We start from the raw sequence: 1,140,308 nt of genomic DNA on the forward strand, positions 1-1,140,308 counted from the left end.
AGAGAGCAGATTTAGAAGGGTGGCTACATTTCACTTAGGGACATGGGTGGTGCTCTGGTCTAAACCACAGAGCCTAGGGCTTGCCGATCAGAAGGTGGGTGGTTTGAATCCCCACGATGGGGTGAGCTCCCGTTGCTCGGTCCCTACTCCTGCCCACCTAGCAATTTGAAAGCAAGTCAAAGTTGAAATAGATAAATAGGTACCGCTCCGGCGGGAAGGTAAACGGCGTTTCTGTGCTCTGCTCTGGTTCGCCAGAAGCGGCTTAGTCACTCTGGCCACATGACCCGGAAGCTGTATGCCGGCTCCCTCGGCCAATAAAGCGAGATGAGCGCTGCAACTCCAGAGTCGTCTGTGAATGGACCTAATGGTCAGGGGTCCCTTTACCTTTTTACATTTCAGTTTGCATTTAGTTTCGGGAAGTGTGAATTAAGGTGGTTCGCCTTTAAATGTGAAATAAATCGAATTTATTCCCTGTCTGTTGTATGGAGTTGTACACAAATATACAGACCCCTGGACTTGTCCAGATAATTATAAATGGTTCTGTGTTGATACCGTGGGACTCGCTGCTTCCTTGGGCAGGGGGGAGTCTAGGTCTGGATTTGGGTCTGGTTTTTGTTTTTAATCACCCCTCCTTCCTGATCCACAATACCCTTCCGGGTCCTGCTGCTCAAGATGTTTTGCAGCTAATGGACCAGGGGCGTTGCTGCATCTTTGCTCTGCTTTCCTTTCTTTTCCAGGAGAACAAATTGTTGTCTAACGTGCAGCAAATGGATTCTCCACGCTCTTGCTGAATTACAAGCCTACCTCTATCCTCTTTTTTGTCTGCTTCCTCCATTACTTCATGTGCCCAAGGGGCTGGTGAGGACGGGAAGATCAGTCTAGTCCAATCCTGATCCCTGTGGCATAATCCTCCCCACATCAAGCCACATGGGTACTACACCCCCAGCACTGATCAGCCTAGAACAGCAGAATGCAGAAGTTGGGCTGGATCAAAACGTGCCCTTCAGTAAGGGGTGCTTGTAACAGTTTAGGGCACATATATCCCTGCATTGCAGGGGGTTGGAGTAGATGACCTTTGGGGTCCCTTCCAACTCTACAATTCTACGATTCTGTAGGCATCTGGAGAAGGCCTATAACTCAGTGGTAGAGCACTTCAACATCAACTTCATTGGACTGCCCATGTTGTCCGGATGCCTGATTATTCTTCCAAAGCAACTACTCTATTCCGAACTTGAAAATGGAAAGCGTAATGCTGGTGGTCAACAAAAGAGTTTTAAAGACTGTCTCAAGGCAATTTTTTAAAAAATGTAGTATAAACACTGGCAACTGGGAAACACTGGCCTGCAAGCTCTAGTTGGAGAACAGCCTTTACCAAAGGTGTCATGGGCTTTGAAGACACTTGAACTCAGGACGGAAGGGAGAAATGTGCTAAGAGGAAGGCACGCTTGGCAAACCCTCACCATGATCAACTCCCTCCCAGAAACCTATGTCCCCACTGTGGAAGGATGTATGGATCCAGAATAGGCCTCCACAGTCACTTACGGACTCATTGTTAAAACTGTGTTTATGGAAGACAATCTTACTTGGCTACAAGTGATCGCCAAAGAAGAAGAAGAAGACTTGTTTTGAATGCCCTAGCTTCATCCAAAGGTAGGACTAGGGTTGGCCACTGCCAGAAGTCCTAGATGACTGCTGCCAAGTCAATGCAGATAATACTGAACTAAACTGACCATAGGATCATAGAATTGTGGCATCGGAAAGGACCCCAAGGGCCATCTAGTCCAGCCCTCTGCAAGGCAGGATTCACAGCTTAAAGACTCCCTTACAGATGGCCATCCAACCATCCAAGGAGAGTCCACCACCTTCCAAGGTAGTCCATTTCACCGTTGAACAGCTCTTACCATCAGCAAGTTCTTCCTGATGCTGAGAGATAATCCAGTCATTTCTATCCTCCAGAGCAGAAGAATACAAGTTTCCTCCATCCTCCATGGGACAGCCCTTTAGATATTTGAAGGTGCCTATCATTTCTCTTCTCAGTTTCCTCCCATCTAGGCTGAACATACCCAACTCCCCATAAGGCTTGGTCTCCAGAGACTTGACCATCTTGGCTGCCCTCCTCTGCACATGTTCCAACTTGTCAATATCCTTGGATGCCCAGAACTAGATATAAGACTGCCCAGGTGGGATCTGACAAAGGCAGAAAAGTGTGGTATAGTGGTACCTCGGGTTACAGATGCTTCAGGTTACAGACTGCGCTAACCCAGAAATAGTACCTCGGGTGAAGAACTTTGCTTCAGAATGAAAGCAGAAATCGTGCAGCGGCAGTGGGAGGCCCCATTAGCTAAAGTGGTACCTCAGGTTAAGAACAGTTTCAGGTTAAGAACGGACCTCCAGAACGAATTAATCCAAGGTACCACTGTATTTTGACTTCACTTGATCAGAACGCTATACTTCTGTTGATGCATCCTAGAATTGCATTAGCTTTTGTGGGGGAGGGGGGTCCATTAATTTCAATGGGTCTATTCTGAGTATAATTTCAAGAGAGCCAGTGTGGTGTAGTGGTTAAGAGTGGTAGTCTCGTAATCTGGGGGACTGGGTTCGCGTCTCCGCTCCTCCACATGCAGCTGCTGGGTGACCTTGAGCTAGTCACACTTCTCTGAAGTCTCTCAGCCCCACTCACCTCACAGAGTGTTTGTTGTGGGGGAGGAAGGGAAAGGAGATTGTGAGCCACTTTGATACTCCTTAGGGTAGTGATAAAATGGGATATCAAATCCAAACTCTTCTTCTTCTTCTAATTTAGTTCGATACAACCCTTGAGGAGGAGTTCAACATTGCACTAAAGCAATTGTCCCATCATGGGGAAATGAGAATCCCTCCTGGTTTCCTATTATGTCCCATAGTATTCTGACCCTGCTAAGCATGCACAGTCCATATTGGATTGTGTGTGTGTGTGTGCGTTCAAAAGTTTTGGGGTATGTGGTTTCCCAAGCCCCAGATTTCTTGCAAGCTTGGTGAACCTTTACTGTTTTGACTGCATGAGTAACATCATCTGGATCAGAAACAGAGGAAATGAGGACCAGTGCAGAGAACATGCAACTGTCCCTGTGCCTTTCAAATCTCTTCTCTGAATTTTGCAATGCCATTCTCCAAGTAATGCATACAAAAATGCAGAAACTGGGGGTAAAGTATCCATTAACGATGCATATATTAAGGAAAACAATGTACAGAAATGTATTATTTTAGGGGAAAGGGCTTTGCAAAAGGGGAAAAAAAGAGTGTGTACATTAGGCAAAGTTGCAGACAAAAAAATGTGGTTATTGGGAAATCTGCCCAATCACATTCCAAGACTACAAATACTTTTTTTTTAGCCACATGATGTCCAGTTCAAATGGGCTATAGTCCCAGGCACATGTCCTTGGTAATAAGCCCATTGAAATCTGAAGGCCTACAGATGAGAAAACATGCTTAGAATCACAGAGTTAAAATCTAAAGAATCTAGCAGTAACTGTCAGCACTCAGCAAACTTCAAGTAGCATATACATTTTAACATCTTGAGAATTTGCTGGTCAATATCAGCATTCCCCAAATCTCAGATAACGTCCATGTGACAATTCTAAGAATTTATGGGTAAATGTCAACACTCACCAAATCCTGGTAACACACACATTCTAAGACCTCAAGACTATGCTGGCGAATGTCGACATTCACCATATCTCAGGTCACCATTTTGGAATTCACCACGAAATGCTAACATGGCAAGGATCAGTGGCATAGACGTGGCCGTGAATCACCTAATCCAATAATCACAATTAACTAAGCCCTAAAAAAACCCTCTGAATGGCAGAGAGCATCCAAGCTCCTTTAAGAAAATGATAAACGAGCGGAGCCTAAGTAAATAAATGAAGAAAGGAGAGAAAGAGGGATGAAGGGGAGGTGATTCTGGCATTACTCAGTCATCTCAAGGAGAGAGCAAGAAGCTATCAGCCCGGGAGGCAGCTGGCTTGAATCCTCAGCTTTCCAATGCCTCTTGGAATGAATACAGATGCTCTCCGAATTGCCTCTTCGCTCGCCACAATAAAGAGGGAGAAAGCCGCTTTGCGAGTGCTGGAATGGTGACTGACAAATTCAATCTAAAAAGCAACCCCTGAAAGCACTCTTGGCAAAATATGAAAGGGGGGATTAGAGGTGGGGAGGGAGGGAGGAGGGGAGGGATGGAGGGCCCGCCTGTTTGTGAGAAGACTTTTGCCAAGACGCAGGGAGCGGCAGGGCGGATCTGCCACGGACGTCCGTCCCGTGGTTTACACTCGCAGACGGAAAATCAAGCCTTCACGCTGCGGTTAGGGCAAAAGTCTACCTGAGACTCTGTTTAGTAAGATAAGGCAATTGTGCTGGAGAAGACCCCCATCAGCCAGACTGTCTTCAAGATGATCAAGCTTTTATAGAATCAGAATTGTAGAGATGGAAGGGACCACGAGGGTCATCTAGTCCAACCCCCTGCAGTGCAAGAATCCTTTGCCCAACATGGGGCTTGAAACCATGACCCTGGGATAGAGGCAGGCTGAGGCTAATAATAATAATAATAATAATAATAATAATAATAATAATAATAATAATTTATTTATACCCCACCCATCTGGCTGGGCTTCCCCAGCCACTCTGGGTGGCTTCCAACAAAATATTAAAATACAGTAATGCATCAAACATTAAAAGCTTCCCTAAACAGGGCTGCCTTCAGATGTCTTCTCAAAGTCGGATAGTTGTTTATTTCCTTGACATCTGGTGGGAGGGCATTCCACAGGGCGGGCGCCACCACCGAGAAGGCCCTCTGCCTGGTTCCCTATGACTTGGCTTCTCACAGGGAGGGAACCGCTAGAAGGACCTCGGCGCTGGATCTCCGTGTCTTCTCTGTAGTGGCGCCCGCCCTGTGGAACGCCCTCCCACCAGATGTCAAAGAGAACGACAACTATCAGACTTTTAGAAGACACCTGAAGGCAGCCCTGTTTAGGGAAGCTTTTAATGTTTGATGCATTACTGTATTTTAATATTTTGTTTGCCATATCTCATGCAACTATGAAAAACAACTTGCTCAACCTATTTCCACTATACCTGTCAGAACCCTCTTAGTACATCATCTGGAATGGTTTCTCGCCCTAACATTCAGCTGTTCGGTTTCCCTTTAACTGGTTCTTGTGGTCAGGCTCCTCTCTTACGTGACATCAGCCTCCTTTGTAATGAGCTTTCGCAGAAACTCCATGTCGTGGCTCACATGCTCCCCACTGCAGTGGATAGACTGACCTTGCGGAGGTGCATGGAAACGCTTGGATATGAAGGGTTTTTTTTGACTCATGCCTCAGAACGATGGGAAGTTGGGAGCTGGCTGAGAGGCAGGCAGAGAGGATCTGCACACATCAAAGTGCCTGCTCTCACCTGGAAACCAGTTTCCTAGCAACAGAAAGCCACCTGCTGCTTCCCTTCTAGCCAGGAGAAGATGCTCCTCACCGGACCTGCAGCACATGACCAACCTGTGGCATATCTTTAAGGGAAGTGGAAGCCCCTTCCAGGGGTGTGCATGCTTCTCCCCCTTCCTGGTTTATCCTCACAACAACCCGGTGAGGTAGGTTCGGCTGAAAGGGGACAGTGACTGGCCCCCAGAGGTCACCCACTGAGAGTAATACCTGAGCGCATGGGAATGTTGTGGATGTTAGGAGAGGATATATTGGTGAAATATTATCCTTCCTCACTCACGCTAGTGATATACAGTGGTACCTCTGGTTGCGAAAGGGATCCATTCCGGAGCCCCGTTCGCAGCCGTTCGCAGTCTGCGCGTCTGTACACATGTGGGTTGTGATTCGCCGCTTCTGCGCATGCGCATGATGTCATTTTGAGCATCTGTGCATGCGCGAGCAGCGAAACCCAGAAGTATCCATTCTGGTACTTCTGGGTTGCTGCGGGATGCAACCTGAAAAGATTTAACCTGAAGCGTCTTTAACCCAAGGTATGACTGTGTGTGTGTGTGTGTGTGTGTGTGTGTGTGTGTGTATATATATATATATATATATGCAGGTTTTGGTGTCTTCGGGTGTCTTCCCGTGTAAGAGTCGGGGTGTCTGTGCGACGTTTCGACGAGGTCTCACTCGTCATCTTCAGGCTGGTGCTTTCGGCTTCTTGTTACTGGAACAGAGCAGAATCTGGTGTTTGAGTTCCTATAAATACTGTTGAGGGGTGTGGTGTATAGCCTCCAACGTTCTGGGCAGAGAGGAAGTTCCTAGATTAGTGTGCCTCTTCTTCTTTTGTTCCTTAATTACTTGAGGGATATCTTGAGTGATTTCATGAGTGATATTCTGAATACCACTGGGTGGGTCATTAAGTGTAGATTAGTTGCTAAAGCTTTTGTGTCTTGACCTCTTGAGCTTGTGAAGAGTTTTTCTGAGAAGATGGCTGTGCTGCATTTAGTTGTGCTCTGGCTTGGCTTCGTGTATAGGGGCGAGCTGTGGTTTTGTGCCTTGTGCCAGCCAGATCTGTGTAGGGATTGCAGGGGGGTGCAGCATCTGGAGGTGCCACTATAGTTTGGCTACTGGATGGAGTCTGTAATATGTCTGTGGAGAGGGTCTGGGTTTGGGTCTGGTGTGGTTGATTGGTGACGGCGTTCTGTGTGCCTCTGGTTCTGGTGTCGGTTTTTGTGGGGAGGGCTAATTTCCAGATGTCTGGCAGGCGGGACGTGTCGTCACGCTTGTTCATGTTGTGAGGGTGTTTCTCTATCTCGATGGCTTCCATGATTATTCTCTTGTGGTGATGTTCCATGTTAAAGAGCAATTTGGAATCTGCAAAATTAATTTCGTGTCCTGTTTCTTTCATGTGTTGGAAAAGAGAGGAAGTTTTTTCTTCTTTTTTGACGGCATTCTTGTGTTCTGCGATACGTGCATTTATTCGTCTGTTTGTTTGTCCAATGTACGTGGCTGGGCAGACTTTGCAGGGTATTTCATAGACCCCTTGGTTTTCCAGCTGGATTTTGTCTTTTGGGTTTCTGAGGATATTGGCTATTTTTTGGTTGGTGCAGAAGGCTGTTTTGATATTGTGTTTATGGAGGATTTTGCTGATTTTGTCTGTAGTGCCCTTGATATAAGGAAGGAGGGCCATGCCATTGTTTTCTTCTGTGTCTTGGTTTTTGGGGGGTGTTTCTTTTTGGATTAGCTTCGTAACCCTGTTTTTCTGGTATCCATTGGCGATTAACACATTTGAGAGATTCTGTAACTCAGTTGTCAAGTGGTCTTTGTCAGCCAGGCGTTTGGTTCTGGAGATGAGAGTCTTGGCTACGGAGTTTATTTGTGCAGGGTGGTGGTGTGATTGTGCATGTAAGTAGCGGTTGGTGTGTGTTTTTTTCTGGTAGATAGTGTGTCCTAGGGAGCCATCAGGTTTTTTGTAGATTAGGACGTCAAGAAAGGGGAGTTGGTTGTTGTCTTCTATTTCCATAGTGAATTGTATTTTGGGGTGTAGGCTGTTGAGATGTGTGAGGAAGCTATCTAGTTTTTCTTTCCCGTGTGGCCAAATTACAAAGGTGTCGTCAACATATCTGAGCCAAAGTTTGGGTTTGTGTTCTGACTTGTCTAAAGCATTGGTTTCAAAGTGTTCCATGTACAAATTTGTGATGACCGGTGAGAGGGGTGATCCCATAGGTGCTCCTTCTATCTGTTTGTATCTTTGTCCATTGTGGATGAAGTACGTGTTGGTTAGGCAGTGGTTCGTCAGGTCCAGGATGTATTTGGGGGGGTTGTATTTGTTTTGAATGGCTGTCAAGGCTTCATTAATGGGCACTTGAGTGAAGAGAGATACAACATCGAAGCTCACAAGTAGGTCATCGGGATGTAGGTATTGCTTCTTTATTGTTTCTATGAACTGGAAGGAGTTAGTAACGTGTGAAGCGATGGATTCTGCATAGGGCTGAAGTTGCTTAGCGAGAAATTTAGCGAGATTTTGTAGAGGTGAGCCTATGGAGCTGACTATTGGTCTGAGTGGTGTTCCTTCTTTGTGTATCTTGGGGAGACCGTAGAGTTTGGGGCATCTGGAAGATTTTTCTCTGGGGATGATTCTTAGCTGGATTTCTTCACTGATAGGAGAGGCTTTTATTTTGGATTTGGTGGTTTTTTCCAGATAGGTGGTGGGATCTGTTTTTATAGGTTGGTAGGTAGGGTCTTGGAGTAGATTTGATAGTTTTGCTTGGTAGTCCGATGTGTTCATCACAACAGTGGCGTTGCCTTTGTCTGCTGGGAGAATGATTATGTTGTTGTCTTTCCTCAGGTTGGTGAGTGCTTTCTGTTCTTCTTTGTGTAAATTGCTTCTGGGTGGTTTGCTGGAGCAAAGGATGTTGGTGACTTCAAGTCTGATTTTATTGGCTTCATCTGGGAAGCCGAAAGCACCAGCCTGAAGATGACGAGTGAGACCTCGTCGAAACGTCGCACAGACACCCCGACTCTTACACGGGAAGACACCCGAAGACACCAAAACCTGCATTCCTGTACCCGTGAAAATCTACGAAAGCAAATTATATATATATATATATATATATATATATATATATATATATATATATATTGCAGAGCTTATTCCCCTTTACACAGCACAAAGCTAATTTGGCATGCCCAGATTGGAGTATATTCCTGGTAAGACCCCTTTTGAGTCCCCTCTAAAAGAATAAAGAGTCTTCCTTATAAGTAATGAAAAGTTTACTCACATTCAGTTCACAGTATGATCACTGAAGGCAGGCTTTTGCAGTGGTTCTCAACCTGTGGGTCCCGAGATGTTGTTGGACTACAACTCCCATCAGACCCGAGCTCTGGCCTTGCTAGCTAGGGGTGATGGGAGTTGTAGTTCAACAACATCTGGGGACCTACAGGTTGAGAAGTGCTGGCTTAGAGTTACAGAAGAGGGTTTGAGTTCATCCCATATGGCAGCCTTTCTGACCCTTGGGTCCTCAGATGTTTTGGGACTACAACTCCCATCATCCCTGACCACTGGTCCTGTGAGCTAGGGATCATGGGAGTTGTAGGCCAAAAACATCTGGGGGCCCAAGGTTGAGAAAGGCTGCCATATGGGAACTCATCCCACATGCTGCTGGCTGAGAGCCAGCAGTGCAGTCCAAGAGAAGAAAAGGCATCAAAAGAGAAAAGGGCCTCCGTGACCAGACCTTTTGTGGGGTCTGCAAGGGTCACGCCCACTACCTGGCACATGCAGGAAGAGGATGCTCCAGACCAGGTGTAACAGGAAGTTCAACTGGCTGGATCAACATCCCCCTGTCTGTGTCCACTCTAGGCAAACAAGGAATGTTGTATTTGACTGCTCCAATTATATTTGACAGCACATTTCACAGTGTTGGTGCTGACCTTTAAAGCCCTAAATGGCCTTGGTCCAGTATACCTGAAGGAGCGTCTCCACCTCCATCGTTCTTCCAGGACATTGAGGTCCAGTGCTGAGGGCCTTCTGGCGGCTCCCTCACTGCGAGAAGCCAAGTTACAGGGAAGCAGGCAGAGGGCCTTCTTGGTAGTGGCACCCACCTTGTGGAAAGCACTCTCACCAGCTGTCAAAGAGAAGAACAGCTACCAGACTTTTAGAAGACATCTGAAGGCAGCCTTGTTTAGGGAAGCTTTTAATGTTTAACAGACCACTGTATTTTAATGCTTTGTTGGAAGCCGCCCAGAGTGGCTGGGGAAATCCAGCCAGATGGGTGGGGTATAAATAAAAAATTATTATTATTATTATTATTATTATTATTATTATTATTATTATTATTATTATTACATAGACTGACACCAGTCATAGACTGACACTCTAACTGACTTTCCATGTAAAATGCTTGGTGATACAGGAGGGCTAAACATGCCTGTCACCTCTAGCATGCTGCCCCTGACTTATGATATTCAGAAATATTATATTGTTAACTGTCCATTTGCTTCCTCTCTAAGAAGGCAGGGGCATGGAGAGAAGAAGAAGAAGAAGAAGAAGAAGAAGAAGAAGAAGAAGAAGAAGAAGAAGAAGAGGAGGAGGAGGAGGAGGAGGAGGAGGAGGAGGAGTTTGGATTTGATATCCCGCTTTATCACTACCCGAAGGAGTCTCAACATGGCTAACATTCTCCTTTCCCTTCCTCCCCCACAACAAACACTCTGTGAGGTGAGTGGGGCTGAGAGACTTCAGAGAAGTTTGATGAGCCCAAGGTCACCCAGCAGCTGCATGTGGAGGAGCGGGGAAGCGAACCCAGTTCACCAGATTACGAGTCCGCCGCTCTTAACCACTACACCACACTGGCTCTAAGAGAGGACCTCTCTTAGCTCTAAGTCCTGCCCGGGGTTGAATGAGAGGACCCTTTGTGTCCTGTCCAACTCTGCAATGCTATGATCCCCTTATTCTTCCAGATCAAAGGTTGATAATTCCCCAGATGTGTTCCTTCCTCTGCATTTTCTCCAGTGACACCTCTCCTGCCCACATGACCTGCCTTGTTTAGATGGAGGAGGCGGGCAGGCAAATATTTGGGACGTTTGTCTTAGCAGATGTCTTTTGGCCTCCCCTGCAAGATGTTTGTCCAGTGACGGGGTTTTGCATCCTTTCCAAGCCTGGCAGGACCGAAACCCGTCACAGCTCTGAATTCTCCACGTCTTGTTAATTCCAGTTGGCAGCCAAAAAAATAAAGCAGTGGGAGGGGGGTGCTGCCTCCTTCTGAGCTTATTTGCACTGCTCGGTTTTGCATTAATTTTGAACTAATTGTCAGGTAATGAATCCGATTTGGCTCCTGGTGTTGAAATCCCGTATGCTTCCAGCTTAGAGCGAGCAAAGCCATTTGCATCGCAAATCTCCTTTCTCCTACTCTGGATGTATGGCTCACAGGGCTCCTGCTTCTCTCGCCCACTCATTCAGAAGTTGGTTCTTCTAGGTTCCAGCAGATGAACATAAATCAAGGATCAGCATCTTATCATATAGCTTTGCACCACTTATACAGATGGGAATGTTGGCTGCCCAGCTCTGTTTCAGTAGCAAAGCTCAAGGAAGTGAAACAGAAATTATTTTAATTGGCCAGGTCAAGATTAGCAGTGATTTCAGAGCAGATCTGGAAGCAGGAATGATGGACCAGAAAGAGATAAATCCTTGTTAGAGAATCTGCTTGGCATGTCGGCAGTGCCAGGTTCCGCCCTCAGCATTTTCTGGTAGGGCTGGGAATGTCCCCTGCCTGAAACCCTGATCTCCCCCCCCTCAAATACTTTTTATTGCTTTTTTGTAACAACAACAAATAAAATAAATACTCTTACATTCAAAAATTTGTATGTCTTCTTATATACTCTTCGCCTTATTGCGCCCGGACTTCCTTCCATCCCTTCAACAGTTTTCATGTCTCAAATCTTTTCTTACAGTTTCTTATTTACACTCCATCCACATCACAAGATTTACATTAATCCTGCTACGGTTTTTAAATTCTTACAATTACTCCGTATATATTCAACAAATTTACTCCAATCCTTTTCGAACTTTGCTTCTTTTTGGTTCCGAATCTTATAAGTCAATTTTGCCAATTCTATGTATTCAAACATTTTTGTCTGCCACTCCATTAAAGTTGGGATTTCTTGGGATTTCCATTTCTGAGCCACTAAGATTCTAGCGGCGGTCGTTGCGTACATGAATAGTTTGTAATCTTCCTTTTTTAATTCATCCCGTTATCCCTAGCAAAAATGCTTCTGGTTTCTTTGGGAAAGTGTATTTAAATAGTTTTTTTTCATTTCGTTATATATCATGTCCCAATATTTTATCACACGTCCACCACATGTGAAAAAATGTGGTGTCTTTTGTTTTACATTTCCAACACATTTTATTACTTACTCTATACATTTTTGCTAGTTTAACCAGGGTGATATACCAATGGTACATCATTTTCATTAATTTTTCTTTTAGAGCCTGAAACCCTGATCTTAATGGGCTTCCAAAGTGCAGGTGTTGCCAGACTGGGGGAAAAAAGCTATATCTTGCAATGAGTAGGAATGAGTATTGTGTGCTACCTGTAAGGCAATCTGGCAGGCAAACTGTTTCTAAGCTGTTGGAGGCTTTTAAATACTAATAGTAACCCCTTGAACTTAGCCCAGCAACAAATGGGCAAACCAGGACAGATCTCGGAGCAGAGGTGTTATTTGCATGGCAGTAATCCCTTTGCCTTTGTCCATGGAGTTCTGGTTCCTGCTCCAGGTGGATCACGTTTGGTCAAAACTCTCCACTATGACCTGTCCATCTTGGGTGGCTCTGCACGGCATAGCTCATAGCTTCTCTGAGTTATTCAAGCCCCTTCGCCATGACAAGGCAGTGATCCATGAAGGATCACAAAAGAAGAACCACGAAATTAAAAGACGCCTGCTTCTTGGGAGAAAAGCAATGGCAAACCTAGACAGCATCTTAAAAAGCAGAGACATCACCTTGCCGACAAAAGTCCATATAATTAAAGCTATGGTTTTCCCAGTAGTGATGTATGGAAGTGAGAGCTGAACCATAAAGAAGGCTGATCACGGAAGAATTGATGCTTTTGAATTGATGCTTTTGAATTGATGCTTTTGAAGAATTGATGCTTTTGAAGACCACTGTATTTTAATACTTTGTTGGAAGTTGCCCAGAGTGGCTGGGGAAGCCCAGCCAGATGGGCGGGGTATAAATAATAAATTCTATTCTATTCTATTCTATCCTGCTGTCACAGTGGCCAACCAAATGCTTGTGGGAAACCGCAAGCAGGATTTGAACACAAGAGCAACTCTCCCTTCCTGCCGTTTCCAGCAACTTCTCCTGCCCCCTGACAACAGCCCTCTCCTCTGTGAAATTATCCAATCCTCTTTTAAAGCCACCCAGGTTAGTGGCTATCAGTGCCTCCGGTGGGAGAGAGTTCCACAGTTTAACCATTCCCTGTGTGAAGGACTCCCTGAATCTTCCAGCATTCCGTTTCATTGCATGACCGTGAGTTCCAATGTTGAGGGAGGAAGGAAAACTTTTCTGTATCCACCCTCTCCATGCCTTGCATAATTTTTTAAAAACTTCTGTTCCCGCCTCCCCCCAAAGAAATAAAGACACGGACACAAGAATTCAGGTTAATGGGTCAAATTAGACCACAACTTTATTGATTACAGGAATTGAGCGGTATTGGCTTAGGCATTGGTCCTAACTATATATATATATATATATTTTATAAGATATTTATTAAAGTTTTACAAATTATACAGACAAACATGACAATACAAACACAAACAAAAAAGAACAAGTATAATTTCAACCCCTTATTTTCTTATAACTTACTTCTCCGACCTCCTCATACCTCCCCTTTCTGCATTCCAATTTCGATTTTAGTTCAGCAAATCCTCACCCTTAAATTTATCTAGTTTTTAACCCTTCTTTTCTTTTAACTTAATCCTTACAGCTGTCATCCACTTAATTTCTAAACCAGCATCATTCTAACATTCATTAATTTTGCAATATTTCTTAAGATAATTCTTAAATTTCTTCCAATCTTCTTCCACCGTCTCTTTTCCCTGGTTTCGGATTCTGCCAGTCATTTCTGCCAGTCCCATATAGTCTATCACCTTCATCTGCCATTCTTCCAAGGTGGGTAGATCTTGTGTCTTCCAATATTTTGCGATGCATTGGTCCTAACTATTAACCGGCTAGAGGCCAGAAGGGTTAATCACCAGAGGGAGGAGTCCTGCTGAGGCACATCAACTAGGACCTCCCCCCGGGGTCACCGCGTGGGGGGGTGCCGTGGTCCCACACCTCCCTAGGCTTAGGACAAGGCCACGCCCCCCAGAATCCTTTACCAGACTACCCTTGCTTGGGGGAAGGTGATGGCGTTCCTTCCGCCTTCATTTGCATAACAATAGAACAGTACCCCTATCAATGCCTAACCGCCAATACCGAGGAGTTGTGACAGTTTGCTAGGAGGTAGGCGAAAACCAAATGGCTGGAGCTAATCTGCCATTTGGGGAAATTCCTACCAGGCACCTTGACGGCGATCGACCGAAGTTCATAGCAACGTCAAAGAACCTAGCCTAACGGGTGGGCAGGGAGGGAAAACTGGGTCAGCTGGAGCAGCGGGGGAGCCTCGGCTGGAGCAGGTTTAAATCAATGAGGCCCCGCCCCCGGAGCCAGCCGATTGGCTGGCCCGGGGTAAGACACGGGCGGGGATTCCCTTAGGTATCGCGGGGGCTGGAGCCAGCCCCGCGAATGTGGGGAAGGGGCGTGTCGCCCACAACCCCACCTCCTTGTTTATTGTGGAAGTGGCTTTCTCACTAAATTAAAAATCTCAAATTCTGCATCCTTTCTTCATAGCAGAATTGCTCCACCTCCTTCAGCATTCTGGTTGCCCGTTTCTGTACAGAACCTGACATTGCAGTGTCCCTGCTAAGCACACTTTGCTTTGCTGTTGTTTTCGGGTTGGTTTGATTTCAAGACACACAAGCCCCTGGGTGATATTCTTATGATATTCCTGAACCTCTTCTGAGTGTTGTGTTTAATGGATTTTTAACGGTTGTTGGATACATTGTTGTTGTTTTTCAATTGATTGATTGCTGGCGGGTTTTGCTTTTGTTTTTAGCCGAGTGCTCTTTCCCCAAATGACCGGGAAACCTCATGGGCTGCAAGTTTGGCTACTGTCATTTTAAATAATAAATAAACGTCGCTCGCAGAATTTCACGAGGTTGGATTTGCAAAGGTGGACGAAGAATAGTAGGGAACTCTCGCCACGGCGTTTGAAATCCCTGCCTGTATGCATTCGTTCCATCTTTTGGTCTGGAACAGCCGATTCTGAGGAAAATACCTTGTAGTACAGATTACACCTATATCAGACACCTCTTAGCTGACAAAGACCCAAAATCAACAGGCCTGTGGTGAAGTACTGTTACATTGCAACAAAAATAAGACGAGTAATGATGACAGCAACAGAGTTCAAATTGTAAACATCGAAGGAACGATAATAAATAGTAATGACATTTGAATTGAATTCTCAAAACCTTAAAAGTCGAAACCTGGTCATAAACATAAGTACCAATTTTGTGATTGGGCCATATCTCCACTGTTATCTGTAGTACAATAGCACTCATATTGCCAATTTTATTTTATTTTATAAATTGCTTGTTGGTCATTGACTGTATTAAAGATATTTGATTCTGATTTTTGATTTGGTCTGGAACAGGCCCTCAAGGCAGCTTACAAGTTAAAATATAAGAATGCAAAGTAGAAAGAATGAACGAAAGAAAGAAAAGGAAATCTGCTTGAAATACAGGATGCCACCTATAAAACAAGCACATCAGAAACAAGGAAAGCCACACGGACACAGAACATGCAAAGGATCATAAAGAATCAGGAACAAAACAGCTATCCAAATGCTCCCACAAATAATATACCTTGTCTCCAAGCGGAAAGAGATGGTGCCTCCTTAATCTGTCCAGGAAGAGGATTCTGTAGGCCAGGGCTTACCAATGCTGTTATTTCACAGTTCACGTTCTTGTATACAGTGGTACCTTGGTGTCAGGGAACTGCCATCAGAGGCACGGGAGAAGGAGAGGGTCTCTGATTCTGCAGGAGAAGGTCCCAGCGCTAGGGGGAGACTTAGCTGGGAAGAAGGGGAAGAGAATGAGTGTAACACCAGGAAGTCAGGAGAGCAACGGGGCAGGGAGGTGCAGGGGCTCCAGGACTCTTCGTTGGAAGTTAGCGAGGAGACCCCAAGCACCCCGCTGCCCACGCCCACCCTGCGCAGGAGACTCCTGCGCAGTGAGAGGCGGAGACGATTGGGCGTCAAACAACTCTTATGTTGGCAACGCTTTAAGAAATGCCCACAGACAGATTCTACGAGTGACTAAGGGCAGCCACGCTGAGATGGGCTGCACAGTCCGGAGGGTTTAACCAGGCAATCTGATGCTCAAACGGGGCAGGATTACGCACGAGTAACTCCCAACCATTATACTTGGGTTAAGAACTTAATTCATTCTGGAGGTCTGTTCTTAACCTGAAACTGTTCTTAACCTGAGGTACCACTATAGCTAATGGGGCCTCCTGCTACCGCCGTGTGATTCCTGTTCTCACCCTGAAGCAAAGTTCTTAACCCAAGGTACTATTTCTGGATTAGCGGAGTCTGTAACCTGAAGCGTCTGTAACCCGAGGTACCACTGTATTTATTTTTACCCCCTTTGCCTCCAAAAGAAGACTCAAGGCAGCATACAACCCTGTGAGGTGCGTTAGATAAAGAGGGATTTATTTGTTTATTTTTGAGTATTTTGGAGGGCAGGACCAGTGCTGTTTTTCTAGAGAGAAAAAGAGGTGTTGGAACTCACCACAAATGACTCTCTTGTTTTCTTATGAAGGCAATGGCATCCGCCTGAGAGGTGCTGCAACTGAGCTCCAGCGAGTTACGGCTGAAAACAGAGAGCCCTGGGTAGGACTCGAACCCATGGCTTCAAGTTACAAGAAAGGAGATTCCGACTCAACATAAGGAAGAACTTTCTGGCAGCAAGAGCTGTTCAAGAGTGGAATAGTCTCCCTCGGGAGATTGTGGGCTCTCCTTCCTTGGAGGTTTTTAAGCAGAGGTTGGGTGGCCATCTGTCATGGATGCTTCCTGCACTGCAGGGGGTTGGACTAGATGACCCAGGGGTCACTTCTATTATTCTAGGGTGAGTGAAAGCAGCTGAAGGATTTCACCCCAAAGTGGCAGACATGAGGTTTTGACATGGCCAAATCAAAGGCAAGGTTCAAGGCAAATGTAGGGTCAAGCCCCTGTTCTGGTGAAATATCCAAGGTAAGTCGTCTTAAAATGAACATCAATTCTGGCTCAACATGTTGTTAGTGGTTGCAAATATATGCTGCTTTTTATCCTCTCTAGGTTCCTGGCCACCTGCAAAGCTCATTACAGCAAATCAGTTTTCAGAATTTGGAAAAAGTTTCTCCTAGATTCTTTCCTCTGCTTTGGGGGCAATGAAGTCACCATTTCACTATGGATATGCGACGGGAAGGTAAATGGTGTTTCTGTGCGCTGCTCTGGTTCACCAGAAGTGGCTTAGTCATGCTGGCCACATGACCTGGAAGCTGTACGCCGGCTCCCTCGGCCAGTAAAGCGAGATGAGTGCCGTAACCCCAGAGTCGTCTGTGACTGGACCTAACAGTCAGGGGTCCCTTTACCTTTACCTTTATGTGAATTTTGACAACTCAAGATTGCAAAATGTGAACATTTCAATGTTCAGCTGTAGGGGCTTGCAAGACAACAGAAAGGAGTTTGAGGAAGATTTGCCACCAAAAACAAACAAACCACAAATCAGATCTCACAGGATTCATGAAGAAGAAGAACCAGTTTTTGGAATTTGATTTATTTACTTATTATTTACTTTTTTACTAAAACCCCAACCAGAGCTTGTTGAAAAATAGTGGCTGGGAAATTCTAAGCTTGCATCTGCTCACTTCTGTTTTAGGCGATTCGTGTTAGCGAGACGAGCTACACGCTAAACAAGAAATAAAATTCCTGCAACTTTTCTTGAGCTCTGTTGCATTTCCTCTGCTCTCAGCTCTCTAATGATTTGGATTCTGTTTTTCTCTTATGCCAGTTTCCCATTTTGGACTGCCGCAGTAAACCACCTCGCTTTTAATCAGAGGCGCAGGGCTGTCCCCTAGGGAGAGGGATCTACAGAGAGGGCTTAGCAAAATGCATAGAATTTTAAATAACAAGGGAACTTGGCACGAGCTGTCGCAAGGACCGGGAGAACGTTTCCTGTGGCACTGCGTTGGCATAAACCTTGAGCGGGAGGGGGCGAGAGGAGAGGGCCATTAAACTGTCAAACTGCATTTTTAAGATCACAAGCAATACAAAACCTTTTGGTACAGCAGCCCGCAGGACTGGGAAAGTTTGCAGAGGGAAACATCCGACGTGGGCAGAGCTTTGGAATAACAGTCAGCCTCGTGAGCTTAAGAACAGAAGAACTCCGCTGAATCAGGCCATTGGCCCATCTAGGCCAACACTCTGTTCTCACAGTGGCCAATCGGATGCATGTAGGAAACCTACAAGCAGGATTCGAACACATGACCAACTCTCCCCTCCTGCTGTTTCCAGCAAGAAGAATTGCTGCTTCCAACTGTGGAGGCGGAGCATAAACATAATGGCTCTAGTAGCCTAAATAAAATGGTACCCTAACTAAAATGGTAGCGTGCAAAATTTGGCAGCAGGGGTGGTCTGTATTCCCAAAGAGCACCACCCCCAATCCCACTTGGTCTCCTCTCTCAACCAGTCCTCCATCTCTCACTGGCCTGGTTTCTGCCTTTGTGTTTGAATTTCTTGCCTGGAAAAATTGAATTGCAAAATTCAGAAGAGTGCGAATTGTGACAGGCCGCTGTGTGCCAGGAAGTACGAATGAGTTAATTTCCAGGAACCCAGTGTTTAATGTCAGACGTGGGTGGCTCTGTGGTCTAAACCACAGAGCCTAGGGCTTGCCAATCGGAAGGTCAGCAGTTCGAATCCCTGCGATGGGGTGAGCTCCCATTGCTCGGTCCCTGCTCCTGCCAACCTAGCAGTTTGAAAGCACATCAAAGTGCAAATAGATAAATAGGTACCGCTCTGGTGGGAAGGTAAACAGCATTTCCATGTGCTGCTCTGGTTTGCCAGAAGTGGCTTAGTCATGCTGGCCACATGACCCGGAAGCTGTACGCCGGCTCCCTCGGCCAATAAAGCGAGATGAGCGCTGCAACCCCAGAGTCATTAACGACTGGACCCAACAGTCAGGGGTCCCTTTACCTTTACCTCTGAGTATGTGAAAAATACCACTAGGTACGGGCGGAGACCCATAAAGTCATATCAAGTAGGACACCTCAACTTCTTTGACCGGCACTCTCCAAGACCGCCAGTGGAATTTACTAGAATTTTGCAAAGTCACTGCCATTGCCCATTGCAAAGGCACTTTGGGAAATTAAAAGGGTGAGCGGGAGAGGGATTGATATATTCCTCAATGGGCACAGGAAAAAACAACCCGGGACCTGTCTTGTAGGCCTCATCATGTCTATGATGAGTTTTGCTCAATTTCAAGCACTCCCGGACCTGTTTAAATAGACTTTAAATCATTAATCTCTCTCTCTGTCCCCCTCCCTGCCCTTCATTTCTCTCGTTCTCTTTTGAATGCATGCGTTCGGTGCCAAGTTTCCAAGCCTTTATAACTCCCAGCCCCACAATTATCTGACGGGTTTTGTTTATCGACTGCTTACAGATGCTGCTGTCGGAGGCAGCCTTCTGTGCCGGCTTCCTTGCCAGGCTTGTGTCGCTGTTGTTTTCGGGCCTCCGAAAAGAGATGAGGAGAGGAGAACAGAAGCCCTCCTTAGGATATCAGTGTTTTGGCTCAGCCCTGCCAAGGAAGGCAGAAGGATTAGAGAAGACATAAATATGGATGCGTCGGGAGTTCTCTCGCTACCTGATGCAATTAAAGGACCTTGAGATCCATGGTGAGACATGGGCAGCGAGGATGCCTGTGTTTGGAAAAAAGCAGTGGAAGTTTCCTTCTCCCAACTTGGACCACTGGTCCGTCCTGTGGGAATGTTCAGGGTGGCAGGAGAGGATATATTGTTTATTAATATCCTTCCTAACTTGCGCTAGCAAGTTCCTTTATGTAGCAGAGTTACATACCCCTTTTCAGATAGCTGGTTGCAGGCTCGTGTGAGCCTCTCACTATTATATAATTCAGTCTGTCTCAGATTGAATTGTACATTCCTGGTAAGTTCCCTTGAATCCCTCTTAAAAGAATAAAGATGTGACAATCCTATTCAAAGTCAATGAAAGAAGTTTACTCACATCAGTTCACAGTTGGATTCCTGAAGGCAGACGTGGTTACAAATATGTATATGTGGATCTACCCCATATGGGGGAATAATCCCAGTGCTTCTGCTAGCTGAGAGCTAGCAGAGCAGTCTTAGGTAAAAGCTGGTCAAATGAAGAAGGAAGTCAAAGAAGAGGGAGATGTGCTGCGTGACTCGTCCTTTTGTTACCTGGACAGCTTAGGTCACGACCACCTTCTATCACATGCAAAAGGAAGGATGCTCCAGCCAGGAGGAACAGGAAGTTTCGACTAGCTGGACCAAACATTCCCTTGCTTGTCTTCTCTAGCATTACAAGGAATGTTGTACTTGACTGCCTCTCATGGATCACATCCCACACATCCAACTCTACTGTATACTGTCAGAGACCAAGCTGAGGAGTACTGCTCTGATGAGGAATGGTGTGAACCTCCCCCTCCCCTCCCCCTGCTCCTGACTAGGATCCTGAAGCTGCCCAGGAGCAGTGGAGCAGTATAGATTTGGAACAGTGGTTTGCAGAGGGGCATAGTTCTGACTACAAAAGTTGGGTCAAACTAGGGGGTGGCTTTGCCTTTTCCTCGCCACATGTCCCTGGGAAATCTCCTCTTCGGTGTTAAATTGGAACAAATGGCACTCAGTGGAAAACCAAATTGCTGGTTCTTCCGATTCAGTGCTGAACCACTGGTTTTCTCGGGAGAAAGACGCAGGGTAACAGAGGTGTCGATAAGCCCACCATTCCTTCTTACGCATTCTCACGATCTGCTGGGCATTTCGTCGGCAAATCCACATATAGCTAACTTGTGGAATTCTGTGGGATGTGAAACACAAGAGCAGTCAAGTACAACATTCCTAGAGTGAACATGTTTGCACATGGGAAGGAATGTTTGACCAGCCAGCAGGTAAACTTCCTGTTTCCTTCTGGGCTGGGACAGACTTCCTCTGCGTGTGACTAGAGATGGGTGTGGCCTCACCTGTGCAGGTAACGACAAAAGCACAGGGCAGGGCAGCCACTTCTCTCTTTTTTGACTACATGCATCGAAGAAGCAACATCTGCTTAGCCAAAGATGCTCTCTTTTCTTCCAGCCAAGAGAGGACAAAGGGACTGTCTCCTTATGAGATAGTTTCCAGGTGTATGTTACTTTTCTAAGCTAAGTCTGCCTTCTGGGATCCGATTGTGAACAGGATGTGAGTGAACCCTTTTAATACTTTTATAGGAGACTGTGTCGTGTCTTATCTTTTTATGAGGGAATAAGGGGGAAATACCAGAACAGTTATTATAGAGGCTTTAGCGAGCCTGAGCTAATGCATCCGCTGCGAGTTTAAAAAGGGGAATGTTACTCTGCTAAATTGTGAACTTGTGTTAATCATAGAATCATAGATTCACAGAATCATAGAGTTGGAAGAGACCACAAGGGCCATCAAGTCCAACCCCCTGCCAAGCAGGAAACACCATCAGAGCACTCCTGACATATGGTTGTCAAGCCTCTGCTTAAAGACCTCCAAAGCAGGAGACTCCACCACACTCCTTGGCAGCAAATTCCACTGTCGAACAGCTCTTACTGTCAGGAAGTTCTTCCTAATGTTTAGGTGGAATCTTCTTTCTTGTAGTTTGGATCCATTGCTCCGTGTCCGCTTCTCTGGAGCAGCAGAAAACAACCTTTCTCCCTCCTCTATGTGACATCCTTTTATATATTTGAACATGGCTATCATATCACCCCTTAACCTCCTCTTCTCCAGGCTAAACATGCCCAGCTCCCTTAGCCGTTCCTCATAAGGCATCGTTTCCAGGCCTTTGACCATTTTGGTTGCCCTCCTCTGGACACGTTCCAGTTTGTCAGTGTCCTTCTTGAACTGTGGTGCCCAGAACTGGACACAGTACTCCAGGTGAGGTCTGACCAGAGCAGAATACAGTTAACAAGTGGGAAAGGCTATAATCAAACAATATATCCTCTCCTGCATCCCTGAACATTCCCACAAATTCGCAGGAGACCGTGATGCCCACCAAGGCTTTCATTGTCTTCTAGCCATCAAGGCCATGTTATACCTCTGAAGTTGGGGACAGTTATGTTTCTGAACATCAATTGCTGGAAACCACTGGAGCAGAGAGGGCTCTTGTGTTCAGGTGCGGCTTCCAGGTTTCCCACAAACATCCAGTGGGCCACTGTGAGAACAGGATGCTGGCCTAAATGGGCCTGATCCTGCAAGCTCTTCTTGTGTTCTTATGTGTATCTTCCTCGCCCCCCAGCTGCTCCAGCATTAATTTTTTTTAAAAAAATATATAATTATGACATTACCAGGGTTGGTTCAGTCACCACTTGGGAGAAGCAAAACATTTATTAATGTTTTCGCAAGAGTTCAGAATGCCAGGTCTGAATTTTTACCCTCCCTCCCCTCGGTGTTTGTGTTTCTTCTTTTACTCTTCCGAAAGGATGTTCTGGATGTGAACCCTCCTGATTATTCCAAGGAGAAAAATTACAGGAGTGACACAAATTACTAATTACTTTATTATGCAGTGATTACAGTGGTAGGGTGGGGAGAAATTTTCAAAAAGAAGAGGCTGGAAGTTGTTTCTGCAAAATCTATTTTTAAAAGAAATAATTGCCGGGTTACAAATGGAGTAAATTAAGTTAGTTTCTGCCAGAGTCCCCCCCCCCCAACACACACACACACACACAATTCCTTTCCCTTCATTATCTAGATGGCTACAGGGAAACCATATGGCTTGAGAGCAGTACATGTGAAAAGGATCTAGGAGTCTTGGTTGACCACAAACTTGACATGAGCCAACAGTGTGACGCGGCAGCTAAAAAAGCCAATGCAATTCTGGGCTGCATCAATAGGAGTATAGCATCTAGATCAAGGGAAGTAATAGTGCCACTGTATTCTGCTCTGGTCAGACCTCACCTGGAGTACTGTGTGGTACCAGTTCTGGGCACCACAATTCAAGAAGGACACTGACAAACTGGAACGTGTCCAGAGGAGGGCAACCAAAATGGTCAAAGGCCTGGAAACGATGCCTTATGAGGCATGTTTAGCCTGGAGAAGAGGAGGTTAAGGGGTGATATGATAGCCATGTTCAAATATATAAAAGGATGTCACATAGAGGAGGGAGAAAGGTTGTTTTCTGCTGCTCCAGAGAAGCGGACACGGAGCAATGGATCCAAACTACAAGAAAGAAGATTCCACCTAAACATTAGGAAGAACTTCCTGACAGTAAGAGCTGTTCGACAGTGGAATTTGCTGCCAAGGAGTGTGGTGGAGTCTCCTACTTTGGAGGTCTTTAAGCAGAGGCTTGACAACCATATGTCAGGAGTGCTCTGATGGTGTTTCCTGCTTGGCAGGGGGTTGGACTCGATGGCCCTTGTGGTCTCTTCCAACTCTGTGATTCTATGATTCTATGATATATTTATGCATGAGGCTGGCAGCGATGAACTCTCCATCCAAGACTCTGCAAGATGGAATGCCACCTTCTCTCAATTCCAATTCCATTTCTACTATTCCCAGAGTATAACTCTCATGCATTTGATATTTATTTGGCACGAAGGGAGGAAAACAAAGAATTTAAATAAATAAAGTCAACCATGTTTGGATGATGCCCACCTAGTTGGATGGCTTTAACAGAGGATTAGACAAAGTTCGCGGAGGTTAAGGAGACCAATGGCTACTAAGGTGGATGGATAAGTCCAGTCAAAGGCAACTATGGGGTTGCGGCGCTCATTTCGCTTTCAGACTGAGGGAGCCAGTGTTTGTCCACAGACAGCTTTCTGGGTCATGTGGCCAGCAGGACTAAACCGCTTCTAGCGCAGCGGGGCACTGTGACGGAAGCCAGAGCACACAGAAATGCCATTTACCTTCCTGCCACAGCGGTACCTATTTATCTACTTGCACTGTAGAGAAATAAAAAAATTTTGGGAAATGATATATAATGAGTTGAAGAAAATGTTCCAATTAACATTTGTTATAAACCTGAAGCATTTCTGTTAGGGATTGTAGGGAAAGACCTGCCAAGGAAATTTAAGAATATCTTTATGGATGCGACAATGGTGGCAAGAGTCTTAATAGCACAAGGATGGAAGAATGAAGAAACACCGACAAAAGAACAGTGGCAAGAGAAATTGATTGATTATGTGGAACTGGCAAAGTTGACACATAAACTGCATGACAAGGACAACTGTGACTTTAAAGAAGAATGGGAACATGACACCAGTTAAGCTTGAAAAAATCTATCATTTGCCTGATAATAAATGTTGGAAATGTAATGAGATTGAAGGTACATTCTTTCACCTTTGGTGGACGTGCCCAAGCATTAAGACATTCTGGGAGATGATATATAATGAAATGAAAAAGGTATTTAAATATACATTCCTTAAGAAACCAGAGGCCATTCTCCTGGGCATGGTCGGCCAATTGGTGTTAAAGAAGGATAGAACTTTTTTTTTTGTATGCAACAACAGCAGCAAGAATACTCATCGCGAAATATTGGAAGACACAAGATTTACCCACCAGGGAAGAATGGCAGATGAAGTTGATGGAATTGGTGGAAATGAATGGCAGAATCCGAGACCAGGGGGGAAAAGTCGGTGGAAGAAGACTGGAAAAAGTTTAAAGACTATTTACAGAAATACTGTAAAATTAATGAATGTTAGAAAAATGTTGGAATGAAGTTATATGGCTTTAGTAGAAATGTAACAAGGAATTAAGTATAAATAGATTAATAGAGCTTTAAAGGGAAAAATATGGTTAGAATGTGTTAAGACAATTATAGGATAGAAAGCAGAGGAAGATGGAAAGGAATTGCTGAAACAATTAACAGAAGTGGAATACAAAAAGGGAGGTGTGAGGAGGTCGAGGAAATAAGGGAAAGAAAGATAAGATGTTGAAATTGGATTGTGTTTTAAATGGTTTTTGTTTTGTTTTGTTTGTTTCTTTTTTGTATTGTATTGTATGTTTTTTCTTTTTTGGTGTTTTGTAGTGTTGTGCTTAATTTGTTGGAAAACTAATAAATATTATTTTTTTTAAAAAAAGAAGAAGAATGGGAACCTTTTATAAATACTTAAAGAAACAACAAAATGAACTGGACTCCTTGGCAGGTTTTGAATAAACATACACAAATTTATTTGTTAATATAATAGATGGATAATTTAGAGATTTTTACATTTTTATAACATGCAGAGAATAATGTGTGTTAATAAACCAGAAAGAGGAACTGAGGGAAGTCATAGAATCACAGAATCATAGAGTTGGAAGAGACCACAAGGGCCATTGAGTCCAACCCCCTGCCAAGCAGGAAACACCATCAGAGCACTCCTGACATATGGTTGTCAAGCCTCTGCTTAAAGACCTCCAAAGTAGGAGACTCCACCACACTCTTTGGCAGCAAATTCCACTGTCGAACAGCTCTTACTGTCAGGAAGTTCTTCCTAATGTTTAGGTGGAATCTTCTTTCTTGTAGTTTGGATCCATTGCTCCGTGTCCGCTTCTCTGGAGCAGCAGAAAACAACCTTTCGCCCTCCTCTATGTGACATCCTTTTATATATTTGAACATGGCTATCATATCACCCCTTAACCTTCTCTTCTACAGGCTAAACATGCCCAGCTCCCTTAGCCGTTCTTCATAAGGCATTGTTTCCAGGCCTTTGACCATTTTGGTTGCCCTCCTCTGGACACGTTCCAGTTTGTCAGCGTCCTTCTTGAACTGTGGTGCCCAGAACTGGACACAGTACTCCAGGTGAGGTCTGACCAGAGCAGAATACAGTGGCACTATTACTTCCCTTGATCTAGATGCTATACTCCTATTGATGCAGCCCAGAATTGCATTGGCTTTTTTAGCTGCTGCGTAATAGGCAGCTAAATCGTAGGGGGGAGGGTGGGGGGTATGTGCCAGTAATGGGGAGGGAATAATTGGGGAAAATACAATTGTTGGAATAATTTGTTATGTGAAAATAGTCAATAAAACTTTTAAAAAATTATTTATCCACTTGCACTGGCATGCTTTTGAATTGCTAGGTTGACAGGAGCTGGGATAGAGCAATGGGAGCTCACTCCATTGTGGGGATTCAAACCGCCAACCTTCTGATCAGCAAGCCCAAGAGGCTCAGTGGTGGAGGCAGTTAACTTCTGGACACCATTTGCTGGGAATAGCAAGAGGCGAGAGCAGTGTTGAACTCAGGTCCTGCATGCAGGCTTCCCATGGGCAACTGGTTGTCAGATTGTGCTGGTATTATAAAACAAAAACAAAAAACCACTGCCATTCTGGAGTAGGACTGAGAAGACACAGGTTTGGATCTCAACTCAGCCATGAAGGTCACTGGAACAAATGAGAGAACGTTGCTGCGTTTGAGACCTTTTCGTTTAGAGAAAAGGCAAGCCAGTGGCATTACTGTGGTACCTCGGGTTAAGAACTTAATTCATTCTGGAGGTCCGTTCTTAACCTGAAACTGTTCTTAACCTGAGGTACCACTTTAGCTAATGGGGCCTCCCACTGCCACCACGCCGCCAGCGTGCAATTTCTGTTCTCATCCTGAAGCAAAGTTCTTAACCCGAGGTACTATTTCTGGGTTAGAGGAGTCTGTAAACTGAAGCGTCTGTAACCCGAGGTACCACTTTATAGAAGTTTGTGGAATTCTGCATGGATTTTGCAACACTAGAACTCCTGGACATCCAGTGATGTTGGAAGATTCAGGACAGAGAAATGGAATTCCTTCTTCACAGCCTAGGACCCTTGTACCTACGCGACCGCCTCTCCTGGTATGCCCTATGGAGGACCTTAAGGTCCATAAATAGCAACACCCTAGAGGTCCTGGGCCCTGAGGAAGTCAGATTAGCCTCAGCCAGAGCCAGGGCCTTTTCAACACTGGCTCCGGCCTGCTGGAACGCTCTGTCTCATGAGACCAGAACCCTGCGGGATCTGCTTTCTTTCCACGGGGCCTGTAAGACAGAGTTGTTCCGCCTGGCCTTTGGCTTAGAATCAACTTGATCCCCTCCCCTCCCCCTCTTTCCTTTTTCCTTTCTCCTTCTGTGATGGAACTCCTATTTGGGGACTTCCCTGGCTTTTTTCTGGCCCACATAGTACCAGTCTGGAGAGTTGGCCTTGGTGAAGATTTGACGTTTTCATCCCCAAAAAGTTTTTGATTTGAGTTTCTACTGAAATGAGGCTGCATTTTAATGTTGTACTTAATCTTGTTTTTAAGTTGTACTTTAATCAATTGTTTTTATACCTGGCGTTGGCTGCCCTGAGGGTGTTGGCTGGGGAGGGCGGGGTATAAATAAAATTGTTGTTGTTGTTGTTGTTGTTGTTGTTGTTGTTGTTGTTGTTGTTGTTATTCGCACAGAGCCTAGTTAACCTAGGGAACTCCCTCCCACCAGTGGCAGTGAGGGCCACCAACTAGATGGCTTTAAAAGTGGATTAAACAAATTCATGGAGGGCGGGGCTATCGATGGCTGCTAGCCAGGATGACTATTCTATTATGGAATTATTTCCTTCATGACATATTATCCTCTCTCCTGTTTAGTTTTAAGCTGTTAAATTAGGTTAGTTCACTTGTATGGTTTTCGTACAGATTCGTTTTGCGTCGTTATAGACATCGTGGTGGTTTCTAACCGTCCTTAATGTGTATTTTTCAAATATTATATTTAGTAACTGTTCACTTGGAATGTTGCGAGCCACCCTGAGCACCACTCAAATAAGCTGAAGGTGATATTAGGGGAAATATCTTGCAAAAAAATGTTCATATTAAAAAAAGTCTGCGCTGAAATGCTGACTAATTTTCCTGATTTTAAAAAGAGAGAATGTGCAAACTGATGAGGATATCTGAAGAATGGAACTTAAGTGTACTGGGAGAAAATGAAACAGATAGATTATTTGCCCATCCCTTCAGCCCAGTGCAAAAATGCCTTATTAAACTCACAGGAGAAACAGGTACTCTACCATTTCCTATTTCCTCCTGAAACGTGTTTTTCTTTCTCCAGGGTGTGGTAGCATTGAAATGATGTCAGCTTACAGCCATAGCAATGCCAGCCGGAGTAACTACTCTATCCCAGCAGAATATACCCCTTTCCCTTGGCATACGCTTTAATGCTTCAGGGTTGCCATAGAAACTCTCCATCCAATCGCATGAACCGCAGGGCGTTTTGTTTTGTTTAAATTCTGAAAGGCAGCCGTCAATGAATCTCTAAAGTCTGTGCTGTCTCCAGCACTGCACACTCCAGTTATGCAATGAGTTTCGGGCATCGGTGTCCAAACCACAAGGGCTCGGAGGTTTATTCACTTCAAAAATCCTTGTCCAGGGTTAATGGTTCACGAGTTCACCACTGATCTCACCCCCCTCGAGGCTAGCCGAGTCAGTATGGGGCCCTGGACTTGGGCTGGAGGAATCGGGAGTAGCAAATTTTATTGTCCAAAGTCATAATAGCAAAAAGGAACTGCCCTAGACCCTGCTCACCAGAGTGGTGCATGCTCTAGTTATCTCCTACTTGGACTACTACAATGCGCTCTGCGTGGGGCTACCTTTGAAGGTGACCCAGAAACTACAACTAATCCAGAATGCGGCAGCTAAACTGGTGACTGGGAGTGGCTGCCGAGACCACATAACACCGGTCTTGAAAGACCTACATTGGCTCCCAGTACGTTTCCGAGCACAATTCAAAGTGCTGGTGCTGACCTTTAAAGCCCTAAACGGCCTCAGAGGCCCAGTATACCTGAAGGAGCGTCTCCACCCCCACGGTTCAACCTAGACACTGAGGTCCAGCTCTGAGGGCCTCACTGTGAGAAGTGAGGTTACAGGGAACCAGGCAGAGGGCTTTCTTGGTGGTGGCGCCCGCCCTGTGGAACGCCCTCCCATCAGATGTCAAGGAAATAAACAACCATCCGACGTTTAGAAGACATCTGAAGGCAGCCCTGTTTAGCGAAGTTTTTAATGTTTGATTTTTTATCATGTTTTTAATATTCTGTTGGGAGCGGCCCAGAGTGGCTTGGGAATCCAGCCCCGTGCAGCCTTGGAAACGACATCCAAGGCCCTGCCAGGCCTCCAGTGCGACTTCTGGCTGTGGTGTGCTGACGTAACATGACGTCCTGACATCACGACTTCACATTACGTTGTGGGTGCCATTGGGCCCCCGTAAGCTGGGGCCCAAGTCGGCACCCTTGTGTCATTGTATTTGTCAGAGGCCACAACCTCCTACCCAAGAGATAGCACTCCCCCTATAAGCTGGGAAGCCTGAGCCTAAGTGCTGTAATGATTAGAGTGTTGGACTAAGACCTGGGAGGCTGGAGTTCGAATCCCCACTCAGCCATAAAGCCCTCTGGGTGCCCTTGGGCCAGTCACCGTCTCTTAGCCTAACCTGCTTCACAGGTACAGATAGGTAGCCGTGTTGGTCTGCCATAGTCAAAATAAAAAAATTCCTTCCAGTAGCACCTTAAAGACCAACTAAGTTAGTTCTTGGTATGAGCTTTCGTGTGCATGCACACTTCTTCAGATACACTGAAACAGAAGTTTCATTGCCTACAGACAGCCACCCAATCTTAAACAACTCCTAACCCACAATAATACTACAACCAGACTTAACACGGACACTGGCACCAGAGCCTGCAATAAACCCAGATGCCAACTTTGCTGCCACATACACCCGGACAACACCATTACTGGCCCCAACAACATCACACATACCATCTCGGGACTATTTAATTGCTCATCGTCTAACATTGTGTATGCCATCAAATGCCAACAGTGTCCTTCAGCTCTCTATATTGGACAAACAGGCCAAACCTTACGCCAAAGAATAAACGGACATAAATCTGACATCAAGAATCACAAAACAGAGAAACCAGTAGGAGAACACTTCAATCTCCCAGGACATTCTATACAAGATCTCAAAGTAGCTGTTTTACTACAAAGGAATTTCAGAAATAGACTGGAAAGAGAAGCTGCTGAATTGCAACTCATTACCAAACTTAAAACCATGGAGAGACCTGGTCTGAACAAAGACATTGGATTCTTATCTCATTATACACGACTAAGCCATTTCTCACCTTCTCACCCCTTGCCTTTTCCTGTAAGACCTATTGCAGTCGTTAAGAGTCGTCAACAGGCTCATCTCAGCTATCTGCCAATCTCCCATTCCTACCACCCTTCTGAGTAATACCCCTCCCCACCTTCTCACTATATAGAAGGATCTGGCAACTTCTGTTTCAGTGTATCTGAAGAAGTGTGCATGCACACGAAAGCTCATACCAAGAACTAACTTAGTTGGTCTTTAAGGTGCTACTGGAAGGAATTTTTTTTATTTTGACTACTTCACAGGGTTGCTATGAGGGTGAAATAGGAAAGAGGTGAACCTTTTACACCACTTTGAGCACCTTGGAAGAGAAGGTGGAATAGAAATGCTTTTTTTTTTTTTAAGACTCTTGTTTGACTCTCCTGGGAGACTTTTCATCTCTGCTGGTGGTGACATGAACTGCAGCTTGACGACAGCCTTGCAATTATATTTATATAGGAAGAAATGCTTATTTGCTGCTTTTAGACAATAGCCTCTCTCCACACTTTCTCACACACACGGTTTCCCACAAGCTGGTATCCTCCAAATGATTTGGACTACAACTCCCAGGAGTCTGGGATGATGGGAGTTGTAGTCCAAAATCATTTAGAGGGCACCAGGTTGGGGAAGCCTGGCCTACTATCTCTCTACTGCATGATGAGCCTGGATTCAAGAGCTTTAGTGGCTGATGCGTTTCAAAGAAGTCAGTTTAGGAGACTTGGAGGAGAGGAGGGGGACGATGTTCCTCAGGCATCTGCAAGGCTCCTGCTTGTTCCATTCACTAATCTGCCCTTCGCCTTGTCACGCCTATTGCTAACAATGTAATCCATTCTTCCGCCATAGGCGGAGGTGGAAATTATCTTTCCTGATGATGCAAAACAACTCCGTTTAGTGAGGATTAAGCAAAATGTTATCCTAAATCCCCCTTTTCTCCTCTCCTAGCATGGAAAAAGCAACACTTTTAGAGAAAACTATACAGACTATTGATATGGTAACCGTGCACAGAAATCCTCCATCCCTGTATCCATTTGTGTCACAGCCGGGCTTAACTCGAACCAGGTTAGGTTAGCTCTGGAATCAGTTCTGAATGTCAAGGGATCTGCTTTCCCTGCACAACTGGATAATCGCATCCCCGTCGTAACTATGTAAGAGGAGCCTTGCCAGCTCGGTCTTTGAAAGGTTCAACATCTTATTCCCAGCAATGGCCAACTGGGTACTTCTGAGAGTCTGACATGAAGGCAACCCTTGTTCCCCACGGTAGGTTTTCAGATATATTGACTTTGGACGCAGAGGCTCCATTTCGCTGTCCATGGAGGTGCAGGTCAATTCTGTGTCCAGGGCAGCTGTCTACCAGCTCCATCTGGTATGCAGGCTGAGACCCTACCTGCCCGCAGACTGTCTTACCAGAGTGGTGCGTGCTTTAGTTATCTCCTGCTTGGACTTCTGCAACGTGCTCTATGTGGGGCTATCTTTGAGGGTGACCTGGAAACTACAACTAATCCAGAATGTGGCAGCTAGACTGGTGACTGGGAGCGGCAGCCGAGACCACATAACATCTGTCTTGAAAGACCTACATTGGCTCCCAGTACGTTTCTGAGCAGTATTCAAAGTGTTGGTGCTGACCTTAAAAGCCCGAAATGGCCTTGGCCCAGTATACCTGAAGGAGCGTCTCCACCCCCATCGTTCAGGCCAGACACTGAGGTCCAGCGCTGAGGGCCTTCTGGCGGTTCCTTCACTGCAAGAAGCGAAGTTACAGGGAACCAGGCAGAGGGCCTTCTCGGTAATAGCACCCGCCCTGTGGAACGCCCTCCCATCAGTTGTCAAGGAAATAAACAACTATCTGACTTTTAGAAGACATCCTTGTTTAGGGAAGTTTTTAATGTTAGATGTTTTATTCTGTTTTTAATGTTCTGTTGAAAGCCAGATGGGCAGGGTAGAAATAAGTTGTTGTTGTTGTTGTTGTTGTTGTTGTTGTTGTTGTTGTTGTTGTTATCTGCAGATTCCTGCATTGTAGGGGATTGGACTAGATGACCCTTGGGGTCCTTTCCAACTCTAAAGTTCTTTCATTCTTTGATCTGTGAACGAGCTGTTGTCTATGAATGTAATCAATCCCCTTTTAAAGCTAAACAAGAAATTATTATTATTAATTTATACCCTACTTTCCCCTCCAGACAGGGACTCAAGGGGGCTTAAAATAGAATCACTTTAAAATGCAGGGGGAAAGCAATTGTTAAAAAGTAATTAAACATTAATTAGAATGATATAGTGAGGGTTCATTAGCAGGTCAACACCAGAAGGATAGTCAAGAAAGTACGAAGTATGTGGGCTCCTCTCTATCTATGCTTTCTCACATAGCCTTCAGTTCAAGTTGAGAGGCACCCTGACACTTCCAGCAGCAGCCTGCTATGGTCTTACGTTCTCCTTCTCCCTCAAAAGATGTCACCCTTGCTGTCTTCCCTTTGCCAGGAACTGCCTCCCAGAACACTTGTGTGATGCCACCTCCAGATGGTCCTGTAGAGAAGGGTCTCTTCTCAAACTTGGGTCTACAGCTGTTTTTTGGACTACAACTCCCATCATCCCTAGCTAGCAGAATCAGTGGATGATGGGAACTGTAGTCCAAAAAACAGCTGAAGACCCAAGTTTGGGAAACCCTGCTCTGGACATTGTTGGATTCCAACTTCCATCAGCCCCAGTTGGCATGGCCAATGTTCAGGGATGATGGGAGTTGCAGTCCAGAAGCAGCTGGAGGGCCACAGATTCCCCTTCCTTCCTGTATTGTAGCCAGGAACCAAGCCTAAGTAAGTGCAATGAGACAACCGCATCTTGCTTCCCTGTTCTCTCCCCAGGTAGAGTTGTAGATTGTAGGCTCCTCGATGGCAGGGACCTGCCCTCCCGTACACCACAGACTTAAAAGCGCACAGACGCTGCTATCTAAACAAAATAATAGCTTGGGCCCCCATCCATAATGAATTGCAGAGAGGACAATTGGCTTGTTACTTTTCAATTAGCCATAAAAGCACAGAATACGTTTCATCTTCGCTTTAAAAAAGAAAGAAAGGAGGAATCTCATTAAAAAATTATGTCTCCGAACTAGCTGTTATGCCGCTAATTGACTTCCTCCTTCTTGGCTTAATTTTGATGGCGAGGCTACTTGGTTAATTAAGAAAGTCACCCAAGCCCTGCCCCCCCTGGGGTGCTCCGTCTCGACACCCCGGGAGTCCTTATCTTAATGTTCCAGGTGATTTGGTCGACATGGATCTCTTATGGCTGGCTCTGTGGGTGACGGCATCTGCCATTTTCCATTCCGCGTGCTTAATCAAAGGCCGCTCCAAACGGCTAGCTATAAAACCTTAATGGGTCAGCGGGGGGAGAGCCTGAGAGGACACAGAACCGAGAGGAGATGGAAGTAGCGGGGAAATCTGCCTGCGAATCATCAGAATTTGAAGCTAATGGCTCAGGTAGGAACCTTCGATCAGGTCTACCAGATGTGCTGGGTATCTACAGCCTCGCACCCCCTTAGGAAACATGGGAGCTGCCTTATGACAATCAAGCTTAATATTGTCTACACTGACTGAAGAAGAAGAAGAGTTTGGATTTGATATCCTGCTTTATCACTACCCGAAGGAGTCTCAAAGGAGTCTCCTTTCCCTTCCTCACCCACAACAAACACTCTGTGAGGTGAGTGAGGCTGAGAGACTTCAGAGAAGTGTGACTGGCCCAAGGTCACCCAGCAGCTGCATGTGGAGGAGCGGGGAAGTGAACCCGGTTCACCAGATTACGAGTCTACCGCTCTTAACCACTACACCACACTGGCTCTGTCCCACCACCACTCTCTGGGCTCTGAGCCTTCTTTCCTTGGGGGTTCCCCAGATAATTCCCCCCATCATTCCTCTGTGTTTTCAACCAGTCTGTTACACCACCCTTCTAAGAGATGAAATTGGAAGACTTGGGACAGATAAAAGAAAGTGTTGACTGAGCCTGTTCTCACGTAGCTCATGGACTTCATAGGGAGCATCCCCGCAGCAGCACATGGAGGAGCGGGGAAGCGAACCCGGTTCGCCAGATTACGAGACTACCGCTCTTAACCACTACACCACCTGGAGACTGGCAGCAGTTCTCCAGGGTATATCTCAGTCTTACCTGGAAATGCCAGAGATTGTACGTGGGATCTCCTGCATGCAAAACAGATGCAACCCCTTAGAAGATAAGAACCCCACTAACTTAAAAACTCTGCTTTCTGACTCCAAATTTCCATGTTGTTCCTCAATTTCAATAATCCTCCTGGTTATAGAGAGCGTACGACTCCCTTGTTGCAACAGCTCTATTGGCTACAGGTCTATTTCCAGGCAGGATTCAAAGTACTATGATGAAGACCTCTGTGGCACAATGGGTCACTGCGTCTGGCTGCTAACCAGAAGGTTGGTGGTTCGAGCCCACCCAGGGAAGGCTGAGGGCAGGGGGTTGGAATAGATGCCCCTCAGGGTCCTGTCCAACTACAATTCTATGATTCCATAAAGTGAGCCATAAAGACTTGTATGGCTTGGGTCCAAGCTATCTGAAAGACCATACAAACCTACCCAGGCTCTGAGATCAGCGGAGACCCTTCTCTCAGCCCTACCACCCTCAGATACATGCTTGGTGGGGACAGAAGACAGGGCCTTTTTGGTGGCTGCTCCCAGACTTTGGAACTCCAAGTGGGAGATAACCAGAGCATGCACCACTCTGGCGAGACAGTCCATGGGCAAGGAGGGTCTCGGCCTGCGTGCAGAGCTGGTTCCTCATCGCTATGCTACAGTCCCTCTCGATTCTGGACTGGATGAGTGCCCTGCCACATTGCAGAAATGGCAAGAGACGGGGATCGGAGGCATTGCTCTTCTGTTGCCAAACTAGACTCCCTTGTTCTCTTTCCAACTGTTGAAGGGATTTGCTGGTGCAAGTCTCCTTTCCCTGTATTTGTGATGATTCTGGTTTCCTGCCGGCTGAGGCTTCCCTGACATCATTTCTCACACGCAAGCAGCCACCCCAGGGGAGCTCACCGCATCTCCAACCAGCACTGGGTGGTTCGCCTCAATATGTGCCGATATATTTATTTACCCAGATTCCCGACTACCGACCTCGTACCCCAAGACTGAACGCATCTCTAATTACCTCTCTGCCTACGTTGCTGCCGAGCTAATCCACCCACACAGCTGTCTGGGTTTCTCTCCCTTGGATATGGAAATGCATTGGCAAGAGACCAGTCAAACTTCCCTCTGCTTCATCTTTATTGGAGTTTCCACCATTAAGACGGTGATAATTGTTTCCTTGTGGGAGAAGGCATGATTAATCACTGTTTCTTTATTCCCCCATCACCACCAACTCCCCTCTCCCCCATAACCCCCCAAATTGCTGCGAAATGTCACTGCCTTCTTAATTGAGTTTAAGTCCGCCACCCTCTAGTTACTCCACGTGTAAATATTACGGGGAGAAAAAGACGGGGCACCACCTCCCTGTCTGCGTCCCCTCGGAAAGGAGCTCTGCTGAGCCTCCAGAGAGAGAGAGACCCACCATAGGTGACTGCAAATTGAAATCAACACTTGGCAGAGGGGATGATTAATGGGGGTTTTCAGAATGCCCTGGCCTTTTCCAAAGAAAGAGCCTTTTGTTTTGCTTCGGTGTGCAGGGAAAGATGCCGCAGTGCAAGCGCCCATCTACCTCAGGGGTAGGCTACGTGACTACAAGTCCCATCATCCTTGGCAGAGGCAGTTTTAAGGTGGCACGACCTGTGAGGCGGTGCTGGGCTCCGTGTTGCAGGGGTCGCCGCAACCAGGCTGTAGAACAGAGGGCGAGAGTTGCGGGGACAATGAATTTTAGCTTCACACCCATCGCTGCTGAAATTTGAGAGTCCCAAATCAGCCACTGGCCCTTGGCCAGTCTTTGGTCAACATTTCCAAGGGTGATTCTGCTAAAATGCAGTTTCGTATGCAATTTCCCCTAACGTACACTTCTCAAAAACGGTTACCTCTAATAAAGGAGTAGCCAATTCTCTCCAGGTTGAAGCCAGCTTTGTAGCTGAATGCTCAGTAGATGCTGAACTGAATACAGAGTCCTCTTTTGCTCTGGTTACCATCACACAGAGACTCTGAGTTTTGGAAAATGAGAACGGCAATGTTTATGACAGGCAAAATGTATTTGATGGGGAAAATCCTAGCTCTGTATAGCTAAGCTGCAGATGTGCTGAGTCAGTCTGGCTTTTGCAGCTCAACAGGAGAGAGGTCCAAGTATTGTTGTTGTTGTTTAGTCGTTTAGTCGTGTCCGACTCTTCGTGACCCCCTGGACCAGAGCACGCCAGGCACTCCTGTCTTCTACTGCCTCCCGCAGTTTGGTCAAACTCATGCTGGTAGCTTCGAGAACACTGTCCAACCATTGTGTCCTCTGTCATCCCCTTCTCCTTGTGCCCTCCATCTTTCCCAACATCAGGGTCTTTTCCAGGGAGTCTTCTCTTCTCATGAGGTGGCCAAAGTATTGGAGCCTCAGCTTCAGGATCTGTCCTTCCAGTGAGCACTCAGGGCTGATTTCCTTCAGAATGGATCAGTTTGATCTTCTTGCAGTCCATGGCACTCTCAAGAGTCTCCTCCAGCACCATAATTCAAAAGCATCCATTCTTCGGCGATCAGCCTTCTTTATAGTCCAGCTCTCACTTCCATACATCACTACTGGGAAAACCATAGCTTTCACTATACGGACCTTTAACTCTTTGTAACTCCGTTACCATTTTAATCCTGCCTGAACAAAGCTGCCGTATCTTTTACTCTTCTACAAGTCTTCTAAGTGAGTAAATGTTATTTTTTTACCTTTTGTTTCTGTGATTATTGTTTTAAGGGGGAGAAAGGGGTGTGTGTGAAATAGCAGGAAAAGCCAGCCTGCCTTAAAGCATCCAGGATTACTTAAACTAAAAGGCTGAAGTTAGCTTTTTAAACTGTCTTTTTAAAACTGCCAACGGATAGCACTCTGGTGAACTCTCAAATGTGAGGAAAGAAGGATAATATCTAATAAATATATCTCTCCTAGCATCTATTCACATCCCAACAGGCCTGAGACACAGCTCTGCCCTAACCTCTGGCCACTTACTCTCCTTGGGCCCTGATCCTGCAGGAACTGCTTTCATAGAATAGTCAAATTGTAGAGTTGGAAGGGATCCCAAGGGTTATGTAGTCGAACACCTCTGCAATGTTTTGACAGCCCCTGAGCTGGTGCTGACACTGACACCCTCGTTTCTCATCACTTTTTGAACCAGGGACTGGTTTCAGCTGTTCTGCTCCACAGCCGAGTCTACCAGCATGCTCAGCTCGGGCTTCGCACTCTGTGGAACCAGCCTCTCAAAATTGTGCAGGGCACATGCGAGCGATAAGAGTGGGTCCCGTATTAGAAGTGACCTTTTGGCGCGACAAAAAACTGAGCTGGAAGACAGCAGTGGCACTTCATCCTAGGCTGCCTTCTCCTGCCAATTCCTGGACTCTTTATTTATTGACACAGGAGGAAGAAAGGTCACCTTCAAAGCCACAGGAAACCCATTCCTTCTCCGACGCTGCCTCTCTTGCGATTGCAAAGTTGCATGTTAATTTTGGATTAGCCTCTGGAAGGGAACATTCTGCAGATGGTGAGATGGCCCTCTGGCTGCCGTTCCTGCTGCCAGGAAGACACAGAATATAAATTGGGGTGCTCCCTATGAAGTCCGTGAGCTACGTGAGAACAGGCTCAGTCAACACTTTCTTTTATCTGTCCCAAGTCTTCCAATTTCATCTCTTAGAAGGGTGGTGTAACAGACTGGTTGGAAACACAGAGGAATGATGGGGGGAATTATCTAGGGAACCCCCAAGGAAAGAAGGCCCAGAGCCCAGAGAGTGGTGGTGGGACAGAGCCAGTCTGGTGTAGTGATTAAGAGCGGTAGACTTGTAATCTGGTGAACCAGGTTCGCTTCCCCGCTCCTCCACATGCAGCTGCTGGCTGACCTTGGGCCAGTCAAACTTCTCTGAAGTCTCTCAGCCCCACTCACCTCACAGAGTGTTTGTTGTGGGGGAGGAAGGGAAAGGAGAATGTTAGCTGCTTTGAAACTCCTATGGGTAGTGATAAAGCGGGATATCAAATCCAAACTCCTCCTCCTCCTCCTCCTCTTCAATGAATGGTCAGAGAAAGAAGAGGAAGAAGACTGGGAGGAGGTGTTGGAAGCTGAAGGGGCAACAGGGCTTGGTGAGCTGGGAGAGACTGTGACAGAGAGCAGTCGATAGAGGCAGAAGCTGAAGTAGGGGAATGAGAGGTTGGAAGCCAAGAGGCAGAGATGAGTCAGACTGATGAAGAGGCAAGAGTATCTCCATCTCCAGCTGCTACAAGCTCCCCCCCCCTTGTCTCCCAGAACCAGAAGAGGCATGAAAAAGGTGGAGGAGAGATTGCGTCTGTGATGTGCAGATGCAGTCTCCAATTGCTTGGGGAAAAACACAGATGATGAGGGTCCTTAGGCAGCTGTGGGGAGGGGGGAACTTTCAGACTTGGCAACTGATCCATGGGGCAAGTCCTTCTGGCGGTGAGCTCTTGTGATTATGTCAGGGGCTGGACTGAGGAGGATTGGTGGGGACCGCCGCCTCCTTCTTGTGAACCTTCCCAAGAACAGGAGGACAGTATAGATTCAGAACAGCAGTTTGCAGAAGGGCATAGTTCAGAGGGCAGAAGCTGGGAAATATTGGAAGAGGAATAGCAGGAAGAAGAAGAAGCATTAGGGGAGAGACAGCTGACAAACTCAGAAAGCATTCTTGACCCCACCCTCTTCTCTCAGGACCAGACGGGCATTGAGGGTAGTAGAACAGAGAGCTCAGAGGCAGAAAGCTCAGATTAACCGATGCAGGAGTGACGCCTGAATTGGTCAAATTCATGCTGGTAGCTTCAGGAACACTGTCCAACCATCTCGTCCTCTGTTGTCCCCTTCTCCTTGCGCCCTCCATCTTTCCCAACATCAGGGTCTTTTCCAGGGAATCTTCTCTTCTCATGTGGTGGCCAAAGTCTTGGAGCCTCAGCTTCAGGATCTGTCCTTCCAGTGAACACTCAGGGCTGATTTCCTTCAGAATGGATAGGTTTGATCTATCCATGGGACTCTCAAGAGTCTTCTCCAGCACCAGAATTCAAAAGCACCCATTCTTCAGCGATCAGCCTTCTTTATGGTCCAGCTCTCACTTCCAACCATCACTACTGGGAAAACCATAGCTTTAACTACATGGACCTTTGTTGGCAAGGTGATGTCTCTGCTTTTTTATGCCCATCCAAGGGCACCCATGCTCAAAGGCAGAGTTTGATTCGATCTGCATTGAAGCTGGCAACTCTCCTTCTGGCTTAATGAGTGTAAAATTGAGGCTGGTGGAATTTCGCCATGTAATTGAGTCGCACAAATGTCATGTTCTACAATACGGTCAGGTTAACGAGAATTCCGGCTGAGACACACACAGAGAGAAACAGAGGAGGAATCCAGTTGGGGAGTAGGGGGGAGGTGGATAAGTGCACGCTAAAAGACCCCAAATTATTGTAAGGAAAGTCCCCCCTCTTCCTCTCCACCCCTGAACCACAGTTCACAATTGGTCCACTTAAAAAGGACTGATGGAGAGGATGCACATTTGTAATACCCGTTCCACATCTGTAAGGGCTCAGTTGTTTCCTGTGGGAGCGTTTACACTTTGGAACTCCTTGAGATCAAGCAGGCACCTTCACTTTTTGTATTCAGTGCCTGCTAAAAACATCCTTGTTTAGACAAGCCTACCCAGATACCAATTTTAATCCATTTTGGCATTTTAACTTTTGTATGTTTTAAAAAGCCGGGTGTGAATTTTTCTTGGTGCCTTAACTTTTTGCAAACCCCTTTGAGGTTTGTTTGTTTTGTACAAATCCAGCGGTGTATAAATTTTATTTTTTTATTCTTTATTGGAAAAAGAATACAAAATTACAAGTACGCAGAGGAAGAGAAGAGACAAAAAACAAGAAAAAACAAGAAATAGTACCCATGTAGAAAACAAAACAGGAAAAAGATATTGTGTGCAAAAAAGGGGGGGGGATTTGTTATTGTCATTAACCAAGCCTTAGTTAAATATGGCATTATAAAAACAAATTCCATGGGGAAGTCTATGTTGGTACACAACTTGTTCATGTGTAGCGAGTTTGTACCTATCTTCAATCCAAAGGGGTGTATAAATTTCATGATGAAAAAAGGGAGGATGTGGTTATTATTCTTGATTAGATAGAATCATAGAATTGTAGAGTTGAAGGGTACTGCAAGGGTCATCTAGTCCAACCCCCCTGAAATGCAGGAATCCTTTGCCCAACTTGGGTCTCGAACTCACAACCCTGAGATTAAGCGTCTCATGTTCTACTGACTGAGCTAGATGACAAGGTCTTGGGTAAGCTCCTTTCAATCTTGAACATCTTCACAAGCCAAACACACATTACAATGGCAGGGAAGGGCCATGATTCAGAGGCAAAGGAAACCACGTGCATTGCACGCAGAAGGTCAATCCTTGGCATCTCTGGGTAGGATCAAGGAAGGCTCTGACTTGGAACCCTGCCACTACCAGTCAGTGTAGAATAGAAGCAGAGGCTGGATGGCCATCTGTCATGGATGTTTTAGCAGGGCTGTCTTAAGCACATGCGGCACCAGGGTGCAGAGATCCACCCGGTGGGGCCCCCCCCAGGTTGTCCAGTCCCTGGCGTGCAGGAGGGCAGAGCCAGCCGGCCGCCTCAGTATCTTGCTGGCTCGGTTGCCCCCAAACTCGCGGCGCAGAGCTGCTCGCAGCAGCAGAACCTGCCATGATGTTCTGACCGACGGGCGAGCCAGTGTGGTGTAGTGGTTAAGAGCGGTAGTCACGTAATCTGGTGAACCGGGTTCGCTTCCCCGCTCCTCCACATGCAGCTGCTGGGTGACCTTGGGCCAGTCACACTTCTCTGAAGTCTCTCAGCCCCACTCACCTCACAGAGTGTTTGTTGTGGGGGAGGAAGGGAAAGGAGAATGTTAGCTGCTTTGAGACTCCTGAAGGGGAGTGAAAGGCGGGGTATCAAATCCAAACTCCTCCTCCTCCTCTTCTTCTTCTTCTTCTTCTTCTTCTTCTTCTTCTTCTTCTTCTTCCTTGGTTCAACTCTCGGGCCCTAGACTCTCGGCCTGGTGCCCCTTAGAGCCCGGTGCCCGGGTGCCCCACACCCCTAGCGCCTATGGGTAAGACGGCCCTGGTACTAGATGACCCCCAGAGTCTCTTCCAACTTTGCGATTCTGTTGATTCAATAATTATTATTATTATTATTATTATTATTATTATTATTATTATTATTATTTATACCCCACCCTCCCCAGCCAAGGCCGGGCTCAGGGTGGCTAACAACCAATAAAAAACAAGTTGATTAAAATGCAATTTAAAAAAAAGATCAAAATACATTAAAACATTAAAATGCAGCCTCATCACAGGAGGATAAATGAAAAAGAAAGAGGGGGAGGGAATCAAATTGACTCCAAGCCAAAGGCCAGGTGGAACAACTCTGTCTTACAAGCCCTGCAGAAAGAATCCTGCAGGGCCCTGCTCTCATGAGACAGAGCGTTCCACTAGGCCGGAGCCAGTGTTGAAAAGGCCCTGTCTCTGGTTGAAGCCAATCTAACTTCCTTAGGGCCAGGGGCCTCTAGGGTATTGCTATTTATGGACCTTAAGGTCCTCCATGGGGCATACCGGGAGAGGCAGTCCTGTAGGCACGAGGGTCCTAGTCCGTGAAGGGCTTTAAAGGTCAAAACCAGCACCTTAAATCTGACCCTGGATTGGCTCCACCGGGAGCCAATGCAGCTGGAAAAGCACTGGGTGAATATGCTCCCATGGCAGAGCCTCACTGCAGCATTCTGCACCCGCTGGAGTTTCTGGGACAGCTTCAAGGGCAGCCCCGCGTAGAGCAAGTTACAATAATGAAGCCTGGAGGTGACCGTCACGTGGATCACTGTGGCCAGGTCAGGGCGGGAAAGGCAAGGGACCAACTGCTTGATGCGGCGAAGGTGGAAAAATGTCGCCTTGGCTGTTGCTGTAACCTGATGATGAGCTAGATGGGCCAGTGTTCTGACTCTGATTCCCAAACCTCTGAACTCCTCGTTTCCCTTTGGCCTCGCTCCTGTTCCCCAGCGTTGATCAGAGTGGCATCTGCCCCTTTCCAAGGAAACGGAGGTGGGAAGCGAGGCTGGCAGCGGCAGCGCCATCCCTTCCCGGCACCATTAATCAAGGGCCCTTTGATCCGCTGTCTCCGAGTTATAAAGACATTCCCAATTTCCAAAGCTGAGCAGTCAGCCTCAAACTGGCAATCAGTTTTAATCACGAGTGAAACCGAGTAGATTGCCGGTGATAAGCACGCTCCGCAGGCAGCTGTGATGTAATGAATATGACAGGTCGAAATTGGGACGGGAGGTTATTTTTGGGAGCTGCAGAGAGCCGCAAAATTAAAGGCAGCCCCGGGAGAAAGAGGCAAAGGTCTTTTATATATTTATTTATTGGGGGGGTTGGGATGAGAGAGATGCATCCAATTAACATCATGTCTCTTCAGCTCCCCACCCACCTCTGCTCCATCCCACCCCACCCCATCCTTCCTCCCCCCACCCCAATTTCCCTGTCTAGCAAAAGGCATTTATGTAATCAAAATTAATTTGGGATGCTTAAGTCAGCCAGGAGGAGATCAAATGAAACAGGTGACCGCAGCTGCTGTAATAAGTCACAGGGAGAAGATGCAAAGGAGTCGGAAACTTTGGAAGTGACAGTTTGCTTTCTGAAGGTCTGCATTTATGCAATTTTCACACTTGGGGAGCGGAGGTGGGGTGGGGGTTCCCCCTAGACTTTAGACTCTGAGGTTACCAGATTTTTTTCAATGAATCCCATTCTAGAGGGGCTTCGCTGCATGTAAAATTCTTCTGCTATGGTCCTCAAGGGGAAAAACAGGTATACAGTGGATGCTTGGGTTGCAAATGTGATCTGTGCAGGAAGCACGTTCGCAACCTGCAGCGTCCACAACCCACAGCGCCGTGTCTGCACATGCGCGGGTTGCGATTCAGTGCTTCTGCACATGCACAAAGCACAATTTAGTGCTTCTGCACATGCACAAGCAGCGAAACCAGGAAGAAACCCATTCCGGTACTTCCAGGTTCGGCGCAGTGCACAACCCAAAATCGTGCAACCTGAAGCATCTGTAACCCGAGGTATGGCTGTACGGTCAAACCTCAGTTCCCAAACACCTCCGTTTTGGAACGTTTTGGCTTCCGAAAGTCGAAAACCCAGAACTAAATGCTCTGGTGTTCGAATGTTTTTCGGAAGCCGAAAGTCCAGCGCAGCTTCTGCTTGAGGGCAGGAAGCTCCTGCAACCAATCGGAAGCCGCCCCTCAGTTGTTGAACATTTCGGAAGCCAAACGGGCTTCTGGAACGGATTACGTTGTGTTAAGTTGTGGGTGAACATATCACAGCGATTCTTCAAACAGCTCTTGTTTATTCACAGGCCAGGACAGAACTGAACTGAAGGGTTCAGTCAGCCTGCTTATATAGAGCTCCAGTACAATGTAACTGTAACAATTTTCTAAAACTATCCAATCACTGAACGTCACTTCCATCCCTTATTTGCATAACTATCTACAGTATCCCCCTGCTGGCCCAGGGTGAGAACTTCAGTACATGACACGTTCCACCAGCCAGGTTTGACTGTAGCTGCTTTTAGATTCTCCATTATAGTGAATGGGGAAAACGTATTCACTTTCTATGGAGTGATTCAGAACTCAAAACATAGACTGAAGTGGGAGCATCACAGAGCAACTCAGAAACAGATCAGGATTTTTAAAACAGCAACAACACAAAGGTGAATCTCGGATCCTGCACACCTCTAATATTTTGAATTAACCTAATAATAACCAGTGTAATCCGGTAGAGTCCGCTGGTGCATAAATTAGTGATGTGCGATGAATTTTTAAAGGGAATATATTTATGTGAATTCATTATCAATGACTTCAGTGGGGCTTCCTGCCGTGTGGGCATGTCTGACTTCGGATTACCTGTATCTCTTCCTGCGTCCATGCATTAATAAATACTCTGTGCGCTCCCGTGTAATTTCTTTTAAACTCCTTTGATTCTGCTTGCAAATCTTCTTTTCCTCTTTTACAAAAAGATGCGTCCTTTAAATTATCTGATGTCAAAAAAAAAAAAGGGAGAAGAAAAGAAGAAGCGAAGGTTAACAAAGACTTTTCGCTACCAGTTTGAGAAATGGTTTAAGCTGTAAGCCTTCCAGCCTCTGCCTGCCCCCTGCCCATCAAATGTGGGTCTTTGTGGATTAACTGGTGTGAACTTTCTGAACTGCTTTTACAAAGCGCTGCATCAAACAAGCCGAGCTCTGCAGAGGGGGAATTAATCAATTAAGTAAAGGCTTCCCTTTGTTTGAAGAATTCTCTCTCTCTCTCTCTCTCTCTCTCTCTCTCTCTCTCCCTCCGACCATGGATGCCCTGAAATTTTATAAAGTGAAAACCATGCTACATAGAATGGAGATTGTTTTCCAGACACATTTTGACCTCTTCTCTTTCACAGTGGACATTATCAAGCGTCGCTTAAATGGACGGTGGGAGAATCCGTTTTAAATGGATTTCCCCGCAAAATTTGGCAGTTCCTTTCTCTCTTTGCAATGCAATTTGTTAATTAAAAATTTCAAGCATTTTCACAATAATCTTCATATCTAATAATAATAATAACAATAACAATAATTTATTATTTATACCCCGCCCATCTGGCTGGGCTTCCCAGCCACTCTGGGCGGCTTCCAAAAAAAATATTAAAATACTGTAATACATCAAACATTTAAAGCTTCTCTAGACAGGGCTTTTGTTTAATGACATTGTTTCATAAACTGTTTCCCACCTCCACAGTGTTTTCACTCAAACCTTTTCTATTGCATTCTACCTTTATTTATTACAAAAAGTTTCGCCATTTACTGTCACCTTATCGTTTTGATTCTGCTGCTTTTATCTCAAAACCTACCTGTGATTTCATCTGACTAAGGTATTTTTTTAAATAGTCCATGAAATGCCTCCATTCTTCTATAAAAAGTCCATCATTTTGATCTCTTAATTCTGCTGTCAGCTTTGCCATTTCTGCCTAGTCCATCACTTACAACGGCCACTCTTCCTTTGTTGGAACCTCTTCTTCTTTCCATTTCTGCCCATGTAATATTCCAGCTGCTGTTGTCACGTACATAAATAGTTTAGTCATCTTCTTCAGAATGTCTGTCCCTATTTTGCAGAATTTGGCAATTCCAAACCCATTCATCTTTGCCTGCATTACGCCACTCCTTGCACGTATGTCTGAGCTGCATGCATATTGTTTAAGCATATTGTGGATTTTTTTTAAAGCCAAAGCCCAACTAATTATATATACAGTGGTACCTCGGGTTACATACACTTCAGGTTACAGACTCCGCTAACCCAGAAATAGTACCTCAGGTTAAGAACTTTGCTTCAGGATGAGAACAGAAATCGTGCGGTGGCAACAGGAGGCCCCATTAGCTAAAGTGGTGCTTCAGGTTAAGAACAGTTTCAGGTTAAGAACAGACCTCCGGAACAAATTAAGTACGTAACCAGAGGTACCACTGTATTCTATGCACAACACATGCTAAAGAGTCAAGTCTCATGCAAAGCAATATTTTTGCTGTATATCTTCATAATATGTCAGACTAAGACATGGGACACCAGGTTATATAATTGGGCTCCCAGGTAACTGGGTAAAGACTGCAGACACTGCATTCATAGATATTTTTTACTCATAGCTAAGCCCCACTGAGTTCAATAGGATTTACTCTCTAATATGTTCCTGATCATTTTCACAGTCTCCATCATCATCATCATGCCTGGAGAAGAGGAGGTTAAGGGGTGATATGATAGCCATGTTCAAATATATAAAAGGATGTCACATAGAGGAGGGAGAAAGGTTGTTTTCTGCTGCTCCAGAGAAATGGACACGGAGCAATGGATCCAAACTACAAGAAAGAAGATTCCACCTAAACATTAGGAAGAACTTCCTGACAGTAAGAGCTGTTAGACAGTGGAATTTGCTGCCAAGGAGTGTGGTGGAGTCTCCTACTTTGGAGGTCTTTAAGCAGAGGCTTGACAACCATATGTCAGGAGTGCTCTGATGGTGTTTCCTGCTTGGCAGGGGGCTGGACTCGATGGCCCTTGTGGTCTCTTCCAACTCTATGATTCTATGATTCTATGATCATCATCATTATTATTATCATATCCTGCCTTCGCCCTGACAGGGACTCAAGGCAGTTTACAGCTAAAATTTTATTTCATTCCATTTATTTATCTTTGGTTTTTTTAATCAGTTTTTATTGATTTTCATACATCTAGGTAAAGGTAAAGGGACCCCTGACCATTAGGCCTAGTCGTGGCCGACTCTGGGGTTGTGGCACTCATCTTGCTTTACTGGCCGAGGGAGCCGGCGTACAGCTTCCGGGTCATGTGGCCAGCATGACTAAGCCGCTTCTGGTGAACCAGAGCAGCGCACGGAAACGCCGTTTACCTTCCCACCAGAGCAGTACCTATTTATCTACTTGCACTGGTATGCTTTCGAACTGCTAGGTGGGCAGGAGCAGGGACCGAACAACGGGAGTTCCTTTACCTTTACCATCTGTTCCACTGCTCTGACCCATTGAAAGAGTCTCCTGCTGCGTAGCCATTTCTGGTTTCATCCCACTGCAAACAGGAAAAGAAAGACAACCGCCGCCACAGAAACCTTTGCACAATGAATAAGTAAACGAATCTCTGGATTTCTAAAAAAATAAATAAAAGTGCATCACTAATCCAATTAAGCCACATATCCCGAAGCAAGCTATACATCAGCTGTGTTCCTTGGCAAGTTGGAACACAGCTAAATGATCAATGCCAAACCCTTCCCAGAGTGCCCTACCATTTCCCGTCCCTTGTCGTACAGCCACTGAAATATAGCACTGCACTTGGTCTTAAGGGGCTACCTAGGCTTGCTTCTTGCCCTGAGGCGGGATATTATAGATGTTTCTAGGCAGTAGCTCAGTAGAAGCTAACATGCTATGCATGCCCAACTTTCCAGGATTCGGTCGCAGAATCATAGAATTGCAGAGTTGGAAGGGACCCCGAGGGTCATCTAATTGAACCCCCTGCAGTGCAGGAATCACAACTAAAGTATCTATGACAGGTGGCCATCCAACCTCTGAGAGCCAGCGTGGTGTAGTGGTTAAGAGCAGTGGACTCGTAATCTGGTGAACCGGGTTCGCTTCCCCGCTCCTCCACATGCAGCTGCTGGGTGACCTTGGGCCAGTCACACTTCTCTGAAATCTCTCAGCCCCACTCACCTCACAGAGTGTTTGTTGTGGGGGAGGAAGGAAAAGGAGAATGTTAGCTGCTTTGAGACTCCTTCGGATAGTAATAAAGCAGGATATCAAGTCCAAACTTCTTCTTCTTCTTCTTCTTCTTCTTCTTCTTCTTCTTCTTCTTCATCATCACTTAAAAACCTACAAGCAAGGAGAGTCCACCACCTCCCAAGGGGGACCATCCATTGTCAACAGCTCTTACTGTCAGAAAGATCTTGTAACTTGAAGCCATTGATTTGAGTCCTGCCCTCATAAGCAGGAGAAAACAAGCTTGCTCCATCTTGCATGTGACAGTCCTTCAGATATTTGAAGATGACTATCATGCTTCCTCGCAGTCTCCTCTTTTCCATTCTAACAATGCCTAGCTCCTTCAACCGTTCTTCATAAGGCTTGGTTTCCTGACCCTTGATAACTCCCTCTGCACATATTCCAGTTTGTCAACATCCTTCTTAAACTGTGGTACCCAGAACTGGACACAGTATTCCAGGTGGGGTTTGACCAAGGCAGAATAGAGTGGGACTATATTACTTCCCTTGATCGGGACACTATACTTGGGTTGATGCAGCCTAGAATAGCTCTCATGATATGGTGTTGCCATTTTGGCTGTACAAGGATCCACACTCGGTGGATGAATTCGCTCTTAGGGTGGCATACAATTAAGTGCGACTCTGAGCAGAACCATTGACATTTTCGTCATGGTCAGTAATTTCCATGGCTCTGCTCCAAAGTAAACCTTAGTTGAATACCACCCCATTGCAAAAGTAAGCGGGAGGCAACCTTTGGTACTGCAGGTGCCCATCACCTCTGGCCATTGACCAGGCTTGCTTGGGAGTTGTAGTTCAGAAACATCTGGAGGGCCAAAGGTCCCCCACTTCTGCTACAGAGAATTAAACAAATTCCCTCCCAATGAACTCCTGAATGTGTTTCGTTTGCTGTCATTTGTATGATTTTTTTGCCTGGGGGTTTTCAGTGTCGAAACTCCGTTTTCTGTCCGCTGCATTGCATTGGTTCGGAGGCAGCAAGATGAACCCTGAAAACTGACTGCTTAGTGACTCCAGCTGTTGCTGAAACATTTGACAGGGAGTGTGGGTCGGCTCTATAAAGGGCTGGTGCCCAGGACAAACGTTCCAGCTGTCCAACGGATGAGCCAGCCTTGATTTCGTTTAATCAGTCCCTTAGCTTCCTTCTGTTGCAAATGAACGCTGGGCTTAGCTGGCCAAAAACAAGGCTTTTTTCCTTGCTTCCCTGGCATGCGATTGTTTCCGACAAACTTAGCTGACAGTTACATTAAGGGCCCCGGAAAATACCATAGCAGAACTAAAGCAATTATTGTAATGCAGTCTTAACAGGAGCTATAATGAGACAGAATTAAAAAATGTGCCAGCATCATCACAGACCATCGTTCCCGATGACCTTCCAGCGGCTCCTGGCTCCGAAACGACAGCCAGCCAGGCAGTCAAGCGCTCCTTCTGACAACACGGAGCAAATCCACGGGGGCCTGTCTGCATGCTCCAGTCTCATTTGGACAGGCTTGTGCGTTGCAATTTGCAAAACAAAGACCGGCGGCTCAATTTCCTCCGACGTTCCTCGGGGGGAAAGTTTTGGAACTGGAGCCAGGCTTTGGGACTGACCCAAGTCTGCTTTGCCTCTCAGAAAAAAAATAAAATAAAAATAAATAAATTATAGGTCAGATCACAGAGCAGAGCAAAAAATGGCCCCTCCCTCCATGAGAACCTGCCTTATACTGAGGCAGAACACTGGTCCAGGAAGCCTATGGTGTCTGGTGCCCATAGGAACTGGTAGGGTAGAAAGCGGGGAGCCCAACAGTAGGTGGCGCCAGAGCAAATATCAAGCACAGCCAACTCATTCTAACTTTGTCTTCCTCCTCCCCTCTGCTGAGCTCTACAAGGACAACACTGAGACTAAGGAGGAGAATGCTAACTACCAGTTCCACCCTCTGGTTGGAAGTAGTAGTAGTAGTAGTAGTAGTAATAATAATAATAATAATAATAATAATAATAATAATAATAATAATAATATTTATACCCCGCCCTTCCTGGTTTAAAAACCGGGCTCAGGGCGGCTAACAGCAAATATAAAACAATGATTAAAATGTGACTTAAAAACAGCATAAAACAGCATAAAATACAACATAAAACGCAGCATCAATATCAAACAAATTCAAAAATTCAGGGATCATTTTGGGGAGGGCGGGGAACACAATTCAGTAGACATCAGATGATCGCCAGGGCTAAGTGGCCAAGTTGGTCCTACTAGGGCCAGCAAGGAGACCAGGGAAGAATTTAAATGTGGGGTCCCAGAAAGGGTTTCTTCATAGAAGAGGAAAGGGAAAAGGGAACAGAGGATCAAGCTAATTTAATTTGAAGGCCAGGCGGAATAGCTCTGTCTTACAGGCCCTGCGGAAGGAGATCAAGTCCCGCAGGGCCCTAGTCTTGTGGGAGAAGTCAAGAAGGCTGGCCGAGGGCAGGAGGAGGTTAGTTGGCTAATAGACCAGCCTACACTGCATGAGCCTACACTAAATAGCAGCTCTTTCCAGGGTTTCAATGGGGGGGGGGTGCCCCTCAAAGACTTACTTGGTGTCTGAAGTAAACCAGTAACTAAAGCCATATATCACAAACCTCCCAAAGTGTCTGCTTCCTTCATTCCAAGGAAACACAACCTTAAGTTTCGCTCTGGAACCCCTGAAATCTCTCACAGAACTTTTTGTTTTTCCTGGGGCTACTCAAGGGTGCAGAGTACCGGCACTTTTCTCCCAAATGTTGGAAGCGTGGCACTTTCAGCAACAACTTCACAGAGAGTAGAATCATCGAATTGTAGAGTTGGAAGGGATCTCCAAGCGCCATCTATTCCAACCCCCTGCAAGGCAGGGATCTCAGCTATAGCACCCATGACAGATGGTCACCCGACCTCTGCTTAAAGACCTTCAAGGACCTTCCCGAGGGAGACCATTCCATGGTCAAACAGCTCTCACTGTCAGAAAATTATCACCTATGTTGAACCCATTGGTTCATGAAATATATTGGAGTCCTGAAGTGATTTCATGCTGTTTACTGCAGCTTGTAAAACGGTGATTTAATTGCCCCCCAAACCTCAGGCTTTTATATACAGTGGTACCTCTGGATACGAACGGGATCCGTTCTGGAGCCCCGTTTGCATCCTGAAGTAAACGTAACACGCGTCTACGTGTGCGCAGATCGCATTTCGCCGCTTCCACGCATGCACGTGATGCCATTGTGAGTGTCTGCACATGTGTGAGCGGCGAAACCCGGAAGTAACGTGCTCCGTTACTTCTGGGTCGCCGTAGAGTGCAACCCGAAAATACTTAACTTGAAGCTACTTCAACCCAAGGCATGACTATACATTATTTACACAATGAGTCCCGTCTGATTGGCTGATTCTGCTTCCCTCCTGGAACCTGATTGGTCTTTTCCTGTAGCCAATCAGTTGTTGCATTCTATGATCCTACCAGCCTAATAGGCTGATTAACTTCCTCCTGGAGCCTGATTGGTCTTCTCCTGCAAGCCAATCAGTTGTTGCATTCCAGGATCCTACTTGCCTATTGTTCTAGGATCCAAGGTTAGTGTATAACAGTTTGAGTCCTACCCTCCAGAGCAGGAGAGAACAAGCTTACTCCATCCTCCACGTGACAGCCCTTTAGATATTTGAAGATGGCTACCATATCTTCTCTCGTTCTCCTCTTTTCCATGTTCGTCATGCCTAGCTCCTTCAACCGTTCTTCATACGGCTTGGCTTCCAGTCCCTCGATCATCTTAGTCTCCCTCTTTTGTACCAGCACCTCCATCCCCCCAAAAAGCATTGAATATATATATATATATATATATATATATATATATATATATATATATATATGCAGGTTTTGGTGTCTTCGGGTGTCTTCCCGTGTAAGAGTCGGGGTGTCTGTGCGACGTTTCGACGAGGTCTCACTCGTCATCTTCAGGCTGGTGCTTTCGGCTTCTTGTTACTGGAACAGAGCAGAATCTGGTGTTTGAGTTCCTATAAATACTGTTGAGGGGTGTGGTGTATAGCCTCCAACGTTCTGGGCAGAGAGGAAGTTCCTAGATTAGTGTGCCTTTTCTTCTTTTGTTCCTTAATTACTTGAGGGATATCTTGAGTGATTTCATGAGTGATATTCTGAATACCACTGGGTGGGTCATTAAGTGTAGATTAGTTGCTAAAGCTTTCGTGTCTTGACCTCTTGAGCTTGTGAAGAGTTTTTCTGAGAAGATGGCTGTGCTGCATTTAGTTGTGCTCTGGCTTGGCTTCGTGTATAGGGGCGAGCTGTGGTTTTGTGCTTTGTGCCAGCCAGATCTGTGTAGGGATTGCAGGGGGGTGCAGCATCCGGAGGTGCCACTATAGTTTGGTTACTGGATGGAGTCTGTAATATGTCTGTGGAGAGGGTCTGGGTTTGGGTCTGGTGTGGTTGATTGGTGACGGCGTTCTGTGTGCCTCTGGTTCTGGTGTCGGTTTTTGTGGGGAGGGCTAATTTCCAGATGTCTGGCAGGCGGGACGTGTCGTCACGCTTGTTCATGTTGTGAGGGTGTTTCTCTATCTCGATGGCTTCCATGATTATTCTCTTGTGGTGATGTTCCATGTTAAAGAGCAATTTGGAATCTGCAAAATTAATTTCGTGTCCTGTTTCTTTCATGTGTTGGAAAAGAGAGGAAGTTTTTTCTTCTTTTTTGACGGCATTCTTGTGTTCTGCGATACGTGCATTTATTCGTCTGTTTGTTTGTCCAATGTACGTGGCTGGGCAGACTTTGCAGGGTATTTCATAGACCCCTTGGTTTTCCAGCTGGATTTTGTCTTTTGGGTTTCTGAGGATATTGGCTATTTTTTGGTTGGTGCAGAAGGCTGTTTTGATATTGTGTTTATGGAGGATTTTGCTGATTTTGTCTGTAGTGCCCTTGATATAAGGAAGGAGGGCCATGCCATTGTTTTCTTCTGTGTCTTGGTTTTTGGGGGGTGTTTCTTTTTGGATTAGCTTCGTAACCCTGTTTTTCTGGTATCCATTGGCGATTAACACATTTGAGAGATTCTGTAACTCAGTTGTCAAGTGGTCTTTGTCAGCCAGGCGTTTGGTTCTGGAGATGAGAGTCTTGGCTACGGAGTTTATTTGTGCAGGGTGGTGGTGTGATTGTGCATGTAAGTAGCGGTTGGTGTGTGTTTTTTTCCGGTAGATAGTGTGTCCTAGGGAGCCATCAGGTTTTTTGTAGATTAGGACGTCAAGAAAGGGGAGTTGGTTGTTGTCTTCTATTTCCATAGTGAATTGTATTTTGGGGTGTAGGCTGTTGAGATGTGTGAGGAAGCTATCTAGTTTTTCTTTCCCGTGTGGCCAAATCACAAAGGTGTCGTCAACATATCTGAGCCAAAGTTTGGGTTTGTGTTCTGACTTGTCTAAAGCATTGGTTTCAAAGTGTTCCATGTACAAATTTGCGATGACCGGTGAGAGGGGTGATCCCATAGGTGCTCCTTCTATCTGTTTGTATCTTTGTCCATTGTGGATGAAGTACGTGTTGGTTAGGCAGTGGTTGGTCAGGTCCAGGATGTATTTGGGGGGGTTGTATTTGTACTTTGCAGGGTATTTCAGAACACAAACCTCAGAAACCCAAAAGACAAAATCCAGCTGGAAAACCAAGGGGTCTATGAAATACCCTGCAAAGTCTGCCCAGCCACGTACATTGGACAAACAAACAGACGAATAAATGCACGTATCGCAGAACACAAGAATGCCGTCACAAAAGAAGAAAAAACTTCCTCTCTTTTCCAACACATGAAAGAAACAGGACACGAAATTAATTTTGCAGATTCCAAATTGCTCTTTAACATGGAACATCACCACAAGAGAATAATCATGGAAGCCATCGAGATAGAGAAACACCCTCACAACATGAACAAGCGTGACGACACGTCCCGCCTGCCAGACATCTGGAAATTAGCCCTCCCCACAAAAACCGACACCAGAACCAGAGGCACACAGAACGCCGTCACCAATCAACCACACCAGACCCAAACCCAGACCCTCTCCACAGACATATTACAGACTCCATCCAGTAGCCAAACTATAGTGGCACCTCCGGATGCTGCACCCCCCTGCAATCCCTACACAGATCTGGCTGGCACAAGGCACAAAACCACAGCTCGCCCCTATACACGAAGCCAAGCCAGAGCACAACTAAATGCAGCACAGCCATCTTCTCAGAAAAACTCTTCACAAGCTCAAGAGGTCAAGACACGAAAGCTTTAGCAACTAATCTACACTTAATGACCCACCCAGTGGTATTCAGAATATCACTCATGAAATCACCCAAGATATCCCTCAAGTAATTAAGGAACAAAAGAAGAAAAGGCACACTAATCTAGGAACTTCCTCTCTGCCCAGAACGTTGGAGGCTATACACCACACCCCTCAACAGTATTTATAGGAACTCAAACACCAGACTCTGCTCTGTTCCAGTAACAAGAAGCCGAAAGCACCAGCCTGAAGATGACGAGTGAGACCTCGTCGAAACGTCGCACAGACACCCCGACTCTTACACGGGAAGACACCCGAAGACACCAAAACCTGCATTCCTGTACCCGTGAAAATCTACGAAAGCAAATATATATATATATATATATATATATATATATATATATATATATATATGGAAAGGAAGGTTGCTCTGACAAAAGGCCTGGAACATTTTGTAGGCAGAACATTTTGCAAATAAACAAAGGTTATGTGTTAACGGTGCCTGGCAAGAAAATCGTGAAAAGGACTGTGTGGGAGGAAGTGTTTGTTTCTAACAGGCGAGTCTTTGGGATTAGACGTCCTCTGTGCACTTCTCTGACAGCCGGGGGGAGGGGTGGTGGGGGGGTGGAGAGGTGTCAGGAGCTGGTGGAACGAAGGGCGGAGATTATATGTGCCCCTGTGAGGTTAATGTATGGTTACCAGATTTTTTTTCAATGAATCCAGGGACGCTGCTTCTCCTCCTCCTCCTCCTCCTCTTCTTCTTCTTCTGTTTTGAAGCTGAGTAGCAACAGGGAATCAGTAGTGGGTATGTTGAGGCAAAAGACCCTGGGCCCAAGCCCACATGCATATTGTACAAAGGTCAAAGCCCTTCTTTTGCACCCCGTGAAACATAAATGCACAGAGTTTTTTAAAAACTGGGCAACGGCCACCCGCCAGCAACTCCCTAGCCTCCCCCGATCAGTCAAAACAGAGGGGGAAGGGGGCAGGAGATCTGTACCACCGGATGTCCCCGGTTCCCCTTCAGCAGTGGTGGCGGCAGTGGCAGTCACCAGCCCGGAGTCAGCCTGGTGGCGCAGTTGGCTCTGGCTGGCTTCAGGAGCTGCTCTCTGTCGTGGCGCCCACCATTTTTCCTCTCCGGCAGCGGGCAATGAGCAGCTCCTGAAGCCAACCAGAGCCAACTGCGCTACCAGGCTGGCTCTGGGCTGCTGAGGCTGCCGCTGCTATGTTTCCCGGGGACAGATTTGCAAATCAATGGACATTGTGGGGACGGAATTTGTCCGGGGACAGATTTGCAAATTCGGGGACTGTCCCCGGGAACCAGGGACATCTGGTAACCCTAGGTTAATGGAGACATGCTTGTTGCACATCAGTGGGTCGTGGACAAGCCTCATGTGCTGCTTGCATGAGCCATGCAGGTGGATGGGTGTTCAGCCTGCCTCATGCAGGGGGCCTGTTTGGCTCATAGATGCACAGGAATCTAGAGTTGGGACCCCAAGCGTCATCTAGTCCAACTGCCTGCAATGCAGGAATCTCAGCTAAAGCATCCATGGCAGATAGCCACCCATCATCTTCTTAAAAACCTCCAAGGAAGGCGAGTCCACCACCTGTCGAGGGAGACCGATCCACAGCTGAACAGCTCTTACTGCCAGAAAGTTCTTCCTGGATTTTAGTTGGAATCTCTTCACTTGTAACTTGAAGCCATTGGCTTGAGTCCTACCCTCTAGAGCAGGCATTGGCAAACTCGGCCCTCCAGTTGTTTTTGGCCTACAACTCCCATGATCCCTAGCTAACAGGACCAGTGGTCAGGGATGATGGGAATTGTAGTCCCAAAACATCTGGAGGGCCGAGTTTGCCTATGCCTGGTGGACTAGGCAACCCTCATGGTCTCTTCCAACTCTACAATTCTATGTTTCCACCTCTTATGCACCTACTGCACCTTGTGACCCTCCACCTAGCCTATGTACCAATCTGATTTATGATGACCTTTGGGTCCTTTTGGATCAGGCGATATATCATTTTGGTTGAGTATTAGGGGATAGGCTAGAGAGAGCACCCCCCTTTTCTAAGCTCACATAGAACCACAGAAACGTACATAGCCTGATCTAATACAACGCCATTTCATATGCTCACCTCTTTCCCATTTCAGTAACATAATTAGCAACAAGCGGTGCCTGTGTAAGGCAGAGAATGGGAAAAGGCCACAGTGAACGCAAGAGATTAATTGTTCCAAAGGTCGCCTAATTCATCAGAGGGAACAGAGAGGGCTTAAAAAAAATTATGTCCCAGCCGCAGTGTGTTTTGTCGCGTTCCAAACTCCGGTTGATTCATATGTCTCAACGGCAGACCTCAAGGGGTTTGCGAGGCAGCACTCTTTGCAATAACACGGGGCGGGGTGAGAAGGGACTCTAAGAGCTCCCTCTAAGAGCACGTCAGGAAACAAGATGGAAAACATCCAGGTTTGGCGACGGGGATTGTGCAAGAGCTGAGATGGATGGCCCGCCAAGTCCATTGTTTACCGTTCCCTGCTCTCTTCCAGTCTTGGCAGCAGAAAAGCAGACGAAGCACATTCCCAGGGAACAAGCTGAGAAAGGGCTGAGGTTGATGGTAGATGGCTTGAAAGAAGCAAACTTATTAAAACACACAAACACAGAAAAGAATTACTGGAGAGGAAAGCTTTATTTATTCCATATCTAAGTTCTTTTGACTCATGACATTGTGCCTTCTCCTCCTCATAAGCACATATGGGGCACGGGTGGCGCTGTGGTCTAAACCACTGAGCTTCTTGGGCTTGCCAATCGGAAGGTCAGAAGTCTGAATCCCCGCGACGGAGTGAGCTCCCGTTGTTCTGTCCCTGCTTCTGCCAACCTAGCAGTTCGAAAGCATGCCAGTGCAAGCAGATAAATAGGTACCGCTGTGGCGGGAAGGTAAACAGCATTTCCATGCACTCTGGCTTCTGTCACAGTGTCCCGTTGTGCCAGAAGTGGTTTGATCCTGCTGGCCGGAAAGCTGTCTGTGGGCAAACGCTGGCTCCCTTGGCCTGAAAGCAAGATGAGTGCTGCAACCCCATAGTTGCCTTTGACTGGACATTACCATCCAGGGGTCCTTTATCTCTACCTATAAGAGCATAAGATCCCTGCTGGATAAGAATTTAAGACTAGCCAGTGGCCCAGCCTCCCATCTAATCGTGCATCATTTTCACCCACCGGCCACCAAGATGCCTGTGGGAAACGAGCCAGCAGGATTCCTTAACTCAGTTGGTAAAGCATAAGACTCTTAACCAGGGTCATGGGTTTGAGCCCCATGTTGGGCAAAAGATTCCTGTACTGCAGGGGGTTGGACTAGATGACCCTCATGGTCCCTCCCAACTCTAGAGTTCTATGATTCTTAGATTTGAGCACTTTCCCCTCCGATGGTTTCCAGGAATTGGTTTCCGGAAGACTAGGACTTTCCCCATCTCTACCTGGCAATAGGGGTGTATGGGGTGTTTGGGGAGGGGTAGTATCTCTGGCGGGGGACACACCGTGCTCCTTCTGGGTAGCTTGTCCACCTTTGCTCCCCACCCTGCACTCAGCTCTCACCTGTGGCTTCCAGAAGCTATCATCATGTGACAGCGGCCACACCCCGGGAAATGGCTTCAACTGGCCTGCTAAACCAGATGAGAGTTGACAATGGGTCCCAAAACCTTGGTGAGTTAGGGTCTTTCCCCTGCATGCAAAGAAAAGCTCTTGGAGACGGAGTAGACGAGACCAGTAGTGGCTCCAATGGTCAAGAAGGTATGTTCTACACATGCTGTAGGGGGAAGGGAGGGGCAAAGTCTGGACTGGATGAAGCCGGAATTAAGATTGCTGGAAGAAATATCAACAACCTCAGATATGCAGATGACACAACCTTGATGGCAGAAAGTGAGGAGGAATTAAAGAACCTTTTTAATGAGGGTGAAAGAGGAGAGCGCAAAATATGGTCTGAAGCTCAACATCAAAAAAACTAAGATCATGGCCACTGGTCCTATCAGCTCCTGGTAAATAGAAGGGGAAGAAATGGAGGCAGTGAGAGATTTTACTTTCTTGGGCTCCATGATCACTGCAGATGGTGACAGCGGTTACAAAATTAAAAGACCCCTGCTTCTTGGGAGAAAAGCAATGACAAACCTAGACAGCATCTTAAAAAGCAGAGACATCACCTTGCCGACAAAGGTCCGTATAGTTAAAGCTATGGTTTTCCCAGTAGTGATGTATGGAAGTGAGAGCTGGACCATAAAGAAGGCTGATCGCCGAAGAATGGATGCTTTTGAATTCTGGTGCTGGAGGAGACTCTTGAGAGTCCCATGGACTGCAGGAAGATCAAACCTATCCATACAGAAGGAAATCAGCCCTGAGTGCTCACTGGAAGGACAGATCCTGAAGCTGAGGCTCCAAGACTTTGGCCACCTCATGAGAAGAGAAGACTCCCTGGAAAAGACCCTGATGTTGGGAAAGATGGAGGGCACAAGGAGAAGGGGATGACAGAGGACGAAATGGTTGGACAGTGTTCTCGAAGCTACCAGCATGAGTTTGACCAAACTGTGGGAGGCAGTGGAAGACAGGAGTGCCTGGCGTGCTCTGGTCCAGGGGGTCACGAAGAGTCGGACACGACTAAACGACTAAACAAGAACAACAACACCTGGGAAGGTAGCTCATCAAGGAGAAGGAAAACCCTAAACTTCTACTGCCTTGTGGGATATCTTCAGAAGAAGAAAAGACTACACTGATCCAGAGTGGAGTCCCTAAGGCGGTTGGATGGTGCCTTGTATGCCTCCTTCCTTCAACTCCTGCAAGCTAAGCTCATGCCCAACATCTTTCTCTGCTTTCCTTTGGACCCCATCAGCGAGGTCTTGTTGTCTGGGCAGCCCAAGACCTCCATACACACCATCTAGGCTTGCGGTCCAGGGAGGTCACTTTGGTGCTGCTAACACAGCAGTTTGACTTCACCCCTGGAGGCGCACTCCATTGTCTCTCGAGACAGATGCATGCCAACAACCTGGAAATACCAGGAGGTGAGCCCTGCAGGGAAGGCGACTTAGAGTCTCATATGAATGCAATTTCACGCATGTCAGACCATTGGTCTATCTAATTCAGTGTTGCATGCAATGACTGGTTCTCCTCGGCTCTTCCTGGAGATGTCTGGATACATTCTCCCATGGGCATACCAGGTCAGGTTTTCCTTGTCTCATTTGTGGGAATTTCCATCCTGCCAAGATTAAGGAACAATTAATGGTTGTGAATGGCATTAAGAAACACCAAGGAGCAAGATTTCATCCATAAAACAAAACATCTCAGCCCACCTGATGACGACAAGTTGGGTTCAGACTGCCAGCCTTGAGCGAATGTACTTGAGATCTGAAAGCAACTACGCTTTATTGCTCAGATATCTTCATTCTCCAGGGGTCTTCGAAGGAGCCCTCTGCAGCTTTACTCTGCTCAAGTGCTCTCTTTTCTCCCTTTCTTCTTCCAGAATAAATCCTGAAGGATTCCACGTAAAACACCAGGGCTAATTAAACCAAATGGTACCCCACTATGTCACTGGTGTTCTGGTGGAGCCATGTGTCTCTGGTTTGAATTAATTAAGGAGCGTGCTCTGATAAAAACAGCCAGCATCTACTGAGGTCTTAATGAAGAAAGGGACCGTCGTGGAATCTCAAGAAAGTTTGCCTGGCGGAGAACGGAAGGCAACAAAAAGCAAACTGTTTGTGGAGCCACGAGGCTCCAAAAATAACAGATTGGCAAATCAAATTGCAGGAATTGGTGGAGATGGCTCAACTGACTAGCAAACTCAGAGGAAATTCAAAGCAAAAATTTGCAGAAAAATGGGATAGTTACAGAAGATATGTTCAAAAATACAATAATAGTTTTGACTCCGTACTAGCATTCGAGTGATAAAGGAACTAAAAGGAGGTGGACAACAATTAAGGATTTATTATGTTTTCAGAATGTATTGGAAAATTTTTATAGAAAAGTTTATTGTTTTGTGTACATTCGATTGTAAGATAAAATATATGCAAAGGGACTTGACAGGAAGTCAAAGTTGAAGAAAAGATCTTGTAAGATAAAAGGGGGAAAAATATTTACTTTCATTATTATCTGTGTGTGTGTGTGTGTGTGTGTGTGTGTGTGTGTGTGTGTGTCTGTACATATGTGTGTTTTTGAATGGAATGTTTGGGAGGAAATAAGACGGTAAATAACAAACTAAATATTGATGTGTGTAATTTTTTTTTCTTAATTATATTTAGTGGTAGTATGGTTGTATTGTTTTTTGTAACATAAAATCATTCAATAAAAATTATTTATTTATTTATTTTAAAAAAGAAGCAAACTGTTTGTGTTTCTGCTTCATGGTCTCTCTGATGGTCTCTTTCTCTTCAGACACATCAATACATCTCTTTGCCAAGGGCGCAAGGCAGTCTAGGACTGCCTCTTCACAAAGGACAAGACAAGGATTCAAGAAGTCAGAAACAGTGTTTTCTCCGGCTTGTACACACGGGGGTTGAGGTCGCTTTCAGAGGAATTCTTTCATCCAGCTTTAATTTAGATTCTCCCATGGCCAGCTTGGCTCTCATGTTCCAGCAGCTGTAATATTGTTAACCTCGGCTGCCTCCCCAAATTGGATTTGCCAAGGTTGGCTCAGTCACCCTCGTGGGACGCCGTTTCCTTGAAAGTTCACCTCTCGCCTCTTTCCAAGGCTGGGTGCTTGCTCAGCAAAGGACCCGATGGATTTGCAAGCGATCCTCGAGATTCCGTGTGAGCGTTTGCTTGGCAGCTTTGAAATGGAAAGCGCCATGGTGTCTGGCAGGGAGTCAAGAGCTCTGGAGGAGGCCAGTTTTCCTATAAAAACAAAAGCAGCAAACAAGCTTCTAGCCCTCATTGTCGTAGTGGGGCTCTTTTGAAGACCAGGGCTGTGTCCACACTCCCATTTTCTGTGCGCTTGCTGCATTCCCAGTGCTGCAGTATTAATCTGTCTTCCTAGAATCATACTTGTACCACAGAATTGTAGAGTTGGAAGGGACCCAAAGCATTAATAATAATAATAATAATAATAATAATAATAATAATAATAATAATAATAATTTATTTATACCCCGCCCATCTGGCTGGGCTTCCCCAGCCACTCTGGGCCAGCGGCGTAGCGTGAGTTGTCAGCACCCGGGGCAACGCAAGTAATTTGCGCCCCCTAACCCGGGGCAAGGCAAGTAATTTGCGCCCCCCCTAACCCCTAACCTGTGAGGGGGGCAGAGAGGCGAGGAAAATGCAACGGCCCAGCAGCTGCAGCAGCACCGGCGGAGGCGGGGCTGTGAGGAGGGGCTGCCTGGCGCATCCTCCGCGGTGAGCGCTGAGAGCCGCTGCCTGCCGGGCGCCTTCAGCCCGGACGCGCGCACAGCTCGTCGGTTCCGCGAGACATGCGGCTCCGCTACAGCCTGCGCCCGAGGCTCTTCGGCGACTCCAGAGGCAGCGAGTGCGCCCCCCAGATGTTGCGCCCGGTGCGGCCGGCCCCCCTGGCAACCCCCACGCTACGCCACTGCTCTGGGCGGCTTCCAACAAAATATTAAAATACCGTAATGCATCAAACATTAAAAGCTTCTGTGATGTATGTATGCTATATTGGGGGGTGGCCTTAAGCTTAAAGGTAAAGGTAAAGGGACCCCTGACCATTGGGCCCAGTTGCGGACGAATCTGGGGTTGCGGCGCTCATCTCGCTTTACTGGCCGAGGGAGCCGGCGTACAGCTTCTGGGTCATGTGGCCAGCATGGCTAAGCCGCTTCTGGCGAACCAGAGCAGTGAACGGAAACGCCGTTTACCTTCCCGCCGGAGCTGTACCTATTTATCTACTTGCACTTTGAAGTGCTTTCGAACTGCTAGGTTGGCAGGAGAAGGGACTGAACAATGGGAGCTCACCCTGTTGTAGGGATTCGAACAGAGAGGCAATTTCAAAATGTCTATATAAGGCCTTGCACACCATTGTTCTGGTTGCTCCTCCCTCTTTCATGTGGTGAGTCAGGACCCTGTTGCAACAGTTCAATAAAGATCAGGCTTACTAGCTGCTTTGCTTCTCAATATTCTTTGGTTGGCCTCTCTTATTTTCTCCTACCGATAGGGAACCTACGTAAGGACTCTATACGGGCTCTTGGATACCCCATAAGGGAAAAGGAGCAGATTTTGTTTACATCACTATGATTCTATAAATTGAACACTTTTCTATGAATCCCTCCTCAAAAATCAAAACTTGAGCGTGTCCATCTGCTACTGCTCTTAGGCATTGTTCCACCACACCACTAGATGGCACTAGAACGCTGTTCTGGGGGCCACCACGAGCAGAAATCCCTTTCTTCCCATCTGCACTGCCTGGTTGTCTCTCCTGGACAAGACAGCAACAGCACCCTCCACTTTGAGCAGCTTCCGCAGTTTGATGCTTCTTGGAGCCGGCGACACAGACCTCTTCCTTGGCTGTCACGATGATCTATTTAATCCCCCTTCATGCTCACACATCCGAATGGCAACCTCTTGGTTGCATTAGCTGCCTTTCGAGCCAGTGATTGAATATCACTTGTGTGTTTTCAATCAAGGCTCTCGAGGATATGCAGGAGCCTCAATCTAATTTGAGCTTCAAGGGGGATCCTCAAGGAAGAGAGAGGATATAAACTCTCGTGTCTCTCTCTCCTTTGCCCGGATCACATCCCTGCATTCTACATCTGATATCAGTTTCCTGCAAGCTTTATCTCATCTAGGCATCTCTCAGATCCTGCCTCGACTAGCACCCAAGGGAAGGACAGGCTGCGATACCCGAGACATTCTGCAAGGATCTGCAAACTCTGAATTTCCATCTGGGCGGAGGGAGATGATGCAGAAGGGCTCATTCTCAGAAGGATACTGATTTGGCGTTCCATACGGCGCTGTGGGTTAAACCACAGAGCCTAGGGCTTGCCAATCAGAAGGTTGGCGGTTCAAATCCCTGTGACGGGGTGAGCTCCCGTTGCTCTGTCCCAGCTCCTGCCAACCTAGCAATTCGAAAGCATGTCAAAGTGCAAATAGATAAATAGGTACCACTCCGGTGGGAAGGTAAACGGCATTTCCGTGCGCTGCTCTAGTTCGCCAGAAGCGGCTTAGTCATGCTGGCCACATGACCCGGAAGCTGTACGCCAGCTCCCTCGGCCAATAAAGCGAGATGAGCATCGAACCCCAGAGTTGGCCACGACTGGACCTAATGGTCAGGGGTCCCCTTTACCTTTACCTTACCTTTTCACTAGGCAGCGCTATAGATTGACCTGCAGTGGAATAGCCCGGGGTGCGTGCTTTTGAAGGCCCTCTACCTGGTTCCCTGTAACCTCACTTCTTGCAGTGAGGGAATTTTCAGAAGGCCCTCAGAGCTGGACTTCAGTGTCTGGGCTGAACGATGGAGGTGGAGACGCTCCTTCAGGTCTTTTGTCACAGGAGCATGCTGATCAGTAATCACACAGTTCAAAGTTGGAGTTGAATCTTTATTAGCAAAAACACAATCTCCACAGATTTGGTGGAGTGTCAGGCCTAATGAGCAGAGCAGCTCATTCCCAGGGGTCTTACTCCATGAAAATCAGTTGCCGAGACTGAAAATCCCCACCTCCTCACAGCTGTCTAAGCTCCGCCCCCAAGCAATCAAAGACTGTGTCTGCATACAGCCAACCTCTCCTCTGCCCTTTTTATGCCTCTTCTGGGTCTGGGAGATGGGGGTGGGAGGGGAGCTTGTCATAGCAGGAGTGGGAGACACAGGCTGGAGAGTGGGATGGGGGAGGCCAAGAGGCAGAGATGAGTCAGACTGATGAAGGGACACGGGTGGCTCTGTGGTCTAAACCAATGAGCCTCTTAGGCCTGCCGATTGGAAAGTCTGTGGTTCGAATCCCCAGAATGGAGTAAGCTCCCATTGCTCTGTCCCAGCTCCTGCCAACCTAGCCATTTAAAAGCACACCAGTGCAAGTAGATAAATAGGTACTGCTCCGGTGGGAAGGTAAACAGCATTTCCATGCACTCTGGTTTTCATCATGGTGTTCTGTTGCACCAGAGGCGGTTTAGTCCTGCTGGCCATATGACCCAGAAAGCTCTCTATGGACAAACGCCGGCTCCCTCGGCCTGAAAGCGAGATGAAAGCCACAACCCCATAGTCGCCTTTGGCTGGACTTAACCGTCCTTTACCTTTTACCGTTTAGATCCTGTTGTTGTTGCTGTTGTTGTTGCTTCTGCTTTTTCTAATAAGGAGTCAATTCATTTACTCCATGTGATCTATTGCAGGCATGCTTCTAACACCCAAGCAAATTGGGGACATTGTATATGATTGCGCTAGAGTGATGATGCTCCCAACTCCTAGGTTAGTAAAGACTGACACCATACTTGGAAATAAGGAAGATATAATAATAATAATAATAATAATAATAATAATAATAATAATAATAAATTTTATTTATATCCCGCCCTCCCCAGCCGAAGCCAGGCTCAGGGTGGCTAACAACAATAAAATAGTGCAACATTCTAAAAACATTTCAGTATAAAAATTAATTAAAATCAAATTGATGGCAACCATTAAGCTAAAGTTCTGTGAAGATTGCCAAAGGAGGGAATCAGGCTGCGCCCTGACCAAAGGCCTAGTGGAACAGATCTGTCTTGCAGGCCCTGCGGAAAGATGTCAAATCCTGCAGGGCCCTAGTCTTTTGTGACAGAGCCTTCCACCAGATTGGAGCCACAGCTGAAAAAGCCCTGGCTCTAGTTGAGGCCAGCCTAAGCTCCCTGTGGCCTGGGACCTTCAGGGTGTTTTTATTTGAAGACCGTAAGTTCCTCTGTGGGGCATACCAGGAGAAGCGGTCCCGTAGGTACGAGGGTCCTAGGCCATATAGGGCTTTAAAGGTTAAAACCAGCACCTTAAATCTGATCCTATACTCCACTGGGAGTCAGTGCAGCTGGTATAGCACTGGATGAATGTGATCTCGCAGCGAGGACCCCGTAAGGAGTCTCGCCGCAGCATTCTGCACCTGCTGGAGTTTCTGGGTCAGGCTCAAGGGCAGCCCCACGTAGAGCGAGTTACAATAATCCAGTCTGGAGGTGACCGTCACGTGGATCACAGTGGCTAGGTCAGGGTGAGAGAGCATTTGGGAATCCCTGATCTATACTGTTCTGACAATTATTCTTCTGATGACTGTCATATATGCCAAGGCAATCTGTGGCTACTAGCCACAATAGCTAGGTTCCACCTCCATTGCCCATGGCTGGAGATATTTGAGCTAGACATTTTCAAGGGATGGAGGTGGAGTGAAAAATAACCCCCAAAGATCCCTTGACCTTCAACTTGCTATTTGACCTTGAACCCATCCTCCTAGGTTTCCAGGAACAGACTATGGTGGCTGACTGATTAGGATAAGGAGTCTGTGCATGCCCAGCAATGGTTTCCTTAATATTATTTTATATCTTTCCAGACTTAGATCAGCCATCAAACCTTACGTTGCCAATTATACAGAACTTTTATAATCTCAGGATACTTCACATTATTTCCTGGCACATGCACATCAATGAGAGAGAAAATATCCTTGTACTTTCCACTAAAATGAAATTGCCATTTATCTTCTTTGGAGAAACCAATTTCCTCAAAAATACAAAATGCATTATATGTTTCTGTTTTCTAATCTGATTGTAAAAATACTTTTCCTGAGATCAGATTTCTGCATAACAGCCTGAAATGCTTCTTTAAAAGAAACCGAGTCTTTCTCATCCCTTTGATAACAGAGTTTGTTTGGGGAGTTTTTTTTTGTGGGGGTGGGGGGCTCTCAGACATACTGGAAGACTCGTGTTTGTCAAGAATAACTATTCACCTCCTTCCATATTACACCAAAGGCTCATCTGGAAAGACCCCTCAACTTTCCTGCTCAGCTTGCAGGCTGAAAAATGGGAGTGGGGTGGTTTTAGCTGATTTTGCAGAGGGTGGGGTTACATGCATTTGCTCTTCTTAGTAGTAGAAAGGGGAAGGGGCCTGAAGTGTAGGTTGGTTCCCAAGAGGCAAGACACAGTGATAACAGCAAGAACCTTTACTGAACTAACAGAAGTGGACAACAGTGGCAAAGCAACTGCTTATATACATTTCTGAAGGCCTGGGCCACTCCCACTCCCAACGCGATTGGCTGTCTAAACTTCCAAGCTGCTAATCATGACTCAAGAGTTTAAGGGCCAATGGCAGAGGCCCAAATCCTGAAGTGTTCTGTGATTGGATATCATGTATCGAATCAGAACACGGGAGCTCAGAATCTTTAGTCCAGCCAGACTCAAGTTCAGGCAGACACAAACCACTGAATATATAACAGGGCCCTAGCTCTCAGTTTACGGAGCTAGATGAACCAGTGGTCTGACTCTGGTACAAAGCAGCTTCCTATGTCAGTTACCGTACTTCCCCTATTTATTTATTTATTTATTTATTTATTTGCCAGCTGCCTGGTGGCTGAGTTAGGGCATCACCCTCGCTCTCAATCGGCTTGCGGCAGTGCCGCATAAGTAATCAGATGTCGCTACATGATGGCATCAGAATGCCAAACAAGAGCGAGGGTGATTATTTACTTACCCTAGGACAATAACTAGTGAGTTATGGAAGTGAGAGCTGGACCATAAAGAAGGCCGATTGCCGAAGAATTGATGCTTTGGAATTATGTTGCTGGAGGAGACTCTTGAGAGTCCCATGGACTGCAAGAAGATCAAACCTCTCCATTCTTAAGGAAATCAGCCCTGAGTGCTCACTGGAAGGACAGATCCTGAAGCTGAGGCTCCAAGACTTTGGCCACCTCATGAGAAGAGAAGACTCCCTGGAAAAGACCCTGATGCTGGGAAAGATGGAGGGCACAAGGAGAAGGGGACGACAGAGGACGAGATGGTTGGACAGTGTTCTCGAAGCTACCAGCATGAGTTTGACCAAACTGCGGGAGGCAGTGGAAGACAGGAGTGCCTGGCGTGCTCTGGTCCAGGGGGTCACGAAGAGTCGCAGATGACTAAACAACAACAACAGCAACAGGACAATAACCATTGTTGTTTATTTTTTATTAATTTTTTAATTAAATTTGTGAATCACTTTAATCTTGCCCGGCGCAACCCAAAGCAACTTAACAATAAAATAAAATAAAATAAAATAAAATAAAATAAAATAAAATAGCAGCGAGGGCTAATCCACACTTTCCTTTAGCCCTAAGTGTTCTAGGCACAGGTACCTGCACTCTCCCAGTCTCGGTCTGAGCATTTTAATTTTATTTTAGATATTTTGCCCCACTGCTATCCCCAAGAAAACCCGCTCTTTAAAGATGAATTGGAACAAATGGCAATTCAGTTTTTTTCCATGGATTGCCAAGGGCATCGAAGAGCAGGCTTTCTCAGGGAAAGCAGCCAGATGAAAGGGGGGGGGAGCGCTTGGAACGGCATAGGCAAACTCGGCCCTCCAGATGTTTTAGGACAGGGGTCAGCAAACGTTTTCAGCAGGGGGCTGGTCCACTGTCCCTCAGACCTTATGGGGAGCCGGACTATATTTTGGAGGGTGGGGGGAGAACGAATTCCTATGCCCCACCAATAACCCAGAGATGCATTTTAAATAAAAGCGCACATTCTACTCATGTAAAAACAAGCTGATTCGTGGACCATCCAAGGGCCAGATTTAGAAGGCGATTGGGCCAGATCCGGCCCCCGGGCCTTAGTTTGCCTACCTATGTTTTAGGACTACAACTCCCATCATTCTTAGCTAACAAGAATGATGGGAGTTGTAGTCCCAAAACATCTGGAGGGCCGAGTTTGCCTATGCCTGCGCTTGGACATGGACCAGGAAAGTGCAGACCTGAGGTTAGAAAGCACAGAGGAAAATGAGTGTGAATGAGCCCTGAGATGCAGAAATCTCGCGCCTCTGCTGCCAGAAGCTGAAGGCAAACAAGAGGCGTTCTCAGTGTTCAAGGATTCTTTCCAGCCAACACTCAATGAGGTTGCCAAGCAGGTGAGGGTTGTGACCAGGAAGGGGGCGTGGCCTATGGGGAATCCCAAGGGAAATCTGGGAGGACCACATTTGACTCCCATCCACATCCACCATATTATGACTCCGGTGGCAAAGGAATTATGATACTTTACTTTATCCCTGTCTGTTAGCCCCGTCTGATTATCTCCTTTTGAAGCTGGTGGGATTTAACGGCAACGATCAAAACAGTTTAGCTGTTGATCTTCAGTTTGGCACCTAGGTCTAGCTAAATCCAAGGACGGAATTAAAATGCAAAAAAAGAGGCTTCAGTTGCAATTCCAGGTAGGGAGACTTGAGGCATTTGCAAATGCCTATGCAAAGTGATCTGATCCGATCTGAATTTTTCAGATTGATGTGCTGATTGGTACTTTAAACATATTGAAACACATCCATTTTCCTTACCTATTTTGATTGGGAGAGTACACATTTAGATATGTGTTCGGAAAGGCAAATACCTATTTCAAAATATGCATTAAAATGTTGATTCTATTATTGATTTAAATATTATTTAAAAACACATTTAGATATGACTTCTTCTTTTTCTTCTTTAAATAATAATAGTTGGCTGCATCCAATGAAACCCATTTGGACAAGGACATTTAGCTGCTCTAAGCCCATTCTTGGATAAGCATGTGAATGTAAATACTTCGCATATATTTGTCTTTAGCTACGTGTTCCGCAAGTGAAAACTTTTGAAAAGTTTCACAAGTGTTTGGACATGGTTTGAATTTCAAGAGAAGATTCAGTATTGCACATGATGGTGGCTTCCTAGCTGTAATTTAGCTACTCTGTTAACAACCATAGTCTGCAATGACCGGCAGTCTTTTGTCAGTGGTTCTTGCCAGCCTTACCTTGAGATGTCAGGGGTTGAACCCAAGACCTTCTGCAAGTAAACCAGATGCTTGAGGCCATCCCCAAATAGTAACATAGAAAGCTGCCCTACAGTGAGTCTGGCCGTTGGTCCATCTACTTCAGCATTGCCTACACTGACTGCCAGCAGCTCTCCAAGGTTTCAGAGGGGTTTCTCACAGCCCTACCTGTAGGGACACGGGTGGTGTGTGGTCTAAACCACTGAGCCTCTTGGGCTTCCTGATCAGAAGGTCAGCGGTTCAAATCCACGCAACAGGGTGAGCTCCCATTGCTCTGTTCCAGCTCCTGCCAACCTAGCAGTTCGAAAGCACACCAGTGCAAGTAGATAAATAGGTACCACTGCAGTGGGAAGGTAAATGGTGTTTCTGTGTGCTCTGGTTTCCATCACGGTGTTCCATTGCACCAGAAGCGGTTTAGTCCTACTGGCCACATAATAATAATAAAATTTTATTTATATCCCGCCCTCCCCGGCTGAAGCCGGGCTCAGAGCGGCTAACAACAGTAAAATAATACAGCATTCTAAAATCAATTCATTATAAAATCAGTTCAAATCAAATTGATGTCAACCATTGGGCTAGAGTTCTGTGAAGAATTACCAAAGGAGGGGGTCAGGCTGTACCTTGGTCAAAGACCTGGTGGAACAGCTCTGTCTTGCAGGCCCTGTGGAAAGATGTCAAGTCCTGCAGGGCCCTAGTCTCTTGTGACAGAGTGTTCCACCAGATGGGGCCATAGCTGAAAAAGCCCTGGCTCTGGTTGAGGCCAGCCTAACCTCTCTGTGGCTTGGGACCTCCAAGGTGTTTTTGTTTGAAGACCGTAAGGTCCTCCGTGGGACATACCAGGAGAGGCGGTCCCGTAGGTACGAGGGTCCTAGGCTGTATAGGGCTTTAAAGATTAAAACCAGTATCTTAAACCTGATCCTGTACTCCACCGGGAGCCAGTGCAGCTGGTATAGCACTGGGTGAATGTGATCCTGCGGCAAGGACCCCGTATTGAGTCTCGCTGCGGCATTCTGCACCTGCTGGAGTTTCTGGGTCAGTCTCAAGGGCAGCCCCACGTAGAGTGAGTTACAATAATCCACTCTGGAGGTGACCACCGCGTGGATCACAGTGGCTAGGTCAGGGTGAGAGAGCTAACCCGGAAAGCTGTCTGTGGACAAACGCCGGCTCCCTTGGCCTGAGAGTGAGATGAGCGTCACAACCCCATAGTCACCTTTGACTGGACTTAACCATCCAGGGATCCTTTACCTTTTACCTTAGAGGGCAGGGATGAAACCTGGGACCATCTGTATGCAAACCAGGTGCTCTGATGAGGAGCTATGGTCACTTCCTAGTCCCTTTCTCATCACTGGGAAGGAACAGCTTTCTGCTTTGGGAAGGAGGAAGTGCGGAGCAATGCAAACTTGCCTTGCATGTCAAATATGGATTGCCTTCGCTGTTTGCCTGCAGATCACTCTCTAGGTCCCCTTTCCCAACATCCGAGAGACGAGATAACAAGTCTTGCAGCAGGTCCACAGCTGCTTGGCCGTATGCTGCCACTTGGAGCTCGGCGAGCCCCATGCCCTGATCCACGTGCAGCCTGTCATCTCCTTCTGCTTCCGATAGCTTCCTTCCAAGATGGAGCCTGCTCCTGCAAAAGGAGATGCAACGTGCGTCTATGTGCGCTGCCAAGGGGAAATTCAGCAGACTCAGCCGTTTCTTGGTTCCGAGGGGTGTGAGGTGGGGAGGGGGACAGACGAGGGGGTGGTAGGAGCAGAGGTCCCCCTCGAGGGCCGTACGGAACTTAGCCAATGGAGTTGAAGCAGCTGGAAAGTGTTAATTAAGCTCCTAGCAGAATGGTAGGTGCTGGCAAATCCTTTCTCTAGTGGATTCTGACATGCTCTGTAGGTAAACATATTTATTTTCCAAATGTCAGCAGTTCATCCATCATCCTATCAATAGAGTCGAGGCCTTCTGGCTCCCACGTTCCCCTTCATTAGCCGCTCTTGTTTCCTCAGTGACTTTGGGGCATGAGTGTGCGCCTGTGTGCGTGCTCATTATTAGTGCGTATATTCTAAGCGCACCTGGATATACCGACATGGAGTCCCCCACATCCCAGTTATGCAAGTCGTCAGCAGAGAAAGGTGCTTTAGGAATGCATTGGTCAGTAGGGATGGACGGATCAGTCTATGTCGGCCTCACATGTGTTCATTTGGAAGTACCATATTTTTTGCTCTATAAGACTCACTTTTCCCCTCCTAAAAAGTAAGGGGAAATGTGTGTGCGTCTTATGGAGTGAATGCAGGCTGCGCAGCTATCCCAGAAGCCAGAACAGCAAGAGGGATTGCTGCTTTCGCTGCACAGCGATCCCTCTTGCTGTTCTGGCTTCTGGGATTCAGAATATTTTTTTTCTTGTTTTCCTCCTCCAAAAACTCGGTGTGTCTTATGGTCTGGTGCGTCTTATAGAGCGAAAAATACGGGTACATTCTGTTCTGCTTGCACACAATTCTGCATGTATTTATCTAAAAAAGCACATGCAAATATGCCTTTTCCAGCATGTGTTTTACCCTAAAGTCTGCAGGTTTCGATATGCAATTTTGGTACATCTTTGGACCAAGAATTGTAGTGCGGAATTTCGAGAATGGCGAAAACAGAAAATCATATTCTGATAGTGTGTTAGCACAGACCAGTTCACTTTAAAAAACAGAGTGATTAAAACCATTAAGCATCCCCATTGGAGAACTGCTACAAGTCAGTGTAGGCAATATTGAACTAAATGGACCAATGGTCCGACTCATTGTAAGGCAGCTTCAACTGCTCAGCTTCACTGGACGGTCCTGAGGTTGGATGGCCATCTGTCATTGATGCTTTAGTTGATATTCCTGCGTCACAGGGGGTTGGACTAGTTGGGGATCCCTTCCAACTCTACATTTCTATCATCATCATCATCATCATCATCATCAATTTATTCTTTGTACTCCGCCCATCTGGGTGGGTTCCCCCAGCCACTCTGGGCAGCTTCCAACAAAGACCAAAAATACACTAAAATGTCACGCATTAAAAACTTCCCTGAACAGGGATGCCTTCAGATGTCTTCTGAATGTCAGGTAGTTGTTTATAGCTTTGACATCTGATGAGAGGGCGTTCCACAGGGCGGGCGCCACTACCGAGAAGGCCCTCTGCCTCGTTCCCTGTAGCTTTGCTTCTCATAATGAGGGAACCGCCAGAAGGCCCTCGGCGCTGGACATCAGCATCTGGGCAGAACGATGGGGGTGGAGACGCTCCTTCAGGTATACTGGACTGAGGCCGTTTAGGGCTTTAAAGGTCAACACCAACACTTTGAATTGTGCTCGGAAACATACTGGGAGCCAATGTAGGTCTTTCAGGACCAGTGTTATATGGTCTCGGCGGCTGCTCCCAGTCACCAGTCTAGCTGCCGCATTCTGGATTAGTTGTAGTTTCCGGGTCACCTTCAAAGGTAGCCCCACGTAGAGCGCATTGCAGTAGTCCAAGCGGGAGATAACCAGAGCATGCCCACTCTGGCGAGAAAGTCTGTGGGCAGGTAGGGTCTCAGCCTGCGTACTAGATGGAGCTGGTAGACAGCTGCTCTGGATACAGAATTGACCTGCGCCTCCATGGACAGCTGTGAGTCCAAAATGACTCCCAGGCTGCGCACCTGGTCCTTCAGGGGCAGTTACTCCATTCAGGATCAGGGAGTCCTCCACACCAGTCCGCCCCCTGTCCTCCAAGAACAGTACTTCTGTCTTGTCAGGATTCAACCTCAATCCATTAGCAGCCATCCATCCTCCAACCACCTCCAGGCACTCTATATCTTGTGGGAGCAAATTGTCCTCTGTGTGAAGAAGTGCTTTCCTTCATCTTCAAACGCTCAGCTTCATTGGATGGTCCTGAGGTCTAGTATCATGACAGAGGGAGGAAATACATTCTGGGACATTATCCTAACATACCTTCCAACATTTTCCCAATGAAAATGGGGACATCCTATTCCATACCCTCCAACATTTCTCCAATAAAAATAGAGATGTCCTTCCATACTCTCCAACATTTCTCTGATGAAAATAGGGACGTCCTAAGGAAAAGTGGGGCGTTCCAAGATCAAATCAAAAAAATTGGGATGGCTTCTGTAAATCTGGGGCTGGCCCTGGAAAATAGGGAGACTTGGAGGGTCTGGATGTATCATTGTGCCCATAGCAACTCTGAATCCTGACTGCACAAACAAGTCCTTACTCTGCATTTGCTCAAAGCTAAAGCACAGTTTCCTCCATGCATTCTGGACCCTGAGCACTGTCATAGAGAGCGCATCCCATAGTGAAACATGTCTCAAATGCCTTTAGGGTTACAATGAAAAATCAAACAAAATTGAATTTCCCCCACACAAAGCAGTCTTTACGTGGCATTTTGTACTTGGGTGCAGATATTTGATCTCTCAGCTTTGTGTCAGATGTGACAGCCCATGCTGCAGCCTTTCCTCTAAATTACACATGAGTAGGGATGCGGGTGGTGCTGTGGTCTAAACCACTGGGCCTCTTGGGCTTGCCGGTCAGAAGGTCAACGGTTTGAATCCCTGCGATAGGGTGAGCGCCCGTTGCTCAGTCCCTGCTCCTGCCAACCTAGAGTTTGAAAGCAATTCAGAGTGTGCTGGAGACATACATGACTATCAGGTTTCGAAAATCTGATATCACTGGATGAAACTCAAAAGCTTTACAGCGAACAATTAAAATTGCCCAGAACGTTATTGGGCTCCGACTACCAACCCTGGATGAGATCTTCACGTCTCGCATCTTGAAGAAGTCACAAAATATTCTGAGAGATCCCACCCACCCTGCTCACAACTTCTTTGAACTATTGCCTTCGGGCAGAAGATATAGGACAATGAAAACACGAACCACACGTCTTCTGAATAGTTTCTATCCAAGAGCTCTGATTGCACTAAATAATGATCTCAGGGCCAGTTGCAAGGTTTAGTAGGTAGGGAGTAGAAGGAATGAGATAGGTTTTAGGTTATGTTATGCCTTTAATAGGTCATGCTATATTCAGGATTATGTTATGTTTTATAGATTATGTCTAAATAGGATGAGAGTTCGGAGATACGTGCAAATGTATATGCGAACCCGGTCTTTGGGTGGGTGTCTGATTTTCGTTGTTGTGTATACTGTGTATATACGGACAATGACAATAAATTTATCTAATCTAATCTAATCTAATCAGTTTGGCTGAACGAATTACAGTGGTACCTCGGGTTAAGTACTTAATTTGTTCCGGAGGTCCGTTCTTAACCTGAAACTGTTCTTAACCTGAAGCACCACTTTAGCTAATGGGAACTCCTGTTGCCGCTGCACCACCAGAGCACGATTTCTGTTCTCATCCTGAAGCAAAGTTCTTAACTTGAGGTACTATTTCTGGGTTAGCGGAGTCTGTAACCTGAAGCGTCTGTAACCTGAAGCGTCTGTAACTGGAGGTACCACTGTAAACCAGATAGTTTGAATTGGCTTTTGAGTAAACGTGCAATTAATTGTTACTGTTTTGAATTTCATCGTGCCATCTCCTTCCTGAGCGGGTTGTGCAAACCGCTGTTCTGAACAATGGTTTTTTTTTTAATAGAGGAGGGGGCATTGGGGATGAGTTTATAGACCCAAGGCGGCAGCGGCCCAGAAAAACTTGGGAGACAAAAGTATGGATGGGTCTCTGTTGCCAAATAGCTGTTGCTCGAGGACAGGCGCCCCTGGTTGTACGAGGAAGACCTGGAGAGGTCGGCTGGGTTTCCTGAAGGGTCCCTATTGCCAAATCTGTGTCCAGCTGGGCACCGTCTCTTCCTTCCAGAATTGATGCCAAGCTCGATTTGGCAGCCCTCCGCAGCGTTCTCCACAGTCCTCGCTGCCAGGGGGGCACCGTGCGCGTGGGCCAATCTCTCGTTGTATCTCCCCTCTTCAAACACGGCTATCTCTTGGCAGGGGAATAATTGGCGTGTAAAGAAATCTATTTGGGGAGCGGGGCGCCGCGATCCGCCGTCATATCTCCCTTCCTCCTAGTTTTGTTTGAGAACATTAGCGCCTTGTAATTGCTGTAGGGAGAGGTGCGTGGCTGTGTTTTAATTAGAGATTAAAAGAGGGAGAGCGGGGAGACGGCAGGCAGGGTGGCGGCGCAAACGCTCCTGCCACAGGGGAGCGTTCTTAGAAGGGAGATTGTTTAATCTGACGCTCTGTAAGTCAACCTGACTTTGCCTTTTGGAGTGACATTTGGAAACGAGGCAGGCAAGCAGGCAGGGTTTGTCCTTTCGAGAGACACGGCGACATATAGGGAGATTGGCAGTGAAGAAGCAGGCAGAAGCTTGCAGTCAACAGAGCCATCAGGTTGTCCATGACAAAAGTCTCCATCCAGGGGGCATTGTTAGGGGCTTACCCAGGCGCCCACCAAGGCCAGGAAGATATCTGAAGGCAGCCCTGAATAGGGAAGGCTTTCAATGTTTAATGTTTTATTATGTTTTTCTATATGATGCAGAGCCTAGGACTTGCCGATCAGAAGGTTGTCGGTTCAAATCCCTGTGACAGGGTGAGCTCCCGTTGCTCCGTCCCTGCTCCTGCCAACCTAGCAGTTTGAAAGCACATCAACGTGCAAGTAGATAAATAGGTACCACTCTGGCGGGAAGGTAAGCGGCGTTTCTGTGCGCTGCTGTGGTTTGCCAGAAGCGGCTTAGTCATGCTGGCCACATGACCTGGAAGCTGTACGTCGGCTCCCTCGGCCAGTAAAGCGAGATGAGCGCTGCAGCCCCAGAGTCTGCCACGACTGGACTTAATGGTCAGGGGTCCCTTTACCTTTTACCTTTTATATGTTGCAAGCCACCCAGAGTGGCTGGGTGGAACCCAGTTAGATGGGCAGAGTAGAAATGAATGAATGAATGAATGAATGAGCATAAAGAAGGCTGATCGCTGAAGAATTGATGCTTTTGAATTATGGTGCTGGAGGAGACTCTTGAGAGTCCCATGGGCTGCAAGAAGATCAAACCTCTCCATTCTGAAGGAAATCAGCCCTGAGTGCTCACTGGAAGGACAGATCCTGAAGCTGAGGCTCCAATTCTATGGGCCACCTCATGAGAAGAGAAGACTCCCTGGAAAAGACCCTGATGTTGGGAAAGATGGAGGGCACAAGGAGAAGGGGACGACAGAGGACGAGATGGATGGACAGTGTTCTCGAAGCTACCAGCATGAGTTTGACCAAACTGCGGGAGGCAGTGGAAGACAGGAGTGCCTGGCGTGCTCTGGTCCAGGGGGTCACGAAGAGGCGGGCACGACTAAACAACAAAATAAATAAATAAATAATGGAGTATGACATCCCTATTTTCATCTGAGGAATGTTGGAGAAAATGCATCTGGAGATCCACAGGTTACACACCCCTCTTGAAGTGAAGCCTGATCCAGATTCACTTCTGGTTGGCCTCAGATTGCAGAAGGAGCCTGGTGCAAAATGAATCTGTGGGGACAGACAACCCCCCCCCCAACTGCACCAAGATCACATTCAAAAATCTGCACTCTACAGTGGTACCTCAGGTTAAGAACTTAATTCGTTCTGGAGGTCCGTTCTTAACCTGAAACTATTCTTAACCTGAAGCACCACTTCAGCTAATGGGGCCTCCTGCTGCCACTGCTGCATGATTTCTGTTCTCATCCTGAAGCAAAGTTCTAAACTCATGGCACTATTTCTGGGTTAGCGGAGTCTGTAACCTGAAGCGTCTGTAACCTGAAGCGTCTGTAACCCGAGGTACCACTGCACTGCAGAATGTGCCACCTTTTAGCCATAATTCCCTCGCCCTGTCAATCACCGCTCCTGTTTATGTATGGAGAGAAGGGTTGACTCGTTTGTGTAGCCCAATGACCTTGCCGCATGAAGATTAATGAAGGTGCCTTGGGTCACAGCGCAGGGAATGGGCGAAAGGGATACTTCGCTCGGCAAGTGCACACATCAAACTCAGCAGCAATTTCTGTTTCCATCTCTCATCTCTGCCCAAAAAAACACACCCTCCACCAAAGTATAACAGATGACCGTGGCTAGCAGTGACCTGTGCAAGTGACCTGTAAGTTAAATGAATGGCTGTTGCCCTCGCCTTGGCAATATTTCATGCTGCAATTCTTCTTTCATTTGATAGCAGACAGGATGCGTTGCATGGATACTAGTCATAGAATCAAAGAATTGCAGAGGAGGAAAAGGGACCCCAAGAGTCATCTATGCCAACCCCCTGCGATGCAGGAATCTCAACTGCAACTAATCCAGAATGCGGCAGCTAGACTGGTGACTGGGAGCGGCTGCTGAGACCATATAACACCAGTCCTGAAAGACCTACATTGGTTCCCAGTATGTTTCCGAGCACAATTCAAAGTGTTGGTGCTGACCTTGAAAGCCCTAAACGGCCTCGGTCCAGAATACCTGAAGGAGCGTCTCCACCCCAATCGTTCAGCCCAGACGTTGGGGTCCAGCTCTGAGGGCCTTCTGGTGGTTCCTTCCCTGCAAGAAGTGAGGCTATAGGGAACCAGGCACAGGGCCTTTTCAGTAGTGGCGCCCGCCCTGTGGAATGCCCTCCCATCAGATGTCAAGGAAATAAACAACTACAGTGGTACCTCAGATTAAGTACTTAATTCATTCCGGAGGTCTGTTCTTAACCCAAAACTGTTCTTAACCTGAAGCACCACTTTAGCGAATGGGGCCTCCTGCTGCCGCCACACCGCCGGAGCACGATTTCTGTTCTCATCTTGAAGCAAAGTTCTTAACCTGAGGTACTATTTCTGGGCTAGCGGAGTCTGTAACCTGAAGCGTATGTAACCTGAAGTGTATGTAACCTGAGGTACCACTGTATCTGACTTTTAGAAGACATTTGAAGGCAGCCCTGTTTAGGGAAGTTTTTAGTGTTTGAAGTTTTCTTCTGTTTTTAATGTTCTGTTGAAAGCCGCGCACAGAAGCATACAGGACAGACGGCCATCCAACCTCTGCTTAAATTCCTCCAAGAAGCGAGAGTCCACCAACTTCTGAGGAAGTCTGTTCCACTGTCAAACAGCTCTTACAGACAGGTAGTTCCTGTTAGCATTTCCCTCCTCTGTTGCTGGATGTGTGATTGTTACATCACATGTCCGTGTTTACTTTCTAAGTTTGGAAAGTGTGAGAACGGAAACCAGTCTTATCTCTTCCGCTGTACTGTACTTTTGTACTGTCTGTTTTTTCTTTCTCTCTCTCTCTTGGAGAAGAAGCGAGAGGTCGCCATGGTTGCTTTGTCCTGTAAGCTAAAGGTAAAGGGACCCCTGACCATTAGGTCCAGTCGTGGCCGACTCTGGGGTTGCGGCGCTCATCTCGCTTTATTGGCCGAGGGAGCCAGCGTACAGCTTCCGGGTCATGTAGCCAGCATGACTAAGCCACTTCTGGCAAACCAGAGCAGCACACGGAAACGCCATTTACCTTCCAGCCAGAGTGGTACCTCTTTATCTACTTGCACTTTGATGTGCTTTCGAACTGCTATGTTGGCAGGAGCAGGGACCGAGCAACGGGAACTCACCCCGTCGCAGGGATTCGAACTGCTGACCTTCTGATCAGCAAGTCCTAGGCTCTGTGGTTTAACCCACAGCACCACCCACATCTCTTTGCCCTGTATATATTGCTTAATAAATATTTAGAATGCCACACTCCCGCTCCATGATTGTTTCTGCTATACTCTGTTGAGTGAGTGTTCACACAATCTTCTGATATGTGTCTCTGGTGCGTGCCGGGACTGAATATTTATGGACATCCCGGGCTGTGCTGCATCAGGAAGATGCCCGGAGAGGTTTGTCTCGTTCTGGGGGTTGTGTTTGTCCCCAGGCGTGTTCCAGCAGTTCCTGCAACCTTTGGTTCTGTTGGCATTTCACAGTATTGTGTTGATCCTTGTTGGACAGGCTCGAGGCTTACACTTTAGCACTTGGGAACTGCTCCCTGGCCTGGGATCCAGAGGCAGCTCGCCACAAGTTGCTTGTAACAAGGAGTCATTCGGAGGAGCCTGCACAACAGAGGCAAGCTGTCACAGTCGCTCCAAACAGCTCTGTGTTTGAGTGACTGGCTCTGCTGCCAGGTTCATTAATATTGTTTCACACGACCCAATATCGGAGCAGCGAGAGGCTCAGGCGGTGCCTGTACTCAGTGGCATAACATGGCAGCCCACAGGGGCTGTTGCCCTGGGCGCAAAATTGTTAGGGGTGCAAAATTTCAACTCCTGGTGCTGCCTCAATACAGCCAAATGCTTCCATCACTGGGCTCTGATGAAAACGGTTTCTCCACATGAACCAGGAAGTGACCTCTCCAGACAACAGAATGACTCTGCTTTACTTATGTCCACCTGTGATCTCTTGGGTGAGGCGGACGCCGTTAGGCAGTTGAATGTGCATGCCTGCTCTGTCTGTTTCGCTCCCACCCACCCACCCAAGCCACCTCCACATGACCCTGGGCACTGGCAACCCACGCTATGCCACTGTCTGTGCTTTGCCACCGGCTGAACTGCTTCTAATTAAGAAGGCAAGGCAGGTGGGGCAGTGCCCCATTTGCCCCAATGGACCAGCCTCAGCATTGATGCAGAAGCTGCTGGTTAGGATGGAACCCAGAGAGACAAAATCAATACCTGTTTGCTGGAAAATGCAAATGGGCAGAGTGCTGTTGCGCTCAGGTTCTGGCTTGCAGGTTTTCCACAGGCATCTGCTTGGCCACTGTGGGATCAGGAGGCTAGACTAGATGGGCCATTGGCCTGATCCAGCAGACCTCTTTGTATTTTCGCATGACTTCCTGGTTCTACGTTTCTACGCTACTTTGAATGGGTTGATTGGTGGGTACAGGAGAGTCAGCTAGATGACTTCATACCCTGAAACCAGTTCCCTCTCTTAAGGAATTTGCTGAAATCACACCTCAGAATGTTTCTACCGCACATTTTGAAGCAGCAAACAGCGAAAAGAAATCTGCAGGGATATTTATAGAGAGGCAAACCATAAATCAGATCCTTGAAAAGTCCCCAGTAATAGCTAGCTAATTGCATGCAGGATTCTTTGTGTTAAAAGCAGTCAAAGACGTTTTGCCTTGATGACTCTTCATAGGCGGGGGAAGGGGAGGAAAATATATTTGCTGTAACTGTTCTAATCCACACTGATCTCACCTGCCTTTGGGCGGATTAGTTTGATGAAGTGATTTAAATGACTAATAGACCATAAGTAACTTATTGGGAATTTTCTGAAGAAGCCACAGATTCGAAGGATATTCTCTTTCAGCTGAGTTGTATAGAAAAATGTATCCTGCCTCTTCTTAAAAACATATATTGCTTCCCCCAGCCCACTGTTTTAAGTTGAGCTGCATCTTTTCAGGCTATTCCCTTGGGGATTTGTAAGGAGGAAACTGGTTTAAGCCACTGGGTTGGCTTCTATTCACTCCAGTCTGAAAGGCTGTCTCCATCTCTACAAACCCACTGGGGGGGGGAGGGTATTCGGATTGGCGGAGAAGCACTCAGAAGTGCAGAGAGCAGCAGCCCAGGAACAGGTCTTGTCTGCGGCAGCCCCTAAATTGTGGAGCCCCCTCCCCACAAGCTTCCACTGTTTGCCGAAGATTTATCTCACAGAATAATAAAACTGTAGAGTAGAGGGACGTGGGTGGCACTGTGGGTTAAACCACTGAGCCTAGGACTTGTTGATCAGAAGGTCAGCGGTTCGAATCCCCGCAATGCGGTGAGCTCCCGTTGCTCGGTCCCTGCTCCTGCCAACCTAGCAGTTCGAAAGCACGTCAAAGTGCAAGTAGATAAATAGGTACCACTCCGGCGGGAAGGTAAACGGTGTTTCCGTGAGCTGCTCTGGTTCGCCAGAAGCGGCTTAGTTATGCTGGCCACATGACCCGGAAGCTGTACGCCGGCGAGATGAGCACCGCAACCCCAGAGTCGGTCACGACTGGACCTAATGGTCAGGGGTCCCTTTACCGTTATCTTTTAGAGCTTTAAGTGCAACCCCTGCAATGTAGGAGTCATAAGAATATAAGAATCAGCCAAATGGCATCGCTGCCTCCAGGCAGAGCGTAGCCACAATGGCTGATGCAGTCCACCCTCGGGTTACGTACCTCTCTGGTTACGAACGTGGCAAACCCAAAGTATTTTTCCGGGTTTCACCGCTTGCACATGCGCAGAAGTGGCACCTCTGGTTATGGATTTTTTGGGTTGCGCATGGACCCCCCGGAATGAGTTAAATCTGTATCCAGAGGGTCAACTGTAGCCATCAAAAGCCCTCTCCTCCATGAATTTGCCTAATCCTCTTTGAAAGTCACCTAGATTGGTGGCAGTTACGGAAATTACGGGGGGGGGGGCACATCTTTAAATTTGTTAACTATTACAAATATTATGCATAAATGTATCCTTTCGACTTGGCAGCTCAGGGAAGTTACCTAGCTTTAACAATCATATAAAATCATCTCCTTTGCCAGTTTCCTCCATTCCAACACTATTTTGCCCTTGAAAAATAGGGACTCCAGGAAGTGCCTAGAGGTGACCATTGCTGGGCTGATTGTTGGCCAAGGAAAACCTAATCCCATCACCAGACTTGCCAAGGGGTCCAGACATGCAAAGGAAGTTCTCTTGTACTTTGGGTGGTGGGACTTCAGAGGTGTTTGCCTATGCAAATCTTATACCTTGCCAACAAAGGTCCGTATAGTAAAAGCTGTGGTTTTCCCAGTAGTGGTGTATGAAAGTGAGAGCTGGACCATAAAGAAGGCTGATTGCCGAAGAATTGATGCTTTTGAATTATGGTGCTGGAGGAGACTCTTGAGAATCCCATGGACTGCAAGAAGATCAAACCTATCCATTCTGAAGGAAATCAGCCCTGAGTGCTCACTGGAAGGACAGATCCTGAAGCTGAGGCTCCAATACTTTGGCCACATGAGAAGAGAAGACTCCCTGGAAAAGACCCTGATGTTGGGAAAGTTGAAGGCCACAAGGAGAAGGGAACGACAGAGGATGAGATGGTTGGACAGTGTTCTCGAAGCTACCAGCATGAGTTTGACCAAACTGCGGGAGGCAGTGGAAGACAGGAGTGCCTGGCGTGCTCTGGTCCATCCAACATGGACACGACTAAACTAAAAGTCCTTGTCACCCCATCCTCAGGGTTCAAAATTTCCTCTTTGAACCTGTTGCACAATAAACTTTGATCTACAGCTATTTGCTCCGGTTGGTGGCTGGACTCCTTCCTTTATTCCGCAGGGAACTGCAGGCTCTGCCCGATGAGCTGGGTTACTGAGCAGCTTTGCACCTAGGTTTTTCCGTAACAGTGGCCATCACTGCCTCCTGAGGGAGTTCCACAGTTTAACCGTGCGCTGAGTGCAGAAGGACTCCCTTTCATCTGCCCTGAATTTTCCAACATTTAGTTTCACTGGCTGTCGGAGGAGTTCCAGCAGGAATACCTGGTTCTCCCCCTCCCCATTTTATCCTCACCACAAGCCGGGGGGGGGGGGGGGCTCGGCTGCATTGCTTTACGATAGCTTTCAGACTAGCAGATTATTTCTTCTGCGTGTTAGCCCTGCGATGCAAAAGCTATCCACTGTGTTCCATTTTGTGTGAACGCTTCCTTAATACAGAGGTGAGCTGCAGCTGAATTATTATGAAAGGCTTTTCTTGAGAAATGAAATTCGCCTTTTTGAAAACAATGTTCCGTTTAAGAGGGCAGCCTTTCCGTTCCTACACGGGTCTTTTGCTCGCGTTGGTGTTTTAATCCAACAGCGCAACATGATAATTAGATCAATTCCACAATGCCTCCTAATATCTCGGCGCAGATGGTTAAGTTGCGAGCAGAAAATCCCTGGGGAGAACCCAAATAAGTTATGCTGATTCAGAACGATTTCCCCTCTCAAAGATCTTTCCAAGTGGCAGCAAAGAATGGATTCTACCTCCCTGCTTTTTCTTCTTCTGAGTGTGAGAACAAGAAAGCAGAGAAAGGAGTCTAGCAGCCAAAATTGAGAATTATTTCTCAAAAGTTGGTACACTGCATGGAAAACTCCAGTCTGTTAATATAAGCAGTAGCATGGGGAATCATAATTAACCCCTTTTGAGTTGGGGCACGAAAAGAGGTTAAAAAATTCAATTTTTCAATATTTCCCTTTGACAAGGGGGAGGTGCATATCAGTGGAGATTTATTTCATTTTAAAGGGGCAGGGGCAGTAGAGAGGTGGATTGTAGTGTGAGGAGGAATTGGAGGGGCAAGGGGTTTGCTGATAACCTCTACCCACCCATCTTGCAGCGACCAAGTTGCAAGCTCATGCGATATGTTATGTATTCAGTGGTCTGTGCTTGCCTGAGCTTGAGTCTGGACTAAGGATTCTGAGCTCCTGTGTTCTGATTCGATACATATTGTCCAATCACAGAACATTTCAGGATTTGGGCCTCTGCCATTGGCCCTTGAACTCTGAGTTGTGATTTGCAGCTTGGAAGTTTAGACAGCCAATCACGTTGGGAGTGGGAGTGGCCCAGGCTTTCAGGAATGTATATAAGCATTGCTTTGCCTCTGTTTTCCAGTTATGTAGTTCAATAAATATTGCTGTGTCTTGCCTTGTGCGAGTCCACCTATACTTCACAATATATTTCTGGACAGAAGTCTAGTCTACAGATCAAGAGAAGTGATATTACCACTCTATTCTGCCTTGGTCAGACCATACTTGGAATACTGTGTCCAATTCTGGGCACCACAATTTAAGAAGGATATGGACAAACTGGAACGTGTGCAAAGGAGGGCAAGCAAGATAATCAAGAGTCCGGAAACCAAGCCTTGTGAAGAACGGTTGAAGGAGTTGTGTACGTTTAGCCTGGAAAAGAGGGGACTAAGAGGAGATACGAGAGCCATCTTCAAATTTCTGAAGGGCTGTCACATGAAAGACCCATTTTGTTTTCTCATGCTCCGGAGGCTAGGACCCAAACCAATAGCTTCAAGTTACCAGAAAGGAAATCCTGACTAAAGATACAGAAAAACTTTCTGACAGTAAGAACTGCTGGACAGTGGAGCGGTCTCCCTGGGAGGAGACCCATAAATTTTTACTATTTTCCTTTAAACAACATTTCCAACATTACAATAACAAACACAAAACCACCTTTTGCTCTGCCGAGCTTACGACTTCCTTCCTTCCCTCCCTTCAACAGGTATCACATATTACATCCAATCACACAATTTAAATCTTTACTATATATCCACATTGTAGGATTTATTTCAATCCTGCCAGTGTCTTCAGATTTTTACAATTATCATTCAAATATGCAATAAATTTACTCCAGTCTCTTTGGAATTTCCGATCGTCCTGGTCTCGGATCCTTGGAGGTTTTTAAGCAGAGGTTGGATGGCCGTCTGTCATGGATGCTTTAGCTGAGATTCCATTACCTGGACCTGGGAGGGCAAAGCCATGACTGACTCCAGCTGCAAAAGCTGAGGCTGCTAAACAGAGTCTCAGGCTGGGTATTGTTTGGGGCGGGCATTGTTTGTGGCGGGGTTGCTGCTGCTGCTGCTAACTTTTGTATCTTTGTTTTGAGTCTTATTATGAGTTATGTGAAAATTGTACAAGTTGGTGGTGCACTTTTTCGTGTTTTATTGATTTTTTATGACTGCTTTTGCCATGTTTGTAACTATGTAATTTTTTTCCTGTTGTAAGCCACCTTGAGCTTGGTTTGGGTTATGGTTAACGAAGGTAAAGGTCAAGGTGAAGGGACCCCTGACCATTAGGTCCAGTCGTGGCCGACTCTGGGGTTGTGGTGCTCATCTTGCTTTATTGGCCGAGGGAGCCAGCGTACAGCTTCCAGGTCATGTGGCCAGCATGACTAAGCCGCTTCTGGCAAACCAGAGCAGTGCACGGAAATGCCATTTACCTTCTCGCCAGAGCGGTACCTATTTATCTTCGGTACTTGCACTTTGATGTGCTTTCAAACTGCTAGGTTGGCAGAAGCAGGGACCGAGCAATGGGAGCTCACCCCATCGCAGGGATTCGAACCACCGACCTTCTGATCGGCAAGCCCAAGGCTCTGTGGTTTAACCCAAGGTAGCGTACAAATAAAATCATGGATGGATGGATGGATGGATGGATTGGAGAAATGAGTGCGTGAATAACTAGTCCACTTTAAAATATATTATTATTATTATTATTATTATTATTATTATTATTAATATCCTGCCTTTTCCCCCTGATGAGGACTCAAGCTACAAAAGAAACAGCAAAAAACAGAAAAAAGCAATCATTTAAAAAACAAACATTAATAGAATACACCCCCACACCCCCCACAGTACCTGCCCATTCCTTAAAAGTAACCAGTTCCTCAAAGCCTATTGAAACAACATCTTCTTCACCTGCCATTCGAAGAGCAACAAGGAGAGAGCCAGTCTAACTTCTCTAGCCAGGGAGTTCCACAGTTCTCTGGGAGAAGCCACCACCAAAAAGACCCTCTCCCTTGCCCACACCAGCTGTGCTTGTGAGGATGGCAAGACCAACAGAAGGGTCTCCCCTGAAGATTTCAGAGCCTGGGCAGGTTCAGAAGAGGGAATACAGTATTTCAGATAGCCTGTTCAAAAAAATGGAACGTTCCCAGTTTTGCTCCTCCCACTTTTGCCTCAGGCTCCTCCCACCACAGCCACATGGCCCTATGGAAAGTGCCCCCCAAAAGAGCATGTGGTTCTCAGGGCAAAAGAGTTCCCCCTCCCTTGCTTTAGCGCAACATGCCAATAACTATTACAACAAGCAAATGGGATGGGTCCCCTGGCTGGTGACAGATGCTAAAGACATATTTACATTTGAGGAGGGGAGAAGTGGGGAGGGAGGAGAGGGCCTTTTTGATCTGTGTAGGTCATATTACAATTTGGCTTCTGCTGCTTCTGAATCTAACACACCACCTCAAACCCAGCCCTGGTTTTGCGCATATAAAATCTGCTGTGGCTTTCTTTACTTTACAAGGGGCTGAAGCATGTTCCAATTAGTTCCAGAGATGGATCTGGATAACTATTGCATGTGTGTGTGTGTGTGTGTGTGTGTGTGTGTGTGCAGTAGCCATTGTGGTTTTGTTCTGGCATGCCTCGCTGCAGCCTGAAATCTTTTTGCACCTGATTTCACCAAAACGAAAATCCTATGCTGATTTTTTTTTTTTTAAAAAAATCAGTTTATAGGATATCCTTGTCTCCAAGCTCAAGGTGGCATACATGGGTCTTCCGGTCCTCTTTTAATTCTGGTTGCTTCATAGTCGAGTAGCAGGGATTTGAACCCTGGTTTCCCAGGTCCTAGTCCAACGCCCAAACCACTACACCACACTCAATGCTGCCGCTCAAAGCTGCATTTGGCTGTGCAAGAAGAACAGACCCTCAAATATTTTTGGGGTGGAAACTGAGGTTCTCCAGATTTTGGCTTCATGGTACCAAAATTTATCAGTAGCATATTTGTGGTATGAGAGAGTTAAAGTTTACAATGCTTTCCTGAACCATGTAGTAAGAAAAGGGGTGTGTGAAATGCAAACATTTATTGGAACAAAAAGCACCATGGTGGCTCTCTTCACTTGTGAAAAAAACAAATATGAGAAATGACTGGGTAACCTATAAAGAATGTTTAATGGAAATAGACCAAGAGCTGAAATTAAAGAGTTGTAAAGATATAAGAGGATTATTAACTGTTAGGTTACAATACCATCAGCTCAATGATATATTTAAGCTGGACAGAAAGAAAGGTTTCAAAGAAACCTCTCAATTCGAAAAGGCGTTCTCAGAAAATAAGACAAGAATAATTTCTAAAATGTATAAATTATTATTGGAACTGTATATGAAAGGCGAACAGGTCAAATCAGTGATGATACACTGGGCGAGAGATTTATAGCATTCAAACGGCAGCATGGGAGAGGCTGTGGAATGTAGATTTAAAGTTTGCAGCATGCTATTGTGGGTGGCACTGTGGATTAAACCACAGAGCCTAGGACTTGCCGATCAGAAGGTCAGCGGTTCGAATTCCCGTGACGGAGTGAGCTCCCGTTGCTCGGTCCCTGCTCCTGCCAACCTAGCAGTTTGAAAGCACTTCAAAGTGCAAGTAGATAAATAGGTACCGCTCCGGCGGGAAGGTAAACGGCGTTTCCGTGCGCTGTTCTGGTTCACCAGAAGCGGCTTAGTCATGCTGGCCACATGACCCGGAAGCTGTACGCTGGCTCCCTCGGCCAATAAAGCAAGATGAGCGCCACAACTCCAGAGTCGGTTATGACTGGACCTGATGGTCAGGGGTCCCTTTACCTTTACCTATACCTTGAAAGAAAATTATACGAAAATGATGTTAGCATTTAACTCCTAGTAAACTAGCTAAAATGTATAAATCAAGATCAAATGCATGTTGGAAATGTAAAGAGAAAGAGGGCACCTTCTGGATGTGTAAAGTGCTAAAAGCATTTGACCTACTCATTGGCAAAATGCAAACTCCTCCATCCCACTGAAACTTGCGCAAATGGACTTTCTCGTGAAACTAAAAGATGGAGGCAACATGTGCCTCACCCCGAGGTCTTTTGAGGGCAGGCACAAAAGTAAAGCTGAACTGGTGCTCCACGGGGGATCGTGAATCCGGCCATCTCCTTTCCCCCCCTCTCTTCTCAAAATGTCAGATTCATTTCCCCCCAAAAAGTCCACACCATGAGATGGCGGAGATGACTGGCAGAATCCGAGACCAGGGAGAAGAGCAAGTGGAAGAAGATTGAGGGAAATTTAAAATCTATTTGCAGAAATATTGTAAAATTTCTGAATGTTGATGACATTGAAATGAACTGTGGGGGTTCTAGCAACAAGATAAAATTTAAGATTAAACCAACAACAGATAAATTAAGGGCTATAAATTTGCTGAACCAACTTTTAAAAGGGATACAAGAACGGGGGATGTGAGGAAGTCAGGAAAATATGTGAATTTAAGATATAAAACTAAGAAAGAGGGAATTTTTGTGTTTTTCCTATACAGTATGTGTTTTTTCTTTTTTATTATTAGTTTTTTAATGTATGCATTTTTGTATTTTTGTGCTTAATGTTTGTATTGTTGTATTTTGTAGTATGTATTTTGTATTTTTATATCTCTTTTGTTCTCGTCTCTGTATTTTTTCTTTTATACTGTGCATTGTTAAAACTTAATAAAAAAATTTACAAAAAAAAGTCCACACCATGAAGGGGAGGGGAAGGAAGGCACATACTTCCAAATGTGTGTGTTGAAATATGTCAGAGTCCGTGACATTTTTAATATCAATTATCGCTGTATTGAAAACATTTACAGGACTGTGACTGACATTCTCCATTACTCCACAGTTGCTTTCGGCAGGGCGAAATTGGCAGCTGTTTAGACAGTTCCAATTTATGGGCACAATTTTCGGCACAGAATTTGCAGGGTGCCCTGGCAATTTTTATAAATAAAAAATAATAATAATGTTATTTTATATATAATGAAATAAGGGGCAAGGCCTTCTTAAAAACCAGCTCCAGAATTCCTCAGAAAAGCAAGTCAAATAAGTCCTTGTAAAATGGTTCCACGGAAATATATAGGAAAGTGGCAACTCATGCACAGTGATTGTAATCCTATTTACTGGGAAGCAAGGAGCAGTTTCATTTTTAGGGCTCTGTTTTGAGGGAGAATAACATTTTCCCGTCCATTTTCTCAATGCCATGCATTATTTTGTAAAGTTCTATTTCCTGGCATTGTTGGACTCCAACTCATCCCTGGCATTAGCAGCTGACATGAAAAACAACTGCCTCTAAGGTACAAGGAGGGTTCTGATATGTCTAGGAAAATATGGGTTGAGCAAATTGTGTTTCATGGTGAAATATACTCGGGGTCGAGAGTGGATTTCATGCTCTTTCTTCAGCTCATAGTGGGAGGAGGAATGAATGTTTCCCCAAAGTATCTGCTTTATATACATTATTTACACAATGGGCTGCACGTGATTGGCTAATTCCGGAATTCTCCTGTAGGCCAATCAGGTTGTGTATTTACTTCCATCTGGAGCTGGATTGGGTGGCTCCTGCAGACCAATCATACTGCTGCATTTTGGATCCTATTCAACTCAGAACATAACACATGGACTGTGGGTTGGATGAAACATGGTGGGGCAAAGGGGTGGCAGAAGGTGATTGAGTAGAGGATGAATAGCTAAGAATATGTATAATAGCTACACAGAGTGCATCCTGATTGAAATGCTCTAGCAAACTCTTTGGGCTCTGTCTGGTGATGCATTACTGCTTCGTTTCTAAAACTGTCTGCGGACAAATGCTGGCTCCCTCGGCCTATAGAGCAAGATGAGCACTGCAACCCAAGAGTCATTTGCTACTGGACCTAACAGTCAGGGGAACCTTTACCTTTAACTTTAAGGTGCTACTGGACATTTTTTTAAAAAAAATATAAAATTATATGTTTCAACTGTGTCAGACCAACACGGCTCCCTACCTGAACCTGTGAGATAGGTTAGGCTGAGAGTCAGCAGCTATACCCCAAGATTACCTAGTGAGCTTCTAGGCTGAGTGGGGGTTATCTGAACCCCGGCCTCTCCCAGGTCCTAGTACAGGCTTCCTCAACCTCAGCCCTCCAGTTGCTTTTGAACTCCAGCTCCCATTATCCCTAGCTAGCAGGACCAGTGGCGTAGCGTGGGTTGTCAGCACCCGGGGCAAGGCAAGTAATTTGCGCCCCCTAACCCGTGGATTTGTGCCCCCTAACCCTAACCCCCAGATGTTGCGCCCGGTGCGGCCGGGCCCCCCCCTGCACCCCCCACGCTACGCCACTGAGCAGGACCAGTAGTCAGGGATAATGGGAAGTGTAGTCTGAAACAGTTGGACACCCATGTTTGGGTAAAGGTAAATATACAGGACTCCAGGACAGTTAAGTCCAGTCAAAGGCCACTATGGGGTTGCGGCGCTCATCTCGCTTTCAGGCCGAGGGAGCCAGCGTTTGTCCACAGACAGCTTCCCATGTCAGGTGGCCAGCAGGACTAAACCGCTTCTGGCGCAACAGGACACCGCGACGAGTGCCACAGCACACGGAAATGCGTTTAGCTTCCTGCCGCAGCAGTACCTATTTATCTACTTGTGTTGGTATGATTTCCTTGGTGTTGGTGCTGACCTTTAAAACCCTAGACGGGCCCCTGCCCAGTATACCTGAAGGAGCATCTCCACCCCCATTGTTCAGCCTGGACACTGACACAGCCTGGAACCTTCTGGTGGTTCCCTCACTGCCAGAAGTGAGGTTGCAGGGAACCAGGCAGAGGGCCTTCTTGGTAAGGCGCCTGCCCTGTGGAATGCCCTCAGATCAGATGTCAAGGAAATAAACAACTATCTGACTTTTAGAAGACAACTGAAGGCAACCTTGTTTATTGTGTTTCAATATTCTGTTGGGAGCCGCCCAGAGTGGCTTGGGAGGCTCGGCCACATGGGTGGTGGTATAAGTAATAACAACAACTTCTTCTTCCTCCTCTTCTTCTTTTTCTTCTTCTTCTTCTTCTTCTTCCTCCAGTGGTACCTCCAGTTAAGAACTGAATTCGTTCCGGAAGTCCATTCTTAACCTGAAACTGTATTTAACCTGAGGTACCGCTTTAGCCAATGGGGCCTCCCGCTGCCGCCGCACAATTTCTGTTCTCATCCTGAAGCAAAGTTCTTAACCCGAGGTACTATTTCTGGGTTAGCAGAGTCTGTAACCTGAAGCATCTGTAACCTGAAGCGTCTGTAACCCGAGGTACCACTGTATTATTATTATTATTATTATTATTATTATTATTATTATTATTATTATTATTTAATAGTAGTAACTGACAAGTATCAAACACGTTTGGGATGTCAAGCAGGGTGTGTGAGGGGTGGGGCTTAAAGAGAGAGGGTGTGGCTTGGGGAGGTGTACAAGGACCAGAAAGACGTACAGAGACCCATGTAGATATGAGCCCCTAAGTGTTGACTCCATGCAGACATTGAGCAGAACATGTCAAGGTTCCTCCAATGTATGCAAGTTCCCTTGTCGTGCTTCAGTTTCGTGAACAGAGTTCTAGTTGCAAACAGTTACATTTTAATGATTAGAGTGACCAATTAGTATGCAAACCGTTCAGCAAACATTGGATTAGAACTTCGTCTTTTTTAAAAAGAAGAAACAGCTTATTTTTCTTGCTGATTTAAATTGCCTGGATTCAAAATCAATCCCCCGTTAGAGGGATGATTAGTCGCCGCATGTCGCGGCAATAGCCTGCTCAAATGATACGAGCTTTTCCATTTGGCACACAGTCAAGGCACACTTTTCAAAAAGTGCTAACCTGTTGCCTGTAGGTGTGAACTGTCAGCCTGGGGGCAAACGTCGCTTTCTGTTCCCACTTTCCAAATTAAACTGCTGTCCAGATGAGAAAAGGCTGGGTGTTGCCTTCTCTCTGAATAATTCTGTTTGGGGGTGGGTGGGAAGAAATGCTGCTTTGCTAAAAGTAATGGCTGCAGACTCAAGCCTGGAAGGGAGCAAGTTAACTCTGCCAGAACTTCTTGCTCTGGCACCGGGGTGTGTGTGTGTGTGTGTGTGTGCGGAGAGCAGGCGGAGGCATGGCTGGCGCACATCCCGGGGGCGTGGAATGCAGTCTGCAGGGATGTGGCACGCGGCCTGGGGGCATGGCACCCAGCGTGGGTGGGTGGGGCAGCTGCGATGGCAACCCACCAGGATCACGCTGCCGGGGCGGTGCGCTCCCCCTGCACCCCTCTTCCTCCGCCAGTGCCAAACCCCAATCCTGAAATTATGGGATGGGAAGGTTGCAACAGGCACTGGAGTGGGCAACAAGAATGTCCTATTGAGCTAGTGTCTTGCCTGTGCGGTTCCTTCCCCACATTCCCGATTACAGAATCGTAGAATCGTAGAGTTGGAAGGGACTCAAAGGGTCCTCTTGTCTGACCCCTTAGAAGAGAAGAGTTTGGGTTTGATATCCTGCTTTATCACTACCCGAAGGAGTCTCAAAGTGGCTAACAATCTCCTTTCCGTTTCTCCCCCACAACAAACGCTCTGTGAGGTGAGTGGGGCTGAGAGACTTCAGAGAAGTGTGACTGGCCCAAGGTCACCCAGCAGCTGCATGTGGAGGAGCAGGGAAGCGAACCTGGTTCACCAGATTACGAGACTACCGCTCTTAACCTCTACACCACACTGGCCTTACAATGCAAGAGTTTCAGCTAAGGAATCCACAACATCCAACCTCTGCTTAAAAACCTCCAAGAAAGGAGAGCCCACCGCCTTTTGAGGGAGTCCGTTCCACTGTCAAACAGCTATTACTATCAGAAAGTCCTTCCTACTGTTTAGTCAGAATCCTCTTTATTGTCCTTTGGTTTGGAGCAGCCCAGTGGCGTAGCGTGGGGGGTGCAGGGGGGGGGGCCCGGCCGCACCAGGCGCAACATCTGGGGGTTAGGGTTAGGGGACACAAATCCACAGGTTAGGGAGCGCAAATCCACGGGTTAGGGAGCGCAAATCCACGGGTTAGGGGGCGCAAATTACTTGCCTTGCCCCGGGTGCTGACAACCCACGCTACGCCACTGGAGCAGCCCAGCCTATTTTTTAAAATACCAGTTGCTGGAAACCACAGGAGGAGTGGGTGTTCATTTGCAGCAATCCTGCTGGACTAGGTGGTCCCAGGCTCCTCCGATGTTTTTAAAAGGCTGACTCTTCTTCATGCATGCTTCCTTGCCATGGTTATATTCAGTGCTCTTTTCCTAGAAAAAGAGGTGCCAGAACTCACCGCAAACACTTTCCTTGTCCTCTTATCAGGGCCGTCTTACGCATATCCGGTGCCATGGTGCAAAGATCCCTCCGGCGCCCTGCCCCCCATTTCCTGGGGGGGGCGACCCCAAAGTTGTTGAGCTGACACCACGCTTACACATTACCTCTAACAAGCCCTTAGAACAAAATAAAATGAAAAGGCAGAAGAAGATCTAATTTAGTCCTCAATTCCAAAGCAAGACTCATTCAAGACTCAGCAGTTCTTCCAATTCATCCTCATGATTCAAATCACCACATATCAAAAAGTTAAAGCAATCACCAGTTTGTTGTTCTTTAAATAAATTGACAAAGACACAGAGAATGAAGTTCCCGGCCAATTTGTGTTTAAGTACAAAGCGGACGTTTTCAAATATTGTGGGGGTGGGTGGGTGTAAAGCAGTGACACCCTGAACCTAAAAAGGACCCAAGACTTGGGTCACAGAGGCTGCGACCCTAACTGCACTTACCTGAGAGTAAGCCCTGCTGGCTCCTTTTCAGCAAAGCGCGCGCAGCGGCGGTTGTGTTTTAACCGTTGGGGTGTATGTTCGGGGGCGGGGGAGAGAAGACAAACAGCAGAAAAAGAGAGAGATACTGGGGAGGGCAATGACAGTAAGTAATTTTCGACAGCCTCCTGGACGTTCCAACTGCTGACTTAGCTAGAGTTTGCTTGCCAAGACTTGAAAGGAAGGGGACTTCCGGTGAGCCGCGATTCCAGCGCAAGCAAGGGTTTACACCGCGAGGTGAAACCCGAGCTATTCTGAAGGATAGGGGCGACTCCAGGGCGCGGAGACCCCCCAAACTCTTTGGAAGGGTGTTCAAAGAGTCCAGTTCCCAGCACGACCGGAGAAGGATCAAACCGGCTACCAGGTAACCTCGTAAGAGGCGAAGAGTGTAGCGGGGAGATTCAACGGGTCTAGGGGAGCCATTTTCTCACCTTCAGATAGCGAAGCCCTGCGCTTGCAGGAAGAGCGGCTTGCTTTCAAAAAAAAGGAGAACTCCGATACTTGTAACTTTATGGTTAAGAGGGGAAACAAAGAAATCTCGGAGTAACGAAGAGAGGTGAATAGAGTTCAGCTGGCAGCCGAAATCAACTAAGACACGGCGGGAATGCAGTACAAAAGAAAGTGAGTGACTTGCCCGGGCGGTAACGTGGTTCCCTCTCGGTTTCCCCCCCCCTCACAAAACTAACGCGGTTACAAAGGAGGGAGGAGAAGAAAACAACTTTGGAGGGGATAGGAAAAACGAAAGGGTCCAGCGAAAAGGGCGAAAAGGGAGAGTGGACGTCCTTGACGAGCAGGAGGCTGTAAAGAGGAGAGGGAGACATCCCCTGGCTTTTCTACAAACGCGATTTGAGCTGGTAAGAAATCTCGGAAGAGAAGCCCCGCCGCCATTTGAAAATTGGAGCACAGCGTCTGTGCAGAGGAGAAGGGAAAAGGACGGTACTACGTGTCTGCGCTTTGCAGAGAACTATATATTTTATCAATTACTGCATATGGAAACAAGGGTTGGAAATGCGAGTCGTGAGGACAGTTTAAAGACTTGGTAAGAATCGGCACGGATTGGGGACAAAAGTGGGGGTTAATTTGGAGAACTTCTGAGGACAAAATGGAGGATATGAGCCACGTCTGAACCTACCCTCCCCGGCTCCCCTCCCCCACCTCCCTCCCCCATTATATATCTGCTGTATGTTCATTTCTCCCCACCTAACCCCCCCTTCCTAGCAAACTTTTTGAAGTTCACTTAATCCTTGGACTAAGTAGTAGGTGGACTGGCTGACTGGGGGAAGGGAAGAAGCAACTGCTTCTGGAAACCTCAGTTTGCTGTGGAAAACATCATATATACCCAAAGGAACTGTCTTTGTATTAGAAAAAGACATTGATTGATAAATAAGATTACGACTGACAAAAAAGACATTGATTGACTAACTGACAAATAAGACTACGATCGGAAATGTGAGGACTTACTAGGAACGAACTTTACTGTTTAAGATTGTTGTCTATGGGCTCATGGTGGTACATGGGCTCATGGTTTACTGTTTACAGATCCAAAGATTACCGACCTTGGCTTGGAGGAACTAAACAGGGTATGAAATGTAAATTATAATAAGGAAAGGAAGCGAACATAAAGAAACTGTGGGAGGGATTAAGAAAGACAAATCTGAATAGAAAGGGACGGTGGGGAGAGGGAATATATAAAGTACAAGATGTCCCATACAGGGAAGAAGGGAACGAATGGGGGAACACCAGGAGAGAGGAGAGGCTCTAAACAGGAGACAGACTTTAAGTCAGATATTCTGAAGATGTTTGCAGAGATCAAACAAAGCCAAGCTAATGTCGAGCATAAGTTAGAATCGGTAGATAACAGAATTGGGAAACTAGATAAAAAAATGGAGGAAACTGTGAATGAAATTAAGGGCCAAATAAAAGAAATATATAGGAGAACGCAGCTCACAGAAGAAGGTCTGAAAAAGACAAAGGTGGAGCCAAGAGATGTTAGAAGAGACAAGGAAAAGATCAAATTAGAAGTGATGGAAATAAGTAAGACACAGGAAGAGATGAAAGATATTATAGCAATGAATGAATTGAGGCAGAGGGAGGTGAACCTGAGACTGAGAGCAGTCCCAGAGACACAGAATGAGAACATTAAAGAAAAATTGACGAAGGAGTTAGCAGAATGGATGGGCTTGTCTGCAGAAGAAATGGCCAATAGTATACTTAACGCATTTAGAATGTGTGTTAACATAACAAAAGCAAAGAAATTCCCAGGTGACTGTCTGATCACACTTAAAGATAAAGTAATGAGGGACAGGATCCTCCAAAGGAACAGAGAAAGGAGATTGAATATAGACGGAAATTATATAATTATTTTTAAAGATGTCCCAATAAGATTGCTTAAAAAGAGAGATTCTTATAAACCTTTGGTGCAAACATTGAGGAAAAATAAGATTGAGTTTAGGTGGGAATTCCCAGAAGGGATATCATTTACATACAGAGGTAAAAGACACAAGTTGATAAACCTTGAAGAAACTGGGAAATTCCTTAGGAAATACAAGGAACTTAAAGCGGAAGTTCAGGAAACAGGAAGAGCGGAGAGAGCCTCACCAGGGGAACTAAGAGTGTCAGAAGAGAGGGAGGAGGAGGAGAGTGGGTCGGGAGAGGAAGAGGAAAAAGAAGAGGAAACAGAGGATTTAGAAAACATACAATAGATAAGAAAACTTCAAAGAATAATAAAAGGAAAGTGCAGGGGCAATGGGGTTAAAAATCTGGAATTGGAATGTTAACGGGATGAATGATAAAAGAAAGAGAAATAAAATCGAGCAATGTTTGAAAAGGAAAAACTTAGATGTTATATGTCTCCAAGAGACGCATGTGGCCAGAAAACACAGAAAGGTGCTAATTAATAAACGGTTGGGAAATGAGTATGAAGCTTTGAACAAGGCAAAAAAAAGAGGTGTGGTATTGTACATCAGTAATAAGATAGAAGCTAAAACAATATTTAAAGATGAGGAAGGGAGGATGATAGCGGTTAATATCAACTGGCAGGGGGAAAAGCTACTGTTAGTGGGGATATATGCCCCGAATGGCAGTAAAACTGAATTTTTTAAGAGATTGGAAGAAAAATTAATGGAATATGCGGATCAAAAAATAATACTAATGGGGGATATGAACGCAGTTGTTTCACTTGAGATGGACAGACTTAGAGATAGAACAAATAAAGAAGGGAAGTTACCAAAATCTTTCTTCTCTATGGTGGAAAACTGCGGGTTAGTGGATATTTGGCGTCTGAGACACCCGCTAGAAAAGCACTTCACCTTTTATTCAGATCCCAACCAATCTTTTTCTCGATTAGATCAGATCTGGATTTCAAAAGAATTGTGTCCAAGAATTAAATCTATAGAAATAAGACCAAAAGTAATATCAGACCATAACCCACTAGAGATGGAACTGGAAAGTTCTGAGAAAAGATCTTACAGATGGAGACTAAAAGATAACTTGTTGGATGACCAAGAGGTGGTGGAAATGGCAAAGAAAAAACTGACAGAGTATTTTAAGGATAATTGCGATAAAGGAACAAAAGAAAGTATAATCTGGGATGCAGGCAAGGCGGTCATAAGAGGATTTTTCATTCAACAGAATGCAATTAAAAATAGGAATAGAGAAAAAAACAAAGAGGAAATCTTAAGACAAATAATGGTAAATGAACGAAAACTAGTCCAGAAACCAAATTGTACAAAAACAAAGGAAAGAATAAAAATCCTTCAATCCCAGTTTGCCACAATTATAAACAGGGAGGTAGAGTGGAATATAAAAAGACTTAAACAAAGAAACTTCGAATTTGCTAACAAACCAGGCAAATGGCTTGCCTGGCAGACCAAAAAAAGGAAAGAACAAGGGATAGTCAATAAAATAATGGTAAACGGGGAAGAAAGAACTGACCCTAAAGGAATAAGGAGTGAGTTTATTAATTATTATAGAAACCTGTATAAAGATCAAGAAAAGGTAGGACAAAGGAAGATAGAAAGATTTTTGAAAGATAAAGGGGGACAAAAAATCTCAACAGAAAGTAAACAAAGATTGAATACACCTATTGAAACCAAAGAAATAGAAGAGATAATCAGAGATTTAAAGAGAGGGAAAGCCCCAGGCCCCGACGGTTTTACGGCCGGCTACTATAAAGAAATGAAATCGGTCCTGGTGGAACCTCTGAAAAAGACAATGAATATAATATTAAAGAAAGGGGAAATCCCTGAAACTTGGAAGGAGGCGTATATTACATTCCTCCCTAAACAGGATTCGGATTTAACCCAAGTTAGAAACTATAGACCAATCTCACTGTTGAATGTAGACTATAAGATATTTGCAGGAATCCTGGCAAGAAGACTAAAGGATGTATTAGCAGATGTTATTCATAAGGATCAGGCAGGATTTCTGCCAGGTCGGCAGATGAGAGATAATATAAGACATATTATTGACATGCTAGAATTTTTATCCATCAAGATCGACAAACAAGTTATAATGATGTTTATCGATGCCGAAAAGGCGTTTGATAATGTCATATGGAACTTCATGCTGAGAAATCTAGAGCATATGGGTGTAGGCAGTGATTTCTACAATGGGGTGAAGGCAATATACACGGATCAGAAGGCCAAACTGATTGTAAATGGTATAGTAACGGAAGAGATTAAGATAGGGAAAGGTACGAGGCAAGGATGCCCACTCTCCCCGTTACTATTTATAACAGTGTTAGAAGTCCTCCTAAACTCTATAAGGAAAAACAGAAACATAAAAGGTGTGACTCTAGGTCAGAATGTATATAAAACCAAGGCCTTTGCCGATGATTTAGTGGTGATGACAGAAGACCCATTAACATCAACAGGAGAGACAATGAAAGAAATAGAACTATTCGGAGAGGTGGCTGGGTTCAAACTAAACAAGACAAAAACAAAAATGATACATAAGAATGCGGACCCAAAGACAATAGAATTAATACAACAGCAATTGCAGATAGGGACGGCAAAAAAAGTTAAATACCTCGGCATTTGGATAACATCAAAAAACTTAGACCTATATAAAAACAACTATGAGCCGATGTGGAGGGAAATAAGGAGAGATTTAGAAAAATGGGGACGGTTAAAATTATCAATATGGGGAAGAATAAACATGATTAAGATGAATGTCCTATCAAGACTGATGTTCTTATTTCAGTCCATACCCATAATAAAAGGGAGCAAGATTCTAAAAGAATGGCAGAGGGCAGTTTCGAGGTTCATATGGCAGGGCAAAAAACCCAGAATTCAATTCAAACTACTAACGGATGTAAAGGAAGGGGGGGGGGTTTGCCCTGCCAGATCTTAAATTATACTATGAGGCAACATGTCTAAGTTGGTTAAAAGATTGGGTTAAACTAGAAAATACGGAGTTACTTGATTTGGAGGGTTTCAACAACCACTTCGGTTGGCATGCCTACCTGTGGAAGAACAAAATGAAAGTACATAGGGGGTTTAGTAACCATATTTTCAGAGGACCGATAATCGAAGTGTGGGAAAGGTATAAAAACGTATTGGAACCGAAAACACCGCACTGGTTAGCACCACTTGAAATAATAAGCAGAAAAACCACCAACATGGGAGACAACTGGGCAACATACAACCAGTTGGTAACTAAAGTAGATGGGAAATGGAGAATTAAACCTTACGAGAAGATTAGAGAATGTGTGTACGATTGGTTCAGTCATCAACAGGTTAACCAGATGCTCAGTAAAGATATTAAAGAAAGAGGGTATATAGACAAAGACTCAAAATTCCAGACGGAAATAATAAACAACAAAGTGAAAAATATATCTAAAATATATAGGATGCTGTTAGACTGGAATTTGGGAGACGAAGAAGTGAAATCAGTGATGATCCGTTGGGCAAAAGACGTAGGCCATAGTATACAATATGAGGACTGGGAAAGATTATGGAAAGATGGACTGAATTTTACAGCGTGTACGGCGATAAAAGAAAACGTTATGAAGATGTTTTACAGGTGGCATCTGACACCTGTGAAACTTTCAAAAATGTATAAAGTGAACAACAAATGTTGGAGGTGTAAAGATGTAGAGGGCTCCTTCTACCATATGTGGTGGGAGTGTGGAAGGGTAAAACAGTTCTGGGAAAAGGTATACACAGAACTGAAAAAGATATTAAAGTACACGTTTATAAAAAAACCAGAAATTTTCTTATTAGGAATATTACAACGAGAGATAAAAAAGGAGGATTGTAAGATGGTATACTATGCGGTTACGGCAGCAAGGATCCTAATAGCTCAGAGATGGAAACAACAGGAAACCCCTACAGTGGAGGAGTGGAGACTTAAATTAACGGAATATGCAGAGCTAGATAAATTGACGGGAAAAATTAGATACACAAAAGACCAAGTGTTCATCAGGGACTGGGGAAAATATGTAAATTATCTGGAAAACATTAGTGATGGACAAATAACGCTAAAGGGCTTTAGAGATGTACTGTGATAGACCAAGGTTATTGTATAAGGAAAACAGGGAACAAAATTGGAGACAACGACAATATAAAAGATGAAACGTGTGATCTTATTTAATTACCTCGTATGATTTGCGGCCAGGCTGGAGGAAGTCCCAAAAGAAAGAACTATGTTATGAAAGAACTATGGAAATAAGAATTCTGTGTATACTTTTTTTTCTGCTTTGTTGATAAGTTTTTTCTTTTTTTCTTCTTTATATGCCTGTGTTTTGTTTATTCTATGTGTGTGTTTGTCTTTATGGAATAAAATAAAAAGAATTTGAAAAAAAAAGAAGAGAGTAAGCCCTGCTGAATCTAATAGGACCTTAAAACCTGCCCCCATCTTTAAAGGACTTTTTGTTGGTGTTTGTTTTTAACCGCTAACTGCATGGAGAGCGTGCTCTTGAGTCCATCCTTACCTCCAAACTGAGTCCTAATGGTAGTGAGTCCCATTGCCCCAAATTTGAATGAATCCCTCCTCCACCTTTTTCCTCGATGGAAGGGGTGGGGGGCAACATTCTCGGCACCCCCTCTGCCCCCTGCGCTGGGCATCTCGAGGCTCGCTTGCCGCGTGGGCTTCCTCAGCAGTCCTGCCACTGCCGTGGCGTGGGCAGGAGGGTGAAGGGTGCTGCGTAGCTTTGTGCGCCACCGCCGCTGCCTCCTCTCCTAGGCACGAAGAGAGAGAGTCCGGCTGGCCATAGTAAGAGCTGCTGCCGCCCAGCATGCCCTCGCAGCTGTTCCCAGTCGGTCCTGGAGAGCCAGTGTGGTGTAGTGCAGTGTTTCCCAAACGTTTTTGGGCAACGGCACACCTGTTTACTGAAAAAAAATCTCGCGGCACACCACCATTAAAGCCCCGCCCCATGATGTCAGCGCGCAGCGTCACGCCGGGAGGGACGCACAAAAGTGAAAGTTTTTTCCCTCGGCAGCTCCTCTCAGCTGCGCTCAATCCGCCTCGGAGCGCAGGAGCGATGCCTCTCTCTGGCTCTCCCTCCGCGCAGGCTGAGGGAGGGAGGGAGGGGCGCGTGTGACCCGTCTCTGCTGGGAGACCAAACCCAGCGAGGCAGAATCGCGCGGAGGCGCCCAGGCAGCGCTGCCGGCTGCGAGGAGGAGCGCCAGGCAGCAGCAGGAGGCGCGGCCTCTCCTCGCCGCCGCCGCCCCGCCTCTCGCCGCCCGACTCGCCCGCCTCCCTCCAGGCATCTCGCGGCACACCAGCCGATGTCTCACGGCACACTCGTGTGCCGCGGAACACCGGTTGGGAAACACTGGTGTAGTGGTTAAGAGCGGTGGACTCGTAATCTGGGGAACCAGGTTCGCGTCTCCGCTCCTCCACATGCAGCTGCTGGGTGACCTTGGGCCAGTCACACTTCTCTGAGGTCTCTCAGCCCCGCTCACCTCACAGAGTGTTTGTTGTGGGGGAGGAAGGGAAAAGGAGAATGTTAGCCGCTCTGAGACTCCTTAAAGGGAGTGAAAGGCGGGATATCAAATCCAAACTCTTCTTTTTCTTCTTCTGGACTCCCGCTGCTGGGCGCCCCTGATGGGCGGGCGCCGTGGCGCCACTAACCCTAATGGGTAAGAAGGCCCTGCTTCTTATAATGGCACCTCAGAGGTTCCAGACCTGAGTTCCACCAGAGAAAAAGCCTTGGTTATATTGCTATTCTTTTGCAGAGCTTTTTCTCAACCTGAACTAAGTTCCAGCACCTCTCAGGTTGGCACCATTGCCATTATTAAGACAACAAGGGAGGCATTTCAGTGTGAGTTCCGGTACCTCTTTTTCTTGAAAAATAGCACTGATTTTATGAGAGGATTGCTCACTCTCCATCTCAAAAGTCATTTGGTCTTAGAGATCCACCTTCCCACAAAAAATTTCAATATTTTATGCCCCAGGTTTGCCAAAATTGAACAATCAAAATAAAATTCAGCAAGGTCCTGCTCCCCTCCCACTGCCAAGATGAAGACAGCAGAACAGTTTGTCCATTAAATAGCCACATAGATTAATCACAGCAAAAGATAACTGTTTGCCCAGGAGTCAGAAGCATTCCAGAATGACTTCCCTTTTCACACACACACACACACACACACACACACACACACACACACACACAGACACACACACACACACAGAGAGAGAGAGAGAGAGAGAGAGAGAGAGAGAGAGAGAGAGAGAGAGAGAGAGGCACAAATAAACAACTGTGGTTGGAGGATTAGTGACCCCTCTCATTTAAATCTACCAACTTTCTATTCCATTTCAAACCTTCCTCTCCTGCCCAGTTTCACAAATCCTTGATTTATTTTAAGCTTCTCGGGAAAGGATGGAAAGATTGCGAACTGGAGGACGGCAAATGCAATTAAAACAGAGGAGAAAGCCGGACTCTCCTTTGTAATCACCGCTTCCGGAAAAGCAATATGCTGTGGATTAGAGCGCTTCGGGGCCCGAGCGGAACCATATGGCTTGTCTCTGCTCATTCCCCCTTAAATCCTGACATTTTGCAGCTGTCAAGATAAAGCTGTTTAGACGAGCAACATTGTCGTTTGTTTATAGGGAAATAATATGTAGCGAGTTATGATTAATCAAGGTGTCTAAAACCTGCTGCAGGCCCTGCAAAGAGATTGAGTTTTGCAGCTAGGAATTTTGTCTCTCGAATTACTAACTTCATTTCTCTCTGCTCACATCCCCCTCCACCCTTAACCCCGTGCTGCCTCCTTCCTGCTGCGCTGTTTGCTGTCCCGCTTTGTAATGATTTCTGGAAGAAACAGCGCGGCGCCCTGGAAGCCTGTCTCCCTGCCACAGGTGGAACCTGTTGCACACATGTCTACATAGGGGAAAACAATCAGGAAACACGGAGGGAGAGGATAAAATGGGGTTCTGTGCCCATGCCTAGGTGTGTGCAGCAGAATGTTTTTTGGGTGGATTGCCCTTGAGGGTTCAAGAACAGAAGCTCACAATAAAGTTCCAATAGTCAAAATAAAAAAAATTCCTTCCAGTAGCACCTTAAAGACCAACTAAGTTAGTTCTTGGTATGAGCTTTCGTGTGCATGCACACTTCTTCAGATACACGCACACGAAAGCTCATACCAAGAACTAACTTAGTTGGTCTTTAAGGTGCTACTGGAAGGAATTTTTTTATTTTGACTATGGCAGACCAACATGGCTACCTATCTGTAACTGGAACCATGGAAGGCACCACATTGAGCCGCATAAAATAAAGTTCCAGTCAGCCAGATATTATATGCCTGTTGTCTTTGTCCATGGAGTTTTCTTGGCAGGGATACTGGAGTTGCTTGCCGGTTCCTGCTCCAGGTGGATCACGTTTGGTCAAAACTCTCCACTATGACCTGTCCATCTTGGGTGGCCCTGAATGGCATAATTCATAGCTTCACTGAGTTATTCAAGCCCCTTCGCCACGGCAAGGCAGTGGTCCGTATAGTTAAAGCTATGGTTTTCCCAGTAGTGATGTATGAAAGTGAGAGCTGGACCATAAAGAAGGCTGATCTCCAAAGAACTGATGCTTTTGAATTCTGCTGCTGGAGGAGACTCTTGAGAGTCCCATGGACTGCAAGAAGATCAAACCTCTCCATTCTGAAGGAAATCAGCCCTGAGTGCTCACTGGAAGGACAGATCGTGAAGCTGAGGCTCCAATACTTTGGCCACCTCATGAGAAGAGAAGACTCCCTGGAAAAGACCCTGATGTTGGGAAAGATGGAGGGCACAAGGAGAAGGGGACGGCAGAGGACGAGATGGTTGGACAGTGTTCTCGAAGGTACCAGCATGAGTTTGAGCAGTCTGTGGGAGGCAGTGGAAGACAGGAGTGCCTGGCGTGCTCTGGTCCATGGCATCACGAAGAGTCAGACACGACTAAACGACTAAACAACAACAGCTAGATATTATTCAGCAAGCAGAGTTTCCCGAACATTGAAAGGTCGGTGGCTCGAATCTGTGTGACAGGGTGAGTTCCCATGGCTCTGCCCCAGCTTCTGCCAACCTAGCAGTTCAAATAATAATAATTTAAACCCAGCCAGATGGGCGGGGTTCAAACAATAATAATTTATTATTTGTACCGCACTCATCTGGCTGGGTTTCCCAAGCCACTCTGGGAGGCTCCCAACAGAATATTAAAAACACGATAAAACACCAAGCATTAAAAACTTCCCTAAACAGAGCTACCTTATGATGTCTTCTAAAAGTCAGATAGTTGTTTATTTCCTTGACATCTGATGGGAGGGCATTCCACAGGGCGGGTGCCACTACTGAGAAGGCCCTCTGCCTGGTTCCTTGTAACCTCACTTCTCGCAGGGAGGCGCTTGGAGCTGGACCTCAGTGTCCAGGTTGAACGATGTGGGTGGAGACGCTCCTTCAGGTATACTGGGCCACATTTAGGGCTTTCAAGGCCAGCACCAACACTTTGAATTGTGCTCGGAAATGTACTGGGAGCCAATGTAGGTCTTTCAGTACTGGTGTTATATGGTCTTGGCAGCCACTCCCAGTCACCAGTCTAGCTGCCATGTTCTGGATTAATTGTGGTTTCCGGGTCACCTTCAAAGGTAGCCCACGTAGAGCGCATTGCAGTAGTCCAAGTGGGAGATAACCAGAGCATGCGGCACTCTGGCTAGACAGAGTGGGTCCTGGGAAGGTCCCTGGGATGGTTGCAACAATTAAAGGTAAAAAGGTAAAGAGACCCCTGACCATTAGGTCCAGTTGTGGACGACTCTGAGGTTGTGGCACTCATCTCGCTTTATTGGCCAAGGGAGCCGGCATACAGCTTCCAGGTCATGTGGCCAGCATGACTAAGCCGCTTCTGGCGAACCAGAGCAGAGCACGGAAACGGCGTTTACCTTCCTGCCGGAGCGGTACCTATTTATCTACTTGCACTTTGACATGCTTTCGAACTGCTAGGTTGGCAAGATCAGGGACCGAGCAACGGGAGCTCACCCCATCGTGGGGATTCGGACCACTGACCTTCTGATTGGCAAGCCCTAGGCTCTGTGGTTTAGACCACAGCGCCACAATTAAAACATAATATTAAAAACAGCTTTACCTACAATCACAGAGAAAGGTGGGTCCTTGACATATACATCCTACATGTCAAAGGGTTTGGAGCCAGTGATGGCCACCAACTTGGATGGCTTTAAAGGAAGATTAGACAAATTTATGGAAGAGATGGCTATCGGTGACTACTAGCCTTGAGGGCTATGCTCTGCCTGCAGAGTGTGCTAGTGTCCAAACCTGCTTGCAGGTTTCCAACAGGCAACATTCGGCCATTGTGGGAGCAGGATGCTGGACAAGATAGACCATTGGCCTGATCCAGGAGGCTCTTTTGGTGTTCTTATGTTCCCAGCTAGGTGTTGTAAGGGACTGGGCAGAGGGGAAGGAATGGTGGAGACTGCCTCCCCCTCCCTCATCCTGAACCTTCCAGGGAGGAAGAGGAAGACAGTACAGTGGTGTCTCGCAAGACGAAATTAATTCGTTCTGCGAGTTTTTTCGTCTTGCGAAGCACGGTCAAGTCGCCACTGCACCTCTTCAAGCGGTTTTAAGAAAAAGGAAACAAACTTGCAAGACGTTTTCGTCTTGCGAAGCAAGCCCATAGGGAAATTGGTCTTGCGAAGCAACTCAAAAAACGAAAAACTCTTTCGTCTTGCTAGTTTTTCGTCTTCCGAGGCATTCGTCTTGCGAGGTACCACTGTATAGGTTATGGTTACCAGATTTTTTTCAATGAATCCAGGGACCCTTTTTTTTTGGAAGCTGAGTAGCAACAAGGAGTCAGGGAGTGAGGATGGTGAGGCAAAAGACCCTGGGCCCAAGCACACATGCATATTGTATAAAGGTGCAAAGCCCTTCTTTTGCACCCCGTGAAACATAAATGCACAGTTTTAAAAAAACTAGGCAACTGCTTGCCTCCTGCCTGTGAGTCCCAAGCCTTCCCTGATCTCCTGCTCCCTTCTCCCTTGTTTTGCAAGATCAGGGGAGGCTTGGGAACCAGATGGGCGAGGTATAAATAACAAATTATTATTATTATTATTATTATTATTATTATTATTATTATTATTATTACTACTACTATTACTATTCTCCTAAGTAGGTGCCTAAACAATACTTATAAGTTCAAGTGTGATGGTGTTGTATACTTAAATATAAGTGTATTGTAAATACAGTGGTATCTTGGGTTAAGAACTTAATTCGTTCCGGAGGTCCGTTCTTAACCTGAAACTGTTCTTAACCTGAGGTACCACTTTAGCTAATGGGGCCGCCGCTGTGTGATTTCTGTCCTCATCCTGAAGCAAAGTTCTTAACCCGAGGTACTATTTCTGGATTAGCTGTAACCTGAAGCGTCTGTAACCCGAGGTACCAATGTACTGCAGAATGTGCCACCTTTTAGCCACAATTCCCTCGCCCTGTCAATCACTGCTCCTGTTTATGTATGGAGAGAAGGGTTGACTCGTTTGTGTAGTCCAATGACCTTGCCACATGTAACTCGAGGTACCACTGTAAACGAGCAAATAAAAAAGTTTGTTTCTTTTTCCTCCCTTCTTTCATAAACAAGAGATAAGCGTGGTGCCTGACATAAGCATAATAAAAGTTAATTTGGGGGCTAAACTAAATTTGGGGGTGCTGGGCAGATCTCTGCACCCCGGTGGCGCATATGCTAAAGACTGCGCTGGTCCTGATGAACTTACGCCATTTCTCTCCTCACTTCTAACATCTGTGCATGCTGGCAGTGATGAATGCCTGCTGGATCCCCCAGCACATCTGGACCATATGGACTGGAAGTTCCCCAAAACTTTGAAGGCATTTGCACTTCTAGGAAAGTTTCTTTCCCCATGGATTTATGTTCTCCAAAGAGCAATTTCATTCTGATGGGAAAGCTTCCAACCAGCTCCAAAACTTTGAGCGGTAGCTCTGTGACGTTCTGTCCCTGTCAGAAGGTGCCGGAACATCTGTTGCATCAGCAGTGTCTTCTGGAGGAAGCTACAAGATAAATGGTGCTTTGGGCTTAAACTCGCTAATGGATCTGTCCTGCCAGCCTCTCCAAAGTCAGCCATCTGTCTTGGGGCATGAATTGTCCAAGGCTCGGCATAGGCACCTTGACAGCTGGATTGCTGGGGATTTCACTCTTAAGATCCTTGATTCGGAGTTTTCTTGATGGCTAAACTTACAGCAAAACAAAACCGTCCTGAAATTCTGCTCTGCACAGAATGCAGCGAGAGTTACAGAGGAGCAAAGTTGTGTGTGTGTGTGTGTGTGTGTGTGTCTTATCCAGAGGCACAAAGGGGTTACAAAACAAGGATGCATAAATCAGTCTGCACCTCCCAGCTGTTATCCTGCTCTAATCCATTTGCCTAAAAAGGAAAACAAAATTGGGACAGCAGGTATGGTTGCCACGACTGGTGTGTGGGGTGGAAAACACCTACATTCATAGGCTACTGACAAATTGTCTGCAAACAGGACATCAATGTTGGACCGGAGGATTGCTATTCAAATCTAATTAAAACCAAATGTTTATGAAAGTGAGTCACTTCCTATCTCTCTCTCTCTCTTTCTTGTCATACTGTGAAATATTCTGTTTATTTTACACCTTTCAGTACTCCATGGTTCATCGTGTTCTATTAATATCTTTCATTCTCACAAAATAAAATCCCCAAAAGTATGCCTTTTCTTTCAAGTTGCTTGCAATTAATTTTCCGAGCCACTGCAGTGTGGTGGTTAGAGTGTTGGAACGTCGGGATTCAATTTCCCTCTCGGCTGTGAAGCTAACTGTGTGACCTTGGGAGCCGGTCACTATCTCTCAGCCTAACCTATCTCCCAGGCTTGTTGTGAAGATTAACTGAGGAAGGAGCGAGAGGGGCAAGTATACCCACCTTGAGCTCCTTGGAGGGACAGCTGGGATATAAATATGACCAATCAATCAATCAATCAATCAATCAAATATGTTTCTGGGCACAATTCAAAGTGTTGGTGCTGACCTTGAAAGCCCTAAATGGCCCTGGACCAGTATACCTGAAGGAGCATCTCCACACCCATCGTTCTGCCTGGACACTGAGGTCCAGCTCCGAGGGCCTTCTGGTGCTTCCCTCCCTGCGAGAAGCCAAGTTACACGGAACCAGGCAGAGGGCCTTCTCGGTGGTGGCACCCGCCCTGTGGAACACCCTCCCACCAGATGTCAAAGAGAAAAACAACTACCAGACTTTTAGAAGACATCTGAAGGCAGCCCTGTTTAGGGAAGCTTTTAATATTTGATGAATTATGTATTTTAATATTTTGCAGGAAGCCACTGAACTCAGTAGGTCTTACTTCTGAGTAAGCAGGCTGGCCCAGGAACTTCAGAGTAAGTGCCATTGATATCAGCAGAGTAAGATGGGATGAGCGTATCAGCCTATTCCCAGAGCAAGTCAATTTTCCGTGTGTTTGCCCATATGTCTCTTCATTCCCATTTCACATTAATCTGCTTTTTATTTTAAAAATCCACACAAATTTGCATTTAAGTACATATCCCAAAACACATTTCCCCTCTAAATATGCATTTCTAAATGTACCCACTCTCAAAATAAGCCTTTCAATGTGCATTTTCTCCTAAATACTCCATCGGAACATCTGGGGAGTTCAAAAGAGGATGGAGAAGCTAAGTTTTGATCTGAATGTTATCCTGTCTGGTCAGTTGATATCAGAACTTGGAAACACTGAGTTCATAAGAACATCAGAAGAGGTTGCTGGTTCAAGCATGTAGTTCAGCACCCTGAACAGAAGTTTCTCCTTCTGTGGATTCCTGCAACTGGTGTTCATGAACATTGCTGCCTCCAGCTGGATTCAGAGCAGCAGCCATTGATAATCCTCTCCTCCATGAATTTGCCCAATCATTTTTTAAAGCCATCTAGGGGATCACCCACATAAGTGAACCAGGAAGTGACCTCTCCAGACAACGGAACGACTCTTCTTTTCTTATCTCTGTGGCTGCAATCTCCTGGGTGCATCTGTTTCCCTCCCTCCCATCCTGCTTTTGTGCAGCCCCGGGTGCTGGCAACATACGCTATGCCACTGCCTGTGCTTTGCCACCCGCTGGACTGCTTTCAAGAAAGAAGGCAGGGCAGACGGGGCAGTGCCCCATTTGCCCTAATGGACCAGCCTCAGCATCGATGGAGAGGTTTGCTGGTTATAGTGGAACCCAGGTAGACAAAATCAATACCTGTTTGCTGGAAAATGCAAATGGGCAGAGTGCTGTTGCACTCAGGTTCTGGCTTGCAGGTGTTCCACAGGCATCTGGTTGGCTGTTGTGAGATCAGGAGGCTAGACTAGTTGGGCCATTGGCCTGATCCAGCAGGCCTCTTTGTATGTTCGCATGACTTCCTGGTTCTACGTTTCTACGCTATTTTGAATGGGTGGATTGGTGGGTACAGGAGAGTCGACTGGATGACTTCATACACTGAAACCAGTTCCCTCTCTTAAGGAATTTGCTGAAGTCGCATCTCAGAATGTTTCTACTGCACATTTTGGAGCAGAAACCCTGGGCACTGGAAAGCCATAGAATAGAATAGAATAGAATAGAATAGAATAGAATAGAATAGAATAGAATAGAAGATGAGCCTGTTGATAGCTATCACTCCCTCCTGTGGATACATTTTAACTATGCACTCCTTTTATTTTATTTTATTTTCTTTTATTCCACATTTTAACTATGCACTCCTTTTATCTGCAACACCACACCATCCACTACTGCATTCGGTTTGTAATTGATGGCAATACATTGGGATTATTATTGAAATTGAAATTGAAATACTTTATTGTCACTTGTACAACTTGTATACAGTGGGATTACACAAGCACCCCCCCACTCAGCTCTCTTAGTCTTAATTCCCCTCCTTTACTGACTCGCACCCACCAAACCCAAAAGTCAGTTGCCCTGTTGTTATCTTTTCATTCAGCAGCCTAACAGCCCATGGATAGAAGCTGTTCTTTACCCTGTTGGCGCGACTAATCATGCTTCTATATCTTTTGCCCGAGGGCAGGAGATCAGGAAAGTGCCCGCCAGGGTGTGAATTATCCCTGAGAATTTTCCTCACTCTCCTGAGGCAACATTCTTCTGCTATTTCATCCAGTGGATTCACGGGACAGCCCATAATATCTTGTGCTGTATTCACCACCCTCTGTAGGCACTTCCTATCAGTTGATTTCAAATCAGCGTACCACACCGTGATGCAGTATGAAAGGACACTTTCTATTGTGGACCGGTAGAAGGAGATCATCAAATGTTGATTGACATCGTTTTTCCGCAATACTCTGAAGAGATGGAGTCTCTGTTGGGCTTTCTTAACCACCTGGGTCGTATTGATTTTATATTATTATTATTATTATTATTATTATTATTATTATTATTATTTACTGAAAAATAAAGAGCATAAAATTACAAGTGCACAGAGTAAGACACAAAGAAGAAGAAACAATAAATAATATAAATTGAAGGGTAATATGAGGCATGATTAAAAGCGCAACACTTTTCAATATACGAACGCAAGAGCAGAACCTTTACAGGAAGTCATAGAGGAGTTAAGGGGTAGGGGGAAATAGTGGGAAGGAAACGAGGGAAATTGGCTTGTGTATGTGATCTTTTTCTTGGGACATCTGAAAATCTGGTTGACATTTGTTATTTGAACAGCTTAGTATAAATCAGGGATCTCCATACCTCATTAACACCATCATTAACGCTATCTGATGAGCTCATTCCACTCATCGTGTGCCCCTTCCTCCAGTAACATTTTTTCAGGACAGATTGCACCGATGAGCACACAGGAAATTAATGCTCTAATATTCATCAATCCATCTATTTTGATTTTTAGGAGTAGTGGTGGTCATAAGGAAGTAGTAGTAATCCAAATTTTATTTTCATATGGAGGGGGAATTGTGGTTTAGGAAGGGCCAGAATGTGAGAGTCTTATTTTTTAAAAAAATAATAATAAATTGAGCGTTCTTGTATGTAAGTCCTAACCTGCAGTCCGAAGTGTTACATCCAAACGTGAAGTGTGATTTGATTTGATTTATTAGATGTTGGCATTGCTTTAATTTAAATAAACCCTAGAAGGTGCTTACAGTTATGTGAATCATCCATTCTAGGAGCTTGTCCTCAGAATGGCCAATCAGATGCCTTTGGGAATCTCTAAGTAAGTCTGGGAAAGACTTCTGACCTGAAACCCAAAAGATCTACCACCAGTGTGGTGTAGTGGTTAAGAGTGGTGGACTCATAATCTGGGGAACCGGGTTCGCGTCTCCGCTCCTCCACATGCAGCTGCTGGGTGACCTTGGGCTAGTCACACTTCTCTGAAGTCTCTCAGCCTCACTCACCTCACAGAATGTTTGTTGTGGGGGATGAAGGGAAAGGAGATTGTTAGCCACTTTGAGACGCCTTAAGGGGAGTGAAAGGCGGAATTTCAAGTCCAAACTCTTCTTCAGCCAACGTGGACCATAGTGACCTAGATTGATCCATGGGCTGAAGTGGTAAGATACACTTCCTGTGTCCCCTTGAAGAAAGGATTCAACAACATCTTGTTGGCTTCTGTGCATGAAAGGATGGGTGCATCGGGGGTGGGGGACGAAACATCATGCATATCCTGCAAGTGTCCCAGAAAAAATGGGATATCCCATCCCCCCCCCAAGATCACGGTGGTCATTTTGGGAGCAGTGGTTCTCGCATGATTTTGCATGAGAACCCTCCCTGAAAAAAGGGTCGCGGGTGGCGCTGTGGGTTAAACCACAGAGCCTAAGACTGGCCGATCAGAAGGTCAGCAGTTCGAATCACCGCGACGCGGTGAGCTCCCATTGCTCGGTCCCAGCTCCTGCCAACCTAGCAGTTCCAAAGCACGTCAAAGTGTAAGTAGATAAATAGGTACCACTCCAGCGGGAAGGTAAACAGCATTTCCGTGCGCTGCTCTGGTTCACCAGAAGCGGCTTAGTCATGCTGGCCACATGACCCGGAAGCTCCCTTGGCCAACAAAGCGATATGAGCACCGCAACCCCAAAGTCGGTCACGACTGGACCTAATGGTCAGGGGTTCCTTTACCTTTTTACCTCCCTGAAAAAGTGCTTCTCATGCAATAACATGATGGGAAGATGTGTGCCCCTGTTTTGGGGCTCAGCATGCTGGAGGGCATGCACCTTGTCCTTTGCTCTAGGCAGCAAAATGTCCTCAGCAAGCCCTGAAGACCATGGAGATGGAGACCCTGGAGATCTCCTGCCAGCTAAAGTAGATGTTCCTGGTCTAGATAGACCAGTGGAACTCCGTATAAAGCAGGCCGATGTGCTATACAGTGGTACCCTGGCCCTCAAACACCTTGGTTCTCAAACGCCTTGGTTCTCAAACTCCAAAAACCTGGAAGTGTTCCGGTTTTCGAACGTTTTTCGGAAGCCAAACGTCCAATGCAGCTGTTGGCTATTGTTTCCGGGGCGCCTGCACAAATCAGAAGCTGCGGCTTGGTTTTCAAACATTTTGGATGTCAAATGGCCTTCCAGGATGGATTAAGTTTGCCTCTTTTGTTTTTTCTATTTATTTTGTGTTTTTTGTTTTTGAGGCTTTTTCGGATAATTTGTTTTTGTGACTGTGTGGACCCCAGTTCAGCTACTGATTGATTGATTGATTGTGTGACTGCAGAAATGGATAAAAGCCCCCCTTCCAAACAATGACTATCATCAGTGCAGGGAAGAAAATCCCCCCCCCCTCATTTTTATCTACAATACTGTCTTATTTATTTTATACATTATGTTATGTATTGTATTGTACATTGATTATTGCTTTCATTTTATGGATCAATGGTCTTCTCCTTAGATGGTAAAATTCATGTTTTAGGGGTTGTTTTTAAAAGTCTGGAATGAATGAATTTGTTTTGCATTACTTTCTGTGGGAAAGCATACTTTGGTTTTGGAATGCTTTGGCTTTGGAACAGACTTCCGGAACGGATTAAGTTTGAGAACCAAGATACCACTGTATCACAAAGGACTGACAGATGGCAGAGAAACCTAGGTGGAAAACTCACCTTTCAGGTTCCTCCCTTTCTCCTCAGAGAGCAAGTTTTCATCCGCACGTATCTAGCAATCTTTTTGAGAGTGCAAGTCGTTGCTAGGAAACAGTGATGCTAATGAAGTCCAGGGGAAAAAGGAACAGGTCTTTCGCTTCTTGCAACATGAGCCTAAGAGTTCCTATTTATTCCCAAACCCCTTCTAGCTTAATTTAACCCAATCCCAGATCAGTTTCCAGACCCCTTTGTTCTGTTATCTACTAGAGCAATGGCCAACATATCACAGCGCAACGTGTCTCAGTCATGTGCCTTTTACTAGGTAAACGAGATCTTGGGATTGTGGTACAGAAGATTGGCAATCATGCCAAGCCTGTGTATGGCAGCTGTCGGAAAGGTGAACTCAAAGTTAGGGATGGTTAGGAAAGGGGATCAAAAATAAAACTATTGTACAAATGTATGGTATGACTGCATTTGGAATGTTGTTCAGTCCCGGGCAAGGGGTGAAAAGGGCTACTCACTCCATTTGGTAATGAGAGCCATTGTGGTGTACGGGTTAGAGCATGGGTAGGCAAATTAAGGTCCAGGATCCAGCCCAATTGCCTTCTGAATCTGGCCTGCAGATGGTCCAGGAATCAGCGTGTTTTTACATGAGTAGAATGTGTCCTTTTCTTCAAAATGCATCTCTGGGTTGTTTGTGGGGCCTGCCTGGTGTTTTTACATGTGTAGAATGTGCCCTTTTACAGTGTTACCTCATGTTACATACATTTCAGGTTACATACACTTCAGGTTACAGACTCTGCTAACCCAGAAATAGTACCTCAGGTTAGGAACTTTGCTTCAGGATGAGAACAGAAATCGTGCTCTGGTGGCACGGCAGCAGCAGGAGGCCCCATTAGCTAAAGTGGTGCTCCAGGTTAAGAACAGTTTCAGGTTAAGAACGGACCTCTGGAACGAATTAAGTACTTAACCTGAGGTACTACTGTATTTAAAATGCATCTCTGGGTTATTTGTGGGGCATAGGAATTTGTTCATTTCCCCCCAAAAAAATATTGTCCGGCCCCCCACAAGGTCTGAGGGACAGTGGACCGGCCCCCTGCTGAAAAAGTTTGCTGACCACTGAGTTAGAGTGTCAGACTCGGACACTCTAGTCAAATCCCCACTTGGTCGTGAAGCTCACTGGGTGATTTTGGGCCAGTCACTGCCTCTCAGCCTGACCTCCCTAGCAGGATTGTTGTGGGCATTAAATTAGGAAAGGGGAGTGAAATATACTCGGAGTCCTGTAGTGATTTCATGCTCTTTATTGCAGCTCATAAAACAGTGACTGAATTGCCCCCTAAACCTCAGGCTTTTATATACATTATTTACACAATGAGTCCGGTCTGATTGGCTGATTCTGCTTCCCTCCTGGAGCCTGATTGGTCTTCTCCTGCAGGCCAATCACTTGTTGCATTCTACAATCCTACCAGCCTGATAGGCTGATTAACCTCCTCCTAGAGCCTGATTGGTCTTCTCCTGCAAGCCAATCACTTGTTGCATTCTAGGATCCGACTTGCCTATTGTTCTAGGACCCAAGCTTAGTACATAACAGGGAGTGTTGAATGTAACCCACTGGGAACAGTCAAATACAGTGGTGCCTCGCAAGACGAAAAGAATCCGTTCTGTGATTCTCTTCGTCTAGCGGTTTTTTCGTCTTGCGAAGCAAGCCCATTGACGGATTAGCGGATTAGCGCTATTAGCGGCTTTTAGCGGCTTATCGGATCAGCTGATAAGTGGCTTAGCGGCTTAGAAAAAGGGGGGGGGGAACCAGCAGGAACTCGCAAGACATTCTGAAGAAGTGTGCATGCACACGAAAGCTCATACCAAGAACTAACTTAGTTGGTCTTTAAGGTGCTACTGGAAGGAATTTTTTTATTTTGACTATGGCAGACCAACACGGCGACCTATCTGTCGCAAGACATTGTCGTCTTGCAAAGCAAGCCCATAGGAAATTCGTTTTGCGAAGAACCTCCAAAACGGAAAACTCTTTCGTCTAGCGAGTTTTCCGTCTTGCGAGGCATTCGTCTTGCGGGGCACCACTGTACAACATTCCTTGTTTTCCTAGAGGGGACATGCAAGGGGATGTTGGTCCAGCCAGTCAAAACCTCCTGTTCCTCCTGGCCTGGAGCATCCTTCCTTGCATGTGACTAGTGGGTGGGCGTGACCTTTCCAAACCTGGTAAAAGGCCAAGGCATGCTGCCACTCTCTCGCTTTTCCATCTTCCTTTCATCCTGCGAACTTCCAGGACTGCTAACTGCAGTCACTAGGTCAACCCACATATGGGGAAAACCTGTTTGTATGTGCTTGTAACTTTAAGCCTTAATCCTGCCTTCAGGGATCACACTGTGCTCTGCCTGATCGTGAGTAAACTTTCTTTTTGTTACTTATGAATAAGACTGTGGTGTCTTTATGCTTTTAGGAGGGATTCAAGGGGTCTTATCAGGAAAATATCAGAACACATTTCAATCTGGACAAGCCAAGTTGAATTGCGTATTGTCTTAAGAAACTCAGACGAGTTTGCGACTAGTTTTCTGCTGTGTAAAGGGGAATGCACGCTGCTAAGTAAAGAAAGTAAAGAAAGTTAGGAAGGATATTAATAATAAATATATCCTCTCCTGCCACCCTGAACATTCCCACAGGGAGAACCATGCACACTACCTTGAGCTCCTTGGAGAAAGAGGTGGAGTATAAGGGCAGGAAATAAATAAATAAGATTCCTCAGTGGATTGGCTTTGTCTGAGGTTCTCTTTCACTGCTTTGACAGAAGAAGTGTATCTGAAGAAGTGTGCATGCACACGAAAGCTCATACCAATAACAAACTTAGTTGGTCTCTAAGGTGCTACTGGAAGGAATTTTTTATTTTCATTTCATTTCATTTTTTATTTTTATTTTGTTTGCTCTTACAGAGTTTATTTTGGAACTAGCAGGTATCCATTCTTAAGGAAACCTATCCATTCTTAAGGAAATCAGCCCCGAGTTCTCACTGGAAGGACAGATCGTGAAGTTGAGGCTCCAATATTTTGGCCACCTCATGAGAAGAGAAGACTCCCTGGAAAAGACCCTGATGTTGGGAAAGATGGAGGGCACTAGGAGAAGGGGACGACAGAGGACGAGATGGTTGGACAGTGTTCTCGAAGCTACAAACATGAGCCTGACCAAACTGCGTGAGGCAGTGGAAGACAGGAGTGCCTGGCGTGCTCTGGTCCATGGGGTCACGAAGAGTCGGACACGACTAAATGACTAAATAACAACAGCAGGTACCTGCTGTGCCTCAGTTTTCAGTTTGTGCCATTTTCTCTCTGTTTCCTGTGATCAGTGCACACGAGGACTTTTTCTTTTAAAGGCACAAGACTCTCTGTCTGTGGAGATCAAGGAGACGGTTCCCACATATGCCTAATTCCATCACTGACCATTAAAAAATGGCGGTGGCCTGAGGAACAGTCAATTGCTCTGCGGCTAGAAGAAGCAAACAGAAACCCATCTCTGCCATTGCCTTCAAACCGCTAACCCTCTTATTCATCTGTTTTAAGGGGCTCAAGACCTCCCAAAGCAGTGCCTTATAAACATTGCAGTATGAGATACAGCAGGCCTCTGACTGCTGTTTGAACTCTGGGTTTAAAGCCATCCATTGAATGCTCTCCAAGATAAGAAGAGGCTGTGCTCAGAATCCTTTGGCTCCTCTATCTGCCGACATCTGTTTATCTTTAATACAATCTGTTCCCTGCATTGCAGCAGCCCCTAGGTTTAATCGCAAGGCATCCAGGGGTGTTGGTGGGAGGGCTGGCTCCGAAACTATTCCACAGGGCAAAAGGATCTGGGGTCACTTCATGAAACTGACCACAGATCCTTTGGTCCTGCTGTTACCGGAAAAATCCGAGGGCTCCCTTGGACAAAATAAAGACACCAACCAGGATAACTTGGAGCAAAACAGCAGCCTGTAGGCTTGGGCTTTATTGAACTGTTGCAACAGGGTGTTCCTCTCACTTGCGAGAGAGAGGAAAGACCCAGAAAGATGGTGTGCAAGACCTTATAAAAACTTTTGAAATTCCCATCCTCTAGGTCAAGCCCACCCCCAGAAACATCATGCATACGTTACAGAAAGGAGGGGTTGAGGGAGGAGTTGTGGTGGTAACCTGAGTGTCCTGTCACCTGGCTGGTTCCTCCTTTCCCCTCCCCATGAGTCACTTCCAGGAGACAAAGGGGAGTTGGCAGTTTCCTGCCCCCAGAGGGAAGATCTGATCATTGTCCTTTGTTTCAGTCCATGCTGAATCCACTCCCATATGCAAGTTCTTTGTGATCTTGATGGTCTTCTGTCTAGGACCATCAGGGTTGGCATAGCAACTGGGCAGGGCTCCTGTGGATGTGCTGGGATGGTGAAGGGATTATGGCTGACCAGAACCAAGCAACCCCCCTTTGATAGTCCTTGTCATGTGGAGTAAAATAAAAATGGAACAGTGCAAATCCGATGTATGGTTGATTTTTCTATGAATTTATAACAGAAGTTTGGCATATGTAGTGTGTGAGTGTGTGAAGTTTGTACAAACTGAATGATTGGGGTGGGGGTTCCTGCTACACTGTGGAATAGCAGTTCAAGAGGCTTCTAAGCCAGGCACACATCACGTCCTTGGATGAAGTGTTTGTTTCCTCTGGAGCTGGTTGTACCACCAGAGTAAAACAAAAGGTACCCCTGCCCATACGGCCCAGTCGTGTCCGACTCTAGGGTTGTGCACTCATCTCACTTAAGAGGCCGGGAGCCAGCGCTGTCCGAAGACACTTCCGGGTCACGTGGCCAGCGTGATGAAGCTGCTCTGGCAAGCCAGCACCAGCGCAGCACACGGAAACACCGCTTACCTTCCCGCTATAAAGCGGTACCTATTTATCTACTTGCACTTAAGGGTGCTTTTGAACTGCTAGGTGGGCAGGAGCTGGGACCGAAAGACGGGAGCTCACCCCGCCGCGGGGATTCGAACCACCGACCATACGATCGGCAAGTCCTAGGCACTGAGGTTTTACCCAAAAAGGCCTGTGCAAAGCAGGGGTGCAGTTAGGGTCTCCCCAGTTGTTTTAAAAAGTGGGTCCAGTGGAAAAAGTAATGAAATGAAAAAATTAAGGTCTTATGTATATAATAAAGCTTCATAAATGTACCAGGCAAACACGTACATAAATATATAAACCACATGTCTGAAGCTGCACAGGAGAGCAGCCAGGAAGCCATTTTGACTCCCAAACTGACCAAATGATTTCTCTGCAAAGTCAAATGGAAAAGCCTCCCCATTGTCTTTTCCTTCACAAATCCTGTCTTAAGGGTATGTCTGTGTATAGATCGGGTGAGCCTGTGACTTGGCTCAGGAACTAAGTATTTATCATTACAAAAGACTGGCCAGGCTCCCCAGGGTATCAATCCAGTAAACATTAACAGGTAACTTGCCAGACAGGAGGTAAATAACCCACTCATATTATGAGGTAAACAACCCACTCAGATTTCTGCTTTAGCCCACCCTTTCTGTGATGTAGGTATGATGTATCTGGGGGTGGTCTAGGACTCCAAGGTGGGCAATTTAAAATGTCTATATAAGGGCAGACACACCTTTGTTCTGGGTCCTCCTCCTTCTCCTGCACGTGAGGGGAACACCCTGTTGCAACAGATCAATAAAGATTAGGCTTACTAGCTGCTTTGCTTCTCAATATTCTCTGGTTGGCGTCTGTTCTTTCCTCCGATTGATGGAGAACCTACAAAGAACTTTATGAGGGCTCTTGTTTTCCCCATAAGGGAATAAGGGCATATTTTTGTTTATTACAATAATAAGCTGTGTCCAGTTCTGGGCACCACAATTTAAGGATGTTGGCAAGCTGGAAGGTGTGCAGAGGAAGGAGACCAAGATGATGAAGGGTCTGGAAACTATGTCATATGAGGAACGGTTGAAGGAGCTGGGTATGTTTAGCCTGGAAAAGATGAGACTGAGAGGAGATATGGTAGCCATCTTCAAATATCTCAAGGGCTGTCACATGGAACACACACATATATTATCAATATCGGAATGTAGCTGATGAGTAGAAAATGTTACTGATCTACCTGTTTTTAAATAGGCAGTTCCCTGCTTATAGCCCCAGCTGCTTTGCACAGCTTCATAGAATTGTAGAGAAGGAAAGGGTAATCTAGACCAATATCCTGGATTTCTTTTGGATTGTGTGTGTGTGTGTGTGTGTGTGTACAAATAATGATAAAAGATCAAATCTGCTGCACACAGAAAGCTCTGTAAGATCCCTTAGAACACCAAGAGAAATCTTCCTTGTGGCACCACCTCAATTCAATTGTGATTTGTTTTTTAACGTCCTCTTGAAGATACTGGTGTGAAAGATGGTTGTGCTTTCGTTCAGGTATCATTTCCGAAAGGGTGGATTGGGTTCACCTTCGAACGAGAGCTGAGTCGTATTCCTTTCCGTCATCCTTAGCCAGAGTTTGCCCCCACCCTGGTCCTAAATTAAATCCACCTGATTCTGAATGTGCGCTACAGTATTTTGATCAGGGTTTCCTCCACGATTCGCAGAACGCATCCCTCCCTCCCAGCTTCTCTTTTCCTTTCTGGAAAACGACTTAACAATAACCATTGTGGTAGGTTACGCTTTCACTCCACACCTTACAAATCTCCCGTTAAAGATCTCTGGGACAGGTGGAGAAAAAGGAATGAAATTGCAGGGCCGGCAAAATGACGGCACAGTAAATTAAACCTGATGAGGCAAAACATCTGGAAAAATGAGATTAAAGGCTCTTGGATTCTTTTCCTCTTCTTAGTTTAAAAAACAAACAAACTGTGAATGGAAGCGCCACCACAAAGTTGGCAGATAACAATAAAACAGAAGAAAAGGTGGTCAAGCTTGTATTGTTTCTAACACAAACCTTTGTGGCCTTTTGTAAACACACACACACACAATACTTTCATTATAGGGAGCAAAGGCTTTGTGTAGGGATGGGCAAGGCGGCCAATTTCGGTGGGCTATAAATGCAATAAATAAACGAATGAATGTGTTCACGTGTGTCAGGGGTTCAGAAGCAGAGACGCAGAGAAGGGTGGAAACAGAGAGCGAGGGGGAGGAAGCCGAAGGGAGAATGAGTGATGATGACGACCCGAGATCTCCAAGCCTAAGCAGTGAGTCAGAGGACTCCCAAAAGGGAGCCCCAGTGAGCAGAGCAAGGGGGGGATCCGGGGGGACACCCCAGGAGGAAGGGAACAGAGGAGATTCAGAGAGCAGCAGCTGGAAGTCGGGACCCACGCTCATAACTGAGGGCGGCAGCAGCTGGAAGTCGGGACCCACGCTCAAGACTGAGAGCAGCAGGGAGGAAGGTAGCCAGGCATCGGGTTCCGGAGGCTGTCAGCAGGAGGGAGGGCACGAGTCAGGGGTGGTCACGCCCTCCTCAGAGAGCGAGGCAACGGTTAAGAGGAAAGTAGAGAGTTGGGCGCGCGCGCCAAGTTCAAATGCAGCGGAAGCTGGAGCAGTAAGCAGCCCGGAGAGTGAGCCAGGTCCTAAAGCCCGCCGCAAGGAGGCAGAAGGATCAGGGGGGTCAGCGTCAGAGGAGAGTAGAAGGGAGGAGGCCCAGGGGGGCAGAAGGACCCAGAGACGTAGGGAGAGGCGAAGGAGGTGGAGCAAGGCTAGGGTATTAAGCTGGTGTGCAAGAGGCGGGGACTCAGACGGGTCTTCGCCGACCTAGAGCAGAAGGTGTAGAGCTGCACGCTGCAGTTCGGAAATGAAACCTGTAACTCAATAAAGACTCTTTTAAAGTGGACGCTGTGTGGCGTGGTCCTATGTGAGCTGGGACCTGGTAGTAGCTCTGACAGTAAGACCCGTCTCAACAAAGCTTCAGAAACCTGAAACCTCGCAGCGGGAGCAGAAGCCGCTAGGGGAGGAAGAGGGGTGTCTGTAAGCGAGCTCACAAAGGTTAGCAAGATGACGGAAGAACAGAGGATCTCCGCGCTGCAAGAGGCAGTGACCCAGTTGTCCTCAGAGGTATTGGCTTCCAAGAAACGGGAGGAGGAGACTACAGCCGCCTACAGAGACCTACACGCCAGGTTTGAAATGCTTGTTAAGCAAGGGCAACCGGGACCCAGACCGGAGGGCGTGGGATTGGCACGGAGAGCAGGAGGGCTTGTGGCTCACTTCGATGGGACTTTGCAACAGTACCCTAATTTTAGAGCAGACGTAATGTGCGCACTGCAACTGCTGGCAAAAGACTTTAGAGATGAGGAAGAGAAGGTGGGGTTCATATTGTCCCATTTGCATGGGGATGCCAAAGCCTGGCTGCGCAATTTGTGGAGGGATAAAGATCCGGCGCTTCAGAATGCAGATGCCTTTATCAAAGCGATGGATGCGTGTTTTTTGTCTACTATTGATGTGGATCTTGCCAGACGGGAGATTCATGGACTAAAACAAGGGAGGGCGAGCGTCCGGCAGTATCACGCCCGATTTTTTGCGCTGGTCAGTGCTTTAGAATGGGATCGGGATTCGCCCCCTGTCAGAGACCTCTTCTGGGAGGGTCTAAGTTCAGCGGTTAAGGATGAAATTGCAAGGGGGGAGAGGCCCCGAAGCACGCAGGAGGTGGTCCAAAGGGCGCTGACTGTGGGGGTGAGGCTGGAAGAACGTCCATGGTGCAGAGATGAAGGACGTGGAGGGCGCGAAGCAGCGAGAAGTTTCTCTTTCGTTCCGAGGGAAGCAGCGCGTGCGCAATCCACACCTCCGCCAGGAGGGGGAGGGGAACCGATGGAGGTTGGAGGTGCAAGGGCTCAGTCAGCAGCCAGAGCCCTAGCACCGGCAGCAGTGAAAGCGAAGCCTCCTAGAGGGAACAGGAAGTGTTACATCTGCGAGGATCCAGGCCATTTGGCGAAGGAGTGTCCCCGGAGGCTCCACAAGCACACTGCAGCCTCAGCAATGGTGACTGCAGCAACGCAGCAAGGAGAACCACAGCAGGGAAACGACGATGTCTGGCTGGAGACGGAGGCACTGGGGCCCAGCCAGACGCATCTGTGAAGCAGTCCCCAGCAATCTTGCAACCCACGGATCCCCTCCCACCCAAACCAGTAGTGCAGCTCACAGCATCTCTCCAGCTACCCAACGGCGTCACTATCGAAGTGCCGCTTTCTGTGGATTCTGGAAGCAACGCAGACTTTATAGCGCAGAGCTTTGTGGAGCAGCACGCTATACAGCTATTGCCTGCCACTCTGCCCCTGCAAGTCGTCACAGTGGATGGCAGAGAGTTGCTAGGGGGGCAGGTGGTGAAGCAGACGCCACCGATGGTGATGCGCCTTGGCAACCACAGGGAAGTCATCAGTTTTAATGTCACCCAACTGTCGGACACGCCCATTGTGTTGGGCATGAGTTGGCTGGACAGGCACAGTCCGACACTGGCTTGGTACCAGAGACAACTGATCTTCGGCTCCTCTTATTGCGCAGAACACTGCATCCTGCCCCGACGGGAGGGAGAGGAGGAGGAATCACAACTGCAGTTGGGAACGTTGCAAGCGGTCCCCCACAAATACGCGAGCTTTTTGGAGGTCTTCTGCGAGAAGGAGGCGGACAAGCTACCCCCTCACCGGCCATATGACTGCAAGATTGACCTCCTACCGGGGGCGACGCTGCCGAAGGGGCGGCTATACTCCATGTCTGAAGATGAAATGCAGGAACTCAAACAGTTCATCGAGCATAATCTGGAGCGTGGCTTCATCAGAGAGTCCAAGGCAGTGGGGGGCAGTCCCGTTTTCTTCGTGAAAAAGAAAGACACGCCCCAAAAAAGACTAGTTGTGGACTACCGCCTTTTGAACCAGATGACCAAACCGTCTGATTACCCCATGCCCAGGATTGACGACCTCCTCGCGACGGTGCGCAAGGGACGCGTGTTCACCAAGTTGGACCTGCGAGGGGCGTACAATCTCATCCGCATGCGGGAGGGCGATGAGTGGAAGACGGCCATGTTCACACCGCTGGGCACCTACGAATACAGAGTTATGCCCTTTGGATTACAAAATGGCTCTCACTGTTTTCAAGCTTTTATGCATCACGTGTTGGAGGGACTCCTCTACAAGACATGCGTCTGCTTCCTGGATGACATCCTGATTTTCTCTGACTCGCAGCAAGCTCACGACCGAGACGTGAGGGAGGTGCTCAGCAGGTTGCAACAACATAGACTGTACGCCAAGCTGGAGAAGTGCCAGTTCGACACGACGGAGGTGGATTTCCTGGGATACAAGTTGTCGGACAAGGGGATAGCCATGGACAGCACCAAGGTTCGTGCGGTATTGGATTGGAAAAGCCCGCGCAACCGGAAGGAGGTCCAGCGGTTTGTCGGCTTCGCCAACTTCTATCGCAAGTTTATCAAGGGGTTCGCGATGCAGACGGCAGCAATTACGGACACGCTCAGCTCCAAAAAAAAGAAATTCATCTGGACGGAGCAGGCGGAACAGTCCTTTCAAGCGCTCAAGCATCTCTTCGCATCGGAGAAGCAACTGCTGCATATCGACCCCAGTAAACCGTTGAGGGTAGAGACAGACGCGTCAGACAGAGCCGTGGGAGCTGTCCTGCTGCAGCGAGACCCGCAGGGGGTGTGGCGGCCGGGAGCGTTCTACTCCAGAAAGCTCAGCAAGTCGGAGCAGAACTACACCATCTGGGACAGGGAGTTGCTGGCCATTCATGCAGCTTTCAAGGCGTGGAGGCACTTCCTAATCGGCGCCAAGCACACGGTGCAGGTCTGCACGGACCACAAGAATCTGGAGCACTGGCGCACGGCTCAGTTCCTGAACCAGAGGCAGATACGTTGGGCGGAGTTCTTTGCTGACTTCAATTTCCGAATAGAGTACGTCCCAGGCGACACCAACATCATGGCGGATGCACTGTCCCGAAAACCGCAATACCTAGAAGAGGTGACGCCAGCGGCGGCCATGCACATCTTCGCACCGACGGCGTGGGCGTGTGCCTCAGCTACAGTAGACCTGGATGCGGTGCGACGTGCATTGCGGGACGACTCATTCGCGCAAGACAAGATGGCGGAACTGCTCAGAGGCACGGCTACCACGGACGAGTTCCAGGTGCGGGACGGCTTGCTCCTACGCAAAGGGGCTGTCTATGTACCAGGAGACGACCTTCGCGCCAAGGTACTGCAACAGTTGCACGACGCACCCACGGCCGGTCACTTTGGCACAGAGAAAACGATGGAATTAGTCGCGAGAGACTTCTGGTGGCCCAGGCTGAGAGGAGAGGTCGCGGACTACGTCGCGAGGTGCGACACCTGCCAGAGGGCCAAGCCGGTACACAGACCACCGGCGGGACTGTTAGAACCGCTGCAAACACCGTTTGAACCGTGGGAGAGGGTGGCCCTGGACTTTGTGACGGATTTACCCAACTCGAGAGGCAAGACAGCTGTGCTAGTGGTGGTGGACTTGTTCACCAAGATGGCACATTTCATTCCGTGTGCGAAGGTGGCCACGGCGGAACAAACCGCCAAACTGTTCATAGATCACGTGTTCAAAGTGCATGGCCTGCCACGGTCTATCCTGTCCGACCGCGGACGCCAGTTCATCTCGTCTTTCTGGCAGAAGCTGATGGGTTTTCTAAATGTCAAGGTCAATCTGGCATCAGCAAGACACCCGCAGACCAACGGGCAAGCAGAGAGGGTCAATGCCATCATGCAGCAGTACCTGAGATGCTATGCCAATCAACAGCCTGCGACGTGGGTGGATTACCTGCCGCTAGCCGAGTTCGCTTACAACAACACGAAGCACGTGTCCACAGGAGTGACGCCGTTCTTTGCCAACAATGGGAGGAATCCCAGAACCTTCCCGGGACTGGAGAGAGTGGGGGAAGGAGAACCACAGACGGCGGACGCGTTCGCGTCAGAGCTGCAGGCGGTCCACGATCAACTCAGACGGCAGCTGGAGCTAGCTAAGCACGCCTACAAGGTGCAAGCTGACAAGCACAGGCGGGTTGGCGAAGTGATCCAAGTGGGAGACTGGGTCTGGTTGGCAGCCCACGCAGTGCCGACCAGGTCGCTTGCCAAGAAGAAGTTGGGGCACAAGCAGATCGGTCCGTACCAAGTCGAAGCGCAGATCAACCCGGTAGCCTTCCGACTGGCGCTGCCGGAGGGTTCCAGAATGCATCCGGTGTTCCACAGGTCGGTGCTCACTCCCTACAAGGCACCTCACAGGTTCCAGGAGCCAGGGACGGCGCCAAGTCCGCTCCGGGAACGGACGGAGACGCGGGAGGTGAAGCACCAGGACCACATCAACGAGGTCACGGAGATTTTGGACTCCAGATGGGGGGAAGAGGGAGTCGAATACCTCTTAGCCAGAGAGGGCACCCGGGCCAGCGCCAATAGCTGGGTACCAGACTACGCTTTGGAGGAACCCCTGCTCAAGGACGAGTTTCATGCCCTCTTCCCACACAAACCCATGCCAGCGAGCTTCTTCGACGACTGGTTGTTCACACCCACACTTTCTTCCAGCACGTTCCATGGATTCGACTCAGAAGGGGAACCCGCACGGAGCACCCGTTCCCCAGAAGGTTCACCGGCAGGTTCGGCATCAGGCAACTCGTATTGGTGGGACGATCGACCAGAGGAGCGATGGCGCAGGAAGTGGCTGGAGATGCCAGGTCGAGCGACCGACGCAGAGACTGACATGGACGTGTTCGGGGAGGACCTCGGGTTCGAGCACGGCGGTACAGAGATGGAAGAGCAACAAGTCAACGTCGACGACCGCGAGGGGGAAGACTCGGAGGTCTTCAGTTGGCGGCCACCCACGGGGAGCGACCTGTATCCAGCATTCCCTCCCATGATGATGGAGCGCCCAGCACCCACACCTGACAGCGGGGAGGGGGGAAGGGGGGGCTTCGAGGGGGGGATGGATGTCAGGGGTTCAGAAGCAGAGACGCAGAGAAGGGTGGAAACAGAGAGCGAGGGGGAGGAAGCCGAAGGGAGAATGAGTGATGATGACGACCCGAGATCTCCAAGCCTAAGCAGTGAGTCAGAGGACTCCCAAAAGGGAGCCCCAGTGAGCAGAGCAAGGGGGGGATCCGGGGGGACACCCCAGGAGGAAGGGAACAGAGGAGATTCAGAGAGCAGCAGCTGGAAGTCGGGACCCACGCTCATAACTGAGGGCGGCAGCAGCTGGAAGTCGGGACCCACGCTCAAGACTGAGAGCAGCAGGGAGGAAGGTAGCCAGGCATCGGGTTCCGGAGGCTGTCAGCAGGAGGGAGGGCACGAGTCAGGGGTGGTCACGCCCTCCTCAGAGAGCGAGGCAACGGTTAAGAGGAAAGTAGAGAGTTGGGCGCGCGCGCCAAGTTCAAATGCAGCGGAAGCTGGAGCAGTAAGCAGCCCGGAGAGTGAGCCAGGTCCTAAAGCCCGCCGCAAGGAGGCAGAAGGATCAGGGGGGTCAGCGTCAGAGGAGAGTAGAAGGGAGGAGGCCCAGGGGGGCAGAAGGACCCAGAGACGTAGGGAGAGGCGAAGGAGGTGGAGCAAGGCTAGGGTATTAAGCTGGTGTGCAAGAGGCGGGGACTCAGACGGGTCTTCGCCGACCTAGAGCAGAAGGTGTAGAGCTGCACGCTGCAGTTCGGAAATGAAACCTGTAACTCAATAAAGACTCTTTTAAAGTGGACGCTGTGTGGCGTGGTCCTATGTGAGCTGGGACCTGGTAGTAGCTCTGACAACGTGTGTTTGCAAAGTTAGATGGGCTCCCTCCTCGTCATTCTGACAGCAGGTGAATACTTTCTTAAAGGCTTTTGGGAACTGACTGCTTTTAGTGGAAGGGCAGGTGCTGTGCTTTTTTCACTGTAATTACCTGTACAGTATATGTGCCTGAGTGCTTATAATTCTATCCCTGTTTAATGGTTGGGGTATTTTTTTTTTTAGTTATTGCTTTCCCCCTATGTTTTTAGCTGTCCTTATTTATTTTTACCTGTAAGCCACCTTGAGTCCCCGTCAGGGTCAAATGTGGAGAATGAATGAAGGAATAAATAAAAAAATAATTTGTGATTGAGGGCACAGGTTAACAAACTGCAGTTGGTGTGGGGATGAAAATAAGGGAAATGCTCAATTAGGCATAGCTGTCAACGTTTCCCTTTTTAAAAAGGGAAATACTCTTATTCTGAATAGGATTCCTCGCAAGAAAAGGGAAAAGTTGACAGCTATGCAGTTAGGAAAAGTTGAGTTGGGGGGGGGCAAAGCTTTTCTGCAAAATCACCAAAAAGAAAAAGAAGAAGTTTTTGAGCTATTATTTAATAAACACACCAAAAAAATTAAAATAAATCACTTCTGATATATGTCTAGGTTTTCTTGGACATTTTAACTGGCTTTTGGAAATTCTGCCCAGGCGTTATTTCTGATGGACGAAACCCAGATATATCCAGGATGTATGACAGCCCCTAGCTCAGTGGAGCAGAGGAATAGAAGGACCATGCCTTTTGCCACATTTTGTAGCATCAAATCCTCAGTGGCAGTTTTAGTTAGGGTGCAAGCTTCTCGTCTTACGTGCTCAGTCAGTCCTTCCCTCCATCTTGTAGCACAGCAACAGAGGAACCTTTGACACTTCCAGATACTGCAGCTCCCATTATTCTAGACCCGTGCTCTGTGGAGCTCCCATCTTTTCAAGCTGAATTTGTGCAGGAGAACATCCTGGCAAATCTCGTTGCACTTCTTCTAAAGCTGTTGAGGAGAAACCATTTGTGCGAAAAAGCTCCCCACACCACACACACACAATCAGCTGAGCCATCACAAAATTATTGCTTCTTTTCACGTTCTTTTTTTTTTAATAAACTTTATTCTATATTACAAATAGTTTTATTTTTATTATTTTTTTTTTGTTCTGGACTGCAAAATAGGAATGCCTTATATTTACATACACAGGTATACAATTAAGTATAACAAAGGTACAGAGGCTTTACCAAGTAACAACAGGGTTCCATTTTAAGCAGTTGTCGTTTCCACAAGTCCTTTTTGCTTTTGAAACTGGGGTCCCTTATAAAATAAAACGGGGGGAAATGAAACAAACAAACAAACAAACAAACGAAAAAGAATGGAAAGCAGCAACTGCAGCAGCAAACATCAACAAAGCATTTCCCCCCCCCCTTCCCTGCTTTTGTATCTTCTTGCAACACTGTCTTTTAAGGACATGCCCAGACTCATCTGGTCCAAGTGGAAGCCAGGTGGGAATGGAGGATATGCCTAGAACAATATGTGGCTAAAAGCAGCTGAGGTGTCCTGTTGCTCTGAATGATTAAGTCGCCCCAAGATTTCCTGACCAATAGAGTGAACCAGGCAGGACTTTGGTTTGGTCTTGCTTAATGGAAAGCCAGCAGCTCTGAAGCACTTCCAGGCTTTTCCCTTGAAAGCTGAACCCGCATTTCACTGCTAGGATAGGAAGATGGTTTTTATATATAAGCACTATGTGCATGGACACAGCCTGATATGTACAGAATTGCTGCTCTCTGCAGCATGTGGAGGCATCTCCTGGAATCATGGAATTGATCCAAGGGTGATTGACGCCACGCAGTGTGTATATCTCTGATGGGTGGCCCTCCAGCCTTCGTTTAAAGACCTCAAATGAAGGAAGTGGAAATATAAAGGGGACGGGGGACAGAAACAGCCCATTCCCCCATTCCCTCGCTTGTTATGCAGGAACAACGGCTGGATTCGGTGCTGGAAAACTCTTTTTGTATCTGTTTGGTGGCAATAACCCAGGGCTTGGCTAGTTGTTTAGATGTCATGAGAAGGGTTATGCAACTGTGATGCAACATAGGTCTGACTCTAGTCTCTTACTTGAGTGACAATAGATCAAGGTTCCAGAGTCCAGAGGCAAAAATAAGGGGGTTGTTCAGAGCTCGCAGCTGCACCCCAGGAACCTCTGTAATGTTTCAGAGGGGTTGGGGCACACCTTGCACCCCATAGATCATGCAGTGCAGAAAAAGATCTCAGTCGAGCCTTAAAACAGAGCAGCATTGTTTCAGATACTAGTTCCACTTTAGTGCAAGATTTTGCTAAATACTAAATAGGTAGTGTGACAGCTTATCATTGGGATCTCTCAATTTGCCCCCTTCTCCCTCCCCAAATGGGACAATTGCATCTGAGATCCAGTGCCGAGGGCCTTCTGGTGGTTCCCTCGCTGCGAGAAGCCAAGTTACAGGGAACCAGGCAGAGGGCCTTCTCAGTGGTGGCACCCACCCTGTGGAATGCCCTCCCACCAGATGTCAAAGAGAAAAATAACTACCAAACTTTTAGAAGACATCTGAAGGCAGCCCTGTTTAGGGAAGCTTTTAATATTTAATAGACTATTGTATTTTAGTGTTCTGTTGGAAGCCACCACCCAGAGTGACTGGGGAAATTCAGACAGATGGGTGGGGTATAAATAATAATAAATTATTATTATTATTATTATTATTATTATTATTATTATTATTATTATTATCTTATTATTATTATTTTATTATTATTATTATCTGACAAAGTAGGCTTGAGCTTCATATAATTCATGCTGCGATATGTTTATTAATCTTCAAGGTGCTGCGGGACTTTTATAATTATTTGGGACAAGGTGAATTGGTCAGGAATCAAGGGGGAAAGGGCATTGTGACAAAGTGATGCAACGCTTAGCAAATTGACCAAATTTGGGGGGGAGGGAACCTTGCATTTGAAAGCTGAGTGTTTAAAATGGAAGATTAGCCCATACTTGGGTTCTGAATTGTTACTACAGTCATACCTCATGTTACATTTGCTTCATGTTACGTTTTTTCAGGTTGTGTCCCGCAGTGACCCGGAAGTACCGGAAAGGGTTGCTTCCGGGTTTTGCCGCTTGCGCATGCACAGACATGCAAAATGATGTCACACGCATGCACAGAAGCGGCAAATTGCAACCTGCGCGTGCGCAGACGTGCTGCTGTGGGTTGTGTTCTTTTCATGTTGCGAACAGGGCTCCGGAACAGATCCCGTTCGCAACCAGAGGTACCACTGTATTGGGTATTGATATCTGCTCATCCTTGAAATCAAAGAATAATGCATTATTCCTTCTGCTTCCTTCATTTGTAGGTTACATACACATAAACAGAAAATGAAGAGGGGAATTAGAAGCCAAGACTGCAGACAGAGGCGCTTGGTGGGATAAGAGCTCACACATTCACATCACAATTGTGACACAATTCCAAGGTTGAAAAGAAAAGAAAGAAATCAACTAAGAAACAACAAATATGAATTCTGAGATACAAAAATAAAAAAGAACCAAAATAGAGATTTGTTTTAAACGCCTAGGTCTGAGAAAAGAGGAAATCGATGGGGTGGGGGGCTAGGGGTGCGGACGTTCGCACACTGCTTCCCGTTTCTGACAAGTTATTTTGATACGTTCTGTTCATTCCTTTGAGGGGCTCAAGTTTGAAACGAAAACCTGATCAAGTCTGTGCTAGCAAAAAAATGTTAAAAAACAAAACCATCGACGTATTTTTTAAAAAACCTTTTAAACCAGGAGCATGCGGAGTCTCAGTTCCTTCCTGTTTCCTCCTCATCAGCTGTGCAAAATCAGGTGGTCTTGTTTTCCCCAACCCCAGTATCTCCTCCCCAACCCACCTTCTCCTTCCTCGTGTGTGCAAACAAACCAGGAGCCAAACACGCTCTGGGAATCTCTCCCGACAGCTTCGCTTTCATTTTAGAATCGGAGAAAGCCATGCGGGGGGGGGGGGAGCATCTCCCACCTTCGTCACCTGTGGCACTTCGCTTGTCAAAAACCTTTGGTTTCTTCCACGTCTAAAAGCATTTTCTGTATTTGAGACAAACTTTTTCTCTCTCCTAGCCCGGAGCTTTCCATCCGTTCATCATTTCCGTCCATCGGCAATCCAGGAGAACGAGCATAAAGTGTAAATTCTGTGATGGTAAATCAAGACTTCTCCACCCTCCAGATATTGCGGAAATGAGCAACAACGTCTGGATTCTGGTCCCGTGAACCCTGCTCTTCTCCTGTATCTGCACAACCCTGCAGAAGCAATTGCGGAGGTCCCACTTTTGCCCCTTGCAATGTACCAGGCTCCATGATTCTGCTCCTCCGACCAGTATCAGCCCGTAACTTAAATTCCTGCACTAAGAAGGACAGGGTCATTTCACACCTGTCGTGGGATGAGGGAAATGTAAAGGATGGGGATTTCTAAAGAAGCAGGATGGAGGCATTCGCCATCCAGAGGCACTCTCAGATACGTAGATATAACAGAAGCCGTTTTTAAGCTTTTTAAGCTGACATAGCCTAGTGGTTAATCCTGTACTGCACACCAACGTTAGCTGACTCAAGGCCAAAAGAAATGGAGATGGAACGAATGGAGGCATGCATGCAAACAAACGACTGTTGGGCCAGGTTAAAAGCATTCCCCCTAAGCTCCGTGGTTGCACAGGGTGGGAATGGGACTTTCTGATCTCCCTTTAATCCTCGCAAACATGTTCACAGCACAGTTGTGATGGGTAGAATCTGCGTCACATTGACGGCAAAGTGGCCCAACGCACGGTTATTTCACAGTGAAAAATAGGAGAAAGAAGATTGAGTGCTTCTGCAACTTGTCCTGGTCCTACACTCCCATCCTTAACCTCTGACCTCTCTGCCTGCCTCGCCTCCGAATGACCAGCCATCGAACGGCCAGCTCTGATATCACAGTGAGGTTGGGCAGCCCTGGAACAAGGCAGAGGAGTGCTGAAGTGAACCGTGTCATTATTGCCCATAGCCCAGGAGTTTGGGAATTACACATAGCTGGGCTTGTTGCTGAGTCTTTTGCTGGGAAATGCTCTAATGGAATTAACGGCTTTTGCTATATGGTGCTTTTGAGCATTGGTACAAGACTGCCTACTTGGCAAAATATTTACTCCAGGTAGCTAGTGTCAATGTCTGGTGTTGCAGAGCGACTCATAACTGCCATTGCAGAATCTAGACTTCAGGGTGGACCATTGCTCAGCAGCAGAGCCCATGCTTGGCATGCAGAAAGTTGCAAGTTCAATGCCATGTGCAGCTGGAAAACAAGCCCAAGTGAGCAGCAGGTGAGGGGAAAAGCCTCTCTCTTGTCTGAAACGCCAGCGAGCTGCTGTAGATCAGGGTAAACAACATGAGGATAAACAGTCTGACCTGCTATAAGGCAGCTCTCCATGTCACTGTGACAGAGGTGGATTCTGTTTATATTCTGCCCACCTCTTATTTCAGGCAAAACAAATTTGTGTCGGTGCCAAAATGGAAATTCATTCAGATCGGAAACTCAAACACTGCTGAGTTTGACAATAGATGCTAATTTTGACGGGATGCAAATTTCATCAACGAAACTCGGGTTTCTTTTTCTACTCTCCAAAGAGCACTGGAGAAAGACCCAAAATTGATGCTAAATATGTGTCATGGTGACTCGGCACAGACTTAAAGAAAGCTGAAGCCTATTTATTTATTTCAATGGTCTCCAGTACAGTGGATTGGATCCATCAAGCTTCGGCAGGCAGATGCCAATGCCAGAAGTGTGTGTTTTGATTCTGTACTTGATTCTGTACTTTTGATTCTGAAATGCGTGAGGGGCTGTGTTTAAGTGTGCAAAAAGCTCTGGACCAGCATTTAGTTCCTCCTTTCCAAATTTGGGACATGGCCCAGTCAGGAGGGGAGCCTTTGAGTCTCATTGATTTCAACAAGATAGCATGGCTGAATTCTGTCATTAAACTAAATGCAATGCAAAGTTGCTTTGCTCTGGTTGGAATGTGTTTACATGATTACATGAATGCATCAAACCAAAGAAGAAGAACACGCCGAGTCAATCCAGTTCCAGCTGCAATTTTGCGGGCAAAAGCATTGCACAGGCTACACTGCCCCAGCCAATCATCCTTGCAAATGATAAACACTCTCTCCTGTTTTTGAACATCCATTCGGTCTGTTGCTACTACTAAAGAAAGAATAAATATGCTTAGGAGGGGGGGGGTCTCTTTTCTTACTGAACCCTGTCCCAATCCTGGGGTGCAACCTCTTGTCATCTCTTTAATGCTGGTACTTATTTCTGGGTTTAACTCTGTGCTGTGTCTAGATCAAAGGCTTCTGGTTATTTCTTTTGTGCTCTATTGTTTGGGATGGTTAGCCAGAAAGATACAGAAAGTTGCGGCCTGGGATCGTACAGAAAAACCGAGGGAGGGGACTGCTTCCGGTTGCAACGGCGAGAGTGCCTCACTGCACAATGTGAAGCCGCGCTGGTTTGGGAAGGGATATAAATGCCCCCACTGAGAAGCATCTGAAGCGAAAAGAGAAGAGACAGGTACAGTTTCAGGGAAAGAAAGGTGTGTGCTTGAATGTGGCTGCCTTTTAGTTTCACAGTCAGTGGGGCACAGGTTGAAAATGAGGATGACCCATAAAAACAAAATGTAGATGAATGCATGAAAATGGTGGAGTGGGGAATATGTGGTTTTCCTTCCTTCTCCACCCAATCCCAGAAGAGCAGCTGACAACACGGTTAGCTCACAGGGCACAGGGACCCCTCTGCCATGCCAGTCCCAAGGTGGGGGGTAAAAGTCACTGGGGTCCTCCCCATAGGATGAAGAGTGGGGTACGGCAGCACTGCTGAGTGGGAGGGAAAAACCAAGTTCGTTCCCACTCTGCCGGGGTCTCCAGAGGCAAGAGAGCGAAAGTCCTGCCTTGGCGCAGCTTCGAAATAACACTGAGTTTAGTTTCCCGCTCCACGGTTCCGAGCCCGCAGGGAGCCAGTAAAAGCAGCATTGACAGAGGTGAACCAGGGCGGTCCGCTCTGTTAGTTAACGGATGATATGACGATATGCTCCAGGGAGAAGGCAGAAGGGGGGGTGTGTGGGAAATCTGTGGACGAGGGAGCTCCACCTGTATGGTCCCCGTACTAAGGGATCCGTCCGCAGAGACGTCCCTCAAGTCCTTGAGGCCTAGTTGCTTGGCGTCCATAGGTTTGGCGGGCGAGCCTTAGAGGAGTCGAGAGCTGTTTCCGGTGACTCCGCTCGATGGCCAGTCAGAAACTTGCACTTGGTAAAGAGGATGTTCTTGACAGAGGCACGGCTTGGTTTTGTTTGTATGTTTGTTTCAAATCCCTCCCAGGGAGTCCCCTGGTAGGCCAGTTCTCAGCTGTCTATGCTCATGAGGGTTATAACTTGTTCAAGTTTGTAGGCCAGCTTTTGCTTCCCGGCCTGGTCATCTTGATCAAGGGCTCCAAGGATCTGTGGAAGAGGGAAGAGAGACATCTTAATGGTCGAAGCTGGTCATGTCAAACATGTTACGGAAATTATGGGGGGGGAAAACATCTTTAAAGTTGTTAAACATTACAAATATTATGCATCAGTGTATCCTTTCGACTTGGCAGCTCAGGGAAGTTACCTAGCTTTAGGTAAAGGTAAAGGGGACCCCTGACCATTAGGTCCAGTCGTGGCAGACTCTGGGGTTGCGGTGCTCATCTCGCTTTATTGGCCGAGGGTGACGGCGTACAGCTTCCGGGCCATGTGGCCAGCATGACTAAGCCACTTCTGGCAAACCAGAGCAGTGCACGGAAATGCCGTTTAGTTTCCCGCTGGAGTGGTACCTATTTATCTACTTGCACTTTGACGTGCTTTCGAACTGCTAGGTTGGCAGGAGCAGGGACCGAGCAATAGGAGCTCACCCCGTCATGGGGATTCGAACTGCCAACCTTCTGATCGGCAAGTCCTAGGCTCTGTGGTTTAACCCACAGCACCACCTGTGTCCCTACCTAGCTTTAACAATAATATAAAATCCTTTGCCAGTTTCCTCCATTCCAACACCATTTTGCCCTTGAAAAACAGGGACTCCAGGAAGTGCCCAGAGGTGACAATTGCTGAGCTGATTGTTGGCCAAGGAAAGCCTAATCCCATCACCAGACTTGCCAAGGGGTCCAGACATGCAAAGGAAGTTCTATTGTACTTTGGGTGGTGGGAGTTTTAGGCATATACATTATTCACAGTAGACATTGTATGAAATAAAATGTGTTCTGGAGGTCTCAGGCTGCTGGCCTTTCATCCCACAAACCATGGGACACTGTGAAAAATTCAGAAGCATGGCAAGTTTGATTCAGTTCACGTTTAAAGCTGAATTTGTCAGAATTGTACCTTCTGAAACAATATGCGGACTGGAATACATCCAGCCTTCAGAATTCGCACTTATCCAAATTCTGCGATGCAGTTTCCCAGCTTGGCAATGTTTACATAGATGCATACATTGGGAGGAAAATGTGCGTAAGAAACGGTTTACAAAAATGTGAATGCTGGTCAAAACTGCACACCAAAAGTGGCTTATTGGGGGAGGGGGAAAAATCACATAAAAATGCTAGAAGAATTTCCAAGAGGAATTTTTTAAATTTAAAAAAATTGCAGAAATGTAAAAAAAGTTGTAAAAATTAGAACCAAAATCGCCCCTCATAGCAGCCGTGATCTGGTGCTTCTCCTCCCTGCCCCCAGCCCATCTCACCTCTTCGTTGTACTTGCCCACATAGGAGTAGATCTCTGAGAGCGAGCTCATTGTGTTGAATTCATTCATGTGCATGCGGGATTGCTCAGCCAGGTAGGCGTTCATGTCCTGGTCGCTGATAGCTGGCATCTTGCCGATATCTGAGTAGTACCTGGTGGGGATCAAAGAGGCCCTTTAAGTGTTGTGCCGGAGAGAGTTCTACCAACAAGCCAATTCCAATTGGCAATAACTAGAGACGGGGCCTTCTTAGTGCTGGCCCCATGACCGTGGAACTCATTCCCCGGGGAGATCTGCCAAACCCCCTTTTCATGTGTGCTCTGCAGACCTTCTTGTTTTGAAAAGGCTTAAAAAAACACCTTGCTTTAGTGAAGAATAGTTTTCAGTGGCTGCCACTACAGGGGAATTGCTTACTATACAGTCGCACCTTGGTTCTCGAATATAATCCGTTCTGGAAATCCGTTTGATTCCCAAAACCATTCCAAAACCGAGGCACGGCTTCCTATTGGCTGCAGGAGCTTCCTGCACTTGAACGGAAGCCACATTGGACGTTCGGCTTCCAAAAAACATTTGAAACCCGGAACACCTACTTTCGGGTTTTCGGCATTCAGCGGCGAAAACGTACGAGTACCAAAGCCATCGAGAACCAAGGTATGACACTACTGAGTTTGCATTCCTTTTAACTGCATTTATGTCAACAGAATTCCCCTGTTATAGTGCCGGTTTAATATTTCAAGTCACTTTGCAAAGGCTTGTTGTTTTGAAACGTAGTTGTGAATTCTAAAAAATAAAAATAAAGGACAGATGTGCATACTGTCTCTGCAACACTGTGACCTGGTAGCTCTGAGACGGAGGTGGGGGCAGAACTCTGAAAGCCCAGAATCCAGAAATCCTTCCGCAATTGCATTTCTGTTCTTGTTTGGGGGTTTCTGTGAAGGCGAAGTCTGGTTGAAGCTGTTTAAGCTAATAGACCAGCCGCCACTGCTAACTGGACTTCTGGCTCCAGCAATCAACACCAGCGAAAACACCACCATCCAGGTCTAGGGCTCAGAAATGGCTTCCTAGAGCCCAAGCACAGTCCTGGCACAGTCCCATATACAGTGCAGAACGTTTGCGTACGGCAAGAGGCTGTCACTTTAAGGCAGTTGCTATTTCGGATGCCCTCCTTCCCTCCCTCCCTCCTCTCCACCCCCAAAGTATGGCAGGCCTTCGAGGACAAGATTTGCGGAAGGTAATCAGTCACTGTCACCGGCAGCTGTGCTCTGCTGTCAACTGGTTAATTAGGCTCCGTCATTTACATTTTTAATTTCTTCAATTTGACATTTCGCGCGCAGTGCAACCCCACACAGTGGCGCGCACACACACATGCCCGGAAAAGGCCCCTAACGCCAGCGCCGCCGCGATTTTATAATTAGGGGAAACGGAGAAGGAGAAGGAGCCAAAATAGCTGACAGGTGCCTCGTCGACGGCGCCTGCAGCCACCTGCTGAGTTCAGCAACCAAATCTCCTGGGGAAGAAGGGGGAAGGAATCGGGTGCCAGCATTGCAGAGAGCGGGGATGCAGGAAAGGCAAGGGAGACCCCTTTAATCTGGGCTGCCGCAGTAAAGGGAAGATGGAGCTGGAGGCAGCGGGAAACCAATTTCTGGGGGAGTTAAGAGCAGCGATGGCTGGTGTGGTTAAGAGTGTCCTACTAGGACAGGCTTCCTCAACCTCGGCCCTCCAGATGTTTTGAGACTACAATTCCCATCATCCCTGACCACTGGTCCTGCTAGCTATGGATCATGGGAGTTGTAGGCCAAAAACATCTGGAGGGCTAATGTTGAGGAAGCCTGTACTAGGACCTGGGAGAGGCCAGGGTTCAGATAACCCCTACTCAGTCGAGAAGTTCACTAGGTGATCTTGGGGGATAGCTGCTGACTCTCAGCCTAACCTATCTCACAGGTTCAGGTAGGTAGCCATGTTGGTCTGATGCAGTCGATATATATTTGTCCAGTAGCACCTTAAAAGTAAAGGTAAAGGTAGCCCTGACCGTTCGGTCTAGTGCCAACCAACTTTGGGGTTGCAGTGCTCATCTCGCTCTATAAGCCAAGGGAGCTGGCGTTTGTCCACAGACAGATTCTGGGTCATGTGGCCAGCATGACTAAGCCACTTCTGGTGAACCAGAGCAGCGCATAGAAATGCCATTTACCTTCCCGCCAGAGTGGTACCTATTTATCTACTTGCACTTTGACATGCTTTCAAACTGCTAGGTGGGCCGAAGCTGGGACCGAGCAACGGGAGCTCACCCTGCCGCGGGGATTTTAACTGACCTTCTGATCATCAAGCCCAAGAGCCTTGGTGGTTTAGACCACAGTGTCACCCATGCTCCTTCACGTATACAGGGTCTAGTAATATTATGAGAGAGTGAGAAGAACGTCTCCCTGTCTACATTTCTCCACACTATGCTTGATCTGATACATCCTCCTTACTTATCATTATTTTTAAAACAAACTAAAAAGTCCCAAATATTTCAACCTTTCTTTGTAGAGGAATTTTTCCAGCCCCTTGATCTGTGCCAATGCTGTGGAATTGGACGATGAACCGAATCCAGCTCTCATCTCCAGCCCTGCCTGCTGGACGTTGTTCCCTCTGACTGGTCATGCCAACAGAGGGTCCAATTCGTATTTGCCTAGTGAGACCCCAAACTGCCCTGAACCAACTGAATGAGCACTGCTGTCGATGCCCACGGATGCCAACATAGACATTTTGTGTCAGGCAGAGAATCAAAGGGCCTTGTCAAGATCCCGCCCCGCAGGAGGAAATCGGGCACATGCCCAGAATGAATGCCCTCGCCGCCGCCCGACAGCTGCGCCCAGCAGTGCCTGAATGACGGCAGCCAAGGAGAAAGCAGCTGAGACCACGGGTGCCAGCGAAACAACAGAGCATCCATTTGAGCTCAGTCCTACTTTCCTCTGAGTTTGCTGAAGTTTTCCAGCTGCTCATCAAGCAGACGAGCAAGTGAGAGTGAACTCAGCGCATGCCGGAAACTGAACCCAAGAGCAGCTGGTGTGTGGTTCTAGGCAACGGGGAGATGGATTTATAGTTCCCGAAAGGAGTCTGCAGAAAGACAGTCACGTTCTTTATAAATATTTCATGCGTGCCCTCCCGCAGAGCTGGAGAGGAGAGCAGGCACTGGGATTACGCTCGACGAAAAGCAAAAAGAGACGATGACACGCTTTTTCTGGGGGGGAAATGAGGGAACACACTTTTGGGCAGCGGTTCCCAAAGTTGGCAGAACCCGCCTCTGGAGTGGGTGGCATTACCTAGGGGGTGTTAAGAGGCAAGGGGCGGCTGGGTGCTGGTGCTGGAGGTGCAAATGGCTAGATTGAGTTCATCAGCTTTGCTGAATTAGTTCAGCTACCGTATTTTTTGCTCTATAAGATGTACAAGACCATAAGACGCACCTAGTTTTTGGAGGAGGAAAACAAGAAAAAAAATATTCTGAATCCCAGAAGCCAGAACAGCAAGAGGGATCTGGCTTCTGGGATAGCCTCTTGCTGTCCTGGCTTATGGGATAGCCGTGCACAGCCTCTCCCGGGCAGGGGGATGAAGGCTCCCCCTGCCTGGAAGAGGCTGTGCGCGGCTAAGGCAGAAGGCTCCCCCAAGAGCCACACTCCCTTTAAAGAGTGCGTGGAGCATGTGTGCGGCTCGTGGGGGCTTTTCCCCAAGGAGGAAGAAGGGCAGCCCTTCTCCATCCTCGGGGAAAAGCCCCCAAGAGCAGCATACACACTCCATGCGGCTTTTTAAAGGGAGCGCTGAGCAGAGCCTCCCGCCTGCATTCGCTCCATAAGATGCGCACACATTTCCCCTTACTTTTTTGGAGGGGGAAAGTGCATCTTATAGAGTGAAAAATACGGTAAATAGTTTCAATCGGATTTTGAATGAAAGTGCAATTAATTGTTACGGTTTCCGATTTTGTTGTTTTATCTTCCCTAGTGGGCTGTGCAAACTGCTTTTCTGAATGATGCTTGGGATAGCAAAGCCATGTTATCCTTGTGGTGAAGGAAGAAAGCTGGACTCATGTAAGTGGAAGGACATCTGCCATCCGCCATCAAGCACAGTAGCTCACCATGCTAACCACTGGGCTCACCAAGACCTCCATTGCCTTGACCCTCTTTTGCACCATGTTCCCCTTGACTTCCTCTTCTGACCCCACCCTTCCCTTCCAGCTGGGCTTCTGGCCCCACCCCATCTCCTGACTGCTTCCCCCAGGTCCTAAGGCCTGCCCTGTTCTCCCTGATTACTCTCAATCTTGTCCCACACTAACCCCAGAAAACCATTCACGTTCTGGGCACGATGCACCAAACACTCTCTCATGGGGTCAGCAAACCTGAGGTTAATCTGAGGCACAATGTTTACTAATCAATCAATCAATCAATCAATCTTTATTACGGTCCAGAGACCCAACAAATCGTTACAAAGCAATGCACAATTCAGACAGCCTACCTCCAGATTAAACAAGAATTTTGTTCAGACTTAAAGATTCGGATCATTGGTTCTTGCAACCACCGATAAAAACTTCGCCACTGCTAATGTTCTAGCATTTGTCCGAATTGATTATGGCTAATTGCTGACCTGTCAAGTGATCATGTGTCAGGGACTGGCTGGATGAGGAAGAGGAGTGGGATGTCACAGCCGGGGAACCCCCAGAGGAGGAAAGCTCAGAGCCAGGGGATTGGTGATGGGACATGGAGGAGAAGTCGGAGGGAGAAGATTGGGAAGAGGGGCTGCATACAGAAAGGGCAACAGGGTTTAGTGAGCAGGAAGAGTCTGTGACAGGGAGCAGTACAGACTCGGAGGCTGAAGCAGAGGGGGCGGTCAAGGAACTGCTGAAGAACCTAGGAAGTCTCCCCCTCCCCCCTAGTCTCTGTGAACTTGCAGAGTAATGAGTAGAGCATAACAGAGGTCAGAGATTCGCAGACACAGTTTGAGACTGCTTTGGAAAAATCCAGGAGAGGAGGAGTCCTCGGAATAATAATAATAATAATAATAATAATAATAATAATAATAATAATAATTTATTATTTGTACCCTGCCCATCTGGCTGGGTTGCTCCAGCCACTCTGGGCAGCTTCCAACAAAGGTTAAAAATACATTAAAATGTCACACATTAAAAACTTCCCTGAACAGGGCTGCCTTCAGATGTCTTCTAAATGTCAGGTAGCTGTTTATCTCTTTGACATCTGATGGGAGGGCGTTCCACAGGGCGGGCGCCACTACCAAGAAGGCCCTCTGTCTGGTTCCCTGTAGCTTTGCTTCTCGTAATGAGGGAACTGCCAGAAGGCCCTCAGAGCTGGACCTCAGTGTCTGGGCAGAATGATGGGGGTGGAGACGCTCCTTCAGGTCTACTGGACTGAGGCCATTTAGGTCTTTAAACCGTTTAGGGAATTGCTGCATAGGGGCAAGATCTACTGGGAAGAGTTACTGAGGCCACTAGGAAGAGTTGCATGAATAAAGAGTTAACTTCACTGTCAACAGAGATCTGCTTCCTTTATTACCGAATCCATCCTTGACATCCTGTGCAAAAGAGTAGCGATTCAGAGCCCAGCCTATGAGCCATTTAAAGGCGCCTGCAGCGAGCCCTCACAGAGGTGTGCTGCATCTTAGATGGGACTCCTGTATTGCAGGGGGTCGGACCAGATGACCTTTGGGGTCCCTTGTAACTCTACAGTTCTGTGATTCTATGTCAGACTCTGGCACCCCCCCCCCGTCAGCTTTGCTCCCCGTTCTCATCGCCTCTTCCCCTGTCACAGCCCAGGTGCTCCTGTGCGGCTGGGTGACAGCCAGACAGAGGCAGCACTTGTGAAGCACTCCAGATATCAGGTTTGAACGTTGTGCGGGACGGAATGACAGTTTAATTTGCAGAGCTATGGCTCTTGGTGCCTGTTCCCCGTCGGAGGAGCGGAGACACCTCTATTACGCCAGACCTGTCACCCATCTTCAAGAGAAGGAGGGGTTAGGGAAAGTGTTGGTGGATCTGACAGATCCAGTGTCTGCTTTTGTCTAATTGACTCTCCCTGCTTCTCTCTGCCTCCTGAAGGCCTGGTAAGCTGCAGTCAAGGACCTCCAGCAGACTCAGTTGGCACAGGTGCCGTTCTGCGCACTTGCGTGTAATACGCCAGCATCCTGAAGGAGGCAGCAAACAGTACAATGGAACCCTGAACTATACCTCAAACACGCACTTCTGTGTTAATAATAATAATAATAATAATAATAATAATAATAATAATAATAATAATAATTTACTATTTATACCCCGCCCATCTGGCTGGGTCTCCCCAGCCACTCTGGGCGGCTCCCAAGAGAATGTGTTAAAAACAATACAGCATTCAATATTAAAAACTTTCCTAAACAGGGCTGCCTTCAGATGTCTTTTAAAGATAAGATAGCTGCTTATTTCCTTCACATCTGAAGGGAGGGCGTTCCACACGACAGGCGCCACTACCGAGAAGGCCCTCTGCCTGGTTCCCTGTAACCTCACGTCTTGCAATGAGGGAACTGCCAGAAGGCCCTCGGTGCTGGATCTCAGTGTCCGGGCTGAATAATGGGGGTGGAGATGCTCCTTCAGGTATACAGGACTGAGGCTGTTTACAGCTTTAAAGCACCAACACTTTGAATTGTGCTCGGAAACGTACTGGGAGCCAGTGTAGGTCTTTCAGGAGTGGTGCTATCTGGTCTTGGCGGCCACTCCCAGTCACCAGTCTAGCTGCCGCATTCTGGATTAATTGCAGTTTCTGGGTCACCTTCAAAGGTAGCCCCACATAGAGCGCATTGCAGTAGTCCAAGTGGGAGATAACTAGAGCATGCACCAATCTGGCAAGACTGTCTGCCCCTCTTTTCTCAAAGGCCTTTTCTCTCCTCTTCCTGCTGCTTTGACACCTGTCCACTTTGAGATTTGGATCTGGGTTCAAATCTGTCACAGCAAATCACAGTCAAAGTTGGAGTTGATTAGCAAGGACACAATCTTCTTGAGTTTCGGGTCTAACGATCACAGCAGCCCATTCCCTGCACATCTTACTCCACGACATCAGTCACTGAGACTAAATGTTCCCACTTCCCCCTGGTCATCTATGCCTCCTCCTCTCCAGGCCTCCTTCCAAGCAATTGAAGACTACACCTGTGTGCCTGCCTTTGCTCCTCCCGCTTCATACCTCTCCTGGTGCGGGAAATCAGAGGGGGAGGTTGTCCCAGCAGGAGCGGGAGACCCTTCACCATCCAGACTCATCTCTGCCCCTTAATCTCCCTCGCCTGCTTCAGCTTCTGCCTCTGATTCTCGACTTATCTCTGCCGCAGACTCTTCCAAGTATTTGTAACGATGATTTTTTTAAAAAAATGTTTTTAGCTGTTCTTATTTTGAACCCTTGAGTCCCTGTCAGGGGAAAAGGTGGGGTATAATCATCATCTTGACAATGACTTGGTTAACTGCATCACTGGAATTGCATGCAAAGGAAGGGGAAACCCCCTACTTCCTAAAAATGGGGGAAGACCATTAATGATACCATGAAGTTCTGATGCATTCTAGGAAGATGGGTTTTTTTTCCAACAGACATTCCAGGAAGCCACGGGTTGCAGCGGTGGGGACAGGATCGGGGTGGTTATTGTTGTTGTATTGCCTTGGTTTTTACTCCCTTTCCACCAGGGGTGCCAACTTGAATAAAATATTTTGGGGGCCCAAGTAAGCCCCACCCTGCACAATCAATCACATGATTGTTTCATCACATGTCTGTATTTACATTCCAACACTGTTGGAAGTCATGGGAGCGGAAGTTTCTTTTGCACTGTTCCGTTCTGTTGTGCTTTCGTATTCCCTTCTCTCCAGGGAAGAAGAGAGAGACAGCCATGTTTTCTTTTGTCCTGTTTTGTACATAAATAGAGGAGATTAGTTCTCACCCCTCCAGCCTAGCTCTGCTGTGTGTGCTCACGTCTTGGAGACGTGAGTCACAGCAGCACGTTGGGGAAGAAGATTGATGGATCTCCCAAGCAGCACGCAGTAGAGAGTAATGGGATAGCACGTATATATGTTGTTTTGCCTGGATGCCTGCCCTGCCTGCTGGCCAGAACTCCAACAGCATGCACATACCATTTGAATGGGAATGTCCATCAACTTTGTGGGGACCCGGCCCCCTCAAATATTTTATTTTGGGGGCCAAAGCCCCCACAGCCCCTAGGAGTTGGCTCCTATGCTCTCCACAGTCATTTTAAGACAGGCAGACTAATGCCAGTGTACTGGAAGAAGCAAGGATCACCAATGTTGAAGCAATGATTCTTCAACATCAACTTTGTTGGACTGGTCATGTTGTGTGGATGCCTGATGATCGTCTTCCAAAGCAACTACTCTATTCCGAACTTAAAAATGGAAAGCGTAATGCTGGTGGTCAACAAAAGAGTTTTAAATATTGTCTCAAGGCAAATCTTTATAAATGTAGTATAAACACCGACAACTGGGAAACACTGGCCTGCGAGCACTCCAGTTGGAGAACAGCCTTTACCAAAGGTGTCATGAAGTGTCTTTGAAGATGCTTGAACTCAGGATGAAAGGGAGAAACGTGCTAAGAGGAAGGCACGCTTGGCAAATCCACACCATGATTAACTCCTGCCCGGAAACCTATGTCCCCATTGTGGAAGGACATGTGGATCCAGAAATGGCCTCCACAGTCAATTATGGACTCTCTCTATTAAGACCGTGTTCGTGGAAGACAATCTCACTCAGCTACGAGTGAACACCAAAGAAGAAGAAGACAATCATTTGTCAGTTCGTCAAAAGGCAAAAGAGCAACTGCATTAGTGATCATCTCATTCCACTCTGCAGTTTTCTAGGGTGGTTTCGCTTTTCGCTGTGGCATGGAGCTCATTGTCCTGTGGGGTGACTTTAATGTGCTGCCGGTGCTCAGAATGCCTGCTCATTAATAATAATTTAGCGTATGAAAAGCTTGTAATGAGTCAATGTGTTGCAGGCAGCAGACGCAATTAAGGGGAAGACATAATTATGCAACAGCCTCCCCCTGCTCAGGTGTGGAGGGGTTTGGACCTTCCTTTGGCATCAGAGGCTCATGGGAGGCATTAGGCCAGAGGCCGGGAGGGTCTTCCCCTTTCGGCATGATGTAGCATAAAGGTTTGCCAAGGTGGGACTGGACTACTGCAATGCGCTCTACGTGGGGCTACCTTTGAAGGTGACTCAGAAACTCGGAAGGTGACTCGGAAATCCAGAATGTGGCAGCTAGACTGGTGACTGGGAGTGGCTGCCGAGACCGCATAACACTGGTCTTGAAAGATCTTCATTGGCTCCACATATGTTTCCGAGCACAATTCAAAGTGTTGGTGCTGACCTTTAGAGCCCTAAACAGCCTCAGTCCAGTATACCTGAAGGAGCGTCTCCACCCCCATCGTTCAGCCCGGACACTGAGGTCCAGCGCCGAGGGCCTTCTGGCGGTTCTCTGGCTGTGAGAAGCCAAGTTACAGGGAACCAGGCAGAGGGCCTTCTTGGTAGTGGCGCCTGCCCTGTGGAACGCCCTCCCACCAGATGTCAAGGCAATAAACAACTATTTTACTTTTAAAAGACAACTGAAGGCAGCCCTGTTTAGGGAAGTTTTAAATGTCTGATGCTGTATTGTATTTTAGGGTTCAAGCAAAACGAATGGCAATGGATAACTGGAGTAATTAAATAATCCCCAACAGACGGGCCTAGCTTCAGATAAAATGGAAGTCACTTGTATTCCCAGGATCAAGGTAACTGATGTTAGAGGCATGGAAGAAAGAATCTGCCTCTTGCACAGAGAGAAGAGAAAGAGAAAGAGAAAGAGAAAGAGAAAGAGAAAGAGAAACAGAAAGAGAAAGAGAAAGAGAAAGAGAAAGAGAAAGAGAAAGAGAAAGAGACTCATGCATTGTCCGTCAGTAGGCAAGACCAGGACACTTTCACAAGGAATGACGCACACTTGTTCCCAAAGCAGATGTTTCTCTTGCCAAATATGGGATATTTGAACTGTTCCTTTCTTCCCTCTTCATATGGAAGTGTAAGCATCTCACTTTATATTGCTTTATATACGCTCTCAGAACAGATTCCCCTTTTCTCCCTAACTTGATGTTTCCCTCTGTCCAATGTCCCCTCTGTCCTCCACCTTTCCTGAGACAAATCCTTGCCCATTCTTCTCTGGCCCATCACAATCTGTTCATGCATCTCATCTCACATATACTTTTCCTTCAAAGCATTTTTCAACATTTTTTTTTTCCTGGTAAGACATAGACAATTGCTTTCTTGTTTCTGCTTACTTTGTATTTTTCTAATTTATTTGCAGTTGTGTTTTGTCATTATTGTTACAGCTGTAAATCACTGCCCGGAAAGTAGCAGGCACATTTTTTATTATAAATAAATTTTTAAAATCTTATATCTTAGATTGTACAAACTCTAATCTGGAAGAATGAAACAAAGATATATGCCACCTCATATTAAGTCAGGACATTGGTCCAGTTTACTCAATATTATCTACATTAGGTAGATGTGGGACACGGGTGGCGCTGTGGTCTAAACCACTGAGCCTCTTGGGCTTGCTGATTGGAAGGTCGGCAGTTCGAATCCCCACAACGGGGTGAGCTCCCGTTGCTCGGTCCCTGCTCCTGCCAACCTAGCAGTTCGAAAGCACGTCAAAGTGCAAGTAGATAAATAGGTACCGCTCTGGTGGGAAGGTAACCGGCGTTTCCGTGTGCTGCTCTGGTTCGCCAGAAGCGGCTTAGTCCTGCTGGCCACATGACCCGGACGCTGTACGCCGGCTCCCTCGGCCAGTAAAGCGAGATGAGCGCCGCAACCCCAGAGTTGGCCACGACTGGACCTAATGGTCAGGGTTCCCTTTACCTTTACCTTACACCTGTAATTAAGTATTTTTTTAAAATCAATGATGTGATTGTAGGTAACACAGCTGACATCATTTGTAATTAGGTCCTCGGCGTGTACATGGAACTAGGCACAAACGATGACATCACCTCCATTTCCCAGGCTTGTGGTGCCTCTCTGTGTGTCCAAAAAATATGAGTGACAGCTTAACGTTCTGGCTTCACGCTCCTTTCCTTGCGTACCTTCTTTTCATGCTGTTCCTTGTTGCATGGAAATGCTTTATTGCTTGTGACAAATGCAATTAAGCTGCACTGATCAAGTTCTAAGTAGTGTTGCGGATTTGGCAGCAGGGAGAGGAACCAAAGGTCAGCTGCGGCCCCTTCTCTCTCAGCTCCGCCACACCACTGCATGTTAACAAGCCGGTCCCTCTTGGAAGATCTGCTCCTCCCTAGGGCTCTGGGATAGCTCATCAAATGCTGCCAAAGTCACAGGATTTGCCGACTCCAGAGAGGAGGCTTTGACACCAAAGGGGGCTTCAAAAGGAGAGGAAGAAGAAAAGGGTCCAGTCCGGTGGCTCCAGGGCTAATTTGTGCTGTCCTTCTCTGAAACCAAAGAGCTGAGGTCAGCCTTGGATCTTGGCTCCTCTGATCTCACTTCAGAGACAGAGGAAGGGACCACAAGTGCCAAGAGGCACGATGAATAAAAGATGGCTGCAGGTATCCTTGACCTCTGTAGAATGTCTGCAGTTACAAAGTTGTGTCTGGGGTGGCACAAAAGTTTAGAATTTGGGCAATCAGCTCCCATGTCCCTTAAGACGCCTAAGTTTTATATTCTACCATACAAACTTGCCTTTGGAAGGGAGGACATTAACTTAATGGGAGGGCATCTACCCACTGAGCATTGGAAGAATGCTGTCTGAAACCTTCAAGAGCCACAGTCAGTATGGACAGCACTGAGCTACATCAATGGTCTGACTTGGTATAAGACAGCTTCCTATTGTCAGACTGTCTTGGGAGACAATGGAGGAGTACACTTTGAGGGGTGGTCAAACTGTTGGTGAGTTATAGCACCTGCTGTGCCTGTAGAGACCAATATGGGAGAGACATGTTTCGTTGCAGCTGGGGCAGACAAAGGTGTCCGGTTTTGCTGCTGCAGAGGCACCATGGCATTTCTTCTCTCTGCGGTCCTGCCAGCCGTTATTCCTCCTTTGGCCACTACTGTGGATGCATGACTTGACTGCCTGTCTCCAGGCACTGCAGTCATCTGCAAGGGATTCCTGTTTGTGGGGTTCCCAGAGGTATCTTCTTGGCCCCTCTGAGTACAGGATGTTGGAGAAGATGGACCAAAATGCAGCCCTCTTGCTCTTGGTCATCAGGACTCTCCCCGAGCCAAACCCTCTGTGCTGGGCCGGGGGTAACCCGTGAAACACGGTCCAGGACCGAACCAGAATCCAGAGGTTCCACTAGGAGTCAGTCCAACAGGGCCAAAGGAGGACACGTGGCAGGAAACCAGGCAAGGACAGGTACAGGATCTCAGGCAGGATCTAGCATACAGCAATGTTGCTCCTGCAACCTGGGGCGGGGTCCGACAGCCTTTTATCTTGGTCGGGGTAGCGGCCGGTCCTGATCCCCCGGCGACTCACCTCCCTGTTTTGCCTGAAGGTGAGCACTCCTCCTGCGAGTACTCATGTCTCTCCTTCTCTCTGCAGCTCGGGAGACGTCGGTGGGTTACTAGACCCAGGGGCCGCCTCAGCCTCTCCTGACCCAACTGGTAGTGGAGCAGCTGTAAGTGATGGCCCAGCTGGAGGCAACGAGGTCATCCCCGCATCTGGAGCCAGGGCAGGTTCAGGCCCCTGACTCGGCCCAGCTGGTGTTTGCTGCAGGGGAACCTGTGCAGACTGGGACTCTTCAGGATCAGGCCCCAGACTTGGTCCTGATGCTGCCTGAGGCAAAGGATCCGGTGCAGACTGAGATTCCTCTGGTTCCGAGTCCGAGTCCCAGGCCATCACACCCTGTTTGCCACAGGCCACCCTCCCCACTGGCCCCAATCCTTTCCTTCAAGTGCTTTGCCTGGTCAAAATGTACCCTTGACTTGTGGTAATGGCTCCACCCATCATTGGCATGTCTGTCCACCTCCAGAAGGTTGCCCATAGAGGGAATTGTGCTGCAAAAAAGGTCCCATCCCTGTTTTAGCACCTGTTTGCTTACTATTTCCAGAGGAGAAATCCCAAACCAGTAAGTTTTGGGCAACTGCATGCCATACTCCCCACTGTGGGAAGAAAGCAAGGGGTGGGCCATACTCATCATCATCATCACCATAGACTTTCATTGCGCTAGCCATAGGCCATGGCATCATTCAGAAAAATAACAAAAGGAAGGGAGGAAGACCTTTAATTGCCTACAGCCACCCAATCTTAAACAACTCCTCACCCACAATAATACAACAACCAGACTTAACATGGACACTGGTACCAGAGCCTGCAATAAACCCAGATGCCAACTTTGCTGCCACATACACCCGGACAACACCATTACTGGCCCCAACAACATCACACATACCATCTCGGGACAATTCAATTGCTCATCGTCTAACATTGTGTATTCCATCAAATGCCAACAGTGCCCTTCAGCTCCCTATATTGGACAAACAGGCCAAACCCTATGCCAAAGGATAAATGGACATAAATCTGATATCAGGAATCACAAGACAGAGAAACCAGTAGGAGAACACTTCAGTCTCCTAGGATATACAAGATCTCAAAGTAGCTGTCTTATTACAAAAGAATTTCAGGCATAGACTGGAAAGAGAAGTTGCTGAATTGCAACTTATTCCCAAACTTAAAACCATGGAGAGACCTGGTCTGAATAGAGACATTGGATTCTTATCTCATTATACATGATATAGCTATTTTAGCCATCTCACCCCTTGCTTTTCCCTGTAAGACCAATTGCAGTTATTAACAGTTTAATACACCTATCAGCCAATCACCCCTTCCCACCACCCTTCTGAGTAATACCCCTCCCCACCCTCTCGCTATATATAAGGGTCTGTTGACTGATGTTTCAGTGTATCTGAAGAAGTGTGCATGCACACGAAAGCTCATACCAAGAACAAACTTAGTTGGTCTCTAAGGTGCTACTGGAAGGAATTTTTTTATTTTGTTTCAACAAAAGGAAAAACCGCAATAACCATAAAAATCACCAGGCACCACACATACAATATAAACCACGGTCACAACTTATTGCATAAAATAGAATAGCAGAAGATTCTCTAGTGGGTGGGCCATACCGCACATGGTATCTCCTTGGGCCTCACCCTGTCCCAAAGAACAAGAGCTTTCAGTCACGGATCCAGAGATGAAAAGTTGTAGCTAGTGCTAGTCCTTCGCAGAATAGACCCATTGAAGTTGCGGGACATGACTGACTTTGGTACGTCCAGAGTCTGCTCTGAATAGAACGTGGCTGAATACAAACCAAAACATTCAAATCAGGGGGAGGAAGCTCAAGACCCCCAAGCTGCTGTATCTAGCTCTCAGGACTCTCTTCACACTCCTCACTGGCCCTTCATTGCATCCCTTCCTTGTTTTATTTTGTCTGGATTGAACCCTGATAAATGCCTCTTGCTCATTTGGATGGAGCAGGCTGCGCATGGATGTACAGTGGTACCTCGGGTTACATACGCTTCAGGTTACATACGCTTCAGGTTACAGACTCTGCTAACCCAGAAATAGTACCTCGGGTTAAGAACTTTTCTTCAGGATGAGAACAGAAACTGTGCTCCGGCGGCGCGGCAGCAGCAGGAGGCCCCATTAGCTAAAGTGGTGCTTCAGGTTAAGAACAGTTTCAGGTTAAGTACAGACCTCTGGAATGAATTAAGTACTTAACCTGAGGTACCACTGTATGTAGAAACTGGCCAACTGTACAGAGGCGATTTTCCCATTAATTCCTCCACCCCCTTTGCCTCTGGCCTCACCTGCCACTGGTCTGCGGCTCAGAAGGTTGTCCAAAAGGGAACACAGGGAACCTGAAAAAAAGGTCCCCCATGTCTGATTTAAATAAGCACGGCAAGGCAACCATATGACCTACTTATGGCTTTCTTTGCCCTGCTGAAGGGAATGTGCCTGAAGTTTCGTCCCAGAATATAGAACTAGAGAAATACTTAAGATTTGTTGCTGTTGCCGCTGCTGAGCATTCCTATCCCGTTAGAATGCACTTTACATTTTGCTGCAGTTTTTCAAAAGAAAAATGCAAGCCTATTAGGCTCCACCGGCCTCTTTTGTCCCTGATTTTGCTGGCACAACCACTGCCCAAGGGGGAGGCCCTCACAGGTTAAGTAGCAGGCGCTGTACTGCTACCTTTGTCCGTTACAATACAAATTCTCAATTTCTCTCCTGTGTGCAGAAAGTGCTGCCTGTTCCTTTCCTGGGCGCAGGCAAACTCATTTGCTGGTGGGAGGAGGCCCAAGGCAGCTAAAGACTTCCATGTTGTAGTCAATATTAAAGGCAATTCTTCTCAGCCCAGCAGCCCCGCTGGGTTCCGATTTGACCAGATAATTATTTTTAGGAGCGGCCAGAGACCTCGATTTCTGCAAAGGCAGTTTCTTAGCAACTGAGGGGCCTCTCTGGAGCTACCTTGCTTAATTATGGCCTAGTTTTCATACTGCACCCAAGTTTTTCTTCTTCTTCTTAACTACTAGAGGGAAACAAGCATAGGGGAAGAGGCAGAAGTGGTTCACAGCTGAGTTTGCAAACTCAGGCTACATTCACCTGAACAAAGGCAAACAGCATTTGTTACTTCTGCAGGGGTTACCTAGAACAGAAAGTATGTCACAGATTTTTTGTCGTTCCACAAGAGCAAATAATTGTCCTTAACAAACCTATCCAAGATACTTTTAATGGTGACGGGGTTTTTTTTTTGGTGGGGAGGGGTCTATGTTTTGCTAGGGAAATCCTTGTCCTCCCCTCCCTTCGGAAACTTGGATTTGATACCCCGCTTTATCACTTCCTGAAGGAGTCTCAAAGCGGCTCACATCCTCCTTTTCCTTCCTCCCCCACAACAAACACTCTGTGAGGTGAGTGGGGCTGAGAGACTTCAAAGAAGTGTGACTGGCCCAAGGTCACCCAGCAGCTGCATGTGGAGGAGCAGGGAAGCGAACCCAGTTCACCAGATTACGAGTCCACCGCTCTTAACCACTACACCACACATACAAGAATTAACAAGCAGTTTATATTTTATAGTCTTTTTGATTCAGTCATCTGGTTGCAAGCAAAAATCAGCATCTCTCCACATTTAGAGTTGGCTACTCTAAACCCTCCCCCTTCTGTCTCCAGCAACATCCTGGGCGCCAACAGGAAGTTCCGCCTCCTCTCTGCATTCTACGTTCTCTAATACGGACGGACCTCCTAGTTCTTGGGGAGGGAGGGTTCCCCACACTCTCTAATGACATCTCTGCTGGCTGTTCCCTCCCTTCTGTTTCGCTTTCCATTATCTCATAACTAGGCAACTCCTGCCGAAGCTGCTCAGTGTCTGGGTCTCTCTCTACTCCTGAAACCGCTGGAAATGGGGGGGGGGATCTCCCCCTCCTCTTCAAAGAGGAGCTGATCTGCCTGAGAATGCAATCCCCAATCCTCTGATTCAGACCTTTCCCTGAAATAGCTTTTCCTTATCATGGAGTCGGTCCAGCCCCAGGATCACTTTGTTTGAGGAGACTCACCTGGCCTTCGCCTCCTGTGCTGGGAGCCCTGGCAGGACAGGAGAAGGGGGGGCCTAAGTGTCCCTTAGCCCCTTCCTTCCATTTCTGAAGCAAAGCTGGTGGCAGAAGTGAGCTGACAGATGCCCATTTATCTTCCCTCTCCTTAAGCACAGGGCGCCATTGCATCTGCTAAGAGCTGTGAGCTAGGAAATCCTTCATTCAATTCCACCTAATCTCAGGCATGAACCCACTAGATGGACTTAAGTACCCTCTCAGGCTTAGCCCCTCCTCCACAGCATGGGGGATAATAAATGATACCGTCCGATGACATTTGGGGCTTTTGCAAGGATTACCAAGATAACTTATCTGGAGCACACCAAAGACTCAAAAGTATTATTACTGCCCAATGAAATCGTACAATGCTATTATAGCGTTCCGCTCTGCCCCGCAAATTTGCTGTGGGGAGGTGCCAGCTGATGCGTACATATGCTCTATCCACTACTTCTGATATGTAAGGGGAGGGCTTTGCTGAAAGAGGAGCAAGGCGAAACTCTCAGCTGACGGCAACAGATCACTTTCCCTTCCTGCAATTTACTGGGACTATTGTACTCAATAGTCCTCTCCTCTATGAATTTGTCTAATCCTCTTTTAAAGCCGTCTAGGTTGGTGACCGTCACTCCAGAGGAGCTAATAATAATAGCCCTGAGATGATGATGATGATAATGATGATGATGATGATGATGATGATGATGATGATGATAATAATAATAATAATAATAATAATAATAATAAATTATTATTTATACCCCGCCCATCTGGCTAGGTTTCCCCAGCCACTCTGGGCAGCTCCCAACAGAATACTAATAATAAAAACGTGATAGAACATCAAACATTAAAAGCTTCCCTAAACAGGGCTGCCTTCAGATGTCTTCTAAAAGACTGGTAGTTGTTTTTCTCTTTGACATCTGATGGGTGGGTGCCACTACTGAGAAGGCCCTCTGCCTGGTTCCCTGTAACTTGGCTCCTCGCAGTGAGGGAACTGCCAGAAGGCCCTCGGAGCTGGACCTCAGTGTCCGGGCTGAATGATGGGTGTGGAGACGCTCCTTCAGGTATACTGGACCGAGGCCATTTAGGGCTTTAAAGATCAGCACCAACACTTTGAATTGTGCTTGGAAACATACTGGGAGCCAATGTAGGTCTGTAAATTTATAACATCGCCACCAGTCAGGTGGGCAGGGTACAAACATACATATAATTGTCATGTCCTTCAGAAACCATCTTAGCCAATCACATCACTGAATTCCAAAAATTAATTTATGCATAAACATACATTCTTCTAACTGAACCTATTACTAACCCCTTACATAGCAGGGCATTGGACTAGATGACCTTGGGGGGGTCTCTTCCAGATCTACAATTCTATGACCGGACAGCCCTGAGTTCTAGTGTTGCAAGAAAGGGTGGGACATACCTTTCCACCCAGTTCTTGTAGCTGGGGATATCCTTGGCGTAGAGGAGCTTATTCGAGGGGGAATCCTTGCCCAAACGGTGCTCTGAGGTCGAACAGGAGTCCATGAAGGTTTGTGCTACCACCGAGAGGCAAGCGTCGGTGATGCTGTTCTTGTGGATGTCAAAGACAAACTGCGGGTTCTTGATCATGTTCACCCAAAACCTTAGCGGCAAGCTTCAGGAAAGAAAGAGGGAGGGAAGGAAGAGGAATTCGCTTACTTCCAGCTGTACAGGTTCACCTTGTAAAACACTTTCATGTGTTAACAAAAAGTCTTCAGCCAATGGAATTGCAACCTTTTGCTTTAATTAGATATGCAAACTTCTTGCAAAGAACTGTTGCAGCTTAAACTGCTGGCATGAAGTCTGAAGCCCTTCAGTGGATAGAGATATCTAGTCTCTTATTATTCTCCTTATTCTCTGACTTGAGGCTTATCCACAATTCCTCTTCCCCTGATGTTCCCCACTTGTTCCCAAGAGTTTTCCTTGGGGAAGGAGTGGGGCAAGGGGAAAACTGCTCGGATCCATGCCCAGAAAGCCCAGGTCAAGAGGAAAACCACATGGACCCATGCTTTCTAGCACGGGACAAGTGAAGGTATAGACGAACCTTATGTTAATCTACCAGAACCACACTTGAAAGCCTCATGATGACCTCATTCACTTGCATTGTGACCTCATTCACTTGCAAGAATGGCCTGTCAGTTCCTCTGGTGTTCTGGAAGGTTACATCACTGCTCCTGCTCTGAAAAAGAGTCCCGGAGCTGTGCTACTACACCATTGCTCCCAGCTTAGGCACAACCATACATTATAAGCACAAGCCATGGGGTTCCCAATCTCATGTTGTCCTCTTAAGGCAAATGCATGGGGAGATTTGTAGGGAGAGAAACTACAAATGGGAGGGACAGTGGAGGAGTGTGGGGTGGATTTGCAGCCCTGAAGTGGCCCCTCCAGGGTGCAAGCCAGGGCAGTGTGTATGGAGGTCCTGGGCTGCTCAGACAATGAGACCCTGCTCTCAGCCTTGCTGATATGGTCCAAAGGAAAACAAAGGGATATATTTGGCACCAAGGTAAAGGGAGCCCTGACCATTAGGTCCACTCGTGACAGACTCTGGGGTTGTGGCGCTCATCTTGCTTTATGGGCCGAGGGAGCCAGTGTACCGCTTCCGGGTCATGTGGCCAGCATGACCAAGTCACTTCTGGTGAACCAGAGCAGCGCACGGAAATGCTGTTTACCTTCCCGCCAGAGTGGTACCTATTTATCTACTTGCACTTTGACATGCTTTCGAACTGCTAGGTTGGAAGGAGCAGGGACAGAGTAATGGGAGCTCACCCCGTTGCGGGGATTCGAACTGCCAACCTTCTGATTGGCAAGTCCTAGGCTCTGTGGTTTAACCCACAGCGCCGCCCACGTCCCATTGGCACCAACCTGATGGATATTAATGGTGGGCTGTTAAGCAGAGTCTCCTTGGCTGGTCTGAAAGATGCTCCTTCACAAGCCGTTCAAGGCTTTGAAGATGATCAACACCAGCATTTTTAGTTAGCCCAGAAACGGACTGTTAGCTAGTGAAATTCTTTAAGAGGTATCATTTTCCTAGCCCAGGTTTCACCATTCTGGTATTCTCCAAATGCCCTGGACCACAATTCCCATCAGTTCCAATCAGTTCCAAGGTGCTCTGTGGCACGGAAGCCACTTGTGCACGACTGGCAGAGTGCACCAGTGAGCAGACATGGGGAATACTGCGTGAGTAAATTGAAAATTGCAATCCAACATCAACCCTGCTATGTGGGTATCCTTGCAAATGACCACAGTGTCTGGAGACAGGCAATCAGGTCATGCATCCATAGTAGTGATCAGAGAAGATATGACCTCTGGATGGAGCACAGAAAGAAGAACTGGGCGCTTCCATCTGCCCCAGCTGCAAGAAAACATGTTTCTCCTGTAGGGATCTCTGCAGTCATAGCAAGCGCTCTAACTCTGCAATGGCTTGACTTTACCCTCCAATGGTGCACACTTCCAACAGAAGCCAGCTGGGACATCTTTTGGATGAACAGTTGCCTGCCAGACTTCACACCTACAGAACATTTCGTTGCAAGTTCTTAGCTCAGCAGCAAGCAAGTATAAAAATGCATTGAAAGCCCATATTTTGAGGAAGCACGTTTAGAAATGTGCATTTAGATGCGCATTCAAATGCTAAAACAGCTCGTTGTCTGGCTGTAATGGGATAATCCCCATGTATGCAGCCCTGAGCTGCCATGAAACGAGATGCTGATGATAATTATATCAGAGTAATATTGAATTACATAACAAGAACAATGGCGCTGCTCCTTTGCCAGCCTTGTAGTCAATGCACCCCATTTGAAGCTAAACAGGAATGATGACTGCTTCAAAATTTCTTCCTGTTCCAAACCTGTCCAGCTACCTTCAAAGGACCCACATCCTCCATATGTAAGAACCGTGTTTGATACATGATCCATGAACTGCCAGATAACACGATTCTTTCCCTAACAAAATCCTGGCTATTTCTGTCGATTGCACTTGGATCCTGACTTATTACCGAATCTTCCTTGAGTCGAGGGACTTCTCCCAGCATCTGGTAACAGAAGATATGTAGAGCAGTGGCTTGGAAGAATGAAGCCAAGGGAAGCCAACTTGGAATCATTTGAATCTGACTGAGAAGAGATCATTTTTTCCCTCGTTTCTCAAGCCGCCCCACCTTCTTCTCCCCCCCCGCCCCCCTTAAATAAACCTCCTGCTCATTTAGTCTGAGTGGCTTCAATCAGACTTAGATTAGTGCCACAGATGATGTTAATAATATGCTAATGTTTCATTAGCTGAAAGCTTCTTTGGTTGCCTGGAGTTTCTCTGTTTATTTATTTATTTTTGTGTGTACAATGCCGACAGCCTGCCAGTCAGCATGGAGGAGATGCTTCAGAGCACCTCTGGCTCACTCGCCTGCATCTCAAGCCATGCCAGAGTCTTTCGGATTCTTGCAGAGAAGGTTGCGACACTTCCTAGCAGACTGGCACAGTGAGAAAGGGAGCCTCCCTCTCCGCTGATCTTTGCGTGTGGCTCCTGTTCCATGGAAAGCCACTTCTGCCCTACAGAGGAGGTGGGGTTGCGGGCTTCAAGGTTGGGGGGATTCCTGGCCATGTCACACCCTGGCCAGCCAATCGGCTGGCTCTGGGGGCATGGTCTGCCCTATTTAAGGCAGGACACAGCCGGGGCTCTCCCTCTTTGCCGCCTGCCAGCTGTTCCGGTTTTTCCCACCCTATAAGGTTTTCGTTCCTTGACCTTGCTATGGACATTGGTTGGTCGCTGTTGAAGGGCCTGGTAGGAATTTTTCCACTTGGCAAATTGGCACCAGCCACTTGGTTTTCCCCTACCTCGTAGCAAATCGTCACAACTTTCTTGGTATTGGCTGTTAGGCATTGGTATTGTTCTGTAGATGGAAGAGGGGAGGTAGCGCCATCGCCTGCCCCGCATATTGGAGGGTAGTCCGATAAAGGATTCCGGGGGGCGTGGCCCTGTCAGAAGCCTATGGAGGTGAGGGCCTAAGGCACGCCCCCAATCGGTGACCCCAGTTGAGATCCTAGTTGATGTGCATCAGCAGGACTCCCCCTACTGGTGGTTAACACTTCCTGGACTTCAAGCAGATGGACTGGAGTCAGATATAGTCAGTTAGGTCCAATGCCTAAGCCAATACCGCTCATCACCTGTAACCAATAAAGTTGTGGCATTTTTTAACCCATTAACCTTAATAGTTGTGTCATGTGTCATTATTTCTACCTGGGGGGGGGGGGTCGGGAACTCGCCACGCAATATAGCAGCAGCCTACAGCTGGGGTACCCAAAGAGGCAGCTGTGGGCTCCATCAGATACCCTTCTTGGTGCTAACCAAGCCCCCATTTAAAAAACAACAACTGAGGGGGTTTCTTGGGTGGCATTCAACCAACTTGTTCTTTAGGGAGGGAGTGGGGCACGTATGTGGAGTGGTGGGGAAGCCTTGTGTCCAGATCAGGTGAAGTGATAGTACCATTCTATTCTGCCTTGGTCAGACCCCACCTGTTATGTACTGAGTTGAATAGGATCCAAAAGGCAGCAGTCTGATTGGTCCTAGAACAATAGGGTCCAGAATGCAGCGGTCTGATTGGTCCACAGGAGCCACCCAATCCAGCTCCAGGTGGAAGTGAATCCGCAACCTGATTGGCCTACAGGTGAACACCAGAATTAGCCAATCACGTGGGGCCGATTGTGTAAATAATGTATATAAAGCAGACATTCTGGGGGAACTTCCATTCCTCCTCACCACTATGAGCTGAATAAAGAACATGAAATCCACTCTCGACTCCGAGTAGATTTCAGCACCTGAAAACACTGTGTCCACTTCTGGGTGTCACAGTTTAAGAAGGATATCAACAAGCTGGAAGGTGTACAGAGGAGGGCAACCAAGACGATCATGGGTCCGGAAACCAAGCCTGATGAGGAACGGTTGAAGGAGTTGGGGATGTTTAGCCTGGAGAACAGGCGACTGAGATGAGACCGAGTAGCCATCTTCAAATATCTCAAGGGCTGTCACATGGAAGAGGGAACAAGCTTGTTTTCTCCTGCTCTGGATGGTAGGACCTGAACCAGTAGATTCAAGTTACAGGAAAGGAGATTCTGACTAAACATTAGGAAGAGCTTTTTGATGGTAAGAACAGTTCAGCAGTGGAACAGATGGTTCTTCTTCATTGGAGGCTTTAGGGCAGAGGTTGGATGGCCAGCTGTTAGAGATTATTTAGCTCTGACCCCTACATTGCAAGGGGTTGGAATAGATGACCATTGGGGTCCATTCAAACCCTATGATGCTACGACAATGTTGCACTCACCAGTTGCTTTTCCAAGTGTGCCGCACGTGAGGATCGTGGATGTTGTGCTTGTCTGCCTGCTCGTCCAAGAAGTCGAACATGTATTTGATGGCCAGGGGCAGGGCACTCCCACGATGCGCTGTGCTGAAGATGGTCTCAAAGAGGTCATCCACAAACTTCTGTAAAGTGCCCTAGTAGGAGGAGAGCAAAAGGAGGAAGAAGAAGAGTAGAAGAAGAGTTTGGATTTGATAATCCCGCTTTATCACTACCCGAAGGAGTCTCAAAGCGGCTAACAATCTCCTTTCCCTTCCTCCCCCACAACAAACACTCTGTGAGGTTAGTGGGGCTGAGAGACTTCAGAGAAGTATGACTAGCCCAAGGTCACCCAGCAGCTGCATGTGGAGGAGCGGGGAAGCGAACCCGGTTCACCAGATTACGAGTCCACCGCTCTTAACCACTACACCACACTAGCTCTCAGTGTGGTGTTTGGTAAGCAGGCCCATCACTGGAAGACAAAAGGCTTCTGAACCAATGTGTGAATAGGCTAGATCTATGACATCACTTCTAATGTCACAAAATGTTTTCATTCCGGAATGCACAACTGCCAAAGTTGTCAGATTCCCCGTTGAGCAGCATTCCAGCCTGTGGAACTGATTCTTGCTACATGCTTCCCAAACCACTGAAATGATCTAGGAAGATAAGAGTTGTAGAGTTGGAAGGGACCCTGACGATCATCTAGTCCAACCCCCCTGGAATGCAGGAATGTGCAGGTGTCCCTTACAGGGATCAAACTTTCAACCTTGACATTATCAGCACCACACACTAACCAGCTGAGCTAGACAATTGGGTGAGTAGTACACATTGTAGGCTTTGTTTGTGTGTGTTTTTTTCAAAACTGGGTCCCTTTCTTGACCATGAAGGTTTATCAAAATCTTTGCCCCATCTGTGGCTAGAATTGTCAACTGTTTAAAGGCTTTATTCTGGTTTATTATTATTATTATTATTATTATTATTATTATTATTATTATTATTATTATTATTATTTCCATCTGATTGGGTTGCCCCAGCCATCTGGGTGGCTTCCAACATAGATAAAAACATAATAAAACATTAAACATTTTTTAAAAAACTTCCCTATAGGGGGCTGCCTTCAGATGTCTTCTAAAGGTTGTAGAGTTACTTATGTCCTTGACATATGATGGGAGGGCATTCCACCATTCACCATTCACTTTTAAGTTTACATAAATTTGCACGTTGTTCAGATAACAAGGGTCTCATTTTGAGAGTCAAATTAGAGGTGATGGGGACAGCAAGATCCATTTATTACATGTTTGCCCCATTTGCTTATGAGGTGAGGGAATAATAATAATAATAATAATAATAATAATAATAATAATAATAATAATTTATTTATACCCCGCCCTTCCCGGTTCAGAAAACTGGGCTCAGGGCAGCTAACAAAAAATTTAAAACACTTAATTGATACAACAAAAAACAGCATAAAATACAGGATAAAATGTGAATAACAATTAATTCAGAATTCAAAAATCAATTTAGGGGGAAAATCCATCCAACAAACATTAGATGATCACCAGGGATAGCTGGCTAAATTAGTCCTGTTTGGGCCAGCGAGGAGACCAGGGGAGAATTAGCTGTGGGATCCCAGAGTGGGTAATCTACATAAAAAGGGGAGGGGGAGGGAAGGAAGGGGAATAAAAGATCAGGCTAAGTTCAAATTGAAAGCCAGGCGGAATAGCTCTGTCTTACAGGCCTTGTGAAAGGAAGTTAAATCCTGCAGGGTCCTGGTCTCATGGGACAGAGCATTCCACCAGGTCGGAGCCATCACTGAGAAGGCCCTGGCCCCGGTGGAGGATAATCTGACTTCCTTAGGAATGGGAGGGTTAAGCAAATTCAATGGCTACTAGCCAGAATGGTTATGTTTAACTATGCTACAACATTTGGATTTGGATAAATTTATTGTCATTGTCCGTATATACACAGTATACACAACAACGAAAATCAAACACCCACCCAAAGACCGGGTTCACATATACATTTGCACGTATCTCCGAACTCTCATCCTATTTAGACATAATCTATAAAACATAACATAATCCAGAATATAGCATGACCTATTAAAAACATAACATAACCTAAAACCTATCTCATTCCTTCCACTCCCTACTTACTAAACCTTGCAACTGGCCCTGAGATCATTATTTAGTGCAATCAGAGCTCTTGGATAGAAACTATTCAGAAGGCGTGTGGTTCGTGTTTTCATTGTCCTATATCTTCTGCCTGAAGGCAATAGTTCAAAGAAGTTGTGAGCAGGGTGGGTGGGATCTCTCAGAATATTATGTGACTTCTTCAAGATGCGAGACGTGAAGATCTCATCCAGGGTTGGTAGTCGGAGCCCAATAACGTTCTGGGCAATTTTAATTGTTCGCTGTAAAGCTTTTTTATCCGTTTCAGAGCTGCTCCCATACCACGATAATATATTATAGGTTAGGACACTCTCGATGGTACTATGATAATAGGACAGGAGTAGGTGCTGGGATAGATTCAGTCCCCTGAGCATTCTCAGGAAATACAACCTCCCCTGCACCTTCCTCACAACCATATTAACATGAGAAGAACTAATTTATTTGGTGTGTCCTGGGTTTTACGTTCCATTGGATGTCCGCAAGTAGGCTGAGTTCAGCTTCCTTCACCCACCTGGTCCTCTTGATGCAAAATTTAGACGCTGCCCCCCCTAACCTCCACCCCTAAGCTTGCTTCACGACGATCCATTTTCCTTTCCTAACGCAGCGCTGCTGAGGAGCCCCTTCTGCCTGCCCTGCTTCCGAGCAGCGCTGCGAAGTTGTCGGCAAAACCAATTCTGTGTAAATAACAAAGTGCCAGCGCTGAGCGACAAGGAGGTGTTGCCACGCAGAAGGCATCAAGTGTTAAAGCGCCATCCATGGCATTCTCGGGCTGAAAGTCAACTGCAGAGAGTTATAGAGCTGTCAGGCAAATCATCTCCCATGAAACGCTGAGCGCGGTGACAGATTGAGTGCTCACCGCTGGCTCGCTCGCCTGCCTGCACCTTCGTACAGGCCAGCACCTTGGCGGAGAGGCTGTTTCCCCTGTCAACCAGTCCGCTGGAAAACTCTCTCCATCTCTCTCCTCCTCCGCTAAACACTCCTCCTGATCAACCCCCCCCCAAACATTAGAGGAGGGAGAGAATGGTTATTGCACTCCAGACAACAGGATGCATTATCCTCAGGCAGATTTCAGCTTGTTCAGGGTCACAGAGACTCCTGGAAGATGGGAAGTCTGTGCAGCACACAGTGAAATGACTCAGGGGGTTAATAATATAAACACTAAAAAAACACCTATATTATTAACTTGTAAGATATGGATTTGTTGGGGGTTTTTTTAGTTGTTGCTTTTTTAGTTTTTCGAATGTTGGTTATTGTGTATTGTTGTTTCTCGATATTTTTCGTGTTGTTGCAGTTGTGTGGAAAATACTAATATATATATATATATATATATATATATATATATATATATATATATGCTTTCGTAGATTTTCACGGGTATAGGAATGCAGGTTTTGGTGTCTTCGGGTGTCTTCCCGTGTAAGAGTCGGGGTGTCTGTGCGACGTTTCGACGAGGTCTCACTCGTCATCTTCAGGCTGGTGCTTTCGGCTTCTTGTTACTGGAACAGAGCAGAGTCTGGTGTTTGAGTTCCTATAAATACTGTTGAGGGGTGTGGTGTATAGCCTCCAACGTTCTGGGTAGAGAGGAAGTTCCTAGATTAGTGTGCCTTTTCTTCTTTTGTTCCTTAATTACTTGAGGGATATCTTGGGTGATTTCATGAGTGATATTCTGAATATCACTGGGTGGGTCATTAATTACTTGAGGGATATCTTGGGTGATTTCATGAGTGATATTCTGAATATCTACCGGAATATATTTTTATGGAGGTTTATGGAGGATTTTACTGATTTTGTCTGTAGTGCCCTTGATATAAGGAAGGAGGGCCATGCCATTGTTTTCTTCTGTGTCTTGGTTTTTGGGGGGTGTTTCTTTTTGGATTAGCTTCGTAACCCTGTTTTTCTGGTATCCATTGGCGATTAACACATTTGAGAGATTCTGTAACTCAGTTGTCAAGTGGTCTTTGTCAGCCAGGCGTTTGGTTCTGGAGATGAGAGTCTTGGCTACGGAGTTTATTTGTGCAGGGTGGTGGTGTGATTGTGCATGTAAGTAACGGTTGGTGTGTGTTTTTTTCCGGTAGATAGTGTGCATATATATATATATATATATATATATATATATATATATATATATGCAGGTTTTGGTGTCTTCGGGTGTCTTCCCGTGTAAGAGTCGGGGTGTCTGTGCGACGTTTCGACGAGGTCTCACTCGTCATCTTCAGGCTGGTGCTTTCGGCTTCTTGTTACTGGAACAGAGCAGAGTCTGGTGTTTGAGTTCCTATAAATACTGTTGAGGGGTGTGGTGTATAGCCTCCAACGTTCTGGGCAGAGAGGAAGTTCCTAGATTAGTGTGCCTTTTCTTCTTTTGTTCCTTAATTACTTGAGGGATATCTTGGGTGATTTCATGAGTGATATTCTGAATACCACTGGGTGGGTCATTAAGTGTAGATTAGTTGCTAAAGCTTTCGTGTCTTGACCTCTTGAGCTTGTGAAGAGTTTTTCTGAGATGGCTGTGCTGCATTTAGTTGTGCTCTGGCTTGGCTTCGTGTATAGGGGCGAGCTGTAATTTTGTGCCTTGTGCCAGCCAGATCTGTGTAGGGATTGCAGGGGGGTGCAGCATCCGGAGGTGCCACTATAGTTTGGCTACTGGATGGAGTCTGTAATATGTCTGTGGAGAGGGTCTGGGTTTGGGTCTGGTGTGGTTGTTTGGTGACGGCGTTCTGTGTGCCTCTGGTTCTGGTGTCGGTTTTTGTGGGGAGGGCTAATTTCCAGATGTCTGGCAGGCGGGACGTGTCGTCACGCTTGTTCATGTTGTGAGGGTGTTTCTCTATCTCGATGGCTTCCATGATTATTCTCTTGTGGTGATGTTCCATGTTAAAGAGCAATTTGGAATCTGCAAAATTAATTTCGTGTCCTGTTTCTTTCATGTGTTGGAAAAGAGAGGAAGTTTTTTCTTCTTTTTTGACGGCATTCTTGTGTTCTGCGATACGTGCATTTATTCGTCTGTTTGTTTGTCCAATGTACGTGGCTGGGCAGACTTTGCAGGGTATTTCATAGACCCCTTGGTTTTCCAGCTGGATTTTGTCTTTTGGGTTTCTGAGGAATCACCCAGAATATCCCTCAATATGAAATCACCCAAGATATCCCTCAAGTAATTAAGGAACAAAAGAAGAAAAGGCACACTAATCTAGGAACTTCCTCTCTGCCCAGAACGTTGGAGGCTATACACCACACCCCTCAACAGTATTTATAGGAACTCAAACACCAGACTCTGCTCTGTTCCAGTAACAAGAAGCCGAAAGCACCAGCCTGAAGATGACGAGTGAGACCTCGTCGAAACGTCGCACAGACACCCCGACTCTTACACGGGAAGACACCCGAAGACACCAAAACCTGCATTCCTGTACCCGTGAAAATCTACGAAAGCATATATATATATATATATATATATTTAGGTTTTGGTGTCTTCGGGTGTCTTCCCGTGTAAGAGTCGGGGTGTCTGGGCGACGTTTCGACGAGGTCTCAATCGTCATCTTCAGGCTGGTGCTTTCGGCTTCTTGTTACTGGAACAGAGCAGAATCTGGTGTTTGAGTTCCTATAAATACTGTTGAGGGGTGTGGTGTATAGCCTCCAACGTTCTGGGCAGAGAGGAAGTTCCTAGATTAGTGTGCCTTTTCTTCTTTTGTTCCTTAATTACTTGAGGGATATCTTGAGTGATTTCATGAGTGATATTCTGAATACCACTGGGTGGGTCATTAAGTGTAGATTAGTTGCTAAAGCTTTCGTGTCTTGACCTCTTGAGCTTGTGAAGAGTTTTTCTGAGAAGATGGCTGTGCTGCATTTAGTTGTGCTCTGGCTTGGCTTCGTGTATAGGGGCGAGCTGTAATTTTGTGCCTTGTGCCAGCCAGATCTGTGTAGGGATTGCAGGGGGGTGCAGCATCCGGAGGTGCCACTATAGTTTGGCTACTGGATGGAGTCTGTAGTATGTCTGTGGAGAGGGTCTGGGTTTGGGTCTGGTGTGGTTGATTGGTGACGGCGTTCTGTGTGCCTCTGGTTCTGGTGTCGGTTTTTGTGGGGAGGGCTAATTTCCAGATGTCAGGCAGGCGGGACGTGTCATCACGCTTGTTCATGTTGTGAGGGTGTTTCTCTATCTCGATGGCTTCCATGATTATTCTCTTGTGGTGATGTTCCATGTTAAAGAGCAATTTGGAATCTGCAAAATTAATTTCGTGTCCTGTTTCTTTCATGTGTTGGAAAAGAGAGGAAGTTTTTTCTTCTTTTTTGACGGCATTCTTGTGTTCTGCGATACGTGCATTTATTCGTCTGTTTGTTTGTCCAATGTACGTGGCTGGGCAGACTTTGCAGGGTATTTCATAGACCCCTTGGTTTTCGAGCTGGATTTTGTCTTTTGGGTTTCTGAGGATATTGGCTATTTTTTGGTTGGTGCAGAAGGCTGTTTTGATATTGTGTTTCTGGAGGATTTTGCTAATTTTGTCTGTAGTGCCCTTGATATAAGGAAGGAGGGCCATGCCATTGTTTTCTTCTGTGTCTTGGTTTTTGGGGGGTGTTTCTTTTTGGATTAGCTTCGTAACCTTGTTTTTCTGGTATCCATTGGCGATTAACACATTTGAGAGATTCTGTAACTCAGTTGTCAAGTGGTCTTTGTCAGCCAGGCGTTTGGTTCTGGAGATGAGAGTCTTGGCTACGGAGTTTATTTGTGCAGGGTGGTGGTGTGATTGTGCATGTAAGTAGCGGTTGGTGTGTGTTTTTTTCCGGTAGATAGTGTGTCCTAGGGAGCCATCAGGTTTTTTGTAGATTAGGACGTCAAGAAAGGGGAGTTGGTTGTTGTCTTCTATTTCCATAGTTTACGGAGAGTCTCCGTAGCCAAGACTCTCATCTCCAGAACCAAACGCCTGGCTGACAAAGACCACTTGACAACTGAGTTACAGAATCTCTCAAATGTGTTAATCGCCAATGGATACCAGAAAAACAAGGTTACGAAGCTAATCCAAAAAGAAACACCCCCCAAAAACCAAGACACAGAAGAAAACAATGGCATGGCCCTCCTTCCTTATATCAAGGGCACTACAGACAAAATCAGCAAAATCCTCCATAAACACAATATCAAAACAGCCTTCTGCACCAACCAAAAAATAGCCAATATCCTCAGAAACCCAAAAGACAAAATCCAGCTGGAAAACCAAGGGGTCTATGAAATACCCTGCAAAGTCTGCCCAGCCACGTACATTGGACAAACAAACAGACGAATAAATGCACGTATCGCAGAACACAAGAATGCCGTCAAAAAAGAAGAAAAAACTTCCTCTCTTTTCCAACACATGAAAGAAACAGGACACGAAATTAATTTTGCAGATTCCAAATTGCTCTTTAACATGGAACATCACCACAAGAGAATAATCATGGAAGCCATCGAGATAGAGAAACACCCTCACAACATGAACAAGCGTGACGACACGTCCCGCCTGCCAGACATCTGGAAATTAGCCCTCCCCACAAAAACCGACACCAGAACCAGAGGCACACAGAACGCCGTCACCAATCAACCACACCAGACCCAAACCCAGACCCTCTCCACAGACATATTACAGACTCCATCCAGTAGCCAAACTATAGTGGCACCTCCGGATGCTGCACCCCCCTGCAATCCCTACACAGATCTGGCTGGCACAAGGCACAAAATTACAGCTCGCCCCTATACACGAAGCCAAGCCAGAGCACAACTAAATGCAGCACAGCCATCTTCTCAGAAAAACTCTTCACAAGCTCAAGAGGTCAAGACACGAAAGCTTTAGCAACTAATCTACACTTAATGACCCACCCAGTGGTATTCAGAATATCACTCATGAAATCACTCAAGATATCCCTCAAGTAATTAAGGAACAAAAGAAGAAAAGGCACACTAATCTAGGAACTTCCTCTCTGCCCAGAACGTTGGAGGCTATACACCACACCCCTCAACAGTATTTATAGGAACTCAAACACCAGATTCTGCTCTGTTCCAGTAACAAGAAGCCGAAAGCACCAGCCTGAAGATGACGAGTGAGACCTCGTCGAAACGTCGCCCAGACACCCCGACTCTTACACGGGAAGACACCCGAAGACACCAAAACCTACATTCCTGTACCCGTGAAAATCTACGAAAGCATATATATATATATATATATATATATATATATATATATTTAAGAAAGAAAAAGAAATGACTCAGGGGGAGCTTTCCAGAACCGGAGGACATTTGCCCGACACCACTGACATATCCATTCTTTGCCTGGATTTTAGCTCTTTCTTTCTTTATATAAATCTTTCTTGTTTTAAAATGCAATCACACAACAAAGGTAAGTATAACAAAATTAAGTACAAAAACGGGGGGGGGGAGATCACAACAAAATTTAAGAAGACAAATTTTAAAAAAGGAAAAGAGAAATGATAAAGAAAGACCAAATGTTTATACAACATAATGTCTTAACCAATAAAGTTTTTTAATGAAACTTCCAATCGTTCTCATTATACTTTTTCTCTTGTCATGATTTTATCTCACAGTTTAATTTTATATCTTTTTTCATACGTTCTGCTAGGATGTTTATTTCATTTATTTATTGTATACAAGCATCATTCCAGTTCTGCTAGGATGGTATCATTTTTACAGTATAATCTTATATATCCCTTAAATATTTTCCATTCTCCATATACTTTCTGATTTAAGGCTCCCCTGACTTTCCTGTCAGCTTTGCTAGTTGGAGATACTCTATCATGTGCTGTTGGTGTTGTTTCACATTTCCAACTTCTTGCTACAAGTATTCTTGCTAAAAATCGCAGGATTTTAGCACTTTCACTAAAACATTTAAATACATGCCCTGCAACATCTCTCCAATGAAAAAAGGGACATCCTAAGGAAAACTAGGACATTCAAAAACTGGAACCGGGACAGCTTCTCTAAATCAGGGACGTCCCGAGAAAATAGGGACAGTTGGAGGGTCTGTAAATATGTTATTTAAAAAAATAATAGTGGGCATATTTAAATAAGTCTCCCTGGTTGCTAAGACTCTTCTTGGAAGCCATGTTGACGCTTTCCCTTCAGAAGGCCCAAATGATTTGTGACTGGCATTCACCTTGCCCTATAAGCAAGGCCAGAACTCTCTCTGGAATCCCCACCCTTCCGGAGGTGTGGCAGGCTAGATTGCTTTACATTTTCCCAGCGACATCTACACTAGCTTGGTGATGTCCACAGAATGGACAAAGGCAGGATCCCCAAGGATGTGGTCTAGAGGACTTCTGGCACCAGGCTCAACTCTGCCTTACGAAAATGTCTGCAAATGGGATATGAAGGCTGGCAACCATAGGTACTAGAATATATGCATAGACTTTAAATCTATTTGCAGTGATTGTGAATATTAACGGTTGCATTTAAAGGGGTGAAGTCTGGGTACCTTCTGAATAGCAGGAAGCACTGCAGATGAAGAGGTAAACCCAGCCGCCAAATCATCCTCTCATCTCTTAGAATCATAGAATCATAGAATCATAGAGTTGGAAGAGACCACAAGGGCCATCGAGTCCAACCCCCTGCCAAGCAGGAAACACCACCAGAGCACTCCTGACATATGGTTGTCAAGCCTCTGCTTAAAGACCTCCAAAGGAGGAGACTCCACCACACTCCTTGGCAGCAAATCCCACTGTCGAACAGCTCTTACTGTCAGGAAGTTCTTCCTAATGTTTAGGTGGAATCTTCTTTCTTGTAGTTTGGATCCATTGCTCCGTGTCCGCTTCTCTGGAGCAGCAGAAAACAACCTTTCTCCCTCCTCTATGTGACATCCTTTTATATATTTGAACATGGCTATCATAGCACCCCTTAACCTCCTCTTCTCCAGGCTAAACATGCCCAGCTCCCTTAGCCGTTCCTCATAAGGCATCGTTTCCAGGCCTTTGACCATTTTGGTTGCCCTCCTCTGGACACGTTCCAGTTTGTCAGTGTCCTTTTTGAACTGTGGTGCCCAGAACTGGACACAGTACTCCAGGTGAGGTCTGACCAGAGCAGAATACAGTGGCACTATTACTTCCCTTATCTGCCAAGACAAGGGTTCGAGCCCTACATGGGACAAAATATTCCTGTGTTGCAGAGGGTTGGACTTCCAAATTCTATGATTCTAAGATCCCAAGAGTACTGGTGCCTCCTGTCCTCCAAAGCCTTCTCCACCAAATTATTCCCCGGTCCCCACAACCCTTCCCTACCTTGGTGGCTAGCAGCCTGGTCAGGTAGATCTCTGACACCATCTTGCTCCCTCGGTCGCCCTCCTTCTGATCTCCATGCTCGTGGTTCTTGACCAGATGCCACATCTTGACTCCACTCTCCAGGTCGGGTGTGATCATGGGCGTCCGGGAGCGCAAGCTGTCTGGGCTGCCTGTGTAGCGGATCATGTTTTCTGAAAGGGAGAAATCCCATAGCTTCAGGATGTTTTCTTCAAGGACAAGCTGGGCAACCAGGTCTCGGGGGCCAGTTCTCCTGTGAGATTGCCTTACCCCATATATGCCAAATCAACTGCTTAGATCGGCGGAACTGGCATTGCTACAGGGCCACCTAATATGTGTTCCACATTTGTAAGGAACTGGCCATTTAGTATGGCAGCATGTATACTATGGAACTCCCTGCCTATTGACCCGAGGCAGGTTCCTTTGCTGTATTCTTTTTGGCTCCTTTTAAAAGCATTTTTGTTTAGAGCTGTGTCTCTCAAACTTGGATCTCCAGTTGTTTTTGGACTACAATTCCCATCCTCCATGGCCATTGGTCCTTCTAGCTAGGGATGAATGGGAGTTGTAGTCCATAAACTGCTGGAGACAAAAGTTTGGGAAACACTGGTTTAGATAAACATAGATGTTTAGAAAGCTGGCTGGGAACTGTAGTCCAAAACATCTGGAATGTGCCAGGTTGGGGAAAAACTGTCATAGTATGCAAGACTGTCTTTCTCTTCTACCATATCAGGTTCCGCCCCCACCCCCCTGAAGCTCTTTAGCTAGAGTTGGCTATGTATCTGTTCACGTGAACACGGACAATAATCTCTTAACCACGCTGGGCTTTTGAGCCTACTATTCTGGCTTGGTGCCATAGCTGTCAACTTACAGATTTGAAAATAAGGGATCAGCAGCCAAAATAAGGGATTTTCCCAGCACAGGTATGTTCAACTTCTGAGCCCCTCCGAGCCAAAGGCAGAAAACCCAGCCAGCAGCCAAACGAAGCCTCAAGCGGTGGTTCCCACAGCGCAGCAACCCAGCAAAGGGGATGCAGCAAGGGAAACCACCGTCACCTCTCCTCTGGGAAGTGCTGAGCAAAGGCGAGCCCCCAGGCAACGCAGCCGATTTGATCGGCACAAGGCATGCAAGCTCCACCCCCCAGTCGTTCTTAGACTCCTTATTGGGTGAGCAACGCAGCCAAGCAACACAGTTGGAGCCTCCCTCCTCCCTGGCAGGCAGGGAGGGAGGGAGAGGAGCTGCTTCCTTTGAAACCCGGGAAATTGAAGGGACATCATCAATAAGGGACAGCAGCGGGACATGGCGCTGGGATAAGGGACTTTCCTGCCAAATAAGGGACGGTTGACAGCTATGCTTGGTGCTCAAATTCCCCGAGTGTGATTTTGACTGCTGCTCTTGTAGATTTTAGAAGGATATGCAAATCATGACGCTGAATGGGGAACACCACACTTTATAAGGTTAATGCAAAAAGTGGGACCAAATTGTCATCTGCGATGAGCTAAGATCAGAGGTCACAATGGAGGGCAAGATCTATCTTGGAAAATGCACTAATGAGTTGCAAGCTGTATTAATTACTGCCAGGAGCATCCTGGAGCATCGTGGCCAGAGCTTAAGTTATTGGTCTTCATCTGCTGGGTCATGACCTGACCTAAGGTGGGTTGCATCAGAAGATGGTGCTACCATTTCCCTTCTTTTCTTTTTAGCCCTTCCACCCCCATCAGGGAAGAGTCAGGAGTGCAAAACAGATACTTGGGGAAAGCATGCACCATAAAGGTTCCTTCTTCTTTCCACAAATATCTCTACCTCTCCAAATAATGGCATGAAAACCCAGCGCAACCCAGAGGTGAATCCAACCAACTTCAGTGCAGGACTTTACAAGGCAATTCCAGACTGCCACTGTTTTGGGGTGAAATTCAACCACATGCTGGCAATTTGAGGTTGCACAGTGATAGCTGTTTTGGAGCTTTGGGGCATATCATGAGGAATAGGTAAAAGGTAAAGGACAATGACCCCTGGATGGTTAAGTCCAGTCAAAGCGACTATGGGGTTGTAGTGCTCATCTCGCTTTCAGGCCGAGGGAGCCAGCGTTAGTCCGCAGACAGCTTTCCGGGTCATGTGGCCAGCATGACTAAACCACTTCTGGAGCAACAGAACACCATGACAGAAACTAGACTGCACAGAAACACTGTTTACCTTCCCACCACAGTGGTACCTATTTATCTACTTGCACTGGTGTGCTTTCGAACTGCTAGGTTGGCAGGAGCTGGGACAGAGCAATGGGAGCCCACCCCATCGCAGGGATTTGAACCGCCAACCTTCTGATAGGCAAGCCCAAGAGGCTCAGTGGTTTAGACCACAGTGCCATCCGCATCCCTATCATGAGGAATACCAGGATGTGAGCCTTGCACCCTGGCCTGGACTCCCTTCCCTCTCCACCCCCATTGTCCTCAGGGTGCCCAGGCTCTTACCATACTTGCTAGCAGAGGTCCTGGAGACGGTGGAATTGTTGACAGCATTGTAGGCTGTCACCTGCTTGGACACCAGAGCCACTACGGATCCATCGGGCACCTAAAGAGGGAAAGAGCCATAGTGTCAGGGACTGGACTGAAGAGGAATGGTGGAGCCTAGCCCCCACTCCTCCTGAACCTTCCCAAGAGGAGGAGGAAAGGACAGATTTACAACAGTGGTTTGCAGAAGGTCATGGCTCTGAGACGGAGGAAGGACAAAGCTGGGAGATAATGGAAGAAGAGGAGGGGGAGTGTTAGGATCATCCTACACTCGTGTAGGACCCTGGTAGAGACACATGCCCGACTGGCATGTTCTCTCCCTCCTGGTCGGTCGTTTGGGAGCTTCAAAAGCTTTCTCCAGTTCTGGGAAAGATCCCGATCCGAAACCCTGCAGAGTCACTACCAGTCAGTGTAGACAGTACTGAGATAGATGGACCAATAGTCTACCCCTATGTTCCTAGGGAAGTTCCCTATCTCTGCCACAGGCTACACAACACATACAGCCAGCTTTTATCAGGAGAGAGAAGGGGGAAATGGCAGTGAAGTCAGCATGGTGCAAACACACCAGCGGAGCCAATCTGGTGCTCTTGCCAGCATTTTTGCACCAGGTCAACCTCCTGGGATGCAGCAGTGGCTCAGCCGGCAGGCGGTCAGAGGTAAGAATGGTGAAGAATGAAGCCTTGAACAGGCCCTGGGGTTACTTTGCACTTTTGAGGAAGGATTTATGGCTGCAGGTCTCTGGGACTGTGGGCCACAAGAGGCCACCTGAAGCCCAGAAGAGCGGAAAGCTCTCCAAAAGATGGGAAGCCATCCAGCTCCTGATTGATGCCCTCTCAGAGCCTCTCTTCAAAAAGCAGGCGGAACAATACAGAATATTTAGCAGCGCCGGGAACATCTTTGAAGAATGCGTAATTCCGAGAAGAAAGGGAGAGGGAGAGGACCTGGGGAAGAGACGCCAGCTCTTCTACCAGCAATAACAATAATTAGCACTTAACACAGAGTGCCTTCATCTTCAAAGCATCTCTGAGATGCTAATTAGCCAGCTCTTCATGGAGCCCAGAAAGGTGGCTTTTAACACCTGCAAGTTAGTCTTCTCGTCCTCGCATGAAGGGAGGAGGGTCAACAGTGTCCCACTGAAACATTGGTGGCTATCCAATTGGTGGTATAAGATCTGCACACTAATAGCCTTTTGCTAAAAAGCCTCTTGTGGCTTTCAGGTTTGCCTGCCTTCTGCGATTCAATCCCTTCAAGTTCTCAGTTGTTATGTTGGAAGGCTGGGACTGAGTAGATCTAACAGATCTTCCACTCCAGCCTCCTGATCGAACTAAGGACATGTTTCCGGAAGAATCCTGTGCGATCCTGAGGCAGCTCTAGACACAGACGTTTGTGTGCTGTTATTATTATTTATTATTTCGGTCACAGACCAGTTCCAGCCCACATACAATGTCATGGAAGTCATAAAACATGACAGTGATACATTTGAATTTACAATTAGGTATAACAGGAACAATACAGATACAGCAACAGTTAAAAATATATAAATTAAAACTTAGTCACTAAAATCTAACCTAAAATTAATGTGTGGTGGTGGTGTTTGAAAAGTGTGGTTAAAATAGCCATTTGAAGGTGGCGGAAGCAGGCAGGGATGAGCTTCTGATCTGGATTAAGCCCCTCTCCAGCGGCCTTTGCAAACAGCACCCTTCATCATGATATTTAGGTGTCTACTGCAAGCGTTTTTGTTTAAGAAGGCTTTCCCTGAGGTATGAGCCAGTCATTCCAGAAATATCAGAACCACAGGACTGTAAGGTTGAAAAGGACCCCAAGGGTCACTGAGTCCAACCGCATCCAATGCAGGAATCACAGCTAACTAATCTTTCACGGACGGCCATCTGACCTCTGTTTTAAAATCTCTGCCTGCCACCTCTGTTCCACTGCTGAGCACCTCTTACCACAGCCAATGGCTGAGGATGGTGGGTTCTGTAAGGCAACAACATTTGGTGGGTAGCATGCTATCTAGCCCTGCCTGGCTGCAGCACAGCTTGCTTTCAAGGCCACTGTCAGTGGAAAACTGCCAGAGAAACACCAGAGGACCTTTCCATGCTGGGTCAAGAAGAAATGGACCTCCATTTCCACCCTCGAGCCTCCTCTTCCACCCATAGATCTCCCTCTCAGCTTCTGTAGAGGAGACTTGTTGTTGTTTAGTCATTTAGTCACATCCGACTCTTCCCATGGACCAGAGCACGCCAGGCACTCCTGTTTTCCACTGCCTCCCGCAGTTTGGTCAAACTCATGCTGGTAGCTTCGAGAACACTGTCCAACCATCTCGTCCTCTGCCGTCCCCTTCTCCTTGTGCCCTCCATCTTTCCCAACATCAGGGTCTTTTCCAGGGAGTCTTCTCTTCTCATGAGGTGGCCAAAGTCTTGGAGCCTCAGCTTCGGGATCTGTCCTTCCAGTGAGCACTCAGGGCTGATTTCCTTCAGAAAGGAGAGGTTTGATCTTCTTGCAGTCCATGGAACTCTCAAGAGTCTCCTCCAGCACCAGAATTCAAAAGCACCAATTCTTTGGCGAATAAGTGACTTGCCTCCATCTGCCATTGTTGGGAACGAAGGCACAGTATCCTCCGAACCTAGCCCTCCCCCCCTTGCCCTGTTAGTTAGCATGCAGGGTCCTCTGGGGAGTTGTGGCATTTCCCTTCAGGACCGAAAGCATCAATCTCCTTCCCCTGCCTGAATGGAATTAACTGCTGTCCTCCTCATTATCTCATCTCCGCTTCCAATCTGTTTCTAATCTGTGGCCTGACATTTCATCCGATGCCATCACAGGGGGAGTGAAGGCGATGCGGGGCGCGCGTGCTGGAATAAAGAAAGGAGTTGGGGGAATGGTTTTCTCTCCTAAGCTGGATATTTCTGATTGAATGTCACCAGGTGACGGAGTCGCCTGTCAAGGAAGACAGGGAGAGGCACCCACTTGATGGCTGAGAATGGAACGACTTGTCATTCCTCTGATCCAGCTCTTTCATAAAGTTTGAAAAATAAACTCCCTCCCTACTTTTCTGGGCTCAGGGCTTAACCCAGGCAACGTGGTCCAGATCCACTCCCAAATCCAAGGATTCCGCAAGGAGTCAGTCCGACAGGGCCAAGGCAGGACACAAAGCAGGCAACCAGGCTAGATCAGGCACAGGGTTTCAGGCAGGTTCTAGCAAACAGGAATGTTGCCCCCACAACCTGGGGTGGGGTCCGACAGCCTTTTATCTTTGTTGGGGTAACAGCTGGTCCTGATCCCCCGGCGACTCACCTCCCTGTTTCTCCCGAAGGCGAGCACTCCTCCTGCAAGTACTCAGGTCTCTCCTTCTCTCAGACCTTAGTCTCTGCAGCTTGGGAGATGTTGTGGGTTACTAGACCCAGGGGCCACCTCAGCCTCCCCTGACCCAACCGGTAGTGGAGCAGCTGTAAGTGATTACCCAGCTGAAGGCAACGAGGTCATCCCCGCATCTGGAGCCAGGGCAGGCTCAGGCCCCTGACTCGGCCCAGCTGGTGCTTGTTGCAGGGGAAGCTGTGCAGACTGGGACTCTTAAGGATCAGGCTCCAGACTGGGTTCAGATGATGCCTGAGGCAAAGGATTTGGTGCAGACTGAGACTCCTCTGGTTCCGAGTCCGAGCCTGAGTCCCAGGCCATCACACCTACATCTGGTAAACTAATAAACATCAGGCAGAGGGCTAACACTGCATTTGCTTTAACTGTTTTTGTGATGAAGTCAACCTGGTCCCTGGAATTCAAGGGGTAAGAACAGCAAAGATTCCAGATTACCTGATAGTGAGCGAGGTTATTGAGCCTTTTCCAGTCATTCTCGATCTTCGTTGTGAGGTCCTCGTCTTGAAGGATCATCCTGGCTCCGCTCGCTTGCCTCCACTCTGCGGAGAGAGAGAATCACAGGTGACCTTCCTCACCAGGAGACATGGGGGGAACCACAAGAGAGAAGGAAGGAGGGTGACTGTGGTCAGACTTGCTGGCTCTCAGTCTGCAAATGTGAGTCTGCCCAAGGCTTCCTCTGATCCAGGGCTTGTGTTGCAAGAAAAAATATAGAGTGCCTCTGTGCTGATGTGGGATGAATGTGGCCCTCCGGAGCTTTCTATCTGGCCCTCAGGACTCTCCCCAAGCCATACTCCTGTTCGCCCTCCTTTCCACCCTCCTGCCTTGTGTTTTTGCCTGCCTGGATGGAGGATAGAGGGGCTGTGTATGAGTGCATGTTGAAACTAGCCTACTACACAAAGGCAAAATTTATCTTAATTGTTCCTCCCACTTTTGCTTCTGACCCTGCCCACCAGTGGCGTGAAGAGTGTGAACTGGACGTTGGCTTCCCATCCCAGCTCTAAGCATGTGCAAAACGCTTCTTCCCTCTCTGAGCGACCACAACAAAATTCAACACATATCTGGGTTCAGGAGCTCGGACAGCTCCAACGCCCAACTTCACAATTTTTAAAAGGAGCGTGGGGGCACCCACCACAGCCTCTGTTTATGCTTCTGATACAGAAATGTGAAAACCGCTGCCAATTTGATTTGACCCTAGCAACTTCCTTACTGCATAATTAAAATGCATTTGCAAAACCAGCGCTCGGCTTTTGCTGTCTATTTTGCAATCCGTTGCAGAAGTTCAACTGCAAAAAGTGTCCACGCTGAACGAAAGTAAAGTGGGAAGTCGGACAACTTTGTCTGGAAGGACGTGGGGGCAGTTTCAAATCTCTCAGTTTCTAATTTCCGCAGTCTTCAATTCAGTTTTCCACATTTCTGCAGCAATCTGTGATTTGTGTGTCTGTATACACACAAAATTCACCAGCATTTTAGTGTGAATTCCTTCAACCTTACATGCAGCTTTGGCTTATATACACATTTTTTACAGAGCTGTTTCCCCAGTATAATGCTATTTTCATTGATATACGCATTTTATACATGCTTTATTGCACTGTATGACTTTATTATATGTGATACCTGGCTGGAGAACTGCATCGCAAAATTTGGGAAAGCATGAATTTTGTAGGATGGCTGTCTTTCAGTTCACATATTGTTTTGGAAAGGGCAGGTTTGGCAGGTTCCCCTTTGTATGCAAACTGAATTGAGTTCCTTACCATCCCTAGTCCTAGGTGGGAAAAGTCAAAATGCTTTCAAACGATCTAGTTCTTTTGGTGCAGAAGCCCACAGACTATTGACTAGCAGAACCATCAAAGGCTGGAGAGAGATATTGGGGTTTTCCTTCCACACCTTTTCTTGGGGCTGCTAAAGACCAGCATGCCCTGAGGGAAGCCAGACGTGAAGGAGCCCAGCCCAGGGAGCTCAGCTCCCAGTTGGCATGACAGGACTCTGTCCGTCTTCATTTAATCCAATGTACTTGTTTTAGTGTTTAAACTGTGAATCACCTTAGGTGCCTTGGCAGGAAGGCAGTATCTATATACCTCAAATCAATCAATTAATCAATATTTAGCATTATTGTTCATCACATTTATACCCCACATTTCCCAGAAGCACCTCAAGGAAGCATACACAGTTCTCCTCGTCCTCCTTTAATTCCCACAACAACTTTGTGAGGCAGGCTAGGCTGGGAGTTAGTGACTGGCCGAAAGTCACCGAGTGAGCTTCATGTGGGGATTTGAACCCTAGTCTCCATGCTTCTGGTCTGACACTTGAACCACTACACCACACTGACTCAATCAATCAATCAATCAATCAATCAATCACATAGACCAAGAAGGTGGCACCAACAAAGAATTCTGTTATCAAGAACTTGAATGCCCAACTATAAATCTTTCCTCTCTCCCCTAACCAGCTCCTGGCTGGCCTCTCGCTCAACCTTGCCCAGCCCTTCACTCCTTTTCCAGACTCACTTCAGACACATTTCTGCCGATTTGTGCTTGAGATTTTTCTTTCTTCCCCGTGTTGATCTTGGCAGGCATTTGCATGACTTCAGCCATCTTTTGCGAGCTGCAACCCAACTGCAGTTTTGAGTCCAATCAAAACATACACACTCAAACACCTTAGGACTGCAAGACCAGGGGGAAGTACATGCCGGCCTTTGCCAGATGACCAGGGCATTGGGCGGCTGCACCTCCTGCCTCCCAGCAAGGTTGCCATGGCAATGGGTTAGTGCAGTAAGTACTGCACCAGCAGTTGGCTAACTTCCAGGTGGCTGGAGAAGAGACTTACCACCGTTGCCCTCGCCAACATTTCCTTTTCGCTGCTGTCAGCCTCCTCAGGAGTAAGGATATGGGAGTCAGCCGTATCTCATCTAGCCTGTATGCCAGCAGTATGTCATCTACCCCTCCCCTCTGAACTGTATTTAAATCAAGCTCCTTGGAGCACAGCAAGACAAGTACCAGAAATGCCATTGCTGGTTAACTCTTGTTTTGCTACGTATTTATGTACTTAAGCCTAGATTCTTTATTTTTTAAATACGTGTTGGCCCAATTTGGTTTTTTGTCATTTTTAATTTTACCGTCATGTTTTGTCTTTTGTATATGTGCATTTCCACTGCTCTGTATGTTGATGTTTTGAATGTTTGCCACTTTGGAAATATGAAAAGGGGGCAAGTGGCATATAAGTAAATCAATCAATCAATCAATCAAGGGGGAAGATCCACCTGGCCTCATCGATCCCCCAGCGAAGGAGCAGCTGACCCAATGCCTGCTTTCCTTTACTCCATGGGTAGGCAAACTAAGGCCTGGGGGCCGGATCCGGCCCAATCACATCCTAAATCTGGCCTGCAGACAGTCCGGGAATCAGCGTGCTTTTACATGAGTAGAATGTGTCATTTTATTTAAAATGCATCTCTGGGTTATTTGTGGGGGATAGGAATTCGTTCTTTTTTTTCTTTTCAAAATATAGTCCGGCCCCCCACAAGGTCTGAGGGACAGTGGACCGTCCCACTGCTGAAAAAGTTTGTTGACCCCTGCTCTACTCTATGAATTCCTTTTTTCCTTATATTTTGTGCCTATTAGATTGTGAACACACACACATACACACACACTATGGATTGTATCTAATATTGCTGTTCTTCATTCTCTCCATTGCATTTCCCCTCAAGAAAACCTACACCAGAGGTTTGGGGGACCGAATCAGAGGGAGCCTGAGAATTTTCCCCACCCTGTCATTAGTATGTGAGATGATTCAGTCATGTACATCTGTCACCATGTTTAAAAAGTGTCACTCGGTAAAAGTCTTATTAAAAAAAACATTATCAGTGAGGCCAGTGTAATGTATACAATAGTCTGCCTGACCACACAACTGGTAAGAACCAGTTAAAGGGAAGACTAACTCTGATGGTTAGAGTAAAAAACAACTCCAGGTACAAGGAGAGCTCTGCAATGTGCAGTAAAAAAGGGGGTGGTTAGTGTTATGTACTGAAGTTCTCACCCTGGGCCAGCAGGGGGATACTGTAGATAGTTTTCACTCAGGTCCACATATGCAAATAAGAGATTGAAAGTGACGCTCAGTGATTGGATAGTTACAGAAAATGGTTACTGTTGCGTTCTAGTGGAGCTCTATATAAGCAGGCTGGCTGAACCCTTCAGTTCAGTTCTGTTCTGGCCTGTGAATAAACAAGAGCTGTTTGAAGAATCACTGTGTCGTCTGATATGTTCACCCACAACTTAACAGTTAGTAAGTGTTTTCCAGGACTGTGGATGGCTGGTGAAGCAATGAGGTGGCAGAAAGTAGGGCGTTGGCCAGAGGATGAAACAGCCAAGTTGATGTATTTTCCCCACACAGAGTGTGTCCTCATGAAAGGCTCTTGAATACTCTTTGGACTCTGTCCTGTAATGCATTATTGAATAAAGTCTGACCAATTGGGAACTTGCTGCGAGCCTCTGTTCTGAACCCCTCAAAAAAATCCCTACACAATGGCAGCATGGTGAAAACTGAGCCCCACACGATGCAGGCCAGAGAAGCTGAGAGCTAACCCTTGAGGGAGTTTCCCACATGCTACTATATATTCCAATGGTTGTGTGTATTGACTGGTAGTCCTGCTGGACGCCTGGCTCAGTCGACCCAAACAAGCGACTCACGTACCTAGATCCATGTCGGCGGCTTTTGGCCGGTGGGAGCACGGCACGTTCTTGAAGATGGCGTCAAGGATCTTCTCCTTCACTTGCGTGATGGTGTCGCAGTTCAGGATCTTCACGGGGATCTCGGGGCTGTTCACATTGTCAGGGTTCACACAGCTTAGGACCTGTAGAGGGTTGTGGGTTGGAAACAAGCAGACGAGTTAGCTTAGCCAGGGGGCCTGATCCAGAAACAGCACATGGGCAAGGTGGCTTTCTCTGCTAAAGAACATCCTTCTCCAGACCCTCCAAAGCTCCCTATTTTCCAGGGACAGTCCCGGATTTACAAAAGCCATACCAGTTTCTGATTTGATTCCAGAATGTCCCGTTTTTCCTTAAAGGTAAAGGGACCCCTGACCGTTAGGTCCAATCATGGACGACTCTGGGGTTGCAGCATTCATCTTGCTTTATTGGCCAAGGGAGCCGGCGTACAGCTTCCGGGTCATGTGGTTAGCATGACTAAGCCGCTTCTGGTGAACCAGAGCAGTGCACGGAAATGCCGTTTACCTTCCCACCGGAGTGGTACCTATTTATCTACTTGCACTTTGACGTGCCTTTGAACTGCTAGGTTGGCAGGAGCAGGGACTGAGCAACGGGAGCTCACCCTGTCGTGGGGATTCGAACCGCCTGCCTTCTGATCACCAAGTCCTAGGCTCAGTGGTTTAGACCACAGCGCCACCCACGTCCCATTTCGCTTTTCCTTAGGACATCCCTATTTTCATCAGAGAAACATTGGGGGGGGGGGTATGTATTTAAATGTTTTAGTGATCATATTGCAGTTGTTGTACAAGGGATTGTTAATTTGACTGGAGTGTAATTGAAATTTGTAAGATTTTAGAAAGCAGAAATAAAGTAAATTATCAAACCATCAATACTAGCATGGAGGGGGCACCTAAATTACATGATTTGGCATGTGAATGATTGGTATTAGTAATTGTATTATAATTTGGCACTGTTATAATGAGGCTATTGTTGGATTATTGTAATTGGAAGCTAATAAAAATAATTATAAAAAATAATGTTTTAGTGAAAGTGCTTAAATCCAGGCAAAGAATGGATATGTCAGCTGTGCCGGGCAAATGTCCTCTAGTTTTGGAAAGCTCCCCTGAGCCATTTTACTGTGTGCTACACAGACTTCCAATCCTCTAGGAGTTTCGGTGACCTTGAACAAGCTGAAGTCTGCTTGAGAAACACCCGCATAATGTTTTACTTTGTTTTTATATATGTTGGGAGCCACCCAGAGGGGCTGGGGCAACCCAGTCAGACAAGTAGGGTATATTATTATTATTATTATTATTATTATTATTATTATTACTATTATTATTACTATTATTTAGGACATCCATATTTACATCAGAGAAATGTTGGAGGGTATGCAACTTGGAGTAGCATCTTCTCCATAGATTGTGGAAAGAATAGGCTATAATGCTCACAAAGGGTTTGTTAACTTGAAGGCCTCCTCTGGTGGTGGTTGCTAAGCAACATGGAGTCTGAGGCATTCCAGCCCATTGTAGTAGCCGCTCTAGGCCACACACACACAAAGGCCTCATGCCACTGCCTGCCCCACAGAGATCAAGACGCTCCGTCCTCCTCTCGTGATCACCACTAACTTATTCTGCTTTCAAGCTGTGCCAACTCAGCGCTAGAAAGGTTTCAGCCGTCTGTTTGTAAGTTAGAAAGTGGAGGTCTGAAATTGATGTAGGAGATAAGGTACTCTCATCAGCTCGAACAGAATTGCAATATTATTTTATCAGGTGTGTGTTTTTATCCTGTTTGTCCTTCGGAGGTGCTGAGAAACCACCAATGGGTGCTCAGGCAGCAGCCCAGCTTGATCCAGTCCAGGATGAGACCCGCTCACTGTTGCTAGATTGGCAATCCGGAATCCTTATCCCAGAAACTCAACGTTTTAGGTTCTCATGCAGGAAAGGAGAAGGGCTTTGAACATAGGTCCTTCATAGGTAAAGGTAAAGGGACCCCTGACCATTAGGTCCTGTCATGATTGACTCTGGGGTTGCAGTGTTCATCTCGCTTTATTGGCTGAGGGAGCCGGCGTACAGCTTCCGGGTCATGTGGCCAGCATGACTAAGTCGCTTCTGGCGAACCAGAGCAGCGCACGGAAACTCTGTTTACCTTCCCACTGGAGTGGTACCTATTTATCTACTTGCACTTTGACATGCTTTTGAACTGTTAGGTTGGCAGGAGCAGGGACCGAGCAACGGGAGCTCACCCCGTCACAGGGATTCGAACCACTGACCTTCTGATCGGCAAGTCCTAGGCTCTGTGGTTTAACCCACAGCGCCACCCGCGTCCCTAAGGTCCTTCATAGGGATTGACAAATCTTTCAATCTCTGTTTCTCTCCATTTCTCATTAACCTATCAAGTTTGGTTCTCCCCATTTCTGAATCAGTTTGTGGTTGTTGTCATTATTATTTTTTAAATGCGCACATAAAAACTTGCCAGCACTTTAGTGCAAATTTCTCTTAATGTACACATTTTTGTATCGAATGTTGCCCGATAGATGCATTTTTTTGCAGTAACATTTTAGGCATTTTAGGCACTTTGCTCCACTGTGCATGTTTCTGTACATTTTTGTCTCTTTCCTGAAGGCCAATATTTCAAAAATAAATAAATTGCCAACCTGTGTCCAAGCCCCAGGGAGATCTTCTAAATTTCTTCAGATTATGGAAGGCCTTGATCCTGATGCTCTCACTCCCAACCTAATTTCTTAGCAGAGCTTTCCAAAGTCACCTCTTTCTCCCAGACATCTGGCAGGTTACAGGTTTCCTTTACAAGGAAGGTCTCTGGCTTCACACCAAAACCTGCCCCAAACCTAGACAAACCCACTCCCCCCCCCGTCAAAAGCTAAACGCAAAGCAGATGAGGGGATTCCTTGGAAACTTTTCCATGCACTGAGCAGAATGGAAAGTTGGCTGCTACTTCAGAGGCATTTATTAGAAACTTGGAGTTTCATTTTTCAAAAAAAAAGAAGGATCTCAGAAGTGAAAAATGACTCTGAAAAATGAAATGCACACCTCTTTCAATTTAACACATTTCAGAAGTAGATGTGAAATGGAGGTCTAAACACGTTGTGGTTTCCCTCTCTCCCCCTTCCCTTCTCTTTCCCTTCCTTTTAAGTGCAAATGTTTAGCAGTTAGCATTAAGTTTCAAATTAATAATAATTTGAGACTAAGCTCCCTTGGTGATATTGCCTTGGCACAAGTTCACATGTTGTATTAATCGCATGCTGGTGAAATGATTAAAAAAATTAAAAATCACTCCCAAAGGATTTCCACCCTCCCTGTTTGGTAAGGCAAATGTTCGGCAAAATCAGTTATCACGGATAATTGATTCCTTATCACTCCAGGCAACTGCCCAACAATGAGGCAGTGCCCAAGAAGATAAAGCTACCATTGGATAAGAAGAGAAAAAAGAGATGGGAAACTTGCCTCTTTATTTCCACTTTGTCTCCCTGCACAGTGGAGAAAGGCCACCGTTTAATGGCAGAAAAGCGACAGATTCTTCCTTGGCATTGCTAGTTAAAAGGATCTCAGGTAAGAGATCTTAAGGTTGTGCATTGCTGCTGCTGCTGCTATTATTATTAATTAATTAAATTGTTAAATTTCTAGGCTTTCTTTCATTTGAGGGTTACAGGTTTACAATATAAAAGCACAAATACAAAGCATAGTAACAAACAAAAGCAACACTCCCCCCAACATGACCCCGAGAGTCAGAAAGTATTGAAGTGCTTTGGTTGGGAGCCAGTAGCGCTGGCTGACTCCCACCATTGAGCCAGTCATCCAGAGCTTGCAAACTCACTTCTCACCCGGGACCCGCATATTTGCTTCCAAAGGCCTTGCACTGAACTGAGTCAGTGTGCCAGTGCCAGGAAGCCTGCCCACCATGAGCCTGTGGGCAGATGACAGAATGCCAGGCTGCCCTTTTACAGCTCTACATGCCTCAGAAGGGAAAAGGAGCATCTTCACCCCCACCGTTGTGCCCAGACACTGAGGTTCAGCGACGAGGGCCTTCTGGTGGTTCCCTCCCTGCGAGAAGCCAAGTTACAGGGAACCAGGCAGAGGGCCTTCTCGGTGGTGGCACCCACCCTGTGGAAAGCCCTCCCTCCAGATGTCAAAGAGAAGAACAACTCCCAGACTTTTAGAAGACATCTGAAGGCAGCCCTGTTTAGGGAAGCTTTTAATGTTTAATGGACTATTGTATTTTAATATTCTGTTGGTGGAAGCTCCCCATAGTGGCTGGGGAAACCCAGCCAGATGGGTGGGGTATAAATAATAAATTATTATTATTATTATTATTATTATTATTATTATTATTATTATTATTATGAGGTGGAGTGAGGCTCAGGGAGCATAAAGAGTTCCTGCAGGGGTAACTCCATGGGCTCTGTCCAGGGTCCTGAAAGACCTTTTACAGAATACTCATGTTTCCAGGGATCACACTGTGTTTCCTTACTGTCCTCGCCTTCCACCACAGACTGGCTGCCAAAATCACACCAATGCAGTTTGAAAGCATGCCAGTGCAAGTAGATAAACAGGTACCACTGAGGCGGGAAGGTAAACGGCATTTCGGTGCGCTCTGGCTTCCGTCACGATGTCCCGTTGCACCAGAAGCACATGACCCTGAAAGCTGTCTGTGGACAAACACCGGCTCCCTCGGCCTGAAAGCAGAGATGAGGGCCATGCCTCATAGTCGCCAGTTTTATCAACCTTCCTGTGGACTTAGGACAGATATCTCCATGTGTCCTCCTGGATACCCTTGATTTTCCACAGAGCTGATTTGCATGTGGGGTTCTTTTGTTCCCCCAGATGCCCAAACTATGCAGGGAAGAAGATAACTGACCATAGATGCAGGGTTTCTGCATCCAGCTGCCAGTTTCTTTTTCCCAATGGAGATAAAATTCCTACTTGCAAGTTTCCCAGTGGCTGGCCACTGTGAGAAGAGGATATGGGACTATCTGGGTCTTTCATCATCAAACCTTTTATTGGCATCACATACAAACATCCAAAACAAATCAATTCAGAATTACCACTTCCCCAGTGGCACAAAACATTTGCTAAAAGGAAGGAGGCAGAGCAGTCTATCGCCACATCTCTAGGTCTCCAGAAAGATCAGACGTCTGCAGTGTATTTTGACGACAAAAAAACCAAATAGAGATATTTAGCTACTAACTTGGTGAGCTCCTGATCACTCCCCAGTAATAGAAAATGTATGACCTCCAACTCTGGTTTCCATTTGGGGATACAGAGTTGATCTAGAAATTGCTGACAGAGATCAGCATATAGTTTACAATTAAGAACCATGTGTGTAAGGGTTTCCACCAGGTGGTCTTCACATGGGCAAGTTCTTTCTCCTTCCACCCTGCCTGAGAACCTTCCAGAAAAGAGGTTTGATGGATTTGAATTAAACCTGCCCAGTGAAAATGCCCTTCTTTCTTGAGGGTTAAGCAGAAATTCAAGGTAATTGTGGTTATCTGGGTCTTTGGCTTGATCCTGCAGCCAGGTATTGCTTCCGTGCTATCTATCTATCTATCTATCTATCTATCTATCTATCTATCATCTATCTATCTATCTATCTATCTATCTATCTATCTATCTATCTATCATCTATCAGAAGCAGGAAGTGGCTGAAGGTTTATGCTTTCCCCCTGCCCTCCCCTTTCAGAGGAGAGCAACAGCAGGATGTCTGCATCTGTTCAGAAGCAGGAAGAAGTGCCTGGGCTCAGCCGAAATCAATCCCCGAAGAAAGGGCATATGGGACACCCCTTTTAAGCCTCATTAGTGACTCCGTTGCCAACATTAAAAACTCCCCACTGGGCTTTAACCAAAGAGATGCTCCAAGCGTTATTCATCCAGGGGCAGCGAGGGAGCATGTTTGTAGATATGTGATGTCAACAGATATTAACGGATTCGACTGTAAGGATGAGAGATGCAGGGGTGTGCAGGGGACAGAAGGCGGGGGGGCGGGGCTGGAGGGGGCCACCCAGCATGTTCTGAGACGGTGACAAACTCGAGACACATCAGACAGCTTTCCCCCATCCACTTCTGCCCCCGAAGGGCTTATTATAAAACGTTTGCCGTGACAGCTTCGAATCAGGTTTTGTGATCTTTGCTCTTTGTGCATTACTTGCCTCAACAAATGCGAAAACGAGATACGTGTGTGTGTGTGTGTGTGTGTGTGTGTGTGTGTGTAAGTAAAATAGAATTGTCTTCTACCCCCGGGGAGGAAGGGATTGCATCATGGCTGAAAGAACTACAAAGAGCATTGCCTGATTGACGCATGTAGCAGAAAGCCTTAAATGTACGCTGGGATCAGGGTACATTTAAAGCGACAACCTCCTTGATAGACCTGCCTCAGTTTTAAAGATCCTGTGATCCTGCTTGGTCCTGCTGCAGCCACCTATTCAGCTGGTGGGTGTCAGAATATTTCATTCTCCCATTGCTGGATGTGTGATTGTTATATCACATGTCTGTGTTGACATTCCATGCTTGGAATGTGTGAGAACGGAAGTCGGTTCTATCTCTTCTGCTGTATTGTACTTTTGTACAGTGGTTCCTCGGGTTAAGTACTTAATTCGTTCTGGAGGTCTGTTCTTAACCTGAAACTGTTCTTAACCTGAAGCACCACTTTAGCTAATGGGGCTCCCTGCTGCTGCCGTGCCACCGCCGCACGATTTCTGTTCTCATCCTGAAGCAAAGTTCTTAACCCGAGGTACTATTTCTGTGTTAGCGGAGTCTGTAACCTGAAGCGTATGTAACTCGAGGTACCACTGTACTTTCTCTCTTTCTCTTGGAGAAGATGTGAGAGCACCCCATGATTGCTTTGTCCTGTATATATTGCTTAATAAATTACTACTACTACTACTACTACTACTACTACTACTAATAATAATAATAATAATTTATACCCCGCCCATCTGGCTAGGTTTCCCCAGCCACTCTGGGCGGCTCCCAACTGAATATTAAAAACAATACAGCATCAGACATTAAAACTTCCCTAAACAGGGCTGCCTTCAGTTGTCATTTAAAAGTAAAATAGTTGTTAATTGCCTTGACATCTGCTGGGAGGGCATTCCACAGGGCAGGTGCCACCACCGAGAAGGCCCTCTGCCTGGTTCCCTGTAACCTCCAGTGAGGGAACCGCCAGAAGGCCCTTAGCGCTGGACCTCAGTGTCCAGGCAGAACGATGGGGGTGGAGACGCTCCTTCAGGTACACTGGACCGAGGCCGTTTAGGGCTTTAAAGGTCAGCACCAACACTTTGAATTGTGCTCAGAAACATACTGGGAGCCAATGTAGGTCTTTCAGGACTGGTGTTGTACGGTCTTGGCAGCCGCTCCCAGTCACCAGTCTAGCTGCCTCATTCTGGATTAGTTGTAGTTTCCGAGTTACCTTCAAAGGTAGCCCCACATAGAGCGCATTGCAGTAGTCCAAGCGGAAGATAACCAGAGCATGCACCACTCTGGTAAGACAGTCTGTGGGCAGGCAATGTCTCAGTCAGCGTACCAGATGGAGCTGGTAAACAACTGCCCTGGACACAGAATTAACCTGCTCCTCCATGGACAGCTGTGAGTCCAAAGTGACTCCCAGGCTGTGCACCTGGTCCTTCAGGGGCACAGTCACCCCACTCAGGATCAGGGAGTCCTCCACACCAGTCCGCCCCCTGTCCTCCAAGAACAGTACTTCTGTCTTGTCAGGATTCAACCTCAATCCATTAGCTGCCATCCATCCTCCAACCACCTCCAGACACAGGACCTTCACCACCTTCGCTGGTTCTGATTTAAAAGAGAGGTAGAGCTGGGTGTCATCTGCATACTGATGAACACCCAGCCCAAACCCCCTGATGATCTCTCCCAGGGGCTGCATGTAGATGTTCTTAAGTTCTAAAGCAGGTAAGCTAATTCCTACACACACACACACACACACACACACACACACACACCACCCAAACTAGGTTTCACACTCCCTGGGAATAGATGCAAAAAGTGCCTCCCCTACTTTCACACCCACTCAAATTGCTGGAGAATTAAGTGTTGGGTGAAAACCTCACCTCGGCGCTAGAAAAACATCATCAAGCAATGAAAAGTCCTTTTCTGTAACATATGTTCCTTATATCTTCTGGCAAACAATAAAAAACCCTCATGTTATCGCTATTGTTGTTCAAAGATCAGAGACTGTAGAGTCATGGTCAAAATAAAAAAAATTCCTTCCAGTAGCACCTTAAAGACCAACTAAGTTAGTTCTTGGTATGAGCTTTCGTGTGCATGCACACTTCTTCAGATAGGTATCTGAAGAAGTGTGCATGCACACGAAAGCTCATACCAAGAACTAACTTAGTTGGTCTTTAAGGTGCTACTGGAAGGAATTTTTTTTATTTTGACTATGGCAGACCAACACGGCTACCTATCTACTACTGTAGAGTCATGGCTAGAGAAAGGGGCGGGGGGGGAGAGACTGGAGGAGGGTGGCAGAGAGATAGAAGCCTGTCATTCACTTCCCTTCCCTTCTTTAATCTCCAGGGAGGAGTGGATCTCTGCAAATCTGCTAAGATTCCTATCAGGGTAGATTTGCCTGCCCTTGAGATATAAAAGGGAGAGCTGATTAGCATCAAAAAGCTGCAAGCAAGGACAGGACAGCTTTTGGGGAGGGAAGAATTCAATCATTGACCTGGAGCGCTGGCTCCTTTGTATTCACCAGCCTGGAAGGAGAAGAGCAGAGATTCCTTTGGGCAAAAGAGATTCCATAGGAAATCACATGGGGGCATCAACACGCCAGAGGAACCTTGATGTCTGCAGAAGTACAAAAACCCTTTTTGGGGGGCCGGGGAACTGTGTGTGACCATTGCCTGTTGTTTGCGAGCAGGGAATGAAATGGAGTAGACTGGGAAAGGGTAAGACTGGTTAACAGCACCCTGAGGAGGAGTACTCTGTGCTGCAACATTTTGTTGCAAGTCCCTGTTGCCTCCTTGAACCCAGAGTAGTCAGCAGCCCTTGCTATTTTTAGCATATAAGGAATTTCAACCTCTTTCTTCCTTGCCATCGGTTTGGTGCTGTTCTCTGCTGTTGAGATTCAGACTAAACATCAGGAAGAACTTTCAGATGGTAAAAGAGATCCCTTCCAATTCTGGGGGTCCCTTCCAATTCTCCTTGTCCCAACCCACCCCCAATTTCCTCTTTCGGGTACATCAATGGCCCCATCGCTCACCAGGGTCTTGTAGTCGATCTGCTGCCGGATCAGCTTGTCCTCACTAAGGGAGTAGCGGGCTTCCCCAGTGATGGCATCGATTGGGCCCTTCTCCATCTGTTGCTTGATGGCACAGAACAGGGAGAAGAGAGGCTCGCCGGCACATTCCTGCAGTGAGGCGAAGGAAGAAAGGAAGGAAGGGACAATCAATTGGGGCAATGAGGAGACTGCATCCTGCATCAGTGCTCTGTTCCACCCACTTCATGGCTCTAAAGAGCTGAGAGCCAATCCCTGCAGGGAAGGAAAAGTTGGCAAAGAAATGGCGAGACAGAAGTCCTAGGAGATGGCTCCATTGCAGCCGCCATCTTTTCAGAGCACGCTCCAGCTGCACATACACGCCAACATTTCTCCGATGAAAATAGGAACATCCTGGATAGCTCAGTTGGTTGGAGTGTGGTGCGGATAATGCCAAGGTTGCAGGTTTGATCCCCGTGTGGGACAGCTGCATATTCCTGCACTGCAGGGGGTTGGACTAGATGATCCTCAGGGTCCCTTCCAACTCTGATTCTATGAAATATTCCACAACAACAACAACAACAACAACAACAACCTTATTACAGTGGTGCCCCGCAAGATTAATGCCTCGCAAGACGGAAAACTCGCTAGACGAAAGAGTTTTCCGTTTTGGAGGTGCTTCGCAAAACGATTTTCCTATGGGCTTGCTTCGCAAGACGACAATGTCTTGCGAGTTCCTGCTGGTTTTTTCCCTTCCCCCCTTTTTCTAAGCCGCTAAGCCGCTTATCAGCTGATCTGATCAGCAGATAAACCACTAATAGCACTAATCCACTAATCCGTCAATGGGCTTGCTTCGCAAGACGAAAAAACCGCTAGACGAAGAGAATCACAGAACGGATTCTTTTCGTCTTGCAAGGCACCACTGTATTTATAGCCCATACATCTGACTGGGTTGTCCCAGCCACTCTGGGCAGCTTCCAACATATATAACAACATAATTAAACATTATAAACCTTCCTGATACAGGGCTGCCTTCCGAAGACATCCGATACAGGGATGTCTTCTAAAGGTTGTATAGTTACTCATCTCCTTGGCTTGAGGGTCCAAACCCTCCAACATTTCTCTGATGAAAATAGGGACTTCCTTAGGAAAAGTGGGACATTCCAGGATCAAATCAGAAACCAGGACAGCTTCTGTAAATCTAGAACTGTCCCTGGAAAATAGGGACACCTGGAGGGTCTGCCTGTACGCTCCATCCACTTCCTGGAAGTTGTCAAATCACAGCTCCAAGCCATGGATGTACAGGTGGGCTCTAGAACTGCCAACTCAAGATCTAGTATGCAAAAATAAATGTATTGATTTGGTACAGTATTAGCTATCTCAATGCACTTCTTGCTTCCTCAAATATTTTCCTGCCCAATATTTATTTGGACAGCACCATGCACAGCGCTTCACAAAGCGCAAGTGAAGAAGGTTCCCTGTCTCTAGGTGCTTACAATATTTAATTCAGTGTGGGGCACAGATGAAGGAAAGGGTGGAGCAGGTGTAACCCAGGGAAGAATTTGCTAGGAATTGGCTGGAGGAATCCTAAGCACATTGACTCATAAGTGTGCTGAGAATTGCAGCCAACCAGTCCCTGCCCTGCCCCATAGTTCCACCTGCGTTCCTTCTAGCTCAGCTCCTCTTTTCCGCCTTCCCATGACTCTCCTCTGCGTTTTCTGCCTCTCCTCCCTGAGCAGCTCCTCCGAAATCCACGAGAACGGTTTCAATTTTTGTCCTCTGCAAATCCCCAGAAGCCGTTCCCTCCTCTGTAGCCCAGAGTAGGGTCTTTCCTGTGCTCTAACACCTGCCTGCCACTTAATTAGCTTATCTCCTGGCAGCATATTGCTTCCGAGGCGGATGCCTATTGCCCTTATCTGCCCACGTTTTTTCGGGCTAAAGGCAGGAAGACAAGGAGCCGAGTGGGGAAAATAAAATAGCCTATTATGAAAGCAAAGCTTTCAATGACTCACCTCCCTTTCTCTCCCCCACTTTCAGCTGGAAATGGGAATCTGATAGCCGGAGCCACCAAATCGACCTTCCAGGGCCCTTCAAAACTTTTTCCTGCTGTAAAAGGTGGCGGATCATAGGAGGCAGGAGGAACATCTACTTAAGTCTCCTTAAGCCATTCAGCTTCAGAGGCGGCAGAAACGACTGGCGGTAATTGGTTGTGTAAAGGGGTGACTGTCGCTTTCGATTGGTGGCACGTTGCCACTTTTGGTCACAGAAGACAAGGAGCCACACAAAGCCATGTGTACAGCTCTATGGGACTAGCTGTCAACAATGCTGGAACTGAGAGGTCCAAGCGGCACTTCCTCAGGAGCAAGCAGCACAGGGAAGTACTTGCCCCCAAGTAGAACATGCATTGGATCAGAGTCTCCAGTTCTGCTAACCTGAGTGCTGTTCCAAACCTTTGGCTCCTTGCTGAGAGGAGGGACATCTGCTTTGCATGACGGAGAAAATAATAATTTCATAAAACCATCTCGTTTTGATGATTCCATTTCCTTTTCAGGCTATAGCTAAATTGGAAAGGCCTGTGCCTACTTTTTTCAGTACCGGACTAGTTGCTTTCAGGCATTGTATTGTAGCAAATGTTCATTCCGGAACACTGAAAAGAATAAACTCTTAAAATCCATGGTGGCCGCTATATGCATCAAAAGAGAAAAGGCGAGGCATGGCAATTGTGATTTATCTTGAACTGTTTTGCAGACAGACGAAAGAGGATATTGGGAGACATTTAATGAATAGGAAAATTAGTCAAAGTCTAAATAAAGAAAGAGACTGAAAAATGATTATATGTTAATATATCAATTCACATGCTAGCAAGGTTATGCTTAAAATTCTACAAGGCAGGCTTAAGCAGTATGTGGACCAAGAACTCTCAGAAGTGCAAGCTGGATTTAGAAGAGACAGAGGAACCAGAGACCAAATTGCAAACATGCGCTGGATTATGGAGAAAGCTAGAGAGTTCCAGAAAGACATCTACTTCTGCTTCATTGACTATGCAAAAGCCTTTGACTGTGTTGACCACAGCAAACTATGGCAAGTTCTTAAAGAAATGGGAGTGCCTGATCACCTCATCTGTCTCCTGAGAAATCTCTATGCGGGACAAGAAGCTACAGTTAGAACTGGATATGGAACAACTGATTGGTTCAAAATTGGGAAAGGAGTACGGCAAGGCTGTATATTGTCTCCCTGCTTATTTAACTTATATGCAGAATTCATCATGCAAAAGTCTGGACTGGATGAATCCCAAACTGGAATTAAGATTGCTGGAAGAAATATCAACAACCTCAGATATGCTGATGACAAAACCTTGATGGCAGAAAGTGAGGAGGAATTAAAGAACCTTTTATTATTATTATTAAGCATTTTCTTGTTTTACAGAAGTGTAATGCCTTGTATTTTTTCCATGTAACATTTTTACAAATCCGTTAATGAAGGTGAAAGAGGAGAGTGCAAAATATGGTCTGAAGCTCAACATCAAAAAAACTAAGATCATGGCTACTGGTCCCATCACTTCCTGGCAAATAGAAAGAGAGGAAATGGAGGCAGTGAGAGATTTTACTTTCTTGGGCTCCATGATCACTGCAGATGGTGACAGCAGTCACAAAATTAAAAGACACTTGTTTCTTGGGAGAAAAGCAATGGCAAACCTAGACAGCATCTTAAAAAGCAGAGACATCACCTTGCCAACAAAGGTCCATATTGTTAAAGCTATGGCTTTCCCAGTAGTGATGTATGGAAGTGAGAGCTGTACCATAAAGAAGGCCGATCGCTGAAGAATTGATGCTTTTGAATTATGGTGCTGGAGGAGACTCTTGAGAGTCCCATGGACTGCAAGAAGATCAAATCGATCCATTCTGAAGGAAATCAGCCCTGAGTGCTCACTGGAAGGACAGATCCTGAAGCTGAGGCTCCAAGACTTTGGCCATCTCATGAGAAGAGAAGACTCCCTGTAAAAGCCCCTGATGTTGGGAAAGATGGAGGGCACAGGGAGAAGGGGACGACAGAGGACGAGATGGTTGGACAGTGTTCTTGAAGCTACCAGCATGAGTTTTACCAAACTGCGGGAGGCAGTGAAAGACAGGAGTGCCAATTCTATAGTTCTACGATTTTATGATCTCCTTGGCTTGGGGGTCACATAACTCTATACCCTGTAACATTTGTCCGATGAAAATAGGGATGTCCTAAGGAAAAGCAGGGCATTCCCAGGATTAAATCAGAAACTGGGATGGCTTCTGTAAATCCAGGACTGTCCCTGGAAAATAGGGGCACTTGGACAGTCTGCCATAAGGAAAGAGACAAGCAATCATAGAATCATAGGGTTGGAAGAGACCACAAGGGCCATCGAGTCCAACCCCCAATCGACTCCAAACTTCTGCTGCTTGTTTTGGGGGGCATTAGAGTGTGCAGTTGTAATTGATGGGTTTGAGTCCAGGGCACACTGGTCTGTTTTGTGTGGCTACTTTCGTTCCGGTGTGTTACTGTAATGGGAAGCAGAAAGATGACAAAGGTGGCCTCTCCTCATCTTCACTCGAAGCTTTCTGAATTAATATATAAATAAACTGTAGCCTAATACAGGGGCAAATCAAAGACCCAGGAAAGAATCTGCAGTGTTTAAATGACAAGGGCATAATATTATGACTCATGAATATGTCAGCCTATTTATATTGTTGCACCTAATTATATGGAGAGAGAAAACAAGTGATAGGCATTATTAGTGTTTTAAACAGAGATGCGGTGAGTATATTTTGATACGCTACTCATAAATTGAATATAATAAAGAATGAACAGTATTTTAACTGTAAATTACCCCATGCTTCAAAATCTCAAGAAGTCACCTTTGCTGAGGCTTCGATAGCATAAACATTTGCTTAAGTATAATTCATTAAGCCTTGATTTATTATAACCTAGTAATTTAATTTGTTAAGGATTGCTGTTAGGTTTTTTCGCTTTTGCTTTTACTGCAATTGCGGGGACAGCTGAGAGTGTCTGAACATGTGTAAAGAAGCTTGCAAATTGCATCTGAGCTAGGGAGGGTTGGGGGGGGGGCTGTGGAAGGACGTGTGAATCCAGAATTGGCCTCCACAGTCACTTATGGACTCATTGTTAAAACTGTGTTTATGGAAGACAATCTTACTTGGCTACGAGGGATCGCCGAAGAAGAAGAAGATTGCAATGGGTTGGACTAGATGTCTCTCTTGAGTCCCTTCCAACTCTACATTTCTAAGATTCTATAAAATTACAATCTCAGCTTCCCATGGTATTTTTCCTTGGTCCCTTCTTCTCACACTGTTTCCCCCTGTTTTTCCAACCAGCTTGGGTAACTCACGTTGTGAAACCAAACAATGTTAAAAACAACAGCTGAAATCCATACTAAGCCACTGCTTCAAAACAAGAACAACCAGGATTTCCAAATAATGAAATAACAGTCCAGTTAAGCAGTCCAGTTCTTCTTACCTTGAGAAACTTATAGAGCAGGAACGTGAACCAGTTCGTGAGCATCTTCTCAGCAACAGATTCTGTCCTAGAAGGAATGCAGAGGAAAAAAAATAAACTATGCAGAGCCCCAGGAAAACATCTCCTTGCCTGTTTTGCCATGCCCTCCTACGCCAAACATTCAGATTTTGGATTTACATGGAAACCACTGACCAAAGAAAGAAAGAAAAAGGTTTCATAATTGGAATTTGAGAAGGATAACATTCTCCCTGTCTGAATTTCTCTATGGGGTTTGCCTTGAGTTTTATATCTGGTGAAATTTGGTAGCTGCTCATTAGCCGTGACCAGACACCTTTTAATCTCCGACAAGGCCCACTAACGCTGGCAGCAGTGGGGATGCTCTCATGAGTGGGACGTCAGATCATCCCGTGAGATCTCACAAGAGCTGGTGTGCTAAGTGGACCTTGTCCGAGAAGCAAAACCAAGAGCTTAAAAGCTCTTTCTGCACCGGGTAGCCCCAAGCGGACCCAGCCTGGAAAGTTTGCAGATTTGCTTCTCAGGTGAGGCCTGCTCAGCGCCCCAACTCTGGGAGCATTAGAGAAGATCTCACAGGACAATCTGATTTCCCACAAGATCTTGTGACAGCATCACCACCTTGCCCACATATATGACAGGAGCAGGCCGGCAGTAAATCACATGGAGTGGGTGAAGTTAACTCTTTATTAGAAAAACCGGAGCTGCCGATATACCGAAAAATGTAAAATAAATTTTTCTCTATGCATCAGCCGCAGCCCGAATACTAATTGCAATGAACTGGAAAGGGGGGAAAGTTCCAACATTATCGGAATGGCAGAACAAATTACTAGAATACGCAGAAATGGCACAATTGACTAATAGACTAAGAGGTAATGCAAAACAATCATTTATTCAAAAATGGGATATGTTTAAGAGATATTTACAAAATCATAATAGCAGTATAATTTCTATGGCAGCGTTTGAACGACCCTTGTGTAAATTAACTATTAAGAAATAAGGAAAGCAGGTACGAAATGTTGTAAGAAAGTGTCAGAAAATGCAAAAAGATTAAGGTAATAATGATAAGTACGTTCAACATCAGAAAGGTTAAATACATTGGGAAATGATGGGAAGGCTACTTTATTTTAGTAAGAAGATAGGATGAAAGTGTATAAATTTGAATCAGCTTATTTTTGTAAATTTAAGATTACTAATACAAGATTGTTTTCTTTATTTAAAATTGTTTATGCTATCTGTTATGCCTATCGGTGTGGTTGCTCGAGAGCGATCAGGCAAGATCCCTCACTGGTCTCTTCAAAGGCTTTATTATTGGTGCAAAACATTTACAATGCAGAACGCCTCTATTCCATGTCTTGCTCACTCACTAGCAGAATCTGAGAGTGGGCGGTCCTTAAACTTTCCCCAGCAGAGTAGTCTCTTGACCCCCAGCCGACGCCTTCCCTCTCTGCGTGAAAGCCTACTGCGCAGGGAAGGCTTGGGTAAAGGGGGACCTCCCTCCTCCCCGCTTTGCTCAGGCACAGTGTCCTGGCTCTTTCTTGTATCCTCCGAGCCGTGCAGCTCTTCCCCACTAGAGGCAGGGCTTCCTTCCTCCACTGAGGAAGTGCTGCTTCCCACGATCTTTGGAGGCTCTCTGTAATCCATCTGCCCTTCCACCTCTCGCCTCTGAGCTGATGGCAGTTCCCTGACACTATGAACTTCAATATAACAACAACAACAACAACAGTAGCAACAGAAGAAAGATAAAGAAAGAAAGAAAGAAAGAAAGAAAGAAAGAAAGAAAGAAAGAAAGAAAGAAAGAAAGACTGGATCTGCACAGGAGTGCCAGCCCGAATGAGCTCAGCAACTCTTCTTCAGTAGGTCTTGCTCCTATGGGGCAGTTGCGGAAACTGAAGGTCCCTGCCTTCCCACAGCTGCCTAATTCTCCTCCTCTCCCGGGTCTTTCCCCAGAGATCTGAGACTGTGCCGGCATGCCTGCCTTTGCTCCTCCTTCATCACACCTCTCCTGGTGGAGGGGGGCTTGTTGCAGCAGCAGGGGAAAACACCCTGGCTTCTTCAGCAGCCTGACTCATTTCTGACTCTTGGCCTCCCTCTTCTCCTGCTTCCCCTTCTGAATCAGGCCACAGCCTCTTCCTGCTCACTAAGCCCTGTTGCCTCTTCAGCTTCCGACACCTCCTCCTCCCGGTCTACTCCCTCTTCTCCCTCTGACCACTCATGGTCATCCCACCACCACTCCCCTGGCTCTGAGCCTTCTTCCCTTGGTAGTTCTCCAGCTGGTGTCTTCCTACCACTCCTCTGCGTCCAACCAGTCCTGGACAACAAAGCTGAAACTGCACAAGTTAAGCCCCAAAATGGAAACAACCGGAATTACCAATAACTGAAGAATGGCGGATGAAGGTGATGGAATATGCACAACTAGTGAAGCTAACCAGGAAAATCAGAAACCAGTGTGATCAAGCTTTCCAAAAAGACCAGAGTAAGTTCATACAATATTTGAAGGACAATTGCAAACAACTAATAACGCTAGCAGGATTGACTTAAGAAGATTTGTAATGTTTATGATTTATATCTTTTTATATTTATTTAAAATGAAAAAATTGAAACGGATGAAATGTAAGGAGGAAGAGGTACAAATGCGATGAAATAGATGGGAATTATGGTAACCACAAGGCGGGAGCGGGTGAAAGTTGACCAGCTCATGCGAGCAAAAATTTAATGTGAGTAATATGGATGTGTTTATATATTATGATGTGGAAACTTAATAAAATATTATTAAAAAAGAACTGCACAAGTTAAATGTGTGTAAGTTGTGGGCACCCTGTGCTCGGTTTTAATGCTTGCAATTATCTTTGTGTCACTTTTTGTGGAAAATTTAATGAGCAACAACCACCACCTGCTCCAGGGCTTACCTCCGAAGCAGAAGCTTGGGATGGTTTTTGCTCTCCAGGTTTTTGTCTATGAGATCGGCCAGGAGTTGCTTGAGGACATCTGTGGCATATTCCAGCTTGCTCTGCAACACCGTCATGATGAGGGAGGCCACGTTGCCACGGTCTCGCATGGAGAAGCTGCGCTGGGACTCCAGGGTGCGGATGAAGGACAGGAGGAAGACCTTGTTGTTGATGAGTTGGGCAAAAAGCTTCAAGCCCTTCTCAACCCGCTCTTGACGATACCCAGGGACCTGTCAAAAACAGAGAGAAAGAAGAGAATCAATGGCTTGGTACCTCTAGGACACTGTTTCTCAAACTTGGGTCCCCAGCTGTTTTGGGACTACAACTCCCATCATCCCTAGACAGCAAGACGAGGGCTCAGGGATGATGGGAGTTGTAGTTCAACAGCAAGACGAGTGCTCAGGGATGATGGGAGTTGTAGTTCAACAAGAGCTGGGGACCCAACTTTGAGAAACACTGTGTCTAACATAAAGCTCCATATATGTCAGTCAGTGTAGCGCCAGGGATCAGCAAACTTTTTCAGCAGGGGGCCGGTCCACTGTCCCTCAGACCTTGTGGGGGGCTGGACTATATTTCTTTTTTTGGGGGGGGGGAGAACGAATTCCTATGCCCCACAAATAACCCAGAGGTGCATTTTAATTAAAAGCACACATTCTGCTCATGTAAAAACACGCTGATTCCCGGACCGTCCACAGGCCGGATTGAGAAGGCAATTGGGCCGGATCTGGGCCCCGGGCCTCAGTTTGCCTACCCATGGTGTAGACTGTCTACACAGAGTTACAGTGTTACAAAGATGTCAGCAAAAGTGACCCAAAGGCTGGCAACATCAACCCCACCACGTGGGAATCCCTTGCAGACGACTGCAATGCCTGGAGACAGACAAACAGGTTGTGCATCCACAGCAGTGACCAGAGGAGGAATGACCGCTGGGAAGAACACAGAGAGAAGAAATGCCATGGTGCATCTGCAGCAGCCGGACGCCTTCCTCTGCCCAAGCTGCAACAAAACATGTCTCTCCCATATCGGTCTTTACAGCCACAGCAGGTGCTGCAACTCTCCAATGGTTTGACTTCACTCCTAAAAGTGCACTCTGCCATGATCTCCTGAGACAGATGGACGCCAGCAACGGTCAGTGTAGACTTCACTGAACTAGACGGACCAATGGAACTGGCTCAATATGAGGCAGCTTCTGTTCATCGTCGGGAGAATTACAAGGTCCTGTACAAAGAAATGCAGCTGCCCAGTTGTCACGGGACTGCCAAAGACTGCTTTTGAGTTTGGGGGAGGAAAAGAGTCAGAGCGGGAACAGTCAGAAGGAGACGGTCAGGAAATGATGGAGGGGGGGGGAGAGCAGGAGGGAGCCAGGAGGTGTCAAGGCTCTCTGATGCTGAATCAGAGCCCCAGCACCGCACAGGGAGCTCAGGGAGCTCAGGGACAGATGGAGAGCCCTTGCCTGTGCCTTTGGCACAGGAAAGGAGAGGGTTAAAGCACAGGGATCAGAGATGTCCCATGAAGCTTCCCCGCCTCTTCTGCTGGAGGAGAAGCAGGAGAAGACCACTCCCCGAAACTCAACAGGACAATTCGAATGCATAAGTTGTACTGTGCTGCTTGTACATATGTAAAATAAGGCAAAGGGACCCGTGACCATTAGGTCCAGTCGTGACCAACTCTGGGGTTGCAGCGCTCATCTCGCTTTATTGGCCAAGGGAGCCGGCGTACAGCTTCCGGGTCATGTGGCCAGCATGACTAAGCCGCTTCTGGCGAACCAGAGCAGCACACGGAAACGCCGTTTACCTTCCCGCTGGAGTGGTACCTATTTATCTACTTGCACTTTGTGCTTTCGAACTGCTAGGTGGGCAGGAGCAGGGACCGAGCAACGGGAGCTCACCCTGTTGCGTGGATTCGAACCACCGACCTTCTGATCGGCAAGCCCTAGGCTCTGTGGTTTGACCCACAGCGCCACCCGCGTCCCATACATATGTAAAATAAAGAACTGTAAATATCTCTCTGAGCGAGCAGAGGGTGCTTATTGTGAAGAGCATACACAAACCATCACACCAGCGCTGCACCAAAGCCAAAGAGGGCAGGGCACATTCGTACACACAAAAAAGGCCGAACAAGGGCTGGCCAGAAGTGGTGCCAGCTTCTCTTTGATGAATCAAGCAACGTGGCTTTGTCCTGATCTCCTCAATTCTCTCTGCAGGTCCCTGGCCAGCATAGTACCTGCCAATATTTTTCAGGAGGGGCTGCCATCATCACCTCCTCTGCTTCTTCCCTCCCTGGCACGCAGCGTGCCTTTGCAGTCTGCTCCACTCCGCAGCAGAGGCTGCCGGCCACGCCAAACCGTTTTCACAACAAAAGAAGCTAAATTATAGAACTCGCTCCCAAAGGAGGAAGTCATGGCCACCGACCTAGATAGCTTGAAAAGAGGATTAGATGAATTCATGGAGGAGAGGACTATCAGTGGCTATCAGCCATGATGGCTATGATCTGAAACACAGCTGGAGACAGCAAAGCTTCTGAATACCAGTTACTGGAAACCACAGGAGGGGGAAAGTTGCCCTTCTGCTCAAATCCTGCTGGCGGGTTTTCCACAGGCATCTGGTTAGCCACTGTGAGAGCAGGATGCTGGTCTAGAGAGGCCATTGGTTTGATCCAGCAGATCAAATGGCCACGTGGGACTAGAATGAAGACCAGCTGAGGTCCTGATTGCTTTGTGATGTAATACAGGGAGAAGCACATGTCGCTAAGCCACAGAGTTATGGAGGAGGAGCCGTCTTTGGCTTTCACAGAAAGGGCCCCTGTCCAAAAGGAGCTGCAGGACTCCTTAGCCACAAGGGTAGCTGAAATATACTCAGAGTCGAGGATGGATTTCATGCTCTTTATTCAGCTCATAGTGGTGAGGAGGAATGAATGTTTCCCCAAAGTATCTGCTCTACATACATTATTTACACAATGGGCTGCACGTGATTGGCTAATTCTGGAATTTTCCTGTAGGCCAATCAGGTTGTGGATTCACTTCCATCTGGAGCTGGATTGTGTGGTTCCTGCAGACTAATCATACTGCTGCATTGTTCTAGGACCAATCAGACTGCTGCATTCTGAATCCTATTGTTCTAGGACCAATCAAACTGCTCTATTTTGGATCCTATTGTTCTAGGACCAATCAGACGGCTGCATTTTGGATCCTATTCAACTCAGTACATAACAGTAGCTAATATTTTGTGGCCTAAGGATCCACTTTCTCAGCTCTCCATCCCTTCACTTTTGCTGCCAATGAATGCTCTCCCATACGCAATTACAACTCACCACACAAACAGCACAAACACTCGCTCGGCACACAGTCCACAACTCTCTCCTCTTCTCTCTCTCTCTCTCACACGCAGTGAAACATTTATACACAGCATTCTCTCTCACACGAACACACTGTGATGGCCTGGGACTCGGGCTCGGAATCGGAACCAGAGGAGACTCAGTCTGCACCAGATGCTTTGCCTCAGGCAGCATCTGAATCAAGTCTGGGGCCTGATCCTGAAGAGTCCCAGTCTGCACAGCTTCCCCTGCAACAAGCACCAGCTGGGCTGAGTCAGGGGTCTGAGCCTGCCCTGACTCCAGATGTGAGGATTACCTCGTTGCCTTCAGCTGGGCAATCACTTACAGCTGCTCCACTACCGGTTGGGTCAGGAGAGGCTGAGGCAGCCTCTGGGTCTAGTAACCCACCTACGTCTCCTGAGCTGCAGAGACTGAGGTCTGAGAGAAGGAGAGACCTGAGTACTCACAGGAGGAGTGCTCACCTTCGGGCGAAACAGGGAGGTGAGTCACCTGGGGATCAGGACTGGCCGCTACCCCAACAAAGATAAAAAGCTGTTGGACCCCATCCCAGGTTGCGGGAGCAACATTGCTGTATGCTAGATCCTGCCTGAGATCCTGTACCTGTCCTTGCCTGGTTTCCTGCCTCGTGTCCTGCCTTGGTCCTGTAGGACTGACTCCTAGCGGAACCTTCAGATTCTGGACCGGACCTGGACCGTGTTTCACGGGTTACCCCCGGGCTCAGCACACACACAGAGTGCATATCCAGTCCTCTCCAAAGATGGATGAGGCAGTGAGGAGGTTGGCACAGTGCAAACAAACTGGCAGGAGGCCCAGATGGGTTCTGCCAGGGCATTAGCACTGTGCTGACCTTCTTGCTGTCTCTCCCCTCACCCTCCCTCTCTTTCTATCACCAACATCTCCACACAGGCCTGGGAATGTCTCTTTTCTAGAACCCTGGAGAGCTAGATGGAGCTAGATGGACCAATGGGCTGTGTCAACATAAGGCAGCTTCTGGTGTTCTTGTGTTTATGGAAGACACTTACCTCCAGATCCCTCAACACAGGATGATCTTCGATGCCAGGGAAAAGCACCCTCATGGTATAGGTCCGGTAATCCAGAAACGGGATGCCAGCTCCATCTAAATCGCTAGTCAGCTCATGGATGTCAGTCTGCAGTTCTGCAAAAGCTGTGATTTAAGGTGGTGGGGGAGGAAGGAGACAAATAAAGCTGGACTATTAAAGGGAAATATGAATCCTAAGTGGAAAAGATCTGGAGCAGCGCAGTGGACTGAACATCAGGTTGCGATCAGAACGGCACAACTTCAAATCCTCACCCTGTCACGAAACTCACAGAAATACCCAGGGCTTATCAGTATCTCCCAGCCTATCCTACCTCATAGAGGTCCTGGAAGGATAAAGTAGGGGCACCCTCCTCTACGCTGCCCTGAGCTCTTTATGGAAGGATGAGATGTGAGGGTTGCTTATCATAGAGAAATGTCCCCCCAAAAGCAACTCCCCCAAAGCATGGCTTGGCTAAGAAGAAGAAGAAGAAGAGTTTGGATTTGATATCCTGCCTTTCACTCCCTTTAAGGAGTCTCAAAGCGGCTAACATTCTCCTTTCCCTTCCTCCCCCACAACAAACACTCTGTGAGGGGAGTGAGGCTGAGAGACTTCAAAGAAGTGTGACTGGCCCAAGGTCACCCAGCAGCTGCAGGTGGAGGAGCGGAGACGCGAACCTGGTTCCCCAGATTACGAGACTACCGCTCTTAACCACTACACCACACTGGCTCTCACCACACTGGCTAAGGTACAGCTTTAGCTGGTGTTCACCAGCACTGGTAGGGAAGAAGCCAGGAAGCCCAACAGCAGGTAGTGCCAAAGCCAATGGCAGGCCGGGTCAACTCATTCTAGTCCCCCCCCCAATTGCAGAATTCTGTCAAGACAACACTGAGACCAAGGAGGAGGAAGCTAAGAAGATTTTTGAATTGCAAGGGTTTGGACTAGACACTTGTGGTCCCTTCTAGCTCTACTATCCTATGGTTCTATGATTAGGTGCAAGGTCAGCCAAGCCAATTGCTATGGCAATGGCCCAGTGCCATCTAAGTGCGTAGGATGTGTCAGCTCATTAGTCAGTGAGTCTGCTCATGGGTCAGAGTCTGTGTTACATCTTGAAGCTTCATCAACCTTATGTCTACCTTGTGCTTGTATATATCTGTAACTGTATCTCCAAAGCCTACGAGCTGTAGGTCTATATCAGCATCTGGAACTGTTTTAATGAAGCCTTATCTTCTACAGCAGTAAACTATTTTGGACCTTAAGATGCCTCTGTGTGGTGAATGGAACTGGGAGCACCTTCTGCTGCGTGGGTATCTCACCTCAGATCCCAACAGGTGCCACTCCCTGGATTTGATGCAAATAATAAGGGAGGCAGGTTGGAGCTGGGCGGGGGGCAGACCAAGTTTGGTGGAGCCATGTTGACTTGCCCCAATGGACCAGCTCTCACTGCTAAGCTACAGGACATTCTTCAGACACTGAAAGAACACACACACCACAATGGGGTCCAAAGCTCAGTGAAGGATCACTTGTTTTGCCTATATGAAATCCCAGATTCAAGGCTGGCCATCTCCTGTGAAGAGTCTTGGGTGGCAAGTTGGGAAAGGCTTCTGTCTCTGCTTGGAGAGCTGCTTTCAAATGAAGTAGAGGTCATTCCTGATGGTCTAATGCAATAGGTGGCTCTTTCATTATTCCTTGCTTATTGGCCATCAGGTCTCTTCCCCTCCCATCCCTTCTTCCCTGGTTCTAAACTGAAGATGGGGACCATCGGGTCCAGGGATGAATGTGGTCCTGCAATCCTGTTTATCTGGCCCTTGGGATCCGTCGCCCTCTGGACACTCCCCACATCCTCTACTAGCCCTGCTTTGCAGCCTCATTGGGTGGTTTAAAAAAAAATTCTTTAGTGATAAAAACACAATAACAGAATCAACAAGATTAACAGCCGGCAAAACAAAGAAATAAAAAACAACAACAGAGATAATAAAACATGATTTAGATTAAACTGAACACTGAAAGCCTACTTTTATTTATTTTTTAAAATATATATTTTATTGATTTGTTAACAAAAAAGTGCAAATGTAACAAAAAGAAAGAGGACAAAGAATTAAAAATTTAAACCATAAAACACCACAGCCTGGAAGGACAAAAGTACAAAGGGATAGTAAAATATTGACTCATACAAAGATTCTGTTTACAAATAATAAATCTTTTTTTAAAAAATAAAAGAATTTTCCACCTGTTTTCCACCATCATTATTGAGAATAAAGGTTCTATATAGTCTGACATGAGCCAGGAATTTGCATATACTGGTGACACTGAGAAACTAAATGCCTCAAAATTTGTATAAGAAATAAAATCATCCCATATAGCAAAGCAACGGTCATTCATGTTCTGCCCTTCTTGAAAATATATCACACAAACTAAAAGGTATAGTTTGTGGGATATATTTTCAAGAAGGGCAATTTGCCAAACTGTAGAATACAAGCAATCCAAATTACTAAGATTAAAGGTCTTCCAGAATTTGGCAATACAGCCCAGGCTGCTGATAGGAGATGACAAATAAGTTCTTTATTTTTCAAAGCCCATATACAGGTTCAAAAGCACCAGGTGAAAAGATGGAGTAATAGTTTGTTTTGATATCAAGAAACCAACTAAACTAACTCAGCAAATACAACGTTCCAAAATCCAGCCACCTTTGAGCAGTCCCACCACATGTGTTTATATGTACCAACTACATGGCAGCCTCTCCAATACAGTGAAGATGTACCTGAATGCACGGAGGAGAGCTGTCATGGAGTAAGGTACCAGCCATGTTCTAACTTTAGAAAGTTTGAGCAAGTGATGACCTGTATGGAGGCTTGGTCCACAGACCATTCCTCTGCTCATCTGTATGTCCCAATTCAATTCCCACCATGACTTTTGACTATGGGCACCAACAGAGGCATTAATCAGAAATGTGTACAACATAGAGACCAGACCCATTGCAAAATGTCTTGTATCTTTGACCCATCATTCAAAAGGAGTTGATTGCCCAGTGCCATCTGTTTTCATAGAGTGACAGATGAGAAGGAACTAAAGCTGACAGCCCATTAGCCAGGGAGAAGGATTATCCCCTCTGTGTGTAGAAATCAGCCTATTGTACAAAGGTAAACATTGCATTTGTGCTGCAACTGCTTTTGTCTCTGGCTTTGTCTGTGTGGCCCCTGGAATGTTGTTTGGAAGGGAATGTGGCCCTTGAGCTCATGAAGGTCTGCCCCACTCCTGTTCTAAGCCACGTACAGTCTGACTTCCCCAAGCCAACTGGAACTTCAATCTCTCCTGTCCCCTTAACCTACTCCTTTCCCCACAATTCCTTTGCTAGCAGTTTCATTCTTAGCTATAACATAAGCCAACTGGTCTACACACCTATATAAATTCTCAGTTGCCCTGCATCTCAAAATAGGCTCTCCTGTTGCCAGATGCACACTTCTCTACTTTGCATATGACAGAAGGCTCCTCCCATGGCTTTTAAAAATATTTTTGGTCCCTTCCGCTTGCCGTACCTTCCTTGCACTCCAAGGCGACCCGGGACTCCAAGTTGTCCATTTGCATCTGGAGCCGTTTGAGGGTGAGGTCACTCTCACGGGACTTGCGCTTGTAGGCAATCAGCACGGCCACGATGAAGATGATGAGAAGCCCCCCTGCCACAGCAATGCTGACAATGGCGGGCAGGCTAAGTGGGCTGTCCGGGGAGATGTTCACCATCCCTGGGGAAAACTCCATCCCTCCAACGCGAGCCTGCAAGTTAGAGGAAGGCAGTGAGGAGACCAGATAAGTTCAAGGCATTCCAGAAATTCACTCTGCAAAGCCCCAAATGTGGTGCTGCCTGCAACACTCAGCTTCCTGAGACTCTGGGCTTCCTTTATTTCTAAAGCCAAGTTTCTAGCCCATGTGGTTTCAAGGATATGCTTGAAAGAGTATGTTCTGAAATCTGAGAAGCCAGAGATGAGCCCAAGAAAGATCTGCAGGGCTGAATTGGTTTGAAGAACACCTTACCCTTCTCCATAACTAGCAAATAAAGAGGAACAAATCAGTAAAAGCTGAAGGATAATTACTTATTTTATTCAACTGGGTTTAGATACTGCTTAATCAACAAAAAACTCAAAGCAGTGAAAGAATACATTATGCAAAAGAAGATACATTATGCACATTTCTTCGACTTTGCATGATTTATGCAGGCTGCAGAACCCAACCTTTCCTCCAGAAGAGAATTGCATTTGCTCTGCAGCATATTAGTGCTTTTGCTCACCGTCACTTTATGCCGTCCAGTGAGATTCGGGGACTCGCACAGCAGCTGCACTTCAGATACCGTGGGAACACAGGGCTTCTCACCAACCAGAACAGTGTAATTCAGCTTGGCGTTCCCTCCTGTCAATGGGATCAGGTTTTTACCCTGTGTTGAGAGAAACAAAACCCATCAGTAGGTGAGCAGCATCAAGGAGCAGAGGCCCTTGCGGTGAGTGAAAGGCCCTGGGTCATCTTTGCCTTTGACATCCAGCAAGACCCAACTGTACATTTCACTGCAGAAAGTGGGAAGCTTGTAGCAAAACATTCTCTGGTTCAATGAACACTCAAACTCAAGCCCAAGAACCAGCCAGTGCCCCAGCGATATGGGCTCAAAATACGGCATCCTTATGTTCATCTGTAGGGACGTGGGTGGCGCTGTGGGTTAAACCACAGAGCCTAGGATTTGCCAATCAGAAGTTCGGCCGTTCGAATCCCCGTGACAGGGTGACCTCCCGTTGCTCGGTCCCTGCTTCTGCCAACCTAGCCATTCAAAAGCACGTCAAAGTGCAAGTAGATAAATAGGTACTGCTCCGGCGGGAAAGTAAACGGCGTTTCCGTGTGCTGCTCTGCTTCTCCAGAAGCGGCTTAGTCATGCTGACCACATGACCCGGAAGCTGTACGCCAGCTCCCTCAGCCAATAAAGCGAGATGAGCACCAAAACCCCAGAGTCGGCCATGACTGGACCTAATGGTCAGGGGTCCCTTTACCTTTTATGTTCATCTGAACTAACGTGATAACATGAGAATTTAGTCAAAAGGGCATCACGCTTCACTAGAAATTTGGGGGTTCACTAGGAAATGGATGGCGTGGTTTCATTTTTGGACCACCACTTCCTCTCGCCGTACCTTTAATATCACAGGGGTCCCTGGCTTCAGCTCCAAAATCCCAGAGGGATTGAAAGCCTCAAAGATGGGGTTTGGGTAGTAGGTGAAGTTGGGTTTCTCAAGGATCAGCAAGGAGTGGACGTTGTCCAAGATGAAGCCAAACTCATCTGGCCACACTGGAGGGTCGGTCTGGTTATTTGGTTCCACCGCTGGTGCTTGGCAGATCATCTCCGTGTCGTTCTGCACTTCGCAAACCTGAAACGCACAATCCAATAGGGGGTGCAAGTGCAGTTTAGCAGGATCATGGAATAGGTTACAAAGCCATATCAATATCTGGGCAGAGGGTGGAATTATCAGATGCACAAGTAACCAAGGTGACCGGCATTCAAAAATCTCATCTCAACCATAAGATGGTGGTGATGATGATGATGATTTATGACTTTTATCAGGACAGGTGAAGCAAAGTACTTCTTAATGCAGTACCTAGTCGGACTATTGAAGTTGATCTCATAGGAGGCAGTGATGGTCACGACCTAGGACGCTCGTACCTATGGGACCGCCTCTCCTGGTGTGCCCCACAGAGGACCTTAAGGCCCATAAATAGCAACACCCTAGAGTTGTTCCGCCTGGCCTTTGGCTTAGAATCAATTTGATTCCCTCCCCCTCTTTCTTTTTTTCCTTTCTCCTTTTGTGATGGAACTCCTATTTGGGGACTTCCCTGGCTTTTTTCTGGCCCATGTAGAACCAGTCTGGATAGTTAGCCTTGGTGAAGATTTGACATTTTCATCCCCCAAAAAGTTTTTGATTTGAGTTTCCACTGAAATGAGGCTGTATTTTAATGGTTTAATGTTGTATTTTAATCTTGTTTTTAAGTTGTAATTCAGTTAATTGATTTTATATCGGGTGTTAGCTGCCCTGAGCCCGGTCTTGGCTGGGGAGGGCAGGGTATAAATAAAATTTATTATTATTATTATTATTAGATAGCTTTAAAAGAAGATCCCACAAATCCATGGAGGTGAGGGATATCAGTGGCTACTGGCAGGGATGGCTTTGCTCTGCCGCCATATCTGGAGACAGATATGCTTCTGAATACCAGTTGCTAGAAACCACAGGAGAGGGAAAGGCTGGTGTCCCACAGGCAAAGCATGTTCTCCTTCACGGAGAGCACGTGTTGTGGTGGGGGCCGCCAGGACACTCCAAAGTTGGGGGCGGACTAATTGACCGTTGGCCACTGATGCGATTGGGGTTTCCCTTGTTGTTGGGAAGGAGTTAATGTTGCCATTTCTGGCAGCCAAAAATGCTAAAACTTCTTGCATGAGGCTAGGGCTTCCTCTTTTCACCCATGCATCGGATTGCCCGTCCCTCCCTCCCTAGAATAGGGTTGTTCGCTTTGACCTTGCTATGCCTGTCATGGGGTTGTCTGCTTTGGGGCAGGGGCCCGGTAGGAATTTTGTCCATCTGGCTGATTGGCTGGGGCCATTTGGTTTTTGCCTACTGCGTAGCAAATCACCACAACTTGTAGGGTTCACGGTTAGGCATTGGTTTATGGTTTGGTTGGTTGAGGGGCATGGATTGGCTGTGCCTGCCCCTCTAATGCTGCTGCTGCGAGGGATTCTGTTAAAGGATTCTGTTAAAGGAATCGGGGGCTAACTATTGCTTGTCCACTCTGTCAAGGGGGCTCGGGCCGTAGCAATGAGCACCTGGTTGCATTTGGGGAGGGCTGAGGGCAGGTTCCCTGCTCCGACGCTACCCCCAAGTGTATTCCCTATTCTGACTTTCACATCGTGCGGAATGTCAGTCTGTCCCCCACGGTGGGGGCAGCTAGTCGCAACCAATGCCTAAGCAACCACTCACAATTTTGTATTTTAATAAAGTTGTGGCCAAAATTATGCCAAAAATCTTAAACAAAAATTCTGTGTGATGTGTGAGTTATTGGGGTGGCCCTGGGGACCTCGACATGCAACTAGCTGGAGACCATGAGAACAGCAGGTTCTTCTTATGTTCTCATGTTTCTGATAAGACTTATACAAGATTACCGAAGACCTGTGCTACCATTGCTTATTCTGATTCTTATTATATATCATTTACCTGCTTCTGTTTGCAAAGAAGCCTACTTTGTTTTCTCGCCCTTTCTGTGGCAGATGACTGGGGAAGCTTTCTTATGTTGCCCTTGAAAGATTGTAATTATTGGTTAAGCATTTGAAAAGGCAGTGGCTTTACTCGCAAATGACTGGATGAAAAAAACAAACCAGGAAGAAGCAAGCAAGCAGATAATGGCTTCTTTTGCCTCTGTTGTGTTAGAATCCATTAAAGTGAATGTGCCTGGCAGTTATCTCGATTATATCCCTGGATATATTTACCAGGGTTTGTAGTATTAGGAAACTTCTCTGAGCCTGGCATTAGCTACTGCTATTGTTTTGATTTTGGCCTGGGGCTAAAGCAAATGAACATGAATCAATAAGAAAGTCATGTTGCAGTTTTACACGTCACTTGGGAAGACAGGCAAACTAATACCAGTGTACTGGAAGAAGCAAAGAACACCAGTATCAAAGCAATGATTCTTCAACATCAACTTTGTTGGACTGGTCATGTTGTGCGGATGCCTGATTATCGTCTTCCAAAGCAACTACTCTATCCCGAACTTAAAAATGGAAAGCGTAATGCTGGCGGTCAACAGAAGAGGTTTAAAGACTCCCTCAAGGCAAATCTTTAAAAATGTAGTATAAATGCCTACAACTGGGAAACACTGGCCTGCGAGCGCTCCAGTTGGAGAACGGCCTTTACCAAAGGTGTCATGGGTTTTGAAGACACTCAAATTCAGGATGCAAGGGAGAAACATGCTAAGATGACGGCACGCTTGGCAAACCCATACCAGGATCAACTCCCTCCTGGAAACCTATGTCCCCACTGTGGAAGGAAGGACGTGTGGATCCAGAATTGGCCTCCACAGTCACTTACGGACTCGTTGTTAAAACCGTGTTTATGGAAGACAATCTTACTCGGGTACGAGTGATCGCCAAAGAAGAAACAAACAAAGAAGAAGCCCTCCATGTGTTTTTGACTACCACTCCCATCAGTCCCAGCCATGAAGCATCTGCCAGTTCATGATTTCAGCAGGCAAAGTGGGGATCTCCATGACAGACTCTCCTTGCCCCCAGAGCCAACTGAGCCAGACAGACCTCGACAGACTAGCTTCTCTACTTCAACCAAACTTCCTCCAGAATGAGATATAGGGGGGTTGGATTACTCTGTTATTCCCAGGCTAAGTCTCCAGAGGACAGCAGTCATCAACATGTTTAAACTTTGGCTCCATTACACCAGAATGTGGCAAGCACCAGATGTCTTGCCCAAAGCAGGAGGGATCTGAGGAAGGTGGCATGATGTTGCCACCTCTTGCTATGCAAAGAAGCTCGCAAAAAAAATGCAGAGCTTTGCAGAAGCTCCTGCAAAGTGTTGGCATGTTTGGTTAGCATCAGAAGACCTACTTGTTTTAACAGAATCTTTTTGGGTTGCAAAAAAAACCCAGAACGGAACAGAATTCAGGCCTGAGAGTCCTTCTCTGAACTGGCACTTCTAGAAACATGAAGACCTTCTGCAGCCAACCTCCTCCTCCTTCCCTCTCTCTTTCTCTGTCCCCCACCCTCTGTATTCAATCTCGCCAGTGAAATAGGCCAAGCCATTCTCCATTAGGTTCTATGCCAGCTCCACGAAGCAATCGTGTTGAGCTAAATCAGAAGTGACACAACTCAAGACTGGCCTCGCAGATGTGCTGGTTTGGCGCATGCAGAGTTCATCCTGCTGCAGAATGAAAAAGCTCACAAGACCAGCACGGAATGCCCTGGCTCTTAACTGCCATCTTTCTGCAGAAAAGATGGTACTGGGGTTTATATCATATCAACAAAATGTCCATTGCAGGAATGGCCAGGAGGAGTCAGGATGCTGTAGGGACCGCCGGGGGCGCAATATATCGTTCTTCAGTGTGTGCACAGCAACACATTTCACACACACACACACACACACACGGGCCGCCAGGTTTCCTTGGAGTGAATACAAGTCCCTCACTTTTGTGGGGGACACAGTTGGTGTTATGTACTGAGTTGAATAGGATCCAAATGCAGCAGTCTGATTGGTCCTAGAACAACAGGATTCAGAATGCAGCTAGGATCCAAATGCAGCAGTCTGTGTGATCCTAGAACAACAGGATTCAGAAGCAGCTAGGATCCAAATGCAGCAGTCTGTGTGATCCTAGAACAACAGGATTCAGAAGCAGCTAGGATCCAAATGCAGCAATCTGATTGGTCCTAGAACAACAGGATTCAGAATGCAGCAGTCTGATTGGTCCTAAAACAATAGGATTCAGAATGCAGCAGTCTGATTGGTCCTAAAACAATAGGATTCAGAATGCAGCAGTCTGATTGGTCCTAGAACAATAGAATTCAGAATGCAGCAGTCTGATTGGTCCTACAACAATAGGGTCCAGAATGCAGCAGTCTGATTGGTCCGCAGGAGCCACCCAATCCAACTCCAGGTGGAAGTGAATCCGCAACCTGATTGGCCTACAGGAGAATCCCAGATTTAGCCAATCACGTGGGGCCCATTGTGTAAATAATGTATATAAAGCAGAAATTTCGAGGGAACCTCAATTCCTCACTTCTATGAGCTGAATAAAGAGCATGACATCCACACTCGACTCCGAGAATATTTCAGTTGGGTTAGTCCTTTTTCTTAGTCTTGGCCATTGAAGACCATTTACTTTGCCCCATAGAACTGAATGGGGGAATCGGGCATGCTGCCCTCTGCACAGCATCATTCAGACGCAGCTCACTTGGTAGAACAGGGCTGCTAAGTTCACAGCGGTGAGGTTAGTGCAGTGCAAATGCACCAACCGAGTAAATAAAGGTGTTTCTTCCCCATTCTCCCCAGCTCAGAAGTCCAGTCATTTCAAGTTCTGATCCTAAATATATTTACATTTAACTAATCTTCATCTTCTGAACTCCCTCCACTGTATCCTTAGAGAAACCATTTCTTTATTTTTTTTAAGGAGTCAACTTGGGTTTAAAAATTTCTGTCTGATCCTTATCCTTAGTAGAGGCAGATTTAGGGGAGTGAGACCAGTTCACCTGCAGTGGGCATTGAGTTGAGAGGGTGCTGCCGGGGCCCCAGGGATGCAGGTGGCGCTGTGGTCTAAACCACTGAACCCGTTGGGCTTACCAAGTGGAAAGTCAGGGGTTCGAATCCACACAATGGGGTGAGATCCCGTTGCTCTGTCCCAGCTCCTGCCAACCTAGCAGTTCGAAAGCCCAAGTAGATAAATAGGTACCACTGCAGCAGGAAGGTAAATAGCATTTTCGTGGATTCTGGTTTCCATCACAGTGTCCCGCTGCGCCGGAAGCTGTTTAGTCACGCTGGCCACATGACCCAGAAAGCTGTCTGCGGGCATATGGCAGCTCCCTCAGCCTGAAAGCGAGATGAGCGCCATGCCCCTTAGTCGCCTTTGACTGGACTTAACCGTCCAGGGGTCCTTTACCTTTTACCTACAGGGCCCCACAACAAAGAAGGTGACAGGTGGGGCAGGGGGAGCCAAATATTGGTGTTGTATAAGGCACCACTGAAAGTTGAAAGCCCAAGGTCTGCCACTGTCCTTAGAGTTCTGGGTGGGCAAAAGTAGTTTTGAAAGCTAACTGGTTTAAAATAACCGTGTATTAAGAGTAGATCCTGGGTTTCATCTGTTTCTTGTATTCTGGTGTGATAAATAGAACTGAAGATTTTTTAAATTTATTACTATTTTATTAAATATGTATACCATTCTTCATCCTAAGATCTCAGGGAAGTCCACAAATGCAAGATAAAACCTTAAAATAAGTACAACAATGGCAAGCAGATGCCTATGAGAACCCAAGTCGGGACTTGAATGCAACAGATGTTGCACTCCATCAACTGGAATTCGGACACACACTGCCTCTGATCATCGTGGCCAGTAGGCTGTTAATAGCTGCAACCTCCCTGGATTTGTCTAATCACATTTTAAAACCATCCAAACTGGCCAATGCTAGTTGAGTGTAGCCTAGATTGGCATAAACTAGAATGAAACAGGACAGCTGGTGGTAAATTTCACAACGTGCACAACTCACAAAGAGTAGGAAATTTGAATTGAATTTGGAAACAGTTGCCAAAAGCATCGGTATGGTGATGATGGCTCCACAATACATCTCCACTGGACCAATTTTCATTTACAGAGAAGGAGAATAAGAAGTGACATGACAGAAGTGGATAAAATTGCAATGGAGAAAGTGAATAGTCCCCCCCCTTTCTTCCCCCCTCTCTCATATAATACGACAACTCTTGGACATTCAATGAAGCTGAACACTGGAAAATCGTGACACAACTCATAGCCAAACTATGGCACTCGCTCCCACAAGAGGCAACAACGGCCACCATCTTTAATTTTTATTATTATCCTTGTTTTAACAACACTATAAATAAATGACATAGAATAGGAATAAAAACTGAGAATGTGAAAGAAAGAAAAAGGAAGAAAGGTATACTACAGCACTATAAAAATTAACTATTACAATTCCATATATACCTATCTAATATATAGATACTGTTATGACCTAAACACACACATATGTATATATGTATATATTTAACTTATTATATGTTGCATAAACCTGGGACGCGGGTGGCACTGTGGGTTAAACCACAGAGCCTAGGACTTGCCAATCAGAAGGTTGGCGGTTCGAATCCCCGCGACGGGGTGAGCTCCCGTTGCTCGGTCCCTGCTCCTGCCAACCTAGCAGTTCAAAAGCACGTCAAAGTGCAAGTAGATAAATAGGTACCTCGCTGGTGGGAAGGTAAACGGCGTTTCCGTGCGCTGCTCTGGTTTGCCAGAAGCGGCTTAGTCATGCTGACCACATGACCTGGAAACTGTACGCCAGCTCCCTCGGCCAATAAAGCGAGATGAACACTGCAACCCCAGAGTCAATCATGACAGGACCTAATGGTCAGGGGTCCCTTTACCTTTATGTTGTCTAAATGGTTCCAAATTTCATTATACTCATCCAGGCAAAGCCTATGTCTATAAGCAATGCACTCATAAGTACCAAGTGTACTCATATCTTCAATCCATTGATTAAATGGGGCTGTAAATTTATCTACCCAGTGGAAGCCTGCCCAATGGTAGCCTTTTGGCCATAGCGGCCACCACGTTTAATGACTTTCAAAGGGGAGAAGACAAAGTCATGGAGGATAAGCCTATCAATGGACGCTAGCCATGAGGGCTATGTTCTGTCTCCATGCTTGGAGGCAGCAATTCTTCTGAATAGAAGTCATTGGGTATCACAAGTGAGTAGATCCTTGTTTGTGGGCTTCTCCATGGGACACCAGGTTGTTGGCTACCATGATGGTCCTGCTTGCAGGTTTCCCATGGGCACCTGGTTTCCCCACTGTGAGAACCGGATCCTGGACTAGATGGGCCATTGGCCTGATCCAGCAACCAGGTTCTTCTTATGCGATTCAATCCCAGTGTTTTTCTCTCCCTATTTTTTGGACACCTCGTATCTGTTTTATCGACTCTCATACTCACGTTGATGTGCTCTTTTCCACCGTACTTCGCCCGGATCTGAGGGTTCTGGATGAGGTCCAAGTTCGTGCCCCGCACTGTAATGGGTGTATTTCCACTGATGGAGAGATAAAAGGAAAGGAAAGGGGGAGGAAAATCAGCTGAAATCTCCCAAATCATGCCTATGGATGCTTACCCAGAATAAAGTCAGAGAGTAAATGTCCACAGAGATAGAAATCCACTCCCCTTGGTTTTTGTTTGACCTGGACCTAAACATTTCACTTCACTGCTCATCCCCCCATGAAAGTGGGGTGTGTGACGTCATCAGTGACTTTTCGGGGAGTGGGCAAAACTGACATACTTTTGGGTGGGTGGGGTCAACTTGGACAATGGATGTAGCTCGAATGGTGTGATTTGGAAATGCGGCAAAATTGCACAAACTGCTTAGTCTGTCAACCGTCCCTTATTTGGCGGGAAACTCCCTTATCCCAGCGCTGTGTCCCGCTGCTGTCCCTTATTGATGATGTCGCTTAAATTTCCCAGCTTTCAAAGGAAGCAGCTCCTCTCCCTCCCTCCCTGCCGGCCAGGGAGGAGGGAGGCTCCAACTGTGTTGCTTGGCTGCGTTGCTCACCCAATAAGGAGTCTAAGAACGACGGGGGGGGGTGGAGCTCGCATGCTTTGTGCCAATCAAATCGGACACGTTGCCTGGGGATTCGCCTTTGCTCAGTGCTTCCCAGTGGAGAGGTGTCGGTGGTTTTCCTTGCTGCATCCCCTTTGCCGGGTTGCTGCACTGTGGGAATCACCGCTTGAGGCTTTGTTTGGCTGCTGGCTGGGCTTTCTGCCTTTGGCTCAGAGGTGCTCAGAAGTTGAACATACCTGTGCTGGGAAAATCCCTTCTTTTGGCTGCTGATCCCTTATTTTCAAATCTGTAAGTTGGCAGCTATGAGTTGACCTTCCCCCATGTCTGAATTCTGTTTGGGAAAGGATGCCAGCTGCAGTGGGATGTATGAAGCACCTCAAGGCCAAAGGCTCTCACACTTCTTATCCACCTTCTCTTTCTCCAAAAAAAGTGTGAATGAGCATTGGTGTGGAGGGAGTATAAAGCCAAGGCTGCTCTCAGCAGCATGTTGCAAGGAGAACTGAACTGAGATTCTGAGTTGGATTAAGCGAATCTCTCTGTATATTTGGATCTCTACATTTTAACCTCTTTAACTCGGGTTAAGAACTTAATTCATTCTGGAGGTCCGTACTTAACCTGAAAGTGTGTTTGACTTGCCTTGAGTCTTGAGGCAATAAACACTTTGAACAGAACTGGGTTTGCAATGAGTTTTCCTAACCATCAACTCTGGAAAGGCTGACAGCTGGAGAGGAAAAAGACTCTGATGATCTGCTAGACTACCGTATTTTTCGCCCCATAGGGCGCAGTGGCCCATAGGGAGCACCTAGGTTTTTTTTGGGGGGGAATAAAGGGGGGGAAATTATTTTTCCCCCAGGCGTGGGGCTGGGGCGGGGGAAGCCCGAGCTTCCCCCGACCCCAGCCCCCAGAAGCAAGCCGTGGGAGAGCTCAGCGCCCCCCAGGCTTCGGGGTGCAGGCAGCTCTCCGCAAGAGGTGGGAGAGCTGCGCGAAGTCGTGAAATTACTTCTTTACTGTTCTCCCCAACTGGGAAGTCCAATAACTTCTGCTTATGATCCCAAACATATTGATGTTCCATTAATCTTAACCTTTCAACCTCTTTGCAATCATTAAAGTGACTAATTGATTTGCAAAAAAAAAAAGGACCTGCAAAAAAATGACTTGGTGAGTGGCAGCTTTGGGTAAACTGACCAGTCATATTTTTAACTCCCACATAAAGAAACCAGAAGCATTCTTATTGGGCATTGTAGGAAGTGATATAAATAGAAAGGAATGTAAGCTGTTCTTATATGCAACAACGGCAGCAAGAATGTTATTGGCCCAAAAATGGAAGCAAGAAGAATTACCGACGAAAGAAGAATGGAGGATGAAATTAATGGACTATGCAGAACTGGATAAGCTAACAGGAAAGATCCGAAATTGGTGGGACCCGAAATTCACAGAAGATTGGAGTAAATTTACAGATTATTTGAAAAGTATTTGTGATGACCAGACTACGTTTGTAAGTTTGCAAGAAGTTTTGTGAGGAGTATTGGTGGAATTATTGCAAAAATGGATAAGGGGGAGGAGGGTTAGTTAAGATAATTAAAGGTAATAAGAATTTAAGAAATGCATAAGAAGTGGTTAAAACGGTGGATCATCAGAGGTGCTGAGGGAAGTCCAAAAAAAAAGATTGTATAAATGATGAGGTTTTGTGGTATGTATTATAATTCACTGTATTTTTCGCTCTATTGCTGCCAAGGAGTGTGGTGGAGTCTCCTTCTTTGGAGGTCTTTAAGCAGAGGCTTGACAAGCATATGTCAGGAGTGCTCTGATGGTGTTTCCTGCTTGGCAGGGGGTTGGACTCGATGGCCCTTGTGGTCTATTCCAACTCTATGATTCTATGATTCTATAAGACGCCCCAGACCACACAATGCACCTAGTTTTTGGAAGAGGAAAACAAGAAAAAAAATATTCTGAATCTCAGAAGCCAGAACAGCAAGAGGGATCGCTGCGCAGTGAAAGCAGAAATCCCTCTTGCTGTTCTGGCTTCTGGGACAGCTGCGCAGCCTGCATTCGCTCCATAAGGCGCGCACACATTCCCCCTTACTTTTTAGGAGGGAAAAAGTGAGTCTTATAGAGCAAAAAATATGGTATATGTTAAAATTAATAAAAATTATTATTATTTTAATATATATATATTTTTAACTCCCACAGGCCTTCCATTTACTTTGGTTTCACAGCACAGCTTTAAGAAAGGGGCTGTCGCTCAGTGGTTAAAGCATCTGCTTTGCATGCCAATGGTCCCAATTTGAATCCCCAGCATCTCCAGGGAGGGCTAGGGGAGAAAAGTGCTTGAAACCTTGGAGAATGGCTGCCAGTTAGTGTATGCAATACTGAGGTGGATGAACTCAGTATAAGGCAGCTCTCTGTGCTCCTTTCTAGCCACTGATGTAAAGAGGAGAGAGGCGAGAGGCGAGCCCCACTCCTCATTTGTAAAATTATCTTAAAAGGAATACACGAAAGTTTAATGGCCAATTTTTCTCTCCACTGGGCCAGGCTTGGCGAAATTTACATATGTTTCAGCTCCCTCCATGCTCAGGGGGATGTGAAGGCTACAGGATGTCTCAGCTCCAATTGGACCAAGCACCAATCTTCATCAACAACCAGCGCAGAACCATTCCCAGGGCAATTATCTATTCCTTACACAGGAGAGCCAGGAAAGGCTATCTTTCCTCCCACCGACCTAAAAGCTCATTTAAAGATATCCTCCATGCAAGCAGTTCCAAATCTGATTCACAAAGAAGGGGGTGGGGAGCCAGGCTTTGACTTACAAGGCAAAACTGAGCTGTAGCAGGGAATGCGTGCAAAGATGCAAAACTAGGCTTTTCGTAAAAGCTTTGAATTGGAGTTGGAAAGGTGACTAGAGGTCATTTAGTCCTGCCCGGCTCAGTGCAGGATCTGCAATGCAAGATACAATGACAGCAATCCTGAGGTCCATCTAGAGCAAACTTTTTCAGCAGGGGGCCGGTCCACTGCCCCTCAGACCTTGTGGGGAGCCGGGCTATATTTTTTGAAGGGGGAAAAAAATGAACGAATTCCTATGCCCCACAAATAACCTAGAGGTGCATTTTAAATAAAAGGGCACATTCTACTCATGTAAAAACATGCTGGTTCCTGGACCATCCGCGGGCCGGATTTAGAAGGCGACTGGGCCAGATCCAGCCCTTGGGCCTTCCCATGATCTAGAGATTTCGCCCATCTGGCCAGAGAGCCTCTTCCCAGACCGCAGCCCTCACTCGCCGGCTTCACCCGCCAGATGTTTCTGTCTGATGGGAAGCAGAATCATAAAATTGTAGAGTTGGAAGGAACCCCAAGGGTCATCTAGTCCAACCCCCTGCAATGGAGAAATCTTAGCTAAAGCATCCATGACAGATGGCCATCCAACCTCTGCTCAAAAACGTCCAAAGAAAATCCACAACCTCCCAAGGATGTCTATATTCCGCTATCTACCCACTCTTAATGTCAGAAAAAGTTTAATCAGAATCACCTTTCTTGTAACTGGAAGCTATTGGTTCGGGTCTATCCTCCAGAGCAGGAGAAAACAAGCTTGCTCCCTTTTCCATGTGACAGCCCTTAAGATATTTGAAGATGGGTGTCATATCTCCTCTATACCACTATAGCAGTGTGGTGTAGTGGTTAAGAGCAGTAGACTTGTAATCTGGTGAACCGGGTTCGCTTCCCCGTTCCTCCACATGCAGCTGCTGGGTGATCTTGGGCCAGTCACACTTCTCTGAAGTGTCTCAGCCCCACTCACCTCACAGAGTGTTTGTTGTGGGGGAGGAAGGGGAAGGAGATTGTTAACCACTTTGGGACTCCTTTGTTGTTTACTTGTTTAGTCGTGTCCGACTCTTTGTGACCCCTGGACCAGAGCATGCCAGGCACTCCTGTCTTCCACTGCCTCCCGCAGTTAGGTCAGACTCATGTTGGTAGCTTCGAGGACACTGTCCAACCATCTAGTCCTCTGTTGTCCCCTTCTCCTTGTGCCCTCCATCTTTCCCAACATCAGGGTCTTTTCCAGGGAGTCTTCTCTTCTCATGAGGTGGCCAAAGTATTGGAGCCTCAGCTTCAGGATCTGTCCTTCCAGTGAGCACCCAGGGCTGATTTCCTTCAGAATGGATAGGTTTGATCTTCTTGCAGTCCATGGGACTCTCAAGAGTCTCCTCTAGCACCATAATTCAAAAGCATCCATTCTTCGGCTATCAACCTTCTTTATGGTGCAGCTCTCACTTCTGTACATCACTACTGGGAAAACCATAGTTTTAACTACACGCACCTTTGTTGGCAAGGTGATGTCTCTGCTTTTTAAGATGCTGTCTAGGTTTGTCATTGCTTTTCTCCCAAAAAGCAGGCATCTTTTAATTTCGTGACTGCTGTCACCATCTGCAGTGATCATGGAGCCCAAGAAAGTAGACTCCTTGGGGTAGTGATAAAGCGGGATATCAAATCCACACTCTCCTCCTCCTCCTCCTCCTCCTCCTCCTCCTCCTCCTCCTCCTCCTCTCAGTCTCCTCATTTCCATACTAAACACACCCAGCTCTCTCAACCTTTCCCCACAAGGCTTGGTTTCCAGACCCTTGATTATCTTGATTGCTCTCCTTTGCACAGGTACCAGTTGTCAATATCCTTCTTAAATAATGGCACCCAGAACAACTGGACAAAGTGTTCCAGGTGTGGTCTAAAATGGCAGAATAGAGTGGTACTATTACTTCCCTTCATCTGGACACTATACTTCTGTTGATGCAGCCTAGAATAGCATTAACTTTTTTGGGTTTTTTCGCTGCATCACACTGTTGATTGTTGTTAAGCTTGTGGTCCACCAAGACCTCCCGATCCTTTTCACATGTCCTACTGGCAAGCCAAGTGTCCCCCATCTTATATTAATGCATCTGGGTTTTTCCCCCCTGACATTTGTCCCTATTTGTTAGTTATATGCCTGTGAACTCTGATCATCTCTCTTTCTTTCCTGGATGGAGGACAGAAAGGGGAGTGCAAAAGTGTGCAGAAACTAGCCTGCTGGACAAAAAATGAAATTCACATTTGTTGCTCCGCCCACTTCTCCCTGGCCCCACCCACCACAGTCATGTGGCCCCTGAAATGCTGCCTGGAAGGAAATGTGGCCCCTAGGCTGTAAAACTTTCCACATCCTTGATCTCAAAGCTCCTAGGATTACTTGGGATAAATTCGACAACAGCTCTTCATATTGACCTGCCCCTCAAGTTGTGCCACCTTTCTAATGGCGCCATTACCTGACAATACTCCATTCTGGATCGATCTTCACGATGGTTGGGTCCGTCGTATATTCAAACTCCAGCTCCTTGGGTGACTTGGCCTTCTCTAGCTCCTTGTGGAGCCTGGCCTTGTCCACCTTCACAATCACGTCCACTACCATCTTCTCCGAGCTGCTGGTGTAAGCCGTGGTGTTGCAGATAATCCATTCTGCTGCTCTCCTGTCCCCGGAATGAAGAAAAGGAATCTGGTCAAGCAAGGCGGTTCCACGGACAAATCCCTTGGCTACATTTCAGCTTGTGTTTTAGTGGGGGTATAAAGATTCTCCAGTGAATAACGGAATGTGTAAATGGCCCTAAAACAGAAGAAGCCAATGAGTTCCCCCCCTAATATTGGGCTCACCCACAGTTTCTCATACACACACACACACACACACACACACACACTCGTACCTTGGTACTCGAACGGCTTGACTCCCAAACAAATCGGCTCCCAAACACTGCAAACCCGGAAGTACACTAAGTGTTCCGGTTTGAGAACATTCTTTGGAAGCCGAACATCCGATGCGGCTTCCAGTTGGCTGAGGGAAACTCCTGCAGCCAATCAGAAGCCATGCCTTGGTTTTCAAACTGTTTTGGGAGCTGAACAGACTCCCAGAATGGATTAAGTTCGAGAACCAAAGGTACCACTGTATATATATTGAAGGTTTTTAACATATTAAGCACTAAAATCCAAACACATTTATAAAAAGATAATAAAAAGCAATATATTAAAAAAGAAGAAAGGAAAATATAAAATAGAATATTCATGTTCCATACAAAACACACACGATAGATAGATATAGATAGATAAGAAGACAGATATATGAAAGGGGGGAAAAGAATAGAGAAAAAACAACTAAAAAGACACTTTATCACATTTATGTATATCTATATATCATATCGTTTATCTACACATAGAAAAGCTCACCCACACTTTTCAGACAGAGGTCTGTGCATTTCTGGTCTGTATCCAAGCATTTTTGTGTGTGTCCTGTCGCTTTCCCCAGGAAAACCCAAACTTTATTGCTGAACCGGAGCAAATGGCAATTCAGGTCTTCTGTGGATTGCTGTTTGCTCAAGTTCAGCAGTATAGAGTTCCATCAGAGTGGGGAGCACTCAGACATGGACCTGGACAGTCCAGACCTGTGTCTAGAAATAGGTATGTGTGAATGAGTCCATTGGGTGTGTGTTTGTTCTTTTGCTTACAAACTGACATCACCCTGCCCAGAACAAGAAGATGCTCCAGGCAGCCCAGTGACAATAATAATAATAATAATAATAATAATAATAATAATAATAATAATAATAATAATAAATTTTATTTATACCCTGCCCTCCCTGGCCAGAGCCAGGCTCAGGGTGGCTAACACCAGTAAAATTACAATAAAAATATAATAAGGGAAGAAAAAACCCCAATTTAAAATACAGGTTAAAATGCAATTTAAAATGCAGCCTCATTTTAAAAGTAGCCCATGGATCAAAACTATAAGGGAAGGGAAACATAAGGGTCAGACTGAGTCCAAACCAAAGGCCAGGCGGAACAACTCTGTCTTGCAGGCCCTGCGGAAAGATGTCAAGTCCCGCAGGCCCCTAGCCTCTTGTGACAGAGCGTTCCACCAAGTCGGGGCCAGTACTGAAAAGGCCCTGGCCCTAGTTGAGACTAATCTAACCACCTTGCGACTTGGGACCTCCAAAGTGTTGTCATTTGTGGACCTTAAGGTCCTCCGCGGGGCATACCAGGAGAGGCGGTCCTGTAGGTACGAGGGTCCTAGGGCTTTAAAGGTCAAAACCAGAACCTTAAAGCTGACCCTGTACTCCACCGGGAGCCAGTGCAGTTGGTAAAGCACTGGATGAATGTGACCCCGCGGCAAGGACCCCATAAGGAGCCTTGCCAAGACATTCTGCACCCGCTGAAGTTTCTGGGTCAGCTTCAAGGGCAGCCCCACGTAGAGCGAGTTACAATAATCAAGCCTGGAGGTGACCATCGCATGGATCAATGTCACCAGATAAGAGATGCCTGTTCTAAACTGGCTCCACTACAGCAATGGGGACAACTCATTGCACTACATCGGCAGGCCATCCACAATCTTATCGTTCATTCAGTGGCGGAGGAAGGGGGTGTGTTTTGCCCCGGGTGTCATCACTGAGGGGGGTGACGAAGTGACAGAAATGTGAGGTGTTTTGTTTTGTTTTCAAAGGGCTCACAAAATTTTTTAGTTCAGTCAACAAACGTAAAGAAACGCGGCTGGCATTGGGCGCCATACCACTGGGGCCGGCACTTACCACGGGGTCTGCAGTGTGCCCGAGCCCTGCGTCTCTCTTGAGAGAGCTGAGGGGGAGGTTGTGGGGAGGCTCTACGTAGCGTTCCCCACCCCCATGGGCAGCTCGCCCAGCCCCTGGCTGCCGGATGCATGCGCCACGCCAGGCACCCGTGCGGCTAGCTACGCCGCTGCAATCATTTCGTTGACGCACTCGGAGGAAATATCCCCCTGTGCTGGTCCCGGGGGCTAACCGAGAGGCAAGGTCCGAGTCCAAGCCCGAGGTCGATGGTACGGTATGGAGGCTGTCCGTCAAAGCTGTAGCTGGGTCCAAGGCGGGGAGTCGGGTGGGGTCAGGAACTCTGGCAGAAGAGCAGGACAGGGTGCAGGCAGGAACAAGCTACCAACAATGTTGCTCCCGCAACCTGGGACTGGGGCTGACTAGCTTTTATCTGCCCCAAGGCATAGGACGGCCCCGGTCCACAGGTGACTCACTTCTCCTGGCCTGGAGGTGAGCACTCCTCCTGCGTGAACTTAGTTCCCTCTGCCTCTCTGCCCTGAGCCTCTGCAGCTCAGGAGAGGCTGGAGGGTTACCGGACCCAGAGGCAACCTCCTCTTCTCCTGACGGGGCTGAGAGTGGAGCACCTGCAGGCAATGGGTCACCTCAGGAGCCAGAGCAGACTCAGCTGGCGCCTGCACCTGAGGATCCAGCACAGGTGAGGACCCTTCAGGCTCAGGCCCCAGCCCCGGCTCAGCTGGTTCTGGAGGCGGGGACTCCTGTGCAGGCTGGGATTCCTCAGGTTCAGCCTCTGAGTCCGAATCCCAGGCCATCACCACCACCCCTCCCTCAGGTCTTTGGGATATACCTGTGGAAAAGGCAGGGATGTTCGCCAAAGAGCACCGAGACATTGCTGCCAGCATTCAGGTTCTTGCCCGTGATGGTGACTTGGGTTCCGCCAGACACCGGACCTCGCTTGGGATTTAGGTCAAAGAGAGTCAACATCTGAAAAAGATTAACAACCGCAGTAAGAAATGAAGGCGCCGCCAAAACGGAATTAGCAGGATGGAATTAGCAGGGAGAGTAGCAACAGCTGCTGTGACAACTCTGAAATCGTTCATGGAGAGACGGTGATTGTTTTTAACCGTTTTCCAGAATCTTTTGAATCATATTGTTGCGCGCCAGTTCAGTGTCCAAGTGGTGTGAGATTGCAGGGGTTCCAGGTTCGTGCGTGTTTCGTTCTAGAATAAGGTGCAGCGCCAACTGTGCTGTCTTTATGATATACACTTTATATTATACAAAATTTAAAGGTCTAAACCAGCATCTTAAAGGGCTTCCCTTGAATTGGAGTTGCAGTTAGTGCAGAATGCTCAGTATCCCTCCAATTGCCAATGTTTGGGGAACCTATTGCTGTATTCAGGTCTGTGTGTATGTGTGTGTGTGTTCTTATTCTCAGGTGTGAATGTTTTTAGTTTCAACATTTGAGTTACATTTCAGGGGTTTGGGTCCCATCCAATTCTAGAATTCTGTGATCCTAACCCCAAACATAAATATCACAGATATTCACTCTCATGCCCAAGTTCCTACACTAAGCCCTGGTTTAGCCTTGTTCCAGTTAAGCCTTGCCCTACCCGACACATATGTTGTACCAAGGTTTTACTTTCACTAAGAAACTGCCTAGCATCTGCATTGCAGAGAAATACAAGATATAAATTTTATAATAAATAAATAAAAATTAATAAATGCAACCACCCTCTTTTTTCTTGCTGATTTTGTTTTAAAATCAAGATAAAACAATAATATTTAAGAGGGAACAGATCATCCTGATACCAAACTACAGCAAGGGATCCTCACTTTCTCAGGGAGAAATCTAGAGTTGAAGTTTCTTCTTTCATTAGCATTTTAATAGAAAAAAACTTTCTGCTTGGTCCCAAGTGAAAAGCCATCATCTGCATTTAAATGAAAGGTTCCCCTTCTCTCTCTCTCTCTCTCTCTCTCTCTCTCTCTCTCTCTCTCTCACACACACACACACACACACACACACACTTTCCCCTATCCTTCCTTCCACTTTTAAGAAGGATGGTATGAAAGGTTTAAACTCTCCAATGAGTGAGCAGGTACAATGAGCAGGATGTTGTTGTTGAATGCTGGAGATTATTCATGTCATTTTCTCCTTTAGCTAGCTCTTCCGAGTATGAAGGGGGCTTTGTGGAGGCAATGGGGGGGGGGAGAATCAGCGAAGGATCTCCTTCCTGTCTGGGGCAGGATGGTGGGGGATGAGCCCAAACCAGAGGCCAAAGTTTGAGAGCCAGTGTGGTGTAGTGGTTAAGAGCAGTGGACTCGTAATCTGGGGAACCGGGTTCGCTTCCCCACTCCTCCACATGCAGCTGCTGGGTGACCTTGGGCCAGTCACACTTCTCTGAAGTCTCTCAGCCCCACTCACCTCACAGAGTGTTTGTTGTGGGGGAGGAAGGGAAAGGAGAATGTTAGCGCTTTGAGACTCCTTAGGGTAGTGATAAAGCGGGGATATCAAATCCAAACTACTACTACTACTACTACTACTACTACTACTATTCTTCTTCTTCTTCTTCTTCTTCTTCTTCTTCTTCTTCTTCTTCTTCTTCTTCCCAAGAATGAAGCCAGCCAGATGCCGATTGTAAACCTGTGAGCAGGATTTGAGTGCAAGAGCAGCTCCCCTCTCTTGTGGTTTCCAGCAACTAGCATTCAAAAGTGTTGCTACCGCTAGCTATGGCATGGTCATTGTGGCTGGTAGCTATTCATAGCCTTAAAGGTAAAAAGACCCCTGACTTCGGGTCCAGTCTTGGCCAACTCTGGGGTTGCAGCACTCATGTCGCTTTATTGGCCGAGGGAGCCGGCGTACAGCTTCTGGGTCATGTGGCCAGCATGACTAAGCCACTTCTGGCGAACCAGAGCAGCGCACGGAAACGCCGTTTACCTCCCTGCTGGAGTGGTACCTATTTATCTACTTGCACTTTGATGTGCTTTCAAACTGCTAGGTTGGCAGGAGCAGGGACCGAGCAACGGGAGCTCACCCCGTCCCGGGGATTCGAACTGCCGACCTTCTGATCGGCAAGTCCTAGGCTCTGTGGTTTAACCCACAGCGTCACCTATCATAGCCTTAGCCTCTATGAATTTGCCTAATACTCTTTTGAAGCCATCCATGTTGGTGGCCATTGCTGCCTCCCATGGGTCAGAGTTCCATAGTTTAACTGTGCGCTGCATGAAGAGGTATTTTCTTTTATCTCTCCTGAATAAAGCCCTAAACGGCCTCCGCCCAGTATACCTGAAGGAGCATCTCCCCTGCTCATCATTCAGCCCGGACACTGAGATCCAGCTCTGAGGAACTTCTAGTGGTTCCCTCCCTGCGAGAAGCGAGGTTACAGGGAACCAGGCAGAGGGCCTTCTCAGTGGTGGTGCCCACCCTCCCATCAGATGTCAAGGAAATAAACAACTATCTGTCAGGAGTGTGTGCAGGAGCCAGGCCCTGTGACCAGTAGGGCTTCGCAGGACTGGGACCTTCCTAAGTTTGTTCTGGAGAGGCAAGGCACAGTCGCACAGGTGAGGCCACGTGGTAACTCACTGCACCTGGTGGCAGGAGCTGGGAAGGGATCTAAGGTCAGCGTTTCTGTTCGGCTCTTTGCCACAGCAACATGCTTCCTGCCTTGATGCATTTGGCTCCTTGCTTCCTGATCCTCGGACCTCAGCTTCTTGACTCCTTGCTTCTCGACCCTTGGACCCTTGACTTCGTGACTCCCTGCTTCCTGACCCTCGGACCCCTGGCTTCTGGACTCTTGTTCCTGCTCCCACCCCGCCATCTTGCCCCCGGTCCCGACGTCTTCAGCCAGGACATCGATCATCCGTAGACCGGACCGTGACACTATCTGACTTTTAGAAGACATCTGAAGGCAGCCCTGTTTAGGGAAGTTTTCGTTGTTTGATATTTTATCACGTTTTTAATATTCTGTTGGAAGCCACCCACAGTGGCTGGGGAAGCCCAATCAGATGGACGGGGTATAAGTAATAAATGATGATGAAGATGATGATGATGAATCTTCCAACGTTCAGCTCCATTGTATGTTCATGAGTTCAGGTGCACATCAGCCCCAGCCAGCTAATTCAATGATCAGGAGAGGATGGGAGCTGAAGTCCATCAGCATCAGGGTGGGTACCACATTGCCTACATCTCCTCTAGACTAGGGAGGCCCTCTACCATTCCGTCATCCTTCCATACCTTACAAGGCCCTTCTGTCAAGAGCGATCGAGCATCTTGGGTCTTCCTTTCGCATTTCTTTATAAATCCCCATCACCTGCTGTTCATCCCTACCTCCTGTCCCAGGAGAGAGCCTCTAAATGTCTGGAGGTGTTATGATAATAACACTGATAATAATTATCCATCTCATTTGCAGGCTTGTAATAAGTTGCAATAGCCTATTAATTATTCACAGCTGCCTTCACAAATTTTAGATGATATATTCACAACGAAAATAGGATAAGGGTGGAGGGAGAAATCGGCTATTAGAAACTATTTGCATTTTTCTTTTCAGAAAAGACTGATAGAACCCGAAAATAAAGTTAAGGAAATAGGACTAGAGGGATCCATCAAACAGTGAGGGTGGGTGCTCAAGAGTGAATGTAATACGAATTAACTACCCTTATGAGTTTTGGCCCAGGGAGGACAGAGAGAGAGAGAGAGAGAGAGAGAGAGAGAGAGAGAGAGAGAGAGAGAGAATGTTCACATCCACCCCATATGGTATGTTGAAAGCACATTTAACACACATTTAAAGCCCATGCCTTCCCCCAGAGAATTCTGGGAACTGTAGTTTAAGGGTGTGAGGGTGTTGTAGTTCAGTGAGGGGCAAATTACAGCTCCCAGGATTCTTTGGGGAAAGCCAAAGGCTTTCAAGGTGTGAGATTCAATGCTAGTCCTACTCAGAGTAAACCCATGGAAGTTAACAGGCAGAGTTAAGGCCCTGGGACCTTAAGGTGAAGGTCAGGTAATGAAGAAGTAGAAATTTCAGTGGGTCTACTCTGAGTAGGGCTTAGATGACCCTCCAACCTCACCTCGAAATTTCACTTTGGGTGAAACTCAAGAGTATTTCTGGAAGCCGCCAGGATTCTCAAAACCTCTTGCCCATTCCTCCTCAATTCCTGAGTCTCGCTCACGGACTTACCGTAAAGTAATAGAACTGGGAGGATTTGGCCATGAACTCTGGCTTGCACTCTGCCACGCAGATGTCCACGTTTCCGGCATGCTGGCTGTGCTTGGCCTCGCCCATCTCGCACACTATTCTAGAAGGAAAGAGATTCAAGGGTCAGGAGGTGCCCCTGTAGTCCTTGCAAAGGGTGTCTGCTATATGTGGGAAGGCTTAGAACCAAAGTAGATGATGACAGGTAGGAATGGGCTTTCCCTAATGGTACAGATTGTTAGTTTCTGTTTCTCACTGAGCAGCTGCGTGGAGTCACAGGACTCTGTTTACATTCCTGGGATTCCAGGAAGTCTGTTTACATTCCTGGGATTCCAGGAAGTTGGAGTCTCACGGGAAAGGAGACTGGATGTGACGTTAGTGGTTTTCCTGGTTCCTTCGTTCCTTTGTTCCTTTGTTCAGTTGCTCTCTGCTTTCATAGAGAGAGGATGTCTTTTCTGTTCTGTGTAGTTTAGAAATAAAACTCTTTACAATGTAGCCAAACCTCTCGTCTCTTGCCTGTGCTGGGAACCCTGCTGGATAGAATTTGCTTGAGGCCTTATCAAAGGCTCAGGTCATTAAACACGTCGGAGGTGATTTCAAAGGCTGAGCTCGGAGGAAGATGAGGCCTTATTGGCTTGGCTGAGTGACGATTCCGACACAGATCCCATATCCTATTTGGGGAAACCCCTTCTCCTTAAAAAGTAGACCTCTTTTGCTCAAGGCTCAAGTCATTCCATTGTGCCAGATCCAGGGGAAGCTAGTGTCATTGCAACCGGCCTCAAGCAGAGACCCACCAGCACAGAACCTCTTTTGGTGATGATGGACAGAGATGCTACAGGTGCCTATTGTCTACTGAGCTGAGCTACAAGCAGGCGGGTAAAAAGTAGAGAGGAGTGAACCTATTGACTTTGGTTTGTCTCCATTTCCACTCTTCAGTTCTCAACATTGCCAGATTAGTTTGAAAAGAGCACTTTTTAGTCCTTATGAAAATTCATCAGCATTTCAGGGCAATTTCCCCTTCATCTGCACATTTCCCCCCCTAAAGCACTTTCCCCTAATATAATGCCTATCAATATATTACTATTTCCCACTAATATATGCACTTATATATGCACCCACTTTACTCCAGTGTGTGCATTTTTTGCACACCCTACCTAACGGGAGAACTGTGCTGCAAAATTCAGAGAAGTGCACAACTTTGAAGGGCAGCTGTGCTCTGATTTGTGCATTGTTTTGGGGCAGATAAGGTAAGTTTGCCTTTGAATGCGAACCAAACCCAGTTTCTCCCACACGCCCCTGGGGAAATGTTGTTTGTCCTCACTTGTCATGCAAAGCAGAGGTGAGGGACATCAGCACTACCTGTAAAGCCAGGTAGGGCAGCCTGTGGTGCTTCAGTTGTGGCTAGGCTCCAACTCCCATCATCCCTCACCATTGGCTATGCTGGCTAAGGCTGATGGGAACTGGAGTCCAACATCATTAGGGCTAATCACACCTGCATTAGTTACTGTCATATACAATCCCGCTAGGAGCAGGTAATGTTTTCTCTGTCCTGCTGAGCCTGGGAGCTGGTTGTAGCACAGGTGTGAGGAACCTCTGGCTTTCCAGGTGTTGTTGCTGTTACTATTATTATGTATTTACCTGCCCTCTACCCTAAGGTCCCAGGAAGGGTTACAACATGTAAGCACAAACTGCTGAAAACAACTTACAATCACAAAATAAGGTGGGTCCTAAAAACATACACCTTGAGTGTCAAAAGCCAAGGTATTATTATTATTATTATTATTATTATTATTATTATTATTATTATTAGTATTATTAGTATTATTATTATTTATACCCCGTCCTTCCCAGCCAAGGCCAGGCTCAGTGCGTCTAACAAGCAATAATAAAAATAAGTTAAATGAATACAACTAAAAAACAAGATTAAAATACAACATTAAAATATTGAAACATTAAAATATTAAAATGCAGCCTCATCACAGGAGAAAGGAAAAAGAAAAAAGAAAGAGGGGGAGGGAATCAAACTGGCTCCAAGCCAAAGGCCAGGCGGAATAACTCTGTCTTACAGGCCCTGCGGAAAGAAATCAGATCCTGCAAGACCCTGGTCTCATGAGGCAGAGCGTTCCACCAGACCGGAGCCAGTGCTAAAAAAGCCCTGGCTCTGGTTGAAGCTAATCTAACTTCCTTAGGGCCCGGGACCTCTAGGGTGTTGCTATTTATGGACCTTGAGGCTCTCCGTGCGGCATACTGGGAGAGGCGGTCCAGTAAAGAAGTGTGTCTTCAGTATTTGCTGGAGGCTGCGCAACGAAGGTGTCAGATGCACCTCTGTGCAGAAGGAGTCCCACAGCTTAGGGGCCACCACAGAGAAGACCCTTTCCCAGGCCACACACACACACACACACACACACACACACACACACACACCGAGCCTCTGAGGGCGGAGGAACTACCAAGAGGTCCCTCTCTGCCAATCTCAGCATCCAAGAGGGCCTGTAGGGAAGGAAGAGGTCTTTCAGGGATGTGGTTGGACTCCAAGTCCCATCAGCCAGCATGGGAGGTCCAGTCCATCAACAATGGAGCGTCACAGGTTCCCCACTCATGCTCTACAGTGTCCCTCTCCTTCCATCTATTCCACCTCATTTCAGGGCTCGGTGGCCTGAGGCTGGCAAGGAAAGTTGGACAAAGAGCAAGGTTGTCTCACGTAAACATTCCTGCCCTAACAACAGAGCAGAAGGTCTTAATAAAGCATCTTTCACCCTGAGGCCCTTACTTACTGCTCTGCTGGGATGTATCCATCCACTAAAGGAATGCACTCCACGCCAGCTACTTTGACATGCGATGCAATGTCCCGGAACTCCAAGCCCAAATTTTCTCCCCGGATCGTCACCCTGGTCCCTCCTTCACGAGGTCCCCTCGCCGGGCTGATCTAGGAGAGGGAAAAACTGGTTAAAGCAAGGTGAGAAGAAAGGCAAGGCCCTGTGCCGGTGTTCCACACCCCCACCAAAGGGGCACAGCTGTCTGTCAGTGTGGTGCAGTGGTTAGAGCCTTAGACTAGGATGTGGGAGACTCAGACATAAAGCTCTCACTGGGGAGATCGAGTCCAGTGGCCGCCTCTCAGCCTAACCAAACTCACAGGGTTGTTGTGGGAGTCAAAGGAAGAGGGGGAAAGAGAACTGTGTATGCCTGACTGGCAGGATCTGACCCAGGGAGAAGAGTCGGTGAAAGAAGACTGGAAGAAATTTAAAGACTACTTAAAGAAACATTGTAAAATTAATGGATGTTAGAAAGATGTTGGATAGAAACTAAGCGGTTTCCAGCTGTAATGCTTTAAGGGAATATGACAAAAGGATTATAAATGGGTAAAAGTTTAATGGTAAGGATTTGCTGAACTAACAAACTGAAATGGAATACAAAGAAGGGAAGTATGAGGAGGTCGGAGGAAATAAGGGTATGGAAGTTATGTTATTGAAAATTAATGTGTGTTTTTAACTGCTTATTATTTCGTATGTTTATTTTTTATTTTTTCATTTTTTCTTATATTCCAAAAATGTTCTTAATAAATATCTTTTTTTAAAAAAAGAGAACTGCGTATGCCATCTTAAGCTCGTTGGAGAAAAAGGTGGGGTGGAAACGCAATTAATAAGTACTTCAAGAGACCTGGCCGTGCTCATCCTCTGGATAATTTACCTCATCTTAGGTAAAGGGGCCCCTGACCATTAGGTCCAGTCGTGGCCAACTCTGGGGTTGTGGCACTCATCTTGCTTTATTGGCCGAGGGAGCCGGCGTACAGCTTCCGGGTCATGTGGCCAGCATGACTAAGCCACTTCTGGCAAACCAGAGCAGCGCACGGAAATGCCATTTACCTTCCCACCGGAGCGGTACCTATTTATCTACTTGCACTTTGACGTGCTTTTGAACTGCTAGATGGGCAGGAGCAGGGACCGAGCAACGGGAGCTCACCCCGTTGTGGGGATTCGAACCGCTGACCTTCTGATCGGCAAGTCCTAGGTTCTGTGGTTTAACCCACAGCGCCACCCGCGTCCCTTATCTCATCTTAGGCACCAAAGAAAATGGATGCCTTGTCTCTGATGGCTCCCTCCTTAAAACAATCAAAGTCCATTTGCCATCAGCTGACGTTGGGGGAACTGCTTCAGAGATCTGCTTCTCCTCCACCCATTCCTGTATCTTGGATTGGCGAAATCGAGGGTGTGTCTGTGGTGGTGTGAGTGTCAAGGGATGCTGAAGAACAACAAGGGCACCTGAGCCCATAAGTGAACTGGACACCTTTAGATATTCATGCCCCACTTTGGGGTTATTCTGGGTTGGCAAGAAAGCCGCTTCCGCCCTCAAAGGAGGTGGAGTTGCGGGCTTTATGGCCCCACCACGTGGGTGGCGGCTAGAGCCCAGCCTCGCACAATTGGGGGGATTCCTGGCTGCATCATCCCCTGGCCAGCCAATCGGCTGGCTCTGGGGGCGTGGCCTGCCCTACATAAGGCATGACGCGGCCAGGAATCTCCTTCTTTTCCCGCCTGCCAGCTGTTCCTGCTTTTCCCACCCTCCCGCCCAATAAGGTTTCCGTTCCTTGACCTTGGTTGGTGACCACTGGGGCCTGGTAGGAATTTTTCCACTTGGCAAATTGGCACCAGCCACTTGGTTTTTGCCTACCTCATAGCAAATCGTCACAACTTTCTGGGTATTGGCGTTTAGGCACTGGTATTGTTTTGTAGATGGAAGAGGGGAGGTAGCGCCATCACCTGCCCCACATATTGAAGGGTAGTCCGATAAAGGATTCTGGGGGGCGTGGCCCTGTCCAAAGCCTGGGGAGGCGAAGGCCTAAGGCACGCCCCCTATTGGTGACCCCAGGGGAGTTCCTAGTCGATGTACATCAGCAGGACTCCCCCTGCTGGTGGTTAACCCTTCCTGGACTTCAAGCGGACGGGCTGAAGTCAGTTATAGTCGGTTAGGACCAATGCCTAAGCCAATACTGCTCATCACCTGTAATTAATAAAGTTGTGGCCTTATTTAGCCCATTAACCTTAATAACCGTGTCATGTGTCATATTTCACTGGGGGGGGGGACTCCAGGAGGATGCAAAGCAGAAGCCGTAAGAGAGGCGTAAGGAACTCTTGGCCCTCCAGATGTTGTCAGACTTCATCTCACATCAGCCCAGGTCACTGACTCTGCTTGCAGCTGCAGTTCAGCAACATCTGGTGGGCCTTTGGGCCAGTGGTTCCCCACACCTGAGGTAAGGGGTGGCAGTGATTGGGGTGGCTGCAACACTGATCAGAAGCAGAACCCCACTTCTAATTATATAAACCTCTGTCATGTTTGGTCAGAGTTCGCCTTCTTTCTAAGCACAACAAACCCAGAACGTTTTGCTCTGAGCGCTTTATTGTTTTGTTCGCTCTTTCCGCACCCCCCCCTCTCTCTATAAAATTTTATTAGGTTTTTTTTAACATATCATTTTCAACAGTAATTAAACATACTTTTACATCTTATTCAAATTTTTGACTTCCATCAATCCTGTCTGAAAATCTTCCAATCTAATCTCTTAATATGCATTTCTTATTTTCCCTATTACATTTCAAACTCATAACCAATATCTCTATCTTTTTCTACTTTGTAACACTTCGTATATTTCTCCTTACACAACTTCTTGTAGTCCTACTAGCGTAATTTGTTGATTACAGTTGCTCTTCAAATAATTCATATACTCCTTCCAATCTTCTGTAAATCTCTGGTCCCGCAGGTTTCGAATCCTTCCTGTCATTTTGTCCAATTCTGCATAGCCCATTCATTTCGTCTGCCATTCTTCTTTCTTCAGAATTTCTTCTTGTTTCCATTTCTGGGCTAACAATACGATCTTTGGCTCACTTCCAACTCTACGAATCTATGATTCTAGCCCTGGAAGTGAGCTTCAAAAGTGAGCTTTTATTTTTCCACACCTCTTCTAGTTCTATAAAACGCTTTTGAAATGGGTGCAACCAGTTTTCAAAATATGCCTATGCCATAAGATTTATTATTAAGGCATTATGATAGTGGCCTTTTTAATTTTCTATCCCTTTTCTAATAATCCCTTACTTGGGATGCGCTTTCTGCACACCAAGTTGACATTTTCGCTGAGCTCTCCACCATTACCCTGAAGACTCTTTCCTGGATAGTCGCAGGCAGTTCAGATCCCACCAGTGTTATAGATGAAGTTCCGTGCATATTAATTCACATGCATAGCAATGAGGGTCGTTTGGAAGTTTTTCATTGTGTCTCTCAAAAATCAAGGGTATACTTTTTAGTCTCCAGAAGTGATCAAATCTCACTTGCGGGCTTATTGATGGATTGTTAATGTGTTTCCTCAAAAGCAAGTCCAAGGGGACTTATTCTCACAAATATGTACAGGACTGCAGCCTTAATGTGCACACATACACAATATATATCATAGAATCATATTTTACAAAGGTTTGAAGGAGCATTCTGTTTCTCTCACCTGCACTTGAACCCCTAGACCAGGACCTTAAATTAATTCTTCCTGACTTGCCATGTTCTTTGCTCAAAAAGGCTTTGCAGGTTTTTATATGTTTGAAAAGCCTGGGAAACCTGTCTAACCAGGGATTTCAACTGCACAGTGGATGCTTGGGTTGCGAACGTGAGCCGTGTGGGATGCACGTTTGCAACCCACAGCGGTGCGTCTGCGCACATGTGGGTTGCAATTCAGTGCTTCTGCGCATACGCAAAGCGCGATTTAGCACTTCTGCACATGCGTGACCCCCGAAACCCGGAAGTAACCCGTTCTGGTAATTCCAGGTTTTGGCAGGTCCGTAACCCGACAAAACACAACCAGAAGCATCTGTAACTCGAGGTATGACTGTATATCATTCTGGGCTGATTAGGGATGTCAGAGAATTCTGGCAAGAAACAGAAAACAGGAGCAGAAATTGTCAATGTTGGCTCATTCAACTCCTGTCCAGAACAAAAATCAACCCAACAAATATGGTGGGTGCTATCTTTGGTTGCAGCTTTTAGCCTCCCCTATTTGAATTGCATTTCTTTTGAATTAAATGGGATAATTCACAAAATTAATTGTGTAAATTAGGTTACACAGTTCACAAAATTGTGTAAATTAGGTTACAGAATTCCACCACATGTAGCATAGTTTGGGGCAGATGGCGAACTGCAGTGGAATGGAAAGAGCACTGCAGATTACAGACTCAGGGCAGAATGGAGAACGATGTCTTGTTAGGCGCCTGGTGGTGATGTATTTCAAGAAAAACTAATAGCAAATTTTATCTGGAAAAAACAATAATTATAAAGCACACTCCAAGATCCTGCTTCCCCCCTCCAACGTCTGGGCAACTCTTCAAAGAGGCTCTTTGGAGACATTCCTGCTTCCAAGGCAAATCTTCTTGAAACCTGTGAACTTCTGCATCCTCTCTGGTGAGGACTGCATGCGACATGGGAGCAGGGATGATATAAGGCAGCGCTTTGATCTAGCTGTTTGGCACAGCAGCTCCAGTTAAACCACAGTCTCCTGGGCTCACTTTCACAGCTGCGAGGAGCCATCCTTCTTGAGTTACAGCATCTGAGAAGGAATTGTGCACAGCCCAAGCGAGTTCTAAGCGGGGCCATCATGCTTGGGATCAGAGAACCAGAAGGAAGCAGAAGGGCCATTCTTATAGTAGCCTTGTTCTTTAGGACATCCTGCATAAGCCAGATGACAGCAAGTCACTATCGAAGAGCAGGACCACACCTCAGGAAGCTGCCTGCGCAGAAAAGCTGAATCTGGGAGGGGGGCTGAACACCATAGCTCAGTAGCAAAGCTCCTGTTTTGGATACAGAACAGCCCAGGCCCAGTCCTTGGCATCTCCAGTTGAGTGGCAAGGCTGAAGGAGAATCCTATTTGGTGGATTATTACTCATCCATCATAGCCAGTGGCATAGCAAGGGTTGCGGGCCACCCAAAAGATTGCAGCCGTAGAGATAAGAAGAGAAGAGTCGTTCCATTGCCTGGAGAGGTCACTTCCTGGTTTGTACAGAGAAGCCATTTTCAATAGAGCACAGCAATGGAAGCACACAGCTGTATTGAGGCAGCATCAGGGGTTGTAATTTTATGCCCCCTAACAATTTAGCACCCAGGGAGACCGCCCCTGTGACCCCCTTCCCATGCTACGCCACTGATCATAGGTCTTCATGGCTAGGCAGGGTGCAGAAAACAAGGGTATGGGGAATGGAAGAGGGAGCTTCAGAACGACTTACTTCTGTGATCTTGGGGTTGGTGCATTTGCCCCCAGCGCCAGAGAGCTCCAGCCACCGGTTCTCCAGGATGGGGCAATGGTGCTTCAAGGTGCACCGGTTCTGGTCTTCGCACCAGCCACACTCGTAGTCCGGGTCTGCTTTCAGGCACAGGCCGCAGCTGTCTCGCATGGCCCCGCATTTGTACAGGTGGACTGTTGGGAGAGGATAGCACAAGCCTGTTGAGGAGGCATTTACCCACGAGATCACCTTACCCCATATATGCCCTCTCAGGTGCTTTGATCTGCAGAACTGCGGCAAAGGAGCAGCAGCCAATAAGCCTTCTGCGGTCAAGTCAAACAATGCAGCAAGAGTCCCGCTAGATTGGACTGGAAAGTTTATCTAGTCAAGAGTCCTGTTTCCCACTAGGGGGCAACCAGATGGTTGGAGACAGCCCACAAGCAGGACGCTCGCCCACTGGTGCTCCCCAACAACTGGCATCAGTGGCATAGCGTGGGTGGGGCCACGGGGCACTTGCCCTGGGAGCAAAATTCTTTGGGGTGCAAGATTTCAAAAGAAAATTAACAGTAGTAGTAAAAATATATTTTAAAATAATGCGCCATCCCCTCATTCAGAAAATCTCCAAATGACTGTATGGGTGAACTGAGGAGTGGATATGGACAATGGCCGGTTGCTAGGGTGCCCGCCACACGGGCTTTATAAAGGTACCCGCTCCTGACCAATCCTCCATCCAGTTTTTCACAGTGCTCGATTGCTGGATGCTCATTGGGCGCTGCGGCTGCCACTCGAGTTAGGTCACAAGCTATTGCCCCTTTGTTCCACACTATTAGAGGGTGGTGCCAAGGATATTTGCCTTGCCCCGGGCATTGGCAACCCATGGTACACCACTGACTGGTATTAAGAAGTACCTCTGATAATGAAGGTGGAAGGTATCTATTATGGCTCATAGCCAATAACAGCCTTATATGAATTTGTCTGCTCTTCCAAAGTTGGTGACTAGCACCACATCTTGTGTACACAAATTCAGTAGCTTATCTATGGAAGATATAAAGACGCCAGCAGCTAGGAAACCGTTTCTGAAATCTTAAATCTATACCTCATCACTGATACAGGGGAGGACTCTCCGACCGAAGATGTGCATAAGACTTCCTCCCTATTCACTTTCCATTACCAGTTGAAAGTATCAGTTTCTCATTGCAGAGAATCATGGAACTGTAGGATTGGAAGGGATGCAAAGGGTTCTCTAGTCCGACCCCCCGCAATGCCTACAGAATGAATCAGGGGGGCACCTTTCCTGGCGAAACTGGGTGTTGATTTTGGGGGCAAAAATTAGGGTGAGGGACTGAACTCACCGTACCTAGAGGGCTCCTTACAGCAGCTGTCAACTGTGTACCACTACCCCCCCCCCCCAATTTTGCCTTCCCGCCTCCTGCTCCCACAAATTCCCACAAACCCAGTTTTCTGCCTCCGGGAAAGGAGTGTGTCAAATCAGAAAGAGGGAAATGCGACTGATCCATATTTGTTATTATTTTGAGTCGTATTTTAAAAAGAAGTTGCAAACTGCTTCAGCAGGAAAAAAAAAACGACTTGGGCAGATCCAAACTAAGCTGCTGGCAACAATCACTGAAATGAGCTACTCAAGTCAAGAGGATTTGGAGAGTAGAAAGTTTGGCTTTAAAATGCTCAGGGCGGGGGGCAGGCAGAGCTTTATTTGTTTCAGGTGCTCAACAAGAAAGAGAGAGGGGAAGAAAAACAGAACATATATATTTTTTAAAGCAATTTGCAGAGAACATAAATAAAGCCTTGTAGCAGACGGGGAAGGGAAGCGTCGAGTGCTTTGTTAGGAAGTGTGCAGAGTGATGCAGCCGGTTGCTAAGGTTACCACTTCCAAGGACAAGTCGAAATGATTCGTTACCTTTGTTCTGCGCCGGGTTGTCAATGTTGAAATCCCCATTCCACACGACTGTCAGCTCCACTGGCAAGCTGTTAATCTCCGTCCCATCGTAAGTATACTAAAAGTAGGGGAAGGGAAGTACGGAGGGAGAGAAAGAAAGAAAGGAGAGAAATCACACCTGCTGCTCTGGCTACTGGAAATGGTGGTGGCAATTCTTGCACATATCTCCCCTGACACCATGGTAGGAATGGGATTCTAACACACACATGTAAATATCACCAGGATTTTTATCACTTCATCTTCCCCGCTTTCCCTTGACATTCCTCAGGTGTTTCACTACTAAAGGGACGCCTTCCCCACCAAATTCTCTTTGAATGTTACTAATGGGGACATCACCTTGCCAACAAAGATCCGTATAGTTAAACCTATGTTTTTCCCAGTAGTGATGTATGGAAGTGAGAGCTGGACCATAAAGAAGGCTGATCGCCAAAGAATGGATGCTTTTGAATGATGGTGCTGGAGGAGAATCTTGAGAGTCCCATGGACTGCAAGAAGATCAAACCGATCCATTCTGAAGGAAATCAGCCCTGAGTGCTCACTGGAAGGACAGATCCTGAAGCTGAGGCTCCAATACTTTGGCCACCTCATGAGAAGAGAAGACTCCCTGGAAAATACCCTGATGTTGGGAAAGATGGAGGGCACAAGGAGAAGCGGACGACAGAGGACGAGATGGTGGGACAGTGTTCTCGAAGCTACCAGCATGAGTTTGACCAAACTGCGGGAGGCAGTGGAAGACAGGAGTGCCTGGCGTGCTCTGGTCCAGGGGGTCACGAAGAGTTGGACGTGACTAAACGACTAAACAACAACAATGGGGACTAGTGGGTACAGTAACACTGAGGCTTTCGGATGACTACAGTTCACTGTCGATCTTTTGAAAATTAGTACGGTTTGGCTCTCCACTCCTTAATTTTGCTTGACGTGGAGAGGAACTAAGTGTTTTGAAGGGCATTGATGCCCAGGTTCCTGACCACCAATTGTCTCCTTCAGCCAGCCTTCTGCCTTTCGATATTTGATCAGGCTTTCCTGCCTATAGCTTGTCTTCTCATCCATGACAATCGGAAACTTTATTCATTTATTATTATTGGTTTTTAAAAAATGAAAGCTAATATTCTCTGGAAGTATAGCTTGGAGAAACCCAAAGCTCCAAGCCTCAGGCAGAGGCGAAGCTCTGTGTCTACTAATCGGCATACAATTGCAGGGCCAAACGTACCCTGTGATTTCTGCACATTACATTACGGCGAATGCCGAGTTACACCGCAATTTATCTTTGAGCAAACCAAACACAATTAGCTGACAATTGGCAGGGGCCTTGCGAACAGCATCTCAACCCCGCCGGTTTTCCCCCAGCATGGTTTCCATGGATGTTAAGTGCACTTTCTAGAGAACTATGCTCTGTAGAGTTTGCTGCACTCGTTTTCCTCATGCACAGAAAGAGCATTTTGATGAGACCGGTGCACGCAGTGAGAATCACAGAACTGTAGAGTTGGAAGGGATCCCAAGGGACATCTAGTCCAACCCCTGCAATGCAGGAATCCTTGGGACCTGGGTACACAAAGGACTGCCTTCCTCCTCGCAAATCTGATCTAAATTTCTGGTCTCCTTTGATGTCCTCCCACTGGATGCTCTCATCTTCAGAGGTTAAGCAGCTAGCAGGGGTTGGCAAACTTTTTCAGCAGGGGGCCAGTCCACTGTCCCTCAGACCTTGTGGGGGCCCGGACTATACTTTTTTTTGGGGGGGGGGGGATGAATGAATTCCTATGCCTCACAAATAATCCAGAGATGCATTTTAAATAAAAGGACACCTTCTACTCATGTAAAAACATGCTGATACCGGACTGTCCGTGGGCCAGATTTAGAAGGTGATTGGGCCGGATCCGGCCCCCGGGCCTTACTTTGCCTACCCATGAGCTAGGCAATGGGGAGACAGCTTTTTCATGCAACTGTCTCATATGGGGAATGAACCTGCAGCTTTGGCATAATCAGCACCAAGCTCTAACCAACTGTGCTAGCTAGCTTGCCACTTGCTCAAGCAGATTGGATTAGTTCAATAAGAGAGGTCAGGTGTACATTTTAAACACAGCTGTATTGTTGCTCCTTGTCGAGTGTGCTCAGTTTACCACCTGATTTCAGCCATCAACACCTAGCGGGGGGGGGGGGGAGTCTGGGCTTGTGCCCCAGGTTGGAATAGGACAGAAATTTGATTCAGTTCACGTTTAAAGATGAACCTACCGCATTCTCACTTTTGAAACTTGCACTTCTTTGAATTTTACAGTGAAGTTCTACAGCAAAGCAATGGGTACAAAATTGCATATACTGTACTAAGATACCAAATGCATCACAACAGGGAAAATATACTTGGCAAATATGAGGCAAGGTAAAGGTAAAAGGACCCTTGACCATTAGGTGCAGTTGTGACCGACTCTGAGGTTGCAGCACTCATCTCGCTTTATTGGCTTTATACAGCTTCTGGGTCATGTGGCCAGCATGACTAAGCCGCTTCTGGCGAACCAGAGCAGCGCACGGAAACGCCGTGCTCGGAAACCTTCCTGCCAGAGTGGTACCTATTTATCTACTTGCACTTTGACGTGCTTTCAGACTGCTAGGTGGGCAGGAACAGGGACCGAGCAACGGGAGCTCACCCCGTCGTGGGGATTCGAACCGCTGACCTTCTGATCAGCAAGTCCTAGGCTCTGTGGTTTAACCCACAGCGCCACCCGCATCCTTCAGGACCGGCATTATATGGTGATAAATCCCTGCAAGCATATCTAGAGAATGTGGCGCTGGCCTCTCGCGCCATCCGTTTTCACTCTCCCTGGGCCCAGAGAAACAGCCTCGGAGGTAGCAGCTGGGGAAAAAATATGTTGCAAGGCCGAGAGATGAGTAATTAACCCAAGGCAAAAGTATGATGTGAGGGAGAGAGGAATGGGACTGGTCTTTAACCGGGTCCATATGTCTCCCGACTTGATTTAGCATCAGTTCCCCTCGACTGCATCGCACACTCCTGCGTAAACCCGAGCAGAGCTTAAGGCTATGAATCCTTCATGGATTCTATGGGGATTTTATTACCACCAGTGCCCTTAATTAAAAGAATAACATCTGTCTGGCAGGCAACAAGCAGAGACCGGCAGGCCCGCACGACTCCGTGCGCTGCGGCGCATGCACACAGCAGCGCATGGGAGTGCAGATGGAATGTCTTGGGTGTCCACAGAGATATGCCAAGTCTCCCAGGATAACTCAGAGGAGGTCTTTTCCATTGCACCAAGAACTCATTCAAATTCCTTGCTGTTTTAGAACATGCTACGGATATTTTTTTCAGTTCATCATACACTCTTTCGCTATAGTTCTGCCATGCCCGATTCCAAGCGCTCTCTGTGCAAACTTAAAAACTGAGCACATCCAACAAGTCGACATGCTATCTAATTATTAAACGAACAAAGCCCAAATTTATATTAAAAACAATAACAGAAAAACACATGTTAAATAATTTTTTTAAAACCCACAAAGGCCAATTTCAAAGTCATTTAGTAAACACATCCCATCTTTGTCCTGTAAAAACAGGCAGGGGGAATCACATTCATCCCAGGGGCCAAATTTATCTGGCCCACAGAGCCATTTTCTCCAAGTGTGGATCCCATCCCAGATAAGGAAGGCACACGTCTGACACTTAACCCTTTACTGGCAAAAGAAATGCTTACAGCAGCTTCCATGGTGCTCTGGATGAACACGGAGCCTTCTAGCCTCTGGGCAGCTGTCCAGATGTCTAAGCCAAATGGCACAACTATGGCAACAGTGGAACCCTGCCCTGCCACCTAGGACTGCCCTGACTCTCCCTCCTGCCTTGCAGGTGGCAAATACCCTCCAACGCGACATGGCCCAAAATCGGGACGCCATCTCCCAGGTCTGCACTGCTGTGTGAGTCATGTGACCCGTGCAATTGCAAACCCAGAAAAAGTGCTTTGGTGGGTCATGGTACCCCAAAACACATATTTTGGGGTGCCATGGGAGATTGCAGACGCAAAAAAACACAAGATCTCACCCCAAAATCATGCAGGGGCATGGCACTCAAAATTCTCATTGTGTTCTCATGGGGGGGGGGAAATGGGATGTATGGTGATATCCAACTCCATAAATCACTTGTCCCCTCTCCTGGGTCACTACCTGGGTCCCCTGCCTCACCACACACTCTTCAGAGCCCTGCCGGTCCCTGCAACCAAGTCACAACTGCCTTCCTTACACTTGACATCATATATGGGGCCCATCATCCTAGCACAGCCTTTCTCAACCTGTGGGTCCCCAGATGTTGTTGGACTACAACTCCCATCACCCCCAGCTAGCAAGGCCAGAGCTCAGGGCTGATGGGAGTTGTAGTCCAACAACGTCTGAGGACCCACAGGTGGAGAACCGCTGTCCTAGCAGCACTATCATTTCCGTATATGGTGTTGGGAGCTGGAATGAGCTGGCAGGTCAAGTCCTTCAACAGTTCACCTGTCAGTCATCTGACGTCATAATGAGCGGTGCCAACAGGGAGACCTGACAATCAGGAGCTCACGCTATGCTCATGTTAAGTTCATGGTTGTTCCCCAGGAGCCACATTCATTCCCGGCCCACACCTGACACTGCATGTGGCATCAGAAGCAGAGCAGTTGGGTGTGGCTTTGAGGAAGGCCTTTGTGGGTGAAACTGGGTCTAGCTAGGCCTGTGAAGCTGAGGTTCCCCAAGGTGGCTTTAGAAAATCCAGTACAGTGTTCCTTGGGTTACATACGCTTCAGGTTACATACGTTTCAGGTTACATATGCTTCAGGTTACAGACTCCGCTCACCCAGAAATAGTACCTTGGGTTAAGAACTTTGCTTCAGGATGAGAACAGAAATCATGCTCCGGCGGCACGGCGGCAGCAGGAGGCCCCATTAGCTAAAGTGGTGCTTCAGGTTAAGAACAGTTTCAGGTTAAGAACGGACCTCCAGAACGAATTAAGTACTTAAACCGAGGTACCACTGTACCTCCATTGGATCAGGAGAACCATAAATGAGGCAGGTAGGGGTGAGAGAAGCTCACCCCCGTTACTTCGTAGGATCTTTCCACCTTGCTGAAAACTGAACGTGGCATGAAATAGATTTTTTTGTTTCTGTGCACTTGGGATTTTCCCAATTCTTATGGAACAGCTAATTCACACATGATTACTGCACATTATCCACCTCCTTTAAAGGCACAGAGAGCGCTGGCTTAATTGCACTTGGTTCATGATCAAATAGCACCGAGAGCGGGGCTTCATTATGCATTCTCTTGGAACTGGAACAGAACAAGTCTGCGTGCTCCCTTTCTTCATTGCCCCCACCACATCCCCAGCTTGCTACCTGCTCATCATGGTCCCCCACAGAAAGCGCTGGCTGCCTTGCTCTTGCTCATCACACACTTCCAGACGCAAAGTGCCAAGGGCGAAACGGCCTCCTTCGTCTGGCACAGGGCGCCATGACACTCGCGTATAATCAGAAGCCCTTCAAAAAGCAAAACCTACATGGGGAGGTGCCTTATACAGAGTCAGACCATGGGCCCAACTAGCTCAGGGATATCTGCACTTGTTGTTGTTGTTTAGTCATGTCCGACTCTTCGTGACCCCATGGACCAGAGCACGCCAGGCACTTCTGTCTTCCACTGCCTCCCGCAGTTTGGTAAAACTCATGCTGGTAGCTTCGAGAACACTGTCCAACCATTTCGTTCTCAGTCTCCTTGTGCCCTCCATCTTTCCCAACATCAGGGTCTTTTCCAGGGAGTCTTCTCTTCTCATGAGGTGGCCAAAGTATTGGAGCCTCAGCTTCAGGATCTGTCCTTCCAGTGAGCACTCAGGGCTGATTTCCTTCAGAATGGAGAGGTTGGATCTTCTTGCAGTCCATGGGACTCTCAAGAGTCTCCTCCAGCACCACAATTCAAAAGCATCCATTCTTCGGCGATCAGCATTCTTTATGGTCCAGCTCTCACTTCCATACATCACTACTGGGGAAACCATAGCTTTAACTATACAGACCTTTGTTGGCAAGGTGATGTCTCTGCTTTTTAAGATGCTGTCTAGGTTTGTCATTGCTTTTCTCCCAAGAAGCAGGCATCTTTTAATTTCGTGACTGCTGTCACCATCTGCAGTGATCATGGAGCCCAAGAAACTAAAATCTCTCACTGCCTCCATTTCTTCCTCTTCTATTTGTCAGGCACTGATTGACAGCAATTCTCCAGGATTCCAGGTAGATGACTCTCCAATCCCTTCCTGGAGAGGCTGAGAGCTGAACCCTTCCTGGAGAACAATGGCAGGCAGCTGAGAGAAAGAGGGACAGAGAGGTGGAGCGGCCCCTAGCCTACAAATGCAACACACAGTATAATTGAAATTGCAGGGATGGAAAGCTGGGAGTGTGTTTGCAAAAGCAGCAGTGGCCATCGCCAGTATCAGCACTGCAGCCCTCTCCATAAAACTGCCCCAGAAGCCATGTGCACAGCAATTCTTCATGTCTGCTCAGAGGGACACGTCAACAAGACCGGTGGGACTTAATCCCAGATAAGCACATGGTTTGGCTTGCACTCTTAACCTTGTGGAACTGACCCTGGGTTAGACATGTTCAGGACCTCAGAGCCAGCCTTGCCTGATGCTGTTTGAAGCAGCTGCCACCAGCCTGCTTGCGGATTCTGAACTGAAGGATTGTCATGAAAATGCTGTTTAAATGCATGACTAGGAAGGTTGGCGCTATGTCAGAAGAGTCTATTGCTCTTCAGAAGGGCTTGGGCTTTTATTGTTTATCGTATTGCTTAATGGCAGCATGTGAATATTGTCAAAGCTCTGGGGCTGGAGCAATAAAGTCAATCGATCCAGTGCCTTTTGCTTAATGCCAGAGATGGCCTTGCATGCTGATCAACAAGCTTGGCTTCTGAGCAGGTGTAGCCCTGAATGTCTAACAAGGTATGACCTCTAGTGACTTCTGCGCTGGCTTGGTCAGGTCTGCAGAATGGAAGATGGCAGGATCTCCAAGGACGAGCTCTGCGGGGATCTGGCTTCAGGCACCAGGCTCGTTGGCAGACCAACTTTGCATTACAAAGAAGTCTGCAAATGTGGCACGGAGGCTGGGCACATCAACCTTGCCATGTGGGAATCCCTTGCAGTCAGCCAGAGGGCTTGGGGACAGTCAAGTAGTGCATCCACAGCAGTGAGCAGAGGAGGAATGACCCCTGGGAGGAACGCAGAGAGAAGATATGCCCTGGTGCATCTGCAGCAGCACAAGTGGGTGCCATCCTCTGCCCCAGCTGCAACAAAACATGTCTCTCCTGTATCGGTCTCTACAGCCACAGCAGGTGCTGTCGCCTTCCAACAGTTTGACTTTGTCCCCAAAGGCGCACTTCTCTGTTGTCTCCCGAGACAGACTGATGCCAACCAACCAATAATCCAACTGATCCCTATGTTCCAATCTGCATATAATTACAGTGGTAACTCAGGTTACATACGCTTCAGGTTACAGACTCCGCTAACCCAGAAATAGTGCTTCAGGTTAAGAACTTTGCTTCAGTATGAGAACAGAAATCCGCAGCGGCAGCGGCAGCAGGAGGCCCCATTAGCTAAAGTGGTGCTTCAGGTTAAGAACAGTTTCAGGTTAAGTACGGACCTCCAGAACAAATTAAGTACTTAACCCGAGGTACCACTGTATAGGGGAAATGAATTGGATCAGTTCACTTTAAAACGTGGGCTGAACAGCTTTCTCCTTCATCGCTCCTTCATTATTGTGCCAATATTTGCATGCCTCTGTTCTCTTCTCGTTAAATAATTTGGAGTTCTTGTTATTAAATATACCCAGAAAAAAGCACACCAAGAACTCTGGCCAATATAAGTTTCAGTAGTGAGAGTGGTCCCTACTTGCAAATCAATAGTCAATTGTAACAAAAACTAATCCAGTCAATTATGGGTCAGAAACCATGTAATGTTTGATACTTCCAGCTGATAAAGGTGAATACATCGAAACAGGGCCCTGTCCTGGTTTCTGATCCATAATAGACTTCTGACTTCTGCTCAGTGATTGAAACTAAGACCTTCACGTCGAATCTGACTATGGACTAACATGAACTCATAAACTCTTATCTCTAATTCTGTAATGAATTATTGTGTTATACATATCCCTATGAGTTTGGGTTTATAATCTCTGTTTGAGTTTGTAATCTCTATTTGAGTTTGTAATCCTTGTCAGAATGTTGTTTAGTCGTTTAGTCGTGTCCGACTCTTCATGACCCCACGGACCAGAGCACGCCAGGCACTCCTGTCTTCCACTGCCTCCTGCAGTTTGGTCAGACTCATGTTGGTAGCTTCGAGAACACTGTCCAACCATCTTGTCCTCTGTCGTCCCCTTCTCCTTGCATCAGGGTCTTTTCCAGGGAGTCTTCTCTTCTCATGAGGTGGCCAAAGTCTTGGAGCCTCAGCTTCACAATCTGTCCTTCCAGTGAGCACTTAGGGCTGATTTCCTTCAGAATGGAGAGGTTTGATCTTCTTGTGTTCCATGGGACTCACAAGAGTCTCCTCCAGCACCATAATTCAAAAGCACCCATTCTTTGGCGATCAGCCTTCTTTATGGCCCAGCTCTCACTTCCATACATCCCTACTGGGAAAACCATAGCTTGAACTATACGGAATTTTGTTGGTAAGGTGATGTGTCTGCTTTTTAAGATGCTGTCTAGGTTTGTCATTGCTTTTCTCCCAGGAAGCAGGCATCTTTTAATTTTGTGACTGCTGTCACCATCTGCAGTGATCATGGAGCCCAAGAAAGTAAAATCTCTCACTGCCTTGTCAGAATACATACTTTCAAATGGATTAGTTTTTGTTACAATCGACTATTGATTTGCGAGTAGGGACCACTCCCACTACTGAAATTTATATTGGCCAGAGTTCTTGGTGTGCTTTTTTCTCTTCTCTTCTCTGCTGGAAGAGGACTCCGAGAGCTGGCCAGTACAATTCCAGGTGGTTCAGTGGGCTACTACATTCCTGTAACTGGCCATATGGATGCAAGAGGAGGTCTGTTGGATCAGGCCAATGACCTATCTAGTCCAGCATCTTGTTCTCACCAGCCAGATGCCCCTGGGAAACCAGCAAGTGGGATTCGGGGACAAGAGCATTCTCTCCTCTCCTGTGATTTCCAGAAACTGGGTTCTGGATTCAAGGTGCCTTGGAGTCGCTGATGACAAACCACACTATCGTGTTCCCAGAGCTTTGCCCTTGACCTCTGTGGTTTCCAGCTGTTATCTCTAAGAACGTTTTCTGCCTGTGACTTTGCAGTTAAAATAACGATCCTTGTCCCCGTGTCACCCCGGTATGGCTCCCCTTTATCACATACACAGCCCAACAGGACAGTGACAATAATCCACCAACAGCATACAAATCAATAAGGCTAACCTGATCCAAAACACCCACCCACCTCACTCACACACGAAAACAAAGATCACCACAGCCGACCACAAACAAACAACCACACCCTAGGCTCTCTCACCACCAACCTCTCTCACCACCAAAGGAACACAAGTGAACAACACAAGCAACACTGACACCAAACTCTACATACATTAAACATAATAGAAACACCGCCACCTGACCCCACCCCTATCCATCTTCCCTCTCTCCACCCCCCTTTCTTTTTTCTTTCTTTTTTTCCTTCTTCTTCTCCCCCTAATGCCCCAACAAATGAAACGGATTTGTATAAATGTTACATGAAAAAAAAAATACGAGGCACTACACTTCTGTAAAACAAGAAACTCCTTAATAAAATATTTTTTTTAAAAAAATAAAAATAACGATCCTTGTGGAATCTGTTCCCTGCGGTAACTCCCACTTGGAGCTTGGTTAGGATGGGCGGGGAGTGGGAACGATCTCCTGGGATGGAGTGCGCAGTGAGTTATTTAGTAGCACTCCCCTACCTGGCAGAATTAATTAGCTCACACGCCGCATCACACTTTGAAGAGGAGAAGGTGGCAGCAAATATGTATTATTATCACGCCAGGGGACTGATTGCTGCTGCGGCAGGAATACAGAGCCATGGGATGCTTTTAGCAAAGAAGCCAAAACTCATCTTGGCATTTGAACAACTAGGATGTTACAGCTTTACTTGAATGGACAGGAAAGTACAACTAACACAACCCCGAGTCAAAAATTTAAAAACCCACAAAGCTGGGGAGGAAGGCATTGAACATACTTGTGAACACACTTCTCCACATTTCGTGAAAGCTTCACAGGAGTTTTATACCTCCTGGGCTAAAGGGAAGGGGTGCCCCTTAATGACAAATGGTTGGGTTTAATAATAATAATAATAATAATAATAATAATAATAATAATAATAATAATAATATTTATTTATACCCTGCCCTTCCTGGTTTAAAAACCGTGCTCAGGGTGGCTAACAGCAAATAAAAACAGCATAAAATACAACATAAAAAGCAGCATCAATATCAATAAAATTCAAAAATTCAGGGGTCACGGGGGGGGGGGTATTTATGCCACTTCATGCAATGGTGGCTTCCAGACTCGGTTACTGCAATGCATTTTTGTGCAAATTTCTCCCAACTGAAATTTTTTTTGTATGCTGTTTGGCCTAAGAAGTCAATTTCTGCGATACAATGATTCCTAATACAATGTGTTGTATTTTTGTGGATTTTAAGGCTCATTTCACTCAGCTGTATGCATTTTTAACACGTTCCTCGTCTGGAGCTCTGCAATGCAAAACAGAAAAGTGCAACTTTTAAAGGATGGCTGTGGGGTTTTTTTTTAATCACATATCGCTAAAAAAGCGCTTATTTGCTAGACTTGCCTTGATTTGCAAAATGAGTCCGAGTCCTCCTCTACTCCTACTAGTGAATCTGCCAGAGACTTTGTATAGCTCATAAGCCGCTGAGCACATTACCGCTGATTATATGCATTTCCCCCCGTTTCTAACAGTCTGGGTCGGAGGCAGTGCTCTGGGTGCGACTTCTGCCAGGGGTGAGGCTGTTTTGATGGTGACACCCCAGTTATGGAATGACCTCCCCAAGGACATGGGGCTGGCGACTCTTTTGCAAGCTTTGCAATGCCAGGTGAAGACAATTTTAATCTCCTGCACTTTTTAATGGATCATTTGTTTCGTTCCTTCTGTTTCTCTGGTTTTTATTGCCGCTCTCGCTGCTATTTTTATTGTTGTCATTATTGCTGTTTTGTGATTTAGAAGGGAAAAAACCAAACACATTTTATTTTTTTAATGCAGATGCTGATGGTGGTGTTTTGAAATAGACCAGGGACTGTTTCTGGGATCGTGGTGGTAGCTTCCAGGGTTCGTAAACACCATACTTGCGCCTGGATGTGTGTGGACGGACCTGAACATCTGTCCCAAATTTATCCACATTTTACTGGGAAGGGGAGGCACTCCAAAGAGTAGGAGAAAAGGGTGGACTATCTGTCAGGAAAAAGCAGCAATGTGAAAGCCAGCTGCAGGTGTCTGGAATGCAAAACAGGATATTGATGTCTATACTATTGGAACAGACTGCACTGAGCACCGGATGTTAGCTCAGAGTGTCATCTGACCTGTACTGGAAGTACAGGGGTGGGTTTTCTTACACTACTGTTTGGAGTCTGATGAGTGCAGATGTGTTTCTCTGTACTGCTGCAAGGACAGAAATAAAATGATGTAAATACATTTCTGTCTGACTCCTTCCCCTCCCTGGGGAGGCAGGGAGGAGGGGAGAGTGGTGTGTCCTTCTCACGCTTGAGGAGGATCGCCGATAGTGACCTTGCCTGTATCCTACCGGGAGACGCAGACAGAGAGGTCAACAAGGATCTCAAGCCGAATGCCTGGAGTGAGGCCAGTTACCTCTGACTGCGGCCTGAGAACCTGACACTATCAAGTTACAAGAAAGGAGATTCCAACTGAACATCAGGAAGAACTTTCTGAGCTGTTTTGGTAATGGAACGGTCTCCCTCGTGTGGTGGTGGACTCTCCTTCCTTGGAGGTTTCTAAGCAGTGGTTGGATGGCCATCTGTCATGGATGCTTTGGTTGAGATTCCTGCATTGCAGGGGGTTGGACTAGATGACCCTTGGGGTCCCTTTCAGCTCTATAATTCTATGGTTCTACGATCAGGTGGGGCTTTTATTTATTTGCACACTAGATGTCGCAGAATCAGCCCTCCTTCCTTCCTTCCTCACTTCCATCAACAGTCAAGTCAGAGCTGGCTTTTTCCAAGTGTAAAAGAATGTGTGTTTGTGTGAAAGAAGCTTTTGACACTTTGAATAAAGTGTAAGTAAGACTCCTCCCACCGGAAACTCGTTTTACTATTCCCGCTCCAAATGTCCAGAAGAAGAAGAAGAAGAAGAAGAAGAAGAAGAAGAAGAAGAAGAAGAAGAGTTTGGATTTGATATCCCACTTTATCACTACCCTAGGCGGCTAACAATCTCCTTTCCCTTCCTCCCCCACAACAAACACTCTTTGAGGTGAGACAGGCTGAGAGACTTCAGAGAAGTGTGACTGGCCCAAGGTCACCCAGCAGCTGCGTGTGGAGGAGCAGGGAAGCGAACCTGGTTCACCAGATTACAAGTCTACCGCTCTTAACCACAACACCACACTGGCTCTCAGAAAGTGTAAGCTCACTTCTTGCAGTGAGGGAACCACCAGAAGGCCTTAAGAGCTGGACCTCTGTGTCAGGGCTGGACGATCGGGGTGGAGACGCTCCTTCAGGTATACAGGGACGAAGCTGGGGCTTTAAAGGGGCTTTAAAGGTCAGCACCAACACTTTGAATTGTTCCTTCCCTGTGGAATGCCCTCCCATCAGATGTCAATGAAACAAACAATTAGACAATTTTAGAAGATATTGCAGCCCTGTATAGGGAAATTTTTAATAGTTGATGTTTTACTATGCTTGATGTTTTAATGTGATGGAAGCCACCCAGAGTGGCTGGGGAAACTGAGTCAGTTGGGTGGCATATAAATAATAAAGGACGATGATGATGCTTCTCGGAATACTACCTAGATTATACCACTGCAGGGCTGTGGGCAAAGTGGTTGAAATGATGAACTGGAAAGTCCCAACATGCCAGTCTTTGGAAGGAGACACCAAGATGCCTGATGACACAGTAAGTTGGGTGAGAAATATTTAACGAATGTAGGAAAGGAAGAAACTATTAAGAGGTTTCCTTATAGGTCAGGGATGTTCTTTTATGTAACAGGGGTTTGCATCACACCAAGTGTGCATGAAGAATGTACGCTACAGTCCCTCATATGGACACATCTAACCACATAGTAATGTGTGACAGGAGCTCCAACTAAGACATTGTTTAACACCATGATGCCTTCCTCAAGATCAAGATGGTCCATAAAGCCACGTTGCACTTTGGGCTAGCGGCTATAGCAGCCTCTGGTTTGGGGTCTTCAGGTGAAGGATGGGGCTGTTCAACAGGTGTGTGGTGTTCGTTGACAACTATCACCCTCTCTCCCTGTTAAGACTCTGCAGGGATCTCACCTTTGTACAGGTAAGATTACTTTACTAGGAAGTTCTGAGGAACCGATCCAGACATATTGTCTGGGTTCTGGGATTGGATCAGGCTTGCTTTTAACTTTCAGAATATTGCAATTATTTTCTTTTTAAAAAACAAACACACACCCCAAAAAAGGTTCATAAAAAGCATCCTTAATTTTTCAAGCCATAAATCCCAGCGAGATCCTGAGCTTCGGCACTCACAGACCACTAACCAGTAATGGAATCTGGGAGCAAAGCAAAGTGGGATGATGGCACGCTCATTTGTAACAGATTGTAAAACTGGCAAAAGGCCCATAATTGGAAACATGGCGTTTAATGCCACAGAAAATGGGCTGCATGGTATTAATGACAGCTTCCTGCAATGGGGCAGAGGAAGGACAATGAAGCCTACATTCATTGTGAAAGGAACATCATCAACATCAACAACAAAATATCAACTAGAGGAAATGATTAGTTGAGGAAAATCGGAAGAAAGCATCATGGAAGAACAAGTACAAGCTAGTAGTCCTGATATATTTTGAAGCTCACTTCCAGGGCTAGAATCATAGATTCGTAGAGGTGAGCCAAAGATCACCTCGTTCAACCCCCTGCAATGAAGGAATCACAGCTAAAGAATCTCTGGCAGATGGACACCCAACCTACATTTAAAAGCCTCCAATGAAACAGAGTCTACCACCTTCCGAGGGAGTCTGTTCCGCTGTCAAGCAGCTCTTACTGTCAGAAAGTTCTTCCTAGCGTTTAGTCGGAATCTCATTCCTTGCAAATTGAAACCATTGCTTTGGGTCCTACTCTCTGGAGCAGCGGAAAACAAGCTTGCTCCATCCTACACAGGCTCCAAGTATGTTTCCGAGCACAATTCAAAGTGTTGATGCTGACCTTGAAAGCCCTAAACGGCCTCAGCCCTGTATACCTGAAGGAGTGTCTCCACCCAAATCGTTCTGCTGAGGTCCAGCTCCGAGGGCCTTCTGGCGGTTCCTTTACTGCGAGAAGCCAAGTTACACGGAACCAGGCAGAGGGACTTCTCGGTAGTGGCGCCCGCCCTGTGGAACGCCCTCCCACCAGATGTCAAAGAGAACAACAACTACCAGACCTTTGGAAGACGTCTGAAGGGAGCCCTGTTTAGGGAAGCTTTTAATGTTTAATAGACTATTGTATTTTAATATTCTGTTGGAAGCCGCCCAGAGTGGCTGGGGAAACCCAGCCAGATGGGCAGGGTATAATTAATAAATTATTATTATCCTCCATGTGTCAGCCCTTCCGATATTTGAAGATGCCTCTCATATCACCTTATCAGGGCTCTAACACCCTTTCCCATCTTACATTCCAGAGAAAAAGCAAGGGCATAACACAACAGCTGCCATGGTAATGAGTGATGTCATAGAGGACTACAATAGGAAGCAACAAGCAGGGGGGAGGAGTACAGGAAGCACACCAGGGATGTACTTAGCGACACAGTCACATAGGTGAAAAATTCCATCCAAATATCAAATAATAATAATAATAATAATAATAATAATAATAATAATAATAATAATTTATACCTCGCCCTCCCCGGCCAGAGCCAGGCTCAGGGTGGCTAACACCAGTAAAATTACAGTAAAAACATAATAGAGAGGGGGAACCAGTTTTTTAAAATATGGGTTAAAATACCATTTAAAATGCAGCCTCATTTTAAAAGTAGACCATAGATCAAGACCATAAGGGGAGGGAAACATAAGGGTCAGACTGAGTCGAAACCAAAGGCCTGGTGGAACAGCTCTGTCTTGCAGGCCCTGCGGAAAGATGTCAAGTCCCGCAGGGCTGTAGTCTCTTGTGACAGAGCGTTCCACCAAGTCGGGGCCAGTACTGAAAAGGCCCTGGCCCTAGTTGAGACCAATAATTTCATCCAGCGCTATCTTTTATTATAAGAATGTCTGTTTAAGTGCTATCTTGGAATAACGGCCATATTGCCCCTTTTCTACAAGTTCCTATTAATGTTTTTCATTACATCTTTCATCTCATTACCGCTCCATCAGTAGACTCTGAATGTTAGGGCTGCGGGTTCGAGTCCCACTTTGGGTAAAAAGATTCCTGCATCGCCGGGGGGGGGGGCTAGACTGGATGACCCTCGTAGTCCCTTCCAACTCTACAATCCCATGATACTACGAGCATGCTCAGTTGTGTGTTCTCACACCTTTTGAAATACCCTGTATATTCCAGAGCGCTTTGGAAGGGGGGAAAGTCAGTAGCCGCATCATTTGCTGCGCAAATCCATGTTTGGTTCCACCCTGCTGAGTTTTACTCTGGAGTCTGTACACCCAACCAGAGAGAGCGTAACTCATAGGCTGATCTTACATGACAAGCTGGCACCGCTGTAGCTTGAGTCAACACAAGCATATGGGTGTACATCAGCCATCCAGCTTCATCAAGCAAACAGGATGACATTATGCAACGATGCTCAACCAGATGATGCACTGAGCTGCGCACTGTTGTCAGAGAGCTTTAATTAACACTGAGAAACAGCCACATGCCCGCCAGTGAGTTTCTCCCACTGTTTGTGACGCTTCTGATTTATTTATTTTCCTTATTGCAACCAATGTCAAACTATTCATGGTCCCTTGTTTTGACCATTTTCGCAGCGCCCGTTTTTAAATTTTGCACAACACGCACTGGTACAACACACAGCTTCTCCCTATGTTCTCACAAATGTTGTGAGAACCATATAATAAAAGCAGATGCTATACGCGGAATCATACATGCGCTAGAGTGAAATAATAAATAATCATTAACGAGTGTATTTTGGTTGTTAATTATAGCTTACGTCTCCATTCTAATACAGCTAAGCTTGAAGAGTTCCCAGCGGAGAACAGGGCTCTATATCACCTTGAACTTTATTACATTATTATATGGTGTCTTCTATGTTATTGTATATACGCTTGCATGCGGCCGTGTTACATTGCATTAATTTGTGGTATAGAAATACTTTTATAAATAAATAAGATTTGGACAATTTTATTGGCCCCTAATCAAGATTCCTCTCCCTCTCCTTTCCCTGCTTTTCCTTTTTCTTAGGTGACAGAAATGCCCCAGCTCCCAGCTCTGGGCAAGGAAGGAGGCTGTGGGAAGATCAACCACACCAGTAGAGAGGTCTCCTTCCACACCAAGAGCCCAGAACCAAATATAAACTGACTTCTTCCTTGGTGGAGCAAGCTTGCTTTCTGCTGCTCCCTTTGTTGGGCCCGGGGGTAACCCTTGAAACACGGTCCAGGACCAGTCCAGAATCCAAAGGTTCCGCTAGGAGTCAGTCCGACAGGGCCAAGGCAGGAAACCAGGCAAGGACAGGTACAGGATCTCAGGCAGGATCTAGCATACAGCAACGTTGCTCCCACAACCTGGGGCAGGGTCCGGCAGCCTTTTATCTTTGTCGGGGTAGTGGCCGGTCCTGATCCCCTGGTGACTCACCTCCCTGTTTTGCCTGAAGGTGAGCACTCCTCCTGCGAGTACTCAGGTCTCTCCTCTCTGCAGCTCGGGAGATGTCAGTGGGTTACTAGACCCAGGGGCCGCCTCAGCCTCTCCTGACCCAACTGGTAGTGGAGCAGCTGTAAGTGATGGCCCAGCTGGAGGCAACGAGGTAATCCCCACATCTGGAGCCAGGCTCATGCCCCTGACTCGGCCCAGCTGGTTTTGTTGCAGGGGAACCTCTGCAGACTGGGACTCTTCAGGATCAGGCCCCAGACTTGGTTCAGATGATGCCTGAGACTCCTCTGGTTCCAAGTCCGAGCCCAAGTCCCAGGCCATCACAGACCCAAATCAATGGAGTCAAGTTAAGAAGAAGAGAGAATCTGACTAAACATCAAGAAGAACTTTCTGACAAATACAATCACACTCTACAAAAGAAGGCAAATGTTGGTGGAAGAAAGTCACAAGGGTGTTTTAATATTTGTAACTGGTGTTAGTAGCATATGTGAAATATTTGTGTTTACCTGTTTGTTTGTATATAAAATAAAATTAAAATTAAAAAAAGAAAATGCTTAAATGATCTCAGTGCGCACCTCATGGATAGGCAAACTAAGACCCGGGGGCCAAATCCGGCCCGATCGCCTTCTCAATCTGACCCATGGATGGTCTGGGAATCAGCGTGTTTTGACATGAGTAGAATGTGTGCTTTTATTTAAAACACATCTCTGGGTTATTTGTGGGGCATAGGAATTTGTTCATTTTTTTTTTTCTTTTCCAAAATATAGTCCGGCCCCCCACAAGGTCTGAAGGACAGTGGACCGGCCCCCTGCTGAAAATGGTTGCTGACCCCTGGTGTACCTCTTTATCTGTCTTGCATCTTGAATCGTTCAGGAATTAGAACAGAAACACCCTATGGTTGGGTGAAGCTGATAACAGGCAATAGTGTTGCTAGCATACGGCCTTTGCAGCTTCTTACAGAAATTATCCCTCTCTCTTTCTATCCGACACCCGCCCCCCCAAAAAAACCCTGAATTAGTATTCATTGCAAGAAAGGCACGATGTGATGTGCCTCAGATTCCTGCCTGTCTGAAGAGTGGCTTGACTTTAGAAAGCTCTGCTCGGGAAAGGAGAATAAAAGTTTGCAAAATAAATTAAAACCTTTCAGCCGAGTCCTTCCTGAGGCAAAAAGGAGCCTTTGAATGACACAGAGGGGATCGGAGGCGGAACACCCCGATCCAGATTTGTACAGAGAATTTAAATGGAAAAGAAGCGACATGTGCTGCAAACTTCTCTTAGAATCATAGGATTGTGCAGTTGGAGTCCATTCCACTGTCAAACTACTGTTCCCACCCAGAAGTTCTTCCTTATTGTTTGGTTGGAATCTCCTTCCTTGACATTTGAATCTCATCGGTTCTGGTCCTCTCCTCTGGAGCCGAAGAAAACAAGTTTGCTCCATCTTCCACGTGGCAACCCTTCAGATATTTGAAGATGGCTGTCATATCGCTTCTCAGTCTTCCCTTCTCCAGGCTCATATCCAACTCACTCTACTGTTCCTCATTAAGGCTGGACTTAAAGACTATTTATCAACTTGGTCATGCGGCAATTCTCCCAACCAGGAGAAAATGCCTTTAAAACTGCCAACCTGCTAGTAGTTGGAGCAGAGACCCACATCTTAAGAACATGCTGGATCCAAGGGCCTGCCGAGTCAAATAATCTCACAGTGGGCAATCAAGTGTCTGTGGGGAACCCTGAAGCAGGATCCGAACACAGAGAACTCTCCCCAACTGTGGTTTCCAGCAAGTGGCATTTGAAAGCATTGCCTCATCCTGTGGACCTAGAACATAGATTGCATGCCATCGATAGCCTTCACTTTGACCTACGCTTCTCCACCTCCACCCCCCCCATCATTTGACTGGAGAATTGCACCACAAAAAATTCAGAGAAGCGCGGTTCTCAACCGATAGCTCCGTTTCGGTCTGTGTGTTGCTTCGGAAAGTCTCCCATTAAAATGCAAACAAAATCACAATTGTCCCCAGGACCAGATTTAGGTTTGATGAGGCCCTCAGCTACTGAAGGTAATGGGGCCCTTGATATGTCCAGCTGTCTTTTGTCAACAACAAATGGTCGCTGTTTTGTTGTTGTTGAATATAATCTATATGGTAATTTATGGACCTCATAGGTATCTCAAGCCATTTGCACATGTTGCCACACAACCAGTCCATGCAGAATGTAGGCACCCTATATATAGAAAGGAGCAAACCACTGATATTTTAGGGAGCAGGCTAGCAGGCAGGGCCCATGACTTACACCATAGGAGCCTATACAGTGCAAAACACCGTTGCTGTATGTAGGTTTTATTTTATTTGTTTTTTATCTTATATTTTGGAAATGTACATCCAGGTTTTTTTCTTTAATTTTTTTTTGGGGGGGGGCTCCAAGAGAGTAGGGCCCTAAGCTATAGCTTGTTTGGCTTATACGTATATCCAGCACTGATTGTCACCTATCTCTTCCTGCAGTCCAGCCCCCCTCTTCCCTTTCCCATGGCCCAGAGTGGCGGGGCTTACTCACTGAAGTGTTTTGGCACTGGACGCTGGAGCTGTTGAACCGCAAAGCAGGCACCCTCTTCTCGTTGCCCTGGATACTGATGACGCACTCGTAGCCCCGCTGCCCGGATTGAGGCTGAGGAAGGTTTTTGGCCTTCAGCGTGATTGGCTTGATGACGTCCACAGGCACCAAGATCTTACTAACGTGCAGCAACTGGGGGCAGTCCTGGAGAAAGCAGGGAGGAGGAGGAGGTGGGATGGGAGAGGAAAGAAAGAAAGAAATTGTCCCATGCAGTTAGTCAAACGCTTAGTTACGTTTCCTGATAGGCCGATTTGGAATCTGGCAACTTGCCGCGTCCTTAATTAGGTGTTGTCCTGCAATCTCTTACAGGTACAGAGGAGGGTTAATAAAGATGATAAATTGAAATTGAAATTGAAATACTTTATTGTCACTTGTACAACTTGTATACAGTGGTACCTCGCAAGACGAATGCCTCGCCAGACGAAAAACTCGCAAGACGAAAGAGTTTTTTGTTTTTTGAGTTGCTCCACAAGACGAATTTCCCTATGGGCTTGCTTTGCAAGATGAAAACGTCTTGCAAGTTTGTTTCCTTTTTCCTATGGGAAACCGTTTCCATGCATTCCTATGGGAAACCGTGCTTCGCAAGACGAAAAATTCGCAAGACGAAAAAACTCGCAGAACGAATTAATTTCATCTTGCGAGGCACCACTGTACAGTGAGATTACATGAGCACCCCCCACTCAGCTCTCTTAGACTTACTGTATTTTTCGCTCCATAAGACGCACTTTTTTCCTCTTAAAAACTAAGGGGAAATGTCTGTGCATCTTATGGAGCGAATGTGTGGTCCCTGGATCTGAATTGTGATCCTGCTCGCTGTCCTGGCTTCTGGGATTCAGAATATTTTTTGTTGTTGTTTTCCTCTTCCAAAAACTAGGTGCGTCTTATGGAGTGAAATATACAGTGATTCCCCTCGTTTACTGACACACACACACCAAACCCGAAAGTCAGTTGCCCTGTTGTTATCTTTTCATTCAGCAGCCTAACAGCCCACGGATAGAAGCTGTTCTTTACCCTGTTGGCGCGACTAATCATGCTTCTATATCTTCTGCCCCAGGGCAGGAGATCAAGAAAGTGCCTGACGGCCAATGGCCCATCTAATCCCACACCCTATTCTTACAGTGGCCAACCAGGTGCCCCAGTGGGAAAACTGCAAGCAGGTTCCAAGCACAAAAGCCCTTTCACCTCCCGTGGTCTCATGCAATCGGTATAGGAAGCATTACTGTCTCCAGCTGCCATCCATCAATCGCCTTCTCCTCCATGTATTTGGTTTTTTGAAGCCCTCTAGTTTGGTGGTCATCACCACGGGAGCAAATTTCATAATTTAACCATGTGCAACGTTAAGAAGTGTTTCCTTCCATCTGCCCTGAATCTTCCAACATTCAGATTCAACCAAGGCCGTCTTTAGCATATGCGGCGCCAGGGTGCAAAAAACTGCCCAGCACCCCCCATTTTTGGGGCGGGCAGGCCAAAGTTGTTGAGCTTTTTTTGGGGGGGGGACGCTGTGGGTGGAGGGAGGACAGCAATCCCCACAGAGGCTTGGGAGGGAAGCTATGTGCCTCATGTGAGCAGCATGCATGCACTGGGTGGGCTTCTCGACGGCCCGCCAATCCCAGGCACACAGGAGGACAGAGCCGGCCGGCTGCCTCAGTGCCCACAGCAGAAAAGCCTGCAGCGCTTTGACGGGCTCTGCTCCGCTCGACAGCAGCTGTCGGCTGGCCTGGTTGTTCAACCCCCAGACTCCAAATCTTGGCCCTGGACTCTCGGCCTGGCGCCCCTGAGAGCCTGGTGCCCAGGTGCCCCGCAACCCTAGCGCCTATGGGTAAGCCGGCCCTGGATTCAACTACCATCTACCTTAGCCCACCTTAGTGATGTCTGCATTGACTTGAGCAGCTCTCCAGGTCTCCAGGGAGGGGATGTTCCCCGCTTTACCCGGAGTTGCCACTGGGGTCTTCTGTATTCAAAGCAGCTGCTCTACTACTGGGCTGCACTCCTTCCCCCTTTTATGTTACGAAGGGAAGCTGCCCTTTAATGTGTCCTCACCCCATTCTAAAGAAAGGTAGAAGAGACAGCAAAGCAGCACATTCTGCAGGGGGCTGATTTCAGGTGCCCAGTTTCAAGAACTGGTGATGGGAAGGGAGGGACGAAGGGAAGGAGTGACTCAAAGCACCGGGAGGGGGAAGCGGAAAGACGTGTGACTTGAGAGAGAGATACGGGCGCGATCTCTCCTCACAGCAGATGGCGGATGCGCCTCATGGGCACAAAGAGTTGAGCAACACCAAGAAATAGATGAGCTGCGGAACAGCTGCAGTTACCCTGACTAGGAATGGCATTATGGAGACTGTCAATCATGCTGTTCTGTGGGTGAGATGGACCACAACTAGCATCAGGTGTGTTTGCGAGGAAAATATGCCCACCATGCCAGGCTCTGATCAAACGGTATGGAATTCCCCAAAAGCTTTCAACACACTCACACATAGCATTTGTTGAACAATGTGATGCTATTTTAAAAAATGCAGAAATATGTATTTCCATATATATATATATACAGACTCCGCTAACCCAGAAATAGTATCTCGGGTTTAGAACTTTGCTTCAGGATGAGAACAGAAATCGCATAGTGGCGGCACGGCGGCAGCAGGAGGCCCTATTAGCTAAAGTGGTGCTTCAGGTTAAGAATAGTTTCAGGTTAAGAACGGACCTCCAGAACGAATTAAGTTCTTAACCCGAGGTACCACTGTAGTTGTTTATTTCTTTGACATCTGGTGAGAGGGCGTTCCACAGGGCAGGCGCCACTACTGAGAAGGCCTTCTGCCTGGTTCCCTGCAACTTCACTTCTCGCAATGAGGGAACCGCCAGAAGGCCCTCAGAGCTGGACCTCAGCGTCCTGGCTGAACGATGGGGGTGGAGATGCTCCTTCAGGTCTACTGGGCCGAGGCCGTTTAGGGCTTTCAAGGTCAGCACCAACACTCTGAAATGTGCATTCTTCCCTTTCTGGTGGTTTCCAGAAAGAGCTATTCAGAAGTACTGCCAACTCCAACTCTGGGGGCAGAGTATAGCTATCCTGGCCAGTAGCCATTGATAGTCCTCCCTTCCATGAATTTGTGGAATCTTCTTTTAAAGTCATCTAGGTTTGTGCCCATTACTGCCCCCTGCAGGAGCGAGTTCCATACTTTAACTATGTGCTGCATGAAGAAGTACAGTGGTACCTCAGGTTAAGTACTTAATTCATTCTGGAGGTCCGTTCTTAACCTGAAACTGTTCTTAACCTGAATCACAACTTTAGCTAATGGGGCCTCCTGCTTCCGCCGCACGATTTCTGTTCTCATCCTGAAGCAAAGTTCTTAACCTGAGGTACTATTTCTGGGCTAGCGGAGTCTGTAACCTGAGGCATCTGTAACCTAAAGTGTCTGTAACCCAAAATATCACTGTACATATATTTTTAAGAGGTGAAGCTCCCACCACACAGAGGTGCATCTGGCACCTACAAGGTATAATTTCCAAAAGATAACCTGGGATAGCTCAGTCGGTAGAGCATGAGACTCTTAATCTCAGGGTTGCGGGTTCGAGCCCCACATTGGATGAAAGATTCCTGCATTGCAAGGGGTTGGGCTAGCCAGTGTGGTGTAGTGGTTAAGAGCAGTGGACTCGTAATCTGGTGAACCAGGTTCGCTTCCCCGCTCCTCCACATGCAGCTGCTAGATGACCTTGGGCCAGTCACACTTCTCTGAAGTCTCTCAGCCCCACTCACCTCACAGAGTGTTTGTTGTGGGGGAGGAAGGGAAAGGAGAATGTTAGCCGCTTTGAGACTCCTTAGGGGAGTGATAAAGTGGGATATCAAATCCAAACTCTTCTTCCTCTTGCAGATGCTCCTTGTGGTCCCTTCCAACTCTACCACTCTGTGAGTCTCTATGCTGAAGACTCATCAGCACACATCTCAGGGCTTTGGCACCTGAGATGTGTGCTTTCCTGCGGCTGTAATTTGTCTTAGGTAAAGGTAAAGGGACCCCATTGGTCCAGTCGTGACCGACTCTGGGGTTGCGGCGCTCATCTCGCTTTAAAGGCGCAATTTAAAGGGAGCCAGCATACAGCTTCTGGGTCATGTGTCCAGCATGACTAAGCCGCTTCTGGCGAACTAGAGTAGCACACGGAAAGGCCCAGTCGTGACCGACTCTGGGGTTGTGGTGCTCATCTCGCTTTATTGGCCGAGGGAGCCGGCGTACAGCTTCCGGGTCATGTGGCCAGCATGACTAAGCCGCTTCTGGTGAACCAGAGCAGTGCACGGAAACGCTGTTTACCTTCCTGCCAGAGTGGTACCTATTTATATACTTGCACTTGATGTGCTTTCAAACTGCTAGGTTGGCAGGAGCAGGGACCGAGCAACGGGAGCTCACCCTGTCGCGGGGATTCGAACCGCCGACCTTCTGATTGGCAAGTCCTAGGCTCTGTGGTTTAACCCACAGCACCACCCACATCCCTATATAATTTATCTTAAACTGCTTCTGAAGTTACATTTTAAATGATTGAGAGCCGCCCTAGGAACCACAAGGTGAAGGCAGGTTAATAAATCAAATCAATAATAATGAAAAATAATAACCATGGGTGATCAAAGTCTATTTTTGGGAAAGGAACGCTGGCATGGATCCCAGGAGGGGAACTTAGAGCCAGAGCACAAAGACATGCAAGAAGGCCAGGGGGTTAAGAAAAGGAGGCAATGTGAAGAAATTTGGAGATTTCCTTCTCGCACGCCACCCCAAGCCGGCGCCATAACCTTTTTGATCATCCTTGTTTCAAATTCATTAACAAGAGGCAATTGCAGAGGCCCCAATAAAAGGATTCGTTAGCATATAAAAAGGTTTGAGGCTCTGTTAGGAAGTTCATTATAGATAATTGAAGAGGCGAGGGCCGTTAAAAAGGCGAAATCCTCTTCCCAATGTGTGACTTTATCTGATTGACCTAATGTACTTCCTAATTGAAATTTTAAAAGGCAATTTCTTGGAAAGAGGGGATACAAGGGAGTTGCGGGTCTCGCCCTCTGTGTCCAAGCCTTGGGTACGGCCCAAGATGAGGAAGAGAGAACTTTTAAAAAATTGAGATCCTTCCCTAAATCACCTCCACCCCTATACTGAGCCCAAGAAATAGAAGAAGAAGAGAAGAGTTTGGATTTGATATTCCCCCTTTCACTCCCCTTCAGGAGTCTCAAAGCGGCTAACATTCTCCTTTCCCTTCCTTCCCCACAACAAACACTCTGTGAGGTGAGTGGGGCTGAGTGTAGAGGAGAGGAGACACGAACCTGGTTCCCCAGATTACGAGACTACCGCTCTTAACCACTACACCACCAGCCATAGGAACTAGAATATACAGTATGCAGTTGGGTAATGTTGGACTGGGACCTGGGAGACCAGGGTTCGAATCCCTACTCAGCCATGCAGCTCATTGGGTGACCCTGGGACAGAGGCGCCATCTTGTGACCAAGATGGGGGGAGGGCTGATGTGCGGTATGCATGCGTGGCGTCATGCACACATTGTTCTAGATATAGGTAGGTAGCCGTGTTGGTCTGCCATAGTCAAAACAAAATAAAATACCGTATTTTTTGCTCTATAAGCCTCACTTAGTCTCTCTTAAAAAGTAAGGGGAAATGTGTGTGCGCCTTATGGAGCGAATGCAGGCTGCACAGCTATCCCAGAAGCCAGAACAGCAAGAGGGATTGCTGCTTTCACTGCGCAGCGATCCCTCTTGCTGTTCTGGCTTCTGAGATTCAGAATATTTTTTTCTTGTTTTCCTCCTCCAAAAACCAGGTGCGTCTTGTGGTCTGGTGTGTCTTATAGAGTGAAAAATACTGTAAATACCTTCCAGTAGCACCTTAGAAACCAACTAAGTTTGTTTGTTGGTCTCTAAGGTACAATGCATTGTGTAAGTGCCGTGTGTTTGACATCACAAACGGGCAACGCGCATCATTGGGAGGAAGCTGAGTGGGGAGCCCAGCGTGGCACAGCTCCCTCTCTCACACTCAGGAGGAAGCAGCCGTTGAATCGCTCTGCGTTTGGCCTCCTCTGCTCCCTCAACATCGAGGGGGCCCACCCCCCTGCCAGAAAATATTGCTGTGGTCAAAGAGTCCTCTACCCCCTAGGAGCTGGTGTGTCTGCTGTGGGGCCAGTTGCTGTCTCTCAGTCATTAACCTCCCTCTTTCCCCTGCAGGGTCGCTGTGAGGACAACATGAGGATGTTGAGACTCCTTTAAAGCCCTAAATGGCCTAGGTCCAGTATAAGTGAAGGAGCGTCTCCACCCCCATTGTTCTGCCAGGACACTGAGGTCCAGTGCTGAGGGCCTTCTGGTGGTTCCCTCACTGCGAGAAGTGAAGTTACGGGGAAGCAGGCAGAGGGCCTTCTCGGTAGTGGCACCCACCCTGTGGAACGCCCTCTCACCAGATGTCAAAGACAAAAACAGCTACCAGACTTATGGTATTTTAATATTTTGTTGGAAGCTGGTCAGAGTAGATGGGGAAGCCCAGCCAGATGAGTGGGGGAATAAATAAATTATTATTATTATTATTATTATTATTATTATTATTATTATTATTATTATTTGCACAACAGCTCAAGCTCTTGGAAGGAAAGGTGGGGGTATAAATGTACTGAACAAAACCCCACAATTTGCATGCATCTGTTAATAATAATAATAATAATAATAATAATAATAATAATAATAATAATAATTTATTATTTATATCCCACTCATCTGGCTGGGTTTCCCCAGCCACTCTGGGCAGCTTCCAACCGAATGTTAAAAATGAAACAACGCCAGACATTAAGGCCCCAAGCCACCACGTCACTCCCAGGAGAGGCGCCTGACTCGGGCGCTCTGCAGGCCAGGCCCCGCGGTAAGTGCTGACCCCCCACGGTGTGCTATTTTGTCACCTCCCTCAAGGATGACACCCGGGGCAGTCCGCTCCCCCCCCTTCCTACGCCCCTGGTTCTGCCGCTGTACATGCATGCAGTGGCAGAACTAGGACCAAACCAGGATCAGACCACCATCCAAAATCTGACCAAAAGCTGGCTAAGGGGCTTAGGATGCGGCATAAACGCTGTTGCACAAGCAGAGAGGGACTCTACCAGCAGGGCAGTACAGTGGTACCCCAGGTTAAGAACTTAATTCATTCTGGAGGTCCGTTCTTAACCTGAAACTGTTCTTAACCTGAGGTACCACTTTAGCTAATGGGGCCTCCCGCCACCGCCGCACGATTTCGGTTCTCATCCTGAAGCAAAGTTCTTAACCCGAGGTACTATTTCTGGGTTAGCGGAGTCTGGAACCTGAAGCATCTGCAACCCGAGGTACCACTGTAGTCCAAAGGGGCACCACCACCAAAACCTCTGTAGTTGCTGACGTATTTTTAATCTTTGTTGGAAGCCGCCCAGAGTGGCTGGGGAAACCCAGCCAGATGGGCGTGGTACAATTAATAAATTATTATTATTATATTACCTACCAGCAGGGATTTGCCAGAGGTAGAGCTTGGAAGGCGATGAGAGTCTTTGGGTCCTGTCCTCACAAAATGGCAGAAAACGGCACCAGTCGTGTAGTGATTTCCCTCTGAACGATGCCAACGTGAGGAATTTAAGCTGTTCTCAATATTAACTGCATTTATCCCCTCAGCTTTTCCCCCAAGGGGCTCAAGGGGGGCGTACCTGTTTCTCCCCCCCTCCCTTCATGCCCACAACAATCCTGCGAGGTCGCTTAGTATAGCCCTTAGCTTGTAGTGATTTCTTTTGGCGGATGTCGTTTTGTTCCTTTTCCTTACACTGCAACGCGTCTCTGACTGCGAGCAACAGCAACAATGTCCAAATGCATCCTGGTGTTGCCTGTGTCTGTTTTTGTTTCTTGTGAAAAGAAGCCACGAGAAGCTGCAAACTAATGTGCCGGGGAAAGCAAGAGGCGGTAATAAGCATGCCATGCGCCGCGCATAGCTCCTGATTTACAGCTCGCACTGTGTTTACATTATTACACTACTAATTTCCACGGTCATAAAATCATATTTATATTTTATGCCACGGAGCAGGGGAAGGGGACTAAAGAGATCTTATTAGGCCATAAAAGAGGAATCAGGTCAGTGATAACACAGGGAGGGCTTCAAGCCCTGTAAATTTCCTTTGTATCTTTTGTCCAGCCTCGCCACATCTCTCTCTCTTTTTCTCTCTCTTTCCCTCCACCCTTACCAACTCTGCCATCGCCTCCAAAGTCACACCCTTCCCTTGTGTAACAGAAGCAGCCCAGGAGCGGCTCCAGCCGGTCAGAGGATCCTTTAACGCACCATATATTTTATCTGCATTTCCTAAAAGTTTACGGCGCCATTAGCTTGATGGATGACGTACATATTTATTGGCACAGAAGTAATAATGGAGAAGGAGAATGCCCATAACCTTAAAAGGTAACTGAGGAAAAGAAGTGCTGCCTGGGGGATTTATGGAAGGCATAAACGTCTGTAGATAACAACAGAATAATTGAGTATTGGACTGCTGGTGGCTCCGACAGGCTCCATCCTAGTTAAGGGGGCTGTCAGGGACTCCTCCCCATAAAACCGGTTTTATTTCCTTTGTTTATTTTTTAGTGCTGGCGAGAAGCATCTGTGAGCAAAAGCCTGAGGATGCCCTCCCTCTTACTCTCCAACCCAAGATCTAGCTCAGGGGTCCCCAAACTAAGGCCCGCGGGCCTGATAAGGCCTGAGGGATTTGTTTATCCAGCCCACGGCATCCTCCACCGCCGCCCACTCTTACCGGCTCTGCGTCGCACGGTTGCCCACTTCCAGGTCAGAGGAGCATCAGAAATAGCTTGTGCTCTTGCGCAAGCATTATTTCTGCATGCACAAGCGTTATTTCTGGTGCACATTTGGGTCGGAGGAGGCCAGTGCACATGTGCACAAGCTATTTCCGGCGCTCCACCGACCCGGAAGTGCACCAGAAATCGTGTGTGCGCATGCGTATGGGCATGAGCTCCCCCACAGTGCAATCGGCACTGGAGACACTGGCCCGAGGTGCAGTAAGTTTGCTGACCCCTGATCTAGGTCGTCTTCTTTTGCAATAAAGATCCTACTCGATCAGGCCAATCTATCTCGCCTAGCACCCTTTTCTTGCAGCAACGCTTCTGAACCCCCGTTTCTGGAAACCGCAGGAGTGGGGTGTGCTATTGTGCTTGGGTCCTACTTGCTGGTTGTAGTCTCTTTGACTACATGCATCGAAGAAGCAACATCTGCTTAGCCAAAGATGCTCTCTTGGCTCCAGCCAAGAGAGGACAAAGGACTGTCTTCTTATGAGATAGTTTCTAGGTATATGTTACTTTTCTAAGCTAAGTCTGCCTTCTGGGATCCAACTGTCAACAGAATGTGAGTGAGTAAACTCTTTTCATAGTTTTATAGAAGACTGTGTCGTGTCTTATCTTTTATGAGGGAATAAGGGGGAAATACCAGAACTGTTAGGGACGCGGGTGGCGCTGTGGGTAAAAGCCTCAGCGCCTAGGGCTTGCCGATCGAAAGGTCGGCGGTTCGAATCCCCGCGGCGGGGTGCGCTCCCGCTGCTCGGTCCCAGCGCCTGCCAACCTAGCAGTTCGAAAGCACCCCCGGGTGCAAGTAGATAAATAGGTACCGCTTACCAGCGGGAAGGTAAACGGCGTTCCGTGTGCTGCGCTGGCTCGCCAGATGCAGCTTTGTCATGCTGGCCACGTGACCCGGAAGTGTCTCCGGACAGCGCTGGCCCCCGGCCTATAGATGTGAGATGGGCGCACAAACCCCAGAGTCTGTCAAGACTGGCCCGCTCGGGCAGGGGTACCTTTACCTTTACCTTTACCAGAACTGTTATTATAGAGGCTTTAGCGAGCCTGAGCAAACGCATCCGCTGTGCGTTTAAAAAGGGGAATGTTACTCTGCTAAACTGTGAACTTGGAAAGGCTATAATCAGACAATATATCCTCTCCTGCATCCCTGAACATTCCCACATTAATGGGTGGTGTATAGATAATAAATGACGCTGATGATGAACTAGGATGTCCCTATATTCATTGGATAAATGTTGGAGAGTGCTGCTGTTGTGCTCAGATCCTGTTTGCCATTGAGGCACCCGGTTGGCCCACCAAGGATGGGCCTGATCCAGGAAGCTCTTCTGACGTTCTTATTTATCTATTGCTCTTTAGTCTTTCTCCTCTCTCTGGGCAGCTTTGCAGGGCAAGCTCTGCTTGGCTGCCCAAGGCCTGCTCTCTGGCTCGTTCTTCTCGCACCTGTTACGAACCCTTCTTTCTCCATCTGGAGAGCATCCATTCCGGAGACCCAAGAGGGGTGGCAAATCTCGCTTCTTAAGTGGAGGGAAAGGGACAAAGGAAATCAGCGCGTTTGAACCTGAAGGGTCTCTTAAAGGCCTGCTAACATGCAGCAGCTGTTCCGGGGGAAAGGCACAGCCGTGGGATCTGCCAAACCCTGGGATGAATTAATATTTGAAGCCTTCATTCTTTTATGTGTCCCAAAGCATGAATGAGCTGGCATGAAATACTTGCAGCAAACAAGATATTTCTTCTTCTTCTTCTTCTTCTTCTTCTTCTTCTTCTTCTTCTTCTTCTTCTTCTTCTTCTTCTTCTTTCCCTCTCCCTCCCCTTTTCTTTTTGGCGGGTGGGTGGAATGAGCAACCACCTGAAAACAGCTACGCACGAAAAGATGAAAAACTCCTTCAAGGTAATTAGATGATTAAGAACCTTTTAAGCCCAGGACCTAACAGATTTGTTATCTGGAGCTGCTCTTTTTACACATTCCAAGCTTTTATTCTCTGCTTACCGCCCGCCTTATTGCAATCCGCCAACCCGCCCCCCCATCTCCCGCTGCTGCCCTGCGCCACCCACTTGGTTCCTACTCATACAAAGCTGAAATCCTTTTCAGAGTCCTGAACAAGATACTGTTCATCTCTCGCACAGCAAAAGAAACGCAGGCAACAGAGGCTTACTTCTTCATCCCATCCATTCAAACCGGGCTAGCTTATGGCATGTGGCCGGCGCCAGTGATACAGAAGGGCTGCGATGCTAGGAAGGAATCATTGAAAGTAACAAGGGGAGAGGTTTCGGTGGGAGAAAGAGGTCTTTCTCGCTGCCACAAGGGCCAAATCTGGGCTGCATCAATAGGAGTATAGCATCTAGATCAAGGGAAGTAATAGTGCCACTGTATTCTGCTCTGGTCAGACCTCACCTGGAGTACTGTGTCCAGTTCTGGGCACCACAGTTCAAGAAGGACACTGACAAACTGGAACGTGTCCAGAGGAGGGCAACCAAAATGGTCAAAGGCCTGGAATCGATGCCTTATGAGGAACGGCTAAGGGAGCTGGGGATGTTTAGCCTGGAGAAGAGGAGGTTAAGGGGTGATATGATAGCCATGTTCAAATATATAAAAGGATGTCACATAGAGGAGGGAGAAAGGTTGTTTTCTGCTGCTCCAGAGAAGCGGACACGGAGCAATGGATCCAAACTACAAGAAAGAAGATTCCACCTAAACATTAGGAAGAACTTCCTGACAGTAAGAGCTGTTCGACAGTGGAATTTGCTGCCAAGGAGTGTGGTGGAGTCTCCTCCTTTGGAGGTCTTTAAGCAGAGGCTTGACAACCATATGTCAGGAGTGCTCTGATGGTGTTTCCTGCTTGGCAGGGGGTTGGACTCGATGGCCCTTGTGGTCTCTTCCAACTCTAGGATTCTATGATTCAAATCAGAACATAAGAACTTGAGAAGAAGCTGCAGGATCAGGCCAACGGCCCATCTAGTCTAGCATCCTGTTCTCACAGTGGCCAACGAAATGCCTATGGGAAACCCGTATGCAGGATCCGAGCACAAAAGCAACTCTCCCCTCCTGGGGTTTCCGGTAAAGCCACTTCCGCCCTGCAGAGGAGGTGGGGTTGCGGGCTGCACGGCCCCAGCCCCCGCGCGATTGGGGGAATCCCCAGTCGCATCACCCCCTGGCCAGCCAATCAGCTGGCTCTGGGGGCGTGGCCTGCCATATTTAAGACAGGCGCGGCCGGGGATCTCCCTCTTTTCCCGCCTGCCAGTTGTTCCGGTTTCTCCCACCCTCCCGCCCTTTAAGGTTTTCGTTCCTTGACCTAGCTACGGACCTTGGTTGTTCGCCGTTGAGGGGCCTGGTAGGAATTTTTCCACTTGGCAAATTGGCACCAGCCACTTGGTTTTCGCCTACCTCATAGCAAATTGTCACAACTTTCTTGGTATTGGTGGTTAGACAATGGTATTGTTCCGTAGTTGGAAGAGGGGAGGTAGCGCCATCACGTGCCCTGCATATCGAAGGGTAATCCAATAAAGGATTTGGGGGGCGTGGCCCTGTCCAAAGCCTGGGGAGGTGAAGGCCTAAGGCACACCCCCTATTGGTGACCCCAGGGGAGTTCCTAGTTGATGTGCATCAGCAGGACTCCCCCTACTGGTAGTTAACCCTTCCCGGACTTCAAGCGGACTGGCTGAAGCCGGATATAGTCTGTTAGGACCAATGCCTAAGCCAATACCGCTCATCACCTGTAACCAATAAAGTTGTGGCCTTATTTACCCCATTAACCTTCATAATTGTGTCATGTGTCTTTATTTCCACGGGGGGGGGGGGACTCGCCACACAACCGATATTCTGAAGCATCACTGCCTCTGAACATGGAGACAGAGCCTAGCCATCATTGCTAGCAGCCATCAACAGGCCTCTCGGAGAATCTGTCCAATCCTCTCTTAAAGCCATCTAGCCTGGTGGCCATCTAGTGGCAGGGAGTTCCATAGTTTAAGCATGCACTCTTACTTGAATTCTGCTTGCTGGTTTTCCACAGCTGTTTGATTGGCCAGTTTGAGAACCGGGTGCTGGACTAGATGGGTCGCTGGCCTGTTGCTACAGGCTCTCCTGACATTCTTATGGAGGTCCAACATCATCTGTGTGGTCACAGGTCTGCCATCCTTGCCTTCTGATACGTTGACAACCACAAGAAGGAATGTAGGCCTTTTGTTGCATTTTCCCCTCTTTCAAATCTTAAGGAATGCGTAAGTTGGCATGATCTCTCTATTAACAACCCATTGCTCCACTTCTTCTCTGCTTCTTAATAAATATCCCAGTCCTGAGCATGGTTCTGTCTTTGTCCTCTCGAACACCACCTTTCCTTTCCAACAATTCATTCCACAAAGGACGGAGTTGCCAAGTGTGTTGTAAACCAGCAGGGCTCAATTCTCCCAAGCCTCCGTCGCAAAGGGAAATTATACGTCAGAGTGAAGTATCCCGGTTACAAATCATCCCACCATATTGTCAGCCTGTTTTGATTGAGCTCAACGCCGGAGGCGTAAATATTCTTGCTTTATTGCCAAGCTGAAGTTTTGAACAAGATGCGGACAGGCCTTTCCAACGTCTGCGCTTTGTGTGAGCGATGCCGATTTGGATATTAATCAGGTGAACGAGTGAAAATGGACTAATCCGATCTTTTGTAAAAAAAAGACTTGTCTCCAACTGGTCCATTAGGGGGCAACTGTTATTCAAGATAGGATATAGAAGAGGCTTTGGGATGCTGTACCATTATGCTCCAAATCTGCTCCAGGTCTGAGAAATAATGCTAAGAACTGTTTTTGAGGTGCACCTGTAAAGCTTTCTTTACAGAAATGCAGGTGGCGCTGTGGGTTAAACCACAGAGCCTAGGACTTGCCGATCAGAAGGCGGTTTGAATCCCCGCGATGGGGTGAGCTCCCATTGCTCGGTCCCTGCTCCTGCCAACCTAGCAGTTCAAAAGCACGTCAAAGTGCAAGTAAATAAATAGGTGCCACTCCGGCGGGAAGGTAAACAACGTTTCCGTGCACTGCTCTGGTTCACCAGAAGCGGCTTAGTCATGCTGGCCACAAAAAAGCTGGCCAATAAAGCGAGATGAGCGCCACAACCCCAGAGTCGGTCACGACTGGACCTAATGGTCAGGGGTCCCTTTACCTTTACCTTTAAAGCTTTCTTACACTTCAAGAACAATGGCAGTATTCCACCAAATAACGATGGAATGACTTCTGCTTGCACAATGAGACTTGTCCCACTCTCTCCTCTCCGTATCTCCTCCACAATTTGTTTTGGGGTCTTCCCCAACCTTCCCAGCTAAAGCATCCATAACAGATGGCCTGGAAGCTGGGCAGGGAAGAAGCCAGACAAGCCTTATGTGAAGAAAATTCCACAACTTAGGGGCTACCACAGAAAAGGCCACCCCTCTCCCCAGCCTGGAACTTTCTCAGATGAAGCCAACAAATCACATTCCTAAAACTCTCTCCATGTTTCCTCCCCACCCATTCCCCTTAAAGGCAAGATGGCGGACCCTGGCAAACATCCCACAGGGCACTCCTACCTCAGGAACCTTGACTCGTCCTTCCAAGAAGTGGCAGTTGAGGGGTTCATGAGTACAGACATGGCGGTATTTGCACCAGTGGCACCGGTAAGGGCTCTCCACGCAGGACAGGCACCTGGGCAGAAGGGAGAAGAGGAGAAGGAAATTGATAGACTTCAAATGCAAAATATGATCTGGACATTTAAAGAAGGCACAGGAAAAGCAAGCACACAATGCGGAGGGGAGCAAAGAAAATTATTATTTTATTATTTTATTATTAGCATGAATATTTATTTGCTGCTTTTTCACAAAAGTGACTCAAAGTGGCTTAAAACAAACATTAATGCCCAGTATAAGAACAAGAATATAAGAGTATATATATATATATATATATATGCTTTCGTAGATTTTCACGGGTACAGGTATTTATATATATATATATACACGGGTATTTATATATATATAAATAATCATTTCAGTTTCAGTGTCTAGCCCAGGGTGACCCAGTGAGCTTCCTGAGTGAGTAGAGATTCGAACCCAGGTCTTTCCCGGGTCCTAGTCTGCAGTCTAACCACGACACCACACTGGCTCATAAAAGGGGCAGATCCCACTTAACCCATGCCGTTGAAAAGACGAGCAGCAGAAGAGGCCACAAATATACTTAAGTTCTGTCCTCAATGAGGACCAGAAAGCTGGGAGAATAAAAATGTTTCTGCCTCAAGCCTGGATACAGACAAGGATGATGCCAGGCACACCTTTGTAGGCGGAGCATTCCATGAATGGGGAGCCACCACCAAAAAGGCCCCATCCTCATGTCCCTACCCTTTGAAACTCCTTCCGAGGAGGCACACAGAGAAGAGCTTCAGATGAGGACTGCAAGATATTGGGGTCCTGAGCTGAGTAAGTCTTTAAAGGTTAAGAGCAGCACTTTGAATTGAGCCAATAATCCAAGTGGTAGCCAAGATTTTTTTTTTTTATGTTTAGACCATCCTGCCCTATTCAATAATCTGGTCGCTGAGTTCTGCAGCAGCTGCAGCTTCCAAACCATCTTCAAAGGCAGCCCCATGTACAATGCATTTCAGCAATCTAACTGAGGAGTAATGTTATGCAAGTGTTGGATAGTTTACAGCATATAAATTTAAAAACTGTAAAACATCAGACATTAAAAATTTCCCGATACAGAGATGCCTTCTTCTAAAAGTCAGATAGTTGTTTATTTCCTTGACATCTGATGGGAGGGTGTTCCACATGGTGGGTGCCACCACCGAGAAGGCCCTCTGCCTGGTTCCCTGTAACCTCACTTCTCACAATGAGGGAACCGCCAGAAGGCCCTTGGAGCTGGACCTCAGTGTCCAGGCTGAATGATGGGGACGGAGACGCTCCTTCAGGTATACAGGGCTGTGGCCGTTTAGCGCTTTCAAGGTCAGCACCAACACTTTGAATTGTGCCTGGAAACGTACTGGGAGCCAATGCAGGTCTTTCAGGACCGGTGTTATATGGTCTCGGCAGCCACTCCCAGTCCCCAGTCTAGCTGCCTCATTCTAGATCAGTTGCAGTTTCCGAGTCACATAGCATAGCTGTAGGCTCTAAAACATTGCATACAACAGATGAATCCGGCCAAAATTTCTCAAAGAATTTTCAGACTGGGAGGGACCCCACGGGACATCTAGTCCAACCCCCTGCAATGTAACGGCAGCTCAATTGGATAAAAACTGGATTGCTGAGAATTTCAGTGTTTTAACCCTCAAAGGAAGCCTTGCCATGACGGAGGCTCAGAAACAAGAGGAGAATGCTAGGATCAGACCCCAGCATCCACAATCTTTCTGCCCTGTCCTTGTCGCATGAACTCCCTACTTCCCTTCCTCGCTGCAAATGTAAGCCCAGACATAAAAGCAAATATCTCATAATTGCCGTGTACACATTTTTCTTTTTGTAAAAAAATAAGAAAGAAAGAAAAAGGCTAGGGAACTCCCTGGGTTATTCCTATTCTGTCTGTATCCCCCATGCAAACACTCCACCTCCCTCTCCTGCTGGTGAAATCTGTCTCTGCTTCAATCCACCGAAGACTCGGCTGTTCTTTAAATTGATAACAAGCTCCTGCTCTGATAAATCAAATTAAAAATGGATAGTGTATTATAGTTTGTCAAGTCGGAAAGCAAAACACGCCATAAATATTTAAACGCCAGCATCTCTGGGTAGCTGAAGTCGGGTTTCCAACCGCCTCCCCCTTCTCCCCCCCCCTTCCAATTCCACCTGTGCTGCTGTTTGTCAAAGTGGCAGAGACGGGGAAATAGGATTTGGCGTTGCTTGCGAATTGCCAAACTGATGCAAATACCTCTTCCTGGTGCAGCTAGAGCACACTTTGAGGGCGAGGAAGTCTGTGATAGAGCACCAGTCGCGGGAAAGGGTGGTGCAAAAATCTGGGATGCTAAAGATACGGTGGGTGCATGCCATGGGAACGCTAGATCTCCCAGCACATGTGAATTGCACTGTGGGTTAAACCACAGAGCCTAGGCTTGCCGATCAGAAGGTCCGCGGTTCGAATCCCCGCGACGGGGTGAGCTTCCGTTGCTCGGTCCCTGCTCTTGCTAACCTAGCACTTCAAAAGCATGTCAAAGTGCAAGTAGATAAATAGGTACCACTCCGGCGGGAAGGTAAACGGCGTTTCCGTGTGCTGCTCTGGTTCGCCAGAAGTGGCTTCGTCATGCTGGCCACATTACCCGGAAGCTGTATGCCAGCTCCCAAGGCCAATAAAGCAAGATGAGCGCCACAACCCCAGAGTGGGCCACGACTGGACCTAATGGTCAGGGGTCCCTTTACCTTTGCCTTACATTTGTACAAAGAGGGGCACGACCTGATATGCATTTAAAGCAGGATCATTTCCCCAAAGAATCCTGGGAGCCGTGTTTCGTTATGGGTGCTGAGCGCTATTAGGAGACATCCCTAGTCCCCCAAAAGCATACCCTCCTATTTTCCAGGCACAGTCCCAGAATTACGAACACCATCCTGGCTTCTGATTTGATCCCAGAATGTCCCTATTTCCTTTGCCAGTGCTGCCACCGCCAAGCTCGGGGACGAGGATGAGGTGGAATGTTGGAGGGTGTGCGGAAAGAGCTACGCTTCCCAGAGTTTGTTGGGGAGAGGGACTGGTGGTTAAACCGCAAACTTACGAGTTGTGGACGCTGCAATTGTAGAAGACGAAACTGGTGCTGGCAAAAGTCATCCCTGTTTCCTTGGATTTGAGCTGGAGCTGGACAATGTGGTGGTCTCCTGGAAGAGGAAGAAGAAACAGGACTTATTCTATCTGGTTGGCACCCGCCTGTCTAGGGAGAGAATGGAAGAGTGTGCCTTTGCGGGTGAAGTCTACACTGACCGGCAGCAGCTGTCCAGGGTTTCAGGGATACGTCTTTCCCAGTCCCACCTGAAGATGTCATGGATGACACCCGGGACCTTCTGCTTACAAGGCAAACCCTCTGCTACTGAGCTATGGCTCTTCCTGCAGCTAATTGCAAGAATAAAATTGCCTGAGGTTGACCATTTTAGCATTGCGTGGTGAGTCCCCCCACCCCCAGTGGAAATAATGACACATGAAACAATTATTAAGGTTAATGGGCTAAATAAGGCCACAACTTTATTGATTACAGGTGATGAGCAGTATTGGCTTAGGCATTGGTCCTAACAGACTATATCCAGCTTCAGCCCGTCTGCTTGAAGTCCGGTTAACCACCATTGGGTGAGTCCTGCTGATGCACATCAGCTAGGAACTCTCTTGGGATGATGGGAGTTGTAGTCCAACAACATCGGGGGACCCACAGGTTGAGAACTGCTGCCCTATGGGGAACCCACAGGTGCCACTATCTGACGTAAGTTATAGGGCACCCCCTATCGGTGGTTTACCCTTCTGTGTGTACTCCCTGCAGACGGGCAGGAGTCAAGATATATCCTGGCTTCACCCCAGTGCCTAAGCCAGGCATGGCCAAACTTGGAGGTTTTGGGACTACAACTCCCATCATCCCTAGCTAACAGGGCCAGTAGCCAGGGCTGATGGGAATTGTAGTCCCAAAACAGCTGGAGGGCCGAGTTTGCCTATGCCTGCCCTAAGCCAAACCGCTCACATCTGTAACCAACAAAGTTGTGGCCTATTTGAACCCTTAAAGGAAAATACTCTGTGCCAGTGTGTTTTATTGTTCTCCTGGGAACTTTGTGGCTCAGGTGCCTTGGCACATAAATGTAACTTTACCCTTCACAGAAGTGAAATTCCTAATACCCTAAAGAAACAACAGTTGTCGGGATCCTTTGGCCAGCGGGTGGGGCGAGGGAGATCTGCGTCGGATGTGCTTTAAAACAGAGACTCGTAGAATTGTAACATTGCAAGGGACCCCCAAAGGGCATCCAGTCTAACCCCTGCAATTCAGGAATCACCTTGTTTCATAGGAGCCTTCCTGCCCCCTTCTTTAATTCCATCCGCCCCATTCCAGTAAGTATAGGCCACAACCTTACTCCCTTTCTCCCGCCTCACATCCCCGCCTGCCTAACAGACCAGGATGCTGGCTGATGACAGTAATTGCAGGAATTTCATAAGGAAGGTGCACATGTTTAATGCAAAACTTTAACCCGCCTGCCCTCTTCCACCTCTATTATTTTCTTCCTCACCTGAGAGAGTCATTAATCAATCACGCCAAAGGGAACCTGACAACAGCTCATCACCGCCGGCCTGTACACACACATGCACATGCACACTCCTGCATACATTTTGCCATCGGAGTGCCCCACCGCTGCCCATCTGCCACGCTGATGACTTTGACAGCTCAGTTAAATGCGTTGCATTTAATAAGAGCTACTCTTCTCTTAGGGATGCGGGTGGCGCTGTGGTCTAAACCACAGAGCCTAGGGCTTGCCGATCAGAAGGTCGATGGTTCAAATTCCTGTGGCAGGGTGAGCTCCCGTTGCTCGGTCCCAGCTCCTGCCCACCTAGCAGTTCAAAAGCATGTCAAAGTGCAAGTAGATAAATAGGTACCGCTCCGGCGGGAAGGTAAATGGTATTTCCGTGCGCTGCTCTGGTTTGCTGGCCACATGACCTGGAAAGCTGTCTGCAGACAAACGCCAGCTCCCTCGGCCAGTAAAGCGAGATGAGTGCCGAAACCCCAGAGTCGTCCGCGACTGGACCTAACAGTCAGGGGTCTCTTTACCTTTACCTTTTTACTTCTCCCTTGCTGGTGACTTCAGAGGGCTGGACAGAGCAGTGGGAGCAACGTACGCCTGCTTGCCCCCAAGTTTAAATTTGGGCAAGGGGGAAGAGAAGGTCCACTTGGATTCAGCACATGTCAGAAATATCCCCTCCCCTGTTCCGTATCAGGACATTCAAGGTCAGCTCTTGGGTTCACTGAGAAGCATTCTTGATAACTGGCCCCCAAACTTGTTGCAGGGTTAAGCGCCCTCCCCAAATGCCACAGTTCGCCTTCAAAAGGAAAAGGGAAATCCCAAGAATTTTGGGATGGGTGCATCTGCCTGTTTTGGCTTCTCTCCATTTCCCTCCACACCCCAAAACTTAAATTCTTTTCCCCACATCAGTTTGCACTTTTTTTAATTAAGGAAAAGAAGAAAAGAACCCTCATGAAAATGTATCACTGTGAATTTCTCCTCATAATGTGTTTGTGTACGCAACATTGCTTAATGTGCACCTTTTTACAAAGCCGTTTCCCTTAAAACAATGCATTTTGTAGGGCTTCCCCGGCCGATATGCACAATGTTTAATGCACGCTTTACCGAACCTCATGCGTTCTTTGTGAGCATGCACTGGCAAAATTCAAGAGACGTGTGGGTTTCAAAGAACGGCTGCTTTTCGGCTGGTGCATCCTTCCGGCAACAGTGAATTGTGCAGGTGGCGGGCCTTGAGATGGGAGCTGAATTCAGTTTCTGCCCCCTGTCTCTGTAACAACATCCTGGGTGGAGACTCGGTCGGACTCACCGTTCGCTTTGATGATCTTTGGCACCTCCTTGGCTGCAGGGGACTTGCACTGAATCCGGCTCCCCAGCACTACGCCGTCCATTTCCGACAGGTCCCCAAAGGAGCAGTTGACACCGTCCGACAGCTCCGGGACATTGTAAGTCTCCAGGACCAGCTGCAGGAGAAAAGGGGAGCGGAGAAGCAAGAGGTGGTTGTTGGAGGAAGCCCAGCGAGAGAGGCAGAATTACACTGGCGGTGCTAAGACAAAATGCCTCTTGCTCCATAAGTGGCATCCTTCGACAGAAAGCAGTGCTCAGGGTGGGGAAGGGGTGCGATGCAGATGTAAACGCGAGGTGGCAATGCAGGGACTCCTGGCACAGCGCCGTGCTGGGGTGGGTTTGCCCGGTGGCGGGTAGGAGTGCTCTGCGGCGCTCATGCAAAGTGGGCAGCCTTTGGGGAATGCCGTGAAGGTCCGAGGCTCGCCGGCACGAGCGACGCTTCTGAGGAAGGCAGCTAGTTACTCACAAGAGGCACTCTGCGGACTACAGAGAGACTGCAATGCCGCAGCCTAACTCTCTACGCCTCCTCTCCTAGCACCACCAGCAGAGGGAGCTCTCTGTGTCACCAACAAGGCCCTGCGCATAAAGGAGTCTACATTATGAAATAGATAAATAAATGGGGCCCACAGGTACAAATCGCGCCCTCACAAACTCACGGGCCGCTACGTGTGTGCGTACGCTGCCATTATTCATACGGATGTAAGCCGTTTCAACTGAGAAGCAAAGTACCGTATTTTTTGCACCATAACACTCACTTTTTTCCTCCTAGAAAGTAAGGGGAAATGTCTGCGCGTGTTATGGAGGGAATGCCTACGGGTGGCGGGGGGGATCTGCTGCAGTTGTGAGCAGAAGATCCATGGTTCCCCTTCCTTCCCTCCTCTGTGGCTTGCTTTGAAACAGCAAAGCGGGAGAAGAGCCACTGAGTGGGGAGGAGAGAGGGACAGAGAGCCTGCTTCTTTAAAGGAGCAAAGCGGGAGAGGAGAGTGTAAGCGGCTCCTGTCCGGTTGGTTCCTTTAAAGCAAGCAGGTTCTCTGTCCCTCTCTCCTCCCCACTCAGCTTGCTACATAGCAGAGAAGAAGAAGAAGAAGAGTTTGGATTTGATATCCCGCCTTTCACTCCCCTTCAGGAGTCTCAAAGCGGCTCACATTCTCCTTTCCCTTCCTCCCCCACAACAAACACTATGTGAGGTGAGTGGGGCTGAGAGACTTCACAGAAGTGTGACTAGCCCAAGGTCACCCAGCAGCTGCATGTGGAGGAGCGGAGACACGAACCCGGTTTCCCAGATTACGTGACTACCGCTCTTAACCACTACACCACACTGGCTTTTCAGCTCGCTAAGCCAGGGATGAGCGGGAGGAGGAAGAAAAGCAGAGCCTGCTTGCTTTAAAGGAGCAAAGTGGGAGAGGAGAGGAGCCTTCTCCTCTTAAACCCCTTTTCTGCATTATTAGCAGCATCCTTCTCCTTGTCCCTTGAGTGCTTTTCCTTCCCTCCCCACTTAAAATGTGGTTACAAAGCACGGATCCACATGGATCCTCAGGATTTTTGCACTGGGTCACCCCAAATTCACCATCAGATCACATAGCATGTCCATGGCTACATCTTGCACCAAAAAAATCACGCACCCACTGGTGCAAAAACATGGTTACAAAGCATGGATCCACATGGATCCTCAGGATTTTTGCATTGGGCTACTCCAAACTCACTGTCAGATCACATGTCTGTGGCCACAGCATGAACAACAAAAATCATACATCCACTGTTTCGTTTAGAATATTTTTTTTCTTGTTTTCCTCCTCTAAAAACTACGTGCGTGTTATGGTCGAGTGCGTGTTATAGAGCGAAAAATACGGGTTATAAAAATTGCTTTGAGCGGATAGATAGAGCGGCTGCGCAGGAGCCTGGTCTGTTTCCAGGCACAATTCAAAGTGCTGGGGCTGACCTTTAAAGCTCTTCACAGCTTGTGACCAAGGTACTGAAACACACAGCCTCTAATAACGCAAATTGTTCTGGGAGTCTTTGAGACGTTATTTTTAGTTGGCTCTGATAACGATTTGTCCTGCAAGCCCACTAAGTGGAAAAACAGCGTATTAATATTGTATAGTGAAAGGGGGGAAATGCCCAGTTTATGGCAAGAGCGCAAGGTGTCGGGGGGGGGGGTAGAGCCCCCTTGGCTGCCCAGTTGCATCATTAGATGCTCAGAGAAGCAACTGGTTTCTAAGTCCGGGCATTTAAACCATGGCTCTCTCCAAAGAATCCTGGGAACCCTCACAAAACTATAACTCCCAGCTCCCTTAAGAAACTGCAATTCCCAGAATTCTGGGAAGCATGCGATGTGAATGTGCTTTAAATCATGGGTAGGTAATCTAAGGCCCGGGGGCTGGATCGGGCCCAATCGCCTTCTAAATCCGGCCCACGGATGGTACAGGAATCAGAGTGTTTTTACATGAGCAGAATGTGTCCTATTATTTAAAATGCATCTCTGAGTGATTTGTGGAGCCTGCCTGGAGTTTTTACATGAGTAGAATGTGTGCTTTTATTTAAAATGCACCTCTGGGTTATTTGTGGGGCATAGGAATACGTTCATCCCCCCCCCAAAAAAAAAATAGTCTGGCCCACCACAAGATCTCTGGGACTGGCCTTCTGCTGAAAAAGTTTGCTGGCCCCTGCTTTAAATGTTTGGGGCAGATGTGACGTGAGGCTCTTAAATGGGTCTGAAATATGCCCCCGTCCCACAAATCTGGTGACTGACTATATATGGGGTGATTTTCCAAGATAGGGAGTGACTCACAATCTGAGCAACACAGAGTTTCTCCCCCCCCCCAAAGTAAAAGAAAGAAAACTACAACTGGAAAATTACCACTGATTATCTTTTGTGTGCGGTGAATTCCTGTTGTTACTGATTTGTTTAAAGGTACAGTATACGTCTGTGTGATTTCACGTGTGTTTAATGCTTAAATATTGCTCAATGAGGTGTACAGAAAGAAAAAAAGTTGGCCTGGTATCTGTGCATGCCAAGGAAAACTCCTGAGCCGCCTTTCACCCCAGTCCTGTGTGAAAGATGCAGGGACACTTGGCACCCACTGATTTCAGTGGGTCCAGGCATGCCTAGACTATGCCCAGGATCCTCCAAATCCATTCAGCAGGGCCAGTAGGACCACCAAGTGCATACCTTCCAACATTCCTCAGATGAAAACGGGGACAATTCTCACTCCCCAAACTGATTAGACACAGAAGCATTTTTTAATTTAAAAAAATCAAGACCCTTTCCTCTCTGTTCCTCCTTTCTTCCCATCCAGGACGGCCCTTTACTGCAGGATTTAACCTCCTTCCACAGGGCCTGTAAGACACAGCTATTCCGCCTGGCTTTCAATTTGAACTTAGCCTGATCTTTTATTCCCCTTCCTCCCCTCCCCCTCCCCTTTTTATGAAGATTACCCTCTCTGGGATCCCACAGCTAATTCTCCCCTGGTCTCCTCGCTGGCCCAAATAGGACTAATTTAGCCAGCTAGCCCTGGTGATCATCTGATGTTTATTGGATGGATTTCCCCCCTAAATTGATTTTTGAATTCTGAATTTATTGTTATTCACGTTTTATACTGCATTTTATGCTGTTTTCTGTTGCATCAATTAAGTGTTTTAAATTTGTTGTTAGCCGCCCTGAGCCCGGTTTTCTGAACCGGGAAGGGTGGGGTATAAATAAATTATTATTATTATTATTATTATTATTATTATTATTACTACTATTATTATTATTATTATTATTATTATTATTATTATTATTATTACTCTGTCTGCCGCTCAGATCTGATGCATCACAGCGGACTGGGTCTCAGCAATGGCAGCCTCTCCTTCTCGCCTGCTCTCCAGCAGCTGCTATAAGCTCCCCAAGAGAGGAGGCTGGCCGTGGCACCCATGGAGAGGCCACGAAGAGGCCACGGGATGTTCCTTCGCAGCTGTCAGCACCGGGGAAAATAGGGACAGCCTGGGATCAAATCCGAAGCCCGGACAGCTTTCGTAATTCCAGGACTGTCCCTGGAAAACAGGGACGCTTGGAAGGGGATGCAAGTACGTGCTTCGCGTCCACGCAGAACTCGACGTGCTGCTAAGCCTAGGGGTCCAATGGGGCATAAACATGTTGGTAAGGCCAGGGGGGAGCTGAAATGGGGTGTTTTGCGGAGAGGAATAAGGCCTCTGCCCTTACCATGACGCTATACTGTGAGACGGAGATGTTGTTGGGGTGCACGGTCAGTCGGACGCACTGCTGCATCTCCGAGGCAAACCTCCGGGGCTCCCTGGACCGCTCACATTGCTCTTTCCTTGTGCACCTGGGAGGGAAGGGAACACAGAAGAAGGCTTGAGAAGTTAGTGCCTGAAGACAGCAGAGAGGTAGCAACAGGTCCTGTGGCGCTCTTGCCTGGTTTGCTTTCATTAGGGCAAAGATCAGCACCAGAGCTGCTCCAACAATTGTTTGCAGAGAGGTGGTGCTGCAGGTTAAACCACAAAGCCTAGGGCTTGCCGATCAGAAGTTTGGTGGTTTGGATCCCTGCAATGGGGTGAGCTCCCATTGCTCGGTCCAAGCTCCTGCCAACCTAGCAGTTCGAAAGCACGTTAAAGTAGATAAATAGGTACCGCTCCGGCGGGAAGGTAAACGGCATTTCCGTGTGCTGCTCTGGTTCACCAGAAGCGGCTTAGTCATGCTGGCCACATGACCCGGAAGCTGAACACTCCCTCGGCCAATAAAGCTAGATGAGCGCCACAACCCCAGGGTTGTCAGTGACTGGACCTAACAGCCAGGGCTCCCTTTACCTTTTTACCAATGATATTATATTATTATTATTATTATTATTATTATTATTATTACCTGCCCTTCACTTAAGGTCCCAGGGCAGGTGATAACAATTAAAAACATGACATTAAAAACAACTTTAAAAACTTACAACTGGAGAAAAAACACCGCAACCACACAAAAAATAACACCGAACAAAAATAGCAGGGACATCTAAGGAAAAGTAACAGAAGTTCATACAACCGCTTACATATAGATTTCAGATATGTCTGCATTAGAAATCTTCAAGGCTGTTTTCTAAAGAGATTTTATTTTCCTCATGTCATGGGACGCCAAACTTTGGGGCAGCTGCAGAAGTGGGCAAGAAGTGTTCACCCACTCAGAAATTGGACAGAAAACAGAACCCTCACTCAGATAGGATTACATCATCGTCATTATTATGTATATTCATTTCTACCCTGCCAGGGACTCAAGGCAGTTTTCAGATAAAAAGAAGAGCTAAAAACATAGTAAAACATAGTAAAAAATAATCATTATAAAAAATAAGCAATGGTAGAATTAAAACCACACACACACACACCCCCACACCCCCACACACCCCATACAGTTAATTACAATAAAACAACACAGCACAAGCTCTTTCCCAAAAAGCTTTCTGCTCCCAAAAGCCTGCTGCCAGCAGAAGGACAACAAGGAGGGAGCCAGTCTAGCTTCTCTAAAAAGTGAGTTGCAAAGTCTGGGAGCAGCAACCGAAAAGGCCCTCTCTTCCGTCCATACCAAGCAGGCCTGTAAGGGTGGCAGGACTGAGAGAAGGACCTCAAAACCCAACCAGGAAACCTGGTCTTTCAGATAGTTTGGACCTAAGCCGAATGACTTGACTTCATCAGGTAGCTAAGTCTCAATTGGTACATAGCATTATAACATTGCCATATTAGCTATGGGATCCCTAATTGATTGGACTACATAGCAATGAAAAGACACCCGTTTTCTTTAAGGAACCAGAGCAGATGCCAAGAAGATCAGCACGAAGAGTGATGAAAAAGGTTCTGACAGTTCTCCAAGGATAGAAGAACCTAAAGCTGGGCAACAGCCACCAAGCACACCTCTCCATCCATCCTTCCCAACTGTATCCAACATAAATAAAGACTCGTCTCTCAGTGGACCACTGGCAGTTCCCAGGGAAGGAAGTAATTATGGCTTTTATCTCACAACCCATGTAGCTAGAGGGGCCCAGGGTTAATAAAAAAAGGAGCTCCAGCAGGTTTGCTGATTATAATCCATTAAACTAATGCAACACACCTTCAAAGGCTGGTTTCAATGGATTCTTATGATATTAGAAGCAATACAGGCCCCATTAAAATCCCCTCTGAAGCTCAAATATGAAAGTTAAATAATTTGCCCTCTCCCAAACTTTGATGTTTCTGTTTCTAAGTTATGAGCATCTAGCCAGAGTTGGGGTGGGAAGAACATCTCATGCACTCAGGTGCAAATGAATTCAAGACCTCGGCACCGAAACCTGTATGGGAACAGGTGATGCAGACAGAGTTGTACATGACTGATTTGACCGAGCATTTGGGCTTGACGTACACATGCAGAATTATTATTACGATTGTTATTGTGAATAAGCAGAATGAATCTGGACCACTTTAGACTGCAGGTAGGCCAATCACATTTTCACGCCACATTCTTTCTCCTCGGTGTGTGAATGTTCTGTGAGTACAGAACATTCCTGCTCCCCTTTGAGCATTCAAAAACTGGTATCCCCCAGCCGTAGTCTGAAGTGGCAAATTCCAATCAACCTTATTCTTCTCCATTGTAGATCAGAACCCCATTCAGAATTCATGAAGACTATAAAGCCTCAATCACCTTGCCAAAAAAGGTCCGTATAGTTAAAGCCATGGTTTTCCCAGTAGTGATGTATGGAAGTGAGAGCTGGACCATAAAGAAGGCTGATCGCCGAAGAATGGATGCTTTTGAATTATGGTGCTGGAGGAGACTCTTGAAAGTCCCATGGACTGCAAGAAGATCAAACCTCTCCATTCTTAAGGAAATCAGCCCTGAGTGCTCACTGGAAGGACAGATCCTGAAGCTGAGGCTTCAATACTTTGGCCACCTCATGAGAAGAAAAGACTCGCTGGAAAAGACCCTGATGTTGGGAAAGATGGAGGGCACAAGGAGAAGGGGATGACAGAGGACGAGATGGTTGGACAGTGTTCTTGAAGCTACAAACATGAGCCTGACCAAACTGCGAGAGGCAGTGGAAGACAGGAGTGTCTGGCGTGCTCTGGTCCATGGGGTCACGAAGAGTCGGACACGACTAAACGACTAAACAACATAAAGCCTCAAATAGCTCAGGACCGCAAAACCTCAAGGACTGCCTGTTCCTGTGAACATCAAGCTAGAAGGTGTACAGAGGAAGGCAACCAAGACGCTCAAGCATCTGGAAACCATGCCATATGAAGAACAGTTGAAGGAGCTGGGTATGTTTAGCCTGGAAAAGAGGAGACTGAGAGGAGATAGGAGAGCCACCTTCAAATATCTTAAAGGCTATCACGTGGAAGAGGGGGGTGGCATGCTTGTTTTCTCCTGGTCTGGAGGGTATATTTTATGTCATATGTCGTATAGGTGACTGCAAAACTGTACTTTGAAAAACCATATATATATGGTTTCATATATATGAATAGTGAATCCATTTCAGAGTAAGTTTTGCTCCCTGGCCTCAACATTTGGCTCTTTATTAGCTCCGAGAAAGTCAGCATGCAAAGGGGGAAGGATGGCGCCATTCCAAGGAAATCTATAAATGGGAAAAAGTACTTCTTGTTCTACTGCACTTTGCAGCTAGATTTGACTGATAGCATCAGGTGTACGTACTTGAGCAAAGCAGCCCTTTCTTGCTACCAGCCAATATCCCATTAGCTCCCCCCCCCCCTTCTTGCGCTTAAGAGAGAATTTTAAATGCTGGGTCTCCAGAGAGGCTGCGGAGAAGCAGAATGCCGGCAGCCTCTGTTGTGTATGTGCGTTTGTGTGTGATGGGAGCAAATGCCAGTAGGAAAACACCGTCAGGAGCTTACGCTTGCCAGTCTCAGCTCAGAAAAAAATGTCAGCAAGAGGATCGGGCGAGGAATGGGGAGAGGGCACTTCCAAGAACATCCCAGGGATGATAGACTGTTATGGTCCTCCAGGAAACTCATCCACAGGTTGGTCACCCAAGACAACGTTAGGGAGACACCGCTTGCCGTTTGTTCAGTGACAGGGAGATGTCGCCACACAATCTCAGCTTCTGTGTCGTGCCAGGCAATCATGAACACTGCGGCCATATGGCAGCTGGTTCCGATACCTACTAGAGGAATAGGATTCACATGAGGGAATCGAGTTAAAAGCTCTGCGACTGGTGGCAGAAGGGAGAAGCAGGTGAGCCGAATAGATTAAAAACAAACCAAGGAAATTATCTGTCTAATAAGAGTGTGCGCAAGCGGCAAGACAACCACAAGCCGCTCTGCTCTGCTCGCCCTTCTGCTCTGAGCATCAGCCCTCCTGTCATAGCTCTGGCAGGAAAATCACCCCTCTCATCAGCAGTCACACTCCTCTTTAATAAGACATCCATCCCTCTATGATTCTATGATCAGGGATGGGCAAATATGAACGTAAGGAAAGCCTGCTGGACCAGCCCAGGGGCCCATCGCATCCGTGGTCATGGTAGCCAACCAGATACCTGTGGGAAACAGGCAAGCAGGATTGGAGCATGAGAGCAGCAGTCTCCCATCCTGTGGTTTCTAGCAACTGATATTCAGAAGCATTGGTAAAGGTAAAGGGACCCCTGACCATTAGGTCCAGTCATGGCCGACTCTGGGCGCTCATCTCGCTTTATTGGCCAAGGGAGCCGGTGTACAGCTTCCGGGTCATGTGGCCAGCAGGACTAAGCCGCTTCTGGCGAACCAGAGCAGCACACAGAAACACTGTTTACCTTCCTTCCAGAGCGGTACCTATTTATCTGCTTGCACTTTGACGTGCTTTCGAACTGCTAGGTTGGCAGGAGCAGGGACCGAGCAACGGAACTCACCCCGTCGCAGGGATTCAAACCACCGACCTTCTGATCAGCAAGTCCTAGGCTCTGTGGTTTAACCCACAGTGCCACCCGCATCTGGAGGGCACAGCACAGCCCTCCTGGCTAGTAGCCATCACTATCCCTCTCCTCCATGTATTTGACTAATCCTCCTTTAAGGCCTTCTTTTAGCTTGGTGGCCATCTCTGCCTCCCCTGGGAGCGAGTTCCATAGTTTAAACCATGTGCTGGGTTTACAAGTCCCTTCCTATTATCTGTCCCAAATCTTCCAACTGTTCTGGTTTCCACCTGCTTCTCATTTTTCCAATCTTAAATCCAGTTCCCCACGTCTCCTCCTCAGCTTGGGAATTGCCTTTCGGGAAAAAGAGCTTGTGAAAATTCACCTGCATTTTGGAGAAGATTTCTCCTAATTAAAACTTCTTTTTCCTGTGCAATTACGCACCATTGTGCAGAATAATTTTCCCCAATATGACCACTTTATTTTTTTACTCATATGTGCATTTCTGTGCACACGTTACTCCAAAATATGCATCTTTCTACATCTTTCTATACATTTCTTGGATGGAGAAATGCATTTCAAAATTCGGAGAAGTGCAGATGGCTGTGTTTCGGTTTGTGCGTGGTTTCAGAAAGTGTAAATTAGGTAGGTTCATCCACTCAGTGGCGTAGCGTGTGGGGTGCAGGGAGGGCCGGCCGCACCGGGCGCAACATCTGGGGGTTAGGGTTAGGGGGCGCAAATCCATGGGTTAGGGGGCACAAATTACTTGCCTTGCCCTGGGTGCTGACAACCCACGCTACGCCACTGCGTCCACTGGCAGAAGAGTAAGTGGCATGGGGGGAGAGCATTGCCCCTGACACCATCGTGGCCACCCCCAACATGCACTGTGATCCCCCCACTGCGCTGAGCACCACACCCCTGCGGGCTGCATGCCACACCCCCAGGATGCACACCATGCCCCCGTCTGCTCTCCGCCCCTGGTGCCGGAGCATGCAACTTTGCTACTGGGTTTGCCTTTAAATGCAAACCAAATCCATTTTCTCCACCATCCCTCGCTCAGGTCTGGCTTTCCATACGCAGATGTGCACAATGTATTCCAAATCCGAAGTGGGGACTTCTCCCGCAAAGTGTGTTCTCTCACACCTTACCGCTTGAAAATTCCTTTGGCAGAAGCACAACAGAGTTTGCAAAACAGTCCCATCCAGCTCCCAGGTCTCCAAAAGCAGAGAGAGATGCTGCAACCGTCTCCTTTTCTGATCTTAATACAACGCCACTGACTCCAGCTTCTGCCTCTCCCTCCTCATCCCCTCCCTCCCCCCATGCCCACCCCTCTGCCCAAGAGGCACCAGATTATAGTTACAGCTTGTTTGCAGGCTGCACAGAGATAATCAAGAGCAAAGACCTTTGACTGCAACTCCACTAGCAATTTCCACAACATCCAACTTGGGAGAAAGTCGGCGCAGCAGAGTTCACTCCGTGCAGCTGTTTAAGCCAGGACTGATGTGGTTAACAGCTAACACAATGCATGATACTCAATCTTCATTCCGTACTTCTCTGAAGGAGGTACAGCCCACACTTTTTCGTAGGTCGTGCTTGATCCCCCTCAAAAGGCTGTATACAAATTTTCTTGTCAGTCACTGTAGACCACACTGAAGTATGTGGACCAATGGCTTGACTTTGCACAAGGCAACGTTCTAAGTCTCGACTTCCGGGTTGGCGCGATCTGGAAATGGCGGATTCCCTCCGAGCTCCGGAGGGAATCGGCTCAGCGGTGGATGGGTCTTTGCCGTGCCGGCGACACGGGGATCCTTAAAAACCGCAGGCGCGGAAGCCTGCGGACTGAAGACTCGGCGGGTGCCTTAAGCGCCCCCCCTGATTCGCGAAGAGCCTTTTTAAAGGCTACGGAGGGGATACGGGGGACGGCGCGGCACTGAGAGTCGATCGCTACCGCCGCTGAGCGAAGCCGCGAGCCATAACTGGAGAGCGCTGACTTCCTTCCTTGAAATTCAGACTGAAAAAAAAGAACCCGTGAGTAATTTGGAACTGAACTTTAAAAATTTTACCTTCTGAATTTGAGACGACCGGGGGGTGTGCTAAAAGGAAGTCCCCCCCCCCTTGCAGACGATCCAGAGCAATGATATAAGAGCTAAGCTGGAGTGCCTACCCTGTAAAGGGTGAGTTTCAAAAGGACAGTAACTTCCAAGATTTGGAAAGGCAAATTTGAGTAGGAGAGTGGAGTGTTGGAAGAGACTTTGTTTTGTTGTAAACAACCCTCCCTCCCGGGCCCGGGAGCGACCTGCTTTGGAGCCTGTATAGAGGAGCAGAATTTGACAGCTGTCAAAGCTGTCAAATGGACTGTTAACAGTGGAAAAATTGCTATTTAAGATCTCTCCGGATTAAAAGGAGTTACAATTGAATCAAAATTGTTGGAAACAAAGAAACAATAACAGGACAGAGGATTGTTGGAGAAAAGAACATTAAGTAACCAGATTCCCTCTAGGGGGAACTCTGTGGAATTACAATGGCTGTGGGTAGAAAGATACTGAGAGAAATCGAAAGGATGTTTTCACTGGTGGGAACTTTACAGGAGCAGACTACAGCTATGAGTAAACAACTGATGACCTTGAATTCTGAAACAAGTAGTTCTGCTGAATGTAATGAGGACTTGAGTGAGAAAGAACCCACAGCTGAATTCGAAATAATAAACAAAGAAGAGGAGAAGATAAAACAAGAAAGAGAACAAGTTAAGTGGGAAAATACTAACCAGAAGCCGACATCTGGAGAACACAAGCAAGGAGACTATTGGATTAAATCCATTTTAAGCCTACGAAAGATACAGAAGACGAAAGTGGAGGCCCCGGGAGTTTATGGAATTCAGGAACTTGAAATAAAGAAGTACAATTGGGGCCTCCACACAGACTTTGATTTTGATTATCATCAAGACTCAGGCCTTGTGGAAATTCTTCAACAGTTGTCTCTAAATATGGGAAGAGACTATGGACTGATTGGATTGATTGTGAAGGAACTCTTTCGAGACTCGATGACCGACAAAAAGGACTACCAACAAAACCGGCGGAGAGGGACTGAAAGAGATTTGAGAGCCTCGGACGTGCGGAACCCAGGCTAAAAACTGTTATTTTGGACATGTCTTGGGAAAGGACGCAAACCGGGGATGGGAGGGAGGGAAGTATTTAAATTCAAACAACACTCAAGACCAGGGGGTTTAGTTAATAAGAAAATCATTTAAGAAAAAATGAGAAATCGAGGGAAGAGAATTGGGGTCCAACTTAGGGAAAATTTATTTTTGTCTTTCTTTATAAAAGGATTAATATTAAGATGGAAAAGGAAATGCCAACTTGCTGACATAAATTTGGGAATAGGGAGGCAAGGGTGGGGGTGGGGGGAAGTCAAGGACTAGGGTTAGAAAATAAGATGTTAGGAAATTGTACATGTTTGTCGTCTTTTATGTTTGTTTTGGTGTTTTGTGTTTTGTTTTTGTCTATATAAAATGTGAAAACCCAATAAAAATATTTAAAAAAAAAAAAAGTTCTAAGTCTCTGTACTTGAGTGGGCTGCTGCCCTGATGCTAACTTTTGAGGTCCTTGTTCATTCCTCTTATGATACAGTGGTACCTCGGGTTAAGAACTTAATTCGTTCTGGAGGTCCATTCTTAACCTGAAACTGTTCTTAACCTGAGGTACCGCTTTAGCTAATGGGGCCTCCCGCTGCTGCCACCATGCGATTTCTGTTCTCATCCTGAAGCAAAGTTTTTAACCCGAGGTACTATTTCTGGGTTAGTGGCGTCTACTAAAGTTTGTATAGCTACTTATCTCCTTGGCTCGGGGGTCCCAAATCTTCACACCCTCCAACATTTCTCTGATGAAACTAAGGTCATCTTAAGGAAAAGAGATCAAATCAGAAACTGGGACTGATTCTGTAAATCAAGACTGTCTCTGGGAAATAGGGACACTTGGAGGATCTGAGATAGTTTTTCAAAGAGAGGGCCACCTTCCACAAAGGAGGACACATAGCCACCCTATCAGAAGCAGCTTGCATGCTTCGCTGTTGGGAACATTGCCTTTCGGTGGGTTGCTTGCTTAATCCACACATATCCTGCCTCTTTTAAAAGAGTCTGCGGTGGCTTGGAACCTTGGCCTGACATGAACCAAAGTGTGCTGCCTTTGCTCTTGGTAATCAAAGGCACCAAGTGCAACTAATTTGCCTCTCTTTCCAGGGATGAACTTCTGGACAGGTGTGTGTGTGAGAGAGAGAGCAAGCAAGGAGATGCACACGTGCTAGCTAAGTGTTTCAGGAAATTTATCTCGGCTCCAAATCAAACTCTCTCCATGCCCTTTGACTGCTACGGCGTGATGTTCTCTGCCTCAAAGACTAGGAGGGAAATGAGATCTGGATTTCCTTTCTCTTTTCTTCCCCCCCACCCCTCCGTTCCGTTTGCAGATCCTGGCCTTTTCACCTGAGAAGGAAAGATGCAATTTTATAGCCCCGGCCAGAGCTAAGCGAGCAACGTGCTCTGATTGCAGATAGCTGGCCTGGAGCTCTGGCTACGGGAACCACTGCTTTTCATCAGAAGTCCCCAAATCCTCTTGGTTTTAAGGCTCAATGGAAAACGTGCCACACGCATGAGCTTCACTTCCCAATGCCCTGTGTGTTTGACCCGTACATTTGAAAATAAAACATTACATTAGGAAATTACCCACAAGCCTACAATACTGTCTCCCCACAAAGATGACAACCCTGTAGAAGGCTGTACCTGGAATTTACTGCCACAAAACAAGTGTGGAGCACTGCAATACCCACAGCTGGGGGAGCAGGTATAACACCTGATCATACATGTACTGCATGTAGCTCCAGCTAACATCTGGAACTGCCCTCTTGCTAGCACTGATTACGTGCTTTGAAATATGCATTGTTGAAATGGAAAGTTGCCAAAGAGCAAAATTCATGAAAACCTCCTAAGTTCCATTTTTTCACACATTTTCCCCTATGTTTCCTCGTAGTCATAGAATCATAGAATCATAGAGTTGGAAGAGACCACAAGGGCCATCGAGTCCAACCCCCTGCCAAGCAGGAAACCCCATCAGAGCACTCCTGACATATGGTTGTCAAGCCTCTGCTTAAAGACCTCCAAAGTAGGAGACTTCACCACACTCCTTGGCAGCAAATTCCACTGTTGAACAGCTCTTACTGTCAGGAAGTTCTTCCTAATGTTTAGGTGGAATCTTCTTTCTTGTAGTTTGGATCCATTGCTCCGCGTCCACTTCTCTGGAGCAGCAGAAAACAACCTTTCTCCCTCCTCTAAGTGACATCCTTTTAAATTTTGAACATGGCTATCATATCACCCCTTAACCTCCTCTTCTCCAGGCTAAACATGCCCAGCTCCCTTAGCCGTTCCTCATAAGGCATCGTTTCCAGGCCTTTGACCATTTTGGTTGCCCTCCTCTGGACACGTTCCAGTTTGTCAGGGTCCTTCTTGAACTGTGGTGCCCAGAACTGGACACAGTACTCCAGGTGAGGTCTGACCAGAGCAGAATACAGTGGCATCCTGAGTCGTTTCATCCTGCTCTGCTGAAGCTCCACTGCAGCGAATATGTTTGGTGTGATGTAACAATCGGATGCAACTACCTCATGTTGCTGAAAGAAACTTCCAAGCATTGCTCTGGGTCTGAAAGTGTCCCTAATTCCCGAGGCCATCTTAATAATACTGTTTTGCTGTAAGAATATAATTAGATCCTGCTGGGTCAAACCAATGGCCTTTCCAGTCCAGAATCCTATTCTCACAGTAGCCAACCAGATGCCATCCCAATGATGGACAGGTCTATGGTCTTCTCCAAGCAAAAATTCCTAAGCTCAGTGGAAGAAGAAGAGTTTGGATTCAGGGAAGTTTTTAATGTGTGACATTTTAGTGTATTTTTGGTCTCTGTGGAAGCCGCCCAGTGGCTGGGGAAACCCAGCCAGATGGGCGGGGTACAAATAATAAATTATTATTATTATTATTATTATTATTATTATTATTATTATTATTATTTGATATCCCCTTTTATCACTACCCTAAGGTAGCGGCTTACAGTCTCCTTTTCCTTCCTCCCCCACAACAAACACTGTGTGAGGTGAGTGGGGCTGAGAGACTTCAGAGAAGTGTGACTGGCCCAAGGTCACCCAGCAGCTGCATGTGGAGGAGCAGGGAAGTGAACCCCGTTCACCAGATTACGAGTCTACCGCTCTTAACCACTATACCTCCAAACTTCAACCCTGGCATCTCAAGGTAGGGCTGGGTGAGAAAGCTGTCTCAAAACCCAAAAAGCCTCTGCCAGCCAGTGCCCATTAATACTGAGCTAGATGGACCAATGACCAGACACAGTGTAAGGCGCCTTCTGCTCCTAAACCAGGGGTAGGCAACCTAAGACCTGTGGGCCGGATGCGGCCCAATCGCCTTTTCAATCCGGCCCACAGACAGTCCAGGAATCAGCATGTTTTTACATGAGTAGAATGTGTCCTTTTATTTAAACTGCATCTCTGGGTTATTTGTGGGGCCTTCCTGGTGTTTTTACATGAGTAAAATGTGTGCTTTTATTGAAAATGCATCTCTGGGTTATTTGTGAGGCATAGGAATTCGTTCATTTCCCCCCCCCCAAAAAAAAAAATATATAGTCCGGCCGACCACATGGTCTGAGGGACAGTGGACCGGCCCATGGCTGAAATAGCTTGCTGACCCCTGTCCTAAGCCCTTGTCTCCAACTAAGCTCAGAGTGCACAGCATCAGAGCTGGCCAGCAGAGGGAGATCAATGGAAGCGGAGTGCAATTGTGGTTGCAGCTGGCTAACATGAGGCAGCAAAACTGAGCCTGTGAGCGTTATCTAAAGGAACAGTATTCCCTCATGAGGAAGACCCTGCTCACGGAGAATGGGAGAGATGCCACAGGTCTCGCCCATGCTGCTGGTGTCCATGGAAGCTGAGGGCTGCCAGGTTTGTTTGTGGCTGCCTTCCTATCCCTGATTACTTCATAAAGGTAAAGGGACCCCTGACCATTAGGTCCAGTCATGACCGACTCTGTTGTTGCGGCGCTCATCTCGCTTTATTGGCCGAGGGAGCCGGCGTACAGCTTCCGGATCATGTGCCCTGCATGACTAAGCCGCTTCTGGTGAACCAGGGCAGTGCACGGAAACACTGTTTACCTTCCTGCCGGAGCGGTACCTATTTATCTACTTGCACTTTGACGTGCTTTTGAACTGCTAGGTTGGCAGGAGCAGGGACCGAGCAATGGGAGCTCACCCCGTGGTGGGGGTTCGAACCGCCGACCTTCTGATCGGCAAGTCCTAGGCTCTGTGGTTTAACCCACAGACCACAATTCAGTGGAAAAGCTCTTCCCATCTCTATGTCCGGCTCTGTGGACAGGGCAGGCTGACCTCTAGGAACAATGAACTCTGGTATTGCTTCAGCAAGAAGCAACCTGAGCTTGCATCCTGTCTAGTAGCTGAAGGAACTGTGGCATCCTACAGTAATAGAATTGTAGAGCTGAATTAGTCAATTAGTCCACCCCCTGCAATGCAGGGATCCCATCCTGTTGGTCCTGTCTGTCCTGGAAGGTGCTTTTAAAAAAAAAAATTAAAGGGCCCCTGCCTTCTTCAGTAGCCACCTGTTGCAACAGTTGGACAGTTTTAATGTCTTGTCACTTTCAGAGCACACCAAGACCTCTTCACCATCCTACAGAATGTTCCTGGATGCAACAGTATGCATCAGTTTGATAAGAAATGCAATGCGGCACCTTTTGTCAGTTTCAGGAATCAGTCTCAGCTGAACTTCCCCCTACGTATATGGCTGTGAAGGACTTAACTGGCATAGCCCCGTTGAGCCCAGACTTGGCTGGCCCAGCCAGAGGTCTGTGTGCTCCAAATTCACTCACCCTGGAGGATCTTGGGTTCGGATTGTGCTACAATTTGTTTTTCTGTAGAATAGAATCATTTCCCTTCTTTCTCCCATCTCTTTCTTATAGCAGGGGTTCCCAAGCTGTGGTCCGTGGACCACCAGTTGTCTGTGAGCATCATTCATGTGGCCTGTGTACTGCCACTTATATCCTCAGCAGTTTTCAAGTGGACCGTGGTGAGGGAAAGTTTGCGAAGCCCTGTCCTATAGGGGAATCTCTGGTATTGCAGGAGCTTCTGAAATGTGAGTCTTACAAGTCTGAGGATGGGAGTGCCACATCCTCTGGCTGAAGGGGCCCTGAAGATTCAGCTGGGAGCTGCACTCTGGAGCTGTCTCTGTGTGCCCTTCCACTTCTCATTCAGAGACCTCCACTCCATCCGAAGAAGGAAGAAGGAGAAGGAGGAGGAGGAGGAGAAACAACAACTGATTTCTGGCCCCAGACATCGTATCATGCTCCCAAGTGTCCCAGAAAAAAAGGACATCTCATATTTTTTTTTTTTATTACGAGAGAACAGTGGTCATTTTAGTTGTCACACTCTCAGGTGATTTCGCAGTGCCACCCCGCCCACCAAATGCTTTTGAGGGGGTGGCGATATCACATGCTGCTCCAAAACATGCATTTTAGGTACTGTGCCGGGGGGGGGGAGCACATTTGAGGGGGATGGAATCACTGCACAAAATCGTGAGAGATCATGGCAACGAAAATGACCATGGTGTTCTCACGATGAAAAAATGGGGAAATGGAGTCTGGGAAGATGGTGCCCTGGATTGTGACTTCAAAGTATTGGAGGGTATGCCATATGCGACAAAAGACTGCGAATGATATCCTTCCATCTACTTTGCATCTGTTCAAGGAGCCTTGCCGCACAAAAGACTCGCAACTCAAGGAGTGGGGTAACCCTTCTTAGGAATGCAGGAAGCTTTCATATTGGGTCAGGCCATTGGTCCATCTAGTTCAATACTGCCTACACGGACTGGCAGCAATGGCTCTTCAAGGTTTCAGGTAAGAGTCCCCCCCATCCTTACCTGCAGATGACGGGGATTGAACTAGGAATTTTCCGCTTGAAAGGCAGATGCTCTACCTCTGACCTATGGCCTTTCCCCAAACTCAGAATCAGGAATACCAGGAGGATGCAACAAAGAGGAAAAGTAGAAAACTGAGGTTCCTCTCTCAGCACCTCCAGCTAAAAGGATTTCTCGGGGGAGATAGGTGATGATGAAGACCAAGATCTGCTGCCCATCTGAGTGGGTGGACCAATGGTCAGGATAAGGCAGCTTCAGGTATACACCACACTGGGAATTATAGAAAGTTAAAGGTGAAGGGACCCCTGACCATTAGGTCCAGTTGTGGCTGACTCTGGTGTTGCAGCACTCATCTCGCTTTATTGGCCGAGGGAGCCGGCGTACAGCTCATTAAAGGAGTATAGGGTCATGTGGCCAGCATGACTAAGCCACTTCTGGTGAACCAGAGCAGCGCACGGAAATGCTGTTTACCTTCCCGCCGGAGTGGTACCTATTCATCTACTTGTACTTTGACGTGCTTTTGAACTGCTATGTTTTCAGGAGCAGGGACTGAGCAACAGGAGCTCACCCCGTCGTGGGGATTCGAACCGCCGACCTTCTGATCGGCAAGTCCTAGGCTCTGTGGTTTAAATCAATGAAGAACTACCATGCCACTAGAAGAGTTTCTCTATGGGTCTTCTTTCAACTGCAGGCTATCTTTCTCATGAATTGCCAAAAGTAGCCATGGGACATGATTTTTGTCATACGCTTCGCGCAATGCAAACCTTTCAAGGTGAGCATCTAAGCTGTCCTTGGACCATCAGTAATCATCAGTGTAAGGTCAACATTGCCTCTCTAGAAACCATCCTCAATTTATAACCTGGGGAGATGAGACTGAAGAAGGGGAGGAAAGAGAGAAGGGGGCGCAGATGCCAGCCAGAGAAGGTGAGGGGCTCTGAAATTTGCCCTTCCATCCAAGCGGCGTGAGCAATTTTCCCGAAGGAAAAGGGGATTTTTCTTCTTCTCTCTCTCTCCAAAGAGCCCCAGCAACACGCACACATGTAAAGTTTAAGGTCACTTCCAGCAATGTTTTGACATTTCCAAGTCTCCCCCCCTCCGGGTTCTAAGGATCAGAATGCTATAAATGCCGAGATGTGGACACGGTTGACCTTAAGCTTTGTGAGGCAATGTAAGCGATTCTCAGATTCCTCGAAATCTCCCTCTGCCAGCTTCCCAACCTCTTGCACTCAGCTGAGGATGGGACAGTTTCTCCCTTTGCCATTTCCCATCCAAAGAAAATATCTCTGAATGATCCCTCAGTTGTAATTTAGCACATCTCTGGGACAGCATGAGATCTTGCCAGCTTCTCAAGTTAAAGTTCTTAATCTCGACAAGAACTGACAAAAAGGGTGTTGAGCAGGAATCCTGGATATGTCCATTAGTTTCAGCATCAATGTCGGCCCTTGTGGAAAGATAACTGCCCAGGTAGGAGAAGTGATTGACATTTTCCAATGTTACACCATTGAGTTGGATTTGTGGTGCTGCAGAGGGGTCATTTTGTACCTGATGGTGCAGCACTTTGGTTTTTTGGATGTTGAGCGATAGGCCAAGCTTTTCATAAGCTTCTGTGAAGACATTTAGGATGGTTTGGAGGTTATCCTCTAAGCGTGCACACATGACATTGTCATCAGCATACCGAAGCTCTATGATGGAAGTTACAGTAACTTAAGGTTGCCAGGCATCCCCGTTTCCCGGGGATAGTCCCCGGATTTACTAATCAGTCCCCTGACAAAATCCATCCATTCCGACTGAAGTTGAAAAGTGTCCCCGGATTCATTGAAAAAAATCTGGTAACCTTACTCTTTGGTTTCAGCCTGCTCAGGTTAAAGAGCTTTCCATCTGTTCAGTGTATGATTTCTACAATAAACGCCATCTCCAACTCCTCGAAATATTCCATCAACGGTGTCTCCGAAAAAATTTAGACATCACTCGAGAAGACAGGTGGACTAATACTAGAAGAAGCAAAGATCACCAGTCTAGAACAATGATTATTCAACATCAGCGTGGCTGGACTATGTTGTGCAGATGCCCGATTATCGTCTTCCAAAGCAACTACAGTGGTACCTCTGGATGCGTACAGGATCCGTTCCGGAGCCCCATTCACATCCTGAAGCAAATGCAACCCGTATCCGTGCATCTGTGCATTCGCAGGTCGTGATTTACCGCTTCCGCGCATGCATGTGACATCATTTTGAGCGTCTGCACATGCACGAGCTGCGAAACCTGGAAGTAACACGCTCCGTTACTTCCGAGTCTCCACAGAGCGCAACCCGAAAATGCTTAACCCGAAGCTACTTCAACCTGAGGTATGACTGTACTCTATTACGAACTTTAAAATGGAAAGCGTAATGCTGGTGGTCAACAAAAGAGGTTTAAAGACTCTCTCAAAGCATATCTAAAAAAATGTAGTATAAACACCAAGAACTGGGAAACACTGGCCTGCGAGAGCTCCGGTTGGAGAATAGCCTTTACCAAAGGTGTCATGGGCTTTGAAGACACTCAAACTCAGGACGTAAGGGAGAAATGTGCTAAGAGGAAGGCACACTTGGCAAATCCACACCGTGATCAACTCCCACCCGTATACCAATGTCCCCACTGTGGAAGGACTTGTGGATCCAGAATTGGCCTCCACAGTGGGACTCATTGTTAAAACCATGTTTATGGAAGACAATCTTACTCGGCTACGAGTGATTGCCAGAGAAGAAGAATGTAATATCTAACATCCGAATATGTCTGAATTACCACCATTAACCCGATAACAGAGTCCACTCCGTCATTACTGATCAATAGCATGCAGCTAATAACTTCTGATGATGTGCAGCTATTATATCAAGCCTACACTCTTCTTTCATTATAAAAGTAATATTCAATATTGATTTACGCCTATCAGTACTACTTAAGCGTGCAGGCAATTTCTGTGTCACAATGTTCAGGATATTGTCTTCTAGAGATACAGCATCAGGGCAGGCTGCAACTGGGGCCATGGGCCACTAATCTATCCGGTATTGAACTGCAGAGATTTGCAGTGGTAAATCCTCAACAAATGGAAAGTAAAGGCATGTCTGTTATCAGTCGTCTCCCCTTCCCCTACTGCGTGTCTAGACTCTAGCGCCTTGCTCTCCACCTTTATGACTGTCCTGCTGACCTCTATCGGGGCAGGGCAATATGCCATTGCTAGTATTGAAGCGGGATTTGCTGCTGTACGTGGAATGGGTGAACATGTGTGCCAGTTTTGCCCTTGTCTCAGGCAGCAAAATGTCTTGGGGTGGACTTGAATGCAGGATGTGACATGCTTGGCCCCCACTGCGTTTCCTGACATTGCTTATCTTACAAAGACCCTGAGACCCTATCTGCCAGCGGACTGTCTCGCTAGAGTGGTGCATGCTCTGGTTATCTCCCGCTTGGACTACTGCAATGCGCTCTATGTGGGGCTACCTTTGAAGGTGACCCAGAAACTACAACTAATCCAGAATGTGGCAGCTAGACTGGTGACTGGGAGCGGCCGCCGAGACCACATAACACCGGTCCTGAAAGCCCAGTATACCTGAAGGAATGTCTCCACCCCCATCGTTCTGCCCGGACACTGAGGTCCAGCTCTGAGGGCCTTCTGGCAGTTCCCTCATTGCAAGAAGAAAAGCTACAGGGAACCAGGCAGAGGGCCTTCTCGGTAGTGACACCCGCCCTGTGGAACTCCCTCCCACCAGATGGCAAATAGAACAACAACTACCAGACTTTTAGAAGACATCTGAAGGCAGCCCTGTTTAGGGAAGCTTTTAATGTTTGATGAATTACTGTATTTTAATATTTTGTTGGAAGCCACCCAGAGTGGCTGGGGAAGCCCAGCCAGATGAGTGGGGTATAAATAATTTATTATTATTATTATTATTATTATTATTATTATTATTATTATTATTATTATATTCAGGCCAAACAAAAACAAAGTCCTTCTTCATGCAGTGCATAGTGAAACCGTGGAGGCAGGATGGCCACAAACTTGAATGGCTTTTAAATTGGTTTGGTCCTCTTTTGAACAGAACTATTCACAAAGGAGGGACGCGGGTGGCACTGTGGGTTAAACCACAGAGCCTAGGGCTTGCCGATCAGAAGGTCGGCGGTTCGAATCCCTGTGACGGGGTGAGCTCCCGTTGTTCGGTCCCTGCTCCTGCCAACCTAGCAGTTCGAAAGCACACCAGTGCAAGGAGATAAATAGGTACCACTCCAGCAGGAAGGTAAATAGTGTTTCCGTGCGCTGCTCTGGTTTGCCAGAAGTGGCTTAGTCATGCTGGCCACATGACCCGGAAGCTGTACGCCGGCTCCCTTGGCCAATAAAGCGAGATGAGCGCCGCAACCCCAGAGTCGGCCATGACTGGGCCTAATGGTCAGGGGCCCCTTTACCTTTAGGCTGTTGGCCATTGCTGCCTGTTGTGGGAGTGAGTTCCACAGTACAACTGCGTGGCATGAAGAAGTGTTTTGTTTTCTTTCCTGAATCAGCTCCATCCATGAGTTCTAGTGTTATTATGAGACTCTTCCTCTGACTATTTATTCCTTCCCTGGCTCTGCCCACTCCCTCCTGCTTCCTTGTGTAGAATATCTGTTGCCCCGAAAACTGGCAACAAGTTGGGGAGGGAGCAGTCAGGAGAATCAGCCTCTGCTTTGTTTCCTGTTGGAACGGCAGACTTAAAGATATATGTACGTCCTCCCGTTCCGAGTCTGGCAACGCTACTTGAGCCCGTGGAGTGTTTTGAACACTCTAAAGTGCTCTCCATAAATGGCAATGAATTATTCAAATGCTTCCATTTGTAACTTGCCTTTTCATACAGCTCAGAATCAATGACCCTTTTGCGTTCTCTCCAAGGCAGACGGCTCGGGAGCAGAACTCCTATTCTGGGGGGTCTCGGTTTGCAAATCAAGCCCACAGGGTGATTGCCAAATCAGGTCTTGGCCAAGGAAGGCACAGAATCAAAGAAGTGGAAGGGAGCACAGGGCCATCTAGTCAACCCCCCCCTTGCAACGCAGGAATCTTTTGCCCAACATGGGGCTCAAACCCACAACCCTGAGATTAAGAGTTTCATGCTCTACCAACTGAGCTCCCTTGTTTGGATCCTCTCGTCTCCTGGTGTTGCAGGCCAGGGTGAGGCTTCCTCCAGAGCCAGTGGTGGTACAGTGGTTAGAGTGCCGGACTAGGACTTGGGAGATCAGGGTTCGAATCCCCACCTGGCCATGAAGCTCACTGGGTGGCCTTTGGCCAGTGACTGCCTCACAGCCTAACCCACCTCGATGGATTGTTGTGAGGATTAAATGAAGAGGGAGAGGAACCATGTGTGGTACCTTTGGCTCCTGGGAGAAAAAGGTTGGCTACACATGCAATTAACAAATAAATCAATAAATATGAAAGGATGGAGAATGGGAAGTGGTTGCCTAGCAACTAGGTCTTCCTTCCTTCCTTCTGAAGTAGGATTAAAGATTCTGGAGAGGCTATTTTATTTCTTTATTTATTGCAGGGGTCAGCAACCTTTTTTAGCCATGGGCCGTTCCACCGTCCCTCAGACCATGTGGTGGGCCAGACTATATTTGGGGGGGGGGATGAACGAATTCCTATGCCCCACAAATAACCCAGAGATGCATTTTACATAAAAGCACATATTCTACTCATGTAAAATCATGCTGCTTCCCAGACCGTCCACGGGCAGGATTGAGAAGGTGATTGGGCCACATGTGGCCCATGGATCTTAGGTTGCCTACCCCTAATTTATTGAATATATATCCCACGTTTGGGGAAGGAGGCGGGAGGACTTCAGGACTCTGCCAGAGCTTTCCTGCCTCTTTCTCAAAGCGCTTTACTTACTCGGCTTTGGGAAGGTGGCAGGAGAGCTATGAGGGGGGTTAAATATTGCAGAGGGCGACAAAAGAAAGGCCTCATGGCCCCGTTGCGGTCTTCAGGCTGCACATTGGACCACCTTGCTCTAACCACTGCACCACCGCTGCCTCTAAAGTGGCTGCAAAATTAACAATGGGGTGGAGCAGCTTCCTTCAGAAGAAAGGCCCAAGTCACCGCTGGAGTTTTTATTAGGAAAAGTGACAACTGCGTCACTGTAGCATGATCTATTTGTAAAAACCATGAATGGGCGCTGAGAGAATGAATTAAGAAGAGAGTCCGACACATGAGAAGGCAGTGAGGGACACGGGTGGCGCTGTGGTCTAAACCACTGAGCCTCTTGGGCTTGCCAATCAGAAGGTTGGCGGTTCAAATCCCCACAATGGGGCGAGCTCCCGTTACTCGGTCCCAGCTCCTGCCAACCTAGCAGTTTGAAAGCACACTAGTGCAAGTAGATAAATAGGTACTGCTCAGGCGGGAAGGTAAATGGTGTTTCCATGCGCTGCTCTGGTTCGCCAGAAGCGGCTTAGTCATGCTGGCTACATGACCCGGAAAAACTGTCTGAGGACAAACGCCGGCTCCCTCAGCCTGTAAAGCGTGATGAGTGCCACAACCCCAGAGTCATCTGCGACTGGACTTCTGTCAGGGGTCCTTTACCTTTATAGATGCACGACGCTATCTGTAACTCAGTGAAGGCAGTGAGACATCCGTTACATCTCAGCTTTAGCCAGAGGCATGGGCTGCCTCCGTGACCCAGGACGACAAGGGCACTGGTCCAAAAGGGGAGAGGCCTGGCAACTCATGCGCCACTGCCCCCTTTGGCTCAGTTCGCACAATGCTGCCAACGCTGCCGCTTTGCCAAACGAGGGGCCGACGGCTCCAGCTGCTAATCTATTCTAATACATGCTAATCGAAACCAAGTTGCGGCCCAGATAAATCACTCTGCTCAGGCTTCAGACCCCCAGCCCTGTCCCCCCCACCAGCCGCCATCTCTGCCCCCTCTTATCTCTGTCCCCAGGTGCGGGACACCCCTCCCCCTTCTTAGTGGGAATGATTTAAGAAGAGCACACATACAGTACTTATTCCCCAACGGCGAAGGTGGGGATGTGAGGCTGTTTCCAGCCTCCCTTTCCCTACAGTTTCAGAGCCTTAATAATAGTTATAATAACCCAAATAATGGCAATCAGCTCATGCGTGCAAACCGCCCCTCCCGACAGAGACACATGGAGTGGGTGGGTTTTGGGTGCACCCAGGGAGACGCAGAAAGAGAACAGTAGGCGAAGTGGCCCCCAGCAACGGAGGTTATGACCCTTTCTTTTTAACTACTCCCGAAACGATTCGTCGTTTCTGTTGCCTGCAGCCCCTAGGAAAGCAATGCAAGCCTTTTCCTGCAGAAGAGGGGAATGATTGAAGTCGCCCCCCCTCCTCTCCCTCTATCGCTCTTGCTCATTCACGCCGGAAATGTTTTACATGCAAATCCCTCGTAGCCTTTGTCCTGCGAAGAATTGGAAAGAGGAATTTGTGGTCGGGGCTGGGGGCTTCACGCTATTCCGCGGCACTGCAGGAGCATCCCTCTGCTTCCATCTCCAAGAAGTCGCATGCAAAGGCGGCCTCGGAAGGCGAGACCCCTAACACAGACGGCTGTCGAGGGTTTGTGTCAGCGGTCAGGCTAAGTGTCACGTCTCAATCAGCATAAGTTCAAGTTCTCTAACCTTTAAGCAAGTTATGCTAAAAAAAAAAAAAAGCACTGCAACTCTGACATTGCGGTTTATGGGGCCGAGGCAGAGCCAAGGCAGCGACCCCACTGGGCAGGGGCTAGAGGTTGGGGGGTGGAATTCATTTGGTTCATTTTTTTTTGTAGAGGACAAAGCCAATCTGATGGGGGGGAAGGCTCCTTGCTCAGTGGTTAGAGCACCTGACTCGCATGCAAAAGGTCCCATGTTCGATTTATGGGATGTGAAACACAAGAGCAGTCAAGTATAACATTCCTAGAGTGAACATGTTTACACATGGGGAGGAATGCTTGTCCAGCCAGTAGGTAAACTACCTGTTTCCTTCTGGGCTGGGACAGACTTCCTCTGCATGTGACCAGAGGTGGGTGTGGCCTCACCTGTGCAGGTAACGACAAAAGCACAGGGCAGGGCAGCCACCTCTCACTTTTTTGACTACATGCATCGAAGAAGCAACATCTGCTTAGCCAAAGATGCTCTCTTGGCTCCAGCCAAGAGAGGACAAAGGACTGTCTCCTTATGAGATAGTTTCCAGGTGTATGTTACTTTTCTAAGCTACGTCTGCCTTCTGGGATCCGATTGTGAACAGAGTGTGAGTGAGTAAATTCTTTTTATACTTTTATAGAAGACCGAGTCGTGTCTTATCTTTTATGAGGGAATAAGGGGAAAATACCAGAACTGTTATTATAGAGGCTTTAGCGAGCCTGAGCAAACGCATCAGCTGCGAGTTTAAAAAGGGGAATGTTACTCTGCTAAATTGTGAACTTGTTAACACAAGTTGGAAAGGTTATAACCAAACAATATATCCTCTCCTGCATCCCTGAACATTCCCACATGATTCCCGACATCCCCAGGCTGGAAGAGACACCTGGATACAACCCTGGATAACTTCCTGCTGCCAGTAAGTGCAGACAATATGGAGGTAGATGGATGAAGGGTCTGATTCAGCATCATATGTTCAATATATTTCCATAGGGTTGGCTTGTTGATTAGACTGCAGTTCCTGGCCAGATTGCACACCCATCTGGATTTTCAGAGAGTTCTCTCTCTCTCTCTCTCTCTCTCTCTCTCTCTCTCTCTCTCTCCTCCCCCCTCCCTCCCCCCCCCACATGAGGCAGATTTAGAGCAATATGGCAGGTTCCCCTGCACCATGGATGCACCTTCTCACCATCTTCCAAAAGCCTAGTAAATGATGGGCTTTGGGAAGGAGGCATGAGAGATCTGGCAAGGTCCTAGAGTCCTTCGTCGTCCTTAGCAAAGCCTAGCTAGTGCCCGCCCAGCTTTGGGAAGAAGGAAGATGGGCTCTAGGACTCTGCCAGAGCCTTCTGCCTCCTTCCTACAGCCCAGCACCTCCATTACCCAGCTTGGGGAAGGTGGCTTTGGGCTGGGGTGTGTGTGAGTCAAATTTTGGCCTCAAACAGAGTGCCACATTACCAAGGTCCACCCACAAAGATGTAAACAAAATGAGTGATTTACTGGTGAGTGCGTTGAAAACAGGGGTATGGGATGGATTGATGACTGCCAGCAAAACAGAAACAGGACAGGCTCAGCTCACCCCTACCAAACAATGCAGTTGCGATACTTTTCCTTTTGCATCTGTTCTCTCCCAGTCGTTGGCTGTAAAACTGCAAGCTGTGGGCAGGGCCTCGTTTTAATTTGCCTGCTTCTCGTTGTTTTAACTGCATAGCACCTAGCACAATGTGTTTCATAAAGGAGGAGAAGGAGGACTAAATTAGCTGGCTGACATTTCATATTATGAGATGTTAGAAGCTTTATGGAGTCTTCCAAAATGGGGCATTTTTTAAAGGTCCAGCTAACCAAAGGATTGCTTTCTTTTGGTTCATATCATAGAATTATAGAACTGCAAGGGACCCCCATTGGTAATCTGGTCCAGCCCTTTAGATATTTGAAGATAGCTCTCATGTCTCCTCTTTTCCAGGCTAAACATACCCCAGCTCCTTCAACCGTTCTTCATCAGGCTTAGTTTCCAAACCCTTGATCATCTTGGTCACCCTCCTCTGCACATTCCAGCTGGTCAAAATCCTTTTTAAATTGTGGGGCCCAGAATTGGACCCAGTATTCCCGGTATGGTCTGACCAAGGCAGAATAGAGTGGTCCTTTCACTTCCCTTGATCCGGACAGTGCACTTCTGTTGTTGCAGCCTAGAAGAGCATTAGCCTTTTTTGCTGCTGCATCACATGTTGTTTCCGTAAGTGCAAAGTAGTTAGGGTTCGTCTTTCAATATGAATTTAATTGAATCCCCCAACCCCACCATCTTTAAGCGAAGACGATACCAAGCTAGACGGACCAACGCCTGGATTCTCTAAGGCAGAGCTTCCTATGTTCCGATCTTGGATGTGGGAGCTCGCTCCATCTCTGCACATCTCATTCAAATAGCAGGTGTGGTAGTGATGAGATGCAGAATGGGACTCCGGGGTCAGGAAGCAGGGAATTATGACTGTTTCCTTGCCCTGTTTCCTTGGGGAAAACCATACCCAAAGCTGCTATTTGCACCAATGCAGCTGGAACAATTTCAGCGCATGGGACTAGGGGAAGTCAGTTTCCCCACAAGCCGTCTCTCAGTGTATGCTGTTTCTGTGGAGTCCCATTCCACAGGCACCAGTTGTTCCCCAAGGGGTGCAAGCTAACACTCTGGTCCCTGGAGCCCCCAGGCTTCAGAAATGAAGAAACATCCCTTTTCATGGATTCTGAGCTTCTCAAAGCAACTCTCTTCCCACTCCTAAATTCGCTGGCAGTTATTTTAAAGAAAAAGGAGGAAAAATAATAATAATAGGAAACTAGTCTGCAGCGATAAGGCAAGTAATTAATAAGCAAAATTACTCCCTCCTCGTGCATACAGTCCTATCATAGTTTTTTTCTTATTAACGCTAATAGTGTTTGTGAATGTTTTCCTCTGAACTGAGGAGATAGCAGTGCCATGAATCATACTTTAGAGGTGACCCTGCTAATCGTGGCAAGGAAGAAGAGAGGCGAACTAAATTTTGCCCTGTTGCTTTCAATTTCTAGGTTAGCCTTTGCAGAGAGAGGTAGAGGTTTGCAAACCATCTTTCCTGGCCAGTGAGATACCAGGCCCAACTCAAGGTGTTGGTACTTGCCTATAACACCTTAAACAGCCTGGGACCCAAGTACCTAAAAATCAGCTTCCCCAGTAGCAACCATCTCAGACCAAGTGGGCAGCAGGCGAGGCCTTGTTGGGGGCTGCCTGGTTGGTGTTGACCAGTGACAGGACCTTTTTGGTGGTGGTTCCCCATTTGTGGAATGCCCTCCCTGGGGAGGTATGCCTCTCTCCCTCCCTCCCTCATGATTGGCATTCAGGAGGAATCTAAAAACATCCTTGTTTAGCCAGGCATTTGGTAGCTGAAAGATACTGTTTCTGGCAACTTTGAAATCACTGGCAGAGGGGATGCTTTTAATCTTTCAGAATACAGTCATACCTCGGGTTGAATATGCTTCATGTTGAGCGCGTTCGAGTTGTGCTCCGCAGCAACCCGGAAGTAACGGAGCACGTTACTTTTGGGTTTTGCTGCTCGCACATGTGCAGATGCTCAAAATGACATCACGCGCATGTGCAGAAGCGGCGAAAAGCAATGCGCGCATGCATAGACGTGCCATTGCTAGTTACGTTTGCTTCTGGATGCGAACGGGGCTCAGGAACGGATCCCGTTCTCATCCCGAGGTACCACTGTATGTTTAACTGTTCTTTTGTTGTTGATGTTGAAAGAATGCTTTTTGAAAATGTTTTCAGTACTGATGTCTTTGTTACCCCGGATTCATTTTGGGGGGAAGGATGTTATATAAGTTGTAACTCACTCGCTGGATCACCACCTTGTCGTAGTGAGTGGGCTTACACATTCCTATGACTCTATTCCGAACTTAAAAATGGAAAGTGTAATGCTGGTGGTAAACAAAAGAGGTTTAAAGACTGTCTCAAGGCAAATTTTTAAAAATGTAGTGTAAACACCAACAGTTGGGTTAAACAGTTGCGAGCGCTCCAACTGGAGAACAGCCTTTACCAAAGGTGTCAAGGGCTTTGAAGACACTCAAACTCAGGATGCAAGGGAGAAACGTGCTAAGAGGAAGGCATGCTTGGCAAACCATCACCGTGATCAACTCCCGCCCAGAGACCTAAGTCTCCACTGTGGAAGGATGTGTGGATCCAGAATTGGCTTCCACAGTCACTTACAAACTCATTATTAAAACCGTGCATGCACACGAAAGCTCATACCAATAACAAACTTAGTTGGTCTCTAAGATGCTACTGGAAGGAATTTTTTTTATTTTGCTAAAACTGTGTTTATGGAAGACAATCTTACTTGGCTACAAGTGATTGCCAAAGAAGAAGAAAAGTTATAACGACAACAACAATAGTTAAGGCGAATTATCTTCAACACATGCGTACATAAGGACATTTCAAGTTTTTTCCCTTGTTTTTGAGGACAAGTAAGCCTGCAATATTATATGCATTCGGCCTGTTCAGTGGGACTCAGATTCACTGAATTGCAGAACTGGGAGGTATTCCAAGGTTCATCCAGTCTAACCCCATGCAAAGCAGGAATATTTCATTCAATGTGGAGTTTGAACCCACAAACCTGAGGTTAAGAGTCTCATTGTCTACCAACTGAGCTATGCTCAGGAAAAGCCCCAAATGTGGAAATGATGATACACATGGAAAGAGGCCTTCTATCATATGACTGATCTATCCAGACAACTATTTTCCACACTGACCAGCAACAGTTCTCTCCAAAATTGGAAGAACTTCCTCCTCAGTTCCCACCTGACCCTCTGGAACTGGAGAGGAAATTCTGGAGGTCTAAATTCTGAACCCTTGTTCAACCCCACAAAAGGAAACAAAACAAAACTGCAATCAGACAGTGTATAATCTTCTTCCCCATAGAGAAGCAAAGAAGTAGAAACACACTGAGCCTGATACGTAGGACACGTGGGAGGAGAAATCTGGTTCACTTTGGGATTGAATGCAAACCTAATTTGCAATTCCTGGATGGAAATGCAGCTACCTTTTGAAAAATTGCAATGCAGATCTCCAACAAAAAAACAAAAAAGCTGTTAACACTCCCCCCTCAAAAAAGCACCTATACAGTCATACCTCAGGTTACAGATGCTTCAGCTTGCGTTTTTTCGGGTTACGGACCCGCCGAAACCCAGAAGTATCGGAACGGGTTACTTCCAGGTTTTGGGGATCGTGCATGCGCAGAAGTGCTAAATCACACTTTGTGCATGCGCAGAAGTGCCGAATAGCAACCCGCATATGCGCAGATGTGCCGCTGCGGGTTGTGAACGCTGTGGGTTGCGAACGTGCATCCTGCATGGATCATGCTCGCAACTTGAGCATCTACTGTATTTTAAAAGACTGGGTGATGCTGGTATCCTTTGCATAGCTGTCAACGTTTTCCTTTTTTTAAGGGGAATTGGGACATGGGTGGTGCTGTGGGTTAAATCACAGAGCCTAGGACTTGCCGATCAGAAAGTCGGCAGTTCGAATCCCCGCGACGGGCTGAGTTCCCGCTGCTTGGTCCCTGCTCCTGCCAACCTAGCAGTTCAAAAGCACATCAAAGTGCAAGTAGATAAATAGGTACCGCTCCGGTGTTTCCGTGCGCTGCTCTGGTTCGCCAGAAGCGGCTTAGTCATGCTGGCCACATGACCCGGAAGCTGTAGGCCGGCTCCCTCGACCAATAAAGCGAGATGAGCGCCGCAACCCCAGAGTCGGCCATGACTGGACCTAATGGTCAGGGGTCCCTTTACCTTTACCCTTATTCCAAATAGGTTTCCTTGCAAGAAAAGGGAAACGCTGACAGCTATGATCCTTTGCCTAAGGCCCTGCTGAGCCAAGGAGCAGATGAACCTAGGCTAGTTCGGTGAACAGTTTGACATAGTATAGTAAAAGCAGTTTCCTGTGCCTCTTGAGTATAACAAGCCTTGTCCCTGGATCTGCTGAGGATCAGGCCTGTGTTCTTCAACATATGCAAGCCCTGAGCTCTGCCACTGAGTCACGGATTAAAAAGGCCCTCCAGAATCGGTAAGCTTGTCATGCTTCTCTTTTGCAGGGTCATCTCCCCCCCCCCCGCCCATTGTGTGTCTGTCCCCCCCCCAACGCCCCAATGCAAGGTGTTAAGAGAATCATTTGAATACGGTGCGGCACACAAGCTAAAGGTGTTATTACTCAACTCACTGGTTCCAATGAGATTATCCACTCTACTGGAGCAGCCTTCCACGGACCTCCCCTAGGCCCGAACTTTCAGTGCCGGAGAATTCCCAGCCAAGTGGAAAATTAGAAGGGGAGGGGAGGAAGGGGAGCATTCGGATGGGGGCATGAGGATGATTAAGTTCTCCAGAAATTAATTCACAACTTCAGCAATGGAAATAATAACTCCCCACGCCAGCGGGCAATCCAGGGCAAGCACGTTTCAATTTAGAAGCCAGCTTCCCCCCCCCCTCGCCCCTCGGTTGCAGAGGTGCCTGGCTTCCGTTGATTTAATTTGCACAAGCGACGTGGAGACTTTCTTCCCTGAATGCCCTCCCTATCTCATTCCTCTTGAAGAGTCTTTAGGAGAATTTGGTGTTGCCCAAAGCTCCGTGCAGCCCAAGCAGCAGATACCTTAGCGAAAGGAAGGGAAGGAGAGAAGGAAGGGGCTGATGGACAGGAATTGCTCACGGAACTATAAATCAAGATAGTTTTCATAGAATCATAGAATCAGAGAGTTGGAAGAGACCACAAGGGCCATCGAGTCCAACCCCCTGCCAAGCAGGAAACACCATCAGAGCACTCCTGACATATGGTTGTCAAGCCTCTCCTTAAAGACCTCCAAAGTAGGAGACTCCACCACACTCCTTGGCAGCAAATTCCACTGTCGAACAGCTCTTACTGTCAGGAAGTTCTTCCTAATGTTTAGGTGGAATCTTCTTTCTTGTAGTTTGGATCCATTGCTCCGTGTCCGCTTCTCTGGAGCAGCAGAAAACAACCTTTCTCCCTCCTCTATGTGACATCCTTTTATATATTTGAACATGGCTATCATATCACCCCTTAACCTCCTCTTCTCCAGGCTAAACATGCCCATCTCCCTTAGCCGTTCCTCATAAGGCATCGTTTCCAGGCCTTTGACCATTTTGGTTGCCCTCCTCTGGACACGTTCCAGTTTGTCAGTGTCCTTCTTGAACTGTGGTGCCCAGAACTGGACGCAGTACTCCAGGTGAGGTCTGACCAGAGCAGAATACAGTGGCACTATTACCTCCCTTGATCTAGATGCTATACTCCTAGTGATGCAGCCCAGAATTGCATTGGCTTTTTTAGCTGCTGCGTCACACTGTTGGCTCATGTCAAGTTTGTGGTCAACCAAGACTCCTAGATCCTTTTCACATGTACTGCTCTCAAGCCGGGTGTCACCCATCTTGTATTTGTGCCTCTCATTTTTTTTGCCCAAGTGCAATACTTTACATTTCTCCCTGTTAAAATTCATCTTGTTTGTTTTGGCCCAGTTCTCTAATCTGTCAAGGTCATTTTGAAGTGTGATCCTGTCCTCTGGGGTGTTAGCCACCCCTCCCAGTTTGGTGTCATCTGCAAATTTAATTAGGATGCCCTTGAGTTCATCATCCAAGTCGTTGATAAAGATGTTGAATAAGACCGGGCCCAAGACAGAACCCTGTGGCACCCTACTAGTCACTCTTCTCCAGGATGAAGAGGAACCATTGATGAGCACCCTTTGGGTTCGGTCAGTCAGCCAGTTACAAATCCACTGAGTGGTAGCAGAGTCAAGACCGCATTTTACCAGCTTCTTTACAAGAATATCATGGGGCACCTTGTCAAATGCCTTGCTGAAATCAAGGTAGGCTACATCCACTGCGTTCCCGTTTTGTCTCCCCATCTATCCAGCATCATCGGCCAAAAAGCTATAGGTAAAGGTAAAGGGACCCCTGACCGTTAGGTCCAGTCGTGGACGACTCTGGGGTTGTGGTGCTCATCTCGCTTTACTGGCCAAGGGAGCCGGTGTACAGCTTCTGGGTCATGTGGCCAGCATGGCTAAGCTGCTTCTGGCGAACCAGAGCAGCGCACAGAAACACCGTTTACCTTCCTGCCGGAACAGTACCTATTTATCTACTTGTACTTTGACGTGCTTTCGAACTGCTAGGTTGGCAGGAGCAGGGACCGAGCAATGGGAACTCACCCTGTCATGGGTATTTGAACACTCGCCCTTCTGATCGGCAAGTCCTAGGCTCTGTGGTTTAACCCACAGCGCCACCTGCGTCCCAAACAGCTGTATTTACAGGGAATTGCAGGATTGAGTCTTTAAGCAAAAGGAATGGAGAAATAGTTTTCTGTTGTCAGTCTCTGCATGGCCCTCACGGTTTTGTAAGCCCAAGCAGTTTTAAGCACTTTCCCCCTTGAGGCAGTTGGGTGACATGCTTGACCATTCTGAGTCAAGATCTAATTACATTTTTATCCCATTCTTCCTCCAAGGAACTCAGAGTAGTGTAAATGATTCCTCTCCTCCCTCCTCTTTGATTCCCATAGCAGCCCTGTGAGGTAGGTCAGGCTGAGAAAGGGCAAGGTCACCCAGAGAAGTTCATCCCGGTGTGGGGATTTGAACGCAGTACCCTTCAGTCCCAGTAGTGATGTATGGAAGTGAGAGCTGGACCATAAAGAAGGCCGATCACCGAAGAATGGATGCTTTTGAATTATGGTGCTGGAGGAGACTCTTGAGAGTCCCATGGACTGCAAGAAGATCAAACCTCTCCATTCTGAAGGAAATCAGCCCTGAGTGCTCACTGGAAGGACAGATCCTGAAGCTGAGGCTCCAATACTTTGGCCACCTCATGAGAAGAGAAAACTCCCTGGAAAAGACCCTGATGCTGGGAAAGATGGAGGGCACAAGGAGAAGGGGACGACAGAGGACAAGATGGTTAGACAGTGTTCTCGAAGCTACCAACATGAGTCTGACCAAACTGCGGGAGACAGTGGAAGACAGGAGTGCCTGGCGTGCTCTGGTCCAGGGGGTCACGAAGAGTCGGACACGACTAAACGACTAAACAACAACAGCAACCCTTCAGTCTGAAGCTAACACAACAAACTCTTCTTCAGTTGCCCCCCGCCTTTCCTCACTTTCCCTGTTCTCATTATATCTTTTAGGATGATGAGTATTTTGCAACGTAGAGTCAGAAATTCAAGAGGTGAAGTTCTCCTCAACACGGAGAGACACAATGATGGCAATCTGCTGAATTTTGGCAACCGCTGTGGATCTATGGATCTGCCTTATATTGAGCCATACCAATGGGTCCATTTCGCCCAGTGCCATCTACCTTTGCAAGTTAGCACCAGGGGAGGCTGAAAATGGGGTGCTGTCTCACCAACCTCAGCCAGGAGATCAGAAGTTCTTGCAAACCGCAAAGCAGTTTACAAAAAAAAACAGATAAAACAATAAGGATTATTAGCAACAATAATTGAAGACTTTCGGAAAGTTAAAATAACAACAGATTAAATCTCACATCAACTTTCTAAACATCTGCTCTGGTTTTTGAACAATTTTTGGAAGCCGAACATCAGATGCGGCTTCCATTTTGAGTTCCCCATGTGTATTGAAGCTTCTGCTTTCAGTTTACGGTTGTCGAACGTTTCGGAAGTCTTGCGGAATGGATTACGCTCAACAACAGAGGTTTGACTGTATAGGGCTGTGAATGGGATGGAAGATGGCTGGTATAAGGCCTCTGTGTGACTAAGGTCTCTGGAAGAGAAGCTTCTTCAGAGGGGGAATTGAAGTATGGGGAATTCCTGAATTTCCTGCAACACAGAAATCTTTTGCCCAATGTGGGAATCAAACCCACAATCCTGAGATTAAGAGTCTCACGCTGAGCTATCCCAGCTCCTGCAAACAGATTAGCTGAGATTTCAAACTCCCATATGTATGTGTGCTTAACTGGTGTTTGATGTGAGCTTTGCTTGAATTCCCAGAGGAAACACTGGGAGGAGGTCTCTAAGTGATCTCTACAAGTCTTTTGGAGTTTGTGGAATTTATACCATCCCATAATGCTGTTTGTTCCCCCCTGCCGGAGGCCAGCCTCGCAGTTGCTTCTGGAGACCACTGAACTGCAAAGAGCAGGAAAAGAACTCCCTGGGCAAGGAAAGGCACTGCCATTTCTTGGATGGGCCTCTGGCAGGAATTAGAGCAATCAAGCAGAAGGCCAGATTCAGAGCCTTGGAGGAATCAGAGAAGAACCAGGAAGTGCAAGGGCGGAGGATAGGGACCAGTCAGGCTTCTGCTCATCCTAGAAGTTTATTTTCAGCACTTTGTTGTTGTTTAGTCATTTCGTCATGTCCAACTCTTCGTAACCCCATGGACCAGAGCACGCCAGGCACTCCTGTCTTCCACTGCCTCCTGCAGTTTGGTCAAACTCATGTTAGCAGCTTCAAGAACACTATCCAACCATCTCGTCCTCTGTCTTCCCCTTCTCCTTGTGCCCTCCATCTTTCCCAACATCAGGGTCTTTTCCAGGGAGTCTTCTCTTCTCATGAGGAGGCCAAAGTCTTGGAGCCTCAGCTTCAGGATCTGTCCTTCCAGTGAGCACTCAGGGCTGATTTCCTTCAGAATGGATAGGTTTGATCTTCTTGCAGTTCATGGGACTCTCAAGAGTCTCCTCCAGCACCATAATTCAAAAGCATCAATTCTTCGGTGATAGGCCTTCTTTATGGTCCAGCTCTCACTTCCATACATCACTACTGGGAAAACCATAGCTTAAACTATATGGCTAGGGGTGAAGAAGTACTTTGCCCATCCTAAACCTTCCAACATTCAGCTTCATGGATTCTGGTGTTATTTCTTTTCTCCAAACTTTGTGTGATTTCATACATTTCTGTCGTGCGCCATGCAGTGCAGCCTATTGACCCAACAGAAGCCAGCCCTATTTTGAGCAAGTCCTGTTGAAACCCCCCCCCCACCATCTAATGGATTGGTGTGGGGGCTCCAGACCCCTTTTGTTCCTTTATCACTCTCCTGGAACAAGGCTTAGCAACACTCTTGGGAACCATTCGCTTTATTTATGTAGTCCCGCACTTAATATTATATTGATCCACATTGCATTTAGAGATGGTTACTGTCCCTTCTTCTCTTGCCCCCTACTTAATTTTTCCCATATTGCTCCCATGGTGGGAGGGGGTGCAATTTTTTTCAAGGCATTGAAAGGGCAACGTATATAGCAAAATAGGGTGGGACCAATGATTAACACCAGCGCTGTTTCACATATTGTGTGATTAAGCTTTATGGGACAAGACTTTGGCCTTGAGATAGTTATGACAGCATTAACATGATTTAAGTTGCTCAGAGATCAATAGCCCACTCAAGCCCAAAATGAAGGCGGAGGTGTTGCGTTACTATATCTTTAAAGATCAGAAATCGCAACTTGTCTCTTTGGGGGGTCAGAGCCATTTTGCAGACCATCGGGGGAAATGGATTAGAATCCACGGACACGGACATAATTTTGCCAGAGACATCCCTGTGGGACAGATACAGGGAGGTCTTGTTGAGGTGGGGAGTGTGGGTTCACAAGAGGCTTGGCTGTGGTGCTATTATAGGGTGGCAACATAGAAGCTACAGAAACAAGAGACGAGGTGAGATTCTGCTTCAGAATCCCAAGTGGAAGGGTTTGCGGAGCTGGCCCAGGAACTGATGCAACCCAGCACCTTCCAAAATTCTTCTGGAAATGGCTTGAGAAGCACCACTGGCTGGTGCCCATTGAGACTGGTAGGGTAGAAGGCAGAGAGACCAACAGCAGGGGGCGCCAGAGCCAATGACAGCCAGAGTCACTCTCTGAACTTGTTGTAAATAACAAGGCAGGGAGGTGAGAGGCTGGCTGAGGTCAGAGTGAGGTTGGTGGGGCACTTGCTTTGACTGCACCGAGAGAGGTAAGCCTAGCAGTCTGGGATTTGTCCCCAGGCCATGCAACCCTGGAAGGCTTTGTCATGACAGCGCTAACCTAAATCCCCATACAGTGGCACCTCGGGTTAAGAACTTAACTCGTTCCGGAGGGAGGTCCGTTCTTAACCTGAAACTGTTCTTAACCTGAGGTACCACTTTAGCTAATGGGGCCTCCTGCTGCCGCCGCACGATTTCGGTTCTCATCCTGAAGCAAAATTCTTAACCCGAGGTACTATTTCTGGGTAAGCGGAGTCTGTAACCTGAGGCGTCTGTAACCTGAGGTACCACTGTACAATGTCGGGAGTACAGCACACAAGGCAAGCTTCATCTGGCATTTGCTCACTCTCATCAAAGGTGAGAGAATACCAGAGTCCATAGGAGCCAACTCCTAGGGGCTAAGGTCCCTTCGCCTCCCCAATAATTCTTTTGAGGGGGCTGCCTCCCCAAGAGTTGTTGGGCACTGGCATTCAAAAGGTGTACTTGTGCCACATCATGTGATCGATTATGCAAGGCGGGGCTTACCTGGGTCCCTCCAATATTTTATTCAAGTTGGTACCCCTACCAAAGTCTCATTTACGCACACAGAGCAAACCTTTCCATTGGACTGAATGAATGAAGGACCCCTTTCAGACTGGGGTTCACTGTCTCCACCTAAATGCTCTTCCACACCTGAGGAAATCACTGGATCACTGAATCACTGAACGAACGAAGGACCCCTTTCAGACTGGGGTTCACTGTCTCCACCTAAATGCTCTTCCACACCCGAGGGAATCACTAGATTTGATGTTTTCATCCCCCAAAAGTTTTTTGATTTGATTTTCTACTGAAATGAGGCTGCATTTTAATGTTGTATTTTAATGTTGTTTTTAAGTTGTATTTTAATCAGTTGTTTCTATACGTGGTGTTAGCTGCCCTGAGCCCGGTCTCAGCTGGGGAGGGTGGGGTATAAATAATAATAATTATTATTATTATGGGTGGGGCACTTTTGTGAACAAAGGCAAGCAGGGGAGCGTAGTGCGGTCCGTGCCAGACTTCACGGCCAAAATACTCAAGGAGACAGACGAGCATCCATAAAGGTGCAGAGAGATTATTTCTGGTGGACTGGTTTATCCTCTGTTGCAAACCTGTCAGAAGTCTGACGCTCTCGAGAGTGATGAAAATTCGGAGAGAAAATACAAAAGGAGGCAGACATGACCCTACCCTGGGGAAAAGTCCGTCTGCGTGCCATTTCCTCTCATTGGCAAATCACTGGCGGATGCAGAGATGCTGGATAATGCCCGAGAATGACACATAAAACAACTCCCTGGGAACAGCCCTGCCACAGAGATGGCTTTTCTCCCCCCAATTCATCCATCCATCATAACGCTACTGATTTTGCTCCAGAGACTGATATGTCAGCAGAAAGAGCCTGACAGCCGATGCGTTAATATCTTGGTCATCCATAAAAATGGGAAATAACAGCAGCCACAGATTCCCCCGACCTCAGAAGGGCACCCTGGGTGCAACAAAAAGGAACAGCCTGAGCTATGCCCCTCCGCTGCCTCCCTTGGCCTAACCCTGACCTATTAGTGTCTGGAGAGAGGAGTGGTCTGTGCCAGGTCTGCTTAGAAATCTCCTGGGTTTGGCAGAGTGACTGCGCTAAGCCTCTGATCACACTCACATAAGAACAAAAGGACACACAATGAGCCTACTGGATCAGGCCAATGGCCCAACTAGTCCAGTGTCTTCTTCTTGCAGTGAGCCAACCAGATGCCCCAGTGGGGAACCAGCAAACAGGATTCAAAAACAGGAGTGCTCTGCTTTTGTATGGTCTCCAGCAATGTCTAGGCCAGGGGTCTGCAACCCGCGGCTCCGGAGCCGCATGTGGCTCTTTTACACCTTTGCCGCGGCTCTGGGGCGGATACTAGCGAGGGGAGGAGGCGCATTGTGCGCCCCGACACTCTCCACTGTGGCGGGCGCTGTACTGGCTGTGACGTCGCATGGGGGCGGTGCGTGCGTTAGTCACGCACTGTCCCGACATCACCTTCCCGCCCGCCCGCTACATTGTAAGGGGCATATACGCTGGTTACTGCATTGAAAGGGGGCATGTACGCTGGTCAATGTTTTGAAGGGGAGTGAAGAACACACACACACACAAAAAGGTAACTTGTTAATTTAACATTTATTTCTATGAGGAGGAGTAATTCTGAGGGCTCAAACAAATAAATAATAAAAAAGGGACAAAAAGTTATTTTTATAATGACGAGTTTTGCGGCTCCCAGTTTTTTTCCCCTTCGGAAATGGGTCCAAGTGGCTCTTTTTGTCTTAAAGGTTGCAGACCCCTGGTCTAGGCAACACGATGGCCATATATATACGTAATAGACAATCTTTATAGAATTCCTTCAAATCATAAAAAGTTCAAAATATTTAGTCTCAAAGTCTCTTTTTATCAGCATCACCTGGAGTTGGCTTTATATGTTTCTCAAAAAATATTGTTAGTAGCAGTGACTACATTATTACATGAGCACTGTTCCACAGCATTTGATATTTTCATTTATATACATTCATTCGAAATAAGATGGGGCATGTACTCTTTCTCATTACTGTTTGTATTGTAGTTTATAATTTTTGTGAAGTGATATGGCATGCAGGCCATTGTCTGTAAAATTTATTTTATTTTCAGTTTATGGAGCATTCTATATCCACCCACCACGCTGATGAAGAATTCTACGAAACAGGAGTCAATATGCGGAATTACTGTTCAGTGTTGGACATCACTGTTGAATACACAAAGCTTCACAGCTTGTCTTCCACCATACAAAGTTTGGTACCTCGCTTCATTTAAAGATTTTCAGAGACTTTGAGACTAAAGATTTCATTTTGAACTTTTTATGATTTGAAGGAATTCTATAAAGATTGTCTATTACGTATATATATATGGTCATCGTGTTGCCATTGCTGACGTTCTCTTTGCAACACAGGGGTTCGTTTGGAAACATATTCATATGGTCTCCAGCAACTGGTACTCAGAAGCAGTGGAGGCAGAGCGTAGAAATCGATAGCTGTCTCCTCCGTGAATTTGTCTAATCATCTTGTAAAGCCATTTAGGTTGGTGGCCACCAGTGCCTCCTGTGGAAGGAGTTCCACAGTTTAACTATGCACTGCATGAAGAAGTACCGTATTTTTTGCTCCATAAGACGCACTTTTTTTCCTCCTAAAAAGTAAGGGGAAATGTCTGTGCGTTGTATAGAGCGAATGTGTGGTCCCTGGAGCCGAATTGCCCAGGGGCGAAAAGCAGATCATGCTTTTATTTTTAAAAAGAGGGAAGGGGGTGTTGAAATGAAGCTGCTGATCAGCTGATCAGCAAGTGATCGGGAGGGAGATAAGGGACTCTAGCGATAAAAGAGGCTGCCTGAGAGGGGGGGAGGTAAAAGCACATGGATCCTCAGGATTTTTGCATTGGGTCACCCCAAATTCACCATCAGATCACATAGCATGTTCATGGCTATAGCTTGCACCAAAAATATCACGCACCCACTGTTTCGTGGGGCCGCAATGGCGCAAAAACGTGGTTACAAAGCACGGATCCACATGGATTCTCAGGATTTTTGCACTGGGCTACCCCAAACTCACCGTCAAATCACATATCATGTCTGTGGCCACAGCATGAACCGCAAAAATCATACATCCACTGTTTCGTTCAGAATATTTTTTTCCCTTGTTTTCCTCCTCTAAAAACTTGGTGCGTCTTATGGTCAGGTGCGTCTTATGGAGTGAAAAATACGATACTTTCTTTGTATGTCCTGAATCTTCCAACCTTCCTTAGCCCCTAAGTCTCCATGCTAATATTATCACACCTCCTGGGTTGGTCCTAGAGTCTTATCCCAGACTAAGTATCCCTATTTCCCAGGGATAGACCCAGATTTACAGAAGCCATCCTAGTTTCTGATTTGATCCTGGAATGTCCTAGGGACATCCCTATTTTCATCAAAGAAATGTTGGAAGGTATGGAGCTATGCAATCCCCGAACCAAGGAGAAAACTAACTCTACAACCTTTAGAAGACACCTGAAGGCAGCCCTGTTTAGGGAAGTTTTTTATGTTTAATGTTTTATTCTGTTTTTATATATGTTGGAAGCTGCCCAGAGTGGCTGGGGCAATCCAGTCAGATGGGTGGAGTATAAATAATAATATTATGGAATACGATGTCCCTATTTTATTTGAAAAATGTTGGCGGGTAAGCCATTGGTCTCACTAGTTCTGCACTGTCTACATCTGACTGGCAGGAATTCTCTGGGATCCCTAGCAGAGACACTCTTTCACATCCAGGTCTCTCATTTCTGGGGCTGCACAGAGACAGGGCCAGCCCAAAGTGTTTCGTTGCCAGCTATACTGTTATTGCATATTTACTTTGTTTCAGGGAGTGCTTTTATTGGTCGGTGCATTCTTCTTGTTGCAAGTGGCTTTGAGCTCGTCTTTGGTTGTCTGGAGGTGCAAATAATGAATCCCATGAAATCAAATTTTATGCTGCAGTGTGGGCCTGTTAAGAAAACGGTGTTGAATTTGGCACATCCAAAAAGGAATAAGAGAAAGGAGAAGGAGGGAGAAAGAAAGGGAAGCAGCTCAAATAGTCAGGCAAGCAGAAAGCAAACAGATCGTTTGCCTGGAGGAGATATGCCTAAAACGGCTCAGGCTTTTGACTTACAAATCATGTTACAGAGAGGCTGAATAAGGAAATTTATTCAGTTCTCCACAACATCTTCATCTCAAGTTCATCCGCTGCAGTTTTTGGGAAAGCCACTTCTGCCTTAAGGAGGAGGTGGGGTTACGGACTCTCCTGCGGGACTTGACATCTTTCCACAGGGCCTGCAGGACAGAGCTGTTCCGCCTGGCCTTCGGTTTGGACTCAGTCTGACCCTTATGTTTCCCTCCCCTTATGGTTTTGATCAACGGGCTACTTTTAAAATGAGGCTGCATTTTAAATGGCATTTTAACCTGTATTTTAAATCCCCTATTATGTTTTTACTGTAATTTACTGGTGTTAGCCACCCTGAGCCTGGCTCTGGCTGGGGAGGGCGGGGTATAAATAAATTATTATTATTATTATTATTATTATTATTATTATTATTATTATTTCAATTACTGGGGGGGGGGTCGGGACCTTGCCATGCAAGTAGGTTTCTGACAAATGAAAAGTAAAGCAGAATTAACCAGTGGATTTCCATGCCCAAATTCAATGCAAAAGCACCTAACATGCTTCCAGGTGCCATAAGAAAGCTGCAGAGATAGTGCAGGATAGTGCGCACCCCAGAAATTACCTCTTTCAGCTTCTGCCTGCTGGAAGAAGGTACAGGGTTATGAAGACTAGGACTAGCTGCCTGAGAAACAGTTTCTACCCAAATGCGATTTTGGTTTTAAACGCAGTGTAAGGTAGTCTTTATGTGAGTATATAGGCTGGGATAGCAGGCTTGTGGGTTTTTGAATGTTTGATGTAGATTTTTCCAATTTCGTTGTTCTGCATGGGACAATAACAATAAAGGTTATCATATCGTTGTCGTATCGTATTCAAAAGCATTGCTGTCTCCAGCACAACCACTGTGGCAAGTAAGCAGTGTTAGCCCTCTCCCCCAAGAAGTTGTCGAATTCTCTTTTAAAGCCATCGAGATCAGGTAAATAAAAATGAACGAATTGCCACGAGTCTGCCCCAAGTTCAGCTTGCCAGGATCCGAGAAGGGCTGCACCCTCCTGCAGCAGTCATCAAAGGGAGTTGCCAAGGCAGAGCGGCATTCAGAAAGGAAAGGGAGAAAGGCTTTCAAAGAGCCTGATTTTTATCACAGCCTCTGAAGGCAGCTAGGATTACCTGCGGCCCCGCTTAGCAGCTCGCAAGACTTTGACCAAGAAAGGTAAAGCGGAGGTCGATCGATGAAGACCTGCCTGTGAATGGCAGGATTGAGTTACCCGCCGAGACCAGACAATATTTATTTCCATGGCCGAGGCAGCAGAAGGGAAGGGAAAAGTTGAAAGGGTAAAATTAAAACCTTCCCTCCTCCCAGCCCGACAAAATAATCTGAGATCAGCGGCTTCAATGGAGTTTTCCTCCCCTTTGAGGAAAGTTTGCTAAGAAACTCTTGGAAAGCTAGGAGACGTGAAATGCATACTCTCCAACCCAAACAGGCTTCATCAGCATAGTCCAGACCTTCCAGGAGTAGCGCTGAGCCAAAAAATACCCTACAATTTCCTGAAAGTATTAAGTTCCCCCTTTTTCCCCCTGCATCTTTCTCGGGGTGATTGAGAATTTATTTAGAATTCCAGCGGGTGTGTGGCAGTGGCCCAAAGGGCCACAGTAAATGTGACAAAATGTACCCCTGTAAATCCTTGAGAGTGCTTCTAATACAGAAGTTATGGTAGCCTCTTACTTTATGAGGATGCAGGTGGCACTGTGGGTTAAACCACAGAGCCTAGGACTTACCGATCAGAAGGTCAGTGGTTCGAATCCCCGCGACGGGGTGAGCTCCCGTTGCTCGGTCCCTGCTCCTACCAACCTAGCAGTTCGAAAGCACGTCAAAGTGCAAGTAGATAAATAGGTATCGCTCTGGCGGGAAGGTAAACGGCGTTTCCGTGCACTGCTCTGGTTCGCCAGAAGCAGCTTGTTCATGCTGGCCACACGACCCGGAAGCTGGCTCCCTCGGCAAATAAAGTGAGATGAGTGCCGCAACCCCAGAGTCGGCCATGACTGGACCTAATGGTCAGGGGTCCCTTTACCTTTACCAACAAACACACTAACACAATGTAACAGAACACAGTGGGGAAATTGCTAGTGCTTATTGTGCATGTGTAAAACATGAAATGAGGTAATGATGTATATGATCGGTGAAAATTGAAATGCTTTGTTTGAAATGTTATGAATACCACTGCCTGGGCCTGCTGGGCAGGGTTGCAGTTTTGCGGAACGATCCGATTGTAACCTATTGCTTCGCAATAAACAATGCTGGACTCCTAACTCCTCACATTTCTGAGCTTTATTGGCGTAAACTCAGGAGATGAGCTATTTTCTGGCTTACAACAGGTGCAGGGTTGAGGCACAGCACATCCTCCATCATGGCTAGCAGCCATCGATCGCCCCATCCTCCATGAACTAATATAATCCTCTTTTAAAGCCATCCTGGTTGGTGAACGTCAATGCCTAATCTGGAAGCGAGATCCACAGTTTAATTATGTGTTGCATGAGGAATTACCTGAGCTTGCTCTGTCAATGTGAGGTGATTGAGGATGACATGTTTAAACTATCCCCTGGAGGGCTGCAGCCTTCCCAGGTGTCCACATTCCCTGATCTGAAATCCCCATAGGAGGAGTTTCCTTATAATATCTTCCCCTAGGCTGTTTATTCAAGGCAATGAGTCCTGGCTGCCAGCTTGCCTGAGCTCTGCGTCCTCACTGATTTTGTTTTTAAGGGAAGCACGTTTTACCTTCAACTTAACAAAGGATGCTCTAGGATGTAGGACACCTGGTTGGTGGATGCCGTTGGCTGGTGAGCTGCGATGTCACAGGGAATTGTGACATCACAGTCCTCAGTTGCTGGGCCAACAGAAGTGGGAAGAGAAGACAAGATACTCTATCTGGCCAAGCCAGTGACTGTGGAGGTCAAGAAGGAGACTCAGGAGGAATCTAAAAACACAGCTATCAAGTGTCAAGGGATAACATGGTCACAGCTTGCAGGCAAACCCCAGTCTTCCAGGTATTGCAAGACCCTCCTGGAATTGGGCCTTGTATACAGAGACCTTCAAAAAAGGGAGCAGAGGAGTGTAGCTGGCAGGCAGCAAAACAGTACCCTGCTGGGCACCAGATTCTGAATCTAGGCATAGACCTTGCCAAGAAAATGCCCTCCAGTCCCATTTCATTGCCGTGACCTTGCACTCAGACATTGCTCACCACAGTTGCCTAGGCAGAGTCTTGCTCCTTCTTTCTCTCTCTCCTTCCTAAGCCAGCTATTAACTTTTCAGTCAGGTTTCCTTTTTCACTTCCCCTCTCCTGCCCCGGAGACCTCCATGGCAGCTAATTGGACATCTTTCCGATTTGCACCCTCCAAGCAAGACATTGCAGGTTAAAGAGGCCCCTGTATCGTGGCCTCTGAGGCTTTGGATGGTGTGTGTGTGTTTCTGTGTGTGTGTTGGGCGGCGGGAGGCAGTGAGAGGAGATGGAGGAGAGCACCTGAGAATTAGATGCAGGCAAAAGATACTGCACTCTGAAGCTTTGATGGCCCGCTTTTCCCAGATCCCCCTCTTTGCCACGTAAAACCCAATCAATGCCCCCTTATTTTCCAAGCTGCCTTCTCTCTCTCTCTCTCTCTCTCTCTCTCTCTCTCTCTCTCTCTCTCCTCTCCCCCTCTCCTCTGCACACACGGACTCAAATTCCCCCCTGTAAGGTTAGGACAGAAGAGTCGCAGAAATCAATTCCCCGATCCATGCCAGGCCGCCCCTAGGAAAGAGAAGTCAATCTCTCAAGCAGAGGAGGGAGCCAGGAAAGGAAAGCAATGCGTCCAATAGCCAAAGCTCTCTCCAGCGCTCAAGCTACCGCAGTCTCACGGCTGCTTTTGCATTGACTGCTGGCGCCCTGGGGTAGCCTTTGAAACAGTGTAAGCTGCAAATTGCTCTTCTGGACATCAGTCCCAGAGACTCCACGCAGAGAGAGCAAAAGCAGCAGCATATGTTTCCATCAAGGCTCGGAGTGCAGAGCAAATTCTATCTCCAGGCCTGCTTTGGCATCTTAGGGGGCCTTTGCCAGACCGCCTCAATGCATCAGAGACTTAGGCAGCCCACAGATGCGATCTCGCTGCTTTGAGGCAGCTCCCCGCTCCCTTGCCCACCAGCTCCCCCCAGATCCACTTAAGCAATACAGATCTTAGCGAGCTACAAGCAGACAGCAGCCTATGCTGCAGGAAAAGGGGTCCGTCGCAAAGGAAATTAATTATTTTAATTAATAGACCAGTTTAAGTCTATAGGATAGATGGTCCCTTAGTCTCAAAGGCACCACACAGAATGCTTTTTGTTTGAGCTCAGTGAGCAGAGCGTTTCAGCCCTGTTCTTGAGTTTGCTTAAAAACCGCTTATCTTGTATTTCTTTCTTTGAATTTGTGCCTTTTAGGTTTTTAAACCTTTTTGTAAAAGCAGCACTAGAATTTTCACAAGCTGAGTCCTCAACTTTCTATTACTGTGCTTTGCTTCCTTCAAGTTGGGCTGTGTTTAAAACTTGCCATTTAGGTTTTCAAACCCTTTTTTGTAAATTCAGTATTAGAAACTGTGCCTTTGAGTCCTCAATCCTTTATTACTGCGCTTTGCTTTACCTATGTCGAGCCAGGATTATAATACTTCAGAATTTTGGGGGCTTCTACCCTTTTTTTGAAATTTTGGTCATTTAAAGTTTATGATTTTTCTATTTCCTTCTGAGGAAACTGAATAGTTCAGTGAAACGAGGTTTGTAGCTGGCATCCCGTTAAGGCTTTGTTCAATTTTAGGTTTTTCTAATTGTTTTCCTTAAACTTTTGGATTTTTATTATTTAGTTTATTTCCACAAGATAATATTTCTAGTCAATTACTTCTCGTTTCAGGGATTTTCACAGTATTTCATTTGTTTTGTGCGATTTCTCAGTTCCATGACTGTCTTTTTTCTATCAGTGAGAAGAAGCAGGGTACAGGTTCCCTGACTTTCGCCGTGACAATTGTTTTTGTCCTTTAAATTCTACCGAAGGACACATTTCTCCATCTTCAGAAAGCAACGCTGCCTCTCTCTTTCTGAAGCTGGAACTCTCAGGCTGCCTTTCCGAACGACTGCCTTCGTCACACCGGGGACGGCTGCTGTGTCCATTTGCAGCTTTGTTCTGTGTCACAGCCGGCAGTGAGAAAATGTGAGGTTGGGGAGGAAGGAAATGGGAAGGAAGCCCTGGGGCCTGCTGCCCCTGCCGCGCCCCCACCCATCCCTCGACCCTGCGACCCACACACTTACGCGTTGTGGAGCACACACCATCCGCAGTGGGGGTCCCCTGAGCCCAGGCACTCGCTGCAGCTTTTGTACTGTCCGCAGGACTCCACCGGCACTCGGGTGAGCTGTGGACGACAAGGGGAGAAGAGTCATGCTGAGTTTGCGTTTGATTTGTAATTCCAGACAGTGTTGTGAAGCCCTGGAGACTCAAAACCTATTCATGTATACCTCCCAGTAATAATAATAATAATAATAATAATAATAATAATAATAATAATAATAAAGACACCTGCTTCTTGGGAGAAAAGCAATGATAAACTTAGACAGCATCTTAAAAAGCAGAGACATCACCTTGCCAACAAAGGTTCGTATAGTTAAAGCTATGGTTTTCCCAGTAGTGATGTATGGAAGTGAGAGCTGGACCATAAAGAAGGCTGATTGCCAAAGTATTGATGCTTTTGAATTCTGGTGCTGGAGGAGACTCTTGACAGTCCCGTGGACTGCAAGAAGATCAAACCTCCATTCTTAAGGAAATCAGCCCTGAGTGCTCACTGGAAGGACAGATCCTGAAGCTGAGGCTCCAAGACTTTGGCCACCTCATGAGAAGAGAAGACTCCCTGGAAAAGACCCTGATGTTGGGAAAGATGGAGGGCACAAGGAGAAGGGGACGACAGAGGACGAGATGGTTGGACAGTGTTCTCGAAGCTACTAACATAAGTTTGACCAAACTGCGGGAGGCAGTGGAAGAAAGGAGTGCCTGGCGTGCTCTGGTTCATGGGGTCACGAAGAGTTGGACACGACTAAACGACTAAACAACAACAACAATAATAATAAATAATTATATTTATACCCCACCCTCCCTGGCCAGAGCCAGGCTCAGGACGGCTAACACCAATAAAATGACAATAAAAACATAATAGCGGGAAAAGAGGAAGGGGAAAAAACACAATTTAAAATACAGGTTAAAATGCAATTTAAAATGCAGCCGCATTTTAAAATAGCTGATAAATCAAGACCATAAAGGGAGGGAAACATAAGGGTCAGACTGAGTCCAAACCAAAGTCCAGGCAGAGCAGCTCTTGCAAGGCCCTGGTCTCATGAGACAGAGAGTTCCACCAAGTTGGGGCCAGTGTTGAAAAGGCCCTGGCTCTGGTTGAGGCTAATTTGACTTCCTTAGGGCCCAGGACCTCTAGGGTATTGCTATTTATGGACCTTAAGGTCCTCTGTGGGGCAGAGTGTTTGACTAAGTACCTGGGAGACTTGGGTTCAAATCCCCACTCAACCACGAAGCTCACTGGGTGACCTTGGGCCATTCACTGCTTCTCAGTCTGACCTCCCTCACAGGGTCGTTGTGGGAATTAAATAAGTGAGGGAACAATTCACACCACCTTGAACTCCTTGGCGGGATTAAAATGCAATAAATAGCAGTGGTAAATGGCTTTGGAGAGCTGCTTCCATTCATAGCACACAACGCTCAGCTAAATCGACCAAGGGTCTGGTTCAGTAAATGGCTTGTTCATTTGTATTCATGTTTAACAAACGCACACCCCCTGCCTTTTCAGGAAGTTCAAGGTAATGAACAACAATAAAAATTAACAGCACATCATGCATAAAATTCAGAAACATTATAAAAAAGGCTATTGTGAAATGGAACGCATATTAAATGCTCTCGTTAAAACTGGGAACAATAAAGTCAGCAACAGAATAAGGAAACAGGTGATCAAAGGCTTCCATAGATCTATCCCTAGGGCACGTTTTCACCATTTGGTGGAAAACCAGTAAGATGAGACAAGATGAGTCTCTCTTGGGAGAAGGTTCTACAGCCCAGTAATGGGTGACTCTGCCCATTTCAGTTTCCCACTTCTCTAAACCTTCTTTCACTTCTCCACATTAATTTACATTAATTTACATGCGTGGTTTTCTTAAAGTCCTAATGAAAACTCACCAGCATGCACACATTTGTATGAGATTTTGCATTATAGGCACATTTTTGCAAAGCGATTCCCCTGATACAACATGCATTCTCCTGCACACTTTACCCTGATATATGCATTTCCATACACAGTACTTGGCTCACAGTCTTCACTGCAAAATTTTAAAGGACAGACGTGTTTTGGTTCTCTTATTGTTTTGGAAAGGACGAATTAGGTAGGTTTGCCTTTGTACGTTAACCGAATCAATTTTCTTGCCATTCCTAAGTTTGACCACCAAAGAGGCTCTCTGTGGTCCCAGAAAAATGAACTGTGGTCCCTGATCATTAAAAAACTGTGGTCCCCAATAATTAAACTAAAGCAGTAGATGGAACACAAAAGTCTGCATAAGGTACATTCATAAGAACCAGCGAAGGCGGTGAAGGTCCTGTGTGAGTGCCTGGAGGCGGTTGGAGAATGGATGGCAGCTAATGGATTGAGGTTGAATCCTGACAAGACAGAAGTACTGTTTGTGAGGGACAGGGGGTGGGCGGGTGTGGAGGACTCCCTGGTCCTGAATGGGGTAACTGTGCCCCTGAAGGACCAGGTGCGCAGCCTGGGAGTCATTTTGGACTCACAGCTGTCCATGGAGGCACAGGTAAATTCTGTATCCAGGGCAGCTGTCTCCCAGCTCCACCTGGTACACAGGCTGAGACCCTACCTACCTGCAGACTGTCTCGCCCGAGTGGTGCATGCTCTAGTTATCTCCCGCTTGGACTACTGCAATGCACTCTTCATGGAGCTACCTTTGAAAGTGACCCAGAAACTACAACTAATCCAGAATGCAGCAGCTAGACTGGTGACTGGGAGTGGCCGCCGGGACCACATAACACTGGTCTTGAAAGACCTACATTGGCTCCCAGTACGTTTCCAAGCACAATTCAAAGTGTTGGTGTTGACCTTGAAAGCCCTAAACGGCCTCGGTCCAGTATACCTGAAGGAGCGTCTCCACCCCCATCATTCTGCCCGGACGCTGAGGTCCAGCGCCGAGGGCCTTCTGGCGGTTCCCTCATTGCGAGAAGCAAAGCTACAGGGAACCAGGTAGAGGGCCTTCTCGGTAGTGGCGCCCACCCTGTGGAACACCCTCTCATCAGATGTCAAAGAGATAAAAAACTACCTGACATTCAGAAGTCATTCAGGCAGCCCTGTTCAGGGAAGTTTTTAATGCGTGACATTTTAGTGTATTTTTGGTCCTTGTTGGAAGCCGCCCAGAGTGGCTGGGGAAACCCGGCCAGATGGGCGGGGTACAAATAATAAATTATTATTATTATTATTATTATTATTATTATTATTATTATTATTATTATTATTATTATTATTATGGCAAGGGTTTACAAATCACTTTGTGTGTTAAAAATCATGCCACTACAGATGAACAGGCTCCCTCTAGATTCAAATGATTTCTCCCCACTATGAAGGAAAAGGTAGCTTTCTATGGGCACGTTTACAGCCATTCTCCCACATCTGACCCATTTCCAGCCCGAGCCTCTTGGTGCTAAAAATGCTTCCTCCCACGCTGCGATGATCATGGAGCTTTCTCTGGTCCAGTGGGACAGCTCCACCACACGCCGGCACTCCTGGCAATGACATTTCGAAGAATCAAGTTGCAAGGGAAGGCTCCTCGTCTGATTTCCCGGAGGTGCCACGAGGAGAGGAGAGCAGGTAAATAAAGTCGCCTTTGCGGAGTCAAGGTTACACAGAAGAGCTTTGCCTTTCAGGACACTCAGATTCCTGTTAAGGGCGTAATTGCTGTCACCGAAAAGCTGCTCGGTTGGATTCAGAGGGATTCCGACGAGCCATGCAACTCCACACACACACACGCACACGTTTCCAATCTGCACAAAGTTGAGTTTCCTTCTGTTATTCCCCAAGGATGAAACTAATCAGGGAGCAGTTCCAAGGTCACTGATGAGGCGATTCCTCTGAAGTCGAGGAAGCAGTGCCAGAGTATTCTGGCATTTCCCACATCCACACAATTGCATGCAGCAAAAGTTTTGCGCAATGCTCCCTTGTTTATAGCATAAACTCACTTGGGGCAACTAGTTCCCCCAAAGGGCACATGGAGGTAAGTTGCAGGTGGAGACCTGCAAAAACAAGAAACTTGACTGTTTGCAACACTGTGATTTTGTGACTCCTTTCACAAACACAAATGCAGTGGTACCTCGGGTTACATTCACTTCAGGTTACATACGCTTCAGGTTACAGACTCCGCTAATCCAGAAATATTACCTCGGGTTAAGAACTTTGCTTCAGGATGAGAACAGAAATCGTGCTCTGGCAGCACGGCAGCAGCGGGAGGCCCCATTAGCTAAAGTGGTACCTCAGGTTAAGAATAGTTTCAGGTTAAGAACGGACCTCCGGAACGAATTAAGTTCTTAACCCGAGGTACCACTGTGCTGCTTATTCTTAATCTTTACAGTACCAGTTCATTTTGGCAAATGGTAATTATTCTTCTCCCTTCCCCCAATCCGTGCCACCTGTCAGATGGCAATAGTGGTTGCTCGTGAGTAACCATTCAGGACTCCAACCTCTCTTTTACAGGTTTTATTTTGGTGCAAAACTACAGTGCAGAGCCACAAGTTCATGTCTGCCTCAGTCGCTAGCAGAATCCAGGAGTGGACGTTTCCGGGACCTCCCCCAACATAAGAGCTTCACCTCCCCCACCCTTTTCCTTCCTTCTTTGCGCTTTAGACCTCTGCACAGCGTGGGTGACGGAAGGGGAGTGCTTCCCTCCTGGCCGGCTTGGCCAGCAGCGGTGCTGAGGCCCCCAGCAGCATCCTCTGGTCCTTTCCCCTCTTCCCCACTGGAGGTGTGGCTTTCCTCGCCACAGGAAGAGGAACTGCTCAGCAAGATTTTCAGAGGTTCCCTGTAACCTAGCTCCCCCTCTGCTTCCTTACCCTGTTCCGATGGCAGTACCCTGACACCACCATTTCTTTATTCCACCCCCCCCATCATATTAGCTCCCCCCACCCACAATTGTCTAGTCCCAGCTTTCTTTGAAATGGCTTTCCAGATAACATCTGCCATCCCTGAAGCTCCCTCGTCGGTCAGAAAAGGCCCGTTTTGCCCAGGGGGATATAAAAATACTACTGGCTGGACAAACGCGATGTCATCAGTCATTGCCACGTTTTCCCCTGAGGATCCCTGTGTCAGCAGAGTGAGGACATTTTTTAACTGACACGGAGGGGCAGAAGCAGCGTCCTGATGAAGCACCCTTGAATCCCGTCAGCACTAAACTCCCAAACAGCAATGAGTGACAGATTGCCGGAGAATACACCTGTGCCTTATGGGTACTTTCCAAGAAATGTTACGGGACATGAGCTATGAACTGACAGGCCAGGATTCATGGTGATGATGTCTTGAAAAATAACTAGCTCTGCTATTTGGAGGCATTTATTTATTTTTCAAAGGCAGACACAAGTCAGAATGTAGGGTTGCCATATCTTGAAGAATATCTGCTGAATGAAAAGGTAACAACAGGGCAACTGACTTTCAGGTTTGGGGGGTGTGAGTCAGTAAACAAAGGGAATTGAGACTAAGAGAGCTGAGTGGGGGGTGCTTGTGTAATCTCACTGTATACAAGTTATATAAGTGACAAAAAAGTATTTCAGTTTCAGTTGGGTCTATTGGGTTGCATCGCTGATCAGCGTGAAGCAATGGTGGGGGACTCACATCACTCACACAGCAAAGGCAGATCTAGGGTGGAGTGATTGGTGCGATCGCACTGGGCATCAGTCTTCTGGGTCATGATAACCACAGCATCCAATGGAAGGCAAGAGGAGGGGGGTCCTCTGGATTTTGGCATCGCACAGGCCGGCACTGAAATTGAGGTGCCATGGTCCACCACTGCCTACAGCAACTGTTCTGTCGCATTTGAAGGTATGAGGAAAGGTAGTGCCTGAGCTGAGGGATGCGGGTGATGCTGTGGGTTAAACCACAGAGCCTAGGACTTGCTGATCAGAAGGTCGGCGGTTCAAATCCCCGCGACGGGGTGAGCTCCCGTTGCTCGGTCCCTGCTCCTGCCAACCTAGCAGTTCGAAAGCACGTCAAAGTGCAAGTAGATAAATAGGTACCACTCCGGCGGGAATGTAAACGGCGTTTCCGTGCTCTGCTCTGGTTTGCCAGAAGCGGCTTAGTCATGCTGGCCACATGACCTGGAAGCTGTACGCCGGCTCCCTCGGCCAATAAAGCGAGATGAGCACCGCAACCCCAGAGTCGGCCACGACTGGACCTAATGATCAGGGGTCCCTTTACCTTTACCTTTAGTGCCTGAGCTGGCCATGAACTCTTCCCCAGTGCAAGGAAGAAGTGATGTAGTTGCTACCTGAAGTACAAACGGCAATGCCCTTTCATGATTAGAAAAAGAAAATTGATTAAAAAAAATAAAGGTCAGATGAATGTGCACGGGATATTGGAAGCGCGGAGGGGCCATGAGTTCTGTTTTACAGAACAGTCCTATATTTAAAGGGCTGCCTGAGAACAGCCTTCTCTCTGAAGGTGTGAGAATGGCTGCCTAGGCCAGGCCAAGTGAAAAGATAAATAAAGAATCCAAAGAACCATCAGCAACTGACACATGAAAGAAAACTTAGCATCGACAGCTAACAGAGCTAGTTATTTGGAAAAGGTTCGGAAAAGGGACGTCAGAAAGGTTAAGGGGATGGTATGAGTCCGCTATGAATAAAGGTTGCAGTGTCTGGGACTGTTTTTTAAAAACATTATTTATAATCTTCAGGTTTATGCATTTCAATAATTTCACAGTCATTTTAACATTCCTCCCCACTCTTTCCGCGGTTCCTTAAATTTATTTTTAATATCTTCTGCATATCCAAATTAACTTAATTTGTTCATTAATTCATCTACTTTAGAGATATACTCTTATGAAACTGCAGGTTATTACAATAATGCTCTCATCTGTTTACAATTTATCTGTAAATATTCAATAAACCATTTCCATTCTTTTATAAAAAGTTGCCGTCTTTATTTCTTGTTTTTCCCAGTAAGTTTCGCCATTTCTGCATATTCCGTAAGTTTTTGTATCCATTCTTCCTTTGCTGGGACTTCGACTTCTTTCCATTTTGGAGGCAAGCAACAGTCTTGCTGCTGTAGTAGCATATATGACAAAGTTTCTATACAGTTTGGGTAGTTCTGTCCCTATACAGTGGTGCCTCGCAAGACGAAATTAATCTGTTCCGCGAGTCTCTTCGTCTTGTGGTTTTTTCGTCTTGCAAAGCACGGCTATTAGCGGCTTAACGGCTTAGCGGCTATTAGTGGCTTAGCGGCTATTAACGGCTTAGCGGCTTTAAGAAAAAGGAAACAAACTCACAAGAATTCGCAAGACGTTTCGTCTTGCAAAGCAAGCCCATAGGGAAATTCGTCTTGCGGAACGACTCAAAAAACGGAAAACTCTTTCGTCTTGCGCGTTTTTCGTCTTGCGAGGCATTCGTCTTGCGAGGTACCACTGTAATTCCCCAAAGGAAAGCTTCTGGGATGTTGTTTTTTACAAACGTTATTTTAAACATCCTTTTCATTTCATTATATATCATTTCCCAGTAAGCTTTAACCTTACTGGCCACCACATATGATAAAAACAACCTTCTTTCTCTTTACATTTCCAACACTTATTTGATTTAGATTTATATATTTTTGCCAATTTGGGACTTTTTGTTTAGTGAAATGGTAAGAGGCAACATGATAAAAGTTTTAAAAATTACACATAGCATGGAGACAGTGGATAGAGAGAGGGTTTTTTCTCCCTCCCTTATAACACTAGACTGGTGGACATGAAGTGGCATATTGGACGTTCAGGACAGATAAAAGAAGAAGAAGAGGAGGAGGAGGAGGAGTTTGGATTTGATATCCTGCTTTATAACTACCCAAAGGAGTCTCAAAGTGGCTAACAATCTCCTTTCCCTTCCTCCCCCACAACAAACACTCTGTGAGGTGAGTGGGGCTGAGAGACTTCAGAGAAGTGTGACTAGCCCAAGGTCACCCAGCAGCTGCATGTGGAGGAGCAGGGAAGCGAACCCAGTTCACCAGATTACGAGTCCATCGCTCTTAACCACTACACCACTGCGGTCTAAACCACTGAGCCTCTTGGGCTTGCCGATCAGAAGGTCAGCGGTTCGAATCCCCGCAACGGCGTGAGCTCCCATTGTTCGGTCCCAGCTCCTGCCAATCTAGCAGTTTGAAAGCACACCAGTGCAAGTAGATAAATAGGCGGAAAGGTAAACGGTGTTTCCATGCACTCTGGCACTTGTCACGTTCCTCCATGCACAAGAAGCAGTTTTGTCATGCTGGCCACATGACCCAAAAGCTGTCTGTGGACAAACACTGGCTCCCTTGGCCTGAAAGCGAGATGAGCGCCGCAACCCCATAGTTGCCTTTGACTGGGCTTAACTGTCCAGGGGTCCACTGGTGGAGGAAGAGAAGTGTGGGGGAGCGCACCGCCCTGGCAGCGTGATCCCAGTGGGCTGCCATTACGGCTGCTCCCCCTGCCCACACTGTGTGCCACGCCCCTGCAGGCGGCATGCCACACCCCCAGGACACGCGTCACACCCCTGTGGGCGGTGCGCCATGCCCCGGGGATGTGCGCCAGCCCCGCCCCCACCTGCTCTCCACCCCCCAGTGCCAGAGCATGAAGCTCTGCCACTGCAGGGGTCATTTACCATTTTAATTTCCCACGGGTATCTGGTTGGCTACTATAAGAACAGGATGCTACCGTCAGGAGTTCAGCCTACACTCGAGTAGGACCCTGGCGGAGACACATGCCTGACTGGCATATTCTCTCCCTCCTGGTCAATCGTTCGGGAGCTTCATAAGCTTTCTTCAGCCCGAATATCACAGCAACCGATGCCAACAGACATCGGCACACTTAGGGATCTGCAGAGTTTGCACACCTTGCATGATAGACGTCAGAAACTCAGCATTTTGGCTAATCTACTTTATTTACATATAAACACACAGAGAGCACTGCAACGTGGCTCCCTCTCTCTCTAGCATCAGACAGCAAAGAGAAAAAGAGAATAAAGGACAATAGTCCCACTTCATGGAACACAGGAACACCAACATCCTGTCTCCATCATTTCCCACTCTGTGGAGTCATGTGAAAGACAAAAATCCCATGACTGCAATCATGGAGCAGGAATTCTAACAGCTACATGGGTCATTGGATTGATTGAGCAGGCTGTTCTTATGAGCAAGCATGCAGGGACACTTGGCCACAGTTGGAGGTGGCAATGTTTTTAAGTACCAGTTGCTGTAGGCCACAGAAAGGGAGAGGTTTCTTGCACTCAAACCCTTCTTGTATCTGTTCGACCACTGTGTGGACAGAATCCTGGGCTTCAGCTTGATCCAGCAGGGCTCTCCTTTCATCCTATCCTCATTTACCCTCGACTCCCCGTCCATCACAAAAAGACATGGCCAGGAGACACACAAAAAGGATGGATAAAGAGCTAGAACATTTTGAGAGAGTGGGAGGGATTCATCAAAGAGGTAACGGAATGGCCTTCTCGGCAAGACAGATTTTTGCACCAGCAGGCCGGAACTCCTCCTTGTGGACACACGAAGACCTCGCACGAGTCACGCTGCTGTGTCTAACTGCTAGCACACCAGACCCTTTTACACGTTCACCTTCAGCGGCTCAGCAGTGAGATTAATTAAAACTGCACCACGCTGCTCAGTTACTCAAGCTTTAGTGTCAGGCCCTCTAATTAATAAAGGGAGAGTCTACGGGAAACAATGGAGCCGTGAGTGAAAGGCACACCACCTAAGGGCCGTCAGCTGAAGAGAAAGCAACAGAAAGCAAAGACAGCACATCACAGCTCAGATCTGAAACGCTCCCCCTTCGCCGGCGGAACATAAATCTGCAATTAATTCCACTCAGCTCCACGAATCAAAAGTTTGGAGATCGGCCCATGCCCTCCGGGAGCAATCAGCCTTTCATGCTGCCCCAAAGACAGGAGGAAACGAAAAAGCTCGCGCAACAGCAGCAATTTGCCGCTCTCGGTAATTATTATAGAGGGATCGTCGTCTTTCTCCCACAGCAAAGGATGGCTCCAGACCCACCGTGAAAACAAACATATACGGAATCAATGGCTTCCAGCCTTTGCAAGGTTGAGGCCAGGAAACAGCACCTGTGAGGCTGCTGGCGCCTATATATATGTAGGAATCATAAATTGTAGAGTTGTAAGGGACCCTGAGGGTCATCTAGTCCAACCCCCTGCATTGCAGGAATCTTGAGCATCTACGAAAGATGGCCATCCAACCTCTGCTTAAAAACCTCCGAGAAAGGAGAGTCTGCCACCTTCCAGGGGAATGACTCTTTCTATTGGAAAGTTCTTCCTGATGTTTAGTCAGAATCTCCTTTCCTGTAACTTGATGCCATGGGTTCAAGTCCTACCCTCCGGGAGCAGGAGGAAACAGGCTTGGTCCATCTTCCACGTGACAACCCTTGAGATATTTGTAGATGGCTCTCGTATCTCCTCTTAATCTCCCCTTTTCCAAGCTAAATATACCCAGCTCCTTCAACTGTTCCTCATAAGGCTTGGTTTCCATGCCACTCCAATCTCTGAGCAGCAAAAGACTCCAGGCACTTGCCCTGGATTTGTTTTTCTTGCAATGAAGATCAGTAGAGACTGTGGTGTCTTTATGATATATGGTTTTATCTCACATATATACAGTGGTACCTCGGGTGACAGACGCTTCAGGTTACAGACTCCGCTAACCCAGAAATAATACCTCGAGTTAAGAACTTTGCTTCAGGATGAGAACAGAAATTGTGCGACAGTGGGAGGCCCCATTAGCTAAAGTGGTACCTCAGGTTAAGAACAGTTTCAGGTTAAGAATGGACCTCCAGAATGAATTAAGTTCTTAACCCAAGGTACCACTGTATAGGGTTGCCATATTTCAATTAATGATTTTTTGATTGACTTCCCTAAGATCCAGGACAAAGCGCCACCTTTTGGAAATTCCCCATTGAAATCCAGGTAACGTCCAGGACGTATGGAAGCCCTACATATATGGAACCTGAGCATAAGATGGAGTGGCTCAAAGCATTAACACCCCCAACCAATCTTGCTGCTTCATTGGTCAAAGCTTTGGATCCAGCTCAGAGCAAGAATGTCTCTGTGTATCCAGCTTCCAGGCTGCTTCAAGCTCAGCTCACAAATACTACTCTCCGGCTATTACAAGTAAAGGGACCCCTGACCATTAGGTCCAGTCGTGGCCGACTCTGGGGTTGTGGCGCTCATCTCGCTTTACTGGCCGTGGGAGCTGGTGTACAGCTTCCGGGTCATGTGGCCAGCATGACTGAGTCACTTCTGCCGAACCAGAGCAGCGCACGGAAACGCCATTTACCTTCCCGCCGGAGGGGTACCTATTTAATTACTTGCACTTTTTAGCATGCTTTCGAACTGCTAGGTGGACAGGAGCAGGGACCGAGCAACGGGAGCTCACCCCGTCACGGGGATTCGAACCGATGACCTTCTGATCGGCAAGTCCTAGGCTCTGTGGTTTAACCGACAGCGCCACCCGCGTCCCTCTCCAGCTATTACTCTCCTACTTATCAGCAGAGGAGGGAAGGAAGGGTTCCCCCATTATCCTGGAGGGCACCATCACTTAAGCTCTTGAAATGTAGCTCATTCTTTTGGGATGCTGATGAGGACACTTAAGTGGCCAGCTAAGACTATTGTCTTACAAAGCGACTTGTCTGGCCAGTTCAGCAAACAGAATCCTCTGTCAGATCCTAACCCTCAAGGGATACAGGACCCCAAGAATTTGGAAGCGACTCGGGGCATCACCCTGACTGACTCTCCCCACCCTCAAACTTACAATAATATATATATTGGGGTCCTGAGCCAAACAGGGCATATCTGAAGGGTTTGGAACATCAACCAAGTTTGGTTGAGACAGTCACAGATCACTTCAGATTATGCTGGCAGGCCTAGAAAAATCCAGGGCTGTCAGGGGGCAGGGCATCAGGAAGGAAGGAGAGGCAGGCATCAATCTAGAACCACTGTGCTGGTCCTGGGGGCTAACCGAGAGGCAAGGTCCGAGTCCAGTCTGAGGTCGATGGTATTGAGTCTGTCCGTCAAAGCTGTAGCTGGGTCCAAAGCAGGGAGTCAGGTGGGGTCAGGAACTCTGGCAGAAGAGCAGGAACAGGCTACTAACAACGTTGCTCCCACAACCTGGGACTGGGGCTGACTGGCTTTTATCTGCCCCGAGGCATAGGGCGGCCCCGATCCTCTGGTGACTCGCCTCTCCTGGCCTGGAGGCGAGCCCTCCTCCTGCGAGAACTTAGTTCCCTCCGCCTCTCTGCCCTGAGCCTCTGCAGCTCAGGAGAGGCTGGAGGGTTACCGGACCCAGAGGCAACCTCACCTTCCCCTGACGGGGCTGAGAGTGGAGCACCTGCAGGCAATGGGTCCTCCATCCCCTCCGGAGCCAGAGCAGACTCAGCTGGTGCCTCCACCTGAGGATCCAGCACAGGTGAGGACCCTTCAGGCTCAGGACCCAGCCCCAGCTCAGCTGGTTCTGGAGGCAGGGACTCCTGTGCAGGCTGGGATTCCTCAGGTTCAACCTCTGAGTCTGAATCCCAGGCCATCACAATAAATAAAACAAATAAATAGGAAGCCCACCAAAAGGCCAAGATCTATGTCGGCTGTGTCTGCCCAGGAGAAGGTAGAAGCCTGACCATGCCTGGTACTCCTGCCTTGGACTAGGTGACCCTCGGGGTTGCTTCCAAGTAGAAATCTATGATTCTGTGTTGTCCCATCCCTGAAGCAGAGACTCGATGCTTCTGCGCCATAGGACAGCTGTGCTTCAGTTTACTTCTTAGTTTGGGAACTGCAAACCAGGCAGATTCACATTAAAATCTATCACCGCAGGTCAGAGATGGGGAGGAAATTACTTGCTGCTTCGCCTTTCAGCTGTTGGATTTGCAGACAATTACTAATGGCTGAGTGTTTTGAGTGTTTTGCTGGAGTGAGAATTGAATGGTCAGAGTGATGCACTGTGTGCAAGGAAAGTGTGACTTTTGAATGGGTGGGTGTGGCAAGATGGTTCTTGAGTCCTTGATTTATATAATTAAATGTGAGGGTGGTTTTTATGTTGTAATTGCATTGTGCTCTGTAGTATTTTGATGCTTTTTTTGTTTTGCATGTGATCCCTTTTAAAGATATTTACTGCTGATGTTACTTAAAATAAGGAATGGTAGGAGGGGGAGGGGAGGGGGAGCTGCACTGAGTGTGGAATTGTGTTTCCATAGAATCATAGAGAGAGCTGGACCATAAAGAAGGCTGATTGCTAAAGAATTGATGCTTTTGAATTATGGTGTTGGAGGAGACTCTTCAGAGTCCCATGGGCTGCAAGAAGATCAAACATATCCATTCTGAAGGAAATCAGCCCTGAATGCTCACTGGAAGGACAGATCCTGAAGCTGAGGCTCCAAGGCTTTGGCCACCTCATGAGAAGAGAAGACTCCCTGGAAAAGACCCTGACGTTGGGAAAGATGGAGGGCACAAGGAGAAGGGGATGATGGAGGACGAGATGGTGGGACAGTGTTGTCGAAGCTACCAGCATGAGGGAGGCAGTGGACGACAGGAGTGCCTGGCGTGCTCTGGTCCAGGGGGTCACAAAGAGTCGGACATGACTAAACAACAACAACAACAACAACCATAGAATTGGAAAGGACCATGAGGGTCCAACCTCCCCCCCCCCATGCAAGAATGTTTTTGCCCAGTGTTGGGCTCAAACCCCCAACTCTGCCTCATGCTCTACTGACTGAGCTATTCCAGTTTTTATGTGATACCTATTGATTTCCATGAAGGTGCAAACAGCTTTGAGGTTCTGAAGACATAAAGTGGTACACTAGTTAAATTAAGAAATAAAATAAAGTGTGGACAAATCTCCCTCCCACCCTTTCAGGAGTACTGCTTGGGCACGACTGACACATCTGAACACTCTAAAGCGTGATATACTGTAAGTGATCGGTACGATTCAATGAGACACTCCTTTGGGCCAGGTTACGCTTTCAAGAAGGCTGTTAAGTGTTTCGTTGTAGCTTGCTGGTTTCCAAATTGGTCTTTTCCTCAAGATTGCTTTCATTGCTTAGGGGCTTCTCGCCCCCCCTCGCCCCCCCCCCAAATAACCCCTCTCAGCGTAATGATCCTAACAAGGTGAATCATTGCTCAATCTGGGCTTTTTATAATTGCATGTTAATGCAGTGACAGGATCGACTCAGTCTGATGAACTGGGATAATCTTAATGTACAAAAAGAGGCAACTTAAGTAGCTTGCATACCTTTTCCAAAGAAGTCTAAGGACTCCTTTCCAAAACGCCAAGTGGAGCACTGTGTCAAGCTGTGTGAGTTCTGTCAACGCTCCTCATATCTTCCAAGGCTCAGCCAGCCCCCCCCCCAAAGATAGCGAGATTATGAGAGAGCCTGATTTCCGCTCAAAACAATTCTCAATGGAGCATTTGCGATAAGAACAAATTATTAAACAGAGAGAGACAAAGCCACTAAGCGGATCCTTAGATGAACCCGGCTTCCTTGCCCAACAGACCAGGATATGAATCTAGCCCAAACTAGAGAAAGCCTAAGATGCTATTTACAAGCACCAGTGTTGATAAATCAATGACCAATGAAGCTGAAAGATACAGGGGAGATACACAGAAGGTATTCTTCATGACGTGAAGAGCTAAACCAGGTTTCCTCAAACTCTGCCCTCCAGAAATTTTTGGCATACAAGTCCCATGATCCCTAGCAAGCAGGACCAGTGGTCAGAGATGCTGGGAATCGTAGTCTCTCTTCTTCTTAATTTTTTTATTAACAATTTCAACATAACAAAATATCAGAACATCTCATATTCATTATTTCCCCCCATTCCCCCCACCTCCCCATCAAACCTTCCCTCCCCCCTGAGACTTCCCTCAGCTCCTCTCTCTGATTTTTCAACTCATATTGTTCTCTGCATACTGTAAAATTGTAGAAATCTTATATTATCTATCTACTATGTTAACAATCAATAAATTTGTGTATGTTTATTCAAAACCTGCCAAGGAGTCCAACTTGTGAAAAGTTCCCATTCTTCTTTGAAGTCACAGTTGTCCTTATCTCACAGTTTGTGGGCCAATTTAGCCAATTCTTCATAGTTCATCAATTTCTCTTGCCACTGTTCTTTTGTTGGGGTTTCCTCATTCTTCCATCCTTGTGCTATCAAGACTCTTGTCACTGTTGTAGCATACATAAATAAATTCTTTGTTTCCCTTGGCAGGTCTTATCCTACAATCCCTAACAAAAATGCTCTTGTGTTGTTGTTTTTTACAAATGTCATTTTAAACATTTTCTTCAATTCATTATATATCATTTCCCCAAATTTTTTAATTTCTCTACATTCCCAGGAATTGTAGTCTCAAAACATCTGAAGGGCCGAGGTTGAGGAAGCCTGAGTTAAACTATGGAACTCACTCCCACAGGAAGCAATGATGGCCACCAACATGAATGGCTTTAAAAGAGGACTAGACCATTTCGTGGAGGAGAGGGCTATCAATGGCTACTAGCCAGGAGAGCTGTGCTCTGTATCATGCTTCTGAATACCAATCGCAAGGCTGGAGAGAGCTCTTGTGCTCAAATCCTGCTTGCAGTTTTCCCTTTGGTTGGCCACTGTGAGAACTAGATGGACCATTGCTCTGACCCAGCAGGTTCTTCTTACATTATTAACTACTACAAAACCCAACGTGATTTTGTTGCATGGTGCTGTTGACCTAGAAAATCAACGTCCGTGCTAATTTATTTCTTGCTCTCCTGACAACAGAAGGTCCCAGTGTGGGTTACAGCACAAAAACACACAACATACTATCAAAACAGCAGTAAACGAACAACAGCTCCCTCCATTTACCCTGAAACAATGATTCCACCAAGCACATTACATGGAGGACACCAAAAACGGTTCTTTGAAGGCCAAATGGAATGGGTGGAAATGGTAAGGTGGGCTGCCTCTTGTGGAGGGGGATTTCCTATACTTGGTGCCTCCACTAAGAAGACCGTCTCATGAGCTGCCACTCCTGAATCTCTGAGAGCAGAACTACAAGCAGGGCCTCATGAGCTTAACCTGCAGACCGCATGGCTCACCATGGTCGTGCAACCCATTGTCAAGACATTATTCTTGCACCTGAATACCAAGATTAGCATATCTTGATGCTCTCGTGATGGGGAAAATATGTGGCTACTGCAAAAACAAAACCGCTTTAGGCACCTGGCATTTAGAAGTCTCAGACTGAAGAGCTGTATTGTCAAACTCCAATCTGGCAGGGAGGGGGGAGGGGAGGAGGAGGGAGGGAGGGAGAGAGAGAGAGAGAGAGAGAGAGAGAGAGAGAGAGAGAGAGAGAGAAGATTCTGAGCGTCAGCACCGACACACAGAGAAATACAGCCATTATCACAGTACAAGTCGAAAGCTTTAAAGTCAGTGTGGCACAGGACTATTAGACAGCTGAGTGCTCAGAGGTCACTCACATCATGCGATTAAGAAGCCATGCAATTAAGCCTGGCTGGGGATGATTAATTAATTAATTAATTGCTCCATCCAGCGGCTGCGCCATGCATTCTGCCATTAAGAAGCTGCAGTGGCGAACGGTTTCAGGGAGAGTTGGGTTGCTGCCCTGCGCTCACTTCCCCTGGGAGTATTTCCACTGAGCCTAGAAGGTCTTCCTCTTGAGTAAGCGTGCACGGAGGCAGGCCATCAGGAGAGTCAGCTCCTCTCTTTTGCATAAGGGGGTGCTTAGCAAGGGCCTAGCGCCCACCCATTCACTCCCATAGAGACAGATGACAGGCGGCGCAATCTTATTCATGCTCGAGGGAAACCAGCTATACAGTGTTGCTTACCACTAGTGAGGAATGGGAGAATTCAATTCAGTTCACATTTAAAGGTGAAACCTACCAGATCCGCAGCAAGCTCAGCAATCTTACGAAATTTGTACTTCCCTGAATTTTGCAACGCAGTTCTCTATCTGGATCAGCACCTTGGAATAGGGTGGTATGGTTTTTAAACCTTTTACGTCCACCATGGTTCAAATGTCGGGGGGCTCTTGTGCCTGCTATCTGCATAGTGGGGGGTGGGGAGGAGGAGCTATCAGTGAAGCAAATGGGAGCTTTCGCCCATGAATATTGCAAGCATTGGGAAGAAGGAAAGACCCTAAACTTCTTCTTCCCTGTCCCTGATGTATAGCATCTAGATCAAGGGAAGTAATAGTGCCACTGTATTCTGCTCTGGTCAGACCTCACCTGGAGTACTGTGTCCAGTTCTGGGCACCACAGTTCAAGAAGAACACTGACAAACTGGAATGTGTCCAGAGGAGGGCAACCAAAATGGTCAAAGGCCTGGAAATGATGCCTTATGAGGAACGGCTAAGGGAGCTGGGCATGTTTAGCCTGGAGAAGAGGAGGTTAAGGGGTGATATGATAGCCATGTTCAAATATATAAAAGGATGTCACATAGAGGAGGGAGAAAGGTTGTTTTCTGCTGCTCCAGAGAAGCGGACACGGAGCAATGGATCCAAACTACAAGAAAGAAGATTCCACCTAAACATTAGGAAGAACTTCCTGACAGTAAGAGCTGTTCGACAGTGGAATTTGCTGCCAAGGAGTGTGGTGGAGTCTCCTCCTTTGGAGGTCTTTAAGCAGAGGCTTGACAACCATATGTCAGGAGTGCTCTGATGGTGTTTCCTGCTTGGCAGGGGGTTGGACTCGATGGCCCTTGTGGTCTCTTCCAACTCTATGATTCTATGATTCTATGATGTCCCTGCCTGAGAATCAAGCTTGTTCCAATCTCCTGTTTCCTGATTTACCTTGAATCAGATAGACAGGGGTGTCACATAAACTGGGGGTGCACCCTGAATTTTTGCTTGTTTCCTATGTTTGTGCATAGCCTTAAGGGCTTCCCACGGCCACTGTGACAATAGGCTCCTTGGCCTAATCCAACAGTCTTTTCTTAAGCTCTTATGAGACAGTTCTGCGGCAACTTCTCCCGCCTTGTTTTGTTTCTTTGGCTTGCCATGTCCACCTGGGCCCAAGGAGGAAAGAACACTGCTTCTGATCACCAAAGGCTTCCAAGTGGCTGGGCTCTAATGTTTGCTCTCTCGAACAGCCTGCACAGCGGAGCAGCTCGGTGTGTCGCAATTAAAGCGAAGTGAAGTCCCTTCTAATGAGCCCCAGCTCCTGCATGGTTACTGAGGCATGCCTGCCGAGCCGGCGCCTGATCATTATCATGGCTCTCTAAAACTATATATAGAATTAATTGGGGTCTGTAATGGAATTTATGTCATGGCAATGGGCTTTGCTTTCTTTCCAAAGTCCAGGGTGACTATGGAGAGCGTGTCAAAGGCGCTGAGAAGTGGCCTCACTCAAAAGACAGGAGGTGGCTGTAACTCTCAGCGATACCATCCCTGCTGAGTGGGGCTCTGTGTTTGAGTTGCTCCTCAGCCTTTAAATATGTTCAGCTGTCTCCTGTCAGCACCTCAACCAAGCCAACACCCCCCAAAAAAAATTCTTCTGGGTTATAAAGGTAAAGGGACCCCTGACCATTAGGTCCAGTCATGACCGACTCTGGGGTTGCGGCACTCATCTCGCTTTACTGGCCGAGGGAGCCGGCGTACAGCTTCCGGGTCATGTGGCCAGCATGACTAAGTTGCTTCTGGCGAACCAGAGCAGCGCACGGAAATACCGTTTCCCACTGGACTGGTACCTATTTATCTACTTGCACTTTGACGTGCTTTCGAACTGCTAGGTTGGCAGGACTTCTGGGTTATAGGATGCCATTATTGTTGCTTTTGATTTTTTTCATCAAGTTTTCATAGAGCAATAGTGTTGTAGAGTTGGAAGAGACACCATGGAACATCTAGCCACGGTTTCCCAAACTTGGCTCTCTGGCTGTTTTTGGACTACAATTCCCATCATCCCTAGCTAGCAGGACCAATGGACATGAATGATGGGAATTGTAGTCCAAAACAGCTGGGAAACACTGATCTAGTCCAACCCCCCACAGTGCAGGAATCACAGCTAAAGAAACCCTGACAGATTGCCTTCCACCTTCTGAGAGAATGCATTCCACTGTTGAACAGCTCTTACCACCAGAAAGTTAGCTAAAACCATGAGAGGATGAGTCTGTGTGTTTCATCAAGCCCACTGCCCCCTTACAAAACAATCCCTTCCTAGTTGTGCATCAAGAAAACCACCGGCACATTTGCAAAGCTAAGCAGGGTCCGGTGTGGTTTCAAACTGGATGGGGGACCGAATGTTGAGATTCCTGCGTTGCACGGGGTTGGGCCAGATGATCCTTGAGGTCCCTTCCAACTCTACAATTCTATGGTTTTATGAATGCAAGTTCCTCCAAGGAACTCAGGATGGCATACATAGAGTCAACGGCACCACCTCCTGAATCATGTCGTGCTCAGTGGATCACACACAACCTGGATGAGGAGGGCTGTGAAAACTGAGAACTCCCACTGCCTTGAGTGTTCCACACAAAGCAATGATGACCTTGCTATTGGGTTCCCTTTTTATGCTTTGGGACATCAGCAAGAACCCTGACTAGTCTACTCCCTGGTAGTGGCCCTCAGTTATCCAATTATATCCACACAACAACCCTGCAAGGTCAGGTTAAGAGAAGGTCAATGGGTTCCAAAGAGGGTGTTTCATGCATAGTCCAGTGGTTTGAGTGTTGGGGCTAGAACTTGGGAGATAAGGGTTCAAATCCCAACTCGGCCATGAAACTCACTGGGTGACATTGAGCCAGTTGCGCTCTCTCTCTCTCTCTCTCTCTCTCTCTCTCCTACTTCACAGTGTTTCTGTGAGCATAAATTATGGGATACCAAATAAATAAATAAATAAATAACTCAACGGTCAGCAAGGGGCAATGTAGCTGAGATAGTTTGCAATTCCAGAATGAGCAATCCTGAGCTACACACTTTCTGGACTGTTGCTTATGAAAAGAAGTCCTTAAAGCTATGTAGTCATGCTTTCACCCCTTTGCAACCTCACGTGGCGTAGCCCCAACTTGACACTCAGGCAAGCCGCAGACCGGCTTTCCCTTCTGATGTGCGACCTCTCTCTCTCCCCAGCAAACAAATGTGTACACGTGGAAAGCCACCCAGTTGGCTCGTGAGCCGATTCATAATTCCAAGCTCTGGCAGATTTACACAGTTCAGGAAGTGCGGCTTTTTATTTACTGGATTCCATTTCACATCAGTGAACTGTAAAATTATAACCACAGCTTCTCCCCGGCCTCTTTTTCAGATCTATGGCCTCTCTCTCTCTCTCTCTCTTTCAGTTTTTCGTGCACATGTTGAGGAGGCTGCAGTGATAAAACAATCCATCTCTGGGAAGGCTCTCCCCAACCCCCACCACTGCCTTTTTAACTTTCTTAGAATGCATTCTGAAGTCCACACACACACAAACACACACACACACACACACACACACACACACACACACAGTGCCCTTCATGTAAAACCCTTTCCTAATAATTATTATTATTATTATTATTATTATTATTATTATTATTAATATTAATACCCCGCCCTTCCCGGTTCAAAAACTGGGCTCAGGGCGGCTAACAACAAATTTAAAACACTTAATTGTAAAAGCAGCATAAAATACAGTATAAAAACATGAATAACAATAAAATTCAAAGTTCAGGCTCCAATTCCTGTTGGACTACAATTACCATCAGGCTAAGTTAGCAAAAATGTATTAAAATGTTCCAAATGCATGCTGGAAATACTTTTATGATCCCCTCCTTCCAACGCCCCCCAAGGGGAGCAGCCTAAAGCTCATTCTCACCTGAGTCCTCTGTTGTGCATTATAAGGCTTCTGAGTTGTGGGTCATGCCAGTGGACTCTAATTACAGAATCACAGTATAGCTGGAAGGGACCATGAGGGTCATTTAGTCCAACCCCCTGACGTGAAGGAATCTTTCACCCAACACGGGGCTTGAACCCACAACCCTGAGATCAAGAGTCTTGTGCTCTACCAACTGAGCCATCCCTCAGGATTCTCCCTTAATTTATTTCTCTGTGGTGTGCGGGGGGCCAAGCCACAGAAGGGCCTTGATAGAGATTTAACAGGAGGCTGAATGAAAGGTGAAATGGCCATTTGTTCTGCACCGAGGAGAATGCAGGTGAAAGGAAACGGGTGTGCAAGGTCCGTGGAACCGATTGCCAAGGAAGCCCATGGAAATCACCTTGACTGGGGGGCGCCCAAGTTAGGGTTAGGCGGCCATCCATCAGCTGCTGTCCCTTCCAGATGGAAGGCTTCCATGATTACTCAGCGCGGGGAGGGAAGCGCAGGGAAAGGATCATGCCGACCACCACCAACACTGCTTTATTTTCTTCTAGCTAGGCAATAGATCTTCTGTCCCCTGTGGCATACAGCTAAGGGTCAGCTGGTTTCCATTATAAACCTCATTTCCAGAGGGATCATAATTCACCCATTTTACATTCCATGTGGCCGGGACACCTCCCCACCTCCACTTTCCAGCCTGGTAAAACATACCAGTTCCGACTGCCAGAGAAAACCGCTATTGTTTTTGAACCCAGATATTGCGACAAGCAAGGCTCGGTGGTAGTTTAAACAAAAGCCATAACATTTGGCTGGAGAAGAATTGGGCTGGCTTGTTTTTGGAGGAATTGGGTGGGGGAGAGTGGAGATTCGAGGGGTTCAATTCAAGGTACGTTTGCAAATTTGTTGTGGTTAAGGCCTTTCAGACACTCTTAGATGCTGTCCTGAATGCCAGAACTCAGTTTTGCGATGATAAAAGTAGATGCAGATGTAGTCATTAGAAAGAAAGCGTCTCTAAGCACGTGCAAATCATTATCATCCAGCAACTACTGCCATCTCAGATCACAGGCAGGGCATCGAGGTTACAGAACGTGACTCCCAGAGGCCCAGGAATTTCATGTGCTGGCTTCAGGTCACATGAGGTCCAATTTAGGGTATTTAAGGAGAGGGAGTTGGATTATGAATGTTATAAATGAATAAAAACAGTAAGGTGTGAAACTTTGAGGCGGCCACTTATTTCAAGCAAGGCTGGGCTCAGACTGGGTGCAAGAGAAGAGAGGGCAAATGCTTGGGACTTGGCTCAGGCAGGGCAGAGCTCAAAGCTCTGATGTCATTTCAAGCAAGCATCATAGCCTTATATAGAAGCAGAAGAAGGAGCTGCATCCCCAATGCCAGCCATAGCTCAGTGGTAGAGCATCTGCCTTGCAAGCAGAAGGTCCCAGGTTCAATCCCTGGTGTCTCCAGGTAGTCCTGGTAGAGACTCCTGCCTAAAACCCAGGATGGTCACTGCCGGTCAACATACTGAGCAAAATGGACCAATGGTCTAACTCTGTAGAAGGCAGCCTCTTATTTTCCTATGCATCTACCAGGAGTGAGCCAGCAGTAAATCACTGTGAGCAAGTTGGGGTTAACTCTTCATTAGCAGAAACAGGCTCTGCACAGGAATGTCAGGGATAAGGAGCGCAGCAACACATCTCCACTAGGTCTTGCCCTCATGGTACAGTTGCTGAGATTGAAGGTCACTGCCTCCTCACAGCTGCCTAAGCCCCCTCCTCTCTGTGGTTTCCCCCAAGCAATCTGAGACTGTGCCTGTGTAAAGCCAACCTCTCTTCTGCCATCTTCATGCCGCTCCTGGTTCTGGGAGACCAGTGGGGAGGGGAGCTCATTGCAGTAGGAAGGGAAGACACCAGTACCTCTTCACCAGCCTGACTCATCTCTGCCTCTTGGCCTCTCTCTTCTCCAGCCTCCTCTTCCGCCTCTGGTTCTGGACTGCTGTCTGCCACAGCCTCTTCCTGCTCACTAAGCCCTGTTGCCTCTTCAGCTTCCGACACCACCTCCTCCCAGTCTTTTCCTGCTTCTGCTGTTGACCACTCATTGTTGTCCCACCACCAATTCATTGGCTCTGAGTCTTCTTCCGTTGGGGGTTCCCCAGCTGGTTCCTCCCACCTTGAGTCCAATCAGACTATGACCGCATCTTATTTCCTCACTGGAAGGTCGTTTTCAGTTAAAGGGCCCCAGCGTACTCCATCAGTCTCCAACCTAGGCAAAGCAGGGGAGACTCCAGTCTCTCTGCAGCTTCTCTGATGCAGCCCTCTGAGTATGGGAATGGTAACATAGCATCCATCACCTGATTGGAGTGCTTCTGGGGCTGGTTCTGCAGGCCCTATCCTCTTCTGCTTCAGAGTCCTCTCCCTCATCCCCTGAAGGCAAGGAATCAGACTCCAGGGTCACAGCCAACCTTTGCAAAACTTAAAAGTTCCCCCACGTCTGTAGATACCTCTTCCTTGTGTGCAGATAGTGCTCTTTTGGCTACGTATGCAAAAGACATCACCTCTGAACATCCAGAAATAAAAGGAGTGGGATTAGGAATCAAGCACTACTGATCAGTCTGCTCGATGAGGAAGTCAGAGAGCCAAAACTATATTTTCCCCACCCTTCCAGAAGCCCATAGGTTTCAGAAGATACAGGGACAAAAAAAACCCAGCAGAGTCATAAAGTAATTATATATTTTAGGTTCAAAGATGATACTTAAGTGCTGGGAAGAGAAGAAGAAGAATGTGTCAAGCTTAATTCCGTAATAAAATAAAATAAAATAAGGGGCATGCGATTAGACAAGCAATTATACAGCGAGTAGCTTAACATAAATTGTGGGTAAAAATATCAGAAACAATTTTGCAGGATTTAGCATGGGAGCACCTTGTAAAGCATAATTGGATTAGAGAAGACAGACAGCGCGGATTTACAAGGAGGAGGCCTTCTGCCTAACTAACTTGTAGGAGTCCTTTGAAGCAGCTGTTTTAATGGCTGAGGGAGGCGACTGCAATAGTAGTTGTGTGCTTGGATTTCCCAAAAGCAATCAGAGAGGTTGCAGAGCGAGATTACTGCCTAATGGAAGGAGTTGCAGTATAAAAGGCAGGTTTGCTGGGAAATCAGCTTAGGAAGCAGCCCGTGTGCGAATCAGGAAACTGGGTATATCATGCCAATCCATATAGGATCGTGTCAAGCAGATCATTGCTGGTGTCAATGTACGCTGCAAACATATAATGGATTTATACCAGTTGAACCGTCCTGCCCTCCGCCCCAGGAATCCTGGGAGTTGTAGTTTGGTGAGGCTGCTGAGGAGTCTTTCCAAACATCCCTAGCCATCCCTTTGCAGAACAACAATTCACAGGGTTTTTGGGAGACTGGAAGAGACAGCTGAAAGTATTTAAGATTTCAGAGTATTTAACTTGCTAGGGACTTTGCAGTTTCTGGGCCCCTCTGCATGCATATTACAGAATCCTTGATTCGTTACTCCACTCCCAATCAGTGAATGCCCATCTATAGCATCCTTGAAATATCAGATCTGCCCACTGGCTCTCTGGCAGTTTTGACATTAATATCAAATAGTCTTCATTGCTAAAATATTTCTCTGGCTAACTTGAATCTGATTCACACACCACAGCATTCATCAGGTTGAGGCAAATTGGACTATAGGCTCACACAATTTTGTAGCCAGTGAAACACTGGCAGATTTCTCAAGCTCATGCTTAGAATCCTGTGTCCAAGATATTGACGTGCAGAGGAGGGCAAACAAGATGATCAAGGGTCTGGAAACCAAGCCTTATGAGGAACGGTTGAAGGAGCGGGGTATGTTTAGTCAGGGCAAAAAGGAGACCAAGAAGATCTAGGATAGCCAACTTCAAATATCTCAAGGGCTGCCCCATGGAAGATGGAGCAAGCTTGCTTCCTCCTGTTTCGGAGGGTAGGACTCAAACCAAAGGGCTTTAAAGGTCAAGACCAGCACCTTGAACCTGACCCGATACCCCACCGGGAGCCAGTGCAATATGCTCCCATGGCAGGGACCCCGTGAGGATTAGACAAATTCACAGAGGGATGGCTACTAGCCAGGATGAATCATAGAATCATAGAGTTGGAAGAGACCACAAGGGCCATTGAGTCCAACCCCCTGCCAAGCAGGAAACACCATCAGAGCACTCCTGACATATGGTTGTCAAGCCTCTGCTTAAAGACCTCCAAAGGAGGAGACTCCACCACACTCCTTGGCAGCAAATTCCACTGTCGAACAGCTCTTACTGTCAGGAAGTTCTTCCTAATGTTTAGGTGGAATCTTCTTTCTTGTAGTTTGGATCCATTGCTCCGTGTCCGCTTCTCTGGAGCAGCAGAAAACAACCTTTCTCCCTCCTCTATGTGACATCCTTTTATATATTTGAACATGGCTATCATATCACCCCTTAACCTCCTCTTCTCCAGGCTAAACATGCCCAGCTCCCTTAGCCGTTCCTCATAAGGCATCGTTTCCAGGCCTTTGACCATTTTGGTTGCCCTCCTCTGGACACGTTCCAGTTTGTCAGTGTCCTTCTTGAACTGTGGTGCCCAGAACTGGACACAGTACTCCAAGTGAGGTCTGACCAGAGCAGAATACAGTGGCACTATTACTTCCCTTGATCTAGATGCTATACTCCTATTGATGCAGCCCAGAATTGCATTGGCTTTTTTAGCTGCCGCGTCACACTGTTGGCTCATGTCAAGTTTGTGGTCAACCAAGACTCCTAGATCCTTTTCACATGTACTGCTCTCAAGCCAGGTGTCACCCAGATGAATATGATCTGCCTCCACCATTGGAGACAGCAATGGTTCTGAACAGCAGTTGCTGAAACCACAAGAGCAGGAGAGTTCCCTTTGTGCTTCACACAGGCATCTGATTGGCCACTGTGAGAACAGGACGCTGGACGAGACGGGTCACTGGCTTGACCCAGCAGCCTCTTTTCGTGTTCCTTTGTTGTGTTCCGTTTGAGCAAACGCTGTGGCCGGACCCTCGCTCATCCCCTCTCAGCTCCCCACCTCCTCCCTTGCAGATGTTACCCCGACTTCTTAATAAATCGGTCTGTTTGGCAAAAGTTTAAGCTGAAAATCAATTTTAATTATAAGAAATCGGTGGGCACCATCAATAAATCAGCCGGCGCCGCACACCGCATTTCAAGGGGAAGGTTACACCTGGAGAGATACAGGGAAAGAAAAGGGAGTTGGGGTTTTTTTTGCAGCTCAGTCTGTCCCAGTGCCAACCCTCCATGTTGCCTGGTACAAAATCCATCATTATACCCCCAGTATTATTAATGTTGTTGCAGTCTGATGAATGGCACATGAGCAGGTCTTGAACAAATAGCTCTGGGTTGCAACTTGATTTCCGAATGACCCTCCTGTCAGGAGGCCTCGTTTTTTATTATCAAGGGGGTGTAAGCGGGGGGCGTGGCAGGCAAAATAATTCATTGTGTCTTCTTATTTGAGGCAAACGATTGTTCAAGCTGGGTAATGGAGGGCTAATTAATCCTTCCTCTCCGGACACTGCAATGCATCATGTTTCCCATTATAAGAGGACCGTTTAAATGCATTATGATTATAATTATGGGTGCTTTGCAAAAGGCAGGCTCGTAATGGGGTTGGGAAGGGGCCTTGTTTTCAGGACTTTGATGGCAATTGGTTCACAAAGGGGAGCCCGGCGGGGGAGAACGGGAGCTTGTAATCAAGGGTTATGAGTGGGGCTGGATTCTTGGGCCACCTGATGTGGCAATCTAAAAAAAAACAAAACAAAAAAACAGGGCAAGGGATCTCTTTGAACAGCCTGACCCAAAGCTGCACACCTTTAACCAAGAGGTAAAGGTAAAGGGACCCCTGACCATTAGGTCCAGTTGTAGCCAACTCTGGGGTTGCAGCGCTCATCTCACTTTACTGGCCGAGGGAGCCGGCGTACAGCTTCCGGGTCATGTGGCAGCATGACTAAGCCACTTCTGGTGAACCAGAGCAGTGCATGGAAACACCGTTTACCTTCCCACCAGAGTGATACCTATTTATCTACTTGCACTTTGATGTGCTTTCGAACTGCTAGGTGGGCAGGAGCAGGGACCGAGCAATGGGAGCTCACCCCGTCGCAGGGATTCGAACTGCCAACCTTCTGATTGGAAAGTCCTAGGCTCTGTGGTACATTGCACCATATACGGTCCAGCTTCTAGCAAATTTTAGGACCCACATCATTTCTGAAATGATAGGTGGCTTTGAGCTGTTTTAAATATTGTTTTTTTAATGTTCGTGTTGTGTTTTGATTGTAACTCGCCCTAGGAGTTTTGGGTGAAGGGCAGGAAATAAATTTGGGTGAAGGGTGGGAGGAGAAGTAAGGCACCCTTTGGTTGGAGAACCATGTTGCCAATTTGGAGAAGTGCTCAGATTGGTTCCAGAAGTGCAATTGGTTAGTTCGTTAAAACGCAAGCAAAATCTAAAATTCTCCTCCAACCCTGTTTGGGAGAGAATCCCACTGAATTCAATGGGCCTTGCATCCCGTTAAAAAATGTGTGGGCTACAATGCAACACACTGGGATTTACTTCTAAGAAAACAACCCTACAACTAGACTGCTAACCTGCAGACATGCTTACCTGGGAGTAAGTCTCATTGCAGACAGTGGGGCCCTGCGTCAGGACAAAGATGTGCTGGATTAGGCTGTAGAGTGTTAAGGGGTCTGGACTGGAGTGCCGTTTACCTTCCCGACGGAGCGGCACCTATTTATCTGCGTGCACTTTGATGTGCTTTCGAACTGCTAGGTGGGCAGGAGCTGGGACCGAGCAACGGGAGTTTACCCCGTCGCAGGGATTCGAACCGCCGACCTTCTGATCGTCAAGTCCTAGGCTCTGTGGTTTAACCCACAGTGCCACCCGTGTCCTTAAATTTGAGATTAAGTCCCACCAAAATAAACCAGGCTTCTGAACAAATTATGGAAGGATTAGGCCCTCAGAGACTCTGTAAAAAGCAGTAAATTTTCCCCATTCAAGAAAATATGCTCTGAAATTGAGAATTTGCATGTTTGTGAATTGAAAAGGGGAGGCTTTATTCTGCAAGGCGGATTAGGCCACATGCAATCGGCTCTGATGGTGAGGTTAGTTAATCCGGATTAATTAAGGCAGCTTCTTAAAAACATGCCCTCTTGTGCTCACAGACAACAAAGAGTCTTGTGGCATCTCAGTAGAGAGAAAATGCAGAGAAGCAGGCAAAGCATTCAGAATCTATGGTTTGTCTCTCTTAGATTCCCTCAATGCACTTTAAATCAAACCTAGCTAGGACTGATTTGTTTGGGTGTACAGTGGTACCTCGGGTTACATACCCTTCAGGTTACAGACTCTGCTAACCCAGAAAAAGTGCTTCAGGTTAAGAACTTTGCTTCAGGATGAGAACAGAAATCCTACTCTGGCGGCGCAGCAGTAGCAGGAGGCCCCATTAGCTAAAGTGGTGCTTCAGGTTAAGAACAGTTTCAGGTTAAGAACGGACCTCCGGAACGAATTAAGTACTTAACCCGAGTTACCACTGTACATCGCTTTGGGTTGCCCTGGTCAAGATAAAGTAGTTTAAAAATTCAGCGAATATATAAATGACCATATGCATCTAAACACAAACTACCTACTTCACACTTTTCAAACCGATACACAAAGCGAAACTCAGCCAGCCTTTAAAATTTCACTCTTCTTTGAATTTTGCACTGCAGCTCTCCAGTCTACAAGGAATGTGTACAAAAAAGCATGCTCTACGGTAAAGTGTGCATTAAAATGCATATATTAGTGGGAAAAATAGCATATTAAAATGCATCACATCAGGGGAAATCGCTTTTCAAAAATGATATTAGGGAAAATGGGATATAAATATGAGTATATTATGAAAAATTCATATTAAAATCCTGATGAACTTTCAGGATGCACACACACACACACACACACACACACACACACGCACACACATGAAACTGATAAGGCAATGTAGAGAACTGAATCTAAGACTGGAAAAAAATATGAAACGGAGAGAAACCAAAAGTGAGAGCATTTGCCCATCCCTAGTTCCAGGTTTTATCCCTCATTTTCCAAGAGCAAAATGAGGCACAGAAGCACTAGCTGGGTATGATATGGGAATTCCAAGGTGGGTTGGGTCTTCTGGTTGCCACCAAAGTGAGGCGAAGAAGAAGAAGAAGAGGAGTTTGGATTTGATATCCTACTTTATTGCTACCCTAAGGAGTCTCAGGGACGCGGGTGGCACTGTGGGTTAAACCACAGAGCCTAGGGCTTGCCGATCAGAAGGTTGGCGGTTCAAATCCTCGCAACGGGGTGAGCTCCCATTGCTTGGTCCCTGCTCCTGCCAACCTAGCAGTTCAAAAGCACGTCAAAGTGCAAGTAATAAATAGGTACCACTCCGGCGGGAAGGTAAACAGTGTTTCCGTGCGCTGCTCTGGTTCGCCAGAAGCGGCTTAGTCATGCTGGCCACATGACCCAGAAGCTGTCTGCAGACAAACGCCAGCTCAGCCTATAGAGCGAGATGAGCACGCAACCCCAGAGTTGGTCACGACTGGACCTAATGGTCAGGAGTCCCTTTACCTTTAAGGAGTCTCAAAGCAGCTAACAATCTCCTTTCCCTTCCTCCCCACAACAAACACTCTGTGAGGTGAGTGGGGCTGAGAGACTTCAGAGAAGTGTGACTAGCCCAAGGTCACCCAGCAGCTGCATATGGAGGAGTGGGGAAGCGAACCCGGTTCACCAGATTGCAAGTCTACCACTCTTAACCACTACACCACACTGGCTCCCCATTCTGGATCTAGCCCATCTCCCCATCTTTACTTGGAATGTTTACTTGGAAGCAAACCCCACCGATGAATCCAGAAATTCCTGTGTGGGATTTGATTCAGGTAAATTCAGGTTGCCCAATTAGTTTGGATTTGGTGCTCTATGCAAGAAACCTGCTTCCACCCTCTCCAATAACATTTTTTGTGGTAAGGAAAGTGCCCTGGAAAGTGTGGGATAGCAATTGTTTGATGTGATGTCATATAATCTCCACGCCAGGAATGCTCAATAAACAGCCGGGTTTTGCAAAACCTTTGGCAAACATCGTGCAAAAAAAATTAAAATCAGAAGAATTCTCAGTAAACAGTGAGTATTGCGTAACCTTCTGGTACACTTTTTTTTTGGGGGGGGAGAGAAAAGAAATATAATCAGAATAAATACTCAATAAACAGCCAGGTTTGCATAGCCTTCTTGGAAATTTTGTGCAAACCCCGCACAAACACCCAAAGGCATGTTAAATTAACAGGTTATCTAGAAGCTACCTTTGAGCCACAACCCAAGCACTCTTCTGAAATGGGTGAGACACTCCCAGTCCATGCCTTATACTGCCAAGTCTGCACATGAATTCCAACTCAGGTGCTTGGCCCCAGAGTCTTTCTACCTTTTGCTGATATACAACAACTTTCAAGCCTTGGCTTCTCCATACTTCCATTTGCCCTGGTGCTTCCCCCAGGAAGAGCTGCTCTTTACTACTGAATCAGAGTAAATGTCAACCGACTTTTCCACAGATTGTTGTTTGCTCTGAATCAGCACCAAAGAGCAGCTCTTCCTGGAGGAAGCAGCAGGGCAAACGGAAAACCGCTTAAACCTGTGCCTAGAAAGTCCAGGGCAAGCGAGAAACTGCTCAGACCTATGCTTTCTAGGCAAGTGAATGTGGATGAGCACTGAGTTACTGAATCCCAAACAGTTTCAATGCTAGAGTTGCTCATAGCTCAGTGGTTTGAATGCGGAAGGTTCTAGGTTCAATTCCTGACATCTCCAAAAAGGGCTGGCAGACAACTCTGCCTGAAACCCAGGAGAATTGGATGGAACTGGAGCAGCAGTCCACAGCATCTTGCTTGGTGCACTGCGTTGGCTAACCTGCCACTAAATTATGGTTGTATGTTACATGCACACGCAGCATCATGCCTCTGACATGCATGTTCCCTTTGCCCTTCAGTGTAGCCACAAGGAGGCAATTGGAAGCATACACTTTTGAATGCTTGTTGCATCTGAACTCTGGTTAGTTTAATCTACAGTCTGTTAACAAACCAGGGTCAGAAACCATGGCTTGCTCAAACCAATGTTTAAAATAACCAGAGTTTCCCTGAGTTCAGAGGGGAAAAGGAAATATTTTTAAAGTGGAAGCAAAAAGTTTTGATCTCCTGACATACCTGTGGAGGTAAAAAGTCGGGGCATATGAGTGGGGGGAGGGCATCAATTAATCCCTGTTTAGTGTTACATCCCCCTAAAACCACTGACTGAACTAACTAGCAGTTTCTTCGATTTCTTTCTGTTATGCTCACAGATTTCTGGGGCAAAAGAGCAAGTATCATAGTAATCTCTTGAAGCTTGCCGCCCCCGATTCGGGTTCTCTGTGCTTTGCTAGGAGCTGTTCCACAGTTGCAGAGTTGCCAAGAGATCTGCGAAAAATGTGTAATGTCTCTTGTAAATGTCTTAAGAGCAAATAGCTGGGGCGAACGCTCCAATTAGGAAGGTGGAAGAAAAACCTACACTAAGGCTCGACGGCTGTGACTTTTGCAAGAGCCAGCGAGCGAAAAAAGAGACACCAAGAGAATGTCTCTCTAATTAGACCTGGCGACTGCGAGCACAAAGTGTTAGTTGGGCCTCCATTGGTGAAGTCCAGCCGGTCGTAACTTAATTCAAAAGTGCAGGGGAAGGTAGTTTTAGTTCCAATGTTTATGCATGTTTGGACTACTGTAGTTGAAAGGACAGTTCCACAAAGCATGGGTGTTTTTCCTAACTAAGAAATAAAACAGGCTTGTTAAAACAACATTTCAGTGGTCCAGGAACATGGCTCTTAGCTCCTGGAGCTCCTGCCAGGGTAAAATTTAATTCCCAAAGTACTGAAACACAAGTTCAGTGCATGGCAACAAATATGAGGTTCAAGCTATGTTTTGCATGAAGTTCTGTCTCCAACCCAGAATTCAGGAAGCAGAAAGGCAAGCTGGAGAGACTGCTTAACCTTAAGATATGGAGGCCCCAGATATTCCTCAAATTTCCTCCCAACCAGCTTCAACATCTGGAATAACAGCATGGGAAAGGTGCTGTGAAGAGTTAAGCACTCTCCCTTTGTCCTCCTTTGTTCTACCTGAACCACTGTCTGTCCAGGGTAAATTTGGGTTTCAAAAACAACAGTGGAGAACTGCAATGTCAGGTGCAGCTTGAGCCTAGAATGTGGGAGAACTCAGAACAATCCCAATGATTATTTTGGGGCGTTCTCAGCCAGCATGATCATGAGTTGATGGGCTGAAGGCACTGCCCTGGACAGTGTTTGGGTTCCTGTTTCGGGGTGGCAAATTGCAGCCACCGTCCTGTTGCCAGTACTGACAACAGGAAGGAAGAAGTACCTCCAGGTGACAGGTGTGGAAATTATTCTCAGTCTTCCTTGGGCAGGTACCGGCAGGTGCTCATCTTGGAGATGAAGTGTTTCAAGAAGAGCAGCCACCTGGTCCATGCATGGAGCCATCTGGAAGCCACTTCCACCACAGAGAAGTCCGCTCCACTTCACCGTGGGGAGGAGTTGTGGTGGACCACGTGGCCACCCACTCTCCTCCGGGGGTGGGAGACGAGGTCCTGTGTTGCCCGGGAGATCCCGGCCACGTCGTCGTCCAGCCGGCCAATCCGGTGGCTGGGGGGGGGCATGGCCAGGGCAATTTAAACTTTGGCATGAGCCAGAGGGCTCCCTCTTTGCTCACTTCCTTTAAACTCCTGCCCTCCCTCCCTATTTTACAGGTTGCTGTTCATTGGCCTTGCTATGGACCACCGTTGGTCGCCATTGAGGGACCTGGTAGGAATTTTTCCACTTGGCAAAATTGGCATGGGGCCATTTGGTTTTCGCCTACCTCGTAGCAATCCTCACGGTTTTGCGGTTAGGCGTTGTTCGACCTTTTGATGGGGGAGGGGAGGTGTGGCCATCACCTGCCCCTCCAAGCTTAAGGGTATTCTGTTAAAGTAATCCGGCGGTGTGGATCTTGTCTGAAGCCCAGAGCGGAGCTAGGGCCATGCCACGACCCCAACGGGAACATCTGGGGGAGCCCAAGTTGGTCTGCATTGACAGGGCTCCCCTTTCTGGTGGTTTACCCTTACTGGACCTCCTGCACAGCGGGCATGAGTCAGATATAGTCGGGTTCATTCAATGCCTAAGCCAATACCACTCACAGTCTTAGCATAATATTTGTGTCCTGGTGTCTTCTTTATGAGGGGGTGGTTACGGGGTCTATACATGCAACAGGTTTTTAATATCCAGTTTTAGGGTGACTGTTTTTTCCTTCTAGGCCTGAGATGAAAAGATTCCCTGGTGTTGTAATTTGTTATTGTTTCTATTTTTTTTTAAAAAAAGATATTTATTATAATTTTTAAACAACAAACAAACCACCAAACATCAAAAATGCCATCACCATATAACAAACAGAGAAATCAAAATAAAATTATAAGATAAAGAAATAAAAAAGAAAATACAAATAGAATAAAATTGTTCATAAACCATATTTTCATAATCTTTAGACTTCCTCACATCACCCTTCCCTGCGTTCTCGATCATATAGTTATATGCAGCAAATTATTACCTTACTTCCCTTCTTATTATATAAATCTAATTTGTTATTGTTTCTAAAAGCACCAACTAACTCGGAGACTTCCACTGACCAAGCAACTGTTAAAAGTGCAGAAGCAGAAGGCAATCCAAAGTTGGCAACCTTTCATGGCAAAAATACTTCTTCGCCCATGTTGATCAAGCATAACCAGAAGAAGAGTTTTAGCCAAGCCTTCTTGTTTGCAACTTTTTCACATGCTGGGAGCCTTTTACACGGAGTAGCATCCAAGCAATGGGGAACTATCGGTTAATGCCAGCTTACTAACCAGGATCTTAAACCAACTTTAAACCATGTTTTAAGAACCTGGTTTAATAAACTGGCATTAAACCATGGTTCCCTGTTGCAGACGTAACAGTTAACTGTGATTTAATTAAACCTGGATGTAAGCACTGATGAGAGAGGAAGAGAGGGGCGAAGAGGGAACATGCAGTCCCAGCATTCATTCATTCCTGCCTGCTAAGCTATGATTCTGCAAGCCATAAATTTATTGTGTTAACCAAGTCAATGTTTGGAAGCTGAACTCTATTCATATAACTAGCTATATAGTTCAATCGTGTGAAACAGATGTAAAAGAATTTCATGGCTTATTTTGCTATGTCCACATGTGTCAATTTCTCTAAGTGCTAAAGGTCTCCTGCACATCCTGTTTAAGAAGATGGGCGGGGGAGTTATAGGGAGTCTGTGCCAATTTGTTTTTAAAACCCACTTTACTGATCCATTCCTTTCCTCCGAGTATTGGATTTTATGCTGGAGAAGGGGAAAATATTTTATTGCTATTTTTCATCTCTTCATTTTTTCACTTTTACTGAATAAAAGTACAACCGGGCCCAAGAGGTGGAAGCTTTTAACATTGCTAAAGAAAGAAAGAAAAACCTCAGACCTTATTTCCATAGCATAAGCTAGCCAGAAGTTCCCCAGTGTAAACCCCAAAGAAATCAATGTGCTCCCAGCAATTCCCAGCAGATGTGTGTTCCAAAGCAAATGAGAAAATACCAAATAGGAGCAGAGGGAGCCACCTTACATTGCCTCATCCAACTCTGTATTGTCTTCTCAAGAGTTTGAGGACAGAAGTTATCTGCAGCCCCACCTGGAAATACTGGGGACTGAAGCTGAGACCTGCTTCTTGCAAAGCATATGACATTCAGAACCATTTGCCTCTGGCCAACAATCAACATGTCATTTGAGAAGACTCTGGTGATTGGCTGGACTGCTCCGCATCACAATGGAGTAGGGTGGACTCTGGTAGTCATTGGCCAGGCTAGATGCTAGAGAGGGCTGGGGCAGGCAGACCAGAAGCTACAACAGCCATTATGTGAATGTGTTTTTTGATGAACTGAGTGGAAGACTATGAGTCTTCCACAGTCACACAGGTGAGTGTGTGTGTGACTTCAGTAGCGCTCAGCTTGTTTTTGGTTGTTAGCTAGTTAACGTTGCTAAGTTTTGTGGGTTATGAGAGTTGTAATGTTTTGTGAATTTTATAATATGACTTTTCTTGTGGCTGTGCTGTTTATCTAATTTTCTAAGTTTTTTTTAAATAGTGTTTTATAGAAGGTGGGGTTTGTTACTGATGATTTGTTGATTATTTTATATAATTTACGTTGCCGATGTGATGCTCTACTGTGTCACTTATTGTATGTAAGCCTCGTTGCGACTCAGGTGAGTGAAAAGCCACATAGAAATATAATAAATGAAAAATGAATTGAAATGAGGAGAAGTCTAAGAGAAGGAGGAGGGACTAGGAAGAGCTCATGACCGCCCCACATTTAGTTCAAATTCGTTTAGCTTCTATACAAACTAGCGTCACCACTGCTTGCACTTAAATTAGGCAGGCACCCACAATTCTCATACTTTGCCTCCTATGCTCTGTGTTCTTCTTCTTCGGTGATCCCTCGTAGCCAAGTAAGACTGTCTTCCATAAACAGGGTTTTAACAGTGAGTCCGTAAGTGACTGTGGAGGCCAATTCTGGATCCACACGTCCTTCCGCAGTGGGGACATTGGTTTCCGGGTGGGAGTTGATCACGGTGTGGATTCGCCAAGCATGCCTTCCTCTTAGCACATTTCTCCCTTGCGTCTTGAGTTTGAGTGTCTTCAAAGCCCATGATACCTTTGGTAAAGGCTGTTCTCCAACTGGAGCACTCGCAGGCCAGTGTTTCCCAGTTGTCAGTGTTTATACTACCCTTTATTTAGATTTGACTTGAGACAGTCTTTAAACCTCTTTTGTTGACCACCAGCACTATGCTTTCCATTTTTAAGTCCGGAATAGAGTAGTTGCATTGGAAGACGATCATCAGGTATCCGCACAACATGACCAGTCCAACAAAATTGATGTTGAATAATCATTGCTTGGACACTGCTTGATCTTTGCTTCTTCCAGTACACTGGTATTAGTTCACCTGGCTTCCTAAGTATGTGTAAAAATTTCCGGAGACACTGTTGATGGAATCTTTCGAGGAGCTGGAGATGGCATTTATAAGTGGTCCATGTTTCACAAGCATATAGTAAGGTTGGTAGTACAATAGCTTTGTAATCAATAGCTTTGTAAACTTAGTAGGTGCCCCAAAGAACACTTCACAGAAGCATTTCACACGACACATGGTTAAACTATGGAGCTGTGTCCCACAGAAGACAGTGCTGGCCAACAACTTGGCTGGCTTTGGACAACTCAATGGACGGTAAGGCTTTCAGTGGCTACTAGCCACAATAACTATGTCGCCCTCCACTGTTGGATGTGGTAAAGGTAAAGGTAAAGGTAAAGGGACCCCTGACCATTAAGTCCAGTTGCGGACGACTCTGGGGTTGCGGCTCTCATCTCGCTTTATTGGCCAAGGGAGGAAGCATACAGCTTCCGGGTCATGTGGCCAGCATGACTAAGCCACTTCTGGCGAACCAGAGCAGCGCACGGAAACACCATTTACCTTCCCGCCAGAGTGGTACCTATTTATCTACTTGCACTTTGACATGCTTTTGAACTGCTAGGTTGGCAGGAGCAGGGGCTGAGCAACGGGAGCTCACCCCCTTGTGGGGATTCGAACCGCCAACCTTCTGATCAGCAAGCCCTAGGCTCTGTGGTTTAACCCACAGCGCCACCAGATGTGGTAGGCCTCTCTAAATGCCAGTTGCAGATGAACTGCAAATAGAGAGAGAGTGATGTTTTGCTCAGATACTTCTTTTTGAGTTTCCCACTATTGGCTACTGTGAGAACAGGAGGCAGTGGTTTAACTCTCTCTCTCTCTCTCTCTCTCTCTCTCTCTCTCTCTTGTACACAGACATCAAAATTTGTCTTTAGACCTATTTTGTACCAGGAGACCTTGGCCTCACTCAGAAGGCTCCGACAACCTCTGTATCGCCGCCTACCTTAGAGACAGACAGATACTTCCCCTGCCTTGAAGGGAAGAGCAATTTATTTGGCTGCGCAAAGAGTTTGCCCAACGGATCAGGTGAAGGGAGGGAAGAGCCACCTCAGATCTAATCTCAGGGATGTGGGCCAATTCGTCATGCATGAAATGCAGTCAGCCGTCCCTTCCTCCTGTGCTGCTTCCAAAAACTTATTATCAGCAAAGCAAGGTGGAGCAGGAGCTGAAACTGGGAGGCAAAAAGCAATGACTGTGGAATGGGCTACGCAGAAGAACAGAAATGGATTCTTTCGGGGTGGGGTGTGTGTTTTAACTAAAGCCCGCTGCTGCCTTTAACCATGTGTGGAGCTGAGATTCAAGGGAAGGGAGAGGAGGAATGTTGGTGCAAGGGGAAACCCAGCCTAGCCCATCCACCAACCAGAGGAGCAGCAGGAGCAAGGACCTTTGCCCTTTGATGAGAAGGACTAGAGCTCAATGGTAGAACATGCATGCTATGCATACAGAAGGTCCCAGATTCGATCCTCATCATTTCCAGGTAGGGCTGAACATGGTCCCCGTCTGGAACCCTAGAGGGTGCAGACTTGTGGTTCTCAAAGGGTGCGGCAGGAGAAAAGAGTTTGGATTTTGGATTTGATATCCCGCTTTATCACTACCCTAAGGGGTCTCGAAGCGGCTAACAATCTCTGGGAAGGTAAATGGCTGGCCACATGACCCAGAAGCTGTACGCTGGCTCCCTCGGCCAATAAAGCAAGATGAGCGCCGGAACCCCAGTGTCGGCCACGACTGGACTTAACAGTCAGGGGTCCCTTTACCTTTATATATACAGATATCTACAGTTCATACAAATAGAGTACCTGGCTGCACCTTAAGGCAAATAGGAGGACCTTTCTATCTCTCTCTCTCTGACCACACTCTTCTACACCACCACCTTTACTGCTGGACAGGTTTCCCTTTTAAACCGATGACAGCCAATCAACTGGCAGCACATTACTGCTGAGTCTTTCTGACCCAGCACTTCCATAGAAAGTATTGCAGGCTGGTTGCATCAGCCAGTTGCATCAGCTAGCAAACTCAAGCCTGCAGACTTACTATCTCAGACAGCATTCTGTGGATCCTGACAGGCTCGCCCCGCCCCTGGATGCAGGATGCACACACCACACCCGGCACCCGAGCGGCTAGCTAGGCTGCTGTGCAGATGCACCAGCGCATTCCTTCTCTCTCTGCTCCTCCCAGCGGCCATGTGGTCACCACTGTGGATATACAACTTGACTGATTGTCTCCAGGTGTTATGGTCATCTGCAAGGGATTCCCACATGGTGGGGTTAATGTTGACATCCTTCTTCTCATGTCTCCAGGCATCTTTGTAACACAGAGTTGGGTCTGCCAATGAGCCTGGTGCCGGAACTCAGCTCCCCGTAGAGCGTGTCCGAAAACAGTATCCTTGCCTCTCTTTAAAAGCATTGGCTATTTTTCTACAGTTCTCCATGAGGTTGTTGTGAACAAGGATTTTCAACTCTGACAAATAGGAAAGGTCAGCAAAGAGAAAGGCTTCTTTGTGCTGATGAGAGCTTGTTTCAAATTAGACCTACTGTAAATGAGATTACCAGGCAAAAGGGAGATCTCATTCAGTTTGTATACATACTTAAGGTACATATGTAAGAGGCTCGTTTATAATTATATTTTGGGAATGGTTAGTGTTCTTATGTAGCTGCATTCTTTTATACTTTCTGGATGTCCCAAGGTCATATTATAAAGTAGTTGTGTTCTGTGTCAAAAATCAAGCTTGGCTACGAGTCGTTTCTTTTCATTTTCCAATAGATTTCTTACCAATAAAGTATTTGGAGCGGCACGAGCAAAGTTTGATTCTGAAAGTGTGGTCCAGAGAACATATCTTGAGATCCACTGGTGTGGATGGACCAATAAGTCTGGCTTGGTAGCTGCCTGAATTCCTAGATTCCTTCCTTGCTCTCAGCTAGAAAGAACAGCCAGTTGCCCATAGTCCTTAAGACAGCTGTAGCCAAGTCAGATACAGTGGTACCTCGGGTTACAGACGCTTCAGGTTACAGACTCCGCTAACCCAGAAATAGTACCTCGGGTTAAAAACTTTGCTTCAGGGTGAGAACAGAAATCGTGCTCCGGCGGTGCAGCGGCAGCAAGAGGCCCCATTAGCTAAAGTGGTACCTCAGGTTCAGAACAGTTTCAGGTTAAGAACGGACCTCCAGAACGAATTAAGTTCTTAACCCGAGGTACCACTGTACTGGACTTCAAGTCAGCCTTCTCCAGCATAGCAACCTCTAGATATTTTGTACTACAACTCCTATTAGCCCCAGCCAGCAAGGCAAGTAGTCGGAGATTGTGGGAGTTGTAGTCTAGCGAAACCTGGCCTTGAGGGACATTTAGTCTGATCTGGGTATGATAATAATAATAAAATAAAAAAATAATTTTATTTATACCCCACCCTTCCTGGTATAAAACCGGGCTCAGGGCAGCTAACAGCAAATATAAAACATTGATTAAAATGTGACTTAAAAACATCATAAAACAGCATAAAATACAACATAAAATGCAGCATCAATATCAATCAAATTCAAAAATTCAGGGGTCATTTTTTTGGGGGGGCGGGGGAACCAGTCAGTATACATCAAATGATCACCAGGGCTAAATGGCCAAGTTGGTCCTACTAGGGACAGCAAGGAGACCAGGGAAGAATTTAAATGTGGGGTCCCAGAAAAGGTTTCTTCATGGAAGAGGAAAGGGGAAAGGGAATAGAGGATCAGGCTAATTCAAATTGAATAGCTCTGTCTTACAGGCCCTGCGGAAGGAGATCGAGTCCTGTATGAGATAGCATCCAACATCTGTTTGAGCTAGAGGCATCACTCACTGCCTAGCTACTCACAAAGCAACCCACATGCCGGAAGAGTCCTGCTGGATCAGGCCAAGACTCCATCTCGTTTTCAGAAGTGGGCCAGCTTCCATGTACCAGAAGAACCAGAGGCTATGAGCACCACACAAAAGTCCCTAACACAGAAAAATCCGCTCTGGTCATCTCCAGCAAGCAATTCCATCCCTGCACCACACAAGGTAAGATAAGGCGGCTTCCTCCTTCTCCTCCTCTCTGATGGTACCAAACAATAATGGTGGAAATTGCCGTTTTCGTTTTAAAGGAAAAGTAGACAGAGAGACTCCAAATTCTATGGAAAGGAGATCTAACTTCCACAGCCAGAATTAATTAAACGAATTAAGGGAAATCTGCATTTGTGTACTTAGCACAACTCCACATGAAATATTCAGGGGTTTCAAGGAAATTGGATCTTTCCCTCGATCCCTGCTGGCAAAAATTGGAGATAAGTAGAACAAGAAGGGGTGGAACGGAGAAGTGCTGTTTGCAAAAATGGAAGCACTGCTCAGCCCAGTTTGAGAGCTGTCAGACTGATTGGGTGTCCTTTTGTGAGATCGTTGGCAAGGCACATAATCCTCTCTTGCAAAGATTCCAAGGAATATTTATTTTCAGTAAGGTTTATTTTTTAGGTACAGGTTGAATGGGTATTAACCCAGGCAAGCAACACTAATCCCAAAGCTACATATTGCAGAATTCTCCTAGAGCCTTCCTTCACCTGGTTCCCTGTTTTACACTATAACTCCCATCAACATCCCAGCACCAGAAGTGTTCTAGTCATGCTGGCCACATGACCCGGAACGCTGTCTGTGGACAAACACCGGCTCCCTTGGCCTGAAAAGTGAGATGGGCACCATATCCCATAGTTGCCTTTGACTGGATTTAACCATCCAGGGGTCCTTTACCTTTTTACCTTTTTACCATAGATGATGGGGATTGTAGTCCAAAAGAACTGGAGCTCATGAGGTTGGGGAAAGAAGAAGAAGAAGAAGAAGAGGAGGAGCAGGAGGAGGAGGAGGAGGAGGAGGAGGAGGGGGAGTTTGGATTTGATACCCAGCTTTATCACTACCCGAAGAAGTCTCAAAGCGGCTAACATTCTCCATTCCCTTCCTCCCCCACAACAAACACTCTGTGAGGGGAGTGAGGCTGAGAGACTTCAGAGAAGTGTGACTAGCCCAAGGTCACCCAGCAGCTGCATGTGGAGGAGCAGGGAAGCGGACCCAGTTCACCAGATTACGAGTCTACCACTCTTAACCACTACACCACACTGGCTCTAGGTCTAGGGAATGGAGCACGAATGACAGACCCTCCAAGTGTCCCTGGATAATTCCAGGGACATCCCTGATTTAGAGAAGCCATCCCGGTTTCTGATTTGATCCCAGAACGTCCCACTTTTCCTTAGGATGTCCCTATTTTCACTGAAGAAATGTTGGAGGGTATGGAGTTATCCAGCCCCTGAATTGCCTGAAGGCAATCTTTATAAGGAAGTCTTTTTTATGTTTAATGTTTTATACATGTTGGAAGTTGCCAGAGTGGCTGGGGCAACCCAGTAAGATGTGTGGGGTATAAATAGTAAAATTATTATTATGGAATGGGACATCCTTATTTTCACTGGAGAAACCTGTGCCCTTCAGCCCTGGTCAGCATAGCCAATGGTCAGGGTTGATGGGAGTTGTAGTCCAATACTATCTGGGGTGGGGCATAGGTTCCCCACTCCTGGCCTAAACTCACATCTTTTGTTTTTTCACAGCTATTTATACGTACACTCAGACCAATCCCCACCTCCCTGCCCCAGAATTGGGTTGTGTTGGGAGCACCTCAAGCTACATTGAAAGATAGCTGAGAATAACATGAGTCTTAATGGCTCGCCTGCACCCAATTCTCAACATAATCCTGGAAAATCTCAGCTTTTCATTTCAGTAAAAAAGAACGCAGTTATTGCTTCCAGCCCACAAGTCTGGAAAGCGTCCTTACTATTCTTGTATTCTCTTGTAGCAGAATGCTAAAAACACACAACTATTGAGTTGCTACTACAGGTCTGTAATCAATTTTTTAAAATATTGTCAAAGAGAAAATTTAGTTTTAGGTTGTTGTTTTTTCCATGGAATTTTAAAAAAATAAAAATGAAGTCTAGACCTGCGCAGCTCCATCCCAAAAGGATGTGGGCCAGTTTGTTAAAAACTGGATCCTCTGAGCTGGCTAGCACAGTGCGTTGCTAAGAAAAGGTCACAGTGCCCTGAGTAGGCGCCTTGTTTTGTCTTCTTGCACACATAGAGACGCATATACACCAATTTTATCTGTGCTTCGTAAGCCATCGGAATTCATTCTGGGTCATTGTGAGCTCTGCACTTACTCAAACGAGCCGACACCTCATGGGAGCATTGCCGCCGGAAAATGAGTCACCGAACAGCCCAACTTTCACATCTCTGAACCCCAATCATCACAATAGCAAGCGAGTTGCCCCAATAACACACTCTGCTTCTGGAACCCCTGGAATCTTTCACTGCATGGAGATTGGGTGGGTATGTAACAATATTTTGGTGTGTTTTTGGGGGGGCAGCGGTTCTTCCCCCTGCCTGTTTCTGTGGCCCGCTTTGCACACGCTATGAAGTTCCATATTAAGGACCGACTCCCCCAATCTGCATCACAATCAGATTCCTAGAAGCGCTGAATATGAAGAACTGTCTCCATTAAATCCTCATTACCAGGTCACCTAAGAACAGGCAGGAGACAATAGCCAGTGCAATTCCATTCATGTTCCAATCTTTTAATTCTCCTCTCAGCAATTAGGGCGGCCCTATCTGCCAGAACCAAAAGCCTGAGTCACAGCTCATATTAATTTTAAATCCCCAGACTTAAAAAAAAAACAGTGTTGGAAAACAGAAAAGTTTTGCTCATTCTGGAGGGGAGAAGGATTAAGTATTCTGCTGTGCAATGACTGCTTTGATATTCCTTCACTCCCTTCCCCTCCTACCCATTTCCCTCCCAAATTACTGATCGTTGTCTTACATAACAGTGTCATCCGCACTTATTGAATTAACAAGGCTGCGAAACACTTAATGAATCTAAACTCATCAAGTGCTTCCAAAGTTAATAACGGCATCGGGAGATCCTAGCTCCCTTAAGCCCCCAACCCACCTACCCCTTTCCACCCCGCCCTCCCTGCGAGAGAAATTTATACGCTTCCCGCACAGTCGCCAGAGTTCAGACAGCCCAAATCTCATGAAAGATTTATTGCTGGATGGCCTTGTGATTTATTTGCTGTTTGCCGGAGCAACATGTAGCACGCATCTTCCGAGGGTTTATTTCATACTTGCAGGACTTGCGAGAGAGGAAGAATACGATCCGAGAGGGAGGGGGGCTCTCTCTTCCCAAGCCACAAATTCTAGGGGAAAAGAAGGCTGCAAATAACAAGGAGAGCAGGGACACAGAAACAAAGGGAACTTGCCTTTGTTCCTTTGGAAGTCCGACCAATGGCCATGGTCAAGGACTGACTGAACACTGGGGAGTGGTGGCTGGATACTGAGGAGCAGGCACTGGGAGAAGAAGGCTTGGAGACTGCCTTGCAAGAAGGGACCAGGGATTTGGAAGGGATTGGACACCGGTCTTGAAAGACCTACACTGGCTCCCACTACGTTTCCGAGCACAATTCAAAGTGTTGGTGCTGACCTTTAAAGCCCTAAACGGCCTCGGTCCAGTATACCTGAAGGAGCATCTCCACCTCCATCGTTCTGCCCAGACACTGAGGTCCAGCGCCGAGGGCCTTCTGGCGGTTCCCTCACTGTGAGAAGCCAAGTTACAGGGAACCAGGCAGAGGGCCTTCTTGGTTGTGGCACCCGCCCTGTGGAACGCCCTCCCACCAGATGTCAAAGAGAAAAACAGCTACCAAACTTTTAGAAGACATCTTAAGGTAGCCCTGTTTAAGGAAGCTTTTAATGTTTAATAGGTTATTGTATTTTACTGTTTTGTTGGGAGCCGCCCAGAGTGGCTAGGGAAGCCCAGCCAGATGGGCGGGGTATAAATAATAAATTATTATTATTATTATTAGGGGAGCCTGCAGCAGCCAGGAGACAAGAGGCGGGAGCAGCTGCAGGATTGGAGACTGGAGGTCAGTTGCAGGAGGACGGAGAGATAGGTCAGGCTGGTGTAGGGTCAAGAGCTTCCACATCTCCTGCTCCTACCCCCATCTCTCCTGCTCCACTGTCTCCCAGGACCAGAAGAGGACTGAAGCGGGAGGAGCAGAAGCAGGTTACATGGAGGCACAGTCTTTGCATGCTTGCTTGCAGCTTGGATGGGGGAGATACATAAGCCAAGGTCAAGGGTGGGGCAATTGCCTCGTCAGGCGCACACTAGGAGTAGCTGAGAGACAAAGGCCTGGTGGACGTGCGCATCCCTAACTTGTAAGTGTATTTTTGACAACAAAGAGTTAATTCCTCACTCTGGAAATCCCATTCCTGACAGCGCCATGACATCCATCTACCTCAGTATTGTCCACACAGGCAGTTGCAGCTCTCCGGGATCTCAGAAAGGGAATCTTTCCCATCCCTACCTGATTGACACCTAGGGAATCCCTGAGAGATGGCCATCATACCTTTCTTTAGAAGCCTGCAATGAAGGAGAGCCACTATAGTCTTCTCATGGATAGGGCAGCTTCCTGTTTCATGGTTAGGCTTCTGAGACTCTGAACTTTGACCCCTCCAGGGTCGTGGAAACCTATATTGTTGCATGGGAACCCTACTGTGACATCATAACTGATGAGAGACATAACTCATCCCTGTTCCCACTGTGAGACGTGAAACACATAGCAGTCAAGTACAACATTCCTAGAATGGACATGCTAGGGGATGCTTTGTACCAGCCAGGAGAAAACTTCCTGTTTCCTCCTGAGCTGGGAGATACTTCCTCTGCATGTGACTAGATGTGGGCGTGGCTTAATCTGGGTAGGGGAGCACATGTTCTTTTCCTCCTCCTTCTCCATTTTGGGACTAACTCCCTTATGGGATGGGACGCGGGTGGCGCTGTGGGTTAAACCACAGAGCCTAGGGCTTGCCGATCAGAAGGTCAGCGGTTCAAATCCCTGCGATGGGGTGAGCTCCCATTGCTTGGTCCCTGTTCCTGCCAACCTAGCAGTTCGAAAGCACGAAGTGCAAGTAGATAAATAGGTACCACTCTGGTGGGAAGGTAAATGGTGTTTCCGTGTGCTGCTCTGGTTTGCCAGAAGCGGCTTAGTCATGCTGGCCACACGACCCAGAAGCTGTATGCCGGCTCCCTCGGCCAGTAAAGCGAGATGAGCATCGCAACCCCAGAGTCGTCTGGACCTAATGGTCAGAGGTCCCTTTACCTTTACCCTTATGGGATAGTTCCACATGTATAAATACTTTTGTAACCTAACTCTGCCTTCAGGAATCCAGCTGTGAACTGAATGAATGTGAGTAAATTACTTTTATATAGACTTTAATAGGAGTGTTGTGTCTATTCTTTTTAAGAGGGACAAGAAGGGATCTTACCAGGAATCTTATAGAGAGAGGCTCAGACGAGCTTGCAACAAGCAAACCGCTGTGCATTTAAAGGGGAATGTTTAAACTCTGCTAAGATATAGAACTTGCTAATGCAAGTTAGAAAAGATATCATTAAACAATATATCCTCTCCTGCCTCCCTGAACATCCCCACACCCACTAACATTCCTGCTTGCTTCATTGGTGATGAGTTCAGTGGGTGAGCAAACTCTTTGCTGTGCAACTTCAGCACAGAAAACTCAAAAAAAGGTGTGGTTGTGGCTTTGGGACAGCCATCATCTCTGAGTCTAACCCTGCCTCGTAGAGTTGTTGTGAGGATGAAATGGGGAAGAGTAGAACCATGTATACTACCTTGAGCTCCTTGGAAAAGAAAGGCGGTATATGTCTAATAAAAGATATATATATAAGAATAATACCAGACTGGAGCCTTAAGGGGTTAGAGAAAGCACTCTGTAAAAAAAAAAAAATGCGATGAGAGAGTTTATTTCTCATATTGGCAGAAGTGGCAAGCAGGAACTTTTTTTTTACGCCAGTAAATACAGCACATTTATCAGTTCGCCTCGACAAGGCTTGTTCAGAACCAGGGTTATGTTGACTGGATGTTAACAGGGCCAGGTGTTGCCATTGCCCTGATGGAGAACCATACTATAAAAGGCAAGATTTACAACATAGCCTTTTGTTCATATAAATCACACAACTCTGGCAAAAAGGACATTCCCTCCCTCCTTTCCTCCCTCTTCCACGCTTCTCTTCTTGCTGCAGGCCAGCTGTAGACCGCTGGATTTGTGATCATCCCTCCTGGCACCCCATCAATCTCAGGCTCCCCTTTTATAAATACAATAAGGAGGTATCCCCCGCCCCACCCTCCGCTCGCCGTGGCAGTGCTATAAAACACAAGCCCGTTCTGGAAGGGAGCTGCGCACATATAACTAGCAGGGACTCCCAATGATGAGAAATCAAGGATCAGGAGGGATGCGGAGAGCATGAAATATGAGCCAGCCTTACGGGTCCGGATGGTGAAGCCCAGCGGGCGCAGGAGGCAAAGGGAAGGTTCTCGCACGATTTATGGCCCAGCAGGCGAGGGGCAGGAGTGGCCTTTCCGCTGAATTTTTACACTGACCCCCCCCCCCCCAAAAAAAAATGCATCGAGAGGGGGAGAGAGAGAGAGAGAGAGAGAGAGAGAGAGAGAGAGAGGAGAGACACAGACGGGTCTTCTCAGACCCCGGGGGCGATTATGGAGCAAAATGCAATTATATCCGGCTGCTGATCTCGGCCCCCTCCGCCCCGTCCTCTGGCCCAGCTGGGTTTGCGCTCCACTGGCGTGGAAGGCATGGGGGAGGGGGCGGCAAGGGGTGGACGGGATCAGCGTTATCTTTGCACAGCTCCCCGCGTCTGAGCAAATACATAAATGACAATAACCTCCGATTAGGCAGAAGCCAGGCCCGTTGGCCCCCAAGGGGCAATCTGTGATTGACTGCCTCCGGTGGAACATTTGCCAGTCTGCAGCCTAATTTCATCTTGCCTGGGCAGTGGGTCTGTGGTCTCTGTCTGGCCACCTCCAGGTATTAAGAATGTAAGAACAGCTTGCTGGATCAGGCCAATGGCCCAGGTAGTCCAGCATCCCGTTCTCACTGTGGCGAACCAGATGGCTGTGGGCAGCCAGTGAGCAGAACACGAACACAAGAGTCCTCTCCCCTCCTGTGGTTTCCAGCAACTGGTATTGGCATTTCTTTATAGTACTGAGTTCTTGGGAGAAAAGCAATGACAAACCTAGACAGCATACTAAAAAGCAGAGACCTCACCTTGCCAACAAAGGCCTGTATAGTTAAAACTATGGTTTTCCCAGTAGAGATGTATGGAAGTGAGAGCTGGACCATAAAGAAGGCTGATCGTTGAAGAATTGATGCTTTCAAATTCTGGTGCTGGAGGAGACTCTTGAGAGTCCCATGGACTGCAAGAAGATCAAACCTATCCATTCTGAAGGAAATCAGCCCTGAGTGCTCACTGGAAGGACAGATCCTGAAGCTGAGGCTCCAATACTTTGGCCCGCTCATGAGAAGAGAAGACTCCCTGGAAAAGACCCTGATGTTGGGAAAGATGGAGGGCACAAGGAGAAGGGGACGACAGAGGACGAGATGGTTGGACAGTGTTCTCGAAGCTAGCAGCATGAGTTTGACCAAACTGCAGGAGGCAGTGGAGGACAGAAGTGCCTGGCGTGCTCTGGTCCATGGGGTCATGAAGAATCGGACACGACTAAATGACTAAACAACAACAATAGTACTGAGTTTTCGGAAGATGATTTCCCTTCTCCGTGATTTGTTTGGGGCTCAGGAGGCAAGCACCATGGAAGTCCAGAACTTCGGGAAGGCAGCAGGTTGGCAAAGGGTGTTAGAAAGCATCACAAGGAAGGTCTCGCCAACTTAACTACAAGCCAGACCAAAAGATAACAGCAGCCCCCTTTGAGACTGCCATTCCTTAGTTCATAAGTCATCAACCTGAATTGACTGCATTTTCAATTACACCCCCCACCCCCACCCCTTTCCAGGTCACTGCTAACATGCAGCCTCCAATATGCAACACTAAGTATTTATCTGGCTTTAATTAGGGTAGGAAAGCAAGGAGAGTCAATAAACTAAATAATCCAGTGGGGTGATCAATATACTGCACAGCTAGGGCCTCCCCACTGCAGCGACAAGTCATGAATTAGACCTTGAAAGCCTTCAGAGTTAACCCCAGATAAGCTAACCCTCAGTGTGCTAGATGAAAAGGTGGCAAATCTCACACCAGCTCCTGACTCGAATACTCTGCATTTTGAAGTAAAAAGCCCAAGTACTGGGCTTAGCATAGCTCCTGCAAGCTGAATAAGTTTGCCAAAGAGTCAAAGCATAATGGCTAACGTTGATTGTCTGTTGATCAGCCAAGGGAGCATCGCCCACGCAATAAACTGGGCTCAATGAAGCCCTTCAAACTTCGCCATGTGACGGACTGCTGGAAAGCCATGCTGATGTCCAAGTATCAATTGGAAATGGAGCTGGAGGAGACACAAAGACCGTCTAGCTCAGAGGTGGGCAATATTTCTCCCCCAGAGCTGCATGTGGCAGTGGGAGGAATGCATACTGGTGGCAGGCAGGGTCAGTAATGGCAGTGGGTCTGTCTGTCTGTCTGTCTGTCTGTCTATCTCTCTCTCTCTCTCTCTCACACACACACACACACAAACACAGACGAGTTTCCCTCTCCTACTTAAGTTTGTCTCACTCTCTTGCATGCACATCTTTCATGCCCATCTTCATCGCACAGGGATAGGGCGGGCTTAAATTTTCACACCTGGTGTGAATTAATGGACTATGCAGAATTGGACAAAATGACAGGAAGGATTTGAAACCGGTGGGACCAGAGATTTACAGAAGATTGGAAGAAGTATATGAATTTGAAGAGCAACTGCAATCAACAAATTACGCTAGTTATAAGAGGTTTTGTAAGGAGAAATATACGAAGTGTTACAAAGTAGAAAAAGATAGAGATATTGGGTTATGAGTTTGAAATGTAATAGAGAAGATAAGAAATGCATACTAAGAGATTAGATTGGAAAATTTTCAGACAGGATTGATGGAAGTCAAAAAAAATTGAATAAGATGTAAAAGTATGTTTAATTACTGTTGAAAATGATGTTAAAAAACTAATATACAAAAAAAACACCTTCACACCTGGTGCAATGAGATCCCATTGCACTTCCCTTCTCCTCCGTTGCTCAGCAAACTGGGACTGAAAAGCATCCCAATTAGCATGCTCCTCACCTGTTTCCAGTGCCAGTCAGCTGGGAAGTGGAGGGAGGCACACAATAGGATTTCTGTGGCCTCACTGCACACCAAATCCCCAGCTGCCTGGTTCTGGAAGCAGCTTGGAAGCATACCGACTGGTGTGTTCCTCAGTGCCAATCTGTCGTGCACCAGGGAGGGGAATCCAATGATAAACAGGGAGAAGCCTGGATGGAAGTTACCCAAAAGCGGCTGGTTGGCAACATGTGCTGCAAGCCCAACTACCTGCCAAAAGACCGAAGCACCCATTCCTTCAAACTCCCCCAAAGATCGCCCTACACAATTCAAGGAATGAGTGTACAGTGGTACCTCGGGTTAAGTACTTAATTCATTCTGGAGGTCCATTCTTAACCTGAAACTGTTCTTAAACTGAGCTACCACTTTAGCTAATGGGGCCTCCCGCTGCTGCCGCGCCGCCAGAGCACAATGTCTGTTCTCATCCTGAAACAAAGTTCTTAATCCGGGGTACTATTTCTGGGTTAGCAGAGTCTGTAACCTGAAGCATCTGTAACCCGAGGTACCACTGTACTGAAGAACTGCATTGTGGGATGTAAACACAGGAGCAGTCAATGACAACATTCCTAGAGTGTACATGTTAGAACATGGGGAGGGATGTCTGTCCAGCAAGCAGGTAAACTTCCTGGGGACGGACTTCCTCCGCATGTGACCAGAGGTGGGTGTGGCCTCACCTGTGCAGGTAATGACAAAAGCACAGGGCAGGCAGCCACTCTCTCTCTCTGCCATTTTCTTTTGATGAGGAAACATCTAAGGATGCCCTCTTGGCTCCCAGCCAAGAGAGGAGATAAGGTCTATCTTGCAACAAGATAGATTCTAAATATATGTAACCTTTTTAAGCCTGTCTGCCTTCTGGGATCATGTTGTGAACAGAACGTGAGTAAACTCTTTTATACTTTTATAAAGACTGTGTTGTGTCTTGTATTCTAAGAGGGAACAAAGGGGAAATTACCAGAGTAATTATTATAGAGGCTCTAGCGAACCTGTGCACACGTTACCGTTGCGAACTTAAAGGGGAATGTCTATAAACTCTGCTGATATTTTGGGAACTTGTTAGCACAAGTTGGATAAGGATATAATTAGTCAATATATCCTCTCCTGCACCCCAGAACATTCCCACATGCATTTGGACTGCAATACTTCAAGAACTGTACCAGGACTACAGTGCCCCAAGAACTGCCTCTCCCCATATGAACCGACCCTGCAGTCATCATCTGAGGCCCTACTTCATGTGCCTCCTCCGCGTGAGGTCTAGAGGGCAGCAACATGAGAACGGGGCCTTTTTGGTGGTGGCTCCCCATTTGTGGAATGCTCTCCCCAGGGAAGCTCGCCTGGCGCCTTCATTACATATCTTTTAGGCAGCAGGTAAAGAGATCTCTTCTCCTAGGCATTTGGCAGATAGAACAACTTATGGCCTTTTAAAGTGGGGGAAGGGGTATAGTTTTGTTTGTTACTCTGTTACATATTCTTGTGTTTTTAGTCCGTACACCACCCTGTGATTCTCAGAGGAAGGGTGGCATATAAATGTAAAAAACAAAATAAAATAAATTTAATCAATGAATGAAATAAATTTGCTGCTGTCAGAGCTGGTGGTTTGACGCATGGAGGTATCGAAGAGGTGACATGATAGAAGTTTATAGAATTATGTGTGCAGAGAGTTCCACTGGTTAACATTCAGCTTGACTGGATGGCCATGAGAAAAGGAGAAAAACTTTTCTGTATCCACCCTCTCCACGCCATCCGTACTTTCACAAACTTCTATCATGCCGTCTCTTTCACTCAAAGTCCCAAAGGCACCTCTTTGAAATGTTCTTTGACTCAGTTCCATGGGCCACTTGCTGTGTGGGCAGCTGTCTTTGGCAAAGCCTTGGGGGCTACAAAAGCTATAACCACCAAGGAGAGAGCTGCTGCTATCTCTCCCTCCCAAGGAACTAAATCACCACCTCTGAAACTCTTAAAGGCATCCGTTACATTTACGTTTATGGTGCCCCTAGGACACCCCCATGACAGCTCACCAGCTGTTTGGCTCAATCCCGCAAACATTTAACAGTCTGGCAGGGGAGGGGGGGAACGAAAGGGGCTGATTGCAATTAGAACAGCACACGCTCTAGGCGAGATTGCCACCTGGGAAATGCAAGGAAATGTCGTGTTATCTATAACACGAGAGTTGTGCATGTTTACATGAACTTCTAAATGGTAGAATCAAGGGCCAGAGAGAGAGGAGGAAATGAAGTAGGGTGCCCCTTCTCATAGAGATCTTTAAGTGGTCCCCAAAACTTACCATAGTCTTGGGAAATGTGGTCAATCCAGGATTCCCCATGAGGGTTTAAAATGGATCCGGATTCTCATAATGCCCTTCTCACCCGGAGCCTCAATGAAACACACACACAAAACAACCTTTGCCCCAAATTATGGGTTGGTACATGAAAGTCTGGGAAATGAAAGGCAGTCAGAGAATACTGACAAAAACAGAGTGGCTTGCCAAATTATTGGAGTATTACAATATATCCAAAACAATGGGAGAAAGCGGAAGGATCTCAAAAGAGAAGATAGACAAGGACTGGAAGGTGTTTAAAGGATATTTGCAAAATCATATTGAAAAATCAGAAGAATAAATAAGTTCTGTTATAAATACTGAAATACTAAATAAGATGGATAACAATGTGTAATAGAAAAAGAAGCAGAAAGTTGGTTTAAAAGTGTGTGAAAGAAAGTAATAGAAGTGGAGAGAAATTGCAATTGAGTAGATTGGAAGTCTAACACAAGGGTGGGGTGAGGAGTGAAGGATGGTGGTGGGAAAAGGAAGTATGTGTGGGATTGAATGTGGGTATGTATGAATATTTTTAAGGACTGTATGAAATGTATGTTTGTTTGTATATTCATAATATGAATGTACTAATGTTGAATTATTTTAAATATATATATATATATGAAGGTCAATCAGAGAGGTCCTGGAGGACCATGAGACACACATTATTTCTGAAGTTTCTCTTAAGGCGTTGGAGATGGAAAAAGGCAGAGACCACAAAATTCCCTTAACAGCAAAGCCTGTTGGAGATGCAAGCATTGGCCTCCACGACTGTCAGAGATATGTCCAGCAGAGAGGAGTCTGCAGAGGGGAAGGAAGAGGCAGAGGGAAACAGGAACTTGATCCTTTCACACAACGAAAGTGAGAGAAGCCCTTCTCGCTCTGGAACACTGCCTGTAAGTTTTCGCAGTAGCACAGAGACGCAGGAGCAGGAGGCAGGTGGTAGGAATCTGGAGGATTCAGCTCCAGAGGAGGAGGAACTGGTTGCGCCTGAGTCTCCAAGAAGTAGGAGGCAGAGCAAATGATTAGAAAAAAGGAAGACCAGCGGGGGAGGACATGGCATATATCTGGCCTTGGAGGAGGCCAGAAGCCAGTCGAGTCAACTGACTCTGACAGTGAGGAATGAGTTGTGGAAGCTCGGACTGCTGAAAGCCTGTTATTGCTAAATAAACCTCAACTAGTAAAACTGCTGGGACGCGGGTGGCACTGTGGGTTAAACCACAGAGCCTAGGGCTTGCCAATCAGAAGGTCAGCAGTTCGAATCCCTGCGATGGGGTGAGCTCCCATTGCTTGGTCCCTGTTCCTGCCAACCTAGCAATTCAAAAGCACGAAGTGCAAGTAGATAAATAGGTACCACTCTGGCGGGAAGGTAAATGGTGTTTCCGTGTGCTGCTCTGGTTTGCCAGAAGCGGCTTAGTCCTGCTGGCCACATGACCCGGAAGCTGTACACTGGCTCCCTCAGCCAGTAAAGCAAGATGAGCGCCACAACCCGAGAGTCGTCCGTGACTGGACCTAATCGTCAGGGGTCCCTTTACCCTTACCTTTAGTAAAACTGCCAGCGTTCCGTGTCCTGTGTGAGAGAAGTGCTAAACCTGACCACGACACTGGCTAGGGTAGTCCACAGCAAACAGAAAATGCACAAAGCCCACTGAGAACCTTAGCAGCTCTTAAAAAAAATTATTCCTAGCAGGACTCCTAGCTCCTGCCTCAACTTTCATGTTACGTGGTTCATTGGCAACTCTATAAATTCCACGTGTCCCAAGCATCTAATACACACACAGCCTCCGGAGCTTTAAGAATCTTTATAAAAGCCTTGAGAGATCATCCATAGTTATTATACCCATGCTCCAGATGGGGACTAGAGAAAGACTGAGGCTGAGGGAATCATCGCTTGCCAAAGCCCACCTAATGAGTCAGCACCTGAGAGGAGACCAGAACGGGACGCTCTTGCCCTGATCAACCCCTGTGCTTCCAACCAAATATAACTCCCCTTTAGTTCATTTTCTCCTCTTTTCTTTGAGTGCTGCCTTGATCTTGATTATCGCCTTTGGCTGCCACCGGCATCCAATTCCAAGGAGCCGAGAAGCACCGCCATCGTGCTTTGCTAATTTGATCGGGCTGTGGGAGAAGCAGGGCTGAGGTAATAGGCAGTGCAGCAGAGGTCAGGAGAAGCAGCCGAGCAACATTAAAAGGAAATCTCAAGCGCGGCTCCCTTCGAAGGAGAAATTTGCGCCAAACGTGCCAGAGCAACTGGCAAAACTAATAAAGAGGAGCAGCACTTTTGCTCCTTGGGTTTTGTTTTTCTCCCAACAGTGCTGTTTGTTTTCGATCGAGAGACCAATCTGGGCTGGTGCTTTTCCTCACACGCTCTGCACTGCAGTACAGTAAATACTGTACTCCCACAGGCCTGCTGATCCAGCGCCAACCCATCTCCCAGAATCCAAAGCCAGCATGACCAGGAAGGGGGAAAAGAGACAGCATTAAGCAACAGGTCTCCAGTAGACAGAAATGTGTCTCCTTCTCTCAGAGATGCTAGGAGTCTATCCTGCCTTGGTTGGATCACACCTGTACACTACACTTCGGTTAATGTAGCCTATCTATTCATACACCTTTGTTGTTTATTTATTGCTTTTATGGGCCGTGTCCAGTTCGGGGCACCACAGTTTTAAGAAGAACATTGACAAGCTGGAATGTGTGCAGAGGAGGGCATCCTGGATGATAAAGGGCCTGGAAACCAAGCCTTATGAGGAATGGTCGAGGGACTTTGGTATATTTAGCATGGAGAAGAGGAGACTGGGAGAGTTGGGTATGTCTAGCCTGGGAAAGAGGAAACTGAGAAGAGATGAAACATGACATTTATTACGGTCAGAGACCACCTTGAAGAGAGGAGATGAGATAGCCCGTCTTCAGATCTCCAAAGGGTTCACATGGAAGGTGGAACAAGCTTGTTTTCTCCTGCTACGGAGGGAGATCCAAACCAGTGGATTCAAATTACAAGAAAGGAGATTCCCACTAAATATTAGGAAAAACTTATTGATGTGAAGCGCTGTTCAATAGTTGAATGGGTAATCTTGGAAGGTGGTAGACTCTCCTTCATTGCAGGTTTTAGAGAGAGAGTTTGGGTGGCCATCTGTCAGGGATTCCTGCATTGCAGAGGGTTGGCATGAACCTTGGGATCCCTTCCAACCTTGGGATCCCTTCCAACTCTACTATTCTATGGTTCTATATATTCCATTGATGTTGTGCTAGCAAGACCACGTGGCCTTCAAAGTTCTTGAATCAGGGTTAGGGGAGTTTCCAATCTGGTGCTATTCCCTGGAAACACACCAGGCGCCCCTTCTTGGTGGACTAGCCCTCTTCTCATCATGTCAAGCTTGCTTCAGACAGGTCCTTCTGAGCCTTGGTCCTGGCCACTTGACCCCAAAGGAAGAGAGTAATACAAACACTCTCTCTCTCACACACACACGGTTGGTTGGTTGGTTGGTTGGTTGGTTGGTTGGTTGGTTGGTTCAACATCTTATCTGTGCAGATAACATTCCTTCAGGGATGTGGATCCCAGGCCTTGAGGAAGGCAGCAAGGAGACTCATAGTTCCTGCTTTTTCACTTGCTCTTCCAGCTGTCAGGGCAGCCCACCTCAGCACCCTTCTTCCTGCTTCCCCCTATTCCAGCTTATTTTCTCCCTTCCCCGCCTGGAAATCAGAAGCATGCATCAGGGGCACCATGCAGTGATGCCTGCACTGCTGCAATTGTTCTGACTTTGCCAGGAAAGGGCATAGCTAGACGCCCTCCCACTGTAGAACCTGGCAGCATACTTCATGTGCAAAGTATTCTGCAATTGTTTAACAACATATCTGTATCTCTGCATCAAGACTGCTTCTATTCCTCCTCCCCCCTCCCTAAAATGTGTCATAATTTGATGGTGAGGGGAGAAATTTGGATTCAGTGTTTTTGCAAGGACAGAGATTTGTACCAAAGGCTCACTATAATCAAAACATGATAGCAGGGCTGTGTTACGCATTTGCAGACACGTTATCCAGAAAAGGTGGCTGTCTAAACTAGAACATGTTCAGTAAGGAGCTGTCCAGAGTGTCGGGTGCTGAAAATAACGGCCAGCAAAATTGCTCTCCTCTTAAGCTACTGGCAATGGGAAAGCGCAATGCAACTGCAATACAACACTGTGGTGTGTGTGCTCTTGGAATTCCTCCCCCATCTCTAGCAAGTCTGAAGGGGGGGAAAGCAACAGCGAAATAAAATCCATATACGTTCCAATATACTAGTTGGTTCCACATGCAATAAGAAAGCGTGTATACAGGAGGCGAAAGCTGTGATTTCATTTTTACATAGCAGGCGCAACATTTATTCTCACCACCCGCAATGTGATAAGTGCCATATATTTATATATATAGGAAATCATCCCTGCAGAAATCTGGCGTCTTCGCACTTGTGCTTAAAAGGACAGATTTATGGTTTGCACTTGCAAAGCTGTGGGTGGGTATCGACATCGGAGTGAGCAAGGAGACGATGGGACTCTGACAGGAACCAAACATGCCAAATGAGGATGTCGTTCAAGGCCTCCCACATATAATCTGCCAGTGCTTCTTGTGTGTTCCCCGCGCTACTGCCAACTGAACTGTGCCTGTTTTGGAAAACTGTGGCGAACGTGTTTTAGCTGTACAGCAAATAGTATAAATACAAAATGGGATGCAATCGGCTGCCACTACTAATAAGGTATATACTATGCAAAGCTAGAACGCGGGTGGCACTGTGGGTTAAACCACAGAGCCTAGGACTTGCCGATCAAAAGGTTGGCGGTTCGAATCCCCGCAACAGGGTGAGCTCCCGTTGCTCAGTCCCTGCTCCTGCCAATCTAGCAGTTCGAAAGCACGTCAAAGTGCAAGTAGATAAATAGGTACCACTCCGGCGGGAAGGTAAATGGTGTTTCCATGCGCTGCTCTGGTATGCCAGAAGAGGTTTAGTCATACTGGCCACATGACTCAGAAGCTGTACGCCGGTTCCCTCGGCCAATAAAACGAGATGAGCGTCGCAACCCCAGAGTCAGCCATGACTGGACCTAATGGTCAGGGGTCCCTTTACCTTTACCTATGCAGAGCTAGAGAGACTGAGGCTTTGACCAGGGAAATCTCTGGCTCAGATCCCTATGCAGCCGATAAGGACTGTTCCATGAGTTCTACAGCAACACATCCAGGTTGGCCAGCCAATATATACCCAAGCAGTGGGATGGAGACAGTTCCAGCTCTCTGATATGTGTCTTTCTAGCTCTTAGTCAACAAGTAGTAAGTTGGTCGGTCTGGTTGTGGAACTCTGTAGCAAGAGGGGAGCCAGAAACACTGGCCTGAGCTTGGAGAAAGGGTAGGATAATGACACAAATATTATAAAAGACAAGGAGCAGAAGGCATAAGTGATATGTAGCACAAATGATGGAGCAAACACATTTTCCATTACTTTGGAGGGTAGGACCTGATCCAATTGATTCAAATTAAAAGAAAATTGATTCAAACTAAGCAGTAGGAAGAACTTTCTGATGGTATGAGCTGATGTTTTTCAGCAAAGGCTGATGCTCTAGTAATGGACTTGCTGTCTAGATGAGCACAGAAGTATAACAACAACAACAACAACAATAATAATAATAATTTATTATTTATACACCACCCATCTGGCTGGGTTTTCCCAGCCACTCTGGGCGGCTTCCAACAAAACAGTAAAATACAATAACTTATTAAACATTAAAAGCTTCCCTAAACAGGGCTGCCTTCAGATGTCTTCTAAAAGTTTGGTAGTTATTTTTCTCTTTGACATCTGGTGGGAGGGCGTTCCACAGGGTGGGTGCCACCACCGAGAAGGCCCTCTGCCTGCTTCCCTGTAACTTGGCTTCTCGCAGTGAGGGAACCGCCAGAAGGCCCTCGGCGCTGGACCTCAGTGTCCGGGCAGAACGATGGGGGTGGAGACCCTCCTTCAGGTATACTGGACTGAGGCCGTTTAGGGCTGTAAAGGCCAGACCAACACTTTGAATTGTGCTCAGAAACGTACTGAAGCCCCTTCTAGTTCTGTTTCATTACTCTACGTAATGTTGAACCGAGCAAAAATGCTTTGACAAAACTAAGAACAAAAAAATGGGTTGGGAGGGTAGTGGTACATTGGTACCATTTCTCCTCTGCTTGCCCCTCGCTCACATTTGATCTGGCCCCAATATGCTTACTGTAGATTGTGTGTCAGAAGATCTGCATAAAATGCCTCTGTTCAGGCCGACCCCAAGGGAGCCCCCATCCTCCCCCCTGAGCTATTTCTGCATGCTACCCATGACTCGTGACCGCAAGGCCATGGCATGCTGTTGCGCTCCCATGTCACTGATAAAAATACTCCCCTTCATGGTGCTAAAGTGTTTGAGAGATGCCCTCGGCACAAGTATGGCTGTGCCTCAGTAGTTTTATAGTTATTGGCTATTGTTCCAGCTTCCTCAATGAAATCCAACATTAAAATGGCTTTCTATATTCCTGGAGTGCATTCATTCCATCACCTCCTGGCAGCAAAATTGGCCTTTCAGCTGTATATACTGCCTCGTGAAAGGCACTTCATAGACTCATATTTGGAGGGGGGGGAGGAAATCCCTCCTGAAAACACACCTTTCCCATGGAATCCTTGCCACTATTCCCTCTTGTACCTTGCTAATGTGGTGTATTGGCGCAGGGGTCAGCAAACTTTTTCAGCAGGGGGCCAGTCCACTGTCCCTCAGACCTTGTGGGGGGCTGGACTAGGGGTTTTTTTGGGGGGGAGAACAAATTCCTATGCCCCACAAATAACCCAGAGATGCATTTTAAATAAAAGGACACATTCTACACATGTAAAAACACGCTGACTCCCGGAAGACTGTCCGCGGGCCGGATTGAGAAGGTGATTGGCCCTGGGCCTTAGTTTGCCTACCCATAGGTTAGAGTGTTGCTGTATGACCCAGGGTTCAAATCCACACTCAGACTTGAAGTTCGCTAGGTGACCTTAGACCAGTCAACATCTCTCAGCTTAGCCTACCACACAGGGTAGCATTGAAGAAAAACCACATACACTTCCTTTGAGGAAAATACAGTACATAGATGTAACAAACAAAATAACTACAGTGGTGCCCCGCAAGACGAATGCCTCGCGAGACGAAAAACTCGCAAAACGAAAGGTTTTTTCGTTTTCGAGTTGCTTCGCAAGACGAATTTCCCTATGGGCTTGCTTTGCAAAACGAAGCTTGCCCAGCAAGCTCCGGGGACAGCGGGAAGCGCAGCGCGTCTTCCCCGCTGTCCCCGGACCTCTTTTGAAGCAAGGGGTGGCGCAGAGAAGATCGCTTCTCCCCATTGCCAGCCCCGCAAGCTCCGGGGACAGAGGGGAAGGCGCAGTGCCTTCCCCTCTCTCCCTGGACCCCTTTTGAACCAAGGGGTGGCAAGGGGGAGAAGCGATCTTCTCCTCTCCACCCCTTGCTTCAAAAGAGGGGACAGAGCGGCGCTTCCCCTCTGTCCCCAGATGGTCTCCATAGGAACGCATTGATTGATTTTCAATGCATTCCTATGGGAAACCGTGCTTCGCAAGACGAAAAACTCGCAAGAAGAAAAAACTTGCGGAACGAATTAATTTCGTCTTGCGAGGCACCACTGTAAATAATATGTAAACATAGAGATAGCAGTAATGGTAGCAGCGACCCAGTTATTGCAATTCTTCTGGTGCAGACATTTATCCCACTGTTTTTCTTACCATTGGAGTTACAGTGGTACCTCAGGTTAAGAACTTGACCCGTTCTGAAGGTCTGCTTTTAACCTGAAACTGAGGTACCACTTTAGCTAATGGGGCCTCCTGCTGCCGCCGCACCGCCAGAGCACGATTTCTGTTCTCAGCCTGAAGCAAAGTTCTTAACCTGAGGTACTATTTGTGCGTTAGCGGAGTCTGTAACCTGAAGCATCTGTAACCTGAAACGTCTGTAACCCGAGGTACCACTGTACTATGCATTTTTTGGGGGGAGGGGTGGATATTTGCAGCTGTGTACACAAGTTCATCCACAAAGAGAGAGAGAAGTGCCTAGATTTAGAAACTCCTGTGCAGGTTGGGAGTTTAGGATTGTGGTGATCACACACAGGGCCCCCGGACGTTTGATGGTCTATTGACCCTGTGCTGCCACTGCAATTGCTTTTTCCGCTGCCACCACCCCGTATCTCATGGGGACACACGGAGTCCAGTCAGTTGTTAACATAAACAAATAATCAAGTTTATTTTTAAATGCAGGAACAAGCTTATGGTTTCAGTTAGTTTTTCTTGACAGTTTCTTAATCTTGTTATTGTTGTTTAGTCGTTTAGTCGTGTCCGACTCTTCGTGACCCCATGGACCAGAGCATGCCAGGCACTCCTGTCTTCCACTGCCTCCCGCAGTTTGGTCAAACTCATGCTGGTAGCTTTGAGAACACTGTCCCACCATCTCGTCCTCTGTCGTCCCCTTCTCCTTGTGCCCTCAATCTTTCCCAACATCAGGGTCTTTTCCAGGGAGTCTTCTCTTCTCATGAGGTGGCCAAAGTATTATTAATCTTAGTTCCTAACAACTTCAAACTGATTATTCCCAACTATCTATTTGATTCTGCCTAACAATTCCCCTCACTCTCTCACAATACAACTCTACCAACCCACACCTAAACCTCCCTCTTCCTTCTTCAACTCCCAAACCTCAACCCTCAACTCCCAAACCTCCCACTCTAACTCCCCCGCTTGCATTCTCACTGGCCAATCACATCACACCTATTTTAACCCTTTCCTTATGACCCATCCTAGGAGGCAAATGCCACAAGGATCCTTTAACAAATGTGCATTCGGATGCACATCCAAATATGAGCTCACTGAAAACAATGGTGACGAAGCCTACATTTAGATAAGCATTCCTTATATCATAACATTGAGCTATTGCATTTATATCCCAGCTTTTTCTCTCAGGAGCTCAAGGTGGCCGTACATGGTTCTCCCTCTCCTCATTTAATCCTCTTGACAGCCCTGTGTGGTAGGCCAGGCTGAGAGGATGTGACTATCACCCAGGGCCACTCAGTAAGCTCCATGTGATCATGCTGACCACTCCAGCTCCTTCCATTTTAACCATGATTCCTTAAAAAAAAACCAAGGGAATCCTAGGCATTCTGTGGAAATGCCACAGACACCCAAGAGCATTGTGGCGGGGAGAAAACAGTGGCAAAAAAGCGATTATGTTTCATGCATTCCTAATGCGACTTATTGTTGCAAAGGTTTCCAAAATGCTGCAGATGAAGGACTTTGACAAACCAAGCAAGAAGGTAAGCACTTTCATTTCTCTATTTTTAATAAATTACGTCACCAAACCGCTTCCTTCCCTTGCTTGTAAGTTAATGGAAATCTACACAGAGTGAGCCTAGAAACATCCCCTTCTGGGCTACGGATCACAAGGGCAGGATGATGGTAGCCTGATCTCATTAATGTATATTTAGAGGCACCAAAGTGCTCTCAGATGCACACAATTAGCTTCGCCCACTAATTAGATGAAGAGGGGAGCTCCGTCTGAGGGTAGATGGTGATGTGTATTGACTGGAAAACGGGGTCTCTCTTTACAGGCAAGGAAGCCGGGATACGATGTAAGGTTAAACAATTTGTAATTGACGGGAAGCTATTATTACTATTGTTCTTGTTATTAACATTATTTCTGGTATTCTTGACAAGGGTAGCCAGTGACTTCCATGGGAAATGAGGAGTGGGGGGGCGGCTTTTACCCGAGCACGTAAGCAGAAGGCCATTACCTCCTCCCCCTTGGCTGGTGAATGAGAAATCAGCTGTTCCGGGACTCCTGATGGTTGTGTTAAAGCCATGCCAGCACATCCATTAGAGCAAGGGGAGTCAATGCAGGTCCCAAAGCGTCGCTGAGCTATGGCTCCCTCCCTCTTAATCCTACATTTATGGGATGCAAAGCCAGACAGGCCTCTTGGGTGCCTCGTCTGCTGACAGAAAAGTTAAGAGCCATGGCTTTGCTTGGGCTCTGCTCTGCTCTGTATTGGTAGTAACCCCTGGCCTTGTTCTTGCCTTGTGTAGACCCAGTGACAGGGACAACAGGACTCTATCCCTTTCGTCACACGCAAACACCTTTGCAAATGCAACCAGGAAGTTCTGACAGCCAGCCGCCAGCACCCAAAACTTGTCTCAGCTTAAGCAGGAGAAAGAAACTGAAGGTCTACCAATGTTTCTCAATGTTTCTCAAACTTGTTGTTGGACTGCAACTCCCAGCATAGAATCATTGAGTTTTAGAGCTGGAAGGGGCCCCCTGGGTCATCTAATCCAACCCCCTGCAATGCAGGAATCTCAGCTAAAGCATCCATGACAGATGGCCATCCAACCTCTGCTTAAAAACCTTCTAGGAAGAAGAGTCCACAACCTCCCAAGAGAGACTATTCCACTGTCGAATAACTCTTACTGTCAGAAAGTTTTTCCATATGTTTAGTCCGAATCTCTTTTAACTTGTATCCATCGGTTCAAGACCTAACTTCCAGAGCAGGAGGAAACAAGCTTGTTCCCTCTTCCATGTGAGATATTTGAAGATGGCTATCATATCTCTTCTCAGTCTCCCCTTTTCCAGGCTAAACGTACCCAGCTCCTTCAACCACTTCTCATAAGGCTTAGTTTCTAAACCCTTGATCATCTTGGTCGCTCTCCTCTGCGCTTGTTCCAGCTTGCTATTATCCTTGCACATTAAGCATCATGGATTTCGGAAAATATATGGTTTTCATGAACTAAAAGGAGTTTCTCAACTCTTTGGTGTTACTTTCTTCCTTGCTTTTATGTGTGTATTTCAAACACCTACCAGTTGATTCAAGCTGATGCAGGGGATGGAAGAACCCGTGTCGAGGAAGAACCAAGAAAAGTCAGAGTCTTTGTTGTGCAAAGGCCTTACCAGCACACTGCAGGAAGAATAAACTTGCCAAGCTGCTTGCTGAGACCAAGCACAAAAGAACTTTTGCAAGTACTTTTTAGGCATGTGGTCCAGAGAGCACTGCTTTGTTAAGGAATTCAGGCAAACACAAGCACAGTGCTACCACCAACAATTTGAGTACTGAATCTAGGCAATTTGAAAGCTGCCATCCCAGACACTGGCACCACCTGTTCAAGACACTTCTCTGCAAAAGCTGAGCTAGTTTTGCAATGCAGCTCTCAAAATCCTTGTTTCATATCACAGGTTATTTTACCTGTAAATGACATCTGGTTGGCCACTAGAAGAACAGGATACCAGACTAGATGGGCCACTGGTCTGATCCAGAACACACTTGTTCTGTGTAATTTCGCTCCAGCTTTCACATCCAGTAGTCGTCCCCCTACCCCCAACCTCATGATAAAATCCTCCAATCTGCCACCTATTTGGGATGTTTATCCCCAACAGCAAATGATCAGTTTATGCATTTGAAGTGGAAAACCACATAAACTTGTCCCACCCACTATTCAGTTTGTATAGGTCTAGCTTGGAGGCTTGCCAGCACACACATTTACCTATCTCAAACAAGTATAGTGCAGAATTTGCACACACACACACTCTCCAGATTTCAGAACTGGGTTAACATCTCAGAAACTACACTGCAGCTTGAGGTCTCAGTAGCTATGCAGCAATTAATCAGAGATCCAATCTTTGGTTTGTGTGTTCCAGTGGAGCAAACAGGGAAACGGTTTTGGCCTGTAAACCTCCCATAACTTTAAGCCTTCATCAATTACCCACACAAGGGAAATGCTTCCTTTTGAACTTCTTTGATTTCCATTCTGTTTTGTGGATTTTGGTTTTCTAAAAGGCAGCAGATATTCACTTTGGAGGGCAGGAGAAGAAGCTACTTTATCTGCTCAGACGTCAGGCACATATCGACGTCTTCTACAAAGGGCTTGCTCAGATGCCCAGAAGAGTCAATATTTGGTAGAGAGCAAGCATTAAAATTTCAAGCATCCTCTGAGTCAAGGTGACTTTCACTGTTTTCTTCTGAACACCCCCTCCTAACTCCTCTTGCCACACACAACCCCTCCCTGTCAACTGGATTGACAGCAGAAAGCTGTGCTCCACCACTTTGTAATGCCATCAAAGGTCTGGGAGATACCAGCAGGCCATGCTGTGCAGCAGCCTTCTCACCAAGAGGAAGTGACAAGCTTTGAGCCCAAACCAACACCCCAAGAGAACATAAATTTAACAGGGTGCAATATGCATCATGCCATGGCGCAGTCTCGAGACTGGAAATACGTATCCAGGAAAAGGAAACATAGCTCTGAAGGGCAAAAGTAAAAGGAGCAAGCCTTGTGGCAGCAGGTAAAGCATGAAATGGGGTGGTCACCAGAGGTTCTTCTTAGGCAAGACACACCAGGCATATAAAGGGAAGTATAAACCTTTATCGAAGAGCTAATATTGATTACAGTGGACTCTCAGGTTGCAAATGTGATCCGTGCAGGATGCATGTTCGCAACCTGCAGCGGCACATCTGCGCATGCGCGGGTTGCGATTTGGCGCTTCTACACATGCACAAAGCGCAATTTAGCGCTTCTGCACATGCGTGACCACCGGAACCCGGAAGTAACCTGTTCCAGGTTTCGGCGGTCCGCAACCCAAAAAACGCAACCTGAAGCATCTGTAACCCAAGGTATGACTGTACTGGTTTTCAGCAAAATCAGAATGGAGGTGCTTTTTGTGCTATAAACATCAAGAGTTCTTCACACAATTGGAAGCTGAAAAGGCCTAATGAAAAAGGGTGCAAGCCCTTCTCGTATGTAACATTGGCTGAACTCAGGTGTTCCAAAGAGAATTTGGAGTAGCTGTGCATTTTGCAAGTGGAAAGAGCAAAGATTCTAAGTAGGGTCCTCGTCTCATTCTCCCAAGAACCCGCTGGACCAGCCTGAAAGGTCTATCTACCACATGCAACCCAAGCCAACAAGAAGGACCTGAAGACATGAGTCCACTCTGTTTCTCCATCAACTGGCATTCATTGGCACAAACAATATGATCCCAGAGATTGCATTGGCACATGGGGCCGGTACTAAACAGCTCGCCACCACTAGCTTAGAAGAGTTAAGGTGGACACTTTTATGAAGAACATTGCGTTTATTAAACCATATCAACTAGGTATTGTGGAAAAGTACAGGCCTGAAACACCCCCTCTGGTGAGCTTTCCCAGGATTGGGTGGTGAGCTATTTCACCCCAAGTTGGAAAACTACTTATTTCTCAACCCAACTTTGGAAACCAGTTCTTCCTCGCAATCCCCTGTGATCTCATGAACATTGGGAAGAGTTTTGCTGGATCGAGACAAAGGTCTTTCTAGTCCAGCATCCCATTCTCACAGGCCAGTCAGATGCCTATGGAAAAACTCACAAGCTGGATTTGAGTGCAACAGTGCTCTCCCCATTTCTGATGCCTAGAAACTGGTACTCAGAGGTTTGCTGCCTTTGATAAGGGACAACATCGCCATTATGACTCATATCCTTGATAGATTCTTCCTCAATAAATCTGTTTAGATTTTGGAGTTCTGAAGTACCCAACCTTGTTTCTGTAGGAGAACTAAAGTACTAGGCATTCTTCACTGCCCTGTTTTCATTTTTGGATCTTGTGCAGAGCACAGCACACCTGTCGTTCACCTGTGTCTTTCCCCATCACCACTTCATTGAAGGTAAAACTCTGCACTTGCCCACATCAGAATTGACTCTCTTGCAGTGCTGTCATCTCAGAAGTTACTCTCAAGCCTAGTGAGGCTTATCCCTAAATACAGGACTAGAGAAGCACAACATTGCCTTGGCAACCCGCGTCCTAGCCACACCCAGACTTGACTTCTGCAATGCAATTTATGTGGGGCTGTCTCTCCAGCCTGCTTCCAGATTAGCTCTCACACACTACTCCGGCCAATGTTTGCCTACCCAGCAGCTGGGGGGTGGGGCTCTTAGTTGTGGCTTTTGAAACCTGGCTCATTCTTTTGGGATGTTGAAGAGGACACTTAAGCGGCCAGATAAGGCCACTGCCTTGCAAAGAAAGCTGGCTGGTGGGTTCAGAAAAATATACTTGTCGGAGTCTAACCCTCACTGGATACAGGGCCATAAGAACCCGAAGGGACTAAGGTCATCAGCCAAATATACAAGACTATATTCCTGTGGCCAGATATAGGAATATCAGTGGCATCTCTTGCCCACTCTCCTGTATTTGAGCATGGTCATAGACAAGTAATGAGTGAGCTTCCCAACCTGTCCATGTGTGCCAAAGTCTGATCACACAGCAATTATGGCGCTCCCTCACTGCTCTGCTTCAGTGACCTGCCTTGACCTGTGCGGATGTGGGGAAATAAGCCATCAAGAGAAGCCCCGGAATGACGGGACATGACATCTCCCATCCACCCTCCAAATACAATTCTAATTCTATTATCTCAATCACTCCATTATCCAAATAGCACCTCGTCAGTTTCCAGGCCCATTTTCGGACACATTAGGGTAATGGAAATGTGTGCGGTTGAGCAGCAGCTGAGGCGGCCGCCGAACATCCAGACAGCCCCTTGTCCCCCTGGACACTTGGCTGGGTGGACCGAAGGATGATGACTATATATCTGCAGCCCAATCCATTTACAGCGGCCAATGGATGCATTATGACTACAGGACTCAGATAAAACGATAAGAGGTCTTGTGCAAGCAGAGACCCTGTGCAATCTGTTTTAAAATACTAGGGACTTCCAGCTTTTGTTTCAAATAATTACATGAAAACCAGTCCGTGTTGCTTTCTTCTCCCTCTCTCTTTTTTATTCACGTCCCATCAACAATACACAGCTCCTTCTTTTGCTGAACCCTGAAATGAGTTTTTCTTTTTCTTCCCCCCCTAAAAGATGCTAAACTTTGCCTTCATGCCATGACTTCTCCTTTGCTTTCAACAATTTCATGAACATTCTGTGATGTCATTGCATCTCAGCCAATGGCTGGTGGGTGTCACAATGGGCAAAATATTTCTAGATCAGTCTCTTAGCTGTTAGGCTAAGGCAAGCTTTCAGCCTCACGATGGCCCTGGGGCTCAATTCCTGGGTTGTGCAGATCACATATGAGGAACATCTCTCAAAGGCAGCTGCTTAGAGTGTTAGGATACATATTTTTTTGAGCCAACTTTCTAAAAACCAAAACACATTTTAGGAGTGGTGTACAACCTTTGGAAGGAAGCATACACAGTGGTTAAAGAGGAAATATGTCACATACACTTCCATGTATTTAACCAATGAGCTTCTAGGAAACAATGGAAAATAAACTCAAGCACATAAACTCATTATCTGCCATGCAGTAGAATTGTAGCACGGCACTGTGTGGAAGGTCCACACAGGAGGAGGAAATGGTATGTGCACGAAGAACTGAGCATCTTACTTTGAAGAGGAAGAAACGACCCAAAATGAGAATGCAGAAAATACCTAGATGATAAATTCTGCAAATCTGATTAAAACTTCTGCCTTTCAACAAAATTCCTTAGAGGTTTCACCTAAGAAGCAACCTTCGCATTTGTACTGGATTTTGCACTGAGTGAAATTTCAGAGGCAGTGCTAGTGTTTTTAGGGTGGGGCGAATGGGGGTGAGGAAGGGGACGTCATATTATTCTCCAGCAAACTGGAATCCCTTGGCTGGTGTTGAGTCAGATCGAGTATGACGGACTGCTGTTTCCAATCAATTACACCACCTCCCCCTCCATCACAAGCGGTTTTCTCTGCTAATTATATGAGTTTATTATTCCTAAAGCCCAGGTTGAACTCCAAATTCCAGGGGTCAAATGGGGTCAGGCAAGCAATCAGTTCCACATTTTCCTAAGCGAGAAAGCCCCGAGCAATCAGTCACTGCCAAGCAGTTCATAATGACCAGCCTAGAAGTTAATGGCCTGAAGCAAAAAAAAAAAAAATCCCCTTTAAGAAAAGAAAAGAGTGCCATGCATATGTTTGGTGGTGGTGGTAAAGAAGAGGACAAAGGAAATGGCTGTTGTACCTTCTTTGGAATATCCTATGACAGAACCTTTAGAAACGGATGCAATCGAGGTCCCATCTCTGCAGAAGCCATAAAGCTCTGAATTAATCCCTGGACTCCTTTCTTGACCCCAGACTCATTTCTTTTTCTTTGATCAAAATTGTGCCTCTGATCAAAGGAAACCATTTTGGTTGGGGGATGGGGAAGACAGATTAATAAAGCCCTATCTGAGGATTCAAGGAAATCAGCCCTGAGTGCTCACTGGAAGGACAGACCCTGAAGCTGAGGCTCCAAGACTTTGGCCACCTCCTGAGAAGAGAAGACTCCCTGGAAAAGACCCTGATGTTGGGGAAGATGGAGGGCACAAGGAGAAGGGGAGGACAGAGGACGAGATGGTTGGACAGTGTTCTCGAAGCTACCAACATGAGTTTGACCAAACTGCGGGAGGCAGTGGAAGACAGGAGTGCCTGGCGTGCTCTGGTCCATGGGGTCACAAAGAGTCGGACATGACTAAACGACTAAACAAAAACAAATCTGAGGATTCAAAATACACAACCACTAGAGCATGGGTCCACTCTCAACTTGCCCTGTTTCCATGATTGCCACCTGCCATCACTGTCTGTGCACTTGCAAGCTCAGCTACAGCAGGGAAGTCAGTCAATACGCATAGGCTGGAAACTTGAGTACTGTTGCCATCTTCTCAAATGTGCAGGAAGTGATGGGGAAAGGCCTATGTGGGATGTGGGGCCAGTGCATGATAGGCAAATATGACCCCACTCTCCTACCTCACATGGTTATTATTGAATGCTTGAATGATCAAGTGTGTTTTATGAATATCCTCACTGGATCAGACAAGGTCCATCTTTACTGACTTTCTCAACAGCACTCAGTTGGATATTTGCTAGCTAGATATGGTCAAATACAATGTTAGCCCTATGCAGTGTTCTGCCCCAACACTGAGGTCCAGCGCCGATGGCCTTCTGGCGGTTCCCTCACTGTGAGAAGCCAAGTTACATGAACTAGGCAGAGGGCCTTCTCAGTAGTTGCACCCACCCTGTGGAACACCCTCCCACCAGATGTCAAAGAGAACAACAACAACCAGACTTTTAGAAGACATCTGAAGGCAGCCCTCTTTAGGGAAACTTTAAATACAGACCACTGTATTTTAATACTCTGTTGGAAGCCGCCCGGAGTGGCTGGGGAAACCCAGCCAGATGGGTGGGGTATAAATAATAAATTCTATTCTATTCTATTCTATTCTATTCTATTCTATTCTATTCAGAGCAGAACTGTTGACATTAATGGGCATTAACTTCAGTGGGTCTACTATAGAATAATAGAATCATAGAATTGTCTCTAGTCATAGAATCATAGAATCATAGAATCATAGAGTTGGAAGAGACCACAAGGGCCATCGAGTCCAACCCCCTGCCAAGCAGGAAACACCATCAGAGCACTCCTGACATATGGTTGTCAAGCCTCTGCTTAAAGACCTCTAAAGTAGGAGACTCCACCACACTCCTTGGCAGCAAATTCCACTGTCGAACAGCTCTTACTGTCAGGAAGTTCTTCCTAATGTTTAGGTGGAATCTTCTTTCTTGTAGTTTGGATCCATTGCTCCGTGTCCGCTTCTCTGGAGCAGCAGAAAACAACCTTTCTCCCTCCTCTATGTGACATCCTTTTATATATTTGAACATGGCTATCATATCACCCCTTAACCTCCTCTTCTGCAGGCTAAACATGCCCAGCTCCCTTAGCCGTTCCTCATAAGGCATCGTTTCCAGGCCTTTGACCATTTTGGTTGCCCTCCTCTGGACACGTTCCAGTTTGTCAGTGTCCCTCTTGAATTGTGGTGCCCAGAACTGGACACAGTACTCCAGGTGTGGTCTGACCAGAGCAGAATACAGTGGCACTATTACTTCCCTTGATCTAGATGCTATACTCCTATTGATGCAGCCCAGAATTGCATTGGCTTTTTTAGCTGCCGCGTCACACTGTTGGCTCATGTCAAGTTTGTGGTCAACCAAGACTCCTAGATCCTTTTCACATGTACTGCTCTCAAGCCAGGTGTCACCCATCTTGTATTTGTGCCTCTCATTTTTTTTGCCCAAGTGCAATACTTTACATTTCTCCCTGTTAAAATTCATCTTGTTTGTTTTTGCCCAGTTCTCTAATCTGTCAAGGTCGTTTTGAAGTGTGATCCTGTCCTCTGGGGTGTTAGCCACCCCTCCCAGTTTGGTGTCATCTGCAAATTTGATCAGGATGCCCTTGAGTCCATCATCCAAGTCGTTGATAAAGATGTTGAATAAGACCGGGCCCAAGACAGAACCCTGTGGCACCCCACTAGTCACTCTTCTCCAGGATGAAGAGGAACCATTGATGAGTACCCTTTGGGTTCGGTCAGTCAGCCAGTTACAAATCCACTGAGTGGTAGCATAGTCAAGACCGCATTTTACCAGCTTCTTTACAAGAATATCATGGGGCACCTTGTCAAATGCCTTGCTGAAATCAAGGTAGGCTACATCCACTGCGTTCCCTTCATCTACCAGGCTTGTAATTCTGTCAAAAAACGAGATCAGGTTAGTCTGACATGACTTATTTTTCAGAAATCCATGCTGACTATTGGTGATCACAGCATTCCTTTCTAGGTGCTCACAGACTGTTTGCTTAATGATCTGCTCCAGAATCTTCCCTGGTATTGATGTCAGACTGACTGGGCGGTAATTATTTGGGTCCTCTCTTTTCCCCTTTTTGAAAATAGGGACAACATTTGCCCTCCTCCAGTCTGCCGGGACTTCGCCTGTTCTCCAGGAATTCTCAAAGATGACTGCCAGTGGTTCTGAGATCACATCTGCCAGTTCTTTTAATACTCTTGGATGCAGTTCATCTGGCCCTGGAGACTTGAATACATCTAAACTAGCCAAATATTCTTGTACTATCTCCTTAGTTATTCTGGGCTGTGTTTCCTTTGCTGAATCATTTGCTCCAAATTCTTCAGGTCGGGCATTGTTTTCTTTATCGGAGAAGACTGAGGCAAAGAAGGCATTGAGTAGTTCAGCCCTTTCTGTGTCCCCTGTTTGCATTTCACCATCTTCTCCTCTGAGTGACCCCACAGTTTCTTTGTTCTTCCTTTTGCTACGAACATACCCATAAAAGCCTTTTTTGTTGCTTTTAACCTCTCTAGCAAGCCTGAGTTCATTCTGTGCTTTAGCTTTTCTGACTTTGTGTCTACACGTGCTGGCTATTTGTTTGAATTCCTCTTTGGTGGTTTCCCCCCTTTTCCATTTTTTGTACACATCCTTTTTTAATCTTAATTCAGTTAAAAGTTCTTTAGATAGCCACCCTGGCTTCTTTAGGCACCTTCCATGTTTCCGTCTCATTGGTATTGCCTGTCGTTGTGCTTTTACTATCTCCCTCTTAACAAACTCCCAGCCATCATGAACTCCCTTTCCTTTAAGTATTGCTGTCCATGGGATCTCACCCAGCACTTCCCTAAGTTTTATGAAGTCGGCTTTCTTAAAGTCAAGAAATTGAGTCCTAGTATGCTTGGCTGCTCCTTTCCGCTGTATAGTAAACTTCAGAAGAGCATGATCACTCGCGCCTAATGATCCTTCCACATCTACCCCACTAACCAGGTCATCAACATTGGTTAGGACCAGATCTAAAATGGCTGTTCCTCTTGTTGCTTCTCCCACTTTCTGGACAATGAAGTTGTCTGCAAGGCCAGTGAGGAATCTGTTTGACCTTATGCTCTTGGCTGAGTTTGACGTCCAACAAATATCCGGGTAATTGAAGTCCCCCATTACTACTATCTCCCTTCCTTTTGCATGCTTGGCCATCTGTTCCAGGAAGGCATCATCTATGTCCTCCGTTTGGCTTGGGGATCTATAGTAAACTCCCACAATGAGGTCTCTGTTATTCTTCTCTCCCTTAATTTTGACCCAAATGCTCTCACTTTGGCTTTGAGGTTCTAAATCTTGGATCTCTTCACAGGTATACACATCCCTGACATATAACGCCACTCCTCCTCCTTTCTTGTCTGGTCTGTTTCTCTGAAATAGATTGTATCCCCCCATTATTACATTCCAATCGTGGGACTTATCCCACCAGGTTTCAGTGATGCCTATTATGTCATATTTAGTTTGCTGTACCAAGAGCTCAAGCTCATCTTGTTTATTTCCCATGCTTTGCGCATTAGTGTACAGACATTGAAGTCCATTAATCATTCCCCCGTGTCTCTTATTTAAGGATTTTTTCCTCCCACCACTAGGTCCGCGTGCTGTTTGCTCCATTTGGTCTATGACATTTGGATGATCATCTTCATTAGTCTCCCCTGCAATGCAGTCTCCCCTGCAATGCAGGAATCTCAACAAAAGCATCTGTGACAGATGGCCACCCAACCTCTGATTTAAAATCTCCAAGGAAGTAGAGTCCACCACTTCCTGAGGGAGTTGATTCCACTGTCCAACAGCTTTTACTGTTGGAAATTTTTTCCTGATGTTTAACTGGAATCTACTTTCTTGTAACTTGAAACCATGGGTTCAAGTCCTACCTTTCGGAGCAGGAGAAAACAAGCTTGCTCCATCCTCCATGTGACAGACCTTTGGATATTTGAAGGTGGTTCTCATATCTCCTCTCAGGCTCCTCTTTTCCAGGCTAAACATACCCAGTTCCTTCAACTGTACCTCATAAGGCTTAGTTTCTAAACCCTTGATCATCTTGGTCGCTCTCCTCTGCACATGTTCTAGCTTGTCAACATCCTTCTTAAATTGTGGTGCCCAGAACTGGACACAGTATTCCATATGTGGTCTGACCAAATTCTACTATGAGTAGAATTTACTTGAACATAAGCTGTAATCTCTTCTCCCTTGACATGCCCAAGGCAGCTAATACAATTCCTCCATCTTGTCATGCTACAATGCTATAATAATAATAAACAACAACAACAACAACAACAACAATTTATACCCCACCCTCCCCAGCCAAGACCAGGCAAAGGGCAGCTAACACCAGGTATAAAAACAATTGATTAACATACAACTTAAAAACAAGATTAAAATACATTAAAAAGCAGCCTCATTTCAGTAGAAACTCAAATCAAAAACTTTTGGGGGATGAAAATGTCAAATCTTCACCACTATAGAAGTGAAGAAAGTTGCATTTCCCATTAAAAGAAAGGATGCGGATAACACCACCAAACTTTCAGAAGAATTACAAAAGCACGACAGATCCCTTGTCTTCTAGGAAATGTGGCTGATGTCCCTCGATACTTCCTCTTGCATTATTTTATTTTATTTTTTACATTCAGGGAAGGGGTTGCCTTTATGGTATATGTCTACTTTTCCCTTGCTCCATTTCATTTCCCTTGAGCATTGGCTCAAAAAAAATGCATTTTCAGCACGTACCAGAGCTCTTCTGAAGCCATGCAGAGCCTTAGATGGGAAAAGACCCCCGCCCTCACTGCTCCCCTCCGCGAGGTGCTTAGATTAGATTTGCACTTCCCCAGCTGATTGTTGGTATTGGTTGCTGCCAGAATTGGACAGAGTAATAGCAAATCTGGAGGGGGGAAATCGGTTAACAAACCAGTGCTTGGAAATGACCTGGAAAATGGGAGGTCTCCAGGAGAAGGGGGTCTGGCTGTCAGTGGAATTAGAGGAGACAGCTGTTTAACCAAGTCTGGGATTACAGAGCTTCCAGGATTCATATGTAATCATCAGCTTCTTAAATTTCCTTTCTGCGGGGCTCCCTCTCCTTCCCCACCCCCCACCCCTGCCAGATCCGGGAGGGAGGGATGAAGATTTTCCAGATTTGTTACTAATTTCCTCAACAATGAAAAAAAGGGGGGGTGGATTATTAAACTGTCCTTGTTGCAGCGACCTCTCACAGCACGGAAATAAGATGGCCAATCTGCTTGGTTCTGAAACAATCGGATTTCATGTGATGCAGAAAGTGGGAAGGGAGGGAGAAAATAGAACAATCAAATAGCGCAGCCACAGAAATATCCTTTGAAATAAATATGTTGGTGTTTAGTCGTTCAGTCGTGTCCGACTCTTCGTGACCCCATGGACCAGAGCATGCCAGGCACTCCTGTCTTCCACTGCCTCCCAGAGTTTGGTCAGACTAATGCTGGTAGCTTCGAGAACACTGTCCAACCATCTCGTCCTCTGTCGTCCCCTTCTCCTTGTGCCCTCCATCTTCCCCAACATCAGGGTCTTTTCCAGGGAGTCTTCTCTTCTCATGAGGTGGCCAAAGTATTGGAGCCTCAGTTTCAGGATCTGTCCTTCCAGTGAGCACTCAGGGCTGATTTCCTTCGGAATGGATAGGTTTGATCTTCTTGCAGTCCATGGGACTCTCAAGAGTCTCCTCCAGCACCATAATTCAAAAACATCAATTCTTCGACGATCAGCCTTCTTTATGGTCCAGCTCTCACTTCCATACATCACTTCTGGGAAAACCATAGCTTGAAGTATACGGACCTTTGTCGGCAAGGTGATGTCTCTGCTTTTTAAGATGCTGTCTAGGTTTGTCATTGCTTTTCTCCCAAGAAGCAGGCATCTTTTAATTTTGTGACTGCTGTCACCATCTGCAGTGATCATGGAGTCCATACAGTTTTTAAACACTGTGAGTGTTTGCTGTTTCGTTTTTTTTGTGTGTATTTCTTTATCCTCCAATTATTTGCCCACCCATTTTGTTCAAATTCACAGAATCCATTCCAGCATTCAAAACTCCAGAATTGCTCTCGGAATACACAATCCAAGCAGACCTGGACAGCTGTCAGAACCACAGAACAATTATTCGACAGAACTGAGGGGACCTCAGCACCCCAGACTAAGAATCTGCCTTCTTTAGAGATTCATAGATGTTTGGAAAAAGGCTGGAGAAACTTGAGGAAGGGACGCTGTTCCATTCTTAATCTGTACATTAACCATTTTTGAAAGCGCTCCCCAAAATAGCTCCCAGATCAAAACGGGAGTAGTAATGCAACCAACATATATAGCAGAAATAAGCAGAGCTGTCCCACTTAAATAGAGGAAATTCAGTGTGCTCTGTGCAAATATAATTGAGAGTCTGCACCACAGTTGACTTGAGATGGGAATCAAAGACATATTCACAGATTTGAGAAGCACCGATATTTCCAGTTTCACATTCTATTTACTTATTTATTTATCTATCTATGTATCTATTTATAGTGACATCAGTGTGACTATTTGAATTTGCGGTGAAATGATTTTTTTTTTAAAAAAAATCTCAGAATACAAAATCGGAGTACGTTAGAGCTACTGGCAGCTTCTGACTATCTTGACAATCTCTCACGGGAGATTTCAGGAGCTGATGGATACTATATTTAATTGCATGTCAAATATCAAAACTAGGCAAAACGCTACATACAAGGAGTGGAGGATTCTAGGTGCACAGTAGTCACTGGTGCCTTAGAAAAATAGAAAAATCCCCGTTACTGGCTGCTGAAGATGCGAGGGAGCAACTTTCTCACACAACCTGGAAAACCCGCTAGTGCCATAAGCACCTCCTCTGATCCAAAGATCATCTTCTCTGGGTGTCTCGACCAAAGGAAGTGATATGCCTAGCTGCTCAAGAGAGAGAGAGCCTTTTCAATGGTCATTCCCCGGTTCCTGAAATGCCCTCCCTAAAGAGACTTGCCTGCCATCTAAATTACGGCCCTTATTGTACCTGTTTAATTTTCACAGGCATTTAAAAGTCTTCAGATCTTTCAATGCTGTCTTTATGGTTTGCTGCATGTGGGTTCAATTTTACTGTGCTTGCTTGTTTTCTGCTTGCTTTAAAATATATATAGGTTTTTTAAAATAAAAATAAAAATTGCACCACTCACCACTCAGAAAATGTTAGTTATTAGTCATAGAATCATAGAGTCTGAAAGGACCTCGAGAGTCTAATAATAATAATAATAATAATAATAATAATAATTTTTACTTATACCCTGCCCATCGGGTACGTCTCCCCAGCCAATCCCCTGCAATACAGGAATATACAAATTTGAATAGTCAATATACAAATGCTGTTGGCAGACAAATAAATAAATAAAGCAGAAACTGTAGGAACAGCATCACACCGTAATCATCAAATACAGTCAGGTTTTAAAGAGCACTGAATATCAGTTGTTTCAGCTGCTTCATGCAATAAAATACTAAAGGCCAACACATGGTTAACTACTAAATACTGTCAAACATCAAATGCTGGAATGAAATATCCCCGAATGTTGAACCGATATATTTTAACACTTGGAAATACAAAGCAAATATTTGAGTGTGCAGAGAATATTTAACGTCAAAATTCGTGGAGGAGAAACTGTGACAGCTTCAAAAGGGCGTGATGGTATGCTTTCCCCCTTATTAATAGCCTCCAAGCGCATGCTGATCTTGCCAGGCCTCCGACCAACTCACCAAACCACATCTCATCTCATCTCATCTCTCGATGTCGTTGCTCCTAAACCTGCAGGCATGTTTAGACAAAGAGACCTTTCTTAACTGCATCCAAGCTGCTCATCATAACTTGAAGAAGCCCCAGGAGTAACAATTGGGTAGCATATGTAATACTGATAATTTCTTTAAAAAGGAAAGGCTGTAGAGCCTAAATTAGAATAACCAAAGAACCCACACAACTACACACCCCTTTAAACTGATATCCTGGTATTCTAAACACCCTGTCCAATATATATTTGTTACATATACTGAGTTGGGTCTGGGAAATAGACTGACCACAGGATGAATTATGAGTGTCATACACTTTGCGATGATCAAGATCGTCTATTTCCAAAGGCTCACCAGCTCAGTCAGAGTTTCGGGGTTGCAAATACGTAACAAAAGTAGGACTTGTCCACACTTCCACTGGGAAAACTCGCTGTTTACCACTGAATTGGAACAAATATCAACCGGGTTTTCTAAGGATTGACGTTTGATCTGATTCAGTGGCGAACAGCTGGTTTTCCTGGGGAAAGTTGCAGGGCAAACGAAAAACCTAGGCAGCATGGAACAAGCTGGAGTGTAGACAAGCACTTAATAAAGCTACATACATAGGAAGGGTTGATTGGTCCAAGCCCAACACAAAACACCATTTCAGGTGATGCATGACTTCAGCAAATCTTTCCCTGATGTGAAATGGCCAAAATTCCTAGGATCCCTATCTACGGATCCTTATATGACTGAGCAATCCCCTTGAATAGTGCGCTTTCCCTTTGCCCTACAGAGAAGACCTGTGGACACACTCAGGCCGTTGGTCCATCAAAGTCTGTATTGTCTACACTGACTGGCAGTCTTTCCCAGCCCTACTTGGAGGTGCTGGTGGGCTGAACTTGAGACCTTCTGCATGCAGGCAGACGCTCTACCACAGAGCTATGGCCTTTCCCCAAGAAGGAAGGCAGATTTAGCTCTCCTCATACATGCACATCCTTCATGGATCACTGCCTTGCCGTGGAGAAGGGGCTTGAATAACTCAGAGAAGCTATGAGCTATGCTGTGCAGGGCCACCCAAGATGGACAGGTCATACTGGAGAGTTTTGACTAAACGTGATCCACCTGGAGGCCACTCCAGTATCCCTGCCAAGAAAACTCCATGGACAAAAACAACAGGCATATAAAAGTTATGAAGCTGGAAGATGAGCCCCTCAGGTCAGAAGGCGTCCAACATGCTACTGAGGAAGAGCGGAGGACAAGTACAAGTAGATTCAGAGCTGATGAAGCGGCTGGGCCAAAACCGAAAGCTCGCTCAGTTACGGATGTGCCTGGAAGCGAAAGGAAAGTCCAATGCTGTAAAGAAAAATATTACATAGGAACCTGGAATGTAAGAACCACAAACCTTGGTAAGATGGATGTGGTCAAAAATGAGATGGCAAGAATAAATATTGACATCCTGGGCATCAGTGAACTAAAATGGTCTGAGGCTCAACATAAAAAAAAACCTAAGATCATGGCCACTGGTCCCATCACCTCCTGGCAAACAGAAGGGGAAGAAATGGAGGCAGTGAGAGATTTTACTTTCTTGGGTTCCATGAGAAGGGGGTGACAGAGGATGAGATGGTTGGACAGTGTTCTCAAAGCCACCAACATGAGTTTGACCAAACTGCAGGAGGCAGTGGAAGACAGGAGTGCCTGGTGTGCTCTGGTCCATGGGGTCACGAAGAGTCGGACACGACTAAACAACAGCAACATTCATGCACCCAGATTTCTCCCAAAAAATCTGACAAACTTTATACTGCAGTTGGTGAACACCTGGGTTTTAACAAATGGTTGTGCCGGAATCTCATCTCGTTTATCCTCAAGACCCCCATCTAAAGCTCAGATAAGAAAAGGAGGATTGATAGCGAGTGATGGGAAGCAGAAAGTAGCAGTGATAAGATTGTCATTTATGCAAAACGCGGGCCAAAAAAAGAGGGAGAGAAAGGTGGAAGAAGCAGCAATCTGTCCTTTGTCGCCGCTGCCCTCACAGCCCATGAGTTATAGCTTATGGCTTAGTAGCTAATGAAGATGAATGGATAAAACGGCACCTCTCTTTCCTATACAGCTCATATTTGGTATATGAATATTCATGGCGGTAGAGAGGGACGAGGTAATAGCAGGCGCCCTCAAAAGCACATGGTAGGGACCCACGGGACAAACACAAATCTTCTTGCCCAGTGGTTCCTAAACCTTTTCAGGCCACTTCCCCGTTGGTTCCAAAAACTCACCCAGGGCCAGATTTAGGTTTGATGAGGCCCTAAGCTACTGAGGGTACTTGAGGCCCTATATATGTCCAGTTGTCCTTTGTCAACAACAAATTGTCGCTGGTTTTTTTGTGTTGAATATATGCTATATGGTAATTTATGGACCTAATAGGTATCTAAAACCATTTGCACATAACAAAATATGTATTTTATCAAAATAATTGTTGAACTGAAATACAATTAAGAAGAAGTATATTAACAGTGAAATACTTTTAAATTTTTTTGGGGGGGGGCAAGAGAATGGTGCCTTAAGCTATAGCTTGTTTAGCTTGTACGTAAATCCAGCACTGAACTCATCCCTAGTGTCCTCTTACCCTATTACTCAGAACAATGATTTGCATGGCACACTAAGGAAGACAACACCACAGTAAAATTCAAAGCAGTAGCAGTTAATTGCACATTTGTTCAAAACCCAATTAAAACTATTTGATTCATTCCACAGAACTGGTGAACCAGATTTACAAAGAATACCAGGTTTGCAAAGTCTGAATGTCATTTATGTCTCCAGCGGCCCCTGCTACCTCAGTGCCTCTTAGCACCCCCACCCAACGTAATATCACCACCCGCAGGGTGTGGCACCACCCAGTTTCGGAACCATGGTTCTAGAACTTTGGCCTTCAACTTGGGATCGTGTCATTGACTCTCATTTGCAACATGCCATTGACAGCAGTAATTCCATCCATTCCATTTGTTCTGGACTATTTAAAAGAAAGCGAGAGAGAGAGAGAGAGAGAGAGAGAGAGAGAGAGAGAGAGAGAGAGAGAAGGAAAGTTTGGTGAAAGGGAGAGGAAGAGAAAACACACCACAGGATGAGCGTATATGGCGCAAAATGTTTGCTGCAATTCTGTGCACCCTTCCTGCGAGTTGCTGGCATCCCTCTGTCTCTAGAGACAGTGGAGTGCGCCTCTAGGGGTGAAGTCAAACCACTGCAGAATCGCAGCGCCTGCTGTGGCCGCAGAGGCCAGTATCTCATAACTGCCACCTCCCATGTTGCTTTTACTGCGCTAGCAACACTGGAATGACCTGCCTGGGGTTGCAGGCCTGAGCAGTACATATGGAGGTCCTAGGAAGCCCAGATGACAAGACCCCCCTCTCGGCCTCACTGTTGTGGTCCAAAGGAAAGCAGAGCAAGGCGTTTGGCAGCAGCTTGGCTGCAGGAACTGTCGGAAGGAGGCTTACAAAGGTGCCCTCCAACTGTCTTAGGGACTTCTCTCTGGATTTGCGCAGGATTAAACCCTTAACCTTTTCCTCTCCCAAATATGTTCCGCAAGGCAGCAGGTACTGGTTTCCCCTCAGGGTTTACTCCCGAATGCTTTCTCATGAATGATTATAGCCCCAAGCCAACGGAGGTTCGGGACCAGAGTTTTCCTTCCTTCCCAGGATGATGAGCCCCACCTGCTCCTACCTAGGAGTAAGTCCCATGAAACAGAGTGGGGGCACTACCGAGTAAACACACATAAGCGCAGGCTGCTCAGATGGACACCACATTTCAGGCTGGGCTTCCTTCTCCCCGAAAAGTTGAAAATGAAAGTTTGATCGTTGCGACAAGATGGCAAATCACAGCACTTTCCACCATAAGCTTCTTTAGTACCGACACAAAATAGCAAGAAGAAGTAAACATAAATCGAAGTTGAAGCTGTTATTATATTTATCCACTAAAATGCTGATGAGTTTCCACAAGGCTTTTATTTCTTTAAATTGTCACTGGTGTGTAGAGAGCTAAACTGAAGACCACTATGATCCACAGGACTGGCACTGTTCAAGGCACCACATAATACGTGTTCTGCGTTTGCAAGAAATCAGACTTTGTGTGTGGCAGCACCTGAACTTCGGAACTCCCTGCTCATTGACACCATAGAGGCAGTTTCACTGTACTCTTCTTGGTACCTGCTGAACACCTCTACATCTGCTATTCATTCATTTAATGACTTTTATATACTACTTGAATGGGAAAACCCCCTCAAAGTTGTTTGTGAAAATAATAAAATTGTGAGTAAAAACAAGTAAAACACTTAAAAAAAAAAACCTAAAATGAGGAATAAACTAAAGGCGCATTAGCATTCTAAGTATCTGGGTAAGTAAAGGTAAAGGGGCCCCTGACCATTAGGTCCAGTCGTGACCGACTCTGGGGTTGCGGCGCTCATTTCGCTTTATTGGCCAAGGGAGCCAGTGTTTGTCCGCAGACAGCTTCCGGGTCATGTGGCCAGCATGACTAAGCCGCTTCTGGCAAACCAGAGCAGCACACGGAAATGCCGTTTACCTTCCCGCTGGAGTGGTACCTAATTATCTACTTGCACTGGTGTGCTTTCGAACTGCTAGGTTGGCGGGAGTAGGGACCAAACAACGGGAGCTCACCCTGTTGCAGGGATTCGAACCGCCGACCTTCTGATCGGCAAGTCCTAGGCTCTGTGGTTTAACCCACAGCGCCACCCGCATCCCATAGTATCTGGGTAGGCCTGCCTAAACAAAAATGTTTTTGGCAGGCACCAAGAAGAGTCCAGTGAAGGTGCCAACCTGATATCAATAGGCAGCGAGTTCCAAAGACCAATTTCGTACAGAAGCAAAACGGGTATTATGTGGCCTCAGTAGCAGTGCTGGTTCCTTGTTGCCTCTTTAAGGTCAGAGCGAAACAAGATGAAGTCCCACTGCGAAACATGATCCAGAGTTTGCTAAACGGAAGAGGCTGTGCCTGTCCACAAGACTCTCTAATTGGAGAAGAAAAACGAGCACACAATTATTCCTGGAGTTAAAGGATGACCTCGCACGATAGCCACGCCACTCACCTGCTTATCAGACATGAGGTACAGATGCTTGTGATCCACGGAAAAAGCCATGTCCCGCAAGATTGGACCGGTATCCACCACCTGGACAATCTCATACTCGAGGGCACCTCTGATGGGTCCATCGACACGGATCTGCGAAAACCAAAAAAGGGAGACATAAGACAAAGGAACCATACGATATGATAATCTTTATTGTTATTGTCCCATACAGAACAATGAAATTGGAAAAAAAATCTACATCAGACATTCAAAAACCAACAAGCCTGCTATCCCAGCTATCCCAATCTGGTTAGCCCCTAAAAACTCTGATACCCCATAACTGAATACAATATACACACATAGAGACTCATTACACTGCATTTAAAACCAGATAGAAAGTGTTTCTCAGGCAGCTAGTCCTAGTCTTTATAACCCTGTACCTTCTTCCAGAAGCCAGAAGCTGAAAGAGATCATTTCCAGGGTGCGCACTATCCTGCACTATCTCTGCAGCTTTCTTGTGGCACCTGGAAGCATAGATTTGATCCAAGGTGGGAAGAGTGCACCCAGTTATTCTCTCTGCACTCTTTACAACCATATAAAGGGCAAAACTTGCATCAAGTTAGGACCAATGCCTAAGCCAATACCGCTCATCACCTGTAACCAATAAAGTTGTGGCCTTATTTAGCCCATTATCAATAATTGTGTCATGTGTCTTTATTTCCAGTGTGGGGGCCGGAACTCACCATGCAACTGCCTCCTGCTGGAACGAGTTCCACAGTTTAACCAAGCACTGTGTAAAGAAGGACTGAACCTTCCAACATTCATATATATGTCTTAGTCTTCAGCCTCAGTCACTCACACAGAGCCAACTGGCCAGGGTGAATAAAAATCAATGATTTTTTTTAATTAATTAAAAAATTGATTTTTTAAAAAATTTAAATCGGATTTTAATTTTTAAAAAAAAAAATTCTTTTGGAGGAAAATTCTTTCTAAATATAGTCTTCTATTTGTTACATTATAGTCCAAATGTTTGCTAAAACGCAGTCTAAGGTTGTTGTTTTTTTTTTAAAAAAATGTTTTAACCCCATCAGTTAACAAACATGGATACATATGTGTCAGGGAACTGACATCGGAGGAAAGGGAAGTGGTAAGGCTCCCAGAGACTGGGAGAGAGTCAACAGCCAAAGCAGGGACCAGCAGGGGGAGCGCCGGGTCTCTGGAGGAGGGTCTCAGTAATGCTGGGAGAGACGCAGCAGCCCAGGCAGGAAGCAGCAGGGGAGAGAAAGGGGTGAGAGACACTTCGAGCGAAAATAGCGGGGAAGTGTCAGAAGCAGCGGCAGGGAGACCCATGCTGCGCCGGAAGCTGCCACGTCGTGAGTCCAGGAGACGCGTTTCCGTTAAGGAACTTCTTTGCTGGAAGCGCTTCCGCAGACAGCCACTGTCAGACTCTACTAGTGACTAGAGCAGACATGTCTGAGGAGCTCTGTCACACACAGAGGTTTGTGGGGTCGCACAAACTCTGAAGGGGCACAATTTTAAGCACAAGCAGCTAACCATCCCCTGACAGCAGTCTGACAGTCTCTGTACGCTGCCTGTGCAGGAGAAAGCATCATGAGCAACCCAGTCGGAACCGGAGACGCAGGGGTTGGAGCTGGTCCAAGCTTGGAGGAAAGGTATCAAGCTCTGGAAGTCCAACTGGCGCTGCAGACGGCGAGGCTCGAGGAGAGAAGGGCTCAGGATGCTGACAAAAAGGGGAGAACCACTCAGTTCCCCAGAAAGGTACCAGGATTGGTGCAGAAGTTTGGGGGGGACCCCAAGGATTACCATGCCTTTAGGACTGAGATGCAATATGCCCTGAATGTGCAGTTTGATGAGTTCCCTGATGAGGAATCGCGAGTTGCGTTCGTAATTGGGCATCTTGAGAAGGGGGCGCGGGACTGGGTTCGACCCCTGATGGCAACGCACAACGATATCCTAAAGGACACTATGAAATTTTTTCGTGCAATGGATATCATGTTTTCCAGCGATATTGAGGAAGGGTTGGTACGCAGACAGCTAATGGCTTGCAAGCAGGGAAGCAGATCTGTCCGTGAGTACTGGACTGAATTTACCATGCTGATTCACAGATTGGGGTGGGATTTATCGGCGGCACCCATTCAGATGCTATTTGAAGAAGGTCTTTCTTCAGCTGTGAAAGATGAGCTGGCCAGGAGCCCCAGGGCGGGGTCTATGGATCAGCTGACCAAATCTGCGCTGACCATTGGAGCGCGCCAGGAGGCAAGAGCCTTGGAGAGGCGGGAAGGGAGAGGGGAACGTTGGAAGGAGTTACGCATTCCAGACATTCCTGAGCCAGCTTTCCCGCCGGCAGAGCCGATGGAAATCGGAACAGCCCGCGCGCGCGCAGTTTCAAAGCCCAGTGAGGGGGCGAAGAAGGAGGGAAAGGGAGCCCGGAAATGCTATCTCTGCCAACAGCCAGGCCACTTTGCCAGAGTCTGCCCCCAGAGGAAGGAATGGCAAGGGATGGTGGGAGCTGTTGAGGGGGAAGAGCAGGGAGAAACGGAGCAGGTAAAAGCCAACGCCTGGTTGCCAGCAGGGCACTGCAGCCGGGCCAAAGAGCAGTGAAAGTGCCCCTTCCCCAAGTGCCAGTGCCAGAAGCTCCTCGACCTGCTCTAGTGATTGAAGTGTCGCTAGAGCTGCAAAATGGACACCCCCTAAAAATAAAGGCGCTGTTGGACTCAGGCAGCTCCTGCAATTTCATGAGCAAGGAGTTTGCTGCTGAACACCAGATACAGACTATCCCTTTAAGCAACCCCCTGCAGGTGACCACGATTGATGGCAGGGAACTGTTGGGAGGAGGCGTCAGCTTGCAGACCATCCCAATGATAATGAGGGTGGCAAGGCACACAGAACTGATAGCGTTTAATGTGGCCACCTTGGGAGGCGCTCCCATTATTTTGGGAATGAGCTGGCTAGCCCTACATGATCCGCTGGTGGGCTGGCATCAAAGAGTGGTTTCCTTCGGTTCCGCACACTGCTTAGAACACTGCAGGGCGGAAAAGGGGTCAGCAGGGGCCCAAGCCACCCTAGCAGGGACGGAAGTGATGGAGAAGGGGAAGGTGCCACCACAGTATGCTGATCTCAGCGACGTGTTCAGCGAGAAGGAAGCGGACCAACTACCCCCGCATAGGCCCTTTGATTGCCAGATCAATTTACTCCCTGGAGCACAGCTTCCTGTAGGCAAGTTGTATGCCATGTCAGACAGGGAGATGCAGGAGTTGCGAGCGTTCATTGACAAGAACCTGAAAAGAGGCTTCATCAGAGAGTCCAAGGCAGCGGGGGGTAGCCCAGTGTTTTTTGTGGATAAAAAAAACACGGACAAGCCGAGGCTGGTATGTGACTTTCGGGCCCTAAATGCAGTGACAGAGCCGGCGGCTTTTCCTATGCCCAGGATTGATGATATTTTGACCAGGGTGCGAAAAGGAAAGATTTTTACAAAGCTGGACCTAAGGGGGGCGTACAACCTGATACGTATAAGGAAAGGGGATGAATGGAAGACCACCATGTTCACCCCTTTGGGGGCATTTGAATATCTCGTTATGCCTTTTGGATTACAAACAGGCTCCGCGTGTTTTCAAGCCTTTATGAACCATGTACTGGGGCCTTTGCTCTACAAGAATTGCGTGGCCTTCTTAGATGACGTGTTGGTGTATTCGGAGAATGAGGAGCAACATGTGAGAGACGTCAGAGAAGTGTTGAGCAGGCTGCAAGCCAACAGACTGTGGGTGAAACTGGAAAAGTGTCAGTTTCATACCAAGGAGGTGGAATTCCTGGGGTACCGCTTGTCAGACAAGGGGTTGGCCATGGACCCCGGCAAGGTTCAAGCGGTGCTGGAATGGAAAACACCCAAGACCAAGAAGGATGTGCAGAGGTTCCTAGGGTTTGGAAACTTTTATCGTAAGTTCATCCGAAACTTCGCCCACCTGACGGCGCCCATCACGGACTGTCTCAGCAGCAAAAAGAAGTTTGTTTGGACGGGGGAGGCGGAGCGAGCGTTTGAGGAACTGAAAAGGGCCTTCGCCTCTGACGAACAACTTCTACATGTGGATTTACAAAAAAAGCTGAGGGTCGAAACAGACGCTTCGGACAGAGCCATAGGGGCGGTGCTGCTTCTGCAGCCGGGGAAGGAGGGGTCAGAGTGGCGACCGTGTGCCTTCTTTTCGCGAAAGCTGAACAAATCTGAGAGAAACTACACGGTGTACGACCGGGAACTTCTTGCGATTTATGAGGCCTTCCGGAGATGGAGGCATCTACTAATTGGTGCACAACAGAAGGTGCAAGTGTGCACGGACCATAAGAATCTAGAGTATTGGAGAACTGCGCGAGTGCTCAACCAAAGGCAGTTGAGATGGGCCCAGGAGTTCTCCAAATTTAACTTTGAGATTTGTTACGTACCAGGCCCGGAGAACGTTAGGGCGGACGCTCTCTCACGCAAACCTGAATATTTGGAGGGAGAGGGTGCACCCGAAGAGACCCATGTTATTCCCGAGGACCGCTGGGTGTGTGGGGCGACTTTGGTGGGGCAAAGGGAACTGGTAGAGGGAACGGTGCAGGATGAATACGCCCAGGACAAACTCAGGGGTCTCAGGAGGGAGGGAGACAAACCCGGGGGTTTTGAGGAGAGAAACGGGGCGTTGTACTACAAGGGAGCGTTATACATACCTGAAGGGGAATTGAGGGAAAAGGTACTCAAGCAACTGCACGATAGCCCCACAGCAGGGCATTTTGGGCAACACAAAACCATGTGGCTGGTTACCAGGGAATTCTGGTGGCCCAAGGTCAGGGAAGATGTGCGTGAATATGTGAGAGGGTGTGACCGATGTCAACGAGCCAAGGGGGAGAGGCGGGCACCGGCAGGTTTATTAGAACCACTACCCACGCCGGAAAGACCATGGGAGGCAGTGGCAATAGATTTCATGACTGATCTGCCCAGGTCCAAAGGGAAGACAGCCATTATGGTTGTGGTAGACCTGTTAACCAAGATGGCCCACTTTATAGCCTGCTCACATGCGGTCACAGCAGAAGAAACCGCTAAATTGTTTGTGGAAAATGTGTTTAGGTTGCATGGTGCCCCCTTGAGGGTGGTTTCGGACCGAGGGAAACAATTTACTTCCAGGTTCTGGAGGAAGCTCATGAGCTTATTGCATGTAGAGGTGAATTTTTCCACTGCCCGTCATCCAGAAACCAATGGGCAGGCGGAAAGAGCTAATGGTGTCCTCCAGCAATATTTGAGGTGTTATGTGAATGACAGAGAGAATGATTGGGTGGAGAAGCTGGCGTTGGCAGAATTTGCCTATAACAATGCAGAGAACGTGTCCACGGGGATGAGCCCTTTTTTGGCCAATCACGGGTGTCATCCCCGAGCCTTCCCAGGGGGGGAGGGGGAGAACTGGAGCGTTCCTGCCGCAGAACAGTTCGTTGAAGAAATGGAAGCGATCCATCGCCAGCTCCAACTTAATTTAAACAGGGCGAAGGAGGAATATAAGAGGCAGGCAGACAAAACCAGAAGGGAAGGGGAAAGCATTAGGGTGGGGGACCAGGTGTGGCTGTCCACCCAAGGGTTACCATTTAAAGGAGGTTGTAAGAAGTTAAGACCTAAAAGACTGGGCCCATTTGAAGTCACGCAACAGGTCAACCCAGTGGCTTTCAGACTCCGGTTACCGAACCACATGAAGTTGCACCCAGTGTTCCACAGATCATTGCTGTCACCGTATATAGGGGACAGAGAGGGGAGGGTCAATAGGGGACCAGCTATGGAAGAAAAAGAACACAGCTACCATGTAGCGGAGATTCTCGATTCCAGGTGGAGGGGAGAGCAAGTAGAGTATTTGGTAATGTGGGAAGGGGAGCCGGAGTCGGAAAACACCTGGGTCAGGGCAGAGGAGGTAGATGACGAGGTTTTGATTGAAACTTTCCATCAGAGATTCCCTAGAAAACCCCAGCCAGTGGCGAGGTTCCGGAGGGAATACTTCGCCACCACCGACGACGAAGAAGAGTTGGAGGGGTTCGCTGATTCCGAGGTGGAAGAGGATTCAGCGAGTCGGAACGAAGACCGATGGAGGGAATTGTTCGAGACGTCGGAAGATGAAGAGGATTCTTTTAGGGGTTTCAGCTCCTCACCGCCCAGAGGAGAAAGTAGGGGCGGGGAAGAGGGGGGCCCTGGAGGGGAGGTGGATGTCAGGGAACTGACATCGGAGGAAAGGGAAGTGGTAAGGCTCCCAGAGACTGGGAGAGAGTCAACAGCCAAAGCAGGGACCAGCAGGGGGAGCGCCGGGTCTCTGGAGGAGGGTCTCAGTAATGCTGGGAGAGACGCAGCAGCCCAGGCAGGAAGCAGCAGGGGAGAGAAAGGGGTGAGAGACACTTCGAGCGAAAATAGCGGGGAAGTGTCAGAAGCAGCGGCAGGGAGACCCATGCTGTGCCGGAAGCTGCCACGTCGTGAGTCCAGGAGACGCGTTTCCGTTAAGGAACTTCTTTGCTGGAAGCGCTTCCGCAGACAGCCACTGTCAGACTCTACTAGTGACTAGAGCAGACATGTCTGAGGAGCTCTGTCACACACAGAGGTTTGTGGGGTCGCACAAACTCTGAAGGGGCACAATTTTAAGCACAAGCAGCTAACCATCCCCTGACAATATGCTATAATGTTATTGTTTTAGTTAAATAGTTTAACTGGTTATTAAGGAAATGATTATTTTCCTCCTTCCAATGAAGTACAGCAGAAAAGTTCTCCAAATATAAACAGTTAACTTATTAAACCTCACCGTAATTTCACAATCACCTGCCTATGTATTTATGGTAATAAAACTACTCTGAAAATTTATTATTCCAAAAATGAAACCTTCATACGGCTGTAAATATTAAGATTATACCAGCAAGAATGAGTCTTTCTGTAAAAGAAAGAAAGAAAGAAAGAAAGAAAGAAAGAAAGAAAGAAAGATTTAAATCAAGTCTTACTGACTAGTGATTTAAACCATGATTTAAACCAATTTGATTTAAATCAAATCCACCCTGCAACCAGTCTCCGCTTTCAAAGTCCCGCCCCATAGCCAATCTGGCAGCCCTGAAGGACCCTGACGTAAGGACATTAATTCCATCTCCCCTGAGCTCTCCCGCCACGCATTTCTATTCTGCCAGGAAGGCTGCTATTAAAAACAGCCGCCCGGCTCTCTGCAAAGGTCAGCCATCAGAGGTACCCTGCTGGCATCTGTTTGTTTGCTTGTTTGTTTGTTTGTTCGTATGCTATCTAGGGCTGGCGGTCGTATTTATACCCACTGAAGTATCAAGGCAATTAATATCCTCTCCCAGTAGCAAACAGATGCTTGTGTTCTAGCCTTCCAGCTTCGACCTGGCCCTGAATGATCTCCTTAATGAGCAAATAATACTATTAATCTTTAAAGGTGCAGGCGCCTTCGCTCTCCACCCCTCTCTAGGCTGGCCAAAGGATATTCCTCGCTAGGCTAGGCTAAGCTGACGGCAGGCAGCACAAACATCAAGGCAGGAAGAATTCCAGCAGCTCTGGGGTAATAGGGGAAATCCTTTGGGGGCAGACTTCCTAGAGCTTGAGACCGCAGCAGCCACCATCTGCTGTCATCATGGCCAAAAATGGCCAGGGAGAACGAAGGCTGTAGCTATAGATGGGACAGGGGAGAGATCCCAATTCAGTTTCCATGTAAAGTCAGAGCAAGCAAAGTCACACTTCCCAATGCAACACGCGGACCGAAACACAGCCATCCTTTCGAAACGTGTGCTTCTCTGAATTTTTACAGCGAAGTAAAATAAATAAATAAATAAATAAATAAATAAATAAATAAATAAATAAATAAATAAATTGGTGAAAATAACATGCCAGTGCAGTATACAGTGGTACCTCTGGATACGAACGGGATCCGTTCCGGAGCCCTGTTCACATCCTGAAGTAAACGTAAGACGCGACCACGCATCTACGCATGCGTGGGTCGCATTTTGCCACTTCTGCGCATGCGCGTGACGTCATTTTGAGTGCCTGCGCGTGCGCAAGAGGCAAAACCTGGATGTAACGCGCTCCGTTACTTCCGGGTCGCCGCAGAGCGCAACCTGAAAACATTCAACCCGAAGCTACTTCAACCCAAGGTATGACTCTATTAGGGGAAGCTGTAAAAATATGTATATTAGCCAAGGGGAAATACATTAAAAAATGGGGCACGTATTTAAGAGGTGCATTAATATGCTGGTGGGTTTTTTTCATGTGCTGATGAAGAGAAAGAGCACAAACTCATGTTGAGAACACTGCTGGGAGTTGTTTATGTTTGTTTTCCAACGTATTTCTTACCAATAAAGAATTCGGTGTGGCGCATGCAAATTTTCATTCTGAAAGCATGGCCCAGAAAAGAAAAGAAAAAGTTTGAGAACCGCTGGTTTAGAACATTTCTACAATGCTCTACAGCCATAAAGGCTCCCTCTGTCGTCCCCTTCTCCTTGTGCCCTCCATCTTTCCCAACATCAGGGTCTTTTCCAGGGAGTCTTCTCTTCTCATGAGGTGGCCAAAGTATTGGAGCCTCAGCTTCAGGATCTGTCCTTCCAGTGAGCACTCAGGGCTGATTTCCTTAAGAATTGATAGGTTTGATCTTCTTGCAGTCCCTGGGACTCTCTAGAGTCTCCTCCAGCACCATAATTCAAAAGCACCCATTCTTTAGCGATCAGTCTTCTTTATGGTCCAGCTCTCACTTCCATACATCACTACTGGGAAAACCATAGCTTTTACTATACGGACCTTTGTCGGCAAGGTGATGTCTCTGCTTGTCTCAGCAGATTACGTATGATCAAAACTAGACCGTCCCAACCCGCAGGTTTAGGAATCTAATAAAGAATGACAAGCGAAAGGGGCAGGGAAGGGAGAGGAAAATGGAAACTCAGGCACCAGCGTCTAAACCATCATAGAATTATAGAATTGTAGAGGAATGACCAGCTGGCACAGTTCAGGGCCAGGAGGTCCCTGATGGAGCTGTCTTCTCACAGCAAATCTGATGGAGTGAGCTCAGTTTTGCAGCTCTCCCACTGCTGGAATAAAGTGGGATGGGACTTTAAGTATCTCAAATGAATAAATAAGGTAAACAAGGTCCATGCCAAGAGCCTGGCAACACTGCCCAATAGGTGTGCCTCCCTATCTCTGCCCAAAGCCCCGGGCCTTATTCCCTTCCTTTCATAAATTAATCTCATTAGAAACTATCGGATTAAAGCAGTTGAAAGCTCTGTTTCGACACACATAATTTTACTTCAAGTCACTTGTGGAAACAACTCAGAGGTCGTGAAAGAAAGAAGGTTAACAACAGGAAGATGACTATCAAAAGCAGCAGAGATATGAGATGATCAGAGCCCCCTCTGAACTTGAAGCATGGGAAGTCCCAACAAAAAAATTACAATTTTGCAGAATATTTGCATTATTGGATACGTATATGTATAATTTGGAATATTTAATGTGATTGGATTGGATTGTTAGAATGGAAAACTTAATAAAAATGATTTTTAAAAGAAAAAAGAAAGTTTCGTTTCGACAAGGCGCAACTAGGCCTGGTGCTCAGCGCATCAATCCAGCCTGCCCTGAGCACAAGTCAGCCAGAGCATTACGACTGCAGAGATGCCTCCCTAATGTCTTATTGCTTTTCCAATATCGGTTTCCCTCCCCTAGTTTATGAATCTAATGTCCCCCAAAGGACGGGCCGTAACTCTTTGCTGGTTGCCATTCCCAAGGTGGCGAGAGGAAGCAGGTTCTGAGCATATGATCTAACACCAAGGCCGTTATATATGGGAGGCATTCCAGCTGTTCCATTGATTTGGGCTACATGATGTCGCTTTATTGATCCTGCTGATCGGGGAGGGCAGGCAACCATCAAGAGGCAAGGGGAGGGGGTCATTGGAAGCGACGCACCATCTTTCCCTCATTTACGCTCCTCCGTCCAGGCTTAATGGCCTGCTCTAATTTGTCTAATGTCTGCTAACAGCCAATCAATTGGCAATAAAACTCGGGCTGCGTCTTCGCTTGCAGGAGGCAGACGCAAGGGCGATTTGCAAATGCTGCAAAGTGAAGATCGCTGCCAAGGAAGATTCAGGGTTCTCCCCCCAAATCCCAAGTAATGTCTGGGCTAGAATTTGCAGCTGCTGCTATGAGGAGGAAGCCTTTATAGCAGGCATAGGCAAACTCGGCCCTCCAGATGTTTGGAGACTACAGTTCCCATCATCCCTGGGCACTGGTCCTGTTAGGGATGATGGGTGTAATTCCAAAACATCTGGAGGGCCAAGTTTGCCTATGCTTGCTTTATAGTAACTAATAAACACACAAGACGTAACCGGCTGTACTTTTAAATAAATAAGGTATACTATTCATTGTATCAAACTGTAGATTTCAATGGAAGTCTCACAATGTTCAATGGAAAAAACAGAAGACCCAGTAGATCCGTTCATTCTCTAGTCAGTTCATGCATAAGGTCCATACATGAATAAGTATCTATTCCACCTGTCTGTTCTTAGAGTCCAATAATCCATACAAAGGGTTGTTACAGTTCCACAAAATCCTTTCACAGAGTCTAAGACAAGGATTTCCGGAACATTCACAAAAGAAATTGTGGTGTAGAAAGTTGCAGGCTTTTTTGCAAGAAGCTCTGAGGCGTGCACCAACTAGAAACGAAGTGTGTTGGCCTTGAATCTTTTCCAGGCACAGACTTGTGTGAAAATCGAGATTGCACAGAACCAGCCTGATTCCATCATGAGTGCAAATCCTCCAAAATGCACCAGAATGGAGGGGCCTTGGGGTATCTCAAGGTATCATCTAGCGCTCAGTGGTGCTGACCCCCCCCCTCCAACACACAGCCAGGCTTGCCAGCCAACTTCCTTTCTCCACAACTAAAGAAAAAGAAGTTACAGATAGGTAGCCGTGTTGGTCTGCCATAGTCAAAATAAAAAAGTTCCTTCCAGTAGCACCTTAAAGACCAACTAAGTTAGCTCTTGGCATGAGCTTTCGTGTGCATGCACACTTCTTCAGATACCACTTCTTCTTATCTGAAGAAGTGTGCATGCACACGAAAGCTCATACCAAGAACTAACTTAGTTGGTCTTTAAGGTGCTACTGGAAGGAACTTTTTTATTTAAAGAAGAGGAGGAGGAGGAGGAGGAGGAGGAGGAGGAGGAGGAGGAGGAGTTTGGATCTGATATCCTGCTTTATCACTACCCAAAGGAGTCTCAAAGCGGCCAACATTCTCCTTTCCCTTCCTCCCCCACAACAAACACTCTGTGAGGTGAGTGGGGCTGAGAGACTTCAGAGAAGTGTGACTGGCCCAAGGTCATCCAGCAGCTGCATGTGGCGGAGCGGAGGCGCAAACCCGGTTCCCCAGATTACGAGTCCACCGCTCTTAATCACTACACCACACTGAAAGCAAGTCAATGTTTTAAAAATCCATATCAGCAGCACATACATCTCATTCTAATCCCAGCACAAGGCAGCAGCTGGAGAGGCGACCAGCAGGACACCTGGGAAGCTCTGCTATTGGCAAAGATGTAGGTTGTAATCCAAGGAAAGCATCGCCCAGCGACCCCTTTGTTAAGCCGGACACCCAACCGAGATGCAAAATTAGGTCAAAGCAAGGCCTCTGTGTAAATCAAAGGGCTGGAGCGTTGCTGATCCTTTCCGGCACACTGTATAGATTGCACACACATGGACTCACGCAGGGAGAAAGTTCAAGTAGGTCACTGCTTTCCTGGAAACACCTAAGGTAGAAGCCGCAGTACAAAGGACCTCCCTCTCCGCGTCCTCACCGTATGCCAGCCAATCAACAACGTCCTCTGGGTGGCTCACAACTGTGCAAACCACAAAGCTGAATCAATCTATGCAGAAAGGGACCGACCACAGCAGCCAGCATATAACCATCATAAGGCAACATGAAAACAGAGCCATAACCCAGCCAGCGAGGAAAACAAAATAGTTCAAAAACTGGAAAGCATTTTTTTAAACCCTAGTTGTTCAAAGGTCTGGGGAAATAATAATAATAATGTCTTCACCTAGCATGGAACATATCTTCTTCTTTTATTTTTGGGCTATCACTTGTAGCCAAAGCATAAGCAACAGGTGAGCCTCTCTGGACAAAGTGTCCTATAACCGGGGAGCCACCACCAAGAAGGCCCTGCGCATATGTCTAATGTTTGGCCTGTCCATAATCAATAAGCCACCTCTCAAATAAACCTCTCCTGAACATGTAATATACTGTACTTGAGTCAATGTAAAAGTATACCCTCCCATCACTAAGACCCTTCTCTGTGTTCCTCTGCCATCAGCAGTGTGCGTGAGAGAGACGCTGAGGGATAGGGCCTTTTCAGTTGTGGTGCCCAAATTATGTAAAAGCCTCCCTAGATAGGTGACTGTGGGCCCAAGACTGTCAGCTTTTAGACACTGTGAAAAATTGTTTTTTAGAACCACTGCCTCCTTGAAATATTTCAGTCTGAAGCAATTTATTTATTTGGATGCCTTTTCCCCCACGATGTTCTTGTTTTGTCTACTGTGAGTCACCAAAGACAGAATGTGAATGAATAAACTAAACTATTAGCATTATTATTTCACATCTAGACAGTGCTTCATTTGATAAATGGACATGTCTGCTCTGTTCTGTCCAAAGGACTGAGCTAAAATGCAGCTCGTTCTTCACAAAACTTTTCACTGTTTTTTGGGCGATGCAAACAGAGTGGGGGGCATGCACAGCACAGTCCCATCCTCTCTCGGAAAGCACTTTGCCAAAGAGGGAGGGGCAACGGATGTGAATTGGGACCGGTAGGGCAGATGGCAGGGAGATTGACAGTAGGTGGCGCCAGAGCCCATGAGAGGAACAAGAGCCATTGGCAGGCAGAGCCAACTAATTCTGATTATAATTCTGGCCGTATCCCATTCCCTGTTGAGTTCTACGAAGCCAGCACAAAAAGCCCCTGGTTTCTCCAGAATGTCTCTGGGGCCTCTGCCAGGGCCCTGAAACACAACTGGGGAATTAAGGTGAATGGAGGTTTGCCCTCCTAGGTGTGTGACATCATACTGGGTTCATAAGGAAAGGGTTAACTAATTGTAAAATGACTAACCAATGGGAACCCAAGGGGAGGAGTTAGAGTTATGAGTTAGGGTGGTTGAGAAATCAGCCTGGAGTTAGAGAGGAGATGGGGAAGATAAGTCCGTGGGTTGGGCTAGTCTGATGGGAGAGAGTGAGAGAATCTGTTAAGAGGAGTCAGTCAAACAGTTGATATAATCAGTCAGAAGGTATTAGGAAGGAATAGGCCGGTAAAGAAACTAAAGTTAAGAAACTGACAGGAATATTATCGGAGAAACCATAAACTTGTTAAGGCTTATGAAATAAACTTGTTTATTTGGTTCAATTTAAACAACAGTCTGGACTCAGTGTTTAAAGTTAAAGTATAGTTAAAGCTATGGTATTCCCAGTAGTGATGTATGGAAGTGAGAGCTGGACCATAAAGAAGGCTGATCGCCGAAGAATGGATGCTTTTGAATTCTGGTGCTGGAGGAGACTCTTGAAAGTCCCATGGACTGCAAGAAGATCAGACCTATCCATTCTGAAGGAAATCAGCCCTGAGTGCTTACTGGAAGGACAGATCCTGAAGCTGAGGCTCCAAGACTTTGGCCACCTCATGAGAAGAGAAGACTCCCTGGAAAAGACCCTGATGTTGGGAAAGATGGAGGGCACAGGGAGAAGGGGACGACAGAGGATGAGATGGTGGGACAGTGTTCTCGAAGCTACCAGTATGAGTTTGACCAAACTGCAGGAGGCAGTGGAAGACAGAAGTGCCTGGCGTGCTCTGGTCCAGGGGGTCACGAAGAGTTGGACACGACTAAATGTCTAAACAACAACAACAACAACAACGGGTTGCTGGCAGCAGGGAAGTGAGCACAGTGGTGGCACAGGGATCAATAGACCATTAAACGTCCGGGGACCCTATGTGGTTGCCACAAGGGCCTTCATGTACAGTGGTACCTTGGGTTACATACGCTTCAGGTTAGACTCTGCTAACCCAGAAATAGTGCTTCAGGTTAAGAACTTTGCTTCAGGATAAGAACAGAAATCGTGCTCCGGCGGCGCAGCGGCAGCAGGACGCCCCATTTGCTAAAGTGGTGCTTCAGGTTAAGAACAGTTTCAGGTTAAGAACGGACCTCCAGAACGAATTAAGTACTTAACCCGAGGTACCACTGTACTGGGGATATCCCCATGGACACAACCCACGAGGAATTTCTTATGCACAAGGAGAGCTCTTGCTCATCTCAGCAAGTTCCCAGGGGAGAACATCCTGGGCTTACCTCCCATTTCACCAGGCTCAGAGTCCTGTACCATGAAGGCCAGCGATAGTCTTGGGCCGCCGGCCACGGTGGGAGGTGATTCAATTCACCTCCATTTCATCTCTCCTCTGAGTGAGGGCCCTCCGCGCCAAGCCCACACAACAATCACATTCCCCAGTCAATTGACAGATGACATAATTTTTGAAATCTTGGTTTACACACACTCCCACCGCGCTGGCTGATTGATAAATTAGACACTTACAAGGCTTGTGCTAATCAATGGGAAGCGTTCGTTTGTAGCAACAAGAGGCAAGCTCGGGAGAGCTCATTTTTCAAGGTAACAGCCTGCCAAGAGCAAGCATTCAGCGCGCAAGGGGCCCTGCCAAGGCATCCATTAGCCGAGGCTGGGCTCACTCCAGAAGCAGCCGGCCTCTGCCAGGAGGAGCAGGCCCTACCCTTCCTGGGGGGTTGTGACATTGGGCAATGGAGTTCCACCTTCGACGGAGCTTTGCACACAGTGTCCTGCAGGAATGCAAAGAATGTCAGTGGCTGTGGATTCTCTGCACTGAGCTTCTAAGGTATTATAATCACAGAATAGTAGACTTGCAGAGCTGGAAGAGACCCGAAGCATCCTCTAGGCCCAACTCCCTACAACGCAGGAATCCCAGCTAAAGCATCCCTGACAGACGGCCATCCAACCTCTGCTTAAAGACCTCCATGGAAGGGGAGTCCATAACCTTCTGAGGGCATCTGTTCCACCATCAAATAGCTCTTAAGGTAAAGGTAAAGGGACCCCTGACCGTTAGGTCCAGTCGTGACCGACTCTGGGGTTGCGGCGCTCATGTCGCTTTACTGGCCAAGGGAGCCGGTGTACAGCTTCCGGGTCATGTGGCCAGCATGACTAAGATACTTCTGGCGAACCAGAGCAGTGCACGGAAATGCCATTTACCTTCCCACCGGAGTGGTACCTATTTATCTACTTGCACTTTGACGTGCTTTCGAACTGCTAGGTTGGCAGGAGCAGGGACCGAGCAACGGGAGCTCACCCCGTCAAGGGGATTCGAACCACCGACCTTCTGATCGGCAAGTCCTAGGCTCTGTGGTTTAACCGACAGCGCCACCCGTGCTCTTACTATAGAATATAATTTAAAGCACGCCCAATGGTCATTTAAACTGCATGATGGGGACTGTGATTTTTTACTCACAGAGCCTCATTTCCATACACCCTTCATTCCCAGGATTCGTTTGTTTGCTTTCCCCTGCTTCAGAGGGTAGGACCCGAACAAGGGTTTCAAGTTACAAGAAAGGAGATTCCGACTAAACATCAGGAAGAACTTTCTGACAGTAAGAGCTGCTCGACAGAAGGAGCGTCTCCACCCCCATTGTTCTGCCCGGACACTGAGGTCCAGCGCCGAGGGCCTTCTGGCAGTTCCCTCACTGTGAGAGGCAAAGCTACAGGGAACCAGGCAGAGGGCCTTCTCGGTGGTGGCACCCACCCTGTGGAACGCCCTCCCATCAGATGTCAAGGAAATAAACAACTACTCTACTTTTAAAAGACATCTGAAGGCAGTTTTTCATGTTTAATGCTGTATTGTGTTTTTAATATTTGATTGGGAGCAGCCCAGAGTGGGTGGGGTATAAATAATAAGCTGTTGTTGTTGTTGTTGTTGTTATAAATTCTTCTTCTTCTTCTTCTTCTTCGCATTCTGTTTGCTACAGCCTCAGTTTTGCCTGTTAGGGATCAACTGCTTGCTTAGGCACCCAGAAACAAAGATCAGGACCCTGCCTGAGAGAGCTGGAGAATTCATTCCTAATCTTTCCTATCAGGAAGCCCTAGCTTGTTTAGCGACACTTTCATCCACATAAACACATGTGAGAATCTGTCCGCATGTGCTGCTGACTGCATGAGGACGCATATGACGTGATGCTTGGAAACTGTACTTGCAGCGAATCACTTGCAAAGCTGGCAGGCCAGACACTGTTCTTCAGTTGGGGATGAGATCATGCCTGCCTCATGCACACGGAATGCAATGATGACCTCCTGGGATCTGGAGGGGGGGGGATGACTCCAGAGAAGTGTAGCAGGCCTTGCCACAAAGGGGTCTTTGACTGACTGGTGTGTGTCTTCAGGGAAACAGGACTGAAGGCTTTTTGAGATCACCACAATTGCCCAAGCAATGCACAGCCACTTGAAAAGAAGCTAGCCGGACTGCAGCAGACAGATGTACATGCTCAGACTGAGAGTCAGTGGGCACTCAAAGAGAAACAGCTCTCCTCTTTGAATCACACACAAACAAACACACACAAACACCACACATGGATGAACTATTGGAAAACTGAACTCAATTGCCTACCGGAACTCTTTGGCATGCATAGTCTGCAGTGTTTGGCTTGTGTTGCTTTATGTTACAGAGTAGACTTTGCTGGTTGCAATCGCTAGGACTTGAATTGTTAGAAAATAACAAGGTTGTTTATTATAGAACCGTAACAGGGCAGCGTTGGAAGGGACTGCAAGGCCCATCTAATCCAACCCCCATGGAATCACAGTTAAATAACCCCAGTCAGATGACCATCCAAGCTATCTTTAAAAACTTCCAGGGAAGCCCAGTACTCCATTTCACTGTCGAACAACTCATAGGGGTTGTCCACATTTCTGCTTAAAAACATATGGGTCCAAGTGGTTTTCTGCTTGACCCACACTTTCTAGGCATGAGCCCAAGCAGTTCCCCCCTTGCCTTGCTCCTTTCCAAGGGAAAACCCACTCTCTAGTGCTCAATCAGAGCAAGCACCAATCCAGAGAAAACCTAAATTGTCGTTTGCTCCAACTGAACGCTAAAGAATGGTTTTCCCCAATCACAAAGCAATGGGATAAGAGGAAGCCCTTACTGTCAGAAAGTTCTTCCTCATGCTTAGTGGTAATCCCTCTTCTTGTAGTTTGAATCCATTACTTCAGGTCCTACTCTCTGGAGCAGCAGAAAACAAGCTTGCTCCATCTTGCATGTGAGAAGCCATTCAGATCTTTGAAGATGCTGTCATATCACCTCTCAGTCTCTTTTCCAGACTAAACATCCCAAACTCCCTCAATCTTTCCTCACAGGGCTTGGTTTCCAGACCCTTGATCATCTTGGTTGCCCTCCTCTGTACACCTTCCAGTTTGTCAATATTCTTCTTACATTGTGGCACTCAGAACCGGACACACTATGCCAGGTGCGGTCTGACCAAGGCAACATAGAGTGGGATTATTACTTCCCTTGACCTGGACACTAGACTTCTGTTGATGAAGCTCCGAATAGCATTAGCTTTTTTTGCTGCTGCATCACACTGTTGACTCATGTTAAACTTGGGTTCTGTGAAGACCAATTGTTTTTGGTCACATGTACTGCTGACAAGTCAGCGGTCCCCTATCCTATATTTCTGCATCTAATTCCTTAGAATAAAAACGCCATTACTATAGGAAGTGCCTAACTTCAATAGGAGTGTGTGTAAACCAAGTTTGTAGATCTAACTTAACAAATCTAGAGAAGATTAGGGCAGCTATGTTTTCTCCTTTCTTCTCAGAGGATGGATCCCAGGTGATCTCTCATCTTGAGATCCCACAGAGAAGTGTAGGAGGAGGAAGTTGTAAACAGGTTTCAAACTAAGATGTACCTATCTAAACATCAAAGAGGTAGGGAGGTCAGCCGAGCAGTTAACTTGGGATAGTCTGGAATAGTCTAGGAATCTGAAGGTTCTTAACTCTATCTGACTCAACCACACAAATCCCTCTTTTGAAATCTGTGCTGTGCCCAAACTTTCAAAAAGAAAATCACAATTTCTGTACTCATCATAGAGAATAGGGAGGCATCTGAAAATACAAGAGTGCAGGAGCACTCATGAATGCATTGGTAGCCCAAATATGTCCTGAAACTTAGGTAATTTGGGGGTTACAGCAACGGTGCCTGGATTGCTCAGAGCGGACCTGTTATTTTGCTGCCAGTGCTGCCTGCAGCCTTGCACAATACCCGGCCTCTTTATTCATTTATCGGCAGATTTATAGACTACACTTTCATTAAAAAAATATATAGCAAGGTAGTATACAGCACACAATATTACAACAATAAGGGTAGTAAAGGTGTTCATAAAAAGGTTAGTCAATACCGGTCAGTTATAAAGAAATTCACACTTCAAAGGCTTGTCTGAGTAACATGGCTGTTAAAGGTAAAGGTACCCCTGCCTGTACGGGCCAGTTGTGTCCGACTCTAGGGTTGTGCGCTCATCTCACTTAAGAGGCTGGGGGCCAGCGCTGTCCGGAGACACTTCCGGGTCACGTGGCCAGCGTGACGAAGCTGCTCTGGTGAGCCAGCACCAGCGCAGCACACGGAAACACCGTTTACCTTCCCGCTATAAAGCGGTACCTATTTATCTACTTGCACTTAGGGGTGCTTTTGAACTGCTAGGTGGGCAGGAGCTGGGACCGAAAGATGGGAGCTCACCCCGCCGCGGGGATTCGAACCGCCGACCATACGATCAGCAAGTCCTAGGCGCTGAGGTTTTACCCACAGCGCCACCCACATCCCAACATGGCTGTTAGGAGATGTCTAAAAGAAGGCAGGGGTGATAGCTGCCAAACCTCTCCTGGCAGGTAGTTCCACAGGGCAGGGTCTGTCCCTAGTAAAGTCCGGCTGAACCTCAGGGGTGTGGAGGAATCACAAGAAGGGCCCATCAGAGGATCTCGGTGATCGAGGCAGACCATAAGGAATCTGACAGTACTTTAGGCCTAATATGTGATTCCTCAGGGGGATGGGCTAGATGACCCTCAAGGGTCTCCTCCAACCCTACATTCCTATGTTTAGGGTTCTTTGTGAATTAACCAAATAACATCAAACCCAGCCTGGTAGCCACTTAATGCAGTTTTCTAATCATCAATGTGCTTGTTTCATAGAATTAAGGAATCATATAAATGTAGAGATGGGAGGGACTACACGGGTCGTCTAGTTGCAGGAATCTTTTGCCTAACATGGAGCATGTTGTTCGGATGCCTGGTTATCGTCTTTCAAAGCAACTACTCTATTCCGAATGTAAAAATGGAAAGCGTAATTCTGGTGGTCAACAAAAGAGGCCCAGAGACTCTCTGAAGGCAAATCTTAAACAAATGTAGTATAAACACGGACAACTGGGAAACACTGGCCTGTGAGCGCTCCAGTTGGAGAACAACCTTTGCCAAAGGTGTCATGGACTTTGAAGACGCTTGAACTCAGGACGAAAGGGAGAAATGAGTTAAGAGGAAGGCAAGTTTGGCAAATCCACACTGTGGTCAACTCCCAACCAGAAACCTATGTCCCCACTGTGGAAGGACGTGTGGATCCAGAATTGGCCTCCACAGTCACTTACGGACTCACTGTTAAAACTGTGTTTATGAAGGACAATCTTACTCAGCTATAAGTGATCGCCAGAGAAGAAGAAGCTTGAACCCACAACCCTGAGATTAACAGTCTCATGCTCTACCAGCTCAGCTAAGCAAGGAGGATTTGTTTATTGCTCCTTCTTTCCAGCAGGGAGCTCAAGGAGACATACACATTTTTCCTCCCCGTTTTATCCTCAAGATGACCTTGCAAGGTAGGTAAGGCTGGGAGCGAGTGATGGACGCAAGGCCACACAGTGAGTGGGGATTCAAACCCTAGTCTCTCCCGAGTACTGGCTGGACACTCTAACCTCTGCACCACCACATTGGCCCAGAGCAAGGGTAGGCAACCTAAGGCCCGGTGGCTGGATGCGGCCCAATGGCCTTCTCAATCCATCCCACAGACGGTCTGGGAATCAGCGTGTTTTTACATGAGTAGAATGTGTCCTTTTATTTAAAATGCATCTCTGGGTTATTTGTGGAGGAGTGGGGATGCGAACATAGTTCACCAGATTACGAGTCTATCGCTCTTAACCGCTACACCTCCCAAGTTCAACCCTGGCATCTCAAGGTAGGGCTGGGTGAGAAGGCTGTCTGAAAACCCAAAAAGCCTCCGCCAGCCAGTGCCCATTAATACTAAGCTAGATGGACCAATGACCATAGCTGTCAACCTTCCCTTTTCTTTGAGGGAAATTCCCTTATTTCAGCGCCGTTTCCCGCTGCTTCCCGCTGCTATCCCGGATTGTTAGATATCCCGTGGACTGTACCCTGGACAGGTGAGGTTGCTGATCCCTTATTTTCAAATCTGAAAGTTGACAGCTATGCCAATGACCAGATACAGTGTAAGGATCCTTCTTCCGCTCCTAAGCCAGGGGTAGGCGACCTAAGGCCCGTGGGCTGGATGCGGCCCAATCACCTTCTCAATCCGGCCCCCAGACGGTCTGGGAATCAGCATGTTTTTACATGAGTAGAATGTTCCCTTTTATTTAAAATGCACCTCTGGGTTATTTGTGGGGCCTGCCTGGTGTTTTTACACGAGTAGAATGTGCCCTTTTATTTAAAATGCATCTCTGGGTTATTTCTGGGACATAGGAATTCATTCATATTTTTTTTCTCCAAAATATAGTCCGGCCCCTCACAAGGTCTGAGGGACAGTGGACCGGCCCCCTGCTGAAAAAGTTTGCTGACCCCTGGCCCAGAGCGTTGCCTGCTGCCTGCTGCTGTGAGCTACCTGTGTGTCAGGGAACTGACATCGGAGGAAAGGGAAGTGGCAGGGCTCCCAGAGACTGGGAGAGAGTCAACAGCTAAAGCAGGGACCAGTAGGGGGAGTGCGGGGTCTCTGGAGGAGGATCTCAGTAATGCTGAGAGTGATGCAGCAGCCCAGGCAGGAAGCAGAAGGGGAGAGAAAGGGGTGAGAGACACTTCGAGCGAAAATAGCGGGGAGGTGTCAGAAGCAACTGCAGGGAGACCTATGCTTCGCCGGAAGCTGTCACGTCGTGAGTCCAGGAGACGCGTTTCCGTTAAGGAACTTCTTTGCTGGAAGCGCTTCCGCAGACAGCCACTGTCGGACTCTACAAGTGACTAGAGCAGACATGTCTGAGGAGCTCTGTCACACACAGAGGTTTGTGGGGTCGCACAAACTCTGAAGGGGCACTATTTTAAGCACAAGCAGCTAATCATCCCTTGATAGCAGTCCGACAGTCTCTGTACGCTGCCTGTGCAGGAGAAGGCATCATGAGTGACCCAGCAGGAGCCGGAGCCGCAGGGGGTGGAGCTGGTCCAAGCTTGGAAGACAGATACCGAGCATTGGAGGTCCAACTTGCGCTGCAGACGGCGAGGCTCGAGGAGAGGAGGGCTCAAGATGCAGACAAGAAGGGGAGAACCACTCAGTTCCCCAGAAAGGTACCAGGATTAGTGCAGAAGTTTGGGGGGGACCCCAAGGATTACCATGCCTTTAGGACTGAAATGCAATATGCCCTGAATGTGCAGTTTGATGAGTTCCCTGATGAGGAATCCCGAGTTGCTTTCGTAATTGGGCATCTTGAGAAGGGGGCGCGGGACTGGGTTCGACCCCTGATGGCAACGCACAACGACATCCTGAAGGACGCTATGAAATTCTTTCGGGCAATGGATATCATGTTCTCCAGCGATATTGAGGAGGGGGGAGTGCGCAGACAGCTAATGGCTTGCAAGCAGGGAAGCAGATCTGTCCGTGAGTACTGGACTGAATTTACCATGCTGATTCACAGATTGGGGTGGGATTTATCGGCAGCACCCATTCAGATGCTATTTGAAGAAGGTCTTTCTTCAGCTGTGAAAGACGAGCTGGCCAGGAGCCCCAGGGCGGTGTCTATGGATCAGCTGACCAAGTCTGCGCTGACCATTGGAGCGCGCCAGGAGGCAAGAGCCTTGGAGAGGCGGGAAGGGAGAGGGGAACGTTGGAAGGAGTTACGCATTCCAGACATTCCTGAGCCAGCTTTCCCGCCGGCAGAGCCGATGGAAATCGGAACAGCCCGCGCGCGCGCAGTTTCAAAGCCCAGTGAGGGGGCGAAGAAGGAGGGAAAGGGACCCCGGAAATGCTATCTCTGCCAACAGCCAGGCCACTTTGCCAGAGTCTGCCCCCAGAGGAAGGAATGGCAAGGGATGGTGGGAACTGTTGAGGGGGAAGAGCAGGGAGAAACGGAGCAGGTAAAAGCCAACGCCTGGTTGCCAGCAGGGCACTGCAGCCAGGCCAAAGAGCAGTGAAAGTGCCCCTTTCCCAAGTGCCAGTGCCAGAAGCTCCTCGACCTGCTCTAGTGATTGAAGTGTCGCTAGAGTTGCAAAATGGACACCCCCTAAAAATAAAGGCGCTGTTGGACTCAGGCAGCTCCTGCAATTTCATGAGCAAGGAGTTTGCGGCTGAACACCAGATACAGACTATCCCCTTAAGCAACCCCCTGCAGGTGACCACGATCGATGGCAGAGAACTGTTGGGAGGAGGCGTCAGCTTGCAGACCATCCCAATGATAATGAGGGTGGCAAGGCACACAGAACTGATAGCGTTTAATGTGGCCACCTTGGGAGGCGCTCCCATTATTTTGGGAATGAGCTGGCTAGCCCTACATGATCCGCTGGTGGGCTGGCATCAAAGAGTGGTTTCCTTCGGTTCCGCACATTGCTTAGAACACTGCAGGGGGGGAAAGGGGTCAGCAGGGGCCCAAGCCACCCTAGCAGGGACGGAAGTGATGGAGAAGGGGAAGGTGCCATCACAGTATGCTGATCTCAGCGACGTGTTCAGCGAGAAGGAAGCTGACCAACTACCCCCGCATAGGCCCTTTGATTGCCAGATCAATTTACTCCCTGGAGCACAGCTTCCTGTAGGCAGGTTGTATGCCATGTCAGACAGGGAGATGCAGGAGTTGCGAGCGTTCATTGACAAGAACCTGAAGAGAGGCTTCATCAGAGAGTCCAAGGCAGCGGGGGGTAGCCCAGTGTTTTTTGTGGATAAAAAGAACACGGACAAGCCGAGACTGGTATGTGACTTTCGGGCCCTAAATGCAGTGACAGAGCCGGTGGCTTTTCCTATGCCCAGGATTGATGATATTTTGACCAGGGTGCGAACAGGAAAGATTTTTACAAAGCTGGACCTAAGGGGGGCGTACAACCTGATACGTATAAGGAAAGGGGATGAATGGAAGACCACCATGTTCACCCCTTTGGGGGCATTTGAATATCTCGTTATGCCTTTTGGATTACAAGCAGGCTCCGCGTGTTTTCAAGCCTATATGAACCATGTACTGGGGCCTTTGCTCTACAAGAATTGCGTGGCCTTTTTAGATGACGTGTTGGTGTATTCGGAGAATGAGGAGCAACATGTGAGAGACGTCAGAGAAGTGTTGAGCAGGCTGCATGCCAACAGACTGTGGGTGAAACTGGAAAAGTGTCAGTTTCATACCAAGGAGGTGGAATTCCTGGGGTACCGCTTGTCAGACAAGGGGTTGGCCATGGACCCCGGCAAGGTTCAGGCGGTGCTGGAATGGAAAACCCCCAAGACTAAGAAGGATGTGCAGAGATTCCTAGGGTTTGGAAACTTTTATCGTAAGTTCATCCGAAACTTCGCTCACCTGACGGCGCCCATCACGGACTGTCTCAGCAGCAAAAAGAAGTTTGTTTGGACGGGGGAGGCGGAGCGAGCGTTTGAGGAACTGAAAAAGGCCTTCGCCTCTGACGAACAACTTCTACATGTGGATTTACAAAAAAAGCTGAGGGTCGAAACAGACGCTTCTGACAGAGCCATAGGGGCGGTGCTTCTTCTGCAGCCAGGGAAGGAGGGGTCCGAGTGGCGACCGTGTGCCTTCTTTTCGCGAAAGCTGAACAAATCGGAGAGAAACTACACGGTGTATGACCGGGAACTCCTTGCGATTTATGAGGCCTTCCGGAGATGGAGGCACCTACTAATTGGTGCACAACAGAAGGTGCAAGTACGCACGGACCATAAGAATCTAGAGTATTGGAGAACTGCGCGAGTGCTCAACCAACGGCAGTTGAGATGGGCCCAGGAGTTCTCCAAATTTAACTTTGAGATTTGTTACGTACCAGGCCAGGAGAACGTTAGGGCGGACGCTCTATCACGCAAACCTGAATATTTGGAGGGAGAGGGTGCACCCGAAGAGACCCATGTCATTCCCGAGGATCGCTGGGTGTGTGGGGCGGCACTGGTGGGGCTAAGGGAACTGATAGAGGGGACGGTGCAGGATGAATATGCCCAGGACAAACTCAGGGGTCTCAGGAGGGAGGGAGACAAACCCGGGGGTTTTGAGGAGAGAAACGGGGCGTTGTACTACAAGGGAGCGTTATACGTACCTGAAGGAGAATTGAGGGAAAAGGTACTCAAGCAACTGCATGATAGCCCCACAGCAGGGCATTTTGGGCAACACAAAACCATGTGGCTGGTTACCAGGGAATTCTGGTGGCCCAAGGTCAGGGAAGATGTGCGGGAGTATGTGAGAGGGTGTGACCGATGTCAACGAGCCAAGGGGGAGAGGCGGGCACCGGCAGGTTTATTAGAACCACTACCCACGCCGGAAAGACCATGGGAGGCAGTGGCAATAGATTTTATGACTGATCTGCCCAGGTCCAAAGGGAAGACAGCCATCATGGTTGTGGTAGACCTGTTAACCAAGATGGCCCACTTTATAGCCTGCTCACATGCGGTCACAGCAGAAGAAACCGCTAAATTGTTTGTGGAAAATGTGTTTAGATTGCATGGTGCCCCCTTGAGGGTGGTTTCGGACCGAGGGAAACAATTTACTTCCAGGTTCTGGAGGAAGCTCATGAGCTTATTGCATGTAGAGGTGAATTTCTCAACTGCCCGTCATCCAGAAACCAACGGGCAGGCGGAAAGAGCTAATGGTGTCCTCCAGCAATATTTGAGGTGTTATGTGAATGACAGAGAGAATGATTGGGTGGAGAAGCTGGCGTTGGCAGAATTTGCCTATAACAATGCGGAGAACGTGTCCACGGGAATGAGCCCTTTTTTGGCCAATCACGGGTGTCATCCCCGAGCCTTCCCAGGGGGGGAGGGGGAGAACTGGAGCGTTCCAGCCGCAGAACAGTTCGTGGAAGAAATGGAAGCGATCCATCGCCAGCTCCAACTTAATTTAAACAGGGCGAAGGAGGAATATAAGAGGCAGGCAGACAAAACCAGAAGGGAAGGAGAAAGCATTAGGGTGGGGGATCAGGTGTGGTTGTCCACCCAAGGGTTACCATTTAAAGGAGGTTGTAAGAAGTTAAGACCCAAAAGACTGGGCCCATTTGAAGTCACGCAACAGGTCAACCCAGTGGCTTTCAGACTCCGGTTACCTAACCACATGAAGTTGCACCCAGTGTTCCACAGATCATTGCTGTCACCGTATATAGGGGACAGAGAGGGGAGGGTCAATAGGGGACCAGCTATGGAGGAAAAAGAACACAGCTACCATGTAGCGGAGATTCTCGATTCCAGGTGGAGGGGAGAGCAAGTAGAGTATTTGGTAATGTGGGAAGGGGAGCCGGAGTCGGAAAACACCTGGGTCAGGGCAGAGGATGTAGATGACGAGGTTTTGATTGAAACTTTTCATCAGAGATTCCCTCGGAAACCCCAGCCAGTGGCGAGGTTCCGGAGGGAATACTTCGCCACCACCGACGAAGAAGAAGAGTTGGAGGGGTTCGCTGATTCCGAGGTGGAGGAGGATTCAGCGAGTCGGGACGAAGACCGATGGAGGGAAATGTTCGAGACGTCGGAAGATGAGGAGGATTCTTTTAGGGGTTTCAGCTCCTCACCGCCCAGAGGAGAGAATAGGGGCGGGGAAGAGGGGGGCCCTGGAGGGGAGGTGGATGTCAGGGAACTGACATCGGAGGAAAGGGAAGTGGCAGGGCTCCCAGAGACTGGGAGAGAGTCAACAGCTAAAGCAGGGACCAGTAGGGGGAGCGCGGGGTCTCTGGAGGAGGATCTCAGTAATGCTGAGAGTGACGCAGCAGCCCAGGCAGGAAGCAGAAGGGGAGAGAAAGGGGTGAGAGACACTTCGAGCGAAAATAGCGGGGAGGTGTCAGAAGCAACTGCAGGGAGACCTATGCTTCGCCGGAAGCTGTCACGTCGTGAGTCCAGGAGACGCGTTTCCGTTAAGGAACTTCTTTGCTGGAAGCGCTTCCGCAGACAGCCACTGTCGGACTCTACAAGTGACTAGAGCAGACATGTCTGAGGAGCTCTGTCACACACAGAGGTTTGTGGGGTCGCACAAACTCTGAAGGGGCACTATTTTAAGCACAAGCAGCTAATCATCCCTTGATACTGTGCCAATCTTGTTTGCGGCGTCGAATGTTTTCTTTCCATTCCGCTTTGCCTGTGTTCCTGGCTAGCTGAAGCGACAGCTCAGGTTAATGCCTCTCCCTCCTCTGTCCTTCCTTTTGCTGTCCCTGAAGCTGTTCGAGGAAGACGGGGAGAGGGAAGGAGGGAAGAGCGAGGAGCGCCTGTCGCTCACCGGCCTGAGCAATCGCCCTCCTTTGGGAACCTGAGGCAACCCGGTCAATGAAACTCTACCCAAAGTGGTTTTGACATGAGGTCACGGACCGAGACAACGCAAGGTCAGGAGTTCAGCGTCAATACAACAAGTGCCAGTCACTGCACAAAGGCGGCGGAGATCAGACATGGCTATCAAGCAAGGGCTGTCCGCAAGAGCAATCGAGCACCGAAGACAGGGCGCTGGCGGCTGCTTACTTCAGAGACGCTTCTCTCAGACTGCACCAGGCCTTTTCTCCACTGCCAGGTCTCCTTAGCCTCCTGCCCCCTGCCTTTCAGACACAGACAAGCCAACAAACCAATAGACCATAAAGAAAGAAATCTCACAAGAACATAAGACGCGCTCTCCTGTTCTCACAGTGGCCGGTCAGAGGCCCGTGGGAATTCCACGAGAAGGATCTGAGCACAAAAAGTCTCGCCCCTCCTGTGGTTTCCAGCAACTGGAAACCACAACTGACCAGCTCTGGTCAGACCTCACCTGGAGTACTGTGTCCAGTTCTGGGCACCACAATTCAAGAAGGACACTGTCAAACTGGAACGTGTCCAGAGGAGGGCAACCAAAATGGTCAAAGGCCTGGAAACGATGCCATATGAGGAACGGCTAAGGGAGCTGGGCATGTTTAGCCTGGAGAAGAGGAGGTTAAGGGGTGATATGATAGCCATGTTCAAATATATAAAAGGATGTCACATAGAGGAGGGAGAAAGGTTGTTTTCTGCTGCTCCAGAGAAGCGGACACAGAGAAATGGATCCAAACTACAAGAAAGAAGATTCCACCTAAACATTAGGAAGAACTTCCTGACAGTAAGAGCTGTTCGACAGTGGAATTTGCTGCCAAGGAGTGTGGTGGAGTCTCCTACTTTGGAGGTCTTTAAGCAGAGGCTTGACAACCATATGTCAGGAGTGCTCTGATGGTGTTTCCTGCTTGGCAGGGGGTTGGACTCGATGGCCCTTGTGGTCTCTTCCAACTCTATGATTCTATGATTCTATGGTATTCAGAAGCATCGCTGCCTCCAACTGTGGTGGCAGAATGTGGCCGTTGCGGCTAGGAGCCATTAGCTCTTCCATGCAACGTGGAGAAATATGGTAGCTAATGGAACCATGGTTAACTCCTGAACCACAGGATCAAGTGCTTGTTCTATGAATAATTGGGGGGGGGAAGAAATCAGAAAACACGTGACTGGATTGAGAATTAAAGCTTTGGCATTTGCTTTTATGGACAGGGAACAAATACAGCGGTACCTCTGGTTGTGAACAGGATCCGTTCCGGAGCCCCGTTCGCAACATGAGAGAACGCAACCCGTGTCTGTGCGGGTCGCGATTCGCCACTTCTGCGCATGACATCATTTTGCGTGTCAGCACATGCGTGAGTGGCGAAACCCGGAAGTAACCCTTTCCAGTACTTCCGGTTCGCCGCGGGACGTATCCTGAAAAAATGAAGCAAACGTAACACGAGGCATTACTGTATTGTAACAAAAGGAAAATATGATATATTGTAAAAAAACAAAACAAAAGCAGAATGCAATCGGGAGGATAATAAATCAGAAATGGAAGTTGAGGGAAGTCCAAAGGGAGGGAGGGGGAGATATTATGCAAATTGTATGTTGTGGATAGAAGTATATTTGTGATGAGAAAAAAAGAAAATTAATTAAAAAATAAAATAAAAGAGAATTAAAGCTTTGAGGGTATAACTGAGCACTAAAGCCTTTTTTAAAAATTCAGTATCACAGATTTATAATGTTGGAAGGGACCCACGACGGTCATCTAGTCCAATCCCCTGCAATGCAGGAATCTTTTACCCAACGTGGGGTTTGAACTCACAACCCTGAGATTAAGAGTCTCATGGTCTACCAACTGAGCTATTGCACATTCTCTCTGTTAGCTTATGAATTTCTCTATACTTTTTTTTTCTTGCAGTCTCTCGTTCTGCATAAGGTTTTTTTGATAGATTTTTTTTTTAAAAAGAAATCACTATAAAAAATTTGCACATTGCTTTCAATTGTTTTAAACTTTTTAAGGTTGCAGCTGATAAATTCTTATTTACTTACATTATTGGCACCTGCTTTCACAGAGTATAATATAGGGTTGCCATATTTCAAACAGTGAAAATTTGAACAGAAAAGTTGTTTTTTGTCCAGTGTTGTTGAACTGCTTTGGCCAAATCACAAAAAAGACGTTTTTGAGCTTTTTTAATGGAAAATTGGCAAAAACAACACTGCCGACACGGGTTGCCTTACACCCGGTTTTCCCCAGACATTTTGCTGATTTCCGGATATCTTCAGGAAATTCCGGATGTATGGCAACCCTACATAATAATAGATACAGTGGTACCTCGGGTTAAGTACTTAATTCATTCCGGAGGTCCGTACTTAAACTGAAACTGTGCTACCTCAGGTTAAGAACAGTTTCAGGTTAAGAGCGGACCTCCAGAACAAATTAAGTTCTTAACCCGAGGTACCACTGTATTATTATGAACACTACATGCCAGCAAGTTAAGTATTTCATTCTGAAACTGCGTGCGGCAGTTACAGCAGCAGCCAGGCTTTCTAGCTGCTTAGAGCTGCAGTCGCCTGCAAGAGTTATAGCAGAAATGTTTGAAAGAGGCAGCCGGTGGACCACCTCACGACTGTGCAAGCGAGTGCAAAATCAGAAGGGTAATACATTCCACATTAGCCTGGGAGAAGTCAGCAACTACAGAAGGAATGCCTCCGACGAAACATTTACTCTCCAGCTCAGTATTATAATGGCCTCCCTTCGCGAGCTTTTGGACCCTCCTTCCTTGGAGGTTTCGAAGCAGAGGTTGGATGGCCATCTGTCATGGATGCTTGAGTTGAGATTCCAGCATTGCCACAGGGGGTTGGACTAGATGACCCTCGGGGTCCCTTCCAATGCTATGATTCTGCTCCCTTTTACGCACCAGTCCCTGTCCACCTAACAAGACACCAGGCTTTGTTCGCAGCAGCAGCTCCCCAAATCAGCAATAGTGTGCACATTTTAGTAATGATGAAGCAGACCAACATAGCGCTCTCTCTCTCTCTCTCTCTCTCTCTCTCTCTTTCTCTCTCTCTCTCTCTCTCTCTCTCTCTCTCCCGCCTTCCCCTGCTTGCCAGTTCTTTCATTTTCCGCTGCTCCCCTTTGAGGAGCAGAGGACACCTAATTAGAAAAAAGAAGAAACTCTTGTTTGCACACACAGTTCTTGGCAGGCAGAAGAGGAAATGCAGCGGGGGAAATATTAGTCGGCGCCTTAATATCTTGGCAACCAGGGGAGGCAAAATGCAAAGGAAAGGAAGTATCTAAGGGTTTTTAATACTTCCTCTTTCAGATAAGATAATTTCTTCTGAAGAACCGGCAGAGTGCGTGGGGGCTCTGGGAAAAGCCCTCATCAGAGTCTCGGGTCGGTGGGATTTAGTTCTTCAGCTTTGTGACATACAGTGGTACCTCGGGTTACAGACCCTTCAGATTACAGGCGCTTCAGGTTACAGACTCCGCTATCCCAGAAATAATACCTCGGGTTAAGAAATTTGCTTCAGGATGAGAACAGAAATCACGCAGCGGGAGGCCTCATTAGCTAAAGTGGTACCTCAGGTTAAGAACAGTTTCAGGTTAAGAACGGACCTCTGGAACGAATTAAGTTCTTAACCCGAGGTACCACCGTAATTGTAGGGAACCTAGGGCAGCAGGACATTGATCTCAGTTGGGACCTTTCATGGCTCAATATGAACCATGGGAAAGCTTTTGCAGACAGATCCCCATCCCAGTGCCTCCAAGTGTCCCGATTTAAGGGGGACATCCCAGATCGACAGAAGCCACCTTTGACTTCTGATCCCAATCCTCAGATGTTCATTTTGTCTCCCACGTTCTGGTTGAGACTAGACTAAGAAACAGGAGTATTTTGCTTCTGCACCATGAGAAGAGTTTCCAGCGGGTGTTTAAAAGTTGCTCCCTTACCCTAATAAAAGGATTATTCAGAATGGGCTGCATGACCCACTAAGGAAGATAATAGCGCAACAGAATTCAAAGCAGTAACAATGAATTGCACATTCAATATCCGTTTAAAACTATTTAGTTTAAGTTGAACAAAACTGATAAACCTCATCCAGCGATACCAGCTTTTCAAAGTTTGATAATCACCTGATCTCAAGCTTTCCCCCTTGCCACTTAGCACAGATCCTGAAGCTGAGGCTCCAATACTGGAGGGCACAAGGAGAAGGGGACGACGGAGGATGAGATGGTTGGACAATGTTCTCGAAGCTACCAGCATGAGTTTGACCAAACTGTGGAAGGCAGTGGAAGACAGGAGTGCCTGGCGTGCTCTGGTCCAGGGGGTCACAAAGAGTCGGACACGACTAAACAACTAAACAACAAGGTAATTCCCCCCCCCCAGGGGATGGTACTGCCCAATTTGGGTACCACTGGTGTAGGCGGTGCCAGCTCATCCTAGCTCCAAGGTGCAGGAAACAGACAATGGGAGCTTCCACTGTGGTGCTGTTGTCCCAACATCCTTTGCTGACCTATGGATCAGGGCTTAGAGGGCAGCCGGGGAGGGAACAAATTTCACCAATTGATGGAACTTAGCAGCCGGCAAAATTGAATCAAGCCACACTTTTCTGAGATCTTCCTTGACCTGTGCAAGTTGACTGCCAAAACCATCTGACAGAGTGCTTGTCATGGGGATAATCTTCTGTGCAAAACATGCATTAGGAAATGAAGGGCATCCTTGCTAAAGGACAGTAATTCCATATAATTTCTCTCTCTCTCGTCCATCCGCACACTCACTTATTGAACTAGCTTTACAGCTGAGCTGGGAGAGGTGACAAGACAATTTTGACTGCCAGTTGCCACGAGGTGGCAGCATATTAATGAAAGCAGTTTGGTGTGAGCAGAATGGGGGGAAGATGCACCGCAATCAGGTTTTGATCCTAAAGGGATCTTGTTCAGAAGGAGTGGGTTTTTCTTTCCAATTGCCTCTTGGCTAGATGTGCGCATTGGAAGAAAAACAAGCCTGATGCAACTTCTGGGAAGTTGGATGCTAACAACATACCCCTTTTGTTATTTTCTGTCTTGTCCTGTTCAGTGTAGTCACAAGGGACCCTCCACTTCCCAGCTTATTCAGCCCTATGAGACTCCCCTCCCCTGTGTGCCTGGCTATCTGACCAGCTGCTGCACTGTGATCTCATAATTGACATTGCAACTTCTCATTGGTCAACCATTGTGGCCTGGAACCTTTTACAAGAATGCTGGAAACTTAGCTCAGGGGCCTCATTCCGTCATACTTGCCCTCCTGGGGGACCATATCCCAGGGGTATTAGTGGGGCTAGAGACAGAAAAGGATGAATCTAGTGCCAAAAGTGGTTTGGGAAATGGGCGTGGTTCTTCTCTTGGCCCAGTAGGGTGCATCCCAGCCAGTCAAAACCAGTTGGAGAAGACGCAGAGCCAGGCTGCGAAGGGGATATGAACTGGGTGTGGTCCAGGAATGGGAGGGCAACCTATGGAGCCAGACAGAGTTCCTGTGGCCCCACAAGAAGCAGTGATGGCCACCAACCCAGACAGCTTTAAAGGAGGATTCAACAAATTCATGGAGGAGAGGGCTAGCCATGTCTATGTTCTGCCTCCACTGTCAGAGGCAGCAGTGGTTCTGAATACCAGTTGCTGGAAACCACAGGAGGGGAAGGGGCACTTGCACTCAAATCCTGCCCCATAGGGGCATCTGGTTGGCACAGTGAGAGCAGGATGCTGAACTAGATGGGCAATTGGCCTGATCCAGCAGGAACCTAATGTATGTACAGTCATACCTCATGTTATGTTTGCTTCATGATGCGTTTTTTCAGGTTGCGTCCTGTGGCGACCCGGAAGTACCAGAAAGGGTTACTTCTGGGTTTCACCACTCACACATGCACAGACACGCAAAATGACATCTCGCACATGCGCAGAAGCAGCGAATCGCAACCCACGTGTGTGTAGATGCGCTGCTGTGGGTTGCGTTCTATTCATGTTGCGAACAGGCCTCCGGAACAGATCCCGTTCGCAACCAGAGGTACCACTGTATGTTACACTCACATTAAAAACAAACAGACAAAACACATGCATGGATCCTGCAAACAACAACCGCTTTGTCATCCATTTCCTAATGTGTCCTTTCCACATGGACCCATCTCTTTATTCGCCACATATGGGGAGAATCTTTCTCCTTCTCTCCATGTAGACTTGCTTCTTTGACCATTTGCATCGAGTTTTAGCCATTGTTCTCTAAAATTCCTCCGATCCCTAGAATGGTGAATGAGTGGAACACCAGCAGCTTCTGCAATTGGTGGTGGGTTGGGGAGGAGGGGGGGGAAATATCTCCCCAACCCAGATTTTCCTTCAAAGCTCTCCAGGGTAGTGAGTAATTTCAAGAACTGCAACAAATGAAGAACAGCTTTTGAGGGTTGAGCAAAATGAAAGAAACATGTCCATGTTGCCAGGCTCAGAAACTCAGGTGAAGAAACACGGAAAAATGTGAGCCTGGAGAAGGTCCTCCTACCTGCAAGTTCCTTCAGTGCTTTAAATTGCACTCCTTGCACTCTGTTTCAATGAATCCTAGAATTATAAACTTGAGAAGGGTGCAAAGGGTCATCTAGTGCAAAGCAGGATATATGGTCATAGAACTGTAAAGTTGGAAGGTACCCAAAATGACTTCAGGGCAGATCCACATGTGAAATTATTGGTCTCCTCTTCTTCTATGTTGTTTGTGCCTTAGGTGTTAATGTCCCACTCATCCAAAGTTTGCACAATGGATAATAGTCCCATGATCCCGGATGTAATGTGATATCCATGAGCCCAAGCCAGATCTGATCGTGCCTCTCAGCCTTGCTCCTTAGCATAATGCAACATAATGCAACATCTGCCTGCAGGAATTTCTTCACCGGCATTATCGGTCGCCGTCACCGCCAGTTTCCAGCCTTTTCTTCCCCAATGGGAATGCTTTACAGAGCAGCCAGGGAGGCGGGTCTCCCACCGTCATCTGCGCAGCACATTTTACGCCTCCTGCAAAGGGGCTTTCAAAGCTGCTCTCAGCTGGGTTGTTTGTACAAACATGTGTATTTGCTGTGTCAACACACATTAGGCAGCAAATGTATTCCAGGGGAAAGGAAACAGATCAGGAGCAGAACCCATCTTGGGGGAAAAAAAACTGAAACCACTTGCTGAGGACATCACTGGATGTTCTCAGAGGAGATCCAGACCTGGAGAGCTCGGCACGTATCTCACGAGAGGGGAAGACCGTAGCTCAGTGACAAAGCAACCTCCTCACTGGAACCTTGGAGAAGCGCTGCTGGGAAGGATTCCCCGTCTGAAACCCCAGAGAACTGCTGCCAGTCAGTGTACACCAGTGTCTCCCAAACTTGAGTTTCCAGCTGTTTCTGGACTACAATTCCCATCATCCATGACCGCTGGCCTTGCTAGCTAGGGATGATGGGAGTTGCAGTCCCAAAAAAAACCAGCTGGAGACTCAAGTTTGGGAAACACTGGTGTAGACAATTCAGTGGTCTGAATCAGGACAGGGTAGATTTCTCTGTTCCTAGGAGAGCTGCCATTTTTTAAAGCACCCAGCCACACTTCGCTGTGTCCCAGTAGCTCATTGGCTTGGCATGTAGAAGGTCCCGGGATGCATTTTGGTGTATGTGCTCCTGGATTTGGATGAGTTAGAGCAAAGCCTTCTGGCACACAACATGAGTGATCCCAAAATGTAGTAGATGAAAGAAGCTGGGAACTGATGGGAGTCAACAAGCAAATCCTAAGGGAGGATCATTGCCCTACCAAAAAGCCCTCTCCTCCCATGGTCTATGCAGTGACAGAGCAGGTGCTCTGCATATTATCGCAGTATATTCTGCCATCTGTATCCTATGTATTTTTTTAAAATGCATAAATTGCTTCTTAGTCAAGATTTTCAAACCGGCGTACTACGTAAAGACAGTTAGCTCATCAGATAAGAATCAAATCACTTGAAGCACCACAAACAAAAGGTACAGCAGTAGAGATTGTGAGGTGTAGCAGTTAGTGTTGGACTAGAACCTGGGAGATCAGGGTTCAAATCCTGACCCATGATGCCCACTAGGTTACTTTGGTCTTCTCAGCCTAACCTCCTCACAAGGTTGTTGTGGGAGTTTAAAAATGAGAAGGGGGTGAAGAATCGTTTACACCACCTTGAGCTACTGGGAGAAAAAGGTGGGAGAGAAACGCAATAACTAGAAATAAAATAAATAGTGCAATCATCACCCTGAACTCAGTGGTCATGAGAATGCTCAGGTATTTAAAGAGGCATTTAAACGTGCTTTAGAACACTTGACCTGGCACTGAAACTTCAAATATTAGCAGGCAGACCTCTTTAGAGTTATTGTATTGTATCAACTTCGTGCCAGTGCCAAAAAGGCCATGTCTCCGTCTGCCATTGAAATCAGGGGCACAAGAGAAAAGAACCTGTAGATCATAGTGCTTGGTGCTATGATTCTGCTCCCTGGTGCTCTTTCCCTTTGCCGCACTTTAATGCAAATGAGGTTGACATGGACTCCAACTCCCTGACCATTGACCATGCTGGCTGGGGCTGATGGAAGTTGGAATCACCAGGGCCGTCTTTACCCAGGGTGCAAGGGGTGCGGGTCACCTGGCCGCTGAATTCTAGGGGGCGCCAACTGTATACCTCTTGATCAGCAGCAGTAAAAAAAGCTTAACAACTTTTGAGTTTGCCCCTCCCCAAAAAAGCTCAATAAAAGTTAATTTGGGGGTGGCTAAACTAGATTTAGGAGATGCGGGTGGTACTGTGGGTTAAACCACAGAGCCTAGGGCTTGCTGATCAGAAGGTCGGCGGTTCGAATCCCCACGATGGGGTGAGCTCCCGTTGCTCGGTCCCTGCTCCTGCCAACCTAGCAGTTCAAAAGCACGTCAAAGTGCAAGTAAATATATAGGTACCACTCCGGCGGGAAGGTAAACGGTGTTTCCGTGCACTGCTCTGGTTCGCCAGAAGCAGCTTAGTCATGCTGGCCACGTGACCCAGAAGCTGTACGCCGGCTCCCTCGGCCAGTAAAGCGAGATGAGTGCCACAACCCCAGAGTCAGCCACAACTGGACCTAATGGTCAGGGCTCCCATTACATTTTAAACTAAATTTGGGGGTGCCGGGCAGATCTTTGCACCCCGGCGGTGCATATGCTAAAGGTGGCATCAGAAAGGGCATCGTTTGCTTAGACGGAGAAATGGAACGCAGGTTGGAGCTATGGAGATGGGAGTGCCCTTGACTTCCAAAGGTTGAAAGTCTTTTTTGAAGTGAGGTCAACTGGGGAAACTGCAACACCTCACCTTTCAGCAGATGCATGAATGACTGCTGAATCTCAAGGGGTCTGTAGAGACAAGAATCTGTCTCCTGGCCTCAGCCTCATGGCACACTGCATGGGTCACCCTACCAAAAGGAGTTCAGTTGTGTCTGTACCAAATGCTGCTTACATCCAGCGTGCTCTCTATATTTATACACACACTTCCTGTCTATCAAAATCAAAACCATCAGGGCCGCTTAGTCCAAAAAACACCCTTGCTCCAGATTTAGCAGATGCTGACCTGAAGTCACGTCAGCCTTGAGCATTTTGAGCCCCTGCAAGCTATTGGCACCAAGAGGCCGCTATTCTCCGGAATGGCGATTCCCTCCCGCTGCAAATCCACTATCTAAACAGTTGGGATTTGAGTCCCATCTCTCTGTCCTCTAGACGTTAGGCGTATTTGTGCAACTCAAGCCAATATTTACAGAAACAGCCTCTTATCCAAATAGCCAAAGCGTTGCCAGGCCCAATAAAAGAAGAAGAAGCAAACATGTTTCCTTGTAGAAGGAAAGAAACAGCTCCAAAGGCGGTGTGAAAAAACAAGGATGCCAGAAAAGCAAACCTACTTCTCCCCTCCTCACCCCCACCCCACCCATCATCCCCCAATCTCTCTGCATGCTGCTTCCATCTGTTTGGCATCATCTAAGAGCTGCTCTGCATCGCTGTGGTTTCCAGCAACTGGTATTCAGAAGCTTCGCCTGCTCTGACAGCGGAGCAAAGCACAGCCATTGTGGCTAGTAGCCACGGAGAGCCCTCTCCTCCGTGAATTTGTCTAATCCTCTTTTAAAGTTATCTTGGTTGGGTTGCCATCACTGCCTCCTGCAGGAACGAATCCCACAGTTCAACTGTGTGCTGGATGAAGGAGGACTTTCTGCCCGTAATATTCCAGTGCTCAGCTTCATTGAATTGCCCACACATCATTCCAGCTAAAAAAGTTGAATGATGTGTGGACAGTCCAATGCTAAACCACCACTAATGCACTTTTAAACCACACCCACATACATACATACATACATACATACATACATACATACATACATAACCACCAGTCTGGAGGGGCCTATGTTATATAGAGAGGCCACAGCTCATCCGTCAACCATGATGTGAGCTGAACCTTCATTTGGCTTCATCAATGGGAATGGAAAGATGGGTGTGCTAGCAAGTGGAAGACAAGTACAGTGGTACCTCGGGTTACAGACGCTTCAGGTTAGATGGTTTGAGTTCTGCGGTGAGCAGAATCACCTTCTTCACTAATTCACAAATTAAGGGGTTGGGCAGGTCACAGCTGGGGTAGTGGGAGGTGATTTGGGCTTAAACACTCTGTCTGAAGCTGCTTCCCAGCGGGTGAGCAGAAAGGAGAAAAGGAAGGAATCTTTCTGCTGCACAAATCTGACCAGCCTTGCCCATTTTCTCCTTTGAAGCATCCATCATTTCATCCCACACATTGATTTTGTTGTGTTGTTTTAAGCTGCGCTGTTTCCTTCTTTCAAGAGATGCTCTCTTCTCCTCTCCCCCCCTTTCCCCCTTTCCTCGTTCTCTAAGAGACAGAGGAATTTCACTGTCAGCCCCAGCAGAGGTGGGGATTTCAGGGGGCAGCTTGATGTTAACTGCCTTACAAAAAGGACTGGGCAGCTGGGTCGCCACACACAGCTCCGCTGCTTGCTTGGCACGCGACTCTGGCCGTGAAGCTTCCCTGCAGATGGGACCACAATGTATCGCTCCTGTGGTTTTTGAAGGGTCCGAGCCCCTTTCAGAAGGGTGCCTTAAGAATAAGGTGTCTGGGCTCAGATCAGAGAGTTTTGAAATCATGACTTACTTAGCAGAAGAGGGCAATGACACTAAAATTGCCAGTTGAAATCCGCTTTTCTCATTTGCAACCCCAACATTTCCTGAACAAATGTGCATCCAGAATAGGATGCTGGACCAAATGAGCTGGACCCAGTGGCGTAGCGTGGGGGGTGCAGGGGGGGCCGGCCGCACCGGGCGCAACATCTGGGGGTTAGGGGGCGCAAATTACTTGCCTTGCCCCGGGTGCTCACAACCCACGCTACGTCACTGGCTGGACCTGATCCAACAGATTCGTCTTATGTTCTTGTGTTAGCAACATTTATAGGGTTCTGCACCCATGGTTTAACGCGAGAAGAGGAAATCAATGAAGGGAGGGGGCAGGGCTTGAAGGACAAACAAAGTACTGTCTGGCTAACTTTGCTATTCCTCTCTTCCCAGATAGAAACACCCCCTCAGGATCTGTGCTGCGCAGCCACCTGTCTGAGCTCATTTTTCTCCCCTGCCCACACACACTTTGCCAGTGATGGATCAGGGATATGCCGAGCCGATTCTTAATAACTGTACAATTTACTTAACAAATTTTGAGCTTGTAGTACAGCTTTGTTAATATGTTTAATTTATTGTTACATTTCCTCCAGGTTAATGGTTTACGGGGCCCTAACAATTTAATCTCTGTAGTTATTATGAAGTGCTTGTTTCTTGTTAAAGTGGAAAACGGAGCCGACCGGGGAGATTTACGTGTGATAAACTGGGCCAGAGGGGAGCACACACACACACATCCCTCTATTAATAAGTGAAAGAGGTTTTCTCCAGGCTTGCTCGAGTCTCTCATTAAGGGAGCATCTCTGTCCTTCCCTTCGCTAGGCCTGAGAGCCAAGGTGCCCGCAAACGACTCCCAAAAGGAGATGCATCTCAGAAGCAAAGTCCCATTGGGAGGAGCAGCTTCTCCTTTCCACTCTTAATCGCTTCTGCTGGAATTTTAATGTGCAACAAACTGATATGGCGGTGCCTGCCCTCATAAACACCTCTGAAAATGTACAAAACAAACTGCATAAATAAACTAACCCACAGGATCATAGCAAAAGAGAATGAGTGGCATTTATTTACATTTAGTCCTGGGTCCCTGTCCCCATCTTACTAGGAGAAACTGCAGTGTCTCCTCCAGCGGAATTGCAAAAAGAGTAAATTGATGGGAGTTGGGGTTTTTTTTTGCTTTGCTTGTTTGCAGGATCAGGCTTGTCCTTCAGCCAGGTGGCATGTTAGAGATGGCTCCCACAGCCCAGCCCATTAGTAAATCCACTGAGCCCCATGAAATCAGCCACTGGCTTTCGGTAACTAATGTTTACAGCCGGATCACTGTGCGTTTCAGGCTGTCAGAAGAACAAGCCCATTAATCCGTGCTAACATGGCTGTGGAAGGCGCACACCTTTGTAGGTGGTTCAAAGCCCCCTCTGTGGATCAGCCCTGAGGTCTCTGAAGGAGAAGAAGCCACTGCGGCCAAAACCTTGCAGAGGAGAGGACTTATTTCAGTGCTGGAACAAAGCATTTGGCTCAGACCTCTGTCAGCCTTTCAGAATGTATGTGTGAAAAGGTCCTCCTGGATATTTCTCCAAAGATCGCAGGGTGGTTCGCAAGATAAAGAAATACAGGATAAATGCACTAAACAAATAGTTATAACAATAACCCCACTCCCATTTAAAAGGCCACAGAATATTAATCGGCCAAAGGCCTGTTTGAAGAGGAATGTTTTTCTCCTGGAGCCTAAAGGTTTATAATGAATATTTGATTAATGGACAGCGAGTGAAACCGAAAGTTCATATTCCATAGCTAGGTTTTACTCAAAGTAGATCTGCTGAAATGAAAGGAGCAAGGATAGCCACGTCTGTCAATTTCAATGGGTTTAATCTGGGTAGGGCTAGCATTAAATGCAACCTGGGGAGTTCTGTGTAAAACCTGGGGCTTATCCATACTGTTAGCAAACTTCTTGCACAGTTGAACCTCTGTTTACGTAAACTTCAGGATGTGCGTGTGGCAAACCCAGAAGTATTTTACTGAGCGGTCTGCGCATGCGCAGGAGCGGTCCTCAGGTTGTGGAAACCTCAGGATCCAACCAGGCCTCCGGAACGGATCCCGTCCGCAACCGGAGGTACCACTGCACGTCCATTAACTCTCCATCATCTGGATGACCTTTTCCTTCAAATCACCACTTTCCCTCATTTTCTCCTCCCTCGCCTCGCCTTTTCATAGTATCCCTGGTATGGGAAAATCCAGAATTAAGGAGGGGAGAGTGTGGAAAGGCAGTGACATGGAGGAGAACGTCATGTAGACTATGGAACATTAATGGAGGCACAGAAAGCTTACTCTCCACATTAAACAACAATATGGATGCACCCTTAGATAAGGTGGCCCAGAGGTTCTTCTGCATTGAAAAGAAAAAGCTTTGCTCCCCCCCCCCATACTGCAAAAGAAAGATGGACAGGCCTAAGCCACGTCTTTGTTAAAGATAAGCTCGCCTACAACCAAACACACAAACTTTCTTCCATTTCACCCATGCATACTGAAAGGTGCCAATATACCATCTTTCTTGAAGAAGAGTTTGGACTTGATATCCTGCTTTATTACTATCCGAAGGAGTCTCAAAGCGGCTCACATTCTCCTTTCCCTTCCTCCCCCACAACAAACACTCTGTGAGGTGAGTGGGGCTGTGAGACTTCAAAGAAGTGTGACTGGCCCAAGGTCACCCAGCAGCTGCATGTGGAGGAGCGGAGACGCGAACCCGGTTCACCAGATTACGAGTCTATCACTCTTAACCACTACACCACACTGGCTCTTGGGTAGGGGGGTGTAAATCATTGTTCCTGAGAAAGCAGAGTGGGGATATTCAGCCCAGCCTGAGTTTATCCGCAGACACAGTATTCAGTTCTGTCAAGCTGCAGCCTAGGGGCAGGAGAGGGATGGAAGATGGGGGGAAGCGTTGGGGTGGGGGTGGGGTGAGGAGCTGCCCAATGCATGACAAATAATCTCTTGATTGCAGTTCCCCAACAGCACAACGACTGTTAGCTGGAGTCTGACTGACAATGCCTATCACCATAACCCAAAAACAGGGTTGGCCACAAAGACCTGGTTTGTCGCAGGTTGTCCTATATTCAGCTGCACCACCCTCAAAACTTGAAAAAAACAAAACATTGTAGCTCTGTGTGGAGAACAGGGGTCTCCTAACAACGCTTGCTATTCTTCGCAAACTATAGCTCACAGAATTCTCTCTTTATAGCACTATGATCCTGCTGCAAATCTAAGGTGCAGGTGCAGCCCTATGTCTGTATTACGGAACTTGGAAGCACCCGGCAACCTGCTCTGTCAGTCGTGCCACAACTGTTTCCTCCCGATCGAGAGCGGCAGAGCCACAGATCTTTCCATAAAGGTCAGGGCAGCAAAGCTTTGACAAGAGCTACATTGAGTTTTGATCCCAGGGCAGGACCTGGCAGGGTCAGAGAGGAGAAACGTTGTCAGAGCCGTGTGACATGTTCACCCAGTGCCTTTCCCTGCTCTGTCTCCAGCCAACAGCGCCTGCAACTTCAAATCCAATCTGTCAAAGTTTTTTGTTTTTTTTCCCCTGGCTGAAATGTATGGGTTTGCAAACAGGGCCATTTCGCACTGGAACAGAAGTTCAACACACACACACACACACACACAATGCACACCTTCTCAAGATGGGTCAAAGGACATTGGTGCAACACTTCTCCTTGTCTCCACCCCTCCTCCTTGGACAAATTAGAGGCAAGCATCTTGCAGTATGACAAGCCTCGAGCCCAGCACAAGTAGCGATGAATATTTATGAGTGCAAAGACAAGGAGCAGGTAACTTACAAGACATTCGCTGCAGCTGGGCACCGAGGGGAAGGAACCTGCAAAAGCCAAGTGATCCCGCAAATAATAAATCTGCAATTTGTGGCAGAAATCAGAGCAGAGCTTCTGCTTAAGAGGGGCAGTCAGAGGTTATGAAGGGATCGAGACAGAATAGCAGGGAAAGCCACGCAGGGCAGCTGAATGCTAGCAAGGCACAAACTGGGGCATTTTTAGAAACTGAGTAGGTAAGGGACACGGGTGGCGCTGTGAATTAAACCACAGAGCCTAGGACTTGCCGATCAGAAGGTCGGCGGTTCGAATCCCCGCAACGGGGTGAGCTCCCATTGCTCGGTCCCTGCTCCTGCCAACCTAGCAGTTCGAAAGCATGAAAAAGTGCAAGTAGATAAATAGGTACCACTCCGGCGGGAAGGTAAATGGCATTTCCATGCGCTGCTCTGGTTCGCCAAAAGCAGCTTAGTCATGTTGGCCACATGATCTGGAAGCTGTATGCTGGCTCCCTGGGCCAATAAAGCGAGATGAGCACTGCAACCCCAGAGTCGGTCAGGACTGGACCTAATGGTCAGGGGTCCCTATACCCTTTACCTTAGGGTAGGAGAGGCAACCAGCTGACATAAGAACATAAGAGGAGCCTGCTGGATGAGGCCAATGGCCCACTGAGCACAGCATCCTGTTTTCATAGGGGCCAACCTGACACCTCTATGGGAAACCTTCAAGCAGGATTCGAGTGTGCTGGACCCGGGGTTAACCCAAGTAACACGGTCCAGGTCCAGTCCCAAATCCAAGGGTTCCACGAGGAGTCAGTCCGACAGGGCCAAGGCAGGACATGAGACAGGGAACCAGGCAAGGTCAGGCAGGTTCTGGCAAACAGCAATGTTGCTCCCACAACCTGGGGCGGGGTCCGACAGCCTTTTATCTCTGACGGGGCAACGACTGGTCCTGATCCCCCGGTGACTCACCTCCCTGTCTCGCCCGAAGGCAAGCACTCCTCCTGTGAGTACTCAGGTTTCACCTTCTCTCAGACATCAGTCTCTGTAGCTTGGGAGATGTCAGTGGATTACTAGACCCAGAGGCCGCCTCAGCCTCCCCTGACCCAACTGGTAGTGGAGCAGCTGTAAGTGATGGCCCAGCTGAAGGCAACGAGGTAATCCCCGCATCTGGAGCCAGGGCAGGCTCAGGCCCCTGACTCGGCCCAGCTGGTGCTTGTTGCAAGAGAACCTGTGCAGACTGGGGCTCTTCAGAATCAGGCCCCAGACTTGGTTCAGATGATGCCTGAGGCAAAAGATCCAGTGCGGACTGAGACTCCTCTTGTTCCGATTCTGAGCCTGAGTCCCAGGCCATCACATTGAGCACCAGAGGCCTCTCACCTCCTGTGGTTTCCAGCAACTGGAGTTCAGGAGTATTGCTCCTTTCAGCTGTGGAGGCAGAGCGTTGCCCATCATGGCTAGTAGCCACTGACAGCTCTGGATTTGCCCGGTCCTCTTTGAAAGCCACCCAAGTTCATGGCCATCATTGCCTCCTGTCAGGGAACTGCCATCAGAGGGAAGAGGAGAGGTAAGACACTCCAATGATGCAGGGGAGGGAACTAGCAAGGAGAGAGAGAGAGCTTCCACGGGGGAAGGAAATCCAGGGGACACCAGGGAGAAAGGGGAGGCTGAGAGTACTGCAGAGGGGAGGCTCCGAGACTCTCCCAGTGAAATCAGCGGAGAGAGCACAGGACCTCCGCTTGGCACGCCCACGCTGCGCAGAAGGCTTCTGTGAAGAATCTAGGTGGAGACTTGGAGTCAAGGAACTTTTATGTTGGAGGAAGTTTAGGAGACACCCACTGACGGATTCTGCCAGTGACTGAGACAGTTGCGTTGTAAGGGCTGTCAAACCAGGGAAAGGTTTAGCTATACAACCAGCTTGGAGCAGTTTGCAGTTTACGCACAAGCAACCCCAATTCCTACTACACCTCCTGTGGGGGCGAGCTCCATAGTTTAATTATGTGTTGTGTGAAGCTGCTTTTCCCCTGACTTCATATTCTGCTTTTAGGGGGGAACTGCTGGGAGCAGCTCCCAGGCTATCCTCTTTCACAACACAGATTTTGCACTGCCCAAGTGAAGCTGTGTCCCTTCCAGCGAGGGTCTGACAATCCAATCTGGCCCTAGTGGGGAAGCCTGGTTCACGGAAAGTCCTTCTCCCCGGAGAGGGAAGCCGCTAATTTCAAGACGCACCGTCACATCCTGCATTCTGCACCCGTTGGCACGCCTCGCGCTCCGCGGCACAGTCACAGCCAAGAAGATTCCTTGGTCCATTGTCAGCCATGTTATTCTTGAAGGGTGGCCAAGGAGTCTTGGTTTGGACAGGCAGATGGATCGGCTGCTGGCTGCCGTCCCCGCAGAAGCATTAAATCCGCTCAAAACAGCTGGACCCAGGCTTTGAAATCAGGCTCCTTCAAATAATGTGCCAGCCGGGGAGATTAAATAAAGATGTGAAAGGGAGGGCGAGGGGGAGGGGGAAGGGGGGGGGACAAAAAAGAAGATGAAGAGCAGTGCAATCCAGAGAAGGTGGGTCTTGTAAATCTCCAGCTGCTGCTGCAGGCATCCAAACAGGCAGCCCGGCCTCCTCTTTTTTCTGAAGCTGCCGCGCGTTCCGTCAGAAACACCCCATATTTTTGCTGGCCTCTTTGACATGTGGCATAAATAAACCCACTGTTTCCAAAACGTGGCTGGTCTGCGCTTCTGCAACAGAACAACTGGACTGCTTCTTCATCTTCAGCAATTAGGGAAAGGGAAAATTGCAGGCATGTTTCTAGGCCCTGTTAATTGGGCAGAATTTGTTGCACCGAGGGCACATTAGAAACACAGAATCACAGACCCTCCACGTGTCCCTATTTTCCAAGGACATCTCTGATTTAGAGAAGCCACCCCGGTTTCTGATTTGATCCTGGAATGTCCCACCTTTCCTTAGGATGTCCCTATTTTCGTTGGAGGGTATGGAGTTATCAACCCCCCCAAGCTGTTTGAAGGAAATCCTGTATAGGGAAGGGTTGTTTTTTTTTAATGTTTCATGTCTTATGTTTTTATATACTGCATTTTTTGCTCCATAAGACACACCTGACCATAAGACACAACTAGTTTTTAGAGGGGGAATGCAAGAAAAAAAATATTCTTTAAAGGGAGCGCTGAGCAGAGCCTATATGCACCCCAACTCCTTGCTGAGGAGAGGCAACCAGAACGGCGCACAGTATTCCAAATGTGGTTGCACCACAGATTCGTGTACCGTTATTATGGTGCTGGCAGTTTTGTTTTCAATTCCTTTCCTAATGATCTCTAACATGGAATTCCCCCGTTTCACAGCTGCCGCATGCCAGGTTGATATCTCCATCAGCTACTTGCTACGACCCCAAGCTCTGGCACCAGAGCGGCTCTGCGCTTTGTGGAAGCCCTAAGAAGCTCACCTTGTTGCCCCTCCCCCAGGTCCGTCATGGTTTGCAAAAGGTCAGTGCCCTACACCTGCTTCCCTGTCAGCAGACATCACACAGGCCCCTGCCGTAAGGTGCAGGAACAAAACTCTGAGGAGAAAGCTGTAGACAGCTGAACGGAAGCTCTGGGACTCCCAGAGAAAACGTCTGGCCATTCTCCTAAATGTCACTCAGCCAGCAGAGCAGGTCCTGTGTAAATATCCACTTGTTTGCGGGCCCTTTGCTCAGAAAGGTCAGGCATGCAAATTAAAAGAAAGCTGGGGAGGGTGGAAGAGAGAGAAGATCTAAAGAAACCAAGCCTCATGAGAAACGATCGAGGTTGCTGGGTATGTTTAGCCGGGAGAAGAGAAGACTGAGAGGGGATAGGACAGCCTAAAAACTCAGTCTTAAAATGAAAACCCCACACTGATAAAATATGGGCAAGAGATATGATAGCCATCTTCAAACACCTCAAGGGCTTTCAGATGGAAGATGAAGCAAGCTTGTTTTCTCCTGCTCTGGAGGGTAAGACCCAAACCAATGGATTTAAATGAAAAGGAGATTCTGACGAAATACTAGCAAGAACGTTCTGACAGTAAGAGCCAGGGATTCTTTCGCTGTGGTTCCTGAATTGCAGGGGGTTGGGAGCAGATGACAGCAAAACAGAAAAGAAAAGAGACTTAAGTAAGTCTGTGCGTCAGGGGGACATGTGCTCTCAAGGGCACCGTGGAAAGTTGCCCAGCATTTGTTGACTTGGAAGGGGGAAAAAATTATCCTCACCCTTCTGCCAAGCATAGCCCTCAAGGCAGTTTGCAAAATGGAAAGAACAGCAAAACAATCAACAGACGAAACAGCACTTAAGGCAATCAATATTAAACATCCCGTTAAGTGTTGCGACCTGGACGGCATTCGTCGGCCTTCAAGTCTCCAGATGCAGCGGGAGAGAAGGAAACTGTGGCTTCTCCTACGCTCCTCGCACTCTCTGAACTGCCCTCCTCCCGTAGCTTCTGCATGGTGGGATAAGTATAGAGTTTCCTTCCAGAGGGCATGGCGAAATAAATTCCCCTGTGGAGAGATGGGACAGGGATGCCTCCCAGTTCCACCATCCCAGTGGAGGCTGAGTGGAAGGAGGCAAGGTCAGAACATGCAGCCTATAGGAGTGCCTGGGGAGTTTGAGTCGTGCTGTCACGGTCCGGTTTACGAGCGGTAGAAGTCCCGGCTGAGGATGTCGGAAGAGGGGGCAAAATGGCGGCAGGGGAGCAGGAACAAGGGTCCAGAAGCCAGGGGTCCAAGGGTCAGGAAGTCAAGGGTCTGAGGGTCAAGATGCAAAGAGTCACCAAGTCAAGGGTCCGAGGGTTGAGAAGCAAGGAGTCAAGAAGCCAAGGTCTGAGGATCAGGAAGCACAAAGCCCAAGGCAGGAAATGAGTTGCTGTGGCAAAGAGCCGAAGGGAAATGCTGACCTTATATCCCTTCCCGGTTCTTGCCACCAGGTGCAGTGAGTTACCAAGCGGCCTCACCTGTGCAGCCACGCCTTGCCTCTCCAGAGCAAACTTAGGAGGTCCCAGTCCTGCGAAGCCCTACTGGTCACAGGGCCTGGCTCCTGCATGCACTCCTGACACGTGCGAATTCTAAGGCAAATGGACCCAACTCACATCTTCCAGATTTACTGTGTGAAATCAGAATGTAATTACTTATCCTTTGGATTTTCCACTTCTTTACCTCCTGTGATGTGTACCAAAATCCATCCGGGGACTTCCTGCATGCAAACGGAGCTACAGCCCTTCTCAAATTTGACTGGGACGCTGGTCCGTCTACCTCAGTACTGCCCAGTGTTTCTTAAACTTGGGTCTCCGGTTGCTGTGGGACTACAACTCCCATCATCCCTGACCACTGGGTCCTGCTAGCTAAGGATGATGGGAGTTGTAGTCCAACAACAGCTAGAGGACCCAAGTTTGAGAAAGACTGGTCTATACTGACTGGATCCAGAAAGATAACATTCCTAGCTGGACTTGCCAAGCAAAGCAGTAGCTTTTCCACTGTGCTTTGGCCCCTTAGCTTAAACCATTGCCCACGTGGTACAATTTGCAGCCAAAGGCCAAAGTTGTGCAGGAAGGTGTTTCTATGAAGTGCCTCCCAACTGGGCTCCCACTTTGGCAGAAAGGACCTGCTTCTTGTGACAAGAAGAAGCATTTTAGTATGATTTTCTCTTGTCGCACACGTTTTGACGAATACACAATTTGCAAGCCATTATCCCTTATACAATGCATTTCCGCATGCGCTTTTCACCAACAGTATGTGCCTTTCCATGCACGCTTTACCCCAGAATATGCATTTCGGTACACATTCTTCAGTTGCAAAGCTGCACCGCACCATTCAGAGACATGCCAATTTCCAAGAACGGTCACCCGAATATTATTTGCTAAAAATGGGAAAAACACAAGAACTACCAACAGTGGAAGATTGGCAGATGAAGCTGATGGACTTTTCGGAGCTAGCTGACCTGACTGGAAGAATCCACGACCAGAAAGAAGAGGAGTTTCAAGAGGACTGGAGGAAATTTAAGGACTATTTGAACGAATATTGTAATATAAAAAATTAGAAAGTACTTGGAAGAAACAAATAGGCCTAGGATTAAACTAAGTTATAATTAAATAAATGGGATTCAGAATGTTAAGAAAAGTGAATAAGATGAACTATAATTGGAAATTGTTTCAGTTTAATAATGATATTGGAAAGCTGTTACTTTTAACTACAAGGAAACTCAGAAGGGAGGGACTAGAGGAAGTCAACTAAGATGTTTAAAAGGTTGGATTTGTAAAGAATCAAGTTTGTTATTGTTTATCTGTTTATTGTTCCTTTTTTCCCTTTTGTTCATTGGTTTTTCTCCCCCCTCCCCCCCCCATTTCTGTTTCTGTGTGTTATTCTGCTCTGTGGTTTTTGCTATAATTGTGGAAAATCTAATATATATATATTTTTTTAAAAACTGTCTTTTGAGTTGCGTATTGTTTCGAGACGTTCCCCCGTTAAAAAGGGAGCCGTTTCACATTACTCCCCCGTCCTTAGTTTTGGGAGAAGATTAAGATATCCACGGTGCAAACAAACAAGAACTATACATACTGCCTTTGCGAACACAGGAAGAGTTTCCTTATCCAATTACGCCAACGGGTGGTTCTGAATTGAGGCAGACGAGATGCGGCTAATCAGACGTGAATCTGACCAGACCCGAATTGTCCAAACGGTATGATGGGATCTGTATTGATCCAGTCAATCAAGGCCCTCTGTTTTCGCCTCTTCCCAAAGGTGACTGGTTACACAGGTTCCCTGCCTCCTTTGGGGCCAGGCCCTGGGAGCCTCTGAAGCATGAATGATGTGGGAATCCGAGCCTGCCAGCTTGCTGGATTTCCCGTGACTTGAGACGTTCCCCCGAGGATACGAGAACCTGAGTCCACCCAAGCATGTGTGCTGCCGTGTTTCTCAGCCGTGCTTTGGGGACGGGGGCGCAGTGGGTGGTCTCGCTGAAAGAGCTGCCCTGCCTGGCCTCCTCGTCCTCCTCCCCGATGCCACTTAGCTGACACAACGCCTGCTCCCTGACATGAGTCACATGGAAGAGAACAAAGGCACCCTAGCGAGAGACAGAGAAAGAGGCAACAAACTGAGCCCAGCACCTGAACCCTTGGTGCAATGGTACAGTGGTACCTCGGGTTGAGTACTTAATTCGTTCCGGAGGTCCGTTCTTAACCTGAAACTGTTCTTAACCTGAGGTACCACTTTAGCTAATGGGGCCTCCCGCTGCTGCCACGCTGCTGCCACACGATTTCTGTTCTCATCCTGAAGCAAAGTTCTTAACCCGAGGTACTATTTCTGGGTTAGCAGAGTCTGTAACCTGAAGCGTCTGTCACCTGAGGTACTGCTGTATTAGAGAGCTGGGCGACAAGGGTTCGAATCCCACCACTCAGCCATGAAGCTTAGTGGAGCTTTGGAGAGGCCAGTCATGGTCTTCTCTCAGCCTGACCTACCTTGATTGGTTGTTGTCAGGATAAAACAGGGAGAAGAACCGTGTGCACCACCATGAGCTCCTTGGAGGAAAAGGTGGAATAATAATAATAATAATAATAATAATAATAATCTATTATTTATACCCCGCCCATCTGGCTGGGCTTCCCCAGCCACTCTGGGCGGCTTCCAACAAAATATTAAAATACAGTAATGCATCAAACATTAAAAGCTTCCCTAAACAGGGCTGCCTGTTTTAGATGTCTTCTAAAAGTCTGGTAGTTGTTCTTCTCTTTGATATCTGACAAGAGGGTGTTCCACAGGGTGGGTGCCACTACCGAGAAGGCTCTCTGCCTGGTTCCCTGTAACTTGGCTTCACGAAGTGAGGGAACTGCCAGAAGGCCCTCAGTGCTGGACCTCAGTGTCCGGGCAGAACGATGGGGGTGGAGACGCTCCTTCATAATAAATGCTATATACAGGTCTATCCAAGGAAGCTCTGTAGAGGGTCTCCTTGCAAGCAACAATGTCTCTCCAGCTCTCTACCTCCATTTCTGAGCTTGAATTGAATTACTTATTTATTTCCTGGTGCTGCACATATACACAATTGCACGCCTGTATACTACTGTGGTCTGTGTTGGTAGAATAAACTACAGTGGTACCTCAGGTTAAGAACTTAATTTGTTCCAGAGGTCCGTTCTTAACGGGGCCTTTTATATGTCCAGCTGTCCTTTGTCAACAACAAATTGTCACTGTTTTGTGTTGAATATATGCTACGTGGTAATTTATGGACCTAATAGGTATTGAAAGCCATTTTATTTGTTTTTTATCTTATACAGTGGTACCTCTGGTTGTGAACAGGATCCGCTCCGGAGGCCCGTTTGCAACATGAAAAGCCCGCAACTTGAAGCGCCGTATCTGCGTTATTTGGTGCTTGTGCGCATGCGCATGTGCGATTTAGAGCTACTGCGCATGCGCGAAGAGCGAAACCCAGAAGTAACCCTTTCCGGTACTTCCGGGTCGCCGTGAGATGCAACCTGAAAAAAACGTAACATGAAGCAAACGTATCATGAGGTATGACTGTATTTTGGAGATGCACATCCAGTTTTCCCCCCTTTACTTTTTTTGGGGGGGCCCAGAGAGTGGGGCCCTAAGCTATAGCTTGTTTAGCTTATACGTAAATCCATTCAGGGACAACCCCTCATTGTGGATTCCAGGAGAGTCTCGAGCTGCAACCAGGAGCAGGTGTTGAGATGGGGGCGGTGGGATGAGCCTTCATCAACCTCAACCTTAATTGTCAAATTAGCATCACACTGTTACAAAGGAAATAAATAAGAAGTGATCGCTGGCGTGCGCCGCCGTGCTTGGGAGCTCCAGCTTCTGCAGCACAAAATCCATTCTGGTTTCTTGCTCTCGTGGAAGTCAGTCCTTCTGTTGCCTTTTTTGTGTTACAGGTGCCACATAATCCCCATTTTGCTCCTGTAGGAAATGGATCTTTTGGTGCAGTGCCACTGGACTTTGGCACTCCCTCCCTGTTGATCTCAGGCAGGCACCTTCAACTGTGCTCTTTTCGGTGACTCCTAAAAACTTTTTTTGTTGTTGTTTTATTTTTTATTTTTATTTTTTGCATAACAATTTATTAAATTTCCAAATAAAACAAACAAAAACTTCTACAAAAAAACCCAAACCATAATTTTGATTGACTTCCCTCCTCCTCCTGCTTTCATTATTTAATACTTTTTCACGCACTTTCTTAAAAACATGTATTCTTGCTGTTTCGATTTTAAATCTTCTTCATCTTATTGCAAGTGACGTATAGAGGTTTTCCTAAGGTGAGAATCTATGCACAAAGCTTAAAAAGAACTTGCAAACATTTATCCCCTAAAAATAGAAAGTTAAATAAGGGGAGGGGAATCAAAGTCCTTTCTTTCTTGGGTTTCAAATTAAATAATTTGTCCCACATAGTTCAATACAGTGGTAAATTGGGTTACAGACGCTTCAGGTTACAGATGCTTCAGGTTACAGACTCCGCTAACCCAGAAATAGTACTTCAGGTTAAGAACTTTGCTTTGGGATGAGAACAGAAATCGCACAACGGCAGCGCGGCGGCAGCAGGAGGCCCCATTAGCTAAAGTGGTGCTTCAGGTTAAGAACAGCTTCAGGTTAAGAACAGACCTCCGGAATGAATTATGTTCTTAACCCGAGGTACCACTGTACAAGAAAGGAGATTCTGACTAAACATCAGGAAGAACTTTCTGATGGTAAGGGTTGTTCGGGAGTGGAACGGTCTCCCTCGGATGGTGGTGGACCCTCCGTCACTGGAGATTGGGTGGCCACCTGTCAGCGATTCTTTGGCTGTGATTCCTGCTATGTAGGGGGTTGGAATGGATGACCTTTGGGGGTCCCTTCCAACTCTACAATTCTATGATTCTCACTCAACCAACTTTCTAGCACAGAATCCTTCTATGACATCTTTGACAGCAGTAAACATTACCCTGTTTTTAGCTGCCTGACATTTACAGTTTTCTTTCTGTAAACAAAAAAACCCCAAAGCATGTGGGACATAAGACATTTTGATTTTTTTGCCTTGAAGTGCCTTTTTATCTCAGCCAATGTAAACTGATCCCGAGAAGGAGGTTTAAGTGCCCATAGAGAGATTTCTTTCCGAAAACAAAAATCAGCCTTGAACTTAAACAAGCCCAAGAAATCTATTGGGTTTCTTTGCCACTGGGGAGATTTTTTTGTCCAGCCTGATGTTAAGTTTTGAGGTGATAATGTCCCTTGTTTTGTTTTGTGTCGCTTTTCAAATGAAAATTGATCCATGAAAACAAGACTTCAGCGCGCATCTTCGCACATGTGGATTTGTTTTGGGACATGTTATTAACTTATTACAATGTGTCACAACTTCGCACAAACATAAAATAAGATTTTCCCACCCAATCCCAGAAGATGCAGCTTGGGCAACAATTCAAAAACAACAAGCAAATAAGATAATAAACTCCTATCCCATATAATCATTTGTAGAGAAGGCAATATACAGTTCATGCTAACTAGAAAGCTTTATAATGTGAAGGCAGGGTCCTCCGTTTTCAGTTTTAGCCATGTAGATTAAAAAGCTGACTACCTTCTGAGATAGTCCATTTTACTGTCAAACAACACTTGCTGCCAGAAAGTTCTTCCTAATGTTTAGTTGGAATCTCATTTCTTGTCATTTGAATCCAGTGATTTGGGTCATGCTGTTCGAATGAATAGAACCCAACCAAATGGAGTCGAATAAGAAACAAGGTTCTGTCTAAACATTAGGAAGAACATTCTGCCGGCAAGAACTGTAAGGCAGTGGATTGAGCTAGAGTGGAAGGTGACGGGCTCTCCTTCATCGGAGGTTTTTAAATAGAGGTTGGATGGTCATCTGTGTCAGAGATTCTTTAGCTGTAGTCCATATCATCTGCAATCCCATGGGACTCTCAACACATTGCCCCAAACAACATCCCAGCAGTGGCGTAGCGTGGGTTGTCAGCACCCGGGGCAAGGCAAGTAATTTGCGCCCCCTAACCCGTGGATTTGCGCCCCCTAACCCTAACCCCCAGATGTTGCGCCCGGTGCGGCCGGCCCCCCCTGCACCCCCCACGCTACACCACTGCATCCCAGTCTAGAAGAAGTCTGTGTAACATTACACAGTACATTTCTGAGCACAATTCAAAGTGTTGGTGCTGACCTTGAAAGCCCTAAACGGCCTCGGTCCTTTATACCTGAAGGAACATCTCCACCCCCATCGTTCAGCCTGGACACTGAGGTCCAGCTCCGAGGGCCTTCTGGCGGTTCCCTCCCTGCGAGAAGTGAGGTTACAAGGAACCAGGCTGAGGACCTTCTCGGTGGTGGCGCCCGCCCTGTGGAATGCCCTCCCGTCAGATGTCAAGGAAATAAACAACTATCTGACTTTTAGAAGACATCTGAAGGCAGCCCTGTTTAGGGAAGTTTTTAATGTTTGATGTTTTATCATGTTTTTAATATTCTGTTGGGAGCCTCCCAGAGTGGCTGGGGAGGCCTGACCAGAAGGGCGGGGTATAAGTAATAAATATTATTATTATTATTAGCTCAAAATGCAGCAAAATCATAGAACTATAGAGTTGAGAGGGATCTGAAGGGTCAACTAGTCTAGCTCCCTGCAATGCTGGAAACCTCTGACATGTTTCAAGTCACATTTGCACTATGCTATACACATAACGGGACGCGGGTGGCGCTGTGGGTAAAAGCCTCAGCGCCTAGGGCTTGCCGATCGAAAGGTCGGCGGTTCGAATCCCCGCGGCGGGGTGCGCTCCCGCTGCTCGGTCCCAGCGCCTGCCAACCTAGCAGTTCGAAAGCACCCCCGGGTGCAAGTAGATAAATAGGTACCGCTTACCAGCGGGAAGGTAAACGGCGTTCCGTGTGCTGCGCTGGCTCGCCAGATGCAGCTTTGTCACGCTGGCCACGTGACCCGGAAGTGTCTCCGGACAGCGCTGGCCCCCGGCCTATAGATGTGAGATGGGCGCACAAACCCCAGAGTCTGTCAAGACTGGCCCGTTCGGGCAGGGGTACCTTTACCTTTACCTTTATACACATAACAACGAGAAAGCAAGGGTGCCATCGCCAGACATACATTGCCTTTTCGGTTTCCCAACACTTGTTGCCCCATGCATTCCTGTTCAATGAAACTGTCATCAGCACATGAGCCACAACTGTCTCGGCTGGACACACCCTGGCTTAACCACAGCTCACCTTTCCAAATCCAATGGAAGCTTGTTTGAGGGGAAATGAATCAAGCAGTAGTGTTTCTCAAGAAACCGCAAGGTACTTAGGGATTGTGGCTAATGTCATGCTTACACTTCAAGCACTAGCGAGGGGAGACACCCTGGAGCTGGAGTAAATGGTGTAATATGTACACAGCTGAAGACCCGGCTTAAACTTCTGTGTGTCTTCTGCGCTACATTAATGCTTCCAGGTCACATTCATGGAGAGAATGGAAAATCGCCAGGGAAGAAGTTATAAATAAACCAACCCTAATGTTCAAATTACACATGGCATTGAGTTATGCCATTCCACCTGCGGGTGAAAAAGCCAACCGAGAAGGGTGACTTTGAGCTGAAACACGACAGGAAAAAGGGAGAGAGGGTGTCTTTAAAAAATTTACTGCTTAGGGACGGTGTACACCCACATTGGCTCCCAGTACATTTCTGAGCACAATTCAAAGTGTTGGTGCTGACCTTGAAAGCCCTAAACAGCCCGTGGCCCAGTAGACCTGAAGGAGCGTCTCCACCCCCATCGTTCTGCCCGGACACTGAGGTCCAGCTCCGAGGGCCTTCTGTCAGTTCCCTCACTGCGAGAAGCAAAGTTACAGGAAACCTTCTTGTTGGTGGCACCCGCCCTGTGGAACACCTTCCCACTAGATGTCAAAGAAATAAGCAATTATCTGACATTTAGAAGACATCTGAAGGCAGCCCTGTTTAGGGAAGTTTTTAATGACTGATGTTTTAACGTGTTTTTAATCTTTTGTTGGAAGTCGCCCAGAGTGATTTGGGAAACCCAGCCAGATGGGCAGGGTATTATTATTATTATTATTTTATTATTTCAGGTGGTATGAAAATTGTTGAAATAAAATATGAAAAAATAAGTTGATCCGTGGCTGTGAAACCATTTTAGCACATTTTAGTGCTCATTTGCAGTGTCAGCTTAGGCAGGCTGGAGAAGAGGAGGTTAAGGGGTGATATGATAGCCATGTTCAAATATATAAAAGGATGTCACATAGAGGAGGGAGAAAGGTTGTTTTCTGCTGCTCCAGAGAAGCGGACACGGAGCAATGGATCCAAACTACAAGAAAGAAGATTCCACCTAAACATTAGGAAGAACTTCCTGACAGTGAGAGCTGTTTGACAGTGGAATTTGCTGCCAAGGAGTGTGGTGGAGTCTCCTACTTTGGAGGTCTTTAAGCAGAGGCTTGACAACCATATGTCAGGAGTGCTCTGATGGTGTTTCCTGCTTGGCAGGGGGTTGGACTCGATGGCCCTTGTGGTCTCTTCCAACTCTGATTCTATGATTCTAGGCTTGCTCAACTTAGTAAGTCCCATCGGATTCAATGGAACTTATTCAGGTCAGTCTACAGAGGATAGCAACCTTAAGGTTTCAATGGCAATAAGGCACTTCACAGGAGACCTCAACCTTGCCTGGGCAGGTTGGTCCCCGAGAGAACAGGATGCTAGACTAGATGATCTATTGGCCTCATCTAGCAGGCCCTGCTTACGTTCTTATCTGATTCCAAGTAATTTAGCAAGTAGGGAAGAGCATCAGTGTGGCCCACCTCCAATTCAACCCCTTCTTGGAACTCTTTTTTTGGGGGGGTGGGTGGGGGGGAGATCAAAGAGACAAGAGACAAAACCCTGGCCCAGCGAAGTTACCTTCTGCTCTCTGCTGTGTTTCTTTGCATGGCGCTTAATTAGCTTCATTAGCAGTACAAAGACAAACACTAATTGGTTTGTTTTTGCTCTGAGAGATAGATATTTGCTCCCGAGGGTAGGTGGGGTGGGGGCTGCAGTTGGGGAGAGGGAAGAACCTTGATTTGCAGCCTTGTTGTGTCTGTCAAGTGCAAAACTGTAGCTGGTCCCTGAGCAGACTTTGAGTTGGCTTGTGTATTCCATCCCCCACCAACCCCCCAAAAGGAAAACCCGGTGTCAAAAGCTTCTGTTTCCCCCCTGGACTACACCTTCTTTATATGGCAGGTGTGTGTGCCTGTGTGTTTGTGTTGGGTGGGAAACATCCAACATCAAGGTGAGATGGGAAAGGACTGTAGTTCAGGGGCAGCGAATCTCCCTTGCATGCAAAAGATTGGAGGTTCAATCCGCGCCATCTCCAGGTAGAACCCGGGAGATAATCCTGAGTGCCTCTGCCAATCAGAGTAGGCAATACTGAGGGGCACAGACCAATGGTCTGACTCAATATAAGGCAGTTTCCCTTATGTTCCTAAAAGTGTTCAGCCTAGTCCTGAACTGCCACTTTTCTATACAGTGGTACCTCAGGTTAAGAACTTAATTCGTTCCGGAGGTCCGTTCTTAACCTGAAACTGTTCTTAACCTGAGGCACCACTTTAGCTAATGGGGCCTCCCGCTGCCACCGCTGCACGATTTCTGTTCTCATCCTGAAGCAAAGTTCTTAACCAGAGGTACTATTTCTGGGTTAGCGGAGTCTGTAACTTGAAGTGTCTGTAACCTGAAGCATCTGTAACTTCAGGTACTACTCTATTCAGATAGACGCCCACCCCCAATTCCCCCACAGGGTGCACCATCCAAACATGAAACCTTTCCATCTCGTAACCTGAAAGGGTGCATCGTAAGTAAACTGTTGCTCTTTTATGACACTGGTTTTATAAACTAATGCACTCGCTTTAGAGGGGCACAAATAAAATATTGATCCTCAGCTCCTCCACACTCAGGGAGGGGGTGGTCAGAGCACATCGGCAGAGTGCATGCTCTGCACATAGATGGCCCAGAGTCCCTGGCACGCTGGGTGAAAATGCCTCATGCCTGGGAGGGCCTGACTTGCCACTCCAAGACTTTGGAGAGCCTCTGCCAATCAGAGTGGGAAATACTAGACTAGATGCCACAGAGGTATACGGCCGAATGTGTGCCTCTGAAAGCAGGCCTGGTTCTGTTCCACTGGAATGAAGGTCAATGGATGCTGTGGTGTCTTTAGGATACATGGTTCTCTTTACACATTCATAGCTCCCAGCGCTAATGCCTCGACAGATCTTGCTTCTCCATTAGCACAGATCTAGCAAGCCCATGGTTTCCAGCTTCCAGTCTGCTTCCAGTCTTCTTACAGCTCACACACATGCAGACACACACACTTGCTCTACGACCTAGCAGCTAGGTCAGGCGTCGGCAAAGTTTTTGTGGCTTGGGCCGGTTCACGGTCCCGCAGACGCTGCGGTAGGCCGGAGTGCTCTCGCGTGCATGCGCACATGCGCAAACGCTATTTCCGGCGCTCCTTCTGGTGCAAAGGAGGCGTGTGCAGCTTCCCATTGGCTGCAGGAAGTTCCTGCAGCCAATGGGAAGCCGGCCAGTGTCGCAGAAGCCAATCCCCACTCTGCTCTGTGCCAGTTTAGCGCGGCACACGGGAGCCGATCGAGCGGGCAGCGGGGGTCCATGGGCTGGTTAAACGACCCCATGGGCTGCTTGTGGCCCATGGGCCTTAGGTTGCCGACCCCTGAGGTAGGTGAAGGATCAGGGAGGGAGGAACAGCCACCCATGAGCCCTGAGGGAACCATCACTTAGTTGAAGCTCTTGCAACTTAGCTCATTCTTTTGCGATGCTGAGGAGGATACTTAAAGGGCCAGCTAAGGCTACTGTCTTTGTAAGTGACTTGTCTGACAAGCTTAGCAGGGCCCTAAGAAGAGATTCAGAGGGCATCATCCAGACCGACCTCTCAAACCCGCATCAATATATACATGCATCCCTAATCCGCATGTTTTATTGCAAAACTCCATTGAGCACATATTTGCAGTGTTTTCCTAGACTGGATAATGGTGTGAACCAGAACAAACACTTCCATGAGAGACGGCGTGACTTATTGAACCCCGGCATCCCCATCCTTTAAGAAAACTAAGCATTGCCCAGATCTTCCTGGCTCTGTTCCCTCATGACTGAACACTGAGCATAGCCAGTGAGAACAGCCACGTGGCTTCCTCTTTTATATTATAATAATGCACCATAAAATTAGCTGAATCCCACCGTGGCATAATGTGTAACATAAAAGCTGCAGCAACATATCTGCAGGGCATGGCACAATTAGCATTTACATGGGGGTTCCTCCTGCTTAATTTAGGGTTGTTGTTGTTGGGGTTTTTTTCTTCCAAGTGAAAAGTAACCAATAAACGTGTCTGGAAACTAAAGCAGCAAATTCTAGTGCATTTTCAAGGATGCTGTAGGCCTTGCCGATCAGAAGGTCGGCAGTTTGAATCCCAGCGACAGGGTGAGCTCCCGTTGCTCTGTCCCAGCTCCTGCCAACCTAGCAGTTCGAAAGCACACCAGTGTGAGTAGATAAATAGGCACCACTGCGGTGGGAAGGTAAACGTCGTTTCCGTGCGCTCTGGTTTCTGTCACGATGTCCTGTTGCGCCAGAAGCAGTTTAGTCATGCTGGCCACATGACCCAGAAAGCAGAGGCGGAGCAAGGGGACGAGGGGGGTGTCATCCTGCAGGCGGCGCCCCACCAGGACGTGCGCTGTTGCCACTAGCTCCGCCTCTGCCCATCCATATGGGCGGTTCGTACCACCCCTTGGCGCAGTGCCCCAGGTGCCTGAGCGGCTTCCTCCACCACTGCCAGAAAGCTGTCTGTGGACAAACGCGGGCTCCCTCAGCCTGAAGTGAAATGAGCGCCACAACCACATAGTCACCTTGGGCTGGTCTTAACCATCCAGGGGTCCTTTAGCTTTTTACAACAAGGCTATTGGTGAGACAGAAAGCTCTGTTATACTGAGTCGGCCCACAGGTTCATCTAACTTAGTTTTTGTCTACACTGACTGGCAGCCGTTCTTCAGAGTTTCAGGTAGGAGACTTTCCCAGCCCTCCTAGGAGCTGCTGCAGAGTGAACAGTGCAGCTCCTCCATGAAGGCAGATGTTCTGCCACTGAGCTCTAACCCTTATTCCCTTGTTTAGCTTGTCTGCAGTGTTTGACTTCACTCATCAGCAAGGAACACTTGAATATACTTGCAGCGCATGAGCCTTGTTTCAATACAGCTTGGTACATACATCTCTACCTGAAAATCCACCTGGTGGTTTTGGCCAAGTCCCCATCAATGCAGCCACCAAATGTTCTTGGTCAGAATAAGATACGTTATTCGGTAACAGAATTGATAGTCGCTCAGGAAATGGGATTACAGGCTTCCAATTGCCTGGCCTACCCCCCAATGCCAACGAGATGATGTGATCATGCGACAGGAAAAAGCATCCCAAAGCTAGCCTGGAAAATCATCTCTGGTAAAGTGGATTACGCAAGTAGGATTAACCAACGTGGACCTCTGCTCGCCATCCCTTCCTGGCTCGAGAGAAGAGGCAATATTGTGGTCATTTGCACACCTGATGCAACAGCAGCTTCGCAATGAGATTAACTAAGCACAGATACGGGTAGAGGAAAGGGAGGCTTTTGAAAGAAAGCAGCAAACAGACCCTGGTTCTTTAAAAAACCTCCTTGTTCTAATTTTGTAATGGGAACACAGAACATGGTGTGGTATTTGCACCCCAGTCATAGACATAAAGGTAAAGGTAAAGGGAGCCCTGACCACTAGGTCCAATCGTGGCCGACTCTGGGGTTGTGGCGCTCATCTCGCTTTATTGGCCGAAGTGCAGCTGCTGGGTGACCTTGGGCCAGTCACACTTCTCTGAAGTCTTTCAGCCTCACTCACCTCACAGAGTGTTTGTTGTGGGGAGGAAGGGAAAGGAGATTGTTAACTGCTTTGAGACTCCTTAAAGGTAAAGGGACCCCTGACCATTAGGTCCAGTCGTGACCAACTCTGGGGTTGTGCGCTCATCTCGCTCTATAGGCTGAGGGAGCTGGTGTTTGTCTGCAGACAGCTTCTGGGTCATGTGGCCAGCATGACTAAGCCGCTTCTGGTAAACCAGAGCAGTGCACGGAAACGCCGTTTACCTTCCCACCAGAGTGGTACCTATTTATCTACTTGCACTTTGACGTGCTTTCGAACTGCTAAGTTGGCAGGAGCTGGGACCGAGCAATGGGAGCTCACCCCGTCCTGGGGATTCGAACCGCCGATCTTCTGATCAGCAAGCCCTAGGCTCTGTGGTTTAACCCACAGTGCCACCCGTGTCCCCTGGTCATAGACATACTTATACAAAAAAAATTCCAACTGACTCAAATAAGACTCATTCATAAAACTGCAGATGCGCAAAATTTCACCAACTGAGCTCCCCCTAATGTGTGTGTGTGTGAGTGTGTGTGTGTGTGTGTGTGTGTGCACAGAACTGCCAACAAGTGTTCTTTGTCTTAGCCTCTAGATATGGCCATTAGTTCACCCTTGTTTCCAGTTATCACATCAGTATCCACAATTGACGGCAGGTACTGTGATCATTTGAGTGATCATGGTGACTCTCTGCCCAGCTACAGACATGTCATCATGGTCAAGACCATCTCTGAGAATGAAGATTAATGTAATGTTCCAAAAGTGCTGAAATGAGGTATTTAAAGTATTTAAAGACTTAGGCAACAGCAGGGGCTATTACAACACTCTGGGATGGGAGGATACTTGAGAACTGTTTGCTGGATCAGGCCAATGGCCCATTTAATCCAGCATCCTGTTTTCACAAGGGCCAACCGGATGCCTGTGGGAAACCCATTATCAGGATTCGAACTCAAGAGCCCTCCTGTGGTTTCCAGCAAGTCGTATTCAGAAGCATTCCTGCCTCCAACTGTGCAGGCAAGAGCAGAGCCATCACGGCTAGCAGCCCACCTTAAAGTATTATGTCTGCCTTCTCCCCGACTAAGTTCTCCACCTCAAAACTGAGTGCTGTTCACAAAGAAAGCATGGAGCAAGACCTACAAGAAGCTGGAGCAGCCGCAGCGCAATTTGGCCGTCAGTCACTCCAAATGCTGCTGGAGGCTATGTCAGTCCTGGCCTGTGGGCTTGCGCAGGTCCTCCGCCTTTGAAGTACCTGCCCCCACGGCTGGTTTTAATTGTGGGTCTACACAAAGCGAAAGGAAGCGCTTTGGGATTCTGCAGCTGGGCAAGCGGCCATTTTGGCCTGCCTCTCTCTTCTCCAGCCACTGCTTGTTCCATGATTACCTGCAGACTCCCAGCTAAGCCAAGCAGGTGGAGATAGGTGCACATTGCAGCTCGTGGCCTTAAGTGGCAGCTCCGATGCTCCCGTTTTAACCAAACCAGTTATTTTCATAGCTTGCTAGGCCCGGCACAGCCCAGAGTGTTGCAAAGGAGCCACGAGAACCGCACGTCCGCGGCCAAAGAGGGAAAGTTTTCTCCAGCCAATAACCTCATCAGCACTTCATTCCCCGAAGGGCTTGGCCGCTCCATTCTCTCTGCACGGCGGTAATTGAAAAGAAAGGAGCGAGAGTCTCCCCCTCTCGAAAAGGCCCTGGCTGGACAATAAATCCTCCCGACAGTGATAAATACAGGCATTTACTTTGGGAGAACAACTTCAGTGCAACCTAGCATATTTACTGGTAAACTGCAAAGCGGCTTGCTTTGTCCAGCCCCTCGCCATGCACTTCCCTAAGTCTACAGAGGTACCTCAGGTTACATACGCTTCAGGTCACATACACTTCAGGTTACAGACTCCGCTAACCTAGAAATAGTGCTTCAGGTTAAGAACTTTGCTTCAGGATAAGAACAGAAATCATGCAGCAGTGGCGCAGCAGCAGCAGGAAGCCCCATTAGCTAAAGTGGTGCTTCAGGTTAAGAACAGTTTCAGGTTAAGAACGGACCTCCGGAATGAATTAAGTACTTAACCCGAGGTACCACTGTATTTGGTATTCCTCTTTATAACGCTGACCTCTTCAGCTCCGCCTGTCCTCAGCACCTCTCACTTGCATTTTCACCCCATTAAGTCCTCCTTCACCCCCGTCACCCCCTTACTTTGCTCGGGCTGCACACTCAAGATCACTTAATACAGTGGCACCTCGGGTTAAGAACTTAATTCATTCCAGAGGTCCGTTCGTTCTTAACCTGAAACTGTTCTTAACCTGAGACACCACTTTAGCTAATTGGGCCTCCTGCTGCTGCGCCGCCGCCCCGCGATTTCTGTTCTCATCCTGAAGCAAAGTTCTTAACCCGAGGTACTATTTCTGGGTTAGCGGAGTCTGTAAGCTGAAGCGTCTGTAACCTGAAGCGTCTGTAACCCGAGGTAGCACTGTATTCCATTGCCTCTTTAACACCTTCCAGGCACCCTCTTGTACAGTGGTACCTCCCTCACAGCGTTGTTGTGAGAATAAAATGGAGAGTATGTACGCTACTTTGAGCTTCTTAGAGAAAAGGTAGGATATAAAAGTAATTAATAACAATAGCAAGCTTTTTAAAAAACATTGTTTCCATGTTTCCTTTACACTGAAATGACTGTAAGTTGCCTAAACAGTGATGTGGTTCATGTAACTTATGTTGAATGGTGAGCAGCAAGATGCATAATGTAGTGCTTGACAGAAACCGGGCTGCTGAGGAACAGAAACAGCACTGATTGTGATGTATAAAGGTCAGAACGGAAACTGCTGCTTTCTGACATTCCTGGCTTGATATGCTGCACAATGGCAAGGCCTGGTTTTTTTACACTAATACTACCTACTTCTGTTGAGGTGGGCTATTACCCCAAACCTCCTCATGTCCAAATCCGATTCTCTATTGGGGGTGGGGTGGGGAAACACAATATATGACTGAATGAGAAAGCTCTTATGCAAGCTACGTGAAGAGGACGTACACACAGAAGCTGAAGGTGTGTCTGCTGACACTGTGTTAACTATGAATGGGGTGTGCTCTCCAATGCATGTCTGAATATTATTTTTTTTAAGTGCACATGGTGTGCATGTTTGGCATGTTTAGCCTGGAGAAGAGGAGGCTAAGGGGTGATATGATAGCCATGTTCAAATATATAAAAGGATGTCATACAGAGGAGGGAGAAAGGTTGTTTCCTGCTGCTCCAGAGAAGCGGACACGGAGCAATGGATCCAAACTACAAGAAAGAAGATTCCACCTAAACATTAGGAAGAACTTCCTGACAGTAAGAGCTGTTCGACAGCGGAATTTGCTGCCAAGGAGTGTGGTGGAGTCTCCTCCTTTGGAGGTCTTTAAGCAGAGGCTTGACAACCATATGTCAGGAGTGCTCTGATGGTGTTTCCTGCTTGGCAGGGGGTTGGACTCGATGGCCCTTGTGGTCTCTTCCAACTATATGATTCTATGTTTCTATGATTCTAAGTGCATTCCCACCCACAGCTAGCACAACTCCTTCATATAAATGTGCCAGGTTGCTGCTACAGCGAACACCAGTCCACATAAGTGGTTCTTTCCAAGGGGTGAATCCCAATATCCCTGTAGGCAAAGAAATTGTTCCAAAATAGAAGGCACCCTGCAAACATCTCCTGGGCAGTGGCGGAGCTTCAATCTCCAGCAAGGGGGGGGCGGGCGGAGAGCAGGCGGGGGCATGGCTAGAGCGCATCCTGGGTGCGTGGCACATGTCCTGGGGGCATGGTGTGCCACCCGCAGGGGCGTAGTACCCAGCGGGGGGGCCAGCCGCGATGGCACCCCACCAGGATCGTGTGGCCAGGGGCGGTGCACTCTCCCTGCACCCTTGTTCCACCGCCAGTGCTCCTGGGTACTGAGAGTGAGCGAGGCAAATACAGTGGTACCTCAGGTTACAGACGCTTCATGTTACAGATGCCTCAGGTTACAGACTCCGCTAACCCAGAAATAGTACCTCAGGTTAAGAACTTTGCTTCAGGATGAGAACAGAAATCATGCGGCGGTGGCAGGAGGCCCCATTAGCTAAAGTGGTACCTCAGGTTAAGAACAGTTTCAGGTTAAGAAGAGACCTCCAGAATGAATCAAGTTCTTAACCCGAGGTACAACTGTAAGGAAATTCTGTAGGAATGAAGGACCAGGGCTTTACATACCCCTAACGCTAGGACCTTTCGTTCTGCTTAGTTTTCATGCGTTTGGAAAGCTCAGCTATGGCACAGGCTGAGAAACCACGTCCCTTCCAGCCATTGTCCCATGTAGCAGATTCAGTCAGCCTGGATGGATGAATGAAAACCGCACGCATTCTGCCTTCGATTCTGAATGCCACTCAAAGCAATTCAAGCAACCATTCTCGGTCACTGCGGCAGGCTGCCACGGAGAGTCCCACCTGGCTGGCTGCCATCGCGGGCACTGCTCATGACAGCCGCATTGTTGCCACCTGACAGTGACTGAGACACATGGCGCTGGTGTTTCCTGCCTAAGAGGCGCACCTTCTTTGTGGGGGTGCCTTTGGCTGGGAGCAGCAAGCACTTGGCAAAGCCATTGTCTCCTTCCCTGTCTTACATTTTCATTTCTTCTGGGTTGCCTCTCTTTTTAACTGCTTGGGCAATTAATGATGCCGTCACATTACTATAGAGCAACACGATCCATAGGTGGCATTTCAGTGGTTAATTTTCAAAAGGGAAACTAAAAACTGCTTCTCATAAATCCTTAGAAACTGGCGGCTGCAGTTGGAAGGCAATTTTTGGTGATGGCCACTAAGCTGTACTGAGGTGGGATTAAAATGGTTAGGGTATCTTTTTGCCAAGGAAATCTGCCTTGAGTGCTCACTGGAAGGACAGATCCTGAAGCTGAGGCTCCAGTACCTTGGCCACCTCCTGAGAGGAGAAGACTCCCTGGAAAAGACCCTGATGTTGGGAAAGATGGAGGGCACAAGGAGAAGGGGACGACAGAGGATGAGATGGTTGGAAAGTGTTCTCGAAGCTAGCAGCATGAGTTTGACCAAACTGCGGGAGGCAGTGGAAGACAGGAGGGCCTGGCGTGCTCTGGTCCAGGGGGTCACAAAGAGTCAGACACGACTAAACGACTAAACAACAACATCTATTTTCCATCAATTTGTTTATCTGTGTTAGGTAAATGCTGGTACAACTCCAGATACCTACTTCTGAAGAAGGGCCTTATCTTTACGTCTTAATAAATGGACTTTGGTCAGTTCTAAGAAAGAATTTCTGGGGTGTGTGTGTGTGTGTTTTTTTATGTGGTGGAAATACTAGGCTTGGCCAGAGAGGCTCCCAACTAAGTCTTTTGCATGTGTTTACACCTGCTAATCCATAAAGATATTAAACAGTGGCTGTGTGTCTGCACAAAGAAAATTTGATGTGGGGAGAAGAAATCAGGCCCCCACCCTGACATGCTAGTTTTCTATGTGCAGGGAATTAGCATTCCCGAGAGCTCCACACCTACAGTCTGAAATGGGAACAGTCCTTCTCAGGCACAGGTTTACCACATCTACTGATTGTAAGGACTCAGGGGCGCCAACTGAAGAGAGAGCAGGGGGCCAAGTCCCCCCAAAATTTTCAAGGAGAGGGCGCAGGCCCCCTCAAAATTCTGCAGTGGCCATGCATACATGCTGTGCACCATGCTTGCCTCACTTGTGCAAACCACCCAGGATGCGCACAAGACGTCAGCACGTCACGCAGTGTGCATATACAGCAGCCACATGACACACGGCCCCAGCCCCCTCAAGATGCAAGCTTGTGTGCTTGTAATGACTAATTCTCTGGTCCCAGAAGATGAGGCAGCTTAAATCTCCCAGCTGGAAGGAAGTGGCTGGCATATATGTGAGAATGAAGCATCACAAGGAGGTACAGTGGATGCTCAGGTTGCGAGTGTGATCCGTGCGGGATGCACGTTCGCAACCCGCAGCGTCCGCAACCTGTAGCGGTGCGTCTGTGCACGAGCAGGTTGTGAACCGGCGCGTCTGTGCATGCGTGACCGCCGAAACCCGGAAGTAACCCTTTCTGGTACTTCTGGGTTTTGGTGGTCCGCAACCCCAAAAAATGCAACCTGAAGCGTCTGTAACCCGAGGTATGACTGTACAGTGGTACCTCAGGTTACATATGCTTCAGGTTACATACACTTCAAGTTACAGACTCCGCTAACCCAGACATATTACCTCGGGTTAAGAACTTTGCTTCAGGATGAGAACAGAAATCGTGCAGCAGCGGCCCAGCAGCAGTAGGAGGCCCCATTAGCTAAAGTGGTGCTTCAGGTTAAGAACAGTTTCAGGTTAAGAACAGACCTCCAGAACGAATTAAGTTCTTAACCTGAGGTACCACTGTATCTATATTGGAGGCCAAACATTCCTGCATTTAGTCTTTGCATGCCCCTGATCCATAATGGGACATGAGCAAAATATTCATAGGCTGCCTTTATGGTTTGATATCTTTGGAGGGTTGGGGAGGTTCGGCCTTTCGTCTACCACAGTTGTTCCGCTCAAAATCAGGGGCGACATGCCTGCTATTTGCATCAGAAGGAAAGTTCCATTACTGCAACTGGAAGCTTTCCTTTCAATGTAAATAGCAGGTATGGGGAGACTGATCTGAATTTAAATCACGAGGTGGGGAAGGTGAAAACTTCCCTACGTTCCTGCCAGGTCCTTCATCTAGATTGGACCCTGTGGCTGTTACTGGTTTTCCCAAAACTATTTCTGCAACTGCCCATTGTGAGAACATCTAGCCCGGCCCCTTGGGAGTCTCAAACCCAGTATGCAAAGGTCTATCAGGCCAAGGAACTCCAAGGAGCGTTATTTTTGGAGGCGAGAATTGTGATGCGTTTTGCCTAGGATACCAAAGCCAGTGCACAAATTGTTTGAGGGAAGTGCAGAAAATTGGTTTTTGTGAAACTCTGCTCTCTCCCTCCCTCTTAGCTGATAAGCAAAGCCATTTGGCTGGCAGCTGTTTCCAATGGGGTCAAATCTTAAAGAGGGAGATAGTAAGGAGGTCAATGTGGCAGCTCTCCATTACGGCAATATAGCTAATTAAACAGAAGCAGGATGATGTTAGACATGCTTGGAAATGCTGCTGCTACATTTTGAAGAGCATATTAACAGTGACTTCTGCTTCCTAATGAAACCACTCAGGTTCGCAAGTCTGCGCTCTGTAGGCCAGGGTTGCAGAACAATCACAACACAGGAGATTTGGCCGCCTAGCCATTTTGAAACCACCATTACCCAAGCCTCCCGCCTAATCCCAACTGGAACAGGGGCAGAAATTGAAAAGCTTCCTTTATTTGGTTTCTGTCTGAAACAGAAATCAAACCAGTAAATACAATGATGTTGTTTTCAGTCCACAAATGATACATAACTGCTAACTCCTGTTGCTTTTCCTTTGGACTTAAATGAATGGTGTGATTAGGATGTTGTCATTATCATTACAGTGGTAACTCGGGTTGCATACACTTCAGGTTACAGACTCCACTAACCCAGAAATAGTACCTCAGGTTAAGAACTTTGCTTCAGGGTGAGAACAAAAATCGTGCTCCGGCGGTGCGGCAGCAGCGGGAGGCCCCATTAGAGTGGTACCTCAGGTTAAGTGGTACCTCAGGTTAAGAACATTTTCAGGTCAAGTACAGACCTCCAGAACGAATTAAGTCCTTAACCCGAGGTACCACTGTATTATTATTAATATTATTGCTGTCATTGATTTATTAATCACCTTCTAAGGTGATTTACACAAAATATAAATAAAAGCAGTTAAAAACACAAAAACAGCCAAAACATTTAAAACAATACTAAAACTATGCAAAATAGGATCTCATGGTAAAGTCTACTTATTCAGCTGGGAAAGCATCTACGTACCTCCCATCTTTTTTTACCAGATGGTGGGTTACATAATTAGGGACAGCAGGGAAAAACACATAGGTTTTGCTAGAAGCCAAACTGCAGCAGAAAGGAAACAGTGCTGCATGTGACTATTATGGGATATAACAGAAACCAATGCCTTCCTGCATCAAATATATATTATTACCCACTCTTTCATCTTCCTTCCTCTATGATTGCTGTTATTACTATTACTATTACTATTACTATTACTATTACTATTTGAGGGTGGCTCACAAAAACACCGAAATCCATAGTGAACCCAGTTACCCTTCAGACAGGCACCAAAACATTCCCTTCGCGGTCAGCTTAGCAGTCTTAGGAGCCAGGATTTTTGCTGGGGGAAAATGTAGCCAAGTTGGTACCTGTAGAAAATCATAACTTCTTAAAACAGCAGATGCACGTACAGCAAAACAGCAAAGGGTTGTTTAAGTCAGCCTCTGCCTTCTGCCCTATACCTACATTTCCCTTTTCCTCAAGTCTCTCCCCAACATTCTCTTTCCTGTTAATGAGCATTATTCCCTCTTTTGGAGGGGAGACTTAAATAGTTAAAAGAGAGTGCTTGCACCCCCAGCAAAATATATGGGGCAGGGGCTGTTGAGACAGAGAAATAACATAGCGGGAGACCTTATCAGAATCAGCACCTTTCTCTTCCTTTGTGCAAGAGCGTTAGAGATCACAGAAAACAAACCCAATAGAGTGATTTTATTATCCAGAAGATGGGCAAAGGGAGAAAGGTGAGCCAGGGACGCTTGCACATGTATGTTTGCAGCGCCTACCCCCCGCAAGGCCGAGCCGCATGCTCCCTTCGTCTTATCCTTTCCAGTTTTGCAGCAGAAGAAAAAGATTTTGTAATGATGGAGCAAAGGGACTGTATCAAGAGGCTATAAAGAAACCAGCATCAAAGACAGGCCGGAGGAATAAAGGAGCTCCTTTGCTGATCTGCAGCTGAGCTGGGCAGGCTTATAAAAGATAAATAACGCTGACATTACAAAGCTTTGGCTAATTCATTTTTCTACTTGTCACCACTTGGGATAATTGGCCTACACAACAAGCGCAGGGAGAGGAGAAAAAGGGAAGGAGGTCGTCTCTTTTCCTCTCTCTCGCTCGCGTGTTTTCTTAGAGGTACAACTTGGATTAGAGACGGTGTGTTATGCCACTGATAAATATAGAGAGCGCGATCCAAAAGCTTCCCTCTCTAATCCGGAGAGCAGAGCTTGTCACCGCATAGCTCAAGGGCCTGTGGATCAAGCGAGGCCTAGTCTCTGTCTCCTTGACAACGAGCCCCACGCTACGAGTTAAGGCTTCACCTGGGCGCTTTGCAGATATGAAGCCTTCAAGGAAGTTTTAGCTCAGTTTGACATGGCCATATGGAGCAGGTGGAGGCAGCTGCTGCTGCTGCCTTGATGCTCGGCGGCGGCCGTTCTCGTACAGCCTGCCTTTTAGTCTATAAAGAAACGATCGCATCATACATTATGCCCTCCAAAAGAAATGTTCCTCGCCTTTCTGGACTGAAGCAAAGCTGTTTTTCAGCCGCACCTAATAACAACAACAGGACATGGGTGGGACTGTGGTCTCAACCACAGAGCCTAGGGCTTGCCAATCAGAAGGTCAGCGGTTCGAATCCCCGCAACGGGGTGCGCTCCTGTTGCTCTGTCCCAGCTCCTGCCAACCTAGCAGTTCGAAAGCATATAAAGTGCAAGTAGATAAATAGGTACCGCTCTGGCGGGAAGGTAAACAGCGTTTCCGTGCGCTGCTCTGGTTCGCCAGAAGCGGCTTAGTCATGCTGGCCACATGACCTGGAAGCTGTACGCCGGCTCCTTCGGCCAATAAAGCGAGATGAGCGCCGCAACCTCAGAGTCATCCGTGACTGGACCTAATGGTCATGGGTCCCTTTACCTTTACCGTAACAACAACAACAACAACAACAATTTAATATTTATACCCTGCCCATCTGGCTGGGTTTCCCCAGCCACTCTGGGTGGCTTCCAACAAAATATTAAAATACAGTAGTCCATCAAACCTGAAAGAGCGGTGTTTCATTTTGCTCACAACAATAAAAGGAGGCGAAATCTCATTAAGATCAAATTGCAGTTGTGTGGCCACTCATCTGTAATAGAGAGGAGGCCTCATCTGCAATCCCGCTTCCACAGCAGGGGAAGTGCTTCTCTGAATTGAGCATCCCATGCAAAAGTCCCTCCTAAAGGGTATGGATGTTAGCTTGTGAATATTTAGCCAGTCCCTTATCAGTCAGACAACTCTGTCCCCACCACCCGGGATATACCTATGTACCTGTAACAGGAGCATAACTGGCAGAAATTAAACTGGTGCAGCTTTTTTTTTTTCCCAGCTCAGAGATACTGGGATGTACCTGTTGAATTCCTACCTGACGCAACACCTGCCAAAGGCTTATGAACCCTTTCAGGGAAAAGAGAACATTTTTAGTCTCTCTTTGAGTTCAGGTCTCCAGCCTGTCTGCTTCTCAACTCCATGCACAATACATTTCTTTTCTCTTAATTCGACTGACAGCCCCACCGCTTGTTCCTCTTCTCATTGGGAACACTTGTCCTAATTTGCCACAACCTTTGGGTGAAACAGGTCACAACAAATGTAATTTCACCGCAAGCCACTTCGTTTGAGCTGATGTGGGTTGGTGTAAGTGCCTATCTTTGGTGTTTGGTCTGTAATAGCTCAAGAAATTGGGCTAGCCCAAGTAATTTTGCTGCCTGGTGATGCCTCTCCCCTCCTTCATTCCATTTATATAAGTTGGCCAAACTAGAAGCTGAACTAGAAGCTGAAACTAATTTAGGGATCTCCCAGCAAATGCCACCCAAGGCACATGCCTCACTCTAACGGTAGGGCCAGCCCTGGCTCCATTCTCACCTGCAAGTAATCATTTGACATTGCTATCACGGAGAGATGAATGATCCACGTTTGAAGCAGCAATCCTTCACTCCGCTGCCCATTCATCAAGTTCACTGAACGATCGGGCTAAGCATAACATTTGAGGAGCTCTCTGACATTGGTTTGCATGCCCAGAAGGAAGAAGCGATATTTGCGGCGTATGGATTCTTTCTTCACAAAGTTCTGCTACTCGTAGCCTTAACAACTGCAAGCAAGCAAACAGAGATTGCAGTAAACCTGCTAAAAGGCAGGATCGCACCCCCGAATTGTGTGGAATCTGTGCACTGTGGCTCAGTTGCCTACAAATGCCACTTAGCTTCAGGTTCCCATCCTAAACCCGCTGCTGCCGTGCTTTGATGTGCCTGGTTGCATCGTTCCAGGGCTAAATCTCCCCACCCTCATGAAGATTTCCACCTCCCCACCCCCACCCTCCACCACCTCCAGGCAAAATTGACAAAACAATCTAGGCTGTGCCAATAGAAAGCCATGCAAAGCAAGCAGCGGCAGAACGGAAGGTAATCGATTGGACATGGGATATTACTGGCCCTCAAATGGCTTCAGAATGAAAGAAGCAGCTTTGCCAGTCTGAGCCACATTTGAGGATTAGCACATTTACAAAGCATTCTTAACCTGGCAGACTGCCGCCAGCTAGGCCAGGGGGAAAGGGGTGCCAACCAGGCAGCCCAACCCACAGTGTCACCCCCTCTGAGGCTTGGGCACAAATAAGCCTGCGACTCGAATTCCCTTGTGCAGGCAAAGGCTTGAACGCCAGGGCAAGTTGCTCGCTCACATGCAACCCGTCTGGAAGCAACTCCACCGCGAATCCGGAAAGAGATGCGGATGGTAGGGAATTAGATATTCAAGCTCCACACTCGCTCTCACAATGCCAGCTGGGTTCTTTGACTCCACAGGCAAAGGAAACATGTATACTTTGGTGTCGCACGGCATCTGTGACCACACCGGGCAGCAGAATTAAGAGAGGGTTTTGAAACCTGAAGTCCTTACTGCTTTTACTGTAGAAATGGTAACAGAAGCATGTCGGATAATGGAAGCGTTTATGAGAATCCACTGTTTAATGTTTTCTCCTCCAACGTGGATGCTTTAATTTAAAACGTAGCATCCCAAATCCTACTGTTTAATTCTTTCATGAACTCACCCAAATAATGCCACATTCTTAAAAATAAAACCAAAAAAAAACCCTACAAATGAGAGCATTTTGCCATACATTTTAAATATCTCCTTATCCACCAACTGTAAGTAGGATGTTAAATTCTGTTTGGGATTCTAAAGTCCGCTTCACCAATTGGTACATCATTCCAGTTTACTTTGGTTTCCCAGCTTTGACCCTTGTTAGATTCTGTCTTCATCCTCTTATTAGCATATTCACCCAGTGCTTTTCCAGCTGCACTGGCTCCCGGTGGAGTACAGGGTCAGATTTAAGGTGCTGCTTTTGACCTTTAAAGCCCTTCACGGCCTAGGACCCTCATACCTACAGGACCGCCTCTCCCGGTATGCCCCACGGAGAGCCTCAAGGTCCATAAATAGCAACACCCTAGTGGTCCCGGGCCCTAAGGAAGTCAGATTAGCCTCAACCAGAGCCAGGGCCTTTTCAGCTCTGGCTCCGGCCTGGTGGAACGCTCTGCCTCATGAGACCAGGGTCTTGCAGGATCTGATTTCTTTCCGCAGGGCCTGTAAGACAGAGTTGTTCCGCCTGGCCTTTGGCTTGGAGCCAATTTGATTCCCTCCCTCCCTCCCTCTCTTTCTTTTTTCTTTTCCTTCTCCTCCTGCGAGGAGGCTACATTTTAACATTTTAATGTTCCATTATTTTAATGTTTTATTTTATTTTTGTTTTTAAGTTGTAATCATTCATCTTGTTTTTATTATTGCTTGTAAGCCGCTCTGAGCCCGGCCTTGGCTGGGGAGCGTGGGGTATAAATAATAATAATAATAATAATAATAATGATGATGATGATGATGATGATGATGATGTACGATGCGACTAATGTAAATAATTGTAGTTGTAAATGAATATAGACAACAAGAATTGTATATATATAGAAGGATTTATTTGTTTATAGACATTCTATAGACAAATACAGAAGAAGAAGAACATATAAAATGGATGAAGACAATGCAAAAAAAATAGATGTGATATAAAAAAGCCAGAAGAAGGAAGGAGGGGGGAAAGCTCTTAGGAGCAAGTATAAATGTGAAATGTAATACAATATGTGTATGTGGAGTATGCAACTGAAAAACCAATAAAGATTATTCTTTTAAAAAAAGGAGGAAACAAATCGGCCAAATCAGAAAACACTGGTTCAGTCGCCTTACCTGGGAAAAGGTGGCTTCCTGTTGCCTTCCCGTCTCTCCTTTGCTCATTTCCCTAATCTCACTGTCTCTGAACCCCTGGGGTAGTCAAAAATCCAGTTGTTTTCATTTAGCTTCCTGTGTTCACCAGATTCACTTTCCTCATAAGGCAAACTCCGCACCTCCATCTGCCTCTGTCTCTGTAACAGAAATCTGATGATCCATGCTCTACGGGATTGGATAGCCTGCATAATTCGCAACAGCAAGCCATCTCGCTGTTTTACATTGCTATAAGTTTGTGGGTCTTGGGCTTCCTCTAAATTCCTGGGTTCAGTAAATGTTAGAAGTTAAAATAAAAAAATTCGTTCTAGTAGCACCTTAAAGACCAACTAAGTTAGTTCTAGGTATGAGCTTTTGTGTGCATGCACACTTCTTCAGATAGCATGGTATCTGAAGAAGTGTGCATGCACACGAAAGCTCATACCTAGAACTAACTTAGTTGGTCTTTAAGGTGCTACTAGAACGAATTTTTTTATTTTGACTATGGCAGACCAACACGGCTACCTACCTGTAACTGTTAGAAGTTAATTAAGGCTTGTGTGTTAAAACCAGGTGAGCAGACCCAGTGTGTATTTAAGCCATGGGCTAGACCTCGCTAGACCTTTAATGAAGCTCCATTAATTAATTAATTGATTGATTGACTGATTGATTGATGAGTGTCAAAAGGCAATTAAGTCAAGACTACCCCTCCTGCATGAGGCGTTAGCCTAGGGTAATGAGCCATTAGTGTGGCAAAGGATCAAAAGTGAATCTCAGGCAGATGAGTGGGCTCCTCCCTCTGTCAACTGAGAGTTTAGTTTAAAAGACAGTGCTGGTGCTTTGAGGTTAGAGTTTAGAACAGCAGCGAGGGGTTAAGCCACGGAGTTAGGAAGCAGCAGTGTAGAGAGGGAGCAATGATGTTGCTGTGCCTATGGGAGAAGCCAGAGCCTCTTGGAATATGAATGCTGTGTACCCCTCCATCACAGGCTCAGGTTGCATATATGTGTAAATGAACCATATATCATAAAGACACCACCATCGCCTCTGTGCCTCATTTCCCAAAAGGAAACACGGACCAAAAGACTCCTTGGAATCTTGCACCACTATGGAGATTGTTAGTGGCATGTAACAATATTTCTGCTCTGGCACTTTAAGCCATATAATAATCCTATTCACTGCCCGCTGCTTTGTGCAAATTGTCATTTTATATTCATTAATATTGACAGATCGTGAAGCTGAGGCTCCAATACTTTGGCCACCTCATGAGAAGAGAAAACTCCCTGGAAAAGACCCTGATGTTGGGAAAGATGGAGGGCACAAGGAGAAGGGGACGACAGAGGACAAGATGGTTGGACAGTGTTCGCGAAGGTACCAGCATGAGTTTGACCAAACTGCGGGAGGCAGTGGAAGACAGGAGTGTCTGACGTGCTCTGGTCCAGGGGGTCACGAAGAGTCGGACACGACTAAACGGCTAAACAACAACAACAGTATTGGCATGTGTTGGCTCCTAATAATTACCCCAAGCAAAGAAGACTGGCTTAAGCGAAAATAACTTTGTCCACTGCAATAACCCTTATAGCCCAGCTCAATCACTGAGAACATCTGCACGTTGTTCCCTCAGAGTTGGTGAGGCTGTTTGACAACAAAGAGAAACCGAGTCTCTAGTGTCATGGGCCCAATCCTGTGGAATTCTCTGGCAACAGAGATACAGCAGGCGCCTTCTTGTGCTGACTTTTAAATGCCTGCAGAAAACTTTTCTATTCTAGCAGGTAATTAAAAATACATCCCTTTCACAATGGTTAATTGATGTATGTTTTAAGCATTTTACTGGTTTTTATTGTACAGTTTTATTGTTGTAAAACACACTCTCTCACACACGAGATAGCAGTATGCAAATATTTTTATAAATAAATAAGTCTCTGTGCTGTACTAATGTCTCCGGAACAGATCCCACCAAAATTGATAGGTTTGTGTGCATGAACATGTAAGCTGCAGGTTTACATGTGTACGCGCGTGCATGTGTGCATAGACCCAGATCTGGTATAAAGGGAGATTCTAAAATCAGTTGCTCCATGCTCGGTGCTGGATAGCTGCAACTAAGTCCATACAAGGTAAACCAGTGGTGTTGTCACTGGGACCCAAGTCTTTGTGCCAGACAGAACAGCATTGGATTACTGAAGGGTGATGTAAAGGGAGATCCAATGAACGCAATGGCAGATGATGAGAAAGGACTAAGTGCCCTGCTTCTTCTTTCTGCACTTAGTGAAAAGCAAAAACAACCAACTTCACTTTCAAGAAAGGAAGGAAAGCACGTCCAGACAAGGGTTTTTTTTTTGGGGGGGAGCTTTCATTCAAAGCCTGTGATTAGGCTCAGAATCAAATTAAACCGCAGGGCTTCTCACTAGCCGAGCGCTATTTTAAGGCTTATTAGACTATATTAGGATTGGCATAAATTTCCACTGACATAATATAGGCTTTTAATTGGATTTAAGGAAGACAAGGAGGATGCATTAAGCAAAAATCAGCCCTCGTGGCAGGGAAGGGGAGAGAGAGAGAGAGAGAGATTGGGTATTCTCCATACAGAACTCCCCTTGCTTCCCCCCACTGGTGTGATTCCCGATGGGTACAGAAGGTGAGGTTTATCCCGCAGTTAAGTTACTTGGCTGGTAGAATCTCTCTCTCTCCTTTATGTTACCATTTTACACACACAAACACACATTTGAAGCTTACCAGCAAGAGAGAAAGAGTGTGAGAGAGAATTGGCAATAGTTGACAACAAATTCCATAGCTGGCGCTGGGAACAGAAGAATGTGAGGGGCTACAAGTTGGTACTGTTGGCACCCGTCTGTCTCAAGAGACAGCACCAAAGAGACCTCCTTGGGGCTCAAGACTGGGCAATGTATGGAGGTCCTGGGCTGCCCAGGTGACAAGAGCCCCTTTTTGGCCTCACTGATGTGGTCCAAAGGAAAGCAGAACAACCAGCTTGGCTGCAGGAGTTGCTGGAAGGAGGTGTACAAGGCACCATCCAACCGCCTTAGGGACTCCACTCCGGATTTGTGTAGTTTTTACTCCTTAGCCTTTTCTTCTCCCCAAGATGTCGTGCAAGGCATTGGAGGTTTAGGATCAGAATTTTCCTTCTCCCACATGGGCTACCTTCCCAGATAGATGAGCCCCATCTGCCCCCCACTTTCCTCTACAATGTGTGCAGAAACCACCTCCTTGACCATTGGAACCACTACTGGTCTCATCTGCTCAGACTCCAAGAGCCTTGCTTTGCATGCAGGGGAACTCCCTAACTCACTGAGGGTTTGAGACCCATTGGCTACCCTCACCTGGTTCAGCCGACCGGTGAAAGCCATTTTCTGGGGTGTGGCTGCTGTCACATGCTCCAGCTTCTAGGAGCCACAGGTGAGAGCTGAGTGCAAGGTAGGGACCAAAGGTGGAAAAAAACTACCCCTGGAGGAGCACAGTGTGTCCCCCACCAGAGGTACTGTCCCTCCCGTAACACATTCAGCCAATTTAAGCAAGTTGAAACCCAGGGAAGCCTGGGTCTGAATCGCTGCTCCTCTGTGAAATTTAACAATGGACCATTGGCCATAGCCCAGTGGCTGAGCACATGCTCTGGTGTCTCTCATCAGCTGCAAATGGCATGCGCAGTGCCACTTGCTGTCTGGGAGTCGTGGGTGATAGTAGTCCAATGCTATGATTCTCAAACAGGAAAAGCCATGCCGAATGTCATCTGCTGCTGGGGGCTGTGGCTGGCTGGAACTCTCTAGTCTTCACAACAGCCCCCAGCCACCCAGGCTTTGACTTTCTCGAAGGAAAGGATGGCATAGCATGGAAGCGGGGGTGTTTTATTTTGCTTTCAATTGCCGCCATCATCAGAGAGTAGGGGTCCTACAGAGTAGGGACCACAATCAGAGAATCATTTGAGGTTTACAAGCATTCCTTTTGAATACAGTGGTACCTCTGGATACGAACAGGATCGGTTCTGGAGCCCCGTTCGCATCCAGAAGCAAACACAACCCGTGACTGTGCTTCTGCGCATGCATGGATCGCGATTCACCACTCCCGCTCATGTGCGTGACATCATTTTGACCGTCTGCGCATGCACGAGCTGCAAAACCCAGAAGTAACGCATTCCATTACTTCCAGGTCGCCACAGAGCCGGCTCTTTGTTTTTGTAATGTGATCAGGGTGGTGTTCAGTCTGACTTGGTCTAAGCTACGCCCGCGTGTGCTCTCTTCCAGCCTAAACCGCCTTGCACGGTTGTTGTGAATATCAAATATTTCATGGTCACCAAGCATAGCATATCTCCACGTTAAACACTTAGTTGAAAGCCAGTTTTAAAACTGTCTTTGCTCAGTTGACGGGTCTAACTTGCATCAACTTCTGAAAGCACCCTGAAAACTGCAAATGCTGTCCTGCAAATGTTAGTCACAACCTTTGGATGTCTGACAGACTCAAGTGACAAAGGTCTTGCTGGGCTGCAGAGACCATTGCATTAGCAAATGATCCCTCATTGTGCTGGTGAGGACCTGGCACACAGAGAAATCAGGAGAAAAGCAATAATGAACTTTTCGTCTGCGTATGTGTGAGTGTGAGTCTGTGCATTCACAAACACTATTCCCTCATCATTTTGATGAATGTCCTACTCAAGTCAATGAGATTTAGGCTACAATCCTATGCACACTTATTCGGGAGTAAGGCCCACTTCACAAAGAGGGCTTTACTGCTGAGTAAGAACTTCACGAAAAGACTCTGTTGCACAAATAAGTCCCATTTTAAATTGCGCCTGATGTTTGCAGAAACACATCTGTAGAAATGGGTGGTATCCCTGCTCACAACCTCGTTCCACAGGCTTGAAGGTGCGAAGGTTACATGACAACACCTGAAGTCAGGTAGCCGCCGAGGCAACTCTGTGATCAGAATGAATCTCCACTGACTCCGTAGTAGGCTTGACGGAGTCCCCCTCTATAATCTGACTGTCCATCATCCGAGCCAGAAATGGGTGAATCTCCGGTCACAAGCACTCTAATACTTAATGAGGAGAAAGCTGCCAACAGCACAGAGTGACTTTCAAGAGTGTCAGATTCATATAGCTATTTCCCCTTGCATTTGCGGTACATCCAATGTCAACCAACTAAAGAACTCTGTAGCCGCAGATGGAAAGCCACAAGCCTATCTCATGCAGGGCCCCACATCCCTCACTTCTTGGGTGGGACAGCTTGGCATTTCAACTTCTAACCAAAATGCTATTGTGATGAATATAGGGGTTGCTCGTGCGTAAGTTGCCGCCACTCCTGGCTATGTTGCCTTGTTAAACCTTTTCTGTCTGGACAGCCCTTCACTTCGTGGCTGCCTCAGTCGCTGGCAGAATCCGTCAGTGGGCGTTTCTTAAACCTTTTCCAGCATAAAAGCTGTTTGACGCCAGGTCTCCTCCTACTCTCCCTGCGCGGAAGTCTTCTGCACAGGGAGGGTGTGGGTAGCGGAGGACCCGTGCTCTCCCCGCTGGTGTCCAGTGAAGAGTCCTGGAGCCCTCTCACCGATTCCCCCATCTGCCCCCCTTTATCTCTGGTGTTGCGCTGATTTCCTTCCCCAGCTGATGAGCTGCCTCTCTCCCTGCTGGGTCCCTCTCCAGCATCACTTGGGAGCCTTCCCTCCGCCTCTGGCTCCGATGTCAGTTCCCCGACAGCTATCAACGTGCTACAGTGGTACCTCGGGTTAAGTACTTAATTCGTTCCGGAGGTCCGTTCTTAACCTGAAACTGTTCTTAACCTAAAGCACCACTTTAGCTAATGGGGCCTCCTGCTGCCGCCGTGCTGCCGGAGCATGATTTCCGTACTCTTCCTGAAGCAAAGTTCTTAACCTGAAGCACTATTTCTGGGTTAGCGGAGTCTGTAACCTGAAGCGTATGTAACCTGAAGCGTATGTAACCTGAGGTACCACTGTATCGGATTATGAAAAAGAGCTGGGACCACAGTGGGGAAGTCTGTGACGAGGTGTGCTGGCTCAGTCTGCTGCCTAGGTACTAACTGTTACTGGGCAACTTAGAATCATATAATTGTAGAGACGGAAGGGGCGTCAAGGAGCATGTAGTCCAAACCCCTGCAATGTAGGAGTCACAGCTAAAGAATCCCTGACAGACAGCCATACAACCTCTGCTTAGGTACCTCCAATAAAGGAGAGTTCACCACCTTCTGAGGTCCATTCCACTGTTGAACACCTAAACTTAAAGGCCTTTCCTGCTATTATCTCTGCTATTATGCCTCTGTAATAATAGTAGTAGTAGTAGTAGTAGTAGTAATAATAATAATAATAATAATAATAATAATAATAATAATAATAATGTATTTGTACCCCGCCCAACTGACTGGGTTACCCCAGCCACTCTGGACAGCTTCCAACAAGGATTAAAAATACATTAAAATGTCACACATTAAAAATGTCCCTGAACAGGGCTGCCTTCAGATGTCTTCTAAAAGTCTGGTAGTTGTTTTTCTCGTTGACATCTGGTGGGAGGGCGTTCCACAGGGCGGGTGCCACTACCAAGAAGGCCCTCTTCCTGGTTCCCTGTAACTTTACTTCTCGCAGTGAGGAACTGCCAGAATACCCTCGGCGCTGGACCTCAGTGTCCGGGCAAGACGGTGGGGGTGGAGACGCTCCTTCAGGTCTACTGGGCTGAGGCCATTTAGGGCTTTAAAGGTCAGCACTTTGAATTGTGCTCGGAAACGTACTACGTACTGGAAGCCAATGTAGGTCTTTCAAGACTGGTGTTATGTGGTCTCAGCGGCCGCCCCCAGTCACCAGTCTAGCTGCTGCATTCTGGATTAGTTGTAGTTTCCAGGTCACCTTCAAAGGTAGCCACACATAGAGCGCATTGCAGTAGTCCAAGCAGGAGATAACTAGAGCATGCACCACTCTGGCAAGACAGTCCGCGGGCAGGGAGGGTAAAGCAAGGCATATGGCTAACCAAGGTAGCTACATAGTTTTTTTGTACGAACAGTGGTAATGAAATGACCAGGAGTCCCAGAAGGGTGGAAGTAGCAATCCCCATCCCACCACCTCAAAATCTAGAGCAGCCTTCCTCAACCATGGCTCCCCAGATGTTGTTTGACTACAGCTCTCATCCTCCCTGAACGCTGGTCCTGGTAGCTAAGGATAATGGGAGTTGTAGTCCAACAACATCTGGGGACCCAAAGACTGGTCTAGCATGAAGGTAAGTAGCATATGATGCCAACACCCTCCAGGTCCCCCTACCCTCGCTTTGCTTGCAGGGGTAGGGGCAGAGCTGCATGGTCAAATCGTGCTTTATTTTTGCAGTGCTGGAGAAGGACAGAGAGCACGACATGTTTTTGCAAGCGGCCCCATTCAAAATGTTGGTTTTGCTCTGTGGCGAGCCTTTCCTGGACTGATAGCACCCAGAAGAGGTTTCCACGGTGACTACACTGGTGACACCTTGCCATCTGACAAGTGCATCACCCCGTTCCCCAAGCCATTACTGGACAAGGCAATTGCTGTAGTTGATCTGTCTTTACTGGAGCAGATAATTACCAAGCTTCTGCTGGGCCTTATCTCATCAGTCAGCTAAGAGTTACTTCCCACACACGCTCCCCCAAAGAAAACTCCTGCATTCCCTCCTGAGAACAGCACCAGGGCCACTGAGCCATTTCAGACGCCGCCGTGTTGTGGGCTGCTACTGCAAGTTCATCATCCTGATAGACAACCTAGAGTTCTTGTCTACATGAACTGGAAATGAGGAGCTGCTTTAGCTGTGCCTGTCTTTGGTCACTCACAAGCCACTGTATTTTCTGTGCAGCAGCCGTTGTCAACATATTCAGACCCACTTCCAACCCCAATGTGCTCCACATGCGACCTGCTTTTTAATTTCTTTAACCCTCTTTTCCTTCTCTGTTGTTCAGTTTTAACCTTACTCCTATTGTGCTCGCGACAAGTTTATGGGCTTCCTAGAGTCATCTCATTGGTCACCGTGGGATGAGGTGTTGTGGACTGATTGGACACAGAGGAATGGTAGGAGGAACCAGCTGGGGAAACCCCAGGGGAAGAAGGCTCAGAGCCCGGGGAGAGACTGGGAAGAGGAGGTGTCGGAAGCTGAAGGGGTAACAGGGCTTAATGAGCTGGGAGTGTCTGGGGCAGAGAGAAGCTCAGAATCAGAGGCAGAAGCTGAAGCAGGAGAGTGAGAGTGAGAGGAGGGAGGCCAAGAGGCAGAGATGAGTCGGGCTAGTGAAGAGTCCCAGGTATCTCCCCCTCCTGCTGCAACAAGCTCCCCTCCACCCCTGGTCTCCCAGAACCAGGAGAGGCATGAAGTGGGAGGAGCAAAAACAGAAACATAGGCACAATCTCTGATTGCTTGGGGGGAAAACTCTGGAGAAGAGGAAACATAGGTGGTGAGGACCTTTAGTCTCAGCAACTGATCCATCGAGCAAGAACCTGAGTTCCTGTGCTCATGAGGTCTGACACTCCACCCAATCTGTGCTGATCCTGTTCTTGCTGATAAAGATTTAACACCAACATGCATGGTGTGATTGACTGCTGGCACACTCCTCTCATGAAGGTTCTGAACCTGATACGCCCCAGGTCTCCTTATGTTCTCCTGTTCACTCCTCCACAAAGAGGAAATGTTTTTTCATCAAGGCATCGTGTGGACTGGCAGGGATTTCAATGAACAGCTGCGGTTCCAAATACATCCAGTCTGAACTAGAATCATGAGTCAGACTTAATAGATACAATTTAAATTCTCCGCACATCAGCAATGTTCCTAACTCCAGCAGGGGACTCTAAGAAGAAATGCTGAAAAATCACTAAAACCCACTGACCTCATGATATTTCCAGTCCACCCAGAGCCGGGGTGTTTTGACAAAGACTGATTTCCCAGCAGGGCAAAACATCCAGAATATGTGCTGGTTAAATGAACCAAACTTTTCAATTGGTCAATCTTGGCCAGCAGGTCTCCAAGTTAGATGGCTGAATCAGGAAATAATTGTATTTGAAGCTACGGACTTACTAATGGGTTGACGAGAGCCCAGTCAACAACCCAATTAAGCCAATGTTCCTGGACTGAAAACAATTTACTGTAGGGGGTGGAAGATAATTTTGTTCAGTCATATTTTAAAGTCAGCTGGCCAAATTCGCCATTTCCAGACTTAGACGACAATCACAACACAGATTGTTCAGTTCCCTGAATTTCATAATGCAGTTCCAGGTTGTTGTTTTTTAATATGCATGTAAAAACACATTTACAAGGGAAATGCATGCAATGTGCACATTTGAGGGGGCAATGAATGGAAAAGCAGCCTGCATTTTCCAATGGTAAACAATGCTTATAATTTCAGTTTTTAAAAGGAGCATATTTCAGGGGGGCAATGAGTATAAAGTACATAGAAAATGTGTATTTTTACGGGGAAGTGCATGCAAAATGTCTACCACTGAAATGCAATATTCTTGTGAATGTGTGTGTGTGTGTGTGTATACAGGCAAAAAGCCAGGACACACCGTCTCATGACTGGAGCTCATCCAAAACTGACACCAACTGAAATGGGCTGATTCATCCATCCCTGAGATTTACATCCCATTTCTATCCACATTTGCTTAGAACTGAGCCTGACCAATTTCAGTAGAGCTGGTCCAAAGTGTGATGGGGACTATAGCCGATGATACATAGACACAGTTGGTTCCCCTGCAAACCAGAACTGGATACAATGTTCAAACCAAGGTTTCCCATTCTCATGTGAGGTAAACCATAACTTGTCTCATTTGGATGTACAGTGGTACCTTGGTTCTCAAACTTAATCTGTTCCGGAGGTCTGTTCCAAAACCAAAACGTTCCAAAACCAAGGCGTGCTTTCCCATAGAAAGTAATGCAGAATGGATTAATTCGTTCCAGACTTTTAAAAACAATCTCTAAAACAGCAATTCAACATGGCTTTTGCTATCTAACAAGACCATTGATCCATAAAATGAAAGCAATAATCAATGTAAGGTAAAGGGACCCCTGACCATTAGGTCCAGTCGTGGCTGACTCTGGGGTTGCGGTGCTCATCTTGCTTTACTGGCCGAGGGAGCCAGCGTACAGCTTCATGTACTGTATTATAAAATAAATAAAACAGTATTGTAGATGATTAAAAAAAAATCTTACCTGCACTGATGATAGTCATTGTTTGGATGGGGGGATTTTATCCATTTCCGCAGTCACACAATCAATCAATCAATCAATCAGTAACTGAACTGGGATCCACACAGTCACAAAAACAAATTAACTGAAAAAGCCTCGAAACAAAAAATGCAAAATAAATAGCAAAAACAAAAGCACCAAATATAAGCTCCAAATATCACCTTAGAACACTGCAGTCGGAAATGGAAGGCTTGAATTACAATGGGGGGGGGGGCAAATTAGCAGCGCAGCAGGAAACACAGGGGGACTCAAAACGGAGCATGTTCGGCTTCCGGGAAAAAGTTCGAAAACCGGAACACCTACTTCTGGTTTTGCAGCATTCGGGTTCCATCTTGTTCGTGAACTAAGCTGTTCGAAAACCGAGGTACCACTGTAACAGCAAACTATTGGATTTCCACTAACCAGGAAATCCTGGAGAGGGAAAAGTGTGCCACTGAGACGTCATTTATGGTTTTAGCCCCATATCTGCTATAACATGCCGTTTCACTGTGATTGCCTCTGATTACTCTCTGTTTCCACATCATTTGCATTTTGGATATGCCAGCTTCTGAGGCTGGAACACAAGAGGCAAGCGCCGATGTGCTTATGTTCACTGTAAGCTAGGTTTCATAGCTCTTTAATTAGTAATATTAATAATGCCACCTAAGCTTAATGAGAGCAATTAGAACACACAGTAAATATTGCCTCCTGCATTAGAAACAGCAGCACTGGAAGACGAACTTTCATACTTGGCCAGGCTATGGAAACCTACAACATTTTAAAAGAGTGTGGAGGCAGGAATGGGAGGATAAGGCAAATGTAGTTTACCTTTTCATGTGCTGGTGGTTCTTTTAATTGCAAAAAAGGGGATAATAGTTGCAAATAATATTTGCAAGTGAAAGAGGCACTCCCACGGAATGCAAAATTTCCTCCCCTCTCCTGGGCTTTTGCAGCAGCAAACGAAGACGTCAGTTTGACTCACACAAATAGCAAGTGTTTTTGTGATACCCCTGGCAGATTATTAAGGGCCACTAGTCAAAAGGGAGTATTGGAATAGAGACACCATGTAATTTTAGGGACTCTGATTGCCATGCATTTTGTTGAATGGAAGTATTTTCCAGGTTTTGCAAGGAGAGAACAATACTGTACACTGGATAGTTACTCTTACTAGTAGCTTTGGTTAATAGACAATGTTAATTATACTCAAGAGTAGTTCCGTTGAAATCAATGGACTTACGGTAATTAATGGTGATTCATCGATTTCAATGAGCCTACTATGAGTATGACTCAGCTGGCTTTTACCAATCTTAATTTGTTTTTGGAGTATAGAATTTCGCACATATATGTTTGTGACACAATATGTGCTCTAGGTGTCAGTTTTGACGTAACAGCCAAAGCACTGCTTGGCCATTTGTTGTTGTTTAGTCGTTTAGTCGTGTCCGACTCTTCGTGACCCCATGGACCAGAGCACGCCAGGCACTTCTGTCCTCCACTGCCTCCCACAGTTTGATCAAACTCATGCTAGTAGCTTCAAGAACACCATCCAACCATCTCATTCTCTGTCGTCCCCTTCTCCTTGTGCCCTCCATCTTTCCCAACATCAGGGTCTTTTCCAGGGAGTCCTCTCTTCTCATGAGGTGGCCAAAGTATTGGAGCCTCAGCTTCACGATCTGTCCTTCCAGTGAGCACTCAGGGCTGATTTCCTTCAGAATGGAGAGGTTTGATCTTCTTGCAGTCCATGGGACTCTCAAGAGTCTCCTCCAGCACCATAATTCAAAAGCATCAATTCTTCGGCGATCAGCCTTCTTTATGGTCCAGCTCTCACTTCCATACATCACTACTGGGAAAACCATGGCTTTTACTATACGGACCTTTGTTGGCAAGGTGATGTCTCTGCTTTTTAAGATGTTGTCTAGGTTTGCCATCGCCTTTCTCCCAAGGAGCAGGCGTCTTTTAATTTCGTGACTGCTGTCACCATCTGCACTGATCATGGAGCCCAAGAAAGTAAAATCTCTCACTGCCTCCATTTCTTCCCCATCTATTTGCCAGGAGGTGATGGGCCCAGTGGCCATGATCTTCGTTTTTTTGATGTTGAGCTTCAGACCATATTTTGCGCTCTCCTCTTTCACCCTCATTAAAAGGTTCTTTAATTCCTCTTCACTTTCTGCCATCAAGGTTGTGTCATCTGCATATCTGAGGTTGTTGATATTTCTTCCGGCAATCTTAATTCCGGCTTGGGATTCATCCAGCCCAGCCTTTCACATGATGAATTCTGCATATAAGTTAAATAAGCAGGGAGACAATATACAGCCTTGCCGTACTCCTTTCCCAATTTGGAACCAATCAGTTGTTCCATATCCAGTTCTAACTGTAGCTTCTTGTCCCACATAGAGATTTCTCAGGAGACAGATGAGGTGATCAGGCACTCCCATTTCTTTAAGAACTTGCCATAGTTTGCTGTGGTCAACACAGTCAAAGGCTTTTGCATAGTCAATGAAGCAGAAGTAGATGTCTTTCTGGAACTCTCTAGCTTTCTCTATAATCCAGCGCATGTTTGCAATTTGGTCTCTGGTTCCTCTGCCTCTTCTAAATCCAGCTTGCACTTCTGGGAGTTCTCGGTCCACATACTGCTTGAGCCTTCCTTGTAGAATTTTAAGCATAACCTTGCTAGCATGTGAAATGAGTGAAATTGTGCGGTAGTTGGAGCATTCTTTGGCACTGCCTTTCTTTGGGATTGGAATGTAGACTGATCTTCTCCAATCCTCTGGCCACTGCTGAGTTTTCCAAACTTGCTGGCATATTGAGTGTAGCACCTTAACAGCATCATCTTTTAAAATTTTAAACAGTTCAGCTGGAATACCATCACTTCCACTGGCCTTGTTATTTGCAGTGCTTTCTAAGGCCCATTTGACTTCACTCTCCAGGATCTCCAGGAATGTCTCCAGGATCTCTCCAGGAATGGCTTGGCCATTAGGCTATCAAATTCCTGCCTCCCACCCTCCCCTTGTTTTCCCAAGTACATTTACTAGGAAGTAAGCCTCACACAGCTCAATGGAACTTCCTTCTGAGTAAACATGCTTACAACTGCACTGTTAGAGATATCTAATAGTAGCTAAATGCGCAATTAAACCTTATTATCAAACAAGTTGTTGTGCTTTTCTTTTTGCAAAATCTCAAAAAAGAAAAAGATCGTTGAGCTATTTTTAAGGAACTTTGCCAAAAATCTAGTTCTAATAGGGTTGTCAAACGTCTGTATTTGCCCAGATATTTAAGCGATTTTCGCCCGGATACAGTGGTATTCCAGATATGTCTGGGAAAGTCTGAATGTATAGCAAGCCTATTAGTTTTCAAATTCTAGAGCTTAATATTTCTTTTTTGGATTGTGATGGTTTCTCTGAAAATCTGAATTTCTTATCTGCCTAAAATTTTGAGTTGATTTGGTATAGTTTAGCCAATCCAACATGTATTCTTTAATCTCTTCGGGGGGGGGGTTCCATTTTTTTTGCTCTCCTTCTGAAGTCTAACTATTCATTATAGGTTCCCCGGTTGTCACTCTTTTTTTAAAAAAAAAAAATCCCTTGTCTCTGCATCTATTAGCGATAGCCACCTTGGTGTTTTGTTCTCTAATAAGTTTTTATATTTTTCCCATACTCTAATTAAGTTTTCCCCCTAAAAACATGGTTGGCGAAACTTTTACGTATTCCAGCTTTGCCGCACCAAATACAAGCGTGCCAGCTGTATTTGACATCATGACCCTCCAAATCTAGCCGCTGTGTATTTTCTAGCAATACCTAGTCTTTTCTCTAACACAGGCAGGCGGCTTCAAAATAGTTCTAAGTCTGGGAGTGTGAAACGTTGCCTTGTGTTGAATTGTTGGGATATTCTGTTAGTCTTGTTTGTTATACATTGAATAAAATAAATAACCTGCAGAGCAAAGCAAAGTAGAAGTTGAAGAATCCGAAACTCAAAGTGCAGCAGGCAGATGGAAATCCTCCACTGACCGGTAAAGAAAGCCGGACTGCTAATATTGACACATGACCTGGCCAATCACAAAGGCTGGTTTTGCACACCTCTTCCCTTCCGTGCTCCAATATAGCTCTGAAACCTGGCAACAATAACAAATAGGCAGTCCATTGTGACTCTGAAGTCCTAGCTGATAATTTAGGATTGCCATATCATGAAGAGCAAAAAAGAGGACAGATTTTCCGACTTCTACTTTTAACCATAAGGGACACGGGTGGCGCTGTGGGTTAAACCACAGAGCCTAGGACTTGCTGATCAGAAGGTCAGCGGTTCAAATCCCCATGACGGGGTGAGCTCCTGTTGCTCAGTCCCTGCTCCTGCCAACCTAGCAGTTTGAAAGAAAGTCAAAGTGCAAGTAGATAAATAGGTACCACTCCAGCGGGAAGGTAAACGGTGTTTCTGTGCGCTGGTCTGGTTCACCAGAAGCGGCTTAGTCATGCTAGCCACATGACCTGTACGCCGTCTCCCTCGACCAATAAAGTGAGATGAGCGCCGCAACCCCAGAGTTGGCCACGACTGGACCTAATGGTCAGGGGTCCCTTTACCTTTAACAAGCCCACTTGACCTCATTGATAAGTGCAGCTTCATTTCCTACTAAGTCATATGGGAATCTCTCTGGCATCTTCTTGATCTCCTTTCTTTCAAGAAGATTTCATAGCTTTGCTTTGGCCACCTCTATCCTGAATATTCTTCCCTGGATGTTTTCCGCCGCTCTTGTTTTCCAAAGCAAAGCAGCACAAAGGCAACGAACTCAGGGAAGTTGAGAAGCACATCACCGCCTCCAGCTCTACGGCAGCACAATTTACAAGAAGGGGGCAAGCCATAATAATAAATAACCCGAAAGCTCCGGGGAAGAGTGACCTAATCAAGATGTATAATTGTGTGCCTTATCTAAATGAAAGCATCATTTCAGAAATGGTAATGCGCATCCGTCTGGATTGAATTGCTATACAGATCAGCACTGAAGGATAATTATAATGTTTAACAAATATATTCCCTTTGGGGCCTGCTGTTAAAGATGCCACGTCCCTTTTGCTCCTGCAGCCTGCTGGCTGACAAATTATCCAATATCATACGAGAGGAGGCCCATTGCCCTTTTGACTTACCCATCTAAGCACTTGCTTGCATGTGTTCCCCAACCCCTGAGCAATGGGATACGCCACCCAGGCTTAGCTGAAGTGTGAACACAGATGCGACAAACCCTCTCCAATTTGGGTATTTGCTTTGAAATTAGTATATTCAACATGGCTCAACATATTACCAATAAACCATTAATATCCCCAAACGCTTGTAATATATCATTGCTCTCTCATCCCATTGGCTGTTGCTGTTTCTTGGCACTGATTTCCGTCTTTTCTGCCCCTCCCCCACTCCCCCACACACACTGCCATTTACTCAGTTTGGCTGCGGTGATCCTTTTATTTATTTGCTTCTGGGGGTATCTTTGATGTCATCAGGTACATCATACAGCCATGGTGTCATCCACGAATCAGATGGATTGCTAAAGCCAACACACAGATAAGAAGGTGCAGACCCCTGACTTCTTGACTCCTTGCTTCTTGACCCTCGGACTCTTGGCTTCCTGACTCCTGGCTTCTGGACTCCCGTTCCTGCTCCAACCCTGCCATCTTGCCCCCGGTCCTGACATCCCCAGCTGGGATTTTGATCGCCCCTGAATCGGACCATGACAAGGTAGAATCCCATAGGTTCCTTTTGTCACCTGACAGCTGCTGTCAGAATGATGGCACACAGAATTAAGCTTCTGGGTCTGGCTTGATGATGGGAGTGCGTCAAGACCCCAGGCACAGAAGATTTGTGATTGCCAGTAAAATTCTCAGAATACTAAGATACCATTGACAGGGAGTTTGTTTAGTAATGGGACCAGAAGGCTTTGTGGTTTGCTGCAGCCCCGCAGAAGCCAACTCTGTGCTTTCCTTTCACTTCCCACCCTTTGATCCTTGTCTGCTTGCCCTGGAACCTTGACAATCAACCTTGTCATTTAATCCACTACCTGCCTCAAGCCCTTTGGAGTTAACTTGGACCTGCCTCTCTTCAGCCCATGCCATTTGCATCTGGCCATCCTGGGCTCTGGCACCTTGCCTGATTCCCTCCAGCGCTGACTCTGGATCCAGCCCTGGATTGGCTCCAACCTCACATGGGAAAAGGGGCATAACTCAGGGGCAGAGCACATGTTTTGCATGCCAAGGCGCCAGGTTCAATCTCTGTCATCTCCAGTTAAAAGGATTTCACACTGGAGAGCCATTGCCAGTCACAAAGCTGGGCTGGATGGACCAAAGTTCAGACTGGGTATTAGGGATGGATGGATGGATGGATGGATGGATGGATGGATAGATAGATGGATGGATGGATGGATGGATCAACTCAGTTCAAGCCAATACCATTTTCACAGGCATGGCTTCCATCCAGTTTCTAAACTGTGATTTTTTTAAGGAAGAAAACAAAATCTACAATGGTACCACTAGATGTGAACGGGATCTGTTCCGGAGCCCCGTTCGCATCTAGACGCAAACGTAACCCGTGTCCGCGCGTCTGCGCATGTCATGTTTTGGCGCTTCTGCGCATGCGCGTAACGTCATTTTGAGCATCTGCGCATGCGCAAGCGGCGAAACCCGGAAGTAACGCGCTCCGTTACTTCTGGGTTGCCGCAGAGCGCAACTCGAACACACTCATCCCAAAGCACATTCAACCTGAGGTACACGTTTTTAAAAACTCGTTTTTATACTTTTCTTTGAGACAAGGAAGTGCAGTATTTGGAGAAGTGCAAAATCTGAAGGCTGAAACCATGTATTAGTTCCGGTAGTGTGAACTGGGCTGGTCTATTTGAAAACATGAATGAATTTAAATTCTTCTCCATCCCTACTCAATATAAGGCAGCTTCATGCACACAAACAAATACACACACGGGCCCCAGCTCCAGTCTGAGCTGCAGAGGCTCAAGACCGCAGGAGACACAGACATCTAAGGCCTATGCTGTGTGGCTCTGTGTGAAAAATCTTATTCAAAGTGACCCAGGCCCACATAATATCGGAGCGAGAGGTGAGATCGAACGGGGAAACTGAATAGACGCAAAACAGCTGGCGAAGGCAGTTAATGGGCTAGCTTTAAAAGGCACTTTATATTATTTTGTTCCTTTAAAATGTAATTTCCCCCAGAAGAAATGGGGGATGAGATCAGCACACAGAAAAGACAATTTGGTTTAAGGACAGACCTTGTCAGCTGCAAAATGGATGATTCCCGCATCGGGTTATTAGCTCGGAAAACAAAATCAAGGCAGCCCTATATTCCATGAATCCTTAAAAACCACATTAACGAGAGAACAAGAGGGAGGAATGTGCCGAAATGAATCATTTCTGAACCTCCTCGAACAGGCTGATTAAAGCCACTGGGCCTAAATCAAAGGCAACAAGGAGGCAAAGTACTGAAGGGCCAGAAAACAGATTTTATTTATTTTTTGCAGCAGGCCTGCTCTCCTGCATGCTATTGTTGTCTCTAAAAAAAAAAGTTTAGTCTCATCCTCTACTGATCTTCCAAAGCAACAAATAATAAGGGGGGAAATAAAGCTCAGAGGAAGGGATGCCAGACTTTGCTCACTTCCTCTGTTTCTATCCATCCACATCAATAACGCAAACCTAATTTCCAGCAGACACAGGCCACAACAGCGCCGTGGGCACCGTCCGAATGGATTTTCCTCTCCGGACGATCGCAACAAATCTGCGGTTGTTGCTTGTTTGTTGCACAGCATCCAGCTGCCCTCCCCCAAGGGAGCTACTTTGGGGAGGGAATAATGCATTTTATCCAGCGCTCAAGCCACAATATGTTCTAGGTGAAGGAAATGCTTATATCTCTGCAGTGAGAAAAGTAACTGGGATTTGATTTTTTCCCTGTGCTGTTGGGTTTTCTTAGTGTCACAGGCACCTATAGGACATGCGTGGACGAAACGCCAAGCCAGGCTTCCCCAAGTCAATGTCCCCCAGATGTCTTGGATCACAGTTCCCATCAGCCCCAGCCAGCATGACCAACTGTCATGGATGATGGGAGCTGTAGTCCAAACCCAGCCCAAAATGCACAGTCAGCGCCACCGTGCTATGCCTGTTGCTTCCAATATAATCTATAGCTTCCTCTGCCCCTTCTCGGTTGGCTTGTTATATTTGAGAACTAGGCTCCCAACCCAGAAGTAACTGGCAGGTACCAACACAGTTACCATTGATTTTTAACCTTTTCTTTTTTAAAAAGACCAGGAAGGGATGTTCAACCAAGAACATCACCTTTTAACCACGTTACACAGCATCATGATTTTTGATAAGATAGGAAAATTGGGTTTTTGGTATTTGCTTTCAATTTAATCATTAAGTCCCCATCTCAGGCATAAAAACAGTTGCTTCTTGCCTTAGCAAATAGGAATCTTTGGGATCCCAAGGAGACTTTGTTTCCATACATGGGAACTCACCCATGGACTTCCTCATCCTCCTCTGTGTTGCTGAAGAAGTATCGTCCACCACACAGCTCCAGCATAGCAGAAACTCAAAAACTACAATCCTCGCTTCATTTCTGGTAAGTCCACCCACTGGCCAAACTTCCACTCCCTCACCCCACTCCAGCTTCCTCCTGCTTTCAAACTGACCAGTTCCTTAGTCCTAGAAAAACCACACTCTTTTCTCCCCTGCTGACATCTCTTCTTCCTCCTTCATTGTCTCATGTTTCTTCTTCTTCTCTCACTGCACATAGCCAGCCACTACTGTCCTTTTACAGAAATGGAACTTTTACTTCTGATCATCCTCTACCCATGGCCCCAAACACTTCCAATTGCTGTCCTCTAACATATGCAGAATTCATCATGCAAAAGGCTAGGCTGGATGAATCCCAAACCAGAATTAAGATTGCCGAAAGAAATATCAACAACCTCAGATATGCAGATGACACAACCTCGATGGCAGAAAGTGAGGAGGAATTAAAGAACCCTTTAATGAGGGTGAAAGAGGAGAGCGCAAAATATGGTCTGAAGATCAACATCAACTAAGATCATGGCCACTGGTCCCATCACCTCCTGGCAAATAGAAGGGGAAGAAATGGAGGCAGTGAGAGATTTTACTTTCTTGGGCTCCATGATCACTGCAGATGGTGACAGCAGTCACGAAATTAAAAGACGCCTGCTCCTTGGGAGAAAGGTGATGGCAAACCTAGACAGCATCTTAAAAAGCAGAGACATCACCTTGCCAACAAAGGTCCGTATAGTTAAAGCCATGGTTTTCCCAGTAGTGGTGTATGGAAGCAAGAGCTGGACCATAAAGAAGGCTGATCGCCAAAGAATTGATGCTTTTGAATTATGGTGCTGGAGGAGACTCTTGAGAGTCCCATGGACTGCAAGAAGATCAAACCTATCCATTCTGAAGGAAATCAGCCCTGAGTGCTCACTGGAAGGACAGATCCTGAAGCTGAGGCTCCAATACTTTGGCCACCTCATGAGAAAAGAAGACTTCCTGGAAAAGACCCTGATGTTGAGAAAGATGGAGGGCACAAGGAGAAGGGGATGACAGAAGACGAGATGGTTGGACAGTGTTCTTGAAGCTACCAGCATGAGTTTGACCAAACTGCAGGAGGCAGTGGAAGACAGGAGTGCCTGGCGTGCTCTGGTCCATGGGGTCACGAAGAGTAGGACATGACTAAATGACTAAACAACAACAAATTCTTTCCCTACAACTTTCTCAAAGCCACATAAAATCACCCAGCTCCTCTGGCAACCTCCCTCCTCTAGGCAGCATGCATTCTCCTCTTCAGACAAATCCCTCTTCTCCTAGCTTCAGCCATCATCTGCCCACATCTCTTTCCCTGACCAATTTTACTGCATCCTAGAGTTTCTGTGTGTTTTCACGCATGCTTTTGAACTGACATCTTGGGCAATTAGCGTTAACTCTTTTTTAAACTTGCCTCTTGTTGCTGCACTGTTTATGAAGTCTGTGCCAATTGCTTCTGTCTAATATTATTTTGATGAATTCCCTTTTATTACAATAAACAGCTTGCATGATTAGTCGGTGGTATTCTCTGGCTCCATGTAGCACCAGTTTGGAGACATGCTCAGGTCTCAGTGTCAAAAGACACCCCCCAAAAAAGGGGGTGTCAGGTTTACATATGTGAGAATTCTGGGTTTGTATGTGAAGTCCACACTTTAAAAGCAAAGCAGATCCATGAACCAGGGTACCTGCAGTGTGTGGCAGAGGACTCTGATGAAGTTCTGGCTATTTCCCCAAGGGGAGAACTATCAGTATCTCATTCAGGGCCCTCATGGTCAAAGCACAGAGCCCTGCAACCATCCTCTGACTTGATGGATGAGTCCCCTGCAGTACCACTGCCTCTCCAAGCCTTGCAGGATCAGAAGACTGCAAAATAAAATGGAGGCTCATTGACCAGCCAGCCAGCCATCTCCTCCAGTGACTGGTCAAACCCCTATGGCTTCAGTTGGCTCTAGCTCCCTGCAGAGACACTGGGCTCATCCAGACTTTTACATGTCCCACTGCTGTCATACAATTATAGCATTGTAGAGTTGGAAGAGTCGCGGGGGTCATCCAACCCCCTGCAATGCAGGACCCTTGCCCACAGCTGTCCCTGGGTGGGCTCAAACCATCAACCTTCTGTTTAACAGCCAGGGACACTGACCCATTCCACCACAGAGCCCCTGGGTGAAAGCTGACCTTTACTGCTGAATCGGAGCAAACATCAGTTGGGTTTTCTGCAGATTGCTGTTTGCTCCAATTCAGCACTGGAGAGCAGGTTTTCCAGGGAAAGCTGTGCAGCAAATGGAAAACTGCATGAACTCATGCCTAGAAAACTGCTCTCACCCATGTTTTCTAGGCACTGGGAAAGTGTAGACAAGCCCTCAATCTTACTTAGGTCTTAGCAAGACTCCTTGGAGCTGTCCAAGGTGCTGCACGTTCTCTGCTAGACATGCGACTCTTGCCCTGAACTTTGCCTCTCTTCCACTCTTCCACTCTCTTCCACTCAAGTGCTTGAATGTTCGTTAAGATTAAGCTATCCCCAAACAGCCCTTCTATCTGTTATTGTGTATCCTGTCACACATTAAACAGCAGCTTTGAAGGAGGACAGATGCGGGAATCAAGTTCTGTGTTAAGGTCTTCAGAGTTGGACCATGAGCGAACACTGGCAGAGGCTAGAGTTTGCTATAGTGGGTCCTCTGGGATTGCCTCTGTTCAGACCTCAGGCACAGAAGGTAATATGGGTGCACAACATCAGTCCTGCAGTATGTGGGATGTGGGTGGCGCTGCGGGTTAAACCACAGAGCCTAGGAGTTGCTGATCGGAAGGTCGGCGGTTCGAATCCCTGCGACAGAGTGAGCTCCCGTTGCTCGGTCCCTGCTCCTGCCAACCTAGCAGCTCAAAAGCACATCAAAAGTGCAAGTAGATAAATAGGTACTGCTTTGGCAGGAAGGTAAACGGTGTTTCCGTGCGCTGCTCTGGTTCACCAGAAGCAGCTTAGTCATGCTGGCCACATGCCCCGGAAGCTGTACGCCGGCTCCCTCGGCCAATAAAGCAAGATGAGCGCCGCAACCCCAGAGTCGGCCACGCTTCAGGTTACAGACTCCGCTAACCCACAAATAGTGCTTCAGGTTAAGAACTTTGCTTCAGGATGAGAACAGAAATCGTGCTCCGGCAGCACGGCAGCAGCGGGAGGTCCCATTAGCTAAAGTGGTGCTTCAGGTTAAGAACAGTTTCAGGTTAAGAACGGACCTCCGGAACGAATTAAGTACTTAACCTGAGGTACCACTGTACTTCTATATCAGAACATTGGCCCATCTGTCTTATTATTATGCACATGCACTGGCTGTCAGCAACTTTCCAGATGGGGATCTCTCCCTGTTCTACTTAGAGGTGTCATGGACTGGACTTGGGGACTTCTCCATGTGTTCTGTACCCCTGAGCTACAGGAATCCCCAAATCCAGTGACTTTATCCCAAGTCCTTCTCTGGACGCCAAGGCTCCATATAACCTGGTCCATCTCTCCACTTGGTCACACAGGTTGTGACTCATAATAGTTTAATAGCAAACAAAAGGCAACATTAATTTGGTCTTCTCTACATTGTGCAGAGCAGGATGAACTTTGCTGAGTTTGTTCAACTCACAGATACCAGCCAGGATGGAGGTGCAATGTCAAAATAATGCAAATGTTATACAGGACAGGAGGGTCATCGATACTATACATTCTGTTTTTTTTATTTTCTCTCTCTGTCACTCTCACACACTTTCATACACTGTTTAAAAACAGACTGCATTCCCCTTTGAAAGCTCTGGACTTCATTGGAAAATGACGGTGTTCTGCTAAACTTGACCTTCATTGAAACAATTTATAAAATGAGATGGTTTTGTCCTAAATTGCATTGTGGATTTTTATTTTTTATTTTTTTGAGCAGTTGCATTAAATAGCAATGAATCTACATGAAACTGGGGTGGGGAGGGAGGGAGGGGGGAGGGATCAAGGGAAAAATAGTAGCCTAAAAGAACAGACGCTAAGAAATGCAAACCTTTTCGTTGCAAGATAAGAAGCTTGTAATACCGCTATAGTACCCCCCTGCAGACATACAGGCTCCTGGTTTTAATAAAACCTCATGTTCCTTAAACTTTCCCATGTGATGTGCTGTATTATGTGTGGAGTTTAATGGAGGCAGGATATTATAGAAACCCCCAGACTCAGGTGGTCTGGATTGTTCAGAGCAGCTAAGGTAACGCCTGGTCTATGAACTGGGGCAGATGGATAAAACTTCTCTTTCAGTGTAGTTGCTTGAATTCTGCATTATTTGGTATATGGCCGAGCAAAATCTAGAACTAAGAGAATGGATAGAAAAGTCATTGTGGAGACTAGTAGCTCAAGGTTTGAGCCTTGTCACCGGGTCTCTAAGAGAAGGACCAGAACCAAGGAGTCAGGCTTTTTTGAAACCTTTTGCAGTCAGTTCTACACTACTAAGTGCAGCATGGGACACGGGTGGCACTGTGGGTTAAACCACAGAGCCTAGGACTTGCCGATCAGAAGGTTGGCAGTTCGAATCTCTGCGACGGGGTGAGCTCCCGTTGCTTGGCCCCAGCTCCTGCCAACCTAGCAGTTCAAAAGCACATCAAAGTGGAAGTAGATAAATAGGTACAACTCCGTCGGGAAGGTAAACAGTGTTCCCGTGCGCTGCTCTGGTTCGCCAGAAGCGGCTTAGTCATGCTGGCCACATGACCCGGAAGCTGTACGCCGGCTCCCTCAGCCAATAAAGCAAGATGAGCGCCGCAACCCCAGAGTCAGTCACGACTGGACCTAGTGGTCAGGGGTCCCTTTACCTTTACTAAGTGAAGCACCCGAGACAGAGAAACATCATGCTCTGGGCCAACACCAGGCCTCACTAGGCTGTGCCCCATCCCATCATGTTCCACCAGCCTTTATCTTCTGCATTTCTCCAGGATCTTCAGTCATTTGAACTCACACAACTGTATCTAAGAGAGTGCTTCTTTTTCAGTATGTTGGTGCTGTTTGCAGGATGCCCCTTTCTGAGGCCTGGACTTGGCCTAGGAGCCTACAGGTAGTGCCACCATCTTGGCACTGAGAGATTCTTAAATCTGTTTAATTAGATTTAAACAACAACAACACTTCAGTGTCAATGGGCCTATAACCATAAACATGAATTACATATACAAAAATCAAGCTTTCAACAACGCTAGAATACCCAAAGCATTTGTATATATTTATATCCACATCACCATCATTGCCTATAGTGCAGATTTTCTGCATATCTGGGTCTTCTTCTGTCCATTTCTTTTGACATTGTGAAAGTAGACACCTCATGTTCAGTCCTCACTGAGCTGCTTTAGGGGTTCCTGCCTCCTTAGTGTTCCACCCCCAAATGTCTTCTCATATTTCTGCAAATCTTGGCATTTCCCCTGAGCCTGTTGATTCCTCCCTCCTGTGTGCATTTTGACTAACTGAGGATCCACACTCAGAGAATTGAGTTCAATATTAGTGTATAGGGTTAATTAAGAAATAATAAATATGAAATTATTTTTTTAAGGGAACTTATGAAAGCTTGAGAAGGGTTCAGTGTGATTCAAAATGTCCACTCCCCAGGCTGATGTTCCGCGATAAGATCCTGCTACCACTCTGCAATGGATATGACTGATCCTTGGTGGTCATGGCAGTTCTGGTGGGCTGTTGTGTTCACAGGATACTGGCCTAGATGGGCCACTGGCCTGATCCAGCTCCTTCTTCTTATGTTCCTACGTGTGGTCCCTGAGGATGAAGGCCAAAAAGGAAACAAGCGCTTGCCTGAATAACAAGAGGGTTGTTGGTTTCGTATGGGGGAGTTTGTGTGTGGTAAAAGACACTCTTCATGTCTATGTGTCTTTTACAGCATCTCCCCATAGAAATGAATGATGTGGAAAAGCATCAAGGGAGAAGGAAAGAAAATATCTTTTCATGCAAGAAGCATGGATGTTCACCTTGATTCCTTCTTTAGGCAACCTAAACATGTGCAGCCAAGGACCCACGTACTTACGGGACCGCCTCTCCTGGTATGCCCCGCAGAGGACCTTAGGGTCCACAAATAACAATACTTTGGAGGTCCCAAGCCTCAAGGAGGTTAGACTGGTTTCAACTAGGGTCAGGGCCTTCTCAGCACTGGCCCCGACATGGTGGAACGTTCTGTCACAAGAGACTAGGGACTTGACATCTTTCCGCAGGGCCTGCAAGATGGAGCTGTTCCGCCTGGCCTTTGGTTTGGACTCAGTCTGACCCATGTTTCCCTCCCCTTATGATTTATCAAATACTTTAAAATGAGGCTGCATTTTAAATTGCATTTTAACCTGTATTTTAATTTTTTTCTTTTCTCCCCCCCCCCCTTTTCCCCTATTATGTTTTTACTGTGATTTTATTGGTGTTAGCCTCCCTGAGCCTCCTCCTCTGGCTGGGGAGGGTGGGGTATAAATAAATGTATTATTATTATTAATTATTATTATTAACAGTCTGCAGGACAAGACTTTCCTGGGAGCCAGTGGTCAGATCTTGCAGGCCCAAAATGTGTCCCCATGCGTCACCCGGCCCGACTGCACTGTCAAGGCATCATGCTAACTCGGCACGGCTTCATCTGTCGCGGTTCCACGGCAGCTTCCCTCCTGCCTTCACCTTTCCTTACAGAGATCTAATTGCCTCTCTCACTTGATCGCTGAGGGAAGAGCAAAACACAGCCTCCAGCAATTATTCATCCTGCCTGTGCGTTTGCACTTCATCAAACATGAATGTCAACAAAAAACTCTCTTTCAACTTTCATGAATTTTGTAACTCTAAGAGGTGTGTGTGTGTGTGCTCCTGCCCCTCCCTTGGGGATCACTTGAGAGGTGAACGAAAGGATCTGAACTTCTGCCCCTCCTTCTTCCTCACTGCAATGAGGAAAAAGATTAGCCACTATCCGCCTGCAGAAATCCTGATCGCTTTAAGCCATGAGGGTGGGTTTTCAGGGTCTACTTTCTGCCCAATTTAGATTTGATATCCCGCTTTATGACTACCCTAAGGAGTCTCAAAGCGGCTAACAATCTCCTTTCCCTTCCTCCCCCACAACAAACACTCTGTGAGGTGAGTGGGGCTGAGAGACTTCAGAGAAGTGTGACTAGCCCAAGGTCACCCAGCAGCTGCATGTGGAGGAGCGGGGAAGCGAACCCAGTTCACCAGATTACGGGTCTACCGCTCTTGACCACTACACCACGCTGGCTTAAGTTGCTGTAGGCAACTTCTGCTTCTCAATAAGCTCCACCTCCTTTTCTGGAAGAGGCTCTATTACAGGATAGGCCTAGCTCCACGCTTCTGATTCTTTTGCTACTGGGGTGACATGGCTGCCAATCTGCTGTTGCTGGGCCCCACACATCTCTGATTAATGTTTGTAATAGGGAGCCCAACAGATCGGGTACATGATTTTTAAGGCAGCAAAGTCAGCTTGAGGCCGGAGATGCCGAAGCAATTGTCAGGGCTCCCTATTGATTTGGGAAATGGGGAAGCTTAGCCTAATCCTACAGACAAGGGCAATGCATCTCCTTCCTTTTGCCCAGCCGGGAGACGCATCATCATCATCATCATCATCATCATCAGTAGGCAAAAGATCTGGGAAGGGTGAAGCAGTTTATAGGCAGCCATGGGCGGCGGGGGGGCGGAGACGACTGCTTTTATATATGGCTTCATTCTGAAAAACATGTTGCTGATTCATTTATATGGGGAAATGTTGTAAAAGACACATAATAATAATAATAATAATAATAATAATAATAATAATAATTTATTATTTATACCCCGCCCATCTGGCTGGGTTTCCCCAGCCACTCTGGGCGGCTTCCAAAAGAATATTAAAATACTGTGATACATCAAACATTAAAGCTTCCCTAAACAGGGCTGCCTTCAGATGTCTTCTAAAAGTCTGGTAGTTGTTGTTCTCTTTGACATCTGGTGGGAGGGCGTTCCACAGAGAGGGCGCCACTACCGAGAAGGCCCTCTGCCTGGTTCCCTGTAACTTGGCTTCTCGCAGTGAGGGAACTGCCAGAAGGTCCTCAGCGCTGGACCTCAGTGTCCAGGCAGAACGATGGGGGTGGAGATGCTCCTTCAGGTATACTGGACCAAGGCTGTTTAGGGCTTTAAAGGTCAGCACCAACACTTTGAATTGTGCTCGGAAACGTACTGGGAGCCAATGTAGGTCTTTCAAGACCGGTGTTATATGGTCTCAGCGGCCGCTCCCATAAACAGAGAGAGTGGTGGTTCTACCACACACAAACTCCCCCATAAGGAGGCAGAGCTAGCTGCTCCAGCACCCGGAGTGGCACACATGCTGTGCCCCCTGGAGCGGGGCGAGCCACCCAGGTGGGTGGGGCAGCGATGTCAACCCCCCCCCCCGGGATGACACCCAGGGTGGACCACACAGCCCACACCCCCTTCCTTTGCCAGTGCCCCCATCCAAAACCAATAACCCTCTTGTTATCCATGGAAGGGCTTGTTTCCTCTTTGGTCTTCAAGAGCATAGCCATTACGGCTAGTAGCCATCGACAACCCTCTCCTCTGTGAATCTGACTAACACATGGATCAGCTACAAGAACAGTTCAGGGAAATGTCACTGGGTGTTTTGGGGAGCAGCATTTGGAATCCCATATAACACAATGTCCAGTTTCACAACATTCCTGGAAAGTACAACCGTCCTTTGGCTAAGACACATTGATCTGTTCAGCAATGCGCCCATGTTCTGAGCCTGGGCTGGATCATGTCAGCTTTGTCCTCTGGCTAATCACACTCCAGCGCATTCTGGCTGTCCTCCTGCATGAGCCGTATGCTAATCAAAGCCCTGATAACCTGCCGGCGCCACTTTACATGCCGGATCATGCCTCCCCTTCATTTGACTGGAGCTGTTTTTAATTCCAGTTAGGAAATGGATTATCCACGCTTCTATCTGCCTTCCTTTAGAAAAGAAAGGAAGAAACAAAGCGAAGAAAGGCACAAGATGAATCATAAATAACACGCCTGGAAACCAAAGCAGTAATCTTGGGCGTATGTCACTTTTCAGATCAATATGTGGGATGCTGATTTCCGTGAAGGAGTCTGGATTCATCTGGTGTCATTTCAGCGCATGATGTAGCAGCCAGCAAAACCTCTGCTTCAGTCCTACCTCAGACAAAGGGGAGCTGCACACATTCTTTGACACAGAATCGGAAATGCAAGCAGCAGGGCTTGGCCCCTGTGAGGACAATATGCTGGACTAGATGGGCTTTAGGTCTGATCCAGCGGGCAGGTTCTTCTTATGTTCTTAGGACCTGGGGATGGTGGAGGGTGGGAAATTGCATGCATGGTGTCCCGCTATCCAAGACAGCCTGTCTCAGGTGTGGGGAACCTTGGCCCTCCAGACATTGCTGAACTTCAACTCTCATCTATCCCCACAGGAATGGCCAATGACCTAGAAGAAAGGACTTGTAAGTTCAGCAACATCTGGAGGGACAAATGTTCCCCAAACCTTGTCTATCTGGAGATGGCCAAGTGGAATACAGACCAGGATCACCCAAGAGTTCAGGACTGAACTCCAGAAGTAGTTTTGCACATGAGGGTTGATCCAGAACAAGGTAATTCACTAGGAAGAGTCACAACCAAGGCATGGATCCGAGAGGGTTGAAAGAATGAGAGCAACGGACAAGAGAATGAGAAGGTAGTCTGGAGATGAATGAGGAAGGGATAAAAAGACCTGAGCAGGAAAGAAGAAGAGGAGGACTTTGGATTTGATATCCCGCTTTATCACTACCCTAAGGAGTCTCAAAGCGGCTAACATTCTCCTTTCCCTTCCTCCTCCACAACAAACACTCTGTGAGGTGAGTGGGGCTGAGAGACTTCAGAGAAGTGTGACTAGCTCAAGGTCACCCAGCAGCTGCATGTGGAGGAGCAGAGATGCGAACCCAGTTCCCCAGATTACGAATTTACAGCTCTTAACCACACTGAGAGGATGAGATGTGCTGTTGCCCAGACAAAGACCATCTCCTGGCCTGAAGCAAGGGACAAGTTGGTTCCCCTCCCCATTCCTTGCACAGAAGCCAATTAGACTGGCAGCCAAATATTACTTCAATAGTGGCAATGGAACAGCGTTCGCCAGTGCACCTGAAAGCAGTGGGCCAATTTTAGAGGGTGCATAACAAGACTCTGGCACCCATAGCTCTGACCTCCAACTGATGTGAATGGCTGGGGGTTCTGGGGGAACGGCAAGGGTGTTTCCACCACTTGGCATCTGTCACATGAGACGACTGTCTGATTCTGGGTCCTGCCTGACCTGGAAATATTTAGAGCCAGAATGGATCAGAGTGAACTAATGGGCTATTTGGAGACGGAGTCATCTGAAGCTTGCAAAGGACAAAATTTGCTGCACCTCAAATGTTCACCACAAGGGATAAAAAACAGGGTGCCCTGTTGGATAAGGAATCAATAGGGAGCATATATTTTATATACCGTATTTTTCACTCCATAACACACACTTTTTCCTCTTAAAATATAAGGGGAAATGTCTGTGCGTCTTAGAGAGCGAATGTGTGGTCCCTGGGGCTGGGGGGGGGGGAACCCGGGCTTCCCCCGCCAGCCCCAACAAGCTCTGGGACAGCAGGAAGGCTGCGCGCAGCCTTTCTGCTGCTCCCCAACCTGCTCTTTGGGGCTGGCGGTGGGGGAAAGCCCAGCTTCCCCCGCCAGCACCACAAGCTCCTGAACAGCTCTGGGGTAGCCCGCGAAGCCTCCGCAGGGCAGCGGGGAGCCTTCATCCCGCTGCCCTGGGGAAGCTTCACGCGGCTATCCCTGGCTTTTGCGGCAGGTGGGGGAAGGGACAGAGCAAGGCTCTCTCACTCCCCCCCCACAACAGCCCCCAAGAGCCGCATATATTTTTTCTTGAATTCCCCCCCCAAAAAAAAAAAGTAGGTGCGCCTTATGGTCAGGTGCGCCTTATGGAGCGAAAAATGCGGTACATTGATGGAATGTATATAATTGCACTGCTTCAGGATTCTGTGAGAGTGGATTCAGACAACCACTTGTCCGACAAGCCCAAAGTTACAGAATGGATATTCTGGGATATCTCTATTCACCTAATTTCTGACCATCAGCATCCCAGAGCAATAATCTCCAGAGTGGGCAGCCAGTTGATTGTCAATGGCCGGCACATCTCCATGCATAATGCAGCAAGCTGAAACACCGAGGCAGGTAGATTGTTTGTTTAGATTTACGCTTGGCTTTTCCGGCTGAAGTCAGAGAGAAGCTTCGATTATCATTCTAAAAGGGTTGACGTTGCTGAGCTGGAACTGTGCTTCTAATCTGATCGGCCATTAGGAACGGGCCAGCGTCCGCTCCTCTGAAGCATGGCCTTTTGTATTCCATTCACCTTTCTGCTAGGCAGGAACACAAAAGAACTGTCAGGATCTCATAGAAACTGCAGCTTCGAAAACTTAAGAGCAAAAGATGCTACTCTAAAAGGCACAGAAAGATCTGCTCTTATTTGAAGTTTTCATGATGCTGTCGGGATGCGGGTGGCACTGTGGGTTAAACCACAGAGCCTAGGACTTGCCGATCAGAAGGTCGACAGTTCGAATCCCCGCGACGGGATGAGCTCCCGTTGCTCAGTCCCTGCTCCTGCCAACCTAGCAGTTCGAAAGCACGTCAAGTGCAAGTAGATAAATAGGTACCGCTCCAGTGGGAAGGTAAACGGCTTTTCTGTGCGTTGCTCTGGTTCGCCAGAAGTGGCTTAGTCATGCTGGCCAGATGACCTGGAAGCTGTACGCTGGCTCCCTCGGCCAATAAAGCGAGATGAGCGCCGCAACCCCATAGTCGGCCACGACTGGACCTAATGGTCCGTGGTCCCTTTACCTTTTATGATGCTGTCTCTGGGACAAGATTTGTGCTTATGCATGCACTCATAGAGAAATTTAACTAATCTCATTGAAATTATTTTAGTTTTGCTTAAAACCCCTCAATTGTTTTAGCTGAAGCTTGAGATTTAAATCAAATTTCACTTAGGGCAAAATTCAGTGGTAATTCTGGTGTTTAGGGAAAGTAACAATTATGGAGATGTACAAGCAGGAAGGTAAACGGCGTTCCGTGTGCTGTGCTGGCTTGCCAGATGCAGCTTGTCACGCTGGCCACGTGACCTGGAAGTGTCTGCGGACAGCGCTGGCTCCCAGCCTATAGAGTGAGATGAGCGCACAACCCTAGAGTCTGGCAAGACTGGCCCGAATGGGCAGGGGTACCTTTACCTTTACCTTTTACAAGGGTGCAGCAATCTTACATTCAAACACAGGCTTCCCATTCAAGGAGTCTTGAGGTTTGCTTTCTCATCCTGCCATTCACTGAAGTCCATTTAAGCAATATTCAATACCCTCCAAAGCTATTCAATTCTTTTTATATAAAAAAACAACAGATCGATTGCATATGTGTTTCGAAATTACTGTCATGCACACCTGGAGTCTTTCAGAGCTATAGATTTGAATAAAGTTACTTATCAATACAACGATAGCGTCTCCTGGAAGCCTGGGGGCCTATTTAGATGCAACATGGATCGTGTGGAGCACTAAGGACAAAAGAAATAGCAGCTTTGCCTGCAGGTGGGACTTCCCACTGCTGGGATAGTCAACTTTTCCAACATCAGACGCAATGTAAATGTGGGGACACAGAGGGAATATCTGGTAGGCAGCGGGTGGTTGAGCACCAGCTCCCGTATTGTCCATTTCCCCAGTGCTGTGAACTGTCACTTGAATGATGATGATGGCTTTAAAAGAGGATTAGACAAATTCATGCAGGAAGAGAAGGCTACCAATGACTAGCAGTCAAGGTGGCGAAGCTCTGCTTCCGTGGTGGAAGGTCATAATGCTACTGAATACCAGTTGCAGGAAAACACAGGGTTGTTGTGCAGATTAAATGAGGAGGGGGGAAAACAATGTATGCCACCTTGAGCACCTCGGAGGAAAGACAGGATACAAATGCAAGAAAGAAAGAAAGAAAGAAAGAAAGAAAGAAAGAAAGAAAGAAAGAAAGAAAGAAAGAAAGAAAGAAAGAAAGAAAGACACATCGGAGATCCCAGCCATTCATGGGATTGTGCCTCTGAAAGTAATTGAGGGCAATTGATGATGATGATGATGATGATGATGATTTATTTATACCTGGGTTTCCCTAGCCACTCTGGGCGGCTTCCAACAAAATATTAAAATACAATAATTCATCAAATATTAAAAACGTCCCTAAACAGGACTGCCTTCAGATGTCTTCTAAAAGTCAGATAATTGGATATTTCTTTGACATCTGACAGGAGGGCGTTCCACAGGGTAGGCGCCACTACCAAGAAGGCCCTCTGCCTGGTTCCCTGTAACTTTGCTCCTTGCAGTGAGGGAACTGCCAGAAGGCCCTCTGCACTGGATTTCAGTGTCCGGGCTAAATGATGTGGGTGGAGACGCTCCTTCAGATATACTGGGCCGAGGCTGTTTAGGGCTTTAAAGTTCAGCAGCAACACTTTGAATTGTTCTCGGAAACATACTGGGAGCTAATGGAGGTCTTTCAGGACTGGTGTTATGTGGTCTCAGCAGCCACTCCCAGTCACCAGTCTAGCTGCCACATTCTGGATTAGTTGTAGTTTCTGGGTCCCCTTCAAAGGTAGCCCCACATAGAGCGCATTGCAGTAGCAGAAACTGTGAAGAGTGGAAATGTTTCCTGGATCCATCGCATGGGTGACTCCACCAATCAGGAAGCAGGAAGTGGCATGGTATGCAGCCAATCAGAATTTGACTGTGTGTTGATATCACTGAGGGCGAGTCAAGTCAATTGAGAGTGATGGCAAAGAAGGGCAATGCAAGGGCAGTTGTTGTTTTTTAATGAGGAATGGTGTAAAATCCAAAAAGAAAAACACAAAAATGAAAATGCCTGTTAAAAGAGGAGAGCAGTTTCACCTCAGAACAATGAGCTTCTGTCACTGCCCCAACCAGAGCAAAAGATAACCACCTCCAGCCACTTCTGTACCTTCCTATAGCAAGAGAATCATCCAGATAAAACAGCCGCAAATGAAGCACCTCATTACAACAACCCATTTACAAGGAAACCCTGGGCTTTTGCGCCCTTGTATGTTTTTAATCATGTCCCCGTCGTCCCCCCCACGGAGATTGATGCCTTTAATAATAATAAAAAAGGAAATTCCTTTCTGATGACACCAGAGCAAGTGCAGGACACCACAGAGTAAAAGCTTGCAACACCAGACCGGAGATGAGGGGTGGTTTTTTTTTTTTTTTTTTGAAATTTCCATTCCTTTCCCTCTGGTGTAGAATCCTGGCTTTGATTTTCTTCATTTTGCGAAACAGAAAAGATGAGAGCAGCCAAAAGCACTTGGGCTCCGTCTCCCCAGGTGCCTCGGAGACAGGCAGTAGGCAATTACTTAAACAACCAAGAGACCAGAAAGACTAACTAGGGCTGATTTGGAACCGCAGCTGGGGTATATCAATAGGGCACTGGGGGGCAACAGGGGGTTAGGTATGGGGTCTCAGCTCATAGAATTGTAGAGTCGGAAGAATCTTCACAAGGTAGTCTTAGCTACCCTGAGTAAAACTGACATTTTTGAACATTAAAAAAAACCCACTCCAAATCTTCTTAACTTTATTTTTCAGTTTCTAAGAATACATGCAACAAGTAATCTCATGTAACAAGTAATCTCCATATACATCACCCTCATGCATATACAAGGTCAATAATTAAGTTTGTAAACAGTTTGGAACTGTTGGAGAGCCAGTGTGGTGTAGTGGTTAAGAGCAGCCCACTCGTTATCTGGTGAACCGGGTTCGCGTCTCCGCTCCTCCACATGCGGCTGCTGGGTGACCTTGGGCCATAGCTGTCAACTTTTCCCATTTTTTAAGGGAAATTCCCTTATTCCGAATAGGATTCCTCGCAAGAAAAGGGAAAAGTTGACAGCTATGCCTTTGGCTAGTCACACTTCTCTGAAGTCTCTCAGCCCCACTCACCTCACAGAGTGCTTGTTGTGGGGGGAGGAAGGGAAAGGAGAATGTTAGCCGCTATGAGACTCCTGAAGGGGAGTGATAAAGCGGGATATCAAATCCAAACTCTTCTTCCATCTTAATAGGTTGCCCCAGAGTGAGGCATGGGTAGCTGTTGGTGAAGAGGCATCAACACACAGATGTACCATACTGTTTCAAAATCATCTTTGGTCTTTTTATTCCTGAGTGCTCTAAGATGCTTTTTTTTTTTAGTTTCTTCATAAACGCTATATTCCATATCCTATCCCACCATGCCCCTAGAGTTAAGGTGGCATCTGTTTTCCAATATTGTGTTCTTATATTTTGAACATTCTTTGGAACAAAAGAAAGGGGGGTGTTCTTTGAAAACCATATATCTATATCACCTACAGTGGTACCTCGGGTTACAGACGCTTTGGGTTACAGAGGCTTCAGGTTACAGATTCCGCTAACCCTGAAATACTACCTCGGGTTAAGAACTTTGCTTTAGGATGAGAACAGAAATTGTGCTCTGGTGGTGCAGCGGCAACAGGAGTTCCCATTAGCTAAAGTGGTGCTTCGGGTTAAGAACAGTTTCAGGTTAAAAACAGACCTCCAGGATGAATTAAGTTCTTAACCAGAGGTACCACTGTATATCTATATCAACTATATGTTTTTTCTAGATAAGAAAGGCAACAGGCTTTAGGAAGGATTTGCAAGGCTCCAGCAGGGTCCTAGAGCCCTCTCACCTCTCCTGAAAACCAGAGGCTGAGGGCAGATCACCCTGTTCCTTCAAAGCCCCACTGCTTGTGGACTATGAAGCAGTCCCCCCCCCCTTTTCAGGGTTGCTTAGTGGGGGGGGGTCAAATAGGGCAAAGTTCACCCTCAGGAAGTGTGTTCTCTCTCTCCCTCCCGCCCATAACTAAAGGACCTGGGCAACTTTGCCTTTCATCCAGCACGGCTCAGGAAGAGGGTAATGAAACAACAACCCCACAGTGCTAGGATAAAAGAAGTAGGTCTCCAGGTTGCCTAGACAACCAGAGATGTGCCCCCACCTCTCTCCCCCCTATGCTGTACTGCAGTGGTTTCATTGTCTGCACTGACAGCATAGAGCGGAAGACAGGTGAAAGTACCTGGTTCCCCGAGCAACCAGGTAACGCTTGAACTCTGTACAATATTGCATGTACATACCATTAAGCCAGTGTCAATGTTATTTTACTGACTATGGGGTCCCTGCTTGGCGGTGTCAGAGAAATCAATAAAGTTTGGCTTCTGGGTTAAGGATAATAAACTTTGCTCCAGTCAACAGTTAAAGTGTGCATGGAACAAAGGATGGGAGGGGGCAAGGCTGGCACTTGCTTGGTTCATATTCTGCTCTATTTAGAAGCCCATGGTTGTGCAAAAGTGTTCTGCCACATGGTACTGCAAACTGCAGGTAAAGCAAAACAACTTCTAGACAAGCCGATTTCAGTAACTTGCTGAAATATCCTTGCAGCTTCTGTAATTTTCCAGTATATTTGAAAAAGTGACCCGTGCGCTTGCAGTGTGTCAGCTGTTTCATATTTTGCACTTTGTACAATGTTCTGAGCACCCGTGGCAAAGATGTGTAGGGTGACTCTCCCGATGCACATATCAGGGAAAAAACCAAAGCAATGCCAATGGCGTATGTTTCAGATGATCATGGTCTGGTTTCCACAACAGTTGTGATCTCCCAGTGGGATAAAAGATAAAATGACGCAGAATGCGGAACATTGCAATTTCAGAATAATAATAATAATAATAATAATAATAATAATAATAATAATAATAATTTATTTATACCCCACCCATCTTGCTGGGTTTCCCCAGCCACTCTGGGCGGCTTCCAACAGAATATTGAAATACGATAACCTATTAAACATTAAAAGCTTCCCTAAACAGGGCTGCCTTCAGATGCCTTCTAAAAGTCTGGTAGTTGTTTTTTCCTCTGACATCTGATGGGAGGACATTCCACAGGGCAGGTGCCACTACCAGGAAGGCCCTCTGCCTGGTTCCCTATAACTTCACTTCTCGCAGTGAGGGAACCGCCAGAAGGCCCTCGGAGCTGGACCCCGGGCAGAACAATGGGGGTGGAGACGCTCTCCTTCAGGTATACTGGACCGAGGCCGTTTAGGGCTTTAAAGGTCAGCACCAACACTTTGAATTGTGCTCAGAAACGTACTGGGAGCCAATGTAGGTCTTTCAATGTGGTCTTGGCAGCCGCTCCCAGTCACCAGTCTAGCTGCCGCAAAGAAATGGGTGGTGGGGAATACATGTGACAACCCCTTCTCCCTTTCCACATGCATGTGAAAACTTTGGGTCAGTCAGAATGAAAAGGAGAGCTGATTGAGTTTCCACCCTGCCCCTGGTTCTAAGGTCACAGGCTGCATGAAACGCAAGAAGGGTTATCATGAGGAAGCCACTGAGGTGAGATCGCTGATGCTCTAGGACCTAGCATTTCATGAGCCTTTTATCGTTCTCCCCAAATCTCTTAGGCTTCTCTATTACTAGGCAACAATACAAGCAACAGAAGAGTGATGCTAAAGTGGATCTTTCCTTTTTTTATCTTAAAAACTTCACCAGTACTTGAATCCACTTATGGCCTGGGTTTAGAATACGAGCCGCCCGGAGCCTCTTGAGTTTCAATAGCTGCGCTTCCTCTCCAACCCACGGCTCTATTTATGGGACCTTTGTTCTTCCGCGGCACAGGAGGGTGCTCTGTTCCCTAGCCAGGGAGTTCTGTGTGAGCCCAGATGAAAAGCGTGAGGCTCAAAGCCCATCCGGGCGGCTTGTGTCTGGCTTTGAATGGGCTCGTCGGCTGCCTGGACTTCAGAAAAACAAAGCGACAGCACCAATGGCACATGATACTTGAAAGAACAACTGGGAACTTTGCAAAGGAAGTTTGGCCTTTAAAAGTGCCACAGAGACTCGTAGAGAGCACCTGGGTGCAGCAAACAGGGCTACACATGTCACAACGCACATGAGGAAGCTGGATTATATCCCAAGCAACACACAGAGGGACCCAAGAGATAATAATAATATAATAATAATTTATTATTTCCCCAGCCACTCTGGGCGGCTCCCAATCGAGTGTTAAAAACAATCCAGCATTAACTATTAAAAACTTCCTTAAACAGGGCTGCCTTCAGATGTCTTTTAAAAATAATATAGCTGCTTATTTCCTTCACATCTGGTGGGAGGGCATTCCACAGGGCAGGCACCACTACCGAGAAGGCCCTCTGTCTGGTTCCCTGTAACCTCACTTCTCGCAATGAGGGGACCGCCAGAAGGCCCTCGGAGTTGGATCTCAGTGTCCAGGCTGAATGATGGGGGTGGAGACGCTCCTTCAGGTATACAGGACGGAGGGCATTTAGGGCTTTCAAGCTCAGCACCAACACTTTGAATTGTGCTCAGAAACGTACTGGGAGCCAAAGCAGATCTCTCAGGACCGGTGTTTTGTGGTCCCGGTGGCAGCGTTTCATTTCAGCTAGTGCTATCTCTGGGGTGAGATGGGCAGATTAGGCACAGAGGCAAATCCAGGGCAAATTCAACCAGATCATACGGAGCCCAGGCTGATGTGTTAGGTGTCAGCCAAAAAGAGGAAGCAATTTGCACCCTGCACAAACAGCTATGTACTGCTAGCCTGGTAAAATTACGTTGTTGAGGATAGAAGTATCAACAGAGCTGGTGGGGCTGTTCCTGGCATTTTTTCCTGCTAGGCCAGCAAAGAACGAAGGAAGGGAAACAACTTGGACATGTTTACGGCTTCCAATGCATCATGAATACAAAATGCTTACTCACCGACAGAACACCTATGTTTATGACCTAAATAGAAAAAAGGGGTCACCAGTCGTAGGACCTTCTATCAGTTATAGAAACTTCTGCCAATTATAGAAAGTGGCCAATGTTTCACAATTTGTCTCCTAACTGGGTTAGTCACAGTGAGGATGTTGTGTGGACCTATCATGAAAGCCTCTTATTTACTAATGGATAGGTGTGAACGTATGCCATACTTGAATCAAAATATTATCTGTATACGCCCTGGGTGAATTCATGATGCAGTTTTCATCCCATATGCTATCCCTGTGTCCAAATTCAGCAAAAGAAGACTTTAAGCAAATAGGCAAATACTGTGTTCAGCTTTTGTCCAGTGCAGCACTAAGTAAATGTTCCATCAGAGCAAGGATTCCTGCTTGTGCAGTGGGATTTTCCCACCACCTCCTCCTCTCCCCCATGAACACCCGATGCTTTCCAAAAATCTATTCCAGGGGGCTGGGGAAAACCTCCTATTGCACCAGCAGGAATCCTTGCCTATTGCTGCATTGGATACAAGCCACGGTACTGAACCCGGACCGTCTTAAGCATATCTGGAGCCGTGGTGCAAAGCTCCCTCCGGCTCCCCCCACCTCATTTCCCAGAGTTTTTTAGGGAGGATGGCGCTGCTGGTGGGGCTTGAGGAGGTGGGCAGCGGCTGGAGGGCAGCTCCTCCAGTAGCAAAGAGGCGGAGGCTGGATGCAGTGCCTCCCGGCTCAGTTGGCTGCTTCGTGCCATGGTGGCCACGGCAGATGGAGGCTCCCAGCACGGCACTGTTTCGGTGAGGGCGGCATGGTGGAGGCGGGCGCGGGCGGCGAGCAGATGCCCGGAGGTGCTGCGTCCAGCCTCCGCCTCTTCCCTGGTGCCCTCCAGAACTTGGCGTCCTGGCGCCCCGCGCCACTAGCCTCTATGGGTAAGACGCCCCTGTACTGATCTCCATTATTTTGTCAAAAATATGTGAAGTTTTTTGTTTGTTTTGGTGCAGAGTGCACTCTGTCTATAAGCACATATGGAGAGTCTCCTGGTCAGTCTAGCCCAGAAACCTGTTCTCACAGAGGCCAAAGGGAAACCAGCGAGCAAGATCCAAACACAAGAGCCCTCTCCCCTAATGCTGGCTTCCAGCAACTGGTACTCAGAGGCATTACTCCCATTGGCTTCCAGTACGTTTCCGAGCACAATTCAAAGTGTTGGCGCTGACCTTTAAAGCCCTAAACAGCCTCGGCCCAGTATACCTGAAGGAGCGTCTCCACCCCCATCATTCTTCCCGGACACTGAGGTCCAGCGCCGAGGGCCTTCTGGCAGTTTCCTTGCTGCGAGAAACCAAGTTACAGGGAACCAGATGGAGGGCCTTCTCGGTAGTGGCGCTCGCCCTGTGGAACGCCCTCCCAGCAGATGTCAAAGAGAAGAACAACTATCTGACATTTAGAAGACATCTAAAGGCAGCCCTGTTCAGGGAAGTTTTTAATGTTTGACATTTAAATATATTCTTAATCTTTGTTGGAAGCCGCCCAGAGTGGCTGGGGAGACCCAGCCAGATGGGTGGGGTACAAATAAATTATTATTATTATTATTATTATTATTATTATTATTATTATTATTACTGCCTCCAACCGTGGAGTCAGAGCAGAGCCACCGTGGCTAGCCTTTGATAGGCCTTTCCTCCATTAATTTATCTAATCCTCTTTTAAAACCATCTTGGTTTAAAATGTGTCTCCCACATTGGTAGAAATCACTGTATTTATTTACAGGAGGTAGCAACATACTTGAGGGTAGCCAAATATACATTTTACTACTACTACTACTACTACTACTACTACTACTACTACTACTACTATTTATTTATTTATTTATTTATTTATTTGCATTATTTACAATCCTTCCTATAACAAAACTTTTCTAGGACATACTGCCAACTCTTGCCCTCTTCACTCACTATCTCACCAGGAATTTTCCTGCTATCTGGGATACAACCAGGTATGCAACGAGACTGCAGTTAACGTCCTGGGTTTATTGCAATCATCACTGTTTTAGTTCCACTGCAATTCCTCTACAGGTGTTATCCATCTCACCAGCTACTATGGCTGAAATTCAGGCAGCTAAAGATATAATTTCAGTACATTCCGTGCAATTTCAACAATTCAGAAAATAACGGAATTATGTATTTGCAAAACAGTACGCTGACCAAAAAGAACCAACAACAGCAAAATGCTGCTAATATTTGCTTGTACGATTTCAGTTCCTAACCTCAGGCAAACATACGGATTGCAGGAATTTCTGTCTCCAACAAAATTCTCTGACATCCCCGGCTCCAACTGACAGGAGATCATGTCAGTACCAAATATTTATATCGGCATAAACACAAACAGAAATTTCCTGCATCCATTTGCGGATGTCAGTCGATAAGGAATCCAGGTGTAAGCTACTCACTGGGCCTTTGAATGGATTCTCTCATCTGTGCACTGAGCGTAACTCTACCCCCCTCTGTCATCCGAGCCTTGCTTCCTTGACCGTGTCAATAGTGATATTTATGTCTGTATAAACACAATAAGCAACATTTGCTTGCTGCATCAGATGCAGCTACATTATTGATCAGAGGGAGTCAGAGGGTGGTAAAGGAGAGAGAGGAAACAAATACTATCCAGTATTAATATCTGGCTCCCCTATTCTTAAAGTGGAACAATCATATACACTGCTTAAGGGATCAGATGTCAAAGGGACTTGGCCAGACTTAGCCATGGCTGAGAGATTAATGGAGCCTCGCATCTGTTTGACTTCTAGACAAGGAGACCCAGACTCAATTCAAACTGAGCCATTTATCTGCCCTTCAGCCACTGCTCACGGCTGAAAATGTTATGTCCTGCAGACTTGATGATGGTGATTCTGTTTGCTTAGTTATCTATATAATGCAGGGGTAGGGAACCTACAGACTGAAATTCCCATACATGCCTGTGGGCGGCCAGCAGGAAGGGGCAGTAATGCACACCTGCCTCCCAGCAGCCATGTCTCTGTACTTATACCCGGAGGAGCAAGATGGCAGGGAGGTTGGTGCGGGAGCAGCTGTGGAAGTGCCAGGCTGGCTCTGCCAATGCACTTGCCCTGCACTGACCACTGCACCGCATTGCCTTTCCCCATCCTAGGTGGAATCTACATACATATACAAAACATCGTGAAAATCCTTTTTAAAAAAGTTTGAAAAATATATTGAATTTCCCATAGCTCACCACCGCCATCTAGTGTCACATTTGTATAATGCACTTTAAAGGTAAAGGGACCCCTGACCATTAGGGGTTGCAGTGCTCATTTTGCTTTATTGGCCAAGGGAGCCGGCGTACAGCTTCCGGGTCATGTGGCCAGCATGACTAAGCCACTTCTGGCGAACCAGAGCAGTGCACAGAAATGCCATTTACCTTCCCGCCGGAGCGGTACCTATTTATCTACTTGCACTTTTGGGCGTGCTTTAAAACTGCTAGGTTGGTAGGAGCTGGGACTGAGCAACGGGAGCTCACCCCGTTGCGGGGATTCGAACCGCCAACCTTCTGATCAGCAAGTCCTAGGCTCTGTGGTTTAACCCACAGCACCACATAATGCACTTTACAACACACTTAAAATGTTTTATTTGCAACTGTATAGCTCAGTCCCAAGTAAGCACAGTGATATCACTGATGAGAGGCCAGGTGTGCAGAACTATTCCTCCTCAATGGACATCTCTGATGCCACATTGTTGGCCAAGCTGGCTGGGACTAATGTGAGATGCAGTCTAGAACATCTGGAAGAACATAGATTCTGCATCACTTATATAGTCTCACAAGTGTGCAACACTGCATTACAGGGTACAAGAGGGCATGGTGATGCCTCGGGGACTTGCAATCTATAATTCTATACCTTTTTACATGGAAGCAAACCTCTGCTGTGTTCAGATGGACTCCCTTACTTCCAAGCAAGATTGCAGAGGATAACAGCAAACAGTTTCAAACCTGGTAAAAACCACCCCATGGGTGGGATAGAAGTCTAGAGACCCCTTCCCCAACTTGATGCCTGCCAAATGTTTTCGACTATTCTGTTCCAGAATTTAAAAAAAGGATGCAATTTGCTGTCATGGGTAAGTGCCATGAACATGTAACAGGTTTCACAACACTGTTGTTAGACCTGCAATGGTGTTTGGGGAGGGGGGACTGCTTCCACAAGCTGTGGTGCAGTTAAGAAAATGTGCATGCAATCAACAGCAATCATTCAGGTCAGCAACAAATGGAGGACAATGCGAATTTAAGTCAGGTCATTTACATGAGCAACAATGCACAATTAAATGAAATCGCTCGAGTTTCTAAATGGGAAATTGCGTGCAATAAATCCAGTTGTGCATAGGACACTCAAAGAAGCCAATTGTACATTAGATACACAACAAGGGTGCAAAATTACAATATGAGGGGGGGAGTCACCATTGTGAAATTGCGTATCCATAGATATGTGTCGGCTAACTTGCAATACCACTTGAATCTGGCGAGGCTGAACTAATCTGATGCTTCCAAGCATCAGTACAATGGTATAATAGACAAAATTCAATTGCTGATGTCATTGGCCCCCTCCAGCTCTACAAGTCTATGATTCTGTGATTCCATCATGGAATGGTAGTGATAGAGACAGCTTGAGAGAACCATAGCTCACTGCTAGAGTTCAGTGATAAAGGGCTATAAGGGCCCCAGCATCTCCAAATAGGGCTGCGGGGAACCCTGCCTGAAATCCTGGAGAGCTTCTGCAAGTCAGTGTAGACAATACTGAGTTAGATGGACCAATGGCTTGATTTGGTGCAAGGCAGTTTTCTCTATTCTGTGTCTTTTAGCTGCTTATGTTTGTGTGTTTTGAAACAGATGAAATGGAACAGAGCCCCTACTCAGAAGAAGGTGGTGTGCACAAACACATAATTTTTTCCACCGTGTACCTAATCCTGCCCATAAGTAGTTCCCCAGCACCAATCCTGCAAACACAGCTCCTCTTCCTGGATGTACACCTCAGTGTGCTCACGCAAATCCAGTTTGTTTATGAGATATTTTCCACCCATAAATACACTACTGTAGGAGAGTGTTCTCCTTTAGGAGAGTTTTAGCATCGAGACCACTCAACTCCCTATGCACATTTACACTTTATTTTCTATTATTTCCTCTTTCGATCAAGATCAAGATCTTGCCCCACTAATAACTCCTGAAAACACACCGCCAAAAAAAAAGTTATTCTGTATTCATCCACACCGTTAAAGGGAGACTAGTATTTATCTCCCCACTGTCTGCCCTACAACCTTTGATAAACAAAAAAAGATAAAAAGCCCAAGCAAAATCCATTTCAAGAGGCAGTGTTTAACACGGAAGACCCCTCTGTGGTGTACAATGGGGGTTCAAATTATCTTTTCCCCCCCCTTTCCCCCCCTGGTTTGCTTTTTGAATTATATATCAGCAGCAAGCCTGTACAAACTGAGCTGAGCCTGAAGAAACACTAGGCATTTGGGCTGGTGGTTTTGGACCAATTCTCAAAATCAGCTCCACTCCAGCAGTCATTCTGCTCAATTTCTGTACTTCAAAATAGCCCAGAGAGCCCTTGTGTAAAATCCCTTTTCCAGGGGGCCTCATGAAGCTCAGGGAGTCAATTCTATGGGGCAGTAATGTTGTGAAATAAAGAGAGATACAAGTAGGAAGGGACCATGGGTCAGTGAATTCTTTGCAAGTCCCAGGTTCTCACCACAGTGTGCCTCTAACTATGGGAAAAGCTAGCAGGAGCATGAAATTACACATAGGGAGTTACCTGGAATCCTTTTGCATGTGCAGATTACACATCTAAATGAGAGGAACACATCATGCCACACTGTTCTCCCTTGGTCAGACCACACCTGGAATACTGTTTTTAAGAAGGATGTTGACAATGTATGCAGAGGTGGGAGACCAGGGTGATAAAGGAAACCAAGTTGTAAGAGGAACAGCTGAGGGAGCTGGAATTGTTTACCCTGGAGAAGACAAGACTGAGAAGTGATATGATAGCCACCTACAAATATATATATAAAAAAATCTTCAAAGAGAGTCTCTTCCTTTAAATTCCTAGGAGTTTATCTTTACCTTAAAAGGGTAAAGGTAAAGGGACCCCTGACCATTAGGTCCAGTTGTGACCGACTCTGGGGTTGCGGCACTCATCTCGCTTTATTGGCCGAGGGAGCCGGCGTACAGCTTCCAGGTCATGTGGTCAGCATGACTAAGCCACTTCTGACAAACCAGAGCAGCACACAGAAACGCCGTTTACCTTCCCGCTGGAGGGGTACCTATTTATCTACTTGCACTTTGATGTGCTTTTGAACTGCTAGGTTGGCAGGAGCAGGGACCAAGCAACGGGAGCTCATCCCGTCGCGGGGATTCGAACCGCCAACCTTCTGATCGGCAAGTCCTAGGCTCTGTGCTTTAACGCACAACGCCACCCGCGTCCCCAGTGAAGACCTTACTTGGAAAATAAATACAACCCAGGTGGTTAAGAAGGCCCAACAGAGACTCCATCTCCTCAGAGTATTGCGAAAGAACGATGTCAATCAACATTTGATTATCTCCTTCTACCGGTCAACAATAGAAAGTGTCCTTTCATACTGCATCACGGTGTGGTATGCGGGTTTGGCATCAACTGAAAGGAAGTGCCTACAGAGGGTGGTGAAGACAGCACAAGATATTATGGGCTGTCCTGTCAATCTGCTGGATGAAATAGCGGAAGAACGTTGCCTCAGGAGAGTGAGGAAAATTCTCAGGGATGATTCACACCCTGGCCGGCACTTTCTTGATCTCCTGCCCTCAGGCAGAAGATACAGAAGCATGATTAGTCGGGCAACTGACTTTTGGGTCTGGTGGGTGTGCGTCAGTAAACAAGGGTAATTAAGACTAAGAGAGCTGAGTGGGGGGTGCTCATGTAATCTCACTGTATACAAGTTGTACAAGTGACAATAAAGTATTTCAATTTCAATATATCAAGGGCTGCCACATGGAGAAAGCTAGTTTTCTCCTGCTCCAGAGGCTAGGACCTGAAACAATGGTTTCAAGTTCTAAGAAAGGAGATTTCGACGAAACATCAGGGAGCACTTTCTGACAGTAAGAGCCAGTGGCGTAGCGTGGGGGGTGCAGGGGGGGCGGCCTCACCGGGCGCAACATCTGGGGCTTAGGGTTAGGGGGCGCAAATCCACGGGTTAGGGGGCGCAAATTACTTGCCTTGCCCCGGGTGCTGACAACCCACGCTACGCCACTGGTAAGAGCTGTTCAACAGTGGAACAAGACTCCCTTCGGAGGTGGTGGGCTCTCCTTCCTTGGAGGCTTTTAAGCAGAGGTTGGACGGCCATCTAGATGCTTCAACAGAGATCCCTGCATTGCAGGGGGTTGGACTTGATAATCCTCAGGATCCATTCCAATTCTACATTTCCATTATTCTAATTCATTGGTCCATCTAGCTCAGTGTTGTCTACACTGACTGGAAGCAGCTCTCCAGTATTTCAGCCTGGGTTCTCACCCAGCTCCACCTGGGAGATGTCAGAACCCTTCTGCATGCACAGCAGATGTTCTACCACTGAGTCACAGCTGCTTCTCACGATTCTAAAACTTTGACTTTTGCTCCAGCTTTTGGAGTTCTGAAGCACTTGACCTTGTTTCTATAGTGAAACTAAAGTATTAGGCATCCCTACTTGACCTGTTTTCATTTCTGGATTTTGTGCAGAGCACAGCACACCTGCGGTTTGCCACAGCTTTCTGCTCCTCTGCACTTGCCCACCTCTGAATTGACTCTTATTTTGCAATCTTATGGAGGTCATAGAATCATAGAATCATAGAGTTGGAAGAGACCACAAGGGCCATCGAGTCCAACCCCCTGCCAAGCAGGAAACACCATCAGAGCACTCCTGACATATGGTTGTCAAGCCTCTGCTTAAAGACCTCCAAAGTAGGAGACTCCACCACACTCCTTGGCAGCAAATTCCACTGTCAAACAGCTCTTACTGTCAGGAAGTTCTTCCTAATGTTTAGGTGGAATCTTCTTTCTTGTAGTTTGGATCCATTGCTCCGTGTCCGCTTCTCTGGAGCAGCAGAAAACAACCTTTCTCCCTCCTCTATGTGACATCCTTTTGTATATTTGAACATGGCTATCATATCACCCCTTAACCTCCTCTTCTCCAGGCTAAACATGCCCAGCTCCCTTAGCCGTTCCTCATAAGGCATCGTTTCCAGGCCTTTGACCATTTTGGTTGCCCTCCTCTGGACACGTTCCAGTTTGTCAGTGTCCTTCTTGAATTGTGGTGCCCAGAACTGGACACAGTACTCCAGGTGAGGTCTGACCAGAGCAGAATACAGTGGCACTATTACTTCCCTTGATCTAGATGCTATACTCCTAGTGATGCAGCCCAGAATTGCATTGGCTTTTTTAGCTGCCGCGTCACACTGTTGGCTCATGTCAAGTTTGTGGTCAACCAAGACTCCTAGATCCTTTTCACATGTACTGCTCTCAAGCCAGGTGTCACCCATCTTGTATTTGTGCCTCTCATTTTTTTTGCCCAAGTGCAATACTTTACATTTCTCCCTGTCATTTCTCCCTCCCAGGTCATTTCTCCCTCCCAGGTCATCTCCCAAGCTTAATGGGACTAAAGAGGTCAGACATTGCATGTGTTATACATGTCCTTGTTGCATCCAGATTTGACTACTGCAATGCATATTATTAATTATTATTACTATTATTATCATTTTGTATACCACCCATCAGCCAAAGATCCCAGGGAGGTTTACAACAGAAAAATACAAAATGAGAATAAAAAAGACACAATAAAACAAAAAGAAACCAATAACCCCCAGGTAGCCCTGAGTTGGAGGACTCAGATAGCTCAGTTGATTAAAGCATGGTGCTGGTAATGCCAGGGTTGCAGGTTCAATCCCCATACGGGGCAGTTGCATTTTCCTGCAGGTGATCCTCAGGGACCCTTCCAACTCTACGATTCTATGATTCTATGTCTGGGATTCATTAGCTGCAATTAGCTGTGATTCCGTCGTTTCCAGAGGTTGCACTAGATGACCCTTTGGGTCCCTTCCCACACTACAATTCTATGATTCTGTTGGGAACTGGACAGTCATGGCACATGGCACCGTTAGCATGCCAGCTGCACTGATAACCGGTGCGTTTCTGAGCTGGTTCTGAGAGTTAAAGCCTTAAATGGCTTAGGTTCAAGTCGGACAACCTACCCTGTGCTCTGAGGTCAGCAACTGAGGCTCTTCTCATCTGCACACCACCAGGAGTGGTGAAAAGGGTATGTAATAAGTCAGACGGAAATCTATGGGGAAGCCCTACAGCTACAAAATCCATTGCCAGCCAGCCTCGGTCAGACAACAGCACTACTGGCTTTATGAAAACATATGAGGTGGTTTTCTTCTTTAAGGAGGGCTCAGTTTCTGTGTTTGTTGTCTGCTGTTGGGCTTGGCTATGTATTAGTAATGTTGAGTTTGCTTTCAAAGGTCAGGGATGATGGGAGTTGCAGTCCAACAACATCTGGAGGACCACAGGTTACTGTGATGTAAGCTTTGATGTACCAGCAGAAGGCAATGATTATTTCATTCAGCCACTCGGAGTGGGGAACACATTGTAATTGTTATTCCGATGAAATCCCATTGGAATTTTCATTCTCAGGGAGGAGAATAGAGGGAAACACTCTGCCTATGTAGTAACTTTCTATATGCAATGGATGAAGCATCGAAAATATCAGCAAACCTTAAGCGTACTGAATAGGTGCCTATGATGGCCTGGGATTCGGGCTCAGACTCGGAACCACAGGAGACTCAGTCTGCACCGGATCCTTTGCCTCAGGCATCATCTGAACCAAGTCTGGGGCCTGATCCTGAAGAGTCCCAGTCTGCACAGGTTCACCTGCAACAAACACCAGCTGGGCTGAGTCAGGGGCCTGAGCCTGCCCTGGCTCCATATGCGGGGATTACCTCGTTGCCTTCAGCTGGGCCATCACCTACAGCTGCTCCACTACCGGTTGGGTCAGGGGAGGCTGAGGCAGCCCCTGGGTCTAGTAACCCACCGACGTCTCCCGAGCTGCAGAGACTCAGGTCTGAGAGAAAGAGAGACCGGAGTACTCGCAGGAGGCATGCTCGCCTTTGGGTGAAACAGGGAGGTGAGTCGCCAGGGGATCAGGACCGGCTGCTGCCCTGACAAAGATAAAAGGCTGTCGGACCCCGCCCCAGGTTGTGGGAGCAACATTGCTGTATGCTAGATCCTGCCTGAGATCCTGTACCTGTCCTTGACCTTGCCTCGTTTCCTGCCTCAGCCCTGTCGGACTGACTCCTAGCAGAACCTTCAGATTCTGGACTGGTCCTGGACCGTGTTTCACGGGTTACCCCCGGGCCCAGCGCAGTACCCATCCCTCAACCTCACTGTAATGACCATTGTTTTCATTATAGAACTGTAGAATCAGGACACTATACTTCTGTATAGAAGAGCATTAGTGGAATACTCCAGTAGAAGACATCTTCCTATGCCTACATGTGGTAGCTGCCCATGTGAACACAGAACCAGATTCAGACTCATTCATTCGTCATTTTATTTGTATGCTTCCTTTCCATAGTTAAAGCAGTGCTCAAGGAGGCTTACGACATTTCAAGATTTACATAACAACATAACAAAAGTCATAAACAACAAATAAAACTCATCAAAAAGTACACAACCAAATGGAAAACAATTTCCACATAAATCGTAAAATCTAAAAACTAAGAATACAGCGCTGGTATCAATCACAATTTAAAATGGCATAGATCAAAAAATAAAAGCAATCCTAATAACCTCTGCAAATGTTGCAGGATTTCAGCAGAAGGTAACAGGATGTGCCCTGTCTGGACACAAAAAGCAGGATTTCTTCCCTACAACTTCTACAGGGACAAGCATTATTGAAAGCAGTGTAGCGTATGACTGCCCTGATTCTATCATGAGCACAAAGAATCATGAATGGACAGTAAAACGGGACATCTGGTGGGTGCCCACGATTCCTTTGAGTTGATTTGGGTCTCCCAAACTGTTTACCCCAGCATCTTCCATCCCTAGGACTGAAATGAGCCCAGCATCCCACTCCCTGTCACTCTCGGGTGACAGTTGCTATGGCAGAGGGCCTACCGAAGGAATGAATGGGAGAAAAGAGACGAGAAAGCGGAGGAACGCAGGGAGATTAAATAATTAGCAAACGTGGCAAGAGGCAAGATGAAAAACAAGCGCCGTGATTCATGTTTTGTGTCTGCTACTGTACAGAACACTTTAAAGTGTCAGCCGGTGCGACAGTCAGTCTTTAAAACCAATTAAAGTTTTATAATAATAAAAAAAGCTCTGCTTTCAGGGAGGGGAGAGGGAGGGAAAGCTTTCTATCCATTTGTTGGCAGTGAAATACTCAAAGTCTAGAAACCAGGCAGACGAGAAGGCTAGAAATCCATATATAGAGGAGCACGCATGTCTGCTATTGTAGAGATATTTTTTTAGAGAGGGGGAGATGCTGAAATGGAAGGCAAGCACCTAGTGACTGCCACAGGTGTTGTGGGGTTTGTGCCACTAAAGAAATGCCATACAAAGTACAGATTGCGGAGGATTGTAGTAAGGCTAATACGTTTAACTTGACTCAAATACGTTTAACTAGCCTGAGGTGAGCTCCACACTGGATACAGAGTAAATGGGCACAGAGCTATAATGCCTTATGTTTTTGCCTACATGTATAGGAGAGTGCAAGGTCCGTATAGTTAAAGCTATGGTTTTCCCAGTAGTGATGTCTCGAAGTGAGAGCTGGACCATAAAGAAGGCTGATCGCCAAAGAATTTATGCTTTTGAATTATGGTGCTGGAGGAGACTCTTGAGAGTCCCATGGACTGCAAGAAGATCAAACCTATCCATTCTGAAGGAAATCAGCCCTGAGTGCTCACTGGAAGGACAGATCCTGAAGCTGAGGCTCCAAAACTTTGGCCACCTAATGAGAAGAGAAGACTCCCTGGAAAAGACCCTGATGTTGGGAAAGATGGAGGGCACACGGAGAAGGGGACGACAGAGGACAAGATGATTGGATAGTGTTCTCAAAGCTACCAGCATGAGTTTGACCAAACTGCGGGAGGCAGTGGAAGACAGGAGTGCCTGGTGTGCTCTGGTCCAGGGAGTCATGAAGAGTCAGACACGACTAAACGACTAAACAACAACAACATAGGAGAGTGCCAAGATACGTCCATTCACCACCACCCCAAGAGATTTAACTTCTGGAGAATAGGTATGCACAATCTGTGGCCTTCCAAGTTCTACTCTAACTCCCAGCAGTACCAACCAGCATGGCCAAATGTGAGGGATGATGGGAGTCGTAGCTTGGCAATGTCTGGAGGGCCACAGGTTCCCCATACCCAGGCGTAGGCAAACTCTGGCCCTCCAGATGTTTGGGACTACAATTCCCATCATCCCTAGCTAACAGGACCAGTGGTCAGGGATGATGGGAATTGTAGTCCCAAACATGTGGGGGGCGGAGTTTCCCTACGCCTGCCCATACCTGTTTTAGAGGCTCTGTAAACTCTTGTTAGGAGAAGGTGTCAGGAATAAATCTCACAGAGTAAGTGAACTCTTTATTAGAAGGAACAAGGTCAGCTCAAGAGCGCCAGGCCTAAATGAGCACAGCAACCCTTCTTCGTAGGTCTTGCCTCTATGAGGCAGTGGCGGAGGTTGAAGGTCCCTACCTTCCCACAGCTGTCTAAGTCTCCTCCTCCTTAAATCATCCTGGCAAATTCCTCCCAGGGACGGGGGGAATGGGCTTCACTCACAGTTTGTCTCGGTACCTGGCTCTCGCTCCGGCATGGAATGTGCGATGCAGGGAGGCACCGAGTGCAAAAGCACTTCACCTGGTGAAAACCCTCCTGCGCCGCCATTAAGAAGCAGAGATTTTCTGCTTCGTTGGATTTTTAATTGACTTTAAAGTACCAGCACGTGATGGGAAAAGGTTGCAACAACATACTGCGGAACATATCAGCTACATGGATCAAAGGTTTGAATTGAGATAAGATTTTCTTTGGCATGAGAGTCGGTTGGGGGAGAGGGAAGCCCACAGTCTTGTATATTTATGACTCGGCAACCCTCTCCGTAATACAAGAAAAAATATATTTACAAGTGAGGAAGGGACATTGAAGTAATATTGATATTAACAAGTAAAAATGGAAACGGTGTGTAATCTGAAATGAAGAAAGGAAGGAGAAGAAGGGAAACTCAAGTATGACTATGTTGGAAAGACAGAGTATTTCCCCTCACCTCTGTTTGAAAACAACAAAGGAAAAAGAAACTGAGATTCATTTGTGCTACTGGCGGACTGTAATCTAAGATAAAGTTTAATTGGGCCATAAATCTCAAGCTGGAAGGAAAAGAATTTGGGGGCTGTGATAAGAATGCTGCAGAGATTCTGGGAGTTGGAATGGAGTATGAAATCTTCACCACATTTGAAAATTGCCTGCCTTTTCCTAGGCTGAGGGGAAAATGGCAAAGATCTGAGACATGTTTTACTAGTGAGACAGAATGGTTTCTAGCAGACTGTCGCCTGTTCCGAGACATCAAAGGAAAGGACAGAGAGATAAGACCCTTGAGAAACTTCAAGATTCAGTTCTGTCCCAAGTCATGATGGGAGAAAACAACTAGGAAGTGAAAGAGACAACACCATATGTGGACAGAAGGAACCCCCAGTGAATATAACAGTTTTCACACGCAGGGCAGAATAAAGATAACAGTTTGAGTTCCTCACTTGAAGCTTTATAAATTTATGTATTATAACATCATGAATGAAAATCATTATGTAGCTGTGGACTAAGGGATATTATTATAACTGAAATGTAACTGATATTAATTAAGATTATGGAACACAGTGATATAAGATCGGAAATGCACCCAGTCCAGCATGCAGGGAGTCACTTTAATTAAAATGTGTTGTTTGGCATTTTGATAATTGTATAATTTAGGAATTAATTGTTATTGTTAGGCTATTATTGGAGGTATATTGGAAAACTAATTTAAAATAATAATAATAATAAACCTCTCTCCTTCTCCTACTTTGGGTCCTTCCCAAGCAATCTGAGACTCTGCTGATTTGCTTGTCACTGCTCTTCCCTTGTCATACCTTTTCTGGTGCTGCAAAACCAGCAGGGATGGGAGCTTGTCACAGCAGGAGTGGAAGATACCCTGGCTTCTTCACCAGTCTGACTCATCTCTGCTTCTTGGCCTCCCTCCTTTCCAGCCTCCTCTCCTGCCTCTGATTCTGGACTGCTCTCTGCCACAGCCTCTCCCTGCTCACTAAGCCCTGTTGCCTCTTCAGCTTCCGACACCTCCTCTTCCCAGTCTTCTCCCTCTGACCACTCATCGTTGTCCCACCACCACACCCTGGGCTCTGAGCCCTCTTTGCTTGGGGGTTCCTCAGCTGGTGCCTCCCACCATTCTTCTGCATCTAGCCAGTCCATGACAACCATGCAGAATGGCAATGCTAGGAAACCAGAAGCAAGATTTCAACTGGGCATCATCGAAAAGCAGAAGCAGTAGAAGCCTCTGTTGGTGGTTTATGAAACTTCCTGCCCACAAAGAATCCTTTCTCTCAATGTCTGCTCTGGAGCCCATGTACATCATCGGGCATGGAATCGCTGCACATCACAAAGGACTCTGTGATGCTTTCTTCTGAGCATGCTCAGTGCTGCACACAGGTCTGTTAGAACTAGCCACCATCCAGAGATGGAGAATTTCATTTGACCTGTTGTGTTGTTGTGTTTTTGTGTTTGTTTGTTTTTTGAGGGGTGGGGAATTGACCTAATCTTCCCCTTTCAGATTAATGCTATTGCAGGATTGTCCTTATCCTTCAGATTGGCAAAAGAAATGTACCACATAAATTTTAAAGATGCATATCTAAGTATAAAGTGCATTGGGAAACACATTCATTCACCGAGATAAATACATATTTAAATAAGTGTGATAAATGTGTGTTTTAAGTACATATTTAAATCTCTGTTTGAATACAACTTTTCATACTTCTTGTTCTTCCCAAAATTGCAGATTATTGCACAAATGGGACAGAACAGATTTAGGAGTAAAAACATGCAAATAAGTGACAAAGACAGGAAAGATACTAACCTACTCTGCTTTCAAAAATGTGAACTTGCCCTCCTCTCCACACAAACTTTCTGATGAGATTTGAGAAGGTCACCAGTGGTGGACAAGCAGTCTGTTGCAGCCACAGTTAATTAACTATCAAATTGTATGCAGTACTACTGAGCTTTTTCCTTTTCCTTTTCTTTTATAAAACTGGATGCAAGACCACTGCAGGCAGCTGTTCAGGAGATTTGGAAAGTCTGGGCCAAAAGTCTGCATCAAAACCAGGCAGCAGATCAATAAAAACCCAACCTTAATTTAGAGTGGTGGCCAAATTAAAATCTGGTCTCTAAAGGGACAGGGGTGTCCAGTCCTGCCATATGGATTAACCTGACTGAAGTTTCCTCATAAAATAGAGTTGGGGGGGTAGGGTGATTTCCCTCTCCTTTTTTCCTTTTGGAAAACATCCAGAAATGCTAATGATGATGTCACCCAGTATTGTGGCTCAATCTTCAAAGGAGCATCCCAGAGCCCATGCCAAGATCTTGGAAGCTATGAGCCTGACGCCAGCTGGAATTTGGCATGGGAAAGCGGTAAAATGGAAGTGTTTAATAACCAAACTTTTAAAGCAAGCTATCTTTGCCACCTGAGCAGAAATGTAGGCATTCTTCAGATATCCCACTGTCTGTGGGGTTTGGGTGTCTTTCCCATCAGGGCAGGTCAAAGAGTTTGAGGATTTTTAGTGGGCAGTGAGAAAAGCTGGTGTTTCTCTACTCAGGGTCTTTGGGGCAGCGTCAGACATGAGACCTGACCAGAAGCATGTAACATAGAATCAAGGAACCATAGAATTGTAGAGTTGGAAGGGTTGCGGCTATAACAAAGGCAGCATTTTTTTCATCTCCGCCAAGCTAAGCAGTTGGCTCCTTATCTCTCTCGCCCTGATCTAGCCACTGTAATCCACGTGACGGTCACCTCCAGGCTTGATTATTGTAACTCACTCTACGTGGGGCTGCCCTTGAGACTGACCCAGAAACTCCAGCGGGTGCAGAATGCCTCGGTGAAACTCCTTACGGGGTCCTCACTGTGGGATCACATTCACCCGGTGCTATACCAGCTGCACTGGCTCCCGGTGGAGTACAGGATCAGGTTTAAGGTGCTGGTTTTAACATTTAAAGCCCTATACGGCCTAGGACCCTCGTACCTACAGGACCGCCTCTCCTGGTATGTGCCACAGAGGACCGAGAGCCAGTGTGGTGTAGTGGTTAAGAGCGGTAGTCTCGTAATCTGGGTAACCGGGTTCGCGTCTCCGCTCCTCCACATGCAGCTGCTGGGTGACCTTGGGCCAGTCACACTTCTTTGAAGTCTCTCAGCCCCACTCACCTCACAGAGCATTTGTTGTGGGGGAGGAAGGGAAAGGAGAATGTTAGCCACTTTGAGACTCCTTAAAGGGAGTGAAAGGCGGGATATCAAATCCAAACTCTTCTTCTTCTTCTTCAAATAAAAACATCTTGAAGATCCCAGGCCACAGGGAAGTTAGGCTGGCCTTGACCAGAGCCAGGGCTTTTTCAGCATTGGCCCCGATCTGGTGGAACGCTCTGTCACAGGAGACTAGGGCCCTGAAGGACTTGACATCTTTTCGCAGGACCTGCAAGATGGAGCTATTCTGTCAGGCACAGCCTAACCCCCTTTCTCCTTCTGCAATCTTCATAGAACTCTAACCTGATGGTTGCCATTCATTTGATTCTGAATTGATTCTAGAATGTATTTTGATTGACTATGCGATTTTATGTGCACTGTGTTATTTTCACCTGTTGTTAGCTGCTCTGAACCTGTCCAGGGAGGATGGGATACAAATAAATTTATTATTATTATTATTATTATTATTATTATTATTATTATTATTATCCGAAGGGTCATCTAGTCCAACCCCCTGAAATGCAAGGACCACAGCTAAAGAACCCCTGAGAGATGGCCATCCAGCCTCTGCTTTAAAACTTCCAAGAAAGTAGGGTCCACTACCTTTCAAGGAAGTCCATTCACCAGCTCTTACGGTCCTAAAGCTCTTCCTAATATTTAGTTGGACACTCCTTTATTGTAATCTGAATCCACTGATTCAGGTATTACCTTCTGTGTTCAGGTTCTTAAGTTAACAAAGAAGAGTGTTGTTTATTGCAAACACAAATAAGCTTTAACTGCATTCAAAACGTTGTTACTCTTTACCTTCTTAGTCTTATTTTATCCTGTCTCTAACTCTTCTACCCCTTCTCATACAAGAACCAACTGCACTAACTGTCTCTCTATTTCCAACTGTCTGCCAACTGCTTTCCCAACTGCCTTTCCCAACCAACCAACCAACTAAAACCAACCACCTACAACCCAGACCTCGGGCTAAACCCTTTTATAAACAGGTAGGCTCCACCCCTGGCTTTTCTATTGGTCTACCTATTAACTCTTTCTCTCCCCCGGTACAGACATTTTCAAACAAACGGGCAAACGCCACACCTTCCGGAGCAGCAGAAAACAAGCTTGCTTCATCTTCAAGGCGATGTTGTTGTTGTTTAGTCGTTTAGTCGTGTCCGACTCTTCGTGACCCCATGGACCAGAGCACGCCAGGCACTTCTGTCCTCCACTGCCTCCCGCAGTTTGATCAAACTCATGCTAGTAGCTTCAAGAACACCATCCAACCATCTCATTCTCTGTCGTCCCCTTCTCCTTGTGCCCTCCATCTTTCCCAACATCAGGGTCTTTTCCAGGGAGTCCTCTCTTCTCATGAGGTGGCCAAAGTATTGGAGCCTCAGCTTCACGATCTGTCCTTCCAGTGAGCACTCAGGGCTGATTTCCTTCAGAATGGAGAGGTTTGATCTTCTTGCAGTCCACGGGACTCTTCAAGGCGATAGCCCATCACATATCCGAAGGTGTCTATCATATCACCTCTCAGTCTCCTTTTATCCAAGCTAAACATACCCAACTCCCTCAACCGTTCCTCCTAAGGCTTGGTTTCCAGACCCTGGGTAATCTTGGTTGCTCTCCTCTGCTCTCGTTCCGGCTTGTCAATATTCTTCTTAAACTGTGCTGCCCAGAACTGGACACAGTATTCCAGGTGGGGTCTGACCAAGGCAGAATAGAGTGGTATATAGCTAACATATACTTAACTGTTGTTCTGCCCAATATACTATGTAGATGGCCATCAACCTATACAGAAGATAAACCTATCAAAGCCACCACTTCCACATCCATGCCCCTACTGACATGTTGGCTGGTTTTCATGTCAGCTTTCCATCCTTGGCTACCTTTATTGCCTGTTGGGATGCACTGTGACATCATTCTGGTGACATCTAAGTCAGACAATGGATACCACTAGCCCAATATTGTCTCCTCAAACTGAAAGCGGCTCTCTGAGGTCTTAGGCACAGACTCTTTTCCAGCTATTCTGTTACGTGAGATCACACTCCTGATTCTCATGAACCATCCCTGGCAATTCCTGCGCATGCATACTCTGAAATAAACCCCAGTGTGTTCAACTGGGTTTCCTCCCCAAGTGCATTGGCAGCCGAAATCTGGGGAGCAGGTCTGTGATGCCTGCACTCCTAAATCTCCATAGATGTGCATTTCGACATAAAATTTCAGTAAACAACAACAACAACAAACATGGCAGTGGACTTGTGTACAAATGTAAGAAAATCAGTGTTCTGGGGAGGGGGAAAGAAGTAAAAATGACCAGGTAAATGTTTTGTCAGGCTGATCGCCAAAGAATTGATGCTTTTGAATTCTGGTGCTGGAGGAGACTCTTGAGAGTCCCATGGACTGCAAGAACATCAAACCTCTCCATTCTTAAGGAAATCAGCCCTGAGTGCTCACTGGAAGGACAGATCCTGAAGCTGAGGCTCCAATACTTTGGCCATCTCATGAGAAGAGAAGACTCCCTGGAAAAGACCCTGATGTTGGGAAAGATTGAGGGCGCAAGGAGAAGGGGACAACAGAGGGTGAGATGGTTGGACAGTGTTCTCGAAGCTACCAGCATGAGTTTGACCAAACTGTGGGGAGCAGTGGAAGACAGGAGTGCCTGGCGTGCTCTGATCCATGGGGTTTAGTCGGACACGACTAAACAACTAAACAACAACAACATTCACAGCTGGTGTGAGGATAAGGAGAAAAGGTTCTCATATTTTAATTTGTGGTGTCCTTAAAAATGACCCACAAGCTAGATCAGTCTTGTGAGGGGGTCATGTATCCACCCCCCTGGGATTAGAGTGCCATATGTTGTGCCTCTATGGGATAAGACTGTTGTCTTCTAACACAAGATCAGTGAGAAAATGCAAGATAATAACTGGTGCCAGGCCTTGTTCCGAAGATGCTGTGAGCAGCCGGCTCTCGCTGAATGGCGGTTAACGGAGAGGAATCTTTGAAAAAGCAGTATGTTGATTTCTCTGGACACACTGCTTTGCTTCTTAGCTGCCTTGGAAGGAAGCCCAGGACTAAGAGCAGCAGACATTCACCAACTGTGATCCATGATCCTTAATGAACTAAGTTCAGCGCAGTAGCTGCCGCACTTTAGAAAGCAGCCAGCCTCTGTTTTGAGAAATTGGTTTGCAGAGCTTTGGTGCCGCACACATGGGTGCAAAGATTAACCAGCCAACATATGGGACCTGAATAGCCTAGGAAAGCAAAATCTCTAGAGGGGGGCAGCCTCCTGGGTTCCCTTGTATGCAGCAGCAGCAACAACAACAACAACAACAACAACAACAACAACCTAGCTTAGCCTGATGCTCCAATGTTTCAGCACCTCGGAGAGTTGATAGGGAAAGTTTACAATCCATGGTGAAATCTGGAACTGAAATTAGCAAATAAGATGCAGTAGGTGGAATAAGCATGTAAATAAGCAGCAAAGTCGAAACTCAAGTCTGGAACAGAAATTCAAAGCTTGTTAACATATGTAAACTCACTGAAACAGCAAGTGCTGTTCAGACTAGCTGTGCAGTTGACATGATGGATGCAGAAATGCGTACCGGCTGGATTTCCCCCTGCTCTGTTTCGTTTGCCCATTCTGACCTTGCACATTGACTTCTTAATGCAAATGATAATGATGGCAAACATGAATCTCGAAAACAGGTTCACTGATTAATTTTGACAGTCACTTGAATTTGATTGTCGCTAACTGACAAAGCGGGTTGTGGATTATTGCTGTTTTTATATATATATATTTTCTTTTGCCAATCTCAGGTGGGGAGAAAGTGAGGATTCTCCAGCCACTACTGAGCCAGGGCTACATAGCTAGGGGGATGCCTTGGTGGACCAGAGTGTTCTGCAAGCCCTGTTGTATGAAGGCAACGTACGAGCAAGACCCAAATTGTCATCTTTCCTGCATTGCAGGGGGTTGCAGTTGATGACCTTTTGGGTCCCATCCAACCCTAAAATTCTGTGATTCCGAGACTGCAGACTGCAGGGACATATTCCATTAACATTTTTTCCAATTCCCAAAGGAGATTGCAGGTGAGTATGGCAGAAAAGGGAAGCTCCCAGGTTGGAGGTGAACAGGTAAAGAGGCACAGAAGACAGAGCTAGGAGAGGCAATTTCAAATGATGCACACCACAGCCTCAGGTGAGGAGACCTGCACATCTAGGAAAAACCCTCTCTAACCTCTGAAACACAGGACCCAGATGTCCACCGGTCTCCCACAACCAGCAGCGCCATTGTCTTTTCTCCATCCTTTCCAAGTCTGGTTTGTACAAAGAACAAATGCAGTGCTGTTTTGCTTACGCTCCCAAAATTAATACAGTGTCAGACCTACTGGGGATTTGCGATTCACTGGCTTTATTCCCCCCTCAACTCAGATATGGTAATTTTTATTGGACTTTGGATAAAGTCAGCGGGCCTCAAAGCGAGAAGGAATTCATCCTTTGGCGCGTGGATTTTCTTTTCGGAGAGATTGCTGTGAGCATTTTATAAGCAGGAGGCAGGGAATGGAGAAGGGCTCCGAGTGTAGATTAATAGATTCAGCCAGAACTGTTATCATAATTGGGGCTGAATCTCTTTTATAACAGTGGGGGGATGGTTTCACCTAGCTGTATATGTGCAGAGGCATAGAGTCCTGGAATAAAATGCGGCAGCTAGACTGGTGACTGGGGGCGGCCGCCGAGACCACATAACACCGGTCTTGAAAGACCTACATTGGCTCCCAGTACGTTTCCGAGCACAATTCAAAGTGCTGCTGTTGACCTTTAAAGCCCTAAACGGCCTCGGCCCAGTATACCTGAAGGAGCGTCTCCACCCCCATTGTTCTGCCCAGACGCTGAGGTCCAGCGCCGAGGGCCTTCTGGCGGTTCCCTCATTGCGAGAAGCAAAGCTACAGGGAACCAGGCAGAGGGCCTTCGCAGTGGTGGCGCCCTCCCTGTGGAACGCCCTCCCATCAGATGTCAAAGCGATAAATAACTACCTGACATTTAGAAGACATCTTAAGGCAGCCCTGTTCAGGGAAGTTTTTAATCTGTGATATTTTACTGTATTTTTGGTTTCTATGGATGCCGCCCAGAGTGGCTGGGGAAACCCAGCCAGATGGGCGGGGTACAAATAATAAATTATTATTATTATTATTATTTAGAAGGTGGTCAAAGGCTGCCAAGTCCTGCTCTCTTCCGAAATGCAGAACCACACCTCTATCAAACCCACAGGTTAAGGTTATCACACACAAAAAATAATAAGCACCTGAATGCTCATTTCTTCCAAGGAGAATCAAAGTGGGAATGCAGAGTTCACCATGAGCGCCCCCAACCTCAGTCCATCATGCAGGTCCCCTCCTGAACAGCCTAGGAAAGGAGGCATACCCTGTAGAATCTCTGCCTTCAAAGCTACTCAGCTGCCTCGATTGCACACACACCCCTTTAAGCATTCTTTCAAATACTGCATCTCCCCAGTGGCGTAGCGTGGGTTGTCAGCACCCGGGGCAAGGCAAGTAATTTGCACCCCCGAACCCGTGGATCTGCACCCCCTAACCCTAACCCCCAGATGTTGCGCCCGGTGCGGCCGGGGCCCCCCCCTGCACCCCCCACGCTACGCCACTGCATCTCCCTCAAGAGGTTTTGATATTTGATTAGTTTGCTCAAGGGAGCTCAATTCATTTTTTGTGAGGAGCAGCTTTCAGCTCACCCAAGCCTACCACAGATCAGCACACAAGCAAAGGATGTCTTATATGGAAGGAACTGCCATGGCTGCATCCCTCAGCTCGTAGGCGGCATAGAGTTATAGAATATATCGCTTGGAAATGACCTTCCTTTTTTATTTTTATTAACATATAAAACACATACATATACATTTACACAGTAAACATACATAACACACTAAAAAGGTAAAGGGACCCCTGACCATTAGGTCCAGTCGTGACCGACTCTGGGGTTGCGGCGCTCATCTCGCTTTACTGGCCGAGGGAGCCAGCATACAGCTTCCGGGTCATGTGGCCAGCATGACTAAGCTGCTTCTGGTGAACCAGAGCAGCACACGGAAACGGCGTTTCCTTCCTGCTGGAGTGATACCTATTTATCTACTTGCAATTTGACGTGCTTTCGAACTGCTAGGTTGGCAGGAGCAGGGACCAAACAATGGGAGCTCACCCCGTCGCGGGGATTTGAACCTCCGACCTTCTGATCAGCAAGTCCTAGGCTCTGTGGTTTAACCCACAGCACCACCAGCGTCCCACATAACACACTACATTGCTCTATATAACATACCTACATTACTCTATATAATACCTATCTATACTGTACATATCAACATACCTACACTAGCTTAAATGCATTTCATTATTTCTTTAATCTCTTCTTCTATCTTGACTTCACTCTCCTTTCACTCTAATCATTTTCTGGATTCACTCAATCTCTGTCAGAAATTCTACTTTTTCCACATAATTTTTGATGTATTCCTTAAAGATAGCCCACTCCTTATTCGCTTTTTGTACCGTATCTCCTCTTATCTTCCCTGTTAGTTCGGCAATATGGAAGTATTCCATCATTTTAGATAACCAGTCTGTTTTAGTTGGGACGCTGCTGCTTTTCCAATTTTTGGCAATCAATAACCTTGCCGCCATAGTAGACCCTCCAGGGCATCCCGGGCATCCCCTTGCTCAGTGCAGGAATCTTTTAACTAACATTGCCCATTGCCACCTTCTCAGAATTCCAAGAAATGTCAATCTTCCAAGTTTTAAAAAGATTTCATGCATATAAAAAGTGGTCCGAATTTGGCAATATCCAGGGGTTCAAAAAGTCTCCAATGCTATCGACTATATTTACAAATCTCATTGCTGCATGCTTTTCACAGCTGGGACGTAAGGCGATTTCCATCTCATTCTGGGGTTTGTCGCATTCAGTGCCGTTTCTGCTCTACTACACTTCAGCTTCCACTAAAACCTACAATATTTGGCCACCCACCGTGACCAAAACATATGCAACTGTATCATTCATTTCAGTGCATTTCAGCATAAAGAAAATTGAAAAAAATAATGCTGAATATAACACAATTCTTTAAGTAACATTGGCAGATACCGCTCACATTCACTAGCATTTTTTGTTCCTGACCTCAGATGAACATGCAGCTTGTGGGAATGTATGCTCCCATTTCTGCTTCTGACAAAATTCTGCAAGATCCCTATTTCAGAAGCTTCCTTGGGGACATCATCCATGATATTTTATTTTTAAACAGATATGTGAAAATAGGATTGCTGGATCTCACATTTGGACTTGAAGTTTCATCTGGATTTCTAAAGGAAAGACCAAAACCTCAGGTTGTGGGACCAGAATGCACTAAACTAAAACAATAATAAGAAATGCTGCAATTAATTAAATTAAGGAATTATAGTTGTCTCCAAATTCCCTCTTCACTTAGAAACAATCTGCAAATTCATTATGGATTTCCATTTTTTTGTGAAATTTTAAAGCAACTCCGGAGAGGTAAGGAACCTACCCACCCTGAGAAATTTTGATAATCTTATTTTTTTAAAAAAAACACATGTTTCGGACACTTAGAAGTTCCTGTACATTATTTCCCAACCCTCCAAATTGTCTGTGAGCTTTACTTTGGGGTGTGGGGAGAGAGATGAAATCTCTACAGTTAATTCCTCCCTCTTTGAATCTTCTTTTCTAAAACATAATATTCAGGCCAGCCCTGAATACAACCCCACAAAAGTGCCCCTCTTCATCAAGGCTGATTCAGGAAGGCTCCATTAGGCTTATGGCTATTGACTTGTTAGCAACGTGGTAATCTCATCACATGGGAGCCTTTCCCCCACAGAGGTCTGATACTGTTAGGAGCAGTGATCACCATAGGATAAAAGCATCAAATAACTAGGCTATCGTGTGACAACTGCGATGACAGATCATGTCTCTCCCACTGTCTATGAATAAGCATGAATGTGTTATGTTCATTGATCCCAGGAACTATATTCCCTGAAGCGCTAAGAATATTTTAGGCACTCATGCAAAAATTACAGTAAGGGGAAAATCCATGAAAGCTTAGAAGATTCTCCATGAACAGATTCCCAGAGGCTTCTGGGAATCTGTGTTTTCTTCATTTTACAAAGGCACATCAATACATCTCCTTAATTTCATGCCATTACCTCTCTGAAGCCTATGTACGTATCACCAGCATCGACTTTCCTGCCCTTCCCTCGACAGAGGTAAGGGAATATTCCAATGTGCAAGCTGTCTTTTATCTGGGAAATGAAACATGGGCTTTGGAAGCCGGCTGAATTCTTCTGAGCCTTGGCGTTAACACTAAGTATTGGGGCATATGCAATATTCAGAAGGTTAAATCCAATGGGAACCTTAGCGTAACTCTGCCTTAATGAATAGCTGGTTATGAAACGTGACTCAGTAAATATACTCTTTAACTGAGCAAAGATTGACACAGAAGTTGGCTGCAAGTTTGATGCCCCAAAAGTCTTCCTAGAGTTTGGTGTTTGATATTCTCTGCATGCTCACCAGCTTTCTGAATATTTAGAAAATGGGTGAGTATGCAAACCATATGAGTTTCTGTGTTTTACACTCAATATTGAGAGAGTGCTGTGACAGTATTGAGACACCCAGTGAGGAGAGTGCTGTTGAACTCAGCTCCTGTTTACAAGTTTCCCAGTTTAGCCACTGTGAGAAAAGGACGTGAGACTTTGGTCTGATCCAACAGCCAAGTTCTTATTTCTTGAATTTTAGCATTTGGTGTCCAGTGGTAGATATTTGGCCCTATCTACCACTCACAGTTGGGACGCGGGTGGCGCTGTGGGTTAAACCACAGAGCCTAGGACTTGCCGATCAGAAGGTCGGCGGTTTGAATCCCCGCGATGGGGTGAGCTCCCATTGCTCAGTCCCAGCTCCTGCCAACCTAGCAGTTTGAAAGCACGTCAAAGTGCAAGTAGATAAAAAGGTACCGCTCTGGTGGGAAGGTAAACGGCATTTCCGTGCGCTGCTCTGGTTCGCCAGAAGCGGCTTAATCATGCTGGCCACATGACCCGGAAGCTGTACGCCGGCTCCCTCGGCCAGTAAAGCGAGATGAGCGCCGCAACCCCAGAGTCAGCCACGACTGGACCTAATTGTCAGGGGTCCCTTTACCACTCACAGCAATAAAATCCATAAAAAACTATATTTACCATTTTACAGTATTGAAGGCCGATATGCAATGATATTTACACTCAATATTGAGAGAGTGCTGTGACAGTATTGAGACACCCAGTGAGGAGAGTGCTGTTGAACTCAGCTCCTGTTTACAAGTTTCCCAGTTTAGCCACTGTGAGAAAAGGACGTGAGACTTTGGTCTGATCCAACAGCCAAGTTCTTATTTCTTGAATTTTAGCATTTGGTGTCCAGTGGTAGATATTTGGCCCTATCTACCACTCACAGTTGGGACGCGGGTGGCGCTGTGGGTTAAACCACAGAGCCTAGGACTTGCCGATCAGAAGGTCGGCGGTTTGAATCCCCGCGATGGGGTGAGCTCCCATTGCTCAGTCCCAGCTCCTGCCAACCTAGCAGTTTGAAAGCACGTCAAAGTGCAAGTAGATAAAAAGGTACCGCTCTGGTGGGAAGGTAAACGGCATTTCCGTGCGCTGCTCTGGTTCGCCAGAAGCGGCTTAATCATGCTGGCCACATGACCCGGAAGCTGTACGCCGGCTCCCTCGGCCAGTAAAGCGAGATGAGCGCCGCAACCCCAGAGTCAGCCACGACTGGACCTAATTGTCAGGGGTCCCTTTACCACTCACAGCAATAAAATCCATAAAAAACTATATTTACCATTTTACAGTATTGAAGGCCGATATGCAATGATATACAACAGAGGGTTATATACTCCCTTCCTTCAGTCAATGTTTCTCCCCGCTTTACCAAGAAATCTCTGTGCAGGAATCCTGCACATTGCACAGATCCCAAGTTATGACTCAGAGTCAGTCCCCCCAGGCCCCTGTTAGGCCGCAACATTGCTGTAAGATTGCAGACTTAGACACTGGATCCAATAGGGCTCACTGCTGAGTAGTCATATCATGGAATTTATCATTTTTGCGGGCATGCAAAACCTACTAGGAAGGAACGATCAGTTCTGTGGCGATAAGGCCGTTGGTGGACAAATGGGAAATAAAGTATCTGGACTAGCCGCAGACCAAAATGGTGGATGATGGATAGATACAACAAAGTAATGATAAATGGGCACTCACAATAGACACAGCTGTTTATAGTCAGGTATCCAGTAGATGGATGGGCTCAGCAGATGGGAAATGGGCAACTGTACCCATAGTAATTATGTTCTCTCTGTGTGTGTCTCCCTGCACTGCACCAGTCTGCCTGTAAGTCCCCAGACACCTTCTCAAACAGGATTCATGATGGCTTAGCAGTAGAAGGCTGATCTGCCTTTGCGGAAGGGTGAGAGGAGGCGAAGAAACCTGTCACCTTCAGTAAGAGCTTACAAAGCCACCAGTAGGAATTGTCATATGGCAAGCTGCCCCTCACCATTCCATTCACCCCAGTTTCCCTGCACCACCAGAGTAGCCCTGATCTGTTACTGTTTTATTCAGCTGGGGAAGCAAAAACTCTTTTTATTTTCACCGAATCGGAGGGTTCCAATTCATACTGCATCACGGTGTGGTACGCTGGTTTGACATCAACTGATAGGAAGTGCCTACAGAGGGTGGTGAATACAACACAATATATTATGGGCTGTCCGGTGAATCCGCTGGATGAAATAGCGGAAGAACGTTGCCTCAGGAGAGTGAGGAAAATTCTCAGGGAAGATTCACACCCTGGCTGGCACTTTTTTGATCTCCTGCCCTCAGGCAGAAGATATAGAAGCATGATTAGTTGCACCAACAGGGTAAAGAACAGCTTCTATCCGTGGGCTGTTGGGCTGCTGAATGAAAAGATAACAACAGGGCAACTGACTTTCGGGTTTGGTGGGTGTGCGTCAGTAAACGAGGGGAATTAAGACTAAGAGAGCTGAGTGGGGGGTGGTCATGTAATCTCACTGTATACAAGTTATACAAGTGACAATAAAGTATTTCAATTTTGAACACTTACATGGAATCCCCATAAGTCCAGAGTGAATCCCCAAAAGGACCTGCAAGGGCTCAGGTCTTGAGAGCCAGTGTGGTGTAGTGGTTAAGAGCAGTGGACTTGCAATCTGGTGAACCGGGTTCACTTCCCCGCTCCTCCACATGCAGCTGCTGGGTGACCTTGGGCCAGTCACACTTCTCTGAAGTCTCTCAGCCTCACTCACCTCATGGAGTGGCTCTTTCTGCTTATGCTTCTTGAAACTGGCCTGAATAAATGTTGTGATATGTTAAGAAGCACTTTCTTTCAGTCGGTGCTGAGTCTACTGCTGTTACTTTTCAATAAGCAACTGGTATTTTGAGACAGAACTGTGGGAGGTGGGGGCAGGTATCACACAAAATCATTGGTTGACGATGCCAGGAAGTTAGGAGTGGGGTGGACTATAGCTCAGTGGCTGTGCATGCAGAAGGTTTAAGGTTCAGTCTAGGAGAGGGAGAGATTCTCTGTCTGAAACCCTGAAAAGCTGCTGCCAGTCAGTGTAGACAATACTCAGCTAGATGGATTAATGGTTTGACTCGGCATAAGGCATCTTCCTATGATCTTCCCCTTCCCCTGGATGACTGTCCGTCCCCCCTTAATTATTCTCTCCTGAACAGTTGGCTACTTGGCTAGTAATATTATAATAAATAAATAAATAAATAAATAAATAAATAAATAAATAAATAATTTATACCCCACCCATCTGACTGGGCCTCCTAGCCACTCTGTGCGGCTTCCAACAGAATATTAAAATACAATAACCTATTAAACATTAAAAGCTTCCCTAAACAGGGCTGCCTTCATATGTCTTCTAAAAGTCTGGTAGTTGTTGTTCTCTTTGACATCTGGTGGGGGGGTGTTCCACAGGGTGGGTGCCACCACCAAGAAGGCCCTATGCCTGGTTCCCCGTAACTTGGCTTCTCGCAGTGAGGGAACCACCAGAAGGTCCTCGGCGCTGGACGTAGAACGATGGGAGACGCTCCTTCAGGTATACTGGACTGCGGTTGTTTAGGGCTTTAAAGGTCAGCACCAATAAGTACCCCAAGCCCTCATCCTGCAAAGCCTCTGAGCCTTCACTTCTCCTCAAGGGATGTGTTCAGTCCAGAAGATTAATCAATTCATCTGTTGATGAATTAAACCTCAGTATAGTTGCTTTCTGAGATTTTGAAGGACCTGTAACTTCCGGCATTATAAACATAAACACCCACTCCTTGTTAGCATGAAATAACGTTTTTAGATTTTCTTTTGGAAAACTGCTTTCACCAAAACCATGAGGGGGGGGGCGAGTTGGAAGAGGGGAGTGTCTATAGCTACGAGTATATAGTATCCTTAACACTCCATGCTGCTGATTTAAACTTGCCAACACCAATTAAAACAAGGCTTTGCTGATTAATCCGCTAAACCTTTTCCTTATTTTCTTTCCCTCTGATTAAAGGCAAGTAGCTCTAGCAAACATAGTATTCTTTGATTCAGTTTGCAAGACAGATTCTGGGTCAAAATCTGGCCAGTCATATCTAATATCTTTCTCTTTCACTGAGTTGGAGTTATATTCCTATCTGCTGTATCTAACAAGCAGTTATGATTGCCAGATATGCCTTGCACAAAATGGGTTCAGGCAGTAGCTGATGAATGGCTAATGGGCAAGTAGATGCACTCCAGAGATAGACAGATGAGAGCACAAGATAGTGATAATAATAATAAAAAACTAAAAAGAAGGGGCCTCCAAAACATGATCTCATTGCAACCCCAGTCTGCTCCCTCCATCCTAATCCTTTACAGTCTCTCTTGCAAATGATTCCAGTTAGTTAGTTATTAGCCCGTTTCTGTTTGTCCCTGGAATTATTGTCTCGGCCCGGATCAAAGATTCACAGTGGGTTTTTAATGTGGCGTGCAGATTTTAAAAGCCAGCGAATTAAAAACGGCTTCCCCGCTCCCTTCCTCCCCCAACCCCAGCCCTCCTGCTTCTCCCTGCCGCCCCAGTCGGCCCCCTCTCGCATTCAAGTCTCGTGCTGGAATAAGAAAACAGAGGATCTTTAACTTCTAATTAGCGTGTCGCAGGATCTGTCCAAACATCCCCACAATGTCTAGGCTAACAAATACAAACAGATGAGCTCTTCTGGACAGAGAAGGGAGGAGGAGGTCTCTGTGAAAGCCAATCTGCCCCTAAGGCTGTGTCTGTGCAGCCACAAATCCGTGAATCGGTTTAATACCGGCTGAGTGTCAAGGTTCAATCTGCACCATTGCTGCAGTTCTGTCATACGCTGCTGGCTGTGTTCTGATACACTAACTGAGCCATGGGATATATGCACAGCAAAGCAGCATGATTGCACCATAATAAAGCATCTACTCCTCCACCATCTGCTAGCTTCCAGGGCGGTGCGTCTGTGTCAAGTCCTTGCACACCAAGCAGCCACCTGAGTGTCAGGTGTCAGGGATCTTCTGGAGGTCTGTCCAAAGAGCCCCACCCCTTACAACATCACAGGCACTCTCACCTGATGAGCTCACAGTCAATCATCTCATATTTGGATGGGCATCACTAAGTAGGAGAACTCATGCTTCTGATTAGCGTTGCAGGACGTGCCCAAACAGCACCACAAAATGTTGATGGAAATGAGGGGTGGGGGGAGAAGGGGCAGATAGACTACATGAAGGAAGAGGAGGAGGAGGAGTTTGGATCTGATATCCTGCTTTATCACTACCCTAAGGAGTTTCAAAGCGGTTAACAGTCTTCTTTCCCTTCCTCCCCCACAACAAACACTCTGTGAGGCAAGTGAGGCTGAGAGACTTCAGAGAAGTGTGACTGGCCCAAGGTCACCCAGCAGCTGCATGTGGAGGAGCAGGGAAGCGAACCTGGTTCACCAGATTACGAGTCCACCGCTCTTAACCACTACACCACACTACATGAAACCTGGGTCTACCCCGAAGTAGCGATTGGGTAGAAATTGGATTTAATTGGCACTTAAAATGTGAGCCTACCCGATTCACACTTCATGAAGCAATACATAAACTGAAAGACAGCAGCCTTTAAAAAATTGTACTCTTCCAAATTTTGCAATGCAGTTTCTCCAGCCAAGTGTTGTGTACAAAAACACATGCACTATAAAGTACGAAAGCATGTACTGGTGAAAACAACTTTCAAAAATGTGTTAGGGGAAATTGCTTTGCAAAAATGCACACATTGCGAGAAATTTACACTAAAGCACTGATACACTTTAAAAAGGACTTAAAAAGCCAATGTGGAAAACTAAACTTGGAGAAGGCAGGGATTGAACCTGCGACCTTCTGCATTCAAAGCAAAAGAAGGAAATTATGGCATGATTCTGGGATGCAGAATAAGAGGTTCGCCCTTGACTAAAATGCTTCATTCTTTTTCCACACGAGGTTCCTACTAAGGCAAGGCAAGAGGAGAAAAAACTAGAGCAGTTAAAAATAAGTCACAATGGAAGTGGGTTTGTAGATGCTCACAGACATCTAAGAATAAATGTTGATGTTACTCCAGGAATAGAATTAGGAATTTAAGGCAGCAAGCCAAGACAGAGTTATTTCACAGCCCTATCGTACTTCAAATAGATCCTGAACTTTTAATTTTTAAGAAGGCACAAGATCTGGTTGCCAGAGCTACGCATGAACTGAACGCAACCCAAGCTGCATTGTTCAAGCCCGTTTCAGTCATTCAAACACACCCCTCCCTTGCCATCACAACTGAAAAACGCAACCACCCTCATTACATGTTTAATTGAAAACACCATAAAAATGCATTTTGCAGATCAAACACTCTTGCCAAATGCTCTGCTTTAAATTGCAACTGCTGTGGAATGAAGGGCAGGCTATGAAAGAGCAGAAGATGCTCCATTGTCTCTGAAGCAAACGAGGGCTTGAAATTGTGTTTCAGCGGTGGGGGAAGGAGGGAGAAGAAGAACTCCAGCGAAGGGAAAACAAGAGGCTCGGGCAATCCTGCCGGCGCACCGCACATCAGTCCAACTGAGCAGGTGTCTTACGATTGGCAGAGCGGAGGCCCAGGGTTTGAGGGGCAAGTGAACATGGACCACTCTGGGAGGCGTTATAAAGGAAGATGAGGCCACCTAGAGATGGACCAATTTTTGTGACTGATGGAGCAGTCGTGATACTCACTTCTGAGCTGACTTGGTTTCACGCACAATATGGGTGGCCACTTGTGCAATGTCTGGGTGAAACTGAGCCAGCAGAAGAGGGGTCTGCATGGGGTTAAGGCAGATAGAGTGAGGGACCTCCACATTCCCAGACTGTCCTTTATCTCTGTGCCGGCTTTTCTCTCCATCTCTTTGTTCTTTAGACTGATAGGAGTTGTTGTTGTTGATGATGATTAAATTTGTATACCAACCTCCATCTGTAGATCTCAGGGTAGTTCCCAACATAAAAATACAAGATAACAAACACAAAATGCATAATAAAAGCAAGAACAAAGATAAACCAATAACAACTTCCTCCTCCTCAGACTTATCTCTTGGACCTCAAGAGGTGACCTTGGAGATAGCCTCAGAGAACAAGGGTGCAAGCATGTTCTTCTCCAGACTCTATCCAAGTTACGCATTTCCTACAACATATTTCTTACCTACAAGGATCTCTTTGCATTTGTGATTGCAACAAGTGAAGCCTGCTCTCATGTGACAAACTCTGCTCACTCTGCATATGAAAAGGGTTTCAATGGGCAATGGATCCAGCTAATCCCATTGTACCAGACATTACCTTTCCAACAAAGGTCTGTATACTTAAAGCTATGGTTTTCCCAGTAGTGATGTCTCGAAGTGAGAGCTGGACCATAAAGAAGGCTGATCGCCAAAGAATGGATGCTTTTGAATTCTGGTGCTGGAGGAGACTCTCGAGAGTCCCATGGACTGCAAGAAGATCAAACCTATCCATTCTGTAGGAAATCAGCCCTGAGTGCTCACTGGAAGGACAGATCCTGAAACTGAGGCTGTAATACTTTGGCCACCTCATGAGAAGAGAAGACTCCCTGGAAAAGACCCTGATGCTGGGAAAGAGGGAGGGCACATATTTAACCTGTTGTTTCTGAAGAAATGCTTTTGTTTGATGTTTTTACCATCAAACCAGCTTTCATCCGATTTGAAAACACAAGCTGAGGTGTGTACATTTCAGACAGTCATTGAGCATGCTCAGCTGAATAGCTGTCTAGGGCGTGTGGACTCTGTAGCTGTCTCGTGTGTAAAGCAAGTGCGAACACAATTTGAAATGCAGCAGGAGGGAACAACCTCACATCATTTTAAGCCACTAATGTGTACGTAGCCCACAATTACAAAGAAGATCTACAAGTGACAGAAAACAAATTAGGCTTCTGGGTAAATGTATACCAATTACAGGCTTTTGAGAAAACTACTGCATTGTGACATGCTATCAACACAACACCGAGGTCACATGCTACAACACGCAAGGCTTCCAAAATTACAGCTTACTTTCCTATATACTCTGACTGGCAGTAAGTCGGAGTGAGTAGAAAAGTTTCACAACAGCAAGAAATAAATAAATGTCTGGAACTTATGAAAATCTGGTCGGCATCCATTTATCCATTGCATTTATCCAATATCCTGCGCCTTCTATCCTAGATAAGCCCCCTCATAATCCAAAGGTCTAAGGAGAGCCATTCAGCTCTGTTAAATGCACGCACCGGACAATAAAGTAATCATCTCCTGCACTTAAGAGAGTCATTTTCCATCGGAAGATCCATAAAACATTCTGGAAATGTCGATGAGCTAAGCCTTGCAATTTATAGGGAAGGCAAATACCCACCTTGAGGTTACAAAGAGCTTGCAGTACCTACCTTATTTGCCCCATCTCAAAGAAAACAGAAAAACCCACGGGGGAAACGGAGGGTAAAATATGGTTGTGAATTTTTCTTGATTTCCTTGTTTTCTTTTCTTCTTCTTTTTTTGGTAAACCACTTTGAGGTATTTATTTATTTTTTACAATCAAGTGGTGTATACATTTTATGAAATTAAATAAATTAATTAATGCAGAAGAACACAGGCTCTCTAAGCCCTAGGCTTCTTGGAAATGGTTTCTGTCTCGTCAACAGAACTCTCTTTAGAAAATACCTTTAAAGGGTTTAATTTGCATGCAGGAAAACAGGGAGACGATCTTTTTCTCACTGAAGATGTGCAAGCCATCAATAAAAATCTCTAGATTTACTGAAACTCATTTACCTTTTCCCCAGAATTCCATACGCGTTCTTGGGGGAACCTCAAAATTTAACTTGAATTGCCCTTTTGGTGAAATTTAGTGGCAACCACCTAGGAGCACCCTGGACACACAAGTCAAAAATCTCATTTTACCAAACTTCATTACAGTGGTACCTTGGGTTAAGTATTTAATCCGTTCCGGAGGTCCGTTCTTAAGCTGAAACTGTTCTTAACCTGAGGTACCACTTTAGCTAATGGGGCCTCCCGCTGCCGCTGCACCGCTGGAGCACGATTTCTGTTCTCATCCTGAAGCAAAGTTCTTAACCCGAGGTACTGTTTCTGGGTTAGTGGAGTATGTAACCTGAAGCGTCTGTAACCTGAAGTGTATGTAACCCGAGGTACCACTGTATTAAAAATGCCTTCAGTTGCAAGTGGCCGATAGCCAGGTGGCAAAATGCACCGGCGAATTTTGAACAAGGGTTTTCTCCTTCTTCACAACAACTCTGTGAGGTAGATTAGGCTGAGAGAAAATGATTGGCCCCAAGGTGACACCTAGTGAGCTCCATTGTCACGTGAAGATTCGAACCCTGGTCTCCCAGGCCCTAGTCCAACACACTAACCACTACACCACACTGACTCTCACTATCTAACTTACTATCCCCATGATCCAAAAGTCGGGGGAGGGGCGCTTAGTGGTTTGCTCAGAGTCTCCTATAACTTCACATTCTGGTGTGGAAATTTTAACTCAGAAGTGTGTAGCTCACACCCTAATCTTCCCCGGCACACTACACCAGCTGAGTCACATAAGCCAAGTATTAAAGCAACAAGCAGGATGGTTTAAAGAAGTAGAAAAGAGCTTTCTAAACTGTGGGTCACGACACGTTAGTGTGTCGGCCACAGTGTGTAGGTGTGTCGCACAAATGCTCCCCGCACTCTTCCTGGGACTGGAAAGGGTTAGTTCAGCCTCCAAACTGAATTACTGTGTCGCGAAACGATGCAAAACTGAATTACTGTGTCGCGAAAGGAGGCAAAGCTGAATTACTGTGTCATGAAAGGAGGCAAAACTGAATTACTATGTCGCGAAAGGATGCAAAACTGAATTACTGTGTCGCGAAACAATGCAAAACTTAATTACTGTGTCACGAAAGGATGCAAAACTGAATTACTGTGTCGCGAAAGGATGCAGAACTGAATTACTGTGTCGCAAAAGGATGCAAAACTGAATTACTGTGTCGCGAAAGGATGCAAAACTGAATTACTATGTCGCGAAAGGATGCAGAACTGAATTACTATGTCGCGAAAGGATGCAGAACTGAATTACTGTGTCGCGAATGGATGCAAAACTGAATTACTGTGTCGCGAAAGGATGCAAAACTAAATTACTGAGTCGCGAAAGGATGCAAAACTGAATTACTGTGTCGCGAAAGGATGCAGAACTGAATTACTGTGTCGCGAAACGATGCAAAACTGAATTACTGTGTCGCGAAAGGATGCAGAACTGAATTACTGTGTCACGAAATGATGAATGTCCGGAGAGTGTGTCACCGACTTGAAAAGTTTGGAAAGGTCTGAAGCAGAGTGTCTGGAGTTGAATTAAAACCCCTCAAGACCAAGTTCCTCCATTCATTACCCCTTCTGACTCCACGTCCTAAGGTACGCCCGGCTTTACTAGAGGCTTCCAAGGAAGTGCCACTCTTGACGAGGGAAGAACTCTTGTGTTCCTGCAAAACTCACTTGTAGCGTTTTGCTTTCAAGCTGACCCAGTAAAAATATTTCCCTCTCTTTCTCTGCGTTCTTATTTTACTTTCGGACGTCCCTGCCCAGGAGGCTGAGAGCAGTTAGCAAATGGGAGCCAGGAGAGGGGAACATGTCGAAGAACCAGCTCTCTCTGACCATCCTGATTTGAGAGGTCGGTGCACTTAAGTAGACAAGCTAAACAGCCTGCACCTGCCCTGCTCTTTCACCCCATCGAGGCTGCGGGGTTAGTTCCATGTTAATTGCAGCAAGAGCCGCAGGGGCCCAGCTCCAGCTGCTTGGGTTTCTATGAAACGGATCGCCGTGTCTTCTTTTCATCTCAAGCACTTTTGCCTGGGGTGGCTGCATCTTGGGGGAAATGAAAAGGCGGGGGGGCACAGACACACACGCAGGGAGGGAAAGGGGCACCAACGCCCCCTGCCCAGGTTGACAAATAAATACGTGGCAATTAGCTAGGGCAATATTAATGAATAATTAACTGCCATGAATAATTGAAGGAGGATTTTGGGCGTTTTGACGTGACGGGGGCGGCAGCTGAATGCTGATGGGCAGGGGGAGGCTCCTGTCAGTTTCAACACAGGGAAATTCAGGGAAGAGGCGGCAGCTCAAAAGCAGCATTAAAGGACGTCTTCCAACAGCCCACTGTGAAAACATACCGAGGTTTTATAAAGGTAAAGGGACCCCTGACTGCTAGGTCCAGTCGTGGCCGACTCTGGGGTTGCGGCGCTCATCTCGCTTTATTGGCCGAGGGAGCCGGCGTACAGCTTCCGGGTCATGTGGCCAGCATGACTAAGCCGCTTCTGGCGAACCAGAGCAGCACACAGAAACGCCGTTTACCTTCCTGCCGGACCGGTACCTATTTATTTACTTGCACTTTGACATGCTTTCGAACTGCTAGGTTGGCAGGAGCTGGGACCGAGCAATGGGAGCTCACCCCATCGTGGAGATTCGAACCGCCGACCTCCTGATCGGCAAGCCCTAGGCTCTGTGGTTTAACCCCCAGCGCCGCCCACGTCCCTACCAAGGTTTTTTATATGCGCAGGTAAATCAGTATGTATAATAATGATTTAGCTCCAGCTGCTAGGTTCTTGCAGAATGATGGAAGAGATGTTTCTGGGTCATCCAGAGGCTACTCTGCCACACTCCAATTACCCCAGATGACCTCAAAGCTACTCAGGTCAGCCAGAGCAAATAAGTAGGAAAAGACTGATGTATGGGGAGAGCGATTTATTGAAGTGTCACAGGACCCCTGTCCAGAGGGTGTGCGCACCGAACTCCACATTCACTCCAAGAGTGCACATCACCATTGTCTCCTCAAGAGGACCCTGGGTTGTGGTCAGCTGTAGCAGTCGGCAACATGGGTCACTTGGATGTCTGAAAGGACAGGATGACTGCAAAGACTGAAGAACCGTGTTTGAACACACATGGTGCTTGGACCCTGCGGAGAAACCGTAACTGCTGCACTGGAGATAATTGTAGTGTTATCCCTACAGGGAATGCCAAGTGTGAGCAAGTGAAAGGGGAGTGGTGTGCCCTTGACGCCCTTGGGGATGCCTCAAAGTCGGGTCTTGAGCACTTTTGGGAAATGCTTTAATTTCAGGAGTGGGAAGCTGGCAGCAGACCAGCGCTGGATCTCATTCATCCAAGCAAATCTGGGTCTGCGTGACACATTAAGACTCCCAAGTTCTTCCTATACATGGCATCAATGCAGATGGGAAGTCTGAGAGGGTGTTCTGAAGTTCTATAACTGAAGCTGACCAGCTGTAGCTCAGTACACACTTTCAGGATGAGAAGAAGACCTGGAAACTATAGGTAAGCCGTTCTGGAATCTTTGGAAGAAGATGGTCATATATGAGGATAGATAGTAAGGACAACCAGAAAATATTGAGACTCCTCTAGGAACTCACTTAGAATATACCGTATTTTCTCGTGTATAAGACTAGGTTTTCCCCCTAAAAGATAATGTCAAAAATTTGAGGGTGTCTTATACACAGATACATCTCCCCCCATTTTCTTAAATCGGAGTCCCCCAAAACAGTGGGCGTCTTATACATGGGGGTGTCTTATAGGCGAAAAAAATACGGTACATCTGCCATATGTTCCATTGCTGTACCTCAGATATTTTTGTTGAATAAAGTTGAATAAATTAAACAAATATGGGGAGGGGGGTGTCTATGAAACCTGACTTTCCTAATCTATGCACGTTTCTTCTACTCTTTTACGATGAACAAACAACAACCCACAATTATCCACTTTATCCTGGTAAAGCAAGGAGCCTTCACCTTTCAACAGGTAAGCCAGTGGTCCACATCATTCTGCTCAGCGGCAAGGAACATTCCTCAACAGTTCTGCACATGGTCTGGAATCTATAGACAAAAAAGATGGGGCAAGACACCACTTGGTAAAGGGTTGTCTGTATTCACCCTGAGATGGAAGAGCAGCAAGAAGGCCCCCTTGCCCTGTAATTAAAAACTGGAATTAAAAGTGTTTGGGGGAAGTGATGACGGTATCATACAGCAATCTAGCTGAAATGTGATTCCGGGTGCCACTTTCTTTATTAAAGATTCTTACAAAGGCCAAAGAGTCATTCAGGCTGCTTTAATTTCAGCAAAGCCAGGCGCAGCTTTTCTTTAAAGAGCTTTGCATCTCCTCCTCCGGCTTGTAAATGGCTCAAAGATATACAACCTGCTTCAGCACTTGAAAAGCTGGAGGGGAAGAGAGTTTGAAGCTGAAAGCTTCCAGTCTTATACGGATACCCTTTGTGCCTTTGTTATGAAAAGTAGAGCTCAGATCTCCAATTATTCTTCTGGATACATTTAATGATATCTCAAGCCAGAATTCTACATGGAGCTCAGAAAAGCCCGCATTCCAACACTGGAAGGGGCAGCAGAGGTGAATTTTAGTCTTTTGAAAGCAAGGAAGAATTATAGTGGGCTCACCACTTATGCTCACTTTACTTATGCTATCACAGCCTTACGCAGATAAGGGAGTAAATAAATAAACAGAGAGCTAGGGAAACACGCCACTCCTTGCTTTTCATGTATTTTCCACACACCCAGCAGCTGTTCCTCGCTTACCGGGCTCTGGGAAGGTTTAGGAAGGGCACTGGAAAGCTCCCAGAGCACCTTGTGAATCCTTCCCAGAGTCCAGTAAGCAGCCCTCAACCTTGAGGCGAGTAGTTCCAAGGGTTCCTGTCTTTGTGCACGGTCCCCTGGAACCAAACCCTCACAGGTGCGTGTGTGTGTGTTTTGGCAGAGGGCAAAATCGCCTGGAGAACAAACTGCGCCACTTCTGCAGGTCTCAAGTTTTGAAAGCGTGGAGGCTCAGAGCAGGAAGTATTAGCCCAGGTCCTGACAGCCTCCCCAGTCCACACCACAGCTGCAGTGCCCACTTTCCCCCTTTTAGTACAATCCCAGCAAACCATGCAGAATTCAGCGGCCAGTTTCTCCATGAGAAGTCAAGCATGTGGCAACACGAGAACGGAGCCTTTTCTGCAGTGGCTCCTCATTTGTGGAATGCTCTCCCCAGAGAGCCTCGCCTGGTACCTTTATTATACACCTTTAGGCACCAGGTAAAAGCATTCCTCTTCAACAAGGTCTTGGGCTGATCGACAACCCTTTTAAATGTGTTTGTGTGGGGTGGGGGAGGCGGGTATTGTATTGTTTTTTGCTCTTGGTTTTTTGTTTGTTTGTTTTTTGCATTTTTATCTTGTATTTTTATGCTGTGACCTTCCCCGAGATCCACAAGGGCTGTATACAAATTTAATAAATAATTGTAATAACAATAATAGTAACAAATCTTAAACTACTTTCCACACAAATATTTTTGCCCCATTTTAACCCCCCGGGTTTTCCTGATCGCTCTCCTTCAACACAGATCCATTTCAAATCCTCAGCTATTCAGAGTTTCAGATCCCTTGGAAGCTGTTGCACGCACAGCTGTACACACAAAGACAATGGCGAAGATGTTGGGATGAGTGTGCAACGTCGTACGCTACCCAGGTGTGCAAAGGTCTATCATCAAATGGAAGCACAAAAAAGAGGGAGAAGAAGGAATGAAGGAGGGAGAAAGTGAAAGGGAGGAGAAAAATATATAGCTGCCATTTTATCTTGCATACACTTGCACAGCATTTCCTCATATTTCTTTATCTCTCTCCTCTTGATTTTTATTAGCTCCTTCTTCCTTGACTGCTAGGTCCACTAATTATCCAGGTATCGATGTCTGCTTCAGTTTTATCTCTCCGTTTATGTAGTATCTGCCTTTGAGCACTAAATACTGCTGCTCTTTTAATCCAAGCCTATTATTCCTCCTTTATGTTTCCAGAAAGCTGGAGTGTATCCTAATATCAACACTGTGAAAGACCGTTTTCCCTTCTTTCCTAGGACCAGGTTAATTCAGTTGCACCACTTTCCCCAGAACTCACCAATACAGGATAGTCTTGATAATACTGAAATAATAATGAGAGGAAGTATGGCGTAGTGGTTAGAGTGTCAGACTAGAATGTGGGAGCCCAGGGTTCAAATCCCCACTTGGCCATGAAGATAACTGGGTGACCTTGGGCCAGGTACTGCCTCTCAGCCTAACCTCACCAGGTTGTTGTGGGGATGACCTCCAAACCATCGCAGAAGCTTATGAAAAGCTTGGCCTATCACTCAACATCCAAAAAAAAGTGCTGCACCAACAAGTACAAAATAACCCCTCTGAAGCACCACAAATCCAACTCAATGGTGTAACATCGCAAAATGTTGATCACTTCTCCTACCCAGGCAGTTATCTTTTCACAAGGGTCAACAATGATGCCAAAATCCAGCATCGCCTGAGCTCTGCGAGTGCGGCTTTCTTCCAATTGAAGCGCAGAGTGTTTGAGGACCGGGACATTCGCAGGGAAACCAAAATGCTTGTTTACAAAGCTATTGTACTACCGACCTTACTGTATGCTTGTGAAACATGGACCACATATAAACACCATCTCCAACTCCTCGAAAGATTCCATCAACAATGTCTCCGGAAAAAATTACGCATCACTTGGGAAGACAGGCAACCTAATATCAGTGTACTGGAAGAAGCAAAGATCACCAGTGTTGAAGCAATGATTCTTCAACATCAACTTTGTTGGACTGATCATGTTGTGTGGATGCCTGATGATCGTCTTCCAAAGCAACTACTCTATTCCAAACTTAAAAATGGAAAGTGTAATGCTGGTGGTCAACAAAAGAGGTTTAAAGATTCTCTCAAGGCAAATCTTTAAAAATGTAGTATGCACACCAACAACTGGGAAACCCTTGCCTGTGAGCGCTCCAGTTGGAGAACAGCCTTTACCAAAGGTGTCATGGGCTTTGAAGACACTCAAACTCAGGACGCAAGGGAGAAACGTGCTAAGAGGAAGGCACACTTGGCAAATCCACACCGTGATCAACTCCTGCCCGGAAACCAATGTCCCCACTGTGATAGGATGTGTGGATCCAGAATTGGCCTCCACAGTCACTTGCAGACTCATTGTTAAGACTGTGTTTATGGAAGACAATCTTACTCAGCTACGAGTGATCGAAGAAGAAGAAGAAGAAGAAGAAGAAGAAGAAGAAGAAGAAGAAGAAGAAGAAGAATTGGAAGAAGAAGAATTGGAAGAAGAAGGGGATTAAACAAGAAGCAGGAATACCAGGTATGCAACCTTGAGCTCTTTGCAGAAAAAGGTGGGGTACAAATGTTGTTGATGTTCCTCACTTCTAATATCTATGGATTGTTAAATTTAAGAAGCGGAGAACACTGAGAGGAGGCTGAGAGGAGATATGAAAGCAATCGTCAAATATCTGAAGGGCTGCCACATGAAAGATGGAGCATGCTTATTTTCTCCTGCTCTGGAGGGCAGGGCCTGAACCAATGGCTTTAAGTTACAAGAAAGTAGATTCTGACTAAACACCAGAAGAACTTTCTGACAGTAAGAGCTGTTCAACAGTGGAACAAGACTCCTTTGGGAGGTGGTGGACTCTCCCTCATTGGAGGTTTTGAAGCAGAGGCTGGATGGCCATCTGTCATGGATGCTTCAGCTGAGATTCCTAGAGGACCCTTGGGGTCTCTTCCAGCTCTATGGTCCTATGATTCTATCTGTTCCAGCTGCACACATGCTACCAGTCCAGGTTCAAGGCTCTTCTTGTGTTGATATACAAAGCCCTGTACAAGCTTGGGCCCAGGGCATCTTAAGGACCACCTGAGTCCTTATATTAGAGTTTGATCACTGAGATAATCTGGAGGAGGGTTGCTAGTTGCCCCCTTTAGTTTCACAAAAGTGCAGCTGCCCTCAGCTAAAAGCAGGGAGCTTAGTTCCACTGGTCTCATGCTGTTGAATGCTAGTCCAGCAGAGATTTGGCAGGCATCCTTGCTGTTGACTTTCAGATGTCTCTTGAAGGCCTTTTTTAATGCCAGGCCTTTGCAGCTGCTTAAATTGATCATCCACTTTAATGATCTGTATTGTTTCCAACGGTGTTTTGTTCTTTATAGACGTACCCTGCCCTCGTGTTTTATGATATAGCACCAGACCCGTTGCCAGACCAACCCTGCAGTACAAAGATATCTGCAAATGAAGGCTGTCAACATCAACCCCACCATGTGGGAATGCCTTGCAGACAATCGCAGTGCTTAGAGACAGACAGACAGCAAGCATACCCTCCAAAATTTCTCCAATGAAAAGAGGGATGTCCCATTCCTTCATCAACATCATCATCGTTTCAACATATATAAAAACATAATAAAATATTAAACATTAAAAAAACTTCCCTATTCAGGGCTGCCTTCAGATGTCTTCTAAAGGTTGTATAGCTACTTATCTCCTTGACTCAGGGGTCCAGTATTTCGTCAATAAAAATAGGGGTGTCCTATTCAATAATAGAAGGCTGATCGCCAAAGAATTGATGCTTTTGAATTATGGTGCTGGAGGAGACTCTTGAGAGTCCCATGGACTGCAAGAAGATCAAACCGATCCATTCTGAAGGAAATCAGCCCTGAGTGCTCACCGGAAGGACAGATCCTGAAGCTGAGGCTCCAAGACTTTGGCCACCTCATGAGAAGAGAAGACTCCCTGGAAAATACCCTGATGTTGGGAAAGATGGAGGGCACAAGGAGAAGGGGACAACAGAGGACGAGATGGCTGGACAGTGTTCTCGAAGCTACCAGCATGAGTTTGACCAAACTGCGGGAGGCAGTGGAAGACAGGAGTGCCTGGCGTGCTCTGGTCCATGGGGTCACAAAGAGTCATACACGACTAAATGACTAAACAACAACAAGTTCAATAATAATACTAACAAGAAGAAGAAGAACAATTTATACCCCACCCACCTGACTGGGTTGCCCCAGCCACTCTGGGCGGCTTCCAACAAATGTAAAAACACAAAAACTTCCCCATACAAGGCTGCCCTCAGATGGCTGGGGGGGGGGGTCACATAACTCCATACCCTCCAACATTTATCCGATGAAAATAGGGATGTCCTAAGGAAAAGTGGGACATTCAGGGATCAAATCAGAAACCGGGGCGGCTTCTATAAATCCAGGACTGTCCCTGGAAAATAGGAACACTTGGAGGGTCTGCAATTTCTCCATGCCATAACTTCCCAGGAATACACGGGGCCATCATCTGCATGAGCCATTTCTCATAGCTGCAGATATGCTGCTCAGTAAAAGCCACAATAGGAGCACATCGACATACCTGTGCCCACAACGGGGAATGCTGCATATTCTGAAACCAGAAGCAATGTGAAGAATTCTGAGCGGTAGACACAGGTTCAAGCACCCCACCAGCACCACCCAGCGCCTTTGTTTTGAGCTGCTGTAATGTCCTTGGTTATCCTTGTGTTTTGATGCTCTCTTGAACTGCAGGAGACAATAGTATCTTTGCCAACACAGCACACACTCCAGGGGAGAGAGGAGCGGAAAGAAAGAAAGAAAGAAAGAAAGAAAGAAAGAAAGAAAGAAAGAGAAGTAATCTCACCATCCAGAAGCCACTTACAACACATCACTGGGCGTTTTAATTCCGGCAATCTTCCATGAAAGGTAACGCCGTTATTAGGGTTTCCACCACGCAGGCCAGTGTCTTTTTAATATAATAAGATCTTCCTCGGAGGAGATTATACGGTGCCGATAACTATCTGAAGACACATTGAGCTTTAGCAGATGGATTAATTTCTGTTTACATTATGATGTGAGCGGCCCGAGAGGGGTGCCTCCTTCTTAGCTTTAATACCTAAAAAGCTTGCCATGTTTTATTCCCGCAGCGGCAACCGCTGGGGAGGAATAAGCTTCCGAAGGTTTCTGAGGAGGGGGCTCTCTGCAGGGGTGCAGCAGATCATAGAGCGCAGCTCCAAACAAGAACCGAAATGTCTTGTAAGAGCTGCTGAGCAGCTGTCACCTTCTCACAGCAGAGGTGGGTCGTGTCAGGGCTCAAAGCCCGTAACAGCGGGACTCAAACCCAGGGAAGTGGGGCGTTGGCGGAGGGCGGAAGGAAATCCAGGAGACATCCAGCCTAGGGCCTGCCATGGATGGCTGGTTCACGCATCCATGCTCTTAACTAACTGTGGTGTGGCTTCCGCTTCTGAACAAGCCTTCGCAGATTGAACATGCAAGGCAAGAACTGAGACGCAAGTGTCTGTAACAACATTTGCTCGCCTTCATCTCTTGCTACCAATGCAGAATTACTGCTAGGCCCATCGTTAGAGAGGCAACTGTCACGTACGCAAGAATGTGACCTAACCACAAGACTGGTGAGGGGAGAGACTCCATCAGGCAAGGCCTCTTTCCACCTGCCTTGCCCCACCCTCTAGTCTCTTCTCAATTTGTATTGTATTACTGGCATTTTATGCATCTTAAAAAGAAAGAGACATCACCTTGCCAACAAAGGTCCGTATAGTTAAAGCCATGGTTTTCCCAGTAGTGATGTATGGAAGTGAGAGCTGGACCATAAAGAAGGCTGATCGCCGAAGAATTTATGCTTTTGAATTCTGCTGCTGGAGGAGACTCTTGAGAGTCCTATGGACTGCAAGAGGATCAAACCGATCCATTCTGAAGGAAATCAACCCTGAGTGCTCATTGGAAAGACAGATCGTGAAGCTGAGGCTCCAAGACTTTGGCCACCTCATGAGAAAAAAAGACTCCCTGGAAAAGACCCTGATGTTGGGAAAGATGGAGGGCACAAGGAGAAGGGGACGACAGAGGACGAGATGGCTGGACAGTGTTCTCGAAGCTACCAGCATGAGTTTGACCAAACTGCGGGAGGCAGTGGAAGACAGGAGTGCCTGGCGTGCTCTGGTCCATGCGGTCACGAAGAGTCGGACATGACTAAATGACTAAACAACAACAAACTGGCTGAAGGTTGAAGGGAGAAACAGCTTCATATAAGGTACAAGGAGGGTTGTGACACATACAACGAAAATGGGTTGAGTAAACATTATTTCATTGACTGTGGTTGGATGAGAGATGAAATGATGGGCAGCAGTAGATGGTTGGGTAGAGGCTGAACAGCTGAAATGACATATATTTGCCTATATTGCATGTGTCCTGATGACAATGCTCTTGCAGACGCTTTGGACTCTGTCCTGTAATGCATTACTGAATAAAGTCTGGTGGATCAAGAATTTGGTTTGAGCTTCTGCACTTAAACCCTCAAGAGGAATTCCTCCCCTCGCTCTGTGTGCCCTGGCCTCTGCCATTATTATCCAGCTCATCCAGCCCACTTCAAAGCTCTTTCTCTCCACTCTCAGTGTTCCTGGTGAACTTTATCTATGCCCTCACAATTATTGGCAGATGAGAAAGGTGCCAGGTTCAGTCCCTTTAAGAACCTCCCTCTTGAATTGTTCTCTCCCTCCCTCTCAAAAAGGTGAGCCAAGAAGCTGAAATTGAACCCAGAGAATATTGAAAGTGACCTGCCCAAGGCCACATGATGGGCCCATGGGAAATGTGGTGTTTAAGTCTAGGTCCCTTGGACCTATATATCCAGCCACTGTGCCACATAGTCCCTCTGGTTTTAAAGGGACTAATAGCCATGGGGTCTGATCAGGATCTACCAAGTGACCCCTTTAATTGGAATTTTCAGCCAAAGAGGCTCGTTATCTCATGTTCGTTCTGGAAATGAATGCAGAAAAGGGGAAACAATGCATCACTTTCAATTAAGGCTGTCAAGTGATTAAAACCGTTTTAGTCCATTAATGAAGCGGCTGGTAATTGATGAATTGATCAATTCATCAACATTTTTTTTTTTAAAAAAAGAAAATCATGACTACAGAATTTTAATGCACTTCCAGAGGGTCTGTTCAATAGACCCCTGTACACCAAGGAGCCCATTGGCTCTTCCAAACAGAAACACACCTTTTAACCTCTGTTAAAGCTTTCAAATCATGGCGGGGACATCTGGAAAAGAAGGACACACACAAGGAGAGTCAGGTAAACCTTCCATGCCAAAATGAAATCTTTGTCTCAAAGGAAGCAGGGCATATCACGACAATTCAGAGCTCAGCTGTCACCTATTTGGAAAACCTGCGTCAATTAATCATGTGAGTTTTACTTGATTAATCAATCAATTGATGGATTAAATCTGCCTAAATAGGGGGGGGGTATTCCAAAAGAAGAGAAGCCCTATTCCACTGACGCACACATCTGTCAAAGCAAGGATCATCTTATTTATTTGTTTGTTATTTAATTTAAAAAATTATAAACTGCACTTTCATGCTGGTTGGCAAAGAATCTCAGGTCTGAAAGTCCTGTCTGAATACTACGGTTTTTTAGAAAGTGTCAGGCCTCTAGTGGCAAGGAGTTCCACAGGGCAATCAAGGCTCTGCCCTATGTAAAAGGCCAGCCAGACCTCAGAGCCATGTGGAACCACATGGGAAGGAAGGTCTGTTTTAAAAAGAAAAAGCTGAGGGTGGTGGCAAGTGCCTGTGTTGCAAACAATTTGTTTTTAATCTTCTGCCCAGTTGATTGGGGGCAACATTTTACTAGGTCAAAATGATTTAAATCTGATTAACCGCTTAATTAGCTAAACGTTTGCAGCTCTGTTACTGCTGGTTAATTCAGCCTTGTAAATAACCTAGTCACCAGGGGTGAATTAATTCTTAATTCTTTTGTTTTATTATTGGTTTTAAAAACAAGCATAATTTTTAAAAATCTTGAAAAAGATTATTTTAAAAAACTTTTCCTTTAAAGACTTTTTTAGGACAATTTTTTAGGTCAGTGAGGCTGAGAGACTTCAGAGAAGTGTGACTAGCCCAAGGTCACCCAGCAGCTGCACGTGGAGGAGCTCCAAACTAAGAAGTCCCAAACCTGGCAACTTTTCTTCATAGTAGAATCGTTCCATCCCCTTGATTGTTTTCGCTGCCCTTTTCTGAACCTGAAGTACTGTAGATAGGTACTGGCGAGTCTTCCAGCTGTGACTCGCTGGGCTTCGACCCATGTGAATAATGGCTTCATTTATTGCAAATTCTCTATTCATTTTGCTTCAATTAAGTGACCGGACAAAATCAATCACCCCCTCTTCTGCGAACACTAAATATTCCAAAGCGAAATATTCATCATGCCCCAAAGCTGGCAACCTCTCTCTCTCTCTCTCTCTCTCTCTCTCTCTCTCTCTCTCGGCATCTGAACAAAAGACAAAGTGCAGAAGCTATGTTCAAAAGTGGCTGGAGGGGAGAAAGATGAGTGTTTGAGGCTCAAAGGGAGAGTGGCAGATATGATCAAACAATTCTTCCTGGGAGAGGGAAGAGTTATCACCTTCTACAGGGGGGAGAGAGAGAGAGAGAGAGAGAGTGTATTTTCAGTTTAACACAGATCTAGCCTCCAGCCTAATTATGTATCAGAAATCAATATGCACTTGAAAGGGAAATCCTACAACTTTCATGGTTGAAATATAGGATGGGTTACTTCTGAGGCTGTGTGTATGCCATGGTAATACAGGAGTACAGAAAAGCTGCAAAATTTATCACTGAGTGCAGACTACAGCTTCCTGAGAATCTTAGGGACCCCAAGTTTCTAGACCTCATGGTTGCAAAGATATGCTTCAAAGGGTGTGGGCCACACCTGGTGAAATCACAGAAGGCACAGCGGAGGCTAAGATCTGAGATGTGAGACTTCAGTGCTCCGTTCAATTACTTGCCGCTCCGCGTGACTACCCCAAGGAAAATGAATTATGCAAAAGGGTCAACGTTGCAGGATAAACTGTGCAGAACGTGTTTCACTTTCCACAACTCATAAAAGTCACAGAAAGCAGCTTTTTGAAAACAACAAAAACAGAGGATGCAAACTTAGGCGTGAGAGAGAAACTTGATTCAACTCCCACTTAAAGAAGAAGAGAAGAGTTTGGATTTGATATCCCGCTTTATCACTACCCAAAGGAGTCTCAAAGCGGCTAACAATCTCCTTTTCCCTTCCTCCCCCACAACAAACACTCTGTGAGGTGAGTGGGGCTGAGAGACTTCAGAGAAGGGTGACTGGCCCAAGGTCACCCAGCAGCTGCATGTGGAGGAGCAGGGAAACGAACCCGGTTCCCCAGATTACGAGTCCACCGCTCTTAACCACTACACCACACTGGCTCTAAAGGCTAACCTACCTAACACACACTTTCAAAAACTAAATAAATATATAAACCAAGCATGCAGCCATCCTTCAAAAGTCACACCTCTCTGAATTTTGCTGAGCAGTTCTCCACACAAATAATGCATACAAAATGCACATGCAAGTGTGCCTATAAATGCATATAAGTGAAAATAGCATGCAAATAGTGTGTTATACAGCTACCTCTATTTTTACTGAAAAAATTATTGATTTGTTCTTTTTGTAGTTCACTTTGAGGTTTGTTTTTGTACAATCAAGCAGTATATAAATTTCATGAAATAGGTAATATTATATTTGGGGAAACTGCTTTGCAAAAATGTGTAAATTAAGCCAAAATCGCATGGGGGGGGGGGAATGTGCATATTGGGTGAAATTCATACAAAAGTGCTGGCAGGTTTTCCTTTTTACTGTTTCATTCTCTTTGCAAACGCATTGAGGTTTTTTAGCGGAGGTTTTTTACAATCAAGTGGTGCATAAATTTTATGCAATGAATAAAGCAAACAAATGACCAGTTCTGATTGGCTGTAGGGGTTATGACATTATCCTATTCACCATATAAACATTGGTTGGCACACCCACACATTGAAGAAGAAAATGAAGAAAGAGTGGGGGGAATGGGGCGGAAGCAGCAGTACCCATTTAAAGTAAAAAGCTGAACATTTTCACCCAGTAAGAATTGCTATTTTGAACCTCAGAATCGAAAGTGAATATTTATTTACTTTTAAATAAACATGCATCACGTCGGTCTGCTTGTTTTTGCAAAAGTGCTTTACAATCTTTCTTTTGCTTTCCGCATAGCAAGCTGTTGTTGGCATAGCAATATGAATCCATCTATACGTTTAGCTCATCCGTGAATGAAAGAGAAACAAAGGCGTCAATGGGATTCAGGGACAGGGCAGAGACTTCTATTAATTCTGTTTTGCTTCCTTGAACTGCCCAGAAGCCACACAGCCTGGCAATGTGCCCCAGTCTTTCTATCGGACCCGAACAACCACACGCTCCTCTTCTTGCGCTGCCGGCCAGACACTCCCCCCTCCCTCCCCTTCCTTGGGAAAGTGGGGGAAAGAGCCACCGCTTATACCGCTTCCTAAATTATTAAATGCCACAAACTTGGGCCAGACATGAATATTTCATCGGCAGTTTAGATGCCTGATCAGAGATGCCGGCTGCAGAGGCAGCCAGGAAATGAAAAATCTCCTGCAGTGATGAGGACGTGTCTTGCCAGGATCCTTTCCACACCCTGGGTGCCCTCACCCACCACCACCCTGAATAAAAACTGGGGTTTCACTGATGTCTCTGATGTAACCGCTGCCTTGCTTTGCTCCTGAACTACACAGACCAATCACCACCGCCACCATTTCCGCAGCACTTTTGATATGACAACCCTCTAAGGCAGCGCTTCTCAACCTGTGGGTCCCCAGATGTTGTTGGACTACAACTCCCATCATCCCTGAGCTATGGCCTTGCTGGCTAGGGGTGATGGGAGTTGTAGTTCAACAACATCTGGGGACCCACAGGTTGAGAAAGGCTGCTCTAAGGTGTGGCAGCAAGTGTTTTGCCCCACACTTGGACTGGACGGTTGAACTGGAGTTTGCAGCACCCAGCCACTGCACTAGGTACAGGGAATGACCTGGTTCTTCCAGAGAGTAGGGTTCAAGTGCCAAGAAAGGAGATTCTGACTAAACATCAGGAAGAACTTTCTGATGGTAAGAGGAACGGACTCCCTCAGAAGGTGGTGGTCTCACCTTCCTCTGCGATTTTTAAAGCCATCTGTCACAGATGCTTTAGCTGTGATTCCTGCAAACGTCTGGGATTCTAGGACTCCTATCAGCACCAGTCAGAATAACCAGTCATCAGGGATGGTCTGACTTGTAGTCATAGAATCATAGAGTTGGAAGAGAGTCATCTAGCCCAACCCTCTGCAATGCAGGAATATTTTGCCCAACGTGGGGCTTGAATCTGCAACCCTGAGATAATGAGTCCCATGCTCCCTACCAACTGAGCTAGTACAGCAGCATCCAACAGCCCACAGGTCCCCCATACTAAAATAGCTCCCTCTCTGGCCCTTTTGGAAGTCTAGGTAAAGGGACCCCTGACCGTTAGGTCCAGTCGCGGACGACTCTGGAGTTTCGGCGCTCATCTCGCTTTACTGGCCAAGGGAGCCGGCGCACAGCTGCCAGCATGTGGCCAGCATGACTAAGCCGCTTCTGGCGAACCAGAGCAGCACACAGAAATGCCGTTTACCTTCCCGCCGGAGTGGTACCTATTTATCTACTTGCACTTTTGATGTGCTTTCAAACTGCTAGCTTGGCAAGAGCAGGGACAGAGCAACGGGAGCTCACCCCGCCGTGGGGAATCGAACTGCCGACCTTCTGATCGGCAAGCCCTAGGCTCTGTGGTTTAGACCACAGCGCCACCCGCGTCCCTACTTTGGAAGTCTAGCTAATAGCAATTAGTAAAAATTGCCAGCCTGGAACGCCATGCAAGATCTTGCCTAATCCAGTTCCCTCATGTATCCAGTGTGCATATGGGTCACTGGTGAACAGTGTTACAGGTGCAGGGAGGCTCCATACAATCAAGGGGGGAGTGCTAACTGGCAATGCTTCACTCATATTAAATTGGAGGGGGGCATTGAAATCAGGGCATTGGGGTCATCACCCAAACTGCCACAATAGTCCTGCGTATTTGATTGAGCAAACGCCATTCATTTTTCAAACGGCCTCTGCTGCAAGCATCAATCTAGTCTAAATGTTGCTATCTTATTGCTTGAGCTGCGTCCGAGTCCAAATTATGCATCGTGCTTAAAAATAAACTCCAACTGCAGAAGGAAAAAACAAAACCCCTCTCTCTTTCTCTCAACTCTAGCAAAAAGCTTATCCAAATGAGAGGGCAGAAACCGATTCCTTGGATTCCCTCTGGTGTCAGGGCAAGGTCATCCCCTCCTGCAGGAGTCAGCAAATTCCTCGCCATCTCCATTCCCACGGCAAGAGATTAACAATCTGCTTCTAGTCTTTTATGGGGTTCCTGCGCTTTCATTTCCACCCTCCGCAGCCAGTTATGCGGTTCCTCGCCGATTGTTATTGGCGTTTTTCAATTATTTTTTGCGACACTCTCTGAAATACATTTGTATATGAAAGGCATTCAATATGGCTCCGTTCCACTTCACCCGACATTGCCATCCTCGCGTTACTGGCAGGGTGTTCCTTTGGAATGGAGCACCCAGGGAAAAAACGGGGAAGGCAAACACTCTTCTCTCCTCCCAAGCTTCTGTTGTACTGCTGCATTACAGGGTAATATGGCAAGGCGACGCAGAAGAAGGATTGGAGCCCCACACCAACAGTGCAATGCTGTTTACTCAAAAGTTAAGTCCCAGGGGGTGTTTGCATGGGATTGCAGTGCAAACAGATGTCGGCTTTTGCTGAATCATCACCATCATTTTACTATTTGTACCCCACCTACCTGAGTGGATAGCCCCATCCACTCTAGGCGGCTTCCAACAAATATAGCAATATAACTCAGGTGGTTAGGAAGGCCCAACCGAGACTCCATTTTCTCAGGGTCTTGCGAAAGAACAACGTTAAACAACAATTGATGATCTCCTTCTACCGGTCCACAATAGAAAGTGTCCTCTCATATTGTATCACAGTGTGGTACGTTGGCTTGACAGCCATGGACAGAAAGTCTTTACAGAGGGTGGTGAACACAGCACATGATATCAGGGGCTGTCCCCTGAGTCCGCTAGATGACATCGCAAGGGATCTTTGCCTTCGGAGAGCGAGAAAAATTCTCAGGGACGATTCACACCCTGGCCAGCACCTCTTTAATCTTCTACCCTCAGGCAGGAGATATAGAAGTATAATCAGCCGTACCAACAGGCTAAAAAACAGTTTCTATCCGTGGGCTGTTAGGCTGCTGAACAGAAAATAATATAGTGCAACTGACTTTCGGGGTTGGTGTGTTGTGCGACAAGCACACAGAGTGCAATGAGATTGAGTGTTTGTGGAGAGGGGGAGGGAGGCTCAGTTAATTTCATTGTACACAGGTTGTACATTGACAATAAATGTGGTATTATTATTATTAAAGCATAACAAAACAACAAACATCAAAAACTTCCTTATACAGGGCTTCCTTCTGAGGTCTTCTAAAAGTTGTATACTTATTTATCTCATTGACATCTGATGGTAGGGTGTTCCACAGGGTAGGTGCCACTACCAAGAAGGACCTGAAGTTGTCGTGCTCTGTGGAAACTCTGCAGCTTGAATAACTTACACAAACGCTGCATACATTTGCATAGATTTCTTCTTTTCCTTGGGTCGGCAGGAATTGGAACAGAGAAAAGTAGGCCCTGCTTCACTTGGTGAGCGCATTTTTAAATTTAGTATACCTAATCCCCTAAATTAACTAAGAAATCCTCCCCAAAAAAAGCTCTACAACTTTGACCTGAAACACACACACCCCCCCTGCAAAAAAGGGTTAGATCACTGTCAGATTTTAATCGTGTGAGTAGATTGCAGTCTCTAGGAAGTTGGACGTCCCTGCTATATAGCAATCAAGACAGAGAAGCATCAAAAAGAGCACAGAAGAAGAAGAAAGAGTGGGACGCGAGATGTTGTAGAGAGGCTTTGTTTGAAAAGATGTCCACCTACACAGACTTGGATCAAAGAGTTTTCTAATTAGAAGGGCATGAGAGTATCTAGTAATAAGATCTATCAGCGTGTTCCCTGCCTGCACAAGGGAGGGTTATCACTTGAGTACGCAAAGTAGCAAAGGGATAAAGCAGAGTTGAAAACATGAATCAATTAATTGATGTTATTCAAATCATTGACGTGTCAATAAGCTTTGAAAATGATTTCCACTACATTTCCAACCATTCAAATGAGACTTTGGAATGCTGGAGATCGTCAAGTTGCAGCAAACAAAATACGCAAGCCCTCGGTTGAATGCATCAGGTTGTTCCCGCCGCGGATAATGTACAGAAAACAAATCCGCAGTAAACCCCCCGAACCTGCTCTGCTACACTTCTATCTTTTAACTGGCAGATTCCTTCATTAACCTTTGTCAGTCTCTGCTTAGCGTGGTTCCCTCAGCCTCCTCACTCCCCAAGAAAATGAAGGTTTGTTTTTCCCCCATTTAAACACAGTGCGACTGAAACACTAGGCGGAACACTGAAGCAGGCGGAAAGCAAAGCAATGCATGGCTTTTAAGCAAACAGTACAGAGATCTTGTCAGCACCTGGTGCAGTATTGCAGGGCGGTGTGGATCCACACTGCTGGCGGGGAATGCCTATTGTTGAATGCCCCTCCATGCAAACAAAAAACCATGCCTGAAAGTAAACAGGAGAGAAAGCTCCTAACCCAGATCACTTCTAGTTGTCTTTGTTTTTTTCAATTTGCAAGGTCTTTCTGTTAAACCTATCTCCCCACCCGAAGGCTGCTGTACCCCCCACTCAGATCTCTACCATCTCATTCCCAACTCATTTCAATGCATGCTTAGACAACGATGTTTGAAATCTTCTCTCAAACAATTCAGCTAGTCTGAACAACTTTGCTCGGATGTTTTGCTACAGTCCGAACCTCCACGTTCACCTTGAATTTCACTTTGGGCAAACCATCTTTGCAACAGGAGAACATGAAACACACACCGCCTCCTGGGGAATTTCACTAGTCTTAGGCTGCTTACACACTATACCTTTAAAGTAGGGATGTGGGTGGCTTTGTGGTCTAAACCTCTTGGGCTTGCTGATCAGAAGGTTGGCAGTTCGAATCCGCAGAACGGGGTGAGTTCCCGTCGCTCTGTCCCAGCTCCTGGCTACCTAGCAGTTCAAAAGCACACCAGTGCAAGTAGATAAATAGGTACCGCTGTGGCAGGAAGGTAAATGGCATTTCCATGCGCTCTGGCTTCCATCATGGTGTCCCATTGCACCAGAAGCAGTTTAGTCATGCTGGCCACATGACCTGTAAAGCTGTCTGTGGACAAACGCTGGCTCCTTCGGCCTGAAAGCGAGATGAGCACTGCAACCCCATCGTCGCCTTTGACTGGACTTAACCATCCAGGGGTCCTTTGCCTTTATCTTATACTTTTAAAGTGCATGCAAAGTGCATTCTTTTCCCCAAAGAATTCTGGGCACTGTGGTTTACCGTTCACAGAGTTACAATTCCCAGCACCACTTAACACACGGCAATGCCCAGAATTATTTCAGGGAGAGAATGGGCTTCGAATTCGCTTTCAATGCATAGTGTGTGCTCAGCCTTACCGCATAGCATTATACTGTCATGACAAACTATCTGGCATTCCCTGCAGCAAATGTGCGAAGTGTGGAAGTAATAGATGTGTGGGTGTACATATTGTGCACACCTGTGTGCGTGCACCTGAGGCTCCTGGCCCAATCAGGTTTCCCATGTGCATGCACCTGCATATGCTGCTCTCCTGCTTTGTGTGTTTGTTGTGGGAAACAGCAGCATCACAGCTGTGCCTTCCGCAGCAACCAATTAGTAAGATCTGCCCACAGTGGAGCTCTTGGCTTTCTCCAGGATACTGCAGAAACTGCAACCTCCAAATCAGCCTCAGATCTTCACTTTAGGCGAAGTTCAGTGGCTACTGTCATAAGCACCTAAAAAGAGCCTGCTGGACCCAACTAGGCCAGTAACCTGCTGTCCCAGCAGCCAGCCAGATGCCTGCAGGAAACCCTCAAGCAGGGCCTGAGCACAAGCGCCCTCTCCCCTCCTGTGGTGCATGCTCTAGTTATCTCCCGCTTGGACTACTGCAACACGCTCTACGTGGGGCTACCTTTGAAGGTGACCCGGAAACTGTTAGGATATTTCCGTTCCACCTTAAAAGGGAGCAGGCTTTGTGAGTCAGAGTCTGCGCATGTCCTGTTCACAGGATGTTTATGTTTGCTATTGCTTTCGTCTCTCTGTGCTGGAGACACTGACGCAGGCAGCCATGTCTTTCTTTGTTCTGATCAACGCTTATTAAAACTTGTAAATAATGCTCTCCTGAGTGCGACTTTTGGCTGTGCATTATCTGCTGATAGAGAGTGTGCATTTGCTCAAGATGTTGGGCTATTTCTGGAGCTCATGTCACTAATCGCTGATACTGCGTGCCTACGGGAGGTCGATGGATCGTCCGGCAGACGGCTTGGGGCCATGATGGACTTTGTCTCCCTGGCAGTATCCCAACAACAGGTTATGGGCCCAGATTCACAGCACTTACAGGAGAGTAAGACTGCGACAGACTGCTGAAAGGTATGTGGAGGAAAAGCGAAAGTATCCCAACAGAAACTACAACTAATCCAGAATGCGGCAGCTAGACCACATAACACCAGTCCTGAAAGACCTACATTGGCTCCCAGTACGTTTCCGAGCACAATTCAAAGTGTTGGTGTTGACCTTTAAAGCCCTAAACGGCTTCGTCCCACTATACCTGAAGGAGCGTCTCCCCTCCCATTGTTCAGCCCGGACACTGAGGTCCAGCACCGAGGGCCTTCTGGCAGTTCCCTCACTGTGAGAAGCCAAGTTACAGAGAACCAGGCAGAGGGCCTTCTCGGTAGTGGCACCCAGCCTGTGGAACGCCCTCCCATCAGATGTTAAAGAGATAAACAACTACCTGACATTTAGAAGTCATCTGAAGGCAAGTTTTTAATGTGTGACATTTTAATTTATTTTTAATTTTTGTTGGAAACCACCCAGAGTGCCTGGGGAGACCCAGCCAGATGGGCGGGGTACAAATAAAAAAATATTATTATTATTATTATTATTATTATTATTATTATTATTATTATTATTATTATTTCCAGCAACTAAGATTTCAGAAGCATTACTGCCTCCTGCCATGAAGACAGAGCATGGCCATCGTGGCTAGTGGTCATTGATCGCCTTCTTCTCCATGCCTGTCAGAAGGCATGACGAACAAACCTAGAGAGACCCTTTGTTTTTCTCCTGACACAAGGGAGATGCCATGGTAACAAGAGCTGCAAAAGCAAGGCTGAATGAAAGCTCCCACACTGGAGCCCCAGATGTCTACCTACCGACAATCTGAAGGTGGAGATGGATGCCCCTTCTAGGTGAAGTTCTCACCTCGTTTCCAAGCGAGGCCGAGAAGAGGAGAATGGGTGCTTTAATGCTTTTATGTATGGCGTTCATGCCCCATTCTTCTTCCGAAGAGATCAGAGCAGCTCACATATGACTCCCAGATGGTCTCGCATCCAGGAAGCGTACAGGGCCAAGCCGGCTTAGGTTCAGCAACAGAACTGTGTGCCAAACGGCGCATTACATGCAAGCGGCATAATAGGAACTCAATGACAGCCGTGAGTAGATGATTCAAAAGCGGGTGACTGGGTGTGGAGAAAGCAGAGGGGAGAGGAGTGTTTAGCCCTGTCTCTGTGAGCTGGTTCTCTGCTCGAAATCACCCCAAAGGCCTCTGTCCCCCACCCCAGTCCCACAGTGGGGTTCCAAACGCTTGCCTGCCTTCCCCTCCAGGCAAAAGAGTTGCCAGAGTATTTCGCCTAATGGGGTTCAAGGGGGAAACTGGCAGAAGCTCAGAGGAATTTTGAGGGAAGCTGGAAGGGTTTCTAAAAGAGCTGCAAACTTCCTCGAGGATGCTTCATGATGCACCCTTAAAGATAAAGGTAAAGGGACCCCTGACCATTAGGTCCGGTTGTGGCCAACTCTGGGGTTGCGGCACTCATCTTGCTTTATTGGCCAAGGGAGCTGGCGTACAGCTTCCAGGTCATGTGGCCAGCATGACTAAGCCGCTTCTGGCGAACCAGAGCAGTGCACAGAAACGCCGTTTACCTTCCCGCCAGAGCGGTACCTATTTATCTACTTGCACTTTGACGTGCTTTTGAACTGCTAGGTTGGCAGGAGCAGGGACCGAGCAATGGGAGCTCACCCCGTCACGGGGATTTGAACCACCGACCTTCTGATCAGCAAGCCCTAGGCTCTGTGATTTAACCCACAGCACCACCCACCCTATGATGCATCCTTACCAACTGCTAATTGAATATTTAGCGTTACGCTTTGGCTTCTAACTGGAAATTCCTACGGATGGGATATAGCTCAGTGGTATATATCTGGAGCAAAATCAACATTTTGGAATAATAGGGAGGTGCTGGGACTCAGTGAAAGAGCATCTGCTTTGCACGCATGTATATTTGCCCTTTCCTGGGTCCTGCACCCCACTTTTAACAAAATGTGTTTGCAATACATTTCTGGCTGTGCATTTTTGGTGGTTTCTTTTAACGGTGTTTGTGTGTTTACAACTTCTTCTTTCCCCACCTCTTGATAGCTAATTAGGTAGATTTCTCATGCAGTAATTTAAAATCTGCTAATTACCCCCTCGTCTAAATATGAAAGAGGAGAAATTCTCTCATTTATTAGTCAGGCACTAGTGCGGAAGAAATCTTAAAAGGTCAAGAAGCTGCCAGTTGTGAAGCAACCCTAGGAATTAACTCTGCGACAGGATCTTAAATCAATTTTCTCTCTCGATCCAAACTAACTACTGCATAGGAGCTCTCGCACCAACTTTGAGCAGACTTCAGAAATGCCTGCGGCCAGTTTCCAAAGAATATTCTCAGGCAGGGAAATACAAAACACACTCAAACTTCTTTGTATCTGAAAATTCTCTGTTGCTATCAGAACTTGACAGAACTGAAGCACTGCATTCCAAAAAGGCAAAGATTAGCCCCTGGGTGAGATTGCAGACCAATGTCAGGCGTAACACAAGGGTAAGAAGCTGAGTCCTTTACACACACACACACACACACACACACACACACACACACACACACGATACATGTGTTGTGCAATATAACACATTCAAGGATGGTCCCTGAATTCTTCTCCTCTCCTTCTCTGACCCAGTGCCTGGCACGGGACCAGCAGAAGTGTGGGACGACCCCTAAATCACACAAGAAGAGGAAAATAGGTGCAAACTGATGTGTCGGCTAGGGGTTTTCCTCTCCGCGCAGAATTCAGAGTTAAAACTGAGTTCAGGGAAGAGTCTTGGCGCACATTAAGCTCCGGGAATCTTTAATGAGCACTGAGGGAGTCCAGGTCTCCAGCAATATTATTCCTTTCGTTGCCGGAAAAGTGTCTCCTCCCTGTGCCACGCTTGGGCTGTTAACAGGCACAGAGGAAAACCTGCTGACACTGTTGCTTTCCTCCGAAGTTCCTCAGGCGTTCCTTGGGAAACCCCTGCCCAAGCTGGCTGCCACTGCTTAGCTGGTGAAATGCAATGCAAAGCGATTGCAGCACACGGCATCACAGCAGCTGCGTGGAAGTGTTCTGACCCCTAAACGAAGGGGCAAAGCCATGAAGCAGCTGCTTCCTAGAACTGAGGTTTGTGTGTGCCGTGGAATAAATCCCACCTACCATAAGTGACGTTGGCTTGTGTCTGCGGCCAGTGACTCACTACCAAGGGACTCTGGTGCTGTGTGGCTGATTTGCACCATTCCCAATGCCTATGACATGTCTAGATTGGGATTCAAGGCTAAGGTCCACCATAGCACTCAGGGCCAGATCTTGGCTGTCTTTTTGACTTTAGAACTGCTTTGCTAATGGCGGCCAGAGAGGCTGAGATGCCCCCATGCAGATCACGCATGCTGCAAAAAATAAATAAATCCTGGATTATTGGAGGTCATGTCAGTGACAGTGATTGGTGGGGCAAGAACTTAGGAACACACAGATGCCTTCCTCTACAAAATTGTGCAGCGGGGGGGGGGGGCTCACTATGGCAAATTGAACTTTGGAATAGGATAATGTTGTGTTAGAGCCCAGTGAGATTTGAGAAACCCTATCCAGCTTTTTCCCAAGGAAAGGCCCTGGGGCAGCAGAAGGGTCAATGACAGACATGGAAAATGACTGGCTCCCACTGCCATATAATGTTTTGGTTTTCTTTTCTAAAAAAATTTGGCAGTGCAGGAAGCCAGCTGCTCCTTCTTTGGCCCAGTATACCTGAAGGAGCGTCTCCAACCCCATCGTTCTGCCCGGATGATGAGGTCCAGCGCCAAGGGCCTTCTGGCAGTTCCCTCACTGAGAGGAGCAAAGCTACAGGGAACCAGGCAGAGGGCCTTCTCGGTAGTGGCGCCCGCCCTGTGGAACGCCCTCCCACCAGATGTCAAAGAGATAAACAACTATCTGACATTTAAAGACATGTTCAGGGAAGTTTGTAATGTGTGACATTTTAATGTATTTTTAATCTTTGTTGGAAGCCACCCAGAGTGTCTGGGCAAACCCAGCCAGATGGGCGGGGTACAAATAATAAATTATTATTATTATTATTATTATTCCTTCCACCTCACCCTGCTTAAGTGTCCTTCAGAGCAAGGCATTCTCCGCTAGGTGGCTTGCACCAACACATATAGAAATTCTTTTTAAAAGTTTAAAGTAATTTACACTGTGAGCAGGGAATACGAGCAACTGGGGACTATGGTGGCATCGGAGAGGAGGAAGAGGGATGGTTCAGGAGACACAGAAATAGAACCATCAAACTGTAGAGTTTAAAGGGACCTTGAGGGTCATCTAGTCTAACCCCCTTCAATACAGGAATCAAGCGATCTGTGAAGCAACAGACCATGGGCCGGCAAGCAACAGAATGTGGGGCCTGGAGGTGCAAAGCCCCACGACATCCACCACGTTTTATTTCACGATAGAACCAGCCCTGGTCATGACTCCACATGACTGTATATAGCCTGAGCTATCTTAAATATCCACAGCAGTGAGAAGAGGAGAGATGACCACTGGGAGGAGCCAAGAAAGAAGAAACGCCCTGGTGCACCTGCGCCAGCACAACTGGACACCACCCTCTGCCCCAGCTGCAACAAAACATGTCTCCCCCTTATTAGTCTCTACAGCCACAGCAGACGCTGCAACCTTCCAGTGGTTTGACTTCATCCCCAAAGGTACGTTCCCTCATGGTCTCCTGAGGCATACGGATACCAGAAACAATCTTAAACTAAGCTAGGAGCAACACAGGAATGGGAAACCCTTTGTTGCTTAGGGCCCTCGTATTTACGGGACCACCTCTCCTAGTATGCCCCACAGAGGACCTTAAGGTCCATGAATAATCATAGTTTAGAGGTCCCGGGCCCTAAGGAAGTCAGATTATCTTCCACCAGGGCCAGGGCCTTCTCAGTGATGGCTCCGACCTGGTGGAATGCTCTGTCCCATGAGACCAGGGCCCTACAGGATTTAACTTCCTTCCGCAGGGCCTGTAAGACAGAGCTATTCCGCCTGGCTTTCAATTTGAACTTAGCCTGATCTTTTATTCCCCATCCTTCCCTCCCCTATTTTATAAAGATTATCCACTCGGGAACACAAATCCAAAAATCTGAGATAGGAAATGGATGGCACATCCATCACAAGCCCTGAGGTAGGTTTTGGGGCCCTTTGGGTAACTGGAGGAAGGAGAAGAGGTGGTGCCAGGACTTTCATTTGTACCCCTGAAAAGCTCTTGACCTCTTGAGGAACAGCTAAGGGAGCTGGGCATGTTTAGCCTGGAGAAGAGGAGGTTAAGGGGTGATATGATAGCCATGTTCAAATATATAAAAGGATGTCACATAGAGGAGGGAGAAAGGTTGTTTTCTGCTGCTCCAGAGAAGCGGACACGGAGCAATGGATCCAAACTACAAGAAAGAAGATTCCACCTAAACATTAGGAAGAACTTCCTGACAGTAAGAGCTGTTTGACAGTGGAATTTGCTGCCAGGGAGTGTGGTGGAGTCTCCTACTTTGGAGGTCTTTAAGCAGAGGCTTGACAACCATATGTCAGGAGTGCTCTGATGGTGTTTCCTGCTTGGCAGGGGGTTGGACTCGATGGCCCTTGTGGTCTCTTCCAACTCTAGGATTCTATGATTCTTTCTGAGTGAACAGGAGAGCAACTGCCTGTCTCTTGATGGGACCACCAGCAAATGTCTGGTTCCCTCTGACATCTCAGGCTTCATAGGTACCTCTTCGCCCCTCTGGCTGCCCAGGAACAAAGCTGCTCTGAGGCCGCTGAGGAGCAGGGCAGCCTAGGCAGAGGAGCGCTGAGATGATGCTGACTCCTTCAGAGCTTCACCTGTTGCCAAGGCAACGCACTTCAGAAGTGTGGGAGAGCACTGGGCCTGAGCGAAAAAACGTTAAATTAAAAGCACATTAAGGGCTGTTAAACTGAAGCAACTGCTCATGTGGAGAGGGCCCTAAAATGCCTCCTTAGGTCCTTAGCAGGGCAGGATACTAATAAAGAAATAAATTTCCAGGAAAGGTGGAGGGCGAGAGTTGTGGGTGATTTGGAGCAACAGGCCAGAGCAAAAGTAAAATTCTACCGCAGTTCAGAATCTGAAGAATTCTTGAAATTGATGTATTCTTTTTAGAAGAAGAAGAAGTTGTTGAAGTTTTATTGCTGGATTTGAGTGTATTTATTTTGACTAAATATTCAGTGGTAATAAATAGCACATTTTAGGTTCATATACAACACAGTAGACATCTTTGTGAACATTGAGCACAGATTTGTTTTTTTAAAATATACTTTCTAAACCAGATCAGAATTGCTGGCAGATCCCAAGATTTGTACAACAAAATCCACATTTTATAATTACTATTCCAAATGTATTGTATTGGCAAATTGAATAGGCATAAATATCCCACCCACACAGACACATAAATTTGGCTCATTTTCTACAGACGAGTGCTGTGCTGAATCCCTGCCCTCAGATTTCTAGATAATTTCCCGACCCCTGTGTGAAAGCCAATGGCTTTCCCCCTCCTCTTTCTACTATGCTTGGCAAACTCTCTTATACTTTAATTTTGAGATGAGATGGTCAAGTGTTGGGGGGGGGGCAAGTGTCTTCTCCCTTCGGACAATCACTTGGTGGTCAAAAGTCTTCCCCTTTCCCTCAAATCCCATGACATCGTTCCCTCTGCTTTCCCAAGGCTTATGAGAAAAGGTTCAGGGGATAGATATGTTTAGAAAAGGAGACTGAGAGGTGATATGATAGCCATCTTCAAATATCTGAATGGCTGTCACATGGAAGATGGAGCACAGGGTCATCTTACCCATAGAGGCTAGTGGCGCAGGACGCCAAGTTCTGGAGAGTGCCAGGGAAGAGGTGGAGGCTGGACGCGGCACCTCCCAGCGACAGCTTGCCGCCCTCGCCCACGTCCGCCATGCCATGCCAAATGTGATGGCCTCAGACTCGGGCTTGGACTCGGAGCTGCCTCAGGCGGCAGCTGAACCTAGTCTGGGGCCTGATTCTGAAGAGCCCCAGTCCGCACAGGTTCCCCTGCAACAAGCACCAGCTGGGCCCAGTCAGGGGCCTGAGCCTGCCCTGGCTCCAGATACAGAGATTACCTCATTGCCTTCAGCTGGGCCATCACTTACAGCTGCTCCACTACCAGTTGGGTCAGGGGAGGCTGAGGTGGCCTCTGAGTCTAGTAATCCACTGACATCTCCCAAGCTGCAGAGACTGATGTCTGAGAGAAGGTGAAACCTGAGTACTCACAGGAGGAGTGCTTGCCTTCGGGCGAGACAGGGAGGTGAGTCACCGGGGGATCAGGACCAGTCGTTGCCCCATCAGAGATAAAAGGCTACAAGACCCCGCCCCAGGTTGCGGGAGCAACGTTGCTGTTTGCCAGAACCTGCCTGTGAACCTGTGCCTGACCTTGCCTGGTTTCCTGCCTCGTGTCCTGCCTGCCTGACTTCTCGCGGAACCCTTGGATTTGGGACCGGACCTGGACCACGGTGCTTGGGTTATCCCCCGGGCCCCGCACACCAAAGCAGCGCCGTGCCCGGAGTCTCCATCTGCCATGGCCACCATGGCATGAAGCAGCCAGCTGAGCTGGGAGGCGCCACATCCAGCCTCCGCCTCTTCCCCACCGGCAGCGCCGGCCTCCCTAAAAAACTCTGAGAAACGGGTTGGAAGGTGCCGGAAGGAGCTTTGCACCATGGCACCGGATATGCTTAAGATGGCTCTAATGGAGCAAGCTTGTTTTCTGCCGCTCCAGAGGGCAGGACTTGGAGCAATGGATTTGAACAACAAGAAGAAGATTCCAACTATACATCAGGAGGAACTTTCTGACAGAAAGAGCTGTTCAACACCTGGAAAGGTGGAAGACTCCTTTGTTGAAGAGAGCTTGTATGGACATATGTCATGGGTTCTTTCATTGTGATTCCTGCATTGCAGGTGTTAAGACCACATGACCCTTGGGGTCTCCTCTATAGATCAGGCATGGCCAAACTCGGCCCTCCAGCTGTTTTGGGACTACAACTCCCATCATCCCTAGCTAACAGGACTAGTGGTTAGGGATGATGGGAACTGTAGTCCCCAAACAGCTAGAGAGCCAAGTTTGGCCATGCCTGCTATAGATAATATAACCATGCATTATGGATCTCTAATGTTGTTGCCACTTGGTTCTTTATTTTGCTGCATTGTAAAATATTTTGATTACTCAATATAGTCTTTTAAGCAATGCATATCCTTTTAAACTGTGGGGGGAGGGTTGCTATTGTTATTGTTTGTTACTGCAGTATATATTTTTATGCTTTTATATTGTAAGCTGCTTTGTGATCCTCGGATGGAGGGTGCCGTAGAAATTTAATAAATAATAATAATTTAAAACTGGAAGAAAGTACAAAATAATTCAGAAAGCTCAGCCCTGGAGGCCAGATTCCATGGACCCAAAGCGCACACCAGTGCTTTCAAGGCTTCTGTATGCAGCCCTGAATCCTTTTGCCTACTTGTTGGTCTTAAGAGAGTCAGCGGCGCAAAAGGTCACAGGTCGCAGTTTGCACATTTGCGAGTGAAAGTGAAGAAGGGATCGAAGAGCAAAACGACACACGGAGGGCGTTCGATTCAGAGCAGCTTGTTTCGGTTGTATTCTTTCCCATTAAAAGCTGTGCCCAGCATGTAATTCAAACCTCCTTCATTAGTGTCTGTGACCAATTCATCACATTTCCAGAAGTAGCAGTCAGCGCTAATAGAATGGGCAGCACAGGCCAAAAAGAAGAGAAGGGAGGGGTTTCTTTCTGGCTAGACACCCAGTTCAGTGCCAGGTCCTTTGATGAACTGGCCCGACAAACTAAAATGAAGGGAGTCACATTCCTTTATTTCCCTTTTAAATTGTGTTCTACATCGCAGGCTGGCAAAACAATACAAAAAAGAGAAAATGAATGAATGAAAATATAGAGTCCATTAAGCTACTTAGAACCTTGAAGGCTGCCAATTTTCTGCCAGTCGTGATGTATTTTTTCCCCCTAGTCCGGGAAAGAAAAAGGAGAGCAAAGGGGGGGGGGGGTTGAGAGAGGGCACAACACTAACAGCAGAAGAAAAACAACCATGCAAAAGGCTCTGCAAGAACCACAGTTGCTGTGAGTATATTCCCCAGCAACAAGTCCTTGACGTGCGTTTTGCCCAGGGTGGTGGGGAGAGAGAGGGAGGGAGGGAGGGAGGGAGAGTTTTGTGCAAAATGTATCACAATAGTGAATGAAAACAAACAGGGAAGCTTTGAGGGAGAAAGGTGATTGCAGAGAGATGGGAAGAGGGGAGAGGTCGCCATCTGACACGCAACAAACTGATCGACGCAAGCGATGCTTTTTACGAGGAAGGAAAAGCAGAGAAATCTATTACCGGTTATTTGTTTTGTTTTGTTAACTGGTCTCTTTCAATGGTGATATACACATAGCTGTCAATTTTCAGATTTGAAAATAAGGGATCAGCAGCCTCGAAAATAAGGGATCAACAGCATAGCTGTCAACTTTCAGATTTGAAAATAAGGGATCAGCAGCCTCACCTGTCCCAGAGAGAGTCTACGGGATATCTAACAATCCGGGATAGCAGCGGGAATCAGCGGGAAACGGCACTGGAATAAGGGAATTTCCCGCAAAAAAGGGAAGGTTGACAGCTATGGATATACATAGTTATCTTTTTCTTAAGTCTGCTTTTGTTTTCTTATGCTATCAGTGCCTACTAACCATGGTGGCTCTTGTTCTACCTGGAAGCCACCAGCACTTATTATTATTATTATTATTATTAACCACACTCCTGGCACAAAACAGCCTTCATGAATTGAAGGGTGGATATTCGCTAGCAGGGAGTTCCACAGTCATGTTGCCACTACCGAAAAAGCCCTGCCTCTCATGCAACGACCTCTCCCGCCCCCGAAATATATCATGAGCAGATGGAACAGAAAGCACAGTCTTTGTGGCTGGTTTTCTGCATTCTTTGGGAAGCTAATATATTTAATTGAATTTCATTAATTAACAAATCTGACGCCTCCTCCTCCTCCTCTCTTTCTCTCTCTCTCTCTCCTACCCCATCCCACCCCAGGTCTGAACTAGGACCTACAGGAAGGTATATCATACTACAAAAAGTAATTATCTCCCATGTGGCACTATGCATGTTGTTCAGAACCCGCGTTTAAATGTGCAGATTGAATGATAGCCAGCGATGCTTGGAAATTAAAAATGAACTGCATTACACAATGACTCATAATCTTGTAGCAGCACAGAGTTTTACACATATGGCTGAGGGCGATAGCCAATTTTCTTGGCAAACATGACACAAGTCACATCCAAACTATGAGACAGCACCACTACGGTGCTTATACAGCTTCCTTTTGTGTTGGGTGTTGGGAGGGCCTTGCCTCTAGTCCAGTGTGCGCCAAACATATTGAACTCTGGTTCCCTAGCTAAGCTTATGCTGTCCTCTGGATCGCTGCAACCAAGCATTGTTTGTGTGTTCTATGAATGAATGTGCAAATAATCTAGTATGCAGTTGTATCATAACAGATGGTTGTTAGAATCATAGAATCATAGAGTTGGAAGAGACCACAAGGGCCATCGAGTCCAACCCCCTGCCAAGCAGGAAACACCATCAGAGCACTCCTGACATATGGTTGTCAAGCCTCTGCTTAAAGACCTCCAAAGATTGTGATCATCCACGGTTGACCATAAGTAATAATTTGTATTATTTATTCCCCCGCCACTCTGGGCCCTCTCCTTACTGCATGTCTAGAAGCCAACTGGACTAGTGGTTGAATCTTACTTCAACACTGGCAATGAGACAGAATCCTCAACTCCACAGACAGGCTGGCTCTGTCGTCCAACAGAGAGGAATAGAAGAAATAGCCAAGAGGCTGCTGTTGCTGCCCTCCCTCAGAATCTGCCACCCGAAGTGGTGGCCTCACTTTGCCGAATGATAGGGCTGGGACAGCCTCTGTGGGGAGATGTGTGCTATTTCTATTTAAACTACAGCGGTCGTTCCTACGTTTTGTTTCTGCACGCGTAAATTTGGCCTAGGTTTGCAAATGAGTCTTCTTTTTTGGCGATGGCTAAGCGGCCATCCAACATGCTGTCAACTTTTCCCTTTTCTTGTGAGGAATCCTATTCGGAATAAGGGAATTTCCCTTTTAAAAAGGGAAACGTTGACAGCTATGATTGGTTGTAAACTGCTTTGGGTTGCCTTGGGCAACTTGCAAATTTAATAAATAAATAATAGTAACACTCAACGTGCAACTGAACAACAATTACCTTGCATGGGGCAGGGAGAGCTGAGCTGTTGTCTTTCCCCAGTCATGCACACATGACAGATTGGTAATAAGCACTGAAGGAGTCATCTAAGGCAGTGTTCCCCAACCTTGGGCCTCCAGCTGTTTTTGGACTACAACTCCCATCATCCCTCGCTAGCAAGACCAGTGGTCAAGGATGATGGGAATTGTAGTCCAAAAACAGCTGGAGGCCCAAGGCTGGGGAACACTGATCTAAGGGAAACAGCCCTTTGGCCCACATAGCAAAGCCCTCTGTCCCCCAGAGCCATGGAGACAATGGGCATCTTTACATCTTCCCTGTTGGATGAGACCTCCTGGCACAACACCCACGGCCAACCTGTGGCACAGCATTGTCAACGGTGGGTGCCAGCAAGAGAAGCTCATGCCAGCAGTAATTAAAAAAAACAAACTCCCGTGCCTTCTGGGTGCCTATCGTGATGTAATATCCACAGAACAGGACTCTGCGGCATGATTGGAACGTTTCCTGCCTTAGCACGGGAGTGCCTTTGCATTTCTGTTTTAACACCTCAGGCACGCATTAATACATTAGCCTTGAGACGCTTGCTTCGCATGAAACAAAATTACCGCTGTCAAGTTTCATGGGCAACCTGGAGGAGGAGCAGCTACACAGGAACTGCCAGGCGGAAAGAAAGCGTCTGCCTGTCTGTTTGGATCGCTAGAGATGGGAATTCTAGATGTATACCTCTGAGCAAAGGCCTGGTGCATGGGCGAAGTTATTTTCATATCCACCTAGTTCCAAATCTATACTCTGGTAATTCAGGGTATGTAATGCAGATCTACAAAACTACTGTAATTCGGACTAGAGCTGTCCTGGACCAGATGAAAGGCCCAAGAGGAAATCACACCAGGAAATTGTGTGAGATCACAGCAACCAACATGGCCCGCTGTACTCTTGGTCTCGAGAAAAGCCGGGATGCCCTGTGTTGTTTTTTTCTGGTACACTTGTGGGGTATGTTACTGAGATCTCTGAAAAGCTCCAAACAGTTCCTGGAACACAGACTGAAATCCACTACAAGCATAGATGGTTTTACCTGTAGCTTGACAAAAACAGAGAGTGCAATGGGAGGTAGCAAAAGGACAGTGCGGGGGCTAGAACCAACCTGAATGGGCCTCCATAAAATTGATCTAGATCACAAAAATGTGTGAGGCCAACTGCTTTGAACTGGCCTTTCCCTGTTTGTTCTGTAAAAATGAATAGTTCCCACTTTCCCTGCAAGCTGGAATGGTCTGGACAGATGGGCCGCAGGTAGCCTGGGTATGATTTTATCACTCCTCACCCCGTTGATGATGCCGCATGCATTGCAAACTGGCAAGGATAGAATTTGTATCCAGGAGGAAGCCGAGAACAGCCTGGTTCAGAGGCCAGTCAGCTTGGACATGCCAGAGGCAGCAATTAAAACTGAACAAGAGAGGCAGGGAAGAGAGGCTTGGAAAGAGAAAATAAAATAAAGGACTGCAGCGCAGGGGGAAAACAGCAGCAGCAGAGAGGAAGAGGTTTGGAAGAGCGTTTTAATTTTGCCATCTATTCCAGTCTCGTCTACTTTTTTATCTGTAGGGCTGGAGGGAGAGAAGCATTTTGAAGGCACGAATGAGGAGGCACGGCTCATTACATATGAGGCCCTCTCCAGACCTTTCCAAAGAACTCACAAGGTTTGGGGTAGGGGGGAGAGAGAGAGAGAGAGAGAAGGAGAGGGACTGGCGGAGAGAGAGAGAGACAGACAGACAGACAGACAGACAGACAGACAGACAGACAGACATAGGTGCCAACTCCCTGGGGCCCTGGGTGCCTGAGCACCTACAAAATTCCCCATGAAGGGGCCGGTCACCCACAAATTTACGTCATAGGGAATGTTGCCTCCAACACTACATGACCCAATGTGGTGCAGTGGTTAGGGTGTTAGACTAGGACCTGGGAGACCAGGGTTCGAATCCCCACTCAGCCAATTCTTCACTTGGCCATAAACCTCACTGAGTGAACTTGGGCCAGTCACCGCTCCTCAGCCTAAGCTACCTCGCATGCTTTTTGTGGAAATTAAATGAGGAAGAGGAGAATCATGCACACTGCCTTGAGCTCCTTTGAGAAAACGGTGGGATTTAAATGTGATGAATGAATGAGTGTTGTCTCCTCCCAGGGCACACCATTTCCAGTTCTCTTCAAAACTATGGTTGGGGTGGGAGAGAAGTTCAACTCAGTTCACATTTAAGGTGAACCTGCCTAATTCGCACCTTCCAGAAGTGCAAACCGAAACAGAGCCATCATTTGAAATCCACGCTTCCATGAATTTTGCAATGCCGTTCTCCAGCCAGGTTGCATGTGCAAAAAATGCACACATATATATATATTCGAGTTAACCATGCATAGCAATGCATATGCCGGTGAAAGTAACATGCAAAATACCTCATGTTAGGAGAAATTCACCCTAAAATGCTGGCAAATTTTTTATGGTGAGTTTTAGAAGGGAAAAATTGCAAGTCGATGTGGAAATGCAGACAGTGGGACTTAAGAACAGAAAAACGAGAAAAGGAGAGAAACCAAAATGGAAAGATTTGCCTGCCCATGTCTGAACCATGGGTGAGGAGCGTGTCCCTTCTAAGGCTTATATGGAAAGAGCACTGCCGGAGCTCCCCCACTGTAGACCAGGGTACTTCACAGGGTGCAAAGCTTGCAGGATGCAACTGGATGAATCATCTCTGCCTGCTGCTGAGCTTTTGCATTCATGTTTTTTGCAATATCAGCTCTGGATGGCAATTATAGAGGGGGATCAGCTGTGAAAAGGTATGCAGATTTGGAAGAAGCAAGGCTGGAACAGGAGTTGGGCAAAGGCCCTGCCGAAGGGGAACAATGTTAGCCTGCAATGGAAATCATCACACTGAGAAAGGTGTGGGTAAGGGGGGACGAATCAGTGTAAGGATAATAACAGGTGTGACCAGACTCTGCTCTGCAAATTGGGCTCTTGTCCTGGAGCACTGGGAAACTGAACGGCTTCCTGGAGAAGGCTCTGTTTGGCACCAATCACTGTTCCATCACTGGCTGGCTCTCCTCTCAGCCCATGGCCAGTGCTTGCTTGCTTGCTACAAATCCAGCTTCATATGAAGCTGCATCCAAGGATCCTAGAAGTCACAGCAAGTGGAAACACATGACTACTCACACAGGAGCAAGGATGATTTGAGCCTCGCTCTCTTCTACCCTAGGTTCCACACTAGGTTCCACACAGGAGCAGCATAGACAGCCAGACATCAAGGTTTTTCGCTGGGTATACTGAGATCTATCAGCTTCAGACCCTGTGTGGATCCTTCGGGGCATTCATGGCCCCAGTTTGGAGTCCAAGGGCTCCAAGGGAGCCAGTGTGGTGTAGTGGTTAAGAGTGGTAGTCTCGTAATCTGGGGAACCGGGTTCGATTCCCCGTTCCTCCACATGCAGCTGCTGGGTGACCTTGGGCCAGTCACACTTCTGTGAAGTCTCTCAGCCCCACTCACCTCACAGAGTGTTTGTTGTGGGGGAGGAAGGGAAAGGAGATTGTGAGCCGCTTTGAGACTCCTTAAAGGGAGTGAAAGGCGGGATATCAAATCCAAACTCTTCTTCTTCTTCTAAAACACGGCCAGCCCTGCTCCCAAAAAACCTACACATATGTCTCAAGTTTGACAAACAGACCGACTTAGGGTATTCACAGCAAAACTAATTCTCAAGAATGTTCTTAGAAATTTCATGCCTTATGGTTCAGGAGAAGGCACACCCATTGAGGAAAGCCAAGATGTTGTGTTTCTATGTGGCATAATAATAACAACAGTGTGTTGTTGTTGTTGTTGTTGTTGTTGTTGTTGTTACCTAGACTTATCAATCCAAGTGCATCTCCAGGACCAGGGATGTTCACAGCAGAAGGAAAAAACAGCACCAACCAAATAATTTGAGTTTAGTAGCTGTGCTTGTAGAGGCTGTCATTTTTAATTTGAATGTTTCCCAAGTTATATGCCACATTAACCATAATGAAAAGTATTTTTAAAGGGTGTTAGAGAGGCACTTGCAAAAGCATTCGGATCTGCAGAAGTGAGCACATTATTAGCAATGCGTTGAGCCATCACAGTCCACTCTGAAAATAGAGAATCTCATTTTATTATATCTAATAATGTTTGGCTGTCTGGAAAGAAAAAAAATACAAACTACAAATTGGTCTCAGAGTGCCAAGGCTTTTCAGGCCAAAAAGCATCAGTTTTCAAGATCCTTTCCTTCTACCACCCAGGTTTCGCAAAGTTACTGAGGTGAAGGTGGTGGAGTACTCAAGTTCTGAGCATTGTTGCATCCGTGAGTACTGCAAATATACAAGTCAAATATACACCTTGCAACAGTTTCCAAAAACCCTCCCAGTTTGGGACACTGAGGACACGGCGGGGCTGTAGAAAGCATCTCGCAGCAGAAACAGATGCAGTTCGTATCAGCTCCAGAATTAGTGAGGCCACAATTTAGTTTGAATCCAAAATGGATCCATGGGCAAACTCCACAAATGGGCAAATTCTGAGGAGGGAAGAGAAGCCAGCCTTTGGGGACTTCTCCCTGGTCCTCATCAGTAGTTATCACGCAGTGCCAGAGGTGGTCCAAGATATTTTGCCGCCTGAGGCAAAGGGCAAGATGGCGCTCCCCGGTATGAGAAGAAAAAAATTCACAAAGGTTTCGAAAACCACATCTTTCGAAGATCACTGATAGAGGTGTGGGAGAGGTATAAAAATTTGTTGGAACCTAGACTCCCCCATTGGATTTCACCAGTAGAAGTGATGAGTGTGAAAAAAATCAATATGAGGGGGAGGTGGACAACATATGGAGAATTGGTAATAAGAGAGGGGGGAAAATGGAAAATGGAAACTCATGAAGAGGTGAAAGAATCTGTTTATGACTGGTTACATTACTATCAGATCAATGAAATGTTTAAAAAAGATTGCAAAATGTGTGGGTATGAAGGTAAAGAATCAAAATTTCAAGTGGAGGTATTGAATAATGAGTATAAAAATCTGTCTAAAATGTATAAAATGTTGCTGGAGTGGCATACAAAAGATGAAGAGTTAAAAGCAGTAATGATACACTGGGCAAGAGATTTTGGTTATAATATACAGTATGATGATTGGATGAAATTATGGAATGAAAGGTTAAAATTTACAGCATGTACTGCATTGAAAGAAAATGTAATGAAAATGGTTTACAGATGGTATATAACGCCAGTTAAACTGGCTAAAATGTACAAAACATGCAATAAGTGTTGGAAATGTAAAGAAAAAGAAGGTACTTTCTATCATATGTGGTGGGAGTGTAAAAGGATGAAAGGCTTCTGGTAAATGATATACAATGAATTGAAAAAGATGTTGAAATATACGTTTGTTAAAAAACCAGAGGCCTTCCTATTAGGAATGGTAGGAAACGAAATTAATAAGAGAGAGTGTAAACTGTTTCAATATGCAGTGACTGCTGCAAGGATACTTCTGGCCCAAAGATGGAAGCAGGAAGAAAATTCCAACAGTGGAAGAATGGAGAAGGAAATTGACTGAATATTCAGAATTGGATAAATTGACTGGGAAGATTTGATATCAGAAAGACCAAAAGTTTATCGAGGACTGGGGGAGATTTACAGAATATCTGAAAAACATATGTGATGTACAGACAACGCTTGTTGGTTTTGAAGAGACTCTGTGAGATAGTAAGAAATAGTGCAAAAAAGAGAGTAAGAGGAAAAGGAGTTCTAAAAGGCAATATTATGTTTAGAAATGCGTTAACAAAATAGAAATTTTACGAAAGATTGACAGAGAAACTGAGGGAAGTCAAAAATTGAAGAATCAGTGTTAAAATATATGTTGACTGTATAAAATTGTTTGGAAAATGAATAAAAATTATTTTAAAAAAAAAAAAGATGGCGCTCCCCTGCCATGTTCAGAAGTTGACTGGACTGGGAACTGACTCAAAGTTCAATGCTAGCAACATTGGTCCTGAATGGGGTAACTGTGCCCCTGAAGGACCAGGTGCGCAGCCTGGGAGTCATTTTGGACTCACAGCTGTCCATGGAGGCACAGGTTAAATCCGTGTCCAGGGCAGCTGTGTACCAGCTCCATCTGGTACGTAGGCTGAGACCCTATCTGCCTCGCCAGAGTGGTGCATGCTGTGGTTATCTCCCGCTTGGACTACTGCAATGGGCTCTACGTGGGGCTACCTTTGAAGGTGACCCGGAAACTACAACTAATCCAGAATGCAGCAGCCAGACTGGTGACTGGGAGCGGCTGCCGAGACCATATAACACCGGTCTTGAAAGACCTACATTGGCTCCCAGTACGTTTCCGAGCACAATTCAAAGTGTTGGTGCTGACCTTTAAAGCCCTAAACGGCCTCGGTCCTGTATACCCGAAGGAGCGTCTCCACCTCCATCGTTCTACCCGGACACTGAGGTCCAGCACCGAAGGCCTTCTGGCGGTTCCCTCACTGCGAGAAGCCAAGTGACAGGGAACCAGGCAGAGGGCCTTCTCGGTGGTGGCACCCGCCCTGTGGAACGCCCTCCCACCAGATGTCAAAGAGAACAACAACTACTAGACTTTTAGAAGACATCTGAAGGCAGCCCTGTTTAGGGAAGCTTTTAATGTTTGATGTATCATAGAATTTTAATATTCTTTTGGAAGCCGCCCAGAGTGGCTGGGGAAACCCAGCCAGATGGGCGGGGTATAAATAATAAATTATTATATTATTATTATTATTATTATTATTATTATTATTATTATTATTATATTATTATTATTATTATTATTATTATTATTATTATTATTATTATAGCAAGAAAGCAGGGCAGGTGAGCTCTCGCACCCACCTCTGCCCTCCAACAGAGGGGAAGGGCCAAAGAGGTGGTTCCCACAACAACTGCTGCCTGAGGCAGTGGCCTCCTTCTGCCCAATGGTTGCACCGGCCAATATTGGGGAGGGCAGGAGGAGTTGATACTTCCTGCTTCCACTATTACGCGGCTTTTTTCATCCTCTTGCGATCAACTGACAACCCCTCAGCTACCATTCAGAGAACACTGTCCTCACAGATCTCTGTGTAGTTGGACAAACCTTCCTCTCTTTCCTCCATTTTGTTTTTCCCTGGCTTGAAAACGCAGTGGGTGGGAAGGGAGGGGATTATCCCGCAAGGTACGTGGCCTTTTCCCGAAACCCTCTCCAAACTGGCAGGCATTGCCACAAACAACAAGCAGCTCTGGCACGCAGGGAGAAGCCCAGACACTGCTCAGTAACAGCCGTCTGGAGGGAAAGATGGAGCAGGGAAGAGAAACTGCCATCTCTGCCGCCGCCCAGCCTCGCCCCGCTATTGGTCAGTTGCCATTGTTTGATATTTGAAGAAGAGTCTTCCTCACAAGATGCTCTGTTTCCCGGAGCCCGTTTCCCAGCCTCCTTACAATCCTGCTTCTAAAAAAGAAAAAATGAAGAAGAAGAAAAGCACCACTAACGAGCCAATCTCCACTTGGCAAGCAAACAAACAACTCAATGCCAGGGAGACAGGCCCAAGATCTCCGGCGATGGGGCAACAACCCCCCATGGGGGCCGTATCCACGTCATTGGGGCACAGGAGAGGAGGAAAACATCAGTCCTTGGGGAGCTGGCAAGCAGGGAGGGAGGTGAAGCTCCTTGAATGATGAAGCCCCACGGAGGTCTCAAGAAGATGTGAATGAGGCCTCCCTCCCTTCCGGGTGATGAGTCAGGTGTTGCTTTTGATTCAAGCTTTCTGGCATTGAGTTCCCTGCGGAGCTCTCTTCTTCTTCCTCCTCCTCCTCCTCTTCTCTGGGAAGCCTGCCTTCACCCTGGCAGCCTGCCACAGTTGCCGCTGCCTCCTACACCATCCCCATCTGCCATTGTTTCCCGTCGTTTTCGGAAACAGCGCGGAGAACAATTAGAAAAGATAACGAGGGAGAATTATATAATTACAGGCTACTGGATCCAAGGCTCTGCTTCTCCTTCTCTCTCTCTCACTCTTTCTCTCTCACACACACACAGACACAAGCTTGCCCACCCCACAGTCACAGCCTGACCCCAAAGCTTCAAGGACAAGATAATTAATGGAGGGGCACACGCTCTCTGCCCCATTCCGGCACCTGTGCAATTCTGTCTATACAGTGAGAACTTTTCAAACTTTGCAGAAGGAAGGACAGAGTCATAGAGCCATAGAGTTGGAAGGGAAACAAGGGGAAGTGTCGTCCAGTCCAACCCTCTGAAATGCAGGAATCACAGCAAAGAATCTCCAGTAAGATGGCCATCCAACCTCTCCTTAAAAACCTCCAAGGAAGGAGAGGCCGCCACATTCTGAGGATAGCTGTGTCAGGAGTTGAACCTACACTCAAGTAGGACCCTGGCAGAGACATAGCCTGATTGGCACATCCTCTCCCTCCTGGTCGATCATTCGGGAGCTTCATAAGCTTTCTTCAGCCCGAACATCACAGCGACCGATGCCAACCAATATCGGCACACTTAGGGATGCGCAGAGTTTGTGCACCTTGCGTGACAGACCTCAGCAACTCAGCATTTTGGCTAATCTACTTTATTTACATATCAACACACACGGAGCATTGCAACATGGCTCCCTCTCTCTCTAGCATCAGACAGCAAAGAGAGAAAGAACAAAGGACAATCGTCCCACATCACGGAACACAGTAACACAAACATCCTGTCTCCGTCACTTCCCACTCTGTGGAGTCAAAACATATCACGTCATGTGAAAGACAATAATCCCATGACTGCAGTCATGGAGCAGGAATTCTAACAAGATGTGCACCAGCAAAGGTTGGTTCAGAGCCAACACAGGACGGGCCTCAGACCACACGTTCTGCACCCAGAGTTAAAATATTCACCTCCCACCTTTCCATTAACCATGCCCAGGGCCACTGAAAACAGTGATCAATAATAATAATAATCAAGAGAGCAATCAAGTAATAAGGAGCCAGGCCACAAGTGATGTCGAATCATAAAAGAAGAGTAAATAAGGTATTAATAAAAGCAATGTAAGCCGTAGTGAGAGAAAATACACTTTAAAAACAAGAGATCTTGTGTGTCATTCTATAACAAGTGATCCAACTTTTTACCTCATATCATCCAGTTTTCTTAATATTTTGTATACTTGTTGAATGATCAAAACTCAGTTCAAATCTAAAATTGTAATTATTTATCTCATCCTGTTTGTGAGTTATGAGGGTTTGGAAAAAATATATTTTTTTGTAAATGACAATTCTGGCCTTGCCTTTAAATTCTGGCCTTTAAAAGCTCAGCCCAGAATTGAGAAAACTGGATGGCATCACTTGATATGGAATGACCCACAGGCATGATACAGATGCAATGACCAACTAGAGTTTTAGTTTTTCAGGACCGGAAAACCACATATGCAGATGTATAGTTCTCCAAAGTAGTGATAGATTTCTGAACCCTTATTGTGCAGCCATTGCTGGATGCCTTCCTGTGGAAAACAGAGCAGAGTTAAATCTAGGCTGAGGAGCAATAGCCAGCGTTGTGTACAAGAGCAAGCTGAATGGGAATCTAGGATGAGCAAGGTGGTTGGGAATCTGAATGTGCAGCTAGGTGGGCGACAGCCTGTAAATCAGGACTCTGAAAGGACTTTTCACAAAATAAACAAAATTACGGTAATTGTGCACTGTGGAATGCGTCGCAAACTTCCCTGCTCCATCTCTCCTCCGAAGCTGCTGCCAACTGTCCTCCCTCGTGTCTCTGATCTTTTTTCTTACAGTAAAATAATTGTGAAAAGCATAGTGTGAGCGAGTAAATAACGCCAGGATCCAGATTAGCACCGGAAACAACCCATTAAAAACTTTGCAATAGCTGCATATGCCACAGAGAACTCAGTAACTCGGCACAACAGCGCTCTCCTCACCAAGGGCCGGCCTGGCTATGAGGCGGGCTGAAGCAGTCGCCTCAGGCAACTGAAGCCCAAGAAGCAGCGCCTCCTGTGGGCGAGGACAAGCGGCGCTGAGATCTCACAAGATTTTGCTGAAATCTCACGACATCTCACTGAAATCTCATGATACGTAGCAGAGCACAGAAGAAGAATCACAAGGTTCTGGGGAGGTCTTGCCAGAAGCTGCTGCCACTTCGCAGGTGCTGCCACACAAACCAGGTAAAGGAGGCGAGGTGGGTACTGCGGCCTGTTCTCTTTTCACCCCAGGCAGCAAAACAGGATGCACCACACCCCTGTCCCATCTCTGATTCCTAGAAACTGGAAACCAGCAACACATTGCCCCTGACAAAGCCACTTCCGCCCTTCAGAGGAGGTGGGGTTGCGGGCTTCACGGCCCCAGCCCCCGCACGATTGGGGGGATTCCCGACTGTGTCACCTCCTGGCCAGCCAATTGGCTGGCACTGGGGGCGTGGCCTGCCTTATGTAAAGCAGGACGCGGCTGGAGATCTCCCTCTTTGTTGCTCCTCAGCTGTTTGGTTTTCCCATCCTCCCGCCCTATAAGGTTTTGCCTTTGACCTTGCTATGGACCTTGGCTGGTCGCCGTTGAGGGGCCTGGTAGGAATTTTTCCACTTGGTTTCCACCTACCTCGTAGCAAATCATCACAACTTTCTTGGTATTGGCGGTTAGGCATTGGTATTGTTTTGTAGATGGAAGAAGGGAGGAAGCGCCATCACCTGCCTGGGATATTGAAGGGTAGTCCGGTAAAGGATTCCAGGGAGCTTGGCCCTGTCTGAAGCCTGTGGAGGTGAGGGCCTAAGGCACGCCCCCTATTGGTGACCCTGGGGAGTTCCTAGTTGATGTGCATCAGCAGGACTCCCCCTTCTGGTGGTTAACCCTTCCTGGACTTCAAGCGGACGGGCTGAAGTTGGGTATAGTCGGTTAGGACCAATGCCTAAGCCAATGCCGCTCATCACCTGTAACCAACAAAGTTGTGGCCCTTTTTACCCCATTAGCCTTAATAATTGTGTCATGTGTCATTATTTCCACTTGGGGGGGGCGGGAACTCGCCACACAATGAAGGCAGAACACAGGCATTGTGGGTAGTAACCACTGAAAGCCTTATCTCCTGTAAATTTCCTCAGAACCTCTTTTAAAGCCGTCCAAGTGGGTGGCCATCCCTGCCTCTGGTGAAAGACAAATTCAACTATGAAAGCATCAGAAGGGACCTTCTGGATGAGGCCAATGGCCCATCTAGTTGAGAGCCAGTGTGGTGTAGTGGTTAAGAGCGGTAGTCACGTAATCTGGGTAACCGGGTTCGCGTCTCTATGAGCCAGGGACCAAGGGGTGGAGGTTTGCGTATCCGTCAGGGAATCAGCCGAAGTGGGCTGGGCGCCAAGATTTATCTGAGCAATAAATCAATCACATGTCACAGTCTCCGCTCCTCCACATGCAGCTGCTGGGTGACCTTGGGCCAGTCACACTTCTTTGAAGTCTCTCAGCCCCACTCACCTCACAGAGTGTTTGTTGTGGGGGAGGAAGGGAAAGGAGATTGTTAGCCGCTTTGAGACTCCTGAAGGGGAGTGAAAGGCGGGATATCAAATCCAAACTACTCTTCTTCTTCTTCTAGTCTAGCATCCTATGTGGGAACCAACCACATAGATACAAAAGCAGGACACTCTCCCTCCTGCCATTTCCAGCAACTGGTATCCAGAAGCCATGCTGCCTCCTGGGCATTGTCGGCCTTTCTCCTGGGCATGGTCGACCAACTGGTGTCAAAGAAAGACAGAACATTCTTTATTTATGCCACAACAGCAGCAAGAATACTCATCGCAAAGTATTGGAAGACGGAAGAGCTACCCACCTTGGAAGAATGGCAGATGAAGGTGATAGACTACATGGGACTGGCAGAAATGACCGGCAGAATCCGAGACCAGGGAAAAGAGGCGGTGGAAGAAGATTGGAAAAAATTTAAGAACTATCTTAAGAAATACTGTAAAATTAATGAGTGCTAGAATGGCGCTGGTTTTATAAATTAAGGGGTTTACAGCTGTAAAGATTAAGACTAAAAAGAAGAAAGGAGGTTATAAATTTGAGAAGACTGAGAGTAAGAATTTGCTAAAAAAAAGTTTGAAATTAGAATGCAGTAAGGGGAGGTATGGGGGAGTCTGGGAAATAAGTTATACGAAAATAAGGATTTGAAATTATGCATGTTTTTGTTTAGTTTTGTGTTTGTTTGTGTTGCTGTGTTTGTTTAAAAAAAATTGTGAAATCTGAATAAATTTTTTTAAAAAAAAAACCAGAAGCCATGCTGCCTCCAACTGGGAACGGCAGAGCAAAGTCATCATGGCTGGTAGCCATCAATAGCCCTTGTTAATATGTGAGGGGTTTATACATGCAGATGAAAAGAACAGGTTAAGTTAGGTGTGCAGGTTAATTCCAGGTGTGTTCCTCCTGCGCTTGCAACCAATTAAGCATGTGAGAGTGAGTCAGCAAGCATGCGAGACTGACTCAGCACGATCTAAAGTATAAATACACTTGTGTCTGAAGCCCCTTGGCCAGGAAGAAGAAGAAGAAGAGTTTGGATTTGATACCCCCTTTATCACTATCTGAAGGAGTCTCAAAGCGGCTAACATTCTCCTTTCCCTTCCTCCCCCACAACAAACACTCTGTAAGGTAAGTGAGGTTGAGAGACTTCAGAGAAGTGTGACTGGCCCAAGGTCACCCAGCAGCTGCATGTGGAGGAGCAGGGAAGCGAACCCGGTTCACCAGATTACGAGTCCACCGCTCTTAACCACTACACCACACTGGCTCTTAGTCTTAGTCTGCATTGGAACGCTGCAAGGAGACTATATACTGCTGGAAAGACTCTGTATTACAACACTATGTAACCTATAAGCTGTGGAACTGCTGTATACTTTCAATAAAGGGACTTGAGCCTACCTAGAACTGCCGGGTGTTTTGCTGTTCTGTTGGCACACTCCGCCGGCATTCTGAATGAGCACTCTGCACACACCCCGGCTGCCCAGGAATTTGTCTAATCTCCTTTTAAACCAATCTAGGTTGGTGGCCATCACTACCTCTTGTGGGAGTGAGTTCCACAGTTTAATCGCATGCTATCTGTCCTTTTGTCTGTTCTGGCGTTCAGCTTCACTGGTCCCGGGCTCTTGTATAATGAGAGGGGTAGAGAAACTTATCTCCGCACCCTTTCTCTCCCCCATGCCTACTCCTATACTCCCCCCTCTGTCATGTCGGCTCTTTACTGTACATCCTAAAGCCGAGGTGCATCACAGGTGCTCTGCTGCAACCCAGCCATACAACCTAGTGCCTCGCTGACATTTCGAGTCTGGCCCATCTGGCATCATCTGCTCAAACAAGGCAGCCTTTGAATCGGCTCGGCAAACCCTCAGGGAGGCTTATGCAATAGTACCTGACTGGGAGGGAAAGGGCTGCTGTGAGCCAACCACAGGCAACCGGGCTGTCAGGCATCAGCCGAGTGGCTTTCAAAAGGATTTGATAGCAGCCTTACATGCTGTAACAAATCTAGGCCAAGTTTAGGACTTCGCAGCTGCTGTCACTGCCTGCTCAGGACTTCCTGGTGACAGCAGCAGCAGCAGCAGGCAGATTCTGAATTCCCTGTTGTTAAAGGCAGCACAGATATCTCTGGAGCGAGGTAACCAGAGAAAGGCCAGAACCCATGGGGTTTGCAGGGCTTCCTCACCCCCCACAACACACCACACGGAGGTGGGTTGCGTGAAAGACTCTGCAAAAGCAGATCTGCAGCTTATACTAAACTTTTTTGGTGGCAGATGGCAGACCCTCCAAGTGTCCCTGTTTTCCAGGGACAGTCCTGGATTTACAGAAGCCGTCCCAGTTTCTGATTTGATCCTAGAATGTCCCGCTTTTCCTTAGGACATCGCTGCATCTCCCATGGTCTGAGGTTCATCCACACTTCATGATTTCCCCCCATTCTACTTTTGTGCCACCGCTTAAGTCAGAAATGATGCCTCAATGCCTTCCACATGCTCTACGTCTGTGGAATTTTTGGGGTATCACATGGAAGGACAGAATTTCAAAGATATGCTCTCCCAAGCCCACATTCCTGACATGCTCACATTTCTGTCTCAGCGATGTCTACCCTGGCTTGGTCATGTCCACAGAATGGAAGATGGCAGGAACACCAAGGGCTACTGTACGGGGAGCTGGCTCCAGACATCAGGCCCGTTGGTGCTACAAAGATGTCTACAGATGTGGCATGGAGGCTGGCAACATCAACCCTGTGGGAATCCCTTGCAGATGACTGCAGTGCCTGGAGGCAGACCTTTAGCTAGGCTGCTTATACAAGACAGGTGGATGTGACGATTAAGGCTGGTGGGGCAGTGTCCCATTCAATCTAATGGGCAAGCATCTGATAGTGTGAATGAACTTGGGTCCGAGCTGCACATGTGGCAAAATCAAGCTGCAGAACAATTGCAGGATATAGGGGTATTTCTTTTTCCAAAGGGGTGGGGAAGGAGAGATGTTCTTCTATGCTGTAACACCCTCCAAATAGAAATCTAGGGCATCAAGCAAAAGGCTGGACAAGAACCTTTAATGCTCACGCAGCAGCTTTTTTACTTGCAGAAAGTGCTTGTTTTATTGTATGTTTGTCTGAAAGTGGAAGAGCATTCAAAAGCGGCCCTCGCCTGCGCCGCGAAGTGGTACGGTCCATGCAACCACCACATCAACAGGTGGACCCAATCGTTGCTCACCAAGCAATCAACAGGAGCAACAAAACTGAAGCAAATGAAGATGGAGAATGGAAGGGGGAGGAGAGAGAGAGAGAGAGAGAGAGAGAGAGAGAGAGAACATAGTTTTGAAATCTGGACAGAAGTGAATGCCTGTTTCCATAGCAACCTTTTTATACGTACAGTAGCTCAAACTCAAGTCTGTTTTAATCAGTGCTAGCATTTGCCAGTGAAGTCTAGACCAGGGTCCGCTCTCCCTTCCCACAGATCAACACCCTGACAGACAGAGCCAGGTGCCCAGAGAGCTCAGAGTGGGTTTTTCTTTTTATAAAAGGAAGGTCTCAGAGGTGACAGCAGGTGAAGCTCAAGCTGGCTGATTAGCGATTCCTCGCTGGAAGAGGCCAATAATGCTTTGGGGGTGGGCTTGTTGCCCTGCACGCACGCACGCACACACACACACACAGACACACACCACCCCCACCAGCCTTCGCAATGCTTCTCGTTTCTGAAATCTCCCAGTGGAATTGCTTTGGCATCGCGCGTTTCCATCTGCAGATGCTTTCAGCGCTGCCGTTTGGATGAACTAAACGCAACCCAGTAGTGATGTGTGGTGGCGCATTGGGGACTTGAGGAGGGGCTTGGTTCTGCTGCAAAAAAGAAAGAAAGAAAGAAAAGGTGTAGAGGGCAAAGAAAGAAGTGGGTTAACTGTGCCCCTGAAGGACCAGGGAGTCCTTTTGGACTCACAGCTGCCCACAGGTCAACCCTGTGTCAAGGGCAGCTGTCTACCAGCTTCATCTGGTATTCTGGCTGAGAGCCAGTGTGGTGTAGTGGTTAAGAGTGGTGGACTCGTATTCTGGTGAACTGGGTTCGCTTCCCCGCTCCTCCACATGCAGCTGCTGGGTGACCTTGGGCTAGTCATACTTCTTTGAAGTCTCTCAGCCCCACTCACTTCACAGAGTGCTTGTTGTTGGGGAGGAAGGGAAAGGAGATTGTTAGCCGCTTTGAGACTCCTTCGGGTAGTGATAAAGCGGGATATGAAATCCAAACTCTTCTTCTTCTTCTTCTTCTTCTTCTTCTTCTTCTTCTTCTTCTGAAATCCTGCTGTAGGAGACCTGGCCTGTGGTTCTCTTCATCAAATGGAGCAGGCCCAGAGAGGTATCCTGATATTACTAAGTGACATCCATCTGCACCCTGGCCATACCAGGCATGGCCAGCACTCCAACCAAGCAACGAATACTCTCGACCATAGATAAGTATGCACCGCCAAAGGTGGGTCAGGGGGCCATTGGTGAATGAAGGCTTTGCTTGTTCTCTGGCAGCTGACAGAGCATAGGAAGCAAAGCCTTGGGAGGTTATAGCAGAGAAGACACTCTCTGTTGCCCTTCACAGCTGCCCTAGGTAATTTGCCTGCCAGCTTTACAGAACAAGACAGCTGACCAATATTTTCTGGATTATATGACAAGATTATTCTTTCTGCCCAGCTTCAAGCTATTCTTCCCAGCCCACAATAGGCCGCACAATTCCAAAGGGAGGAAAATAACACAGAGAGAAAGAAGGCGAGAGGAAATTTACAAAGTTTTGTAAAAGGCTTCTTCTGCACACACACACACACAGACACACACACACACACACACACACACACAGAAACACACCTGACTACAAAGCTCTCTTAGAACAGCTGCTGCTTTAAAAAGCCCAGACTCTTTAACTTGGGTCTGAGAAGCCACAGAATTGTATGTTGGGAAACGGTATGGGGCAGGATAGTAGAAACGATACAAGAGAGATTTGGGTGGGAAGAAAAGCCATGCAGTACAAAATGGCCCATGCACAGTGGTTCTGCTCCCGGAGTTTTCGTGCTCTCTGGCACTCGTCACGGTGTCCTGTTGTCCAGAAGCAGTTTAGTCCTCCTGGCCACATGACCCAGAAAGTTGTCTGTGGACAAACGCCAGCTCCCTAGGCCTGAAAGTGAGATGAGTGCCACACCCTATAGTTGCCTTTGACTAGACCTAACCATCCAGGGGTCCTTTACCTTTTACCTTTCCCCCCCCTAGGATACAACAGTTTCAATCGGGATTCTATAATCCTATGATAACTCTCTTACCTCAAAATGCATTGTATATTTTGCCCAAGGAGCAAAAGATGGCGGCAGCTCTTTATGAAGTATTTGACATTTATATTTTTCTATCCCAATCTTCTTCCAAAGAACAGCTTATGTGTGGTTCTCAGGAAGTCACATTTCCAGATATCTTACAGGACCAGACCTGCCAACCTTCCTCCTACAGAACCAGCATCAGGCCTTCAGACAATTTGCAGAACTTTCTGGTGTAGGGAGGACACAACAAACCTGAACCACCAGCAAGTGAGAGAGACAAATCCACATAAAGCCACACCAATAACAATGCACCCTTATCCGCTAATTGTGGGTTAATTGCTTTACCTTTTTCACGTGACTAATGGAAACTAGCAAAAGGATATCCAAGGTGCTCTCCCCCTTAGCACACCAAGCTAACAACCCATCCTGGCTCAAGTAGGACACTGGCTCGGTGGCGCTGTTGAATCCCCACAACAGGGTGAGCTCCCGTTGCTCTGTCCCAGCTCCTGCCAACCTAGCAGTTCGAAAGCACACCAGTTCAAGTAGATAAATAGGTACCACTCTGGTAGGAAGGTAAACAGTGTTTCTGAGCGCTCTGGTTTCTGTCACGGTGCCCCGTTGCACCAAAAGCGGTTTAGTCCTGCTGGCCACATGACTTGGAAAGCTGTCTGTGGACAAACACCAGCTCCCTTGGCCTGAAAGTGAGATGATCGCTGCAGCCCCATAGTCGCCTTTGACTGGACTTAATCGTCCATGGTCTTTTACCTTTTTACCTGGCTCAAGTCAGACATGAAATGCCCTTTGGTAAAAGGCCATGCCTGGCCCTCGAAGGCTGCTGCTGTCCTATGGGCCTGTCAAGTCACACAAACTCAAGGAGATAAAGGAAAATAACATTGTGACAGGCAACCACCGGCTCTAAAGTATAAAAGAAAACTCCACCGCCCGCGCCTCCTCCTTCCCCAAAGCCAAGCCAGTCAGCCTTCTCCTTCCTCCCTTGTCTCTGAACTAACCAGCTTGAAAGTACCTAAAAGGCTCTGACAGGTAATTTATACCGTGAGAGAGGATAGCAATTTCACTGTCCAGGGGAAAAGATATGCTGCTGGATCGGAAAATACTTACACCTGCGAAACAGGAGTTTAATATGATAACAATTCCAAAAGACCAGAGGAAGTAATTTTTCCCATACCACCTTCCTTCCCTCGGTGCCAGCAAATGTTTACTCGGCTTTGTTTTCTTTAATTCATCCTTTCTTTCTCAAGAGGGAGGAAATGAGATGAAAAGGGAAAAAAAGCTCCAATAAATCTCTGTGGAATAAATCAAAGATCTTAACCCATGAAGGGTGATTATGTGTCTGTTTCTTACTCCCAAGGACTCTTAGACATTCCAGCATCTCGCACAGCTGCTTGAGAATTGTGTCCTTTTCTTCCATGTGTGTTCTTGTAATAATAATAACAACCACCACCACCACCACCGAGTATAGCAGGACAATGGGACAAATCAAGAAGGCGCACACCAGAGCTCAGGAAGACCTTGTTGCTCAAGCAAAGCTAAGCTGGAACAGGAAATTCTTTTATACTCCTTCCTGCCCAGAATGACCCAATGGCCATCTTGGTGGGCAAAGTCAGTCTGAAAGGTTATTTGCAGAGAAGGCTGCCATGGGGAAACTGCACACAGATCCAGCTGTTCTTGTCTTTAATGGACGTAACAGATGGTTGTTCACTCGCTCTCAGCATATTTCAAAAATTTTGGATCCTCGGCCATCTTTTCTCGAGCTTCCAAACCTTTCTCCTTACAGCAGGTGTAGGGAACCTTTGGCCCTCCAGATCTTTCTGAACCATAACACCCATCATCCCTGGACATTGGCGGTGCTCCCCCCCACCTGCCTTACAGTTACAGGGAACATTTCCCATAGGGATCTGTCTGCTGTTGTAATCCATCATGTGCTGAAGACTCTAGAGCAGCGGTTCTCAACCTGTGGCTCCCCAGATGTTGGACTACAACTCCCATCATCCCTGAGCTCTGGCCTTGCTAGCTAGGGGTGTTGGGAGTTGTAGTTCAACAACATCTGGGGACCCACAGGTTGAGAGACGCTGCTCTAGAGCATGTTGTACCATGTAGAAAGCTGGATGAAGAGGAGGAGGAGGAGGAGGAGGAGTTTGGACTTGATATCCCGCCTTTCACTCCCCTTAAGGAGTCTCAAAGCGGCTAACATTCTCCTTTCCCTTCCTCCCCCACAACAAACACTCTGTGAGGTGAGTGGGGCTGAGAGACTTCAGAGAAGTGTGACTGGCCCAAGGTCACCCAGCAGCTGCATGTGGAGGAGCGGAGATGCGAACCCGGTTCCCCAGATTACGAGACTACCGCTCTTAACCACTACACCACGCTGTATGCTGACTTTCAAATCCACCATTATTTATTTTATAGTTAAGAAGCCCCAGGAAAGCTTCAGAGTAACAAGAGCCTACCGGATCAGGCCCATGGCCTGTCTAGACCAGCATCCTGTTCTCACAGTGGCCAACCAAATGCCCATGGGAAACCTGCAAGCAGGATCTGGGCACAAGAGCAGCTCTCCCCTCCTGTGGTTTCCAGGAACTGGCCTTCAGAAGCACTGCTGCTTCTGAACATGGACAGAGTGTACCGGTCAGGGTTGGTAGCCATCGATATTCCTCTCCTCCATGCATTTGTCTAATCCTATTTTAAAGCCATCTAGGTTGGTGGCTATCACTATTTCCTGTGGGTGGGAGTTCCACAGTATAACTGTGAGAAGGCTTTATTTTATCTGTCTTGAATCTCCCAACGTTCAGCTTAGAATCATAGAATCATAGAATCATAGAGTTGGAAGAGACCACAAGGGCCATCGAGTCCAACCCCCTGCCAAGCAGGAAACACCATCAGAGCACTCCTGACATATGGTTGTCAAGCCTCTGCTTAAAGACCTCCAAAGTAGGAGACTCCACCACACTCCTTGGCAGCAAATTCCACTGTCGAACAGCTCTTACTGTCAGGAAGTTCTTCCTAATGTTTAGGTGGAATCTTCTTTCTTGTAGTTTGGATCCATTGCTCCGTGTCCGCTTCTCTGGAGCAGTAGAAAACAACCTTTCTCCCTCCTCTATGTGACATCCTTTTATATATTTGAACATGGCTATCATATCACCCCTTAACCTCCTCTTCTCCAGGCTAAACATGCCCAGCTCCCTTAGCCGTTCCTCATAAGGCATCGTTCCTCATAAAGCTTCTTTGGTTGTCCACTAGTTCTAGTGAACAGAAGGAGGAATGACCACTCCCCACATTAAATGGGGGAGGACGCCCTTTGCGTGGTTGCGTGCAGCCCCCTGGACCCTATGTGGCTCCATTAGCACAGGCTTGGCTTCACCTTCCCCAGGTGAGATACCTGGAGGTCTCCGTCTACCTCAGCCAGTTGCCCAATTCCGCCTGGGGAGGCGTTGCCAAGGAGACCAGGCCAGGTAGGGGGAGGAACTACCTGCCCACACAATAGGGGGAGGATCTTACCTGGGAATCACCAGTTGGCTCCAGAGCTTCTCCCGCCCTCCCCACCCTCAGTTAAGACTTCTTTTGCAGGTTAACCTTTTCTCCACAGGTACGTAGGCGCTGCTACGTCAGGGTCGCTGTTGAAGGGCCGGGAAGGAATTCTCCTGCATTGGCAGGTTTGCCTTTCCCATAGCAAAATGTCACAACTTTGGGGGTGTCAGGCCTGGGCTTAGTCTATCTTCCCTAAATGAGGAGGGGGCGTGCAGCGGTGACCCACGCCCCCTACTCTTTGCAGTGGCAATACCAGGGTTCCCCGTTAAAGGGGTTGTTTGAGGGGAGGCGTTGGCCTAGAGGTCGTCATTGCTATCCCCTGCGACGGCGGTGTAACGGGGGCGGGCTCTCTCTGCTTGAACATATGTTCTCCAGAGCCAACCCATCCCCCACACACACTGGATAACCCTGATGTTCCCCAGATCCCCGGCGGGGGACTGGGAGGGATAAACACCCAATGCTTGAGCCAAGGTCTACGCACATCTGAAACAAAATAAAGTTGTGGCCAATTTTAATCCCATAGCACGTTGTCTTGAGTTGTTATTCCACACGGGGGCCGCCCAGGGTTTGTGGGACTCTGCCTGTCCACGCAAAACTTTTCCCTGTTCACTCCTCTTTGTTTCCTTTTCAGGCAAAGGTCACCCACCACAACTGTTCAAAGTTCCCAGCTCTTCCGAGACAACGTGTGGAGCGGCTAATCTTAAGGTTGCCGTCATTCTCCTCCTTGCCAAGTCGTTTGCTCAGCAATAATTTCTCGGAGAACTCTGTGTGTGTGTTCTTCCCCACCCCCGACTTCCTGAACATCACCAATAATTCAGTAATCATGCTTGATGTTTCGCAAAGCAGCCTCTGTTCAAAAAAGAGAATTATTCAGCCATTTTTAAAAGACAGCAGGGAAGGAAGGCAATCTCATGCTTTAGCATGAGGAGGCTGGAACTTTTCACCTCAGCTAAGCTTTCATCTCACAGAGGTGACAGCAGAACATTTCTGGATTGCTGGTGTATAGCTCCCATTCCAGAATGAAGACCGGGTCCTTCAGAACCCCCAACATCGAGGGAGGAATTTGGATGGGGAAGGTTTTGCAAGCACCCCTACTTCGGCAGACGGCTGGAACATCACCCCAGAGGCTTTGCTGCACACAGTTGTGCAGTTGATATGCATGTGGTATGACTTGTGCTTTAGTCTCTAAGCTATGGTTATTTAAAGCTTTAGATAAAGCAAGAAGTCAAAAGAGATTTGCGATCAGCATTCCATCGAGCCAGCGATGAGTCAACAAAGCGTGCACATGGAACCGTGAAGTATTTTATTTTATTAAATTTATTTATATCCCGCCATTCCTCCCGAAGGAGTCCAGGGTGCCTGTGAATGACTGAGGCATCGGGAGCTGTGGAACTTGTCGACAGACACCTTCCAGCTGGAAGCCAGCCTTCTGGAATCATTGCTCTTGTTCACCCTATGTGTGAACCATTAATTAGGAGAAGTTACTTGGGTTTTTTGTTTCTTTTTCTTCTTCTTTGGTCTCTCTCCCTCTCTCACACAAATTTACAGATCTCTACATGTGCCCAGTTTTAAAATTGCCATGGATCTGAAGGCTCTAAAAAGCCTCCCCCCCCCAATTCATTAATTGTGCCCACAAAAAGCACTCTTGATATGGCTATGGTTGGCTTAGCTTTGGGGGGGGGGCGGTCATGGTGTTCTGCAAGAGCAGAGGAACACATGCACACACCAGTAAAACGACTTGGAAAAAAATAGCCTTGATTAAGCCATATGACAGATCGTGAAGCTGAGGCTCCAATACTTTGGCCACCTCATGAGAAGAGAAGACTCCCTGGAAAAGACCCTGATGTTGGGAAAGATGGAGGGCACAAAGAGAAGGGGGCGACAGAGGACCAGATAGTTGGACAGTGTTCTCGAAGCTACCAGTATGAGTTTGACCAAACTGCGGGAGGCAGTGGAAGACAGGAGTGCCTGGCGTGCTCTGGTCCATGGGGTCATGAAGAGTCAGACACGACTAAACGACTAAACAACAACAAAAGCCATATGAACAGTCACATCAAGACTGCTTGTTTACAGTGTGCGTATAGGCAGTTAAGAGTGGAGTTGAGGGAAAGGCAGTTGACTTGGAGAAACTGAAAACTGTTGTGAACCAGAGGCTCAAATTCCAGAAATAATTTTGGGAGTTCTCCTAGTCCAACCAAAAATTAGGAGTAGCTGAACACAGGGCAGACAAACCCCTGAGATATTGACAGAATATAATGGGGGAAATCCACACATCATCCTTATAGATTCACTGCTGATCACCAGAATGATAAAAGATGCTCTTTTTTGCAATGTATATTTTTAAAGAAGGGTGAATACTAATCTGGGTTATTTGCAAGCAGGACTGTAGCCCTCACCTCTTGCCCCCATTTCTCCCTTTAAAAAAAAAATTTCCATTTTTATTAAATGTTATGTTCTTGCTTCGCATCTCTGAGAAAACTTCAAGGTTATCTCCCTCTTTGCTTGTCTCTCTGAGGACTGCAGTGGAGGTAATTGGGAAGAGTCAAGCGAGAAAGGCAGCAGTGACCAGAATAGAATCAGTGTGGAATGTAAATTGACTTGGGCCAGATCCTCACATACCTTTACATCACTTGATGTTGCTGCATTTATTGTTGGACTCCAATTCCTATCAGACCCAGCTAGTATGGATGGTGGTAAAGGATGAATGATGGGAGCTGTAGACCTGAAACATTAGTAGGTCCTCAAGTTCTGCATCCTTGCTGTAAGCATGTGGCTATGCTAGCGTATTTGGAGTTTATGGCACAATCTACCATTGTCAGGAGTCCAGGTTCCCCGCTTTGATAACACAGTAAGCATAGGTAATTGAAAAGGAGGATTTATTGCAAAAACAGATAGCTCCAGAAGACTCGAACAAAGCCTCCAGCATCATTACTCAAGATGACCCTTCTGAAGACTCCTTCCGGTGTCTACAGAAGACATTGAACTTACGACCCTTACGTCTCTTGTTTTGCTTTCTATCTAGCAGCTCTCCCATTCACCGACTTCAGAACCCATTCAAGTCTCAAAACACATCTGGTGCCTCGCTAATTTCTAACACTGCTTAGCCACTGTGACTAATACAGCGCTGAACTCGCTGCACATTTTTATTTATTTTTATTTATAAAATCTGTATACTGCCCTTCATCCAAAGATCTCAGGGTGGTTCGCAGCGTAAAAATTACAAAACAAAAGCACAAAATACAGAAAACAAAAACAAAACAAAACCATAACCGCTCCCCTTCTACAAACACAAGTTAAAGGACATAGACCGTTAAACAGCCCTGGGCCCGGTGAAAGAGGAATGTTTTCACTTGGTGCCTAAAGGTGCACAATGAAGGGGCCAGGCGAGCCTCCCTGAGGAGAGCATTCCACAAACAGGGGGCCACTGCAAAAAAGGCCTGTTCTCATGTTGCCACCCTCTGGACCTCTTGTGGCAGAGGCACATGAAGAAGGACCTCGGATGATGATCTCAGGGTCCAAGTCGGCTCATACGGGGAGAAGCAGCCCTTGAGATATTTACTTAGTTCTTCTTAGGTTTTCCCTGCTTAGCAGGATTGAGCAGCACGGACCGCACATCCTACACCTCTCCACAAGAAGGGGGTAAGAAGAAAAGAGACAGCTCTATCTAGAAATACGAGGAAGAAGAAAATTGAAGTTATAGCCTAGCACTGAGCAAGTCCTGTGAGTAGCTACCTGGGATGTGAAGAGAGAGGTCACTGAACTCCATTTCTGCAAAACAATTCCACAGAGCTCTTTAAATCCTTGTTATGTCTTTCTTCTTTTATTTCTCCACAATCCCTGAAGCCCTACCTGACGGCAGTGGGCTGCAGAAGCCGAACAGGACTAAGGGAAAATGTTTTACATTTCCCATTTGTCACATGTTGTAAGCTGGGCTTCACACTCCTGCTGTGTCAGAACCATGCAATTTGAAAACTTTGAAATTTTGGTTGCAATCTTGTGCACAACCGCAAACCTCAGTGCAGTTCGTTTGGCTTCCGTCCGAGGCATTCTGAACTGGACTACACTACAGGCTTGTACAGTGGTACCTTGGGTTAGAGACGCTTCAGGTTACAGACTCCACTAACCCAGAAATAGTACCTCGGGTTAAGAACTTTGCTTCAGGATGAGAACAGAAATTGTGCTTGAGCAGCGTGGCAGTAGCAGGAGGCCCCATTAGCTAAAGTGGTGCCTCAGGTTAAGAACAGTTTCAGGTTAAGAATGGACCTCCAGAACAAATTAAGTTCTTAACCCAAGGCACCACTGTATGAAATTCAAGAGAGAGCTCTCCCGTGAATTAACAAAACAGACTACGATGGCAGAGTGTTCCCTTCTTAAGGACTTTTCGCAAGTAGTGCATTTTACAATAGATGTAGTTTGTTTGTTTTTCTTTGCCCACGGTTGTATTTCTGGGCTTAGAACAAAGTGAACCAATTTTCTGAATGTATTTTACTGGGGAAGGAGAATGGTTTGCTTAGCTCAATTCCAAATTGAGGCGAGGTGAGCATGCCCATCGGGGTATGTGAAATGGAGAAGGGGAGGAAAGGCAAATCAGAGAGCAACGGGTATCCCATGTGTGTGCTTTTCGGCGGAATTTCTGAAGCTGCCGTCTTGCCCCCAGTTGATGAAGAAGAAAACTTTTCCTCTCTTTTTTTAAAGCTGACCTTTCCTTCTTTCTACAAGTGGAGAATTTCAACGGCAATCTTTTTAAAAAAAACAAAAATGGAGAGTTAATCAATTCCGAAGTCAAGTATTTAATAGGCTTTCTTGAATAATACGATGAGGATGAAGAAGAAAGGGTGGCTGGTGGTCAGGAAAAAAGCACGTTGTGATTAAGCAGGCCTTACACTGCATTTTCCGCCCCAGAGGATCAAAGAGGGGTGCAAACTCTCCAGGGTAAATAGATGGAGGAAAAGGACTGATTGGAAAAACATGGGCTTGCTTGCGTTCAGCAACCCTCCATCACATCATCAGCTTCAGCCTGGAGCCTGAACAAACACACCTTCTCAGGAAAGGGCTTTGCCACAGAGAGAGAGAGTGCGCATCGCGAATCCCTCTCCTTATTAAACGCCATTCAATCCCATCCTCGCCCAGAGCCACAGCACCTCCTCTTCTGTCACACCCTTAATTGCTCAGTGCCAAGGGGGATGGTTCTGTGGCAGAGGCAGCCGGCTTCCCTACCCCGTACTACAAAGTGCTAAATGATTAGGAAGCCTGGGAGAATTGCACCATCGCTGCTCTTCCCATCTGTTAGTAGCAGAGATATCGGCAATGTTCTCTAAAGAGCATGAAGGCAGCCCTGGCAGATTAATCCAAAGGCCCACCTCGTCCTGCAGTCTGCTTCCAGCCAGGTGCCTTCAATGGGGAGGACCACAAGCAGGGTGCCAGGTATTCAGAGGGATGGGGGCTCAGAAGATGGAGGTTCCATGCAGCCACCATAGCTCAGTGTTTCCCAACCTTTTTTGGGCAACGGCACACCTGTTTAATGAAAAAAATCTCGCGACACACCACCATTACAGCCCCGTGACGTCAGTGCGCAGCGTCACGCCGGGAGGGACGCACGAAAGTGAAAGTTTTTTTCCCTCCCCCTTGCCGGGGAACCTCCAAGCTTTGGGGGTGGGAGGAGGCAGCAGAGCGAGGGACTGAGGGACGGTGGCGGCAACTGAGGCGGCGGCTGTTGTGGTGGTGGCGGCGATAGCGGGCGGAGGAGGGGGCGGCGGGGCTTGAGGAGCCGTCGCCGGGAGTTGCTGCTGCTGTTGTTGCTGCTGCTGCCCGGACATGCCGGCCTCCTCCTCCTCCGCTGTCTCGCGCTCCTCCCTTTTGCACGCGCTGCCCCGCCGCTCGGCACCACCACCGCGGAGCCACCCCCGGCTCGACGCGGATCCTCGCCGCCGCCTCTCACCGCCCGACTCGCCCGCCTCCCTCCCATGGCACACCAGCCAACGTCTCACGGCACAGTAGTGTGCCGCGGAACACCGGTTGGGAAACACTGCCATAGCTGATCATTCAACAATGGGTTTGTACCACCCTTTTAAAAAGGCATCTAACCAAGGTGATAGACTATATGGGATTAGCAGAAAAGACTGGCAGAATCCGCGACCAGGGAAAAGAGGCGGCGGAAGAGGATTGGAAGAAATTTAAGGACTATCTTAAGAAACATTGCAAAATTAATGAATGTTAGAATGATGTTGGTTTGAAAAAATTAAGTGGTTAACAGCTGTAAGGGCTAAGTTTAAAGAAAAAGGGAGGTTATAAATTAGATAAAACTAAGAGTAAGGATTTGTTGAAACAAAAATTTTCAAAATGGGATGCAGAAAGGGGAGGTATGGGGAAGTCGGAGAAATAAGTTATAAGAAAATAAGGATATGAAACTATACTTGTTTTTTTGTTTTTGTGTTTGTTTGTGTTGTTCTGTTTGTTTAAAAAATTGGTGAAAATTGAATAAAAATTTTATATAAAAAAATAAAAAATAAAAAGGCATCTAACCTACTAGTCATAATCACATTGATATGTCAGTGAATTCCACAATCCATTGTCTGACGTGTGAACTTTCCTCCCCTCCTTGTCCTGAACCTACATCCAGAGACCCCAGATTCTTACATTATGAAACAGCAAAACACTCTCCTCTATCTAATTTCTCTTCACCGTTCATAATTTCATAAACTGCTTTCATGTCATGTGTCCCCGCTCTCCCCCCCCCAAAAAAAACCCCTCTGCTTGTCCCTGCCCCCTGGAAAGGGCAGGACACCCCTAATTCTTTAGCTTTTCCTTTGGGTCAAAGTTGGGGACCCTGGGTCCCTCCAAATATTGCTGGATTCAGAGGTGGACTTTGGTTAAAAAAAAAATTGTAATATTGCGCCCTGTGCGAGGCCAAAATTGGGCACCCCCAAATGGATCCTCTGAATTATGGATCTTCTCAGTCTTGTGTCCCCACAGCTCAGCGACCTGTGCTGGGGAACAGCCCGGACTGCCCTAAATCTGGCGCTGCTGAACTGTAAACCCCAATGTTCTTAAGAACTGATTGTGTTGGTTGGGGCTGATGGGGAAGTTTTCACCCAACAATATCTGGAGGGACACAGCTTCCCTGCTTCTCATTTGCCTTGCCCTCTCCCCTCTGGGTGATGCTGGTAGCATGGTCCAGAGGGACAGGGCAAAGCAACATGATAGGGCTACTCAGGAGGAAAGGGGGCCCTTGGGCCCTCCGAAACCCAGAGCCAACACTGCCTGGGAGGAAATGTCAACCCATCACCCATAACTTAATGTGCCTTTTGCTACCAGCTCTTTGCTCCTTGGCACTTCAAAGGTGAATAGGCTCGCCACTGCAACTGTGGAAATAGTTATGAGATTCCAGAAAAAAACATTTTATCTGCCTTCTTTGTTCTCTTTTCCAAAAGTTGAACGTGCACACCTTGTTCTCCTCTCCCCGCTCTCCTCATCTGCCTCTGGCACATCTATTATGTGCATTTTTCATTAGGAGCGTTTTGCAAGCGATCTGTTGATTCACGGTATTAGAATTGCAAACAAATGCCATCATTTCCCCTGCATGTTCTTCATTTTGGATTCTGCATTGATTTCCCGGCATTGTTGGGCCACTTGAGTGACACTTCACATTGATTTCAACCCTTTTAAAGATTCCGCTCCCAGATGCACCAGCCCATCAGTTCTTCCGCAAGGATTCAAGAGTTTGCAGCAGTCAGGAAAAGGAAAAAGCCCAATACACAGGCAACTCTAATGAGGGCAGACCTTGAGCCAGGGATCAGCCCTCAACCTTCAATGAATCTCAAGCCTGAGTTCTGGAATATGGGGAACAATAGCAAAGACCACTTATTCTGAACACATGCAGAGTCCCTCCCCTTGTACAGTCTGATTGCACAGAATTCCTGAAGATGTTTTAGCAAAGGATACATAAGAAGGAATACAGTGGTACCTCTTGTTGTGAACGGGATCCATTCCGGAGCCCCATGCGCAACATGAGCAGAATGCAACCCATGTCTGCGTGTGCACAGGTCATGATTCGCCACTTCTGCACATGCGTGTGATGTCATTTCGAGTGTCTGTGCATGCGCGAGCGGCGAAACCCGGAAGTAACCCTTTCCAGTACTTCCGGGTTGCCACGGGACGCAACCTGAAAAGATTTAACCTGAAGCAAATGTAACAAGAGGTATGACTGTACTGAGTGTGTCTATCGCAAAACTGAAGTGTTCAAAGTGCATCACATACATTAACTCGGTTCTAATAAACTGGGCCAATACTGTAATCTCTGCAATGTGGATAAGAATACGGGCTTGTTGTTAGCTTCCATCTGTCTCAAGACACAATGGAGTGCACCTCCCGGGGTGAGGTCAAACTGCTGCATTAGCAGCACCTAGGTTGGGCAGTGAGCTTGGAGGTCCTGGGCTGCCCAGATGACAAGACCCCCCTCTCAGCCTCGCTGATGTGGTCCAAAGGAAAGCAGAGCAAGACGTTTGGCACCAGCTTGGCTGCAGAAGTTGCCAGAAGGAGGCATACAAGACGCCATCCAAGCATCTTGGCTGACTGACCGAACCCAAAGGGTGCTCATCAATGGTTCCTCTTCATCCTGGAGAAGAGTGACTAGTGGGGTGCCACAGGGTTCTGTCTTGGGCCCGGTCTTATTCAACATCTTTATCAACGACTTGGATGATGGACTCAAGGGCATCCTGATCAAATTTGCAGATGACACCAAACTGGGAGGGGTGGCTAACACCCCAGAGGACAGGATCACACTTCAAAACGACCTTGACAGATTAGAGAACTGGGCCAAAACAAACAAGATGAATTTTAACAGGGAGAAATGTAAAGTATTGCACTTGGGCAAAAAAAATGAGAGGCACAAATGCAAGATGGGTGACACCTGGCTTGAGAGCAGTACATGTGAAAAGGATCTAGGAGTCTTGGTTGACCACACAAACTTGACATGAGCCAACAGTGTGACGCGGCAGCTAAAAAAGCCAATGCAATTCTGGGCTGCATCAATAGGAGTATAGCATCTAGATCAAGGGAAGTAATAGTGCCACTGTATTCTGCTCTGGTCAGACCTCACCTGGAGTACTGTGTCCAGTTCTGGGCACCACAGTTCAAGAAAGACACTGACAAACTGGAACGTGTCCAGAGGAGGGCAACCAAAATGGTCAAAGGCCTGGAAACGATGCCTTATGAGGAATGGCTAAGGGAGCTGGGCATGTTTAGCCTGGAGAAGAGGAGGTTAAGGGGTGATATGATAGCCATGTTCCAATATATAAAAGGATGTCACATAGAGGAGGGAGAAAGCTTGTTTTCTGCTGCTCCAGAGAAGCGGACACGGAGCAATGGATCCAAACTACAAGAAAGAAGATTCCACCTAAACATTAGGAAGAACTTCCTGACAGTATGAGCTGTTTGACAGTGGAATTTGCTGCCAAGGAGTGTGGTGGAGTCTCCTTCTTTGGAGGTCTTTAAGCAGAGGCTTGACAACCATATGTCAGGAGTGCTCTGATGGTGTTTCCTGCTTGGCAGGGGGTTGGACTCGATGGCCCTTGTGGTCTCTTCCAACTCTATGATTCTATGATTCTATGATTCTATGATCTTAGGGATTTGTGTAGCATTTACTCCTGAGCCTTTTCTTCTCCCAAAGATATCCCACACAGCAGCAGAGGTTTGGAGCAGAGTTTTATTTCTCCTAGATGGGCTACCTTCCCAGGTTGATGAACCCCACCTGCCCCCTCACTTCCCTCTACACGAGCGAAACTGCCTTCTTGACTGTTGAACCCATTACAGTGGTACCTCGCATTAAGTACTTAATTCATTCCGGAGGTCCGTTCTTAACCTGAAACTGTTCTTAACCTGAAGCACCACTTTAGCTTATGGGGCCTCCTGCTGCCGCCGGAGCCCAATTTCTGTTCTTATCCTGAAGCAAAGTTTTTAACCTGAAGCAGTATTTCTGGGTTAACCCAGAAGCATATGTAACCTGAAGCGTATGTAACCCGAGGTATCACTGTATTGGTCTCATCTGCTCAATCCACCGCAGCCTGTCTTCACATGCAGGGGAAGTCCAAATACGATTAGTAAAATAAGGTCTTCCTGGATCACAGTTACCCCAGCTCTGACAAAGAACTTGTGGCAGGTGCTAGATTTGCACTCAGGACAATCACATTACAGGAAAGATAAGGGCTGGGCTTTTTTTCAGCCGGAACTTGCCGGAACTCAGTTCCAGCCACTCTCAGATGGGTGCCATTGCCATCATAACAGAACAAGGGAGGCATTTGTGGTGAGTTCCAGCACCTCTTTTTCTAGAAAAATTGCACTGGATGAGGGAGAAATGTGTTCCATTCATGCAAGCCTACCTAAGCTGACTTAAAGGCTGCCGTTGTCTGAAATTTGCATTTTGCGATAAAGTTGTTATACCAAAAGATGCATACAGATACGTGTGTCCTTGCACACACTAGCAAAGGGATGTCCTTTATTTGTTGTTGTAAACCCAGGTTTGCCATGAGGCAGCTCCTTAGATTAGCACTAGTGCAGGAAACTTGAAAAGCATGGGCATATGTACATGTGCCAATGCTTCTTTCAATACTCGGGTACATTCTCCTGGGAACACATCTAGGACCACCAGACCAGCATACTGCAATGTGCAAAGTTACATCAGATACCTCCACATGAGGTCCACGCTTTGCATCTTTGCTTTTGGGAACACTCTGGTATTTCTCACAAGGATCATGATGTGCAGAGCTGCCCTTAGGCGCACACTTTTACACATCTAATTTGTACATCGGCTGCCTCCTTGCTTTTACCAAAGGTGTCATGGGCTTTGAAAACACTCAAACTCAGGACGCAAGGGAGAAACGTGCTAAGAGGAAGGCACGCTTGGGAAATCCACACCGTGATCGACTCCCACCCAGAAACCAATGTCCCCACTGTGGAAGGACGTGTGGATCCAGAATTGGCCTCCACAGTCACTTAAGGACTCACTGTTAAAACCGTGTTTATGGAAGACAATCTTACTCAGCTACGAGTGATCGCCAAAGAAGAAGAAGGTGTTTCTCACAAGGATCATGATGTGCAGAGCTTCCCTTAGGTGCACACTTTTACACATCTAATTTGTACATCAGCCACATCCTTCTTGCTTTTAGCCCCAGGCGAATAAAAACCCCAAATCTGGTACACCTCCAATACTGCAATCGGAATCAATAAATGTAAATAGGCAGATTTGCCAGCTCCAAATAATTTATTCCAAGAGCAGGATTTTCTGAATTTTCTTGGTGCTCAGTGTAGAGAGCTCTGCCCTTTGAAGAGCTCCCCTCATTATGCTCTTGTGCTTGCAAATGGCTGATTGATTTTATTGCTGTGGCAAAGATCTAGGAATATGAACTGCTCGGTGCACCAGAATGTCACCAGCGTAACTTGTATTGTAAATAGCCACTGACACGCTGACTTCATTGTTAATGTAAGAGCTGTAAGAGGCTATTAATTTCATTATTGCTCAATCAGCAATGAGCACAATTGCCACCATAACCTCCCAAGCTGCTTGGCTGGTTTCAGCAGAGAGGGTGGAAAATGCCATCAGGAGAGCTGGAAACTTAACTGGGAAACAGCAGAAGATTATTGATGGCGTGACTTATTAGGAAACAGCACCCAATTCTCAGAACGCCATGAAATGGGTGAGATTATTATTATTACTACTACTACTAACTGTTCAAGGTGCAGTACTCCGAACAACAGTCCTTTAAGGTGGGCCAGTACCATTATCAAAGTGCAGAAGGGGCCAAATCCTATTCAAGAGGCGGGGAAGGGAAGGGAAGCCAATCCATGGAAGCAAGAAATAAAAAGTGGTGGTGGTGTTTTTTCATTTTTTGGGTTTGGCTGTTGGTTGATTGGTTTCTTAGGATTCACCATGCACATGTTTCCAAGAATAGGCTTCTCTGGCAACCCTTGCACAGTTAAAACAGCAATTAAGCCTAAAGAAGACGGAATTAAAACATTGGTATAGTGTCCTGTCTTTTTAAGACATACAAAATGCTTGCAAAACACTCTGAAGCCCCCACTGATTTCAAAGGGGCAGTTTTTAAAAAACTGAATTATGGAACTTGAAACTGCTCAACGGTAAGCAGGATTGTGTCCGATTTTTGATAACAACATGCTTTTGAAATAAAATACTGCACTGGTCTCCTTATACAAATTGCCCTACAAATCATTTTTATGTACTGGTTATAGCAAACTGCAAAAGAAAAAGAAAAAATCATGCTTCTTCCTCTTTCAACATCTTGCCCATTTGAAAATCATTTGCTTGGGTCTGGGGAGAGAAATCCAATATCCAGAAATAGCTGCATTTTTATTCAGCATGTAAGATCTTGCTCTTAACATTCAATTTGCTTGGCAAAACCTTTCAGATTCTAACATTTATGCCGCTCAAAATTATATTTCCAGAAAGCAGAGAACTAGGCCACCATGGGGGGGGGGGAGAGAGGAGGGGGTCCAGTGCCTTGCCCAGTAGCACCAGATCCAGAAAGTTCAGCCACAAGTCCTGGAGAGTTGTGACTATACTTCAGTGCTCACTGATTGTGACATCAGTCCTACACCTGACTAGACATTGTGAGGACTTCCTGCTGGAATGTGAGATGCAGACAGAGTCGGTGGTGAAAGCTGGAACGCGCCTCTCGGTCAGCAAGCACTCATCGTCCATACAGATTCAGAAATGGAGAACAGGAAACACCAGGAATTATTGACTCACCTACTGAAGGTAAATGTCACCAAGGAAAGGCTCGTTCATTGGAAGGCACTCTCTGTAGGCTTGGGTTACCAGACGTCCCTGGTTCCCGGGGACAGTCCCCAGATTTGCAAATCTGTCCCCGGACAAATTCCGTTCCTGGAATGTCCCCAGATTTGCAAATCTGTCCCTTGGAAACGTGGCAGCGGCAGCCTCAGCAGCCCGGAGCCAGCCTTGTAGTGCAGTTGGTTCTGGCTGGCTTCAGGAGCTGCTTGCTGCCATGGCGCCCGCCATTTTTCCTCACCAGAAGTCCCCATATGATGTGTTGCGCACAAGACACATCATATGGGCACTTCCAGGAGGCAAACTGGCAGGCGCCACGGCAGTGAGCAGCTCCTGAAGCCAGCCAGAGCCAAATGGCCAAGGTCACCCAGCAGCTGCATCTGGAAGAGCAGGGAATCGAACCCTGTTCACCAGATTATGAGTCCACCGCTCTTAACCACTACACCAGCTGGCTCTCATTGGGGGCCACAGATTCTCTATCCTTGCTTTATAGGTCCCAGTGAAACCTCACCGGTCCTTTGTGTTCACCTGTCCACTGCTGAGCTAGCAGTTTGGCTGCCGCCCTTTAGCATTCTCCAGATGTGGTACCCAAGTGAATCAGAGGACAGAGAAGCAAATCCCACTGCTGCTGCTGCTAACATGCCACTGTGGTGCAGGAAGTTAACGGAGCTAAACTCCTGGTTCCACACCCTTTACACACAAAAAAAATAATCCACATTATTGTGCTTCCGAGTCAGGCTCTCGCTGCCCCCTGCCCCCCTCGCCCTGCACTCCATGCTACAAATTATTAAAGAGATATTTAGCTGCCACTCCGTTCCATCTAAGGAGACAAAAACCTCTTCCGCTTGAAGTCACCACAGATCCATCAGAGTCTGGCCACTGCCTGTCACTCGTGCATCACACGCCTCATTCATATTAAAGAGAGGCTGTTCTGCGGGGTTTAAACACCAGAGGAGTGTGTGTGTGTGTGTGTTTATATTTTTTTTGAATACCGATTGCTACCCAGAATGTAACGGCAAGTCAGGAGAAAATACGATTTAGAAGCAAATTCTTTTAAAAGAGGCAAATGCTGAATACTAATCCTGGCTTCCTTGGCTGGATGGCCGTTGAGCGTTCTATCGGGCACACATGTTGCATAGCTAATTTGCGTTCAGTGCAAGGATTAATAATGCATGGCTCAAATATGAATGCAAGCTCGTTCTTGGGTGCCTCTTGGTCTTTGGGCCATGAGAAACCAGCCACTCTACTCTTGCCTTGCCAGACTCCTCCAGCAATGGCCAGCCTCCAGCTGGGTTCTTCCTGTTTCCAAGGCTTGAGTCTTTCTCAATTCAAAGAGCAGAGCAGCAAAAGATCATGGGACGCTGCCTTATACTCCATTGGTCCATCTAGCCCAGTGTTGTGTTTCATAGAGAGCAGTTCTTTCCCACCACTACCTAGTGGCCTGGACTGGCTGGACGCTGAGCAGTGGGGGGGGGCACCAGCTGGGGAACCCCCAAGGGAAGAAGGCTCAGAGCCTGGGGAGTGTTGGTAAGATGATGATGAATGGTCAGAGGGAGAAGAGGGAGCAGCCTGGGAGGAGGAGGCGTAGGAAGCTGAAGGGGCAACAGGCTTTAGTGAGCAAGAAGAGCCTGTGGCAGAGGGCAGTCCTGATTCAGAGGCGGGAGAGGAGGAGTGGCAAGGGACAGAGATAAGTCAGGCTGCTGAAGAATCCAGGGAATCTCCCCCCTCCTGCTGCAACCAGCTCCCCCCCCCCCGGGTCTCCCAGAACACAGAGAGAAATGAAAAGAGCAGATGAGAGATTGGTTGAGGAGACAGTCTCCAGTTGCTTCGAGGGGAAACCTGGAGAGGAGGGGACCTAGGCACCTGTGGGAAGGCATAGATATAGTTCCGTTCCACCTTAAAAGGAGCAGGCATAACTGGTGTGTCACATGCCTGTTTACTTCCAGCAGTCTGCTGGGAACTTCCGTTTCTATATAGCTTTTGTGTTATTGCTGTTTTGCTGGAGAGGAAGGGAAGCAGACATGTTTTCCTCTGTTCCTGAACTATGCTGAATAAAATGCTGTACATTATGTTTACACACTTCTCTGTCCGCTTCTCTGAGAAGATTTACACACTCTGCTGACAGAGCGTGCACGGGTCTCTAAATGTATCTGAGGCTCGTGTCGCTGATTGATGCTGTTCCAAGGGAGACCGGCTGCCGGCCTGTGGCTGCAGCCAACTGGGGGCCTGCCTGATGCCTGCCTGATGCCCCTGTCTTCCCGGCAGTGTCCCAACACTTCAGTCCTTGCAACTGCCTCGTTAGGGCAAGACCTATTTGGAAGAGTTGCTGGGGTCACTAAACCTGCGCTGTCCCGGTTTCTTTGAATAATTCTTCGTTAACTTCACTGAAACCAGTGTTTTTTAATTGCTGACATATACCTGACTCTGGTTCGTGACTTCAGGATCGTTTTGTGAATGGCACAGGTCCAACTGCAACCATGTGGAGAGATCTCTGGATGCCAGGTTGCCAGCTGACATCTCCACCTAGATGGCTGGCACTGCACATGGTAGCATTGCAACAAAAGAAACATGTCTTGTGCTTCTACACTGCCATGTGATTCAGATTAGCCCAAGCTCACCCAGTGAGCTTCATGGCTGAGTCAGGATTCGAACCCTGATCTCCCAGACCCTAGTCCAGCATTCCAACTATGACACCACACCGGTTTCCTAGAGTACTTCTGATATGGGGCAGCTATATAAATTAAGTAGGTCAATAAATATGTGAAAAGCAAAGCACCACTTGGAGTAGGATCTGAAATATTTTCGCTGAAGTTTGAATTTGTTTTATTCTGGATTGTTTTATTTGATGTTTTAACGTGTTATAAACTGCTTTGAGAATTTTTTTATTTAAAATACAAAGCGGTATGGAAATGAAATGAATAATCAGTATTAAAAACAATAACAAATTTCATTATAAAAACAAAAACAAAATGGGGTTTAGACATTTCATTGTGAACTAGGTTTAAGGTGCTATTTGGCAATTAGCTTATATATCGGAGTTTCTAACATTGTGAGATTGCTGACATAACATATGTGAAGGAAAGGAATGCAAACACTGTTATTATTTGCGATGCAAACCATATTAAGCGGTAGTGACGTCATCAAAGGGCGACGTCACGATAAAGCAAACGTTCAGTCTGCTACCTGTAAGCCGTAATGGGAAGAGCAGTAAGATCACATAGCACACAACCTGAAGGTCATGTCAGCCAGAGTAGTCCTTGAGGGTAATCGAGTGGAGCAATCCTTGCATTATTACTTGGCGGAAATTATTCATGCTGGTGAAATGATTGCAAAAGAGTCCCAATAATGTATATTTCAGTCAGAGAGATCAGAGGCAAAAGTAAGTGGATCAGCAGAACACCTGAGGAAAGTGATGCTTTTACATACGACGCATCGTAATTGTGGTCAAGAGATGCTGCACTTCAGCAGCAACAAGTCATTTTCTGCACCACTGGTCTGTCAAAATATTTTCTGCCCATGTATAAAATGCAAAGAGGAGGAGGAGGAACAGAGGGTGGAAATGAATTGCCAAGCCTATGTGCCCTTGGAAAACGAGGGCCCACCAAAAGATGCCAGGCCCAAGGCCAGAATCTAAACTGGGAAGCCACACTGAACCATCTTTAGATTCAATGCATTTTTTTGTCTTTGGAGGATTCATTCCTCGGGCTAATTTTTGTTGTTGTTCAAAACTATTGCCACGTGGATAAAGAAACTCTAGTTGGGGGTCTTCTCTGTAGCCAAATAAAATGAAAGGCGTTTGTCAGAGCTCAAGCCCACCTCAGACATCAAGCTGGCGACTCTCCGGCTAATGGAAAGAACTACAGGAAGACCAGCCGCAGGGAGCGTCTTCACTGCAGTAGGCCAGAGGTGGAACGCTCATGACCCAGGCAAAAGCTTCTTGTCGAGGAGCAACTGGGAGATCTGCTTTTGTTGCACGGGTTTTATATTCTCCTCCTTGCTCTGTCTCTGATATAGCCTTGCACTTCCCTCTCAGCTGCCCAGGAGACAGGCCTGGCAGCATAAAATATGCCAATGCAAGAGGACCAGAGGACTCCAAGGAGGGAGGGGGAGACAGAAGCCACAGTGGTGCTGAGCGCTCTGATCTTACACGCATTTCCACCAGCACAAGGAAATTGGAATAACATCTGATAAATCGCAGCGCGCTCTATGGAATCACCCCAAAATCAAACCGTTGTTTTTCTTTTTCTCGTTGGGAAACTCTCTTTGAACTGAAGCGGCATCATCTCAGACAATTCAGTTCTGGTAATTACAGCACTATCTTGCCGCAATTAAAATATAATGACTCCACTATTTAAAAACAGAAAAACCAACCCTCTACCTTCAAAAGGCACGAAGCCATACCCTGACACCAGTCCAACACATTACGGTTTTGATTACCTAATTACAAGCTAATTCATTTAAACTATAACCTCATTTATGCAGCCACCTTGAAGGACATGAAATTTATCCACTTCAGAGAGATGCACAGCAGCCACACATACCTTCCAATGCTGGACAGAGAAAATCAGATATGCTAGCAAGTCTTTTAACACCAAACACTGGCATAGGCAGAGTGCGTAGCCATGGTTACCACCAATCAGGTTTATTGCCCTAACCCTGGTTAAAATCCCCTCCCCCCAAAAATATAGTTGATGCTTGGTTTAGCTTATCCAAGTGAAGCCTTGCCCCTTGAATAGGGAGACATCAACAAGAGTTTGACGTTGCTGGCCAGGGTGCTGCCTAAACCAAGGTTTGCAAAGTGCAAATGTTATCACTTAGTCATGGTTAACACAAACTCATTTCAAATAAGGATTTTCTTAACTTGATTTGCAGCCAATGCTTTTCTGTGTTTTAGGTATTCTGAACTAGTTCCTAATCTAGTTCCTAACTCCATCTCCTCAAAGTACTGTGAAAGAACGATATCAATCAACATTTGATGATCTCCTTCTACCAGTCCACAATAGAAAGTGTCCTTTCATACTGCATCACGGTGTGATAATAATAATAATAATAATAATAATAATAATAATAATAATAATAATAATAACAACAACAATAATAATAATTTATTATTTGTACCCCGCCCATTTGGCTGGGTTTCCCCAGCCACTCTGGGCAGCTTCCATAGAGACCAAAAATACACTAAAATGTCACACATTCCGCTGTGATACGCTGGTTTGACATCAACTGATAGGAAGTGCCTACAGAGGGTGGTGCATACAGCATAAGATATTATGGGCTGTCCCGTGAATCCGCTGGATGAAATAGCGGAAGAACGTTGCCTCAGGAGAGTGAGGAAAATTCTCAGGGATGATTCACACCTTGGCCGGCACTTTCTTGATCTCCTGCCCTCAGGCAGAAGATATAGAAGCATGATTAGTCGCGCCAACAGGGTAAAGAACAGCTTCTATCCATGGGCTGTTAGGCTGCTGAATGAAAAGATAAGAACAGGGCAACTGACTTTCGGGTTTGGTGGGTGTGCGTCAGTAAACAAGGGGAATTAAGACTAAGAGAGCTGAGTGGGGGGGCTGCCCGTGTAATCTCACTGTATGTTGTACAAGTGACAGTAAAGTATTTCAGTTTCAATCATAACCATGGTTATGTAAAACAAACCATGGTTGAGCATGACGTCTCCATAGGACCTCGGTCAGACGGGGAACACATTTTGAAATCAAACCAGTCTGAAGCTATGGTAGCTGCACCTCAAAGGAACCCAATATGTGAGCGCTTGTGTGAGCAATTACTGCCGGCAAAGTTGCCATAGGATTAGTGCGGATTGTATATTATTTTCAAGTATTATTGGGGCTGTACTTGCAAAGCATTGTTTTGCCTAGGGTATACATTATTCGTTTCTAACACCATTAATCACTTTCTTCTATCAGTCAAGTTGTTTGGGGCAAGAGGAATAAAGCAAGCAATGACTGTTATCAGAGAGCAGTACCATTAACTACCCTGTAATCAGACCGAAAAGCACACCCCAAAAGAGGCTGCAATGTGTCTGCCTTCCAGAACTGCTTCTATATAAATCTATATAGTTCTCTTTCCACATGGGTGTAATTATAGCAACATAATTTATGCACTCAGATACGCTGCATATATATATATATTGCCACACAGGTGGGTGGCTGTGCAATAAGAATAGCTCTAAACCCCTATTTAAATATATGATAGCTATTCAGAGTGTTTGACATCTCTGGTATAAAGAGACATTCTCAAACTGTAATAATAATAATATAAGTGCTTGCTGCTCCCCTCAAATGTCAATTTCTTTCTGGTTCTTCTACCGCCCCAAAGATGGAACACTTCCCAGCAGATGGGATGATCTTAAAAAGGAGTAAGAGAGAGAGATTCCCTGGCAGTCAATTAAGAGTTGGGATGAACTGGCTGTGCTTAAAATAACAAACAAACAGTCTAGATTCCTTCAAGTATTTCAGCATGCATTCAAAACTGCTGATTTCGCCTATTGTCAAGCACAATTGAACAATGCCACGGAAAAACAACTATATATATATATATATATATATATATATATATGCAGGTTTTGGTGTCTTCGGGTGTCTTCCCGTGTAAGAGTCGGTAACAAGTAACAAGAAGTAACAACAGTAACAAGAAGCCGAAAGCACCAGCCTGAAGATGACGAGTGAGACCTCGTCGAAACGTCGCCCAGACACCCCGACTCTTACACGGGAAGACACCCGAAGACACCAAAACCTGCATTCCTGTACCCGTGAAAATCTACGAAAGCATATATATATATATATATATATATATATATATATATATATACCTCTTTATTAACAGAATCCGGGAGACAAACAGGTATTTTGGTACATTGTCTAACAAACACGTCTATCAGCATCTTGGTGCATGCGTGTGCTCTCATGCTGATGTCTCCATCAAATCTATTTCTTCCAGAGTCCTTTATAGTCAAGAGACGTTAAAAATATCTGGACTCCAAGACACTGGAACAAAGGAAGGGTGTTTTGTTTTGTTTCAAAGTGCTTTCAGATGAGCCGGCTCCAAAACAGTCACTGGCTGTCATATATCCCTCCAATCCTCATTTGCACATCAGATTCTGCTTCGGTTATTTGAATTATTTGCTTCAATTTTTGCTTCAGTTACTCAAGGAGGTTATCTTCTCAATGGACCTTCTACCAGTGAAGCATATGCCCTATCGTTGTGTGCTGGCTGGGGCTGATAGAAACTATAGCCCAAGAATTTCTGGAGGGCATCAGTTTTGGTAGACCATCAGTCTTGGAATTGACAAATTGGAATCCACAGGTGACTTGTCTTGCTAAAGGGACCCCTGACCATTAGGTCCAGTCGTGACCGACTCTGGGGTTGTAGTGCTCATCTTGCTTTATTGGCTGAGGGAGCCGGCATACAGCTTCCGGTTCATGTGGCCAGCATGACTAAGCCACTTCTGGCGAACCAGAGCAGCCCACGGAAACGCTGTTTACCTTCCCGCCGGAGCGGTACCTATTTATCTACTTGCACTTTGACGTGCTTTCGAACTGCTAGGTTGTCAGGAGCAGGGACCGAGCAACAGGAGCTCACCCCGTCGCGGGGGTTCGAACCGCCGACCTTCTGATCGGCAAGTCCTAGGCTCTGTGGTTTAACCCACAGCACCACCTGGGTCCCTTGACTTGTCTTGGTAGTGCTACACAAATCTACTGTGAGCTTGCAGACAAATCCCGGCAAGTGATTACAGAAGCCAGAATTTATCCAGCTTGCACACCTAGTGACAAGGGCATTTACAAATGTATTATCTCAAGCTAGAGATGGCAGGATAAGGCCCCCCTGGGAGTTTGGAAGTGCTGTTACTGACCACTACTTCCAATTGAAAAATCAATAGCATCAATAGGTAGAATAAGCCTTAAAGAACTGGTTGTAAGTCCTCCGTTCAAATGCTAAATTTGTGAGTGACCCCAGGCCAAAGGTGACTAACCTTAAGGTATGAGCACGGAAATATCCACCAAACCAAAAAGCACAGAGTCTGGTTTTAAAACCAAAAGCTTTTATTTTATTTGTTTTATTTTTTAAAAAAAGAAGCTAAAAACAATGCTCGCAGTTTGCAGACTCTGAACAGCATTTGTGCTCCTCACGGGGCAGGATTGCACAACTGCCCCTTTTTTGTTTATCCTTCTCGGGCCCTGCTTAAGAACACACTATGGAAGGATTTGGATGAGAAAGGCCTGAGGAGCAAGTTGAGGTTCTGCAGCAGAGATGGAATAAAATCAGCAGCATGTTTGTTAGAACACAGCATGATCCTTGGACAAATAGGAAATCAATAAGCCTTCCTGGAACATGTGTTGCCATGTTCTAAAACATGAGAAGAGCCTGCTGGATGAGGCCAGAAGCCCATCTACTCCAACATCCTGTGCTGCCTCGATACAGCTGAGTGCTTCCGTCAATGGGCTCCATTGAAAATGGCTTTTCCACAGAAAGACACTGCATTTCTTATATCTGTGGCTGCGATCTCCTGAGTGACATGGACACGGTTAGGCAGCTAAATACGCATACGTACTCTGTTGGTTATTCTCCCTCCCTCCCACCACCTCCATGTGGCCCCGGGAGCTGGCAAGCCACGCTATGCCACTGCCTGTTGGTCACTGTGAAAACAGGATGCTGGACCAAATGGGCAGTGGCGTAGCGTGGGTTGTCAGCACCCGGGGCAAGGCAAGTAATCTGCGCCCCGTAACCCATGGATTTGCGCCCCCTAACCCTAACCCCCAGATGTTGCGCCCGGTGCGGCCGGGCCCCCCTGCACCCCCCACGCTATACCACTGCAAATGGGTCTCTGACCTGTTCCAGCAGAGCTTTTCCTTCTCCCTGTGTTGTCCTCTATGTCCCACCTTACCTGTCTATTCTGCCCCAACAGCACCCCAGCCTCTACCAAAGAATGATAACTCACGTTTTGCAAGCGGGATAAATACAGTCATACCTCATGTTATGCTTGCTTCATGTTACATTTTTTCAGGTTGAGTCCCGCGGTGACCTGGAAGTACCAGAAAGGGTTACTTCCAGGTTTTGCCGCTCACACATGCACACAAGCACCAAATTGCACCGCGCACCTGCGCAGATATGGCGCTTCAGGGTACAGGCTTTTCATGTTGCGAACAGGCCTCCAGAATGGATCCCGTTCACAACCAGAGGTACCACTGTAAAGCCAATGTATGGACAGAACCCGAGGAGCTTCATTTGCGTGCAGAGTTTGTGGCCATGGTTATGATTCATGCATGCATTTGTCCTTTTATTCAAACGTTTTGCATACCGCCTTCCTGCCCAAATCGGCATTTGGTGAAGCTTGTTGGGAGATCTCCGAACGAAAATCACAAAAAAGGCAAATGAAATCAAAGTGCATGCCATTATGCATAAATAATAGGAGTGGAAGCAGCAGTTAAATAATTCAGGAAACAACAGGCCAACCTGAGGCCAAGGTAAAAGAAAAAAAGAAAAAGAGACAATGCAACAAATCAGCGAAGCTAGCAAAAGCTCATCTATACGGAACGGACATTGAGTCAGGGACTGGCTGGATGAGGAAGAGTGGTGGGAGATGCCTGTCCAAGAATCTCCCCAGGGATAACACAGAGGAAGAAGATTCTGGTGTTTCGCAACTTTGACCTGTTGCAGGATCTTAGCAGAGCATATGCAGAGTTCCAGAAAGCAATCAGTTGCAGGCAGGATGGACGAAGCAGGAACAAAACGCTGCTACTAGTAACTTGGTTATTTGGATGTGTTCATTATTTACAGCAGACTCTACAAGTTACTGTATACAAGAACAGATACACAGATCTTAACTAGCTCTCTCTTCACAAACTCCAAACGACTCTCAGAACACGACACTGACCAATAAACTTTCCAGTCAGTAAAGGTCATAAGTCATCATGCCTGTGTGAGACCTCAACCAATGGTAGAGCTGTATTCAAGGTCTCGTATCTCCAGGCGGTCTGCTCAGTCATCCTTGGCTTTCGGCCAACGCTTAATTGACTCTGTGTGAAGCTGCACAGAATGGCACATGGTCAAAAATCCCAGCAGAAGACTTAGACCCAGGACAGCGGTGGCCCACTCTGCAGAAGGGACAAGCTGGGTGGTGATGGAAGCAGGAGGTTTGAGTGAACGCAGAAGGGTCTAAAGAAGAAAGCCATTCCAGGACAGGACTGGGCTGTGCATCTTAGTGTGAGCATGCAGTCTTGACAGAGAGGAGCCAGGCGCTGGTTCAGTTGCTCAGCAGTTGGACAGCCCCACTTCAGCTAGACCTCCTCCTCCACTGACACCCAGATAATGGAGAGCTTCACTGAGCAGACAGGCCCAGAGGCAGATCCACCACCCCCGCCTCACCACAGTTTATGGCTACTTCTCGAGTCCAAAGAGAGAGGGCTAGAGAGAGAAGGAGAGGCCTGGCACCCATCCCAGCAACATCTTCAACTAGGGCAGATTAGCTTAGATCAGCCTTTGTCAGCCTGTGGGTCCCCAGATGTTGTTGAACTACAACTCCCATCACCCCTAGCTAGCAAGGCCAGAGCTCAGGGATGATGGGAGTTGTAGTCCAACAACATCTGGGGACCCACAAGTTGAGAACTGCTGGCCTAGATGAACTCTGCTGTGCTTTTACTTTTGTGAATAAAAGCTGATTGCACTTCCTGACTTGTGAATAAACCTGCATACCTAACAGCCCCTTGACATGTTGCAAGGACAGTAATAAGGATACCAGGCAGATCTCCCTTTGGAGGAAGTTCTGCAGTCAGGGTGCCAGAGCTGAAAAGGCCCTGTTCCAGCATCCACCTGCCTCAGATCCACAGGTGAGGGCACTCAGAGGAGGAGGAACATAGGAAACTGCCTTATGCACAGTCAGTCCATTGGTCCATCCAGTTCAGCATGGACTACACTGACTGGTAGTGGCTTCCCAAGCTTCCCTCCCATCACTACCTGGAGATGCCAGGGATTGAGCCTGGGGCCTTCTGCATGCCAAACAGGTGTTCTCCTGAGCTTCAGCCCCTTCCTCCCCTTCAGGAGCACTGGTGACAATCTCAGCTGCTAGACACAGGGACCACCAGCAAGATTTTGCTGCCTGGGTTGAAACAGCTAATGGTTACTCCCTGTCAAGCCAGAGGATTTAGGAAGCAGGGGCTGAAATTTAGGAGAAGGGGTGGTGCACAGGAATTGCACCCCTTGAAAGCCAAAGGGAGTGGAAGAGGTGAGGAAGCTTTGCACATCAGTTTGAGGCCTAGGACCCACATACCTATGGGACCGCCTCTCCTGGTATGCCCCGCGGAGGACCTTAAGGTCCACAAATGACAACACTTTGGCGGTCCCAAGCCGCAAGGTGGTTAGATTGGTCTCAACTAGGGCCAGGGCCTTTTCAGTACTGGCCCCGACTTGGTGGAACGCTCTGTCCCAAGAGACTAGGGCCCTGAGGGACTTGACATATTTCCGCAGGGCCTGCAAGACGGAGCTGTTCCGCCTGGCCTTTGCTTTGGACTCAGTCTGACCCTTATGTTTCACCTCCCCTTATGGTTTTGATCTATGGCCTACTTTTAAAATGCATTTTAAATTGTATTTTAACCTGTATTTTAAATTGGTTTCTTTCTTCCCTATTTTGTTTTTATTGTAATTTTACTGGCGTTAGCTGCCCTGAGCCCGGCTCTGGCCAGGGAGGGCGGGGTATAAATAAATTTTATTATTATTATTATTATTATTATTATTATTATTATTATTAAATGACTTGGCTTCGCCTGCAGGCCTCCCATTGGTATTCTGCTACTGCGGGTGTCTGACTCTGCTAACATGCCGGCAATGTATGTCCTTCTGCAAGCCGAAAAGTGGAACCACTCTTTTATTCCCCCCTGCTTGCCCTTCTGTCTCCTGCATTGGCTGGGCTTCCTCCTCCCCGTGGTCCTGTAGGGTAAAGGTTGCCGGCTTTACATCTCCTGCCATCTCCAAGGGCATCTGAGATTTCCCCTCCGAGGGAGGCCAGCTCTGATGTCAAGAAACCGCCAACCTCCTGCCTAACCTCTGCTCTGGCAGTGCCCCAGCGCCAGAGCATGAGCAGCAGAGCCAAGCTCCAAGGTCCACAGGACAAGATGTGGGTCAGGCGAGTAACAGCAGCTAACTGGTAGCGCCCCACCCGCAACTTCCCAGCCCTCACCCTTGTCAATGTTTAAATCATCCACCTCCGAGCAGGAAAAGGGCTATTTGTTTAGCGCATTTGTGAGAGGAGGGAAACGGGCTGTTTGTTGGGAAGGAGCAAGTTTTTCAGAAGGTTGCAAAAGATTCCTGCATCACAGGTGGTGTATTCTGGGGTGGGAGGTGGTTTGTTTGTTTGTTTGTTTGTTTGTTTGTTTGTTTGTTTTGCCAGCCATACACATTTATGGGATGCTCAGTTCCTGCCTCCCCCCCCACCAGTGGAAATAATGACACATGACACAATTATTAAGGTTAATGGACTAAATAAGGCCACAACTTTAATGGTTACAGGTGATGAGCGGTATTGGCTTAGGCATTGGTCCTAACCAACTATATCCGACTTCAGCCCCTCTACTTGAAGTCCAGGAAGGGTTAACCACCATTAGGGGGAATCCTGCTGATGTACATCAACTAGGAACTCCCCTAGGGTCACCGATAGGAGGTATGCCTTAGGCCCTCACCTTCCCAGGCTTTGGACAGGGCCATACCCCCCGGAAAGCTTTATCTGACTACTCTTCAATATGTAGGGCAGGTGATGGCACTACCTCCCCTCTTCCATCTGCAGAACAATACCAATGCCTAACCGCCAATACCAAGAAAGTTGTGACGATTTGCAACGAGGTAGGGGAAAACCAAGTGGCTGGTGCCAATTTGCCTAGTGGAAAAATTCCTACCAGGCCCCTCAATGGCGACCAGCCGAGGTCCATACCAAGGTCAAGGAACGAAAACCTTATAGGGTGGGAGGGTGGGAAAAGCAGGAACAGCTGGTAAGCGGCAAAGAGGGAGATCCCTGGCCACGACCTGCCTTAAATAGGGCAGGCCATGCCCCCAGAGCCAGCCGATTGGCTGGCCAGGGGGTGATGCGGCTGGGAATCCAGCCACCGTGCACGTGGTGGAGCCGTGAAGCCTGCAACCCCAACTCCTCTGTAGGACGGAAGTGGCTTTTTGGCCTACTATAACATATCGTTCAACAGTCTCAATTTGAGCAGGACATCCCAGAATTACCAGCCATCCCAGCTTCTGATTGGGTCCTGCAATGTCCCATTTTTTGCTCTTGCATGAGTCAGCAGGCTCAGGCCAGAGTGCTGGACCAAAAGAGGGTGAGACAAGAAATAGAGCATCTTGAGTCGACCATGGGGTGTTCCTGGTTGATTCTGGTTGATTGCGGGACCCCAATCACTCCCTCAACAAACAAACATAACTTTGGCCCATCCTCCCCCCCAAAAAAGCTCAACAACTTTGATGGGTAGATCACTGCCATTTTTTTTTTTTATAGTGGGAGTAGCAGATGGTGGCGATGACAAGGGCAACCAAATTGATCAAGGGGGTGGAGCAACTCTCCTATGAAGAAAAGTCCCAGCGTTTGGGACTTTCTTAGTCTAGAGATAAGGTGACCATAAGGCGATATGATAGATGTTTATGAAGTTATACACAGCATGGGAAAAGTGGATAGAGAAAAGTTCTTCTTCCTCCATCGCAGCACTAGAACTCAAGAACCTCCAAGCAAGCTGAATGGTGGGAGATCCAGGACAGTTAAAAGGACGGACTTATTAACACAGTGCATTGCTAAACTATGGAACTCACGCCCAAGAGAGGCAATGATGGTCACCAACCTAGATTGCTTTAAAAGAGGATTAGACACATTAATGGAGGAGTCGGCTATTGACAGCTACTAGGCACAATGGCTATGCTTTGCCACCACAGCTCAAGGTAGAGATACTTCTGATTACCAGTTTATGGGGATCTCAAATGGGGAGAATTGCTATCGTGTTCATGTCCTGCTTGCAGGCTTCTCACGAGCATCTAGTTGGCCACTTTGGGAAGAGGATGTTGGATTAGATCGGCCTTTGGCCTGATCCCACAGGCTCTTGTTTTAGAAATGGGAGTCTGTCCAGGGACAGCCTGAGCAAGTTTGCCAACTGAGACAAGCCAGAATTCCCACATCGCTGCCGGCTGCGGCTGCTGCTTACTGCAGACACAGCAGGGCTCATGTCGGTGGAGCTGGAGAATTTCTGATGAACCATCCTTCAGTCTTTAACTTTTCTCCTTTCGTGGTCCCTTTTCTCCATCACTTTCCCCACACTTTTCTATTGCTCTCCCCGCACACTGCCACCCACCTCTCTCAAATCTATTACTCCCTTGAGAGTGAAAACAATCTCTCCATCTTCGCCATATGAGCAAGTATATTTATAGAACGTTTCTGTTATGTACTGAGTTGAATAGGATCCAAAATGCAGCAGTCTGATTGGTCCTAGAACAATAGGATCCAGAATGCAGCAGTCTGATTGGTCCTAGAACAATAGGATCCAGAATGCAGCAGTCTGATTGGTCCGCAGGAGCCACCCAATCCAACTCCAGATGGAAGTGAATCCACAACCTGATTGGCCTACAGGAGAATCCCAGAATCAGCCAATCATGTGGGGCCCATTGTGTAAATAACGTATATAAAGCAGACATTTCGGGGGAACTTCCATTCCTCACTACTATGAGCTGAATAAAGAGCATGAAATTCACACTCGACTCCGAGTATATTTCAGTTTCCCTGCTTTGTTCCACGAATAAAGGCAGACCCAACCAGAAGCAGCAGCAGGGTAGCTCAAAGAAGCCATGTTATCTAGCAGGAGGCATTGAAAATGCAGTGTGGGGGGGGTGCAGATGGGAATTAACTGTTCCCCAGAAGCCTCCACCAACCTCGCATACAATGGGGGCCAGGAGGTTAAAACACAACCATCATAACCTTTATTACACTTCGTTTTTGTGTGCAAAGCCATTAACGGCAGGAGGTATCGCAGATGTGCCACAACACCGGAGACTGAAGGGAAATGCAATATACGCATTGTAACCTAATTTATGGTGGGTGCGGGGGGGGGAGAGGAAGAGGGAGGCACAGAGGATGGGGAAAGGGTGGTGCGTTGCCTTTCCATGGGTCAACAGCAGCAAGAGAAAGTATGGAGTCTTGCAAGGCAATGGCTTCACAGAGTCATAGAACTGTAGAGTTCCTGCAATACAGGAATCACGGCTCAAAAATCCCTGGCAGATGGCCATCCAACCTCTGTTTAAAACCCTCCAAGGAACCCATCCCTACGAACAATCTCTGCTCGTCTGCAGGAGTCTTCTCTCAAAATTGTGTTTCACTGGCACTGCACTTCATCCAAAACAAACACCAGCATCTGCCCCTCTGCTGGAAAGGCTGTAGAGAGACGGGCTCATATTTTCATGCAAGGTGGAGTTGCAGGTTGGCAAATTTGGGGGTGGGTGGGTGGAAGGTGTTTCACGTTATTTCCAAAATGATGCAGCAACCCTCCTGCCCAATTAGGTTCTCGCCTTATTATCATTATGCATAGATTTTGTACTTTAACTGTTATCCGCAGCCCAATGAACAATAGCCTGAAACAACCCATAGAAATCTCCATTGGAATCTGGTTAAATAATATTGAGAATGTGGCTGTGTTGGAACGCCTTACTTGCCACAGAAGGGTAATTAAAGGCACTTCAAGGAAAGACACTTTTGGTGAGATTTGGCTTCCTTTTTCCCCTTTATAAATGAGATAGAATATACTTTTTATTTTTTATATCAAACCTGAAGCAGTCTACCTGAGTAGACTCTGGGAGCAAAAGAAACCTGTAGACACTCGTTTCCATTGCTATCCTCTAGCTGTGCTGGCAATAAGATACAGCAACAAATTTTTAAAACCAGGTTTTCTGGAACTTGAAGGAACAAACATGTGATGTTTTCTGTCACTACCTATTGGAGTGTACACTTAAGTGATTTGTGTTGCAGAGTTTCGGTTACAGTATACCAAAAAAACCCTGTATACCCACAGGAACACAGCAAGACTAGAGATGTTGCAGAAAGGAGAGCTATGGCAGTCTATGTAGATCCTAAATATACTTTTAATCCATGCTCAGCAGAACAATCTCTGTGGACAGGCTGCTTGAAATGATAAGATATAAATAAGAGTATTGCTTGTGTACAGTCACACCTCTTATTACGTTTGCTTCAGGTTAAATCTTTTCAGGTTGCGTCCCGCGGTGACCTGGAAGTACCGGAAAGGCTTACTTCCGGGTTTCGCCAATCACGCATGCGCAGACGCTCAAAATGATGCCAAGCGCATGCGCAGAAGCGGCGAATCGCAACCTGCGCACATGCAGAGGCGCAGATGCAGGTTGCGTTCTGATCATGTTGCGAACGGGGCTCTGGAACGGATCCCGTTCACAACCAGAGGTACCACTGTACTATGTATTGCATGTGAAACTTAGTACAACTGTACCACTGGGCAAGTTACTGTAGGTATTATACAGCGGTACCTTGGTTGGTAAACGGCTTGGTTTCCGAGCAAATAAGCTCCCAAATGCCACAAACCCAGAAGCGAGTGTTCCGGTTTACAAACGATTTTGAGAAGGCGAACATCTAATGCAGTTTCCATGGCTTCCAATTGAGTGCAGGAAGCTCCTGCAGCCAATCGGAATTTGTGCCTTGGTTTTCGAATGGGCTGCATCAATAGGAGTATAGCATCTAGATCAAGGGAAGTAATAGTGCCACTGTATTCTGCTCTGGTCAGACCTCACCTGGAGTACTGTGTCCAGTTCTGGGCACCACAATTCAAGAAGGACACTGACAAACTGGAACGTGTCCAGAGGAGGGCAACCAAAATGGTCAAAGGCCTGGAAACGATGCCTTATGAGGAACGGCTAAGGGAGCTGGGCATGTTTAGCCTGGAGAAGAGGAGGTTAAGGGGTGATATGATAGCCATGTTCAAATATATAAAAGGATGTCACACAGAGGAGGGAGAAAGGTTGTTTTCTGCTGCTCCAGAGAAGCGGACACGGAGCAATGGATCCAAACTACAAGAAAGAAGATTCCACCTAAACATTAGGAAGAACTTCCTGACAGTAAGAGCTGTTTGACAGTGGAATTTGCTGCCAAGGAGTGTGGTGGAGTCTCCTACTTTGGAGGACTTTAAGCAGAGGCTTGACAACCATATGTCAGGAGTGCTCTGATGGTGTTTCCTGCTTGGCAGGGGGTTGGACTCGATGGCCCTTGTGGTCTCTTCCAACTCTATGATTCTATGATTCTATGAATGGTTCCCGGAGTCAAACGGATTCCCGGAACGGATTAAGTTCAACATCCAAGGTTCCACTCTATGTTCTTGTATTTAAATGAAAAGCAATGCCAATTTATGGCAATTTAACCATGGGTAAGACCTGATTCGTTTATTATTATTTTTTCCAAAATAATCCAGCCTCCCACAAGGTCTGATGGACAGTGGACTGACCCCCTGCTGAAAAAGTTTGCTGACCCCTGCTATTCTCAGGGAGGTGGTAAACCTGTGTCTCAGCTGGAGATGAGGGCTCACTCCTCCAAATAAAACTCCACACACACACACACACATGCATAAAAACAAACTTCCTCATCAGGAAGGCTGGTCCTAGACTTAATCCTTTATAGTCTTGCATATATAGGTATCAAGGGACGCATGTGGTGCTGTGGGTTAAACCACAGAGCATAGGACTTGCTGATCAGAATGTCAGCAGTTCGAATCCCCGCGATGGGGTGAGCTCCCGTTGCTCGGTCCCAGCTCCTGCCAACCTAGCAGTTCAAAAGCATGTCAAAGTTCAAGTAGATAAATAGGTACCGCTCCGGCGGGAAGGTAAACAGTGTTTCCGTGGGCTGCTCTGGTTCGCCAGAAGCGGCTTAGTCATGCTTAGTCACATGACCCAGAAGCTGTATGCCGGCTCCCTCGGCCAATAAAGAGAGATGAGCGCTGCAACCCCAGAGTCGGCCACAACTGGACCTAATGGTCAGGGGTCCCTTTACCTTTACCTTTATATAGGGACCACTTTTGCATTCAGTCATAAGATGCACAACTAGGGCTTGTTTTTTCAGCCACAGCTGAGCTCCAGCACTTCTCTGATGGGTGCCATTGCCATTATAAAAAGAGAACAAGGGAGAAGTTCGTGGTGAGTTCTGGCACCTCTTTTTCTAGAAAAATATCACTGTGACACCCACATTTGGAAATACTTCAGCCTGCACATGGGTTCAACCAGGGCTATCTCAAACTATTTGTACCTGTGAGCACATATGCATGAGTATAACATAATTAATGCTTGTGTGGGGTGTGCCCCCTCCCAAATATTTGCAAATCAGGATAGCAACAGCTAAATCATGGAGGCGAGAGCTAGGGATGAAGCAGCCAAAACTGAGCTAGTTCTCTCTGGGGACGGGGACAGGGGAGGGGGGGAGAGAAATGGTACCAAATGGTTGCTGAGCTCCCCACAGACAAATAAGCAGCAGTTAATGCAATCACTTACTACCGACAGGGCTAACAATACAGAAAACAAAATGCAAAGTCACACCAGTGTCTGCCAGCACATCTCTGGCACCAAGCAAAAGGGCCTGATGGCTGATCTGCATTCTGCGCCAGCGATACCCACGTCCCAAGCTTTGGGGGCCCTCAGGATGGAGAGCAGAAGGCATTGCAATGTCAAATCTGTCATGTTAAGTGGCGTGCAAGTGGGACTTGCCTTAACAGGGGAAGGGAACAACGCCAGAGCTTCTGAATGCAGGTGTTGGAAGGGGGTTTCAATTGACAAAAGAATTCTCTCTTTAGTTCCAACAGGGCAGCATTTTTACTTAGTTATGCGTTACAGTGGTGCCTCACAAGACGAAAAGAATCCGTTCTGTGATTCTCTTCGTCTAGCGGTTTTGTCGTCTTGCGAAGCAAGCCCATTGACGGATTAGCGGATTAGCGCTATTAGCGGCTTTTAGCGGCTTTTAGCGGCTTTTAGCGGCTTTTAGCGGCTTATCGGCTGATCGGATCAGCTGATAAGCAGCTTAGCGGCTTAGAAAAGGGGGGAGGAAAAAAACCCACAGGAACTCACAAGACATTTTCGTCTTGCGTTGCAAGCCCATAGGAGATTCGTTTTGCGAAGCACCTCCAAAACGGAAAAGTCTTTCGTCTAGTGAGTTTTTCGTCTTGCGAGGCATTTGTCTTGCGGGGCACCACTGTACTTAGTTATGCATTAGGGGACGTGGGTTGCGCTTTGGGTTAAACCACAGAGCCTAGGACTTGCCGATCAGAAGGTCGCGGTTCGAATCCCTGCGACGGGGTGAGCTCCCGTTGCTCGGTCCCACCTCCTGCCAACCTAGCAGTTTGAAAGCACGTCAAAGCACAAGCAGATAAATAGGTACTGCTCCGGCGGGAAGGTAAACGGCGTTTCCGTGCGCTGCTCTGGTTTGCCAGAAGCAGCTTAGTCATGCTGGCCACATGACCTGGAAGCTGTACGCCAGCTCCCTCAGCCAGTAAAGTGAGATGAGCGCCACAACCCCAGAGTCGGCCACGACTGAACCTAATGGTCAGGGGTCCCTTTACCTTTACCTTTACCTTTAGCTATGCATTAAATTAGATGTGGAGCTGCGTGTGCATAAAACGCCTTGAATCGCACTAACGCTACACACAGGGGTTGCAGTGTTTCGGATGCGTGATCCTTCAACCAGCCTACAAAATGCTGTTGGTGCTCTCAACGTAATTCTTTTCACACCCCGTCCCTCAAACTTTGTTTTGACTGAGGAGGAACTCCCATACCTGCCTCTCTGATTATATTCTTGGCGGACTGTTCGTTTTGAGGGAAATTTGATGTATGTATACACACTAAGACTAAGTCATGGGTAGGCAGACTAAGGCCCAGGGGCCGGATCCAGCCCAATCACCTTCTAAATCCAGCCCGTGGGTGGTCTCGGAACCAGTGTCTTTTTACATGAGTAGATTGTGTCCTTTTATTTAAAATGCATCTCTGGGTTATTTGTGGGGCATAGGAATTCGTTCTTTTTTCTCCCTCCAAAATATAGTCCGACCCCCACAAGGTCTGAGGGACAGTGGAGCGGCCCCCTGCTGAAAAAGTTTGCTGACCCCTGCGGGCCTAAGTGCTTAAAGGCAGAGGATTTCAAGATACTGCAGATCTCAGTCAGAAAGCCGTCTGCTAGGAGGGAAAAGCAAGCATATCCAAAAGCCCATTTGCAAAGGAAGCCCACTAGGCAAGAGACTCAGCCACCAATAACTTGGATGAGATATCTGCAGGGTCAGAGGAGTGTCTATTAGCATGCAAAGCACACCTTCATTGCACAACTTTAGTCTGTCATCAATATGTTCCTTCAAGCCCCGAGGAGCTAAATTGATCGCGTACGCGCACGCACAAACACAAAAGAAACAATCCAGGAGAAAGCTACAAGAGAGAGCTACAAAAACAGAAAAGCTTAGGAGGGGAAGGATCAAAGGATCAGTGATATTTGTGCCACTGCCGCATCTCATGCAGCGAGTAACAACGACCACGACCACCACCCCGCTCTGATCCCCCCTGCCCCTTAATCACACCGACGGCAAACGATACAAACACAAGAAGATTTGCACACTGTCGGGGTTGCTGTGTTTAATTAGATTTCATCAGGAAGGTTCTGAAAAATTAATATGGAGAGATTTCCGCCAGCCCCAGTGATAACCTCTCCCTGAAAGCTTCAGAATTTATAGTCAGCTGTCAGTTCGGAGGAAGTTGCAGGAACTCCCAAGACAGATGGATTCCAAAAGTGCATACCTGGGTCCTGGCAAGAGGAGAGTCTGAAGGCTGCCGGGGTTATCACTAGGCATGATACCACTCATTAATACAGTAACTGGGTTCCAAATTGCCTGAAGTGTAAGGAAAGGATATAAGCCGCATCTTACAACAGGTATGGGGAACTTGCGGCCCTCCAGGTCTTACTGGATTGCCCCCAAGTACAATCAATGGTCATGGATTATGGGAGTCGTAGTCACAGGTTTCCCATCCCTGATTCACAGGAAACATAAGTCAAAAAGTGCCAGCTCTTTATTCAAACAGCTCTATCATGGGACCAAACATTACCAGGCATGTCAAAAAAGGCTTATTGAGCCACGTGTCTTATTTATACCCCATACAAGCCCACTTGAGGAGACACGGGTGGCTCTGTGGTCTAAACCACAGAGCCTAGGGCTTGCTGATCAGAAGGTCGGCGGTTCGAATCCCCGTAACGGGGTGAGCTCCCGTTGCTCGGTCCCTGCTCCTGCCAACCTAGCAGTGTGAAAGCACGTCAAAGTGCAAGTAGATAAATAGGTACCGCTCCAGCGGGAAGGTAAACAGTGTTTCCGTGCACTGCTCTGGTTCTGGGACCGAGCAATGGGAGCTCACCCCGTTGCGAGGATTCGAACTGCCGATCTTCTGATCAGCAAGTCCTAGGCTCTGTGGTTTGACCCACAGTGCTACCCGCGTCCCATGGGAGGGTAGCCCCATGTTAAAGAAATAAAATCAGGGACAGGGTTGCGTGCCTGACGATGAAAAATGCATGCATTTGGTGACGAGGAAACCTGAATTTTTGCAGTCTGTATGACTTGGGCAACTTTGCATAATTTATGCAGTTTTGCAGATATGCATACTTGTTCTTTGTCATAATTTATTTATTCTGCCATTTTTATTATTCTGCATTGTTCACTCTGCTTCTGCTTATCACAAGGGAAGGCAATGTGGAGCACCCACTCCTCTCTTCCTTCTGATATTTCTTCAGGCGTTCCCCGTGGGCTTTCCCAACACACTTTTAGAATCACTCCAGCACCTCAAGGTGCACCTGCCACAAATCTACCTTTGACTCAACAATTAAAGGTGTAAGAACCTGTCCTCCTTCACACCCAATCACCCACAAAGAGTGGTTTGGGCAAGCAATGCCATGCTGGCACAACTATCTTATTCTTACTTCTAAAGGGGACTCGGCAGTGTCCCTTTATATAAAGGTCATTTACTCAAACAAAAGGCAGAGAAAGAGGGAAATGGCCCTGCGTGAGTCTAGCAGGCTTTGCAAACTGCTCATTTCAGTGAGCATAAGGAGATGAGCATTCAGGACAGCAGGGCAGCCAGCATTAATAAGCATTCAGCTAAGATTCCTTCCCCAGCTGGAAGTTACTCACTTTGAGACATATTTCTTTCCGCCTTTAACTTTTTTATATTAAAAAAATCACCTTTGCTTACAAAGAATGATCCATCATTACCACAATCCTGGGCATCAAGTGAAGCTAAGATAAATGCTGTTTTTCACTATCCAAACATGTACAGTGGACGCTCAAGGTGCAAGCGTGATCCGTGCGGGATGCACGTTCGCAACCTGCAGCGTCCGTAGCCCGCAGCAGCACGTCTGCGCATGCGTGGGTTGCAATTTGAGTCTTCTGCGCATGCACAAAGCACAATTTAGTGCTTCTGCACATGCACAACTGCCGAAACCCGGAAGTAACCCATTCTGGTACTTCCGGGTTTTGGCGGTCCACAACCCAAAAAAAATGCAACCTGAAGCGTCTGTAACTCGAGATATGACTGTATTTGTCTTCAAGTGGTTAAGCCAAGGCCTGTAACTGGAACATGACCTGAGCTAAGGTTAGATTCACAAGCAGAACAACTGGCTGTTGGAGAAAGAAAAGGGGAGGAGGGGAAAAAGAGAGAGAGTGTGTCAGAAAAAGAGAAGGAAGAAAGGGAAACAGTACACAATGGGAAAAACAAAAGTGGTTTCCACATTGCAGTGCTAGTTTGAATCAAGGAAATCTGGAAAATTTTGATCAATTTGTTATTTTATTATTTTATTACATTTGAGTTCTGGCAGTTCCCTCGCTGCAAAAAGTGAGGTTACAGGGAACCAGGCAGAGGGCCTTCTTGGTGGTTGCATCCACCATTCAGAAAACCCTCCCATCAGATGTCAAGGAAATAAACATTTACCTGGCTTTTAGGAGACACCTGAAGGCAGCCCTGTACAGGGAGGTTTTAAATGTTTGATGTTTTATTGTGTTTTTAATACTTTGCTGGAAGAGTGGCTGGGGCAACCCAGTCAGATGGGGGGCATATTAATAATAAAATGATTCTAACTCATATTTGCACCCTCCCAGGTCGTGTATACAAGAGTCACCCACTTTTTTAGCACAACAATGCAGTGAGGTGGGCCCAGTCAAGCAGAGAGTGCCTTCTGCACCCACCTGGCACTCTTACCACTGCACTACACTGTGCAGCCGAGGGGGCCACTACACTGGCATTGTTGGCATACAACCAAGGAAGTGGGGGCAATTGGCAGACGCCCAGCTGGCTCCACTCCACCGGCCAGTGTCCCGGACGAACCCCAGTCCTTGGTGCAGCATGAATCAGCGAACCTGAACTTCCAAAGCTAGGGCACGCTCTATTCAGCAGAGATAACACTATGCAACAGAAGCAGCAGAAGAGGCTGTGTGAGCATATTTACAAGCAGTTTATTCAGCACAAGGAAAACATGTCCAATCTCCTTCGTGTCCAACGCAAGACAGCTTAAGCAAAAGCTATACACAAAACGGAAGTTACCAGCAAGCTGTGCTGGAGTGTAAACAGGCATGTGACATACCACAATTCTACACGTCTGTTCTTAAGGTGGAATGGAATATCCCAACAGGCATAGCTCACTGACCCCCACATAGGAGACTCCATCCAACAGCATGAGTTTCTGGGTGGCCACGGCCGCTTCAAAAAACCGCACCTGAAACAGGTACACTGGCACTTCTTCTCAAGAAATAAGCCACATCCTGATGGAGAAACCCTGCTCTCTCCAACCATCTTGAGCCTGCCGCAGTGCCTGCTGCCTGATAGTTTCTTCCACAGCTTCGGAATGCGCTTGAACAATGACGCCAATCAATCCCTGACAGTTTCGCGCACTCAGTGTGAAGTAGCGAGGGTCTGTGAGACACCGATAGCACGTGTTGCTTTTTTGCAACATAGGTTGGGGGCTCAAACAGCTGAGAATGCATCTCAGCACTGCATTCCGGGATGAGTACAAGAGGAATGTCATCGTGGCATATGAAACCTTGACCCTGCGCTTTGACCCACAACTGTGTGTGAGAGTGAGAGAGGAATAGAGAGTTTGCGCACTCAGAGGCTTCCATGCTTGCTTCGATGAATGGAAGCCTGCTTGGAGCACGTCCTCCCTTCCGTAGAACTGAATGGCGAAGGGCCTATACAGCAAAGAGCTTTGGTGCCTGCAAAGGATGGCTGCAGTGGGGCAATGACTGGACACCCAGGTCCGGGATAGCTCAGCTGATGGAGTCTCAGATTTGTAATCTCAGGTCATGAGTTCAAGCCCCAGGTTGAGCCAAAAAATCCTGCATTGCAGGAAGTTGGGCTAGATGACCATTGTAGTCCCTTCCAACTCTACAATTCTGTGATTCTAGATGGGCTATGGGCCTGATCCAGAAGGCTTTTCTTGTGTTCTCCAATGGACACCACCTCTCCACAATCTCAGGTGAAGTCTGCCCTCAGATATACACCAGCTGCCCTCAGATATACAGTGGTACCTCGGGTTACAGACGCTTCAGGTTACAGACTCCACTAACCCAGAAATAGTACCTTGGGTTAAGAACTTTGCTTCGGGATGAGAACAGAAATCGTGCAGTGGCTGTCACGGTCCGGGTTCACGGGCGATCAAAGTCCCGGCTGGGGATGTCAGGACTGGGGGCAAGATGGCGGGGTGGGAGCAGGAATGGGAGTCCAGAAGCCAGGAGTCAGGAAGCCAAGAGTACGAGGGTCAGAGAGCCAGGAGTCAAGAAGCCAAGGGTCCAAGGGTCAGGAAGCAAGGAGTTAATAAGTCAGGGGTCTGAGGATCAAGAAGCAAGGAGTCACGAGGTCAGGGATCAGGAGTCCGAGGATGAAGAAGAAGAAGAAGAAGAGGAGGAGGAGGAGGAGGAGGAGTTTGGATTTGATATCCAGCCTTTCACTCCCTTTAAGGTAAAGGGTAAAGGGACCCCTGACCATTAGGTCCAGTCGTGGCCGACTCTGGGGTTGTGGCGCTCATCTCGCTTTATTGGCCAAGGGAGGCGGCGTACAGCTTCCGGGTCATGTGGCCAGCATGACTAAGCCGCTTCTGGCTAACCAGAGCAGCACACGGAAACGCCGTTTACCTTCTATGATTTTATGATTCCCGCCAGAGCGGTACCTATTTATCTACTTTATCTATCTATTTGGTGTGCTTTCGAACTGCTAGGTTGGCAGGAGAAGGGACCGAGCAATGGGAGCTCACCCCGTCGCGGGGATTTGAACCGGCGACCTTCTGATCGGCAAGTCCTAGGCTCTGTGGTTTAACCCACAGCACCACCCGCGTCCCTTTAAGGAGTCTCAAAGCGGCTAACATTCTCCTTTCCCTTCCTCCCCCACAACAAACACTCTGTGAGGTGAGTGGGGCTGAGAGACTTCAAAGAAGTATGACTAGCCCAAGGTCACCCAGCAGCTGCATGTGGAGGAGCGGAGACGTGAACCCGGTTCCCCAGATTACGAGACTACCACTCTTAACCACTACACCACACTGGCAAGGAGCCAAGCACAGCAAGGCAGGGAACGTGTTGCTGTGGCAAAGAGCTGAAGGGAAAATGCTGACCTTATGGCCCTTCCTAGCTCTTGCCACCAGGTGCTGTGAGTTACCAATTGGCCTCACCTTTGCAGCCACGCCTTGCCTCTTCAGAACAAACTTAGGAAGGCCGCAGTCCTGCAGAGTCCTATTGGTCACAGGGCCTGGCTCCTGCACACACACCTGACAGCGGTGGCAGCAGTGGGAGGCCCTATTAGCTAAAGTGGTACCTCAGGTTAAGAACAGTTTCAGGTTAAGAACAGACCTCTAGAACGAATTAAGTTCTTAACCTGAGGTGCAACTGTACTATTAACTGGAGACTGAGATCGAGACTTTTCACATGTGCCACATGAACTAAACTAATGCTCCTCTCCTACATTCTGTTGCTGTGCATACCACCCCATCAACAGGAGCCATTATGCTAGACTGCTGATCTGGCAGCCTTGCCTGTGCATATTTATTCTTATTAAGTTCCATTTTCGTTTTGCTCTCTCCCAAGGGTGGTCGGGTGACAACAGTTAAAAATAACAAAACGCACTTGCAGAATCCCACAGCTGCTTGATCCTGGCTGTTGAATACCAAAAAGGAGGGTCACACAGCTCTTCCAAAAAGTGCCCAGGGTCAGACCTGGTTGGACCTCTGGAGGGAGGAAGTTCTATAGTTGTGCAGTGCTGCTGCTGTTCGAATTTGGCACATGGGTGATAATAACCTTATGCACTTTCACAGCCGCAATGCAAAGGAGACAAGGCAGTCCCCAAACAGCTGAGGCTTTTTAGCACTAAAACTAACACCTCCAGTTGTATAAGGAAGACAATGAGGAAATGGTGCATATGCTGTAGTGCTAATACCCTTTCCAAGAGGACCAGGCCACCCTCATTCGTGCCTTAATAGCTTCCAGATTGGATTAATTGCTGTAATGTGCCCTATGCAAAACTGTCTTTGAAACGTGCTGAGAAAACTTCAATGGGTTCAAAACTCAGGCACCGCAGTATTAAGTACGGAGCACAAGATTCCATGTTATACCATCTCCGTTAGCTATCAATTTGTTTCTGCGTCCAACTCAAAATCTTGGATTTGATCTTTTAAGTCCGTAATGGGCCTGGGCCCAGGATACCTTAAGGACCACTCCCACCCGTAGGTTAAGGTTACCAGTTTTTTCAATGAAACCAGGGACACTATGAATAAACAAACAAACAAACAAACAATTTTTTTAAAAAAAGAGAGAGAGGGAAAAAGTTATTTAAAAAATAAAGAAGTAGTATCTTCTCTTCTGTGGTCTCCTCTGCTGTGCATCCTTCCTCTGCATCCCGGTCTTTCTTGGAGCGCTAGCCATGCTTCCCCCTCCCTCTCCCTCCTTGCACTGTAGTCCCCTACAGGCTTACTCGGGAACAAGTGTTAGCAGAAACCCCCTTCTCCTGCTGCTGCCCTGCCCGCCTGTCTGGGCGTCTCCTGCTAAGGAATCGTCCAGCGGCCGCCCATCCACGCCGCGGCACGCCCAGTCAACGGGTCCGGGACAGAGCCGGCTACAAGCTAGCGAGAGGCCAATGACGAGCTGGCCAACAAGCTGATCCTCTGCTTGCAAGTTGAGGAGCACAATGGCGAAGCCGAGCAGCAGCCGCAGTCACCCAAGCACCATCCAGAGGCCGAGCCCAAGCCGACGGCCTTGGACAGCGGTGCCAACGGGAGCTGAGCGCCAAGTCATAGTGGCGCACTGAGCTCAAACACCCCATGCAGCTCTCGCCCAGCAGCGGTGCCCAGCACCACGCCTCCACCCCCTACACTGAGTCCCCATATGATGTGTCTTGTGTGCAACACATCATATGGGGACTTCCAGCGAGGCAAAATGGTGGGCGCCACGGCAGCAGGCAGCTCCTGAAGCCAGCCAGAGCCTACTGCGCTACCAGGCTGGCTCTGGGCTACTGAGGCTGCCGCTGCCACGTTTCCCGGGGACATTAGATGAAATCCGGGGACATTCTGGGGATGGAATTTGTCCGGGGACAAATTTACAAATCCAGGGACTGTCCCCAGGAAACGGAGATGTCTGGCAACCCTACCGTAGGTGCCTATTCAACCCATTATATCAACAGTGGACACTCTTCAGTGTGTGCTTTCTCCATCTGAAGAACGATGAGAGGGTACAGAGGAGAGGGCTTTTTTTTGGTTGCACACTTGGGCAGGGAATGCCCTCCCAGGGGAAGCCTGCTTAGTTATAGCTCTGTCCAGATGTAAGAACATGGCTCCAGCTGACACCAATCTGCATTTTGACTTCTGCGGGCATGCCATGACTTTTTCTGCTTCGCTGAGCATAGAATCGTAGAGTTGGTAGGTGACTTCAAAGGCCATCAAGCCCAACTCCCTGCAATGCAGGAACCATAGCTATTTTTATTTTATTGAAAGTATTTCAATGGAACAAAGTAAAATAAAAATAAAAAGTGCATGAAGAGAAGAGGCAGGTATGTTATATCACAATATATCCCTACAGTTCCAATTCCATATATGCTTTTCTAGTATATAGGTACGTACATGTAAGAAATCACAGCTAAAGAATCACAAAGAGATGCCCATCCGATTTTAGCAAACTGTTGTTCCGCAGGTTTCAATATGAGAACACTGATTTTTTAAAAACTGCTTTTTTAGAGAGGGGGTATCAATACCCAGGCAGAACTTGTGGGTACTGATATCAAATAATAGATTTATTTATTTTTTAAATGTGCTCCCATGTGATCCACCCCAGCAAAGAAGTGAGCCGCTTATTCCGCACTGCAGCGCTATTTGTTTATTTCTGTTTATTTCAATTATTTGTATAGTGCTTGGATCACAGTAGTGCCCAGACAGTCGTCAAGGGCAGCCCAACCGTGAAGTTGGAAAGGTCTGGATGAGGGCTTATCCACACATACCTTTCCTTCTACGCTTTCCAGGCACGGTCCACGATTTAAAGCTCCGTGTCTGAGCATCCTTTCTTTTCCTCCAGAGCTTTCCCCTTGAAAACCCCCACTTCATAGCTCAATCGGAACAAAGTCAACCTGCAGAAAACCCTAATAGCTGTTTGCTCCAATGAAGCTTTAAAGAGCAGATTTTTGCAAGAAAAGCTCTGGAGAGAGAAAAAGGTGGGCATTTGGACACAGAGGTTTAAAGCATGGACCTGTGCCTCAAAAGAACATGGAAAAAGGTATGTGTGGCTAAACCCTGAATTGAAATATCATGCTTTAGAAGGATCTTCCTTTATAGCTTGCTTTCTTCCTCTGGTACCCAAGAAAAGGATCATGAGACAAAGGTTCTTGAGAGCAGAAGCAGCAGCAAGGCCTACAAGGTCTACACAATCATTCAAGCCTAAGCCTGCTAACTGCCGTTATCAGCAAACTGCTAAGTCACTGTGACTCATGACTCATCTTGGGCGCTGACTCGTTCTCCCTGTAAAAGTAGCCAGTCTCTCTATGGGGCTCAGTCAGAGAGCTGTATGGATTGTGTATGGAGTAGTCTGTGGAATAGTGCTGTTGTTGTTGCTATGTAAAGCTAAGGCAGACAGAGTGGCTCCAGCACTCTAGTAAATCAGTAATAGTAATAATAATAATAATAATAATAATAATAATAATAATAATAATAATAATAATTTATTTATATCCCACCCTCTCCAGCCAAAGCCAGGCTCAGAGTGGCTAACAACAATAAAAATAGCACAGTTCACGTAAAATCACAATCAATTAATTGAAATACATTCTAAAATCAATTCACTGATTTTAGCTCAGTAACTAAGACTATGCCTCTGTGAAGAGTCAGATAGCTGCTATGAGCACTCTGTGTATGCTCTTTAACTATGCTGTTTCTGAACAAGTTTATTTTCTTCAGTAAAGTTTCACTCTGTTTATAAAAAAGACTCTGCGGTGATTATTTCACCGCTGTGCAACAAAAAGATGGTCCATTTCTATGCTTCCTCTGGCTTTCTGCATCACAGAAAACTTGAGGTTGCTTGTCTCCCAACACCACTACCACCACAAACAAGCGCAAATTTAACACCAGTGTCTACTGCCTTTCCCTTAAAGGTAAAAGGTAAAGGACCCCTGACCATCAGGTCCAGTCGTGACCGACTCTGGGGTTGCGGCGCTCATCTCGCTTTATTGGCCGAGGGAGCCGGCGTACAGCTTCCAGGTCATGTGGCCAGCATGACTAAGTCACTTCTGGCGAACCAGAGCAGCGCACGGAAATGCCGTTTACCTTCCCGCCGGAGTGGTACCTATTTATCTGCTTGCACTTTGACGTGCTTTTGAACTGCTAGGTTGGCAGGAGCTGGGACTGAGCAACGGGAGCTCACCCTGTCGTGCGGATTTGAACCGCCGACCTTCTGATTGGCAAGCCCTAGGATCTGTGGTTTAGACCATAGCGCCACCCGCGTCCCTTGCCTTTCCCTTACAAACCCACAAAAAGCAGTGATGGAACTGATGCCAGGATCTCTGTCCAACTGCCTGCTCCTGAATGCATCCGGGATCAAGAGCCAGGTCATTAAAAGATGAAACACAGGAGAGAGAGAAAACACACACAATAATAGAAAACCCCAAAGATGATGGAGGAGGGAATCGTGGGACTAAAGATTGCCGACAGATGGGTGAGGAGCTCAGCTCCTGAAGGAAGAAAGAGATGGGTTTGCACTGTCTTATCACGGACCGGCTGCTATTCCAACAAGCTCCCTGATAACATAGAGAGCTTAATCAAATATGCAAATGAGGTCCTATCTGGAGAACGGTGGAATGGAAAATAAATGCAGAGATTGTGCTTTTGAAGGCACAAGGAGGGGTGGAAGGTTTCCCCCACCCCTGTCTCATTCTGACAAAATTTGTTTTCAAAAGATTAAATGAAAGCAAAACTAATTAGGAGAATCACCCATAAGCCTGTAAGTGGGGTCAGAAGGCGAGAGGCGCAGGAATGAAAGGCAGATGCAAAAGGCACTGGAAATAGCGGAAGAAATTGAAGCAGGAGGGGGGGGAAGGAGAGGGGGCGACACGCCACCAAATGCAAGATGAGAGTCGAGGGTTAGGGTTAGGCCGTTCATTGGGCGTGAATCGAGAGTTGGGCTGATTGAAAACATCCTAACTTTGCCATCCATTTGAAGGAAGGCTAGAGAACTAGTGGCTCATGGCGTCCTTATATGGGGAAAGGAAGAGAGTCATTTATATGAGCAATGAGTACAGTGGTACCTCTGGTTACATACTTAATTCGTTCTGGAGGTCCGTTCTTAACCTGAAACTGTTCTTAACCTGAAGCACCACTTTAGCTAATGGGGCCTCCCACCGCCGCAGCACCGCCAGAGCACGATTTCTGTACTCATCCTGAAGCAAAGTTCTTAACCCGAGACACTATTTCTGGGTTAGCGGAGTCTGTAACCTGAAGCAAATGTATCCAGAGGTACAAAGAAATCTGCCTTGCACTGAGTAAGGCCACTGGCCCCTCTAGTTTTGTACAGCCTGCACTGGCAAGCAGTGGCTCTCGAGTGCTTCGGACAAGAGTCTGTCCCATAGCTGTCAACTTTCAGATTTGAAAATAAGGGATCAGCAGCCTCACCTGTCCCGGGGAAAGTCTACAGGATATCTAACAATCCAGGACAGCAGCGGGAAGCAGCGGGAAGCAGCGCTGAAATAAGGGAATTTCCCATTAAAAAAAGGGAAGGTTGACCTATGGTCTGTCCCCTGGAGAGGTCACCAGGGATTGAACCTGGAAACTTCTTGCAAGCAGAGTGGCTGCTCCACCACTGAGCTACAACGGGGCTCTTCCCCTCCATGCCAAATAGCTGTGAAGCCATATCTCATGCAGTCACAAGGACCGAAGGTATGGGCACACAAATATCCCTGTAGCACTTTTTAAATCAGCTCCAAGCAGAAAGCTCTCGAGCTTTTCAAGGCAGGGAAATGAAAGTGCTTCTTCGCACGGCACCTAGTTAAACCGTAGAACGGGCTCCCACATGCAGCAGTGGTGGCCACCAACCTAAATGGCTTTAAAAGAGGATTAGACGGATTCATGGATAAGAGGGCTATCGGTGGCTACTTGCCAGAATAGCTGTGTTATTGTCTCCACAGCTGGAAGCAGCAATTGGTACTAGATAGAATCATAGAATCATAGAGTTGGAAGAGACCACAAGGGCCATCGAGTCCAACCCCCTGCCAAGCAGGAAACACCATCAGAGCACTCCTGACATATGGTTGTCAAGCCTCTGCTTAAAGACCTCCAAAGTAGGAGACTCCACCACACTCCTTGGTAGCAAATTCCACTGTCAAACAGCTCTTACTGTCAGGAAGTTCTTCCTAATGTTTAGGTGGAATCTTCTTTCTTGTAGTTTGGCTCCATTGCTCCGTGTCCGCTTCTCTGGAGCAGCAGAAAACAACCTTTCTCCCTCCTCTATGTGACATCCTTTTATATATTTGAACATGGCTATCATATCACCCCTTAACCTCCTCTTCTCCAGGCAAAACATGCCCAGCTCCCTTAGCCGTTCCGCATAAGGCATCGTTTCCAGGCCTTTGACCATTTTGGTTGCCCTCCTCTGGACACGTTCCAGTTTGTCAGTGTCCTTCTTGAATTGTGGTGCCCAGAACTGGACACAGTACTCCAGGTGAGGTCTGACCAGAGCAGAATACAGTGGCACTATTACTTCCCTTGATCTAGATGCTGGAAACCACATGGAGGAAGACAGTTCTTCCTCTTGAACCCTGCTTGTGGGCTTTCCGAACCACAGATGTCTGGTTGGCCACTATGAGAACAGTATGCTTGAATAGATGGGCGATTGGTCTGATCCAGCAGGCTCTTGCAGTGTTCTTATGTACAGAATTGGCTGGCATCAGGGTATCGTCTGAGAGGGGAAATGGCGGGACAGGCTATGTAGGAAAAAGCAGGAGAGGGTGGGTGTGTTGGTCCCGTGGGTAACCCGAGAGGTGAGGTCCAAGTCCGGTCCGTGGTCAAAGGTGCAAAGTGGAGGCAGTCCGTACTAGCTGAAGCTGGGTGCAGGGCAGGGAGTCGGGTGAAGTCAGGAACAGGCTTGCAAGCAGGGAACCAGGGCGGGTCAGGAGCTCAGGCAGAAAAGCAGGACAGGGTTCAGGCAGGAACTAGCAACCAACAATGTTGGGACTGGGGCTGGCCAGCTTTTATCTGCCCCGAGGAATAGGGCGGCCCCAATCCTCTTGTAACACGTCTCTCCTGGCCTGGAGGCGAGCACTCCTCCTGCGGGAACTTAGTTCCCTCTGCCTCTCTGCCCTGAGCCTCTGCAGCTCAGGAGAGGCTGGAGGGTTACCGGATCCAGAGGCAACCTCAGCTTCCCCTGGCGGGGCTGAGAGTGGAGCACACGGAAACGCCGTTTACCTTCCCGCTATAAAGCGGTACTGTAGGGGTTGCTCGTGCGTAAGTTGCCACCACTCCTGGCTATGTTGCCTTGTTATACCTTTTCTGTCTGGACAGCCCTTCACTTCGTGGCTGCCTCAGTCGCTAGCAGAATCCATCAGTGGGCATATCTTAAACCTTTTCCAGCATAAAATCTGTTTGACGCCAAGTCTCCTCCTACTCTCCCTGCGCGGAAGTCTTCTGCGCAGGGAGGGTGTGGGTAGTGAAGGACCCATGCTCTCCCCGCTGGTGTCCAGCGAGGAGTCCTGGAGCCCTCTCGCCGATTCCCCCATCTGCCCCCCCCTTTATCCCTGGTGTTGCGCTGATTTCCTTCCCCAGCTAATGAGCTGCCTCTCTCCCTGCTGGGTCCCTCTCCAGCATCACTTGGGAGCCTTCCCTCCGCCTCTGGCTCCGATGTCAGTTCCCTGACAGGTACCTATTTATCTACTTGCGCTTAGGGGTGCTTTCGAACTGCTAGGTGGGCAGGAGCTGGGACCGGAAGACGGGAGCTCACCCCGCCGAGGGGATTCGAACCGCTGACCTTACGATCAGCAAGTCCTAGGCACTGAGGTTTTACCCACAGCGCCACCCGCGTCCCAGTATGAATGGCTAGTAAGCACCATTCAATTATGCATATCTTAGGAATCAAGGTGGATTTGATTTGATTTTTAAGCGGTGTGCAAAAATCCAGCCCTGAATTTCCATGCATCTCCCCACTTTTCTGCACCATGGTCTCAGGAGCCCGTGTCAATTCTACTGTGCGAGATCCAGTCATCTATGCTCTCAGGAGCTGTGGGCAAGGAGCTGAAAGTGGGATTTCCACCCTGCTTCGAGCTTGTGTTAATTCAGTCTTATTTTGACTGCTCAGATCTTTACAGCTGTTTGTTGTTGTGGGTAGCAAGGAAAGGGAAATGGACTTGTTTATTTCAAAACACATTCTCGGAGGAAAACACAGCCAAGGAACGAGCAGGACTGTCGTCATGTGTGGGCTTGGATAATTGGGCAGGATGCTTGCAGAATACCAAAGCAGCTTGATGGACAGGGAGACAGTTTTTTGTTTTTGCTATCAAAGTATTGTTATGAGGAGGAGAAACCCCTAGGCTTTATCTGGGTTTGTTTCCATATTCCAGGAACTAAGTCCACTTAACTGTGGCCAAGAAAGGGAACAGTCTTGAGAGATGAGACCAGGGGTGCCATTCAGTCTAGCATGCCATCTTCAGTAGCAGCTATAGCCACACAACTGCTCAAAGTCAGCCACACTATCTTCTACTCAGAGGCATACTGACTCTGAGCACACTGATTGGTTAACAGTCACTGAAAGGCCTGTTCCTCATTATTTTTCATATCTAAACTACTGTTCCTGATCATGTTTTATGGTGAGGAAATGCACAAGGTAATTGTGCACTGAGCTAAGAATGCGTAACTGCTTTGCAGATTTGCTTCCTACAAAATACGATTAGGCCCTGTAGCTTAAATATGACAGTAATGGGGAACAGGGCCTCTTTTGTTTGTCCTAAGCGAGCCTGCTTCAATAGAATTCTAATATCTTGAGTGAGAAAGAGAATTATTTCTCTTTCTCCCCTTCCTTGCCCCATCTGTAATTTTGAAAACTATCATGTCCTCATTCCAAGCCGTCATCTTTGTTCTAAATTAATCTCTCTTCTCCTTGGCATCTCGGCCTTCCTTTTTTTAATGGGGCTGGACTCTTGCGTTTTATCCGATGTTCTGATTTTAGAGGCATCTCAGCGTGTCATTGGAGATGCGGATCTTGTGACCATGGAATGAGATTTGCAAATGGAAGATCTAATCCCCTCCAGATCCAATCTCTACTTCAAAGACTGGCAGCACTTGGCTGCCGGTCGTGTTTCGTCAGCGGTGCTGTGCTGTGCATTTTTATTTGGCCAAAGAACAAGCTTCAGAGCAAGAGGGGGAACGTTCTTGTTGGAGCACCGTCTGGGAAGGAGACGAGGGGAGCCATACCATTGTGCACTGCAGCGTCACTGCAGAAGCACGTTGGGAAATGTTCAGCTCAGTGGTGTCTTGTGATAGGCAGGGGCTGTGGATTCCCCACAAAGTCCTTAATGTGAGCATCATGAGGACCAAACGTGATGTGACAGCAGCAGACTTTTTCCTTCAAAGGGAAGAGGAAGTAGGCCAAGGTGAGCAAGGGTCTGGAAACCTAGCCTTATGAAGAACAGTTGAGGGAACTGGTGTTGGGATACTGCCAGGGAGTCCAAGGCAATCAGGAAGCCTTCCACGTCGTCTCCGGATGATCTCCGGTCTCCCATTGGAACAGCATCAGTCAATTAGCGACACGAGCCTCAGACACATCCCAGGACTCATGCACACCCTTTCTGCAGAGATTCCACAACGGAAGATTCACCCAGGAGAGCATATTTACAGCTTTATTCAATGTTGGTCAAAACAAAGGAAAAATATGACTGCTTGCATCCATGTCGAGGAAAACAACCGGAACAAAAGCTATATACAAAACGGAAACTCCCAGTGAGCAGGAAGTACACAGGCATGTGACACACAACAGCCTGTTCCCTTTTTAAGGAGGAACGGAAATATCCTAACAACTGGGTATGTTTATCCTGGGGGGAAAGGAGACTGAAACATGGCCATCTTCAAATATCTAAAGGGCTGTCACATGGAAGATGGAGCATGCTTGTTTTCTCCAGCTCTAGAGGGTGGGACTCAAACCAATGGCTTCAAGGACTTCCGGGTTAGCGCCATCGGCAATGGCGGAGTTCCTCTGACCGAGAGGAACCCGCTCCACGAAAATCGGGTCTTGCCGCCGCGGCGAAGGCGGAGACCCCTCAAAAATCCCAGGCGGAGGAAGCCTGGGAATGTGGGATTTGGCTGACACCAAGAGTGCCTCCCCTACTCTCAGGGAAACCCTTTTTCGGGGATCCGAAGCGAAGTGGGGTGAGTGGCGCAGTGTTTTGAATCGACCGCTACTTTTATGGAGTGAAGCCGCACAGCCGTTGCCGGAAAGCGCTGACTTTTTCCTGTAGACAATTGGACTCTAAACAAGTACCCGTGAGTAGAATGGAAAATTGGACTACGAAACATTTTAATTTGGCACCGAAGCGCGAAGGTTCTAAACAGGAAGTCCGCCTTCCGCTTTTGTAAATAGATTGAAGCAAACATTTTGCAAGCTAAAGTCTGGAAAGTCGTATATAAAGGACTAAATTTCCTTCAGTTAAAACCACCAAAACCCCTCTTGGAAGCAGGAGAAGAGAGGGAGAATCTTAGATTGTTTAAGCCTGCAGGAGAGAGAGTAAAGAAAGATAAATTTCCACCGTCTCAAACCTGGGAACGGGGTGTCAGAGACAGAAATTTTTGGGGAAGTTCATTGACTGTGAATGGAACGTCTTTTGACAGGTAGTTAAAAAAGAGAAACATATTGCCAATGTTGCCTTTTGCATCCAAAAGAAACAAAATATTTGAAAAATGAAAGTAATTTTCTTTTGTTGGACCTGCTTTCAAAAGATGGATACAAATTGAAATTGTCTCCTCTAGAGGGAGCTTGTTAAACTGTTGCTGGAGTCGATCTGGGGAATTTCACAGCTGTGGAGATTAAGGATCGTGAGACCAGACATTTGACCTTGGATAAGAATGTGTTTAGAAGAAGTTTTGGTGCTTGCCCTTTGCAAGACAAGCGCTTTGTTGGAGCAGCTGCATGAGAAGATGGATTTGATGACAGTTGCAGCCAATAATTTTGGACAAACAGTGAATACTCGCATAGAAACCATTCAGGAACCAACCCAGGAATCTGTTTTGACAGGGCAAGTGCAAGTGCAGAAGATAATGGAGGAGGTTGTTGTTGAACCTCAAGTAATACAAATGGAGAGACCTGAGGCCCTGAGGGAGAATAAGCTGCTGTTTTTGAAGACTGAACCTGGAGAAAGTCAGATTTGGAGAGAGGGAGCATTGTTTGGCTTGGAGATGGGAAGTTGGTTGGATCCCCCTAGGCAGGGACGTTTTGGCTTTTGGGATTTGGTTTTGGGCCAGGGGGGTCTGGAGTTGTGGGGGCTCTTAACTTTGGAGGGACTTTGAAACATGCTTTTAAATACTTTCTGGATTACAGTGCTGACTGTGGAGAATGGGCTGACCTGTCGAGGGGGGATGGAGATATTGTTGGGTTGGAGTCTCCCCGAGACCTACTCCTCAATGAGAAAGGAAAGAAATTAAGAAAAAGATCAACAAAAGACAAAGTAAAGTGCAGGTATAAACAAGAAGAAGATCTGCAGAAGGGACATGGAAAAGACGTAAGAGCCTCGGACACAAGATCACCAGGTTGATGGACTAGATGGAATGGATAGAAAGGACTGACATAACCCGAGACCAGGAAGAAGAGACGTTGGATGAAGATTGGAAGAAAGTTTTTAAAAATTTATTTTGAGAATTAGTGTAAAATTAATGAGTGTTAGGAAAAATGTTGGAATGAAACTATTTGGCTTTAGTAGAAATGATATAAGGAGTTATGTACAAATAAGTATTAAGTTTTAAGTTTTAAGGCTTTTTATGGTAAGATAAGGTTAAAATAAATTAAGGTAAATTTAGCGACAGAATATAGTGAAAGATGGAAAGGATTTGCTGAGTTAATTAATAGGTTAGACTGTTATACAACAAAAATTGAGAAAGATGGAAAGAATTTGCCGAAACAATTAATTAAACTAGACTACAAAAAGGGAGGTGTGAGGAGGTCAATGAAACAAGTAAATGAAAGATAATGATATGGAATATTGGATGTGTGTTTTAATGTTATTGTTCTTTTTTGCTATATTGTATTGGTTTTTATGTTTTTTCTTTTTATATATTGTAATGTGTGTCCTGTTAAATTTTTTGTTGTTTTCTTTTCTTCTTTTTTCTGTAATTTTTAAACTTCTAATAAATATCATTTTTTAAAAAAATCAAATCAATGGCTTCAAGTTGCAAGAAATGAGATTCCGACTTAAACATCAGTGTCAGGGGTTGATTAGCTGCTTGTGCTTAAAATTGTGCCCCCTCAGTGTTTGTGCGGCCCCACAAACCTCTGTGTGTGACAGAGCTCCTCAGACATGTCTGCTCTAGTCACTAGTAGAGTCTGACAGTGGCTGCTTGCGGAAGCGCTTCCAGCAAAGAAGCTCCTTAACGGAAACGCGTCTCCTGGACTCACGACGTGACAGTTTCCGGCGAAGTATGGGTCTCCCTGCAGTTGCTTCTGACACCTCCCCGCTATTTTCGCTGGACGTGTCTCTCACCCCTTTCTCTCCCCTGCTGTTTCCTGCCTGGGCTGCTGCGTCTCTCTCAGCATTACTGAGATCCTCCTCCAGAGACCCCTCGCTCCCCCTACTGGTCCCTGCTTTGGCTGCTGACTCTCTCCCAGTCTCTGGGAGCCCTACCAACTCCCTTTCCCCTGATGTCAGTTCCCTGACATCCACCTCCCCTCCAGGGCCCCCTTCCCCCCCGCCCCTACTCTCTCCTCTAGGCGGTGAGGAGCTGAAACCCCGAAAAGAATCCTCTTCATCTTCAGACGTCTCAAACATTTCCCTCCATCGGTCTTCGTTCCGGCTCGCTGAATCCTCCTCTGCCTCGGAATCAGAGAACCCCTCCAACTCTTCTTCTTCGTCGGTGGTGGCGAAGTATTCCCTCCGGAACCTCGCCACTGGCTGAGGTTTACGAGGGAATCTCTGATGAAAAGTTTCTATCAAAACCTCGTCATCTACATCCTCTGCCCTGACCCAGGTGTTTTCCGACTCCGGCTCCCCTTCCCACATTACCAAATACTCTACTTGATCTCCCTTCCACCTGGAATCGAGAATCTCCGCTACATGGTAGCTGTGTTCTTTTTCCTCCATAGCTGGTCCCCTATTGACCCTCCCTTCTCTGTCCCCTTTATACGGTGACAGCAACGACCTGTGGAACACTGGGTGCAGCTTCATGTGGTTCGGTAACCGGAGTCTGAAAGCCACTGGGTTGACCTGCTGCGTGACTTCAAATGGGCCCAGCCTCTTGGGTCTTAACTTCTTACAACCTCCTTTGAATGGTAACCCTTGGGTGGACAGCCACACCTGGTCCCCCACCCTAATGCTTTCCCCTTCCCTTCTGGTTTTGTCTGCCTGCCTCTTATATTCCTCCTTCGCCCTGTTTAAATTAAGTTGGAGCTGGCGATGGATCGCTTCCATTTCTTCAACGAACTGTTCTGCGGCTGGAACGCTCCAGTTCTCCCCTTCCCCCCCTGGGAAGGCTCGGGGATGACACCCGTGATTAGCCAAAAAGGGGCTCATCCCCGTGGACACGTTCTCTGCATTGTTGTAGGCAAATTCTGCCAACGCCAGCTTCTCCACCCAATCATTCTCTCTGTCATTCACATAACACCTCAAATATTGCTGGAGGACACCATTAGCTCTTTCCGCCTGCCCGTTGGTTTCTGGATGACGGGCAGTTGAGAAATTCACCTCTACATGCAATAAGCTCATGAGCTTCCTCCAGAACCTGGAAGTAAATTGTTTCCCTCGGTCAGAAACCACCCTCAAGGGGGCGCCATGCAGCCTAAACACATTTTCCACAAACAATTTAGCGGTTTCTTCCGCTGTGACCGCATGTGAGCAGGCTATAAAGTGGGCCATCTTGGTTAACAGGTCTACCACAACCATGATGGCTGTTTTCCCTCTGGACCTGGGCAGATCAGTCATGAAATCTATTGCCACTGCCTCCCATGGCCTTTCCGGCGTGGGTAGTGGTTCTAATAAACCTGCCGGTGCCCGCCTCTCCCCCTTGGCTCGTTGGCATTGGTCACACCCTCTCACATACTCCCTCACATCTTCCCTGACCTTGGGCCACCAGAATTCCCTGGTAACCAGCCACATGGTTTTGTGTTGCCCAAAATGCCCTGCTGTGGGGCTATCGTGCAGTTGCTTGAGTACCTTTTCCCTCAATTCCCCTTCAGGTATATATAACGCTCCCTTGTAGTACAACGCCCCGTTTCTCTCCTCAAAACCCCCGGGTTTGTCTCCCTCCCTCCTGAGACCCCTGAGTTTGTCCTGGGCGTATTCATCCTGCACCGTTCCCTCTACCAGTTCCCTTTGCCCCACCAATGCCGCCCCACACACCCAGCGGTCCTCGGGAATGACATGGGTCTCTTCGGGTGCACCCTCCCCCTCCAAATATTCAGGTTTGCGTGAGAGAGCGTCCGCCCTAACGTTCTCTGGGCCTGGCACGTAACAAATCTCAAAGTTAAATTTGGAGAACTCCTGGGCCCATCTCAACTGCCGTTGGTTGAGCACTCGCGCAGTTCTCCAATACTCTAGATTCTTATGGTCCGTGCACACTTGAACCTTATGTTGTGCACCAATTAGCAGGTGCCTCCATCTCCGGAAGGCCTCATAAATCGCAAGAAGTTCCTGGTCGTACACCGTGTAGTTCCTCTCGGATTTGTTCAGCTTTCGCGAAAAGAAGGCACACGGTCGCCACTCTGACTCCTCCTTCCCCGGCTGCAGAAGAAGCACCGCCCCTATGGCTCTGTCAGAAGCGTCTGTTTCGACCCTCAGCTTTTTTTGTAAATCCACATGTAGAAGTTGTTCATCAGAGGCGAAGGCCCTTTTCAGTTCCTCAAACGCTCGCTCCGCCTCCCCCGTCCAAACAAACTTCTTTTTACTGCTGAGACAGTCCGTGATGGGCGCCGTCAGGTGGGCGAAGTTTCGGATGAACTTACGATAAAAGTTTCCAAACCCTAGGAACCTCTGCACATCCTTCTTGGTTTTGGGTGTTTTCCATTCCAGCACCGCTTGAACCTTGCCGGGGTCCATGGCCAACCCCTTGTCTGACAAGCGGTACCCCAGGAATTCCACCTCCTTGGTATGAAACTGACACTTCTCCAGTTTCACCCACAGCCTGTTGGCTTGCAGCCTGCTCAACACTTCTCTGACGTCTTTCACATGTTGCTCCTCATTCTCCGAATACACCAACACGTCATCTAAGAAGGCCACGCAATTCTTGTAGAGCAAAGGCCCCAGTACGTGGTTCATGAAGGCTTGAAAACACGCGGAGCCTGTTTGTAATCCAAAAGGCATAACGAGGTATTCAAATGCCCCCAAAGGGGTAAACATGGTGGTCTTCCATTCATCCCCTTTCCTTATACGTATCAGGTTGTACGCCCCCCTTAGGTCCAGCTTTGTAAAAATCTTTCCTTTCCGCACCCTGGTCAAAATATCATCAATCCTGGGCATAGGAAAAGCCGCCGGCTCTGTCACTGCATTTAACCGCCTGAAATCACATACAAGTCTCGGCTTGTCCGTGTTTTTTTTATCCACAAAAAACACTGGGCTACCCCCCGCTGCCTTGGACTCTCTGATGAAGCCTCTCTTCAGGTTCTTGTCAATGAACGCTCGCAACTCCTGCATTTCCCTGTCTGACATGGCATACAACTTGCCTACAGGAAGCTGTGCTCCAGGGAGTAAATTGATCTGGCAATCAAAGGGCCTATGCGGGGGTAGTTGGTCAGCTTCCTTCTCGCTGAACACGTCGCTGAGATCAGCATACTGTGGTGGCACCTTCCCCTTCCCCATTACTTCAGTCCCTGCCAGGGTGGCTTGGGCCCCTGCTGACCCCTTTTCCCCCCTGCAGTGTTCTAAGCAATGTGCTGAACCGAAGGAAACCACTCTTTGATGCCAGCCCACCAGCGGATCATGTAGGGCTAGCCAGCTCATTCCCAAAATAATGGGAGCGCCTCCCAAGGTGGCCACATTAAACGCTATCAGTTCTGTGTGCCTTGCCACCCTCATTATCATTGGGTGGCAAGCTGACTCCTCCTCCCAACAGTTCCCTGCCATCGATCGTGGTCACCTGCAGGGGGTTGCTTAAAGGGATAGTCTGTATCTGGTGTTCAGCAGCAAACTCCTTGCTCATAAAATTGCAGGAGCTGCCTGAGTCCAACAGCGCCTTTATTTTTAGGGGGTGTCCATTTTGCAGCTCTAGCGACACTTCAATCACTAGAGCAGGTCGAGGAGCTTCTGGTACGGGCACTTTTACTGCTCTTTGGCCTGGCTGCAGTGCCCTGACGGTGGCAACCAGGCGTTGGCTTTTACCTGCTCCGTTTCTCCCTGCTCTCCCCCCTCAACCGCTCCCACCATCCCTTGCCATTCCTTCCTCTGGGGGCAGACTCTGGCAAAGTGGCCTGGCTGTTGGCAGAGATAGCATTTCCGGGCTCCTTTTCCCTCCTTCTTCGCCCCCTCACTGGGCTTTGAAACTGCGCGCGCGCGGGCTGTTCCGATTTCCATCGGCTCTGCCGGCGGGAAAGCTGGCTCAGGAATGTCTGGAATGCGTAACTCCTTCCAACGTTCCCCTCTCCCTTCCCGCCTCTCCAAGGCTCTTGCCTCCTGGCGCGCTCCAATGGTCAGCGCAGATTTGGTCAGCTGATCCATAGACACCGCCCTGGGGCTCCGGGACAGCTCGTCTTTCACAGCCGAAGAAAGACCTTCTTCAAATAGCATCTGAATGGGGGCTGCCGATAAATCCCACCCCAATCTGTGAATCAGCATGGTAAATTCAGTCCAGTACTCACGGACAGATCTGCTTCCCTGCTTGCAAGCCATTAGCTGTCTGCGCACCACCCCTTCCTCAATATCGCTGGAAAACATGATATCCATTGCACGAAAGAACTTCATAGTGTCCTTTAGGATATCATTGTGCGTTGCCATCAGGGGTCGAACCCAGTCCCGCGCCCCCTTCTCAAGATGCCCAATTACGAAAGCAACTCGCGATTCCTCATCAGGGAACTCATCAAACTGCACATTCAGGGCATATTGCATCTCTGTCCTAAAGGCATGGTAATCCTTGGGGTCCCCCCCAAACTTCTGCACCAATCCTGGTACCTTTCTGGGGAACTGAGTGGTTCTCCCCTTTTTGTCTGCATCCTGAGCCCTTCTCTCCTCGAGCCTCGCCGTCTGCAGCGCAAGTTGGACCTCCAGAGCTTGATACCTTTCTTCCAAGCTTGGACCAGCTCCAACCCCTGCCTCTCCGGTTCCGGCTGGGTTGTTCATGATGGCTTTCTCCTGCACAGGCAGCGTACAAAGACTGTCAGACTGCTGTCAGGGGTTGATTAGCTGCTTGTGCTTAAAATTGTGCCCCCTCAGAGTTTGTGCGGCCCCACAAACCTCTGTGTGTGACAGAGCTCCTCAGACATGTCTGCTCTAGTCACTAGTAGAGTCTGACAGTGGCTGCTTGCGGAAGCGCTTCCAGCAAAGAAGCTCCTTAACGGAAACGCGTCTCCTGGACTCACGACGTGACAGTTTCCGGCGAAGTATGGGTCTCCCTGCAGTTGCTTCTGACACCTCCCCGCTATTTTCGCTGGACGTGTCTCTCACCCCTTTCTCTCCCCTGCTGTTTCCTGCCTGGGCTGCTGCGTCTCTCTCAGCATTACTGAGATCCTCCTCCAGAGACCCCTCGCTCCCCCTACTGGTCCCTGCTTTGGCTGCTGACTCTCTCCCAGTCTCTGGGAGCCCTACCAACTCCCTTTCCCCTGATGTCAGTTCCCTGACAATCAGGAAGAACTTTCTGACAGTATGATATGGCAAGGAGAAGTTGGAATGTTTAACCTTTCCCTGCCTAGCCAGTTCCGCTTCTGAACATTCTCTCATCCGTCACTATTTCACCAGTTAGGTTGTCAGTATGTGTTTCCTAGTCAAGCAGGGAGGAGCTGTTGAGGGGAAAGTTACAGAGAAGAAGCGGTGGGTTGGAGAAAAATTGAACTGGAAAAGACCCTGATGTTGGGAAAGATGGAGGGCACAAGGAGAAGGGGACGACAGAGGACGAGATGGTTGGACAGTGTTCTCGAAGAGACCAATATGAGTTTGACCAAACTGCGGGAGGCAGTGGAAGACAGGAGTGCCTGGCATGCTCTGGTCCATGGTGTCACGAAGAGTCGGAAACGACTAAATGACTAAACACACATCCTGCATGGTCAATCCTGCAAATGTTCCGGTTGCCACTTCTCGTCAGCAGGCAATATGGAGTAGTCAGGAATCTCTCATCTGCTATTAAACACCTGGTTCCATTCCATAGCAACAAAAGCCCATGCTCCTGGCCTATGAAAGAATCTCAGGTCAGAAAGAGCAGGGCAGCATCTTCGCTATGGACAGGAGGGAGAAAACTGTTTAGTTCACATAGGAAGTCATGTCTATTCTCAAAACAATATATGAACCAAAATGCTGCCATCCCTCTGGATTTTGTCAGGCAGTTCTCCAGCCAAAATATGTATACATGTGTTATATTAAGGGAAATCCATTGCTCAAATGTGTGTATTAAAAGTGTGTATATGAAAAATGCATCAAAGGGTGTGCATTAGGAGAAATTTGCATTAAAATGCAGGAAAAAATTCAGCAAGTGTTTTTTTTAAGCAAATCACAAACCGGTGTGGAAATGTAGAGAACTGAAGACTGGGAACATGAGAAAGGAGGAGAGACAGGAATCAGCAGAATTGCCCATCCCTAACTGCTAACTAATGACTTTACAGAGGTGCAGCAGTTGTGTCCCATCCTACAAACTTCCTTGACAAAGGGTGAGAGTCATTTTGCTCCCTTCTTCGCAGGGCTCTGGCACTTTGTCGATGTAATTGCAATCCAAAGAAGGAAACACTCTCACACTAAACCTTGCACCTCTTGGCCATCAGTAACAGAGTCTAATGGATGTTTTCCATTGATTTATAGGAGCTGAACACCCCAAGCAGCACTTTTATGCAGGTTCTCATTGCTAATACAAACTCTACACTAAGCTTTTCTCAAGTCATCTCCGCGGAGTGCGCCCTAATGGTCAGGCAGGATAATTCATTACCGGCACGTCTTACAAGTTGTCATCTCAATCATCACATAGAAGCTTCTTCTTCTGCAATGCAACTGGCAGCTCTATAGCTCCATATATCAATATTGCATGACAGTCCAAGGCAGGGTGGAGGGAGAACTCCTTGAAGACAAATATTCCAAAGCCAACTGGAGCAGGAGGGAGGTAATTACTAGGAATGGGATTGGCCCTAGACACTACCCATCTATATATATATCACAGGCAAGGTGCCACAATATCTTTAACAACCACAGGTGTCCAAGACACCTCGTAGCATCGCATCGGAAGGTAAACTCACAGATGACAGATGTTCACTCCAAACTTTTAAGACAGCGTTGAAACCTAACAAGTCCTTTGCCCTGCAGTATTTCACATTTCCTCTTGGAAATCCCACTCCATCCTACGCCTCGTTCTCCTCTGTTCTATCTGTCTTTCCCCTTTTCCTTTGTTGTCTTGGTTACGTGGCCAGGCTCCTGATATGCTGCTCATTTTCATTTTAATAATACACTCTTGTAAAGCACAATATTTTACTTCAATTGCATGTGTCACTGGGAAAAAATTCCTTTGACGTGGATGACATTTGTATATCAACCAACTGGTGCTGCTTTATGATTCCAGGTACTTTGCAAGAGTTTCACGAATCGGATGTCTCGGAAGCCTGAAATATGATCTGTATCATCTTTTATATGAACGTATAAACAACAAACATCAATCAATTCTGAAACTGCATGAGGGAAAAGGAGGCGAGAAAAGTTTTCCTAACTGCTGTCTAAATTCCTTAGCAACAAGCCAGCAGGTAGAATGGACTCACATCATAAGGAAAACACATCACAAGAGGATGATGGTGGTGATGATTTATTCAGCACTTTAGAATGTCCAAGTGCCCATATCTTGTTGCAATTCTTACAAGAGCCCAGTAAGAAAGGCCAAGATTTCTGTCTCTACATTTGCTTGCCATAAGCCAGCAATGAACTCATTCTCAAGTAAGATTCAACCATCGATGTCCTACTAATGGTACCAAATAGTAGACACAAGATCTACCCACCAGGGAAGAATGGCAGATGAAGCTGATGGACTACATGGAACTGGCGGAAATGACTGGCAGAATCCGAGACCAGGGAGAAGAGTCGGTGGAAGAAGATTGGAAAAAATTTAAAGTATATTTACAAAAATATAGCAAAATTAATGAATGTTAGAAGGATGCTGGAATGAAGTTACATGGTTTTAGCAGAAATGTTATAAAGAATTAAGTAAAAATGGATTGTTAATCACAAACAAGCAACCACACCCTAGGCCAACCCCAACTTCTCTCACCACCAAAGGAACACAAGCGAATAGCAAAGAGAACCCACACAAACGACACTGACACAAAACCCCACATTAAGTAAAATCGAAACATCGCCACCTGACCCCACCCACAATGGCCCCCTCCACCTCTTCCCCCCTTTTCTTCCTAATGTAACACTAATGTCTCAGCAAATGAAACGGACCTGTAGAAAACGTAACTTGAAAAAAGAGACATTGCACATACAATGAGCGCTTCATTTCTAGAGGGGGGAAAGTGCGTCCTATAGAGCAAAAAATATGGTAAGAAGATGCACTATGCGCTATCCATGTATAAGACGACCCCTTGTTTTAATCTTCAAAAAATTAGGAAAAAATATACAGTGGTGCCCCGCAAGACGAATGCCTCGCAAGACGGAAAACTCGCTAGACGAAAGAGTTTTCCGTTTTGGAGGTGCTTCGCAAAACGAATTTCCTATGGGCTTGCTTCGCAAGACAACAATGTCTTGCGAGTTCCTGCTGGTTTTTTTCCCTCCCCCCCCCTTTTTCTAAGGCGCTAAGCCACTTATCAGCTGATCCGATCAGCAGATAAGCCACTAAAAGCCGCTAAAAGCCGCTAATAGCGCTAATCCGCTAATCCTTCAATGGGCTTGCTTCGCAAGACGAAAAAACCGCTAGACGAAGAGAATCACAGAACGGATTCTTTTCGTCTTGCGAGGCACCACTGTAGTCTTATACACGGAAAAATGTGGTATATCAAATCACGTCCCTAGTCCCAGGAGAGCCCACGAAGCACCCTCTGGCCTGCTTCCCCCTCCATTTCTGTTCCATTATGTTACTATATATCAAGCTGGATAGCTCAGGGGGTTAGAGTATGGTGCTGATGATGCCGTGGTTGCAGATTCAACCCCCGTATGGGACAGCTGCACATCCCTGCATTGCAATAAGTTGAACTAGGTGATCCTCAAGGTTCCTTCCAGCTCTGCAATTCTGTTATTCTATGATCTATATGCTGCCTTTCAGCCCAAAAGGCTCCCCAGGCACCTCTCAAGAATAAACAGTTACGTAAAGGTAAAGGTAAAAGGGACGCGGGTGGCGCTGTGGGTTAAACCACAGAGCCTAGGACTTGCTGATCAGAAGGTTGGTGGTTCGAATCCTCGCGACGGAGTGAGCTCCCATTGCTCGGTCCCTGCTCCTGCCAACCTAGCAGTTCCAAAGCACGTCAAAGTGCAAGTAGATAAATAGGTACCGCTCTGGCGGGAAGGTAAACGGCATTTTCGTGCACTGCTCTGATTCACAGAAGCGGCTTAGCCATGCTGGCCACATGACCCGGAAGCTGTTTGCCGGCTCCCACAGCCAATAAAGCAAGATGAGTGCTGCAACCCCAGAGTCGGTCACAACTGGACCTAATGGTCAGGGCCCCCTTTATCTTTACCTAAGGTACCCCTGACCATTAGGTCCAGTCACGGACGACTCTGGGGTTGCGGTGCTCATCTTGCTCTATAGGCCGAGGGAGTCAGCGTTTGTCCACAGACAGCTTCCGGGTCATGTGGCCATCATGACTAAGCCACTTCTGGAGAACTAGAGCAGCGCACGGAAACTTCATTTACTTTCCCGCCGGAGCAGTACCTATTTATCTACTTGCATTTGACATGCTTTCAAAGTGCTAGGTGGGTAGGTTCCATTGCTGTGACCGAGCAATGGGAGCTCACCCCGTTACGGGGATTCGAACCGCTGACCTTCTGATCAGCAAGCCCTAGGCTCTGTGGTTTAGACCACAGCGCCACCCGCATCCCTCAAACAGTTACACACAAATACATACAAATACAATAATGTGAACGTGAACAATGCAAGTGATAGAAATCCAAAACATTTCCTGCACTCATTGCAGCAAAGTCTGTATTAATATTATTTTTGCTTCATCCTTCTTAGGCAACAACTAATATAACCCCACCACAAAGTATTTCCTCTCCCTCTACACATCAAATGTGGATGCCAATTTGATGGTCTTATGTCTGGAATAGCAATGAGCACAGCTAGGAGGTCTTTTTTCCTTTTCTTTTTACACCTTCGTGCTGCGAAAGGGTTCCAGCTTGATTGGGAAGAGGGCAGAGAGGAAGAAAAGGCTTCAAAACCAGAAAGGACCCCTTCATCCTTTTTATTATTTCTTTATCAGAGAAAGAAGACAAGCACGGAGACCAAAACTTTCAGATCTGTCAGAAGCATCTGTGTGGAATTATTTGTTGCTTACAACACTCACCCCCCGATGCAGTCCCTGCAAGCAAAAGTCCCTATATATGAGGGGGAAATAGAAAGGCATACAGTGCTTTTAAAGCTGAGCAAAAAAGATGGGGTGGGGGTGTCAGAGGGAGAAACAAGCAAACCCCTACTGACACTGCCCACTGAAGAATTTAGTAACTCCAAAATTCAGAGAAAATGAATAGAAACAGAATCTAACAGGGCTGACACCTTGATGTTACACAAGCGCATTTTCCATGCTACTATTGAATTGGGGTTTTCAGACATAAAATGAAAAGACAAAACTCCCAGATCTAACGCACGATAATCTTAGCCAGGGTGGACAACCTGAATTGGCCTCCAGATATTGATGGATTCCAACTTCCCTCTGCCCCAGCCAACAGTTAAAGATTATGGAAGTTGTAGTCCAACAATAAGACCACAGGTCACCTGCCCTTGCTCTAAAGCCTTCCTCAACCTGTCCTCACCTTCCACACCTAGAGAGGCATGTGCAAAAATGAAGGCTCTTGTGTGCAGGACTCTCTGCCTTTAAATAGTCTCCTGGCCTAGTCTCTCTCCCACTTTAAGTAAGCATTAAAAGGCATTGTTTTATCATTTGCTTTCTCGCTTGATTTGGCATCGCCCCCTATTTCCAGGTTAACGTCTGCATTCTTTTTGCACTCTGTCACTCTCTCACAAAATAGGCAAATCCCCACCCCCATCTCTCTTGTCCTTTTGCATCAATCTTTTCTTCTTCTTCATTGTGAGCCTGAGTGTAAGGACATCATGAGTTGCATCTAAGGTCTACTCAGAGAAGACCCACTGAACTGAATGAACCTAAGTTAGTCATGTTCATTATCAACTTCAAAGATTAGGACAGGATACATAAACACACCACATACACAACAAGTGAATAAAAGGAGATTCGCCATATTTAAGTTAAGAACTTGCTGGCTTTGACATGCATACCTAGTGCACAGAAGGCCTTTTTAATTTTCTTTTCTTTTTAACAGTAACTACAGTGAGCTGATCAGTGATAATGAGTTTTAACCTCATGTGACTTGGAACGTAGAGCGGGCAGTTGCTCCTCCCCTGCCATCATTAAATGGTACCACCGCTGCTGACATCACCATCCTGAGGACCAAAACCCAGGAAGGGTCAAGTCAATCACTAGGAGCAGTGTAGAAATGCAGTATTGCTCGTGGAGAGCAGCGACATCATGAATATGGATTTCAGACTTTATGTCATGCTTGGAGGAAATAATCCAATCTAAAGTCCAAATGATCTCCATCCAAGGAGAAGGTTCATTCTACAGTTCCTTTTTTTAAAAACTGTTTTAAGGAAAAAACAGCCATTTAATCATTCATCCCTAGAAAATTTCAACATTCAAAAAGACCCAGTAAGTTAGCAAAGGTACAACATTCCACAAGAAGGCAAGTATCTCCTCTTCCGAGAACAGAATACGTGAGCAGACAGTTAAACCACCAGGCAGAACATACCAAGCCAATCTCTCTCCACTGGAAGGTCACCTCCAATGGATCTTGAGAGACAATCAAAACACCTGCCAAAAACTCAGAGTTAAATGCCTCCTTCAGCCTTTGCTTTGGCTCCAGAATACAAATACTGATGGCCCCACATGATAAATTGGAATTGATGTAATAGAGGAAAGCCGCAGCAAAGACAAGGGTGAGCTTCCCATTCTCTTGGATGGTGCCCAAGGAAGATCAGACCCTGAGGAAAGGACGCCTATTTATATCCAGTCCCTGGTGGCAACCCAGTAAGTACAATCAACAAAGAGTTCTGTGACACTTCCAAGACTAACAAATTTATCGAGGCATAAAACTTTTGTAGGACAGACTATGTGTTCTACTCTGAGGCTCTGGCCCAGAACAGCTTGTGCTAAAATCAATTTGTTAAGAAGTCTTTAAGGTGCCACAGAACTGACAATTTTTATTTTTGCTGCAAAGGATTAATATAGTCACCCCTCTGGAATTTGTCACTGGTCAACAGAACACTTAACACGATTTCCTTTTCACTGGAAGGAATGGGAATAAAGTCTACTTTCCACAAAGCCACCAGTAACTTCTGCGACGGATTAAACTCAGGCATTCCACCACAACATGCAATACACGAGCTGGCTTTAATAAATCATCTTTATCGTACTTCCAAATGCGACATCCTAGGGCAGTAGCCTTCAGCTTTTCCAAGCCAAGGAACCACCTTTATAACTCACATTTGGTGAGACATTTCTTAATTTTCTTTTACCATATTGGTATGGTGATAGTCCTGCTGTTGTGATCTTAGATCAGGTTGTGACCTAGTCATGATCCCTGATCTGCGAACTGAAGACCTGTTGTCCTAAGATACATTCCACTCAAGAGATTGCAGAATTGTTGTGCTAATTTGCTTTGGCTTAGGCCTGTTCCCAAATAACTGCTCTCTCTTCATTCACACAGGCCAAACTTTGGCAGAAATAGTCCTCAGATAACATAAAGCTATGCATCCATACCATTTCACAAGTCTTCTTTGCTACGGACCACATCAAGTTAGGAAAAGCCTGGCCTACCTTTTTCAGCTTGCCACTCTTGGTGCCCACGAAAGCCAGGGAGTGGTTCTTATAGACATAAGCAATGACGGACGTCATCCTGTCCTTGTCTTCTGTTAAGACGGGGAGTCCTCGTACCATTTCGGATACTCCGAGTGGGGCATTCATATCCAGGCCACAGAAATTATCATCAATTGTTAACAGCTGCAACGAAAGGGAGAGAGTGGGAGAGAGAATATCTGTTAAGGGGATAGGTTGATCTGCTGTGGGAAGCAAAGAACCTTTCTAATTTCTCAAATATTTTGCAAGTGGGCAGTGAACAACAGGAATTGTTTTGATGGCCACAACTGAAGCTAGCCTTTCTCTTAAAAAGAGCACTGAGCGATAGGGCGGTGCCTATCAGAAAGGTAAGGTCTCAGTTTGTGGAATGCGGGTGGCGCTGTGGGTTAAACCACAGAGCCTAGGGCTTGCTGAGCAGAAGGTCAGCAGTTCGAATCCCCGTGACGGGGTGAGCTCATGTTTGTCACATGTTTGTCAGCATCCCAAGCTACCATCAGTCCCAAGCAGGCCGTCCAAGCAGGCCAGGTGAGACAGAATATATAAGTAATAGGGTTCACAAAGCCAGTAAGCTGCCTAGTACAGCTAAGAAGAGCTCATTAGGACCAAGGCAAAGTCTGAGTTGCATGGATAGTCATACAAGGAAATTTAAATTATACAGAAACAGGAGATGGCATTGACCAAGCAGGGAAGGCAAAAGATTGATTAAGCCATTTGGAGTCTTGGAGAACTACAGCAAACCCTCCAAGTGTCCTTATTCTCCAGGGACAGTCATGGATTTACAGAAGTCATCTCAGTTTTCTGATTTGATTCCACAACGTCCTGCTTTTCCTTACGATGTTCCTATTTTCATCAGAGAAATGTTTTAGAGTATGGAGTTATGCAACCCCTGAGCCAAGGAGATAAATAACTACACAGTGGGACCTTGGTTTACGAACTTAATCCGTTCTGGAAGTCCGTTCTTAAACCAAAGCATTCTTAAACCAAGGCGTGCTTTCCCATAGCAGCGGGGGACTCAATTTACAAATGGAACACACTCAACAGTAAGCAGAACATGTTCTGCTTCCAAGGCAAAGTTCACAAACCAAAACACCTACTTCCAGGTTTGCAGTGTTCTTAATCCAAGTTGTTCATAAACTAAGCTGTTCTTAAACCAAGGTACCACTGTACAACCTTTCTTCTTCTTTGGCGATCACTCGTAGCCGAGTAAGATTGTCTTCCATAAACACGGTTTTAACAATGAGCCCGTGACTGTGGAGGCCAATTCTGGATCCACACATCCTTCCACAGTGGGGACATTGGTTTCCAGGTGGGAGTTGATAAATAATAAAGCGAGATGAGCGCCGCAACCCCAGAGGCGGCCACAACTGGACCTAATGGCCAGGGGTCCCTTTACCTTTACCTTTATATATGTTGGAAGCTGCCCAGAGTGGCTGGAGTAATCCACTCAGATGGGCAGGATATATTAGTAGTAGTAGTATTAGTATTATTGGTATTATTATCCCTATTTTCATCAAGGGATGCTGCAGCTGTCAAGGGAGAAGGAGCAGAATGCTAGTTTTGCTCCTGGATCTGTGGTTCAACACATCCCCTGCAGCTCTGCATCCTGACATTGGCAGCTGAGTCCTCTTGCTGACATCACAGGGGATCTCTTGGCATGAGGTGCCAGACAAGGATTAAAGCCATATCCTTTTTCCCTCCTCCGGATTCCGCATGCACTAGGAAGCAGATTGGCAGCACAGTGCGGAGTCCAGGTGCCAAGGAAGCCTGAGCCATTGCCTAGCAATGGCTGGAATGAGCCTCAACTGTCCTTTAAACATCTGCTTTAAAATGTACCTCTCCAGATAATTGTGATCACAGCCAAATCCACATTTTGGGAGAAATCCTAGCTGAAGGATTAGCACCTCCTCCTGCCGTCCCTCCTCGCTTTCACTTTGGCAGTCCTTCTGCCCCTACGTCAGAGCTTAGCCAGGCCTCTTGGAAAGGGAGGCCTATTACTGAATCCTACAAAAGCCCCTGCCTCAGGGACTGGGGCTGCCACTGGCCGGCTGTAAATCTGTGATCAGCTCGCTTTGTTCCTTCGGTTACTTGGGGAACTATAATTCGCTCATTTGATCGCTGTGCTTCTTCCAACATCAAACATCGCCTTGCGGAGAATAAAAGAAGCAGGGTGGACTATTGAGATCAGATATTAGTTCAACCTCACTCTTCATTGCAAGGACCTCTAGCCAATGTTGTTCCTACTCAGAGGAGACTCACCAAAATGAATACACATGTATTAAGGGGTTGTTGGGCTAGGTGACCCTCATAGTCCCTTCCAACTCTATGGTCCTGTGATTCTATGGCTCTAATTAGGTTTATTAATTCAGTTCAGTCTACTCTGAGGTAAATGTGGTTGGATACAACCCTGGATCTGCAATGCAGGATGCAACTCACTCATAGAATCAGAGAACTGCCCAGTTGGAAGGGACCACTACAGTAATCAAGTCCAACTCCCTGCCCTGCGCACTAATTACAGAATTCTTCATTTGCCTGTGCAATTTCATTTTGTTAAGTATTTGCTGAGAATTTCATTGTGCAACTTTTCTTGTGTCCATCCTTTAAGTGGGGTGGACACAAGACTTTTTAAATACAGGCAGCAACCGTTTTAGGCGCCACTGCGCACGTGCGCATCACACCAAACCCGAAAGTGACCCAAAAATGTCATGGAAACATCACTAAAAAGGGTGGGGGGGAATGGGGCACTGTGTTTTCAGGCTTCTTCAATTGTGTTTCAATTATATGCAATTTCACGTAAATTGGGAGTTGGCAGTATACTACAGTCATACCTCTGGTTACAGATGCTTCAGGTTGCGGTTTGTTTTTTTTGGGGTTGTGGACCGCCGAAACCTGGAAGTACCAGAACGGGTTACTTCCGGGTTTCAGCGGTCACGCATGCACAGAAGCACTAAATTGCACTTCGCACATGTGCAGATGCACCGAATCACAACCCGCGTGTGCGCAGGCACGGGTTGCGGACGTGCATTCCGCATGGATCATGTTCACAACCCGAGCGCCCACTGTACTGGGTGATTATTTTAGTGTTTTAGTTTATTGCTGTTTTTTAACTGGCTGCCACACTCTGCCTACAGAGAAATCACTGACAATTAATTTGGCAGTCAACCAATGCTTCCATCCTGCCAGCCCATGGAATCATCAGGTGACCTCAGAGAGCCAATCCCACACTGCTGCCTCTTCCATAGCCCCAAGGTCTGCGCATACTCTCATTTTGGGCAGTTCATTGCTGAGAGAAGATGTTGTAGTATTCCCATATGCCCCTGAGTTTCTTCTCTGCCTACCTGCTCATCTTTTCACTCAGGGTACTTGCCACCTCTCCATAGAAAGGGCTTGGATCCTGGCACCCAACAGTTTGTTTATTTTAATAACATTTATTCAAAGGTTACACTACAGCTTTGTCTACTGCCATATCACAGAATGATCACTCCAGTCCTCAATCCCACATCACTGTCATGTTGGCTTGCTGAATATCCTCACTTGGAACCCAGCTACCAATCAGGTTGGCTAGACATTTTCAATCAATATATCCCCTCCACAGACACGTCTGTGATGATGATGATGATGGCATTAAAATAACCTGTCTGTCCTTCTTCAATAAAAGAGAAAAAGGGAGACCAGATCATGTCAAAGGCAGTTTTTTTATGTGCTTTTTTGGAAATGCCTTTGATTAATCACCGATGGTATGTGAGGCATTCTGATGTTATCAGTTCAAGCCTCTGTTGGTACAGTGGCACCTTGGGTTAAGAATTTAATTCGTTCTGGAGGTCTGTTCTTAACCTGAAACTGTTCTTAACCTGAGGTACCACTTTAGCTAATGGGGCCTCCTGCTGCTGCCGCTGCACAATTTCTGTTCTCATCCTGAAGCAAAGTTCTTAACCTGAGGTACTATTTCTGGGTTAGCGGAGTCTGTAACCTGAAGCGTATGTAACCTGAAGCATATGTAACCCAAGGTACCACTGTATTCTAATACGGCCTCGGCCCAGTATACCTGGGCCCAGTACACCCCTATCGTTCTGCCCAGACACTGAGGTCCAGCTCCAAGGCCCTTCTGGCGGTTCCCTCCCTGTGAGAAGTGAGGTTACAGGGAACCAGGCAGAGGGCCTTCTCAGTAGTGGCACCCACCCTGTGGAACGCCCTCCCACCAGATGTCAAAGAAATAAACAACTCCCTGACTTTTAGAAGACATCTGAAGGCAGCCCTGTTTAGGGAAATTTTTAATGTTTGATGTTTTATCACTTTATTATTATTATTAATAATAATAATATTCTGTTGGGAGCTGCCCCGAGTGGCTGAAGAAATCCAGCCAGATGGGCGGGGTGTAAATGGTAAATTATTATTATTATTTGAGCTTTCCTCCCATCGCTGGGCAATAACTAGTCTAGCTGCTGTGGACAGGAAGGAAATGAATTCTTCAGATGTAAGGGTAGAATTTGGGGTTGAATCTAGTGATAATATAGCAAGTGCCGAATTAGGAAGGATAGATGGTTTGGTGATTTTGGAGGCCAGCTAAAGAACTTTTCGCCGAAAGGCATGCATGAAACTTTCACCCAACAGTTAATGCGAAAATGTAACCCCGGTCTTATCCCACTGGTGCCCTCATTCATTCAGGTCTCCAGCAAGATAATGGGAGTTGGATGGGGAGGCGCCGTTCAGAGCTGCATCCTAATCGCACACCGCATGTCACTCGTGCCAGCGCAGCAGTGGTTACCGTGCAATTACATGCCACTATGTATAAGTGACAATGCAGTTACAGCTACTTTACCAATTACAGGGGAATTGCAACCCTGAAGCTAAGAGGTTTTTCACTCAGATGTAATTTAGGCAAGAACAGAAGAGAGAATGAAGTTGCTCAAATTTACTGGGAGTTGTGTCTGTGGCTGCTCAGGTTTTTATTTTATTTTTTTTGCATCAGATCAAGGAGTGGTGTCAGGTTTCCAGAGAACTATAGAATCTTAATGTGCCACAGACTTCGTCGCCTGTCTTTGCTATCACCACACTTCCCAACATATGGCTTCAGGCAATAATATAGCATGTACCATGCATCGTAAAATGTGTAATTTCCTGGAAGGAAGACTGCATTTCTCTTAGACCAAAGGTTTCCTTCCTGGTGAGTCAAGCAGGCCTTTCATGGGTTACGTTTCATGAGCAAAAGCAAAGACCGCGTTAGTTTTCCAGGAGTAAAGTACACTTTTTAAGAGCATTTGATCCGTGGCGGCATAGAACTCCTTTTGGGGCTATATCAGCACTACAAACATATCAAATGTGTACCTGCTGAACTGTCATGGCTTCCAGAGAACCCTAGAAATTGTAGTTTAACAATAGTGCTGGAAATTTTATGTTGGGGGAATATTTCCAACACCACAGAACTGCAGTTTCCATAGTTTCCTGAGTAGTTGAAATAACCATTAATTGTTAGTGTGTGGCAACCCTTTGAATATCATAATTGTCTCTTCTACAAGCGAAACATAGCAAACTTCTTCAACCTTTCCTCATAGTCATGTGAGGGCTTGCTTTTCCACCACCTTCCAGAAAACTATTTGCGCTCTCTCTCTCTCTCTCTCTCTCTCTCTCTCTCTCTCTCTCTCTCTCTGGTAGGTAAAAGGTAAAGGACCCCTGGATGCTTAAGTCCAGTCAAAGGCAACTATGGGATTTTGGCGCTCATCTCGTTTTCAGGCTGAGGGAGCTGGTGTTTGTCCACAAACAGTTTTCTGGGTCATGTGGCCAGCATGACTAAACCACTTCTGGAACAACGGGACACTGTGACGGAAGCCAGAGTGCACGGAAACGCTGTTTACCTTCCCGCCACAGCAGTACCTATTTATCTATTTGCACTGGCGTGCTTTCAAACTGCTAGGATGGCAGGAGTTGGGACAGAGCAACGGGAGCTCACCCCGTCGTGGGGATTCGAACCGCCGACCTTCTGAACGGCAAGCCGAAGAGGCTCAGTGGTTTAGACCACAGCACCACCCAGTAGGTAGGGTAGCAGGGAAAGCTTAGAAGAAGCTTGGGTTATCAACTGGCATAAGGGGCAGGATGGTGTGATCCGAAAGCAGAAGCAGCTGTTGCTTTTCAGAACAAGGAGGTGTGCACTGTAACTGCAGCTACATTAGCAGGTGGAATGTAGAGCTGGAAGTAAGGACGAGCAAACCTGTCCGTTTTGGTTTATCTCGGTTTCCCATTTTTCCAGTTATAGGTTCTGTTTCCCACATTTCCATCTCAGTTCGACAATTCAAAACAAAACAAAAAATCCATGTTTTGTGTTTTTTATCTTGTATCTTGATGCTGTGAACTGCCTTGAGAAGTTAAGATGAAGGGCTACATACAAATTAAATAAGTCAACTGCAAAATTCAGAGGAGTACGAATTTTGTAGGATAGATGTTTCCCTTCTTGCTTTGTTTCAGAAAGTGGAAGCTGAAGACTGAATCAAATTTCTCCCCCGGCCTTAGCTGAAAGAAACATCGAGATACAATCCAGCTGCTACTCGTCTTTTAAAGATCAAGCGTGCCCAGAATGAACCCAACCAATTACATGCTGGGTCCTTTCACAGAGGCGAATAGTGAAGAAGACACTCTCCACCCTGGTCTCCCTTTTCCAGCACTCCACAGCAAGAAAGTTCTTCATAAGTGCCAACCCAAGTCCTTTCTGGATGAAGTTTCTTTCTGCAGCTACCCCTTTCCATTGCACCCTGGAGTTTTGCACCATGCCATCCAAATCCATAGTTCACTTTTCAGGCTTTCAGCTCCGTTTGTGTCACCTGCAAATGCTCAGGTACCGTCATTCCGAATCCATCATACGGAAGTGAACACACCTCAACGCAAGCCCAGGTGCAGCTGGAAACCTGGCACTAAGACAGCCTCTGCCGAAGAGCAATTAGCATAATTATTATTTTGTTTTGCAGGCAAAATTGCGACTTGGGCTCCTAAGCGCCTCGGCGCGTGTGACAACAGTGCTTGATAAAATTTCAAAACAACAACAGAGAACGTTTGGCTTGGCATTTCTGGAGCGTCTTGGCCTACCTTGAGATTCCTCAACAAACTGGCAAGCATCCCTGAGTTATCCTGAGAAGGTAGGGGTTTAGCGAAGCAGCCGTTGCTGTGGCAAATGCTGCAATGAAGGTGCCTATCGGGCCATTCACGAGTTAAAAGTCTGATCCTAACCATGTTATGTCAGAAGTAAGCCCTATGGATTTCAATGGGATTTACTCCGACATAGTTATGTGCAGCTTTAAGTGGGATGTGTGCAGCATATTCCCATTCGTTTCAACAGGTCTCTCTTACACTAAACATTCCCAGCATATGGGGCCCTGACAGGGAACGTGAAAAACCTCTGCTGTTTGCAATAGGTAAAGGGACTCCTGACCGTTAGGTCCAGTCATGGGCCGACTCATCTCGCTTTATTGGCCAAGGGAGCCGGCGTACAGCTTCTGGGTCATGTGGCCAGCATGACTAAGCCGCTTCTGGTGAACCAGAGCAGCACACAGAAATGCTGTTTACCTTCCCACCAGAGCAGTACCTATTTATCTACCTGCACTTTTTGGTGTGCTTTCGAACTGCTAGGTTGGCAGGAGCAGGGACCAAGCAACGAGAGCTCACCCCGTCACAGGGATTTGAACCAACGACCTTCTGATCGGCAAGCCCTAGGCTCTGTGGTTTAACCCACAGTGCCACCCGCGTCTCAGCTGTTTGCAATACCTCTTCTCTTATTTCGGTACTTAATACCCCCATCAGTGCAAAATTGCACTTCTCTATGGGACTCTTATCTATGCATGTGGGAATACAATTACTATTGTTTTATAAGGATAGGTGATCTTATAAGCTGTTGTTCTGAAAATTAGTGCCCATCAAAACATTAGCGTGCATGGTTCCCAACTGGAAGGTACAGAGACTGAGTTTAATTTTCACACTGTTTCTGCTTTAGAAACAAAATCTCTTAACTCCGAGCTAGAGGAGGAGCTGTGGTCTTTTCTCTATCGAACTGAACCTCAAAGAGGATTGAGAAACATCAAGGTCAGGCATAGGCAAACTCGGCCCTCCAGATGTTTTGGGACTACAACTCCCATCATCCCTAGCTAACAGGACCAGTGGTCAGGGATGATGGGAGTTGTAGTCCCAAAACATCTGGAGGGCCGAGTTTGCCCATGCCTGATGAAGGTTGAAAGCCTCTTTAAGGCCCTGTGTGATATTAGAGAGATGCTTTGTGCTTCTTCTGGAAAAGGTCCTCAAACCTACTTTGGAAAGGCTCAGAATATGGGAAGAAAGCTAATTATGAGTGCCTCTGAGACTGAGCGCAAAGTCTGGGAAAATCAGAACCTTTTTTAAAAAGAAAAAAAATGTGCTTGCCACTGGTTGCAAGCAATTATACAGGCTTCTGACATTGCCAGATCCGGGGTGCTTCTCTGTAGCTGTGATGATGCAACTTCCACTGTCAAAAAAAAAACCCCTCGCTGCATCCCTAGCCCTAAGCAATTTCAGACGGCATCTGCTAGGATGGTGTGTGGGTGTTGCTTCTGTTTTAACAAAGTACAAAAACTTGTGAAGGCAAGCAGAGTTCCCACCCACACCCTCCCTTTGCAGATGTCACAGCCCTGGGGTCGGAGAGGGATTTGGCTGGAGCTAAATCCAGTTGAGCCCATTACCACACTGCTCAACAGAATGATTATTGTGCAGAACTCAAGTCGCGCCGCAGCCCCCAGACCAGCGGTGCTTTAAATAGCACCCAAATGTCTCTGTGAAGGAGCCTCTGATGCTTTGCTTCCAGCTCTTTGGCTCCCCAGTTCCTTTTCACTTGGTTTAAAGAAGAAGGGAAGGGGGCAAAAGAGCCTCTTGTGTAACGATTCCCTTCAGCTTACTAACTGGCAAAGCAACATAACAGCAAGGCAATGTGAGGTCAGGTTTGGCTATAAGCGGCATGTAAACAACAGCACGGAGGAACATGCAGGAAACCGCCAGCAAGGCCACATGTGACAAAAACCTACTGAACCACATACGAAAGCAGCCGGGGTCCCCTGCAGCAATGCCAGGCACAGCATCTAAAATCAACTCCTTCCCAAGTAAATCTAATCGGTCGTGAGGCGTACGGCGAAGAATTACTTGCAGCTGCCAAGGGAAGGCTCTGAAAAACTAGGGCTGGGGAGGAAGGTTTGGGGAGAGGGGAACGGGCAAAGAAAGCACCCCCTGGGCAAAGTTCACCTGCACGAGGAGCTGATTAGGATCACCGTCCTGTTCTGGGCGAGAACGTATCTGCCCCGGGGTGGTGGGCCAATCGCACAAAGAGCAGGCTTAATATAGGCTCCGCAGAGAGGGCATCAGGGAGGAGGATTTCGCCTGAAATATCTCAGACACAATAGCACCAGTCAGCCGCCCCAGGCCCTGTTCCACCCTGAATGAGCATGTTGTGTGAGAAGGGTCGAGGGGGGGAAACAAGAAGTCAAGGCACAGCGATGCTTTAAGTTGGGAAGGCTTGGCAAGCGGCCAGTTAAAGGGGCAGGCCGCTTTTCGGGACTCCTTTTCCCTCTGCAATGTCTTATTTGAGCACACCATCATCCTCACATCCATCAGCCTCACTCAGAAAGCCTGGAGACAGAAGAACCTCTTAGAGGTGACCTCGTATAGGCAGCATTTCATTGCTGTTCAAACAAGCATTGCAGGATTGCAAAGCACTCTGAAAGCTTGCAGACCTACTTGATCCGAAATAACAGTGAATCGAAGTGTGCACAGTGCAGGCAATGATAACTCCGCTGTTCACCCTACAACTTTGTCGAAATTTACTGCCTGCCTTCAGCCATAATTGGCTCTATGATGTCAGGCAGGGCTGACCCAGAAGCACTTTCCTGCACAGAAATCATCTGTTTTTTTATAACACTTAAAGCCAAAATGAAAAAAGCATAAAACTAGTGTTGAGCTGAAAGTTCTCAAAGGATAACTTTCAGCTCAAAGTTACAGGGAGCTTAAGAGGATGAAAGGGGAACTAAAAGTGCTAATTTCATAGAGTTGTGGAGTTAGAATCATCTAGTCCAATCCCCTACAATGCAGGAATATGCAGGTGCCCCATACAGGGATCGAACTTGCAACCTTGGCATTATCAGTGCCATCAGAAGAAGAAGAAGATTTTGGACTTGATATTCCACCTTTCATTCCCTTTAAGGAGTCTCAAAGCGGCTAACAATCTCCTTTCCCTTCCTCCCCCACAACAAACACTCTGTGAGGTGAGTGAGGCTGGGAGACTTCAGAGAAGTGTGACTAGCCCAAGGTCACCCAGCAGCTGTATGTGGCGGAGCGGGGAAGTGAACCCAGTTCACCAGATTACGAGTCCACCGCTCTTCACCACTACACCACGCTGGCTCTCAGTGCCTAACCAACTGAGCTATTCAGGCTCCCAACTGCCCCCTTGCTTTACTGCTGCCAGTTTTGCAATGACAGGTCCCCTTGATCCCAGTCCCACCATTGACCCATCTGAATTCAGAGGAACCCCAGTTCACCCAGGGAAGAGTGCTTAGCGCCCTCTGCTGCACCCTCCCAGCCTGAGGACATGGCTCTCTCTGATTCTGGGGAAGACTCCCTTGCGGCTTCTCCTCCTCCATAGCCACAAATGTGACTGTGGAACCAGCTATGGATCCCCAGAGGGCTGCAGCCAGCCACCCCTGGGTGGTGGAGTCACTGGAAGGAAAATACCCTGCCAGTCGTTTTAAGCCCTCGGTCCTTCACTGAGACATCATCTATAGCCTAGACAACATAGTCCATAGCTCTGCCAACAGGGCCTACTGGGAGCTGTCCAGCATCCTGACTAGGACTTAACCTACCCTGGTGGGACTTGCCTTACCCAGACTTGACCTGAATGGCAGAGCAGTCCTTTCTTTTGTCTGCCATGGATAGCCTTCACTTCCAATTTGCCCAGTCCTCTTTTAAAACCATCCAAGTTGGTGGCTTCTCACTACCTCTTCGTTATATATATATTTTAGGGTCCAGGTGAAAATGTTCCTCTTCAGCCAAGCCTTTGGCTGATTAATACTCTACAGCCTTTTAAATGTTTCTGTGGAAAGAGGGGGTTTGCTGTTTTGTTTTAATTATTTACTTGTGTTTTTATCTTGTAGCTTATACCGGGAACTGCTATGAGATTCTAGGATGAAGGGTGGTGTATAAATTTAATTCAATCAATACAGGTGGGAAGAGCACTGTTGCACTTGCAACAAGTGCATTAAAATCCAGTCTCTAAAAAGTCCTGAATGCACCTCTTTCCTTCATTTGAATTTATACAACTGGCCACACAATTTTATTTTATTTTTAATGAGGCTTCTTGGCTTCTAAACCAGCTGTCGCCAACCTGGAGTCCTCTAGATTTTTGGACTACAAATCCCATCAGTGCTCCCACCAGGGGCTGATAGGAATTGTAGTCCAAAATGCCTCGAGGGCACCAGGCCCTCTAAGGCTGTTCTAAACCACAGGCAACCCCTCTTCCATACACAGCATCTTCCTCCCAGCTGCTGAGAAAACAGCAAAGCATGGCTGAGTTACCAACTTCCCGTTTGACTGGCTTGACTCTGGTGGTCACAGCTGCCACTATGGCTCAGCAGCGAAGCGTTCCAGCTTGCTGCAGAAGCTGCAGACGCCGGGGCTTCAGCTTGATATTTCACTCTCTTGGTTCCCACCCCTGCCCTTCCAGCCTGAGCAGCAAAATGCAGCCCTGATCCCTTCCTCCTTTGCAATTATTCGTGCTCATGCCGCACTCTGTTACAGCCAGAGACAAGGATGCGGCCAGTCGGAATACAGACCCTGGACAAGACATTACTCTGGGAAGGGAGTGCAAACAGCCAGGCGGAGGGACGTGGGTGGTTTCCAAAGCCATTTGCCACTGCACTAAAGCAAAAAGGTGGAGGAGAAAGGGATAGCATGTGTTAGGTGAATGCCTGCTTGGGTTTTCAACAGGTGGGCCCATTGTATGCAACAGGAGACTGGCGACATGTTTTTGGCACGGGGCATGCAAAAGCTCTCACATTCTTGGAGCAATTCAAAATTAAATGTGTGGCCATCTTGACTCTGAAAAGCCCTTTTAGCAATTATTCAAGGAAGCCCTGAGAACAGGGACAAAAGTACGCGTGCACTTTAACTGTGGTGCTTGTTCTAAAAGCAGTAGCAGCTGCATTCCCCATTGCTTTGCCCTGAGGAATAGCCCAGTCGGTAAAGCATGAGACTTTTCATCTCAGGGTCATGTGGGTGAGCCCCACATTGAGTGAAATATTCCTACATTGCATGGGGTTGGACTACTAGATGATTCTTGTGCTGCCTTCCAACTTACAATTCTATGATTCTTAGTGTTTCCCCTCTGCCTTTTCAGGCCCAAGCTGCCAGGATAAGGGCAGGAAGCGTTGCCCTCACTCTGATTTGACTTCATGGTTATCCTATCTAGGAAATCAGATGTCACGAAGCCAACTCAGAGGGAGGGTAGCCATGTTTTAAAAGGGTGCTAAGCAGTGGCAGGGAGCTGCAGGTTGCAGAAAACAAGGCAGCTGTGGACAGGAGGCAAAGACTGAGTGAAGAAAGTCATCAAAAGGATGGTTTTCATGTTTTGTTTTACCCACCTTTTGTTTTACCCACCTTTAACCCTTCTCTACCTGAGACCTGACAGCCTTCTCGTCCTTATCCTCTAGTGCAGCAGTTCTCAACCTGTGGGAACCCAGATGTTGTTGGACAACAACATCTGGGGACCCACAGGTTGAGAAAGGCTGCTCTAGTGCTTAGAGTGCTAGACTAGGACCTAGGAAACCAGGGTTCAAATCCCTGCTCAGCCATGAAGCTCACTGGGTTACACTGGGCCCGTCACTCACTCTCAGCCTAACCTGCCTCAAAGGGGTTTTGTGAGGATTTAAATGGTGGACAGAGATCCATGTATGCCACCTGGAGCTCCTTGGAGAAATAGGGGGCACATAAATGAAATAAATAAATAAAATAAAGTTGGCAACCATCTTTAAGATATCCCAGAATGCCCTGCTTGGAAGGGCATAGGGGTGGGGTGGGGGTAGAGAATGGCATCCCTAAACTGCCATTCCCATTCCCATCTCCACTACCACAAAGGGGGGAAATGGCCTTCAGAATGGGGCATTCTGGGAAAAAGAAAAAATGGGTGGTACCGTACTTACCGCTCTATAAGACGCATTTTCTCCCCTCCTAAAAAGTAAGGGGAAATGTGTGTGCATCTTATGGAGAGAATGCAGGCTTCGCGGGCTATCCCAGAAGCCAGAACAGTGAGAAGGAGCGCTGTGCAGTGCTCCTTCTAGCTGTTCTAGCTTCTGCCTTAGCGGCGCGAAGCCTCCGCAGGGCAGCAGGCAGCTTTCATCCTGCTCCCCTGCGGAGGCTTCGCGCAGCTATCCCTGGCTTTTGCGGGAGGTGGGGTAAGGGACAGAGCGTGTGGCTCTGTCCCTTCCCCCACCTCCCAGAAAAGCCCCCAAGAGCCGCGCTCCCTTTAAAGAGCACGCGGCTCTTGTGGGAGGTGGAGGGAAAGCCAGGAGGCTTGCTTTCACTGAAGCCAGGAGGGCAAGAGGGATCGGTGTGCACTGATCCCACTTGCTCTCCTGGCTTCAGGGATAGCCCTGCAAAGCCTCCTGAACGAAGAGGGAGGAGTGCTCCCTCTTCGCTCAGGAGGCATCTTATTTCTTGTTTTCCTCCCCTAAAAACTAGGTGCGTCTTATGGCCGGGTGCGTCTTATAGAGCAAAAAATACTGCCCCAATTCCCTTTATTTTTGAAAATGGGGCTGCCGAATGGAAGAAGGTGGTGGTTTGACACAGATCAAAAGAATTCCCCTCCCAAACTGCACCCACAGACTTGCATTATGTGCCCCCCTCACTTCCACCACCACCATTCCTGTCTCAAAGGACAACCGAGGGTTTCTAGTTAGCATCCTGACTTACTGCACTGCTGCAGCGGATATCCTTCACTTTAAGCCAGGCCAAATCCAAAGTGCCTTCGCCCCTATAGCAGGACTGCAGCCTGTCCTTAATGCGGTCATTGATTCTTTTCAGAGCAAAGATGCACAGGGCTGACTCGTCCAAGGACTTCATCTTCCTCTTCTGCCCCTTGGAGAAGACGGTGAAGAGGACGTCATCCTCCGGCCTGATACCCAGTGACCTGGCCAAGATGGCTCCCGCCTTGGACAGGTAGGCAGCCTGCAGCAATCGGTATTCCACGCTGTTCTTCTCGCAGCCAATGGGCACTTCGACGTACGAGTTGAAGGCCGTGTCCTCTTTGCACAGGCGGACCAGCTTGGAGGTGTAGACTTGCTCCTTAGTGGTGGAGCCCGGAGGAGAAATCATCTCGGGCTGGAGGGTGAGAAAGTAGACAAAATTACCACTGCTGAAGCCATAGATGTAGTATATGTCGAAGTCAGGGATGATGGTGAACGTATCCGACGGGATCTTGATCATGGAGGCCACAAACTCATCGTGGAAAACGTAAGCAAACATCCCTTCTGCCTCAGAGTTCTTGGGGAGCTTTCTGCTAGAAATTGTGGGGAAGTACTCTGGCTTGCCATCCACTGCGGTAGCAATGAAGAGCTTGTCATCCATGTTGTTGTAAGAGACTATCACCCCAAAAACCGAGCCGCTCTCGTTCACCCCAGAGAGGTAGTGTTCCTTGTTGTGGAAGGGCTCTCCGAGCTTAAACAGGTCGTCCAACCTCAAGAGTTTGCAGATGCCCTGGTACAGGCTGCCGCAAGCAATCAGCCTGTTCTCCTTGTAGTCTATGAGGAGCATCTTATTGATGTTGTTTGTGGACTTCAAGGGTTCGTTGCAAGGCTGGACCAGTTTGGGAGGGTAGCACTTTGGGTTGTCGCTATCCGGGCCCGTCTGGTGAAACGTCAGCATCTCCAGATCGCTGGAGAGTTTGTAGATCCAATTGACGGCCCCCAGGTAGATGTTGCCTCTCCTCTCGTCCACCACCAAGTGGTTGAAAAGCACGTCCGCCGTTTCCACAGTGAAGGTGAGGAAAGGTCTCTTTGGGTTGGAAGGCTGCTGCCTCGTGGTGGAAGGCAGCATCACGGCACAGGGAAGGAGGTGCAAGACGAGGCAAGTCCACCTCCATGTGTCTCCCGACATGGTTACAAAAAAAAGAGTTTTGTATTCCTAGAGCGGCAGGAAGTGACGTTAGAGGTGTGAACGTTGTCAAAGTGCCGACCCTCCGGTGGAGATTATCCTAAGGGGAAAAGGGGTGGAGGAGAGAGAGAGGGGGAGAAACAAACATTATTGAGAAGCATGTCCCCAACCTCCCTACTTCAAAAACCATGCCATCATCAGAGAAAGCGTCTTTAATTGCTAATCCTCGCCTTTTCATCTCTGCAGCAAGGCTGGCACAAAGGGAGCCCCCTCAAACGATGAGATGCCAAGGCAGAATAAGCAAGCAGCCAGGCTCGTTGTCAAAACAGCAGAGAATATACTAGGAGGGCGAGAGAAGCAGGCGGAGGTTCAGATTAAACAAAGCGCCTTTCAGGGCAGCAGCCTAGCACCATGATGAGTACTCATGGTACTATTTAGGTGTTAAAGGTAAAGGTACTCCTGACAATTAGTCCAGTTGCAAACGACTCTAGGGTTGCGGCGCTCATCTCGCTTTACAGGCCAAGGGAGCTGGAGCCCATCTGCTTTCACAGACAGTATTTCTGGGTCATGTGGCCAGCATGACTAAGCCGCTACTGCTGAAGTCAGAGCAGTGCACGGAAATTCCGTTTACCTTCCCACCGGAGTGGTACCTATTCATCTACTTGCACTGAGTGCTTTCGAACTGCTAGGTTGGCAAGAGCTGGGACGGAACAACGGGAGCTCATCCTGTCATGGCACAGTGATTTAACCCACAGTGTTAAGCAGGTGCAAATCCTCCAGCCATAAGCCATAGTTGTCCCATCTCCTGGTGCCACCCCACCTAGGTGTGGTCCTCAGAGCTCTGCCACCACCATCACCTGTGCCAATCAGCTCCAGAAACCCAAACTCCTCCCACCTGATCTCCACCTGCCTTGAGCCATGCTTCTCTAGCTGCACTTTTACATGGAAGTGCGCAGAATGACTCTAAAAGCGTAAGTAGGAAAGATGACCCAGTTATACTTGGGTAAATCTGGGAAGAGGATCACCATATCAAATCGCACTCATCCATGTGCAGAAAGGCCTGCCTAGAGCTAACCACTGGCTGTGTCCTGTACACCTGTATTTATTTATTTGATTAATTTTCATTTCATTTGGTAATAAAACAATGACAACCCACAAAGCTGTTTGCAAAAAGGGTAAAACAAAATAAGAATTAAAAGTGATTAAATAGCTGGTTAAAGTGTTTAAACAACAATTAAAATCAGCAATAAGCTAAACATGGGTTGAAAGATGCTACATATCTGTCTAGGCGTGTCAAAGCAAAAAAGAGTACGGTGGTACCTCGGGTTACAGACGCCTCAGGTTACAGACTCCACTAACCCAGAAATAGTACCTCGGGTTAAGGACTTTGCTTCAGGATGAGAACAGAAATCATGCTCTGGCAGTGTGGCAGCAGCTGGAGGCCCCATTAGCTAAAGTGGTGCTTCAGGTTAAGAACAGTTTCAGGTTAAGAATGGACCTCCAGAACGTATTAAGTACTTAACCCGAGGTACCACTGTACAGCAAAGGGGCGTCAACAGGCCTGATGTTAACAGCCAGGGAGTTCCAAAGTTTGGGTGCTGCCACACAGAAAGATTGATTTGTTATAAATGTGGGATGAGTGTGTACGTCACTGAGAGTGCACCCCCCAAAAAAGTGTGAAGAATCACAGTTCCCTATTTATTGCACATGAGATTTTACTTTCTTGGGCTCCATGATCACTGCAGTTGGTGACAGCAGCCACGAAATTAAGAGACGCCTGCTTCTTGGGAGGAAAGCAGTGACAAACCTAGACAGCATCTTAAAAAGTAGAGACATCACCTTGCCAACAAAGGTCCGTATAGTAAAAGCTATGGTTTTCCCAGTAGTGATGTATGGAAGTGAGAGCTGGACCATAAAGAAAGCTGATCGCCGAAGAATTGATGCTTTTGAATTATGGTGCTGGAGGAGACTCTTGAGAGTCCCATGGACTGCAAGAAGATCAAACCTATCCATTCTTAAGGAGATCAACCCTGAGTGCTCACTGGAAGGACAGATTGTGAAGCTGAGGCTCCAATACTTTGGCTGCCTCATGAGAAGAGAAGACTCCCTGGAAAAGACCCTGATGTTGGGAAAGATGGAGGGCACAAGGAGAAGGGGACGACAGAGGATGAGATGGTTGGATAGTGTCTTCGAAGCTACAAACATGAGTCTGACCAAACTGCGGGAGGCAGTGGAAGACAGAAGTGCTTGGCGTGCTCTGGTCCAGGGGGTCACGAAGGGTTGGACACGACTAAACAACAACATTATACAAACACTTGTGGCATCCATACTTTCTCAAGCCTTCCAATGCAAATGTGTGATCAGCTGTCAGGAAGCCGCCATGCCTTCACAAACACAACTTGGAAATATTCCTTTCCTTCCTTTTTACTCATCGCTGCACCCACACAATTCTAATAATAGTAAAGATCCCCATTCAAGTGAATGTGGAGTAGTGAGTGACAGGGCTTTGCACAGGCAGGGAGTAGCGACGCAAAGGCGCCACGGGGTACCTGAGATATAGCGCGCCTTCAGAGCAATTGGATCACATTCACCATATGCCCAGTGCCATCCATGGAGCAACAGGTGGCTCAGGATCCGGCTCCCCAAAGCAAGTCATCAGGTATTTGCTGAAGGAGGAGAACCTGCCAAGCTCTCTTGCTGAGTCTCCAGCACAGCATCTCCCCAAATGCAGAGACAAAGAATTGTAGCGCCTCCAAAACGCTCGTGGCTCATATCCGAGTACAGGGAAATTACAGCGCCTCCGTCAAAAAAACCAAAACAAAACAGCTAATGTGATAGCAATACCCAGCCTATCATCACACGCCGCTCCGAAGAGACTGATTAAAAACAAACACCAAGGAAACAAAAGATAAAGAGCGAGGCAGAATGAGGCCGGAGGCTTCCGGATTCTGCCGCTTTGTTTATTTCCAGACAAAACTCAAGCCAGCTTTCTACAGCAGCTTTGAAACGACAGCAAAGAGGATGCTTGTAGGAAGACAGGAAAACAGAGATGGCATTAGGTGTGTGTGGAACCACAAAGAGAAATGTCACCTTTAGTATCGAGGGCCGGCCAGACCATTAGCCTTGCTGAGGTAGCCGCCTCAGGCGGCAAGTTGGGGAGAGCTGGAAAGGAAAGAGAAGGGCATTCTCATGTGTTTTTGCCTTTCCTTCTGCTGCAAATGCCGCAACGCGAAGGTCTCACCGCCACCAGCCTGGGCAGAGTTCAGGGCCTGCCAGCTTCTCAGACTGCCTCCAGTCACCTCAGGTTGTGGCTATCATAAAACTACACTCCGCTCCATAATCCTTTGCGATTACAGCAGCCAGCAAAACCTCACCTAAACAGATGTTGGAAGCAAATCTGGGTGTCTCTCCTTGGACAGAAGATCCCAGGTAATTTTATGTTGTGAGCCACCCTGAGAGCTACGGGTATAGGGCAGTATACAAATTTAATAAACAACATACATACATACATACATACATACATACATAAATATCCCCTGAATCTTATACTGTAAACCGCCCTCTGATCCTCAGATGAAGGGCGGTATATAAATTTAATAAATGAATGAAATAAATAAACCTCCATGGCAGGCTAGGAGAGAACCCTGCCTGAAACCTTGGAGAGCTACTGCCGGCCAGTGTAGGCAATATGAAGCTAGATGGATGCAGAGTCTGACAGGCAGCTCCCAGTGTTCACATGAGCGAGGCCAAAGAGAGTTTCAGTATGAAAACTTTCCATCGGGGTTCTGCCGACCACTAAGGTTATCGCCAGTTGCCACCTAAAGCAAAATCTGTTGTGGTTTTTGAAAGGTCCGTCCCCGGGCAAAACTGCTAACACCTGGTATGGTTTTGAACATCCCTACCTGCAAAAACAGGGACTTCTCTATGGGACACTTAGGGACACGGGTGGCGCTGTGGGCTAAACCAGAGAGCCCAGGACTTGCCGATCAGAAGGTCGGCGGTTCGAATCCCCGCAACGGGGTAAGCTCCCGTTGCTGGGTCCCTGCCCCTGCCAACCTAGCAGTTCGAAAGCACACCAGTGCAAGTAGAAAAATAGATACCACTCCGGCAGGAAGGTAAACGGCGTTTCCGTGCGCTGCTCTGTTTCACCAGAAGGGCTTAGTCATGCTGGCCACATGACCCGGAAGCTGTATGCCGGCTCCCTCGGCAGGTAAAGCTAGATGAGCGCCGCAACCCCAGAGTCGTCCACAACTGGACCTAATGGTCAGGGGTCCCTTTACCTTTTTACCTGCAAAAACACAGGCAGAGGGCACTGGGATGGATCTGCTGTGAGATTTCAAAGACGTGTGTGGTGCGCTTCTCAAAACACCAGGGAGCGTACTGTCTCGGGGTGCCCTTGAGCAAACATCGCAAGCGAGGCCACAGCACCCGGGATGCGTGCTTTGCTGAATTCTCGTGCTGCAAAGCACATCCCGTCTCCCAAGCCGCTTGGAGCTCTTTAAAGCAAAGGGCTGAGGCGCTCGGAGGAAGCAGCCAGCTGTGAGCTTTTTATTGGTCACGTTTGAACTGGCTGGGTAACCGCACAACGCTGATTAAATACCCCGAAGTCATGCGCCGCACTGTAGCAGACACAGCAAGAAATCTAGCCTGGCACTCTTCCCATGCTCCCTTGGTGGTGGTTGTGTGTTGTTGTTTTTCACCCTCTCAGGAATAATTCTCAGGGCCTTGGCTCTCGCTGTGGCAAATCTGCGCCTAGGCTGTCCCATTTGAGGCTGCAGTAGAGGTCTCACAAGACTGAGGCAGAGCCCCATAAGCAGAATAACTTCCGCAATGAAATAATAATAATAAGTTCCGGCAAGTTCCGGATGAAAAAAAGCCCTGTGTGGAGGGAATTCATTTGTATGGAGGAATGTTTCAGTCAAAACATCTTTTGGTCTCAGGTGGTGTGGCCCAAACGACACGTTTGCCACTTTAGCGAGAATTGTTGGGGTTTCCGGACAAATTTCAAAAATAAACCACTTCTTCAAGCAGTGCTTAGTTTAACTATGGAAGAGAAGGAAGCCTCCATGCTAGATGGCTTTAAAAGATGATTAGGCAGATTCCTGAAGGAGAGGGCCATCAATGGCTACCAGCCCAAATGGCTTTGCTCTGCCTCTACAGGGAGAAGCAGCTAGTCTTCTGAATATTTATATTGTTCTCAAGTTGTTAACCAAGCCTCTCAGATGTGTGGCAGTTGCTGAGTCGCGAAGGGAGCACTCTGTGCATGATTTTTTATTTTTTTTTACCTCACGAGGGCCAAAACTGAGACCAAACACAGGTTTGCTATCTGAGAAAGAAGTAGGACTCACTGGTACACAGCCCCAAATAGGCAGGCGCTATCTTCACCTCCTAGCTCTTCCTGCTCAGAATCTATAATATAAATTATAGTGCTGTATAATGAAGATGCCTCTGTGGGGAGGCTGTTCCACACTTGGGGCCACCACAGAGGAGGCCCTCTTCCCAGGCTGTCACCCCCGAGCCTCTGAGGGTGCAGGAACTGCCAAGAGGGCTTCCTCTGCCTATCTCTGCACCCAAAAAGGTCTGTAGGGAGGGAGGCAGTCTTTCAGATATTTGGGACTGAGTCGATTAGGGCTTTAAAACACGGCCCAAGAAGAGGGGGGACACAGTCAGAGCAAATCAGGTTTCACTTGGCACGGAAGTCTCACAAAAATCACCTCAGAAGGCAGTGGATTCTCCTTCGTTCGAGGTTTTTAGACCGATATTGGCGGGTGTTTTTTCTGCCATGATTCCTGCAAGGGGTTGGACTAGATGACCTTTGGTGTGCATCCCAACTCTACAGTTCTGCAATGCTACAATCCACAGCTCACAGCTCTCCTCTTTTTTTGTGTGGAAAACCACAGAAACGGGAGTTAACGGGAGAGCCAAGTTGCGCCACCCACATGTCCTATTAACAAGCTGCGGCCTTCAGCTTTTCTCACGTCTCCCCTTTCCCGAGCTCTGCGAGGGGACAGCTGGCAGGATGGACCTCGCAGTTAATGAACCGCTGCCAGCGCTAATCCGGCACTGCCTCCCTCCGCTTACCTTTGCTCTGCTCCAGGGATGCCGGAGCGAGAGGGAGCTCTGTGTGGGATGCTGACTAAGGCAAGCTTGCGGCAACAGATTCGCTGTGCAGCAATTCAGCGCCAAGCTCAGCTACACAATCCTCCTTAATCTCAGCTGAACATTTCCTTTCCCCCTCCGGCTTCTTTTAATAAACCCTGATTACCATGGGCAGAGCTTTTTCTTTGGGAACCTGCACGGAGAGAGCGAAAATTCAGACAAGGGACATTGTCAACAGCTCCCCCACCTCAGCAAAGCGCACCTTCCAACTGCAGCTATAAGTCCCTTCTCCCTCCCTTTAAGTCACAGCCAGGTGGAAATTGAAGGCAGGCCCTCCCTCCGCGAGGATCCTGCCCGGAGAGAGTCTTTTCTACCGAGCTTAGAGTAATAAACAGATCTCAGCCGCACAAACACACGCCGAAATAATAATAATGAAAAAAGCAAGCTGCAGCATGTCCAAACAGAGAGATTAAATTTCTACACCTCCGCGGGAAATCTCCAGGGGCTGTTTAACTCCAGACCAAACACCTGACCGATTCCGGCAACTGGCTCATCCGGTCCAGGAGATAATCTTCTGCGCTGGGCCATGCTGTGTGCATCAGACACAGCACACACAGAACGTGAACAACATAGGACAATTGTCTCTCTCTGTGTGTGTTCTCGCGCTTGGTGCCTGTCAGGAAGGATATGCCCATTGGAAATCGGGAACAGCTCTCTTAAAGCACAAAGCATAAGAACAGTTTTCCCATTTGCCATGGCGCTAGGCTCCAATTTGATGCTGGGGTAGGTTTGGCTGAGAAACTGTGACTGGAAGAAGAAGAAGAAGAAGAGTTTGGATTTGATATCCCGCTTTATCACTACCCGAAGGAGTCTCAAAGCGGCTAACATTCTCCTTTCCCTTCCTCCCCCACAACAAACACTCTGTGAGGTGAGTGGGGCTGAGAGACTTCAGAGAAGTGTGACTGGCCCAAGGTCACCCAGCAGCTGCATGTGGAGGAGCGGAGACACGAACCCGGTTCACCAGATTACGAGTCCACCGCTCTTAATCACTGCACCACGCTGGCTCTCTCAAGCTTCATGGCCAAGCAGGGATTTGAACCCTAAAATAATGATAAACCACTGAGTGGTACATATAATATTCAAGAACAGTAAGCATAAATTTTGAAGCTGAGATTTTCAGAAAACCCAAACCCTGATTCAGATCTATTTCTTAGGAAGGGTAGGATGAGTTGGAATGTGGGCATTGTGTGGGATGTGAAACACAGAGCAGTCAAGTACAAGATCCCTAGAGTGGACATAAAAAGGGGGTGTCTGGACCAGCCAGTCAGAACTTCATGTTTCCTTCTAAGCTGGGACAGACTTCCTCTGCATGTGACCAGAGGTGGACGGGGCCTCACCTGTGCAGGTAACAAAAGCATAGGACTGGCCGCCATCTCTCTCTCTCTCTCTCTCTCTCTCTCTCTCTCTCTGACTACATTCATCAAAGAAGCAACAGCTGCCTAGCCTAAGATGCTCTCAGCCAAGAGAGGACAAAGGGACTGTCTCTTTATGGGATAGATTCCAGGTATATTACTTTTGCAACTTGAGTCTGCCTTCTGGGATCCATCTATGAACAGAATGAGTGAGTGAGTAAACTCTTTCTATACTTTTATAGAAGACGGTGTCATGTCTATTTCTTTTATGAGGGACTAAAGGGGAAATTGGGACGCGGGTGGCACTGTGGTCTAAACCACACAGCCTAGGGCTTGCCAATCAGAAGGTCGGCGGTTTGAATCCCCACGTCCGGGTGAGCTTCTGTTGCTCGGTCTCTGCTCCTGCCAACCTAGCAGTTCGAAAGCACATCAACGTGCAAGTAGATAAATAGGTACCACTCCGGCGGGAAGGTAAACGGCATTTCCGTGCACTGCTCTGGTTCACCACAGGCGGCTTGGTCATGCTGGCCACATGACCCAGAAGCCATACGCTGGCTCCCTCGGCCAGTAGAGCGAGAAGAGCACTGCAACCCCAGAGTCATTCGCAACTGGACCTGGCAGTGAGGGGTCCCTTTACCTTTAAAGGGGAAAATACCAGGTAACTTATTTTAGAGGCTTTAGCGAGTCTGAGCAAACACATCCGCTGTGCAAGTTTAAAAGGGGGGATGTTACTCTGCTAAATTGTAGACCTTGTTAACACAAGTTGGAAAGGATATAATCAAACAATATTTCCTCTCATACATCCCTGAACATTCCCACACATTGGCCCAGTTAATCCCAATGGAATCTACTGGGAAGAGGTTCAAGAGTGGGCAAAAGCTTCTCTGGGCAACTCACTACCTTTCAGTCTAACTCTAGCCCTCACCAGGTTGAATAGCAATGTGAGAAACTAAGACACAGGTTAAAGAAACAATATAGAGTTGCCACTGCACATTGGCTTTGAAACACACCACCAGTGCCTACAAAAGCATGACTCCAAGCAGTTTCCCCCTTGCCCCACTCAATTCCCAGGTAAAACCCACTCTTTAGTGACACATTGGAGCCAACGTCAATCTGGAGAAAACCCAAATTGCCACTTGCTCCGACTGAGCACTAAAGACGAAAGCAGTTAGGAGAAGAGGAAGTGCGGAGAAGCCCCAAGTCAACGTGGATTGACTTCCCCACATCAACAAGGGCCTGGAAATCGAAAAGTGGAATCAGCATTGCATTTCCAGAGGAGGTCACTACACAGGCAGAGTAACCACTCGGCTGGACTTGGGTGCCTCCATCCCTCCCCCCCACTCACCCGCTGGAAACCTCCTTTCTGATTTCCAACTGAGATTTTAAAAAAAATGAAAATGAAAAAAAAAATGCTATTATCCTCTACAGAGGTCCAGGAGTCAAAAAGAGAAATGACGTGAGCAGACTCTAATGGAATGCTTTGCACTTATGTTGACAGAGGTCTCCCGCCGTGAGAAAATTCCAGTCTGGACTGTGGCAAGGGTGATTGACTATAAGTGGTCTGTGGATAGCTGTAATAAGGTTGTTTGGGTGGTTCCGCTAAGTAAGCTACTCCCTTCCTCCCCACTGCAGACTAGCAGGGGAAGCTGCCCACTGCCCCATCTCCTTGGATAAAATGCCCCTAACCTGTGGTTAGCCCCCAGATTATGGACAGGGGCAACAAGATGAGAATTCCCCCTGCTGTCTCTCCTCTAATGGGTAATAGACTAACACTCTAAGGCAGAGCTATCCAAACGGTGTGTCGCGACACATTAGTGCGTAGATGTGTCGCGCGAACCTTCCCTGCGCTCCTCCCGGGGCTGGAAAGGGGTTAGTTTACTGAGTAAAACTGAATTGCTGTGTCGCGAAATGGTGCATGTCTAAAAAGCGTGTCACAAACATGAAAAGTTTGGAAAGCTCTGCTCTAAGGGCTATTTTTCCTTCCTAGCCCCTTGTAACTTGCTTTTGCTCCAGCTGTTTTCATGTAGACCTTTACATACAGGAAAGCCTTTTTTCTCTGTTGGGGATCTTCAAACTGTGCCATCGGATAAGCTTTGCAAGGCCTGAGGTGACCGAAGCAGAGCTCGTTGCAAGAACCGATCTCATCTGCTGCTTATCAATAAAATTAGCTAACGGGGAAGTTTGCAAATGGATTCCAACATTCGTGAACAGACACTGGTCTTCCAGTGTGATGGATCCAAGTGTGAAAACTGTCTTGTGTCTTTGAAGAGCAATTTGCTCTTCAAAGCCGTTCTCACATAACATTATCGGCATGTAATGCAATGTAAACTAATGTAAATTGTGCAATGATCTGAAAGAGCTTATTATCTGTTATCTTCACTGGGCAAAACCTCTACTCTTTAAAGTTAGCCCTCTTGTGTTTTACAACCTTGACTCTGCTGTTGAAATGCAAGAACTTTTTTTTTCAAAATCTGTAGAACCTCTTCAACGAAAGGGCTATGTCTTAAAATACAGGATATTTAGGAAGCTGTTTATTATGAGTCAGAGTATTGTTGTTTGTTGTTGTTTAGTCATTTAGTCGTGTCCGACCCTTCGTGACCCCCTGGACCGGAGCACGCCAGGCACTCCTGTCTTCCACTGCCTCCTGCAGTTTGGTCAAACCCATGTTGGTAGCTTCGAGAACACTGTCCAACCATCTCGTCCTCTGTCGTCCCCTTCTCCTTGTGCCCTCCATCTTTCCCAACATCAGGGTCTTTTCCAGGGAGTCTTCTCTTCTCATGAGGTGGTCAAAGTATTGGAGCCTCAGCTTCAGGATCTGTCCTTCTAGTGAGCACTCAGGGCTGATGTCCTTCAGAATGGAGAGGTTTGATCTTCTTGCAGTCCATGGGACTCTCAAGAGTCTCCTCCACCACCATAATTCAAAAGCATCCATTCTTTGGCAATCAGCCTTCTTTATGGTCCAGCTCTCACTTCCATACATCACTACTGGGAAAATGATAGCTTTAACTATACAGACCTTTGTTGGCAAGATGATGTCTCTGCTTTTTAGTACTGGCTTAGTATTGGCTACACTGACTGAAAGCAACTCTCCAGGGTCGCGGATGAGGGATGCTTGCAGTTCTACCCACGGATTGAACCTGGGATCTTTTGCATGCAAAGCAGTTGCTCCACCAATGAGCTACAGACTTTGCTTTGCCAGAATTGCTTCTTCCAGCACCAGATTTAAGCTATGCAGAACATTACCACATCTTAGAGAAATGCTCTCGCTTGACTTTCTCCTTGATGTAATGCTTTGCATGGATTTTCTTTTCTTTTTTTAATGTGAGAGAGCATCTTAAAATGCAATCACTCATCTGCAAACTGAAATAATACACTCTCCAAAGCATTCTACCGCATTATTATTTTTTGACAGATCTTCCTCTAACTGTTGCTTTCAGTGTTTGAAAATTAAAATGTTTTTGGCATTCCCAGTGTTATTCAATACATTTGAGGGATGAAATTCAAAAAAAAAAAGTGAATTTGTTTATGTATGCCACAACAGCCGTAAGGATACTTCTGGCTCAGAAATGGAAAACGCAGGCGCTTCCAACATTGGAAGAATGGCGGACTAAGATGGTGGAATACGTGAAATTAGCAAAGTTGATGGGGAAGATCCAGAATCAGCGTGACAAACTGTTTCAAAAGGACTGGAGCAAATTTATATTATATATGAAAGAACATTGTAAACATCTGAAAACGTTTGTAGCTTGGAATTGAAATGTTTTGTAATGGGAATATAAGGAACTGATTTACATTTAATGAGGGGAAATATAAAAATAAGAGAGAAGGTAAGAAAGTGGCTATGGAAATGCTAAGAACAAAGTAAACATGTACGGAAGTCAGAGAGAGGGGTGGGAGGAGGTCCATGTGCGGACAGAGCGACGTTTGAGTTTATTGAATTATGTATGGAAACTGTGATTGTGATAAAATTGAAAATGCAATAAAAATTATTTTTTAAAAAAAGCAATACATTTGAGGGGGGGTGTTACACTCAAGCAGTGTATAAATTTTATGAAATAAATTAATTACATGAATGCACGGGGCCAGGGCAAAGTGAAACGGGATTTCTTTGAAATATTGGGCAATGTGGAGGAAAGGAAAAATGCACCTTTCAAGGAAGTTCCATTTCTTAATCTCAAGGTTGTGGGTTCGAGGCTCAAATTGGACAAGTGATTGCATGGGTTTGGAACAAATGACCCTTGTGATGATGATGATGATGATGATGATGATGATGATGATGAATAATAATAATAATAATAATAATAATAATAATAATAATAATAATAATTTTATTTATATCCTGCCCTCCCCAGCCGAAGCCAGGCTCAGAGCGGCTAATAACAGTAAAAATAACACAGTTTACATAAATCACAATCAATTAATTGTAATACATTCTAAAATCAATTCAGAGTCAAATTAATGGCAGCCATTGGACTAGAGTTCTGTGAGGATTACCAAAGGAGGGGATCAGACTGTCCCTTGGCCAAAGGCCTGGCGGAACAGCTCCATCTTGCAGGCCCTGCGGAAAGCTGTCAAGTCCTGCAGGGCCCTAGTCTCTTGTGGCAGAGCGTTCCACCAGATCAGGGTCACAGCCGAAAAAGCCCTGGCTCTGGTCGAGGCCAGTCTAACCTCCCCATGGCCCGGGATCTCCAAGATGTTTTTATTTGAAGACTGTAAGGTCCTCCATGGGACATACCAGGAGAGGCGGTCCTGTAGGTACGAGGGTCCTTGGCCGTATAGGCTATATAATCCCTTCAATCACTACCATTCTATGATTCTTTGCTCCCTTGGATTTAAGAATACACTTGCCGCTACAACTTCAATGTTTTTCTTTCTATCTTCTCCCTCCCCCTCAAAGCAAGTAAACTGTAGACGGAGTCTGCCCCTTGCACAGTAGAGGAGCCCAAAATCAGGCACATGAAAAAGCATGTTTTCATTACAAAAATGATGGCAGTGAAGGCCAGGGAGCTATGTTCTTAGAAATGCAAGTGAGTGGATAGGCAGCTGGAGGAGAAGGAGAGGACAGAGGGGGAAGAAAGAGCTGTGAGTGGAGGGGGCGCTTCTTCCCATCCTTTGGACCCCCAGGAAACTCAACAAACTTGCTGCTCTTGGAACTGGGTGGGGAGAGGCTGCAGCTGAATTGGGTCAAAGGTAAAGGACCCCTGGACAGTTAAGTCCTGTCAACTGTGGGGTTGCAAGGTTCATCTCGCTTCAGGCCGAGGGAGCCAGTGTTTGTCCACAGACAGCTTTCGGGGTCGTGTGGTCAGCATGACTAAACCACTTCTGGTGCAATGGGGCACCATGACAGAAGCCAGAGTGCACGGAAACGCCATTTACCTTCCCACCTCAGTGGTACCTATTTATCTACTTGCACTGGCATGCTTTCGAACTACTTTGTTGGCAGAAGCTGGGACAGAAGAATGGGAGCTCACTCCGTTGTGGGGATTTGAACTGCCGACCTTTCAATTGGCAAGCTTGAGAGGCTCAGTGATTTAGGTCACAGCGACACCCGTGTCAACTGAATGGGACACAGCTGTGGGGAGCCTAAGGAAGGGCCATCTACCTTGGGCCTGCCCATAAAAAACAAGTCTAGAATGAGAGACTAGGGTGATATCTACTGTTTCCAGGAACTCTTCTATCTGGACTTTTGTGGGTGAGCTGAGGGTTTGGTGGACCCTGGGTGAGAACCCAGAGGCTGAGAAGGAGGGTGTGTCAGAAGGAAAATGAATTGATATTGATTTATAGATATATGAGAAGCTTTGCATGAATGTAACATTTTTTATATGTGACTTGTCTGTTACTTCAGTTTTCTGTATGCTGCTTAGATCTATATTTAATGTATTAAGCGGTATTTTTGTTGCTTAGTCGTTTAGTCGTGTCCGAGCACGCCAGGCACTTCTGTCTTCCATTTCCTCCCGCAGTTTGGTCAAACTCATGTTCATAGCTTCAAGAGCACTGTCCCACCATCTTGTCCTCTGTCGTCCCCTTCTCCTTGTGCCCTCCATCTTTCCCAACATCAGGGTCTTTTCCAGGGAGTCTTCTCTTCTCATGAGGTGGCCAAAGTATTGGAGTCTCAGCTTCAGGATCTGTCCTTCCAGTGAGCACTCAGGGCTGATTTCCTTCAGAATGGATAGGTTTGATCTTCTTGCAGTCCATGGGACTCTCAAGAGTCTCCTCCAGCACCATAATTCAAAAGCATCCATTCTTCGGTATAGAAATTAAACAACCCAATCCCATCATTCATGCACACAAGCGGAAATTTAAATGAGACTTTAAAAGCTGCTTCTGCAAAGGCTTCAGCTTGCAAGGGCAGTAAAACACATATGGAGAGAATGCAGATAAAGAATTCTTTTTATCCTTTTGACTTTCACCAGCACTGTTGCTGCCCATGCAAGTCCTGAGGCTTCAGTAGAAGCCTCCAGGTACAAGGAGGGGGCTTACCAGGGATCGGGGCCTTTGTTTGCACATACAAATGTTGGAATGCCATTAACACTCATTCTATAGCAGCAGCAGCAACGTAATTGCTCAGCCTCATTAGCAAATATTTATCGCTGCTGCAGAGGAAGTGCTATTGTTTGGAGGTGCAGTTAAAAAGCTCGGGAATGCAAGGCATGCCCTGTATCCACACCTGTTGAACCATGACCTGCATCTGCACCTGTTGAACTAGGAAGTAGGGTTACCACCAAGCAACCAGAATTTCACTGGAAGAATGGTAATTGTCTTGGCCAAGGGACAAAACTGAATTGCACAAAGCTAAGGAAGGGAGGTGGGGACTTGCCGATCAGAAGGTTGGCGGTTCGAATCCCCACGACAGGGTGAGCTACCATTGCTCGGTCCCTGCTCCTGCCAACCTAGCAGTTCGAAAGCACATCAAAGTGCAAGTAGATAAAAAGGTACCGCTCCGGCGGGAAGGTAAACGGCATTTCCGTGCACTGCTCTGGTTCTCCAGAAGCGGTTTAGTCATGCTGGTTTTAGTCATACATGACCCGAAAGCTCTACGCTGGCTCCCTCGGCCAATAAAGCGAGATGAGCGCCGCAACCCCAGAGTCAGGTCATGACTGGACCTAATGGTCAGGGGTCCCTTTACCTTTAAGGAAAGGAAAAGGGGGGAAGTATGCATGAGTTGTTCTTGCAAACTGGTGCGCCTACATGGGCTGTCATGCAGCAAGAAAGGTTGCTAATGTTTAGCTGTGCCTTTAAAGAGCTATTTGATCTGCGGCAATTAACAGGTGACAACAGGAAATGCTTCAGCTGCTAATTATAGCCCATAAAATGGTTGTTAAAGGCACAAGAGTAGGCCAGGCCTCCTCCACCACCCCCACCCCCATCTGAACAGCTGGCAATGCTAATCACATAACTGCACACCGAGGTGTCACAGGGAATTGGTGTGCAATTCAGAAATCTGTCCAGGCAGGATTGTGGGTGCAAATGCATTCAGCACCCTGTCACCATCTGGCATTCCACCCTCTCAGTATAGGGGTCAGTCATGGTGGTGGCCAACGGAGGCAGATTTAGGGCAGCACAACCAGTTCCCCCACACTGGCCACTGAGGGGGCACCAACACTGAGGGGGCCATTGTGTAGGCAAAGAAGCAATCGGCAGTACCTCCATGTACCCCTATTTTCCAAGGACAGTCCTGGATTTACAGAAGCCATTCCAGTTTCTGGTTTGTCCCAGAATGTCCTGCTTTGGATGGTATGGTAGGATGTCCCTGTTTTCATCGGAAAGTATGGAGTTATGCGACCCCCCCAAGCCAAGGAGATAAGTAACTATACAACCTTTAGAAGACACCTGAAGGTGGCCATGAATAAAAAAAATTCAAAATTCAACAATCTACATCCCGCTTACAGAAATACCTAGGTATATATGTACTTTGTTTTTCTAGCTTGATCAAAATTCTTTATTATTTCATAACAGGTAGATAGTTAAGAGCTTAGGCAGCTTCAGCGACGGGCGCCTGGCACCCCCCCCCCCGAATTCAGCGCCCGGGTGCCCCGCACCACTTGCACCCCCGGGTAAAGACGGCCCTGGAGGCAGTGTAGCCATCAAATTTTGCACCAGTTGCAGTGCCTGAACAGACTTCAAAGGCAGCCCCATATATATCACATGGTGCTTCTCTATCCTAGAAGTTAGGCTACTCTTGTTCAGATGTGGCCATAGCTCTGCCACCAGCTGAACGCATGAAAGAACTGAAACCTATAGGAAACTGTACGTAATAATAGAAACACAACTGTGCTGCAACAGTTCCTCTTTGTAAACAAGACAGGAAAATTTAGAACTCCAAAATCCAGGGGGAAATGTGGTTGAGATTCCCAGGAACCACGAATCCTATCAGCCACCGAAACTTGGCACGATCCATACTCTCCCGGCCTCATTTTTTTTGGTCCAGGATGAGGGATTTGCAACATTTTTGTTTGCAATGCATCTCCTTGCATCGAGAAACAACCCACCTGAGCCTCCGGCTAAAAACCAGTGGCTTTGCTTGCTTACTGCCACACAACAGGCCCAGTCTCTCCCTGAATACAAATGGGGCATTAACTTATTTTTATCTGCCCATCTCTGGCAGGATCAACTATTTGAGCTGTGTTTTCCTCAGGCAGGGAAAAAGGAGGAGGTAGTCCCAATATGCAATGGGGGAGAAAATGTATTTATTCCAAAAATAATCAGATAAAACCAACCTGGTGTGTTTTGCTCACGAGTCCTTCTTCTGGGGGAAATCTCTGCTACCCATGCTCTCTGATAAAATATGTATTACATTGCTGGAATTAAATTATACAATCCCTGCCAAATTATGTACACAATCCACTGACATATTTATAGAGCATGTGGGAGACCGCCCCTCTTTTTTCTGTCCTATTGGTGTAAGGCTATTGCATCTGAAGGCCAGTGCATGTGGCCACAGACACCAACCAAGTGAAAAACACAGGGAGTCACATCAGTCGGATAAGCAGAAAGAAACATTTCACTTTTTGTGCGGAGAAACTGACCCTAGATTGTCCAGCTGTTGAAGTACCCTGTACTTTAAAGGCCTTTTGTCTAATAAGGCCTTGAAAAAATTCCCTTCAGGGAGTCACGTTGAGCACACTGAAGGTGACAATTGCATATCCCACAAGTGTCCAGGAAAACCCGGGACATCCCGCGTTTTTATCGCAAGAGAACGGCAGCCATTTTAGTTGCTGTGGTCTCACGTTATTTCAAAGCAAATAATGTGATTTTTTTGTGTGATTTCCCCACAAAAAAAACCCTTTGCGGTTGGCGTGATCTTGTATGGCACCCCAAAACATGAAAAAGGTGTTTGGGGGGGAACCGTGGTGCGAAATCACATGTGATCACAGCAATGTGCTCTTTTGATAAATGAAAAGACATGTCAGGGATTGTGCTGCAGAGGGCAGCACTGAGGAGGAATGATGGGAACTGCCCCCTGAGCCTGACCTTGAATCTTCCCAGGAGCAGGAGGTCAGTATAGATTTGGAAAAGTGGTTTACAGAGGGGCATAGTTTAGAAGGCAGAAGTTGGGAAATAGTGGATGGGGAACAGCTAGCAGAAGAAACACAGAAGAAGAAGAGGAGGAGGAGGAGGAGGAAGAGTTGGAGTTTGGACTTGATATCCCACCTTTCACTCCTCTTAAGAAGTCTCAAAGCAGCTAACAATCTCCTTTACCTTCCTCCCCCACAACAAACACTCTGTGAGGTGAGTGAGGCTGAGAGACTTCAGAGAAGTGTGATTAGCCCAAGGTCACCCAGCAGCTGCATGTGGAGGAGCGGGGAAGTGAACCCAGTTCATCAGATTACGTGTCCACCACTCTTAACCACTACACCATGCTGGAGAGAGGGTCAACAGATTCAGAGTCTCTGGACAGCATTCCCCCGCCCCCAATCCCCCAGGACATGGAGAGCTCGGAGAGTGTTAGAACAGAAAGCACAGAGGATACAAGCTCCGATTACAAGACATAGGAGTGATGTAGATTAATAGGGATGTAGGGGGGTAAGCCTTAGTTGGGAGCACCGCCATTCTAAAGAGATGCTTTCTTTTGTCTCTCACTGTGTTTATTAAAGAAACTAACTGGTAAGACTTTCCTTTCATCTGATCTGCTTATTACTGCCACGGAGGAGGAAGCCGATTCCACGAAGCATGACAAGATGGTGTCCAGGAAGGTGGCACCCTGGATTTGGGCTTCAAAGTGTTGGAGGGTAAGCAATTCCAGGCTGTAAAAACAGATTCAAAGCCAGAATCGCTGAAAATCCATAGACTAACCGCCCTCATTTTGTCTCCCAGCTTCATTAAATACAAACCCCAAAATCTGGGATCCCCTCCAAACACCAGTCATCTCCCCATTCATGAGAAGCACAGCAGGGAGTTTGCAAAAACACGGCTCCCTCCCTCCACTCCATACACACCTTTTCTATCCCTTGGGGAACGACTTACTCAATGAGTCATGACCATGTGGGTGGCCATGTGGGTGCAGCAGCTTCCTTGCAAGAGTTGCCCAGGGCTGCATGCTTTATGCAGACACAGCTGTTCTCCTCCTTAATGCCCCACACTCCCTTTGCGATGCAGAGTCGCTGCTTGGTCATGAAGTCCCAAAGCTGTTGTGCCACCAGCATAGGGGGAGGCGGAACATTTTGGGAAAGTGACTGAGGGCTGCAGAGCTCTTGTTTACGTAAACCCCACAAATAGGTTTATTTAGCTCAGTGGTGAGGGGGAGTCACTCAAGGGTGCCAACTTGAATAAAATTGATTCCAAGACGTGGCACATACATCCCATTTTAATGGTTGTTGTTGTTTAGTCGTTTAGTCGTGTCCAACTCCTCATGACCCCATGGACCAGAGCACGCCAGGCACTCCTGTCTTCCATTGCCTCCCGCAGTTTGGTCAAACTTATGCTGGTAGCTTTGAGAACACTCTCCAACCATCTCGTCCTCTGTTGTCCCCTTCTCCTTGTGCCCTCAATATTTCCCAACATCAGGGTCTTTTCCAGAGAGTCTTCTCTTCTCGTGAGGTGGTCAAAGTATTGGAGCCTCAGCTTCACAATCTGTCCTTCCAGTGAGCACTCAGAGTTGATTTCCTTAAGAATGGATAGGTTTGATCTTCTTGCAGCCCATGGGACTCTCAAGAGTCTCCTCCAGCACCATAATTCAAAAGCATCCATTCTTCGGCGATCAGCCTTCTTTATGGTCCAGCTCTCACTTCCATACATCACTACTGGGAAAACCATAGTTTTAACTATAAGGACCTTTGTTGGCAAGGTGATGTCTCTGCTTTTTAAGATGCTGTCTAGGTTTGTCAATGCCCATTAACTTTGGGGTGGGGAGGACCAGCCCCCACAAATATTTTATTGGGGGCCAAAGGGACCTCAGCCCCTAGGAGTTGGCTTCTATGCACTATATGGAGAGCTAGAAAGAGGGGGTTAAACCTTGTTCTGTTGGGAAGAGGAATAAAACCTCTGGGCCCTTGTTGCCTCATATAAGCCAAACTGAATTCACATATATATGTATGCTAAATCAACATGCCCCCAAACTCTCCTTTTGAAGCATACACACAAACACGGCAACTTCAAATCGGCCATGAAGAGCAAGGGTCAAGAGCGGGCATTGTTGGCCAACCATTGTGTCCACACCCTCAGGCCTCAAAAAAGAGAAAACGAAATCCAAAAATGGAGGGATTTTTTTGTTTGTTATAATTGCATTATAAATGCTGGGCTATGTCCACCAGGCTAAATATTATGCTATTTGGGATTCAAACTCTTTGCAAAGAAGCAGTTCTAAAATATTCAGCACCTCAGTGGACTAGAGGAACATTTGGCCCAGCCGACTACACAGTTTGGAGGGGGAAATGTCCTCTTTGGACTCAGGGGTTCTACTGCATTGTCCGTCCACTAAACAAATTATTTATGTGGGCAAATGCTGTATTGCTTTGAGTAATAACAATTTCAACGATATTTTTATTTTGTTCCACTCAAGCCCTGCAGGACACACACAGGCATAGATAGTATTGCTCTCTCCACAATTATAAATAAAGGGCAATATATAATAATAAGAGCACAATCTTCAGGCCATGGCATATTTCTGAACCTCTCTTCTAAAACAGTTCAAGGCAGCAGAGTTAACTTGGCTTTCGTGAAAGCCTGCCTGCCTCTCCGTTCCTGCAAATCCTTAAAATAACAAGGTACAATACTATCAAAGGAATATAAGGGAATATTTTATGCAGTTTTGCTACTTTAGAAACTGATGCAGTTGCACCATCCATCTGAAGGGATACAGCAGGCAATCCTTGCTTTGTTCAGCATGCTCCACCAGCAATTCCCCACCACCACCAAATATTGTTCAGACAAACCTAATTTCATCACTAGGGATGATACAAACCTTTTCCAAGAACGATTGCTCATTTCCTCGAAGGCTTCCTGAAGAGGACAGCGAGGCTCACTGAACGTAATTTTTAGCCAAAAGCCTAACCTCTGCTGCTGTTTGTACCATCATTGGTGCAAGTTCAGCTGTTCACGGAACAGAAGGAAACATTGTGTGGAGCGCCAATAATGCTCTTATGAATTTGTGTCAGACTACCTCCAAAGGAGGGACGCAGGTGGCGCTGTGGGTTAAACCACAGAGCCTAGGACTTGCTTCTCAGAAGATTGATGGTTCGAATCCCCATGACGGGCTGAGCTCCCGTCGCTCGGTCCCTGCTCCTGCCAACCTAGCAGTTCAAAAGCACGTCAAAGTGCAAGTAGATAAATAGGTACCACTCCGGCGGGAAGGTAAATGGCGTTTCTGTGTGTTACTCTGGTTCGCCAGAAGCGGCTTAGTCATGCTGGCCACATGACCCGGAAGCTGTACGCCGGCTCCCTCGGCCAATAAAGTGAGATGAGTGTTGCAACCCCAGAGTCAGGCACGACTGGACCTAATGGTCAGGGGTCCCTTTACCTTTACCTTTACCTCCAAAGGAAATGGTGCCCATTGGGACTGGGAGGGAAGAGAGCCCAGACAGCAGGTAAAGCCCGAACTAATGATGACCAGCAGCACCAAGGTGACCTCCCTGGGGCGCAAGCCTGGGCCATGTGTCTGGAGGTCCTGGGCTGCCCAGACAACAAGACCCCTGTCTTGGTGTAGCTGATGGGGTCCAAAGGAAAGCAGAGCAACTTGGCTGCAGGAGTTGCGGGAAGGAGGCATACAAAGTACCATCCAACCGTCATGGGAACTCACTCCTGAAGCTCGTCTTCTCCTGAAGATATCCCAAAAGGCAGCAGAGGTTTGGGATCAGAGTTTTCCTTCTTCCAGGTTAACAAGCCCCATCTGCCCCTTGCTTCTTCTGCAGCATGCGCAGAAACTGTCTTCTTGACCATTGGACCCACACTTGGTCTTGTCTGTTCAATCTGCCAGAGCCTGTCTTCACATGCAGGGGAAGCCCCTAACTCTTTGAGGGTTTGAGACCCACTGGTTACACTCTCCTGGTTTAGCCGGCCAGTTGAAGCCGTTTCCCAGGGTGTGGCCGCTGTCACCTGCTGAGAACTTCTAGGAGCCACAGGTGAGAGCTGAGTGCAGGCTGGGGACCAAAGGTGGACAAACTACCCCAGAAGGAGCATGACGTGTCCCCACCAGAGTGTCAGGATGGTGTCAGCGGCTCCCAGCTGGTCGCCCAGGAAAGTATAAAGACAAGGGAAAGTTTCTTACAGTCCTTTTTTATTTCAGACTTTACAGAGAGATGCTATAGAACCCAGCCTCTTGGATAATGGTGTTGTCCCAAGTAAATCTCCACACCCACACCCACCCACACACACACACAGTCTCCCACTACCTCATTCGTGCTGCTACACACCCTCTGTCATTGAGCTCTTTGCTCTCCTGCTTTTAAGGTTCTCCGGGTTCTGGGAGATGGAGGGTCTGGAATGCTTTCTAATGGCAACGTGGCTCTCCCATGATTTCCAAACTTTTCCCCTCATCTGCCTCTGAGCTGTGACCTCCCGCAGACCCCTGTTGTAAATCTATACTGCCTTCCTCTTCCTCCTCCCTGGAAGGGTCAGGATAGGGAGGCGGTCTCCACCACTCCTCCTCCTCTGTCCGGCCCCTGACAAAGAGGTACTACTACTCTCCTAACACCCCAGTTGAGGACTATGCTTCCTATTATACAGCTGCAATGCTGGAGCTATCAGACATTCACTCCCTAGTTGTGTAGAAACCTAAGATACCCAACACTGTTTCTGCCACTTTAGTAAACTGCATGTTGTGCCCAGCTTCTTGTTTAAGAAAACACACACACACCGAAAGAAAGAAAGAAAAAATGGGAGGGGATATACTCATTCAGTTTCCACCCCATCAGACCTCCAAAGATATTTGTGAGGTGTTTTTTGGAAAATGACTACCTTGCTCTTTGGGTAGCTATTCTGCAAACATTCAGTTTTACAGTAGTTACCAGAAAAGACTGCAGAAGGCAGTGTCGCCCCTACCTAGAATAAGGCAGGTCCTTCAAGAAAACACCAAACCAGACCTAGGGTGGCTGTTGTTGTTTAATCCATTGCAAAGCAAACCTCATGAACTTGAACGATGTGATAATAGCTAAAGCTGCAGTTTGCAAGGTTCTATTCTGAGAAGCTTTTCTTTTTCAGCTCAGCAACATCTGCCCAGGAACTTGAGCGACCTGGCAGATGATTCTGGGGGAGTGTTTGTGTTGGCTGGGTGATGTGGACCTCCCTATGGCCTTCAGTCTAGAGTGTAATCTAAAACACAAACAAGAGGGGTTTGCAGATATAGCCTCAGAGCCCTCCCTCCTCACTCCTCCCTTCTCCCTCCTTCTCTGAAATTATGCTTGAAACAAGCATTCTATAGTAGACAGTAGAAAAGGCGGAGGTGTGTTCTTGGTTGTGGGGTTTGTGTGGTGCCTGCAACAGTTTCTGCAAGCTTGACCACAACCCCAAAACAATGCCAACCCCTGCCAACACTGCCAACACTGTGCGCTGCAAGAGAAGATTTGTGGTAAGCAAGAAATCTGGAATCTTGTCCCCCACTGGTGATCTTCTCCCTGAGGAACCCCTAATAAGATTCCGAGTAACCTTTGGATGTGATGGGACACATTTGAAACAATTGTCAACCTGTGGGTGCCCAGATGTTGTTGGACTACAACTCCCATCATCCTTGAGCTCTGGCCTTGCTAACTAGGGGTGATGGGAGTTGTAGTTCAACAACATCTGGGCACCCACAGGTTGAGAAAGGCTGGCTTAGATGAACATGGTGGTTCTTTCCACACAGAAAGAACTGTCAATGTATAGCCAAAAATCAACGCAGAAGAAATGCCAACCTATAGCCAATAAAAAGGAAAGGAAAGGAAAGGCAATTTCAGCTAGAATTGCAATGAACCAGAAGCCTTACAAGACCAAACATGTGTGAAGGCTGGTTTTACCAAACACCTCCCCGCAAGATAAGAACAACCCTCATCTCAAAACAGCTGCAGAAGAAAAATTTAGTTGGAAAACAATCTCACCCCAAGGCAATGGCGTATATTCCTTACAAAGGCTTCGTGGTAATGACGACCGATTTAGTATCAAAACGAGGGTGCTCAGTGCACAGGTGTTGAAATGCTTAATAATCTAGGCAGGACACAAAGCGGGACTGTGTAATGAGAGGGAGAAGAAATCTGTGAGCAACCCAGATGGCTGAAGAGAAGTCCCATTTCTGTTGCATGGCATTTGACCGAAGAAGAAACATGCAACACAAGAGAGGGTGAACTTAGACACACCTGGGCAATTATCTCTCTTCCACTATGTCCAGTATGCCCCATTAATAGGGTTGCTATATTTCAAAGGGGACGTGGGTGGCGCTGTGGGTTAAACCACAGAGCCTAGGGCTTGCCGATCAGAAGGTCGGCGGTTCGAATCCCCGTGACCGGGTGAGCTCCTGTTGCTCGGTCCCTGCTCCTGCCAACCTAGCAGTTCGAAAGCACGTCAAAGTGCAAGTAGATAAATATGTACCACTCCGACGGGAAGGTAAATGGCATTTCCGTGCGCTGCTCTGGTTCACCAGAAGCAGCTTAGTCATGCTGGCCACATGACCCGGAAGCTGTACGCCGGCTCCCTAGGCCAATAAAGCGAGATGAGCACTGCAACCCCAGAGTCAGGCATGACTGGACCTAATGGTCAGGGGTCCCTTTACCTTTTATATTTCAAAAAGTAAAAAACCAGGACACCCTGATTGAGGGTTTTTTTTAGACAAACCCAACAGGTGATTTTTTTTGGTTGACTTCTCTAAGATCAATTCCGCCTTTGAAATCCCGGAAATGTCTGGAAAGATCTGGATGAACAATGGGAAGGGAAGAAACTTGACCAGCCCCCTCCATCGTCAGGAGCAGAGGTTGGATTAGAGTGCCAACTTCCAATTAACACCTAAATTATGTGGCATCTAAGCTATTAGCGAATGCGTAGGGAGTTGAAAGCTCTCCAAATAAAAGCGCCTCCACAGGTGAGCAGCCTTTGTGATTATTTAACTTCCCCAAACCAAGAAAGATCCTGTTTCAGAACATCACCCACCTGAACTGTCAGTGAGCTGTATGTGTGTGTGCGCGCGTGCATGTAAATCATGCATCCAGCAACAGCAACTGCGCACTGTTGAGAAAATGGAAAACAGCTTGAAAGTTGCTTTCCTCCCTAATGGGGAAAAGGCTTACCTAATTATGCCTTCTCGCGATTTCCTTTTCCTGCTTTCCTTTGAGAAATTATGCAGACAAAAATTAGCCCTAAAGTTGTTATTTGCTTTCAGAGTGGGGCCCTTTGAGCCATATGTCTAGATAACTTAGAGCTAAGGAGACAACTCCATTATTGGAGAAGAAGAAAGGAAGACTTGCTGTGACACACATCATCTTGCGTCGTCGTCCCCCCCCCCACTTCTTCCCCCACCAACACTACGGCTGCATGACATTCGCTTCCCAGACTCCTGCCATTTTCCGATCAATGCCACTCCGAGCTTCTCTTTATTGCTTCCATGTTGACGAGATGTTATTAAAATATTATGACATCACCCCACTGTAATAAACTCCCTGTACAAAGCACTGTGACATTTCTCGACAAGTGGCTGACAAGGCTTGCTTTAGGCAGACTTCTGACACTCTTTGTGAAGTATTAAAATGGGTGTCTCTTCCGTCCTCACCTCCTCTAGTCTCTGCTCAGCAGGAACACAAGGGATCCCACAGCACTGTGCTAGACTGGGCCTGACCACCCTCAATTCTCTCCCCAAATCAACACCTGCAAGTTTGGAGCACTCCTTTATTGTTAAAGATCTAGAATCCTAGCACTGGAGAGTCAGAAGGGACCACAAGACTCGTCGAGCCCATCTTCCTGCAACGCAGGAATCTTTTGCCCAGCAGGGGATCAAACTCACAACCCTGAGATTAAGAAGAAGAAGAAGTCTCATGCTTCTGAGCTATATAACAACAACAACAAATTATTTATATGCTGCCCACTGACTGGGTTTCCCCAGCCACTCTGGACGGCTTCCAACACATATAAAAGCATAATAAAACATCAAACATTAACAATTTCCCTATATAGGGCTGCCTTCATGTGTCTTCTAAAAGTTGTATAGTTCTTTTAGGGAAGTTTTTAATGTGTGACATTTTAATGTATTTTTAATCTTTGTTGGAAGCTGCCCACAGTGGCTGGGGAAACTCAGCCAGATGGGCGGGGTACAAATAATAAATTATTACTGTTATTATTGTTATTATTTATTTCCTTGACATCTGATGGGAGGGCATTCCACAGGGTGGGCACCACTACCAAGAAGGCCCTCTGCCTGGTTCCCTGTAATTTTACTTCTCACAGTGAGGGATGTTGGAGAAGGGGAAGTTCTTAGTACCCATCCCACTTCTGACACCACTGGTTCCTATCTTCAACAAGGGATGCGGGTAGGGCTGTGGTCTAAACGACTGAGCCTCTTGGGCTTGCCGATCAGAAGGTTGGTGGTTTCAATACCCATGACAGGGTGAGCTCCCGTTGCTCTGTCCCAATCTAGCAGTTCGAAAGCATGCCAGTGCAAGTAGATAAATAGGTACCACTGCGGTGGGAAAGTAAACGGCATTTCCATGCGCTCTGGTTTCCATCACGGTGTCCATTGTGCCAGAAGCGGTTTAGTCCTGCTGGCCACATGACCCAGAAAGCTGTCTGTAGACAAACATCGGCTCCCTTGGCCCGAAGCAAGATGAGCGCCACAACCCCATAGTAGCCTTAACCACCCAGGGGTCCTTTACCTTTACCTACTCATCTCCAACAAGGGAACCACTGGAAGGCCCTTGAAGCTGGACCTCAGTGTTCGGGCTAAACAATGCGGATGGAGATGCCCCGTTTGGTATACAGGGCCTGGTTTTTTAATAGCGCTGTGCTATTTTTATTTTCTTAATTTTGATTGATTTGTTTTTGTATTGGTTCCTTTCTAAGGATTATGCTCGATATGTTATTAGCTCTGTGTTGCTTTAGTGTAAGCCGCCTTGAGTCCTGGTCTGGTGAAAAGGCAGGATGATATTGTTGTGATTGTTGTTAATAGCAATAGTTTGACTTGTGCTGCCCCCCTTGCTTCATACCACCGACAGTAATGAACAAAAGGCTTGTGCAAACATACCCTTTAATAACCAGAAGCTGAACAAACAAGGTAAGACGGACCACTGACCTGACGATAACGGCAGGTCCTACAATAATAATAATAATAATAAATTTTATTTATATCCCGCCCTAACCAGCTGAGCTGGGCTCAGGGCGGCTAACAACAATCAAATAAACAATCAAATAATAACACATTCTAAAAATATTTCATTATAAAAATTAGTTAAAATCAAATTGATGGCAACCGATTAAACAAAATTCTGTGCAGGTTGCCAGAGGAGGGAGTCAGGCTGCGCCCTGACCAAAGGCCTGGCGGAACAACTCTGTCTTGCAGGCCCTGCGGAAAGATGTCAAGTCCCGCAGGGCCCTAGTCTCTTGTGACAGAGCATTCCACCAGGTTGGAGCTGCAGCCGAGAAGGCCCTGGCTCTAGTTGAGGCCAGCCTAACCTCTCTGTGGCCTGGGACCTTGAGGGTGTTATTATTTGTAGACCGTAGGTTTCTCTGTGGGGCATACCAGGAGAGGCGGTCCCGTAGGTACGAGGGTCCTAGGCCGTATAGGGCTTTAAAGGTTAAAACCAGCACCTTAAACCTGATCCTGTACTCCACCGGGGAGCCAGTGCAGCTGGTATAGCACCGGATGAATGTGATCCCGCAGCGAAGACCCCGTAAGGAGTCTCGCTGCGGCATTCTGCACCCGCTGGAGTTTCTGGGTCAGTCTCAAGGGCAGCCCCACGTAGAGCGAGTTACAATAATCCAGTCTGGAGGTGACCGTCGCATGGATCACAGTGGCTAGGTCAGGGCGAGAGAGATAAGGGGCCAACTGCTTAGCTTGGCGGAGATGGAAAAATGCCGCCTTTGTTATAGCTGTAATCTGCGCCTCCATAGAGAGGGAGGTATCGAAGATTACACCCAAACTCTTAACGGACGGTGCTGGCACTAATTGCACCCCCGCAAGAGATGGGAGTTGCCCCCTCGATCCCATATCGTCCCGCCCCAGCCAGAGGACCTCTGTCTTCGAAGGATTTAACTTCAACCAGCTCCCACCTAACCATCCAGCCACAGCTTCCAGACATCTGGTCAGTGTGTCTGGGGCCGAGTTAGGATGGCCATCCATCAACAGATAGAGTTGGGTGTCATCAGCATACTGATGGCAACCCAGCCCAAAACTCCGGACAAGCTGGGCGAGGGGGCGCATAAAGATGTTAAAAAGCATCGGGGAGAGAATCGCACCCTGAGGCACTCCACACACCAAGGAGTGACGCGATGACAATTCCCCCCCAAGCGCCACCCTCTGTCCCCGATCAGAGAGAAACGAGAGCAGCCATTGAAGGACTGCGCCCTGGATCCCCACGTCGGCAAGGCGGTGGTCCAGGAGTTCGTGATCGACCATGTCAAAGGCTGCTGACAGATCTAGAAGAATCAGCAGCCCCGACCCGCCTCGATCCAGCTGCCTGCGGAGATCATCTGTTAGGGCGACCAGAGCCGTCTCGGTCCCATGACCAGCATGGAAGCCGGACTGGAATGGATCCAAAGCAGATGTTTCATCCAGAAACCTACCAAGCTGTTCAGCAACCGCTCTCTCAATCACCTTACCCAGGAATGGAAGATTCGAGACCGGGCGGTAATTGGATAGATCTAAGGGATCTAACGATGTTTTCTTTAAGAGCGGACGCACCACCGCCTCCTTCAGTTCCCCTGGGAATATCCCGGTGCCAAGGGACAAATTGATGATATCCCCCAGAGGGGCCCGCACCTCGTCTGGACACGCTCTAATCAGCCATGACGGGCACGGGTCAAGAGGACAGGTGGTGGGCTTTCCAGCTTGGAGGAATCTGTCCACATCGACTGGAGATATCCGGTCAAGGTGGTCCAATACTGGACCCGAGGACAGTCGAGGGGCCTCCAGTTCCTTTATTGTATCCAAATTGGCAGGGAGGTCATGGCGGAGCAACAGGACCTTCTCCGCAAAAAAGCTCGCAAATGCCTCACAGCTGTGTGTCAGATTGTTATTTAAATTTGGCTGTCCTTCAAGGGACGTTAAAGACCGAATTATACTAAATAATTGCGCCGGGCGAGAGCTAGCGGATGCAATGGAGGCCGAGAAGTAAGACCTCTTAGCGGCCTTCACTGCCATCTCATAGGTTTTCATAAAAACCCTATAAGATGTTCTTGAGGCTCCGTCACGGGCACCCCGCCATACTCGCTCTAGCCGTCTGAGGTCCCGCTTCATTTTCCGAAGCTCCTCGGTAAACCAGGGAGCCCGGTTTCTGCGGGGTCGCAGAGGGCGCTTAGGTGCGATCTCATCGATGGCTGCCAGGAGCTGGGTATTCCAGCCCTCAACAAGCTCAGTCAATGAGTCGCCAGGGGGAGCAAGGTCCCGCAAGGCTTGACGGAATCTATCAGGGTCCATCAGCCTCTGCGGGCGAGCCCAAATCGGCTCGCCACCTAAGCAGGGTGGGGGTGGAAAGTCAATCCTGGCTTTCAGAGCGTAGTGATCAGACCATGGCACCTTCATCGAAGGAGACATGATCACATCTATACCGGCGCCAAAGATCAAATCCAGCGTGTGGCCTGCTTGATGTGTGGGGCCCGAAACAAACTGGGAGAGCCCTAGTGTCGCCATGGAAGACACCAGGTCCAGAGCCTGTGAGGAGGGAGTGACATCAGCGTGGAAGTTGAAGTCTCCCAATACCAATAGGTTAGGGAACTCCAAGGCCCAGCCGGCCACCGCCTCCAGCAGGCCTGACAGGGTGGCTGCTGGTGCGCTAGGTGGCCGGTACACCAGCCAGACAGCCAAGCTCTCCTCGGAGCCCCACACTAGGCCAACACATTCAATGCCGGGGATCGATGGCGATGGTAGAGCCCTGAAAGAACAATCTTCCCGGATTAATACTGCCACCCCTCCCCCCCGGCCCACAGTCCGTGACTGGTGGAGGACGGAGAAACCCGGGGGCGCCATCTCTCGTAAGGTAACAGTTACCCCTTCGCGCACCCAGGTCTCCGTCACACAAGCCAGGTCGACCCCCTGCGAGGTAAAGAAATCTCGCAGGGTGGCGGTTTTGTTGCCTATAGACCTGGCATTGCACAACACCAGTGAAGGAGGTGAGTAATCCTTGCTCACCCTACCCTCGTCCCTCGGGATGGGGCGCAGATTGGAAGGGGTACGAGCATATCCGTATCTCGATCCCCTTCGCCTATAATATCTGCCCCCACCGCCATACCTCCCTCGCCCCTCCACGGTAGCAATCCCAGGCCTCATACTAACCTCCATTTATAAAATAGAAAACAAAACAACCAAAAACAATTATGCCCAAACAAAACCAATCCCCACCCCACTCAATGTCCGACCCCAAAACAAAACAAAACGGAACAAAACAAAAATACATGGATAAAAACCACCGTTCACGGTGGTACAACAAAATAAACAATAAAAACACCTTTAAAACACCTTAAAATACATATAAACATGTTTAACATATGCTGCAGCAGCACCAGTGTCCTTAAAGCTATTACGGGGGTGAGTCTGGGCCCCGCCCCCTAGGCCGGATGGAATGAGCCTGAGGAGGGAGAGGCCTTCTCCAACACTCACGATGCAGCAGCAGTGATGTCCCAGACCCCAATGAGGCCTCTTAAAGCTGTGGCGAAGGTGAGCCTGGGCCCCGCCCCCTAGGCCGGATGGAATGAGCCTGAGGAGGGAGAGGCCTTCTCCAGCACTCACGATGCAGCAGCAGCAATGTCCCAGACCCCAATGAGGCCTCTTAAAGCTGTGGCGAAGGTGAGCCTGGGCCCCGCCCCCTAGGCCGGATGGAATGAGCCTGAGGAGGGAGAGGCCTTCTCCAGCACTCACGATGCAGCAGCAGCCCTACAAAGATGAGCATTTGCAATGGATGACTAAGCAGACTGTGATTGGACTTCTTATAATAAGGAGAGCAACACCTTCCAAACTGACAGCGTATGCCAGTTGCTTTGGAAGGAGCAAAGCGAACCAAAACAGAATTGGTGGAAGAAGAAGAAGAAGAAGAAGAAGAAGAAGAAGAAGAAGAAGAAGAAGAAGAAGAAGAAGGAGGAGGAGGAGGAGGAGGAGGAGGAGGAAGAGTTGGAGTTTGGACTTGATATCCCACCTTTCACTCCTCTTAAGAAGTCTCAAAGCAGCTAACAATCTCCTTTACCTTTCTCCCCCACAACAAACACTCTGTGAGGTGAGTGAGGCTGAGAGACTTCAGAGAAGTGTGACTAGCCCAAGGTCACCCAGCAGCTGCATGTGGAGGAGCGGGGAAGTGAACCCAGTTCATCAGATTACGAGTCCACCACTCTTAACCACTACACCATGCTGGAGAGAGGGTCAACAGATTCAGAGTCTCTGGACAGCATTCCCCCGCCCCCAATCCCCAAGGACATGGAGAGCTCAGAGAGTGTTAGAACAGAAAGCACAGAGGATACAAGCTCCGATTACAAGACATAGGAGTGATGTAGATTAATAGGGATGGAGGGGGGTAAGCCTTAGTTGGGAGCACCGCCATTCTAAAGAGAAGCTTTCTTTTGTCTCTCACTGTGTTTATTAAAGAAACTAACTGGTAAGACTTTCCTTTCATCTGATCTGCTTATTACTGCCGCGGAGGAGGAAGCCGATTCCATGAAGCAACCAAGGAAGCCGATTCCTAGGCAACCAAGACTCAACCCACCCAGAGGAGTGTTTGTCTTCCTGCCCAATCTTGGGATTCTGGCCATTTTCCATGCTGGGCTCAGCCCATCCTTCAAAAGGAGGGCAAAGTCATTTTATTTGATTATTTCATTTCTATACTGCTTAATATATTAAATACAGTGGTACCTCGGTTTTCAAGCATCTCAGAAGCCGAACATTTCGGTTTTCAAGTGCTGAAGAAGTAATTGCTTCCGTTTCAGCTTTTCCAATTGAACTTGCAGCCAGCCCTTTGCGCCTCGGTTTTCGAACATTTCGGAAGTTGAACGATCTTCCAGAACAGATTACGTTCAAGAACCGAGGTACCACTGTGTATATCTTAGCAAGGTACAAGCAAAATATTTTTTTAAACTTCAGTTACAGATTAAAATGTTTCATTAATACAAAATTACTAATACAGTGGTACCTTGGGTTAAGAACTTAATTCGTTCTGGAGGTCCATTCTTAACCTGAAACTGTTCTTAACCTGAGGTACCATTTTAGCTAATGGGGCCTCCCCCTGCCACCGCGCTGCTGGCACGCAATTTCTGTTCTCATCCTGAAGCAAAGTTCTTAACCCAAGATACTATTTCTGGGTTAGCGGAGTCTGTAACCTGAAGCGTCTGTATATAAGGTACCCCGATATATATAAATATCAGTTAGTTTTCCTTCTGACACACTCTACCTCTCAGCGTCTGGGTTCTCACCCAGGGTCCATCAAACTCTCAGCTCACCCACAAAAGTCTCACTATGAGAAGAGATCCTGGAAAAAGTAAAGAGTGGATGCTTGGGTTGCAAATGTGATCTGTGCGGGATGCAACCAGCAGTAACCCGTTCCAGTACTTCCAGGTTTCGGCGGTCTGTAACCCCCAAAAAAATGCAACCTGAAGCGTCTGTAACCCAAGGCATGCTGTACCTCACCCTAGTCTCTCACTCTAGACTTGCTTTTTATGGGCTGGCTCAAGGTGGATGGTACTGCCTCAGGCTCCCCACAGCTTTTTTCCATTCAGCTGCATCCTCTCCTCACCCAGTTCCAGGTACAGCAGGTTTGCTGAGTTTCCCAGGGGGTCCAAAAGATGGGAAGAGGGGGCCCCCTCCACTCACAGCTCTTTCTTCACCCTCTGTCCTCTCCACTGGGTGTGTTGGATCAACATCTTAGCTTGCACCTAGCTTTGTATCTAATCCTCTTCGACATGTTCCGTACCTTGTAAGTGTGCCTTGTTTATGTATCACGCTGGTTTAAGCATTAAAGTCTCGAGCAGAGACGGAGATGGGAGTTCGAGTTCTTCATCCGGCAGTGAAGGCCAGGATCAGGGAGGAGAAGAGATTTATGCTAGCTGGGAAGCTGGTGAAAATCAACCCCTCTTATTGTTCCCAAAGGGAGAGAAGTATAAGAGCAATATACAGAGGATTTAAGAAGGGGTTGGCTGTTGTCACCTGCTTGGAGCCTTCTGATTATTATTTTGGAGCTGTGGGGTTCTTTGTAAACCTTGCTGATTGCAGTTGTAATGATATTGGGTCTACTTTATCGAAGACTTCTTCTCGTTATCAATATATTGTTACATTTGTGTGCCTTTCAGCACTTGTTGTGGTTAGGTAAGAACGCCAGTAACATCTTCTAATACCCAAACAGCTGTCACATGGAAGATGGAGCAAGTTTGTTCTTTTCCTGCTGCTCCAGACGGCAGGACCTGAACCATGGGTAGACAAACTAAGGCCTGGGGGCTGAATCCAGCCCAATTGCCTTCTAAATCCGGCCTGCAGATGATCTGGGAATCAGCGTGTTTTTACATGAATAGAATGTGTGCTTTTATTTAAAATGTATCTCTGGGTTATTTGTGAGGCATAGGAATTCGTTCATATTTTTTTTTCTCTTCAAAATATAGTCCGGCCTACCACATAGTCTGAGGGACGGTGGACCGGCCCCCTGCTGAAAAAGTTTGCTGACCCCTGAGTCCTGAACCAATAGATTCAAATGAAAAGAAAAGAGACTGTAGCTAAACACCAGGAAGAACTTTCTGGTGGTAAGAGCTGTTTGGCAATGGAACGGACTCCCTCAGAAGGCGGTTGACTGTCCTTCATGGGAAGTTTTTAAACAGAGATTGTATGCCGTGGATTCTTTAGCTGAAATTCCTGCATTGCAGGGGGTTGGACTAGATGACCCTTGGGGGTTCCTTCCAACTCTACGATTCTATGATTCCATGATTCTAACAGCATCCTCATGTGGTTTTGGATGCTGAGGAAGAACTTTGCCTGATGCTGAAATGGCATCAAGGTAAGCACCATTGCAGTCTCCCTGGAGAGAGCTTTCTGATGGGAACGCCCTCCCATCAGATGTCAAGGAAATAAACAACTATCTGACTTTTAGAAGACATCTGAAGGGAAGTTTTTAATGACTGATGTTTTAATGTATTTTAAATCTTTTTTTGGAAGCCGCCCAGAGTGGCTAGGGAAACCCATCCAGATGGGTGGGGTATAAATAATAAATAATTATTATTATTATTATTATTATTATCATCATCATCATCATCATCATTATTTATTTATTTATTCAAATAAACAAAATAGCTCTGGCCTAGTGAGCCCAGCAACTCTTCCCAGTAGGTCCTACCCCAATGAGGCAGTAGCTAGGACTGAAGGTCCCTGCCTTCGGACCGCTCTCTAAGGCTCCTCCTCTCCCATGTCCTTCCAAAGCAATCTGAGACTTCTTTGCCTTGTCTGTCTTTGCTCCCTTCCTCTCCAACCTCTGCTTCTGCCTCTCGTTCTGGACTGCTCTCTGCTACAACCTCTTCTTGCTCACAGAAGCCTGTTGCCTCTTCCAGCTTCCAGCAACTCGTCCTCCCTGTCTGCTCCCTCTTCTCCTTCTGACCACGCATCATCGTCCCACCACCAATCCCCTGGCTCTGAGCCTTCTTCCCCTGGGGGTTCCCTTGGGGGTTTCCCAGCTAGTGCCTCCCACCCTTCTCTGCATCCAGCCAATCCATGACGGTTATGCTGGCTGTGGCAATGTCTGGAGGGCCACCTGTTCTCCAGCCCTGCTGTATAGGCAGGCACAGGTAGTCTTTCTGGTAGGCCTGTTCTATTACCCAGAAAACGATGGGCAATCCAGCCATTCATTTCAATTAGTGGGGCAAACTGAGTACGTCAGCAAGGGGGTTTATTGGGACCACCGTGCGATTCTGGGGATCCAGCCACATGGTTTCAATTATTTAGTACAAAGCTGAAATGCAGGTTGCTAATGCCTAATGGTCTTTTTATCCCTTTAGTGACCTACCCAATAAATTTAGTCTGGGCATGACAAATGGTACAGTATTAACTATTGCATTTCTGCAAACCAAATTAACCCTGATAAATGCACTCTTTCGAAAGCTACTTGCTTTACAGCCTCCAGAGGACCCCTCTGCTCCCTTAAGCATTCATTTCTGAAGCCAATGGCAGGACTGATACGAGGTGGTTTGGACTAACTTTCGCCTTTGCGAACATAAGCTTCCCATAAATTCCCCGCACATTATGGGGGGAGCTCGTGACATACGAACAACCCATAATATTCCATATGAACTCTTGGTTTGGGAAGGCATGGGGCCATTTTTCCCCCCTCCTGGTTCAACATTACAAGAATATTATTTATATTGCATCTGAGTGCAATTGTCTTTTTTGAAGAAGAGGCAGAGCTGGTACAAAATCAGCACCTTAAGCTGTTTAGACATCATACCTTGAAAGCACACTTAAAGCACATTCTCCCCCTCCAAGGAATCTTGGGAACTGTAGTTTCCCCCGTAAAGGTAAAGGGACCCCTGACCATTAGGTCCAGTCGTGGCCGACTCTGGGGTTGCATCTCGCTTTATTGGCCGAGGGAGCCGACGTACAGCTTCCGGGTCATGTGGCCAGCATGACTAAGCCGCTTCTGGCGAACCAGAGCAGCGCACGGAAACGCCGTTTACCTTCCCGCCAGAGAAGTACCTATTTATCTACTTGCACTTTGATGTGCTTTCGAACTGCTAGGTTGGCAGGAGCAGGGACCGAGCAACGGGAGTTCACCTCGTCACGGGGATTCAAACCGCCAACCTTCTGATCAGCAAGTCCTAGGCTCTGTGGTTTAACCCACAACACCACCCGCGTCCCCTCCCAGGTCCTAGTCTAATCACTATACCATACCGGCTCTCTTTTTCCATCTTTTTCCTTCTCCACACCTCTCTTCCCAAAAGAATATCTTTCGCTCTTGAGTAGCATGACAAGCCAATTCATTTGGCAAATATTTGCATGAAAGGCGTGCTGTTTAATGGCAGAGTACTCATCTTTCTAACACCAAGATTTATATCCCCCACTTCTTTTACATGGCATGTGTGCGTTTGTGTATGGGTTTGGAGGTTTGGGTAGGGAGTACGCAAGGATAGATCATGTAAATGTGCTGAATGCAAACAGATTCCAGATGATCTACATTAGGTCCCCACAGCCTCCCTGTCTGGAAGCACAAGGCAGGCTCCTACCACCAGCTGCCTCTCGTTAATTCATTGCAAAGCGGGGGGGGGGGAGGACGCAAGGACATGCAAGCCACCAGCGAGGACAGCTGGAAGGGAAATTGCAAACCAGCCAGGCCTAACTCGGGCTAGCTGCGGAGAATTATTCCCCTAGGTCGCGAGTTCAAATCCAACTGTGGCCAGCAGCTGTCTCCAGCTAATTACTTAGGCGAGGACCAGAGAGAGAACCTCGGGGCATGTTCAGGCATCACCAAAGCTGGTTCAGGGAGATACCTGCCAGGGCTCTAATCACTTGCTGCTTCTGATAAGATAACGCATCTCTCCTTCTGCTGCGGAGAGGGCTTTTGTGGCCTCCGCTGCAGCCGGCGGAAATTATGCAGAATCACAGAATCTTTGACTTGTAGAATTGGAAGGGAACCCCAAGGATCAGCTAGTCCAGCCCCCTGCAATGCGGGAATCTTTTGCCCGAAGTGGGGCTCGAACCCACAACCTTGAGATTAAGAGTCTCGTGCTGTATTGACTGAGGCATCGCTGCTGAAGTAAGGTAAAAGGTAAAGTGACCCCTGACCATTAGGTCCAGTCGCAGACGACTCTGGGGTTGCACGCTCATCTCACTCTATAGGCCGAGGGAGCCGGCATACAGCTTCCGGGTCATGTGGCCAGCATGACTAAGCCGCTTCTGGCGAACCAGAGCAGCGCATGGAAACGCCATTTACCTTCCCGCTGGAGTGGTACCTATTTATCTACTTGCACTTTGACGTGCTTTCGAACTGCTAGGTTGGCAGGAGCACGGACCGAGCAACGGGAGCTCACCCCTTCGCAGGGATTCAAACCGCCAACCTTCTGATCGGCAAGTCCTAGGCTCTGTGGTTTAACCCACAGTGCATCGCTGCCGAAGTAGTGGAGGCTATATGGTGGAGGTTTGTGCAGTGCTGCGATTCAGCTGCATCATCTCAGGGTGGGACTCTTCCGTTAAGCGTGAACACATTATGGCAGCTGTCGCTCAGTCTAATAGCAGACTCAGGTCATGAGTGCCAACAGGTGAAGAGACAACAAGGACGAAGAGGTGGGCATCAGCATGGCCAGGATGGGTGCGCGGAGACAGGAAAAAGAAAATACTTATTTACATGGAGATAAAAGCTATCAGTGGCTACTAACAGTGTTAGGATGCGATTAGATGCTAGGAGAAGATATATTCATTAGATATTATTCTTCCTTCCCCACATTTATGAGTTGAGCAGAATGCATCCTATTGTAGCTTAAAGGGAAGCTTAGATAGCCTAGGAAATCAGCCCTGCGTGCTCACTGGAAGGACAGATCCTGAAGCTGAGGCTCCAAGACTTTGGCCACCTCATGAGAAGAAAAGACTCCCTGGAAAAGACCCTGATGTTGGGAAAGATGGAGGGCACAAGGAGAAGGGGACGACAGAGGATGCGATGGTTGGACAGTGTTCTCAAAGCTACCAGCATGAGTTTGACCAAACTGCGAGAAGCAGTGGAAGACAGGAGTGCCTGGCGTGCTCTGGTCCATGGGGTCACGAAGTCGGACACGACTAATGACTAAACAACAACAATCAACAACTACTCCAGGATGCTTTAAGGCAGCCTGGATTTCCGTGGTATTTCCCCCTTTTCTTCCCCCTTAAACAATAATCAGACAAGCAGTCTCGTAAAAGGTAAAAATAACATTTACCCACTGAGAACACTTGTTGAAGAGTAGCGGATAACATCAACTTTGTTCAGACAGCCTTAAAATGGTAATTCCATAACAAAGATGTACTTAAGTCTAGCTTTAAAATGTAGTCTGAGCTTGGAGCTCAGACTAAGCAATGGGAGTGCCTCTCGTAGAGTTCTCTCTAGCAAGTTTACAGGAAAACTCTGTGAGCTTCAGCCCTTTCTGCTTCTGCTGCTTTCGATTGGCTGCTGGAGCTTCCTGCAGCCAATCAGAAACCATGCTTTGGTTTCCAAACGTTTTGGAAGTCGCACGGACTTCCGGAATGGATTCTGTTTGAATTCCCAGGTATGACTGTGTATCCCACAATGGCTATACTCTTGTGTGAAGCAATGCTTCTAAATACCAGTTGCTGGAAACCACAGGAAGGGATAATAATAATAATAAATAGGAATAAATTTTATTTATATCCCGCCCTCCCCAGCCGAAGCCGGGCTCAGGACTGCTAACAACAATAAAGTAGTACAACATTCTAAAATCATTTTATTATAAAATTAATTCAAATCAAATTGATGGCAACCATTGGGCCAGAGTTCTGTGAAGATTGCCAAAGGAGGGAGTCAGACTGTGCCTTGGCCAAAGGCCTGGTGGAACAGCTCCATCTTGCAGGCCCTGCGGAAAGATGTCACGTCCTGCAGGGCCCTAGTCTCTTGTGACAGAGCATTCCACCAGATTGGGGCCACGGCCGAAAAAGCCCTGGCTCTAGCTGAGGCCAGCCTAACCTCTCTGTGGCCTGGGACCTTCAAGATGTTTTTGTTTGAAGACCCTAAGTTCCTCTGTGGGACATACCAGGAGAGGCGGTCCCGTAGATACGAGGGTCCTAGGCCGCACAGGGCTTTGAAGGTTAAAACCAGCACCTTAAACCTGATCCTATACTCCACCGGGAGCCAGTGCAGCTGGTATAGCACCGGGTGAATGTGATCTCGCAGAGAGGACCCCGTAAGGAGTCTCGCCGCGGCATTCTGCACCCGCTGGAGTTTCTGGGCCAGTCTCAAGGGCAGCCCCACGTAGAGCGAGTTACAATAATCCAGTCTGGAGGTGACCATCGCATGGATCACAGTGGCTAGGTCAGGGTGAGAGAGGTAAGGAGCCAACTGCTTAGCTTGGAGGAGATGAAAAAATGCCCCCTTTGTTATAGCTGCAATCTGCTCCTCCATGGAAAGGGAGGTGTCGAAGATTACACCCAAACTCTTAACAGGATAGGGCTGTTATGCTCAAATCCTGCTCGAGGCGCCTGGTTGTTCACTGTGAGAACAGGATGCTAGACCAGAATGGCCATTGGGCTGATCCAGCAGGCTATTATTATGTTCTCATGACACTTCTTGAAATGAAAAGGGCTTTTGCCCCGCTCGCCCCAACAGACGCCTGAAAACTGAAAGAGGAGGAGCTCAGGGGCTCCGCACAGAGGAAGCATCCCACGAGTTTGGTGCCACCACCCAAAAGGCCCCGTGCAACAGCATGCATCTTATCATCTACCTCATCTGACAAGACGATAGGATGGAGCTCACTGGGATGAAATCCGGATAGGGAAGGTGAAGGATATAAATCTTCTGTGTGTCTGATCATATATCCCTCAGGGTCAGCTGGGTACCACTGCAAGGAATAATGTGTGAGACATGAGGAAATTGCAGCTAGTTATCACCAGCAATTAATGAAGCACCAGGCGAGAGTGAGAGACAGTTCCTGTGACCCTCACTCAGCATCTGACCAACTCTGTCAACATACACACAAAAATTAATGAGGCAACACATTAATTAGCACTTGTCTACTACACAGTCAAGAGGTGGTTCTCCTAGGCTTATTATCCTAAAATAGTAACCAAAGAAGCCAGAAACGAGAGATTCCAGGCACATCTACTTGCTGATCATTGCTGGTTTTTTCAAAGGTAGCTATGTTTATCAACAGAACTGTGAATAGGTAAAGGGAGCCCTGACCGTTAGGTCCAGTTGTGGCCGACTCTGGAGTTGCGATGCTCATCTCGCTTTATTGGCCGAGGGAGCCGGTGTATAGGTTCAGGGTCATGTGGCCAGCATGACTAAGCCACTTCTGGCGAACCAGAACAGCACACGGAAACACCGTTTACCTTCCTGCCGCAGCAGTTCCTATTTATCTACTTGCACTGGTGTGCTTTCAAACTGCTAGGTTGGTAGGAGCTGGGACAGAGCAATGGGAGCTCACCCCGTCACGGGGATTCAAACCACCGACCTTCTGATTGGCAAGCCCAAGAGTCTCAGTGGTATAGACCACAGCGCCACCCGCGTCCCTAACATATCCCCAACATTCCCACAAATACTAGGCTAGATGGACCAACAGTCTGACCTGGGATAAAGCATGTTCCCCCATTCCTGCTTGAGATCAGCCTTGGTCATAGCTGCTCAGCACCCGGGCTGACCATTTTCACAGGCAGCACTTGAATCAGTTTCCTCTGAATTTTCTCCACCTGGAAACCACACGATAAAAACTACATCAGCCACAATGTGGCTTTGATTTTGAATGGACTCTCTTCTGCTTCCCACCCCATAATAATAATAATAACCTCTGCCAGTGACTCATTTCGAGCCAAAAAGCATCACTTGAAAAAGCACTTGGAAGCTATCGTCCGGTGTTACGCTTCCTAGGGTGTCGATCTTGTTGGAAGCGGTGGGGCTTTCTTCTGAGTCAATGTCCTTATCTCTCTTTCTTGTTTGCCTTTCTCTTTCTGATTAGAGAAACCTGCATGCTGACATAGGACCAGTGCTGGATTTACATATAAGCTAAACAAGCTACAGCTTAGGGCCCCAAATTTAAAGGGGGGGAAACCGGATGTACATTTCCAAAACATAAGATAAAAAACAAATAAAATAAAAACTACATACAGCAACAGTGTTTTGTGTTGTGTCGGCTCCTATTCTGTCAGTCATGGGCCCCACCTGCTAGCCTGCTTCCTAAAATATCACTGGTTTGCTCATTTCTCTATATAGGCCACCTATATTCTGCATGGACTTTGCATTCTGCATGGACTTTTCAATAATTACTTTGATAAAATACATATTTTGTTATGTGCAAATGGCTTTAGATACCTATGAGGTCCACAAATTACCATATAACATATATTCAACACAAAAACCAGCAACAATTTGTTGTTGGCAAAGGACAGCTGGACTACAAGAAAGAAGATTCCACCTAAACATTAGGAAGAACTTCCTGACAGTAAGAGCTGTTCGACAGTGGAATTTGCTGCCAAGGAGTGTGGTGGAGTCTCCTTCTTTGGAGGTCTTTAAGCAGAGGCTTGACAACCATATGTCAGGAGTGCTCTGATGGTGTTTCCTGCTTGGCAGGGGGTTGGACTCGATGGCCCTTGTGGTCTCTTCCAACTCTATGATTCTATGATTCTATGATATAAAGGCCCCCATTATCTTCAGTAGCTTAGGGCCTCATCAAACCTAAATCCAGCCCTGCATAGGACGCTGCTGCCTTATACCCACCAAGTCAGGCCCAGTGGTCCATAACAATAATAATTTAATAATAATTTATTATTTATACCCCACCCATCTGGCTGGGTTTCCCCAGCCACTCTCGGCGGCTTCCAACAAAATATTAAAAGACAATAGTCCGTCAAACATTAAAAGCTTCCCTAAACAGGGCTGCCTGTTTTAGATGTCTTCTAAAAGTCTGATAGTTGTTCTTCTCTTTGACATCTGGTGGGAGGGCATTCCACAGGGCGGGCGCCACCACCAAGAAGGCCCTCTGCCTGGTTCCCTGTAACTTGGCTTCTCGCAGCGAGGGAACCGCCAGAAGGCCCTCGGCGCTGGACTTCAGTGTCCAGGCAGAACAATGGGGGTGGAGACGCTCCTTCAGGTATACTGGACCGAGGCCGTTTAGGGCTTTCAAGGTCAGCACCAACACTTTGAATTGTGCCTGGAAGTTGTATAATTCTGAGGAAAACAAAAACAGGAGTGGAAATCGACAGATATGTGTAATGAATGTTAGAAGGATTCTGGAATGAAGCTATATGGTTTTATCAGAAATGTAATAAAGAATTAAGTAAAAGCTGGTTGATAATGGGCAAAAATGGAAAAAAATTAAGGTTAGACCATTAGGATAAATTATTGAACAAAAATTGAGAAAGATGGAAAGAATTTGCTGAAATAGTGAATTGAACTAGCATACAAAAAAGGGAGTTGTGAGGAGGTTGATGAAACAAGTAAATGAATGGTAAAGATATGGAGTATTGGATGTGTGTTTTAGTGTCTTTGTTTCTTTTTGCTGTATTGTTGTATTGTTTTTTATGTTTTTTTTTCTTTTTATGTATTGTAATGTATGTTCTGTTAAATTTTTTATTGTTTTCCTTTTTTCTTTTTTCTGTAATTTTTAAACTTTTAATAAATATCATTTTTAAAAAGAAAAAGAAGAAATTGACAGATATGTGTAGTTGGAAGGGACCCTGAGGGTCATTCAGTCCAAACTCTTCAATGCAGAAATAAGCATGTTTGCTTATTCTACCCAGGTCTGGAATGGAAAGCAAATATGATTGGTTACCCACTACTTGTTACTGTTGCTTTCAGTCTACAAATGATATGCAATTGATTCCACTTCCCCCCGACGCCATTTGCATTGTAGTTCCTTTGCATTGCAAAGAATGGAGTAGAATAACAGAATGAGAATGTAAATTACATAAATTGGCACTGGCTGCCAATAAGTTTCCAGGTCCAATTCAAAGCACTGGTTTTGACCTACAACGCCTTAAATGGCTCAGGGCTGCAATACCACAAGGCCCGCCTCTCCCCATATGAACTGCCTTGGACCTTGAGGTCATCATCTGAGGCCCTTCTTCGTCTGCCTCCTCCACGAGAGGTCCAGAGGGCAGCAACATAAGAATGGGCCTTTTCTGTGGTGGCCCCCCATTTGTGGAACACTCCCCAGAGAGGCTCACCTGGTGCCCACATTATACGCCTTTAGACGCCAGGCAAAAATGTTCCTCTTCAACTAGGGTTTGGGGTGATATCCTTTTAAATGTGTTTGTGGGAGGGGGTCATAATTTTCTTTCATTCCTGTTCTTGTTTTTATTATATATTTTGTGTTTTTATCTTGTCTTTTATATGTGAACTACCCTAAGATCTCCAGATCAACAGACCCTCCAAGTGCCCCCATTTTCCAGGGACGCCCCCGATTTAGAGAAGCCATCCCAGTTTCCGATTTAATCCCAGAATGTCCCACTTTTCCTTAGGATGTCCCTATTTTCATTGGATAAATGTTGGAGGGTATGGAGTTATCTGAGCCATCTGAAAGCAATCCTATACAGGGAAGTGCACCATCATGCCGCTTTTTCACATCCAACCATGGTTTGTTTCAAACTATGGCTTACTAATGCAATGTACGAACCCAGCTACAGTCTGCTTATATACATGTTAGCCATTTGTTGCCTAATGCATTAGGGATAAGAATTGCAAAGTTTCATAGCCTGGCCGCCTTCAGAGTGATACCAACTCATCAAAGGCGATCAAGCTAGTGGCTATTTAAAGGTAAATGGACCCCTGACCATTAGGTCAAGTCGTGGCCAACTCTGGGGTTGAGACGCTCATCTTGCTTTACTGGCCGAGGGAGCCGGCGTACAGCTTCCGGGTCATGTGGCCAGCATGACCAAGCTGCTTCTGGCGAACCAGAGCAACGCACGGAAACGCCGTTTACCTTCCTGCCAGAGCGGTACTTATTTATCTACTGGCACTTTGATGTGCTTTCGAACTGCTAGGTTGGCAGGAGCAGGGACCAAGCAAACGGGAGCTCACCCCGTCGCGGGGATTCGAACCGCCGACCTTCTGATCGGCAAGTCCTAGGCTCTGTGGTTTAACCCACAGCGCCACCTGCACCTGCAAAAGCAGATACTGTCCTGAAACGAAAATTCTTACAGTGCACCCACCCTAAGAATGCTGGCTCCCGACCCACAAACACACTATAGATTCAGCCAAAATTTCATCCAAATTTCAGGTGACTGTGAAAGCCAAGGAAGAAAGCTAGTCTTCCTTTAATCAGATTCCTTTCCCCTTATTTTAAAAGGCACCCATCTCCCAAGCTGGGTGGGGGAGTTAAATCATGGAATTATATATTTATGCATTTAATCTGTGCTTATAAAACAAAAATAAAAAACCAATTCGCACATAGCACATCTGTTGCGCCGTTTGAAGCTCAGCTCCTTATTAACTGTGCTTCTTACAAGAGCTTTCTAGATTGGGGGGTGGGGAATAGATGAAAAACCCTCTAGACAATTAAAATTACCCAAGTAATGCTCTGATCCCTGAAACCTTAAGTCTGTGGCTCATGGCGGGGGGGGCGGGGGGGCGTTTGAGGAAAGAGAAGGAACTAATCTCATACGAAGAGGCGCACACACTATAATTATACCAGGAGAACAGACGAGCCAGTCCATTTCTCCACTGGTCTTTCGATTACAGCTCTGATTGCCTTTCACGTGAAATAAGGACAGCCAATAAAGGAATCCCCGGAAGCTTGCTTTTATGCTTTCAAAAAATATTTGCCGAAAGCCAGGGCCCAAGTGAAATAAATCCTTCCTTTGGAGACGGTTGACTCTCCTGCAAACAATCTTTCCCTCTCCTCCTTTAGCACGACAGGCAAAGAGAACAGTGACAGCTGTTCCCTTGCCACACAGATTTCAAAGGATTTCGATGACTGGGGTTTCTCCCCTGCTCAGCTACCTGTAAAATATGTCATTCTCTTCCTCAAGATCCTCGACTTAGCAGGAGAGGTGAGGGACAAAAATGCAGCGTGTTTTTCCTGCCACTGAGAAGTTACGGAAGTCGTGCGCCACGGACCGCATATGTGAGTGAGTTGAGGCAGCGGGAGATTTTGGCTAATGCGGGCTGAGATGTAACCACAGAATCACAAAATCAAAGACTCATAGAGCTGGAAGGGACTCGAGGGTCATCTAGTCCAACCCCCTACAATGCAGGAATTATCAACTAAAGCATCCATGACAGATGGCCACCCAACCTCTGCTTAAAAACTTCCAAGGAACAAGAGTCCGCAAACTCCCGAGGGAGACCATTCCGCTGTCAAACAGAAGAAGAGAAGAAGAGTTTGGATTTGATATCCCGCTTTTCACTCCCCTTCAGGAGTCTCAAAGCGGCTAACATTCTCCTTTCCCTTCCTCCCCCACAACAAACACTCTGTGAGGTGAGTGGGGCTGAGAGACTTCAGAGAAGTGTGACTGGCCCAAGGTCACCCAGCAGCTGCATGTGGAGGAGCGGGGAAGCAAACCCGGTTCACCAGATTACGAGACTACCGCTCTTAACCACTACACCACACTGGCTCTTACTGTCAGAAAGTTCTTCAGAATCTCCTTTCTTGTAACTTGAAGCCATTGCTTGGGGTCCTACCCTCCAGAGCAGGAGAAAACAAGCTTGCTCCATCTTTCATGTGACAGCCCTTCAGATATCGGAAGATGGCTCTCAGATCTCCTCTCAGTCTCCTCTTTTCCAGGCTAAGCATACCCAGCTCCTTCAACCATTCCTCATCAGGCTGGCTTTCCAGACCCTGGATCGTCTTGGTCGCTCTCCTCTGCACACGTTCCACATTGACACAGACACACAGAGCTCTGGTTCACACACACCCCAAAGTGGTGAAGCTGCAAACTGCTGCTCAGTCACAAAGCTCCCCCGGTGGCCTGGACCCAGCAGAGTCTGTTGGCCCTGACCCATCTCACAGGGCTGTTCTGAGGATAAAATGGGGAGGTGAAGAACAGAGTGCGCCCCCTTGAGTTCCTTGAAGGAATGGCAGAATATAAACATAATGTATAGATCAAAATTATTCAGTCTGTTCTAAAGTAGGGCATCCAACGCATCTTTTAAATTATTTTTTTAAAAGCTTATAGAAGAGGGGGAAGAATAGATCTCCTTTTTGGAGTACACCAGTATATACAACTAGAGATATATGGAAGTGAAGAGAGGACTGAAGACCTGAGAATCACAGAATTGTGGAATTGTAGAGTTAAAGAGACCAGAACAGTCATCTAGCCCACCTCCCGGCAATGCAGGAATCACAACTAAGTTATTGTGGGTTTTTTAAATGCAAAATGCTAGGGGAAGGATGCATTTTTCAGTGGTGAACCCCTTCTCCCCTCTGCTACAACCCTTTCCCTCCAGCTACTCCCCCCTGTTTTTTGGAAGATCTTTGCCAGCAAATCTGTGCCAGGGGGTTGGCTGGAAGTGCGGGATGTGAAACTCAGGAGCAGTCAAGTACAACATTCCTAGAGTGAACATGTTTACACATGGGGAGGAATGTTTGTCCAGCCAGCAGGTAAACTTCCTGTTTCCTTCTGGGCTGGGACAGACTTCCTCTGCATGTGACTAGAGGTGGGCGTGGCCTCACCTGTGCAGGTAACAACAAAAGCACAGGGCAGGGCACTCACCTCTCTCTTTTTTGACTACATGCATCGAAGAAGCAACATCTGCTTAGCCAAAGATGCTCTCTTTTCTTCCAGCCAAGAGAGGACAAAGGGACTGTCTCCTTATGAGATAGTTTCCAGGTGTATGTTACTTTTCTAAGCTAAGTCTGCCTTCTGGGATCTGATTGTGAACAGAATGATATGTGAGTAAACTCTTTTTATACTTTTATAGAAGACTGTGTCATGTCTTATCTTTTATGAGGGAATAAGTGGAAAAATAAGGGACATGGGTGGCGCTGTGGGTTAAACCACAAAGCCTAGGACTTGCCGATCAGAAGGTCGGTGGTTCGAATCCCCATGACGGAGTGAGCTCCTGTTGCTCAGTGCCTGCTCCTGCCAACCTAGCAGTTTGAAAGCACACCAGTGCAAGTAGATAATTAGGTACCGCTCCGGCGGGAAGGTAAACAATGTTTCCGTGTGCTGCTCTGGTTAGCCAGAAGCGGCTTAGTCATGCTGGCCACACGACCCAGAAGCTGTACGCCGGCTCCCTCAGCCAATAAAGCAAGATGAGTGCCGCAACCCCAGAGTCAGCCACGACTGGACCTAATGGTCAGGGGGGCCCTTAACCTTTACCTTTAAGGGGAAAATACCAGAACAGTTATTACAGAGGCTTTCGCGAGCCTGAGCAAACGCATCCGCTGTGAGTTTAAGAAGGGGAATGTTACTCTGCTAAATTGTGAACTTGTTAACACAAGTTGGAAAAGGATATAATCAGACAATATATCCTCTTCTGCATCCCTGAACATTCCCACAGGAAGAAGGGAAAGGCCATAGCTCAGTGCTAGAGCATCCAGCTTGCATGCAGAAAGTTGCATGTTCAATCCTCGTATCTCCAGGTTGGGCTGGCCGCGGCTCCTGCCTGACACCCGGGATAGCTGCTGCCAGTCAGGGTGGACAGTCTTGAGCAAGACGGGCCAATAGTCTGACTCGGTATAAGCCAGCTTCCTATGTCCCTATGCAACGGTTCCATGATGCACTCCACATGCTCCCACACCACGAACATACATCGCCTTCAGATGTAGCTAAATAGCAGCTAACACTGCTACAAGGCTTTAGCAAGCTTTCCATTTGTTTATCTGGAAGGAACTCATCTGCTGTTGCTGGAGCATTACATTTCCATCAAAAGCATGTGCCTCTCCGCGTTTAGATCACTTTCCCGTGTCTACATAATTTAGGGGCATACGCCTAGAGGGGAAAGAAGGGGGGCGGGGGACGTTAACAGCCAGGTTTCAGTTGTAGCTCGAGACACACATCAACACAACCCGGGATTCCAACACTGCTGGAACACAAAGGAACAGGATAAGCTTGAAGTGGGAGGCGGAGGGGAAGAAGGGTACTCTTCTGATATATAGGTAAAGGTAAAGCACACGGAAATGCCATTCACCTTCCTACCATTGATTGCTGTAAAGGTAAAGGGACCCCTGATGATTAGGTCCAGTCGTGACCGACTCTGGCGTTGCGGTGCTCATCTTGCTTTACTGGCTGAGGGAGCCAGCATACAGCTTCCAGGTCATGTGGCCAGCATGACTAAGCCGCTTCTGGTGAACCAGAGCAGCGCACGGGAACGCCATTTATCTTCCCGCCGGAGCGGTACCTATTTATCTACTTGCACTTTGACGTGCTTTCGAACTGCTAGGTTGGCAGTAGCTGGGACCAAGCAACGACAGCTCACCCCGTCGCGGGGATTCAAACCACCGACCTTTTGATTGGCATGTCCTGGGGCCTGTGGTTTAACCAACAGCGCCATCCGCGTCCCAAATTGCTCCCTACTTTCCTCATATAAGCGAATGACTGGCATTTGGAAGTATCAGGCAGAAACCAAGGTGCTGCGTTTAAGACTCTCTTGGTGAGGGTGAGCAAGCCTGCTTCCTGCCCCTGATGCAGTACTCGCCAATGACGTTTCTGCAAGATTGTACCCAGGTGTGTGATGTGCTTGCAAAGGGCCTTTGAACAACAGGCCCCCAGAGATGCAGTGCACCCAGCCAAGAGCCCTTACGATGCAGGATAGTGGCAGACATTCCAGTCGGTAGAGCCTGAGACGCACAATCCCTCGATTGTGGGTTCGAGCCCCACATTGGGCAAAAGATGCCTGTATTGCAGAGGGTTGGACTTGATTACCTCTGTGGTCCCTTCCAACTCTACAATTCTGTGATTTTGCTAGTTTATGCTGTGTATATATCAGAAGATGGGACGCGGGTGGCGCTGTGGGTTAAACCACAGAGCCTAGGACTTGTCGAGCAGAAGGTCGGCGGTTCGAATCCCCGTGACGGGGTGAGCTCCTGTTGCTCGGTCCCAGCTCCTGCCAACCTAGCAGTTCGAAAGCACATCAAAGTGCAGGTAGATAAATAGATACCGCTCCAGCAGGAAGGTAAACAGCATTTCCGTGTGCTGCTCTGGTTCGCCAGAAGCGGCTTAGTCATGCTGGCCACATGACCCGGAAGCTGTACGCCGGCTCCTTCGGCCAATAAAATGAGATGACCGCCACAACCCCAGAGTCGGTCACGAATGGACCTAATGGTCAGGGGTCCCTTTACCTTTAGGGAGCAATTTGGTGGGCGGCATTATTGGAGTGGGTGCAAAGTTGCCCCTTGCTCTTGGGAAGCCCAGCCCTGAATCAAGTTTGCTCTTTGCATAGTTGCATCCTGGGAACTGGGATAAATGGATGGATGGACAAAAAGATGCACCCAGGGCATATCTTCTATGAAACTCATGCAGGGCCCCTAATCCTGCAGGGGCCCCAGAAGCACATTTAAAATGTTGGGGTCTAGTAGATCCCCTTTGAGTGGCATGACTCAAATTAATTAATTGTTTTGTTGTATATATTTCAACAATCCCAAAGTTTGGCAGTCAGTAGCACAGTCGTTCTAAAAGCATGGCAATCTGTTGTGGAACAACCCCATTGAAGAAGATGATGCGGTCCTCTTATCATAAACAAAAATTGGCTTTAAAAGATTGATAAGAGAATTCTCAGTGTATTGCCAGAGAGAACACCTGGTTGTAAATTGTCAGGAAACCTAAGTTATGGTTTTCTCAAGGCCCAACAGTTGGCTTATGGACAATCAGCCAATCGAACAGGTCAAAGCTTTCAAATATTTGGGCCTTATCTTCCAGTCCACGGGGTCATGGGGAGCACACAAAAAATGTGCAAAAGAAAAAGCATCCCAAAGTGCCAAGACTTTGAATCGCTTTTTCCATAGAAAGGGTGGCAAACATATACCATCAGCCCTAGTAGTCTTCCAAGCTAAACTCCTAGCACAACTACTATACAGGGCTCAGATTTGGACTGGTAACCACCTTAGCACTTTGGAAGCTGACGGCTGACAGGGGTTACCCAAACATCATTGCTGGTTGCAAAGGGACCCCCATGACACGTCAAGCTTCAGGGTTCCAAAAAATGTAGGTCCACCACTGGGCACAGCTCTAGTACAACAAACACAGTATGGCAACTGGTGCGCAGGTGGTATAGTGCAAAGGCCTGAAGACTGCCAAGGCAACAAAAGTGGGATACAGCACCCCCACTGCTCACCGCACATAAAGTGGTTGTGCAAGCTCACACCCACCCCATCAGTAATGCAAGGAATGCCAGTGTCAGAAATTGACAGCTGGCTTTGCCCTCCCTGTAGAGTCCCTATAAGTGTGGCACTTCAAATTTCCTTGCAGATGTAATGTGCTTATACAGGGGGAAGAAACCCTGAAGCATTGCATACAATGGACTCTGTTGGGGACAGAGGCTGAACCTGCTCCTTGACCTCTGGTGACCTAAGCCATTGAGGAACAAGCTTGTCTCTCCTGGGTTCTGTTGCTTGGTCACTCTCCGATGTGACGGAGCCAAGTCTGAAGGTTAGGTTGAGAGGCATTGATCTGCAGGGATTTGAAACCAGATCTTCCTCATCTAAGGCCAAGACAGCAACCATGAGCCCAGTTGGATCCCCAGAGGTTGTTGTACTACAGCTCCCATCATCCCTGGCTGCTAGCTAGGCTGGCTGGGGGTGATGGATGTTGTAGTCCAACAGCATCCAGGGACCCACGGATGAAGAACGCCACACTAGGCCTCATTGTCTATCACCTGGGGCAAAATGAAAATAGCCTTTTTTATTCACATGCAGTTAGGTAAAGGGACCACTGACCATTAGGTCCAGTCGTGACCGACTCTGGGGTTGCAGCGCTCATCTCGCTTTATTGGCCGAGGGAGCCGGTGTTTGTCCGCAGACAGCTTCCGGGTCACGTGGCCAGCATGACCAAGCTGCTTCTGGCAAACCAGAGCAGCGCACAGAAACACAGTTTACCTTCCCGCCAGAGTGATAGCTATTTATCTACTTGCACTTTGTTGTGCTTTCAAACTGCTAGGTTGGCAGGAGCAGGGACCGAGCAACGGGAGCTCACCCCATCGCAGGGATTCGAACCGCCGTCCTTCTGATCAGCAAGTCCTAGGCTCTGTGGTTTAACCCACAGCGCCACCCGCGTCCCATTCACATGCAGTTAATAAGAGTCTAAATATCTTTTCAAGGGCTGTAATGGTGCACATGGTCAAACTGCTTAAAATCTCTTTGCTTTCTACAGGGTTCAAGAAGCCCAACTGTGCACAGGACCACAACCAAGGGGGTGGCAAACTTTTGTCACCTCCAGACTCTGAGTGGCCACCTTTATCATCAAGCAATAGAAATTGCATATGACCAAAATCCCATGGTTTTGTGTGGGATTCAAAGAGCTTAACTCTACGCAGAATCGCAAGCCAGGGAAGGATGCTAAGCTTGCCAGCTGTAGACTGATAAAGGTCCAGCACCTCCAAGAATAGAACAAGCATGGGAAGTCTACCAAGTGCTGCTGCTTCTCAGCACTTGATGGAGAGAGTTAGACCTCTTGGATTCTCAACTCAAGACCAGGTGCCATCTTGGGGGATCTGTGCTTGGAAACCCAGCAGAGGGCTACCTGGCCCTGACAAAATCCAGAGAAGTTTGGGGAACACATTACACAGCATTCAGGGTTGCTAGATGATTAATGTCAGTGGAACTGGGACCCTCGGTCAATGCAAACAGGCTTTGCTTAGCTATGACCATAACACACCAAAGTATCTACAAAGTAAATTATGCCTGTGGTGTTTTTTTCAGGGCGGGTGGAGCTTATCATTTTGCCTTTAGAGTGAGAACATAAATGCACACTGGGGGGAAAGTACATAAATGTTTATACCATGTAATTAACTAGAGCACATTGCAATCAAAGTTAAGTCTCATTGACTTCAATGAGAAAGTTAAATACATTTTTTAAAAAATCCATTTAAAGCAACGAGAATTTGAAATACAAGCTGGGTCATTCTCGTAGTATATGGCACTGTGTATCATCTTCATGTTTTCCCAATGGTAATAATTCTTATAGAGTAGCCAAGCAACCATGCTTTGACCCTGAAACTCTTCCCCAACCATAGGAACCAACTCCTAGGGGTTGAGGTCCCTTTGCCCCCACCAATAAAATATTTGAGGAGGTCACCCCAAAAAAAGTTGATGGACATTGCTATTCAAATGGTATAGATGAGCCCCGTCATGTGGTCAGTTATGTGGTGTGGGGCTTCCCTGCCCCTCCCAATATTTTATTCAAGCTGGCACCCTTGCCCCCAACCCTGCCATTCCAACATGTGCCCGAGTTGATTATGGCCATTCGCTGGCAAGGAGAAAAGCACTCATCATATGCTCGGTGGCACCTGCTTTCAGCTAGCTATAAATCACCTGTTCCTAAACTGTGCTTTGGCATTGAATGAGCCCTCTCTCAAATGAAGTCCTTGATTTTCAGGATATATTGAGAAAATATGACAATAGAGAAACATGCAAGCTGTAAACACACTGTCTTCTCTTCCTGATGATGAATTATTAGTCAGATGAAAGATGGAGATACAGGATGGAGATGGATAGAGAGGCAGAAAATGGTCCGGCGCGATACAGCATTATAGCTCAACTTGTCTTCATGTACTAAGCCATAAGCTCACTGAGAGGCCTTCAGCAAATCATTCAACACAACGGGTTTTTTTTATTATTATTCTGTAAAGAAACCCCCCTGGAGAGATTCGCAAGACACCAAAGAAACATCAGCCTCTCTTTCTGCCTCCAAATCCCTCCTCAAAAGTCTGCCCCTCCACGAAATCTGTGGCTTAACCCTTTAATCCTCCTCTGCAACTGAAACAAAGCTGAAATAGATGTCCCCAGACCTGGTTAACTTCATCTCCCTTTCCAACTTTCCCTTTGCTGTTTCCCTCACTTTCAAAATTTTATATTGCAGCCTCCTTGGGGCAGGGACCTGGCTTATTATTATTATTATTATTATTATTATTATTATTAATTATGTTTCCCTGGGAAAAAAGGTCGTATGCACTGCTCACACCTTATGAACAAGCACAGAATCAACTGTAATACAATGGAATGCCAGATCAGTTTGGACTTCGCAGGAAGAGAGTCAAAGGAAGAGCAGACAGATCTCAAACTTCTATTACACAGACCATCCTTGACAATTCCAACATGCAGCCTGCATTGCACTGTGACATTCTGGTCCCCGGCTACTCCCAACACGGATTGCTTTTTAAACAAACAAAAAAACCCTCAAAAAACGGGCTACCCATATTGCCACCTCCTCCTCCTGCTTTCTCTGCATCTCACCTCTCCATCTGTAAAATGGGCACATCAGCGTCCTGCATCATAGGGTTGCTAGGACAATGACTGAGAGAGCACCATAGGTACGGCAGGAATGATTTGAGGAGGAGATTGGTAAATGGGCATTGGCCAACAGCTAGCCCCTTTCCCTCTTCCAAACCCCCCCCCCTTAAAGCTGGTCGTCTCCCATGTGTGATGTTGCAGCCCGAACCGAAAAAGAACCCCGCAGGACCTCAGAGACTGACCCGTTTCTAATGCCGACGGAAGCCTACAAACATCAAACGCCCGAGCTCTGGTGAGAGTCACTTCGCACGGGCAACACATGAGTGTGTGCAACCACGGCCACCTAAACCCAGAGCCTGTCAAACCTAAACTGTGGCACCCACCCTCCGCTTTAATTCCAGAACAAGAGATGGAAAGGCTCGGCGCTGTCTGAGAACACCAGCCTGGGAGCCTTCCTGTGGCTGTTCCCGGGTCAGCGGTGTCCGCACCTGTCCGAAGCCAGTTCTGCTTATTCCCAGGGCACGGTTGAGCCAGGGATGGTGCAAAAGAGACGCCAGGATCGAACCGCTGGCACACGTGGAGCTTCGTCCACGCACCCCGCACTGATATCAGCTTTTGAGGGGAGTCCGAAACCCAGGAAAACAATATATCTGGGCAAACCAAACCCATACACCTGCTGCCAAAAGGTGAGGATGGGAGATTGGTGGAGAGACAAGCGCCTTTCCTTTCTCCTCTCTCTCTCCCCTAGAAAAGTTCATTCCCTGAAATAGACAAGATAGCATAGGGCGGAAGGAGAAAGAAGATGTAACATTTGCAAAGTCCGGTCGTCTCTTACGGGGCCAGCAATGCCAGCGAAAAGGTACCAACCCGCCTGGTGCTAGTTTCTCCAGCGGGCTCTGCCAAGGCAGCTGAGGAGGGATGGGTGTCGGAAGTTGGGAAGGGGTTTGGGGAGGCTGGAGAGAGCTCTTCGCACCTCTAAATGATCCAAGGCCCAAAGCTATGGTCGGTGTCCACTGAAAGGTGGGAAAAGAAGGGGCGAAAAAAACCTAGCAATTTGGAGCACTTTTCGCAAGGTGCCCACAACCTCGGCTCTGCTTTCCTTGAACACCTGCCTGCCATCCTCAGCGAAACTTGTCTACTTAGAAGATCGGGGGTGGGCTTGGGTGGTTGGTGGCGGCGGAAGGGGGCTTGTTCAATAGTTGTCTTACACACAGGCTGGCACAAAGTCCTCGCAAGCCAGACGCCAACCTCCGTGTCACGTCTTAACGCGCGAGCGCTGCTGATACCCAAGAGCATTTCTCTCTCTCTCTCTCCATCTCCCTCCAATATAAAGGCAACCCTCGTATAGTTCATTCATTCTGAAGCCAAACTCGCTGAGCTCCGTGGATAACCCACGCTAGTTTTTCGCACGTTTTTAACCCGCGAACCCCAGTCTTCCTTTGGAGAGCAGTCCAGGAGGGCTGTTCCACAGTCGACTCTCCCCTCCTTCCTTTCCTTTTAAGTTCGGTTCAGCACCTCTGCCAACCCCATCCAGGCGCGGGAGGCGAGGGCAGGGTGTGTAAGGAAGGCGAAAAAGACTTCCCCTTCTCTTCGCCCCACTCCCCTCCCCATCGCCCCACTCCACAGACAGGATCGTTCTTCCACCCCATCACCGCCCTATCAGGGCAGGTGCATGGGCTCTGGCCGACCCAAACGCCTTGGCGCGAAGGAAAGGGGGCGATTTCGGGGGCGGGGGGCGGGATGGGAGATGGGGAGTTCCGTACCTGGAAAGGCTGATGATGATATCCCCCCCCCCACCTCCCCGCCGTCCTCCTTGCTTCTCTCCTCCCCACACACGTTTCCTCAGCACAGGCGCCGCATTGACACTGCAGATGGTGTCTCGGTGTGTGTGTATGTGTGTGTGTATGTATGTATGTGTGTGTAATATATATATATATATATATATATATATCTCACATACATTCTGAGTGTGTGTCTGGCTTCCTTTCTCTCCATCCCTTGCATGCATTGAATCCATGCATTTATTTGCCCAAAAAAGGAGCCTTAAAAAAAAAGCAGATTAAAAAAATAATAATACTGTATGCTTTTACCTCTGCACTGGTCCAGCTGGCGCTTTTCCTCTCCAGCTCTCTGTCCAAGGTATTTGCAACACCTCCTCCAGGAATCAGCCAGCAGGTGGAGAGGAATCGGCTACTGGGCTTGCAACAAACACCCTCCTCCAAATATATGTGTGTTTTTTAAAAGCAAAAAAAAAGGTGGAGGAACCAAGCTTCTTCTTCTTTTCCTTCTTCTTCCGTGCCCCCCTCCCCGCCTGCCCGCCCGACCCGGCGGCTCGCTCCCAGCCGGGCACGGGGCTGGATCCCGCGGCGCCCCCGGGTGCCCGTCTCACTCTGGCATCTCCGCAGCGCCTGGCTCTGCTTCTCCGCCTCCGCCTCCTCCTCCGTGCCCGCCCGAGAGAGGAGCGCCCACTGCGGCGACTGCCTCTGCCACCGCCGCCGCTGCCGCCGCTGCCTCCTCCGGAAAGCTCCCGCTCCGCTCGGCTCGCCTGCTTCCCTCCTCGCCCGGGAGGCGGCGGATCGTCGGCTGCAGCCCGACGCTCAGAGCTCCACCCTGCATGCACGAGACCCGGCGGGCTGCAGGTTTTCCTTTGCACAAGATAAAAAAAAACCCCACGCTGGCAAAAAATAAATAGAGATTTCTCTTTCAAGGGAAAAATCCCTGCTTAGCAACGAACCGGCCACTCGCCCCGTTGGCAAAGCGCATCAAAGGGCGCGCGGAGGCTGCGGCTGCGGCTTCCCTTGCAAAGGGAGCTCCCGGCGGAGTCTCGGGCTGGCTGCTGCTGCTGCTGCTGCTTCGCCGCCGCCCCCCTCCGGGCTCATGGCTTTTCTGCAACCGCCCTGGGGGGTGTTTTTTGGGTGGTGCTGGGGTTCAGGAAGAGGCAACGGGAGGGGGGGAGGTGCCGGTCCAGGCGAGCGAGCGGCAGCAGAGGCTGCAGGAAAGGTCCAAGGGGTTTCTGCTGTTGGTGGGTGCTTGGCTTGCGCGCCTCTCCGCCGGCCAGCTGGGCGGAAAGTTTGCCGGAGCTGCGGGAGGCGCTGCAGCCGCTGTCTGTTGGCGAGGAGGCGCCGGGCGCTGCGGCGGGTCTCGCTGCTTCTGCCGCCGCCGCTGCCGCCTCTTCGCCACTGAGGCTCTGGCGCTGGCGCTGCGTCCTCGCGCGCTCGCTTCCTACTCACTACTGACATCTAGGATCTCCAAGCTGATTGGGCTAATTGCGCGAGCTCGTTGCCAGCTACGGCCGGGAGGCGGGGGGCGCTGGGGTGGGTGGGGGTGAGGGTGGGGGCTTGGGGAGAGGGAGAAGATCTTCCAGCCAGCAAAGGCTGGCGACGCACATGCTGCTGCTGAATGCGCGCTGGTGGCTGGATCGTCGGCTGGGGCAGGACCCCCAAAGGTCATCCAGGCCGACCCTCTGCGACGCAGGGGTCGCAGCTGAAGAAGCCCTGGCACTCCGGCAGGGAAGGGGGCACTCAAGCTCTGCTTGAGATGGATGGAGAGGCCGCCCCCTTGCGAAGGGGGTTCGTTCCGCGGCGGAGTGGTTCTTGTTCTGTAACACTCTCTCGCACAAAAAGTAGTCGGTGGGTTTTCCATTGAGTCATGACAGCTCTTTGGAACCGCTAAGTTCAGGCGCAGTGTAAATCTGAATGGCAGCGGCTGAGGCAAAGAAAGCGCAGATCTTCCCACGTGTGGGTTCTTTGGAAACATTGGCTTGCCCCTCCTTGGAAACAGAATTCCAAAAGGGGTGGGTAAGGAGTCCAATCCAGCAGCATTCTCTTATGAATTAAAAAGTGGGCTTTTTCTAATTCAACTGTAGAGGAATATGCAAACTTTTGAGCCACACCGGAGTCTTCTTCACATGGGGGGGGCATCCTTCCCGGTGAAGAGTTCTGTGAAACCTGAAAGCTCTCATCTACACTCATATGGATAGGACCAAGAAGTGCTGCTTCTGTAATCTGCTATCAGGCAAGTTCCTCTGGACAGCTCCTCCAAGGCCAACTTTTAGGTGGAGACTTTCAGTTTGGGACTTTACAGATCAGTAGCTGAGTACAGTACAGTAGACACTCGGGTTGCGAACGTGATCCATGCAAGAAGCATGTTCGCAACCCGCAGTGTTTGCAACCCGTGATGGGTTGCAATTCAGCATTTCTGAGCATGCGCAAAGCGCGATTTAGTGCTTCTTGTGGGATGTAAACACAGGAGCAGTCAATGACAACATTCCTAGAGTGTACATGTTAGAACATGGGGAGGGATGTCTGTCCAGCAAGCAGGTAAACTTCCTGGGGGCGGACTTCCTCCGCATGTGACCAGAGGTGGGTGTGGCCTCACCTGTGCAGGTAATGACAAAAGCACAGGGCAGGCAGCCACTCTCTCTCTCTGCCATTTTCTTTCGATGAGGAAACATCTAAGGATGCCCTCTTGGCTCCCAGCCAAGAGAGGAGATAAGGACTATCTTGCTACAAGATAGATTCTAAATGTATGTAACCTTTTTAAGCCTGTCTGCCTTCTGAGATCATATTGTGAACAGAACGTGAGTAAACTCTTTTATACTTTTATAAAGACTGTGCTGTGTCTTGTATTTTAAGAGGGAACAAAGGGGAAATTACCAGAGTAATTATTATAGAGGTTATAGCGAACCTGTGCACACGTTACCGTTGCAAACTTAAAGGGGAATGTCTATAAACTCTGCTGATATTTTGGGAACTTGTTAGCACAAGTTGGATAAGGATATAATTAGTCAATATATCCTCTCCTGCACCCCAGAACATTCCCACACTTCTGCACATGCACAAGCGCCGAAACCCAGAAGTAACCAGTTCCAGTACTTCCGGGTTCAGCGTGGTGCGCAACCTGAAATCGCACAACCCGAAGCGTCTGTAACCCAAGGTGTGTCTGTATAAGTAAATGACACATAGAACCAATAGGGTTGCTTCTGATAACCCTGGTAGATTAGGGAGATGCCATCTGTGGACATACTTTGCCTTGATTTCACCAAGGTCACCTAAATCCATGGGTGAAGGTCGCATAGACTATGATCTTGGGTGGCATGCAGCAAGGGCTCAGTCCTTCCAAACTGTCTTGAACCTCCAAGCATTTGGGTGTGACATATACATGCAAACAAGCAAACTGCCCTGTTTATGAGCTTCTCAGCAGCATCCAGCTGGCCATAGGAAACAAAGGGTGCCCTTTGGAGGGCTTTACTAACATCGTTAAATAAGATGAGTGGCCTACCTGGATAGGAGACCATCTCAGAGCCCTGTACGCTGGCGTAAGGCAAGGCATAAATGCCATGCATCAAATCATAGCACATGTGGCCATTCCCTTAGTGGAGAACTGATGGCGCTTTTCTTTTCTGTTTTGGAAGCAACTTGAACAAATAAAGATTTTCTTGTGTAACAAAAAAGTACCTATAACTTTTTAGGCAGAGAGTGGTCCTCATATCTGAGGAGGCCAGTGTCCCATTGGGATTGGTGGAGCAGAAGTCAGGGAGAGCAGCCATAGGTGGAGCCAGAGCCAATAGCAGAGTGTTGTCCCGACAGAGTCAGGACCCCCTGACTGGCTGTAAGTAAGACATCGGGCAGGTGAGAGTTGGTTGATGGCAGGTTGAGGCTGGGGTTGCAATGCTCCATTTGCCTCCACTGCTACAGGCAGATGACACCTGCCTTTCCCCAGTCCCTACGCACAGATTTCCAAAGCACCACCCACACCGTTCCATTACCATTCCTCTCCACAGTGGCAGCACGCTTCATATTTTGCAACAGCATTAGGTAACACATGAACACACTTGCCTGTCTGACCCTATCCAGAAAGGTGGAAGAGAAACAAAGTCTGATCCACACACAAAACAGTTAAGCCGGTGGGCAGGTTTAAGCAGGTTTATTGTACAAAACCAGTACGAGCTCAAGCATCTATCTGAGTGCTGCAGTTTGGACCAGTCCATTAAAGTCAAGGAGACAAGACTGATTTAAAGACGACGGCTTCCAGATTTGTTGGTTTTGGGGTCACAATAAGGGAAGTATCTGGATTTTGGAGACCCCTGGGTATAGGGCGGTATATAAATTCAACAACAACAACAACAGAAAGGAGGATTAATTTTGATTTTAATATTTGCAAGCCCTTTCTGCATTCTGGACTAAGCTCCTGGCTTACCAATGGTGGGCTCATTTCTCAGGCCTGACCACACTAATTCAGTTCTCTTTTGGTGCAAAAGTTACTGGATTTAACAGGTGGGGTCTACAATTTTAGGGGGTTAGAACTGTTGACAAATGGAAGCTTATCTGGAAAGAGGATAATCCTGTCACCACAACTTTGGCAGAAGATGGGTCCCCTGTACCCATCTCTCATTAATTTTTATTTTATTTTAATTACAATGCTGAATTGGATGATTACGGAGGCTTTGAATGGAGTGTGATTGTTTGTGGATGGCAGCCATCTAGAGACCAGGGGTTTATATGCCTTAAGAGGCAGTCAGAGGTACCCTGGAAGGATGTCCTACACCATGGGTAGGCAAACTAAGGCCTGGCGGCCGAATCCGGCCCAATCACCTTCTAAATCCAGCCCGTGGACAGTCCAGGAATCAGCGTGTTTTTACATGAGTAGAATGTGTCCTTTTATTTAAAGTGCATCTCTGGGTTATTTGTGGGGCCTGCCTGGTGTTTTTACATGAGTAGAATGTGTGCTTTTATTTAAAATGCATCTCTGAGTTATTTGTGGGGCATAGGAATTTGTTCTCCCCCCCAAAAAAAAAATATAGTCTGGCCCCCCCACAAGGTCTGAGGGACAGTGGACTGGCCCCCTGCTGAAAAAGTTTGCTGACCCCTGTTCTACACCTTCCCCTAGCAATATGTTGGGTTTAGTTCCTTCCTTCAATGTGTCCTTGCTTTCATATAAAGCAAAGAACTTGATTTTCTCTGCGAATTTTAATCATATTGTCCAAACGTGCAATCAGTACCATACTATTCCCACCTGCTATTTTCTCTCATATATTTTTTTCTCTCTCATTCACACACACACACACACACACACACACACTTTTCAAAATATAATAAAAAACAGAAAATGAGAAATAAGAAGGAAAATGAATAAGAAAGCAAGCAAGCAAAGAGATAAGAATAATAACAGAATAAAGAGAAAGAGATAAGTAAAAGTGACTTCCATCCATCTACCTGTCAATTGTGTCTGCAAGCATTCCTCAAAACAGTCCAATGTTCAACCCAGAGTAATATCCAGTTATTCCTCCCTCCTTTTCCAAGAAGTCCAAAAGAGGTTCTCCAATTATTGTTATATGTAAAGATCAGCCACAATCTTCCTACCACCTGCTATTTTCTCCAGCTGAGATCAAGAATGTAACAAAGTCAACTTCATATTGTTGAAGTCCTGAATGCAAGAGCACTGCTGGATCTCACCAAAGGCCCATCTAGTCAAGAATCCTGTTTCCCAAGGTGACCAGATGTACACCTCCCAGACGTGGGTGGAAATGTAATTATCCTTTGAATGTTGTACTTCCCTGGATTTTGTGAAGTGGCTCCCAGCTCAAAAAAATTAAAAATTAAATAAAACTGTGCAAAGACATTTACATGCAAAATACATATACAAATGCAAATGTTGAGAAAAACAAACATTTAAACATTTTGTGATAAAGAGCAGTATTCAACTTAGCTTTACTGAGAGTAAACCCATTGAAATAAACGGACCTAACTTAGTCACAATTTAATCAGAATAAAACTTAGGTATGTTTTTAAATATGTAGTTAACCATTTTCATACAGATTTTTTAAAAATATGGCCAGCTAATTTGGAAATGGAATGGAAAAGATTTATGAATAAACATATGTGAAGCTGGAAATAGACTGATCTATCCATCCCTAGTATATAACCATTGTGACTTGGGGGCATTTGACAGCCTTCTCTTCCTCCATGAATTTGACTAATCCCCCTGTAAAGCCATCTAGGTTGATGCCCATCACTACATACTGTGGTAGCAAAACACAAAGTTTAACTGTGCAGCGAGTGAAGAAGTACTTCCCTTTTCTTGTCCTGGCAGTCCTACCATACATCTTCATTGGACTACCCCAGGTCAGGGACGGCCCTACCATTAGGCAGAGTTTTACCTTTTACCTCGGGCAGGAGATACTGGGAGGCAGGGAGCGAGCAGAACTGAGTGTGCCACATAAAGGATGTGGGGAATTCAATTCAGTTTGCATGTAAAGATAGTGAACAGAGCAGAGTATTCCTTGCTTAACAGTAGCCAGAGTCAACTGTAATCGGTTTGTTTTCATTCCTACTTGTACAATGGTTTCCCGCTTATGTGGACTGAATGGTATGGACCATCCTTCCAAATGGTTTGCCATGAACTCTTGACTGTTGGCAAGAGTGGAGCAAATTATGTGCAAAAGTCACACTATTCATTAAAGGCTGGCTGGCCATTAATAACAGTATCAAAATAGCACTCTCTGAGCATTTAGAGAGGCTCACATCCAGCCTGCCAGCCCTCTAAGAAACGCTTGACCTAATACCAGGCTTTCTTTTTCTTTCATTTAGTAGGAAGAAATGCTGCTTTGCTCTCCAGGAGAGAATTTTAGGAATAAAGAAAATGTGCTTGTTTTTAAAAAATGAATTGCCTGGGAGTAAGCCCAATTTGAATCCCCGCAACAGGGTGAGCCCCATTGCTCGGTCCCTGCTCCTGCCAACCTAGCAGTTCGAAAGCACACCAGTGCAAGTAGATAAATAGGTACTGCTCCGGTGGGAAGGTAAACAGCGTTTCCATGCGCTGCTATGGTTTTGGTGTTCCGTTGCGCCAGAAGCGGCTTAGTCATGCTGGCCACATGACCCGGAAAACTGTTTGCGGACAAACGCCAGCTCCCTTGGACTGTAAAGCGAGATGAGCGCCACAACCCCAAAGTCGTCCACGACTGAACTTAACTGTCAGGGGTCCTTTGCCTTTTTTTTTTTTAAAGCCCAATTTAAGTCAGAGTAAACACACTTAGAATTCCAGTTTTCTATTTTGCTGCATTTACGAAGGGATTAATGTAGAAAATCTGTTCTGAGGAGTTTTCTTTTAAAGCTACACTGAATTCAAAAATCCGTGTGGATTTTTCAACAAATAACTGCGGGCCAAAGCTGTCAGGAGCCTGCTAAGGCTTTTTATTGAAGAAAACCCATGCGAGGTTTCAGACGCATCTTCCTTTATGATGGGAATTATTCCCAAAACAGTCTCTTTGGAGGGGGGGGGGAAATGTTGATGTCCGAATGAGACCTTGGCATTTGACTTGCCATGTAATTCTTCAACAAGCTCAGCTTTGCAATTCAGGTTTAAATCTTTGTAATGCCGTCTTTTCATGCGACAGAATGTGGATGGTTGGGGGGGGGGAATCAATCCCAGTCTTGTTTGCAATAATACATTCGTTCCTTTGTATTATTTTTTTTTTAAGAAAACAAATATTACCCTTTCCTTGAAGCAAGTATTATCTCTCCAGTAGATGATGTTCATTTCTGCGTGTGTGCCTCTGATGACTGAGGCATTTTACATTTCCTGATGGATGGATGAGAGCCTCAAAGCCTCTCATTTTTTTAATATTGCTATTTGATTTTCCAAAGGTGGCGTATAAAACGCGCTTATTATTCTTTTATCTCCTGACTCCCACATGCAGCCATTTGTTTTCATTCACAGAAATGAATGCCATGTGCAAAAAACCAAAGAGTAATAAACACTCGGCAAACTGAGGAGGGAAGGAGGGGAAGACCGGGAGATACAATGGGCAGGTGACTCACCTCTCCAGGCAGATGCTGTTCCAAGGCAGCTCTGCGTTATTAAATGTCTGGTCTTAATTCCAAGCATAGACTCCCCCCCCCCTCCTGGAACATTTGATATCCCCTCCCCTCCAAACTCGGCAATAATTCAATTAGAAAACACACTATGGACCCAGCTTGCCTTTTGCATCCCGATAAAAGCAGAAGAAAATAAAAATTCGCACTTAGCATGTTGAGATTCCTCTGGCATGATGGTGAAGTTTAGGTGCTTGGGGGGGGGAAAGGATTTTTAAATGGCTTGGGGGGGCTGTTTCACACACTACACTGTAGCAAACTTGGGTTAAGAAAACAAGAAGAGTTTGCTGAATGAGGCCAACGCCCACCTAATCCTGTTCTCACAGTGGCCAGTCCAGTGGCGTAGCGTGGGGGGTGCAGGGGGGGCCGGCCGCACCGGGCGCAATATCTGGGGGTTAGGGTTAGGGGCGCAAATCCATGGGTTAGGGGGCGCAAATTACTTGCCTTGCCCCGGGTGCTGACAACCCATGCTATGCCACTGGGCCAGTCAGATGCCCGAGGTCAAGCAGAAGGCAGGATCTGGGCACCAGAGCCCTCCTGTGGTTTCCAGCAACTGGTGTTCAGAAACATTCCTGCCTCCATCTGCACAGGCAGAGAATAATAATAATAATAATAATAATAATAATAATAATAATAATAATAATAAAATTTACCCCACCTTTCCTGGTTCAAAAACCGGGCTCAGGGTGGCCAACAACAAATTTAAAACACTTTAAATCACATAATTATAAAAAGCATAAAATTAATAATAATAATAATAATAATAATAATAATAATAATAATAATAATAATTTATTTGGTTTCCCTAGCCACTCTGGGCAGCTTCCAACAAAACACCAAAATACAATAACCCATCAAACATTAAAAGCTTCCCTAAACAGGGCTGCCTTCAGATGTCTTCTAAAAGTTTGGTAGTTATTTTTCTCTTTGACATCTGGCAGGAGGGCGTTCCACTGGGCAGGTGCCACTACTGAGAAGGCCCTCTTGCTAGTTCCCTGTAACTTTGCTTCTCATAGTGAGGGAACCACCAGAAGGCCCTCGGCGCTGGACCTCAGTGTCCGGGCAGAACAATGGAGGTGGAGACGCTCCTTCAGGTATACAGTATAAAAACATGAAGGGCAATAACATTCAAAAATCAATTAGCTAATCGCCAGGGCTAGCTGGCTGAATTGGTCCTACCTGGGCCAGCGAGGAGGCCAGGGGAGAATTAGCTGTGGGGTCTCAGAGTGGGTGATCTTCATAAAAAGGGGAGGGAAGAGAAGGGAAATAAAAGATCAGGCTGAATTCAAATGAAAGGCCAGGCGGAATAGCTCTGTCTTACAGGCCCTGCGGAAGGAAGTTAAATCCTGCAGGGCCCTGGTCTCATGGGACAGAGCATTCCACCAGGTTGGAGCCATCACTGAGAAGGCCCTGGCCCTGGTGGAGGATAGTCTGACTTCCTTAGGGCCTGGGACCTCTAAACTATGGTTATTCATGGACCTTAAGGTCCTCTGCGGGGCAGACCAGGAGAGGCAGTCCCATAGATACGAGGGCCCTAAGCGCAACGTGGCTAATAGCCATTGGAAGCCCTCTCCTCCTTGAATTTGCCGAATCCTCTTTCAAAGCCAAGTTGGTGGCCATCGCTGCCTCTATGGAGCGAGTCCCATGGCTTAATTCTTGAGTGTGCACTTGATTGCAAAGGCAGAGAGAGATCATCGAAGCACAGTGTCGGAAGGGGCCACGAGGGTCATCTAGCCCAACCCCTTGCGATGCTGGGATTTATTGCCCAACGTGGGATTTGAACGTAGAACCCTGACATTAAAAGTCTCATGCTCTACCGACTGAGCTATGTCTGGCCCCATCACAGCTTGCTTTTTGACTGGCCGTGCTGCTTCTCTAACATTGCTGCAAGTAACTATTTTGTTTTATTGTTCTAAATGAGCAATGGTAAAGTGCCTTGGTTGCATTGATAGAAAAGTGAGGCAGAAATGCTGGGTGGGGCAGAAAAATAGGTAAGTAGATCCCATCTGCATTTACACTTATCTGGGACCAGGTATGTCTAAATGCAGAGGGGATCTACTTACCCATTTCTCTGCCCCACTGGGACCAGGTATGACAAACCTAGACAGCATCTTAAAAAGCAGAGACATCACCTTGCCAACAAAGGTCCGTACAGTAAAAGCTATGGTTTTCCCAGTAGTGATGCATGGAAGTGAGAGCTGGACCATACATAAAGAAGGCTGATCACCGAAGAATTGATGCTTTTGAATTCTGGTGCTGGAGGAGACTCTTGAGAGTCCCATGGACTGCAGGAAGATCAAACCTATCCATTCTGAAGGAAATCAGCCCTGAGTGCTCACTGGAAGGACAGATTGTGCAGCTGAGGCTCCAAGACTTTGGCCACCTCATGAGAAGAGAAGACTCCCTGGAAAAGACCCTGATGTTGGGAAAGATGGAGGGCACAAGGAGAAGGGGACGACAGAGGACAAGATGGTTGGACAGTGTTCTCAATGTGACCAGCATGAGTCTGACCAAACTGTGGGAGGCAGTGGAACACAGAAGTGCCTGGCGTGCTCTGGTCCATGGGGTCACAAAGAGTCGGACATGACTAAACAACTAAACAACAGCAACACGGGACCAGGTATTGATGGTGGGGGAGGCTTCTGGTTCGTCAACCTTTCCAAAGCAATCCGTGAGCTAAAAACCAGCTGCCCTTTGAAATCCACAGCTCTTTGAATTTTGTGAAGCAGTTACCCTGCCAAAACCTGCACACAACAAAAGAAGTGTGTATTTCTAAAAAAAATGAGCCTTATTAGGGGAGATTGGTTGCAAATTGCATACCTTAGGAGAAGTGCACACACAAAAAATGCCTATCATTTTTCATGATTTTTTTGATGAAGGAAATTGAAGCAGAAACGTGGCAAACTGGACTTCAAGGCTAAAGTCGACAGAATGCATCCATTTCTGCCTGAAAGCTGCCCCACTGAACTCAATGCAACTTATTTGTAGCAGACAAGTATAGTGTTGCATAGTTCAGCAGCTCTTTTGAAAGGGAAGTATAGCCATGTTGCCAGGAGAATTCAGACATGCGCTGTTTTTGCAGCAAATTGCAGCTGGGGGGGGCAGTTTTCAGTGTGCAAATTGGCATGGGGAAAGGGTTAAGTTTTCCTCACCCTCACACCACATTCCTAATCCAGCTCATGGAATCCCATGGATGCTTTTTTCTAAAGAAAGTAGTATGGACCATTTTAAGTCTGCTACAGTGGTACCTCGGGTTAAGAACTTAATTCGTTCTGGAGGTCCATTCTTAACCTGAAACTGTTCTTAACCTGAGGTACCACTTTAGCTAATGGGGCCTTCTGCTGCTGCTGTGCGATTTCTGTTCTCATCCTGAAGCAAAGTTCTTAACCCGAGGTACTATTTCTAGGTTAGTGGAGACCTCAAGCGTCTGTAACCCAAGGTACCACTGTGTTTAATAATGCCTTTGCCATTATACAATTTGGCTCTTACTTAGAAGAAATCCTATTGAGTGCTGCGGGGATTTATTAACAAATAAATATGCACTGGATTGGACTGTGGTGCCTGAGTTTGCTTATTTCCTCCTCCATCTTGATTCATTTTCCTTTTGTGTCATGACTTTTGGATTTTGTTTTGTTTAAGTTGATCTGGGAGCCTTGGTGGTGCTGAAAACTGGGGTGAGTGGCTTTTTAAAAAAAAATAATCATGTTGACTTACCCATGTTGACCGTTTCTATTCTGAGACCATTCTGCATAGGTGACAGACACCCCCCAAAAAACTAGAATCAAAATCCAATGTGAATGCAGTTCCAAAGGGTATGTGGGAATTGAAATATCCAGGGGTAACCTTCCCGGACACAAGCTTACATGGGGCACAGTCCTCAGAGACCTTTCCTGCCCTTTCCTTGCTCCAAAAAGAAAGAGCACTATGGTACTCTCAAGAAAAGCAATGTGCTCTGCTCTGCCTGGGGTAGAATCATAGAATTGGAGAGTTGGAAGGGACCCCAAGAACCATCTAGTCCAACGATTCTCCACCTGTGGGTCCCCAGATGTTGTTGGACTACAACTCCCATCATCCCTGAGCTCTGGCCTTGCTAGCTAGGGCTGATGGGAGTTGTAGTCCAACAACATCTGGGGACCCACAGGTGGAGAACCGCTGATCTAGTCCAACCCCCTTCAATGCAGCTGTCCCATAAGAGGATCGAACTTGCAGCCTTGATATTAACAGCGCAATGCTCTAACCAACTGAGCTATCCAGGTCAATAGCCCTATGAGTCTTCCAGGGACAGGGCCACCTTACCTGAGTGCTGGTTCCAAGTGAACCTTACTCTGGATCTGGTTTGCTCTGCACCAAGATCTCACAGCTGGCCACGGAGTAGAACTGTCATAAAATAACATACAAACATAAGAAGAGCATACTGGATCAGGCCACTGGCTCACCTGGGCAGTGGCATAGCGTGGGGGGTGCAGGGGGGCCGGCCGCACCGGGCACAACATCTGGAGGTTAGGGTTAGGGGGCGCAAATCCATGGGTTAGGGGGCGCGAATTACTTGCCTTGCCCCGGGTGCTGACAACCCACGCTACGCCACTGCACCTGGGGCTCATTCACATTTTCCTTTTGCCCCATGCTTTCGAGTCACAGGACTGCATCTTCCCAGTCTGTATCCAAGTGCTCCCCCCCCCCTCTGCACCACTTTCCCCAGGAAAGCCTGCTCTTTGATGTCAAATCGGAGCAAACAGCAGTTTGGGTTTTTCACAGACTGCCGTTTCCTCCAATTCAGCAGTAAAGAGTGTTTTTTTCGCGGGGAAAACTCCAAGGCAAAAAAAGCAAAAAAGCATTTGGACACGTACCTGGAAATCCCAGACCTACTCCTAGAAATGCGTGGCAAATGTAAGTGTGGATGAGCCCCAAGTCCAGCATTTGTTCTCACAGTGGCCAACCAGATGCCCATGGGAACCCTGCAAACAGGACCTGAGCACAGCAGCACTATCCCTGCATGCAGTTTGCAGCAACTGGTATGCAGAGGCCTTCCATGCAGGGTTTTATCCCAATGCCACCTGTTCCTTTGCACTGTCAGTTTGCTGCAGAACACTTAAACTGACACAAGGGAAAAGGGCTTTGAACTAGAAATTGAAACAGCAAATGGAATCCTGTGCAAGGATGTAGTTGTGCAGTCTTGAAAATTTCTGTTTTTAATAGTGTGTGTGTGTGTGTGTGTGTGTGTGTGTGTGTGTGTGTGTTGGTGTTGCATTTGCTGTCACTATGTAGCTTTCAATTGCACAATTCAATGTGTTATTTTGTATTTAATCGGTGGTTGTGCTTCTTTCTTACAAGCCACCCAGACAACTTCGTGCTATGGGGCAGCGTGCAAATATTGAAAATAAGAAATGCTTGAGCATACAAGTGTTGGGATCCTGAGATCTCAGCAGCCGATCATGATAGAGTTGGAAGTTGCGTGCATCCATGAAACTGAATGTTGGAAGGTTCAGGACAGACAACTAGGGCCAGGGCCTTTTCAGTACTGGCCCCGACTTGGTGGAACTCTCTCCCGCAAGAGACTAGGGCCCTGCGGGAATTGACATCTTTCTGCAGGGCCTGCAAGACAGAGCTGTTCCGCCTGGCCTTTGGTTTGGACTCAGTCTGAGCCTTATGTTTCCCTCCTCTTATGGTTTTGATCTATGGGCTACTTTTAAAATGAGGCTGCATTTCAAATTGCATTTTAACCTGTATTTTAAATTGGGGTGTGTCCCCCATTATGTTTTTATTGTAATTTTACTGGTGTTAGCTGCCCTGAGCCCAGCTCTGGCCGGGGAGGGGAGGGTAAAAATTATTATTATTATTATTATTATTATTATTATTATTATTATTATTATTGAAACTCCTTCTTCTTCACACAACGCATCGTTAAACTACGGAACTCACTCCTACAAGAGGCAATGTGGGCCACCAATGGGGATGGCTTTAAAAGAAGAATAGACAAATTCACAGAGGAGAAGCCTATCAGTGGCAACTAGCCTACCACTGTCAGAGACATTCTAGCTCTGAATAAATGCTATTTGCTGGGAATCACAAGTGGGGAGAGAGCTGATGCACTCAGGTCCTACTTTTGGCCACTGTGAGGACAGGATGCTGGACTCAGTCAATAGAGCATGAGACACTTAATCTCAAGGTTGCGGGTTCGAGCCCCACGTTGGGTGAAAGATTCCTGCATTGCAGGGGGTTGGACTAGATGACCCTCGTTGTTGTTGTTGTTGTTTAGTCATGTCCGACTCCTCCTGACCCCATGGACCAGAGCACGCCAGGCACTCCTGTCTTCCACTGCCTCCCGCAGTTTGGTCAAACTCATATTAGTAGCTTCGAGAACACTGTCCAGCCATCTCGTCCTCTGTCGTCCCCTTCTCCTTGTGCCCTCCATCTTTCCCAGCATCAGGGTCTTTTCCAGGGAGTCTTCTCTTCTCATGAGGTGGCCAAAGTACTGGAGCCTCAGCTTCAGGATCTGTCCTTCCAGTGAGCACTCAGGGCTGATTTCCTCCAGAATGGAGAGGTTTGATCTTCCTGCAGTCCATGGGACTCTCAAGAGTCTCCTCCAACACCAATGACCCTTGTAGGTCCCTTCCAATTCAACAGTCCATGATTCTCTGACCAGAGGGGCTATCAACTTGATTCAGCAGGCTCATCTAATGTTCTTTAACTGTATCTTCCCAGCATATGTCAGTCCAGGAATTTACACATGCAGTCATACCTCGGGTTACAGACACTTCGGGTTGTGTGATTTCGGGTTGCGCACTGCGCTAAACCCAGAAGTACTGGAACGGGCTACTTCTGGGTTTTGGCACTTGCACATGGACAGAAGCGCTTAGTCGTGCTTTGCACATGCGCAGAAGTGCCGAATTGCAACCCGTGCGTGTGCAGACGTGGCACTGCAGGTTGCGAACGCTGCAGGTTGCGAACGTGCTTCCTGCACGGATCACGTTCGCAACTCAAGTGTCCACTGTATCTGAAAATCTACAAAGAGGGGGTGTCTTAATTATGGCACAGAAGCAGCTCAAAGCTCCTTGTATCTGCTCCCTAAGTAACATCAGCCTGGTCCTCAAATTTTCCACGAGTCACATTTTTGTATCAGCACATGAAAAAATGGCATAAAACAATAGATAAACAGAGGCAAATGAGCATGCACCAGTTTTACTACTTTAAAGAAAAGCTTCTAACAGGCAGCGCCTTAGATACATCCAGGGGGTTCTATTTTTTTATCATGATGAAAGCTATTTCTTTCAACAATGGTGAAGCCTCAAGTTAACGTATCCCATGGCAATTTGTAAGCAAGTGTGACAAATGGGACTGTATTTACAGGCCTGAGATGCCAAAAAAAAACAAAACAAAAATTAAAATGCTGCAGTAGTAGAAAAGGGCCGTTCTGAACAACCCATGCTGCCCTTTGACCCTTCGAAAATGCCGTCATCAGAGGGAGAATTATCAGAGGAAGGAGAAAGTTTAAAAGTGAGTAGATGGAAGTGTTGGTGTTGACCTTTAAAGCCCTAAACGGCCTTGGCCCAGTATACCTGAAGGAGCATCTCCACCCCCATCATTCTGCCTGGACACTGAGGTCCAGCGCCAAGGGCCTTCTGGCGGTTCCCTCACTGTGAGAAGCAAAGCTACAGGGAACCAGGCAGAAGGCCTTCTCAGTGGTGGCACCCACCCTGTGGAATGCCCTCCCACCAGATGTCAAAGAGAAAAACAACTACCTGTCATTTAGAAGACATCTGAAGGCAGCCCTGTTCAGGGAAGTTTTTAATGTGTGACATTTTAATGTATTTTTAATCCTTGTTGGAAGCCGCCCAGAGTGGCTGGGGAAACGCAGCCAGATGGGCGGGGAACAAATAAATTATTATTATTATTATTATTATTATTATTATTATTATTATTATTATCATCATCATCATCATCATCATCACTGCCACCGCCACCACCACTCCTGAGTTCTGCAGAAATATCTAGGATGGTGGAAAGCAAAATCTGAACAATTTAGGCCCAATCTTTGATTGACAGCCTGCACGCTCAGTATCAATCAGGGCAGAGGCTTGGTTTGGAGAAGGAAATGGGAATTTTGGATGCTCTGAGATGTTGGTTCTCATCACCCCTGGCCATTGGGCATGCTGGCTGGGGCCTATGGGATTTATAGGACAGAGAGCCAATGCAAAATTTTCAAAGAGAATTATAGGAATTTAGACCAGGTGGCAAACTCAGGCTCTTTCTCCAGTGCTGTGATAGAATCATAGAATCGTGGAGTTGGAAGGGACCCGAGGGTCATCTAGTCCAACCCCAGCTAAAGAATCCCTGAGACATGGCCACCCGGCTTCTGCTTAACAACCTCCAAGGATGGAGAGTCGGCCACCTCCCAAGGGAATCCCTTCCACTGTCGAACAGCTCTTACTGTTCAGAAGCTGTCAGAAGCTGTTTCCTGATGTTGAGTCCTCCTTTCTTCTAACTTTAAGCCATTGGTTCGGGTCCTAGCCTCCAGAGCAGGAGAAAACAAACTTGCTCCACCCTCCATATGAATAGAACCGAACTAGTTCGTTTTACAAAGGGGTGAACTTGAACTGCAACCAGTTCCTTTTTGGCCACATTAAACCTGATCCCAAACTAGTCCTTTTGTCAGGAGGGCGTGCAGGAGCCAGGCCGTGTGACCAGTAGGACTTTGCAGGACTGGGGCCTTCCTACGTTTCTTCTGAAGGCAAGGTGAGGCCGATTGGTAACTCACAGCACCTGGTGGCAAGAACCTGGAAGGGATAGAAGGTCAGCATTTCCCTTTGGCTCTTTGCCACAGCAACTCGTTTCTTTCCTTGCTGCGTTTGGCTCCTTGCTTCCTGATCCTCGGACCCCTGACTTCGTGACTCCTCGCTTCTTGATCCTCGGACCCCTGACTTCTTGACTCCTTGCTTCTTGATCCTCGGACCCCTGACTTCTTGACTCCTTGCTTCTTGATCCTCGGACCCCTGACTTCTTGACTCCTTGCTTCTTGATCCTCAGACCCCTGACTTCCTGACTTCTTGCTTCTTGATCCTCAGACCCCTGACTTCCTGACTCCTTGCTTCTTGATCCTTGGACCCCTGACTTCCTGACTTCTTGCTTCTTGATCCTCGGACCCCTGACTTCTTGACTCCTTGCTTCTTGATCCTCGGACCCCTGACTTCTTGACTCCTTGCTTCTTGATCCTCGGACCCCTGACTTCTTGACTCCTTGCTTCTTGATCCTCGGACCCCTGACTTCTTGACTCCTTGCTTCTTGATCCTCGGACCCCTGACTTCTTGACTCCTTGATTCTTGATCCTCGGACCCCTGACTTCTTGACTCCTTGCTTCTTGATCCTCAGACCCCTGACTTCCTGACTTCTTGCTTCTTGATCCTCGGACCCCTGACTTCCTGACTTCTTGCTTCTTGATCCTCAGACCCCTGACTTCCTGACTCCTGGCTTCTGGATTCCTGTTCCTGACTCCCACCCTGCCATCTTGCCCCTGGTCCCGACGTCCCCAGTTGGGACTTTGATCACCCGTGAACCAGATTGTGACACCTTTGTGCACCAATGAACGTTCTGTGCTCTGCAGTCCTATAGCTTCTGAGGGGCTCTGCTGAGCCAGATGTTGCCATGACAACAGAGCCACCTCAGAAGTTTCTGTGAACGTCCCTCCCTAGAGAAACCCCCATAAGCCACAACTTTCCAGGCCCTCTGCGCCAATACAGCTGAAACTATATAGAACCCCAAAATGCCCATGCCGTTATGAGCCGCTGTATTACTTAGCTAGCGATCCCTGAGTTTGGAGACAGGAACCCCTCAGAATTGTATCCTATGGATATGACTAATTTTAAGTCATTAATTTCAATGCTTCTGGGTAAGATTTGCTTGAAAGCAACCCACAGTTCCCATCTCATTGCAGCCAAGAACTCAGTGAGCATTCTTGGGTTACTTGCTATCCTCTCATCTTCAGTTTGTCTATTTGCAAAATGGGAATGAACTATTGTTGTTTTCTGCTAACTAGAACCTGAGTGTTTAACCTTAGATCCCATGAGAGGTATTGAGTTCAAATTCACCATCTTGGAAGGGTGGTGGCAGGAGTCTTTGTTCCCTGAGAGGAGGGATGTAAATGAAGCGCTCCAGGTAAACAGCTCTAGGCTAATGGAGGTTGGAATGCAGGCAAGAGAGAGACAGACCTCTGCTTCTAGGTCTGTTGGAATTAGTAATATTTTGCAAGTGCCTATGCCTTGGACTGAGGGACACTGGTGGCTCTGTGGGTTAAACCACAGAGCCTAGGACTTGCTGATCAGAAGGTTGGTGGTTCGAATCCCCACAACGGGGTGAGCTCCCATTGCTTGGTCCCTGCTCCTACCAACCTAGCAGTTCAAAAGCACACCAATGCAAGTAGGTACCGCTCTAGTGGGAAGGTAAACGGCGTTTTTGTGTGCTGCTCTGGTTCACCAGAAGCAGCTTAGTCATGCTGGCCACATGACCCAGAAGCTGTACGCCGGCTCCCTCGGCCAATAAAGTGAGATGAGCGCTGCAACCCCAGAGTTGGCCACGACTGGACCTAATGGTCAGGGGTCCCTTTACCTTTATGCCTTGGACTACATGTGTCTTATGGATCTGTTTGGATGTATCATTTGATGTTTTTGTTTTGAAGAAAGTTCTGCAAATAAAATTCTGGAGAATCTAATGGCTCTGGACAAAGCTTCATTTCAGAAGGAGCCCGTTTTTATGCACCCAGTTGCTTCAAACTGCACAATATTAACATTTGCAATAGGATCTTCTTATGCTCTGAAGATCTCCAGAGAGTGTACCGACATGACCCAAAGCGTCTTCTTCTGTTGTTAAGCTGGGGTCCAGTGTTCCTGTTTAGACCCCCTGGTTTTCAAAGGCTGCCCATTCACTTCAATGGAGAGGAGAAGCACCCGGAGGGTATTGAATTTGCTCTTTCATTTCAGTGAGATGGTAGGAGGGTGGGTAAAAGACCAAAACGCGAGGTCAACCTTCTTCACATTTGAATAACTCCACAAATCCTCCCACAGCGAAGTCACTTTGCCATTTGTCTGATGACAGGATGGAAACACAACAGCGAGCATGTAAAAAAAACCTCCCTTTCATGCTTTGGAGGAAATATAGCCTAAGAGGCGGGAAATAGCTGTTACAGGATTATTCCTGACGACGCCTGGGGGGCTCAATTGCCCCTAATTACTATACACAAAAGCCAATTGAAGACAAATAGAAAAGTGAGAGGAGTAGAGTAGAGGGGGGGGGAAGCTGAGGAGAGAGGTCTTAATTATTTCTGGCCCCCTCCCCATGCACTTAAATTCCCAACATTTTACAGGTCCATAAAGCAACCTGCCATTTAAAGTTGATAAAAGCCAGATTTGCTTGTTAAATAAATCAGTTGGTGCCACATTTGTTTGGGTATTTCCCCCCTCCCCCAAGTTTGCTTTTTAAAAGCAGGAAAATTCAGGCTAGCAAATGGGTTTTTTGAACAAGAAATAGGAAACGGCTTCAAAACCTACATTGTGGCGCCACCTGCAGGAGGCCAGAATATTGAACAATGCTGAAGATTGTGGAAGAAACAGGGTGAGTGGGTGGAGCAGGGTGGAGCCTTGCCATTTGCATTGATCCCTTTCCTGATTTCAGGAAGCCTTTGCAAGTGTTGCTGAAGTGCACCTGTGAGTGTTGTTCGTGTGGGACACAGAACAGGGCAGGAGTCTAGTAAGCAGTGACAGGAGAGAAAAGCAATGACAAACCTAGACAGCATCTTAAAAAGCAGAGACATCACCTTGCCGACAAAGGTCTGTATAGTTAAAGCTATGGTTTTCCCAGTAGTGATGTACGAGAGCGAGAGCTGGACCATAAAGGAGGCTGATCGCCGAAGAATTGATGCTTTTGAATTCTGGTGCTGGAGGAGACTCTTGAGAGTCCCATGGACTGCAAGAAGATCAAACCTCTCCATTCTGAAGGAAATCAGCCCTGAGTGCTCACTGGAAGGACAGATCCTGAAGCTGAGGCTCCAGTACTTTGGCCACCTCCTGAGAAGAGAAGACTCCCTGGAAAAGACCCTGATGTTGCGAAAGATGGAGGGCACAAGGAGAAGGGGACGACAGAGGACGAAATGGTTGGACAGTGTTCTTGAAGCTACCAGCATGAGTTTGACCAAACTGCGGGAGGCAATGGAAGAAAGGAGTGCCTGGCGTGCTCTGGTCCATGGGGTCACAAAGAGTCAGACACAACTAAACGACTAAACAACAACAGTAAGCAGTGACGACTTTGTGCTCCAAGCCGGTGGAAGCCCCATCCCTGGCCAAAATAGGTCGCAGGTATTGCAATACAGGTGGCCCAGTTGGAAAGGCAAGCCAAGCAGCTGCCTTGCATGCCAAAAATGTAGAGGCGCCTGCCTGGGAGAAGGGCACGGTGCTGCCTTTTCCTGGCTGCTTACAAAGGTAAATGTGCCCTGAAAAACCGCTGCATCATTTCAAAGGGAATACCGATGGCATTTCTCAGGAGTTGTGTGCATGAGCCTGTCATCACCCAGCTCCGCTTTGGGCAGCACACAAAACAGCCTTGAGACAAGCTGTGTTAGGAGGGTGAGAAGTTGCCTTCTTATACCAAGGCGAGTGGAGGGAGGTCTATCTAGTTCGGTATTGTTGGCAATGGCTGGAAGTCGATCTCCAGAAATTTCAGCCAGGAAGTAAGTAAGTAAGTAAAAGTAAAGGGACCCCTGACCATTAGGTCTAGTCGCAGACGACTCTGGGGTTGCGGTGCTCATCATGCTTTATTGGCTGAGGGAGCTGGCGTACAGCTTCCGGGTCATGTGGCCAGCAGGACTAAGCCGCTTCTGGCGAACCAGAGCAGCGCACGGAAACACCGTTTACCTTCCCGCCGGAGCGGTACCTATTTATCTACTTGCACTTTGTGCTTTCGAACTGCTAGGTTGGCAGGAGCAGGGACCGAGCAATGGGAGCTCACCCCATCGCGGGGATTTGAACCACTGACCTTCTGATTGCAAGTCCTAGGCTCTGTGGTTTAACCCACAGTGCCACCTGTGTCCCTAAGTAAGTAAGTAAGTAAGTAAGTATATTTGTGTAACTTCATCCGTAGATTCCAGGGCAGTTTCTTCTTTCTTTGGCAATCACTTGTAGCCAAGTAAGATTGTCTTCCATAAACACGGTTTTAACATTGGGTCTGTAAGTGACTGCGGAGGCCAATTCTGGATCCACACATCCTTCCACAGTGGGGACATTGGTTTCTGGGAGGGAGTTGATCACGGTGAGGGTTTGCCAAGCGTGCCTTCCTCTTAGCACGTTTCTCCCTTTCCTCCTGAGTTCAAATGTCTTCAAAGTCCATGACAACTTTGGTAAAGGCTGTTCTCCAACTGGAGCTCTCACAGGCCAGTGTTTCCGAGTTGTCAGTGTTTATACTACATTTTTTTAGATATCCCTTGAGATATCTACCTCTTTTGTTAACAAGCAGCATTACGCTTTCCATATTTAATTTTGGAATAAAGTAGTTGCTTTGGAAGACAATAACCAGGCATCTACACAACATGACATCCACAACATGAAGTCCAACGAAGTTGATGTTGAAGAATCACTGCTTCAACACTGGTGATCTTTCTTCTTCCACTACACTGGCATTAGTTTGCCTGTCTTCCCAAGTGATGTGTAAAACTGTTCAGAGACACCGTTGATGAAATCTTCCACAACACATTTAAAAGGGTATCAGATTTTAATCAGCCAGAGGCCTGGTTGAAGAGAAACAGTTTCACTTGGCGCCAGGTGAAGCTCCCTGGGGAGAGCATCCCACAAGCAGGAAGCCAACACAAAAAAGGCCCATTCTCGTATTGCCACCCTCCGGACCTCTCATGGAGGAGAAAGATGATGAAGGGTCTCAGAAGATGATCTTGGAGTCCAGGTAGGTTTTTCCAGACTGTCAAGGATGCATCCTGCATTCCATATCCTGCACTGAGAAGCAGGTTGGGCTGGATGACCTCTAAGGTCCCCCACAGCTTTACGATTCTGTGACATTGGCCTGATTCAGCTAGGTCATTCTCCATTCTCCCTGGGAGTGGGTGAGGGGACCTTTCAAGGAGCAAGTAAAAGCCTGAGATAAAGGAAAGAGAAGAAGCTATCCCTGAAAGAATGCAGAGGAGAAAGAGAGAGAGTGAGAAAGAAATAGTGATGCTCAGGATGTGCCATCCTGCACAATTGCACTGAGATCCACTCCTAGCCTGGGTCACTTTGCACCTCTTCCCAGTTCCCTCAAGGCCTGTATTTTAAGCAGCCCTGGCTTGGGGGTTATCATAGCACAAGCCACCTTTTTTAATGCCTTTTTTAATGCTCAGGCATCTCTGCAAATGCACCCTCAATCGGAAGCCGTTAATTTAATTTCCCCTGGGCGCCGAATGCCACAATGAAAAGGCGACAGTGGCGATGCTCATGATTGCGATGATAATGATAACTACAGCTTGCTGATGAGTCTCTTCGGCGATTAGACCATTCCCTGGCATCCCACGCCAGGTGCTTAGGCAGCTCAAACAGCTCCCTTGTCTTGAACGGCACCTGCTATGAAGTGGCTGTCCTCTGCCGAGCTGTTGTTTGGGAAAGCGGGGGCGGGGGGCAGGGGCTCTTAACAAGAACTGGGCCAGCAAAAGGATTTCCGGACAAATTTCCTGAAATTTCCCTTTTTTCAGAATCTCCTGGAACTGTTGGAGGGCATCAGGCACTGCCACACAATCACTAGAGCATTCAGCAAAATTTTGATTTCACCTTGTTTTCAAAGAGTGCAGAGACTTCCAGGCACAACTATGGTTATTTCTCAGAAGGGATTTTTGTAGGGAGGTTTTTTGAGTCTGCATTGTAAGACTAGAATAACACCTGCCTATGTTTATGTTGATAATATATTGTCTTCTGATTAATCAAGTCGGGCTCAAGATTATGAGGACATGGACTCACGAGACCAGCAACGTATCAAATCTAAAAGCTGATAACTGATAAGCAGAAGCAAAGCGCAACTCATGGGGTGAATTTTAAATAGAAAGTTGAGGAAAACAATGTGGGGGGGGGGTGGTGCAGTGTGACAAATGTCTAAGTGAGGAATCTAGGGGTAAGGCATAATAATGGGGTGAGTTTTAAATTGTGTGCATTATTCAGCCCAAATCTCATTTTGCCACTCACAAATATGGTGGAGGGTTGAGGGAGGCCATTTTCAATCAGCTTGAGCCTTCCTTCCTTCCTTCCTTCCTTCCTTCCTTCCTTCCTTTCACACTATTCAAGTGCACAGGTTTTAATTGCAATCCATTTTGCAAAGCTTTCCCAGCAATCTGTTGTTCCTCACACTCAGGGGAAGAAATGCTTACAGCAAATACTTCTGGATCGGCAAAACCTGAAAACCATAGATTTGCCTCTTGGTTGGCACTAGGGATCGGGCTTGGCAGAGTGTCAGAGAATCTGCCATGCCAAGGTTCAATCGCTGGCATCACCAGGTTAGGCCTGGGAGAGAGTGTTGCCTGAAACCCTGGAGAGCTGCTGTCAGTCAGTGTGGACAATATCAATAATTCGACACAGGACAGTTTTCTATGTGACAATGTTCATAAAGGGGCCAATGTGTAGGATGTGATACATAAGTAGCAGTCAAGTACAACATTCCTTGTTTTCCTAGAGTGGACATGCAGAGGAATGTTTGGTCCAGCCAGACGAAAACTTCCTGTTTCCTCCTGGCTTGGGCATACTTCCTTTGCACGTGACTAGAGGTGGGCATGACCTTACCTGCCCAAGTAACAAAAGGGCAAGTCACACAGCACTCTCCCTCTTTTCTCTCTTTTCTGTCTTCCTTTCATTGTGTGAAGTGCAGTCTGCAGTCACTGGGATTATTCCCCCATATGGGGTAGATCCAAATGCACACATTTGTAACTAAGTCTGCCTTCAGGGATCAGTATACCTGGAGGAGTGTCTCCACCCCCATCGTTCAGCCTGGACACTGAGGTCCAGCTCCAAGGGCCTTCTGGCGGTTCCCTCGCTGCGAGAAGCCAAGTTACAGGGAACCAGGCAGAGGGCCTTCTCAGTAGTGGCTTCCTCCCTGTGGAACACCCTCCCACCAGATGTCAAGGAAATAAACAACTATCTGACGTTTAGAAGACACCCAAAGGCAGTCCTGTTTAGGGAAGTTTCTAATATTTAGTGCTGTATTGTTTTTAACACTCGATTGGGAGCCGCCCAGAGTGGCTGGGGAAACTCAGCCAGATGGGCAGGGTATAAATAAATTATTATTATTATTATACTTTAAACAAGTTTGTGGCATGTTTATTCTTTTAAGAGGGATATAAGGGAACTTAGGTAAAGGTAAAGGGACCCCTGACCATTAGGTCCACTCGCGAATGACTCTGGGGTTGCGGTGCTCATCTCACTTTATTGGCCGAGGGAGCCGGCGTACAGCTTCCAGGTCACATGTGGCCAGCATGACTAAGCCGCTTCTGGTGAACCAGAGCAGCGCACGGAAACGCCGTTTACCTTCACGCCGGAGCAGTACCTATTTATCTACTTGCACTTTGACGTGCTTTCAAACTGCTAGGTTGGGAGGAGCAGGGACTGAGCAATGGGAGCTCACCCCGTCGTGGGGATTCGAACCACCGACCTTCTGATCGGCAAGTCCTAGGCTCTGTGGTTTAACCCACAGCGCCACCCGTGTCCCTACTATAAGGGAACTTAAAGGTAAAGCTAAAGGTACCCCTGCCCGAACGGGCCAGTCTTGACAGACTCTGGGGTTTGTGCGCCCATCTCACATCTATTGGCCGGGGGCCAGCGCTGTCCGAAGACACTTCCGGGTCACGTGGCCAGCGTGACAACGCTGCTCTGGCGAGCCAGAGCCGCACACGGAATGCCGTTTACCTTCCCGCTGGTAAGCGGTACCTATTTATCTACTTGCCCCCGGGGGTGCTTTCGAACTGCTAGGTGGGCAGGCGCTGGGACCGAGCAGCGGGAGCGCACCCCGCCGCGGGGATTCGAACCGCCGACCTTTCGATCGGCAAGCCCTAGGCGCTGAGGGAACTTAATAGTGAAAACCCATTTAGGGCTTTAAAGGTCAGCACCAACACTTTGAATTGTGCTCGGAAACGTACTGGGAGCCAATGTAGGTCTTTCAGGACTGGTGTTATATGGTCTCGGCGGCTGCTCCCAGTCACCAGTCTAGCTGCCGCATTCTGGATTAATTGAGTGCAGGGTGGGATCAAAAAGGTGGACAAACTATCCCAGAAGGAGCATGGACCTGTGACCCACAAGGGATAGTGCCCCTCCCCCAACACCCCACACACCCCAACCCCTGAAGATGAGGATGTTCTCTACGTCAGATAAAAGTGAGAGGAGAAACCAAAATAAGGTGACTGGAACAGGAATGTACCAAAAACCAAGGATAAGGTGAGAGGAGAGGCAAGCATGTATTGTACAACAGGGGATGCAAAGATGAAATGAATGCTATCCCCGAAACACTCTGCCATTTTAGAAGAGTCTCTAAATTCTGATGATTAGATGCATTTATTGGACATCTGATGGTATTTGACATTATTTGATAGCTGACACGCAACAACACGTAATGTGATTATGCCTGTCTTGTTTCAATGGGCTTTTAACATTGCATGATTAGCTCCCCTGGTTGTGCTGTTCCACAGCGATGCCGGCTGCTTGTTTTGCTTTCCGTTTTGCTGTGGTTAATTTTATTTGGTTTATTGTTAATTCCGGATAATGTTGTGCTTTTTTATATTATTGCCGTGAGCCTGCTTTTTTGAGGGCGGGGGGACATTTCTGGCTGAAAAGCAACACAAATTATACATTAGATAAATTATAACCAAAGCGACTGTGTTCTATTTCACAGCTGACAGCTTACGAACTTTCCTATTGGATGCCTGTCAAAACGGTTGTAATCAAGATATATATTGGCATGTGTTCTATAAAGCCGCAGCCCTATGCATCAGGAAGGGGCAAGGATGGCTTTTCAGTCCAAGGGTGGTTTCCCCTGATTGGCTGCCTTCCAGCAGTGGGTGGGGCCAGGGGCAAAAGTGGGTGGAGCAATAAGTGGGACTCCTTGACTTTGTACAGGGCAATGCTACGTTCCAGCCATACAACAGCCAGAGGATTCTGCAACATCACAGCCCTCTGCATCTGGTCAAGCATAGAATCATAGAATAGCAGGGTTGGAAAGGACTCCAAGGGTCATCTAGAGGAGATGTGACAGCCCTCTTCAAATATCTCAAGAGCTGCCACATGGAAGATGGAGCAAGCTGGCTTTCTCCTTAGCTAGTGCCTGAACCAATGGATTGAGGTGACCAAGGAAGGAGCGTCCGAATAAACATCAGGAAGAAATTTCTGGCAGCAATGTGGGAATGTTCAGGGATGCAGGAGAGGATATATTGTTTGATTATATCCTTTCCAACTTGTGTAAACAAGTTCACAATTTAGCAGAGTAACATTCCCCTTTTTAAACTCACAGCGGATACATTTGCTTAGGCTCGCTAAGGCCTCTATAATAACTGTTCTGGTAAGGTAAAGGTAAAGGGACCCCTGACCATTAGGTCCAGTCGTGACCGACTCTGGGGTTGCGGCACTCAGCTCGCTTTATTGGCTGAGGGAGCCAATTTATTTGCTATTTATTTTGCGTTTTTGTTTTTGAGGCTTTTTCGGTTAATTTGTTTTTGTAACTGTGTGGAACCCGGTTCAGCTACTGATTGATTGATTGAGTGACTGCGGAAATTGATAAAAGCCCCCCATCCAAACAGTGACTATCATCAGTGCAGGTAACAAACAAACTAACAAAAACAAATAAAATTTTATAATCTACAATACTGTCTTATTTATTTTATAGTTCAGTACATTGATTATTGCTTTCATTTTATGGATCAATGGTCTCATTAAATAGTAAAGTTCATGTTAAATTGCTCTTTTTGGGGGTTGTTTTTAAAAGTCTGGAACGGATTAATCTGTTTTGCATTACTTCCTATGGGAAAACGTACCTTGGTTTTGGAACACTTTGGTTTTGGAACGGACTTCCGGAACGGATTAAGTTTGAGAACGAAGGTGCTACTGTACACTATCATCCTCCAGGTTAGCAGTTCCCCACTGCATGGCCCTGAGTTTTCACCAAGCCTTCCCCACTCCGGTTTCCCCATGAGGGCTAGGAACTTGAATTTTTTTTTAGACTTCTCATTCTAGCAAATTCTGTCAGGCAGCAGACCGACCCTTCAGGTCCTTTCCAATGCCTGCGATTAAACGCTGCCTTTCCCTTCGCATCCTCTCTCTTCCCAAATCCAATCCCTGCCCGTTCAAATATTTGCGGGACATTATCGTAGGCAGGGCTGTCATTTGCGGAGACAATGCCAAGGGAAGCCATCAGCGTATCCGAAGGGCAGCTGGACAGATTGGAGGGTGGGTGAGGGGGTGGGGGCTAAATGGGAGCTGAGGGACCAGTCAGGGTATATAATGATAAGAGGCCATAAAGACGAGAGGAGTTAAATGGGAGGGCATGCGGAGAAGGCAAGCGAGGGAGAGAGGGTCTCGCAAAGCGGTGCGCCGAGGGCCAGGATATGGAAATGGAGCAGGTGGAATGATAAGATACACGGAGCAGAAATGGAGACAAATTCTTCTTTCTCTCCGTTTCGGGAGCACAAAGCCACCAGGATGAATCAATCAAGGAAGATTCTGAAAGGGTTGACAAATATATCCAAAGGCGATGAGGACGCTGACGTGAAGCAGGGCTGGCTTATTTGCCAAAAAGGGGGGGGGGACGAGAAAGAGACAAGCCCAGGGCAACCTCGCAGGCGCATTCGGATGGCAGGAGCGCAAAGCTTCCCAAATTGGGATTCCAGAAGAAGAGGTGGTCTGGGAAGTCCATTTAGGTGGGCTGGGGCTGCTCTGCAAATGAGGCATGTCCATCATACAGTGGTACCTCAGGTTAAGTACTTAATTCGTTCCGGAGGTCCGTACTTAACCTGAAACTGTTCTTAACCTGAAGCACCACTTTAGCTAATGAGGCCTCTTGCTGCTGCCGCACCGCCGGAGCCCGATTTCTGTTCTCATCCTGAAGCAAAGTTCTTAACCTGAAGCACTATTTCTGGGTTAGCAGAGTCTGTAACCTGAAGCGTATGTAACCTGAGGTACCACTGTATTAAAAAGGCTGAAATTCTTTTAAGTTTGTTTTTTAAAACAAACATACATACATACAGTCATACCTCATGTTATGTTTTTTCAGGTTGCATCCCGTGGCGGCCCAGAAGTACCCGAAAGGGTTACTTCCGGGTTTCGCTGCTCACGCATGCGCAGACGCTCAAAATGACATCATGCACATGTGCAACCTGCGCAGATGCACCACTGCGGGTTGCGCTCTTTTCATGTTGCGAACGGGCCTCCGGAATAGATCCCGTTTGCAACCAGAGGGACCACTGTATTATTATGATTAATTTATTATTAACCAACGAAGAGTGCAGTAGTGGGGTATTACATCGTATCCTATACAAAGCAAGTGAGCAATAAATAAAAAGAAATGGGAATGCATCAATATAAATCAAGGCATCGGTATTTTCCAATGCTGGCATGCATGGTGAATACTGAGCATCTAGGCATAGGAAATAAAACTCCAGCGTCATAAAAGTGTTCTGGGTCCTCCAGCCCCCTGTAAGCTCACAGTTTGTGTGTGCTTACCACAACCACCACAAACAAAGCAGGCAAATTCTATTAAGTTCTTATACCACACAGAGAAATGCATTTTTTTTTTCTAGTTTTCCCATTGCTGCGCTCTTGAAATCTTAGCTGCAGCTAACATCCATGTCAAAAATCCTTTGGAACGACAAGCCTTACATATTCAGGAATGGAGAAGACTGAGCGGGTGATTTGATTATTTTAGATATTCCTTGGTCTACTCGGGACCAGAATAGTGAAACCTAAGGGCAACTCCACCAAAGATGGGATAATGTCCCTGGCAGCCCAATATAACAAGGGAGGGCCTTGAAATTGCAAAAACACACACACCAAAAACCAGGGACCTGAATTGCCTGAGTCCGTCAAAGATTCAGCCCTTGCATGGACAAGTTCCTGGCATGATGCTTTCATCCTCTACAGCAGGCTTCTTCAAACTCGGCCTTCCAGATGTTTTTGGCCTACAACTCCCATGATCCCTAGCTAGCAGGACCAGTGGTCAGGGATGATGGGAACTGTAGTTTTGAAACATCTGGAGGGCTGAGTTTGAGGAAGCCTGGTCTACAGGGCTGACTTCAGGTGTCTTCTAAAAGCCAGATAGTTGTTTACAAGCATGCTGGGTCCTGCCCCACTTTGTGGGTGTCCGGTGGGTGTCTGTGACATCATGTGTGGGGCTACACCTCACGAGGCCCGCTGTGACTGCAGGAGGATCCGACGGGGCCTGTCGTGGCCTCAGGAATGTCCCAACAGAAGGCACCAGCCCAGTGGCTGTGGTAGCACCCAAACCTAGACAGAGGGGGGGGGGCATATGGGTCACTTGGCCCGGGCCTCCGATTCCAAAGGGGGCCTTGGTCAGCATATTTATCTATATTTTCCATTTTGTCTTTATATGCACATACAGTTCAAGCCTTGAAATAAAATTATTGGTCAGCATAACTTTTGTGAAAATTATTATTATTATTATTATTTATTTATTTATTTATTTATTATACCCCGCCCATCTGGCTGGGCTTCCACGGCCACTCTGGGCGGCTTCCAAAAGAATATTAAAATACTATAATACATCAAACATTAAAAGCTTCCCGAAACAGGGCTGCTTTCAGATGTCTTCTAAAAGCCTGGTAGTTGTTGTTCTCTTTGACATCTGGTGGGAGGGTGTTCCACAGGGCAGGCGCCACCACCGAGAAGGCCCTCTGTCTGGTTCCCCGTAACTTGGCTTCTCACAGTGAGGGAACTGCCAGAAGGCCCTCGGTGCTGAACCTCAGCGTCAGGGCAGAATGATGGGGGTGGAGACGCTCCTTCAGGTATACTGGACCAAGGCCATTTAGGGTTTTCAAGGTCAGCACCAACACTTTGAATTGTGCTTGGAAACGTACTGGGAGCCAATGTGGTCTCTGCGGCTGTATATAATTATTTATATACTTACTTATTTATAAGACTTCAGTTATCCCCATGGTAAAAAAAGGGGGGGCACATTATCTAACTGGCCCTGGCCTCTGCCTGGCTCTGCAAGTCCCTGGTAGCACCACAGAGAGATAAGGCAGACAGCAGCGATGGGCAGAGACCAGGCACACACAGTCAAAATTTTGTGGGTGCCCAGGCCCTCTCCCGCCCCCCCAAGATGGTGCCGGTGGCTGTTAATTTCCTTGACATCTGAAGGGTAGGCACCACTACCGAGAAGGCCCTCTGCCTAGTTCCCTATAACCTCGCTCCTCACAGTGAGGGAACTGTCAGAAGGCCCTCAGAGCTGGCCCTCAGCATCCAGGCTGGACAATGGGGGTGGATAAACTCCTTCTGGTATACAGGGCCATTTAGGGCTTCAGAGGTCAGCAACAACACTTTGAACTGAGCTCGGAAACATGCATCATGACCGAGTGCAGAATTGAATCCTGGTCTTCCAGGTCCTAGTCCAACGCTCTACCCACTAAGCCACACTGCCTCTAAGCTGTCTACATGGAAGGCCCGCACTCAGCTCTTATGGAAGTGCATTCCATATATTAACCGCGCATTGTTTTTAGCCCTTTGCTGACTCGCACTTACAAGTATTGGCATACAAGCTCTGAGCGCTAGCCCTATGTCTTCCTTTAAAGAGCAAACAGATAATATTGATGTGTTCATACATTGCATATAATTAGGGACAGCCCCCAGGTGAAAAATAAAAGACCCATTAAGGTGTGTATTCCCTTCCACGGTTACCTTTTTTGCCCCATGAGACAGCAAATTGTGGCCCTGTCAGTGCATATTACCTCCCCGATGTTCTCCTTGTTTCTGAATAATTTGCTTCAGTATGGGGGAAATGGGTGGGTGTGTATCTAATTAATTAGAATGACCCAACACACTCCTGTTTGCAATGGAAGATTTAATACAGCGGCAAAATCTAGCAGGAGACAAATTGCATTCGAATTAATCTTAGGGAGATAATTTGGGGCACATCAAGTTTGTTTAGGATCAATTTTAATAAGCTGAAATAAAGTCAACAGCGAGTGGTCACGGCAACCAATCAGAAGCAGCTCTCTGACAGCCCGGCTCAGGCACCAGACTGACAGCCGCTTAGGAAGCCATTATTTGAGAAGCTGTGTTTTTGATTGGCTCAGACAATTAAAAGGTCGCCGTCCAGCAGAGCCGACGGAGGGAGTAGTTATGAATAAATTATCGGGTGATCTGAGCCCTCTTTTTCTTCTCACACAGCACAAATGCTCAGTCGCACTTTTGCAAAGTTCTGCTCCCGCTGCAAAACTTTCTATTCCGAGGCAGCGGCCGAGGGTTTTGCTTAGTTGTTGTTGTTTAGTTGTGTCCGACTCTTCGTGACCCCATGGACCAGAGCACGCCAGGCACTCCTGTCTTCCACTGCCTCCTGCAGTTTGGTCAAACCCGTATAGTTCCAGCTATGGTTTCCCCAGTAGTGATGTACGGAAGTGAGAGCTGGACCATAAAGAAGGCTGATCGTGAAGAATTGATGCTTTTGAATTATGATGCTGAAGGAGACTCTTGAGAGTCCCATGGACTGCAAGAAGATCAAACCTATCCATTCTGAAGGAAATCAGCCCTGAGTGCTCACTGGAAGGACAGATCCTGAAGCTGAGGCTCCAAGACTTTGGCCACCTCAGGAGAAGAGAAGACTCCCTGGAAAAGATCCTGATGTTGGGAAAGATGGAGGGCACAAGGAGAAGGGGACGACGGAGGACAAGATAGTTGGACAGTGTTCTCGAAGCTACCAGCATGAGTTTGACCAAACTGCGGGAGGCAGTGGAAGACAGGAGTGCCTGACGTGCTCTGGTCCATGGGGTCACAAAGAGTTGGACACAACTAAATGACTGAACAACAACAATTCTAATAATTCTGGTATTTTATCAGTTTTCCATTTTTTTGCTGGCTGCTTTTTCAGTGGTAGGCTTGGGGCTCCAGAAGGCCTTTCCAAGGTCTCTGGAAGCTTTCAGAAAGGGCTGCCGGACCTACTTCCCCTTGAGGAGGGGATTTCTGAGTCAGCAGACGATTTGCACCATGTTGCAATGCTTTTAGGAATGGCTGCTGTGATTTTAATCATTCTTGTAAGCCACCTCCAGTGTTTGATGAGCTGGGATTGCAAGCAACTGTAAATAAAGCATGCCTCTCTCAATTTAGATGTGGGGATCAAACGAGATGGGGAGACCCGGCTGCAGGCTTTCTGGAGACGCCTGCTGAGCAATGTTGGAAGCAGAATCGCTGGGCCTTTTGTCTCATCTAGCAGGGCAATTCCTGCCTGTCTGCTCAGATGTAGATCCCATTGAATTCAATGGGGCCTGCTCCTAGGTGCTTCTTCCTTAGGCTGCCATCCTACACCTAGTTACCCCAAAGTTTGTACCCACTGAACATACGGGGACTAATTTGTGTGCCTAAGGAACACAGGAGGATTGTGCTATTCCTGTGGATAGTTCAGTCAGTCGAGCATGGGAGCTGCAATTTCAGGGTCATGGGTTCAAGATGCATGTTGGGCATTGCAGGGGTTTGGAGTAGATGACCCTCGTGGTCCCTTCGAATCCTAGAATTCCATGATTCTATGAGTCTCTGCTGACTCAGTTTGATTCTGTGTGGGTCATTTGCTCTGCATCTTGCGATTTTATAATTTTATGGTCTTTAGCGTTTATGTTGTATGTTGCCATGCTATTTTCTGGATGATTTTAGAAATCACTCCTATAAACAAACAAACAAACAAGACCGCTTTGAAGCTGGCCGCGGGAGTTGGCTTGCTGTGACCCTGCCAATAGCCCCCCTCCAGTAAAAAAAAGGAAATGGGGGGGGAAAGACATGTGATTTGTGAAAGGTTTTGACGTGAGTTTTGCCATTTACGAAAGCTTAGGACCGCCCATCTCGTCCCAGGTCACCAGTTCCTACTCTTAAATAGAAATAATTACCATTTCCGTTCCCTCTCCTTTTCATAATGCATGATGGCTCCATAATGAACACTGCGCGATTACTGCATTTATGTAGCATCAAATCCAAATGTTTGCTTTGAATTTATGTCCTCCGTAAGTATCGTTATGCAGGGCCTTTCATTTTATGTTAGCCACGAGTTTGTTAATTAGGAAACCAATAAAACAGGGTGAGATGGAGAGAGAATCCAGAAAGCTTTCAAAGCTCAGAAACTGCAGCCGGATCCATGGATCTGTCAGTTATTTGGGGATGAGGTGGGGATCTTCCTCTTCTTCCTTCCCAGTGCATGCATTTCTAAACATCTATTGCAAAATTTGGGGAGGTGTCAAACTAGAAGGCAATTATGTTCTGATCCGTGCAGTAGCCGGGGAGCTGCAAAATTAGGACATTTGCTTTAAAAGGGGGAATAACAGACAGCTAGCGAAAGCGACAGGAAGAGTAAGAGGCCAACCAAAACAAAAAATCTACAAGGATTGGAGAATCTTTAAAGAATATTTAGAAAACTATGGAATGAAAGGAAATATCTTGGCAGAATAAGACTGATCACTGTATTGTATAAATATAAGTTTGTAGGGAGGTAAAAAGAAATTATTTAAGAAATATATAACAGTGCGGTATAAAGTAATGGATAGACAAGGTACAGTGAGATTAATTGGAAGTCAGTTTTAAATTTCTTTTCTATAAATTTTATAATTGTGTTCAATACCAGGAGTATAAAGGTAAAGGTAAAGGGGACCCCTGACCATTAGGTCAAGTCATGACCAACTCTGGGGTTGCGGCGCTCTTCTCGCTTTATTGGCCAAGGGAGCCAGTGTACAGCTTCCGGGTCATGTGGCCAGCATGACTAAGCCGCCTCTGGCGAACCAGAGCAGCGCACGGAAATGCCATTTACCTTCCCACCGGAGCAGTACCTATTTATCTACTTGCGCTTTGACGTGCTTTCGAACTGCTAGGTGGGCTGGAGCAGGGACCAAACAACGGGAGCTCACCCCGTGACAGGGATTTGAACCGCCAACCTTGTGATCGAGAAGTCCTAGGCTCTGTGGTTTAACCCACAGCGCCACCCACTTCCCCCACCAGGAGTATATATGATGATAATTATATTAATCTTCTTATATCTTATAGTGTGGTGGTTTATTTGATTTTTCTGTTATTTGTTTGTTTGTTTGTTTGTTTGTTTACTTGTGTGTACGTCTGCTTTTCATAAATGTATTTATTTTAAATTAATAAAGTATATTTTTAAAAAATAAATAAATAAAAGGGGGAATAACAACTGCTGGACACATTGTAGTCTGACTTCCCCACAAAGAAACCAGAATGAGTGATCAATAAATGGCCAATGTCATCTAACATCCCTGCCAGCAAATCTGGATGAATGCTCAATTAGCGTCACCCTAAACCGTGACATTCTTGTTTTGTTTTTAAATTACCGTATTTTCTGCTCTATAAGACTCACTTTTTCCCTCCTAAAAAGTAAGGGTAAATGTTTGTGCGCCTTATGGAGTGAATGCAGGCTGCGCAGCTATCCCAGAAGCCAGAACAGCAAGAGGGATCACTGCTTTCACTGCACAGCGATCCCTCTTGCTGTTCTGGCTTCTGAGATTCAGAATATTTTTTTTCTTGTTTTCCTCCTCCAAAAACTAGGTGTGTCTTGTGGTCTGGTGCGTCTTATAGAGCGAAAAATATGGTAATAAGGTTGCCCCTTCTGCATTAGCTGCCCATCTACTAATTTTGAAAGTGAAACTGAACGTTGGTAGATTCAGGGCAGATCAAAGAAAGTTCACGCAATGCAGAGTTAAACAGTGGAACTCACTCCCACAGGAGGAAGGCAGTGGTTGTCACCAGCTTCTGGTGGCTTTCAAAGAGAATTGGGGAGAAATCATGAAGGGTAAGGCAATCAATGGCTGGCTAGATGGCTTTCAAAGAGAATTGGGGGGAAATCATGAAGGGTAAGGCAATCAATGTTGGGCCATTGGCCTAATCTAGCAATCTTTCCTTGTGTTCTTAAAAGTCAGCAACCACTTCACAGGCAATGGGCTGTTTTGGTCCAGCTCAATAAGCAGCTATTGGCTGCAGAGGAGCTGACAGGCAGCCAATGGGCAACCAGGATTCGGACATCAAAGCTTGGGCGTGGAGGGGAAAAAGTCCTAACCAAATCACAATTACGGAAGAACTGGCTGTGGGGCAGGAACGGGCCTGCCTCCCTTTCAGAGAGAGACTCATCCTGGAGACTGCCTTCTCCCTTGCCTACCAGTCGGTTTGAGATCAGAGATGCTAAACAATTTGAGAGGTGATGCAGTTATCTTTTAATTGCATTTCTCCATCCTTGCCCCTTTGGTGAGGGGCTGCTCCACCCGCCAAGTCAAAATGCTAGAGCAGTGCATGTTGTGCAGCCTGTTTTATTTGTGATACACAATTATTCAAATTACAACGAGAAATCATAAGGGAAGGTTCACAGCTCAGTAGAAGAGCACTTGGTTTGCGTGCAGAAGGTCCCAGTTTCAATCCCTGATGTCTCTAGGTAGAATCGTAGTGTTGGAAGAGCCCCCCAAGAGTAATGTTACCAGATTTTTTTTCAATGAATCCGGGGATTTATTTATTTTTTATTTATTTTTTGAAGCTGAGTAGCAACAGGGAGTCAGTAGTGGGGATGGTGAGGCAAAAGACCCTGGGCCCAAGCACACATGCATATTGTATAAAGGTGCAAAGCCCTTCTTTCGCACCCTATGAAACATAAATGCGTTTTTTAAAAACTGGGCAACAGCCAGCCGGCCACGACTCCTGAGCCTCCCCAGATCAGTCAAAACAAAGGAGGAAGGGGGCAGGAGATCACACAAGAGACATCCTATGCACACAAGACACATCATATGGGGACTTCTGGCAAGGAAAAATGGGGGGCACCACGGCAGTGAGCAGCTCCTGATGCCAGCCAGAGCCAACTGCACTACCAGCCTGGCTCCGGGCTGCTGAGGCTGCCACTGCCATGTTTCCCAGGGACAGATTTGCAAATCTGGAGACTGTCCCCGGGAACTGGGAACATCTGGTAACCCTACCCAAGAGTCATCTAGCCCAACCCCCTGCAATGCAGGAATCTCAGCTAAAGCACCTATGACAGATGGCTATCCAACCTCTGCTTAGAAACCTCCAAGCAAGGAGAGTCTACAACCTCCAGAAGGAGACCGTGCCACTGTCGAACAGCTCTTACCACCAGAAAGTTCTTCCTGATGTTTAGTGGGAATCTCCTTTCTTGAAGCTTGAATCCATTGATTTGAGGCCTACCCTCCAGAGCAGGAGAAGCAATCTTACTCCATCTTCCATGTGAAGGCCCTTTTGATTTTGGAAGATGGCTCTCATATCCGCAGTCTCCTCTTTTCCAGGCTAAGCATACCCAGCTCCTTCAACCATTCCTCATAAGGCTTGCTTTCCAGACCCTGGATATTAGAACGTGGACGGACCAACAGTCTGACTTGGTCCTACGTTCCTAATAATTAAACAACATCAAGCCGGGGGGGTGTAGTTTCAAAGCAAATATTGAGTGTACAGAAGACAAAAAGCTTTGAAGCACCTTGAAGACAAATGGCTATAAGTTCATCATTTAACCAAAGCAAGCAACCTCTTTTCCATGCATTTTCCTGCACCCAGAAAGGCATGACAGTGCTTTATAGAGAGTGAGACCATTGGTCTATCAATAATAATAATATAATAATTTATTATTTATACCCCCTCCATCTGGCTGGGTTTCCCCAGCCACTCTAGGTGGCTTCCAACAGAACACTAAAATACAATAACCTATTAAACATTAAAAGCTTCCCTAAACAGGGATGCCTTCAGATGTCTTCTAAAAGTTTGGTAGTTGTTTTTCTCTTTGACATCTGGTGGGAGGATGTTCCGCAGGGCGGGCGCCATTACCGAGAAGGCCCTCTGCGTGGTTCCCTGTAACTTGGCTTCTCACAGCGAGGGAACCGCCAGAAGGCCCTTGACGCTTGGACCTCAGTGTCCGGGCAGAACGATGGGGGTGGAGACGCTCCTTCAGGTATACTGGACCAAGGCCGTTTAGGGCTTTAAAGGTCAGCACTGACACTTTGAATTGTGCTCGGAAACATACTGGGAGCCAGTGTAGGCCTTATCAAGTCCAGCACTGTCTGCAGCAGGGATGGGGAACAGATATAGATGTGGAGCACAGGGTGAGAGTAGAAGAGGATGTCCTGTTGCACAGGCAAAAGTCCTTTGGCCAACGGGATGCCTTAGTTTGAACCCATAGCTCAAATTTTCACCACTTTTGCTTGCAGTGCAGAGTTAAGGCTACTGTGCCATTTCCTCTATTTTGCATTTCCTTGCTTTGAAGTCATTCTGCTGTATTCTGTTAAGACTTTTGCTTTAACTCTGCGTGCAATAAGGCTTGAGTTCTGTTCAGCACGCTGGACAGCTCCCTACATAACAACCAGCTCCTCGTTCTATAGTTAGAGAGAGCCAGGGGTTTTCCTTTGTAATAATCGTGCGGTAAAGAGATTTGGAAGTTATCAGTGTTCAGCATAAGGCCCATAATTCAAACTGTGCCTCTCGCATGTGATGAAATCAGGTCCTTATCTCCCGCGGAGGAGTTCCATATTTACAACTCAGTTAGATTGCCTCTCTCCTGTAAAGATGTTACTTAGAGATCAGCCAAATGAACAGATCCCCTTTGATAAGGCTTCCCTCCTTGCACAGGAGACCTCGTGCACAATAACTATTAGAACTGCCTTATCTCTGTAAGATGGAATTGTCTTAGGTCACAGGCAGCCCCCTACCTCAGCCTTCCCTTCCTGTGGATGCAGAAGAATAAGACTTCACCAGATTTTTTGCCATGAAATGATTCAGGATGAATGAGGGGCTCAGAGAGTTTTTTGGGATGAGGAACTACATTTCTCACATGCTGTTGGCCTGTTCAGAGCTCAATCAAGTCATTCGGCCAATAGCATTTGCATGCATGATGACTTCGCAAAGTCCAAGCAGAGCGAGGGCATTGCTTTCTGTACTCGCTCCGAATGGGCAACTCTTTTGCACTCACTGAGATAAGCACCACCACCACAAAGACTTGCCCAGCAAAGGTGGTGGGCATTTTGTAGTGTGTGCTCGTGTGAAAGCATTCCCCTCACTTTTCAGCAGCCTTACAGATGACCCAAAGTAAAGCAATAAGATAAAATTCAAATCACTGAATCGTAAATTAACCTCATGTCCCAGGACAGGATATTCTGTTCATAAAGTATGAATCATATATATCTGTCCAGATTCAAAGTAGTTATGATTATAACCCCCAGGTTTCCTAGAGAGTTTATTTGTTTAATTGCACACATATTTTGCCTTTTCTCCAAGGTGTTCACAGCAGGGTATATTATTCTCCCCAACTCCTATTTTAACCTCAAAGCACTTAGTAGTTTTAACAGGCCCAGGACCACTCCTCAGTGCTATAGGAACACAGGGACAAGAATCTAATAGTTCTCTCAGATCCTACCATCCTAATATGGTGTCCTGCCAGCTTGGGCTGCTTCCAGATGACTTCTTAGAGGATTCATCCTGATTTGTTTACACAAATGTTATGTACTGAGTTGAATAGGATCCAAAAGGCAGCAGTCTGATTGGTCCTAGAACAATAGGGTCCAGAATGCAGCAGTCTGATTGGTCCACAGGAGCCACCCAATCCAGCTCCAGGTAGAAGTGAATCCACAATCTGATTGGTCGACAGGTGAATCCCAGAATTAGCCAATCACATGGGGCCCATTGTGTAAATAATGTATATAAAGCAGACATTCTGGGGGAACTTCCATTCCTCCTCGCCACTATGAGCTGAATAAAGAGCATGAAATCCACTCTAGACTCCGAGTCTATTTCAACAAAGTTTGTGGGGAGTTCAGATGACGGCAGTTGTTTATTGAGCATTCATTATGATTTGTTTGCAGGGAGGTTATACATCAAAGAATCATCACTGCACACTTTTCAGTGCATTTTCCTGTAATTTATCCGAAGTCCAATTTGGGGAGGGAAAATGGGTTTGATGCACAAGAGCACCAGACCAACTTTAATTGTGCAATATGAATTTTCTGGTATGTGGTTGAATCCTTGTGGCAGGCGCCACCATGGAAGCACCCATGGTCAGAAAAAAGATACAGATATTTAATGGTTTGCATTTTGAGTTCATTTGCCTACACTTTTTGTTGGACTCCAACTCCCATCATTCCCTGCCAGCCTGGGCCCAAGGCTCAGGAATTATGGGAGTTGCAGTCCAATGATGCCCTTTTCCAGCAGTTGTGGCCTTGCTAGCTTGATTTAGCCCTCGCGCCTGCGCCTCAGCTTCTTCTCAACCATACTATCAGAACCCCACAAAAACAGGCAGAGGAAAATGGGAAGGTGAAGGCCAGTCCATTTTAGTTGAAATTGTGGCTGAGAACCCTCCCCTGTATTGCAGCAGACCTGTAACTAAAGACAAAAGGAGATTCAGCCGCTTGCAATTTCATCTCTTTCGGAGCGAGAACATTCATCAATTCCAGGAAGATCCAATAAGGAGCAAAAGGAAGGCCATGAAATTGGATTATCTGGGCTCCAGCCTTCAGAGGGAAGATAGGTAACTCCCCTGGAAAGCCTGCAATAATCTTTCTCTCCTTCTTTCCTTCCTTCCTTCCTTCCTTCCTTTTTTCCATTGCTTTGGACTTTGCTAAACCTTGAATGGCAAACCACACCGCTATTCCGTTCCGCCTTGCAGCTATTTTATTTTATTTTTTGTATTTTTGCCGTAATTGATTCTGTTTGTCAGATTACTTTGGGAGGGGGCATAAATGCCGTGAATGGATTCTCACAACGAACCACAGAGCCTGCATCCCTGTCCTTCTGTTAACAATGGCGCATTCATGCCATTGCACACAGACACACACACACACACACACACACACAAACACAAATGATAGGGAAGGGGAAGAGAGAAAAAACATTGCTTTTATAAACCTCAGGTGTACATAGACAATGCCTGATCCTCCCAGCCAACCATTCATCACACGTTTTTATCTCATCTACCCAACGGCGGAGAAGGGAGAGAGAGAAAAATAAAATGCGAAAAAAGAGGGAACAATTGAAGTATCATAGTAACCATGAGAGCAGGCATTTGAGTGGATGGCGTATTACGGAGACCCTGCGATAGAGCAGTAGCCTTGCTTTACCCTTAGAATTCTAGCAGTGTTTGCCATAAGAGCTGAAGCCAGAGGTTGAGATGGAGCCGCGTTCTGAGCAACATGCAGAGCCCAGCTCACATCGCAGCCTTGTTGCCGAATGCAGAGAGAGAGAGAGAGAGAGAGAGAGAGAGAGAGAGATGGTGTGGAATTTTCAAAGGGAATTCTAGGAATTTACACCAGGAGGCAAACTCAGGCTTTTTCTCTAGTGCTGTGATGGAATCATAGAAACTGTAGAGTTGAAAGGGACCACAAGAGTCATCAACTCCAAACCCCTGGCCATCCAAGAATTTCAACTCAAGCATCCCTGACAGATGGCCATCCAGCCTCTGCTTAAAAACCTCCCATGAAGGAGAGCCCACAACTTCCCGAGGGAGTCTGTCCCACTGTCCCAACAGCTCTTACTGTCAGAAAGTGGATGTTCCAGGAGAAGTCTAGCAGGGGAACCAATCCAGCCTCCAGCAAAGCCTATGTTCCGCTTCCTTTGATCTCTCCTTTCTATTCCACATTTCCTAGGCACTGGTTCATGGGAACTTCTTCTTTGGCGATCACTCATAGCCGGGTAAGATCGTCTTCCATGAACACGGTCTTCAGAGTGAGTCTGTAAGTGACTGTGGAGGCCAATTCTGGATCCACACATCCTTCCACAGTGGGGACATTGGTTCCTGGGCTGGAGTTGATCATGGTGATGGTTTGCCAAGTTTGCCTTCCTCTTACCACGTTTCTCCCTTGCATCCTGAATTTGAGCATCTTCAAAGCCCATGACACCTTTGGCAAACGCTGCTCTCCAACTGGAGCTCTCGCAGGCCAGTGTTTCCCAGTTGTCAGTGTTTATACTACATTTTTTTAGATTTGCCTTGAGAGAGTCTTTGAACCTCTTTTGTTGACCACTGGCATCATGCTTAGCATTTTTAAGTTTGGAATAGAGTAGTTAGTTGCTTTGTAAGACGATCATCAGGCATCCACCCAACATGACCAGTCCAAAGAAGCTAATAGGGCAATGTCCCACCAAACCCAGTCAGTCTCTACCTGCCGTTCTTACTTTAAAGCCGTCCTGGGGGAACCACCACCCACCTGCTTCTTCTTCCTCCTTGGTCTCAGTGTATCCCCTTGTGGAAATCTGGGGGGGTGGGACGTAGCAATGTTTTCACAACATCAGTGAAAACCGCATACAGAAATGCTTTGCATTTAGGGGGAAACCCCTTGTTCAAATTAATGTCGTGCATCAGGCAAAATTGCGTACAGAAATGCTTTGGCAAGGAAAGCAATTGTGCTAAGATGCTGGCAAAGCTTCATGAGGATTTTGTGAAGGAAGAATGGGGAAAGTGGTTTGGAAATATGGTGAGTAAATAATAATAATAATAATAATAATAATAATAATAATAATAATAATAATAATAATAATATTTGACTGGGTTGCCCCTGATTGGAAAACATGAAAAACAGTGTAGGGGGAGGGGTTGATGAAATTAACAGATCAAAACCACTAAGTCTCCAGCAATGTCTCCTACAAAATGAAGTCAAAGGCCACTGGAAGGGGGCATGAAATATTTTAGACTGTCAGTTCTGACTGAAATTGTGTCAACATTCCCCGTTCTGATGCGAACATAGCCTCTTCGGTGGAATAGAAAGCTTTCCCAGAAAACACTTCAAATGCAAAAACATCCCATTTGGTGCCATTGTTTCCCACCTGGCTGCTTGCCACCACTTTCTTGTTCCTAGATTAGGCACATGGGTGATATCAGGCAATCTGGGAACACACAATAAATTTGGTGCCATGCGATAGGCCGCTCCCACCTGCACCTACACCGGCTGCAGCAGGACCTAACACCAAGAGCTCTCACCTGAAGGCACACCTGTGGACCCAAACAAGGAGGACAAGATGTCAAGATTAAAAACTATGAAGGGTCTTACTTCCTGCAGAACTGAATGAAAAGGAAGTCCTTTCCCAGAGAGAGTGTGCAGCTCTTCTCAATGTGAATCACTATGACTATTACTATGTTGATGTGATGGTGTAGAAAACCACCCACTGAGCATTCAAAGGGTGAGGTCCTCTTCTGCGACTACTGTTTAGCCATCCCAATGCAGTCGTCCTTGCACCTTGCCGCAGTAAATCCATTTGACATTCCCTCTTGCCCTCTCCATATTCCAGGACCACCATAATCCTTGCCCTCCTCCTCAATTTCCTCTCCACCCTTTGGTCTCTTTACAGCCTGCCTCTGAGTTAATTTGTTGGAAGAAGGAGTTCCATTTTAATGGAACATTAAGGCTGTGATTTAGACCTGCCTAAACCAGGGGAAATTCAGAGTTAAGGGTCCCCAAAGCCCACACTTATAGGGTCTTTCATTACGAGATCATATGTAGCATCATAATGACTCCGAGGAAGGAGGGGGCAGAGTTACAAGTGTCCAGGGAGCCTTAACTCTCCACTCTCTCGACTTCTGTAGCCTTGAATCACAACCTTATCATCCCACTAATGTCCGCCTCCCTGCATTCTGCAACAGTTTTCAACTTGAGTGGGTGGGTGGGGAAGCAACCAACTTTTCAAATGGGGAAAAAACAAACACGCGAAGCTCGTAATGTACATGGGGCCCTGATCCAGTAGGCTTCGTTAATATGAAAGCGTGGGCAACAGGGCTTTAAAGATTTCTGTTTTTGTTTTAGCATCAGATCCCCACCCCCTGCCCCCAGTATCCTAACAGAAGCTATTTTGAACAGCCTCCTAAATTGCAGAAGTGAGTCATCTTCCGAATAGCAGGAAGGAATGGCTTATTTTAAAGAGAGAGAGAGAGAGAATTGCTGTGCGCATTTGACTCATGCATCAGACATATATGGTTTTCTAGCAATGTTATTCTGCTGCCTTGAGCGACGAGGTGGCTTTCTGATTATTATTTTTCTGCAGCATGTTTACTTCCTTAAAGGCCTTTGATTATGGGCGGATACCAGGCAGGAAGGCATAATGCGCCCAGCTGGCAGGTGTTGTGCAAGCGCTTATGACCAGCTGATTGTTGGGACTTCCGGCTGCTACGCATGGTTCTCAGTAGCCTCACATTCCCCACACCTGTCGCCATATATATTGTCAGGTGTAAGTACGGCTGGGGGAGCTATTTGACTCGGTTTGCTTTGAAAGAGGGATCTCCCTGATTCACGCTTTTTGAAACAAGGTGTGAACCAAAACATTGCCGGCCTTGAAAATCCGAACTTCTCCACGTTTCGCAGTGCAGTTCTCAAGCCGCATGAAAATGCACCGTCTGGAGTAAAGAGTGCATAGAAATGCGTATCTGAGTGAAACCATAATGTACATAATGCATTTTGTTAGGGGGCAGCTCTTCGCAAGCATGTTTATTTTAAGGGAAATTGCATACAAAAAGGTGTACAAGAATGCAAGAGAAGCTAAATGGACCACCTGGGCCAGTATCCTGTGGCCAACCAGATGTTTGTAGGAAACCCAATGTTGGAAGAAATTTGCACTAAAATGCAGGCAGTGCTTTACAAAACAAACAAACAAAATTGTAAACAAATGAAGGAAATGTGGAGAACTGAACTGATGATTAGGAGAATGCAGAAACTCGGAGATACTGAAATTGATAGGCTTGCCCATTCCCTAGTGTAGGGCAGGTGGCAATGGTAAAGGTAAAGGGACCCCTGACCATTAGGTCCAGTCGTGACCGACTCTGGGGTTGTGGCACTCATCTCGCTTTATTGGCCGAGGGAGCTGGTGTACAGCTTTCGGGTCATGTGGCCAGCATGACTAAGCCGCTTCTGGCGAACCAGAGCAGTGCATGGAAATGCCATTTACCTTCCCACTGGAGCGGTACCTATTTATCTACTTGCACTTTGACGTGCTTTCGTACTGCTAGGTTGGCAGGAGCAGGGACCGAGCAAAGGGAGCTCACCCCGTCATGGGGATTCAAACTGCCGACCTTCTGATCGGCAACTCCTAGGCTCTGTGGTTTAACCCACAGCGCCACTAGCTTGGCCAAACAGGGAGGCCTCCTGAGGCTAATTTTCATTTCGCGAGGCTGAAAGATGCCGCTTCTGGCAACCCAGAAGCCATTGGCTGAGAGAACATCATTATTGTTAAACTGTTTTTAGAATGTTGCTAATGGTACGTTTGCTGCCCTGGGCTCCTTTTGGAGGAAGGTCGGGATATAAATTGAATAAATAATTGTATTACTAATAAGAATGATGCCAGGGGGGCAGAGATTCGCCACCACTGCTAGACTGGCAGCAAGCGGAGGGCAGCTGTTAGGACATGGAAACTAACAGAATGCCCATAAATTGTGAGCATCCGTCTGTCTCGGGAGACAACGGAGGTGTGTGCCTTCAGGAATCAAGTCAAACTGTTGGAGATTCCAGATCGATTGATCAATTAGATTTATATCCCACCTTTCCACCCATTTTACGCTTACTATAATCCTGTGGTGTAGGTTAGGCCAAGAGTTGATGACCGTTCACCAAGTGCACTTCAGGGTTGAAAACCTGGTCTCCCTAATCCTAGAACAACATATTTGTACCTTGGAAGTTGAACGCCTTGGCTCCCGAACAAAGCGGCTCCCGACCAATCAAAATCCAGAAGTGAGTGTTCCAGTTTTTCAACATTCTTTTGGAAGCCAAATGTCTGACGGGCTTCCACAGCTTCTGACGGGCTGCAGGAAGTTCCTGAAGCCAATCAGAAGCCGTGCTTTGGTTCCCGAACGCTTTGGAAGTCGAACGAACTTCCGGAACGGATTCTGTTCAATTTCCAAGGTACGACTGCACTCTAATACAGTCATACCTCATGTTACGTTCTTTCAGGATACATCTCACAGCGACCCGGAAGTACCGGAAAGGGTTACTTCCGGGTTTCGGTGCATCACGCAAAATGATGTCATGCGCATGCGCAGAAGTGGCAAATCGCAACCCGTGTGCACAGACGCGCAGACGCAGGTTGCGTTCTTTTCATTTTGCAAACAGGCCTCCGGAACGGATCCCGTTCGCAACCAGAGGTACCATTGTAGATGTGTATGATCTTGCTGCTGTGAATAGGGATGAAGAGGCACTCTGCACATGCTCTGACAGACTTTGGATTTACTTTACTCTGACATCCCAAGTGAGTTGTGGGAGTCAAACTGAGCTTTCTCTCTCTCTCTCTCTCTCTCTCTCTCTCTCTCTCTCTCTCTCTCTCCTTAACAGCTCCAAGGAACCGAAGATCTCTGCAACTTAATCCCTCCAACACACGATACAAATATAGCCTGAGAGGGGAACCATGTCCATAAAATTGGATTTCCCCAGGAGAGCTGTGGGAGAATTTGTACCGTGCGCAGTTCTGAGCCAGGTATTAGAGGCATTCAGCAGAGGTGACCGTGCCCAAGCGACTCCAGGAGCAACAATGCACAAATCTCAAAAGGCGCCTTAAATACCGCTGTGCGCATCCTAAGTAGGCCTTCTTGATGGCAGGCGCTGCTCTGGCTTGCAAGAGAAAAACATTGCCCTGTGGGTAGAAGCTCCATATGAATGACCGGTACCCCTCCAGAGGGTGATTGTGGGGTGGAGGGGGGTGGATAGAAATTACAGAGAGACGTTACCCTTTCTAGAGATAAAGGTGACCCGTGAAAGGAAAACAAACTGGGCTGCTGCCCTTTGATGCTGCTTTCTGATGTATAAATAGAGCCATGAAATTTTTTTGCAGGCAGTTATCTGTTCTATTTTTCTTGTTCTTTTATTTAAACATCACAAACAGCAGGCAAGTCTGGCCTTTTCTGGGATCGCTGTATGAGCTGAACACAAACAGACCTCGGTCCTTGAGAATAGGATTTTCTTCTCCTTTTTGTGAGAAAAAAAAAGAGCATTAATTGACGAGCTGGGGCATGCAATTCATTAGCCAATGAATGGCTTGATTGCAGAGTTAATCAATTGCCTCCGATCAATTGGAGCTGGCCATCTGGGCTTATTCATTGCTGTTGGTGGACCCTCTAAGCTTGTTCCCTTGATCCTCTGACAGCCTTTACCTTGCCAACAGAGTCTATCGAGAGAGGAGACTGCTAGAATAACATCCATTCAAATGAATGCTGTAAAAAAGACTTGCATACATGAAAAGTTCTCAGCAGGAGACTCTAACCTTTCGTTGTTGTTGTTGTTGGGATTCATCAGTCTCAAGCAACAATGGAGTGTGCCACTGCAGCACCAAAGTGATCTCCCCAGGGCACAAGCCTGGGCAGTGTGGATTTCGGGATTTGGGGCAGAAATGGTTGGCCCACATGTGAAGTAGGTTAAGCTGAGAGCAACTGGCCCAAGGTCACCCAGTGAGCTCCATGGCCGAGTATGGATTCAAACCCTGGTTTCCCAGGTCCTAGTCTGATACTCTAACCGCTACACCACACTGGCTATCAATGCAACCACTGTCACAGATGCAAGAATACAGCCTGGCCGCAAAACAAGTTAAGGAAGAACCAAACAGATGAAAGTTGAAATGGAAAACAACTGCAGATAAAGTACAGGGAGGGCTCTTAACGCAGACAGTTCCCAAAGACTGTGGTTGGATGAGAGATGGTGAGGCGATGGGATGGCGGAAGATGGTTGTGGAGATGATGAAACAGCCAAGATGATGTATTTTTTCCCTATATAGCTGTACCATCATGGAAGATTCTTGCAGACTCTCTGGACTCTGTCCACAGCGCATTACTGAATAAAGTCTGAGTAATTAGAAATTTGAGTGAGAGCCAGTACTTGAACCCTCAAGGGAAATTTTTGCCCACATAGACTTCTGTATATTTTGGATTTACTGAGGCAGTCTGCAGGCACCGTAAGAAGCACTGATGAGGGCACCCGGGCACCAGCGGGCATGATGTCGGGGGCCCCTGTTGTACAGAAACAAGAATAATAATAATAGTAATAGTAAGAATAATAGTAATAATTTATTTATTTATACCCCGCCCAGCTGCCTGGGCTTCCCCAGCCACTCTGGGCGGCTTCCAAAAAAAATATTAAAATACAGTAATACATCAAACATTAAAAGCTTCCCTAAACAGGGCTGCCTTCAGATGTCTTCTAAAGGTCTGGTAGTTGTTGTCCTCTGACATCTGGTGGGAGGGCGTTCCACAGGGAGGGCGCCACTACTGAGAAGGCCCTCTGCCTGGTTCCCTGTAACTTGGCTTCTCGCAGTGAGGGAACCGCCAGAAGGCCCTCGGTGCTGGACCTCAGCGTCCGGGCAGAACAATGGAGGTGGAGATGCTCCTTCAGATATACTGGACCGAGACTGTTTAGGGCTTTAAAGGTCAGCACCAACACTTTGAATTGTGCTCAGAAACGTACCGGGAGCCAATGTAAGTCTTTCAAGACTGGTGTTATGTGGTCTCAGCGGCTGCTCCCAGTCACCAGTCTAGCTGCCACATTCTGGATTAGTTGTAGGTTCTGGGTCACCTTCAAAGGTAGCCCCACATAGAGCTCCTTGCAGTCGTCCAAGCGGGAGATAACCAGAGCATTCACCACTCTGGCGAGACAGTCTGCGGGCAGGTAGGGTCTCAGCCTGCGTACCAGATGGAGCTGGTAGACAGCTGCCCTGGACACAGAATTGACCTGCACCTCCATGGACAGCTGTGAGTCCAAAATGAATCCCAGGCTGCACACCTGGTCCTTCAGGGGCACAGTTATCCCATTCAGGACCAGGGAGTCCTCCACACCTGCCAGCCTCCTGTCCCCCAAAAACAGTACTTCTGTCTTGTCAGGATTCAACCTCAATCTGTTAGCCGCCATCCATCCTCCAACCGCCTCCAGGCACTCACACAGGACCTTCACCGCCTTCACTGGTTCTGATTTAAAAGAGAGGTAGAGCTGAGTGTCATCTGCATATTGATGGACACCCAGCCCAAACCCCCTGATGACCTCTCCCAGCGGCTGCATGTAGATGTTGAAAAGCATGGGGGAGAGGACAGAACCCTGAGGCACCCCACAAGTGTGAGCCCAGGGGTCTGAACACTCATCCCCCAAACCACTTTCTAAACACGGCCCAGGAGGAAGGAGCGGAACATGAGCAGGGGGAAATTTTGCGGAATTATTTCAGCCAGGCTTTGCCCCTTTCTCGGTGCCCTTCCTTACTGCTCATTGGCAGATCAAAATCAGATCATGACCTCGGGGGGGGGCGACATTTGCGGATGTAAATGGGTGCTTAGACATGCTTTGAATGCCCCCTTCCTTTTCCTTCGTGTTTCTGCTTGAAATCGTGGGCAGAAGCCGCTAAGACCATCCGGAAGATGCCCAGCCGGTTCACAAGTGTTTTGACTGAGATGGAGAGGAAGCATTATTTTGAAAAGATCCCCCCTGCCCGGCGGGGGGGGGGGGGGAGCGGAGCCATTTGTCAGGTCGCTTTCCCAGGTCTTCGGGGCGGGCGGATGCGCCGCTGTGTCTAAAACAGTAGGATTCTATTGGTTTTGCTCTTATCGCTGCTTGCTAAATGAGGGCAATTTTTCATGCCCTCTTTGCGGTATCCCTGAGTGAGCTCAGGCGCCTGAATCATATCTTTTCACCCTTGAAGCTAGAAGCTGCTCTCTGTTATACCACGGTAATGGAGCTAGCGCCTCGCAGGCCAAACAACAGCAGAAGCATCGGCCGTGTTTACAGGTCTGCCCGTAATCACTCATTCGCTCTCAGTGCACAGACGCAGGGAACTGCCTTGCGTTGAGGCAGGGCCTGGTCCATCGAGATCAGTATTGCCAACACTGGCTGGTGGATCGTGTCCTCCTTAAAAGTGTCTGGAGGCGGTTGGAGGATGGATGGCAGCTAACAGATTGAGGTTGAATCCTGACAAGACAGCAGTACTGTTTTTGGGGGACAGGAGGCGGGCAGGTGTGGAGGACTCCCTGGTCCTGAATGGGGTAACTGTGCCCCTGAAGGACCAGGTGCGCAGCCTGGGAGTCATTCTGGACTCTCAGCTGTCCATGGAGGCACAGGTCAATTTTGTGTCCCGGGCAGCTGTTTATCAGCTGCATCTGGTACGCAGGATGAGACCCTATCTGCCCGCAGACTGTCTTGCCAGAGTGGTGCATGCTCTGGTTATCGCCCGCTTGGACTACTGCAATGGGCTCTACGTGGGGCTATCTTTGAAGGTGACCCGGAAACTACAACTAATCCAGAATGCGGCAGCTAGACGGGTGACTGGGAGTGGCCAACAAGACCATAATAGACCATAATAACTACCAAACTTTTAGAAGACATCTATTTTATTTTTTTATAATATATTTATTAACTTTTCAAAGGTTATAAAAACAAAACAAAAATACAAAAATAAAAACACATATAATTCCATTCACTTCTTTTCTTTTAACTTACTTCTCAGACCTCCTCATACCTCCCCTTTTTGTATTCCAATTCAAATTATTAATTCAGCAAATCCTCACCATTAATTTTCACTTAATTTTCCACCTTTCTTTCTTTTTCCCCCCAATTATCTTAATCATTACAGCTGATAACCACTTAAATTCTAACCATCATCATTCTAACATTCACTAATTTTGTAATATTTCCCAAGATAGTCCTTGAATTTCTTCCAATCTTCTTCCGCCGTCTCTCTTCCCTGGTCTCGGATTCTGCCAGTCATTTCTGCCAGTCCCATATAGTCTATCACCTTCATCTGCCATTCTTCCAGAGAATGTCAAAGAGAAAAATAACTACCAGACTTTTAGAAGACCTTCTGGTGGTTCCCTCACTGCGAGAAGCCAAGTTACAGGGAACCAGGCAGAGGGCCTTCTCGGTGGTGGCACCCGCCCTGTGGAACCCCTCCCACCGGTTGTCAAAGAGAAAAATAACTACCAGACTTTTAGAAGACATCTAAAGGCAGCCCTGTTTAGGGAAGCTTTTAATGTTTAATAGGTTATTGTATTTTTGTGTTTTGTTGGAAGCCACCCAGACCAGAGTGGCTGGGGGGACCCAGCCAGATGGGCGGGATATAAATAATAATAATTATTATTAAAAGAGGGCACGTGTTCCAGTGAGATCTGGAGACTGACCTCCTGGTTGTGGGTGGGTCTATTGGATAGCCACAACACCTGATTGGTAGGTCCCTCGTTGCTGGGTTTAATCTGGCCAATGGGGTGCACTCTAAATGGATTGAGGGACCTATATAATCCCTTGCACATGTCCCAGAGCACCCCCTGTCAGGGCACAGTGGGAGTGTCTCTCACAGAGCCCTCTCCAGCAACTTTTTAGGAAAACTCTGTGAGCTTCAGCTTCTATCATGTGCCTGTCTAGCAAAACGTGAATTGTTGGTTTGACTTCACTTTAAATATCCAGCATTTCCCAACCAATGCCCTCTGTGTGGAGCACATGCTCCTCACACTTCCCCCCATTTGTGGTGTATCACGGTTCCCTCTCTCGTGACACTTATGGAAGGGAAGATGAACGTTGGAAGATTCTAGACAGATAAACAAAAGGACTTCCTCTCACAGCATATAGCTCTGTGCTTCGTTTCCAAGCACAATTCAAAGTGTTGGTGCTGACCTTTAAAGCCCTAAACAGCTTTAAATAATAAATTATTATTATTATTCTTAAAGGGTGTGGCATACCAGACTGGTGTGGCAAGAGAGGATGGCAGATGCGGCACGAAGATTCAAGGGTGATGAAAGAAGCATTTATACATTTCAACCAATATACAGTGGTGCCTTGGTTCTCAAATGCCTTGGTTCTCAAACACTGAAAACCCAGAAGTGTGTGTTCCAGTTTTCGAACGTTTTTTGGAAGCTGATGTCCGATGTGGCTGTCGGCTATTGTTTCCGAGGTGCCTGCACCAATCAGAAGCTGCGCCTTGGTTTTCAAACATTTCGGAAGTCAAGTTGACTTCTGGAAGGGATTAAGTTTGGCGCTTTTGTTTTTGCTATTTATTTTGTGTTTTTGAGGCTTTTTCGGTTAATTTCTTTTTGTGACTGTGTGGAACCCAGTTCAGCTACCGCTGCACAACCAGGAACAGCATCCACACCTCGCTTCAAAAGCATTGGCTATTCTTCTACAGTTCTCCACAACATATTGTTGAGAACAGGGATTTTGAACAAATACAGTGGTACCTCGGGTTAAGAACTTGATTTGTTCTGGAGGTCTGTTCTTAATCTGAAACTGTTCTTAACCTGAGGTACCACTTTAGTTAATGGGGCCTCCCACTGCCGCCGCACAATTTCTGTTCTCATCCTGAAGCAAAGTTCTTAACGCGAGGTAATATTTCTGGGTTAGTGGAGTCTGTAACCTGAAGCGTCTGTAACCTGAAGACTCTGTAACTCGAGGTACCACTGTATGGAAAAGAGAAATGTTTCCTTGTGTTGATGAGGAGATGAGAGTTTGTCTCAAATCAGGCCCAATGTAACTGAGATTACCCGGCAAAAGCAATCACTCACCTCTCATTGAGTTTGTATACATACTTAAAGTACCTAAGCAAAAGACTCATTTATGATTAAACTTTGGGAACGATACGTGTTCTTATGCAGTTCTTCCTATATTTGCTCCCTCTACTACTCAGCTGGGTGATAACCAGTGCTGATCAGTTTGGAAGTGAAACACAGCCGCCCAAAAACAAGCCTGGGGGTTTCACATCATCTTTTAAGGCTTCTATAATTAATCCTTTTATCGTTACAAATTGAATGTGTCTTTGTTATGTTGTGTTTGTGTTTAGCTGCTTTTTAAAATGTATGTGTCTCTTCTGTTCACCATGGGACTTTATTTTGTACTGCATCATTGCTATATGAATGTGTGTGTTCTTTTCGTACTCCCTTAAAGAGTACAAAAGGAGAACAGCATCGTTCTGTTTGTCCCCCATTCTTCATGGGGTGAGACGCTCCAGGGGTTCGTTCCAGTGTTTATCTGAGTTCCGGTTCCTTTGGAATCAGGCCCCTGGAAACTGAATGGCATTTTGTAGTATTTACAGATACAGTGGATGCTTGGGTTGCGAACGTGATCTGTGCGGGATGCACGTTTGCAACCCGCAGGATTCGCAATCTTTGTGTGCGCATGCGCGGGTTGCGCTTCAATGCTTCTGCGCATGTGCAAGGCGTGATTTAGCACTCCTGCGCATGCGCGCCCGCTGAAACCCGGAAGTAATCCATTCTGATACTTCTGGCTTTCAGCGGTCCGTAACCTAAAAAAAGCAACCTGAAGCGTCTGTAACCTGAGGTATGACTGTACAGTGGTACCTTGGTTTAAGAACAGCTTGGTTTATAAACAACTTGGATTAAGAACGCTGCAAACCCGGAAATAGGTGCTTTGGTTTGTGAACGTTGCCTTGGAAGCAGAACACGTTCCGCTTCCTGTTGAGTGTGTTCCATTTGTAAATTGAGTCCCCCACTGCTATGGGAAAGCACGCCTTGGTTTAAGAATGCTTTGGTTTAAGAACGGACTTCCAGAACGGATTAAGTTAGTAAACCAAGGTACCACTGTACAGTGGTACCTCAGGTTAAGTACTTAATTCGTTCTGGAGATCCGTTCTTAACCTGAAACTGTTCTTAACCTGAAGCACCACTTTAGCTAATGGGGCCTCCTGCTGCCACCGCAGCACAATTTCTGTTCTCATCCTGAAGCAAAATTCTTAACCCGAGATACTATTTCTGGGTTAGCGGAGTCTGTAACCTTGTTAACGGAAAAATCCGAGGGTTCCCTTGGACAAAAAACAAAGACACCAACCAGGATAACTTGGAGCAAAACAGCAGCCTGTAGGCTTGGCCTTTATTGAACTGTTGCAACAGGGTGCTCCCCTCACTTGCAGGAGAGAGGAAGGACCCAGAAAATGGTGTGCAAGGCCTTATAAAGACTTTTGAAATTCCCACCCTGTAGATCAAGACCACCCCAGAAACATCATGCATACATCACAGAAAGGAGGGGTTGAGGGAGGAGTTGTGGTGGTAACCTGAGTGTCCTGTCACCTGGCTGGTTCCCCCTTTCCCCCTCCCCATGAGTACTTTCCAGGTGACAAAGGGGAGTTTCCAGTTTCCTGCCCCCAGAGGGAAGATCAGATCATTGTCCTTTGTTTCAGTCCATGCTGAATCCATTCCCATATCCAAGTTCTTTGTGATCTTGATTGTCTTCTGTCTAGGACCATCAGGGTTGGCATAGCAACTGGGCAGGGCTCCTGTGGATGTGCTGGGATGGTGAAGGGATTATGGTGGCCTGTATCAAACCTTCCCCATTTTGTAGTCCTTCCTTCATGGAGTAAAATAAAAGTGGAACAGTGCAAATCTGATGTATGGTTGATTTTCTATGAATTTATAACTGAAGCATAGCGTATGTAGTGTGTGAGTGTGAGTGTGTGTGAAGTTTGTACAAACTGAATGATTGGGGGGGGGGGTTCCTGCAGCAATCTGAAGTGTCTGTAACCTGAAGCGTATGTAACCCCAGGTACCACTGTATATACTTTGAACAAAGTGGTCGCATTCTGGCTCCTTCAGGGTTCCAAGTCATGATTTGCTCACTTCTCCCCTTGGATGACTCTGCCTGCCTGCTCCTGAAGGAAATTGCTTCCTGTTGTCCCTGAAGCTTGTTTGCTCTCACTTTAGTCGGTCAGTAGGACGTTTCTTGAAGCTTCCTCCATCTCTCAGGATGACCCAGAAATTGCATCTCAATCCACCAGAGTGCATTTGCCTCTTCTAACGGTGACTTTCGTAGCCCTCTCTTTCTCCAGGCTCAGTGCTGGTAAAGTGAAGAGTCTCCGGCTGCTAGAATTCCTTCATGGTGGATATATTAAAAAGAGAGGGAGGAGGCAGCAACAGCAACAGCAGCAGCACTGCCAATTTGTGGTTTAAGAAAATGTGCAATGAGTGTCTCCAACCGATATTAAAGATGACAAATCGAAACCCAGCGAGATGAAAATGTTCACCGCAGATGAAATATTAGTCTCCATCTTCTACCCGGAGGGCTGGGAGAAGGCTCTGACAAGAGGGAGTTGGGCATTGATGCAAAACACGGAAGGGCTTTGTCTAGCCAGCAAACGGACGGCCTTCCCAATGGCTGTAACATCCATTCTGCAGAGTGCTTTCGATCACTTCTGCATGGAGATGGGCCGGACTGGTAGAGCCCCATTATTGCATCAGCCCTGCTTCCTTAATGGCCTGCTAAAAGGCAGGTGACAGGAAGACGGATAGAGATAATCTTCCAGGCTTCTCTGCTAGCACGGCCCACTTTCATTAACAGCATTAATTAGCCTATAATATACACTGCGTGGAAAACATCAACCTCACCCATTCCTAAGCAGGGCGAGTGAAGCAGCTAACCTGATAGCTGTCAAGAAACGTAATATTACACCATTAGCAGAAAGAGATTGTCCACTTTGCTTCCGGAAGAGACTCCCACAGTTCTTAAGACACAACTTTGCTATTCTTCCCCAATGCACGCTGGAGGCCATGATTACAAAGAACATCAAAGGCAGGTAGGTGCATTTAAATAGGGACTTGTGGGCAACATTCAACAATTGAGGAAAAAAGAGGGAGAATTGCAAAACGGTGCAACTCTCCAGAAAAACCTTCAATCAACATAGCGATAGGCTGCCTGCACAACCGCTTACCATTTATAGCCAGATTAGTATTTTAGTGGGGCAGTTTGATTGAGCTTAATCTGTTTTTCTACAATCAACAGATTAAGGGGTGGATATAAAAATACAGTGGGAGAAAGGAAGCTGCAACAGAAGGTTGCAGTATAGAATGCTCCTGTCCAGGGTTCTTACCCCGACCCCCTCCCTTCAGAGTTTTTCCACTTCTGACATGTCCCAACCACAGACGCTGTTACATAGGCTCCCAGTACATTTCCGAGCACAATTCAAAGTGTTGGTGCTGACCTTTAAAGCCCCAAACAGCCTTGGTCCAGTATACCTGAAAGAGCGGTTCCCTCACTGCGAGAAGTGAGGTTGCAGGGAACCAGGCAGAGGGCCTTCTCGGTGGTGGCACCCACCCTGTGGAATGCCCTCCCATCAGACATCAAGGAAATAAACAACTATCTGACTTTTAGAAGACATCTGTAGGCAACCCTGTTTAGTGAAGTTTTTTTTTTAATGTCTAGGTAGAGGTCTCCTGCCAACCTAGCAGTTCGAAAGCACGCCAGTGCAAGTAGATAAATAGGTACCGCTCCAGCAGGAAGGTAAACGGCGTTTCCATGCGCTGCTCTGGTTCACCAGAAGCGGCTTAGTCATGCTGGCCACATGACCCGGAAGCTGGAACTGACTCTGGAACGTTATTGGCTGTGGTATTATCTCAGCTAAGAAGGCAGCAGAAACTTCAATATAGGAATTTGAAATGAATAAGAGGAACAAAACCAACAACAACAACCACAGCAATGAAAGAAAAAGAAAAAGAAAAAGAAGGAGCAAACCCAAAAGAAGCTGTAAAATAATGGTCTGGCCATGATTACAGAGGCTGACGGACAAGGCGCTAATGATTCTCTGACTGCTGAGTCCAGAGCAAGCTTGAGAGTCGCAAGTTGGGAAATAACGAGATGCGCTTTTCTGCATTGCTAATCATTTGGAATGTTCGTTTGGTTCAACTTTGATGAAAACCCACCTTTTATTTCAAACAGAAGTGGCTGTCTCTCGTCTCCCTTCCACCTGCAGGATGCAGAGTTAGTGTGTACTGTTCTGGCCGCCTCGCCTCAAAAAGGATATTGTAGAGTTGGAAAACGTTTAGCAAAAGGGAGACCAAACCCCCAACCCGGACACTGAGGTCCAGTGCCGAGGGCCTTCTGGCGGTTCCCTCATTGCAAGAAGTGAGGTTACAGGGAACCAGACAGAAGGCCTTCTTGGTAGTGGCACCCACCCTGTGGAACGGCCTCCCACCAGATGTGAAGGAAATAAGCAGCTATCTTATCTTTAAAAGACATCTGAAGGCAGCCCTGTTCAGAGAAGTTTTTAATGTGTGATATTTTAGTGTATTTTTGGTTTCTATGGAAGCCGCCCAGAGTGGCTGGGGAAACCCAGCCAGATGGGTGGGGTACAAATAAATTATTATTATTATTATTATTATTAAACTGCGGAACTCCCTCCGGCAGCAGGCAGTGAACCACCAATCAAGACAACTTCAAAAGAGGATTAGATCCATGAGTACCAACCACAACAGCTATGCTCTGCCCTCCGCAATTGGAGACAGCAAGATCTCAGGGCGGGGTTCCCAGTCCTGCAATGCAAGGGGTCAGACTAGATGTACTTTGGAGTCCTTTCCAACTTTGCAATTCTATGATCCTGTGTTCTTAAAGCAAAAGAGAAAAAGTGGTGCTGGCTCCCAGCTGCGGGAACCGTTAATAATAATAATAATAATAATAATTTATTCTTTATACCCCGCCCATCTGACTGGGTCTCCCCTGCCACCCAGGGTGGCTTCCAACAAAGTATTAAAATACAGTGGTCTGTTAAACATTAAAAGCTTCCCTGAACAGGGCTGCCTTCAGATGTCTTCTAAAAGTCTGGTAGTTATTTTTCTCTTTGACAACCAGTGGGAGGGCGTTCCACAGGGCGGGTGCCACCACTGAGAAGGTCGTCTGCCTGGTTCCCTATAACTTGGCTTCTCGCAGTAAGGGAACCACCAGAAGGCCCTTGGAGCTGGACTTCAGTGTCCGGGCAGAACAATGGGGGTGGAGACACCCCTTCAGGTATACTGGACCGAGGCCGTTTAGGGCTTTAAAGGTCAGCACCAACACTTTGAATCTCTTATAGAAATGGTCTCTTATAGGAACCCTGCCCCCTTTGCAAGCAGAGATTCCCAAAGCTCTTGCTTCTTCCACCCCTTATTCTGGTGACGCTCCTTTGCAAACGGTGGCCGAATATGCACCCTGTGTCCAAAGAGCACAGAACAACTTTTGACGCGGCTCCGAACCAAAACGCAACAGCAGAAACGGGTTTCTGGAGTCGCCAGCTCCCTGTGATCCTCCCCCCGCACCTCCCTGCGAACAGTGAGGAAAAGCAATCTGAGCTTATCATCACACACAAGGGGGATTCCTGTTGCAATATTCTCCCCTCCTCTGTTCCTTTCTTTCTGTCTTTGGTGCAATGCAGTCTTTGTTGCTCAGGCTGCTTAGCTCAATGAAACCTTAAGGGTGTTTAATGGGAAGATAAAGGAGAGCAGAAAGGCGGGGAGGGGGGGGGCAGGGTGTTAAAAGGGAGCCGGATGCTGTAGATTAGAACAAGCAGGGCAGGGCAGGAAAAAATGCACACCTGGCCCAGGAGCCAAAGATGATGCGATACACCGGCGCTTCCTATAATCATATCACATCCACGTAATGTTTTCTTTCCAGAGTGGAATCATTAAGTGATATTTTAAATAGAGTAGAATAAAAAAAAAAAACACCAGCCTTGTACAGAGGTTTAGTAATGGCAGGAGGCCAGACAGAGAGGTACCGCTGAACATTAAAGAAAGCCTTCTGGATGAGGCCTCATCCAGCATCCTGTACTCACAGTGGCCAACCAAATGCCTGTGGGAAACCTGTAAGCAGGATTCGAGCCCTCCTCCTTTGGCTTCCAGCAACTGGCCTTTAGATTGTCAAGGCAATAGACAACTGTCTGACTTTTAGAAGACATCTGAAGGCAGCCCTGTTTAGGGAAGTTTTTAATGTCTATGTCAAGGTACCCCTGAGGGACGCGGGTGGCGCTGTGGGTTAAACCACAGGGCCTAGGACTTGCTGATCAGAAGGTTGGCAGTTTGAATCCCCGTAACGGGGTGAGCTCCCATTGCTCAGTCCCTGCTCCTGCCAACCTAGCAGTTCAAAAGCACGTCAAAGTGCAAGTAGATAAATAGGTACCGCTCCGGCGGGAAGATAAACGGCGTTCCCGTGCGCTGCTCTGGTTCGCCAGAAGAGCCAGTGTGGTGTAGTGGTTAAAAGCGGTGGACTCGTAATCTGGTGAACTGGGTTCGATTCCCTGATCTTCCATATGCAGCTGCTGGGTGACCTTGGGCCAGTCACACTTCTCTGAAGTCTCTCAGCCCCACTCACCTCACAGAGTGTTTGTTGTGGGGAGGAAGGGAAAGGAGAATGTTAGCCGCTTTGAGACTCCTTCGGGTAGTGATAAAGCGGGATATCAAATCCAAACTTTTCTTCTTCTTCTTGCTTAGTCATGCTGGCCACATGACCCGGAAGCTGTACTCCAGCTCCCTCAGCCAATAAAACGAGATGAGCGCCGCAACCCCAGAGTCGGTCACAACTGGACCTAATGGTCAGGGGTCCCTTTACCTTTACCTAAAGGTACCCCCTGACTGTTAGGTCCAGTCGCAGATGACTCTGGGGTTGCGGTGCTCATCTCGCTTTATTGGCCAAGGGAGCCGGCGTACAGCTTACAGGTCATGTGGACATCATGACTAAGCCACTTATGGCAAACCAGAACAGCACACGGAAACGCCGTTTACTTTCCCACCGGAGCAGTACCTATTTATCTACTTGCTCTTTAACATGCTTTCGAACTGCTAGGTGGGCAGGAGCAGGGACCGAGCAACAGGAGCTCACCCCGTCGCGGGGATTCGAACAGCCGACCTTCTGGTCAGCTGGTCACAACCACAGTGCCACCCGCGTCTAATGTCTCCTCCTTTGGCTTCCAGCAACTGGCCTTGAGATTGCTACCTCCCAACTGTGGAGGCAGAACAAAAGCTGCCATTGCTGGCAGCCGTCAACAGCCCCCTCCTCCCTGGTTTGGCTCTCACGGCCTCCGGTGGGAGGGAGTTCCACAGATCATGTGCTGCTTGAAGAAGTTCTTTTATCAGCCCCGAATCTCCCAATATTCTGTTTCAGTGGATGACCACAAGTCTGAATGTTATGAGGGAGAAAAAAACTTTTCTCTATCCGCTGACTCCATTCCATGCATTCTAGCTTCTCAGTCACCCTATGTGCACAGCTGTCAGGAGTCCAGGTTCCCAGCTTGATAACACAGTAAGCGCAGGTAATTAAAAAGGAGGATTTATTGCAAAAACAAACAGATAGCTCCGGACGGCTCTGACAAAGCCTCTGGCATCATTACTCAAGATGACCCTTCTGAAGACTCCTTCCGGCCACGACAGAAGAAAATGAACTTCCGACTCTTACGTCTCTTGTTTGGCTTCCTATCTAACAGCCCTCCCATTCACCCACTCTTAGGACTGAGTGAATCAGTTCCAACCTCTTCCTGTGAGCTTTGGCTGTGTTCCATCCTGCTCTCAGCTACTGCCTTATAAGCCAGTTCGTCAAGGTCAGGAAGAGCTGAAGACTGCAGCTGCCGGCTCTCTCCTGTCTGACTAACATCTAAGTCTCTCTGTTCTTGGCTGCTTTCTGCAACTGGCTGCAAATCTTCGCTGGGAGCTGGCTCGTTCCTGACAACAGCCTAACACAGTAAAGCACATTCAGCTATGGAAACAGGGCTGACAGAGTGGGAAGGCTAAAAGCAGGGGGAGGAGCGGGGTTCTGATCCTGGAAAGCCAGGCTTGGTAAACCTTTGCCCCGACCTAGCAGAGTTCCTGTATTCTTATCCCCAAGGTAGGGAGTAGGGTAGGGCAGAACAAAGGGATGTGCATTGAATTGACTGATAAGTTATTCCCATATTGCAGATGGGAGGCTGACATTGAGCACAACCTCTGGGACCCACTGCCCCTCTTAGCCACAATGCTGACTCGTAATTCACTTTATTGATGACTCCCGTGTACAGACTTTTGCCATCAGTTACAGAATTGGCAAAAATGCAAGAAAAATCATTGCCTAATGGAAATAGTCTCATTGAGATTTCTGCATTGCAGGGGGTTGGACTAGATGACCCTCACGATCCAATTCTACGATCAAACAAGAAATTATTAGGTTGAATTCGCTGGCTCTGTTTCCACAAGTTATGCAAATATAGGACATCTGTGGGGATTGGTGCAGATACATACATACATCTCCAATTATACCAATGAGAACCCTTCACACTTAGACACACACACAAAAAAAAACCCAGCCAACAAACTCCAAGGCACTCAGAATGAAATTGTTTTGAGTAGGACTTGGTCAAAAGGTGGTTCGGCTGTAACTCAATTGCACGTTTGTGTTTATCTCGCTGCAAAACATTTGTGTTCTCTTTATGCTCTGCTGAGGCAATTAATTCCTGCAGGAAAGAGGACAAATTAAGAGAGGACAGCTGCAGAAACGGAAAACAGCAGAAAGGAAAGGGAACCAATGGAAAGGGGTGAGTAACAGACTCGCGAGGGAGATGAGGCTCCCGCTGGCCTGCAGATTTAGTAGCCATAGAGATCACCCGTCTTCCTGTTTCCGGAGAAGGGGGCCAGAAAATGAGCAAAGTACATTGTGAACCAGCATAAACATTTCTTCCCCCTTCTAAGCATGTGCTGGCCCACATGACCCGGAAGCTGTGCACCGGCTCCCTCAGCCAGTAAAGCGAGATGAGCGCCGCAACCCCAGAGTCGGCCACGACTGGACCTAATGGTCAGGGGTCCCTTTACCAGAAACTAACGAACTACTGGCTTGCATGAGTGTTACAGCTCCCACTCAGCCATCTAGTCACTACATGACTCTCTCCACACACATGTAGAAGGGGAAACCAGGGGGAGTCCTTACCCTCTTCTTAACATCTTCAGCGAAACAACACTCATCGTGAATCTTACAGTGAAGCCTTGAGAGTTAGGCTAGCATCAAGCTAGTATACCGATTCAGTGCGTCAAAGGACCATAAACTCACCTGTAGGAAGGGTCAAGATAAGCCCCTCCTATATCCTTGGGGTACCAAGTGGTTTGAGGATCCAAGTACTGAGGAAAAGATAGAGGGTGGCAGGCAGTGCTTCCTATACGCTAACAAAAAGAGCTAAAGATTACCAACGGGAAGGAGTGGCTAAAGGTTGTTAAAACAGCCTGACTAATCTCTGTTAAGGGATCCTGAGTTCATCTCCCACAACGGTCAGTCTGCTCTTATTCCAGTATCCCAGAGGCTGAGGCTCTTGGGAAGGGGCATTGTGATGTCATGGGGAGGGCCATTGTGACATCATGGGGTTGCCTACTCTTTCTCCAACATGTCAGAGCCTGAGACGCTTGGGAAGGAGCATTGTGATGTCACTGAGTGTTGCATTGTGATGTCATGGGGCTGCCAACTCCTGAACATCTGGAAAATAATCCAAACTCTGCAGAATAAATCACGTGAAACAGGGAAATCATACAGTTGTGCTCAGTTGGCGTCATTTATTCAGGATGCAGAAGCCGACTTCTCTTAATGCAGAATTTAGACTGATCGCCTGAATGAGGTTTTGTTTTGTTGTTGGTTTTTTATTGCCAAAATATACACACTGGCAGCGGAAGGGGGGGTGGGGAGAGCGCATCGCCCCTAGCGCCATCAGGGAGGGGGGTACCATCACGGCCGCCCCCATGGACACGCACCACGCCCCCAGGACACACACCACGCCCCTGGGGTGCGGGACAGCCATGCCCCCGCCTGCTCTCCGCCCCCAGTTCCAGAGCATGTAGCTTTGCCACTGGATATACACCCTGTCCCAGTCCCTCTACGTGTCCCTGTTTTCCAGGGACGTCCAAGATTGAGAGAAGCAGTCCCCGTTTCTGATATGATTCCGGAATGTCCCGCTTTTCCTTCAAAGGTAAAGGGACCCCTGTCCATTAGGTCAAGTCATGGCCGACTCTGGGGTTGTGGCGCTCATCTCGCTTTATTGGCCGAGGGAGCCGGTGTACAGCTTCTGGGTTGTGTGGCCAGCAGGACTAAGCCGATTCTGGCGAACCAGAGCAGCACACGGAAACACAATTTACCTTCCCGCCAAAGTGGTACCTATTTATCTACTTGCACTTTGACGTGCTTTCGAACTGCTAGGTTGGCAGGAGCAGGGACCGAGCAACGGGAGCTCACCCTGTCATGGGGATTCGAACCGCTGACCTTCCGATCGGCAAGTCCTAGGCTCTGTGGTTTAACCCACAGCGCCACCCACGTCCCACTTTTCCTTAGGACGTCCCTATTCTCACCGAAGAAATGTTGGAGGGTCTGGTAGGATTTGCCCATTTTCATTGGAGAAATACTGGAGGGTATGGAGTCATCCAACCGCCGAGCCATTTAAAGGGAAGTTTTTCACTGTTTACTGTTTTATTATGTTTTTAGATGTTGGAAGGTGCCCAGAGTGGCTGGGGCAATCTAATCAGATGGGGGGGGGGTATAAATACTAATATTATTATTATTACGGATTAGCATGTCCTTATTTGTATCAGAGAAATGTTGGCGGGTTGCATAGTCCTGGGTTCCAGCCCATCTTACTTCCAGGTCTAGTTTATTGTTGCACACAAATGCTTCCAAGACACCTATAGTTTCTGGCTCTCTGCCGTCTGTCCTAATGAGGCAGAGATGGCTCCTGCTTCCCACCCATCCACCCCCATCAGCCAAGACACTTGTTGCAAGCAATTTGGAGTCAATTGGATGAAAAGGAATAAATAGGTGGCTGTAGCAGTTTGTGGATGGCTGACTCGAGGCCACAGGCAATGATTAGAAGGCTTTTCAGGACCACAGCAAGGAAGGGACTTAAATTTGTCACAGTTTAGCTCCAGAAAGCGGGCGAATGTGCTGGGCTGCCTCTCGCACAGCCTCTTGTATTCCCTCGGAAGAAAAGAAAACCCCACGACTCTACTTTTTCCCCTCCGTCTCCATTTTTAAAGGCATCTGAACTTTAAAGCACATCTGCTCAGCTTTTCCATTCTCTCATCTAAATAAAGCAGCAGCCCAAGAAAGAAAGGATGTTTTTAAAAAGGCATTCTTGGAAAAAAGCTAAAAAAGATGGGGGGATGAGGCTGCAGAGAGGGGAGGGGGAAGGAGAAGGAGAAGGAGAGGAGGTTGAGGGGGAAAGTGTAGCGGAAGGGGAAGAAACAGGGGAAGACACAGAGGAAGAGGAAGAAACAAAGAATTAACAATCGGACACAAACGCTACATCTTTCCTAAATAATGTCTTTAACTTTTTTAACATGGAATGTCAACGGTCTAAATGAGAAATCCAAAAGAAATAAAATATTGAAAGTTTTGAAAAATAAGAAATGTGATGTGGTATGCTGCCAAGAGACCCATGTGGCTAAAAGGCATAAACATATACTGATCAATAAAAAGCTGGGAAAGGAGTTTATTAACTCAGAAGTGAATAAAAAGAGAGGGTTGGTCATCTATGCTAAAGAGAAACTGGAACCTAAAGTAATATGCAAAGATGAGGAGGGGAGGATCTTAGGGATCCAGATTACCAACCAAGGGGAAAGATTTAACGTAGTATCGATATATGCCCCTAATACAAATAAAACCGAGTTTTACAAAAAACTGGAACAAATGCTATTAGAATTAGAAAATTATAAACTAATCTTACTAGGGGACCTGAATGGAGTCCCGGAACCTAATATTGACAGAAGCGAAAAGAGAAGGAAAGGGAAGCAAGGGAAACTCCCAAAAACTTTTGATGATCTCCAAGAAAATTTAGATTTATTGGACATTTGGAGATACAAAAACCCTACGGAGAAACAGTTTACCCATTTCTCTGGAGTACACCAGAGCTGGGGTAGAATAGACCAGATCTGGGTCTCCAGAGAGCTTACGCTGAGAGCGGGGAGGTGTATAATAGAGCCCAGAACATTATCGGATCATAATTCAATTTTTTTGGAAATAAAAGGTACTCCATCAGGCCCGTATAGATGGAGAATGAACGATTATCTACTGGAACAAGATGAGATTACTGATAAGGCAAAGAATGTTTTGAAAGAATATTTTGATCATAACCTGCATAAAGAAACAAAAATTAATGTGGTCTGGGATGCCAGTAAGGCAGTCCTTAGAGGCTTTTTGATCCAACAGAACAAATTTAGGAAGAATTTGAGAGAAGCAAAGAAGGAAGAGGTAGTTAAGCAACTAAAAGAAGTAGAGGACAAATTAACAAAAAACCCCGGGGATGAGAGGTATATTCAAATCTATAAATTATTACAAACTCAATACTCAACACTGCTGAATCGTGAAATAGAATGGGGAATAAAGACGATGAAACAAAGATATTTCGAATCAGCAAATAAAACTGGTAAGTTGCTAGCGTGGCAACTGAGGAAAAGGCAAAAGCAAAAGGTGATTAATAAAATTAAATTTGAAGATCAAATAATAGAGGACCCCAGTGAGATCAAAGGAAAGTTCCTTCAATACTTCGAAAATCTGTATAAAAAGAAAGAGGCGGAAGATACAAACGAGATAGGTAGGTATTTGGAAAGGAACGGGAAAGAAGACCTAACAGATGAGGAAAAGATTATGCTAAATGAACCAGTAACGATGGATGAGGTCAGAGATGCAATCAAGAAAATGAAACCCGGAAAAGCCCCTGGCCCAGATGGCCTCTCTCAAAAATATTATAAAACCTTAGAGGAACATCTGACCCCGGTACTCTGTAGTGTAATTAACAATATCCTCCAAGGAGGGGAAATGCCGGATTCGTGGAGAGAGGCATATATCACATTAATACCCAAAGCAGACTCCGAAATACTTAACATAGCAAACTACAGACCAATATCATTGCTCAATAATGATTACAAGATTTTTGCAGGAATAATGGCAAACAGGTTAAAGAAATATCTGAATAGAGCAATCCATAGGGACCAAGCCGGATTTCTGCCGGGTAGGCAGATAAAGGAGAATGTGAGGCATGTAGTTAACATAATTGAATATTTGGACCTTAGGATCGATATCCCTGCCGCCCTAATCTTTATAGATGCCGAAAAGGCTTTTGATAATGTATCCTGGGAATTCCTCATTAAATGTATGGAGAGGGTGGGAATAAGAGGGCCATTCCTAGAGGGCATTAGAGCAATCTATTCAAACCAGAAAGCGAAACTTAGTATTAACGGTAATTTAACAAACTCATTTAAGATCACAAAAGGTACAAGGCAGGGGTGTCCATTATCACCCCTGTTATTTATCATGGTACTGGAGGTTATATTGAACAAGATTAGAGGTACTCCGGAAATAAGAGGGATTAAGATAGGTAAAAAAGAATACAAGGTTAAGGCTTATGCCGACGACCTAGTAATATCAATAGAAGAACCTCTAGAAAGGATAAATGCAATCATTGATACAATGGAGGAATTTGGGGGACTATCTGGGTTCAAATTGAATAAAATAAAAACAAAAATGCTGGTAAAGAACTTAGACGAACAATCAAAAAATAGAATTGAACTAGAATCTGGGATAAAGACATCAAAAAAGGTTAAGTATCTGGGTATTTGGCTCTCAACGAAAAATATAAATTTGGTGGAGGACAATTACAACAGAACATGGAGAGAATGTAAAAGAGATCTGGATAGTTGGAGTAGACTACACCTCTCATGGGAAGGCAGAATGGCCGCCATCAAGATGAACATCCTCCCCAAAATGATATTTCTATTCCAAAATATCCCGGTAATCAGGGGTACAACGATGTTTAAGAACTGGCAGAGGACCCTTTCTAGATTTATTTGGCAGGGCAAAAGGGCCAGAATTAAGTATAAGCTGCTTACGGATAAAAGAGATAGAGGTGGATTTGCGCTACCGAACCTACAACTATACTATGAGGCCTCGTGCTTATGCTGGGTGAAGGAATGGATTGTACTGGACAACACCGACTTACTGGATTTGGAGGGTTTTAATGCTAGGTATGGATGGCATGCTTACCTATGGCAGGATAAGGGGAGAGTGCACAAAGGTTTTTCTAGTCATATCATAAGAGGGGCGCTACTGGAAGTGTGGAACAGATGTAAGAACTTGGTAGAAAAAGATACCCCTTTATGGCTGTCACCTATAGATATTCTAGTAAGTAAAAAAGTGAATATGGAAGGTAGAAGATGGACCTATGCCGAACTTTTGAAAAGATCTGAGAAAGGTTGGGAAATTAGGCCCTACGAAGAGTTAAAAGATAAATTAACGGGGTGGATACAATTCCACCAAATTAGCTCTTTATGGAATGAACACAAAAAAGCTGGGATGAGCAAAAACAAATCCAAATTCCAGTTAGAAATAATAGAAGGGAAGTCTAAACACCTAACTAAAATGTATAACCAACTATTAGACTGGGATACCATGGATGAGGAAGTTAAAGAAGTTATGATCAAGTGGGCCATAGACATAGGACATCCCCTAGAATATGATAAATGGAAAAAACTATGGACCAAGGATATGAAATTCTCAGCATGTGTCAGCCTCCGAGAGAACATGGAAAAGATGATGTACCGTTGGTACATCACTCCAACAAAATTAGCTAAAATGTATAAAACCGGAGATAAGACCTGTTGGAAGTGCCAAAAGAAAGAGGGAGACTTCTTTCATATGTGGTGGTCTTGTGATGTAGTAAAGAAGTTTTGGGGCTCTGTCTATGACGAATTAAAAAAGATGCTAAAGTACACCTTCCCAAAAAAACCCGAAGCATTCCTTTTAGGAATGACGGGTAGTGAGATCAATAAGGATGACCAAACCTTATTTCAGTACGCAACCGTAGCCGCTAGGGTGCTGCTAGCGCAGAAATGGAAAAACCCCAGCATCCCAACAATTATGGACTGGCGAACCAAACTAACTGAATATATTGACTTAGCAATAATGACGCAGAAGATTAGGCATCAGAAAAATACGAAATTTATTAATGATTGGAATAAATTTTTTTCATACATGGAGATGACATTAGGAAACACCAAAGTCACAGTAGGTATAATTTAAAAGCTGTGAGGTAAAACATGACGATTAGCATAAGACACTGCTGTAAATACCGTTGAGATAGAGGTCTCGTCGTGGTGGTGGGAAGTCAAGGATCGGAAATATTGTATATCGATTTTTGAACTATTTTATTGTCTTTTTATCTTTTTTGTGATTTGCTTTAATATTAACAATGTATATGTATTTTTTAGAGGTTGGATTACAATAAAAACTTTTTAAAACTTTAAAAAAAAAAAAAAAGGCATTCTTGGAAAAAAGCTAAAAAAGATGGGGGGATTATTGTCACACAATATATATATATATATCTCCTGCCCTGACACCAAACAGCACAGCGGGGTCTGCATGGAGGTTACTGTGTTTTATTGGGGCTTAAGGTAAAAAAAAAATTAAAAAGGGATGTGGGTGGCGCTGTGGGTTAAACCACAGAGCCTAGGACTTGCCAATCAGAAGGTCGGCAGTTCGAATCCTCACGATGGGGTGAGCTCCTGTTGCTTGGTCCCTGCTCCTGCCAAAAGTTTGAAAGCACGTCAAGGTGCAAGTAGATAAATAGGTACCACTCCAGCGGGAAGGTAAACGGCATTTCTGTGCGCTGCTCTGGTTTGCCAGAAGCGGCTTCGTCATGCTGGCCACATGACCCGGAAGCTGTATGCCGGCTCCCTCGGCCAATAAAGCGAGATGAGCGCCGCAACCCCAGAGTCGGCCAGAACTGGACCTAATGGTCAGGGGTCTCTTTACCCTTTAAGGTTAAAATGATAAAGGACCCCCAACCCCTGGACAGTTACCGTAAGTCCAGTCAAAGGGGACTATGTGGTTCCGGCACTAATCTCATTTTCAGGCCGAGGGAGCTGGCGTTTGTCCACAGGCAGCATGACTAAACTGCTACTGGCGCACAGAGGGCAGTGACGAGTGCCCGAGCACATGGAAACACCGTTTACTTTCCCGCCGCAGCAGTATCTATTTATCTACTTGCACTGGTATGCTTTCAAACTGCTAGGTTGGCAGAAGCAGGGACCGAGCAACGGGAGACAGGTCAGAATTCCAGCCTTAGCTATGCTAAGTAAAAGCCCATTGATTTTACTGGGTTTAGTCCAAGTTTGAATCCAGCACCAGGTTTCTCTAGCTCTAAGTCCAATGTACCCACAGTAATTTTTTTAAAAAATTATTAGAAATTTCATCACAATAATTTTAACAAAAATACATCATCCACATTATTTTTTCCCCTCCATTTTTTTCACACACCCCCTAAACAAAAAAACCCCAACCTCCCCCCACCACCACCACCCCGGACTTTCCTCAGCTCCTTTCTCTGGTTTCTCAACACATCTTTCTGTCTGCCTGTTGTAAAATTGTAAAGATCCTCAAATTTTCTATCTATATATTACAATAAAGAATTTGTGAAGTACCCACAGTAATTTTAATATTCTTTTAGAGTAGGGCTGTTCCCCACCCCCACCAACCTCTTCAAAAAAATATTAGCTGAACAAAGTTTCAGTCAGTTTATTAATCAAATAAATCTGCTTAGAATGATTGTTTCGAAGGAGCAAAGAATTGTTTACGACAATGTACATAGATGTCCATAAAAGCATCATACAGTGGTGCCTCGCAAGACGAAAAGAATCCGTTCTGTGATTCTCTTCGTCTAGCGGTTTTTTCATCTTGTGAAGCAAGCCCATTGACGGATTAGCGGATTAGCGCTATTAGCGCTATTAGCGGCTTTTAGCGGCTTTTAGCAGCTTATCGGCTTATCGGATCAGCTGATAAGCGGCTTAGCGGCTTAGAAAAAGGGGTGGAGGGGAAAAAACCCGCAGGAACTCGCAAGACATTTTCGTCTTGCGAAGCAAGCCCATAGGAGATTCGTTTTGCGAAGCACCTCCAAAACAGAAAACTCTTTCGTCTAGCGAGTTTTCCGTCTTGCGAGGCATTCGTCTTGCGAGGTACCACTGTACTGGAGCTCACATTTTCTCCCGTGTGAGATTGGAGAAGGACTTAACAATGATTGTTGTTGTAGTAATAATAATACATTTATATCCCACAGTTAATAATGACTGTAGTCATTGTCATTGTTGTAGTAATACATTTATATCTGCAAAGAATGCCTTCAGTGAAAAGGTGAAATAGACATTTTGTTACAGTCCTAGTTTATATGTCTGTTTGTCTGTCTGTCTGTCTGTCTGTCTGTCTGTCTCTCCACATGTGTGTCTATGTACTCTCATCACAATATGAGGAGCTTGGGATTGTATTTCAAAAAGGAAACGTCTCGAACAAAAGCAACGAGGAGCCTTGTGGAGGTTTTGAAAGAACAAGTCGCTCCTTCCATGGAATGTTGAAGGAGCAAAACACTTTAATGCACATTGATTAAACATTTGGATTCAACTGTTCGATACCTCCCAGCATTTCATTATCAAAATGTTACCATCTGTGAAGCGGCAGACAAAATATAATAGCAAAAAAATTCTCATCTCCCTTGAATCTCATTTGGTGTGCCTTTTGTTCGGCAAGTTCATCAATAATCTTCTTTAAATAGTCTTGCTTGGCTGTTTTTCAACAGGCAAATGTTACCAAGCCCCCAAGCGCCTCTATCTCTCATCACAACAGCAATCTGAGACGGCGAGTCTGTGCACATTTACTTAGGAACAAACTCCACTGAACTCCAGAGGACTTGATCTTCAACGGCGCCCAGTATGTTTCCAAGCACAATTCACAGTGTTGGTGCTGACCTTTAAAGCCCTAAATGGCCTCGGTCCTGTATACCTAAAGGAGCATCTCCACCCCCAACGTTCAGCCCGGACACTGGGGTCCAGTGCCAAGGGCCTTCTGGCGGTTCCTTCGCTGCGAGAAGAGAGGTTACAGGGAACCAGGCAGAGGGCCTTCTTGGTAGTGGCACCCGCCTTGTGGAACGCCCTCCCACCAATAAACAATAAACAACTACACTGGTACCTCGGGTTACATACGCTTCAGGTTACATACGCTTCAGGTTACAGACACTGCTAACCCAGAAATATTACCTCGGGTTAAGAACTTTGCTTCAGGATGAGAACAGAAATCGTGCTCCGGCGGCATGGCAGCAGCAGGAGGCCCCATTAGCTAAAGTGGTGCTTCAGGTTAAGAACAGTTTCAGGTTAAGAACAGACCTCCAGAAAGAATTAAGTACTTAACCCGAGGTACCACTGTATTTTACTTTTAAAAGACAACTGTTTAGGGAAGTTTTTAATGTCTGACGCTGTATTGTTTTTAATATTCGGTTGGAAGCCGCCCAGAGTGGCTGGGGAAACTCAGCCAGAAAAGCGGGGTATAAATAATAAATTGTTGTTGTTGTTGTTGTTTCCAAGCACTGGGGGAGGAAGGGGTGTGTGGTGGGTGTGGCCTGCCCCGGGTGTCATCCCTGAGGGGCGGGGTTGACATAGCTACCCCGCCCACCTGGGATGCTAGCCCCGCCCCCGGGTGCACAGCTAGCTCCGCCTCTGCTTCCAAGAGGTGAAATCCAAGGATTTTATAAAACCGTCACAGTTGTGCAGCCAGCTTCCAGCAGCAGGTCATTCCCATTGGGTTGGACCCTGAAGGGGCAACAACAAAGGAATTTGAACCTTTGTCATTTTGTGTTTGGGACAAAGGCAAAGGTATCGCCCTGTTTGATTTTGATTGCTTTTTGTCTTGTTTGGTTTTGTGTCTGGGGAGATGAGTGGTATGGCCCTAAGTTGCGGTTATGTATATTGCTTCCCCCCCTTACTTGTATGTTAGCAGTCAAAGGTCTGGTCAAGGTGTGAGAGACTCACACTCCCTGCTGAGCTTCTGGTGCAGGACGTAAGACTTTTATCATTCCAGCAGGCACTGTCAGCTAGCACTTGGTTTTACAATACAGTGGTACCTCGGGTTAAGAACTTAATTCGTTCTGGAGGTCCATTCTTAACCTGAAAGAGTTCTTAACCTGAGGTACCACTTTAGCTAATGGGGCCTCCCACTGCCGCCACTGCCGCACAATTCCTGTTCTCATCCTGAAGCAAAGTTCTTAACCCGAGGTACTATTTCTGGGTTAGCGGAGTAAGTAACCTGAAGCGTCTGTAACCCAAGGTACCACTGTAATTATTTATTGTTCTAAACATCAGGAACGTTTCTTTTGGGAAATGTCAGCCAGTCAAATAAACCACACACACACAAAATGAACTTTCCTTGGACAACAGTTACATGTTTTTGAAGGTTTCCTCTATTAAAGGTAAAGGGACCCCTGACCATTAGGTTCAGTCATGGACAACTCTGGGTTGCGGTGCTCATCTCGCTTTACTGACCGAGGGAGCTGGCGTACAGCTTCCGGGTCATGTGGCCAGCATGACTAAGCCACTTCTGGTGAACCAGAGCAGTGCACGGAAACACTGTTTACCTTCCCGCCGGAGTGGTACCTATTTATCTACTTGCACTTTGATGTGCTTTCGGACTGCTAGGTTGGCAGGAGCAGGGACCGAGCAACGGGAGCTCACCCCATCATGGGGATTCAAACCGCAAGTGTCCCTGTGTTTCCTCCATTAGCAGGTGACAAAATTTTATTCAGCCATGTGTATAAATAGCTGCGTGTTTTTTCATGATAACTCATTTTTTAACCAGCAATTGCCTTGCGTGTTTTTATTGCAATGATTGGAACCCCACACTTGGTCGTTCCTTCAACTTTACATCTATCAAGATCTGCAAAAGAATCAGCAATATACAACTCTGCCTGTTTGCCGTTCCCAATGACGGATATGTAGATAGGATTAACATAACAGTCTTCCTTTTCCTAGCGCATCCTCTCAGTTTGATCTTCCATGCATTTTTCATATTCTATTGTAGATAGATCATATCCTTCCGTTGCGCAAATTGATTGATTGCTGTTTCTCTGCAATGCACCCGCACCCCCTTGGTGACTGGAGGGCGATAAATTATTGAAATAAAGACATTTAAAGATAGCGAAGTCCCCCTAGATCATCCGCACCCCTAACTGTACTCCCCTTCACCCTCCCAGCAACTCACAATTGCAATGAATTATTCTCAGCTAGTGTCTTGCTCTGCTTGTTTGCCGCAGAGTTATCATGCCCTGTGCAAGGTTGCTTTTCTCATCTCTGAGCTAGGTATGGCCCAGGGTTCCTTGCCTGTGCCTGCAGAGGCCAGCAGGTGGCTGAGAATTATGAGAATTCTCTCCCCTCTGCTCACGGTCTGCTTCGCTCAGCAAAGTACAGCAAGAGGCAGAAGAATGCGGGATTTAAGTCATTGCAACTTCCTGAAGCTGTTTCCTCAGCAGAAGAAGTGGTTGCAGCTAAAATATGAGATCACCCGCCCTACCCCTACTGCTGCTCGCATCAGTAGATCCTTTTCGTGTGACAAAGGCTTTGAAACAAAATAAATTTTAAAATTCCTTCCAGTAGCACCTTAGAGACCAACTAAGTTTGTTATTGGTATGAGCTTTCGTGTGCATGCACCAAATAACAAACTTAGTCGATCTGTAAGGTGCTACTGGAAGGAATTTTTTTATTTTGTTTCGACTACGGCAGACCAACACGGCTACCTACTTGTAACTAAAGCCTTTGAAAAATTCCAAAATCCACATGCCTTTCTTGGGCCGGCCAAAATATCACAAATGGGTGTGCCAGCTTTTACCTTCCTCAAAATTCTTCTTCAAACCACTGGCTGAAGGTCACCTGAGCACTTGATGAAGAGTACTGGAGAACTCAAAAGCTTTCCCATTATTTTGGGATATACTTTATAAATTGGGTATTTTGCTATGGTGTGTGTGTGTGTGCGCGCATAGATAGATAGGTATGCACACATGTTATGCTTTTTGGACACTCCTTGGCAGCATGGCTATGGGGGCTTTCACTAACAAATCCTTCGTTTCAGGAGTGACCCTCACACTGCTGCTTTTCAAGACCCAACTTGGCCCTCTCCAAAGACTTTCTACCCTTCCCTACCTGCAGCCCCCATCCCCAGGATCAGAGCAACTCCACTGATGACTGACAAATAATTTCTTCCTTGCCCCCTTTCGGAGAACAGCTCAGCCAGTCACCAGCGGAAGGTTTGTCCAATGGAATATCGCCATGCATCATAACAGAGACAAAGACTGGCAGCAGCCCACAGTGGCTGTGCTAACCTGTGACCCTCCAAACATTGCTACTCCGATTCCCATCAGTGCCAGCCAGCATGGGCAATGGTCAGGGATGATGGGAGTTGTAGTCATGCATCCCTTGGCAGGCCACACCTTCGCTGCCCCACCCTTCAGACATCAGTGGCTTTTCATTCTTCTCCCGCTGTGCCCAGAAGCTGCCGGGTACATTTCCAACGATACCACTGGTGACACAACTCTGCAGAACTAAAATGCAGAACGTGAAACCTTGGGCTTTGTTACAAGGGGTTTCTCAAAAGGGCTTCCTTGCTCTCCGATCCATTATGGCTGCCCTCTGGGATCTCCTGAAACTCCCTCCTTCCTAATGGAAGCTAATGCAGCATTAGCTAATGGGGTGATTTAATTAGGTCTAAATGCTTGGGTTGGAGGAGGTAGCCCATCCTCCACAATTTGCTGGGCTCTCAGAGATAATGAAGAAGCATTCGCCAGTAGGGATCCCTGCCTGTCTGAGACCTAGTGCTGCAGAAGCCAGCCGCTGGTTGTGGTTTTGGTACTTGCATGGCCATATAAGAAGACAGGAGTTCCTGGCGTGCTCTGGTCTATGGGGCCACGAAGAGTCGGACACGACTAAACCACTAAACAACAACAATGGCCATATAAATTGTAGAGTTGGAAGGGGCCCCGATTGTCATCCATTCAAAAGCCCTACAATGCAGGAATCTCAAAACAGATGGAGTCTAGTGCCCAGATCAAGGGGAGTAATAAAAGGTAAAGGGACCCCTGACCGTTAGGTCCAGTCATGGACGACTCTGGGGTTTCATGCTCATCCTGCTCTATAGGCCGAGGGAGCTGGCGTTTGTCCGCAGACAGCTTCCGGGTCATGTGGCCAGCACGACTAAGCCACTCCTGGCGAACCAGAGCAGCACTACTTGCACTTTGACGTGCTTTCAAACTGCTAGGTTGGCAGGAGCAGGGACCGAACAATGGGAGCTCACCCCGTTGCGGGGATTTGAACCGCCGACCTTCTGATCAGCAAGCCCTAGGCTCTGTGGTTTAGAGTGGCACTCTATTCTGCCTTGGTCAGACCACAGCTGGATTACTGTGTCCAGTTCTGGGCGCCACAATTTAAGAAGGATGTTGACTGTGGGATTCTTAAGGAAGGTAGGAGAGGGTTTATTGTTTGGGTATTATCCCTCCACATTCATGCTAGTGAGTAAACAGCAGAGCACATTCCCTTTGCAACTTATTGGAAGCAAGTTGATGGTTCATTAGAATCTGGATTGTTCCTGGTAACTTTCCCTGTATTCCTCTCTTAAAATATGACAGGAAGTCCTCCCTGTCTGGAGCCACATTCCTCTGTGTGTCCATTCTAGGCAACAGGAAACTGTTGTACTTGAATGCTCTAGTAATAATACATCCCACATGGACAAGCTGGAACGTTTGCAGAGGAAGGCAACTAGGATGGTCAAGGGTCTAGAAGCCAAGCCTTATGAGGAACGCTTGAAGGAGCTGGGTATGTTTAGACTGGAAAAGAGGAGAGAAAGAGGAGACATGATAGCCATCTTCAAATATCTCAAGGGCTGTCCCATGGAGGATGGAGCAAGCTTGTTTTCTCCTGCTCTTGAGTAGGACTCAAACTAATGGCTTCAAGTTGCAGGAAAGGAGATTCCGACCGAGCACACAGAAAAACTTTCTTATAGTAAGAGTTATTCGATAGTGGAATGGATCTCCCTTGGGAGGTTGTGGACTCTCCTTCACTGGAAGTTTTTAAGCAGAGGTTGGGTGGCCATCTGTCAAGGATGCTTTAGCTGAGATTTCTGCATTTCAGGGGGTTGGACTAGATGATTCTTGGGTTCCTTCCAACTCTAAGATTCTATGATTCTATGTGACAGCCCTTCAGATATTTGCCTGATTCTTAGGAGAAAAGCAATGACAAACCTAGACAGCATCTTAAAAAGCAGAGACATCACCTTGCCAACAAAGGTCTGTATAGTTAAAGCTATGGTTTTCCCGGTAATGATTTGTGGAAGTGAGAGCTGGACCATAAAAAAGGCTGATCGCCGAAGAATGGATGCTTTTGAATTATGGTGCTGGAGGAGATTCTTGAGAGTCCCATGGACTGCAAGAAGATCAAGCCTCTCCATTCTGAAGGAAATCAGCCCTGAGTGCTCACTGGAAGGACAGATCGCGAAGCTGAGGCTCCAATACTTTGGCCACCTCATGAGAAGAGAAGACTCCCTGGAAAAGACCCTGATGTTGGGAAAGATGGCGGACACAAGGAGAAGGGGACGACAGAAGACGAGATGGTTGGACAGTGTTCTCGAAGCTACCAGCATGAGTTTGACCAAACTGCGGGAGGCAGTGGAAGACAGGAGTGCCTGGCATGCTCTGGTCCAAGGGGTCACAAAGAGTCAGACAATACTAAACGACTGAACAACTATAACCATATTTCCTCTCACTCTCCTCTTTTCCAGGCTCAACATAATGCAGATTTGGTCTGGCAATGGGCCTGGTGCCTGAAGCAGCTCCCCATAGAGCAGGGGACCCTACAATCTTCCATTCTGTGGACATGACCAACCCATCACAGACAATGTAGCAGGAAGTGTTGCAACTCAGCTTGCTTGAACCCCGAGTTCCTGTAATGGAGGCTCTCCCTGCTTGCAGCTCCAGGCTGAAGCAGAACTTCCTTTCTCAGGTGCAGTCTACCATTCTTACATCAAAAGCTGGGTATTGGAAGCTGCGGATTGGTCTAGCTATAACTTGTGGCCATCCCATGGTAGGAAACGATTGGAGACGTTGCAGAAAGGAAGAGTACTGTTGTTTAAGCACGGAACACATCTCTCATTAGTGTCAAATTGTTCGCATGCTAAAAATGAGAAACACTTTGCTTAATGAGGAGCCCTTAATAGGTGTTGGGCTTTGCACTAAATTATCATATTAACCACAAGATCATTATCAAGTGTTTCCTTAATGTGCCACAATACCGCAGCCTCTGTGTGTAAGTCGTCATGCCATCACGAAGCCTGACATATATATTTTTAACCACCTTAACCAGAGAGGGAAGGAAGGGCATAAAGTAATGAAGAAAGTTGTGAGCTTTCCTTGTTCCGCAGAAGCAGATGAACTATTTTAATCACCAGCCTCATTGTTATTTATTTGTTTAATAAAATTTATTACAACGCTCGACTGTAAAAGTGGTTTACGAAAAAGACAAAACAATAAAATTATCAATGAGGAAAACTAACAGCAATAATTTAAAACTTTCAGAAAGTTAAAATAACAACAGACTAAAAAGAGATTCTGCCTTTTTTTCCAAGTAATGACACCTGCTACTGTTGTACTTTAAATTACGTTTAATACATGTGGAAAAACAATAGCATACAGTGGTACCTCGGGTTAAGTACTTAATTCGTTCCGGAGGTCCGTACTTAACCTGAAGCACCACTTTAGCTAATGGGGCCTCCTGCTGCCGCTGCGCCGCTAGAGCCCGATTTCTTATGCCTTATGAGGAAGGGCTAAGGGAGCTGGGCATGTTTAGCCTGGAGAAGAGGAGGTTAAGGGGTGATATGATAGCCATGTTCAAATATATAAAAGGATGTCACATAGAGGAGGGAGAAAGGTTGTTTTCTGCTGCTCCAGAGAAGCGGACACGGAGCAATGGATCCAAACTACAAGAAAGAAGATTCCACCTAAACATTAGGAAGAACTTCCTGACAGTAAGAGCTGTTCGACAGTGGAATTTGCTGCCAAGGAGTGTGGTGGAGTCTCCTACTTTGGAGGTCTTTAAGCAGAGGCTTGACAACCATATGTCAGGAGTGCTCTGATGGTGTTTCCTGCTTGGCAGGGGGTTGGACTCGATGGCCCTTGTGGTCTCTTCCAACTCTATGATTCTATGATTCTGTTCTTATCCTGAAGCAAAGATATTAACCCGAGGTAATATTTCTGGGTTAGCGGAGTGTGTAAGCTGAAGCATATGTAACCTGAGGTACCACTGTACATTTACAAAGTAATAAACAGTGTAAACATACAAAAATTAAAAAGCAAAAAAATAATGATTTTAAACTTTCAAAAAGTAGTAATGACAATGGGACAGCTGATTATTCCTGCACTGCAGGGGGTTGGGCTAAATGATCCTCAGGGTCCCTTCCAACTCCACAATTCTATGATCCTTCTATGATGGCTACTAGCCTTGATAGCTATGCTCTGCCTCCTGGAAGCCTCAAGAGGGGAGAGTGTGGGTTTCCCACAGGCAGCTGGTTGGCCACTGTAAGAACAGAACAGGATACTGGACCAGATGTGCTATTGGCCTGATCCTGCAGGTTCTTATGAATGAAGAAACCCAAGAGAAAGAGTGGGTGTGACACCCCAAGATACCCCAAGAGCCAATGGCCATTGAAAGAAGACCTTGGGTGCTCATTTTGACCCAACTAATACAAAGATCAGGACGCGGGTGGTTCTGTGGGTTAAACCACAGAGCCTAGGGCTTGCGGATCAAAAGGTCAGTGGTTCGAATCCCCACAACAGGGTGAGCTCCCGTTTCTCGGTCCCAGCTCCTGCCAACCTAGCAGTTCGAAAGCACATCAAAGTGCAAGTAGATAAATAGGTACCACTCCTGCGGGAAGGTAAACGGTGTTTCTGTGCGCTGCTCTGGTTCACCAGAAGTGGCTTAGTCATGCTGACCACATGACCCTGAAGCTGTACACCGGCTCCCTCGGCCAATAAAGCGAGATGAGCATCGCAACTCCAGAGTCGGTCACGACTGGACCTAATGGCCAGGGGCAGTGGCGTAGCGTGGGGGGTGCAGGGGTGGCCAGCCGCACCGGGCGCAACATCTGGGGGTTAGGGTTAGGGGGCGCAAATCCACGGGTTAGGGGTGCAAATCCACGGGTTAGGGGGCACAAATTACTTGCCTTGCCCCGGGTGCTGACAACCCACGCTACGCCACAAGTCAGGGGTCCCTTACCTTTAAGCTGCTTGTTCACCAGGATAAAGAGGAATGGCCCAAATTCTCCAGACTGCAAACAGGCCAGCTACCTGCAATTGGCACATCTAGACCATTGCCAGAGGCATGGAAGGAGGATGCAAACTGTTATAAACAAGGCAGGATACATCCAAAGTTGGGGGGGGGCATGTCCAACCACAGCTTTCCTCAGAACCTCTCTCGCCACCATGCAAGCAATTGCTGGAATATCCTGCTTGACTTTTGATTACAGCCCCGGAGCGATCAAATTCGCTTCATTCCATTCTTAAGAGTTCCATTAGTCCGCCAATATACCTTTTAAATTAAACTCAGCCTTTATGTCTCTGGGGAGATTTGGGCCAGGCGTAAGTTATTGCCAGGGAAGGAGAGTGGCAGAGAACAAAGGAATCAAGAGTTTCACAGCCCTGTGCTGGCGGCCAACCCCCGTCATAAGGCACCAGGTGAGAATTTTGGGATGGCACAGCAAGATTTTTAAGAATGGTCAAAGGTATTTTGCCCTAGCAGTGCACCTGCAAGGCTATTGCCGGGGGAATGATGCTGAGCAAATCTTGAAATAGCAGGAATGTAATAGAGCAGGGCTTGCTACATTATTCAGCCACGAACAAACACAAAAGCTGGGGGGTGTAGGACTATGTATACAGATCGGAAAATGTGCACATTGCCTGGGGAATGTACAAAATGCACCTGAGATAGGCACATTCCGCAAGCCCTGTTGGGGGATTGTGCAGAATGGCTAGAGCATGTGCATAATTCAGGTGGTGTATGCACATTTCCCAAGGCCTGCTGGAGATTATGCTTCATGGAAGGATTATGTGCACATTTTCCAGGAGACCTGGCAAATGTGCACAATGGCCAGCTGTTATGATTGGCCAAGCTGTGCTGGGGCTCTGGGGAGTCCAGCCACATCTGGATGGTCACAAGTTCTCAAGAAACGCAGGTCCAATTTAAAGGAAAAGATTTCTGCTGGTCAGGATTCAGAAAATAGGACGTTTCCTTTACCTGTATATAAAAAGTATGACTTCTGCTTTACTTGTATATAAAATTATATAGGTGTGATTGATATCATTTATCACACCTTTCTCAAAACTGAATCGAGCCAGCTTAAAAATGCAGCCTGTCGTAAAACCATTGAAAGGTTTCCAAGAAGCACAACTGTTTAAGAATCCAGACATGAAACTATGAGATTAGCATCCTCTGCTTCTTCCTGCAAACACCCCTCCCATTGGTCACCACAACTGAACTAGGCAGCTAGGATGTCCCTGTGTAAGTCTGCTTTAGCCATGGATAAGGGCCAATAACAATAAAGCTATGGTTTTCCCAGTAGTGATGTATGGAAGTGAAAGCTGGACCATAAAGAAGGCTGATCGCCGAAGAATTGATGCTTTTGAATTATGGTGCTGGGGGAGACACTTGACAGTCCCATGGACTGCAAGAAGATCAAACCTATCCATTCTTAAGGAAATCAGCCCTGAGTGCTCACTGGAAGGACAGGTTGTGAAGCTGAGGCTCCAATACTTTGGCCACCTCATGAGAAGAGAAGACGCCCTGGAAAAGACCCTGGTGTTGGGAAAGATGGCGGGCACAAGGAGAAGGGGACGACAGAGGACGAGATGGTTGGACAGTGTTCTCGAAGCTACCAGCATGAGTTTGACCAAACTGCGGGAGGCAGTGGAAGACATGAGTGCCTGGTGTGCTCTGGTCCAGGGGTCACGAAGAGTCAGACATGACTAAATGACTAAACAACAACAACAAGGGCCAATAAACTGACTCTGAATCCTGGCATGAGGGAGGCAGTGGTGGTGGTGTTCCCCAAGTCCAGATAATTTTGCCAGTTGTCTTCTTTGGATGAGGTCATTCTCCCCCTGAGCAGGTTCACAGTCTGGGAGTGCTTCTGAATCCATAGACCCATAGAATTGTAGAGTTGGAAGGGACCCTGAGACTCATCTAGTCCAATGCAGGAATCTCAACCAAAGCATCCATGATGGATGGCCATCTAACCTCTGCTTAAGGACCTCCAAGGAAGGAGAGTCCACTTCTGAGGTCTCTCACACTGGCTCTCCAGGTAGGAGTCTCTCCCACCCCGACCTGGCCACAGTGATCCATGCGAAGGTCACCTCCAGGCTGGACTACTGTAATTTGCTCTATGTGGGGCTGCCCTTGAAACTGTCTCAGAAACTCAAGCGAGTGCAGAATGCTGTAATGAGGCTCATCACGGGGTCCCTGCCGTGGGAGCATATTCACCCAGTGTTTTTCAAGCTGCACTGGCTCCCGGTGGAGTACAGGGTCAGATTTAAGGTGCTGGTTTTGACCTTGAAAGCCCTTCACGGCCTAGGACCCTCGTACCTACGGGACCGCCTCTCCCGGTATGCCCCCGTGGAGGACCTTAAGGTCCATAAATAGCAACACCCTAGAGGTCCCGGGCCCTAAGGAAGTCAGATTAGCCTCAACCAGAGCCAGGGCCTTTTCAACACTGGCTCCGGCCTGGTGGAACGCTCTGTCTCCTGAGACCAGGGCCCTGCAGGATCTGATTTCTTTCCGCAGGGCCTGTAAGAAAGAGTTGTTCTGCCTGGCCTTTGGCTTGGCATCAACTTGATCCCCTCCCCCTCTTTCCTTTTTCCTTTCTCCTTCTGTGATGGAACTCCTATTTGAGGACTTCCCTGGATTTTTTTCTGGCCCGTGTAGGACCAGTCTGGATAGTTGGCCTTGGTGAAGACTTGACGTTTTCATCCTCAAAAAAGTTTTTGCTTTGAGTTTCCATTGAAATGAGGTTGTACTTAAATGTTTTAATGTTGTATTTTAATCTTGTTTTTAAGTTGTATTTCAATCAATTTGTTTTTATATCGGGTGTTAGATGCCCTGAGCCTATTCTTGGCTGGGGAGGGCGGGGTATAAATAAAATTTATTATTATTATTATTATTATTATTATTATTATTATTATTATTTAGTCCAATGCAGGAATCTCAACCAAAACATCCATGATGGATGGCCATCTGACCTCTGCTTAAGGACCTCCAAGGAAGGAGAGTCCACCTCTGAGGTCTCTCACACTGGCTCTCCAGGTTTCCAGGTAGGGGTCTCTCCCAGCCCTGTTTGGAGAGGCATGGGGTTTGGGACCTTCTGCATGCCAATCAGATAAGGACATAAGAAGAGCCTGCTGGATGAGGCCAATGGCCCAACAACAACCAGGTGTCTGTGGCAAGCAAGCAAGCAGGATCTAGGTTTGTATCCATCATCTCCACCTGTGGCAGCAGGCTCCATAATTGAACTCCATTCTGCGTGAAGAAATGCTTATATCTCTCCCGAATCTTCCAACGGCCATCTTGATTGGATGCCCACAAATTCTACTGTTATGAGAGAGGGACAAAATCTTTCAAAAGAAAAGAATCCCAAACGCAGGGACCTTTTTCTCATAATTTGGGTTGCCCTTTTCTGAACTCCAACTCTTTCCCAGATACCCTTAACACTGAGCTATGGCCACCACACACCCAGAGTGTGGCTATTTACACAATTTATGCATAAGATTGTGGAGTGCAGAGACTAGTGGTTGCCTTTCCCAGCCACTGTTGCTAGTAGAATTCGACTTCTTGCAAATGCGTTGTCGGATGCTGTTGCTGCTTTTTAATTTTTTTAAAAAACTAAGTTTCTAGACCTTATGACCAAAGGAGTGCCTGAAAGTGCTCCCGTGTTTTTCAGTTAAGGTTGGTTCACCAGCTATAACTCTTCTTTTTCAAAAAAAAAAGCCAAAAACTTGGCCTTATGACTGTGCTGGGCAGTCTGGTAAAAGGGAAGGTTTTTGTTGTTGCCTTCTTGTATCTCAACCAGGTGTTCACACCTGTCCTCTGTTTCCATTAGCCTTTTTGGCTCCCCTGGGGCATTTCAGGCAGATGCAGGGAGGGGGGTGATTGCTAATTCCTGGCGCAAAATTGCTGATGGACAGGATCGCTAGGAACCCTCTGACTTAACACCCAAAAACAAATCTCCTCTTTTCCCCTGAAAGCAGCCTCACGTCCTGCCAACCTTGACATCGCTTGCGGGCAGCCGGCTGGCCGCCTACTGAGCCTCCTGTCAACTCTTCGAAGACAAGTTTTGATCTGACGACACTGGGAAAATAAAGGCTCAGAAGAAAGGGGCTGAAGAAGAAGAAGAGTTTGGATTTGATATCCCACTTTATCACTACCCTAAGGAGTTTCAAAGTGGCTAACATTCTCCTTTCCCTTCCTCCCCCACAACAAACACTCTGTGAGGTGAGTGGGGCTGAGAGACTTCAGAGAAGTGTGACTGGCCCAAGGTCACCCAGCAGCTGCATGTGGAGGAGTGGAGACATGAACCCAGTTCCCCAGATTACGAGTCTACCACTCTTTTTTTTTATTAATATTTTATTAAATTTATCAGTGAGAAAATTCAGAAAAAATACAAAAGCAGAAAAATACAAAGTCAAAATACAAAAAAACAAACATTAAGCACAAAAAGAAGAAAAAAGAAGAAAAAAGAAAAACACATAAAGAAAAAACACAACTCCCTCTTTTTTAATTTCTCATCTTTAGTTAACTTATTTTCCTGACTTCCTCACGCCTCCCTTTTTTGTATCCCTTTTTTAAAATTAGTTCAGCAAATTCATTACGAGTCTACCACTCTTAACCACTACACCACACTGGCTCTCTACCAGGGTGCCAAGAAACAGGGGAGATGTGAGTAGCGAGGGCAAAAGAGGTTCACCATTGGTGGCTACCCGAAGTCTCAGGGTGCAAAGTTGCCTCTGGGAAATAAAGATGGCAAGCGGTTTGAGTCTCACTGGCACTGTACTTTGCTGCATGCACAGGGTGAACGTTTTGTGCCTCAGGGCCACATTGGCCTCCGAGGGGCTGCATGCTGGTGGTGGATGGAACCCCTGAGGGAAAATGGGGGGAAAGGCCTCTTCGGACTCGGCGCCAGAGCTGTCAAGCAAAGGTAAGTCATGGGGAAGTAGCAGATCTTTGTGAATGGGTGTCCTCAGGCTAATCAAACCATCAGAAGGATGTTCCAGAAACTCTGGGCAGGGCAAGCCAAGGCTGGAGCTGCAGATCATTTGTTGGACAAAGTCCCAGCATTCAAGAACAACCAACAGAAGGGGAAAATGGGTCAGGCTTCCAGCGGATAGAGAAGGGTGGAGAGCCAGGCAAACAGAGACCAGACTGGAGATTTCAACCAGTATGCCAGTGCCTCCCACACACTGCAGTCAAACGTAACTATGCATGAGTGCTAGTTAGTGCATGAAGGGGTTAAGACCAGAGAGTTCTGTTCCTAGATTCAGCTAGCTCACACCCCCTCACCTCCATGAGGGAGGCAGCTGCTTCTCTTCCTGTTCTTCACTTACTCTTCCATGTAGCTGACCAGAGCGGACATGTCTGAACCAGTGGCAGAGCAATATGCTGCAGCCCCCAGAGCAGAGAACAGGCGGAGGTATGGGTGGCACATGTCCTGGGGGCATGGTGCGATGCCCACGGGGGCATGGTGAACAGCATGGGGTTGTGCATCGGGGGGGCAGCCGCGATGGCACCCTTTCCCCTAATGGTACCCAGTGTGACCCGCTCCCCCGCCCCCCCTTTGTACGCCAGTGGTCTGAACTTGCTCCAAGTTTGGACTGCTTGTTTGAAACTATATTGTGTATTTGTGTACTCTACTCCTTGCTGCTGCATGGAACAATTCATGAACCAGACCTTTGGATTTAGTAAGTAAAGCTTTTAAACTTATTTAAGAGTACGTGGTCTGTTCATTGCAAGAAGGATAGGGTAAAGATAAAAGGACCCCTGACCGTTAGGTCCAGTCGCGGACGACTCTAGGGTTGCGGCGCTCATCTCACTTTACTGGCTGAGGGAGCCGGCGTACAGCTTCCGGGTCATGTGGCCAGCATGACTAAGCTGCTTCTGGCGAACCAGAGCAGTGCACGGAAACGCCGTTTACCGTCCCGCTGGAGTGGTACCTATTTATCTACTTGCACTTTGACGTGCTTATGAACTGCTAGGTTGGCAGGAGCAGGGACTGAGCAACGGAAGCTCACCCCGTTGTGGGGATTCGAACCGCCGACCTTCTGATCGGCAAGCCCAAGAGGCCCAGTGGTTTAGACCACAGCGCCACCCACGTCCCTAAGAAGGATAGAGAGGGGGACAAATAGCTTTAAAGCAGACCAAGTGGGACATGGGAAAGGGTCTAACAACTCATATCCCCACACTATTCTGCTGCTTAACTCTGAGGGTGCTTATAAACTCTGCTGGGAGCTCTCTGCCACTGGAGAATGTACATTTTGAATCTAGGTGCCCAGCCAATTCTTTTGCTAATGCCCCACACATGGGTCAGATCTATTTTCCACCTCCACACTTCTTATGTCTAGATCCTGGACTCCTGGCAAGTCAACCATGCAACTCTCTTCCATCAACTACAGACTCTTTCTCACCAGAAGGTCTCAAACAGAAAGCAAAGTAGCCTGAAGAATTTTAACGCTCATTGCCCAGCGTCATTCCTAACAAGGCAAAATGCAGATGTACAAATTGAGCTTGACACCTTGTCCCTCCTCCCTCCCCCCCCCCCGGCTCCCCTCCCACCATACGGCCTGTGTTTGCCTTTGAAGGCTCAGCCCCCATGGGAGATTAGCCAGGGCCAGCTTAGTTCCAAAGGATGTGTGAATCACACCCAGTTGCAGCGGTGGTGGCAGATTAGTCAGTGTTGATTATGTCGTTCTCCAAAATGTTCCTTTGGAAGGCTGGAAATATTAAGCTGAAATGCTGCTTTTGCCTCCTGGAAAAGCCATGCTGTGTGAAAGCAAAGGAGGAAGGAGAACAATAAGGTTGTGCAACCCTAAGTGAGGGGGCCATTACAAACCTGACTGCACATTCCCAAGCTCCGGAGCAGGCAAGAACCCACATGACCCACATAGCTGTTGACACTCAGCATCAGTTTATGCCAGTGGTTCCCAGGAAGCTGGTGGCGCTGTGCTCTAAACCATGGAACCTCTTGGGCTTGCCGATCGGAAGGTCGGCGGTTGGAATCCCTGCAACGGAGTGAGCTCCCATTGCTCTGTCCCAGCTGCTGCCAACCTAATAACAAATAATAATAATAATAAATCAAGTTGAGGGGATCAAGTTGATTCCAAGCCAAAGGCCAGGTGGAACAACTCTGTCTTACAGGCCCTGCGGAAAGAAATCAGATCCCGCAGGGGCCTGGTCTCATGAGACAGAGTGTTCCACCAGGCCGGGGCCAGTGTTGAAAGGGCCCTGGCTCTGGTTGAGGCTAATCTAACTTCCTTAGGGCCAGGGACCTCTAAGGTGTTGCTATTTATGTACCTTAAGGTCCTCCCTGGGGCATACCGGGAGGGGCGGTCCCGTAAGTTTGAGAGTCCTAGGCCATGAAGGGCTTTAAAGGTCAAAACCAGCACCTCCTAGCAGCTCTAAAGCACACCAATGCAAGTAGATAAATAGGTACCACTGCAGCGGGAAGGTAAACGGTGTTTCTGTGCGCTCTGGCACTTGTCACGCTGTCCTGCTGCACCAGAAGCTGGCCACATGACCCAGAAAGCTGTCTGTGGACAGACGCTGGCTCCCCCACCCTGAAAAATGAAATGAGAGCTGCACCCCATAGTCGCCTTTGACTGAACTTAACCGTCCAGGGGTCTTCATCTTTTCCTGAAACCTTTTTGAGCCACTGCTCCTTTGATTCCATGAACTCCTTACCCTACCCGATAAAAAGCATTATTCATAACAGAGGTTTGCAGGCCCCACTAAGGAAGATAGTATCACCATAAAATTCAAAGCAGTAACAATTACTTGCACATTTATTCAAAATCCAATTAAAACTGTTCAGTTTAATTAATTCAATGAAACTGATGAACTTGATCTAGTGGCAGTCTGGTAGTCATTTACACCTTCAACACCTCACTGCCTCTCAGCATCCGCTGCTAGGCAATCCCAGTGCTCCGTAGGGTAGGACTCGAACCCATGGCTTCAAGTCACAAGAAAGGAGATTCTAATTAAACACCAGGAAGGACTTTCTGGCAGTAAGAGCTGTCCGACAGTGGAATGGTCTCCCTCTGGAAGTTGTGGGCAGAGGTTTTTAAGCAGAGGTTGGATGTCCATCTGTCATGGATGCTTTAGCTGAGATTTCTTCATTGCAGGGGGTTGGACTAGATGACCCTCAGGCTCCCTTCCAACTCTACAGTTCTATGATTCGATGAAATGTCCAACTAACTCGTTCTGTCAGTGCAAGGATTTCCACTTCCACAATGAAACATCTCCTCCCCTCCCTTGTTCCTGCCCCTGCCCAGCCTGCTGCAAATTGCCGCTTGTTCCGATTTAGCACTAAAGAACGGGTTTTCCAGGGGAAAGCAGTGGGGCAAAAGACAAAACCAGCCAGACCCATGCCTAGAAATTGTGGCTCAAGCGGAAAACCGTGCGGACAAGCCTCAAGTGAAAGCAAATACAGTAGTACCTCAGGTTAAGAACTTAATTCGTTCTGGAGGCCCATTCTTAACCTGAAACTGTTCTTAACCTGAAGCACCACTTTAGCTAATGGGGCCTCCCGCTGCCGCCGCACCGCCGGAGCACGATTTCTGTTCTCATCCTGAAGCAAAGTGCTTAACCTGAGGTACTATTTCTGGATTAGCGGAGTCTGTAACCTGAAGTGTCTGTAACCTGAAGTGTCTGTAACCCACTGTATCACAAATCCATTTTGCATCATATAAAAGTGTGCTTTCTTTAGTCCATCTTGAAAGCAGCATCATTTCCACCCCCCAAAAAGCAAGCCACATACCCCTTTGGTGAGAAACAGTTGGTGAGAAAACACAGGCTTCTGTCTCCTTTGCTGACTGCATACCAAACTTTCTCTCTTTGTTGTTGTTGTTGTTTAGTCGTTTAGTCGCATCCGACTCTTCGTGACTCCATGGACCAGAGCACACCAGGCACTCCTGTCTTCCACTGCCTCCCACAGTTTAGTCAAACTCATGCTGGTAGCTTTGAGAACACTATCCAACCATCTCGTCCTCTGTCGTCCCCTTCTCCTTGCGCCCTCCATCTTTCCCAACATCAGGGTCTTTTCCAGGGAGTCTTCTCTTCTCATGAGGTGGCCAAAGTATTGGAGCCTCAGCTTCGCGATCTGTCCTTCCAGTGAGCACTCAGGGCTGATTTCCTTCAGAATGGAGAGGTTTGATCTTCTTGCAGTCCATGGGACTCTCAAGCGTCTCCTCCAGCACCATAATTCAAAAGCATCAATTCTTTGGCTATCAGCCTTCTTTATGGTCCAGCTCTCACTTCCATACATCACTACTGGGAAAGCCATAGCTTTAACTATAAGGACCGTTGTTGGCAAGGTGATGTCTCTGCTTTTTAAGATGCTGTCTAGGTTTGTCATTGCTTTTCTCCCAAGAAGCAGGCGTCTTTTAATTTCATGGCTGCTGTCACCATCTGCAGTGATCATGGAGCCCAAGAAAGTAAAATCTCTCACAGCCTCCATTTCTTCCCCTTCTATTTGCCAGGAGGTGATGGGCCCAGTGGCCATGATCTTAGTTTTTTTGATGTTGAGCTTCAGACCATATTCTGCGCTCTCCTCTTTCACCCTCATTAAAAGATTCTTTAATTCCTCCTCACTTTCTCCCTAGTCACATATAAACAGGAAGAACGTTAATCTCAGATCCACCCTGCCTGCTAGGAGCCACCCACAATCAGAAGCCATTGACAAAACAGCTGCCCAATGCCCCGGCCTTAAACAAAAGACCCAGAGAAAGGTCATCACCTCCTTTGACAGCCAGAACAACACAAGAGTGCCCTTTTAAAAATCTTATAGGGCCGCCTATCACATCTCGCAATCAGCCAATTAGTCAGTCAATCAAAGGGTTTTGAAAACCTGCACTTTCTCCATCACAAAGAACAACTTTCACTTTCACACACACAAACCTCTTTCTCTTCTAACTCTCCGAATGGAGCAATCACTCTTTTTATAAAGGTTCCCCCATTGTGAGCAGTGATAGGCAATGTAATAATACTTTTTATTGGGTCAATATATCAGTTTAGAAAACAGAAGCTATTCCATTCTTGAGATGATGGTCAAAGGCTGACCTGGGAGCTACAGGTATGCACGACCCTTGACAGGTGCCCGCCGGGAGGCCTGGTCTATTTACCTGACATTAAGTTTGTCTTTACGGTCCTTTTATTGCACTTTCTATATTGTAAGCAGCCCCCATAAAACATTCTTCTGAAAGCCTGTTTCGCAGGGCCGTAAATATTCTCTCTCCCCATCCCACATCTGCTTAGGCAGGCGTCAATCAATCAGAGAAATCCCTGTGTGACAGCTGGGTATATCAATCAAAGTTAGAGCTCGGACGGGTGGGTGAAGGCAGTGGGATTTCAGAGTTTGGGAGATGCGTTGACCCTACAGTGGGAGAGAAGACCATGGAAAAGAGGGAATCTCTGGCAAATTCAAACAGGAAGAGCGACTGCCATAAAACTTAGGGAACAAGCTGTACTACCAAAATGATTAAGGTTTTAAATAACAATTTTAGGTTATATTTTAGTGATCAAGATTTAATATATATTTTTAACTGCTGCTAAGAGCTGGACCATAAAGAAGGCTGATCGCCGAAGAATTGATGCTTTTGAATTATGGTGCTGGAGGAGACTCTTGAGAGTCCCATGGACTGCAAGAAGAACAAACCTATCCATTCTGAAGGAAATCAGCCCTGAGAGCTCACTGGAAGGACAGATTGTGAAGCTGAGGCTCCAATATTTTGGCCACCTCATGAGAAGAGAAGACTCCCTGGAAAAGACCCTGATGTTAGGAAAGCTGGAGGGGGAAAGGAGAAGGGGACCAGAGGATGAGATGATTGGACAGTGTTTTCGAAGCTACCAACATGAGTCTGACCAAACTGCGGGAGGCAGTGAAAGACAGGAGTGCCTGGCATGCTCTGGTCCAGGGGGTCACGAAGAGTCGGACACAAGTAAACGACTAAACAACAACAACATATCTGTATTGTCTCTGTTACACCCAATTGCAATTAAATATATTCCTGTTGTGTTTTACGATTTTCCTGATATTGTAAGTGAGCCAGAACTGGTCTGTGACCGTAATAATAAAATTCAATTCAATTCAAACAGGAAGTGGTTGGGTAAAGGCAGAAGTAATCTTTTAATTAAAAGTGGTCAGGCCGGTCAAAAGTGTCCTTCATTAACTGAATACAGTGATACCTTGGTTTACAACCATAATCTGTTCCGGAGGTCCGGTTGTAAACCAAAACAGGTTGTAACCCAAGGCACGCTTTCACCAAATGGGCCTCCCCCCAAAAAATAAAAAAATGGGTTGTAATTAAAAAAAAGGGTTGTAATCCAAAAAAGGGGGACACACACTTCAGGGTTTGACGTGGTTGTAATCCAAAACGGTTGTAATCCAAAACGGTTGCAAACCAAGTACAAATGTACTTTTCTTCCTCCCAATCTCCACATTGAATATAAATTTACTCCATTCCCCCCCACAAAAATCTCAAAACAGTCTGTGGTCCTGCAAGTTTTCATAATGATTCTGAGATGATTTGGCCACCGAACTCCATGCTCTGGCAACTTGAATTTGCACTAGAAATACATACAGCAACAGTTTGGAAATGCCCTGTGTTTTTATCAAGCTGTAATTTCTCATTTTTATCTGTTGAGTTGCCCAGGGAGCTTTTTGCTTCAGGGTGGCCTGTCAATAATGTAAATAATTTATCCGACGTTAGTAATACGCAGAGTAGACCTGTTGAAATGAATGGGCAACTAGCTTAGGTCTATTCATTTCAGCTGGTCTACTCAGAGTCCAGTTTGGTTGGGTGCAGGCTGCTAAAATGTTTCTTTATTTAAGATGTTTATATAGCACTTAATTACCTGAATTTCTAAGTGGTGTACATGAAAACAAAATTTCACCCACGACGTGATCCTTTTAGCTAGCATTGCCAGAGGCAGGACTTGAGGCATTCTGCATTCACAGCAGATGATTTCCCCCTGAGCCATGAGTTTGATGGTTTTCTTGCTCTTTTACTATTCTTAGCTGTTTGGGGGTAAAAAAATTTTTTTGAAAAATAAATCACATATTTGAATAAAACCACAAAGCTCAGAATCCTAGCATATTAGAAGGCAAAACATATTCATCCCAAGGACAGGCATAAAGATATAAGAGCCTCCTGGATCAAGCCAATGGCCCATCTAGTCACAGAATCATCGAAGTGTAAAGTTGGAGGGAACCCCAAAGGTCATCCAAACCCCCACATTGCAGGAATCTCAGCTAAAGCTTCCCTGACAGATGGCCCCCCAACCTCTGCTTGAAAACCTCCACAGAAGGAGAGTCCACAACCTCCACAAAGGAGTCTTCTTGTTCCACTGTTGAACAGTTCTTACCATCAAAAAAGCTCCTCCTGGCGTTCCATCAGAATCTCCTTTCTTGTAACTTGAAGCTATTGGCTTGGGTCCTAGCCTCCGGAAAAACAAAACTGTTCCATCTTTCATGTGACGGCCCTTCAGATATTTGAAGATGGCTCTCATATCTCCTCTCAGTCTCCTCTTTTCCAGGCTAAACGTACACAACTCCTTCAACCGTTCTTCAAAAGGCTTGGTTTCCAGACCCTTGATCATCTTGGTTGCTCTCTTCCAGCTTGTCAACATCCTTCTTAAATTATGGGCCCCAGAATTGGACATTGTATTCCAGGTGGGGTCTGACCAAGGCAGAATAGAGTGGTACTACGACGTCCCTTGATCTGGACACTATACCTCTGCTGACACAGCCTCAAATAGCATTATTTGTGTTGTTGTTTTTTGTTGCTGCTGCATCACACTGTTGACTCATGGTCTACTAAGACCTCTAGATCTTTTTCACATGTCCGTCATCCTGTTCTCACAGTGTCCAGACAGGTGCCTGTTGGAACTTGTGTGGCGTTTGCCCTCCTAGGTGGGTCATAAGGAAAGGGTTAAATGAGTGTGATGTGATTGGCCAGTGGGAACCCAAGGGGAGGAGTTGGAATTGTTGGAAAGTCAGTTGGGAGTTGGAGAGGGAAGAGGGAGGATAAGTCTGTGGGTTGGCCGAGTTGTGTTGTGGGAGAGCGAGAGGAACTGTTAGGTGGAGTCAGATAGATAGCTGGGATAATCAGTCTGAAGTTGTTAGGAACGTATAGGTCAGTAAAGAAACTACGATTAAGAAACTGACAAGAAAAATTAACTGAAACCTTAAACTTGTTCATGCTTATAAAAATAAACTTGATTATTTGTTAATGTTAACAACTGTCTGGACCAGTGGCGTAGCGTGGGGGTGCAGGGGGGGGCCCCGGCCGCACCGGGCGCAACATCTGGGGGTTAGGGTTAGGGGGCGCAAATCCACAGATTAGGGGGCGCAAATTACTTGCCTTGCCCCGGGTGCTGACAACCCACGCTACGCCACTGGTCTGGACTCCATGTGTCCCCGTGAGAAGCGGGGTGGTGGCAGCGAGGAGGCAATCACAGTGGTGGCACAGGGATCAATAGACCATCAAACGTCCGGGGACCCTGTGTGATCGCCACAACCCGCAATCAGGATTCGAACACAACAGCCCTCCCTCCTCCTGTGGGTTCCAATGTATTCAGAAGCATTGCCATCAATAGCCTTCTCCATGAATTGGTCTAATCCTCTTTGAAAGTCATCCAACTTGGCGGCCATCATAATTTAGCTATGTGCTGTGCACTCTGAATCTTTCAACGGTCAGTTTCACTTAATGTCTACAAGTTCTGGTGTTATGACAGTGGGAGAGAAAAAATAATTCTACCCACTTTCTCCCTGCTGCACGTAATTTTATAAACTTCTGTCAAACCCTTGCTCTCTTTTGCTGTACACTGCAAAGTCCCCAGAAGGAAGACGGAAATTTCAAGTTCCTCTCGTTGAATTTGCACCTTCTGTGTTTCCCTGCCCTCCTGTCGGTCTTCGGTTCTGCAGAACAAACTTCTAACTGTGACGTTGTGGCTTTCAATCTCTCTCTGAAGGATGCCAAACATTTTCCAGGGAGATGTTAACACTCCTTAACTGCACCGGCTCCCATCGCTACAACTCTGCGCCCGGCAGGATTACCATTTATCCGATGCCCTGCTTGTTCCCCTTGCTTTACAGTTACTTATCTATAATAAGGGGGAAAGAAATCCAGTCACTTGGAGATAACTTGCCAGAGCCAAGTGGGTTGGCTGGAGATAACTGCTCATCCAGGTGACATACAAGAAATGCAGGTAAAGTCCAGATAACAGCCAATCTGGGCTGCAGACCTGATAAACTGCAGGGAAACACATCTCTTACTCCCTCTCTAGTTGGATGGGAAACAAGCTGTTCCCTGCTGGATAATGTTTTCACAAGCTGAGTCTCGTAATTTGACTGGTAGAAGTTTTAGCACCTGAGCATAGACCCAACATGAGCGTTTACAGGGATGGTTAACAAGGCGTCATCAGTTCCAGCAAGGCAAAGAGGAAACAAAGGAGGACTCAGCCGGTAGGGAGCAAAAGTAGGTCTGATTGTTGCTTAGACCAGCAAGCAATCCTGACGCAGCAGTCTATGAACTGGGTCAGGAGGCATCAACTGACACTGTGGCCTGTTGCTTCCTTGCAGAATGCCAGTCTAAGCTCTAAATTGACCTCTGGCATTAACTGGCAACTCTCTGGTTAACTTCAATCATGGATAATACTCCTTAGGGTAAAGCGGAAGAGAGCAATTTGCTTCTTGGAGGGAACACTGATTCCTAATATTGGGGCTCAAATGGTTAACAGTTATTAACGGAAAGCTAATGTTACATTTGCAATAGCCTGGGCTTTTGCAACCCATACTTTCTTCCAACTTCCAGAAATACGCTACTTCTATTTTGTTGGTGGTTGCTGCCCACTTGGCCCTAACCTATGACAGGGCCTTCTAGGTGGTGGTTCCTATTTGTGGAATGCCCTCCCTGGCGAGGTACATCTCCCTCCCTTGTTATTAACGTTCTGGGGGAACTTAAAAACATTCCTGTTCACGCAGACATTTGACAGCTGAAACAGACTGCTTTCAAGCATCAGTGATATTACAAGTTGTGACCATATGTGACCACTGCAAATGTTTTCAGGTGTTCAGAATGTTTTGTTTTAGTGGGTTATTGATTGCCAATCTGGGTTCCTTTGAGTGGAAGGGTGAGATAGAAATTTAATTAATAGGGCCATCCTATTGTTGTTGATTTGTACCCTGGCCATTTGACTGGGTTGCCCAGCCACTCTGGGCAGCTTCCAGCATACATAAAAACAGAATAAAACATTAAACATAAAAACTTCCCTATAGAGGGCTGCCTTCAGATGTCTTCTAAAGGTTGTATAGTTACTTATCTCCTTGGCTTGGGGGGTCGAATAACTTCATACCCTCCAATATTTCTCCAATGAAAATTGTGGTTGTTGTTTAGTCGTTTAGTCGTGTACGACTCTTCGTAACCCCATGGACCAGAGCACGCCATGCACTCCTGTCTTCCACTGCCTCCCGCAGTTTGGTCAAACTCACGTCGGTAGCTTCAAGAACACTATCCAACCATCTCGTCCTCTGTCGTCCCCTTCTCCTTGTGCCCTCAATCTTTCCCAACACCAGGGTCTTTCCCAGGGAGTCTTCTCTTCTCATGAGGTGGCCAAAATATTGGAGCCTCAGCTTTAGGATCTGTCCTTCTAGTGAGCACTCAGGGTTGATTTCCTTCAGAATGGAGAGGCTTGATCTTCTTGCAGTCCATGGGACTCTCAAGAGTCTCCTCCAGCACCATAATTCAAAAGCATCCATTCTTCTGCGATCAGCCTTATTCATGGTCCAGCTCTCACTTCCATACATCACTAAAATGAAAATAGGGACGTCCTAAGGAAAAACGGGACATTCCTGGATCAAGTCAGAAACCGGGATGGCTTCTGTAAATCCGGGACTGTCCCTGGAAAATAGGGACACTCTTGTCTGAAGCATGCAATGTTGTGTACAAACATTGAGCCAAACATACTTTTGGAGTGTGCTTTGCAAATGTAAGTTAAGGGCCATGACTCAGCTAACCTCTTCCAGTCCTCCGATGACGGTAAACACTCCTCTTTCTGTTGGCTGCTTCCGCCACCCTCCACTCCCTCCGCCCCCGACAGCAACGAAGCCTAATCTGCCACTGCCAAGACCCCCCTGACCTTGCCCACACAGAGAAGCCAGCTTGCACTCAGCAGCCATCCTGGATTAGCCCTCTGTCAATACAAGTGTTTTTGTGCCGATGTGGTGACCTTTGGCTCTGCCCTGGCTCCCGACAGACATCTATTTGTTTGGTTGTTAGCCTTGATGTTTGCCCACAGGACAGACGGGGGGGGGGGGCTGGCAAGCGACGCAGCGGACCATCACTGGAGCATCCGAGGTTTATTCCTGGCTCCCTTTCAGGCTTCCTGGATGGCCCAAGGCAAATTGCTGAGCTCTCTTCATGTCAGGCACAGCTGAGCTTGAACCGTGCCAGTATAATGGCAATTCAGATGCCATTATATACTAGGCAGGAATTACAGAACTGGAGGAGGCGGGAGAAATAAGAATGTCAGGGCTGGATCAGACACAGTCCAGTACGACATCTCCAAGAGCAGCCAAGGTGGAAGCAAGCATCCACTGAGACAGTCCTTGGAAATCAGAGATGTTCTTGCATGTGGAAATCAGAATCCTTCTGTCTCTGAACTGAGATGACGTTGATAATTCTGCCAGGAGGTCCCAGGTTCAATGGCATGGAGACATCTGAAACCCTGGGAAACCACTGCTAATCACTGCAGATGGTACTGGGCTGCATAAACCAATGATCTGACTCAGTATAGGGCATCTGCCTACCTTCCTCTACTGCAAAGGGTGTGGCTCAGTCTGCTTTTGTATGGGACATTATTGTAGTCAAACCAACAGTTCATCTTTTGCCAGCTAGACACTGGAAGAGGCTGGGGCTCACAGAGCTTTCCTGTAAAAAATTCTAGAGAGAACTTTGTGAGATCACTTCCTTTTTCTGCCTTCGCAGGAAGCTGCCTGCCTGAGCAGCCTCCATTTTCTTCATCGGGCTTCCTGGCTCCTGCACATGCATGTCTGGGTTTTGCAGCTCAGACTTACATTTTCTGCTTTTGTAACTTAGTAGTTTTAAAACTATCTTCATTTTGCTACAATAATTGCTGCTTCAAGACCTAGGTTATGTAAGTAAATCCTACTTTTACCGTATTTTTCGCCCTATAGGACGCACTTTTCCCCCTCCAAAAATGAAGGGGAAATGTGTGTGCGTCCTATGGGGCGAATGCAGGCTTTCGCTGAAGCCTAGAGAGCGAGGGGGGTCGGTGCGCACCGACCCCTCTCGCTCTCCAGGCTTCAGGAGAGCCCCAGCGCCAGCCCCACAAGGTCGGGGGACAGAGAGAGGCGGAACGCTGCCATCCCGCTGTCTCCCGAAGTGGTTTGGAGGCTGACGGCGGGGAGAAGAGCGCTTCTCCCCGCTTCCTGCCCCACCACTCCGGGGACAGCAGGGAGACGCAGCGCGTCTTCCTGCTGTCCCCGGACCTGATCTCAAGGCGGGCGGCGGGGAGAAGAGCGCTTCTTCCCGCTGCCTGCCCCACCACTCCGGGGACAGCAGGGAGACGCAGCGCATCTCCCTGCTGTTCCCTGGACCTGATCTCAAGGCGGGCGGCGGGGAGAAGAGCGCTTCTCCCCACTGCCTGCCCCACCACTCCGGGGACAGCAGGGAGACGCAGCGCGTCTCCCCGCTGTCCCCGGACTTGATCTCAAGGCGGGCGGCGGAGAGAAGAGCGCTTCTCCCTGCTGCCTGCCCCACCACTCCGGGGACAGCAGAGAGACACAGCGCGTCTCCCCGCTGTCCCCAGACCTGATCTGAAGGTGGGAGACGGGGAGAAGAGCGCTTCTCCCCGCTGCCTGCCCCACAAGTGCCTGGGGGGGGGGAATTTTTTTTCCTTTATTTCCCCCCCCCCCAATAAACTTGATGCGTCCTATGGGCCGGTGCGTCCTATGGGGCGAAAAATACGGTATTTCTTCACAAAACAATGTACGTGTGATTGTTGTTTCTAAGTGGGCAGAGAGAGGGGTAATGCCAGGGAAATCCAGTCTCCCTTAAAGCATCCTGCATTACTGTTAAATCAAGCTTGTTTGATCTTCTCTCTGAAACCCCAGAAAGCCACACCTGCTCATTGCTGACAGTACTGGGCTAGATGATGTTAGCATTCCTGCTCCATGATTGAAGTCATGGGATTGTTGTCTTTCACATAGCGGTGTATGTTTTGACTCCACAAAGTGGGAAGTGATGGAGACAGGATGTTTGTGTTACTGTGTTCCGTGAAGTGGAACTATTGTCCTTTGTTCTTTTTCTCTTTGCTGTCTGATGCCAAAGAGAGAGGGAGCCATGTTGCAGTGCTCCGTGTGTGTTGATATGTAAATAAAGTAGATTAGCCAAAATGCTGAGTGGCTGAGGTCTGTCACTCATGATGTGCAAATTCTACGGATCCCTAAGTGTGCCGGTGTCGGTTGGCATCGGTCACTGTGATGTTTGGGCTGAGGAAAGCTTATGAAGCTCCCGAATGATCGACCAGGAGGGAGAGGATGTGCCAGTCGGGCATGTGTCTCTGCCAACATCCTACTCGAGTGTAGACTGAACTCCTGACAACAAAATTGTTTTGGTATGAGGTTTTAGTACTCTGTACATGCCTCATAGCAAACTGGTTTTGTTGTCAGGAGTTCAGCCTACACTCGAGTAGGACCCTGGCAGAGACACATGCCCGACTAGCATGTTCTCTCCCTCCTGGTCCTACTCTGCCGTCCCCCCAGGAGTGTTTTCCACAGATCAACCAGTGGTCTGACTCAGTACAGGGCACCTTCCTGCGTTGCTCTACAGGAAAGGGTGTAGCTCAGTCTGCCTTAGGTTGCAGCGGGTCCCAGCTTCAATCTCTCGCATCTCTGGATAGGACTGGGAAAGACTCCCTGTTGGATTCTGCCAGCCAGGGTTGACAGTACTGAGCTAGGTTGTACCACTAGGATGGGCACCACAATTCAAGAAGGACACTGACAAACTGGAACGTGTCCAGAGGAGGGCAACCAAAATGGTCAAAGGCCTGGAATCGATGCCTTATGAGGAACGGCTAAGGGAGCTGGGCATGTGTAGCCTGGAGAAGAGGAGGTTAAGGGGTGATATGATAGCCATGTTCAAATATATAAAAGGATGTCACATAGAGGAGGGAGAAAGGTTGTTTTCTGCTGCTCCAGAGAAGCGGACACGGAGCAATGGATCCAAACTACAAGAAAGAAGATTCCACCTAAACATTAGGAAGAACTTCCTGACAGTAAGAGCTGTTCGACAGTGGAATTTGCTGCCAAGGAGTGTGGTGGAGTCTCCTACTTTGGAGGTCTTTAAGCAGAGGCTTGGCAACCATATGTCAGGAGTGCTCTGATGGTGTTTCCTGCTTGGCAGGGGGTTGGACTCGATGGCCCTTGTGGTCTCTTCCAACTCTATGATTCTATGATTCTAGGTGGACCACTTGCATGACTCAGTTTAAAATCCCATGGTGGTGTAGCTCAGTGGCATTGCATGCATTGCATGCAGAAGGTTCCAGGTTCAGTTCCTGGCATCTCCAGGTGGGACTGGGAATATCCCATCTGAAAACATGGGAGAGCCACTGCCAGTCCATGAAGATAAAACACTGACCTGGATGGACCAGTTGGTCAGACTCAGTATAAGGCAGCTTCCTGAGTTCATCCTGTCAATCACACAATAAGGACTGTGAGTGTATTTGTCTGTCCGTCTCTCCCCCTTTCAGGGCACCTGTTTTCATACATTCCCTTCAATTGTGCCACAATGCAATGATATACAGGCATTGTGTGTGAACGAGACCTTGTCCCCACTGGACTCAATTGCCTTAGAATAAGCATGCATCAAACCCAGCTTGTAGAAGCGTTGCTGTGTTTCCCTAGAGTAGGGAGGGCCAACATGCCGTTTTCCTGTATCTGAAAGCAACGCGGTTCGCTGCTGCCATTAAGTTTTTATCTCTGCAGAAAGCAGCTGCTCCAGAGGAGCCATCATTGGGCATGGAATCTGCTTGCTGCAGCTCTAAGATCTGAAAAGCAGTTTCGGTTTTAGGGGCAGTTTGGGCTTTTCTGCGCTCCTCTTGAAGCGTTTGGAAATGGTACAAGACTCTAGGCACTTCCAGATGACCTGTTTCATGAGCTTTCATTCTGTTTTGTTTGTGGGGAAGGGATGCGGGTGGCACTGTGGTCTAAACCACGGAGCCTCTTGGGCTTGCCGATCAGAAGGTTGATGGTTCGAATCCACGTGACGGGGTGAGCTCCCGTTGCTCTGTCCCAGCTCCTGCCAACCTAGCAGTTCGAAAGCACACCAGTGCAAGTAGATAAATAGGTACCACTGTGACGGGAAGGTAAACTGCGTTTCCTTGCACTCTGGCTTCCGTCACAGTGTCCGTTGCGCCAGAAGCGGTTTAGTCATGCTGGCCACATGACCCAGAAAGCTGTCTGTGGACAAACGCTGGCTCCCTCGGCCTGAAGTAAGATAAGTGTTGCAACCCCATAGTTGCCTTTGACTGGACTTAACTGTCCAGGGATCCTTGCCTTTTCGATGGGGATGCATTGAAGGCAGTGCTGTCCCACTTTCCAGTCCATTTGCAGGTATGTGATTGAATTCCACCGCAAAATAGTGACAGTCTGCCAGTGCCTTCTGTGCAAGCTTAATTTACTCATTGATGAGCCCATTGCAAACTAACACCTGGCTTGAGAGCAGTACATGTGAAAAGGATCTAGGAGTCTTGGTTGACCACAAACTTGACATGAGCCAACAGTGTGACGCGGCAGCTAAAAAAGCCAATGCAATTCTGGGCTGCATCAATAGGAGTATAGCATCTAGATCAAGGGAAGTAATAGTGCCACTGTATTCTGCTCTAGTCAGACCTCACCTGGAGTACTGTGTCCAGTTCTGGGCACCACAGTACAAGAAGGACACTGACAAACTGGAACGTGTCCAGAGGAGGGCAACTAAAATAGTCAAAGGCCTGGAAACGATGCCTTATGAGGAACGTCTATGGTAGCTGGGCATGTTTAGCCTGGAGAAGAGAAGGTTAAGGGGTGATATGATAGCCATGTTCAACTATATAAAAGGATGTCACCTAGAGGAAGGAGAAAAGTTGTTTTCTGCTGCTCCAGAGAAGCGGACACGGAGCAATGGATCCAAACTACAAGAAAGAAGATTCCACCTAAACATTAGGAAGAACTTCCTGACAGTAAGAGCTGTTCGACAGTGGAATTTGCTGCCAAGGAGTGTGGTGGAGTCTCCTCCTTTGGAGGTCTTTAAGCAGAGGCTTGACAACCATATGTCAGGAGTGCTCTGATGGTGTTTCCTGCTTGGCAGGGGGTTGGACTCGATGGCCCTTGTGGTCTCTTCCAACTCTATGATTCTATGATTCTAAGAAACCTCTGAACGTGGATTCAGGATGCAAAGCTGCTCTTGGTATACGGAAGTTACTGGATTGGGAAGGAAAGACCTTTGCACATTATTATTATTATTTATTAAATTTCTACACTGTCCTTCATCCAATGTTCACAGGGTGGTTTATAATATGGACACATCTTAAGAGATACTCTCCTTTAATGCTTAACACATTTCACAGGCAGCTTCTGTTCTAACCTTTAAGCACCTTTCGACAAACTTTTCTTTGCCGCCAACCTTACGCTGGCAATTAAGAAAATGCCCTTCTTTTAATAGTTGGCAGATCTCTCATTTTTATATGGTTTTTATTGTGTTGCTTTATGTTTGACTGTTGAAAATGGTTCTGATGTTTTTTTTATGAGCAGCAGTATATATTTTTATTAAGTAAATAAATATACTGTCATGCCTTAGCTTTGGGAGCTGTTTCCAGAACTGAGCAATGGTGCATCATGAAATACAGAATTGCAGAGTTGGAGGGGACCCCCAAGGGTCATCTAGTCCAACCCCCTGCAATGCAGGAATCTTTTGCCCAACGTGGGGCTCAGACCCCATAACCTGCTCTACCAACTGAGCTATCCCAGTAGACCAGCGGTGGGTAGCATGTGACCCTCTAGATCAGCCTTTCTCAACCTGTGGGTCCCCAAATGTTGTTGGACTACAACTCCCATCACCCCTAGCTAGCAAGGCCAGAGGTCAGGGATGATGGGAGTTGTAGTCCAACAACACCTGGGGACCCACAGGTTGAGAACTGCTGCTCTAGATGTTGTTGGACTCCAACTCCCATCTGCCCTGATAGACTCATCCACATGGTTGGGGTTGATGTGATTTGGAGTGCCACAACAACAGGTTGACCAGCCTGGGGCAGATCAGAGCACTCAGGAGTCACACCCAAGGAAGTCATTTAAGACCAAAGGAGTCAAGGACAGTGTCAGCATCTCCCTAAAGATGTGAAGGGTCCCCCAGGTAAGACAGCAGTCCATCTGAAGTTCTCCTGCCTAGGATGCAAAGCTCTTCCAACTTCCTACAAAGATACATTCTACAGCCTTGATATTCCTTTAGTTCAAAAGATCAAATCCCCTGCGTGCTGATGTCACATTTCACCCACATTTAAAGGTAAGAGATTTTTTTAAAAATTGAATCCAGAATTTCTCTATTTCTAAAGCTGGATTTTAAAACCCAGCTGTTAGGGAACTGCCATCGGAGCCAGAGGGAGAGGGAGGGCTCCAGAGGGATTTCGGAGAGCGTCCCGGGAGGGAGAGAAGCAGCACATCTTCTGGGGAAGGAAATCAGCGTAGCACCAGGGGAAAAGGGGGGGCAGATGGGGGAATCGGCGAGGTGGCTCCATGACTCCTCGCCGGGGACCAGCGGGGAGAGCACGGGTCCTCCGCTGCCCACACCCTCCCTGCGCAGAGGGCTTCCGCGCAGGGAGGCTAGGCGGAGACTAGGCATCAAAGAGCTTCTTTGCTGGAAGAAGTTCAAGAAACGCCCACTGACGGATTCTGCCAGCGATTGAGACAGCCATGGGCGAGTGGCTGTCCAGACAGAAAGGGTTCACTCAGACAACCCACCCAGGTCTGGCGCCAATTTACGCATGAGCAAGCCCTAGAGCCAGCCTTAACATGTAATGGTGTAGAAAGGTCAAAGCTGAGCTGAACTTGCACAGCTTAGGGAAGGCAGAAAGTAATGGCAACATTTTTTTATTGCAAATGAATAGTTTCCTTTTTATAATGATCCGTAAACAACAATATAATTTGGATGCAAGACGGATTGTGATGACTTTTCTTTAGCATATATACTCATTTATTTGCAACATAATAACATTCCCTACGTGTTCACTGACTGGAATACATTTTCTGGGTGCAATGTGGTTTTCCTTATGACTTAAAAAGATTAATTAAAAAACCGGTAAGGCAATTTTGATTGAAAAACAAAAAAAAGGAGTAAGGCAATATGGTTAAGTATTAACTTGGCACATTCAATATTTTGCACTTTGCATTTCAAAAGTCCTTGAACCAAACAGCACCCTTAGCTGAGAACTACTGGAGGCAAAAAAAGCTTAGGAAAATATACACATTTGACCTTTTTAAGGAATGAAGTTATAGCTTAGTTAAAGCAGCTATGGTTTTCCCAGTAGTGATGTACGGAAGTGAGAGCTGGACCATAAAGAAGGCTGATCGCCGAAGAATTGATGCTTTTGAATTATGGTGCTGGAGGAGACTCTTGAGAGTCCCATGGACTGCAAGAAGATCAAGCCTCTCCATTCTGAAGGAAATCAGCCCTGAGTGCTCACTGGAAGGACAGATCCTGAAGTTGAGGCTCCAATACTTTGGCCACCTCATGAGAAGAGAAGACTCCCTGGAAAAGACCCTGATGTTGGGAAAGATGGAGAACAAGGAGAAGGGGACGACAGAGGACGAGATGGTTGGACAGTGTTCTCGAAGCTACCAGCATGAGTTTGGCCAAACTGTGGGAGGCAGTGGAAGACAGGAGTGCCTGGCGTGCTCTGGTCCATGGGGTCACAAAGAGTCGGGCACGACTAAACGACTAAACAACAACAACAAGGAAGGAACTTAGAAGACACTTAATTGAGGTGTCCCTGCCTCACAAATATACATTTAAGCTCTAATATATACAGTCGTACCTTGGTTCTCGAATGCCTTGGTATTTGGACATTTTGGCTTCCAAATGCCACAAACCCAGGAGTGTTCCAGTTTGCGAATTTTTTTGGAAGCCAAACATCCAACGCGGCTTCTGTTGGAAGTACCTGCAGCTAATCGGAAGCTGCGGCTTGGTTTTTGAACCGTTTCGGGAGTCGGACAGACTCTCAGAACAGATTAAGTTTGACAAACAAGGTACGACTGTTATACTATACTTAAGCCTAATGGGCTGACAATCCATCCCAAATGCATGATCATCATATAGCAGTGATGAAGGACCATTTACCCTCCTGGTGCCATTGGACTCCCATCAACTTCAGTCAGCATGGCTAGCGGTCAGCAATTACAGAAATTGGAGTCTATTGTATTCATGCTTGAGGTCCCACAGCTGTTGTTGGACTTGCATGCAAAGACAGCCTCCGGGAGATTGAGCAGATGAGACCAATTGTGGCCCCCGCAGTCAAGAAGGCAGTTTCTTCAAGTGCTGTAGATGGAAGTGAGGGGCAGATGGGGCTTGTCGACCTTGGAAGGTAGCGCGGGAATGTTCAGGGATGCAGGAGAGGATATATTGTTTGATTATATCCTTTCCAACTTGTGTTAACAAGTTCTACAATTTAGCAGAGTAACATTCCCTTTTCTAAACTTGCACAGTGGATGTGTTTGCTGAGGCTCGCTAAAGCCTCTAAAATAAGTTTCCTTGGTAATTTCCCCTTTAGTCCCTCATAAAAAGATAGACACGACACAGTCATCTATGAAAGTATAAAAAGAGTTTACTCACTCACATTCTGTTCACAAATGGACCCCAGAAGGCACACTTAAGTTAGAAAACTAATATACCTGGAATCTATCCCATAAAGAGACAGTCCCTTTGTCCTCTCTTGGCTGAGAGCATCTTAGGCTAGGCAGATGTTGCTTCTTCGACGAATGCAGTCAGAGAGAGAGAGATGGCTGACCAGTCCTGCTCTTTTGTTACCTGGGCAGGTGAGGCCACACCACCTCTAGTCACATGCAGAGGAAGTCTGTCCCAGCCTAGGAGAAACAGGAAGTTCTGACTGGCTGGTCCAGACATCCCCTTTTATGTCTACTCTAGGGATGTTGTACTTGACTGCTCTTGTGTTTCACATCCCACAGGTAGCTCATCTGGAAGAAGGAAAGCTCTGGTCCTCAGCCTCTGCTGCCTTGCCGGATATCTTCAGGAGAAGTAAAGGCTAAGGAGTAAACCCTACACAAATCCGGAGTGGAGTCCAGAAGGTGGTTGGATGAGGCCTTGTACGCCTCCTTCCGGCAACTCCAAGCTGCTACCAAATGTTTTGCTCTGCTTTCCTTTGGACCACACCAGCGGGCTTGAGAGGGTCTTGTCGTTTGGGCATCCCAGGACCTTCAGATACACTGTCCAGGCTTGCACTTCAGTGCTGCTAACACAGCAGTTTGACTTCACTCCCAAAGGTGCACTCCCTCCTTGAAAGTTTCATCTGGCTGGAAGGCATTCAAATGTTTTCAACTGGCTTGGATGCGGGGGTAGAGCGTGGGTGTTTGTGGAAAGTAGCCTACTGTACAACAGCAAAATATACATTTGCGGTTCTGCCACTTCAGCTGCTGGCCCCACCCACAACTGGAATGCGGCCCCAGCGAAGGGAAGGTGGCCCTTGAACTGGAAAAGGTTCTCCATCCTTGCAGCGTAACAAGTGCCAGATCTAACCATTCTGAGCTTCTTCCACCCCCATCGTTCAGTCCGGACACTGAGGTCCAGCGCCAAGGGCCTTCTGGCAGTTCCCTTGCTGCGAGAAGCTAAGTTACAGGGAGCCAGGCAGAGGGCCTTCTCGGTAGTGGCACCCGTCCTGTGGAACGCCCTCCCGTCAGATATCAAGGAGATAAACAACTCTCTGACTTTTGGAAGACATCTGAAGGCAGCCCTGTTTAGGGAAGCTTTTAATGTTTAATAGGTTATTGTATTTTAGTGTTTTGTTGGAAGCCGCCCAGAGTGGCTGGGGAAACCCAGCCATATAGGAGGGGTATAAATAATAAATAATAATAATAATAATAATAATTCAATCAATACCTCAGCCTTAGTTTCAGAGCTGACACAGAGGGGCTTGCTTGCATGAGTCTACTGTTTCCTGGGGGAGTTGTTCAGTCTTCTGCGACATCTCTGAAGGAAAGAGGGGAGCGATAAGAGTAGAAGCATTGCAGAAACAATGTCCCCCTAGCAACCACTTTCTATAGAACACTATGGGCTCTAGCAACGAGTATCCATGGAACATTGTCCTCCTAGCAACCATTTTTTACCAGGAGCGGACAGACGACACAGCATGCCCGGCGACTGGTTAACATGAAGCTCTGAACCATCTAATAATGCCCCGTGGCAAGAAAGGCCTTGTCCTCCTATGGGAGTTCTGGTTTCAGCCAGAGTGCATTCTGAACACTGCATTGGTTCACAGGTATCCTAAATCAGAGAGCCAGTGCGGGGCAGTGGCTTGTGTGCCAGGCTAGGACCTAGGAGACCCGAGTTCAAATCTCCACTTGGCCATGAACCTCATTGGGTGACCTTGGACCCACTGCCTCTCAGCCTAAGCTTTCTCTCAGGGTTGTTGTCGAGATTAAATGAGGAGGGGCAGAACCACGTTGTAATAGGTATGAGTTACTCGTGCGTAAGCTGGTGCCTTTCTCGGTTAATTTTGCCTTGTTAAACCTTTCTAACTGCACAGCCCCTTCTCATGGTGGCTGCCTCAGTCACTGGCAGAATCCGTCAGTGGGCGTTTCTTGAACCTCTTCCAACATAAAAGTTGTTTGACACCCAGTCTCCTTCTCCTCTCACTGCGCGGGAGTCTTCTGCGCAGGGAAGGCGTGGGCAGCGGAGGACCTGGGCTCTCCTCACTGATGTCCAGTGAAGAGTCCTGGAGCCCTCTCTCCAATTCCCCCGTCTGCCTCCCTTTATCCCCGGTGTTGCGCTGATTGGCTTCCCCCTCCACTGAGCTGTTTCTCCCCCTGCTGCTGGGTCCTTCGCCAGCATCATCTGGGAGCCTCCCTTTCGCCTCTCCCTCCGATGTCAGTTCCCTGACACACGTGTACAACATTTTGATTCTTTGGGGGGGGGAGGAGATGGGATATAAATAAACTGAAACAAATATGTGCAAAGATTCAACACCTGCCCAGTTTTTTCTCCCCAGTTTCACCACTCAGGTTTTGAATGCTAACTTCTGTGGCTTCAAAAGGAGAAATCACATCTCAGCAGTGAAATCTGAGTGCTTTGAACCTGCCAGTTTCTCCCGACTATTTCGGCAGCCAGTCGAACATGAATGGCTGTCGTCTGTCACTGACAGCTGTCCAACGCTGTCAAGATGCTAAATACCATTGCATATTGTCAGGTACCAAATATTATGAAAGGTTGTCAGTGACTACGTGTCAACATTCAAGTATGCCATCGAACACTGTCAGATATCAAATGGGATATCAATTACCTATGGGAAATAATATCAGGGAATATAGGAAGAATGGCCCAGATCAGCACCTGAAGAGGAAAAAATTTGGGAGCAAGCTTTGTTTGCCTCTAGTTTAAATAAGGCTGTAAATCCGCCTCCCAGCCAGATTCCCATTAAATTAAAACGAGCCCCTTGCAAACCATAAACGACCTCTTCGTCATTCCTTAGTGCCTACAAGGGCTGCGGGGAGAAGGTAACAGGCATTTTAAGCATCCTTTGTTTGACTTGCTTACTATTGCACTGCGAATCCCGCGTTAAGTGTAAAACAAAGCATTCTAGGCTTGACAAACGTTGGGTGGTGCGAGTCAAGTTTCATTACAGCGCCTGAGTCAAAGTTTCATTGCTGCAGCTTACATCTGCTCTGCGCTGACCTGGTCTGGGTTTGCAATTTTATCTCGTTTTCCAACTCTCTTGGTGACACAGCACTGATATATCACGGGGGTGGGGAATCTCAGCATATCTGGCCCTTCGGACTCTCTCAAACTTCCTCCCTGGTCCCGCTCCATGCTCCCATCAAATGCTTTTGCCTGTGGTGGCCAAGCATTCATAGCAACATCGTGTTACTGAGTGGTGATAATGCCTTGTCCTTGCCTGGGAAGAGAAATGGTGGGTTTAGGCCCCCAACATCTGCATGGATGGGATGCCTCCTACTGCACCAAGGTCCAGAGTCACATCTTTCACTCCAGCTGCTTGTGTCTCTGAACCTGCCCATCGGTGCATGTGGGCCCCAGAAGGCTGTTTGGGAGAGAATGCTGGAAAAAGGGTTCTTAGATATATACCTTCCAAACTGTCAGGCTTCAGAGAATCAGCTTCTTCCCTGCTTTGGCAGTAGATAAGCAGAACAAAGGGACGCAGGTGGTGCTGTTGTGTAAATCACTGAGCCTTGGGCTTGCCGATTGGAAGGTTGGCGGTTTGAATCCCCACGACGGCATGAGCTCCCGTTGTTTGGTCCCAGCTCCTGCCAACCTAGCAGTTCGAAAGCACGTCAAAGTGCAAGTAGATAAATAGGTACCACTCCAGCGGGAAGGTAAACGGTGTCTCCCTGCGCTGCTCTGGTTTTGCCAGAAGTGGCTTAGTCATGCTGGCCACATGACCCGGAAAAACTGTCTGCGGACAAACGTTGGCTCCCTCGGTCAGTAAAGCAAGATGAGCACCGCAACCCCAGAGTCGTCCACGACTGGACTTAACTGTCAGGGGTCCTTTAACTTTAAGCAGAACAAATGGAAAGAAGTCTTCTTACCAGTTGGAACTTTAACAATCACACCAAGAGAACAAAGAATCCATTCCTAGGAATGAAGATGCTCCCAATTAAGGGTTCCACCCACTTCCTCCCTAGTCACCCATGTCACTACCGAGTCTTGGAACCAGATCTTGCAACCACTGTGATTTTTGTTCTGCCACCTTGTCTGCTCTTCTTGACCTTGGGCTGAGCGGATGGACACTTTTCAGAGACAGTGAGTCTGTTAACCCTCTCTCTTCTGGTGATTCTTCTCCTAGCTGTTCCCCATCCAGTATTTCCCAGCTTCTGCCTTCTGAACTATGTCCCTCTGCAAACCACCGTTCCAAATCCATACTGTCCTCCTACTCCTGGGAAGAGTCAGGATCCTGATCAGTAGTGGGGGGAGGGGCTCCCACAATTCCTCCTCAGTGCAGCCATCCTCAGCACGGTCCCTGACACAAACCCAATATAAATGCAAAGTCCGGATCCTTTAGGAACCACAGAGTATCAGAGCTGGCATCACTTTCTGCCTTTTGAACAGGTTGCAATGTGTGAAAAAGAGGTTCTGAGAATAGAAAGAGAGATGTGCTGGCTGGGCTACCTCACATTGCGGAGAAACCTGCTGCGTACCTGCTGCCACAACCTGTTTCAGAGCACGGCTCATCAGTTCACTTGCTCAAACTGCTGCAAAGCATCATAGAATCGTAGAGTGGGACGGGACCTCAATATCATCTAGTCCAGCCCCCACTGCAATGCAGGAATCACAAATAAAGAATCCCTCACCCCAATTGTCAAAGCATCAGCTGGGAGGGCTTGTAGCTGTCATTGAGAGCAGATCAACAGCTGCAGCAACAGGGTCCGTAGGCCAGACCTCCCTGCCCATTTGTCAAACGCATCCCCCCTTATGGTGGAAAGAGAAATCCTGGCGTGTTTGAAGAAAGCCGCCTCTGAATCAACTCTGGGACTGCAACCCTTCTTCTGCCTCCAGAAGATTCCAGTGGCCCAATCCTGCAACTCTATGTAGGGGGCCCAAAAGGTGACACCAGAAAGAGGGAAGGAGGGAGACACGTAGTTGCATAAAATGTGCATGTGCTAATTTATGTGGGCGGCTGCAACTGCAGAAAATATGTATAGGATTTCAAAAGAAATACAAGGCACCTCATAAGAACGTAAAAGAATCCTGTTGCATCAGGCCAACAGAGCAATGGCACCCAGCCGTATCCAAGCAGGGACCGTGATGCAAAATCAGTGCGGTTTTAAAAGCTGGAGTCCACCATCTTGATTCAAAATGGCACCCAAATGCACAGAGGACAGACAAGCATCTTCCCAAAACATATGGTAAGTGGGGCGGATCCATGGGAAATGACTACTGCTGCCACCATCGTTTTGCTGTTCCCACTGTCCAGTGGTGGGGGTAGTCCTGGGGGAGTTGCTATAAGCAAACCAAGGAGTCCCTTGTTGCCATGAATTCAGGAAGTGGCCTGCCTCTTCACCCTTCCCATCTGCAATATGGGGATACTAATACAGGACATGCCTTGCAGGGGTGTGTTCCATGAAAAACATTTTGACACTTCCACATTCCATAAACACTGTTGTGCATATAATACGTTGCCTCTCATCTGGGTGCTAATAGGCAGGGCTGTGGGATTATACAGGGCTGCATGCTTGTGGAGTGAGACAGCGCATGCATGCATCAGAGGTGGAGACGAGGGAACATTTGCTTCATTGCAGGAACATGCCTGGCGTGTGGCGGAGGTGTGCCTGGGAGCATATTCGGGCTGGCTCTCCCCTTGCCATCCAAGCTGTCCAGTCACGTGGACCAGCCAAGAAAGTTCCAAGAGCTTTCTGATGTTCTGCTGGTTGCCATGGAAACCCCTTTCTCTCTCTCTCTCTCTCTCTCTCTCTCTCTCTCTCTCTCTCTCTCTCTCAGCATCCCAGGCCAGCCAGCAATGTGTCTGCCTCACTTTATCAAGCGGGCTGTGTAGGGGAGCAGGAACAGAGAGTGCTTGGAGATGGTGTGACAACTGCAAAGGCTTTGGTTTCCTGGGCACGTTTTTCGGTGGCTGCCAGTTAAGCGGCACAGGTTCCTCTTGGATTCGAGGCAGGCTGAGTTCAAATGGGGTGTGTGTATTTAGCTGTGTTATGTAGCAAACACGAGAGAGAGAGAGAGAGAGAGAGAGAGAGAGAGAGAGAGAGAGATTGCATGTGTGTCTTTGTGTGTCCCCACGATGCATCTGGATGTAAATAAAGCTGTTTGGAAAGCAAATATTTGGTTCCCTGGAGCAGGGAGTCCATAACTGGATTTGGACAGGAAAAAATCTCCACATTTCCCTCAGTGGTCAGAACTTTTATGTGATTATACTGAATGGATGGAACGGGGACATTGCCTGTTGGTTTATTGACTGTGTGTCTAGCCTGCTTTCAAGACAATGATAATTTCCCCAAAGCAGCTCACACTGCCCTTTTCCTAACAACAGGGATAGGTCACCAGCAGACCTCTATTTGTCACTGGACTCCAGCACCCATCATTCCCTGAGCACTGGCTGTGCCAGTTGGGACTGATGGGAAATGGAGTCCAGAAACAGCACGGGACAGACTCTCTACCCCTGGCTTAGAAGACCTGATTTGTGCCTTCTCTTCCTTTCCCCTCCGCTCTCCTTCCCAAGTGTTGTTAAGTATAATGATTTAACCGTCACTGAAATAGGAATGGCTATGTGTATTGCCGTAAGGTTTAACACTGGAAAATTCCAATGCCGTATACGAAGTGGTTTCTGAACTCCTTAATCTGTTGATAGTTAACTGTTGTTTTCTGCTAGCTAACACGTGAGTGTTTAACCTTAGATCAGGTGGCAAATGTATTTGCTGGCAAATCTCCATTTTGAAAGGGAGTTGCCTTTAGTTCTTTGTTCCCAAGCTCTACGAGAGTAAGGATGTAAATGAGGCTCTCCAGGTAAACAGCTTCAGGCTAATGGAGGCTGTAAAGACCTTTGCTTATAGATCGGTTTGGAGTATTTCATATTTTATAAGATGCTGTGTCTGTGCTGGGCGGCACAAGATGTCTTGCAGAATTATTTGAATTATCTTTGATGTTTTTGTTCTGTTACGAAGAAACTTCTGCAAGTGAATTTTTGAACAATTTAATGGGTCTGGGCCATGCTTCATTCCAAAAGGAGTCAGTTTTTATGCATCCAGTCGCTTCAAACTGCAATATTTAGATCAGCAATAGGTGTTTCTCTTTCCATTTTGCAAGCCAGATCTCAGGGAAGGAGAAAACACACTCTCTCTCTCTCTCTTTCCTTACTGAATTCCAAGAGCCAAATAGGAACACATGAAGGGTCCAGTATGGCCCTGAGCCTTAAATTCCTCTTCTTGCCTTTCAGCAGTGCATGAGTTCCATCTTTGTATGGGCTGAAGAGATTTTCTGTGGCCAGGAGCAGCAATAATAATAATAATAATAATAATAATAATAATAATAATAATAATAATAATAATAACAACAACAACAATTTATTATTTATACCCCGCCCATCTGGCTGGGCTTCCCCAGCCACTCTGGGCGGCTTCCAAAAAAAATATTCAAATACTGTAATACATCAAACATTTAAAGCTTCCCTAAACAAGGCTGCCTTCAGATGTCTTCTAAAAGTCTGGTAGTTGTTGTTCTCTTTGACATCTGGTGGGAGGGCATTCCACAGGGCGGGTGCTACTACTGAGAAGGCCCTCTGCCTGGTTCCCTGTAACTTGGCTTCTCGCAGGGAGGGAACCGCCAGAAGGCCCTCGGAGCTGGACCTCAGTGTCCAGGTAGAATGATGGGGGTGGAGACGCTCCTTCAGATATACTGGACCGAGGCCGTTTAGGGCTTTCAAGGTCAGCACCAACACTTTGAATTGTGCTCGGAAACGTACTGGGAGCCAATGTAGGTCTTTCAAGACCGGTGTTATATGGTCTCGGCAGCCGCTCCATGTCCATGTCCCAAGTAGCATCCTGCTCCTCCCCGCAATAAGGCAATGCAAAATCAATTTCATTTTGTGAGACAATGGAATCTGCAGAATTTATTGGAAGTTCCAAAGCTCTTCCTGGTGACAGAGGTGTGGCTTACTTGGCTGCAAAGTTAGGAGTCCTTGTTTTCTGCTTTCAAGCAGAGAGCCTGTTTGCTCATTCCGAAAGCTCCCCATGCCAAGCTATTTGTAACTGGGAACCGGGTGCTCTCCATGTTGATCTTAATCATTCTAATGGGGTCCTTGGAAGCTTGGCCTCTGCTAATGACCCAAGTGGGTCAGATCAAATGGGGAAATGGCACGGCCGATCTGGAAATGCTTTTACCGTGCAAAGTCGAGGCAAAGGGGAGACTGCAGAGGTCAGCGGAACAAGAGGAGCCACAGAGTAAATAGTAATTAGGCTCGCTTGGAAACTGTTGTATTTATGAAGCCGATGACATCGGGAAGGAGGGGGAAGTGTTGCGTGTGTGTTTGTGTGCAGGGATTTATTTATTTTTTAAGCATGGGGTGGAAGAGATCTGTTTGCCAACACTTTGCTCGCAAGCCAGCAAAACAAACCACTTCATGTTAAATCCGCAAACTGTATTTAATGATTGTCCTTGGCAGTCACTCTTGCCTTGCATCGATGTCTCTTGCAATCTATCAGCAGAGACATTCGCTGCTTGCTTTCAAACCAGTGTCCAAAGGGAAAGAGAGTGATGGCTGGACAGCCATGCAGTCTGTGGGTTGCACAGAGTTGTAGGGCAGCACAGGTCTGGAGATTTTCCCACAGGAGGAGTGGTGATGTCGCCTGACGGAGCGTCTCCACCCCCATCGCTCAGCCCAGACACTGAGTTCCAGCACTGAGGACCTTCTGGAAGTTCCCTCCCTGCGAGAAGTGAAGCTACAGGGAGCCAGGCAGAGGGCCTTCTTGGTAGTGGCACCTGCCCTGTGGAACACCCTCCCTTCAGATGTCAATGAGATGAGTTACTATATATCAGCGGTTCTCAACCTGTGAATCCCCAGATGTTGTTGGACTACAACTCCCATCTTCCCTGAGCTCTGGCCTTGCTAGCTAGGGGTGATGGGAGTTGTAGTTCAGCAACATCTGGGGACCCACAGGTTTTTGCCAGTATGTGACTGAATCTCCCACTCCGCCCTAAAACAGTCACAGTCTGAAAGTGCCCTTCATTGTTTTGCTGAGGAAGTTCCTCTGTTCAAAACAGCTTTTTAACCACCAGATTCATTCACGACAAGCTTCTCATTCGCTCCCTTTGTCGAGGATGCGGGTGAACCATAGAATTCCTCATTTCCCTTGCAGCAAACGGCTCCCTCCCTCTGCTATTGATGCGCCCCAACACAATCTTGTTGTTCAAAGTGCTTAAACAAGGATAAGCCTGGCAAAGCGGGGCTCCTAATTGTCCCCATCTGGCCACTGCAAGCTTAGAAGAGAAAAAGACACATTGCTTCAATTGTTTGCCATTTATAATGCTTTTGGCTCAATTTAGAAGGGAAGTAAATCAAGCAACGCCTATAAATAAGTAGTGTGCAAAAAATAAATAAAGAAAAAACTACTTCATGCTAGTAAATGAAAGAAGGGACGTGGGTGGCGCTGTGGGTTAAACCACAGAGCCTAGGACTTGCCGATCAGAAGGTCAGCGGTTCGAATCCCCGTGACGGGATGAGCTCCTGTTGCTCGGTCCCTGTTCCTGCCAACCTAGCAGTTCAAAAGCACATCAAAGTGCAAGTAGATAAATAGGTACCGCTCCAGCGGGAAGGTAAACGGCGTTTCCGTGCGCTGCTCTGGTTCGCCAGAAGTGGCTTAGTCATGCTGGCCACATGATCCGGAAGCTGTACACCGGCTCCCTCGGCCAATGAAGCGAGATGAGCGCCACAACCCCAGAGTCGGTCACGACTGGACCTAATGGTCAGGGGTCCCTTTACCTTTACCTAGTAAATGAAAGCAGAGGAAGGGTGGGGGAATTAGCATGAAAAGCGACAACCAGAAAACCCAGGGTCACCCTAACTGCATAGAAACCCAAATTACTGCGTTAGCATTAGTATAATTATGATTGTAAGATAGATTAGCTGTGATACCTGCACTGCAAGGGTTGGACTGGATGACCCCTCATGTCCTTTCCAACTCTACAATTCCATGATTCTATGAGTAATAATAATTGGATTTATCACCTGACCTTCACCATGAGGTCCCAGGGCAGATTGCAATGATATAAAATACATCTTGGGGTTTTTGCGTGTGAAACATTTTAGAAGGGAAGGTTCTTTCATTATGCATCTACCCCACCAGTGTTCAGAAGTGGTATGAGCCAGAAACAATTTGACTGTGTGAACAGGGTTTTAAAAGCAGAAGTGGGGTCTGCAACAAAATGTTGCAGCGCATCATGCACCACTTCAGGGCACTCCATCCCATATTCCCTCCCAACCTGTTTTCTCTTCTGTTTTTCCCCTCCCCCATTTCAGCCTTCTTGACATTTGAATACAGTGGTACCTCGCAAGACGAATGCCTCACAAGACAAAAAAACTCACTAGACGAAAGGGTTTTTTGAGCTGCTTCGCAAGATGATTTTCTCTATGGGCTTGCTTCGCAAGACGGAAACGTCTTGCAAGTTTGTTTCCTTTTTCTTAACACCGTTAATACAGTTGCGACTTGACTTCAAGGAGCAACTCATAGAACGCGGTGTGGTAGCCTTTTTTGAGGTTTTTGAAGACTTTGGTGATTTTTGAAGCTTTTCCAAAACTCTCCCGACACCGTGCTTCGCAAGACGAAAAAAATCGCAAGACGACAAAACTCGCGGAACGAATTAATTTCATCTTGCGAGGCACCACTGTAATCAAAGTCCTCCTCACAGGGCTGTTTTTCCCCATAAATCATAGAATTGTAGAGTTGGTAGGGACCACGAGGGTCATCTAGTCCAACCCCTTGAAATGCAGAAATCTTTTCCCCAATGCGGGGCTTGAACCCACAGACCCAGATTTTTCAAACCTTGGGCTTCCCCAAAGCCTTCCTGATTCTCCCCTCTCGTGCACGAGTGTTGCCCTTCTGACGGCAAAAGCGACGGCACTCACAGCCCGAACATTAAAAATAGGAAGAATTCACATAGGCATTGAAAATTCTGATAATTTCTCTGTTTTACTCTGCCGGTTGTTTTCATGCTGTGATCTTTGTTTGCTTAGGCCAGGTGGCCCAATCAGGGCCACTGAGATGTCAGCCCTGCGGGCAGCATATGGAACGGATCAGGGAACGACATCCGACCAGGTTGGGGAAATGGCTTTTTCTTGTCACAATTCCCTTTGGTGATGTCTAAGGGCAAAATTAACCCCACACAGGAGGAGAGGAAGGAAATCAAGTTTATGCCATCTGCCACGGATGCTTGAGTTGAGATTCCTGAATTGCAGGGGGTTGGACTAGGTGTCCTGGGGGTGAGTCTCTGCTGATTCTACAACTCTATGATTCTTCCAACTCTGAATTCTATGATCCTATGCCTCGCTGCAGCCCCTCGTCTAGGGGATGGGGAGCTTGACAAATTACACACACACACAAACAAACACTCAAGTGTTAGCAAGTGCTTTTGAAATGTCGCATTGAAATTGAAATAACTAGCCTCTCTTCCTTACTACAGTGGTACCTCAGGTTACAGACGCTTCAGGTTACATATGCTTCAGGTTACAGACTCCGCTAACCCAGAAATAGTGCTTCTGGGCTGCATCAATAGGAGTATAGCATCTAGATCAAGGGAAGTAATAGTGCCACTGTATTCTGCTCTGGTCAGACCTCACCTGGAGTACTGTGTCCAGTTCTGGGCACCACAGTTCAAGAAGGACACTGACAAACTGGAATGTGTCCAGAGGAGGGCAACCAAAATGGTCAAAGGCCTGGAAACGATGCCTTATGAGGAACGGCTAAGGGAGCTGGACATGTTTAGCCTGGAGAAGAGGCGGTTAAGGGGTGATATGATAGCCATGTTCAAATATATAAAAGGATGTCACATAGAGGAGGGAGAAAGGTTGTTTTCTGCTGCTCCAGAGAAGCGGACACGGAGCAATGGATCCAAACTACAAGAAAGAAGATTCCACCTAAACATTAGGAAGAACTTCCTGACAGTAAGAGCTGTTCGACAGTGGAATTTGCTGCCAAGGAGTGTGGTGGAGTCTCCTACTTTGGAGGTCTTTAAGCAGAGGCTTGACAACCATATGTCAGGAGTGCTCTGATGGTGTTTCCTGCTTGGCAGGGGGTTGGACTCGATGGCCCTTGTGGTCTCTTCCAACTCTATGATTCTATGATTCTAGGTTAAGAACTTTGCTTCAGGATGAGAACAGAAATCGTGCTCCGGTGGCAGCAGGAGGCCCCATTAGCTAAAGTGGTGCTTCAGGTCAAGAACAGTTTCAGGTTAAGAACAGACCTCCGGAACGAATTAAGTACTTAACGCGAAATACCACTGTATGTGAAAAGGGAAGTAAAGCAGGAATAGCTGAAAAAGTTGGGAAGGGTGGGTGTGGTGATCACACAGGGTCCCTGGACGTTTCACCATCTATTGATCCCTGTGCCACCACTTTATTTCTCGCTGCCACCACCCAGGCCCTACCTGGTACAATACTGAGTCCCGTCAGGGTTAAATTGGAACATAAACTTTTGTTTATTTATTGCAGTTTAACAAGCGTGTGCCCCTTCATGGATCACTGCCTTGCCGCGGCGAAAGGGTTTGAATAACTCAGAGAAGCTATGAGATATGCCGTGCAGGGCCACCCAAGACAGACAGGTCATAGTGGAGAATTCTGACCAAACGTGATCCACCTGGAGCAGAAAGGACAAGCCACTCCAGTATCCCTGCCAAGAAAACTCCATGGACAAAGACAACAGGCATATAAAAGTTATGACACTGGAAGATGAGCCCCTCAGGTCGGAAGGCATCCAACATGCTACTGAGAAAGAGCAGAGGACAAGTACAAGTAGATTCAGACAGAGGACGAGATGGTTGGACAGTGTTCTTGAAGCTAACAGCATGAGTTTGACCAAACTGCGGGAGGCAGTGGAAGACAGGAGTGCCTGGCATGCTCTGGTCCAGGAGGTCACGAAGAGTCGGACATGGCTAAACGACGAAACAGCAACAACAAGCGTGTGGTTTCATAAACAGTATTGGTCAATTACAATCACGGGGTGCCTATCCAGACCTATAACTTCCGCTACCTGCTCTCACTCACTAAACCACCTCTCAGATATTTACTTGTCTTCCTATCCCCTGACTATTCCTGACTCAGCTTATTTTGCTACACTAACTCAACCTCCCCACAAACTCTATCCCAATTCACTCCCCCTCCAACCAACCACCCAACTCCCAACGAACTCCTCCCTTCGCCCCTCCCAGAGCTGGTTTTATAGTCCTTCTGACTCCACCCCCCCGGGTTCTGATTCGGTAACTTGTTTAACTATTTCACCTCCAGGACTCTCATATGTTAACGTCACAGTGGGTTTGTCCAAACTGCTGTCATGGGACCCACATTGACCCAAAGATTCTAAATTCAAAAGCCTGGAGTCTAGATTCAGGATTCCACAGCGCCCTCAAATACTTCCTGCCAAGGCCACCTGCCAATCTTAATTTCTTTTAGTCCTCTAACCACCTTTTCCCAGAATGCCTCTGAGGAGGGGAGTAGAGATGAATGTTTCATTTTTTCTATTCTCTCCATTTCTCCATTCCCCCCCCCCAATATTTGGTTCTCAAAATTTCCACACCAGTGTATGCAAATTACCATTTTTTTTAAATACAAAAGAGTTCTCATGAAAATACCTAAGACATGCATTTGGGTATGCAATTTTGCGTAATATGCACACGTCTTCAAAAGTTTTCCTAATGCACATTTGTGTCCTACTTTCTGTAATACATGCAATTCCGAGCCAGGATAAGATGTTACTGCCAAACCCATGATGCAGCGCGATCTCTAAATCTACATGTATAAAGAGCATTTACCTAGCTGTACTCAGGTTCTGCAGGAATTGCTTCATTCTGTTTTAAAATGCCGCACTCTGGTTCAAGGCAGGCACTTGCCTGCGCAGGTAAGTGGAGTGTGGCAGCTATCAGACCTCATAGAAAACCATTTCCCGTTCCCTCCATTTGATGAGTCAGACACCCACGGAATGCAAAACAAGTGTAACATTTTTCATCTGACAACCGTTGGAAGGCACTCAAGCTATCAGCACTGCTAACATTATCAGATGCTATTTCTTATTTAAGCCACAAGAATGAAGCTTGGCACATTTAAAGTTCACCTGGAGACAGAGATGAAAAACACATCCCAAAGTGCAGTTTTTTTAAAAAAAATGGGAGTAGGGTGGGAGAGAGAGAAAGACTCTTCTGTGTTTTCAGCAAACTTCACCCTGTGGCAGCCACAAGGTAAAGCCCAGCCACAGCTGCCGTTCCATTCTGCCTAAAGAGGAGTTCTGTGTGACCAGAAAGCTCACATACTGGTGGCTGGCAGCCCAAATATAAATCAGGCTGACTTCTTACAGCGCATTTGCGGGCAGGCAAGATAGCATTGTGTTTCCTCCTAATGTCGCTTCAGCCCAGTTTAGAGGAGCTGCGGTTTAGCAAACGCGATGGGCAAAAGAGAAAGTCGCTGAATCCAAAATAACCCCTGGCTGCCAGACTTCCTGGGGGCTTCTGAAACTGTGGGGCAAGAAGAGAGGTTGATTCCTACCCATTTCCTCCTCCGCGGGCACAGAGAACAATGCAACACAAAGGCGGGTTATGGGGGAGTTTACTGCCAATATTTCCTTTCACATGCAAGTTCTTTTCCCACAGAGCCTCTGAAGCTCAAATATTGAACACCGCCCCATCTTAAAACACACACACACACGCAGAGGGAATGATGAATTGCAGCAGAACAGAAGCTGAAGTCTGAAGCCAACAATTACTCTGCTCTGAAGACTTTTGTCTCTCTAGGAACCGGGGAACAAAATACCCTTGAATATATTTTTATATGTGAACAGGGCTTTCTCGCTTGTGCTCACAGCCAGACGATTCTTTGAAAGGAATCTGGGTTACATAAAGTTCCCTCTTCTGCAGACACGCAAAGGAAACTACATGGCTTGCACAGGAGCATTTTCATGTGCAGAGTTTGGGGAGGCAATTAATTTTCAGAGCTTTTTTTTGAGAAAAGATCACATCAGAAAAACCATTCAAGTTCTAGATTTTTATTTTTCCATTCTTTGCTGCAAAACAACAGTTAATTCCCATGCATGGGCACTCCAAATAAATCTAATTGAGTTAAGTGGGATTTGCTCTCAGATAAATGTGCACAGGATTGCAGCGTCTAATTGTTTTCTTTTCTGCACTGTAAAAGGTGGGCGGGTTCAGTCCCTGTTGCAACTGGTTGATGACAGCCAGTTTGTCAAATTGCTCCTGGCTTGAAAAATCTTTGGGCTGATTTACACTGGAAAATGCATCACTTGAGTGGTGGATTACAGAATCACAGACCTGGAAGGGTCCCCAGACATCATCCAGAATGATCTCCTGCCAAAAAAATACCAACCAAATAACAATACCATCCTCGTCACTATGACTTCTACAAGTTTCTGTTGCAATGGTTATTTCCTTTTGTAACCTGCCTGACAACAGGTCTGTCCCAAGACATTTTACAGCCTGAGACACCGGGTAGCAGCGGGGAGGGGAGAATGACACCCGACCGCCACTAAATCAAGATGCATAGTAAGGTAAGGTAAAGGCACAGGTAAAGGCAAAGGACTGCTGGACGGTTAAGTCCAGTCAAAGGCAACTGCAACTATGGGGTTGCAGCGCTCATCTTGCTTTCAGGCTGAGGGAGCCGGCGTTTCTGGGTGATGTGGCCAGCAGGACTAAACCGCTTCTGGCACAACGGGACACTGTGATGGAAACCAGAGTGCATGGAAATGCTGTTTACCTTCCTGCCACAATGGTATCTATTTATCTACTTGCACTTTGACGTGCTTTTGAATTGCTAGGTTGGCAAGAGCTGGGATAGAGCAATGGGAGCTCACCCCATCACAGGGATTCGAACTGCCAACCTTCTGATTGGCAAACCCAAGAGGAATAGCCAAGTGATTCTGGCTCCCCTTAAATCCTGCAAGCACCTCTTCCCTTCCCTGGAAGAGAAATGCAACATTTACAAATTAAACAACTAACATTTGCTGCCCTTTCATGACAGCTAAATCTGCCAACGGAAACAGGCACCTCACTCTGCCTAAAGGCTGGGGTTACCCAGTGCCTCGTCATTTTGCAGAATGATTTGCAATGCAACAGAGATCTTGAATGGGGAAACCCCCACAGCAAGAGCAAGAAACCTTCCTTTCTGCATTACCATGGCCACTTGCTGAATGGCAGAGATGCTGGGCTGCTCTATGTGGTGCTACAGCGCCACCACTCTAGGTGGCCAGAGGGTGGTATTGCAGGTACTGATCCAAAGCAGACCAGGTGAGACAAATGGCCAATAGGGTTGGAGCTGTTCCTGTACCAAGCTCACCGCCTCAGTCTGAGCAATGAGTCTCTCAAGCATAGGTAGAGTTACTCACAGAGGGCCTTCTTCACCACTGGACCTGCCATAAATAAACAAAACCCTTCCATGTAATGGTGCGGCAAATCTAAACAAAAAAGTAGCATAAACACTGACAACTGGGAAACGCTGGCCTGCGAGCGCTCCAACTGGAGAACAGCCTTTACCAAAGGTGTCATGGACTTTGAAAATGCTCAAACTCAGGACGAAAGGAAGAAATGTGCTAAGAGGAAGGCACGTATGGCAAATCCACACCGTGATCAACTCCCGCCCAGAAACCAATGTCCCCACTGTGGAAGGTCGTGTGGATCCAGAATTGGACTCCACAGTTACTTATGGACTCACTGTTGTTAATAACAACAACAACAACAATAATAATATTATAATTTATTATTTCTACCCTGCCCATCTGGCTGGGTTTCCCCAACCACTGTGGGCGTCTTCCAGCAGAATATTAAAATACAATGTTTCATCAAATGTTAAAAGCTTCCCTAAACACGGCTGCCTTCAGATGTCTTCTAAATGTCAGAAAAGTTTATTTCCTTGACATCTGATGGGAGGGCGTTGCACAGGGCGGGTGCCACCACCAAGAAGGCCCTCTGCCTGCTTCCCTGTAATTTCACTTCTTGCGGGGAGGGAACCGCCAGAAGGCCCTAAGCGCTGGACCTCAGTGTCTGGGCTGGATGATGTTAAAACCGTGTTTATTGAAGACAACCTTACTCAGCTACGAGTGATCGCCAAAGAAGAAAGCAGCAACTTGTAACATTCTCCATTCTTTCTCCAACAGCTGTTTCTGAGCAGTCCTGGCTAAATGAAGAGTGAGCTTCTTTTCCGTCTCATTCAGAACTGATTCTGCATTTGGAGGTTTTGCAGCCAGTATTCAGGGAAAGAACCCCTGCTACTTTCATGCCTCATAATGTTGCTCGAAATGACCTGAAGTTGACATGTAAGGTAAAGATAAAGGGACCTCTGACTGTTAGGTCCAGTCGCGGACGACTCTGGGGCTGCGGCGCTCATCTCGCTTTATAGGCCAAGGGAGCCGGCGTACAGCTTCCGGGTCATGTGGCCAGCATGACTAAGCCACTTCTGGCGAACCAGAGCAGCACACGGAAACGCCGTTTATCTTCCCGCTGGAGTGGTACCTATTTATCTACTTGCACTTTGACGTGCTTTTAAACTGCTAGGTTGGCAGGAGCAGGGACCGAGCAACAGGAGCTCACCCCATTGCGGGGATTCGAACTGCCGACCTTCTGACCGGCAAGCCCTAGGCTCTGTGGTTTAACCCACAGCGCCACCCGCGTCCCTGAAGTTGCCATGTACATTGGCATCATTAAGGAAATGAGAAGAGCCTGCTGGATTCAGCCTGTGGTCCATCTAGTCTAGCACCCTCCTCTCACAGGGAACAACCAGTTGCCTGTGGGAAAACCACAACAAGGACCCACAAGATGAAACCACAATAGCACTCTTCCCACTTGGGAGTCCCAGCAGCTGGTATTTTGACAGTGGAGGTGGAAAACAGACTTCGTGGTTCTAGGGATTATGGGGGCAGAAGTTCCAAAAATAAAAAGACGGTTGTTTATGTATGTAACTACAGCAGCTAGGATTCTTTAGGCATAAAAATGGAAAGACGAAGAAGTTCGCAGCAAAGAAGAATGGATAACTGAAGTGAAGGGACTATGCTGAATCAGCAAAGCCAACAGCTAAAATAAGAGAACTTAATTAGGATTGTTTACCGGAAGAACGGAAGCCTTTTTCGTATTGTTTAAAGAAAGATTATAGTATGATGAATTCGTGAGCAGGATCTGAACCATGAGCAACATAAGGAATTAGAGATTGCTGTATGGGAAGTCGATAAAACGAAAGGATAACCTATTAGGCATTGGAATGTTTATGTGAAAGTTTTGGTGATTTAATAATATATATCTAAGCAGGTCTTTATATAAAGGAAGGAAGGATGGAAGGAAGGCAGGCCTTAATGGCCAGTAACTGTTGATTCTGCAGAATAGAGACTCTTCTTGCCACTACATGTGAATCAATCACCAAATGGCATCCATTTCCCATCCATTTCCTCCTCTGTTACTCAACCAAGCAGAGACTGTGTATGTGTTTTCAGAAAGGTGCTACCATGAGGACCATGAGGACTAGCACTTGAATTACATTGCAGAATTCTTCAGGGAGTTCCCCGGCTGTGCCAGTGTAGATTCCTCGATCACCGGTTGTGTGGAGACCTTAGCCTGGGGAGAAAAGAGTTAATTGTGGCATCTCCTTAGCAAGGCAACAGGCGCCCTTCTGCACTGGAGTGTTCAGAGCCTTTGCACAGCAGTCACTGGCTTGAGAATCAAACTAATTACCTCCATAATTACCAAAACTAATTGTCTCGCTAATTGCCAAGGATCTTTGGAGCAGGCATTATTTCCTGCAAATGTTCCACCACCGAGGGTTATTGAGCCTCTTTGTAGCTGAGAGGTACCTCACATCTCTCCCCAGCAACAGATAACCTTGCCTTGTTTTTCCTCATTGCCATCTACTCGCCCAATCCAAGATGGCTCCCTCAGCCACCCCAGGTGCAGGAATCAAGTTCTCGTGACCAACCATTGCCTGACCCAGTCAGGAAATGGACACTCTCTGAGCTTTTCCTGGGTCCTGGGTTGATTCTGAGGTGGCCATCTTAGGTCTCCTCCTCCGATTTAGCTTCTTCTGAGAGTGGAATCTATTTGCCTTTAATTATCACCTTCAGCACATTCAACACATAATGCTGCTAATGGAATTTCCCCTTCCCTTTTCCAGAAGAGTGAATCTTTCCTAGAGGCCTTGATCAGGCTGAGGCTAAGCGAGAGAGAGACGGACAGACAGACAGACAGACAGGCAGGCAGGCAAAAGGAGATTTCCACCCTAGTTTTACCAAAGGGTATCTCTCTCAGTGCAAATTTCATGCTTCTTGCAAACTATGAGATTCCATGGCTAAAGCCTTAGACCTGTGTCTCAGATATCCAGCTTGGCCACGATGGAAAGCTGTGTGGCCTTGCATGCCCCTGCCTTCCTTTCAGTTCTGTAAAATGGGGGTATGAGGAGTGTTAGGAAAGTAGGGGCGGCCTTCCTTTACAGTCCCTTGAATTCATCACACGATGTTGTGCCATCTCCTCACCCATCCCACCTTGCAATGGCTCTGCTGTCTAGGGGCACATTCACACCATGCATTTAAAGCACCATGACACCACTTTAAACAGTCATGGCTTCCTCCAAGAAATTCCATGGCCTGTCCTTTGCTAAGGGTGCTGAGAATTGTTAGGAGAACCCTGCCTCATTCTCCTCAAGGAACTAGGATCTCCAAGTTTCCTTGTAAAGTGGGATTTATGGGTCAAGCCATGCTGGAAAGTCTAGATCTCTGAAGGGGATAGAACCAGTAGCTACTGGTGGACTTCTCTTCCATGAGAAGAATCACCTGGGTGACTATAAGCCTCTCTTTTCTCTGACCGAGTCCCTAGGTGTTATGGACTGGCTGAACACAGAGGAATGGTGGCAGGAACCAGCTGGGAAGCCCCCAGGGGAAGATGGCCTGGAGCCTGGAAACTGGTGGTGGGATGATGCTGAGTGGTCAAGAGGGAGAAGACTGGAAGGAGGTGTCACTATTGAAGGGCAACAGGTCTTAGTGAGCAGGAAGAATCTGTGGCAGAGAGAAGTCCAGAATTAGAGGCAGAAGTAGGGGGGTGGGAGGCCAAAAGGCAGAGATGAGTCAGGTTGGTGTCTCCCCCTCCCGCTGCAACCAGCTCCCCTCCCTGCTGGTCTCCCGGATCCAGAAGAGGTATGAAGAGGGAGAAGCAGGCATGTTGGCGTAATCTCAGATTGCTTGGGAATGACCCAGGAGAGGAGGAGGCTTAGGCAGCTGTGGGAAGATGGGGACCTTCAGTCCCCACAACTGCCTCATACGGGCAAGATCTACCAAGACAAGTTGCAGTGCTCACTAGGCCTGGCATTCCTGAGCAGCCCTTGTTTCTTCTAATAAAGAGTTAACTTCACTTCTCGGTGTGATTTATTGCTGACCCACTCCTGAAACCAGCTCCTGACGATTTCCTTGTGAAGCGGAATTGAGGGTGAAGTCATGCTGGGAAGTCTAGCTCTCTGAAGGGGGATGGACTTCTTTTCCATGAGTAGTGTTATAAGAATTTTAAGGTCAAAGTGGGAAACCTCCCCATTGTCTCTTTCCTCACAAATCCTGTCCTCACAAATCCTGTCTTAAGGGCATATTCAAGATATAAGAACAGGGTGTGAGCCTGTGACCTGTCACCTAGATTCAGAAATTAAGTAGTTATAATAACAAAAGAGTGGCCAAAACCCAGATAATGCAATCAGGTAACTTGCCAGACAGTAGATAAACAACGCACTCAGATTTCTGTTGTAGACCGCTTTTTCTGTGATGTAGGTATGATGTATCTGGGGGGTGGTCTTGGGCTACACCCCTTCTGTGATGTACCGTATTTTTCGCCCCATAGGGCGCACTTTTTCCCCTCTAAAAATGAAGGGGAAATGTGTGTGCGTCCTATGGGGTGAATGCAGGCTTTCGCTGAAGCCTGGAGAGCGAGAGGGGTCGGTGCGCACTGACCCCTCTCGCTCTCCAGGCTTCAGGAGAGCCCCAGCGCCAGCCCCACAAGGTCAGGGGACAGAGGGAGGCGGAACGCCGCCATCCCCTGTCTCCCGAAGTGGTTTGGAGGCTGACGGCGGGGAGACCCCGCTGCCAGCCCCGCAAGCTCCGGGGACAGTGGGGAGGCGCAGCACGTCTTCCCACTGTCCCCGGACCTGATCTGAAGGCGGGTGGCGGAGAGAAGAGCACTTCTCCCCACTGCCGGCCTCGCAAGCTCCGGGGACAGCTGGGAGGCGCAGCGCGTCTCCCCGCTGTCCCCGGACCTGATCTGAAGGCGGGCGGCGGGGACAAGAGTGCTTTTCCCCACTGCCTGCCCCACAAGCTCCGGGGACAGCTGGGAGGCGCAGCGCGTCTCCCCGCTGTCCCCAGACCTGATCTCAAGGCAGGTGGCGGGGAGAAGAGCGCTTCTCCCCGCTGCCGGCCCCACAAGCGCCTGGGGGGGAAATAATTTTTTTCCCTTTATCCCCCCCCCAAAAAAAAAACTTGATGCGTCCTATGGGCCGGTGCGTCCTATGGGGCGAAAAATACGGTATGTATGATGTTTCTGGGGGTGGTATTGGACTCCAGGATGGGCAATTTAAAACATCTATATAAGGGCTTGCACACATGGCTTGGGGTCCTCCTCTCTCCTGCGTGTGGAGGACCACCCTGTTGCAACAGATTAATAAAGATCAGGCTTACTAGCTGCTTTGCTTCTCAATATTCTCTGGTTGGTCTCTGCTATTTTCTCCTACCGATAGAGAACCTACAAAAAGGACTTTATATGGGCTCTTGGGTACCCCATAGGGGAAAAGGAGCAGGTTTTTTTACTTCTATCAGTAGGATCATCTGGCTGACTATAGGACTCTCTAATCTCTGTGTCCCAAAGAGGATGCCTTGGGGCAGCAGCTTAAGACGTGGTCGGTTACTCTGGATAGGAAGCAATGGAAGTGAGGCAGGTAAACAGTACTTACTGCCACTTGATTCTCTCCATTTTGATACTAATGAGGGCTTTTGCAGAGATGGTGACAGAATTTTCTTCTTGCATTACACCGGGGAAAGGAGCGGGCGGGGGAGATGCAATACTCTTCTACATCTGGCACCTCAGACGTAAAGAGCTTCTCCTTTCCAGAGGTGACATTTTATTCCAGCAGATGTGATCCCAGCTGGGGGGCACCCCTGCTCAGCTCAGAAGAAATTCCCCCGCCCTCCCCAGAACCAAAGACCCCCTTCGCAGGGGCAAAGTGACGGACCTTTGAGCCACGGAATCTACCTTGTCAGCAACTCCGCTCAAATATTAAAGATAGTATGCAAATACCTTTTTTATTTTTTAATTTGAATCAGAGGTTACCTTCAAATGTTTTTTTTTTTTAAAGGAAGAAGTGCTATCTTCGCAAGGTTATAAAAATCACACGATTCTCCCGAGAGACGAGGCCAAGAAGAGGCTGTCGAAATGTAAAGCTAATATTGAAAAGAATTTTAATGCCAGGAGTGATCGTTGGAGAAACAAGGCAAAGCTGCCCTTCTCATCCCTGCAATCTCATTGCGCTGGGGCTGGTGGGGGGGTCAAGGGACAGCCCCTGTGAGGTGCCATTGGGGGTGGAAATAAGGGACAATAATGTCTTCCTCGAGTGGCAGTAGGCCTTTGAGCCGTGGTTTTATCAGTGAAACCCGGAAGGTCATTCACCTGGGTCCATCTGTCTCAGGAGACAATGGAGGAACGAGCCTTTGGGGGTGAAGTCAAACTCAATCCATTGGAGAGTTACAGCGCCTGCTGTGGCTGCAGAGCCAGATAGAGGAGAGACATGTTCTGTTGCAGCTGGGGCAGAAGGTGACGTCCGATTGTGCTGTTGCAGATGCACCAGGGCATTTCATCTCTCTGCGCTCCCTCCCAGCATTCCTCTTCTGGTCACTGCTGTGGATGCACAACCCAACTGTCTGTCTCCAGGCACTGCGGTCATCTGCAAGGGATTCCCATATGGTAGGGTCATCTTGGTATTGGTTGCTGGAATCACAATCTCCCAAAGCTATTTGGAGAGGTGAGCCGTTGTTCCCCAACTACTCTGGGTGGCTCCCAACAAAATATTATTGATGATGATGATGATGATGATGATGATAAGTAAAGTATAGAAGTAAAGAAGGCTGATCGCCGAAGAATTGATGCTTTTGAATTATGGTGCTGGAGGAGACTCTTGAGAGTCCCATGGACTGCAAGAAGATCAAACCTCTCCATTCTGAAGGAAATCAGCCCTGAGTGCTCACTGGAAGGACAGATCGTGAAGCTGAGGCTCCAATACTTTGGCCACCTCATGAGAAGAGAAGACTCCCTGGAAAAGACCCTGGTGTTGGGAAAGATGGAGGGCACAAGGAGAAGGGGACGACAGAGGACGAGATGGTTGGATGGTGTTCTTGAAGCTACCAGCATGAGTTTGATCAAACTGTGGGAGGCAGTGGAGGACAGATGTGCCTGGCTGCTCTGGTCCATGGGGTCATGAAGAGTCGGACACGACTAAACGACTAAACAACAACAAAGTATAGGGACCCCTGACCATTAGGTCCAGTCGTAGCCGACTCTGGGGTTGCGGCGCTCATCTTGCTTTACTGGCCGAGGGAGCCAGCGTTCAGCTTCCGGGTCATGTGGCCAGCATGACTAAGCCACTTCTGGTGAACCAGAGCAGTGCACGGAAACGCTGTTTACCTTCCCGCTGGAGTGGTACCTATTTATCTACTTGCACTTTGACGTGCTTTCGAACTGCTAGGTTGGCAGGAGCTGGGACCGAACAATGAGAGCTCACCCCATCGCAGGGATTCGAACTGCCGATCTTCTGATCGGCAAGTCCTAGGCTCTGTGGTTTAACCCACAGCGCCACCTGGGTCATAATAATAATAATAATAATAATAATAATAATAATAATAATAATGCAATAAATTAATACAGTGGTACCTCAGGTTAAGTACTTAATTCATTCTGGAGGTCTGTTCTTAACCTGAAGCTGTTCTTAACCTGAAGCACCACTTTAGCTAATGGGGCCTCCTGCTGCCGCCATGCCACCGAAGCCCAATTTCTGTTCTTATCCTGAAGCAAAGTTCTTAACCTGAAGCACTATTTCTGGGTTAGTGGAGTGTGTAACCTGAAGCGTATGTAACCTGAGGTACCACTGTAGTAGTAGTAATAAATAATAATAATAATAATAATAATAATAATAATAATAATAATAATACAATAAAACAAAACATTTAAAACCTCCCTAAGCTCAGTGTTGATGGAGAGGTTGCTTGTTATGGTGGATCCCAGATAGACAAAATAATCGACCACCTCCAACATGTGGTACACAAAAATGTTAATTGTCTTTCATCAAATAAAGAGGGATTAGAGGCAGGAATCTCAGGCCTGAGGGCCAAATGTGGCCCCCGTGACCAGACCACCACCCTCGCTGGCCCTGCTTCAAAATCTCCTTGAACATTTTTGCCTGTTTGGAACGTGTCCTTAAGCTCTGAACATGCCTGGGTGGAGGTTCGAGAGAGGTGTGTGAGTGCGCACAGAGGCTAGAATACTGCAGGACTGTAAAATGCCCACCTGTTGCTTTGGCCAGTTTTGCGCCTGGCCCTTGTTCATCCCTAGTACATTTGCATTGGCCAGTTTTGTGTCCTAGACCAAAGGATGGAGACCTGTTGCAGCGCAATGGCTGACGGAAACCTATTCAGAGACCCCAGCTTTCCTGTGCCTGTTAACAAGGCAGATAACTGTGTTTTAACAATTCACACATTACTCTGTCTATCGAGGCCCTGGGATGGCTCCTGGCACCTACAGAACATTATGGCTGTACTTTGAAATACGCTTTCTATATTTGGAACGGCTGTTTCATTTTTAGATCTCTTACGAAGAAGCCCCGAAGGTCTCCCGACAAGTGGAACAAGGTGAGGGAGGGGAAATGTGCTTTTTTTCTTATTCTGGGTTGTCAGGATTTGTGCTGAGTCCAAGGACGGTGGGGAGACGTAATTTCAAATATCTCTTCCTCAGAATCCAGAGTGTCTTTAGGTGATTTTTTCCCCCAGAGAATGTCACAAAAGACGTCACAAGTTGTTTGATTCTGAAGGGCTAGGGTTTCCCATGCAACCATGACAGCAAATATCAGTATAATTCATTCTCTCTTAGTGCTGGTGTCATGTATCCAAGTACGTTTGCCCACCATGTGGCAAATATAATCATCTCCAAGAGCGTCGGCTGATTTGTGTTTACCTCAGGTTTCGTATTGGTTGGGATCATTTGAGGAGGAATGGAAAATGGCTTCCAAAACAGTTGTCAAAAGGGTAAAATAGCGGTAGGATTGAGAGCTTTGGGTGAGGTTGGAATCTGCTTCCCATTTCTTTCAAAGATGAAAGCTTGAAAAATGTCGGGGTCATCACTAATCCACTAAGTAATTTAAATATTTGGTCACCGGTGCACCAACTCTGGGGGGGTTGAGGTGTCTCCAGCCCCCTCAATATTTGTTGGAAAGGGGGCCACATTGCAGCGTAAGCGGCCAGAGTCTCCAGGGTTTTTTACAGGGGGAACTCACAGGAACTCAGTTCCAGCAGCTCTCAGGTGAGCGCCATTGCCATTCTAAGAGAACGAGGGAGGTGTTCATGGCGAGCTCTGGCATCTGTTTTTCTAGAAAGAAAAGAGCACCGGCCACTCAGCCTCCCCCAGATGACGCAATGTTGCACACACGATGCATGCCAGGCCCCCTCAATCTTGGGAGCAACCTGGGGCCCTTGTTTGGTCAGAGTACTCTTCTTCCTTGATATAACTTGCTACCCTTGCTTTTGGTCCAGAGGCTGCAACTGGTGCAGCAGCCAGACACTTCACGGAAACAGCAACATCTTACTTGGCTGCTGAGAGAACTGAACTGGGTGCCCTTTTGCTACAGGACCACCTTTCCTTTCCTTCTAAAGTCTTTTGAAAACCTAAAAAAGTTTTGACAGGTCTTTACAATTCATCAATCAGCATTTATGGGTGTTATGTTGATATTTTTAATGATGTTTTTTATGAACCTTTTGTTCATTGTGTGTGTGTGTATGTGTGTGTGTAACACAAGTGGGTTATAGATTCTTAAAAAGGTAAAGGGACCCCTGCCCATTAGGTCCAGTCGTGGCCGACTCTGGGGTTGCGGCGCTCATCTCGCTTTATTGGCCGAGTGAGCCGGTGTACAGCTTCCGGGTCATGTGGCCAGCAGGACTAGGCCACTTCCGGCGAACCACAGCAGCTCACGGTACCTATTTATCTACTTGCACTTTGACGTGCTTTCAAACTGCTAGGTTGGCAGGAGCAGGGACCGAGCAACGGGAGCTCACCCCGTTGCGGGGATTCGAACCGCCAACCTTCTGATCAACAAGCCCTAGGTTCTGTGGTTTAACCCACAGCGCCACCCGCATTCCTATAGATTCTTAAGCAATAATAATAAACCATTCCCTGGTTTTGTAGTATGATCTGGCCCTCAAATATTTTTCTTTCTTTCAGCAACATCTTCTGCAGGTAACCCACAGAACAGCTCTGCCAATGTCATGGATTAAAAAACACACACCATTATTTGCAAGTTAACTGATTTGTATAAACACTCCATAGAGCGCCCATATAAACAAGTCGTTCATGTGCCTGTTTTTTTCTACCCCGTGTGCCAAGTTAGCATACCCGGGGGCGAGATTATTCCCCTCTGGAATCATCCTGGCTCCTTCCGCTCTTCACAACCCATCTCCAGTTTTTGCACCGTTTAAAACACACACACACACACGAAATACCATCAATTAAACTGTAATCACAACGCACCTCAGTAATTAATGCCGGAGAGCGACTGGAAGCTCTCCTGAATACCAATGAGATATGCAGGTGTGCTTGCAATTCCACACTACAATGCAGTTCAAATGTTGCCAATTAGGGAATTAGAACAGGTAAATAAATAAGAGGAGGTTGCAGGTATTTAGCCGAGTTTATCCTCTCTTGTTGCTTGTAAGGAGATGCACACTTTAAAAAGCTGTCCGCGGAAATAGCAATGTAAGGAAAACCAACCTGAATGGAAGCCTCTTTAATTCACAGTGCCAAGACAGTATAAAACAAATTGGGGGGGACAGGGAGGGGGATATTCAGGGTTTCAGTCGAAATCCAACACTGACTTCTTATCCATGAAGACTGGGCGGGAAAGACCATTGTGCCTTTCCTGGACATAGAATGGGAGAGTGAGTGGCATGCTTTAAAAGATGGTAAAAGTAAAGGTCCAGGCGTTGGCCGACTCTGGGGTTGCGGCGAGGGAGCCGGCATACAGCTTCTGGGTAATGTGGCCAGAATGACTAAGCCACTTCTGGCGAACCAGAGCAGCGCATGGAAACACGGTTTACCTTCCCGCCGGAGTGGTACCTATTTATCTACTTGCACTTTCACGTGCTTTCGAACTGCTAGGTTGGCAGGAGCAGGGACCAAGCAACGGGAGCTCACCTTGTCATGGGGATTCGAACCGCCGACCTTCTGATCGGCAAGTCCTAGGCTCTGTGGTTTAACCCACAGCGCCACCCGCGTCCCTTTAAAAGATGAGGACTTATCAAAACCTGTGATAGGTATTCAGAGGCATCACTGCCTCCAACTGTGCAGGCAGATTATAGCCATCCTGGCTAGTAACTGCCCACCTATGAGGCAAGGTGAGACGACCGCCTCAGGCAGCAGATCCCAATGCAAATCTTTATCACTCCTTTTTACTGATGTGTGTCTTCTCTCACCCCTTCTTCCCTGGTGGAGAGAGGGTGTCAGGTGTGCGTTCAGGAGCCAGGCCCTGTGACCAATAGGACTCTGCAGGACCGGGGCCTTCCTAAGTTTGTTCTGAAGAGGCAAGGCGTGGCCGCAAAAGTGAGGCCAATTGGTAACTCACTGCACCTGGTGGCAAGAACCGGGAAGGGCTATAAGGTCAGCATTTCCCTTCAGCTCTTTGTCACAGCAACACACTTCCTGCCTTGCTGTGTTTGGCTTCTTGCTTCCTGATCCTTGAACCTCGGCTTCTTGACTCCCTGCTTCTTGATCCTCGGACCCCTGACTTTGTGACTCCTTGAGAGCCAGTGTGGTGTAGTGGTTAAGAGCGGTAGTCTCGTAATCTGGGGAACCGGGTTCGCGTCTTCGCTCCTCCACATGCAGCTGCTGGGTGACCTTGGGCTAGTCACACTTCTCTGAAGTCTCCCAGCCCCACTCACCTCACAGAGTGTTTGTTGTGGGGGAGGAAGGGAAAGGAGAATGTTAGCCGCTTTGAGACTCCTTAAAGGGAGTGAAAGGTGGGACTCCTTATGGTAGTGATAAAGCGGAATATCAAATCCAAACTCTTCTTCTTCTTCTTCCTGACCCTCGGACCCTTGGCATTTTGACTCCTGGCTTCTGGACCCCAGTTCCTGCTCCCACCCCGCTAACTTGCCCCCGGCCCTGACGTCCTCTGCTGGGACTTTGATCGCCCGTGAACTGGACCGTGACAGAGGGGCAGCATTTTGTGGTTCGCTTCAGGTGCCAAAACGTCTTGGGCATGGCCATCGGTGGCCAAAATGCACCACCTGTCTCCATTCAAACACATCTGCCAGTCTGCCACCCATTCACTCAGTCTGAAGAGGACCTTTGGGAGCTCTTCACAATCTTTTTGTTTCCAAGGACCCTGAACAATTTAGTGTCATCAGCAAGCTTGGCCCCCGCACCGCTCACTTCAAACTCTACAGATCGTTCATGAAGAAGCTGGAAAGCACAGACCCCAGAATCCATCCCCGGAGGACTTGCGCTTTCTACTTCTCATCATTTGAGGAACGGTGCATTTGAACTCCATTGTCTTGGGATGCAGCTCCTTGAACTCCAAGCCTGGGATGCCAGGGCTTCTCTTTAGCTCTCCATCAGCAGGTCCATGCTCAGTCCAAGTGGAAAGAATTGGATTCTGCTGCAGCAGCAGCTCACTGGCCATACGCCACACCAGACCCTTAACAAACAGCTGGCTGGCAGCAGGGATCCAAGTCAAAACAGTTTGCACTGGTTAAACCTGGAACGTTGCAGCATCTTAAGATTGCAAAACAGGGGACCTTATTTAGAAGGCTATCTTCATTAACACCTGAAAAGAATTGGACCAAGCAGCTGGAGAGCGTCTTCTTCTTCTTCTTCTTCTTCTTCTTCTTCTTCTTCTTCTTCTTCTTGATGTTTTATGCAGTAGTTGCATGTTAATAATAATAATAATAATTTATTATTTATACCCCGCTCATCTGGCTGGGTTTCCCCACCCACTCTGGGCTACTTCCATCAAAATATTAAAATACAATAGTCTGTCAAACATTAAAAGCTTCCCTAAACAGGGCTGCCCTTCAGATGTCTTCTAAAAGTCTGGTAGTTGTTCTTCTCTTTGACATCCGGCGGGAGGGCGTTCCACAGGGCGGGTGCCACCACCGAGAAGGCCCTCTGCCTGGCTCCCTGTAACTTGGCTTCTCACAGCGAGGGAACCACCAGAAGGCCCTCGGCGCTGGACCTCAGTTTCTGGGCAGAATGATGGGGGTGGAGACGCTCCTTCAGGTATACTGGACCAAGGCTGTTTAGGGCTTTAAAGGTCAGCACCAACACTTTGAATTGTGCACGGAAATGTACTGGGAGCCAATGTAGGTCTTTCAAGACCAGTGTTATGTGGTCTCGGTGTCCGCTCCCAGTCACCAGTCTAGCTGCTGCATTCTGGATTAGTTGTAGTTTCTGGGTCACCTTCAAAGGTAGCCCCACATAAAGCGCATCGCAGTAGTCCAAGCAGGAGATAACCAGAGCATGTACCACTCTGGCGAGACAGTCTGCGGGCAGGTAGGGTCTCAGCCTGCGTACCAGATGGAGCTGGTAGACAGCTGCCCTGGATACAGAATTGACCTGCTCTATGAACTGAGTGCAATTTTAAAACACTGCAGCAGGACCCCACACACACTGTAAATGGTACTAAGTGGAGATACGTCACCTGTTTTGTTAAGGGCACCATGTTGGCGACCCCTTAGATACAATATTTGAGCTGGCAGCTCTGTGCGCAGACGCATGGGCACGGGAATCTGAAATGAGGCCCTTCCCAAAGCCATGAAACTCCAAAGAAAACACATTCATCATTAGGGCGTAGAAATGCTAAAATTTGGAGATGAGCCTGATGAGAAATAGGAGGAGAGCAGCTGTTCAGCATGATGCCAGAGACTAGCTGTACGAAGAGGTGTGGTGGGAGGCACCAATTGGTGAACCTCCAGGGAAATTTCAGAGGAGGAAGGCTCTGAGCCTGGGAATTGGTGGTGGGACACAGGGGAGAGGTCAGAGGGAGATGATTGAGAGGAGAGGCTGGATGCTGAAGGGGCAACAGGATTTAGTGAGCAGGGGGAACCTGTGAAAGGGAGCAGTTCAGGCTCTGAGGCTGAAGCAGAGGGGCGGGCTCAAGAGATAACTGAAGAAGCCAGGGAGTCCCTAATAAACATGGAAAAAGAAGGCTTCCAGAACATCACCTGGCTTAGCACAGATTAAATCCCACTGACAGTCAGACTGTCTCTCCAAGATTTACCATTTGAATACAGTTATCTGGGAAAAAATTGATTTACAAGTACGTTCATCGATAGCAGGAAGTCAAGAGATATGAAATAAGGAGCCAAGCCGAAGTTGTTTAAAAAAGGCTTGAACTCCCTGTGTAGAAGACGATTTGAAAATATTTATCTTTCTATTTTTCATTCTTTGTTCTGTTTCTTTTTTCTTTTTATATTCTCTATTTTTCTTTTTAGTTTTATTTATGTATATTTGATGTACAGTGGTACCTCTGGTTGCATACTTAATTCGTTCTGGAGGTCTGTTCTTAACCTGAAGCACCACTTTAGCTAATGGGGCCTCCTGCTGCCGCCGCGCGATTTCTGTTCTTATCCTGAAGCAAAGTTCTTAACCCGAGGTACTATTCCTGGGTTAGCGGAGTCTAACCTGAAGCGTATGTAACCCGAGGTACCACTGTATTTACGTGTTTGCAACTAATAAAAATAATTCAAAAGGGTTGGGGGGGGGGAAAGCAGTCAGGGAGTCTCCCTCTCCTGCTGTGACAAGCTCCCTTCCCTCTTGTCTCCAAGAACCCACAGAGTAATGAGGGGAGCAGAACAGAGGCCAGAGGTGCTTGGGAAACATCTGGGAGAGGAGGAGCCTTAAGCGCGGTAGAAGGCAGGGACCTTCAGTCCTGGCAACTGCTCCAAAGGGGCAAGTCCTACTAGGAATTGTTGCTGTGACAACGAGGCTGAGTTGTATTTCATTTCCAGCTAACTTCACCAGCATGAGAGATTTTCTTCCTTTTGTGCTGACCTGAGTCTGACTCCCCGCATGGGACACATGAGCCCCCGTGAAATGTGTCCCTTTCCTTTCCATGGGTCCTGCGACCTACCCAGGCTTCTCTCCCCACAACAAGATCACGGCAAGGAGACAACCCTCCGTTTCACGAAGCACGTTTTATTATCGATGTCGAGAGAACATAATTGTCAGTACTTGGTGACAGCACAGCACAATCACAGGCTACGGTTACCGTGTAATCAAATGCCTTATTACGATTATAATTTGCAATCAATGAACTCCCATGCAATGGAGGTTTTAGAAACATGATTCCAGCAGAGGTGGGGGGGAAGACAGATGACCCTCCCAGTGACATAATTTTGGCAATAAATTAAACCAACATTCTCATGATTATGCAAAGGAAAAACACAATTCTTTGAGGAACGCAGCAGGAGGCGGCCAACACAGGCCCAGGGAAGGGCTGGCAGGAAAAGCAGGTTCTTTAGAGAAAATGGCAGTGTTCGGATGAAATATTCTACCTCCTCCTAAGGTCAGGGGAGGGTTTCTGCCTTGCCTTCCTGCAATCACTGGCAAGTGGGTTTCACGAGCTGCCCTCCGATGTGTGATATCTAGTATAATGAGATTCGGGTCTTGGCCACGCTGATTGAGCTGCCACATCCTACTGTCTTGATTTGGCCCTTCTAGATTCTCCTTCTCTCTCTCCCGCCTGCCCTGCAAATGGGCTGCTGGATTGCTCTCGAATAAAACGCCCCGTTCTGCTGCTGGAACTGGAGTTGATGAGTTGACACTTGACGCGGAGGGGCTTCTATCCTCCTCTGCCAGCCAGGCTCTGCAAGGGAACGAAAAGGAGCAAGGTGAAGTTTCAACCCCATCGCAAAGGGAAACAGCGTGCCTGAAAACAGACGGGTTAAGGGGGAGCTAATTTGAGATTTCGACAAGGACTAGAACCTCCAGACACTTTTAATATGATTTGGCATTCCTTTATTGTTACATGTGCAACGGAACCATCCTTTGAAGATGACCCTCATCACAAACCTGGCAGATTTGATAATCAGATAATGCTAATGTGCTTTATTTTAGTTGTTTTAACCCATGTGTAGCTGTACTCATTCAGAGTGCCTACTTTATAGCTTGGTTTTTCATCTCTCAAGTTTCATCTTGTATGATTTTATTAAGACCTTTTATAATGCATTACAATGAAAAACAAACCAATCTAAACAAAAACAAAGAAAGAAGAACAAGAATACAAAGTCCTCATTCACAGGTAAATCTCAACTTGTCCCACAGAGAGAGAAGTGAACCTTTCTAGCTTTCACCTGCGAGGTTCCCTTTTTTCTGGGATATCTTCCCAGGTAATTTCCATCTGTTGTTAAAACTGTTCTCTCTGTTTTATATACATTATAAAATGAAATCAAAAAAACTTTACACCCCCCCCCAACTCCCCCAAAAAGGGGCCAGGACACCATCTGACCCAATGACACACCCAAAAGGCAGGGCGGTTATTCTCCCAACAGCAGCAGCCCCACTCCACCTGCCCCCACGGCAGAATCTGAGCCCAGCTGCATGCCACCAGGAGGCTGCAGGTGTCACAGTTCGGTTCAGGGGCGATTGAAGTCCCGGCAGGGGACGTCAGGACTGGGGGCAAGATGGCGGGGTGGGAGCAGGAACGGGGGTCCAGAAGCCAGGAAGCCAAGAGTCCGAGGGTCAGAGAGCCAGGAGTCAAGAAGCCAAGGGTCAGGAAGCAAGGAGGCACCAAGTCAGGGGTCCGAGGATCAAGAAGCAGGGAGTCAAGAAGCCGAGGTTCAAGGATCAGGAAGCAAGAAGCCAAACGCAGCAAGGCAGAAAGCATGTTGCTGTGGCAAAGAGCCAAAGGGAAATGCTGACCTTATGTCCCTTCCCGGCTCTTGCCACCAGGTGCTGTGAGTTACCAATCGGCCTGTGTGGCTGCGCCTTGCCTCTTCAGAACGAACTTAGGAAGCCCCCAGTCCTGCAAAGTCCTATTGGTCATCCTGCACGCACACCTGACAGCAGGTGAGATGGCTGTAGACCAAAAGAGCTGCAGGTGGCTCAGACAAGTGAGCTGGAAGGCAACCCATGGTCCCATTCAGAGATACCTCACCAGCATCACCCTTTTGAAGTATCCTTGAAGCATCCTGAATGCAAAGTGAGAAGGTTGGGAGACCAACTGCCTATGTGTCACCTTGTAGGTGGGGAGGCAGGCAACATACTTTTTGCCTCTCTTTAAGTGAGGGAAGGCAGGTGACCATTGCTTGGGGCTCCAGCCATATGCAACACAACTGGGCTCTGTGTCTGGTAGGAAAGTCCTGGGCAATTGTTGTTCCCTTCACCTCCTAGAGAGACAGTGTGGTGTAGTGGTTAAGAGCGGTGGACTCGTAATCTGGTGAACCAGGTTCGCTTCCCCGCTCCTCCACATGCAGCTGCTGGGTGACCTTGGGCCAGTCACACTTCTCTGAAGTCTCTCAGCCCCACTCACCTCACAGAGTGTTTGTTGTGGGGGAGGAAGGGAAAGGAGAATGTTAGCCGCTTTGAGACTCCTTATGGTAGTGATAAAGCGGAATATCAAATCCAAACTCCTCTTCTTCTCTTTCTGTTGCCTCCTTATTCTTACCCGCTTCCAAACCCTCCACAAAGCCACTATTGCAGTGAAGCTGCTGGCTTAACTGACACCCCCAAAACTGATACTTGACTGCAATGAAGTCTAAAATGTCAAGATTTATCCCTCGTTACCCCCCTTCTCCCACCCCTCTGTTTGGTACACTTGGTGCTCCCCTCCTTTTGTTGAATTTAGACTGTATGCTCCCTGGGGCAGGAACCTTTTCTTCCTCCCTCCCTTTGTTGTTGTTGCTGCTGCTTACTCTGCAAAGCTCAATGTGCCTTAAGGGTACTATTTCAAATAACAAACAGCAGCAATATTGCAACGATCCCAACAACCTTTTTTTGCGATCTATATGAAAATCAACACCTGCCACTCAATCTTGAGAAACAGCACTGCCAGCAGAACAGGGGGGAGCGCCGACGTGCGGAGACCAGACACGTCCCCTTGGCAAACACACTTTGCGCGAAAGCAGCTTGCACCTGTGATGAAAATCGGCAGCCGCACCACATTTCCCAATCTTTTAGCCTACTTCTAAGGGCTTGGTGAGTTCCCAACTGCCCCTAAGTGCAGATTGAGCAGATGAGACCAAACATGCTGTAGAACAGGCATGTCCAAAGTCCATTTTCGGGGGCATAATCCGGTCCGCCGGTCAGTTTAATCCGGCGCCTGTGGCAGTTTATTTTCAGGGGTAAAATCCTAAAAAAAACTCACCAACTTCAATCCTAAAAAGGTCAACAACTTTGGCTGGCCCTTTGGTCCTTTGGCCCTTCACTTCATCAAATCTGGCCCTCTTTGAAAAAAGTTTGGACACCCATTTTATGCTTAATCTTCTGATCACACTTGGCATTGATAAATGGTACCAGCGTCCCTCTGGCATTGATAGGCAGGCAACCCGGGAAGGCCGCCCATCTAGGAGAAGGAAACTCTGATCCTCAACCTCCACTACCAGAGAGCCCGTGTGGTGTAGTGGTTAAGAGCGGTGGACTCGTAATCTGGGGAACCGGGTTCACGTCTCCGCTCCCCCACATGCAGCTGCTGGGTGACCTTGGGCCAGTCACACTTCTCTGAAGTCTCTCAGCCCCACTCACCTCACAGAGTGTTTGTTGTGGGGGAGGAAGGGAAAGGAGAATGTTAGCTGCTTTGAGACTCCTTATGGTAGTGATAAAGCGGAATATCAAATCCAAACTCTTCTTCTTCTTCTTCTTCCTTGCAGGATATCTTTGGGAGAAGAAAAGGCTAAGGAGTAAAGCCTACACATATCCAGAGTGGAGTGCCCAAGACGGTTGGATGGCGCCTTCTACGCCTCCTTCCAGCAACTCCTGCAGCCAAGCTGATGCCAAACATATTGCTCTCCTTTCCTTTCCATCACATCATCAAGGCCAAGAGGAGGATCTTGTTGCCTGCCTGGCAGCCCAAGACCTCCAGGCGCCCTGGCCAGGCTTGCGTCCCAGGGAGCTCACTTTGGTGCTGCTAATACAGCGGTTTGACTTCAGCCCACGCTGGCACCCTCCTTCGTCTCTCGAGACAGATGGATGTCAACGCCAAGAGCTCCTCTTCACATTGCCATTGTGGTGCGGAGGCTCCTGAAGTGGGGTACAAGGGCGGAAAGTTTGCTCCAGCGTATTTTCCCTCCTGATGTTCTTGCAAGGCATTTTCTTCCCACCTGTGATGATGGCACAGTGCTGCAGGGTCCTGGGTTTATACAGAGTGCATGTTTGTGTGCATTTTATTCTGCGCTAGCTTGTTTCTCCCATTCATATAACCTTGATGGTTTCTTCCTTGCAACAGGAAGGCATCTTCTGCAAGAGAATCTTATTATGAAAAGCCTGGCTACACGTTACTCTCATGGTGTGACGAGTGTGAACTGGGCTCTGACTATTAAAAAACCTGAAGTTCCCTGGAGACAGGCAGGGTAACCTATAAGAGCTTGCAGGAAGACAGGAGCCCTTGGTGATCTTTCTCCCTCTTGTCTAGGTCTCCACTCCTCTCCCCAAAGACAGCTAGCCCCTCAAGGAGCTATGCAGGGAGAAAGGGGGCCAGAACATTCTCTCTAGTTTTCTCCACCTGCCTCCAGGGAACCTCCAGAAATCTCAGCAGCTAAAGCCTGGCTTATGCTTGGATACTTTCCGTGTGATGAATGCAACACCTAGCCAAGCTCTTAACGTTCAACACTGCATAAATTTAAACACTGCATAAATTAACATATTTCAGGGGCAAAGTGGGGGTGGGGTGGGGTGAGGAATGCCACAACTTGAAAAGCAGAACCCCGCTACTTCGCTCTAGGAATCTGCCAGGTGAGGCAGGAAAATACAGGTGGCTGCCCATCACACAGATTGCTGACAGATTAAAACAAAACACAAAACACCATTTCCACTGTAAGGAGGGGGGGGGGAACAACCACCCACATTTCCACTGCAAGAGATGCCCTGTATGACACAGAGAAGATTGAGTTGGGTACGCAGGGGGTTCCATTCTGTGTTTTCGAAGCAGCAGCAGCTACACCTGCAACATTTTGGATTAATTGCTCAGAAAACTTGCTAATTGTTGGACATTTCCCTTGGTTAAAAACAATCTCTCTCGCATGTGCGCCAAATTATTCACTGCAATGACTTCAATCAGAACAGCAGGCGCAGGACTTTCAGGCAGAAAAGCAGAATTGTCTGTGCCTCCTCAGCATACTTTTTAGCTGCTTAGATAAAGGACAATATTATAGCAACGATCAAGGCAAACAATTCTGAGCACTAGGGGTTTGGCTGATGGAGGGGAATATATTCCCTCCCACCCCCCCCCCCAATAGCTCTCAATATATTCCAAGAATGAAGCTGATGAACCTGAGCTGGAAAATATAGAGCGAAAAATATGGTATATATATAAGACGCACCAGACCATAAGACACACCTAGTTTTTGGAGAAGGAAAACAAGGGGGGGGAAATCTGAATCCCAGAAGCCAGAACAGCAAGAGGGATCGCTGCGCAACGAAAGCAGTGATCCCTCTTGCTGTTCTGGCTTCTGGGATAGCTGCGCAGCCTGCATTCGCTCCATAAGACGCACACACATTTCCCCTTACTTTTTAGGAGGGAAAAAGTGAGTCTTATAGAGCAAAAAATACGGTATTTTTGGTGGGAGGTGGTCATGGTGAGGAGAGGCACTAGGACAGGAGTTGGCAAGGCTTACCTTGCCTGGGCTGGTTTACTCCAGCGGAGATCCCTCCGTGGGCCGGATCGCGCGCATACCTACCCAAGATTTCCGGAGTCTGCGCCTGTGCAGGTGCAATTTCCGGCATCGTGGAAGCAAGTCCCCGTGCTGTGCTGGTTTAGCACAGCGCGTGGGGAATCCCTGAGCAGATGGCTCGGTTTGTGGGCAGCTCATGGGCCAGTTAAATAACCTCCATGGGCCTTAGGTTGCCAACCCCTGCACTAGGAGCAAGAGCGCATCTGGTTGCTTAAGAAATTGGCACGGTGCATGTGACAAGACCAACTGGCTACATCCCTGCTCAATGCAACCAAGCTAGCTGTCAGACCAGAGGCTTATCTAGTCCAGCAACCTGTTTTCACATTGGCCAACCGGATGCTTATGGGAAAAACAGAAGAAAGACATGTGGCAGTGAGTTCCACAGTTTAACTAAGCACTGCATGGAGAAGCACTTTCTGTTCTGATCCAACAGTCAGCATCATTGAATGTCCACGAGTTCCAGTGTTATGACAGAGGGAGAAAAGCTTACTGTTATGTTTCCCCCCCCCTTCAAGATCCCATTCTTGCTGTAAGTGCGCATAAACGCTGATTGCCGCCAGCCGCCACTGCCTTGCCTTGATAAACATGGTCACGATAAACAACTGTCGTCATCGGAAGCCTGCTCTGGTGGAGGGGAGGAATGTATCAATAATATGCTTCGCTTTATCAAACTGCCTTGAGAGAACTTCAGATAAAGATTTAACTCGAGATCCAGCCAAGTGTCAAAGCCCTCAATATTCGCAGCTCCACGAGGTTTTTCTAAGGGAGAGATGGAGTCGGGAGATTACCAAGTGCGAAATACGGAGTGTGCAGATGACAAGACGAGCCGATTGCAATCGAGGCAGGAAGGAAAGAGGAGTCAATAAATTCAATTTATGAGCAGCACAAAAAGAGTCTTCGGCTGCCGTGCTGGTGGGAGGCATCGCTCCCTGGATTTCAGATTCCCTCCTGTGTCTGCTTCTCAGCGTTATTGAGCCGGTTTCCAAACGCAGTTTTTGTTGCTGCTGTTCTTCTTCTTCGGTAGCCGATTTCGGATTGGCTTCTTCGTCCCCTGATTTCCCTCTCCTCGGCTTATTCATCCCCTCGCATGCATCTGTCTGTGTTAATCACGGTCTGGTTTTCATACAGCCTTTTTCGGAGCAGCTTCAAAGCCAACTATTTGTTTAGACTCTGCAGTCATCAGCAGCTTAAAGGGGGGGAGGAATTGCGCCCCCACCTACGGCCCACGAGGACTACAAAAACATCCTCCCTTGGGATGTAGGAGTAAAAATATAGCTCCCTCTAAGCCTTTCCAATAGCATGCTAAAAGCGCTTTCTGTTCCCATATGGGCACATCCAAACATATATGAGCATGGTTTTAACTGCTATCGCTGCTCTCAAAGGACTCTAGGAAACACCAGCCTCCTCCTAACCTGCCCAGGATTCCAGACCACCTGTTTTAACGTGCACCGTAAGCTGTGTTCTGTATATCCATATCCTAGAACAGGTTCATGAGAGTGGAGTGAAACCCCACTAACAGTTAGAGGGCCATCAAAACTTAACAACTGTCTGCATCAGGGAGGAAGTGCAGTCCTGGGGTGCTGATGTTCTTCCAGAAGGCACAGCAGCGATAGTATGTGATGCTTCTCTGAACGCTCAGCAAATATGCAGATGACAGCCATGACTCCACCTTCTATTCCTGCCATTTCGGAAAGTTTGATGATAATGTCTAACTTTATGCTGCTTTCAGCATGCTGCAATAATGATATTTCTTTATGCTTTCTCTCCATTGGTTTATGTTGTTTATTAATAAAACATTTTTTAAAAAATAAATAAGAAACAGCAATAGATTTTGGAACTGTTGGGGCATCGTTGCCAAGTAAGGAAAATGCTTCGTTGTCTGTCTACAGGAGGACATCTGTGGCATGGGGCTGTGCATTTCAGGCGGCGGGGGGGGGGGGGAAATGAAGCACAAAATGAATGTTTGCTCAGGCATTAGTTGGCAACTGCACATCCTCTTCTTCTTCTTCTTCTTCGGCGATCATTCGTAGCCGAGTAAGATTGTCTTCCATAAACACGGTTTTAACAATGAGTCCGTAAGTGGCTGTGGAGGCCAATTCTGGATCCACACGTCCTTCCACAGTGGGGACATTGGTTCCTGGGCGGGAGTTGATCACGGTGTGGATTTGCCAGGCGTGCCTTCCTCTTAGCACGTTTCTCCCCTGCATCCTGAGTTTGAGTGTCTTCAAAGCCCATGACACCTTTGGTAAAGGCTGTTCTCCAACTGGAGCGCTTGCAGGACAGTGTTTCCCAGTTGTCCGTGTTTATACTACATTTTTTAACCAGAAAGTTAACTCAGGATAGTGAAAGGATGATTGTCCGAGTGGTGGAGAGAATTAAGCATAGCCGAAATTCTAGGTTCTTATCTGAGCTGCACACCATAGACACTGAGGTATCCCATATAATTTGAGAGTAGAAGTGGAAACTGAGGTCATTTTGAGCAGTGAGGACCAATGGAACCCAGACAAACAAGATCTGATTTTGAGCAGGGCAACGGTGGTTGGTGATTATATAGCTTCCTCCGTTCTTCCCCGGCAAGCTCAGACTTTGTAGGCTTGAGTTGAGATAAGAGAACAGAGGAGGCCTTGGTGCTGCTTCTCCTCTCTGCCACCAGCTGAATCAGAATAGCAGGAGTGCCGTGAGGGGCTACTATACTGGAAGAACAAGTGTGAAACTCGGAGGCGACAGCGAGGGAGCAAGCAGCACACAGGGCAGGCAAGGGGGAGCAGGCAACAATCATGTATCTATAAAGATGCCGTAATTGGCCCTTTCCATCTCTCAGTTCCATGCATACGGTCTACGCCAGATTACTGTGTTCTCTTGAGAGACTCCACAAAGTAAACTTGGCAAGCTGCCTTGACAACCATTATAAACTGGCGTGTCCCTGGATTTGCAGACATGCAAAGCAAGCAAACGATAGCCATACAAGCTAGAGCGTGGCTTCTGGCCCTGCTGGTCCACCGGGGACGCTCTCTGAAAGAGAGCGGGCCAACTTGGTGGAAATGGAATTATAACAGGAGCAGAAGAGGATAATTTATAAAGCACCACCAGAAGCAAGCCAAGAGGATGTGTGCAACTGCCTTTGCTGGCAACGTTCGCCGCGGAGCCGCTGGATGCATTCCAGCAAAAAGTTCAGAGCTTTGCTGAAATAAATGGGAACTGAGTAAGAGCAATGCTACCAAAAGAAAAAACAAGACAATACACTTTCCTCTAATTCGGCAATTCTCAACCCGTGGGTCCCCAGATGTTGTTGACTACAAACTGAAGGGTTTGCCCTTAGCTTAGCTGGAACAGGCAAAGCAGACGCAATGCTTGAAAAGCCGAAGAACATCCAAAAATAGGTAGAGTGGTATTACTGGGGCAAGGAAGGAGGTTATATCTAGCAAGGAGGGTGAAGAAGAAGAAGAAGAAGAGTTTGGATTTGATATCCCGCCTTTCACTCCCCTTCAGGAGTCTCAAAGCGGCTAACAATCTCCTTTCCCTTCCTCCCCCACAACAAACACTCTGTGAGGTGAGTGGGGCTGAGAGACTTCAAAGAAGTGTGACTGGCCCAAGGTCACCCAGCAGCTGCATGTGGAGGAGCGGAGACGCGAACCCGGTTACCCAGATTACGTGACTACCGCCAGGCGATGCTGTATAGATTTGACAAAATGTGAAGAATCTCTACTTGCAACAGCGTGATTCAAGACCGGCTAGAAGCAGCGAAAGGCGGGGGAGGATTTAAATGCATTTCAAATGCAGACATGGATCCAAAGCCCCAGCGACTGCAACTAAGCTCACCCGCCGTCAGTTTAAGCAAGGTATATGGAGAGAACGACAAAGAAACTCCATGAATTGAAAGCAAATCAGAGAAAGAGAAATCCAATATTAGATGGGGGGGGGGATTCCTTCCAGTAGCGCCTTAGAGACTAACTAAGTTTGTTATTGGTATGAGCTTTCGTGTGCATGCAGACTTCTTCAGATACACTGAAACAGAAGTCACAAGACCCTTACATATAGTGAGAGGGTGAGAAGGGGTGGTGGGAATGGGTGATTGGCTGTCGTCAACAGGTTTACCACGCCTATCAGCCAATCACCCATTCCCACCACCCTTCTGAGTAATACCCCTCCTAGTAAAAGGTAAAGGGACCCCTGACCATTAGGTCCAGTCATGGCCGACTCTGGGGTTGCAGCGCTCATCTCGCTTTACTGGCCAAGGGAGCCAAGCGTACAGCTTCCGGGTCACGTGGCCAGCAGGACTAAGCTGCTTCTGGCGAACCAGAGCAGCGCACGGAAATGCCATTTACCTTCCCGTCGGAGCGGTACATATTTATCTACTTGCACTTGATGTGCTTTCGAACTGCTAGGTTGGCAGGAGCTGGGACCGAGCGGCGGGAGCTCACCCCGTCGTGGGAATTCGAACCACCGACCTTCTGATCAGCAAGTCCTAGGCTCTGTGGTTTAACCCACAGCGCCACCCGTGTCCCAATACCCTTCCTACCCTCTCACTATTTATAAGGGTCTGGTGACTTCTTTTTGAGTGTATCTGAAGAAGTGTGCATGCACACAAAAGCTCATACCAATAACAAACTTAGTTGGTCTCTAAGGTCCTACTGGAAGGATTTTTTTTAATTTTGTTTCGACTACGGCAGACGAACACGGCTACCTATCTGTAACCAATATTAGATTGTTCACAATGCTAAGTGTTAAACAATACCGTAGAAATAAATGGAACAGGATCGGCCGGATCCCTAGACCAGACCATGAAATAATGAAAAAGAAGTGCAGAGAATGGCAACGACCTTGCAAAATGGTCTACGGCAGGAAACTGCCCAGAAGGCTCAGAGGGAGCTCCACGGAGGTCTCGCCGTTTCCCTGCCCCCCCACCTGCTTTTTGGGACTCACCTGCTTGGCGTGGTTGACACACTTCAAGTACTCGCTGGCCAGAACTGAGCAGCTCAGCGTCTGCTGGGAGTTTTCCTGGTAGCACTGGAAGATTTTGCTCTGCAAGTCAGCACACACAGGGCGAGACTCGTATCGCCTGCAACGGGGGGGGGGGGCGAGATAAGATGGAGGAGGAGGAAGAAGAAGAAGAGGAAGAAGAAGATAGGTGTTGAATGGCTACTTTCATACTAATTTATATGAAACAATGTATTATTATATAGAATATTTTGCTGGCAGAAAGTAGGTTCTTTGTATTCTTAATTATATGATCAAGATTCATACAGACTAAAGGTCCATCCAGTCCAGCACTCTGTTTCAATAATTGCCACCCTCATGCCCTGAACCCTTCCCTGTTGCTTGATATCAGAAGATATTGTAGGCGTACTCTTGGAAATCAGATGAGACTGTTAGCTTCCCCCCGCCTGCCAGCTTATCAACGTACCACAAATGACTACCGTGGCTTCATGTGGGCTAGTACATTTTTGGGGTGGGGTAGGAACATATATGGACTTATTTCCAAAGCTAGTTTCATACAATATCCAAAAGAAACATTCATTCATTCATTCATTCCCTTCACCCCAAGGTCCCAAGACAGGCATAGCCCAAGGAAGTAACACATGCAACATTAAAAGAAAACAGTAGATACAGCGCAATCGCAGAGTATTTGTTCTCCCAAGAATTAATGAACGGGAACCAAGATTTCTCAAGTACTCAGTGTATATTGCCAGCCTTCCCTAATCCATGCAAACACAATACGTTTTGGCAGTTCAGCTGGTTTCCACAGTTCGCCCAGCCAGTCTCTCTACAACAGATTTACAATCAGCATTTCCAATGTTGACAGATCCAAGATTAACTCAGTACGCTCCCTCCGCCTCACAATCCGTCTTAGGAACCTACCTCGACATTTACTAGATTCGCAGGACTTATGTAGTCACTCGTGGTTTGGGTTACCTGGACTGCCTCTCTCCAAAGGTCTCCCATCATCATCATCTTTTAGAAATTACGCCGGTGCAGATTTACATAGAAATAGCGGCTTTTTACCAGCCGACATCTGCGCCGTCCAGCTGCATAGATGCTACGCAATCCTACGAAATTAGGCATCAACCTTTCTTCCTGTTGTTCTCACTATAGCAGAAGTGAGAACTGAAAGTGCCCCATGGGCCAGATCCTCAGTTTCCCCCTCTGCAGGTCACCCACCTGTTCAAAGGGGCATTGAATAACAGAAGCAACTACAAGCCAGGCACGTGCGTGTGCGCACACACACATACAAACACACAGTCCCTCTGCCATCATCACTCTCGCACCCACCACCAGACTTGAGAAGTGGTTGTTTCTGCTGTTTGGTAAATGGAAACCACACAGCATTCGAAATACACCTCATTCCTCTCTTTTGAAAATCAATATGTGAACACACACGTTTCCCCCATAAATCCAATATCCAGCTCAATCATATCTTCCACATAGTATCATTTTAAGTAGAACATGGTGAGAGAGAGAGAGAGAGACGCTCATCTGTGAGTGTGTCCTGCAATGAATATTTTTATGCTCCTTATTTCGGATTGGTTTGGGAATAACCATATTTTAACAAAAAGGATGAAAGTGAGATGCAAAGCAGTCAACTGCTCCTTCGGAGGGCTCGGTTCTTGGCAGCCTTGCAAGATGTAGAAGCAAAAAAGAAACCAGAGGGTGACTGCTAAATCTCCTTCATTTTACAGCACACGCCAGATTAAAAAAAACCAAAACCCATCGTTCCGGCGCTCTTGATCATTATGCTGTTCCACTGCAAAATGTTGGGAAGCCAAATTAAAAATCCAGCCTAGTGGCCCTGCTCTGTAGGCTCCAAAAGTTGAGACTTCTGTAGATACTTGAGGCCAAGAGGCTTTCATAGACTCATCGAGTTGGAAGGGACCACAAGGGTCATCTAGTCCAACCCCCTGCAATGCAGGAATCTTTTTTGTCCAACGTGGAGCTCAAACCCACAAGATTTAAGAGTCTCATGCTCTACCAACGAAGTGATCTTCCATGTACAAATGTGCTCTTGGTAGCTGCTCCTGCTGTCAACAAGTATTTTTACAGGGGGACCCTGGTAAAGCTAATGCTCTGAATGTGGAAGATCCTGGGTTTAATTTCCTTTTTAAAAAAAAGATTCATGTAGATGATAGGAAATACCCCTCCCTCCCTGAAACCCCAAAGAGCTGCTGATGGACAAGCCAGGATAAAGGCAGCTTCCTGCATTCCACATCACATCGTGCGTCACCCCTAAATGTTCAATATCCAAAGACCTCATATTGAGAGAGGGGCTTCCCTAAGGAGATGCAGGCCGCTGTCAATGGAGAGGCAAACGTCTGCCTGGATAGCCCTCCACCACTTTGGATACAGGATGTGACCGAGTCAGGAGGCACAATCCAAAGTGCACCCCTATGTCAACTGCAGAACTGATCTCCACATTGCATTTCCTAGTCAAAAAGTTGGTCTTTCTGTCTGGAGAGACAGGGTGTGGTGTGTGACACTGCTATGCCAACTGCTTCCTCACCAACTTGCGACCTTCAGGATTTGAGCTAAAGAAAGGAATTCTCCCCGTATTAGCACATTCATCTACAATGCTTGCAAGGGTTGGGGGGAGCAAGAGCAAACTCACAAGGAGTGGGTAGCACAATGTGCGATGCTGCTGGAAGCAGACTTTTGTGGACTGTCAAGGCCAGGAGCCAGAGTAGTGTCCAGAGTTGGTTTACTTGTGACAGGTAGTTATAACCCACTGTCAGGGAACTGCCATCAGCTCAGAGGCCAGCGATAGAAGGGCAGTTTTGTTACAGGGAGCCTCCGAAAATCTTGCGAAGCAGTTCCTCTTCTGGCGAGGAGGAAAGCCCCACCTCCAGTTGAGAGTAGGTGCAAGGACCAGAGGACGCTAGTAAGAGCCTTAACACCGAGCCTGAGCAAGCCGGAAAGGAGGGAAGCACGCCCTTGCCATCGCCCATCATGCGCAGTAGTCTGAGGCGCAGGGAGGGGCGGAAAAGGCTGGGGGTGACGAAACTTTTATGTTGGGGGAGGTACAAAAACAGACCACTCCCGGATTCTGCTAACGACTGAGCCAGACATGAACTCATGAGCTCTTCACTGTAAATAGTTTGCACCAAAATAAAGCCTGGGAAAGACAGGTCGGAGTCCTGCCTGGTTACTCTCGAGCAACCACAACAGCACCTGACACCCACCTTTTAGGACAAAGGCCTCCCAGGTGTGCTTCCTCAGAGAGCCTCTTTAGGGAACCTCGGGACACGAGTCACTTGCCCCCATAGCTCTTCTTCTGAGTGAGCAGAAATGGGCCTGAGCTGAGCACCACCCTCCTTAATTGTGTCCTCAGAAGTCGACTGTGTCACAATATGAGAAGTGATGCTGCGGCTTCTGTGACTGATAACCGTGAAGGCTACAGCTGCATCCATCCCCCACGAAAAAGCTCGGAGGGACACAGCATGCACATGCTTCGTATGACTTATGACTCACCACTCTCATGATTCACCACTTCTAATGAAACCTAATGGAAGCCCAGCTGCGGACTGCTAATAGGGTTTGTTTGGAGAGTCACTGCAAGCAAAGCAATTAACCTAAACTTAGAACAGCTCCTGAACTGTTCAGATGAGGTAATTCCGATGGCAAGGCTTTGCTCCCTTAGCAAAAGCATCCTCAATGTGCAGGACAGTTCAAATTGAGAGTGGCAGACACGCGGCCTCTCAAAATTCTCCACCCTATCATCCAGTTTATCAGGAGAGAGGAGAAATTCTCCCAGCAGCTTCTCACCATTCGTAGAAAAAGTAGGACTGCTCCATTCCCCTTTTTCTGTTTTTGCTGCCACAGCAAGTGCTGCTTAGGCAGCTGCCTTAAACAGACTCAAGATGTTCTGATCTTAGGATCTTCCTTGACAAACAGAATCATGGAATTGTGGGGTTGGAAGAGACTGCGAGAGTAATCTAGTCCAAACCCCTGCAATGCAGAAATCTAACCAAAGCATCCGTGACAGGAGCTGTCAGGTGGTGAAGTGGTTGCTCACGAAGAACCAGGCAGGACTCCGACCTGCCTTTTGCAGGTTTGTATTTGTGCAAACTATTTACAGTGCAGAACCACAAAGTTCATGTCCATCTTAAGTCACTTGCAGATTCTGGGAGTGGCCCCTTCTGGTTTCTCCCTCAGCATAAGAACTTAGACACCCCAAATCTCCGCCTCCCCTCCTTACGTTTCACCCCTCTGCACAAACTGGACGGAAATGGTGTGCCTGCTTCCTGGCCGGCCGGGCTAGGTGAGGTGCTTGGGCTCTCAGTAGCATCTTCGAGCCCTCCCCTTGCTCGGCTTCCCCCTTCCCCCTCTGCTCCACTGGAGGTGTGGCTTACCCCATCACTGGAGGAGGAGCTGCTCCTCAAAAGCGTTGAACAAGGAGCTGCTCCTCAGAAGCATCGGAGGCTCTCTATATCCCACTGCCTCCCTCCGCTGGTCCGATGGCAGTCCCCTGACAGAAGCCATCCAACCATGTGTCTGTGTGATGGCCTGGGATTCGGACTCAGAGGCTGAACCTGAGGGATCCCAGCCTGCACAGGAGTCCCCGCCTCCAGAACCAGCTGAGCCGGGGCTGGGGCTTGAGCCTGAAGGGTCCTCACCTGTGCTGGATCCTCAGGTGCAGGCACCAGCTGAGTCTGCTCTGGCTCCTGAGGGGATGGAGGACCCATTGCCTGCAGGTGCTCCACTCTCAGCCCCGTCAGGGGAAGCTGAGGTGGCCTCTGGGTTCGGTAACCCTCCAGCCTCTCCTGAGCTGCAGAGGCTCAGGGCAGAGAGGCGGAGGGAACTACGTTCACGCAGGAGGAGTGCTCGCCTCCAGGCCAGGAGAGACGAGTCACCTGTGGGCTGGGGCTGCCCTATGCCTCGGGGAAGATAAAAGCCAGCCCCAGTCCCAGGTTGCGGGAACAACGTTTTTGCTAGCCCGTTCCTGCCTGCACCCTGTCCTGCTCTTCTGCCAGAGTTCCTGACCCCACCCGACTCCCCGCCTTGGACCCAGCTACAGCTTTGACGGACAGCCTCCATACCACACTCTCAACCTCGGACTGGACTCGGACCTCGCCTCTCGGGACCAGCACAGTCTGCTTTAGAAGCAAAAGGGCAAGGGAGATCTGTTGCACAGTTTGGGGTGGAAGCTAATAGTTCAGAGAGTAGTTCAAATCATAATTGTTATGGCCAAGGCAATGTATGCCTTAGCACAGTCAAGTGGAAGAAAGGTTTTACAGCGCTTCGGAGCTCTCAAGAAGTACATAGTATAGGCACTTTTTGCATGTGGGTTCTCCTATCCTCCAAAGGAAACCCTGAGATGACCAAGTATCAATATGTCTGGCTGTGTAAATGGGATCACTTCCTTAGCAGACAATGCACTATATTAGCCTACTAGAAAGAAGCCCTGGCTGCATATTGAACAATTCCATTTGTTGTGCTCCCCTAATGCGCCGTTTACCCATTTGGAAAAAGGCCAAGCGGGATTAACTGCCTAGCATGAGCTAGCGACAAAATGTGCAGTAAAGTATCCTCCAATCCAGAGATTTTGCCTATACCTGTACAATACAACACAACAACATATCCAGGTAGCTGCCCGTTCACTGCTGTATTATATGCAGGCCTGTTTGTGATCTTCTAGATGAGGAAGTTCTAGTATTTATTTACACCCAGCCGTATTGATAAAATAATGTCAAAGCTGCTTCCCAAAATAGGTTAAAGGTAAAGGTAAAGGGACCCCTGACCATTAGGTCCAGTCGTGACCAACTCTGGGGTTGCGGCGCTCATCTCGCTTTACTGGCTGAGGGAGCCAGCGTGTAGCTTCCAGGTCATATGGCCAGCATGACTAAGCCGCTTCTGGCAAACCAGAGCAGCGCACGGAAACGCCGTTTACCTTCCCGCCAGAGCAGTACCTATTTATGTACTTGCACTTTGACATGCTTTCGAACTGCGAGCTGGGACCAAGCAACGGGAGCTCACCCCGTCGTGGGGATTCGAACCACCGACCTTCTGATCGGCAAGTCCTAGGCTCTGTGGTTTAACCCCACAGCGCCACCCGCGTCCCTCAAAATAGGTTAGGATCCCACAAAGCACAGTCTGGAAACAGTTGCAACTAGGCTACTGTTTGCAAGCTGGCAAAACAGATCGGTCTGCTTCTACTTCCCAGTTTAACAGTAGTAACAAGCAATATGGAGAACAATGTTATGATTCCTCTTTGACCTTTCAAGCAAGCATTTCAAAACTGGATGATGAAACTTTTGGGCCTTTAACTGAAATGCTCTACTAGTTCCACCAAAGTGGAGAAGCACCTTCACATATACTTTGCAAAAAAACCAAGAACCCCGGTTTCCTAAGAGACATGGAAAGAGCTGCAATGTGTGATCATAGCACACCGGCTACATTGCTTTAATAACTGGCTTGTCAATCGAAAGCAGTCTTCTAATGCACGAGCAATATGATTTGGTGAACTGAAAATTAAATTCTGATTGACCAAGCCATTCCCCCACCCCCATCAAACTCTGAAGGTGGTCTTAAAAAATGTATAACCTGATTGTATTACTGCACACACCACTCCCATTTTGAGCAAAAACAGCTCTCCTGGGGCAGAGAAACTGTGCCAAATGGAAGGCATAGCCTTTCTTTGCAGGTTTACATAAATCTAATTTAAAATCTGTTCATTAATTTATTTTTGTAGGGCTGCTAGGCACTTTGCAACAACGTTGCAAATAGGATGATTTACTACTCATTTAGGTGCTCTTGTTCTTTTAACAAAATCAACTCCACCCTTCCTTTCCCCCATGCCATTGAGAAAGCGACTTCCAAGATAAGGAAGAGGTGGGGTTGCGGGCTTCACGCCCCTTCCCCACACTCGCGGGGGCTGGCCCCAGCCCACGCGATAGCAGGGAATCCTCGGCCACGTCATACCCCGTGCCAGCAATCGGCGGGCGTGGGGGGCGTGGCCTCGCCTACTTAGGTCTGGTGCGGCCGAGGCTCCCCCTCTTTCCCTCACCGCAGCTGACCCTGTTTTCCCTCCCTCCCACCCGTTAGGCTAGGTTCTCTGCCGTTGCTATGAACCTCGGTCGGTCACGTCAAGGGGCCTGGTAGGAATTTTTCCAACTGGCAGATTGGCACCAGCCGTTTGGTTTTCGCCTACCTCGTAGCAAACCGTCACAACTCCACGGTATGGGCAGTTAGGCATTGGTGGGGGTACTGTTTATTGTTATGCAGATGAAGGGGGGGAGGATTGCCATCACCTTCCCCCAAACAAAGGATAGTCCGGTAAAGGATTCCGGGGGGCGTGGCCTTGTCCTAAGCCTAGGGAGGTGTGGGCCCGCGCGCAGTGACCCCGGGGGGAGGTCCTAGTTGACGTGCCTTAGCAGGACTCCTCCCACTGGTGGTTAACCCTTACCAGCCTTCAAGCCGGTTAGTTGTTAGGGCCAATGCCTAAGCCAATACCACTCAATTCCTGTAATCAATAAGTTGTGGCCTAATTTGACCCATTAACTCGAATTCTTGTGTCCTATGTCTTTATTTCCATGGGAGGAGGCGGGAACTCGCCACGCAACACCCACTGTCCTTCAGTGTAACCAGCTCTTGACTGACTAACCATCCAAAACATATCCAGCGAAGTCTTCTCCATCCACAATTCCTGCCCCTCATACATTGAACCTCGCACGCAACCTTCTTATTTACCTTCTGGCATTCCTTAGCCTTTCTTAGCATGTGCCTTTTAACTTGTTTATAAATGTTCCGGAGTTTGGAGCAAGCAGTGAACTGGCTAAGTTTGAATTATGACACCAAATTATTCAAGGCGAGAGAAGGAGATGGCAAAGAGCTCCAAAATGAACGCCCCAAACTGGGTCAATGGACAGATGCGGTTCAATATAAATAAGTGTAAAGTGATGCACATTGATTCCAAAAAATCTCAACTGATGTACAGTATACACTGATAGGTTATAAACCAGAGGCAAATGGCCAGGAATGGGCTCTGGGTGGAAAGTTCAATGAAATGTTGAACGGTGCCAGTGGGCAGCTACTGTGAAAAATGCGAATTGCCAAAAGAATAAACGGAAAATATTTATGTATGCTACAACAGCAGCAAGAGTTTTGCTAGCCCAAGGCTGGAAGACAGGAGAAGTACCAATAAAAGAAGAATGGCAAGAAAAATTGATGAACTACACTGAATTAGCAAAGTTAACAGACAAATTACATGAAAAGGACAATAATGACTTTGAAAAGAATGGGAACCTTTTACAACTCACCTACAGAAACAACAAAAAGAGATGGACTCACTGGCAGGTTTTGAATGAACATTCACAACTTTATGTAAGTAGAATATTAAGAAAGACAGTACAACAACATGTATAGCTATTTAACATTCAGAAGATAACAAGTAATGTAACAGGAACCCAAAAATTATCAGGGGGCTGGAGCAACTCCCTACAAAATATTTAAAACTATGCACAATATGGAGAGAAAGCAGATTTATTGCTTCTCCCTCTTATATAATATTAGGCGATGGGATCATCTAAGATGGTCAAAGCAAAGTAGTTGTTCCCATCCATAGGGTGGTATTCATCACCTTTACAGCTTGACATATGCCAGTAAAACAGATACAGACGCAGATACGGTGGCAGAGCTCATCGCTAGGAATTTACACAATTCTTGGATGCACAAGAATCTCGCTCTCTCTTTCCCCTCACTTTGCAGCAAAAATTTTAAATGGTTAAGTCTCAGGTTGCTTTGTTCTATTCCGTACATGCTCCATGTAAAAAAAAATCTTATTTTCAGCAGACGATCAAATGCTTTGGAGCAAATACACTAATTCTTGTTGGTCTCCATGGCAAAAGGGGGAAAAGTTCTACCTCTTCTTTTTCACAACAGAATGACGCTCCGGGGATAATGATGCTGAAATTTAGTGTTGTGCACCTTTAAAGGTGTTTGATGCTGAGCATCACAGTTGACCTTAGAGAGAAAGAGAGAGAAGCTGCTTCCACTTAAGGACAGAGTACAGTATATATTACTGATATAAAAGGAAAGCACAGTTTCTGTGGTAGTGTGAGGCACTATAAAGATTTTATTACTGTAAGTTTGAGGTGGCTGTATTGCTCCCAGGTCTACTGAGCCAGGAGTGAGTTATGCAGCTCTTCCTAAAAGAGTGCCAATAAAAAATTTACAGTGCTGCTGGACTGTCATGTAGTTGGGCTTCTGTGGGTCGTGGCTTTAGCCCCCTCTATTTTACTCTGAATATTTAGTTTTGCAGAACTGGAGCGGGAAACCAAAGTATTACTTGTCTGCTCTTACCAGTAGTAAGTTATAAACCCCCCCCCCAAAAAAAACCACCCCTATCCTCATCACTGCACTATGAATTTAAGGCTGAGCTCAAGTTCTCAGCAGAGAACTATCAAAGCAAAATGGGGTGCCTATGGGGAAAGAAGGATGCTCTGAAATCACCTGCTCTGGCTCACCTTTCTCACCACCACCTGTTAGACAGCTGCCCTACTCAAAGAGGCTTCTAGCCACTGGTGGCTTCCATTGCTTTTACCCAAGGGTCCCTTGAGCCAAGGCTGGAAGCACTGCCCACCTTCCAGCAGACAATTCATCAAATTGTGAAGTTGGAAGCGTCCACAAGGGTCATCTAGCCCAACCCCCTGCAATGCAGGAATCTTTTGACCAGCTTGGGACTCAAAGCCACGACCTTGAAGACTACGAGTCTCATGCTCTACCGACTGAACTATCCTAGCTCACTCAAGGGAAGGCATGGATATCTATCCAGATGTTGGGCTCCATCTCATCAGCCCCAGCCAGCATGGCCAATGGTTGGGGGTGATGGGAATTTTAATTCAACAACATCTAGCCGTAGGTTAGGCCATCCCCTACAATGTTCTCCAAGTATTGTTGGACTGTGATTCCTCATCATCCCTGAACACGATATGATAATCTTTTTTGTCATTGTCCCATACAGAACAACGAAATTGAAAAAATCTACACCAGATATTCAAAAACCAACAGGCCTGCTATCCCAGCTATCTCAGCCTGGTTAGCCCCCTAAAAACTCTGATACCCCATAATTAAATACAATATACTTCCATAGAGACTGGGTTTAAGCTGGCAACCTGGGAAGTTAAGGAGGAAGAGCGCTACTCTAGAGCAGGGGTCGGCAACCTGCGGCCCATGAGCCACAAGCAGCCCATGGAGGCAGTTTAACCGGCCCACGAGCTACCCCCAAACCGAGCTGCCTGCTCCGTGAGTCCCTGCACGCTGCGCTAAACAGGCACAGCGCAGGGACTCGCTTCCGCAATGCTGGAAATCACATTGCGCATGCCCAGATGCCAGAAATCGCACACGTGATCCAGCCCACGGAAAGATCGCCGTGGGACTTGACTGGCCCAGGCAGGTTAAACCTTGCCGACCCCTGCTTTAGAGGACTTCCAGGTAAAGACAAAAACATGAAAGCCACCGGCTGGCAAAACTGCATGCAATAATGATATTATAATAATTTATTATTTATACCCCGCCCATCTGGCTGAGTTTCCCCAGCCACTCTGGGTGGCTCCCAATCGAGTGTTAAAAACAATACAGCATTAAATATTAAAAACTTCCCTAAACAGGGCTGCCTTCAGATGTCTTTTAAAGAGAAGATAGCTGCTTGCTTCCTTCACATCTGAAGGGAGGGTGTTCCACAGGGTGGGCGCCACCACCGAGAAGGCCCTCTGTTTGTTTGTTTTTTAAAAAAGATATTTATTAAGATTTTCAAAATATTACAAAAGAAAAAAAGAAAAAAGAAAAATACAAAATAAAAATAGTTAAAAACAATTCAATCTTTCAATGACTTATCTTTCATTTGCTTATTTCCCGGACCTCCTCACGCCTCCCTTTTTCTGTATTCCAGTTCAATTTGTTGGTTCAGCAAATCCCTCCCCTCTTTAGTTATCCTAGTCTTCAATCTTAAAATATTGTGACATTGAATTTTTACCTATTAATAGCCCATTTTCTCATATTCCCTTATAGCATTACAGCTATAAACCACTTAGTTTCTATCCAACATCATTCTAACATTCATTAATTTTACAATATTTCTGCAAATAGTCTTTAAACTTTTTCCAATCTTCTTCCACCGACTCTTCTCCCTGGTCTCGGATTCTGCCAGTCATTTCTGCCAGTTCCATATAGTCCATCACCTTCATCTGCCATTCTTCCAAGGTGTGTAGATCTTGTGTCTTCCAATACTTTGCGATAAGTATTCTTGCTGCTGTTGTGGCATACATAAAGAAAGTTCTATCCTTCTTTGGCACCAATTGGCCGACCATGCCCAGGAGAAAGGCCTCTGGTTTCTTCAAGAAGGTATATTTAAATACCTTTTTCATTTCATTATATATCATCTCCCAGAAAGCCTTAATCCTTGGGCACGTCCACCAAAGGTGAAAGAATGTATCTTCAGTTACTTTACATTTCCAACATTTATTATCGGGCAAGTGATAGATTTTTGCAAGCTTGACTGGGGTCATGTACCACCTGTAAATCATTTTCATAATATTCTCTCTCAAGGCATTCATGCCTGTGGTCCACAACTGTTCCCAGTCCGCAAACATAATGTTATGTCCAACATCTTGTGCCCATTTAACCATAGCAGATTACACCGTTTCATCCTGAGTATTCCATTTCAACAGCAAGTTATACATCTTTGACAAAATCTTAGTTTTAGGTTCTAACAGTTCTGTTTCTAATTTTGATTTTTCCACCTGGAAGCCAATTTTCTTGTCCAAATTATATGCCTCCATTATCTGATAATAATGAAGCCAGTCTCGCAGAGAAGGCCCTCTGTTTGGTTCCCTGTAACCTCACTTCTCGCGATGAGGGAACTGCCAGAAGGCCCTCGGCGCTGGATCTCAGTGTCTGGGCTGAATGATGGGGATGGAGACGCTCCTTCAGGTATATGGGACCGAGGCCATTTAGGGCTTTAAAGGTCAGCACCAACAATGCCACCACCGCTGGCCAGTTTCTGCCCTCTCCCTTTTCCTTTCTCAAAAACCATTGAAATGACCCCTTTGCTTGGAGACATGAAACCAGGGTTGGGGCAGGTTTTCGTTCAGCCCTATAAAGTCACATCCTGTTTATGAGCTCTGCTTTACCCTAAGTGAGCTTCAGGTGAAACCACCTCCTCCTAAAGGGCACAGTATCTTAGTCAATATTGGGAAGATTTTGTTTTTAAGGGAGGAGAGGTGATGCACACAGCGCAGGACTCTTCCCCACACCGATGTAAAGGCAGTTCCATTGCAGCCCCTGCTCAGTAGGGCCTGAGAACAACCCATCGAGAAGCGAAAAGCTCAAGGAGAAGATAATGAGCATAATTATAGTTAGTTATTGTTTGGTCCCCTTACAGACCCATTTTGTAACACTTCTGCCAGCAGAGCTATTTTATGCAATGCCTTTTTCGCGTGGCAATCTTTTCATAAATCAAAGCAAAAGCCAATAGCTGGCAGTTTCTCCTGCAGCCTGTTTGACAATAGAAGTTAACATGGAGCCCTGCCTGTTATCAATCTTCATAAATGCGCCCCCGCTATGGAAAAAGCTCCTGTCACAGTTCGCGAGCCCTTCGCTAATAATGCAAGCAGAAGAGTGAGCCTGGGGCTTTAATGGGTCTTCAAAATTACATGTGTGTGTGCATTTTAGTTGGGGATTTAGGTGTCTTCGGGGGTTTTAGCCATAACAAATGCCTGCATCCTCCCTTCTTTCAGAAGGGAAAAACACCCATGCTTCTTTTTCTTTCATTGTGTTCAACTGCAATGGAATTCACATATGGGTTTCCCTCCGCCCTAGTCCACAGAGCAAAGATGCCAGGTGGCTACCCTCAAATTTGGAATTTCGTTTATTCGGGGATTTAACAAGTCTAATTCTATGTGTGCAATTCGCAAAGTAAGCCGTTTATGTACAGGAAAGCAAGTTATGGTAAGGAATGAGCAATGATTTCTTTTGTGGCTGATTTTTAAATTATTATTTTTTTTTTTTGTCTATGGCTGTGGACATATTCCCTCCAAAAACTTTTGAGTCAAAGGAAGGAATTCAGCGGAGTAGTGAAAAATGTTATCTTGCTCACAAGCTACGTCATTTCTTTATCTACAGCTAGGGTTGATGGGAGTTGTAGTCCAAAAAGTGCTGGAGGCACAAGTTTGGGAAACCCTGATCTACTGCTTCAGCAAGTTCTCTTCCAAAAAAAAAGAAAAAAGTGAAAAGGAAGATAGGAGCCATTTCCTGTAGTATCCCAGCCAATCCCACTTCAGTCAGGTGGAGGCAGGGTGATGACATCACACAGCTCTATTTGGTTCGATGATGACATCATGAGGGCAGGAAACTCTGCTTGAATAGTGTTGCCAGGAAGCCAAATCACAGTGAAGGCAATCAGATTTGGCTGTATGTGGTGACATCAGCAAGCCAAATAGGGTGAGGTAAAATTCCCTGCCCTTGCTCTGAATGGGCGTTTTCAATTTTTCCTGTGAAACCAGCCCCAAACAGCCAAAACTATGTGTACAGATCTCTGCACCATGAGGCAAACTTTTCTGCAAAGCATCCCCACCCAAAACAATCTGTTTAGCCCTCGTTTTGGTCATATCTTTTGGAACGTCACCTGCCCGAATCTTAAGAGACTGAAAATCCTCCCCTTCTCCCACTCAAACAAATAAAATATACAGTTGTAAATTTTTATTTTTATTTTTTAAAGGGTGGTGGGAGGAGGAGATATGGCAGCCATGGTCAGTTAATAATAATAATAATAATAATAATAATAATAATAATAATAATAATAAATTTTATTTATACCCCATCCTCCCCAGTCAAGACCAGGCTCAGAGCGGCTAACACCAAATATAAAAACAATTGATAAGCTAAGCTATTGATAAGGAGCCTGTCACTTCTGTTTGATTCACTCCTTTTTAGCATGTATCTACACGAAAGAGGTTTGGTCTCCAACAAAAGAACAAATAAACCACATCTGACTCAGATGTGATACATCAAGCCTGAGAAGGCCCATAAATCTTGCTTAATCATTACAGAGGAGGAGGCTGATTTATACGGAGTTTTTCACAGAGCGGCGCAACCTGCGGCTCCAGGGTCAGGAGGGGCCTTGACAGCTTTTGTATTTAAACTCTACAAGGTCTAAGGGCAAGAACACATCTTGCTTGTCTATGCATTGTATGAATGAAAACTTTCACGGCCGTTCGATTTCTATTTTTTTAAATGTCACCTAGAAACAGCCAGTATCATCGTAAAACCACCTCCACATTCTCAAGTCTCATCACTTGGTAACTCCCAGATATGCTAAACATAGGCTGGAGGCCAGGGGTAACTCAGATGTTACAAAATTGTAAATGCGAACCAAACCCTGAAAGTAACTGTCCTTCAACAACCCCAGATTACCAAAAAAAAGGACCAATTGCAAGAGCGTGTTGCTTTATCAGCTTAAATTAAGCACTGTGAGCTCCCTTTGCATCGGTGGGAGAATTAAGTACATATTTAAGCCTCATCAACACAGGTGGTTTTTTATGGAAGAAGCTGCACATTAGAACCAGAGAAAGGCAGAGTTGGAAGGAACTACGAGAGTCGTCATTTAGGTATAAGAACTAAGCAGTGATGTGATCCTTGCGAGGATGCTCTCTCTAAATTCCTGCATTTCATCTGAAATAGCCCACTCCGTCTAAGTTTATGCCTTTCGCTCTTTAGTGGACGCTTTCATTCAAGATGGCAGCCAGATGGGGAGGGGAATCCAGAGAAACAGACAAAGGGGCAAAAGAGGAAGAGTTTACGCTGCCATAATGAAAGGTTTCTGTGGCTTCAGTTACAGATCCTTTGCAAGACAGCAATTGTGATCGCAAACACAGGGAAGCTAACTGCTACGGCACACAAAGATGGGTCAGATTTCTGACACTCATCACTTCTGCACGTTCTCTCGCTTCGCTTTCAGCACGGGGAGAACAAGGTTCGGTTAACCTTTCCCATCCACTACCACAAAATAGATGTTCAGACAGTAACTACAGCTAGTTAACATCAGGTTCAATAGGAAGTATCTTAGTTTTCATGGACCACCCCCTCTGAAAAATTAACGAGATGGATCCAGTTTCTTATGAAATGAAACATGCCTTTTAGAAATCAGTTTGCCATACACTGAAGCGATATTTTTTGAGAGGACAACACTCTTTGTGGTAGATTAATTTTGTACACCATCTCAAGACTGCTTGGGTGAGCCATTATCTACAACCACCCACACCCTGGTAATAAAGAAATAAAGTAAAGAGGGGATTACTGGAACTCATGCCCCATGCCCTCAGAGTAGTATGTTATATTAGGTAAATCTAAAAAAAAGTAGTCACCACTGGGAAACACTGGCCTGCGAGCGCTCCAGTTGGAGAACAGCCTTTGCCAAAGGTGTCATGGACTTTGAAGACACTCAAACTCAGGATGCAAGGGAGAAATGTGCTAAGAGGAAGGCACGCTTGGCAAATCCACACTGTGATCAACTCCGACCCGGAAACCTATGTCCCCATTGTGGAATGAGGTGTGGATCCAGAATCAGCCTCCACAGTCACTTACGGACTCACTGTTAAGACCGTGTTTATGGAAGACAAACTTACTCAGCTATGAGTGATCGCCAAAGATTAGGTAAAAGGATGACCAGGTTCCAAACCAGCCGAGCGGTAATGAAATAATGGGAGACCTGGGATTCAGAATGAAGTGGGAATCTGGAACAGCAAGGAAACCTGACACTGAAGTTGCCAAAGAGAAATAAAGTAGAACTGGTACCTCCAAAGCTTTGGGCTGCTCCAGAGGCAGTGTTGCCCTTTTCTTAAATTTAGAAATCCTGGCAAGCCCCTGGTGTATATTAAGCATGGCTGGCAGATACACAGATTTAATGACTAAGCTGTGGCTATGGTTGCCCAGGGAAGGCTGGGGAGAAATTGTGCAGGAGAAGGGAAGGAGTCTGCCATCCCAGACCTCCTTGCAGCCTCCTAACCATTGTTAAGGTGCAGGGCGAGTTATCTCTGCACCAGTCACAATTGCACAAAACTAGAAAAGGAAGAATGATAAAATTGTGAGTCCACTGGGTGACAGGCAACTATTGCTGATGAAAATGTTATAAGCCACCCTTAGCACTCCATGCTATCCCATGAATGCAAAAGCCATCAGAAAGGGGACACACATACTATCTACTCCTAAAAGCTAATAATGAGAGCCAAGTCTGAACTTACTTCATGTTGCATTCTCTTTCATGAATGCCGGAAAGTACCTCCTAGTAGCAGCAGTTTCTGGCACTTGTTGCAAACAACGCATGTGCTGCTTAAATGCTTTTTCTTCCTGGCACCATCTTCCTTAAGTCTTTGCACTCTCGACCAGCCTCATTTCCTCGCATGTAATCCCATTAGCTGAGATGAGCCATGCAATGTGGCTGACATCACATGTGCTTCATCATGATGTCACACAATGGTGCTACCATTCCTTGTGAATGAAATCATATGGGTCGCCATGGCTAGATTAACAGCAGCGTGGGCAAGCTATGACGAGGACTATAGGGGCAAAAAACTATAGGGACAATGGTGCCAAGCAGCAGTTGCAAACCAAAAGGGTCCTGAACAGTTGTGAAATGTCATGAACACTTGGTTATTTACGGACATTTCAGTGAAATCTCTCTCTCTCTCTCTCTCTCTGTGTGTGTGTGTGTCCCAGCCCAAGGAATCTGGTTACACAGATTGTGCTACTGTCCAAGTGAATATTGCAATCAAAAAATATTTGGTATGATATTACTAATAGATCTTTCCCACACCAACTAAAGAGTGCCAATTCCCACAAAACTTAAAGCTTGGACAATTGGCTGGGTGAATTACAGAATCGTTACATGGGATTCATTTCCACTGAAGCATTAGACATTAGTCTTTGATGGAAGTGGGACTTTGGACTCGATGGATCATTGATCCAATCTGCTACAATAAGGCAAACGTATTGTTGTTGTGCATGTGTGTGCATATTAACTGAGACACAAACTTAACTGGATTTTGTTGCCAGCGTTTGGCAGCCTGAAATGCGTTATTGATCCACTGACTAGTAAAAAAAGGTGGTTATGAAGGATGCTTACAAGAGGAACATGTCGTCAAATTCAACCTGCAAAGAATCATTTTTTTAAAATCAAAGCTGTGCTTTGCAGGGAATTATTTTTAAACAGTGACTTCGTTAGTAGGGGTTACAGTGACTTGGATTCTAAAAGGTATGGTGGGTTTTCCGTATAGAAAACCAACCTAGTGAGTACAAACCTGGGTGCATAAGCAAAGGGCAAAAATCCCTTGACTTACACGAGAGAGCAAGTGAAGGTTATATCAAGTTGCAAGTGGTATCAACAATGCTCACTTGCTCAAAGCAGCATTGATAGAAACCACCTTGTTCAAAGAGCTCTTCCACTGCTCAAAAGGTTTCGTCTCTCCAGATTAATTCTAGCTTTGTCCCCATCCTCCTCACTGTTGGGTTTTGCAAGGTCAACACTGAGACTGAGGAAGAAGCTGCCAGGCAGTGCCAACCCCTAGGCTAGAAGTAGGTAAGAAGGGCAGGGGTAAGGAAGAAGGGTTGTGGAGCAGTGCCCCATTTGCTCTAATGCAGGGGTTGGCAACCTAAGGCCCATGAGCCACAAGTGCCCACAGGGGTTGTTTTACCGGCTCATGAGCCGCCCCCAAACCGAGCTGCCCACTCAGCAAGTCTCCCATGCGCTGCGCTAAACCAAGACTCGCTTCCGCGGCGCCAAAAATTGCACCTGCGCAGACACAGATGCCGGAAATCACAGGTGCACACGTTATATAATAGTAGTAGTAGTAGTAGTAGTAGTAGTAGTAGTAATAATAATAATAATAATAATAATAATAATAATAATAATAATAATAATAATAATAATTTAGTAATAATAATAATAATAATAATAATAATAATAATAATAATAATAATAATAATTTAGTATTTATACCCTACCCATTTGGCTGGGTTTCCCCAGCCACTCTGGGCGGCTTCCAACAAAACACTAAAATACAATAACCTATTAAACATTAAAAGCTTCCCTAAACAGGGCTGCCTTCAAATGTCTTCTAAAAGTTTGATAGTTATTTTTCTCTTTGATATCTGGTGGAAGAGTGTTCCACAGGGCGCGTGCCACTACCGAGAAGGCCCTCTGCCTGGTTCCCTGTAGCTTGGCTTCTTGCAGCAAGAGAACCGCCAGAAGGCCCTCAGCGCTGGACCTCAGTGTCCAGGCTGAATGATGGGGGTGGAGACGCTCCTTCAGGTATACTGGACCGAGGCCATTTAGGGCTTTAAAGGTCAGCACCAACACTTTGAATTGTGCTTGGAAACGTACTGGGAACGTATGTTCACGCGCGCCCGCAATCCGACCCACAGAGGGGGCTCCACGGCACTGAACCAGCCCAGGCAAGGTAAGCTTTGTCAACCCCTGCTCTAATGGACCTTCCTGCAGTGGGCACTGTTCCTCAAATGTTTGCAAGTGGATGAGAGGTGAGGACAACCCTGCTCACACCAAACCTGGGAGTCCCTGGAGCTTTTCCCAGAAACTCACCCTTGGAGTTTGGGCAGGTGTTGGCGAATCCTCTTGGGGCCCTTCAACTAGGGACCACCCATCTTTTCCATTTATTAGAAGGTCTGTTGAGAATCCTGGAATGTACTTTTGGAGCACTAGTCAAGCAAAGATGCTTTGCCAGGCCCTGTGAACACAGACCCAAACCTTGCACAATTCAAGTTCCTGTGGCTTTCTTTCGTAAAAAGGAGTGCATGAAGTTTAGCAGCAACAACAGCAGCAACAACAACAGAGGTGTCAACAGCTTTTGTGTGAAGCGAAAATATGTAGAGTAGTAAAAATGTATTAGAATAGAAATTTTGGCCTAACAAGTGGAAAGCTGAGGATGGTTATAAAAGTCATAGTCAGAACTGAAACTTATGCCCATGATAACGATGTTCATCATTCAGAACTGAACTCGGTTTTTAGTTTCTGAATTCCCATCTGGAAGTAGTGTGCCTTAGTGATTTGAGCACGCGCCTTCTGACCAGGAAGGTATTTAATTCATAGTCTCTTAAAAAGGAAGTGGCTGTCTCCTTTCACCTGGCTGTATGGAAAGATGGGAAATCCAGCTCTCCTAACTACCTTCCTGCAGTGCCAAAAGTGAAGGTTTTCTTCTGCCAGGCTCCCCCCACCTGGTTTGGCACCCAGCAACACCTACGACGCCGTTAAATCTTTGCCAGTCAAAATAGCTGCGGCATATTGAAGGGGAAAGTTGTTGGTACAGCACAAAATAAACTGAATTTCATTTTCAAAATTAATAACACCAGAGCCACTGTACTGATTGCATTAGTCATTTCCATAAATAATTAAAAACCTCAATTTGCACAGAATTCCCAATCTGCTGCACCACGGCAGCGCAAAACACAACGACCTTGCTGCAAAATCGACTGCGTCTTGCCAACGAGGACAGGGGGCCTCCAGCGTTGGCAACGGTCCAGTCACCCTTAGCCATGCTGTTGCCCCACGAGGCTTGATCCACGGCCAGATGTAGCTCTCCGCAAAGACATATTTCTAGTTCTCCAGCCTGCTCAGTAAATACAGCTCAGCTGGCAGGCCAGAAATAGGCAGGATCAGTGCTTTAGATGTCACAGCAGCCAAGCACCAAACTGTGGTTTGGCAGTCAGGAGTGCCCTGCAGGTTCTCAGGAGCTCTCCCCAACCCACATCATCCATATCGCCTCCGTTTTTTGGTTTGCTCTAATGTCTGCATCAGCCGGTGAACACCACTTAGTGCTAAACGAAATTATTTTTTGGCAAAGGGAAAATATTGGCTGCATGTGGGTCTGTCCCAGAAACAGTGATCTGAATCAGGGACCACTGCATGCTCATGTGTTTGTTATTTTAAGTTCAAGAACATGGGAATATTTCTTGTCACACCCAGCCTGGCCCTAGATCCAAGATCTGGCAACAGAATTAGAATTCAGAACGACCACAACACATTGGAGAACTGGACGCAAGCTAGCAAAATGAATTTCAACAGGGACAAGTGTGAAGGTTCCGCAATTAGGCAGGAAGAACCAGATGCACAAATACAGGATGGGGGGCAGCTGGGAGTAGGAGTACATGTGAAAAGGATCTAGGGGTCTTGGTGGACCACAAGCTTAGCACAAGTCAACAGAGCAACTGCAATTTGGCTCGACCTTTGCCAGAAATGCCCTCATCACCAGCCCTCCCACCTAGTCATTATGGGACTTCACTATGCAACAGTACGAAAGAATCATTACTTTAATTTGCTTGTTTTCCTCTTCCTCTTCCATTCCTTCTATGCCATGCCTCTTAGACTGTAAGCCATTATTTTAAATGTAAACCACCTTGATTGCTTTGGGAGAAAGGAAGTATATGAACGTAATTAGTAAATAAATAAACCAAGCTAGCCAAACAGAACAAGCTAAGCAGTGGAACGAGAGAGAAGAAGAAGAAGGGGAGGAGGAGGAGGAGGAGGAGGAGGAGGAGGAGGAGTAGTTTGGATTTGATATCCAGCTTTATCACTACCCGAAGGAGTCTCAAAGCAGCTAACAGTCTCCTTTCCCTTCCTTCCCCACAACAAATACTCTGTGAGGTGAGTGGGGCTGAGAGACTTCAAAGAAGTGTGACTAGCCCAAGGTCACCCAGCAGCTGCATGTGGAGGAGCGGGGAAGCGAACCCAGTTCCCCAGATTACGAGACTACCGCTCCTAACCACTACACCACACCGACCATCTTGAAGTTATGACTCAAGCCATTTATGGCTCTACAGGTTTGGAGTCCTCACCTTGAACCGTGCCCAGGACACCTGAAGAAGCTGGCACAGTCACCTGCTGACTATTCTCTCTGCTGAGCTTTCAGATCAGCACAACTTCAAGAAGGAGAAAGGAGCCGGTTAATTACAAGCAGCATCAGCAGCAAATGAGCTGTAATGGAGGTGTTAGGAATGCAAATCAGACCATGCCCACGATGCAGCTAAGGCAGCATCTGTGCATGCAGCTTGCAAAGTAATGAGGCTGTGACGATGTCCTGGCATCCTGCTTTGATCACTTCATCTTGTTCAAGAGCTCTGCAGGGATAAGAGAGGTTAGTGGCGCTGACCTCGTCCCTCCTGCAGCTTTGCCCAGGCACCAACGCGACACACAATTTACGGATATTTGAGTTGCAACTCCATCTGCCCTCCACCGTTACCCCCATTCAGAATACTGGCAGCTTAACAGGTGTGAGAAGGGCAGGAGGTACGGAAACAGCATAAGCCATTCCACGTTTTAACATGAAAAAAGGTAACCGACAGCCTATCCTTCTCCCTAGAACCAGAAACACGATCCTTCTTCCTATAACCAGAAACAGGTGGCCCGCTGCTTTACACGAAACAAAAAGCACCCATATAATCAGCCGTGCAGACGTACATTCCTTTTCATGCAAGCCGGTGAAGTCACTGGGATATGTTTAAATGCACACAGATGTTCAAAAATCTGCAAAATGGCTCTCACTGCAAAATGGGAGTGGGCGGGGAGGAGAGCACTCGCAAAACTCATCCATACAGGAGAAGAAGGCACATGAGATAGATTGCAGCTTTTAGCCTCCCACCTTGTTTCCATACTGTAATTGGGAAATGGGTGACTTGTACTCATGTAAATTCCCAACAAAGCATGTTCAATACATGAAAACAAGAGGCTTTAGAATCTCTGAAAGGGAGCTGGAAGCCAGATGTATCACGGCGGAGTATCACTTGCCAGCGCTGAGCGTGAAGCGCTCCTTCCCATTGGAGGCGGAGGCTTGTGAAACTGCAGCCGGCAGCAAGAACTGCCCTTAATGAGCACATCTATCAATTTTCAGAGGACTTGGTTGATTACGGATACACAAAAATAAGAAACGTGCCAATTTAACTGTTGGGCACTGATGTGTAAAGAGAAAGAGAGAGGGAGAAGAGAGAGTTTCACTCACTCACTTGATTTCATAAAAGGTCTATTGAAAATTACGCCATCTATCCTTGTGAGCATGCATGGGAAGCCGCTGGAATTTTTCCACATGGACCGCCAAGTACACCCATTTTTACTGTGTGATGGGACAAGTCCCGGTTATCAAGAATGGACATCGGACTGGGTGCTTTTCTTCTTATCTTAAAGTTATCAGAGACCAAGCTCATACATTTTTTTAGGAATGCATTTTTTCCTTTAAATATATATATATATTAGGAAGATGCTTCAAGTGTTCATCTGTGAATGTGACCAACACAAGTATTATAGCTCATTCAGAAGCCTTTAAAGAAGACTGGGAACCTTTTCTAGTCTATATAAAAAGTCATTTCCCATATGTGAAGACCACAGCATGGGTTGAAGTGTAAAAAAAAACAGCAGAATATATTAAGCAACATGGTAGAGAGGATGAAATTAGATATGACGGAACCTTAAAACACAATTATATGTAATTTGGGTTACAAACATCCATGTTGGGTGAGAAGGAAGCCACTACTTTTGTTGAACTGGAATATAATTGTTGAGTAACAAATGTAATTTTCTATATGGAAAAAAAGAATAAAATATTATTATAAAAAGAGGGAGTCCTTAATTGGCTGCTGACAGCAGTCTTGACCTTCCTAATGAACACATATCTTAGGGTTTGTCAGCTTGTCTGCATATACAGCTGCTCTCCCTCTTTGTTCCTATATAACTATGTTGGCATAGACTCCCACCTGGAATAAAGGTACCCTCAGGCACAAGGGAATTGCACTGCTATAGCTATTATGATCCCTTTAAAGTAGTTTTACTGGGATAAGTAAGTGTGCTCTAACCAGGCTCCACAATCTGACACATGCTCACAAATTGTCAGAAAGGACATGCTCACAAATTGCCTGATGAAACTTTTATTTCAGAAGTCTATATAAAAGTACTCATGATTTGCAGAAAGTGGCGAGGAAGAGGATTTTACTCCCTTTATGCTAGAATACACCCGTGAAGTTGATGGGCAGGAGATTCACGGCGGACGAAAAGCAAATACTTCTTCCCACAGCACATACGTAGATTTATGGAATTCACCATCACAAGATGTGGCTGCAATGCCATTAAAAGGAGTTTGGACAAATTCATGGAGAATGTCAACCAATAAGTACGAGAGCCAGTGTGGTGTAGCGGTTAAGAGTGGTAGACTCGTAATCTGGTGAACCGGATTCGCTTCCCCGCTCCTCCACATGCAGCTGCTGGGTGACCTTGGGCCAGTCACACTTCTCTGAAGTCTCTCAGCCTCACTCACCTCACAGAGTGTTTGTTGTGGGGGAGGAAGGGAAAGGAGATTGTTAGCTGCTTTGAGATTCCTACGGGTCGTGATAAAGCGGGATATCAAATCCAAACTCTTCTTCTTCTTCTTCTACTGGCCATGAGAGCCATATGGACTCTCCATCTTCAGCATGCCTTTGAATGTCAGCTCTTGGGGGTGAACCAAAGCGAAAGGGCTGCTGGCTGGTTGGCTTCCTGGACCCAGTGAACTGGTCACCTTTGGAAACAAGGTGTTCATTTAGATCAGGGTTTCCCAAACTTGTGTCTCCAACCGTTTTTGGACTACAACTCCCGTCATCCCTAGCCAGGAGGACCAGAGGTCAGGAATGATGGGAACTGTAGCCCCAAAACAGCTAGAGACCCAAGTTTGGGAAACCCTGATTTAGACGCACCCCTTGGTATTATCCAGAAGGCCTCTTGCAGATGCTCAGGCACAACAACATGGCACATGGAAAGAGTGCACATCATTATCATGCAAACGTATGAACATGTATTTATAGAACTGTGATTTGGTAAAATGGAAATACATGCACTCCTTCATCACCTCCTGCTTTCACTGGATGCAGAGTACACATTTATCTAGCTAAAATGTGCTTAATTAATATTTCATATAGCAGTGTTGGATACTCTACATTCCTAATGGATTGTATTGATCAAAGGAAGAAAGGAAAACGTCTGTGTTGCTGTAGGGAAAACTAAAGCTGTCAGTTATAAAGCGATCACTGTTCAAAGGTTTAAGACTTGAAGCAGAGCTTCTGTAAAATCTAGGCAACTCCTCCTCAACCTGCAAAGGAATATTTAAGACAATGATCTGGGAACCAACTGAAGAGACTACCCTCGCAAAGCAAAGCATCAAGTATGTAATAGCAGCAGGCAGTGCTAGATCCATGAAGACAGGTATGCAAGGCTGCCTTCTTTAGGAATTACACTAACCCTGATCTTCTCTCTGAACTGCTTAAGGCCAGGAATATGTTTGCGGAAGTTTTAAACTACTGTATTTTTTGCTCTATAAGACTCACATTTTTCCTCCTAAAAAGTAAGGGGAAATGTGTGTGCGTCTTATGGAGTGAATGCAGGCTGCGCAGCTATCACAGAAGCCAGAACAGCAAGAGGGATTGCTGCTTTCACTGCGCAGCGATCCCTCTTGCTGTTCTGGCTTCTGAGATTCAGAATATTTTTTTCTTGTTTTCCTCCTCCAAAAACTAGGTGCGTCTTGTGGTCTGGTGCATCTTATAGAGCGAAAAATATGGTAGTTGGTAATAAGGTTGTTGTAAGCTGCCTTCAGTTTGTAGAAAGGCACAAGTAAGAAAATTTAAAATAAGAGCAACTTCCACTTTTATTTTTCTGGTTTTTGATCACGTTTTCCATTAGCACCATTCTAATACACCTTGTACCTTAACACAAGAACCACATCAAAGTCATGCCTTCATCTCAACTGGGCTATTAGCTTTCTGAGTAGTTCCAGGCAAGTGCCTGAAGAATGGCTTAATTCACTACAGGGTATGGTTTGCTGTTCCTAAGGTTCGCCCTTCTTCCAAGTGCACTATTCTTCCTTCCTGTTTGTACCATGTTTTGAAAATGCAAAGTGCTCTCAAGACCTGGTTTCCTTTATCCTCACAATCACCAGGCTAAACAAACATGAATTCTCCTCAGATCATAAATGAGGAACTGAAGCTGATGTGAGAGAACATGTGGGTAAAATAAATCAATGGTCTTAACTTTCTAGATAGAGGAATCAGATGTAACACTTGCTGGGTTAGCTTTCAACAACTGATCTGCTTTAATTCGTTTCATTTATTTCTGGCATGCTATCTTTTATCTGTCTGGCTTAGTTGTCTCAAAGAGCAAGGTGAGGTGGTGAACCAATGTTTGAACTATACCACTGGGGAAAGCCAGCCAGATGGGCGGGGTATAAATAATAAATTATTATTATTATTCTGACTTCTCTGGCAACTTATCACAAAGAAAACAAAACAACAAAAGAGAAAATGGTGGCAACATCTCTGCTGCGACCCACTTGTTGAAGAAGAGTGATCCTAGACCATTGTTGGTCTCCCAGTACAATTTTTTACTTTCTATGCATGTAATTCATACACATGGCCAAATCTGTGGTGTGGGTGCTGCAAATGTCGTGTTAGTGGCACACCTCCAGAAATGAGAAGACACTCTAAGCTCTGCTACCAGCCAGACAAACTGGGAGTTTGCAACCTGGAGACCAACCTAGCCTCAGCCATTGGCCAGAGAAAGGACAGCTGCCAGGGCTTGATCTCACCTCCCTGGCAGGAAAAAAAACACACACTCTACTCTGGGACTGCAGAAGCAATGGGAACATGACTCTGGACTCTGACGCCAGCCAAAGTCTCCGGGGAGTACTTTGCATTGTTGTAACGTGTTGCAAACTGCCTTGAAGACATTTGATCAAGGGCAGGGTACAAATCTGTCAGATGGCAATAGTGGTTGCTCTTGAGTAACCAGGCAGGACTCAGACCTGTCTTTTACAGGTTTTATTTTGGTGCTAACTATTTACAGTGCAGAGCCATAAGTTCACGTCTGCCTCAACTGCTAGCAGAATCCGGGAGTGCTTGTTTCCGGGACCTCCCCCAACATAAAAAGTCTCGTTACTCCGAGCCTTTTCCTTCCCTCTTTGCACTTTAGACCTCTGTGCAGGGTGGGCGACGGAAGGGGCGTTCTTCCCTCCTGGCCAGCTTGGCCAGGAGCAGTGCTGAGGCTCCCAGCAGCATTCCCAGGTCCTTTTACTTCTTCCCCACTGGAGGTGGGGCTTTCCTCATCACTGGAAGAACTGCTTTGCAAGATTTTCGGAGGCTCCCTGTAACACGACGGCTCCTCTGTTTCCCACCACTGCTCTGATGCCAGTTCCCTGACAAAATCTTTAAAATAAGAGCAAAAACAATGACCCGAGGGGCTACTTGTGACATGCAGACAGGCCTTCACATCTGCATGGGTCAACTGGCTAGCAATCCAAAAGCTAAACCATATTAATGCAAAGCAGGATGAATATACTACAAAGCATCTTATATTGTTGCACGGTTGCCACCACAATTGGCCACCACAATTCTATGTCTTGGGGAAATAAGTGCAAGAGCTTCAGGCCCATTCCTGATCTCACTGCACATCAAGGTATGTGGGGAAAAAACTATCTCAGACTCCAAGACGTTGCGCAGACAATGAAAAGACACTCAAGTGGGTCCACCAGAGACCTGGAATATCAAATCAGGCTTACGCTGCCTGCCAAAAAGTCAACCAGACAAAGCAGGATAACTCTTCTCTTGCAGTTAAGATAACTCTACATATATCTAAGGGACGCAGGTAGCGCTGTGGGTTAAACCACAGAGCCTATGACTTGCCGATCAGAAGGTTGGTGGTTCGAATCCCCGTGATAGGGGTGAGCTCCCATTGCTCAGTCCCAGCTCCTGCCAACCTAGCAGTTCGAAAGCACATCAAAGTGCAAGTAGATAAATAGGTACCACTCCGGCAGGAAGGTAAATGGTGTTTCCATGCCCTGCTCTGGTTCACCAGAAGAAGCTTAGTCATGCTGGCCACATGACCCGGAAGCTGTATGCCGGCTCCCTCAGCCAATAAAGCGAGATGAGCGCCGCAACCCCAGATTCAGTCACGACTGGACCTAATGGTCAGGGGTCCCTTTACCCTTTACATATATTCTCTTGCAGGGCAGAGGCTTGGCTATTCCCCATTCTGAACCCCTAACTGAATGATCAGAATGTTACTTGGCCCTGATGGTCATGGGAAAATAAGATGCCATCTCCAGAGATGCCAAGTTTCCTGCCTTCAGCCCTCGAAAGTGAAGTGTAAGGAAGGAATCCAAGAGAAATGCAAAATGCAATTACTCAGTAAAAGCCCAAAGCCTTTTGCCCAAAGCCAAGCTTTTCCTGTAATACTGCACTTTCCTCTCCCCCACCTTCTTCTTCCTTATGTAAACTTTTCATTATGAACAAGACATCTTTGTAACATAATCATTCTGGTTATAATGCAACTGTGAATAACATAACGCCTGCATTAGGAAAAAGCAGCAGGGCCTGGTAATGTTGTTTTAATATCATTTGTGTACTGCAGGAACTGGCTCAACCTGATCATTTAGAATTCGATCAATGCGAATTAGTGTCTTAAAGGGAGATAAACCATTTGACAATTTAGGATTTGATCAATGCAATTTGAGCCCCACAAAGATGTTTTGTTTTTTTAAATCATCAGGTATGTTTTGGAATATTAAAGCAAATTAATGCAGCACTGGGACAGGCAATAATCAGGCATCAAGGTAAGTACCGCAGACAATGTACAGTGAGTCTGCCAGCTTTCCAATAAATTCTAGATAGGTTATACAGTGTGCCCTCCATTCCTCTTAAACTTGGCAAATTAGCCATTAAGACTACTCAAACCACATCTCATGTAATTCAAAAGGACTAAAAGTAAAACAGGAAGGGAAGGAAAGCTCAAGGGAAGAGATGAGTTGCTTGTTCATTTCACTATTGGAAGTACTTTTGTGTCAAGACAGAAAATAATCACAAAGACTGCCTTCAAAGAAGGTAGAGCTGAAAACTATGCAGAAAAGTATAAAAATAAATTAAAAGAAAGTCTACCATACCCTGAATTAAGAACCATCCATTCTGGGGAAATTTCCAGGTTATTGAATGCTAAAAAGCAGAGACATCACCTTGCCGACAAAGGTCCGTATAAGTGTGCATGCACACGAAAGCTCATACCAAGAACTAACTTAGTTGGTCTTTAAGGTGCTACTGGAAGGAATTTTTTTATTTTGACTATGGCAGACCAACACGGCTACCTATCTGTAAAAGGTCTGTATAGTTAAAGCTATGGTTTTCCCAGTAGTTATGTATGGAAGTAAGAGCTGGACCATAAAGAAGGCTGACTGCCGAAGAATTGATGCTTTTGAATTCTGGTGCTGGAGGAGACTCTTGAGTGTCCCATGGACTGCAAGAAGATCAAACCTCTCCATTCTTAGGGAAATCAGCCCTGAGTACTCACTGGAAGGACAGATCCTGAAGCTGAGGCTCCAAGACTTTGGCCACCTCATGAGAAGAGAAGACTCCCTGGAAAAGACCCTGATGGTGGGAAAGATGGAGGGCACAAGGAGAAGGGGACGACAGAGGACGAGATGGTTAGACAGTGTTCTCAAAGCTACCAGCATAAGTTTGACCAAACTGCGGGAGGCAGTGGAAGACAAGAGGGCCTGGCGTGCTCTGGTCCAGGGGGTCAGTAAGAGTCTGACACAACTAAACGACTAAACAACACCTATCGATGGCTACTAGTCACAATGGTGATACGCAACCTGCAGGATGAGAGGCATCTTGCCTATGAACATCAGCTGGTGGGCAGCAACATCGCCTTCATGGGCTGCTCACAGGCTTCCCCCAAATGCATCTGGTTGGCCACTGTGGGACAAGATAGGCCTTCCATCTGACCCAGCAGGGCTCTTCTTGCATTTTGTGCCTGCATGCCTGTACTGATCACCACTGATTATGAAAAATACCCTTTAATTGACTACAGTCATCGTGAGGGATGACAATCATCTGAGCAGTGCAGGAACTAGCTCAACCTGACCAGTTAGAACCTGATCATTGCAAATGTTATGTCTTAAAGGGAGGTAAACCGCAGCAGTAGCCATACACATCGTATGGGTTCTTATTATACCTGGAGGCCATTTCCTGAGCTGTGCCCACTGTCTCAGGCTGACAGCTTCGAGGAGTCAGAGGTGAGAGCTGAGAGCAGGGTGGGGACCAAAGGTGGACAAGCTACCCCAGACAAGCTACAAAATGTTCCCCATCAGCGGTCCCACCCCCCTAACACCCCATACACTCCAGCACAAACCCTGTGTCCATTCTTGATTACCAGGCAGAGGGCCTCCTCGGTGGTGGCGCCCACCCTGTGGAACGCCCTCCCATCAGATGTCAAGGAAATAAACAACTATCTGACTTTTAGAAGACACCTGAAGGCAGCCCTGTTTAGGGAAATTTTTAATGTTTGATGTTTTATTGTGTTTTTAACATTCTGTTGTGAGCTGCCCAGAGTGGCAGATGGGCAGGGTAATATAATAATAACAACAACAACAACATTTAGCCTCTCTATTCCAATAGGAATTAATACTGGCAACCTACCTTCTGCAGCACAACTACTATCCAAATTAGGTCCAGTATGTGAAACTTTCTCTTCGAAAACGAAGCAGGGAGTGAATATTTCAGTGGAAAACTTGCTAAAAATTCTAGGCATGTTTACCATTCTGAAGTGGAGTTGCTTTGCAACAATACCACAATTAGCTCCATTAATCTCACACTCCCAACTTGAAGTCACACTGACACGCAGCACATTGGTTTATGCATTTAACAGAATTATAAATTTAGCAGTTCAACCTTATTTAATTCTCCTTTTACAGACAATTAAACAAGCTCTTTAAAGCACTTTTAGCTGGAAAAATCTGTCCTCAATCCTCACGTTCAATTAAACTGAACACGAGGCATCAGAAGAGCATCGATGTTTAGTTTTCTACTGAATCTTTCATAATTTACTTATCAAGCTATACTCCAGAAGACAGTTAAAAGAACATCTGTTTAAATTAAACTCTTGGGAGCATGAAAATAACACTGTGACTATTTTTTTAATATGCATTTATGTATCAAGGCAGACAGGAAGACATCTTTCCCCACCCCTCCTAATATTTCCACGGGCCGAAAAAGGGAAATAAAAAGATGTTAATGGGCTGTAAGAAAATCATATGCAATATTGGGTCTTGAATTAACAGTAAAATAATATGCCCAGTAATGTTTTAAATATCATGTTTTATTATACTAGTTATAAGTTTTACTCATAAATTAACCCAAAACTGTGAATTATGGTCGTATCAAACACTACATGTCAATTGCTTCTGTGCCCACAGAGACAACACGTGTGTATCTAGCCCACTGTTTCCCAAACTTGGGTCTGCAGTTGTTTTTGGACTACAACTCCCATCATCCCTAGGGAGGACCAGTGGTCAGGGATGATGGGAACTGTAGTCCAAAAACAGCTAGAGACCCAAGTTTGGGAAGCACTGTTCTAGTGAATAATAAGCTTGTACTCAATAACTTAAGCTATGTATACATTTAAAGCTTTAATATTTTCAGGTTCCAGAGAATATGCTGGTATCTCTGCATAAGAGACATCTCACCCATTTCCCTCCTATTGTCACTTCTGCCCTGGAAGCTGAAATCATGCAAGCAGGAAAGGAGAAAGTAGGTCCTCTGGCTAAACAACTACTGGAAAAATGTGAGCTCCCTCTTCAAAGAATGGGCAGGACTGACACCCTGCCTCCCAGTGAAATACACCTCTGTGTTTTCTATCTTTTTTCTCTATAAAGGCAAACAGATAACTCCTGAGTGCTGTACCTTAATTGCATGTCTAAAGCTTGCAGGTATTATTTGTCGATATTATTTGTATGAAAAGGCATGCCTATTTCCATAAGTTTGCCAGAAGTGCTTTGTGTCAGGTTATACATAAAACATTTTGCACTGGGAACGTTTAGCTCGGGAAAATAAAGCAATCAATTGTTCTTCCCGGGCTGTCTTAATTTCTAGTCGTTTCAAGCTCTTAAGTAAGGAAAACCTTAAACTAAAAGAGAAAGTGAAGAACGGTCTTGCGGGATAAGATCAACGTGCCCGTGCCCAGCCTATACAGTGGTGCCCCGCAAGACAAATGCCTCGCAAGACGGAAAACTCACTAGACGAAAGAGTTTTCCGTTTTGGAGGTGCTTCGCAAAACGAATTTCCTATGGGCTTGCTTCGCAAGACGACAATGTCTTGTGAGTTCCTGCTGGGTTTTTTTTCCTTTTCCCCCCCTTTTCACAGAACGGATTCTTTTCGTCTTGCGAGGCACCACTGTAGTTGTCATGGCTAGAAATTTGGGGTGACCAGACCCCCATCAACTTGCCTAGTCTTCTTAAATAGTTGGGGGGAAATAAGCCTGTTTAAGTAATTCATGGAGACGCGGGTGGTGCTGTGGTCTAAACCACTGAGCCTCTTGGGCTTGCTGATCAGAAGGTTGGCGGTTTGAACCCCAGTGATGGGGTGAGCTCCCGTTGCTTAGTCCCAGCTCCTGCCAACCTAGCAGTTCGAAAGCACGTCAAAGTGCAAGTAGATAAATAGGTACTGCTCTGGCGGGAAGGTAAACGACGTTTCTGTGTGCTGCTCTGGTTTCGGTGTTTCGTTGCGCCAGAAGCGGCTTAATCATGCTGGCCACATGACCCGGAAAAACTGTCGGTGGACAAATACCGGCCTGTAAAGCGAGATGAGCGCTGCAACCCCAGAGTCGTCTGTGCCGGGACTTAACTGTCAGGGGGCCTTTACCTTTACCTTTAAGTAATTCATTGTTATAAATAAGCCCTGGAACTACTACTTATCATGTGCTGTCATGACCCTTTTGAATGTCTGAGGACTCAAACTCATGCATGTGGCAAGTTTGAGAATGAAAAGTATAGAAGGCTTACTCTTATCCCCCCCCCATTCTTTTTATTGATTTTCGTAAGGCTTAGTCTTGAGTCACCGAAAGGTGACTTTTCTCCTTTACATCTGTACTGTAAGAAAGTTTTTTAGTACAGTGGAACCTTGCTTCTCGAACTTAATCTGTTCCGGGAGTCTGACTCCCAAAACCATTCGAAAACCAAGGAGCAGCTTCCAATTGGCCACAGGATCTTCTTGCACTCAAGTCAGATGTTTGGCTTCCGAAAAAGTTCAAAAACCGGAATACTTACTTCCAGGTTTTTGGCGCTTGGGAACTGCTTTGCTCGTCAACTAAGCCGTTTAAGAACCAAGATTCCACTGTATATGGAAAGTTGTGATTTTACCACACTGATTGCTTCTCAAGACCATTATACCATGCAACTATTGAATGGGGTGTGGGAAGAGAAGGGAAGACTCCTCAGAAATCCCTGTAAATTGGGTCTGAGAGTTTCTGGGCCTGATGAAATCATCTAGTGACTTATTTTGCAGTCCAAAGGGAAAACCATAGAGGAGACTCCTTGAAAGGTTCCATATGCTTCCATATTGACAGGACTGTGCAATGACTCAATTTTAGAGTGTTTGCTGAAGACCTTCTTATTTCAGGGCGCTTTTAATGTTTTCCATCTTAGTTTGCTATAGGATGGTTCCTGCATTTCAATTCAACTACTACAGTGGTACCTCGGTTTATGAATTTAATCCATTCCGGAAGTCTGTTCTTAAACCGGAACCATTCTTAAACCCTAATGAGGCCTCCTGCTGCCAGTGCCCTTCCACTGTTCAGATTGCGTTTTTAGACCAAGGTAAAGTTCGCAAACCGGGACACTACTTCCGGTTTTGTGGAGTTCGTAAACCGAATAGTTCGTAAACAGGGATGTTCTTAATCCGAGGTACCACTATATTTTAAACTGCCTTTTGTTAAATTGTGTAGTCTGTATTAGGTGCTAAAGTTTATTTTTAAAAAATGTTTTTAATGTTTAATGCTGCTTTCTGTGGGTTTAACAGAAACAGGAATCGGGTCGGCACTTTATGATGTGGAAACATGCCAGATCACCACAATTATTAATATAGAGCAGAGCTTTCCAAACTTTTCATGTTGGTGACACACTTTTTAGACATGAATCATTTCATGACACAGAAATTCAAGGGGGGGGGGGTTACCAGCAAACTGGAGGTTAAACTAACTCCTTTCCAGCCCCGGGAAGAGCACGGGGAGCATTTTCACAACGCACCTACACACTGCAGCTAACACACTAATGTGTCGTGACACTCAGTTTGGAAAGCTCTGATACAGAGCTACCAATATTCACAGTGCGTTAGAAAAACTGCATGCAACTGGCACCCTTCAGATGTTTTGGAGTGTAACTCCTGCCTGCCCCAGCCAGGATATACTGAAAAGGCAGAAAATATCTCATCCTTTGGTTGTTTTCCTATGGGAAGGCTGACTAAAGCCATGAGTTGCCATAAGGCTCCTTTATGATCTTTATCAAGTTATTAAGTAGCTATAATGATATGTTGTCATGGGGGCTGAGAGCCTTTCAGCAACAACAGACTTCCAGATAACAACAGAGTACTGGTCTCTGTCTTCTACTGACAGCATTCATCAGAAAACAGCAGGAAAATGGGAGGGGGGTTAACATTTCTGAAATGAAAGCAATGAAATATGATGGATGATGCCTTCCTGCAAGAATTAGCAGCAGAAGAAGGAAAGACCAGGGCAAAAGGTCACAGTCACTTCGGTCCCGCAATTACTGGATCTTCATTAAGCCCTCCGGAGAAATAAAGAGAATTCAACCCAACCTTCAACACAAGGGCAAAGTTAAATTACTGATTTAAATACCTTTCAAGCCATTGGGGGCGGGGGAAGAGAGAGATTTTACCAAAATGGCTGAATTCTAATCACAGAGGTAGCAATATAATCTAAGGCGCTTTAAAAAACAGAACACACTGTATGATTAATAAAATTAAAGAAGGGCCCCCGTCCATTGGTCTGCAACCTAATGTAATCTTTGGGATTCCTATGATGGCAAGTGCATGCTTTAAAAGTAATAACAGTGCTTGCAGCCATCCCCTGCATCTTAGTGGGCCTGATCCAGGAGACGCATCCGTCTTTGAAGATTCCGTCCCATTCTTTCCAATATGCATCATACAAAAGTTAAGGACATGTGTCTGCTTTGAATTCCTATACTGCAACCAGGACACAGTTCAGCTGATTTGGAGCCCTGGTCACAAGGCTTTTCCTGCAATGCCAATACCCGCAACTCACTTCATTTCCATTTTCGCTTTCCCAGCAAAGGCCGGGGGGGGGGTGCAGGGAAGAAATCAGATTCATGGTCTTCCTTCAAAAATAGTACAAGGATAAAAAGAAAAAGAGAGAGGAACTTACTTGAATCTGGCATCTACTTCCTCAACAGCTTTTTGGTACTGCTCCGTGGTGACTTTATAGAACTGCGAGCTCTAGAAATACAGAGAGAGTGAGAGAAATAAGGGTAAGCAATCAAAGAAGTGCATGCCAAATGAGAAAAGCATTTTTTTTCGGGGGGAGGGGGGAGTTTAGTAATTCATGAGGCCCTAACGAGATATCCACAGCTGCTCTCACTCCAAGTCCAACAATTACTAAGAGAACCTCGTTAAATTTGCCGCTGTGGTTATTCTAAGTGGCGAAAAACTTACTGGGTGGAATTCAGTTGTCACCTTATTATGACTGTTCCATCAGTGCAAGAATTTCTGCTTGCCAGATGGAACAATCTTCCCTCTCCTGCCCCTGTGTGCTGTTGGGGGGGGTGTTCTCCTAATCTGGGGGGAGGCACAGGGAGGGGCAGAAGGAGAGGCGAGAAAGCCCTGTTGCGCTAGGAGGGCTCATTGCACTAGTTGAATTCAGCCCATTGACTGGAAAGTAGACAACCAATTTATTCCTAATCATTCCGACATCCAGCTTCTTCAGACCTGCTTTTATCCAGTCCTTCTGTTCCTTCCTACCTGTTTTCCTTGGCCCTCTTTCCCCTCTGCTTCTTGTTTCCTAGGCTCCCCACTTCCATCTATTTTCTGCTTCTTTCGCCCTCTGTCAATAGGCTCCCCTCTACACTTAACATCCATGGCATTCACGGCTCATGTCTCCTTGTCTTCCATGTTGACTCTGCTCCCCAGCCTTGCTCTGAGCTTTGTGACATCATAACAGTTCAGCCAATGGCAAGATCAAATGCTCACAGCAGCTTCTACTGCTTTCTCTATTGCCCATGGCTAGAGCTTGCCGTTTCTGATAAACTGATAGAACCATGAGAGGGAAAGAGAGAGAGAGAGAGTGGACCTTTGCTTTAGTTTTATAGTTAAAATAATCTATGCATAATTGGACCCTGAAATGGCACCTACATATATATAAATCTGGGAAGAGGTGGGGAGGGCTTTTGCAGAACCTCCCAACTGCTTGTGCCTCTGAAAGGGGGACATGCTTTGCAAAATCAGAATTACTGCACATTCTATCTCTACACATGTCTTGAAATGCCGTCTGCAAAGTGAGGCTGGGGGAGGCAATTTTTAGTGGGGAAAGTGGTCCAATGAAGGATCTACAACCGCCTCACTGCTCAGAATCTGCCACCCCCTGTAACAACAAAATCCCAAACCCATCTTTCCAACCCAGATGTGAAACTCTAGCTGGCAGTTGGGGAAACAGCAGGAGGGCAAAACTTCGAGGCAGATTAAAAACCGTGACGCTGATTGTAATGAGGCCTAGAACCTGGTTGCTAGTTTAATGCAAACAACAGCTGGATTGCTTATCCATAATGCCGGGCATAGAAAGTGGACGCGGAACCTGACCCATCAACAGCCCCTTCATTCTGCCTTGATGCAGGGGCCATGTATGAGATGATTAAAGGTTTAGAAGGCAAGTTGCAATAGCTGGCCTGTACGAACATGGTGATTAAAATGGCGCCTCTGTATTACACCACAGATGTCTTATGCATTTCATATTTATACAGACTACACTTCACATATAATAAACGGGATACCATGCTAGGACCCTGCTCTCAGCACTCTTTAAATGAGACTAGCTATTTTTTGATTGGGATCTGCATATGCAATTCTTCTCTGTGCCCTGCCACAATCTTCATGGTCAACCAAGAATGTCCTCTTGGACCGAGCCATAGCAAACATAATCCTTGCTGTTAGAGACCCCTTTTATGTAGTATTGTGTCACTTCCATTAAGCAAACCTGATAACAAACCTGTAAAGGAGACCAGTATTCCTATGACCCTATTATGGACTGGGGGCTGAAGACAAAAGAGAGCAGTTTGCTCAAACTCATCCAGCAAGTTCTTGGCTAAACCTAGACCAATGGTGGGAACTTCCAGTTTAATTCTGTCCTATATGCTTCAGAGATGGTTACATGGTCTTCCCACCAGCTACAGTAATAATCTAGCAGTGAACATTATCACGTTGCAAGTATCCCTACCTCACATCACTGGCTGCCATGCAGGTAAAGAAACTCGCAGTCCATGTGGTAAACACTATCAGACATTTGGCTTGGGGAGAGCTTGCTTATGGGGACATCATTTTTGGAGACATCTCTATGGCTTGCAAAATGGGTAATCTGTCCCTCGGGCACCAACTTTCTTAAGCTGAAAATCCCCAAGAGTTTTTAAATCAGCAGGTAGAAGCTTTTAACCTCAGACACGCTCCTGACTATCAGATCCAAACCATGGTTATGCGAAGTCAGAAGAAGAAAACATCACAAGACATTTTCTTTCTACTTGTGCCACATTAAGAGCAGAAGACAGGCAACAGGAAACAAGGCTCCTTTACTCCTTTACTATGTTGATGAGTGAAAGAAACTACTCCATCTGGAAAGGTAAAAGGACAGATATTTAAATCATCTTAGCCTGTGTCTTTTGCTTTACCAGGCAGCTCTGAATTCGCTGGGGATCTACAAAAATCATTGGAAAAATCATTAAGCTGAGAAGAAGGGCAAGATTGTGTTTTGAGCCTCACACTTTTTACGCAAATTATAATAAATTGTGTAACAGATACCACAGTCAAAAGGGCACACAAATATTAGACAGAACATGGTGGTCTCTCAACTCAGAGCTTGCTCCTGTGATCCAGACCTAATAATTCATTTGTCTGCGGACCCAAGTTCCAAGCATGTGATTTTGGGGGTAGTTTATTTTTTAATAAATCATTGTTGGCTGCTAAGAAAATGAAAATGAAATCCTCTTCACACTGCTGACCCCCATTGCATTTAGCAATCTCGCTCGTCCAATGACAGTCACATCCAGGTTCCTCAGATACAGATAAAATCAATAGGGATGTGATTAGACAAGCAGACGGACGACAATGCACATACGGACAGGTCACCATTTGAGATGATGAATAGTCCTCTATCAACCAACAGTCCCCTCTGATGCTAACATTTACTATAATCTTATTTGGGCAGCGATTTATCTTTCTTGTGCCTGATCAATAAAGATGAACACAACAGTTGTAAGGATCGATTGCAATTTTTTATCATTTTAAAGCATGAAGGCACATTTCTGACACAAAGGCAATATTCATAGTGTAGTTGTTCAGCTTTTTCTTTCTTTCTTTTAAATCTGCCATTTGAGGGAACAGCTGAGTCGCGACCCATTGAGAGGCTTTAATCTGACTGCAGACTATCAAGCAGCCGTTTATCAACTTAGATCCAGTTTAGCATGGCTTTCAAATGACACAGCTTTCGCTTGAAGTTGTGTAAAAGAATGTACGTGCACGCGCGCACACACACCACATATGCAGAGTGGTATGCTGCGATGAGCAAATGGGCTTTTGTTGTCTAACGAAATTCTTTATTTTAAAGAGAAACTCCAGAACTATGCAAACATTAGCTAGAAATGATCGTGGTTGCTTTAATGGACTGTCAATTAGAAACTACATTACTGTACAGGTTCTAATGTACTGCCAGAGAAATGGCTTTTTGCTTCTTAGCTGGTTAATTGAAATTGTCACTTAATAGGACGATAAATTGTGGGGCTATATTAGCTTTAGGTCAGGTAAAGTGGGGATCAAGGGTTCCATTCTGAAACGGGCTTTGGAACCCTTCCCCAAAACATCAGGATGGAAACAAGCAAGGTCTTCACATTTTCCACTTGTGGCATATGAACGAGAGACAGAGTTTTAAATACAGAACCTAATGTGCAACGAATTCCAAATGTGCAAGAGACAAAAACTGTTTGCAGACTGTCTTTTTGGATGCGCAGAGCCAGTGTGGTGTAGTGGTTAAGAGCGGTGGACTCGTAATCTGGTGAACCGGATTCGCTTCCCCGCTCCTCCACCTGCAGCTGCTGGGTGACCTTGGGCCAGTCACACTTCTCTGAAGTCTCTCAGCCCCACTCACCTCACAGAGTGTTTGTTGTGGGGGAGGAAGGGAAAGGAGATTGTGAGCCGCTTTGATACTCCTTAGGGTAGTGATAAAGCAGGATATCAAATCCAAATCCAAACGCTGAGCCCTACAGAGTTTTAAAAATTCCCTGCATTTTAGATGCAACTTGCAGGGCAAACTAGGTTTAAAGAATTGCTGGCCCAAATGGCAGGCATTTGCGGGTGGAATATAGTTCAGTGGAACAGAAGGAGGAAAAAGTATCCATGGCTCAGTTTACTAGCACACCTTTGCAGCATGACAGCCGCCAGAAAACCGAGCCGCATGGGTCCTCTTCTCTGAGGAGAAGAGTGTGTGTGAAGCAGCACTTCGAGAGGTTGCTGCCATTTTATTTTTGTCTCATAAATACAACAGAAAAGCCAATTTTATAGCAATTTTCATCTTATAGTACATTACAAAATTGCATGTTGACACAATCAGAGCAAAACTAATGAGAAAGAAATGTGGTGGCATGCAGCTACTACAAATGCCTTTACACCAGAATATCAACTCCTTCTACAGGAGCTTGAGGGGTATGCTGTAGCAGAGCAACAGGCAAATCTTCTACTCTTTCAATTCTGATGGGACTTCAGATTGTAACAGAACCTGAAGGTGGGACTGGAGGGATAACAAGCAAGGAAACAGCCTGCGCACCAAGCTCTGGCAAGGAACACTGGGGGGAACCAACTAGATCAGCCAGGAAGCATATGAGCAGCGATAGGCCTATTCCACTGCTTAAGCCTCTGTAAAGGTTTTCAGATCAAGCTCCCTCTATGACTAAGTGTAGCTGAGTGCTCACTGGAAAGACAGACCCTGAAGCTGAGGCTCCAATTCTTTGGCCACCTCATGAGAAGAGAAGACTCCCTGGAAAAGACCCTGATGTTGGGGAAGATGGAGGGCACAAGGAGAAGGGGACGACAGAGATGGTTGGACAGTGTTCTCGAAGCTACCAGCATGAGTTTGACCAAACTGCGGGAGGCAGTGGAAGACAGGAGTGCCTGGCGTGCTCTGGTCCAGGGGGTCACGAAGAGTCGGCCACGACTAAACGACTAAACAGCAACGAAAGCTCTACTGCTCCCATGCTAGACCACCCTTTCTTTGCCATCCCATTCCCCTCCTCCTGTGCCCCATAGCTCAGCAAGGTCCAACACTGGTAAATAAAAGTGATCCACTTGGCGTTGCGTGTTTGGACTTTCAGAAAGTGCTTCTTCGCAAAGCGCTTGGTTCAGCTACAGAATATGCTCTCGCAATAAGCAGTGATGGACACCAACTTGGATGGCTTTAGTTGGGTAGCTCAGTTGGTTAGGGCATGGTGCTGATAATGCCAAGGCTGCAGGTTTGGTGGGACAACTGTGTATTCTTGCATTGCAGTAGGTGGAACTAGGTGATCCTTAGGGCCCCTTCCAACTCTATAATTCTAAAAGATAAATTTATGGAGAATAAGGCTATCAATGGCAAATACCCAAAGTGGCTATGAGCCACCTACACTGTTGGATTTAGTGTGCTTTTAAATGCCAGCTGCTGGGAACCCCAAGGAGGGAAAGTGCTCTTGTGGTCAGGTCTTGGTTTGGGGCTTCCCATAGGCATCTGGTTGGCCACTATGAGAACAGGATATTGGACTAGATGGGCCACTGGCCTGATTCACAAGGGCTCTGCTTATGTTCTTCCCACATTTTCTTTCCCCCCCAATTTCAGTATTGTTGTTTCCTCTGTTACAGTACACTGTCCGCAAGTTATACTCAAGTGACTTACATTCGTTCATTTCCTTATTCATCATTCATTCAGATAACAGATCCTCCCAAAGCAGCTTAGTAATAAGTAATTATTAATTACTGTTGTTTTATTGTTTTGTTGCGATTCTTCCATTGCCAACTCCTTTGGGAAGATCTGTGCCCCTGAAAAGTGGCACAGAAATAGTTTAAAGGAAGCACATAATTTAGCTCGTTAAATATAAATCAGAGGAGCGGGGAAGAATAAAACCTTCTAAGAATTCCAAAGTCAGCGCCTGCATTCCCAGCCCATGATACCAGCAACCTCAGCCCATCTGAAAGCCAACTGGGAAAGAAAAGTCTTTGGGCTCACCAGAAAGAAAGGCAGGAGCCAAACACAACTCTCATGGAAGAGATTCCCATAATACACAGCGGCCCGTGTGTGTTAAAATACTGGAAATAAATAAATAACCACGGGGAAACCCTCTATTGTGTGTCCGTCATTCTAAATCTATTTACTGGCAGTGGCAGATCCAGAAGAAAGGCCTTAGAATCAACTCTTAAAGCCTGGGCCAGTTATGTGGGTGCAGGTGGTTCTTGAATGCCTTTCTCAGACACTGTGATTTATTGAAAACAGGCCTCTTTTTCGATAAAGCTGTGGCAAGGGTTAAATTAAAAACAAGTGAGGAGCTACTTCACCCAACCAACTTCTGATGTGGAATGAAGCTCACTGGCTTTCATTTAAAAAGTAATGTATGAATCACACCTTCAATGGAACATGCTCTACATCCTCGGTAAAAAAAAAAAAAAGGTCCCTGCAGAATGTTACAAGGTCAGCTGTTTTCTCAGTGTATGTGTGTCTTTAACCTAAATTGAAAATCATCTCAGGGTGCTTCATTAGAAAAGGTGCTAAAAGATCTCACGTCATCGAAGCAGACAAAAGGTTATCACCATTGAAATGCATCTGAGTCCTCGCTTGCACTTCACAGAAACAGACAGCTCTTCCATGTGCCTTCCCACTGCAAATCTGCTGGAACCACCTTTGCTTCAAAGACAGAGCGTATCTCCTTTCTGAACTCTGATGCCTCATATTAAAACAAATTCAGATGAAGTTTATGATCACACTTTTAACTCACTCTGTGTGAAGGCTCTGAGTAGGGGATTGGCAAAAACCCATTTACCAAATACAGCTCTTAATGACAAATGGGAATCACCATTAGGGTGGGCAGGGGACCTTCAGGGTCAACAGACTGACATCAGAACCTACAAAAGGTCACTGAACTTCCAGGTTTACTGCTCTGTACAGGGCAATGGCTTGTGCACCATCACATGTGACAGAGGCACACCTGTCTACCTGATGAAACACATAGATAGGTGTCTCTCACACTACTGGTGTATGAGATGTTTGCCTACACCATGAATGGAGAATCTCTGGCCTTCCAGATGCTGTTGGACTCTAAAAATCCCATCAGCCCATCAGCCCTAGCCAGCAAGCACCTCCTGTACTATCTGTCATGGGCCAGGGCCAGGAGTCATCTTTACCGGCTGAAGGGTGACTCCACCTGCAGCTGATCAGCCTTCAAGGACACAGAACAGAAGGCACTGATGAGAACAAGCTGGCTGCGGACTTCTTAAAACAGAGCTCTCAGCAGTAGTCAGATGCCAGAAACAACACCTGTGGTTCCTGGCCCTACTTTGATGCTTCCTGCTCTCCATCTGGAGTCCCTGACCTCTGGACCGTCTGACTTCGTATGTGGATTCTGCTCTCAGACAAGTGTTCAAAAGAAGATATATGCCACTGAGCAGTAGCTGTTAACCTCAGGGTACAAGGAAGGACCTCTTAAGGGTGCACCACCACCTCTTTTAAGGTGAGTGGCACTGCCCCATCGTGAAGAGAGGCATTCCCTGCCACTTGACCCCCACCAAGTCAATTTCTCCAACCTAGTTTTTTATAAGCCAATATGGACAGGAGTTGAGGACACATGTGATCAGCTACCTAGTTTCAAGCATCTTTTGCTTCTATGGTGTCAAAGCATTCTAAGTAGACTGTCCAAACTCACCACTCAGGTAAAGCTAACTAACTTGACCCCCTTCTCAAAAGGTACAGGTGCATCACTTCACTACTAAAACATTCACCAGCTAATTTTGAGAGATGCAAAAGAAAATGGAAACCTCTCATCAAAGGACGTACCTATTTCACAAGCCGTGTAGCTATTCACTCAACCATCTAATCTGCATGTAATTGAAGCACATTCTGCTAATACAAATGTTCTCGATCCCTGGCACATTCTTAGATGCTCAATGATATCTACACATTCTATTGACAGGATGCCTAATCAAAGCCATTTGTGTTTACAACTTTTTGTTCCTTGGCGCCTTGTATCTGTGATACTACATATTACAAATCTCATTCTCGCTAAGCCACTGTTTGTGATTCTTCTGTACTCTGAAGGCCCTCTGTCATCTCGCGCTGCTTTGAGAAGGCTCCGGAGGCTTAATTGGCAAGCAAGAACTTACCATTGTTCCCGCTCCGATAATACCGGCATTTCAGACTGTGAACACGCATTAGCAGAAATGGCACATCTATAATATTGCTGGGCATCTACTGAATTCTGTAGCGCAGGACGCTAGCTGATTTCTTCATATTCAAAAATATGCAAAAGGGGGAAGGGATAATTTAGTTTCTCAATGAAATAAAGCCGTCTCTGGGGATTAAAATACTTGCTGGTAAATGTTATTCCACAATGGCTTGGGCATCAAGACCAAAAGAAGACACCACCTGCTTTGCATCCTTCAATGGGATTCCAGGATCAAAAGAGCATACCCTCTTGAGGTGCCATCCAAGTAGCAGAACAAGACAGAGAAGCCATAAAGTTAGTTGTCTGTGGCTGCCACAAAATTATGGATCTCTGTCTTGGCAACTTACGAACAAAGAAAGACAAGAAGCTAGACATATGTCTTTAGCTTGAGCAAGACCATTGATGTGTCTAAGTCAGTACTGTCCACAATGTCTGGCAGGGGTCTCCAGGATTTCAGACAAAGGTCTCTCCTAGCCCTTTCTGGAGATGATTGGGTCTTCTGCATGCACATCAGATGTTCTGCCACTGAGCTATGTTGTTTCCCCTATTAATATTGCTCAATCTAGCAACCAATATTCACTGAATGGTATCTCTGCTTCCAGTATTTTTTAAGGATGGCAGGGTTGATAAAATCCCATGCACAATGACCTGAGCAACTTAGAAAGAGGCCGAGACAGAAACAGAACTAACAATGATGGATAATTACTTGTAAGACTTTGGGCCTTTTAAGAATTATAGATTACATTTAACCAGGATATTTTCTATTTGTATTTTATTCTAAGAAAGCCCTGCTCAGCCAAATCAAAGGCCACATGCCTTTCAGTACTCCATCTATAGCTCAGGTCAGTTGGAGGCCCCCTGAAAAGGTTGAAGGAGTTTGCAAATCATTCCTGTTCTTTACATTCATTCATGTATGGCGTTCCCTCAACTTATGAATGGACAAAAGGATCATACAGTGGTACCTTGCGTTACATACGCTTCAGGTTACATACGCCTCAGGTTACAGACTCTGCTAACCCAGAAATAGTACCTCGAGTTAAGAACTTTGCTTCAGGATGAGAACAGAAATCGTGCAGCGGCAGCGCAGCAGCAGGAGGCCCCATTAGCTAAAATGGTCTTCAGGTTAAGAGCAGTTTCAGGTTAAGAACGGACCTCCAGAACGAATTAAGTACTTAACCTGAGGTACCACTGTACTCCCAAATTAGTTTCTTATGCACCTCAACTTTACATAGGTAAGTTGAGGACCACAAAGAATTAGTATGTTACTTTTGCCAACTCATAGGCATAAGTCCTCAATCCATGGCATGAATGAATCCCAAATGGTGTTGGTGGAGGTGGCAAAGAATGTACCACCTGCTCAGCATTTAACCTCATGTTGGCACATTCTCCAGTTGCACACCAGAAGCACTGAGTCACACTGTGACTCCCCCTCACATGGGCAGCAGCGCACTGTTTCACGGTCAGCCTCTGCAAATGCTGTGCCAGTATTCTCCATCTCTTCCTTCCTCAATTCGACATTTGTCTCTGAGAATCAATGTCAGGCCTACAAGGCTTAAATTTCCACCTGGTTCACATCTACCTACCAACTCGGTATGAAAACTCACTTACTGTTCTCTGTTTCAGAGTTCTCACGGCCCCTTCCTTTACTACGCAACTACCAGCTCATTCATTTCATTATTTGCATTCTTTTTTTAAGAACAGAAAACACCACAATCTTTATGGCAGCTTCCTATTCAACATGATTTCCTTACTCAGCTTTGCAATTATCCGCCTTCTCCCTGCCCTTCCTGCCCCCATCAGTTTCCACTGTCATTTTATCCACCCCAATAACTTTCACACGCAACTTACTGTAATGCATGCACAATCCCTCTCTGCTCTCATCTGCCCAGATCTCCTCCTCAAGCTCCCCCTACCCCATCTTCATGTGAAGATAGTATTTCCATTTCTGTCCCTTTTCTGAGCACCAAAAGCAAACCCTAAACTCACGTAGAAGCATGGGTGGCTGTCTGCAAGCAAGCGCTTGCTGCCGAGTCAAAAGTAAAACTTGTCTCTTGCTTAGCATTCATTTCACCTTTTCCCAAAACCAAGCTTTTAAACCTACATAGCAACCGCAATCTGCCAACAGTTTGACCTCGCTCCCAAAGGGGCACTCCTCCATTGTCTCCCAAGACAGACGGATGCCAACCATTTCCAAGGAAAGTTAGTAGATATGCTCTGAATGCTTTCTAAGTACGGGGAGGGGATTACAAGAACTGCACAGCTCCCTGAGCTCACCTTAAACCCAAATGCTCACTGATTTCCACATTAAAGTAAAGGTAAAGGGACCCCTGACCATTAGGTCCAGTCATGATTGACTCTGAGGTTGCGGCACTCATCTCGCTTTACTGGCCGAGGGAGCCAGTGTACAGCTTCCGGGTCATTGTGGCCAGCATAACTAAGCTGCTTCTGGCGAACCAGAGCAGCACACGGAAACGCCGTTTACCTTCCTGCCGGAGCGGTACCTATTTATCTACTTGCACTTTGCCGTGCTTTCGAACTGCTAGGTGGGCAGGAGCTGGGACTGAGCGATGGGAGCTCACTCCGTCATGGGGATTCAAACCGTCGACCTTCTGATCGGCAAGTCCTAGGCTCTGTGGTATAACCCACAGCGCCACCCACATTGCTTGCCCCCTTTTAAGGTGCAAATGCAGTATCTGAAACCTTTTCCAGATCCTGCCATTTGTTTCTGCAGGAAGGACCATGGTTTACTGGCAGAGAAGAAAGGTTGCACTGCTGAAGGTTCGAGGGTTAACCTTTAGCATCTACAGTTAAACCACCTCACATGGCAAGCTAAGGTGGAGAGCTGCTGCCAGCCAGGAACAGCAGACAGGCGTAGTTCACATGAATCAGTGATCCGAATTAGCACAAGGCGAATTCATCTCAAAATCAGTGAACAACTGAGCCTTCGCTGTGATGAGTCCTTTCAATGTTGCTTTCTCAGGAAGCTCTCCTGCCAGATATTCACCTCAGCACCCCGTGCATCACTTCTAAATGCTGTATGAAGACTTTTTTTATTGTTTGCCTTCCTCTCTCTTTGTTTCAAATCCATTTTAACTGCAGTAAGTGATTTTTATCGTATTATGGGATTCTCCCAGAGCTCTATCAGTGTGCTATATAAGTGCTGGTTACAGATAGGTAGCCGTGTTGGTCTGCCATAGTCAAAATAAAAAAATTCCTTCCAGTAGCACCTTAAAGACCAACTAAGTTAGTTCTTAGTTGGTCTTTAAGGTGCTACTGGAAGGAATTTTTCTATATAAGTGCTATATAAATAAAACCACGGCTCTTGTTGTGGCTCTAGCAGTTTCTTTGTGTCATTTCATTTTCTATTTTCAGTACTATAATTTCCTTTAGTGTGCACAGAGTCCAGGGGAAAAAAGAAAAGAAAACTCTATATATTTAGTGGATGTCACACTTGAAAGTATGGTCATTACTTTGTAACTGAAGAATTCTGGGAGCCTGAGGATGACTTATTAGGGAGATACTATGCAAGAGAAGTGGTATTTAGCTAATCTGAATATAATAAAAGCCCAACACATACGCTATCTATTACCAACCGAAGGGTTTTTTTATATAGAAAAAAAGAGTTTGGCATTTAAATTTTCTTGTTAAAATTCATAGCACTAGCCTGTCCAACTTGCACGCATCTGAATTCAGCAAGAAACACCTCTACATATGGAGCTGTTCACAAGAGAGGGAGCTTGCACATCTATTTTTGTCACCTGGATATGGCAATGCTAGCATTCCAGGGAGAATGAAAACGAACGGAACCCCATAACCATTTATGCTGCAGAAAGCAGAAGCAGAGATTACTATCTTCAAAACAAAGCACTGAGTACTTCAGCTGCCAGGCATTCCAGCCTTGCATGAAAGTAAAACCAAGATGAACGAACAGTTACCTGGATTAAAACTAGTTGTTTGGATAAACACGTTTACAATTCAGCCTGGTTTTGATATTCAGTTGCTAGAGAGATTTACTAGTTTAATGTGTTAAGATTATAGTGGATATCCACTAAGGCAGCCTTTCTCAACCTGTGGGTCCCCAGATGTTGTTGAACTACAACTCCCATCACCCCCAGCTAGCAAGGCCAGAGCTCAGGGGTGATGGGAGTTGTAGTCCAACAACATCTGGGGACCCACAGGTTGAGAACTGCTGCACTAAGGGGTTATCTCCAGAGATGGTGAGAATTCCAGGGTCACCTGTTCCAATTGGGGTGGTTTTATTTTGTGAGCCACTTTAAGGACTTCAGTGGAAAAGCAGGTGAGGCTGATAGGACACTTACTAGCACAGGGTCATCCGGTGAACTTTACGATTAAGTGCACAGGGTGAGGAACATTAGGTCCTACGTACCGTGTTGTACTGTAGTGCCCATCAACACCAGCCAGCATGTCCTCCAGTCTGGGATGATGCAAGTTGTAGCCCAACAAGAAATTTAGCATCCACCCCTGCTTTAGTGGAGGGAGACAAGTGAGGGGGTTGAATGTGGGTTGTGGTCCAGCACTCTATCCATTGCACAAAACTGGCTCCAATATGGTAAAGGATATGTCCTTCAATTCTTCGGCGATCAGCCTTCTTTATGATGGCCGAAGAATTGATGCTTTTGAATTGTGGTGCTGGAGGAGACTCTTGAGAGTCCCATGGACTGCAAGAAGATCAAACGCATCCATTCTTAAGGAAATTAGCCCTGAGTGTTCACTGGAAGGACAGATCCTGAAGCTGAGGCTCCAATACTTTGGCCACCTCATGAGAAGAGAAGACTCCCTGGAAAAGACCCTGATGTTGGGAAAGATGGAGGGCACAAGGAGAAGGGGACGACAGAGGACAAGATGGCTGGACAGTGTTCTTGAAGCTACCAGCATGAGTTTGACCAAACTGCGGGAGGCAGTGGAAGACAGGAGTGCCTGGCGTGCTCCGGTCCATGGGGTCACAAAGAGTCGGACACGACTAAACGACTAAACAACAACAAAATGTCCTTCAAGAAGCCCATCTCTTTTTAAGAACAGTGCCCTCCAAGTAGTTCCTCGACATCACTGTTGTGGCAACAGACTTCCAGGAAAGCAAGGCTTAGACAGCTTACTGGGCTTCGGCTAAAAGGCAGCAGAAAGATTTCCAACAGCAGGTGGACGAATGAAGACCCCAGCACAATGGCAGAACAGGTGAGGACAGAGGGCCCTGATGGCTATCAAAAACGAAGGAATTCGGAGCCATCTGGAGCATCACTTTGCTGCAGTTTGTGCATCTAGGTACGCACAAAGAAGCAATACCATGGGAATATATGGTACACAATAAGAAAGGGTTAAATCCAGTTTTTCGGGGGGGGGAGTGTGAATGAAGATTTCAAAAGTGGCAGGGGAGTCACTGTTCATTTCAAAAGGCATGATTATCTTCCTATATTTCAAAGGAAAGGCCTTTTGAAAGATCTGGCATGGAAATATGCATCTGAATAGAGGCATATTGAAAAGCCGGGAGCTTTCAGGTATAATGGTTCTCAGTCAGAGCGCTGGATGTGCTACAGGACTTGATTCCCTGTGGCACATTTTAACACAGTGGAGCAGAGCCATCAGACCTGCATTATCACCCCTGCCCAGCTACAAAAACTGATGGTTCATTAAATTTCCTCCCTCCCCCCCCCCCCGTCTCGCAGCCTTCTCATAGCTACCGCAAGCTCCCCATAAAATTTCTGGAGAAGCCTTATTCCTTTAGTGCAGATAATCTTATCTGAAGCAGACATTAAAAACCAAGAAAATAAAAAAGAGCCTGAAATGTTTAATTTCATCAAAGAAGAATAAAGCAAGGAAGGCGGTTAATACGAGTCATGCAGGTTGTTAAAATATTAGTATAACACTCGCCTGAGCTGTGTGTGGAAACACAAATCATTTCCCACACCCTGTCCTTCCCCTGCAGAAGAAATCCAGGTAGAAAAATTCTAAGTTAAAGCTAGTCAATGGATTTTCTTTCTTAAAAACTGAAAGTCATCACAGGGATGTGCCAAAGAGGTTCGGGATTGACTTCTTCATTGATTCCAGATGCTGTGTTAATTTAGTCTTCCTTCAAAATCTATCCTAAAATCTCCATGCCAATACGCCGCACTCTTCTTGCATCAAAACCCATTTCACTGCTCTGCCTCTAGAGCAGCCTATCTCAACCTGTGGGTCCCCAGATGTTGTTGAACTACAACTCCCATCACCCCTAGCTAGCAAGGACAGAGCTCAGGGATGATGGGAGTTGTAGTCCAACATCATCTTGAGACCCACAGATTGAGAACTGCTGCTCTAGAGGGTACTCGTAAGCATATTCATGTGCACAAAGGACATTACGCTGGGGTCCACAACCTGCAGGTTTCAACTGGCACCATATATTCAGATATCCCCACCTGATCTTCCGCAGTTACAAGCTGGTAGAGTGGCTTGATGGTGAAGCTCTGAGCCCATTACCTTTATCTGTGGATGACAGCAAGGTCATCTACCAGTATGTAATGCATAAATGATAATTAGCATTGCTGTTGTTATTACCTGCATTCATTAAGGGTGATACAGATTACTACCTGAACAAAAGACTTTTTTGAGTAATTTTGTACATTTTAATATGTACTTCTTTAACAAAGTTTTCCTTTTCTAGTGAAAAATTAGTTTGTATTTCAGTTGTATTGGTTTCCTGAATTTCATGGGGGAAAGTGCTCATGGTCTCAAATTAGGAACTGGCAGCCGGATTATAGTTCAGTGCTTCTCAAACTTCTTTATCTGGGCTATAAAAAATTGCTCGCACCACACCAACTTTTTAATTGATAAGAAATACACAGGGACGCGGATGGCGCTGTGGGTAAAACCTCAGCGCCTAGGACTTGCCGATCGCATGGTCGACGGTTCGAATCCCCGCGGCGGGGTGAGCTCCCATCTTTCGGTCCCAGCTCCTGCCCACCTAGCAGTTCAAAAGCACCCCTAAGTGCAAGTAGATAAATAGGTACCACTTTATAGCGGAACGGTAAACGGCGTTTCCGTGTGCTGCTCTGGTGCCGGTTCGCCAGAGCAGCTTCGTCACACTGGCCACGTGACCCGGAAGTGTCTGCGGACAGCACTGGCTCCCGGCCTCTAGAGTGAGATGAGCGCACAACCCTAGAGTCTGTCAAGACTGGCCCGTACGGGCAGGGGTACCTTTACCTTTACATGGGATGCGGGGAGAGCAACACCCTTAGCAGTGTTTGATTTATAACACTCCACAACTACTTTATAATATGATCATGGGACACCCAGAAAACATTAAACAATGCAGCTACATAAGAACAAGAATCATTTCCAAAATATAATACTGATTGTCCTCGAATCTTCATGCTAACTTTCCATCCTCCTTCTGCCACACCCTTTAAGAAGCACAGTTCTAGCTCTTCACTTCCTGTGCCACCCAGGCAGCTTGCCAGAAGAGGGAGCCACAGACCCAGTGTGCCAAATAGTCGTGGCTCTCTTGCGCACTGCCAAAGCACCTGGCTAGAAAAGAGAGCTTCAGGGGCAGAGGGGACTGGAAACCTATGTCCCCACTGTGGAAGGACGTGTGCATCCAGAATTGGCCTCCACATCCATTTATGGACTCACTGTTAAGACAGTGTTCATGGAAGACAATCTTACTTGGCTACGAGTGATCACCAAAGAAGAAGAAGAGCAGGTCTCAAGCCTACCAATGTAGCCATTTGGCAGATGTTCTGAAGGACCAGTGAGGTAGCACTATGGGTCTCTAGAACCTACTAGACTCACCTAGCTAATTAATTTGCTAGCTGCCCTAGTCTCCTCTCCACCTCATTCTGTTTAGACAGTTTACCTGGCTCACACGCCTTCCTGGCCCTGCCTCTGACTATGCCTCCAGCTACCACCCTTAGAACCACTGCACTTTCTTCTTCCATGGCCACAACCCTGTTACATTTTTAAACTTGCTACCCATCAGACGCCAGATGGGGCAGAACTGACTATATCTGGGATTGTTCGGGAATGGATCTTTGAAAAAGACGCCTTTTTGGACTCCACAAAGATAAAAAACTCTGGGTTTTCCTACTGGCTTCCCCGAGTAAAAGCAGTCAAAATCTGTGCCAACTACTTGGCGGAGATCACTGATCCCACCCTTCGGAGAGCTTTCACTATGGCACGGTTTCAAACATTGCCAACTGCATATCTGACCGGTAGATTCACAAAAACCCCAGTAGAACATCGTTTATGTCCTTGTCTTATGGAAACTAAAGAGGATCTTACACATTACCTCCTCTATTGCCCCATCTACTCGGGCTACTTCTACTTCTGCTTCATTGACTATGCAAAAGCCTTTGACTGTGTTGACCACAGCAAACTATGGCAAGTTCTTAAAGAAATGGGAGTGCCTGATCACCTCATCTGTCTCCTGCGAAATCTCTATGTGGGACAAGAAGCTACAGTTAGAACTGGATATGGAACAACTGATTGGTTCCAAATTGGGAAAGGAGTACGGCAAGGCTGTATATTGTCTCCCTGCTTATTTAACTTGTATGCAGAATTCATCATGCGAAAGGCTGGGCTGGATGAATCCCAAGCCGGAATTAAGATTGCCGGAAGAAATATCAACAACCTCAGATATGCAGATGACACAACCTTGATGGCAGAAAGTGAAGAGGAATTAAAGAACCTTTTAATGAGGGTGAAAGAGGAGAGCGCAAAATATGGTCTTAAGCTCAACATCAAAAAAACGAAGATCATGGCCACTGGGCCCATCACCTCCTGGCAAATAGATGGGGAAGAAATGGAGGCAGTGAGAGATTTTACTTTCTTGGGCTCCATGATCAGTGCAGATGGTGACAGCAGTCACGAAATTAAAAGACGCCTGCTCCTTGGGAGAAAGGCGATGGCAAACCTAGACAACATCTTAAAAAGCAGAGACATCACCTTGCCAACAAAGGTCCGTATAGTAAAAGCCATGGTTTTCCCAGTAGTGATGTATGGAAGTGAGAGCTGGACCATAAAGAAGGCTGATCGCCGAAGAATTGATGCTTTTGAATTATGGTGCTGGAGGAGACTCTTGAGAGTCCCATGGACTGCAAGAAGATCAAACCTCTCCATTCTGAAGGAAATCAGCCCTGAGCGCTCACTGGAAGGACAGATCGTGAAGCTGAGGCTCCAATACTTTGGCCACCTCATGAGAAGAGAAGACTCCCTGGAAAAGACCCTGATGTTGGGAAAGATGGAGGGCACAAGGAGAAGGGGACGACAGAGAATGAGATGGTTGGATGGTGTTCTTGAAGCTACTAGCATGAGTTTGATCAAACTGCGGGAGGCAGTGGAGGACAGAAGTGCCTGGCGTGCTCTGGTCCATGGGGTCACGAAGAGTCGGACACGACTAAACGACTAAACAACAACTCGGGCTTTAGAGACGCATTGCTGCAAATTATACCCAACTCTATAACTAATCCTGAAGATAGAGTAAAATTCTTGTTAGTTGATGCAAACCCACGTATTACCCATGTGGTAGTGGTTTTTGTGATGAAGGCCATGAAAGCCAGGGAAAGATTTATGGATGACAATGTAAAGACCCCTTCATCGTCTGTTTAACTCGTTGCTTGTTTTCCCTCTCTTTCTATTTTGTGGGATGAAGGTTTTGTTGGCATAGTATCTAATGAATTTTAATATTTTTTACTATTGTTGTGTTGATGTTTGTGTACAGGCATGGTCCTCACAATAAACGGATTTGTTGTTGTTGTTGTTGTTGTTGTATATCTGGGATTGGAAAACACGTTTTCAAAAGCAAGTCCCCGGTATTAGATATTAAGCAAAAATGGCTGATTTGTCACAGTCTTCGGTCTGCTGAGTCAATGGAGAAGTCAACACTCTGGCTTTGAGCATACTACCTTCCGAAGCAAATTCTTCCCCAAAAAGTTTCTGGAGCACTGTAGTTTGTCAAAGGTTGCTGGGAGTTGTGAATCTTTGAGGGACAACTGCGATGCACAGAATTCTTTGGAGGGAAAGAACGAGCTTCTAGCGTGGTTTAAAGGGTTGGGACAGCATTCACTGCTATTCCTACTCAAGAGCAGACCTGCTGAAGTTAACGGAGATGACTAACCTAGGTTCATTAATTTCAATGGGTTTACTATGAGTAGGACTTGGCTGAATATAGCCCACAGAGTGGGTACACAGTCTCTGCATGCTGAATTTCTGGCTTGAGGCAAACAAAGTCTATTTTAGTTTGTTTGCATGTACAAGTGACCGTGTGCGCACAAATGACTGCAACTGAAAGCTCTACCTGACAAGATGTAACATGTGTGCTACTTTGGACGAATATTCAGTTCCTCCCAAGTGCAAGACAGAAGTGTGTGGTATTTTCCACCACTATTTATTCATGCAGAGTTAAGTTTGGGGATTTCACTTGCCGGCATACATATGCACTTACAGGAGCAGCGAATGAGCAATGCATCACGTGAGACGGGTTGTCTCTGAACCAGAGCTTACTGCTCAGTGAACCTAGAAAGCAGACCTACAAAATCCATCAGCTGCCACAGACGCACGGCCCTCTCTCAGGGCTTTGCCTCAGCAGTTCCCCGTGGCCAGTGAAAAGACCTCTATTCAGCTGAAGACCAAGTTATTAAGAAATGGTTTGTCGTCTTAGATTGGATTGATCATTTGTTTCCCGAATTCCTTTTCCCATCATTTACTCATTATACGCCTCCTCCTGATGGGAGAGGACATTTATTAGCTCCCACATTTATTGCACTGGCAAACGGAAACACTCTGGCAGCAGCATTTCCTGAGGGCTGACTCATTTATTTACTGAATAAGAGACTGAAGTTTTCTAAGGGGCAGAAAAATTAAAATATCACTCAGGCTGACAGGAGAGAAAATGAAGGTCTATATGCGGATGAGAAGGATGTTTGAGCTTTCAGTTTACAAGGCTATTGACTAAAGAGGGTTCGAAAATTGCACAGGGATAACACTCCTTGCATAATATCCTCACACTGATAAATGAAAGGGCCTGGCCGCTTCCACTAATGCATGTTTTGCAAAATTCAGCAGCAGGACCTGGGAATGTGTCTGGAAAACCTACCCTTTTCGTGTCACATTTGTGCACAACTAACTGCCCAAGGCCACAAATATTTTACATGCTTCCTCTCACTGTCACTCCATCTCAGCTTTGTAAGTCAAAAAGCACCACACATCCATTCACAACAGAGATCTGCCCACAAAGATATGGCTGGTTAGAGTTAATCTACAGGCCACTTCCTAAGTCTTAAACAAGGAATCTACTCCTAGCTCTTTCCCTCACACTTCCCAAGGGCACATAATACAGTGGTACCGGTTGCGGACGGGATCCTTTCCGGAGGTCCGGCCAGATCCCAAGGTTTTTGCAACCGGAGAGACGATTCTGCGCATGCGCGCACAGCAAAACCCCAGAAATAATACTTCTGGGTTTGCCACTTATGTATCCCAAAGTTTATGTAACTGGAGGGATTCATTAGCGGAGGTACAACTGTACCCTCTTCTCCCCAGCTGCTGCCTGAAAGGTTTCTGTTTAGCCAAACCAATCTTCCGATCCCTTCATCACAACAGCAATTTTTAAAATCCCAGTTAACGGGTCCCCTCCAGATACTCAAGACAGGTCACGGACGTTCCATGAAATCACAGCAATTCAGCAAAATGGATGGAGCAAGATGAGGTAGTTCCCACTGCTTTTTATCACAAGACTGCAGAACACATGAGCGGCAAAGTACAAACCAGCATAGCATCCCAAGGTGGCTGCTGAATAAAAGGTACTGCACCACTCTCTGAAACGTCCCTTAACAGATGAGCAATTCTGGATGTCTCTTTATAGTGTTTTACTTCAGCCTTTGGGGACTCAAGCAATTTCTAGACAGGAGCCCCTTGGCCACCCAAACCGTACAGGATACTTTTAAAGCACAATACTAATAAGTTGGCCGTCTCAGCCAAGGGCAGGTACATGCAGGAAGCAGAGAGAACCAATAAGTGAATAAAGGCTGGGATGAGCTGCTTCTTCAAAAAAGAACCGTTTCCTATATTACAATGCGGCTTGTCGAGTTCAGCTTTTACATAGGCTCTGTCCAAAACTGCAAAGTAGCTACAAACTTATTCCGAGACGTCTCAGGCAGGGAATGGAGAAGAAGAGAAATGCCACAAGCACTTCAAAAAGCACAGAACAGGAATGTTTGGGTTTAAAGGCAGGCATTAATTTCCATTAATAACAATGAACCGTTCTAGATGCCCAAATCATTTAGGCAATCGAGGTTCGAGAAGGCTCTTCAATCAAAGAGCACTAGCCCTGCACATGTGTGAGCACACAGGAAGTTATTTTCGGCTGTGGTCAATGAAGTGTGAGATATAGAAGACAGAAGACAGGGAGTGTGGGGGAGAGAGAAAGTGAGCGGAATCAGCTCTTCACTGGCTCCCAGCAGAGAATCGAGAGGAAAAAGGAATTTCAGCGGCGCTGTCCATGGTAGCCTGCTCTTTAATCAATGATGCTGAGGTTATCTTCCTATGTATCCACCAAGGGCTCATCCACACTCCTGCTTGCCGCATGCCTAGAAAGCAAGGGGTCTAAGCAGTTTCCCACTTGTCCGAGAAGTTTTCTGTCTGCCCCACCCCTTTCCCCAGGAAAACCCAATTTTTAGTGCTGAATAAAACAAGCATCAATCTGCAGAAAACCCGACTGACGTTTGCTTCAATTCAGTGGTAAAGACTGGGTGTCCCTGAGAGAAAGCGACCGGAGAATCTGGGCAAGCCCTAAGTCTCCATTTGTCCAGATAATTGCCAATTTGCCTTCTTTTGCACCAGTGTGCCCCAGAGAATTGAAGAAGTATCTTCAAGCAACTTTTCAGTTTTTTTCCCTTTCATCAATTCTAGCGTCACTTTGTTGAATAAAGGGGTTAATGTAGATTGGGGTGGAGGGGAAACCGGCAAGGGAAAGCTGCATGCTGCAGCTCCCAAGTCTTGTCTTAAAAGTTCAAAAACGAGAGGCAACCCAGAACGAGGCATGCAGCAACCAACACACTTTTGTAAGCAAAATTCTTTACCACCGCTGCTTCCCTAAACACACTGCTTTAGCAGCTGATGGATAATATTGTTTCTAACTATTTTTTTTATATAAGTAGCTTCTGAGTAGGGGTTTTGTTTTGTTTTTTTTAAAAAGTTGAGACCGTTTACAATACTTTTCAAATGGTGAGCACCAACTTTCAATATTTCTCTTGTTACCTTTTATAAATTACAAGTAGATCCTGCAACAAAACGTGCTGGGTGCTCATGCTAAAAGCCCTTTTTCAGAATACTCCATTCTATCCTGCATCCTCCTCAATTTTCCAGTGCCAACCCCAAAAGACAGCATTGTGTGGGCAATGAGCATGTGAAAATCTCAATGGTCCATTCCCCCCCCCCTTTCTTTTATGATTTGTTCTTAGAATATTTTCTTTTGTGTTTCTGCAAATCTTGGGGTCACTCAAGTCTGCGTGCGGATGTTGCCATTTTGATTATGTACTGATTGGCACTCTGAAGAGTGCTCTGTATTTATTTCTGTCTAATCCTGTGTGTTCCTTGTCTTCACCTGTATATGCATTGAAAATTGAATGCTATAGTAAGGAAATAAATACTGAAACGTAACAAAACAAAGTGGGAGAGGCGGTATTTTACTTATCAAATCCACTAATGCTCAATGATGGATAAGCCTGAGTAATACCCCTCCCCACCTTCTCTCTATATAGAAGGATCTGGCAACTTCTGTTTCAGTGTATCTGAAGAAGTGTGCATGCACGAAAGCTCATACCAAGAACTAACTTAGTTGGTCTTTAAGGTGCTACTGGAAGGATTTTTTTTATTTTGGATAAGCCTCAGACCTTGTTTCCATAGAAGTCATACATGTAGCTATTTTGCCCTGGAAAAAGGCCAGTCTTCCAGCTAAAGGTGCTGTCTCTTCCCAAAGCACAGCTACTGCTGCTGATGTTTTAATGCTTAGCACAAATCTTGGCACCAGGGAGAACCAGTCTAAAACTTAAATGGCCATGTTTAACTATAACATACGATATGTCCGCCTGGAAAAAATAATTATTGTAAGAAATATAAGATTAATGCTTATTATTCAATGTGAAAAACAACTTGGGAGTTTTTTATATAAAAAATTAAGTGATACTTCAGTGTTGCTATCTATCATAAGGACAGTAATGAATGAGAAGAATAATTTCTTTTTAACAAAGGAAAGTGTCATCAAACATAGAGGCTCTTCAAGTTGTAACCGCAGTTGGGTAGCATATCTTTGCAATGATTAAATGCATGTAAGGATTTGTCCCTGCTGTCATATATAAAAATGCTTAGGTCTCGCTGACAGAGGTATCATGAGAGTACTTCCATACCAGCTAAAAAGCTGAAATTTTGTGTGCACACAATAAAAGATAGTGCATCTCTTTCTTTCTTTCTTTCTTTCTTTCTTTCTTTCTTTCTTTCTTTCTTTCTCTCTCTCCCCACTGATAAAAAAGGAATGTCTGCATTCAATGGCTAAAGTGCCTCAGCACAGGATACAAACAAACCAAATCGATAGTTTCTGACAGTTTCACCTTCATATACGTAGAACAGATTGCGGGGAGCAGGGGAACTGCAGTGGCACCCCAAAATGGATCGAAGATTGTAAAAGACAAACTCTGTTTTCACATGGCAATGAAATTAATGAATAGAGTTGGGGCAATAACACAACCCTGTTTAACACTTGATCACACTGTGAATGGTTCACTTTGAGAGCCATTGTTATCTGTGATTGTTGCTGTCATATTATCATGGAGGAACCAAATGATGTTTACAAATTTATCTGGGCAGCCAATTTTCAGAAGGACAGTCTACAGGGCATTACGATTTACAGTGTCGAAAGCCTTAAAAAGGTCAATAAATGCTGTATACAGGGGTTGGTTTTGCTCTCTGCATTTTTCTTGAAGCTGTTGAGCGGTGAGAATCATGTCCACTGTCCCCATAGAAGGCTGAAAACCATTTTGGGATTCAGGAAGGGTCACCTCGCATATTGTTACGAGACGGTTTGCTAAGATCTTTGCAAGAATTTTGCTGGCCGCAGCTAAGAGAGAGAAGCCTCGATAGTTTCCACAACCAGTTCTGTCACCTTTTTTAAAGAGATTGATAATTTTGGCATCCCTAAAGTCTGCTGGGATTTCTTCTCTTTCCCAGATTTTTTCGATGAGCTTGTGAAGTTGTTGTGTAAGTTCAATTCCGCCCACTCTGAAGATTTCGGTAAGTATCCCATCAGGTCCACTGGCTTTGTTTTTCATTTGGTTAATAGCTGTACACAACTCTGCCAGATTTGGAGATACTGCAAGCACATCTCTAACTTGTTTTTGCAGAATTTGTGAGAGGACCTCAGCAGCTACGGGGGAGTTGCGGTTAAGGAGATGTTGGTAATGTTCTTTCCAGAGCAATGCAATAGCTTCTTTATCTTTTAGAAGTGTGGTACTGTCTGCTGAGCGTAGGGGGCATATGCCATGATTTATTGGCCCACAGATGGTCTTTGTGGCTTTAAAGAAACTCTGTGCATCATGTGTGTGGGCTAAGTGCTGGCTCTCTTGAGGGGTTTTTTTTATCTACCAGGTGTTTTTTAGTTCTCTGGTTCTTCTTTGAACCTCAACCTTAGCATTGGCATATGTTTTTTTCTTAGTGGCACAGTTTCTATCTCTTTGCCAAATCTGAAAGGCCTTCCTTTTCTTGTCATTCAATCTCACTGTCATTCTCATCAAACCAGTCCTGGTGTTTCTTGGTTTGGTATCCAATAGTTTGTTCACAGGCTGCAATAATGGATGTTTTTAGCTTGGTGGAAGGACATGTGGATCCAGAATTGGCCTCCACAGTCACTTACGGACTCATTGTTAAAACTGTGTTTATGGAAGACAATCTTACTTGGTTACGAGTGATCAACAAAGAAGAAGAAATGTGGGGAGGGGGAGAAGTAAATGAAAATGAGCACATAGCATGGCCAGGGGAAGACTGCGTACAACTTACGATAGTCAGGAACTGGGATATGGAGTTTGGAATGCTAATATAGTTGAAATCGGGTTGGACCCAGAGGCACCCATCCAAAAGAAGAAGAAAGGTAATTTCTGCTGCTTTGCACACTTTGTGGTAGACCATGGGTAGGCAAACTAAGGCCTGGGGGTCGGATCCGGCCCAATCGCCTTCTCAATCCGGCCCGCTGACGGTCCGGGAATCAGCGTGTTTTTACATGAGTAGAATGTGTCCTTTTATTTAAAATGCATCTTTGAGTTATTTGTGGGGCATAGGAATTCGTTCTTCTTCTTTTTTCAAAATATAGTCCGGCCCCCTGCAAGGTCTGAGGGACAGTGGACCGGCCCCCTGCTGAAAAGGTTTGCTGACCCCTGTGGTAGAGCATTGTGTCAGGAAAGTGGAAGTAAATCCAATCAGGTTCTTCTGCTTGCATAAACAAGAGAAGAGCTACACTACCATAACACAAAGTGTCTGCACCCACTCTTCTGCTACGGATACTGCAAGTGTCTGCCCAGCAACTAGTGGTTAGCTTCCTTCCACTTGCACTTCTTCAGATCCAACTCATTGTTTAAAAATGATACTTCATTTTCCACCTGCACCAGACAAGCTGAGGTCTGAGGTACTGTAATTGTCATTGACAAACTTGCTAATCTTGGCCTAACTGGCACAGACTTCTCCCATCACAATACCCTCTCCAAATGCAGTGCAATCTACAGAGAGGAAGGCAGGAGCTCTGATGACAGAGTGTCATGTTTTAGACCAAACTGACAGCTCAATTGTGTGAAGCTGCCAGCAATATTAAACTCTGACCCACAATACAGAAGGTATTGTGTTAATCAATGCATTGTTGTGAAGCTGTGATGAACTCTCTGTTTTTAATCTTTCCAGTGCAGAGCCCAGAGGTTCAGAGAGTTGAAAAATGGCCACTGCGGACAGCATGGGAGCCAAGACTCATCCGAGTCTTAAGCAATATTTGGTCCTGGGATATCGCCTGCACGCCAAAGCAACCTGTCCTTCGGATCCTCGGAAACGGAGGGTAATGCCATTTAGGTGACAAGAATGATCACCTCGAGCTGCAATCCAATGATGTCTGCGCACATGACCCTAAAGCACTTTTGCGAAGTCAGTGGGTTTATTAGAATCCCGAGAATCACAGTGTTCAGTAAATTACAGGGCCTCATAGTTGTGGTGATAAGATTGAAAGCAGCAGGCCAGTGTGCCTGAAAAGCTCCAGAATGCTTGCAACCAATGTGACAGCGAGGAACGAAAAGATGCAAGTCGGGACTTGTGCTAGGATATCAAGAACATCCCCTACAAATTATGGGCAACTGAAATAAAACCATGTATTTTTCCCTCTGCTTATCTCTGCCTCCATTTTCCTCCCCTCTCTAAATTGTCCACCCTCTATTTAATTAGTCTGTTTGCTCATCAGGACAGTAACGTGTCCTGTCACTGAAGCCAGGTTCTGGGGGGAACCTGAAGTGGTAATTCAATAGGGTTGATCTGAAGTCCCCCCAGCAATAACTTCAGAAAATGCTCCTCCAGGTATAAGTGGAATCACTGTAGATAAGCACCACCCACACCCAGTTTGGACAGCCTTTGCAGAAGGATGCAGTGGTTGATGGTACTGAAAAGTCCAGGGAAATCAACTGGGCTGCTCTCCCTCATTTCTCTCGCCCAGCAAAGGTCACCCCACAAGGCTGTTTCAGTGCCAAAACAAGGCCTAAACCCTAACTGAGGTTGATGATCATCAGAGAGTGCTTGATATTGATGAGCTAACACGCATTCAAGCACATTGCCCAGGAATGGGTCTTTTATGTTAAGGACTTCCTGGTCCTGAGCATTTTCTTTTCAAGGGTGGTCGCACTACGACGTTCCTTTGTCTCATATGCAGAATCTATTGCAATTTGGAAACACAGCTTGGTTAGTAAGCATGGGTAGTCTTGGCCTTTTCTAAGAGCTCGTGGGGTTCTTCATTTGCTAAGCAAATCACCTCTCTCTAAAGGGAGTGGTCTGAATCCTGTGGCGAACCATATTCTTTGCTCTATAAGATGGACTTTTTCCCTCCTAAAAAGTAAGGGGAAGTGTGTGTGCGTCTTATGGAGCGAATGCAGGCTGCGCAGCTATCCCAGAAGCCAGAACAGCGAGAGGAATCGCTGCGCAGCGCTCCCTCTTGCTGTTCTGGCTTCTGGGATAGCCCCTCAGTCCCTTCCCCCACCTCCCGGAAAAGCCCCCAAGAGCACGGAGCATGTGCGCGGGCTGCCCTTCTCCCTCCTCGGGGAAAAGCCTGCAAGCACCACACACACGCTCCACACAGCTCGTGAAAGGGAGCGCTGAGCAGAGCCTGGGATGCATACAGGCTCTGCTCAGCGCTACCTTTAAAGAATATTTTTTTCCTTGCATTCCCCCTCTAAAAACTATGGTCAGGTGCGTCTTATGGAGCAAAAAATACGGTAATTGGAATGATTCAGTACAAATAAAGTGGGGAGCCAATGTTGGGTGAGATGACCTTCTGCTCCCTTCCCAGTCTATAATTTCTGAAAATTGCGATTTTTGAAAGCTCAGTGTTTTCACACGATGGACCAGGAATGCCTACCCTATGACCTTTCAGTTGTTGCTGGACTCCAATTCCCACCATTTCTGATTGCTGGTTCTGCTGGCTGGGCTGATGGGAGTTGGACTCCAAGAACATCTGGAGGGCTATAGGCTTACCATCTCTCTGTTAAGACACAACTTTCTAGAAAGCCCAGCAGGTAAGACAGACTTCCCACTATCAAAAGTTCTGGTGTCCACCACACTGATGCAAATTAAATTCATGAATGTGACAAGAGTAGATGCTGCTTAGTGGCTGCCCTCCAGCTTGCAGTACATTTGCAAAGCAGCCCCGGGGTACTTGCTCCCAAATTCCACAATAATGAGTTCCAGGACAACGGTTGGAAAGGAAATGGACTGCAAGTCCCATCTCACAATTGTTTCAATAAGTCTTGAGCAGTCCCTTGAAGGTAAACAGGTACTTCAGTCCCTCAAAGAGGGTTTTGTGGGAGTGGGGAGGTCCCATTATCATACACAGCACTTTCTGCTGAAATTAATCAAGCTCCTCGTTTCAGAATATTGCCTCTGAAATCCAAAAGCATGCAGTCAAGATTCGCACAAAGACTACACAAGACGGCCTCTCTTAAGGAGCTGAGTGTTTTTTAACTATACAGTTGCCTTCTATACCCAAGGGAGTGATGTGTTTACGGTGCCAAACACATGCTTCAACTATTCACGGAAACTGCAGGGAATAAAGAGGTCTGAACAGCTTTACTTCATTACAATATATAATCATGGGCTGTTCTTACCAGAAGTACAGCATTCCCAGATTCAGAGCTGATAGAAAGAACTTTTTAGCACCAGGGAGGAACAGATATCGGTGAAATCTAAAGTCAGTAAAAGGGCCTGACCTGGTAATGTTACCACTGGCTGGCTGTCATTCCTGGAAGTCATTATTTGGGGGTAGCGAATGCCAACCTACTTTCTGAAAGCCAAATATCTTTGCTTGTATTTAGCCATCTACTCAGTTAGATGTGTACCTTTGGGATAGGCTGGGGATAATGTACTAAAACCCTGCTGAAAGTTAAGATCAACAGCTAAAAACCTGCACTAATATCCTAGTCTTTTTCCAGTTAACCCTAAAGCAAACCTAATACAGATGTTTTAAAACTTTTCCATAATATGTTTCTTTAGCTGAGCACAAAGCTTATCCTCTTCCCAAGTGTTTGGAGTAGGTAACTTTTTTCTAATTCTCCTTCTTGAGCCCCCTCTTACCCCAGCTGTGAAAAGCTAATTTGAATAAAAGCATCTTGGGGGAGGGCAACCGAAACAGCCCATTGGTAGCTGAGCATGACTGGTACGGGTACTGAATGCAAAGTGTCTGTTGGGGGCGGGTCAATGGAAAATTAGGGGGAGGGTTGCAATGGCATGGCATGGCAGGCTGACTTGGAAAAGTGAACAGAAACACTCTACGCTGCAACGTTTTGTTGCAGGTCCCACTTATTTACATTCCCTGTGGATAGCGAACTTCATGAAAAAGCTCAGGTTGAATGAGAAACGACCTCTTACATAATCTGCAGCTGTAAGACATGCAATAAAAACCTCTGCACAACATTGCTGTGGAAGGAACGTGATGCCTAAATTCCAAAGAATGTGCTTTCTGCCTTTGAAGTTATTATGTGACTCAGAGGGCAATACGGTCCCTTTGCTATAGTTAAGCCTAACATATAGGTCAGAAATGTTTGCACAGCTACAGCCAACATTTGCAAGCCGGAGTTCACCAAACAAACTATCCAATTGCTAGATCATTCACCTGTTGAACCTCTGAGAAGATGAATACAGCCGTGCGTGCAGGGAAATCTGAAACCCGCGTGGTTTGCATTGTAATACTTTTGTTCATGGCAAATGTACACACACATGCACAGAGATGATACTTGGCTTAGAAGCTGAATTGCGCATTATCTCCTTTGTCAAAGCCCTAGAGCTATCACTGCAAAAGCCCAGCATTCCTTTCTGAGCCTTGAATGGAGCGGGGGGTGGGGGGTAGTGAAGAGATCATTAAATTATAATTTCTCTACACTATTGGGATGAGGATTTCCTACCAACAGGATTAATGCGAGCACAAAAATCCAGACTAAAGCCGCTCAGCGGAGAGGAGAGCAGTTTAGTGTCTAGTAAATTTGATTGCTGTGAAAACCCTGACACATCATAATAGCAAAATCCTATTTACTGCAGCAAGCGGGATGGATAATACTGGTTAATACCAGGTATAGTGTGTGCCATCAACTCGCAGCTTTACTGTCTGTGTGCTCATCTTATTTGAAGTTTAATACTCCTTGACTGCCTGCGCAGTAAACTGATGCTGCAAATGAAGCACCAATCCTACAAGCTAAAAATCCTACCTGCAAGCATAAGCCACAGAGGAAAAACAGAAGTTATAAAAAAAGAGAGGATTGTAACTTATGTCTGCACTTTCAGGAATTTGAACCCAAGCATGATTTGTGAAGACAGATCCCATTCGCCTGTGCGAAATGTTGTTGTTTAGTCGTTTAGTCGTGTCCGACTCTTCGTGACCCCATGGACCAGAGCATGCCAGGCACTCCTGTCTTCCACTGCCTCCCGCAGTTTGGTCAGACTCATGCTGGTAGCTTCGATAACACTGTCCAACCATCTCGTCCTCTGTCGTCCCCTTCTCCTTGTGCCCTCCATCTTTCCCAACATCAGGGTCTTTTCCAGGGAGTCTTCTCTTCTCATGAGGTGGCCAAAGTCTTGGAGCCTCAGCTTCAGGATCTGTCCTTCCAGTGAGCACTCAGGGCTGATTTCCTTCAGAATGGAGAGGTTTGATCTTCTTGCAGTCCATGGGACTCTCAAGAGTCTCCTCCAGCACCAGAATTCAAAAGCATCTATTCTTCGGCGATCAGCCCTCTTTATGGTCCAGCTCTCACTTCCATACATCACTACTGGGAAAGCCATAGCTTTTGTGAAATGTACCTGTCCAAATGCAGCCAAATCTAGTATCAAAGTCAACTGATGGTTGAATTTGGAGATGTGCAAGTTGTGAATTAGCATACAGATTCTGCATAGCTCATAGAATCCTGAGTTGGACACTACATCAGGGTCATCTATTCCACACCCCCACACCCCGCAACGCTGGAATCTTTTGCCCAATGTTGCCTATATCCTTGTCAAAGCTGCAAATAAATTCATGTCTTCCCTCTGCTACAAAAATCACTAGGTTGCCTCAGGCAAGCCTCTATTTCTCTCTGTGTGCGCGTCTAATTATCACTACCTGCGCTTCTTGCACTTCGTTTCCCTCTGAACTCGCTGCTGACACCCCCTACCCTCTTCACATTCATGTGTCTTTTGGGCCTGCCATTTCAGGATTACACGCGATGCATTTGCAGACATGGGCTCTGATCCTGGAAAATGTACGCCATAATAAATGTATTCTTCGTCTTTAAGGAAAGAAATATGGAAAGAACAGCCAGGACCTACAGTGCAGAGTAGCTGTAAGGAGATTGCAACCAGGAAATGTATGCAAAGTGCTTTTAAACACTACACAGCATTATATAAATGCCAAGTGTTCTATCATTGTCCTTTCTTTAAAAAGCCGCACTTTACACTGTAGCATATGCAGTATTACGAACACATAGTGAATTTGTCACAAGAGCAGGGGTCAGTCTCAATGCTGGTACTTTCCTTTTTCCATAAGATTTTATTAAAGTTTGCTAGTATTTCTGAAGCTGCAGCTATGTGGATCACTTCTGTTCTATAACAGCAGAGGAGCTTAAAGAGCAAATGGAGGCAAGAGTTCAACTTGTGCTGGAGGAAAACCTCCATGAAGCACTCAGGCCAGTCAAACTCTCAGCCAACCCTACATCACAGTGTTGTTCAGGAGTAAACTAGATTTCCTTCCACATATATCATAACCACCCTGATTTCCCATAAAATTTTGAACTGGGAATTTTTCAGTATGCATCGGAATATTTTCTGATGCCCTAGAGCAGTGGCTCCCAAACTTTTTGAGTAGCAGAGCACTTTCCAGGAGAGAAATTCATCATGGAGCACTATTGTCGCCCTTATGCTAACGGTACATATTTCACAGAATCATAGGATTGTAGAGTTAGAAGGGACCCTCAGGAGTTGGAAGGGACCTCATTGCAACCCTCTGCAATGCACAAATTTGCAGCTGTCCCATACGGGGATCAAACCTGCAACCTTGATGTTATCAGCACCAGTATCTAACCAACTTTTTCTTTCCAATCTCTTCGCGGAGCACTTGGAGATCCTTTGGGGCAACACCAAAGCTCCACAGATCACAGTTTGGGAACCGCTGCCCTAAAGAATGATATAACTTAGTATGCTTAAATTACTTGTATTTTGCAAAAAAAAAGCTTTAAAAAAAATGAAATTGGCAAGCTTCCCTAACACTGAGTTGTATTCAGTGCTAGTCAGAACAGACTCACTTACATTAATGGCTAATTTAGGTCCATTAATTTCAATGGGTTTACTCTGAGTAGAACTTCACTGGTCTGTCTATCCACATCCTGCTGCTGTAATTTGGGGATATGTGCGAAACTGCACTAACTGCTTAGTCTGTGCCTCAAGTGGCCCTTATCCTGCATGTGATTTCTGCTCAAGGTTAGGACGCCAGCTGTAGTCGGCCTTTCGAAAGAGCTGAAGGTCACAGGCTCCAACCCTGCATTCTGCAGTCAGGTGTGTATTGGCACTGACTGTGACTGTGTTGGCAGTGACTGATGGAGAGCCAGTGTGATGTAGTGGTTAAGAGCGGTGGACTCGTAATCTGGGGAACCGGGTTCAATTCCCCGCTCCTCCACATGTAGCTGCTGGGTGACCTTGGGCTAGTTACACTTCTCTGAAGTCTCTCAGCCCCATTCACCTCACAGAGTGTTTGTTGTGGGGGAGGAAGGGAAAGGAGAATGTTAGCCACTTTGAGACTCCTTAGCGTAGTGACAAAGTGGGATATCAAATCCAAACTCTTCTTCTTCTTTCTTCAAACTTGGACCTCTCTGTATATTTGAACAACTTCAGTTTAACCTCTAAGACCAGGTTACTGCATTTAGTAGTACAGGATATGATGAATCAGCATCTCTTAACTTTAGTTACAGAGTGTGTCTGAATTGTCTTGTGCCTTCGAGTTGATAAAACTCTTTACACTGAACTGTGCGGGCAAGGAGTTTTCTTCACCATCAGCTCTGGAAAGGATGACAATGGAAAAGAGAGAGGACTCTGAAGCTTTGCTGGACTACTCTTCGGGTCACACTAATACAGGTGTGATATCAGAACACTATCACATTCCACTCCCAAACCGCTTTGTGGAGAATAGCATTTGAAAGCTGCTTGGGGAACCTGCAACCTTTTGACTGTCTGGGTGAACACCCAACCTTCCCCCCAAAACGCACTGGGGAATAATATTGCATTACTCGCCTCGACCAGCCCTAAATGGCATATGCACTCATTAGACCAATCTCAGACCTATTTGCATGCCTACATCCATGGGTGATATCCTCTACCATATTTGGGGACTTATCTAATTTTGGAGGGGAGATTTTAGGCAAATTCTGAAAGAGGTGATTTACAATGGCAGCGGGTGGTATCTTCCTTTAAAAAACAACAACAACAACAACAGATTTCTGGGTAGGAGTTGGATGGGTAAAGCCCACTGCTAAGGAACACTGGGGCCGCCACTCACTCATCACTCAACTACCTTTGAGGAGACTGAGGAGATATGAGAGCCATCTTCAAATATCTAAAGGGCTGTCACATGGCGGATGGAGCAAGCTTGTTTTCTCCTGCTCCAAACCAATGGATTCAAGTTGCAAGAAAGGAGATTCCGACTCAACAGCAGGAAGAACTTTCTGATGACAAGAGCTGTTCGACAGTGGAACGGACTCCATCAGAAGGTGGTGGACTCTCCTTCCTTGGAGGTTTTTAAGCAGAGGTTGGATGGTCACCTGTCAGGGATGCTTTAGCTCAGATTCCTGCATTGCAGGGGGTTGGACTAGATGACCGTCAGGAGCCTTCCCACTCTATGATTCTAGAGTTCTTTAGTTATCTCCCGCTTGGACTACTGCAATGCACTCTACATGGGGCTACCTTTGAAGGTGACTCGGAAGCTGCAATTAATCCAGCTAGACTGGTGACTGGGGGCGGCCGGCGAGACCATATAACACTGGTCCTGAAAGATCTTCATTGGCTCCCAGTATGTTTCAAAGCACAATTCAAGGTGTTGGTGCTGACCTTTAAAGCCCTAAACGGCCTCAGCCCAGTATACCTAAAGGAGTGTCTCCACCCACATCATTCAGCCCGGACACTGAGGTCCAGCTCCGAGGGCCTTCTGGCGGTTCCCTCACTGCGAGAAGTGAGGTTACAGGGAACCAGGCAGAGGGCCTTCTTGGTAGTGGCGCCTTCCCTGTGGAACGCCCTCCCATCAGATGTCAAGGAAATAAACAACTATTTTACTTTTAGGGAAGTTTTTAATGTCTGATGGTGTATTCTTTTTAATATTTGGTTAGAAGCTGCCCAAAGTAGCTGGGGAAACCCAGCCAGATGGACGGGGTATAAATAAATAAATTATCATTATTATCATCATCATCATCATCTCTACACCAACTCTTCCATCACCACACTGTCACTATTTGGTGGGTGTTTCCTCAGTGTTAAAAGGCAATAGTGCCTTTATGTTATCTATCTCCCATCACAGGATTTATGGATTAAAGTCTAAGAGCTGTGAGAATTTCTATTATTCTCAGTTAGGGTCAGGCACAAGTTCAAGTGAATGTTGTGCCCTCTTTTTCAGGCACAGAGGCTGCAATTGGTTCAGAGAGCAGCTGCCCTCACCCCAATGGATTTGAGGGTAGAAGACTGCTAACACAACTGCATCCTTACATTTACTGACTTCACCTTTCATCCTCTATGGGCTAAGAATACATGCATTTGCTCTAGGAAGTTACACACATAAACCGCTCGGTGCATTATGCCTTTTCCATATGAAATTAAGGCTGATTTTGGGATGCTTACACTCATGATGAGTGTTTGCACTGTATGTTGAGGGTCTTCATTATATCCATATTTTGGTTTGGAGTCTGACACTCTCAGGATCGTGACACAGCAGGGTAGCTCACTTTTGCATTTCTAGGTATGCCAGTTCTAGTCACCAAGGGAGCAATCGCTAGTCACAACTAGCAACTGGTTGAATGGCAAATTGCAGGTCTGATTAAAAACCCAGGTCTCCCAGGTCTAAATCCAGCAGATAATGTGCTGAGCGACACTGGCTGTAATTATGCGCGTCCCGGCATGCGCATCTGAAACAAGACGATGTGTTTTGTCTCAACTACTCGTGCACAATTTTGAAACATGCCAGGCTGGGGCTGGGGGAGTCTGGTAATGATAGATTGTGGATTCTCTTCAATTTTTAACATCTGCACTTTGGAAATGAAGTAATGACGCAGTATAATGATGGAGTATCTCAGGGCGTTTTGCTGATGTCTCCTGCTGGAGGAAAAGTGAGCGTTTCCCTTCTAAGCGGCTTCATTATTTCAATCTATTTTCGCATTGATTTGCCATTTCCCATACAAGAATGGCAATTAGCCCACTATGGGCTCCAAGTGCATTAGATGCAGCTAGTGGGTTTTCGGCTAGGAGTGTCAGCTAGGACGTTTTCATTCAAAATTAAGGCAGGGGACGGAAAGGGGGGGGAGAGAGCCAAGCCTATACCCTTACATCCTCTTCTATTGTGTCTCATGCTGAAAGCTCAAGAGGGCTGCTCTGATATCAATGTGAATCAGGAGAATGGGCTCATATTTTCTCAGGGTCTGAAGAGGAAAATGTCCCTTTAGTACTGATGAATGAATCTCTCTCTTGAAATCTAATGTGGGGAACTCTTAAATAACGAGTTTATAGCCTGAGCAGATATACTGCATAGGAAGGTTATTCTTTAACTCCTTTGTTAAACTATTCCATCTTGCTTAGCCGCCATGAAGCAGGCAGTAACTCACAACCTGTGTGCCATTGCTGACCTACAAATACTGTCAGCTGTTTGGGGAATCACTTCCTTCCTTTTCTTTTTTCTCTCTCTTTTTAAGTATCAATGCCTTTTTCTTTTTTTGCACATAAATGAAATTTATGGATTGCTATTGCCCCCGGGGAACAGAATTGTTTATGTTTCAGCATCCTAGCTGTCATGGATGCCGTGTCACTTTGTCCTGTATTAATCCTCACCAAAAGGTTGGCGCATCTTCACTCCTGCCTCTGAAATATTTTCAAAGTGACAGGCGTCATCTGAAAGTGAATATGTATAATAACTCAGCTCTAGAAGGAGCACACGGGGGCTGACACTAATCTGCTCTGTTGTCATCACCCTTTATTATCAATGACTGCGGTGGTGTTTCTGCTGCAGAGGGAAACATGAATATGAAATTGCTAATTGAAAAGGGAAAAAAAAACTAATAAAAATGGCCAGTTAATTATATGGAGGAGCTCTGACACTTAGAGATGCAATATGCTCAAATGCCACCTTAACAGGAACCAAGGTACTTTATCTGAGAATTGGTCTAGGAATTAATGAGCATTCTTGGCCAAGACGGTCAGTGATTGCTTGCTTTCTCTCTTTTGGTTTTGAGCGGTACACTAGCTCAAGCCTTCCTTAAACACACAGCTTCTGTTCACTAGTACCAGGGATTCGCTCTCATCATTGCACAATCGACTCTTTATCAATTCACATATTCTTCCTGCTTTAGCCTTCTTAGAGGATTATAGACATATTCATATTCATACACCTATCAACAGCCACCAAAAAGTAAAACAAAACCTCTGTAGTCAGAGATGGTATATATTTAATTGGGGGGCGCAGGTGGAGTTGTGGTCTAAACCACAGAGCCTAGGGCTTGCCAATCAAAAGGTTGGCGGTTTGAATCCCCGCAATGGGGTGAGCTCCCGTTGCTCTGTCCCAGCTCCTGCCAACCTAGCAGTTTGAAAGCACATCAAGTGCAAGTAGATACATAGGTACCGCTCTGGCGGGAAGGTAAACGGCGTTTCCGTACACTGCTCTGGTTTGCCAGAAGCAGCTTAGTCATGCTGGCCAAATGACCTGGAAGCTGTCTGCGGACAAATGCCGGCTCCCTCGGCCTATAGAGCGAGATAAGCGCGCAACCCCCGAGTCGTCTGCAACTGGACCTAATGGTCAGGGGTACTTTTACCTTTACCTTTACATATTTGATTACAAACTGGTCAGTACAATTCCACTGCCACCCTAGACTCCTTTGGGAGAACAGGTACAGTATAAATTTAATTAATATTTTTTTAAAAAATTAATAAATAACAGTGCTGGGGAGAAGCCACATCATAGTAGCAAAGCACATATTTTGAATAACGTAAGACCCAAGTTCAGTAACTGGTATCCCCAGTTAAAAAGATCTCCATCAGTAGGTCTAAAAAAATACCCTCTACGTAAAACATTGGAAAGTCATTGCCAAAATATTGAACTAAACATACCAATGAACTGGACATACTCAGTACACAGCAAGCGGCATACAGTCCATAAAAACAAAATTGCCAACTTTTTTATTAATATAGAAAAAGAGCCATTGCTTCTTGTCCCAGTACAACTTGCTGCAACCTATAATCTTTTGCACCGAACACAATCTCACCTGATTAGTCTGAAAGGGGATGTAACGTGTGTTAACATCCCTGTAACATATTGCAAGAATACGGAAAAACTACCATGCTCCCAATATATTACTTTTCCCCCCCTTCTTCCTCGCCTGCCTCCCTTTTTCGGGTATTGTTTTAACACTGAACCAGAGGAAGAATCCTAACAAAGGCCTTATGTTATTTTCCCCTATTACCAACTTTGGCAGGGAAAAAGGGAAGGGCAGCTGTTTTACTGTAACAGCCACTTCATGCATATAGTGCTACCTCGGGTTAAGTACTTAATTCGTTCCGGAGGTCCGTTCTTAACCTGAAACTGTTCTTAACCTGAAGCACCACTTTAGCTAATGGGGCCTCCTGCTGCCGCCGTGCCACCAGAGCACAATTTCTGTTCTCATCTTGAAGCAAAGTTCTTAACCCAAGGTACTATTTCTGGGTTAGCGGAGTCTGTAACCCGAAGCGTATGTAACCCGAGATACCACTGTATTTTAAAGCCAAAAAGCCAAAGTATAGCAAATATTATCATCAGCACAAATAAACAACATGAGAACATAGAAGTTTGGACTGCTCTCTGACCACATGGAAATGTCCTTAGTGGCTATACCAGGGATGGGGAACCACTGCGCCATGAGGCCATCCCTTAGAAACCAAAATGACCCCCCCCACACACACACACCCTGGCCAGGCTAGGCTGGAACTGCTTTCCTCCAGGGATGTGTCAAAATCAAAACCTCAGCATTTTCTGAAAAAGTTGAAAGTCTTATGAAATTGAACTGCCTTCCAATAGCTCTGGTTCAGCCACTGAAACAGGTTAACATCATTGATGTGACACATCTCTCCACGGCGTGAAACAGTTTTACAAGACCCCGGAACATACAGAATGCCAATTTTTTCCCCCAAGAGGGAAAAGAGCTTTGTGACAAAGTTCTTACCCCTCCTCCCTGAGCTCCACACCCTATTTAAAAGTTAGCCAAAAAGCAAGTGGAGAACGGGAATTAGCAGCAAACCCCTTCATTAAAAGAGAATAAACTTTCTCACCCTCTCTTCCAGTCGAGCCAGCTGCTCTTTGTAGTAAGCATCATGCTTCTTCAGCTCTCTGTCTTTCTCTTCCAGCTGCTTAGCCTAAAAAAAGCAACACACACACACACATACACAAAAGAGAAAACTGGATCAGAAAAAAAGGAACACTGGCAAGCCAAAAGTCTAGTGCAAATTGTGCCCGTTAACTCTTGCATGGAGACTGAAGCCTGCAGCCGGCACACTTTTGCCAAGGCAGTATATTAATAAGATCATGATTAGCGTATTGAGAAAGTTAAGTGCTTGCCCATTGTATTTCCCTGTTTGCTCAACAGCTGTGCCACAGTTCATCCAAACGGAGCTGGGAAGAGTCAGAAGGCAGTGCCAAGAAAGCAGCGTCGGGGTGAATGTTTAGTGAAAAATTGGTACCAGGAATCAAAAGAAATTTGAAGATCAATGATGAGGTAGCTAACCTACAGTGACATTCCTAGAAGATGTGTTTTGAAAAGAACGCTTGGAGCACAAGGTGAAATGTTTCAAAAGTGTCTGATTAGATTATTAGATCCAGCAGCCACTCAAGTAAAACTGTTTTAAATTGTCAGGGACACCCCTCAATGAAACCTAGTAACTAACTGTACATTATGAGTGGCTTATCAGGGCTGGTGGTATATTCTGGTTACTGGAGCTATTCGAAATGGAGATTTTTATCCCAGTTAGCATCTGCACTGGATTTGAAACTGCTTTCATATATGTGGTTGTTTTAACTGTTTTTATGCAGGCAATTGTTTTATAGGCTTTTTATTGTATTGTGAAATTGCTTCAAGATGCTTCATAAGAAGTGATTTTTACATGAAAGTAATTCTATTATTTGTTTGTTCATTCGTTCTGGGTTGTCCGAGGCAGTGGTCTAGAAATAGGCAGGTGTTTTAACAGGAATAGGCATTGCGGCAGCACATCCGCTTGAATTTACTATGCTGAGGAAGCCAGCAGTTTTATTGTATCTAATATAAACACATTGGTTCCTTATATCACATGATCTCCACTACACTGATTTCAGCAGCACCCTCTACGATTATTTTTCAGCATTCGCAGAGGCAACAAAACGTCACGTTAGTCAAAAGAGATTGGGGTTTTACCATAGATATCCGAGCCAAGATGGCAAGATTACTCAAATCCTTTCAACAACACAAAAGGCTATAGGTTTGGTGAGAACATTGCCCTTTTGCTACCACTCGTTATCTAGTAATTTTGTGAAACTTTAATGTTTGTGATGACACTGATACATCCACACACATTTTCAGCGAAAGTATATGTCTTTCATCTTCAAATAATATTTTTGCTTACAAATGGTTTTCCCAGCTGCTGATCAAAGAGATCATTTTAGTCCCTCCCTGACCAGAGCAGGCTGCGTAGGAAAAGTGAGCCTTGTGAAGAACGGTCCTTGAGAGTGGAATGATTATCAAGAGATCAGGAGGACGTGGGATATTTCAACTCTGTGAAATTTCATCCCAAACTGACAATAATGAACCTGCCATTAACAAAACCCTTGGCCTATTGGTGACTTTCATAAAGCAAGTTTCACTGGGCCCGCTTCAGCCAGTCGGTTCTCATATCAAAACTAATCACTTGTGTCAAAATTAATTAATCCTGGCAAAATCTGCAGGAAACTTTGGAAATTGATGCTTTACTCCTCAAGGTTGCTTTGTTAGTTCTTACCATCAAAGATACAGGAATGAGCATACCTAAACCCTAATGGAGTACCTGATTTGAACACATAAAACAGGCTGAGAGACTCATTTGATCTGCACAGTGTTGAGAGAGCCCTCCTTAGGAAAGTCTGGGATGCTGTTAAGAGGGGAAAGATACCCTCCTCTCTCCCTATTGCCCCCTATGGTCCCAGTCAAAGAGCCAGTTTCGTAACCATAATGAAGACCTTCTGAGCCTGACACACACCGGGATTTTGATGTATTTTGCAGAATTTAACCTGAATCATTTGCAATTTTAATTTCCTAGTAAGAAACAACTCCATGCAAAGGAGGCTTTCCTATAAAAATGAAGAGTGAGGACTCCTGTACGAAGTGGAAGGTATATCAACAAAATAACTCCTTTGGAGAGAACCTGTCCCTTTTTAATGTTTTCTGTTTGTTCCCACCTTGCTTTGTCCCCCATCCATATAGCTATTGTTCCTGAAGAATTAGAAACCCACACAACTTATGGTGTATGTTCTGTACTCCTTACTGAAACTCTGACTTTACTGCTTACCTTAATTTCCATCTCCTGAAAGCATGTAAATCCAGAAAACACAGCCATCAATTTATGAAACAAACAGAATATAAATAGAACCAAGAAATGTGCAAGAGACAATTATGAAACTCTCACAGTTCTGGACACCTAGGATCACTTTTTCCGTTTTGTTTTGGAAACAAAACAACATTAATCAATTTGATACAAAAACAGATGGGCACGTTTCTTGACTTTTCAAATATATAGAAGGTCAAACTAGATAGTCCCAGTATTTGAAGATGTTGGAGCATAAGATAAATTAACAGTATGGCAAAATGAAATTGGATCACAGGCACGTTTAGCCATCAGTTCTCTTCATTTGTTTCTGTTTACAATTTCTTCTTAAAATGATTTCCATGCCCTCCAAAATTTCATGGGTGAAAAAATGGATAGGTCTATCAACAGTATTTAAATTATTTATAATAAAATCTTCACCAGGCAATTTTATCTTCAAACAGGGACAATCAACGTGTCTAACAAAAACAGACCAAGCAATTCAAATGCAGTAAAACCACAAAATAGCACACCTTAAACTATAAAACCAAAACTGGAACAAGACTTCTTAAATAAGAATAGAAAGAACATATAATATTCTAAGCAGCAGTAGACTCAAACATCTGTTGAAAAAGATGCCTTCAGAAAAGAACAAAACACTGATAAAGAGGTAGAAAGTCTAACGTCTCAGAAAGGAGAGGGAATATCTCTCTGAATTCCAGGTCTTCCAAACAAACAATGGGGGAGGGGTTATTGCCTAATTATCATTATTATTTATTAACTTATTTATAACCCACTATTCATTCTTTGCACGATCCCACAACAAGAAACAACAATATAATGCAACAATATTTTATTTGAATACAATTTTATGTAAAGACAGACAGTATACTAACAACATAACTGCACCAGCCAGGCAAGAGACATTCCTTGGATGAATAAACTGGCATCTAAACCCCATCAATGTTGTTGTTGCTATTTAAATTTGTATACCACCCTTCATCCGGAGATCTCAGAAGGGTTCAGAGCATAAAAATATAAAAGAAAAGCATGAAATACGTAAGAAAAACAAGAACAAAATAAACCAATAGCACACACAACCCGTCCCACAAGCACATTCTTTTGGTGCAACATAAACTAGACCTGGAGCCCTACTGAGGTTGTTGGACTATAGAAAGCAGATGGCACTGTGGTCTAAACCAATTAGCCTCTAGGGCTTGCTGATTGGAAGGTTGGCGGTTCGAATCCCCACAACGGGGTGAGCTCCCGTTGCCCTGTCCCAGCTCCTGCCAACCTAGCAGTTCGAAAGCACGCCAGTGCAAGTAGATAAATAGGTACCACTGTGGCGGGAGAAGGTAAATGCCATTTCCATGCACTCTGGGACTCGTCACAGACCTCCATTGCGCCAGAAGCTGCTGGCAGCATGACCCGGAAAGCTGCCTGTGGACAAACGCTGACTCCCTTGACCTGAAAGCGGAAATGAGAGCCGCACCCCACAGTCAAATTTGACTGGACTTTACCATCCAAGGGTCCTTTACCTTTACCTGTTGGACTACAACTTCCATCAGCCTTAGCCATCATGACTAAAGGTAAGAGATGATAGAGCTGTAGTCCTCCAACATCAGGAGGGCCACGTGTTTCCCAGCCCTGGCCAAGACATACACATTAGTCTTCTAATATGAAGTATGTGAAACGGTAGACTAAACACTGTATATTGGCATGCATGCATGTGCACAAAAGTCAAGATGCATCAAATAGCCAACTGAGATGTATCTTCTAGTGATATGGGAGAGGCAACTGAAATCTGAAGAGCAACCTTTTCATAAGTCAGCCCAAAACTTCCACTTTAATACCAACAAGTATGGTGGTTTACCATGGACAGGTATGAGAACATTAGGACCATCTCTGGCAGATGGGGATCCTTGGAGCATGCGGATTTTAGTTCTAAGAAACTCCTATCCATATGAAGCCTCAGTCTCTTCCCACTCCTTTACCGAGAGCGAGTTTAAAAAGTCAATAGAGCGGAAAGAAAAAAAGTCACAAGGCAATTTGAATTTCCAACAATTTACTGTTCTAGGAAATTTAAGGGTATTAAAAAAAGGGAGAAGAAGAAAAGGTCACCTATGCATAGTAAGCAAGTAGGGGAGGCTTCAAGCTACCTAATCACAAATAACTTCTCCTCACCTACTTCAACAGATCAATTAAAAGCAATTGCCTGGACCTCTCCGAAGGAAAACAAAAGCAGCAAATTAACAGACTCGCTGCTGTGGAACGAGGAGAAAGAGAAAGAAAATTAAAGGGATTCTAAACTTTAAATAGGAAGCGAACAAACACAAATAGTATTTTGTAAGCCACGGTTTACCCAGGTCTAGACAAAGCCTGGTTTTTCCAAATGTTTTTCATCACTGGATCCCTCATTCAACACTTCTGTGACATGTGCAAACTGAGTCTCCAGAAAAGCATTAGTGAAAGGGGATGTGAGTCACATTAGTCGCTGGTGTTTGATCTGTGGTGGCCCCATTCACACAAGCAAGTCAACCCTGGATGTTGCAGTAATCCAGTGGTGAAAATGCATGTGTGAAGCCCTCTCTTGTTCCACACACAGGCTGCTTCAGATGAGGGTATGGTGCCACTGAATATTCGGTGTGGGGGTGGGGAATATGGAATACTAAAATGTTGAGGGCAATGACAAACCTAGACAGCATCTTAAAAAGCAGAGACATCACCTTGCCAACAAAGGTCCGTATAGTTCAAGCTATGGTTTTCCCAGTAGTGATGTATGGAAGTGAGAGCTGGACCATAAAGAAGGCTGATCGCCGAAGAATTGATGCTTTTGAATTCTGGTGCTGGAGGAGTCCCATGGACTGGAGGAGTCCCATGGACTGCAAGAAGATCCAACCTCTCCATTCTGAAGGAAATCAGCCCTGAGTGCTCACTGGAAGGACAGATCGTGAAGCTGAGGCTCCAAGACTTTGTCCACCTGATGAGAAGAGAAGACTCCCTGGAAAAAACCCTGATGTTGGGAAAGACTGAGGGCACAATGGTTGAGAAAGATTGAGGGCACAAGGGGACAAGATGGTTAGACAGTGTTCTCAAAGCTACCAGCATGAGTTTGACCAAACTGCGGGAGGCAGTGGAAGACAGGAGTGCCTGGCGTGCTCTGGTCCATGGGGTCATGAAGAGTCGGACACGACTAAACAACAACAACAACAAAATGTTGAGGTGCCCACTAAAATATTGGTGCTGAATATTAATGTGCACCCAACAAGCTTTGTGCATTTGGGAATTCTAGGGCCACTATAATCTGGACCAACTGACAGGACTATTGTGGGTTAGTGAACAGAAGCCTGCCTTTCAAAGGACAAGCTTACCCAGCCTGCCCCACCTCCCACACCATAACTCCCTGGTTGGATGGCCATCTGTCATGTATCATCTCACTGAGATTCCTGCATTGCAAGGGCTTGGACTCGATGACCCTCGGGGTCTCTTCCAACTCTAAAGTGCTATGATTCTATGATTCTCAACACAGGCTTTTAGCTGCTACGCTACACTATAGTGGCTCTGTTGCAGTGTCAGTGGCATAAAGAAATTACTCCTTACTGCAACAAAACCGATTCACTGACAACCAAGAAGTATGGTTTTTCTGTTCTCTAAGAGGAATTGCAAGAATTGCCAAGTACATAAATAATTCACAGGAACAGTATCCACCAAGTGGCCAACGACATTTGTATTTTGCAAATCATGCAGAGCAAGCAAAAAATAATAATCTAAATATATATAAAAAGGAAGCCATGGCAACTTTTATACAGGGGACAGCATAAACATGCCAGTGGCAGAGAATTCATTGCTGATATATACACTTGGCAAGGTAATATTATATTTATGGGGCTACAGAACATGATCTCAGTGAATATCAATTAGCCGTAACAAAAATAATTAACAGTGGTCATGTATTTAATTAGCTGAATGTTGCACTTTAGTTGTAAATGAGAAATTGTACAAGGTTCACTGCTTCTTTTGCAGAGTGGTTCAAACACACATAACACACATAACGCTGAGCTTAGGAAGACTTTAAAGTAGGAGTCCACCTCTGAAACTGTAGCCTTAAACACTCCAATACCTCAGGCTAAACCAATGTCAAATCACATGTGGTGATAACCATTCATTCATTCATTTGAATACCGCAGTTTCATGAAATTTATCAAGGCGGGTTACAACATAAAACACAATAAAAATCAATCAATAGCTATAAAACATAAAAAGCAGTAGATACAGGTGGGTTTGCAGGCCGTTGACTCTGTGGGCCAATGCTTGGGCTGCATCTCCTTAATCTTCAGCTTCCCTGGGAAATGTGTTTGTACACTTAGAACTACAGTGGTACCTTGGGTTAAGTACTTAATTCATTCCGGAGGTCTGTTCTTAACCTGAAACTGTTCTTAACCTGAAGCACCACTTTAGCTAATGGGGCCTCCTGCTGCTGCCGCACTGCCGAAGCACGATTTCTGTTCTCATCCTGAAGCAAAGTTCTTAACCTGAGATATTATTTCTGGGTTAGTAGCGTCTGTAACCTGAAGCATATGTAACCCGAGTTACCACTGTATATTGCATGTGGGGTTCCCTCCCCAAGAAGTAGACTGTGGGGATGTTCAGGGAGGCAGGAGAGGATATACAGTGGTGCCCCGCAAGACGAATGCCTCGCAAGACGGAAAACTCGCTAGACGAAAGAGTTTTCCGTTTTGGAGGTGCTTCGCAAAACGAATTTCCTATGGGCTTGCTTCGCAAGACGACAATGTCTTGCGAGTTCTTGCTGGTTTTTTTCCCTTTCCCCCCCCTTTTTCTAAGCCGCTAAGCCGCTTATCAGCTGATACGATCAGCAGATAAGCTGCTAAAAGCCGCTAATAGCGCTAATCCGTCAATGGGCTTGCTTCACAAGACGAAAAAACCGCTAGACAAAGAGAATCACAGAACGGATTCTTTTCGTCTTGCGAGGCACCACTGTATTGTTTATTAATATTCTTTACTTAGCAAAGTCCATTCCCCTTTACACAGCAGAAAACTAGTTGCAAACTCGTTTGAGTTTCTTAAGGCAATACGCAATTCAACTTGGCTTGTCCAGATTGAAATGTGTTCTGATATTTTCCTGGTAAGACCCCTTGAATCCCTCCTAAAAGAATAAGGACACCACAGTCTTATTCATAAGTAACAAAAAGAAAGTTTACTCACCATCAGGCAGTAGTAGTAGTAGTAGTAGTAGTAATAGTAGTAGTAATAATAATAATAATAATAATAATAATAATAATAATAATAATAATAATTTATTTATACCCCACCCATCTGGCTGGGTTTCCCCAGTCACTCTGGGCGGCTTCCAACAGAACACTAAAATACAATAACCTATTAAACATTAAAAGCTTCCCTAATCAGGGCTGCCTTCAGGTGTCTTCTAAAACAGTGTTTCCCAACCGGTGTTCCGCGGCACACTACTGTGCCGTGAGACATTGGCTGGTGTGCCGTGGGAGGGAGGCGGGCGAGTCGGGCGGTGAGAGGCGGCGGCGGCGAGGATCCGCGTCGAGCCGGGGGCGGCTCCGCGGTGGTGGTGCCGAGCGGCGGGGCAGCGCGTGCAAAAGGGAGGAGCGCGAGACAGCGGAGGAGGAGGAGGCCGGCATGTCCGGGCAGCAGCAGCAACAACAACAGCAGCAGCAACTCCCGGCGACGGCTCTCAAGCCCCGCCGCCGCCCCCTCCTCCGCCCGCTATCGCCGCCACCACCACAACAGCTGCCGCCGCCTCAGTTGCCGCCGTCCCTCAGTCCCTCGCTCTGCTGCCTCCTCCCACCCCCAAAGCTTGGAGGTTCCCCGGCAAGGGGGAGGGAAAAAACTTTCACTTTCATGCATCCCTCCCGGCGTGACGCTGCGCGCTGACGTCACGGGGCGGGGCTTTAATGGTGGTGTGCCGCGAGATTTTTTTTCAGTAAACAGGTGTGCTGTTGCCCAAAAAAGTTTGGGAAACACTGTTCTAAAAGTCTGGTAGTTGTTGTTCTCTTTGACATCTGGTGGGAGGGTGTTCCACAGGGCAGGTGCCACCACCGAGAAGGCCCTCTGCCTGGTTCCCTGTAACTTCTCGCAGGGAGGGAACCGCCAGGCCTTCGGCGCTGGACCTCAGTTTCTGGGCAGAACGATGGAGGTGGAGACACTCCTTCACATATACTGGACTGAGGCCGTTTAGGGCTTTAAAGGTCAGCACCAAAACTTTGAATTGTGCTCGGAAACGTACTGGGAGCCAGTGTAGGTCTTTCAAGACCGGTGTTAGGCAGAGCACAGTGTGATCCCTGAAGGCATGTTTAAGGCTCAAAGTTTCAAACATATACAAAGAGGTTTACCCCACAAGGGAGATTTACCTAGTGACTGCAGGCAAGCAGTCCAGCAGTTCACAGGACGAAAGGAAAATGGAAAAGAGAGGAGAGAGTGGCAGCATGCCTTGGCCTTTTACCAGGTCTGGAAAGGTCATGCCCACCCACTAGTCACATGCAAGGAAGGCTGCTCCAGGCCAGAAGGAACAGGAAGTTTCAACTGGCTGGACCAAACATCCCCCTGCATGTCCACTCTAGGAAAACAAGGAATGTTGTATTTGACTGCTCCCAGTGGATTACATCCCACATAGAAAACTACTCTCTTTTCCTGCATGTGAGCCATCAAGTTGCAGACAGCAGCTTGATCCTTTATTCCCTCTGTGCAATAATACGCTAGTGGTAATCAATGACTTCTGAGAGACCAAGATGTTAGTAAGAAGTCTTAGTCGGAAGAAGTCCAAAGGAGGGAGGGGTGGGGAGCAGCAAGATCTGGGAAAGATGATAGCAAAAGGCTCAGCACTTAAAAGAAGAGAACTGAATGCCAACTCCCTGCTTGAATTAAGCCAACTACACATGAAAAGTTGTACATCAAAGGGATATAGTGGAGTTCTGTAATGACTCACCTAAACATACCAATGTTACTTTCTATGGCAGCCACCCCCAACCTGCTGCCCCAACCTTCAGAGGTTGCTGGAATATACATTGATGAGCTTAAACCAGCATGGTCAATAGTTAGGGATGGTGTGAGTTCTGGCCCAAAATATCTGGAGGATAGTGAGTTAGGAAAGTCCTATGGAGTCGGATTCTGATAGCGTGGGGTAATTTAGATTCCCAGTACCCCAGACAAAGCAGCATTTCAGTTTTCCCCATTCACTCTCACTGAGGTCAACACATTCTCTCTCTTTTTTCTCATGGGGTTGAAATACCATAAAACGAATCAATCCTCATTATAGGAAAACACAGAGACTATGAAGAGATACAGATTAATGTGGAAAGTTGTACATAGTTTATATACTCCTTCCAGGCCAGTTTTGATCCATATAAATGGGCACACACACATATATTTAGGGTGATATTCAATCAACTTTTACTCAGAGCAGACTCACTGAAATTAGTGAACGTGTCTAAGTTAAGTTGATTCATTTCAACAGAGCTACCCTTGAGTAAAAGCTGGCTAAATGCCACCCTTAAAATGTAAGGATGTAATAATTGTTAAATATTTACCAGGTTCTTAGAAAAGAGGTTTTGAGATCAAACTGATTGCCATTCATCTGACAAAAATCCATCACTATATTTACCATGCCACATTATCAGCCTGGAAGAGTTGCAGCCGTTCCATCTAAGCTGGTTAAGCCACTTCCTCCTCGAGCCCAGGAGGAGAGACAAACAGAGGGATGGGTCAGATGAAGGATGAAACAATCTCTCCGCCTGAACGGCCGACAACTGACATGCCTCATGTTTGTGAAGGGAATAAAGATCTGTCCATCAAGGCTGACTTGACAGGGCTGCCCGGTGAAATGTTAAGTGAAGAAACAAGGGCTTTTTGCACTGAATAAAGCAGGAGGTTGTAAAAAAAGTGTCTATGGGCCATGAGGCGCACTACAGAGAGCTTCAAAGGGAAGGTTAATGTTAAAAGAGAGCAGTTGCTTAAGCACAGGGCTTGTGTGGGGCAGGGAATGCAAAGTTCTGCCCAGAAATCTGCTGGCGAGGTCTCTCAAAGAAACAGGGTCAGTAAATGCCATAAAGTTACAATGGTGCCTCGCAAGACGAAAAGAATCCATTCTGTGATTCTCTTCGTCTAGCGGTTTTTTCGTCTTGCGAAGCAAACCCATTCACGGATTAGCACTATTAGCGCTATTAGCGGCTATTAGCGGCTTATCTGCTGATCGGATCAGCTGATAAGCGGCTTAGAAAAAGGTGGGGGAGGGGGGAAAACCAGCAGGAACTCGCAAGACATTGTCGTCTTACGAAGCAAGCCCATAGGAAATTCATTTTGCGAAGCACCTCCAAAACGGAAAACTCTTTCGTCTAGCGAGTTTTCCGTCTTGCGAGGCATTCGTCTTGCGGGGCACCACTGTATCGTACATGATGATTTTATTTTAGGAGCATGGAGGTTGTAAGACAGGCTGACAGGCTGGGAGGAGGAGTTGAAGGAAAGAACAGGGCAGCAAGACTGCCAGCCTTCCACTTCCCGTTTGTTAAGTCTACGAGCTCCAAGGAGTGCATCTGTTTTTGTCCATGCAACACTGCCATCTGTTTATCATCCACTGCATCCCAATGTGCCTTGCAGCCTGACACTCGATTAATCTCTCTTCTTAGGCACTTCGGTGCTACTGAACGGTCTTTCCTTGCTGCTCTGCAAGCCAACTTCACATGGCATGAAGTGCGCTTGTTTAAACCGGCAACCATGAATGTTAACCAGAGTTCCTTGTTTGAATGGAGCAACAAGCTTTGGTTTATCGAAAACAGAAGCAAAGTGTAATGGCCTGGGACTTGGGCTTGGAGCCAGAGGAGTCTCAGTCCACACCAGATCCTTTGCCTCAGGCATCATCTGAGCCAGGTCTGGGGCCTGATTCTGAAGAGCCCCAGTCTGCACAGGTTCCCCTGCAACAAGCACCAGCTGGGCCAAGTCAGGGGTCTGAGCCTGTCCTGGCTCCAGATGTGGGGATGACCTCGTTGCCGTCAGCTGGGCCATCACTTACAGCTGCTCCACTACCAGTTGGGTCAGGAAAGGCTAAGGCGGCCTCTGGGTCTAGTAACCCACCAACGTCCCCCGAGCTGCAGAGACTGAGGTCTGAGAGAAGGAGAGACCTGAGTACTTGCAGGAGGAGTGCTCACCTTCGGGCGAAACAGGGAGGTGAGACACCAGGGGATCAGGACCGGCCGTTAGCCCGACAGAGATAAAAGTCTGCTGGACCCCGCCCCAGGTTGTGGGAGCAACGTTGCTGTTTGCCAGAACCTGCCTGTGATCCTGTGCCTGACCTTGCCTGGTTTCCTGCCTCGTGTCCTGCCTTGGCCCTGTCAGACTGACTCCTCGCAGAACCCTTGGATTCGGGACCAGACCTGGACTGTGTTACTTGGGTTACCCCCGGGCCCAGCACACAAAGGCTTCCAAATCCCTTATGGTAGCACCAGAGGAGGGTCTGGGGCTGTGGGGAGTGGGGTGCAAAATCTCAGAACGCATCTTGGTTTGTACACACGGTGCTGAAATATACTCAAGCTTACCAGGTCCACCCTTGTTATGCTGACCTTAGATGTGCATATCCCAGTTTAATCAAGGACTTCTGATTTCAAGCACACCACTCTCTCTTTCTAAAATGGCGCTAATGATTTCCATAAGCTCTGGCCCAAAACCAACACACTCTGACTTTTATGGTAAGTCATAAAAGAAATGGAAGACACAAAACACTTTACCTGAGAAAAGGAGTTGCTAAACCTTTTTTTTAAAAAAAATTAATTATAAAGCTTCAAAACAGAATTTTTTAAGCTTCCATAATTTCCAAGGCATTGCCAACCCTCACCCCTCCCTCTCTGTGGCTTGGGAACCACCCTGCAGTAAGAAACGAATCTAACACACTGTTTTACTCCTCATTCCTCCAGTGCCCTTCAGCTTTGGGTTTCTGCTGGCTTTGTCACTACTAATGGACCGCCTAATTGCTTGTAATATGCTCTTTTTAAAAGTTTATATGGAATGAGCTGCTCAGGTGGAATACAGTAGTAATACAAACCCTTACAGTGTAATGGTAGGAAGCAGAATGTGTCCAGTGACACACAGCCTTTCTGATATCTGCATATGAAGCCGCCTTTATGAATTATTTTTTAAAATATTCTCTCCCCCCCCCCCAATATTTTTAGCCAGTTCTATTTTGAGCCCCGTTGAGTCTCTGATAGGGGGAAAAAGGCTTTATCACCATCATTATCAATTTTTATCATTATTATCAACAGCAACAGCAGCATCTCTCAGGTGACGATCTTTCACTGCCTAGCTAGCTACCCTTCTAACAAGGATCTTGGATGAAGTACATTCACCTGGGATTCCTAAATAAGACACTTTCATCTCCCTCTTTGCCAGGTAGTATGAGGTTTGCTCCTTGGCTAAGGGAGCCATTATTTGGCAAAACAGCACAGGGGCTCTCAGCCAAAGGATAGCCACAGGTGGCATATAGGAGGCGTTTCAAGAGCATGAAACACAGGAGCAAATCTTTCTGCTGGTGCTAGGGAAATAGTGTGGGATAGTTGGGAGAGGGGGCTGGAGACTGAGCACTGTTCAGGTGGGAGCTGAGAAATGGTAGCTGATGACGAGGAAGACGGCTCAACCTCAGAACGCAACCCTAACACAAATGAGCATCGTTTAGTGAATGGCATGCACTGCTATTGGGTTTTTTAATTGGGGTTGGTGGGAGTACCTGTGCTGAGAGTGGTCTTTCTGTATCTGTACCCACGGTGTCCTTTGGACCAGTAACTGATAAGAATGGGGAGAGAAAGAGAGAAAATGAATGTGTGCAGGAGCAGGCCGAGTGTGGTATGTGTGTGTTAGTGGATGTGGAATTTGTGTGGGTACGGAGTGAGTGGGATTTCGAACTACTCTCAGGTCTTCTTAATTCTGTCTTCTTAATTCTGCCTTCCTGTATTTTAAATCTACTCCTTCATTTTTATCCTCAAAGCACTGGGTGAAAAACCCCCTCTTCTTCTGACTGTTTCAAAATAAATAAATACATAAATAAATGAAGCTCAGGAAAGCAGGATCCTGGTAAGTAAATCAAAAGAGTCACTTGCACAGCCATCCCCATATGACATGAATACCTACCTGTTTTCCCCAAATTGGATGTTAACACCAGCAGTTAAAGCAGCAGGTGAAGCCACCTTCGGGCTGAAGATATGAACCACAGAGCAGGAAGAAATTGGAAGAACAATGGGCATTCCAAGTGAAATATACTGATAATCTTCAGGGTCAAACTTGATTCTGAAAGTTTGCAGCAGAAGCAAACTATGCATATTCCACACTGGATGGTGCCCATGCCTTAATCAATAAATTTAATCAATTCATAGAATCATAGAGTTGGAAGAGACCAGAAGGGCCATCGAGTCCAACCCCCTGCCAAGCAGGAAACACCATCAGAGCACTCCTGACATATGGTTGTCAAGCCTCTGCTTAAAGACCTCCAAAGAAGGAGACTCCACCACACTCCTTGGCAGCAAATTCCACTGTCAAACAGCTCTTACTGTCAGGAAGTTCTTCCTAATGTTTAATTCGTTCAGGAGCTTTTCACATTTCAGAAAATGTTTTTGGAGTCTTAATTACAGTGGTACCTCTGGTTACGTACTTAATTCGTTCCGGAGGTCTGTTCTTAACCTGAACCTGTTCTTAACCTGAAGCACCACTTTATCTAATGTGACCTCCCTCTGCTGCCGCGCTGCCGGAGCAGGATTTCTGTTCTCATCCTGAAGCAAAGTTCTTAACCCAAGGTAATATTTCTGGGTTAGCAGAGTCTGTAACCTGAAGTGTATGCAACCTGGAGCATATGTAACCTGAAGCGTATGTAACCCGAGGTACCACTGTATAGCAATAAATGAACAGACAAATGTTCATACAGTTTATTATTGTACCTCGCCCATCTGACCCAGCTAGGGCGACATTGATGGCAGAACCAACGTCTAATGTGCTGGTGGGTGTATCTGCCAGTTGCAAATCTGGAAGGAGTCTGGGCTTTGCAGGGGAGAGCCCCAGATCAGCGGTAAAGCTCATGTCACATGCAAAATGCCACAAGTTCAGGTGGGGCTGGGAAATACCCCTGCCTGATATCTTGGAGAGCCACCGACAGCCAGTGTAGGCAATACTGAGCTAGATAGACCAATGGGACAACTCCGAATGAGGCAGCATCCAGCGTTCATTGAAAGTGAACTCCATCTTAATACATCCCCAAGTTTTAAAAAAACCCTGAGTCACACACATAAAGGTAAAGGGACCCTGGCCGAGGGAGCCGGCGTACAGCTTCTGGATCATGTGGCCATCATGACTAAGCTGCTTCTGGAGAACCAGAGCAGCGCACGGAAACGCCGTTTACCTTCCCGCCAGAGCAGTACCTATTTATCTACTTGCACTTTGACGTGCTTTCGAACTGCTAGGTTGGCAGAAGCAGGTACTGAGCAACGGGAGCTCACCCTGTCACAGGGATATGAACCGCTGACCTTCTGATTGGCAAGTCCTAGGCTCTGTGGTTTAACCCACAGCGCCACCCGCCAGAGAGAATTGCCGTGTGTCGCCAATTTCATGCCAATAAGAGTGCTCTCAGTTTTGCAAAAGAATATGCCTGATGATCTATAAATATTAAATATATTTTAAATTTTAAACTATATATTTTAGAGTGCTGGAGATCACTGTTCAAATTGTTTAATGCAATCTAACCCTGCAGACAGACATCTTTGGGAGGCTTTATCCTTGACCCTTGTATCACAATGGGAATATCTGCTGTGCTGATTTCATCAGTGCTTTTTCCATAAGTGACAAAGATCATTATCATGGCAAACATATCTAGGTTGTTTGCGTGCCAGCGCAGAGAAAATCATATGGAGGTTATCCACAAGAGCACTGGAGTGGGTTTTTCAACTCTTTGCTGATTTTCCTTTGCATTTAGCACTTCTGAAACCAAATCTGAAAGGATACCCATGTGTTTTTCTGCCGGCTACTCTGCTTCACTTTAACTTAAGAGTGTCCCAGTACTGTACTCCTAGAAGTAAACAACGCCTGCCCTCTGCTCAAAATGAGACAGCAAAAATACTAAAATCCTGTAGCACAAGTCTCATATTAAAAAGGCAAAAAGAAAAGGAGACTTGCTTTAATTTAGAGTAAGGATGACAAGAAAGCAGATCAGGCATTTTCATGCTTCGCTTTATGTTTGCCATGGTAAGAAAAGGGGGGTGACCAGTGAACAGTGAAATTGAAAAGCAACAATATCTGAAACAGATTAAATGCACAGTTAACCTGAAGAACTCATGGCCACAAGGAACAACAAAGTTTAGGTTAAAAGGGGGGGGTACTCAGGTGGACCATAGAAAGTCAATTCTCTTTTAAATAGCAGTTCTTTGGTGGTGCTTTTTATATAGTTTTATTTTAAATTACTAAAGAAGGAGTATTAAAAGTGCCTCTCATGCAGAGTGAACAGCAAGCAGATCTAATTCCTAGACTCAATGTCTTATGAAGATTCTTTCTAGATATTAATTTCTCCAAAATGTACACAAATTAACACGTTCCTCCATCAGGGAGACTTCTAAACAATGGCATGGGAGTCCATACACTTGGCCAAACTACACTGGAAGGGAGCTCTTTCACTATGGATGGCTTGATCGTCTCTATCATACAGAGGTTGATCACCTGCATCTACCCCATGTTTCACAGATTCATGGACCATGGAGCAGGAAGACATTGGAACAACAACCAAAAACACCCAAATCCCTTAACTATTTAGGATTGCAACTAATCTTAATCCTACTCTGTGTAAACCCACTGCAATTAATACCCATGGCCCACTTTGGTCCATAGTTTCAATGAGTCTACTCTGCCTAAAATTTAGCTGGATACAATCCACAATAATTAAAACCCAACTCTTGCATAATACTTATGTCCTGCCTACAAATATTAACTAACAGGAAGCACCTCTGCTGTTCTCAAAGGGGCAAATAAGTAATTCTGTTTATCACCTGGTACAGTGGTCCACAGCTAGGAAAAATTATGCTGGTCTGTATAATTTCTGAGAATGTTCTGCATTGGACTAGATAACCCACGGGGTCCCTTCCGACAATTCTATGATTCTGCACCTAAAACAAGGAACTTAAATGAAGCTGGTCAACCCCTCTGTCTCTGAGACAACTATTATTTGCATTTCATCTTCCCAACAAAACTCAGGTACAGTATACCGAGTGATGGCTTCCTGGCTGGGGTTTGCAAAGGAGCTTTTATGGGTGAAGAGGAAGTTGAACCCAAGATTTCCTGGTTTACATCCAATTTTCAGATTGCCCTTCAAACCATTAAGAAAAAAGTTCAGACAACAAGTTCATGGCGTCAGAGCGTATGCAATGGGGGCAAAACCTTCTTGGCAATGACCTCTGAAACGAGCGCACAAACTTCCATTACCTTCACAGCACACACCTTCAGCTACAAAGCAGATACGGGTTGTAAAAAACATACAGGTTACATAAAAGTACAAAACAAGCTGAAGAATCATGCAGTGTTCAGGCATCAAAAATTTTAGTACTGCCCAGGAAGTAGCTTATACACATTGCTCACTACGATTTATGGGAGGATTCCTTCTGACAAATATTTTATGTCTCTTTTTCTCTGTTTATAGCCATTGGCAGGCTTAACAGCGAAGAAGCTGTACACCTGGGGTTGACAGCAGCCGCAGAGTGAAACGGCCACCCTATCTAATCTCCGAAATACCTGAACCACTGGTTGTTGAGAGATTACTATTTCATTTAGACTGGTTGAAATATTGACGCGTTAGTACGGAGCTACTAAAAGAGGAAAAGAACCTAGGTCCAAAAGGATTCTAAATTTCTCACTTCTTTACAAACTTTAAAATCCGCAAGGCACCATTTCAGGTGATGGGGTGTGAGCTTTTATTAAAAACAAGTGGTTTTTTTGTTTGTCTACTTGTGTTTTCTGTGGCGCTTCGCGCTTTGCAGCAAGCCGGAGGAAAACTGAAGTGCAAATTGGCCAATTCTCACTCTGAAGCCGGTTGAACACTGTACATAACTGCGTGTACAACGCTGCAGTGCAGCACAGCCAGTGGAGTTAAATCGGATGGTCCTGGAGGTTCCTGAATCCTACATTGAAGAAGGAACTCCTATCTGAGCACCCATTGTGATCCACTGGCTACACACTTTGAAGATAAAGTTATTTGACTATGGATGAAGTACTCAATGCCAGAGTCAGCAATGTCTTCTGGGATCAATTTCAGCTTATGCACTGAGCTGCTGTGGCCAAGGTGCTGCACTCTAACAGCCCCTGTCCCTCCTGGCTTACTAAATCCAGCAGAGGGGAGTTTGCTGGTTGAGTCTAGAGCATGGCTAATGCTTCTCTGCATAAGGGGGGGAGTGTCCCTGCTTCCTTGAAAGAGGTGGTGCTTCAGGCATGCCTAATATGCTGGCATCGCATATTTATATTTGCAACTCAGAACTTTGTCTGATGTTCTATGACAGGCACGTCCAACAGGTAGATTGTGATCACTGAACATCTGTGACAGATCACTGGCTCCCCCCAAAGCAGCTCAACACCTTTGCCCTGCACCCCCTATAACAGGGCTTCCCTCCTCCCTAAAAAAAAAAATGGAACCCCCCAAAAACAGGGTTTCCCTTCCTAAAAAAAGTTCAACAACCTTGACCTGAATATAATAATAATAATTATTTATTTATACCCCGCCCATCTGGCTGAATTTCCCCAGCCACTCTGGGCGGCTCCCAATCAAGTGTTGAAAACAATACAGCATTAAATATTTAAAACTTCTCTAAACAGGGCTGCCTTCAGAGGTCTTTTAAAAATAAGATAGCTGCATATTTCCTTGACATCTGGCCCTCCATCTGGTTCTCTGTAACCTCACTTCTCGCAGGAAGGGAACCACCAGAAGGCCCTCGGCACTGGATCTCAATGTCTGGGCTGAACGATGGGGGTGGAGATGCTCCTTCAGGTATACAGGACCGAACCCCCCAAAACCCCCGAACCCCTTCCTAAGAAAAGCTCAACAACTTTGACCTGAACCCCCAAAAGGGGTAGATCACTGCCAGCTTTTAACTCTGTGGGCAGATCGTAGTCTCTTGGGAGCTGGCCACCCCGTTCTATACTATGCAGTCAAACTGAAGCACACATAAGCATGGAAACATGGAAACAAATGTTGTAGTGGACAGCAGCACCCAGTGATGTAGTTTGCCATGAGTAACCAGCTTCTGAGGACTCTGAGATGATAGATCTCACAGGGGACTGTTGAGAGGCAGGTGCCTGGTTGCTGCTGGGTCAGCACACTGCCACTGATCCAGGCCATGACATCGGCACTGCCAGTCAGTCAGTATCCGCATGTTTGCCCATTGCTGACTTTGCAAGTGCGATGCCTCACCTTGAAACACCAGCCAGCAAAAATGTTCAGTCTCTCCCCAGGTCTTGCTCAGTGATGGCAGCCTGTTATGTAACAGCAAATCACCTGCACAGCCGCCACGGATTGCACATGCACCTGTTTTGCCTATGGGCACGAACTCAAAGCCACCTCTGGATGTTCAGAGTTCACATGTCTATGGCAGAGCCAGATGTACAGACAACATATTCTCACGTGTAGGCGTGTGATCATCGTGCAGCTGCGAAACTATGCCTAGAAATTCCAACCGGGTTAAAAATGAAAACAAAAATACGCAAACCTCTGGCAACATTAGCCAACAATCAACAGCAAATATGACTTCAGAATCATCAACAGAAGCAATCACTGAATAGGCATCTAATTACTCTTTATTTGTTTAATGCCAACTATAACTGTCAGGAACGCTTCCTCATTTAAAGGATGCAAGAGATTTCATAGATGCAATATCAGCATATCTTGCAAGTTTCAATTAAAAGAATAAGCAATGTGTAAGAATTACCCTTTAATTACACAAACCACTTGAGACTGATGGCAAGAAATTAAAAGGGGTCATGTAACCATAAAAGCCTTGCTATTCTCAACAATAGAAGCTTGTTTTGGGGGCTTTCATAGCCTGCTGTTTGACTGAAAACTCATTTTGCCACATTCTAAGCTATCAAGCGCAGCTATTCCAATTCCAGCATTCTCGTGGCTGTGTTTTTAAATTGCAGAAACAGGGAGTGCCCGCCTGTGAGCTTAATCCAAGCCTCCAGGCACTCGCAGGAGGGTCCTGCCCCCTCCCCTTCAACGATCGGGTCTGCTGCCTTCATGATTTTCCTGGCAGGCAATGCTCCTTTCCACATGATTGCAGTGCCCGCCTGCATAAGTAACTCGCCCCTCTGCCCATGTCTAGGAAGCCATTCCAGGAAATGTTGGGGGTCCCTCACGAGAGTTCGGCTATAATTGGAAGCACTTAAGCATTTTCAGCAGCCCTTGCCCATTACTGGAATGCACTGCCCACCTTCCAACGCAATGGTTCCCCCAGGAACCTGTTTCCAGTCCAAATGGAGAAGATTCTGAGAGGTCTGGGCTAAGCCAGGAGAGAAAGAGAGGGGGAATGTGTTGGTCACATCCAAATTAAGCAAAAGGGCACACTAAAAATTGTAGAAATGGGCTAGCCTGGCATTGCATGAAAGGCTTTCTTTCTGTTTGGGAGAGGCTCACGCGTTCTCTTAATTGATGTTCCTGAGGAAGAGCAGGACAAGGGTTTTGAAATAGCAAAAAGTACAGACAACGACCATTTTGCGCACGTTCAAAGCACGCACGACCATGCACACGGCATCACTGCAAACCCAGAAGTGACAGGAAAAAGCGGGCTTAAATGCACTCCAATGTTGCATGTGACGACCCCGTGCAAATCAGTAGTTGTCTGTATTCAACAATGGGGGGAAATTAGGACTGTATCATCTCCCTGTTTTACCACACCCCCAATTTGGTCACGAAGCCAATTTGCTTTAATTATATGTAGATGGTGCCAGACTTACACATGCATGCATACATACACACACACTACTTTACTAAGAATGACTCTCTCTGCCCAGTGAAGGAAAAAGCAACAACAGAGTCCTTTGTGTCTGTCCCTTAAAAGGGCAGATTTTCTATGCAGTTTTTTTTATTCCAGTTACTTAATATGGTTTTGCTTCACCCGAATAATCCAGAGTATACAACCACCAGTTAGCCAACATGTTGTCTAAACCTACTAGATGCAATAAGATAGCTGTAAAAGACCTTGCACTGACCTAAGCCTGGGAGACATAATGCCCATCAGAATGGAAGCTACTGGGCTGACAAAGCAGAACTCAACTGTCTATGCTGATATCGAATTGGGGAAGGTCCATATAAAGGACAATATCAGTCCCAGAAGAGCCCCGTAATGGAATGTAACTGGAAAAGTCACACAAATACGTGATTGTGAATGGAAGCACAGAAATCAGGTCGTAATATATCTTGTTTTGACATTCTGTTGAACCACAGAGGGACGGGGTGCAGTTTTCCCAGAGAAACTTTGGGGAAGAGCTGGTCCCGACTGAATTCTATTCGCCATGCTTTCAGGCAGCATGGATTATTACTTGCTAAAATCTTGTTTTATCCTTTTTCCTGCTAAAGAAATTACACCGGCACACTCCTTGAGAAAAATGCCACAGCTTATCCCGCAAATGGATGTCTTGGAATTTTCATTTTACCTTCACGAATGGCTTTTCAAATGCATGGTCCCGTTTTAAATAGATTCAAAACTCTTTCAATGTCACCATTCTACAGCGAGGTCTGTATCAATAGACCATTGTCACGGAGCCTGAAAACATAAAACTCCTATCTATTTTTTATTTATAAATAACCGAAATCCATCACAAAAGCAAGCACTCTGCACGCCTTCAGAGAGATCTAAGACAGCAACAAATTAAACTGGATCCTATTACTTGAAGGTCCAGGACCACAAAGAGCTGCTGAACACCGGCGGTGAACCGGTGTCACTTTGATCTCCATTGTAACAGAAAAGCAAAATGACATGTTCAAATGAAAATCATTTATAATGGATGAAAGCAAGGCTGCACTTTCTCTGAAACAGATATGTCTAGAGGGAGGCCAAAAAGGGAGTGGTGTGTGTTCAAGAAAGCAGGGGACGGATATCATCAGAACAGCGTGCTCCGAGGGAGGTGACATTAAAAATGGAATTATTAGGATGTGCATTTTGGAACTTTGCATCTCATTTAGTTGCTGGGGACACTGATCTCATTTCTGCAACTGAATTAGTGGCTTTCTGCACTATCTGCCCTGCAATGTACCTCCCCACAACCTGGAAAAGATGGAACCCCCCCCCCCTTTTTATGGTGGAAACCTTTTTTGAGCCATAAGGATTTTGTACAAACCTTATGATACGATACAATACTCTTTATTGTCACTGTCCCATACAGAACAGCAAAACTGAAAAGTCTAAAGAAGACATTCAAAAACCAACAAGCCTGCTATCCCAGCTATCCCAACCTGATTAGCCCCCGAAAAACTCTGACACCCCATTTTTAAATACAATATACTCCCATAATATTTTTCTGAACACACATCATCCCTGACCATTGGCCATGCTGGTAGGAGCTGGCAGCAGGGCCAATGAGACAACGCTGAAAGGGGTGTGGCAAGCAATAGGGTGGGATATGAAAGGTATTCTCCTCGTGGCCCCAACCAGAAACCCACCAGCTCACAATGCTGACCCAGAAAGAGATGTCACATTCCTGGCTGTAGGCTGTGGTCAGGAAGACGTGTGGTCAGAGATGTCATGATTCCCTGTCTGGGGACAAGAACACAATGGCCTTCAGCGTAGGTGGGCCTCCCCCTGTCCTTTTTGAACTGTCAAAAAGCAGCCCTGATGACCAGAGCATGTCTATTCAAGCTTTAGGAAAAAACATCTGACAATAAGAGCTGTTCTGGCAGGGGAATGGACTCCCTCGGGAGATGGTGGGCTCTCCTTCCTTGGAGGTTTTTAAGCAGAGGTTGGGTGACCATCTGTCATGGATGCTTCCTGCACTGCAGGGGGTTGGACTAGATGATCTTCGGTGTCCCTTCCAACTCTACAAGTTCACTGGTTACCCAAGAACCTTGAAGAACCCAATGAAATACACAACATCATCTAGACCCCAGGCCACTCATCACTGAAGAGGTGAGACTTGGGACTGTTTCAGTCACAATCCTTGGGGGGAATATTATATATTATTGATCTAATATGTAATGCAGATCCCCTACCACTGAACTATGGTCTTGCCCAAAAGGCTGGAACCCACCAAACATAATCAGTAGTGACTAGCCCCCAGGCAGCCACTCCAAAGACCTTGATTTTTTTTAAAAAAAAAAATCCTAAATTGCCAACCTTATCCAAGAAAAAGCTTTGAAATCTTCTTTGAACAAGTGCACAGAAAAGCTAGGTGCAACTCCTGGCCAGACCCGATAGCCTCCTTGAAGAGCACACTTTATACTCAAGTGCTTTCATCAGATGGATAGTTAAATGAATGACCAGGGAAGTACGAGGCTTTTTGCTACACTTAGCTCTTATATTTGCACTTACAGATGCTTTTAAATAAAATATGACACTTGGGGCTCATTCAAGTAATTTAAAGCCATGATTCTCAAAGTGCGTCACAGGCTTCCATGAAGGTAGCAGGAGCATTCTCCTGTCCCCCCTCGGCTCCACCTTGCATGTACCCCAACCGAAGGCCAATTTGTACAGCAGAACTAAGTGGTATAGCTGGAACACTTCAGATTGCAGGTGGGAGGTGAATGTTTGAATGCTGCTCCGTGGGGAGAAGAGACTCCTTGCAAATAGAAGAGTAGCATATCAGGAAGAAGGGTTCAACCCTAGGAAGATTTTTGGCATGTCTGAATGGTCTCCCATCCAATCTGATGTGGCACAGTTCAAGCGAAGCTTTAAGCCTTCTCCTATGCTGATCTAGTAAACAGTAACTAGAGTGTCAGTCTATCTCCCCTCCCAATCATTGCTTCAGCCCGGACACTGATGTCTAGCTCCAAGGGCCTGCTGGCAGTTTCCTCACTGCAAGAAGTGAAGCTACAGGGAACCAGGCAGAGGGCCTTATCAGTAGTGGCACCCTCCCTGTGGAACGCCCTCCCTTCAGATTTCAAGAACTACACAACTTTTAGAAGACATCTGAAGAAAACCATGTATCATGAAGTTTTTAATGTTTGGTGTTTTATTATGCTTTTATATGTGCTGGAAGCTGCCCAGAGTGGCTGGGGAAACCCAGTCAGATGGGACAGGGTACAAATAATAAAATTATGGAAGATTATGATAGGATTGTCTGCTGTACGGAAGACCAGGGAACTGCCCGCCTGGAGCAGAATGAGGTAGTTGATAGCACTTCCCAATATCACCCCAGGATCAGTAACCAAGGAATATTTTTTTGATTTGAGGGTCCTGAGGTGAACCTGCTTCAGAAGAAACAGTTTAAAAGACAGTGAAATCTTTATTCTGTTAAGAAATGTATTAATATTGTATTAGAATAGATATTTATATCGCAATTATATACACACACTCATTTTGCCTTGAACAATCCCTCAGGGTGTACCCAATGCCTCTAAGAAAGCTATGACATCTAAGAAAAATAACGTATGAAATATCTCACCAATCACATAAGCACATTCCTTAAAGGCTCAACATCAAAAACTTCGCATCCCAGGGCAGGAAGTGTTCATGGTTCAGTGTCAAAATGCCTGCTTTGCATGTAGACTGCATCACGTCCAGCCCCCTGCAACACCATTGAAAAGGATTGCACGGGGCAAGACGGAGAAAGCATTTCTGCTCTGCTCAAGATGCCAGTCATAGCAGTAGCCAACCTTGAGGAACTGGTGGGATGCTCAATATAAGGAAGTTGAGTCAAAGGTGTGGCTTAGTTAAAGGTAAAGGACCCTTGACAGTTAAGTTCAGTCGCGATCGACTCTGGGGTTGCGGCTCTCATCTCACTTTACAGGCCGAGGGAGCTGACATTTGTTCGCAGACAGTTTTTCCGGGTCACGTGGCCAACATGACTAAGCCACTTCTGGCAAAACCAGAGCAGCGCACGGAAACGCCATTTACCTTCCCGCCGGAGTGGTACCTATTTATGCACTTGCACTTTGACATGCTTTCGAACTGCTAGGTTGGCAGGAGCTGGGACTGAGCAATGGGAGTTCACCCCGTCGCGGGGATTCGAACCGCCGACCTTCCGATCAGCAGGCCCTAGTCTCAGTGGTTTAGACCACAGCGCCACCCGTGTCCCTGTGGCTTAGTTACATAGCTTCAAAGCTAATCCTTTCTCCTCCAACCCATCCCTAACAAATGAATTAGAACAGATTCACATGGTGAGTTATTTTCTCTCCCCCCACATAGCGTAAAACCAAACTGTATATCCATATTTTCAGCTCTTGGAAAGGCATACTTAAAGAGAGTGACTCAAACAGATTTTTTTAAAAAGGGTTCTGCTTATTTCTGCAATATGACTCCGACTTTGCAGTAGGTGTTAAGGCAGCTTTTCATGGCATCACAGAATGAAAACACTGCCTGGGTATTAGAAAAATACGAGGAACAGAAGGAACCTTCACATGCAGTTACAAATACTATCGGCTTCATAACTGAATTGGCTCATTTTGCTATATTCTGTGGGCTTGTCGTAGGTGTCTCTATAATCTTGCAGGTCAAATGCAGCCTCTGTTTATCTGCAAAGAGCTTCCATCAATCAGATGCAGACAACACTTTCAAAACAGCCTTTGATTCCAATTAGGAATCTGAAGAGAGAACCTGCTGCTGCTCGTTTGTACTGTTGCCAATTAGAGCACTTATTGGGTGCTCAGCATGGGGGGGAGTTGTGGCACCCCGGGTCAGCTGAGGGAAGAAAAGCACCTTGGCAATAAGGAAGCTGGGGCAGTGTGTGGGGCAGCACAGAGATGCAGAAGAAATGGGGGCAGCAGAAAATCTCAACAGGTATCGTTCAAACAGGCTGCTTTCAAGCTGAATCAAAGTTTTTTCATATGGGCAAAGAAAAATGAGACCAAGGAAAAATGAAATCCCAGCCTTGAAAGAAGAGTGTTGACCAGTTGAATTGGCCACAAACTTTGGCCTGTGTTGTCAAAAAAAGGTTTGCTATTTCAGCCATAGTTGAAGGGCTCATTTGTTTGGAAGCCCCATGCCTTTCACTCAATCACCAGCAAATATTTAACCAAATAATTAAACCGAGGGGAATCCTGTCATTTCAGTGCTTTTGAGCCAGTAATAGCCAGCTTTCTAAGTCCCATTTTTAAGGATTTCCTCTCAGAACCTGCTGACTGTATCATCCATCCAATAGCACTTGGGACTGCGATTGCTCTAAGCAGCTGGGAAGACCAAATTCAACTCTCAGATTAAAACAAGCTGCCTGTTCCGAGTCAGGCTGTATTCCCTTTGAAGGCAAGGCCATATAGTTTGAAGGTGTTCCTCGATTCAGCACTGAAGCTGGAGGCACAAGTAGTACCCATGACAACGAGTGTCTTCTGCCAGCTTTGGTTGGTGCCCCTGCTATAGCCACTCCTGGAAGAGGTAGCCTGGCCACAGCAATCCACCTACCAGGAACCTGTAGGTTGAACTACTGTTGTGAGCGCCATGTGGGGCTGCCTTCGAAGTTGGTCTGGAAACTGCAGTCAGTACACAATTCTAGGCCAGTGTTCCCCATACTTGGCTCTCCGGCTGTTTTTGGATTACAGTTCCCATCAGCCCTGACCTCTGGTCCTGCTAGCTAGGGATGATGCGAGTTGTAGTCCAAAAACAGCTGGAATCCCAAGCTTGGGAAACACTGGTCTAGACCATTATGAGGGACAGCCTACCAAGGGCACTTTACACCTGTTGGAGGAAGCGTACTGGCCAGTGTGGCATAGTGGTTAAGAGCAGTGGACTCGTACTCTGGGGAACCGGGTTCGATTCCCCGCTCCTCCACATGCAGCTGCTGGGTGACCTTGGGCCAGTCACACTTCTCTGAAGTCTCTCAGCCTCACTCACCTCACAGAGTGTTTGTTGTGGGGGAGGAAGGGAAAGGAGAATGTTAGCCGCTTTGAGACTCCTTAGGGTAGTGATAAAGCGGGATATCAAATCCAAACTACTCTTCTTCTTCTTCTCTTTCCAAATATGGCTGGTGCTGACTCTTACGGAGTTGCCGGTAGCAGCTGCAGGCATATATCTATTTATCTAGGACTTTAGAGAAGCAGAGCAGCTTGCTATGTTTTGTTATTTATCGGACTTGAAAGCCTGTTGTGCTGTGTTTTTACTTCTTTTGTTGTTTTATGGTGTCTCCTAAATGCGACCTGCTCTGGGATAATTTTTAGACATGGAACCTGGGGAGGTGTTTTAAATGAACAAATAATAAAACCTGCTATAAAGCTCTGCAAACCTTCACTTATATTGAACGTGCTCCAGCCCAAGTTGAGAACTGTGAATACCTATTGGTCCCAAGGTAAGGAGAAGCAGAAGTCCACACTCAACCCTCCCATTGACATCAACGGGACTTCTGCAATAATTAACACGAAGTGGATCATCCCCTTTACTTTTTAAATATTTTATTTACTTCATTAAATCTTTCAAAGCTCTTTTAACTTTCCCTACTCCTCAACCTGCATTATATACATTTCACGGTTCCCTAAGTGTCTTTAAAATTACAAGCACTTTAGGTCATGATTCGTGTGCTGCAGACTCTGTGCTGTTCCCTCTTCTCCCTACCCCCCTGGCTCAATTATATCTTAACATTATGGGGACTGGAATGCATTAAATAAATCATATTGCACAGACTCCCAGTAAAGTAATAATACTTACATGCGTTTTGGAAGAAATTGGCCTGCATTATAGATGTATGTATAATGTCATTACCTTATTTTCAGCACCGACTGTAATATCAAGCAGCAAGCGACTGCTTCTAGCTACGGATGGGAGCTTTTAGCAAACCTTATGTTTATTCTGTTGCTGGTAATTAGCTGCTTTGGTTAATGTAATCCAACATTTACAAACAGCAATTTACCCAATATATAAACCCGCTCCAGCAATTAACAAAGCATTGTTATTGATTAAGATTTAATACAGCAGTTACTGGTTCTGCAAAGCACCACATAACAAAAATGATCCCCATTTGTCAGAGGATATTTTATTGTCAAAAGTACTTCACTGGCAGACAAAGCCTTTGAATCATATCTTCTTCAAATCCTAAAAAAACCCAGCTTCTAATGCCCAGGTGGGGAAGAGCAACAGGTTGAGTTTACAATACTTTGTCCATAATTAAAAGGTGTGCTGGGGTTTTTTTTAAATTCTAGGACAGTTACTATAAAGACCAGCATGCTAAATTTTCAAACACTGTGCATAGATTGTTTTGGGGCTCCAGGCACTAGATGCTATGAATGCTGGCTCCTCATACCACTGCCTGAGGTGTTCCACTCCTACTCCTACTCTTTTGCCATAACCTTAACCATAGTATAGAATCATAGAACTGTAGATTTGGAAGGGATCCAAAGGTCGTCTAGCCCAACCCCCTGCAATGCTGGAATCACAACTAAAGAATCCCTGGCAGTGTTGGGATGCGTCTGGGGAGACGGGGGCATTTGGCAGGCCGCCAGCTGGCTCCAACCACTGGCCAGCAGCAGGGCAAACTCCGGTTCTCAGAACAGCATCAATCAGCAACTCAAGCTTCAGAGACCTTTAGAGACTGAGCACGCTCTAATCAGCAGAGTGAATGTCCTGGAGTGTCAACACAAGGGGGCTTGTGAAGAAGGCACAGCAGAGACTGTACTTTCTGAGAATACTAAGGAAAAACCATCTTCTGCAGAAACTGCTGCTTGCCTTCTATCACTGTGCCATTGAGAGCGTGCTCACTTATGGCTTATGTGTGTGGTACGGAAGCTGTACTACCCAGGACAGGATGGGGTTGTGCAGGGTTGTTAAGGCAGCAGAGAGCATTGTTGGCTGCCCACTCTCCACCTTAGAGCAGATTTATGCCACAAGGTGCCATAGGAAGGCATTGGACATAGTAAAAGATCCATCGCATCCTGGTCACTGTCTCTTCGAGCTCTTGCCGTCGGGACGGAGATACAGGTCGATGAAGACAAGAACGAGTCGTCTTAAGAACAGCTACTTCTCCAGAGTGATCTCGGCCCTGAATGGGAAGCCCGTACTTTGAAAGTCATCTAATCTCCCTTGCTGTATTATATTGTATTGTTTAATTAGTGTTTTATGGAGCAGTCAAGTAATTTCGTTGTCCCCAAAGGGGGCAATGACAATAAAGATTTATTATTATTATTATTATTATTATTATTATTATTATTATTATTATTATTATCTGAATAACCCTTCACAATGGAAATGGTGGACACAGGCATATATAAGCATATTTACAGAATTTTATTCAGTAGCAGAACAAAGGAAAAACATGTCTGCTTCCCTTTGTGTCCAAGCAAACAGCAGTATAGCAAAAGCTATATACAACGGACTTCTTTGGAGAAAAGCAATAACAAACCTAGACAGCATCTTAAAAAGCAGAGACATCACCTTGCCGACAAAGGTCCGTATAGTTCAAGCTATGGTTTTCCCAGTGGTGATGTATGGAAGTGAGAGCTGGACCATAAAGAAGGCTGATCGCTGAAGAATAGATGCTTTTGAAGTATGGTGCTGGAGGAGACTCTTGAGAGTCCCATGGACTGCAAGAAGATCAAACCTCTCCATTCTTAAGGAAATCAGTCCTGAGTGCTCACTGGAAGGACAGCTCCTGAAGCTGAGGCTCCAGTACTTTGGCCACCTCATGAGAAGAGAAGACTCCCTGGAAAAGACCCTGATGTTGGGAAAGATGGAGGGCACAAGGAGAAGGGGACGGCAGAGGATGAGATGGTTGGACACTGTTCTCGAGGTTACCAGCATGAGTTTGACCAAACTGCGGGAGGCAGTGGAAGACAGGAGTGGCTGGTGTGCTCTGGTCCATGGGGTCACAAAGAGTCGGACACGACTAAAGGACTAAACAACAACAACATATACAATGGAAGTTCCCAGCAGACTGTGCTGGAAGTAAACAGACAAGTGACATACAACAACTCCACATGCCTGTCCTAAAGGTGGAATGGAACTATATCCTAACAGGCAGGTGGTTATCCGACCTCTGCTCCAAAACCTCCCACAAAGGTTCGGAGGTAGTCAGTTCCACTGTAAAACAGCTCTTACTGTCGGAAAGTTCTTCCTAATGTTTAATCGGAATCTCCTTTGTCATTTGAATCCATTGGATCAGGTCTTGCCCTCTGGAGCAGCAGGGAACAAGCTTGCTCCCTCTGCCACATGACAGCCCTTTAGATATTTAAAGATGGATATCACATAGCCTCTCAAGTCCTCTCTTCACCAGGCTTCAAGTTCCTGGGCAGCGGAAATGATGCCTACAAATCAGGCAAGTGTGTGGTTCTCCATGCTCAGTGTTGTTGCAGAGCAGGAAGAAGGCTTATTCAGAAAGATGAGCCACTTCAGGCTTTTCCTAGAGAGGTTTGCAGGGGAACAGCAACTAAAATCCACTCGGGGTGACCAATCCCTCCATTCGCCGTCTGAGGCTTCAATCCTGTGCACACTCAATAGGCAGTGAGTCTCACTGATTCAGGCATCCCCAAACTCGGTGTGGCGTTAACATATGAGAGTGCTGGAGGTGAAATAGTTAAACAGGTTAGCCAATCAGAACCCAGGGGGTGGAGTCAGAGGGACTATAAAACCAGCTCTGGGAAGGGCAAAGGGAGGAGTTTGTTGGGAGGTTGGTTGGAGTGGGAGTGAATTGGGATAGAGTCTGTGGGTAGGTTGAGTTAGTGTAGCGAAATAAGCTGAGTCAGGAACATTTAAGGGCTAGGAAGACAAGTAAATATCTGAGAGGTGGTTTAGTGAGTGAGAGCAGGTAGCGGAAGTTATAGGTCTGGATAGGCACACCATGATTGTAATTGACCGATACCGTTTATGAAACCACACGCTTGTTAAACTGCAATAAATAAACAGAAGTTTATGTTCCAATTTAACCCTAACTGGACTCAGTATTGCACCAGGTAGGGCCTGGGTGGTGGCAGTGAGAAATAAAGTGGTGGCACAGGGATCTATAGATGGTGAAACGTCCGAGGACCCTGTGTGATCGCTACACTCGGCCCTCCAGATGTTTTGGAACTACAACTCCCATCATCCCTAGCTAACAGGACCAGTGGTTAGGGATGATGGGAATTGTAGCCCCAAAACATCTGGGGGGCCGAGTTTGGGGATGCCTGCATGGATTTAAGGGAAACTTACGTCAGTATACATTCCTAGGTTTCCATGTTAGTATTTTACTTTACTTATTTATATATTGAATTTATATACCGCCCTATACCCAGAGGTCTCAGGGCAGTTCACAGAATAAAATCAAAATATAAAACCACAAGATACATAATTAAAATAAATACAACAACCCAATAACACACACCCTCTATATCCTGGGATGATGAGAGCTGCCTGGCTAAAGGGCACCTTCAAAGTGGTAGTCAAATGCCTCTGTAAACAAATCTTATGGAAGTGAGAGCTGGACCATAAAGAAGGCTGATCGCCAAAGAATTGATGCTTTTGAATTATGGTGCTGGAGGAGACTCTTGAGAGTTCCATGGGCTGAAAGAAAATCAAACCTATCCATTCTGAAGGAAATCAGCCCTGAGTGCTCACTGGAAGGACAGATCCTGAAGCTGAGGATCCAATACTTTGGCCACCTCATGAGAAGAGAAGACTCCCTGGAAAAGACCCTGATGTTGGGAAAGATGGAGGGCACAAGGAGAAGGGGACGACAGAGGACGAGATGGTTGGACAGTGCTCTCGAAGCTACCAGCATGAGTTTGACCAAGCTGCGGGAGGCGGTGGAGGACAGGGGTACCTGGTGTGCTCTGGTCCATGGGGTCACGAAGAGTCGGACACGGCTAAACGACTAAACAACAACAAAACACATCTTGTAAGAGAACATTCCAGGCTTCCTGAACCATTGGAGCTCAATCTCTCTCTCTCTCTCTCTCTCTCTCTCACACACACACACACACACACACACACATTATTTGGGGGGCAGTTTGCAGCTACCCCACACTTTGCTCTCAGAAGCCATGCAAGTGGATGCAGAAGAGGGACCCTGAGCAACATCATTTGGAGGGTTCCTAGGACTAAGGTGAAACTGCGAAGCTCCCTTCTCGTTTTTGGTTATTGGGTGCTGCATGTTTGTTTAAGTACCGGTAATCTTGTTCTATTTATAGTATTGAAATGTGGGGATTTTTGTATGTTATATTTGCTACTGTTACGTTATGTTATTATGAAATGTTACAGTGCTGTTGTTTTGCTATACAGTGGTACCTTGGTTCTCAAACGCCCTGGTACTCAAATAACTTGGAACCCAAACACTGCAAACCTGGAAGTAAGTGTTCCGGTTTGCGAACTTTTTTGAAAATCGAATGTGCTTCGTTTTGAGTGTTACACTTCTGATCTGAGTGCCACACTTTCGATTTGAGTGTTACACTGAGGTCTGTCTGTTTTTGCTATTTATTTTGCGTTTTTGTGGCTCTTTTTTGTTTTTGTGACTGTGTGGAACCCAGTTCAGCTACTGATGGACTGATCGATTGTGTGACTGCAGTACATTGTTTATTGCTTTCATTTTATGGATCAATAGTCTCATTACATAATAAAATTCATGCTAGATTGCTATTTTAGAGGTTGTTTTTAAAAGTCTGGAACAGATTAATCCACTTTGCATTACTTTCTATGGGAAAGCGCACCTTGGTTTTGGAACACTTTGGTTTTGGAATGGACTTCCGGAACGGATTACGTTTGAGAACCAAGGTGTCACTGTGTTATGAAACTATGTCTGTAGTGTTTGTTTGAAATGTGTTCCTGTTTTCTTTGTTTGTGAGCTGCTTTGAGCGTGATTTTTTCCCCCTATGTGAGAAAAAGCGGCATACAAATACAGTGGTACCTCGGGTTACATACGCCTCAGGTTACAGACTCCGCTAACCCAGAAATAGTACCTCTGGTTAAGAACTTTGCTTCAGGATGAGAACAGAAATCGTGCTCCGGCGGCGCGGCAGCAGCGGGAGGCCCCATTAGCTAAAGTGGTGCTTCAGGTTAAGAACAGTTTCAGGTTAAGAATGGATCTCCGGAACGAATTAAGTACTTTACCCAAGGTGCCACTGTAAAACAAATGAATGGATGAATTCCTCTACAGATATGCATTAAGGTACAGAAAGCTTGCCTGATAACTTATGCTGCCTGCCTGCATTGCTTTACCTTTGTGCCTCTTTGCACCATAACCATGGAGAAATCTGTTCTGCCAGGAAGCCACACAGGAAGCCACACAGGAAGCCAGCAAGACCCACACACAGCTTTTTCTCACAAGGAAAAATCAAGCAGTCCATCTGCCCTGGCTTCCCAGACCCATTACTTTGGTTTGGTTGCCCAATGTCCCCGACATTCACAGAAAAAGAGGAATGACAGGTCAAGGTGCCCGTTAATGAAAAATCCTCCTTGATAGTCACAGCAGAACACTTATACTCTTCACGAACCTGAAAGGGAATATTGCGGCAAGGGGCGGGGGGGGGAGTACTCTTCCAATGCTCAAAGAAATTAACTCGAAATATATTCGCTCCTTGATATATGCACAAGCATAATAGCATTAATGGAACTGACACATAAGCATTCGCTGGCAACTATATCCCTTATCTCCCAGTCACAGATCTGGTGTAGTCAGCTACCCGTTAGCCATATCCCATTATTTCAACGCTTACAAACACATTGTTTGCTTTTCATAAAAATGCTAACAGTTGTAGGAAGAGCAGTATCAGGTATTTAATTAGACTTCCAAATCACTCCAACACCTTCCTACAGCATAATTTAGAATGAGGAGGAAGCTCCAGAATTCTTCTATTTATCTTTATGACCAACAGGCACTCGTTTGCAGGATAACCTACTGTTTAAAAGATGATTCAACCACTGTATGCTTTTTTTCAACCACCATATAATTACCTCACTGTCTTAGGTCAAGGCTTATGTCCATCTGTTTTATGAACAGAATATGAGTAATCGACCACCCCATGAGGGGAAACTGTTCCCGCTAACACATGGGTAGGCAAACTAAGGCCCGGGGGCCGGATCCGGCCCAATCGCCTTCTAAATCCGGCCCACGGACGGTCCAGGAATCAGTGTGTTTTTACATGAGTAGAATGTGTCCGTGTATTTAAAATGCATCTCTGGGTTATTTGTGGGGCATAGGAATTCGTTCATTTTTCCCCCAAAATATATTCCAGCCCCCCACAAGGTCTGAGGGACAGAGGACTGGCCCCCTGCTGAAAAAGTTTGCTGACCTCTGCTCTAACACCACCAACAGCAAAACACATCCCTTGGCTTAACCTTTAATAAAAACAAGTTTAGGCCAGGGGTCTGCAACCTTTAAGACGAAAAGAGCCACTTGGACCCGTTTCCGAAGGGAAAAAAAACTGGGAGCCGCAAAACTTACAAAACAGTAGAAAACAAACTGGACTTCAGAAAAGAGCAATGATCCAGGCAGAGTTTCCCTCCCCACCCTCTCAGGTGGGTCCCATTGCCAGTCTAAGAGAACAAGGGAGGCATTCAGGGCGAGTTTTGGCACCGCTTTCTCTAGAAAAATAGCACTGGAATCCCGGGGACTCCCCTGCGAAGAAAGGTTGCAGCATTTGGGACTTTTTAGTTTTGAGGAAGGTTGCCAGACGTCCCCGTTTCCCGGCAACAGTCCCCAGATTTACAAATCAGTCCCCTGGAAAAATCTATTTAATAGGAAGTTGAAAAGTGTCCCCGGATTCATTGAAAAAACGAACTGGTAATCTTAGTTTAGAGAAGATAGGAAGTTGGCAAATTATGCACGGAATGGAGAAAGAGGGTAGAGAAAAGCTTTTCCACCTCTCTTGTGGACCACCAGAACTTGTGGCCATCCCAAGAAGCCAAATGTTCAAAGATTCAGGGCAGAGGAAAGAGAGGACTTTTTCACCCAGCGCACAATTGAACCATGGAACTCCCTCACACAGGCGACAAGTTGGACGGTCTTAAAGAAATTCATAGAGGTAGTAGTAGTAATGGAGCTGGAGGGGTGGGGGTGCGAGGGGGATACGCGGATGCCTCTGAGGGAGAGGATTTTGTCTGTCAGGGGAAGGAAATGCAATGGAGAAACCAAAAGGGAGAAGGTGCTACCATTAAAAAAATAAAATAAGGTTTTAACCTAAGAAGCGAGTGGAGGTTAAACTGAGCATTAAGTGGCAAGGGCTGAGGTCCCCTGAGATTATATTTAATTAAGAAAAATGACAATGATGCTGTTCATGATGGTGGCAATAGTAATAATAGTAATAATTGCCATGGGGCAGCAAGCCGCCCACTGCCGGTTGCCGCTCGGCCAATCGCCCGGCGCGCGAGCCGCCGCTGGAGGGGCCAGTTGGAGGAGGCGGGTCTGGGGGGTGGGTTCGAGCTGGTGGAAGGCGCCTGTCAAAGTGGGCGAGGGAGCGTCCGACATGTGGCAGCTTTGTAAGCGGGTGCAAAAAGTCCTGTCTGGCCGACACAGCGCTCAGGGACCGAGTCCTGTCAGGCTGCGTTTTCACAGGCATTTTCTGGCAACCGCCGCAAAAGACTTCACGGGATGGCCGGGTACTTTCTACGCTTCTCACGCCAGCAGGAAATTGAGGGACGCTCCCTCACCTCTGCCCCTGCTTGGTTCCCTGTAATGTGGCTTCTTGCAGCGAGAATGTAATGTGTATGTAATGTAAGATCAATTTATTCTTTTTATGTTTGTTGTGTAAATTTTTTTTGGGGGGGGGAATCATTCACTCATTTTGTGGCATTTTGTTTTGGCTGCTGGGGGTACATGGGTAGCTCTAGTATCTGCCCCGGAGCTGCAGCAAAGGTGTAAAAGAGCCACATGCCACTCCGGAGCCACGGGTTCCCGACCCCTGGTTTAGGCGTTTATGCTTCTTTATTTTCATTTCATGGTCTGTCTATGAAACTCCCCAGCATAATAGCTCAGAGCACCTCAGCATAATAACCCTTTCCCACTGCCACCATTCCCTCAACATGTCCAGTCCTTATCTAGACAGGGAGAGCCAAACTACGGTTGTCTATGCTCTGGTAACCTCTAGGTTAGATTACTGCAACATGTTCTGCACAGGGCTGCCTCTGAAGACGGTTCAGAAACTTCAGCTAGTGCAGAATTCAGCGGCCAGGTTACTCACGGGAGCAAGATGCTTTGAGCCTATCACACCAATCCTGGTCCACCTGCACTGGCTACCAACTCGTGTTGGTTTGGACCTATAAAGCCTGAAATGACACAGGACTGCAATATCTCAAGGATCGCCTCTTTCCATATGAACTTACCTGGACCCTGATACCATCATCTGAGGGCCTTCTTCGTGTGCCTCTTCCATAAGAGGTTCAGAGGGTGGCAACACGAGAACGGGGCCTTTTCTACAGTGGCTCCTCATTTGTGGGACGCTCTCCCTGGGAAGGTTTGCTTGGTGCCTTCGTTATGCATTTATAGTGCCTGGCAAAAATGTTCCTCTTCATATAATAGGCTAAGATGCTGAGCAAGGATAAATGATAGAGGGTAAGGACTTGCTGAATTAAATATCTGAACTGGAATACAAAAAGGGAGGTGTGAGGAGGTCAGGAAACTAGTAAATGAAGTATAAGATATGAAAATATTGATTTTTTTTTCTTTTTTTCTTTTTGTTAACTGCTTTCTATTTTGCATTTTTCATGTGTTTGTTTTTGTATCTTTGTAGTTCTTTTTTCTTCTATTAGGGTTATTCTTTGTTCTTATTTTTTATGTTTAAACTTTGAAACTTTTTATTGTTTGTAAAATTTCAATAAATATTACTTTTTAAAAAATGTTCCTCTTCAATCAGGCCTTTGGCCTTTAACTACCTGTGGTCTTTAAGAAGTGAGTGGGATGTTTTCAATATATTTCTCTTTCCTGGGGAGTGGCCAGTGTGCCTTACGCTGGTACCATGTCAAAGAAGTTAGCACTCACTAGAAAAACATCATGTGTTGGGTCACTTGTAATCATGCACATTCATCCCTATTCAATAGTTCAGTTGCCTAATGCTCACTGAGCAATAGCTGCTTTCTCCATGTGAAAATCCCCAAAAAAGTCACCATCACATTATTTACAAAGGCACCTAACACACACACACACACACACACACACACCCCTGCATGGAGTCAGCCAGCTGCTTTCTACATATTAAAATCCACTTTCTGATCATTTAATCCTGTTACAATTATACAATGACCATGGGAATTCAAGAATTGCACAGCTCCGTTTTAAGAAAGTGAGAATAAAGAAAACTATTACGTTCATTAAAATGCTCCGAAAATGACTAGTTTATCATCTACGTTGCAGAATAGAACAGGGCTGAGCATAAATTATTTATGATGTGTAACAGTTTAATGGAGCATAAAATGGATTTTCTTTTCCTCACTATTAGCAAAAGTTGTGGGTTTTCTGTGTGTTAGTTCCAAACTTGGCAGTGTACCTTACCCATTTAGAATTATGACAGATGCATCAATTTTCTAAATTGTTCTATATCAACTGCAAGTTAAGAGAAAATTGCTTGCAGTAGGCTGTAACTGCTGTTTTCTAAGGTACCACACTGGTACCCTGCAGAGATCTCTCATAGTTGCTTTATGGAGTCTTTCAGCAAATGCATAACTTTTGACAAAACCTTCTGAAATTTGGGGAGCTTCCATCAGCAGAGCAGCACACCAGCGGAGAATGGCAGCAACAGCAAAAGCTATCATTCTGAGATGGCTGGAGTGATATAATTCACTGCAGCAAAGGTGATGCACTGCTTAATCTAATGAAGCAAACTGCAACCACAAGGAAGGAGCAGCCACATACAGTATTCTGGTCATGCATTGTGTCCATCTTCTGGTCAGCCATGAAAAATGGGGAACATTTTTGAAATGGGGGGGGGGAGGAACTGGACTAAGTAAAGATAATTCCAGGAAAAACAGCACTATATATAATCAACAGGCCATATATGTTTGCTTATCACTGTGAATGCAGATATGCAACTAGGCATACTATGATTAAACTTTTTGGGTTAATGGTAAAATGACCACCCTTGAGATAGAAAGCAGCAGTGCAGTGACTATTTGCATTCCTGGAGGAATAAACGAGGAATGGTGCAGTATTTATTTATTTGTAGACTTATTGATTGCCATTTGTACCCCACCTTTGGCCAAAAAAGCTCTCAGAGGAAGGAGGGGAAAGCAAGCTCAAGCACATATTTATAAAGTTCTTAAAGTTACAAACTTCAGATAATATTGGGGGCTATTTATTACCCATGTACACGGAGCCTTAATGAAAGAGTTCTGGAGGCAAAAATGGATGGGTCCCATATATCAAGGAACTTGATATATTAGGGGATTTTTAAAAAATGCATCTTGTGCACAAAATGCAGGTGCCCTGTTCTAGGCCAGAGGTCTTCCTGCAGATGTTTGCCGGACGACAACTTGCACCATCCCTGGCTATAGGTCATGCAGGCTGGAGCTAACATCTCTGCAGACACTACATTGGCTACCCGTGATCAAGGTCAACCTGAGCTTCCCCTTCCACAGCCCTGGGTCCTCATGTTTAACCAGAACGACATTACTCTTCAAAACTATTTCTATGACCCCAGCTCCCATTGCAAGTGCTAAACCCCAATTCATATTCTGCTCAAGTAGTTCCTCTCTTGGGCTGAAAAAGCAATAGTGCTTGGCTCTCCCTGTGATGTGTACTACCTTGACTTCATTCTGCAAACCTGGCTGGCGGCTTTTGGCTTTCGCTCACGTAATGCAAAATGTCTTGGCTGCTGTTGCGTTCTATATATTTCTGTCCCCTTTGTTGAGATGCTTCAAGCAGCACTATGCTCGACATACTAATATAAGCAGTACAGACACTGGATGAGGCTGAGACCAGGGCTGTCAGCGGCTTGCTGGAGGGGAAATGCTGGCTCTGGGTGTTTGTGGCGAAGGGGAGGAACTTTCGAGAAGTGTTGAGCATAAACTAGTAGCCCGAAGTGCATTCAAATACCCTGTGACTGTGCAGAAGAAATGCTCTCTCACTGCAACACACACACACACACACACACACACACACACACACACGGACAAGAACATTTTCTTGCATTCAGAATTCTCTTCTTCCTGATGTATTCTAAATGCCCTGGCAGAAATTATTATGAAAAGAAACCATTAAAGGTATGCTAATGACTATGAATTGTGACAGATGCTATAGAAACAGGGCTGTTGGCTCAGTCACAGCACCATTAACTATCTATCATAAAGTACTCTGAACTTGCTCATTTATTACTACTGTGCCGCCCAAGGGGGGGGAGGCGAGCAGCAAGAGAGTTTCTCCAAGGCAAAATCATAATCCACTTACTTATCCTAATGTCATGATCCCTACTGTTTATCTGCATGATAATTAGGAAAATGAGAAGGACTGAAATATTGTTTTTAAAATCGTGACTGGAATCGCACGGCCCTATGAAACAGGGCAGGGGGGCAGCACGCCATCTTAGCAGGCCGTTGGATTTCCAAAGCGGGGAACTTAATTAGATGCTGCATCTTCTATGTTAGCAGAGAGGAAAAGGTTACTAACCTTTGCTGTGGATGGCTAGAGAAGGAGGGGGGAAGAAGGGGATATAAAAAGCAAATTTCTATCAAGCCAAAAACAAAATTAGCAGAAATGCTTATTTGCTCATTGAAGCTACATTCCCAATTTTGACTGCACCAAGTGAAAACTATTCCTAAGAACCATTTAGACAGCACTTAAATGGTGCAGACTGCTTGCTATGAATCCGCTGTCTACAATACAACTCTTGACGTAATGCATTGCTATTCTCAATGCATAGCTAAGGAACCAAAACAGAGAGTGCTTCCAAGACCACACCACATAAATAACCACCAATATTGGGGAAGAAAGCAGGCTGAATGCTTTACTCGGCAAACCCCTTTGGACTTTGGTTTTTGGAACAACTGATAATACCATGGCCCAGGAGGACTCCCCTGAGTGAGTGCTTGAGGGCCCTGCTCTTGCCACTTACCATCTGGCCTGGGGCGGGGCCTGGGGCCTCACAAGGACTGCGTGCTGCTTGCTGCCTGCTGCCCAGGAGGACTCCCTGAGTGAGTGCTTGAGGGCCCTGCTCTTGCCACTTACCATCTGGCCTGGGGCGGGGCCTGGGGCCTCATAAAGGACTGCGTGCTGCTTGCGGCCTGCTGCCCAGGAGGACTCCCCTGAGTGAGTGCTTGAGGGCCCTGCTCTTGCCACTTACCATCTGGCCTGGGGCGGGGCCTGGGGCCTCACAAGGACTGCGTGCTGCTTGCTGCCTGCTGCCCAGGAGGACTCCCCTGAGTGAGTGCTTGAGGGCCCTGCTCTTGCCACTTACCATCTGGCCTGGGGCGGGGCCTGGGGCCTCACAAGGACTGCGTGCTGCTTGCTGCCTGCTGCCCAGGAGGACTCCCCTGAGTGAGTGCTTGAGGGCCCTGCTCTTGCCACTTACCATCTGGCCTGGGGCGGGGCCTGGGGCCTCATAAAGGACTGCGTGCTGCTTGCGGCCTGCTGCCCAGGAGGACTCCCTGAGTGAGTGCTTGAGGGCCCTGCTCTTGCCACTTACCATCTGGCCTGGGGCGGGGCCTGGGGCCTCATAAAGGACTGCGTGCTGCTTGCGGCCTGCTGCCCAGGAGGACTCCCTGAGTGAGTGCTTGAGGGCCCTGCTCTTGCCACTTACCATCTGGCCTGGGGCGGGGCCTGGGGCCTCATAAAGGACTGCGTGCTGCTTGCTGCCTGCTGCCCAGGAGGACTCCCCTGAGTGAGTGCTTGAGGGCCCTGCTCTTGCCACTTACCATCTGGCCTGGGGCGGGGCCTGGGGCCTCACAAGGACTGCGTGCTGCTTGCTGCCTGCTGCCCAGGAGGACTCCCTGAGTGAGTGCTTGAGGGCCCTGCTCTTGCCACTTACCATCTGGCCTGGGGCGGGGCCTGGGGCCTCATAAAGGACTGCGTGCTGCTTGCGGCCTGCTGCCCAGGAGGACTCCCCTGAGTGAGTGCCTGAGGGCCCTGCTCTTGCCACTTACCATCTGGCCTGGGGCGGGGCCTGGGGCCTCATAAAGGACTGCGTGCTGCTTGCTGCCTGCTGCCCAGGAGGACTCCCCTGAGTGAGTGCTTGAGGGCCCTGCTCTTGCCACTTACCATCTGGCCTGGGGCGGGGCCTGGGGCCTCACAAGGACTGCGTGCTGCTTGCTGCCTGCTGCCCAGGAGGACTCCCTGAGTGAGTGCTTGAGGGCCCTGCTCTTGCCACTTACCATCTGGCCTGGGGCGGGGCCTGGGGCCTCATAAAGGACTGCGTGCTGCTTGCTGCCTGCTGCCCAGGAGGACTCCCTGAGTGAGTGCTTGAGGGCCCTGCTCTTGCCACTTACCATCTGGCCTGGGGCGGGGCCTGGGGCCTCATAAAGAACTGCGTGCTGCTTGCGGCCTGCTGCCCAGGAGGACTCCCCTGAGTGAGTGCCTGAGGGCCCTGCTCTTGCCACTTACCATCTGGCCTGGGGCGGGGCCTGGGGCCTCATAAAGGACTGCGTGCTGCTTGCTGCCTGCTGCCCAGGAGGACTCCCCTGAGTGAGTGCTTGAGGGCCCTGCTTTTGCCACTTACCATCTGGCTTGGGGCGGGGCCTGGGGCCTCATAAAGAACTGCGTGCTGCTTGCGGCCTGCTGCCCAGGAGGACTCCCCTGAGTGAGTGCTTGAGGGCCCTGCTCTTGCCACTTACCATCTGGCCTGGGGCGGGGCCTGGGGCCTCACAAGGACTGCTTGCTGCCTGCTGCCCAGGAGGACTCCCCTGAGTGAGTGCTTGAGGGCCCTGCTCTTGCCACTTACCATCTGGCCTGGGGCGGGGCCTGGGGCCTCATAAAGGACTGCGTGCTGCTTGCGGCCTGCTGCCCAGGAGGACTCCCTGAGTGAGTGCTTGAGGGCCCTGCTCTTGCCACTTACCATCTGGCCTGGGGCGGGGCCTGGGGCCTCATAAAGGACTGCGTGCTGCTTGCTGCCTGCTGCCCAGGAGGACTCCCCTGAGTGAGTGCTTGAGGGCCCTGCTCTTGCCACTTACCATCTGGCCTGGGGCGGGGCCTGGGGCCTCACAAGGACTGCGTGCTGCTTGCTGCCTGCTGCCCAGGAGGACTCCCTGAGTGAGTGCTTGAGGGCCCTGCTCTTGCCACTTACCATCTGGCCTGGGGCGGGGCCTGGGGCCTCATAAAGGACTGCGTGCTGCTTGCGGCCTGCTGCCCAGGAGGACTCCCCTGAGTGAGTGCCTGAGGGCCCTGCTCTTGCCACTTACCATCTGGCCTGGGGCGGGGCCTGGGGCCTCATAAAGGACTGCGTGCTGCTTGCTGCCTGCTGCCCAGGAGGACTCCCCTGAGTGAGTGCTTGAGGGCCCTGCTCTTGCCACTTACCATCTGGCCTGGGGCGGGGCCTGGGGCCTCACAAGGACTGCGTGCTGCTTGCTGCCTGCTGCCCAGGAGGACTCCCTGAGTGAGTGCTTGAGGGCCCTGCTCTTGCCACTTACCATCTGGCCTGGGGCGGGGCCTGGGGCCTCATAAAGGACTGCGTGCTGCTTGCTGCCTGCTGCCCAGGAGGACTCCCTGAGTGAGTGCTTGAGGGCCCTGCTCTTGCCACTTACCATCTGGCCTGGGGCGGGGCCTGGGGCCTCATAAAGAACTGCGTGCTGCTTGCGGCCTGCTGCCCAGGAGGACTCCCCTGAGTGAGTGCCTGAGGGCCCTGCTCTTGCCACTTACCATCTGGCCTGGGGCGGGGCCTGGGGCCTCATAAGGACTGCTTGCTGCCTGCTGCCCAGGAGGACTCCCCTGAGTGAGTGCTTGAGGGCCCTGCTTTTGCCACTTACCATCTGGCTTGGGGCGGGGCCTGGGGCCTCACAAGGACTGCTTGCTGCCTGCTGCCCAGGAGGACTCCCCTGAGTGAGTGCTTGAGGGCCCTGCTTTTGCCACTTACCATCTGGCTTGGGGCGGGGCCTGGGGCCTCATAAAGAACTGCGTGCTGCTTGCGGCCTGCTGCCCAGGAGGACTCCCCTGAGTGAGTGCCTGAGGGCCCTGCTCTTGCCACTTACCATCTGGCCTGGGGCGGGGCCTGGGGCCTCATAAAGAACTGCGTGCTGCTTGCGGCCTGCTGCCCAGGAGGACTCCCCTGAGTGAGTGCCTGAGGGCCCTGCTCTTGCCACTTACCATCTGGCCTGGGGCGGGGCCTGGGGCCTCATAAAGAACTGCGTGCTGCTTGCGGCCTGCTGCCCAGGAGGACTCCCCTGAGTGAGTGCCTGAGGGCCCTGCTTTTGCCACTTACCATCTGGCTTGGGGCGGGGCCTGGGGCCTCACAAGGACTGCTTGCTGCCTGCTGCCCAGGAGGACTCCCCTGAGTGAGTGCTTGAGGGCCCTGCTCTTGCCACTTACCATCTGGCCTGGGGCGGGGCCTGGGGCCTCATAAAGAACTGCGTGCTGCTTGCGGCCTGCTGCCCAGGAGGACTCCCTGAGTGAGTGCTTGAGGGCCCTGCTCTTGCCACTTACCATCTGGCCTGGGGCGGGGCCTGGGGCCTCATAAAGAACTGCGTGCTGCTTGCGGCCTGCTGCCCAGGAGGACTCCCCTGAGTGAGTGCCTGAGGGCCCTGCTCTTGCCACTTACCATCTGGCCTGGGGCGGGGCCTGGGGCCTCATAAAGGACTGTGTGCTGCTTGCTGCCTGCTGCCCAGGAGGACTCCCCTGAGTGAGTGCTTGAGGGCCCTGCTCTTGCCACTTACCATCTGGCCTGGGGCGGGGCCTGGGGCCTCACAAGGACTGCGTGCTGCTTGCTGCCTGCTGCCCAGGAGGACTCCCTGAGTGAGTGCTTGAGGGCCCTGCTCTTGCCACTTACCATCTGGCTTGGGGCGGGGCCTGGGGCCTCATAAAGAACTGCGTGCTGCTTGCGGCCTGCTGCCCAGGAGGACTCCCCTGAGTGAGTGCCTGAGGGCCCTGCTCTTGCCACTTACCATCTGGCCTGGGGCGGGGCCTGGGGCCTCATAAAGGACTGCGTGCTGCTTGCGGCCTGCTGCCCAGGAGGACTCCCCTGAGTGAGTGCTTGAGGGCCCTGCTCTTGCCACTTACCATCTGGCCTGGGGCGGGGCCTGGGGCCTCACAAGGACTGCGTGCTGCTTGCTGCCTGCTGCCCAGGAGGACTCCCTGAGTGAGTGCTTGAGGGCCCTGCTCTTGCCACTTACCATCTGGCCTGGGGCGGGGCCTGGGGCCTCATAAAGAACTGCGTGCTGCTTGCGGCCTGCTGCCCAGGAGGACTCCCCTGAGTGAGTGCCTGAGGGCCCTGCTCTTGCCACTTACCATCTGGCCTGGGGCGGGGCCTGGGGCCTCATAAAGAACTGCGTGCTGCTTGCGGCCTGCTGCCCAGGAGGACTCCCCTGAGTGAGTGCCTGAGGGCCCTGCTCCTCCCTGCCACTGACCACCTGGCCCAGGGCGGGGCCTGACAGGCCTCACTAGGACAGTTGTTACTGCCGGAGAGGCACAGAGTGTTTTTAAAATGTTTTTAAAAATTTTCTCTGGATTTTTTGTATGTGGGGGGTGGGGGTGGGATGGATGTTTGGTTGGGCTTGGGGAATTATTATTTTTTATTTTGATGTTTTTGTAATTTTTACATTATTTTGTTTGTATTGTTTTATTGGTTTTGTTTGTTTGTTTAAGGTGTTATTCTGTTTTTAGGGGGAGAGGTCAGGGCTGCCGGGGAGTGGGCCCCAGCCCACAAAATGGCTGGGGCATGTTCCACAGGTGGGGATGCACTGGGACAACCGATCTCAGTGATCACGGGCAGGAGGAGGAGTTACGCTAAGACCAGACCATGTCATTACAGAGGAGGCAGGTTTAGTCGTTGTCTGAGGACTATCCCTGCCTCCGGGTCTGGTCCTGACCGGATGGATACTAGAATCAGCAAGGGATACCCACATGACCTGAAGGTGCTGCTGTGCAATGCCAGGTCAATGATTCATAAGACCACTGCCATCCATGACTTGATCATGGATGGAGGATTTGACCTGGCTTGTGTAACAGAGACTTGGTTGGATGAAGCAGATGGGCCTGTCCTTGCCGCTGCTTGTCCACCAGGTTTCTCTTACGCACAGCAACCCAGGTCATGTGGGCGGGGAGGGGGGGTTGCAGTGATTTTTAGGAAGTCATTAGTTTGCACCAGGCGTCCTATTGGGAAGACCCAGTTTTCTGAGTGCATGTTCTGGAAGTTGGGCAATAGGGGCAGTACAGGATTCCTTTTGGTGTACCGACCTCCCCGCTGCGCCAAGGATTCCCTGCCCGAGCTGCTTCAGGTCGTGGCGGATGTTCTCCTGGAGACACCTAGCTTGGTCGTCCTAGGGGATTTTAACATCCATGCCGACACGACCTTACAAGGGGCCGCTCGGGACTTCGTGGAAAGCATGGCCTCCATGGGGCTGTCCCTGAATAAGTCTGGCCCAACCCATAGCCGTGGACATGCCTTGGACCTGGTGTTTACCTCTATGGATGTTGGTGATCTGACACTAAGTAAAAGCGAAACGAAAGAAGTGCCATGGTCAGATCACTTCCTGGTGCAACTGGACTTCTCTGCGACCCATCCCCTCTGCAGGGAGGTGGGACCAATTCGGATGGTCCGCCCCCGCCACTTAATGGATCCAAATGGTTTCCAGAGAGTGGTAGGGGATGCTTTATCCCATGTTGATGGCCTTTCAGCTGATTCCCTGGTGGCCCGCTGGAATGTGGAGTTAACCAGGGCTATTGACTGTTTGGCTCCGAAGCGCCCTCTCCGATTGCATGGAGCCCGGACAGCCCCGTGGTTTTCCACGGATCTGAGGGCAATGAAACAATCGTTGAGACGGCTAGAGCGCCGGTGGCGGATAACTCATTCCGAATCTGACCGGACACAGGTTAGAGCTCAACGTCGAGCCTACCAAGTGGCGATAGCGACGGCGAAGAAGAATTTCTTCACCGCCTCTATTGCATCTGCAGAAAACAGCAGCAGGAGACTTTTTCAGGTGGTTCACAATTTAGCGGAACCACCTGCAACATCAGGGCCCAGTACGGGCCACATGTTCTCCTGCAATGATTTTGCAAAGTTTTTTGCAGATAAAATCGCTCAGATTCGGGAAGAAGTAGACTCCACCGTGGGAGCAGGGCCGGGGCGGGAGAGTGCTAGAGTTCTGTCTAGTCAAGTTGAGTGGGATCAATTCCAATCTGTTACCTCCGAGGATGTGGACAGGCTGCTTGGACGAGTGAAACCAACCACCTGTCTCCTGGATCCTTGCCCATCCTGGCTTATAAAAGCTAGCCGGGAAGGACTGGGCGATGGGCTTCGTGGGGTGGTGAATGCTTCCCTCCGTGAGGGAGCCTTCCCAGACCCGCTGAAAGAGGCGGTTATTAAACCGCTTCTTAAAAAACCATCTTTAGATGCGGCCACGATGGCCAACTATCGCCCAGTCTCAAATCTTCCATTCCTGGGCAAGGTGATTGAGCGAGCGGTTGCCGAACAACTCCAGGCACGCCTGGAAGAAGCGGACCATTTGGATCCCTTCCAGTCGGGATTCAGGCCTCATCATGGGACTGAAACTGCCTTGGTCGCACTGGTTGATGATCTCCGGCGGGCTAGGGACAAAGGTGAGAGCTGTTTCCTAGTTCTGCTGGATCTCTCAGCGGCGTTCGATACCATCGACCATAGCATCCTTCTGGACCGTCTTGAGGGGCTGGGAGCTGGGGGCACTGTTATACAGTGGTTCCGCTCCTTCCTCCTGGGCCGTGTTCAGAAAGTGGTGGTGGGGGATGAGTGTTCAGACCCCTGGGCTCTCACTTGTGGGGTGCCTCAGGGTTCTGTCCTCTCCCCCATGCTTTTCAACATCTACATGCGGCCGCTGGGAGAGATCATCAGGAGGTTTGGGCTGGGTGTTCATCAGTATGCGGATGATACCCAGCTCTACCTCTCTTTTAAATCAGAACCAGTGAAGGCAGTGAAGGTCCTGTGTGAGTGTCTGGAGGCGGTTGGAGGATGGATGGCGGCTAACAGATTGGGGTTGAATCCTGACAAGACAGAAGTACTGTTTTTGGGGGACAGGAGGCGGGCAGGTGTGGAGGATTCCCTGGTCCTGAATGGGGTAACTGTGCCCCTGAAGGACCAGGTGCGCAGCCTGGGAGTCATTTTGGACTCACAGCTGTCCATGGAGGCACAGGTTAAATCTGTGTCCAGGGCGGCTGTTTACCAGCTCCATCTGGTACGTAGGCTGAGACCCTATCTGCCTGCGGACTGTCTCGCCAGAGTGGTGCATGCTCTGGTTATCTCCCGCTTGGACTACTGCAATGCACTCTACGTGGGGCTACCTTTGAAGGTGACTCGGAAACTACAACTAATCCAGAATGCGGCAGCTAGACTGGTGACTGGGAGCGGCCGCCGAGACCATATAACACCGGTCTTGAAAGACCTGCATTGGCTCCCAGTACGTTTCCGAGCACAATTCAAAGTGTTGGTGCTGACCTTTAAAGCCCTAAACGGCCTCGGTCCAGTATACCTGAAGGAGCGTCTCCACCCCCATCATTCTGCCCGGACGCTGAGGTCCAGCGCTGAGGGCCTTCTGGCGGTTCCCTCATTGCGAGAAGCAAAGCTACAGGGAACCAGGCAGAGGGCCTTCTCGGTAGTGGCGCCCGCCCTGTGGAACGCCCTTCCAGCAGATGTCAAAGCGATAAACAACTACCTGACATTCAGGAGACATCTTAAGGCAGTCCTGTTCAGGGAAGTTTTTAACGTGTGATATTTTATTGTATTTTTGGTTTTTATGGAAGCCGCCCAGAGTGGCTGGGGAGGCCCAGCCAGATGGGCGGGGTATAAATAATAAATTATTATTATTATTATTATTATTATTATTACCATTCATTCAAAAGCCGGACACCATCAATCACACAAGAGAAAACCGGGCAGGTTCCAGTGTTGTGATCATACCGCTTATACCAGACACCAATTCCCAGTTCTACCTAGGCTAACCTTAAGGGTACTACAGACCTTTTTAAGCTAGAAAACAGACACTCAAGAGTCCAGCAATCAAACAGATTGCTACTACCAGCATTTTACTGATTTATACTACCGTATTTTTTGCTGTATAAGATGCACCAGACCATAAGATGCACCTAGTTTTTGGAGGAGGAAAACAAGAAAAAAAATATTATGAATCCCAGAAGCCAGAACAGCAAGAGGGATCGCTGCGCAGCGAAAGCAGCAATCAATCCCTCTTGCTGTTCTGGCTTCTGGGATAGCTGCGCAGCCTGCATTCACTCCATAAGACGCACACACATTTCCCCTTACTTTTTAGGAGGGAAAAAGTGAGTCTTATAGAGCAAAAAATACGGTATATGCAACTACAAGGTCTCCCCCCCTCAGGCTGGCCACCTTCAACTATGTAAAGGGCTGTCACATGGAAGATGGAGCAAACTTGTCATTTTCCTGCTCTGGAGGCTGGAAACCAAACCAAGAGATTCAGGTTACAAGAAAGAAGATTCCAACCAAACATCAGGAAGAACTCTATGATGGAGGGAGATGTTGGACAGTGGTCTCTCCTTCATTGGAGGTTTTTAACCAGAGGTTGGATGGCTATCTGTCACGGATGCTTTAGTTGAGATTCTCGCATTGTAATCAGGATGAGCCTCATGGTCCCTTCCAACACTACAATTCTATGAATACCACTTTTATATGCCTGTTATTTTTGACCATGGAGTTTTCTTGGCAGGGATACTAGAGTGGCTTGCCGGTTCCTGCTCCAGGTGGATCACATTTAGTCAAAAATCTCCACCATGACCTGTCCGTCTTGGGTGGCCCTGCGCGGCATAGCCCATAGCTTCTCTGAGTTATTCAAGCCCCTTCGCCACACACAACAAGGCAGTGATCCATGAAGGAGTCACCTCATGAGAAGAGAAGACTCCCTGGAAAAGACCCTGATGCTTGGAAAGATGGAGGGCACAAGGAGAAGGGGACGACAGAGGACGAGATGGTTGGACAGTGTTCGCGAAGCTACAAACATGAGTCTGACCAAACTGCGGGAGGCAGTGGAAGACAGGAGGGCCTGGCGTGCTCTGGTCCATGGGGTCACGAAGAGTCGGACACGACTAAATGACTAAACAACAACATGAATACCACTAAAGGAAGCCGCTCAAGTTATCCCTCTGTCCTTGCTTCCCTTCTTTCACCCCTTCCTCCTCATCTGTTCTCGAAGCCTACAAAAAACTTCCAATGAAGGAGAGCCCATCAGCTTCCTAGGGAGTCTGTTCTACTGTGTTTTAGTGGTATAACCAGAAACATTGAACCAAATAAACTATTACTCAGAATCTACCTTTTTAACCAAGCATACTTAGTTATAAACATACTCACTCAAAATCAAATCCCATTAAAAAATAAACAGGACTTGCTTCCAAGTAAACACAGTAAGGATTGAGCTGGAAGTTTATTGTATTTCCCCCCCTCTCTCTCTTCCCCCTGGAAATGGGTACTTTTTGTCAGGGATTTTAGCTCCTGCATGCAGATATATAGAGTATACTGCAATTCATTCTTCAAAAGGCACATTACATAAATTACAGAAATCTACCATGATTGCAGGCACTTATATAGCTGCACATAACTTTTATATTGTACAAATGTCTAGAAAACCTGGCTATTTCCCCCCACCCACCCTTTAATAATACAAGCAATTTCCCTCTAGTTTTGCTACCAATCAAAGAGAATATGCTAGACAAGGAAAGTCCCTTTACAATTCTGCTTTAACAGAATGTAATCTCTCTCTCTTCCCCATCCCACTTTTTTCTTTTTTTTCTTTTTTGGCAATACGAAAAAACCAAACAATAGAATAAACTAACAAGCAAGTTCTTCAGCTCCAGGTTAAAAAATATTTATGCTTAAATAAGCAAAAATGTATTAGGACAGACTTGTCAAGCTACATCGTCAGAAATCTTTAAATGCAGCCAAAGGTCCATCGGGGACTTGGCTGTATTCTGTGGCACACACTTGCATCATAGCATATAGAAGGTCAAACTCTGGCATCTTTTAGATTCAGCTTTTGCTCTGCCAACTCAGCTTGTGGAGGAAGGGGAGAGATACATGCCAAAGGCCCAGAAGTTATCAAAGTTTTGGGGAAGGGAAAGTAAGAGGCACATATACAGCATATCAAATGTTGTTTAGGAAGCACGTCCTCAGCTTTTTATCTTGGGGAAGCAAGATCCCTCGAGAGAATGCAAAGTTGTGTGAATGTGAGAATGCTTCTCCCTTTCCTGGACATGACAAAAGATGGCGGAGCTCTTTTCACCAGGTGGAATGTGCATCTCGTTCAGTTATGAAGGCAATGAGTTCATGCAGGAACTGCTATGAGGGAAGTATAGGGAAAGGACTGTCGGAAATCAAGCCTTTATCAGGAGAAACTGGCAACTCTCCCAGGCACCCGGCTTGGTCTCCTGTTGACCTCCCTGTCTGCTTTCCCGGCAAGATCCAGGCAGAGGTCGCGATAGGCGATCCTTCTCAGCGTGAGAAGAACACACCACTCTTTCCTGCCCCCCCCCCGGGCAGGGGAAAGAGATAGACAGAAACGTATTTACATGCCTTTATTTCTGTCTTTGCAGCGTTACAGAAAACATGACTGCTCTCTTCATACTCCTGCAGTCGAGAGTGAACAAACACTTCCTGTCCAGCTCATATTACACTCTGAGCTAATTCCGGTGCCCTCTGCACTGTGAATTGACTGTCCCTCTGTTTCCCACGGAACAGTCCCAACATTCCCATTATGTTTTGTTTTCAAGCTACCAGCAGCTCGCGGCTGCATTGCTTCAATATCGTAACAAGGACTAGCAAATATGAACTCAATTCTAATCAACTACAGTCAAACCTTGGTTGTTGAATGCCTTGGTACTCAGACGTTTTGGCTCCCGAAAGCCACAAGCTCGGAAGTGAGTGTTCCGGTTTGCAAATGTTCTTTGGAATCTGAACATCCGATGGGGCTTACAATTGGCTGCAGGAGCTTCCTGCGGCCAATCAGAAGCTGTGCTTTGGTTTCCAAATGTTCTGGAAGTCAAACAGACTTCTGGAACGGATTCCATTCGACTTCCGAGGCACGACTGTATAATGAACAACAGAAAAGAGTAAGGGGAACCTGTTATATTATATTAAACATTTGAGTCAGTCTGGTTTCGAACGTCAGTCTGGTTTCAGTCTCCTAACACTTAGAGAAGAACAGACCAGCAACTGTTTCTTCCTCTGTCCCCAATGACTGGCCAGTCATGCCCTTCATGCAGGCACTTCCAATCCAAGCACTGGATCAGACCCAAATCTCTTTAGCATCAGAAAGTTCACTGAATGATGGACCAAGCCTTGGGAGCGTTCTCTCCAGGGTCTCTCCAGTTTTGATCTCAAAGAGGGGAGAGGATGCATATAAATATTAAGATACTAGGCACTGCAGATTATCATTTCACTTCTGGCTTTCAAGCTGGCAGAAACAGGCTATTGCAGAGTAAACTAACCCTGCAGACAGAGACCTCAGCAACAATTAGTAGCGGAAAGGAGGGAGCCTGAGGTCATGAGTCTTTCCTAACATTGGAATGATACAAGCAGGCTCCTGTTTTCCTCTGCAAAATGTTAGCAGGAACGGAACCTCTACTCTTAAAACTATTTTTCATTAACTTTCTGTGTGTACACCATTAAATTTTAGGAAGCATGTTGGGATAGAATTCAGGTTTCTGAAAGTTAAAATACTTCACACAAACTAACAGAGGTTTACTTTTAGAGAGTGAAAGGATAAATAATCACCCATCCTCAGCAGAGTCAACCCCTTTTCTTGCCATACCTCCTCACTGAAAAGAGGACTGCCCAGTGAGTCAATGGGCAATCTCCCTGAAGCGTGATTCTTCTCCACACTGGAAATGACTGAGTGATCCAGACACACTTGATGCGAAGATGTGGCAGAATTACAGCAAAGAGATAGCAGGAGACAAGTGAGTTTATGTCCTGCTTTGTGCTTCCTAAGAGATTTCTGTGGAAAAGAAGCATGTTGCCCTAGAAAGGCCTCTGGTCCAATCCAGCAGAGCTCTTCGCATGTTCTTACTCAGGCCAAAAACAATGAATCAGGCAACCTCTGCAATGAGTTGGTTCTCTAGGCTCATGTGAGCCTAACTAATGAATGAATTTATTTCTCGCAGCCTTCTTGCTATTTTCTCAGCCAATTCACAGCTTGGCTACATGCAATCCAAATGGGGGAAATCCCCACTTATTTCTTCATTGGACTGTCTGCGACAGGCATCAAAACGAAAGTGCATTCAGCAATCTATGCAGGATTCAGCATTTAGTGGTTGAACAATAATTTTATTACAAGAGCTCACAGGACACACGTCATCCTCGGGTTAAGCCATGCAACAAGGGAAAATGCTGCATCACCTACGGGGCATTTCAGTTTGCTGCGCTGTTTAACTATAAGGAGGAATTAATTCTGAATTTTGTGGATTTGCAAACGTTTGCTCGAGGCCCTGGACAGTACTGCAGCAGGCAAATAAATTGTTTTCCTTTTACTCAAGGTCCACAGCAAAGCTGCCCAGTAACTGCATTATAGGAAACAGACGATGTGCTGAATGAGGAAATTGTGGTAAGCGATAGGCGGTGCTCTTGCCTACGAAAAATGAACAAAAGGTCTTCTGCAATCAGTAGCCAACTTGCTTGATGCCTCTTGACTATATTCTAAAGCAAACTATTTCAACAGCTATTAAAACTAGTATTGACCTCTGCCAGTTCAGACTTTAAGATGGATGCCTGAACACTCCTGGCACCAAAACAGAAGTTCACATTGAAAACTAGCACATCAGCGAGACTGTTGAGCTAAAATGGTTCTCCAGTGTGGTGTAGTGGTTAAGAGCGGTGGACTCGTAATCTGGTGAACCGGGTTTGCTTCCCGGCTCCTCCACACACAGCTGCTGGGTGACCTTGGGCCAGTCACACTTCTCTGAAGTCTCTCAGCCTCACTCACCTCACAGAGTGTTTGTTGTGGGGGAGGAAGGGAAAGGAGATTGTTAGCCGCTTTGAGACTCCTTCGGGTAGTGATAAAGTGGGATATGAAATCCAAACTCTTCTTCTTCTTCTCTTTTTTTTTTAATAAATATTTTATTAAGTTTTCACAATAAAAAAGCATACGTAGACAAAGAGAATACAAAATCACAAAAAACAATACAATACAAAAATACAAACATTAAACACATCAAAAGAAAAATAAAAAAATAAAAACACATATAGTAACAAAAAACAAAAATTCCCTCTTTCTTAATTTCTCATCTTCAATTAGCTTATTTTCCCGACTTCCTCACGTCTCCCGTTCTTGTATCCCTTTTTAAAAATTAATTCAACAAATTCATATCCTATTAATTTATCTGTTGTTAGTCCAATCTGACATTTTACTTTGTTGCTAAAGCCCCTGCGATTCATTTCAATGTCCTTAACATTCATAAATTTTACAGTGTTTCTGCAAATAAATTTTAAATTTCTTCCAATCTTCCTCCACCGTCTCCTCTCCCTGGTCTCGGATTCAGCCAGTCTCTTCTTCTTCTTCTTCTTCTCCCCAACAAGCTCGTTTTCTAGGTGCAATAATTTAGCAACACAAGAAGGGCCACCTGGTTCAGCCCAATGGCCCAACTATGCCAGAATCCTGCTCTCACCAGATGCCTCTGACACACCTGTTGGGAATCTGAATACGTGCAGCTTCACCCACAGAGTCAATTAGGGCTTGGCCAACAGCCAAGGCAATATGAAGGAGTAAGTCTGCCTGGTGATACAGAGGCATGGAGACAGCTCCATGATTGGTCAAGCTCTCTCACGGGAATGATGATTTATGGCCTACTAACTGGAATGTGACCTTGCCAACAAAGGTCCGTATAGTAAAAGCTTTGGTTTTCCCAGTAGTGATGTATGGAAGTGAAAGCTGGACCATAAAGAAGGCTGATCGTGAAGAATTGATGCTTTTGAATTGTGGTGCTGGAGGAGACTCTGGAGAGTCCCATGGACTGCAAGAAGATCCAACCTCTCCATTCTGAAGGAAATCAGCCCTGAGTGCTCACTGGAAGGACAGGTCTTGAAGCTGAGGCTCCAAGACTTTGGCCACCTGATGAGAAGAGAAGACTCCCTGGAAAAGACCCTGATGTTGGGAAAGATGGAGGGCACAAGGAGAAGGGGACGACAGAGGACGAGATGGTTGGATAGTGTTCGCGAAGCTACCAGCATGAGTTTGACCAAACTGCGGGAGGCAGTGGAAGACAGAACTGCCTGGCGTGCTCTGGTCCAGGGGGTCACGAAGAGTCAGACACGACTAAACGACTAAACAACAAAACTGGAATGTGTTAGTGAGTGGTTCAGTGTTGAGTGTAGGAGTTGAGAGTTGTGTAAGAGAGAGCTAGTCAAAGATCCGTGTTCTGTTCTGTTCCTGTAAATAGTCCACTGTATATAATAAACACCTATAACTACAAGTTGCTGGTTCCTGCTTTGTCCATCCTGTCTGCAGCCAAGTTGCCAATTGCTTTCATGAACTCTGCGTTTACTCTGCTAGGTCTGGATAAGGTCCTGCAACTAGTCAGAAAGTTGCGAAACACCAACAGGTTATGACAATAACACCAAGGGGCAGAGCATGAGCGCAAGAGCAAAATTCTCATTTACTTACAAGTAAATGAAAGACAAGATATGAAAATATTGGATGTGTTTTTAATTGTTTCTGTCTTTGTTTTTGTTATTGTTTTGTTAAGATAAGCAGTGTTTTTCTTTTTTTGCTTTTTATGTATTGTATTGCATTGTTTTGCTTTAACTCTTTTTCTTCTTTTTGTAATTATTAAATTCTTAATAAATATTATTTTAAAAAAAACAACAAGAGTAAAATTCTCCCCTCCTGTGTTTCCCAGCCACAGGTATTCAGAAACACTGCTGCCTCAAACTGTAGAGGTAGAGCCCAACCATCATGGCGAGTAGCTAAACTTGCTTTGCCTTGTGTGTGTTTTGCATGGAGAAACTATTTATGTAGGTGAGTCCCCATCTGCGGGATGAAGTGGTAGAGGCCAGGAGCAGTTTTACTATTTCATTTATATATACGCAGGCCAGTCATATCTGTACATTAGTACCTCAATCATTATTCACACGTTTATCTTTTTAAAAAAAAAATCACAACAGCAAAAACATGGGGCCATTGGGTTCTGGGACCGGCCCTAATTTTTAAGTATAAACACTAATCTTTTGAACATTTTCACCACACAGCAAATAGTCATTATTGAACTTCCTAGTCTTGCCATTTTGGTTTTTCTGCTTGGATGGGCCTAGAATAACTAATTGCATTCAGTTTTAGGCTATGTAGCTTCCCTCGAATAATTTCAGAATCATATAAAAGAACTTGTTTTTCTATTAAAATGATGAATGGGCTAAATGAGGTATGTAATAAAATACTGCAGGCTGGTAAACAAACTAGTGTTCTCTTACGGAAAAAGTGCTTTACCTCGTTTAGCAAATTCTGCCCTGCAGTATTTTCTAGCCAAGCCATCCTGAAAACATAGTTAGGAGAGGAAGGATTATTTGGCCGGCAGCAAGAAAGGTCAAGTGTAATCTGCTTCAGAAGAAAATCAGAAACCTCCCTGCAGACAAAGGTGAGCAAGTGGGGGGGAAAACAATGGAGACAAATGGGGCTGTTAGTGAAAACCCAATCTGTGTAGTCTGAAGGAGATGGATCCAAGCAACATTGGGGGGGGGGGCGATTATCTGGTTTACCCAATATCATATGCATTGGGGGAACTTATCAAGCAGAGTGAAAAGGTGAAGAGAAACTGGCTGTTGATGTCAGCGCTCTCAGCTTTTGAATGGCAAAACTATAGAAAAATGAGGAGGGGGGCAGCTTTTAGAACATCTATGTCCTTGCTCAGTGGACATGCTCAGAGCTAGAGCAGCCCCCATAAATGCTTGCCCAGCCCTTCCTTAAATCCCTACCACCACCCTTCTAGGTCATTAGTTTCACTGCCAAACTGCCAGGGGCGTTTTACCCATAGAGGCTAGTGGCGCAGGGCGGCAAGTTCTGGAGGGCACGAGGGAAGAGGCAGAGGCTGGACGCGGTGCCTCCCGGAATCAGCTCGCCACCCTCGCCCGCCTCCGCCATGCCGCGCCAAAGCAGTGCCGCGCCTGGAGCCTCTGCCTGCCGTGGCCACCATGGCACGAAGCAGCCAACTGAGCCGGGAGCCACCGCGTCCAGCCTCCACTTCTTCCCTGCTGGAGGAGCTGCCCTCCAGCTGCTGCCCGCCTCCTCCAGCCCCACAAAGCTGGGTGTGTCGCCGGCAGCGCCATCCTCCCTGAAACAGGTCGGCAACTCTGGGAAAGGGGGGGGGAGGCAGGAGGTATCTTTGCACCATGGCGCTGGATGTGCTTAAGACGGTCCTGCAAACTGCTATTACAGTGGTACCTCTAGATACAAACGGGATCCGTTCCGGAGCCCTGTTTGCATCTAGAGATAAACGTAACTAGTGACAGCACGTCCTCGCATGCACGCGTCGTTTTTTGCTGCTTCTGCGCATGCACGTGACATCATTTTGAGCGTCTGCGCATGCGGAGAAACCCAGAAGTTTCCGCGGGTTGCCGCAGAGCGCAACTCGGACGCGCTCAACTCAAAGCGTATTCAACCTGAGGTATGACTGTACTGTCATGAGGTTTCTTTTAATGTTCTTGAAGTGGTAAGGATGACCACACACTCTGGACACTCGCTCCTCTTGGCTGCTATAAGCCAGCAGCGAGGATACAGCTGGCTGAGCCAGGGAGATGATTAATGCCTCCCTGGGAAATGGGGAGGTCCCTGCCCGTCTTGGCACAGAAACCGGTTGCGATTTCAACTAACTGCAATTCCTGGGCACTCTTCAAAAATATAGCTCCACATACAGTACATTACAATAGCTGGTCCCTGAGGTTATCAAACATGGATAAATACGGCTCTTTATTATGCTGAGTTTGTAGTTGTCAAGATGAAAGGACTGCTTTGTTTTAATTAACAGAGACAATGAATCAGAAGCTTGAGCCCAGGATAAAATGCAAAAGACAGTACACAAATGTTTCAACACTATGGACCATTCTTCCAAACAATTGTCAGCTCCAAGTGCACAGAACTACATTTCTTTGGCTCTTCAATAGGAAATGAGACTTTAATGTCGCTGGCAACCCAAACAGACCTGCTTTCCAAATTGCAAGGTTTTAAATGACAGCTCATTTCAGTCCAAGCAGTAAAGCAAATATGTTAGCAGCAAATGCCAGGTCGTTATAAGGAGAGGCAAATATAACTGCCTTTGGGCACCATAAATAAAACTATAGATTTATTTATTTTTTTAACTCCGTGTTCTCCACAGCTCACCTTGACACTCGTTACGGCTCCACTGATGGGATGTCAATAAGATATTTGTGGCGTTGTCACCACATTGAAAATTATTCCAAGATGAATGAATTCAGCTGGTCCCCAAGCAGTTTTTTACAACACAGAACACTTCATGTGGAGTTCTGGATGCAGAATTGTTGTAGACTTAAAAGGCTGGTCACTAAAATGACCTGTGGAGTCTTCTGAAGCAAAATAATGCTCCTGTGAACACCTCATTGCCATGAAAGGTCTGCTTCAAGCAACTCAATTTACTTGCAGCGCTTCATCCAATTTCCAATGTCTCCTTATGAGCAGCTTTAAAAGGCTGAAAGTTTGCCTTCTCTTTCATAAGCTCAGGTCCATGGAAGATTATTATTGTTGGTTTTTAATACTTGAAGGCCAAAGTAAAGAGCCTTGCGTGCGTATATCTTTCCCCCCTTGATGAATTACCGTATTTTTTGCTCTATAGGATGCACTTTTTCCCCTCCCAAAATTAAAGGGAAATGTGTGTGCGTCCTATGGAGCGAATGCAGGCTCCTTGGCTTCAGCGATAGCAACGCGAAGCCTCCAAAGTGCAGAGGGAGCGCTCCCTCCGCGCTCCGGAGGCTATGCGTTGCTTTCGCTGAAGCCTGGGATAGCCGCCTGAAGCCTTTGGAGCGCAGCGGGAATTCGCGCTGCACTCTAAAGGCTTCGCAACCTTGCCGCCGCTCCCGGACCCGATCCTCCCCCGCCCCAGCCCCGCGGCTAAAAACGAAGCCAAGACAGCGAACGGGATCCATCCCGCTCGCTGTCTTGGCTTCTGCCAAAGCTGTGCGCAGCTTCTCCCGGCTGGAGAGGTTGTGCGCGGCTAAAGAGGAAGCCAAGACAGCCAGCAGGATGGATCCCGTTCGCTGTCTTGGCTTCTTTGCTCTTTGGGGTGGGGGGAGGATAAGATTTTTTTCTTGACCCGCCCCCCTAAAAACTAGGTGCGCCTTATGGTCCGGTGCGCCTTATGGAGCGAAAAATACGGTATATTCTGAAATTGAAAAATCTGCAGCACAAGAGGAACACAGAGGGGCTAGGTATATTTTTATAGCTTGGATTGGGGTGAGGAAAACAAGCCAAGGCTTCCTGCACAAGGAGACCACTGGGACATCTTTTAGCCACACAGTGGCATAGTTCCTGAGGTTAATTTAAGGAAGGTCACAGGTGGGAAATTTGTGATCCTCTTCACTTTCCTGAAGCCAACCTCAGCTCCCTGAAACCCCCTCTAGAACAGGGGTCAGCAAATTTTTTCAGCAGGGGGTTGGTCCACTGTCCCTTAGACCTTGGGAGGGTGGCTGGACTATATTTGGGGGGGGGGGTGAACGAATTCCTATGCCCCACAAATAACCCTGTGATGCATTTTAAATAAAAGCACACATTCTACTCATGTAAAAAAACACTGATTCCCGGACGGTCTGCGGGCCAGATTTAGAAGGCGATTGGGCCAGATCTGGCCCCCCGGTCCTTAGTTTGCCTGCCCATGCTCTGCAGCAGAAAAACCCACCAGAACATGGTGGGGTGGGGTGTAGAGGCGAGGAAAGGCTAGAAATAGATCCTTTCATGAACTTCCTTCCATTATTTATCATAGGATCAAAGCCATTAAAGCAGAAGCAAAGATCTTGAAAAGCACATTTAATCTGAAACGATTCCATTTGTGGAACAAGCCTTTCAAAATTTTGATTATTTTTTTTTTTAGTCCTTTTAGAAAATAGTTCCATGGAGAATCTTACCAACCACATCAGCTGCAAGGATGCAAAGAGGAAGCACCTAATGCCAGATTTGTGACTTAGCATCTTCACGAGACCACTCAGCTACTGTAAGCATGACACCCTCTCCAATTATCTCATCATCACAGACCAAAATACTGTTTCCCTGTCACTACCTATCACTCAGCACCTAGATGGATTCCAGCCTCCCTTGAACTGGTTCTTCTACAGCACCTTCTCACTGCTTGATAATTGGGGGGAAGATGACGACTTTACACTTACCAAGAGCTGTGCCTTGAGGCGCTCATCTTCGGTCGCCGCTCTCTCTCTAAGGATGGCTCTGGACAATTGCTCGTTTGAGGCAGCCCGCTCTCGCTCAAGAACTTTGCTGATTTCATCTCGTACATACATTTGATTCTGCTTCAGTCTACAAGAGAGTAAAGAAAGAAAGGCACGGAACTGAACTGTGTGCTCAAAACTTAACACCTGGTTGGGTTAAAGCAATACGACGCACATTTCTTGGACCTGTTCCACAGATATCCTGCAGATATCCCATTTCTACTATCATTTCATGTCAAAAGAAGCAGTGCAGTGAGGCACGAGGAAGCATTTCCCACAGTTTGTGCCCATTGAGAATACCACAAGGTATCCAGCATCTCTGGCAGGGAGACATAATTACTGGTTTTTAAAAAGCACAAGGAGCATATAAACGTGAATGCCAAATTTTACAACATGCATAAAGCTTGAAGTATCGCAACCAACATGGTTTCAACTTATCAGTGCAACACCCAGATATAAAATCATTATGACTGTAAAAATCCCATTTCCCGGAAAGATTAAATACATTATTAATATCTCTTCATCTGCACCCGGGCAGAGAGTTATCCTTATTCCAAGCCATTCTTGTTTAAAGTAAAGTTGTTTATCCTTCACCGCCTATTTGTTGCCACTAAAAGGACTTAATAATAATAATAATAATAATAACAACAGCAACAATAATATTCCTTTATTTATATCCCGCCCTCCCCAGCCAGAGCTGGGCTCAGAGCGGCTAACAACAATAAAATAATACAGCATTCTAAAATCAATTCATTATAAAATCAGTTCAAATCAAATTAATGGCAACCACTGGGCTAGTGTTCTGTGAGGATTACCAAAGGAGGGGGTCAGGCTGTGCCTTGGCCAAAGGCCTGGTGGAACAGCTCTGCCTTGCAAGCCCTGCGGAAAGATGTCAAATCCCGCAGGGCCCTAGTCTCTTGTGACAGAGCGTTCCACCAGATCGGGGCCACGGCCGAAAAAGCACTGGCTCTGGTTGAGGCCAGCCTAACCTCCCTGTGGCCCGGGACCTCCAAGATGTTTTTGTCTAAAGATTGTAAGGTCCTCCATGGGACATACCAGGAGAGGCGGTCCCATAGGTACCTTAAACCTGATCCTATACTCTACTGGGACCCAGTGCAGCTGGTATAGCACTGGGTGAATGTGATCCCGCGGCGAGGACCACATAAGGAGCCTCGCTGTGGCATTCTGCACCCGCTGGAGTTTCTGGGTCAGTCTCAAGGGCAGCCCCACGTAAAGTTGTTAACTGTTCACCATCAGGAGCTTGCCCAGAGAGGGAGAACTGAACATGGGTAAAGGTATCCACCCAAAGAGCCATACTGTAGACTAGAGAAGCAGAACAGGTAAGAGATTATGAGAACTGGAGTGGAAGAAAAAACTAAGATGACCCAACAGCTTGGGTCAACGGATCCCTGAATTACAAGCAGGAGGTCACTAGCAACATATCAAGAGCCTGTCAGAAGCAGAAATTTTAGAGGACCCCAGCCCAGTAACAGCTCATGGGGTGGGGTGGGGGTGCTGCCTTCAACACCTGTGTTGGTTCACCTATATCAGCTGAACAAATAATGGGGGGAATGGAATGTGGGGTGCAAATTGGCTTTATGTTCGTCAAATATATTTCACATCAAATTCTGAAGTTAAAGTGCATGCCACAAGACCTTTAAGATCCTTCAGAAATTTAATTTTTACATACAAATGGATATATTTTTTTAAAAAACCTTTTCTCTATACTTATCAAATAACTTGTAAGTTAACAATTGGAGGATGCAACTGTGAAAACAGAAGTAGGAATCTGATCTAGGGATAAAGATTGTGGACGTTGGTTGGAATAATTTGTGGGTTAAAAAAACCACTAAAATCAGTATCAACTCGGTTATGAGAAAATACATTTAAATTACAACACCAATAGCATTTGACACCATTATGGCGTAGTTATATTAATAAAACTATGCTGAAAGGTTCTGCTGCTTCCAGGATGGGCTAAAATGTTTCTTCTTTTCCTGCTCAAGTTCTCCCTGGGCTTGAAAGACCCAAGTTCTTCTGCGAGTGACGCCGGCTTGTGACACCACCCTAGAGACCGATGAGGATTTTAAGCCTGTATTTCGCATTACGCTCTGGGATCTTGACCGTGTTGGCTGTGTTCTTTGGACTGCGCGATGCAAGAAGAAAACTTGATCCGAGTCTGTCTGTCTGTCGTGGGGAATTCGACGTTCCGAGCAGGCAACCTCTAAAGCCGCCAAAGCTAATGAAATCATTAACGAAATACCTGCCGTTCTAACGCTGCACATTTTTATATGGAGACTAAAATATGTATTAAATAATGTAGCTAATAAAATACACCTGCTTCATGTGTGTTCTCATGCTGAGCACAAAGTCAACATCTGAAAGTTTGCCGCTGGTGACAGAATATCAAATACGGCTCTTCAAACGGGCTTTGGAAATTGCAGCAGAGATGAGGTTTCGGAGTTCTTGCCACTTTTGTGCATTACCGAGGGAGCTTCTGAGAACAAATCATCATGTCTAGGGTCACTTTGTGAAAGGTATACACACACACACACACACACACACACACACACTCCATTACAGAGCTTTATATTCTTCCCCAAGGAAATGGTTAGAGGTTGGGGGTGGTGAAAGCAGACAATAACGATTTGAATTGCCTTTGTGCTCCAGATACAACCCTCTGGAATGTGAACCAAATGGGAGTTTTTATCAAGTTTATTAAGCAACGTCTTCAATTACTCGAGCAGAAAGCTAGATTATGCAGACACGGACCAAATTCCATCAAGTGATTTCCCAAGATCCTCCAAATTATTCCAACCAAATCGAATCTATCGCACAATCAATGATGCGGAAAACAGGAAGGCCAAATCAACATACACAAATCTGAGTTTAGGAAAGCCGAATGTAATCCCAAACAGAGGAGTTTAAAAGAAACAGCTCTTCTTCAGTGCTTTGTGAGTGTTAAATCTGGTGCAGGAACTAATTTGTGATCATCATTCGGTGTAAGTTCTACAACAAAGGGCTAAACTGATGGAAATTTTGACACACACGGGAGAACTCCAAAGTGTCATAATATTTGCAGGGTGTTATGACAGGCTTGGTTGTCTACAAGGAGAGGGTGCAGTAACCATCTGTAGTCACCCTCAGGTCTCTTATGGCAGAATGCCTGTTAGGAAACTGAAATCTCGTAGCTCCTGTTTGGGGTTCACAGAGAACACCCTTCGTCTTTCTCATCCTCCTGAAACTTTCCCCCGCTTAACCATTTAGTGCTGAAATTCTCAGAATTAGGGCCAGTTGTCAGGTGCTTAGCTGTTTTCGTGTAAAGAACTCTGAAGCATTCATTAAGATATACCACTTTTTTTAAAAAAAACACACCTCTTTTTCAGCATAAACTTCAATTACTATTTTCCCACAAGGGTCTCATGGCATTATTATTGGGGGTGACTACAGTTGAGGGACACCAAGTTTGCTTTTTCAATTGCAAATGTTCCCACAGGGCATGAAAAGAAACCAAGAAATATCACCTGGAACAGCCTAGATGACGGCAAACATCTCAGCCTCTTTTGGGGGGGCCCAAGTAATTTCTTGTTCTGCATTCTTGCAATGTCATTGTTCTCGTTCCTCGCTTCATAATACCATTTAACAATCATTAGAACTAACTCTGTTAAAGAGCCAAAATATATGGGATTGTATCCAGAGTGGAGCAAAGTGCAACTCTTCCAACTGAATACTCCCATGGATGGAAGACAGAAAACAATTTCTGCCAATTCCCCATCACCTTAAAATCCCCCCCCCCCAAAAAAAGAAAACCCTTCCAATCTGTACTGGAAGGTTGGTGAACCCTCCAGAATAGTATGGGAGGTGGAATTATGGGCTGCAGGAGAGATGGAGAATCAGCAAAAACTGCCTTTCCTTACCACCGCAGAAGCATCCAGCTCATGGACAGGGAATCTTCCACTGGGTCCAACTCACTTCCAAAAACAAAAAGGAGTCCTTCTGTTTATGGAACAGCTGGTCTGGATCCAACCCAAGGTTGGATTTTAACCTCCTCAGCTAAACCCTGTCCAGTGGCATGGAGAGGTAAAGGAAAAGTTCCAAAGCAACTACTCTATTCCAAACTTAAAAATGGAAAGCGTAATGCTGGTGGTCAACAAAAGAGGTTTAAAGACTGTCTCAAGGCAAATCTTTAAAAATGTAGTATAAACACCAACAATTGGGAAACCCTTGCCTGCGAATGTTCCAGTTGGCGAACAACCTTTACCAAAGGTGTCATGGGCTTTGAAGACACTCAAACACAGGACGCAAGGGAGAAACGTACTAAGAGGAAGGCATGCTTGGCTAACCCTCACCATGATTAGCTCCCACCCGGAAAACTATGTCCTCACTGCTGAAGGACATGTGGATCCAGAATTGACCTCCACAGTCACTTGTGGAGTCACTGTTAAGACCATGGAAGACAATCTTACTCGGCTACGAGTGAACACCAAGGAAGAAGAAGATACATGGAGACCTAAGTGGCAGCTGCTTGTTACCTTTAAAGCAGAGGCTGAATAGGTGGAAAACACCTTGACCATGATTTCACTTGATCACATGTAATGCTTAACCACAGTTCATGCAAACCATATTCATTAAAACCATGCCTTTCTCCCTCAATACGAGCCATGCAGATCTAATTCAAACCAATACGAAACCAAGAATCAATAAAATAAATAAAAATAACAATGCAAAAGAGCAGATGAGATAAGGCTGCTGTCATGGACTGGCTGAATGCAGAAGAGTGGTGGGAGGCACCAGCTGGGAAACCCCCCAAGGGAACCCCCAGGGCAAGAAGGCACAGAGTCAGGGGACTGGTGGTGGGACAACAATACATGGTCAGATGGAGAAGAGGGGACAGACTGGGAGACGGTGGTGTTGGAAACTGAAGAGGCCACAGGGCTTAGTGAGCAGGAAGAGTTTGTGACAGAGAGCAGTCTACAATCAGAGGCAGAAGCAGAGGCTGGTGAGGAAAGGCCCAAGAGGCAGAGTGGAGGAAGGCTGCTGAAGAAGCCAGGGAGTCTCCCCTTCCTGCTGTGGCCAGCTCCCCTTCTCTTGGTCTCCCAGAACACAAAGAAGAATGAAGAGAGAGGGGATGAAGGAGCCTCAAGTTGCTGGGGTAGGAACCGAGGAGGAGCCTTAGAAAACGATAGGAAGGTGGGGACAATCAGTCCTCAGAACTGCACTGGGACAAGATCGCTGAGCCTGAGCTGTTTTGTTTCTTTGAATACAGACCAGGAAAACGGTATTTAGTCAAGAACAAAATGTCAGCAGTAAAGCGCCAAATAAATATCCTGAGGTAAGGTAAAGGTAAAGGGACCCCTGGCCATTAGGTCCAGTCATGGCCGACTGGGGTTGTGGCGCGCATCTCATTTTACTAGCCGAGGGAGCCGGCGTACAGCTGGTCATGTGGCCAGCATGACTAAGCCGCTTCTGGTGAACCACAGCAGTGCACGGAAATGCCGTTTACCTTCCCACCGGAACGGTTCCTATTTATCTACTTGCACTTTGACGTGCTTTCGAACTGCTAGGTTGGCAGGAGCTGGGAACGAACAATGGGAGCTCACCCCGTCGCGGGGATTCGAGCCGCCGACCTTCTGATTGGCAAGTCCTAGGCTCCGTGATTTAACCCACAGCGCCACCCGCGTCTCTATCCTGAGGTAGGGGATTCCCAAGTTAGGGCATTGCAAAATGGTTGGGTGCTAGCACAATCCCGGTTGACTGCCATGCCTCAACCATGGTTGGTTGAGGTATTCTGATGAAGCACTTAATCACACTGAAGTCAAGCAGCTCATGGATGGACATTATGTCTGCAAAGGACCATTATATAAACAAGCATAAAAGGCACAATTATCCAGATGAAATGAAAGGAGACAAGAAACGGGGACATGGGCCTTTCAACGTCATACAATATAGGAAGTTAAAAGCCCAGGCTTTTTAATGTTAAAATGGGGACAAGGATATGAGAAAGCCATCTTAGTAAATAAGACTCATTCCGGAACTCATGACAGGCTCTTCATAATAAGGAAGCCTTTTTCATCTTGAAGTTTTCTCAGAACAAAAACTATTTCAAGTGAACTTTTGTGCCTTTTCTGACATCAGACATCACCACTGCAATGAAGCCAGCCAAGTATTATTGACCAAAGTTTATGCACAAATATCCCAAACTCATTTTAGATTCACCACCGTTTCAGTGCAAAGAAGGACCGTTTTGAATGCAACCTGACTTATTTGCATTATGTAATTGCCTGGCTTGAAGGAGCTTAATGAAACAAACACAAGTCAGCGCTGTCCTAAGATCTCAAACACTTGCGTGCATCAACTTATAGTAGTTTTCTCTCCCAGCACATTTGATTGGCATTCAGTATGCACCACAACTGAAAGAAAACACACACCAGCTAAATCTCCAACAATGAACACTACTAACTACCTTAATGTTAAAAGAAAACCTGAGACCTAAAATTTATATGCAAGCACACAGATGCACACCATGCCCTATCATTTGAGTTTAATGACTTCAAGAACTATTCAAATATACAAAAAAAGTATCAAAATGATTTTCTCTGCACTGCAATCGAGTCGAGCAGCTCCTGCAGTTCAATATGAAACACCAAATCAAAGGGAAATTATGAAAGATGGGAAATGACATATTTTATTGGTGGCCATGCACCAACAAATGTACCAGGAAAGTATCACGCTTGAAAATTTGCAACATATATACTGACCCAGCTTGTTCAACACAGACAACCTGATTTAATAAATTAATGGGACCCAGCCATCATAAACATAGAATACCGCATTCAACCACCAAAAGTCTTATGCTACAATATAATATCACAGAATTATAATGCTGGAATGGACTACAAGGGCCATCTAGTTCAACCCCCTGCAATGCAGGAATATTTTTGCCCAACACAGGGCTCGAACCTACGACCCTGAGAGTCTCATGTTCTACCAACTGAGCTATCCTAGCTAGCAGGACCAGTGGACAGGGGGATGATGGGAATTGCAGTCCAAAAACAGCTGGAGACCCAAGTTTGGGAAACCCTGGACAGCAGATCACTGAATCTTGTTGAAGCCAGTCCCACAGTTTAACTATGTGTTGTGTGAATAAGTCGTTTATTTTCTGGTCTGTACTGAATCGTCACAACATTCAGCTTCTTTGGATGCCCCTTGGTTCTTGTATTCGAGGAATGGGAACCTGCTCTTATCTACTATGCATAATGTCACACTCCTCTGTCACATCCCCTCTCCCTTACTCACCTTTATCTACACTCAAAAGCCCCCCCCAAAAAAAAAAATTAGACACTTAGCCCCTTGATTATTTTCGTTGCCATTCTAGCTGTTCTACAGATTGGAAGGGAAGTTTGGCAACTACAGTCATACCTCGGGTTGAAGTAGCTTCGGGTTGAGCGTTTTCGGATTGCGCTCCACGGCGACCCGGAAGCAACACGTTCCATTACTTCTGGGTCGTGTTACTTCCGGGTTTCACAGCTTGCGCATGCGTCACGTGCATGCACAGAAGCGGCGAATCACGACCCATGCATGCGCAGACACGGGTTGCGTTCTGCTTTGGATGCGAACGGGGCTCCAGAACAGATCCTGTTCACATCCAGAGGTACCACTGTATGGGATGCAGGATCCTGGAACACATGAGCCACTGATCTGATCCACCACGGCTCTTATTATCTTGCATTTGTTGTCATCATGACATTCATGGAGCAATTCAGGGGGGAACTTGGTTAGATATAGAGCCACGCCTAGATTTCAACAAAATGTTTCCCCCATATCAAACAATCATGCAAAGGGTCATGGACACAGTGCCAATAAATAAACTTCCAGTGCAGGACAAGAGAATGAGAATCCCAGAGCAATCAGCTGAATATACAAGCACATCACCTTGACCCTTGGCATCTGCACCAGATTAACGCGGGCAAAGGCTGTGCTGTGTCCTGCAATCAATCTGAGCGTGTTCTTGCGGGAGGGCAACAAAAACCTGGAGCACAAGGTTCTTTGCACCAGCGAAAAGAGTGACTTCTTCAAGGATGGTGTTGAAACATTTTGGCCTTTGAACATATAGCAAAGGAAGCCGGTCAGCTTTGCTCTTGAGCAAATAAATAATGAAGAAGGAATCAATGGGCAAAGTCAGACACGGCTATGTAGGAGGAATACCTGGAGGCATTTATATAGCACATTGCATAGTAACTGTTGTGGGTCTTTTCTAAGAAAGCTATGAGAAAGGAAAAGAGTCAGAGGGGCTGCTTTACACCCTACTTTTTTTACTCAGCTATACTTAAAAAGGTAAAGGGACCCCTGACCATTAGGTCCAGTTGTGGCTGACTCTGGGGTTGCGGCGCTCATCTCGCTTTACTGGCCGAGGGAGCCGGCGTACAGCTTCCGGGTCATGTGGCCAGCAGGACTAAGCCGCTTCTGGCGAACCAGAGCAACGCACGGAAACACCGTTTACCTTCCTGCTGGAATGGTACCTATTTATCTACTTGCACTGGTGTGCTTTCGAACTGCTAGGTTGGCAGGAGCAGGGACCGAGCAACGGGAGCTCACCCCGTCGCGGGGATTCGAACCGCCGACCTTCTGATTGGCAGGCCCTAGGCTCTGTGGTTTAACCCACAGCGCCACCCACATTCCTTCAGCTATACTTACCCGAATACCAAAATATTAGTTTCCTAACTTATTTAAATGATCACTTTAAAACAAGAACAACAAGGCAGGACAAAACATGTACTTTGGCCAATAAGCTACAAACATAATGAAGATACAAAATACCATCAAAACAAGCAACAGCAAAGAGCATAACTAAATCAATAATGCGTGACTTCGATAACCACAGTTTTAGCATCTGTTTTAAAACCACAACTTCACTGCTCACCGAGCAGCAAGCAAATGCAGTGGTACCTCTAGTTATGAACTTAATTCGTTCCGGAGGTCCGTTCTTAACCTGAGACTGTTCTTAACTAGAGGCGTGCTTTCACTAATGGGGCCTCTTGCTGCCGCTGCACTGCCAGCACACGATTTCCGTTCTCATCCTGCGGCAAAGTTCTCAACTCGAGGTAACTCTTCCAGGTTAGCGGAGTTTGCAACCTGAAGCGTTTGTAACCTGAGGTGTTTGTAACTCGAGATACCACTTTAAGTGGTTAGGCAGCCCTCTCTTGGGGAAGGTGTTCAGCGACGGAGGCTTTGATATGGCGCAGGCTTGGACCGCCATGGTACAGTCCCCGATTCATCGCCTGTTTGGCAGTGGAGGGGGTGACTGCACAGTGCTGGGGTAGGCAAGGGGATGGTGGGTCTCTGCTAGCAGCTGCCATGCAGGGGAAGGAGAGGCGGTCAGTCCCAGTTTCTTCTCTCGTTCCTCCCTTCTCTGTCGCCTCCTGCCATGCTCATTCTCTCTCACTCTCTCTACTTTCTCATCTGTAAACATTTTTTAAATTAAAAGGGTTCCTTAAAAAGGTTGGGAACCACTGTTCTAAATCATCAATCTTCAGCTGGCGCATCAGGGACCCTCTACCGGGTCACGGCCTAATGTAAAGTGGGTATCGCACTACCACCACGCAAACATTGTCGGCATCTGTCTGTCTCGAGAGACAATGGAGTGTGCCTCTAGGGCAAGGGTCAGCAAACTTTTTCAGCAGGGGGCCAGTCCACTGTCCCTCAGACCTTGTGGGGGCTGGACTATATATTTTTTTTGGGGGGTGAACAAATTCCTATGCCCCACAAATAACCCAGAGATGCATTTTAAATAAAAGGGCACATTCTACTCATGTAAAAACACGCTGATTCCCGGACCATCCTTGGGCTGGATTTAAAAGGTGTTTGGGCCAGATCTGGCCTCCGGGACTTAGTTTGCCTACCCATGCACTAGGACAGGGGTCAGCAACCCGCGGCTCCGGAGCCGCATGTGGCTCTTTTACACCTTTGCCGCGGCTCCGGGGCGGATACTAGCGAGGGGAGGAGGCGCATTGTGCGCCCCGACACTCCCCACTGTGGCGGGCGCTGTACTGGCTGTGACGTCGCATGGGGGCGGTGCGTGCGTTAGTCACGCACCGTCCCGACGTCACCTTCCTGCCCACCCGCTACATTGTAAGCGGCATGTATGGTGGTCACTACTACATTGTAAGGGGCATGTATGCTGGTCACTACATTGTAAGGGGCATGTACGCAGGTCACTGCATTGAAAGGGGGCATGTACGCTGGTCACTGTTTTGAAGGGGAGTGAAGAACACACACAAAAAAAAGGTAACTTGTTGATTTAACGTTTATTTCTATGAGGAGGAGTAATTCTGAGGGGTCAAACAAAGAAATAATAAAAAAGTGACAAAAAAGTTATTTTTATAATGACGAGGATGACATTGGGCCCTCATTATTAATTATTATTTACATCAGGCACTGATTATGATTTATGTTACACTGGGGCCCTGATTAATTTTCTATGTCTCAATGGTTTTGCAGCTCCCAGTTTTTTTCCTTCGGAAACGGGTCCAAGTGGCTCTTTTTGTCTTAAAGGTTGCAGACCCCTGCTCTAGGAGGTAAAACCGCTGTGTTAGCAGCACTGATCTGACTTCCTTGAGATGTGAAAAAATGGGTGTCCAAATGCACATTTGTGTTAATGGTGGATCCAAAGTCTAAAAGGGCTGGAGACTACTGCTTTAAGTCTTAAGCTGCTTGCAGTAATAATTGATATTAAATAATGTATTGGGGATATGATCTTGCATTTCTACTTCAGATTTTTTTTGTGTGGGGGTGGGGTGGGGGGAGCCATATATATATTCTTCCAGGCAGGATTCATAATATTTTCTGAAGCACATTGTTTCCTAGGCCCCACTTCCATATTGAACTGACAATAATGCTGTAATTAGTCTACGATACCATGCTAAAAGTCATCCCACACAGTATGAACCACGTTAGCTTGACAAAATGAATAATTTAACTTAGCAAGAGAGGATTCACTCCGCCAGCTCTGCCACTTACCCGGACATATTGGTTTTCCAATACTCAATAGCGCAGCCAAAGGTACTGGAAGGCTAAGAAAGTCGGTCGTGCTTCTATGTCTAATTGCTAAAAAAAGACCAAAAGAGTAACTCGGAGACAGTCAGAAACACTTGCCAGTAAAGGTATGTGTATCTGAATGTACTGCCTACATAGGTTCCCAATGCCTACACAGGTGCTCCTATGCTTGTCATAGACTCATAGGATTATAAAGTTGGAAGGGACCCTAAGGAACAAGCAACATCTGGTCCAACACCTTGCAATACAGGAATCTCAACTATTGCATCTTTGGCAGGTAGCCACCCAACCTCTGCTTAGAAACCTCCAACGAAGGAGAGTCCAGCTTCATCTTAATGTGCTCCTGATGCCCCATGATTCCCAAGAGCCCTTGCAACCTGAAAGAGAACACTTCCTGTTGAGAAGACTCCTGCAGATTAAGACACACTACCAGCGCATCCTGAAATAGCTATAAATAGCTACCTAGTTTCTACATGGGTGGCGCTGTGGTCTAAACCACAGAGCCTAGGGTTTGCCGATTGGAAGGTCAGCGGTTCGAATCCCCGCAATGGGGTGAGCTCCCGTTGTTCAGTCCCAGCTCCTGCTCACCTAGCAGTTCGAAAGCACATCAAAGTGCAAGTAGATAAATAGGTACCGCTCCGGCGGGAAGGTAAACGGCGTTTGCGTGCGCTGCTCTGGTTCGCCAGAAGCGGCTTAGTCATGCTGGCCACATGACCCGGAAGTTGTACGCCGGCTCCCTCGGCCAGTAAAGTGAGATGAGCACCGCAACCCCAGAGTCGTTCGCAACTGGACCTAATGGTCAGGGGTACCTTTACCTTTTTAGTCTCTACTCAAACCTGGTTAGTATTTCAATAGGTTCACCACATTAAACGCCCACGGAATTATCAAAGGGAAGTAAAGAACCCTACTGGTGGGAGGACACATCCCATGAGAGTTGCAGTTTTAAATGAGTCAACGTGCACCTGCACAATTGCAGCTCTTGCTATCTGGGGGTCAAGAAAGTGATTAGCACTTTACTGTGCCTAATGTAACAAGGTGTGAATCTCCTTGCTGTTGAACAGAATACCAGGATCCCTTTATGTTTAGCGACGATGTACAGCAGATGTTTTGGTGAATCAAAATACCCATCCCATCTGGTTGGCTTCAACTTTTAAAAGGTCTTGTCACAGAACACGGCTGTGTGTGTGCAACAGCTCCAGCTTAAGAGCATTTGCACCAAGCCAGACGCACAGCGCGGGACACACTTACGGTGCAAGGCCATTTGTCACTTTGTGCTTACTTTCAACGTGAGCAGGTTTGTTAATGTCGTTTGACAGACTTGTGTAACATCCTAAAATGTTTTGAACAATGCAGTTTAGGTCACAATGCAATATTGATGAACGAATAATGTTCCTGAATGCCGACCTCAATATTTAATGAGCCTGAGTGCTGCAGAAAGAGATGGAAGCTGGAAATCACTGCAGTTGTCAGGGACCCGAGGAAAGGGCTACCAACTCGAAGGAAGCCTTCAACCCAGAGCTTAAACTGGGCAATAAGGAAGGTGCAAAATGTGAGGGGTAGGGTTCCTGGAGGCAACAATCCTGGAAAAGAGGAGACTGAGAGCAGATAGGATAGCCATCTTCAAATATTTCAAGGGATGCCCCATGGAAAATGGAGCAAGCTACGGTAGATTTCTCCTGCTCTGCAGGGGAGGACTCGAACCAATGGCTTCAAGTTACAAGAAAGGAGATTCCAGGTAAACATCAGGAAGAACTGTCCAACAGTAAGAGCTGTTCAATAGTAGAACAGACCGTCTCAGATGGTGGCAGGTTCTCCTTCACTAAAGGTTTTTGAGCAGGTTGGGTGGCCATCTGCCATGTATGATTTAGTTGAGATTCCTGCATTGCAGAGGGCTGAACTAGATGACTTCTGGGGTCCCTTCAAATCCTACAATTCTTTGATTCTATAATTTACTACTACCCATCCATTGAAAGGTCGGAGGGAATGATTCCAAAGACAGGCTCCTTTGGGAGGAAGAGTAGAACACAAGTTAAATAATAAGAAAGTCAATCATGTAATGCACAATATCTCCACGCCTTAACAAAAATCAATGAGAACTGGGCAGGGCCACAGAAGGTTTGCTGAGCAGCTCCCCTGCATTTCAGCAGGTCCTGACAAGCAACTTCCCAGTACTTTAGATGCCCATTAGTCCTTCAGCCAAATAAATGACAGATTAACACGAAACAATAATCTGAATGGCTCTTCGATGCTTATTCCATTTGCTATCTTACAAAATGAAAAATCTCCATCTATTTTTTTTTATATTTTTTATTGCATTTTTTCCAGATACAGATACTAAGTCAGATATACAAAGAAATAACAGAAAAGAAAAAAAGAAAGAAAAAGAGAATCATCCTTCCAAAACGTTTTTCCATAACCAACCGGACTTCCCCACCTCTCCCTCACCGTGCGTTCTTTACAATAAAATTATCAGCAAATTATAACCTTGTTTCGTGCGTTCTTTTGTTCTTTCAAATAATTATATTTTAGGTTTAAAATTTTAAAACTTATTATCAATTTACTCTAAAATCAAGTGTGGTATTATTTTAAACATTAGTCCTTTCATTAATATAACTTAAATTCCCATAGCATCAAATCTTATTGCTGAAGCTAGATTTTCCAAATCATGCAAATTCTTAACATTCATATAACTTATAGAATTTTTGTAAATAATCCTTAAATTTTTTCCAATCCTCCTCCATTGTTTCTTCTCCCAAATCTCGGATTCTGCCAATCATTTCAGCCAATTCCATATAGTCCATCAATTGCGTCTGCCACTCTTCCAGTGTGGGTAGATCTTGTGTCTTCCAGTATTTTGCGATGAGAATTCTTGCTGCTGTCGTTGCATACATAAAAAAAGTTCTATCCTTTTTTAACATCTTCTGGCCGACTATGCCCAGGAGGAAGGCCTCTGGTTTCTTGGGAAAGGTGTACTTAAACACCTTTTTTAGCTCATTATAAATCATTTCCCAGAAGGCCTTCACTTTTGGACAGGTCCACCAGAGGTGAAAGAATGTCCCTTCAGCCTCCTTACATTTCCAACATTTATTATCAGACAAATGATATATCTTAGCAAGCTTGACTGGAGTCATGTACCACCTGTATATCATTTTCATAATATTCTCTTTCAAGGCATTACATGCCGTGAATTTCATACCAGTGGTCCATAACCTTTCCCAGTCTTCAAACATAATGTTGTACCCAATGTCCTGAGCCCATTGAAAAATCTCCATCTAGAAGCAAACATTCCTTCTGAGTTCCCACTAGTGAAGATGATGAGGAGAAAATTACTTTTCCAGCCAGTAATTTACAGTGGTACAGTATTTACCTAATGCGCCATCACCAAACATAGCAAAGTTGCTTCCAATGTCTCACTTCTCCGGTAAAACACAACATTTATCAAGCTGAACCTCTACATACAATTTGTCTGTTGAAATACCACATTTTAAGACTGAAGGGGGGGAACTCACCTAGAAATTGGGGTTTTATGAGAGCTATCTCTCTAATTCCCATTCCCATGCTTTGAATTCTATTTTCTCATGTGACTTTAGCACTTATCTTCTCCAGACGTGTCCATGTTTTTAAAATGAGTCCGAATAAGCAGCTCCTGGGAAGAATTTAGATCCAGGAGAGAGCTGGCAGAGCACAGGAGTTTACCTATTTACCACTGAATTCCTCCCCATTATTAGCTCAGCTTGGACAATTCAACAAACCATAGTTTGCAGACTGGGAAATATGAAATGAGCTCATATTAGCCTTGTCTGGATAAAACACTAAGCTAGTTATGGTAGCATTTTGTGAATAAGCCTGCGTGACCCTCGGCCAATGAACACTCTGCTCCCCCCCCCCCAGTGCAGTCACAAGAAAGAGATGAGAAAATTTTGCATCCACTTTAACTAAACTGTGGTTAGTCTGAACTATGGTTTATTGAAACAAGCCAGCTTCAAAACATGGCTTATGAAACTGGCCTGTTTCAACAAAATATTGTAAAGATTAACCACAGTTTGGAATCTGGCATGATGCCAAATTGTGGTTAATTAAAAACTGAAGCAAAAAGTTTCCAATCCCATACTTACTGCAATATCAGAGGAAAGGAGGGGAGTGTGCAATTTGCATGTTCATTCATATAACGCTAAACAGTTCTTGAGATATTGGGAGTCCTGAGCGCTATAATGTTTTGTAGGTAAAAACCTAACACTTTGAATAGAGGCCAGAAATGATCAATACAGTATTGGGATGGGATGGATCCTGCATTGGACCCCACCCACATTGTCGGAAATGAAACAAAAAATGCACAACTGTCAAAAAAAGCACTCAGAAAAAGGTATTATAAATATTTTTCTGCATCAATATTGAACTCGTTTTGAGAGACAGAACAGCCATCAAAATCTGAAAGACTGCACAGTGTGCCTAGATTTCATCATGACATATAGCAAATATCAAAACAGCTCTGAAATCCGTTACATTACCACTCACCACGCTGGGCAAACGCAAGGCGCACACACAAAATAATTTATCAAGCCAGGTACAGAAGAAAAAAATTGTTTTTATATTTCCTCAGATCTTTGCCAGTCCTCTAAAATAAACATGCTATTAAAAGAAAAATCAATAGAAAGCTTTAAAATGTACAGTATCATAAAAGGTCAAGGCCTATCATCGATTTTAATATCACATTTTCAGGGGCAGTTTCCCAATGGGTTCTTTCTAATGCTCCTCTTCCTTTCGCTCTCTTTTTGGTTCATTCTGAAGAGGAAAAAAGCAAGACAGCATCTCGCAGCAAGGTTGCTCAGAGACTGAAAAGCTGAAGACAGGCACGTTCTGGCAACGGCCGCAAGCTAGAAGACCCTGGGTCACTGGGAGGCTGAGTCCCCTGCCTCCCAAGAAATGGAATAAGAGCCCCATTGGGTCAGGCCAAAGACCCATCATGGGAACTGCAATTTAGCCCTCACAGAGCTACAGTTCCCAGTGTCAGGAGTTCAGCCTACACTCGAGTAGGACCCTGGCAGATAATATATGCCCGACTGGCATGTTCTCTCCCTCCTGGTCGATCGTTCGGGAGCTTCATAAGCTTTCTTCAGCCCAAACATCACAGTGACCGATGCCAACCGACACCGGCACACTTAGGGATCTGCAGAGTTTGCACATCATGCGCATGACAAACCTCAGCAATTCAGCATTTTGGCTAATCTACTTTATTTACATATAAACACACACAGAGCACTGAAACATGGTTCCCTCTCTCTCTAGCATCAGACAGCAAAGAGAAAAAGAACAAAGGGCAATAGTCCCACATCACGGAACACAGTAACACAAACATCCTGTCTCCGTCACTTCCCACTCTGCGGAGTCAAAACATACACCGTCATGTGATAAACAAAAATCCCATGACTGCAATCATGGAGCAGGAATTCTATCACCCAGCACCCTTAACAATCTGCATTTCTCAGGATCTCTTGGGGAAGCCATGTGTTTTAAACGTATGGGGTGGATGTGACTCTTCTCCAGCATCCTGTTCTCACAATGGCCAACCAGATGCCTCATTGAGAAGCCCATGAGTGGAACCTCAATGTAACAGCACTCGCCCCATTTGTGATTCCCAGCAACTGGTATTCAGAAGCATACTGTTTCTGACAGCAGAATTGTAGACTTGGAAGGGACCACGAGGATCATCTAGAGCAGTGTTTCCCAACCTTGGGCCTCCAGCTGTTTTTGAACTACAATTCCCATCATCCCTGACCACTGGTCTTGCTAGCTAGGGATGATGGGAGTTGTAGTCCAAAAACAGCTGGAGGCCCAAGGTTGGGAAACACTGATCTAGAGCAACCCCCTTGAATGCAAGAATCTTTTTGCCCAATGTGGGGCTCGAACTCACGACCATAAGATCAAGAGTCTCATGCGCCATATCTACCATTGTCTAGTAGCCACTGAAAACCTTAAGCCCCATAATGTCATGGCAAGGACATCATGGCAAGGGAGCGAACAGCCTGGTGCCATCTACCAGTCACTGAAGGAGCAGCTACTCCTAAACTTGCTTTCCCTCCTTTTGCATGCACCATGTCCACCAGCTGGTCAGCTTATCCCCCGCTTTTATTGTCCATTCCGGGAAGCCCAACCACTGCCACAGTGTCCTCTCTCTTGGCAGATCAAGATAAGCAGGTGACAGCAAAGGCTGCAAGGTTTTTAGCTGGGGCAATCAGAATAAGATCCACTATTTGACTATTGATTCAAAACCCTAAAATGTATTTTATAAAATTGACTTTTTACAGTGATACTTAAGGTTAAGAACTTAATTCATTCTGGAGGTCCGTTCTTAACCTGAAACTGTTCTTAACCTGAAACACCACTTTAGCTAATGGGGCCTCCCACTGCCACCACGCCGCCACCGCACGATTTCTGTTCTCATCCTGAAGCAAAGTTCTTAACCTGAGATACTATTTCTGGGTTACTGGAGTCTGTAACCTGAAGCGTCTGTAACCTGAAGCATCTGTAACCCGAGGTACCACTGTATTTCTATTCTTTGTATATCATATTGTTATTTTATTGCTATGGCCAATGGCTGACGCAAAGATTCATTCATTCAGCTGGTCAGTATCCAGGTACAAGTTGTGGGGTTTTTTTACTACTTGTTTAGTGTTTAGAAAAATATTAGGTGCTATGTAAGTCAACAGTGACGATGGAGATGACATGACAGAGTTTGCTATATCTACGATGTACTGTTGAGGAACAACTGAAACAAGACTGGGGAAAGGGAATCTTTCACACAGGATGGAATCTCTATTAATTTACTGTGATACTTCACTCTTCTACACACACACACAAATGCAAGAGAAATTAATTATTTCTATCTAACACTCTTCCACTGAGTGCTACATCCAGGCACTGCCACGTACACATTTTTAAAGTTGATTTAGTGTTTACAGGAATTTTCCTCAACAAATGGATGTGAAGATTTAGAAATATGGCGGGCAAAGGTTGCAGTATGTTATCTAGCAAATGACAGATAAAAATGCCACACCATATGGAGTCCAGCTGCCCCTTGCAGAACACACTCATTATTTGGGACCGTCTGAAGAGCTATTTGGAGCACTGCGCAGAAGAAGGGAGGGGAAATACATTTGCTGGAAGCTTCAAAGCCACATTTCTAGAAGCCACCGCTTCCAAATGGAAGGCTAAAAATGAGAATGTTCGCTCTTGCTAAGTTGTTGCCATCTGTTTGGCAGCAAACAATGGCTTGCGGGGGTAGGAAATCGCACAACTGGATGCCCTGCCAGAAAACGCATGGAAATTAGACTACCCTAGAGTGTGGCTTCTTCCTATAGCAGCCATTGGCAACCGGGTGCCCACTTGGCCTTTGGAGCTACAACTCCCAATGGCCAAAGTCAGAACATCTGAAGGGCAGCAGGTAGGCAAAGGCTGTCTTAAAGGATCTCAAAGTCCAGGATCCAGGGGGCAGGGAGGGAGTACAGTGGTACCTCGGGTTACATACGCTTCAGGTTACAGACTCCGCTAACCCAGAAATAGTACCCCGGGTTAAGAACATTGCTTCAGGATGAGAACAGAAATCGCGCGGTGGTGGCACAGCAGCAGTGGGAGGCCCCATTAGCTAAAGTGGTGCTTTGGAACAGTTTCAGGTTCTGGACCTCCGGAACGAATTAAGTACTTAACCCGAGGTACCACTGTAACATCCAAGCCTCCTTTACAACAAGGTGCCAAGACAAGAACATGCGGGCAGCCATATCTGAAGACACGAACCAAGCATGGCAGAGCTCACTATTCACCATGTCAAGCATTCTACATGGGGAATATAGTTGGGCGATAACATGAAACACCACCGTGACTTCCTTCCCCCGCAGTTTACTAAAAAGGCGAGAACTTCCTTGGTAAGTGTGAGCAAAACAGATTATAAGCAAAAGAGAAATGTTAAGCAAAACACTGTTTATTAGTCAATGCCAGGGGAGAATAGGGGAGAAGAGACAGGAGTGAAACAGTGAGGAAGTTTTAATTATCGTTTATTTTATTCTATTATTTTATTATCATTCATTTTGTTATCATTTATTGGGAGCCACCAGATGCAGACAGTTTCAAACATCAACTCGACATTTAATACCAACAGCACACACTGTAAAAGGGTGCTGTCGGGTATCTATTCCACACTGAGAGTCATACTGAATATGTGCATTTTGGAATAAGAAATAAGGGGAAATGGAGAGACAGGACGTCGGTGCTGTTCCTCAGTTGAGGAACAGGATATTCAAAGCACATACAGTCATACCTCATTGCTTCAGGCTGCGCATTTTCAGGTTGTGTCCCGCAGTGACCCAGAAGTAGGGGAAAAGGTTACTTCCGGGCTTTGCTGCTCGCGCATGCGCAGACTAATCGCGACCTGCGCATGCACAGACACAGGTTGCGCTCTTTTCAGGTTGTGAACGGGCCTCCGGAACGGATCCAGTTCACAACCAGAGGTACCACTGTACAACCAAAGTTCAGGGTGCCAACGTAAAACATTTGCATGGATGGAAAGGGCTATCCCAGCAATTCTGAAAATTCTCCAAAGTGGACAGAGAGCAGGAGGGGAAGAAGGGGCCATCTGATTAAGGTTAAGGGTTATGTGGTACGATTCAGTTATGCTTGTGCACCTCTGTCCATGAATCTCCAGTAGACACCCCACCTCTCCTCCAAGCTCACAACAGGATCTCTGTGTTCTTGCACACTTTATCCTCACAACCACTTTGTGAGATAGGCTGGGCCTAAATACCAACTTGTCCCAGAGGTACATGTCACAAGCATGGAAGAGAGTATTTATCCAGTATCACCTTATGTCCATCTAACCATGATCAAAAACTAAGTGCAGGCTGTGTAAAAGTGCAAAAAAATAATTAAATACTAGGGAAAAATTGCTTCATAGATTTTCATCTTCACTACCACCACACATCCTCCTTGTTCAAGCATCTTCAGTACATATTTCAGCTGTGGAAATCCAATATTCCATTGAGGATGACAACACAAACCTCAGTAGCGAGTTCATCAATAGCATAATCACTATAATAAAACCGCTAAGTTATCCTCCCACTTTTGATTTCCCAGGACATCCCAATCCTCTCTGCCTGTCATTTAGACTGTAAATTCACAGAGGTAATTGGATCTCCATCTTGCAAAGCACCCAAGTCAAGCCCCGGGGGGGGGGGGGTTATGCTTCTCATTGATGAACGTGCTGTCATAATCACCCTATACAGAAGTTGGTAGTAGTAAAAGAAGAAAGTGAAGGTACTATAGCCTGGATAGCTCAGCTGGTTAGAACGTGGTGCTGGTAACACCAAGGTTGAAGGTTCGGTCCCCATATGGGACAGCTGCATATTCATCCCTGCATTGGGGTTGGACTAGATGGTCCTCAGGGTCTCTTCCAACTCTATGATTCTATGATCTACAGAACACACACAAATCTAAATTAGCACAGCAGCTTTTCACATTCCCCAAACAGAGGGAGAGATGAGGTTGGATGCAACAACAATCGCGGACTGCCAACTCCACATCTGCTGATCGATCCCTCAGACTTTTCCAAATTCCAAGTCAGAGCAGTGCACACTGTCTCCAAGGTCTCAAGTCACCACTCATCGCTGGCTTGCTGGCAGAAGTGTCAAGAACATTGCAAGACCCCTGCTGGATCACACCAAGGTTCCTTCTAGTCCAGCATCCTGCCTCCCACCGTGGCCAAGAACGTGTCTCCTGCTTTTGCTCCCCAGCAACTCATAACCAGCATCATGCTGCCTCTGAACCTTTAAGTTTCATATAGCCATTGTAGTTCACAGCTCCATGCATTCATCCATAAGATTTATGAGAACCCAGCACTGCCAAAAAATAAGGAGAAATTAGCTCATAGGCAGGAGAGCATTAGCAAAAGGGAGATTTGGCCAAGGACACAGCGGGGGACTATGGTAACAAAGTGCCAGGGGTGGGGGGCGATATGAAATAATGTTCTCGATAAGTTACTTTCTTGGCAAGAAGCCCTAACTTCACTACGCAGAGATTTTTTAATATATATTGTGGATTGTTATTCAGCTATCTCTGGCAACTAGCTGCAATTTGTCACCGTGTCCCTAAGGCAAGGCACACGCTGCTCCACTGAGTTGTGCAGATTTCTCAGCAGGCTTCTCCACAGGAGTTGACAGAGCAGGTGCATCGCGTTGACCACAAGCAGATTTCTCATCTCCAAAGTTCATGAGCCATGGCACCCATCTGGCATGGCGCACGCCACCTGCATGCCACCAAGAAAAATGCTTCCAACTACAGGAACGTTCTTCACTGGCACGTCAACAGCAAGTTCAGATGGTCACCTCGTCACAGCCATGAGCAAGAACGCATGATTTAACAGATGAGTCAGTCAATGAATGTTCTAGACATACAATGCTCATCTGAATCAAGGGAACATAAACTAGCAGGCTTACAAAAACTGGAATTGAAATGGAAGGTATTTCAACCCTAAATAAACATTAATTTACCCCTATCTAGACACTACCTACTGTTGGGTAGTTATGCACACACGCATAGAGAGTTTTCAGGTGTGACTTGGTTGGTCTATTTGGAGGACTTCAACAACTATCGATTTCTAAGTTACAGGCATACAGGGTCTCATGATCTCACAAAATCACACATCAGCTTTTAGGTGATATACTAAAGTTACATGTGAGATCTTGCACACACAAAATCAAGCTAGGAAATTTTCTCGATTGATTAACATGCCCCTGAGCAAGAAACACACAAGACATGTTGACCAGCGTCTTTATGTATTAACTCAAGGATGTAGCAAACAAGTCCTCAACTCTAAGTAGCTGAAATCCTAGCTTCAGGGAATAGCCCAGTTTCACACTGTTTTTCCTCAAATATACCTTGAACCAGCACATGACCTATAGAAAATTTCTGTTTGCATCTTTTTCTACAAGAAGATCTCTCTTTAGCAAACAGTATCTTCAGCTGAAGTAAACGTTAGATACACAATCAAATACTGTTTACCTGCCAAAAACTCCAAATACAGCATTCTGCATATCGTCTGTCAGACTTATGCTAGCTTTTGAGTCACACACAGCCAGGGGTCCACAGGCTATTAACAGCAAATAAAATATGAATAAATGGCCCAAAAACCACCCACATCCAAATGCACACACCTACACCTATCTGGAACCACAATCCAGTACGGGCAGCAACAATTTTGTGCGGGGGTCCCATTCCCAGCCCCCAAGCACATACAAGCCCACCCCAACGCATTACATCCCCCCATTCCACCTCTGTTCTGCCCTCTTCCAGGTCCCACACATGAGCAATCACACATTTTAGACTCTCCTAAAATGGGTGTCACCTTATCATAACTTTCCAAATGTGAAGGAAGCCTCTTCTAGGCCCTTGTCCAGTTCCCTCTCAGAAGTATAACTCAGCCCCATAACAGACTGAAGACTCCTCCTGCCTCCTTTTGGGATGGGTTTCACTTCAGTGTGCCATGCGTCCACCTGAATATCACTCCTTCTGTTCCTTCTCTGAGATACCTGTGATTACAGAAAGCTAGACCCAAAGGCTCAGCTGGAAGGGAAGAGGCCTTAAGTTGTCTGGAGAGAGAATTGCAAGCAAGGGTGTTGCTCCCAAATGGGAGCTATGTGGCCCTGACTCCAGCAGGGCTGGGGGGGGGGGCTACTCTTGCTAAAGCTGTCAGGTGACGCCATGATGAAATTTTAAAAGGTAAGTTGATTCTTACACAATTTCACAGTGGTCAGTTCACCACCATTCCAACCGAATTGGGTTGGGTACTGAGAGGTTCCCACACCTTGAAACTAAACCGAAAGCCTCCAACAGCTCTTAGACATTTTAAGCACATACTGAAAGCCATTCCACATATTTTGATGGCTCTTTTTATTTTGCTCTCGGAAAAGCACACAGCACAGAAATAAGAGCAGGGGGAAACAAGAGATATTTAGCCTGCTTTCATTTTGTTCTTCCCTAGCAAATCTCAGCATGAAGAATTATGGCTCTAAAGCATCTTGAAAGCATCTACGTTTGATGAAGATTTTATTAGGAGAAGGCAAATAAAAAATGTATAAAAAGGAATGAAAATACAGCTATGCAATACATGTCACTCTGTGTAAAAAAAGATATGAAGCTCATTTTAAAGACATGAAGTCATCAACTCGCGGTGGATTCTGAATGTCACCTTAAGTACTTTGGCAAAGAAGAGCTAACAGTGACAAAGTAGAACAGTCCAAAATTAAACTGCCAACATTAGACATAAAAAATCCACAGCGCAGCTCCATTTTATAGCCTTAAGAGCTTGCTAGCTTTTTACATCTGCTAATGTAAAGTGCCCGGGTGAACCTCAAACAAAGAGTGTTTTTGATGCATGAGATTTCTGACATGAGCACACTGTGACTGCACATCTCTGATAAAAGGAATTAGATGTGCAAGGCTCCCCATTTGCGCCACCAGGTAGAAGATGGAACTCTAATGTCAAAGGCTAGGGGGTCAGAATGAGTGGCATTTTTCTCCCTGTCAGAGAGCTTGACATATGGACTGAGGGAGCCAATGGAGGAGTTAATCACAGCAGCAGAGCGCCTGCAATTCGCATGTGTCCCATTAGAAGCCTGCCATATTGTCTTAGGACAGCAGCCATGGTATATAACCCCACAGAGTATTCTTTCAATCAGGGAAAGAAATAGACATTTTGAACACAATAGACCACAGGGACACATGAATGTTTCGACCCAGCTGCAATGCTTTCTATGCAATTCTATCAACCCATCATGGCACTCGGAAGATAAATATTCTCATCCTAGAGAAGTGGGGTTTCATAATGGACCCACCACAAAAACACCTTACTGCTCAAAGAATGCTTAAGGGAGCAGAGGGTAAACCAATTAGAACTTGGCCATCTTTACACCTTTCAGCAAGAAGCGCAAGTCCCACTTTAACAGCTAAGTAGCTACTGCCCACACGTAACAGTGCACATGTTCAGCAAAAGAAGCCTCTAACAAAAATTATATATGCAGCAACAGATCAATGGTTTTATCTTCTCTGTGTGCGGGAAGAACAACATTACAAAGAGCTTTATTAAAATAGCATTCTTATAGTAGTAGCAGCAGCAGCAGAATTCTGCACGGTGGTTTGCAAAATGACTGTTATCAGCAGGAGACAATGGAGGAGTGAGACTTCGAGGGTGAAGTCAAACTGTTGGAAAGTCACAGCACCTGCTGTGGCTGTAGAGACCGATACAGGAGAGACATGTTTTGTTAGAGCTGGGGCAGGCGTCTGGCTGTGCTGATGAAGGTGTAGCATGGCTTTTCTTCTTTCTATGCTCCTCCCAGCCGACATTCCTCCTCTGGTCACTAGTGTGATGGCCTGGGACTCGGGCTCGGACTTGGAGCCAGAGGAGACTCAGTCCACACCGGATCCTTTGCCTCAGGCGGCATCTGAACCAAGTCTGGGGCCTGATCCTGAAGAGTCCAAGTCTGCACAGGTTCCCCTGCAACTAGCACCAACTGGACCGAGTCAGGGGCCTGAACCTGCCCTGGCTCCAGATGCGGGGATGACCTCATTGCCTCCAGCTAGGCCATCACTTACAGCTGCTCCACTACTATTTGGGTCAGGGGAGGCTGAGGCGGCCTCTGGGTCTAGTAACCCACCAACATCTCCTGAGCTGCAGAGACTAAGGTCTGAGAGAAGGAGAGACCTGAGTACTCACAGGAGGAGTGCTTGCCTTCGGGCAAGACAGGGAGGTGAGTCACCGGGGGATCAAGACCAGCCGTTGCCCCGACAGAGATAAAAGTCTGCTGGACCCTGCCCCAGGTTGTGGGAGCAACGTTGCTGTTTGCCAGAACCTGCCTGTGATCCTGTGCCTGACCTTGCCTGGTTTCCTGCCTCGTGTCCTGCCTTGGCCCTGTCAGACTGACTCCTCACGGAAGCCTTGGATTCGGGACCGGACCTGGACCGCGTTACTCGGGTTACCCCCGGGCCCAGCAAAGTTGTTGTGGATACACAACCTCAACTTGACTAATTGTCTCCAGGCACTGCAATGGTCTGCAAGGGGGTGACCACAATTCTGTCTACCTGGGCTTCACCATAACACAGCGGAGGTGGGTGCTGCCAGCCTTCATGTCATGTTTGCAGGCATCTTTGTAACGCAGAGTTGGTCTTCCAACGGGCCTGGTGCCTGAAGCCAGCTCCCTATAGAGCATGTCCTTGGGGATCCTGCCTTCTTCCATTCTTTGGACATGAGCAAGCCAGCGTACACGTCACTGAGACAGAAGTGCGAATATGCTGGGAGTGTGGGCTTGGAAGAGCACATCTTTGTTTGAGACTCCGTCCTGCCATGTGTGTGATAGGTAAAGGTAAAGGTACCCCTGCCCGTATGGGCCAGTCGTGTCTGACTCTAGGGTTGCGTGCTCATCTCGCTTAAGAGGCCGGGAGCCAGCGCTGTCCGGAGACACTTCCGGCTCACGTGGCCAGCGTGACGAAGCTGCAGCTGGCGAGCCAGCACCAGCGCAGCACACGGAAACGCCGTTTACCTTCCTGCTAGAAAGTGGTCCCTATTTATCTACTTGCACTTAAGAGTGCTTTCGAACTGCTAGGTGGGCAGGAGCTGGGACCGAACGGCGGGAGCTCACCCCGCCGCGGGGATTTGAACCGCCGACCATACGATCGGCAAGTCCTAGGCACTGAGGTTTTACCCACAGTCCCTCATGTGTGTGATACTGAACATCATCTTGACACAGGGTACGTGGAAAGCGTTGCTCCTGGCAGGTGTAAGATACCCACACCTCACTACCATAAAGCAGTATGTTCAACATGCAACTCTGGTGGACCTTCATCTTGGTATTGGTTGTTAGCATCACATCCTCCCATACACCTTTGGAGAGGCAAGCCATTGCCATAGCTTCCCTGCCAATACAGTAGTACCTCGGGTTAAGTACTTAATTCGTTCCAGAGGTCTGTTCTTAATCTGAAACTGTTCTTAACCTGAAGCACCACTTTAGCTAATGGGGCCTCCTGCTGCTGCCGCGCCGTCAGGGCACAATTTCTGTTCTCATCCTGAAGCAAAGTTCTTAACCTGAGGTAATATTTCTGGGTTTGCGAAGTCTGTAACCTGAAGTATATGTAACCTGAAGCATATGTAACCTGACGTACCACTGTATCCTTGTCCAGCTCCACGTCAGTGGAGAGGATACTGCTTATGGGGAAGCCCAGGTAGACAAAATCGTCCACCACCTCAAGGATGTGGTCAGCAATGCTGATGCGTGAAGTGCTGGTGACATCCTGACCCAAGATGTTGGTCTTCGTCAGGTTGGTGGTGGGGCTGAACTCCACGCAGGCTTTGGCAAAACAGCTGATGAGACTCTGTCCAGCTTCTTCAGAAGTAAGCTTTTCTATCACATACAAAAGAGAGTTCTTCACTGAAAAATCTATGTAGTGAATACATGATTCTTCTGGGTGCCCTCCTTGCAAGAAAAAGGTGTTGTTCTTCTCTTGGAGGCTGCCATTCAAAGCAAGTTTGGTCTCCTGTAGAGCAGCAATGTCACTGTTGAGCATTTTCAGCTCACAGTCAATGATGGCTACCTTCTGTGTGTCACTGACTTGCAGCAGGTCAGTGAACAAGCTTCGCAAAAAAAAAACCCAACCCAAGGCAAATCAAGGATAGATAGAAGTGAGAGCAAGTATTTCGTTCAGTTATGGTGGGGTATGGTAAATATGGGGTTATAAAGGGGAGATGGGTGAAATCAGCAGCACATCTCTGGGTGTCAGGGACTGTCAAGAAGGTGGACATAGACTAAAAGTTACACTATGTACATTTCCCTTTCCCTTAACACTGTTTTGCATGCGGAAGATCTCAGCTTCAATCCATGACATCTTCAGGTGTAGCTAGGAAAGGCTCCTGCATCAAGTCCGGAAGACACTGTCCATCAGTAAGGTAGATGGACCAATGAATGCTCTGACTTGGTATAAGACAGCTTCCTATGTTCCTATTCCTATATTGGGCATCATCTGCAGTTCTGCCCTGTCCGTATGCGAACAGAATTCTACCATTACACGGATGCAGTTTTTCCATGGTGGGGGGGGGGAGACATTAACAATGATTCGTTCAAAAGGTTTTTTTGTTTCTTCAAGAAAACAACTATGCACATTTCATGAACAGATGGGGTTTCGTAGAAGAAGTGAGAGTAGGGGAAAAAGACAGCAGAGCGATCATTACATTACACATTTAATTATATGAATACCACCCACAGAAACCATTGCTGGAATGCAAATATCTTACCAAAAAAAAAAATCTAAAGAGCGAGGAAATGACTGAATATTCTGTTGTGACCAAGGGAGCTGGCTGCACACAGAGCCTTATAAATGTGACAAAAAGAAAACCCCAGGTTAAATTTTACGTTGTACATAATGTAGACAACCAACTGTCCACAACACCCACATCTCATTTTTCTGTCTTCATCCAGAACCTACTTTCTGAATCAAGTTTATTTAACCATGAAAGCTTGCAATGGCTCCAGTTTCCCCAAATTTCTGCAGAGCTAAGCATATGAACTTACCTTATGTTATAAGATCTCTGGCCCATCTAGCACAGTAGTATAAATGACGATGGGCAGCAAACACCATTGTTGCAAGTTAAGCTCCCTATCAGCTCTTCTGCCAAGTGACTTTTTAGGCTGCGATGCCAAACACCGGACATCAGACCTTGTGCATGCAAATCCCATGTTCTAACACTTAGTGTGGTCATTCGACACAACTTCAGCATATCCCAAGCCCCAACAGATTAGGCAGAAACCAGTTTGGCTAAGAGTCCAAGACTCCTATGATAATAGAGATCATTATGTAGTACAGTCGTACCTCCGTTTACGTAACCCTCTGGTTACGTAAACTTCAGGATGCGCACATGGCAAACCCAGAAGTATTTTACCAAGCTTCACCACGCGCACATGTGCAGAAGCGGTCCTCAGGTTGTGGAAACCTCGGGATCCGACTGGACCTCCAAAAGGATCTCGTCCGCAACCGGAGGTACCACTGTACTAGCAGCCAATGCTTCCTCGTTGCAATGCGGCTTGACTTGCCTCTTCCAGCTATTTTATTTACTCCTCATCCTATTGCTGAACTGCCACTTTAGATTCAGACTCCAGGAGTCGGCACCCACCCTCTTTTATAATTACAAAAAATAGGTCCTAATAATGGTGGTGGTGGTGTTGCTGCTGCTGCTCTTGTTATTTATTAAATCTGTATACCATCCTATACCCATAGATCACAACATAAAATTACAATATAAAACCCACAAAACACATAATAAAAATAAGAACAAAAACAAACCAATAATCTGCACTTCCACAACACGTTTTAAAAGGTGTTGGGTGTCAATCAGCCCAAGGCCTGGTTAAAGAGGAACGTTGGGTATTTGCCTGGTGCCTAAAGGTGTACAGTGGTGCCCCGCAAGACGAATGCCTCGCAAGACGGAAAACCCGCTAGACGAAAGGGTTTTCCGTTTTGGAGGTGCTTCGCAAAACGAATTTCCTACGGGCTTGCTTCGCAAGACGAAAATGTCTTGCGAGTTCCTGCGGGGTTTTTTTCCTTCCCCTACCCCCTTTTTCCCAAGCCTCTAAGCCGCTTATCAGCTGATCCTAAGCTGCTAAGACGCTTAACAGCTGATCCGCTAAGCCGCTTATCAGCTGATCCGCTAAGCCGCTAAACCGCTTATCAGCTGATCCGCTAAGACCGCTAAGCCGCTAAGAGCGCTAAGCCGCTAATGGGCTTGCTTCGCAAGACGAAAAAACCGCAAGACGAAGAGACTCGCGGAACGGATTCTTTTCGTCTTGCGAGGCACCACTGTATAATGAAGGCACCAGCCAAACCTGCCTTGGCAGAGGATTCCACAAGCAGAGAGCCACTGCAGAAAAGATCTGTTCTCGTGTTGCCTCTCGCAGAGGAGCACCCATCTTATTTTTCTAAATGATCCCAACTGGAGGTGGCAGAGGACATAATCCAAATTCATTCAACAGCACCATGAGGTGAGGCTTCAAGCCAAATTCTCTCCCTAGAGTCCTTCCAGGACAGAAGTCTAGTCATCCTTACGTCCTGTTGTGGGAATATAAGGACTTGGTTAAGCTCTTGACTCTGCTGGGTCAGCATGTGCCTTTCCTGAGAGTTCCACAGTGTCCTACAAAACTAGAGGCTGTTTCTCTAGAACCTGCCCTTGGTGCCAGTTGTCTGAAACCTGTCACCTACTCTTGAGCTGCGTCAGCTGAAAGAGAGCACCTGTCCTGTCCGATGTAGTGCATGGCTGGTCCCTAGTGCAGGCTAGATGAGGACAACACCTTCCATTTGCCCAATACACTGAATCTGCCTAATGCTGAAATATCTTAGTAACAAATCTCAACAAGTACTAGCTCGCTGGTATAAGGACATCTGCCCCTGACTGGTTGAGAGATGCTAAGGAAATTCCCCTCTCTCATAATGCCATTGGAAGGGAAGACTGCAACACTGAGAGGTGGGCAACAAAAGCACCAGAACCTCTTGGTGTTACTGGAACTGGGAGAAGGGGAATCAAAGCACATAATAAATCGATCCATTTAAAATGCTAGCATTAATTACATTAACACTAACACACAAACACTAAATACATTTCCTTGTAAAAATCAAAAATCAATTAAGACAAGCCACAATATTTCAAAGAGCAGTGATTTCACCATAACACATTGATTTGCTTTACTACTCAATTCAAAGAGGCATATTTCAGCTGGGTTTTGGGGGTTTTTACAGAACCATTTACACACTAGCATCCAATTATTTACAACATTAAGATAATTTACAGTGTAATCCAATATATTACTCAAACAGCCCAATGGGGCATACGCCCAGCTAAACCACCCCACACGCTTCACTGATTCCCTCCTCCCTTGACAAATTTCAGTCCAGGTACTTTGGGCTATTGGGAAAACTTTTTAGATATTTATATGGTTCATAAATTGACGTGACATACTTTTTACTTTTGTTTGCCTTCCCAAGTCAAAGAATATGCTCAGTTCTAAGGCCCAACTCCTGCCTCTCTAGGCTTATTAGATCTAGAACAGAGAATGCATCTGGAAGGACCTAGGGCAGAATAAATGGCACTGTCTCAGAGCGAAGGGTGGTTTCCACCAACCTTTAAGGAGGAACCGAAGTAATCAGTCTGGACTCTGGGTGATGGGCCTATCAATCCCCTCCTGGGCAAGGAAGGCCCTTGAGTGAGCAGTTGCCAGCCAACTCCAAGCACTCTTCAATGAAACTAGATTTTAAATCCACTTTGATAAGTTTTGAAGCCTGGCTTTGGCGCAGAAACTGCTTTGGTTTTATTCATTTTTAATTTTTTTATTTACAGGCCATTCAACAACAACGTGTTCTAAGTGGCTTGCAGCAAGGTTAAAAACTATCAAATGCCTTTAAAAAAAAAAATTGGAATGGTCTTTGCCAGGAAGGGAGAGGGGGAATAAGACTCCGTAGGTCTCCCTATACAATTCAGCAGTTTTCAAAACAATCAACCATGGTGTCTTTGCTGTTCCAGTTGGAAGACTAATGGTTCCACTCCTGCCTTGATGACCAATTCCAAAGGGGGGGGCTGGGGAGAGTTCTGCTCAGCCAGCTAAGCAAGGTGATCCGGACCAGTGCCTGGGTGGGAGAACACTGGGACCCCCCCCCCAAAAGAAGCTACACTGAGCTTACTAGAAGCAAAAGCTGAGCATAAAGGGACCCCTGACCGTTAAGTCCAGTCATGGACGACTCTGCTCATCTTGCTTTAGTGGCTGAGGGAGCCGGCATTTGTCTGCAGACAGCTTCCGGATCATGTGGCCAGCATGATAAAGCCGCTTCTGGCGAACCAAAGCAGCACACGGAAACGCTGTTTACCTTCCCGCCATAGCGGTACCTATTTATCTACTTGCACTTGATGTGCTTTCAAACTGCTAGGTTGGCAGGAGCAGGGACCGAACAACGGGAGCTCACCCCATCGCGGGCACTGATTAATTTTTAAACGTAACTGCTTGGATTTCATTTTATTAATGTATAATTGAAAGCGCTGCACTCTTCTGACCTGTGCCTTCAAGACCTACTAAACATTTATGACTAAAGCCCAACTTCAGCCTTTCAAATGCAAAAACCCCCCTCCAATTTGTAGAAGAGTAAATATTGCTGTTTTTCACCCAAGATACACTATCGTATGCCCATAGCATGTCCAATAGAAAAGGCAACAGCAGTTCCCTTTCCCCAACCTCCATCCCCACACACACAGCATCTCTTTACGTATTTCAAAGCCTAATGTATGTACTCTTCTTCAAAGCAGTTCTACCTGTTCCCCTGCTGTTAGAATTTACCTCTTGATCAATCTGATGAGTTCAGCAACACAAGCCTCCCTGCTTTTTCCTGAGCAATTCCATTGCTAGGCAAACAGTTTAGTGAGGCTCCAGAGAGGGTGGGAAATACAAAAACATAAAAGGCAGAGCTTTAAACCCTCCCCACCCTTAAAAAAAAGAGCATAATAGCATAGTATGTGAGGTCAGAGAGATGTAGACAGAATGCAAGCCACAGAGAAAAACAACTCTCTACTAATTTATTTTTCTGTTTACCACCATTACACACCAAACAAATAGAAGTCTGGTCACACCTTGCTTTAAAAAACATCTTAATTCATCCAGAGACCTCTGATTTCTCCACTTACCACAACACCGCAAGAAGCATGCCTTTAAAACACAAACAGCGAGGACTGAAGATCTATTCCTGACAAAACAAACCTTTTATGGGCTTCAGCATCTCTCCTGGCTTGTTCTAATGCCAATTCTTCAGCTATTCTTTTCTTCAGGTCTTCCTCATTCACTGGAATTAAGAAGTGGGAAAGGATTAAGTGACATGGATGGGGTACAGGTGATGCCAGAATGCAACACATTCAAAACGGCCCGATAAAAGAATAGCCAGGAGGGTTTGTTCGGTTTTACCATCACATTTTCAACTCATACCAACGTAATCACCAAAGCAGCTATTGCAGGGATGGGGAGCCCCAGGTCTGAGGGCCAAACATGACTCTCCAGTCCTATCTGAGCCTCAGGAGCTTCCTCAGGTCATATAGGATGGATGGAGGCTAGAAAGGGACATGGGATGGGGTGTAGAAACTAGCCTACTAAACATAAGTAAAATTACATTCATTGCTCTGCCCACTGTTGCCTCTGGCATGTTGTGAGCATCTCTAGTGTGTCTCGTACTGTAGCTACGATTCCTGCATTGCAGGGAGTTGGACCAGATAGCCCTTGGGGTCTCCTCCAACTCTATACTTCTATGTGTCTATGTGGCCCCCAGAAGATTGCCCAGAAGGGAATGAGGACCCTCAGGCTGAGAAAGGTTCCCCACTCGTGAGCTATTGCAAACTGCTTCTTATAACAGGGCCTGTGACAAAAGACAATGCCTAGAGATGACCTTCTTCGTTTCTTTGACGAACGTTGGGCAGGGTTGTCTGATGAGCTCCCAATGTTGTCCTCCAGCTCCCATCAGCCCCAGCTAGCATGGACAACCTTCAGGTATAATGAGGCTTGCAGCCCAACAACATCTAGAAGGCATCACTTTGCCCAAGCTGGACAACCCCGCTCAACGCTCAACCAACTGGAGTCACTGCGGTTGTTTCGAAAATTGGAAAAGGATGAAAACGTGTCTTCCAAGCTTCCCACTAAGGAAAACCAAATTTTACTTATGCTGCTTCTGAAATGCACCTACCACTGTCTCTTTTTAAGTCACTCATCAGAGAGCTTTGCCAAAATCACATGGCTTTAAAAGACTGGCGGGCAGCATAAATGGCACAAACCGCACGCAGATTCCAAAAAAACCCACTAACCCGCTTATAATTTAGGCTGCAGCCCACAAGGATCTTCTTCTGTTCAAACACAACTGTCCTATTGGGATTTGCACAGCCAACACGCCCAGAGGACTGTGCCCTTTGTCTGGTTTTATCTCTTCTCTGCCCATCTCAAACCCCCTGCAAGCAGATCTCATTCACAGCTGCACTACAAAGGCAGGAAAACATTTTATGCCACAATTGATCATTAGAGTCATCTCAACTCTGGAAAGATACTTCAAGTGTCTGGTTTGGCACCCGACAACAGACATACAATGCATAACAATTAAGGTGTCCACCAACCTATGTATCACAATTTTTTATTGCTCCTGCATGTAAGAATGGATAAAAAAGGCTAATGGACCGTAGAACTAACTTCTGAGGAACAATAAATAAGATTCGGGTATCAGCCAATAAAGACATGGCACTTTTGACCTGAACAATCAATTAGGTTATGCATTGATCAGCTTGATCCTAACAGGGAATAAAAGTGGAGATGTAGATCATTAAATAGAAATTCTATTAACCCTTGTAAGCAAGATGGTTTCCAAATGAGAAATTGAAGCAAGCTGAGTAAAACCTAATCCTGGAAGGAGGTCACTGCTTGAGAAATAACTCCTGCAATTTTATTTATCTGCCCAAGTGCTTTCAAAAAAACCAAATAATTTGACTCAAATTGCTGTGTTAAAAAAACGTAGACAGACAATTCCTATTTAGTTGAGGCGAATAAATTGCGTGCAAATAAACCACTGGAGAATACAGCACAGTATAATTACTCCAAGTCTGGTCAGGTTAAGGTCACCTAGAGAACACACGTTATTGGCAGGGAACCCAGTTTTTCTCCGGGCAAATTCTGAGGTTATACCAGACACTCATGAGATGCGTTTGAGAGTTACGTGTCAAGGAACAGCAGAGTTGCTTGCCTTTTAGATAGCACCAAGGGCACTTGAGACAAAACGAGTGCCCAGTTGAAGAAATATGCCCAGCTTGGCATTTGTTCAGATGAACCTCTGTTCTATGGATGCGGGGACAAATATGCAGCAGCTAAAGGCAGTACCACATCTATGTGGAACACATACCTGTATTCAAAATGGGTATCTCTATCGTGTTCCCTCCCTACCATTTACCTGTGTATCATCACACTGAGTATTTCCCAGCCTCCATCAAGAATATGAAGCAGCATGAGGTAAGCACACAATGCAGGTTAAGTGATGCCACACACTGCAGGAGAGAACTCAACATGGACTTCCCTTTTGACAGAAGACACATGGCCTGTACATGATCCAATTCGTCCCTTGTGTGTTCATTAAACACATGAGTAGATTCATTTGAACATAATTTCCCAACCTTGGGCTCCCAGTTGTTGTCGAACTAAAATTCCCACCATGCCCAACCATCTGACACACTGGATGGGGTTGATGGGAGTTGTAGCACATTTCTGAGCACAATTCAAAGTGTTAGTGCTGACCTTTAAAGCCCTAAACAGCCTCAGCACTGTATACCTGAAAGAGCGTTACCACCCCCATCGTTCTGCCTGAACACAGAGGTCCAGCACCGAGGGCCTTCTGACGGTTCCCTCACTGTGAGAAATGAGGCTACAGAGAACCAGGCAGAGGGCCTTCTTGGTAGTGGCACCCAGCCTGTGGAATGCCCTCCCATCAGATGTCAAGGAGATGAGTAACTATACAACCTTTTGAAGACATCTGATGGCAGCCCTGTATACAGAGGATTATAGTGTTTAATGTTTTATTATGTTTTTGTATATGCTGGAAGCCACTGAGAGTGTATGGGGCAACACAGTCAGATGGGCAGGGTACAAATGTTGTTGTTGTTGTTGGTTAAGGTGACTCTTTGGAATCCAAAAACTATGACCAAATCATGTAGCAGATGAGATACAACCAGGAGTTCTCTACTCCTTAGGCTGTCACCACCGAAAGGACAGATAAGGGGGGGAGTGTCTTTTAGTGGCACAGATGTTTATGCATTAATTATTTATTTCATAAAATGTATGCACAACTTGATTGTAAAAAAAAAAACCAACGTGGTTTACGAAAGAGTTTTGCCAGAACCAATGTCCATTTTCAGCCATCCTCAGGCAAAGAGTGGATTGTCATGGTTTTTAAGCTTCCGTTCAAGAGCCTGAAGTTGATAGAAAATGTGGTATTTCTAGGCCTGCCCTAGACCTCCTGCATAAATCAAGTTAGCCAATGTGGTTCTTAGACTCGCTTGCCTCCAGGATAATGTGTTATTCTGCTCCAGATCTCCACACTTCCAAACAACCCGCGCAGCACTCAAACCCCCAACAGCTGACTGAACCAACAAGGCAATTTCTCTGTGGAAGTACATTGTAACATTGTAAGACCTTCTGAAATGAAGTGACTATATGGTTAACACAGCCAGCTAATTTGCTCATTTAATTCAAGTATAAAATGGACTTGATTCTGATCTATCACAGACTAGAGAGCTTTACTGCAGTCCCAAGTAATTTGGATGAGAAAGTTCATTAAAATACTAGAGTTACAACACACCTGAACAGTTTGTCACATCTAGTGCATAATAATTCTTCAAGCATGTGAACGAAAGAGGGGATGAAGGAACACCTGCTGACATTATTTTGTTTGGTCTTTTAAGGAGACTTTAAGAAAAATTCCCTCACAAGCAGCTATTAAAGCAAACCTGTAGTCTCAAGGTGAGAGGCAGGGCATTGTCACAAGCGAGACATATGCAAATCCAGACTGAAAGGCAAAGAGCAATGGAGAAAAATGCATCCATAAAGAAGGCAGACACAAAGCTAGGGAAGACACAAACACCTTCTTAAAATAATTACAACTAGATCAGGCATAGGAAAACTCCGGCCCTCCAGATGTTTTGGACTACAATTCCCATCATCTCTGACAACTGGTCCTATTAGCTAGGGATGATGGGAACTTTAGTCCAAAACATCTGGAGGGCCGGAGTTTGCCTATGCCTGAACTAGATACTAGGTCCGGGTGATATATCGATATATCGCCAGGAGCAGTACGAGGAGCAGACTGCGATGTCCATTTCACTTTTTAGCGGTACAGTATATCGCTGATGAAACTGCCACATCTCCTGAGTCCCTCTGCTGGCAGCGTCAGCAGCAGGGGTTGGCAAAGTTTTTGTGGCTTGGGCCGGTTCACGGTCCCGCAGACGCCGTGGTGGGCCGGAGTGTGCGCGCACACACATATGCGCAAATGCTATTTCTGGCGCTCCTTCCGAAACAGAGGAGGCGTGCACAGCTTCCCATTGGCTGCAGGACCTTCCTGCAGCCAATAGGAAGCCAGCCAGCGTCACGGAAGGCGGTACCCGCTCTGCGTGGCGCACGGGAGCTGACTGAGTGGGCGGCAGGGGTCCCCGAGCAGGCGGCGGGGGTCCATGGGCCGGTTAAACGACCCCCATAGGCCACTTGTGGCCCATGGGCCTTAGGTTGCCAACCCCTGATCTACTCAGTGTTGGTTTGGATAGGTATGAAGTTTGAAGCCCATATGGTGATATAGATTTCATATTCAGGTAGGTAGCCGTGTTGGTCTGACACAGTCAAAATAAATTTAAAAATTAAAAAATTGTCCGGTGAATGCACATGAACACTTATACCCAGAACAAACTTAGCTGGTCTCTAAGGTACTACTGGACAGCTTATTTATTTTTTAATAGATTTCATAATTTTTGTCCTGGCAATACATCAGGAATCATAATGTGTATTTGGATTGGGCAATATCAGGAGTGGTTTTACCACTGCTTCCTTCGAGCTGCCAGCAGGGACCACCCCTTCTCAAGAAGGCATTCATCACCTCCCTGGTCCAGCCAGCTGTCCCCTCACTGTTACTTTTTATCAGCCAAGAGGGACAAAGGTCCAGAGCATGGGTAGACAAACTAAGGCCCTGGGGCCTGATCCAGCCCAATCGCCTTCTCAATCCGACCTGGGGGTGGTCCGGGAATCAGCGTGTTTTTACATGAGTAGAATGTGTCCTTTTATTTAAAATGCATCTCTGGGTTATTTGTCGGGCATAGGAATTCATTCATTATTACTTTTTCAAAATACAGTCCGGTCCCCCACAAGGTCTGAGGGACAGGGGACTGACCCCTGAAAAAGTTTGCTGACCCCTGGGTCCAGAGCATAGGTCCTTGACCGATCCAAGCACCTTGTCCACATCCTCAAGCCTTACTAACTGAAACCCATCCAATATAATAGGAGTAGACAGTGCTCTGGAGATCTCTCAAGATTCATCTGCTGTAACAGTGGAAAAGGCTGGCTTGATCTAAGCAGTCTTTTGAAATTAACCCGTGGTATCACCTGAGGGCAAACTCCATTTTTCCCCAGTCCTGCAGGAGATCAACTCCATTTGCTTCCACACAGCCATTCAAAAATATGTGCTGCCCTGCATTGTAATCAGAATTCCATTCGGTGAAACCAGCCACTGACAATCTTTTCTGCTTTTGTGTTTTAGTTCATTCTAAACAGGATCTGCAGCTGTTTGGTCTATCCCCATGGAACAACAACAACAACAAAAACCCTCAAAAGCAATTCTATCACCTGAATTGCACTGACATACATTTGTATTTGAATAATATTCTCTCTTATAAATAATAATTGATTGCAATGGTTTTGAATGCCTTTGTTTCATATGAATTGATTGGCATTTTGTAAATAGCACAAGTCTGATATGGTCCCACTAATAAATAAAAGCAGCACCTTTGCGGGGGGGGGATTACTATTAGTCAGTTGATCAACCTTTGTTTGACTGGTCAAATGACCAACTTTAATTCAAAAAGATCAACGTGCAGGCAATGTACAGTTTGTTTTATATATCTCTCTCATTGCAGACTTGCTACCTGAAATGACAAACATCTGCACTGGAGGCAATGCAGTGAGTGCGGGAGACAGAAAGGAAACACTTAACATGCTAATAGTCATAAATAATGAGAAAAGGACAGACTTACAGCTTGATGACCTGAAACAGTGACACCACAAAGCAAAGATTTTATTATATTTTACTGCTCCCTTGCAGTTGACCTTTCCTCCGCCTCCTGTTTATACAATACACAAGTCATCTTCCGTTCATTATTGGGCTTCCTAACAAGCTCTCCAGCGCAGGCCATAGCTAAGTTCCATCAACACACCTAGAAGGGAAGGGAAGCTGGCCGTGACGAGAGCAGCTGACAGGGAAGCAAGAGCAGGGCTGGAAACCAGAGCCTGGGGGATGCCAAAGGGATTTGCAATGCTCATCAGCAAAGGGCACTTTCACAAGGGACACGAAAAAGGCTTTTTAGTACCAAATGTGTCACTTTGGAATGTTTAGGGGAAGAGAGGAAAGCCGTTTTAAAATTAAACGCATGCTCTAGCAGTGGTGGCTCTTTTGCATGTGGAAAATTCAAACATGAACTTTAGAGCCACTTAAGTGTCTAAAATCTTAGTCTAAAAGCCAGCTGACTACAGCAACAATAAGTCAACCCACTACACCTAACAAGGAAGGGTTTCGTCAATGAGAACTCATGCCATACTTGGTTTGGTCCAAGCCTATCCAACTTGGAACCCAAACAGAATGGGCCACCACCAACCTGCGAAGCACTCAGAACCACACACAGACAGACCTACAACCTAGGACAGAGGTTTTCAACCTTTTGGAGTCCATGGCTCCTTTGATCAACTACGTACAGTGGTACCTCGGGTTACATACGCTTCAGGTTACAGACTCCGCTAACCCAGAAATAGTACCTCAGGTTAAGAACTTTGCTTCAGGATGAGAACAGAAATCACACGGCAGCAGCGTGAGGCCCCATTAGCTAAAGTGGTACCTCAGGTTAAGAACAGTTTCAGGTTAAGAACAGACCTCCAGAATGAATTAAGTTCTTAACCTGAGGTACCACTGTACAGTCTTTTTGCATTAACCGTGTGGGGCTCAGTAGCTCAGTTATGCCTGTTGGGATGCTGCCGGGGAGACGGGGGCATCAGGCAGGCCCACAGCTGGCTCCAGCCACCGGCCAGCAGCCAGACGAACTCCTGTCTCCCTTGGAACAGCATCAATCAGCGACTTATAGCTTCAGAAGCCTTCAGAAACTTGAGCACGCTCTATCAACAGAGTGAATAACTACTCACAATGGAAGTGGCGGACAGACACATGTGTAAGCATTATTTACAGGTGTTTGTTCAGCATAGTTCAGGAACAAAGGAAAAACATGTCTGCTTCCCTTTGTGTCCAAGCAAACAACAATATAGCAAAAGCAATATACAAACGGAAGTTCCCAGCAAGCCTGTGCTGGAAGTCAACAGGCATGTGACACACAACAGTCATGCCTGTTCCTTTTAAGGTGGAACGTAACTATATCCTAACAATACCACCCCTTTTGCAAACACCCTCCATTGCGGAGTGTTTCCTCAGCCTCCTCTCCTGTCCCCTTTCCTTGGGAGTCCACAGGAGGAGGGGAGGAGTTTGGATTTGATATCCCGCTTTATCACTACTGTCAGGGGTTCAGGAGCAGAGGCGAGGGCAAGGGAGGAAACAGAGAGCGAGGGGGAGGAGTCCGAAGGAAAGATAAGCGATGACGACGACCCGAGATCTCCGAGTCTTTCCAGTGAATCGGAAGATTCACAGAATGGAGCGCCAGTGACCAGAGCAAGGGGGGAGCTTAGGGGGACACCCCAGGAAGAAGGGACAAAAGGGGGTTCAGAGAGCAGCAGTTGGAAATCGGGGCCAGCATCCCCAACAGAGCGCAGTGGGGAAGAAGGGCGCCAGGCATCGGGATCAGGCGGCTCGCCGCAGGGGGGAGGACATGAGTCAGGAGTGGCCACACCTCCATCGGAGAGAGAAGAAACGGTCAAACGGAAAGTGGGAGGTTGGGCGCGCGCGCCAAGTTCAAATGCACAGGAAGGCGGCACAGTAAGCAGCCCGGAAAGGGAGCCAGGTCCTAAAGCCCGCCGCAAGGAGGCAGAAGGGTCCGGGGGGTCAGCGTCAGAAGAGTCCCGGAAGGAAGAGACCACGGGGGGCAGAGGGACCCAGAGAAGAACGGTCAGGAGGAAAAGGTGGAGTAAGGCTAGGGTATTAAGTTGGTGTACAGGAGGCGGAGACTCAGACGGAGCTTCGCCGGTCTAGTTTATAAGACGTAGAGTTGCGCGCTACAGCTTGAAAATGGAAACTGTAAATCAATAAAGACTTTTATACAGTGAATGCTGGCTAGCGTGATCCTCTGTGAGCTCGGATCTGGAAGCAGCTCTGACAACTACCGTATTTTTCGCTCCATAGGACGCTCCTGACCAAAAGACGCACCAAGTTTTTAGAGCAGGAAAACAAGAAAAAAAATCTGACTCGAATGTTGTACTAAACTATTTAAAACAGCTAAGTGTGTGTGGCTCCTGTCCACTTTGCTGCTTTAAAGCGAGCCACGGTATATAATGATGAGAATGGAAAAAGGACACATTCCATTATAATGTAGCTGTTTTCATTATCACTGGGAAGTCAGTATTGGCAGCAGTCACAAAAACTAAAATTTGAGCATTTTACTGTTATTAATCAAGAATATTAATAGTCAGGGAGAGAAACCAGGGCTGTGCAAATGAGAAGTGCTTGGAGTATGGAGGAACAGCAAAAAGATCCAATGATTGCGCTCCAGTTCCTAAATCTCTGAAGTTTTCTCAAAGCAGGCACGGCTGTTTTGAAAGGAAGATTCAAAATGGAGTGACTGAGCAAAGAACAGAGGAGGAAAAGAGGGCAGATAAATAGCTTCCATTCAATACCAAGAGAACACAATGTTTTTGGTTTGGTATAGGTGGACTGTACTTGTAAGAATTTGTATAATGGAGTGGAATATCAGAGCCTCTTTTCAGTAGTAAAGATTAGCTACTAGGAACATGGTCCACACACACACACAGGATGCCTGGTTATAGCTGTGCAGTTTAAACTGTTCCTGAGCCAGATACCTGCTCAGTTTTAGCTGAAATTACTATTACTGGTTTGTGGAGATGCTTTGCATGTATTGATGACTATTTCTGCAAAACTGCTACTTGAAGAAATCCCCAAACTTACTATTTTTAAACTTCAAATGGAGCTCAGAATCCAGTTAGGCAATCCTTTGCAGTTGAATTAGGAGGCACTGAGAGACAGCAATTTGCTGCTCCCCACCCCCATGAGCAGCCCAGGAACACACAGCCTTCCCTCTGCTTGCAAACCTTGTCGGGACTTCAGGGGAAAGCAAAGTCTGCAGGCAGAGCAGTGTGGCTCCTCCCCCCACCCCCAAAGAGCAGCCCAGGAGCACACAGCCTTCCCTCTGCTTGCAAACCTTGTCGGGACTTCAGGGGAAAGCAAAGTCTGCAGGCAGAGCAGTGTAGCTCCCCATCCCACCCCCAAAAAGCAGCCCAGCAGCACACAGCCTTCCCTCTGCTTGCAAACCTTGCAAACCTTGTCCGGGCTTCAGGGGAAAGCAGAGGCGGCCGGCAGAGCCGCGTGGCTCCTCCCCCCACCCCCAAAGAGCAGCCCGGGAGCGCACAGCCTTCCCGCTGCTTGTAAACATTGCCGGGGCTTCAGGGGAAAGCGGAGGTTGCCGGCAGAGCACCGTGGCTCCTCCCCCCACCCCCAAAGAGCAGCCCAGGGGCACAAGACAACAGCGATTTGGCTCCAGGGAACACACATTCGCTCCATAGGACGCACAGACTTTTCCCCTTACTTTTTAGGAGGGAAAAAGTGCGTCCTATGGAGCGAAAAATACGGTACCTAAAGGAGTCTCAAAGCGGCTAACATTCTCCTTTCCCTTCCTCCCCCGCAACAAACACTCTGTGAGGTGAGTGGGGCTGAGAGACTTCAGAGAAGTGTGACTGGCCCAAGGTCACCCAGCAGCTGCATGTGGAGGAGCGAAGACACGAACCCGGTTCACCAGATTACGAGTCCACCGCTCTTAACCACTACACCACACTGGCTCACCACCACTGCTCCTGGTCTCAGAGCCACCCACACGCCCCAAAGAGAGGTGCCTCCTTACCCTGACCCACAGGGACCAATGAAGAGGATGACCCCAGTCTTAGCAGCCCAATGGGAATGGGCTGAAGGTGAATGTGAGGCCACCATCTTACTCACCTTGGGAAGCAGCAGTGGCAGCAGCGGACACTGCCAGGCCAGCATGGCGGAAAGGCTCCCCTTTGGCACCAGACACTCAGCTCCCAGGCAGGCATTGCACACAAGAAACACCAGCGCAATGCCTGCCTACCCGGCCTCCCACTAGTCTGTCCATTCCCAACAGCAAGGGCTGGTGGACTGGCTGGCTGGGCTCCCTCGCCTGCTTGCTTGCTTACTCCAAGACCACCTCAGCTATGGCAACAAACACCCCCTGGCCAGCCCCAGAGGCACAATTCACCTGCGGAGCTTGTAGCCAGGGCTGCTGCAACAAAAAGGTGCACAAGCCTTTGGGAGGCAGAGATGCAAGAGGGCATCAGAGGAGGGAGGGAAGGAAAGAGGGACAGAGGCGAGTGTTGCCCGCAGCACTCCTGACCATCATTCAAGGCACCCCAGGGTGCCACGGCACACTGGTTGAAAACCACTGACCTAGAAGGTTAGAGGTGCGAATGGTATGGGTGAGACACAGAGGTCAAATGGAAGAAACGTTTCTGTAATACAGGAAGTGGGGAACTGAAATATGGCTGATGGACCTGCTTTGGACGAGGAAATGGGTCTTTTGATTTTCACTCTTCAGGGCAGACATTTTCCTTTCTTTCAGTGTTCACCTAAAGAAGGGTGGGGAGCCTACGTACCTCCCAGATGTTGCTGGACTCCAACTCTCATCATCCCTAACCATTGGCTATGCTGCCTGGGGCTGCTGGCAATTGGAGTCCAACCACATCTGGAAGGCCACAGGTTCCCCGTCCCTGACCCAAACACTTTAAAATGTGAAGTGGCCCTGAACTTAAGATGATTCTCTTCTGCGTAAGCCACACTTCAATAAAATTCCCAAGGTAGCTGCATATCCCGTGCCACTCCCACCCAAAAGCGTTCATCGTTCTCAATTCAACAATGCAAGGTTTTAAAAATCTGTCCATTATGCACAACTGGACTGCAGCATGTGAAGCATTCTGCAGTTTAGCCAAGAAGAGCGGAATGACTTGCTCACTATACAGCCTGTCATGAAAAATAATACAGTAGTACCTTGGATTAGGGTGAGAAGTGGAAATAGGCAATTGACTGCAAAAGAGTACAGTGGTACCTCGGGTTAAGTACTTAATTCGTTCTGGAGGTCCGTTCTTAACCTGAAACTGTTCTTAACCTGAAGCACCACTTTAGCTAATGGGGCCTCCTGCTGCCGCCGCGCAGCCGGAGCACGATTTCTGTTCTTATCCTGAAGCAAAGTTCTTAACCTGAAGCACTATTTCTGGGTTAGCAGAGTCTGTAACCTGAAGCATATGTAACCTGAAGCGTATGTAACCCGAGGTACCACTGTAACCCCCAAATTTTTAAGGAGACATACGTGAGTCACCAAATAATAAAGGCATGATATTTAAAATCATCCCCAGACACGGCAAGATTAACAAGCCTGCCTCTGTCGCCGCCACAACTGGAAATAAGCCTCTGTTTTAGGAATCAAACAGCCTTTCCTTGTTCTAAGAAAAAAGGAATCCCGCAGAGGCATTCAGGAAACCTAACAGTTTGTATACCAAGGTAAGAATTTCAGGGGAGGAAATGCAACGGCCCGTGGGGAAGGCATGTCTGAGTCACTTCTGAGAGTGACCTTGTTACACGCTTTCTAGATTTCTGCATTTCTGAGCAACAGGTCAGCTCACTGGAGGACGGTTGTCAAGAACGCTGTTCCTGGATTCTTTTTCAAAGGAAACAAAGGCAAAACCTACCCTCAGAATCACACAGGAGCATCTTGATTCAAAAAAGGGGGCGGGGAGAGAGAGAGAACTAAAATAATGATGCGCAGCTGAGAGGGAGGAATCTCCTGGCAATCTCACTGTAACTGGAAAATGCAGAGGCAGATGTTCCTTGATATGTCCAATGCTACTTATGGACTGCTATTAAGGACAGTCACTCAGTTTCATTGGTCCTGGCTGTGCCCACTGACAACAGACCCAGACTGCGCTGGTTGGGCAGGGAAAGGAGAGGACAAGCACAACTACTCCAAGGGAACGATGGCCACCATTTTTTAAATGTCCAGTTATTATCAGGGAGGCAATGCAATTCACTTAGTAAAGGCTACTTCGTGCTTTTTCAACAAGGCTGTTATGGCAGAGGTGGGGAACCCCAGGTGCAGGCCCAAATGTGGCAGCTCCAGGCCTCTCCTGCTGGCCCTCGGGACCCGTGTATGTCTTATATACTGCATGCATGTGTGGGCTTTTCAAGCTATCACCATTTCCACGGAGACTTTCACACAACCCTTTGATCCCCTTGTGCCCTTACAAAGCTAAGAGCAAGTACATCTGGAGTTGCCAACATGAGGACTTCCTCTGGTGCCTCTGAACACCCGCATTGCACACTGACACCTTCATGTCCCTCCCATCTCCCCATTGCCTCCTCTGAATTTTAGATTGTCTGCTCCTAGAGGCAGGATTGGGTCTTTCTGTTGCTACTCTGTAGAGCATGGTGCATATGGACGATATAAGGGATGCCTGCTCATTGCAGTTAGTGACCAATTTATGAAAATATAGATTAGTGTATATATGGCGCTCCGTGTCCTTCTAGCTGTACTCTCAAAGCATGAAACTTGATAGCGCTGTTAACATTGGACAATGTCTTTATAGAAACTTCTAAATGCCTTAAGATGAGCCCTCGTAATATATTCATTTCCCCCCATGAGGCACGAAATCTCTTTTCAATAGCTACTTGACCATATGTCAATTTACTGTCAGAATGCCCTTCTCTTTTTGGAAAACTTTTGCAAATAAGGAGGCAAATGTTCCCTTACCACCAATTGCTTGCATTCCCTTAAATCCATTATAGTACAAGTGATTCCCTCCTGCGTAAACACAAAGCTGGAAGTGCATTAGTATAGCTGTTTGTAAGGCTTTTAACACAACAATAGGCTGGAGTATTGGAATTTTAAAACTTTCATATTAAATAACGATGCAACGGATGGTGATGTGAAGGATTTACAATGCTGCTTTCAGTGAGATAACATGAACACAGCACTGTGCTATTTCCCCCCGCCCCCCTGCTCTGACCAGAGCAATTCACAAATTCCTTAAGAAGCTATTCAGCCTGACAACAGAAGGAATTTATTGGGTGACCCATTTTATTTCCTTTCAACCTCACTGAAATCATACCTAAAAATGAATGGAAGGGGGGAGAATGGAGCCAGGACTCCTTAATATTTATTTTCAGCAATTCACGAAATGCTATTCTGTTGTAAAAAGTGTATCTTGAAGTATTGATTCCCAAAGAGGCAACAGTTAAGCTAAGGCATGCTTGAGCAAAAAGCAAGCCCCGCTGAGTTTGGTGGGGTTTAATTTCTAGCAATTTGAGTTTAGGACTGCAGCCTTGATTCTTTGCATAAGTGCATAAGTACAGCATGCCCTAAGAATTCAATACACTAGGTGTAAACTACTCCTTTATGAAATGACTACTAGTTAAGGTAAATTGGGAGGTTTTTTTGGTTAGCGCATTTTTCAAGTTCAAACATGGCGTTAAAAGTCCCCAGATTTGCAATCCAGGGAAATAATTTCAGTTCCGTAATGCAAAGGTAAAGGGACCCCTGACCATTAGATCCAGTCGTGACCAACTCTGGGGTTGCGGCGCTCATCTCGCTTTATTGGCCGAGGGAACTGGCATACAGCTTCGGGGTTATGTGGCCAGCAGGACTAAGCCGCTTCTGGTAAACCAGAGCAGCACACGGAAACACCGTTTACCTTCCCGCCGTAGCAGTACCTATTTATCTACTTGCACTTTGACATGCTTTCAAACTGCTCAGTTGGAAGCAGCAGGGACCGAGCAACAGGAGCTCACCCTGTCATGGGGATTCGAACCGCCGACCTTCTGATCAGCAAGTCCTAGGCTCTGTGGTTTAACCCACAGCGCCACCCATGTCCCCAATGCAAAGGTACCAGGCAGAAAAAGATGTTGCTGCTGTTGAGAAAGTGGGGCCCACAAGTTTCCCCAAGGGCAAGCACTGAATGAAACAGATCCGGGTGCTCCATTTCCCTCCCTACAGTCTACCTACCAGATTGCTGCCCATTCCCTCACACCCTCGTGGTTGCTCCAACTTCCTTTCAGTTCAGAGAGCCAGTGTGGTATAGTGGTTAAGAGCGGTAGTCTCGTAATCTGGGGAACCGGGTTTGCGTCTCCGCTCCTCCATATGCATCTGCTGGGTAAGCTTGGGCCAGTCACACTTCTTTGAAGTCTCTCAGCCCCACTCACCTCATGGAGTGTTTGTTGTGGAGGAGGAAGGGAAAGGAGATTGTTAGTCACTTTGAGACTCCTTCGGGTAGTGATAAAGCGGGATATCAAATCCAAACTCTTCTTCTTCTTCTTCTTCTTCTGCTCAGATCCTCTGGGTCAGGGCCCTCCAAGGTGGAGACCAAGTCCCAACTAGTCCAACCCCCTGCAATGCAGGAATAGGAAGCTGTCCTGTACGGGGATTGAACCTGCAACCTCGGTGCTAACAGCACCACACTCTAACCAACTGAGCTATCCAGGAGGGGTCATAATAACTCTAATGAACAGGGAGTCCCAGACTGGAGGAAAGGCGGGATCGAATAGGAATCAGAATAATAAAATATCCCTTGGAAATGGGAGGGCAACAACAGGTTAAAGCTGTGAACCGCCCAGAGACCTCTGGGTATAAAGCAGTATATAAATTCAATAAATAATAATAATAATAAAACAGGGATGTGGAAGCTGTCTCCATCCAGATATTGTTTGACTACAGTTCTCCTCAGCTCCAGGCAATGTAGTTAGGGATGACTAAACTGCTCCCGCCTTAGCTTAAAGAACATTTCTGTTGTCCATGAAGCATAATACTCAACCTGATTTGAAGGATTTGGAGACAGTGAAAACTCCAGTCTGGATGTGCTTCTAATGAATGCTGGGTTGAAGGTTAACAAGGCAAGTGTCCTCCAGGAGTTGCTTTGCAAGAGGCTACTGACCATTAACAAAGACAGGCTACATATTACTGCAGCACTTCTGTCCCAGGGGCTCCCAGGTCAGAAATCAGCGTTGTTGGAATCAAACCAGAAATTAGTGCTTGGGGGGGCGGGGAGAGACCATGCACAGATTTGTATTACTCTGTAAGGAACTTATCCCATTTTGCAAGTATGCAATGCAGGGTATGCAAGCTTCCCACATGGACACCAGGGAGTGGAAACCAGGGATAGACTTCGGAGTCTACTAGCATAGCCTTCCTATCCCCCATCTCATACTTTTAGTGGAAAGAAATGATCACAGATCTGGAGTTGAGCACTCCCAACCTCATACCACTGTCTTATTAGGTGTGGCCACAATGGTAGACAACAGATTTAGCCTAGTCTAAAGCATAAGGAACTAAGATCATGGCCACTGGTCACATTACCTCCTGGCAAATAGAAGGGGAAGAAATGGAGGCAGTGAGAGATTTCACTTTCTTAGGCTACATGATCACTGCAGATGGTGGCAGCAGTCACGAAATTAAAAGACGCCTGCTCCTTGGGAGAAAGGCGATGGCAAACCTAGACAGCATCTTAAAAAGAAGACATCGCCTTGCCAACAAAGGTCCGTATAGTTCCAGTAGTGATGTATAGAAGTGAAAGCTGGACCATAAAGAAGGCTGATCGCCGAAGAATTGATGCTTTTGAATTAGGGTGCTGGATGAGACTCTTGAGAGTCCCATGAACTGCAAGAAGATCAAACCTCTCCATTCTGAAGGAAATCAGCCCTGAGTGCTCACTGGAAGGACAGATCCTGAAGCTGAGGCTCCAAGACTTTGGCCACCTCATGAGAAGAAAAGACTCCCTGGGAAAGACCCTGATGTTGGGAAAGTTTGAAGGCACAAGGAGAAGGGGACGACAGAGGATGAGATGGTTGGACAGTGTTCTCGAAGCTACCAGCATGAGTTTGACCAAACTGCGGGAGGCAGTGGAAGACAGGAGTGCCTGGCGTGCTCTGGTCCAGGGGGTCACAAAGAGTCGGACACGACTAAACAACAAAGCATAAGGAAAGCCTGCTGGATCAGGTCAATGGCCCATCTAGTCCAGCATCTTGTTCTCATAGTGGCGAACCAGATGCCTGTGGGAAACCCTCAAGCAACTGGTATTAAAAGGTATACTGTCTCCGTGGAGGAAGAACCACTAACAGCCATTCATAGCCTTTTCCACCATTAATTTATCCATCCTCCTGATGCTATTCAAATTGGTGGCCATCATTGCCTCCTGTCAAGAGGAAGTTCCACCGTTCAACTATCAAATGTCACCCAACTCATTAGAAGCTGAGTCGTTGGCACCAGCCATCACTTAGTTCCTCAGAACCCAAAGCTGACTCCTTTGAAAACTATTTCCACTTGGCAGTAATCACATGAAACTGGAAGACTGTAAATCACAGAATTATAGGGTTGGAAGGAACACAATCAGTCACCTTTTCCAACTCTCTGTAATGCAAGAAAGGCACGTCTCCATCAACCAGATTGGGACCAAACAGCCTGAAAGTGAGTAGCCAATTCCAATTGTTGGGTCATCCCATCAGGTAATTACACAACTTTAATGTAACTGATGGTTGGATGGTGTTCTCGAAGCTACCAGCATGAGTTTGACCAAACTGCGGGAGGCAGTGGAAGACAGGAGTGCCTGGCGTGCTCTGGTCCATGGGGTCACGAAGAGTCGGACACGACTAAACGACTAAACAACAACAACAACAATGTAACTGAATTTTCTTATTTTCCTCTTCCTGTTCATTCTTCCATCTATCAGACATTCTGGCACGACCCTATTTTATTTTTGCATGCCACTTAGTTGAATTTTAGGGGACAGGGAACAGGGCCAAACCAGCAGACTTGGTCTTTTGGAGTTATACTGGGAGCCCCATACTAAGACAGGATTATATCTCCCTTCCTGTGCACAGACTATCTATTACTCAATAAAGGCCAACACTAAAATCAATACTGAGGTGGGTTTATTAATTGAACAAGTCATTAATTGGGTTCTGAAGAACAACTAAAAGCCAAGGTATAACAAAAGGAGAAGAGTAGCCACACATTCTTAAGAGCTGGACAGCTACTGATAAGCAACCATTTTTGAGTGGAGGGGATGTTAAAAGCAGACTAGAATGTAAAACACACACACAAAGGATTTCCTATTTGTCATTCTAAATGAAAAGATAATTTCATGTGTAATCACTTAAAAATGTAAAAGGCTTAATGAGCTATAAATAATGAAATCAGCCTACTGTATCTACATATAGTTGCAGGCAGTGGACTAACACAACCCCATGTATGCACCAGTTTATCTACAATACCCAAGTACAAGAAGAGAAGTTAATTACAACTGTCTGACAGATTTAATATAACCTGAACTTAATTTTGGCATCTTAATTTCCTTTCAAGCTGTCAAGCTATTCTATTGAAATATAATCTAGCTTCCCATCTGCAAAAATGCAGTTTAATTTTTTCTAAAGGCTTTGCCGCCCTTTTCATAAACATCTTTCACAAGATGCTTCACCTCAAAAGCTCGGTGTTATCTTCATCAAGAGAGAGGGGAGGAAATCACAGGGTTTCATAAGTTTCAGCTATCTTCTCAGTTTGACATCTAAGGCTTGTGAAGTTTTCAAGGGAGACCAGAGCATTGAAAAGCCTCCTAGAGAACAGGTTTCTAAGAAAGCCAAAGGGATTTGGAGCCAAACATTTGCATGTATTGCCAGAAGCGCTCCAAGAGTAAACTAGTTTTAAGTGTTGCATCTCAGGGCACAAGGCAAACCAGGAGCAAGATTTGCACTTCTATTTACACTGGCTTGACCAAGGTAAAACATCCCTCATCTAACAGATCAACAGCAGGCCACTCTGCAGCCTCTCCCTGTCTTCTGCATCTAAATCCCTCCAGCTCTTCTCCCAACCACTAACTATAATAAGGAGCCATGTTAACTATAATAAGGAGCCATGTCTGCACTGCCTTCTTCTGCTGTATTATTATATACCATTATGCAAAGATGAGAGGGACGCGGGTGGCACAGTGGGTTAAACCACAGAGCCTAGGACTTGCCAATTAGAAAGTCGGCGGTTCGAATCCCCGCGACGGGGTGAGCTCCCATTGTCCGGTCCCTGCTCCTGCCAACCTAGCAGTTCGAAAGCATGTCAAAGTGCAAGTAGATAAATAGGTACCGCTCCAGGCGGGAAGGTAAGCGGCATTTCCATGTGCTGCTCTGGTTCGGCATAAGCGGCTCAGTCATGCTGGCCACATGACCCAGAAGCTGTACGCCGGCTCCCTCAGCCAGTAAAGCGAGATGAGCGCCGCAGCCCCAGAGTCGTCCACGACTGGACCTAATAGTCAGGGGTTTACTATGCAAAGATGCATCCAGTTTATACCGTGGTGTGGTGCTGAGGGTTTTTGTTTGTTTGCTTGCTTGCTTCAGTTTATTTTAATATGTATGTTGCTGTAAACATTCTGAAGATTTTAAAAAAATAATATTTCCCCCAGCCATTCTAGGTGGCTTCCAACGGATATAAAAGCATAATAAAACACCAAACATTAACAACTTCCCTAAACAGGGCTGCCTTCCGTTGTCTTCCAAAAGTCAGATAGTCGTTTATCTCCTTGGCATCTGGTGGGAGGGCGTTTCACAGGACGGGCACCACAACCGAGAAGGCCCTCTGCCTGGTTCCCTGTAACTTCACTTCTCGCAGTGAGGGAACTGCCAGAAGACCCTTGGAGTTGGATCTTAGTGTCTGGGCTGAACGACGGGGGTGGAGACACCACTATTATTTTTCTTACATAATGTTTCAAATGAGCTCAGCAGGTGTTTCATTCTGGAAGCAGAGAACTGTTTTACATCAGACACTCATTCCTAAGCTCCTACAAAGAAAATATCGGCAGCTTGATCTGAATCTTATTTAAGCTCTTACCAAAAATCCACGTAAACATGTCATGCCTTACAAGTGTCCAGCTCTCCGTGGTGTCTTCAAGCAGTTGGAGGAGCTAGGTAGTCGGGATAGAAGCCCTGGCCCAGCAACGCTGCATCTGGCCAGCTAAAGGGCAGTCCGTTTTTTCCGCAGCCATTAGCAATGGGGTTTCAAGCTGTGGGAACTGCTTTGGGAAAGCCCATCAGAGCTCTCCTGATCCTCCAAGGAGTCTGTGGACTAGTCATTTAGGGTGGAAATGGTGTCTCCTCGGTCCAAGAGATGTGAGGGGGCTCTGGTAAGAACGGATTCACAATGGAAGGACTGGGAAGCAGCTCTAACTCCTCCTGGAAACTGCTGTTGTAGGAGGAGTCTTCATCTGAGGGACGTGGGTGGCGCTGTGGTCTAAACTACTGAGCCTCTTGAGCTCCTGTTGCCCTGTCCCAGCTTCTGCCAACCTAGCAGTTTGAAAGCACGCCAGTACAAGTAGATAAATAGGTACTGGTGTGGCGGGAAGGTAAACGACATTTCCGTGCGCTCCGTTTTCCATCACGGTCTTCCATTGCACCAGAAGCGGTTTAGTCCTGCTGGCCACATGACCTGGAAATCTGTCGGTGGACAAACACCAGTTCCCTCGGCCTGAAAACGAGAGGCGCATCACAACCCCATAGTCACCTTTGGTTGGACTTAACCGTCCGGGGGGGGTCCTTGACCTTGACCTACATCTGAGGATTCCTGGTCCAGGACCATAACATTAGGTTGCAACACCAGGCCGGGTCCCCAAGCCACCTCTGATGGAACAAGGCGTGCTGCCTCATTTTACAGCCCTGTTTTTACCTTAAACCTTCTGAGGTCGTAAGTTTAAGTAAAGCCACCCTTCATTTTGATGCCAGGAATTCTATTTCGGGAACAGAGATTCCACATTTACATACACACTGTCTGAATCTAGAAACTGCTATGTTACAAAAGTAGTTCTCAGGACACCATTTGACAAGTGTAGAGTAGCCTCAAGAAACAAGATGCTGCCATAGCAGGTAAAACATCCAAGTACTAATGCAAGGTGTGGGGGAAAAACATTAATATTCAGGAGATGCTTATTAAGGGTCTTGTTAAAAGACAGCCGCAGCATTTTTCCACCATCATCTTGCTAACACCCTGTAAAAATTGTAAATTCCACTTCCATAAATAGCAAGAGGGAATTCTGTCCTCCAGGATATCCCTCACACATAAGCCAAGAAGGCATGAGTGATCTGTCAGTCAACATAGGAAGCAGAATCTTTATACATTATTCTGAAAATTAATATGCTGCCTTATAGCCCAGAATAAAAGATCCTCAGGTTAGCTTACAAAGAGTTAAGACGTATATTACAAAAACTGTTCCATGGTCACACTAGAGTGTGACAGACTGGTAAGTGTGACAGGAAGTTGGAAACTGGTTTTTACATAAATAGATAAGAATAAAAGCAAATACCTCCTAGATTATCTCTGCTCTCAGAGCAATAGGCAATGGTGGTTGGGGCTCTGGAGTCATTCAAAGCTCCAATTTTCGGAGACTGTCTCCATCTTGAGTGGCAGGTAGCCGCAAGAAATAACTCACCGCCACACATCAAGCCCTTCTCATAGGCAGCTGCTTAGGTTACAACCAAATTGCAAAATCACATTTTAAATCTGTTTTTAATTAATCCATTAACCACAGCAATTAAACTGATTAATGCTTTCAAGATCTACCGTGCTTTTTTTTTTTTAACTAGGCTGCACGTTTTCAAATTTCAGGAAGCTTTTAGTAAGAAAGGTTACTTTTCTTTCTTTCTTTTTAAAGAGCTGAACCCATGCACGCCATTTTGAGGTGGGGGGGAATCATAGAATTGTTGAGTTGGAAGGGCCCCATTAGGCAATCTAAGTCCAACCCCCTGCGATGCAGGAATCTCAGACTGATAAATAAAACAAAGGAAGTATGGGAAATAAACAAGATGAGCTTGAGCTCTTGGTACAGCAAACTAAATATGACATAATAGGCATCACTGAAACCTGGTGGGATAAGTCCCACGATTGGAATGTAATAATGGGGGGATACAATCTATTTCAGAGAAACAGACCAGACAAGAAAGGAGGAGGAGTGGCGTTATATGTCAGGGATGTGTATACCTGTGAAGAGATCCAAGATTTAGATCCTCAAAGCCAAAGTGAGAGCATTTGGGTCAAAATTAAGGGAGAGAAGAATAACAGAGACCTCATTGTGGGAGTTTACTATAGATCCCCAAGCCAAACGGAGGACATAGATGATGCCTTCCTGGAACAGATGGCCAAGCATGCAAAAGGAAGGGAGATAGTAGTAATGGGGGACTTCAATTACCCGGATATTTGTTGGACGTCAAACTCAGCCAAGAGCATAAGGTCAAACAGATTCCTCACTGGCCTTGCAGACAACTTCATTGTCCAGAAAGTGGGAGAAGCAACAAGAGGAACAGCCATTTTAGATCTGGTCCTAACCAATGTTGATGACCTGGTTAGTGGGGTAGAAGTGGAAGGATCATTAGGCGCGAGTGATCATGCTCTTCTGAAGTTTACTATACAGCGGAAAGGAGCAGCCAAGCATACTAGGACTCAATTTCTTGACTTTAAGAAAGCCGACTTCATAAAACCTAGGGAAGTGCTGGGTGAGATCCCATGGACAACAATACTAAAAGGAAAGGGAGTTCATGATGGCTGGGAGTTTGTTAAGAGGGAGATACTAAAAGCACAACGTCAGGCAATACCAATGAGACGGAAACATGGAAGGTGCCTAAAGAAGCCAGGGTGGCTATCTAAAGAACTTTTAACTGAATTAAGATTAAAAAAGGATGTGTACAAAAAATGGAAAAGGGGGGAAACCACCAAAGAGGAATTCAAACAAATAGCCAGCACATGTAGACACAAAGTCAGAAAAGCTAAAGCACAGAATGAACTCAGGCTTGCTAGAGAGGTTAAAAGCAACAAAAAAGGCTTTTATGGGTATGTTCGTAGCAAAAGGAAGAACAAAGAAACTGTGGGGTCACTCAGAGGAGAAGATGGTGAAATGCAAACAGGGGACACAGAAAGGGCTGAACTACTCAATGCCTTCTTTGCCTCAGTCTTCTCCGATAAAGAAAACAATGCCCGACCTGAAGAATTTGGAGCAAATGATTCAGCAAAGGAAACACAGCCCAGAATAACTAAGGAGATAGTACAAGAATATTTGGCTAGTTTAGATGTATTCAAGTCTCCAGGGCCAGATGAACTGCATCCAAGAGTATTAAAAGAACTGGCAGATGTGATCTCAGAACCACTGGCAGTCATCTTTGAGAGTTCCTGGAGAACAGGCGAAGTCCCGGCAGACTGGAGGAGGGCAAATGTTGTCCCTATTTTCAAAAAGGGGAAAAGAGAGGACCCAAATAATTACCGCCCAGTCAGTCTGACATCAATAGCAGGGAAGATTCTGGAGCAGATCATTAAGCAAACAGTCTGTGAGCACCTAGAAAGGAATGCTGTGATCACCAATAGTCAGCATGGATTTCTGAAAAATAAGTCATGTCAGACTAACCTGATCTCGTTTTTTGACAGAATTACAAGCCTGGTAGATGAAGGGAACGCAGTGGATGTAGCCTACCTTGATTTCAGCAAGGCATTTGACAAGGTGCCCCATGATATTCTTGTAAAGAAGCTGGTAAAATGCGGTCTTGACTATGCTACCACTCAGTGGATTTGTAACTGGCTGACTGACCGAACCCAAAGGGTGCTCATCAATGGTTCCTCTTCATCCTGGAGAAGAGTGACTAGTGGGGTGCCACAGGGTTCTGTCTTGGGCCCGGTCTTATTCAACATCTTTATCAACGACTTGGATGATGGACTCAAGGGCATCCTGATCAAATTTGCAGATGACACCAAACTGGGAGGGGTGGCTAACACCCCAGAGGACAGGATCACACTTCAAAACGACCTTGACAGATTAGAGAACTGGGCAAAAATAAACAAGATGAATTTTAACAGGGAGAAATGTAAAGTATTGCACTTGGGCAAAAAAAATGAGAGGCACAAATACAAGATGGGTGACACCTGGCTTGAGAGCAGTACATGTGAAAAGGATCTAGGAGTCTTGGTTGACCACAAACTTGACATGAGCCAACAGTGTGACGCGGCAGCTAAAAAAGCCAATGCAATTCTGGGCTGCATCAATAGGAGTATAGCATCTAGATCAAGGGAAGTAATAGTGCCACTGTATTCTGCTCTGGTCAGACCACACCTGGAGTACTGTGTCCAGTTCTGGGCACCACAATTCAAGAAGGACACTGACAAACTGGAACGTGTCCAGAGGAGGGCAACCAAGATGGTCAAGGGCCTGGAAACGATGCCTTATGAGGAACGGCTAAGGGAGCTGGGCATGTTTAGCCTGGAGAAGAGGAGGTTAAGGGGTGATATGATAGCCATGTTCAAATATATAAAAGGATGTCACATAGAGGAGGGAGAAAGGTTGTTTTCTGCTGCTCCGGAGAAGCGGACACGGAGCAATGGATCCAAACTACAAGAAAGAAGATTCCACCTAATCATTAGGAAGAACTTCCTGACAGTAAGAGCTGTTCGACAGTGGAATTTGCTGCCAAGGAGTGTGGTGGAGTCTCCTACTTTGGAGGTCTTTAAGCAGAGGCTTGACAACCATATGTCAGGAGTGCTCTGATGGTGTTTCCTGCTTGGCAGGGGGTTGGACTCGATGGCCCTTGTGGTCTCTTCCAACTCTATGATTCTAAGTAGCATGTGCTTATTGTTCCTCCACAGGCAAAAATGAGATTTTGCTTCAAGAGGATTGTTCGCTTTTATTGGATGAAGCACTTGTGGTCAGATTAAGAGGAAACACCACAACAGACCCTTAGCCTGTTTGATTTGACAGCCGACATACGGCTTCAGGAGGACTGCAAGAATATCAAACCTATCCATTCTGAAGGCAATCAGCCCTGAGTGCTCACTGGAAGAACAGATCCTGAAGCTGAGGCTCCAATACTTTGGCCACCTCATGAGAAGAGAAGACTCCCTGGAAAAGACCCTGATGTTGGGAAAGATGGAGGGCACAAGGAGAAGGGGACGACAGAGGACGAGATGGCTGGACAGTGTTCTCGAAGCTACGAACGTGAGTTTGACCAAACTGCGGGAGGCAGTGGAAGACAGGAGTGCCTGGCGTGCTCTGGTCCAGGGGGTCAGGAAGAGTCAGACACGACTAAACGACTAAACAACAACAAGAAGCACAGTAGTGCACAGGTGCAGGTGGAAGATTATAAAGCAGACAGCAGGTCCATGGCTATGAACTGTTTTTAATATTACATTAAAGATGTTCTGAGCAGCAGAGAGCTCAGAGCTGAAAGCAAGCATTTCCTGCAATAGTTGAGAGGCCTCATGATGGCCCCAAGATGAATGGTGGACCCCTCACTGCTCCTTTCACCTTGGGTGTCTGTGTACACAGAGCTCCCAGCCAGATGAGTGGGGTATAAATAATAAAATTATATTATTATTAAACAGGTGGGCTGTTAATCTGAGCATGCTGACACTTCCCCTCTTGTTTCACAATGGCCTTGTTTTAGCAATGGCCCTGCAAGCGCTTACCACCTTAGACCACTACTAGGGAGAATGGTGTTTTCTTCATAAAATTTATATATAGTAGTAGTAGTAGTAAAAGAATAATAATAATTTATTATTTGTACCCCGCCCATCTGGCTGGGTTTCCCCAGCCACTCTGGGCAGCTTCCAACAGAAAGTTAAAAATACATTAAAAATCAGTCATTAAAAACTTCACTAAACAGGGCTGCCTTCAGATGTCTTCTAAATGTCATATAGTTGTTTATTTCTTTGACATCTGATGGGTGGGCGCCACTACCGAGAAGACCCTCTGCCTGGTTCCCTGTAACCTCTCTTCTCGCAGTGAGGGAACCGCCAGAAGGCCCTCAGAGCTAGACCTCAGTGTCTCGGCTGAGCTGGGGGGGGGGGGGGTGGAGACGCTCCTTCAGGTTTACTAGGCCAAGGCCATTTAGGGCTTTAAAAGTCAGCACCAACACTCTGAATTGTGCTCGAAAACATACTGAGAGCCAATGGAGGTCTTTCAAGGCCGCTGCTATGTGGTCTCAGCGGCCGCTCCCAGTCACCAGTCTAGCTGCGGCATTCTGGATTAGTTGTAGTTTCCAGGTCACTTTTAAAGGTAGCCCCACATAGAGTGCATTGCAGTAGTCCAAGTGGGAGATAACCAGAGCATGCACCACTCTGGCGAGACAGTCCACAGGCAGATAGGGTCTCAGCATGCGTACCAGATGGAGCTGGTAAACAGCTGCCCTGGACACAGAACTGACCTGCACCTCCATGGACAGCTGTGAGTCTAAAATGACTCCCAGGCTGTGCACCTGCTCCTTCAGGGGCACAGTTACCCCATTCAGGACCAGGGAGTCCCCCATACCCGCCCAACCCCTGTCTCCCAAAAACAGTACTTCTGTCTCGTCAGGATTCAACCTCAACCTGTTAGCCTGATTTGGGGGAGGGGGAACTTCAAAGCGATTGCTATTGGATTGCTACCCCCCCCCATTGTGCTTGTAGTAGAATACAAAAGTGGCATTGAGTGTTAGTGACCTACCTGATATAAGACAGGTGAAATTAAAAGCCAAGTATCCCACAACGAAGCTCAGTCTTCTGTGTGCTGCGTCAACTCTACTCATTATCAAAACTCAGTGCTTCCTGGTGGTCCTCTGAAAGTTCAGCCACTTCTACTAAACTTGGCTGACCTGCTTCCCCCATAGGCATTGGGCTCTCTACACAACCAGATGAAATCCAGCAGCTTCCCAGGCACATGAGCAGTAATAAGGAACACATATCAACTCCTGGTTCTGGTCTATCTCCAGCTGCAAATACTTCTGAAATGTTTATTTTGCTGGAAAAGAATAGTTTGGTCTAAAACTCTAAATATTTCATCCGCCTGAACTGTTCTTCTGCAGCTTTAATGTGCAAAATAATGCACCTTGAATACTGCATTCAGCGGTAGAAACATTAACCAGATGCCATCAAGCCTTTATATTACATTTCACTTCTTATTGCTCCAGCAGGTAGATTTGCTTTTAGTAGAAAATCCAGAGGGGGAGGGGCGCACACACCAAAGAGTATGTTTCTTCAGCCCAGAGAACCCACTGGTATCAACTTGGCAAAATATGCCAGCTGCTGTGATCCCAATATTTTTGCTTTATCTGTAAATTGTGCAATTACGGAGGGGGTGGGCACATTATAAAGTGTGCCTCTGCATTTAGTAGAAACCAAAAAAGAGCACTTCTAGGCTTGGGTCAAAGAGCGTGAAATTTAATTTTGAATAATCCACCTGAGACCAAAGAAGCTCATAATATGCTGTACCAGAATTACCTGTTTTATAGCATCTATTGAAACAAAAATGGCACTTCTAAGTGAACAAATTCTACTAAAATGGCCAACGCTATCTGCCAAGTCATAACCCTGATCAGAGCTTCTATTAGCTAGACTTAAAAATATTATTATACACACACACAAACTCCACTAGCGGTGTTGATAGAACCAGCACATCCTCCCATATAACACTGAGATGCTTCACATAGTACGCAAATCCAAACTACGGTTTAGCGTGAACATGCAGCCTCCCAGAAAGGTGATTTGTGGACACTTTGCTCCTACTACCTTATTTCCTGCATGGCTGAGAGCCAAGCCATCGTTCAGCTTAGCTTGTCATCTGACCCTGGGCTGGTGGTTTGTCTTTCTCCAGACAAATGATGAGGATAGATCCTGGGTCTACAGCTCATGGTTTGTCTGGAGTGAGACAAACCAAACGTCCCGGTTCAGACAATGCAAACCAAACCACAGCTTAGCTCACAGTGGCAAGGGAAGGAGCACAGCAGCCACAATCTCCTCTCCAGGAATTCTCTCATACATGCTAAACCACCATTTGGTTTAACATTACAGTGGTGCCTCGCAAGACGAAATTCTTCTTGCGAGTTTTTCGTCTTGCGAAGCACGGTTTCCCATAGGAATGCATTGAAAATCAATCAATGCGTCCCTATGGAGACCATCCGGGGACAGAGGGGAAGCGCCGCGCGCCTTCCCCTCTGTCCCCGGACCTGTTTTAAAGCAAGGGAAGGGGCAGCGGGGAGAATCGCTTCTCCCGGTTGCCGCCCCTTTGTTCAAAAGGGTCCGGGGACAGAGGGGAAGGCGCGCCTTCCCCTCTGTCCCCTCTTTTGAAGCAAGGGGCGGAGGGGAGAAGATTGCTTCTCCCCGTTGCCGCCCCTTGGTTCAAAAGGGGTCCAGGGAGAGAGGAGAAGGCGCGCGTGCCTTCCCCTCTGTCCCCGGAGATTGCGGGGCTGGCAACGGGGAGAAGCGATCTTCTTCCTGCCGCCCCTTGCTTCAAAAGAGGTCCGGGGACAGCGGGGAAGACGCGCTGCGCTTCCCCGCTATCCCCGGAGCTTGCGGGGCAAGCTTCATTTTGCGAAGCAAGCCCATAGGGAAATGCGTCTTGCGAAGCGGCTAAGAAAACGAAAAACTCCTTCGTCTACCGAGTTTTTCGTCTTCCGAGGCGTTCGTCTTGCGGGGTACCACTGTATGTGCAAACTAGCTCATTGTTACTGTGTTGCCTAATTTAAAGAACAAAAAACAAACTTTACCAAAACATTTGCTTTTGGCAAAGCTCTTCCAGTGTCTGTGTAGCATGTTAATTAGAGTACTTTTTTGCAGTCAATTGCCTATTTCCACTTCTCACCCTATTCCAAGGATTCAAATTAGATTGTAATGTGATCTTAATTGTATTGTTATAAAGTTAACAGTTCTGTGACGGATAGGGTGCCAGAGGTTAGGAACTTAAACCCTGGCCACTGAGCAGGAATACAAACCTTGGGTATCCCCACACTGAAATTACAAACAGTACTACCAAGACATCTGAGAGGTGGGCAGTTATGGAAAGAGGGCTTTCCCTTCCATCATGTGCCTCACCTCCAAGGCTGCCATTTGCAGAAGAGTAAGAGACATGCTATAAGCCAGGGGCCAGCAAGGTTTACCTTGCCTGGGCTGGATCGGTCCCGCAAAGATCCTTCCATGGGCTGGATTGTGCACGTGAGCCCATGATTTTCAGCATTGGAGTCTGCGCAGACGTAATTACTGGCGCCATGGAAGCGAGTCCCTGCACCGCGCTGGTTTAGCGCAGAACGTCAGCAGGCAGCTCGGTTCAGGGGTGGCTCATGGACCAGTCAAACGACCTCCGCGAGCCACTTCCGGCCCATGGGCCTTAGGTTGGTGATCCCTGCTATAAGCCATCTATGACAGAAGGCTTTGCACCCATCCTTTGGGCACCTCCACTGTCGCAGGCTGACTTGCCTCTGAAAACCAGTTCCGGTGAATCACGTGTGAAGAGAGCTGTGGTCTTCCCATGGGTATTCCTGCACTGCAGTGGGTTTGACTAATGACCTTTCCAACTGTATGATTCTATATATCCGGCCAGTCAGTGCATGAACAAAACGCTGGACTAAATGAGTCTTTTGTTGTTACGGAGCATATGCAGCTCAATCAGGACTCTTTTGGACAGAGGGAGGTGTTTATAGCTACCACTACTTCCATGCCAGGATGCGGGTAGCGCTGTGGGTTAAACCACAGAGCCTAGGGCTTGCCAATCGGAAGGTCGGTGGTTCGAATCCCCGCGACGGGGTGAGCTCCCGTTGCTCGGTCCCTGCTCCTGCCAAACTCCTAGCAGTTCGAAAGCACGTCAAAGTGCAAGTAGATAAATAGGTACCACTCCAGCAGGAAGGTAAACAGCATTTCCATGCACTGCTCTGGTTCTCCAGAAGCGGCTCAGCCATGCTGGCCACATGACCCAGAAGCTGTACACCGGCTCCCTCGGCCAGTAAAGTGAAATGAGCACCGCAACCCCAGAGTCAGCCACGACTGGACCTAATGGTCAGGGGTCCCTTTACCTTTTTACTTCCATGCCACCTACAAGGACTGTTTCCTGATGCGGCGATCTCGCCACACCAATGATCCAGGAGCAACGTCAATCTGCAGCTTTAGCCTACCGGACACAATGGGTATTTGGGTGACGATATGCCTTAAGTGTGACCAACAGAAGAGCCTATGATATACCAAAGCAAATAAAAAATTGGGTTTTTTCACTATGAGTTTGCCCTGCAGAGGCTTTTGTCTTGCACCGTCTAGTAACAGTTGAGCTGGAGATTAACAATTATACTGGAAAAATAATGTTCATTGCTTCTCCTTTCCCCCCTCCCCCTTTCCGTTTTTAAAACAAGCACCCTACTGGGGAGATATTTCACCTTCCAATACATTTACATTGACCCTGAAACCTTTCCTCTAAAAGAATGTTGGGCCTCTGAAAGAGCACACAACTAACCAACAGCAGCACTCTGTGAAACTGGGGAGGAGGAGAACAAAGAGCTTGAGTCAAGGACATTGGGGCAAGCCACTGCTCAATCAAACTGCTGCAGTTTCTTTAGAAGCTATCACAGGGAGGTGAGCTAAGCCCTATCTGATCGGTCAGACGCATTCAGCAGATCTTTTCAAGAGAGTAAATTGAGTTCCACCAACGCCAAGGTACCCTAAATTAAACATCTATCATATTCATCCTCACTTGGCTCATTCTATAGATCCTTCAAAGTTTGTTAAACTCCAGTTTCGTATTGGCTGGCGGCACGGGAGCACCGCACTTAAATGGATCTCGTGCTTCAAATCGCTCCTTTTTACATATCTACGCTGATCTCCAGCTTGACTTCACATTTTCCCGAGATGCAGGCAGACTTGGAGCGGGGAAAGGGGTGAGAGGGAAGCTGAGCGCAAAAGCTACAAGTTCTGGCATAACCAGAAGTATTACAGCAATGCAGTTCTCAGCATGGACACACACGGACACACAACACAGACACACACACACAGTTACAAGGGAGTGTGGGGACTCAGGACCTGCCAAAAGCATCAAGATGGCCTGCTGTGAGCCCTGCAAAGGCCTTTTCCACCTAGCCTAGGGGGTGAGGCCCAAACTCACCCTGCTCAACATAAGAGACTCCTGGAAGGCCAGAGGGACATTGCTCTCCTGCGAGGGATGAGCCCAGACTCACTGGAACAAACTCTGGGGTGGGGCAACCGTCTAAAATAATAAGTACACACTAGGGTTGGCGGCTAGTGGCTAGGACAGAGATAGTATAAGGACTCTATCATTTAAAACCATGCTCTGGTTATCTGTCGCTTGGACTGCTGCAATGCGCTCTATGTGGGGCTACCTTTGAAGGTGACCTGGAAACTACAACTAATCCAGAATGCGGCAGCTAGACTGGTGACTGGGAGCAGCCACCGAGACCACATAACACCAGTCCTGAAATACCTACATTGGCTCGCATTGGCTACGTTTCCAAGCACAATTCAGAACCCTGAAAAGTCCTAATGAGTTAAAATGTCTTGGGCACCATGGTACTTAAGAGAATAATGTCTTCCCTGATGTTCTACAGCAACCTCAAAGGCAAGCAAAGGATGCTCTCTTCGTGTGATACAATTTCCCTGGAGGCTGGAGCCAAAGCCAGGCCACTTTCGATAAGTACACACTACGACAAAGATGGTATAAGGTCATTCTGGAGGAACAAATATTTACCAGTTTTATTGGACTGTTCTTTTAGTATTGCCTTCCTACACACCCACATAAGACTGAAGTAAAAGGGTGGGTCAGAAAGTGGGGATATACTTTTTTAAAAAAATACCCACCCCATAAGGGGCAGAAATATCTAAAAAGATGCAATTCAGAAACAGAACAAAACAGAACAATGTTAAATCAGCCCCTATCATTCTTCTCTTAGATTAAGAAGGGATGTAAAGGGTATTAAAGAGATTTATCGTTCCAAAGGTCAAGAATTTTAAGCCTACTGCCTGGATTACCCAGCTAAGGGGACGCAATAATAAAAGTGCACACAAGGGAAGAAAGAAAATGTACCTTTGGCTTCCCGAAGAAATTCCAAAGTCAGAGCCTAGCCTTACTGCATACATATTTTCTGTTTAAACTAGTAGACTTCCAAATCACCGAACAAAGGCAAAAAGTCTGTGGTGGAGGGCATACGCATAGCTTTAAGCCAGGCATGATCATGATCTACTGGTAGATCGCGGGGTGTTCCTGGTACATCCTGGTTGATCTCCTTACAGAAAAGCAAAAAAAACACACCCAACTTTGGCTTCCTAAAAAAAAGCTTCACAACTTTGGATAGATTACTGCCAGTTTTTTTTAATACTGTGAGTAGATCGCAGTCTATTGGGAGCTGGAGGTCCCTGCTTTAAGCTGTTGCCACCTTATACTTACATGATGTCCCAAGTTTGTGCTACTCACATAAATCAAAGATCTTAAAATCTATTTGGAGCACACTCAAGAGCTTCATTCTGCCCAAACAGATTTTTTTGTTTTGTTCTGTTCTGTTTTTAAACAGCAGACCCCATGCCATGTCAGAAACCACTTTAGAATTTCAAGAAAAATATGGCCAGGTATGCTGCTAACAATCTATTTTCCAGAAATCAAAGGGATTATCCATTAACAAATGCTCAAAATAAGCCCCAGCCTAGGGGTAATTATAGTAAAGCAAATTAGAATACCTTTACCTCTCCCCTTTAAGATATCACAACTGACTAGAAAACATCCAGAAAGGTATTAACATTTTTTTTCCTGGAACCTGGAGGACTTGGATAATAAAAAGGCAGATAAGGATTTTATCCGTATGCTCCAGCAATTTGATATAATATGTCTGCAAGAGACTTGGTCTCATGAATTTAACCCCCCCCCCCCCGCCCCACCCTACCTTACAATGTTATAAATCTTTTAGCTAGCAGCCAGCTGTTAATAAATTTATACAGGGCTGAGGAAGAGGGGCTTGACGTCCTTTATATCACTTGATTTGGCTGGAGAAGTTTGGATAGCAGATTTTGGAAATCAAAATAATTACATTTTGCCAGTACAAATTAAAACTGAATTAGGAATCTTTCTTTTCTGTATAAACATCTACCTTCCCGCTACTATTAGTCTGACACTGACAACCAAGATTTGGTCAGATTTAACATCCCTACTGGAGCAGATCAGTTATAAATTCCCCAAAGCATTTATACTTCTCTGTGGGGATTTTAATGCCCAAATTGGAACAGCGGCAGAGGGTTTCTTGCTACCTTTAGGGTAAGCTTGGAAGGTGTCTTCCTAACCTCTCGTTATTCTTTGGACAATAAATATAATGTGCAGGCTCTGAAGTTGCTGGATACTGTATTCCGACATAATTTATATATCCTTCAGAAGAGTCCCGTAAACATTTCCAAGGGTCAGTATACTTATGTGCACAAATGCAGTGGAAGTGCTATCAGCCAGATGAGTTTCTCCACTTTTGTGGACACTTTTGAAGTGTTAGAATGAACAGAAAGGGGCCAATTTCCAGTATCAGTGACCCTAGGTCCTCCAATAGAAGACATACCTCAGGCTGGCCATCTTCAATTATCTAAAGAAGAGGCTTTCAACCTTCTGGAGTCCACAGCTCCCTTGACCAACTATATTCTTTCTACAGCACCCCTGTGGCACTCAGGAGCCCTGTTAGGTCACCCCTTGCCTGCAGAGCTGGCAGCCCCTCACCCTTTTTCAAACCCTGTTCCTTGTGGAGTGTTCCCTCAGCCTCCTCTCCTCTCCTCTCCCTCTTGCTGCTGCCCCTGGTCTCTGAGCTGCACCCCTCACCCCAAAGAGAGGTGCCTCCTCACCCTGACTCACAAGGACCAATGAAGAGGATGACCCCAGTCTTAGCAGCCCAATGGAAATGGGCTGAAGGTGAACGTGAGGCCACCATCTTTCTCACCTTGGGAGGAAGAAGTGGCAGCAGTGGACACTGCCGGAACTGCATGGCGGAAAGGCTCCCCTTTGGCGCCGGGCACTCAGCTCCCAGGCAGGCCTTGCACACAGCAAGCACAAGAAACGTCAGCGCAATGCCTGCCTACCCGGCCTCCCACTAGTCAGTCCATTCCCAACAGCAAGGGCTGGTGGACTGGCTGGCAGGGCTCCCTCGCCTGCTTGCTTGCTTACTCCGAGGCCGCCTCAGCTCCTGGCACCCAGCACCCCCTGGCCAGCCCCAGAGGCACCATTCACCTCCTGAGCTTGTAGCCAGGGCTGCTGCAACAAACAGGCACACAAGCTTTTGGGAGGCAGAGATGGGAGAGGGCATCAGAGGAGGGAGGGAAGGAAAGAGGGACAGAGGCGAGTGTTGCCCGCAGCACTCCTGACCATCATTCAAGGCACCCCAGGGTGCCACGGCACACTGGCTGAAAACCACTGTCCTAAAGGGTTGCCACATGGAGGATGAAGCAAGCTCTGGAGAGTGGGACCTTTCATATGGAGGCAGTGAAAGTCAAAGCACAGAAAATCAAAGGGGCATTGATGAAGTTCTAATACAATAAGGGCAGCTGACTTTGTGTGTCCTGGTTTTTGTCCCACTTGTTGTCTTGATACCATTTTATGCAATTTTAAAGTTATTTGACCTGACGTGACCAAAACAGTTTTGAGATTTGCCTTTGTAACTTCATCTGTTTCCATCTTCTGTTTTATCACGTAGAGCTCCGTAGAGTATTTTCTGTTCCAGAGCAGATCTCCGTTCCTCTTCTCTGGCTGGTTTGTTGGGTAATGCAGGAATACAGCCCAGGAAAGCAAAGTCGCAAAGACCTCATCCAACTGGAATCAACTGTGCTTTATTACATCACAGCAAAAGCCAAGGGACGTGAAAACAGAAGTGAGCTTTCCATAGCAAAGCTGCAATCATGGCTTTGGCTAGGATCAAAACTCCAGTTGCACAAAGCACCTAAATGCCAGCACAGCGCTGCCATTCACTGCCAGGCCTGCTAAACTCTGCCACTGACATGGTTCTCTCTGAGCCCTCGGATTCAGGTCAGCAGCAAGGGGGCATGTAAGGATGAGGACTCAGAAGGGGAGATGGGGAGGATGAGGCCATGGAAGGGGAGAAAGGAAGGACAAGATTACAGTGGTGCCCCGCAAGACGAATGCCTCGCAAGACGGAAAACTCGCTAGACGAAAGAGTTTTCCGTTTTGGAGGTGCTTCACAAAACGAATCTCCTATGGGCTTGCTTCGCAAGACGACAATGTCTTGCCAGTTCCTGCTGGTTTTTTTTCCTCCCCCCCCCCTTTTTCTAAGCCGCTAAGCCGCTTATCAGCTGATCCTATCAGCAGATAAGCCGCTAAAAGCAGCTAAAAGCCGCTAATAGCGCTAAGCCGCTTATCAGCTGATCCGATCAGCAGATAAGCCGCTAATAGCGCTAAGCCGCTTATCAGCTGATCTGATCAGCAGATAAGCCGCTAATAGCGCTAATAGCGCTAAGCCACTTATCAGCTGATCCGATCAGCAGATAAGCCGCTAAAAGCCTCTAATAGCGCTAATAGCGCTAATCCTTCAATGGGCTTGCTTCGCAAGACGAAAAAAACCGCTAGACGAAGAGAATCACAGAACGGATTCTTTTCGTCTTGCGAGGCACCACTGTATGTAGCAGAGCCCACCTGAAGAAGCCCTCCCAGATGCCTCAGGATCTGACAAGGTGCAAGACCCAGGAGTTTCATCTTCCAAGCCTGTGGAGAGCTCCGGGGCACGGCCTGCTGGAGAGTATGAAGAAGGCAGCAGACCAGGCGATGTCTCCAAGGCAGAGCTGGTGCATCAAGAGGAGTGCTTATGCATTATGAGGCCTGGGCAACAGGCACAAATGCAAAACAATGATTACGATAATCTTTATTGTCATTGTCCCATACAGAACAACAAAACTGAAAAATCTACATAAGACATTCGAAAACCAACAAGCTTGCTATCCTAGCTATCCCAACATGGTTAGCCCCCTAAAAACTCTGATACCCCACTTTTAAATACAATATACTCCCATAGAGACTCCTTACACTGCATTTAAAACCAATATCGCATTTGGATAGAAACTGTTAATGAACTACAACCTTTGACCCCTCAGTCTCACAGTGAGGGGGAAAGGACTCTCTCTTTCAAGATATGGCACGCCAACTTGAAGAATTTGGTATGAAATTGTACATTTTCCGGGGAAGCCTAATCTCCTGGCTATTCAGCAGTGCCTAGTTTGGGGGCATATTAGATATTCACAGTTTGCTGTCAATTGTTTCACTTGGGTTTTCAGCTAATGTTCAGTTCTGTAATCTGGAAGCAATCAAGAATTACATTCTGCAACCAAGAAGAAGTGTAAAGTACTAGCCATGTGAGAAACCAAAGCTGAGTTCAAAAATAATCTTTTGTTGTATTTTAATCTTTCGTTGGAAACTGCCCAGAGTGACTGAGGAAACCCAGCCAGATGGACGGGGTATAAATAAATAAATTATTATTATTATTATTATTATTATTATTATTATTATTATTATTATTATTCAAGAGCCTTTGTCATTATTATTATTTTATTCATTTTGCCTCAAGGTCAGTGAAACTCAAACACCTGCCTATCTTTCTGTGATGGTCTATCAAAATATATCACATAACCAACTTTTAACTTGCCTCTGTTTCCCAACCACCCATATATAAATCATACATATATGAATAAATGCACACACTGCACTTGTCCTCATCACAGAGAGAACAAATACATGAAACTTTGCTACACACTGATTTTTATAATCAAGTCTGTTCTTCCTTTCACCTTCAGCTGAAAAACTTACTGTGACTTCTCCAGCCTTCGTACTTTGTTAAATATTCTTTCCCAGTAAAGGTGAACTTTGCAGAAGCTGTGACCTCTCCCGGTAACAGTTACCTACCTGCCTAAGTTCATGTGTGATCTCCCTTCTCACCAGTGAGGCACCATTAAGCCATCTGAGTGCAGTATTGCTCAATTTGTATGCACAATCACAAGGAGAACAACTTTTGCACAATTTATCAGAGCCAAGTCCATTATATGCAAACCTAAGTGGCTGCAGGCGAAATTAAACTTATCTCTCTTGATAGTATCCGTGTCCCTTCGCCTCATCTGCTCATTCAACGACCACAAGAACTAATATGGCTTTCATATCAAAATGAGTCCATATCACTGTGCAGCAGCAGTAGCAGGAGATATTCAACATGTTCATACATTTATGTTTTCTGCCCGTCTTGGCCATCAAGTTAGGCTCTGTGAATTATTACTTGGAATCATTACATAGCAACTTCATCCCAAAAAATAATCTCAAGGTAATTAAAATGTGACATGCAAGTGTGGCACCCCTTTTACTTCAAGCTGGCTGAAATAACAGCTGTTATCTTTCCTAATATACATTTATCATTATTGCGGTTAGTTCCTGAACATTTCACTAAAAAGTACTTACAAAATTCGTTTTACTTCCCCTCCCCACTTTGCCCCCACCCAAAAACCTTCGTGTGCAAAAATCACAGAAGTACCCCCTGAGAATGGAGAGGCTTATTCTGGAAATAATATATTCAGTATACCTGAAGGAGCGTCTCCACCCCATCGTTCTGCCCAGACACAGAGGTCCAGCTCCGAGGGCCTTCTGGCGGTTCCCTCACTGCAAGAAGCCAAGTTACAGGGAACCAGGCAGAGGGCCTTCTCAGTGGTGGCACCCTGTGGAATGCCCTCCCAGCAGATGTCAAAGAGAAGAACAACTACCAGACTTTTAGAAGACATCTGGAGGCAGCCCTCTTTAGGGAAGCTTTTAATGTTTAATAGGTTACTGTATTTTAATATTCTGTTGGAAGCCGCCCAGGGTGGCTGGGTATAAATAATAAATTATTATTATTATTATTATTATTATTATTCACACCAGCCTGAGGCACATTGAGTGAGATGTCACAGGTGGCAATGGAGGACCAACAATGAGGAACAGAAGATCACAGCACTACGATAGACAGAAAGCTATGCAGTCTACCCTACAGTCACAGGCAGGATTAGCCACGCACACAATCTAGAATGCAGTGTGCTATAAATACATGATATGAAGATCAAATAGCTCCAAATGTCAAAAGCCAGTCATTCATTGTAGGTGGCAACTATACTTTCACACCCTATGTCCAGCCAGCTGCAAGATTTGGGGAGCAGGCAAAACTCACCTACCAAGAGAACTTGCACGTGTGCAACTGAGACAGTCAATGTGATGTAGTGGCACAATCCATGGAGACCTGTATTCAAATCCAGGCTCGCCCATGAAGCTCGCTGGATGCCAATGGGCCAGTCACAGCTCTCAGCCTAACCTAACTTCCCATATAGAAAGCATGCCACTCAGCTGAAAGTTCAAAATTGCCAGTCTCTTTAAGAGCCACAGATGGAAAGCTCTCCACAACGGAGAAAGGGAAATGGCAACAACTGATCCTTCAATGAAAACCCACAACAGAGAGAGCAGACGCTGAAAACTGATCCCACATTGTAAAGTCAACGACCTTAACGCTTTTCCGTTTTCATAACCTTTTTGTGCCTTCCTCCTTAAAGAATACACTGACTTTTCAGGAATCCAATTGTGTTAAAAAAAATAAATTAAGCCATTAAATTTGTCTATTATGACTAAGCGCTGCTTTTAGCACATGCATTCAAGAAACGCACTCGAAGTAGACTGATCGAATTACTTGTCATCACACAGCCCTAGGAAAGAATGACAGATGTACTTTAAAGATTTTGTGCTTGTTAAATATTTCAGTATGTTTAAAGTTACTCAAATAACTGAAAGACGATGTTTGCAAGAAGCAGGCTAGAGATTTCTTTATTATGGTTGTAACTTAATTTCTGCCCAACTTGAGATCAATAGATGCGTCTTACATTGGCAAGCACAATCATAGGATAGAAATACTCTAGAGTATGGGAGGAGGGGGCCTTCAAATATTTTGATAACTTGCAACGGCCTTGTTTAAGGACGCCTATGAACATCTCTTAAAAATGGGATACTGCTGTTTTCTGTACTACAAGATGAAACTAGCTTGCGTCGAACTTCAGGGTGAGAGACAGATGTCCCCACCAGTTATCCCTACCCCAATTCTGCCAGCATCACTGGCCCTTCCTAAGTACCATTTGTGGATATAGCTCAGTCAGTAGAGCAGGGGACACTCTTAATCTCAGAGTCGTGGGTTTGAGCCCCACGTTGGACAGAAGATTCCTGTATTGCAAGGGGGTCGGACTAGATCACGGGTGGCCAACTTCCAAGAGACTGCGATCTACTCACAGAATTAAAAGCTAGCAGTGATCTACCCGTTTTATTGGGATTCAGGTCAAAGTTCTTCAGCTTTTTTTTAGGGGGGAAAGCCACATTTTACTGGGCTTCAGGTCAAAGCTGTTGAGCTTTTTTAGGGAGGGGGAAAGCCCCATTTTTAGGGGGTTCGGGAAGCATAAGTTGCTTAGCTTTGGGAGGGACCAAAACCACGCACGGATCGACCAGTAGATCGCGAGCGACCTGTTGGACATCCCTGGACTAGATGACTCTCATGTACCTTTCTAACTCTACAATTCTATGATTCTAAACATACATTTGTCCCCTTTTCTGATGTGGGGATGTTTTTAAAAGTTTCAATACAGCTCTGGAAATGAGGAAGACGGTGGTATATTATAGGAGTCAGCTAATTAGCACTACCAAAATCTAGGCAATTTCTAACAGGAAAATCTTCATCTACTGAGGGCACAGGAAGTATGCTTCCATGGTAGTCCCACAGATCAAACTATGTGCATGAAACTTAACTTCCAGGTGCACACTCTGCTGAGTATGTTTTAAGGAACCTCACGGCTCCCAGAGTTAAAGCAGACATATCACCTTCTAATGCATAAGTTGCAAAGTCAGATTTCCAAAGTATGTCTTAAGGTGAAAGTACAGCAGAGAGCAAACCATGTTTGCGTGCAGCTGAAGAAGAAAGCAACAAGGGAGAAACTCAGTAGGGTGCTTAAAAACAAAAGCATCGTAAAGAAATCCATCCCGCTCTTGCAGAAAGTCAAAAGAAGGCAAACGAATGACTGGAATCAGCTCTGCAAAAAGACTTCAGGGTTTACTAAAATAATTTCAGAACTACATTTTGATTCTTATCTCTTATAGCCAGAAGTGTGCACATACCTGAAGTGCCTCCAATCAAGCCATGACCACCAGAGCCCGATTTCTGAGACCTCCCACTTGCTGAAGAAGGGTCCTTCATACGCTCTATGACATTTTCAGACAGCTGGGGAGACATTGGAGCAAAGAAACACACAAAAACATCATAAGTTGGCTTATCAAAATATGTATTTCCCACACTGTCTTTGGTTCTAGCTCCAGGTATAATGTACTTTTTTCTCCATTTTTTTATTAGCTCTGAGCAGCAGAAAACACATTCTTTTAGGAATCAAAATCTGATAAACACTTTTTTAAAGCAACTAACAAGAACACTTTGGCAGTCCTGGAAATACATTTGCCCCAGCCTATCTGAGCTGAAAACACCCTTAATAATAATAATTTATTTATTATTTATATCCCGCCCATCTGGCTGGGTTTCCCCAGCCACTCTGGGCGGCTTCCAACAGAATATTAAAATACAATAATCTATTAAACATTAAAAGCTTCCCTAAATTTGGCTGCCTTCAGATGTATTCTAAAGGTCTGGTAGTTGTTTTTCTCTTTGACATCTGGTGGGAGGGTGTTCCACAGGGCAGGTGCCGCTACCGAGAAGGCCCTCTGCCTTGAATATTCACAATGCAAAAAATACACCATATTCATCAACATCGTCAGTTACATTTATATACCACCTTCTCTTCCAAGGATGCTCAAGGTAGTATACATGATTCTTCTCCTCCTCTCCATTTTATCATCGCAACAACCCTGTGAGGTAAGTTAGGCTGAGTGCGAGATCATTGGCCCAAGGTCCCCCAGGGAGCTTCATGGCTGAGTAGGTATTTAAACCCTGGTCTCCCAGGTCCTGCTCTGACGCTCTGACTACAGCATGCTTTTGCAGCTACTACCTGTAGCAGGAACCCCCCCACCCCAATCATTCTGTTTGTACAAACTTCACACACACTACATACGCCACATTTCTGTTATAAATTCATAGACGAATCAACCATACATCGGATTTGCACTGTTCCATTTTTATTTTACTCCATATGACAAGGACTATCAAAGGGGGGGTGGCTTGGTTCTGGTCAGCCATAATCCCTTCACCATCCCAGCACATCCACAGGAGCCCTGCCCAGTTGCTATGTCAACCCTGATGATCCCAGACAGAAGACCATCAGGATCACAAAGAACTTGCATATGGGAGTGGATTCAGCATGGACTGAAACAAAGGATAATGATCAGATCTTCCCTCTGGGGGCAGGAAACTGCAAACTCCCTTTTGTCTCCTGGAAGTGACTCATGGGCAGGGGAAAAGCCAGGTGACAGGACACTCAGGTTACCACCACAACTCCTCCCTCAACCCCTCCATTCTGTAATGTATGCATGATGTCAACCCCTTCTGTAATGTATGCATGATGTTTCTGGGGGTGGGCTTGACCTGGGGGATGGGAATTTCAAAAGTTTTTATAAGGTCTTGCACACCATCTTTCTGGGTCTTTCCTCTCTCCTGCGAGTGAGGGGAACACCCTGTTGCAACAGTTCGATAAAGGCCAAGCCTACAGGCTGCTGTTTTGCTCCAAGTTATCCTGGTTGGTGTCTTTGTTTTTGTCCAAGGGAGCCCTCAGATTTTTCCGGTAACAACCTAAGGGCTGCAATCCTAGAAAAACTTCAGCATAAGTAAATACATTTTAAATCATTGGGGCTGCTATACAAGTGTGGTTAGAACTGGGATGCATGTGCCATTGTGCTGCAGAAATATCAGTTTCATGGACTAACGGGATATATTAGCTTGCCTATGCAGGCCATTAAGAATACATCTTTCCATAATCATCATCCGATTTTAACTTTTTTATATGTTTTTTTTTCTTCTTAAATGGTTTTATATTCTATTGTTGCAAACCGCTTTGGTATTTTTTTAAAAAATAAAATCAAAATGAATAGTGGTGTACAAATATTTTCACAAACAAAAGGTAAATAAATAAATGAAATATATGTGTAAACGTTAAATTCCCAAAGGTAAACATTAATGCACACTATCCCACAGGCAAGGCTTCCTTGTCTACTTGGTAAATTAACACGCTGCTGCAGCAATGGGTATCCGGGTGCTATCCAGTAGCAACTCTACAGTTTCTGAAGGAAACAGGACTTCAAGCTGCGTTAGTGTCACAGGGACACAAGCGTGCCTGTTTACAGGTGAACGAAGAAAGGGAGGAGGAGGAATAAAAGAATAGTTGGCAGAGACTAACGGAAAGCGGGGGCCAGGAGAAGTGTGAGGAAATCAAAGAGACAGAAGGAACAAACTCTTCCTCGGGTGCCACCCCAATATTTCCCTGTTTCATCATTCGCCTTTCATTTTTCTTTTGAAGTGCTCTTGGTAAGAGCTTTTACATAAGCTTCAGAAACAATGACCCCCCAGGTTCCATGGCACAGAGAGGCCCTTCGCTAGGCTTCTTTGAGGAAAGGATAGGAGTCGTCTAGACAAAAGGAAAATATAAGTACAGGGACATGACAAGGTAAGGAAACAAACACTGGAAGGTGAGCATTAGAAGCTCTAATACCAGGGGTTCATTATCGTCTGTGTTTATTGAAAATATTTGTATCCCACCCTTCCACGAGATTGTTCTCTAAGGGGCCTCACAACAAACCATTCAAGATACAATCCACTACAATAAAGTAGATTAAAACTGCTCCAGCAGCCAGGAGGAGATAAAGGGACAAAACACACAAAAAACCCACCCTCCTCAAACCATCACCTATGGCGCTTTACAACTCAAATTCAAACTCTGGCTAGGTGCCAGGGAGAGGAGTCATTTGGAACTGAGTAAAAATTACCCTACTGACAAGGATGCTGCTCTGTCGTAAGAACCTTTAGCTATTACAGTCGTAACTTGGAAGTCAAACGGAATCCGTTCTGAAAGTCCATTCGACTTTCAAAACGTTTGGAAACCAAAGCGCAGTTTCTGATTGGCTGCAGGAAGCTCCTGAAGCCAATCAGAAGCCGCAGAAGCCCTGGCTGATGTTTGGCTTCCAAAAGAAGTTTGAAAACCGAAACACTCACTTCCGGGTTTCGATTGTTTGGGAACTGAAACGTACGAGTATCAAGGCGTTCCAACAACCAAGGCATAACTGTACTTCCTAGCTTTGAAAACTGCCGTCCTCAAACCATATGTAGCCTGATCTGCTGCAAGCTCACTAAGAGAAGACCTGTGCGTTCAGTATGGTTTACTATCAAGCAACTGTGTAGTCTTGCACAAACCCTTGTGCTTAATTAGAAAATAAACTAGCTCCAGGGCACTTGCCTCCAAGTAACAATGTGCCTGACTGCAGGCTTACCTTGCAATCCTATGCATGTTTACTCAGAAGTTCTCCCACTGCACTGAGTGGGCGTTACACTTAGGTAAGTATGTACAGAATCACAGCCTTTGTTGAAAGTTTATGCAGTTGAAGACTAGAAGATGTGTTCCGTCATTCCTTGCAGCAACATTAACACAAGCTAGAAACCTTTAAGTTTTCTTCATGCTATGTTTCTCAGCGAGACCTCACTAAGACCTGTGTTTCAGCACAGACTGAATCATAAGCAGCACTGTATTGAAGAGGATCACACCAGAACAGCCAGACACCTGTTCTGCTCATCTCACGCCCACAAATTTCCCCGTTGCAAGCCAGGCAAAATTTTCCCCTGCCGTGACAATGATAGAACATGCTTTTAAAAATATTTAAGTAATGAGAGAGTTGTGTATCCTGCAATAGCGCAGAAAGGGCAAGGTTAAAACAGAAAAAAACAAGAAGGTTAAAGGAGAAGAAGAGAAAGCAGCAAGTCAGAGGAGCAAGACGGAAACCCTCTGCAGATTTGACGCAAAGGAGCAGAAATAGTGAAATGTGATATAATCTGTCCAACCCTGCCAGGCTATTCTGGTGGATACCAGGGTCAGTGGTGTAGAAAGCAAGATAGACAGAGGCAAGGTACCCATGTTAATAATCTCCTGGCATGGGAGGTATCAATGGCTACTAGTCATGATGGAATATGTTCTGCCTCGACTGTCAGAGGCAATATGCCTCTGAACATCTGTTGCTGGGAGTCACAAGCAGCTAAAATGTTGCACTCAGGTGCTGCTTTCGTGCTTCCCATAGACATCTGGTTGGCCACAGTGGGAAAAGGATGCTGGACAAGATTGACCAATGGCCTGATAGGTCTTGTCTCCCACTAGAGTAGCCAAGGCATTTTCTTTTCAGATTTGAGACTGGACAAGAAAATCACTACGATGCAGAAGTTAAAGCAGTTAAGTTGCTACCACTACCCACTGGATCACCTGATTATGGGAGCCCAGGTGGTCTAGGAATCTAGCTTTCTTTTTTTTAAGCAGCAGTTTTACAAATAGCTTCTTCAAGGCAGTAGGGCAGAACTGCCCACTCTGAGAGTATTTTACCATAGCCTAGAACAACTGGCCAGTCTCTCTGAGCAGGCAAGAATCCTTGGGCATCATAAACTGAAATTATCCATGTTGCCTAACGGCAAAATTTACCAGTGAGCACTATGCACCTGGACTGCACAAGCTCAACTTAAAATAAAGGTTCAGGCAAAAGGTCCACCTGCAGAGGAAAATATTTGGCCTGGCCTGTTCTTGTGCCTTGAAAAGCAGCTTGAACTGTAACAGCAGAAAACAGCATGCAAAACTTTTCACAATGTGAAGATTAGTCTTATCACCTCCTGCAAGGAGAAGCTCAGACCTCAACTCACTCACCTGTGACCTAGCTCTATGGGTGGTGAAGCAATTGGGAGTGCTATCTACAGGCACTGCCGTGGTTTCCTTCTGCACTATCCAAAGAGAGAGAGCAAGCAGAGGCAGTCACTGCAGGCGCCACTCACTTGCTCACATCTGTGATTTCTCTCTTAAAAGTGTAGCAGTTGGTGCTGGTCCCATTCTGGCTGCCTAGAGAGGGCAAAGGAATGAGTGAACAGAGGAAGTGGCAGGATACCATTTCCTCAGATTACTCACTGAAGGTTTTCACTCTCCAGCCAGCACTGTGGTTGCACAGTCTCTGGGCAACACAGCTAGCCCAATTCAGACCACTGTGTTACCAATAAAAAGAGAATATAAGTAAACAAGTGAGCTGGAAGTGGCAGGAATTGCTTCTTTCTACTGTCGCCAGGGCCTCTCATTGGCATAGTGCAGAGGTGAGGAACAGCCAGCCCATGAGCCACACATGAAGAGGCATACAACCTCCAACAATAGAGGCAGATAATATCCATCCCGGCATATAGCCACTGAAAGCTTTTTCCTCCTCTGTGAATCCATCCAACCCTCTTTCAAAGTCATTCAAGAGCCAGTGTGCTGTAGTGGGAGAGACCAGAACCTATTGTTGTTGTTATTATTATTATTAGGAATATATTGTATGAGGAAAGGTTGCAACATTTGAGGCTAATAATAATAATAATAATTTATTATTTATAGCCCGCCCATCTGGCTGAGTTTCCCAGCCACTCTGGGCGGCTTCCAATCAAGTGTTAAAAACAATACAGCATTAAATATTAAAAACTTCCCTAGACAGGGCTGCCTTCAGATGTCTTAAATATAAGATAGCTGCTTATTTCCTTCACATCTGGTGGGAGGGCGTTCCACAGGGCAGGCACTACTATCGAGAAGGCCCTCTGCCTGGTTCCCTGTAACCTCACTTCTCCCAGGGAGGGAACTGCCAGAAGGCCCTCGGCGCTGGACCTCAGTGTCCGGGTAGAATGATTGGGGTGGAGACACTCCTTCAGATATACTGGACTCAGGCCATTTAGGGCTTTAAAGGTCAGCACCAACACTTTGAATTGTTCTCAGAAAGATGACAAGAAAGGAGATTCCAACTCAACTTTAGGAAGAACTTTTGGATTGCAAGAGCTGTTCAGCAGTGGAACAGACTCCCGTGAGAGACTGCAGACTTTCTACTCCTTGAGAGGTTTATAAAGCAACCGTCAGGTGGCCATCTGTCGTGGATGCTTCCGTTAAGATCCCTGCATTGCAGGGGGTCGGACTGGATCACCTTCAGTGTCCCTTCCCACTCTGCAATGCTACAGTCCCATGAGTTGCACCTCCAGGTGCCACCAGACAAAAAGGCCTCGTCAACTCAGAAAAACAGGAGCCCTAGATGAGTCATTAGCCATAACTGTGCCTCTGCAACAGATGGATCCTGTCAGGGACCTCAGCTGTCAGGGCCATCTCATTTGCACGCCACCTTTCCATAGCTATAAACCATGCTTGAGACGGCTTACAATATCTAAATAAAACTTGTGTACAGGGCCAGATGGGAAACTACCGTGCCAGATTCGAACGCCTTCCCCAGAGACCCTTGCAAGACCAAAAGATAAGAGACCCACGAAGCACAGGGCGGAGCAACAGAGAATTTCTGAAACATCAATGGGATATTAGCTCCGCCCAAGGCATAATGGAGAACAGCAGCAAGGACAGGAAGAAACACCATGGACAGAATAACAGCCACACACAGAAAGAACAAGGATATGGTTTGAATGTCTCACTTACAGTTTTATAAATCATTTAATGTGACACTACGAATGGAAGTTGTTAATGCTGCAGTTGTTGTATCTTGACTGGCGTGTAATTGAAATTGATAAGATTTTGGAACTTGGAGTATAGAAAAATCCAACTACTGTTTGTATCTTTTGAATAACTGTGTACATGATCATTTTTTTTAATCTTTTTATATATATTTTTCTTTTTCTTTTTATATTTTTGCTCTTTTTGTAATTCTTTTTCTTTTTCAAAGATGTGGGCGTAATGTTTAACGTTTGTTTTCATTGCAATTTTTTCAATATGAAATAAAGATTACTATATATATATATATATATATATATATATATATATATATATATATATAATATATAGAGAGAGAGGAACATAGAAATAAACAAAATCACCAAACCATCAATTCTAGCATGCGGGGGCGGACCTAAATTATATAATTTGATGATGGGTACTGAATGATGGACGGGACGCGGGTGGCCCTGTGGGTTAAACCACATAGCCTAGGACTTGCCAATCAGAAGGTCGGCGGTTCAAATCCCCGCGATGGGGTGCGCTCCCGTTGCTCGGTCCCTGCTCCTGCCAACCTAGCAGTTTGAAAGCACATCAAAGTGCAAGTAGATAAATAGGTACCGCTCTGGCAGGAAGGTAAACGGCGTTTCCGTGCGCTCTGGCTTCCATCACGGTGTTCTGTTGCGCCAGAAGCGGTTTAGTTCTGCTGGCCACATGACCCAGAAAGCTGTCTGTGGACAAACACCGGCTCCCTCGGCCTGAAAGCAAGATGAGTGCCACAACCCCATAGTCACCTTTGACTGGATTTAACCATTCATGGGGGACCCTGGTGGCGCTGTGGGTTAAACCACAGAGCCTAGGACTTGCCGATCAGAAGGTCGGCGGTTCGAATCCCCGCGACGGGGTGAGCTCCCGTTGCTCAGTCCCTGCTCCTGCTAACCTAGCAGCTTGAAAGCACACCAGCGCAAGTAGATAAGTAGGTACCGCTCCGGCAGGTAGGTAAACGGCGTTTCCGTGCGCTGCTCTGGTTCGCCAGAAGCGGCTTAGTCATGCTGGCCACATGACCCAGAAGCTGTATGCCGTCTCCCTCGGCCAGTAAAGCGAGATGAGCGCTGCAACCCCAGAGTCGGTCACGATGGGATCTAATGGTCAGGGGTCCCTTTACCGTTACCTTTACTGAATGATGGGTATTGCTAATTGTATTATAATATGGCGTTGTTAAGGGACGCAGGTGGCGCTGTGGGTTAAAGCCTCAGCACCTAGGACTTGCCGATCAGAAGGTCGGCGGTTCAAATCCCCGCAACGGGGTGAGCTCCCATTGCTCAGTCCCTGCTCCTGCCAACCTAGTAGTTCGAAAGCACACCAGCGCAAGTAGATAAGTAGGTACTGCTCTGGCGGGAATGTAAACGGCGTTTCCGTGCGCTGCTCTGGTTCGCCAGAAGCGGCTTAGTCATGCTGGCCACATGACCCAGAAGCTGTATGCCGTCTCCCTCGGCCAGTAAAGCGAGATGAGCGCTGCAACCCCAGAGTCGGTCACGATGGGATCTAATGGTCAGGGGTCCCTTTACCTTTATTGAATGATAGGTATTGCTAATTTTATTATAATATGGCGTTGTTATAATGAGGCTATTATTGGATTATTGCAATTGAAAACTAATTTAAAAAATCACAAAAAATAAGAGACGTGGTAAATGAGCAGCAGCAGCAGCAGCTGAGGAGGTCAAGGCAGCAGCCCTCCCGGGCACGACAGCCCTGCAAGGTCGGCCTGTCCTCTTCCCTCCCTCCTTCCCTCTCTCTCTCTCTCACCCGGACGCCCTTCACCACCGTGATGTTGTCATTCTCGTCCGCCTCGAAGGTGACCCTCCGCGGGGCGCTGCCTCCGCCGCCCATCGTGACCCGGCTGCCGGCGAGGGTCGCGCACTCGAGCGCCGACTAGGCCGCAAAGCAGCAGAAGACGGGACAAGGTGCCCGAGGAGACCCGCGCCACGCCCACCGGCGCGCGATTGGCCCGCCGCCCCTGCAGGCCCGCCCACCGCCCACAGCGCGCCGGGCTCCCGTTGGCTCAGGAGCTGGTTGCCCGGGGCAACAGCCCGCCCCGGCGTGTTGATGCAGGCCGGGTGGAAAGTTTTTTTTCCGACTCGTGGGTTTCCCGACAGAACTTGTGGGAGCTGAGAAGGGGGGAAAGACTTCAATTCCCAGGATGCCCTGGGGCAAAGGGGCGTGTTCGCAAGGCAGGCTGGGTAAAAGGGAGTCTGCCTGAGAGTCAGGCCGCAAATCACGCGCGGGAGCCGCAATGGATTGTGGGCTGTGTAGTTCAAGCCTTCAGATGTAGCTGCTGCTTTTATTTGCTCTTTTATTCTACTTTCTTAACTGAATTTTGATAGCAGGTTACGGGGGGAGAAGGAATTAAATAGGAAACGGTTTGAAGCTGTCAGTAAACTGCCAACAAGGAAACATGGCACAGCTAATGCAGTTTACTAATGAAAATTTTGTATATATAATAATACAATACAATAATAAAGAATACAATGAGGAAAAGGATGTGTGGTCTATAATTTCAATGGGTTCTGCAGTCTAAATCAAAACAATCACGCAAAAATTTTCCCCGAAAAAATATAATTTATATAAAAAAATATACCCTTGGACTGTACTAAAGCCTATCACTTGTAGTACCTTATTAATTGGGGTTTGGGTTTTTTTAAGGATTACTCTCCCCCCCCCCACCCTCCTCCCTAGGTTTTTAGCTGTTTCTATTTTAGCTGTAAGGCACATGTCAGGGAAGGAGGCAGCATATAAATAAATATAATAATAATAATAATGCCTGGCTCCCCTGAGCCAAAAGCGCAAATTGCTAAGTCCAGGTAATTGAGATCAGAAGTCTTCCCAAATTGCCATTGTGATTAGGGCCCCTGCCAAAATATGCGAGATCAGAGCCTTGTTATTTAGATATCGGTCCAAATTTTATTTATTACAGTGGTACCTCGGGTTACATACGCTTCAGGTTACAGACTCCGCTAACCCAGAAATTTTACCTCGGGTTAAGAACTTTGCTTCAGGATGAGAACCGAAATCGTGCTCCGGCGGCGCGGCAGCAGCAGGAGGCCCCATTAGCTAAAGTGGTGCTTCAGGTTAAGAACAGTTTCAGGTTAAGAACAGACCTCTGGAACGAATTAAGTACTTAACCCGAGGTACCACTGTACTACATTTACATCCCGTCCTTCCTCCAGGGATCTCAGGATGCCTACATGGCCCCTCCTCTTCTTCACGCCACCCTCCCATCCACCTTGTGCGGTAGGTTAGGCAGAGAGAGAGAGTGACTAAACCCAAGGTCACCCAGTTAACTTAGTGGCGGAGTGGGGATTTGAACCCTAGTCTCCTGGGTCCCAGTCCAGCAATCCAACCACTAGACCACACTGACAAGCTCTGAAATAGCAATCCTATATAAACTGAACTTAACGGGATTCACTGTTAGGGCTATAAAGGTCAGGACCAACACTTTGAATTGTGTTCGGAAACTTAGCAGCTTCAGCTCATGCCAGATGCATCTGGGTGCATCCTGATAAGGTTGGGCAGCCAAAAGCACATTACACTAAGCTACCACCCCAGCAGGTACGCGGCCTTCCCTGTTCTGTGCAGGAACAAGGCTGAGGGCATATTGACAAGGGCAAAAAATGGAAGTATGGGCATGAAGTAATAGCACATTGAATAACCACGCTGTTATGTACTGAGTTGAATAGGATCCAAACTGCAGCAGGCTGATTGGTCCTAGAACAATAGGATCCAAAAGGCAGCAGTCTGATTGGTCCTAGAACAATAGGATTCAGAATGCAGCAGTCTGATTGGTCCTAGAACAATGCAGCAGTATGATTGGTTGGCAGGAACCACCCAATCCTGCTCCAGATAGAAGTGAATCCACAACCTGATTGGCTTACAGTAGAATTCCGGAATTAGCCAATCATGGGCAGCCTATTGTGTAAATAATGTATATAAAGCAGATACTGTGAGGGGACTTCCATTCATTCCTCCTCACCACTATGAGCTGAATAAAGAGCATGAAATCACTTTGCGACTCTGAGTATATTTCACACACATTGCAAGGAACGAAGGAAGCAAGCAAGCAAGCCTTGCCACGACTGAATTGCAAAACAATTCCCACCCAGCCTGCACACACGTAGCCCCAGTATTACAGAGAGACCTGCCGTCAGCATAAACGCAAGGGAGTCTCTTCTTGGCATCCAAGGAAAATTGATGCATGAAGCAGAAAAGCAGGCATGCCATGATGTTAAGCACCGAGGCACCAGGTGGAGAAGATAAGGTTCAACAGGAGCTCGAGGGGGGAAACCTATTAGCAGTGGATTGTGGCATTGTGTCTCCCTCATTTGCCACAAACAGAAACCAACTTTTGATTGAGTACGAGGCCATTTCCCCCCCGCGATGAACCTCTTTGGGATTTAAAGGCTGTGTGGAAACAGTTCGTCAAAAGAGCAGTTGGTTTATGTATTGAAAACACCAAGGCTTGCAGGGGGGGGGGTGTAATTTAGGTTCAAATTAAGCCTCTTGAAGAGAAAAGTCATAGCCAAAGAGCAAAGAGGATTCCACACACACCGAAAGCCATCAAAACCACCAGCCAGTTTCTGGAGAAATTCCAGCTCACCTCATTAGGAAAGTGGTGGTTTTTTGGTTTGGGTTTTTTTAGGGTTCAATCTCCAGTAAAAAAAACAACCACCAAGCAGCAGCTGAACAGAAAGACTCATTTTCTGAGACCCTGGGAGGGTCTACCTCTGAAGGCAGACATTCCTGGGTGAAATGGGACAATTAGATTCACCTGCTGTAAGGCAACTTCCTCTGTGCCTATATTTTGATGTTTTCCTCAGGTAAGCTCAAGTTTGCTTTTCAATTATAATCCCATGCCTCAAGATCGCAAAGCCTCATCCCTCCAAACAATATCGGGAACCTATTGTAGAAAGTTATTTCTCTCCATCTGCCAGTTTAAATGCTGAGTGGCCTCGGCTAATTGGACCTTTATTAGAGTTCTTACCTGCCATTTACCGGAAAGTCCCAGGGCTGGCTACAACAGTGTAAAAACACAATCATTTATTACTTTGGGGGATTCCTTGGCAATCTAGAAAATCACCGGAAGAATATGAACACACACAAACACACACACTTGACACGACACGGAATGGAATGGAACTTCCAAAAGTATTTAATACCTTGTGTCGTGTGCAGTGACGTTTTAGTATCCAATTGTGTTTAGAAGCTGAGGACACGGGCTCTTCTTGCGCTAAGAAATGTCCTATGGTCCACAAAGTCTTCATGCCATCATTTTGTTATCATTATTATTCATGAAGGTGCCACTTCACTCTTCGGTGTTTCATTGCAACCACCTAAAATGGCTACCCCTCTAAAACGTGGCAGTGTTGGCTTAAAACAGTATTCTAACACACTGAACAGCATCCAACACAATTGTCCCATTAGCAGAGTAGTTCCCAAACCGTTTTCGGGAACTTGGTTCCATAAACTCATCTCCGGACAACCCACTGAGGAAGATAATACCACAATAAGATTCAAAACAATAATAATTAATTGCACCCTTTTGTGGGTTCCCCAGCGGCTGCTGCCATGACCAAGTTAAGTTTCCTGATTCATCACAATGCTGTGGGTATTGAAGAAATCGACTACAAATCCCATTGCACTGGACAGCTTCCATCATCTCCAGTGGTAGCCCCAAGACCTACTTTCCTCAATCCCATTTTGACTTGGAAGTTTTCCATTCCAGTCTGAGTGGAGAAAGACGGACTAGAAGTGGCAGGGGCACTGCCCAAACATCAGAGCATAGCCTGTCTGACTTACTTGCTTATTGCTCTAGTGAGGAAACACCCAGACCCCATTATGAAAAAGCCCAGGCGGCATAATAGGCAATTCTGCTGTAATATACACTGTAATAAAATGGTTGTCTGTAGATATCTGTGTGTTCCGATTGGTTCTGTGGTTTGGAGATCAAAAGTGAAGGCCTATGGAACTTTTGAGTCAGGGGGCATTCACTGGACCCCTTTCCCCTAGACCACCCTTGTTTGAGGACCGGGACATTCACAGGGAAACCAAAATGCTTGTTTACAAAGCTATTGTACTAACAACCTTACTGCATGCTTGTGAAACATGGACCACTTATAAACGTCATCTCCAACTCCTCAAAAGATTCCATCAACAGTGTCTCCAAAAAATGTTACACATCACTTGGGAAGGCAGGTGAACTAATGCCAGTGTTCTGGAATAAGCAAAGATCTCCAGTGTTGAAGCAATTATTCTTCAACATCAACTTTGTTGGACTGGTCATGTTGTGCGGACGCCTGATTATCATCTTCCAAAGCAAGTACTCTATTCCAAACTTAAAAATGGAAAGAAGAAAAAGAAGAAGTAGATGAGTTTGGATTTGATATCCCGCTTTATCACTACCCAAAGGAGTCTCAAAGCGGCTAACATTCTCCTTTCCCTTCCTTCCCCACAACAAACACTCTGTGAGGTGAGTGGGGCTGAGAGACTTCAGAGAAGTGTGACTGGCCCAAGGTCACCCAGCAGCTGCATGTGGAGGAGTGGAGACGCAAACCCGGTTCACCGGATTACAAGTCCACCGCTCTTAACCACTACACCACACTGGCTCTCAGGGTAATGCTGATGGTCAACCAAAGAGGTTTAAAGACCGTCTCAAGGCAAATCTTTAAAAATGTAGTATATGCACCAACAACTGGGAAACACTGGCCTGCGAGCACTCTAACTGGAGAACAGCCTTTAACAAAGGTGTCATGGGCTTTGAAGACACTCAAACTCAGGACACAAGGGAGAAACGTGCTAAGAGGAAGGCACACTTGGCAAATCCACACTGTGATCAACTCCGGCCCAGAAACCTATGTCCCCACTGTGGAAGGGCATGTGGATCCAGAATTGGCTTCCACAGTCACTTATGGAATAATTGTTAAGACCGTGTTTATAGAAGACAATCTTATTCAACTACGAGTGATCGCCAAAGAAGAAAGAAGAAGACTCAGTTTGCTTCATAGCTGAGTGAGAATTTGAATTCAAGTCTTCCCAGTTGTAGTCTGACCCTTAAACACTAGACTATGCTGGGTTTTCAGTGGCGTAGTATTGTGGCACCTTAGAAGAAGAGGAGGAGTTTGGATTTGATATTCCGCTTTATCACTACCCTTAGGAGTCTCAAAGCGGCTAACATTCTCCTTTACCTTCCTCCCCCACAACAAACACTCTGTGAGGTGAGTGGGGCTGAGAGACTTCAGAGAAGTGTGACTGGCCGAAGGTCACCCAGCAGCTGCATGTGGAGGAGCGAGGAAGCGAACCCGGTTGACCAGATTACGAGACTACCACCCTTAAACACCAAGAAAAGTACAATAGCACAAGGTTTCTTGGACTATAGTCCAGTTTGTCAGGTGTGTGAAGTGTTGATTGAAAACTCATGCCATAATAAATTCTGCAGTCTTTGAGGTGCTACAGGACTCTGTTGTTTATGCTGCAAAAAAAAGAGCTATTCCTCTGCAAATTGTTAGACTTAAACAGTATTTGATCATTGGCACGTAACAGTATTTTCTATCAACAGTATTTAATAGTTGGCATACACTGGTATTTTGAATTTCACAATTGTTGATATCTGGCATGCAATGGTATTTCGCATGTGGCTGTTGGCATGCAATGGTATTTAGAATTCGGCCGTACAGTACTTGATAGCTAGCATGCAGTGCTATTTTGTATCTGACAGTTGACATACGAAACTTTACAAATATTTGATGCCTTCCACAAATCAAAAGATGCAAGGAAAGGCGATGAATCCAAAGAACTCAAATTTCAAAGGCTTAGGCTGAAATGCGATGCAAAAAGCTAAAACCTTCCCTTGGAAATTTGAATATCTACAATTATTTGAAATTTCCCACTGCCTCTGCTAGACATGGATATGGATATTAGATTACAATGTGGTCCAGGGTTAGATAGCACGGTGCCCTCTAGTGGTCAAGGATGATGGGCTTTGTAGTCCAACAACATCTGGAAAAGAACACATTGGCTCCCCCAGGCACTATTACACCACTGTCCTGGCTCTGAATTAAGACATCACCTTATGCGTTTTCTAGAGTTAAAAGCTTGTTGCTGCTTTTGAAATGCTGGCTTTCATAAATAGTCAAATTCTGGGAAAGTTAAGTGCAGGATCCAGTATTGCCAAGCAGAAACTCAGAGGAGGCTTGCGACCAGAAACCGCCCCGAACTCATCTCCCCAACGGAGACTGGAGACTGGGGCAGGCTGGCTGCGGACGGGGCCCCTCCCTGCACCACAGCCGGTTTAGTAAATAGATGCCTGGCAAGGGAGAGCGGCCAGTCTGTCCTGCCACTTCAGAGTACAAAGCAAGAGGGAATTTAGCATTTAACATCAATGTCAGCAGAAATGTTTCATGACCTTCAACAGGCCTCCTGCTCCCCGCAGAGTTATTCATCAGGAGGGGGGGAAACATGACCAAGCTGTAGAATCATCTCAGACACATTTGAGGGCCTCCTGCAGAGAGCATCAAGGGCCGGCAGCACCAGCCGTGATTAGTCTCTCCACCCCAGCTGGAGCTGCAAAGATGCTCTCCCCAAAAAGATGCTTTTGATCAGGCCGCTCAGTCTTGTCTGGGAGTGGGAGAGAGAGAGAGAGAGAGAGAAAAGGGCCTTTCTCAGTGATTAAAAAACAGATTTCAGCACAACGCTTCCTCCCTGGTCCAAGTAGCGTGATATCTTGCCTCTGCGTAATGGCCTGGGAATGGTAATTTGTTCTCTCTCACACACACACAAAGAAATTGAGATGTGATTTCTGGAGACGGAAAGAGGAGAGGTGTTTGAAAAAGAAAACCCCACAAAACAGAGGGGGAATAATTCAGAAAACGATAGGGCAATGCTGGGCTAAAGAGGGGTGGTGGCATGGGAGACCGCCTACTGCTTTGGCCATTTTTATTTTTTAAGCTACATGTCTCCCCTTGCGCTTGAATGCGACAGTGCACAAGACCTACCCTGCAAAACAGCAAATTGATTACGATGGGGTGGGGGCCAAATACAGTCCTCCAGGCCTGTTATGTACTGAGTTGAATAGGATCCAAAAGGCAGCAGTCTGATTGGTGCTAGAACAATAGGGTTCAGAATGCAGCAGTCTGATTGGTCCGCAGGAGCCACCCAATCCAGCTCCAGGTGGAAGTGAATCCGCAACCGGATTGGCCTACAGGAAAATCCCGGAACTAGCCAATCACGTGGGGCCCATTGTGTAAATAATGTATATAAAGCAGACATTCTGGGGGAACTTCCATTCCTCCTCACCACTATGAGCTGAATAAAGAGCATGACCATATTTCAAGGCCTCTCTCTCTAGCTCTCAAACCTCCACCGCCACCAGCCAAAGTCCTCCATAGCTCTGCCTCATAGACATACCTGGACTCACATGATAACTGCTGCTCCCCTGGCTGGAGTTTAGAGATGGGTGTGTACAGTATAGAAGAACAGCCTATTGCACAAATGGGGGGGGGAGGACTGTTGCTGTGAGTTTTTCAGTGTCCCTATTTCCTAGGACACCCCTGATTTAGAGAAGCCGTCCCAGTTTCTCATTTGATCCCAGAATATACCGCTTTTCCTCTGTTGTTGTTACTGTTTAGTCGTGTCCGACTCTTCGTGACCCCCTGGTCCAGAGCACGCCAGGCTCTCCTGTCTTCCACTGCCTCCCACAGTTTGGTCAAACTCATACTGGTAGCTTCGAGAACACTGTCCAACCATCTCGTCCTCTGTCATCCCCTTCTCCTTGTGCCCTTTCCCAACATCAGGGTCTTTTCCAGGGAGTCTTCTCTTCTCATGAGGTGGCCAAAGTCTTGGAGCCTCAGCTTCACGATCTGTCCTTCCAGTGAGCACTGAGGGCTGATTTCCTTCAGAATTGATAGGTTTGATCTTCTTGCAGTCCTTGGGACTCTCAAGAGTCTCCTCCAGCACCAGAATTCAAAAGCATCCATTCTTCGGCGATCAGCCTTCTTTATAGTCCAGCTCTCACTTCCATATATCACTACTGGGAAAACCATAGCTTTAACTATACGGACCTTTGTCGGCAAGGTGATGTGTCTGCTTCTTAAGATGCTGTCTAGCTTTTCCTTAGGACGTCCCTATTCTCATCAGAGAAATGTTGGAGGGTATGGAGTTATCCGACCCCCGAGCCTTCTGAAGGCAATCCTGTTACCCGGGAAATAATGTCTCCATGAGCTGCTAAAAACAAAAACTGTTCCCCAACATAGGGGAGGAGGTTTCAAAGGTAAGCCAAGCTGTTTAAGAACATTATCGGTTCATTCCAGGGCCTTGAATTATTCCAGTGGATTTGTGCTGAAGAATAGCAGACCAGATGCTGAATTGCAGCTATTATGGGATATTATATTCACTGCACAGTTCTGCTCAATTCCAGGAGCAAACTTCTCTGCACGGCTCTTTTTTGACCCACTGGGCTTCTCACGTTTGTGCTGACGGAGTCTTTGCTGCTCCAGGTGTAATTCCAGCAGTTAGTTTCATCGGCTTCCACTGCCAGGGAAAGCAAGGAGTTCGGCTAACTGCTTGCGTGAACAGAAACCAGCCGGTCGGCTCCTTGCTCCATGCCTATGGGAAGCTCAAGGTTTGCCAATTCCCCTGTGAAACAGCAAATTGATTAATTGCATGTGACTAGCACAGGTTATTTACTCAGTAAGGGACTAGCATGGCGATTGCCATCTCTTTTCTGCAGAAGAATTGTTAAGTCTCTTTGATCCGGCACTTTGGTAAATAAACAACAGGTTAATGCGATTTCAGAATATGAAGCTTGCGTGACAGTGACAGCAGATCATGCAAAATGCGGAGCAGATGGCACCTCTTTTTCTTCCACGCTCTTGCCAGCAGAAAAAACAAACAAACAGCAAGCAAATGGACAGTGAGGCGCCGGTATGCGGCTTGCAGGCAAAATGGGAAATAGGAGGAAAGCTTTAGAGGTTGCAGTGTGACAGTGATGGCAAACTAAGGCTGTTCTGCTGAGTTTCCGAAGCCCTTTGCATGCAGAAGGTCCCAGGCAGGATTAGGAATCCCCCTAATGCCACCACTGGTTAGTGCAGGCAACATGAAGGACTCAGCTACATTAGTCAGAATACAGCGTTACAAAAGCGTTATGACACTGTGACACCAGGTGGCGCTGCAGAGCTGAAATCGCAACTCAATGATATTTCAATTGTGAACTTTACAACAGGTTTTTTTTTTGCAGAGCGTTTCTAGAGCGTTTTTTTATAGCTGCATAGATCTAGCCTCCGCTAGATGGACCCCAGCATCTGACTGGGTGCAAGGCAACTTCCTGTGTTCTGTTTTGCAATGTGGAGCCACTGCTACAGTACAGCGAAGGCAGCAATCCATTTCTGGACATAGCTAAGACAATTGAGCAAAAGGAGGCATCATTGGACACAGAACACTAAGTCAAATGTCGTACTTTGGAACATGCCCCGGATTTTTACCTGGCCACTTGCCTTTCCCCATGGGCCCAAGTTATGGGAAGACTACCTCCCTACCTGCTCCCAACTGCCTGCCTGATTTTCCCATTGTCCACCTCTTCAAGTGGCCCCGACTCTCTTCAGCCTGCAAACTGTCCAGGGAGGACAGTTCCCATCTGCCAAAGCTCATGGATTCACGTTGACTCGGCTAGAACCAACGCGGATTCTAGTATTTCATGACCAGGAAGAGCCTACATTGGGGAGACTCACAGGTGCCGTAAGATGCTATTATTTTATCCTCCTTTGTGTAACGGATGCCCAGAGAGATCTCCTCCACCATGCAGGTCTGCAGAGACTCCACAGCCAGACGTTATGTAAATTCTGCTTCTATTTTAATACTTTTGAGGTAGCCATCAGCAGATGGTGTGCTGAAACGCTCGTAATTTTAGCCAGTGGAATTGCAATTACCAACTGTCTTCTTTAGCGTGCCACGATTATATATATTGCTATTAATAATCCCTAATAATGAAACACAACGGCCGGTGCCTGGAGCCCTTGTTCCCAACAGGAGAGAGAAACTGCCATGTTGGTGCCACACTTGCTTATGACAGTCTCTGCAATGGGGAAGTATCTGGATCAACTGCTTCTTTCGTAGCTATATTTTGAGCACACCGGAACTAAGAGACAAGGAGTCGGTGCTTTTGAACAACACCATTTCCAAACTCTATAAAGCACTTCCCGAGTAATAAACGACCAGGAAGCAAGACCCCAGGGCCACAGTATGGAGCAACTCCTTAACAGCAAAGAATTCCCAGGTGGCGGGATCCTAGGAATGCAGAAGGCTGTCTTGTATGGAGTCAGACCATTGATCCATGTAGCTCAGTATTGCCTACACTAACTGACAGCTGCTCTTCAGGATTTCAGACAGGATGTTGTCACGGGCGATCAAAGTCCCGGCTGAGGATGTCAGGATCGTGGGCAAGATGGTGAGGTGGGAGCAGGAACGAGAGGCCAGAAGCCAGAAGTCCGAGGGTCAGGAAGCAAGGGGTCAAGAAGTCAAGGATCCGAGGATCAGGAAGCAAGGAGTCACGAAGTCAAGGATCCAAGGATCAAGAAGCAAGGGGTCAAGGAGCCAAACGTAGCAAGGCAGGCAACGTGTTGCTGTGGCAAAGAGCTGAAGGGAAATGCTGACCTTATATCCCTTCCCAGCTCTTGCCACCAGGTGCTGTGAGTTACCAATTGGCCTCACCTGTGCGGCCACGCCTTGCCTCTTCAGAACAAACTTAGGAAGGCCCCAGTCCTGCAAAGTCCTATTGGTCACAGGGCCTGGCTCCTGCACGCACTCCTGACAGTTGTTCTCTGAGCCGCACCTGAGATGCTGGCGATTGAACCTGAGACCTTCTGCATTCATAGCAGAAGTAGTAGAAGGCAGAGCTTGCAGGTGTAGCATCTCGCTTAGAAAATCAATTATGGGGTATTACAGCCCAGTTTTAGCTGCCCAGTCTCCTCCCATGGAAGCAAGAGCATGGAGAGGAGTCAGAGGGGGCCGTCAAGACCTGCCACCTCCAAGCACATTATCTTTGCATGCCAGCCAGACTGGAAAGTGCAAGGAGAGCGAGTTCCACCTAGCTTTTCAGCTGCTGGGGTTTTTGATGCCACATCAATCAATCGATGCAATAGCTAAGGGGCCCATAGAGATATAACAGGGGCACAAACTCCGAGACTTCGACTTACATACAGATTCTTAGCAGCAGCAGCCACCGCCTTTGGATCAGTGTTTTCCGACTGCGAGAAAGCAGCAAACATGCGTCACTGTGGCAGACTGATTTGTATTCCACATGGAACGCTCGGTGGAGAGTTGGAGGTAATCGCAGATGGGGGGTGCTTTTTATTTTAAAAAAGAAATGTTTGTGTTTCTGCCCTCCCCCCTTTTCCTACACATCACTTCAAGGGGTTTTAATTAAGCCAACACCTGATTATGACTTTGGCAGCCAAATTATAGTTTGCAGGGTCTTTATCACGAGAGATGATTGTTCTCCAGGGCTAGCAGCTATTCTGTGCTGCTCACTGCTAAAATCTAAGTGACAGGCATGTGTTTAATTCCATGTGCCCATAAGAGGGAGGAGGGAAACAGAAGTTTCTTTTTTAAATTACACACACACACACACACACACACACACACACACACACACACACGAATGCATTTTTGCTTCCCTCTCCAACATGCAATTATTTAACTGTAGGAGCAATCCTATATGGGACTTATTCTGGCTAAGGGGGCTTTAGGAATTGGGCCAACACCAGCTACGACGGCAGCACAAGCAAAACGCCAACATAACACTCTCAGTGTGCCAGTATATTGACTAAAGGGAGCAGGACTGGGGTGGGACAATAGAGAAGCCCACACACTCCATACCCTTTTGCTTCTCCACACCACCACTGTGAATGGTGCTGGAATTTCCTTTCCATTCAAAAATGGCTGCCATTGCCTTGAGGACAACACCCCTGCCCACATTGATGCCACTCAGTAACGTCTGGCACCCCCCAAAAGAGGGGCAAAAGTGTGGGGTGGGTTTCAAGGGGTGGAAGAGGATATATTAATTGCAATATATCCCTCCAGGAATTTCAACATCCCATCCTTGACAGCAAAATTAAAAGCATAGGGATTGGGCATCAAAACCTTTGTTTTGAGCAAGTCCAGTTACAAAGTCCAGCTTACCTCACTTAACAAAGAATCAGGCAACAACTTGGGAAGTGAGTTCAGAAATAATATTTGCTTACTTTATGATCATGAGTTGGTTCGCAGCAAAGGCAGCAGCAAAAACCATGCAGGCAAAATACTTATATATACAGTATTACACAAGCTTCAGGCATGTGCCTCAAGCTGGAGCAGGAAGGCACATCTGAGAAGAACAGGAAGTGCTATAGGCCGCTTCCTTTCAGGAGGGGAGGGGAAATGACATCACACAGAGCCCTCTCTGCCAATTGTACGTCTATGGTCTCAGTATCTGCCTATCAGCAATATAGCTCTGTGGACTTACTGTACAGTGACTTACACCTGAAGGAGCATCTCCACCCCACCCCACCCCATTGTTCTGCCCGGACACTGAGGTCCAGCTCTGAGGGCCTTCTGGCAGTTCCCTCACTACGAGAAGCAAAGCTACAGGAAACCAGGCAGAGGGCCTTCTCGGTGGTGGCGCCCGCCCTGTGGAACGCCCTCCCACCAGATGTCAAAGGGAAAAATAACTACCAGAGTTTTAGAAGACATCTGAAGGCAGCCCTCTTTAGGGAAGCTTTTAATGTTTAACAGACTACTGTATTTTAATACTTTGTTAGAAGCCACCCAGAGTGGCAGGGGAAACCCAGCCAGATGGGTGGGGTATAAATAATAAATTATTATTATTATTATTATTATTATTATTATTATTATTACACAGACTTACAAAAACATACATACGGAGAACATACTGAAATGCCTTTTGGCATTTACAGCTTACTTCTGTGACGCAATTCCTGTTTTCACCTTTAAGCAGCTAAGCCAAATTCAAGGCAGCTTCAGTTTGCTCTTTTTATTTTTGAGGCACAAAACATTGGTGCAAACTCACCACCAATCCAAAGCTTTGTGCAGCGCCACAGATGTATCTCATCTGAAAGCATACCGTGCATCGCGGAGTCATCCGTGAGCAATTTTCACAACCTCCCATCATTCTTGTCAGTGTCTCCATGCACCTGAGAGGCGGTTGCCGTGCCTGACCTTCCCTACACACTTAAAAAATAAAGTCTTGGCACATGGCATAGGATGAATTCGGGTCCTTGTGCCCTTTAACAGCTTTTACCTGACAGGTTGGTTTACCTGCTAATCCAATTGTCCTCACGGCTCAGGCTACATCTCTACAGAAACCCGGTCAAACGTCTGCCAATACCTCACTGTTTCTGTCTCCCGTTTTCTTGCGCATGCCTCGTACAAATCACCTCACCCTTCCCACCCACGAGCCCCAACAATTCCATATTAAAGTGATAAATTTACGCTATTAAACATTTAAAGAATGACACGACAGGAAAAGGAGAAATGGTGTATACGTAGATATACTTTTTAAGCCTCAAACAATTACTGTATATGTTCAAATTTAAAATGTTGCATTAAGCTTGATGAAGCTGGGCTTTTCATATCTTACCGTTTTCACAAAGAATGCTCTGTAATTACCACGTATATTGAGAAGGCACCATCTTGTCATTTTTGTTCCATCTCTGTTGTCTCCCCTTGACTTTTATGGCACCATGAGATTGTCAGCGCTTCTAAGTATGCAATATTTAATTTTTGCCTCTTCTGAACCCTGCTCAGTTTTAAAGACTCCTTTTTCTTTCTGGGTTTCCTGCAGCTTAAAAGCCTTTCAGGGATTATTCCTTGCAAACCTGTCAGGACCTGTCAGCTGCCAAGGCCTGAATCAGAGAGGACCAGGGCTGGCCCAGCCATTGGCCTGGAAGAGGTCCCCGCCTCGGGTGGTGGAAGCCCCAAGGCAGTGTCAGGAGGTCCTACACACGAGTAGGAGTCCAGCAGAGACACATGCCCGACTGACATGTTCTCTCCCTCCTGGTCGGTCAGGAGATTCAAAATCTTTCTCCAGCCCGAACATCACGGCGACTGATACCTCAGAGCCATCAGCACACTTCAGGACCAGCAGAGTATAGGCAGTCAGCGTTCAGACTCAGTCCTACATCGTGGAAACACAGTACAGTGGTACCTCGGGTTAAGTATCAATAGGAGTATAGCATCTAGATCAAGGGAAGTAATAGTGCCACTGTATTCTGCTCTGATCAGACCTCACCTGGAGTACTGTGTCCAGTTCTGGGCACCACAATTCAAGAAGGACACTGACAAACTGGAACGTGTCCAGAGGAGGGCAACCAAAATGGTCAAAGGCCTGGAAACGATGCCTTATGAGGAACGGCTAAGGGAGCTGGGCATGTTTAGCCTGGAGAAGAGGAGGTTAAGGGGTGATATGATAGCCATGTTCCAATATATAAAAGGATGTCATATAGAGGAGGGAGAAAGGTTGTCTTCTGCTGCTCCAGAGAAGCGGACACGGAGCAATGGATCCAAACTACAAGAAAGAAGATTCCACCTAAACATTAGGAAGAACTTCCTGACAGTAAGAGCTGTTCGACAGTGGAATTTGCTGCCAAGGAGTGTGGTGGAGTCTCCTACTTTGGAGGTCTTTAAGCAGAGGCTTGACAACCATATGTCAGGAGTGCTCTGATGGTGTTTCCTGCTTGGCAGGGGGTTGGACTCGATGGCCCTTGTGGTCTCTTCCAACTCTATGATTCTATGATTCTAAGATGGCTCAGCAGTGGCTCCCCAATTATGGAATGCCCTCGCCAGGGAAGTTCGCCTGGAGCCTTCATTAAACACCTTTAGGCACCAGGCAAAAATGTTCCTTTTTAACCAGGCCTTTGGTTGATTTGATTGAAATCCTATGCCCTTTTAAAATGTGGGGGTTGGGGGGGAGGGTGTTATTGGGTTGTTTTTATTTTGATTATATATTTTGTGGTTTTATGTTCTGATTTTGTTCTGTGAACCGCCCTGCGACCTCCGGGTATAGGGTGGTATATAAATTCAATTAATAATGATGGCGATGTAGGTCTTTCAGGACTGGTGTTATTATTAGTATTATTATTTAATAATAAATTATTATTATTATTATTATTATTATTATTATTATTATTATTATTATTATTATTTTATTTGTACCCTGCCCATCTGGCTGGATTTCCCCAGCCACTCTGGGCAGCTTCCAACAAAGATTAAAAATACATTAAAAACTTCCCTGAACAGGGCTGCCTTCAGATGTCTTCTAAAAGTTGAGATAGTTGTTCATTTCCTTGACATCTGATGGGAGGGCGTTCCACAGGGCGGGTGCCACTACCAAGAAGGCCCTCTGCCTGGTTCCCTGTAGCTTGGCTTCTCGCAGTGAGGGAACCAACAGAAGGCCCTCGGCGCTGGACCTCAGTGTCCGGGCAGAACGATGGGTCCTGCCGGCTGCTCCCAGTCACCAGTTGTGCAGCCGCATTCCGGATAAGTTGTAGTTCCTGCAGGATGAATGGCTTTCTCCATAAAGGAACACAGGGAGGTTCTTTATTCCGAGTCTGACCCTTGGTCAATGTATCTCAGCATCGTCTTCACAGCCTGGCAGTGGCTCTTTGAGGTTTCAGATGGGTGCATTCCTAGCCCTAACTGGCGAACGAACCAGGAAACTTGGGCAGCCAAACCAGATTTTTTCTCTTTAAGTTAGAGTTCTTCCCTAGGTTGGGCCCTTGCTGGAACTGCCAGCTGCCGCCAGAACAATCAGCCCCAGCCTTGATGAAACAATGTTATGGCTCAAAAAATAAAAACCCCTGCTGCTGATTCTTGTTCCAGCCTGATATAATTAGGAGAGGAAAAACGATTCTAATAGCACCAAGCGCCGTTCTCTTTCCCCTGGTCTCCCGCTAATATTTTTCTCCCGCTTTTGAACTCGGCTGCTTTGCACCGTATCAAGTTCAGTACATAGATTTAAATATAATAAGGCGGGCTGCGTGCATTGATTTTCTGCGGAGGTCAGGTTGATAAGATTATATGGGCAGCGAATAAACACAGAGTTTTATTAAAGAGGAGGAGGGGGGGAATCAAACGCCTATCTGTGTTAGATTAATTAAAGATCCGCTGTAAAGGAAACATCCAAAAGAACATGGAATTTTTCCCAGCGCGCGCAGGCTAATAGCTGAACCTCCTGCAAGATCAAAAGGCGGGCGCTGCCGGCCGAACAATATACAAATTCCTCTTGGAGAAATCGCAGCGGCAGGCAGAGCTGTTCACAAGCACAAAGGTTACTTTGCCCTTCCCCTATTTCAAGGATAAACCACCATGTAAAATAAACAAACTTTGTAGCAGAACAGCCACTAGCCTGCTTAATTTTTTACCACCATTTACCAAGGCAACGCGAGGGGGCAGGGAGGAGGGAAATGGGATGTAAATGCTCAGTCGCTTCTCATATTTTCAGCTATCCAGCACTATCATAGAATTGTAGAGTCGGAAGGGGTCCCCAGCGGTCATCTAGTCCAACCCCCGGCAATGCAAGAATCCCAACTAAAGAATCCCTGACAGGGGGCCATGCAAACTCTAGTTCCAATGATGTTAATTATGCTTGATGCACAGGTCTTGGCAGGGATTGCCTCCCAAACCTATTTCCTTTAAAAATAATATTTTTGCAACGATAACCAAGGATGCTCTTAGCCCAGAGATGGAAAGAAGAAAAAGTACCGACCAGAGAACAGTGTGTAATAAACAAAATCTGCCCTTATTCCCTTATAGGGGACACAAGAGCCCTTATGGAGTCCTTTGTAAGTTCTCCATCGGTAGGAGAAAATAACAGAGGCCAACCAGAGAATATTAAGAAGCAAAGCAGCTAGTAAGCCTGATCTTTCTTGATCTGTTGCAACAGGGTGCTCCCTTCGCACACAGGAGAGGAGGACCCAGAACAAAGGTGTGGCTGGACTTATATAGACATTTTAAATTGCCTTCCCTGGAGCTCAAGACCACCCCTCTATACATCATACATACATCACAGAAGGGGTGTAACCCAAGACCACCCCCCACAAATATCACACCTACATCACAGAAAAGGCGGTCTACAACAGAAATTTGAATGTTGTTGTTTTTCCTGTCTGCCAGGTTATCTGATAATGTCTTATCTGATTGCCTTTCCCAATTCCTGAGACAATGGGAAGGTTCCCTCACCCCCTCCCTCCTTGTTTGGTCAGTTTGGAAGTCAAAATGGTTTCAGGGCGGTCTTCCTGCACTACTCCAGACGTGTGGTCCACATATACATGTGCGTGCTTGGTTAGTATATTTATGAACATTTATGATATATATAAGACCTTAATTTTTTTTATTTCAAGCAGCAGACCAAGCTGATGGAATATGCCAAAATGGCAAGATTGACGGGAAAGGTCAGAAACCAGGAAGACCAAATATTTGTGAAAGACTGGGATAACTTTTTAACGTATTTGAGACACCACTGTTAACAGTTGAAATGATTGGCAGAAATACAATGACACTTGTAAAGTAACATGAACTTTGGATACTATGGATATATAATAGATAGCTTACAGTAAAATATGCAGGAATAAAATTTAGAAATGGAACCCAGGGAAGGAGGGAGGGAGGGAGGTCTGAAGGTTGGAGAGAACGTTTCCCCCCTTTCTTTTTTGTTTTTTCTTTGGAATAGTTACGCTTGTGGTGTATAATCTCTATGTAAAATTAATAAAAAATGATAACTAATAATAACAACTGTCAGGGGTTCAGGAGCAGAGGCGAGGGCAAGGGAGGAAACAGAGAGCGAGGGGGAGGAGGCAGAAGAAAGGATGAGTGATGACGACGACCCGAGATCTCCGAGTCTTTCCAGTGAATCAGAAGATTCACAAAAAGGAGCACCAGTGGCCAGTGCAAGGGGGGAGACTAGGGGGACACCCCAGGAAGAAAGAGCCAGAGGGGACTCAGAGGGGAGCAGTTGGAGATCGGGACCAACGTCACCGCCAGAGAGTAGGAAAGAGGAAGAGCGCCAGGGAGCAAGCGCTGGCAGCTCGCAACAGGAGGGAGGGCACGAGTCAGGAGTGGCCACACCTTCATCGGGGAGCGAAGGGACGGTTAGACGGAAAGTGGAAGGTTGGGCGCGCGCGCCAAGTTCAAATGCACAGGAAGGTGGCGCAGTAGGCAGCCCGGAAAGGGAGCCAGGTCCTAAAGCCCGGCGCAAGGAGACAGGAGAGTCAGGGGGGTCAGCGTCAGAAGAATCCCGGAAGGAAGAGACCCAGGGGGGCAGAGGGACCCAGAGGAGAACTGTCAGGCGGAAAAGGTGGAGCAGGGCTAGGATATTAAGTTGGTGCGCAAGGGGCGGAGACTCAGACGGAGCTTCGCCGATCTAAGCATAAGACGTAGGGTTGCACGCAGCAGCTCGAGAATGGAGACTGTAACTCAATAAAGACTTTTATTTAACGATCGCTGGCTAGCGTGATCCTCTGTGAGCTAGGATCTGGAAGTAACCCTGACAGTAAGCTCCGTCCCATCAAATTGTGGGCATCCACGGCCTCGCGGAGAGGAGGGAAAGCGGGTGCCTACAAGAGAGCTCACGAACGGCAGACAATATGACGGCCGAACAGCAAATAACGGAACTCAGAGAAGCAGTTTCACGACTGAATGCCGAGGCGCTGGCGTCCAGGAAGAGAGAGAAGGAAGCAGCTGCCGCCTACAGGGATCTCCAGGTCAGGTTGGACGTGCTTACGAAGCAAGGGCAACAGACACCCAAATCAGAGGGGATTGGGTTGGGGAGACGCACAGGCGGTCTGGTCTCGCACTTCGATGGGAATTTGCAACAGTACCCCAACTTTAGAGCAGACGTAATGTGTGCACTGCAACTACTGCACAAAGACTTTAGAGATGAACAAGAGAAAGTGGGGTTCATCATGTCCCATTTGCATGGAGACGCAAAAGCATGGCTGCGCAATTTGTGGAGAGATAAGGATCCTGCGCTCCAAAATGCGGACGCCTTTATTAAAGCGATGGATGGCTGTTTTTTATCAAGCATTGACGTGGATCTTGCCCGAAAGGAGGTGCATGGACTAAGGCAAGGGAGGGCCAGCGTAAGGCAGTATCATGCCCGCTTTTTCGCTTTGGTCAGTGCCCTGGAATGGGACAGAGATTCGGCTCCTGTCAGAGACCTTTTTTGGGAGGGCTTGCACAGCTCGGTTAAAGATGAGATTGCGAGGGGGGAGAGACCCCGGACCACGCAGGAGATCGTTCAGAGGGCGCTGGCGGTGGGGGTGCGGCTGGAAGAACGTCCGTGGAGCAGGGAAGAAGGGCGCAGCGGGCGCGAACCAGCCAGAGGCTCCTCCTTCCTTCCCAGAGAAACAGCGCGTGCGCAATCCACGCCTCCAACAGGGGGAGGGGTGGAACCGATGGAGGTTGGGAGTGCAAGGGCTCAGTGAGCAGCCAGAGCCCTAGCACCGGCAGCAGTGAAAGCGAAGCCTCCTAGAGGGAACAGGAAGTGTTATATCTGCGAGGATCCAGGGCATATGGCGAAAGAGTGTCCCCGGAGGCTCCACAAGCACACTGCAGCCTCAGCAATGGTGACTGCAGCAACGCAGCACGGAGAACCACAGCAGGGAAACGACGATGTCTGGCTGGAGGAAGAGGCACTGGGGCCCAGCCAGACGTGTCAGTGAAGCAGTCCCCAGAGATTTTACCGCCCATGGACCCCCTCCCGCCCAAGCCAGTAGTGAGGCTCACCGCATCGCTCCAGCTACCCAATGGAATCACCATGGACGTGCCAATCACCGTCGACTCGGGAAGCAATGCAGACTTCATAGGGCAGGACTTTGTCGACCGGCACGCTATACAGTTGCTGCCTGCCACGCTGCCCCTGCAGGTTGTCACGGTGGATGGCAGGGAGCTGTTAGGGGGGCAAGTGGTGAAGCAGACGCCACCTATGGTGCTGCGGCTTGGAAATCACAGGGAAATCATCAGCTTCAACGTCACTCAACTCTCGGACACGCCTATTGTATTGGGCATGAGTTGGCTGGACAAGCACAGCCCGACGCTGGCTTGGTACCAGAGGCAGCTGACCTTCGGCTCTTCCTTTTGTGCTGAACACTGCATCATGCCCCAGCAGGAAGGGGAGCAAGAGGAGTCACAGCTGCTGCTAGGCACGCTGCAAGCGATTCCCCACAAGTACGCAGAATTTTTGGAGGTTTTCTGCGAGAAGGAGGCAGACAAGCTACCCCCCCACAGACCATATGACTGCAAAATTGACCTGCTGCCGGGGGCGGCGCTGCCCAAAGGGAAGCTGTATTCCATGTCTGAAGACGAACTGCAGGAACTCAAAGAGTTCATAGATCATAATTTGAAGCGCGGTTTCATCCGAGAGTCCCAGGCAGCGGGGGGCAGTCCTGTATTCTTTGTGAAGAAGCGAGACACGCCCCAAAAAAGACTCGTAGTGGACTACCGCATTTTGAACAGTGTCACCAAGCCATCGGACTTCCCCATGCCCCGAATCGACGACCTCCTCGCAAAAGTACGCAAGGGCAGCGTGTTCACCAAGTTGGACCTGCGAGGGGCGTACAACCTCATTCGCATGCGGGAAGGAGATGAGTGGAAGACAGCCATGTTCACGCCCCTGGGCACCTACGAATATAGAGTTATGCCTTTTGGATTGCAAAATGGCTCCCACGTTTTTCAAGCTTTCATGCATCACGTGTTGGCGGGGCTCCTCTACAAGACGTGCGTCTGTTTCTTGGATGACATCCTGATCTTTTCGGAATCGCAGCAGGAGCATGACAGACACGTCAGGGAAGTGCTGAGCAGGCTACAGCAACATAGGCTTTACGCCAAGCTGGAGAAGTGCCAGTTCGACGTGACGGAGGTGGATTTCCTGGGCTACAAGTTGTCTGACAAGGGGCTCGCCATGGACAGCGCCAAGGTTCGAGCGGTGTTGGATTGGAAAAGCCCACACAACCGGAAGGAGGTCCAACGGTTTGTCGGCTTCGCGAACTTCTATCGCAAGTTCATCAAAGGCTTCGCTATGCAGACAGCGGCCATCACGGACACGCTCAGTTCCAAGAAAAAGAAGTTCATCTGGACAGCGCAGGCGGAGCAGTCCTTTCAGGCACTCAAGCGTCTTTTCGCGTCGGAGGAACAGCTGCTTCATGTCGACCCCAGCAGGCCGATGAGAGTTGAAACAGACGCCTCGGACAGGGCCGTCGGAGCAGTCCTGCTGCAGAAGGACCCGCAGGGGGTTTGGAGGCCCGGAGCGTTTTACTCCAGGAAGCTCAGCAAGTCCGAACAGAACTACACCATCTGGGACAGGGAGTTGCTGGCTATTCATGCAGCGTTCAAAGCATGGAGGCACTTCCTGATTGGAGCCAAGCACACGGTGCAGGTCTGCACGGACCACAAGAATCTGGAGCACTGGCGCACGGCACAGTTCCTGAACCAGAGGCAGATACGTTGGGCTGAGTTCTTTGCGAACTTCGACTTCCGAATAGAGTATGTCCCGGGGGACACCAACATCATGGCGGACGCGCTCTCCCGTAAGCCACAGTATCTGGAGGACGCCACGCCAGCGGCCGCCATGCACATCTTCGCACTAACAGTGTGGGCGTGCGCTGCGGCGACAGTGGACCTGGAGGCGGTGCGACGAGCGTTGCAGAATGACTCCTTCGCGCAAGCAAAGATGGCAGAGATGCAAAGGGGCACGGCAGCGACCGACGGGTTCCAGCTGAGAGATGGATTGCTCATCCGCAAAGGGGCCATCTACGTGCCGGGAGACGAACTTCGCGCCAAGGTACTGCATCAGCTGCACGACGCGCCCACTGCCGGGCACTTTGGCAAGGAGAAGACGGTGGAATTAGTCGCCAGGGATTTCTGGTGGCCCGGAATGAGAGGGGAGGTCGCGGACTACGTGGCGAGGTGCGACACCTGCCAGAGGGCCAAACCAGTGCACAGACCGCCGGCCGGACTGTTGGAACCGCTGCAAACTCCGGTCGAGCCATGGGAGAGAGTCGCCCTGGACTTCGTCACGGATCTGCCCAGCTCGAGGGGCAAGACGGCCGTGCTGGTGGTGGTGGACTTGTTCTCCAAGATGGCACATTTCATCCCGTGTGCGAAGGTGGCCACGGCGGAACAAACCGCCAAACTGTTCATAGACCACGTGTTCAAGGTTCACGGTCTGCCACGGTCTATTCTGTCCGACCGCGGGCGGCAGTTCATCTCGAATTTCTGGCAGAAGCTGATGGGCTTCCTAAACGTCAAGATCAACCTGGCGTCGGCGAGACACCCGCAGACCAACGGGCAAGCGGAGCGGGTCAATGCCATCATGCAGCAGTACCTGAGATGCTATGCGAATCAACAGCCTGCGACGTGGGTGGATTACCTGCCGCTTGCCGAGTTCGCCTACAACAACACGAAGCACGTGTCCACGGGGGTCACGCCGTTCTTCGCCAACAACGGGAGGCACCCCAGAACCTTCCCGGGACTGGAAAGACTGGTGGAGGGGGAGCCGCAGACAGCAGATGCGTTCGCGTCGGAGTTGCAGGAGGTCCACGATCAGCTGCGGCGGCACCTGGAGCTGGCCAAACACGCATACAAGGTGCAGGCAGACAAACACAGAAGGGTTGGCGAAGAGATCCATGTGGGAGACTGGGTCTGGTTAGCAGCCCACGCAGTGCCGGCCAGGTCGTTGGCCAAGAAGAAACTAGGGCATAAGCAACTGGGGCCCTACCAAGTCGAAGAGCAGGTCAACCCGGTGGCCTTCAGGCTGGCGCTTCCGGAGGGTTCCAGAATGCATCCGGTGTTCCACAGATCGGTGCTCACTCCCTACAAGGCACCGCACAGGTTTCAGGAACCCGGAACGGCGCCGAGTCCGCTCCGAGAGGGAACCAGGCAACGGGGAGTGGCACAGGAGGTGCGCCTCAACGAAGTCACGGAGATTTTGGACTCCAGATGGGGGGAAGGGGGGGTAGAATACCTTCTCGCTAAGGAGGGCACCCCGGCCAGTGCCAACAGCTGGGTGCCGGGCTACGCTTTAGATGAACCTCTGCTCAAGGAAGAGTTTCATGCCCTCTTCCCCCATAGGCCAATGCCAGCGGACTTTTTTGACGACTGGTTTTTCACGCCCACGCTTTCAGCCAGCACGTTCCGGGGGTTCGACTCGGATGAGGAACCGACACGAGACGCCCGTTCCCCGGAGGGGTCGCCCTCGGGATCTGCTTCAGAACCCTCGTATTGGTGGGATGATCGACCAGAGGAGCAGTGGCGCAGGAAGTGGCTGGAGGGTCCAGGACGAGCAACGCCTCCAGAAGGAAGCGAGGGAGAGATGGACATGGACGTTTTCGGGGACGACCAGGGGCTCGAGCACGGCGGCACAGAGATGGAAGCAGAGGTGACCGTCGTCGACGAGAGCAGGGAGGAAGAACCGGAAGACTTCGGATGGAGACCCGCCACGGGAAGCGAACTGTACCCGACATTCGTCCCCTTGACAATGCAGCACCCAGTTCCCGCACCGGAAGGAGGGGAGGGGGGAAGAGGGGGCTTCAAGGGGGGGATGGATGTCAGGGGTTCAGGAGCAGAGGCGAGGGCAAGGGAGGAAACAGAGAGCGAGGGGGAGGAGGCAGAAGAAAGGATGAGTGATGACGACGACCCGAGATCTCCGAGTCTTTCCAGTGAATCAGAAGATTCACAAAAAGGAGCACCAGTGGCCAGGGCAAGGGGGGAGACTAGGGGGACACCCCAGGAAGAAAGAGCCAGAGGGGACTCAGAGGGGAGCAGTTGGAGATCGGGACCAACGTCACCGCCAGAGAGTAGGAAAGAGGAAGAGCGCCAGGGAGCAAGCGCTGGCAGCTCGCAACAGGAGGGAGGGCACGAGTCAGGAGTGGCCACACCTTCATCGGGGAGCGAAGGGACGGTTAGACGGAAAGTGGAAGGTTGGGCGCGCGCGCCAAGTTCAAATGCACAGGAAGGTGGCGCAGTAGGCAGCCCGGAAAGGGAGCCAGGTCCTAAAGCCCGGCGCAAGGAGACAGGAGAGTCAGGGGGGTCAGCGTCAGAAGAATCCCGGAAGGAAGAGACCCAGGGGGGCAGAGGGACCCAGAGGAGAACTGTCAGGCGGAAAAGGTGGAGCAGGGCTAGGATATTAAGTTGGTGCGCAAGGGGCGGAGACTCAGACGGAGCTTCGCCGATCTAAGCATAAGACGTAGGGTTGCACGCAGCAGCTCGAGAATGGAGACTGTAACTCAATAAAGACTTTTATTTAACGATCGCTGGCTAGCGTGATCCTCTGTGAGCTAGGATCTGGAAGTAACCCTGACAACAACATTTTATTCTTTTTCCATATTGAAAGTTATATTTGTTACTCAACAGTTATATCCGAATTCAACAAAACTGGTGACTTATCACTCCCCCAACACCAATGTTTATAACCCAAATTACCTACAATTGTGTTTTAAGGTTACGCCTTGTCTAATTTCATCCTCTTCAACATGTTTCTTAATATATTATGCTATTTTCTTACACTTCAAACACCACTGTGCTCTTTGCATATGGGAAATAACTTTTTTAATAGACTAGAAAGGGTTTCTTTAAAGGATTCTAAATCTGCATCTCTTACCAGTGACATCAGTTTTGGCATCTCTGCATCTTCCAAGATTTTCATCAACCATTTTTCCTTTGAAGGTTTTCTCTTCTCCTTCCCTTTCTGTGCACAGAGAATCCTTGACCCCCAACCTGTTTCCAGAGCTGCTTATTTTCACTGTCCTAATCTTGTGCCTTTAAAGGTAACGAGTAAAGGGACCCCTGACCATTAGGTCCAGTCGTGGCCGACTCTGGGGTTGCGGCGCTCATCTCATTTTATTGGCCGAGGGAGCCGGCGTTCAGCTTCCGGGTCATGTGGCCAGCATGACTAAGCCTCTTCTGATGAATCAGAGCAGCACACAGAAACGCCATTTACCTTCCCGCCAGAGCAGTACCTATTTATCAACTTGCACTTTGACGTGCTTTTGAACTGCTAGGTTGGCAGGAGCAGGGACTGAGCAACGGGAGCTCACCCAGTCGTGGGGATTCGAACTGCCAGCCTTCTGATCGGCAAGCCCTAGGCTCTGTGGTTTAGCCCACAGAGCCACCCACATCCCTCTTGTGCCTTTAGTAGCAGCTAAACCATACTAATGAGGGGATTTTTCCTCATCACCCTACCAGGAGCGCAAGTGATGGGCTGCTGCCAAAGGCACAGGAGTAGAGTAATTTTAGAAAAGTGGTACCCTAATGTCCAGGAGAATTCCTTTTATCATATTCTTGGCAAGGTAAGGAAACAGGACCCTGGAGAGTGACGAGTGACAGGCAAGAGGAGAACACATTGGATCAGTGTTTCTCTACCTTTTTTCCGACCTTGGCCTCCTTCCGGCCTTGTTTCCTTCCTGTTGCACCCCGCCCCCATATCTGTAGTTAAAGGGGGCATGGTGGGCAGCTGCCGCCCAATAAGTAAAAATCAAAACAAATCCAAGGTTCTGCCCCCCCAACAAAAGTCTGACCCCCTAAAACCCTGGCTACACCCAGACCCCCCCCCCGTCTTACTGGTGGAAAGGTAGCTATTAAAACATTTTGTCCCACTTACCAATCTGTCAGCTGCATTCTGCACTAGCTGCAGCTTCCAGCCTGTCTTCAAGGGCTGCCCCAAGCACAGTGCACTGCAGCAGTACATAAAATAATACAATACAAATTGAGAAGCAGAGACTAGAGGGTGGGGCAAGGCAGGTGGAAAGAGGCCTTGCCTGACAAAGTCTCTCTCCTCACAGTTCTTCCTCTGGGCACAGCTCCCTCATGAGGAGTCCCAGGGCCAGGGGGTGGGGCAAGGCAGTCGGGGAAGTGTCACAGTCCGGTTCACGGGCGATCAAAGTCTGGATTCTCGTTCCCGCTCTCACCCCGCCATCTTTCCCCCGGTCCTGACGTCCTCAGCCGGGACTTCGATCACCTGTAGAGTGGACCGTGACAATGGATTTGCTGTTTGGCTGAATTCATCTCCTAATCATCCACCTAGAACACAATGGTTTGAACAATCCATCCTTCCCAAGGAATTCTGGAAATTGTAGCTCTATGGGGGTAATAGTGGTCTCCTCACTAAGTTCAACATCCTATGCAAGCTATAAAAGCTAAAGGTAAAGAACCCCTGACGGTTCAGTCCAGTCAAAGGTAACTACAGGGTTGCTGCGCTCATCTTGTTTTTCAGGCCGAGTGAGCCGGCATTTGTCCACAGACAGTTTTCCAGGTCATGTGGCCAGCATGACTAAACCACTTCTGGAGCAACAGGACCATGACAGAGTCAGAGTGCACGGAAACGCTGTTTACCTTCCCGCCGCAGTGGTACCTATTTATCTAGCACTGCTGTGCTTTCGAACTGCCAGGTTGGCAGAAGTTGGGATAGAGCAATGGGAGCTTAGACCATAGCGCCACACGTGTCCCAACAAGCCATAATAGTGTTTTAAATGTATGGTGTGTGGCTGTGGCCTGGCCTTCCAGACAGAGACACATTCAGGGACTGAGGTCCTTGTTGGAACATTTCTTGCAAAGCTCCTGTTAAATTTCAGTCGGTCCTGCACAGCAGACGTTCTCAGCTTATTGTGCCCTCAAGATTTTGGTTCATTTTGAAAACTGTGAACTTGGGACTAAGACTGCATAAGAGAGACAAAAGTATTTATTCTTCCTGCTTTGCAATAAGCAAGCAACTTCTGACACCGAGGCTGCTCCATTGCACAAAGGCCTCTGGTGGTTGAAACAATTGCCATCAGTGCACTGGGCATCTGCAAATGAACATGGCTGAAAGGAAGAAAGGAAGGGGATATTTGCCTGCAACACGCAAACTGTGGATGACAGGGGGTGGGGGGGCACAAGGCATTGGGTTGAAACAATGTGGATACCTGAGCATGCGGTGGACCAAGGCAAAACACTAAATAGTTCTCATTTAACTGGAGTTGCCAGTATATCCGACTCAAAAATACATGATTGTAACAGCTCCTTAGTGTGTCTTTCCGTTTCCATTTTGAAAAAAGGGATGGCAGATAATAAACCACAGCAACATCCCATGAGCTCAGAGGGTTTAATGAAGAATTAAGGCGGTTGTAACCGCACAGCTGAAATAATAGGAAGGAAATTGAATTATTCTCCCCATATTAAATGCATATATTCTTGAGCAATTCTGCCAAAATTACTTTGCTAACCCGCGGTGTGAAATATAGGCTGTTTTCGCTGGGGTGCATTAAACAAAGAAGGCTGCTTCTGTGCAAGTGGATTTGGAGGGGATGGAAGAGGAGGAGGAGAAGGGGGTGAACTCGGGATGAAGAAGCACACCCAGCTTATGGTTATATCGGCTCTAAATTGTCTCACAGCTGTTTCTGGCTCCATTAGACGGAGGACCGGGTAATTTATGGAAGTCATTTTTAACAATTTGATTGTTGGTATATATCTGCTGAATTGATTGGTTGGCGAGACAGATCTTTATTTTTATAATAGCAATAACATCCTTTGCACATTGCTGCTCAATTTATCCCCGATGTTAACAGTGCCAGCCCGCATCTATCAATTTATAATGGGGGGGGGGGGAGAATACGCTGCTATTTCTTAATTAGCTGTCTAATTGTGAGGGAGCAGGCCCACTGCACCAGCAGATGAGCCTGACTGGACAAACCTGGAAGCTCACATAGCACTACTTGAGTACACATGCAAAGCAAAGGCAGTGGTTCTCACTGGACTGTGCTGGGGTTCACAGAATGCTTACCTGTATTCCTCAATGGGAAAATCAATAGGTGATAAACTGCCCATGAAAAGCAACTAATCCAGAATGTGGCAGCTAGACTGCTGACTGGGAGCAGCCGACGGGACCATATAACACCGGTCCTAAAAGATCTACGCCGGCTCCCAGTATGTTTCCGAGCACATTTCAAAATGTTGGTGCTGACCTTTAAAGCCCTAAACAGCCTTAGCCCAGTATACCTGAAGGAGCATCTCCACCCCCATCATCCAGCCCAGATGCTGAGGTCCAGCTCCCAGGGCCTTCTGGCGCTTCCCTCATTGCAAGTAGTGAAGTTGCCCTGTTTGGATTTGGATTTGATATCCCGCTTTGTCACTACCCGAAGGAGTCTCAAAGCGGCTAACATTCTCCAAACACTCTGTGAGGTGAGTGAGGCTGAGAGACTTCAGAGAAGTGTGACTGGCCCAAGGTCACCCATCAGCTGCATGTGGAGGAGCGGGGAATCGAACCCAGTTCACCAGATTACGAGTCCACCGCTCTTAACCACTCCACCACACTGGCTCTCCCATCATTTCATTTCATTTATTGAATTTATATACCGCCCCATACCCAGAGGTCTCAGGGCAGATCATAAAAAAGATCATAATCTATAAAATCACAATAAAAACAACACTCCAATAACGTACCCCCCCTCCCAAAAAGAGCCACATTTTAAAGTGTATAGGGTGTTAATCAGGTCAGCCAAAGGCCTGGTTAAAAAGGAACATTTTTGCCTGGCAGCAGGTGAACTTCCCAGGGGAGAGCATTCCACAGATGGGGAGCCACTGCAGAGAAGGCCCCGTTCTCGTGTTGCCACCCTCAGGAGGGCCTCAGAAGGTGATCTCAGGGTCCGGGTAGGTTCATATGGGAAGAGGCGGTCAGATGTCAAGGAGATAATGACTTTTAGAAGACATCTGCAGGCAGCCCAGTTTAGGAAAGTTTTGGTGTTTGATGTTTTATTATGCCTTTGTATGTGTTGGAAGCCGCCCAGAGTGGCTGGGGCAACCCCAGTCAGATGGGCAGGGTACATGTAATAGAATTATTATGGCCCTGCTACTCATCTTTCCCTACAACATGCAGCCACAGGACAGTGCTGGGTGCATTCTAGGTCACACTGACCATAGAAAGCTCCTTTATACTAAGGCAGACTGTTGGTCCATCTAACTCAGTACTGCTTACACTGACTGGCAGCAGCTCTCAGACGTTTCAGGCAGGGGTGTCTCTTAGCCCTACCTGGAAATCCTGGGTGTTGTCCCTGGAGCATTCTGTGTGCAAACTTGTGCAACAGTTCTTAAACTGAGTCAGTCTGTGCGGACAGGGAGACCCAACCAGTTTGAAGAGGGAGTGTGCCTGAGCACAGAGATTTCCAAACTTCCTACCTTCAGGAAATACTTTCCACAGTGGCTTCTGAAGACCCCTGAGCATTTACCCTAGAGCCTGCTGCGTCTTTCAGTGCTCATGCTCAGTTGGTAGCAAGCTTTCAGGATCTCCATGAGCAGCTTTTTCAAACTACTGCCCAAGCTATTGCCCCAGAGGATGCTGCAGCCCATTGAACTATGGTTATATAATTCAGACTGTATGCACCCTTGTAATGGGACCCAGTGTTATTAACAGGACTGTAAGGTAGGGATGTTTATACAGGTTTGCCAAGCAGGGTTTATTAACAGGGCTATAGGCACCTCCTTGGCAGAGGTGATCATACAGAACCACCTGAAGCAAGTGAAGGCATTTCTATATCACAAAATCTTTCCTGGACCCATGCATGTATTTCCCCACTCCCTTCTGCTGTAGATATCTTGACTTCTTTCCACGCGCTACCAAGCCACCCACAAAATTGGTTTGTTTGGATGGAATCATAGAATTGTAGAGCTGGACAAAGGTCCGTATAGTTAAAGCTATGGTTTTCCCAGTAGTGATGTATGGAAGTGAGAACTGGACCATAAAGAAGGCCGATCGCCGAAGAATTGATGCTTTTGAATTCTGGTGCTGGAGGAGACTCTAGAGAGTCCCATGGACTGCAAGAAGATCAAACCTCTCCATTCTGAAGGAAATCAGCCCTGAGTGCTCACTGGAAGGACAGATCCTGAAGCTGAGGCTCCAATACTTTGGCCACCTCATGAGAAGAGAAGACTCCCTGGGAAAGACCCTGATGTTGGGAAAGATGGAGGGCACAAGGAGAAGGGGACGACAGAGGACAAGATGGTTGGACAGTGTTCTCGAAGCTACCAAGTTGAGTTTGACCAAACTGCGGGAGGCAGTGGAAGACATGAGTGCCTGGTGTGCTCTGGTCCAGGGGGTGACAAAGAGTTGGACACGACTAAACAACTAAACAACAACAAGAGCTGGAAGGGACCATGAGGCTCATCCAGCCCAAACCCCCTGCAATGCGGGATCCTTTTGCCCAACATTGGGCTCAAACCCACATCCCTGTGCTCTGCTGACTGAGTTATCCCAGCTGGCTTCGATTACTTTGAGTGTGAAAGAAAGAAAGAAAGAAAGAAAGAAAGAAAGAAAGAAAGAAAGAAAGAAAGTCTAATAGACTTCATATAACAACAAGCTTTTTGGAGATAGGCCAAGAGGTGATCTGTAAAACTGCAGGATATTAACATGTTGTTTATCTAAAGATTTTTATCCTACCTTTTCACCCTGAATACACAGTGCTCAGAGCAAGTCACATCAGATTAAAAAACAAGATGCAACAATAACAGAGCTATTGATTTGCAATGTGCTTTGTATTTGGCTTGTCTTATTGTATGTGCAGTTTTACTGTTGATATTAGGCTGTTTGCCACCATAATATTTTTTTATTAATTTGGGAATTGTATATATGTGTGTGTGTGTATCCCTTGTGTTAGGGATGAATAATTTGTATCATACATAAATACATAATTTTATTTGCCTGCTCAAGGCTTACATCATGAAAACAATGCATTTTAAAAATAGTGAAACAATAAATAAAACATTAAAAAATACACAACCAAACTGAACAACTGTTTACTTACAAGCTCTCCAAAGGTCAGATTCATGTGCTTTATCCATACAGAAAACACAAGCAGTAAAACTTGACTTATTTACAGTGGTGAAAGTTCCTAAATTATTGGTATAGGCACATAAGAATGGCTTGTAAAAGCCATGCAATCTGAGCTTGGAGCAACCAGCTCAAAGCTCTTCAAACACTGAGCTTCTCAGGTAGACTGAGGTACAACAATATGCTTGATTACCTTCCTCCCAATGTTAGGGCGAGTGACTTAGTTAAGCCTGGCAGGACAGCTTGCTCTATGGCATTAACCCCTTCATGCTTTAACTAGATTTAAACATATTGGTTATATAAGGCCATATCCCACCCAAAGCCAATTCAGGTTTTCAACCAGTAGCCATTTGCTCCAACTGAGCTTTAAAGAGCGGATTTTCACAAGGAAAGTACTGGAGCTAAAAAAAGGGTGAGGGGGGAGGTTTTCAGACACAGAGCTTCAAAGTGTGGACCACATCTAAAAAGAATGGAGGACAGGTAAGTGTGCATAAGTCCTCAGATGAGTTTAGAGCCCTTCTGAGATCTGTCCATTTAACTGCTCCCTGGGTTTCTGGCAGAGAGTCGCTCCCACCCCTGCCTGGAGATGCCAGTGTGGTGTAGTGGTTAAGAGCGGTGGACTTGTAATCTGGTGAACCGGGTTCATGTCTCCGCTCCTCCACATGCAGCTGCTGGGTGACCTTGGGCAAGACACACTTCTCTGAAATCTCTCAGCCCCACTCACCTCACAGAGTGTTTGTTGTGGGAGAGGAAGGGAAAGGAGAATGTTAGCCGCTTTGAGACTCCTTCGGGTAGTGATAAAGCGGGATATCAAATCCAAGCTCTTCTCTTCTTCAGGGATTGAATCTGGGGCCTCCTGCCACTGAGCTATGCTCCCAGCAGGCTCACCTTCCCTAGAGCTATTTAAGCAGAGGCTGAATGTGTTGGGAATTCCATTCCACCCTTTGCTGCAGATATGTGGGATTGTTACATGACACATGTCTGTTTACATTCCAGCACAGATTGCTGGAGTCCGTTGAGTGGAACATCCGCTCTGTTTTGCTTTTGTTTTCTCTCTCTCCGAGAAGAACGAGAAGGAGAGAGGCCATGTTTTTCTTTGTCCTGATTTATGTGGAATAAATGCATAGTTTAGTACAGTATCCATGCCTCGAGCCTGATCTGTTGTGTGTTTACTCTGTTGAGTAATGTGCGCTCTTGCATGCCCAGCAGCTTGAGTCGCAGGCGCACGTTGGAGGAACATGACTGGTGGATCTCCACAGCGGCAAGGCTGAGAGGGGAGACGCTCCTGGTGGGGCCAAGCCAGCTCACTTTTCACCCCCGGTTCCAACAGGGTGGTCATCTCTGCTTGCAAGACTCCAACACTGGGCATGGGGTGGATGACCTGCACAGGCCCTTCCAACTCCAAAGTGCTCCCATCCTAAGCAAACATTGGCACCTGAGAAAGCGTATACGTTTCTGCATCCCCTCCCCAAAGTTCTGTCGGATCTGTGTGGTGCAGTGGTTAAGAGCGGTGGACTCGTAATCTGGTGAACCGGGTTCGCTTCCCCGCTCCTCCACATGCAGCTGCTGGGTGACCTTGGGCCAGTCACACTTCTCTGAAGTCTCTCAGCCTTACCTCACAGAGTGTTTGTTGTGGGGGAGGAAGGGAAAGGAGATTGTTAGCCACTTTGAGACTCCTTAGGGTAGTGATAAAGCGGGATATCAAATCCAAACTCCTTCCTTTCTTCCTTCTTCCCTCCCAAGCGATGCTATTATCTTTCCCTGAATATTTAGATTGGGGTGAGCACTTCTGGGACTTGTCAGAGCGAATCAGAACTAGCCACCCTTCAGCTTGCAATGTGTGGCTTGTAAGCGCCTCTCAAATCTAATTTATTAAAAACACATTTGTCTTTGAGAGCATCAGATCCCTGATTAATTTCCAGCGCCTGGGCTTTATTTAACGCCGCAGGTTGGATTGTCATTTCTGATTTTTCCAAAGAATGCCTGATTGATAGAAGCTACTGAGAAGGTGTTCATCGGCTGCATTGTTCTTGTCAAGGAAGGAAGGAAGGGGGGGGGACTTGTTGATGAAAATAGCAGAGTGTCTTTTGTTATTGGGCTAAGTCGTCATGCTAATGGATCCCGGACGGGGGGGGGGCACACAATATAAGTAAGTAAGTAAATCACACGCCACGTTAATGTTGTGCAAGAGGTACGGCAAGCAATTTAATTGCTATGTTCACACGGCACCGTTCTATTTCTTTAATTTATCTTTACCCCCCACTATGAGAAGACATCGCTCTGTCCTCCTCGGCGCATCCTCTTGCTGAACGGTTGGGGTGTAAATCCATGTAAATGAGGGTTTTCATTTGAAAAATAACTCTCTGCTTTAATGGCTAGCTCCCTTGAAATGAATTTTTCATGCCTCTCATAGCTGGGCCCCTTTAACTCCCCCAAACGAGAGGCAGTTCCCTTCGCTTAGGAAAGGTGAGGCATGTTGTTGTCATGGTCTGTCTTGGGAGACAATGGAGTGTGCCTCTGGGGGTCAAACTGTTGCATTAGCGGCACCAGAGTGAAATCCCTGGGACGCAAGCCTGGCCATAGTGTGTGGGGGTCCTGGTTTGCCAAACAACAAGACCCTCCTCTCGGCTTCGCTGGTGTGGTCCAAAGAAAAGCAGAGCAAGACATTTGGCAGCAGCCTGGAGTTGCTGGAAGGAGGCGTAGAAGGCACCATCCAAGCACCTTAGGGACTCCAGATTTGTGTGGGGTGTACTCCTTAGCCTTTTCTTCTCCCAAAGATATCCTGCAAGGCAGCGGAGGTTTAGGATCAGAGTTTCCTTCTCCTGGATGGGCTGCCTTCCCAGGCTGATTGGCCTCATCCAGCCCTCACTTCCTTCCATGGCATGTGCAGAAACTGCATTCTTGGCCATTGGACCCAGTCCGGTCTCGCCCTCTCTGCATGCAGGGGAAGTTCTTAACTCACTGAGGGCTTGGGACCCGATTAAAGTAAAGGTAAAGGGACCCCTGACCGTTAGGTCCAGTCGCGGATGACTCGGGGGTTGTGGCGCTCATCTCGCTTTATCATCACCCTGGAGAGCCAGTGTGGTGTAGTGGTTAAGAGCAGTAGTCTCATAATTTGGGGAACCGGGTTCGCGTCTCCGCTCCTCCACATGCAGCTGCTGGGTGACCTTGGGCCAGTCACGCTTCTTTGAAGTCTCTCAGCCCCACTCACCTCACAGGGTGTCTGTTGTGGGGGAGGAAGGGAAAGGAGATTGTTAGCTGCTTTGAGACTCCTGAAGGGGAGTGAAAGGCGGGGTATCAAATCCAAACTCTTCTCTTCTTCTTGAACTGCTAGGTTGTCAGGAGCAGGGACTGAGCAACGGGAGCTCACCCTGTTGCGGGGATTCGAACCACTGGCCTTCTGATCGGCAAGCCCTAGGCTCTGGGGTTTAACGCACAGCACCACCCGCGTCCCATTTGGGACCCGATTAGTGGGACATAAATGTAAAAATCAATAGTGAATTGGCGTGGATCAAGGCTTGCCTGAGAGCCAGGAAGGGGTGGAGCCTCCAGTCTTCGCTGCTGAAGCCACAGCTCCAAGTGGCAGTGTAAAGTCTTCCTGACCAGGGGTAGATTGAAAGGTCTTTGGCCTGATTCGGAAGAGCTCTTCGGATGTGACCTCCCTGCCGGAGCGGGCCTGCCCTTGCATTTCCTCATCAAATTGGCTGTGTTGCGAAGGTCACACACACCTGAAGCGGAATTAGGAGGGAGAGATTTCTTTTGGAAACACAGCCTAGAGATGTTTTTAATAGCAGAGGAAACAGCCTATGCATAGAAATGGGCATCTTTACAGGTAATCAACCAGTCACATCCTGATGGGCCGCAGAAGAGAACATTTCCCCCCCAGGTAGGAGATCGCAGCGGTTTGCATAGCCTGCGGTGTGAGCTTAGTATTAGCGGAGGATAGTTCTCAAAGAGTCCGGAGCTCCGAACACTTTATAGCCTGGACCCCTGTGCTAAATGAACTCTGCAAGTTGATACAATCAATGCAAATGACCTTATTTGCATAACCCTTTCCCTTTCATTTGCATATCTTCACCTCTTCAGAGTTGCGGTCCCTTTTTCTTAAGAACAAGATGGGTAGCCATCTGTCCCATGGGTAGGCAATCCAAGGCCCGGGGGCCGGATCCGGCCGAATCGCCTTCTAAATCCGGCATGCGGATGGTCCGGGAATCAGGGTGTTTTTGCGTGAGAAGAATGTGTCCTTTTATTTAAACTGCATCTCTGGGTTATTTGTGGGACCTGCCTGGTGTTTTTACATGAGTAGAATGTGTGCTTTTATTTAAAATGCAGAACAACCCGTGAGGCCCTCAGAGAGCAGTGCTACTGAAGGGACCTGCAAAAGCTGGAGCCAATCCTCACATCCTAAATTATTCCTGGAGCTTACAGCTAATGGTACAAAAGATTAAAAACAGAGGAAATAAAGGGAAAACCAAACAGCAGCATACCTTTGCTGTTCAATGAGTTGGGGCGCTGGCAAGGAACACTCCGTTTCACTATTAACGTTAAATTAGCTCATTCAATCAGCTAATTATGCACAATATACACAGATCTCTCCACCTAGAGCAAGCAAGCATGACAAGGGCGGGCTGTTCGGCTGCAAGTAGTTTGAGCAAGCCGCTTTCCAAGGTGAGTAATTCTGGGATTCTGGCCCCGTTTGATTCAATCAGATCTTGGCACGAGTCCAGGAGCCTGCTCTTGCCACTGGCTGGTATTGCAACGCTTTGCAGAAATATTAACGGCATCTTGGGCTAACTTGGCAATATTTTCAAAACTCTCAGACATGCTAGTAAAAATATCAAAAGTACGTTGTTGTTTTTTTTAAAAATAGCTGCTTGCTGATGCAAAGAACCAGCCTTGATGACCCAAGTTATCTTTCCTGCACTAATTTACACCATCTTAAAAAACAAAAACAGCAAAATTAATGCAAGTCATTAAACTCAAGTTTTCCCAGTGGCTATAATGCACAGAACCGCCCCTGTGATTGCGTCCAAGTGTATCCAGATTTGCCTTTGAACTACCCTACCCACATCCAGGAAACTGTGATGTGTACATTTAAAGTTACTGGCATACAGCCAAGCCATACGACAGCATGTACAAAGGAGCAGAGGAAGAGAGAGGTGAGTCAGACCATATGGTCCATCTATGCCAGTAGGATGTATGGAAGTGAGAGCTGGACCATCAAGAAGGCTGATCGCCAAAGAATTGATGCTTTTGAATTCTGGTGCTGGAGGAGACTCTTGAGAGTCCCATGGACTGCAAGAAGATCAAACCAATCCATTCTGAAGGAAATCAGCCCTGAGTGCTCACTGGAAGGACAGATCGTGAAGCTGAGGCTCCAAAACTTTGGCCACCTCATGAGAAGAGAAGACTCCCTGGAAAAGACCCTGATGTTGGGAAAGATGGAGGGCACAAGGAGAAGGGGACGACAGAGGACGAGATGGTTGGACAGTGTTCTTGAAGCTACCAGCATGAGTTTAACCAAACTGCGGGAGGCAGTGGAAGACAGGAGGGCCTGGCGTGCTCTGGTCCAGGGGGTCACGTAGAGTCGGACATGACTAAACGACAACAACAACATGCCAGTACAGTTGTAGCTTGCTTCTCGAATGCCTTGGTACTCGTCGGTTTTGGCTCCCGAACACCGCCGACCCGGAAGTGAGTGTTCTGGTTTGCAAAAGTTTTTGGGAAGCTGGATGTCCGATGCAGCTGACACGACTTCTGATTGAGTGCAGGAAGCTCCTGCAGCCAATCGGAAGCCGCGCCTTAGTTTCTGAACTTTTTCGGAAGTCGAACTAACTTCCAGAATGGATTTTGTTTGAGAACCAAGGTACGACTGTCCTGTAAACACTGGCTGGCAGCGGCTCTCCAGGGTGTGAGGGCCATACTCAGCCCTACCTGCAGATGTCAAGGATTGAACCCAAAACATTCTACACAGAAAGCAGAGGTGCTGTTACTGAGCTACTACAGCCCTTCTGTAGGAGTCTTAGGACGCTTGATAGTCCTTCTCACTTGTTGGGTCTTGGCAAACCATCCTTAGGACTAGTACTCATGAAGGACCACCTTGATCTATGTGAGGAGTGTTGGTGCATTTAGGGTTGCCAGGTGTCCTCTTTTTCCAGGACACACCCTCTTTCTCATGGATATGTAAAATGAGAGTTCTAGTGATCCATAGTTTTGTGGTTGTCATTTAGTCGTGTCCGACTCTTCGTGACCCCATGGACCAGAGCACGCCAGGCACTCCAGTCTTCCACTGCCTCCCGCAGTTTGGTCAAACTCATGCTGGTATCTTCGAGAACACTATCCAACCATCTCGTCCTCTGTCGTCCCCTTCTCCTTGTGCCCTCCATCTTTCCCAACATAAGGTTCTTTTCCAGGGAGTCTTCTCTTCTCATGAGGTGGCCAAAGTACTGGAGCCTCAGCTTCAGGATCTGTCCTTTCAGTGAGCACTCAGGGCTGATTTCCTTCAGAATGGAGAGGTTTGATCTTCCTGCAGTCCATGGGACTCTCAAGAGTCTCCTCCAGCACCAGAATTCAAAAGCATCCATTCTTCAGCGATTGGCCTTCTTTACAGTCCAGTTCTCACTTCCATACATCACTACTGGGAAAACCAGAGCTCTAACTATACAGACCTTTGTTGGCAAGGTGATGTCTCTGCTTTTTAAGATGCTGTCCAGGTTTGTCATGTTTATTAATTTCAGGGGGGAGGTACTCTGAGAAAAACATAGTTGAATATCACCCCTAGTGTTATGAATCACAGAATCATAGAGTTGGAAGGGACCGCAAGGATAATCTAGAAGCAGAAACCTTTTCTCTACTTGCCTTTTCTCCAAAGTAAACATTTAGCTCAGTTAGCTAGAGTGTGCTGTTGATACCGACAGGGTTGTGGGTTCAATCCTCATTTAGGCTACCTGCAGATCCCTGCATTGCAGGGGGTTGGACTAGATGACCCTTGTAGTATTTCTCAACCCTACAAATCTATGATTCTAAACAGGGCCGGATTGAGGTTTGATGAGGCCCTAAGCTACTGAAGGTAATGGGGCCCTTTATATGTCCAGCTGTCCTTTGTCAACAACAAATTGTCGCTTTTTTGTGTTGCATATATGCTATATGGTAATTTATGGATCTAATAGGTATCTAAAGCCATTGGCACACAACAAAATATGTATTTTATCAAAGTAATTGTTGAACTGAAATACAATTAAGAATAAGTATATTAATAGTGAAATTTTTTGGGGGGCCCCAAAGAGTGGGGCCCTAAGCTATAGCTTGTTTAGCTTATATGTAAATCCAGCACTGATTCTAAACCAGCCGTAAGGATTTCTTTCTTAGGAATCCTTAACCCTCTCATAGAATTATAGTTCCGATAGCTAATTTGCAACTAGATGAGTAGGTGGCTGTGGAGTAATAAAATCTTGGCATGTCTATTGTTTGCAGTGTGGGCATGTGTTACATTGGGGGGACATTTCTAAATGATTTTTCTCCTCCCCCTTGGAATGTTGAGTTATTTGTTTTGCAAATAAAAAAATAATGCCCATCAAACTCACTCCCAATTCATTAACGCAAATCAATAATTCTTAAAGTTGGTTGGATGCTATCCATCGTGTTGCTTCCCCTCACCCCAAACCTAGTCAAATGTTCCCCTCATCATTTTGCCAACACTTCCGCTGCAAATTTACACTTCCACAGAACTGTGAAGGGAAACAAATCTCATTATTACCCCCCCCCCAACTTTCCTTTCAAAGCAATTGCTGTGCCATTGTGCCAGCTTACCTGGTATGCAAATGCGATTTTTAAAATCCCTGCCACAGCACCCTGCGGAGAGAACATATGCCGCGGTCTCCGAGTGTGAAGCTAGCAGCTGTGCGGCAGATCGAAATGAAGTCCAGATATGCCAAAATCGCCCAACAAACAAGCCATTGAGAGATCTTTTCAAAGCCCCCACTACTGTTGCAATAAGGTTTAATGACAGCAACTAGCGTCTGCTTGGGAGCAGTTTGATGCAAAGTTTCCTGTAGAAGTTGACAGACACCTTCTTCTCTGTTGCATTCTGGGATTACTGTGTTCCAGTACGTTTCCGGGCGCAATTCAAAGTGTTGGTGCTGACCTTTAAAGCCCTAAACGGCCTTGGCCCAGTATACCTGAAGGAGCATCTCCACCCCCATCGTTCTGCCCAGACACTGAGGTCCAGCGCTGAGGGCCTTCTGGCAGTTCCCTCACTGCGAGAAGCAAAGCTACAGGGAACCAGGCAGAGGGCCTTCTCAGTAGTGGCACCCGTCCTGTGGAATGCCCTTCCACCAGATGTCAAAGAGAAGAACAACTACCAGACTTTTAGAAGACATCTGAAGGCAGCCCTGTTTATTATTCCTGCTGTGCGAATGGCACTGAAAGAGATGTAATCGGTGGTGGCCAACTTTTCATTTTCTTTCTACAAGTGTAGCTCCACAAGTCAAGCTGAAAGCGTTACAGTGGGGATGGGGAGGTTAAAAAGTAAAAAGGTAGAGGACTCTTGGATGGTTAAATCCAGGTGCCTATGGGGTGCGATGCTCATCTCGCTTCAGGCCAAGGGAACTGGCTTTTGTCCACAGACAGAGAAGCTATTCAAGATGCTGAAGGATGCGTGACTCTGGTGAGAGGCAGCCGACCAAAGCATGAGAGGGCAGTGGAGTGTTCCAAGCTGTAATTCCAGCCACATCACGCACAGAGAGGATGGCTCCGTCAATCCTAGCACCATCTGCCAAGGTACATGTGTAGGGGGGAATCAGGCAGTTTACAAGGTCAGGACAAGCGACCCACTGACCTTGTTAGCTGATCCAAAGCATATGGGCTCAATAAACAAAGCAATAATTAAGGTTACTACAGCGTGTCATTGACCTAGCTGCTTAGCACCAACACTGGGCTTTGGTTCCCTTGAAGCAAGGGCGTTTGTAAGGTTTCAGGCACCAAGAGCAAAGGCAATCCTTGATGTTAGAATCACGGAGAGACAGGGAACAGCTAGCTGGCAGTTGCTGTTACTTCAGTTGGAACAGCTTGGTGGAAACGTGCACATATTAAAGATCCAGAATGTTCAAGTCCACACACATTTCCTCACGCAAAACCAAAAGAAGAGACGATGAAACCAGAGTGTGATCACGTCTTGCACTCGTTTAACCTGTGTGATTTCAGCTGTATGTGGGTTGGTTGAAATTGCGCAAGTTAAATCCAAGCAAGGCAGAGAGTTTAAAAGTTCTTTTTTTGTGCCAAGTCCACTTGTGGTTACCTGTTGTGGAAATCGTTTTTTTTAACTCTCCGCTTTGCTTGGGGAGTAGAGGGCAAGGTCCTTTTGGTGCACTGGCTCTGGGAAGCTCTCGCAAAATCTTGTGAGCCCCTCTTGAGTTCCTGCGATATCTTGCACAACCATCCCTGGCCTTCCAGAGCTGGTCTTGCCTCCCAAGCAAGATGAGAGATACGAAGTGAAATGTGTAGACACTATATTCTCATCCTTTGTTTTGTGACAAACCAACCTCTGTTTGCTTATTTATTTGGAGTGTTTGCTTCCTCCCACCCCTAGGGAACAATCCTGTACACACTCACACCTTTATGATACAATATGATACGATAATTTTTATTGTCATTGTCCCATACAGAACAACAAAACTGAAAAAATCTACATCAGACATTCAAAAACCTACAAGCCTGCTATCCCAACTATCCCAGCCAGGTTAGCCCCTAAAAACTCTGATACCCCATAATTAAATACAATATACTCCCATAGTGACTACCTTACACTGCGTTTAAAACCAAAATCATATTTGGATAGAAACTGTTTCTCAGGCGGCTAGTTTTAGTCTTTATAACCCTGTACCTTCTTCCAGAAGCCAGAAGCTGAAAGAGATCATTTCTGGGGTGCGCACTATCCTGCGCTATCTCTGCAGCTTTCTTATGACACCTGGAAGCATAGATTTGATCCAAGGTGGGAAGAGTGCACCCAGTTATTCTCTTTGCAGTCTTTACAACCCTGGACAGCATTGGTTTTTCCCCTGACTGTGCAGCTCTCAAACCACACACAGAGACCATAAGTTAATACACTCTCAACAGTACAATGGTAAAATGCCATCAACAGATTATTTTTCCTCAGGATTCCCAGAAAATATAACCTCTGTTGTGCTCTCTTCATCAGGTCTTTGCTGTTTTCTCTCCAGGTTAGGTCATCTCTCAATTCCATTCCCAGAAATCAAAACACTAAGACCTGTTCCACACACTTCCCCTCAATAATAAGTGGGTGAATATTCAATTTACATTTCCTAAAGTCCACAATAATCTCTTTTTTCCCTTTAAGTTAAGTTGTTTTTCCTGCACCACTCCCCCAACTGCTCAACTTCCTTCCTATAGGCTGCCTCCCCCTATCCAGCCGTGATTACACCAACCACCGTTGTACAGTATCATTTGCAAACTTAATGATCTTATTACTGGGGTATTTGGGGCACAGTCAGCTGTGTAGAGCGTATATAAAAGTGGGCTCAACACGCACCCCTGCGGCGTCCCCGTATTCATGATGAGATCCGCAGAGAGGTGGGAACCCATCCTGACCTGTTGGGAATGGTTTGATAGAAAGTCTAATATCCACCTGCACTAATAATAATAATAATAGTAATAGTAATAGTAATAATAATAATAATAATAATAATAATAATAATAATAATAATTTATTATTTATACCCCACCCACTCTGGGCGGCTTCCAAAAGAATATTAAAATACTGTGATACATCAAACATTAAAAGCTTCCCTAAGCAGGGCTGCCTTCAGATGTCTTCTAAAAGTCTGGTAGTTGTTGTTCTCTTTGACATCTGGTGGGAGGGTGTTCCACAGGGAGGGCGCCACTACCGAGAAGGCCCTCTGCCTGGTTCCCTGTAACTTGGCTTCTTGCAGTGAGGGAACCGCCAGAAGGCCCTCGGAGCTGGATCTCAGTGTCCGGGCAGAACGATGGGGGTGGAGACGCTCCTTCAGGTATACTTGACCAACTTTCTTGGTGGTAAAGCAAATACATGCCGTTCCAGGTTTGATCACCAGTATCTGCAGGTAGTGCTGAGAAAGACTTCCTGGCTGAAAACTAAGGAGAGGCGCTGTCAGTCAATGCAGGCAATATTGAACTGGATGGGCCAATTGTCTGAATCAGTGTAAGATAGCTTCCTATGTAGGTCACTGTGGTAAACCAAGATGCAGGATTAGATGGGCTTTTGCTGTGATGGAGCAGGGCCTTTGTGCTTCTTTTTGTTTATTTTTCATATCCTATCGTTCCTTCCCGAGGGGAGACCAAAGCAGCTACCAGCAAGGCAGAAAACAGCGTGAAACAGCAGAGTGAAAGTCAATAACAAAACATCGTGTATATCAAGTAAAAACTAAATGCATGTCAAACAGTCACAGATACAACTTATTAAGTCCAAAAATTATTAGGACCCAAGTCCCACTTCTGGCATTAACGTCGCATACCCCGTACTTGTCTTCCTAAGGACAGTAGGAACCTTCTTCACGGTGCAAATCTCTGCAAAGGCAGCAGCAACAGGTTGGCCTGAGCAGAAAAGAAAAAAGTTGCTCTTCCCTGTGATTCCTGAACCAATCTAATCACCAGAGCTTAATTTCTAAAGAGAGAAATAATGAATCAAATGCTTGCTTGAAAAGGCACACCTTTTTTTGGTAACGCCTGCTCTCATTGGCTGAGGCTGAGTGGGCAGGCTGTAGTTATTCTATAGGGATGGGAAGGCACTCTGTACGTGCTTATAGCTACACCTATATTTTTGCTTTATTAGACTATGTGCCCCGGGACTACTGAAAAGAGGGGTGAAATTAAGCAGCAACAGAGTCTGCAGCAGACAGAGCTCTCTGCCCACCCACCCTCCTTTAAAAAGCTGCATTAGCAACAGCATTTTTTTCCAAAGGTTTCTGTAGCATATTTGGCTTGTAATGTCTGCAGCCAATTGACGAAGATGCGATTGAACGATCAAGGAGATGTTCATAACCCAGGGCTATGCGCTTATTGCTTTTTCCCGTGGAAAATAAAAGTCAATATAGGTTTTATTACATCCTCTCCAGTCCCTCTTCTCCTCACTCAGTTGAGAAGGGGGTAAAAATCACACTGACAGTCGTGTTGTTCACCCTTGTGCTGCTATTGATTATTTTCTGTTTATCTTCTTGGATTCATGGTCTGTTACCTGCAGCTTATCTGATCTATTGCTTGCTTGGATGCTGCAAGGCCCAAATAGCCCGCGAGGAGGAAGGCATTGCGATGGATGCTTCCTTTCCATCAAATAGCAGCTAAAGAAGTCACATACTCGCTTCCCCTGGGCAGACCCATCCCTGAAATGGGAGCGCAATTTGCCGCTTCCCTGCTTGCTCAGAGCAAACAGCAAATGGCCGCTAGGTGAATAAAAAGTGCCTGTATTATTATAGCACTGGGGTGTGTGTGTGCACTGATAAACAGTATGGTGTAGTGGTTAGAGCAGTGGTTCTCAAACTTGTTTGGGCTCATGCCCATTATTCATAATAGTGGTTTGCATGACCTATTAAGATAATAACACAATAAAATTCAAAATAGTAAGAATCAATTGCACGTTTATTTAAAATCCAATTAAAACCCTTTATTTTAATTAGTTCAGCAAAACTGATGAACTTCATCCAGTGTTACCAGCTTTTCAAAGTCTGAAAGTCTATATAATGCAGACACCCCCCTGCTGCCCCTTTGCCTCTTAGCATCCCCCTAGGCAATCCCATTAACCATTGGGGAACCACTCAGAGTGTCAGGCTTGGACCAGGAAAACCTGGGTTCAAATCTCCACTCAGCCATGGAACTCACAGGGTGAGTTGGAGCCAGCCATTTTCTCATAGCCAAGTCTACCTTAGAAAGGCTTATCTTGCAAGCCTGCGGGCAGGGACTGCCTTGTTTTAATTGATTTTATGTAAGCCACTCTGGGAGCCCTTTTGGCTGAAGAGCCCTGAACAAATGCTCCAAATAAATAAATAGAAATATTTTTTTTTTAAAAAACTGTTGTGGGAATCCCTTGTGCTTTCCTGAGCCCCTTTGAGGAAGAGCGAGGTGGAAAAATACAATAAATAAATGATCCCTGGTGGATTTCGCAATCGCTTGTAAAATCTGAAGAACTACACCTCAGTTTCTGCATCCCTGATGGATTTTGCAAGACTAGTCTCTAATGCATAAAGAGTAATAATATGGATAGAAAATCCAGGGGATCAATATAGCTCAGTCAGATGCTGTAGTGCAGGGACAGGAAACCTCAGCCCTGGGGCCTAAATGCGGCCCTCCAGGTCTCTCTGTCTGGCCCTTGGGACTTTCATCGGACCACATCCCCTCTCCTCAGGTTACACCTCTTCCCAGACCAGTTTTGCATCCTCCTTGAGTGCTTTTGCCTGCCTGGAATGTGGATTTGAACTCTGATAATGCTTCTTACTAGCCTGAATGGAGGATAAATAGGGGCGTGTGAATGTGTGTGTATACTGCCCAAAGCTATGTTGCTATGTTCCATGTTCGTTGCTTTGGCCCGATTTGCCTCCATCAATCCTTTGATACTCGCTGCTTCCCTAGTTCAAGGGCGCAAAAGCTGATGGTGTAAAAACTGATGGAATTTGGCAACATCTGGACCAAGGCTACCCTCCGCCCCACCTCTCAAGATGAACTTGGTGCTGTACATTGAAACTAGTCAGTCACATTTGAAAGATTTCTTTACGTACAACCATTTGAACAATAATCTTGTCTTATTTTCTATTCATCAAAATTTATATGCTACTTATTCAAGTGGTAATTAAAAAAGCCTCTTAGTACTGTATTCAATAAAATATATAGTTTTAATTCTATTAATGTTTATTTGTTTTTGGTTTTTAATCATTGTCCCCACCCACTTCTGTTTTTAGCTGTTCCTATTTTATCTGTAAGTGGCCTTGAGTCCTTGCCGTGAGTCCCTGTCAGGGAAGCAGGTGGAGTGTGTATGTGTATATATATATATATTTGGTTTTGGTGTCTTCGGGTGTCTTCCCGTGTAAGAGTCGGGGTGTCTGTGCGACGTTTCGACGAGGTCTCACTCGTCATCTTCAGGCTGGTGCTTTCGGCTTCTTGTTACTGGAACAGAGCAGAGTCTGGTGTTTGAACAACACCAAACACCAGACTCTGCTCTGTTCCAGTAACAAGAAGCCGAAAGCACCAGCCTGAAGATGACGAGTGAGACCTCGTCGAAACGTCGCACAGACACCCCGACTCTTACACGGGAAGACACCCGAAGACACCTGTCAGGGGTTCAGAAGCAGAGACGCAGAGAAGGGTGGAAACAGAGAGCGAGGGGGAGGAAGCCGAAGGGAGAATGAGTGATGATGACGAACCGAGATCTCCAAGCCTAAGCAGTGAGTCAGAGGACTCCCAAAAGGGAGCCCCAGTGAGCAGAGCAAGGGGGGGATCCGGGGGGACACCCCAGGAGGAAGGGAACAGAGGAGATTCAGAGAGCAGCAGCTGGAAGTCGGGACCCACGCTCAAGACTGAGAGCAGCAGGGAGGAAGGCAGCCAGGCATCGGGTTCCGGAGGCCGTCAGCAGGAGGGAGGGCACGAGTCAGGGGTGGTCACGCCCTCCTCAGAGAGCGAGGCAACGGTCAAGAGGAAAGTAGAGAGTTGGGCGCGCGCGCCAAGTTCAAATGCAGCGGAAGCTGGAGCAGTAAGCAGCCCGGAGAGTGAGCCAGGTCCCAAAGCCCGCCGAAAGGAAGCGGAAGGATCAGGGGGGTCAGCGTCAGAGGAGAGTAGAAGGGAGGAGTCCCAGGGGGGCAGAAGGACCCAGAGACGTAGGGAGAGGCGAAGGAGGTGGAGCAAGGCTAGGGTATTAAGCTGGTGTGCAAGAGGCGGGGACTCAGATGGGTCTTCGCCGACCTAGGGCAGAAGGTGTAGAGCTGCACGCTGCAGTTCGGAAATGAAACCTGTAACTCAATAAAGACTCTTTTAAAGTGGACGCTGTGTGGCGTGGTCCTATGTGAGCTGGGACCTGGTAGCAGCTCTGACAGTAAGACCCATCTCATCAAAGCTTCAGAAACCTGAAACCTCGCAGCGGGAGCAGAAGCCGCTAGGGGAGGAAGAGGGGTGTCTGTAAGCAAGCTCACAAAGGTTAGCAAGATGACGGAAGAACAGAGGATCTCCGCGTTGCAAGAGGCAGTGACCCAGTTGTCCTCAGAGGTATTGGCTTCCAAGAAACGGGAGGAGGAGACTACAGCCGCCTACAGAGACCTACACGCCAGGTTTGAAATGCTTGTTAAGCAAGGGCAACCGGGACCCAGACCGGAGGGCGTGGGATTGGCACGGAGAGCAGGAGGGCTTGTGGCTCACTTCGATGGGACTTTGCAACAGTACCCTAATTTTAGAGCAGACGTAATGTGCGCACTGCAACTGCTGGCAAAAGACTTTAGAGATGAGGAAGAGAAGGTGGGGTTCATATTGTCCCATTTGCATGGGGATGCCAAAGCCTGGCTGCGCAATTTGTGGAGGGATAAAGATCCGGCGCTTCAGAATGCAGATGCCTTTATCAAAGCGATGGATGCGTGTTTTTTGTCTACTATTGATGTGGATCTTGCCAGACGGGAGATTCATGGACTAAAACAAGGGAGGGCGAGCGTCCGGCAGTATCACGCCCGATTTTTTGCGCTGGTCAGTGCTTTAGAATGGGATCGGGATTCGCCCCCTGTCAGAGACCTCTTCTGGGAGGGTCTAAGTTCTGCGGTTAAGGATGAAATTGCAAGGGGGGAGAGGCCCCGAAGCACGCAGGAGGTGGTCCAAAGGGCGCTGACTGTGGGGGTGAGGCTGGAAGAACGTCCATGGTGCAGAGATGAAGCACGTGGAGGGCGCGAAGCAGCGAGAAGTTTCTCTTTCGTTCCGAGGGAAGCAGCGCGTGCGCAATCCACACCTCCGCCAGGAGGGGGAGGGGAACCGATGGAGGTTGGAGGTGCAAGGGCTCAGTCAGCAGCCAGAGCCCTAGCACCGGCAGCAGTGAAAGCGAAGCCTCCTAGAGGGAACAGGAAGTGTTACATCTGCGAGGATCCAGGCCATTTGGCGAAGGAGTGTCCCCGGAGGCTCCACAAGCACACTGCAGCCTCAGCAATGGTGACTGCAGCAACGCAGCAAGGAGAACCACAGCAGGGAAACGACGATGTCTGGCTGGAGACGGAGGCACTGGGGCCCAGCCAGACGCATCTGTGAAGCAGTCCCCAGCGATATTGCACCCCACGGATCCCCTCCCACCCAAACCAGTAGTGCAGCTCACAGCATCTCTCCAGCTACCCGACGGCGTCACTATCGAAGTGCCGCTTTCTGTGGATTCTGGAAGCAACGCAGACTTTATAGCGCAGAGCTTTGTGGAGCAGCACGCTATACAGCTATTGCCTGCCACTCTGCCCCTGCAAGTCGTCACAGTGGATGGCAGAGAGTTGCTAGGGGGGCAGGTGGTGAAGCAGACGCCACCGATGGTGATGCGCCTTGGCAACCACAGGGAAGTCATCAGTTTTAATGTCACCCAACTGTCGGACACGCCCATTGTGTTGGGCATGAGTTGGCTGGACAGGCACAGTCCGACACTGGCTTGGTACCAGAGACAACTGATCTTCGGCTCCTCTTATTGCGCAGAACACTGCATCCTGCCCCGACGGGAGGGAGAGGAGGAGGAATCACAACTGCAGTTGGGAACGTTGCAAGCGGTCCCCCACAAATACGCGAGCTTTTTGGAGGTCTTCTGCGAGAAGGAGGCGGACAAGCTACCCCCTCACCGGCCATATGACTGCAAGATTGACCTCCTACCGGGGGCGACGCTGCCGAAGGGGCGGCTATACTCCATGTCTGAAGATGAAATGCAGGAACTCAAACAGTTCATCGAGCATAATCTGGAGCGTGGCTTCATCAGAGAGTCCAAGGCAGTGGGGGGCAGTCCCGTTTTCTTCGTGAAAAAGAAAGACACGCCCCAAAAAAGACTAGTTGTGGACTACCGCCTTTTGAACCAGATGACCAAACCGTCTGATTACCCCATGCCCAGGATTGACGACCTCCTCGCGACGGTGCGCAAGGGACGCGTGTTCACCAAGTTGGACCTGCGAGGGGCGTACAATCTCATCCGCATGCGGGAGGGCGATGAGTGGAAGACGGCCATGTTCACACCGCTGGGCACCTACGAATACAGAGTTATGCCCTTTGGATTACAAAATGGCTCTCACTGTTTTCAAGCTTTTATGCATCACGTGTTGGAGGGACTCCTCTACAAGACATGCGTCTGCTTCCTGGATGACATCCTGATTTTCTCTGACTCGCAGCACGCTCACGACCGAGACGTGAGGGAGGTGCTCAGCAGGTTGCAACAACATAGACTGTACGCCAAGCTGGAGAAGTGCCAGTTCGACACGACGGAGGTGGATTTCCTGGGATACAAGTTGTCGGACAAGGGGATAGCCATGGACAGCACCAAGGTTCGTGCGGTATTGGATTGGAAGAGCCCGCGCAACCGGAAGGAGGTCCAGCGGTTTGTCGGCTTCGCCAACTTCTATCGCAAGTTTATCAAGGGGTTCGCGATGCAGACGGCAGCAATTACGGACACGCTCAGCTCCAAAAAAAAGAAATTCATCTGGACGGAGCAGGCGGAACAGTCCTTTCAAGCGCTCAAGCATCTCTTCGCATCGGAGAAGCAACTGCTGCATATCGACCCCAGTAAACCGTTGAGGGTAGAGACAGACGCGTCAGACAGAGCCGTGGGAGCTGTCCTGCTGCAGCGAGACCCGCAGGGGGTGTGGCGGCCGGGAGCGTTCTACTCCAGAAAGCTCAGCAAGTCGGAGCAGAACTACACCATCTGGGACAGGGAGTTGCTGGCCATTCATGCAGCTTTCAAGGCGTGGAGGCACTTCCTAATCGGCGCCAAGCACACGGTGCAGGTCTGCACGGACCACAAGAATCTGGAGCACTGGCGCACGGCTCAGTTCCTGAACCAGAGGCAGATACGTTGGGCGGAGTTCTTTGCTGACTTCAATTTCCGAATAGAGTACGTCCCAGGCGACACCAACATCATGGCGGATGCACTGTCCCGAAAACCGCAATACCTAGAAGAGGTGACGCCAGCGGCGGCCATGCACATCTTCGCACCGACGGCGTGGGCGTGTGCTTCAGCTACAGTAGACCTGGATGCGGTGCGACGTGCATTGCGGGACGACTCATTCGCGCAAGACAAGATGGCGGAACTGCTCAGAGGCACGGCTACCACGGACGAGTTCCAGGTGCGGGACGGCTTGCTCCTACGCAAAGGGGCTGTCTATGTACCAGGAGACGACCTTCGCGCCAAGGTACTGCAACAGTTGCACGACGCACCCACGGCCGGTCACTTTGGCACAGAGAAAACGATGGAATTAGTCGCGAGAGACTTCTGGTGGCCCAGGCTGAGAGGAGAGGTCGCGGACTACGTCGCGAGGTGCGACACCTGCCAGAGGGCCAAGCCGGTACACAGACCACCGGCGGGACTGTTAGAACCGCTGCAAACACCGTTTGAACCGTGGGAGAGGGTGGCCCTGGACTTTGTGACGGATTTACCCAGCTCGAGAGGCAAGACAGCTGTGCTAGTGGTGGTGGACTTGTTCACCAAGATGGCACATTTCATTCCGTGTGCGAAGGTGGCCACGGCGGAACAAACCGCCAAACTGTTCATAGATCACGTGTTCAAAGTGCATGGCCTGCCACGGTCTATCCTGTCCGACCGCGGACGCCAGTTCATCTCGTCCTTCTGGCAGAAGCTGATGGGTTTTCTAAATGTCAAGGTCAATCTGGCATCAGCAAGACACCCGCAGACCAACGGGCAAGCAGAGAGGGTCAATGCCATCATGCAGCAGTACCTGAGAT

The 1,140,308-nt window shown here is 46.8% G+C and overlaps 2 protein-coding genes and 5 long non-coding RNA genes across 19 annotated transcripts; 5 read left to right on the forward strand and 2 right to left on the reverse strand.

The window, feature by feature from the left end:
* Positions 1-132,481: 132,481 nt before the first annotated feature.
* PLXNA4 (plexin A4) lies at positions 132,482-736,562 on the reverse strand. 4 transcript variants are annotated; one of them, XM_082238689.1, is made up of 32 exons: positions 735,471-736,562; positions 680,123-681,401; positions 666,128-666,310; positions 405,104-405,235; positions 324,246-324,346; positions 281,078-281,201; positions 276,839-276,992; positions 274,041-274,140; positions 270,892-271,006; positions 256,477-256,677; positions 236,925-237,021; positions 235,013-235,203; positions 229,541-229,692; positions 226,752-226,869; positions 222,428-222,564; positions 219,283-219,483; positions 213,385-213,478; positions 205,821-206,054; positions 204,938-205,081; positions 204,192-204,426; positions 200,641-200,783; positions 196,247-196,515; positions 193,326-193,392; positions 187,830-187,976; positions 178,582-178,741; positions 174,334-174,437; positions 170,488-170,587; positions 168,005-168,195; positions 157,581-157,750; positions 152,679-152,891; positions 134,656-134,806; positions 132,482-133,397 (listed from the first exon to the last, which is right to left on the reverse strand). In XM_082238689.1, exons 2-32 carry the CDS (start codon positions 681,302-681,304, stop codon positions 133,302-133,304), a joined length of 5,706 nt encoding a protein of 1,901 aa, XP_082094815.1. In that variant the 5' UTR covers positions 681,305-681,401; positions 735,471-736,562; the 3' UTR covers positions 132,482-133,301. The 4 variants fall into 4 exon arrangements, with proteins under 4 accessions (XP_082094815.1, XP_082094818.1, XP_082094816.1 ...); XM_082238692.1 differs by lacking the exons at positions 666,128-666,310; positions 680,123-681,401; positions 735,471-736,562 and adding an exon at positions 436,885-437,016; XM_082238690.1 differs by lacking the exons at positions 666,128-666,310; positions 680,123-681,401; positions 735,471-736,562 and adding an exon at positions 436,846-436,954.
* Positions 180,000-191,095, forward strand: LOC309541500. 8 transcript variants are annotated; one of them, XR_014223757.1, is made up of 4 exons: positions 180,000-180,280; positions 180,368-180,577; positions 181,978-182,164; positions 189,861-191,095. It is a non-coding gene; the product is annotated as an uncharacterized lncRNA (long non-coding RNA). The 8 variants fall into 8 exon arrangements; XR_014223758.1 differs by having other exon boundaries at positions 182,091-182,164; XR_014223759.1 differs by having other exon boundaries at positions 180,368-180,571.
* On the forward strand, positions 358,974-361,390 carry LOC309541515. 2 transcript variants are annotated; one of them, XR_014223783.1, is made up of 3 exons: positions 358,974-359,070; positions 360,076-360,204; positions 360,968-361,390. It is a non-coding gene; the product is annotated as an uncharacterized lncRNA (long non-coding RNA). The 2 variants fall into 2 exon arrangements; XR_014223784.1 differs by lacking the exon at positions 360,076-360,204.
* On the forward strand, positions 552,639-557,537 carry LOC309541517. The gene is made up of 4 exons (XR_014223786.1): positions 552,639-552,841; positions 553,298-553,321; positions 555,202-555,240; positions 557,525-557,537. It is a non-coding gene; the product is annotated as an uncharacterized lncRNA (long non-coding RNA).
* LOC309541529 lies at positions 615,107-616,177 on the forward strand. The gene is made up of 2 exons (XR_014223798.1): positions 615,107-615,197; positions 615,721-616,177. It is a non-coding gene; the product is annotated as an uncharacterized lncRNA (long non-coding RNA).
* A 59,931-nt stretch (positions 736,563-796,493) lies between the features above and the next one.
* Positions 796,494-808,088, forward strand: LOC309541503. The gene is made up of 3 exons (XR_014223767.1): positions 796,494-796,726; positions 804,716-804,846; positions 808,030-808,088. It is a non-coding gene; the product is annotated as an uncharacterized lncRNA (long non-coding RNA).
* Positions 808,089-869,639: 61,551 nt separating this feature from the next.
* Positions 869,640-1,090,464, reverse strand: CHCHD3 (coiled-coil-helix-coiled-coil-helix domain containing 3). 2 transcript variants are annotated; one of them, XM_082239303.1, is made up of 8 exons: positions 1,090,307-1,090,464; positions 1,081,992-1,082,094; positions 1,042,824-1,042,905; positions 1,010,896-1,011,040; positions 952,134-952,217; positions 914,573-914,643; positions 880,273-880,408; positions 869,640-870,329 (listed from the first exon to the last, which is right to left on the reverse strand). In XM_082239303.1, the coding sequence occupies exons 1-8, from the start codon at positions 1,090,388-1,090,390 to the stop codon at positions 870,306-870,308; spliced, it is 729 nt and encodes a 242-aa protein (XP_082095429.1). In that variant the 5' UTR covers positions 1,090,391-1,090,464; the 3' UTR covers positions 869,640-870,305. The 2 variants fall into 2 exon arrangements, with proteins under 2 accessions (XP_082095429.1, XP_082095430.1); XM_082239304.1 differs by lacking the exon at positions 952,134-952,217.
* Positions 1,090,465-1,140,308: the final 49,844 nt, after the last annotated feature.

The sequence above is a fragment of the Podarcis vaucheri genome, assembly GCF_965113315.1.
Source record: "Podarcis vaucheri genome assembly, chromosome: 10".
Lineage (NCBI taxonomy): Eukaryota > Metazoa > Chordata > Lepidosauria > Squamata > Lacertidae > Podarcis > Podarcis vaucheri.

What these genes read in the sequence shown, in the direction of transcription:
- CHCHD3 (XM_082239303.1), bottom strand. Translation starts at nt 1,090,390, where the DNA reads ATGGGCGGCGGAGGCAGCGCCCCGCGGAGGGTCACCTTCGAGGCGGAC. An exon ending in GATGCTGAAGCCCATAAAAG is followed by an intron (nt 1,011,041 to 1,042,823) that starts GTTTGTTTTGTC and finishes ACTCTCTTGTAG; the next exon opens with ACTGAAGCAGAATCAAATGT. An exon ending in GAAGTAGATGCCAGATTCAA is followed by an intron (nt 880,409 to 914,572) that starts GTAAGTTCCTCT and finishes CCCCCGTTGCAG; the next exon opens with GCGATACGAGTCTCGCCCTG.
- PLXNA4 (XM_082238689.1), bottom strand. Translation starts at nt 681,304, where the DNA reads ATGTCGGGAGACACATGGAGGTGGACTTGCCTCGTCTTGCACCTCCTT. An exon ending in TCCAGTGCCAAAACACTTCA is followed by an intron (nt 237,022 to 256,476) that starts GTGAGTAAGCCC and finishes CCCTACTTTTAG; the next exon opens with TATACTTACGATGGGACGGA. An exon ending in CGCCTTGGAGTGCAAGGAAG is followed by an intron (nt 200,784 to 204,191) that starts GTACGGCAAGCG and finishes CTTAAATCACAG; the next exon opens with CTTTTGCAGAACTGCAGACT.